At 41.0% G+C, this 1,116,156-nt stretch overlaps 4 protein-coding genes, 2 long non-coding RNA genes, 2 other non-coding genes and 2 pseudogenes across 17 annotated transcripts; 5 read left to right on the top strand and 5 right to left on the bottom strand.

Moving 5' to 3' along the window:
- Window positions 1–1,646: 1,646 nt before the first annotated feature.
- CACHD1 (cache domain containing 1) lies at window positions 1,647–224,694 on the bottom strand. 4 transcript variants are annotated; one of them, XM_031001956.3, is made up of 27 exons: window positions 223,858–224,694; window positions 144,059–144,121; window positions 112,365–112,513; window positions 91,737–91,843; window positions 65,194–65,320; window positions 61,939–62,083; window positions 60,417–60,633; window positions 52,672–52,821; window positions 46,616–46,849; window positions 42,344–42,493; window positions 40,785–40,908; window positions 39,862–39,979; window positions 35,784–35,952; window positions 30,825–30,967; window positions 29,982–30,163; window positions 28,475–28,585; window positions 22,936–23,058; window positions 21,365–21,464; window positions 21,158–21,274; window positions 19,061–19,221; window positions 18,639–18,725; window positions 17,638–17,754; window positions 16,348–16,499; window positions 14,907–15,068; window positions 13,325–13,402; window positions 12,555–12,656; window positions 1,647–3,379 (listed from the first exon to the last, which is right to left on the bottom strand). In XM_031001956.3, exons 1-27 carry the CDS (start codon window positions 224,053–224,055, stop codon window positions 3,141–3,143), a joined length of 3,825 nt encoding a protein of 1,274 aa, XP_030857816.2. In that variant the 5' UTR covers window positions 224,056–224,694; the 3' UTR covers window positions 1,647–3,140. The 4 variants fall into 4 exon arrangements, with proteins under 4 accessions (XP_030857816.2, XP_055205929.1, XP_063554110.1 ...); XM_055349954.2 differs by lacking the exon at window positions 223,858–224,694 and adding an exon at window positions 188,505–189,120; XM_063698040.1 differs by lacking the exons at window positions 46,616–46,849; window positions 223,858–224,694 and adding an exon at window positions 188,505–189,121.
- Window positions 224,695–307,013: 82,319 nt separating this feature from the next.
- Window positions 307,014–307,075, top strand: LOC115932271 (U7 small nuclear RNA). The gene has a single exon (XR_004068570.1). It is a non-coding gene; the product is annotated as a U7 small nuclear RNA (small nuclear RNA).
- Window positions 307,076–426,340: 119,265 nt separating this feature from the next.
- UBE2U (ubiquitin conjugating enzyme E2 U) lies at window positions 426,341–490,168 on the bottom strand. Of its 5 annotated transcripts, none has more exons than XM_055365187.2 (10): window positions 489,595–490,168; window positions 487,991–488,072; window positions 486,809–486,901; window positions 482,854–482,951; window positions 478,738–478,879; window positions 472,773–472,821; window positions 461,006–461,094; window positions 451,981–452,062; window positions 433,023–433,117; window positions 426,341–426,685 (listed from the first exon to the last, which is right to left on the bottom strand). In XM_055365187.2, exons 1-10 carry the CDS (start codon window positions 489,658–489,660, stop codon window positions 426,501–426,503), a joined length of 981 nt encoding a protein of 326 aa, XP_055221162.1. In that variant the 5' UTR covers window positions 489,661–490,168; the 3' UTR covers window positions 426,341–426,500. The 5 variants fall into 5 exon arrangements, with proteins under 5 accessions (XP_055221162.1, XP_018874810.1, XP_018874817.1 ...); XM_019019265.4 differs by having other exon boundaries at window positions 478,762–478,879; window positions 489,595–490,089; XM_031002558.3 differs by lacking the exons at window positions 426,341–426,685; window positions 433,023–433,117 and adding an exon at window positions 449,365–449,583 and having other exon boundaries at window positions 478,762–478,879; window positions 489,595–490,093.
- Window positions 490,169–499,800: 9,632 nt separating this feature from the next.
- On the top strand, window positions 499,801–518,270 carry LOC129527518 (uncharacterized). Its single transcript, XR_008672503.2, has 3 exons — window positions 499,801–500,024; window positions 516,983–517,055; window positions 518,257–518,270. It is a non-coding gene; the product is annotated as an uncharacterized lncRNA (long non-coding RNA).
- ROR1 (receptor tyrosine kinase like orphan receptor 1) lies at window positions 510,367–916,385 on the bottom strand. 3 transcript variants are annotated; one of them, XM_031002544.3, is made up of 9 exons: window positions 915,810–916,385; window positions 683,330–683,401; window positions 642,743–643,030; window positions 641,992–642,022; window positions 554,477–554,604; window positions 551,573–551,890; window positions 549,306–549,551; window positions 532,751–532,962; window positions 510,367–514,399 (listed from the first exon to the last, which is right to left on the bottom strand). In XM_031002544.3, the coding sequence occupies exons 1-9, from the start codon at window positions 915,898–915,900 to the stop codon at window positions 512,972–512,974; spliced, it is 2,814 nt and encodes a 937-aa protein (XP_030858404.1). In that variant the 5' UTR covers window positions 915,901–916,385; the 3' UTR covers window positions 510,367–512,971. The 3 variants fall into 3 exon arrangements, with proteins under 3 accessions (XP_030858404.1, XP_055220790.1, XP_063554125.1); XM_055364815.2 differs by lacking the exon at window positions 915,810–916,385 and adding an exon at window positions 835,744–840,070; XM_063698055.1 differs by lacking the exon at window positions 683,330–683,401 and having other exon boundaries at window positions 915,810–916,345.
- On the top strand, window positions 663,734–663,840 carry LOC115932176 (U6 spliceosomal RNA). The gene has a single exon (XR_004068497.1). It is a non-coding gene; the product is annotated as a U6 spliceosomal RNA (small nuclear RNA).
- Window positions 846,444–846,939, top strand: LOC101131154 (cofilin-1-like; annotated as a pseudogene).
- On the top strand, window positions 901,019–901,609 carry LOC101131513 (large ribosomal subunit protein eL19-like; annotated as a pseudogene).
- Window positions 916,386–1,030,480: 114,095 nt separating the features above from the next.
- On the bottom strand, window positions 1,030,481–1,097,943 carry PGM1 (phosphoglucomutase 1). The gene is made up of 11 exons (XM_004025907.5): window positions 1,097,184–1,097,943; window positions 1,061,417–1,061,579; window positions 1,060,916–1,061,062; window positions 1,059,200–1,059,325; window positions 1,055,996–1,056,186; window positions 1,054,312–1,054,466; window positions 1,051,896–1,052,011; window positions 1,042,065–1,042,200; window positions 1,038,865–1,039,048; window positions 1,036,248–1,036,382; window positions 1,030,481–1,031,140 (listed from the first exon to the last, which is right to left on the bottom strand). Exons 1-11 carry the CDS (start codon window positions 1,097,427–1,097,429, stop codon window positions 1,031,051–1,031,053), a joined length of 1,689 nt encoding a protein of 562 aa, XP_004025956.3. The 5' UTR covers window positions 1,097,430–1,097,943; the 3' UTR covers window positions 1,030,481–1,031,050.
- Window positions 1,086,069–1,097,177, bottom strand: LOC109024733 (uncharacterized). The gene is made up of 3 exons (XR_002004238.4): window positions 1,096,774–1,097,177; window positions 1,093,489–1,093,580; window positions 1,086,069–1,091,009 (listed from the first exon to the last, which is right to left on the bottom strand). It is a non-coding gene; the product is annotated as an uncharacterized lncRNA (long non-coding RNA).
- Window positions 1,097,944–1,116,156: the final 18,213 nt, after the last annotated feature.

Consider the following 1,116,156-nt stretch of genomic DNA (forward strand, 5'->3'; position numbering starts at 1 on the left):
TGATCAAGTGATCCACCCGCTTCAGCCTTCCAAAATGCTGGGATTACAGGTGTGAGACATGGCACCTGGATCCGGCTGGCATGTTTTAAGAATATAATTATTTTGCCAGATATAAATTTTTAAAAATGTGATCATTAGGATAGTCCATCGCCATGGGGAAATGAAATTGTGGTATTTCAGGACTTCTTTCCACATAACAGTCACTCTGATAGGCAAAACAAGTTCATATTGCCTAAGTTTTTCAAATATATTATCAATGAGGTTTAGTTGAGTATTCAATCAACTGGAGGAAAAAACATACCCTACAGTATAGTTTACAAAATTTCTAAAATAAACCTATCTGAAAAGTAGATGAACTGTATATACCATGAGGACTAGCATGAGCCTGAGCCCCGTTTTCCTTGGGCTACAATAGGACATTTTTTTCCTAGCTATATAAAGTGACCTGAAATTTCCTTAGCTTTGATACTTACCAACATTGATAAGCAATGTTGGTTACTGGCAGCAGGAGGCTTTGGTGAATGAAAAGATATTGGTAGGACCTCCTTCAGGATCTCAGGGAAGACTCATGTTTAACAAACACTGGTAACTGGCACCATGATAAAAAGTCTCTGAAAACATATTTTTCCTTTTAAACAATGACAACAAATGTTTAAATGACATTATATGTAACCCTTGGATTAGATAAAAGATAATTATAGAAGATCAAAACTTCAGCCTATATGTCATATTTCACAGGATCTTTAAAACTCAGCAATGTTTTGGTTTAGGTATAAACATTCAATTACTTTCCCCTCAAGTTTGGAATAGGAAAAACTCTTATCACAAAAGATACAAAATGGGCCGGGTGCGGTGGCTCACGCCTGTAATCTTAGCACTTTGGGATGCCAAGGCGGATGATCATTTGAGGTCAGGAGTTCGAGACCAGCATGGCCAACATGGTGAAACCCAGACTCTATTAAAAATACAAAAATTAGCTGAGCCTGGTGGCAAGTACCTATAATCGCAGCTACTCAGGAGGCTGAGGCAGGAGAATCACTTGAACCCGGGAGGCAGAGGTTGCAGTGAGCTGAGAGATCATGCCACTGCACTCCAGCCTGGGTGACACAGCAAGATTCCATCTCAAAAACGAAAACAAACAAAAAAACCCAAAAGATACAAAATGTATTTTGTTATTGTGTTTCTATAGGGGTACCTATTTCATTTTTAAGCTCTAAGTTTTGTGATTCTTTTCTTGAAAGCACCAAGTTTCCACTGCACTTCTCCCTCCTCAATCAATTTCCTAACACAGAGTTTCTCAACCTTAGGAAACAAACTAGTATCCCATGAAGAAGTTTAATTTTCTGGGAAGGCAGGAAACTCATTTAATCCTTCTAGCAGTTAGAGAAGAACCATTTATTATTAGTGACATGGATATAGATGCTCAGGAAGGGAGAGCTATGTTCTATACATTTTTATCCCATTATATTGTTAAGTTGTTTGCATATTTGATCTAGATGGTCAAGAAGCCCTAGAAGTTGACTGTAGCATTGAAAGGAGGTCTATTTTCAGTCTGGCAACTGACCTGCTAGGTTACAAAGTGAATGTAACTTGCCTTGAGGCACAAGGAGTGGTACATTAACAAATCACTGTAGCCACTAAAATGGTCCGTTGCATACAGTTTATTTCACTAGATTGCAATTGTATACACAGTATGAAGGGGTTTCCTGATAGCACATATATAGTTTACTTTCTGTACTGCTGAAGAACCAATTGTTTTTTACATTGTATCATAATACCCTATCATTAAAACATTATTCAGTGAATTTTTTCCAACTACATATAAACGGAGATTTACCACACACATTCTTTACCACGGTGCAAGAATGTCTTTATAACATATTTGAATCACAAAATGTGAGTCTAAAATACATCACTGTAATTAAAACACTACTTTAAAGTTACAATGCCCCATGTTATAGTAGCTAGATTTGATTAATCCCTGTATAAATCACAAAGCAATTTGGTGGATAATGTCTTGGCTAACCGGCAGCAGCTTTTAACCGTGATATTAAAAAAAAAAAATTCTTTAATTAAGAACCAGACTTTCGCAATTTAGAAAACTTCTTCCCTTATATGTCAATATTCTCAGTCAAAATGGGATATTTAAAAATTTGTAGTCTCTAAAACAAGGAAAATAAATCCAACCCTCCCTTAGCTGAAAGGACGCAGTTCTAACATTAGGTTTCGTAGAAACCTAAGAATAGCATTGTACGAGGAGTGGAAACAAGTCATAAGAAACGTAACATTTCTTTTAAAACCTCTTAAATTCCTCTGCCCCTCCCCATCTCTGTCAAACACAGAGAAAGAATACTGCATTACAAATAAAGATGTGTTTCCGTGAAATGATGTAAACAAGTCAGAGAGAAAGATTTCTTCATTTTCCTATTTTGTGGAGTGGGGCAGTGGGATATCAGTTAAATAAGAAATAGAGCTCCTTAATCAAAGAACCACTTCATTACACACAAAACAGCTCGGGGCAACTGCTAAAAACTTCTCCTGTGTTTCCTTTCCTTTTCCCCAAAGTTTGAGAATGTTTGAAAGTTCAATAAATAGTAGAAAAATAATCCTTTACTTAGAAATTTTGAGATGCATCGTTTAGAGCATAACATGAGTTCCATACAGCAACTGTGGTATCCAGGTACCGCTAAGAAACAAAGCGAAATCTTCAATGCACACATTTGTATCTGCATGTGCCACATTCCAGTCTCTGGGTGAGCAGATTTTTCTCTCTTCCAGTTAAGGAGAGCTGAATGCTTCTGGCTCTTCGGAACATTCCTCTGGCTCAGCTTCACTTGCAGGTTCCGTCTCTGTGTTTGGAGGTTCGCCTTCTGTTCCCTTCCATTAGTGTTATGGCAGGTTCGTTCATCAGGCTTATTTCCCCTCCATTTCAGAACCAGCCTCACGTCTTTACTAATGTGACTGTGTTGTTGTTTCTCTCGTTTTTAACCATGTCGACAGGCAGGAAATGACTCAAACAACTCTGCACAAAGCACAAACACAAGGGAGGTCTCTTGCTGTGGGTTTTAAGCTGGTTCTTTTTCTTTCCAGAACATTCTGTAGCTCCCAGATCTCGTCTTGGCGTGGAGGTGAGGAGACTGTTAGCATTCTGCATCGACAGTGTGTACCGTGACAGCCGCCTGTAAGTGGTGGCTATGATGAAGTGTAGGGTGGTGTGACCGGTAGTGGTGGAACTTGTGACTTAGTAGGGCAGCAGTCTGAGGGGGGGTATCCAGGTCTAAGTCCTCATCATGGTTTCCCACATCGACCCCGGCTGACAAGGGGTCATTGTTGCATGGAGGATTTTCACTGTCCTCCTGTGGGCTCATGGTGCTGTAACCTAGAAAAAGAACAAAACAAACACACAGCTGAGAGCTTCAAGACGCAGAGAGAAGATTTCACCTACAATTTCTAGGGCACTGGGAGGTACTCCTGTCTTTGCAATACATAGGTGCAAACACTGGCAGACTGTCAGCAGATGCTAAAGTAATTTATTTTTAAAGAGATTTAGTGATAACTCTTTTTTTCCCTTAAAAAACAATGACACAATAAATACATAACCACTTTAGACAGCTGAGAAAGTACAGAGGAGAAAAAAAAAAATAAACAAGAACCCTTATCCCAAATCCCCAAACCAGCAACACAAAAATGAAAATCACACTACATCCCATCATCCATGGCGAGCCACCACTGGGGACCTATCTTTCTACACTTCTACCTATGATAAAGATAATCTTTTTTACTAAAGAAATCCAAAAAATGGACAGCTTCAAGAAGAAGATCTGAACAGGACTCAGATCAACTGGGGCTGGTGCGGAAATCTGGGCTTCCACCTGAATGCCTGAATGTTGACGCCACAATAGAACAAAAAGAACCATCACCATCACCTGCGTGCTTGCTTGGTAGCAGGCACTTGTGTCAGGCAATTCTTGCACACCAATGGTGATATATTTTAATATACATTTTACAATTCAGGGAAATGATGATCAGAGAGGTTAAGGAATTTGCCCAAAGTTCTAGTGCCTAATGAAACACTAACTCCACATATACCCATGGCAACTAGCTGTGCAATCAACTATTCTCTGTGTTAGCTGCCCCCCACCCCATTTAAATTTAATTTCTTTTGGTATTCTAAGTAATACATGTTTCAAAGGCAAATGCCCTTGCTGATCAAAGGATTCCATTCTGAGATTCCTGGCATGTTTTTAAATATTGCAAAAATCTCCTTTAAACATTTGAAGAAGCAACAGCTCATTAATATTTCCACTGCACCTACAGTTAGCGTCAATCAGCACTTACCCGTGGGTAATGCTAGTCACATTCATGGCTGCAAAATTGATGTTCTTGCATGCAGCCAAGCAGGAGTCATTTGTGGTTGAAATTGTATGCTCTGTGCAAAAATTCTGTCCTCAATGAAACATTACTCAAATGATAGAATTATTTAGCTGTCAGTCCAACTTAACAAATATTTACTGTGTACCTATAATATACAAGTCACTGTGTTGGGCACTGGAAGACATATAAAGATGAAAGCCTGGTCCCTGCACAGGGAGCTCAAAAGCTAATGTTTGAAAAATGAAACAAATATAAGCATTGGTCATTCACTTATTCATTTATTGGAGACCATTATGGGGCTGGAGCGGGAGATGAGGAAACACGAATAAGAGACGTCACCTTTCCCTAATGACTTTACAGTTGAGTTTGAGACAGATGCTCACAAAACAAAGCCTCCTTTTACACAGATAATGGTAAGTGCTATAACTGAGGTATAATTAAAATCCAGAAGAGGGAATAGGTAATTCTGGCTGGGGGAATAAGGAATCTTCAGAGAATGTATATTTTAGTTGGGCTTCAGTGGATGAGTAGGAGTTTGATAAGTGGATATAAAGAAAGAAACAGGATGACCACAGCCATAGAGGTGGGATATAAAGGCCACCCCTGTTCCACGTGGCTTGGATGAGTGCTAGCAGGTAGCTGGAGAGTAGGGCAGGTGGGAGGCATGAAGTTAAGTCAAATCATAAAGCCCGTGCCAAAGAGTAGCAAATGGAGAGACCACACAAGATACTGAGCAGGCCAAAAAATGGCATGATCATTTGTGTTTAGAGGATGGTGGTTTGGCAGATGAAGGGAAAGGAAAGACAGAGAGCAGTTAGGAGGTTATTTCAACAGCCCATGTGAGGGATAGAGAATTAAAACTAGGGCAGTGGGATTGGACAGATTTAAAAGCTATCTCAGTGGTGGAGGCAAGAGAAATTGGTAAGTCATCAGACGTGGGGGACTGTGGGGGTGAGGAGTAGTGAAAGGTGACTACAACTTCAAGTTATAAGGATAAGAAAGGACAACTCACAGACTGAGTCTCAGGAAAGAAGACACATTTTGTTCATGCACAGCTTGATTTTGAGACTCTGTGGGCCACATATGTGGAGATGTCTAGCCAGAATCTCAGAAGTGTCATCTGCAAATTCAGGGCAGAAGAGGAAGTGTTCACTGACATATGTGTCCACCATAAGCAGGGTCGGGCCTGGTTAGTACTTGGATGGGAGACATGTGTGTCCACCATGACTGAGTGCCTTCTTGGTGCCAGGTGCCAGGCTAGAGGCTGGACAGGAAAGGGCTAAGGTGAGGCCCACCTTAGGGCAAGAAGGGGAAACACCCATGTGCTAAAACAGAGGCACACAAAAGGAATTCCAAAGCCAATGGACTTGGCTTAGATCCTTGAGGTGACAATTGGGTAGCCCTGATGGGAGAAAAGGGGCTCAGTAGGTAAAGACAGGGGTGTAAAGGTACCTCCAGCAGGGCCCAAGCACATGCAATGGTACAACAGCTGGAAGGGCTCTGGTGGCTTCTGGGAATGGTGAAAGCTTGGTGCTGGGGGTCGGGGCGGTGGGAGATGGCACTGGACAGATAGGCTAAGACCAGGTCAAGAAGGCTGGCTGAAGCTATGAGCTATGATCTAGTAGTGGACAGTGGGAGTGGTCAGGGGGCAATGGGGAGGCTGGACAGAAGGAAGGTGGGATCAGAGGCTCAGAGGACAGGGTGCTGGAGCATGGGCCTCGAGGAGATGGCAAGGACATGAAGTAGGGCAGTCGCAGTGTGTGGACTGTTCAAGTGCACAGTAGGCTGGATTTGGTGACCAAACGGACTTGCCTGGTGAAGACGCCAGGGAGCTGACATCCTTGGAAAAGGTCGAGGTTTCTAGGTTCAGATACTGAGCAAATAGTGATGCCTTTACCCAGGATTAAGAGACGAGGAGCCAGAATAGGTTTCTCAGCTTTAGCAGGGCTAAGTCTGGAGTGTTAGATTGGGTGCTAGGCTCCAAAACCTAAGTCACAAACTGCTGTGCATACTGAAACCACCTTATGCTATACATGTAAAGGATTAAAGTAGAAAACAGGATTTTAGCAAAATCCCAGTGATTATTCAAACACTTCCTGGATAGCTTCCCGTCTCTGCTCATTTACAAGCACCCACACACTAACTGATAATTCATCTTAGCATTCGAGGTGTTAGATTCATGGTGGCCCTTCTGCTTGGCTCACCCTCCCACCTTCCTCATCTTGCTATTGTGCCTCATGCTTCAGTTGGAAAGTCTTCTCTGGGAAGCTTTCCCAACCTATTTCCCCCACCCACCTCCAGTCCTGCCAGCCCACATGGGGGCTGGTGCCCCTTCTGTGATTTTACATGCATTCTGTGCACATCTCTTACATTTTGCCATATTATAATAAAAAATATAAGGTTATCTATTCATTAGCAAATTCTTTCTTAAATCGTAAGTTCCTGTTTATCTTTGTATCCCTAGTATTTAACACAGTGACTCACACAAAGCAGGAACTTAAAAACAACTGCTGCCCCACCCCTCACCAACGTACACTATACTCTCAAAGCAATGGCATCAATGAATTTTGTAGTTACCTGTGGCTTTGCCTGGTACGACATTCACTAGTCTCATCTAATAATGCAGACATTCTAGGATACACTGGACTCTGTCCATGGGTTATGACAGAATCCAGTGACACTCTGAACCTGGCTGGTCACAGGTCCTGGGTTCACATCCAGGACGGTAGTGATGGTGCAGCTGTCTCCAAGGCAACTCAGGAGGGCACCCATCTCTTCATCTCAGGATGGCACCCCCATCTCTTCTGCTACTGCTTTCTGATAGGAACCTCAACAGAGGTGCTTTCAGAGTAAAACTCTCATACTAAGGGCATTCCATTTAATTTCCTTACTATGATACCATTGCTCAACCCCTCTGTAACTTCCTCTTATTTCAATCATTAATGGAAATCTGAAGAGGTCAGGGGAGAAGGGAATAGCAAGTTGTGGAAAAGCAGGAGAAAGACAAACACATTTTCATATTCAACAAATTAATTGTTTACTCAGTGCCAGGCAATTCTGTTGAGCACTGGGAAGGGTGATGAATTAAGACAGACATAGTCCCTGACTCATGGAGGAAGAGGCACTATTTGAAACACAAAGGATATTTGCAAACACTTTCAAGGAAAAATTTATTTACTATCCAAAGGCTTATGTAGCAAAGTGTCTGCAAATACAATCTCAAGTCGGAAATGGGCTTTAGAAAGGAGGTCAGGCATCTATCAAAAAGAGCCGAGATTAGGTTTTTGTTCTTTGACAGTCTGCTTATATATTTATCTGATAGTCCTAAGAAACTTCGTTTGATTATAAGGGGTGTGACGTCCCTCTGGGGACTCACTCACCATCTCGTGGCCACAGAGAGTAACTGCGGGAGAATGTTTGTGCACCTCTAGAAAATGGTCTTATGTTCATCTACAAAGTTTTTTGACCAGGTTTTTAAGGTTCAGCATTTGCTTTTTAAGTATTTTGGAATTTGCCACGAACTAGGGAGAAATCTTCCTCTACAAAGAAAAAAATGTTGCCTAATATACACTTATATAAAGTTTCTGATGAGATAGTAACCAAAATATAAATTCACAAGGAACAAATAACATACAGGTGTTTTTTGACTTAAAAATAAGCCAATAGATGATTGGACAGAACATGATATTTTTAAGAGAAATGGGCAAAGCAGATAGATAGTTGAAAACACACACAGGTAGTAATTGTTTCTAACCTCCACTTGTGAGGGTAACACTGCTGAAAATCAATCATTCTAAGTGGTCTTAGACTATGGGCCAAAATGATCCTACTTTCAAAAAACATTCTCAATTGGAGTAGTTTTTCTTAAGATACAACAATTAAAATTAGATTCTTTTGAAAAACGAAATTCTGTTGGCCATATAAAATATTTCTAAATAAAAATACACCCTAAAGTTTCTAAGTTTAGTTTGGTAACATTCAATTTTCATTCAATTCTAGGATCACAACTCTGAACCATACCATGAGAGCCAAGGCCGTTGTGTAGTCATGTATTTATAGACTTAATTCTTTTGAGTTTCCTTTTGTGTAACACACTCAAGGATTCACATGGAAATACGCTTATCAGGGAGCAGAGAATCATGACGCCACAATCCTACCAGTTCAAGGGCCAGTCAATGCCACGTTCCTCCATGGGGTTTCCCATAATTTACTCGCAGATAAAAGTGAACTCTCACCCCTTTCCTTCTTTGTTCTACTCTTTTAAGGAAGTTGTCACATTCCACCTTTTATCAAGCATATGAATACATGCATTCATTTATAGCTTCCTCCTAGACTGTAAATTTCTTCAGGGCAGGGTGGGCACAGAGGTAGGGAGGTCAACCCTGAGCACCGTGCCTATCATATGCCATTTCATTTCATCCTCATTGCAACTCCACCCAGCATTTTTTTTTTCTTTTTTTTTTGAGACAGCCCTGTCTCAAAGAGCTCAAAGAGTTCTTGGCTAGAGTGCAGTGGTGCTAACATGGCTCACTGCAACCTTGACCTCCTGGGCTCAAGTGATCTTCCCACCTCAGTCTCCCGAGTAGCTGGGACTACAGGCACGTACCACCATGCCTGGCTAATTTTTTTATTTTGTAGAGACAGAGTCTCACCATATTGCCCAGACTGCAGTAAAAATTTTTAATCCTACCTTAAGTATTAGGAAACTCAGGTCTAAGGTAGCTCACTAAGGTCTCAACAGCTTGTGGAAAAAGAAGGGGGAGAAGTAGGCTTCAAAGTGAACTGGCTTTACCCTATCTCCTAAGCTCTTCCTCTACACCAAGCTGTCTTGAGGAAGTAACAACTCCCATCTGGAGCCCCCTCCACCTCCACAGTGTACTAGGGTACAGTCATGTCTTATGTAATGACAGAGATACATTCTGAGAAATGTGTCCTTAGGTAATTTCATCATTGCACAAATGTCACAGAGTGTACTTTCACAAACCTAGATGGTACAGCCTACTACACACCTCGGCTATATGGCATAGCCTATTCTTCTAGGCTACAAACCTGTGCCACATGTTACTGCACTGAATACTGTAGGCAACTGCAACACAATTGTACACAATACTGTGGGTAATACTATAGGTATTTATATATCTAAACATAGAAGAGGTACCAGAAAAATACCGTATAAAAGATTTTTTAAAATGGTACACCTGTGGCCGGGCGCAGTGGCTCACGCCTGTAATCTCAACACATTGGGAGGCTGGGGTGGGCGGATCACCTGAGGTTGGGAGTTCGAGACCAGCCTGACCAACATGGAAAAACCCAGTCTCTTCCAAAAATACAAAATTAGCCGGGCATGGTGGCATGTGCCTGTAATCCCAGTTACTTGGGAGGCTGAAGCAGGAGAATCGCTTGAACCCAGGAGGTGGAGGTTGTGGTGAGCCGACATCGCGCCATTGCACTCCAGCCTGGGCGACAAGAGCAAAACTCTGTCTCAAAACAAAAAACAAAAAACAAAAAAGGTACACCTATATAGAGCACTTACCGTAAATGGAGCTTGCAGGATTGGTAGTTGTTCTGTGTGAGCCAGTGAGTGAGTGGTGAGTGAATGTGAAGGCCTAGGACATCAGTGTACACTACTGTAGACTTTATAAACACTATATATTTAGGCTACTCTAAATTTATTAAACTTTTTTCTTTCTTCAATAATAAACCTTTGCTTACTGTAACTTTTTTGCTTTATAAACTTTTAAACTTTTAAAACTTTTTGACTATTTTGTAATAACAGGTTAAAATACAGACACATCGTACAGCTGTGCAAAAATATTTCCTTTCGTTATATCCTTATTCTATAAGCTTTTTTCTAGTTTAAAAATTTTTACATTTCACTTTTTAAACTCCTTCATTAAAAAACTAAGACACAGTGTCTCCAACAAAAAAAAAAGAAGAAGAAAAAAGAAAGAAAATCCATGAATATGACTAAATGGTGATAAAATACCAAAAAAAATTTTTACCACAAATGAGATCCTTGATATGTAAGGAATGATACAGTTTCGAAGTGCAGTGAGCTGAGATCGTGCCTTTGCACTCCAGCCTGGGTGACAAGAGCGAGACTCCGTCTCAAAAAATAAAGCACACACACACACAAAACTAAGACACACACACACACATTAGCCCAGGCCTACACAGGGTCAGGATCATCAAGATATCACTAGGCAATAGAAATTTTTCAGCTCCATTATAATCTTATGGGACCCCTGTAGTATATGCGAAGTGTTGTTACGCAGTGCATAACTGTGCATAGCAGATGCCAATACATCCACCAAATAGGAGAGCAGAGCATACACAGATGAGCAAGAAGTGTGCCAACAAAACAATTAGATTTCCTTGTTTAATGGGTGTATATAGCTTTGCCTCTAGGCATCACAGGGACATTAACTCAATGCCACCATTTTTAGTGACCCACGTACTGGTTCAAGGGATATGCCAACACGCATTTAAATTCTATTGATTTTATGATGCATTTGGAATATGGGGAGTGTCAATGCCTTCCCCTTCTTTTGGTGTTGCATTCTGTCTGCATGAGAAACTATTTTTCATTCCTTGGGGATAACATGAATCCAATTACGGTGAAAAATGAAAGGAGCCAAGCCCTTAGCTGGATGCCTTAGTGTTCAGGTACTGACACTGCACCCTTCCTTTTATCTAAGCTGTTGCTTCATATGCCATTTTACTGAGACAATGGGAGAGGCTAATGGAACGTCATAAACATCACTCAGAATCCTAATTTGGTATTGATGCAATTCCTATTGAGGAACAGAGAGAAAAAGGATTCAGTATTTCAGAGAGAGAAAAGGATTCAGTATTTCTGCTGAATAAGAAATTATTTCTGTTGAACTTTAGTAGCCTCAAACCTGTTTTATTATTCAAACGAGAAGGCACAGAACTGCCTGGCAGCAGGAATTTATGCAAGTTCAAAAGTTTGTAGAGAAAAAAGCAAAAAAGTCAAAGAAACTGAGAAATTTAAGTTCTGCTGTGGTTCTCCATAGAAACCTGAAGTTTCTATTTAGTTGGTGGGAATAATGTCATTCAAAGCCCAAATTAACAGTCTCCAATTTATAAAACAGAGCTTTAGCTGCTCTTATTTGCCAAAGGGAGTTTGAAGACCTGGCTGTAGTGTAAAAGGTGACGTTGGTTGCTCTGAGGAGTATCTATTTTTGCATTTTTTAGTGTAGACACAGGGAATACAAGGTTTGAGGACTTTTTTTTTCCAGGATAGGTGTGGAAAAAGCTAAGTCAAAAAGGCTTAAATACACTATTTATGTATTTAAAAAAGGACTTGATTCTAGGAGGAAAATACAGATTTCTGGAAAATTAAATAGCTATCTTAAAAAAAAAAGATTTTACAATGGCAGGAAAAACACTACCCACGCCTGTTATATTTTTGTGGAACCATGGCAGTGATGCTTATAGACTGGGATACATCTGCTGTTCTTTGCAACAATGAGCAATATGGACTCTGAGAAGGAGAGAAGCCATGTGAGATGGCCAAGTCTTTGGCAGAGTATGTGGATTTCGTAAGTTACCTAGCACTCGGCGCCTCTTCATGATTTGGCCTTGACCCTTCCTGAGCATCTTATAGGCACTTACACAACTCCATGACTTTGTACACACTGCTCCTTTGGCCTCTAATATTCTTTGCCCCTACCTTTTCTTTAATCACCCCTTCAAGGCTCAGTGCAAATGTTGCTTCTTGCTTCTTTGGTGAAGCCTTCTCTGAGCTCCCCAGACCATGCCAGAGGTCAGGGCAAGAGAATGCTGGAGGACAGCACAGATTCTTGTCATGCCCCAAGGGGACATGACTGAAAAAGCCCTTAAAGATCCTGCTGTTTGCCAGCCAACACTGGAGAGCGGGACCTAAGAGGATGCTGATTTTATGGAAAAGCAAGTGGGATGGCAAGCAGGCTCCATTTAGACAATATGAATCCTTCTGTATGGAGAAAAACTTGAAAGCAATCCGTGTGCCCAGAGGAGTGCTGAGACATAAGCAAAACTGTCCTCGGGGTCTTATAAACCAGTGGCATGCTGGGGTGTGTCTTTTTGGAAAACCATGTCAAAATAGGGTGTGAGCATCATCCCACAGGAGTACATGAGGTTCCTCGGGTCTTCAAATGCAGGAAGCTAGACCTTACCATGATCACTTTCTGTTCCTGATCGACCCCAGTAGCGGCGCCTTCTTTCTGGACTGTGTGCATGTCGTTCGATGACTGCAGCTATAAACCGAGTGTTGCTGACTGTAGGAAGCCAAGGACAGTTAATGTCACTCTTATGCCAGTATCTCCATTGTTTCAAACACATTTGCTCTGAGAGGGCTCATTTACATGCTGGGAGAATTCTCTTTGGAAAACCAGAATAAATCATTTTTTAAACAATTCTGGGGATTGGGGTGCTGATTTTAGAACCGGTGCAGTGAGAGGTATTTAATTATATATCTCCAACATGCATCAGGAAGCTATGGTCTAGTAGGTAAAGGCCAGGGTGTCTTAACACTAATGGAAATCTCTTTTGATAAAGAAAATGCTCTTTTTTCCTCCCTGAGTTGTACATACTAGTTAAGGGATTTTTAAAAAAATGCATACCTGAAACTTCCTTTTCTAAAATACTATGGTTGGAAAATAATGAGCAAGAGAAAGAAAGGAAAGGGTGAGCTGTTTTAGGCCAAGACACTTAATGCAAAAAAAAAAAAAAACCATAATAAAATCTTTTGAGATTCTCTAAAACAAAGCAAAGACCTACACGTACTCCTAACAAAAAAGGATGGAAAAAAAACAACTAAAAAAACCCAGCCACCGTGTCAAAGCTTCTTAAATTTTAATACAAGCCAAAAGGATATAAGAAAGAATATTTATTCCGGATTAGCCTCCTGCTGACACATTCTGCAGCAAGGTAGCTGAATACTCACTGATGCCTCTGTCTTCGTGGCTGTCGTCGTCCCTTTCATCTCTGTCATTCTCCAGGTTGGACATACGCACTGACATTTCTACCCATCATTAAAAAGAGAGAAACATGACTATTTAATCAAACAAAATCACCCGCTTTAATACCCTGCTGAGCGCTTGTTTGATGGCTGGGTGACAGCATTCCATCAAGAATGAATCCCATCTTAGAAGGGAATGAACTGATGCTCCATTTTTTTTTAAAGGAGGAGGGAGCAGGAATCCAAACAAGAAGAACAAGTAATCAAGAGACATCTGAAATTCATTTCTGAGAAAGGAGGAGAAAAGAAGTTGATTGAGCCCAACAAATCTTTAATCCTCTACTAAAGTACTGAAACAGAAGGAAAGGGATTGAAAAATGACTGACTGTGTTGGTGAAATGGTGCAACAACAGCCTCCAAAAGGCCAGGCATAAGCTAACACTGGATGACGGTCATCCTCAGTCTAGCTGAATCTCACCAAGGGAAGCACATGGTGATTATCCCTGTTACTAAATCAGGCAACATTACTCCATGATTCCCCTTCGGGCTTGTGGCCATAGTGAAATGCTTTAACATCAACCTGTCATTACAGCTGTTAGAGTGAGCTAAGTGGCCAGGAAGATGAGTTAACTTCATCTCCAAAAAGGTCAGGTCAACACATCCCTGGGGACTGGGGTTTTAGGAAGGATGGAGACGGCCATTAAACAGTTTTGTTCCCTGTAAACAGAGTACAGATATTGCACTTAAACAGAGTATAGATACTGCACGTGGTATTGAGGCCATGATTATAGGTGAATCATTTTGTACTTGGCTTCGATGGCTTTTTTTTTTTTTTCAGATGGAGTCTCACTCTTTCGCCCAGAATGGAATGCAATGGCGCGATCTTGGCTCACTGTAGCTTCCATCTCCTGGGTTCAAGCGATTCTCCCGCCTCAGCCTCCCAAGTAGCTCAGACTACGGGCATGTGCCACCGCACCTGGCTAGTTTTTGTATTTTTAGTAGAGGCGGGGTTTCACCATGTTGGCCAGGCTGGTCTTGAACTCCTGACCTCAAATGATCCACCCACCTCGGCCTCCCAAAGTGCTGGGGTTACAGGCATGAGCCACCGCGATTGGCCGACTTATCCTGTTTTAAGAGACGTGATTATTCAAATGTGTGTTTATTCACACTACATAATGGCAGCTGCAATCGAACAGATTATATTCTTGCCATTAGTGATCTGGGGTATCTTTGATTTGCCTGTCTTTTTGGAATTGCAAGGGCAGCACATCTAACAAACAAAATTTCCCACTCAGCATCCCAGCTCCCCTGACTGGCTTATTGCAGAGGCAGGCCACTGGGGGCCAATGCTGGTAAGGAGAGGATCCAAGGATTTTTCTGGGGATCAAAATAGAGTTTGTAGGGTTTAGGCACTGAAGAAGAAAGCAGGCTTTGGGAACTTCCAAAATGACTCCACAGAAGCTGAAAGTATAGCACTGTTCAGACAGTTCCTTAGAGGCTTACACAACCCGCCACTGTCCTTCTAGCCTGGCTGCTGCCTCCCCTGTGGGGTTCATTTTGAGCTCACCTTGGGCAGCAAGAGGAGACATATGCTGATGGCTCCGGCGATGAATCTGGTGGCGGTAGGCATACACCGCCAGGACCAAGACCATGATGCATCCCATGATCCCTCCAGCCACAGGACCCACAGGGGCGCTTTTAATCATGTTTAATGTGATCACCTCATCACCTTCAGTGAAAGAGCAAGAAGATGTTCCTTGTTAAGATTTCCCAAGTGGGGAAGAAAGTAAGGATGGTGAGATGGGAGGGAATACAGTGGGAAGGGGGTTGGCGGAAGATAAACAGATGCTTAGGCTTTGAGTTCCTCAAACATGATGCATGGGAATGTGGGAGCGGAGGCTTCATTTAATTCCTGGTTCTCCAGTGTTGGTTGCTAGGCAGAGCAGGAGCACAAATGGCAAGGACTGCTGGGAAGAGTGAGCAGACCAGAAGAATTGCTTACACAGGCAGCATCCAACACCAACAGAGTCCTAGCTCCCTGGGGTATGAGTTACTCTTGGAAGAGAGGAAAAGTCACCTAGTACAGAGTAACCACTGAAATAAAAGGCACCAGGTCCAATAAATATGCGCTAACCGGATCAAGTTTTGAAGCTTATGGGTTTCCTTTAAAAGGCCATTTGTGCTTTCCAGATAGGAAACTGCAGGTGAGCATAGAAAGTGATTTCTCAGAGCCAAGTCACTTTCACATATGTACCCTCACCTAGTTCAGTAGTAACATACAAGCTCAAAATCCTTCCTCACATATGAGCTTTTCTTCTAGACAGGCTGATGTAAGTGATGTTAAAAATCAAGGTATTAACTAAGGATTTAAATATTTGACTCTACTGCCATCTAAGAATTAGGACTTGGTGCTAATTCTGGAAAGACTGAAAAAAAAATCTCAGGTAAGCGATCTAATCTTGGCAGTATTTTTGAGGTCTTGGAGACTGATCCCAGGGGCTGTCCACCCTGTGGTGTCCCTGTGCTTCATCCTAAGCTGTCCCAGCTGCACTGGGTAGCTCTGGCTTCTGTTGACTCCAAGGCCCCAAATACTGATTTGTAGCTATAAGACTTCTACCTCGCAAAAGTTGTGAGTGAAGGTTTTAGCAGGCACTAGACATACAGTGGTCACTCCGTACACAGCCCTGTGCTTCTGACAGCTGGCGTGCATATCCAAACAGACTCCAGAGTTTGGCCATGCAGAAACCAGGCCTGATATTTATCAGAACAAGCTTTATGGGAATGAATTCCAGGCTTGTAAAATTTGGCAGGACAGATGGCCACTCACTCTCTCTGCATAGAATATTTAGCCAGTTCTGAAGGTAATTATCTGCCTTGGTTTTGTAACTAAAGACTACCAGCAAAGGAATCAGGGAAGTTGGGAAGAGGATTATTTTAAGATGTCCTAGTATATAGGCAGGAAATTGTATATTCAAGAATCAAATTGTTGGGGCATCTAACAAACATACCTATTGCTCCCATGTCATCAACGTAGGGACTTTTGGCTCCCACAATCCCCCCGAAGCATTCTTTCTGGGGGGCACAGTAGGGTTTGTCCAGGTGAGTCTTTCCATCACTGTCCACCATGCACCATTCACAATCCAGCACCCCAAAACAGTCCCTGCCAGAAAAACAATACTTAGTCTTCTATAAAGCAGTGTGGGGCAGGGGCCAGCACTTAAGTGTGGGCATCAGACAGTTCTCAGGATCTCCATTACTTACTAGTGCTGTGAATTTCTTAGTTTCCTTTCCTTATAAAATGAGAATAGCAATAGACTGCCAGGTAAATAACTGTTTTATGCCTCTTAACAACTTGGAAAGGAGAGAAATAAAACTGCTCTCTGTGAATTAAATAACAACATCCACACATCATGGGGCTATTCAAAATCATCTTACAAGACCAAACAGAAATGACCCCAATGTTTATTAGACTCTGGCTTAACATCCCCCAAGTATGGGTCATTTAAAAAAATTTAAAAAAAGTCCAATAATTTTGGAAATACTTGACCAGTTACCACAGGTTTCCTCACTGCCAATTTCTCTGAGCCTTTAGTGTATTACATGCATTGTGACTGTCTCAAGAGAATATATGCAGTGTCAGCATTTCCCAAACTTAATTGACTTGGGGCTACTGTATAACATCCCAAATTAATCAGTTTGACACCACAATTCCTTTGCTAAAATACACACACAAAGCAGAGTAAGCTATCCCTCTAAACACTGTTTAATAAAATGGCAAGCTACAGCTACAATAAGCTAAAAACCAACTCCCCTTTACTTAGTCTACCACAGCCACTATTTCCATAATGTCTAGTCCCAAACTCCTAATCCCACCTGAGGAGTGGGGAGAGAGCGGGGAACATGTAGTTTTTAGTTCTCAAAACTATCATGAAGCAGATGTGTTTCCTAAGAAAGGAAAATAAATGAGCTTCAAAATATCACACCTAGAGCCTTGACCACTGGGTTCTGCTTCTGGACCTCAGGGGTTCCTCCTCCCTTGCCCTGCTGCTTCATGCCATGGCCCCTCACACTTCTTTTATTTCAAGAAAAACTCCCATTCACAGATGAGGCTACTAACATATGGTACACACGCTAAATACGGGTAATAAGTGGGAACGAGACAACATTTAATCTGGTGGGTAAAGGCTTATGGAAATCAGTTTCAGATCTGAAAAACTGACATACCTTTTTAAAACATGAAGAGTAGGAATAATAAATATTAGCTGGAAAACCTCAATTCTTTACTAGATTCTGCTTACCCACTTTCTAGCCTCTGACTGCACCTGCTGTTGACACACTGGTGAAGAGCATCTTGCAGGCCAGGGTCAATAGCTGTGTATGTCACCGGCTCCTGGTGGACCTCGCAGCTTGGGTTTCTGTGCAGGAGGTAAGTCTGGAGGTTAAGACGACCACCGCCCACATTCCAAACTCTTGCTCCTGGTCCTTAACAGCAGTCAGACAGATTTGGGTTTGAATCCTGGCTTTGCCACTTAGTGTGTAACCTTGTATCAATTACTTAACAACTCTGAGCTTCAATTTATTTATCTTTATATACAGTAGAAGTAATACAAATAACCTAGGCAACATGATGAAACCTCATCTCTACGAAAAGTACTACTACGACAACACAATTTAGACAGGCTTGGGAATCACATGCCTGCAGTCCCAGCTACGAGGGGGGTAGAAAGGTGGGAGGATTGCTTGAGCTTTGGAGGTAGAGGTTGCAGCGGGCCATGATCACGCTACTGCACTCCATCCTGAGCAACAGAGTGAGACCATGTCTCAACAAACAATTATACACACACAATACAAACACACATGACACTCTTAATTTCTAGAGAAGGGGTTTATTCCAATTTATTTTCCTGGTGTTAAAATCTGTCACTGATATAAATAATGCTGTAGAACACATCATACGTGTGTGAAAAACACGTGCATATTTATCACAGAGTTAATTAAAATACTAAGTGACTTAATGTGCATAAAGTACTCAACACATGGTAGACACTTAGTAAATGCTTGAAACATTCTCACATTTTTTTGTATGTAGCACATACACTCTTAATACTTTTACAGCAGTTAAATTTAAACCTTGAAACAGGCATCATTTCATGGCACTACGGAGCTTGAATTCTGGCTCACTGAACAGTTAGTTCTATCATTAGAATGAATCCTCTTTATACGCCCTAACTCAAAACAAATCTATAAGAGACTCACAGTATTATATATGTATTATTATTATTATTATTAATTATTTTACCGGTTCTCTGCATTGGTGAGGTTGCCAGTGCACTCATTGACCTCTAGAGGGCACTCACAAGGACATTCACATTCATTTTGTTCCATTCTGAAAAGCAAAAAGAAAGTTACTATGCAGAAGGTCAATGGCAAACTGTAAGTTGTACATGTGCTGGGGAAGCAAAATAATGAAGCTCTGAGCTAGTTTAAAAGAATAGTAAAAAAGAAGTTACAGCCAAAGGTTAAATACATAAATGGCCTTAATCCATTGTTCTTTGGACAAGGATGCTGCAAACGGCACAGCTCTAAGTGCCTTTGTAACTGTGACTTTTCTTCAGGACACACACCAGCACTTTCTGTTTATTTTGCACTTCAAAATTCCTGACATCAGTTGAAATATTAAACAGTGTGGTGAACACAGAATATGACCCATTGCATTTTCACCGGTGACAGTTGAGACAGAGTCGGTCCACCATGCTGCAGGCACAGAAGGCAAGAGAGTCGCAGGTTTCGTTGACAATGCCAACAAACGCGTTGGTTCCTGGGATCCTTGCTAATCTGTATTTGGAACAGTGGCTGCCATGCACAAGGTTCGTCAAATCCCCCTACAGAACAATCAAGGTATCAGAAATGACAGACAGCAATGCAAAGACTCAGCCCTACCTTGGTGAAAACAACTCTTCAACTACCTATGAAAAATAGCTTAAAATAAAATGTTTCTGATTACAAAAGTCACTGTTAAAAAATATATAGTCACTGTTAAAAATTTAGAAAATAAAAATTATTCATAATCAGAGATAACTCCCATTGAACAGCTGTGTATATATTATGAATTCTTTTATCTGTGCTTATACAAATATAACTTTTATAGCTGTTATTAAAATCTGTTTTTTCTTAACACATAACAATATACCAGGAAAATGAATACTTTAAGAAGCAATACAAGACAATTTTCAGGGAAAGAATAGTTTAAAATTTATTCACATGCAAACCTAGTTAACCACAAATTGTGCATTTCCCTTTTTTTGGGTGATGAACCTTTTTCCTTTTATAATAATAAAATTATTTAAAAATCAAACCTAACAGGCAAATTTCTGCTTCTAGAATATTTAAATAATCCAACCAAAACAAGTATCCCTTTTCTTCATTCCATAACAAGAAAATGTGATGGCAAGTTTCTTGAATTGCCAATTTTGTTTACCATATTAGAAAATCAAAGATTCCAAAGTGGTATTGTAGAGTTGCATGTAATCATTTTTCTGCATGTGTGTCAGATACACTAGGCAAATTATTTCACCTCAAGCTTGTTTCATGCCATTCACCCTGTATATATGCTTGGTGAGGATTAGCTTAATTCTGAGAATCATAGCACTGAATGGGTTTTTAGAGGTCTACATGAATTTCTAACTGTCTGGAAGACACCCACCTCTAGAACATAAGCAGTAACATAGGCTTGGAGTCCTGACAGCCCCAATACCCAGGAATGCTCTAATTCCATTTGGGAATAACTTGGGCCAATAAATTATTCGAATTTGCCTTTTGAGAAGTATCTACCTGAGTATCCTGGCATTGTGTGCTGAAGACTTCAGAAATCATTGCATAAATAATAGAAGATACACACAATAAGTCAGTCTTTCCTATGACAACCTTACTTGGCAGTCTCATTTGTCAATGTCTCCTTTAAAAACAGTGCTTCTCAAAATGGTATGGGGTCTGAACAGGGTAATAATGACTTCCCTTGCTTTGAACACACCATTCTATTAACATATTCATGTTTTAAACTACTCTTTTCCACCAGATAATTGCTTTCTGCAATAGAGTTTTTGAGACTCAGTTTAGGATTTTTAATCTAACCCAGTACATTTTAAAAATTAATTACATACTTAATGACTGACATAAATGCCTATTCTAAATAAAAAACCTACTTCCTGTAAATAGCTTTTTGAATGTTCTTTCATTCCCCATTTTAGCTTTCTCCCAACTAGGATTATTTATAAGTTAATGAGAATGTCCTTAAGATCTTTAACCATAACCAGGTAAATTTGCAGCAACTCAAACTATACAGAGTACTCTAAGCTAAAAAAAGACATTATTTTCAGATGATTTACATGAGAGTTCCCATCTCATAGAGCAAATGATCAAGAACTGACCTAACTTGGCCTTGGGAATTTAAGGAGCCCGAGTGATCTCTAGAAGACAGGAAGAGAGGAACACATGGTGCCACATATATTTATACAAGACTGTGGGAACCAACTTCAGCAGATATTTCAAAGGACTTAGATTGGGTAAGTCTTTAAACAAACAAAACCAAAACAAAATACCAACTGAGAGACCTTAAAACATTTACTTTTCTACTCTGAGCTTTATATCTCCCAATTGTCAAACTGGGAACTGGAACTAAGGTCCTGTCTCCTCCTATCATTCTATAGTTCTAAGGCAATGAAACAGGTAGGAATAATATTCAGATACTAGCCATGATTCCAATCCATGTTCCATAATGGGATGGAAAAATGAGAGTGTTAAGGAATCAGATCAACTTACCGCAAGGCTGGTGTTGAATTTATAAAACCTCTGGACCGTTCTGTCACTGAAGCTGTTGCACAGGTTTTTCTTTACAAAGTTGGGGTGGTTAAGGATATCATTTGCTACCAGGGGCTCCTACCAAGGCCAAAGAGAACAGAAGACATATGCCATGTAGTGAGCTGCAGGCGGTTGGAGAACTGAGCAGCTCAGCTTTGTGACAAATACCTTGTGGGTGATGTGCTGCTGCTCCACAGGTGCATGTCCTTTGGGGTCGATGAGAGTCGGGTGCGCCACCAGATAACCCCTGTCCTCCATTATGAAGCACCTGTACCAAAACAAGTTATGCCCCTCATTCATATCAGCTGTTTTTTTTTTTTTCAAACGTATTCAGAGAGCATTTATCTTGCTAGCCCTGAAACAAACTGCATTTATCCCAGGTTCTCAATAAATACTCATTGGAAAAATGAAGGGAAGCTGGCAGGCAGGTAGACAGGTACATGATTTTTGAGGTTGCGGGTCACCTAGAGTAGAGGTTAAGGTGAGAGTTACACCTGACTCTGTGGTCACCTACATAGTGTATACAGAATGCGCCCACCCAGTCCAAGTAAGATGGACTCAGACCTTTTGCAAAGATGTATGAATGGGAAGTTTGTTCTTTTTTTCCAGGCAAGCAGATCCTAAAGGAAGTAGACTTGAGTACTTCTACTGACAGATTTGAAGTAAAGCATATAATTTCTTCTTTCAGTGATAAATATACACAAAATAACAACACGCAGGGGATGTATAAAAATATACATTAGTCCTTCTCCCTTATCTGTGGAAGATATGTTCCAAGACCCCCAATGGATGCCTGTAAGTGATGATAGTACTGAACCTTACATATACAGGTTTTTCCCTATATATATCTACCTGTGATAGTTTAATTTATAAATTAGGCCCAGTAAGAGATTAACAACATTAACTAATAATAAAATAGAACAATTATAACCGTAATAAAAGTTATGTGAATGTGGTCTTTCTGTCTCTATAAAAATATCTTATTGTATTATGCTATGGGTAACTGAACCCTCACAAAGCGAGACCAAAGATAAGAGGGGGACTACTATATTTGATCTATATTTGATAGAAACAATAAATGAAGCTAGAACTGCTTTAATCAAGAGTATATTTTGCTTTATTTTACTTTACATTAGTGATATCAGTTTGCCAGGAATTCTGCATTTCCCCATAAGGGCCAATGACACGAAGTGTGAACCATGAGATGGAACTAAGAAAGCTATTTTTAAAAGCAGCCTGCATTAAATCAAGGGTATGCCCTTGCTTTGATCAGACAAGTTCTTTTGAAATTCAGGAGGCAGAGACTTTTGGTTCCATGGTCTCTTTCTGGGGAAATGTAAAAGGAACAGTCTAAGCAGCTGAAAATGTCACAAAGACTTTGGTTTAGTGACAAAGTTAACATCAAAAGTCCTACCCAAGAGTCCTCTCTGGTCTTTCTAGTACCAGAGATATGGGAAGCCTCTAATTACTGACTTCCAGGGAAACAAGAGCTTTTGGTGCATTCCATGCTACAGTTATTTTTCTTGTTGTGTGCTGAGTCTGTCTAAATCACAAACAGTATGCATCTCAGAAAAACGAAAGAAGAGAAAAAGAACAAAAACCTTCTTAATAGGACACCCAGGCCATAAATTAGATTTCTATTCCTGACCATAACTATGCGGTTCCCATTCAACTAGAGATACCTGACATCTATTTTTAAACTGCAGCTAGAAAGGAAATAGCATCCCCAAAGCACTTACCTTATTTTGTTGCCACCATCTTGGTTACAGACAGGTAATAGGTCCATCAGAACTTTGTAGAAGTATCTGAGTGTGAAGTCAATGCCCATCACAGCCACGGTGTGCCCAGAAGACAGCTGTGTACTTTAAGTGAAAAAGATCAATGAGAACAATAGGCATGGCTTATTTAAAGATAAAAGCTATGTTCAGTCACAGGGACATTGTTTGGTATTAGAAATACCTTCCCACTGTTCCTCCCTACTTTTCCCACCTACAAAAATGATCAACTAAGTGACTGATTTAACACAACATGGAAATTTTATGAGAAAAAAATTTAAGACTTAATGTAGGACTGTGTAAATAAGAGTGGCCCAAAACCTGAGCAGCTGTGAAATATGACGTTCAGAGAGTGGCTCGACTGACAAAAATATGGGCACAGAGGCATCAGGTGGGAGGTTGGATGCATGACTACTACAGTTACTTCCAACAAACCTCTAGATAAAAAAAAAAAAAATCCCCCTTAGCAACACCCTTATTATTTACTTCATTTTTTAGATAAGAAAACTGAGATCTCACAAAGGTTAACTGAGTGGCTAAGGTCATACAAAACTTAGGAGGAACAATGTCTAGTCCAGTTTTTTTCCCCACAACATTAAGGTTGACTCTACTCAGAGCACAGCTCATATTCTAGAACAAGACTCTCCTGGTCTATAGGCCAGTGCTTTCTCCATTCCACCCTGCTACTCTCAACAGCCAAGGAAGAGAAAAAATTGGACAGTAGAACACGGTGCTAACTTGTTTGGCTCTGGAATCAGCAGATCTGAAGTCAAATCTTGGCCCTGTTGCTTTCTATATATGTGGCTTATGGAATGCTGTTTCACCTTTCTAAGTTTTAGTTTTCTCACCCGAAAATGGATTCAATAATAGTACCTACTTTATAAGGCTGTTATTGGGATTAAATGAGATGGTGTATTTACAGTGAACACCTAAAAAAATAGAAGTTAAGCTAAAGAAAACTAAACAGTGAAGTTGAGCCCTCAGGCATGAGTTGACAATAAACTTATTACTCTTTCAGAGAAAACGCACTTCAAGAAATTGCTAGGTGTGTCAGAAGTGTGGACTTCTCACTTGGAACCCTGGCTCTTTTTAATCTATGCTCATGGGTAACTGGGAGGGCATGTGCTACTTGACCAACGAACTCCCCATACTCTTGTGGCTGAGAATTTGCAGTTTACCCAACATAGGACTTTCTAAGAGCCTATTATTTAGCATCACCCACCTGCCTAATTTCTTTAATCACAAAAACCTTAATTATTTCTCATAGCAATCTTACAAGGCATTATAATTTCCAGAAAACTAAAGCTTGGGGAAATTAGTTATTTGGCCAAGGTCACATAGTGAATAACTAGTAGAAGCAGAAATGTATTTATCATTTTTGTAAGAGATGGGGTCTTGCTATGTTGCCCAGGCTAGATTCAAGCTCCTGGGGGCTCAAGTGATCCTCCTGCCCCAGTCTCAAGTAGCTGGGACTATAGACACACAACAATGGGCTGGTGGAACTTAGTGTCCACCTTAGTGTTTAAGGGCTTTAAACTTAGTGTCTTCAACTCCAAAGCATATACCATGAAGTTGTACTGCCTTCTTAGATCTGCAGAGCATTCAAGAGTTTCCAAGCAACTTTACACTATTTAACTATCTGTGAAAAAGCCATAAAGGAATCATAGTTCCCATTTTATAAATACAAGATTAGGCTGAGAAGGGCAAAAACACATAAGATAGATTAGACCAGTACCCACACCTGGCTCTTTCTACAACCCTACAGCTACCTCGGTGAAAAATAGCACTTAGGTGTTTTGGTATAAGGTAATTTTATTTCTAAACTTCTCTTGTATAACTGCCATCTGCTTCAAAATGATACATGCTAAAGCAACAGCATGTATATTGCCTACGTAAGTCTAGGATTCATATTTTCACCTGCATTTCAGATGGGTACACTGTTACCATAGCAACTCATAAAGAATGATACTGGAAAAAAAAAAATCACACCAAACCTATATTTCTAAGTACAACAGACCAGGCTGTTCGCAATACTTCCGTGAGATTTTCACAGCCAAAGACACATCTAACCAGTCCTTTACTCAATGATTGTACTTCATCTCTAGCAGCACCACCCTTCTCCAAAGAATGCAAACCCAGATTCTCAGGGCACTAAAAATGTGTATGAAAGAATCACAAGAAAGCTTACTATGAGTAACTGATAAGTGAGTGTTAAATTAGAAAATGCCTCTAATTCTCAGCCAAACCACTGAAAACCAGCCAAACCACTGAGTTCATGGGACTGCTTCATGACAAGCTGAATATTAGCTTAAGCTTTCTCTTCTGACCTGCTAAAATGTCAGAAGTTTAAAACAAAAATAGCATGATAAAAATAACTGCCATTTATTTGGGACTCGACCTTTTAAGTACAGTACTAAGCACTTGACATGCATGCATCATCTCTAATTCTCATCCTATCAGTTCAATGCAGGTATTACAGCCTCTGTTTTACATATGAAGTCAGCGAGGTCACAAAACATTATTATAAAAGTGCTTAACATTTATTGAGCCCTTACCAGATACCAGGCACTGTTCTAGGAGACTGACACATATTATTTAATTTAATCTTTAAAAATAATCATTTGAGATAGGCTCTGATATCTCACTTTCCTAAGTGGGGAAACAAAGGTGAAAAGGAGTTTGTTTATAGTCATGCAAACAGTAAATGGCAAATCTACTTTTTGGGAGTAGAACCATATGTTAGGAGGGATGAAGTTCTCAAGCTGGCACCCAAGGCCAAAATCGTCAGTAATCATTTGAAAAAAATACCTTTGCAAAGCCTATCTATCCGTGCATCCATCAGAGTCATAGTTACTCTGCTTGAGCACCATAAGAGGTAGTTGACTTGCATTTTAAACTCTGTTGATTGAAAAATACACAGCTCTAAATAGTAAAATCACACTCTGCTAAGCAAAATATTCAAACGACCAGGTGCGTGGGATTTCATATTGCACAGGGCAAGAGCACTTATTCTGGGGAATATACACTCATTGAGTGACTCAGGAGGCAGAACCCAGGACTTCAACTGCCATTTCTTGCTCTTATTATATTCTAGTTAAACTTGTGTAGGTTCAACCCATGATGTAAAAGTAACCAAATGAGGGATTTGAATCTGGAGTTTTCTCTTTTTTTTTTTTTTTGAGACAGTCTCACTCTGTTGCCCAGGCTGGAGTGCAGTGGCACATTCTTGGCTCACTGCAACCTCCGCCTCCCGGGTTCAAGTGAGTCTTGTGCCTCAGCCTCCAGAGTAGTTGGGATTATAGGCATGTGCCACTGCATTTGGCTGAACCTGGGTTTTTCTTTTTTTTTGAGATGGAGTCTTGCTCTGTCGCCCAAGCTGGAGTGCAGTGGTACGATCTCGGCTCACTGCAACCTTCGCCTCCCGGGTTCAAGTGATTCTCTTGCCTCAGCCTCCTGAGTAGCTGGGATTACAGGCATGTGCCTCCATGCCCAGCTAATTTTTGTATTTTTAGTACAGACGGGGTTTCACCATGTTGGTCAGTCTGGTCTTGAACTTCTGACCTCATGATCCGCCTGCCTTGGCCTCCCAATGTGCTGGGATTACAGGCATGAGCCACTGTGCCCGGCCTGAACCTGGGTTTTTCTAACTTGAAAGTCCATCATATTTCCAGTGTGATTCACTTGGACCAACACGATAAATATTTGTAAACAAACCAAATCAAAATTCTTCCACCCATTTGAATCCCAACAAAAACATGTAAACATACATACACAAGCATAAACATCTGCCCCTACCCTTGCCCTCTTGAACAAAAAGAATATGTCTAGACAGAAAAGCAAATGGCTCTTGATAATAAGCTGCCAGGTGAGGGGAGTCAGTTGGGTCACCTAATGACTAAGGCACACCTGGGTTTTGATTCCCTGCACTATAACAACATCTTTAACAGCCCAGTTCTGGCCCATTTCATTGTAATAAAAGACCAAGGTGACTGCTTCCCCTCAAAAGAAACAGTCTTTGTTTACTTTTTCTCAACCCATTAGAATATATGGGAGGCATGACAAGTCACTCTATTTAGACATCAGTAGGCGTGTGCTTCACACATGGTCTGTTAATGAGAACACTGAGGGATGTGTTCTAAGTAGGTGTTTACTTGTTTGCATATGAAATCTTATATGATGGGAGAAGCTGACAGAGTCAGACAGATACCATATCCTACAAAGGAGTCAACATTTGGCTGGCTGCAGGGCCCCGTTTTCCACAGAGACATAGGCCATGATATTGAAATTCCACACCTATGGCCTCCCAATTCTTGCTCCCAATGAACTTCCGTTAAGAGGAATTTTACTGAATGTCAATCATTTGACACATAATGAGCACCAGTGAAAAGCATAAACTTAAGCAAGAAAATCTGCCTCCTATAAATGTTAAGGCATCATTACAGGTACCAGTCAAAATATGATCTTTCTTGGTTGCTAGGAAAAAATAGCTATTTGTGTAATGAAGGGATTAAAACAATGTGTGTGACTTGCCTCCCCACCAAACATTTCCCTGATATCTGGAGCTTAAATACTGAAACCTTAAAAGCAGGAAGCATAAAGCACTCTAAATATATTTCCAGTGATATTGATACAGCATTCCCGGAAAATCAATTTTCAAAAAGCCTTTTAATTTTTCAAGAGATAGTTTCAAGGACAATTTTTTTTTTTAAAGAAGAAAACCAAACAAACAACTTATTTAATTCTAAAGAGACTCAAATACAAGAGGCAGTAAGTTTGATATTTTGGTACTTTTTCTTTCTCACTCTTTTTTTTTTTTTTTTTTGAGACAGGATCTCACGCTGTCACCCAGGCTAGAGTGCAGCCTCAAACTCCCGGGGTGCTAGCCTCCTGCCTCAGCCTCCTGAGTTACTAGGAATACAAGTGTGCCCCATCATGCCTGATTAATTATTTTATTTTTGTAGAGCCAGGGTCTCGCCATGTTGCTCAGGCTGGTCCGGAACTCCTGGTCTCAAGTGATCCGCCCACCTCAGCCTCTCAAGGTGCTGGGATTACAAGTGTGAGCCAATGAACCCAGCCTGTTTTTCTTCATTAACAATCCTCCTTCTCTTGGGAAACACTCTCTGGCAATCATAATTGTCAGGCTCCTATTGATATTTCTTTCATCAGTTTAAAGTGGATATTTCTTCAAACTGCTCTTTAGACTCCAACATCTTTTCTTCTTCATAAACATCATCATGGCTGCCAAGAACAGGGCTAATAGCCTTTCACTGACTCAGTTTACATGACAACCATGTGAGGTAGGTATCATTCCCATTTTATAGACGGCAGGAGAAAGCTATGGAATTGAAGGTGACAGAAAGAGAAGATGTTCAAATCCCAGCTGGCCTCACTTTAAAGGTCATGCTTCTGCCTCTAAGCCTTGGTGCATGTACTCTTCTATTCAGATTTCCAAAATATCCTTGATATATTTAAGAAACGACTACAAAGTTAGTTAAAATATTACCTGGATGAATGAATTGTGTGACTGATTGTCACAACATAACCAGCTCCTCCAACATCTAAGTAAGGACCAGTCAAAGAAATCAACCCTGGATTAGCTACTGCATGGAGATACCTAATGGAGACCAAAGAAAGTCACGTTATTTTATTTTTTATTTATTTTTTTTTTGAGATGGAGTCTTGCTTCGCCCAGGCTGGAGTGCAGTGGTGCAATCTCAGCTCACTGCAAGCTCCGCCTCCTGGGTTCACGCCATTCTCCTGCCTCAGCCTCTCCAAGTAGCTGGGACTACAGGCGCCCGCCACCATGCCTAGCTAATTTTTTGTATTTTTAGTAGAGACGGGGTTTCACCGTGGTCTCGATCTCCTGACCTCATGATCCGCCCACCTCAGCCTCCCAAAGTGCTGAGATTACAAGCATGAGTCACCGCACCCGGCCAAGTCATGTTATTTTAAATTATGCACCTCTACTCTGTAAATTTCAAAGAAAAGTGAGCTTATAAGTCTAAAAATATTTATGATGAATTTTGTTTGTGTTACACTGAAATGCAAAAGGATTCTCATCTTTTGTATCTGACTGTAGCATCAACACAAGTAGTAAAGAGAATCTGAAATTCCTTCTTACTTTAAAAAGAGACACTGAACTCAGTAGATATCTGGGCATTTACTAAGATATGTAGTATAGTTGTTTTTTTTGTTCGTTTGTTTGTTTTTTTTTGTTTTTTTTTTTTGACAGGGTCTCATTCTGTCGCCCAGGCTGGAGTGCAATGGTGTGATCTTGGCTCACTGAAGCCTCAAACTCCTAGGCGTAAGCAATTCTCCCACCTCAGCCTCCTGAGTAGCTGGGACTACAGGTGTGTACCACCACACCCAACTAATTTTTGTATTTTTTTTTTTTTTTCGTAGAGATGGGGTTTCACTATGTTACCCAGGCTGGTCTTGAACTCCTAGGCTCGAGCAGTCCACCTGCCTTGGCCTCCCAAAGTGCTAGGGTTACAGGTAGAGATGTTTTAGAGGCTAGGTAGATTTTCTGTTCTTATGTCCAGTTGACTCCCCCGCTATGCTATAGCACATTGTTAGCTCTTGCTTTTGAAAATTAAAGTAAAAAAAAAGCCTAGAAGTAAAAGAATGTTTTTGAATCTGTGTGTTCATTTTTCACAGGTCATACATAAGCTGTAACTTGATTCCATAATCATTTGTAGTAAAATGAAGTCTATCCAGTAGGGACACATTTTGCATAAGGTAGGAATCAAACAAACCACTAGGAATTAAAATGGCCAAGCATAAAGAATTTCAGGCTCAAAATTTCAATGAGATAAAAACATTTTAGATAGAAAAAACCCCACAAAGCTGTTGTTAATGCTGCACTGAAAAAACTATTCAGGAACATTTTTCACCACCACGAAAGTATCTTCTTTAGTTTAATGCCCTGAAGTTGCTTTATTGTATGTACTTACCATGTCTCTCCAGGATTTGGGGGAGAACCTTTGATAACGGAAGCCCCTAAAACTCACCATTGTCTCCTAGTGGGATCAAATGCTTTGTCCATGAGGGAACCAGGATAAATTCTGAGGACGCCATTGGGTGTTGCTATGTAACGGCGGACAATGTAAGTGTTCAGGCTACTCATTTCCATTTGTGTCATCCATTCATCTGTGACGTGGCTGGTAGCCATTACTTCATTTCTGACAGAGAACTGGGAAACAAAGGAAGACATAGCAGGGATCCTTTAAAACTCACATGAAAAGAGAGTGGGCTGCTGGCAGGGCTTCCCAAAGCTCTGTTGCAGAGAAGCCAAGCCGAATTACTTTTTAAAAATCTTTCCACAGCAGATGGATGCAACCAAACTTGGTGAAAATAAACGCTTGCAGAAATACAGTCAGCAGATGCGTGATCACTCAATTGTTCACCCTACCTAGGCTTTCTGAGTTTAAGAAGAAAAATCCTATAGCGATTCATTAATATACACATATATACACACTAACCCTAAAGCTTTGTTCCTTAAACTTTATACTTATATTTATCTCGAGAGACAGCAGGGGCACTTTACTTCTTCCTCTGGGTAAGACAGGGCTGGGAAAGTTTCACTAGTCTCTAAATCACATCCCTCTAACATCACTGGAAACCCCCAGTGCTTCTAAGGCCTGTAATAGATTCTCCATGTGGCCCACGGGGCTTCTTCATCCATCAGAAGAGTCACTGCTGACCAGCCTCCCCTGGGCCACACACTCTGCAGCTCTCCAGCTGAGAGGCACAGATGCAGAGCTGGGTTTCCTACTTCAAAGGTTCACTGCCAGCACCCCCTGCTGGGCCTGTGGAGGGGGACACCAGAAATGGAGCTCTGCGCCAGCGCTTACTTTGAGGCCCGGGTTAGCAATGAGGCGGGTGTTGTCGCTGAGATAGGCGGTGTAGTGCTCTACCATGCGCTTTGTCTCTGGCTGGCTGAGGTGCTCATAGGGGGAGGAAAAGCTGCCAGCAGATAGCATGATGGTGGGACTTTCTGAAAGAGAAGCAAACAAAGCAGGCCTGAGAATGCGGAGACTCTATCTCATCCCAAACAAAAGCATCACTCGGGCTCTGCCAATCTGTCAGCTATGGTGGCTTAATGTCTTTTTTTTTCCTTTTTTTCTTTTTTTCTTCAGATGGAGTCTCGCTCTGTGGCCCAGGCTGGAGTGAAGTGGCGCGGCCTCGGATCACTGCAAACTCCGCCTCCTGGGTTCCTGCCATTCTCCTGCCTCAGCCTCCCCAGTAGCTGGGACTACAGGCACCCGCCACCACGCCCGGCTTATTTTTGTATTTTTAGTAGAGAGAGGGTTTCACCGTGTTAGCCAGGATGGTCTTGATCTCCTGACCTCGTGATCCACCTGTCTCGTCCTCCCAAAGTGCTGGGATTACAGGCATGAGCCACTGCGCCCGGCGGCGGCTTAATATCTAAAGGGCCACATTCTCTCCCTTCAGGGAGCGTACAGTCCTAAGAATGAACCAGTAAAGACATGCACCAATAAACACAAGTGCTGGGAGTAGAAATTCTTCAAACTATCTGAGATCTACATATAATATCTTATGAGGAATGAGGGGACTGCTTATGACACACATGAAACCAGTCTGGATTAAAGCCATTTTCTGGCTGTGTGATGTTGGGCAGGTTATAATACATGTAGTGTTTCTCTCATTTGCACAGCAGCAATCTTACAGAAATACAGTGAGAATTCAATGAGTTAATATTTGTAAAGCAAATGAGTATTAACTATTATTCATATTAGTAGTACTATTTAAGAAAGAAAGATGGAACAGTGAAATCAATGCAAAAATCAAATAAAAATTATTCACTCAGATGGTGGCAGCAAAACTTGACACAAACAAAAGCTTCTAGAAATATAGTAGTTAATGTATACATGTTTCATTATTGGTCTGATCTAACAGGAAAATCCTAGTTCTCTATTTAAGATACAAATTCTCACAATGAATCACAGTGCAAAACAAAAACACTAAATCTTTATCTTTGAGATTTTCTACCATTCAACCTTATAGTATTTTTAAAAGCTTTAGAAAGCATGATCATGTGTCCTATCTCATTTAATCACATAGTGCATCTTCTACTCCTTTTGTTAGTTCTCACACGTCATGTCTTGTCTCCTGGTAGCCTGGTGATCTCTGATTGTGCTGGACATTGCACTTAAAAACTAATCTGTAGAAATAGCTTGAGGCCTAAGAAGATGGGGGATCCTTCTCCAGAGAGGATTGTTTCATCCTGTCCGGTGCCACACTGCAAGATGTAGCAGGTGGGGTGTTGGAAACAGTTCCCGATTAGGAGCCAGGATACTGACCTAAGCACTGCATGACTTCAACTAATCCTATTTCAAAGGCTAATGCTTGAAGTTCCCCAAACCATTCAGATGATAGGAACCCCAAGTCAAGTCCTGATTTAACTTCAGGCCTTCCCCTAAAGATGTAGTCTTTTAGAATCTCTGCTAAAAGCATGTATGTATGTGGGGCTGGGAGTAAAAAATTTATTAGAGTCTCCACCTTTTGTGGACCCTGGATTTGATTTTTGCTTCTCTTCCTTGCCTGAAGTAGCTACTTAAAGCACTGTTTAATTTCACAGCTGTTTCTTCTGGATTGGTAGACATGTGCATTGCAAAAGTGGCTTTGAGTGTTGGCTCTCTTCTCTGGGTTCTTATTTTCTCTGAGATTTTTGCCCAGTAATTCCTCTCTCTCATGTTAGCTCTGATGCTTTCCAAGATTTTAATCCAGGATTATGTTTCAATCCAGGAATTTTATTAAATAGTTGTCCTCAGTAGGTTGGGTTAGAATTACCTAGTCTGCCATTCCCGGAAAACATTAAATAATGTTATGTTTCATTTAATTCTGATGATATCTTCATTGGCTACCCTGGGAGATTATTATTATATTAATTAACCAAAGCAAAGACAACCAGAGGCTGGAAAAGGTTAGGGTGCCTAGCAGCATGCTGTGGATTCATGTATATATTCTTTTGCAGGCCCTCCATGCAAGGACGTGCCAAAAAGAGAGAGGGTAGTTCCTGAACTCAAAGAAGTTAGGATCTGATTGGAGTGACAAGGAATAAGGAAAATAGAGAAAAATAACAGTGTTAAGAATAACACAATAATATAAGAAGTGTCAAAGGCACCCACTTCAGAGACAGAAGAGTCACCACGGGGCTGGAGTAAAGAGAAGAAGAGGTGGCTTGGGGTCTCTTTTGTAGTGACAGAGACTGGCATTTTAGAAAAGGCTAGTGCAGTAAGATGGGGTGAGCACAAAGAGACAGAAAGAATCAAGATACAGGACCCAAAGCTTTGTGTCTAGGAGGTAGACAGGCTTATTTATACACACATATACATATTTAATTGCCTTAGATGATGCACTCTTAAAAAATTTTTCTTTGTCTCTTTGTGTACCAAGAAATATGATGTCCTTCTATCAGCTCACTTGAACACAGGTGACATATATTTAAGACCTGGCCTCTAAACCCCCACATCAATGAAATCAAATGGAAACCACTTCTTTGCCATTGCTTCCCATATTTCCTATTCCCTTTTTATTGTATTTTAATTACCTTGGTTCATTTTCATTGCCAACTGATCCTAACTAAGATGCCCTTGATTACCTCTCCACCTTGTCCTGGGGCCTTACCATCAAGGTGAGGAAGGGTGCCAAGACCTCCCAGTGAAAGTCAGACACTGGCCTATGGTCTGCTTGTTAATCATATATGAAATAATTAAGTTCATACATTATCTGAATAATCTCTATGAGGCAGTGCTTGCTGTCCAACTGAAATACAATGCGATCCACAGATGCAATTTAAAATTTTCCAGTAGCCACATTAAGAAAAGCAAAAAGTGGCTGGGCACAGTGGCGCCTGTAATCCCAGCACTTTGGGAGGCCAAGGCGGGAGGATCACCTGAGGTCAGGAGTCAAGACCAGCCTGGCCAACATGGTGAAACTCCATCTTTACTAAAAATACAAAAATTAGCCGGGCGTGGTGGTGCGCATCTGCAATCCCAGCTAATCAGGCAGCTGAGGCAGAAGAATCACCTGAACCCAGGAGACGGAGGTGGCAGTGAGCCAAGATCATGCCACTGTACTCCATCCTGGGTGACAAGAGCAAAACTCCCTGTCAAAGTAAAAATAAATTAAAAAAAAAAAAAGCAAAGCAAAAAGTAGTATTAAATTAATTTTTATAATATGCTTATGGAATCCAGTATATCCACAATAGCATTATAATTTTAACATGTTATCAATATAAAAATTAAGTATGAACTTCACACTTACCATACACCTCAATTTGGATGAGCCATATTTAAAGTGCCCAATAGCTACACATGGCTAGTGGCTGCCATATTGGAAACTGTAGCTATGGGAGATATGCAAAGGAAATAAAAAATCTAGGCTTGTGCTTCTTTTTCATCAAGAAAACTATTGTACTTTATTGTCTCAAATTTCAAAACAGTGACCTAATTTTCACCAGCAGTAGCTTGCTCACACAGAACTTAAAAGAGGCTTGTACACATCAGTGTTTCAGTAAAGCATTTCTTAAAAATATGAAATTTTTAAACATACTTTTTTGTATAAAAACAAACAAAACCCCAAAGACCAAATCAAAACAAAGAAATATAAAATCCTGCCTTCTTGGATCAACATCACTGGCTCTATCCAAATTGTCAACACTGCTGGGAGGTATCCCAGAAGAGACCACTTAGTCCAGCCTGCTCTTCTGATCTCATGTCCAGGCAGAACTCTCGAGGATGGAATTTAAGGGAGGAACACAAACACGAGTGCTATCATTTGGAATCTAGAGACTGCAGACTTCTAGCCTTGATTTTATTCCCATCTGTTCCCCTTCTTCTCAGTTGGCCAGTTGTGTGATGATTCTTCGTTATTAACTGCTTTGAACCCTAAGTCTTTTCAACAGTGAAAAAGAGAATACCTGTTTTACTGTACTGTCAGTATACTGTGGTTTGGTGACAACATAGACCATGAATGCCTAGTATGTGTCTGGCACATGGCAGAGCAGAGGTGCATGGGTCAAATCTCAGCTTTGCTATATTTTATGTTATCTGGGGGAAAATTATCTTTGGTAAACCCAAATCAATCACATGTCAACTCAGGTGAAAAATAAAAAACATCTGGTACATAATAAATGTAAATTCCTTTTTGCTTCCTTTGAATTATCTTCGAATTCCTAAGCCCTTTTGAAGATAGGAATCTGTGGTAGATTACTGCTGATATGCTACATAGATTCCTTTGGAGGCCTTTTACTGTGATTCTACCCCACCCCACCTCAATAACCCCATACTTACATGTTTACCTTTAATGGGCTGTATCTGTGCCTCTCTCTATGGACTTTGGGCTACTGAAAACTCTGTACCTAGCACTAGAAGAAAGTTGAAAGTGACTAAGAAATGTGAAAGTTGAGCTCTCTTTAGAGTCTGGGCAAACTCTATTGGTGTAATTTACACTCCAGAGACCCCCTAGAAGACCAGGCTGAAGTTAAAACTTCACTCAACATCAAACTTGTCTTTTTTGCCTTCCTTGTCCTGTTTTTCTCACTTCTTCACTGGTTTCTCAAAGCCCATCCTGTATAAATCGCGAGCACACAAAACCTTGTCTCAGAGTCTGCTAGACGATCTGATTTGAGGCCAGGCTTCAAATCGTTTTCACATTTGTATCCCCAAACCAGCTGACTCTGCAGGCATTCAGTATCTTTTTTGGAGGGGTGGGGTGGATGGTATTCAAAAGGATATTTACAGTGAGCTGCTAAGAGTAAGAATGTGAAGGAAGTGTAAGGGCTTTACCTAGGGTTGCCAGCTGTTTGAAGTGGAGGCAAGCACTGGGCTGGCCAAGGAGATCCAGCCGGTGGTACAGCAGCTTGCTGCTGGGAACAGTGTTGAGGTTCTTCAGTTGTTTCACAGGTATTTCTGGTTGTATCACCACAATACACAGAATAAAGGAAGTGTCTTGTACCTGTAAAAATCAATAAAGAATTTCTGACCTAGAAAATGAGGGTTCCATGGGGACAGGGACTTTGCATACATTATTTTCTACTGCCTCTATCTTCTATCTTCATATGGAAGGTATTCATTAAATATAGGATGAATGAATGAAGACATGAGGATAGGGTAATAGAAGATATCTAATTTTGTATTTTCTGTTTTCTTTTCTTGTTGAGGAGACTTGAAGTATGTAACAGAAAATCATGGGGCTAACGAAAGGATAAGAAAGGAGTCCCTTTGAAATTGTGACCCTAGTCTTTTTTTGCTAATGTGGGTTAATGAGCACAAGCTAGAACAGGACATAATATTATAACACTTATTTCTATTTGGATTTGAAATGCACTTAAAAATACATAATTGGTTTTGCAATAAGTGTTCTGAGAATTGACTATTTTTCAAGTCAGTAGTGAATTCTCACTTTAAAAGACAGGACTGAGGAGCAGCCAATACAGAATCCAGTTCATTCATTCTATTCCAACTAACGCTTTCTCTTGTCCTGGTTGCAAATGACCAACATCACTACTTAAACTCATGAAAAACACAAATCCTATGGCATCCCTGCAGAGTCAGCCTGATTTGTCATTGCAGACCATGGTAGGCAAGTATGCCATAGCTTAAGTCTAACTTATTAAGCTCATATGTAGAAACAGTAGTATTTTCAGATTCACTTTGTGCCTAGAAATGGATGCTTCAACAAAATTTAGTGGGGACAATGTCCACCACAGAATCAAAAGCCAATCTACCTAGTTCTAGCCACTTGAGAAAGACTTAAAAGTAAAAGAAATTTCTCGATTATTATCCTATTATATTAGAAGAAAGACTGAACCTATTTAAAGATGGTTTATAAATAAATGAAGAAGGTGATGACTAGTGAAATCAGAACTAAAGAACGGTGCCTTATAAAGCAGCTCATGTGACTTACTTATTGAAATAAAAGTAAAAGATGAAGGATAAAATTTTAACTAGGCAGGTTAGAGTTAAGTGAAACTTAGGATTTGTGAGGATGGTTGCAGACTCTTAAACACAGAAGCAATTTGCATCTTCCTGGAATTGCTTTCAAGTACTGCTGGCAAAGATATTCAATTAGATTAACAAATTTAATCCTTTTCCTCCATTCCCCAAATTATAAATTGACAAGGTGCTCTGAAGTGGCATTTACTATTTTCTCTCTTTTCAATCTCACCGTCATCTTTTAAGTTTGTTTTCCTATGTTGTGTGTTCCAAGGAACCAAAAGACAAAACCCTACCAGAATGACTAGAATATAATTTTATAATTGGGTCTATTCTGTAAGAGAAAAATAAAGTTACCGTAAGCTTCTAAAAGTAGCACTTTATAAACAGTTCTTAGGAAAGCAGATTTCAATATAGGTCTTTCTGTCATGTTCTTAGCTGAAAAAAATAGTCTCTACATTAAAAGGAACTCTATTTCTAGAAGGGCTCTCTATGGGTTGGGAGTGGGTTTTTTTCACTGATTATAACATGGGATCCATGTTTTGAAGTGAAGCAGGCCTGTGTAACATGGGAACATGTGAATACCTTCTAATAGTCAGTACTTCTATCAGAGCAAACAGCCTCCTAAAGTGCTAAAAAATGCACTTGGGTTACACAGTGATGGAGTAATCTCTTAATGCTGCTAACATAATCTCTCAAGTTATATTTACATTAATTCAGTGAAATAATCCCTCAATATCTGCTATATCTATGAGTGCTAAGCAGTTTAGGCAATTGTCCTTAGGATAAGCTAACTCTATTTGGATTATATTAGAAGAAACCATTTTATTTTTTAGGACAAGATGAGTATCTACCCTCCTCCCCAACAAAGTAACTAAAGAGATCTTAAAAATATTTGCCCTTGTTACTGGGTAACCAGCCTAGCCTTTTTTTTTTTAAGTCTCCAATCTCATTATTTATTATCTCCTAAAGTTTTCACTTATAGTGATCTGCTCAACAATTTTAGAACTCGGAGAAAGCTAACACTTCTACCTGAAGTGACTACATGATTACTACCTCGAATTTGCCTAAGAAGAATAACCAGAATTTACTAGCATCGTTGAAAAAAACCCCACTAACACTGAGGCTCTTTACTCACACAAATTATTGTGTCACACAAATGCCTACATTTCCTTCTTTCCCTTTTAATGCCAGCAACCATGCAGATATTTTCCAGGATGTAACTGAGTTGCTTTCAATCAGAATATGTTGGAGGTAAACAATCTCTAATTTCAAACACAAAAGTCTGTTTTCTAATTGAGAATTTTGGTGGCCGGCTCACCCTTTCTGATATGAAAATTAAATAATTTATCTTTAAAAATGATATAAATATAAGGGCAGATGGTGCTATCATTCTAAAGAAAAATCTGAAAATAAGTCAGCTAAGAGAATTTCAAAATAGGCTTTGACCTTCCTCAAATGTGTATTACCAAACAACAAACTACCAGTAGAATTAGGCTTGTAAACATAAGTTTCTCAAATAGTTTCATTTATTAATTTGTTTGCTTCATTTGCATTTTAGTAATTGCTATTGCCATAATGATACTTTAAGAACCAAACAAGAAGGTTGGAAGAGACTCCTGCCTAAAGGCATTCTGGCTACTCCCAATTCCTATCTTTCCTGATCCAACTGATACAGGCACAGACACTGTATCGAGTTGCTGTTTGTCTGCATCCACCACTAGGCTCGATGCTCTATGAAGGCAGAGAGAGTGTCAATCTTCTTTATCCTTCTTAGTACACAGAAAATGTTCAATAAGTAGTTTGTAAAGGGATGATTAAATGGATCTATTTGGAGTCAACAGGTTAAACATCAGATTTGTCCATCCAAGAAAAATCTCATGTATGACTGCATTTTATGTTCAGCGATTAAAATTTGATGATAAAAGTAAAACTCTACTCCCCTTTTGGTCAGTTATAGTATTTAGGGTCCTTCAACAGCACTGCTATGCTACATTGGGAAGGAAGAGGAGAGAAGAGAAACACAGGTAACATGAACAGTGTGTGTTAGATCCGCTTTCTCTATGATTCTTTGAAGCCTGGTGTCTGAAAGAATCTGGTAAGAGAAAGCAGAAATGGGTGCCACAAGTTATGGCCAAACTATCCATCTGCTTGTGTTGAACATGAATAATCCAATTTCTAATCTAAAATTTTCTTTTCCTTAGAGAATGTCGGAAGGTACTTATGCTTTCATGTCTCCGTTTAAACTCCCAACCTCCACAATCTGAGTTGAACTGAAAAAAACCAACTGGATGTAATCTAAATGTGCAATAATAGGGGACTGTTTAAAGAAATTTGGGTTGTCTACACAATGCAATCCTATATAGCCATTAAAGCCGTGGGTGAGCGTATACACACACACACAAATATATATACCTGCCTGTATATACACATTTTCTGGAAATTGATCTAAGTGGCTACTTATGGGGAATGAAAAGTCAAAGGAAGGAAGGAAGTAGATAGTTTTGGTGCTAGCATGGCTCACTGCAGCTTCGGCCTCTCAGGCTTAAGCAATCCTCCCACCTCAGCCTCCTGAGTAGCTGGGAATACAAGCATGTGTCACCACGTCTGGCTAATTTTTACATTTTTTTATAGAGATGGGATTTTGTTATGTTGTCCAGGCTGGGCATAGTTTACTTTCTACTTTACATCCTTTTATATGGTTTGATGAATTCATCATGAACAATTATCAGTTTTATAAACAAAAAAGGAAAAATAATTATACAACATCTGTGGAATGTCTTCTTTCCCAATCACTTTAAAAACTGATTAGTCACATTACGAGACAAATTATCAGACCCAAGTGCCACCCCTTGCCTGAGAATTCCAACATGAAGAAGAGCACTGTACCCTGTAGCTCTTCAAGCAAACACAACTTCCTCTCACTCACCATCTTCCAGGCATAGCTAACATTGTAGGCTTCCTTTCCAGTTTCTCTCAGCTTGTTTATGTGCCAAGACAGGGATGAGTTCACAGGGACTGCGATAATCTGGCTGCCCAGAGGGAGGCTGTGTTGGCAAACAGAATTAAATATTTCAGGCAAAAGATAAAATTAAGCACTTAATTAAAGGCAAGGAAGAAGCTGTTGAGTCAATGGCCACCTCCTGATTTTGAATACCAAAGAAGCTCATCAGTTTTGAAAGAGATAATGTGAGATTTTCAATTGCGTAAAAGCATTATGTCAGCTCTGCATTAAAAACATTCCTTACTCTCCATCCTTGCTCCCCAACTCTAATTCTTTCCAGAGACTAACTTGTCTCAGATCACTCAGTCATTAATTTTCAACCAATAAGCACAAAGACCCATTCCTCTACAGGTTACCATCTGCCAAAATAATGTATCACAGTTGGAAAAGATCCAATCTGTTTTTTATTTGAAGAAAAAACAATGTATAAGATTGTGCTGTCAACTTGGAATGGACGCTACTTTGCCAGGCTATTTTTTGGCAAATGCAACAAAGCTGGTCCTCAATTTAGCCTTTTATTTTGCCAACATTTTTCAATTTGGTATCATTAGAACTTTTTTTGAAAATGAGATGAAATATATCTGATTTTACAATGAAAGTCAATGTGAACATAAAATTTGATTTACAAGACATTATTGTCAAATAATAGTTCTAAGAGACCTTATCTGTGATACAAAGTAAGCAAAATCTTGGGTGCTATTCTTACAGAAACATTACTGAGAATACTTTTGATAACATTAAAATAATTTATACACTTGTTTTATACTCTGTAGTAAATACTCGTATGTGGCTTTGATGGGTCCCATTCTCAGAGAAAAACAATCCTATGACCCTCACCTTTTCCTTACCTTAGGATATTTTGCCGAACTAATTCAAATTTTGGAATATTTTCATAATGTATGATGTCAGTATGAAGTGGGGGCTCTGACAATAAATATGGCCTGGTAAGAGATGGGTGCATAAGTGTATATCCTGCAATAAGAAACAAAATGCATGTTAATAAGAAACATGTTGTAGGAAGTTCTGAATCACTGTTTTTAAATATGGGGTACTCTGGGCTGGCTGCCCGATACTCAACTTCTCATTCTGCAACTCACCAGTCCAATAAAAACTGAACCTGTTTTATATGTGCTTACATAAAACTCTTGAGGTGTGGAAAGATGTCTTAAATTATCAAACATCTGTCTCATCAAGAGTATTTTGGAGGTATTGGTTGTTTTGTTGTTTTATAAAACATTCTAATCTACCACATAAATCTTAATGCCAATAAATCTAAGATAACAATTTAATTAAAAAGATCCAAAGGATGACATTCTTCTTTTTTTTTTTTTAACTTCTTTTAACTTCAGGGGTACATGTGCAGGTTTATTATATAGGTAAGCTTGTGTCACGGGGGTTTGTTGTACAGATTATTTTGTGACCCAGGTACTAAGCATAGCACCCAATAGTTATTTTTTCTGCTCCCCTCCCTCGTCCCGCTTTCCACCCTTAGGTAGCCTCAGTGTCTGTTGTCCTCCTCTTTGTGTCCATGTGTTCTCATCATTTAGCTCCCACTTATAAGTGAGAACATGCAGTATCTGTTCCTGAGTTAGTTTGCTGAGGATAATGGCCTCCAGCTCCATCTGTGTTTCTGCAAAGGACATGATCTCATTCTTTATTTATGGCTGCATAGTATTCCATATGTACCACATTTTCTTTATCCAGTCTACCACTGAGGGGCATTTAGGGTGATTCCATGTCTTGGCTATTGTGAATAGCACTGCAATGAACATACAGGTGTCTTTATGACAGAACGACTGACATTCCTTTGGGTACATATATACACCCAGTAATGGGATTGCTGGGTCAAATGGTAGTTCTGTTTTCATCTCTTTGAGGAATCATCACACTGCTTTCCACAATGGCTGACCTAATTTACATTCCCACTAAGAGTATTCAAGTGTCCCCTTTTCTCTGCAACCTTGCCAGCATCTGCTATTTTTTGACTTTTTAATAATAGGCATTCTGACAGGTGTGGGATGGCATCTCATTGTGGTTTGGATTTGCATTTCTCTAATGATCAGGGATACTGCGATTGTTTTCATAGGCTTGTTGGCTGCATTATTTCTTCTTTAGAAAAGTTATCTGTTCATGTCAAAGGATGACATTCTATGTGTCATTCAATCCTCCAGTCTAATTTCCTGATGTTACAAATAACCGTTCCCTACCCCTCAAAGAACATAGAAACACATGTGTAATTTGGAGATCCACTCTGCCATCTTTACGGTGTTCTACTACAAATGAGCAATCTTAGTCACAATGCTCTTCTTTACACTATCATTTTCCTATTTTGTTTGTAGAATATCTATACCTTATTTTCTTTAGGTTTCTAAAAAAGTATTCTGAGGATGAACATTTAGCAGATTACCTTTGTCATCTATGAGAAAAGTATAGGAAGCCAAAGAGTCTTGGTAATACGTCACGTCTTCAAGAATGTAAGCCAGATTCACGTCCACACCTACAATTCCCAGAAGTAGGTTTCCAAAATAACAGGGTTTACTCACAGTCATTATCAAACCTATGGGTTAAAAACAAAATAAATCTAAAGACTAGCAGAGAAGGAATTGGACAAAGACTGGAACTGTGCTCCAGTGAATCATGAAGGCTTCTATCAGCTGTCTCAATTTTGTTTGGAAGAAAAGTTTCCCATGTGGTCCAGTCATCAAGCATTGCCTTTGCAGACAGCCTAATAAATGAGTTAGCGTGGGAGGGAAAGAGCGTCCTTTGGCAGCTCAGATAGTGCAGTTAATTTAAAAGGAGGCAATTTCTATGTTTTCCACTACTTTTTCACCTAAAAAGATAAGGCCTTCCAGATCAGTGCAAAACATCAGCAACACTAAATACATTTTTCTATTTTGTGAAGCAGTTAGATTCGGCTGAACTTGAAAGATCAATGGACAATGAATCTAAAAACTGTACTTAATAGTCCAGCTGTACCGCTTTTGTATTGTACAGGTGACAATGGATATAACTTCTCTGAGCCTTGGTTTACACATCTGTTTATTTTTTTAATTTTAATATTTCGAGATGAGGTCTCACTCTGTCACCCAGGTTGGAATGCAGTGGTGCGATCATAGCTCGTGGTGGCCTCAACTGCCTGGGCTCAAGTGATCCTCCCTCCTCAGTCTCTCAAGTAGCTGGGACTATGGGGATGAGTCCCTGGCTCACACATCTGTTTAAAGGACACAGCATTAACTGCTTTACTGATTTCTAGGAAATGTTAGATCAAAAGAGACTATGGATAAAGGAATGCTTAAAAGGTATTATTACTATACCCCATTAATGCATCCTTTAAAAAAAGGTGAAAACAAGGGGAAAAAATTTAGAAAGGTACAGTATCTGAACATACAGAACTTCAAGCAGCTGAAGGAGAAATTAAGTTTCCAAAGGAATGTATTTCCAGTCATTCGGGCCAGGAGTCCCTAAATTTTTATGTAAGGGGTCAGACAGGAAATATTTCAGGCTTTGTGGGCTACACAGTCTCTAGTGCATAATTTTTGTTGTTGTTTTTTTTTTTTAAATAACCTTTTCAAAATATAAAGACCGTATTTAGGTAACAGGCCATTAAAAACAACAACAACAATAGGATAATTAGGGAAAGGGCAAAGCACACAGGAGGAAAATGTAGAAAGAGAGGTGGGTCAATGCATGGCCCCGAGATCGAGACGCCTGGTTTCTCCTTCTGGCTTCCCTGCTGGGTTTGGTAAGTTGTGCCATGTCTTGTAATGAGACTCTCCATGCATCAGATGGCTGGGGTGGGGGGGCGGGGAGGTGAGATAAAATGATCTTTACGATCCCCAACAATTTCACAATCCTATGGCTCTAAAGAAAACTCTAAACAAAAAGATGGATTGTTTATCTTTATCTTGATTTTGTTTTTTCCTGCGCTTGATGTCTATCAGCCTATCAGAAAGCCATTCTTCTAGAAACACCCAGGAAAGGGATTTAAAACTCCTGAAGGCTTCTACAAAGAATGAGCTTCTACACAGAGAATTGCATATGATGTCCACTTGAGGTATTATCAAGTTGCTATGGTTGCATAGGCCAACTAAATGCATCACTTGATAGGAAGAAGTGGATACATCACTGAAAAAGCGTCTGAAAAGTCATGCAACGGGTCTCTATTTTGGTTTCAAAAGCATTTTTTAAGCAGTTCACATTTAGAATGCTATCTGTTTTAAAATGTTTAAAAATAACAGGTATTTAAGAAGGTTTTAGAAATGCATTTTGGAGAAGGTTTTTCCCAGGTCTCCCAGGATAAATAGGTTGTAAGCGGCAGGAGCAGGCTGTGAGGACCAGCATGGAGACAGAGGTCACAATCTGCCCACCACAGTCCCCTGAGCTTTAGTCTAGGATTAAAGCCATTTTCATAGATCAGTAAAGTACAACAGAAATACTCTGTGACTGAGATGCCTGCTCGCTTCAAATTTCTATTCTCCTCTGGACAGGTTGAGAACAAAGTCTTAAAAAAGAAACACAATCTTACTTTTCAATTATCAACTGGGACAGAAGACTCTTGATCCCATTATGGCAAATAAAGTATGCTAAGCTCCTGTTATACTGACAAAATCCTCAATCACTCTCTGTACTTTAACCTAAAGCACATAGATTTACTTTTTAAAAAGAAATATGTTCAGTAACTGATATTTTAATCTGTGTAGGTTTTGAATTAGAGCCACATAAACATGGGTTTCCCTAGAATCAAGCCTCATGTCATGGAGTCAGAGGATGTGTCACTCAATAATTCTAGGGACTGAAAACACAAAGATGAAAAGACAGACACACTCTAGCAGAGGAATTCAATAGATCTGCAAACCAATCACTGAAATCCACTGCACAGGATTCATAACACAGGCCCCAAGGAGCAAAATTTGGATGGTATCAGGCAACAGGTGGCCAAAGTTCTACATGTGATTTGGTTTAAAGCATTCAGGGTAGCTCTCTGGATTTAGGAGGGAGTTCCACTCTGCCTGATACCACTATCAGTAATAGAATTTGGCTATATAATCTGAGTTTGTGAAAAACTGGATCTCTACGTCATCCTTTGTCCCTTTCACACAGTATTAACGGGAATTACTGATTTGTCTTTCTCTTAACAGACTTACAAGCTTACTGAGGGTAGGAGGTGAGCCTCACTCATCACTGCCTGGCACAATGCTTGGCTGGCACTCAGTAATGTAAGCTACATGCATAAAAGGTAACTTGCATTCAGGACTTCATATTTTCACTAAAAAGGGAAATAACCTTATCTAAAAGTGGGAGTTTCCATTCTATATACATCTGTAGTCCCTGACAGTAATAGGAGTGATTAAAAAAAGCGAGGCTGGGGATGGTGGCCCACACCTGCACTTTAGGAGGCAAAGGTGGGAGGACTGCTTGAGGCCAGGAGGTCGAGGCTGCAGTGAACTATGATCACACCACTGTACTCCGGCCTGGGTGAGACAGGCCCTGTCTCTTTAAAAATAAAAATTGAGATATAATGGCAGTTGGCTTATTTCTTCCTTATAGAAAGAGAATGTCTACCTAGTTTCTAGAAAACACCTTCTCTATAGGCTTGTTACTTTTTACACGTGAGTTTTTAAAAAAATCCGTATTTGTAAGAGTTCCTAGCTAACAAAACACAAACATAATATCTCAAATGGCAATGGTGTCTGTCTGGCTAATAATTAGCTACTTCTTCAATTTTCTTCTGTCAAGGAAGGAGAAAGGGGAGGATATAGAGAAAAGGATAAGTAAGAACATGGAGGAGGAAAAGAAAAAGATTGTGCTTTTACTAAAAATATACTGTTAGTCAGGCATTGTTCTAGATGTTTTATTATTATTGCATTTAAACTTCACAACTGCCTCGAGGAAAATGTTTTATTTTCTGTTATATTTTCCAGATTCTATTTTATAGGTCAGGAAATTGAATCCTGTGAAGGTTCAGTACTTTACGCAACATCCTGTTATGGGTAACTTAGGCATCAGGATGATGGTGATGCTGATGTTAGTAATAATAACAATGATAACAACAAAGGTAAAATACATTTAATAAATGAAATAAAAACAGTAATTATAACTGAATGGTATGCCGGTCATGTGTTATCATATATTTTATAATATCTAGGTAATCCTACATTAACTAGATAATGACAGGTCATATATGTTATCTAGTTAATCCTAATAATCTGAAAGATTTACTATCCCATTTTACAGGTGACCAAATGGAGAATTAATACCATTAAATAACTTACCAAGGACAACATCTCAAGTGGAAGAATGGAATTTGAAAGCCCATCTGAGGCCAGGCCCATGTTTGTGCGACGATGCCACGTTGCCTTGTCTCTGAGGCTGAATCCTCAGCACTTCTGAGCTTCATTTCCCATGTGCCATGATACAAAGCTACCCTTTAGTTCTAATTCACAAACTTTTGGATATTCGAGAATTCTCACAAAGCCTCCCCAGAGGATACATCCATTATGTGTACTGTGGCCAGGGTAATAAGCAAGAACCTGGGCTGGGGATTTCTGCTGTACAATACAGAGATATAGGACAGGTGGCAGGGGTGCTAAGAAACCCTATGATCCTGAGAAAGAGGTGCCCATTTCTATCCGCCCAATTCTTTTCCCCTTCCTTTAACAGGACGTTTATCCAAACTCACCATCTCCCATCTCATCAGAGAAGGGCAGGCTGAAGACGGCTTCATCAATCATCCGGTTGGGAAGGTTTGTGTAGAACCTGCCCACTGTGGTCTCCAGGTTGCTCAACTGATTCAGCACCATCATGCTGCCCTTAATCACAGGCAAGGCCGTCCGGTCTGGTACACCGTACTTCCCTGAATTCTGTTCGGCTAGATCCCTCAGAAAAGCCAGCTCTTTCAAACCAGTCACCCCATCTAAAATGGAAAGCCGAGAGAAGACCACGGAAAGCAAAATGGTTTATATCCATTCAACCTCTTGCCATTTAGATCAAATACAGGCATGGATGAGGTCTTGTAATACCAAAGGGGTTTTTGCAGAGACCACATGGACTCTGGACACAAATACCAGTTCCTGCTGAGGAAACAAAGCCTGAGGCATAGTCTTTCCTGAAATAGTCAAGAGGGGAAAGGGACTCTTCACAGGGCAATAATGAAAAACAAATGAGCAAATAAAGGAGTCCCATTCAGTAAGAATGTGTTCTCCCCAAAAGTTAATTATAAAATGAAAATTCATTTTCTGCATTTAATATTTAAAAGCAAAAGTAATAATTAACACGTCTGCATTTAATTTAATGTAGTAGATGAAACTGTAAGAGTTTTAAAGAACAGAGGGTGATCCTTTCATTCCTTACTTCTTCACCTATAAAACCACTTGCCAAAGTCTAGCCACTATGCAACTAAATGAAAGAATTATGGATTGCATTTACTGATGCCTCCAAACCCTGTTTCTTTAAGCTCATTTTAATTATAAACATATTCATGCTTGATATTGTTAGGATAATACTGAATTTGATTTACTTAATACAAATTTTTTTACATTTAGAGGGTTTTGAAAACTTTGTACAAAATTTAGGCATACTGGGATGTATTATTCTACAACATCTGTAATTTATAGCACTAAAGTAAATTTAATACACTTTTTTTTTTTTTTTTAGTTTGCTATTGTTGGAACATAGTCAAAAGGATTAGAAACTGATTGCATATGGGGACTGTTGTAAACGAATTCAAAACGATTTCAGTCACTACTGAGATTCTACCACTGCCTTTTTAAAAGGTTTTGTCTCATGTTCTTGCAGATTTCAATACCAAACCATGAACTATTCAGTCATTAAAAAGAATCTGAAGTTTTCGTGGTTCATCTACCACATATGTCTTTAGCATTTCTACATAGAGAGTGTACACACTTCTAGCACTGGAAGTCCACTTCTAAAATCATGGCAGAATAAAATAAATATTAATTTCTTTCCCTCACCCCCCACCTTTTTTTGAGACAGTTTCCCTCTGTCACCCAGGCTGGAATGCAGTGGTGCAATCTTGGCTCACTGCAACCTCCACCTCCTGGGTTCAAGCGATTCTCATGCCTCAGTCTCCCGGGTAGCTGGGATTACAGGCATACACCACCATGCCTGGCTATTTTTTTTGTATTTTTGGTAAAGACGGGGTTTCACCATGTTGGCCAGGCTGGCCTCGAACTCCTGCCCTCAAGTGATCTGCCCACCTTGTCTCCCAAACTGCTGGGATTACAGGCATCAGCCACCATGCCTGGCAAATCATTTCTTTCTTAAAACACATTATATTTAAATAAACTTGACTTTTGCTCCACTCATGCAATGCTAAAGGAAAGGAAAAAATACCTGGGCCAAATTAAGTCAGAATCAGATTACTGTTCCCTTTGCACGGCACAGAGTTGAGATGGGGAGTGAGGGGTACACTCCAGAGTAAAAGTTAACACCAAAGACACGATTGGTACCTGACCTTATATCCTTGAGAAGCTCACAGAAGTAAAACAATAAAAGAAGAAAACTCGAGCAATAACTAAATTTCCCTTCTTTGTTATGTATTGCTTGAGTCTCTCAAAACATAAAAGAAAAGTGACAAACAACAATATCTACTAGGCAAAGAAGAGTAGCGTGGGATGGAAGGTTATGGAGGATTGAGTATGAGGTGTTACTCCATCATGAGATGTTATGTAGGGATGGCAGGAAGGTCAGTAGGGTGGCTGATTGGTAAGTACGCTGGGTTGCCTATTATCAACATGGTCATGCTAGAAACTACATTTCCCAGGATCCTCTTTTCTTGTATGCTACCAGGTTAAAGGTGCAAAAAGTGAGGGCTGTACTGCGAGATTTGGGGGACAGTAAGAAGTGGTGAGAGACAGACACTGAGGGGCCAGAATGCTCCAGTTTGTCCTACTCTTCTCTGTGTTCAGCTCCCTTTCCCAGCTGCTGACCTGCTCACTGATAGCAACCCCAGGCATGTTCCAGATGCTTCACTGAGCATGCACGGGGGCCGGCAGCCACAAAAAGCCAACAGCCTTCCATGGACTTCTACACCAGGTCTCCTAAGTGATCTTCCATGTTCTTAGCTTCTGGACTTCCCAGCAGGCCCCAACCTGGTTACTAAACTTTCTGAGATGTCAACTCCCCATCTTGGGTCTTTTATTTTTTTTCTCCCACAATTTCTCCCAGTTTCTCCCACAATTGTGTGCATTCTAATTCTGACAATAAACTCTTTTTTAAATTTAATTTTTATGGGTACATAGCAGGTGTATATATTTATGGTGTACACGCGATGTTTTGATACAGTTGTGTAATGTGTAATAATCACAGCAGAGTAATCGAGGTATGAATCACCCCAATCATTTATCATTTCTTTGTACTATTAGAAACATCAAACTTCCACCGTATTAGTTATTTTAAAATATATAATAAATTACTATTGACTATAGTCACCCTGTTATATTATCAAATACTAGATCTTATTCCTTCTATCTAACTATATTTTTGTTAGATAGAATGTAACCATTACCAATGATTACCCATTAACCATTCCCAATCCCCCCAACTTCTCTGGTACCCTTTTCAGTCTCTTATCTCCTGTAGTTCAAGTGTTTTATTTATTTTATTTTTTGAGACAGAGTATCACTCTATTGCCCAGGCTGGAGTGCAGTGGTGCCATCTTGGCTCACTGAAACCTCTGCCTCCCAGGTTCAAGCGATTCTTGTGCCTCAGCCTCCTGAATAGCTAGGAATACAGGCATGGGTCACCACACTTGGCTAATTTCTGTATTTTAGTAGAGATGGGGTTTCACCACGTTGGTCAGGCTGGTCTCGAACTCCTGACCTCAGGTGATCCACCTGCCTCGGCATCCCAAAGTGCTGGGATTACAGGCGTGAGCCACTGAGCCTGGTCCAAGTGTTTTAATTTTTAGCTGACAACAAATTCTTTATTCCAGTTCTCTTAGTCAATCTGTTTCCCTATTTGTAAGTAAGGTTAATTGTGTCTACTCTAGTGAATTACACTTAGAAATAGGGTTCTGAGAAAGAGAGAGAAAACTGGCAGTGAGGATGTGTGTCTGGTTAGATTAAAGGAAGAAAGAGAAAAGGATGCTGAGATGGAAGTAACTAGAGATTCTAAGGTACGGAATTACTGTAACAGAAAGTGTGTAAGAGACTCTGGTTGAAGAATTTAGGACCAGTGAAGGAATGGGTGACAGCAAGGAAGTAAGGAAGTATCTGCCCAGGCAGACCTTCAAATCTAATGGAAGAGAAGTGATCCCTTCCTTTTGGGCCTCATTACTCCTCTACTATTGAATTTCATTCATCTTCCATGTCTACCTATCTTCCTCACTGGGTCATAAGCATCTTGCAGACAGGAACTTTGTATAATACAGCTCTGAAACCTCAGTACCCTGTGTTGTACGTGGTAGGTGGTCAGTAAATTTTATTTTCCTCCCTTCCTCCTTTTCTCCCACCCTTCCTACCTCTCATGAATGAAAGAATCCAACACAAAGGAGAAAAGAGCAACAGGTGGTCAGAGATGACACTGACGGGCACGTGCCCATGCATCCTCACCCACTTCAGCTGCTTTCAGTCCTGTGCTAAGTGCTCAGAATGCAAAGAAAACTAAGGCATAGTTCATGCTTCAGAAGTTCACATTCTTGTGGAAAGTGGAGGGAGAAGAGAGAGAGGACAGTATGTGAGCACCTTACTATAGTATAATGGGAGACATGCTTGTCAGAATTAGGCAGAAAGTGCCAGGGGACAAAGAGGACTGGACAGAGATCTGGCCCTGGATGGCAGAGCTCCACCTCTGAGCTATGCTGTCTGAGACAGGAAACCATATAAGCTTTCATAAACTCCTTATGCTGGCTTTGAGGACCCATTCTTTTGGAGTCTTGCTCTGTCGCCCAGGCTGGAGTGCAGTGGTGCAATCTCGGCTCACTGCAAGCTCCGCCTCCCGGGTTCACGCCATTCTCCTGCCTCAGCTTCCAGAGTAGCTGGGACTACAGGCGCCCGCCACCATGCCTGGCTAATTTTTTTGTATTTTTAGCAGAGATGGGGTTTCACCGTGTTAGCCAGGATGGTCTTGATCTCCTGACCTCGTGATCCGCCCGCCTTGGCCTCCCAAAGTGCTGGGATTACAGGCATGAACTACCAAGCTCGGCCTTTGAGGACCCTTTCTTTACCAGGTACTACATTAAGAACTTTAAACACAATCATATATTGCTTATTTATTATTACAACAACCCTATGCAGTAGATTTTACTATTTTTCATTTCACAGCTAAAACTGCAGTCTAAAGAGATTAAGTAACTTGCCACAAGCCAAACGAGTAGCAAATGTGGACAGCAGCTAAGGACCACTAGACATCAGAGCCTGTGTTCTCTCAAGTGTGGTCTAGAAATCATTTGGAAGAGAATCACCCTGGCCAAAAAGTAGATTCCTGAACCCCTCCTAAGAGGATCTGAATAAGAATCTGAGAGCAATGCCTGGAAATCTGCATTTTAAAGCCATTCCCCAAGGAATCCTTAGCACATCAGAATATGAGGCCCACTGTCCCTAAACCACATGGTTCTGCATGGAAATTTCACAGTTGACAAGAGAAACAAAAGATAGTAGGTGGGAAAGACTGCTTGATCAAGACATGGCTTTTTTTTTTTTTTTTTTTTTGACAGAGTCTCGCTCTGTCACCAGGCTGGGGTGCAGTGCTGCAATCTCAGCTCACTGCAACCTCTGCCTCCTGGGTTCAAGCGATTCTCCTGCCTCAACCTCCCAAGTAGCTGGGACTACAGGCGCACACCACCACGCCCAGCTAATTTTTGTATTTTTAGTAGAGATGAGGTTTCACAATGTTGGCCAGGTCTTGATCTCTTGACCTCGTGATCAGCCCACCTAGACCTCACAAAGTGTTGGGATTACAGGCGTGAACCACCATGTCCAGCCAAGACATGGCCTCTTAAACATAAGAGAAGATGGCCACTTTGAATACTGAGGGCAATGGGCCTGAAGACGTCATGGGAGAAAAGCAATGTATTAACAGGCGGAGAGATACAATACAGCTAGAAAACTGTGCTGCACTCAGACTAGCGGACAGGTTGAATAGCAGAAGGGAAAAAATGTAGTGGTAGCTTGAATTTACCAATTTACTAAACCCTTTTACATTCTGTCATTCGACAGCAGCACAATCCATTTTAATAAGTTGTTTACTGTACATTAAGGCTAATCCTCACAACAACACTGCAAGGTAGATAATGCTTATCTCCATTTTACAGCTAAGGAAGCTGAGGTGGAGAAAGTGGCAGAAGAGGCTTCAGGTGGCGATTCTGCAGGAAAATGTGATATTCACAGATTGGGTTGCGCAGAAGAATCTAGGTCAGTGCTTTGGCTTCCTGCAGCTTAAACCAATGAGATAAGTTAAAACCTTAGATAATCCTAGAATATGAAGGAGAACTGAAAAAAATGGTGGGGCAGGGGGACACTGTATAAAATCCTCTGCAAGACCACGTAAGTGGAGAAGAGGTTTAGAAACAAGCAGTTCGCTGGAGAGACAGATGAAGAGAAAGGAACCTCCTTACACACCCTAAATACCAACATCAGGTAGAGAAAGAGCCGCCTGGTTGCCTTTTCCCATAGCCTTCATCCAAGCACACTGTTATGATTCTTTTTCTTCTTTTTAAAGCAGCATACACTTAGAGGGATCTTTGATCTGAAAGGAATATCTTGAAACTCTACCTACCGTTCATGAGGGCATAGGTGAGAATCATTACAGAGTTGTTTAGAAAGCTATTTTCTTCATTGATGACTCGGAGAGTCGCTTTTTTATCTTCTTCCGAAGAGTCCTTTGATGTAATGCCAGCTGACAGGTAAATGATGACCATGTCTGTATCTAAACAAAAACACATCAATTGAATGCTCTCTTTGGATTCCAGCTAAAGGCAGCAGTTCAGTTTCCTGTTCATGTCCTTGGACTTCCCCACCTCGAGGACTTGCCTAGCCCACGGTTCCTAGTCCCTCCTAATGGATGCTGTGGCTTTCATCCCCCTGCTTCTGCCTTTCTTCCATTCCACCCTTTCTGGACAATGAGGCCACATTTATGCAGCATCAGGTAAGGAGATGTTCCTAATATATTTATCAGATAAAAGGAGGCGATTTCCTTTAGGCACCAATGGTTATAGTAATTTAAGCCAATCCAAATGGAAATCTCTCCTGCCTTCTGAAACAGATGATGCAGAACGCGACTTATCCTTTCCTCTGTGATGCAGGAACATCACCATGAATGCTCGTTTCTTGAGGACCAGGCTTTAAAATGATGACTCTTTCGGGCTCTTCAGGCACATAATGTTATTTGCTCCTAGACTAAATATCTTTAGGTAATTTTCATTTAAAAAACTCATCAGTAGAGCAGTGAAACATGGACTTAGAAGCCAGGTACCTGTGTTCAAAGCCCAGCTCTGCTACTTACAAGCTGTGTCTGGGTAATTGAGGCAAATTTCTCAACCTCTCTACACCTAATTTTCTTTGTCTATAAAATGGGAGTAATGACAGGACTGACTCAGTAGTGTTGCTGTGAAGAATAATTGGTTATTTTACGTAAAGACTATCAGCAAAAAGGTGATAAAAAAAGAAGGTAAAAGAGAAAAAAAAGAAACTACAACACACACACAAAACGAAAACAAAAACCATGCCATTGGATTGAAGGAGCATCCCCTGAGTTAGAAGTGAAATTATTTTCCAAATAGGGCTGCGAGGTAGAATAACTGAGAGTTAATTTTGGTCCAGTAGAACTTCTGTCAAGTGGGTTGACTAAAAAAAACAAAGGTGATTAATTTCCTACAATTAGAGATAAATAAGCAGAGGCTAAATGACCACAATAAAAAGAGGGAAGTCAGAGAGCTGGACTTTTACATCTTCTTTCTAATCTGTAATTCTTTGATTTAACATATATATATATATATATAATGTTGAGAGAGAGAGTGTGTGTGTGTGTGTGTGTGTGTGTATATATATATATATATATATATATATATATATATATATATATATATATATATATATTTTAAGACTGAGTCTTGCTCTGTTACCCAGGCTGGAGTGCAGTAGTATGATCTCAGCTTACTGCAACCTCCTCCTCCAGGGTTCAAGCGATTCTCATGCCTCAGATTACTGTAGTGGGACTACAGGCACGTGCCATTATGCCTGGCTAATTTTTTGTATTTTTAGTAGAGATGGGGTTTCACCATGTTGGCCAGGCTGGTCTTGAACTCCTGACCTCAAATGATCTGCCCACCTTGGCCTCCCAAAATGCTGGGATTACAGGCGTAAGCCACCACGCCTGGCCTCAATATATATTTTTAGGACATCCTACATATTTATCTTTTTACTGAGAAATATTTATATAATATGTTATACACTTACTTCTTCAGGTTTCTGTTATTGTGTTTCAGTTGAGGTTGCTCTAAAGTGACTGCGGCAGGCAACCTCAAACTTGGGTCCCTTAGTGATTCCATGTCTTGACATTCATTCACCTCCTGGGGTAGTTGCCCCTTGAGTGTGGCTAGATTTAGTGAGTCACTTATAATGACTAGAATGCAGCAGAGGTGATGGGACATCAAGACCAAGACTAGGTTACAAAAAGACTGTGGCTTCTGCAAGGGGGGCTTTCTCACTCTGAAGAAAGCCAGCTGGCAGGCTGTAAGCAGTCCTATGGAGAGGCAAGGAACAGAGGCCCTTGGAACTGAAGATCCTGACAGCAAAAGTGTGAGTGAGCTTGGAAGCAGCTATTTCCCCAGTAGAACTTTGAGATGACAGCAGCTCTGCGCAATAGGCTGACTGCCGTCTCAAGAAACTTGTTGGGCCAGAGGCACCCAGCTATGCTGTGTCCAGATTCCTGAAGTACAGAAACTATGAGACAATAAAGATGTATTAAGCCACAGAGTGTTGGAATAATTTGTTACACAGCAACAGTTAATGAATATAGCTACCCTTTAAAAAATTATCCTAATGGTGAAGACACAAAGCTTGAATTTCCTTCAAATTATACATTTCCATTTTAGATTTAAGTATTCTTTATTATGCAGAATTTAACAGTTAACTTATAATATATGAATGTCATAGATAACTGAACTGAGTTTAACAAAATTTGACTCTAAGAAATAAATGCATTCAAAATTCCTCTTATTTACTCCTAATACTTAATACCAATTTTGATACCTGAACATTCTCTAGTGAACATTAACTGCACATTTAAATTTCACTATTTAGTTATCAGAGATTAGGAAGTGAATGCTGATGCAAAAAGAAAATCCACACTTTAGGAATATTCTTGTCTTAAATTAGATGTCAACAAACCAGATGTCAATATTTTTTCAGTTGTATATACAGTTCAGTAAATTATTTTATAAGGACCCTAAACAGTTCATTTAAACTTCAGACTGAAAAATACAAAAAACAAAAATTGCTTGAGTCCCTAGTTGGAGGGAACATATATATATAGATACAGCATGAGGAGGATCTATGGATGACACAAACCATCTCCTCATGGCAAAAGTATATGTGTGATAAATTCCTGGACACATCTAGGGTGGCCTAAAAGAGAACCCTAGTCTCTAAGTTGTCTCACTTAGCCTTATGATTCTGCATAAAATACACTGTCATTTGGAGCTGTTTCTAGGGCAAAGGTCCATGTCTGGAAGGCCAGAAAGCTAGCAGCCCTTGAGCTGCTTTGGTAGCCAAGCATATTTTCTTTCCATTCCAACAATAAGACATACACTCTGTAAGTATCCTTGCTGGCTCTGTCCAACCCCTGACTCCATTCCCACCTTATCCTCAAGAAAAATTGAGTTATTTTTCCACTCTTATCAGATCCGTCAAATTTGCTTTGATTTGTTTTTTTAATGCATTGGGATATTCCCTTTTTAGTCACCCACGTAGAGCAATTTTAGGGGCAAGCAATTACAGGGACTTGGGGTAGAGCAGAGATGCAGCATGTAACTGGAAGAAAATGTAATAGCTCTCCATTTGCTGAGTCTCTCTATAAGCCACCAGGCATGTCTTGGGGTCAACATCAAAAGGGGAAGAGCGACTCATATTTAGGCTTCGCCCATACCATTAGATCTCCACTCTTAACCATCTTTAATTGAGGTTCATTATGATCCTCAACTAATCAGCTCCAAAACAAATTCAGAAGAAACAACTCCAGGATGTTAATGCTGTCAGTTAAAGATCTACCATAAGACTGAAAAAAGGGTCAGAATTGGACAAAAGTTTTAGACCTTCTGGTTGATATAAGGCAAATTAGTGTCAACCAACAATGATTTATGACATGTAGCTTATTTTTATATGGCTACCAATGTGGGCATACACTTTACTTTCATGTACAGACTAACCCTTACAACAATCATCAAGAGTAGGTCTTACTATTTGAATAACCTCACATGTGGCACCTAGAACAGCACCAGATATACAGTAGACATTAAATAATTGTCTGTAGAGTGAAGAGAAATAGTGATGTATAGAGTTTACACTAGAATAAACTTCTAGGAAGTGTATACAGACCCCTTGCTACACTGTTGCCTAGGCCTTGGCCATCTTTGGGCCTGAGGTCAACTTAGGACATCTAAGGCATCTGATCTAGTTTAGCTGGAGCTAGAAGTCTTATAGGAAACTGAATATCATAATAATCACAAGAAATATGCATTGGATATTTATGATGGAATCCTGGATATTATCACCCCTCCATTTACAGGTGAGGAATCCAGGTCTGGAGAAAATAAAACAATATAGACAAATCCACAAGGTTAGAAAAATTTCACAGTAGAACACTGGTTGAAATCTATAACCTGCATAACTCCTGGGCAATATTGCCTGAGAGTACCCTGGGACTGCTCCTTAACAAACTGGACAACGCTCATTCCTGAAGTCTTTTCTTTACACAAACTAATCTAGGTTATTTTTTCTCTAAACTGTCAGTAAAAGCTATAAACTAGAGGCCAGTGAGCTAAGCCTTAGAAACATCTTACTTGGGCTAAAAAGGGCTCCTCTGAGTATTTAGAAAACTGTGCCTTCAAAATTTGTCCAAGTCTTTAACGGTCAATCTTCTCGCCATGTTTTTGTTTGCCAACATTAAGAAAAATAAACACAGAAAAATCCAGAGGAGAAATGCCTCTCATCAAACCAGCCTCCTGCTCATGTGCAGTGCAGGAATGTCTGTGAGAAGAGATTTAATGAGGTCTCTATTCACAGTTTTAAAGCTGGAACAAATGTCAACATTTGAAAATCAAGGGATTTCACATGAAAATCCAGATTTCTGGCATCTCTTGAAACAGAAGATCTGGCAGCACTGGGCAGACATTCCTGCTCAATGGACTGAACAGAGGAGCAGCTACCCTCTGGATGGTGCATGTGTCCGTGTGACCATGTTCTCCAACTCATCCTCATTACCTTCCCCCAGCTCACTTGACTCAAATGCGCTGCCTGGCCACTGTGGACATCTGAGTTTGCAACTGCTAGTCTTAACATTTCTCTCCATTATTTGAAAAGTATAATATAGTCAAAACTAGACTTTAAAGATGGTCTGATGACAGAAGAATTTGGTAGAAAGAACACTTCTAGTGAGGAATGCTGACAGGTGGGTGGCGCTGACAAACAGGCCAATCTGCCTTGAGTACCTGAGTTCAGCCTTGTTAACTGACCTTACTGAACCAAGGGCAACTTTACGCTCAGCCACCCCATAATATTGGCTTGTGGATAGCTGATGCTTGCCAAAGCTGGTAGGCCAAATTCTAAGATGATCTAAATGAGCAACATCCTGTATACTGCTGAATATACAGGATGTCCTGTATACAGGACATAACCTGTAACTTGCTTCTAAGAAGAAGAATATGGCAAGTAATGAGTCATTACTCCTGTGATGGTGCTTGCAAAGATGGATGGATGTTTGCCGAGGTCCCTGATAAACTTACACTGAGTTAATCACAAGCGAGAGTAATCTGATCAAATCAAAAGGGAAAGTGGGGCTGATCTAATCAGATGAGCTTGTTAAAAGAGGGCCCAAACCTTCTCTGAAGCCAGGGATTTGAAGAGATGCTCTTCTATTGGCCTTGAAGAAGTAAATGAAATGAGTTTTACAGTTGCAAGGAAATGAACTCTGCCAACAAACGTGTGAGCTCATGTTTGTTGAACCTTAGCATGAATGACCTTAGCATGAACAAACCTTAGCATGAACCTTAGGACTCTGAATGAACGGTAGTCCCACTGACACTCTGACGGTAGCCTTGTGAGACCCTAAACAGAGGACTCAGCTAAGCTGTACTTGGACTCCTGACCCACAAAAACTGTGAGATAACAAATGTATATTGTGCTAAACTGCTAAGTTTGTGGTAATTTGTTATGCTGAGACATAAAACGAACACACCATGTACCATCATTAGTTATAATTACAGTAGCTTCCTTCTTTTGAGGATCCATTATGTGCTAGGCACTATGCTTTGCATTAATCAGTGCTTAGTTTAAACACAGACACAATGAAGGGCTTGGAAATGTATTCTTTAAATTTATCTCAATAGGATACATTAATGTTTTCAAACAAAGAAAAAAAACTATAAACAAATTTTTTTTTTTTTTTTTTGAGACTGAGTCTCACTCCGTCACCAGGCTGGAGTACAGTGGCACAATCTCAGCTCACTGCAACCTCCGCTTCCCGGGTTCAAGCAATTCTCCTGCCTCAGCCTCCTGAGTAGCTGCGATTACAGGCGTGTGCCACCATGTCCAGCTATATTTTTGTGTTTTTAGTAGAGATAGGGTTTCACCATGTTGGTCAGGCTGGTCTTGATCTCATGACCTTGTGATCCGCCCACCTCAGCCTCCCAAAGTGCTGGGATTACAGGCATGAGCCACCGCGCCCGGCCTATAAACAGATTTTTGAAAATAAAAGGGAAAATGAAATAGATTCCTTCAAGTAGTTTCAAAGCATGAGCCTCATTTCAAATATCTTTTCCCTTACTTTAGGATGCATCCTAATTCCAGATTTTCTTTAATACATAAAAATTAAATTAGAGGCCAGGCGTGGTGGCTCACACCTCTAATTCCAGCACTTTGGGAGGCCGAGGTGGGGGGATTACAAGGTCAGGAGTTCAAGATCAGCCTGACCAACATGGTGAAACCCCATCTCTACTTAAAATACAAAAATTAGCCAGGCATGGTGGCACATGCCTGTAATCCCAGCTACTCAGGAGGCTGAGGCAGGAGAATCGCTTGAACCTGGGAGGTGGAGGTTGCAGTGAGCCGGGATTGCGCCATCACACTCCAGGCTGGGTGACAAAGTGAGACTCTGTCTCCAAAAAAAAAAAAAAAAAATTAAATTAGAGTGCCTTTGTACATCTGAAGGGCCATGCTCATCTAAATGACAGCTGGTTAGAAGAAGGAAGGATCAAGGCAAGAATTCCTGCTGCCCACTTCACGTCCACATGTGCACAAGCAGACATCCACTCCAAGTCAAAGAGGAAGCAAAGCTGACAATCAGCATTAGAAAGGATGTGGAGATTCCCTTGGGACATAAGTGTAGACATGATCTAAATAAAGGGGCAGGAAGGGGAGGCTATAAGGGGAGGCTCTAAGAGTCAAGAAATTGTACAGACTGACCATCTTTGATTGGAAAAGATGAGAAAAACCCAGTTAACACCCTAGAATTAGATGATGACGAAGACAACATATGACAATTTTATCCCAAATCTCTTTTTTTTTTTTTTTTTTTGAGACAGAGTCTTGCTCTGTCGCCCAGGCTGGAGTGCAGTGGCATGATCTCAGCTTACTGCAACCTCTGCCTCCTGGGTTCAAGTGATTCTCCTGCCTCAGCCTCCCGAGGAGCTGGGACTACAGGCAACCACCACCATGCCTGCCTAATTTTTTTTGTATTTTTAGTAGAGATGGGGTTTCACCATATTGGCCAGGCTGGTCTCGAACTCCTGACCTTGTGATCCGCCTGCCTTGACCTCCCAAAGTGCTGGGATTATAGGCGTGAGCCACCGCACCTCGCCCCCAATTTTTTTTTAATCCCTCTACGCTGGGCGCGGTGACTCATGCTTGTAATTCCAGTACTTCGGGAGGCAAAGGCAGGTGGATTGCTTGAGTTCAAGAGTTTGAGATCAGAGAGGTCTCAGCCAGTGAAACCCTTTCTTTACCAAAAATATAAAAATTAGCTGGGCGTGGTGGCATATGCCTGTGGTCCCAGCTACTTGGGAGGCTGAAGTAGAAAGATTGCTGGAGCCCAGGAAGTCAAGGCCGGAGTGAGCCATGATCACACCACTGCATTCCAGCTTGGACACAGCAAGACTCTGTCTCAAGGTAAATAAATAAATAAATAAATAAATACGTAAATACATAAATAAAATCTCTCTAAACATCATTGTGTGATCAATTTACAATATATTCCTATTGCCATCTTTATCTATTATGCTTCTAAGTCCTCTGAGAGAACGCACTCACTTGCTTGGAACTTTGTGTTATTGTTTGTACTTCGAATCAGCTGAAATGCCTTTTGGAATCCCACTGCGTGCTGGGTAGGACTGTCTGAAGACTTCACGCTGCTAACAAAGGTGGACATTTTCCTTTTTGTCTCACTGGTGGCTGGAGACAAGAAGGTCTTATAGCACTGGTCTAGTGAGCAAGTCCGGACGGTATCTGCCACAGTTAACACAGAAATCTGCAGGAAAGAAAAAAGAAAAAAAAACAAAACACCAAACTTGTTATCCTACCGTTTAAAGATTTATTTATTTATGTAACAGAAGAGCCCAAGGAGTAAGAAGGCCTACAGAACAGATTCTGAGAGTTTCAAAATAAATCCCTGGAGCCATCCATCTATCAAATTTGAAAAGGATCCATAAGGATTGGTAAAATGGGGAAACCCCTTGAGTTTGGTTTTTGTTCCAACATGAAGTGGTAGTATTGTGTTCATATATAACATTAAACACACACACAAACTATTTTATGCAGAGAAGAGTCATAGCAAGAATGAACTATCCTGTTTTTCAACCTGGAGGTGAGGGGTGAGGGTAAGAGAGTGAGGTGTGTGTGTTTTAAGCCACTAGGTTAGTGAGCAAAACCTCTGGAGTTGGCAAAGTCAAAATGATGAAGCAGAAAATGTCCACAGGCAATAGATTATCATTAGCTGTACCCACACCTCTCTCTGAGGTGTCCCAGAGATTAGTCAGCCACTAGCGGCTTTCCCTTCTCCCTGACTTCCCAACAATCTTGCAATAAAGTTCAGCCATCCATCAGCATCCAAATCCCCCACCCCTCTCTTCCTCAGCGTAACCTCCAGTGTGAAAGTCATGGCTAATTAGAAACCTTACCATGAGCCATAAAGAAGTATAAGACTAAGCTTGGTGGTAGTTACGAAAGAGATTTTTGGATTGGTGGCTGCTTCCTCAAATATTAGAATAATACTCTTTTCCCAAAGTCTTTTCTTTTCCCAAAGTCCTTTTAAAGATGGATTTAAAAAAATATACAGATGGTCCCTGACATACAATGGTTTGACTTTACGATGGTGAGAAAGCGACAGGCAGGCAGTGAAGCTGTACTTTCAATTTTGGATCTTTTCCCAGGCTCCTGATACTTTCTCATGGTGCTGGACAATGGCAGCGAGCCGCAGCTCCCAGTCAGCCATGCAATCACAAAGGAGAACCGCTGATATAGTATTCTGCAGTGTACTGTATTCAATAAATTATACGAGATAGCCAATACTTTATGTTATAAAATAGGCTTTGTGTTAGATGATTTTCCATAACTGAGGGCTAACCTAAGTGTTCTGACAATGTTTAAGGTAGGCTAGCCCAAGCTGTGATGTAGCTCAGGTGTATTAAATGCATTTTCAACTTATGATGGATTTATCAGGATGTAACCCCATTGTAAGTCAAGGAGGATCTGTATATCACAAAACAATAAAGTACTTTAAAAAAGGCATTCAAGGAGAACCTGATGCCATAGGGGTCACAAGGGTCACAGTCACCTTGTCATGTTCGTCGATGGCGCTGAGGATGACCTGAGCAGCGTCCTTGGCAATCTGAAGCTGAGTGTCTGTGACTGAAGCCCCGTGGTCCAGAATCACTACTATGTGCTTTGACTGCGGCCGGACTGTAGAGACGTAGATGGGTCTGGAGGGAGAAGAAGCTCTCTGGGGTCAGTCTTGGTTTAGGTAAAGGGCCTCAACTTAACACAGCTGTGAACACTACAGTGCATGGGCATGTTGGTCTCTGTGTTCTCCCAGGGATGGCACAAGGATGGAGAGATCCACATGGAAGGAGAAACCATATTAGTGCATTGAAAATAATACTTAAGACAACAAGGTGTGTCTGTAGAACAGGGATGGGTAATTTATGCCTTTAAAGATCAAAGCAGACATGAGAAGTTTTTCAGGAGCAAACCCTTTCAGAGGTTGGCTTTTTCAGCATAACTAACATCCTGCTTTTCTCTTTTTTTTTTTTCCAGAAAAAAGCAGGATGTTAGTGATCTTTAACCCAATGCTTTCTGCACAGCTTAAAACTTCTAGTAGTTAAAATCCTCATATAAAATATGCACAACCTCTGCTTGGTATTGCCCAGTGTACCTGTTTTGCTAAAGGATGTGGATGTAGTGGTCCCTTGGGCTGAGAGACCAGCCAAGGAGAAAAAGGTCCCATCACCAGGGTTGGATTCTCCTCTGCAGACTTGCAGAGTGGGGCTTGGCTAGAAGTGAGGCAGCCTATAACCCGTGAGCACGCTGAGCAGCTTTGAATGGCAGGTTTGGTTTCTCTCTTCTCATACAAAGGCTCCTGCTAAGAGGCCCCTTTCCTTTCTGGACTGAAACAATTCACATAGGTCAGCCACCAAAAGGCCCCTTATCTGAGCATTTAAAACTGTGCCATCAAAATTTGTCCAAGTCTGTGATAGCCACTCTTCTTGCCAGGTTTTTGTTTGCCAACATTGAAAAAAAGGGGGTTGGGGGCAGCCACAAAGGAGAAATGCCTCCCATCAAAGCAGCCTTTTGCTAATGTGCAGTGCAGGAAGGTTTGTGAGAAGAGGTTTAATGAGGTCTCTATTCACAGTTTTAAAGCTGGAACAAATTAGAAGGAGTTTAAGAAAGCAAATCAGCCTCAAGAGAATTCTCTCCTTTACTGACATCCCTAAAACACTAGATTTTCCTGTGAAATGTTAGATGCCAGCTGAATCACAAAAGCCTGGGCACAAATTAAGAAACGCATGCAAAGTACCAAAAAAACTCAAAATCTGGCCAAATTTACACTAGTTGTTCTCAAGCCCAAAGTCCTGCAGTAATTACTAAAGTACCACTATATTTTCATGAGTCGATACCATTGAGCCACTAGGGAAATGCAATAAAAAGAATCCAGGAGAGGTGGCTACAGAAATGAAACAGAGTACAGAAAAGAAGGAAAATTTGATCATCTCAACACTGACAAGTAGGTCAAATATTTAACTTTTTAGATTCTCCAAGCTAGGTGGGTGGATTTTCTTTAAAATGACACACTTCCTTTGTTAAAATTCAATTCACATAAATGAAACTTGGGATATGTGTTGGCATTGTCACATCAAGTTGTTAAACGCTGCTTTAGTGGGATATATAAATAGTGATGTTAAATGTACAAACTGGGGGGCAGTCCTCATAGAATGACTGGTATCTACCAGTTCCTTTCTTGTGTTGCTATGTCCTGAAATCCATTCCATACTTCCAAAGAATGTAGAGAACTTGGAAAGGCATCATAGGAAAGCAGTTAGGACAAGAGATGTGAATCGCAGTCTATCAGAGAGAAATGTGGATCATTTAGCCAAGGGAAAAGAGGTTCAAGGGCTAATTAGTGCAGATTTAGGGTGGAGATACATGAAAACTTTCCGAATTGCCTTGTGTAGGTGAATGCTGATTTTGACAAGGTTTCACTTTCCTTTTTAAACTTTTCTTCACAGGTGCTTCGTTAAAATTAGCATGCCATCTAGCCTATCTCTTCTTAGAAGCAAATGAGAATTAGATGGTTCATGGTGGCCTTTGTTCTCGTGAGAAGCCATGATCATGGCTTCTGGTCCAGTCTCCAAGACACCCAAGTCTTCACCAGAATGTGTGGGGAGGGAAAGGAAGAAACCACACACACAATAAAAATATCTTAGGATGACTGGGCACGGTGGCTCATGCCTGTAATCCCAGCACTTTGGGAGGCCTGAGGTCAGGAGTTCGAGACCAGCCTGGCCAACATGGCAAAACTTCGTCTCTACTAAAAATACAAAAATTAGCCAGGCATGGTGGTGGGTGCCTGTAATCCCAGCTACTCGGCAGGCTGAGGCAGGAGAATAGCTTGAACCCGGGAGGCAGAGGTTGCAGAGCTGAGATCGCGCCATTGCACTCCAGCCTGGGCAACAAGAGCAAAACTCCATCTCAGGAAAAAAAAAAAAGAAAAAATCTTAGGAAAAGCACAGATGAAGTATTTTCCTTGGGGAAAAATTCTAGATATAATTTAAAGTGAAGATGAAGGGAAGCTAAAGTAATTGTGTAGACTCCAGGAAATGGTGTGAAAAGTGGGCGCCCTGCACTAGAGCTCCAGATGTTCTGGCATCAAACATCTAACACTGCAAACAGGAAACTGTCAGGATTAAATAGGAAAGTATATTTGCTTCGGGGGGTTCTATAATTAATGAGTCTTGTCATACAAAGTATCTCACCATTATTGCCCTTCTGGCTACATGGTAGAATCTCAAGTCATGTCTGTGAGTGAGAAAAGCAGGATGTTAGTAATTTTTAATCCAATGCTTTCTGCTCACCTCAAAACTTCTAATAGTTAAAATCTGCATGTAAATTTCATGCAGTATGGCCAAGCATGTCATCATAGAAAGGGAAGTTGAGTATAACAAACTACTCTGAGATATGTTATAAAGTTATGTTCAAGGGCTGCACTATAGACAAGGTACCATCATTTACATTTCAACAAAGAATTCTGAAACTCAAAACACTCTAGGTGCTTCACACAATTTGACTTCACGAGTAAGTACCTTTTTATATTTGGCATATTAGATAGCTATAGAAAAGCTCTGGGTTTTGTAATTTGCCCTTGCCTGGAATTTCACATCCACATATACTAAATGGTGAATTCATTTCAGAACAAGTACAAATTTCTGAATCCACAGCTTAAAGGCATAGCCATGAGTAGAAATGAGAAGTTTTATATTTCATGTAGATCGCTCTTAAGCAATAATTAAAAACTTTAGCATGCAAGTCAACATACCTACTGCGGTGTTCGTAGCTGCCCTTACACCGGAACTTGTGTGCTGGGAAAACAGTGAAAATTCCTTCTTCTGAACTGAAATATTGCCACTTAATTCCAGGGTTGGATTTCAGGTTGTCTGCAAGAACTAGAGGGGTAAGGAAAATGAAATATAACCACCAAATCCACAGGTGCATGCAGGCACTGCTCCTCAGGCATCTGTTTTGCATAAACTGCTTGTAGTATGAAGAAATCCCACTAGATACAAGATTGTAAATTTTCTATGAAACATTTGCTTTCTGCCCCTTAAAAAATACCCCAAGAACAGAAAATACAATGTTTCAGCTAAGTGAAGTTATTACTCTTAATATTGTATCATGACATTATATGTCTTGGATTGTTTTTCCAGTACAAATGATTCATTTGCATTAATCTCTCCCTGCACTGAGCTGGTCCCTGTTGGGCTAGCACACACTAGTTGGCTTGGGGTACAGTCTGTAACTGTAGAAAACAGTGATGTTAATAGGCTGATGTTAATAGGCCTCATCACCAGAGGGACTAGACCTGTGACCTTAACCTTGCCTTTACTTCACAATGAAGGAAACAGCATACATGGTACTTAAAAAGACAGGCCATAATCATTCGGTAAAGCTGTTACTTATGGAATGATTCCTCTGTGCCAGTGCTGGAATATAGGCTTCCTTATGTTATCTCATGTCATCCATAAAGCAACCCCAAGATGTGGGTGGTATTGTTATCACTACTTTGGAGTCGAGAAAATATGCTTAAGTGATTTATCAAAGACCTCATCAGTAAATGGCCAAGCTGGGATTCAAACCTGGCTGTCCTGACTCCTGTGTTCCTTACATCATGCTATACTGCCTCCCTTCATCTACACAGCATCCCTACCACTGACCTGCGTCTGCCATTCCCTCAGCCCAAGTGCCAACCACCTTGTTGTGTGCAATCCTGTCCCACGACCTCCATGAAGTCTTTCTTACCCTCTCCCGCAATCAGAATTTCCTCTCTTTTCTGAGCTCTTAGGATCTTTTGTTCTGCTCCATTCTGACTCAGCTATCTATTACACACTTACTATGTGCTGGTCACTGCTTTACATTTGGCAAGATATACAAAGACGAGCACAAAACAAGCCCTATTGTAATAAATGATATACAAGCAGACTTATACAGATGGAAATGGAACAAAAAGAAATTCAGTGGAGGGAAGATTCCACGCAAAGGTAAAAAGGAAGGAATGCATGAGGTGTATTTGACCAGAAAATACATTAAGCTTTAAACACCCATGTGATCAAATAAGAATCTGTTTATATGACTATAAGGGCTGAGATATGACTCTAACAATGATGATGGATCTTCACCTCTATTCTAGACAAAGAGCTTTCACACAGGATATTTAAGTTGCACAAAATAATACATGATATGTGTTCTTATCTTCAGATTGCAATGAAGAAACTGAAGCTCAAAGAAATTAAATGGCCCTTTATAACACTGCCACATTTTATTTTCTTCATAGCATCTATCACCATCTGAAATATCATTTGTTTAATACCAGTTCATCCTTCTCTTCTCCCTCCCCATCCCCAGTTACATTTTAAGGTCCATGCAATGAAGAACTTGGCCTTGTTCCCCGTAGAGCCTAGAAAAATGCATGCACAGTGAGTGTAAATAGTTCCTACACAAATGAATATCCACAGCTAGTAGGTGGTAAGATCATGTCTTGAACATAGCTCTTCTGACTCTATGTTTCTCACTAAATCCCTCGGCCTCAAATAAAAGTGTGTGGACTAATTATGGTATTATGTTTTTATACCATATGTAGCATCAGGAATTACATTATGAAATGGGAGCTGCAAAGATTTGCAGGATATTGTGGGGGTGATGGTTCCCTGTGAACTCGGGTGCAACAGTCATGTGCCCGCCTCTTCTCCTCTAGAGCATCATGAACTCCAAGAAGGTAAGACGATGGTCTACTCTGTCTCCTTGGCACTCAGAACAGTGACTGTCCTGTTCTGAAGGTTTGTTATATTAGCAGGACTGAATTCCTATTCTATTTTTTTATTTAAAAATTTTTTTTGAGACAGGGTCTCACTCTGTCGCCCAGGTGGGAATGCAGTAGTGTAATCACAGCTCACTGCAGCCTTGATCTCCTGGGCTCAAGTGATCCTCCTGCCTCAGTCTCCTGTGTAGCTAAGACTATAGGTGGGGACCGCCACGCTCAGCTAATTTTTTTTATTTTTGTAGAGACAGGGTGTCGCTGTGTTGCCCAGGCTGGCCTCAAATTCGTGGCCTCAAGTGATCCTTCTGCCTTGGCCTCTCAAAGTACTAGGATTACAGGCATAAGCCACCATGCCCAGCCCTGAGATTTTATCTGAGACAGACAGGCCTTGCTTCCAGTCTCCGCTGTCTCTAGTTCACTGTATTTATATCCACTATTATTCTGATGTCTGCTTGGCTTTGATCAACTTTTCATGATTTGTTCTTGGCCTACCATGGGCAGGGAACGGCTTTTTGGAATGGAGGTAAGGAGAAAAAAAAACACTAGATCCTTACCTACAAGAGAAAGACTAATTGAGGGAGATTGGAAGTACACACTAAACTTTTAATTAATTATCACAGTATCTGATTAAGAGCTTGGGTGAGGTACAGAGCAGGGCTATGGAAATCCAAAGATAGCAAAGGTCTACCTGTTGTTATTGAGATGGTGTTGGGAACAAGTGCTGAGTGAATGCCTATGACCCTCTAGGCATTATGCTAGGCGTCTTCTACAAAGTATGGTGGACTTTTGCCATTTGGGTATGTACCTTGAAAACATACCCACCTCCCAAGATGACCAATGTGCAAGAGGAGGGGAGTGAGAGCTTTACAGCAGGGTAACTACAGAGAGTGCTCAATTAGCAAGACAGGAAGCCAGAGGCCAAGTTCCTCTCAATTACTTATTAAAGGACAGTGTACATAAGTGCATAGCATTTGCTGTTGCCATCTACATATGATGTAGAGTGCGGAGTGACAATATATTCAACTCCTTTCCCGTTTTCCATCCGAGTGAGGATCACCATTTTTAATGTTTTATTTACTTTGCAGAGGTCTTTCTGCCATTAGCAATATGTTATCTGAGGACTATCTTTTTGATCTATGGCAAATATTTTGATTGCTTTCCAAAAATTAACACATGTGACAGCCATTAAAATTTGTGGTTGGCGTTAAAATGCCAGTTTCGTCTTTATTTCTAGCATGTACATACTCAGGTATGACTTTAGTGCTGGCTCCGCCTATCACTGGAACAATTTCAAAGCATGAGGCAAAGATAAAGACATTGGTCAATAGACCTCATTTTAGGCTAATTGTTAACAATAATGTACATAGAAGAAAATGCTGGAACAACATGTGACTATTGCATAAAAGTGCCCCATGGTGATGCCTCTGTCAACCTGCCCACTCCCAGAAACATATGCCCAGAGCCAAACAGGGTTATGCCTATGTGGGGACTGATGAAACATAATGGAGACTCGACTCTAGCAAACATCTCGACTTAGCAAACATCTACCTGGCATCTGCATGTGACAGCTTTGTGCTAATGCTCCCACATATAGCATTTAATTCTCACCTCAACAAACCAGTCTTTTAACACGCACTAAGGTTTCAGGTGTTTAAATCAGAATACAGCAAAATCCATAGACATTTAGGAACACTTTAAAAATTTTTTGTTTATTTTTATAGATGTAGGGGGTACAAATGCAGTTTTGTTACGTGGATATATCGTGTAGTGATGAAGTCTGAGCTTTTAGGGTAATCATTACATGAATAGTGTACATTATACCCATTAGGTAATTTCTTTTTCTTTTTTTTTTTTTCTGAGACTGAGTCTCACTCTGTCACCCAGGCTGGAGTGCAGTGGTGCAATCTCAGCTCACTGCAACCTCTGCCTCCCGAGTTCAAGTGATTCTCCCGCCTCAGCCGCCCAGGTAGCTGGGATTACAGGCATCTGCCACCATGCCCAGCTAATTTTTGTATTTTTAGTAGAGACGAGGTTTCACCATGTTGGAGAAGCTGGTCTTGAACTCCCGACTTCAAGTGATCTGCCTGCCTTGGCCTCCCAAAGTGCTGGGATTACAGGTGTGAACCACCGCGCCCATCCCCACTAGGTAATTTCTCATCCCTCACTCCGCCTCCCACCCTCTCACCTTTCCAAGTCCCCAGTGTCTATCATTCCACTCTTTCTGTCCAAATGCACACATTATTTAGCTCCCACTTATAAATGACAACATTCAGTATTTGACTTTCTGCAGGAACACTTTAGAATTCCCACTCATCCTCTATCCCTCACTGCTTTAAATGACCAGATCTCTGTATACAAACTTTCCTTCAGTCTGGTACAGTGATCGACCAACTTCCGTAATGGGCCAGATAGTAAATATTTCTGGCTTTGCAGACCATAAGGTCTTTGTCATAACGACCCAAATCTGTCTTTGAGAGGGCAGACATAGACATTTGTAAATGAATGAATGGGCTGTGTGCCAATACAAGTTTATTTACAAAAATCACTGGCAAGCTAGATTTGGTCAGCGGTCCTCTAACAAAGATATGCAAAATATACTACACATAGGACTTAAAGCATTTCCAAAGCCTTAGACTTTTAGCTATTACACCCCTTGCCCTCCCCAGGTCCCTCATGCATACCAAGGGGCTGTAACACATTTTATCCTCACAAAAGTCCTAGGAATAAAAATTATTATCTCCAAGTGACAGCTGAGGAAACAGGCTCAGGGAGCTTGTTTTTGACATGCCTGAGGTTTCACAGTGGGCAAGAAGGGGCCATGAGAGTCAAGGCAGTCTGTGACCACAATGCCTGTCTTCTCGCCTCTCTGCCAGGAAACTTGCCCTTTGTGAGACATCTGGCTGACATGAGTGTGTGTAAACATGGAAGAGGCTTTTTCTCCACCTAGTCTCCTGGGGTCTGAAGCTTTAACCTTGATCTCACATTAGCACTGTTCTCCAGACAGCCCTGCCAACCCCTTAATAAAAAGGCAAACATTGCCTTTGGAAGTAAAGGAAAGCTCAATGACCTCATTTAAAAGTAACATCTGTAACAATAAACAGGCTACAGAAACTATTAAAAGGGGAGCCAATGGGAGCAAGAATGTTTTAAAAATAAATCAGAACTCATATAGTGCATGATACATTTAGTCTCACCACAAAAGATCATTCTGGTTCATTATAATCATTCCAACACTATAGCACAGTTTCAGGCAAGGTTTCTCCAATTCTCCTGCTGAGGACTCCTTTGGCATCTGATTAAATTACATCCATTATTTGGTACTAGCAGGAGATGATGGATATGATGGTAATGAGGCCCCCGGGGCCCAGAAGTAATCTATCAATGTGCTGTGCATCCCAGGTGGCCCCTCTCTGATCTAGATGTGGAGGTGAATGAGAGCCTTATTATCCACACAGGCAACCCAGAGGGGGCTTCCCCCATTCCTATGAGTCAGTTAGGTGTCTAGCCACTGGATAACTTGGGCTGGTGTCTAGCCACAGGGTCCTTCACACTCACTCTTTCCTCAGAAATGTTGGAAGTGGTCCAGGAAAAAAGCTGGGCAGACGCCCAACCCATTGAGCGGTGATGCACAGCATTAGGATTTAAGTGATTAATGGGCAGGGTCTGTATCTGTCTGAATTGCTCTACACACCTACACCTACCTCAGACAGACACATGTGCAGGAGGCAATAAATGGTTTTTTCCTCAGTGAAGTGCATCCCCAAGCTAGAAGTTACTGCACCCTCTTAAATCCTCCTCCGGCGTTTTACCTCTTCCTACCTTCCACTCCGCATTATCGGTGTTATAGGTACGTTCCAGCTCCTCCATCCCTAGATTCTAAGATCCTCAAGGGCAAGATCTATACCTGATTCATCTCTGTATCCTAAAGCAGAGATTCCTAGTTCTTTTCACATTGAGGCACACATTCTCTGAGAGCTGCAGGATTGGTATCTGTAGCACACAGGCTGGGATGATCAGTATGTTTGTGTGTTAAGTTCTAAAATCTTATTTTCTTCTGATGCCATTTTTTTTTTTTTTTGAGGCAGAGTCTCACTCTGTTGCTCAGGCTGGAGTGCAGTGGCATGATCTTGGCTCACTGCAACCTCTGCCTCCCAGGTTCAAGCGATTCTCCTACCTCAGCCTTCAGAGTAGCTGGGATTATAGGTACCCGTCACCACGCCCAGCTCATTTTTTTATTATTAGTAGAGACGGGGTTTCACCATGTTGGCCAGGCTGGTCTTGAACTCCTGACCTCAGGTGATCTGCCCACCTCGGCCTCCCAAAGTGTTGGGATTACAGGTGTGAGCCACCAAACCCAACCTACCACCAAATTTAATAAAAAAAAATTAAATATTGTGACTACATCAATATAGAAGCAATGATAATTTTAAATATGTCTTAAAACCTAGACACTCCCTTCTCCGAACACCACTCTCTTGATTAAGAAAGTTTGCCAATGCAACCAGCATAGAAATAGATAAATGGAGAGATAAAAAGTCTGCTTGTGTGATTTCATGGGTCTATACATGTCCAAATCTACTAACTGCACATGTTAAACATGTGAAGTTTAATGGATGTCAATTATACTTCAATAAAACTGTTTTAATAAAACAGTGAAAATGTATTGAGCATCATACAAAACAGTTTCACATATGGTGTACTACTTTTCACAATTACCTTATGGGTTTGTTATTTTATTCCTATTGTATAGATGCAGAACTAACATGCTCAAGATGGCAAGAGCACAGCATGATTTGATTGATTTAGGTGTGCTTGCCTTTAACACTACATATAGTACTTCCGTATTAAGAAATACATGCTAGATGAATTAGCAATCAACAGATAAAAAACTTACTGAGTATTCTTGAGAGGCAGAATAAATATATAAACATGCAGGGGTTTCTCAATCAAAATAACAGATTTATTAGTTTGTACATGCAATGTAAATAAGTACAATTAAGCAGAGGTGTAACAAAATGAAATGATTTCATAATTGGAATAAAACCTAAGGTGAAACTGACCATTTAATCTTATAAAGAAAAACAAACTGCTGAACGGCTAAAGCTGGCAAACATTAGCTGGGTAGTTCAGGCTGGTTTACCTGGAAAATCGCACAGACACAAGCTACTGCTTAACAGGCAGAGCTGATAGTGCATGTATGACTCTGAGAAACCTTAAACACTAAATAGCATATGTTAGATAAGAGATGGGGTTTTTATATAACTGAGAAATGGTATAGTTGTGATCTCCTAATTATTTTGAGTTGTTCAACAGGTTAGAGACATGAGCCTTAGGTGGCTTTTATTTTTCACTGTCAACCTGAGCAAGTATAAGGAAGCCACTTGGAAAAGGCCTGGTGCTATTTTGCATTTTCTATTTAATTCGGGTTGGTACTTATCAACTAGAAAAAAGACCGTGGTAAATCAGAATGGACTGGGAATGAAAAGCCACAGGTTCAAGTCCCATCTCTTAAGACTGGCAAGCTGTCTGACCTTAAATTTACTCTCTATATAGCATCCAAAGGCTTCTTTCTAAAATGTAAATCAAATCCCCTGTTGCTTTGCTTAAAACCTTTCAAAGGTTCCCTACTGTACTACACTTAGCATTAAATTCAAACTCTACAAGGCCCTGCATGACCTGGCTCCTTCCTATTCTCCAACCTCACCTCTTCCCCCTTCAACTCAGTACACTGTACATCAAGAGCCAATTCTTTCAGTTCCACAAATGTGCCCTTGGTACAAGGTGATCCTTAGGCCGGGGAAAATTCTTTCTTCACTTTTCATAAAGCTCTTTTTTAATCCTTCAGGTTTTGCCTGAAATTCCACCTTCTCAGAGATCCTCCCCTGACCACTCTCGATTCTTATCCTCTCTTATAGTACCTGGTATTTTCCTTCATAGCAAAAACTGGTAACGTCCTGTGTATTCTTTATGTAGCTATGTGTTTAGTATCTCTTACATAGGAAGCCTTAAGCTCCATGGGGAAGGAAGTATATAGATTTACAAATAGAGAGGAAGAACAAACTTCCAGCTGGCTTTGATCAAGTTTATACAAAAAAAGGGGAAGAGGGGAGCATCCTCACTCCTACTGACTTAGAAGATATAAGTCAGCACTATGAGACTACTATCAATGGCCCAAGACTATATATATGGAATGTCCCAGTGGTATCAGGGAAAGGTTATTTAGACGAACATATGGAAAAAATTTAATGTCGGTCTTTTAAAAACACAGAGCCATCACAGGTAGCTCACTGTGACCACTGATGAGAAAGGGCAAGAGGAAGTGTTTTCTCATTTCAAGTATTCTCATTACAAGCATTTCAAGTATTTACCATTTTAAGTATTAATTATCAGAGCAACCATAAAATCTTTTACTCTAAAGCCCTTACAAGCAGGAATGATACCTAATAATTTAAGATTATTTGGATAGAGCCCAGCAGACTATCAGTGTATCAGTGGGCCAGTGGAAGGTGAATTTGGTCCCACTAAAGACTGTGTAGCGGGAATCTTTTTAGTTGGCTGTAAGTTAGGGCCATTCCTCCTCCAACCAACTCTAAGGCACAAGATCTTAATAGTTTCTGTTCCATAAATGCATTGGTAGTCTGGAGAAGACAGAATCTTTGTAAAGCATACAAATAAAACATTTAAGATTACAAAAGAAACCTATTATAAAAAATAGTTTCCAAAATATTACAAATGTAAGTTTATGATGATATATGTGCTTCCTATTAATGCATTGAGAAAGATTAATGCATTAAGAAAGAAAGAGTATGGTAGGTCTCATACCTTCCATGATGTGGAAATCATGATGAGTATACACGATATTTCAAGACATTCAACAACTGTTATGTGAGATGAAAATTGCCATGATTTCTTTGATGGCAAAAATCGCTGGCATGAAAAGTACACTGTGGGTTGTTACATTAATTTATGATTGAATTAGAGACCAATTAAAATAAAGATCTAATTTATTTAACATCCAAATGGATGAATCTCTTAATTCTATCTGTGAACCCCTTAGGAGGGGATGAGGTCTGTCTCTACTTTAAGGGACAATGCACTCCTGTTGATATTAGTATTCATATGAATTAGAAATCTGCTTACAAAGGATGTTTCACTGTAAGGATAGTCTCTGTGGTGATCACTATTAAGTCACATTTCTAAACAGCTACATATAGGTAGGGAGGGAAGATATATAGATACTCACTGTTTCCAAAGTCAGTATGGTCTCTATTTTATATTAACAAAAGTTCACAGCAGCTCAGAAAAGTCCAAACTGCTTTAAAAAATTAAAACATTGAAGGCCTATGATGCCTGGATGAAAAAACTGATAAGATATGGTGCTGCCAGCCCACTTCTCCTTCTCTAAACGTTTACCAACGAAAAATTCCCAAGGTGCCAAGCAGATGATAATAAGTAAAGAGGGAGATGAGATTTAGATAAAAATAACAATAAGAGACCAGGTATCATTCTAGATATTTTGCTTATATATTTTTGAAATCTCTTAACAATTCATTTTATAAAGTCAATATAATTACTGTCATTTTACAAAACAGAAAACTGAAGCTGAGACAAGTGAAGCAACTTATCTATGTCCATACAGTTATTATAACTAGAGGAGGCAAATTCTGATCAATGGATCTAGTAAGTCATCTTGCTTTTTCCCCCTCCTTCTTGCCTTATCAAATATTTATTGAGTCCTGACTATGTGTAAGGCACAGTGCGGGGATCATGCCCTCTGCTTTTGGGTCTAGAACACTTTCTACTAAACCAAGGGAAGATTCTTGGCATGCAGCAGTGAGAATACAGATGAGGGTACCTGAGAGAGAGGTGCTCTTAGATCCTACCTCCAGTGCCTACCACCATTCCAAGACACTTTTGCCCAGAGCATCCCAATATGTAAGGCTCTGCAATACAGGTTCTATCTGATCTCCATACTATAAAATACTGACAAAGTAATATCATAAAATGGAAGGAAACAGTTCTTCTGACAAGCTCTATTTCCTCCATCACCCTCCGGGTAAGGACTTCAACAAACTGACTATTTCTTAGAGTTACTATGCTAATTCTAAGCAAAACCCCACAATTTTGTAATAACCATTGGCTTATTTTTCTTCAGCCACAGCACACAAACTGTTGTCAGATACGCAGCTGAAAAAATATGCCTTCTCCGTTTCAGGCATTCTCACTTCCCATTTGTTGAGTCTCAAGACCCTCCAGCATATAGTATACTAAACTCTCCATGAATAATTCTAACAGATGGGCCCCAGATTCTCTGACCCCCAGACGTTTTCCTTCCAATTTCACCATCTACATCTAACTGGTTCTTATGTCATCAGCCTCTGCAGTCAAAACAAAACCAACCATGTCCCCCAAACTCCTTGCCTGCCCTCTTTAATTCTTAAACCACCTCATCTATGGGAAAAAGATGGATTTTTGTTGGGTTGTGACTTCTGTTTTTCTCAACAATATTGTCCACCAGAGGTAGGGACACACAGAACATGTTTGTAATGGAAAGCTTATTACCTCCCACCTCAAGGAAATCTGGGCTTCCTGATGACCAGCCCAACACCACTCAGAAAAACACACCAAGCTGTCTACCTCCCGCGCTTGCCAAATAGAAAATACAAGAGCTATCCTAAATACACAGAGACACAGACAAACGAAAACACGCATACTTCCTCAACAGAACAAAACTGACTTAGCACCTCTCAGTAATGTTCTGTACAACAGCAAACATTTTGGAGGAGAAGAAAATAAATTAACATTCTGAGGATTCCAAACAAAATTTCTGGCATCATACTGTATCCCACCTTCCCAATTCCCACTTCTCACTTACATCTTGAGTATTGTTTTGCCATATACTATTCTGGAGGGGCCATATATTTCAGGGATCACTGGATACTCTTTATGCTGCTCCAGGGGTGGTAAGCATATTGAGCACCTGACCATGTACCAGGTAAGGCTTTTATCTACATTACGTCAGTTAATTACTACAACAACCCTATGAGAGATTTTAAGCAGGGGAGGCAAAAGAGCTTTATGGAAAATGGAAGGAAGTGTAGTTAGCCTGGAAGAAGGAGTACCTGGGACCACACTATTGTGGAAAGGGGCCATGGCATAAACAAAATGACTAGATGCAGGTTGAGTGGGATGGCAAGAAGTAGAGAATCGGTGTAGACCACTCTTCTTAGTTGTGTAGCTGAGACAAGGGGAAAGATTACTGATAACTTAGGATACAGGAATGTCTTTCATTGTTATTGCTATTTGTTTTGAGGTAAGTTTTATTATCCACTGTTATTGCTATTTTTTTTTAATCTATGAGGTAGGTTTTATTTATTATTCAGGAAACCAAGGCACAGACAGGTTACTTTTTTTTTTTTTTTTTTTTTTTGAGACGGAGTTTCACTCTTGTTGCCCAAGCTGGAGTGCAATGGCATGATCTTGACTCACTGCAACCTCTGCCTCCTGCATTCAAGTGATTCTCTTGCCTCAGCCTCCAGAGTAGCTGGGATTACAGGCACATGCCACCACACCCGGCTAATTTTTTGTATTTTTAGTAGAAATGGGGTTTCACCATGTTAGCCAGGCTGGTCTTGAACTTCTGATCTCAGGAGATCCACCCACCTTGGTCTCCCAAAGTATTGGGATTACAGGCATGAACCACTGCACCCAGCCATTATTACCATTTTCTAAGCTGAGGATATTCTGCTTCAGAAAGCAGGGAGTGACTTAAACCCTGTGACCTGAATGGGACATGGGCCATGTTGCTCAGTGATCTGCCACCACATTGATCATGCCAGTTAAGGCCCATTGCAAAAGTTAAACTAATGACAGTTGACCAAGCCTGTTCCTGGGGGCAATTCAATAATCCTTTCCTATCTCCTTGTTATTATTTTAGTCTAAGACTAAGGAGCAGGCATCCTCAAACCCCTGATTGTGTTCTGAGCTCATAGCTCTTTGTGTCCATTTTAGGTTGATTATATAATGCAAAAATAACCAGTCCATTCTGTCCTTGATTCACTTGAGACAGCCTGGTCATGGGTTCAGGGAATCTAGAATAAACTTCTGGGATAAACTTCTGGGCTCCACCACTCTCTCTTCTTCCTACCTAGTAGACCATTCCCAGAGGACCCAAAGGTCAAGGTGATCTTCAAGCATTTATAAAAGAAATAACAGAAAATTAACAAAAATTTAGTTCTCAAGCCTAGATAATCATCACAGTTTTTAGAACCCACAGATTACCAAGCCAACATTCTGATTCACTAGGTCTACATGGCGGCTGAACAATAGTTTTGTTAGTTTTTTTTTTGTTTTTTGTTTTTTGTTTTTTTTCACAAAGCATCCCAGGTGACTCTGATGTTCAGTCTGGTTTGGGGCAACTAACCTGAGACATTAATCTCCATTTTCCCATCCGTTTGCTTCACTTCTTTCTCTGTCTTTGGCATGTAAACATTTTTAAGTTTCTCTAACTTAAAAAAAAAAAAAGCAATAATGATGAAAAACATTCCTATATCCTAAGTTATCAGTAATCTTTCCCCTTGTCTCAGCTATGCAACTAAGAAGAGTGGTCTACACCGATTCTCTACTTCTTGCCATCCCACTCAACCTGCATCTAGCCATTTTGTTTATGCCATGGCCCCTTTCCACTGGCTTCCTTTCACTCTTAGATGACCTTAATGGTCTGGTCCCAGGTACTCCTTCTTCCAGGCTAACTACACTTCCTTCCATTTTCCATAAAGCTCTTTTGCCTCCCCTGCTTAAAATCTCTCAGTTGGTTGCCTTCAGGGTAAAAAACACATAAAACACAACCAGACAAACCCAAACAAAACACCTCAGACTGATATAAATGATCCATTAAAATCTGGCTTAGCATTACTCTTATTTTCTGATACTCAACTCCCTCTTAAACAATGATCCATTCTGCATGCATATTTTATAGATTCCAAAATGCATGCTTGCCACAAGCACATCACCTGGATAATTCTTACCATTTTTAAAAGACCCAGCTCAGAGCTCACAACCTGGGTCAAGTGCCCAGGGTTCACCTTTATCATCACAGCACTTAGCATGTTATCATAATTGAACTTGTCTGTTGATTTTTCTCCTCCTCTCCCCTCTCACCAATACACTTCATTATCTTGGTGTCTGGCACGGTAACCACCACATGCTTGTCACTTGAGAGAAGCTCTTTATGAGGGAGAGCCAGGAAGGAGTCAGAACTTATTCTGGGTCTCAAGATTAGGTAACTAGTAAAATGAAGCTGCTGTTAATTGACATACAGAACATGGGCCAAGGAGGAAGTTTGGGTGGGTAGAGAGACTATTTATAGGTATGGTTTTAGATTCAAAGAGTTTCAAGTGTCAGTAGGCAGAATACAGTGATGGAAATACATCTCTTCATCTTAAACAATCTATCTCAGGGAGGCCATTGACTAGGAGTCAGGACACATAATGTTAAGCCACGTCAATACCAACAATTGCTCATTGACTTTAGGTAGATCAGAACTTCTCATCTGTAAAATGAAGCTTATAACTGCCCTTGGTATCTATGGTAAGAATAAAATGAAAGTATAAAATGGTTTATGAGGTACTAAGAAGGAACGGACTGATTGTTTTGGATATATTGTGTGTCTGGGCTCATCATAGATGGTTTCATGTGACTCTAGAATACATTACTCATTTGTATAGTCTGTGTCGCTCCACATCATGGGACATTTATGTGTGCTGATTTGCTGCTTAGCTAAGGAAACCACTGCCAACTAACAGCAAATCACAATCACAATCCTTTTTTCACCGAAGTCCTTCAAAAGTCTTGGTTATTCCATTACACAGAAGAGGAAACAAAAGCACAACAAAAATCCTAGTGACTTTCATTCTATCTTTCAATAAGAATTTACTGTATACGTGCTGTGGGCAAGGCACTGGATTGGGCACTTGGCATACAATAAATAAATAAAAATAAGCACAAGGTCAAGTAGGCATCTAACTTAAAAAATCAAAAATCTGCAGTAAGAATGTGCCATACAGTAAAGTCATAAAGAGTCATAGCTGAGTCAACACAACCCTGGAAGGCCACCCCAGCTTCCAAGCAGTCCTGGGGTTGGCAGAGGCCTTTGCTGACACTGTGTAGAAGCCCTGCTCTCTCCCACTCTCAATTCTCCTTTCCTCCCTTTCTTCATAGGCTGCCAAGGTCCATCTCAGAGTCTGCTTACTCAGAAAGCCAACCTGTTACAACAAACAAGAAATTCTTATCTAGAAGGGTGAGGGAAGGTGACAAGGAAGTTGGAGCCTTAGGAATAAGCAATGTTTTACACGTCAGAGGCGGCTGGCAGCGTGCTGTAGGATGAAACACTAATGTGATCAAAAGTACAGAGCGGTGATGGAGGTGGGTGATTCTGAAGAAATGAAAGGGATTTCCTGAGGCTAGAGCCCGGAGGACTCAAGGAAAAGGAGCAGAAGATGGGGGTGCAGGGTCTCCAACGTGAGCTTAGATGTAAAGGGAGCCATCAGAGGCTTTTGAGAAATGCAGTTACAGAGGAGATTTTTTCAAAATACTCAGTGTGTGTTTAGGATGTGTGGAAAAAGAGGGAAGAGAAGCAGGGAAACCTTTTGGGGGGTCTCTACGTTAATTATTCTTCTGGAAGAGAAATGAGGATCTAAATTTACCACAGTAGCAGGGGAAAAAGAAAGGGGATTCAAGACTCATTTTTAGCTACAGAATCTGAGCCGAATTTCCTTTTCAATGAATAGAGGACAATGAGACCTATGTCACAAGTCAGTGTACCAATCAAGAGCCACTCATAGGCAGATGCCCAGCCGGTATCTAGACCAAACAAGAGCAACACACAGGCAGATGCACAGCCGGGTATCTAGGCCTAACAAGAAGAGCAATGCACAAGCAGGTACCCAGCGGGGTGTCTAGACCAAACAAGAGTAACCTATAGGCAAATGTCCAACAAGATGTCTAGACCAAAGAAGAACAACCCATAGACAGGTGTCCATCCAGGTGTCTAGACCACAAAAAGAAAAGCAACACACAGACAGGTGTCCAGCCAGGTGTTTAGACGAAATAAGAAGAACAATGCATAGGCAGATGCCCACTCAGCTGTCCAGACCAAATAAGAAGAGCAACACATAGGCAGATGTCCAGCCAGGTGTCTAGACCAAGCAAGAAAAGCAATCCATAGGCAGATGCCCAGCTGGTGTCTAGACTAAAGAAGAGCAATGCACAGGGAGATGCCCAGCCAGGGGTCTAGTACTTAGTGAATACTTGACAAATATTCACTTATTTATTCATGCCCTTACGTGGACAATGACTTGTGTTAGGTCAAAATGGATAAAACCTGGAGAAGTACTCAGCAGAAAATGGTGAGGAAAAATTCCCAGTGTAACCAGAATGAAGGTAATACTGAATATGACAGGGAACCCAGACTGGGGAGCAAATTCAAAGGAAAGTTTGTTTTGTGGTACCTACAGGAAAATCACAGTGAGATGTGTGTCCTGAAGGTGGTTATTCGATAAATAAACTCAGAAATAGACCAGGTCTGGAGCTAGAGATTGTGAATTCACCAGCATGTGGCAGGAGCTGGGAAGCTGACTAAACTTAGAACATTCAGGAAGATAACGATTAGTGAGGTGAGGAGGATGGTAAGAGAGGATATGTGGGGACATCTACTCTGAGCTACAGAATAAAGAAAAATGAGCCCCAGAGGAAAAATAAGGATTAAATAGAGACATAAGAGGATAAATAGCAGAAAGTAATTTTATAGAAACCAAACGATAAGAGAGTTTCAAAAAAGAGGTTTACATGTCAACTACTATAAAATAGTCAAGTAAAACTGTAGAGGAGTCACTTGAAACCCTTCCAGGGAGCAATGATAGCCTGACTTTTAAACACGTAGCCATACCTTGGAGATACTGCAGCTCAGTTCTCGACCCCTGGAATAAAGTGAGTAAGGCAATAAAGTGAGTCACACGAAGTTTTTGGTTTCCCAGTGCATATAAAAGTTATTTTTACACTACACTATAGTCTTTTTATATTTATATTTTTTTTATATTTTTATATTTTTACACTACACTACACTATAGCTGCTGTTTCATCAGCTAAATTCATGTAATATTCTAAGTCCTTTGTTGTTATTTCAACAATGTTCACAGCATCTTCACTAGGAGTACATTCCATCTCAAGAAACTATTTTCATTGCTCATTCATAACAAGCAACTCCTCATTTGTCTAAGTTTTATCATAAGATTATACCAATTGAGGCACATCTTCAGGCTCTACTTCTAATTCTAGTTTTCCTGGTATTTCTACCACATTTGCAGTGACTTCCTCCACTGAAATTTTGCCCCTCAAAGTCATCCATGAAGGTTAGAATCAACTTCTTCCAAACTCCTATTAATGTTGATATTTTGACCTCCTTCCATGAATCCCAAATGTTCTTAATGGCATCTAGAATGGTGAATCATTTCCAGAAGGTTTTAATTTACTTTGCCCTGATCCATCAGAGAAATCACTATCTATGAAAGCTACAGCTTTATGAAATGTATTTCTTAAATAATTAGGCTTGAAAGTAAAAATCACTCCTTGATCCATCGGCTGCAGAGTGGACACTGTACTAGCAGGCATGAAAACAACATTAATCTCCTGGCACATCTCCATCAGAGCTCTTGGGTGACCAGGTGCACTGTCAAATGGGTAGCAATATTTAGAAGGGAACCATTTTTTTTGAGGAGTGGGGCTCCAGAGTGGGCTTAAAATATTCAGTAAAACACGCTGTAAACAAATGCTTCCAGGTTTTTTGAAAAGAGGGAGATAATTAATTCTAAGCAGAGAGCCAAATGCATGTGACTCATTTTCCCTGAAAACATCTGAGTATTGTTCTATATACTACTACCTAGACTTATCCTTCAATGACCTAGGTATTTTCCTTACATACACATTATAAAATTTGGCAACAACGAGGATAAGTAACCACCAACATCAGTTCAATAAACATTATATAAGCACCTATACAGTGAAGACTGAACAAGATGGTTGCCCATGAGGATATAAAGATAGATAAATGCTTCTGTGATCTCACAGTATGATAGAAAAGGTAAATGCATAAAAAATGGTATTGATATATGGAATCCTATAAAAAAACTTCTATTAGAGATACTTTGTATTAAGATAATATAATAACTTTCATTTGAATTATGCTTTTATGGTTCATGATAGGTTTTGGCTCTGTGTCCCCACCCAAACCTCATCTTGAATTGTAATCCTCACATGTTAGGGAGAAACCTGGTATGAGGCAATTGGATCATGGGGGCAGTTTCCCCCATGCTATTCTCATGATAGTGAGTTCTCACTAAATCTGATGCATTAAGTGTTTGGCAGTTCCCCCACCCCAATCCGCTCCTGTTGCCATGTAAGACATGCCTTGCTTGCCCTTTGCCTTCCAACATGATTACAAGTTTCCCGAGGCCTCCATAGCCATGTGGAACTGTGAGTCAATTAAGCCTCTTTTCTTCACAAACTCCTCAGTCTCATGTAGTATCTGTATAGCAGTATGAGGATGGACTAATACAGAAAACTGGCAATGAGGTAGCGAGGCACTGCTATAAAGATACCTGAGAATGTGGAAGTGACTTTGGGACTGGGTAACCAGCAGAGGTTGGAGGGCTCTGAAGAAAACAGGAAGATGAGGGAAAGTCTGGAACTTCCTAGAGACTTGTTGAATGGCTTGGACCAAAATGCTGATAGTGATATGGACAATGAGGTCCAGGCTGAGGTGGTCTCACATGTGGATGAGGAACTTATTGGGAGCTGGAGCAAAGGCCACTCTTGCTATGCTTTAGCAAAGAGACTGGCAGCATTTTGCTTCTGCCCTGGCAATCTGTGAAACTTTCAACTTGAGAGAGATGATTTAGGGTATCTGGCAAGGAAGAAATTTCTAAGCAACAATGCATTCAAGAGTTGACCTTGCTGTTTCTAAAACTGTATGCATATATGCATGAACAAAGAGATTATCTAAAACTGGAATTTATATTTAAAAGGGAAGCAGAGCATAAATTTTGGAAAATGTGCAGCATGACCATGTGGTAGAAAAGAAAAACCCATTTCCTGGGGAGAAATTCAAGCCAGCTGCAGAAATTTGCCTAAGTAACAAGGAGCCAAATGTTAACAGCCAAGACAATGAGGAAAATGTCTCCAGGGCATGTCACAGACCTTCAGAGCAGTCCCTCCCATCACAGGCCCAGAGGCCTCAGAGGAATAAATGGTTTCTTGGGCCAGGCTCAGGGACCCACTAGTCTGTGCTGCCTCAGGATGTGGTGCCCTGTGTCCCAGCCACTCCAGCTCCAGCCATGGCTAAAAGGGGCCAAGGCACAGCTTGGGCCATGGCTTCAGAGGATGCAAGACCTAAGTCTTGGCAGGTTCCATGTGGTGTTGGGCCTGTGGGTGTGCAGGCGACAAGAGTTGAGGTTTGGGAGCCTCTGCCTAGATTTCAGAGGATGTATGGAAACACCTGGATGTCCAGGCAGAAGTTTGCTGTAGGGGCGGGGCACTCATGGAGAACCTCTGCTAGGGCAGTGTGGAAGGGAGATGTGGGGTTGGAGCCCCCACACAGAGTCCCCACTGGGGCACTGCCTAGCAAAGTTTTGAGAAGAGGACCACCATCCTCCAGACTCCAGAATGGTAGATTCACTGACAGCTTGCACTGTGCATCTGGGAAAGCTGCAAACACTCAAGGCTAGCCCGTGATAGGAGCCAGGAGGTGGGCTTACCCTGCAAAGCCACATGGGCAGAGCTGCCCCAGGCCGTGGGAGCTCATCTCTTGTATCAGCACACCCCTGGATGTGGGACATCTAGTCAAAGGAGATCATTTTGGAACTTTAAAGTTTAATGACTGCCCTGTTGGATTTTGGACTTGCATGGGGCCTGTAGCCCCTTTGTTTTGGCCAATTTCTTCCATTTGTAACAGGTCTATTTGTCCAATGCCTGTACCCCCATTGTATCTAGGAAGTAACTAACTTGCTTTTGATTTTACAGGCTCATAGATGGAAGGGACTTGCCTTGTCTCAGATGAGACTGTGGACTTGGACTTTTGAGTTAATCCTGGAATGAGTTAAGACTTTGGGAGACTCTTAGAAGGGCATGATTATGTTTTGAATTGTCAGGACATTAGGTTTGAGAGGGGCTGAGGCAGAATGATATGGTTTGGCTGTGTCCCCACCTAAATCTCATCTTGAACTGTAGTTTCCATAATCCCCATGTGTCATGGGAGGGACCCAGTGGGAGGTAACTGAATCATGGGGATGGTTACCTTCATGCTGTTCTTGTGAAAGTGAGTTCTCAGGAGATCTGATCATTTTATAAGGGGCTCTTCCTCCCTGCTTCACTCTTCACTTCTCCTTGCTGCTGCCATGTGAAGAAGGACATGTTTGCTTCCCCTTCAGTCATGATTGTAAGTTTCATGAGGCCTCCCCAGCCATGCTGAACTGTGAGTCAATTAAACCTCTTTCCTTTATAAATTACCTAGTCTCAGGTATGTCTTTATTATTAGCAGCAAGAGAGTGGACTAATACAATATGTCTAAATGTGGGAGCTTAAATAAACAAATTAAGATTTGTTTTATTGATTTTACTGCATAAAATCTTATTTTATGAAAATAAAAAAAAGTTCAGGATACATTTGCTAAGTTAAAAAAGGCTATATCCATTATGATACGTAGTATGAGTGTGAGTGTGTATATATATTTGTATTTATATACATATGTTGTGTATATATGCATATATGCCAGCATATGGCTAACAAAATCTTCTGAAGTCAGTGTAATAGGGTCGTTATGAGAAACTATAAGAAAGACCAAACTTTGATATAAGCTTGCAGTATAGGAATAGAGTTTGAAGGGGGAAGCAGGTAAAGAAAGGGACCTTGTTTGTTTAGTTCCTTAATTCTGTGTGTGCATATACATAAGTATACACACATACATACGAATATAAACTGAATATACAAGCTCAAGAATCTACATTTCTGAGTGACTAAACAGCTTTTAAATGTTATATAAATAATTACATATTTTATGACACTAATGCAATCATGAAGCTGAAGCAATTGGGCATAAAAAGGAATGAGAAATTTCTAGCTTGGTTGATTTTTCTTCTTTATTTCAGGTAGAACATGGCTTTTTCATTGAATTGTTACCAGGATAACTTTTCTAATGCATATTTAAAAGGTAATTTTCATGGTACTTTAAAGAGAAAAACCTATAGCACATAGTACATAGCTACTCATTATCATTCATAGAAGGAAATGATGAAGCCACAACAATCGACAGCCTCTAAGGCCCACCTGTACATCCTATCCTATAGCATTTACCTCTGTAACATGACTTATAAATGCCCCTTACACCCCGTGAATCCCGTTTCTCAATGAAGACTGCAATGTTACCAAGATCGAAGTTTGCGACTTCAAATGCTCTTTAAAATCAAACGCAATAAAGAAAGTCCAGACGCTTTTTCTTTCAGTGAGAAAGACTAACTCCTACTTCACTCTCACCTCAATTGCATAACTCAAGAGAGCAAGAGGCAACTTCTCTTGGACTCTTCAAATAAACTCTCTTTAGGGATCAGGCCACGCACAAGAAAATAGCTCAGCAGGAATTTAAAAGAAAAAAAAGAGAGAGAGTGAGAAAGTAGGGATAAAAGCAGGAAAGAACCTGAGCAAAACATTACCAGAACCATAATATAACACACGCACTGTCAAACTTTAGTTATTTGAATAGACTCAGGGACAAGGAGTCAATTTAGAAAGTAGGGATCTGGCTGGGGTGGTTTTAAGAAAAAGAATACACATGTGTGTTGGATGAATGGACACATGACCCAGTTTTGGACAAATGAAGCTAAGAATGGTTTATAATTTATGTGAGTCTGCTTCCAGCTAGTCTGAGAGGCAATCTGAAACTGTGTTATCAATTAGGGGCCCATTGATGAATTGTATACAGTATGAAAGAGCCTAAGGCTGGACATCTTGCAGATGTAAATATCAGACATGTGATAACCTACAAAGCACATTAATTCTGCTCTGAAAAGGGGCATGAGCTGTACAGGAGGAAAAGGGGGAACTCTGAGGTCACCTTTCACCATGTCCCACTCCTCTCATATTACAAATACCTGCTCAAGTATGTGGACTTTGGGATGTAGCCACTGCCTAGTAGAATGTTGCAAAACTTCAAATGCAAGCAAGTCAGTTCTTAAATACCTGAATATTGCCAAAATCTGCTTGTAAATCTAGCTGTGTCAACTGTGCTGAGAACAACTCTTGTTATGTAGTAGGTTATACTTGAGACATGCTCATAGAAATATAAAAATTCAAGATCTGGTCTTTATATTCTACTTACCTCTGCCCTCTCCACACTCTTCTTCCCCACCCTCTGAATTTTCAAACTATCTGAACTCTCTTCCTTAACAAATAAACACTGAAATACATCAACATTTTGTTGGGATTATTTGTGCACTGAGTTTCAGTCTAAACCTCAGTAACAGGAGGTAATCTTAGTACCACTAACAGGTCTTTAATGCTTATTCCCTGGTCCTCACTCTCAGCTGATGATCTTGCTTTCTAATTCTCTGAAAAAACAGAATCACTAAGAAGGGAGTGTCCCCACGTTCATACCCATCATCATATGAGCATCTCCATCCATGTACTCTTCCTTTCCTCTTCTTGCTATGAATGAACGCTCTGTGCTTCTAGGTCCTCTACTGGTGATGCAGTATCTCTTACCTAATCAGGGAAAAAGCTCTAGCAATCTTCTCCCCTTGCTCTTGTGTCAGTCTCTACTGGGTTATTCCCTTTGGCACATAAAGTGAGTATAATTTCTCTCAATTAAAAAATATCTTCTTGATCTCATCTGGCCTTCCAACTTTCCTTTGAGCAAATCTCAGGAGTTCAAGTCCTTATTTCCTCTGACTCCTCTCCTCCGTTCTCCAGAGCTTGAACCCTCTAGGATCAGCCTATGCTACTATTCTACCAAACAACCCTTGACAAGCTCACCCATAGCCTCTACATTGCTAAATCATATGGCCGGTTTTCTGGACCCTCAGCATACAGGGACTAGGTGACAAAGTTGATCTCTCCCTCTTTCTTGCAACACTTTCTTCACTTGGCTTCAGGGAGACAGTCCTCTTGGTCCTCTTTCTACCTGCCTGACTGCCCTTCTCATCTCCCTTTCCAGCTTCCTCTTCATCTCAGTGTCACCTCAGCAGTAAAGCACCCCAAGACTCAGTCCCTGGAGCCCTTCTCTTTTCTACCCACAGTCACTTGCTACGTGATCTAAATGAGCCTCATGATTTTAGTACTACCTATACACTATGAATCTCTAGCCTTGGCTATTACCTAGACTGCAGACTTGTATATCCAACTGCTTATGAGGCCCTTCTACTTAGATATCCAACGAGCATCTCAAACGTAGCTTTTAATAACCTGCCTCTCACACAAACCTGCTCTTCTCCCAGCATTCCCCATCACAATAAATGACAACCCTGTCCTTCTCCTTGTAAGGCCAAGGATCTTAGAAGTCTTTCTGGACTCCTCTCTTACTCTCACATACCTGGTCCCGTACCCTGCCCACCATCCAATGGACCAGCAGATCCTACTGATTCTACCTTCAAAACATATTCAGAATTCAACTGCTTCTCATCACCTCCACTGTCACTGCACTATTAATGCTATCATCATCTGCTGCCTGGATTTTGGAGTAACTTTCTAAGTTGTCTTCCCCTACTTCTACCTTTGCCTTGTCCAGTCTAGTCTTGGCTCAGTAAACCTTTTAACCGAAGTCAAATCATGTCACTTCTCTATGTAACTCCCCCACCACATGATGGCTTTCTATCTCATTCAGAGCAAAAGCTAAAGTCCTTATAATGGCCAGTAAAATAAGGCTCTTGGTGACCTGGTCCCCGACTGCCTCTCTGGCCTAATCTACTCCCAGCTCTTTCACACCACCACAGTTACAGTGGCCTTCTTGCAGTTTCCAAGCACACCAAACAGTCACTCAATTCAAGGTCTTTGCCCCAGATATGCTGCCCCCAGATAAACTCATAGTCTACAATCCCACTTACTCAGATCTCACCCACAAACCCTTAGATGAAATAGTAAGTCATCTGCTCCTCCCCCCGACAGCCAACCGTATTCCATATGTCTCATCTCTGCTTTACTTTTCCTTGATAGCATTCATCATCTTCTAACATATCACTTGTTTCTATGTCTCCTGGCCCCTGGCCTCCAGATTATAAGCTGTGTGTGTGTGTGTGTGTGTGTGTGTGTGTGTTTTTACAGCTCCTGACCTAGAACAAAAGAGTACTTACTATGCAGAAGGCATTTAACAAATATTTGTCAAATGACTTCTAGTTGTACTTATTCCTTCCACTTAACAGGTAGGAGACCATTCTTCCAGGTTATGGCCATATACTAGAGAGGCCATTCCCTAGATTCCCCTGTGTAAACTCTCCCAATGGCCTTCTAACTCATCCAGAGCAAAAGCTAAAGTCCATAACCTGGAAGAATGGCCTGAGTATTCACTAAGAAAAAGTAACACTACTTCTAACAATGAAGCCAGATCTCAACAATGTGCTCATTATCAGAAACAATACAATAAATAGACAAAAAATAAGGCAATGAGGATGAGGCCCTGGCTACCACAGCCTCCAGATCCTCCAAGATCTGACCCACTGATGTGGGTGGTCTTGGCAGGGGACCATCATTCTGGACCCCAAGTGAGCACACCCCCCACTCAGTCTGCCCAAGTCTGCCCTTTCCTACTGTCCCAGTCACACAGCCAGGAGGTTAATGGAGCTTCTAGAATCTCAACACCAGACTTAGGATCTATTATCAGAAATATGTTAAGGAAGGTACTGTCTACTAGAAAGGAGTGAAAATGCATTTGAAAGTAGTCCATAATTCCTTCTTTTTTATTTTTTCCCTGATTATAAAAACAGCAAATGCTTAATTTAAGATTAAGAAAATTAATAAGGAAGTAAAAATATCCCACTGTTTCATCATTAAAAAATAACTATTAACATTTATGTGTGATCCATCTAGATCTTATATAAATACACACTAATATTTAAAACTTAATTATTGTATAAATGCACACTAATTCTTAAATCTTGGTAGGCACGGTGGCTCATGCTTGTAATCCCAGAACTTTAGGAGGCCGAGGCAGGTGGACCACCTGAGTTTAGGAGTTCGAGACCAGCCTGGCCAACATGGTGAAACCCTATCTCTACTAAAAATACAAAAATTAGCCGGTTGGTGGTGGGTGCCTGTAATCCCAGCTACTTGGGAGACTGAGGCAGGAGAATCGCTTGAACCCAAAAGGCAGAGGTTGCAGTGAGCCAAGACTGCATCACTGCACTCCAGCCTGGGTGACAGAGCAAGACTCTGTCTTAAAAAAAAAAAAAAAACAAAGAAAAAAAAGAAAAAAGGCCTAGGCGAGGTGGCTCATGCCTGTAATCCCAGTACTTTGGAAGGCTGAGGCAGGTGGACCACAAGGTTAGGAGTTCGAGACCAGCCTGTCCAACATGGTGAAACCCCATCTCCACAAAAAATACAAAAATTAGCTGGGTGTGGTGGTGGGCACCTATAATCCCAGCTACTTGGGAGGCTGAGGCAGGAGAATTGCTTGAACCCGGGAGGCAGGGGTTGCAGTGAGCCGTGATCACGCCACTGCACTCCAGCCTGGGCGACATAGCACGACTCTATCTCAAAGAAAAAAAGAAACAACCCATGAGTTACCATGACTTGTAAAAAATTTAACTACATACAATGTTGGATTACAGTATGTATTTTTGGAACGCTTACATCTGATCCTATTCAGATTGCTATTTCAACCTCAAGTCTTCAGACCAAGTAACATCTCTCATGTACCTGGGAATGTTTTAGGGAAAAAACTGAATTTGGGAACCTGGAGACTCAATTTCCAGCTTTGCACTGTGAGCCAGTTGTGGAATCCTCCCCGTTAATTTACCTGCCCATTCCATGCCCTTGTCTACCCTCTTTTGTTATTTTTGTAATGAAAACCATTCTCATTTAGCTTCCTTTCTAGTAGTAAACCTCACTTGCTGCAGAGGGTTCCAGATGATCTGACCAATGAAAAACGATATGCCTAGCAGATTTGCAGATTTAGGTTGGATCATTTATCTAGCAGCTATAGTTTTATTATGCCTAAGAAACATGCAACTTACAGCTTATTCTTTTCAGACCTAGTAGATTACATGATTTGTGTACACAATTCCCAAAGATTACAATTTCTGCCCCAAACTGAGACCTACTGGGGCCCTAAAAGTAAATATTCTGGTCCTCTGCCTTTCTCTTCGGCTTTATGTGTCTACATGAGACCTGGAATTTGGGAAGTATGGTTCTTCATGTTTAAGGATGCTTTGTCTTTCCAGCAATAAGGAAAGTCTTGGGGGGGTTCCCATGCTTTAGACTTTTTTCTTGGTAAAATCTGAGGATTGGAGATGGTATTATTTCTTAAGTTCCTTCCAGCTTTTAAACGGTGAAGGCTCTAGGTTCTGAGATGTATCAATCAACAAGAGTACATAAGACAAAAAGAAAGAGAAATATGGAGTGGAACTCTAGGGCAAAAAAGTGGAGATATCAGGTCACTTTGGAGCTAACCAGTAGTTATATAAATATGAGTACCCAGTAGTTATTAACACCGCCTTCAGCTGAGTTCCAATGAGAACAGGAAGAAAGTTCAACCTTGGTATATGGTATTATGGCCCTAAGTTTATTAATAGAAAAGCTCTCACAGCGTTTTTCCAGAAAAATCCCAAAACAGATTAAAAATTGTAACTAGGGAATGCAAAGAAAATCCAATACCTCCTATTGCAAAGATAACTGGGTCTCTAAAATAACCTTTAAAATAACAGATGTAAAATTCATGATAAATGAGTTAATAGACTGAAGAGCACAGAAAGGTATTTGGCATGTACCATATATAGCTATCTAGTAGAAGCTTAAGATATTGGCCAGGTGTGGTGGCTCACGCCTGTAATCTCAGCACTTTGGGAGGCCGAGGCCGGCAGATCACGAGGTCAGGAGATTGAGACCATCCTGGCTAACACAGTGAAAACCCGTCTCTACTAAAAATACAAAAAATTAACCGGGTGTGGTGGTGGGCGCCTGTAGTCCCAGCTACTCGGGAGGCTGAGGCAGGAGAATGGTGTGAACCCGGGAGGCGGAGCTTGCAGTGAGCCGAGATCGCGGCACTGCACTCCAGCCTGGACGACAGAGTGAGACTGTTTCAAAAAAAAAAAAAAAAAAAAAAAAGATGTAAGCTTGATTTTTTTTTTCTTCCTCTCCCTCTCTTGAGGGTTAACTTTCCAGCAAGAAATATCCAATCTTAAGTATATAATACTTCTCTTCAAAAATTAAAAAAAAAAAAAATTGAAGCAATATGTTTATTCAACTTGAATGCGGTAGAATACAGTTCATCTTTATAAAGCCAATGGATTACTGACCTGAATTTAAGTCTCGTCCTGGATTGAAGGCCCGGCTATTAACAGTAGTAGAAAGTCGATCACAACTAATTGTTCTAGACACATTGGTATTAAAGTTCCCATCGAATCTGAAACAATAGGAGAGAATTAGCAACACTTATTCAGGCCAGAAAAACCAACCAACAAAAATAATGGTTTACACTGTGTACAAGATAGGTCAGCCCGTAAACAGTACAACTATGATTTAGATTTAAATATTCAAAAAAATAATTTCAGAACTCTGTGTGTGGTGGGGGGAACACCTGCCTCTAGAAGGTTTTAGAAATCAAATTCAATTCGAAGATAAAAACAACCATTCTTCAAATCGACTTTTCTCCAATGAACTTAAGTCAGTACTACTGATAAAATCATACAGAAAATAGATGACAAAATTCAAAATAGAGCTACAAAAAAAAAAAAATCAGATGGGAGCTCTGATGTTACATGTAAAACAGAATTCTTTAAATTATCCTATTTGAAAACCAATGACCAAGTACAAACATAGACAGTAGTGAAGGTTGAATGGGTGTGGAGTAGGAATGGTCTAGATGTGAAGCCCTGCTCTGTCACTATTAGAAAGATTATTCAATTTTTCTGGGTCTCAGTTTTCTTATCTGAAAAAGATAATAAAACTTATTTTCCAAAGCCATAAAAAAAATTAAAAATAATGTATGGAAGTTCCTCTCATAGTACATGACACATAGCTTGTACCTGCTAGGCTGTCATGCAAATAAGGCAAAAGTCTTTTGATTTCCAGTGGTAGTGTAATGCTAGTACTAGAGCTAGAACAATGCTATTATTCTAGCTAGTAGCTTATCAATAAATATTAGTGGAATCAATGATCCATTGCTATAGCAACCAACAATCTGAAAGAATATAATAGGAAAACATACCAGCTTATTTACATATAGTCATAAAGAGTATTTTTAAGTGAATTTCATCCAGGAGTAACAAAAGCGAAGGATCTTGAACTTGTAAGTAAACTATTTAGGATTTCAGACCCTGAGAGGACTCTCAAAGTTTCTAAGAGATCCTCACATAAATGCAACTTGAAATAAGGTTTTAAAAAAATTTGTGTTAAAATGTAAACTTCAGGAACCACTAATGCAACTCCATGAACCCAAATAGAGAAGCTATAAAGTTAGGAGAAATATTCCTAAAAAGCAATATCCATTTGACCACTGGCATGAACTTTAATTATCTGTTGATCACATCTCCTAACACATAAGAACACATAAGAACACATGGAACTGATTGTACAAGCAAGGGGACTAGGTTTTCACATGGTATGTTGGTTTCAACAGCAAAAGCTAAAAACAGTCTTGCTTTATTTCATATCATCTCAAAGAAGGAGATAGCTGGATTTTACTGTTAGTCCAGGCTCTAACCTAGTGCAGAGTTACACCGACAATGTCAACTGTGCCTCAAAGGACACAGTTGCTTCACCAACGTGGCTGCCCTTCCTTGGACCTGCTCCAGTTTGTCTAGACGAGAAGACTGCTGCCTCAGAAGGCACAGATGGAGGGAAAATAAGAGATTAATACAGCAGCTGCTGCTGTGTTCATGCTGGCAAGGCACTATCACTATAACCTCACTTCTCTCTATGCTATAGCTAGCCACACTAAGTCTATTCCCTCCCTGATGTTTTTATAAAAGGATAGATAATAGTTTAGGCTTTGTGGGCCATAAAGACTGTTGCAACTGCTCTGCCATTGTAGTGTGAAAGCAGCTACTGAAAATACATAAAAAATTGAGTATGGCTGTGTTCCAATAAAACTTAATTTTCAAAAACAGGTGGTATTCCAGACCTGTTTCACCACTGCTGGTCTAGACCAGGGCAATCCAAGAGAAGTCTCTGGGATGATGAAAATGTATTATATTTGCACTGTCCAACATGTTAGACACATGTGGCTACTGAGCATTTGAAATGTGGCTAGCATAACAGAGACACTACATTTTCTATTTTATTTCGTCTCAGTTTGTAAATAGTCACTGAAGAGTGGCTACCATATTGGAAATGGAAGGCTAGAAGGTTCTCCTGATTACTTGTCTAGTAATCCTTCAGGTCTCTCTTCACGTTTCCCTTCTTCAGAAAGGCCTATCCTGATTGTGATGACTTCCCAAGTCTATGTCAACTGCCTCCATATTCTGTCAAGGCATGTGCCATAATTTTAAAATTACTGTTCTATTCATGTTTGTTATAGATCAGATTCCATAAACAGACAAGAGTGCCATGAAGTGAAGCACCATGTCTTGTTGATTTTGTTCACCACTGCATACACTGCTTAGCATTGTTCTGGTCATAAGTAGGTGCTCATATTACCTGGTCTTTTATGACCATCCACACCATCCAGGGTACCTACTCCTGTTCTGGGCTCCCCTGAAGGCTCCAAGAAATCTTAGCAAGTGAGGACCATGACTCAGTCAAATGGTTCCAATACTAAAAGTATAGCTACTTCAGAACCATCTGGGATGTATGTTAGAATGCAGATTCCTGGGATCCACCGTTAAGAGAGTCTGATTTAGTGAGTCTGGGGTGAGGCCAAGGAATCTGATTTGCACAGGCTCTGGAGGAATGAGAAGTACCCTCCAATCCTGCTATGCAGATTCTTTTAGAAATAAAGCAAAGTAATGGCTTTCTGCATGAGCACAGGTACTTCCCTGTAGGTCTCAAAGAGACCAAAGACACAGGATCTTCTGACTGGATTTAGATCAAGCGAATAGGGTAGTTCTGAGGTACATCTGCAGCTGACATCTGGACTTTGCTTTCCAAGTTATGAACCCTTTCTCCTACCCATTTCACAGTTGAGAAAAATGACACCAAAGATCACATAGCAAGTCAGGGACCTAAGAGAGACTTGAACCCATCACTCAACTCCTTTCCAGAGACAAACCACATACGATTCTGCATAAGTGATATATAAAGAAGAACTTGCAACTCAAGAGGGTTACTGACAAATCTTCCCAGGAAATGTATAAACCTGGAGAGAGCCTTTGTCTATCTGGATGAAGACTCCACAGAGAGCACGTCGCTTTCAGCATCACCCCTTGAGAGAGCTGAAGTCCAATGCTGAGGATACATATATTTTTCTGGACCTTTGTGAAATGCAGGCTGGCTCATGGGACCAGGGACATCAGGGAACTATTATTATAGGTTGTTTTACTTCCTTTGCTGAAAAGATAATCTTTAACAGCATTAAAGAAAACATTTTTGTAACAATAAAAATGACAGTGACTCATTAACAAAAGTAGGTGCTTGATAAACATTTCTCCATCATAAAGTAGTTTCACAATGTGGTACTTGTCAACAATAATCTATCCGACCTTCTCTTTCCACCAACTCCTATCCTACACTTCTAACGAAACTGGCCCCTCCCTATGTGCTCTTCTGTTCGACCCCAATTGTGATGCTCTCCAGTGTCCACTCCACCCTTTCTTCAAAGCCCAGCTCAACTCTTCTTCCTCTTTCAAATTTCTCCCTAGTACTGGCCCATGATGAGTCCTTCCTCCTCCAAGCTGACTAATGCCATTCTGCTTCTTAACTATATGCCTATGTCTTCTTCCTATTTTTCTTATTTTGTAATCAAACAACATAATATCACAGTCCTATCTATTAGATATAGATTTTTTTTTAAGATTCTGCTTATACCAACAAAACACTAATCAATTGTCTTCGTCCATTTGGACTATAAACTAGGTGGTTCATGAACAACAGAAATTCATTTCTCACAAGTCTGGAGGCTGGGAAGTCCATGATTAAGGTACTGGCAGATTTAGTGTCTGGTGAGGGGCCACTTTCTGGTTCATAGATGTGGCCTTTTCACTGTGTCCTCAGTGACAGGGGTAAGGCAGCTCTCTGAGACCTCTTTTGTAAGGGCACTAATGCCATTCATGGGGGCTCTGCCTTCATGATCTAATCATTTCCCAAAGGCAATGATATTAATATATAATATTAATATTAATGATATTAATATATCTAATCATATTCCTCCTAATATGATCACATTGGTGATTAGTTTCCAACATATAAATTTGGGACAGAGAAAGCAAACATTCAGACCATTGCATCAATAAAATTTAAAAATAAGATTATAAATAATGAACAAATTATCTTATTCATTTTGCCTTCCCCCTATGCCAAATACATGTGTGTTACATGGGGGTGAAATTCCAAAAGATGATTATCATGGAACCCCTATTTGACTAAACCCTACCCATGTAGCTCTTGAATTCTCAATTCTCTCTAAAACCTTTTATGCACTTGAGAAATTTTAGCTTCCCCCAATGGGACTGTAGGTTACTGGAGGATTTATATTTCTCTCTCACGTCTAGCACAGTTGCTGGAAGGTGGGGCATTCCATAAATTCTTACTGGTTGACTGAGTAACGAGAAAGGGCAGAGAGTTAAGTCACCAGAAAGCTCTGGGCATTTTATTTCATAATATTCATTGAACATCTACTGTATTTCATAAGAGTCTCAACTGCCGTGAGTTCTCTCACATGTGCTGAATTTCAGCCGTGCAGCATTCACTTGCCAGTCAAGTTAGCATGAAAAGCCTAGAAATCAACCTCACTCTGCTGCTTTTCTCACTACCACTGATGTGCCGGTCAGATAAAGAAGGAGGTGTCAATAGGGGCTTAAGATACACAGGGCTGGTGGACCGGCTAGGCTAGCAGGAGTAACTACTGGAAGCAAAAGTGAAGAGTGCTTATCTTTCTACCCTTCACTAACACTCCAACGCCTGCCGCTTTTTCTGGACTCCGGACTCCACACGCAGGGATAAAACATGCTCAGCCATCCTTGTTACTTTAGCTACCTCTGGTCCCCAGAGGAAGAGTCACCTTGCCAAAGACAGGAATGCATTTTATGCCCATATGCCTTTGAGAAAAGTGACTTATAAAAAGAAACATGCTATTTGCCCTGATTTGGAAAATGTGAGAAATATAAAGCTCATACTTAGGACACTTTATAAAAACATGTCACTTATTCTTAGGGGTTACCTAAAAGATTTTTCATTAAGAAGTACATTAGCTGCCAGTCACATTTATATAATTCCGGGTTTATGGAAAGGCCAAGAAGTGGTAAAATCATAGATTTTCATACAAAATGAATGGGCAATTCAACTTAAGAGGTTTGGTTTGCTTCATTCCTCATGCCTGTGCTTTTAAAAAGTTAGTAATGACAATAGAAAACTCTGATCTAAATCTCCTTTAGACCCCGACTCTATAACTGCATTCTATGCTCATTTTCATAAGATAAAACCAGTGTCTGAAATTCAGTTTCAAGAGAAATAACTCCATCTCTCCAATCCCTGTAAGTTAAAAAAAAAAAAAAAAAAAAAAAAAAAAAAAAACTTCCTTCTGGATTTACTTTCATGAACAACTGATCGAAACTGCATCCCGAGGGAGAAAACAGAACTGTGACTCCCACTTTGATCTCTTCCCCATGGAGAAATTCACTCCCTGCCTGGCTTGCAAGATGTTCACTTGATTGACGTTTGCTCTGATGTGCAAACTGCTTTGAACTTCAGACATTTAATTCCCATCAGGCTGCAGTCATTTTTATTCTCCTTCAACAGGATTTACAAGCAGGAGATCAGCAAATGTAGAAGATAAAATAAATTTGCAGAAGCTTTGAATCTTACATCAAAACAGTGTTCAAGTGAGTTCCAATTGGATTTCATTCAGCCTCAATTCACAGTGTAAATCAACTTTTCAGTGAAGTCCCAGTTTAGAAAGAAAGAGATATAAAGACCCCGCCCCCCCCTCCAGCACCCCTCCACTCACACACCAGTTGGGGTTTACTTCCTTTCTTGGTCTTTGTTTAAATTTCCTAGGGAAGGTGACTTGCCAGGCAAATCACTCAGAAACCTGGGTTTTTCTCAATATTTCCAGAGAAGTCTGCCTCATTTATCACATAGCATACAAAAATCACACCCACAGTGTCAGTTCCAAGGGCAGTGATGAAATGTGGAATTGTTCATGGATGAGTTTTTAAGGTAATGATTAAAAAGCAAATCCCTGTGGAAACTGATCATCAAGTCCACACACAAAGTCAATGTAATGATAGCTAATAGGGTAGGGAATATTCTTTACTTGTTTGCTTGTTTTTAATCACTGCTAAAATGCTGAGATAAGTGCAAAAGGTTAAAAAAAATCATTTCTTCTGAAAGCAAAACTTGGTATCAGATCAGAAGTGGGTATGGAAGAAATGCTGAGAGGCTTCCGATGGGAGGTCACAACACAAGCAGGCCTTTGCTGCCAGTGCCACTGAATTACCAAGCTTTGTTTTTAGAACAGCACACATTTTTCTGGAAAACAAAGGCGGCAAAAACCCTTCACCAGTAGCTGCAGGAGCTGCTAAAGGAAGGTTCTGGACACTGAGAAACACTCAGGCCTACTAATCCCCTGGACCCTAGTAACAGCCTAACAGGGTCTGGTTTACTGTGATATGACACGGAGACATATCTCTTCACCTCTATTCAACCAGGTTCCCGCTCATTCTTTCTGGGAAGTATCTGCTCTCCAAATATTTGAGCAACACCAGTTGAAAAGAATTAAACAAGAACCTCCTTATCGTCCACTTAACCACCCATGAGAATAAAGTTAAACAAAGAAAGAGCTAAGATAAAAATCAAACATCTGCACTGGCAAATATTTAAACTCTGTTTGAATGGTAGAGGAAAGGGGCAAGAGCAGGATCACTTCAAAAAGGAACTATCACATTTATAAAGTAAATAATACTCAACCCCCCCCTCGACTGAGTTTACTTATTCAAACACCTAAATAGATGGGCCAACCAAAAAGCTGTCAAATAACATGTAATCACATTCCGAGAAATAGTTTTTCCTTCCATCTCTGCAGAGATTGGAGTGATAAGTCACATTCTTTCTTTCTTATCAGTAATAAGGATTAAACCTTCAGGGTTCAGCAACTCAGCCAGATTGGAAACAAGGGCTGGTTTCAAATGCCCTTGGAAGGTAAGGCTTTCAGAGCAATAAAGTGTCTCCCTCTCTATTAAGTCTAAGTATCACCCAGACCAACCATATTTCTTTTTCGCCATTTCCCTACCACAACAGATTATGGAGAGAAGGCCCTGCTGTGACCTTGTGTCCCACTTCTATATTCAAACAGATGGTATTATCATTCAATTCACTTTCTCATAAAAGCTTGGAAAATTGCACAGGTGATATCTAGGGTGAATTGGAAGTGGGTGCACAACCATATTAAATATTTATCCTTATCTTCCTCATCACCAGGTTGGACTAGGGGCACATGAAGAAAGACGGGTATCTGGAAAAATCAAAGAGAGAACAGGCTGGGGAGAGCAGCTTGGTGGGGTCTGCAGGCTGCCTCTGTGACGTTCCATAGCACCCCTGTCCATCCTGCCACTTGACCTCTAATAGGGACTTGACACACTTTACAGTTATTTATTTATATACCCTTCTCCCTTGCTTGGTAGACACAAAAGGAGAGGTCTTTTCTTATGTTTCTTTATACCCAGGGCCTAGCTCAGAGTCTCCTTGTGAAGAGCAAAAGTTTAGTCAATGTCTGCCAGATAAATACACACAGAAAGCCCAAGAGGTTGAGATTTCCCAGGACTAGAGACCGGAGACTGTAAATTGGGTGTGTTCTCTCCCCTCACACATACTGAGTATTTAGTACACAGCAGACGACTGTGAGTGGTATGACACAGACACAAAAGAGAGGCACTAACAACTAAGAGTTAGCAGATGACCTTGGAGATTAACTGGTTCCATCTACCAGCACACATGCACCGAGGAGGGAAGAGTCCTGTCCATACATCTCCCTGTTCTGTTAAAGAAACAGAAAAATATAAGATGCAGAATACTTATGGCTGATTCTACAAAAGGAATACTATCCCAATATTAACAAGTTAATAAAGCTAGAGTGTAAAGACAGATATCTACATCATCGTACCAGATAAGTCAAGTCCCCAGAAAGAGATTATAGATAGATTTTTAAATCTGGGCCTTCTTTGAAATTGCTTTGGTATTTTTCACAATAAAAATGCACAAAAAGGTTGCTTTTCAGCTAAGACAGGTTCTATTTCTTAAAGCTGGTATAGTCTGCTAGGCAGTTTTCTACAGAGATCAGATTTTAAAAAGAAAGAAAAATCACAAAACCATCTCTATTTAAAATCCATAAAAGGCAGCTGGTGAAATTCAATAGCGTAAGCAGTGAGGCAGGTTTCCCATTCTTCCTTCAATGAAGGTCACACGAAAAACGCAGGAAGCTAGATTCTCAGCAGATCCAAATGCAGGCGCTTTCCGCTATAAGGGTACTCATCAAGACTCCTAAAGATAAAGACATCTATCTAATGCACACACACAAGCACACACAGGGAAATGGCACAAATTGCTGCAGGTCAGCCAATTTAGCAACTTTGGAGGGTCATCTAGTTACCTCAAGTAGAATTCTAAGAAGGAACACATAGTTTAGCATTTCACTTGGCAGATGAGCCATTCTAATTTTACTACTGGTCAGAGTACCATTAAAAGAAAACAGCATTTGGAATCAGAAAACCTAAATTCCAAACCTGGCTCTCCAGTAAGTCCTGCCATAACCTTTCTTTCTTTCTTTCTTTTTTTTTTTTGACAAAGTTTTGCTCATGTTGCCCAGGCTGGAGTGCAATGGCACGATCTCAGCTCACTGCAACCTCCGCCTCCCAAGTTCAAGCGATTCTCTTACTTCAGCCTCCCAACTAGCTGGGATTACAGGCGCCCACCATCATGCGCAGCTAATTTTTGTATTTTTTGTAGAGATGGGGTTTCACCATGTTGGACAGGCTGGTCTCGAACTCCTAACCTCAGATGATCCCCACGCCTCGGCCTCCCAAAGTGCTGGGATTACCCTGCCATAAACTTTCTAAGCCTATTTCCTAATCTGTAAAAGTGGGGATGAGGGAGGTGGGCAGAGACAGTTTCTACCCCACCAGGTTGTTCAGAGAAACCATATGGAGAATGTAATGTAAGTAACATATTGTTTAAAGAGGAACAGGCCTAAAAAAGTATTTCACTGAAGTATAAACATATGTAACTAAGTTTTCATAAATACAAAGCTTTCTGTAATATCTTTGTTAAATTTGAGCTCAACTCCAGTCCTCTGGTACCAATACCCAGAAAGGCTATCTGTAACATTTAGTCGGCCTGCAGGTAATAATAATTTTTAAGGGCATTGGAAATGAAAGTGTGAGATAAGGCAGTGAAAATGACTTGAAAGACTAAGACTTGCCATACAACACTTCATTGGGCATAAACACAAAACATATCTTCATGGAGAAATAATATGACTTGCAAAAAATTTAAACTCAGTTGTTCAGGACCAAGCTTGTCACATTATTTGACCTTGTGACACAGAGATAACAAAGGAACAAAAGTTATAAGCACCTAAGTCACAATATTTTATTTCTCATAAAAACAGTAATAATAAGAAATAAGATGTATATAAGGTTAAACATTTTATATCATATTTTCCATGTGCACTACCTTAAAATTGGGTTAGAAAAAAATAGGAGTTGCCAACTTATGGGTCAGCTGTATGTCTTGAAACATCATTCTATACAAAACTGTACATTAATACAACATTAAAAGTAGACATCTCAAATTTCACTTTCACCTGAACTGCCATGCACATGACATACTTACAGGCGTAAAAATATTTGTGGGATGAAAATAAAGTTGTGGGATGATAATAAAATGGTGCTGCAGGTTAATCTCAGCTGCTTAGCAAACATCTCCCAAGAATGATCTACGTGCAACTCCAAATCAGCATGTTTATACTGGATCCATCATTTTCCTCCTAAAAGTTTCCTTTTGCTCCTCTTTTCACCCTTTAGTTAATAGATTCCCATCTCCTAAAATGCTCAATTTAAAATTTGGAGCTGTCATTTCTAATCTTCCTCCTTACCAAACTCTCCAAGAAAACCTAGTTGCCAGATTCCACATACCGTACATCCCTATTTTGACACTCTATATAATACACCAGCCCCTGGATGTCTTTGCTTTTGTACCTTTGTACCTTAAGGTGTCATTACTTTGTCTGTGATTATCTAACTGGCCCAACTTGACAAGCAACTTGCCTTTCTACCGTAATTTATTCTTCATTTGCCAACTAATTAATTTGCCCAAGACCTGACCACAGCCGTTCCTTGCTTTAAAACTACTGCTTACAGAGAGAAATTTGTGTAGCTGACCTAGTGTTTCAAGCCCACCATGGTGTTTCTCTTTTCCATTGTGCCAGCTGGGTCTTCCACCTCCCCATCCTCAATTGCTATATGGACACTTGCTGTTTTCTGGTCTGAAGCATTCTTCCCCTAGATCTATCTGTGGAAGTTCCACTCTTCAAGGCCTTGACTACCACTTTTTCACCAAGCTTGAGCATTAGGAGGCCTTTGTTCATAATCTCTTCCTCCTCTAAAAGTCTTTGGATTTCTTTTATGACATTTGCCACAGACTGCCTTAGCTTACTCTACGTGTGTCCTATGAGCTCTTGAAGGTACATACTGTGTTATTCATCTTTGTCCATCAGATAGTACCTAGTACAATGTCTTATACATTAACTGCCTTGAAGATGGTACAGACAAGTTGAATTGAAAATGATACACATGTATGTCAGCATTTGGGAATGTATATTTTTTAAATTCATCATGCATATAACAAAATTGTTAAGCATAACTGATAACTGAGATAACTAAATCAATATCAAACATGTTTCACATCATAGCTTGTAATAACACTGTTCAGATTAAAACAATGACTATCATGAATAGGCAAAAAAGTATTTAATAATATTGTTCAATTTCTGCCCAGAAGGTAAGCAGCTTGTTAATTCTGACAGCATCATAGTGACTGAGACTCAAACACTAAAAACAAAGTCAGTTTTGTTACCACAAACTAACTCCTTTGGCAAATATTTATGGAGGACCTATTTAAGCAAGGTATTGAATACAGTTGTATCTGACAGGGTCCCTGAACTAAAGTAACTAGGAAAGATGAGAGAGTACATAAAGAACAAATATGCCTTAGCACCTGGTACCATCACTCTCAGTTACCCAAAATCAACTTTGGCCACCTATGATTCCTCCCTCTTCCAAAACTCAAGAAGTAGGAGCCAACATCCAAGTCCAGGCCTCCTCTTGCTCTTTGCTTACATAAATGAAATCAGGTTCTAGTTACTTCTAGTTGTTACATGATTAAGAAGTGGAATTCCCTTAAAGTTCAGGTCTCATCATTTTACTCCCTTTCTCAAGAACTCGTAAATTAATTCCCTCATTCAAGCAACCAATATTTATTGAGTGTCTACTATGTATTAGACCATAGATACAGAAGCAAGAGAAAGATAGACATTGTTCTTCACTTCACTTATGGAGCCTAAACCCTACTGAACAAAGTTTAAATTCTCTAGTCTAGCATTTGAGGATCCTTATGATCTAATATTGATTCAACTTCTTAGCTGCCTCTTCCATCATTTGCTCCATATACAAGTCCCTCTTCAGTGCTCCTGGTCATTTCTACACATGGGGTTTCTTCATATTGAGCTTTCTCTCCTGGAAAGCTCTTCCTCCATATCTCCATATATTCAAATCCTCTTCCTGCTTAAATACCCAGCTGAAATGTTTCTTCCATAAACCATTCCACAAGCCTTTATTTTTTCAAATGAATGGATGAGTGAGGTGATTTAACCTCTGTAAGTCTTGCTGCATGTCATCGTTTATCCCCCTCATAAGGTCACTCACAAAAAGATAAAAACAAACTCTCTCATGGAACCCAGAATTTATTAATTTGAGCAGTAGGAAAAGTTGCCTATAATGGCAAATGGCTCCAGTTTAAAAACAAACAAACAAACAAACAAACAACCTTCTGAGGAGTTTGAGGAAAATTATATCAGTCTTCAAAGTTGGAAGAGTCTCTGAAATATAGTTCAAACTGCTCATTTTACAGTTGAGGAAACTGAGGACCAAAGATGTTAAGTGAACGTCCCAAGATTACATGGCAAAGTGGCAGAGTGGAGGCCCATCCACTCTTTGTACTACATGACTCAGGTATAATTTACATCACAACTGAACTTACTGCTTATGGTACTTCTTTTGCACCATAGTAGCTGCAAATAAAATAAAAAGACTTGCCTCTTCTTAGAAATGATAGAAGCTCATGCTTGAGTTCAGTTTAAAAACAAATAATTAAAAAACAAAACAAAACAAAACAAACCCTTGACTTGAAGCTAAGTCCCTTAAGAATGGAAATTGTATCTTTTAAATCTACTATAAATTCCTAAAGAGCTAAGTGCAGGAATCTGAACATTATGGGTCAGCATGTTAATCATCAAAATTAAAAACAACTCTCTGAGTAAGTTACCTCTGGCTCATATGATGTCAATAATACCTAAAGAACTTGAAATCCTATTATAGAAATGTATACAACATCTAAATCATGCCACAAAATACACAACCAATTTACAGGGAAAAAAGAATTACTCAAATGCTGAGATTCCTTTCCAGGCAGCTCAGTTACATGAGCATTAACTTTTTTTTTTTTTTTTTTTTGAGACAGAGTCTTGCTCTGTTGCCCAGGCTGGAGTGCCGTGGCGCCGATCTCCGCTCACTGCAAGCTCTGCCTCCCGGGTTCACGCCATTCTCCTGCCTCAGCCTCCCGAGTAGCTGGGACTACAGGTGCCTGCCACCACGCCCGGCTAATTTTTTGTTTGTTTGTTTTGTTTGTTTTTAGTAGAGACGGGTTTTTACCATGTTAGCCAGGATGATCTCGATCTCCCGACCTCGTGATCCGCCCGCCTCAGCCTCCCAAAGTGTTGGGATTACAGGCGTGAGCCACTGCGCCCAGCTGAGCATTAACTTTTTTAAGAGAAGCTGTGTAGGAGAATATGGTAGAAAGTTCTGTGAGAGTTTAGCCTTCTCCAGTCTAAATCCGAAGGTTAACAAAACCTTAATTTTAATGATAGGTTTAGCAGTACACTTTTCTATCCTTTCTAAAGATAAAAGGGGTAAAAGGGCAGGAGGGATAACTTTATATCAACTTGGCTGGGCTATGTTACCCAGATAGGTTTGGCCAAACACTATTTTAGATGTTTCCGTGAAGAAAATGTTTTAGATGAGATTAACATTTAAATAATGGGTGATGAGTAAAGTTGATTATTCTCCATAACATCAGTGGGCCTCATCAATTGAAGGACTTAGTAGAACAATGACAGACGTTCTGTAAGCAAGAAGAAATTTCCCTAGCAGACTGCCTTTGAACTCCAACTGCAACTCTCCTTTGAGTCTCCAGCTTGCCAGCCTACCATGTATTTTGGACTTGTACCTCCACAATCCTAATTCCTAACAATAAATATTCATCTCTCTGTATGTACATGTACACACACACACACACACACACACACACACACACACGCTATTGGTTCTACTTCTTTGGAGAACCCTATCTAACTCACGGTTACAACGGTGCTATTCATGAGAATTATTATAATCAGGAGCCTGTGTTCTTGTATCAAAACCTATGCTAGTTGCTTTGTCTGCAGCACAATACCCTCAAGAGGTTGAGTAAGATGGGATTCCTGAAATCATATAATTCAAGTGGGTGCCAGCTGGAAATGCACTAAATTCGTGTTCTTAAAAGATGAGATGAGTCCTATCTGCCTTCCACAGTGACTATATCAATCTCAGTGGATGCCCCAACTCAAAGAGCTCCCTGTAAAATAGCAGGAATCCAATTTGACAATGGTTCCAAGAGTTTCTTCATTTTTGGAATCAGTGAAGCTTTTTAAGTTTCCCCTGAGAGAGTATCTATTCAGCTGAAGTCTTCCAGCTCCAGGTGGCTGGCTTCAGAGAACTTTGGAAACAAGTTGCTTACTTACTCTAACTCCATCAGAGCATCAATTTGCTCATCAAGCCAGACAGATGCCTTAATGCCAGTTCTAACCATGATTAGCCAATTAACATGCATTAACTAAATGAGGATAACAGCACTGAACCCCACTTGGAGACACAAAAAAGAATAAAAATCTAAATTCATCTTTCCAGTATTTCCTCCCTAGCTTATGCTCCCCTTTGCCCCCTTCTTTTTAAATAAAGACACCAAAAATTAAAAAAGTAAGAATACCAACAGGTAGTAACGTCTACAGAAGAAATTGGGGAAAGAAATAGATAAATCAATTAAGTGATGTGGACAATAAAAGTATTGATCTGGGCCCAGCATGGTGGCTCATGCCTGTAATCCCAGCACTTTGGGAGGCTGAGGCGGGTGGATCACTTGAGTCCAGGAGTTCGAGACCAGCCTGGCCAACACAGTGAAACCTCATCTCTACAAAAATACAAAAATTAGCTGGGCGTGATGGCGCACCTGTAATCCCAGCTACTCAGCAGGCTGAGGCATGAGATCGTGCCACTGCACTCCAGCCTGGACAACAGAGTGAGACTCTGTCTTAAGAGAAAAAAAAAAAAGTATTGATTTGTTTATATAAAAGCCAAGGATCAGTAGGGCCTGCTGAATAAACAATAGCTTTAGAAGTACACATCAGAGCCTCATCTCTGTGGCAAGCTGGGTTCAGGGATAGCTGTTCTTAGTGTTATGCCTAAAGGAGTTATATTCTTTAAAACTTGAGAGAATGAGAATGGACATTTTTAAGTTGGCATAACAGGGAAGGCACATGGATAAGACATTTTTCTTAAGTCAATTCTATTAACATCGTATGGTCTTTTAAGGTCAGGAATTGCAAATTCACATGCTAAGGTGGGCCAAACAGGTGATATAAATCAGGAAAATAGGTTGGGTATAACACATCAGGTCAGGAACTCATCCCCTGTCTTGAAAGGGGAGCTGCTCTTCACGAAAGCAGACTGTTACCAGGTAGCAGTGTGGATCCAGTATTGCCAAATCTTCTGATTTTTCAAGAGCGGAGAGATATTTGGATTTCTAAATTGCTAATCTTTCAAAGTTTAAATGTTGGTAACAGATTTTAAAATTTACAAATTTAAAAACCTTTAAAACACTGAGGGCCGAAAAAAATATACCTGTAGATCAGATATAGTCCGTGGGTGTAATTATGCATTTGTTCACTCCTTGTGGGAGAGCCCAGGATCTCCTGTGTCCCTAGCACCTCACCTAAACACAAAGGGAGCTGCGAATTAAATTATATAAATAAATGAGCCCACTCTCAAAACTATGTTGTTTTAAGTGATACCGTTGAAAATGAGTTTGTTTTTGATTAAACAGCCTATTTTTTTCCATATTGAAGAATGCAAATTCTTTAGATCATTCCTTCAACAACAAACATTGACAGAGTACCTAATCACTAGGCAGCGCCTTGTGCAGAATAATTAACTTCTAAGGCTCCTGTGCAAGAATTTTAAGAGTTGACTGGTCTGAGAAGGAAAGTATAAAACCCGTCTGAAAAATTAATTTTCTGCCACTTTGCAGGTTCTCTCTGTTGTCATCATACTATAGCCTAATGCTCTGTAACAAAGCTCTTTAAAGCTCCTCTCTCTTCAGAACTAGGCATTTTATTTTTTAAAAATATGTACTATTAAGCACTACTGAAGAAAACCAAATATGGATTATAATAATCAAAAATGAAAAGTTAGGCCTGAGACAAAAGGTAAAAATTAGCCATTAGTTAAAATTACTTATAAAAACATTGTCTAGTTCTAACTAATCTTTAGTATATTTGGAGAAGAAGCAAGGTCAATAGGCCACAGGCACTTAAAATGTTAGTAACAAACAGCCATCATACCACTGGGTCAGTGCTGAGTTAAAAAAGAATGTTCATAAGGCCCAGATGACTTAAGAATGAAGAAGATTCAGAACTAAGACTGGAGGTCTCTTATCTGAGGTCCAACTGCTTATATTTATTATAAAGGCAGTATTAATACATATACATATGGCAAGATACAGTCCATAGGCATAAATGGTTTTAAAGCGTTTGCCTCATAGAACTACAATATCTTACAGTTTGGAAGGACTTTAGCAATAATCTTGAGCCCATTTTTCATGAACTTCAGTCACTACTACATGTCTATCACTTTCAAACATTTGGTCACATTCACTTAATGTTTTCATTTAAAATAATTCAATTTTATTTAGCTACATTTACATTAAAAAGAAACTTTGTTATTGCCAGTAGAGGAAAAAAAAAACTGTTGACATAGTAAATATTGAAGTAAATACTTAATCAAATTTAAGAAAAATATCTAAGTATAACCTAAAAACATCTCCTCTGTAACAACCATGTGAGGTGGGTACTCTCATTATCCTCATCTCACTGATGAGGAAACTGAGGCTCAGAATAAGTGACTTCCAAAGGTCCACATATGAGTTCATGAGATTCAAAACCAAATCTCCCTAGTATTAAAAAAAAAAGTTTTTAATCACATCCTTAAACTGCTTCAAAAGACTAGGAGATCTTCCTTTTCTCACCTAAATCCAACATGAAGTTGTTGAGATTCAAAATAGAGACATTTTTGGAAGGATTGGAATATAGGAAAGTGTCAGCTGGGTGCAGTCGCTCAAGCGTGGCTCAAGCCTGTAATTCCAGCACTTTGGGAGGCCAAGGTGGGTGGATCACCTGAGGTCAGAAGCTTGAGACCAGCCTGGCCAACATGGTGAAACCCCATCTCTACTAAAAATACAAAAATTAGCCGGGTGTGGTGGCACGCCCCTGTAGTCCCAGCTTCTTGGGAGACTGAGGCGTGAGAAGCGCTTGAGCCTGGGAGGTGGAGGCTGAAGTGAGCCGAGACGGTGCCATCACACTCCAGCCTGGGTGACAGAGTGAGACTCTATCTCCAAAAAAACAAAAGGAAGGCGTGAACTGAAAATGTGTTCAGCAGGCACCTCAGCTGTTAGAATATGCAGATAAAGCACTTTCTGAGGGGTTGGAACAAAGGTGGCTAGCTGATAATTTGTACCCTTGTTCACTGCAACAACATACTACTAACTCTTTCCATTTTTAAATCTTCATTAAAAAACTGAGGAGTTCCTGTAATTTTACAAAGTGCTTGTGTTCAGCCAAAGTCTAGAAAAGTATCAGCTCAGGGTTCACTCCTAAAATTCCTTCACACAATTCACTGGAAAGTGGGCTCCATTCAAAGCCAAGTAGACACAGTATAATTGAAGGGAGTCCTCACAGGCCACTTCCTGTTGCAAAAGATCTCTCTGTTGTCAGGTATCCTTAAAATTTGTTGAAGGAGGTTCATTGTATTGCTTATCTATACATTCTCTGATTGTTCAGCTTTACCTTCAGAACTGCTTTGGTTTTCCAATATCCACCCCAAGCAGTTCTTGGCTCTGTCAACTACTCCTGGTCAGGAGAGAATACTGCATCTTCAGCATTCAGTGCAGAGGTCCCACCTCTGAAGGAGGAACATTCTCTCCTACTAATCTGCTTACTTGGTGTGTATTTTTCTAGGAGTACAGTTAAGGTCTCATGGATGTTCAACTAAACTAAATGAGAAGTTCCTAAAGGACAGAAACTACATTTTATGCTTGATTGTATTAACAAAAAGGTTGACCACTGGGTTTTACCAAATTAGATGGCCTCTGTCCCAGACCTGAACCCTTATCTCAACATATTCAAAATGGAAATCACTGTCTTTACTCCCAAACTTAATGCACACATGTGTGTTCTTGGCTTTTTGGCTAATATCAAGTGTAATGTATGCATGTGTGTATGTATGTCTGACCATTCTCACAAGTCAGCTTCAACAGCATGGCTGCATCTTACCATCTCATATATATGGATGTGATACAATTTTCCTAACTAATCCTCTATTGCTAGAAATTTAGAGTATTTATAATTTTCTCTATTCTAAATGGTACTACGATATTTTTCTTTACATGTTTATATTATATATATTTTTGTGATGTTCCTCCTAATGGCCAAATCAAGTAAGAGGCATATTTCTGAAGTTCATAAAATCATTTCCAATACAACCTATCTGGTATAGTTCTCTGCTTTGAGGAACCACAATACCTCTCTGCTATGTCACATTTTGCCCTATTAATTATGCTCAATATTTGCCACTCCACACCCAGTAACTTATACATTTCTAGAGAGTAGACACCCTCTTACTCGTTCCTATATCAATTTAAATCAATTCAGATTCCAACAAATAGTATAAAAATTAAATACAATGGCCAGGTGCTAGGGGTAATAAAAGATGAGGTGTAATTCCTGCCCAGAACAGAAGGGGAGGCCAACTCACAACAAGGTCTGATACATTAAGTTCTACACTATATAGAGATGTATGGAAATTACTATGGGAATAAAGATGAGAGAGCAATAAATTCTTCCAGGGACAAAAGGGAATAAGGAGAGGAAAAAAGAGGTAATTGGAAGCTATGAAGAAACGGCAATTGTTGAGTTGCTCCTTGAAACATTCATAGAAATTCACCAGGTGGGCAAGTGACTGGGTAGATTCACCAGTAGCAGCCAGCCAATTCAAGTTTCAGGTTTTTTCCCCTCTAGAGCACTAGTTCTACTTAGGAATTTATGAAGATCCCCAATGTGCTAAGCCAGGGTTTTTCAACCTTGGCACTACTGTCATTTTGGGCAAGGTAATTCTTTGTCTTGGGGAGCTGTCCTGAATGTTATAGGATGTGTAGCAGTATCCCTGGACTCTACTCACGAGATGCCAGGAGCTTTCTTCCAGCCTTTTAAGTTGTGACAACTGAAAATGCGTCCAGACATTGCCACATGTCTTTCCCTAGGAGAAAAATGCATAAATCTAGCTCTAAGAACTTCTCCTTACCTTACTATCTGTTCTTCCTGCCCTGAAAATGGTTTCTTCTTTGGGCCTAAAACCCAACTGGACCCTCATTTTATTTTTAGATAGTGGTAAGATTGTCAAAACATTAAGTTACAGGTGCCCCAATATAAAAGATACTCTTTGATTATACCTAATATGGTTTGGCTGTGTTCCCACCTAAATCTCATCCTGAATTGTAGCTCCCATAATCCCCACATATCATGGGAAGGACCCAGTGGGAGATGATTGAATCGGGGGGTGGGTTTTCCTGTGCTGTTCTCGTGACAGTGAGTAAGTTTCACGAGATCTGACAGTTTTATAAAGGGCAGCTCCCCTGTACACACTCTTTCCTGCCACCAGATAAGACGTGTCTTTGCTCCTCCTTCACTTTCCGCCATGATTGTGAGGCCTCCCCAGCCATGTGGAACTGTAAGTCCACTAAACCTCTTTTCCTTTATAAATTACCCAGTCTCAAGTATGTCTTTATTAGTGGTGTGAGAAGGAACTAATACCTAACAAAAATTGAAATGTTCACTCTGATATGAAGGTATACAAATATGCAATATTACAGCTAATACTTGTTTAGAACATTACAGTTTACAAACTATTTTCACGTTTGATTTCACTGAAATGTTCACAACATCCTGGAGTATTAGTTATTGTTCTCATTCCAGAAATAAAGACAGGGTTGCTCAAAGACACCAAATATCCAAAGACCATGTGGGTACTGAGTGTTAGGGGTAGAATTCCTATCCAGACAGTCTCATTCCAAATTATATATGCTTTCCATTTAGTTTAGAGAACAACTAGTATGAGTTTCTTCAGGCCACAGACAGGGTAAGCCAGACAAAGGCACATCTTAACATCATATAAATGGAGAAATAAAATGACTTGAGGATGCCCTGCTACCTAAAAGCCCAGCAAGAAATCATAATAAGTAAAAACTTGCTTATGGAAACAAAGCATCATTTAACCACCAAAAAACATTATATCCATCCTTTGCCTAGCAAAGTGCCTAGACAAGAGCACTTGTCATGCAAAGAGAGGAATAATAAGTACTAATTTACATTTACACTCATATTTTTAAAACATATTAATGTCTTTTATTTATTCTAAGTAGCACTAGAAAATTGGTATAAGATTATTTTCCACATTGGTAGAAAACTGAGCATAAAAATAAACATTAAGTAACTTGATGAAGGACACACAGCCAAACTTAAAACTAAGTCAAGACCAAGTCAAACTTAAAACTAAGCTCTTTGCACCTCCAGAAAAGTGTTCTTTCCACTACAATTTCCAGCATCCCATAGCCCTATACCCCTCCAGATATAAGTATCACTAGGCCAATAAATAAAAATATCCTCAATCACGCAGATACAAACCTGTTTCAATATGATCTGAAACCACATTTCCCATAGGAGTTTTAAAGATGGTATCTACTAAAGTAAGGAATGGGAATTTTTGGTTACTCTTTTAAAGACAAAAGGCACTCCCTTAAATTAAGCAAGTGACATGGCTTAATAGTTGACTCATGACAAAGCATTTCCAATTTTCTAGATTTAGATTCTGTACTCAAATAAATAGTTGATACTCCTCAACTTGAATTTCATCAGGAGAAAAAGGTGAGTAGAGAGGGTCCAGGAATTTCCTGGCTATAGAACACTGAATCACATTTTCTTTAAAAATCACTTATCTAAAGATAAAGGGCTTATCTTAAATAGTGGGAAATAAGCTACACAATTTGCAATAAATAAACAGGTATTTTGAATATGAAATGAAACGTATAAGCAATTCAATGTCTGGTTTATACAACAACAAAAAGTTTTAAAGTCTTACTCCATCATGGAAGGTGGGATAGTACAGCAGTCTTGAATTGCAGTTAGGGGAGAGGTTAGGTGAGCCGTATAGGATGCTTCTACAACTTGCTTGTTCCGATTGACCACATCCAAGTAACGGTTGAACTTCTCTCGGATTTTTTTGGCTAGCTGTGGGATGACAGTGAGCAAAATAAATCCAAAGTCCAAGACAATAACTCATTGTATTTTTTTCTAATAAACTAGTAATTTGTGTCACAAGCTGCATATATTAAAATTCAAGTAAAACAAACAACACACACCCAAGTCATATTCCACTGTGTGGGTTGAGATAAAAATTGCACAATGCCCAGAAGTCATAGAAGGATACTCAGACAACAGTAAAATTATATCTTCTTGTAACAGATGATGGCACGTTAAATAGAACAATACCTATCCATAAAATACCTTGCTGGAAAAAGGAAAACAAAGACTGTTGACATTATTGTCAGCGTGACAGTGGTCATTGTGTGTTACAGAGCAACGACAATGACTGGGAGAATAAAGAGGAGAGACATTATCTGTTACTTGTGGTTCTGGGTTCACAGTTTTTCAAGGGGGATAATAACAGAAGGAAAGGAAACAACATTCAGTGTCTCCTGCTACACAGTCCCAGAGGACACCATTCTCAGTCTTCCATGTGAATGGCAATTCCTTGGAGTTGTACAATCCATATAAATGAAATGCACACTTAGAAATATACTTGTGTTTGGTCTGCTACACCTTTAAGATGAACAAATGTCTCTCTAAACTGCTGTGAACAGAACACTTCATCATGATTTACTTTCATGCAGGAATAATAAAAGCAAATTGGTGAGCATACTGCTTTTTCCTCCATTGTTCCCATCAAATACCACAGCTTCATCACAGATCTCCAAGGAAAACTGTGTTGTTTTTTCTTCCCCTTAAACAAAATGTTACCCAAACGAAATGACTGACAGAATTATAGCTAATTGGTTTTGTAGTGCTATTCATTATCATCACACTGGAGGAAAACTAATCATCTCCTTTGGGTCATGCGTCTCACACAATCCAATAGCTTCCAGGCTGAGAACATGGAGTCAAATCAAAATATCTTCATTTGTTATTTTCAAGCCAATTTTAAATCCTGATTTTGTTCCAGGGATATTCTATAGCTTTCAGGGTCTCAATTAAATAACTGAGGTTCTCAGCCTTGCTAGAAATTATATAAACAAGTTTAGAAAAACTTCCAGACATAACAAAGGGATATGAGTACAATGTTTAATTGGATAATGGGTTGTCCAAATTCATTTTATCATTTTCAAAGGAGGAGTTGTGGGTCTTGGAAATTTACAAAACGACTCACAATACTCCCTGACCTAGACTTCTTACTATTAAAATAAAGTAGGTTTTCCTCATTGAGGTCATTGAATTAAAACACATAAACCCAGTTTAATTTAGACAACTGTTGGTTTTGCCACCGTCAGGGGACATTTGGAGAAAATTTTGATCGTCACAACTTGGTGGAGAATGCTGCAAAGTAGATAGATAGAGGCCAGGGATTCTCCTAAACATCCTACAATGCACAGGACAGCACCCCAAAACCAAGAATTATCTGGTTCAAATGTCACTAATGGCCCAGATGAGAAACCTTGAAACCTCGATTGATTGCTTTTTTAACAGGTGTTGGAAAACCACTTTTTAAGCAAAAAATTCACATTTTATTAAGGATATTAATATAACCCTTTCAGGGGTCCTCTAAAAATCTTCAGCAGTATCCTCTGATTGCAGTCAAATAATTATTAACCAGACGTTTTATTTAAGGGCTATTCTTGGGTATGATTCTGACCAATTTATTTTTTCTTTTCCAACTTTTATTTTAGGTTCGGGGGTACATGAGCACATTTGTTACATGGATAAATTGCACGTTACTAGGGTTTGCTGTACAAATGATTTTGCCACCCAGAAAAACTTTGATTTAGAGAAAAATCAGTAAATTATCCCAATTTGTAATTCAGTCAATAGGTTCCAAACTGTTCTTCTATTTCAATTCTCCACCCATCCAAAATGATAACTTATCAGGGAAAAAAAATCCTGTACATTTCAACAACTGCAATTTTTTTCATTCTTTGTTTTTCCTTCCCCAAAGCAATATTAAACAGGCTATCACATGTGGCCTAGATATGGAGAGAGGACTATTCACTCATTATCAAACGTGTTAACATGGTTTTTAAACAGCAGCTTGCAACTAATCTAACAACCCTCTTTTCCTAGACTTTCATATTCAATGGGCAGTAGAGGGTGTCAGAGGAACAGGCCCAGCTTGAAAACCTTATATTCTCATAATGCCCTGCATAAGCCATCTCATAACACACATTAAATTTGATGCTGTTTTTTTTTTTTTTTTTTAACATCTGGCTATCTCATGAGACTACAAGCACTGTTAGGACATACAGTCTCGTGAGATAGCCAGATGTTAAAAGATAACATACGATATATGTTTTTGTTCACCACTGTATCTTCAGGCTCTAGCACACTGCCTGGCATTATAGACATAGAAAAAATATTTAATGAAGTGATAAAGATTTTTAAAATTCATTCCTGAGAGTCATCAACCTTATCTTCTGTTCTAATAGTCAACTCCTTTAAAACATACTTATTTTTAAAATATACAACAATATGTATTTCTGGAAGCTCCATCAAGAAGCAAGTTCTACCTTTTCTTTGCAGGTCCTGACTTCTGATAAAGTAAATATCATTAATTTCCCACATAGGAGTATTAAGAGTGTATAGTCCTTTATTGCCCTTGGGAATAAATGTTTTGTAACATAATGAACATAAGATGTAATTAAAAGAACTAAATTTTGAAATATCTTCACAAATTCACTTTAAAATAAAAACAAAATTTGTAGTCATATGTCCTTCTCTCTCTCACACACACTCTTAATTCCACTTGAGAAATACCCAAGGGTTTCTTCTACACATTTGGAGGATTCTAACTTTAAAGAGTCAGATCTAGCTAAACTCAAGATATTCCAATCTGGTCCACTGCCTGTTTCTACATAGGCCATGAGCTAAGAATGATTCTTACACTTTTAAATGTTTTTTAAAGGAGAATATTTTTAATATTTAGTAGTTACATGAAATTCTAATTTTACTGTTAATATTTATTGGAACATGATCATTTGTTTACATATTGTTTATGGCTGCTTTCATTTTACGATGGCAGATTAAGTAGCTGCAAGAGTCTGTATGGCCTGCTTTGCTATAGGTAGAATCCAGCAGCCCTAATTTATCCCCAGATGGAAACATAATCCCAGTGTGGTGCCATAATCCTAGTGTGGTGGTTTTATAGAAATTTCCTACAAATTCTTTAACAGGTCTACCCTTTGGCAGGTGGGGTCTACATGTCCCCCTGTCCCCACTGCTTATGATGGCTTATGATGGCTTCTACTAGTGGAGTACAGAGAAAGTGATACTACGTGACTCCTAAAGCTAGGTCATAAAAGGACATGCCTGTCTCTTGGAACGCTTACTCTTGGTAGCTGTCAGCTACACAGCTGTAAGAAGTCCAAGACACATGGAGAAGCCACAGTCAGTGCTTAGTTGGCAGCTCCCCAGCTTAGCATGTCTTCCAAGTCATCCCAGCCCAAGTTGTGGCATGAACCAAGAAATTTCCAGATAATTTCAGCCCCCAGAGTAGCCCCTTGATGAAGCCATGGACATCATGAAGCAGAGATAAGCCATCCTTACTGTGCCTAGTCAAAATCCTGACCCACAGAATTTGTAAGCATGTTCGTTTATGCCACTAAGTTTTGGGTGGTTTGTTATGCAACAACAGAAAACTGGAAAATGCAGGATCAGCTGAATTCCATCCTAGGATATACATATTGAAGCAGATGAAACAAAGCTCCTAAATGTAGGCACTGCATCTAAATCATCAAAATTATCAAGATTGTACCCTGTGAGTTGTAAATCTGTTGCAAAGAGATTTCAGGGTTCTTCAGAAAATTTTAATAGCTACCAGGACCTTACAGTGTGGGTATTCTCATTTTATATCAATGAGTTAAGTGATGAGCCCAAAGCCACAAAATAAGTGGAAGAGCCATTCACTTATACAAATTCAAAGTCTATGTGCTCACGCACTTGCTGTGGTGCCTCAGACAAACCAAACCTAAAAGAAGCTGCAATGGTGGCTTGAAATATTAAAATATGACAAATCACACAGGCTGAGAATTCCTGTTAAGATAATCAAACAAGGCAAAGAGCAGAATGTTAAAAGGTCCTCAACTCTGGGCTGGCTGTGGAACTGAATCTTCCTTGGGATTGCAGGGTGACTGGTTGATGGGAGAGCGGCCCTGGCAGAGGTGTGTTTTACTGGGGGATCGGGGTAGAATGTCTGCCTTTGCCTTCCTGGTTAGGGCGGGCCTTCAGCTGCATTCTTCATCAATAGAGACAGAAAGTACCAAGAATACAGAGTCCAAACACCTATGGCACTTCACAAAAGGTGTCAAATGCATGCTCTGTCTACTTGGATTCACAGCTGTCAGTCAGAAATTCCCCAGTCTTTCATGTAGCAACATTCTGTCTTGCCTTACTAAGAAAAATGCCAACATCTGCTGAGTGCTAACTATGTACAAGTCACAATTTTAGGCCTCTCACATGCATATACCAACTTAATCCTTTAAAGGACCCTATTAGGTGCACACTTCCATTTTCCAGAAGTAGACACTACGGGGTAATTTGCTCAAGGTTACAAAGCTAATAAGTGGTAGGGCTGGGATTCAAACCCATATTCTGAGTTCAGAGCCCAAACCTTCAACCTTTACTCAACATTGCTTCTCTTTGTAATATGGAGATCAACCCTCTCCCCACATTTCTTTTCAAATCAATTTTAACAAATGTTGTGAAATGCTTGGCAGGATACCATAAACTATGCACAGTCTCATTACTTTATAATAAGAATTAGATTTTTAAAAATTAATATGATTTCTAATAATATTCTTCAAAATTCCTATGAAAATCAAGTACTTTGAAGAAGTTTAGAATTACTAAATTTTACCACAAATATAAAAAAGGGGCCAGGAGCAGGGGCTCACACCTGTAATCCCAACACTTTGGGAGGCTGAGGCAGGTGGATCACTTGAGCCCAAGAGTTCGAGACCAGTCTGGGCAACATAGCGGGACACTGTCTCTTCCAAAAAATACAAAAAATTAGCCAAGAATATTGGTGTGCATCTGTAGTCCCAGCTACCCAGAGGGCTGAGGTGGGAGGATCACCTGAGCCCAGGATGTTGCGGCTGCAATGAGCCTTGATCGTGCCACTGCACTCCACCCTATGATACCCCATCCCCACCTCCCAAGAAAGAGGTGGGGATATGATCAAATTTGTTATAAAGAATTCTAAAAAAGAAAAAAAAAAAAACAAACCCACCAAAACCTAATATTACCTGAGTACCATGGAATAAATTACATTAAACTATTTTAAATTGTTCAAATTACTCAAGGGGTTTTTGTTGGTTTGCCACCTGGCAAGAGAACAGAGTGCTAGTATTGTTCCTTTTCTTCAGAATTCAGTATTTTCCTAAAGAATTTCACCTTGACTATGTACCATTATAGGATAGTAAGAGAACACTGTGATGCCCAGTTTACAAGTGAAGAAACTGAGGCATATGGAGCATACAAGTCTCTTGACTACTGGGGGTGCTCTTGCCTCCCTCCACCTCACTGCCTGAGAGGAGCTCCCTGTGTGCTTCTGACGAGGAATGTGATGGTGACACACTATGGAAACCTCATCTTGTGCTCCACTATCGCGTCTTCTTTTTTTTTTTTCCTCCCTCTAAAAGGAATCTCTTTTAGCACGCCAACCAAACCCAGGCTGCTCAGCAAGCATAACAGAACCTCAGAGTAAAGACAGCCCACAGAGAGGTTAATCCTGAATGTATCCAATAAACTGAAGAGGACCGAAGGGCCAATGTAGAACCTTCCAAAAGGCCAGACAGATTCTGGGTCTGTATCCTGCCATGATCCCTGCAGACAGAAGAAAACAAAGACATTCTCAACAGAAAGCTACAGGTGGACCCACAATCCTCCTCAGTGTAATTAAAAACATTTTTCTTTCCACAGCTCAGCTTTCATCTTTTATCCTTCTTTATCCTTTCCCCTTCATCCCCTAAGGGGTTCCTGAATACGGATGAGACAACAGGACTAAAACCATCTTGTCATCTTTTGGGTCAATTCTTAGGCTAGCCAACATCCAGCCATGGGTCAAATGATCAGTAGGTAGCGTGCGGTCCCCATGGGAACGGATTCTAATTTGTCATTATCTCCAGTGACAACGTTTCATCACAACATCAATGAATTTCTTTCTTGCTGAATTTCTTTTCCCTTAATTTTCCCATAGACATTTCTGTCATTTGCATACTTCCCCAGAGCCCTTTTTTTAAAAGCTCTTTTTACCTTAGCTTTATACTTCAGAAGATTGGGGGTGGGGTGGGCACATGGTTAGAAAAAGGTAAAAGAAAACAAAAATGCAAAGGCATAGTGGGTACTTTATTTATGTCTGCTTCCTAAAAGGAAGGGCCGGAAGGAGTTTTGAATGTTAGGGAAAGCTTTATTTAAAATACATAACAATGAAGCTGACAGGCACAGACAGGAAATATACTCTAGGGGACTGAAGATTCATAGCAAAATTCCTATTGAACCTAGAAAAGTTTAACATTTGACATTCAAAAACCTTTGTGCCATGGTAAGAATTTAATAGTTGATCCTTATTTCCTTCAACTCTAGCCTTAATACTAAAGAATAAACCTTGCATTTTGTTTTCTAGTAAGTTTCAGGGTTTAGTTATTTGAATGTATGTGACATAAAAATAACTTAAAGCACAAATATTTAACATCTCTGAACATCACACCATTGCATTCTGAAGTTCTTCATAGAAAATATTCTCATTGTTTCATGTTGCACATCATATACAGGATATAAGAAATGCTCTAACTCTCTGCTATTCTTTCTATTAGTAATGGTCATAATGGTTCAGACAGACATAGAGCTCTCTCACTTATTAGCTGGGAATTTGGGCAAATTCCTTGACTTCCTTTAGCATCAGTTCCTCATGAGTAAAACAGAAATAATATCCCTTAAAGGACTTATTGTGATGTTCAAATGAAACACAGTGAATATACAAAGGCTAGGACAAATACAAGGGATTATTCTTACTATCATAGTGGACAGTCTCTGGCCTAGAAATGTAGTAGTAACTGGGGAAATATTGTGGGGTCTAAATTTTCTAACAACAGAGCTAGAAGTAAAAGGATAAAGCTGTAAGTAATAAACTGAATGTTAACTAACCATTTTATTCATTTAACTCATCCACATGGTTAATTCTACATGGGAAATCTGGCACAAGGTCTTGTGGGGGAAAGCATTTTTTCTTAGATTAAAAGCAAAATGGCACAGAGGGCTGTAGTCGAAGAAGTTTCAGTTAAATTCAGCTGTCATTTACTAGCTGAAGGAGACGAGGCAAGTTATTTTTCTAAGCCTCAACTTAATTACCTCTAAATTGGATATAATAATAGCTGCTTTGTGATGTTGCTTGAGAACTAAGTGGGATAAAGTTTGTAAAGTACTTAGCAGAGTATCCAATGTATTATAAGTGCCAAATAAATGGTAGTGGCTGTTTACTATTACTATTATTGTAATGGTTATTATTGTTTGAGGAACTTAACAATGGCTAGGTACAAATGGAGAATCCAAAGAACATTCTCTGTACGTGGAGAAGGGTGAGTAGTCAACACAGTCAGGATAGATGTGTCAGCAGTAGGCCATGACCTTACTACAGCTGTCAGTGACTCTTCTAAAGCACTGTGTCATACAGGATAGGTAATTACAGTCTCGGGCAGCTCAGACTTTTTCTGGGATCCTCTTTTAAGACTCTAATAATGACCTTACTCTTGTGTTGTTGCATTTCACCATTTTCAAAGCATTTTTACCTGAAGTGTCTCATTTGTGCCTTATAACAACCCTGGGAGCTAGGCGGAGCAGATATTCTCTCTGTCCCAGTTTTACAATCAAGGAAATCAAGGCTCAGTGGTTTGCCCAAGCTCGTGCTGAGTAAAGGTAGAAAACAAAAAGACCATTTCTTCTAATCTCTAGCTCAATTCTCTTTCTGCTAACAAGCTCCCTCAAAGTGAAGAAAAATGTGAACTCTCCCAGATCAAATTATCTAAATTCTATTCATTCCTTCTGGTTCCAGCCCAATTTCAACCTCTTTGAAGCCTTCTCTGTCCTTTTCCAAAATTTCCTAGGACTCACCATTTGTTCCACTCACTTTCTGCTTCACACTGTTCTTGTTCTTTCCTCATTTGAAGACCCTGTTTATCCCAACAAACCAATAACACAACAATAATTAGAACTAATTGATTGCTGATTATGTTTAGGGCACTGTGTGACATGTGACTTTACCTGATGCCTTTTAATCTTCACAACAGGCCTTGGTAATCACCCTATGCTATTTTTACAGGTGATTCCAATGGACTGACTTGCCCAAGGTCACACAGCTAATAAACAGAATAATTAGATCACATTCATCCTCTTGAACCACTGCACTGTGCATTTTTATTTGTTGCCTGGCACACAGAAGAGACTTAAAGATGTTAATGTCACATGCTCCCACACAATATACCATTATTTGCCATATTGAAAAGATCTTCCTCTGAGTGTAGACAAAGGCAGATAACCTATGACCATTACTCATATCTGGTTCAAGCCAATCAGAAGCTTCAGGGCGTCTCCAGTTCCCTATCTTGATCTGCTTCCTACGTAATATCAGCTGCTCTAAAGCAAGACTTGCTGTCTTAGCTCCAACTATTCTACAAATACTACAGAGTGGCATAAACAACAAATATTTATTTCTCATAGTTCTGTAAAGTGGGAAGTCAAAGATCAAGACGACAGCAGATTCAGTGTGTGGTGAGGGCCCTCCTTCCCAGCTTGCAGATGGCAACCTTCTGGTATCCACACATGGCAGACAGAGTGTCTGTCTCTTCCTCGTCTTATATAGAGTACTCTAGTGTTTCTGTCTCTTCTTACAAAAGCTTAAATCCCATCATGGGGGCTCCACCCTCATGGCCTCATCTAACCCTAATTACCTCCCAAAGGCCCCACCTCCAAATACCATCACATTGGGGGTTAGGGCTTCAGCATATGAATTTGGGGAAGACACAAACATTCAGTCCATACTTGCCCCCAGAACAGCACCTGTTCAGAAAGGTATACTGATAGCAACTGGCTGCTGTCATGATATGGTGCTCATCACCACTAGTTTGGGCCTCATGAAATTACTCAGTAGGACAGAGCCTGGGAATGGCAGGCAACGATACAGGACAAGATAGATGAAGACCTGGAGATGCAGTAGGGCCAGTCTGAATTTCCATTGGCCTGTGGAGACTTCAGGGTAGTCTGACAGATGTGAGGGAATAGCCCATCCAACAGAGAAGCAGGGCAGCTGCTGACAGACGATCTGCAGGTGGACCAGAAAGATTTATATGCAAGGCTGTCTGGGCTCCAGGGTCACATACCCTGATCCTGCGAGAGGTGGGGCCCCTGTGCTGAGCTGGGAGGAGTACAATGGAAAAAACAGGAGGCAAGTGCTGACATGCCAGAGAACAGGGGGAGGCTGAGCCCTGGGAAACAGTTGAGACCAGCAGCTTAGCTTCTTTCTTCATGCAAAATGAACATTTGCTTTAAAGGTTATAATGGGGTTGGTTTGGATAACAGTTTGTGTTGGGTATTGCAGGAGAGTCACTGCAATACACACCCAAGCCTCCCAAAAGCCAAGGTTATCAACTCAAGGGCTCAATGGACTCTTGCCCTGTTTTTCACCCCACTCTACCCTTAACAACCAGATCATAACAAAAGAAACAAAGGGAAAGGCAGGCTTCAACCCACTTCTCCTCACTTCACTCTGTAACAGGAGCCCCTGACCCGAGATTCTTTTACATCTGAAATAAGCCCAGGCCTTGAAAGTATACCATCCATTCCTTCACAAGGAAAAAGAAGTTCCACCTATTCTTGACCTTAGAAAAAAAATCGAGAAGCTGAGAACTGGGAAGAGGAGAGAGCAGGAGCCACAGAATAATCTCCAACATTTTACGTCACAACTTTTTGTGTAGAATATTAATCACAAGGGAAAGGGGGAAAATACTATGGGTTCGTGAACTTGGGAATTCTCTGGTGGCCTGTGAAAGACCAGGCTTTCTACACTCAACTGTAGAAAAGAAAAGCAAACCCAGTCACTTCCTACATAAAACTCTTACTTGAAGAACAAATATCTGTGCATAGCTTATAAACACTAAGTGTAACATAGACGCATTTCAAATAAAAGGGAGGCCGCTAGACAATGGGGATGGATAGGTCAGAAAGGCTCTGGGAACCTGAAATTTCACAGAGCCCAGACTCTCTTCTCCAGACCCAATGCAAATAATATCTTGTCACAAACCAACCTTGTGACCTGGGCCAGAGCCTGGCACACGATGCAGAAACTCAGAAAAATGCTGCATAAATGAAGGACGAAACCTGACCTAGCCTCCCGTTAGAGGATAACTGACCACAGCATGTTAGGGTTCTTCAAGGGCTCCTTTGAGAGAATATCGATCAAACATTTGCCAGCAAGCGTCAATTAGCTCAGCAGTGGAGTGGAAAGATGACACTGGCAAGGAAACAAGTATCTGTTACCACTAAGCACTTCCTTACCCTCACACTGGCCAAGTACTTACTGAATCCAAGTCCCGGGATGACAATCTTGAGACACAATGACCTTCTCTAAAATTTTTAAAAATCTAGATGTTTCTATTTCCCTTTTTAAAATAATATTAACTTAGCATGCCTTTCGAATGAAATATAGCATTGTGCCATTTTAAGATTTCATTGATACTATGAGCTCAATTACAGCAATTCCAAGGTCTCTCCCTCCTAGTGCCTCATTTAAAAAGATGATTGCAAGACACAGCCTCATGTGCAGTGGAGTTCTATATTTAGAGTAACAAATTTGTACAAAGTAAATTCCTTTTAAAACTAAGGAAAGAAAAACAGTACAAAAGGAAGCATCTTATGAATGTTTGATTTCTTCAATTGTTAAAGACTGGCCTTGAGTATGCACATTACCGGAGTCTTGAGTATGACGTGGCATTAGGAGGCAGGAGCACTTTCTCTCCTGGTCCTACCTTTGCGTGGCATTAGGAGGCAGGAGCACTTTCTCTCCTGGTCCTACCTTTGAACAATGAAGCCAGTTGTAATGCACTAATATCACTCAATAGAGAAAAGGCCTCTCTAGGCTTCAGTTTCAAGATACTTTAGCAGTGGCAAAGCAACTCCTGAGATTTTGGGGTCTTTACAATGCAGGCATATAGCTGTAAGTGCTGATCCAGAGGTACAAGTTTTTTTTTAATATCATTGGGAAAAAAATTTTTTAAGCCAACAATAACAGCACCCTCACCCCCGCCCACCCCCCACAACTTAGATGAGTTGCAAATGTTGGGTGCTGCTGGAAAGTACATTGCCTGCTATTAAGACTTGCTAGAAACAACAACAAAAAGAAATGTTTCCCGTATGGGTTTCCAACCAGAGGAATGAGGATATTTGCCTGAACCGCAACAATTTTATTATATCCTTCTCTGAACTATTGTGTGTGTTCCCTTGCCAAGCTGCATCTAATATCACTCTCTAAGTCACAGTTGGATTTAGGAAGGTCTTCTCATCCCCTATCTGATGACAGGGCGAACTGCAAACAGAAGAACTGGGGCATGCCTGCTTTCTATTGGCTGTTTGGCTGCAGGATTCACCGCTAACACCTTCCTTTAGAGGCTGGTGCCATGGTAGGCCTGACATGCATGTCAGCAGATGTGACAGTGACACTTCCTGATGACTCTGCAGCATGTAAAAGGACTAAACTAATGGCTGTTTAAGTGACACCCAGTGTGAATGCCCATGAACAGCTATTTCAACACGATCCCTACCTCCCCAGAGTCTTTTAATATTAAAATAAAGCTATAGTTCTTGGCAGGTTTCCAGTTTTACCACACCACATGTTATTTCATGGGTCCAGATTTTCAAAGCATTTACTGAATTCAGGGGTTCCTGATATGAGCAGTAATTAATTCCTTCACATCATTACCAAAATATTTCCTATTGCACCATGGGATATGTTAGGGATGAGTGGTCCCTGTTCTTGAGTTGCTCGCCAGGTTTTATAATATGTTCTCAGATGAGTTTATGTTTACTCATTCTGCCAGTACAGATAATTTGAGGTTATTTTATTTTTCAGTGGGTGCGGCCGTTTTAGGTGGAGGATGGAGTCAGGTAGGGCTGGGGTAGGGAGAGGGCTGGAGAAGTCTTGGCTGTTCCCTTAGCAGCATTTCCAAATACGATTCAACCTGGAGATACTGGAAATGCATGTAAAATGGGCTTACTTGTTTCCATTTTTAGTGGAATGTTCATTTCTCATGATACAGGCTTGCTGGCCTTTAAAATGAGGACTTGGACTCAGTCTATTCCCTTCTAGTTAAATGAAGTTTGACTATTTGAGTAAAAAGCCCAGATCCATGTTTTTTTCAAGGATCTGCTTCACTGAAAGAAGACATCTGCACATACATAGATCGCAGAGCTATGTGAAAAGCTGACTTTTATAAAACTAAACTAATGGCTGCTTACGTAACACCCAGTGTATTACCTTCAGCTGGAACACAGAGAGAGGCACACCAGAGTGGGAGCTTACATGTCTCTTCCTGCCCTGCCGCAAGGCCCCCCCTGCTCCCCTCCAGCTGGGCCTGCCTGCAACACCCATTCCCCCTAAAGAAGCAGTATCAGCCTCTTCATTTGTTTCCTTAGAGTGGGAACACAAACTATGAGAATCAAGGGAATGAGGAAATGGACTAATCTGCGGTTTTGCTCAAACAACACTACCACTAAAAAAAACCTGTAACCAGAATTTCCAAGACTTAAATGTGTGTGGTGGTGGCAGTGATGGTGAGAGATTTAAATATTCTATTTTCTATAGATGGCATAGGTGTATATTTTTAAATTTGTATATTTGTGTGTTTTTATTTTTTTATTTGTATTTCTATTTTTACAAATATAAAAATACTGTGCATAAGGCTGGGCGTGGTGGCTCATGCCTGTAATCCCAGCACTTCTGGAGGCTGAGGCGGGTGGATCACCTGATGTCGGGAGTTCAAGACCAGCATGACCAACATGGAGAGACCCCATCTCTACTAAAAATAAAAAATTAGCCGGGTGTGGTGGCGCATGCCTGTAATCCCAGCTACTCGGGAGGCTGAGGCAGGAAAATCATTTGAATCCAGGAGGCAGAGGTTGTGGTGAGATGAGATCACGCCATTGCACTCCAGCTTGGGCAAGAAGAGTGAAACTCCATCTCAAAACAAACAAACAAACAAAAAAAAAAACAAAAAACTGTACATACAAAGAGTAAATATGTGCCTGGAGTACAATTAATAACTGTAAACAATAGATATATACTGCTTTTGTGTGTACATGGTTAATACAATACATAAAACATGAGCATACACAGGGTGTGTGCATGAGTGTATGTAAGCAGGATTATCTCAGCTTACCTCAACACCAGGCACATACATTGACTAATGTACTACACATACCCCTGAAGTCAATGGGTCTATACTTAGTACAGAAATTTAAGCTTTCATGCATGCATTCACATATATTTTAACTTGCAAATATATATATAAGAATACAGAACAGAGGTTACATGTACGTTTTCCTTAAAATAGAAACAAGATGGCTCCAAATCCCAAATGGGGGGGTGGGGAGATGGGGAGCTGTCAGGTGGCTTCCTCTCTCTGTGCCCATCTCGTTTTTTCCTAGCTGAACAGTACTCCAAGCATCCTGACTATTGTCCAGGCTTCATATGGGAAGAGAGATCTGGGAGTTCTGAGAGGTATCTAAGGGTTGCTATATCCTCCAGGGAAACCATACTAACAGAAGCTTACCAACCACAGTTCTACACTAAGAATGCCAAGTTGTTATCAGCTTCTCCCGTGTGACAGAAAGGAAGCTCACAATGTTACGCTTTCATCCCACAAACTGGTCCAACAGCTGCAGTTTTTCACTCACTCAATTAGCTAAAAGTTCTTATTTAGGAGGTACTTACTTTAAAACAAAACAAAACCCCAATAGCCCAACAGAAATTCCATGAGGATACAAATTATAACCAACTGTCTTAAGGTTATGTTAATAATGGAATAATGATGAATTGGGAAGAAAGACAAAAGAGTCATCAAGGACTTCACTTATTTTTATGTCTTGTTTATGTTCCTGCAGGATGATCCATTAGTAATATAATGCGCTTCCTCCTAAGGCTCCAGTTATATCCTTGTGATTTATGAGAGCTAAAAGCTCGTCGCTAACAGCACAGAAGGCACCCTCCACCATTGTTTTATCCCTGACAACCGAGCATTTAAACTCGCTTTTCCTCATTTAGCAGCTAAGTTTTCATCATAGTACTTACATTGTTTAGACATATTATTTATCTTATATCAGCTGATGTAAGACTCTCAAGAGAAAAAAAACCACCTCCATTTTAAAAATTGAAAACGTACAGATGAATTTGCAGCAGAAAAAGTATGAAAAACAACACAGCATATTTTTTAGAACATGGTTAAGAACATGGGTTTTAGAGTTAGACCACTTTGGCTAAAATCCCAATCCTATCACCTAATTCAACCATGATTCTAGGAAATTACTTAATGTCTCTGAGTCTCGATTTCCTCAAAATGAGGCGAAGAACTGTATTTGTATCAGAGGGTTGTGGCACAAATTTACTGGGATGACTTATGTGAAGCAGTGTTTGTTAAATGAATACAAACTATCATGTTGAATAAATAAAATCTTTTCCAAAATGCAACACGATTTATATGTGTACTAATGCTTGCAACCGTCTGGCATTTGTTAGGATTCTAGGGACACATACATAATTTGAACAGAAATGAAGGTAATGCCACACTAGATGAGATCCACAGTCCATCAGGGCATCACCCTCAAGAGATTAGCAAGAAATATCAAACGCATGAACAAATGCTCCTGCAATTTAACAACGTCCTTGGGATAAGCTCTTTGTTTCTCTTCCTGCAATGCCAAGTATAGAATAAGTACTCAACAAATGTGTGCTGAGTTCATCACCTGCCTACCACTTACTAGAGGTATGCTTAGAATCTCTCCCTCAAAGAGATCATAATCTAGTTTATCCACTCATTCCCTAATATCTACAGAGCACTACAGTGTGAACTATTCTGTCATGGTCCCTATGCTCAGGAGTTTAATTTCCACAAGAAACCTAATTTTGGCTTTTAGAGGAGGCAACACATACCATTTACTCTCTGCAATAAACATATACATACCCCTAATAATATTTAATTCTAAATATTATTAGAGCTAAAAGCTCTAATATATATGTGAATATATTATCTTTTAGCTCTAATAATATTTATTTTTTTCTTGCCTCTTCCAAACTTTAAAGAGCATCCCAATTACAATATTGTTGCATGTTTTAAAAAGAAATTCAAATTCAGCTTTGCATAATTATTGCTGTAGTATAATTGTTTGTAAATCTTCCCTTTAAAAAAAAAAAAGTGATAGACCATTTAAAAAAAAGCCTCATTCCAAACAAATAAGATGAATTGCTGGGGGAAAATGAAAGACCATTAAAAAAAAAGCCTCATACTAACCTTCAATATACCAAACAAATAAGAGGAATTGCTAGGGGAAGGAGTGAGGAGGACAGAGTCTAGCCCCTTCCATTCTGTGGTAAGACAGGCAGTACCTCCCCCATACCTTGGGGGGGAAAAATTGAAAACATATAGTGGAGCACTGAATCTAAATACACTTGAATTTCAAATCAGTTCTCTAACCCCCTACTTGGGTGACCCTGGAAAGGGAATTTCTTTGTGCATAATTTTTCTTGTCAGTAAATCTGGGAGAGTTGTTTTTGAGGATTATTAATTCATGCAGCAAATTTTTACTGAGCACCTGCCATATACTACATGGACAAAGTTTTAATAGTGCTGGGGGCACATCAAGAAATGAAACAGACAAAAATCCATGCCCTCATGGAGCTTCTATTCTATTAGGGAAAGATACACAATGAAAAACATAAATACATACCTATGTCCTACATGATAAACTGTAAGGAGATAAAATAGAGAAGGGGGTAAAAACTAAAGAGAGATGCAATTAATAAAATTTATAAATGAGTGGTCAAGGAAGCCCTCCCTGAGAGGTATCATTTCAGCCAAGACTAAAAGGATGTAAGGGAACGAGCAAGGGAACCAGCCAAGTTATGTGAGAAAAGATTTAATCATAGTGCTTAATTAATCATACGTTCAATAAGTAATGCTGATTATTATCACGGCCAGTACAATATAAATAAAGAAAACACTAAACTTGGATTAAACATCTGGTCACTGCCACATTCATTTCTGAGGTCTTGAACAATTTATACTTATTACCTCTCTGAAATAGTTTACTCCTATGGAAAATAGGATAATAATACCTGCTCTTCTTATGTCATTAAGAGGATAAAATGAGAAAATATGTGTAGAAGCACAAAGAAAACTGATAAAGAAACATAAATATTAGAACAATTATGTCTCCTCTCAGGCTCTCTTTCAGAAATGACAGACCACCAGCCTCTTTTATTCACAGGGAATACAATGATTTGATAAGAGGCTCAGGAAGAGGGTTTCTAAGATGATAAAAATTAGCTTCTTTTCTGTAGAGTCCGACCAACAACAGTAAGAGCTAAGACAGACAGTGATTGATTTCCAACCAAGGAAACATAAACACTAAACCAGGTAAACCTGCCAGGGCTCTGGCTGGACAGAACAGCCCCCTGTTTACTCTGGTCCTTGCTTGATTCATTGTAAATTCCCCATCTGGGTGGCATCCATACCTCTCAACCTTTCTTTTGCCTTCCTACAGATTTAGTGCCTTCCATTCATTCATTCAATAAACATTTAGCAAGCACAATCAACACAGAGCCAAGTGTGGATCTGGGTAAGAGGGTGAACTAAACCAGGACCCAACCTGAACAAATTCCCTGGGTACAGATGAGGGAAAAATTGGGGACAAAGAAAGAACGGAATTCATCCACCCCACCTTCCAGATTCCTGCAGCCTGGACAAGTCTGAGCCTTTAAAATACTTCAGTAGGTAAATTGTAAACAAAATGAGAGCCCTCAGGCTACCACCATACTAGATTACACTTGGCAAGGCAACCCGAACCAAATCCAGATCCTGGAAATATGAATATTGAGGTGCCAGAGTATCTCCAGTCATTATTCAACAAATATGTATTAAATACCTGCCTAGTGCTCCACTCTTCTGTACCCGCTCTTGTCTAACCGTTGTCCCTTTTCTTCCTGTGGCTCAGTACACAATTCAAGAACACACTCAAGCTTTCCTATAGTGGAAAGTGTTTGGGAGTAGAAATACAAAAGTAATACAAATGCAAAGCTAATATAATGTCCAGTCTCACACTTCTCAATTAGTTTTGCTTCTATTAAAAGCTTCTACTAGCTCCTTCCAGGGCCTTCTGTGAACATTTTCTCTTTAAAATTCCCCTTTTAAAGTTTACAGATTTACAGATTTTTCCTTCTGGGCCTTACCCAAGAGGATTAAATAACAAATTAAGAATAGCAATCTTCTCTGTAGCACACTGCAGGGGAGAGAAAATGGCATCCCACTACCCTTCCAGGTTCCTTGGCTGGGTTACAAATTAAACTGACATAAGACAGGAGAAAGACTTATGTAAATATTTAATTACATAAGTATGCACAGGAGTCTCACAAAATAGGAGCCTCAAAGAAGGGTCAGATGATTGATGCTGATACAGCATCCCAAGTTACAGAAAGGCATCAGGGCTTGGGGCTTCTGGGGAAGGGGGTGGTGACACAAGTTATGGGAGGGTGAGGGGAAGAAATGCACGGGGAATAAAGGTTGTCTTGTTATACAGATAAAAAGTCGGTAATAAAAGTTGTTTCTGAGCAGCCCTCAGAAGAGGTGATAGTCTGGGCATAGGGTCAACCTCTAGTCTCCCCTCCTGTGATCCAAGTTAATCTTCCCTGGTTGATAAAATTCCCAGGGAGGGGATTCATGACAATTGAGTTCCTTTTGGAGGATCTGTCTTTAGACAGATAAGAGGAACTCAGAGAAAAGGCTCTGCATGCAAGTGGTGCTCAGAGAAAGCCTCTACTTGCACCTGCTGTTCCCCAAGTACCCTCAGTTCAAAGTAATATTTTGGGGTGACATTTCATGAACTCTTTTGGTATCCTTATATTGACATTATATCACCCTTTTGTAATCTGGAAGCAGAACACAAAATACTGAATGCCTACTACAGAGTAGGCAACCACCTAATCTTTTAAACAACTTTTATCTACATTTTATAGATAAAATTGATGTAGACACTGAAAGGCTAAATACCTGTTAAAAATCAAACAGTAAATGACAGAGTCTTGCTTGGACCTTGAGTTTTCCATCTCAAAAGATGAGGCTCTTTGATTCTGTATCCCATACTACCCTTACTGAGGCTGTCCAAAAAAGACTAGAGAAAAGTTTCCTAACCCCTTTGGCCTTGTCTCCATGGTATCTGAGTATACCAGCTCTAAAATTCTAAAACATCACCTTAGTTAGGACTGATGATTCACATCGGGGCACATAAAGTGCTGTCTCTTTAAGGTTCACCCTCAATTCAAAATTTCTTTAAAGAAAGAGCTATTCTGTGTTTGTAGGCCACATGTAAGTTGTTCTGCTACCAGGCATCTGTATTCTCATACAAATAAAAGGATAGAATTTCGTGCAAGGTCTACATCTGGAAGTATATCTTGCTTTCAGGTGAATTCTAGTTCATTGCTTTGACCTTCTCCAAATTCTTCGTGTCTAGAGCCTTGAGTGTATACTTGAGTAAAATAATTATTTGGAGTATTAATACCTGCTAAGTATCATTTTCTTATAAAACCAAACTGCTTCTCCTTTACAATGTCCCAGCAGATATTTGGAGAAATAAAACATCAAATTTTAAACCTTTCCTGTAAAATTCTCATTATCAAATAACAACTCAGAAAAATACTCCAAAAAACTGTCTGTCAGAATATATTTTAAATACTAGAGTACTGGGTGGGGGCGGGGCAGAAAAATTCTTAAATCCCTGAACTGTATGTGTGCAGGGCAAACTCTATCTAAAGATAAACTGAGCTGAGTTTTGAACAGTTGTCTAAAAAATAGATTAGCAGTTTGATTCCAGTCAAGTTAATTGCCTGCTAAAACAAACAAACACTCCTCACAAGAATATAACAGAATCCAGATTTTTCCACAATACCAGGATACAACCAAAACTTTTTGATATATGAAGAAAAAAGCAGTGTGACCAATTCTCAAGAAAAAAGACAGTCAACAGAGATATACCTCAAACCATTTTTAGATGTTAAAACGAGCAGACAAAATGTTAAAGCAGCTATTATAACTATGCTCAAGAATGCAAAGATAATACGCTTGAATAAAATGAGAAATTTCAGTAGAGAAACAGAATTATTAAAAAGAAACAAATAGGACCAGGCACAGTGGCTCACTCCTGTAATCCCAGCACTTTGGGAGGCCAAGGCAGGCAGATCACAAGGTCAGGAGATCGACACCATCTTGGTCAACATGGTGAAACCCCACCTCTACTAAAATACAAAAAAAAAAAAAAAAAAAAAATTAGCCAGGCATGGTGGCACATGCCTGTAATCCCAGCTACTTGGGAGGCTGAGGCAGGGGAATTGCTTGAACCTGGGAGGTGGAGGTTGCAGTGAGCTGAGATCATGCCACTGTACTCCAGCCTGGTGACAGAGCAAGACTCTGTCTCAAAAAAAAAAAAAAAAAAGGAAATTCTGCAGCGTAAGAATAAACCATCTTTATCTTTATCCAAGAGAAAAATAATTTAAAAAGAGAAGAAAAAGGCACTGTCTCAGGGATTTGTAGTAAAATATCAAAAGATCTAGCATACCTGTAATCAGAGACCTACAAGGAGAGCAAATAATGAGACAGAAAATATATTTGAAAAAATCATGGTCCCAAAGTCCCCAAATATGATGAAAGACACAAATTTACAGATTCAAAAAGCTCAACAAACACCAAGCAGAATAAATATTTAAACCGTTATGTCTAGGGAGGCATAATCATAGTCAAATTGCTGAAAACGGAAGCAGAGAAAAATCTTGAGTGCAGCCAGAATAATTAAATGAATAAACAAAAAACACTGCATACAGGGTAACAAAAACTTTCACTGATTTATCATCAGAAACTACGGAGTCCAGCAGACAGTGGAACATTTTTAAAGTGTTCACAAAACAAACTGTCAATTCAGAATTCTATCTAAAGCAAAAATGTCTTTTAAGAAAAAAGGCAAAATAGAAACTTTTTTTTTTTTTTTTGGAGACAGTGTCTTGCTCTGTTCCCCAGACTGGAGTGCAGCGGCATCATCACAGTTCACTGTAGCCTCAACCTCCTTGGCTCAACCAATCCTCCCACCTCAGCCTCCTGAATAGCTGGGACTACAGGCATGTGCCACCACTCCTAGCTAATTAAAAAAAAAAAAAATTGTAGACAATGGGTGTCTCCCTATGTTGCCTGGGCTGGTCTTGAACTCCTGGGCTCAAGCGATCCTCCCACCTCAGCTTCTCAAAGTGCTGCGATTACGAGTGTAAGCTACTGCATGTAGCCAAGAAACATTTTCTGTATACAAGAAATAATAAAAAACTAAGAGGATTTGTCACTAGGGTATCTTCACTACAAGAAATATTAAAGGAACTTCAGATTCAATATCAGCTGTTATCTTTAGAAAGAAACAAAGAGCATAAGAAATATAGTAATTATGTGAGAATATACAATATTTTTTCTTTTAACTTCATTAAATATGGCAATTTAGAGCAAAAGCTATAACATTTTATTGTGCAGTTTGTAATATACGCAGATGTAATAGATATGATAACTAGCATAAAGGATAGTGTTAGAGAAATGAACATGTAAGTTGCGAGGGTTTTAGATTTTTTGTGAAGTTGATAGAATATTAATAGATAAAATTCAAAAGTGGGTTGGGAAGGAGGAGCTAATGAAAAGAAAAACAGAAAAAACCCCAAAATATTAATTTATTAAACATTTCCCCTAAATATTCCTAATAATAAAATCAGAAATTTTCAGAATAGATTTTAAAAAAAACAAGTCTCATCTATATGCTATCTATAATTGAAAGTAAATGCTTCTGAAAAGGCACACCATGTAAACAGTAAGTATATAAAGGATGGAGTTGCTATATCAATATTGAGTAAAATAGACTTTAAGGAGAGAATAATATTACCAGAGAATAACATTTCATAATGTTCTAATTCACAACTCATCAGGAAGACATAATCTTAAATGTGTATATAAAGACATATCAGGCAAAAATGAACAGAATTAAATGGAAACAATACTATTTCACCATTACAGTTGAAGATTTTAACATCCCTTTCAACAAATGATAGAAAATAAAAATTAAACAAAATAAAAATCAGCCCATACATAAATGATGTGAACAACATTATCAACCACCTTAACACATAAAGAACACCTAAAAACTGCAGAACACATGTTCTTTACAAGTTCACTTGGTATATCCACCAAGACTGATCATATGTAGAGCCATACAACCCAGGTCTCAATTAATTAAAAAGGATTGAAATCAAACAGTATGTTCTCTGACCATAATGGAATTAAATTAGAAATCAATAACAATAAGATATCTAAAGACCACAACGTTTTGAAAATTGAACAAAATACTTAAAAATCCATGGGTCAAAATTTAAAAATCACAAGAGAAATCAGAAAATATTTAAAACTGAATGATGATAGAAATACATCATGTCAAACTTTGAGGTATATAAAGTGTACTAAGAGAAACCTTTATAGCTTTAAATACATTCATTTGAAAAAAAGGTATAAAAATCAGTGATCTAATGTTCCAACCTAAAACACTAGAAAAAGAACAAAACCTAAAGTACAAGGAAGGAAATAATAAAGAACATAAATTTATGAAATAGAAAACAAGAGAAAATTAAGGAAGCCAAATTCATTTTTTGAAAAAATAAGTCATCACTAATATTTTACCATTCATTCTATCTCTGATTTTGTCTGTCTAGCTAGAAGTTGATCCATTTTATTGATCTTTTCAAAGAACTAGCCAGCATTTGGTTTTATTGACTTGGCTCTATTGCTCTTCTTCTTGCTGATAGATATTAAAAAGATACAGAATATTACAAACACCTTTATGCCAACAAATTTGACAGCTTAGATGAAAATAGCAAATTTCTTTTTTGAAATATCAACTTACCAAAATTGACACACTATGATACAGAAGATCTAAAAAACAAGGAAACAAAAACAAAAGGACAGCAGCAAAAACAAAATAAGAAACTCTATCTATTAAAGAAACTGGATGCTCAAAAACCTGCTCACAGAGAAAATATCAGGTCCGGATGGTGCTCTGTTGAATTCTATCAAACACTGCAGGAAGAAATAACACCTTTCCTTCAGAAAGTAAAGGAGGAAGGAATACTTCCAAACTTGTTTTTTTGGTTTGTTTATTTTGTTTTTTTAATTTTAGGTTTGGGTGTACATGTGAAGGTTTGTTCATAGAGAAACACGTCATGGGGGTTTGTTGTACATATTATTTTATCACCCAGGTATTAAGCTCAGTACCCAGTAGTCATCTTTTCTGCTCCTCTCCCTCCTCCTATCCTCCCCTGTCAAGTAAACCCCAGTGTCTGTTGTTTCCTTCTTTGTGTTCATGAGTTCTCATCATTTAGCTCCCACTTACGTATAAGTGAGAACATGCAGTATTTGGTTTGCTGTTTCTGCATTAGTTTGCTAAGGGTAATAGCCTTCAGCTCCATCCATGTTCCTGCAAAAGACATGATCTTGTTTTATGGTTGCATAATATTCCATAGTGTATATATATACCACAATTTCTTTATCCAGTTTGTCATTGATGGGCATTTAGGTTGATTCCAAGTCTTTGCTATCGTGAACAGTGTGGCAATGAACATTCGCACACATGTGTCTTTATAGTAGAATGCTTATATTCCTCTGGGTATATACCCAATAATGGGATTGCTGGATCAAATGACAGTTCCATTTTTAGCTCTTCAAGGAGTCGCCATACTGCTTTCCACAATGGTTGAACTAATTTACACTCCCACCAACAGTGTATTAGTGTTCCCTTTTCTCTGCAACCTCGCCAGCATCTGTTAATTTTTGGCTTTTTTGATGATAGACACTCTGACTGGTGTGAGATGGTATCTCATTGTGGTTTTGATTTGCATTTCCCTAATGATCAGTGATATTGAGCTTTTCTTCATATGCTTGTTGGGAAGATGTATGTCTTCTTTTGAGACGTGTCTGTTCACGTCCTTTGCCCACTTTTTAATGGGGTTGTTTTTCTCTTGTAAATTTGTTTAAGTTCCTTACAGATGCTAGATGTTACACCTTTGTCAGATGTATAGTTTGCAAAAATTTTCTCCCATTCTGTAGGTTGCCTGTTTACTCTGTTGATAGCTTCTTTTGCTGTGCAGAGGCTCTTACCTTCAATTAGATCCCGTTTGTCAATTTTTGCTTTTGTTGAAATTGCTCTTGGTGTCTTTGTCGTGAAATTTTTGCCTGTTCCAATGTCCAGGATGGTTATTGCCTAGCTTGTCTTCCAGAATTTTCATAGCCAAACTGGTTTTATCAAGTCAGTATCTAAATCCAAAAAGTGATAAGTGATAGGGGAAAAAAGGAAATATGGAACAAGGAAAAGGAAAATCAGGAGCATGGAAGCAGGGTGGGCTGCAGCTTTGAAAATGGTGCTCACCTCATTGAGAAGGTGACATGGGAGAACAGACTTGAAGGAGGTGAGGGCCCATGGGGATCTTTGTCTGAACAGCACCTTGTGCAAAGGAATGTGCCTGGAAAGGCAAGGAGGCAAGCGTGCTATTCCAAAGACCCAAGTTAGGAAGATTTATCAAGGAAGATGAAAAGGATCAACTGTTCAACACTAATGTTAGTTAAGTAAATGAGGAATTAGCAAAGTAGTGGTCCTTGGTGATCTTAAAGAGAGTAGATTTGTGGGATGGGTAGGACTGAAGTAGGCTTAAGAGAAAATGGCAGAGGGCCTGCTGTGGTGACTCATGCCTGTAATCCCAGCACTTTGGGAGGCCGAGGCGGGTGGATCACAAGGTCAGGAGTTCGAGAAAAGCCTGGCCAACACGGTGAAACCCTGTCTCTACTAAAAATACAAAAATTAGCTGGGCGTGGAGGCACATGCCTGTAATCCCAGGTACTCGAGAGGCTGAGGCAGGAGAACTGCTTGAACCCAGGAAGCGGAGGTTGCAGTTAGCCGAGATCGCTGCATTGCACTCCAGGCTGGGTGACTGGGAGAGACTCTGTTAAAATAAATAATAATAATAATAATAATAATAATAATAATAATAATAATAATTTTTTAAAAAGAGAAAAAGAAAAAGAAAATGGCAGAACTGGATCTAATGAGTGTGGACACCTCTTTTGATGGGTTGTGACTCAAAGGGAAGCAAAGAAATTAGCAGTTGGAGAGGAAAGTGGGGTCAAGAAAAGGGTCTTTTGTTTGTTTAATATAGGTGAAATGTGTTTACATGGTGATGGATATGATCCAAAACAGATCAAAAACCGCAGAAGAGCAGGGAGAGCTGCTAGAAGAATGCCCTTGACCAGATGTCAGGTACGTCTCCTGTATAAGGAGTTCTCTCAGTTCTCTCTGACCCGTTTCAAAGGAATTCTGAAATCCTCTAAAACCATCACTGCCATCAATTCAACAGTTTCTGAAACACTATGAAAATATGTTTGCAATTTCATTGAGTAAATTATTAATATAAATAATTACTACAGCATTTGAGAAAAAGTTAAGAGTGAACTCTTGAAACAAGTCCAAGGTGGCTCTGATCCATTTAATGATCCAATCAAGCCCCCCAAGAAGCTCCTTCTCCTTTTGTTTCTTCTTTGTGTTTTACAGACCATATTTTGCTACTTTCTGAGGCATTTGCTCAAAAATTTATTTTTCTTGATTCAAGTTCAACTTTATATAATACCCTTAAGCAAACACACAACTTAATTTCTTTTTTTTTTTTTTTTTTGAGATGGAGTCTTGCTCTGTTGCCCAGGCTGGAGTGCAGTGGCGTGATCTCAGCTCACTGCAAGCTCTGCCTCCCGGGCTCACGTGCCATTCTCCTGCCTCAGCCTCCCAAGTAGCTGGGACTACAGGCGCCCGCCACCACGCCCGGCTAATTTTTTGTATTTTTAGTAGAGACGGGGTTTCACCGTGTTAGCCAGGATGGTCTTGATCTCCTGACCTCATGATCCACCCGCCTCGCCAATTTCTTAAAGTATTAAAAAATGAAGTCTATGAGAGGTGTTCCACACAAGAATGTGTGCGTGGAATTTTAATTTTTCCAAGGCTGTTGCCATAGTTTCTTTGGCAGCAAAACTACATATAGTGAACTAATTAAGGATTGAAAACACATTGTTAGACAATTTAGACCCACACTCTCTGAAGGTTAGTTTAAAAGAAATAATGAGTAAAAGCAAGTAAAAGTGTATACCCAAGAGTAAAAAATCACAAAATGTTTTTTATTAGTGTTAATTCTTTTGCTCCCCTAACCAGAGGACATTCACAACATGTTAGATTTCCTGCCAAGTTAGATAGTATGCACAAGAAAGATCCAACTCTCAACAAGATTTGATTGGTAAAGAGGGAGGGCAAGAACCCATGGGCATCTAATTTTCATTAACCCAAAGGAGAAATAATGGATAGAAAATGCAAGCCAGAATTCTAGATAATACAAAATATACAAAACCAAGCATAAAGAAACAGTTCCCTTTCACCTAAAGGTTGTGAGCTAAAAGCACACAGGTCAATAATCTGCTTTGAATAACTAACCTATTTTTAGTTTATCAAACAAATCCTATAAGCGGTTACAATTGTTCTTATAACTATTAAGAAGTGGGGAAACTGGTGAATTGCTGTTAGGAAGACTGAGTCTTCAAACAAAGTGAAAGCAGGAAATCTAGGAGGTAAGCCCATGTCACACCCTGCTTTCTTCCTGAGAATGTGGGCATAATCTGGAGACCTTGACCTTTTACTTTAATGACAGCACAGAGCACCAGGGGTAGGAGATAAACCTCAGGGTTTGGCCAAGATGGGAAACCAAGGAATCTAAATGCAGGGAGTGGTATTACCCAACCAGATTTCAAAACTTGTTATAAAACTAGTCACTAAGATAATGTGGTACTGGCACAAGGATAGATAAATAGACTAATGGAACCAAATCAAATTCATACATACACAAAAACTCAACTAATGACAGAAAACACACTGAAAACAAATGAAGAAAGTACAGATTGTTTGACAGAGATAGAATATTTGAAAACACATATGGGGGAAGAAAAGGAAATTGGATATCTACTAAAGAAAAGGAAATTGGATACCTACTTCACATCCAACACCAAAATCAATTCCAGGTGGATAAAATACTTAAATGAGGCCAGGCGGGGTGGCTCATGCCTGTAATCCCAGGACTTTGGGAGACTGAGGCGGACAGATCACCTGAGGTCAGGAGTTCGAGATCAGACCGTTCAACATGGCGAAACCCCATCTCTACTAAAACTACAAAAATTACCCGGGCATGGTGGTGGACTCCTGTAGTCCCGGCTACTCGGGAGGCTAAGGGCAGAAGAATCCCTTGAACCCAGGAGGCGGAGGTTGCAGTGAGCTGAGATCGTGCCACTGCACTCCAACCTGGGTGACAGAGCAAGACTCCATCTCAAAAAAAAAAAAAAAAAAGTCTTAAGTGAGAGAGGCAGAAGTTTTAAAAGGCAGTATAGGAGAATATATTTATGTCTAAAGATCAATTTTTTAAAAAACTGAGTTAAAATTAAAACGTTAATTCTTTAAAAGATAAAATGAGGCCAGCTGCAGTGGCTCATGCCTGTAATCGCAGTACTTTGGGGGAGGCCAAGGATGGTGGATTGCTTGAGCTCAGGAGTTCAAGACCAGCCTGGGCAACGTGGAGAAATCCTGTCTCCACAAAAAATACAAAAATTAGCTGGGCATGGTGGTGCCTGCCTGTGGTCCCAGCTATTTGGGAGGCTGAAGCGGGAGGAATGCTTGAGCCCCAAAGGTGGAGGCTGTAGTGAGCCGTGATTGCACCAAACACTCAAACTGGAGTGACAGAGCAAAACCCTATCTCAAAACCAAATAAAACATAAAAACAATAAAATGAGATGAAAAGACAAGGAAGGCAAAAACTAAAAGGACTTATTTACAAATCATAAATCTGCACAGCAATCTCATATGGTAACTACCAGCCACATGTAGCTATTTTATTTAAAATTTAATTATCAGTAGCTCTAGACACATTTCAGTTACTCAGTAGTCATACATGGCTGGTAGCTACTCTACTTGCCCTAATATGGAACATCATCATCTCAGAAAGTTCTCTTTGGACAGCACTGATCTAGAACATACACAGCATTTTTAAACTTCTAAAATAAACAACTAAAAAACTGGACAAGGAGCATTCATAGATATTTGACAAAACAAAACCACAAAAATTTACTATAAGCATGCAAAAAGGTGTTTCAACTTCATTAGTAATCAGAGTGAGGCAAATGAAACTCACCTGATACCATTTCAGACACCCCACATTTGGCAAAGGATTAAAAATCAGATAATATCAGATATTAAAGGAGATGCAGATGAGCAAGTGACCCATGACAGCCACTGTGGAAGCAGTCTGGCACTATTCAGTCATGTTGAACACTGACACCCAGCACTTCTACTCTAGAGAAGTGATTCTCCACCTGAGCTGAATAGTGTCACCTGCCCCACTATTTAGGGCAGTGGTGTGTGGAGACACACATACAACACACAGTTCTACCATCATTAAGCTGGCAGGAGGCCAAGGATAATAAAATTCCTGCAATTAAAGGAATTATTCCTTCTGTACTATGTACGGAGGTATGAACAAAAATCAAAACATTAGAATAAAATTTTAAAAATTAGCCAGATTTAGTGGTGTACATGTAGTCCCAACTACTCGGGAGGCTGAGGCAGGAGGATTGCTTGAGCTCAGGAGTTTGAGGCTGCAATGGGCAATGATCGTGCCACTGCACTCCAGCCTGGGCAACAGAGCGAGAACCTGTCTCTTAAAAAACAAAACAACAACAAAATTAGAAACAGCCCAAACAATGTCAGCTATAAAACGGATACATAAATTGCATATAATGGAATACCACAGAAATGGAAATAAATGACCCTTAATTACAGATGTCAACATGGGTGCTTCTAATGAATATGAAGCTGAGTGAAACTAGCAAGATATGTGAATATAAACATATGCTTAAAATTTATATAAAGAACAAAAATAGCCAAACACAAAATTAATTTGGCGATAAGTACATATAAAACAAATCAAAACAAAAAAATGCAAGGGAATTGCTAACAAAAAATTAGGATAAGGCTACCTCTGAGAGGGAGGGAGGAAGATATTCTCTTTGGAAGGTCATACAAGGGCCTTCTAAGTTTGGTAATGCTTCATTTCTTTAGCTGGGTAGTAAGTTAAGATGTTCATTTTAATATATTTATTTATATGTATGTTTTACACGTCTCCATATATTTGATAAATTTCACAACTGTTTTAAAAGCCAGCTTAATTACCTACTAGCTGGGATCCGTGGCCTTTCTGAACATTGCTAATAATAATACTGCCACCTACCTCATGGAGTTGTTCTGAAGTTCAAAGGACATAGAAGTGTGAGTGATTGTGATGGCGAATATTTTACAGAATAGGAAACATACGAGGTAAACATGTCCCTAAAGATTTCATTCTGGGTACTGTCCAGGACCACAGAGTCTAGAATGTCTAAGTAGTTATTTAAGTCAAGAAGGTACTGAAGTGTCTGTGTTCCCATTGTAGAATGAGAAATCCCGTGTTCAATTCAACCCATGGGAGAACCATCATAATGAAGTGATAGCAAATTTTTCAATAAATGCGTAAATATGAGCTTTTATTGTTATGTTGTTGTAATAATGACCACAGTACTGAAAGGATCTGGAAATCATGTCACAGAAGAAGAAATTATTTAAGACATGTTTATACTAAAATTTAGGCTAAATGATAATAACAATGACACAACTGTCCTCATTTTTGGGATAAACAACAGACATAGATCTATTTGTTAAGTGTTCTTCCAGAGGATGGAGTGGAGAGACTGGAGGAATTTAAAAGTCAGTACCCTTCTGGTTCAATATAAAAAAGAACTTTTTGACAATCAGTAATAGGACACACAGAATAGACTGTATGATAATTCCCTTGCACTTGAATTATTCAGATAAAGACAGTTTAGCAGAGACTCCTGTATCTGATGAAAACATGTATTTTAAAAATAAACTATGTTAAATTAAAAATACTGATAATAGGCTGGGCACAGTGGCCCATGCCTGTAATCCCAGCACTTTGGAAGGCCATGGCAGGAGGATTGTTTGCACTGAGGAGTTTGAGACCAGCCTGGGCAACATGGCAAGACCTCATCTTTACTAAAAACAACAACAAAAAATCAGCCGGGCATGTGGGCATGTGCCTGTAGTCCAAGTTACTTGAGAGGCTGAGATGGGAGGATCACTTGATCAAGCCTGGAAGATAAAGGATGCAGTGAGCTATGATCACACCACTGCACTCCATCATGGGCGACAGAGCAAGATCCTGTCTCAAAAAAAAAAAAAAAAAAAAAAAAAACAAAATAAAAATACAAATAATAAAACTTTCTGTCATATTTATTTCAAAAGCTAGCTGTCCTGCTTGATATCCATCAACTACAAATAACTTATTTTACCTCTTGGAGCCCCAATTTCCTCATCTGTAATAAGATATCTTTCCTTCAAGGTTATTTGGTAAAAATCAATGTGATATACATGGAAGTTGCCTAGCCCTGATGTTCCATAAGTGCTCAGTCAGCAGGTATAATTTCTAAAATTATTATTAAAGGCTTCTAAACTTGTTCCTAGCTAGATAAATAAAAAATGACATCAGTGCAAAGGAGGTGGGGGGAAAAAACTTTCACATTTGACAACAGCCTAAGTAAGAACTTGTATCTGTTACTTGAAGGAAAGTGGCAAAACTGATATCCCTGGATCAGTTTCTTTAAAATGTTATCAAATGGCCTCTGGTCTCCCAGAAAGTTTCTTTGAACATGCTTCGTTCAGAAATCTTCGTCCACAAAAAATCTCTTAAATTTCACAACCATAAAGAACTTTCTAGTTTGCTTAAATAAAAATAAGACAGGAATTATGAAGATAAGACTTAGCACAGCAAACTACATCCTATTTACTACAATAAATAAATACTCAGGCCATCAGCTTTTAAAAATATCTAAAGCTAAGAAAAAGAACATACATATACATGACTATTTATATCCTCTATATTTAACCTGCAGAAACTCAATCTTTAAAAACTCAATGTCTATAAACAGGAAATGCTGCACTTCAAGATTAAACCACGGTAATTTATTATAAGTAAATAAGTATCCTACAAACAACTTTACTATAAGGACACTTGCAAACGTCAAGCTGTTCTCCATGAACATAATAATGGCGGAATCTCAGAGAGTTTAAAATCGTATGCAGTTTACTATAGTTATCTTTCTATTCTGTGGAAGCAGTCTGCTACACTTTGGTTTTTAGCTTGGTTCTGTTTTTTACTTGAGTTTCAAACCTAGCTTCAAATTACTAGTTGATGGTGTTGATGGTCACATACTGTAATGAAGTTGGTGGATTCGCTGAAATTAAAACCAACTCCTATTTACCACCCTTCTTTTCAAGCACAGATCAATTATTTACGACCAGGTTCATCAACACTATGTTTTAGGAGGCAGTCCATCTGAAGCCAGCTATAAATAAAGTAAATAGAATCTGACCTCAAAACTTCTTGACTCCACAGAGAACTGAAAGAAGATGGGAGGGGAGAAGCAAAGGAAAAAAAAAAAAGAGGAAAGAAAAAGAAAAGAACAAAAGAAGCCAACATCCAATGAGCTGCTTCTATGCCAGAATTACAATTTTATTTCATTCTTGGTCAATTTGTCATCATTTAATTCTCACAACCCCATAAGGCAGTATTATGTTCCTCTTATTTAAGATTGAGAAACTGCAGCTCAAAAAGGCTAAATTGCTTACTGGGGCTACAAAATAAGGAGGAAAACCAGAATTTGACGTGGGGTCTGTCTGATTCCAAAGCCTGGACACTTATTTTCTACATCAGATAAAATAATTTTCAGTGTTTTTAGGTGTGAGTCGTTTAGGAATTTTTAAAACAAAAAGGAATTAAATAGTTCCAAATTATAGCGTGGATAGCAGAAAACCATGCATATAAGTTTTTAACCGCCTCTAAGAATCTGAAGTGTAAGGTTGTCACCATTATGCATGAGATGCACGCGAAATTATACAGAGAGAAAGAACAGGAAACCTCAAGTGGAGATTGCTTGGAAAGAGTGACGAAGCCACATCTAAAAGCAAGACAAAGACAGGGAGTGTCAAGTACTCATAGCCTCTTACCTGCTGTACTTCACTTTCTCCATTTGAGATTTTCTCAGTGTAAACAAAGGAGTTGAATATCCGCTGCAATGAAAAGAAAATGGACATGAGATTTTCTAAATAAGTCATTTTCTACATGAGTGTGTATGTGAATAATTTGTTTACAACAAATAGAATCTAGTAGAAAAAAAATTTAATTAAAATGCAGTAATTTTACAGAGAGAAACCCAAGTATCAGCCAAAGTCAATCACACTTATGTAAGCAATACCCAGGCACCTCTGTAGTGAAATAAACCAGGTGTTACACTATTATTTTTCATTTTCAAAAATACATTTAATTATAGATTTCTGGAGTCCATGTCATTTTATCCGACTGGTATAATCTGACCAAGTTGTGTTTCTCATTTAAATCCTGCACTCCCTGAATGCTGTAATTGTTTACAGACACTAACATCTAATGCAATAAAGATCTTTAAAGGGATTCTTTCCATATTCTCTCATGTCCCTGTTCAGTCAGTACCTACCCAATATTATCTATCACCTTCGTTACTCAAGTACCCGTCAGGAGAGTAACATAATAGGGCTTGCCAAATATGTGTGGACTTAAGAGAAGATCCAGTTCTTACATGCCAGGAAATATGACAGCTGTGCCAAGACATTAGGCCAAACTACAGCACACAAGCACACACATTCTTCCACTGGTCCCTGCCTAGCTGGTACCTACTCCTCCATACATTGCCTCTATTTAAAATGTCTCTGCAGACTTATGACTTTACCAAACTGTACCGTTACTGAGTAATCACAAGAGATTAACATATAACAAACTAAAAAATGAGAATCTAAGTTATGTATCTGTTAGAGGAGCAAAAAAAAAAAAAAAAAAAAAAAAAAAGAGCAGCAGCCTTATCATTTATCTTCAAGCTTTAAAGATACCACTGAACTCTCCAGATGAGTAAGGAGTCAGACCTGGAGATGTCAGCCAAAATTTCCTTCTTCCTTTCCATCCTGCTGCCAAGGGTTTGTCAGCATCTGGGACAGCTTCCCAGACGGCCTAACACACCTGCATGGTTGTGGTACAGAAGATAAGTGAAGCCAAGTTCATCATGCAATGTACATCTAAACAGACCAAATGAAGGAGGATCAAGCTGCTGGGGCTTAGAGGGAGGTTTTGGTCGGGGGGTGGAGTGCAGGGTGGAGGGAAGCAAACAAACTTGAGAAGGACTAGGATGAAATTATAGTCTGGAAAATTATAATTACAAATCATGGTGCCTCCCATCATTCTCCAATGTGTCACTCATTCATTCAACAGATGTTTACTGTCATTTTCTCTTCTGAAAATGACTCTGCTGGTATGAAAGTTCATTACAGGTTTCTAGTAATGTTCATAATGATATTATCATTGGCTAATATCTGCTGAATACTTACCATGGAGTGGACACTATTCTAAGCACACTACATTTATTTCTTTAACTTTCATAAAACACCTTTGTGATAGGCACTATTATTATCTCTACATAGATGAGGAAACTGAAGCATATTTACCAAGTGCCTAGGGCAATCCAGATATTGTGCCTCATGTGTATATTTTATTTAATGTTCATTTCAAAATTACTGTAGCTTTAAAGATGAAAAACTAAGGGTCTGGGAGATTAAATAACATACCCCCAAATCGCTTGGCAAGGCTGGAATCTGAACCCAGGCAATGTGACTTCAGATCTGGTGCTCCTAACTCTATTGTCTTATAAGAATTTGCTACCTGATTGCTTCACATACATTAAAAGATGCTGCGGTCATGAGCTAACACCTGAACGTAATGCAGATCAACAATCCCTATGTGTAATTTCAAAATTCAAAAGGCTCTGAAAATCAAAAGTTTTACGTAACACATTTGTTAGCAAAATACGAAATAGCCTGAACTTATTTGGCAGTAAATCCTAACTTGAACTGATGTGTATGTATAGTCCTTGTTAAACCACTTAGTGTGCTATTTATACATTTTGATGCAGATCTCAACCAATGTATTTGATTATGGGGCTCTGCTCTAGATACCACTACCGGTGTTTTACATTCAGGGGGCATTAGGATTCTAAATCCTGAAATACTCATTTTGGAAGAAGGATTAAGAACCCACAGACCTCTCCCAGATCTTTGGGGGACATCTTAGTTCACTACATTATAATGCTCTTAGAGGCCTGGTCAATGTCATTACCACCCATGCCCCCCAGAATATATTCTCTATTCTCATACAATTTGATTTCCAAAAGCTGTTAAATAGTGCCAACAGTACATTTGTATTAAAAGTAACATAATTCATGTAGTGACTCCAGATCTTGATAAACATGGTCAATTTCTTATTTCCTTTCTGGCAGTGATATTCCAATTGATACAGTATCTGTTCTATCTTGGCAAATGCTTCCACCAGAGTTGACTGATGAAGGAGGCATGAACTACTCCAGATGCACCTTGCTCAAGCCAACACCCACAAAGGGCCAAATCAGATACTTCCTTCTCCTTTTTGTTAAAACAAAGGTGAATTCCTCAGTAGTAATAAAGAATATATGCCCGGAAGGGTTCAAGAGGCTGTGTTTTGGTCCCTATTTTACTCATTTATTAACAGGAGTGATTACTAATACTTTTATCTTAGTAGATCTTTTTATGACATAAGCATTTTTATATTCTTCATATCTAATAAATGTGGGTGGGCAAAAGAAAATTTTAAAAGCAAGAAAGATGTTTTAAATGTAAGCAGTAGTGGTTCTATAGACTACCTATTTTGTATAAACCCGTATTGATCCCAGAAGTGAAAGGGGATGTGTTAGGTCATAGTTCGGGGCTATCACCAAAGCAAAACATTTTTTTACCCCTTCTCCTTCCTCAAGTAGTTGGGGTGTGGGATGGAGAGGAGCTTTAAGAACTTTAGTGAGATGCCATGGGAAGCCAGTAGAACTTAGACAAGTAACTCATGACTTAACCAATTAGCCACATTTGGTGCAAGGTTAAAAGTTCAGGCTTAGGCTGGGTGCGGTGGCTCATGCCTGTAATCCCAGCACCTTGGGAGGCCTAGGTGGGCAGATCACCTGAGGTCAGGAGTTCAAGACAAGCCCGGCTAACATGGTGAAACCCCATTTCTATTAAAAATACAAAAAATTAGCCAGGCATGGTGGTGCACACCTGTAATCCCAGCTACTCGGGAGGCTGAGGGAGGAGAATTGCTTGAACCCAGGAGGCAGAGGTTGCAGTGAGTCAAGATTGCACCATCGCACTCCAGCTTGGGCAACAAGAGCGAAACTCTGTCTCAGAAAAAGAAACAAAACAACAACAAAAAAGTTCAGGCTTCTGTGTGTGCACAAGATCTCAAACTACAGGGTGAATTTTCACTATGCTCTAGGTCAATGGACAGTAATCGTCTTTCTTAAAATGCAGGGCCTGCTAAGCCTAGCTCTCAAAGGCTTAGTACTTTTATACTTTACAATTTCACATAAATTATTGCATTTGATCTTCATAACAACTGTATGTGGTAGGCAGGGCAGGGGTCTGAAACCACATTTTACAGACTAAAAAACTACACTTCCAAAGGTAGAAAATATATCCCAGGTAAAAAGTTAAAGTATTGAGGCCTAAATCAAGACCTTGAGTTAAAAACAGGCACTGTATTTAGCAAAGCTATTAAACAAATTCATTCATATCACCTTCTTCTTCTGTATAGCCTAGGAATCCTAATACTTGCATGTAGGGAAAAAATGAGCATTTGGGGGTTTTTTTCTATCCATTTTATTTTAAGCAAGATATATTGTCCAGGGTAATTAAAGAATCCCAGACAAAGGTTTTATATTTTTTATTACTTCTATTGCTATGTAAAATTATAAAAGAAATAGAGTACGGGGCTTTTGGGAGCTTTTGATTTTAATGCAAGAGCCAGGAATTCAAAATGATACACCTAGCCAACATTTTTGTGACTTCAGGGTAAAGATTTTCCTGGTTAATAGAGGACTTGGAAAATGGAAATGGAAAGGAAAATTTTTCCTAAAACATGAAAATGATCAGCCACTGGGAGTGGTGGCTCATGCTGTAATCCCAGAATTTTGGGGGGCTGAGGCAGGTGGATCACTTAAGCTTAGGAGTTCAAGACCAGCCTGGCCAACATGGCAAAACCTCGTCTATATGAAAAAATATAAATATTAGCCGGGTGTGACGGCACCCACAGGTAGTTCAGCTACTCAGGAGGCAGAGGTGGGAGGATCACTTGAGCCCAGGAGGCAGAGGCTGCAGTGAGCCAAGATTGTGCTACTGCACTCCAGCCTGGGTAACAGAATCAGACCATGTCTCAAAAAAAAAAAAAAAAAAAAAGTAAACGAAAAAGAGAAAAGAAAAGAAAATGAAGAGCCATCATGACAGGTCTGATCCTTCAGTCCTCTTGGATGATTTATTCACAGTAACAGGGTTAGGGTAGGCAGGGTGAGCATTCTGCTTTCTATTCCAAGTTGTCACTTTCCTTTATCCCAACTCCCGGGAGGGCTAAAGGAATCCCAGAAATCCGAACTCTTACTGTGAACACAACCCCAAGGGAGTCAGAAGTTAACTCTCCTCACTTTGCAAATCCCTGGAAATGAAGCCAAAGATACTGCCCAGCCCTGCCCATTACTCTTTCTTGTTTTTAAAATTCTTCATCAAATACTAAAACTAAAAATATGTTTTATTATATAGCGAACAGATTAAAATAGGTGAGGAGTTTTAAAATGTTATTTTAAATAGAAACATTTCACAGAATCTTCTGTTACATTTATTTCTGTAATTAAAAGAAAACAAGAACAAAATGTCTTATTCTTAAGTGCATGGTAACCGAGCACTCTGATTTAGAGACAAAACTGACCTTTCTCTCATTAATGCATGTACCTTGGAAAACTGGCGGTATCTTCTCAAGTTAATTATATGGATATTTATGACTCAGCAATTCCAATCCTTGGTATACACCTTGCAGACACATGGTTGTGTGTTCATCAAAAGACAAGTACAGTATACAACAATGTTCACACAGCAAAACTACTCGTAGTAGCACCTACCTAGAATACTCAAATGCCTATCAGCAATAGAAAATTAAACTGTGGTGAATTCGCATAACAGAATATTCAGTGATGAGAATGAAAAACGATTGCAACATGCATCAACATGATGAATCTCACAAACATGATACTGAGTGAAAGATGCCAGACACTAGCATACAAAGTGTATAATTCCATTTACATAAAGTTCAAAACCAGGCAAAACTAATCTAGCCTGTTAAAAGTCAGGATAGTGGTTATTCTTTGTGGGAGAATGAATAGAATAGGGCATAAAAGGAGCTTCCGGGATGCTGACATTTTCTGTTTCTTGATGTGGTTGCTGGTTACCGGATGTGTTCACTTTTGTGAGAATTCATCAAGATGTACACTTAAAAGACTGTGCATTCTTCTGTATGCTATGCTTCAATATATTTACTTTAAACATACATTCTAGGTAGTCTCTCTAAAATATACTCTACTCAAATGTTTTTGTAAATACACAAATGTTTTGTATATTTTTAAAACTATTGATGCATTCTTAAAAAGGAAGGGCAAGACTCTAGTAACTGGGCTATTATAAAAACTCAAAGAAAAATCTAAACCCCAATCCATAATCCAGATAAAACTGGGGCTATGCTAACTGAAGAGTCACCTAGCAATTCACAGATAAGGTCTCCTGAGCCTTCCCCGAGGCTACATCTTAATTGCTCCCTCACACTTTAAGTATATACAATATTGCTTAGTTCTCCAGCTTCCCATCTAACAGTACTGTACAAATCTGAATTTTCAGCAAGAAAAGGGGTATCTTTACTGAGTTTCATCCAACCTAGATGTTCTAAAGGTATGTTACATTATTAAATTAAATCTCTTTACATATTCCTTTCTTTTATTCCCTAAGCACTGCCTCCCCGCTCCCTCCCCAAAAGAGCAGGTTCAACACAAATGAAGTTAAAAATTAGAGTCACATAATAACAGTTGAATACAGTTCCCCCTACCTCTACTCCAAGGGGAAGAAAAAAAAAAAGACAAACATCTTGGTGTGTGTGTGTGTATGTGCGCACGTGTGCATGGGTAGCCTGCTTTCCCCACCTTGTACTGGCTGCACCTTAGTCCTTCCCTCTCTCCATCCACTGACCCACCCTCCCAAACCATCATCTCCTCCCTTACCAAATCTCCCAAATTAATTGAGCCTGCTTGACAGATAGCAAGAGAATTCCACTTTGCTGGAACAAGGACAATTACATGTGTGTTTAGTAAGACGGTCAGTCCAGACAGTTGGCCCAACCTTCACGCCACCAACAACTCTGCCAAATTTTAACTAGATATTGAAATGAATGCTACAGCAGAATACCACAGCAAAAAAATAAATACCTTTGCAAGCCTTATGAGATTCTGTGGGTCTCCCTCCCTGATATTTGCTAAGAAAATGTGGACTGAGTTTTTATTCAAAAGCTTATTCTCTTGCTATTTATGGGTCTCTGTGGCAAGCACATATGGCTGACAGTTCAGTAATGGCTTCATTCAGCTCTGGATCTGTTCCTATGATTCCAGGCATTGTGGTTAAAGGGGAGGAAAGTATAGATCACCACTGTTATCGCAAGAGGCTGACCAACACTAACCACTAAAAGACAAAATGCTGTCATTTAAACACATTTTTTTAAAAATCATGGGGCTGGGTGTGGTGACTCATGCCTGTAATCCTAGCACTTTGGGAGGCCGAGGCCGGTGGATCACATGGCTGACATGGTGAAGCCCTGTTTCTACCAAAAAAAAAAAAAAAAAAAAAAAAGCACTGAAAAGGTAATTAATGAAAACCTAATTTAAGTATTTTAAGAAATAAAATGTGTATGACTGTATTCTTCCCTAAGTATACCCCATGAATAATCTTTTACCAGGTTTGAAGGGAACCCTCCTGTCCAGATTAGACATCATCTGATTTTTACCAGACTATTTAACCTCATACTATTAAACAAATGGAAGGCCCAATAAAAATGGCATTCTCTGATGAGGCTAATTATTCTGCATTCTGAGGTCAAAAATCTGTTGCTATAGATCTTGGTCACTTTTAAAATTATTATTTTAGAGACAGTCTTACTGTGCTACCCAGGCTGGAGTGCAGTAGCATGATCCTAGCTCACTGCAGCTTTGAATTCCTGGGCTCAAGTGATCCTCTCGCCTCAGCCTCCCAAGTAGCTAGGACTTGTGCATCACCACTGCTGGCTAATTTAAATATATATATATATATATTTTTTTTTTTTTAGAGATAGGATCTCGCTATGTCACTGAGATTGGTCTCAAACTTCTTGCCTCAAGCAATCTTCCCACCTTGGCCTCCCAAAGTGCTGGGATAACAGACATGAGCCACCATGCCTGGCCTTTGGTCAATTTTTAATCTCAGAATTTGTTCATTTTGGATACACGTGGTTCAAGAAAATAGTTTGCCAAGAGTATGGAAAAGGTTACCACTAAAAAGAAAAATAGAAAGTAACCTAAGTATCCAACAATAGGAAACCAGTTAAAAGACTCTTCATCCAATCAAAAACATTGTGCAGCTATTAAAAGCATGTTTATATAAAAAATTTATTGTTAATATGTGTAAAGCAGCATTTAAATATATAAATATTATTCTAATTATGCGTGTGTGTGTGTGTTGATGTGTGTGTGGATGTCCTATGTATCATAATGTTGCCATGTATCCCAAGGGCCTGGAATGCACTCAGGTGCTTTGCAACACATTGTCTCATGTAATATTTACAATGACCTTTATAACTACGTCCTCATTTTACAGATGAGGGAACTGAGGTTCTGAGAGATTAATTTGATAAAGCTGAATATTAGTAAGTACATGGTCAAGTCTGAATACAAAGCCTGTCTTACTCCTAAATTTATGTGTAATCCCCTATGCAAAGATCATCTTTAATAGAGTTTAATAGAGAAAACTTACGTAACACCTAGAAGTTGATCAAAATAGTAACAGGGCTTGCCTGTAAATAATATATATCTAAAATATATATTTTTCCTTTCTTCCCCCACAAATCTTAAAATTGAATATATAACAGAGAAAGACAAACATTTTTCAGAGTTGTCAAACTCACAAAAGCACATACATCCAAAGTGACAACTAGACTCTACACCACCTCAAGAGCTTTCTGAGGAGAAAATAAATTCAGAGGCTTATGTTTGATGCTCACTATAAAAACTATGTCTTGAATGGCACAGTGACTTGCGAGAAACCAGGGCTATTCCAGTTTATATAACAAAGGGAAATGCTTAGTTACTGAAAACCATGGCAAAGGAAGAGGCTTACTTTGGGAATTAAAAAAAAAAATGCATCAGTGACACAATAGACGACCTTGTGCAAATCAAACTGTACGCCCAGGTACACATGACCCAGGTCAACAAACTTCCTTATTTTGTTTTAGTGTTGCTATAAATAATGATCATAGCTAATGCTTATATAGTGCTTACTATCTGTCAGGCACTAAGTGCTTTACATAACTCATTTATCTCATAAACGAGAAGATGAATTCATATAGAGTGCACTAAAAATATTATAAATGTACTTCACACACCATTATGATAGTTATCTACTATTATTCTATTTTACTATAGTTAATCCTTTAAGACTATAATAACATTCTATTAATGATAGTTGTTCTATGATAGTCTACTATTATTCTATTTTACTATAGTTAATCCTTTAAGACTATAATAACATTCTATTAATGATAGTTGTTCTATGATAGTTGGAGGTATGGGGGGAACAAAAATACCTGTTTAGATATTTACTGACTCAACTCCCACCTCATTCTGTTTTTGTTTTCTTATCACCCAGGTGGATGGAGTGCAGTGGCATGATCACGTCTCATTGCAGACTTGACCTCCCAGGCTCCAGTGATCCTCTCGCCTCAGCCTCCTGTGTAGCTGGAAATACAGGAGCGTACCAGCACACCTAGCTAATTTTTGTTTTTTTGTTGGTTTTGTTTTGTTTTGTTTGGTAGAGACAGGGTATCGCCATGTTGTCCAGGTTGGTCTCGAATTTCCGGGCTCAAGCAATCTGTCCACTTCAGCCTCCCAAAGTGCTGGGATTACAGGTGTGAACCACTGCTCCCAGCCCCATATCTCATTCTTAACAACCTCCTACCAATGGCAATTTCTCCATTTTCTAAAGTTCTATAGCAATGACTGTCTATGCTACAATCAAAGTAATATGTCCATTACAAAACATTTGAAAATATATAAAGAAGGGAAAAAATCTGTATCTGACTACTCCATAAAAACCAATATTGTTTACATTTTACTTTATTTCCTTCCAGTCTTTAGAATTTCTAGGTCCTAACCTTATTGTTAATTCCTTGACAACTGGCCCATGCCATGATTCCTTAACACAGTGGATTGTACACAAAAAGCATGAATAAGCATTGTGTATCCATCCACTAGCCTAAGCATTACATTATACAGATCATTATTTTATTTTGGTTGGGTACTCAACCAGCTAGCAAAAACAGGAAGATATCCTTTCTCCCTAGGCTAAAAAATGTTCCCCTTCTCTCAACAATTAACAAGTCTTTCCTTCCATTTTTCCTTCCCTCTCCTCTTTCAGCTTTAAGTATTTGTATGTGCGTGTGCATGTGCACGTGCGGGTGCGCGCACACACACACACACACACTCACAGCCACTTGGATACTTCAAGTTTGCCAAAGAACTCAAATTATGAATTCCTTAGTCCGGTGGCATTTAACTTTAACACCCTACAAACCAACATGAGCTCTGAATTTTAAGAAAGCGTGTGGGAGAGTCACAATTTGCTGACAAGTGTCACCTTTACAAAGGACTGCCTATTTTGGTTCACTCCATCCCTCAAAAGAAATTACAGGGAAAAAGGGACAGCCTGCACTCTGATTTAGCAGGGAAAATCTAAAGCAATCATCTCAGCGAGAAGAGTTTCTAGTCTTGATCACTTGATTTCCTGTTACAGCATTCAAAACCAGGAGAGCGGGTGAGTAAACATGAACCCAGAGAACAAAGGCAGGCAAACCAAGACGGAAACACTTCCCCAAATGCAATAAAGGTTCTGAAGGGTTATTGGGTTTTTGCTGTTGTTTTGGCTTTCAAAGTGGGTAAGAGGAAAAATGTCAAATAAATTAGTTCCACATGTTGGAAAGAGTCCGCTGTTAGCCAATATAACTTGACTAAAAGTAATATTCATGACAATGCACATGGCAACCTCTCAGAAATGGAAAGTCGAGTTGCCCAAACTCTTTGCAGATGGTGCCAAATTTCCACTCCCCTATTTTCACTCTCCCAACACCAAACGCCTCCACCCCTACCCCCTAGATCTCCATTAAGGCAATTTTTGTTTCACTTTTAAAGGAAAAAAAAAAAGAGACATTTAGCGGCCATACATGTATTCTTGGAGGGTGGTGCTTTATATAAGCCTTCAATATTCAGTGTTCTGTGTGTACACGAATCCACACAAATGCTTAGGTCTCTGGGAATCTATCCATTAAGGACAAAGGGAACTGGAAAACCTGAGATGCTTAATCTTCCAGACTTAAGTGACTGATGTTTAATTACTGTCTCAGGCAATCAATCAAGTCCTTTCTAAAGGAGTCAGAAGCTATATAAAATATGGTCCCATACCCTTAAGAAACTCACCCTGTAGTTGGAAAGAGAAATTAGGAATAAAAAAATAAAAAGCAACAGTGAACAATGCAATACAGACTCTGGTATGAACTCAGTATGCTTGGCACAGGCCCAAGGTGCTGTCAGAGTTCAGCAGGGGAGAAACTTGGACTTGCCTTTGAGGTAGGATTTAAATAGGAAAAGAGAAAAAAAGCTTGGGTGAGAGCATTTCAGAGCATTCACTAAGAGGGTCTGGCGCTTAGCATATATTCATAAAGAAAATATTTATTAAGCCCCATTTTGGGCCAAGTACTGTTTAGACCCTAGAGATACAAGAGAGGGTATAACAGGAAAATCCTTGCCCGTTTGGACCCTACATTCTAGCCCCATTGGCCTCAACTTACAAAGGACTCACTACACATTGGCCTGCATATTTGGAAATGGGGTGTTCAAAGATAAAGACACTGTTTCTTGCCTGAAAAAGTTCACATTCTAGGGAGGCCCTGAAGCCAATAATTATGATACAAAGTCACATGTGGTAACAGAAAGCCAAGCTTCCTAAGGGGCCCTTTTGGAAATAAAGCTGAACTAAATGGAATACATAGACTGTGCAGGGTTTTCAAGCCAGGGAGAGGAGCTGGCTTTTATGCGTGTGGTAGGCACTTAGTAAATATTTTTTTGAATGGGTAAATGAGTAAATGTATATTTGCCAAGAAATAAATAGCCGTTAAAAGGATTTTTAACTGGGGAGTGACATGATAAAATAGGTGCTTTAAGAATGTTTATATTCCACATGCTCAGGGCCAGGCACCCACTTTCCTAAACTGTTCCTAAGCCTTTTCGCAAAGAAAAAAATGCAGTCCATTTAGAAATCCATTAGCATCCCAAGGGTCTGTGACAACTCTAAGAACCAAATGAACAGCATCATCTTCTAGTATGATGCTTGAGAGGCTCTGACGTTGAGTTTCCAATGTGTCTTACCTCCCCCAAAAGATTATAAAGTCCTGTGAGGGGCAGTTTTATTCAGTCTTGCAATCCCTATAGCACTTGCATGAAGTAGTGTTGGAGAATGAGACTGAGAAATACTTGTTCAAAAAATAATTTTAAAATAACTTAATGGAAAACAACTGTTGGGGTTTAAAACACAGTTGCAATGTTGCATTCTGAGATGAAGATAAGTTTTCAACACTTCAAAATATGCTACTAACTGTGAGGCTGTTTTGGATGTTTTTCTGAAGAAGTGTTCATTTATATCACGTCCAAAGAGAGAATTTTCATAAATACGATTCTGGTATATTCCTTTATTCAAATAAATACTTTTTCAGTACAATCATCAAGTACAGAAAGTATAAATCAAAACATCACAAAACCTAAATAACTAATAATATCAAATTGCAGCTCTGTGCGAACTAGCTCTACAGTCTGGTGAAGTCATTTAGCCTCCTCCCTAGGCTTAGTTTCCCTCACATAAAAAACAGGAAACTGGGTTAGATTCTATAAAATACCGTGAACCTAAAATTTCTACTCTACCATTGTGCTAGAATTTTATTGACATGCCAATTGCTAGACTTTTGAAAAGCTACTAATGCTAAGAGTCTTTCTGTCATATGATGTCTCAAGAAAATTATACTTGCTGACTTAAATTGTTTAAAAATAATTATAAATATATCTCTGAAACTGCTGCAGGGGGGAGTACCCAAATACTGATGCGCTGAATTTTTTAAGATGAAAATTTAAATAGAATCAATCTTGAAAATGATGAGTTTAAATGTGGAAATTGAAGCCATGAGTCAAAGTAGTGAGCCTTTATGGAATAAATGTGATGCTAATATGATTACATAAATGACTCCCAGGTCCTCCTGACTATGTCGTTTTTCAGGCTGTCACAGCCAGGGTGCCTGTCACGCATATCGAATGCCATGGTAACAGCCCTTGCCTGTAAAGGCTGCAGCACCACATGCCATGACTCTCAACAATAATTATTAACTAACATCTTGACTGAATGATGGCTTTCTGGACTCAGATGCACAATATAATCTTAATAAATAAATGCTGGGTAGAAATTTTCTCAAGTTTTTGGGTTAAAAATAAAGGAAACATAAAACGGGGAGTTAAAAAAAAACTTTGCCACTTACCAGCAGGGTGGCCTTGGAGAGGTTGGATTTGCCTCCATTTGCTTATTCATAAAATGTAGGTGATAATAGCTACTTCACTGGTTTTTGTGAGGCTCAATGCAAGTATAGCACTTATTTCTTGCATATAGTAAGAGCTCAATAAATAGTAACTTTTTAAAAATCCTTCAAAAAGAACATGTATTCATAGAAATAATGTCATTTGGGACTACCTGGGTCCCATTCCTAATGATAGGAACTCCTCCAAATCAGCATTTCTGAAGCCTTCGGAAGTGACAAGACTTTTGCAAAGCTATACATTTTCAGGAAATGGCTGTGGTATTAAAGATCCAGCTGTGACACTGGTAGCTCCCGGTGCCTTTATAAGCTCCGCTCCCAGTCTCAACAAACTGGCCTCTTCAAGTTCAAGTTGGGTCCTTGAGAAAGTGATTTTTTCCCCCTTGTTTATAAGACCTGATGGGAACACCTGTCTGAGAACAAGCCAAATCTCCAGTTTACTTTAGCCCAAGGTTTTGGACGCACACGCCAAGGAGGCCAAAGGAGTAAACTGAAGTTAAGAAATATGTTGCAGAGGTGCTGGTCCCTCCCAAGCTAGCACCCCTCAACAAACAATTCGTTTTTTCTGGGCAGGGCAGCATAAGTACTGGGTGAGGGGAAAACGCAATCATTGGCTAACCTTTAAAGAGAATAGGAGGGCTGGTCTGAGACACCTTCTCAGACCTAAGCAAGCAGAGTCAAAAAAGATTAAAGCCCTTTTGGTGCTGTCACTCAATATTTACTTTCACATCATGCTGCAAATACAGTGACCCTCACAGAGGGCAACAGGACTCCTGCTCACCTAGAGAGGCAGTCTAGTGTGGGGACAAAGGTCTGGGCTTTGGATTTTCCAGACTTCAGGTATGTCAGATGTGTGTAACCCAGAACAAATTATCCAAACCGTCTGAGCCTGTTTCCTCACGGGAATTTCAGCAACATGCCTCCAACCCCACAGAGACAGAATAGATTTATCATAGCCACCTATTAGGTTTGCTCTTCGAATTAAATGGCATGACCAGCTAAGACAGCATCTGGTATACTGTTTTTGCCCAATTAAGTGTAGCTGGTATTAAAACTGTTGTGGTTTTCTCCGAACATCCAACATCCAGTGTTAATCACCCATACATGTTCGGTAAATGTTTAATGACTAAACAAAAGATTTGGTACAACTACTCATTTGACAGAAGAGGAAATCAAGCGTGCAGGAGGTACGTGATAAGTGACCAACCAGAGGCAGGACTGAATACTTCTCCTAACTCTCAGCCTCCCACTATTAAATTTTTTACCATGCTAATTCCTCATGTAATTTTCAAAATCTGGCTGTACTGCACACCGAACTAGAAACTAAACGATATTTATTTACCCCTCAATGCCAGTTGGAACGGAAAGGGAAAATTTATTATCCCAAACTACTGAACAAGGACAAAACCAGAACATCAAATTATTCTCCCCACCAAGTAAATATTTAATTTGGCTTGAGTTCCTGGATGGGAAGCATTGTGTAGTGGAAAGAGCATGGGTTCTGGAAGCAAGGAAGTTGGACTCTGGCTGCTGGCTCCACATTTACTCTAGAGTTGAAGGCATGTTGTTTAAATGCCCGGAGACTCCATTTTCCTATCTCCAAAAATGGGTATAATAAATCTATGTTTGGGGAGTGACTACTAAGGGAGGAATACAACATTTCTTTATGGAATGATGAAAAATGTTCTAAAATTAGATCATGTGATCATTGCATAACTAGAAACTTACTAAAAACCACTGAATTGTACACTTTATATAGGAGACTTTATGGAATGTAAACCATCTCAGTCATATCAACCTTATGGTCATAGCTTTGAGGACTTAATTAGTTATTACCTATGTGAGGAATATGATGGGGAGTACAACGTAGGGGTTCAATAACAGTTGCATAAATTGGATTTCTGACACAAAGGTGGTGGTTATCAAACTTAAGGGTACAAAACACATTTTGGATTGCTTGTTGTAAAAGGCAGATTCCTAGGCCCACCACCACCACAGATGAGTCCAGAGGCCCAGAGGAAGCTGGGGGAGGTCAGCATGTGTAAGACTCATGGAGGTGGCCCTGAGGGAGGTGGCCTACTAAACACTGCTTTAAAAGTCCTTTACTAGGGGACGTTTCAAATGGAGATATTTCTACTGTCAATTTCTTGAAATGTCAGTAATGGTCTCCCTATATTGAATTTCTGTACAAATCCAAATTCCCAGAGCTGGCCATGGTGGCTCACGCCTGTAATCCCAACACTTTGGGAGGCCGAGGTGGGTGGATCACCCGAGGTCAGGAGTACGAGACCACCCTGGCCAACATGGTGAAACTCTGCCTCTACTAAAAATACAAAATTAACCAGGTGTGGTGGCACATGCATGTAATCTCAGCTACTTGGGAAGCTGAGGCAGGAGAATCACTTGAACCCGGGAGGCAGAGGTTGCAGTGAGCCAAGATCATGCCATTGCACTCCAGCCCGGGCAACAAGAGCAAAACTCTATCTCAGAAAAAAAAAAAAAAAAAACCCTCCAAATTCCCATCAAGTATACTTAAAAGTAAGCTCTGGCTAAAAGAAATTTCTTAACAAAGAGGTGGAGAAAGACGGAGGGAGAGGGAAGAAAGAAAAGCAATATCTACTACTGCTAAACCACTTAGAGGGGGCAAAAGGGACATATTCCCAATCTTTAGGTATTAACCACTTTCTACTTGTGTCCACCAAGTTCAGAATTAGAGATGAAATAAGCTTTAGTGGGCTTCCTGAGAGGACAGGAGAAAGAGAAGAAGGAACGGGCACTTTGATTTGTAATGTCTCTGCCTTAACCAACCTGAAAAGTATCTACTGGTACCCCTGTTCTACAAATGAGGAAACTAAGGCTTGGCAGAATGCATGACAAAGCAACTTCCACCAAAGTCTCACATCCAATATGCAGCAGAGTGAAACTGCAATCCCACAACTCTAGGCTTCCCAAGGGCAAGGCCAGGGGGCTGGAATCTGGGATCTAGATCTCCTGGTCCTTCCAGGAGCTGAAGAAGGTGATCAGCTTCCATTGTCCTAGCTTCATCCTTCCTTAGGTGAATGTTCTAGAAATGCTCACTTGCCAGTCATGGCCCAACTCTGTTTCCTGTTACTGAGCACAGACTATGGGCCAGCCCCAAGCTAGGCTCTGGAAGATGCAGCACTAAGACAGTCCTGCCCTTGAATTGCTCAGAGTGCAAGGGAGAAGAGGCAAGTGCAAGCAGATACTGCAGGATACGTAGTGGCAAGTGTGAGGAAGGGACATTCCATCCAAATATTATGCAAAGTCATCAAGAGCCTCAGGCTCAGCATTCAACAGGGAATATTATTAAGGCCTGATGTGCAGAGTTGGAGATATAACAGGAAGGCTTTTTGTTTGTTTACCTGCCCTTCATATTTATCAAGAGCCCCAAATCTATACTTTTGATCTTCTCTCCTAATGAGATTTTACACACAGTCAGAGATAAAATAACACAATAGAAAGAAAAAGATGGCCGGGCGCGGTGGCTCACACCTGTAATCCCAGCACTTTGGGAGGCCAAGATGGGTGGATCACCTGAGGTCAGGAGTTCAAGACCAGCCTGGCCAACATGGTGAAACTCTGTTTCTACTAAAAGTACAAAAATTAGCTGGGCATGATGGTGCACACCTGTAATCCCAGCTACTCCAGAGGCTGAGGCAGAAGAATTTCTGCAACCCAGGAGGCAGGGGTTGCAGTGAGCCAAGAAGATGCCACTACACTCCAGCCTGGGTGACAGAGTGAGACTCTGTCTGAAAAAAAAAAAAAAAAAAAATGCTGGGCTCACGACTGTAATCTCAGCACTTTTGGAGGCCAAGGCAGGTGGATAACGAGGTCAGGAGATTGAGACCATCTAACACTGTGAAACCCCATCTCTACTAAAAATACAAAAAAATTAGCCGGACGTGGTGGCTGGTGCCTGTAGTCCCAGCTACTCAGGAGGCTGAGGCAGAAGAATGGTATGAACCCAGGAGGCGGAGCTTGCAGTGAGCCGAGATCATGCCACTGCACTCCAGCCTGGACAACAGAGCAAGATTCCGTCTTCAAAAAAAAAAAAAAAAAAAAAAGAGAGAGAGAGAGAGAAGAAAAAGATATCTATTATTCAATTTTGAGCTTGCATTCCACTAATAGAACACATCATGTATAGTATTCTCTGAATTAATGCTTTAAAAACAAATGCTGAAATTAGTTCATAAATGGCACAATTGTACTGCATGTTTACATTGAGTTAATTTGGTAAACAGATACGTTTAAAACATTAGTGTTGGTAACTCTGTTTGGCATTTCTTCACTTATTAATATACCAACAGGTTCAAAAACTAGAGGTGGGCTGGGCCACTCTCAGCCTCTGAAAAGTCCAGCTGCTATAAATACATATGGATGAATCCTAGTTACCCAAGTATTTGCAATATTCCCCATCTATAGCCACAACAGCTCGGTGTCTGAAGGGCCTCTCTCTCTTGTTTTTGAGACAGGGTCTCACTCTGTCACCCAGGCTGGAGTGTGATGGCACAATCTCGTCTCACTGCAAACTCTGCTGCCTGGGTTCAAGTGATTCTTGTATCTCAGCCTCCCATGTAGCTGGGGCTATAGGCCTGCACCACCACACCTGGCTAATTTTTGTATTTTTAGTAGAGACAGGGTTTCACCATGTTGACCAGGTTGGTCTCAAACCCTTGGCCTCAAGCAATTCACCCGCCTCGGACTCCCAAAATGCTGGGATTACAGGTATGAGCCACCATGCCTGGCCCTGCAAGGCCCCTCTTTGGGGCTCTGTTGGGAACTCCAGCCTCACATATTCAAGTAATTGTCCTAATCCTACAGAATTCACTCATTCATGTCCTGCCTCTCGTTATAAAAAATACCAATAAACAGTAACAAATCCTTCTGAGCTGTTACCTTCTACCACTACTGCTGCTGCTGCTACTACTACTAGTACCACTACTTTACTCCTCCTCTTCCTCATTACAAGCTTTCAAGTAAGAACAACAAGCCCTATTTTATAGATGATGAGCCAGACATAGACAGTAGATTTGAACTCAGATATGTCTGACTCCAAGACTAAGTCTCTTGCCACTTCCAGGCCCAAAACTCTCCAATGGCTTACCAATGAATTCAGAGTAAAACCCCAAGTCCTATCTTGGTTCCAAAGTCTTTACCTATCATGAGCACCCTTTGAGCTTCTCCCCAGTCCTTGGCCCTTCTTTTCTTTCCCCGCCCCTCAACATACCGGCCTCCAGTTTGCCACTCAAACTTGATGAGTGTTCTCCAGCTGCAGGGCCTTGGTACTCCCCATTCCTCTTTCTGAAACACATCTCCTTGGGATGGGCTTGCTCCCAGCCTACCTCCAGGCCTCTGCTCAAATGCCATTTTATGCAAAATAGCAACTCCAGTAGCTCATCACATCCAACACACCTGATGCTCTACTCTCGTCTGCAGTCTCCACAATACGTATGCTGCGTGAGCACGAGGGCTTTTTGTTGTTGTTGTTGTTCCCAGTGTCCTCAGTGCCTAGAACCAGCCTATAGTAGGCATTCAATTAATTAATTCACAAGAAGGGCCCAAGTTGTACATCTGCTATGAGTCAGCCATACCCCACTGGAAATTCAAAACACAGAGAACCACTCGAAGAGTCTCTCTCTGCTACTTAGAATGCAATTTGCCTCTAATTTCCCTGATAAGTTTTATCATTAAGACTCCCTTAATTTTCACCTCCTTGGAAAGTATTCTGATCTTTATGCACTGGGGGCCTCACGCTATTCTAACACTTTACAAAAGGCATTGCAATCATTTGTTTACATATCTAGTCCTCCCCACCCTTATCCCTATCCTGTGAGTTTCTAGAACACAGGGACTCATTCTTTCTCATCTTTCAATTCACAGTATATAGTGGTTTGCCATATTTTAATATATGCTGTAGTGATACCTTCTAATACATCCTACAGAAGCTTCCAGTATTCAGGTAACGGAATGAGTCTGGCATTAAACTGTAACATGGAAGATTTTCCCACCACAAAGAGCAGTATCACCAACCAAACCCGTCAGTGTATAAACACACACAGCCTGTGCTGGTATAGCAAACGCTTCTCCATGTTTGAGCAACAAAGAGACACCAGGGGGTAATGTGCAAGTTAATAAGCTGAGAATCACTCTAAACACATCTGTAGGTAGATATTGGTTCTTTCAGAGTTTATGGTCTTGTTGACCTTGTTTACTTTCCTAGAATAAGTTCTTCAAGACGGTCTTTTTTGTCATTGTTCTGGTTCTCCTTCTCCTCCCACCCCTACACAGACACACACACACACACACACACACACACACACACACACACACACACATACACACACACACACACAACCACATTCATTCTAAATCATTAACTAATGAAAAGCAAAGGTACAGAAGGCAGAGTTATTCATCCTCAGATTAAACTCTTGACTTAAATTAGACGTTTGCCGGGATTTCTCCCTTCTCAATCTCTTCAAGCCTAATTAATAATCAAGAAACCTGGAAGAATCCACAAACACTATGCAAATACAGGCAGGTGAAATCAGTTTGCTCATTGTCAGCACTGGAGAGGAGGACTGCATCCAAACACAATGAACTGGACTCCCTGAAACTGTCCGACTTACAGACTCTAGAGTGTTTCCTTTAAAGGGTTTTGGGCAGGCAGGAAATAAGAATGCTTTTCATTCTATCCACAATACATTAATTTCAAGTTTAAGGAATGAAGCCAGCAGAGAAGCATTCCATGTAATGAACAGACTTGTGCTGTATTATAGAACTGGCTGAATCTGATATACAGTTCATTGCCAATAAGGTTTTCCTTGGATTTTTAAAAACAAATTCCTAGAGAGATTGAGGCTTAGGAAATAAGTACTTGTGAGAATTCATTCTTCCTTCTAAAAAAAAAAAAAAAAAACGATGGAGTGTTGATACACATCTGAGCTCATTCTTTTTCTTTTTTTTTTTTTAGACAGAGTCTTGCTCTGTTGCCCAGGCTGGAGTGCAGTGGTGCCATCTCGGCTCACTGCAACCTCCACCTCCTGGGTTCAAGTGATTCTCCTGCCTCAGCCTCCCAAGTAGCTGGGATTACAGGTGTGCACCACCATGTCTGGCTAATTTTTGTATTTTTAGTAGAGACGGGGTTTCACCATGTTGGCCAGGCTGGTCTCGAACTCCTGACCTCAGGTGATCCGCCCACCTCGGCCTCCCAAAGTGCTGGGATTACAGGCGTGAGCCACCGCACCTGGCGCTCATTCCTTTTAAGTAACCATTCCAGGGAAGAGTCAGCTCGTTAATAATGGCCAAAAAACAAAAGAAAAAAAAACTCTTCACCATGACCAGGTAAATAAGGCTAAAGGTATGTTTCCCTTTATATCTTTACTGCTTTTGAACTTGACCCTCCAACTTTTTTTTCCAGATGTGTACACAAAGATTTCTAAGATCTTGTCAATGACCTTAGTTTCCATCTCAACTATTATTTTTTAAAGCTATGTTTTCACTGACTATTTAAGAAGTTGCTATTCTTAAGTCTCTAGGGAGAAGATGGGAGTAAGGCGATAGAACCAACCTCTACTGTTGAGGCTGGGATTTGCAAAAGTTAAATGGCCCCAGGTAATGCTAAACTGTTCAAGCATCAGGAATCAGCACTGAAGCAGGTGCCCAGTGTTCTTCCAATTAAACTATAGGGCAAAACGCTAAACATAATTTTCAGTTTCAAAGGAAGGGTTCTGTGTTATTAAATCCTGACCATGAAGGATGCCTTCCTCTTTTATTGCCAGGCACTGTGCTATTTCAGTAAACACTAAATGACCTTCACTATAGAATCATCAGTGTTAGCTATGAAGGCATCTTTTGTTTTGTTCTAGCCAGTAAATCTTTGCCAATCGTAAACAACTAGAAGGATGAAAAAGTAGATTTGGCCAAAATCATAGAAGACCTAGAGGCAAGACTTAAGATTTGGAAATTATAAAAACCCTCTAAAGTAACATTATAGAGCAGGGGAATGAATTGATCTGATCTGGGCCTGTAGAATAGTTCTTGGCAGCAAGACCTATTCAAAAATGAAAACATAACATAGGGTCGAATATGGATACAAGGACCAAAGGCAGTTGTGGATTCAAATCCCAGCTCTGCTGAATACTAGCTGAGTGGCCAAGGGCACATTACCTAAGCCCTAAGTTCCTTCCTTCCACTTCATAGGACTGTTGTGTTAATAAGATAATTCATTTATCACAGTAACACAGTAGCCAGCATATGGTAAGTGTTCAATAAGTAATAACTTTTATTGTTGCTAATGTAATAAACCAAAAAAGAGAACTGGAAGACTAGAAGAAGATGACGATTCTAGTAGCAAAAGAAGGAAAATGGATACAAGGGGCATTTTTGAGCTCTCCGTTGTAGATTGGTTGTGAAGTATTGAGAATAAATGGAGTATTGAGAATAAACATGCCAAAGAGGTTTGAAAGCTGGTTAATTACAGGACCAGCAATGATAGGTTCCATTTTGAGTGTGTTAGTTTTTACCTAGTCAAAATGAAAGAAGCAAGAAAGAGAAATAAGCAATATTTTTCTATGGTTACTGCAAAGGCAGAAAAAATTAAAAGCATAGTTACTGAAAGTTATCCCATCTTTTTTCAAACAGGGTACAGACATCAAGCCACTTCTCTTAGAAAAGGAGTTTCAAGAAAAACTCATGGAATTTAATTAAAAACATTTTTTGAAACACGTAATTTACACCCTTTCATAAAAACAAACACCAGACTATAGATTCATGAATTCAAATCCCATTTCTCCAAATTATAACAGATACTTAAAACAGTTTGCAACTAGAACAGAATATAACCCAATGAAAGGTAGGAAGTATAATAATATAGGCATAAATTTTTAAAATGTCAGATGTCAGCATTGTAAAACAAATTCAAGAGTCTTGCATTTAATTCCAATGCCATTAAATTGGGGGACTACCATCAGGTATTAGGGTATTTTTTAAATGGAAAAAAATGTGATTACAAATATCAACATCAACCAGGTTATTCTTAAATAATAATACACTAATGCTTCTTTTCAGAGATCCCACCAAAAAAAAAGTTTATAATACTCTAAATCTCATGAGTATATAAAAGTAACCCACTACTTTTAGCAAAGCAACAAACCTAGGAAAATTTCTTTCAAACAAAAGCACTTTATCTGGTCATTTGATTTTACTCTTAACATTAAATAAAAAATAAAGAGGGTAGAGTGATTAACCTCCAAAGACAAAACCAATAATTTATTCAAAGTAAATCTCTGCTATGATATTATTCAGAAGGATTTTATTTATATTAATTTTGTTATTTAGGATTGCCCCATGCTGATCAAATATATAATGTCGTCTTCATTAAAAATAATTAAGATTCCCTAGGCAGACACTCACACTTGAAATGGGGTTGTGGTGATCTCAATTTTTTATGCCACTGCAAGGTTTTCTAAAACTCATTCATATTTAATTTTTAAGGATGCTTTGCAGCACATTAAATATTTAACAGTCAGAGGGTTTTCAAACCAGAATGCTAAATGTCAACCTATTCCTCCAAAATACTTCTTATTTCATTTGCAGTAAATTAGCTGGACCTCCTTTCAGAAACAGTAAAGAAAAAGGTCTTCAAACTTAACTCATATGAGGATGTTGAGATAATAATATCCATCTCCATAATTAGACCATGCAAGAGATTTGATTCTAAATACCAGGCTTATTAAGAATGGTAAAATTCTCAAGTAGTGCTGTTCACATTATAAATGGAGATAATCTTTCAGAAACTCATCCCCCCCCTCCTTTCCAGAATTTATTCTGCATTGTGCAACATACATTAACATGAAGAATGGATGTGAGAAGTCAACATTAGCAGCAGCAGAAACAGTGAGATTCCACAAGCACTGGGCCAGTTAGCAATACAAAATGACAACTGAGAAACACACTCACTGTTGGACCCTAATTAAGAAGAGGCCTTAGAAAACACATTTTGATTTTTGTACAAAGCAAGTACTCTAAGATCACAGTACTGGCAATCAGATCAACATCAGTACTTGCTGACCCCTACTACAAAAAATAAAATATAATCTTTTTATAGATTTGTATATCGAGTGCAATATTATCCATGTTAGTAATATCTACTTTACTTTTAAACAGAGAGAAAGGAAATTGGTTTTAAACTATAATCGTTAGGAAAACAGATGAAGTTATAAACAAAAGGAAGAATACAAAATTTTCAAGAATTTGTGAGACACCAGCCTGCCTCAGGTCAAAATTCACTTCCTCCAGACCCTAAAAACGCAGCAAATGCCATCACACAAAATGATTTCACAACAGGACCGCGTGAGAGCGTGTCCACACTGTTACCGCACAAAATACATATCACAAGACTCCCCGAAGAAACGCCTACTGTCTCACCTAAGGTTGGGAGGATGAAATACAGATGTGCTGTGAGAGCTCACATCAAAGAGAATGTGGTGGCTTCACAATGTTTCAGGACTGAAATGTAAACAGCACTCTTTAGAAATGCCAGCAAGAAGTCACATGGGCCGCACTGAATGATCTGGGGTGTCCTTGATGGATCCCAGCTTCAAGGCAATCAGCACCCCATTTCTTGAAAGCAAGGGGATCTGCAACTGTCCCTGTGCCGCTCCATGGTCCTGCACTTGCACTCATCCATTTTACGCCATAGTAAGAATCAAGTTATTTTTCTGGCCAATTTTACCAGATGCCCTTAAAAAGCAATGTTGTCTTTAACTCCCTATATTCTTTCTCTCTACTCAAGAGAAGAAATCAGGTAGGATCTACTGACTCCGAACTGCTCGCTACAGATCAAACGTATACTAAGCGTCTGGAACCATTACACCAAGGAAATCTTTCATGACCCTCTGGCTAGATGGCTCACATGGTTTTCCTTTCCCTAGAGGAATAAATGGTTTTGCGAAAGAATCGCAGTAATAAATTGAGGCCTATACTCTACCACTCAGTGACAAAAACCAAACCAGAGGTGGGTGGAGAAGAGGAAAGAAGGAAGGGAAGATGGAAGAAATGACCCCAGCAAGAGCTGAGACTCTAATACGGCAGGGCGCCAGACGCCTAGAAGGAAAAGTACAGGTTTCTGACTTACAGGGGAAAAAATAAATAAATCTGCAGAGTTTTCTGCATTAGCAGGAATGGGAAATTGCTTCACTTCATCAATTTTGAAATTTTAACTTAATTGCTTCTTTCCCCGACATGCTCTCCTCACCCCCCTCCTCAAGTCTTTTTAAACCTGAGAGTCTAAAAGAAACCCTGTTACGGAGCAATCAGCCCTCTCAGGACTTTTCACAGATTCCAAAACAAGTCATAGCAGGCTGGAACCTTTTCTTCCGGGAATAATGTTGTTATTCTTATTACCCATTTTTGTTTGTCTCTTTCTCACATGGCTTTAAAAAAAGGCACTTGCAGTCCTAATGGCCCCACAGATTTGGGTAGACATGAATCATTTTTTAGACAGTTTTCACTATTAAAAGATGAACGAAAAAGAAAGGGCCACAGAGAAGAGAAACCATCCATAACTTAGAATCTTGCTTGCACCTTAACTGTGGCTCAGGAATCCATATCTCATAGAAAACCTTTAAAAAAGACAGTTTACACAGTCATATTTGATAGGTGGACACCATTGCAATTACACCTACTTTACCAACCAACACACGGGCTCTGAGGGGCTGTGGCTTGTCCAAAAGGGGTTGAGCTCAAACTCACCATCATCTGACCCTAAATCCCAGGAAGTTGACACAGTTCATAAATCAAATAAAGCAATGCTGGCATAGATTTTTATTTGGCCCTAATAGTAGCACTTAATATGGATTCAATTCTTTCCAGGTCCTGGATCATCTGTCCATTTAAAAGCAATAATAATTTTTAAAGTAAGCACACACCCAGAACAAAAACAGAAAAATTGTTGCTTACATTCCTAAGAATTTCATAACCACATGAAAATTGTGTAGGCAGTGTGTTCTTCCTCACCTACAGTTTTCTGGGAGAGCAATAAAGTTAGCAATCATCAGTGGTCTACCTAGAACGGTTCTCCTTCCTCCATTCTCCACTCTGCATAGAGAGGTTTCGCCACATAGCTTCACAGGCAGGCTGAAGAATGCAATGTTGCCATTACCTAAAGAAAATGTTGCCATTACCTAAAGTGTCCATAGAGAAATCTAACCAGTTAAGGCCATTGCACCTGTGGAATCAATTAGGTGGAGATGACCTTTATATTTACGAAAATACTGAAATGCCACCCAGTCCCCTTAATGTCTGACCTACATCTAAAACTGAACATGAGAAATAATTCTAAAGATGTAAGTACTGCAGGTTACTGTATTTGATCATCAGTAATACAGTGTGGTAGGAAAGAAGCCAGGATAAGAAGTGGGCTGCCTTGAGAACCAGCATGTCAAAACTGGATAAGATTTTTCAGAGCATCTAATATGAACTGCTCATCTTACCGGGGAGGAAAACAATGTCTGATAGGTTACTTTTCAAATCGGGTAAATATCAAGTTGACATTTTTTGACTATGTATTAATCATTGAGAAATTCTTTTGCAACTTCTGTCATTTTAAACCCTTGGAGGATCACATTTTTATTTCCTGTCTCTGATCTTGAGTACTAATTTCTCAATGTCATTCTTGGCAAGATACCTAATACCAAACTTTTCTTGTCCAGATTTCTAGGAGCTTCAGAAGAATTATAAAGCAGAATACAAACAATATTATAATATTTTAATATGCTAATAAATATTAGAAGCAAAGAGAAATGAGTGGGAAAATATTCACAGAGATGGTCCACTGGTGGTATTATGGAAGTACTGGATATGGAGGTACAAAGAAATAGTTAAGGCTCTTCAAACACACCAAGTTCAAAGCTCGGCTCTCTACTCACTAGCAATGCAACCTTGGGCTAGTGACTTGGCCACTCTTACTCAGTTTCCTCATCTGAAAATGGAAATGAGTCTCTCATACATGGGAGTGCTATATTAAAGGAGGAAAAAAAGCAATATTCGGAAAGCAGTAAGGAAAGGGCCAGAAATATAGTGAGCACAATAAAGCTATCATCATCTTCATCATCATCATCATGTGTCTTTGCTTCCAGAGTTATTTTTGTAACTTAAAAACATTTCAAGGATACATTTGCTTTTTCTAATTCTGCCACTCAATTATTCTTGCAATCAAAAAGTCATCTCTGGAACCATCCTTTTCTAGAACTTCTCTTTGGATTTTGGTAATGAAACACTTTTGTCATTACCCTCGCAAATTCAGTGAGGTAGATAGGCAAATATAGTGTACCTGAAAGTACTTTTTATACAGTTAAGTGCTCCATATTACATTATTCCTATATCCCTGGTTAGGAAAACTGAGGCACAGAACAGGCCACTAATGTGGGTAATGTCACACAGTCAAGAGTTAAAAACCCAGTAAGTGGTGCTATTTGATCCTGAACTGTGTTTCACAAAAGCAGACATGGAGCCAACACACTACAATGGGCTCACTTCTGGAAAAAGATGAAAAATTGTCCTATATACAAATTATTCACACAGTAATCAATATTCATTCACATACTTGCTTGTCATTATTTAAAATATTAAAATAATCCAGAGGTACTCAAAGCTGCTCCTCCTTTTATCTAAAGCAGCACAAATAGTTTCATTGAAAGCACATAAAAACAAAAACAAAAGAGTCAGCAAAACCTTTACAAGCCTTTTCAGAGCCTGGCACCATTTACATCACAAAGTTTAACCATTATGAGAAGTTGGAATGCTCACGTTTCATTACTAGTAGAACCAAGAATAAAGCATAGAATAATTTCCAGATGGTGTCTCTTTTTTTTTTTTGTACAGTTTTTTCAATTTAACATTGTTCTGAAAGCTTTAGTCATCTGAATACAGAGCTATAACAATTCTATGCAAGAATCTTGTTCTTGGATAAATAAAGACTCATCTACTCCATTTACTGAGGTCCATAGCCATTAGAAAAAGGAAGCAAGAAAGAATAAAGCATGTGAAAGTCTCTTCTACAAACAGCACAATCAATCATTGGAAAAGAATATCGTTCGACCCCAAGTGAGCAGATTCTCCACAGACTATTTCTGACTTTTCCTAGTTATCAACTTTATACATTTTATATGTCAACTTACATTTTAAAAAGTACAAAGATTTACAGAATCACAGGCTTAAAAAGCTTCAGAAAAAGACTCACATAACCCTGCAACCAAGGGCATGCCTGATTAACATCAATAACACATGAAGGAAAAACGGCACTGTGAGCCACAGGTTTATTCTGTTAGGGCTCTAGCAAGCCTCAGATGGATCCAGCCTCCTAAAAGTGTTTGTTCCAGGAACTGTTTGTTCACAGGTCTGTCAAAATGCTCCTCCAGACCTAGATAGCACAAGCATCCAAACTCAGAAAGACTCACTTTTATGTAAAGCAAAGCCAGCTCCAAATGGAAATGCCACTCAAATGCCTCAATGCTATATTAAAAACAACCCCCTAGAAAACTTATTTTTTAACTATGGAAAACCTATAAAAGAAGACAAAACAGTATAATAAACCCCCACATACCCATTACCTAGTTTCAGTAATTTCCAACTCATAGTCAATCTTGTTCATCTATATGCTCACTTTCCCCAACCTAGATTATTTCTGAATAAAATGAAAGATACCATATTGTGTCATCTACAATTAGTCTGCATAAAACTCTGAAAGATAAGGACTCTTTGTAAAATAAAAGTAACAATACCATTGTCACACTAATAGCAATTCCAGAATTTCATCAAATACCCAGTCAGGTTCAAATTCTGCTCTACTGGGGAAGATGGAGGCAGCAGTAAACAGAAGGGAAGGCCATCATGGCTACTTATGCTTTTGTTTTAAAACTGTGCCGGCACTTATGACACAGTATGGTCTACTTCCCTGGACTCAAATCATTCCAAACATTACTGAGGATCCTTTCTTTCTCTTGCAGCCAAGATGCAATGTTCTTTCACCTGGAAGGGATACCACACCAGAATAAAATACAGGAAGCCATTTTTCTCACTGGGATTTTCATCATTAGGATTTTCCTAAATTCATGATTAGGAGGAAACTATTAAATGAATCCAAATCTACTAAATTTTGCCTATGCCTCAAGGACTTTTTTTAAGTTTCTTTTGAAAAAATTTCGGACTTACAAGTTGCAAAAATAATAAAGTGAGTTTCCCTGTATCCTTCAACCACCTTCTCCCATTGATAACATCTTACATAACAGAACTTTAGGAACTTGCTCCGACCAGGGCTCATGCCTGTAATCCCAGCACTTTGGGAGGCTGAAGTGGGTGGGCGGATCACTTGAGGTCAGGAGTTGAAGCCTGGCTAACATGGTAAAATCCCATCTCTACTAAAAATACAAAATTTAGCCGGTCGTGGTTGCATGTGCCTGTAATCCCAGCTACTCAGGAGGCTGAGGCAGGAGAATTGCTTGAACCCAGAAGGCAGAGGTTGCAGTGAGCCGAGATCATGCCACTGCACTCTAGTCTGGGAGACACAACGAACTTCATCTCAAAAAACCAAAAAAAAAAAATGTGGGGGTTGAGAGAAGAAGAAAAGAACTTGTTTCAACCCATACATCTATGGCCATCTATGGTCTTGAAGGGTGCCAAAACCATTCAGTGGGGAAAGAAGAGTCTTTGCAAAAGATAGTGCTGGGACAATTGGATATCCACGTGTAAAAGAATAAAGTTGGACCCTTACAACATATGCAAAAATTAACTCAAAATGGATCAAATATCTCAATGTAAGAACTAAATCTATAAAAGTTTTAGAAGAAATCACAGGGACAATCTTCATGGCCTTGGATTTGGCCAATGATTCTTAAACATAGCACAAATAACATGAGAAACAAACGAAAAATAAACTTTGTCGAAATTAAAAACTTTTGTGCATCAAAGGATGCCATCAAGAAATTAAAAAGATGACCCATAGAATGGGAGAAAATATTTGCAAATCATATATCTGATGAGACTTGTATCTAGAATATATAAAGCATCTTTACAACTCAATAAAAAGATAATTTAAAAATAGGCAAAGAATCTGAATAGACATTTTTCCAGGGAAGATACACAAATGATTAAACAGTTACCATATGAACCAGCAATACCACTCCAAAACATATACCCAAGAGAAATGAAAATGTATATCTATATCAAAACTTCTACACAAACACTTACAGCAGCATTATTCATAATAGCCAAAAGGTGGAAACAATCCAATGTCCATTAGCTGAAGAATAAACAAAATACAGTATATCTATACAATAGAATAGTATTGTCATGAATAGGAATCAAGTAATGATATGTGTCACAGCCTGGAAAAAGCTTGAAGATATTAAACTAAGTGAAAGAAGTCAGTCACAAAAGACCACATATTATATATGTTACATGGCACAGCAACTTTCAGAAAGTTAATTCAGATAATTCAGAGATCATCCAATGGGCCTAAACTAATTACATGAACCTTTTAAAAGCAGAGTTTTCTTTGGCCAGGGCCAGAGGGGATCAAAGACATACTCTAGCTGGCCCACAAGCAAACACCACACATGTTGTGATCCGTCTATGGTAGCCACAGGGCAAGACATAAAATAGCCTCCATGAGCTTAGTGCAACCCCCAGATGACAGCTAGGAGGGAAACTGAGACCTCTGCCCTACGACAGCAAGGACATGAATCTTATCTACAACCAGTGAGCTTGGAAGAAGACTCCAAGCCCACAAGGGAACTGAAGTACCAGCTGCCATCTTGATTTCAGTCCAGTGAGACCCTGAGCAGAGAAGCTAGCCCAGAATTCTACCCTAAAGAAACTGGGATAGAATAAATTTGTGGTGTTTTAAGCCACTGAGTTTGTGGTAAGTTGTTATGCAGCAATAGGACTAACAGGAAAGCCTTACCTGCAGAGATAAACCTACCTGTAGAGATAAACCTACCTGTAGAGATAAACCTAGGTTTAGATAAAGATTCCCACTGCATGTCTCAGTTTTCTCATCTATGAAATGGAGCCAAGTCTCTATTTCACACAGTTGATTAGAGGGGGAGTAGAGACAATGTACAGAAAGGACTGCACACATGCTAAGTGCTCAGTAAATGGTAACTAATATGTTTTCCCACCCAGTGACAAGACATGGTTCTGAGTATGCGGAAGTTAATCAGTGCTTTTTAAGCAAAAGAATCCTTACAAATCATTTCAAAGTCTACTCCTGCAGCGTGACATTAGTAACAGTGGTTTCCACAGTGGGGTTCCAAAGGCAATGTTAGGATGCCTAATTAACTTAACAATAATTCAGTATAGGTAATGAGATATTGCATGTGAGTTAATTAGTTTAAACTACAACTCAAATGTGGTTGGCATTATATTCAGGAATGCACTCCAGGGGTAGGCAGTTCGTGTTCTAAGCATGAAGCCCATACTCCAGAAAGACACACTGCAAATATTTCCACTATCCATGTTCATTAACACCAGGCCCTTTGCCAATTAGCAAAGTGAATGTCAGAGGTGGATTTGTGTGGGTGTGTGAGATGGATGGCTTCTTTGCTAGCAATATAAATGTGAGAAATGGGCCATCCCTGGTAAACTTAAACACATATTCAAATTATGAGAATTGGCCAAAATATTCTAGAAATACCTCTACCCTTGTATGAATAAGAGTGTAGCCTTGATAGGCTTGTCCCCTAAGTGGACATGAGTCCGGCACAGTTGGAGGACTTCCAGTTGCTTGATGCTGACTATTAAAGATAACAGAACTCTCCTCTGGAATGTTGTAATGTCTACAAGTACAGCTTTCATGCAAAGTGGTGAGCAGAACAACTAAAAGAAGACAGCTGGGACTTTATCAAGTATAGAGAGTAATGTTACAGAAATATTTTGTGCCTACTGGCTGATATATGGCTGTTAATCAACGTCTGTATGTGCAGCAGAATGTCTCAGACTTGCATTAGCTATAACTAGGTGGCAAGGTTGTGGGATAGTAGAAAACCTCTCACCTCAAATAATTTGGCAGCTATTAAAATCCACCAGAAAAAAGCACCTAGGAGTTGTGTATAACCAAACTGGCTTAGATCAGCTTACAACAGGTGGTAATGACTGAGAGCTGTTTGCAATATTTTATTTTTTAAAAGAAAAAAACTCAAAATGTGCTCGTCATAAGACTAACTAAAACATCAACTTTTTTGGCTTGAGCCAGGAATTACACCAGCTTAGTAACTCTGGTTAACTCTGGTGAACTGGAACTGCTCAGAGGATCTGATTGATAGTTAATGGGCAGTCACTGGTAATGCTTTTCTTTTTATTTTTTTTTTGCTGGAAGGAAAAAAGTTAATTCAGACTTACCAGATAGTTTGGTAGGTATTTTTTACATTATTAGAATAAAATCAGTTCCCTATTACTAAGTCAGTCAATCTTTTCACTTTAGAGACAAGGAAACTGAGGCCTGGGACAGATCGATAATTTTTCTATGGTACTCCTTTCAGAAATCAGACCTCCTTATGGTATCTGTTGTGCCTCTCCCTTGCAGCAGTCCTGGGCTGTGCCTCAATCAAAAGGCTCCACTACCTCAACCTGCTGGGTCCAAGCCAGATCATTTAGCATCTGGAATTTTCCCACATTTCCATTGCTGGAGGCAAAAAGTTTATCAGTCAGGCCCAAGAAGCTATTACTGTCTCCCAGAGATTTTTGAGCAAATTCTTCCTTGAAGTCTTTGTTATCAAATGGGTAACAAGGGGTTAATGAGATTAAAAACAAAACCCAGGTCCTGCTAATGAGTAACTCCTCAATTGTAAAGCTTTCACTCAGTTAAGTGGTACCTATCTCTAAAATTACCTCAAATAATTAACATAATGAGGAAGGGAAATTCTAGGTATTGTGAGGGACACAAAGATATTGATAGAACCACTAAGGTTGGAAGGCACAAGCTAAGGAGTGAGTAAGCCCTTATCTATGGGGTTCTACAACACAATAGGTTGTAAATAGCCTGACAGAAAGACAAAGGCTCCAACTCCCAGGGAATAAGGCAGCAGGAAAATACCCACACTAGGCATGCTGATGTTATCCAGAAAAGGCTAAACAAGGACTGTCCCATCCTCTTTCCCTTCTCAAACAATAACTTCACCAGAAAAGTGATTCCCATCATTTGGAGTCACAAAACTAGCCATCTATATACCTTGCTTTGTTCCTATCCCATGAGGCACAAAGAAACTCCAGCTTAGACATGGCACAATCACACAACTACTTTGACAGAGCTGGGCATGGACCTTGATCCTCTGACTCCACCAATCCATGTGATTCTGTGTTAAATTTTGCATCTTAGACCTGCTTCCATTTTCTCTACCATTCCCTGATATTGCCATATTCCTGTACATGCACTAAAAAAACAGATTTCCAATTAACTTGATTGAGAATAATAGGACACAAATGAGATAATGGAAGACCATCTTGAATGTTGAAAGCCAGGGCTTAAAATCTGGATGATGGGTTGATAGGTGCAGCAAACCACCATGGCACATGTATACCTATGTAATGAACCTGTATATTCTGCACATGTATCCCGGAACTTAAAGTGAAAAAAAAAAAAAGTCATTGATTTTCATTGGAGAAGTAGCACAGAAATGTTTTCCATCCCCATGTGTGCTGAGAGTATGTCCGCTGCTATTATCTTAGAGGAAAGAAGTTAAGCACAGGTCATGAGCTGACAAATTACTACACTTAAGCTCTTCCCCCTGCTCCATAATGGATCCCTCTCACTGTAAGGAGATACAAACATTTAGAAAACACTAAACCAAACCAACACCTCCCAGGATCCTCTACAAAGGTTTCCTGGTTCAGTAAGGGAAGCCTGGAAGAGATCAAGTCATGTTCAAAGAGGATCACAAGCTGTGCTACCACAGGATTCTACTTTCTTTCCCTCTTAAGATCTAATCATTTCCTTTGTTTCCCAAGGAATACAACCATTACAGCCACAGGACCGCCAAGTTCAATCAATGACATAGAGTAGGCAGGGCAGCTACCCTGGGGTGGTGGAATATACTTTTCAAGTGTAAAAGGTTAAGCTAATAGGAGAAAGAAGAGTAATCGGGTAAAGGTGCTACACTGTCCAGGTCCCTCCTCTTGAGGAGAAGCTCATGGTGATAATGATCACAATTTTAATCTAAAGTCAATCATGTCATTCCTCAGCTCAAGATTCCCCACAGGTTCCCCTTACCCTTACAATGGCCTTTAAAGCCCTAGTGATGCTCTTACTGTCTTCCTGCCCCATCAGCCTCCTTGCTCTTCATCCCACCAGACCAAGCTCTGCCCAGAGAATCCACATGGCATACTCCTTTGTCTCCCCTTGAGTTCTTGCTCAATTATCATTTTCTCAATGAGGCCTCCAGTGACTACTTTATTTCATTGCAACCCCACAGCTCCCTGCCAACTCTCCCCTGTCCCACACTCACTTAATTCTCCTTTATTTCTTTTTTATTGAATAGTACTAGCCATTCTCCAACATATGATATCATTTATTTCCCAGTATTCATGATGTCTATTGTCTAGCTCTCCCCAATGGAATGCAATTGGAATGCAACCTCCATGCAGAAATGGATTTTTGTCTGTTTTGATGACTGATGAATTAGTAGAACTAAAAGCACATAGTATACACTGAAAAAATATTTGCAGATCACTTCTTGGACTTTTGGCCAGGATCAAATGTAATTAATAATATTTGTTGAATAAATGAGATGTCACTTATTCACTAACAATAACAGCAGCTAGCATTCAGTACCTACTATGTCTCACACATATAACAAGTGCTTTCCCTGCTTCATGTCATCACAAGCCCATGAAATAGGTACTAATAGCATCCCCAATTTACATGACAAAACTGAGGTTTAAATGACTTGCACAAGATCACATTGCTAGTAAGTGGAGAAGTCAGAATGAAAACCCAAGTCTGTCTGACTCCAGTTAATTGCAATGCTAAATTTCCCACTCCAGCTCTGCTAGACAAGTTTTGCAATTTTATTAACTAGGAGGAACAGTTTAAAATACAAGAAAGAATTGCTCCAGTAAATTCAGAAACAAGTCTCCAGAAAAAAATTTCCCTAGAAATGTTTCTATATTATAGAATATGCTTTATGGTATAGTAGAAAGAACAATAATAAGAAGATAAAAACCTGGGTTCAGATTCAGACTCTTCCCCCTAACCAGCTCTGAGGTCAATGTGTGAGTAATAAGCTAAACCAAGAGATAATGATGCCTATTGTGCAAGACTGTTTTAAGGATTAAATGAGATAATATTCATGAAAATGCATAATCGAGTCTGGCTCATCATTTGGTCATTCCTTTTTTCCAACGTGACAGCCTCACTGACAGAATCTCATAAATGAGTAAACATTTACTAAGTACCTAGCGTGTGCCAGGCACTATGCCGGGTGTTTTGTTTATGAACACCGTAAGCTGGTCTGTTAGGCAGTATGACAGGTTCCAAGTCTAGAGATGAGGCAGATCAGCAAAACAGCTGTTCTAGAACCACATGAGAAATGCTACTGCAAGTTATGTACTGAACATCATAGGATGCAATGCTAACATTAAATGCTGAAATTGCTTGCTTTGGCTAAAATGAGAATGGAGAGATAGCGATAATTGATTGCAGAATCACCAGGAAAAAAAAGAAAATGTTAGACAGGTATATTTAGAATTGGGACTGCATTGCTGAAGAAGAACCCATGTTACTTTGTCCTTAACTTAAAACTAATTTGAAAACGTTGCATGTTGGTCTAGTTTACGTGCTACTTATCAAGAAAAAGACTACTTGAATATACAAGTATTTTTTTCAGATATTTGCAACCTATATATGAAAATCCTATTAACAATCTCTTCTACCACTTCCTTTCCAAACTATGAAGCATGCCCTGAATTCCAAAAAATGAAAGTATCTGATAATCTCAGGTTTTATACATGCTTCAAGTTTAGGAAGTAGAGCTAGGCAAAAGAAGGAGTCAAGTCAATGCCCTTCCCAATTTTTAAAATTAATACCAAGAGTTGAAACCACGAATCCCAGCCACCTTTCTATAATCATAGAAAGATTAGCATCTTAGTTTAATTTCTGCACACCACTTCAGACCACCTGCATCCCCAAATAGTGTCAGATAACAGGCCTTTCTTCATACATTAATTTTACATTACCCTCTCTCCCAGGCAGCTAGGGAGCTAACAAGCAGTCCCTGTGGCTCAATCTGAACAGAATTGGCATGCATTCAGGCAGCACAACTACAGCTGTTGCATAATAGCATTTCTCATGTGAGGAAGCCATATCAACACAAATACTAATAGTCAAAATGATTTAAGAAGGGAAAAAATGCTTTGAGATATTTTGAATTTGCAAGGATAGGAATTCATTTTCATTATTAATTGCATATGCTTATATTCTAAAGAACCTGAACAAATGTCACACCAATCATATCGGAAACATCTGAGTTGAGGAGGCTCTTAGGGTAATTTAAATTCAGTCTCTTGCACAAAGTAGTAGGGTTTGTATTATTTCTTGTCTGTTTTTGTCACAACCTGAACATAACTTCCATAGCTCCCCAATTGTGTTTTCCAAAGGACACTCCAAAGCAATTATTTTTTCTAAGTATCTGGTTCAATTAAAATTAGTAGAAATTGTTAAATAGTTAGTATTAATGGGGATTCTGGATTTGCTGGAAGGAAAATCTAAGAATTAATACCATTTGGATTAATCTAGATCCAAAATGTTCACTTTTCTATGCCACAAGCATATACATTTATTTCTCTGTATTTTCCTCCTAAATAATCCAATACTGTATGTAATATGATCAAAATCACATGGATGGCAGCATACCAATGAAGAGATTTAGAGATTACACATAGTCAAGATGTCTCCATTATGACCAAGGAGGCAAATATGAGCTCCAGAACCTAGGAACCAGTCAACTTTGCTTCTTTCTCAGCATATTATAGAATGGGTTATTTAATTCTAATTACTAAGAACAAATTTGGATTCTGTAAGAACAAATCAGGCCAAATTATGCCACTTAATTTAATATACAGGTAGAAATTATATGAATTAATACATATCTTATTTTCACCAAGGCATTTGACAAAGTACTGCATGTTCCATTCTTGAGAACAAGAGGGCACACTGAGTTAGACTGTCAGACTTGGAACTTTGACACCATCATAAAAAGCTAAACTACTGCTGGAAACTAAAAAGAATATAAATAGGAGTTATCACATAGCTTTGCTGCTGTGGTAAATACCAATGATCCTATGGTCAACTATGCATCTAGCTCAGCTGCCTACAACTACATTCCTCCCCCACTGCCCAGTTCAGTTTTTCAAAACCTAGAAGTGAAACCTAGGAATTCCTTTGTTACAGTGTTAAAGCTAGAAGACTTTTATATCGAGCTACAAAAAAGAAAACTCACAGTCAAGCTGGCAAGAGTCCTTTTTAACTAGATAGCCATATGGACACCTCTTGAAAAAAGCCATATGGTTAGACTTGTTATTTTTGGCCTCTTTACCTTTAACTCCCTTCTTGTATATAGAGGCCTCCAGTTATTACCAACAAGTGATAAATCACTCTGAATTTCCAAGGCCACAAAAAGCATTCACTGGCAATCATTCCAGGTTTCACTTTTAGCTGAAGACCCTGGAGAATTCTTAACTGAGGGATGTTCATAGTTTCCAAAATGTTATTTTATTTAGAGCAACACTTCAGATCTAAACTTTATCTTGATAGCTAAGGTTCAAACAGAGAAAGTAAAACACGGATGGAAATGAATTGTATAAAGTATGAAGGAACATACCAATTTAACTTTTCCTCCAATTGTTTTTTAAGAGACAGGATGAGAGAAGTGTCCCTCCTAAAAAGATTATCTGGAACAGAAACTGCAAACTGGCAACCTAATTTAACCTGCATAGGTGTTTTGTTTGACTCACACATGTTGTTGTTTTAAATTGAGCTAATGTTTAAAATTCAGGAAATTTTACATCTTATAAAAATCTGGATTTCCAACATCTTTAGAAAAACTAGAAGATCTGGCATCCCCAGACTAACATTCCTGCTGCCAACAAGTGGCTTCCATTGAACAGCAACTGTTTCTTTTAGGTGGCTCCTACCAACTCCAGCTGTGTCACAGGCATTCAAGGCCTACTTCACTCATTTCCATTTTCTGACTGCCAGCCCATTAAAAAACTAGAAAGTAAGCACTCTTTCCTTTGAGTCCTTTTCATGGCTACCATTCCTGGCAAGATGCAACTCAAATGTCAAATGCCTTGTGTTTGAAATATCTCCTGAATCTTACAGATTTATCAAATTCTACCTGTATCACTTCCCCCCACCATAGCTGCTGGGAAGCAAGGATGCCCTTATACATGATTACTTCCTCCTCTTCTCCATGGCATTCGCACAGTGCTTTACATAAAGCAGATATTTAATAAAATATCTAGTGGTTATCTTACAGCTCTATGGCTTACAGCAGCCTTTCAACATAAAACAGTGTTTCACCTTAGAACAGTATTTCTCAATTGGGGAAGATTTAGCCCCCCAGGGGACACTTGACATTTTTGATTGTCACAGCTTGGAGGAAGTTACTGCTGGTGTCTAATGGGTAGAGGCCAGAGAGGTTGTTAAACATCCTAAAATGCACAGGACAGCCCCCCTCCCCTGCCATCGTCACATGTCATTTGTGTTAAGGTTGGGAAAACCTGACTTAGAATGATCCAGATGAACACAGAAATATTGCTGTAAATTTGCAGATGGATAATCTTGGGCTAGAAATTAATGTGGTTTACTCAAGGTAACCCAGCTTGCAACAGAATAAAGATTTGGACTCTGGTGGCAGGCTGTCAGAAAGTGACAATAGAAACGAAGAATGGAAAAACAGAACAAGAATGGAAATTTGTGCCTCTGTTTGGCATGAACTTGTGTGAAAATATCCAGAGGTCAGAGATTAACATCCACTAATATAAAGTATATCTTACCTGATCATGAAAGAGTCCAGAAGTCACTTAAATGGTGGCAGAAAAAACTTAACCACATATCAAACTTACATGTATATACTGAAAAACCAAGTTCTATCCCGCCAAAAGACTTTTTGTATCAGCTATTCAAAACAACTACATGAAGTTACAACTAATCCATGTGCTGATGAGCAGAGAATACAAATGACTGAAATAACAGTTTCAAATGAAAATTCCTCTTTAGGAGAAAGAAAAGAGGAAGGTACAGCAACTTGAAGAGTGGAAATGTTGAATTTAGCCCAAAATTGGCAGGGGTGTGTGTGTCTGTCCCTAGCCACACCTGCAGACTGTAATTTTGTCTTAGTTACTCCAGTTGGCCTGCAGTAGCCTCTCTCCATTCAAAGTAAAGGAGGAACAGCAGGAAGTGTTAAAAGAGGAAGAGCAGAAGTTGAATCATTTGCCCTTGAACTCCAGAGGGCTTCTGCTTTTTTTTTTTTTTTTTTTTTTTTGAGACAGAGTCTCACCGTGTCACCCAGGCTGGAGTGCAGTGGTGCGATCTCAGCTCATTGCAACCTCTGCCTCCTGGGTTCAAGCCATTCTTGTGACTCAGCCTCCCAAGTAGCTGGAATTACAGGTGTACACCACCATGACCAGCTAATTTTTCTATTTTTTGTAGAGACAGGATTTCACCATGTTGGCTAGGCTAGTATCAAACTCCTGACCTCAGGTGATCCACCCGCCTTGGCCTTCCAAAGTGCTGGGATTACGGGCTTGAGCCACCATGCCCAGCCCTGCTTGCTTTTTCTGTGACCATCAGGCAGGTGCCTCAGTTTCTAAGATCTAGAAAGTGTGAATAATAATTTCTACCTCATAGAGTTATGGAAAATAATAACAATCAGTAACTTTATATATAAAACCTTATTAAAAAGTCTTACTATACATGCCAGTGACTATGCCAAATGCTTTATCTCATCTGACTCTCAAATCAACACTGTGAGATGGCCACCGTGTTCAGATGAGAAAAGGACACAGCTGATAAGCTGAGAAAGCCCATTTCAAGTTCAAAGGAAGGCAATTGTAGTTCAAACGAAGGCAATTGTATTCTAGAGCTGGGGTTCATAACCACTTTGCTGCCTAGCTTTCCCAACTCAAAGTGCTAATTATTGCTTTGTAAACTTGGAGCCAAAGGAAATCCTGGGGTTCACAGGGAATAATTTCCTCCTGGCCAGAGCTAAACACAGATGGAACAGATTGTCTTCTGCAGTAAGACACTCCCCATCATTGTAGCGGGAAGCGGCTGGGTGACCACTTGGAGATGTTGGAGAGAGAGATGAGCTGGAGAGGGTGGTGAGCTCTACTTCTCTAAGGTCCATTCTAATCTTGCAATTTTATGATTCTTTGTCTGAACTCTAGATTTCTAATAACCTCTCTCTGGAACCTGATGGTTGTTTATTTTCCTAGGCAATTCCTACTCCTTTCTCTGGTCTTTCTTCCACTTCTTTATTTTCTCATGATCCTAGCATGCTATAATGGAAAGAACCAGGGATTTGAAATATAAAAGCCCTGGATGTGAATGTTCAATCGCCCTTATAACAGTTAATTGATACTTGACAAGGTACTAAGACTTCCTCTCGTGAGGATTTCCTCATCTATAAAATAAGAGGAAGTAACATCAAATGAGAAAAAAACAGATTAAAGTACAGTGCCTGCTCTACAGCAGAAGTACGATTAGTCTCCTTCATTTGCAAACCTACTACATACCGTACTCCATCTGCTTTAATGTCCTATACCTGTAGAGATCTTAGGTACACTAAAAATAAGCACAGTCCAAAATATCTATGATCTAAAAGGCGTTTTACCTGCCACATAGATATCAGCAAAAGGAAAATGGATTCCCCACTACAAGGACCAGAACCATTACCAAATCCAGTGGCCTTTGACACTCTAAATTCCAATGTACCCACAGCCATATTAATCCCATAGATATTCCCCTCATTACAACCTCCAGGAATAACAATTATACATGCATTGAACTTTCAAGGACCCACAGCACTCCAATATGCAACATCTTATTTAAATCATACCACAATCTTGCAAGAGATTTACAGGAGCACTTGGCATTGTCTGCATGTATCTGAATCTTTGTCCCAGTGACCCAATCTCTCTGGCAATTTCTGGTTTTGGCAATTTAAAAATTGTGCAAAACTGAATAATGACCACCAGAACAACAAAATAACAATACAGAAATGAACTTAATCAGAAAAAAGAAAGATTTATTAGAAAGACACTAGAAACACAACAACAGGCAGAAACTTAGTGGTTAGGTAGTTGAGAACATTGCCCAGGAGATTAAGCCACCTAAACAACCTTGCTGAAAGGCGACTGTGAATACCTGGCTGTTCCGTCGTCGCTGGACCCTCTTTTTTTCTCCATAACCTTAAAATTATTGACTGTCCCATTTCTATTGCTGCCTAATGCTCAAAGTCCCAGGTAACAGTCTTTAATGGCCTAGTGTATGTAACATACATACTGCCCCAGCTGCCACGGCAGGAGAGAGGATCACTTGCCTTCCCCTGTAGCTCCCATTGGCTCCTAGAGCCGAAGGGTGCAAAGATGCAAGTCAGCTGAAACAGCAATAAGTGTCCAAAACTTCACCGAATCTTCATCTTAATGCTGTTGGAGCAACTCTACTTTACCTCCGCATCCCTTTTTTGTGACAAGAGAAGATACTGATTTGCTCAGGTTCATGCAGCTGGTCACGTACCAGCACTGAGAATTCACCTGAGGCTCCTGGTTCTTGACTCGCATTAAAATTTTCCTTAAAAAGCAGTTTTAACTAGCACTCTAAGTCACCCTAAATGTAGGTTTTATATGAATGTTGTAATATCTCTTCACTATTCTATCATAAATGTGAAATGTATGTATGTGGGGCATGTTCTATCTGGGTTGCCAGTTTTTCAGCATTTAAAAAATATGTTTTTCTGAAAGGTATTATTTCTTCCAAATCCTAAACTGAAAAATCTTAACAGTAATCGTGCAAGACAAAATACATCTAGGAGTATTCGTTTGAGAATCATTGTCTCTGCTATGTCTTAAATAAATCTCTCCTATTGTTAATAAACTGAGAAGGGATGCAAATGTCACAATATTAAAATAGGTATCTAGATTAGGTTTTGAAAAAATATCATAAAATCTACCTCACAGTCTTAATTTTGCATTTATATATAATGTTGTAGTGTTTTCCTTCTATCCTTGGAGATTTAACAAAACTTCCCTACTTTAAAAAGCACCCTAGGGCTGATTTCATGGTCAAAGAAAAATAAAGACTTATAAAATTACTGAATAACTTGAGTGTTTTACCCTGAGATCCTTTTCCTTCCTACCATTTTCTTAAGCCAAGAAAGACAAATGAACTAAAGCTGTTCATCTTTAGTTGATTCAAATACACCTTTTTAATAACAAGTGGCTGAAGCCAAAGAAAGGATTAAAGATGGTGCTCTTTCATCAATTCCTTATTATGGCCTGGGATTTACTTTGCAATTAGTCCCTCCTGGGCAGAGCTGAGGCCCGGTGAACTTGTTATTTACCAAGTCTGGAGATCTCTAAAAAATGAAAACTCCACACTTGCTACACGGGGCGGGTAACACAGGCATGAAAGATGCCAAGGTAGAGGGAGTTATAGAGCCTTTTGCTAATGACAGTTCAAAGAGATGAGCAGCCCCAACCCTCATAAATAAAAGCAGAGAGCATTTTTCATCCATACTCATAGTTAGGAACAAGGTAACAGAGAAAAAAAGAGAGTATGAACTTCATTAAATTTTCAGTCCTGTGGCCCTATTGCTTTTTCTCTTATAATTAGCAATAAAAGCCTTAAAAGGAAAAAAAGACCTTTTTCCTTTGTGCTTGCCATCTGGGCAGCAAAGATGAGGGGAGTAGCAGCCAATCATAGAAAGAGAAGAACCCTGGGGGTGGGGAATGGCAGGAGACACAAAGAAAAGAAAATGCCTGGGAGCCCTGGGCCTTTTTCAAGGATAAAAAGATGAACCAGGGAGGCAACTTATCCAGACTGCAGAAGTTGTCTTGGGCTTAAGAGTAATAAACAGCCTGCGGCAGTAAGCCAGTGTCAGACCTGGTAGTGTCTTAACAGAAGACTGAGTATGGTTCTCTAAATGCAGTACGTCTCTGTCTTACTTAGCCCTCTCACTCTCAGGCTTAGTGAGAGAACAACTTAGGGACTTGGGAGCAATATAGCTAAGTAAGGGCAGCAGGTGTTTAATGTCAATCACTGAAACAAGTTTTCTAGGACAGACCCAACTCATATGTGCTTTGCCTGGCAGGTCCATTTCATTTAAGGTAGGCATGATTATCCCCATTTTACACATGAGGAAATTGAGGTTTAGACAGATAAATTTGCTAATCCAAGGTCACACACACAAAAAAGATCATATGCTCTCATAGCCCCTGCTAAATCCAGTGCTATTTCTTCCACCAGAAGCTCTCACCCACCTTCACACCAGCATTTGTGTAGTGCGTTATACTTAATACAAGAATACCTCTCCAGGCATTCTCATGTAATTCCTATAAAAACACATCAGGAAGGTGATATGGTTTGGATTTGTGTCCCTGCCCAAATCTCATGCAGAACTGTAAACCCCAATGTTGGAAGACAGAGCGGCCTGGTGGGAAGTGATTGGATCATGTGGGTGGATTTCCCCCTTGCTCTTCTCATGATAATGACTGAGTTCTCACAAAATCTGGTTGTTTTAAAGCGTGTAGCACCTCCCCCTTCTCTCTCTTGTCCTCCTGCTCTGGCCATGTGAAGATTTGCCTGCTTTGCCCCCTCACCTTCCACCATGGTTTTAAGTTTCCTGAGGCCTCCTCAGCCACGTTTTCTGTACAGCCTATGAAACCCTGAGCCAATTAAACCACTTTTCTTTATAAATTCCCCAGTCTCAGATATTTCTTTACAGCAGTGTGAGAATGGACTAATACAGAAGGAGATGAGATACATTCATTTTTCTACTTTAAGATTTAAAGATGAGGACATGGAGGCCCCAACTTTAAATGATTTGCCCAGGCAACATACTGGTGGTTTGAATTCAAGTCTTCTGACTCCTAAAGGTGTATTTTTTCCGCTAAATATAACATTTTTGACAAATCAAAAAGAAGCTATTTTCTGTCCGAGCTGAATTTCCATTCTCACTCTCAGCTCCTGAAAACTTATTCTTACTTCTTCCTGGCTTGTGTTCCTAATACAACCTGAGTTTCCACATTCTCTATCTCCTGGGCTGTCTGCGGATTCCTACTCCAATTCTCCCATTTTCCTGCCCCTGCTTCTTCCCTGGAGGCTTTAGAGCCCATGCTCCACCTCTACCTATGCAAGATGTTCTTTTTCCACCCCAGAAAGTAAAATAACAACAACATCAACGCAAGTAAAAAACATCACCTTTCATCTCAACATTAACCAGGCAGCCCACTAGTTCAACTCAACTGGCATATACTGTGGTCTCAACTGTGGCCTCCAACTCAAGGACAAAGCAAAGATGGGTAGGGCAGTCCCTGGCCCCAAGGAATGTATAACATAGTGGGGCAGGCAGAATTGGATACAACCAACTATAAGGCAAGACTCCAGTAAGGAGTACAACGGAGGCACGAAAGTAGGGTAAAAGGAACCCTTTCTAGCTGGGAGAAATGAGGAGAGGTTCCGGGGAGGTAGCTGTGATCCTAAAGTCAGTGTCCTGGTCCTATCCTAACACATCAAGAACAACCTTCAAAGCATGATGTGTGAAATACATACTAATTTACAAGTCATGAACTTCCAAGGCCTTTTTCCTTGGGACCTCAAAATATTCACATCTCACAAGAGATGGTAGAGTTTATCATTAATCTCGTTTTACAGATAACTTGAAATCCCTACCTAACAACAGTCACAAAAACAACTGAAAAGCAAATTCAGCTCCTATCTACCAAAGGTTTTCAATCACTTTACAACTATAGGTTCCTAACTGTTCCAAAAAACATGCTCTAATGGGGGAGCTACTTGAACGAAGAACAGGCAATTTGATGTATCACACAGAAAAACGCAAGTGAAAATACCGAACAGCTTTAACTGTATTTAAAACAATTTTCTAGGTACTCTTTGAACATCTTCTCTAAACACAGTAAGTAATGGGCAAGAACAAAACCGTGACACAAGATACACCAGATACTTAGCATAAGAATCACCTCCTCTGAATCTTTCTTGACACATCCACTTAATTCCAACTAGGAAAAAAAACACGTATTTTCTCTCAGTATACCCACTACAACCTGCCTGGTTTTGACTCCTGGCTCTGCTGTTATAAGCATGTGGCTCTGAGTCATTTAATCTCTGTCCCTCTATAATCCTCCTATGCATTAAAATAACAGTACTTACCTCATTGGTGGTTGGGAAGATCAAACAAAGTAATACACATAAACTGTTTGGAACACTGCCAGACACCTACAGAGCATTCAATAGGCCGTCGTTGAGTGTGGTTGTGAGGATTACACAAGATAACGCAGGTAAGAGTATTTAGCACTTACCAAGTGCTCAATAAATGATGGTTCTATCACCTGTCTGCATCCCTGAAGAACTTTGGCCTCTCTGAATTTTTTATTTCTGGAGCCCAGCAAAACGCCAAGCACAGCGGCAGTGCTTATTAAAAGTTCAATGAATGTGTGGCAGGTGGCTGTCCAGTCTGACACGTGAAGCCCATCGGCAGTTCCTGGTCGGCCTTGCTCCCACCTGGCACTTAAGAAGGCGTGCAGACTGCAATGACTGGGCAGTTCCTCCACACACCATCGGATTTTGCGTGGGGCTACCATTTCAACCTTGGTTGAAAATAAAATGCAGGCCAAGGCAGGCAGGTAGAAGTGGAAGGGATGTGGAGGTGGCGACCCGGGGTTTGCAGGGCAAGAGGAGCTGAAGGGGCAGGCGAGGTGTCCGCGTGGAAGACACAGGGCAGAACAGCGAGGGGAGAGACAAGTGGGCGGCCGGGGACGAAGGGGGGGACCCGGCGGGGCGGGGCGAGGCGGGGGAACAAAGAGCTGCCTCGCGGGCCGCGGGGTCCTGGCGGCCGGGAGGAGGGTCAGGGAGAAGGCAGACCGGGGAAGGAGGGCGCCCGGAAGGCGGGGCGGGGCGCAGCCAAGAGGGGGAGGGGCGGCGGGGTCCAGGGGCGTGGATGGGGTGCGCCCAGGGAGGGGGAAGAGGTGGAGGTGTTGGGGTTCGCCCAGGGAGGGGGAGGAACGGCGGCATAGGGTGCGCCCAGGGAGGGGGAGGGGCGGCGGGGCGGGGTGTGCCCCAGAGGAAGGGGCGGGGCGGGGCGGGGCGCGGCCCGGGGGCGGGGAGGTCCCGTCTGGCTACAGCGATTTTATGCACCTAATTAGGCTCCTGAGCTGAGGGCCTTCGCTGAGCCGCTCTCCGAGGCCCAGGAAAGCCCGCAGCCTCCAAGGGTGCAGCAGGAGGAATGTCCCCGCCCCTCCCCTCCAGACCTCGCAGCATAGTGACAGTTGCAAGACGAGCAATAAGGAGACAGCCACCCTGACAGTAATGCCTGTAGCTCCTGGGGCTGAGCAGGTACCAGTACAGGGGCTCCCCAGTGGCTCTTGACTGCCCTCCTGTATCTTGTTCCTTTCCATCTGCACTGGGGATGGTGGCCTTGGGAAAACAAAAGCAGTTCCTGCACGGTCATCCAGAGCTTAAAATTGGGTGGTGGTGTAATAAAAAGTTACCTCTATACCTCTAGTTTCACACCAAGTGAGATAAAGTTTAGAAGAAATCTGAACTACATCCAGAAAATAAATGTTCTTCTGGGTGAGGAAGAAAAAAATTCTTTCCAGAAAAAAGTTTGGAAGTCTTGGTCTCAAAGACTGCTGTTATCAATATCAAAATATCAATTCATGGAAATGAAAATATAAACAAAAACTATCACCATTTCTTGAATAGCCACTGTGTGCTCCTGGTGTACATCCTCGCACCCTGTCTTCACAATCCATTCAAACATCTGATCAGCGTCTCAATCAGATAGGCATAGATAGCACTACACTGCCGGCTTTGTAAAAGGGTTGGAGGGAGGTCCCAGGCCTCGTAGAACTTGCAGTCCACCTCAAAGTAGGTACAATTTGCAAAGGAGGGGATTTACAACAGGTACGTTGCCCATGAGTATGCCCAGGTCAGTATATCTTTCCATTATACCATAGTGGAAGATATATTTATTTATTCTTCCTAAATATAGTAGAATTTCAGTCTTAACATCTGTTTCTACTCCCTTGCTTAGGAAAGCAAAATGAAACCAAGCAGAGGTACCTATACACAAAATGAAAGAATTAAACCCAACAGGTAAATCCAACTAATGGAAAACTGACGAGATAATTCTGGTACACCCAAAAGACAAAGGTTGAGACTTGCTAGAAAATTCATTAAGTCAGAGACTGTGTTCCTCAAGAAATAGTTCTAATGTATACCATTAAGTTCCAGTGATTAAATGTTGTGTCACATTTAAGTAAAATAGGTGTCTTCTCCTTTTAAGACATTTTCAGCAGCTGGGTGCAGTGGCTCATGCCTGTAATCCCAGCACTTTGGGAAGACAAGGCAGGTGGGATGGTTTGAGCTTAGGAGTTTGAGATCATCTTGGGCAACATGGCAAAACCCCATGTCTGCAAAAAATACAAAAATTAGCCAGGCATGGTAGCACACGCCAGTAGTCCTAGCTACTTGGGAGCCTGAGGTGGGAGGATCGCTAGAGCCCAGGAGGTGGGGGTTACAGTGAGCCATAATTGCACCACTGCACTCCAGCCTTGGTGACAGAGTGAGACCCTGTCTCAAAAAAATAAAAATATTTTCACCTTCTCATGTGCATCTCCATTGTGTCCATCAGGGTTACCTTTATATTAGAAGAGGTCAGTGCTTGTCCTACATTTCCAAAGTAGGCAGAATGACAAGAGCTATTACATAAGGACTATCCCCAACCTCTTCATTTACAAAAGGAAGGGAAACAGCGTCACAGGTCACTATGCTGATGGCTAGCAAGGCCTAGAATTAGAGCCTAAAACAATGATCTCCCCATTAGTATACAGGAAGTTTTACCCATTAGTCTAACAAACCCCTGGCTTATTCACATTTAATTCTCTAAAGAAGCTCTACAAAATATAAACAATTGGAACCTACATTTATGTATGTATGGGGGGTTCATCAGTAAAAACACTTCTAACTGTATGCCTCAAATTGTTTAACATGAGTTAAACAAAACTTTTTCATCCTTCTAACAAAACTCTTCAGGTCTACCCACCATGCTACACAGCATTTGAAAATGTTGACCGAAAAAGTAATCTAGCAAGTACTCTCTTTATTCACATGTAAGAATTCATCTTAAAAATATGAAATCATACTTTGTATGAACAAAGATGATTCCTAAAAGGCATGACTTAGTATCTTGGCTCTGTAAATTTTTGGAGTTTTGTTTTGTTTTTTGGCTTTTCCATGTAAATATATTCTGTATTTTCTCTAAAGTAAACCAGTGCTTTGACAGATTTTAGATTTTTTCCCCTTAACTAAAGGCATTATTCAATTTCAATGTCCTTGGAGTGTTTTATCTGGGGATTAGACAACTGTACCAAAACACAGCTGTTCCAGTTTTTTCTCCTTTATTTTTCACATTAAAAAACTCCCACTATCAGCCAGTCCAATTAGTTACTCACTATCAAAAGCCGGCTTTGGTCTTTCATCTTCTGGAAAACTGGATCCAAGTGACAGGGTGTCATGGAAACTGTATCTTGGGTCATTTCCTGTTTCAATTGTTTAACCACAAAAAAAAGTTCGGCTCTATCAGATGGAAATTAATGAATACTTGCTGTTGCCTTTTGAAGAGCATGCAACTAAATAAAAAAAGTAATTATCCTTTTTGACCAAGTTTTTCCAGCAACCCCAGGGAATACAGGGAGATCAATGCACCCAAAATGGGAAAAGAAAAATACTTTGATGCAATGAAACAAAGCCTTTTTCCGTTCAGTTTCCATAATTCAGTGGTCAGTTTTAAGGCTGCCACTTGGGTTTGGGAAATGTAACTACAGGTTAAGTGGTTTTAATTGCAGTTAACTTTATTCATACTCTTCTACTTACCACAAATTTTCAACCTCTCCTCACCTACTTCACCTAAATTTTGACATTAATTAGACAGAGTTGGTATTTTCCTTTTTAACCTGAAATTCCCCCACCATAAGAGAATGTGCAATAGAAACAAAAATTATAATCTAAAAATATTTTATGCTGTACCTATTATCTGAAAACAACACACATGCACATGCACACACACACACATAGATGCATGCACATACACATACACACACAGAGAGAGGGAAAAGTAGAGCTTAAAGCCTACAAGCAATACCAACCAAGCAAGCACATGTGTTTTTTAGGAACGAAGTCGTGGCTGGAATTCAGTAATAATGAGCCCCTCAGTGATCTAATGTACACCAGTGTACATTATGGATGGAAACAGAGTGCCAGACAGGACAATGGGGAACTCAACCAGTGTTTAATATGTTTCAGCTCTGTCTAAATAACTGTTGGCAAAAAATGTGGAAGCAATACAACAAATCAATTTTAGGGCTCAGGAGGATTTGCTCAAATAAGACAGCTATGAAGTGTACATTACAGGATAAGTTCACAGCTCCATTGTGGGAAAGGCATATACTTGCAATGTTTTCTGTCCTGTTTAAGTTGTTATATGTCTTCTCTATTCAAAACAAGGAAAAATCTCTGTTGCTTCTTTTCCTTAGCCTTTAAAAACAACAACAACAACTGGGAAAACATCCAAAAACAATTAACCTTAAATATTATGTAAAGTAAAGCTAAGTCTTCTATCATATCCAACTTGCTGTTGGGGAATTTCTATGGAGAAGAAAGTAAAGGGGAAAAAGAGAACACTTTTCAGTAATGACACCTGAGTTCTAGACTTTTTACCTATCATTTAATTACTCTGTTTATTTAATAGGTGCCAGCAAAGAGGCATTTAGGCCAGGCTTAAATCTACACGTAAGCCCCTAAAAGATCAACTGTGTTTTATTCAAAGTGAGATGGAGCTGATGATTTTCAAGTGGAAGTCACTTCCATTTCTTTTTCATCAGCCTTGGAAGAAAGTGGAATAGCCATCCTTCTACACCTTGCAGAGAGAAAGGTACTGGTAGGTAGTATTTCAAGGTGTTTGTATTACACTTACTATGGTTTGGTGTTTTTGTGCACAAAAACAGAAGTAGAAGTAATTTCACCAGAAGCAGTTTTTGCCAGAAGAAGATGTAATTTCTAGAAACTGTTCAGATAGTATTTTCTTACAGAAAAAGTAGTTAAACTATGAAATTAACTGCTTAAGGCATCAACACAAAAAGGCATAAATCAGTTCAAAGAGGGGAACCTAGACTAAAATAAATCCAAGAATACAGCTGCCAATCTGACTGGAAGGCCTCTGGTCATGATGAGTGAAGTTGGTTTTATCCCAAGAGAAATGATACATAAAATAAAGATAGAGCTGGTAAAGGGAGAGGTTGTGAACTCCAAGAGAGGCAAGAAATACAGTCAGTGTATCAAAATCACTTTATTATTCTGGCTATAACTATTTTTCTTTTCACTTATTTCCTAGAAAATATAATGGTAGTGAGTTCATTGCACTTTCCTCTTAATTTCTTCTTTATTTATTAAAATGCAGGAGGAGGGAATAGAGAATCTTCACATTTGCAAGAACTAGCTTAATTATATAATAATTAAACTCTTACTATCTGCATAGCAATAGGTTAAAATAGGTTAATTTTCTCTCTGTCTCTCTTTTTTTTTTGTTTTTTTTTTTGAGACAGAATCTCACTCTGTCACCCAGCTGGAGTGCAATGGTGCAATCCCGGCTCACTGCGACCTCTGCCTCATGGATTCAAGCAATTCTCCTGCCTCAGCCTCCCAAGTACCTGGGATTATAGGCACTTGCCACCACGCCCAGCTAATTTTTTGTATTTTTAGTAGAGACGGGGTTTCACCATGTTGGCCAAGCAGGTCTCGAACTCCTGAGCTCAGGTGATCCACCTGCTTTGGCCTCTCAAAGTGCTGGGATTACAGGCATGAGCCACTGGGTCCGGCCTCTCTCTCTCTCTCTCTCTCTCTTTTTTTTTTTTTTTTAAGAGACAAGGTCTTGCTACGTTGCCCAAGCTGGTCTGGGTCTTGCTGTGTTGCTCAAACTGGTCTCAAACTCTTGGCTTTAAGGGGTCCTCCCGCCTCGACTTCTTCAAGTGCTGGGATTACAAACATGAGCCACTGAGCCCGGCCGCAGTAGGTTAATTCTTATAATTTGTGTATGAACTTAAATACTGGATTTTATGAAAGTTCTATTCTGGGTTTCATTTGTTTCGTTTGCATGCCCAATCAAGGATACTATTTAGAACATAGATATTTATTAGGCATGTGAGAAATGGGAAAGTTCTTCAAAGATAATAAAAAGGCATCCTTTTTTTGCAACACCAAAAACTTCATTCCCAACAGGCGCATATGTTGAAGACACAAGGCCAAACACTACTGGCAAATGAAAAACATTCCATTGTGAAACAGGTATGTGTATGCTTCCTACTGGAATTCTCAAGTGCTCTCCCATAGACTCCAGCTCCCTTGCAGGTAGGTGGAGTCATGTGACCAGTCATGGCCAATGGGCTGATCAGAAGTAACCTGTGTCATTACCCAGCCAAAGCCTACATGAATGAGGGTGAGCTCTCCATGCCTCTCTTGCCCTCTTGAGGCAAATCTCACGTCACAGTTTGAGACGGTAACATCTCAAGATAGAAGGCCACATCAATCCTTAGAAGACATATTAAACCAGAAAGATGTGTAGAATCACTGAAATAATAAGGATTCATTTGTTACCACAGCCTATCCTCAGCCAGGTGTTCTTAGCTTCTTCTGTGTCACACAGCTCAGGGACAGGGCAGTGAAGTATGAGAATCTCCTAGAATCATATGTTTAAATGCATAAAACACACAAGATTGTAAAGAACACACACTATAATTTTTTAAAGCTGTAACATAGTAATATGTGCTTCTTTATTATTAATCAACAACATCTCTAATGATGGGTCTAACAACTACTGTAATTTCAAAGTACTGAAGATTATGCCATTTCAAGTTATCTGTAGAAATCTACAATTATATGTGAAATATTTGTTTCTGTGATAAAGTTCTCCATGGGCTGCTAATACTGTTAGGCTCTGTTGTCTGCAATGTAATGGAAAGAAATGATAGATTTTAGTTAGAGGTTTGTGTTGTAATTTTTTTCCTCATCAAGTTCACGGACTCCTTGAATTCTGTGGAGCCCAGAATAAGAAGCTCTGAGTTTCACCATCTCCTAATACAATCATACTCTAACTTCTCAGGCAAAAGTTCTACTGAGCTCCCTAGGGTTGCATGTTTTGCAAAGTGTGTGGCAGACTCCTTTCTGGCCTGTCTTCTGCCATTGAGTTTCAGTCACTGATTTTGTGTACTGGCAAACAGTTTTGAACATGAATGCAGTGAACTAAGGAAGAGTATTGTTCCAGTTGCTAGAATCCAATTTTATGGAGGCTTAGGTGCCTTTAAGGCAATGGTGAAGAAAACTGATAAGAATCAGCCCATAAGGGGCTGGTCAAGTCCTCTAACATGATAAACATCATCCAGTCTGGGAAAAACAACCAACAGTTGTACAAAATGCTGCTGGTAAAACACCGTGTCCAGAGGCTTGTCATGACTTCAAGAAACATCAAGACACCTGGAGATTGCTGATACGAGATGCTGGAGCCGCTGTATCAGAATGCTATCCAGTTCGCAGCTGGTCAGCACTACTTCAAGAATGTATACTACCCCAAACTAACTGGGAAATCAGTTCTATTTAATAAATCTAGGAAGACTGGCTACAGCAAGGCTGAAATAATTAATACTGTTTTAGATGTTTCTCCATTCTGCAAGTTGCAAAGAGAGAAATGACCAATGTACTTTAAGCACACGATTATTGCACTTTCTTTCTGGTCATTTTCCCAGGGGAAACCACCAAGTCAGCCCAGCAAGGTAGTCAACACCTTACTCAAGAATAGGAGAAAGAGTAGACAACTGAGTTGTAGATGTCAGTCCTGATAGGGAGACAAGAGATCAGAATATCAAGAAGTATTTGAAATTAAGACTGCATGCAAGACTTGAAAACCAAGAAGCTGGGGCTTGAGACTCAATCTTTTTTCACATTTCAAATACTGAGAGATGCTGTAGCGTGGTAGAAGTGCCACTGGATCAAAAGTCATGAAACTGAGCTTTTCATCTAGGCCCCATCACGAGTTATTTCAGCAAACGTGGGCAAGAAGCCACATTGCGCTGAGCTTCAGATTCCTTCTCTAAGGAAGGCGCCTCCCTGCACAAAAGTAAAGATGCAGTAAACTTTAAAAATCTCAGAAATATGATGATACAAGGAATATAATCAAATACAGTTTTAAACTAAATGTTTTAGAAAACACAGTATTTCAGTTTTGAATAGTGAAAAAATAAAGAGAATAAGTAGTTCTAATGTGCTGGACCAGGCACTGTATTTGGTACTGTACATGAGTGATTTTGCAAGTTGCATGAGTTAGCATCTATATGCTGTTGTGAGTCCCCTATGCCTTCTCTCTGGTAGCTCTCTCCAAGCTTTGGTGAACCTCTTGTTTAATTGTCTGTTAGCTCCATGAGGATATGCCACACTGTTTTGTTTTGTTTTGTTTTAGGAACAGAGTCTTGCTCTGTCACCCAGACTGGAGTACAGTGGCACGATCTCAGCTCACTGCAACCTCCGCCTCCTGGGTTCAAGCAATTCTCCTGTCTCAACCTCCTGAGTAGCTGGGATTACAGGCACGCACCACCACGCCCAGCTAATTTTTGGTATTTTTAGTAGAGACAGGGTTTCACCATGTTGGCCAGGCTGGTTTGAACTCCTGACCTCAGGCGTTCTGCCCACCTTGGCCTCCCAAAGTGCTGGGATTACAGGCATGAGCCACCACACCCAGCCTGCCACAGTTTTGTTTAGGGGTATATTGCCCCACTGTTGGAAGACTCTGGAAAGGTTTTCTGGAGAAAGGAGGAATGCCCAAATGCCTGTCAAAGGGCTTGGGATCTAGTCTGTGCTCACTCTTGGCCCCTGATAAACTCCCTCTGCCCCTTTTTGATATGCTGATGTGTCCTGTTGTTATTTTGATTATATTCCCCCCAGAGGCTGACTCATTTACCAGGAGAACAAGCCAGGGTTTAATGCCTGCTGATTCCTGGCTCTCTCTGGGGTATTTTTTTTCCTGAACTATATGACTCCAAATAGCTGCAGTTCTCATAACCATCACATTAATTTCAACAGGCCTTGAAATCTCCTAATTCTTCCTGGTTAAGGGGCTCTTCCATCTTTCCCTACTTTCCTTGCCAACCATTGCTGGCTATAATTAATTGAAAGTGAAATTTCAAAACTAGGAAGGACTGTCTTGATTTCCCCCAGCCCACAAGCACAATAAGCAGATGCAGGGCCTGTGTCCTTTTCTTTATCTACCCTAAAGCCTCCCAAGGCACGATGGAAGCACAGAGTAGGGACTGAAAAAATGTTAGCCGAGTGAGTGGATAATCAAAGGATGACCACTGCAAATCAAAGCCCTGTAGCATCCTCGGCAGAAAGAAAAAAGCTCTGCCTTCATTTTAGTGTTGGAGGCACTATAAAATTACAGACTATGTCTCTTTCTCACTCTTTTTTTACTGCAAAGCTAATAATCAGTAGCCAATGGGCTAATTCCTCGGCATTTTTTTGAAGAAAAAGTAAACATAATTTTTTTTTTAAGGACCAAATTCCCACCCTGCTTTGAAACATAAATCTGAAGACCCCTCGGGTTAAAAATGACAGCTAGACTCCTTTAATCTTGAAAATGTTCTCTCCATGGAAACCTTAAGGACAGGAAACCACTTAGGCAAAGCTTTCTTTTTTCTTTTTCTTTCTTTCTTTTTTTTTTTTTTTGAGACAACTTCTAAGGAAAATCTAGGTTTTGAGGAAATTGGGCTTCCATGCACGAGTGTCCTGTAGGAAGGCAGTCCATGTCATGTGACTTCATTGACCCATAAATCGACCCATAAATAAAGCTTTCCGAGGTTGGCTCAGCTGGAAGAGACTTTGACTCACTTCACCTCTCTAACAGATTCTTATTCTCAATTCCCAGTGCACCGTCTCCACTATTAAGTTTCATGTTAGGTAGAACACACTCTAGTTTTACCCAGAGGCTGTGAAGTTTGTAAGCTATAAGTTTCAAGTAGGATAAGAACCTCAAGTGGGATGCCATTGGCTACAAGACTGGAAAAATTTGAGTCAGCAAATAATCCTAGAAAATTAGACTGGGAAGGTTGTTTACTAGGTTATAGGAGGAAACTAGCACAGAGAGGCTAAGTTATTAGCTCAAGCCTTCATCATATATGTGGCCAGATGTAGAATAATTTTTCCTACCTCAAAGATGACTAGATTTTTCTTGACACTCCAGCACAGCTCCTCTTAAATATTCTAGGTTGGCTGAACTTAAATACTACAACAACTACTACTACTAATAAGCTAAAAAGCAATCAAAATATTTTCCGTAAGACTGAGGTGGGGCAATTTTGCACAATTTGACATCCTTTATAGAACCTTGAGCCTACTACCAGAAGTGAAATACACCACAAATTTCAAAGGATAGGCCTGAATGTAGTTCAAACAAGCACTAAACATATATCAAGTCACTTTCACTACCACCCATGTTCTAGGATGCATTGTCTGGGACATGAGCCAGGTTGGCAAACAAATCATTATAAAATGCAAAGATATTAAGTGCCCTCTTGCCTTTGGCAGCACATTCAAAGCTAATCAAGTATATTATAATAAAACGAAAATATAGCTACCAAGGTCCCAGCCAACAAAGCAGAAAAGTCCATACATGTTCTTTTTTCTTTTAATGGATTAGATATTCCAACTTTTGTTGTATTTCTTTGTGAAAGACAAGCCTGGGAAGAAATGGGAAAAGCAGGAGACACAGCCATAACTTGAAGAAAAAGAAGAAAAAAAAGTAGGCTTAGATGAAGAAATTTGAGGACTTTGGTGCTAGGGCTCTTTGAAAACTCATTACAGCAACTCAGGTTCAAAAAGGGTAAAAAAAAAAAAGTAATTCTCTTAGCTCGGAGTCAAATAAAAAGCACTGTATTGCTCTCTTTCTGTCCATGTTTATCTATCATTTCATCTCTCTCCCTATCAAGAACTGAGGGCAAAGTCTATCTGCCAACTTCAATCCAGGCAGACAGACCAAGTACATTGGGGACATACCCTTTTGTGTGGTCATTTGCACTTGGAAGATAAGGGAGAACTTAGTTTTTCAAGTACATAAGAAGAGATGGTAGCCATTTATTTCAACAGAGAAGGTCAAAAAGAAATAAATTAAGATTATATAGGAGAGCTTTTCCTAACACATGAGAAAAGAATTCCAGAATATAGCATAGACACTGTGTACTGTAATAAACTTACCTAAGGCTGGAATTTAGCATTCTATCCTCAGGTTTTCTTTCCTTTTCTCTTTTTCTTCCTCTAATAATGATGACAATAATACTTTACATTTTCATTCATTTCCAGTTTTCAAATTACTTCTATATATATTCATACATTCCATTCTCCCTAAGCAGGGGAGGGGAGGTTGGTTTCCAATACATGCCTACTTGGAACAGAGGAATGATCTAAACAAATGTGTTTTCAACCACTGGATCTGTAAAGTATTTCCTATTGACCGAACTGTAACTAATACCAGTTCCTCTCATAACCCATGCCCATATTCTCCAGAGCCCCCCACACAAAGAGACCACTACACAAAGAAACAAGATTTATGCCAACAGCAAATATTATGGGGCTCACTAAATGCTGAATCAATTAATGTAATAATCCTAAGTGCTCAAGCAGAAGCTGACATGGGTTTGAACCCCACATCTACCACTTCGTGGCTTTCACATCTTAGATAAGTCATTTCTCTTTCTGAAACTAGTAGCTATGTGCATTAGAAATAGAACTCTAACCCTTAGCATAATGCCTGGCACATAAAAAACACTAAAAAAAGAGCACTATTTTAAGTTCTACTTACCAATAAAATGTGGTTCTTAGGAGATTTTCCCCCCTTTCCTAGCAATTTAAGCAACCATATCCTGTCAATTTAAGCAATAAAGAATTCCACTAGCCTTGTGGTTTCACTGGTAGGTAGCAGGTAGCAAATAAAAGCAGCTACTACATGGTTAAATTCTAGATTGGAGCTTCCAAATCAGACTAAAGAAAGAGAAATGTAAATTCTTTGTCGTTAGAACCATCCCAAAGCTTTGGGATGTTGTTGGGGAGCTCGAGAATTGCTATCCTATATAAATAAATCTCGTCCGTGACAACTGCTGGAGATATGTCACTAACACAGCTTGATTTGTCCACATTTACCAATGCAGAGATTTCTTTCAAATTAAGAGAAAACAGGGGAGGGAAGATAGTTAGAAAAGATGAGAAAATTTCACGTGTCTTACCAGGCAAGGGCAGAGCCACAGTCCCACTTTACAAGCCCCTACCTGGTCTAAAAGAAAAGTTATCTAAAGCATTAACTAAGAGGATAAGAAGCCACCATTGTTGTGGGCTTAAAGTGATCCACTTTCACTAGGGCTCAGAGAAGTGGGGCCCTCATTGCAAATGCAAAGTCCCCAGCTGGGGGTAAGAAGAGAAAATGTTAAGATGCTCAGCTCTGAAGTGCCAATACCCTGGTCTCCACATTCCAACGCTGGCCACCTCCTCCCTCCCTTGTCCCACCGCTCCCTCCCATTATTCTGGAGCAGGTCCTTCCCAGCTCTGCCATTCGGTGTCAGAGAGACTTGGGAAGCGCCCCAGGAACTGCTGAGATGGAGAAATACACAAAGGCTCCCTTCCACAAAGCATTCTTTCACAGAGGCAGCCGTGTCTATTAAATAGGTCCCCTTAATGTGCATACACTTCTATAAGGAGATTATGAGAACCACGAGCTCACTAAATCAGCCCCACAAAATGTGTGTAAATTCACTGCAGGGAGGAGAAAAGGTGTGTGTGGCAGGGAGGAGGGAGGATTTAAAATTAGTGGCAGGGGGCCTCCACTCTTCTTGGTAATTCCCTGGGGAAAAGAAGGTATAGACAAAACTGTCCAATGAGGCTGCCACAACCCCTGGGTTGAGCCGTTTGGTATCTGCACAATTCCTTTCCTCCACTTGCATTCTTATATTGTCCAGCTATGGGCCATAACTCTTGCAAAAATATTCCTTCCTCTAAGTTGTAAGAAGAGAGGCATAAGAGTTCCCTATGTGGTAATATGCACTTTCCACAGTCTCCCAAATCTTTAGAAATAGGAAGCACAAAATGTAACAAGTAATTTTCCAATAAAATGTGTGATGCATTTTCTCAAAATAGGTAAGTGAAGTGCTCAACTATATATTTATTAAGCCCCTCATGGGTCATCACACTGGCTTCATGAATGATTCAGCTTTTCACCTCATTATTTCTTCATGATCACCTCCTCCTGGAGAAGAATTAAAGTTACACAAAAAGCAAGTTTACCCATAGTAATAAGTGGAATGTCCTTTTATTTACCTAGCTATACATAAGATAAAAGAAAAAATCTTCCACTCAAAAAGTATTTCCAAACATTTATAAGATATGCAAATGATTTCCCAGTTCACAAAGGGATTTTAGAGACATTTCATTCGATGTGACAACAGCTCTGTGACACAGATATTAACAACTCCCGTGTTACAAGTCCAGAGAGATTAAGTGGAGCCCCAAGTCTTTCCTTCCAAATTCATTCATTCATTCCTTCAGCACTTACTGAGGGCCTAGTTTTGGCCTGGGCACTATTGAAGGTAGGGATTCAGGGAAGGCAGATGTAGTCTCTACTGCTAAGTATCTCACAAGGGCAACCCAAGCTTAGGTGTAAGAAAACAGGCGTCTTTCTAGAGAAGGCTATGTCAGAGCTGAATTTTCAAGGATAAATTTCCTGTTCTTTTCACATCAACATGTCCTCCATGACTCACCAGTATTAAACTAGGCTAAGAAAAAATGAACCTGATAATCACCTTTGTGCCAGAAGACAAAAATAACTGGACAGGAAGCCCAGGCAGTCCCAGTGGCGGTGCTGTCTTTTACACTGACGTTAACTCTAACGATAAGCGGAGTAACCGCACAGCGCTGCTGGGCACCTGGAGCTTATTGTTTCCGTGTGGCATATGATGAAGTATCAGAACGGGGAGGAGTATATCTCCAAGAAGGAATGTGATGAGCAGAAAAACTCATCCTGTGAGATTGGCCTAGAGAGATCTGAAGCCAGGAGCCATTTGGTCTTGTCCAATGGCATTAATGTACCCACAGACAAAGGCCAAAGGGGACATGGAGGCCAGAGCTGCTGGTCAACGGCTTGTTTTAAGAAAAACAATAGGGGGACCCAACTCCATGCTATCAGAATAAAGGCCATCCTTCCCCGTATTTTTCTCAAGTTATACAAGTGCTGTTATTCTTCAAGCAACAAAGAATTCCACTAGCCTTTTGCTAAGGATAAAACATTTCCAAAATATAAGTTGTTTAAACTGCAGGTATAGAATAATTTCTTCAACTGTCTTCTTTTTCCCAAATGAATAATGCTACCTAGATGAAAACAATTTTTTTCTTCACCTTTTATTCCAAATTTCTTTTTTTTTAAAAAAGCTTCCATCTTTTAAAATTCAAACAGAAATACTGAGGGAAGTTCCAGTTTCAAACCATCTTTTGTCAAGAAAAAAAACTAGTGAAAGGTACTTTCAGGAAATCAAGTACAGTATATGATTTCAACACAGCAAAGCTCGTGTCTCACTGTTAATTTTTATTAATCAAAAAAAAACCAAACAAACAAACAAACAAACAAAAAAATGCTGGGTGCAGTGGCTCACACTTGCAATCCCAGTACTTTGGGAGGCTGAGGTAGGAGGCCTGCTTGAGTCCAGGAGTCTGAGACTAGCCTGGGCAAGACAGTAAGACCCTGGCTCTTTAAAATACAAAATTTTTAATTAGCTGGACATGGTGGTACATGCCTGAAGTCCCAGCTACTCAGGAGGCTGAGGCAGGAGGATCACTTATGCATGAGAGGTCAAGGCTGCAGTGAGCCAAGCTGGGCAACAGAGAGTGATATGGTTTGAATCTGTGTCCCCACCCAAGTCTCACATCAAATTGTAATTCTCATGTGTCAGGGGAGGGTCCTGGAGGGAGGTGACTGAATCATGGGGGTGGATTTCCCCCCTGCTTTTCTTGTGATAGTGAGTTCTTGAGTTCTCATGAGATCTGATGGTATAAAAGTGTGGCACTTCCCCCCTTGCTGTTCTTTCTCTCTCCTGCCACCATGTAAGGCATGCCTTGCTTCCCCTTTGCCTTCCACCATGATTGTAAGTTTCCTGAGGCCTCCCCAGTCACGCAGAACTGTGAGTCAATTAAACTTGTTTTCTTTATAAATTATCCAGTCTCAGATAATTATTTATAGCAGTGTGAAAACAGAGTAAAACAGAGGGAGATAATTTCTTTAAAAAAAAAAAAAGAGAGAGAGAGAGAGGAAGCAGTCCTTGAAGAAAGGTACTGCTTTTCCCAGTGCTTTGGGTTAGTTACTATATATAGGGACCCTGGCATTCACGGACTGCATGTTTATAGTTTGGACCATTTGAGAGCAACCCCTGCCCAAATTTAAGCAGGGTAACAAATTCTAGACATTATTAATATTAGTCATATCATACTGGTCTCTCGATTTTAGACAGGTTCAATTATTTATTTACTTTTTCAAAATTATTTAAGCAAAGATTTTCTAGATTTTTATCTTTTAATTTTTACATGAGAACCCCACAGGATGGGGGGTTTTCTGAAAATTAAAGGGCAAGAGTTTTCAGTCCATGTTTGGAGAGAGAAAATGTTGCTCTGCATCTTTTTTTTTTTTTTTTTTTTTTTTTTGAGACGGAGTCTCGCTCTGTCGCCCAGGCTGGAGTGCAGTGGCGCGATCTCGGCTCACTGCAAGCTCCGCCTCCTGGGTTCACGCCATTCTCCTGCCTCAGCCTCCCGAGTAGCTGGGACTACAGGCGCCCGCCACCACGCCCGGCTAATTTTTAGTATTTTTAGTAGAGACGGGGTTTCACCGTGTTAGCCAGGATGGTCTCGATCTCCTGACCTCGTGATCCACCCGCCTCGGCCTCCCAAAGTGCTGGGATTACAGGCGTGAGCCACCGCGCCCGGCCAAGAAAATGTTGCTCTGCATCTATGTTCCCACCAGCATTTGCTGACTTCCCTGAGAATAAAAGGTTATAACTGAAAAAGCATGACACAAAGTACTTTTATATAAATTCTTGCTTTTGGTCTTCACTACAACCTTTGAGGTCGGGTAAAATCCCTATTTTACAGATCAAGAAATTGAGGCTTGCTGAAGCCAAGTCACTCTGCCTTTGCACGACTCCTTTGTAATTGTTCTTAAAAGGCAAGCTATTTTTGAAACTCACTGAAGGGAGAACATGACATTAGCAAAGCATTGCACCACCCACAAAGTACATTCTCTCCCCTCAGATGTCTGAAGGGTACACACATCTTCTGAGAAGACAGAAACTCATCAGCTTGAGGAGAAAATGCCAAGTTTAAAGTGAGGCTTGTTAGAGAAGAAGCTATCACAGTTTATTAAATTAGCTTTCTCTCCCACCAAGTGTTTGATGTAAATGGCAAGGGTTCGAAGGTCAAACAGGAAGAAGTATGTGCTTTAATTTCTCCCCCCTAGAGGTGCATGAATGTTTTCTATTAACGAAAACCCTGTAGCCAACAAATCCTGGGCTTGGATCAAACAGCCCTCCATCTTTTAAGTTACAACATCACAAGGAGACGTTTCAAGAGGAAACCATGCCCAGTCAGACCTGCAGTACCAGAGAGAGGGCTGCTTCTGCCCTTTGGGAATTTGAAAAATATCTTCCTTTTTGCTGAAAATGCTTAGTGACAGACAAAAATATCCCCAAATAGTTATTCCTGATTGGTGGACAGGGGCGACATTGAAAGTGGGCAGGGGCTGAGGTGGAGCTATTTGTACCTCTGGCCAAGGGAATTAGGTAACTTTGTACCACTCCCTTTGGCTAAGGCAATTAGGAATGGACATTCTGTCATCCAGCTTGGTCCACTGGGGTATGTATAAGTTAGGTAATAATAGCCAATACTTAACTTGTGCTTAGCATGGTATGCAGTGCATAGTAAATGCTCAATAAATAGGAACTAATAATATTATAACACTTCCCCTTTTCCTCATCCTTAATAACAGGAGATTCATCCTCCTCATCTATCATCCCCACACACCCAGGACTCTTCCTGGCTGCTCAAATCTAGAAGTGAGGAGTAGAGTATAAAATTCTGAAGACTTAGCATTATGTATCCTCACATGAAGAAAAAGCAAACACTTCCTGAGACCTCTGGCATCAGGCATTGTGCTAGATATTCTTACAAACCTCATCTCATTTAACTCTACAACGACGGTGGAAACAGCCCTGATTTTTACAGTAAGAAACCTGAGGTTCAGAAGGATAGCAAGAGAGCTTGGATTAAAATCCCATTTCTCCTAAACAGGCTTTTGTGAGTTGGCCTGAGAGCGGGGTCTGCTTTTATAACCCCTCTATGTGAATGTTGTTCCAGACAACAGACTCTGAAATGAGCTTTGAAAGCCAGACTCTTTGTAAACTGGGGATTGCTGGAACCATCCATATTTCTCGCCTCCTTTGGGGAAGGTCTCTGCACTACTTAAAAATGGCTTTTAGTTTGGAGGACTCACTCCTCCTTCCAAATCACATCCACAAAGCCCACAAAGGTAAGCATTCCTGGCAGGGCAGTCCTGGGAGATTGGAAAATGGAAAAAGTCTCAGGGCAACTGGCAGCTCAGTTATAAGAAGGAAATAAAAAACCAAGTTGAAGGTTTATAGAAAACACACAGAGGAAGAATGAAGCATAGTAATTGTTTACAGGCCACTCGTGGGCTGTCTAAAAATGCCATAAATAAGAAATACAGCTTGGGACAGACTAGCTTAAAAAGAGTTAATTCCTGAAACACAATCCTCCAGGGAACATGACCCATGGGCATCCATCAAGCAAAAATCTCCACCATTGCTTATGAACAATTTCCCATGATTTCCTGGAGCTGACCCTCATCCCCTGCTGTTCCCAGCTTGCTTACTAACTAATTCCCCAGTAGAATGTTCACTCCAGGAAAGCAGGGCTGTATTTGGTTGACTTTTCTATCCTAGGTATCTACCACAGTACCTGGCTAGTAACAGACTTTAAATGTATGTTAAATAATTATTTAGTTTCTTATTTATTTAATTTTCCTGGTTAAATTGTTTCAACATGAGAATCATTTCTAATGTTTTAAAGGTGTTCTACAGTGATGTGAATGCTTTGAGGAAAAAGACATTTATAGAATTCTAATGTGATGATAAAAGTAAGAATAGCTCAATGTTTATCTACACAATTTTGATCTCAGTCTTGTAACTAAGAGAACCAGTGTATAAAAGTCAAATTCTAACGAAATGGAAGACACCTGAATTCACTGGATAAGACACACAGCTTGGCAGGCTGTATGCACAATGTGTATTGAAAGAAAGAATAATGGAGGAACATACTGTTATGTTAGTAGTCCTCCCACCTCTTCATTCAATGTCAGACATTTTGGAAAATAGTACCACAATACTCTCACTTCAATAATTTATGAGCAAAAACACTAAATGAAAATTCAACAAGAAATTTACCAGGTTACATGCAAGTCCTATATAATCTTGATTTGCATCAAATAGAAGACAAATTTTTATGAGGAAGATAAACTCAAAAAGGATGTTTTTCATACTTCACCTCAATAATATTTTACTATGTCATAATGAGATTCTCTGTACAATGAATTCTCTATAACTGTCCCGAATAGATTTTAATTTTTTGGGAACTAGAAACCTCTCAAAAATCATTTATAAAAATCATGTATTTTAGTTTCACTAATTAGATGAAACGATTGCAGGCTGTTTAAAAACCACATCCAAAAATACCAATTCTCTTTGTAACTTTTCTCAGTATCATCATAGAACAGACACAGCCAACCAGAAATTAGAGATGGACAAACAGAGATTGGTCAAAGAATTGAAACTTACAAAACATAAATCATAAAAGCATCTACCACCAGCTACTTAAAAACCCAGTTCTATCTATAAAACATATTTTGAAGCTGTATCTGTAGTAATATGTTTTAAAATGTAAACCCCACCAGCATGGACAATTCCAAACCACAATCACATCACCTCACAAAAAGTTGAAATTATATTCAAATACATAAAGTATTAGAATTGCCTTCTAAACTAATTGATTTGAATTCTTCTACTAACCAAATGAATTAAGCAGTTCCTGGCACTATTGTTGACGTAACACCACCATGCATTTCCTTTGTTTCATGTCTGTCTTGAAATTAGGTATGGCAGGTGCTAAGTAGATAATCAGTTACATTTTTTTCTTAAAAAATGAGGTCCAGCATAACCAAGACACTAGCCAAAATGATCAAAATCATTCCCTGTAGTCTACTGCTAGTGGAATGGTAACAGTGATAATTGTAGTAAATATTGGTGTTACCTCTCTGCTATCCAAATCACTGGATTGTGTAGGTCATAAAATGTGAGTAGAATCAACCCAGCTCTAGGAGCTTTGGGCTCTAAGAGTAGGTCCTGATTGGCATAAACTAATGTAATCCCATTCTCTTGTATTCCACTAAGGTCCAATCAGAGTGAACCCAAGGCATCCTTCAAAGCCTGGGGGGAGAAAGGTGCCCTCTTCTACTGAATGCACTCATTTTACTACAGGCAAAACCAGCGTGAGGATAAACTGACAGCCAGGGGGTGACAGAGCCAAGAGAGTAAGAGAAAAAAATGGAACCAGCCAGAGGGATCCTTCTAAGCAAAAGCCAACTCCCTTGCTCTTGTGCCTAAAACCCTCCAGTGGCTTCCCATTTCAGCCAGAACAAAATCCAAACTTGTTCTCCACAGTGATCCTATCCTCGCTCATCTTCCTTTATTCCCACCTTTCTTCAGTGCCTTCTTTCAGCCCTTCACACACACTGATCTCCTTCCCTCCACAGGTCTCTGTATGCTTTATTCCTTACTCCAGGTCCTCCTAGGCTGCTACCAATCATCATTCATGCCTCCACTCAAATATCAGCACCCCTAAGAAGCCTTCTTTGAACTCCATGTTAACCTACTTTATGTCCTTCACAGAACTGGTCAGGGTCCAACATTACATGTACTTAGCATTTACATGTTTAAATATTTATCTCCCTCTTATAAGAATGTAAGCTCCTCAAAGGCAGGGACTCTGTTCTATCCATCAGTGTGCTCCAAGCTCCCAAAGCTGTGCTTGTGCATAACAGAAGTTCAATCTATAGTTTCCTGCAGATTGACTGACTAAGCCCAAGATTCTACACAGGCCACATTGACCCAAAAATCCTAAATAATGCTTTGTTTTTAGCTGAAAACAAGAACTGCAAAACCCACAGCTCTCTTGAAGATTTCTATACACCCTGGATTACACTTTATTATTTCTAATCCTGGATGTCATTATTATTTAAATAATAAAAGCAAATTTCCTTTGAGAACAATGTCACTCGAAAGAAAATCAATTTGTAGTAGCAGAACTTAGTCCACATCCAGAAGATAAAAAACACATCTGAATATGTGTGTGTGTATGTGTATGTGTGTATGTGTATGTGTGTGTGTGTGTGTGTGCACGCTCTCAAAACTTGACAATAAATGAATATGTGAAAACTTTTTTGGGTTATGGAAATGTTATAAAACCAGATAGTGGTGCTCATTGCATAATGCTACAAATTTAATAAAAATCATTAAATTATTTAAAAATCGATAATAAACAGCCCAATTTAAAATTAGCAAAGGTTTTGATATTTCACCAAAAAAGATATACTAATGGCAAATAGGCACATGAAAAAATGCTCAGCATCATTGTTCATTAGAGAAATATTCACTAAAACCACAAAGAGATACCACTTCACACATTTTACAATGACTAATATTAAAACGACAGATTCTACCAAATTGTGGTGAGGCTGTGAAGCAACCAGGACTTTCATACATTGCTGGTGGGAATACAAAGTAATACAGCCCCTTTGGAAAATAGACTGGCAGTTTCTTATAAAGTTTAACATACACTTAACATATGGCACAGTAATCCCACCCCTAGAAATATGAAAACTTACATTCAACCCAAAACTACTATTAAACCCTGAATGTTTAATAGTAGATTTGAAACATCAAAAAACTCCCAGCCTAGGCAACATGGTGAAACCCTATCTCTACAAAAAACACAAAAATTAGCCAGGCATGATGGTGCATGTCTGTGGTCACAGCCACTCAAGAGGCTGAGATGGGAGGATCACTTGAGCCCAGGAGGTGGAGGCTAGAGTGAGCTGTGATCATGCTACTGCACTCCAGCCTGGGTGACAGAGCAAGACCCTGTCTCAAAACAAAACAAAACAAAAAACTATAAAAACTCAAATGTTCTTTAATTGGTGAATGGATAAGCAAACTGTGGCATATCTGTACAATAGAATGGTACTCAGCAATAAAAAGGAATTAACTACTGATACATACAATATGGATGAATCTCAAATGCACTGTGTTAAATGAAAGATGCCAGACTCAAAATGCACACCATAATGTTTCCATTTATCCTCTTCTGGAAAAGGCAAAACTATAGATATGGAGAATATATCGATGGTTTCCAGGAGTTTCAGGTGGGGAAAGGACTGCCTATAAAGGAGCAGCATCAGATAATTTTGGGGGGTGATGATACTGTTGTATATCTTGACTGTGGTGTTGGTTACATGACTGCATTTTCAAAATTCATGAAACTTCAACAAAAAGTGTATATTTTCACTCCCATTAGGATAGCTACTGTAAAACAAATAAACCAAACAAACAAAAAACAAGTATTGGTAAGGAGAGGAAGAAATTAGAACCCTTGTGCATTGCTGGTGGGAAAGTAAAATGGTACACACACTATGGAAAACAGTACGGCAGTTTCTCAAACAAACAGAATTACCGTATGATCTAGCAATTTCATTTCTGGGCACGTGCTCAAAAGAACTGAAAGCAGACCCAAACAGATATTTGTACACTCATGTTTGTAGTAGCATTATTCACAGTAGCCAAAAGGTGGAAGCAAGCCAAGTGTCCATTGATGGATGAATGGATAAACAGAATGTGGCACATATACACAATGGAGTATTATTCAGCCTTAGAAAGAAAGGAAATTCTGACACATGCTACGCATGGATGAACCTTGAAGACATTATGCCAAGTGAAGTCAGTCACAGAAGGACAAATATTGTTTAATTCCACTTTTATGAGGTACCTAGAGTAGCCAAATTCAGAGAGATAGAAAGTAGAACAGTGATTGCCAGGAACTGGCGAGAGGGAGGAATGGGGCATTATTGTTCAATGGCACAGAGTTTGGGAAGATGAAAAAGTTCTAGAGATGGATGGTGATGATGGTTACACGACAATATGAAAGTATTTAATGCCACAGAACTGTACACTTTTGGCCACGCCTAAAAGAGCTACTGGGAAATATACCTGAATTGAAGAGGAATAAGAACCCAAATTCCTCCCTTCACATCACCCTTCTGCTTGTATGCTGTCAGCCGCCTGGCTTTCTTTCAGTTCTTAAACTACACCAAGGTCCTGTCTCTCAAGACCTCTACAAAGCCTCTTCCTTCTGTTGGAACGCTAGACCCCCTAAACCTCTCCCCTGGTTGGCTCCTCCTCCTTCCGCCAAGTCCCCTCCCAACCTCTCCGTTGATTGGTTCCTCCTTCTACTAGGCCCCCAGCCCCTCCCCTGATTGGCTCCTCCTTTCCATCACTGCTTCAGATTCCCTTTTAGAGTTGTCGCTCCCGCTCACCCTTGTCCAATAATGATTTATGGGGTACTTCTAAGTGCCAAGCACCATTCTACAGGATTATAGCATTGAACAATACAGTGCTTACCTGTCAGAGGTTAGGGGGCATGACGAACACTAAAAGAAACAGGGTAGGAAACAATGAGGAAGGGCAAGGGACGGTGCTGTTTCAAAGAGGGTTGGCAAGGATACTTCTTGCTGTTCCCAAGCAAGAGGAGCAGCAAGTTCAAAGGTTCTGGGTCAGGAATGTGCTTGGAGTGCTGAAAGAACAGAGTTATATGCAAGGGGGAGGGGAGGTAAAAGATAAGGTCACAAAGGTGGCAGGGGCCAGATCACATCCAGCTGTGAAGGCCACCAGTAATTCAGGATTTTACTGAGTCAGATGAGAACCTTTAGGGAGTTTTAAGCAGAGGTATGACATCTGACTTGCATTTCTAAAAGATCTCCTTGGCACTTTTTTTTTTTTTTTTTTGGTAGAGACAGGGTCTCACCATGTTGCCTATACTAGTCTTGAACTCCTGGCCTCAAGGGGTCCTGCCACCTCGGCCTCCCAAAGTGCTGGGCTTACCAAAGTGAGCCACCACACCCAGCCCAGCCTGCCCTTGGTACTCTTTCTAAAGGCCCCATGTTTCCTTCAAAACATTACTCAAAATTTACAATGTATATTTATAAGATTATTTGTTTAATGTCTATTTCCCCTAGCAGGCTGCATATTTCATAAGAGTAGGAACCAAGTCTCTCTCTTTGTGACAACATAAACTCAAATCCAAGCATAATACCTGGCACATAGTCTGTGTTCAATAAAGATTTGTGAAATGAATTAACTAATGAAGTCTAACCTCTAGGATAAAGCAGCTTCAAGTATATAGTTTGCAAGTACACAATCATTTTTGTATGTTTTACATTCCTAAATGTAGCCCAACTTTCTCTAGGTGAATATATTAAACATTAGAACCAACTAATACTTAGAGTCTACTTAGAGTCCTAATGTGCTTGATACTGTAGCAGATACTTCTACTCACCTGAAACATTCTTAATCTTTAGTAGCAGATAAAGACCCTAGACATTTCCTGGTAATTCTAAAGTAATGAAATGGACACATTAAACATAGTAGTAAAAGCTAAATTTGTAACAGTAACTACTAAAAAGTTACAAAGTCTACCATTTAAAGGCTGCTGGTCAATGTCTGTGGTCTAGACATTTTTTGAGTCCTCATGATGTGACACAGACAGGGGTAACCATACCAGGACTACACAGATGAGTAAGTCTGTGTTCTTTCCTGCAAGAGCTCATGCTCTAATAAGTAATCTCCAGGATGTTTTACTGCTTGTAACTCTTGCCTACATTTGTTATCTGAATATGTGCAAATAATGTATTTGCCTCTTTTATGGTCATCTGAAATTATACTATCTCAAGTTTAAAACACTCCTAACAAATGTGTTTGGTTCATAATTAGCACACAGGCTAACCCCCCTGAAGACTACAGAAGTGGCAAATTTCCCCTTTTCATAAATGGTTCAGTGAAGCCAATTCTGGATCAAATAGCCAAGACTGCAACAGAAAACAAACAAACAAACCCAATCTATGTTCTCCAGGTTTTCCCCCAAAACCACTCAGGGCAGCAACAACGGCAGCAACAACTCTGTGACTAACAGTCCCCTAGAAAGGGAGCAGAAAAAGCGGCAAAAAGCACTGGCTGTCTCCTGCAGTGGCCAAGGGCACCTCTTGTTCAGGCACCACCAAGCAAAGTTATGGAAACCAACCCATTTCAGCACATCCTGTCTTTGGGCTGTCATGAGAAATATAGGCTTTAGAGAGAGCCAATCAATTAAAGCGGATTGTGTTAGAATAAAGAAGGCCAGTATTCTGGCAGAGGCACACGGAGTAATCCAAGTGGGGAAAAAAAAAATCCCATGAAGTTTCATGTGAGTTAGCAAATGATAGAGGATGGACAAGAAACCCAACAGGTCTTTCTACACCTCTAGTCCCTTAGAAATGAATGCAATGATCACAGAAAAACTCTTAAAATATTTAAATACACAGACATATGCTACCAGTAATACAGACATGAAAATATCCTGAAACCGTTTATAAATATTATACATTTATATCAGAGATGATATACTTCCAGTTTTCTTCTTCAAATATCTTTTAATGGTAATACACAGCACAGTAATTGCCATGGGTTCACGGCTTCTCTGTAATATATTTTTTTCCTATATAGAATCCTTACCTTATTTTCAAGTGACATGGAAATAAAACTACTGTAAGCTGGTTAAATTTTTATATAGTCAAGCAGACTGATGAATCTATATTTCAGCGTATTTTTAGATCATTAATTTCCAGCAATTCGTTTTTTGAATTAAGATTTTTTTTAAAAGAAAGCAAGAAAAGTTGGCCACCATATACTAGACTCAGTTTGTGTTTTTCCTTAACATGAGCCTTATCAGCTCTGCCACAGCTGAAGTGATTCCAAATTGCTTTATGACACACTTGGATTTTCTCCTCCTAATAATTCCTCCTTCCTGTCCATGACTGGCAGGCTTCTTCCACACTGCAGTAATGTGGGACAGCTAATTATCTACCAATCCACCTTGCTATTCCATACTTGGCGACTTTTATCTGCACAGGACAGCTGCACTCTCTGCGTTTGAAGTAAAATGTCAGTCTCTGCTAATGCAACAAGACTTACATCACTAATGATGTGTCCACACTTTGAAGAAACAACTCAAAGCCTAATTAAAAATTCAGATTCATTTTCACTGGTTTGCCGATTTTCACTGTCCTTCCACCAGGGCCTTGAATATCTTTAAAAATACTCCATGCAAAAATAAAATAAAATGAAAATCCAAGGGGAAGCAAGAAAAAAATAGTGCTGCCGTCTTGGGCTTTGACTGCATCTTTATAATAACTGTTATGGTTGGAAGAGAACCAAGACATTATCATGTACAAGATAAGAATTTACTCCCCTGGCTTCCACTCTACAATTACAATAAAGCATACTATTTCCAGAGAAATATGGACCATAAGCTACTTTTTACATTCCCCACTCTGGTGTTTAGGTGTTGGAACTTTTCAAACTGTAATTAACTCAGAAATCATTTGACTGTGTAAATCTGAAGTAGAGAAAGCTACCTTTGAACTCAGAAAAAAAGAGGGCAAGGTAAAGAAACATTTAAATGACATTTAGTTTGTTCCATCATCAAATTAAATGAATGATTCCTCCAAAGTAGTAATCCTATTGCAATTTTCACCAAAAAAAAAAAAAAAATGGGAGAGAGAGAGAAAGAAACAACTTCATATCCCCTTAATGACTAGGGAGAGAGATGTAGGTCATAAAATCCAATTTCAAAATAGAACTTTACCTGAAAATTACAGGTGGAATTTTCTTCTGTGGCTTTTACATAAACAAACACAAAACAAAGTCATTCCTCCTCTAAAGTATTTTTAAATAACTTACCTTTTCAGTAAAAAAATAAATAAAAAAATAAAAATTGTTTGGATGGTAGTGGTTCACAATGATAGTTATTGACCACTTACCTTTGCACTTAAAAAAAAAAATCTAACAACATTCTAGTAAGTCTAAGAATTTTTTAACTTTCTTCACTGGCTCACTGACTTCTAGGTATTTAACAACTTAAAAATCTAGTCAGCTGTCAAATGAGACCATCAGCTTTAAGTTTACAGCCATTAAATCATTAAGCCAAACTTTCTTTTCAAAAGAGGAATGTATACTACTATGTCAAGTTTTCTTTTCCATTCTAAGAGAAAAATGCGGAAAAAAAGGGGCCCCCACAGTATAATATCACGAAAAGGGTCAAAAAACGAGAGTCTAAAACCAAAACATGAGTTCTAAATCTATCACTTACTACTGGTATGCTCTCCAGAGAGCCACTTCCTCGCTGGGCCTCAGTTTCTGTAAAACGAACATTTGTAAAACAAGCAGGGCAGATTTGACTGTCTCCCTGGTCCATCCCTGTTCTCATAGCAGCCAGTGATCTGTAGATCTGAGAGGTCAGGGAGAAATGGCAGGCCTGCTAAGCCTGGATTTGCACAACTCCACAGGAGGCACCACACTGGGCAGCCAGCTTGTCTTTGGAGCAGAAGCGGGGAGTCCACCTTGCAGGCTCCAGCTGGACTTGGGGAGGCAGAATCCAGAAATGTAGCAGGCCTTGGCAACTGGTGACTGCTGAAGTGTCTGAGTCTGAAGCCACTTTGGCTGAGTTTTCTAGGTTCTAAGCTTTCTCCAGATTTTTGTTTCTTCTCCTCAGAGCACACCACCTCCAAATACAAGGAACTTAGGCACAAGCAGCAGCTAGTTCCCAACTCAAACACTGATAAGCTACTGCCAGCCATATTGAAATAGAGGGGAGAACCTATTTTAGAAGTAGGCAAGCAAAGGGAGAAAAACAGCATACTGGACACATGCTTTGAGCCCTAATCCAGTCCTGCCCAAAGATCTACCCCAGACACTTCAACCGCATAGGGTGGTAGCTTCCTTTCTTGCCAGTGTGAGTTCAGTGTTCTGCTGCCCGCAGAACAAGTCTTTACTGACATGAAGGATCCAAGAAACAGCCCCCAGCTTGACCTCTGCCTATTTCTCCCACCTCTATTTATGCCCTTTCTTCCCACTAGTTCTCTAAACTCCAAAACCATAATGCCATCTTTCCACTCATCAAAGGTGCTATGCTTTTCCTCAAAAAGGAGCCTTCTGGGAAGTCCACTCTTTCACTCACCAACTCCTAATTCATTCCACTTTCTTAGGGAGGCCTGCCAGAATCCCTCTGTGCCCTTAAATAGGTTAACATCCCTGACACTTTCTCCAAGCATCCCGAACCTCCTCTCATAACATTCATTACATCAGAAATTAACTGATGGGTAGGTATCTCAAACCTACCATAGTGCCTGGCACCAAGTAAACATTCATCTGTGTTGAAGTCATTATGATGACAAGCTCATATCTCAAAGCAATCCATTCTAGAACTCTTCTATCAGAAAGTTCTCCTTTGTATCACAAAGAAATTGGCTTCCCCATAACCTGCACACAAGCACTGCATTTTCTTTCTGTAACCCACTGAATAATTCTAACCCAGACACTGCAAATTGGTGGCCTTTGGCCCTATCCAGCCTGCAGACATGTTTGGTTTGGCCCACATAGTGTGTTTTTCTTTCTTTCTTTTTTTTTTTAAACTGAATTAGTTGCCAAAAATTTAAAGATATTTTATGGAAAAAACAGACACCCAGCTTCTCATAAAAAACAAAGTCATGTGACAACATTGGACCCACATGGCTACTGGGCAACAGAGTAGCTGAGTGGTCCTGCCCCCCTTCACCCTTGGCACATGTCCTCCAGCTTGCAACATCCAACACCACTCCCTGCTTACCTACACCTGGTCCACTTCATTCATTGTGTCTAACTGACCTCTAGAAACATGAATTCGATATAGCAACCCTGGGTGTACTCTAGATCCCATATTTTAGCATTTATTTCTATATTGTCTTGAGCCATCCAAGTTGGTTTAGCCTCTCTGGATAGGACAGAGCTCTGGGGTCTTAGGGGGAGGCACTGGATGTCCTGTATTACTCTCAGCCTCCCTGCAATAAGGAATCCAGTGAATATTTGCTGACAGACTGATCAGAAGACATTATATATTAGTCCAGCTCTTCCTCTTCAATCTGCCTCTCTTCTCTCCCAGTTACAGCTATCTCACTTAGTCCTTTTCTGACTCTTGTCTCTTCTGGAAGGGGGAGAGAACAGGGACAAGCAGTAGATATGGTTCATATTGCAGTAGTCCAATGTGTGTGCCTAGGCTATATGCCAGCCTTTAAGAAAAACAAGGACCCTCCCAGTCTTATGGAGAAAGCCAGGCATGAAATTAAGGGCCAGACAGCACAATTAGGGACAGACCCAGAGAAGCTTCCCCAAAGAAGCTTGGCATTACATCTGGAAGGCTGGGGAATTTGCTGGGCAAAGGTATTAGCTAATTTGTAAAAATCTAGGAGAGTCACCAATGGTTTTATTCAGGCACATCATTGTTAAAAAATGTAGCCTAAACAACCTCCAAAATACTTATATTTATTTGTCAATTGTAAATTTTATATACTAGTGTACCAATATATTATACATATTATAAAACATTACAAATATAGAAATTAAATAAGGATACAATAAAAATGTCATAGATGAAATTATGTGATATTTGGAATTTGCTTCAAAATAATCTGGGGGGAAGAGCAAGTGGAGGCAGAGGTAGAGATGAAACCAGCCTGACCATCAATTAATAACTGTCTAAGCTGGGTGAGAGGTATGTGGATATTCATATGCTATTTTATTTACTTTTGTATATGTTTTTAAATCTTTGTAGTTTAAAACTGAAGAAATAACTATGACTAGCCAGGTCTAGCATTTTCTTCAGAAAGCCCCACGCATGGTTTTGCACCACATCCAAAGGTCCGTGAACCATATCTTAAAAACCTGGGGGCAGAGGATTGACCATATTGAAATCTGCAGGTCTACAAATTAGATTTCAGTTTCATTCAGGCTTAGGAGCTACATGTTTACTACCTTCCCGGTTCTGTGCCCTGGCACTAAATGAACTGCTCTCATATTTACATTTCTGTTTATTGACTGCTCCTACCTTAGGCCCTGAACTAGACACTTGGTTATCCTTTAAAATATATTTACTCCCATTAGCTACATGAAATACAAAGACACTAAAGTTCAGAGTGATTTAATAACATGACAGAAGTTACACAGTTAATAACTAACTGGCTGAGTCAAAATTCTTGTCCCTGTTGTCCCTTCATATTTTGACTTTCAATAAATTCTTACTCCAAGGTCCAAGCATATCTAAAATAAATCCCACTCCATCTAATACCAAAATTCCAGAGTTCTGCAAGATTCCTGCCTGCTCATCCACTTAAGCTCAAGGAAGGAACTCCTCAAGCAGCAACCAGAAATAGCAGCAACATGTTACTAAGTGTAAAACCATCTCCTCTCCCTCCCCCAAGCCCTTCCAGACTCAAGTACTACTGGCAGGAAAAACATAATAAGCACAAGGAATAAGGCCAGCTAAGATAGGCATTAGTGAGAAGGAAGTCCAGGAAGTGCTAAGCACAACAGAGACAGTTTATCAGAAGTCATTCAACATGCTTTTTCTTGGGCTCATTCCTGACAAGTTCAACTCAGAGTCATCCATCTGTCAATGGACAGTTTTCTTCTATTCTAAATATCCATTTTCAAAAGAAAGCAACACAGCAGTTTTTCCACTAAGGCTTATATGGTACACAAGGCATAAAATCAAATCACATTATTTGCATATACAGGTGATTTTTCCTTCGAAAATGTTCTATATTGCATAATTACACATTCAAATCATTCTAAACCAGCCCTGTCCTGTTATGATGCATGTGATTTAGAGGAAATTACACATCTTACCAAACATGACTGCAAATCAGCTTGCAGTTATAATAGAGCCAGCAAGATATTTATGTCCAATAACCGCAGAAGCTCTAGGATAATGGCCAAAGAAATGAGACATGGGAGCCATATGAAGGGGCACAGCAGTCAGAGTCCTGTTCAGGTGTTCAAGATACACCAGCTACCTTGTCCAGTGCCACCAAAGGAATCAGAAACATCTGATGAACTACTGATTTGGCTACCCTTCATGTGTGAAGCTGCTGCTGCTGCTGCTGCTGCTGCTTTCAGGACTGGCCTGTGTGTGTGGACATTTCACTGAAAAGGACAATGGAGAAGTAGCTAACTTCCTTGACTTCACCAGAGGGGCTTGGGCAAGGCTCCTCTATGCTCCCACAATATCCTGTTTCTCTCTCTACCACTGCACTAACCTACTGCAGTGTAACGCCTCTATGTCTCTCGCTAACCACCTGTATCATAATGCCTCTTTTTGTGTCTATTTCCATCATTAGTTGACAGATTAAGGGCATGGGCTAGGCTTTAGTCACCTGTGATTGCCAGTTTAATCTAACCCCACTTTGGGAGGCCGAGGCGGGTGGATCACGAGGTCAGGAAATCGAGACCATCCTGGCTAACATGGTGAAACTCCGTCTCTACTAAAAATACAAAAAAAAATTAGCCGGGCGTCGTGGCAGGCGTCTGTAGACCCAGCTACTCGGGAGGCTGAGGCAGGAGAATGGCGTGAACCCGGGAGGTGGAGGTTGCAGTGAGCCGAGATCACGCCACTGCACTCCAGCCTGGGTGACTGAGCAAGACTCCATCTCAAAATATAAAAAATAAATAAATAAAATCTAACCCAAGACCCTTCACAGAGCAGAAGCTCCCCAAAATTTTGTTGGATATATGCGAAAATGAATAATGCAGGACAGACACGGTAGCTCACACCTGTAATTCCAGAACTTTGGGAAGCCAAGGTGGGAGGATCACTTGAGGCCAGGAGTTCAAGACCAGCCTGGCCAACAGAGTGAGACTCCGTCCCTACAAAAAATTACAAAATTAGCAGGGTGTGATGGTATGCGTGTGTAGTCTCAGCTACTCAAGAGGACTGCTTGAGCCCAGGAGTTTGAGGTTACAGTGAACTATGATCACATCACTGCACTCCAGCCTGGGTGACAGAGCAAAGATCCTGTCTCTTAAGAAAAAAAAAAAAAAAAAAAAATGGAAGGAATTTAGTGCATTGCTGTTTTACTGCATACAAAGAAGGGTTGCTCTTTAATTCCAGCTCTTTAATTTAGTCAGTATTTACAACATTGCTTTATATCTTTGACACTTCTGCTCCAGCTGAGTCCTTCAGTTCCTGAACACGCCTCTGTTCTAGCTGCTGCTTTTTCTTCAATTGGAGTTGAAGCTCCAGTTCTTGCTTCTGGTATTTCTTCTGCCCTGACTGGAAGAAACCCTGCTCCTCCCTCCCTCCCAGGCCTCATCCAGCAGCTGTCTGACCAACCTGCTGGTCTGTCTGCCAAGTTCATAGTAAGTGTGCCCAGCCCAGCAGAGTTGGGCTAACTTTAAGGCAGGCACACTGGCCTTGTGCCAGGCCCTTGCTGTTAGGAAGCCTGTATTGTCCTATAATGTTAAATGGGCCTTATAAGTGCCTGGCGAAATGGCTCCCAGAGCCAGATATGCCTTCTAACAAGCAGGCATTGTTACTTAGCTGGTTTACCTGTGCAATCTTATCTCCTCCTCGAGAATGTAAACTCCTTAAGGAGTTGTGCTGGAATACGTCCTTGTAAAATCCCCTGAATACCCAGCATAGAGCTCCATGCTCAGTAAGCTTCCAATAATCATTTCTCCATTTGAGAACAACCACATCCATCAATATTTCTCAGTCCTGGCTTAACATTAACAGATGCCTTTACATGCACTATTTCCTTTAAGTCCACAGAGCAAATCTTGAGGCAGAATCACCATCCTCAATTTTACAGATAAAATCACCCAACTTGCAAATGGCAGAGCTGGAATCCAGGTCTCTACCTACCCAATGTGGGGCTCTTTCCACTCCACGATGCTGCTTGATAAAAACTTGTTGCATGAATAAATAGGCAAAAACCCGTCTCCCTGGACACAGCCACTTACTGCTCCCAGATCTCAATGCCACCATGGCTCCTCTGCCCCAGACCCATGAGGAGATGATGATTAGGTTTTTGACTTTTATCCATGATGTATGATGTCTGCTGTCAGGGGAACAGTATTCAGTGACAGCTTTCCCAGAGTACTGGCGAAATTGGTTGGCACAACTTATTTAAAGATTTTTTAAAATATATTTTGTCCATTATTAAAAAGGAACAACAAAAATCATGAGTAGGCAGCCCCCACTGGAGAATTTTCCAAGAAAATCTTCAAGGTAGACGCTTTTCAAACTGTCTTCTCTATCAGCAAGTGCGAAAACTACGTCATGGGAAACTATAGTGCTGAATGAAGCCTAAGTTTTTGTTTTTGTAAAATTACCCCCTTGCAACTCCTTATAAGCAGTAAGTGCTGCCACTCGAAATGCTGCAAAATAACAGGCCTGGTTTGAGGGCTACTTTATAATTTCTCAAACTTTAAAATCGTCTTTTGAGAATTTCAGCAGCAGAAGCAATATAAAAGTCTGAACATTGGGTTTTTACATATAAAGAGGCCTATAGAATGTTTCTCATAAAGTGAGATGCTGTCCTGAAAGGCCTGTACTATGCTCAAAATGCCAAGGTCAAATGAAAGGAGTCAATCCCTTAAGCAAGGGAAGACATTCTTTTCCAAAGAGACACAACTATCCCCCTCTCCACCCCCACCCTGACCATCTTCGTAGGAAGTCACACCTTAAAGCCTATGTGAGGCTTACCTCTGAAAAACAGATTAGCTCCACCTCTATAAAATCCATCATGCTGCAGGGGGGGCTATATAACCTACACTTTAGGTAACTAAACCCACATAATTTCAGACCCACTGAACAAATCCCAAAGGTTTACAGATGAGAATGTGGGGCTCAAAATCTTTGTTCTAAGGCCAAAAATCTAACCTGCATTCGACTTTTTTTTTCCGACCAGTCTAACTAAATTAAAAAGAGACACTTTCTGCAATTTTCCCAGATAGAAGCAAGTGGCAGATCAATGTACAGCTCAAGAAGCAGAATTTAAATACAGTATGTGTGTCTCCTTTCAAAAAAGGAGAGAAGCCACTTCACATTTTGCCAGACAAAACCCTGTCCACAGGAGGTCCGTTTCCACAATGAAGTTGCAAAGGTGTTAGAAAGAGGCCAGTTGGAAGGAGATAAAGGGCCATTTGGGCACAAACCCCCCACCGATCAGAGCTTTTTTTCGAAGTGTCTCTTCTTCAACAGGGCAGCCTTTTAAAACTACATTTGCTTAGGATCCCTACCTGAATGACAATGTGTTGGGATCCAATTTCACCTTTTGTCAAGAACTGGGTGAGAAACAGTAAAATGGCTGTCAGCATCTTAGAAAAAGCAAGTCCTTAGCTTACAAGGAAAAGGCGTGGGGGGGCGGGGTAGGGGGGAATCCTAAGATTTCTTGTCCAGCCCTAGGGATGGAGTGAAGGTGGCAAGTGCCTACAAATCCTACAAGCAGAGTCCACAACTCCAATATATTAAGTTTCCTTTATTAAAAGAGGTGCCTCAATGCAAAAATACAATTGTGCTCTGAATGGAAATATTCACCACTGTTTTTTTAATCCTAGTTTTCTATCTTTTCTAAAAGTCACTTCACTCCTAAGAACTCAGCAATAATCAGAAATCAGAAAATGCATATGGAAAAAATTGCAACTGAATCTGAACCTGAAAGATCGGCATAGTTGAATGATGCATCTTAAAAGCTTATCTATTATTATGCAAATCAAGAAAACCCAGCTCCATTGCACTTCAGGGCTGGGTGTCTGCAAATAAATGCAAAATTACCTTTCAAAATCCATCCACTCCTCAGTCCTCATGTCACCCTTTAAAAAATACTGTGGTCTTTCCCCACAGTAGAGAAGGTCTGTGGAACTTTCCTCAAGAAAATTGTAACCTCTTGGGAGGAGACTGGTGTGGGGAAGTGGAAAGACGAGGAAGGAAGAAGGAAAAAGAAAAGAAAGAGGAGGAGAAGAACGAGAAGGAGGAGGAGGAGGAAGAAGAAGGAAGAAAGAAGAGAAGGAGAAGACGAGGAGGACGACGACGACGAAGAAGAAAGAAGTAAGAAACCTAAATCCCAAAAGTGACTTAAACACCTCTCCCGGTGGGAAGTGGAAGGAGTGGTCACAGTAGGATGGAAATCAGAAACCTATTCCAAGAACGCATTCTTGGAAACTTCAATCTTTCGAAGACCACATTCATCCCCATGATTGTTAGAATGTGTAAGAGAATGGTGTTATTTTATCTAAGAATGTTATAGCAAAGGTTTCAAGCTGGGAATGTCATCTCAACCTCTCCTAATCTAGTGGGCCTTTATGGCCAAGTGGATTAAAATAACAGCGGGGCAGAATCTCCAGGTGGTTGGTGTTCAGCAATTTTTACTACTGTTGGTCGTGAGTAACATCATCAGGGATTCCTTACTAGCTGCGGGCAGTTTTTCTGTCAGCCCCCCTTCCTCTCCCGAGGAGGACGGACATGATAAACAATCTGGAGAAATGGGAACCTTATTCACTTTGCTCCCTTTTTCTTCGACCCAAAAAGGCACACACGAAACAAAAATCATACAGCAGACAGCACGCAAACCACAGCAGGATATGCGGAAAGCAACAAAAAGAGTCCCCCAGCAGGATTAGAGTCGGGAGTCTACCCGGAATCTACCAGGCCAGCCCCTCCCCCCATGCTCCCGGGAGGGGAAAGGAGCGCGGAGCCCACTTGGAGGGCCGCTCTCCGCCGGGACCTAGGTGTCCCCGGGGCAGCTGCGTACTCTGCGGCGCCTTCCCTCCCGGCGCCCATTGGTGCGCCTCGGTCGGGAGGACGCGAGGACGCGAGGACGCGGTCAAGGGGGTGGGGTAGGGACTTCGGAAAATCGTCCGAGCCAGACGGGGCTGGCTGCTCTTGGATGGGGACACAAAGGGGGGGGAGTTTGCAGGGGTGGCAGGGTGAAAACAAGCCTACATGGGAAATGTGTGCAAATTAGACAAGACGTGCGAGGAAACTGGAGAATCCTTGACGAGATGAAGGCGCTGGTACTCAGAAGAGGGGGGCTGTGCAGGGTCAAGTGGGTTCCGTGCAGAGGGCAGGGGATTCTCCAGAGAAGGGCAGGGGTAGACGAATGCATGGAAGAAGAGTTGGTGTATTGTCAGGGGGTCTGTGCAGAGGACAGAGGGGTCCGACGGGAAGCCGGGCTCTATGTAGGCAAGGAGCCGATGCACACAGTCCAGGGGACTTGTACCGGGAGTGGGATGGGACTTTGAGCAAAGGAGAAAGGCGGGATGTCTGGCCAGCTCGGGGGCCACTTACCTGCATGGTGACGACCCCCAGCTCCTCGGCCGCCAGCCTCCGCATCTGGCTCGCCAGCACTTGCGCCTCGTCCAGGATGGAGAAGTCGGCTTCGGCCCCGGCGCCCAGGAGCCAGCACGCGACCAGGCAGAGCAGCCAGAGGGGCGGCCGCCGCGCCCGGGCCACGGCCGTCTCCTCTTCCTCCGGCTGGCGGGCCATGCTGCCTCCCCCCACTCCCCGCCGACGGGCTCCGGGCGCGGGGAAGCGGGCCGAGGGAGGTGCGCCCAGGGCCCCGCTCGGCGCACCCCGCAAAAGTTTCTTCCTCTGCTGCAGGCTCTGCTCCGCGCCGCGGTGGCGAAGGCTCCCAAACTTAGGGGGCGCCCGGCTACAGCGCGGGAGCGCGGGCGGCCACCATCGCGGGGCTCCGCGGCGGTGTGGGTAGGAGGCGGCCGCCCAAGCGGTCCCCGGAGCCCGGCGCCCACACTGCCCCCGAGGCGCAGAGGGCGTCTCCGAGAGCAGGGGCGCCCGCAGGCCGGGGTACGCGGGCCCCGGGGCTGACAGTCGGAATCGGAGTCGGAGTCGGAGCCCGAGCCGAGCCGCGCGGCTCTCGCTTCCTGCGAGTCCCAGCGCAGCGAGCAGGCGGCGGCGAGGGCTGACGGCGGCCCCCGGGGAGGAGGAGCGGCGGCCGGGCTGCGAGACTGGGGCAGCCACCCGAGCGAGGAGGGAAAGGGGAGGCTTCACAAACCCACACAACTGAAAGAAAGAAAGCAAGCGGTGGGGAAAGGGAGGCGTCTGGTGCCACCACGCTGCGCTCCGGCTCTGTGCACTTCCCGGCTGGGCCGCCGCGGCGGCTGCGGTGATTTATGGAACCAGCAAGAGAGGCGGGGAAATTCCCCCGGTTGCCCCTCCTCTCTCTCCCTGGCTCCCGCCTCAGAACCTGCCCCCCGGGACGCCGGGGGCCGGGGGACCAGCCTCTCTCTCTGCTCGGGGACCGGCCCAGCCCGGGCAGGGGAGCCCACGGACCTTCCCGTGGCTGGAGACGGAGACCCCCGCCAGCGCTCCCTGCCTCCGTCCGCTCCAGGGAGCCCACCCGGCCCAGGTTCCAGCCATCGAAAAGTCCTTTAAGTTCTAGGACGCTGGCTGTCTGCCTGGCAGCGGTTGGGGAAGAAGGGGACTGCCATGTGTAGGTCCACTCCCTCTCCTTGATGTTATTCATCACAATGGCTAGCTAGCGTTCCACCCACAGATTTCTGTTGCAGCCAGCCACCGTGTGCCCGGCACTGGGCTCGGGGGTGTGCACATTATCCTTTAATCTCCGCGACATGCCATAGGAGGTACGTATCTTTATCCCAATTTTTTAGGTAACAAAGACTGAGGCTTAGAGAGGTGGAATAAATTGCCAAAGGTCACCCAGGGGATAAGAAACAAATCCAGAGTTTAAGCACAAGTCTTACTCCAAGGCTATCGCTCCTAAATACGATACAGTTCTCTCTGTCTCTCCTTGGAAATGAACCATCTGATCCCATCAAAAGCAAGAAAAAAGAAAAAGAACGACTGAACCGGAGTCCACCGCGCACACACCTGTTCTCCCAAGCATGGAGAGGCAAGGTTAACCTTCCTGTTTGTCCCTGACTACTACTGGCTCAGGCTCGCTGAGAAATCACCTGTTGGAAGGACCTGGAACAAGTCAACCTGCTGTGTGTGGAGAACAGCCACTCTCCCTTCCAAGCCCTGTGTGGCTGCTGCTTGCAGGTTCCTGGAGAACAGAGCCAACACTGGAAGGTTAAAGGACTAGTCCAGGGTTACCTAGCAGAGGTGGTAGCAGGATTAGAATCTGGATTTAGGGCTCTTTTCATTTTACAGCAAAACCTTCTGTTTTACATCTTTGACTATATTGTATTAAAAAGTCATCTTCTCTTGTAAGCTCTCCCTGGCCCATTTTTACCTCATTGAGATCACTTCTCTATTCTCAACTCCCCTGCTAATTTTTGTATTTTTAGTAGAGACAGGGTTTCGCCATGTTGGCCAGGCTGGTTTCGAACTCCTGACCTCAGGTGATCCACCTGCCTCGGCCTCCCAAAGTGCTGAGATTACAGGCATGAGCCACTGCGCCTAGCCTGTGATGTTTGTTTTACATACTAAGGCAAGCATGTTGAGTGTGGGGACCAATCCCTTCACCTCCACATCATCCACACAAGCACATAGTAGTACTGGAAAAATGATTCTTGAGTTAATAATGGGGTAAAAACCTACCTGTATGTCTTCTATTCCTGGAGTTGAGCTGACATTTGTTAGAAAGATGATCCTTTAACTTCCGTTTTTTAAATTGTTGTACCTTTGACATGACACTCAGCAAGAGAAAGCATATTAGTCCATGTGATTAGTGGAAGAGTAAAGAACAAAAATAATAATGACATATAGCATTATTTTTTGTATTCGATTCTTCAAGGTTACCATCACCAAGGTGTCACACATCTCTAAACTCCTTCTGAAATGCCTTCACAATAGGCATTTATTGTCCATCTTTTATATGTTGGTATTTCTTGAGGTCCTATTTCTTGGGATGCTAATCCAATGTCACCTTTTTTTCACTCTAAGGTTCTTCTTTTTGAGGACTCTCGACCACACCTATGCCTTCAATTATTACCAAATACGAGTTTATCATACTTCTAAATAAAGCTCAACCTGGATCTCCATTTTTTCTAGCAAGTTCCTGACTTCTCTAGTAGATATACCTGAATGAAAACTCATTACTGCTTTCCCCCATGTTCCACCTAAATCCATGTCTGGCTGCAAATCTAGGTGGATGTCACCCACGCCGCAAGCTAGGTACGCACTCTCCATCCACCCCAGCTCCCAACATATCCCCCGTGTCCATCCCCCGCTGTCCATCTGCATCCTATGGCCTGACTTCAGTTCCTCATTGCAGCTTGCCTGTATTATGACCAGTCTCCTCATGGGTCTCTGTGCAGTCTCTCTGTTCCCCCTCATTCTGTTCTTCACATGAAAGTCAAAATCAACTTTCTAAAAGTCAAATCTCAACTTGTCATTCACTAATCTAAACATTTCTGATGCCCCATCACAGATAAGTAAACTTAACAAACAAGGCCCTTTGTGCTCTGGCCCTGTTTGCTCTTCTGGCCTTTTTGTAGCCACTGTGCCCCTCAGTTGCCTCACCACTCCCAGAAAACACCTATATGGCAGCCTCAAAATTCTTCCCCTTCTCTCCACTTGCTAGGTCCCCTATTCAGCTGAGGTGTCATTTCTGTGACACCTACCCCCACAGAGTTTACGGCTCCTCTTTGGTGCTCCAAAGCTCTTGGTTCTTCTCTCAGCACTTAATGTCCCCTCAGCGCTTAACAAGCACCATTGTGATTTTCCACTTGAAAGCTTTGATTTCTCCACCTTGTTTCTCAAAGTGTGATCCATCAAACACACTAGCCTCAGGACACTTAATAAACTGCAAATCCTGTGCTCTATTCCAGGTCTACTAAAGCAGAATCTTTGGAGGTGGGGGGTGGGTCCTGGAATATGCATTTTATAGACCCCCCCCTTCCCCGCCCTGACATTAGTCTTATGAACTAATGCTAGACTGCAAGCAAGCTTGCCAGGATGGTAACTCATGCATCCTGGAGCTCTATTTAGCCCAGTGTCTATAGCTAGGAGGGTCTCAGTACCCGGAAAGGAACTTATGGCTATTCCTATGTTGCCAATAGAGAAAAGCCTCAAAGAAATAAAGTTATTTGCCCAAGGTAATACAACTTTTAGATGGTGGTGTCAGTATGCAAACCTGGGCCTTCAAACACCAAACCAAAAGCTCTGAGCTACTAGTCTGACGTCAGAGAGAACATTTACCCACATGTGTACTGGTACATGATAGACCAATAAAAGCTTATTGTGTGATATACTGCCAATCCTTAATGTTCCTCATCCATATAAGTGAAATTGTCCTACCCATCAATCTCTGCTCAGTACTAGTTGATTCATTCCCAGGGGGGGTCAACTGATGGGACCAGGATAGATATGTGACATCAAGGCAACCAATCTACAGCACCTAAGGCATGGCAGAAATATTAACTGGGACAAGTCTTTGTTCTGAAAAATTTTAGTTAGGAAATACTGAGGAAAAAGCAGTTAGAAGTAGTAGTTAAAACTATAAGGATATGAGAGGGGGCCATAGGAACCATGAATCTCATAATGTATACAGCAGGAAATATATAGGCATATATATATATACATATATACACACACACAAATATATACACAGATGTATATAAATGGCTATATATTCCCTGATATGCACACACATATATGTATGTATACACCTCTATATACATATATATGTACACAGACATAGATATAGAATAAATATAGCTATTAGATGGCTGTGTATAAATACATATACATATATATGTGTGTGTATATATACAAATACATATACATATATATGCATGTGTGTATGTATACGTGTATATATGTATATATACACATATGTGTATATATACATGTGTGTATATATGTGTATATATACATGTGTGTATATATGTGTATATATACATGTGTGTGTATATATATACACATATATACATATACATATATACACACATACACATACATAGTCATATAGCAAAGCTGAGAGTGTGAATCTTGGACAAAATCTGGGTTTGGATCCCAAGGACAATACTTCTTAGCTGTCATCTCTGTAAAACTTAACTTCTCTTAGCCTCAGTTGCTTCATCCGTACAATGTAAATAATGCTACCTCAAGTTTTTGTGAAAAGGCATATAAAACACTTTGCAAAGGACCTGGTACATAGACACACTCATTAAGTAGCAGTGTGACTCTGCAAGCTGAAGCTGTGAAGGAGCAGACCCCATGAATGAACTAAGAAAGCCAATCACAGACAGGGGAGAGTGGAGTACATAGAACCTATGGCCTGTAACAGAGACTGTCACCAAGAGCCAGAACTGACTTGATTTCAGAACTTTCTCATTCCAAATCCAGTCTATATGTTCTATTAATAATAGACCCTTTTCTTCTGTCTTTTGTCTTGATGTAACTCTATAGATAAGTTCAATCATCCATTCTATACAGAGAGGACACTATTGACTGTGCAGTTGTTTGAACTACAAAATAATGAAAAGACTGGTAAGTGGGTCACAACTGTCCCTAGAAGACCACAGATCACCATGAAACTTGTCTGATGATTTTATCTTCTCCACAGAGTAATCCTCTACCCCTTGCTTATGACTAAGTTGGACACTTGTTCATTATCTGCTTCCTTTCCAGAAGCTCCAGCAATTAATATTGCAATTGTCCATTTGCAAGTCTGTTTTCTCCATCTCAATGTTTCTCATGGTGTGTTCTATTAACCACCTACAGAAGAATGACCTATCAGGAACTATGTCTGTTTTATTCACTGCCACAGAGTCTAGCATAGTTCTAGACCCAGAGTAGAAACCCAAGAATTGTTGAACCAAATAATTGGGGGAAAAATTAGAAAAATCCATGAATCGATAACTCTCATGCAAGGAGCTACAATAACAATTTTGCTCCTTGACTGCTAAAGAATACCAAGAGTCCTCATCAAACTGGCTGCTCTTCCATATTTGGGGAATTATAAAGCTACTTCAGTGATAGACTGCCTCATGGTACCCATTGTCCAAGATCTTCATCACAGAAAAACTATATATGAAATTGTTTTGAGGAACTCTTGGCCAGATTTCCAGAAATGTGGTATGGAGTTCCCAAGCTACCGTGATTCCCTTTACATGCTCTGAGGTGGACATAAGACCCAAGTTAGCAACAAGTTCTCAGCCTAATGCTACAGGCAGGTCTCCCATTCAAAACAATAACTGGGCCGGGCACAGTAGTTTAAGTTTGTAATCCCAGCACTTTGGGAGGCTGAGGCAGGTGGATCACTTGAGGTCAGGAGTTCAAGACCAGCCTGGCCATCATGGTGAAACTCTGTCTCTACTAAAAGTACAAAAATTATCTGGGCGTGGTGGTGCACCTATAATCCCAGCTACTCAGGAGGCTGAGGCAGGAGAATCGCTTGAACCCGGGGGGTAGAGGTTGCCGTGAGCCAAGATCATGCCAGTGCACTCCAGCCTGGGTGACAGAGTGAGACTCCGTATCAAAAAAAATAAAAAATAAATAAACAAAACAATAACCAGCTGCAAACTATATCGAACCTGTGAACTCAGGGAGCTCAGGAGAATGGAACTGGTAATTCCAAGGGCAGAAATTAACACTCACTTGTTAATTTCTAGCAGACTACAAATCTCAGCCAGTGCAACTTACGATTTTTTTTTTTTTTAATTTTTAAGTTAAAAAAATCTTTTTTTGAGGCATGGTCTCCTTCTGTCACCCAGGCTGGAGTGCAGTGGCGCAATCCTGGCTCACTGCAGCCTCAAACTCCCTGGCTCAAATGATCCTCCCACCTCAGCTTCCCAAAATGCTGGGATCACAGGCATGAGCCGCCATGCCCAGCGACTTATTGTTAAATAAATGGAAATGGTTAATGGTCTAGACTGAATCTTAGAACACAGACTCTCTCTGTTTTTCACATTCTTCTGCTGATTTAAGAAATCATCAGGTTTCCCATTTCCTTTCAAACTGGGAGATAGTAAAGGTTGAATAACCATGAGAGGTACAAGTTACTAAGACCCTTCTATGGTTAGGTGCTGTATATGACACACAGCATATCATTTCTTTCTTTCTTTTTTTTTTTCTTCATTGAGATGGAGTCTCACTCACTCTGTGAGCCAGGCTGGAGTGCAATGGCAGGATCTTGGCTCACTGCAACCACTGCTTCCCAGGTTCAAGAGATTCTCCTGCCTCAGCCTCCCGAATAGCTGGGACTACAGGTGCCTGCCACCATGCCCATATAATATTTTTAGTAGAGACAGAGTTTCACCATGTTGGCCAGGCTGTTCTCGAACTCCTGACTTCAGGTGATCCACCTGCCTCGGCCTTCCAAAGTGTTGGGATTACAGGAGTGAGCCACCATGCCCGGACTCATTTCTTAATCTCTTAGTATGTTTCCTATATTCTATCATTTAAGCATCAAAATAGGGAAGACAAGATCATTGCAATACTATACACAGGGAAAAGGAGGCTCAGAAAGGTAAAGTAACTTGACCAAGGTTACAGGCTAATAACAGCAGAGGTGGGATGGAAACCCAGGTCTGTTTGACTCCCAGCTCAATTATTTTGCAACTCTATCATGTGCCTCTCTCTGAATGAGAAAAAAGAAAAGAAATTATATTATTTGGCACCCCATGAATCGCTGCCCAAGAAACATCCTTATTTCCAAAGCAGCAATTATTTTTTCCTGTTAATTTCAACAAACATTTATTGAGCATTTGCTATATGCCAATGATTTTGCTGGGTGCTAGGGATATAAAGATGAATATGATTGGCTGTCCTTAAGAACTTTGCAGGTATCAGAAAGGACAGAGAATCAAGACAGAGAATATTACGTCCAACAAGTGCCTTACGGCCTTTCCAGTTGCTGTTCCCTGTCTTGAACGCTCTTCCTTCAAATATCTGCTTTCACTCTTAGGAACTGTGAAAGGTTATGCCATTTGCAAGCCAACAAGTCAACCCACCACAGCCTCATGATGCTGGCAGAAGATATGAGACTCCTGAGTTAGAGACAAAGGGCTTTATTGCTCAGAACGATAGCAGTAGCCAGAGTGTCAGCGTTTGTGCCAGTCCTCCAAGACCCAGTTTCCACAGGGCAATATGAAGAAAGCCAGGTGACACCTGCATACAACAGGTAGTATTGAAAGAGAGAAACCCCAAGCTTAGATAGCCCAAATCTTTTATGATGAAATGCAAACAAAACTGCCCTTTGCCCCAGAAATAGATATGTTTAATATATTGAACAGAAAGCAAATTTTCCCTTTGCTCTAAAGAAAGACACTATCTCTACCTGCCCAGGCTGTTCAGTAAACAGAAGTCTTTGCAAATATAGTCCAGAACAAAAGAGTGGTTAACATCTTGCTCACAAGGCATGCAAAAATGCAAGAAACCCATAGAGAATTGTGGCACTCACTCACTGGCTAGGGAGGCAAGACTTAGAAATATACAAAGTGAATTAGCAATAAGAGATTTAAACCACCTATTGAGGCTGCAACACAACAGATGGAACAAAACAAATAAAGCAGGCAGGCCAGGTGTGGTGGCTCATGCTTGTAATCCCAGCACTTTGGAAGTCCGAGGCAGGAGGATCCCTGGAGCCCAGGAGTTCGAGACCAGCCTGGGCAACATAGTGAGACCTTATCTCTACAAAAAATAAGCAGAATTAGCCAGGTGTGGTAGTGCATGCCTGTAGTCCCAGTTATTCTGGAGGCTGGGGTGAGAGTATTGCTTGGGTCTAGGAGGTTGAGGCTACAGTGAGCTGAGATTGTACTACTACACTCCAGCTGAGTGACAGAGCAAGACACTGTCTCAAAAAACAAAACATAACACAGACAACAATGATTATATATGGAAATAATATTAATAATTATCTATTAATACTAGCTATTTATATTAATATTATAAGGAAGAGTTTCAAGACATAGGGAACAGCAAGTGGAAAGGCCATGAGGCACTTGTAGATAGATAGCTATTAATATTAATAGATAACTATTAATATTAGCTAACACTTTCTGAGTGCTTACTAGGTTCTAGGCATGATGCTGTATTTTGTGTGTGTGTGTGTGTGTATGCTGAAACATTTTTAATTATTTCATTACAGTAAATATTTAGAAAAGCATATTATGTATTTCTCTTTGAAAATGTCTAAAACAATACATAAGTTCAAGGAAATTAGAAATAGCTAATTACATGGTGAATATTTATTAGCTAATTATTTACACCCCACTTAATTTTGTTAAAAACTAATTTGAGGTGGCAAAACATTTTTTTAATTTATTTTTTTTTTTAATTTTATTATTATTATACTTTAAGTTTTAGGGTACATGTGCACAATGTGCAGGTTAGTTACATATGTATACATGTGCCATGCTGGTGCGCTGCACCCATTAACTCATCATTTAGCATTAGGTATATCTCCTAATGCTATCCCTCCCCCCTCCCCCAACCCCACAACAGTCCCCAGAGTGTGATGTTCCCCTTCCTGTGTCCATGTGTTCTCACTGTTCAATTCCCACCTATGAGTGAGAATATGTGGTGTTTGGTTTTTTGTTCTTGCGATAGTTTACTGAGAATGATGATTTCCAATTTCATCCATGTCCCTACAAAGGACATGAACTCATCATTTTTTATGGCTGCATAGTATTCCATGGTATATATATATGCCACATTTTCTTAATCCAATCTATCATTGTTGGACATTTGGGTTGGTTCCAAGTCTTTGCTATTGTGAATAGTGCCGCAATAAACATACGTGTGAATGTGTCTTTATAGCAGCATGATTTATAGTCCTTTGGGTGATGCTGTATGTTTTAAATGAAATGATCTCATTCAATCCTTAAAACTCTATGAGTCATAATAATAATAGTTAACATTTATTGTGCTTTCACTAGGTCCCAGGCACTAAACTAAGTGTTTTAAATGAATTATTTTATTTTATTCTTGCAGAGAACATATTAAGTAGATATAATCATCCCCACTTTATAGACCAGGAAACTGAGGTTTCACAAGATTGAGTTTTTTACCCAAGTTCAGAAGTAATATGTGTTAGTGTCATTATTTAAGTCCAGGCTATCATTCTTAATTAAGTGCTATCCCAACTCATAATAACAGCTTAGGTATTATGATCAAATCCATTTTGCAAAGGTGGAAACTATTGTTCAGAAAAATTGGGCTATCAAAACATTTCTGTATGAAAGCCAAAATAGAGGAACTTAACCACAAAATGTTCTGAAGGATCAGAAACACTAATGGTATAAATGCTATAGTTTATCAATGTCATCCAACTGACTTGACCTTGAATTAGTACATAAATATCTTAGCGGTTAATGGGGCAAACCAGATTCAGATTTTATTTTGAGATGGAATATTGCTCTGTCACCCAGGCTAGAGTGCAGTGGCGCAACCTCCGCCCCCAGATTCAAGCAATTCTCCTGGCTCAGCCTCCCAAGTAGCTGGGATTATAGGCACCCAGCACCATGCCTGGCTAATTTTTGTATTTTTAGTAGAGATGGGGTTTCACCATATTGGCCAGGCTGATCTTGAACTCCTGACCTCAGGTGATCCACCCGCCTCAGCCTCCCAAAGTGCTAGGATTACAGGTGTGAGCCATCTCACCTGGCCTCAGATTTTAAAATTGTTTATCATTCACTCACACCAGGAACTTGGCTACATACTAGAGAGCAGAGATGTGGCAGGCACATTCCCTTTCCTTCGGCACTTACAACTTGGTGGCAAGGACAGACACTGAACTGGTAATTGCAAGAACAAGTAACTACAAGTGAGGAATTTTATAAGAGGCAGACATTGTGCTGGGCATTTTCGGATCAGTGTTCCTATTGTACTGATGTCCCCACAACAGTGGAGAATTCCAGAATTCCTACGCAGTGGGTGTGCGTACTGAGCATTGCAACTTTACCCTACAGTCCCAGGGGTCAAGAACCCTTAAGTACCCAAGCAAGCCTTTGCTAGTGCGGTACTAAAAACATGCAGCGGAAACCTCCAAAACAAGTCCAGAAGACCTCTCATTCCACCTGCCATCTCTAGTTCTCCCTGGCCTATTTCAGTTCACTCTTGACCCCAGAGTCTCTCCTTCAGTACCCTTGGGTTTGATGATCCATGTTGGACCCACTACTTAAGTGTCATCTCTGACACATTTGGATTAGTCACTCTCAGGCATGAAGCTTTTTTTTTTAAATCTTGCTCTGTCGCCCAGGCTGGCGTGCAATGGCACGATCTCAGCTCACTGCAACATCCACCTCCCGGGTTCAAGTGATTCTCTTGCCTCAGCCTCCTGAGTAGTTTGGATTACAGGTGCGTGCCACCACACCCGGCTAATTTTTTGTATTTTTAATAGAGATGGGGTTTCACCATGTTAGCCAGGAAGGTGTCAATCTCCTGACCTCGTGATCTGCCTGTCTTGGCCTTCCAAAGTGCTGGGATTACAGGTGTGAGCCACCATGCCTGGTCAGCATCTTAACATTAGTATTCTTCCCCTCAGCTCATAGCACTGACTGGCAGACCTACTTCCTGCCTGACCACCCTCAGGGGTGGGGACACACAAGGGCAACTTGAGCGTGTCAAGGTTAAAATAAAGAAGTCATCCTTACAATAGACACTGAGGGCTACTCGAGGAGGTAGAAAAGGAGTGCTGTGAGCTGTAAAACTACCTACTGAGTACTATGCTCACTACCTGGGTAATGGGATCATCCATACCCCAAACCCCAGCATCACACAATATGCCCATCTAACAAACCTGCGAATGTACTCCCCTAAATCTAAAATAAAAGTTGAGATTATTTTTTAAGTCATCCATGAATGGTCTTTTTATTGAGCCTGATCAAGTCATTTCATTTCTCCTGTATTTATTTATCAATGATCCCACATAATCTTTAGGACGAAATGGAAATTCTTAAGCACACAAGGATTTGCATGGTCTGGACCTACAGGCATCTCTCTGTCCCCACCCCTCCCCCCACCCTCGTCCAGCATGCATTTGCATCCTGTGCACAGCCAAAATGAGCTACTAGAATCTCTGACTCCCTGGTGCTACACTTCCCTGCCTTCCTTACCTTGTCACCTAGCTAAGGCATTCTAAATTTTGAAGATTCAGTTGGAATCACCTCCCTCTAGGGGACCTTTCTTGACCACTCTGCCCTGTACTCCAGGTGGAGGTAGAAGCCACTTCCTGATGCTCCCATGATGCCCCCTGTGCCAGTCTTTGCCTTTATCCATCTGCACTGCAATTAGTAGCTCTTGACTGTCTTTCTCAGAGGGCAGACATTCCCTTTAGGGGAAAAGCAATTTGTTTTTAGTCTTTTAATATTTTACTTCTCAGTGGCATAGGGCACATAGTGGGGACTTTATAAACATTTACTGAATTGAGGAATACATGAATGAATAAAAATGAATACATGAATGGATGAATGAATGAGTGAATGAATACATTCTGGAGACTATTAAATGTTTGTAGAAATATCACCTTAAATACTGACTGGGACCAGGCAGGTAAAATAAATGCATTCACTGGCCATGTGGAACACGTGTCCTCCCTAAAGTAACCTCTGGTTTAGGCACATGATATTCCTTGGAGATGAAGAAGGAACCTAGACAAGCCATTTACTTTCTCTGATTGCCAGTAAGTGTGGCTTATCTTTTTCTCATATGTCCAAGTAAGGATGTTTCACAACTTTCCATGAAAACACTATGCCAATATGACTAATATTAAAATATCAAATTCACCTTCATCCTTCCTGTGGAGTTTTCTACCCAGTTTCTCTGCCCATCACCATGAGAGCACAAACATCATTATTCACATATTCTGTTTACCACTTAGCACATGGCGGGTGTTTAATTAGTGTTACAAGAGTAATCATAACATACAGAAGGTGGAAGAAAAAGTTATGTATTTTTAATAAGAGTGTGACAATAATTTTATTTTTGGAAACACACTCAACTTAAATGTGATTTCTCGTTTATATTACCTTTGTCTTTTCCATTTCACATCAGCAACAGGAAAAAAAGTAAGTTTGTGTCATAGTCAAAAGGTATTTTTTCACAATTCTACTTTGGTCATTCATTCAACAGCCAACAAATAATCTAGGGCCCACTCTATGCCAGGTACTGCGGTTATTATTACTCCAAACTTAGTTGAACCCTGAAAGATGCACTCATTGCCCCTCAACTTTCTTCCTCAAAAGTTGCAGAGTGTTCTGCTGTTGTCTACTGTTCCTCGTGGCTGGCTAGCATCTCATTCCTGAACCAGTTCTTGTGTGCCGCTATGGAGCAGAGGTGATTTGCCATATATTTAACAACTGCTTCAGCATCAGAATGGACATTGGCTGGACACAGCATGCCTTCCCCCTGCCACCCTCCCATACGCCCTGCCTCTGGGCTCCGGTGCTGACATCTACACCCAACACCACTAAGGGCTCACACAGGGACCACGTGTCTGCTCAACTCTCATCCCCATTTTGTCCTTCCAGAAACTTGGAAGACACAATTATTATCCCCATTTTAGAGATGAGAAAGCTAAAGGACAAAGTGGGATTCACACACAGACTGTGTGGATCCAGGCACCAAACTTGTCATCACTGTGTTAAACTGCCAAGAGTCACCCCCTGAGTGGGATGGCTTTCTGTCAATAATAACCATCAATAGTAACAATAACAACAGGTGGTGATAACAATGCCTGTGGATGTGGCTGAGACTCCTAGTTATCACTGAACATGGAAACTCTCTTTCTTTTATACTAATAAAGTCTTTAATTTTTGGTAGACAAATGGCTCCCTGTCATAAAGGGTACATTTCCCAGCTCTTCTTACAAGTCTGCATAGTCATGTGACTAAGTTCTGGCCAGTGGGATGAAACAGAAATGGAGTAGTTTCCAGGAACTTTTTGCCTAACAGTGGCCTTGAACTTTTTGGACAGCATTTCAACCATAAGAAATATGTATTATGACCAGGCATGGTGGCTCACGCCTGTAATCCCAGGACTTTGGGAGGCCAAGGCGGGCAGATCACGAGGTCAGGAGTTCAAGACCAGCCTGGCCAACATGGTGAAATCCTGTCTCTACAAAATATACAAAAATTAGCTGGGCGTGGTGGTGTGTGTCTGTAATCCCAGCTACTCGGGAGGCTGAGGCAGGAGAATCACTTGAACCCGGGAGGCAGAGTTTGCAGTGAGCCGAGATCACACCATTGCACTCCAGCCTGAGCAACAGAGCAAGACTCCATCTCAAAAGAAAGAAAGAAAGAAAGAAAGAAATATTACATTACATATTTATCACTTATACACTCATATATTTCTGAAACAAAAGTTTTATGTAGGAATATCTTTACTCGGTGGTACAGTCTGATATCTTCTATTCTATTCCATTTCAGTTATTAAAGTTACCCATCATATTGACTTGCCAACACACTGGTAAGTCATGACCCACAGTTTTAAAATCATGGCTTTACCAGACAATGTCTATGTGCTCTTCTCTCTCTTTTTTTCTTTGTCCATTTTACCATCTGCCTCCTGAAACACAGATGCCCCATTTGGGACCATGAGCTCAAGCCACACGTAAAGGAGTATAAAGATGGAAGATGCCTGTGGTTCTGTCAGGATAAAGTCCCATCACAGACCTAACTCACCTACCTGGGCTTTTACGGGACAGAAACATGAGCTTCTTCCTTATTTAAGCCACAGTTACTTGAATTTTCTGTCCCTCATGGACAAAACTAACTCTAACTGACTGTGTAAATGAATAATTGATTGTGTAAATGAATTGTGCATTTGTTTTGAGATTCATTTCTCTCTATTCTCCTGCTTTACCTTCCGTTGCAAAGTGGCTGAGTCCTGGGTTCAGATAGTGGCTTGTGGTGGTGGGAGACAAGAGGGCAGAGGGAAAAGAAACCCAGGTGTTTCGCCCTTTACTTTCTGCCTTAGGTGCAGGTGTCTTCCCAGCAATAGCCACGTCTCCTCCATGGTCCCAGTTCCCGCTGGACATGGTTTCACCTTTTCTTGGGTCACCTCAGCTCTTGGTCTCTGTAACACCATTCCCTCCCTTTATCTCTGCAGCTTAGGGACAGCAGTGGCTTCCTGCTGTGGCTGATCTTTGGATTTCCTCACTGTACCTCTTTGCTTTCAGTTCTCCCAGACCCCACTTAACAAATTCCCTGCATTAAATTTCCTCTGGTCTAAATACTTGGAAATAGTTGAAGTTTTCTTGACCAGGCCCTGAGTCTCAATAACATATTACACACAGCACGTTAGGTGAAATTTCTCATTTCTGCCTCACCTGGCAAGGTAGGCACTATTCTCCCTCCCCACTCCCTCATTAGAAGCTGAGTTCCAGAAAAGTGATATGGCCTGCTGAGGTCATGTGGTAAGTGGAGGAACATCCATCTCCAAAGCCACTGCCTGCATAGCCAACTTTCAAAGAGCTTGACCCTCTTTAGAATTTTTCTAGCTTTAGAAAAGTAATAATTATATCATGTTAGTTTGCAAAGGCCTAGACACAAAAGCTATTCATATGACATCACTCCATGTCACCCAAGTAGGTGGTCTCCATCCTCCAAATACCTTCCCCAAGCAGGCTGATGTCCTTTAACTTCTCTCTGCCTTAGAAAAAGTTTCCAGCCTTCCTCAAGGTCCCTCCCCAGTCTGGGTTAGGAGAGGGCTTTATGTTCCTTCACATCAAAGTCTTAATTATTATTCAAGGACTGCATTTACTCATTCATAAAATGTTTATTGAGTGCTTAGTATGTGCCTGAGGGTTAAGGTCTGAGGCAAAGCAAACATGAATGAGACCCAGTTCTTATACTCAAAGAGCTCATTGTCTAGGAGAGGAGACAGGAATATACAATAATGGAAGCATACATATAAGAATTTGGTGGTGGGGCATGGTGGCTCACGCCTGTAATCCCAGCACTTTGGGAGGCCGAGGCGGGCAGATCATGAGGTCAGGAGTTCAAGACCAGCCTGGCCAATATGGTGAAATCCTGTCTCTACTAAAAATACAAAAAATTAGTCAGGCATGGTGGCAAGTGCCTGTAATCCCAGCTACTCAGGAGGCTGAGGCAGGAGAATCACTTGAACCCAGGAGGCAGAGGTTGCAGTGAGCTGAGACCAAGCCACTGTACTGCAGCCTGGGCAACAGAGCAAGACTCCATCTCAAAAAATAAAAATAAAAAAAGAAAGAATTCGGTGAAATCTAGCACAATAACAGCATAATGGGGAAGTGGATCTTGAGCTGGTTCTTGAAGACTAAGGAGTTTGGGAGGTGAAGGGGATTCAAAGAACATTTCAGGCTGAAGGAAGCAACCTATGCAAAGGTGCAAAGACATGAAACATTTTATTTGTATCAAATGGGGATCTGTAGTTTATACCTCAATATGGACTTCAGTACTTTTATATTTACCCAAATGTGTGTATATATATATTTATGTATGTTTTTCTTCCATAGATTCACACATATTTAACTATATACATATACTTTGTGTCAATGTTATGTATGCTATATGTTTGCATGTAAATATACACAGACATTATACACACTATATGCATACTAGGTATGTAAATAGACACATATATCTTTTGTGTTTTTTCCCCCTTTTGCCATTGTATTAACCTAACTCACGGAATAAAAGAATAAAGACAAACAGAAGAATTAATGTACATCATCAAAGTAAGAAAATCTAATTGCATGGAATATATCTGTTACTGCATTTACCAGACTAAGGAATATCCAAGGAAGAATGATTGAAATATAAGCCATAGACACATAGCTTTGTAAAAGGACATTCCTTCACAGGGAAAAGCCTAAATTGACCTTGACGGTGCAAGTTCCTTTCTGGAATACTAGTGAAGAATGTGTCCCATACTTGTTAACATTTCAGCTGAAAGTAAGGTGTGAATAATAAGGGATATTTTCCATTAAGGCTAGAGTCAGTTCAAATCTATGAATTTGCAAAATGATAGTCTGTCCAAAATTCTTTTTGCTCAGAGTAGCACAACTCAGGCAGAAAAAAAGAATCAACCCAATATAATGCTGCCCAGAATTCTCTATGGAGGCCTTTTGCTAACTTACTCATTTCCACCCACCCCTCATGTTAGCCTAGCCTTCCATGCTGGTGCTAATTCAGGGAGGCTTCACTGCTGCCTTCTGTCTAGCTCAGCTCTCCAACCAGCTGAGCTGGCCTCTGGACAGATGATAGCATCTGCAACACGGCAGTAGCTTGTGCATTATCTATTTTTTACATATTGTCTTATCTTTCCAATTAGTTTGCAAGGTTTCGAAAGACAAGCAATCTCTCATATACTCAGTTCTTTTGAAACAATTATGGTGTTTTCTAAAAATACTTCCCAGTGGGTTCCCCTCCTTGGTTTTCTAGTTTTCTTTTCTTTTTTCTTTTTCTTTTCTTTTTAGAAGGAGTTTCACTCTTGTTGCCCAGGCTAGAGAGCAATGGCACTATCTTGGCTCACTGCAACATCTGCCTCCCCGGTTCAAGTGATCTCCTGCCTCGACCTCCTGAGTAGCTGGGATAACAGACACCCACCACCACGCCTGGCTAAAGTTTTGGATTTTTAGTAGAGATGGGGTTTTACTATATTGGCCAGGCTGGTCTCAAATTCCTGACCTCAAGTGATCTACCCGCCTCGGCCTCCCAAAGTACTGGGATTACAGGCATGAGCCAATGCGCCTGGCTAGTTTTCCAGTTGTAGGAGAAAGCCCTTTCAGACAGGAAGAGAAGAAAAAGATAGTTCTTTGACACCAAGAAGTAGGGCTTTGGAGGAGAGAAGGTAAGGAAAGGAAATGAGACATACGTGCCTGGCTGTCTTCTATTGGCCTAAAACCCCAGAGGGCGAGGGTGGAAAGTCACTGGAACATAAGCAGATAGGTTTGAGGAGACATAAAGCTGTGAGACTTGTCCTTGCTTCTCTGGGAAGTAGCTCTGTGTTGATGATAGCACCATCAAGCTGTAAGGCAGAGACGGCAGAGAGGCATAGCAAGGTGGAAGATGAGCGATCTCGCTTGCTTCATAAGAAGCCCTGATTGGCAAGGAGAGAATTCCTAGCCTTCCTGTGGACCCAGAAATGGCTGTGGAAGAGAGCAGGAAGGTGAGCCATGTCCACGATCTCCCCACAATCTTGTTGGATGGACCTGCACCAGGAATCAGAAGCTCCCTGGAGTTCCTAATGCCTAAAGGATGGGGAGGAAAGTCCCAAGAGGGCAGTTGAAAATGGGCCATCTGACAGAGCTGGCAGCAAGATGCCACCAGCATCAGAGACATGAACATATGAAGACACCCATAGCTAGAGCTATCACGGAATAGACCAGATGTTTCTTTAGCTGACAACTGTAGCAGTGGGTGCAGGCCAGATGCCAGGGATGATAGCAGAACAGTTGTACCATGTCAGAGGCTGTCAAAGACCCAGAGGACAGGATGGGGACCAAGTACCCCTCTATCACCAGGAGGATAGGTGAGTTATCCTTCAACCAGCTAACCCTGGAAGAAGAGGTAAAAAAGAATACCCCGAGTGGTGAATATTTACCTGAAAGAGAGCAAATTTAAACTAAAGAGACTAATTTAATGGAAAAATATACCATTCATGTATGCATTTAAGCAAATTTTTCCTTTTGCCTTGTGGGACCAAGGTTGCTGAAGAACTTTAAATTCATCAGAGATAATTTAAAAGTTACAAGTCTCTCATATACTCTGAGTTTTGTGTGACAAAATGATTACCTTGGCCAGGCACGGTGGCTCACGCCTGTAATCCCAGCACTTTGGGAGGCCGAGGCGGGCAGATCACCTGAGGTCAGGAGTTCAAGACCAGCCTGGTCAACATGGTGAAACCCCGTCTCTACTAAAAATGCAAAAATTAGTTGGGCATGGTGGTGGTGGGTGCCTGTAATCCCAGCTACTCAGGATGCTGAGGCAGGAGAATTGCTTGAACCCAGTAGACAGAGGTTGCAGTGAGCTGAGATTGCGTCACTGCACTCCAGCCTGGGCAACAGAGTGAGACGCTGTCAAAAAAAAAAAAAAAAAAGTTTTCCTTGGCTACATTTACTAGTAGGGCATGGCTCAGAAACCTTACATGTAGTAGGCATCCAATAATATTTCAGTAAATGATTTGGACAGATAGATAGGAATCCACAATTCACTTTTCCCTAGCAATTGCTAGCTGTATTATCAAATTTACTATCCACAGCAAATGGAAGTCTCCATGACTTTCTAATTAGCCAAATTGTAACGTCTGAAGATAACAAATTATTGCTTACATGTTTACTTGGACCTACAAATGTACAAATTTTACATTCAGTTATGCATGGATTCCATTTTGAAGATCTGCTTTTCTTCTGCTTACTGCATTTGTCAACGACTCCCAGCTATCTCCTAAACAGATTTGGAACAGAGGGAGAAAAGTTGTTTTTGCACCCTTAATGTGTTCTTAAGACATGACTCTGTCACCATCTGTCATCAGCTGACCATCTTTATCTACCAACCATTCACTTATCTACACCAACAAGTCTTAAGTACTAAGGTTAAGTAATTTTCACCATAATGATCAGTTGTGACAAAATTATCATTGTATGCATGGCATTTTACAGTTCACAGAACTCTTTTAACATTTTATCTCTTCTAATTTTAACAACTCCAGATCTCTTCTTAACCCACTCTTAACCAAGCCTTTGTAGTTACTATGCCACTGATAATGCTCTTGTCCAGGTAATTAGTGACCTCTATCTTGCAATATCCAGTGGTGAATTGAATGTTCAGCCCTTATCTTATGAACCTATTGATACCACTGAGAGCATTTTCTTCACTTTGTTTCAGATCATCTACTGCTTATATTTTCCTAATTTGGTGGCTTCTCCTCTTCTCTTCTTCAGTGTCCTCTACTTTTTCTTCTCTTCTTGACCTTGAAATGTTGAAGGGCCCCAGGTCTCAGTCCTTGGACTTCTCTACTTTCTAGGGTATCTTATTCCATATGATACCTTTACATATTATACCATAGGTCCTAACTTCACTTCTCTAGCTCCAGCCTCTTCAGTGCTGAATATCCAAGTCTACTTGGCATTTCTACTTGGATCTTCAATAGGCATCTCAAACCTCTTAGGTCCACCTTAGCCAGCCCTTCCAAATGTGTGTTTTCCTGACTGCCACCTGTCTTCCTAGGCTTTGGCCTAATGACTATCTTGACTCTGCTGCTTTGATATGCCCTGATGTGGGCTTAACTACTTGTTCTGACTGTAGCCTTAAACTGACCTTCACTTAGTGGTCTTATCCTTGCTTCACGCTGCTCTGGACCTGCAGTTTTGCTTTGCCTGTTGTTTTCCAGGTTCTGCTCCTTATAGGCTTCTTTTTCCTGGCAAGGCCTGCTTAGCTGCAGCTTTTCTAAACCACCCCAGCTCTTCGCCCTATATCCAAGGCTCTGGTTGCCAATGACCCTGGTGTTACTATCTACTTGGCTACTTAATTTTAATGAAAACCTGGTACCTTTCAACTTTGGTTCTTTATACTTTTCTCTTTAATGAAAATCATTAATCACATGATATGCAGAGTACACATTATAGGAGCATCATCAGAGAAGGTTTATCAAACGTTTAATCGCATATTGCCTATTCTTGCCTTTGCCTTTAGGTGATTATAATCCAGCATTGGCTAAAAGTTTCAGCTCTATTATCACCTCTGGTTGGTTGGTGTTAGCTGCCTGGAGTTCATTTGGGGAAGGCCTTTGACTCATTAAACTCCCGAGGAAAGAATGCTATGATCAGTTGGTAATGCTCATCACCTATGTTGCATGAGGAAATCTTGTTTTATGTATTTCTTATCCATGTATACTCTAAGGTATCATTCTTTTGCCCAAACTCTTTTTCTGTTCTTGTATCAATAGAAATGATTTAAGATAATAATTCATTAATAATTCTGAACAATATTAATGCTTCTACTAACTAATAATAGTTCATTGATAATTAATTAACTTAGGAGTAGCAACAGTATTTTAAAATAATTTTTCTTAGAAAGTAGAGATAGGATCTTATTATGTTGCCAAGGCTGGAGTGCAGTGGCTATTCACAGGCATGATCATAGCTCACTGCAATCTCAAACTTCTGGCTTCAGGAGAGCTTCCCACCTCAGAGTAGCAGGGGATACAGCATGTGCCACCATGCCAAGCTCTAATAATTGATACAATTTCTATAATACTTCACTGTTTGCCAAACAATATACCAAGAATTTTGCATATAACTCATTTAATCTTTACAGTTACCCCCGAGCATTACTATTATCTCCTTTTACATACAAGGAAACAGAGATAGAGATATGAAGCAATGGACACAAGTTCTTTTAGCTGGTATTTACCATTTGGTAGAATTTGAACCAATAATTATCTGGCTCCAGAGCCATGTTCTTAAAGACTCTGCTAAATTGTCAATGTGACTTTTGTTTTAAAAATTTTAAGAATTTGAAATGCCCAAATCTTAAGTATACAACACAATGATTTTTTTTTTAAGACATAGGACCTTGCTCTGTTGCTCAGGCCAGAGTGCAGTGGCACAATTATGGCTCACTGGAGCCTCGAACTCCTGGGCTCAAGCGATCCTCCCACCTCAGCATCCCAAGTAGCTGGGACTACAGGCATGTGTCACTATGCCTAGCTACTTTTTTTTTTTTTTTTTTTTTTTTTTTAGAGATGGGGTTTTGCTATATTGCTCAGGCTAGTCTTGAACTCCTGGTCTCAATTACAGGCATGAGCCACTGCACCCAGCCCCAGCTCAATGAATTTTTACAAACACCGACACTCATGCAGCTACCATTCATTTCAAAATCTAGAACATTTCCAACAACCCAGAAGGCTCCTTTATCCCTCTTCCCAGTTGCTATTCATCCTTAGTAATAGCAATTATGATTTTTATCACCATGAATTAATTCTACTTGCTTTTGAACTTTAAATAAATGGAATTGTACTGTCTGTAGCCTTTTGATTCTGATTTCAGTTGTTAATCCTTATGTCCATAAGGTTCATCTGACAGACCCTCTGGTAGCTATGATGCCCACCTAGACCCTGTGCCAAGGTGATTTCCAAGTGGCAGAGATTATTCTGGGCTGGCACCATCAGAGGAATGACACAGGAGCTCAGCCTTGAGTGCTGAGAAAGGTTTGGAGGAGCGAAGCAGGGCAGAACAGCTGATTTGGGCAGGGGAGCCCCACCGGCCAAAGCAGAATGTAGCTACAGTTATGATTGAAGGGTGAAGAGCAGCTGAGGAGTCTGGAGATGCATTCATTCACTTGGCCCAAGAGTCATGACTAATGATACACTGAAGGAGGCAGGTCTATTTAGTATTCCATAAAAAGCCCTTCTCCTCCAGCTATTTCAGTGATTCCAGTTTCTGGCTTTCAGAAACCAGCATTTTTTCATTACTTTTTATTTGCGGGATCGTAGGGTGCTTTTTCTTGGCCAACGTTTTAGTTGTATTTATCTTCTTCTTGTTCTTACACTCCAGAAGACAATGTTTTCTAAGAAACTGCCATTATTCTGGTATCCACTAAGAAAAATACTGGTCACATCCAGCTAAGAGTGAAGCAAATATCCTCACATGCATAATCTCTGCCTGTTTCATTTCCCTTGCACTCTTAGCCTCCTGCCTTCACAAATTTCCTCCCAGATTTATTTCTTTTTGATAGACATGCACAATTGTCAACAAATGTTCTATTAAAAATGGATTTTTGTATTTACCAGGAGTACCTTGGGACTGGGAGAAGCATCAAAGGTGTTTTCAACACAATCTGCACGGAGCTAACTATGATGCACACCAAGCTTGTTAGAAATCTGAAAACAAAACAAATCAGAACAAAGAAGCTTTCCAATAGTAAGACTGACTTATACTAACAAAAACACATATTTTGAAAAATATTACATTGAGGAATAAAATATCCGAGACACATTCTTGCATGCAGTAACAGTTTAATCAATTACAGTCTCATTTATCCTAGTCTTAATATTCACAGAATGCTTAAATCAGGTCAGAGAAAGAACTGGATGGAGGTGGCCAATTCTAAATTTCTGGAGAAGGAACATTTAAGAAAAATAATAAGACTAAGTTAGAAAGAATACAATTAACTTTTCTGGGCTTGGATATGATGTGCCAAACCAAGCTGTCAGCATTTTTGCAGAGGTTTTGGGCCCTGACCTTTCTTCCTTTTTATTTTTTCAAAGCTTAGGTAGAACTTAGCATTGGGGTCTGACCTTGTTCTCAGCAATTTTACAGAGGTTTGGGGCCCTGGCCTTGCTTTTTTTTCCTTTTTTTTCCAAAGCCTAGGTAGAATTTAGCCCTGGGGCCTGAGCTTCCTGTGGGCTGTGGATATCTGCTACCTCCCTTGTGTACGTTCACCTGAATGGTAGTATGAGGTACACATCAATGCCTCTTCATGCCTATCTCTCCTTCTTGTTCTCTTGCCCTACCCCCTTCATCCCACCTTCCCAGCCTCTGACAATAGGATCTTGGATCTTAAGCTCCTTCCCCTACAGTTTGCCTCACGCTGACTCTCTTTGCTAATCCCTCTTCCCTCCCCTGCTCTGCTCTGCCTTCACTTACCCTATGCCAGCCTCTTAGAATAAATGTGTGTGTCTGACGGCCTCAGTGTGCCTTACCAGTCCCTGCTTCAGGCCGGGACTTCTGTAGGTGAGGTACAAGTTTAAGAGCTGTGCAACATGTAGGGGGAGTCTACTTTTGTTCTTGAAATGTGGGCAGGCAGCTTGACTTCAAAACTCATTTCCATTAGACATGTTTGATAATTAATTTGAGAAAATAAAAAAAGAAAAATGGGCAGAAAAGAAACCTCGTATGACAGCCAGAGCAGGTGGGTGACTTTCATCTTGGGGTGCTATATCTCTAAGACAATTGTCAGCCATCCATTGTCTTGATGTCACCCCATTCCCAGCTTCCCAGCTACCCTAGGATTAGGATCCTGTGAGCAGACTCTCAGGCTCTTCGCCTTACTTTTTAGAATAGGATGAAAAAATAGTCCTTATTTTAGCAACTAGGCACCAGAATTTTTTTAAGAAGGGAAATGTTTTTACAGAAACTCTCTTGGCAAATCAGTCAGAGTATAGATTTCAACGACAATGATTTAAGGAAAGGAGTCTCTCAAGGCACAAAATAATAGTGGCCAACCTGTCCTGTATAAGATAAGATAAGATATTTGGGGCAGTATTGTGTGTGTTTTCCCGAAATAGAAGGAAGGAAAAGGTAAGGAGGTAGACAGAAGGGCCAGAAAGATGGAGAGAGGCTGGAAGTTGGTGAGGTGAAGAATCAGAGAAAATTCCTGACGGTTGGGTTCAAGAATAATTTTTTAAGTGGAGAGACTCATTTAAAAAAGTCATTAAACAGTGCTCTGTTTGAAGCCTGTCATAATGCTGCGATAAGACCCCCATTTTCCTGCAAATTACTATTAAAGTCTGCAATGTCCAAAGTTCTTGGTGTGATTGGGGTTTTGGTAGCCATCATGGAAGGAGCAGCATGTTAAGCCTGGGTTGCCATGTTGTGAGATAGATAAAATTGACTGGGAGAAGTAGGAATCTGTGGCCAAGAGTGTTCGAAAGAACATCAGCGGCCGGGCGTGGTGGCTCACGCCTGTAATCCCAGCATTTTGGGAGGCCGAGGCGGGTGGATCACGAGGTCAGGAGATCGAGACCATCCTGGCTAACACGGTGAAGCCCCGTCTCTACTAAAAAATAGAAAAAATTAGCCGGAGGTGGTGGCAGGCGCCTGTAGTCCCAGCTACTCGAGAGGCTGAGGCAGGAGAATGGCGTGAACCCGGGAGGCGGAGCTTGCAGTGAGCCGAGATCGCGCCACTGCACTCCATGGGCGACTCCGTCTCAAAAAAAAAAAAAAACCAAAAAAAAAAAAACAAGAACATCACCTCCCCTAGGAGTTCAAAGATGACCGGAAGAGGATTTTGGATTTCCTTGATCAGCAGAATGGGTTTGTGAATCATTCTTATCTTGATCTCGAGGGACCAGGAGCACTTAGCTGGCATCAAAGTTACATGTTTCTACCAAAATGATAGGAAATTACTGAAGTACTTTTGAGCCTTTCATTTCTCTTATTCCTGTATTTAATAAGTTTCTAGATCCTCGTCTCTTTATACTCAGTGCTCTCGTTACCTGTCTTTTTATCTGCATCTGTGCTTCCCTCACTAGGAATAAAATCTTTTATTTCTTTCTCCTCATTTGGAATATAGTTCCTTAGCTGACTTCTCTGAATCGGATCTCTCAGTCTCTTTCCCTTCTCCTTTCCAATCTGCACATGACAGCCAAGCAGTTTATTACTGTTTCCAAAGAGTCTGAGGTGATGTGTCTATAGAAAATGAAATCTGAAGTCTTCCAAGGTCTTTATTTAAAACCCTTGAATGTTAACTTTGAAACCCACAGCAGACTATATACCAGGAGTTCATTCTTAAATTTTTGTACAATAATTAAAATTTTGTACAATAATACTAATATCTAACATTTACTTAGGTTTATCTTGGGTTAGACACTGAAAGGATAACTTGTTTAATCCTCACAACTATCTTTTGGGAGGGGGCTGATGGAGGTGGGCAATGGCACTGAGCATCTATTTCTACTCCCTGGTAAGCCTTAACATTGTATTAGGTTGGCGCAAAAGTAATCGCAGTTTTTGCAATTACTTTTAATGGCAAAATAGCAATTACATTTGCACCAACCTAATAGAAAGACAAGAAGTCACCAAACTACATTTCCCAGGTTCTTTCCAGTTAGGGTTCTGATGAGAATTTAGTTTTTTCAATGAGATACACATGGGAGAGACCTGGAACGTAGAAGTGAGGTGGAGCATCTAATGCTGCTTTTGGCTCTTTTCTGCTGACCAGTGGGTTTGTAGAGACATGGGGTTTTCCAGGAGCAGAATTCCAGTGTCCAATTTTAAACTTTTGGTGCTGGAGGCAACAGCAATTTTGCTGATCTGTCTCACTAATTCCCTAGATTGTAGCATGGTGATGTATTTTTAATTCAATTGTTCTGGTAGTGGCCACTTGAGTCCCCACCTTTCTAACTATGACACATGGGTGGTGATGTTCAAAAGTTGCTTCTGGAGTCCAAGCCTGTAGCTTGTTCCTCCATTCCTTCCAACAATATTTATTAGCACCTAACTCCTTGCACTAAATTCCATTCTCCTTAAAATTCATCTAGTGGTTACGATTTCCTATGGGGGACCCTGAGTGATCTAGGAAGGCACAATCATTATAATTTTACAGATGAAATGGAGGCAGAGAGAGGTTAAATAACTTTCCCAAGGTCCCAGAGCAAATATAAATCATGGAGCTAAGTTTTAAATCTGGTTCTACAGCTTGTGATTATAATTTCTACCTTACACTTCCTCTTGATATATTTAAATAATATGTGCATAGACAAGGGGAGGGAATAGAGTGTAGTAATTAGGGGTGAAGACTTTGGACTTGAAGAGTACGTGGGTTCAAATTCCTAGGTGTCTAATATTTGGCCAATTAACCTCTCTGTGCCTCAGGACCTTCATCTATAAAATAAGGGTACTGATATTAACTGTAGATAGTAATTGTGATGATTAATTGAGAGAGTACATGTAGAGCACTTAGTATAGTACCTGTACTCAATACACAGCAGCCACATATCCAAAAAGAGAAGCCAAGAATACATTTTCTTTCCTTCTTTTCTTTTTTTTTCTTTTTTTTTTTTTTGAGATAGAGTCTCGCTGTGTCACCAAGGTTGGAGTGCAGTGGTGTGATCTCAGCTCACTGAAACCTCTGCCTCCTGGGTTCATGCCGTTCTCCTGCCTCAGTCTCCCAAGTAGCTGGGGCTACAGGTGTGTGTCACCACGCCTGGCTAATTTTTTGTATTTTTAGTAGAGACAGGGTTTCACCATGTTAGCCAGGATAGTCTCGATCTCCTGACTTTGTGATCCGCCCACCTCAGCCTTCCAAAGTGCTGGGATTACAGGCGTGAGCCACTGCACCTGGCCATTTTTTTTTTTTAATAGTTTTTGGAGGCAGCCAAGAAGGGGACCATTATGGTTGGAGCCGAGGACTGGTGAGCATGTCCAGGACTAAGGGAGTGTCTTAGGAGGCAGCTGGTAGGGTAGGGACTAGGGAGATGGCCAAGGAGACAGCTGGTGTTATAGAGAGATTGGTTCTGTACAGTGGGATTGAGCCAATAAGTATATTGAAGATAATGGAAGCCATGTGTCTCATTGTTGGTGAAGAGGGGAGACTATGAAGAGTGGGAAGGCTAGAATAATTCTTGTAGCAGTGGATTAGAATTGCAATGTTGGTAAGAACTCGTAAATGATAATGGGTATAGATAGATATTGTGTGTGTGTGTGGGGGGGTGGTATTCACATGTATATACAGTGGTCCTCCTCATCCAAGGTTTTGCTGTCTGTGATTTCAGCTACCCATAGTCAACAAAGGGTCACAATTTTTTTTTTCCATTTTTAAAATCTTTTAAATTTTTTGAAAGACGGTCTTGTTCTGTTACCGAAACTGGAGTGCAGTGGCGCAATCTGGGCTCACTGCAACCTCCACATCCCAGGCTCAAATGATCCTCCTGCCTCAGCCTCCCAAGTAGCTGGGACTACAGGCATGTGCCACCATGTGTGGCTAATTTTAGTACTTTTTGTAGAGACAAGTTTTCGCCATGTTGCCCAGGCTGGTTTCAACCTCCTGGACTCAAGCAATCCGCCTGCCTTGGCCTCCCAAAGTGCTGGAATTATAGACATGAGCCACCATGCCTGACACAGTGGCCAAAAATATTAAATGACACTGGACACAGTGGCTTGGGTCTGTAATCCCAGCACTTTGGGAAGCTGAGGTGGGAGGACTGTTTTTGTCCAGAGTTCGAGACCAGCCTGCACAACATAGTGAGACCCCATCTCTACAAAAAAAAAAAAAAAAAAAAAAAATTAGCCAAGTGTGGTGGCACACACTTGTAGTCCCAGCTACTTGGGAGGCTGAGGCAGGAGGATTGCTTGAGCATGGGAGGTTGACACTGCAGTGAGCTGTTATCACAGCACTGCACTGCAGCCTGGGCAACAAAGTAAGACCCTATATCAAAAAAAAAAAATTAAATGGAAAATTCTAGAAATAAACAATTCATACTTTTTTTTTTTTTTTGGAGACAGAGTCTTACTCTGTCTGTGGGTAGATGGAGGCAGATTGTTATGCCAATGTTCATTTTCTGATTTTGATGGCTGTGCTATGGTTGTGTAGGAACGTGTCCTTGTTTTTAGAAAATAGACAGTGAAGTATTTAGGGGTAAAGGGGATTCAGGTCTGCAAGTTACTCTCAAATAATTCAGAAAAGAGAACAAGAAAAATAAAGCAAATCTTGTAAAATGTTAACAATTGGAAAACCTTGGTAAAGGACACATGTAACATTTTTTGTAGTATTTTTGCATCTTACCTGTGAGCTAGAAAGTATTTCAAAATTAAAAGTTAAAAAAAAGGATGGAAGGATATACACCAAAGTTTTGATGTTAGTGATCTCTGAATCAGGAGCTTAGAGAGTTTTGATGTTAGTGATCTCTGAATCAGGAGCTTAGAGACACTTCTTAATTTCTGTTTTTGCTTATTTATATTTCCTATGCCTTTTATAATGCCCATGCTATTTTTATAAAAGCAAAAGAGACAATAATAACAATCTCTTAGTGACTCCTCATTGTCTATGGAACAAAAATCCAGTGTTCTTAACCTGCCAAGCAAGGCGCCACCTGATTTTCTAGCCTTACTCCTCTAGCCTTGCCATCAGTCCTCTGCTGCAGCCAGACGTTTGATTCTGTCTCCCGAATGGCCATGCATGCTCCAGCTCTGTGTTTTAACTCATATCTTCCTAGGATTCTCTCCTACTCTTCATCTTTCCAACTCCTTCTCTTTTTTACTTTTATTTTTTTAGAGACAGAGTCTCACCCTTGTCATCCAGGCTGGAGTGATGTGACATAATCAAAGCTCACTGTAGCCTCAAACTCCTAGGCTCAAGCAATCCTTCTACCTTGGCCTGTTGAGTAGCTAGGACTACAGGTGTGCACCACCATGCCCAGCCAATTAAAAAAACTTTTTTTGGCGGGGGGTGGTGGCTCATGCCTGTCATCCCAGCACTTTGGGAGGCTGAGGCGGGTGGATCATGAGGTCAGGAGATCGAGACCATCCTGGCTAACATGGTGAAACCCGTCTCTACTAAAAATACAACAAGAAATTAGCCAGGTGTGGTGGCGGGCGCCTGTAGTCCCAGCTACTTGGGAGGCTGAGGCAGGAAAATGGCGTGAACCCAGGAGGCGGAGCTTGCAGTGAACTGAGATCCCACCACTGCACTCCAGCCTGGGTGACAGAGCGAGACTCTGTCTTTAAAAAAAAATTTTTTTTTTTTTTTTTTTTTTTGTAGATACAGGGTCTTGCTATGTTGCTCAGGCTGATCTCGTACTCCTAGGCTTAAGTGATTGTTCTGCCTTAGCCTCTCAAAGCTCTGGGATTACAGGCAAGAGCCACTGCACAAGGCCTCCTTCCTATTTTTAAAAACCGAGTTGGAATCCAAGTTCTCTATAAATCCTACCCTGACCACCCAGTGAAAATGAGCTCTTCCTCCTCTAACATTGCTTGTATAATTTGGCAGTTAAAAAATTCCAATGCAATAAATATTTATTGAGTGTTTACCATGTGAAAATAACCATATAAGGTCCTATATGGAACTCCAAGATAAATAAAACACTTTTTCCCTAAGTAGAGTATAAAATAACTACTCAAAATTATAATCACATGCAGAACATGTTATGTACCATAAGGCAGGGTAGAGAGAGCTGGGGCATTGGGAGGAGCAAAGGGGAGAGGAAGAGCTGGCATTTGTTGAATCAATATTACACCTTCGACCAATAATGCATCATGCTATATATTGTCATTAAATCCTCACAACAACTCCTTTTAAAGGGGTGGAAGGTAGGGTTCAGGAAAGTAAAAAAAAAAAAAATTAACTAAGTTTGTATAGTTGATTAAATGATAATGAAAAGTCAGAATTCAGATCCAGTTCTGGCTTTAAAGAACTATCTCTTATCTAGTTAGTGATTTAAGAAAGGTTTTAAAAAGAAGCAGCCATTTGAGATGAGGCTTGAATTATGGGTAGGATTAGATAAATTCGAGGGAGAGAGGGAAGTGTATTCCCCCAGTTTTAAACTTCATACGCAAAGTGCAGAGGTAAGAAAGAACAGAATGAGTTCAGGTAGTAGTGAATAGCCAAGTTAGACAGGTTCATAGTGTGTGTGTAATGAGCTAATAATTTAGTAATAACTGTCTTTTATTGTGTCAGACCCCGTTTTACATACTTTTATGTATACTGTCTCATTTAATGCTCATGGCAATGCTGTGAGGTAATATATCAGTTAACTTTTATTGCATAAAACGCCACCTTAAAACATAGTGGCTTAAATTAGCTCACAATCTGTGGGCTTGGCTCAACTGAGAGGAGCTTTAGTTGGTCTGGCCTGGGCTCACTCCTGCAGCTGTAGTCAGCTTGGTTGACTGGAGAGAATGATCTAAGATGGACTCAGTTACATTTCTAGTGATGGGCAGCTGGAGGGCAAATATAGCTCCTCCACGTGGCTACTCCAGAGACTAGCTCGAGTTCATTCACAGGGTGGTCTCAGGTTTTCAAGTGTGTAAAAGAATTCCCTAGGCTTCTTGGAAGCCTAAGCTCATAAATTGCAGAACTTCACTTCCACATATTCTACTGACCAAATTGAGTCATGAACCCAGCCCAAATTCAAGGGGTGGGAAAACACAGTCCAACTTTGAGTAGGCAGAGGCTGTAAACGGGTTGTAGTTATCTGTAGTCTACCACAGATGGATATTATTATCACCCCCACTTTAACAAAATTTTTTAAAAAGAGGTTTGAAGAAATTAAGCAATTTTCCTAAGGTTGCATAATCAGGAAGTGGCAAAATCAGGATTTGAACCCTGGCCTTAGTGTGGAACCCACGCTGAAAAGGTATGTACCAGTTGTATGATGCAGAGCCTAGCATGACTGGCAAGGTGACAATTTGCCATGAAACTCTGAAAGATGACAAATTGGTGTTGATGGTTTTTTAATATAAAGGTGAAAAAAATATGCATGCTTTGGGAAGACTTCTCTGGAAAGGGATAGACTGGTGAAGGAAGGGCTAGAGGGAGTGATGCCAGCACAGGAGCTCATGTAATGGCCAAAGTAGAGAGAAAATGTGTGTCAGCAGTAGCGTGGCTACTATTCAAATGGTAAAGATGAGAATAAATGTGTCACCTCTTGGAAAAGAGGGAATTAATTGAAGAGCCATTGTGGAGGTAGAATTTATAGGACTTGGCAATTGATTGGGCATGATTGATGGAAGAAGAAGAATAGAGAGGAAAATGAACCTCCAAAGTTATAATCTTAAATGCCAGAGAAAAAGTGATGCTCTTAGAGTAAAAGAAGTCAGAAGAAAGAGCTGGGCTGGGGATTAAAGAAGAGTCCGTGGGTCTGGGACTTGTTCAGTTTAAAGTGTCAGCAGAATAACCCCATGGAAGTGCTTAACAGGCCACTGGTAAGAAGGATTATAGCTGGGGAGAAAGACTAGTTCTGCAGGGCAGGTTTAGAAGTCATCTGCAAAGAGGTGAGATTAGAAGCTGTAGGAAAGGCCGGACGTGGTGGCTCACAGCTATAATACCAGCACTTTGGGAGGCCGAGGTGATTAGATCACCTGAGGTCAGGAGTTTGAGACCAGTCTGACCAACATGGCAAAACCTCATCTCTACTAAAAATACAAAAATTAGCCAGGTGTGGTGGCACACGCCTGTAATCCCAGCTACTCGGGAGGCCGAGGCAGGAGAATCACTTGAACCCGACAGGCGGAGGTTGCAGTGGGCCAAGATTGCGCCATTGCACTCCAGCCTGCGCCACGGAGTGAGACCCCCCCCGCCCCGACCTCCAGGCTGGGTAAAAGGATTTGGTGTCATCCACTCTCAGAGACTATCCAGAGAAAGGAAAAGCAGATATATAGAGATAAAATGGTCAAAGAAGTACGGGGAGGACAAAGGTCAAGGAAAGAGAGAGTTTCAAAACATTAAGGAAAGAGAATTTCAAGATGGATGAGCTGATCTGTATTTAAAATGCTACAAAAATCTAATCGATTGTATTTCTGGGCAAATGGTTGATACGGTAATGATCAGAGTTGGAGGAGTGGTGGATTAGAAAAGTTATTGGTGATTTGGATCTAAGGCAGAAATTTGTAATATTTTGGGGGTTGGAGATCCCTCTGAAAATCTGATGACAGCTATGTACCTTTCCTCCAGGGAAATGCACATCCATGAAATACTTTTCATACAATTTAAGGAGATTTATAAAGTCAATGGGCTACAATGAGCAAGAAATAGACTTCAGATTTTGAGCACTTATCTTTTTTTTTTTTTTTTTTTTTTGAGGTGGAGTCTCGCTCTTTCGCCCAGGCCGGATTGCAGTGGCGCTATCTCGGCTCCCTGCCCAGGCCGGATTGCAGTGGCGCTATCTCGGCTCCCTGCAAGCTCCGCCTCCCGGGTTCATGCCATTCTCCTGCCTCAGCCTCCTGAGTAGCTGGGATTACAGGTGCCCGCCGCTGCGCCCGGCTAATTTTTTTTATTTTTAGTAGAGACGGGGTTTCACTGTGTTAGCCAAGATGGTCTCGATTTCCTGACCTCGTGATCCGCTCGCCTCGGCCTCCCAAAGTGCTGGGATTACAGGCGTGAGCCACCGCACCCGGCCCTTGAACACTGTATCTAAGGATGAACAGTCTTATTCACATCAGAGGGGGCAGAATACTAACTAATTTGTGGAAATACTGGAGCTAAACATAGTGCCTAACACCTCCTATGTGTATGAATTCCAACTCTGAACAGGGCACAAGTGAGGAGAGAGAAAGGGAGGGGAGGAAAGAGAAAGGGCCAGGTGCAGGGAGGAGATAAACACAGACACAGAGAAAGACAGAGAATGGCTTATCAAATTAAAATAAGAATAATAATTATAATAGTTACAATTTATTAAGGTGGTCTTGTGTATCAGGTATTTTATATATAATGTTTTGTTTAATACTCACAAAACCCTCTAAGATAGAAATTATTACTCCAGATGAGAAAACTGAGATTCAGAACAGTTCATGACAAATTCAACAGGGTCTATGGCTGAAATGGGATTCAGTGTGACTCCAAACCCATGTTTTTCCAAAGAGGCCGTACTACCTCCCATGAGCACAGGTCAGACAAACAAACAGAAATTCTCAGCTGAAATGTTAGCAACAGAAAATAATTTTATTTTAGGTATTATCTAAGATTAGAATACCAAAGGAAAACAGGAGCCAAAAAAAAAAAATATGATAAGAATTGTATAAGAACTTCAGTGGATGCTAAGAAGTCACCCAGTAAATTTTGCCCTTTACTGTTGATGAAAACTTTTTAAAAGTTTGGTTTGGAAAGTTTACTAGAGAGATTTTGCAATTGCTATGACAAACAACTCTCAAATGCTGGGGCTTAACAAATATTTATTTCTTGCTCACATCACATTTGGCATAGTATGTGTGTGGTATGGGGGGAAGGGGACTAGGCAGGGCCCTGCTCCACTTAGTCATTCAAGGGGCCACTTCCTTAGGGGCTTTGAGTCCTCTGCTGGATCCCATGTACCCAGCCAGCAGGCAAGTCAAGACAGAGAACACGGATTGTACTCACACTGTCAATGTTCCATTGACCGGGGTGGGTCACGTAGCTCCATCCAGATGCAAGGGGACTGGGAAAGGTAATTTAGTTGTGTATCAAGAAAGAGAACACTATTTGATGTGGAAAATCTCTGCCATTGACCTTCTTTTTATACCTTTTACATGGTAACATATTTAAAACGGAGGCCCACATTTATAGTTAATGAGGGCCTGACGGAGTTATTTCCTCAGGAATAAACATAAGAACAAATTCTGTTTCTAGGTGCTACGGTCTGAATGTTTGTGTACCCCCATGCCCCCCGCCTGCCCCCAGCAGATTCAGATGTTGAAACCTGATCACCAATTTGGTAGAGTTAGGAGGTAGGGTCTTTGGGAGGTGATTAGGCCATGAGGGTGGGGTCTTCATGAATGGGATTAGTGCCCTAGTAAAGGGATTGAGGGAGTCTGTTTGGCCCTTTTTTTTCTCCCTTCCATGTTGTGAGCATGCAGCATGAATATGCCATTTATGAGGAACAAGCCCTCACCAGACACCACATCTGCTGGCACCTGGATCTTGGACTTCCAGCCTCCAGAACTTTGAGAAATAAACTTCTGCTGTTTATAAGCCACCTTGTCTATGGTATTCTGTTACAGCAGTCTGAATGGACTGAGACACTAGTCCTGCTCAACATACTACCAGACACTGATAATAACTGTTTGAGAAGAAAAAGAAATTAAAATATAGAAAACAAGAAAACAAACATCCACAGATGACATAGTTTAAAATTCCTTAGAATTCCAACAAAATTATAGTAAAGTATAAATATTTCACCCATACCTCATCATACATGTAGGGGACAAACCACACACCTGTGTCAGATGCAGATCTTGTGCATCTTCTCAGATACCCTGACCTGCCTCCTTCTTTCTAATGATGCCATCTGCCTCCAAGCCTGTGCTAGCCTCACTGCCTTTGCTGAGCTCCCAAAGCTTGCTTGAGTCAAGCTGAAGCCCCTGACTTCATGGCCCACACATTCTCCATGAAGAATTACTTCCTTTAATCACCACTCCCAGGCTTGGATGTCACCACTCCCAGGCTTGGATGTCATGATACTCTGTCGTATGCATTTTAACTCCTGGCTTCTGCTGGAGGGCTGGATGACCTGACCTAGCAGTGCAGGAGAGTTACTATACTGTCGGGTGAACCTCAACCAATAGGAAATAGGAGGATCAAGAGAGCTGCACAAATAAATGTTCCCACCCCACCCCTATTCTTTTTCCTGTGGACTGTACTGAAGTGTGGTTCCTCCTTGCAGCCCTTCTGGAGAGATGCTGAGTACTGAACAACACACTTTGCAGCTCACTGGCCAAGTGGTTCATCGCATTACTTTGCCTATTTTCTTACTTCACTTCCCCTTTAATTTTTTATTTACCTCACCACTCTGAGCTTGCGGCTCCAAATAAAGTTTTGGCATTTTCTCCCTGCCTAAGGCTCTGGTTCCTAAAGGATCCAGTCAAAGCCAATATTCACTCACAAATAAATTACAGTGCTATATGCTAGTGACACACATCTATAAATTAAGATGAATAAAGTGAATGAATCAATTTCTTTCAGAATAATAATTAAATAATTAAATATTCATTTGGCTCAGGTAGATTTAATTAAAAGAAATTATGAAAGCACTCTGGAAGAAATAAAGGAAGAAATAATAGACAGATGCATTATGGCTCTTATTCGAGACCTTGGGAAAATGAAATATTGTTATGATAAAAATGCTGTTTAAGTTAATGTATATTTAATCTGACACCACTGTTTATGAGATACTTTATCTCACGAGACAAAGTGAGTATGAAAATCCCACTGGAAAACTAAAAAGTCATGAATACATATTTATTTAAATGATGAGAAACTCTGTGAGAGTAAAAACACCTTTCAGTATGATGATAGCATGATTTTTGGTGCTTTACAGTTTATAAAGTATTTTCACACATTTTCTCACTTATTTATCACAGTAACGCTATTAGATTGAACAGGAGAGGATTAGTGTTATCTGCACTTTAGAGATTATTTACTTTTTGGATTTAGTTACAGATGCCCTCTTTCCAAAAACAGCCTCAAGGTACATCACCTTACAGTTGAGAAGTTTGAAGAGTGGAGAGCTCCCATTTCCAGGGATAGAAAGGGGGTGTCAGGGCTTACATTCAAACTTTTTTTTTCCTCTTCAATTTTTATTTTAAGTTCTGGGGTACACCTTCAGGATGTGCAGGTTTGTTACATAGGTAAATGTGCGCCATGGTGGTTTGCTGCACCTATCAACCCATCACCTAGGTATTAAGCCTGACATCCACGAGTTATTCTTCCTGATGCTCTCCCTCTCCCACTGCCACAATACCAGGCCCCAGTGAGTGTTGTTTACCCCCAATGCATCCATGTGTTCTCGTTCACACCCATGCTTTCCCCCCATTATGCTTTATATTCTTCTGTTATGACATGACAATGAATTAAAGCACATGGCTTCAGTTTAAAAGCAGAATAAAAATCTTAATAGAATGAAATAGAATTTAGAAACAAATTTAAACTGCTAAAAGAATTTAGCATAGTTATTTTCATAGTCATATGTGCTCATGTCTTGTAAAATTATTTTCAAATTAATTTGGGGAGTGAGAAGGATATAAACATAGAATTTAAAAAAATGAATGAATGAATGAAGTAAATGAATTAATACATTCCATACTTGGAGCAGTGTAATAATTGGGACAGGATACTCTTAAGACATTTTGTTGGAATAATCAACTATAGTGTGGATTTGAGAAAGAACTCACAGTCACTCATATTTCACACTCAGTATTGCAAAAATTTTCAGATACTTCAAAGTGTTAGTTTGGTTCATAGTAGGCACTCAATAAATATTTATTGTTTGAATGAGCACTGCTTTCTTCATCTGTTTAATGTTGATATAAAGAAATACCTGAGGACTAGGTAATTTATTTTAAAAAAGGTTAATTTGAGTCATAATTCTGCAGACTATACGAGAAGTATGAAGACAGCATCTGCTTCTGGTGAAGACTTCAGGCTGCTTCCACTCATAGTGGAAGGCAAAGGGGAGCTGGTGTGTTCAGAGATCACGTAGCAAGAGATGAAGCAAGGGTGGAGGCAGGTGGTGTAGACAATTTTTAACAGTCAGCTTTCAAGAGAACTAATAGAGCAAGAACTCATTCATTACCATGAGAAAGGCAGAAAGCCATTCATTCATGATGGATCTGCCCCCATGACCCAAATACCTCCCATTTGGACCCAACTCCAACACTGGGAATCAAATTGCAACATGAGGTTTGTGGGGACAGACATCCAAACTATAGCAAGCACCTACAAAAATTGTTAGAAGGAAAGGAAGCTTCATATCAACCCCAGATGTGGAAGAAAAATTCACAGAGGTTACTAGAGACAAGATGCATTCTAACATGTACACATTTAAAACATTAGCACAGTGTCCTTGGCTTTCAGTTCATCTCCTCTCACTAAATCCTCTTCAGTGACTGAAGAATTGCTAATCTGATTGGTTAGATACCAGGACAGAGAGTGAGCTGTGTTTACCAGTGGGTGAGGTTTCCTCGTGTGCCTGCAGCCATACTTCCAGCACTTGCTTCCAGCCTTCTTTTCCTATTTTCTTTCCTATGTTGGTTGTGTAGTAGAACAGTATGCCTTTGCTGGACACACCAAGTACTTCTCCACCTTGCTGCATTCACACGGAAAGCTTTCACTCCCAGGCTGCTCCCTCATTTTCAGCACACTGTGGCACACCTTGGCCCTCAGTGGCAAACCCAGCCATTTCCTTTCTCCGTTTCCTGCTTCTAGGAGTGTATGAGGTTCATAGATGTTTTTGCCATTTTTTGAAGAGTCTTCGCTCCATCTGTTTTCCCTCCCTTCTCCAAGGTAGGCGCTGGTACTCTGCTCTGACTCAAGGTTATGCGATTGTGCAGATGCTTATCCACAAATGGGCAAATGAAGGGAGGAGTAAGATGGGCCCTCCTTATAGATGCAGCCTCAGCAGTCACATCTGTACCATCCATGCTCTCTGGTAACAGGTGTTTGCCACATGTGTACCATCCATGGTCTCTGGCAACAGGCGTTTCCTCTGGCCAAAGGAGTGGACACTGAATCATGCTTGAACAATTGTTGGGCATGGGCACTGTTCTATGTGCTGTACATAAATTAACTCATTTAATCTTCATAATAACCCTATGAGATAAGTATTCCTCCAAAGATGAGGGCACTTCAGCATAGAGAGGGTATCTTTCCCCATGTCACCACACTAGTAAGTGAGTAAATGTGCTGAGGCCCAAACCAGGCAGCTTGGTTCTCATCTCCTGCTGGCCTCGGTGATTCAAGCTGGACCATTCAGAGTCCTTTCTTGGGACTTTTCTAATTTGTGCCAGGCCAGGTAATACTGTCGGGTTCCCAAGATAAGAATGTGAATCTAGAGCCATCTGCAGCCATGTTCCCCCATGTGTCTGCCACAGGAGAGAATAAAGTTGACAATTAGAGAAAAGCAGAATTGCTTGACAGCTTCCTAGAAGCATTGAGACACGGCTTCCAGTCACCTTCAACCATTCTCAGGCTCAAGAGTACATGAAGTACAGCAATTCTGTTTTCTTGATTATGGGTTTTCAAATTGTGCTTCTGTCATTAGCAGTCAAAGGGTTCTGACTATTAGAAAAATTGAAGTCCAGATTGACCAGCTCATGTGGCAAAGTAAGCACAGTAATTAAAATAGGGAGTATGGTGAGCTCAGTAGTCCGTTTTAGATAAATTGCTGAAGGTAAGTTTAAGTAGTCATAGGGTCACAGAAATTAACAACAGGTTGCCCACTAAAATCTTGATCTGCATAACCCCAAACCCTCCAGGCCTGGTAAACAGAGGCTTCACATAAGTCATCGCACTATCAGGTGACAACCTCTCACCCATTTCCAGACCCGAGCGAGCTTCCAGCTCCAGAGCTCCTTAAAGGAAGAGGAGACAGAGTACCCCTACGTAAGAACCCTGCTGAGCCTACTGTGAGTCTCCCTTTTCCTTTTCCACAAAAGGACTTGTGGTCCATGTGACTATGCATTCAGGAAGGAGAAACACCTAAATTTAGGGAGAGGGCACTGTAGGACGCCACACTGGTTTGAATTCATCTCATAAAAGGTCTGATGGAACACTGAATCCATTTCTATAGTTATTTTTCTGGTCCTTGATCCCAAGCGAATATCCCAGGCAATTGAACTCCACATTGAATCCCTAATCTGTGAAATAATAGCAATCATGGGTCGAAGGGCCAAGTGGAAACAAGTGGAATTCCTCCTCTATAGCAAAGTTGCAACCCAAAGCAATATGCATCCCTTGAGGAGTACAAAGGACAAGGACACATGAAAATAAAAAATTAGCCCTTTTTCACTGGGCTGAAAGTTGATTACACATTCTTAGCTTATCTATAATCACTCACTCATTTTATTTTTCTACTTAGATTCTGGGTTTTGGAACCTCTTTAATTTCTCTTCACTAATTTTTATGTTGTTTTAGTGTGTTACCTATGTCTGGTATATTTGTTTATGAACAAATGGTTTTAAGATGTTTTCTTCTTTTAAACTATACTTAAAAAGCTAAACATACTTGTTAAAAATCTTCTTACTCCAACATATAAAGAGTGGCTAGACAGACAGAAAATGCCACCCTCCCTAAGGGAAAGTGGTTGTCCTGAGTGTTGACTACATGAGTCAAAAGGGACAAAGACAGCAGGCCCACGTGACTAAGGCACCACATGTTTCTTGTCCTCAGTTGGCGCAGTGAATCTCATTGTGCAAGCCATTTCCATCCTGCAGACTGTTTTAGAAGTGAAGTTTTGAAATAAGTGCTTAACAAAGAATGTAAAGAGAGAGGACAAATCTCAAATGTCTCAGGTATTAAAAAATTTCATTTATTACCTGACATTTCTCTCCTGAATGGAAAGACTGTGTTTTTAAAACCTTTAGATGTCATTTTTTTTTCCAAATGAAATTGTGAGTCTTATAAAATTGTAACCAAAATTTCAATTATACATTTTAAGAACGTAACAAAATAATTCGAGAATTTATCTGGAGAAAGGAAAGAATAAGAAAAACTAAGCAGTTATTGACATAGGTGACTATTAAGTGGGAAATTGCCTACTAATAGTTAAAGTGAAATAATTAAAGCAGTGTAGTATTGATTTAAGAATGACAGAAGGTTGGCTGGGCACAGTGGCTCACACCTGTAATCCCAGCACTTTGGGAGGCAGAGGCGGGCGGATCACTTGAGGTCAGGAGTTTGAGACCAGCCTGGCCAACATAGTGAAACCCTGTGTCTACTAAAAATATAAAAAATTAGCCGGGCATGATGGTGGGCACCTGTAATCCCAACTACTAGGGAGGCTAAGGCAGGAGAATCACTTGAACCCGGGAGGCAGAGATTGCAGTGAGCCAAGATCGTGCCATTGCACTCCAACCTGGGCGACAAGAGCAAGACTCCGTCTCAAAACAAACAAACAAACAAAAAACCCCACAAAAATTAGCTGGGCATGGTGACAGGTCCCTGTAATCCCAGCTACTTGGGAGGCTGAGGCAAGAGAATCACTTGAACCCAGGAGGCGGAGGTTGCAGTGAGCCGAGATCGTGCCATTGCACTCCAGCCTGGGTGACAAAGCCAGACTCTGTCTCAAAAAAAAAAAAAAAAAAAAAAGAGAGAGAGAGAAAGTCAACTAAATATGTAGTCCAGAACCTGACACTAGTATGCATAAAAACTTAATATAGAAATACAAGAAGAGTGAAGAATTTAGTAAAGGGTATTACAGAAATTAGCCACTCTGGGGCCTGGTGCTTTTTAGTTAGGAACTACATTTCCCAGCCACTCCTTTTTCCAGGTGAAGCCATATGACTGGTCCCTGTAAATGGAATGAGAGTGGGAAGTGATGTGCGTCCCTTTCAGAGCAAGGCTTTTCAGAGTCAGACTGGGTCTTTTTCACATTCTTTCTTCCTCTTCCACCTTCTGGATGCAGTTAACTATGATGTCCTAGGAAACATCTGTGACTTAGCTGCAATTAGCTGGCATTTTCAGCTCTTATACAATGAGGTGGTCTCTTTTTCTTTATCAAGATTCATAAAATAAGGAATTCTCCAAATAGATAAAGGTTCAGGAAATGGATATAAAACAAATAATGAGTGCTACTACAAGAGAATATTAAGACTACACTCAGAAAAGCAACGAAGAGGAAGGCATTGAATATTGGAAACTAAATACATATTAGTTAGGTTCAGGTTCGTTGCATGTAATAGATAGAAAAAGTAACAGTTATTTAGACAAGGTAGACATTTGTTGCTTTTCCACATAAAATAAATTCAGAGGCAGGCAGACTAGGATTGACATGATGTCTATACACTGTCATTTTGGACCTATGCACTTATATTTCTATTCTACCATCCTAACATTTTGCTCTCATACTCAGGGTCACATCATGATTCAAGATGGATAGTGGAATGCCAGCTGTCTCAGCTGTAGGCTTGAAAAAGGAGAAAATGCAGAGGTCAAATAGAGAAAGTTTTAGGAAATGGGTATACAACAAATAATTAATGCTACTACAAGAGAGTATTAAGACTATACTCAGGGAAGCAAGGAAGAAGAAGTCATGGGATATTGAAAACTGTGAATGTGATTAAAAGGACAGGACAACTTGAGAATCTGGTAAGTTATATATACATATGATACATGTAATACTTCCCACTCCCACTTCCCACTCACATTCCATCTACAGGGACCAGTCATGTGGCTTCACCTGGAATATAATATTTCATTCATATATATACATATATATGAATGAAAAAAAAGGATGGTGATTAGAAACTCAAGGAAAAACAGAAGTTGTACAATAAAATTATGTTGAAATATGAAACAAAATGAAATAATGGTGTAATAAAATAGAGTTCATTGAATACTTTTAGTAAAGCATATTTTCTTTCATGTGGCCAGAGGGTCAGATAGTGACCATGAAAAGAAAGAGACGTAATCTTAGCATATTTCTTGAACCAATGTGAAAAAAATATTTACATAGGTGTAAATATTAACAGTGCATATATTAGTTTTAACATTAAGAGTCAGCCTTCAGACAAGACATGGGTCAGTTGTAGCTGCAAAACAGAATAAATGTTAATATTATAATGTAAAGGTCTAACTGACAGAAGGCAGAAAGTGAAGTCAGGGAGGAACGTGAAGAAAAGGGTAGAATTCATTTCTCCTCTTACATAGAGTAGAGCCAGGATACTGATTGATGTTGATAGAGAAGTAGAATTTTAAATATTAAAAAAGTTATAATCAATAAAATAAACATAACATATTAAGAGGAGAAGGGATACAGAGTAAAATACCATGTGTTCCCGGAAACTGAGTGTTTAAAGGTAATGAACATAATGAGGTTTACATTTTCCCTAAGAACAATGTTTTAGTTGAAAATTAAGTATCACATAAGTTCCAGGAACAATATGTCAGGGAAGTAAAGAAAGAACTTTGGTAAAAGTATATATTGATTCAAAAGAATTTATTTTTATTACAAATGGATACATTTCATTAATGGTATTTATTTTTTAATGGTTTGAATGTAATTAGCATTACTACTACTTAAAGATTGGAGCTATATTTATGTGTATTTTAAAAGAAATATGAATCTGGACATGGTAGCACATGCCTGTAGTTACAGCTACTTGAGAGGTTCAGGCAGGCGGATCGTTTGAGCCCAGGAGCTGAAGGATATAGTGGTCTATGATCACTATGTTGCACAGGCACTCCAACATACTGAGTCCCTGTCTCAAAAACAAAACAAAACAAAAAACCCAAAGAGAAACATGATTTAGAATTTTTAGCTATTAGTTTGCTTGCTATCTTAGAATTTTGATGGTTCCATCCTCTCGGGAGCTGTTTCCAGAAAGATTAAAATAATGACTTTTTTCTATGTATATAAATTTGCCAAGAGCAAGACAGAATTTCAAAGTAATTTTGCCAACCTTAGAGCAACTCTCAAATCTGAGATGACTGTTTTCATCAAGAGGCTTTGCAGTGTAAATATTTGAAGATCCCAGTGTGGACTTTGTGGATTTCTGAGGTGTAGAATTCCCCTGAACCACCTTATCATTTACCTTCCCTTCATGTGTTTCTCCTTCGACCTCACCTTCACCAACATAAAAGGCAGACTTAGAGAGAAAAGCAAGTCATTAAAATATAGGATTGGTGAGGCTGGGTGTGGTGGCTCACGCCTATAATCCCAGCACTTTGGGAGACCAAGGCGGGTGGATCACCTGAGGTCAGAAGTTCAAGACAAGCCTGGCCAGTATGTTGAAGCCCCATCTCTACTAAAAATATAAAAAATTAGCCGGGCGTGGTGGCATGTGCCTGCTGTAATCCCAGCTACTCAGGAGGCTGAGACACGAGAATCGCTTGAACCCAGGAGGCGGAGGTTGCAGTGAGCTGAGATCGCACCATTTCACTCCAGCCTGGGCAACAAGAGTGAAACTCCATCTCAAAACAAACAAACAAACAAACAAACAAAAACAGATAGGATTGGTGGAGCTGGTAGAAAAGGTAAAGCATTGACTTTGATGGACAGAATTTCTTCCTTTTTGGAATACAAATTGGGGAGGGGGCGAGTGGTGGACGTTGAGTTACCCTCAGGCTGATGATAAGACTGTGGATACTTTATATATCCTCTGATGGAAAAATTCTTGTACTTTCCTGAAACGGTGCCAGCAGGGACTCTACTGAGAACCACTGAAAAATAGAAACAGTGGCATTGAGACGAATAGATAAAGTGTGGATAATCCTTGATTCACTAAAAACTATTGTTATGAAGATCCTATTAGTGTAATTTGAAAATGTTTAAGGTATCCATGTTATATTAAAACAAACCAGGGTACAAATTACATGAATAATAAATCTATATTCAGAAGAAAAGTCACTGAAAAGAATAGACCAATATGTAAATAATGTCTGTTTTCAAGATAATGCATATAAAAACACCATGGAATTGCCAAGTAGTAGGCGGTCAATCAATACTGCTTGAATTTCCATTTGTAATCTCACTTTTACTTTTTATTTTTTACTCACTTTATTATTTTACTCACTTTTACTCATTATTTACTGTAAGGAAATAATGTAAATGAGGGACAATTTGTATAAAAGTATATTCAACAGGCCCCTAAATAAATGAAAAATTGGAAATGAACAAAATGTTGAAAAATTGGAATGTGATAAGTAAACACATTTGGAAGCAATCTAGTTGGTGTTTGGTCTCTAGGCTGGTAACAGTGTAGCCTTTCACAGTTAATAAAAGATTTTCTACCTTCCAACAAAGTTTGGCAATAGACAGTCATTAAACATGATGACACATGGATATGCACATATAACTGGAAAGAAAAATATGTGCACAATGATTACAAATATGAATCGATGTGTGTATCTAGATTAAAGCTAATCAATAATTTACATGACATAGAGTTTAAATATTAAATGAATTCTTCCTGTCCCTTGCAATCTGTGAAAGCATCTACATGTATAAATTTAAAAATGTGCCATGAAAGCAACATTTACTGAAGCCATTCCAAATAAAGTTTACTGAAAAACTACTGAGTCAATTCTCCTTGTTGATCACTTTGTAACTATTAGCTAATTAAAGATATTTGAAAGAAAAGAAGTTTTCTTTTGCACTGCAGTCTTGGAGAGAACTTTAGACTCCCCAGAATTCCCTATCACATGGTTTAGATCTTCACAAAGTTCTGAAATAACCACTGAAATTTTCTAACTAGACTTCAGTATTTTTAAAAATTCCACTATACAGGGTTTTACTATATAAACCCTGGGCTATATAATTCTGGTCTATCATGGGGTTTCAGTAAATTGTATCTGGATATGGTGGTCTGTAGCAAAGATTTAGGTAATATTTTTCTCTTAAATTCATCACAGTTTAAATAAAGTTCATCCTGTAAATTCAGAAAATATGCTCTGTGTGATGGTTTCCATTTGAAAACAAACAATTAACATTTCCATGTCTCGAGAACAAAACTGAGTTAGCATTTTTTATTATGAGTCAAAGAAAAGTTGTAAATACATTTTTCTTAGCAACTGGTTATACAGATTATCTCAAGTTGCAAGTATTTTTTTTTTCTACAAATGTGTATACTAACTTTTCAGCAAAACAAAAAACCCACCATAAATATTTTAAAACTCAACCATTAGTATCTCTGTATTTTCTTCTAACCTCATAAAAAGGCTTTTATGTCTTTTATAACATTGTAATCAGTAAATGCATTTTATTTTGTGTCCTGGTTTTTCCACTTAATATTATTTCAAATATGTTTTCATATATCAAGATTTGCCATACTTGTTTTAAAACAACACTTTTTTTTTTATTTTTTATTTTTTTTTGAGATAATCGCCCAGGCTGGAGTGCAGTAGCATGATCATGGCTCACTGCAGCCTTGACCTCTCAAGCTCAGGCAATCCTCCAGCCTCAGATTCCTGAGTATCTGGGACTAACAGGCACATGCCACCATGTCCGGCTAATTAAAAAAAATTTTTTTTTGTAAAGATGGGATCCCTCTATTTTGGCCAGGCTGGTATTGAACTCCTGTGCTTAAGAGATCCTCCTGCCTTGGCCTCCCAAAGTGCTGGGATTACAGGCATGAGCCACTGCACCCAGCCAAAATCAACAAGAAAGCCCTCACCAGATGCAAGCCCCTTGACCTTGAACTTCCTAGCTTCTAGAAACGTAAGAAATAAATTTCTTTTTTTCATAAATTATCCAGTCTGTGGTATTGTGTTACAGCACTGAAAACACACTAAGACTAATAGATAAAATAGACTCTGTCAACAAATACCTGTTTGTTCTTCAATGTTTGTGTTTTATATGTAACAGGAAAGGACTCTAATACCTCCATTCTCATCCCTGCATGGAAGAAAATAAGTCTTTTGGAGAGGGACTCTAAAAATACATGCCTTAAAGTTACAAGAGGAGAAGCAATCAGCATTAGCAGAGAGTTTTCTTGTCTTGTAGATATTCTTACTGAACGGTGTGAAGATCTATCACCATCCTCCAAGACAGAGTCAAGAATATACGGTCATTGCCATGGCGACATGAGGAGGCAGCAAGCATAATGGCGCTTGGAATTGGAGGGGAGGATAGAAGGTTAGAAAAGGAAGAACAAGGGAAAGAGCTTCCCTCTTTCTTACCAAATGTATTCTAACTTTTTGACATGGCATAAAAGACTAACTTTCTTGTGATATCTCTCCAGTCTTCCAGGACTAATCATGAGTCCTGAAGTAATGTAGTATGGGCATTGGAGTTAGAAAGACCTGGATTTGCCAGCTGTATGACCATGGGCAAATCCCTTTAGTTCTCGGAGACTCAGTTTATTCATCTTAAAATAAAGGTAAAAATCACCACCAGTGAGGCTTATGGAAGGATCAAATGAAATAATACTTAGAGGCACAAACCTCAGTGCTTGACACACCAAAAGTTCAGTGAATAAATAAACATTCTCTAGTTTCTTCTCCTGGAACTCCTATTAGGCATATGTTGGATTTCCTCTTTCTGTCCTGCATGGATTTTACTATCTGTTTAGCTCTGTGTGCTGCATTATGGGAGATTTGCTCAGACCTCTCTTTCAATTTTCCCATTTTCTCTGCAACTGTGATTTTGTTGTTGTTAGCTCATTTTCAGCTCATCTTTTTTTTTTCTTATTGCGACTCCACTATTATTTACTTCTGTGTAGACTCTAGAAGTTTAAATAATCCTGGGCCAACTTTTATGTTAATCTCTCTATATTTCTATATAATTTCTTCCCTACACACAGAACTTGGAATTAGTTTCCTTGGAGATGATTTCTTAAAAGTGGAAGCATTTTTATGTATCCAAGGCTCTGGAATGACAACAAGTATTTTTGATACTTTCCCTAGGTCAGTGAGCAGAATTTTTTTTTTGTCCCCTTTTCAAAACAGGAAGCTCTTTGAGGCCCTACATTTTATTAGGGGGCTAACTTCAAATCTCCAGCTCAGAGCAGCATCTACTATCCTCATTTGTACATACATTTAAAAAGGAGAGCTTTATTTCTTATAAAGGGTTACAGCCTATAGGCTGGCCATCCTTCAGGCTGGGAAGCATAGTTTTCAGGCAGAAACCCAAAGCAGGCACTTCAAAGGAGGAAGGGTGAGAGAAATTTCTCCTGAATAGATTAAGTATACATATTCAACAGGTTATAGGAAGAGCAATGAATAGTCACAGAAAGGGGGCCATGCACACATATTAAGCAAACATGCATGTTACATACATCCCATGTTCCCTTTGTGGTGGAGAGACTTAACATGTAAATACTGCAAAATTAGATTATACGTGTCAAACGGAGGACACAGAGGCACTCTGTATGCAGTCTCCCTGGACTGGCCAGAACCATTCTGTCATTGGTGGTCTCTTATCAGGAAGGAATGCTGGTCAGTTGTGTTGAAACTGCAAAAAGGGAGGGGAGGCCAGACGCTGTGGCTCACTCCTATAATCCTAGCACCTTGGGAGGCCGAGGTGGGTGGATTGCTTTGAGCTCAGGAGTTCGAGACCAGTCTGGCAAACATGACAAAACCTTGTTTCTATAAAAAATGCAAAAAAATTAGCTGGGTGTGGTGGCACACACCTGTAATCCCAGCTACTTGGGAATCCCAGCTGCTGGAGAATCACTTGAGCTGAGAAGTGGAGGTTGCAGTGAGCCAAAATCATGCCACTCTACAACACGGTCTGGGCCACAGAGTAAGACTCTGTCTCAAAAAACAAAAACAAACAAACAAACAAAAACAAAAAAGGGAGGGGAAATGTGCAATAAAGCAAATCTTTAAAAGGACTGGCTTCTGTTTAACTCTTAGGAAAAAAGTCTTATAGTGGTCAGCAAGGGAGAGGGGTCCCCTTGGCTAAGAAGGGGTTGATTCAGTTGGGTGGGGGGCTTAGAGTTTTATTTTTGTTTCTCATATCTAAAACCAACTCTTTCTCTCACCCAATATGAAAGCTTTCTGAGTCACCTTGTGCTTACCTCCCTGGTTTAGATCTCTTTGTTTCCTTGGTGATTTCCCTTTTTTTTTGAGATTAGTTGTTGCTATGAACTGAATTGTGTCCCTCAAAATTCTCACATCGAAGCCCTAACCCTCAATTTGATGGTGTTTGGAGATGGGGCCTTTGAGAAGTAATTAAGTTTGTATGAGGTCATGATGGTCAAGCCTTCATGATGAGATCAGGGTTTTTATAAGAAGGGACAGCAGACAGCTTGCTTCTCTGTCTCTCTCTCCCCTCCCCCCACTTCCATACCTTCCATGTGAGAACATAGTGGGCAAGTGACAGTTTGCAAGCCAGGAAGTGAGGCCTCAACAGGGAACTGCATAGGCTAGTATCTTTATCTTGGACTTCTCAGACTCCAGAACTGTGAGAAATAAATTTCTGTCCTTTAAGCTATAGAGTCTATGGTATTTTGTTATGGCAGCCCAAGCAGAATAAGACAGATTTTGGTAGCAAGGAGTGCAGTGCTGCTACAATACATATCTAAAGATGTGGAAGTGGCTTTGAAACTGGGTAATAGGTAGAGGCTAGAAGAGTTTTGAGATGCATGCTAGAAATACGAACATTATGGGTGATTCTGGTGCAATCTCAGATGGAAGTGAGAAATATATTATTGCAAAATGGAGAAAAGGTGACCATTGGTATAAAGTGGCAAAGAACTTGTTTGTGAAAGGTAGAACTTATGAGAGATAAAATTGGATATTTAGTGGAGGAGATTTCTAAGCAAAATATTTAAGGAGTGGCTTGGTTCCTCCTGACTGCTTATAGTAAAATTTTAGAGGAAAGAAATAAATGGAAGAAGGACTTACTAAGCAAATAAGAACCAGAACTTAAAGATTTAAAAAATTCTCAGCCTATCCATTTTGCAAAAAAAGAAAAAGTTTTTTTTATGAAAAGAACACTAAGGATGTGGCTGAATAGCCATTTGATATGGAGATAAGTGTGGGTATGAACCCCAGACCCAGTCAGTTACCTCAGTAAAAACATTGCTAGTTTGAACTAAAGGGTAAAGAGATGACACAAAATGGAGTAAGACTGTGAGTATTCTTAGATCCTACAGGACCAGGACATAGAGCTATTTTGCTGCAAACATGAGCTGTTTGTCAAGACAAGGGAAGAATAATTTTGAAGGTGATCCAGAGATAATCAGGGCTGCCTCCTTGGTTTCAAAGGTGGGGGGCATCACCTCCATTTCAACAGGCCAGGCAGTGGCCATCCAGAATCTTGGGAGCAGGAGCACCATGTGGCAGAGCTGTGAGGGTGGAACCCCCACTAGAGCTATATGGGTATGATGCTGCCACCCCAATGGGTTCAGAAGGCAGAGCACTTAACCAAAGAGCATTATTCTCAAGCCTTAAGATCTGGTGAAATCCATATTACAAGGTTTTAAATTTGCTTAGGACCTCTCACATCTCTCCCTTTTGGAATGGGAATGTCTATCCTCTGCCTGTTCTACCATTGCAATTTGGAAGTACATAACTTTTCTGGTTTCACGGGGTCACAGCTCATGGGAAAATTTCCCTCAGAATGAGTCATATGTTGAGTCTAACCCATGTCTAATTTAGATGATGGTTAGATGAGACTTTGGACTTTAAACTTTAGAGTTGCTACTGGAATGAGTTCAGACTTTTGGGACTTTTTGGATGAAACAGATGTATTTTGGATGCAAGAAGGACATGAATTTGGGGGACGAATGGCAAAATGCTATGGACTAAGGTGTCTGACAGTTATTTTTTGACTATTATTTTGTTCTCTGATTATATTCTGTATGAATTTTAACAACAGGGAGACTCAACCGTGCCATCATATTTTTCCATGTTGTCTGGCATTGGTTAACATCCAACAAAAGTCATTATTATTATAATTGATAAAAACTATGGCTTTCATTTTATAATTTTAGGCCATATTTTTCAGCTTGAAATGCCCTTCTCTTGTAAATAGAGCACAATAAAATTTTATCAATAAATACTTTGGGAGATGCTGGCTATCATTTAAGGACCATTATAAATGTCAACTTGCAACTTAATGGAAAAAGATGATCCCTGGGCCAATTAGTCCTAAGGTTGGAACTTCTTTCATACTCTTACTAACTTGTGGCCTGGGAGAAGTTTCTTAATGTCTTTGAAATTCTTAGTTTCATCAGTAAATTAAAGATAACATCATTATCTTAAGGGTTGTTGTGAGGACTAAAACTTAGAATATATAAAACATGAAAACATTATCAACCACAGAGTAGTTGTTCAACACATGACTGTTTTTATTCTTCGTCTTATTATTATCATAATATTATCATTGGTGGGGCAGGGAGTTTATGAAACCTGGATTTCAGTTGCAGCTCTGAAATTGGGAGTCACTTTCGTTTCCTGGTTCTAAGTTTCTTTCACATGTAAAGAAAATGCAGGAAATTTTATGTTAAACATGGTGATTTAAAAACAAATGTTTATCTCCATTCTCTCCCAAAATCATAGTAATGTGAAATAAAGGAGTGCAAAAAGGCATAAACTTACAAGGAAAGAGAATGGGAGATGAGGAGACAGCATCTTTTTATTGACATAAAATTGGAAAACAGTTGGATGAGTAGTAACTGACTTAGATGGAGAAACTAAAACCTAAGCCTGTGAGGAGAAACCCATCAAGGAGCAATGGAGTCATCTGCAGAACCTCAACAAGTCTCACAAGTTATCTTTGAAGTTTTGGGTGCAGGATGAGACTGAAAAGAGTAGGGCTGAGTGAAAGGCTTTCTGAGTAGCAGTTAAACCATCACATCTCCCATTCCCCATTTTAACCAAGTGATGACCCCTCCTATATTCAGGAAGCAGAGAGAAGGCTCTGGATTTGAGTAGACCCAGTAGGTGGTATAAAGCCAGGGGTGAAGTGTCACAGTAAAAACTGGAGGATGGAATGAATGTATCATAATGTGGCCCAGAATATGCCACCCCAAAATTTGCCACTTTAGAGTGGCGATTATTTTGAGCTGAAGGCAATTCAAGTCAACAGATGCAGAAAGAGTTATCTGCCCACATCTTATCTACCTAAAAGCAGGGCATATATTTTCCTTTAATGTTGTCCCTTAAAGTCCAAAGACTATTTCTTTGTTAAAAGGGTATATAAGGCCCTGGAGTCAAACTGCTTCTTTGAGTTTCACTTCTTTTCTGTGAACTTCTGTGCATGTAAATATTAATAAAAATTGTATGCTTTTTCTCCTGTTAATCTGTCTTTTCTTAGTTTAACTTGCAGGTCCCCAGTTACTGGACCTAAAAGGATAGCAGAAAAGTTTTTCTTCCCTGACAATTGCAAATACCATTTGTAGCCACTCCTCCTTTCAGCTCCCAGATTGCTAGCTGCCAGACTTATACTCCCAAGTGATTATTAGAGAAGGCACCTCTAAGGGACCAGGCAGTCCAAGAGGAAAGTACCTATAGATATTGACATCTGGCAGAAATATCATCAAAGGAAGCACTAAAATAGTGCTGAGAGAGCCTCCAGTCTAGATAGGAATAGGAGGACATAGACCCATGAAGTATGCCTCGCTGTGAGAAAAATGACCTGAGAGGTTACCTGCTGTATTTGAAAAAATGACGAGAAGACTTGTTAGTTCTGTCAGAGAATTTGGGAATAATTAACAAAAAATTGGGTGTTTTTATTAGGAGAATCTTGGTGGCTTAGCTGAAAACAATATTTTATTGTCTAATAATGAAAACATTGAATAATGATTTAACCATAATTAATGATCTATTTTGAAATGAAAGGAAAAGGAAAGGTATCTTCTGTGGAGATTAGAGATCTGAGAGTCTTCCATCTGAGAGTTAAAAGGCAACATTAAAATGGAAAAGAAAATCAAGGAATAGCACTTAACATGCAATTTACAAATATGGTGGTAAATACTAGAAGTGGCTAAAAGAGTTGGAAATGATTGCTTCTGGAAAGGGAAAACTGGGAATTGAGTGTGCCAGAAGAGACAACTGTTGTTAAAATACTTATAGTATCATTAAAGGAAAAAGAGAGAGAGAATTGCAGTGCTCACCCATCCTCACAGATAATGCAGGGTTTATTTTTTATTTTTTATCAGCTTTGTTCATGGCCTCAGTGTGAGTGAAATGTTACATGTTCTTGAAAGATTAAAATTCAGGAAGAAGGCAGTAAGTTGTAGGGATAATTTAAGACAGTTCCCAGGAGCTAGAGAATGAAAGGTTTCATTTGATTTGATTATTAGAAGGCCAATCTGAGTTGGAGGGGGTGTGATTTAGATTATCACTCCTGTGAGAGGGTGTCTAAGCGACAGTAGCAGAATGATCCAGTTTAGAATGCTGAGGCTGCCGTCTTCTAATCCAGCTCTCACTGGGGCACCACTCTATCTTCTACATTTACAACCTTAGGGTGTTTGAGGACTTTCTAGTTTTTCCTTTTAGAATGCCAGCCCCTTTGCACTTAGGTACCAGCTTTTCCAGATATATGCATTCTGCTCAAGGGCTGACACAGTATTTGGTGCATAGATTGCAGTCAGAGGACATTCACAGAAAGTAATACTACATTAATTTCTTATAAAATTTTGTAATATTTGCTTACAAATTCCTTGCAAAATTTTTTGATCTATTTCCATAATATTAGCATTTTCATTAGAAAAACTTAGCATATTAATTATTTCATCTTTTTTTCTCATTAGTCATTAACACGTTGAGGTTTATATTTGTTCCTTACATATTTTTTGCTACAACAATTATTCACACTACTTTTTCATAGTCAATCTCTTTAAAAATTATTATTTTGCTTATTCCATAAATATCTGTTGAGGACCTACATTGTGACAGGCCCTATGCCAGAGGCTGATGGCAGTGAACAAAACAGATGAGTTATAGCTTTACCAGTTGGTGAAAAAGAGAGTTTTTAAATAAAAAGTTATACAACTAGATATAATTATAAATCATGTTTACAGAGTTATGTGTGAGAATTAAAAGGGAGATTCTCTTATAAGTTCCTAGGTTCAGAATTCTGGTTCCAATCTTTCTTGCTTAGAAAATTTAATTTAAAAAGGCAAGTATGCAGACCGGCATTCTTCAATAAAAACGTAATAGTGTACCAGGAGGTAACAGACGCCCATTATCCACATAGCTTTTTAATCTTTTCTATATTAATTCTTCTATTTATAGCTACTCAGTATGTAAAATGCAGCTGCCTGGGTATTCCTCCTGCTTGTAAACAACACAATAAAGTCTCAGTTTAATTAAAATTCCATAAATTGGGTGAAAAATCCCAGCTCCTTTCCCTTTTCTTCTCCTATCAATAGGATTAGAATATTTCTCCATCCAACTTTGCCTTCAGATGCTTATCACAGGCATTCTTAGAACCACTAGCTAATGAGAGGTATCAGCAAGTCAGGGGGAGGGAGAAAAAGGCTTATTTTCCAATTATGAATGTACCGATTCATTAACACTGACTCGGACATTCATTTTAGATTCAGGTTGTCATGGACTTGCATTTAAACAATAGTGGCATGTGGATCTTTGCCATCTTTCCTCAATCTTGCATGGAGATGCCACTTAAAAAACAGCAGAAAGGGGAACTGAAAAGGAAGGAAATATCCATGGCCTAAGTCAAAATTATGTAAGTTTGCTAAAGAACGCTAATTCTTTTCACCTACTATTGGCCAATATCAAACTACACTAAAATAATGGCTTATTCTACAAACTTTAAATCGGACACTAAGAAATTCAAAGTACAGAGGTACTTTTTGAATCAGAAATGCGAAGTATCTTATCCAAGGTTACAAGTTGCCTGAAGTCCTGGAAAAGTTAATGGCAGTATTAGTTAAAGCATCAAGTTACAATAGTTTAAATAATAACCTGTTATTCCCCAACTTTTATGAATATACTGAATCTTTTTATAAGATCACACCTCCTTAATAATGTACCACCAAAAACATAGTAAATTTTTAATGGAAAAAAATAAGATTAATTAATCATTTGTGTCATTGTTCAAGTGACTATCTCAAATGAACTTTTTCTTAACCTAAATTTGTTTTAGACTTAAGGGAATAATCCATACCCCTATTTTTCATGCACCAATGACATCACCCTCAGAAATTTTGTCTATTTCCCAGCATCAATTGTATGTCTATTTTCTTCATATTTTTGTTTTAAGTGAATCACTTTATTTCAACTTCAGTAATAATATGACTGAAATCAAGGGGTTGGTTTGATAGCTGTATTTTTTTCAAATAAACATAAGCTTAGAGTCTAGAATTTATCATTGTTGTCAGCTGAAGTGCTAGTTCAAGGCAAGCTGCAACTTCTGTTGCTTTTAAGCTACTGAGAAGTAAGATTTTCTGGTTGTTTATTACAAAAATAACTTAGCCTATACTGACTAATGATTTATTACTTTTTATATTAATAGGATAGTTACATACTGCATTCAAATCCTCTCAAAATCTTTGGAGATGCAAATGCACAGAGTGAGAAATCAAGAAGCTTAGCAGAAAGCAGCAGCTAGGAGGTAGAGGTTAGTATTAATAGCTGCATGGTGCTGGGGGGAAAGAATTGAAGTTTAAGTTCTGCCAAGTTAGAAAGTTCTGGTAAACATCTTAGACTTTCCACTAACACCTCAGAAAAGCCACACCTTACGACTAAGCCCAGGACTCTAAACTCCACTCTAGAATGTAAAGCAAGATGTAAATAAATCCACCATAACAAAACCTAAAACAAGCCTTCATTTGAGATTAATGTAATCCAGGCAGGCATGGTGGCGCATGACTGTAATCCCAGCACTTTGGGAGGCCAAGGCAGATGGATCACCTGAGGTCAGGAGTTTGAGACCAGCCTGACTGATATGGTGAAACCTCATCTCTACTAAAAATACAAAAATCAGCCTGGCATGGTGGCGGGTTCCTGTAATCCCAGCTACTCAGGAGGTTGAGACAGGAGAATTGCTTGCACCTGGGAGGCAGAGGTTACAGTGAGCCAAGATCGTGCCACCGCACTCTATCCTAGGCAACAGAGCGAGACTCTGTCTCAGGAAAAAAAAAAATAAATTAATGTAATCCATCAGTAACTTAACTGCTTGCCAGTACAAGCTCAACATTCTTTAGAGTAAGAATACAGAATCTCTATATGTTCATTCCCAAGTATCCAGGATAAAATAAAATATTACTAAACATTCGAATTAGCAGGAAAAAATAGGAAATATCAATTGAACACAAAACAACAGAAGATCCACAGATGACTCAGATGTTAAGACAAGGACAATGATTTTAAAACAGCTATTCTAAACATGCTAAAGGATTTCAAAGAAAAGATAGGCAGAATGGGTAAACAGAGAATCCCAGAAGAGAAATGGAAATCATAAGAGAAACAAATTGAAATTCTAGAACTGAAAATAGAATATCAGAAAAGAAAAAAAAATTACTCAATGGAAATTAGAGATGATCAGACACTTCGAAAGAAAGTATCAGTCTCACTCACACTGAAGAACAGAGAATAAAAGATAGAAAATATTAACCAAACTGCAGAGAACTGTGGGACAATAGCAAGCTGACTGAAATATGTGTGATTGAAATACCAGAAAGAAAAGAGAGAGAGAGAGAGCATGAAGTAGAATATTTTTAAAAGAAATAGGATTTTTAGGCCGGGCGCGGTGGCTCACGCCTATAATCCCAGCACTTTGGGAGGCCAAGGCGGGTGGATCACAAGGTCAGGAGATCGAGACCATCCTGGCTAACACGGTGAAAACTTGTCTCTACTAAAAATACAAAAAATTAGCCGGGTGTGGTGGCAGGCACCTGTAGTCCCAGCTACTCGGGAGGCTGAGGCAGGAGAATGGCATGAACCCGGGAGGCAGAGCTTGCAGTGAGCCGAGATTGCTGCACTGCACTCCAGCCTGGGCAACAGAGCGAGGACTGTGTCTCAAAAAAAAAAAAAAAAAAAAGAGGATTTTAAAATTCCCTAATATGGTGGAAATATACCAAGATCCAATAGCTCAGAGGTTCCTAGAAAGATAAATTAAAAGAACACCACATGTAGACAAGTCATAGTCCAACTGTGAAAACCTAAAGATAAAGGGAACAATTTTTAAAAGGCCAGATAAAAATACATATTATATAAAGGGTAATATATGATTTCTCATCAGAAAAATACAGTTAAAATACAATAGGATATCTTTAAAGTGTAAAGATTTTTTTTTCTTGAGAAAAAATAGTGCCGAGGTGATTAATTTTCTTCATTTATTTACTGAAAAACATGTTAAAGGAAGTTCTTGAGGTTAAAAGAAAATGATAACAAGTGGAAATTTGGATCTATATAAAGGACTAAAGAGCACCACAAGTGGTAAATATGTGGATACGTATAGATTACTTTTCTTTTTCTTCTTTTGAGACAGGATCTTGCTCTGTTACGCGGGCTGGAGTGCAGTGGCATGATCATGGCTCACTGCAGCCTCAACCTCCGGGGCTCAAGCCATCCTCCTATCTCAGTCTCCTGAGTAGCTGGGACCACAGGCACATGCCACCACACATAGCTAATTTTTTTTTTCTTTTGGTAGACATGGAGTCTTTAGATTTTGCCCAGACTGGTCTTGAGCTCTGAGCTCAAGTGATCCCTCTGCCTTGGCCTTCCAAAGTGTTGGGATTACAAGCATGAGCCACTGTGCCTGGCCCAGGTTACATTTTTTTTCTCTTAATTTCTTTAAAAATAATTAAATTTTAAAGCCAAAATAATACAATGTATTGTGAAATTTAATAATAGTAAAATATGTAACAATAATAGCACAAAGTGGAGAGGGAAGTTAATATGTTTATATGAATTTTTTCTGTTTTTTTGATACGGAGTCATTCTGTCACCCAGGCTGGGGCATGCAGGGACATGATCTTGGCTCACTGCAACCTTCACCTCCTGGGTTCAATCAATCCTCCCATCTCAGCCTCCAAAGTAGGTGGGATTATAGGCATGCACCACCACGCCCAGATAATTTCTTTTGTATTTTTAGTAGAGCCGGGGTTTAGCCAGGTGTGGTGGTGCATGCCTGTAATCCCAGCTATTCAGCAGGCTGAGGCAGGAGAATCGCTTGAACCTGGGAGGCAGAGGTTGCAGTAAGCCGAGATCGCACCACTGCACTCCAGCCTGGGTGACAGGGCGAGACTCCATCTCAAAAAACAAAAACAAAAAAAAAGAAGTTAAAACAAAGTACTAAAAGATACTCAATGAAGTAGAAGAATATAGAAAAGGAGGGACAAATAATAAAAACATATAGGATGAATGGGAAAAAAATAGCAAGATTTAAGCCCAAACATATCAACAATCTCATTAAATAAAAATGAACAAACATCCAATTATAAGACAGAGATTGTCAAGCTAGATACAAACAGAAAACCCAATTTAATGTTGTTTATAAGAGATGCATTTTAAATATAAAGATACTAATAATCTGAAAGTAAGAGAATGAAAAAATTATTCCATGAAAATGCTAAACCCAAGAAAGCTGGTGTGACTATGTTAATACAAGAAAAACTAGACTTCTAAATAAGGAATACTGCCAGAGGTAAAGAGGAATAATTTGTAATGATATATAGGTCAATTCAAGACATAACAATCCTGAATATGTATGCATCTTATAACAGAGCTTAAAACTATGTGAAGCAAAACATGCCAGAATATAAAGAAAAATAGACAAAATTACAATCATAGCTGGAGTTTTTAATACCCCCTTCTCAGTAATTGATAAAACAAGTAATAAAAAAAAATGGTAATACAACTGACATTACCTAACTGACATTTATAGGGCAATATATACAGCTTCAGTAGTATGTATATTCTTTTCAAGTGTACTTGAAACACTGACCAAGACAGATCATATTTTCTTCTGTAAAAAAAAAAATCAATAGATTTCAAATGTTAGATATTATACAGAGTACATTGTTTGACCACAATGAAATTAAATTTGAAATCAGTAACAAAAATATTTAGAGCATTCCTAAATATTTAGAAATAGGAAAACATCTCTAATTACATAACTAAAAGAAGTCACAAAGAAAATAGAAATTATCTAGAACTAAATGATAATAAGAACATAACATGACAAAATGTATAGGATACAGATAAAGCAGTGCTCAGAAAAACAATTTATAGCTTTAAATGCGTGTATTAGAAAAGGAGACAGGTTTAAAAGCAATGATCTAAGATTTTAATGGGAGATATCAAAAAAGAACCTCAAATTAAACACAAATTACATAGAAGAAAGAAATAGTATAAAGTAGAAATTAACAAAATAGAAAACAGACAAGCATGGGGAAAATTAACAAAGTCAATAGAATTTTGAAAGAATGAACAAAATAAGCCACATCAATTCTGCTGAAAAGAAAAAAAATGAAAATACAAATTACCCGAATGAGAAATGAAAGAAGAAACGCCACTTCAGATCCTATAGACATTAAAATAATACAATAAAAGAATACCATGAAGTGTTTTTATACCAATACATTTGACAAGTTTTAAAGAAATAAACAAATTTTTTGAAAGTCACCAATTACCAACATTTACACAAGAAGAAATAGAAAATCTGAAGGGTCCTGTATTTATTTATTGAATATGTCATTAAAAAGCCTTCCTGCAGAGAAAATTTTGGCCCAGATGGCTGTACTAATAAACTCAACCATATATTTAAGGAATAAATAATACCAATTTTACACAAGCTATTTCCAAAAATAGAGGTTGATGGAACTTTTTCCAGCTCATTTTATGGGGTCAGTAAATACTGATATCAAAACCTGACAAACACAATAGATGCAAAAATCCTTAGCAAAATATTAGGCAAGTTCAATCTTAACAATATATTATAGAAAAGGCAATACAACATTGTCAAGAGGGTTAATCCCAAAAATGTAAGATTGGTTTAACACTTAAAAACCAATCAATGTAATTCACCACATTACTTAAATAAAAGAGAAAAATGATATAATCATTTCAGTAGATGCAGAAAAGCATTAGAAAAAATTCACCACCTTTCTTTTGACAACAGAGTCTTAGCAAAGTAGGACTAGAAAGGAACTTCCTCATTCTAATAATGTGTACCTAAAAAACCTATGGCTAATATTATGCTTACTAAAATACTGAATCCTTTCCCTGTATGTCTGGGAAAGGCTGTATGTTCTCATTATTAAAATAGATTATATGGGTTAGGTGTGGCGGCTCTTGCCTATAATCCCAGTACTTTAGGAAGCCAAGATAGGAGGATACCTTGAGCCCAGGATTTGAAGGCTGTAGTGAGCTAATTGTATATGTTTGTGCCACTGCACTCTATCCTGGGTGACAGAATGAGACCCTGTCTCTAAGGATAAATAGATAAATAAATAAAATAGATTGTAGATTTAAATGTAAATGTTAAAATCATAAAGCTTGTAAAAGAAAATACGAAATATCTATATAAAATTTGAGTTGCCAAAATTTCTTAGACAAGGCATCAAGAAAATTTTAAAAAGTGAAAACATAAGTTATGCTTTGAGATAAAATATATACATTACCTGCAAATCACTACTGAAAAGACAAAAATATTAAATAGGGAAAAACCTGGACAGTCACTTCCTGAAAAAAGATATGTATAGATGGCCAATAGGTAAAGAAAAAGATGCTTCACATCATCAGTCATCAGGTAAATGCAAATAAAAACCACAATTAGAAACTACCTCACATCCACTAGACTGTAAATCTTAAGAGACTGATAGCAACAAGTGTTGGTGGGATGTTTTTATGGGTTGAATTGTGTCCCACCAAAAAAGACATGTTGAAGTCCTAACCCCCAGAACCTCAGAATGTGACCTTATTTGGAGATAAGGTCATTGCAGATGTAATTAGATGAAGTCATACTGGCATAGGGTGGGCCCCTAATCCAATAAGACTGGTGTCCTTATAAGAAGGTCGTTGGCCGGGCGCGGTGTTTCACGCCTGTAATCCCAGCACTTTGGGAGGCTGAGGCGGGCGGATCACTAGGTTAGGAGTTTGACACCAGCCTGGCCAACATGGAAAAACCTTATCTCTACTAAAAATACAAAAATTAGCTGGGCATGGTGGCAGGCACCTGTAATCCCAGCTACTCGGGAGGCTGAGGCAGAAGAATCGCTTGAACCTGGAAGGCAGAGGCTGTAGCGAGCAGAGATTGTGCCACTGTACTCCAGACTGGGTGACAAAGCAAGACTCTGTCTCAAAAAATAAAATAAAATAAAATAAAATAAAATAAAGAAAAAGAAAAAGAAAAAAGAAGGTGGTCATTGATGACAGAGACAAAAGGAGAAATTTCACATGAAGATGGAGGCAGAGATTGGAGTGATGCATCTACAGCATCTGAGGTTACCAGGAGCTGAATAGGCAAGGAAGAGTCCTCTCCTGGAGGCTTCAGAGGGAGCATGGCATTGCCGCCATCTTGATTTTGGACTTCTAACCTCAAAAAATGTGAAATAATAAAATTCTGCTATTATAAGCCAGTCTGTGGTATGTTGTTACAGTAGCCCTAGGAAACAAATACAGGTGTAAAATAACTGAAGCTCTCCTCTATTGCTAGTGATATTTTAAAATAAGCATTTCTTGTTAAGTTAAACATACACTCACTAGATGGTGCAGCAATTCTGCTTGGGTATTTACTCAAGGAGAATGAGAACACTTGTCCACCAGAAGACTTGTATAAGAATGTTCATGACAACTTCAGTAATAATAATAATAAACTGGAGATAAGCAAAATGTCTTACCAACAGGAGAATGACTAGAAAATAATACCGTATTCATAATATTGGATTCTACTCAGACATAAAAAGAATGAACTACTTGTAAATGCAACAATATATATGAATCTCAAAAACATTATGTTGAGTAAACAAAGCCAGACACAATAGTGAACATATTGTATAATTCTGTTTAGCTGACTATTAGGGCAAGCAAAACTATCCTATTATGACAGAAATCAGAATAGTGGTCTCCTCTGTAGGTTCCCTCTGCTTTACCTACAAAGGAGCTCGAGGAAACGTTTTGAGGTGATGAAAATATTCTTTATCATGATTGGGACATTGGTTGTGTGGATGTATACATTTGTCAAAACACTGGGCATCACTTTTCAGCATGACTCATTTTGAGAAGATTCCAGATCACCTTCATCTCATGGAATCCACATCTCCCATCTTCCCTTCTTATTTGTGGGACTTCAGCTTGCTCCCAATACATCCCTCTCTTCACTCTGCTGATGGCAAGGTGCTCACCTTTAAATAATCAGATGTGGTTAATACACAAGTTTCCCAGTTCCTCAAACTTCTGAGTGCCCTTAGAGCCTCCTCACGAGGCTTGAGGTGAAGGAAATCAACCTCTTTCCTTCCCCACACAGGATTTGCAAGAGGGAGATGCATGACACACCAACTATTCTCTCCAAAGAATCCTCCCTCACTAGCCTTTTCCATATCAACTCTTCCACGCTCTCAGGTTGAGTCCCTTAGCATGCCCTGTGTAAATGGGCTGGTGCCTTGCTCTGCGACAGTGGCGTCACCCTCAGGTACTTGGCATCTATCTGGTGGTTTTCAAAGTAAGACAGCAAAGTCCCATTTTAACATTCCCTTACATAACTAATCTCTTTCCTCTGCTCGTCTCTCTTAGCTTGTCCCTGTTGGCTTTTGTCACTTTCAACCTTGTGTTCCAGTTGTTGATGGACATATCTGTTTTCCCCCACTAGACTACTGGTTTCTGGAGAATAGGGTTCAAGTCTAATTTAACTTTGTATCTCTCACAGAACTGAATGGAGTTCTGGTACAGACTTGGGGCTTAATCCATATCAAGGGAATGGACAGATAAATAATTAATTAGAACTGCTTCTGCAGGATTGATGACTTTGGGCAGGGCTTAGCCTGACTTTTTGTTAAATACCGCAGGGTTTCCTGATTCCTTAGTCCATGTTGAAAACTCATTCATTCTTCTGTTATTCACTCAACAAATATTTTTTGAGAATTTATTTTATGACAAGTACTGGGTAAGTAACTGGAAATAAAACAGACATGGCCTCTACCCTTTGGAGTTTAGAATTGAAGCTTCATGGTGTGAATTTGACATTGAGAGATGAGTAAGCTTTGGCTAGGTGAGAAGGAAGAAGGCGAGTCAATCCATGAAGGGTAGTAGCTGGCAACTGCTCTTGACTCAGAGACAAGGGTCATGTGTGGATACACCCAGGGGAAGATAGAGACAGTATGTATAAATCAGCCAACCTGTAACAGGACAGTTTGGAAGAGCCTATGGTCCTGGCTTGAAGATGCATGTTCTTGTAGAGGATGGAGTGAGTCTAAGGAACAAACACAGGCTTGGGTGGACAAGAACAGCTGTCTCTGAGGGTGTTTCTGGAATTTGGTTCCCTTCAGCCTGGGGAATTCATATTCCTTAAAAATATGATCTACAACATACTCTAAGTCCTTTGTAGACACACTCATCCCGGTAGATGAAAATAAGCACTGAGATATCTTTCTGATGCCTGTGTGTGATAGTACCTGTCTCAATTGATAAATAACCTTGACAATTTTATAAGACATTTAGGTGTTCTTGTCTCATGATGTCACTAAATGAAGGTCTTATTATCTCCCTTCAACCCTCCCCACACACATACATGTGCTCACACACATAGACATGCACACGCTTACATACACACATACACATGCACACACATGCTCGCCCCAAGAAGCTGAAGTTACTTGGCTGGTCTGAAGTCAGGTATTTACTTACCTTTCATTAAATTGATTGACAAGGAATTTGAAAAGTGACCTTGGGGAAAGAATACGGGTTATCCCAACTGAACCTTCAACAAAACCATGCCAAATTTGCCTCAGGGAACAAAGGAGTTCTGCAAAATAGGCTAAGTCGGGCATATTTTCTCTACATCAGAATATCATGCACAATCATCTCAGCAGCAAAACTCAGAGTCACATGAAGAACCCAGTGTGTGTGGTCCAGAATATTAACAATACATTTTAATTTGAAGGCACTTCTGCCTGCAGGGCTCTGGGCACTTTAACAGAAAAATAACTAAAAACAAAAGAAGATCAAATAAAATGACAGACTGATCATAATCTCTGGTCTACAAGCAGAGAGCTGCCATGACTCTTAATTACACGTAAATAAGCAAGGTTTATGGAGTGTTGTGTAGCAGATAAAAATGTTAAAAATATAGGAAGAACAAGTTTTCACCAACTCTATTGTTTGTTGGTGAAAATGACTCCAGGAAACCCACTAACTAATGCAGTATAACCTGCAAACCATAGGGAACTCAAAAGAACCCAAACAATAACATTGAGGCTTAGCACTCATGGTGCACTCCTTCTGTGGCTGGGTTGACCTTTTATGTGGCAAGAGAAATCCTTCCAATATTTTGTGGTCCTGGCAACCTCCAGTAGTCAATGTTACAATATAGCTGTGGGCAAAGCCACAGGTGAAGGTCAAGGACAGGGCTAGGACAAGCATTTACAGAGAGGCTGGAAAGTATTCATGGGGAGAAGGAAGCAAGAGGGCAGATGAGGGTAGGTGGAGAGGAATGGGAGTGTAATGTTTGGAGCAGGAAGCAGAGTTCTTCCAAAACATGATGCAGGATTGAAGTCTTACAGCCAGAAAGAAAATAGTTTCTTGGAAATAATGGCATCCACCAAAAGGCCAAGGCAAAGAACCCAATGGAGATAATAAGTCATGAAGGTTGAAGCCAAGGGGGTGAGTGAAGCCATGAGGAGTAGATTCCAGGAACAGGGCTGGGTTGGAGCTGTCTTAGGAGACCCAGTGGAGGAACAGGCAGGGAGGTCTGTGCTTGCTCACAGTGGTCAGACAAAACACTTTGTGGCAAGGAACATCTCTTTCAGATGGGGACAGAGATATTTCAGCTGACAAATGAGAAATTAACACCAGATGGCTCCAAAAGACATGCTTCTCACATCTTGCTGATTTTTTCTACCTTAGGAGGAAGAAAGTTGAGCAATAAGGTAATGTCTACCCTCTAAACAAGGCTTCAAGTCTGTTTCATGAAGCACATCTTGTAATATGCTCAACAACAAGTATTCTGTGGTCAAATTCGTTTTAAAAATGCAACATACACAACTTTTTCTTTGTAATTTGCAATGCACATTAGTATATTAAAAGTTCTGAGAAGTCCTGCAGTAAAGAGACCTATTTAACTTGGTTAACCTTGTTTAATGCAGTGTTTCTCAAAATTGCTTGACCACAGAACATTCTTCTTCCATAACACCTGTTAATTTCCTGAGGGATCCTTGTTCTGAGCAGCACACTTTGAGAAATGTTTTTCTAGAACTTGTATTCTTTTTTTTTCTAGAACTTTTGGTCCTGTGGACTCAAGGCAAACCCTATCTTGATCCAACTCCAGGGAAATCACAGGAAACACTTGCTTTTGTTGTATAAATGAATTATCCTCAGGTGCTCACACAACACTTCCAGAGAAAGCCCTTGTTACTTATTTATTTAAAATAACCATTTACAAAAAAGGATTTGAAGTGGCATGTGTGTGTGGTGAGTTGTCATCTGAGTCTGGAGAGTGGTGGTCAGCACAGTCATTCAGTTTCATTGATTTATGTTTCAGAAGCAGTAATGACATGAGTGGTCATGATAAACCAGGCAGTGGGTGCCACATACTCGGAGGATGAGCTACATCATTCTCCAACTCTGGCCATTAATCACAGGGGAATGTGGCAATGTGGTGGTTGCTTATACAAAGTGAACAGAATTTCTGATTGCAAATTTGTCAAACTCAGCCTCTGAAAATGGTGATCAACTTTTTGGAGTCTGACCATCCCTGCATTGCAAATAACTGCCACACAGGTCTACAATTGCTGTGACTGTAGGGAACCAGCAGTTCCTAAAGCTTTTTGTGTGCTGGGAATCGGCCTCAACACACAATTTTTTAAGTAAAGAAAAGCAGTCAATATGGGATTTTGGGCAAGGCTTCAGGTCCCTTGGCATATGTGACACTATCCTGCAGACTTTTCAATAGCAGCATTCTGTGTTTGAAGCAGATTACTCAGGTTGCTGTTGAGGGCCACATGCCCCCTCCATCTTCTGCCTCCGCAGGGAGAAGCTCTACTTAGTGGACAAAGGGTATTTTACATGACCCACCTCTTGCTCAGAATGAGGGTGCCTTTGCGTGGGGGACTGAGGGACTGATGATGAGTGTGTCTTTTCCAGAGTGGGCCAGGGTGACCTGAGGGAGGCTCATGAGCTGGCTCAGGCATAAGCCTTGGCCCTATGACAGAACAATGCCTGGTTACTTGTAACTTCCTTTCTGGAGCCTTTACTTCCAATTATATTTAGATAGAAGTGGGTTTTTATTTTTATTTTTTTTGGTAATGCGACTGAAGGTTGTAAAGGGGACAGACAGTCTTTCAGCATAAAAACAAGGGTAGCTATGCTAGCAAGAGGTTAGCCTCAGGATAAGAGGCCTTTACAGATTTTTTGGAAAAGATATTTCAAATAAGACCAAGTCATTATGAGGAATATTTTCCTGCTATTTCTTCCAGATCTCCTCAGGTCCTCACCTTCATTTTTCTATATTAATCAGCAGCTCCTGAAAGAGGAGATGACTGAGAGGCCGAACACCAGAGGAGGCAGGATTTTGGTGGAAAGGGGCTGGAATTAAAAGGACTGAGAAACTACGGAAGGTCTAAAGTAGAGAGGCTGAAGGATAGGGTGGATGGAGAAGGCCCCATGCTGACTGAAGGTGCTGTGATCTAAGAACACAGATGTGATCAAGCAGCTCAAAGACATGGGGCAAAGAGGTTTCCTGCTGTTGAAACTGCTTGAGAAAGTGTTGAAAGGTAAATTGAGATCTATGGTAGTGAAACAGTCAGGGCAAGAAACCCTAACCACTGAGGAGAATCCAGTACTGAAGGGAGGTGGCATGGGGCAGGTGGGGTCCTCTCTTATGTTTCCAAGTGATACTTGGCTGTTGAGAGAGGGCCTGTGTGTACAACCCCACTCTAAGCACTAGATCCCCATCATCACTGCACATGGCCTCTGCTCTCCTGGGAAGATTCAAGTACATAAAAGGTGGAATGGAAGATGGTGAACAAAACGATGGTTATGGAAAGGGAGGTGGAAGTGGAAGAATTTGGGGAATTTGGGTCATTGGGATGGGCATGAACATCGACTATGGGTGGAGGGTGAAACTGACCATCTACAAGTTTGCAAAGCTGAACATTGGTATTAGCATCTCGATGGACATTTTGTTGTTATCTTGCAACAAGGTTGATGCTAAAGATTGGAAAGATGTTTAAACACACACACATGCACACACACACATACATATTCTATAAAGACACAGCTCTTTGGGGTTCATGGAACTTCTTGCTTCTGCAATAACAAAGCAGTGGACATTTTGTCATACTTTTTGGCCTTCCAGTGTCTGAACCTTCTTCCTGTGTTTGGGAGTTTCTCACATTATGAGGCATAGTCTGTAACGTGCTATAGAAATGAAAATAGACATTTTCTTTACCAGCCTCCATTGTAGCTAGGGAATGGGTTACATAGCCTAGGCTCTGGCAAGCAGATTTTAAATGGAAAGCTGCTGATGTGAAGAAGCAGGGTCTGCCCAGAATCCATGCAGGTGGCAGCAGGGGCAGTGGAGCAGTAGGGATAGAGGTAGTTGTGGGGCAGTGAGGACAGGATGCAGGGAAATTAGTGTGGGCAGTGGAGGCTCTGGGGGTGGTAGTGACGATAGTGGCTGCCTTGGTGCTGGAGGCAATTATGCAATAGGGGTTGCTTTCTAGAGGCAGCAGGGACAGTGGTTTTAGTGGCAGCCCTAGTGCCCGATGTCTAGTGATGCTGTCAGTGCCACCTGTGGCATTGGGTGCCCAAAGGTAGAAACAGTTTTGCCTTGTGATTTTGGGCATTGTACCTGGCTCTGTAGCCTTCAAACCTGGATCTCTCGTCTTCCTGAAGCTGTTGCAAGCTACTCAATATCCTTTTCTGCTTAAATTAGCACAAGTAAATGTTTGTTGCTTCCAACTAACAATCCTGACTGACAGATAGAGCAAGGTCTTTAAAAAATAGGTGTAACTCCACATATTATTCTTGTGTGTGGAGAATTGTTTGCGCACTAAGCCAACAATGTCTCAGAGTTAGTTTTCATTCATTCAGCATAACTTATCAGATATGGAATCCATAAAAATGTTGAATATACAGTAAGAGAGTAGAGTGGCAGTTTCCATGGGGTGGAGAAAAAGGGGAGATGTTAGTCAAAGGGTACAAACTTTCAGTTATAAGATCAATAAGTTCTGGAGACTAATGTACAGCATGGTGATTATAGTTAATAATAATGTATATTTGAAATTTGTTGAGAGTAGATCTCAATTGTTCTCACCACACATGAAAAAAGGTAACTGTGAGACGATGATATGTTAATTAACCTGATCGTGGTAATCATTTTGTGATGTAGATGTGTATCAAAACATCAATGTTCAAACCTTATATATTTAATCTTTATTTGTCAATTATGCCTTAATAAAGATGGAAAACAAAAACAACAACAACAAAAAACAAATACTTATCGTGCATCTACTTTGTGGCAGACACTGAACATAACATGACATTGCAACAGATACTGGATATAGCAGTGACCAATACAGACACTGTCCTTGCCACCACGGAGCTTACAGTTTAGCAGAAAACACAGATATTACATAAGTAGTGAAAAGTGTAATGACCGAGACCTATACAATGGTAAATAGTTATGTGCTATGGGAAGGTTAACAAATAGGGAAGCGTAACCTAGTTTTAGGTACCAGGAAAAGCTTAACCTGAGACACGAATGATTTATAGGAGTTAGCAAGGCAAAGGGAAGTAGAAAGAGGAAGAGCATTTAAGATGAAGGAACAACATCTTCGAAGGTCCAGAAATGAGAGACGCAGTGGGGATTTTGAGAATCTGAAGGACATCTTGTATGGAAGAGAGAAAGAGATATATAGGGAGAGCTGAGAGAAGAGGTTGGAGGAGTAAGTGAAGCCAGAGTGTGAAGGGTCTTGTAATCTATGAATATAGTGTAAATTGCTGAGACCCTCCCTCCACTGAGTCAGTCACCATAACCTGTATTCATTTGCCACAGGAAAAGAAGACACAAAAGAGCCCAAAGAACATTCATAAGTCAACCAAATATCTAAATAGATTATTTAATGTTATGGGCTGCATTGTAACACCCCAAATTCATATATTGAAGTTGTATTGCCCCAGTACCTCTGAATCCGACTGTATTTGGAGTTAGGACCTTTAAAGAGGTAATTAAGGTAAAATGAGGTCATTTGGGTGCATTCCTATCTAATATGACTGATTTCTTTGTAAGAAGAGATTTGGCATAGACAACACCCAGACTGAGGGGAGACCATGTGAGGACAGAGTGAGAAAGTGGCCATTTGCAAGCCAAAGAGTCAGGTCCCAGGAGTAACCAGCCCCATCAGTACCTTGATCTTGGACTTCTGGCTTTTAGAATTCTGAGAAAATAAATTTGTTGCTTAGGCCGCCTGATTTGTGGTATTTTGTTATGGAAGCCCTAGCAAACTAGTACATTTAAAATCTAAACAGAAAAAATAGTCTTAAAAATCAAAGAGCTTTTGATTTGTAAGACCTGGAATCCTTGAAAGAGAAAATATTTTCCACATGCTCAAACCTGGCTTTGAAAATCCAAAGACAAATGCTGTAAAAGTTAGGACATAAATTTAATATGGCAAATAAAGAAGTTGAAAAGAACCTATAATGATCTTTAAAGAAGGATAACAGTTGGCCGGGCACAGTGGCTCACGCCTGTGATCTCAGCACTTTGGGAGGCCAATGCTATCTTTAAGATAAAATAAATGTGCAGGGGGGGAATAGAGTGAAAGAGAGCTTCACCCAGCATGTGATTAGGAAGAATCAAGCCTTCGAGACAAACCTATATGAAGCATAGTGCTAGACCTTAGAGCAGGAAATGTCCAAGTGAAGCAACTCTCCAGATAGATCTGAGGACAGTTACGTTAACATCTTAAGCACACAATGAAGCAGGAAGACAGCCGTGTACTTATGAAAGGGGTGTGGCTCTGGCTTAGAGAGGTTTATAGACTCAAAGAAGCCTAATGATTAGGTAAGGAGGACTTGTCAGCTGGAGGCTGTGGTGGGACAAAGGTAACCTTAACAGAGGCTGGTGGACCTCTGTAGAGGCCAAAGACCAAAAAATGATGGGTAAGAGGTGCAGCTCATCAGATACCAGCAGGAGACAGAGGATGACTCTGGTCCAGATGCCTTACTATATCCAAACAATCAGAGAAATATAAGGCTTCCCCAACAGGTAGAAAGGGAATTTGACTGAGGAATCAGTAATTTAACTTACAATCACAAATTACATTTAGTTATGAAAAACAAAGGAGGTTTGTGGCCTGTGACGTTCATATTTAGCATTCCTGCAGATCAGCACAGCTCTAGTACCATAAAGAGAGGGGGCACTGATCATGAAAAATAGAAGTTTAAGTTTATTTTAGAATCAAGCGGACTCAAAAGACAACTATCACTTGACACTCTGAGAGTGACTTCATGGAGTGGCTCCAACTCCACACAGTTCTTCTTTCATAAAGCCAGTTAGTTATATGACTCAGCAATAGCTTATTTATTTATTTATTTATTTATTTATTTATTTATTTATTTATTTATTTATTTATTTATTTATTTTTGAGTCAGGGATCACCCAGGCTGGAGTGCAGTGGTGCAATCTTGGTTCACTGAAGCCTCTACCTTCCAGGCTCAAGCAATCCTCCCACCTCAGCCTCCCAAGTAGCTGGGACTACAGGCGTGCACCATCGTGCCTAATTTCTTTCTTTCTTCCTTTCTTTCCTTCTTTCCTTTCTTTCCTTCCTTCTCTTTCGTTCTTTTCTTTCTTTCTTTCTCTCTTTCTTTCTTTTTCTTCTTTCTTTCTTTCTTTCTTTCTTTCTTTCTTTCTTTCTTTCTTTCTTTCTTTCTTTTTCTTTCCTTTCTTTCTTTTTAAGGTAGAGATGGAATTTCTCCATGTCACCCAGGCTGGTCTCAAACTCCTGGACTCAAGCGATCCACCCACCTCGGCCTCCCAAAGTGCTGGGATTACAGACATGAGCCACCACACCTGGCCAGCAATAGATCTTTCTGATGAAACAAAAACACGGTGGATACTGAATAGTCCTAGAAAGATTTGAGAACTGATTTTGTTGGCTTAGACCATTACATACTGCAAATACCTTATGTTTGGTAGGACCAATACCAAGAACATTGATGCAACAGTATAGAAAGCTATTGGTATCCCTGAATTCACATTTCAAGTTTTTTCCACTTGGATATCTGATTGTAAAACACTCTAGGAATTTTTTCTATGAGTTTATCTTCGATTGATTCCTAGAATAGGATACCATAGAAAATAGAGTTACACCAGGGGGTCTAAGAAAAAAAAATCACTGCAAAGCACTGGAAAATTCCAGAGTAATACAAACTCTGAACTAAAGGGGGGTGGGTAATTTAGACACTGTGATGAGCTGTTAAGTTTGGAAGAGGACACATTTTGCAAAACAAGTTTAGTAAGTTGCTGATTTGCAACAAATACTAGAAATGAACTCCATATTAATAGCTTTCCAGTGATTTCTCAAAAGTCTCACGTTATTTTGGAGTCATAATTGGCATAATTTTGTTTTACTATGAATGTTTAAATTCTATTGTTTTCTTTAGTACCAAAGGTATGTTCAAACTTTCAAGTGAAATTTTGTGAAGTCCAGAAAAAGACACCTGTTTTTTGGATAGCCATAGCCTTGCATTAAAGTACAGGGCTCATATCTATGTACTGGGGTCTCTTATATGACCAACAACCTATAGAACTCTATATGGTGACTCTGTTTTGTGAATTTTATTGATATTTTTTGTAGTTTGGTGTACTAATGAAATGAAGACCCTAGACATTGATTCCTAATGGTGTGAATCACTTTCTTCCTGAGCGGCCCGTGACAGATAGTCCCTGGTGATCCCCAGTTCCTGATATTTATGCCCTTGTGCAGTCCCCTCTTGCACTGAATAGGTCTGACTTTGTAATCAACAGAATATTCCAGGAATAATGGATGTCTAAGGCTAGGCCATAAAAGATATTGCAGCTTCTTTCTTGGCCTCCTGGATCATTCACTCTGGGGGAAGCAAGTTGTTACATCATGAGGGCTTCTTAAGCAGCCCTAAGAAGAGCACCTACCAACAACCCTGTGAGTGAGCCATCTAGAGGCAGACTCTCCAGTCACAGCAAAGTCTCGCGATGTCTTAGTCCTGGCCAACATCTTGACTACAACCTTATGAGAGACCCAAGACAGAACCACTGATTTAAATTGCTCTCAAAGGCTTGACTCACATAAACTGCATGATATAACAAATATCTTTTTATTTATTCTACTTATTTATTTATTTTTTGAGAAAGAGTATCGCTCTCTTTGCCCAGGCTGGAGTGCAGTGGTGTAATCTCGGCTGACTACAACCTCTGCCTCCCAGGTTCAAGCCATTCTCCTGCATTAGCCTCCCAAGTAGCTGGGATTACAGGCATGCACCACCACGCCCAGCTAATTTTGTATTTTTAGTAGAGACGTGGTTTCTCCATGTTGGTCAGGCTGGTCTCGAACTTCCGACCTCAGGTGATCTGCCCGCCTCGGCCTCCCAAAGTGCTGGGATTCCAGGCATGAACCACTGTGCCCAGTTGATATCTTTAATTTTTTTAAGCTCCAAAGATTTGCAGTCATTTACTATACAGTAATAGATAAATAATTTAAAATCTTTGGGCTACCACCTCTTTTACCTTTAGTAAATATCTGAGATGTATACAATATATGCAAGCTTTGTGTTAGTGGTACTGTGAGGGAAACTGAGTTAGATCCAGTGTGGGGTGATGTGGGCTGGTGAGAGAGAATAATAAAGCCTGTAATAGAGAATGTCAGTAGTTAATAGTGGAAAAGAAGGCTGTGGCACATATTGACGGGGAAGTCATGAACCTCTTGAAAAAATACAGGCTGCAGAGAACTCCCCCTAATATATAGAAGGGAGACTTCAGCATCTTTTTTTTGAAACATTTTCTCCACTTTTATTTTATTTTATTCTTCTCAAGATTTACTAAACAGTCTGGTATACAGTTGATGTTCAATTGTTATTTTTTAATTTTTATTTTTATTTTAAAGGAATATAAATCATTCTATTACAAAGATACATGCATGCGTATGTTCATTGCAGCACAATAGCACAATAGCAAAGACATGGAATCAACCCAAATGCCCATCAATGATACAGTGGATAAAGAAAATGTGGCACATATACACCGTGGAATACTATGCAGACTTCAGCATTTTTTTAAAGATTTTTAAGAGTACTGAATTTATTCTTTTTTATAAAAGAGAGTATATTAGTTATCTATTGCTATGGAAGAAACAACTCCAAACTCAATAACTTAAAACAAAAATAATTTATTATGTCTCATAAGTCTGTGATTGACTAGAATATTCTACCGGTTCTGCTTTGGCTCACTCATGCAGATATAGACAACTAAGCAGGGGTGAGTTGGTCTCACTCAGATGTCCAGGGCCTCATCTAGGATGGGTGGAATGGCGGGGGTGGCTGGGACTATATCTTCATGTTGCCTTTCATATGGGACTTCTTCACAGCATGGTTTTTTCAGGGTTGCAAGAGGGTGAGCATGGAAGTCTTAATATGTTGCTTCTGTTGAGTTCTATTGGTTAGTATCAGGCCACAAGCCCAGCCAAGATATAAGAGGTGAGAGATAGACTCCACTTCTTGATGAGACGACGTGCAAAGAATTTCTGGCCAATTTTAGTCTAGTACAGTGATAATGATCACTTTTTAAAAATTCAAGCAATACAGAGGAGCAAAAGAGGAAAGCTATAAATCACCCCAAATTTCATCATCCAAAAATAAGTAATGTTAACATTTGATGAATGTCATTATTTAAGATCTATCTATATGCATATATGTAAGAAGATGGATGGATGGAATGACGGTTAGACAAGTGACTAGGTAGCCAGAAAGTAATAACCTTTAAGAGGGGAGAGTCATTTATTTTCTTACCTACATGTTACAGTTTTAGCCAAGATGGATTGGCTGCTTGCTAAGAAAGATGCGGAAATGAGCTCTCTTATAATTTTTCTTACCCTTCCTCCCCATCTGTAGATTTATTTTAACCTAGTCAGAGTTTGCAAATTTACTTTTTTGTTTTGTAGTCATAATCCTTCTGGTTGTTTAAACATTATTCTTTATTTAAATGATTACAATGATCATAGGTGCCTCTTTTACTGTGGCTCCTGCTTTTGGTGGATTTTCGAGTCATGTGCTGTATCCCTTAAGTACTTCTGAGCTTTAGAACATGGAAGTACTTCTATGTTGCCCTTATCCTTGAATCATCATTTGGCTGGGTATAATATTTTTTCTTTCCCACAGAACATTAGAGACATCATCCCATTGTCTTCTAGCATTCAGTGCTGCTAGCAATAAAGTAGGATGATGTGTTTTTTTTTTTTCCTCGTTTGTAGACCCTCCACACTGGGGCAGGGTGGAGACTGGGGGGATGTCCAAATTCACAGGGAATTCTAGAATTTTTATGATTTCACCTGGAATTGTTTTTATGTAACTTGGTCTATATCAGTTTTTTTAGGGATTCAATAGAATTAAATTTAATTTTTTCTTTATTTCAGGAAACATGTATTGCATTATATCCCTGACTATTGTTAATGTTTTATTTGACAGGTTCTATTATCATTATCTCAATTATTATCATGTCAGATCTTCATTATCTTTCATATCTATCATTTTCTTCTAGTTACCTTAATCTCTTTGCCTTGTTCTTCTACATTCATGTTGATGATTTAAAGTGTTTTAATATAACATTAATTTTCTTTTTACTTTTTCTCTCGTTGGGTTTCTAATGGTATGATGTGGTTTCTTAATCTGTCTACTTAGCTTTGCATTTTCTTCATTTTTTATTGTGTATCATATTGTCACTGAACTCTTCTTTTATTAAACTCATAGTCTTATCAAATCCTTTGCTGACGTAAAGCACTATGGCACGTTTATTCACATTGCTTGTGCTATATTTTCTCAAGAATGCTACATATGTTTTTCTCTTTTGCATGATATAGTCTTTCTTTCTTTTCTTTCTTTCCTTTCTTTCTTTTCTTTCTTTCTTTTCTTTTTCTTTCTTCTTTCTTTTTCTTTTTTTTGTGATGTCATATATTTACATACTTATCATGCTCTTTCTCTCTTTCTTTCCATTTGTACTTTGTCACTCTTCCCATCTTCTCTGATGCCAGTTTCTTTCATTTCTCTGAGCCATAGTATGAGGACTAGGTTTTGCATTCCATCCACTTTGCTGAGGCCTAAAGGCTCAGGAATCTGGGAGTACTAGATTTTCGTAGGGATTGATTATAGCCCTTCTGTGGGACCTAAGCTCTCTTTTTTTCTGGGATCCCATTAATTCTTCTATACCAGGGTCTCCTTCACCCTGTTAGAGATGTAACCCATTTCAGTGTCCTTTTGAACAATTCTGCAAAAACAGCACAATCTCTGACAAATAAAATCCTGGTGGCCTTGCCCAACCCATTAATGTCCTAAAGTCATGTCAAAATAGTGAAAATAGAATAATATAAACCCCACTTTGGGAAGGAAAATATGAAATTGGAAATAGAAGGTCTATCTTCAAGAGTGATAATAGCCTGATATTTTTTTCATACTTGTAGAATCAAGAATCTACAATGAAGAATTCTCTTTAAGAATCAAATCAGCTTTGAGAGAGAATTCTGTAGCAAATTACTTACATAAAATGTCTTTGCTTATAAAGGTACTGTGCTATAAATTGCCTTTTCTGTGCTGATAAGAAAGCTAAAGACTCTGGAATGTTTAATATCCAGGTTGCAAAACAAAATAACTCACATGGCGACTGGTCATGTTGAGGCAAAGCTCTACAGTAACATGAAAATTAACCGTGTATGTTTTTAAATCACAAATAACAAAGATTTCCCATTGATTTTCTTGATATTTAATGCATAACTATAAGGACTTTTTGTTGTCAAGTTATTTTTCTAGAGTTCTCATTACTCCTGTGATACATAATCCCTTAGCCTCAATGTTTGAATAGACTTCAAGATTTTGAGAAATCTTTTATATAATTACACAAAGTCATAAAGTATGGCTCGTGAAAAAGGTAACAATGGTTCACAAAATATACATATTATTAATTATTTCAGATGTAAATACATTTGCAATGAATTCATTATGCTTTGTTTACCTCTGTTTTGTCATAGCTTTCCAGGTCTTGTTTTCAAACACTAAAAATATCTCAGAATATTTTCTTGTGTTGAAACATTAATTTACTCAGCTGATTCTCTCGGAGTAGTGGTTTATAACAAGCTTGTTAAAAGTGTTTTTGACAGTTTCTAAACCTAACCCCAACATGAATCCAAGATGGATCAAAACAGACAGAATGTTTGAAGAGAGAAAAAATGTCACATCAAAGATAGCTTTGATTCTTCTATAATTAAATAGTGCTATGGATTGAATTAAACACACACTATCCTAGGCTGAAGTTGAGCTGATTTCTTGTGCTTCAAAATCAGCCAGAACCCACTATCTGAGAAAAATAAATGAATAAATGATGTTGGTAAAGAAATAGTTAATTCTTTGTCAGCAAATGGGCTTGCCTATGCTTGAGATAAATTGAGCCACATGAAGGTTGTACTTCTGTCATAAAATGTGTGTGTGTGTGTGTGTGTGTGTGTACTCTAGTAGAAGTGAATTTTTAATCAGATTAAACTGTCTGAATAGGTAGTCAGTGTGTGAATTCCCCACCCCCACCTTTTCTTATGCTAATGAAGATGTGGTGTCAGTCACTCTTGGCTTGTGTTCCTGCTAGGCAGTTATGAGTAGTGAGACCTTGGACAGGTTATTTAACCTCTTTTGAGCCTGGGTGTCCTCAACTGTAAATGTGTGGTAGTGAGAAATAAAGGAGTTAATATGTATAATAAAAATGCTAGGCATTTTGTAATATGTATGATTGCTATACTACTGCTGAGTTTCTAGCATATTTTGAAGACATAGGTAATGGCTAGAAGTTGGCAAGGCTCAGGGGTCTGCACATATAAATAAGACATGGACCCTGCCTCAATGAGCTTACCATCTGAAAGGTAAGAGAGCAATGGTGACTAGCAGCTAAGAGAACACATGACAGTCACCTGTAAAAATGGCAAACTTGTTTACCCAGGTCAATGGCTTCTACTCATGGCCAAAGGATCTTCTTGAAATAATAACTATTCTCTCTTCCATGAATAATTTACATAATGATAAAAGACTACTAGATGTGACAAAATGGTAAGAGAAGAAGGTGAACACAAAGAGCACATATTGAGGACATAGCAGAGTGGTGGTAAAAGCCATGATAATTGACATTAACTGGGTGAACATTGACTTCATTCTTTGCAGAGTATATTTGTGAGACTTTGGGCAAATGACATTCTCTTTGGACTTCAGCTTTCTAAAATAATGCTAATGGGGGTTGGAAGGGAGGTGGGATGGTTAATGGGTAGAAAAAATAGAAAGAAGAATAAGACTTAGTATTTGGTAGCACAACTGGGTGACTATATTCATAATAATTCAATGGTACATTTTAAAACAACTAAAATCATATAATTGGATTGTTTGTAACACAAAAGATAAATGCTTAAGGGGATGGATATCCCATTTTCCATGATGTGATTATTATGCATTGCATGCCTGTATCAAAATATCTCATGTGACCCACAAATATATACCCACAAAAGTTAAAAATTTAGAAAAATAATAAAAATTAAAAACTAAAGTAATGATAACAAAAAGCTTTTACTGAGTGCTTCCTGTGTGCCAAGGATCAGGAGAACCCTCAAGCTGCCTTATTAGATAGGTACTATTATTTTCCCTATTTTACATCTGAGAAAATGGAAGCTCAAGGAGGTTAAGTAACTTGCCTAAAATCACACAGCCAGCAAATATTTCTGCTGTTATTTTCACGGAGGCAGCATGACTCCCAAATCTGTGTTCCTAATCCAAAAAACATAAACTTGAAGATTTCTTTCCCTTTAAATTTCATGTTCTGAATGCAGTGAAAATGCAATTGGCTCAATGATTTTTAATAATGGGAATAGTTTTGGAAATTTTGTTGACCTAAACAAAAATGAGTCTAAACAGTGGAATGTTTAAACCAGAGTCTCTTCTCCTGGTTTCTGTCCCTTCTGAACTTGGAACCATACTGTTGTCAGGATGGGATCTCAGCATGGGTAACTTTGCCTTCAGGTACTTTAAACAATGATTTCTGCTAATTATGTTCATCTGGATTCTCCTAGGCACTAAATTCCTCCCATAGGAAAAATTTACTTTCTTCTTAAGGTTGTTGAATTACTCACTAGTTCCCTGGCACAAAAATTTACTGAATGATAACCGGATGACTTTCACAGTCATGTCTTGTTGTTATTTAGACCATCATTAATAGAATGTTTCTTCCTAGAGAGTATTTTAAACATATCCTTATAAAAGTCCCATTGAGTAGATATTATTAATATTGTCTCTATTTTCAACTGAGCCCCAGGGAGGCTGATTAACAAAGATGACTGAGGTCACAGCTGCTCCCTAAGGAAATTTACATTTCTGGAAAATAGTTAAGAGTTGCCGCTAGACTTTCAGTCATGCCAACTGCTTTATCTAACCTCCTTCTACTATGACCCCTCCCCACTGTTGTCTGTATTAAAGGACACAGGAAGAACAGGTATATCTGTGATGTCCTATTTGATAGCTTTTCCAGAAATGTGAAGAAAGTAGATAGGTGATGTAAACTCTCACATAGACCTGCATGCACAAACAAGAACAAACGGGCCATTAAGTGAGGGAGTGGGGAAATAGAGTTAAGAATTTAAGGCTGGGCACAGTGGCTCACGCCTGTAATCCCAGCACTTTGGGAGGCCGAGGTGGCGGATCACGAGGTCAGGAGATTGAGACCATCCTGGCTAACACGGTGAAACCCTGTCTCCACTAAAAATACAAAAAATTAGCCAGGCGTGGTGGTGGGTGCCTGTAGTCCCAGCTACTTGGGAGGCGGGGACAGGAGAATGGCGTGAACCCGGGAGGTGGAGCTTGCACTGAGCCAAGATCGGGCCACCGCACTCCAGCCTGGGCGACCGAGAGAGACTCTGTCTCAAAAAAAAAAAAAAAAAAGAGAGAGAATTTAATGAGAAGAAATACAGTTCAAACCATTTGACTCCTTATAGACTAAATAGGCAGTTGATTAAAATAATATTCATTTCAACCAATTGATCTGGACTTTTTGTAGACTGTTGAAGTCTCATGAAAACATAAAACGAGTTTGTTGCACTTTTAAAAGTCTCTATCAGACTTCCTTCAGGCTCTAGGCTCATGATAATGATTGGAATAAAACTGGTTTTGACCACAATGAGATATCATCTCACACCAGTTAGAATGGCAATCATTAAAAAGTCAGGAAACAACAGATGCTGGAGAGGATGTGGAGAAATAGGAAGGCTTTTACACTGTTGGTGGGACTGTAAACTAGTTCAACCATTGTGGAAGACAGTGTGGCAATTCCTCAGGGATCTAGAACTAGAAATACCATTTCACCCAGCCATCCCATTACTGGGTATATACCCAAAGGAATATAAATCATGCTGCTGTAAAGACACATGCACACGTATGTTTATTGCGGCACTACTCACAATAGCAAAGATTTGGAACCAACCCAAATGTCCAACAATGATAGACTGGATTAAGAAAATGTGGCACATATACACCATGGAATACTATGCAGCCATAAAAAATGATGAGCTTATGTCTTTTGTAGGGACATGGATGAAGCTGGAAACCATCATTCTCAGCAAACTATTGCAAGGACAAAAAACCAAACACCACATGTTCTCACTCATGGGTGGGAATTGAACAATGAGAACACTTGGACACAGGAAGGGGAACATCACACACCGGGGCCTGTTGTGGGGTGTGGGGAGCGGGGAGGGATAGCATTAGGAGATACACCTAACGTAAATGACAAGTTAACGGATGCAGCACACCAGCATGGCACATGTATACATATGTAACTAACCTGCACATTGTGCACATGTACCCTAGAACTTAAAGTATAATAAAAACAAACAAAAACAAACAAACAAACAAACAAACAAAACAAAAAAAACTGGTTTTGAATGGAGCTCCTGCTAAACAGATGAATGGTGGGAGCTGGAAAGTTACTGAAGGACAGCCAGCTTTTTCTGCAAAACCACACAGCAATACACAAAGCCATAATGGTAAAAAATTGCGTACATCTGAGAAGAAGGTATAAACTAACATGTTATGGGGAAATGAAGAGGGCTTGGGAGAGAGAGGAGGGTCGGAGATTAAAAGAACTCCAGGGATGGAGGCAGAACCCAAAAGAAACCAAAGAAAAAATAAAAGTAAATGCTAAACAGCTCCCCTTACAAATGACTTTCACATGCATGGTAAGAAGTGAACTAAAAGAAAACAAAACCAAGAGATATAATAGACACATTATGTAACAAGGATTACTAAGGAGGGGCTAAAACAAGAAACAGACTTGGAATAATTTGGATATGGAAAGTTTATGCAAGATATAGACACAACAGGCTAGGGGGAATTATGCCAACATGGGTCAAGGCGGATATTGTGTCTGAAGGGAGAAAGAATGTCACATAATAAATAAGTTGGCAGTGGGACAAAATATGTTTGGATGGAAATAAAAGATAAAAGGAAACTAAGACTAATAGGAAATTATTATAGACCATCTGGGTCAGATAAAAAGGCAGCTCAGAATGTTTATGCAGATAAGGATGCCCAAGAAAAATACAGTATGGTCTGGGATAGTAACATTAATATCATATTACAGCAAAGTGATATATTGGTTACATTTCTGGAGAAGACAATGGAATTGATTACAGTCTAGTTTTGCAAATCTTTTGGAGGTCAGAAACCTAGAAAATAGCTAACAGAGAAGGATCCAGAACAGTTCAGGGCAGGCTGTCACCAGACAGACATCCATCCCTAACATTCAGTGGTGTCAGAGAAGACTTGATTATCTCACTCTTCCTGTCACACCACCACCCTGGTGACCTGCTGCAACTTGATGGTCTCTATTGACCCTGCCCTCATCATCTCAAAGACTTCTTCCTGCTCCAGACCCTCTCACTCCTACTCCCTTCTTCAAGTCCAGCTTTTAAATTCATGCAGCACGGTGTCCTCATAAAAACATAACTGGCCTATCCCAGCAGCTTCTGGCCATTTGCCTGGTCACAGGGCTTTGGTCTGGAGGTTGTAGCCAGACAGCCTTGGAAAATGGGAACCAAAAAGAGACAATAGCTGAGATTTTGGCCCACTTACTCCTGGACCCTTGAACTGCAGTAGCAATGACAACAGCATCAAGCAAACTGTATTGTTTTTGTGTGCAGTGACAACCTTACTGACTGCCAGACAAGGTGGCCAGAATTTTGAAAACTTTAACAGCAGGGCTGTTACAGGGATACCTTGGAGATACTTCCAGTTCAGTTTCAGAACACTGCAGGAAAGTGAATATTGTAATAAAGTGAGTCACAAGAATTTTTGCTTTCCCAGTGCATATAAAAGTTATGTTTACATAATACTGTAGTATATTGTGAAATACCATTATGTCTAAAAAACAATATATATCCCTTAATTTTAAAATACTTTATTGCTAAAAAATGCTAATGACCATCTGAGCCTTCAGTGAGTTGCAATCTTTTTCTGGTGGAGGGTCTTGCCTTGATGTTGATGGCTGCTGAATGATCAGGGTGGTGGCGGCTGAAGGATGGGATAACTGTGACAATTTATTAAAATAATACAGCAATTCAGTTTGCCAGATCAAATGACTTTCCCTTTCGTGAAAGATTTCTCTGTAGCATGTGATGCTGTTTGATAGCATTTTACCCTCAGTGCAACTTCTTCCAAAATTGGAGTCAGTCCTCTTAAACCCTAATGCTGCTTTATCAACTAAGTTTATGTAATATTCTAAATCCCTTGTTGTCATTGCACTGTTTATAGCATCTTCACCAGGAGTAGATTCCATCTCAAGAAACCACTTGCTTTGCACATCCATAGGGAGCAACTCCTCATCTGTTCAAGCTTTTTTTTTCTTAGATGGAGTCTCACTCTGTCACCCAGGCTGGAGTGCAGTGGCACGATCTTGGCTCACTGTAACCTTGCCTCCCAGGTTCAAGCGATTCTCCTGCCTCAGCCTCCTGAGTAGCTGGGATTACAGGTATCTGCCACCATGCCTGGCTAATTTTTGTGTTTTTGTATTTTTAGTAGAGACGGGGTTTCACCATGTTGGCCAGGCTGGATCTCGCACTCCTGACCTCAGGTGATCCACCGGCCTCAGCCTCCCAAAGTGCTGGGATTACAGGTGTGAGCAAGTTTTATCGTGAGATTACAACAGTTTAGCCCCATCTTCAAGCTCCACATTTCTTTTGCTATGTTCACCACATCTACAATTACTTCCTCCACGGAAGTTTTGAGCCTCTCAAAGTCATCTGTGAGGGCTAGAATCAGCTTCTTTCAAACTCCTGTTAATGTTCACATTTTGACCTCCTCCCATGAATCCTAAATATTCTTAATGGCATCAAGAATGGTCAATCGCCATGAAATACTATGCAGCCATAAAAAGGAACAAGATCATGCTCTTCGCAGGGGCATGGATGGAGCTGGAGGTCATTATCCTTAGCAAACTAACATAGGAACAGAAAACCAAACACTGGGCCGGCTGCAGTGGCTCATGCCTGTAATCCCAGCACTTTGGGAGGTAGAGGTGGGCAGATCACGAGGTCAGGAGATCGAGACCATCCTGGCTAACACGGTGAAACCCTGTCTCTACTAAAAATACAAAAAATTAGCCGGGCATGGTGGCAGGCACCTGTAGTCCCAGCTACTCAGGAGGCTGAGGCAAGAGAATGGCATGAACATAGGAGGTGGAGCTTGCAGTGAGTCGAGATCGTGCCACTGCACTCCAGCCTGGGCAACAGAGTGAGACTCTGTCTCAAAAAAAAAAAAAAAAAAAAAAGAGAAAGAAAACCAAACACTGCATGTTCTCACTTATAAATGGGAGCTGAATGATGAGAACCCATGGGGGGTACAACACACACTGGGGCCCTTTGGGGGTGGGGAGGGAGAGCATCAGGAAGAATAGCTAGTGGATGCTGGGCTTAATACCTAGGTGATGGAATGATCTGTGCAGCAAACCACCGTGGCAAATGTTTACCTACGTAACAAATCTGCACATCCTGCTCATTACCCCGAACTTAAAATAAAAGCTGAAGATTAAAAAAAAAAAAGAAGTGAGTAAGGAGCCCCCATGGCTGGCTAGATCCGTTCCAAACCTGTCAGGGGTAGCTTCCCAGAGATGGGCACGCACATTAGAGAGAAAAAGTATTCTTAAAATGACCCCATATGGTAATTAGCTATTCAAGGGTCATGCATATGGACTACATATCATGCATGTACTTAAAATTACGGGATAGAGGCAATACATAAGTGCACAAGGGCCAAAGTAATGAAGCAACCCACCTATCAATCAAAAGACAGAACTGGCTATAGATTAGACAGCTAGGGAAGAGAAGAGAGAAAAAAACATATAAAAAGACCCAAGCTACACCAGACTGGGCTGATCTCATTTCGCAGAGGTGAGTTCACAGTTCACTCTCCCCTTTGAGGGTGTAATACTGTGTGTAATAAACTTTTGCTGCTTTGCTTTGGAAAAAAAAAAAAAAGGAATGGCGAATCCTTTGGTTTTAATTTACTTTGTCCATCAGCGGAATCACTATGACAGCTACAACCTTATGAAGTGAATTTCTTAAATAATAAGACTTGCAAGTAAAACGAACTTCTTGGTCTATAGGCTGCAGAATGGATGTTGTGTTAGTGGGCATAAAAACATTAGGTCAGGCATGGTGACTCACGCCTGTAATCCCAGCACTTTGGAAAGCTGAGGCAGGTGGATCACCTGATGTCAGGAGTTTGAGACTAGCCTGTCCAACATGGCGAAACCCTGTCTCTACTAAAAACACAAAAATTAGTCAGGTGTGGTAGCATGCACATGTAATTCCAGCTACTTGGGGGGCTGAGGCAAGAGGATTGCTTGAACCTGGGAGGTGGAGGTTGCAGTGAGCCGAGATTGTACCACTACACTCCTGCCTGGGCGACAGAGTGAGACTGTCTCCAAAAACACAAAAACAGCATTAATCTTCTTGCATATCTCCATCAGAACTCTTGGCTGACCAGGTGCATTGCCAATGGTCAGTAATATTTTGAAATAAATCTTTTTTCTTTTTAACTGTAGGTCTCAACAGTGGGCTTAAAATATTCATTAAACCATACCATAAACAGATGTGCTATCATCCAGGCTTTGCTGTTCCATTTCTAGAGCACAGGAAGAGTAGATTTAGCATAATTCTGAAGGGCTCTAGGATTTTCAGAATGGCAAATGAGCACTGATTTCAATTTAAAGTCACCAGCTGCATTAGCCTCTAACAAGAGAGTCAGCCTGTCCTTTGAAGCTGTGAAGCCAGGCATGGGCTTTTCCTCTTTAGCTATGAAAATCCTAGATGGCATCTTCTTTCAATAGAAGACTGCTTTGCCTACCCTGAAAATCTTTGTTAGTGTTATAGCTCTTTTAGAATTTGTCTAGCAGGTTTTCTGGTTTTCATCCAAAAACCCCCATGAAGGGGGGGAAAAAAGAGGAAAATCTGTTTAGCGTAGCCACCTTCATCAATGACCGTAGCTAGATCTTCAAGACAACTTGTTGCAGTTTTTACAACAGCACTTGCTACTTCACCTTTTCTGTCATGGAAATGGCTTCTTTCTTCTAACCTCATGAACCAACCTCTGCTAGCTTCAAGCTTCTTCTGCAGCTTCCTCACCTCTCTCAGCCTTCACAGAATTGAAGAGAGTTAGGCCCTTGCTCTAGATTAGGCTTTGGCTTAAGGGAATGTTGTGGCTGGTTTGATCTTCTACCCAGACCACTCAAACTTTCTCTATATCAGCAATTATGCTGTTTCTCTTTCTTATCATTCATGTGTTCACTGAAGTAGCACTTTTAATTTCATTCAAGATCTTTTTCTTTGCATTCACAAGTTGGCTGCTAGATGCAAGAGGCCTAGCTTTCAGCCTATCTCAGCTTTTCACACGCCTTTCTCACAAAGCTTAATCATTTTTAGTTTTTGATTTAAAATGAGAGATGAGGCCAGGCATGGTAGTTCATGCCTGTAATCCCAGCATTTTGAGAGGCTGAAGCAGGTGGATCACTTGAGGTTCGGAGTTTGAGATCAGCCTGGCCAATGTGGTGAAATCGTCTCTACTAAAAATACAAAAATTAGCCTGGCATGGTGGCGGGTGCCAGCTACTCAGAAGGCTGAGGCAGGAGAATCGCTTGAACTGGGGAAGTGGAGGTTGCAGTGAGCCAAGGTCGTGCCACTGCACTCCAGCTTGGGTGACAGAGCGAGACTCTTTGTCTCAAAAAATAAATAAATAAATAAATAAAATGAGGGATGTGTGGCTCTTTCACTTGAATGCTTAGAGGCCATTGTAGGTTATTAATTGGCCTAATTTCAATATTTTTGTGTCTTAGGTAATAGGGAGGCCTGAGGAAAGGAAGAAAGAGGGGGAAGTCGGTCGGTGGATCAGTCAGAACCCATCCAGCATTGATCAGTTAAGTTCACCATCTTATATGGGTGTGGTCTATGCTGCCCAAAACAATTACCACAGAAACATCAGAGATCGTTGAACACAGATCACTGTAACAGATATAATAATAATGAACAAGTTTGAAATATCGTGAGAATTGCCAAAATATGACAGAGACATGAATTGAGTATATGTTGTTGGAAAAATGGTGCCAATAGACCCGCTCAACGCAGCGTTGCCACAAACCTTTAATTTGTAAAGAAATGCAGTATCTGTGAATTGCAATATAATGAAGCGCAATAAAGCGGAGCACAATTAATATGGTGTGCCTGTGGGTCCTCACTTCATTTCACCTTCTCATCTGGGTTCAGAGCCCTCTTCTTTCACTGCACATATCATTGCTGTGTTATAGATGAAGAGGGCTGCATCCCACTCTGGATTTCAACTCCCCGAGGATCGAGATTGAGTTGCTTATGGCCCTCTTGCCAGAGATTAGCATCCTGTCTAGTAATTATGGATGTTCAGTTATGATACAGAGTGAATAGAATAATTAGGGAGTAACTGGAAGGCATCAAGTTTTAAATATAAGATTTCTGTTATAATGGCAATAGGGGAGATAATTTGCCAAAAAGGCTGGTGGAGTGGGAGTGGATGGGAAGGGATGGTACCTGTCTGGTATCCTTCAATTCAATCTGGAATTCCCTCCGCTGCTTACATGAAGACCAGTCCCAGGCATGCTGTTCTGATCCAAGAGTTAAAAGTACATCCTATGAAGATTTGAAAGATAAATGATTCCAGCATGGATGCCCCTTGTCTATTTTTCTTGTCACTTCTATGAAAATGTCAAGTTACCTGGGAATCAACTCCTCTGGGCCCCCTATAACACCTAATGATTTTGAATGGCATCTTGTAGAATATTTATGTCTTAAAAAAATAGAGTGAACCAGCCTAGGCAACATGGCAAAACCCTGTCTCTACAAAAAAAACAAAAATTAGCTGGGCATGGTGGTGCACACTTGTAGTCCTAGCCACTCAGGAGGCTGAGGTGAGAGGATCGCTTGAGTCCAGGAATTTGAGGTTGCAGTGAGCCATGATCACACCACTGCACTCCAGTCTGGACAACAGAGCCATATCCTTTCTCAATAATAATAATAATAATACATAAAATAGAATAAATGTATTGCAATGATCTCAGCCTCATTAATAACATGTTCTAACCTAGTAGTTCCCAAACAGCTATATTAGAATCATCTAGGGAGTTTAAAAAGGAAAAAAACCAAAACAGATTCCTGGTTCCAACCCTGGCTTTATGAAGTTAAACTTTCTATATGGTATCAAAGAATCTATGTTTTAAATCATTAGGTGTTTCCAAAGAATACTTTGATTTAGAAACTACTTCTTTGATCAAATTAATTTCTTAAACAAATAAAGGGCCACTTATTTGGTTTGTGAATGTCTCCAATGAACATCTGTACTATTTTTAGAGACAATAAAAGTCACGGATGACAGGTAGAGTTAGTAACTAATTAGTAACTACAGTTCTTTTAAATGATAATTTTTTCTCTTATGTGGACAATTACCAAATAAAATTCATTACTATTTAGCTATATCTCCATTTAGCCTGTATAATAATAATGATCTATTAGTTTGTCTTTCAATAGTGCTTATTAGTGGGTAGGATATATATAGGTCAGTGTGTCGAACAAATTACCCTCAGAAGCAATTATCAATTCTTTATGTTCTTGCTTAAGGAATTGTTGGATATGACTGGTGTGATTGAGGGATGTGAAATAGAGTTGATGAAGGAGCTTCTTCAAGATTCCAGGAAATTCAGAAAGGAAGAGAATACGGACTGTTTTGAAGTTGATTCTAACAAACCATTTGCCTGCAGTTGAAAGGTTTTGCTATATTTTTTCGAGTAAATAACTGTGATTTGGAAAGGGACACAGTAAAAAAGATTTTAAAATCTCCACCTTCAATGAGTTTTCTGTTTCTTCTGGGAGATAAGTTATGCAGCCATAATTTAAGGTAAAACACAATGTGCTATAGCAGAAGTAAAACCAAAAAGTGTTCTAAAAAGGTGAAATTAGCTTAGAACTTTGCTAAAAGGACTAATGACGTGCTATCAGAGAGTAAAACACATTATGAAATTATAGTAAATAAGTGTTTGTGGTATCTGTACAAAAATTAGACAGATAGGACAGGAAGAGTCCATAAAGACTGTATTCTATACACTCATTTAAGAATAAAAGAGAGAAATCAGTGGTGAAAGAACAGTTTATTCAACAAATAGTTATTAAAACATTGCAAAGCAGATTTAGATCAGAATGAATTAGATTTTTCTGTCGTATCATCACTAAGATCTAATTATTAAAAGTGATAATACTCAATATTAGCAAGATTATAGTGAGATAAATACTCTCTTATACAGCTACTGGGGATACAAATTAGACTAATCTCTCTGGAAAGCATTTTGTAATATGAATTAATATATTTTAAAATATTCACAATCTTTTAATAGTTCCACTTATATGCATACACATACACATATGTATGTATATCTATGTACATGTATGTATTCACAGATATACATATACACACACATATCCCTAAGATTGTGAAATTTCAGTTAAATTCATTTATAAAATGGTCACTATAGTGTTATTTATGATGGTAATAAAATTAGAAAATTCATGGTTGATTAGGACAATTATTAAGTAAATTGTATTACTTCAACACAGTGGAATAGGTCTGTTAAAATTTATCTGTTGGCAGTTTTTTATTGATATATTCGATAAAAAAGGTAGGATACTATCACCTCAGTATTCAAAACATAGAAAACCAACCAGCTGGAAATACATATTCCAAAATGTTCATGTTGTTTTGGAATTATGGGATTATGGGTGTGCCCCTCCTCTTTCCAAATTTTCTGCAATCTACATTTTAGAGTAGTTTCTTGACATTCACAGGTGATGTATCTGAAACAGTTGCTAATCCTCAAATGTGAATACTTTCACTTTCTCAGACTTTAGTTCTGTCTATTGCAGCACTGTCTCTTTATCATCAGCACTGTCAGTTGGATTTCTTCTCACACAGAATATTTTTGTTACATCCTTAAAGCTACTGTATACTTGGTAATGAGAAGAGAACAGAGCCACATTGAGCTCAGATTCTGGTCTTGCGGTCAGCTAGCAGTAATAGCAGTAGAGAGCAAATACTTCCCTTTCTAAATGTCCCCTTCCACGACATTCAATTAATAACAATAACAATAAAAAGAATTATTTGATATGGACAATTGACATTCTCTGATTCTAATATAAAGAATGAATACATGTATCTTAAGAAAATGTTGCTATTTTTCTTGATCAAAGTTAACGTAATGTTGGCCAAGCAAGCCCTAAAAGCCAGATTGTATCCTCTAAGTCCCTCCTATAGAGAAATGTAGGAGGCACCGCTCTGCCAGCCTCACTCATCAATAAGCCATTCTGGTTTCGCACCATCTGCAAAGAATTCATGATCAAATTCACATCAAAGCAAAATTACCAACTACCAGGTCATAGAACTTAGGTCTTTTTCTTGAGTAATTAAACTGAGGAACAGTAAGTTTATTATGCCAAAGTCTATGTTAAAATTCAAAGGTAAGGGAGAGCAATGGAAAGAGAAAAAAGAAATTAATTTGATGTGGGATGGTGCAAGTACGATTTTCATTAAGTATTCACAGGTGCAAATGTAATTTTATTTCTCTACGACTAAAAGTAACTATATCCTCAGTCTTCCCCAGCCCCAGCCCCACAAATTCTTAATCTGATAACAAAACTTTCAAAATTATTAACAGAAGGTGGATTGATAATACAAAGACTCTATCATGGCAATATTCTTTCTTCCTGTGGTAAATCTGAAAGGTTAGTTTTGTTTGATCCAAGTTGTTTCTGATTTTTTTTTTTAAAGTGGCATATGACTTAGGTGAAAGGGGAGCAAGTACAGTATGACTGGAGCATATAATATGTGGGTCAGTGTAAGAGGTAGTGTTTGATTTTAGTGGTAAGAAGGAGGTAAGACTAGAAAGGTAGGTTGGAGTTAATCAGGATCCAAGAAAAAAAAAACCGAAATATTTCTAGATATTTTAAACAAAAGGAATTTAATACAAGGAATTGGTTACATGGGTAAGGGAATGAGAGAGAGAGATTTAGAATAAAAAGGGGGTGGAGTGGTTAGTAAACAACAGTTTAGTAACTGCATGAAGCGACTACAGTTCTTAGGTCTGGGAGACGAAAGGATGAATCTGGTGTTACCGGAGTCCAAATGTGCAGAGAAAGGCTGTTTGGCTATGCCAGAACTCATGACTGTTGCCGCTACTATGGAGATAATGTGGGTTGCGGAAGGATACAGCCACTTGCGGAGGAGTTCTAGAAGCGGATAAGAAGAAGGAAGAATGGATTCTCCATCTTTTTATTTTCTACGTCCTGCCAGTGTCCTCTACTGGCAAAAAATAACAACAACAACAACAACAACAACAACAGCCAGTTGTCAAGGAATTCTGGGAAAAGTAGTATGTAGACCCTCAGGTTTAGAATTACAGAGCAGAATAAAGAAAAGTTGATATGGGCTAAAATACTATAGGTCTAAACTGAGAAATGTCAGTAAGGAATTTGGACTTTTAGAGAAGTTGTAAGGACTTGTAATAAGTTTAATTATATGAATAAAGTCTCAGGAAAGAAGTGGGCTAGATTTCTCAGTTTCACATCAAGGTACCCAATCCCATCCCACCCAGCCCACCAAGCTACTATGGGATTTCCTTTCTCTCTACGCATGTGTATTAGAGTACATGCTTTTTCCTATCCACTCCTTTAACTTCTCCCAGGGCCAGAGAAGAAATTTAAGGACTAGGAATAAGACATTTTATAATGGTACCATTCATTGTTAGTGAATGTGGAGAATGTTTGTAATGGAACCCAGAACAGGAAGAGAGGAAAATGCATCATTTTTAGCATAATAATGGCCAGAGTTAATATTTCATAAGAAATAAAATCATACAAAATCAACATACAAAAATCAGCATTTCTATATGCCAGCAGTGAACAATCTGAAAAAGAAATGAAAAAAGTAATCCCATTTACAATAGCCACAAAAAATTAAATACTTAGCAATCAACTTAACCAAATAAGTGAAAGATCTCTCTGTAATGAAAACTATAAAACACAAATGAAAGAAATTGAAGAGGACACCAAAAACTGGAAAGATATTCCATGTTCATGGACTGGAAAAGTCAATATTGCTAAAATGTCCATACTACCCAATCTACAGATTCAATGTAAACCAATGACATTCTTCACAGAAATAGAAAAAAAACCTATAATTTATATAAAACCACAAAAGACCTAGAATAACCAAAGCTATCCTAAGAACAAAGAACAAATCTGCAGTACCTAACTTCAAGTTTTACTACAGAGCTATAGGAAACAAAACAGCATGGTACTGGCATAAAAACAGACACATAGACCAATGGAAGAGAATAGAGAACCCAGAAACAAATCCACACACCTACAGTGAACTCATTTTCAACAAAGATGCCAAAAACATACACTGGGGAAAAGATAGTCTCTTCAATAAATGGTGCAGAGAAAACTGGATATTCATATGCAGAAGAATGAAACTAGATCCTTATCTTTTGACATATAGAAACGTCAAATTAAAATGGATTAAACACTTAAATCTAAGACCTGAAACTATGAAACTATGACAAGAAAACCTCAGGGAAAATGTCCAAGACATTGGGTCTGGGCAAAGATTTCTTGAGCAATACCCCACAACCACAGGCAACCAAAGCAAACATGGACAAATGAGATGACATCAAGTTAAAAAGCTTCTGCATGGCAAAGGAAACAATCAACAAAGTCAAGAGACAACCCACAAAATGGGAGAAAATATTTGCAAACCACCCATCTGACAAGGGATTAATAACCAGAATATATAAAGAGCTCAAAGAACTCTATAGGAAAAAAATCTAATTATCCAATTAAAAAATAGGCAAAATATTTGAATAGACATTTCTCAAAAGAAGACACATAAATGGCAAACAGGCATATGAAAAGGTGCTCACCATCACTGGTCATCAGAGAGATGCAAAACAAAACAACAATGAGGTATCTCACCCCAGTTTAAAAGGCTTACATACAAAAGACAGGCAATAACATGCTGGCGAGGAGTGGAGAAAAGGGAAGCTTTCCACCATTGGTGGAAATGTAAATTAATTCAACCACTATGGAGAACAGTTTGGAAGTTCTTTAAAAAAACGAAAAATAGAGCTACCACATGATCCAGCAATCTCACTGCTGAGTATATACCCAAAAGAAAGGAAATCGATATATGGAAGAGATATCTGTTTGCAGAGACACTCTTTGCAGCAGCACTGTTCACAATAGTCAATATTTGGAAGCAACCTAAGTGTCCATCAACAGATGAATGAATAAAGAAAATGTGATACATATATACAAGGGAGTACTGTTAATCTGTAAAAAAGAACGATATCCTGTCATCTGCAACAACATGGACCAAATTGGAGATCATTATGTTAAGTGAAATAAGCCAGGCACAGAAACACAAACATTGCATGTTCTCACTTCTTTGTGGGATCTAAAAATCAAAACAACTGAATTCATGGACATAGAGAGTAGAAGGATGATTACCAGAGGCTGGGAAGGGTAGTGAGGGGCTGGGGGTTGGGGGAAGTGGGGATGGTTAATGGTACAAAAAAATAGAATGAATAAGACCTACTATTTGACAGCACAACAGGGTGACTATAGTCAATAATAACTTAACCAGCACATTTTAAAATAACGAGAAAAGTATAATTCGGTGGTTTGTAAAAAGGATAAATGTTTGAGGGGATGGATACCCCATTCTCCATTATGCAATTATGACATATTGCATGCCTGTATCAAAACATCTCATATACCCCATAAATAAATACACCTACTATTTACCCACAAAAATTAAAAATTAAAAATAAGAAGTAGGTTTAACTCTTTTTTTTTTTTTTTGATACAGAGCCTCACTCTGTCACCCAGGCTGGAGTGCAGTGGTATGATTACAGCCTTTAAAACCTGGTTTCAAATGCTCCTCCAGCCCAGCCTACTGCGTAGCTGGAAGCACAGATGTGCACCACCTCACCTGGCTAAGTTAAATAATTTTTTTTTTTTTGTAAAGATGGGGTCTTGTTTTGTTGCCCAGGCTGGTTTCAAACTCCTGGCTTCAAGCAGTCCTCCCTCTTTGGCCTCCAAAAGTGCTGGGATTACAGGTGTGAGACACTGCACCTGCCCCAACATCCTTGATGTTAGTAATATGAATTTCTCATGTTGGTTAGATGGCATCATCTTCACAAAATAGAGGAATATTTGTAGTTGCACATTGTGTTGGTTTTAGCTATTTTGGGAGAAAAACAGTTCCAGCTTAGTGAAAGTCCCACCGTTTTGCCATTATTCCTATGGATCACACTTGGAACATACTTGTTAACTTTGCCTGGAATTTTGTTACCAAAGTTCTGGGATTAGTTGTATCTCTTTTCCTTTGTCCCTGAAAGAGCAGGAAGTTATTACAACACATAATCTTCTTGGCCCTTCTTCTGGTCTTCACCTATACTTTTACATGTTGGTTGTCATAGAAATGTGCTGTCTTCCACAAATTGGTTATCTTAGACTTATCTGGAAGGTCACAATTCTGTAACAGAACAAAGACTCTGGGCCTAAATATGAAAGTAGAAAGTAGACATAATCGTATCCTCTCTATCCTGGGTCTCATTACAAAATTTCTTCAAATCACTTTACTGTAAATAGCACTGGGTGCAAAATGCTTCTCTCTTAGCACCAGGTTCCTCTTCCCACCAAAGGAAGAGAGAGGGTTTCAAGTCATCTTACCACTTATTTTTGCTCTTGTTGCCCAGGCTGGAGTGCAATGGCCCGATCTTGACTCATTGCAACCTCTGCCTCCCGGGTTGAAGCAATTCTCCTACCTCAGCCTCCTGAGTAGCTGGGATTACAGGCATGCACCACCATACCCGGCTATTTTTTTGTATTTTTAGTAGAGATAGGGTTTCTCCTTGTTGGTAGGGCTGGTCTCGAACTCCCAACCTCAGGTGATCCACCCGCCTCAGCCTCCCAAAGTGGTGGGATTACAGGCATGAGCCACCATGCCCGGCCCATATATTTTTATATATTAGTATACAGGGAGGCAGGCAAGCAGGCAGCGTTTCATTCTCAAGAGACTGTTGATGTACATCTCCCCCTTTGCAACTGCACAAAGAAACAGCAAGGCTATTGGATATGAAGGTTTGGTCAGAGGTGGGGCAGTGGTGGGGATAAGTTAGCTTAGAATAAGGGGAACTCTCTTGCTCCCCTTAGAATATTAGCCTTGAGGGTTGAAATGATTCATTAAGCTGATGGATGAAGATAGTTATTCAAATGAAAAGATCAAGGTCTTCCCTGGGTCTCAAAGCAGCACCTTCTAAGCATAAGACCCCAAACTACAACACTCCTAGAAGAAAACATGGTGGAAAAATTTAATGACATTAAACTTGGCAATGAATTTCTTGGATATGACGCCAAAAGTACAGGCAACAAAATAATAAAAAAAAAAGACAAATGAAACTATAGCAAACTTAAGAACTTTTGTGCATCAAAGAACACAAGAGGGTGAAAATGCAATTTATAAGCCTGGTTATGTTGGCTTACACCTGTAATCTCAGCACTTTGGGGGGCCAAGGTAGGAAGATTACGTGAGGCCAGGGGTTTGAGACGAGCCTGGGTAACATAGTGAGATCCTGTTTCTACAAAAAAAAAATTTTTAATTAGCTAGTTTTGGTAGTGTGTGCCTGTGGTCCCAGCTACTTGGGAGGCCGAAACAAAAGGATTGCTTGAACCCAGGGGTTCAAGGCTGCCATGAGACATGTCATGCCACTGCACACCAGCCTGAGTGACAGAGAGAGACCCAAACTTGAAAAAAAAAAAGTTTACAGAATAAAAGGAAATATTTGTTAATCATAGATTTAATGAGGGTTAATATCCGGAATATGTAAAGAGCTCCTACAATTACAGAAACATCAAATAAGCTGATTTTAAAATGAGCAAAAGTCTGAATAGACATGTCTCCAAAGATGATACACAAATAGCCAATACACATATGAAAAGATGCTCATCATCACCAATCATCAGAGATCCATTCTGCTTTCAAGTTAAATTGAAAACTGGAGGGGCCAGCTATTTTCCACAAGCTCAAGGTGACCACTGCCATGTGGTTTCAAGTGGCTCTGTACTGGCAAAATAATTAGGAGAACCTTTCCCTGTAGGTAGTTTTTTGGGCCCAAACCAGTATGTCTAGAAAACATTCCTAAAATTTTAAATCCATTTTGCTGAGACTATTTTCCTTCTTCTTATTTTTATTCTTTTATTAATAATCTCAATTTTTCAAACCAGATGGGACCTTTGAGCTATACTAGTTCAGACATTTAAAATTTTTTATTTTATTTTATTTTATTTTATTATTATTATACTTTAAGTTTTAGGGTACATGTGCACAATGTGCAGGTTAGTTACATATGTATACATGTGCCATGCTGGTGTGCTGTACCCATTAACTCATAATTTAGCATTAGGTATATCTCCTAGTGCTATCCGTCCCTCCTCCCCCCACCCCACAACAGTCCCCAGAGTGTGATGTTCCCCTTCCTGTGTCCAAGTGTTCTCATTGTTCAATTCCCACCTATGAGTGAGAACATGCGGTGTTTGGTTTTTTGTCCTTGCGATAGCTTGCTGAGAATGATGATTTCCAATTTCATCCATGTCCCTACAAAGGACATGAACTCATCATTTTTTATGGCTGCATAGTATTCCATGGTGTATATGTGCCACATTTTCTTAATCCAGTCTATCATTGTTGGACATTTGGGTTGGTTCCAAGTCTTTGCTATTGTGAATAGTGCCGCAATAAACATACGTGTGCATGTGTATAGCAGCATGATTTATAGTTCTTTGGGTATATACTCAGTAATGGGATGGCTGGGTCAAATGGCATTTCTAGTTCTAGATCCCTGAGGAATCACCACACTGACTTCCACAATGGTTCAACTAGTTTACAGTCCCACCAACAGTGTAAAAGTGTTTCTATTTCTCCACATCCTCTCCAGCACCTGTTGTTTCCTGACTTTTTAATGATTGCCATTCTAACTGGTGTGAGATGGTATCTTATTGTGGTTTTGATTTGCATTTCTATGCATACCATCTCGGTTAGTTGTCAACACTGAATTAGTTAGCAATATTTAATTGCTTGCCTGTGCCTCCCACCTGAGTTAGTTGCCAGCATTAGGAAAGCACAGGATTTTTGCCACACACACAAATTTCAAAATCTGCATTTCTGGCTATTCTTGAAAAATTAGGCCTGTCAAGGCAAAAACTGATCAGAAGTTATTTGGTGACAAACTCGGACAACTCATGCACTCCACAGTTGGCAACGCTTCCTATCCTGATCATTCTGCTTTTTTTTTTTTTGAGACGGAGTCTCACTCTGTCACCAGGCTGGAGTGTAGTGACGCGATCTCAGCTCACTGCAACCTCTGCCTCCCAGGTTCAAGTGATTCTCTTGCCTCAGCCTCCCGAGTAGCTGGGACTATAGGTGCACACCACCACTCCCAGCTAATTTTTGTATTTTTAGTAGAGACAGAGTTTCACCATGTTGGCCAGGATGGTCTCCATCTCTTGACCTTGTGATCCGCCCGCCTCGGCCTCCCAAAGTGCTAGGATTACAGGCGTGAGCCACTGCACCTGGCCCATTTTGCTTATTTATGAGACCAGAAAAGCCTCTGGAAAGACAAGAGCACATTCCTGGGAGGCCATTTAGAGCATCACATTGTGGAGAGTCCTTAAATGGAAGCTTGCTTATAATTCCAGCCATGGTGGATTTAACACCAGAGTTGTGGGACAGATTATTTTTCTATGTCAGGTTTGAACTGACAAGCAATATACCACCAATTCAATGAGAATTAGACCATGAAGATCAAGACTAACTATAATTTTGGAACAAAAGAATTATATCAGTTGGTCTCAGATTTGTTATTAAAAAACAAATAAATGCATGAAACACACAGCCTGAAAAGTCAGCAGGGACAAAGAAATAGCTTCAGCAACCTCAAAGAAGGTTATTTTCTAGGTAAACAATAATACTCTACAACATTTATTATTTACGATGTGTTAGGCACTATTCTAAGCAATTTATGTGAATTTTCATATTATATATGTACATAGAACCTAATGAGGCACACACCATTATTGCCCTTGTTTTACAAATGAAGAAGCTCAGGCTCAGAGAGGTTAAGTAACTTGACCAAGGTCACATGGCTACTAGGTGGTGGAGTTACAAGTTTGAGTATAGATTAGTTGAACTGCAGAGGCCACTACCACCCTCTAAACCATTCCCTACAGACTCATAACTTATTTTGCAGCTCTACAGCCTTGAGTAGTTTCTGAAATTATTTGGTGCTCTTAAATTCCCCAATGCACGGCTGACATTAGCTCTGAGAATAAAAACAACTAGAACATGAATAATATGTGACTGATGTTCAGTTCAGTGCTCAGTGAATATTAACAATGTAGTGATCAGCACCAACCCCTGAGACAAAACACATTAGCATGGCAGCATTGTGGAGCGGAGAACTTGGGTATTGTAAGCAATCTCTGCTCTGCACTTCCTAGCTGCATGTCCTTAGGCAAGTCAGGCTCAGTTCCTACTTCTGCAAAACAGATAATGATATCTTACCTCCCAAAATCATTGTGAGGAATAACTGAGTGAACATCTACGTACGCCTGGTAGGCAATGGGCAGTCCAAAAATGCTAGTGGCAACCTCTTGCACTGCCCTCCAGCAGTTTAAAGTTGTAATTTTGTTACTAACAAAGATATTTGGTGGCACGGATATGGTTTTTGCTTGGATAACTGCCTGATGGTGCTCTGGAAGCAGTTATCACTAAGTCTCAACCTGTTTCACATGAGTGTTTAAAGATGTCTTCTTTGGCTCCTACCAGTTTCTTCAGGTGCATTTCCAGGGGTTGGTAAGTAATAATCCTTAATCCCTCTATTTGAGGGGCAACGCCTTGTCAAGGTGCATTGTACTTGACATGTGGGAACATGGAGAGAGATTAGAGTCACTGAATTTCTGTAAAACTATTATATCACTTCCTTCCCTGAAGAATAGGATCTTGTCTGATTTCGGGTTGAATTTTGTTTTGTTCATCTGCATTGGGAAAATTCACTGATGTACATCCCTCAGTCTACCTAGGCCCCAGGCTACCTAGAGATTAAACATGGAGTTTTTCCCAAGGATATTATTTTGCCTGTAATTGTTTTTTAATTTTCCTGAAGGCCCAGCTCTGCAATTTTCTGTGTTTTTTTTTTTTCCCCTCACAAGGAATGATCAAGCTTAAAGTGAACAGTAATAGAACTATTCATTTGTTCCAAATCTACTTTCCACTGAGACTCATAAAATTATACTTGTAGAGTTAGAGAGGACCTTGTTCAAACATCTTATTTTACTGAAGGAGACACAGAGATCCAGAGGTTGATTGATTCGTCTTCTATCACTCCGCTAAGCTGATAGAGTCCAGACTAGGACCTGGTCTCTTGGCCTCTGGTCTGGGGCTCTTTCCATGTCACCCCTTACAAACAAAAAATTTATTGATTAGGCTCTGCTAATGAAGAGGCTTCTAAACTAGCATTTTGCTTCTGAGAGTGAAAGTAAGTGGTTGACTTCTCATTACCTCCACCCATTACCACCTCCATCTCCCACCAAGCTGCCATCATCTTCTAACAGGCCTTCCTGCATTCAACCTTGCCTTTCTACCTAATCTCTTCTCCACACAGCAGCCAGAGGGCCACATTAAAATATCAGTTAGATCACAGCACTGCTCAGTTTAAAACCCTGCAATGACTCCCTATTTGATTAAGAGGAAAAGCAAAAATTCTTACAATGACTGATAGTACCCCACATGTTTTCCTCCTAACCCCCTAAATACATTTTGTCCCAAATATGATGATGTCCTTGCCACTCCTTGAACAATATGCTCCCAGTCTCACAGTCCATGCGCTAGCTGTTCCCTCTGAAACTCACATATTTATATTGGCTCACTCCTTCACCTCCTACATGCTTTGCTCAGATGTCACCTCTGTGGGGCCTACACTAACTACCCAATTTAAAGTTGCAAACCCTTCTCCAGTGCTACCTTGCTTTATTTTTCTCCATGATACTTATCACCACCTAAATTTACATGCTTAGGCTTCCATAACAAAATACCCCAGACCAGATGGCTGGAGTGCATTGGGGCAATCTCGGCTCACTGCAACCTCCGCCTCCCAGGTTCAAGCAATTCTCCTGCCTCAGCTTCCTGAGTAGCTGGGACTACAGGCACACACCACCATGCCTGGCTAATTTTTGTATTTTTAGTAGAGACAGAGTTTCACCATGTTGGTCAGGTTGGTCTCGAACTTTTGACCTCATGATCCGACTGCCTCGTCCTCCCAAAATGCTGGGATTACAGGTGTAAGCCACCATGCCCAGCCAAAAACAGACATTTATCTTGTCACAGTTCTGGAGGCTGGAAGTCCACGATCAGCATGCCAACAAATTCCGTTTCTGGTGAAGGCTCTCTTCCTGACTTGTAGATGACTGCCTTCTCACTGTGTCCTCATGTGAGGCCTTTCCCCATGAGATAAGAGAGAGTGAGCAAACTTCCTGGTGTCTCCTATAAGAACACTTATTCTATCAGATCACAGACCCACCATTATGACCTAATTTCATGTTAATGACCTCCTTAGCAGCCCCATCCAAAGATAGCCACACTGGGGATCAGGCTTCAACATATGAATTTTGAGTGGGCACATTTAGTTTGTAACACTAGCTGACATTTTGTATTAATTCCCTTTTCGTGTTTATCATCTGTCTTCTCTCACCAGAATGGGAACAAGAATTTTTCTTCTGTTCTATGTACTACCTACTGTAGTGCCTTGCATATAACAGGTGCTCAATAAATATTTGTGAAGGAATAAATGAAATACCTAGCCCTTACCTGGTAGGCAGTCTCTAAAATGGCTCCAAATGATTTCTGGCTTCTGGTATTCAGACCCTTGTATAATCTCCTCCCCCCAAGTATGGGTTAGACTTAGTGACTTACTCATGGTTCATACAAAGTGAAAAAAGCGATGAGATGTTACAAAGATTGGGTTTTTGCACAAGGACTCTGACTTCCATATTTTTGCCCTTTCTTGCTCTCTCACTTGCTCCCTCTGATGGGAGCCAGCTGCCGTGTTGTGAGCTGCCCCATGGAAAGACCCTCATGGCAAGGAACTGAGAGAAGCCTCTAAAGAACTTAATCTTGCCAACATCTGAGTCAGTTTGAAAGAGGCTCTCCCCTTGGTCAAACTTTCAGATGAGACCACAGCCCCAGTTGATGTAAACTGATTTCAGCTTTGTAAGAGTCTTTGAGGTGCAGGTACTCAGCTAAGCCAGGCCCAAATTCCTGACCCAGAGAAACTATGAGATAATAAGTATTTGCTATTTTATGCTACAACGTTCTGGGGTAAATATTTTACATAGTAGTGTATAACTAATACACCTAATAATATAGGAACAATATCATCAGGGGCAAAAATGTGAACACTTAATCTTAGATCATTTGAAATTGGGCTGTTCTTAAAATTGGGGGACATTCAATTGTTATAGGCCAATACTGTGGCAATTCAAGTAGTTTCTTTATCTAAGACTATATCTAAGAGTAGCAGTCAGCAAACTACAGCCCATGGGCCAGCTGTCTGTTTCTATAGCTATGGATTTATATTATAACACAGACACACCCATTCATTTGCATATTGTCTATGGCTGCTTTGCAGAATTGAGTATGGCTGCAGAGACTATCTGGCCAGCAAGCCTAAAGTTTTTACTATCTGTCCCTTTAAGAAAAAGTTTGCTGACCCCGGTTCTAGAGGCAAAAACTAATACCTCCACTCTTTGTGCTTTCTGAGGAGTCCACCCTTTGCTTTCTCTCCACAAGTCTTCCTTAAAAGCCCAGTAAGTGGGTCTGATAACTCACCTACCCATGCAAGCAAGATTGCCAAGTGGTTTAGGACAGTGGCCTTAAAATGTTTTGGACTATGATCCACAGTAAGAAAACAATGTTATCTCACTACTAAGAACACTATACATATATATGTAATGAAAACAAATGTATCACAAACCAGTACTTACTCTTTATGTAGGATGTCCTCTGTTGTTCCTTATTTTTTCCATGTTATTAAAGAAAGTTAGTATCTCACAGAAAATTGATATCTCAAATAGGACTGCTGAATGGTTATGCTGGTCAGGGCTGAGGTGTGGTATCAGACAGACCTGATTTCTAGTCTCAGCTCTGACTCTTGGAGCTGTGCAATCTTGGGCTGGGGCCCTAACCTCTCTGAGCCTCAGTGTTTGACTGGAAAATGGCAGTAATATCCATCTGCAGTAAGGATGTGATGTGAGGATGAACGTGAAAGTGCGCATGTAAACTGCTTATGTGCCCAGCACATGGTAATACTTCCATAAAAATAACAAATATAATAGGTGCTTTTGCCCCAAGTGCACAGTAAATTAATTTCTGGTCCTTTCAAGCTGGGCAAAAGAAAGAGACATCCCCCAAAGAACCACAGAGGACAAAGTCTACGGAATCATTGTTCCTTTTTTGAGATTCAGATATGAGTATGCTGGCAAACCAAAATCTTTGTATCAACTGGCATGGAATGTCTGCAGGCCTGTAAACAGCCACCCTGTGCCAAATAGGTTTAAGGAGGCTCCCTTCCTTTTATTCAATTCACAGCCATTACATTTGTCAATCTTTGAATTCCAAGGGAAGGTGAAAGTTTAATTCAAAAAAAGTTAACCATATTAGACTATCCCAGCTGGAAACAACATTTCTCCACACCCACAGTCTTTAGGGGAAGGAAAATTTGGTCTTTCACATGTTTCTCCACAGTTTCTCCTAATCCTCTCAGGGCCTCTGAGTGCTGCTCATGTTTGCACCCTAAAGCCTATTTCTGTTCAGTGGAGAGAGGTTTCATGGCACTTTATGGGGGCAGGTGAAACTGGATAAAAATGAACCATGCCAAAATCTGCCTTTGCCCCATTGCCTCCTTTCCCCAGTCCTTTAAAAGCACCCAAAGCCTAGGTTTCAAGCCCCTGAGGGCTCTCCAAGAGAGCTTTGCTGCTCATCAATCTTCACTCTTAATTACGGGGACCATAAACCACACCTAGAGTTCAAAGGGAAAGGCAGGAGAAAATCAGCTTTAGTGCCTTTGCTGCCAAACCCACTTCACACCCTCCTGTCATGACCAAACATCTTCTCTGGGGACTTTTGGAGCTGGTACAATAACAGCTGTGGGATCTCTGCTTCCTCAGAAATGACTTCACAACCAGCCAGACCCCTCATCATGGTGACTTCTTATCCCTGTGTCTGATCAAAGTCCCACCACAACCAGTCATTTCATTATCTTCAGCTCCAGTACAGAGAATGAACAGGTTTTTAGAAAGTCCATAGTTTCTGAAGAACTTCCAAACCTTGGTTGTGGGAACCTGAACAAGTAGCAAGGCAGTTGGGTGGCCCCTCTTGTGGACTGCTACTTGTATATAGGGACATCTTCCTTCGTTTCCCGATACCTGATGGGACAGCTTCAAAGACTCCACAATTGGCTGAGCCCAGTGGCTCATGCCTGTAATCTCAACATTTTGGGAGGTTGTGGTGTGGAGATTGCTTGAGCCCAGGAATTCAAGACTAATCTGGGCAACATAGGGAGACCTCATCTCTACAGAAAATAAAAAAATTAGCCAGGCATGGTGGCCTGTGCCTGTAGTCCCAGCTACTGGGGAGGCTGAGGTGAGGTGGGAGGATCACTTGAGCCCGAAAAGTCAAGGCTGCAGTGAGCCGTAATGTGCCACTGCACTCCAGCCAGGGTGACAGAGTGAGTCCCCGTCTCAAAAGCAAGCAAGCAAGCAAATAAAAACAAAAACAAAACCCTCCACAATTATGAGGCTGGTGGAGAGATCTCCATTTCCTTCTCTATCCCCTGCTTCTCCCTGGGAAAGGTGGAGGAACAGTAATGTTCTGCCATCTGTTCCTAGCTGTTCCTTTGAGTTTCTTGATGCCATGGACACTTGTCTGTCTTTCCAAGTTGAAATGATCCATCCTGTACAGATTCCTGTGTGCCCTTGCTGGATTCAGGGCCACTGTCAGTTGACACAAGGCTCATAAGAGAGAATGGATTTTTGCATTATACAGAATTAGGGTTCCTGTCCTAGCTCTGCATGTCTCTGAATGACCTTAGGCAAATCACTTTGCCTTTATGGGCCTCAATGTTCTCATAATGTAAAATGATTAGTTTAGGTAGGGCCTCACTGGCAACTCCAATTACATGGTATTATCTGCTGGGGGCATCGTGTAGAAAAGATCTATTGGGCCACATTTTGGCTCAATAATTGATTAGTGATCTGTGCCAAGGTAGGGGTGAGGCACTACATCACCCATCACATTTTTGCCATCCCTAAGTGAAATGCTCTATTAATTATTACTGAGTTTCTTTGATGCTATAGTGTTATATGACTGCTGCTAAGATCTCAACTTACTCTCACTTTTTAAAATATGTATTTGCCCTTGTGCCAATGGGAATGAAGAGAAGGAACAGAAGAAAGTGATCTTCCAAACTGGTACTGTGCTTTGGGTAATGAAGACCCAGAAATCTGGTCCACTGCTTCTCTATGAACCATAGCATTTTAATTTACTGCAGAAACTGGAGATAAATTCTTTTGTGAAGTAGAGCTCTTCCTTTTCTTGTCCGAAATGGAGAAAATAAATGCTTATCTCCTTTGTATCACACCTGTTTATAGGCCATTACAGACAAAATTCTGATTTAAAAAATGACTTTCGGTGGGAGGCAGTGGCTCACGCCTGTAATCCCAGCACTTTGGGAGGCCAAGGCGGGCGGATCACGAGGTCAGGAGATCAAGACCATCCTGGCTAACATGGTGAAAACCCGTCTCTACTAAAAATACAAAAAATTAGCCAGGCGTGGTGGTGGGCGCCTGTAGTCCCAGCTACTCAGGAGGCTGAGGCATGAACCCGGGAGGTGGAGCTTGCAGTGAGCCGAGATAGCGCCACTGCAGTCCGGCCTGGGCAAAAGAGCGAGACTCCATCTCAAAAAAAAAAAAAAAAAAAAAAAAAAAAAGACTTTCAAATATTATTTAATAAAAAATTTAATTAAAAAAACAATGTAAAGATTCTCATTCTGAAATTTAAGACCATGGGAAAACTAAAGTTAAGGAAACCAATAAAATATATTTATGTAACTTTTTGAAAGAATAAAAGTAATTCTAGGGATCTAATATGTTGCGTAGTGACTATAATATTATACAATCCTGTATAGTATAGTTGAAACTTGCTAAGAGAGTAAATCTTAAGTGTTCTTGACACACACACACATGTACATACACATGTTAATTAGGTGAGGTGATGGATGTATTAACTAGCTTGATTGTGGCAATCATTTCATTTCACAATGTATACATACATCAACACTTTCGATGCATACAATTTTTATTTGTCGATTATATCCCAATAATGCTGGAACAAAATAAGTATAAGAAGGACTGTGGAAACTTTTCCATTTCACGACATGTGTGTCTGAGAAGAGTGCCTGAGAGGACTGAACCTTTAAATACAAACACATGTTGGGCATCCATAATCTGAAAATCCAAAATCCAAAATGCTCCCACACCCAACACTTTTTGAATGCTGATATCACTCCACTTGTGAACAATTTCACACCTGAACTCACCATTTTCCCTCACTAAAAAATCACACCAAAAGGCATAATGTTCTCCAGGTTTATAAGATAGGCTCAGAGACTAGAGCAGGGTCAGCTTTATGGGCCTGGAAGACAGGCGCTTTCCCTGATGGAATCTGACCCTTCACACAATTCATTGGCTGTCTCTACTGACATCTTCAGCCTTGATCTCTCCCTCAGCTCTAGGACCTCATATCCAGTGCAGAATGACAGCATGGCTAACTCATGAAACTGGCACCTGCCAGAAATTAGGGGTGCCAAAATAAATAAGATAGGAACTATGATGGACTTATAATTAGACAAGGAAACTTGTTGGTATGAGAGAAATAAACACACAATGTAGTGGGGAGCACAGAGAGGCACCCCTTACAATTCAATAACTTTAAATATATCCCAACTTAAAGTAATTAACTCTGTCTTCACCAGAACCCATACTTCAAGAAACTAAAAGCAGTTGACATGTGAACTATGGGGACCTGACCTGACATGTGAACTATGGGTTGTTCAAGGCAACCCTCTGCTATAAAGTCCCTGCAGATCTCCTTGAAGGCCAGGTGAAAAAGCAAAGCCCTAGAATGAAATTCAGAAGAACTGTAACTTTAGTTCTGATTCTGCCTCTAACTGTATAGCCTTAGGCAAGTCACTTGGTTTCTTCATGCTTCTGTGAAACAAGTACTTAGAATGAAAAAAGGGAGAGGGGTTGGCACCCATGACAGAACAAAAGAGTCTCAGAGGCAGACATTGGCAGTACCCAAGCACTATTCAGACAGGGAACCTTTGCCAAAGGACATCTAGCAGGCAGTTCCTAGTCCTGGTCGTACACAAGCATATATTAGCCCAGTAGTTCAAAATTCAGATTTTTTATTAAAATCACCTGGGCAGATTTTGAAGCTAAACCTGTGACCAGGCTGAAACCTAGAATAATCAAATCAAACTCTTTGGGAGTTGAGAAACACTGCTTTAGCCTGCTGTCAATGGACATTGAATGCCTCACTTCTGATTTCATGCTCACCAAGCAATCTTCTCTGATTAACATTTGGCTTCCCACACAGATTCGTTTAACAGGGATAAAAATGTGTGGGTTAAAATGACTTTGAATATTCTTGGTCCCTGTGGTATTTCTAAATCACACTAAGTTCATGAATTGGCATTCTCTTTTCCATACCCCCATTCCATGAGCAGAGTTAATGTGAGTCAGGTCCTGAGAGCTGGACCATCTGTCAGTGTGGGGACACATCGGGTATGTAAGCTGGCAAGGCTTGGACCAGAATCTGGGCCTTGGAGAGCTCATCAAGCTAATGAATACCAAGCGGTTAGGCCTCTCAAGAGGTGGGCTGCTACTGTTCCCATGAGAAAAGCGTGTGTGCCCATTAATTGCTTTGTGCATGGGTAGAGCTAGTGAGTGTGACTTACCCTCCCACAACTTAAGGCAAGATTTCCATTTCTATTCCTCTTGTTCCTTATGTAAACAATCTTTTTTTTTTAAATGAAGGCTTGAACCACTTAATCTAAGTTGGTGTGAATGTAACTGTGGTTTTTGCCATAATATATATAATATATATTATATAATTATATAATTTTTATATTACATATTGCTTATATTATATATATATAAATAAAATATAAGGTTCTTCCCCTGCAGTTACCACCTACAATTGGTTTCAGTATTTCTAAAGAGGATTCTCATGCACTTCTGAAAGGAGTTTGATTCTCTTCAGAATTTTCCCAAGTCATTTCACAGTGTTCTCTAATAAACGCTGTCTTTTTAAAAAGAAAATAAGCATGCCATTTTGTCCTCAAACTGGCCACCCACTGTCCTACTGAGTCAAAATATATTCATGAAATACAGTTGTATTTTGCAGAGGTATAATTCACAGAATTCTCAAGGATAGATATATCTGGGGAAATTGTATCCCAAATAAAATTCAAATTTCTCACTCTTCTCAGAATTTATTATTGTTCAAGAGTGGCCGCAGGCTGAGCAGGTTTTTCCTGCCAGATAATATAGTTATCTTTTTTTAAGTTGTGGTAAAATGTACGTAAACATTGATTATACCACTGTAAACATTTTTAACTGTAGTGGTTAACAGAATTAAGTATATTCACAGTGTTGTGTAACCATCACACCATCTTTAGAACTTCATCTTCCCAGACAGAAGCTCTACACCCATTAAAAAACTTCTCATTCTCCTCTCTACTAAGCCCTTGGCAACCATCATTCTACTTTCTGTCTCTATGAATTTGACTACTCCAGGCACCACATTTAAGTGGAAACTTACAATATTTGTCCTTTAGTGACTGGCTTGTCTTTAAGATTCATCTATGTTATAGTATGTGTCAGAATTTCCCTTCCTTCCTTCCTTCCTTCCTTCCTTCCTTCCTTCCTTCCTTCCTTCCTTCCTTCCTCTCTTTCCTCTTTCTTTGTTCTCACCCCGTCACCCAGGCTGGAGTGAAGTGGCACGATCACGGCTCACTGCAGCCTCAACCTCCTGGGCTCAAGCAGTCCTTCCTCTTCAGCCTCCCAAGTAGCTAGGACTGCAGGCATAAGTTACCATGCCCAGCTAATTTTATTTTATTTTATTTTTTTAGAGACAGGGTCTCGCTATGTTGCCCAGGCTGGAAATTTTCTTCTTTATTTAAGGCTGAAGAATATTCTGTTGTATGTATATATCACATTTTGTTTATTAATTCATCTGTAGATTGACATTTGGACTTTTCTACCATTTGGCTATTGTGAATATTGCTGCTATGAACGTTGATATACAAAGGTTGAGTCTTGCCTTTAATTCTTTTGGTATATACCCAGAAGTGGAGTTGCTGGATTATATGGTAATTCCATGTTTAAATTTTTTAGGATCTGTCATACTGTTTTTCAGTGGCTTCACCATTTTACATTCCCACCAGCAACGCACAAGGGTTCCATTTTCTCCACATCCTTGCCAACACGTGTTATTTTCTGTTTTCTGACAATAATCATTCTAATGGGTGTGAAGTGGCATCTCGTGGCAGTTTTGATTTGCAGTTCCTTTATGATTAGAAATGTTGAGCATCTTTTCATGTGCTTATTTAGCCATTTGCATATCTTCTTTGGAGAAATGTCTATTCAAATATTTGCTCATTTTTGAACTGGGTTATTTGTGTATTTGTTGTTGAGTTGTAAAAGTTATTTAGATATCCTGGATATTAATCCCTTATCAGATATGTGATTTGCAAATATTTTCTCCCATTCTGGTGGGTTACCTTTTTACTTTGTTGATGGTATTCTTTGATGCACAGGAGTTTTTAATTTTGATAGTGTCCAATTTATCTATTTTTTTCTTTTGTTGCTTGTACTTTTGGTTTCATATCCAAGAAATCATTGCTAAATCCAATACAATGAAGGTTTTGCCCTATGTTTTCTTCTAATAATTTTATAGCTTTAGCTCTTATGTTTTGGTCATTTTTATATATGGCAGAAACTAAGGGTTCAACTTCATTCTTTTGCATGTGGATATACAAGTTTCCCAACACTATTTGTTGGAAAGACTGTCCTTTACCTATTGAATGGTCTTGGCCCCCTTGTTGAAAATCATTTGACCTTAAGTGGGAGGATTTATTTCTGGGCTTTCTATTCTATTTCATTGCTCTGTATGTCTGTCTTTATACCAGTGCTAGACTGTTTTGATTATTGTAGCACTGCAGAAAGTTTTGAAATCGGGAAATGTGAGACCAATGTTGTTTTTTTTCAATGTTGTTTTGGCTATATGGGGTCCCATGAGATGCCATATGAATTTTAGGACGGGTTTTTCTATTTCTGCAACAACATCATTGAAATTTTAATAGGGATTGCATTGGATCTGTATATCACTTTGTATAGTAGTAACATCTTAACACTAGTAAGTTTTCCAGTCTATGAATATGGGCTGTCTTTCCATTTATGGGTGTCTTCTTTCATTTCTTTTGGCAAAATTTTGTAGTTTTGAGTTTATAAGTCTTTCGCTTCCTTGATTGTTTGTTTCTAAGTATTTTATTCTTTTTGATGGTACTGTAAATAGAATTGTTTAATTTCCTTTTTTGGTTGTCTATTTTTGGTATATAGAAATGCAACAGATTTTTGTGCATTAATTTTTTATTCTGCAACTTTGCTGAGCTTATTTATTCTAACAGTTTATATTATGTGCAAACAATAACAGCAAACGTATGTCATTTTTGTTTTTTCTTTTTGGACACAGGGTCTTGTTATGTCACTCAGTTGGAGTGCAGTGGTGTCATCACAATTCACTGCAGCCTCAAATTCCTGGGCTCAAGTGATCCTCCTGCCTCAGCCTCCCATGTAATTGGGATTACAGGCACATACCACTATACCTGGCTAATTTTTTATATTTTGTAGAGATGGGGTCTCACTATGTTGCCCAGGCTAGTCTTGAACTTCTGGCCTCAGATGATCCTTCCTCTTTGACCTCCCAAGAGCTAGAATTACAGGCATGAGCCACCATGTATGGACATTGTTTTTCTTTTAACTGAGGACACAGCTATGAAACAGAAATAATTGATCCCTTTTCTTTTTTTTCTCTCTCTCTGTGTATATGTGTGTGTGTGTGTGTTTCAGATAGAGTTTTACTTTTGTTGCCCAGGCTGGAGTCCAATGGCATGATCTTGGCTCACTGCAACCTCAGCCTCCCGGGTTCAAGCGATTTTTCTGCCTCAGCCTCCCGAGTAGCTGGGATTACAGGCGCCTGCGACCACATCCGGCTAATTTTTGTATTTTTAGTAGAGATGGGGGTTTCACTATGTTGGCTAGGCTGGTCTGGAACTCCTGACCTCAGGTGATCCGCCACCTCAGCCTCCCAAAGGGGATTACAGGCATGAGCCACCACGCCTGGCCCTCTTTTTCTTTTTTATGAACAATTAGCTGTGAAAATGCTAACCTTTAATGAGTCCCTACCATGAGCCATATTTAAAGTTAAGAATTTTCACCATGACCCTGTGAGGAGGGTATTGTTATACTCACTTTATAAATGAGAAAACTAAAGACTCAGAGGTGAAACTGCTTCTTAAAGACTATTTAAAATACAGGTCATCTGTTTGGGTTAGGCCGAGGGAGCAGTCTCAAAGTTAAAACAAAAGAGGGCAGCTACCATGATGCAAGCCAGGGAAGCTGTGAGGAAAAATACTTTAAGCCAGTGAAGAGGTGAGAATTCTTGTACCAAATGTGAACTACTTGTTCCCAGAAAATTCACTGGCTTAAGACTAGAATGAGACCATTCTAGTCTTGATACAAAACATGAAAGCAGCTGTCAGGCAACAGTGTTAATATTTGGTGCCCTGATAATGAAGAATAAGATTATCACTGACCTTGGCCAGTTTTCTAGAAGGTTCTCTGATTGTAAGCTTTTATTTGAAATTGATTACAGACAGTTTCCCTGACTGTTAGCTGGGCCTATCCTGGAAGCTAGTCTTTAATCTTTCTAGAGAGGAGTGAGATGGCACAAGTTTTTCATGTCTGAATACCTCAGTGGCTTTTCCCCTCATGTTCTTTTGTTATTAAGATGCCAAACCCGTTGGAGATGCCTGATTAGTTTTGCAGAGGGAGGAATCCACTGTTATGACCTTTCATGCCTTATTTTTAACATGCCTTCTTGTAGCACAAGTTCTCCTGCCATGTATCACAGATCACAATGTGAGTTATGAGTCCCCGACTGAAAATCAGAGTATGTAACTGCTTCACGGTCCATTTCCAACCTGTAGGTCCAATCTCCAAGGAGGTAACTGAAAAACATCCCTTATGGATTTCAACATAATACCTTACTGATTTTCTTTCCTCTTAGGGCTAACAGCAACTAAAGATTACATCGACACCTCAAAGGAAGAGTGCAGTAAGAAACAGGCAGACAGTTCTCCCAGCAGGCTTCTGGCAGGACTTAGAACTTCTGATTTATTTTCATGATGATGGTGATGAAGTAGGAGGAGATGATGGACAAAAATCATTAAATACATATTCAAAAGAAATCTCGAGAATGATACTACACTTCGGTAACTTTAAACCTGACTTTTGTCTATCACTCCATTCCTAGGCGACATTGTTCCCTATATTATAAATAATACCAGTGAAATGTTAAGAAATCCTGGAATGCTGGCTCACCTGGCAAAAAGATGTCAGTTTAGTTTGGTTTCATCGCGTAATATTATAAAAACTGCAAAATGATCAACTCTCATGACACCTTTTCTGTCCCCGCTGATTAGAAATGGGTTTCTTAATGGCAGGCGCTGACTATATTTTAAGGAGTAAGTACTGATAGATGGACTGATTAGTTCTGAATTCCAGATTCTGTAACATAGCATCTACTGTACTAAAATGACAGCTACTCGTGTATGTGTTATGTGTCTTGCCTGGAAGTTTGCAAGTTTCCTGAGTTTTGTACTCTTTTTGCCCTCACTTTTAGATAGCAGGGTGTTGCATGTCATAGGCACTAAACAAACTCATTTATTCAACAGGCTTTTTTTCTGAGACCCACTAGTACACCAGATACTAGCACTGAGATGAAAAAGACAAACTTTTATCCTGGAGAAACTCTGAGTTGGTGGAGAGACAAGCATCTATTATAAATCAGTGAAGCCATAGTTTCAGTTATAAATGCTAAAATAGAGAGCTGGGGCTGAAGAATGCCAGTAGAATGCAAGACCAGTTTATAATTAATTATGTTTGGACGTAGGGGTGGCAAGTGAAGTTCAGCTTTGTGTTTTCCCACAGGCAAACCAAGTCAGAAACCTTACTGTGTCCTCACGTTCCCTGAAATATTTCCAGCAAGAAAGGCCAAAGGAACAGCATTACCCTCTACCAGCCCCTAACAGGCGGTGGGAAACACCCAGGGAATGCCTCTGCTGAGCTCCCAGATCTTCCCACACCTAGCTGGAGGGCTGTCAAGAGGCCCCTGACCCTGGGGGCGGCGGGGGTGGGGGTAGGGGTGGGAGGTGGGGTTGCTTTGAAAAGTTTTGCTCTCAGCACCTCTGCCAGCTTCCAGGGTAGAGACCTCTCCTGCTAAAAATAGCAGCAGGAGGAAGAGATTCAAAAGCAGGAAGCAGAAAGGGGCTGAAGGAGATGTGGCTCCCAATGGCCTGGAGGGAATAAAGGAAGAAGGGAAGGAAAAGAAGGAAAAGAAGGAAAAGAAGGAAAAGAAGGAAGAGAGGAAGGGAGGAAGGGAGGCAACGTCCTCTGCTGGGAATTTCCAGCTCTGTTACTTCAATGCCTCAACGACGCTGTGAGGTACCTACTATTATTGCCCACTTTTCAGAGCCAAACTAGTTAATTCATACAACTTTATGGAGTGTCTCCTCTGTGAGGCACTGTTGGACGCCCTAAGACACCGTTGAGGCCCTGGTGGGGAAACCGAAACTTGGGGAAGCAGCAGCAGCGTGGGATCCCATCCTCCTTGGGCTAGGCTAGGGGGGCTGCCAGGCATGGGGAAGGCCTCCTTCCCTGGCATCTCCAAGGCGGCTTGCAAGGGCTTGCAAGGGGCGGGGCAGGGGCCCGGGAGGGAAGAATTTCTCTCTTGCCTGTGAAATCGCTCCAATTGCAGCCCCCAAGCGGATTTACAACCTATTGAGGCTTGGCTCTTGAATATCCATGGAAAGGCATATGAAAAGGGACAGAAAGTTGAGCAGATTCGATGAGACTTTATGATTTCATTTTCATTTCAAAGCCTTGTTAGCAGTTGGGTGGGAACGGGGCACAGCAGTCCCCAGGAACGCTCCCTCTTCCTCCTCCAGGCAGGAGGATGTGTGAGCAATCTTGGGTCTGGGGAGGCGGCTGGACCTGGAGAGAGCTGGGAGAGGTTGCTTTAGGGCTTTCTTTTGGGAACTGAATTTTAAAGGATAAAACAAAAATATATTCAACAGATCTTTCCAGAACCAGGAGTGTATGGTATCCGGTACTGGGAATGACTAGGAATTAGGATAGAGAAGGTAGTTACAAAGGAATCTGTAAGAAATTAGAACTGTGGATGGAGATGCCAGTGGTTAAGCCTGGGCTCCAGTGGGAGACATCTGGCTGGGAGTCCCAGTTCTGACACTTACTAGAAAAGTCTGGGTGAATCATCTCACTTTTCTGAACCTGTTTCCCAGGAAAATGGGAATAATAATAACAGTCACAAGGAAATGTTGTATGTATTGATTGTAAATGCCTCATAAGTGGTCTCTCTTGCTCACCATTGTCTGAAACTTAAATTAGATCATCATACTCATGCTTAAAAACCCTAAACTTCCCCCATTATACTTGGAATAAACAAATATTCAAAAGTCTAACAAGCCCCGGGTACTTCCAGCTAATACAGACCAAACCCATCCTCAATACACTTCCCACCATGCCCTGCTCCTTTTCTTCATAGAATTCTGACTACTTGTCCTAATACGGGTCTTTGTTTTCTTCTTTACCGTTTGCCTCCCTTATAAAACAGCCATCTCTAGGAGAGAAGGGATGGCTTCTAACTTTGTTTAATCCACCGTATACTGACATAACACGTGGAACTTATATATATATATATATGGAATGAATTAGTGAATGAATGATAGAAGAGTGAAAAGTATCTGGTACATAGTAGACAGTTAATAAATGGAAGCTTTTTAAATTCCTATTATTTGTAGTAGGGAGAAGTTTTTGTAACTTTTGGAGGGACTCCCTATGCATGAAATAATTGGAGTGCTGAGCAGCTTTACGGTTTAAAAGGTGATTTTGCAAGTGGTATGTCACTGTCATACTCATGACAATCCTCATGACAATCTTAAGAAGTAGGTGTCAGGCCTCTGAGCCCAAGCCAAGCCATTGCATCCCCTGTGACTTGCACGTATACACCCAGATGGCCTGAAGTTACTGAAGAATCACAAAAGAAGTGAATATGCTCTGCCCCACCTTAACTGATGACATTCCACCACAAAAGAAGTGTAAATGGCCGGTCCTTGCCTTAAGTGATGACATTACTTTGTGAAAGTCCTTTTCCTGGCTCATCCTGGCTCAAAAAGCACCCCCACTGAGCACCTTGCGACCCCCACTCTTGCCCACCAGAGAACAAACCCCCTTTGACTGTAATTTTCCTTTACCTACCCAAATCCTATAAAACGGCCCCACCCTTATCTCCCTTCACTGACTCTCTTTTCGGACTCAGCCTGCCTGCACCCAGGTGAAATAAACAGCCATGTTGCTCACCCAAAGCCTGTTTGGTGGTCTCTTCGCACGGACGCGCATGAAATTTGGTGCCGTGACTCGGATTGGGGGACCTCTCTTGGGAGATCAATCCCCTGTCCTCCTGTTCTTTGCTCCATGAGAAAGATCCACCTACGACCTCAGGTCCTCAGACCGACCAGCCCAAGGAACATCTCACCAATTTTAAATCAGGTAAGCGGCCTCTTCTTACTCTCTTCTCCAACCTCTCTCACTGTCCCTCAACCACTTTCTCCTTTCCACTCTTCAATGTCTCCCTTCTCTTAATTTCAATTCCTTTCATTTTCTGGGAGAGACAAAGGAGACACGTTTTATCTGTGGACCCAAAACTCTGGCGCCGGTCATGGACTGGGAAGACAGCCTTTCCTTGGTGTTTAATCATTTCAGGGACGCCTCTCTGGTTATTCACCCACGTTTCAAAGTTGTCAGACCATGCAGGGACGCCTGCCTTAGTCCTTCACCCTTAGCGGCAAGTCCTGCTTTTCTGGGGAAGGGGCAAGTACCCCAACCCCTTCTCTTCTTGTCTCTACCCCTTCTCTGCTTTTCTGGGGGAGGGATAAGTACCCCTCAACCCCTTCTCCTTCACTTAGCGGCAAGTCCTGCTTTTCTAGAGTTGGGGCAAGTACCCCAACCTCGTATCTCTGTGCCCCAATCCCTTATTTCTGTGCCCCAACCTCTTATATCTCTGCACCCCATCCCTTATTTCCATGCCCTGACCTCTTATCTCTGTGCCCCAACCCCTTTTCCCACTTTTCTGGAAGGTAAGAACCCCCGAACCCCTTCCCTCCATTTCTCTACTCTCTCTTTTCTCTAGGCTTGCTTCCTTCACTGTGGGCAACCTTCCACCCTCCATTCCTCCTTCTACTCCCTTGGCCTGTGTTCTCAAAAACTTAAAACCTCTTCAACTCACAGCTGACCTAAAACCTAAATGCCTTATTTTCTTCTGCAATGCCGCTTGACCCCAATACAAACTCGACAGTAGTTGCAAATAGCCAGAAAATGGCACTTTGAATTTTTCCATCCTGCAAGATCTAAATAATTCTTGTCGTAAAATAAGCAAACGGTCTGAGGTGCCAGATGTCCAGGCATTCTTTTACACATCAGTCCCTTCCTAGTCTCTGTGCCCAATGCAACTCGTCCCAAATCTTCCTTCTTTCCCTCCCGCCTGTCCCCTCAGTACCAACCCCAAGCATCACTGAGTCTTTCTAATCTTCCTTTTCTACAGACCCATCTGACCTCTCCCTTCCTCCCCAGGCTCCTCGCCAGGCTCCTCGCCAGGCCGAGCTAGGTCCCAGTTCTTCCTCAGCCTCTGCTCCTCCACCCTATAATCTTTTTATCACCTCCCCTCCTCACACCTGGTCCGGCTTACAGTTTCATTCTGTGACTAGCCCTCCCGCACCTGCCCAGCAATTTACTCTTAAAAAGGTGGCTGGAGCTAAAGGCATAGTCAAGGTTAATGCTCCTTTTTCTTTATCCCAAATCAGAAAGCGTTTAGGCTCTTTTTCATCAAATATAAAAATCCAGCCCAGTTCATGACTTGTTTGGCAGCAACCCTGAGACACTTTACAGCCCTAGACTCTAAAAAGTCAAAAGGCCATCTTATTCTCAAAATACATTTTATTACCCAATCTGCTCCCGACATTAAATAAAACTCCAAAAATTAAATTCCAGCCCTCAAACCCCACAACAGGATTTAATTAACCTCGCCTTCAAGGTGTACAATAATAGAAAAAAGTTGCAATTCCTTGCCTCCACTGTGAGACAAACCCCAGCCACATCTCCAGCACACAAGAACTTCCAAACGCCTGAACCGCAGCGGCCAGGCTTTCCTCCAGAACCTCCTCCCACAGGAGCTTGCTACACGTGCCGGAAATCTGGCCACTGGGCCGAGGAATCCCCACAGCCCAGGATTCCTCCTAAGCCATGTCCCATCTCTGTGGGACCCCACTGAAAATCGGACTGTTCAACTCACCTGGCAGCCACTCCCAGAGCCCCTGGAACTCTGGCCCAAGGCTCTCTGACTGACTGCTTCCCAGATCTTCTCGGCTTAGCGGCTGAAGACTGACACTGCCCGATCGCCTCGGAAGCCCCCTAGACCATCACGGAGGCTGAGCTTCTGGTAACTCTCACAGTGGAAGGTAGGCCCGTCCCCTTCTTAATCAATACGGAGGCTACCCACTCCACATTACCTTCTTTTCAAGGGCCTGTTTCCCTTGCCTCCATAACTGTTGTGGGTATTGACGGCCAGGCTTCTAAACCTCTTAAAACTCCCCAACTCTGGTGCCAACTTAGACAATACTCTTTTAAGCACTCCTTTTTAGTTATCCCCACCTGCCCAGTTCCCTTATTAGGCTGAGACACTTTGACTAAATTATCTGCTTCCCTGACTATTCCTGGACTACAGCTATATCTGATTGCTGCCCTTCTTCCCAATCCAAAGCCTCCTTTGCGTCCTCCTCTTGTATCCCTCCACCTTAACCCACAAGTATAAGATACCTCTACTCCCTCCTTGGTGACCGATCATGCACCCCTTACCATCTCATTAAAACCTAATCACCCTTACCCCACTCAACACCAATATCCCATCCCACAGCACGCTTTAAAAAGATTAAAGCCTGTTATCACTCACCTGCTACAGCATGGCCTTTTAAAGCCTATAAAATCTCCTGACAATTCCCCCATTTTACCTGTCCTAAAACCAGACAAGCCTTACAAGTTAGTTCAGGATCTGCGCCTTATCAACCAAATTGTTTTGCCTATCCACCCCGTGGTGCCAAACCCATATACTCTCCTATCCTCAATACCTGCCTCTACAACCCATTATTCTGTTCTAGATCTCAAACATGCTTTCTTTACTATTCCTTTGCACCCTTCATCCCAGCCTCTCTTCGCTTTCACTTGGACTGACACTGACACCCATTGAGCTCAGCAAATTAACTAGGCTGTACTGCTGAGAAGCTTCACAGACAGCCCCCATTACTTCAATCAAGCCCAAATTTCTTCCTCATCTGTTACCTATCTCTGCATAATTCTCATAAAAACACATGTGCTCTCCCTGCTAATCGTGTCCGACTGATCTCTCAAACCCCAGCACCTTCTACAAAACAACAAGTCCTTTCCTTCCTAGGCATGGTTAGCGTGGTCAGAATTCTTACACAAGAGCCAGCACCACACCCTGTAGCCTTTCTGTCCAAACAACTTGACCTTACTGTTTTAGCCTAGCCCTCATGTCTGTGTGCAGCGGCTGCCACAGCATTAATACTTTTAGAGGCCCTCAAAATCACAAACTATGCTCAACTCACTCTCTACAGTTCCATAACTTCCAAAATCTATTTTCTTCCTCATACCTGACGCATATACTTTCTGCTTCCTGGCCCCTTCAGCTGTACTCACTCTTTCTTGAGTCTCCCACAATTACCGTTGTTCCTGGCCCAGGCTTCAATCCGGCCTCCCACATTATTCCTGATACCACACCTGACCCCCATGACTGTATCTCTCTGATCCACCTGACATTCACCCCATTTCCCCAAATTTCCTTCTTTCCTGTTCCTCACCCTGATCACACTTGATTTATTGATGGCAGTTCCACCAGGCCTAATCACCACACACCAGCAAAGGCAGGTTATGCTATAGTACAAGCCACTAGCCCGCCTCTTAGAACCTCTCATTTCCTTTCCATCATGGAAATCTAACCTCAAGGAAATAACTTCTCAGTGTTCCATCTGCTTTTCTACTACTCCTCAGGGATTATTCAGGCCCCCTCCCTTCCCTACACATCAAGCTCGAGGATTTGCCCCACCCAGGACTGGCAAATTAGCTTTACTCAACATGCCCTGAGTCAGATGACTAAAATACCTCTTAGTCTAGGTAGATACTTTCACTGGATAGGTAGAGGCATTTCCTACAGGGTCTGAGAAGGCCACTGCAGTCATTTATTCCCTTCTGTCAGACATAATTCCTCAGTTTAGCCTTCCCACCTCAATACAGTCTGATAACAGACGAGCCTTTATTAGTCAAATCAGCCAAGCAGTTTTTCAGGCTCTTAGTATTCAGTGAAACCTTTATATCCCTTATGGTCCTCTGTCTTAAAGAAAAGTAGAATGGACTAAAGGTCTTTTAAAAACACACCTCACCAAGCTCAGCCACCAACTTAAAAAGGACTGGACAATACTTTTACCACTTTCCCTTCTCAGAATTCAGGCCTGTCCTCGGAATGCTACAGGGTACAGCCCATTTAAGCTCCTGTATAGACGCTCCTTTTTATTAGGCCCCAGTCTCATTCCAGACACCAGACCAACTTAGACTGTGCCCCTCAAAAAACTTGTCATCCCTACTATCTTCTGTCTAGTCATACTCCTATTCACCGTTCTCAACTACTCATACATGCCCTGCTCTTGTTTACACTGCTGGTTTACACTGTTTCTCCAAGCCATCACAGCTGATATCTCCTGGTGCTATCCCCAAACTGCCACTCTAAACTCTTGAAGTAAATAAATAATCTTTGCTGGCAGGACTATGCTGAATCTCCTTAGGCACTCTCTAATCAGATATCCTGAGTCGTCCCAATTCTTAGACCTTTTATACCTGTTTTTCTCCTTCTGTTATTCCATTTAGTTTTTCAATTCATCCAAAACCGTATCCAGGCCATCACCAATCATTCTATATGACAAATGTTTCTTCTATCATCCCCACAATATCACCCCTTACCACAAGACCTCCCTTCAGCTTAATCTCTCCCACTCTAGGTTCCCACGCCGCCCCTAATCCCGCTTGAAGCAGCCCTGAGAAACCGCCCATTCTCTCTCCATACCACCCCCCAAAAATTTTCGCCACCCCAACACTTCAACACTATTTTGTTTTATTTTCCTTATTAATATAAGAAGGCAGGAATGTCAGGCCTCTGAGCCCAAGCCAAGCCATTGCATCCCCTGTGACTTGCACGTATATGCCCAGATGGCCTGAAGTAACTGAAGAATCACAAAAGAAGTGAATATGCCCTGCCGCACCTTAACTGATGACATTCCACCACAAAAGAAGTGTAAATGGCCGGTCCTTGCCTTAAGTGATGACATTACTTTGTGAAAGTCCTTTTCCTGGCTCATCCTGGCTCAAAAAGCACCCCCACTGAGCACCTTGTGACCCCCACTCCTGCCCGCCAGAGAACAAACCCCCTTTGACTGTAATTTTCCTTTACCTACCCAAATCCTATAAAACGGCCCCACCCTTATCTCCCTTCGTTGACTCTCTTTTTGGACTCAGCCCGCCTGTACCCAGGTGAAATAAACAGCCATGTTGCTCACACAAAGCCTGTTTGGTGGTCTCTTCACGTGGACGCGCATGAAAGTAGGCAGGCCAGGTATCATAACCCACATTTTACCAACAAGAAAAAGTGAACTCGAATGAAGAAAAATGCTCAGCTTCAAAGCCCCACAGCCAGCGAAGTCAAATCAAGGTGCAGATGTGCTGTGTTCCTGATTTGAAGATCAGGTCTGACACAAGGCGAATAGGAACTGTTTTTGTTACGTGCTAGGACACTGAGAGTGCCAGGCACCATCTCTGCCCCAGGGCGCACACACACACACAACACATACACCACACATATCACACCATGTACACACCACACACATAGCACACACACCACACGTACACACACACACCACACATACACACCACATACACCATACCACACACACCCCACATTGACTCTACACACACACCACACACGCACACTACACACACCACACACCACACACACACACCACATACACCACACCACAAACACCATACCACACACCACACATGCACACATACACACCACACATGCACACACCATACATACACACTACATACACTACCTCACACATATACCACACCACACACACCATACCACATCACATATCACATCATACATACACACACCACACATACACACCACATGCACCACACATACCACATCGCATACACCACCCACACACACATCACACACATACCACAAACACACACACATATACATACCACACACCACACCATATACATACACACCACAGATACAGCACACATACACACACCACACATACCATACACACACAAGACGCACTTATACACACACCACACATGCACACATACCACACACATATATACACCACCCACATACCACACACATACCCCCCAACACACACATCACACACACCACACATGCACACAGCACATATGTATGCATACACACATATACACACACACATACACACACACACACATACACACACACACACACACGACCAGCACGGCCAGTGGCATGTCCTATGTTTCCTACAGGCCCCCTCCCTGTAGGGAGTTTTCTACATCAGCAGCCCCAGACAAGAGCTTCTCTGGGAAAATAGGTCACCTGCTTCTCCCTGTGTGCAGGAAGGTGCGAGCTGCACTTGCCCATGGCCTGGGGGCTGCTGCAGAGCAGAGGGAGGCCTGGCCACCAACCATTTTCACTGCCTTTCATCTCGGAACCAAAAATGCTTTGCTTCAGAGCCAGGGACAGAAGCCTTCACATTTCATCTTTCTCTCCCTGTCGCTGTCACCCCACACCACCCCCTCTCCTTTTTTACTTATTAAAGGCTTTCCTGACAAGTAGATGGAGCACCACAGCCTTCAAAGTTCCTGTCCCATCTCCAGGGCCTCATTTTCTCCCTTCCTGATGAAATGACTGCATCTCATAGTAGTCACTGCTGCTTCGTGTGCAGAGATGAAGTGAAGAGGACCACTCCTGCACCCTCACCACCCTGCTGAACATGCTCATACCCACACCCATACACACACCCCCTACAAACCAGACATAGGCACACTCCATACACACTGGACTGTGGGGACTCCCAGGTCCAGAATTCAGTGGAACAAAATGCACTGGCTCTGGTAATGCCCCCCGGGGCTGCAGAGCAGCCCCCATTGCAGGTGTTTAGCCCAGGACCAGCTTCTCCTTGATGTACTGAACCCACCTTCCTGATTCTTCTGGCTTTGTATTTGGCCTTTGGGTAGTTGATTTGGGTTCTGCCTTGGCTTGTGTGTTAGTTTGAGTTTCATCAGAAGCAGCGCTTGAGCCAGTAGTTTAATTGGGAGGTGCAAGGGACCTTCTTGAGAGAATCTCCAAGGGAAGGCAGGGCAGGCAATACTGTGTGCCTGGTGAAGTCAGCTACCCCAGGGAACAACTAGAGTTCCACTCTATGGGGAAGCTCTGGGAAATGGAACAAACCACAGGCCTTGGAATTATTCTTTCCAAGGAGCCAAGGAGTTGGAGTATTTATACACCAATTCCAGATGGTCTTTGGTTGAGGGCCATTTCCAAGGGCTTAGCGTCCCCAGAGCAGCCTTTCATGGTTCTGAAAGTAAAGCCCTTGGAAACAGGGATGCAGATGCTAGCAAGCTGGAAGTGAATGGTTAGAAAGACCTGGGCCAGGCACTGACAGTGTCCACCACAGGTTGCCAAGCTTGGCTCCTTCCTCAGCCTTCCATGCCTGACTCATGGTGGGCCTATCACACGCCTGCCCTGGAATTTTGGAACTTGGGAATAAAGAGGTTGAACAAATGTCACTTCCCGACTTCTTCCCACTGTTTGAATAAGTCCAGACTAGTAGAGGAGGAAATGAAGCAGACACACCAAGGGAAATGGAGATGAGTGGAGGAAGTAATTCTATGGGGTTTTAGTCCATGGTTTCAGTTGCTTTGAGGGCCAGCTAAGCCGCTTCCTGAGCCTTTAACAAAGTCTCCTTTCCTCCTTAAGCTAGCTTGAGTTGGGTTCTGCTCACTTGAACCCAATGAGCTCTGACTAATGCCTGGATGTCTTGGGTTGCTTTGCCCCTGCCACTACCCATAAAGAATACTAATAAAAGTAATGATAATAATAATCTTTGCACTGCTGCTAGGTGCCTGTGTTTTCTAAATACTTTGCTATAAAGGGGAAGTGATTATTCTATGAAAAGAATCTGCCGATGATCCTAGATATTTCTTCTTTGTTTTCTAATGACCCTTATTTGGGCCTTAACTCTCTCCACTGGGCTTTGTATTTCATCTGCCCAGTTCCTACCCAGGCGCTGGGTCTTTCTCAGGGAATATCTCCTTAAGATAGGCCTCTTCTCTCAGGCAGTGTCAGATCACACGGCAGGCTACCCTCCCAGTATGTATCTGCATTTAAAAAATAACTTCCATGGCCAGGCTTGGTGGCTAACATCTGTAATCCCAGCGCTTTGGAAGGCTGAGGCAGGTGGATTGCTTGAGCTCAGGAGTTTGAGATCAGCCTGTGCAACATGGTGAAACCCTGTCTCTAACAAAAATACAAAAAGCTGGGTGTGGTGGTGCACACCTGTGGTCCTAGCTACTCAGGAGGCTGAGGTGGAAGGATCACTTAAGCTTGGGAAGTGGAGGTTGCAGTGAGCCAAGATTGCACCACCATACTCTAACCTGGGTGACAAAGTGAGACTCCGTCTCAAAAAAAAAAAAAAAAATTCCATAGTTTTCCTAAAATTAATTTTTTTTTTTTGGCAAAGAGAAAAAACCTCCATTCAAAAGTCAAATTTTTTCCATGCATGCAAATGGAAATCTATTGGCTCATGTAATGAAAATTTCAAGGTTAATAAGCTTCAGATGTAGTTGGATCTGGGAGTGCAAGCAATGCCATTGTAACTTAGTGTTGTTATGTGCCCCAGATCTTTTTTCCCTTAGTGCTGGCTTCATTCTCAAATGAGCTGTATCTACAGGGTCATCTCCTTCTTCCCTAGCAGTTTAGGATGACAGCCTGTCACAAAACTCCTAAGGCTGATGTTCATTAGCTTTCATTGGCCAGCATTGGTCTTGTGCCAACCTCTTGACTTTTCTCTGTGGCGGTAGGCATGTGGTACTCCTATACATCATGTCAGAGTAATATGCCTGCCTCTGAGTTCCAGGAGAACAGTTAAGTCTACCTGATTCATGTGGTCTGGGGTTGAAAAGGAGTGGGTCTCTAAAGGAAAATTGGAACCAGCCATGGTGGCTCACACCTGTAATCCCAGCACTTTGGGAGGCTAAGGCGGGAGGATCGCTTGAGCCCAGGAGTTTGAGACAAGCCTGGGCAACATGGCGAGACCCCATCTCAACAACAACAACAACAACAACAAATTTAAAAAGGAAAATAGGGATGCTGTTTCTGGAGAAGAGGAATTAGATGCAGGGCCCACAGAGACCTTAAGCCCCTGTTCCTGGGGCTCAGCTTCTGGTTGAGAGAACACGTTAGTGTGCTGGAGTGCCAGGCAAAGTGTCTTCAGCTAATTGATAATGTATGTCTAATGTTTTTCTGTTCTGGAAGAAAGGGATGTAGAGAGCAAGATGATAGAAGGGCTCTAAGATGTAGCCAGGGATTCTTGGGATCAGGGAAAAGGAGGGATAAAAAAGGAGGCCAAGGATGCTCAGGACATGCTTCGAGATGTGAACCATTCTGTCTAAGCTGGCTACGTTTTCCTTGAATGCACGGGGTGATATGAATGGTCTCAGCAGTGTCTTAGTCACAACTCCCAATGCTGTGATTCACTCAGCATGATTTTCTTAAGATAAGATGTGTGTGTGTGTGTGTGTGTGTGTGTGCAAATGCTGGCATTATGTAAAGGAGTTTTTCTCCTGGGGCTTTTTAATTGGGAGACTGCTCTGCAAACACATTTGGCAAAATCCCATGAGATGAACAAGCTACGTTTGCTCTGAGAGCTAAGGAGCGGTGGGGGTGGGAGTGGTTATTCTGGGAAGCACTACATTAACATGTTCTGGCTGCCAGGAGACTGGAAGACATTGGACAGCCCTCATCTTCATGCATTTCCCAGGGTTCAAAACTTTCACGTGGATTCTGCTTATTTGCCCCCAAAGTACTGATTCTATTGTGTTAACATTTTCTTTAATGATTCAATTTAATCAAAGTGTGGATTTTATGGGGAGGGGGACTAGCTGAGACCTTAAGCAAGTCACAATCCATTGATTCCTAGAGTAGGTCGCTATGCAGATGTTGAGAGGCACTGTCTGCCTGAGACCAGAAGATGAGGAGTCATTGTTCACAAAATAATGACTTTTTAAATCCTTGTGATAATTCTGCATGCTGGGGTTCCATTAGTATAACTATTTTACAAAAAAGGAAACTAAGGCACATATAAGTAACTTTCCTTGAGTTACACAGCTAGGAAAGTGGCAGAGCCAGGATTTGAAGCCAGCCTGGCTGCCTCCAAAGGCCACGTTCTCAATTGTTAATCTCTCCTCCAGAATCAACCTCAGCCGACTTTACCTTGCAAGGCATAAGAAGCATAGCTACTCCTACCTGTCACCAAAGTACAGAAATTTCTGATGTAGAAACTGTTATCCAGTCTTACTACTTGAATCCCTCCAGTGATGGAGGGCTCACTACCTCTCAAAGGAAACATTTAGACTGTTTGTGAATTGTAATGATTAAATAGCTTTTTATTATTTATTAATGAGTTCAAACCACCCTCCTGGTAGTTTCTAACCTTGATAATAGTGATAGTACCCCTGTACTGAGCTAGTAGTATGTGCCTGGCCTTGTGCAAAGCATTATCTTTTTTTTTTTTTTTTTTGAGACGGAGTCTGGCTCTGTTGCCCAGGCTGGAGTGCAGTGGCATGATCTCGGCTCACTGCAAGCTCTGCTTCCTGGGTTCACGCCATTCTCCTGCCTCAGCCTCCCCAGTAGCTGGGACTACAGGTGCCTGCCACCATGCCTGGAAAATTTTTTGTATTTTTAGTAGAGATGGGGTTTCACTGTGTTAGTCAGGATGGTCTTGATCTCCTGACCTCATGATCCGCCCACCTCGGCCTCCCAAAGTGCTGGGATTACAGGCGTGAGTCACTGCACCCAGCCTCGCTAAGCATTATCTTAGTACCTTGTTTAATCATCACAACAAATTTATCTTATCTACAAATATAGGGAAGAGACTCAGAGAGGTAAAGTAATTTGGCGACAAGGAGAAAATCAGGATTAGAATCCTAGTCTGTCTGAATCCAAAATCATCCCAATAAGCAACAGTGTGTTCCAGGGGCAGAACCTTTGCCTTTGGAATGATTCATTTCATTGCCTTTCATTTTTATTTACTGAGACTCTGCTGTGGGGGAAGCCTTGTGCCAGCTTTGCGGGCTCATGCAAAGATGTATACAAGGCAGTGTTTGCCAGGAGCTTCCCCTCTAAAAAGAAACATGGGTGAGTGTAGTGGCCCAGCTGGATCCAGCTTCACAGAGAGTGAGCCTTTGGCTGGAGGGCAGATGGAGTGGAGCATGAAGAGACAGGTCAGCTGACCACCTCCTTTATGGGTCTCGTGGACTGACCATAGACATAAGGTCATATTTCCTTTTGCTTCCTCCAAGGTGTTTTTGTTTTTTGTTTTTTTGTTTGTTTTATCAAAGTGCTACGTCTTTGGAAGGAACTCTCCACCTAGCACTGCTTCTGGCCTCAGTGTCGAACCTGAGAAAGGAATGAAGGCACAAGCTGAAGCAAGCACTGGGAGGGTGGTAACTGCCTGGGGCTCTGGGAAAAGCTGCCAGGAGCTTACAGTTGAAGATAGTTATCACTACTTCTCTATAATACAATACTGTGTTCTTCAAACATATTTCCTTTTGCTTCCTCCAAGGTGTTTTTGTTTTTTGTTTTTTTGTTTGTTTTATCAGAGTGCTATGTCTTTGGAAGAAGGAACTCTCCACCTAGCACTGCTTCTGGCCTCAGTGTCGAACCTGAGAAAGGAATGAAGGCACAAGCTGAAGCAAGCACTGGGAGGGTGGTAACTGCCTGGGGCTCTGGGAAAAGCTGCCAGGAGCTTACGGTTGAAGATAGTTATCACTACTTCTCTATAATACAATACTGTGTTCTTCAAACAGAAAGCCTATGAAACCTTTCCTGATGCCCTCAAGCAGGGTTAGTCACTTAGCATTCAGTACACACCCCTGCTGCCTGACTCACTTAAGCAGCATTGTATTATAATTGTGTTTACATACTCTTCTTCGCTAGAATGCCAGCTCTCAGGACTATGGTGTCTTACATTATAAATCTCTCCCACATCTGGAACGACATGTGGGAAATGGCTTACTAGAGCACTTATCACATGCTAATATATGTTATGCATTTTACTTATTTATTTTGTTTATTATCTGGCCCTAACTGTCTGTTTTATACACAAATGTATCCTCAGCACCTAGGACAGTAGTCAGCATAGCGTAGGTGCTCAGTAAATGTTTGTTAGATGAATGACCATTCCTGAGACTGGAGGAGGGGTGAGCAGAGAACCAAGCATCAGGAAGTGGGGTGGTTAACCCAGAGAGTGCACATTGCTGGCTAGGGAATAGCAAGCATTCTCTATAATGGTGGGTTAGTGTGTGAATTATCCTCATTCTCAATTTAATTTTGAAAGTAGCATCCATTTAACAGTGGTCCCACAGTTGAATCAGTTGAATGATAATCCACTATTTTGATGAGCCAATTATAAACTATGCCATAAAAGCAATATCAAAAAATTTCAAATACCACCTATTTTTAAAAAAACTTCATCGAATATGTTAATGGGATATCAAAAGAGACTTTTCCTGATTTGTTGGAATTTCATTAGAGGACTAAAGGCTAAGAACACTCTCACATCCTAGAGATGCTAGAACATCTGTGCCAGACTTGTGGAGAGGTTCTCCTGGCACCAGGTCATAACCCACCTCTAACCTTTAGAAGAGCAAGTTGAAGAGGTCATCTGGAAGGACTGTTTTGGAGACAGTTGTAGGTATGCTGATTTTTGCCTTTCCTACCTGTGGTACTTTACCCTTACATTGGACCATGTGAAAAGAGAGCCCAGAGGATCATTCAGACAACTTAATATGGGTTCCCTGGAATTTGCAGGACCCAGCAACTCACAAGGGAGAAATCTAAAGGCTGCTAGATGTGGCAGAATGAAATACAGAAAGACCTATACTGATATACTGATAGCTGCACTTCTAGCTATGGAAAGCCAAGGGGTGTAGTTCTTATGGACTAGATAAAGGTTTCATGAAAGGACTATCCTGGGATTATTTAAAAAGGGACCTGGCTGGGGGTGGTGGCTCAAGCCTGTAATCCCAGCACTTTGGGAGGCCGATGTGGGTGGATCACTTGAGGTCAGGAGTTTGAGACGAGCCTGGTCAACATGGCAAAACCGCGTCTCTACTAAAAATACAAAAAAATTAGCTGGGCATGGTGGCACACGCCTGTAGTCCCAGTCACTCAGGAGGCTGAAGCAAGAGAATCGCTTGAACCAGGGAGGCGGAGGTTGCAGTGAGCCAAGAGCACGCCATTGCACTCTAGCCTGAGTGACAGAGCAAGACTTCTTCCAAAAAAAAAAAAAAAAGGACCTATCCCAAAAGTACTTCCTGGAGTGATAATGGGACTCAACAGAGGGGTGGACCACCCAATGGCCAGCTGGAGAAGGCAATGCAATCTCAGGGAGGCAGTGCTTGTCTTTAGAAAGGATGCCTCCAGCAGGTAATCTCCAAGGGACCCACCAAACTGTCTTACAGAGGAAAGAGCCAGCAATGGTGCCTCTGCCACATTGGGAAAGCCCAAAGCCAGAGCACAACTATATGAGCCAAGTAAGACAGTTCTTAACCCTTACTTATTCTTCCTTCCTTCTTATGATACAGGCAGGGCCCAGAGCAGCAACCAACTAGAGGGGGAGGAAGTAGAGCAAGGAAAGAGGAAAGACACAGTCATGCACCCTTCTCTTGTCATCATAAAGGTCTAGGGCAGGGGAGAAGATTCGCAGTGGCTGAGTTTGAAGTTTGATTACATACTGGACTAGATTGGCCTGGACTTTGTGTCATCTCAGAAAGACTGAAAAAACGATGAAATATGATTTTGACTTCATCCATCTTCTTGAATTATGGTCCTACCAAACTGGGGGTTCTTCACAGGTGCCTGGAACACTCTGCCACCTTATCAGAATGACCGAGTTCTACTCATCCTTCAAGATGCAGCTCAAGGGACATTTCTTCTGCCACAACTTCCTTCGTTCCCTCACACTGAAGAAGACATCCTTCATGTGTTTCAATTGCATTCTCACTTATCTGGTAGAGAAGGCTAGTTGCCCACATCTCTTTTCTCCTTCTCTAACAATGGAGTGGAGCCTGGACCTGTAGTACCTGAGCTGCAGCTGGAAACTGTACTGCCCAGCCCACTTTGCAGTTAGGTGTGTTCACATCAATATCATGTCAATGATAGGCTTACTTCTATTTCTGGGCCTTAAAATGTTTTGCCCATGCTCCTTCATAACTGTCCCGCTTCCTGCAAGTGGGAGCACAGACGTGTTGCCACTCACCTTCAGTCATGCAAATGAGGACAATACCATGTGGGCTGGTAGAATAATAGAATGGAAGGAACCTGGGACCCTGAATGACAATGTGGGGCAGAAACTTCCCCACTGGGGATTTGTTACATAAGAGAGAAATACACTTCTTTGTTCCTAAGCCACTGTGTTATTGGTTCTCTTTGTTTGAGATGTTTAGACTTTCATCATAACCAATTCAACTTATGGTTCTAGACTGTCCTGTAACTGTCTGTTTACCTGTCTGTCTTCCCTGTTTACCTGTCTGTCTAAGTAGACTTAGACTTTCCTCAGGACTGGAACCTATTGAATTTTCTTCCCCAGAATCTAGCACAGTGTCTGTAAATAGAAGGTGTTCAACATGTGCATACAAAATAAAAGATGACAGGTGAAAATAAACACAGTGTCCTATGAAGCATCCAATGTGGCAAGCTCTCCATGTATGGCCTACCAGCAAATAGCCACCATATTTGACTGCCATGGCCTTGGGTGAGTAAAGGACTCCCTCATTTCCACTTTTCAAGTCTGACACAAATTCATTTCATTGCCAATGAGAAAGGGAGTTCCGTGATATGTAGTTCCTATTCTTAGACAGGCATGGCTTTACCAAGTTGATGACAGACAACCCATCTCAACAGGTGACAGGGAGAATGCTCTAGGTAAACAAAATAGCATAAGCAGAGAAAAAGAGGTAAGAGAGGGAGAACGCTGTAATTGAGGAAGTGAAGATAGCTAAGAAAGTCAAGGGATGCAGGAGGAGTTCAGGTTGTAGGGAGCCTTGAGAATGTTTTATGGATTCTAAAATGTTTTTGTTTTTTTTTTTTTTTTTGTTTGTTTGTTTGTTTTTTGAGATAAAGGCTTGCTGTGTTGCCCAGTCTGGAGTGCAGTGGTGTGATCTTGGCTCACTGCAACCTCCACCTCCCAGGTTCAAGTGATTCTCATGCATCTGCATCTTGACTAGGTAAGACTACAGGTGCGCACCACCACGCCCGATTAATTTTTTTTTTTTTGTATTTTTAGTAGAAATGGGGTTTCACCATGTTTGCCAAGTTTGTCTTGAACTTCTGACCTCAAGCCATCCGCCCACCTCGGCCTCCCAAAGGGCCAAACTGCTGGAATTACAGACGTGAGCCACTGCACTCGGACTCTGAAACGTTTTTCTGATAAATGGGAAATCATTAAAGGATTTCAAGTAGGAGAGGATCAGTTTCCATTTTGAAGAGGTCCCTCTGGCTGCACTATGGAGAGTGAATTGGAGGAGGACAGGAACAATGGTGGGGGCTGCTTAGGAGCTAATAGTAGCGCCTCCAGGGCAGAGATGGCATTGGTTTGGGCCAGGGCAAGGGTAACAGGGATGAAGAGAGGTGGAAGGATAGAAAAGATATTTTGTAGGTAAAGCAAAGACCCTTATACATAGTTATAAAAAGCAGCTGTAGCCAGGCACAGTGGCTCACACGTGTAATTCCAGCACTTTAGGAGATTGAGGCAGGAGGATCACTTGAGCTCAGGAGTTTAATACCAGCCTGGGCAACGTAGTGAGCCCTCATCTCTACTGAAAATAAAAACAGTTAGCTGGGCATGGTGGCACATACCCGTAGTCCCAGCTACTCAGGAGGCTGAGGCCAGAGGATTGCTTGAGCATGGGAGGTCAAGGCTGCAATGAGCTATGATCACACCACTGCACTCCAGTCTGGGTGACAGAGCCAGACCTTGTCTCAAAAGATTTAAAAAAAAAAAAAAAAAGCAGCAGCTGATTCTTGCTAATTGGTTGAACCATATGGAATTGCCATTTTGTGGGCCAAAAATGACCAAGTATCGGCAATTTCATATGATTCAAGTTAAGAACATCTCTAAAGCGCTGTGACAATTCTGTTGCTGCAAAGGAGGAACCATTAGGAGAGCAGCTGTGACTTTTAAATGGCCAGAACTAGGGGCCAGAAGGGGCTGCCCACCCACATAAATCCCTGTGAAGAAATACACAACTTAGCCTGGCTTCCTATGATTTTTCTCTTGAGACTAAGAGACTTAGGAGACTTTTAGGAGCAAGTAAAAGGACATCTAATTCAAACCAATGTAACATTAAGTGGTGTTTGTAGGCACAGTAAATCAAAAGTCCTGAAGTAGGAAAAACTTTAGGTATAGTTTGTCCAGGAATTCGGTTTTATTTCCCTGCCATTCTCTCCATACTGGCCTCCTCTGTGAGGCTGCCTCATCCTAACTGGCTTCCCTCAAGATATGAAGATGGCTGCCAGCGTCTCTTGGAGACTGGACGTTTCCCTGTCCAGTCAGGGGGAGAGAGATACTCTCACAAACATTCAGAGAAAAACCCCAAGCATCTCTCTGTTTGGGCCAAGTAAGGTTACATGTCCACTCCTGAACCACAGTGGCAAAGGGCAATGAGACGACCCTGAGGGCTTGGAGCCCTGGAGCCAATGGGGTCAAGTCAATCCAAACAGCATGACAGTAACACCACGGTATGTGTGTGGAATGGATACTGTGGAGACACCCACCTGTCTAGCGTAGTAGGGGACTGAATTAAACTGTTCTGCAAAGTGGGTCCCTTCTGATCTGGTGATATCGAGGAACGGCCTCTGGGGTCAAGTTTTGAAATCACCTGCCACACTGGAGGTGCCTGTTGAGAAAGAGCAAATGCATTTCCCTGTGGCATGCCTCTAAGGACACACAACTTGACAGCTTCATAAGAAAGACTCTTTCCTCTCAAACTGCACCAGAAGTAAGGCAGTTTTTCCCCCTGAAAACTTGCAGAGTGAAAAATGAAGGGCCTCGTTTGAAGTATAAAAGGATTTCTTATGGTCCTCACAGATGGCCAACTTTATCCTGGTGCTGTTGGCCAGGGCATGTGATCTTGGTCCTGGGGCTCTCTGTCATACAGCTGCCGAGGTGGCAGCAGGGAAGATTCCAGCTTGAACTCATTTCCTGACATTTTCTTTGGCACAGAATAAAGAAAAAGAGAGTCATCTTTTCAACTTGGGGTAAGAATCCATCTCATATAATTACATTAAGATGGGTCCTCAAATGCTGTCCTCCCAGCGTCGCTCTGAAATGCATTACAGATATGGGATTAGAGGAAAGCTGAGAGCTTTCTGCAAAGAGCTTGTAAAAAGTTTCCGTTGTTATAAATGCAGAAAGGAAATATGCTAGACGTTAGCTTTATGCTGAAGTCTAGCTCTTCTAAGAATGGCCTCCTTGTAAAGAACTCCCATTCATCATGGATCACAATTTTATACTTCTGGATCCTCTGGGAAGTTACTGCTGAACCCAATAATCATATCTTAGGTTGGTGACCCTCCCTGGAAAATGATACGCTCCAGGACCCATTACCAAATTGTCTATTTGGTAATTTGACATTACCAAAACGATCATATATCCAGGTTTCCCTAGGACACATTGTCCCTGTGTTCTAGTTTAGCCTTTTTCCCAGACAAAAGCATTCTGATTTAGATGATAAATTATATGGTCACCCCAGCTGTTACCCACTTGACTTCCGCTGCAAAGCATACTGGAAGGTGGAAACAGGTGGGGCCAACCTTAATGCGTCACTGCAATTTCTAATGGTTACAGTGCCAGGTCCTGCATTAAGAGTGCCCTGTGCTTTGTCTCATTTAATCCTCGCAACAATCCTTTGAGAGTAACACTACTACTATTATGTCTGTTTTACAAATGTGAAAACAAATTTGCCCAGGAAAATTTGCCCGCCTATGAAGTGGAAGAAGTGGAATTTAAATTTGGACTCCAGAGCTAGAGATTTTAATCATTATTCAAGTTGAGTATGTCTCATCCAAAATGCTTGAGAGCAGGAACGTTTTGGATTTTGGAATATTTGCATTATATGTATTCACTGATTGACCATCCCAAATCTAAAAATTTGAAATCCAGCATGCTCCAAAATCTGAAACTTTTTGAGTGCCAACATGACGCTCACAGGAAATGCTCCCTGGAGCATTTTGGGCTTCGGATTTTCAGATTTGGGATGCTTAATCTCTATCATACTGATGGTGAGGGCACCAACCGGAAAGCATAGCTGCTCTTCTGCTAGATGAGGTCCAGGGGCCAAATGACAATGCACAGCAACTCTGGTATCAGTGTTTGTATCATTGAAGATGCTTTTATCTCTGGGCAGCAGAAAATCCAACTAAAAATGGCTTAAGCAATATTAGCTCACCAGTGAGAAGCCCTGGGGCAGGAAAGTTTTAGGGTTGGATGATCAAGAGACTCAGTGACCTTAGCAAGGACCTAGGGCCCTTTTGTCTCTGTACTCTGAGGTCCACAGTGTTGGCTATATCCCAAGGCTGATCTCCTCCATCTTTGTAGGGCAGCTGTCATTAGCAATCAAGGGTACACACTTCCCCCTTCTCACCTAGTAGCAAAGAGAGAGCCTGGCTTCCTATGATTTTTCTCTTAAGACTAACAAAAAGTGTCTTTCCTAAGAACTCTCGGTAAATTTCTCCTTCTTAATCATTGGCACAAAATGGCCTGCCTGTCCCTGAACCCGTCATTGGCAAGGAGGATTACTCCTACACACTCGGGCTGGGGTAGAGTGGCCTTATAGGACTCAGATGCAGTGTCCACTCACACAACCAATGCAGAATTAGGAGCTCAGTCACAGGAGCTCCTGGGCAGCCTTAACATTTGGAGCCTTGGTTCTGGAGTTAGTGACCTGGGTTTAACGTTCCATTTTGTCACTTACTAGCAAGGGACTTTGGGCAAATTTCTTATCTTCTCTAAACCTTGAGTTTCTCCTCTGTAAAAAGGGAATTAATAGCTTTCAATTATATCTGTTTAAAGATTACTTTAAACGTTTAAAAATATACGAGAGCAGGCCAGACATAATGGCTCACTCTTGTAATCCCAGTGCTTTGGGAGGCTGAGGGAGGAGGATTGCTTGAGGCCAGGAGTTCAAGACCAACCTGGGCAATATAGTGAGACCCACTACAAAAAATTAAAATTATAAAAAATTTAGAAATTAGTCAGACCTGGTGGCACACACTTATTGCCCTAGCTACTTAGGAGGCTGAGGTGGGAGAACTGCTTGAACTTAGGAGTTCAAGGTTGCAGTGAGCTATGACTGCACCAACTTACCCCAGCTTGAGGGACAGAGCAAGGCCCTGTCTCTGTAAAAATAGAAAAACATTCATTGAATAAATGAATGCAAACAGTGAGAGAAAAAGAGAAATTTAGAAACACTAGTCCAGCTAGAACAATAGAATGAGTTTGAACTAGAAGGCAAGAAATACATGAGTTCATATCCTGGTTCTGCAGTCCACTTACTGTTTAACCACGGACTGTCACTGCACAGCCTGTCATTGCAGATCATATAGCTTGGTGGCACCACCCTAGGGCTCACCTTGTCTGTCCTAATGATTATGTTACAAGGAGAAAGGCCTGAGCTCGACTGTGAATTACACACAACAAAGTACAAAGTACCACCGTAGTGAGTCTGGGAACAAAAGATAGTCTAAAGTAACTCAATCTTAGAGTACTTGGTGAGATTTTTGCTAGATATGAGCTTAAGGAGATAGGCTTTGTTTATAGGCAATCGGAAGATGTGGCCAGCTTCTATTCAGAATGGAGGAAAACAGATCAGTGTTTTGTAATCACAGTCTGTGTGCAGACTGTGTTATCTATTGTAAGAAACCAGAGATTGAAGGCCAGATAGTGAATGTCTTCAATAGTCCAAACTGGAGAGATGATAGTGGTCTAGACTTGCAGAGCGGTGACAGACAGGAGAGGCTAGTTCACTATGAATAAGGAAGGCACAATCTGGTTGGGATAATTAATTGGCTGTGTGAGTAATGAATCTAGGATGGCCTTGGGATATGTAAGTTGGGTGACTGGTTGGAGAGTTGGGAAGACTCTGAGATAGGGAGGAGGTCTGGTTGATTAGGAGTGCATGTGGTTTGTTTAGGAAGCAGTTGGTTCTATGAGTCTAAAATTCAGACAAGGGGTCAGGGCTGAAGACACAGATCTGCCCACAGACCCTATGGAAAGAAGAGGTAAAGGAGAGAATAGTTTGAAATACAGTACTAATATTTAGGGAGTTGGTAGAGGAAATGGTGCCAGCGAAAGAGAAGGCAATGTTAAGAGAAGTAGCAAGAGAACTGAGAGAGTAAGGTTACTGAAGTTGAGGAGGTGGGGAGAGATTTTTTCTGCAGGGAGGAGGGTTACATTTCAGAGACATTAAGTAGGATAAGCACCAATGAGGTCACTTCATGAGCTTCATCAGAGCAGTCAGTAGAACATGCGGTGTAGAATCTAGATTGTCTGCAGATGGTCAGAGAGGGAATGGGAAGTGAGATTATAAAGCCAGTGAATAGGAGCTGTTGTTCCCAGAAGTCCTATTGTAAAGGAAAGAAGCCCATAAAGGCAGTGGGTTAAGCAGATGTACGGCAAAAGGAAAGATCTTTATTAGGATGAGGAAGACTTGAGAGTAAGATCGAGGAAAGGTATGAAAAAAGATCCCTGAAGAAATCATAGAAGGTGATGGGAGGTAATTAATAATAACAGTTAACAATTACTACATTCATGACACGTGCTAAGCACTCTCTGTAGTGAGTAATTTTCACTCACTAACTCATTTAATCCTTACTATCACCCTGGAGGCAGGGACTATTGCTATTGTCTTCATTTCACAGGGGAGGAAACCAAAGTACAGACAGGCTTGGAAGTTCAAACTCTGGCAGTCTAGTTTCAGAGAATATGCTCTTAACCATTAGGCTGTACTGACCAGCTCTCTAAAAACACATCTAAGAGCATAAGTTAAGGTGCATGCTTTGTCCAAGAAGTGGCTCATTGCTTCCTTGGAGAAAAGGCACAAGAAGATATGGATCAGTTTGGAGGTTGAGCATGTTCATACCTAATGGTCCCCGCATCTCCTTGTCTGGTAAAATAGAATATCTATTGAGAGAGGGAAATGAAGACATAGGGCAGCTTAGCAGCCAAGGTTTGGAAGAGCTGCTGAGATTCTACTAGAATTAAAAAGGTTTCTGAGTAAAGACCTTTGACCTTAAAAAAAAATGTATGATTCACTGAAGTGGATATGACAAGTGCCCAAACAACTGTAATCTGGGACAATATGTGTGAAGGGACATAATAGACATAGAAAGTTAGTGGTATGAGGGTTCACCAAGGGAGACACTGTGTCAGGTTATGGGGTAGAAGGATCAAAAAGTCAAGGCCTGGGCATGGTAGCTCAGGTCTATAATCCCAGGACTTTAGGAGGCCAGGGTGGGAAGATTGCCTGAGGCCAGAAATTTGAGATCAGACTGGGCAACATAGCAAAATCCCATCTCTTCAAAAATAAAAAAATTAGCCAGGTCTGTTAGTGCGTGCTTGTAGTCCTAGCCACTAGGGAGGCTGAGGTGGGAGGATTGCTTGAGCCCAGGAGTTTGAGGCTGCAATGAGCTATGATGGTGCCACTGTACTCTAGCCTGGATGATAGAGCAAGACCCTGTCTCTGGGAAAAACATTGACAGCAGATAATTCAGTGTCTGACTCATAGCAGGCTCCTAAGCAACATTAATTCCATTCTAGTGTGAAAGGACAATCTCAACCCCCTCCTTAGTCTAACCTCAATAACATGTATGTATAGTACAGCTTTTGTGTAATGCTGATATTTTTTGTATTGTTTTAAAGACACACCTTTTCTGTTGAAGACCTAGGACAAGATCATTCTCTGTGAGAGTATGGAGCCATGTCCTGTGTAATTTTTGGGTAAAGAGAGAGCATAAGTCAGGAAACCAGAATTTAGAAGGCACAGGTTTAGGCAGACAGGGACACAAGGAAGGGGATAGCTGTTTTCATTTGGTTCTTTCCCTCTGGGATCTGGATGTTAAATAACTTAGAAGTGGCGAGAGAGAGGTGGCTTCTGCTCCAGGGTGAGATCTGAGAACCAGGCAGAGGTGTACTATAGGGGCTCCTGACTGAGTAGACCATAACTTGTAAGCCAGATTCTATGGCTCTCTGCCGTTCTTTGGTTTGATTTTTCTTTTATTCTTATCAGTCTTAAAGAAAAGTGTGCTTGAATGTGCCATCTTTGCTAGCGAGACTTAGGGGACAACTTCTGCCTTGGCCCACTTTTGGGCTTCAGCATCAAAGAGCCAGCAACACCTCATGTGGTCAATGTGGTGGTACAGTGATATTAGTAGAACCTCAAAGGGAGGGAGATCAGCCACCAACAGTGGCCAGCATCCTCTCCCTCTGTGAAGAGTTTTCTTCCGTTACTTGTCTTGGATGGCCATTGTATTAAGGAATCAGAGGGGTCTCATAATTGGTGATTAGTAGTATCTTGGTTGGAACAGCCCATGGCCCATGGCTGGAGACTTCAATATCCAACAAGAGGTGGACAAGAGATCAGAGCTTTAGCAAATGGTTTAAGAGCCAGTACAGGACTTCCGTTCTAGGAGGCAGCCAGAATACAAACCATAAATTCCAGAGAAAAGGCATAGTTCGTTGGGAGTGGCAGGTAAGGGGAGGGCAAGTTTGCAACTCAACAGCTTTGTTCAGAACACTCTAGAAAATAATTTATCAATTCTAGACTTGATCTTCTACAGGGAACAAGTTCCCTCCATAGTCGGTGGAAACTGCATGAGTTTCCTCCTCCTGTCTCTTAGTGGTCTGAGAAGCTACCTTCCACAGGTGTCTTGGGAAAGTAGTTTCTAAACTGTGGGCCATGGAACCCCTGGAATTTGTGGGAAAAGCTCAGAGACCAATAGGTGAAAATGGGAAGAGAAATGGGCAGGCCTCAGGCATTCATCACCTTGACCCCAGGAAGTTCCACTTTCCTCTGTTCGACCAGTGCCTAGTAGAGAGTCTGGTACAAAACAGGCACTCAGTAAATGAATTAATGTTTTAGACATTTCAGTTCCTCGTAAGTTTTCATTTGATTAAAGGATTCCACCACTAAAAATGTATGAAAGCTACTGCATTAGAACATTTTTAGAAGACATCCATCCATACGAGAAGAACTAGAGCAAAGACTCATCTGAAGTCTCCTCACTTGGGTTCAAAAATCATCTTGGTCTCTTGATTAAGAAAAAGATCATCAGAGGAGTTTACACATTTTAATCCCCTCCCATGCCTGCACCAGACCTTGATGACAGAGAAGTGAATTTATCAGAGTGACATTCTTGAGGAATTTTTTTTTTCATTTTTGGAGAAACATATTCCTTTGATTCTTATATGGTAATATACTTTATTTCCATGAAGGACAAGAATAAAATAACAACATTCATGATACTGTGAGCCAGGTGTTTGCACACATTATGTCATATAATTTTTACTAGAATCTTCTCAGGTGGATATGATCCTCTTTTTTTTTTTTTTTTTTTTTTGAGACAGAGTCTCACTCTGTTGCCCAGGCTGGAGTGCAGTGGTGCCATCTCAGCTCACTACAACTTCTGCCTCCCAGGTTCAAGTGATCCTCCTGTCTCAGCCTTCCGAGCAGCTGGGATTACAGGCACCCACCACCATGCCCAGCTAATTTTTGTATTTTTAGTAGAGATGGGGATTTGCCATGTTGGCCAGGCTGGTCTTGAACTCCTGACCTCAAGTGATCTGCCCACCTCAGGCTCCCAAAGTGCTGGGATTACAGGTATGAGACACTGTGCCCAGGCCTTTTTTTTTTCTTTAAATGAGGCAGTCGAGGCACAGACACAGAAAGATAAAGTAACTTGCCCAGGATCACACAGAGAGGTAAACCCAGTATTTGCACTCACGTCTGCCTGACTCTAGCAGATATGCACTTTTCATCCTGGCTTTTATTGCAGCAGCAAGAGTGATTTTGGGTATTTATGAGAGTTAACTCATTTCTAAGGACTGCAGAGAACTGAGAACTATTACTAAAGCTGGATACATGATCCCTCGCTCTAATACTCTTTCATTAAATAGGCTGGATACTTACCTGCTTAAAGTGCTTAAAGGTGAAGCAGGCGGGGAGATGCAAGTACGGATTGCTCATTTTTGGCCACACCTATCCATTGGCAATTTTGTGGCAGTGCACCTGGATCGGCACCCTTGAGAAAAAAATCAGAGTTGGGAGGCAGGAAAACACATGGAACAGAAAGGTGAGAGCTTAGAGAAGCAGGGCACTCTCTTTGTCAGGCAGAACCAGGCAGCAGGGGGAAATGCTGGCCTTGAAGCAGGCAGGGAGAAGGTTGTTCCTCTCCCCTCAGAGACCCTTGGATTTTCCTGTTGGTTTAACGCCTGGGACAGGTCGGGTGGAGCAAATAAGGGCTTTGGAGCCAGCTGAATTCCGTTGAAATCCTGGCTCCACTTCAACCATGGATTGATTTTAGGCAAATTACTTAATCTGAGCAAACCTCAGTTTTATCTTTCATAGTATGAGGATAATAATGTTTCCTCTTATAGTTATTGTGAAGATTAATAACATAATAAATTAGCATGCATGGCATAAAATAGATATTCTGTAAATAGTTTCCTTACTCTTTCTTTTCATATTCTGTTCCCCCATCCCCACTTCAAATACTGACCACAGTGTCTGCTTCTAGCGCTGTAATTTCAGGGTTTGTTTCTAGAAAGCTGACTGAGAGGAACCTTTCTGGTTGCCCTCAGGAGTGTGTTCAATCTTAAAAATGAGAAGGAATATGATGGGCATTTGAATCAGCAAAAATCCAGCCAAGGCCGGGTGCGATGGCTCACGCCTATAATCCCAGCACTTTGGGAGGCCCAGGCAGGCGGATCACCTGAGGTCAGGAGTTCGAGACCAGCCTGACCAACATGGAGAAACCCCGTCTCTACTAAAAATACAAAATTAGCCAGGCGTGGTGGCGCATGCCTGTAATCCCAGCTACTCGGGAGAATGAGTCAGGAGAATCACTTGAACCTGGGAGGCAGAGGCTGCGGTGAGCCGAGATTGTGCCATTGCACTCCAGCCAGGATGGTCTCGATCTCCTGACCTCGTGATCCGCCCACCTCGGCCTCCCAAAGTGCTAGGATTACAGGCATGAGCCACTGCGCCCGGCCGACAGTCCCAAAAATCTTAACTTGTTCCAGCATCATCTTAGAAGTCCAAAGTCCAATGTCTCATTTGAGATTCAAGGAAAGTTCCTTCCAGCTATGAGCCTGTAAAATCAAAACCAAGTTATTTATTCTCAAGAAACAATGGTTGTGCAGGCATTGGGTAAACATTCTCATTCTAAAAGGGAGAAATCAGCCAAAAGAAAGGGGTAACAGACTCCATGCAAGGCTGAAATTCAGGAGGACAGACATTAAATCTTGACGCTCCAAAGTAATCTTATACTCCGTGTGCTGCTCCGTGGGCACACTGGGGTGGGAGTTGGGCTCCAAGGGCCTCAGGCAGCCCCAACCCTATGGCTTTGCTGAGTGCAGCCCATGTGGTTGCTCACAGGGATTGGAGTTCAGTGCCTGAAGCTTTCCAGGTGGGCTTTGCATCCTGCCAGTGACCCCATAGTTCTAGGATCCTGGTGGTGATCCTATTCCCATGGCTTCACTAGGCATTGTCCTAGTGGGGACTCTCTGCAGCAACTCTGAGCCTGCATTTCTGCTGGGCATTGTTCTAGTGGGGGCTCTTTATGGTGGCTCTGTCCCTGCAACAAGTCTCTGCCCAGGCCCCTTTTGAATCCTTTGGAATCTGGGTGGAGGCTGCCAAGCCTCCACAGCTCTCACTTTCTGCAAGCCTGTAGAATTAATACCATGTAGATGCTGCCAAGGTTTACAATTTATACTTCCTGGAGCTGCAGCACTAGCCACAAACCATAGCAAACTCCCTTCAGCCAAAAAAGTAATGGAGATGGGAGTGGGACTGGGGGAGGTCTAAATTACTGGTGGAAGAATTGAGCGCATGACGGTAAGAACACACATTCATCTGGCTCTCAACCACATGCTGTCAGGACTCTTGCTCTCCATAGTCTCCAGTTTTCTGCATATCGGGTTCATTAGCTTTTCCTACAGATTAGCTTTCTTTGCTTAGTGGAAATTCTGGCTACTAACAGTTTCCAAATTTCACACTTCTTTCTACCACAAGAAAAAGATTGAACCACCTCCTCTCACTGGTGTAAAAAAAAAATATTCCAAAGGACAGCCTTATAAACAAAAAAGAAAAAAAAATCAAGGGGCTCAGCTTGAGTAATATGCTTACCCATGGTGCACCTAGCTATGATCTGAAAGGGGGTCTGCAAGAATATGGTGACAGTCACTCAAAAGGGTAGATGGTGTTGGAGTAGGATTTCCTAGAATAAAAGGAATTCTGTTCCTAGAATAAAAGAAAAGGTACGAGGCAGATAATATAATAGAAGTCTCCTACAAAACATGTAAATCCTACAAATGTATGCTAGGTTGATCACACTCAAGCTAGAATTTCTCAAACCAGGAAATGACCACATTCTACAGGTGAGATGTCCTATTTAAATATTCTTGGGCTATTTTATAGATGTTCTAGTTGAATATTCTTGAGCCGTATTCTTGGGCTATTTAAATTCCTGGGGTGCAAGTTTCCAGGGATGCATGTTATTTCTGTGGGGAAGGTTATCTCATCTGAGTGATAAGTGAACTAGATAGTCCATGACAATATGCCTTGTGAGTCACACGGTCTTTCCTTACCATGACAATGGATTAGAGAGGCAAGCTGACCCAAGGCTGGGACACCACTGTCTGGTCAGTCACCTGTGATCAATCATTCTTCTATACATTGATTCAACAAATACATATTGAGTGACAGACACTATCCCAGGCACTAGCATATAGTGTTCCTGCCTTCATGAACCTTACATTCAAATGGGAAGACAGATAATAAATGTACACACGTTATGTGAAATACAGAATGTAAACCAGGGTGAGAGAATAGAGTGACTCATGTAGCCTGACCCTGAAAGATAAGATGGGTGATCAAATTTCTGAAAATGGGCTCTGGGAGGCTGAGTTGGTAATCTGTGAAACCTTAGGTAGCCTTAAGATATGAAGTCCTCAGATTGGGTCAAGTGTGGCATAAGGTAGCAGGAGAAATTTCTCCAGGGAAGGATGTAGAAATAAAGTAGAAACGAGAAGCACAAGCAGTTCCCAGAATTGGAAGGAGAAGCCTCAATTCAGCCTCAGCTGAAGCCCTGATTCTCTCATCACTCGGGTCCAAATCCCAGGAGGAGCAGTTTAGATGTTCACCAGAAGTAGTGACTGGCACAACTGTCACTGGCTCAAGAGCTGATTGTGAGCACCTCTTCTCAAGTCTGTGTTCAGGGACATGATGGAGGTAGCTTGAAATTGGCCATGGTGGGAGAATTTACACTATGGAAATTGGCAAACATGACAGCAGTGGCATTCATAGCTGCACTGCCACCCCCTAGTACAGAGTCCACCACACAGTTAGCTTGGCAAGTATTCATACACAGAATGTAGATGTTTAGTTACTGAATGATTGAATTGGTATCTATAGATTACCAATGGTTAACACCACAGGCTGTACGTTATGTACCAGGAATTGTGTTAAGTACTTTATGTACATTCTCTCATTTAATCCTACTACAACTCCTTGAGGTACAACTATCACCCTCATTTTATAGATAAGGAAACAGAGGCACATAGAGGTCAAATGAGTTCCCCAGAGCCACATAACTGGTAAGCAGCAGGTCGGGGATGAATGAGTGGAGTGAAGAGTAGCTTGTACGCAATCAAGTGGTGGTGACAAGGAAAGGTAACTGCTCCACTATGGGGCTTCCTTTTCCAGGAAGAAGGGAGATTATAGGGCTAGTGATGAGGGACAAGTCAACTGGCTGGATTCCACCCTGAGCCCAGGTGGTGAATGGTAAGGAAAGGGGCCACAGGGAAGCATGTGGCTGCAGTTCTGGGTGTGTGTATGATTCCAGCTGGATCCAAACTTCCCTAAATTGGCAGGCCCAGTGTGAGGCTTCTGGCATCCCTCACTAAGGAGCTGGACCTTGAGGTTGCTGGGTGTCTGCGGGGTCCAGAGCCCAGCCATGTGGATTGGGCTCTCACTGGTCATCAAGGAGTTGTTTTTATTTGAATGCAGCTCCAGCTGCTTGAATGTAGCCAGACTTGAAAGCTGAGCAAACCTCAAAACCTGTAGTTGGTAACCTTCTGGACTTGGCAGCTGCCAGGGTTCTGACAGCAAGAAGGCCATTTGGCTGGGTCTAGCATGGGGCTCTAGCCCAGCAGAAGTCAGGAATGGAAAGCACTCACCTCCATAATGTAGTTAGGAATGGAAAGCTCTTCTTCAGTAAGCTGGGGTGCCCCAGCCCTGACAGGTGACCACATACCTGTGTTGGCTTTTTGTTGTTGTTTGTTTGTTTGTTTTTAGCTCAATGAGAAGGCAGACTGAGCCTAACAAGACTAGCAGTGCCCCATGGGGTCAGGCTGCTGTGTGTAGACACCAGCCCATATGGGGCCGTGTGAGGGTGGGTAGACAAAATGGAGTTGTTCTGAGCCAGGGTACTGGGTTATGGCATCACGGAGACCCGAGTTCAAATCTTGCTGGCTGTGTGGTTACGGGGTCAGAATGTAACCCTTTAAGCCTCATACTTATCTCATAGAGTGATTGTGAGAATACATGTGATGTGATAGTCAATCATAACCACATCAATGTTATTGTCATGACAGATCAATTTCCGTCACAGGCTGAGGCATGGACACTGACTTAGGAGATTACTGACTCCTTTTTGTGCATGTGTACATAACTAGAAAGCTAGCATATGATAGTGTCTCAGAGATTACTAAGCCCAATTTTCTCATTTTACAGAGGAGGAAATTGAGGTCCAGAGAGACAATAAGGCTTATTAGGTCAGGGCTGGAACTGGAATCCAACGTCCCTAAGCTTTCTCTCTCACCCAGGCTGTCATTCTCAATCAGTAGTAAGGCTTTAGCTGGGACAGCATTTATAGGCTTTTGAAAGCATTCATAGGCTGGTTCTCTGGTGGGGGGGTCTGGTGACCAGGACATTCCCAGACATGGAGCTTCCAATTCCTCCACATTCCTGGTGTGGAGCAGCAGCCCGATAAATGTTCATTCAATTGATCGGTAACTCAGGATGCCAAGAAGATGTGAGGGTGTCAGCACTAGATACGGCAATGCCTTAAACCCAGCCTTCCCTCTTTCTTTTTCTTGGACATGCCCTTCTGAGGGAAGTCAACTGCTGGATATATGTGCAGGATGTAAAAGCATTTCAGCGTGGTGTGAGGAAAGCAGCTGTTTCAAGGGAAGGCAGCATAGAGAAGTAGAAATGGCCCTGGCCTGGGACCAGAGATCTAAGTCCAAATAGTGGTTCTGCTACAGCCTAGCTGGATATTAACTGTCATTCACTTTCTCTGAGCATCAGTTTTCTAATCTGCAAAGGGAGCAATAAGCTCTGGCTTTGCTTATTTTATGGGAAAGCTGTCAGGATTAAATGAGGTTCCCTTAGGCCAGTTGCGGAGGCTCACACCTGTCATCCCAGCACTTTGGGAGGCCGAGGCAGGTGGATCACTTGAACTCAGGAGTTTGAGACCAGACTGGGCAACATGGTGAAACCTCATTTCTATAAAAAATACAAAAATTAGCCAGGGGTGATGATGCGTGCCTGTAGTCCCAGCTACTTGGGAGGCTGAGGTGTGAGGATCGCTTGAGCCCAGCAGGCGGAGGTTGCAGTGAGCTGAGATGGTGTCACTGCACTCCAGCCTGGAAAGAGCCAGACCTTGTCTCAAAAAGAAGAATGAAAACCACAAATGAGATTCCCTCATTTTCTCCATCATAACCAGCATGACCGGCAGCGACTGTGTAGTGGAGACAAGCCCAGACTCTGGAGCCAGACTGCCTGGGTTCAAATTCAGATCTCAGGCTTACCTACTAGCTACATGACCTTGGGCAATTTACTTACTCTCTCTTACCTCACTTTGCTCATATGCAAGATGGAATAATATTATTTACCTCAAAAAGATATGTCCATCTGGAACCTGTGAATGTGACCTTATTTGGAAAAAGGACCTTTGCAGATGCAATTAATTTAAAGATCTTGAGATGAAATCATCATGAATTACCTGAGTAAGCCCTAAATCCAATGACAAGTGTCCTTATAAAAGACAGAAGACACAGACACACAGAAGAGGCCACATGAAGACAGAGGCAGAGATTGGAGTTAAGCTGTCGCAAGCCAAGAATCACTTGAAGCCACAAGAAGCTGGAAGAGGCGAGGAAGGAGTTCCCCTCTAGAGCCTCTGAAAAGATTAAAGCTCTGCCAACAATTTGATTTCGGACTTCTGGCCTCCAGAATGTGAGAGAATAATTTCTGTTGTTTTAAGACACTCAGTTTGTGTGATTTGTTAGAGAGGCCCTAGGAAGCTAATACCTGGTGTCCACCCACATTGAGAAGAGGCTGTCAGCTTTCTGTATCCTGTTGCACAGACATTTATTAAAAGTCTGTTCCCCACTTCCTGGTGCTGGACTAGAGATGCTGAAAAAGGATAAAGCATGCCTTGTTAATCACAAAATGTTCTACATAGAAATGTCTATTACTAGCTGTTATGATGACTGGTTTTATAGAATCTGACTCTTAAAGTTGGGCTGGAATTTTGAAAGTTGTCAGAGTTTAATCATGAATTTCCCAAATTCAGTTAGCAATAATATCAAGCTTTTAATTAAGGTCTTTGTGCCGCCGGGTGCAGTGGCTCACGCCTGTAATCCCAGCACTTTGGGAGGCTGAGGCGGGTGGATCACGAGGTCAGGAGATCGAGGCCATCCTGGCTAACATGGTGAAACGCCGTCTCTACTAAAAATAAAAAAAATCAGCTGGGTGTGGTGGCACGCGCCTGTAGTCCCAGCTACTTGGGAGGGCGAGACAGGAGAATTGCTTGAACCCCAAAGGCGGAGGTTGCAGTGAGCCAAGATCGCGCCACTGCACTCCAGCTTGGGCAACAGAGCAAGACTCGGTCAATAAAAAAGGTCTTTGTGCTAATCATCTGGTCTTTCTGCTTTACATGTGTTATTTCGTGTGACCTCATAACAACCAAGAGGCACATGCAACTAAGACCCTGAATTTTGAATGTAGAGAAGTCAGATAACTTAACCTAGATTCTACAGTGACTAAGTGCAGGAACCAGGCATCAAACCTGGGTGCCCTCACTAACCACTTGGTCATGTGACCACACTGCCTCGCCAGTCACTTAGCAAGTGCTGAGTTAGCTGCTGGTCCACAAGGATGAATACAACATAGACCCTGCCCACCGGACAGTGGGAGAGATAAAATATGCAAAAAATATATAATATGATTAACCAAATTCTACATGGATCGAAGCTTAGAAACAAGTCTAGATATTGGTTAGAGACTGATGTGTGCAGGCATTAATGCCAGATAAAGGAGGTTATTGTGCAGGCAGGGCAGGGCCACAGAAAGCTTATAGGCAGGACTCTGAAGAAAGGGCATCCTGGCGGCAGGGTGACTGATGGATGGGATTTCAAGGACAGCTGGGGGTAGGGAATGCAGACAGAATCTTCTTTGACTCCATCTGACTTGGTTTCTGAGGATGCTTAGGGGTTAACAGCTGGCTGGCTATTGCCTCCCTAGCCTGGTCCCCTCACACTTTCTTTCTTTTCTTTTCGAGACGGAGTCTCACTCTGTCACCCAAGCTGGAGTGCAGTGGCGTGATCTCGGCTCACTGCAACCTCTGCTTTCTAGGTTCAAGAGGTTCTCGTGCCATAGCTCCCTAAGTAGCCGGGATTACAGGCGCGTGCCACCATGCCCAGCTAATTTTTGTATTTTTAATAGAGACGGGGTTTTGCCATGTTGGTCAGGCTGGTCTCGAATTCCTGACCTCAGGTGATCCACCCACCTCAGCTTCCCAAACACTTTCTTCACTCTGACCATTGGGAACCCACTATCCTTTCTTTCTGGGCTCTCTCACTCTCTTGGCAAGTTCCTAATGAGTTAGCCTTTCCTTCAGCTGATCCCTGAATGCACTTCTTTCCTAACTGACCAGGTCTCTCAACTGGCATTCTCTTTCATAACTCCCTTTACAGTGTCTTCAACCTGGATCAAATTAGCATTCTTTCCAGGCCCCAATTTCCTGTTCTCTTCTTTGCTCTTCCTATTCCTGGTAACCCACTCTCAGCTGCAGTGCAGCTGCACTTAAGCAGTCATGAAACGATCTGTTGATCTTAATTGCCACCCCGATGTCCCTCCCAGACACCACAGAGGATGGGCAGATGTGTCTGTCTCCTGCACTTGACAAAGACCTTATCTTCTTTTTGTGTCAGCCCAGTGCCTAACTTTTAGAAGATGCTCTATACCTAACTTTTGGAAGATGCTCTATATTTGCTGAATGAATAAATGAATGAAGAAATAATTTCTGCCTTCAACAGGCTTACCATCTATTTGGGCAGATAGGTACAGCGTGTCTTTCTCATTGGACATCACTGGGGGATTAAAAAAATTCTAGACAAGTGAATTTCCCAGATAAATGAAATTCATTCCTTTAAATATCTAATTATATTTCTTAGACATTTTAGATGAGAAAATTTAACTTCTTTTTTTAATTTCTTCTTATATCAGTTAGGACTCTTTATGTTCCCAGTAGTAGAAAACTTAATTGAAACTGGCTTTAATAATAAGAGAATTTTCTTATCTGAAAGCATTGGGTTCACACTTAGAGGTGTGGATTGTTTCAGAGCCCAGACAATCTCATCAGGATGTAGTTGTTGTTTTTTTTTTCCCCTCTCCATCTCTGGTCTTTTCTTGCTAAATGTTTGCTTCATTCTCAGACAGGTTTCCCTTTGAAGTACAAAATGGTGCCAGCAGCTCCCAGGGCTACCCTCTGCCTTATTCATATTCAGTAGGAAGAGAAGAGGATCTCTGTTAGCTTTCATAAAAGGAAGAGGCTTGTCTTTACCTGCAGACTCAGGTAAACCAGTCCCTGACTGGTTTACATACCCATCTCTGAACCGATTGGTAGTAAGGAAATTGGAATACTGTGCTTTTTTTTTCCTTTCCTTTTTTTTTCTTTTTTGGAGATGGAGTCTTGCTCTGTTGCCCAGGCTGGAGTGCAATGGCGAGATCTCCACTTACTACAACCTCCACCTCTCGAGTTCAAGTGATTCTCCTGCCTCAGCCTCCCAAGTAGCTGGGACTACAGGCGCCTGCCACCATGCCTGGCTAATTCTCTGGACCAATCTAACCCACTCCTGGGGGTGGCATCAATCACACTCAATCAGCAGGGCTGACATGGGAAGGCTGGAGAGAGAAGGGGAAACGATGCTGGAGAGCAACCAACCAGTATCTACTACCTCCTTCTCTTCCTTTCTCTATTTCTTTATCATCTTCTCTACCTCTCCCTCTATGAAAAGTTCTGTGCTAGGAGTAGAGGCTATAAACATGAGAATATATTCCCTGCCCCTGAGGTCCTCCTGGGTCAGTCAACGGGTAACATGTAAGAATGTAATTACAGCAATGGTAAAATGCTAATAATTGAGAAATGGGAACACAGCAGAGAGGTGGACAGTATTATTGTCCTGGGGAGGTCAAAGAAGGCTTTCCAAAACTGTTAGAACTTGAGCTGATTTTGTAGATTGCCTAAGAGGTCACCAAATAGTCAAGAACAGACACAGCATTCCTTTCAGAGGGAACAGAAAATCCCAATGCAAGTAGATGTGAAAGATGGAGGTGAACTCCAAGTGGTTCTGTATGGCCGTAAGAGAGGTGATAGGGCCTGGCGAGACAGGAAGGAACTAAGACAGACTGTTTGTCAGACACGCTACTGGGCATGGTAAACGCACCACCCTGTTTAGTTCTTACAATGACCTGATGTGTTCTGTAATGGATAAGCCACTGTTAATTCCTACAATGACCTGATGTATTCTGTCATGGATAAACCACTTCACAGCTGCCACTCCTCCTTAGTCCACTTGGCGTCATTCTCCACTCTCTATCCCCTGCCCCACCCCCCCCCCCCCACCCCCCAACGTCTCTAAGTATAGAAAAGATGAAAGTGGCAGAAACAGATTTTTTTTAAGGGGAAAAGCAACAAAAACAGAAGAAATATAATCCCTGGACAGGCTGTTCTCTGTGAGAAGACGTGACTTCTCAGGCACTTGTCATGTGGGAGTCGCTGTGGCGAGGTTAAAGGGGATGCGAGTATAACCAGCTGGAACAGAGAAAGCTGGTGAGAAGGTTCTGTTAGGGCGGAAGGGTAAGAGGCTCCCAAGAATGGAGTGCTAGAGCAGAGGACAGGGCAAGTGATTTAATGCATTTCTGTGAACTGAATTTTTGGACCCTGTATTCATTATCTATATGCACCTAAGTATTGCAAAACTTGGCCTAAAATAATATAAATATTTATCTCACACAGTTTCAGTGGGTCAGGGGTTTGGTAGTAGCTTAGCTGGGAGGTTCTGGCTCAGAGTCCATCATGCAGTGAGGTATTGGCCAGGCTTGACTAGGCTGACAAGAGCCACTTTCATGATGACCTACCCACATGGCTGTGGGCAAGAGGCCTCAGTTCCGCACCACATGGATCTCTCCACGGAGCATCCTCATGGCATGGTAACTTGCATCCCCCCACCCCCCTATGCCCAGATTGAGTAATCCAGGAAATAGCAAGATGGATGTGGCAATGTCAGAAGTCACACACAGTCATTTTAGCAATATCCAACTAGTAACACAAGTCAGTCCTCTCTGGTGTTGGGGGAAGGGACCTATATAAGAGTATGAATACCAGGAAGTGAGAATCACTGGGGGCCTTGGAGGCCAGCCATCACAGAGATCCTTAAATGTTTGAGGAAGACCTGAAGAAAGAATTAAAACTTTTCATTATAGGCCACATTCATTAAATGCTTTGCTGCATGGAAACTGAACAATTTTGACTTCTGTCTTTATGTGCTCATTTTGGTGCCTTTAAAACCTATTTTACAGATGGAAAATATTAGTCTATGTCAATAACCATTAAGGAGTGGCTGACCTTGGTCCACCCAAATCCGAAACCCACATAGCTTCCACAGGGTGAGACTAAAGGTAGGAAAACATGTTAAGAGGCTCTGCAGTGACAGTCCGTAGTTAAACAGTAAGTGGATTGCAGAACCAGGATGTGATCCCAGTTATTTCTTGCCCTCTAGTCCAAACTCATTCTATTGTTCTGGACAAACAGAGTTTCTAAATTTCTCTTTCTCTCACTGTATTCATTTATTCAATGAATATTTTAGAAGCATAAAAACATTAACTTCTTCAAAGGAAAGGATTCTTTCTTATTAATGTTGCTATTCAAACATCAAAAACAATGTCTTGAACATAGTAGGTAATCAATATATCTTATTTTTTGATTGGTTTAATTTTATTATTAATGATTCATTACCTTGGGCAATGTATCAGTCATGGCTGTCAGGAAAATAGAAGTTATTGTAGGCATTTCAGGTTGGAAGCGAATTTAGTATGAGGAGATAGAGGCTTACACAATCCTTGGAAGGGCTGGGGAGCAATGATTGGGAAGACTGCTGCTCACTACCAAGGAATCTGTTTACCAGGAATCCTGGCAAAGCCGCTACCAGGATCTAGGCTACCCACAGCACCTAGTGATGATTCTCAGGATGGTACCTAGAAACCCCGCAGCTGCCTCCAGAAAACAATGTCTTCCCCTTATTCATCTTCCAAATATCATCTGAATATCTCTCATTGGCAGAGCCCCTGCTGGAAGGGACTCTGGGAAATCTAATTTCTAGGTTTTCAGTGTCTGTGGTACAAAAGACAGTGATGGGGAGCATACTGACTGTCAAAAGACATTATCTGGTGTAGGTGATTGACACTTTCAGATTCTTATGGCTAATCTTAAAGGGAACTTGCGTTTGCTTATTATGATACGATATTCTTTGGAGGGCTAACAATTCACGTGACAGATAGCTAAGATCTTCAAAAGAATTATTAGTCTTGTCTTTAATAACATTAACTATTAACAGTAATTATTATTCATAGTGACAACAACAGCATAAGTCAATCAGTATGATCATGAGTTTTAGAATTCTAGAAACCTAGGTGTGAATGTCTGATCTGTGACTTTGGGGAAGTTGTTTAGCCTCCTGACCAGGATAAAGATTTCTCATTGGGATGGAGATAATAGAATCTTCCTCGTAGGCTTGTGGTGAGGATTAAATTAAGTAAAACCTATAAAATACCCAGGAAATACTTAAGAAGTGGGGGCTCTTTTTATTCAATACCAATCACAAAATATTTCAACATACATGATGACATGTGACTAGCCCAATTGGGAGGGGAAACATGAGGAGGAAGAGAAGAGTAAGAGACATGAATTCAAGGAAGGGTCTAGAAGGTGAGAGAGAAAGGCCGAGATGCAGGACCCCGGGTGAAGGGCTACAGTGGGGGTGGCCTGGCAGGCCCCGGGAGAACACTAGGCTTGGAGTTGGCATAACAATCATCTTGTCAACAGCCTCCTTCCTGCTGTCTCTGTTTAAATTGGAGGACAGGAAATAAAAACAAGTGCTGAGTCTATAAAGGCTCTGAATGCTAACATCTGAATGATGACCAAAGATTTAGATACTTTTTTTTTGCCAAATATTAAAACAATAATGTAAACACTGAGGCTTTTCTTGGGCCCCAGCTCCAGCCCCAGAGGCTTCTGTGGCTCCATTTATAACTAACAGATGAAGAGCAGAGACTGTGGGCTTTGCTAGGCCCATTAACTTGGTCTAATTATTGGAAAATGTTTTTTTCCCAGTGATTAATCACAGATGAAATATTTCAACTCACTTCATGATTTTTTTCCCTTACTGTTTCCGGAGCAAACATACTCACACACTTCTCTGTTCCTGTCCTTTGCTTTGGGAACAGACACTCCATCACGCACATCTTGGGCAGTCTTGGAGAAGCACCGTGCTGCCCCCAAGGAGAGCAGGAATTCAGGGCCACACTTCTGAGAGGGCTACATCCTGGTCTTCAGCACCCCCAAAGCCACCCATTTGGATGTCCTTAGTTTTTGATATGGGAACTCGATGTTTTCTCAATCAAGTCAAAGCATTTGTAGAAATAAGTTTTGCAATTTGTATTAATTTTTAACACATTCTAACTTAAAGTAATGTGTTTGTTATACACATTTGGATTTAAGTCAATTTCCTTTGCAACTAGGCTGCAACCCCTGATCCTGAATAGAAATTGAGGAGCTGGTGCTTTTCATCACAGCTCTGCCTCTTGTTAACTGTGTAGTTATCTATGTCACTTCTGTAGGCTTCAGTTTCGTCTTCTGTGAACATGGAATAACCTCCCCTATTTCTCGGAGTTGTTATGGATATTAAATAGGTAACATATAAAGCATACAGCGTGGTATTTGACAAATAGAAAATGCTTAGTAAATAATTATTGTCATAGCTAACCAGCATTAGTCCCAACATCATACAATTAGTAAAAGGCAGAATCAAAATTTGATCATATACATCAACCTAAGACATTTCTGCACAGCAAAGGAAACAATCAACAAAACGAAAAGGCAAACCATGGAATGGGAGAAAATGTTTGCAAACCATAGATCGATTAGGGGTTAATGTCCAAAATATATTAGGTACTCATACAACTCAATAGTAAAAAAAAAAAAAAAAAGTTTTTTAATGGGAGAAGAACCTGAAAAGACATTTTTCAAAAAAAGATATACAAATGACCTACAGATTTATGAAAAAGCATTCGACATCATTAATCATCAGGGAAATGCAAATCAAGACCACAATGAGATACCACCTCACACCCGTTAGGATGACTGTTCTCAAAAGTCAAAGGGTAATAAGGGTTGACAAGGATGTAGAGAAAAAGGAAACATTTATACACTGGTTGATGAGAATGGTGATTCGTATAGCCATTATGGAAAACAGTAGAGAGGTTCCACAAAAAATGAAAAGTAGAATTACCACGAGATTGATCTGGCAATCTCATTCCTGTGTATATAACCAAAGAAAATAAGATCACTACCCCAAAGAGATATCTGCACTCCCATGTTTATTGCAGCATTATTCACAATAGCCAAGATATGAAGACAACCTATGTTTTCATTGGTGGATGATTAAAGAAAATGTGTATAGATCATGGAATATTTTTCAGTCTTAAAAATGTCGCCATTTGCGACAACATGGATAAAGCTGGAGAACATTATGCTAAGTGAAATAAGCCAGATGCAGAAAGACAAACACCTTATAATCTTGCAAATGTAGAATCTAAAAAAGTTGAACTCATAGAAGCAGAGAGTAGAAGGGTGGTTATTAGGAGTCAGGGGGTGGGGAAAATAGGGAGATGTTGGTCAAAGTGTAAAAACTTTCAGTCATAACTTGAATAAGTTCTGGAGACCTAATGTCCAGTATGATGACTATGGTTAATAATAACGTATTATATACTCAAAATTTGCTAAGGGAATAGATCTTAAGAATTCTCACCATGCACACACAGAAATGGTAACTCTGTAAAGTGATAGATATGTTAATTAGCCTGATTGTGGCAATGATTTTACAATGTATGCATGTATCAAAACATCACAATGTGTACCTTAAATATACACATTTTTTTTTTCTTTTTGAGACAGAGTCTTGCTCTGTTGCCCAGGCTGGAGTGCAGTGGCATGATCTTGGCTCACTGCAACCTCTGCCTCCTGGGTTCAAGTGATTTTCATACCTCAGCTTACCAAGTAGCTGGGATTACAGGCGTGAGCTACCACGCCCAGCCTACAATTTTTATCTGTCAATTATACCTCAATAAATCTGGAAAAACAAAACAAATGATATACACACATACATGCATAATATACAGCTGAGGAAATAGATCCATACAGGGAAGTAGATATCACTCTGTTAAAAATACTTATTGCTTGAAGGTGGGATAATAACAATTTTGTTTGATGGATTTTCAAATCTTCTATAATGTAAATAAAATAGTTATAAATAAGAAAGAAGCAAAAAAAGATTTGACCCCAGACAAGGCTAAGAAACCCTCTGCCCTTTCTACACAGAATTCTGCCTTCCAGCTGGGTGAAAGATTCAAGACTTGTTTCTTTGCTTTACATACTTGCCAGCCAGAAAAAGAACAAAGACTCGGTTATTTTCATCCAACAGGTGAGGTGGGGGGATAAACCAGACCCCAAAGAGCAATGAAAGGAAGCACGTGATAAGAGGCCAAATAAGAGGAAAAGGAAGTACCAGGGTAGCACAGAGATGAGGGGAGGCTTAAATTAGGTTTAACTTGAGATTTGATAAGCAGACAGGAGGGAGCAAGGGGCTTCTTGTTTGCACTTATTCCCTTAATTGACGGACATCCTGGAGCCAAATCTTTCTCTTGAACTATGGTTGCAGACTTAGGTTGAAGTCCTGGCTTTGCACTTACCAGGTATGTGAACTTGGGGCATCACTTCACCTCAATCTGGGTCTCGGTATCCAGTTTCATAAAAAGAGGGAGTTAGACTCCCCTCAACTTCAGCTTGTCCTGGGAGAATGTAGTGCTATTTTCATGGTCCCACGACATTTTGTAGGGTTGTCTTGTTTTACTTTGGGTCTATTGATTCTAAGTAAGAGAAACCCAATCAAAATCAGTTTAGAGGCCAGGTGCAGTGACTCATGCCTATAATCCCAGCACTTAGGACAGCCGAGGTGGGAGGATCACTTGAGCCCAGGAGTTTGAGACCAACCCTGGCACCGTAGCAAGTCCCTGTCTCTACAAAAAAAAAAAAAAATTAGCCAGGCAGGCATGGTGGCACATGCCTGTTGTCTCAGCTACTCTGGAGGCTGAGGTGGGAGAATCACTTGAGCCTAGGTGGTCGAGGGTACAGTGAGCAGTGATCATGTCACTGCATTCCAGTATGGGTGACAGAGCGAGACTGTCTAAAAAAAAATAAGTTTAGAGAGGTGAGGGGAAGTATATATTACATGACTCTAGGAATATATACCTCACTTTTACCCAAGAACAGAAAAACATTCTGGCTTCATAGCTGGAAAAGCCCAAGGAGAATTCTCTCTCTCTCTCCCTCTCTCTCTCTGTTTGGCTCTATAGTTGCTGTTTCTTGCTACATGTCTGCTTGCCTCTCATTTCTCTTTGCAAACAAGATCTCTCTGCTTGTTCTTTAATATACAAAGCCTCAAAACATGCAGCCCACCCACAAAAAAACAACCCTGTCTTGGTTCCCATACTTCACAGATGCATCTCCTACCACTCACTAACTCAATTTGTGCCCCAATTCCACAGTCTTGGGAGGGAAATATGATTGGCCCACCCATGGCCAGGGGAAGATGCTTGGTCTGACCATCTGTGAGTAATGATCCCACAGTGGAGGCCAGTCCCTGTCCTTTGGCAGAGTGCAGTAGGGGTAGGATGGGAAAACCATTCTGGTACTCATCCTTTCCTGGCGTTGGATCAACTTCAGTTCCATTGCTCCCACACCACACTGTGAGTTCCTCCTTCATCTTTGCATCTCCTGTGCCCAGCAGAGGGTCTCAGAAATCACAATACTTGTGGAACTGAAAGGATACAAAATAAAAACAAAGTTGAATGTCCACATAGCTCTTTACAGTTTACATTGCAGTCTTCATATGCATGATCTCATTGGACTCTCATAGAACTGCAAGAAGTAGGTATTATTATTACTCTCGGTTTACATCTGAGGAAAATAAAGCTAGCTCAAAGTCACATTACAATTAAGTGGTGGAATCAGGACTCAACTCTCAATATCATGGCTTGAAATCCCAGCATCCAACTAGATGGTACTAAGGATTCTCTGGTCCTAACATCAACCAATACCAGGACATTTATATCATTGTGTTTAAAAAACAAAAAACAAAAAACTCCACATTCCCATGTTTCTTGGTAATTATTTCCATCTCCCAATGTTAGCTTTGTTTCATTATATGGCCAATAAGATGTTGCACTTCTAAAAATCATACCGCATTGGATCTCCTTTTATTCTCGAAGATATATTTCACTTGAAAGTGGGGAGAATGGAGAGGAATTAAGACCCTCACAATAAAAAAGAGGAAGGCTCATGAAGAGTGGTCTGGCTAGTCTTTAATGAGAAGCATCAGACTCCACTATTGAGGCCATCTGGGGTGGGGGCTGGGAATCTGAGTGAGGTTTCCAGTGTAACTGTAATCACAGGCAGTCCCAGGCATCTGCATGAGTAGCTCTCTACTATTGAAATGTCAGGAATGCCTTTTATTTCATTGACTGGTATAGGCCATGTCTTTGGCTGACTTGGTAGTGTTTGAGTAAATCCTGACCAAGGCTTTCAGCTTTCATCCCTGGGGCACTGCTGCCTGGGGAATCGAATTCTTTCAGAGGTACTGCCTTTTTTTTTTTTTTTTTTTTTTTTTTTTTTTGAGATGGAGTCTCCCTCTTTCGCCCAGGCCGGACTGCAGTGGCGCTGTCTCAGCTCACTGCAAGCTCCGCCTCCCGGGTTCACACCATTCTCCTGCCTCAGCCTCCTGAGTAGCTGGGACTATAGGCGCCTGCCACCAGGCCCGGCTAATATTTTTTGTATTTTTAGTAGAGATGGGGTTTCACCGTGTTAGCCAATATGGTCTCGATCTCCTGACCTTGTGATCCGCCCGCCTCGGCCTCCCAAAGTGCTGGGATTACAGGCGTGAGCCACCATGCCCAGCCAGGTACTGCCTTTTAAGAGCAATAATACACATATTATTATTTATTGATTACCTTGCAATGTGTCAGGCAGGTAGTAAACAATTTATCTAATAATATTCATTTAATTTTCCTCACAACCCCATGAGATAGAGTAATATAGTCCCCATTTTATAGTCCCCATTCAGGGTCACTGAGATCTACAAAAATAGAGCAAGATCCCACAGCTAATAAATAGCAGAACTGTCATTTAATCAGTTAACCCAGATTTGGTTGGCCCCAAAGTGAATGCTCTTAACCATTGGGTTCAGGGTCTCCTAAGCCTGGAGTGGACATGTGGAGCAAAAGTTAGCTATGAACCCAATTTTACCTATTCCAAAACCTGTGCTTCAAAGAGAACACTCTGTTTTTATATGCTTTATAAATTTAGGTTCTACGTAACATTGTTTTTTTAAAGCTTCAAAGCAAAAACTGTAATAATTGTTGTATTAAGCTGCTCTCGCATTGCTGTAAAGAAGTACCCAAGGCTGGGTAATTTATAAGGAAAAGAGGTATAATTGGCTTGTGGCTCTCAGGCTGTACAGGATCTGCTTCTGGTGGGGCCCTCAGAAGCTTACAATCATGGCAGAAGGCAAAGCCAGTACAGACGTGTCACATGGAGAGAGTGGGAGTGAGAGAGAAGGGGAGGTGCCACACACTTTTAAACAATCAGAGCTCAGGTGAACCCAGAGTGAGAACTCATTCGTCACCCAGGGATGGCACAAAGTCATTCATGAGGAATCTGCCCCCATAATCTGAACACTTCCCACCAGACCCCACCTCCAACACTGGGGATTACAATTCAACATGAGATTTGGAGGGGACAAATATCCAAACCATATCGATTGTGATAATGACTTTGAAATGTACTCCACTCCATTGTCATTCAGAATTCCTCCCAGTTGTTTCTCACCACCACATCCACCTATTTCCCTTCTTCCCAGGCATCCGGCTAGACCACCTGTCCCCACCTTCCGTGTGCTTGAGTGGCCATGTGACTGAGTGCTGGCAGGTGGCCTCTCCGAATTGTTCTCTCTGAGGCAGAGAGAATGCTGTGTGCCACATCGGGCCCAGTGCTTCGCTTTCTCTCTTCCCTGTCTGCTGGCTGGATATCTGCCCCCAGGAGGACCTCGGAAGCCACATGTTGACAATGGCAGAGCCTCCATCAGTCTGGGTCCCTGAAAGATTCCGTGAGGCAGAACACCCATCGTCATGCCCTCTACCAATTCAACTTTGCTAGAGTCAATGAGATTTCCTAGTTAATCCACAGCGTACTCTCCCCCTCCTGCTGGAACTTGTTTATAAATAAAAGGCTCGTGTTTGAACCAGGCCTTGCTTCACAACGAGGCTCACACCATAATATTCTGAAACCTGGTCCAAGACCTCATTTACCTGTATGTAGTGATTAGGAACCTTTGGCTGCCACCATCCCAACTCTGTTATCACCCTAATTATTTGTTTTCTACTTATAGCCAAATTGATAACTGCGAAGCATTCTCTCCACTCTTGCTTAGAAGAGAGCTTAAATTGATTTAGCCATTTTCTTCCTGCCTTTTGGCCACATGGTTCTCCCTCTTTTGTTTTTGTCTGATTTTTCCATCCTCAGAGCTCTAGAGTAAGACTGTGCCAGAGAGGATCCCATTATTTTAAAGATTTCGCAGAGAACTTTAAGATTCAATAGTCCACGTCTCTCATTTTACTGATGACAAAAGAGAGGCCCAGGAAGATAGTCACTTGCTATGGACATACAATAGTTAGTGACAGAAGTGGTGCTAGAACCCAGGGCCAGAGCTAGGGTAGGGTGAGCAAGGCACCCAGGATGTACAGTTCAGGGAGGCACTCACTCTCAGCTGCTAACCCTGGGTTCATGACCGAGAGCCCTCTGTGACGTTCTTTTCTGTAAGGAATAGCCATGTCTACAGCTGAGTAGTGTCCCCAGACTGCTTCTCACTCCTAAACACTCAGGAGCAAAGAAACTTCTCTTTATTTTGAATTGTCACTGTCTGTTTTAGTTCATGCTAATGTAACTCCCTTGGAAACTTTGTACAAGAGTATAGCACCTTCCATTAGACAAAAACTACACTCAACATTCTTTGCAAGGCAGACCTTTCTTTCTTGGCTTACTCATAGATATTTTGAGATTAGGCTTCTGTGACACTGTATCCTGAATAGAACAAACCCTGGTGTGGCTGAATAAGAGACAACTTCTGCCTGTCTTTAAGGTGGAACATCCATCTTTTCCTGCCCTTGGAACTTATGCTACCAGGAACTTATGGAACTTATGCTACCAGCTCTCCTTGTTCTCAGGCCTTCAGATTTGGAGTGGAACTTACAACATTGGCTCTCTTGGTTCTCAGGTTTTGGGACTCAGATTGTAACCACACCATTAGCTCTCCTGGGTCTCCAGCTTGCCGACTGAAGCTCTTGGGACTTCTCAACCTCCATATTTATGTGAGCCAATTCCTTATAATAAAGTTCTTTCCATATATACATATGCATTTTCATGTTATATGTTTTATAGCATATAAAACATATGGACTTGGTTGGTGCATGCACATTTATACATGTTTGGCTGTGTGTATGCCTATTCCTATATATTCTTTTGGTTCTGTTCCCTGGAGAATACTGACTAATACTTCCAGTATTCCTGGAGCTGTGGGGTGGGTACAGGGAATCATCATAATGCTTAACATTGATCAAGTGATTACACCCCAGGCAATGTTCTAAGTGGCTTACTTCTATTAACTTATTTAATTACCATAACAATTCTACGATGTAGGCATTTTTATTGTAGCCAGTTAAAAAAGATGAATTGGAGATACAGAGTGGGTAAGTAACTTGCCCAAGGACACCCAGCCACCAATGAAAGGTCTGAGTTTGCACCCAGGTGATCTGACTGTAGAACTTGAGATGTAACCACTATGCTTTACTGACTTTCTAAAAAGGAAAGGAAGTGGTGGGGAAATGAGCAAGACAAGGAGGAGCTAACGGATGATACAAGAGAGGTCTTCAGCGCCCAGATCATAACGAATTTTGTGAGTGTCTGCAAAGTTCACATAACCCGTTTAAGTGCTTCTTTCAAACAGAGACTCTCGGGATCTATGTATGTGCACATTTTACCCCTCTCCCCTGGACCAGTTGGTTGAACTGGATCCAACTTGGGCCAATAGTAATCTTTTAGGAATTTGGAATTAGGACTGAGAAGTTCTGGATTGGTCTGGACAGGACTGTTAGAACTAAAGGGAGTATATTCAGGAATGGTGGGAGCCACATTCTGCCCACCTGTGGCCTTGAGACACCTGGCCTGGACAGGAAAAGAACTATAAGTGCAGGGGAGAGCAGGGAAGATTGACGATGAGTCTCCTTCTGTTCTAGGTCCCAGCAGATCCCTGCATTCCAGCCTTCAGGTCTGTGAGGGCCTCCCAATTCCCCCTTTTCCTTCTTATATTAGGGCGCATTGATACGTGGCACTTGCTCCAAACTCCTAGGGATTTTGTACACCCAGAGCATGAGCTTAAACTGTATTTGAAGGTGACAGGGGCCCTCAGAACGATTTAAAAACAGGTAAGAGAAAGAGGGGACAAAACTGTCTTGTCTGTACCAAAGGGTGGAGATTACAGGGAGGCCAATCTGGACTCATAAAAAAGAAGAACTCCCTAAATTAATGCTGTCCAAAAACAGAACAACTTGATTCCTGAATTGTAAGATTCCCTGGCACTTTCTTGGTGCAAGCCCAGAATAATCAACCATGTGACCGAGGAAATTCAAGCTTCAGGAGGAGCAGGAGTGACCAGGGATGACTTCTGGTGTGGCTTCCACACTGAGGTTTTGTGATCCTGTGACTCTGGACTGAGGCCTGGACAGTTTTCAGCCGGCTCTTTGTTTCTGGTGAGGAAGGCATGCCTGGTGTAGAACACACAGTTGTACCAGCTGCCTATGCATGAGAGGGGCTGTGAGAAGATGCTGGCTGCATGGGCCCTGCACTGTCAGTGTGGAGGCAGGGGCCAGGGCCTTTCTTGTTTCAATAAACAGTGTTTCTTCCTCCCACCTGCCATGATGAGCTGGCCAGTTCCGTGGGCATGTTAATGAGCTTCTCTCTGGTGACTGAGACACAGCATACGACACAGCTCCTCTGGCCCCTGAAGGGCAATTAAGTCCCAGTAGTGTCTCAGAGCCTGATGGCTGGCTTCTGGGACTCCACACACTCTTGCATACATATTCTCCTTCTCTCCATCCCCACAAATATTGTAGCTGTCTCAGGTTCTAAAAGCAATAATGATTTCTTAGTAAAGACATTCTGAAAAACCTAAAGAAAATAGAAATGATTCAAAATCCTACCGCTCAGAAATAGCTACTACTCACTTTTTTGGTGAACCCAAGGCCCCTCTCTCACACACATCTCTCATTTAATGATCTCATCCTTGGAGCTGTTGTGTAACCTGCTTTTTCACTTAATCACCTCTCCCAGACATGTTGTTATATGTCGATAAACACAGACAGCCCTGACGCTCCTCACTTCCCCCTCTTCTCGCTTCCTGATGGTTTTCCTGCTTCATGTGGATTGCCTGTCTAGCCCAGCCAGCCAAACGGGCTTCCTTCCCTGAGACATCAATAATTGAACAAAAGCCTCCACAGACTCGGGGCTGGGCACCAAGGCAGCCGCCCACTGCCCAGAGGCTGCTCAACCCTTCTCTGCCACAACCTTCCTGCTGAGGCTTTGCAGAGACCGGCTGCCAGAAAATCACAGTGAAAGAAAGTGACAACAGAAAATTCTTTTGGCTCCTTGGCTGCCTTGTCTTGCTCCTTCTTTATGGAATTCCTGGTTTGTCTCTAATTATCTAGCACCCAGAGCTTCAGAGCAAAGCCATGCTTCCAACCACTTGTCAAGGGAATGTAGACACTATAGAAAATGGATGAACGTGGCTTTGGACCCATAGATGCTTGGCAGATGAGAGCTGTGGCTCCTCAGCAGGAGGAAGGGTGCCTGATTCACAGGGGAGATGCCTGATGGGGGGGCTGCTGTTGGCATCCCCACTGGAACGTTTGTCCTAATGGGGGCCTGACTCCCTCATCAGTGGCTTGTCCCAAAACAACAACCAGTGTTTCCAAACCTATGCTTCCTCTTTGGATTTTTGTTTTTCCTCTAGTTGGAGGGAATAAAAATAGCCCATGATTTCTCAAGCTTGACGCTATTGACATTTGGACTGCATAATTCTTTGTTGTGAGGGGCTACTGTGTGCATTACATGACACTTAGAAGCATCCTGGTGTCTATCCACTAGATGCCAATAGTATGTCCCTCGGTGTGACAACCAAAAATATCTCCAGACATTTGCCAAATGTCCCTGGCAAGCAATGTCACCCCCGATTGAGAACCACTGGGGTAGAGGTTAACAGGGTGAGCATTGCAGCCAGACCAGTCTGAGTCCAGGTACTGGCACTGACCCTTGCTTAACTGTGTGACCTTAGCAAGGTTATGTGAACAGTTTTGGTCCTCAATTTCCTCATCTTTACAATGGGGGAAGCAACTATATCTACAACAAGGGGTTGATGAGAGGATTAAATATTATGAGGGAAGTTCATTGCTTAACAAGAGACTCAGGCCGGGTGCAGTGGCTCACGCCTGTAATCCCAGCACTTTGGGAGGCTGAGGTGGGTGGATTACGAAGTCAGGAGTTCAAGACCAGCCTGGCCAAGATGGTGAAACCCCGTCTGTACTGAAAATACAAAAAAATTATCTGGGCATGGTGGCAGGTGCCTGTAGTCCCAGCTACTCTGGAAGCTGAGGCAGAGAATGGCTTGAACCCAGGAGGCAGAGGTTGCCGTGAGCTGAGATCGCGCCACTGCACTCCAGCCTGGGCGACAGAGCGAGACTCTGTCTCAAACAACAACAACAACAACAACAACAAACAACAACAAGAGTCTTAAGGAATTATCCTATTTTGTTTTCATAGTAATAGTTTGAGGTGGTTAATAACAATATCCCCATTTTTCAGAAGAGAAAATTGAAACTTAGGGACATTGGATGACTTCCATAATTAGTAAGTGGCCTATGATGTTAATTCCTAGAGAAAAGGAACTTCCCGACTACGCCTGGAATAGGTTACTGATATGCTGAGATACCAATTTTCTAAACTTAGGGGTGGCTGGCAGAGGCTGGTGTGCCAGACCCATGAACTAGTTATCTCAGTTTACCCAGTGTACTTCATAGATGTCATCATTTTCTCTGTATGCCAGATTGTACATGAAAGCCTTTTGTACTCCAAGGCATTGTGCAAATGCAAGCTGTTATTATGGTACAGACCTGTCCCTCTGAGAATGTAAATACACCAGGACAGATGTCTTTACTCTGTAGAAATTGGACCTTATTGACCTTGAAAATCCTTTTTACTGCTTAGGATTTTATGGATCCAACATCTTACAAGTGAAGATGCTGAGAACCAGTGTTGATGATGGGGAAAAGGAAAGAAAGGCTGAGAGTAGCCAGAGCTGAAGAGTTGGGAAGGGGCTAAGACCCCAAGACAAACAACAGGACAGAGTGCTTCCACAGATGTTCTGATGGGAGGCTGCTTCCTTTCTGAAGATAGGTCTCTCTTCTGCTCCATCCCAAACTTCCAGAATCAAGACTCAATTTTGGCCAGGTGTGGTGGCTCATGCCTGTTATCTCAGCACTTTGGGAGGCTGAGGCGGGCGGATCACCCGAGTTCAGGAGTTCAAGACCAGCCTGACCAACATGGTGAAACCCCATCTCTACAAAAAAATACAAAAATTAGCTGGGTATGGTGGCACATACCTGTAGTCCCAGCTACTTGGGAGGCTGAGGCAGAAGAATTGCTAGAACCTAGGAGGTGGAGGTTCCAGTGAGTCGAGATCAGGCCACTGCACTCCAGCCTGGGTGACAGAACAGGGCTCCGTTTCAAAAACACAAAAAGGATTCAATTGTGGGTGAACAGAGAAATGAATAGATAAGTGGTAAACACAGCAAAATGTTAATAATAGCATCTAAGTGGTGGGTGTATGGGTGTTCATTGTAATGTTATTTCACTTTACTGTATGTTTGAATTTTTTATATTAATAATAAAAAGGATTTAATCTCTGGTAGAATCAAATATAAAGTAAACAAGAGAAAGTATCCAGAGGCCAGAGACCCTGTCTGAAGGTATGTACAGGCATCAAGACCTCCTCTTCTTACTCTGAACCAATGAACTCCTGGGCAAGTGCTGCTGGGCTGTGGCTGCCCCCACTTCATTGCCATGTCTGTGGTCATGGAGTATAGGGATGGAGTGGCAAGGGGCAGAGGAGAGGACAAAGCAAAAACTCATTGGGTCATGCTCCCAAATGCTACAATTTTTTATTTTTATTTTTTTGAGATGGAGTCTTGCTCTGTCATCCAGGCTGGAGTGCAGCGTCGTGATCTCGGCTCACTGCAACCTCCGCCTCCCGGGTTCAAGGAATTCTCCTGCCTCAGCCTCCCGAGTAGCTGGGATTAGGTGCCCACCACCATGTCCAGCTAATTTTATTTTTGTATTTTTAGTAGAGACGGGGTTTCACCGTGTTGGCCAGGCTGGTCTCCAACTCCTGACCTCAGGTGATTTGCCTGCTTTGGCCTCCCAAAGTGCTAGGATTACAGGCGTGAGCCACCGCACCCGGCCAACTATGATTCGATTACTGTGCTGTCTCATTTCTCCTTGCCCCTGTCTGCCTTCCCTCCCCCTGGAAGACACTTGCTCATTATGTGAGTGTGGAAAATCACAATCTCTCTGTGCCTCATTTTCCTTATCTATAAGGTGACAATTCCTGCTTAATGTTGTTTTGAAAATGAGAAAATAATGTAGCTCTTCATGATGTCTAGCACAAAGTACATTCTCAATTAATGGAAGCTATTAATATCATCATCACTATTATATTTCCCTATTATCCTTCAGCCCTTGTTTATAGACATCCAAATTTCCATATAATTGAAAGAATGGTTTACTTACATATAGAATTCTTTTTTTTTTTTTTTTTTTTTTATGCGGAGTCTCACTCTGTCACCCAGGCTGGAGTGCAGTGGCACGATCTTGGCTCACTGAAGCTTCCACCTCCCAGGCTCAAGCAATTCTCCTGCCTCAGCCTCCTGAGTAGCTGGAATTACAGGCGCGTACTACCACACTGGCTAATTTTTGTATTTTTAGTAGAGACGAGGTTTTGCCTTGTTGGCCAGGCTGGTCTCAAACTCCTGACCTCAAGTGATCCATCCACCTCAGCCTCCCAAAGTGCTGGGATTACAAGCACGAGCCACCGTGCCTGTCCCATGTAGAATTTTTGACACTGGGAGGCACTGGCTGGCTGGTTGCTAAGTGCTAGGGTAGCATTATCAGTCTCTCAGAAATTTATTTATATTAGTCAAGCTCATAGAAGGCTGAAATATAAACCCAAATGTCAATTTGTTGATTTACTGAGAGAAATATAGCTGTCTCCCTTGTACAATAAAAAGAGAGAGAGAAAGAAATATAGATCAAAGGGTCTAAGGTCTAAGGTCCCTTAGCCGTTTTCTAACTAAGAGAAGGGCTTTCCTGATTTATATAGTGATGAGTTGGTTTAACATAAGAATGGATGGTTGATTTGCAGTTTAAGAGAACAAATTTTTTTCCTACAACAGTCATGCTAGGAGATTAATGAACAATAAGATGCTTATCACTTTCCAGCTTTTGTGGTCATTCCATGTTTTATAGTTGGAGGTTACTTTCCTGTTACATTAAACAGGAAGTCTGAAATGAAGAGTCTTAGAAGAATTTTTTGAAATCGTGAATATCTTTAGAATCTTCTTTTTTTTTTTTTTTAAACATGGTCTCACCCTGTTGCCCAGGCTGGAGTGCAGTGGTGTGATCATGGCTCACTGCAGCCTCAACCTCCTGAGCTCAGGGGATCCTCTTGCCTCGGCCTCCAGAGTAGCAGGGCCACAGTTGTGTACTACCACACTCAGCTCATTTTTAAAATTTTTGTAGAGATTGGGTCTCTCCACGTTGCCTAGCCTGGTCTCCAACTACTGGGCTCAAGCACTCTTCCCACCTTGGCCTCCCAAAGTGCTTAGATTACAGGCATGAGCCACTGCAACCAGCCCTAGAAGCTTCTTAATACTTCTCGATAACATAATATTTTTAAAAGTCATATTTATTTAAATGTATCATTCTAAATCTATCATTTACTATGTGGGTAGTATAGGCACATGATTAAAAAATCGAAAGTATAAATGGCATAGCAATGATGGGTCTCCTTTCTACCTGTGTAGAAGTCACCCACTCTCCCTTCTTACAGGAAATCACTTCTGTTAGTTTTTTTTACCCATTCTTTCAGAGATATTTCATGCATACACAAGTAAACAGGCTATATTACAGTTAAATACATCCTCTTGCCCACCTGTCTAGACCCTGGGTCCTTGTGCTTCTGAGGACTCTGAAATGTAAATGTCTTCCAGCTGCCTTTCCTTATCTCACCGAGGAGGGAACTGACTAGCCCATTACTGTGAATGGTCATGGTACCTGTGTCAACAAGATGATTTCCTCTCAAGCCGTCCGATTAAATGCCATTGTGCCTTATGGCCTATATTTTCATTTAATTTTAGTGAAGGCTGAAAGAAAGATTTTAAGTTTATAATTTATGTTTCCACATACTGATATCAGACACAACAACATGCGACTTTGATTTTGAAGTGAGCAAAGAATCAGCTTTCATTTTATTGGTGCTAAGTCAAGTTCCTCACACAGAAGGTGTATTGATTAAAGTATGCCGATTTTGCCAGGCACGGTGGCTCACGCCTGTAACCCTAGCACTTTGGGAGGCTGAGGCGGGTAGATCACCTGAGGTCAGGAGTTCGAGACCAGCCTGGCCAACATGGTGAAACCCCAGTAAAAATACAAAAAAATTAGCCGGGTGTGGTGGTGGATGCCTGTAATCCCAGCCACTCGGGAGGCTGAGGCAGGACAATTGCTTGAACCCTGGGGGCAGAGGTTACAGTGAGCCAAGATTACACCACTGCACCCCAGCCTGGGTGACAGAGTGAGACTCTGTCTCAAAAAAAAAAAAAAAAAATTGCTGATTTTATAGTCTGTTTCTTAGACAAAAATCTGATCTACTTTTTTTAAGGGTACAACCTAGTTAATTCCAAGTACTTTTTACACTATTATTTTTTATTTTGAACATATTATGAATATTTGTTTAAATATATTTTTAATGATGCAATGTCATAAACTCTGGTCTATTGTAGGGGAGACCATCTGAGACAAGATAGAAGTGGTAGGCTGTATTTTCCACAGACGGTCAGCACAGTGTCTTCCATCCCACATGCTGCTTTACGACGTGACCTTGCTATGCCCCACATCAAGAGGTAGAGCCTCTCACTTAGAATCTGAGCTGGTCTATGAGTCAGTTACTAGTAACTAGTAGAATGCAGCAGAAGTGGTACTGTGTAATTTCCAAGGCTAAGTCAAAACACATCCTGTATCTTCCCCCTGGCTTTCTTAGGCTTCTCCTTGAGTAAGCCTTGACAAGAGCCTTGAGACCTCTGTGCTGGAGAGGCCACATGTAGACACTTCACCTGACAATCACAGATGTGTCTAGTCTTCTAGCCATCCCCACTATGGCACCAAGCATGTTAATGAAACAGTCTCACACTCTTCAGACTAGCCCATCTGCCAGCTGAGTACTGCAGCCAGGGAGCAGAGGAGTGACCCAGCCATGCCCCACTGAAATACTTTGCCCACAGAATCCATAAGATGTAATAAAGTGGATAATGTTTTAATCCTCTAAACTTTGAGTTTGTCCCACAGCACCAGTAACTGGAACGAGGAGCTTGGGGGACATTACAATTTTAAGAAACATTCAACTAATATAGTGTCATCTATATGTTGGGCACTATAAAAATTCTGGGGATTAGAGCAAACAGTCAGATGAGACCCCTATTTGCAAGGAGCTTCTAGATCACTTAATGGAAGTCAACTTGCAGATAAGATAAATACAACCAAATAATTTTATAGGTGCTGTGGTAGAAATATATATGAAACAATATTGGGGGGCATAAAGTAGGAATGGGAAACAAGTCACTCATTATTCTAGAAGTTTTGCTACCTTTTCTTTCTTCTTTCTTTCTTCTTTTTCTTTCTTTCTCTTTTTCTCTTTCTCTCTTTCTTTCTGTTTCTTTCTTTTCTTTCTTTCTTTCTTTTTCTTCCTTTCTTTCTTTTTTTCTTTCTTTCCCTGCCTCCCTCCCTTCTTCTCTTCTCTTCTCTTCTTTCTCTTTTTCTTTTTCCTTTTCTTGACAAAATCTCACTTTTCACTCAGGCCTGAGTTCAGTGGCACAATCTCAGCTCACTGCAACCTCCACCTCCCAGGTTCAAGTGAGTCTCCTGCCTCAGCCTCCCGAGTAGCTGGCATTACAGGTGCCCACCACCATGTCCAGCTAATTTTTGTATTTTTAGTAGAGATGGAGTTTCACCATGTTGGCCAGACTGATCTTGAACTCCTGACCTCAAGTGTGATCCACCCGCCTCGGCCTCCCAAGGTGCTGGGATTGCAGGCGTGAGCCACTGCACCTGGCTGCTACCTACTATTTCTTCTAGTCCTCAGCTTCTGACAAGAAAATGTTGACTAGAGGTAGGAATAGAAAACATCCTTGTCTCATTTCTAATCTCAGAGGAAAAGTTTTAAATACTGTAGAGGATGAGGTTTTTGTTTTCATTTTTGTTTTATGAATACCATATCAAACTAAGGAAATCCCCTCTATTTCTTAATATATTTAATCTTGAATGAGTATTGAATTTTGCCAAATGCTTTTTCTGTATTTATATGTATGATATGATTTTTTTCCTTTATTCTGTTAATGTAATGAATTACATTGATTTTCAATATTAAACCACCTTCACAATCCTGGAATAAATCTGATTTGATAATGACATACTTTTAATATGTTGCTGGATTTGACCCGCTAACATTTTAAGATTTTTTATATTTATGTTCAGGAGAGAGATTGGCCTGAATTTTCCTATCTTATAAGTAATGTTCTTGTAGTTTTTTATCTCAAGGCTATGTTGGCATCATAAGATGAGTTGGAAAGTATTCCCCTTTATTATCGTTATATAGGAAACTTGGTGCAAAATGATATAATTTCTTCCTTTAATAATTGAAGAATTTACCAGTGAAGCCAGCTGGGCCTGTATATTTAATTGTGAGAATGTTTCTAAGTGAAAAATTAATTTCTTTATTAGGAATAGAACTATTCAGATTTTTTATTTCCTCTTGTGCCAGTTTGCTAGGCTGTGTTTTTCAAAGATGTTGGCCATTTTATTTAAAATGTCTACTTTGTTGGCATCAAGTACTTATCATATTATCTTTTTAATGTCTACTGAATTTGTAATGATCCCCTTTTCATTTCAGATTTGGTAATTTGTCTTTTTCTTTTCTTGATCACATTGCTAAAGGTTTTCAAAGAATATTTGGTTTTCTTGATTTTCTCTATTTTGCATTTGTTTTCTATTTAATCCATTCTCTGATTATTATTATTGTCTTCTATTTTCTTTAGGTTTACTTTGTTGTGTTTTTATATTCTTTTTTATTATTATTATACTTTAAGTTCTAGTGTACATGTGCACAACATGCAGGTTTGTTACATAGGTATACATGTGCCATGTTGGTTTGCTGCACCCATCACCTCGTCATTTACATTAGGTATTTCTCCTAATGCTATCCCTCTCCCAGCCCCTTTATATTCTTAAAGTTAAAAATTAGATTATTGATTGTTTTCACCCTTTATTTCTAATATATGCATTTCAGGCTCTAATAATATCTCAGCAATAGCTGCAACCTGGGTACAGAAATTATCTCAACCTGGCTACAGAAATTAGCCAGGCATGGTGGCGCACTCCTGTAATCCCAGCTACTCAGGAGGCTGAGGTGGGAGGGTCGCTTGAGCCCAGGAGGCAGAGGTTGCAGTGAGCTAAGATTGCACCACTGCACCCCAGCGTGGGCAACAGAGTGAGACACTGTCTCAGAAAAAAATTTCAATTCAATTTCTTCCTGCTTCAATCTTGGGAGTTTGTGTGTTTCCAGAAACCTATCCATGTCCTAGTTTGTGCACATAGAGATGTCCATAGTAGTCTCTGAGGATCATTTGTATATCTGTAGTATCAGTTGTAATGTCACCTTTGTCATTTCTGATCGTGCTTATTTGGATCTTCCCTGTTTTTTTCTTGATTAATTTAGCTACCAGTCTTTCAATCTTGTTTGTGCTTTCAAATAACCGACTTTCTTTTTCAAAGATTCTATGGTTTTTTTTTGTTTTTATTTTTGTTTTTGTTTGTCTCAATTTCATTTCATATTGCTCTGGTCTTAGTTCTTTTCTTCTGCTAGGTTTGCATTTAGTTTGTTCTTGTTTTTCTAGTTCCTTTAGGTGCAACATTAGGTTGTTAATTTTTTCTTTCTTTTTTATGTAGGCATCTAGCATCATAAACTTTCCTTTTAACCCTGCTGTTGTTATATCCCAAAGGTTTTGGTATGTTGTGTCTCTATTGTCATTTGTTTCAAAGAATTGTTTGATTTCTGCCTTAATTTCATTGTTTCCCCCAAAATCATTCAAGAGCAAGTTGTTTAGTTTCCATGTATTTGTGTGGTTTTGAGAGTTCCTCTTGGCATTAATTTCTAATTTTATTTCACTGCAGTCGAGAGAAGATGTTTGAGATGATTTCAATCTTATTGAATTTATTGGGATTTGCTTTATGACCAAACATGGTCAATCTTAGAGAATGTTCTACGTGCAGATGAGAAGAATTTATCTTCTTTGATTATTGGGTGGATAATTCTATAGATGTCTACTTATTAGGTCTATTTGGTAAAGTGCTGAATTCAAGTCCAGAGTTTGTTAGTTTTCTGCCTTGATGATCTGTCTAATGGTGTTGGTGGAATGTTAAAGTCCTCCACTATTATATGGCTATCTCTTTTCTTAGGTCTAGTCTTATTTGTTTTATAAATCTTGGTGCTCTGATGTTGGGTGCACACATATTTAGAATAGTTAAATCTCCTTGGGCCAGGCACAGTGACTCACGTCTGTAATCCCAGCACTTTGGGGGGCTGATGCTGGAGGGTAGCTTAAGCCCAGGAGCTTGAGACCAGCCTAGAGAACATAGTGAGATCTCATCTCTACAAATAATTAAAAAAAATTTTCTGGGCATGCTGTCCTGTGCCTGTGGTCTCAGCTACTAGGAGGCTTAGGTTGGAAGATCACTTGAGCCTGGGTAGTTAAGGCTGCAGTGAACTGTGATTCTGCCACTGCACTCCAGCCTGGGCAACAGAGACTCCATTTCAAATAAAAAATCTTTTCGTTGCATTGAACTCTTTATTATTACATAATGCCCTTCTTTGTCTTTTTTTTTTTTTTAAACTATAGTTGGTTTACATCATTCTCAGCAAACTATCACAAGGACAAAAAACCAAACACCACATGTTCTCACTCATAGGTGGGAACTGAACAATGAGAACACTTGGACACAGGAAGGGGAACATCACACACCGGGGCCTGTTGTGGGGTCGGGGGAGGGGGGAGGGATGGCATTAGGAGATATACCTAATGCAAATGATGAGTTAATGGGTGCAGCACACCAACATGGCACATGTATAAATATGTAACAAACCTGCATGTTGTGCATATGTACCCTAGAACTTAAAGTATAATAAAAAATATATATGTAAATAAAATATTGTTTGTTTAAAATCTGTTTTATCTGACACAGGAATAGAAACCTTTGTTCTCTTTTGTTTTCTATTTGCATGATAAAACTTTCTCCATCTCTTTACTTTGAGCCTATGGATGTAATTACATGTGAGATGAGTCTCTTAAAGGCAGCAGAAGATTCCACCTTGTTTTTTTCTAATTGAGTTTGTCACTCTATGTCTTTTAAGTGGAGCATTTGGGCCATTTATGTTCTAGGTTAATATTGATATGTGAGGTTTTGTTCCTGTCATAGTGTTGATAGCTAGTTGCTTTGTAGTCTTAATTGTGTAATTGCTTTATAGGGTCTGTGGGCTTTGTACTTATGTGTGCTTTTATGGCAGCAAGTATTATTTATTTGTTTCCATGTTTAGAACTTCTTCGAGCATTTCATATAGGACTGGTCTGGTAGTGACAAATTTTCTTAGTGTTTGCTTGCCTGGAAAAGACTTTATTTCTTCTTCATTTATGAAGCTTAGTTTATGAAGCTTCATTTATGAAGCTTTGGGATATGAAATTCTTGCCTGGCATTTTTTTTTAAAGAAAGCTAAAAATATGCCCCCAATCTCCTCTGGCTTGTAAGGTTTCTGCTGAGAAGTCTGCTGTTAGTCTGATGGGATTTCCTTTTCATGTCATTTGGCCCTTTTCTCTAGCTGCCTTTAAGAGTTTTTCTTTTGCATTGACTTTGGATAGTCTGATGACTATATGTCTTGGGGATGGTCATCTTGAATAGTATCTCACAGAAGCTCTCTGAATTTCTCATATCCAGATGTTGATCTCTCTAGCAAGATTAGGGAAATTTTCCTGAATTATTCCCTCAAATATGTTCTCCAAGTTGCTTTTTCTTCTCTCTCAAGAATACCATTAAGTTATGGGTTCAGTCACTTTATATAATCCCATATTTCTCAAAGGCTTTGTCCTTTTAAAAATTATTTTTGTCTTACTGGGTTAATTGGAAAGACTGATCTTCAAGTTCTGAAATTCTTTCTTCTGCTTGGTCTAGTCTATTGCTCTAGCTTCAAACTGTACTTTGAAATTCCTATAGTAAGCTTTTCAATTACAGACATTTTATTTGTTTTTTCTTAATATAGCTATCTGGTCTTTCATAATCTGAATAATTTTTCTGATTCCTTTGTATTGGGTTTCAATTTTGTCTTGGATCTTGTTGACTTTCCTTGTAATCCATATTTTGAATTCTTTTTCTGTCATCTCAGACATTTCAGTCTGGTGAGGATTCATTGCTAGAGAGGTAATGTGATCCTTTGGAGGTATTGAATCACTCTGGCTTTTTATACAGTTTGAGTTCTTGCATAGATTCCTTTTCACCTGAGGAAGCTGCCACTTCTTATCTTTGAATTTGCTATCATTTGATTGGGCTTTTAACATTTTTAAATTATTTCTTCCCTTCAGGGTATGACTAAGGTGTATATTGTATATGGTGTATGTTGTATGGTGTGTGATTGTTTGGCTTTGCTTCTGGTTGTTTTCAGGGAGCCAAGGCTCTGTATGTGTTCCTTTCTCAGATGCTGCTTGTAGCAATGTATTTGATGTAAGGGCTGACACACTATCTCCTGCAGGGTTGAGGGTGTAAAGGTCTCAGGAGGCTTATCTCATGGATTAGCACAAAGCCCTTGTGATAGCAGGCTTTTTTGTTTGGTGGTGCAGTTCAGGCTGCAGTCCAGACACTTAACAGTAAGAGCTAGCATGAAGGCCAGTGCTGAGTGGAAGCACCTGTTCTGACTAGGGTGGTAGGAAGAGATGATGATGGGGTGCACTAAGGTCTCAGGGGAAGGATGAGGGATGCACCAGCTCTTTGTCCTGAGCTGGTAGGAACACGATCTGCTTTCCTATTATGACACTGTCACAGGGCTCATGACCTGTTTATAAAGGCTTTGTCTTTTGATTCCCAGCTGCAATATGGCCAGGGGCCATGGGTAAACGACTCTGAGGGCTACTACTAATATGGGGCTTGGGGCAGAGCCTCTTCCTCCAGGGCTCACAACTCTGCAGTCTGTCCTCTGTTGTTGGGGTACTGCTGCTTTATGTACGGAGGGGGAGTTGGGCTTCATTCTTCATGGAAGTCCAGGCAGACATTTCATCAGGGGTGGAGCCACGCAAAAAGTGTGGAAAGTGCTTTCTTTGAGTGCATGTTCACTGTCCCCAGCAGGAAGAACCACAGCTGCACCCACAATAGCGTATGGGGGTGGAGGCAGGAGATGACCCCGCCCTGCATCTGTTCCTGGACTTTGGTGTTGCCACCTTCAGTGGTTGGTGTTGCGTTCACATTTCCTTTGTTTCAAGGGGGCTTTGGTGAGCTGCACTCCTTCCTCCCTTAGGGACAGTGCACACCAAAGGTTAGATCTCCACGGGTCCCACAACTCCCCAGGGCCCTGCCATGCTTGCCAAAGTCAGAGCAGGTTGTGGGGTATGTTTGTGGGGAATCTGGTGGTGTGGTGGTTTAAGGGTTTAAAATCCCCAGGTGGGGCAGTGGCACCACCACTATAGCACCTACCATCTCAGTTTGGGTCTGAGGGGTGTGTGAACCCACCAGAGTGGGCTGGACACCTGGTTCTGCCCTTGGGAAATCCTCAAATTGCCACTGACAGTATTGCCCTGGGTCATGAGGGCACAGGGGCTCCCCAACAGTTTAGCAGTCAGCAGAATGTCAGAGGAGTGAGGGGAACAGAGAAGAGAAGCACTCCTATCTACCCTTTCCATGTGGCTTTGAGCTCCTCAGGTGTTAATTCCCGTAGACACGTGAACCCAACTTTTACTTCTTCAGTCTCATGACATTGTTGGAAGCTCTGTTGTATTCTCTTTCTATGATTAGCTGTCTTCCACCCATCTTCTTAGCCTCTCAACTCACTCTTTAATATTTAGCAAATAGGAAAAAGTCCTGACCCAATTGTCAGGTTCGAGTCAGTAATATTTCCTTCTTTCTAGGATCTTGATCCTTCATATCCTGGATGCCTCTTCAACTCTTATGGCTTCATGAATATTTTTTAATATAGCTTTTTTTTCCTTATCTTGATTGTGTTGCTGCAAGTTACTCCATTATAACCACAGTTAATTTAATTTTAATTGTAGAAAGATTCCACATACATGACTCATGTATTCCCTCATAAAGCCATCTATTAGTTCTGTCTTACAATAAAACCTCAAATATATATACAGAAATCTTAGATTCTCAGGTTACCAGAATGAACTTGGATATAACCAAAGAGGTTCAAATAACTAGACACTATAAATGTTACCTAAGATGGGAAGTCTTAATTATACAGTTCCAAAAATGGCTCTGATGGTTTTAGGGCAAATTCTTTAAAAAAATCCATAAGGGGTAAAATTTTACCCATGAAAATTAATCTCACTTTACAGAGCAGTAAGTGAAAGAAAGAGGATTAGCCCAGTGCCTGATGTATGTGTGCCTAAAAATGTTTACAAAATAAATAAAAGAAAATGGGTTGGAGCTGACAAGCTTGTAAAGGGGATTCTGATACTGAAAAACCACAACGCTTGAGTTCTGCCAAAATTAAAAAAGAAACTGATAAGGACTGTGAAGATGATGATTCCTTTGAGTGAAAGAACAAGCTACCTTGATCTTTCATTCAGTGAATAATTTTATGGAAGGATGGTCATATTACTCTACACAAAAGTCATGCAACTGAAATTTCTCTCTACTTTTATGAGGAAAAAAATGGCAAGATAGCAACCAGATGGTAAGAAAAACAGGTTTAACAAACCTCAGATTAGCACTTAAATAACTCAGAATATAGATTCAACTGCTTTGACAGACCTAAAATAACATGCTTTCAATTACATAGATCAGGAGTCAGCAAACCATGGTTTTGGGAACAAATCTGGCCCACCACCTGTTTTTGTAAATAAATTTTTATTGGAATATAGCCACACCCGTTCTTTTATGAATCGTCTGTAGCTGTTGTAGAGGTGGTAGCTGTGATAGAGATTGTGTGGGCTGCAAAGCCTAAAATATTTACCATCTGATCTTTTACAGAAAATAGTTGCCAACCCCTGGTATAGCCATTTCTCTTTTGTGTAAACCTATGAGCAGTTATAGGGGCTCTTCTTTGTGAAGTCCTCAGGGCCCCAGGATCTTTCTATCTCGTCACTTAACCTTCTGTAAGATGTTGCTTTTGTCTTCACAGTCCAGGCTCACCATGAGGTCTGCATGACGTTCCAGTCAATCTACATCTACAGTATAATAAGCAAAATGGTCTTCCAGTTAAAAAAAAAAGGTTAAACTAAGTTCAATATATCCTGTTTATTAAGGTAGAAAAACAACATATTTTAAAAATACTTCCATTTTTAATTCTCTGTGCCTAAAGGGGAAACTTGATCTTATATACCTCTCCCTCCAAGCATCATGGGTAAAGGATGTGTTGCAGTATAAAAGCTGGAGAAAGGATGTTCTTTGGAATCAGACAGAGATCAAGCTGAATTTCTCAACTTTGTCCCTAAGGAAGTCAATTTTTTTTTTTTTTTTTTTGAGACAGAGTTTCACTCTTGTTGCCCAGGCTGGAGTGCAATGGCGTGATCTCGGCTCACTGCAACCTCTGCCAAGTGATTCTCCTGCCTCAGCCTCCTGAGTAGCTTGGATTACAGGTGTGTGCTACCATGCCCAGCTAATTTTGTACTTTTAGTAGAGACGAGGTTTCTCCATGTTGGTCAGTCTGGTCTCGAACTCCTGACCTCAGGTGATCCACCCACCTCAGCCTCCCAAAGTGCTGGGATTACAGGCGTGAGCCACCGTGCCCGGCTGAAGGCCAATTTTTTAAGCCCTCTGTGCTTCAGTTTCTTTGTCTCTAAAAATAGGTTGCTGAGTGAGATAGTTTGGATATTTGCCCCACCTACATTTCATGTTGAAATTCAATCCACAGTGTTGGAGGTGGGGCCTGCTTGGAGGTGATTAGATAATGGAGGTAGACTTCTTATGAATGGTTTAGCACCACCCACTTGGTGCTGTGACTTCTCACAAGATCTGGCTGTTTGAAAGTGCAGCACCTTGCCTTCTCTTTCTCTTGTGCCTGCTTTCACCATGTGATGTGCCTGCTCCCCCTCTGCTTTCTGCCCCTGTCATGATTGTAAGTTTCCTGAGGCCTCCCCAGAAGCTGAGCAGATGCCAGCATCATGCTTCCGGTACAACCTGCAGAACCATGAGCCAATTAAACCTCTTTTCTTTATAGATTACCCGGTCTCAAGTATTTCTTTATAGCAATGCGAGAACAGACTAATACACTGAGTAAGTAGTTTTGAAGAGTAAATCAGATGTATATGCTGTGCTGGTGGGTTCTCTATAGCTGTTGGCTTCTTTTCTTTTCGCGAGTTTTTTACTTGTGCCAATACGAAGTTGATCCTTGGAAATGTTAAGCAGACTGAAACCTCATTGGTTCCCATCCATAGAAACATACCAGGCCCTGCACATATGCATATATTTATTATAACAACTTTGTGTAAATCTCATTTATGTATAAATAATTTGTGAAGAGCCTAACTGGGAAGTACATCTTTCTGCAGACACTAACACTCAGGAAGCCTATGACCATTCTTGGGTAGTGGGGCATTTGTATTGGAGATCATCATTGTATACTCTACTTGAAAAGCCTATAATTAATATCTTAAACTACAGTATATAATATAGTGTGACAGGCTGTTTTTGTGTTGACAAGAAGTTACTCAGTAATTCATTTCCTAGTCCTCTTACTGGAAATCATGATAAAATAATGTGGTTTTAATAAGGCTCTAATATGCTTTTCCAAGGGAATTCTGCAGTGCTTTAACAATTATCATACCATGACTTTAAGGCACTATTGCTTCAGGAATGAGTATAGCTTGTTACCAAAGGAGATGACATGTTCAGGGCCAGGAATGGGAAGTCTCAAACCTGTTTTACATAGTTGCCGTGGAATATAGAGATTTAATTGATGAATGCTTAGAACAAAGACAAATCTGAGATTCTAGCACGTGAGATGAAACAATGGTTCCCCCTCCCTGAAAACTGCTGTTCACTAAGGAAGAAATAAAACAAAGAAAAATATTAATGCTTTCAGCACTAATTGCTTTCAATGTAGTAACTAACCTATTTCAGGTGCTTAATAATATTCCTCTGCTCTTTGGGGTCCTTTGTTCATCTTAATGGGACTAATTTTGTTTTGATGTTAATTGTCCTTTAATATTTTGTTTAATTGTGCAATATGTCTCTAGATTTTTTGAAAAAGGGAGAGAATTAATTCTAAGCAGAAAGCCAAACAAACAAATGCATATGACTCATTTTCCCTGAAAACATCTGAGTATTGTTCTGTATATGACTAACTAGACTTATCCTTCAATGAGCCAAGTATTTTTCTTATACACACATTATAAAATTTAGCAACAAGGAGGATAAGTGACCACCAACATTGATTTAATTCGATAAACATTATTTAAGCACCTATTCAGTGAAGACAGAACAAGATGCAGCACATGAGGATACAAAGGTAGATAAATGGTTCTGCGATCTCATAGTATGATAGAGACAAATGCATACAAAAATGGTATTGATATATGGGCACCTACGAACATATAATAACTTTCATTTCAATTATGCTTTTATGGTTCATGATATGGTTTGGCTGTGTGTCCCTACCCAAATCTCATCTTGAATTGTAATCCTCATGTGTTAAGGAGAAACCTGGTGGGAAGTAATTAGATCATGTGGTGGCTTCCCCCATACTGTTGTTCTCATGAAATCTGATGCTTTAAAAGTGCTTGGCATTTCCCCTGCCCGCCCCCACCCCCTCCACCACCAACACACTGCCACCACGTAATATGTACCCTGCTTCCCCTTCGCCTTTTGCCATGATTGTAAGTTTCCTGAGGCCTCCATAGCCATGCAGAACTGTGAGTCAATTAAACCTCTTTTCTTCATAAATTCCCAAGTATCATGTAGTATCTTTACAGCAGTGTGAGAACGAACTAATACAGTTTACAAAGGAATTTTATGTTCCATTCTTATTCATTTAGATCCCACAAAAATCCATGAAGTATATGAAGATTGTTATCTCAGTTTTACAGAACATTGTGGTTCAGAGTTTTTGACTACCCTAAGATTATATAACAAATAAGAAGGAGAGTCAGGCTCCAAGTCTTTCACTCAATTCTTTGTATTATTCTGCTTTTTGTATATAACATGAAAGGACAGGGCATTAGTGAGTTCTCTTTAAGTAATGCTATGGACTGAATTTTTGTTTCTCCAAAATTCATGTGTTGAAGCCCTAATTTCCAATGTGATGGTATTTCGAAGTGGGACATTTGGGACCCACTGGGAAACTCTGGGAGATAATTAAGTTTGTCTCCATGAGGGTAAAGCCCCATGATAGGATTCATGCCCTTATAAAAGAAGAAGAGACCAGAGTCCTCTCTCTCCACCATGTGAGGATACAGCAAGAAGGTGGCCATCTATGAACTAGGAAGAGGGTCCTCAGCAGGTGCCTAATCTGTCAGCACTTTGATCTTGGATTTCCCAGCATCGAGGACTATGAGAATAAATGCCTGTTATTCAAGCCATACAGTCTATGGTATTTTGCTACAGCAGCCCAAACTCACTAAAGCAAATGTTAAGTCCAAGAACATATGCATTTGTCCTGTCAGGGAAGGCTGACCTGCTTATGTCACATCCAAATCATTTTACCGGCTTCTCAAGCCCTGGATGAAGTCCAAGTTCCTGGACCTAGTAGATGAGGTCTTCCATCTCTGGTGGTTTTTGCCAGAAACTTTGGCTTTATGTTTGCCATTCTCATCCTTGAGCTCCCACAGTACATTGGCACTTGCAGTTCCTCATGCACTTCACATAGTTTCTCACCTTTGCCTAAGTTGTCTTCTCTGCCTGAAATGTATTTTTGTCCCATTTAACCAGACAACCTCCTATCATCTTTAAGACTTGGCTATTCTACTTCCTATTGGAAGCTTTACAGACTCTACCAGAATCAATTAGGTTTTCCTCCTCTATGTTTCCATAATATGCTAATTGTATTTTCCTCATTTTAGTATACTCATGTTTATGAGCCTCTTTCCTTTCTTAAACTGTAAGTCAAATGAGGGCAGGAACTAGGTTTTATTTTTCTCTGGCACCTCTCACATAGAAAGTGCTGAGAGCTGTACAAATGACCAAGTTCATTAAAAACATAATCACCCCTGAAGTGAGGCTCAGGACAGTATATGACAGACCATTATAGGTCTTACATATTTTAAGGGTTGCAATTGGTAGATAAGAGAAGTTGCTCACTGGTTACATCAGTCCATCTGCCATCCCCCTTAGTCTGGACTGGAAGATGTAGTAAAGACAGAATACAGTAAAATCTTCCTAGTAAAGAAGAGGCAACTAAATAGAGATAGTCTGAAATGTTGAAATAAGCAAATTATACTTTTATTAAAAGAGAATAGTAATATTATAAAAAGTTTAAATCAAAGATGCTTTATTCCTAGAAGCAGATAATTAGAGGTAGATAAAACACAAACAATTGTCTAGGTCAGTCCTAAGGTGTAATTATTACACACACACACACACACACTCACACATGATACTGAATTTCACTACTAATGCAAACAATGCGAATAAGAGTAACATAGTAATCCTATTACTACATTTCTCTATTCCAGCAGTTACCCTTTCTTTCTCCTAGTTGGACAATTAGTACCTTTTCCTTTTATTTTTTCCTACTTCATTGAGAAAAGGGGTGTTGTACTAATAGTAGCACCTAGAACCCTGACTCCCCTGTTCAGGAATGGGGATCGATGGTGCCACTTGGGTCACCAGGCAACCCAAAGAGAAACTCTGAGGCCATCTGGCCCACCATATTTTTCATCTTCTCCCAAACTTACCATGACCCAAGCTAAACTTCATTTCTCCCCAATTTCCAACCTGTTCCTCCTGCAATCCCTATCTCAGTAAACAAAAATTCTATCTTTTTAGTTGTTCAGGTCAAAAACCTTGGGGTCATTCTTGACTTGCCTATTTTTCTCATATCCTATATCCAAACCATTAGAAATCTTGTAAATTCTGCATTCAAAATATCTGACCACTGTCCTCATCTTCACTGCTACTACCCTGGTTGAAGCCATTACCATCCTTCCCTTAGATTTTTACACTAGTCTCCTAACTCAACTCACAGCTTTGCCTCTGCAGCCTATTCACTACCCAGCAGCTGGAGGGATCCTTTAAACTATGTCAGATCATGTCCTACCTCAGCTCAAAACATTCCAAAGGTTTTCATTTCATTTGTTTAAAATTTTAAAATGTACAGGGTTTTTACATGACCTCCTGCCACTGACGTCACTGTGTTCATTCTGCCTCAGCCATGTGGGCCTTCTCCTTGTTCTATTATAAAACACATGAATAGACTCCTGCCCCATGGTTTTCTTTCCTGCTCTTCTCTAGGCCAGGAAGGCTCTTCCCATAGACATATGCTTGGACCATTCTTTTTCTTCAGGTTTCTGTTCAAGTGTCTAAGATGAGAGAGGCATCCGGTGCACAGTCTACTAAGTTCTAGCCCTCTTTCCCTGCATTTCCTATCACTCTATTTTGTATAGTTAAAATAAGGGATAATCAAAGTATGATTTCACAAATCACAAAGAGTATTGCCATACAAAGATATTTTGTTTCTTTTTGAATCACCTAAAGAAGGGAAGAATAATGAGAACAAATCTAGAGGGAATACACTTGATAGATGACACACATTAACCACAGAGTGAGTTCCAATTTTGTTAGAGTCCAGTTATTAGTCTAGTTGCTCAATTAGGATAGAAGCAGGGCCTCTGTGGAAAGCAAAGTCTAAGTGAAATTTGAGGCCTACTGTCAAAGGACAGGTTCTCAAGAGAGATGACTTGACCAACACAGGAGAGATCCATGAAGGCACCTAAGGTCTCGCGATGCTAGAGGGCAGTGCTAGTGTTAGCTGAGGAGGCTTTAAGCTCAAAGGCTAACTAAGCATGGCCTTGTTACAGCCTGAGCCAGCAATCTTGAAGAAGCGACTGATAGAGTGTATACTGCCACAGGCTGAGCATTCAATGTCTGCCAAGCTCTTGAGTTTATATGTATTTTGGAGTCAGTAATTCATGGATGAGTTAAGGTCAGTAACTAATGGATGAGGTCTGATAATGTGTGACATAACATTCTCAAGGGGAAGGAGATTACACTTCAAATTCTTATCATAGCAAAACTTGTCACTCATGTAGCAAACTATGTAAGTGTTTGGAACAATTTCAAAGGTTATCTAGTTGTATTTTTCTTTATAACTCTTATTACCACCTGATCTGTTATATACACAGTATATATTTGTTATTACATTTATTACCTCTTTTACCTCTAAAACAAAATTAATATCTGTGTGGAAAGAAACTTAGTATTTTACCGTGAAGTATCTGGAGGAACTAAAATGTACCTGGCACTTGGTAGGCACTCAGTACATATGTGTTGATTGAATAAATGAATGAATAAATGAACATATTACTTATCATACTGCAAAAATTGAAAAGATTAATAATACTTCATAATGGTGAGGATATGGAGAACTAGCATTATACTCCGTTGGAGGATGAATTATTTTAGATAGCTAATTGACACTTGGAAATATCCATCAAAATAAAACATAAATATTCCCTTTGCTCCAGCAACTGAATTTCTAGGAGTTTCCACCATAACAGTACTAGTTTACAAAGAAATATGGCCACACAACAGTTAGAGAAGTATTTTTTTCAAGAATAAAATAAATAAAAACAACCTTAATGCCCATCAATAGGGAATTAGTTAAATAGATTTCGTTGTATTGGAAAACGGTTTTGAAAGCAAACAAGGCAGATCTCTATGTTAATGCTGCCTGGGATCTGGTGTTGAGGAAAAAAATAGTAGGTTGTAGAAGTACATGAATAGAATGGTCCTTCTTATTTTTTTCAAAGAGAACGTTACATAGATTTACAGGTACACATGCTTACACACATTAGATGGTAGGATGTCATCAGCTTGGACTGGTGATTATCTCTGAGGGGCGTGGGAGGGTGATTTTGCTCTCTGATTTGAGCACTTCTCAGCTATTTGAATTTTTTCATCATTATTTTAAATGATGGAAATTAAACATTTTTACTTTATTTAAAAGTTATTTTTCAATGCCAAGTTTCTCAGAAAGCCTAAAAGAGCAATAAAGATCGATATGAGGACTTGGTTTGAATATTGGCTCTGTAACTTACTAGCTATGTGACCTTTAGCTATCAATTTAATCTCTCTAGAAATCACATCCATTACTTGACAAGGAGGCAGGCAGCATATGACTCCCACCTGGTTGTACAATGGGGAATCTTTCTGGACACTGAACCACACTAAGGAATAGTAGATAACTGAATAGATGAGCTTTTGGAGAGGAGGTTAGCATAATGCTGTTTCATGTCATTTGATATTGACATTAATAGGCTCCATAAAGCTTCTTCCCTTTTTATCCAGGATGTGAACCAGACATCTTTAAGATTGCAGCAGTTAATTTTATCCATTCAAGCTTCCCAATCAATGCTTTTACTTGGAAAATATTTATGCTTAGGATGCTGAAAAGCTTTCTCCGCAGTCAGGTCCCTAAGGCATTCTAATATCACTTTTTAGAGTTGAGTGCTGAGACCTTGGGCCCTTGATGTGAGAAACAATAAATAATAATGACTACAGCACTTGGCAAATATAAAGCTCTAGGCAAAGTTGTAGAAAGAATACTCAAGCATGCAGAATAAACAAGATAATATATATAATATAACTTTCTCAGTTTTTGATCCTAAAAATTAGAAGTAAAAACAGCAGCTGTAATTTTGAACGTTCAGCAATCACATTGCAAGCATTTTGTATATCAACTGTCATTGCTTATTAGTGCACGTTTCCTTTTCTTTTCAGTCTCTGTCTCTCTATTTCCATTTGCACTCACCAACCTCATCCTGTAAAGCCCTGTTTACCCTCAGAATCAACTGCTGAGCTCTCTCTCTCAAGGTCCTCGCTGGTATCAATTTTCCATGTATCCCCAGAAGATTCAACTTTCCACATCACTAATTTCAACATGTCTGTCTTCTGCTTAAGTGTTTCCTAAGAGATGCAGAATAAAGTTTAACTTTGTAAAATTGGTACTCAAGGCTTCTTCTGTAATCTGTTTCCCTCATTTTGTCATAAGAGAAAGTAGAGTACGTGGTGTTTAGAGACCTGGGTTCAAGCTTCAACTATGATTAGCTTGTTTGGATTTCTTGATCTCTTTTAGCTTCAATTGTCTCATCCCTTTGTAAAATGAGATTTATAATAATGCCTATCTCTCAACGTTATTGTGAGGACCAAATGAATCCATGCTTGTGAAAGCACTCTACACAGTAGGCACTGTAAAATAGTAATAGCATTTATTGAATACTTGTATGAATCCGAACCTCCCAGCAACCTAGAAGACTTATTACCATTTCCATTTTATAAACAAATGAGGTACACTTGGGTTAAATAAGGCATCCTGGTTACACAGTCAGGCAGTGGCGCAGCTAGAAGTCAAACCCAGGCGTGTGGCCCAGAGCCCATGCTCTCACCACTCTGTGGCACGGCCACTGGACATGATGACCCAGGTAGGGTGGCCCAGAGTCCATGCTCTCACCACTCTGTGGCACTGCCACTGGACGTGATGACTGCCCCTTCCTGACAAAGAGACATTCATTCAGGCTCCCATGCCAGTTAGTTCTCTGTTCTCAATCTTTTGGAGCATACACACTCATTAGATGGATCTATTAATAATTCCTCTGTTTTCCAGCGTTCAACAAGATAGATGGTGCTCAATGATCATTTCTTGAATAAGTGAGTATTATCTAATTCCGTATTCTTCAAACTTACCCATTTATAAGACTCATCCTGGGCACTTGTTAAAAATACACATTTCTTGCCCATTAAAACCACAATGAGGTATCACCCCTCTCACCTCTCAGAATGGCTACAATTAAGAAGACTGAAGATAACAAATGTTGACAAGGATGTGGAGAAAAGAAAATCCTTGTATACTGTTGGAGGGAATAGAAATTAGTACAGCAATTAGGGAAAACAGTATGGAGTTTCCTCAAAACACTAAAAATAGAACCACCATGTAATCCAGTAATTCCTGGGTATATATTTAAAGGATATGAAATCAGTTTGTTGAGGAGATCTGCACTCCGATGTTCATTACAGCACTAGTCACAATAGCCAAGATTTAAAATCAACCTAAGTGTTTATCAAGGGATGAATGAATGAAGAAAATGTGGGATACATACACAGTGGAATACCATTCAGCCTTAAAAAAGAAAGAAATCTTGTCATTTAAAACAACATAAACGAACATAAAGAACATAAGTGAAGGCTGGGCATGGTGGCTCAAGTCTGTACAGCACTTTGGCACGCCAAGGCGGGTGGATCACCAGATGTCAGGAGTTTGAGACCAGCCTGGCCAGCATGGTGAAACCCCATCTCTACTAAAAATACAAAGATTAGCCAGGGGTGGTGGCACATGCCTGTAATTCCAGATACTTGGGAGGCTGAGGCAGGAGAATCACTTGAACCTGGGAGGCAGAGGTTGCAGAGAGCAGAAATCGTGCCACTGCACTCCAGCCTGGGCAACGAGAGTGAAACTCTGTCTCAAAAAAAAAGAAAAGAAAAGAAAAGTGAAATAAGCCAGGCACAGAAAGTCAAATGCTGCATGATCTCATTTTCATGGGAATCTAAAAAAGCTGAACTCAGAAGCTGAGAGCGGAATGGCAGTCACCAGATGCTAGGGGTTGGGGGCACCTGAGTGGATGTGGATCAAAAGGTATGGAACTTCAGGTAGAGAGGGGGACTAAGTTCAAGAAATCTATCGTACATCATGGTGACTATAGTTACTGACATATTTTGTCTACTTGAAAATTGCCAAGTGATTAGATTTTAAGTGTTCTCACCACAAAAAAAATGATAAATATGTGAGGAAATGTATATGTTAATTAGCTTGATTTAGCCATTCCACAATGTATACATATACCAAAATGCCATTCCATATGCAATAAATATATATAATTTTGTCATTTTTAGAAAAATAAAAGTATGCATTTCTGCGCTCTATGTGAGACCAGCTGTGAATCGGTAACTCTGGAGGTGGGTGGAACTAGATAAATCTAGTGTTTTATAAGTTCCTCAGGTGATTCTTTTAATCAGGTAAGGCTGGCAAGTACCAGTCTAATTCAATACATCTGAATCTCCTGGGAAGCTTTTCAAACCAGGCAAACCCATTTTTATCTCCACCTGCCTTCAGAGATTCTGAGTAAGTCTAGAATATGTATTGAAAAAACTTCTTAGGTGATTCTTATGCTTCCCTTTCCCATCCCTTCCTCAGTTAAAAACCCATTTCTACTTGTTTCATGTATAATGTATACACTGTGGTCCACAACTTCACACTTCCACCCCAAAAGAGACTGAAATATGGATGCTTTGGGAGGCCAAGGCGGGCGGATCACGAGGTCAGGAGATCAAGACCATCCTGGCTAACACGGTGAAACCCTGTCTCTACTAAAAAATACAAAAAATTAGCCGGGCATGGTGGTGGACCCTGTAGTCCCAGCTACTCGGGAGGCTGAGGCAGGAGAACGGCGTGAACCCGGGAGGCAGAGCTTGCAGTGAGCCAAGATGGCGCCACTGCACTCCAGCCTGGGTGACAGAGCGAGACTCCGTCGCAAAAAAAAAAAAAAAAGAAAGAAAGAAAAAGAAAAAGAAAATGAAATAATGAAATATGGATGGTAAGCTCCGTGCCTTATAATTTTGAATCCAACACATGCCAAGGACATAATGGCATAATGGTTGTTCAGTTGAATTAAAATTTCTGTTTTATTCCCTTATCCATCCCTGGGTTCAAGTTTAAACTATGATTAGCTTGTTTGGATTTCTTATTTACTCATTTTATAACTTAGTTACTCATTTTCTGCCTAACTACCTGGCCATGTGTCCAATCTTTTGGTTTAATTCACTTGTGTCTTTTGCCACTTAGCTATCTCCCTACCCTGGAATCCATAGTCAGTGCCTTCAAAACCCACCCTCATTGGAATCCTACATTATTTCAATTTGCACACCCTAATAATTCAGGCCATTCATTGACCCTCAATGCCAATAAGCCTCTGCGCTTGTCCTTCTTTTTTAAAAATATAATTTATTTGTTTTAATAAAAGTAGAGATGGAGTCTTGCTATGTTGCCCAGGCTGGCCTTGAACTCCTGGGCATAAGTGATCTTCCTGCCTTGGCCTCCTAAAGTGCTGGGATTACAGGCATGAGCGACTGCACCTGGCCATTGCCCTTCTTAGTGATATATACCCAACAAGGTCTGTTCTGCTATAAATGAATCATGGATCACCCTATAATATGATCAAACACACGGAGTGCTCATGCAGAAAACATCTCCCCAACAGACCTGCCCAGGTGTCTAGAATTTCTAATACGATGCCTGTACATCTCTCCAGAACAATGCGAACATGACATGGGAGCATATTAACATCCTCATGAACACACTAGTTTATCCAGGCAGCTGAGAAGAAGGCCTAAGTGTAAAACATGGCTCTAGTCAGATGGCCTGTCTGGCACGTAGGCAGAGACTCTAATAGGCACTCTGAGATACAAGCATTCATGACCCAAGAAGAACATAGAAAAGGGCAGAGATATTTGGTCAAGTTGAAAAAGGAAGACCCAAAACTTAGCTTGCCATGTAACACTTTCTGAGAATTAGAAATCTAACACTTTCTAGTCATTTGATTTATATAATTTCTAACTCCACAAACTCTCTTAATGTGATGATTTTAAGATGCCCATTCTTATTGCTGCTCATTTAGTTTTTTTCATCCTCTCATTCACTGTCTCAGACCCACTCTTATTTCTTTTCCTTGTCTCTAAAATCTTTTAAACATGCTCTTTTCCCTCAGGATTTTCCTGATTTTTACTTCTCCAACTCTCCTTGAATGTGAGATGTTTTTGGTAAAGAAAAAAAAAAAAGACAGGGAAAAAAGATTTCAAGTTGGAATTCATTATTTGTCTGCTCTACTATTGTGTGTGTATGTGTGAGAAACTTTTAGACAGAGAGAAAAAGGAAACAGAGAGACAGAAAGGTTAATTGATTCTGTATTTTCCTTAAAGAGAATTAGGAGTTCACTGTGTTGTGTAATTATATAATATAATTGGATTTATTTTTTTCTTTCACTTTTTTCTTTTCTTTTTGTCCCTCCCTTTTCCTTAAGTTGCTTTGAATTGCAATAAAGGCTAAACAATCTGCCTTTGTATGCAATTTGTGCACAAGCTGCCAAGCTGGCTGCCAGGTTTAGTCCTGATGTGATCAAAAATGGTTGGGTTACAAAGCCACTGAAAAAACCGGTTTTCTACAGGAAATAGAAATTTATTAAAATCAGGCCTCCCCAAATGCCCTGGCTGTTAGGCTGGCAGCCTGCCAGGTCAGCAGGGCTGGAAGAGAAGGAGATGAGCAGATGTGATCGTGCAGCCCCTACTCAAGCCAGGCGGGAGGCGGGGAGCACTGCAAGGTCCTAGAGAAGCAACTGTCTTACAAACAAAAGAATCTCCATCAAGAACACCAGAATTGTGGTTTCCCAATCCCTGACATTTTTAGGTTTTCTGGGATGTGCCATTTGGATTCTGGCCATTCATGGGCTCCCAAACTATATTTCAAAATCTCTGATTTTTCCCAGCAGAATAAAATGTTAATACTCTTACAGGGTCTTGGGTTCTAACGTCAACAAAGATCGTTAACTTCTTTGAGCCTCAGTTACCTCATCTCTACATGGGGAATAATACCTACCCCATGAATTGTGAACTTAAATGAAATAACAACTGAGAACTGATAAGTATTGCCATTGTTATCTCCTTCCACCAGAGGATGGGCTATCCCAGGCAACTGGCTGCCTCTCATTAACCACGGGTTTGGACGCTGCTTTGGTTCAGGGCACAAGGCCTAAAGAGGCACTGGCCTGGCTCTCCTGGGTTTCTTCTGACACTGTGATAATAGCTGACACTTACTCAGGGCTTACTTGAATTTGGACCAGCAATTGTTCTAGGTGCTTTAGAACTATTAACTCATTTAATCCTCACATAAAACTTCTTAGTGGTTACTACTCTTATCAGATTAGGAACCAGGACACAGAGAGGTGTTGCTCATCCAACGGCCAATGTTTGGTGGTGTTCAGAGGGGAGTCCAGGCACTGTGGCTCCAGAGCTGTGCACTTGAATACAGTGCTGTAGAACCCAAACTCTTTCTTGTTGAAAGAAGGAAGTTTTTAATGTGTACTTTTCAGAGCATTACCATCTAATGCAGTGCTGGGGATTTGGGAAACAGATAAAAGACAGATACTGCAGGAGTAATAAGGGATTGGGGAGGAGACGCAGCTCAGATTGTTCCAGGGTGGGGAGCAAGCACATCTTGCGATCAGACTTTCACTGGGATGAAGTGCCTTGGCAAAAGTCTAGGGGTCAGAGCCCACTACATTTCCCCAGGCCTGGTCTCTTCCCCACTTCCCAAGCTTCCCACCTAGCTCCACTCCTAAGTTTTCTGAGCAGCCTTTGTGCCTAATTCTCTTGCCTCCTCTTTCCACCATCTTCAGACACAATAATTCTAGCTAACATTTATTGAACCTGATACTGTGTGAAGCACTTTATATGCATTTTATTATTTCACTCCAATAATGACGCTGTGAAATATTATTCTTTTCTCCATTTTACAATGAGGGAGGTAAGGCTCAGAAAGCCTCTGTAATTTGTCTAGGATCACATCACATAGCTTGGCGCACGGGTCTGAACTGAATCTGGCTGAATCCAGAACCCAGCTTTTTCCATTTGTGATCAGATTAAAATGGATATTAAGTTTGGCCCTGGCAGAAAAAAATAGTCAGTCAGCCTGTCTGTGGGGATCTCAACTTATTAGCAATATCTTTTCCCATTCAAAATGTCTTAATTCTTTATTTTAGTAAATGGGTCCATCATCCCTCATGTCAACCAGAATCCCTGACTCCTCTCTCCTGGAGTCCAATTCATCACCAAGTCTTCTATACAACCTGGAATCCATCCGCTTTTTGTCTTCTCTCTGCTCTGCCCTTGGCAGGTCTCCATCACTTCTCATGTGGTTCCTGTCCCAAGCATGGTCTGGCCCCTGCCTCTTTCTCTTACCTCATTTCTCTTACCTCTTGCCCATCAATTCTGCAATACAGTTATAGCCAACTATTTTCAGGTCTTCTCAGGTGTTGTGTCCCCTCACCTGTGTCTGGTAGGTTGCAAGGCAAGCTGTTCCCTTGGCCCAAACACTCTTCCCCAATTCCCTTTATTGCCCAGTTAACTCCATTTATTCTTCAGAACTCAGATTAAATGCTGCTTCATGCAGGGAGCTTTTCCTGAGCTCTTAAATCTGGATTAAGTGTCCTCCTGCCCCCATGACTCCCAACCCAGCTTGAACTTCACCCATCACACCACTTCACTTTATTCCAACTCAATAAATATTTGTTGAATATGTACATAAATGAGTGAATAAACAAAAGAATGAGCCGATGGTCCCTTGTCCCCTTCAAAGTCACTGCTATTGGTCAGGAGTGAGAAAGTAAAACCTAGACTTGAAGTTCCTGAAGAATAAAAATGGAGTATCCGCTCTTCTGCTTGTTCTCTGCTATGACTGCCATATTCTCCAATTTACAAACACATTGATTCAAACACCAAAAATGTATGAGGCCAATCCCTTATCCTACCTCAATTCCAGCCAACAATAGCTGGGAATGGTGATCACTGCATCAGATGAGCAATATTTACTCTGCTACACTTCCTCTTATTAAATCATAACACCAGAAAAAAAGATTAAGCAACAAAAAAGAACAAAGATACTTGTGTACACCAATGAGAACACATAGAATGATTCTGCCTCCACCACGAAAGCACTGTTGTCACTGCCTTCTCTTCTCTGCTGTCCATGTAGATGCATTACAAAGGGACTTTAAGGCCACATTTAAATAATTATTGAGTAGCTAGTACATGTCAGACACTGGTGAAGGTGCAAGGGCTACAGCACTGAGGAAAACAGAATTCCAGTCTGTATGGAACATAAATTCTACAGCCAGGAGAAATGAAGGCAGATCTCCAAATATGGTTATTATGATCAATTTTTAAAAATAAGATCTATACACATTAAAAATTAGAAGTGTCTTACTTTTTACCAAATAGACAAAGAACCTGTCTTGGCATAACATTTGGGGGCAAGTTGCTTCTAGTTATCTAGGACAGGCCTATCCTTTCACAATTCACATTGCATAGTAATGATCTATTATTATTATTATTTTTTTAAATTTATCAAAATGTTTATAAATGTTTAAATGTTCTTTTTTTCTTTTTTTTTTAATTATTATTATACTTTAAGTTTTAGGGTACATGTGCACAATGTGCAGGTTAGTTACATATGTATACATGTGCCATGCTGGTGTGCTGCACCCATTAACTCGTCATTTAGCATTAGGTATATCTCCTAATGCTATTCCTCCTCCTTCCCCCCACCCCACAACAGTCCCCAGAGTGTGATGTTCCCCTTCCTGTGTCCATGTGTTCTCATTGTTCAATTCCCATCTATGAGTGAGAACATGCGGTGTTTGGTTTTCTGTCCTTGCGATAGCTTATTGAGAATTATGATTTCCAATTTCATCCATGTCCCTACAAAGGACATGAACTCACCATTTTTTATGGCTGCATAGTATTCCATGGTGTATATGTGCCACATTTTCTTAATCCAGTCTATCATTGTTGGACATTTGGGTTGGTTCCAAGTCTTTGCTATTGTGAATAGTGCTGCAATAAACGTATGTGTGCATGTGTCTTTATAGCAGCATGATTTATAGTCCTTTGGGTATATACCCAGTAATGCGATGGCTGGGCCAAATGGTATTTCTAGTTCTAGATCCCTGAGGAATCACCACACTGACTTCCACAATGGTTGAACTAGTTTACAGTCCCACCAACAGTGTAAAAGTGTTCCTGTTTCTCCACATCCTCTCCAGCACCTGTTGTTTCCTGATTTTTTAATGATTGCCATTCTAACTGGTGTGAGATGGTATCTCATTGTGGTTTTGATTTGCATTTCTCTGATGGCCAGTGATGATGAGCATTTTTTCATGTGTCTTTTGGCTGCATAAATGTCTTCTTTTGAGAAGTGTCTGTTCATATCCTTCGCCCACTTTCTGATGGGGTTGTTTGTTTTTTTCTTGTAAATTTGTTTGAGTTCTTTGTAGATTCTGGATATTAGCCCTTTGTCAGATGAGTAGGTTGTGAAAATTTTCTCCCATTTTGTAGGTTGCCTGTTCACTCTGATGGTGGTTTCTTTTGCTGTGCAGAAGCTCTTTAGTTTAATTAGATCCCATTTGTCAATTTTGTCTTTTGTTGCCATTGCTTTTGGTGTTTTAGACATGAAGTCCTTGCCCATGCCTATGTCCTGAATGGTAATGCCTAGGTTTTCTTCTAGGGTTTTTATGGTTTTAGGTCTAATGTTTAAGTCTTTAATCCATCTTGAATTAATTTTTGTATAAGGTGTAAGGAAGGGATCCAGTTTCAGCTTTCTACATATGGCTAGCCAGTTTTCCCAGCACCATTTATTAAATAGGGAATCCTTTCCCCATTGCTTGTTTTTCTCAGGTTTGTCAAAGATCAGATAGTTGTAGATATGCAGCGTTATTTCTGAGGGCTCTGTTCTGTTCCATTCATCTATATCTCTGTTTTGGTACCAGTACCATGCTGTTTTGGTTACTGTAGCCTTGTAGTATAGTTTGAAGTCAGGTAGCAGGATGCCTCCAGCTTTGTTCTTTTGGCTTAGGATTGACTTGGCGATGTGGGCTCTTTTTTGATTCCATATGAACTTTAAAGTAGTTTTTTCCAATTCTGTGAAGAAAGTCATTGGTAGCTTGATGGGGATGGCATTGAATCTATAAATTACCTTGGGCAGTATGGCCATTTTCACAATATTGATTCTGCCTACCCATGAGCATGGAATGTTCTTCCATTTGTTTGTATCCTCTTTTATTTCATTGAGCAGTGGTTTGTAGTTCTCCTTGAAGAGGTCCTTCATGTCCCTTGTAAGTTGGATTCCTAAGTATTTTATTCTCTTTGAAGCAATTGTGAATGGGAGTTCACTCATGATTTGGCTCTCTGTTTGTCTGTTATTGGTGTATAAGAATGCTTGTGATTTTTGTACATTGATTTTGTATCCTGAGACTTTGCCGAAGTTGCTTATCAGCTTAAGGAGATTTTGGGCTGAGACAATGGGGTTTTCTAGATATACAATCATGTCGTCTGCAAACAGGGACAATTTGACTTCCTCTTTTCCTAATTGAATACCCCTTATTTCCTTCTTCTGCCTAATTGCCCTGGCCAGAACTTCCAACACTATGTTGAATAGGAGTGGTGAGAGAGGGCATCCCTGTCTTGTGCCAGTTTTCAAAGGGAATGCTTCCAGTTTTTGCCCGTTCAGTGTGATATTGGCTGTGGTTTTGTCATAGATAGCTCTTATTATTTTGAGATACATCCCATCAATACCTAATTTATTGAGAGTTTTTAGCATGAAGGGTTGTTGAATTTTGTCAAAGGCCTTTTCTGCATCTATTGAGATAATCATGTGGTTTTTGTCTTTGGTTCTGTTTATATGCTGGATTACATTTATTGATTTGCATATATTGAACCAGCCTTGCATCCCAGGGATGAAGCCCACTTGATCATGGTGGATAAGCTTTTTGATGTGCTGCTGGATTCGGTTTGCCAGTATTTTATTGAGGATTTTTGCATCAATGTTCATCAAGGATATTGGTCTAAAATTCTCTTTTTTGGTTGTGTCTCTGCCAGGCTTTGGTATCAGGATGATGCTGGCCTCATAAAATGAGTTAGGGAGGATTCCCTCTTTTTCTATTGATTGGAATAGTTTCAGAAGGAACGGTACCAGTTCCTCCTTGTACCTCTGGTAAAATTCGGCTGTGAATCCATCTGGTCCTGGAGTCTTTTTGGTTGGTAAGCTATTGATTATTGCCACAATTTCAGATCCTGTTATTGATTTATTCAGAGATTCAACTTCTTCCTGGTTTAGTCTTGGGAGAGTGTATGTGTCGAGGAATTTATCCATTTCTTCTAGATTTTCTAGTTTATTTGAGTAGAGGTGTTTGTAGTATTCTCTGATGGTAATTTGTATTTCTGTGGGATCGGTGGTGATATCCCCTTTATCATTTTTTATTGCATCTATTTGATTCTTCTCTCTTTTTTTCTTTATTAGTCTTGCTAGCGGTCTATCAATTTTGTTGATCCTTTCAAAAAACCAGCTCCTAGATTCATTAATTTTTTGAAGGGTTTTTTGTGTCTCTATTTCCTTCAGTTCTGCTCTGATTTTAGTTATTTCTTGCCTTCTGCTAGCTTTTGAATGTGTTTGCTCTTGCTTTTCTAGTTCTTTTAATTGTGATGTTAGGGTGTCAATTTTGGATCTTTCCTGCTTTCTCTTGTGGGCATTTAGTGCTATAAATTTCCCTCTACACACTGCTTTGAATGTGTCCCAGAGATTCTGGTATGTTGTGTCTTTGTTCTCGTTGGTTTCAAAGAACATCTTTATTTCTGCCTTCATTTCGTTATGTACCCAGTAGTCATTCAGGAGCAGGTTGTTCAGTTTCCATGTATTTGAGCGGTTTTGAGTGAGTTTCTTAATCCTGAGTTCTAGTTTGATTGCACCGTGGTCTGAGAGATAGTTTGTTATAATTTCTGTTCTTTTACATTTGCTGAGGAGAGCTTTACTTCCAAGTATGTGGTCAATTTTGGAATAGGTGTGGTGTGGTGCTGGAAAAAATGTATATTCTGTTGATTTGGGGTGGAGAGTTCTGTAGATGTCTATTAGGTCCACTTGGTGCAGAGCTGAGTTCAATTCCTGGGTATCCTTGTTAACTTTCTGTCTCATTGATCTGTCTAATGTTGACAGTGGGGTGTTAAAATCTCCCATTATTATTGTGTGGGAGTCTAAGTCTCTTTGTAGGTCACTCAGGACTTGCTTTATGAATCTGAGTGCTCCTGTATTTGGTGCATATATATTTAGGATAGTTAGCTCTTCTTGTTGAATTGATCCCTTTACCATTATGTAATGGCCTTCTTTGTCTCTTTTGATCTTTGTTGGTTTAAAGTCTGTCTTATCAGAGACTAGGATTGCAACCCCTGCCTTTTTTTGCTTTCCATTTGCTTGGTAGATCTTCCTCCATCCTTTTATTTTGAGCCTATGTGTGTCTCTGCACGTGAGATGGGTTTCCTGAATACAGCACACTGACGGGTCTTAACTCTTTATCCAATTTGCCAGTCTGTGTCTTTTAATTGGAGCATTTAGTTCATTTACATTTAAAGTTAATATTGCTATGTGTGAATTTGATCCTGTCATTATGATGTTAGCTGGTTATTTTGCTCATTAGTTGATGCAGTTTCTTCCTAGTCTCGATGGTCTTCACATTTTGGCATGATTTTGCAGCGGCTGGTACCGGTTGTGCCTTTCCATGTTTAGTGCTTCCTTCAGGAGCTCTTTTAGGGCAGGCCTGGTGGTGACAAAATCTCTCAGCATTTGCTTGTCTGTAAAGTATTTTATTTCTCCTTCACTTATGAAGCTTAGTTTGGCTGGATATGAAATTCTGGGTTGAAAATTCTTTTCTTTTTTTTTTTTTTTAATTGATCATTCTGGGGTGTTTCTCGCAGAGGGGGATTTGGCAGGGTCATAGGACAGTAGTGGAGGGAAGGTCAGCAGACAAACAAGTGAACAAAGGTCTCTGGTTTTCCTAGGCAGAGTGTTTGTGTCCCTGGGTACTTGAGATTAGGGAATGGTGATGACTCTTAACGAGCATGCTGCCTTCAAGCATCTGTTTAACAAAGCACATCTTGCACCGCCCTTAATCCATTTAACCCTGAGTGGACACAGCACATGTTTCAGAGAGCACAGGGTTGGGGGTAAGGTCATAGATCAACAGGATCCCAAGGCAGAAGAATTTTTCTTAGTACAGAACAAAATGAAAAGTCTCCCATGTCTACTTCTTTCTACACAGACACAGCAACCTTCCGATTTCTCAATCTTTTCCCCACCTTGCCCCCTTTTCTATTCCACAAAACCGCCATTGTCATCATGGCCCGTTCTCAATGAGCTGGGTACACCTCCCAGACGGGGTGGTGGCCGGGCAGAGGGGCTCCTCACTTCCCAGTGGGGGCAGCCGGGCAGAGGCGCCCCTCACCTCCCGGACGGGGCGGCTGGCCGGGCAGGGGGCTGACCCCCCCACCTCCCTCCCGGACGGGGCGGCTGGCCGGGCGGGGGGCTGACCCCCCCACCTCCCTCCCGGACGGGGCGGCTGGCCGGGCAGAGGGGCTCCTCACTTCCCAGTAGGGGCGGCTGGGCAGAGGCGCCCCTCACCTCCTGGACGGGGCGGCTGGCCGGGCGGGGGGCTGACCCCCCCACCTCCCTCCCCGACGGGGCGGCTGGCCGGGCAGAGGGGCTCCTCACTTCCCAGTAGGGGCGGCCGGGCAGAGGCGCCCCTCACCTCCCAGACAGGGCGGCTGGCCGGGTGGGGGGCTGACCCCCACCTCCCTCCCGGACGGGGCGGCTGGCCTGGCGGGGGCTGACCCCCACCTCCCTCCCAGACAGGGTGGCTGCTGGGCGGAGATGCTCCTCACTTCCCAGACGGGGTGGCAGCCGGGCGGAGGGGCTCCTCACTTCTCAGATGGGGCGGTTGCCAGGCGGAGGGTCTCCTCATTTCTCAGACGGGGCGGCTGGGCAGAGATGCTCCTCACCTCCCAGACGGGGTCGTGGCCGGGACGAGGCGCTCCTCACATCCCAGACGGGGCAGCGGGGCAGAGGCGCTCCCCACATCTCAGATGATGGGCGGCCGGGCAGAGACGCTCCTCACTTCCCAGGTGGGATGGCGGCCGGGCAGAGACGCTCCTCACTTTCCAGACTGGGCAGCCAGGCAGAGGGGCGCCTCACATCCCAGACGATGGGCGGCCAGGCAGAGACGCTCCTCACTTCCCAGACGGGGTGGCAGCCGGGCAGAGGCTGCAATCTCCGCACTTTGGGGGGCCAAGGCAGGTGGCTGGGAGGTGGAGGTTGTAGCGAGCCGAGATCACTCCACTGCACTCCAGCCTGGGCGCCATTGAGCACTGAGTTAACGAGACTCTGTCTGCAATCCCGGCACCTCGGGAGGCCAAGGCTGGCGGATCACTCGCAGTTAGGAGCTGGAGACCAGCCCGGCCAACACATCAAAACCCCGTCTCCACCAAAAAAATTCGAAAACCAGTCAGGCGTGGCGGCGCGCTCCTGCAATCACAGGCATTCGGCAGGCTGAGGCAGGAGAATCAGGCAGGGAGGTTTCAGTGAGCCGAGTTGGCAGCAGCACAGTCCAGCTTTGGCTCGGCATGAGAGGGAGACGGTGGAAAGAGGAGAGGGAGAGGGAGACCGTGGAAAGGGGAGAGGGAGAGGGAGACCGTGGAAAGGGGAGACGGAGAGGGAGAGGGAGAGGGAGAGGGAGCGAAAATTCTTTTCTTTAAGAATGTTGAATATTGGCCCCCACTCTCTTCTGGCTTGTAGAGTTTCTGCCGAGAGATCCGCTGTTAGTCTGACGGGCTTCCCTTTGTGGGTAACCCGACCTTTCTCTCTGGCTGCCCTTAACATTTTTTCCTTCATTTCAACTTTGGTGAATCTGACAATTATGTGTCTTGGAGTTGCTCTTCTTGAGGAGTATCTTTGTGGCGTTCTCTGTATTTCCTGAATCTGAATGTTGGCCTGCCTTGCTAGATTGGGGAAGTTCTCCTGGATAATATCCTGCAGAGTGTTTTCCAACTTGGTTCCATTCTCCCCGTCACTTTCAGGTACACCAATCAGACGCAGATTTGGTCTTTTCACATAGTCCCATATTTCTTGGAGGCTTTGTTCATTTCTTTTTATTCTTTTTTCTCTAAACTTCCCTTCTCGCTTCATTTCATTCATTTCATCTTCCATCACTGGTACCCTTTCTTCCAGTTGATCACATCGGCTCCTGAGGCTTCTGCATTCTTCACGTAGTTCTCGAGTCTTGGCTTTCAGTTCCATCAGCTCCTTTAAGCACTTCTCTGTATTGGTTATTCTAGTTATACATTCGTCTAAATTTTTTTCAAAGTTTTCAACTTCTTTGCCTTTGGTTTGAATTTCCTCCTGTAGCTCGGAGTAGTTTGATTGTCTGAAGCCTTCTTCTCTCAACTCATCAAAGTCATTCTCCATCCAGCTTTGTTCCGTTGCTGGTGAGGAACTGCGTTCCTTTGGAGGAGGAGAGGCGCTCTGCTTTTTAGAGTTTCCAGTTGTTCTGCTCTGTTTTTTCCCCATCTTTGTGGTTTTATCTACTTTTGGTCTTTGATGATGGTGGTGTACAGATGGGTTTTTGGTGTGGATGTCCTTTCTGTTTGTTAGTTTTCCTTCTAACAGACAGGACCCTCAGCTGCAGGTCTGTTGGAGTTTGCTAGAGGTCCACTCCAGACCCTGTTTGTCTGGGTATCAGCAGCAGTGTCTGCAGAACCATGGATTTTCAGGATCCGTGAATGCTGCTGCCTGATCGTTCCTCTGGAAGTTTTGTCTCAGAGGAGTACCTGGCCGTGTGAGGTGTCAGTCTGCCCCTACTGGGGGGTGCCTCCCAGTTAGGCTGCTTGGGGGTCAGGGGTCAGGGACCCACTTGAGGAGGCAGTCTGCCTGTTCTCAGATCTCCAGCTGCGTGCTGGGAGAACCACTGCTCTCTTCAAAGCTGTCAGACAGGGACATTTAAGTCTGCAGAGGTTACTGCTGTCTTTTTGTTTGTCTGTGCCCCGCCCCCAGAGGTGGAGCCTACAGAGGCAGGCAGGCCTCCTTGAGCTGTGGTAGTCTCCAGCCAGTTGGAGCTTCCGGGCTGCTTTGTTTACCTAAGCAAGCCTGGGCAATGGCGGGCGCCCCTCCCCCAGCCTCGCTGCCACCTTGCAGTTTGATCTCAGACTGCTGTGCTAGCAATCAGTGAGACTCTGTGGGCGTAGGACCTTCCGAGCCATGTGCAGGATATAATCTCCTGGTGCGCCATTTCCTAAGCCCATTGGAAAAGCACCATATTCGGGTGGGAGTGACCCGATTTTCCAGGTGCCGTCTGTCACCCCTTTCCTTGACCAGGAAAGGGAACTCCCTGATCCCTTGCGCTTCCTGAGTGAGGCAATGCCTCGCGCTGCTTCGGCTCACGCACGATGTGCGCACCCACTGACCTGCACCCACTGTCTGGCACTCCCTAGTGAGATGAACCTGGTACCTCAGATGGAAATGCAGAAATCACCTGTCTTCTGCCTTGCTCACGCTGGGAGCTATAGACCGGAGCTGTTCCTATTCAGCCATCTTGGCTCCTCCCCCCGTAATGATCTATTATTGAAGTATCTCCTGGACTATCCCTATTGCCTAGTACAAGGCCTGGCACATAAATGAACAACTGGAGACCTTTTTTCACCCTAGTAGTAGAGAGAGGTTTATATTGATTTATCTATGCTTTCTGTACTAGATTGCAAAAGTAACCAAAATTCTTAACTCCTCCTTGCATTTATGTCCTTGGTAATATGGCTTTGTGGTCCTTCCTTAAAGAGTTTTCCTATAAAGACTCGATTCGCCCTCCCCTCAAGTCTAGTCTGGACCTGTTTTGGCCAATAGTTTAGCAGAAGTAATGATGTGCCAGTTCTGAACCCAGGCCTCAAGAGACCTTGAACATTTCCTGTCTCCCTATGGATACCAGTCCAGTTGCCCCATGACCAAGCCTGTGCTAGTCTGTTGAAGGATGAAAGACCAAGACGAACAAAGACAAGCTGTCCCAGTTGAGTCCCCCTAGACCAGACAGACTTCAGCTAAGCTGGATGCTGACTGCAGATACATGGACGAGCCCCACTGCTACAATCTGAGAAGCTGACTCTGACCCAAATTGCTGATATGAAGGATTGTGAGTTAAATAAATGGCTGTTGTTCGAGCCACAAAGTTTGAGGGTGCTTTGTTACATAGCAAAAGTTAGCTTTTGTGATCAATAAATCCACTGCCATGCCCTTATAGATGTTAGGATGGATTAATGAGGATTTGTGTGTATCTAAAACCAGAGAACCCTTGTTCACAGAAAGATTGTACTTACGACTTAACTTTAGAACAAACTGAATGTGGGGAAAATTCAGATTTGGGGAAAATCGTGAGCTGGTTTTTTTGAAGCATAGAAATTAATGTTTTTCTTTAAATTCACATGATCTCTTTATAAACTGAAAGACAAATTGAGTTTGGAAGATTCCGTCTACTTGGATCTAAGTTTCCCAAGCTTTGTAATAAAATTCAGACTAAAAAAAAGTCCAAATCTTTCATTCATAATTAATTGTGTTTTTTTTTTTTTTTTTTTTTTGCCAGAAGGAGACAGGATATCATTTAGATGCTCAAACCAAACTCCTGGGGTGCTCCTGGGGTTCACATCCATTTAAGCTTTCTTGAGAGCCTAAGAACATTCTTTAGATTTCCTTGGCTCTCTTCTCACTTTTGGCCAAATTAATAAAATTAACATATTCAACCCCAAGTTAAAGATAAAAAAGAAGTATTGAACTTTTCTGATTCTTTCTTTGTGAAAATTAAATGTTTTACATGGGACAATGGCACAGGACTTAAAATTTTATCAATCAGGCTATCAACTGGGGGTCCCCAGGTCTAGAGGAACTGGATACTTAAGTCTCAGAATGTTCTTATTGACAGAGTGAAATCAGCTGTGCAACTCAGAGCTTTTCTAACATGGCAAAGTCTTGAATGTTGAATCTTATTCCCCACCAAACCCCCAGGTCCAGAACACTATAATTTACTGCCCCTAGATATTAACCAAATTGCTCTTGATCATAGAGCACCTGTTCTCCCAGGCCCTGTCTAGGTCTCTTGGATTCTAGACCTGCATCTTACATTGAAGGCTGACATTAGGCCATCTCTTTCTGGGGCCACCTGGACTGACCAGCCTGACTGCTGCTACCTGTGTTCCAATGCGTTATGACCTAAGAACATCCTAGTTTATGAGGTGTTAATGGACTGCTTACACCATTGAAGCCTACAAATTCTGAAGTGCAGCGTGGGCCTAATCATCCCACAGTTCATTTATTCTAATCTATTTTAAGACTGGGAAGAAAGTACTTAAAGGAAAACCCAGGATTAGGTCCCTTTTATGTTGATTAATTTCACAGAAAATCTTAGAAACCCCTGTCCTAGCCCACCCAGAATATTTGGTCACCTAACCAAGATGTACATGCCTAGAATTCTCTGTCTCCCATCCTCTTCAAAGTGAGTCAGACATTTCTGCAAGTGCAAAAATACAATAATGTAAAATATTTTTAAAAATATATAAAATTATCCTTTCTCTCACTTATCAATTATTAATGCATATTAAAATGTGGTAAAGGCTACTGTAAACTACCCATTGAATCATCAGTGAACGACAAAATGAGTATGGATAAACTATATTATTAACAGAACCGACTTTTTAAAATTTTGCTACCAGTTTGGTTTCTAGCACTGAGGACACTGAGTCACCCTTTGCTCTAGAACAGAAGTAGCAGCCAGCATCACTTCCCTTCCCTCTTCTTCCCTTCCTCCTATCTTGAACAAACAGACGAAGTCTGGAACTGTATCAGCCTTTTTTTTTTTTTTTTTTTTTTGTAACACAGTCTTACTCTGCTGCCCAGGCTAGAGTGCAGTGGTGTATGATCATAACTTACTGTAACCTAGAGCTCTTGGGCTCAAGCTATCCTCCTGCCTCACCTTCCTGAGGTGCAGGCCACCATGCCTGGCTAACTGTAAAAAAATTTTTTAGTAGAAACAGGATCTCACTATGTTGCCTAGGTTGGTCTCAAACTCCTGGGCTCAAGCAATCCTTCTGCCTCGGTCTTCCAAAGTGCTGGGATTACAGGTATGAGCCACTATGCCCAGCCTTCTAGCAGCCATCTTGTAATCAAGAAGCAAAAGGCATGGAGACAAAAGCCAACATCCTAAAAATGGTAGCGAGGAAAGAGAAAAAGCTTGGTCTTTGATGGCTTCATTGCCCAACTAGCTGAACCAATGCCAGCAACTGCCCACCTAAGGGCTCCTTATTTTGTGGAAAAAAAAAAAAAATGAGTCTCTACCTCTTTAATCCTCTAGTAGGTCTTTTGTTATTTGCCATGGAACGTAGGAAACAGTTGACTCATATGACACAATATGAGAACTCAGAGTTATTTAAACAATTTTGAACACTAAAGTAATATCATCTTATTAGTAGCCCTCACTGGTGACATTGAGGTTTATTTTAGACATATTCTAAGTTAATTATTGTACATACACTTACTTAATGAGAACAATATCTTAGTTATGAAGTTTTACTTAAAAATGGATGGCAACTTGCGAACACATCTAGTATATACAATTTTCTCCTCTATAGAAAACATTTTTTTTCTATCGGTGAAGCATTGTTAACATGAGCTAGTTATTGAGACATGCAAAAAGCCTCAGGAGATCAGGATGGATGTTGTAATTGTATTTGTTGAAACAGAATTCAACTTGTAAATATAATTACCCTTGGCTGTTCAAGTGATCACTTTTCATTTAGATTCCAGTCTGGTCCTTAGAACTTGAAAGTGAGATGAAGAGTCAGGGAGAGTGTTTGAACATTGAGAGGCCATAACAAAGAATGAAGAGGTGTGGGGTTGGTTAGTACAGATCGCAGAAGGGTATAGAACATTTAAAATTAGCCTTCAGAGTATTAAGGGATATTGCTCAGAAAATGAGAGCCAGCTGCACTCCATCTTTTATGATGAAAACCCCAAATCAAGTGGGCTTATACTTTTGCATCTAGGAATCAGATTAACCAAAAAGAACTCTCTCCTGGGAGGTGGTTAAATACTGGAGTTGAATATTTAGATAAGGTTTGAGATCTCACCCTCTGGAGAGAGTGGCTTAAATTTAACTCTGGGTCTCCGTATATTCTTAGTTAACTGCCAAATAACAGAGAGGCACTGGATCCCCCTTCATCTCCCAGCCAACACCATCGCTGCCATCTCCTCGTTAGGGGCATCCATGGCCTGTAAGGGAGCAGCAGGGAGGCAAAGGAGGTCTAGGTGGCAGGCAGGCCCCGGAGCCTTCTGTCAGCCCCTAGGGAAGTCCCTCCCTCCCTCAGGTAGGAGGGGCAGCAGTTCTCAGTGGATGCACTGATGTCTGGAAGTCATTAAACAAAACTCAGGCTCATTCTCATCTACAAGAGGCTCATTCTCATCTACCCTCTTGTAGATGAGAGGGTGGTTTCTGTGTGGTCCTGCCTGAAGCCAGTGGTGAGGACTGACTGATTTCTCCAGGTTGGCTCTATGATTTTATCAACGTGAGTAATTTGTAAGCTCTGGGCTATTTTTCTTTTAGTAAATCTTTCCTAGTACTGAGTAAACATCTTCCTTGGGAGGGAAAACAAAGTATTCCGCTCTTATAAAGTGGTCATGTGCCATACGAGCCTTTAAAAGCATAAGGAGGCTTGGTGCCTGGCTTCCAGTGAAGAGTGTCTCTTAAGACTGAAGTGCATGAAACAGCTAACTGGCGCCATCTGGAGGGGAAGTGGAGTCTAAACAACAACGCAAGTTTAAAAAACGTTGACAATGACGTAAATGCAAAATTTTATAATATTTATTTTATTTACTTTTATTTTTATTTTATACTTTTAAGACGGAGTCCTGCTCTGTCGCCCAGTTTGGAGTGCAGTGGCGCGGTCGCTGCCCACTGCAACCTCCGCCTCCCGGGTTCAAGCGAATCTCGTGCCCCAGGCCTCCCTAGCAGCTGGGACTACAAGAATGCGCCACCACTCCCGGCTAATTTAGAACATTTTTAAAAATGAAATTCCCTGCTTCTCTCTTCTCTTCTCTTTTCAGAATCCATCCAGACTGATCACAAGGGGGCTGGGGCCTCGCGTTCCTATAGAACCTTAACTTCAGATCTGACGTCATATCCAGTGGAGGGTACGCGTCAGTTGTGGAGTTTTACTACACATGACACATTCCGTTATCAAATGGCACGATTTGGCATGCCATGTTAATCATATTTGAAATTAATCTTAGAATTGCATTGTGTCTCAAAGTGTCATCCACTAATCATCTTCATCAGAATCAGCTGTTTTTTTGTTTTTTGTTTTTTGGTTTTTTGACGGAGTCTCCCTCTGTCGCCTAGGCTGGAGTGCAGTGGCGCGATCTCGGCTCACTGCAAGCTCCGTTTCCCGGGTTCACGCCATTCTCCTGCCTCAGCCTCCCAAGTAGCTGGGACTACAGGCACCCGCCACCACGCCTGGCTAATTTTTTGTATCTTTAGTAGAGACGGGGTTTCACCGTGTTAGCCAGGATGGTCTCGATCTCCTGACCTCATGATCCGCCCGCCTCGGCCTCCCAAAGTGCTGGGATTACAGGCGTGAGCCACCGCGCCCGGCCAGCTGGGGTAATTTTTAAAACTGCAGGTTTATAGACTTCAGTTCAGGCCCCCTGAATCTGAATTTCTTTCATAGTGCATGGGATCAATTAACTAAATAGAAGTAAATTTTGTTTTTTATTTGATCAAACACAAATATAGTGCTTACTATAGGCCAGGTGCTATTATTAGAACTTCATAAATATTAATGTATTGATGCATTTATTTGGTTTTTCTCAACAACCATAGAAACCTAGGTGTGTTTGTTCTGTTTTGTTTTGTTTTGTTTTTTTTGAGACAAGGTCTTGCTCTGTTGCCCAGAGTGGAGTGCAGTGACATGATCACAGATCACTGCAGCCTCGATCTCCCAGGCTCAAGCAATTCTCCCACCGCAGCCTCCTGAGTAGCTAGGACTATGGGCATGTGCCACCAGAAAGCTCTACTACACATATCTGGTCTCTTGACACTTTCCTGGCTAGCTAAATATTTAGCTAAATATTGAACCCGGAAGGCAGATCAATAAATCTGACTGAGAAAAATGAGTGAATACTGGTGAGGCAAGCAGAGTTGGGGGTCAAAGGCAGAGACATATTTTAGAATAGGAGAGACCCAAGCACATGTGTAGGTTGAGACAATAATGGCAAAAAGAGACAGAGAAAATAAAGTTATAAGAATACGAGGAGATAGAAGGTCAAGGTTTAAGAGAAAATGGCACGTACTCTGGGATAAAACAGAAGAGAAACATTAGTAAATAGCGACATCTCATTCCTTGAATATGGAGGAAAAAAGACAAGAAACTAGGCAGATGTAGGTCCATGTATAGATCCCGCTACTTGGGGTCATGTCCAGCCTCTGAAGCTCTTAATTGCTCCCCTCCTATCCCAACCTCTTTCTGACCCATTCTCTGCCTGCAAAAACTTTTGTGTCCAGTAGCCTAACAACTGTGGGAGTGTCACACCATTGACTGGCATATGGCAATGAACACCCCTAACTTTGGTAACTTCGTTCTAAAGGAGTAGCACTCAAAAAAGTCAAAGCAACATCTTTACTGATTTGTACTCATATTTCTAATTTGTACTTGCAGTGAGTGGGTGAGAACAACTTGAAAAAAATGAAATCCAAGTTCTGAGAGTCTTCCAAAATTGCTCCACAACGCTGGGCTATGGCGGAGGCTGTTTATTTTTTGAATCTGATAATGTTCTGCTTAATCTTCTAAAGTATTTGTATTGAGAGTATTGGTCCAGGAGATCAGATCTTCCACTTCCTCTTCCCTGGGCTCATCTGTGTCATTTTCATATAATGAAGTGTCACTCTTCCACCCCTCCTCTTCTGTTTCATAAATGTCTGTGATGCTATTTATTGCAGTTGGTGACTCAAGAAAAATTTCATCTGTGGTGGGAATTATAAAAAATAGAAATTTAATAGACATAATAAGAAAAACAATAAAAAGAGAAGTGTTCCCGCATTTGTAGGATAATGCCAAAGACCATCTGAATGAATGTGAGCAACCTTTTTTACACTTTCTAAACTTCATGTTTTATAAGTAACTTTATTTGTCAAAAATTATTCTTTCCATCTTGCTCAATCTTTTGATGCTTTGTTAGTTCATTCATTTAGCATATATATTTACTGGGTCTCTGCTAAGGGCCAGTTGATGTGCAAGGGAAAAGCTGCTTTGGGAGCACAGGGAGGGAATCACTGTGTCTAAGTGAAAACTGACTCGGACTTTGAAATCAGGAAGACCAGTTTGTTAGACAGAGAAGGGAGGTCAGAACATGTTGGATAGAAGAAACAGCACACATCATATAAGCACAAAGGTTTGAGAGGACTTGACAGGGTTAGGAGTGATCAGAATGGATTCTCCCGCGCTTCCACTGTGCCAGGTGCGGTGCTAAGCAGTCGACAGCTATAATATTATTTAACTCAGACACAGCCCTTGTGATGGGCAGGTATTATTATTCTTATTTTACAGATGAGGAAACTGAGGCTGAGCAACCTATAGTAACTTGATCAAAGATATCCAGCTAATAACAAGACTCGTCCCAGATCTGTCTATCCAAAAACACAATGTTATAGTATACAGAAAGTTTCGTGGAGCTGGAAGGGAGGCTGAAGCCAGATCAGGAAAGCCTCATATGTCATGCAAAGGACTTTCATCTTTATCTTATAGGCCTTATAAACAGGTAAATAAACTGATTATACTTTTCAAAAGGAGAATATAGATATAATGTCTGTATTTCTAGATCTATATTTCCACACAGCATGGGGACCTTGCTTTCTGGGGATGAACTCTAGCTGGTACTATTTATGTTTTGTTAACTCTAAAATCTCACTGCATTCTCTTCCCTTTTTCCTAGTTGTCACCGGATTCACTGCCGATTATGGGTTCCAGGACAAATTTTGTTTGCCTCATATGTTTATTTCCCTCACACATGAAATAAACCCTGTAATATTTGCTGTCTTCTAATGTTATAGACATGGGCTACAAGTGACTTGTTTTCCTTCTGTCTTTGGTTTATAGAAAGATACATAGACAGACCGGGCATGGTGGCTTACACCTGTAATCCCAGCAATTTGGGAAGCCAAGGCAGGTGGATCCCTTGAGGTCAGGGGTTCGAGACCAGCCTGCCCAACATGGTGAAACCCTGTCTCTACTAAAATACAAAAATTAGCCGGGTGTGGTGGCAGGAGCCTGTAATTTCAGCTGCTCTGGAGGCTGAGGCAGGAGACTCACTTGAACCCGGAAGGCAGAGGTTGCAGTGAGCTGAGATTGACCCACTGCACTCCAGCCTGGGTGACAGAGTGAGACTCCCTCTCAAAACAAAACAAAGAGAGAAAGATACACAGAGAGATGTGAGTTTACACAGTCACCATTATCCTATGGGTATCCTGAGGCCCACAGTGATTTTTAATTTTTTGTACTTTCGGTACTAATATTTAGTTGTAATTAATTTAAAACTAAATTCTGTCTGTGCCTTGAGAAAAGCATCTACTTTATTTTCCATGAACATATTATTGATGGACTAACTCCAGTTCTTTCTAACAATGTTTGGGCCTTTCTGACTCCACATGCTTTTGATTACAAGAAATATAAAGCCAAGTCAACCCAGTTTAAACAACAGGAGAGTGTTTTATCTCACATAAGAGAAAAGCCAGAGTGGAGAGCAAGACTGAATGTTGCAGTGACTCCACAATGTCACGAAGGACACAGCTCTTCTTACTGCTTGCTTTGCTAACTGAGGTGTTGTCTTCATCTTCAGGTGCATAGCAAGAGAGCTACGGCCATTCTAGTAACCACACCGGACACAGCAACATCCAGAGGAAAAAGCGATCTTCTCACCAAGATCTCATTTTTAAGAGTGGACGGCAAAACCATCCCCTGAAGCGCCCAGCATATTTCCCCTCAAGCAGGATGCTGTCACATGCCATTTCTTTTATTTTAATTTAATTTAATTTAATTTTTTTTTTTGAGGCAGGGTTTCACTCCCATTGTCCAGGCTGGAGTGCGGTGGCGTGCTTTCAGCTCACTGCAACCTCTGCCTCCTGGGATCAAGTGATTCTCTCACCTCAGCCCCCCAAGTAACTGGGACTACAGGCATTCACCACCATGCCCAGCTAATTTTTTTTTTAGTAGGGATGGGGTTTTACCATGTTGGCCAGGCTGGTCTCAAACTCCTGACCTCAGGTGATCCACCCACCTTGGCCTCCCAAAGTGTTGGGATTACAGGCGTGAGCCACTGCGCCCCGCCCCATTTCTAAACTAGTTACTGGGAAGGGAAATGGGATCACGATGATTGGCTGACGTGAGTTGCTGGCGTGGAATGAAAGTTGGGAATCAACCACCTTGACTATTTGGCTTCTTAGTTCCTGCCCTGTTAAAAACTCCCAGGAAGCATAAAAAGAAACCTGGCTAGATCAGCAGACTTTAATGCAAAATAAATATAGAAATGTGTCTTTAGAACATAAAAAACAATATTATTTTGAATTTCTCTCCTCCGGGAAATCTTAAGCATTATAAATCTCTCTGAGACACCTTGGATTTGGTGGTTGGAATCAGTAATAAAGGTGGGGATTTTGTTACTATGTTAACAAAATAAGTTATGGAAGCACAAATTCTAACTGCCTTATATTTTCCATGCCTTTCTTGGGTTGGATCATGGAAACTCTGTCTCTGATAATTTATTTTTAATCTGAAAATAGTTTAGCTAATAAAGATATTAAAATCTGTGCTGACTGATGGGCTTTGATGATTGCCAAATGGTTTATTTCTGTTCAGTCCTGTTTTCAGCCTGGGTTCAGTTAGGAAAACAGAGCCACTACAAGTAATACAAGAGTGAGAGTCTAACACAGGAATGTGGGATTATCCAGCTGTGGGAGGACCCAGGGGACTGAAGATCTGGAAGCTACAGCTGGAGAATTGAAAAAAGAGTCGTGACCCACTTTAGCCTGATGCACTGACACGAGTGGGAAACCAGGAGCTCATAGAGTACAAGAAGCTGCACACATTTAGCCACCCAAAGTGGGACAAAAACAATGAGTTCATGGGGATATTTGTGCAGCCACCATGTCTGTGAAGCGAGGCTGTGGAGAGATGTGTGAAAATGCCATATCTGAGGAACCCGCCATGCCTGATATGAACAACTTCCCAAGCATAATGTCCTCGACTTCCCTCCCACCTGCCAAATCTCTGGTGAGTTTCTCCCACTGGCAAACTATGACACGCCATCCTTCTCTGCAAAAGAGGGACACACAGTTCTTTCCTTTTCTGAGTCATACTTCCCTTTGATATCCTATATAAGTTCATTCTCGCTACATAATAACTCTCTTGCTACATAATAAACAACCACAAAATCTTAGTGACATACAGCAATAAGTATTTGTTTTGGTCACATGTCAGCAGGTCAATAGGTGGTTGGCTTCTTTGGCTGGGGAATGGTTGGGAAACGTGGGTGGGCAAGCTCAGATCTATGCCTTGAATCTTTCTCTGTGATCAGACGGCCAGTCCAGGCACGCTCTTGTGATGATGGCAGAAGAGAAAAAGAGCAAGCCAAATCATGCAAACCCTTTCCAAACCCTGGGGGCACACTGCACCCACTAATATTCCACTGATGAAAACAGGTCACAGGGAAAAGCTCAAAGTCAAGGCACAAGGAAATACATTTTGTTCATGTAGGTGGAGCAGGAATGAATATTTCTGAACAATAATCAAATTTACCACAACCTCTCAGGTATAGTTTCTTCCAGAGTAGACAGAAAGGAGTCTATTCCATGATTAAAGAGGACAAGGCTCAGCACTGGAGCACTAACCAGTTTCTGGACATTAAACTTAAAATGTTGTCTCTTCCAGCTTGCCTTTTTCCCACTTATCATGGGTTTTCACCTTTTTTTCCCCCAAATCACAAGGCAGATAAAAACATGACAATTTTACTTCATCCTACTATTTACTTACTCATTGATAGCTACTGTATGCCAACCACTGTGCTGCGGAAGACTGGGAGGTGAGCAGTCCCTTCCCTCAAGAATCTCACTCTTTTTCAAAGGAGCCAGGCAGTAAAGAGAGTAATAACACAGCATGTGTGCCGGACAGACTCCAAGATGGCCCCTAGAATCCCTGCATCCTGGTATTTACACCTCAGTGTAAACTCCTCCTTTCTGAGTGTGGATAGGACCCATGACTTCTAACCAATAAAATAGGATGCAAGTGATAAGGTCTCACTCACATGATTATGTTAACATCACATACGACTCCATCTTGCCATCAGACTTGCTCTAAAGACTCTTGCTGGATAAAGTAGGAGGCCAGGCTGGGAGAGCCCACATGACAAGGAACTGTGTGCAGCCCTCAGCAGCTGAGGGAGGCCTCCCAAATATACCCAGCCAGAAGCCAGGGCCCTCATTCCTAAAGACAGAAGAAAATGAATTCTGTCAACAACCTCACTGGGCTGGGAAGCAGATTCCTCCCCCATTCAAACCACTAGGATGAGAATGCAGCCCAGCCAAAGCCTTGATTGCAGCTTTCTGAGACCTTAAGCAGAGGATTCAGCTAAGCTGTGCCTGTACTCCAGGCCCACAGAAACAGTAAAATAATAAATGTGTGTTGTTTTAAACCATTCAATGTGTGCTAATTTGTGACACAGCAATAGAAAACAAATAGAGCATGATACGGCTATGGTAGAAGTGCTATGATAACCCACAAAGAAAGTTTCCTAAAAAAGGTAATACCCGAACTGAATCTCAAAGGATGCATAGGCATTAGAAAGTAAAGAAGGGGAGAGAAGAGCATTTAGAGTAGGGGTATGAGAAAACACAGTGTACTGCTCAAATTTTTTTATGAAATGAGGTAGGGAACAAACAATCATGACCCACTAGCTTAGTGTAGCATTTAGGTTGTGAAGGGGAGAGGGAGGGAATGTCACTGCAAAGACAGAGACAAGTATTAGAGCATTAAGGATTTTCTGTGTCAAAGAGTCTAAATTTTATCCTGAAGGAAAATGGGAAACAAAGTATTTTAGACCTGGTAAAAACATAAGCAGAGCTGAGCTATAGAGACAGAGCTTTGTCACCAGTCTGACAAAGCATAGACAGAAATTACTGTAATCACATCAACTTAACCAGCTGATCTCTTCCACTGGTGAAGATGGTGGGGATGTTGAAAGACAGAGATTGCAGAGAGGAGTAGGGAAATCATGGAGAAAGCAAAGAGCAAGGCTGGAGAAGGCAACATTTCCTACCTCACAGGTACCCTGAAATCTGGAAGAAGGCAGAGTTGAATGGAGAAGGCTGAGGCTGATAATACAGAGGAGGAAATCTGCGTGGCACACCAAACAATTAGGAGGGAGAGAGGTGGATACTGAGCAGGGAAAAGAAACTTGGAGATATGGGGGCAGGGCCCTTGGAGAATCACTGAATGAAGGTGATTGCCTGTGCCTGGCATTTATATGCTGTTATGTTTAGTGGCCAGGTGACAGGAAAAAACAGTAACTATTTTTTTTTGTACTTTTCAGTTCACAAAGAAATTGTCTATACATGGAGTCACTTAGTCATAAGAATCCTGTGAGTAAGGGCAGATTTTTAGCAACTAGGATTTGTTGAACATCTTCCACATACACAGTACTAGCTAACGATGAAAAAAACTAAGTTCAGAGGTTGAGTGACCTTTCCATAACAGCACAGAACTGGAATCTGAACCTAAGTTCTCTATCCCCAAATGTCATGCTTTCCCCTCTATACCAGCTGACTTCCCTGGTAAGTTACCAGCTCTCCCGGCTGAAGACTCACTCTCAACCTATCCCAACAAGTAAATGGTAATTTTTAAAAGAGCACGAAAAACAACTCAGCATTGTTTCTTTCTTTTCAGCCATATTGCATATATCTTTGAATATACAATGAGTTTTAGGGATCAGTTTATTAGTGCTCTGTGTGTTTTGGCTGCTTTTTCATATTTTGAAACTTAGCCTTAAAATTTCAAATTGTATATCAACCTATTAAAGGGTAGTAAGCTTGAAAATATAAGTAACTCAATTCTGTCAAAGTTCCAATTCCTATGTGACTAATTTACCGAATTAATTTGGAAAGTCAGAAAAAGTTAAAGCAACCTTAAAAGGAGAATACAAGGATTAGCCCTCATATATTCCAACTTACTTAGATGGAAAAAAGTTTAAAGTTATGCATATTATGCATAATATGTTAGTTATAAAAGCAAAACAAATAGAGTGAATCGATTTACTTAGAGTTGGGCAGAGCTTAATTTCTTCCATTGAGTGATTGACTTCATGAGGCATTCTATTTTTTCTAGCAAGCCAACACTTGATAACAGAATACCTAGAAAGAGACAAAGAAAAATTAACTAAATTCCCAAATGAATTTTGGTAAGGGTATATTTACTTCTGAGAAAAATAAGTGAAACAAATGAAATGAAACATAAAAGTAGAACAACAGGCTTTGAATATGGAACCATTCTGAGTCTTGACTAATTTAATGGTAAAGTAAAATTATTTCACTATGTGCTTTCCAACAGAATAGAAGTTGGAAAAGCAAATGAATATGACATAAGTTTACTATTGTAAAAGTAATAAAAACATCATGTGGTATAGCAAGGTATATTAGTTTCCTTGGGCCACCTTAACAAATGACCACAAACTTGTGACTTAAAATAACAGAAATGTATTCTCTCATAGTTCTGGAGGCTAGATGTTGGGGATCAAGGTGGCAGCAGGGCCTCCCTCCCTTGGAAAGCCCTAGGGAAGAATCTTCTATTGCCTCTTCCTAGCTTCTGCTGGCTGTCAGCAATCCTTTACGTTGTATGGCTTATAGCTGCAGCACTCCAGTCTCTGCTTCCAATGTCACATGACCTTTTCTGTGTAGGTCTATGTAGTTCTGCTCTCTTATAAGGACAACAGTCATTGGACTCAGGGTCCACCTAAATCTAGTATAGCCTCGTCTTAACTAATTACTATTTATATCTGCAAAGACCCTATTTTGAAATAAGGTCATATGCTGAGGTTCTGGGGGAACAGGTGTTTGTTTTGTGGGGACATGATTCAACCCACTGCACAAGGGAGAAATTCTATCAGAAAAATTAATGACTCATCCTGGATAAAACAACAGGCTTATGGGAGACATCAATGAGCCCAAGTCAAGCTATTAGAGCATTTCCTTGGAGAAAGAGTTTACATATGGAAATCAAAAATTTTACAAAATTTTTTTGGGGGACGACTACTTTTTGGGGTACATAATGAAAAGAAAACTTTTGGCAACAAAGTTTTCTTGAAGCAAAGTAGGTGGCATAGAAATGTTTTTGTCAAAAACAAGAAATGTGGAAAGGATTCCCTATTTAATAAATGGTGCTGGGAAAACTGGCTAGCCGTATGTAGAAAGCTGAAACTGGATCCCTTCCTTACATCTTATACAAAAATTAATTCAAGATGAATTAAAGACTTAAATGTTAGACCTAAAACCATAAAAACTCTAGAAGAAAATCTAGGCAATACCATTCAGGACATAGGCATGGGCAAGGACTTCACGACTAAAACACCAAAAGCAATGGCAACAAAAGCCAAAATTGACAAATGGGATCTAATTAAACTAAAAAGCTTCTGCACAGCAAAAGAAACTACCATCAGAGTGAACAGGCAACCTACAGAATGGGAGAAAATTTTTGCAACCTACCCATCTGACAAAGGGGTAATACCCAGACTCTACAAAGAACTTAAACAAATTTACAAGAAAAAAACAACCCCGTCAAAAAGTGGGCAAGGGATATGAACAGACACTTCTCAAAAGAAGACATTTATGCAGCCAACAGACACGTGAAAAAATGCTCATCATCACTGGCCATCAGAGAAATGCAAATCAAAACCACAATACCATCTCACACCAGTTAGAATGGCGATCATTAAAAAGTCAGGAAACAACAGATGTTGGAGAGGATGTGGGGAAATAGAAACGCTTTTACACTGTTGGTGGGAGTGTAAACTAGTTCAACCATTGTGGAAGACAGTGTGGCAATTCCTCAAGGATCTAGAACTAGAAATACCATTTGACCCAGCAATCCCATTACTGGGTATATACCCAAAGGATTGTAAATCATGCTACTATAAAGACACAGGCACACGTATGTTTATTGTGGCACTATTCACAATAGCAAAGACTTGGAGCCAACCCAAATGTCCATCTATGATAGACTGGATTAAGAAAATGTGGCACATATATACCATGGAATACTATGCAACCATAAAAAAGGATGAGTTCATGTCCTTTGCAGGGACATGGATGAAGCTGGAAACCATCATTCTGAGCAAACTATCACAAGGACAGAAAACCAAACACCGCATGTTCTCACTCATAGCTGGGAACTGAACAATGAGAACAACTGGACACAGGGCGGGGAACATCACACAAGGGGACCTGTCATGGGGTGGGGGAATGGGGGAGGGATAGCATTAAGAGAAATACCTAATGTAAATGACGAGTTAATGGGTGCAGCAAAACAACAGGGCACATGTATACCTATGTAACAAACCTGCACGTTGTGCACATGTACACTAGAACTTAAAGTATAAAAAAAAAAGAAAGGTTTTGGTCACACAAGTGTACCTCACTTATACAATACTACCAGAAAGTTCATTCATTTAATAAATATTCATTGAACACCAACCTTGTGCCAGACACTATTTTAGGAGCTAATAATATAGGAAGAACAAGACAGACAAGGTCTCTGACTTCATGGAAGAGACAAAAATGAACAAATATAAAAATCAAGATAAATCAGTAGTGATACATGCTATAGTGAAAATAAAGCCTCCAATAAGATGTTGTGTGAAAGTAGTGAGAACAGACATCCTTGCCTTGTTCCTGACATTCAGGGCAAACATTCAGTTTTTTTAGCATTATATATGATGTTGGCTATAGTTATGGAAATAAATATGCTTTATCAGGTTGAGGAAGTTCTTTCCTATTCTTAATTTACTGAGAGTTTTTTTTTTTCAATGTGTGAAAATCTCCTTGATCTATTATTTTAAAACTCTCTCCCATCTTTGAGAGATTTTAATTTTAATTTTATATGAAAAGTTTATTGGGGTGAAATTCACATAACATATAATTAGTCTTTTTTATCTTCAACTTTTATTTTAAGTTCAGGGGTACATGTACAAGATGTGCAGGTTTGTTACATAGGTAAACGTGTGCCATGGTGGATTACTGCACAGATCATCCCATCACCTATGTACTAAGCCCAGCATCCATTAGCTATTCTTCCTGATGCTCTCCATCCCCCAACACACCCCCCTCACCAACAGGCCTCAGTGTATGTTGTTCCTTGTCATGTGTCCATGAGCTCTCATCATTCAGCTCCCACTTCTAGGTGAGAACATATGGTGTTTGGTTTTCTGTTCCTGTGTTAGTTTGCTGAGGATAATGGCTTCCGACTCCATCCACGACCCTGCAAAGGACATGATCTCGTTCTTTTTTGTGGCTGCATAGTATTCCATGGTGTGTATGTACCACATTTTCTTTTTCCAGTCTATCATTGAAGGGCATTTGGGTTGATTCCATGTCTTTGCTTTTGTGAATAGTGCTGCAATGAACATAGGCATGCATGTGTCCTTATAACAGAATGATTTATATTCCTTTGGGTATATACCCAGGATTTGAACTGCTGAGTCAAATAGTATTTCTGCCTCTAGGTCTTTGAGGAATCACCACTCTGTCTTCCACAATGGTTGAACTAATTTACACACCCACCAACAGTGTAAAAGTGTTCCTTTTTTTCTGCAATCTTGCCAGCATCTGTTGTTTTTTGACTTTTTAATAATCACCATTCTGACTGGCATGAGCTGTGGTTTTGATTATCTCATTGTGGTTTTGATTATCTCATTGTGGTTTTGATTTACATTTCTCTAATGATCAGTCAAGTTGAGCTTTTTTTCATGTTTGTTGGCTGCATGTATATCTTCTTTTGAGAAGCTTCTGTTCATGTCCTTTGCCCATTTTTTAATGGTTTTTTTTTCCTGTAAATTTAAGTCCCTTGTAGATGCTGGATAGACATCAGATGGATAGATGGCAAAATTTTTCTCCCTTTCTTTAGGTTGTCTGTTCACTCTGATGATAGTTTCCTTTGCTGTGCAGAAGCTCTTTCATTAGATCCCATTTGTCAATTTTTGTTTTTGTTGCAATTGCTTTTGGCATTTTCATCATGAAATCTTTGCCCGTGCCTATGTCCTGAATGGTATTGCCTAGATTTTCATCTAGGGTTTTTATAGTTTTGAGTTTTACATTTAAGTCTCTAATCCATCTTGAGTTAATTTTTGTGGAAGGTGGAAGGAAGGGGTCCACTTTCAATTTTCTGTATATGGCTAGCTAGTTTTCCCAGCACCATTTATTAAATAGGGAATTCTTTCCCCATTGCTTGTTTTTGTCAGGTTTGTTGAAGATCAGACAGTTGTAGGTGTGTGGTCTTATTTCTGAGTTCTCTATTCTGTTCCATTGGTCTATGTCTCTGTTCTTGTACTAGTATCATGCTGTTTTGGTTACAGTAGCCTTGCAGTGTAGTTTGAAGTTGGGTAGCATGATGCCTCCAGCTTTGTTCTTTTTGCTTAGGATTGTCTTGGCTACTTGGGTTCTTTTTTGGTCCATACATATTTTAAAATAGTTTCTTCTAATTCTGTGAAGAATGTCAATGGTAGTTTAATGGGAATAGCATTGAATCTATAAATCACTTTGGGCAGTATGGCCGTTTTCACAATATTGATTCTGTCTATCCATGAGCATGGAATGTTTTTCCATTTGTTTGTGTCCTCTGATTTTTTTGAACAGTGGTTTGTGGTTCTCTGTGAAGAGGTCCTTCACTTCCCTTGTTAGCTGTATTCCTAGGTATTTTATTCTTTTTGTAGCAATTGTGAATGGGAGTTCATTCATGATTTGACTCTCTGCTTGCCTGTTGATTGGTGTATAGGAATAATAGCAATTTTTGCACATTGATTTTGTATCCTGAGACTTCGCTGAAGTTGCTTATCAGCTTAAGAAGCTTTTGGGCTGAGACCATGGGGTTTTCTAGACATAGGATCATGGTATCGGCAAACAAAGATAATTTGAAGATAACTCCCTCTCTTCCTATTTGAATACCCTTTATTTCTTTCTCTTGCCTAATTGCCCTGGCCAGAACTTCCAATACTATGTTGAATAGGAGCGGTGAGAGAGGGCTTCCTTGTCTTGTGATGGTTTTCAAGGGGAATGCTTCCAGCTTTTGCCTATTCAGTAGTTCTGTTTATGTGATGAATCACATTTATTGATTTGTGTATGTTGAGCCAACCTTGCACCCTAAGGATGAAGCCAACTTGATCGTGGTGGATAAGTTTTTTGATGTGCTGCTAGATTCAGTTGGCCAGTATTTTATTGAGGATTTTTGCGTCAGTGTTCATCAGGGACATTGGCCTTAAGTTTTCTTGTTTCTTGTTGTATCTCTGCCAGGTTTTGGTATCAGGATGATGCTGACTTCATAAAATGAGTTAAGGAGGAGTCTCTTGTTTTCCATTTTTTTTGGAATAGTTTCAGTAGAAATGGTACCAGCTCTTCTCTGTACCTCTGGTAGAATTCAGCTGTGAATCTGTCTGGTTCTGAGCTTTTTTTTTGGTTGGTAGGTCAATTCAGAACTCATTATTGGTCAATTCAGGGATTCGATTTCTTCCCGGTTCAGTCTTGGAAAGGTGTGTGTGTCCAGAAATTTATCCATTTCTTCTAGATTTTCCAGTTTATGTGCACAGGGGTGTTTATAGTATTCTCTGGTTGTTGTTTGTATTTCTGTGGGGTCAGTGGTGATATCTCCCTTATCATTTCTGACTGTGTTTATTTGATTCTACTCTCTTTTCTTCTTTATTAGTCTAGCTAGTGGTCTATTTTATTAATTTTTTTTTTTCAAAAACACAGCTCCTGAATTTGTTGATTTTTTAAGGGTTTTTTGTGTCTCTATCTCATTCAGTTCCACTCTGATCTTGGTTATTTCTTGTCTTCTATTAGCTTTGGGGTTTGTTTGCTCTTGGTTCTCTAGTTCTTTTAGTTGTGATGTTAGATTGTTAACTTGAGATCTTTCTAGCTTTTTGATGTGGGCATTTAGTGCTATAAATTTCCCTCTCAACACCACTTTAGCTGTATCCCAGAGACTCTGGTACATCATCTCTTGGTTCTTATTTCTTTCAAGTAACTTCTTGATTTCTCCCTTAATTTCATTATTTACCCAGGAGTCATTCAAGAGCACGTTGTTCAATTTCAGGAGCAGGTTGCTCAATTTCCATTTAGTTGTATAATTTTGAGTGAATTTCTTAATCTTGAGTTCTAATTTGATTGTGCTGTGGTCTGAAAATCTGTTATGACTTCAGTTCTTTTGCATTTGCTGAGTGTTTTACTTCTGATTATGCAATGAATTTTAAAGTAAGTGCAGTGTGGCAATGAGAACAATGTATATTTTGTTGTTTTTGGGTGGAGAGTTGTGTAGATATCTATTAGGTCCACCTGACCCAGAGCTGAATTCAGGTATTGAATATCTTTGTTATTTTTCTGTCTTGATGATATGTCTAATATTGCCAGTGGGGTGTTAAAGTCTCCCACTATTACTGTGTGGGAGTCTAAGTCTCTTTGTAGGCCTCTAAGAACTTGCTTTATGAATCTGGGTGCTCCTGTATTAGGTGGATATATATTTAGGATAGTTAGCTCTTGTTGTCAAATTGAACCCTTTACCACTGTGTAATGCCCTTGTTTGTCTTTTGATCTTTGTTGGTTTAAAGTCTGTTTTCAGAAACTAGGATTGCGACCGCTGCCTTTTTCTGTTTTCCATTTGCTTGGTAAATTTTCCTCGATCCCTTTATTTTGAGCCTATGTGTATCCGTGCATGTGAGATGGGTCTCTTGAAGAGAGCATACCAATGGGTCTTGGCTCTTTATTCAGCTTGCCACTCTATGTCTTCTATTTGGGGCGTTTAGCACATTTGCATTTAAGATTAGTATTGTTATGTGTGATTTTGATCCTGTCATCATGATGCTAGCTGGTTATTTTGCAGACTTGTTTATGTGGTTGCTTCATAGTGTCACTGGTCTGTGTACTTCAGTATGTTTTTGTAGTGGCTGGTAATGATTTTTCCTTTCCATATTTAGTGCTTTCTTCAGGAGTTCTTGCAAGGCAGGCCTGGTGGTGATGAATTCCCTCAGCATTTGCTTGTCTGAAAAGGATCTTGTTTCTCCTTCACTTATGAAGGTTAGTTTAGGCAGATATGAAATTCTGGGTTGGAAATTCTTTTCTTTAAAAATGTTGAATATTGGTCCCCAATCTCTTCCAGTTTGTAGGGTTTCTGCTGAGAGGTCCACTGTTAGTCTGATGGGCTTCCTTACAGGTGCCTTGGCCTTTCTCTCTGTCTTCCCTGAACATTTTTTCCTTCATTTCGACCTTGGAGAATCTGATGATTATGTGTCTTGGGGTTGATCTTCCTGTGGAGTATCTTACTGGGGTTCTCTGGATTTCCTGAATTTGAATATTTGCCTGTCTTGCCAGGTTGGGGAAGTTCTCCTGGATGATATCCTGAAGTATGTTTTCCAACTTGCTTCCATTCTCCCCGTCTCTTTCAGTTACCCCAATCAGTTGTAGGTTTGGTGTCCTTACATAATCCCATATATCTCGGAGGTTTTGTTCATTCCTTTTCATTATTTTTTCTCTATTCTTATCTGCCTATCTTATTTCAGAAAGATAGTCTTCAAGCTCTGAAATTCTACCCTCCACTTGATCTATTCTGCTATTGATATTTGTGATTGCATTGTGAAGTTCTAAAGTTGTGTTTTTCAGCTCCATCAGGTTGGTTATGTTCCTCTCTTAACTGGATATTCTGGTTATCATCTTCTGTATTGTTTTATCATGATTCTCAGTTTCTTTGCATTGGTTTACAACCTGTTCCTTTAGCTCAGTGAAGTTTGTTATAACCCACCTTCTGAAGCCTACTTCTGTCAATTCAACCATCTCAGCCTCAGCCCAGTTCTGTACCCTTGCTGGAAAGGTGTTGCAGTCATTTGGAGGAGAAGAGACATGCTGGCTTTTTGAGTTTTCAGCATTTTTGTATTGACTTTTTCTCATCTTTATGGGCTCATCTACCTTCAATCTTTGAGGTTGCTGACCTTTGAATGAGGTTTTTGTGGGGTCTTTGTTGTTGTTGTCATTTTCTGTTTGTTTGTTTTTCTTTTAACAGGTAGGCCACTGACTGTTAGCAAATGTAGGGCTGCTATGGTTTGCTGGGGGTCCACTCCAGAACCTAGTTGCCACTGCTTTTCCTGTACTTGGAAGTATCACCAGTGCCGGCTGCAAAACAGCAAAGATGACAGCCTGTTCCTTTCTCTGGAAGCTCCATCCTAGAGGGGTACTGACCTATTGCTGGCCCAAACACTCCTGTAGGAGGTGTCTGGAGACCCCTATTGGAAGGTCTCTCCCAGTCAGGAGGAACGGGATCAAGGACCCACTTATAGAAGCCATCTGGCTGCTTTTTAGTAGAGAAGATGTGCTGCATTGAGGGGGACCCTTCCTCGTCCAGACCACCTGGCCTCTCCAGAGCCAGCAGGCTGGAACAACTGAGTCAACTGAACCACAGAGATGGTGGCCACCCCTCCCCTCAGGAGATCCATCCCAGGGTGAGATCAGAGTTCTGTCCATATAAGCCTGGCTAGAGTGACTGAAGGCCCCCTACAGGAGGTAGTGAAAAGGAATGGACTGGGATCTCGCTTAAAGAAGCAGTCTGGGCACAGTCTGGCAAAGCAGGTGTGTTGTGTTGGTGGGGAGACCCCTCCTCATCTGGAATGCCTGGACTCTCCAGAGCTGGCAGGCTGGAATGCTGAGTCAACAGAACTGCAGAAATGGTGACCACATTTTCCCCCAGGAACTCCCTTCTGTCTTAAGCAGACTCAGCCTGTTGCTGCTGTTTGGCTGGAGCTCCAAGCTAGTGGGCCCCAACTTGTGAGGTGCTGTGAAAGTGGGACCCTCAGGATGGTGCTGCTTGGCTCTCTGGATTCAGCCCGCTTCCTAGGGGAATGGATGGATGGATCTGGTGCCTCACTGGAGGATTTTAGGACCAGATTATGTAAAACACCTGAGTCTCTGTGTGTGTGTGCGGCTGTTCTGCTAAGATTACACACAGCTCTGTATATTGGACCCAAGGCCCTGGTAGCAGGGGCTCATGAGGGGATCTCCTGATCCACGAGTTGCAAAGATCCGTGGGAGAAGCATGGTTTCCTGGGCAGGGTCACACACTCACTCACTGCCTCCCTTGTCTTGGGGTGGGGATTTTGTTGGCTTCATGCTGCTCCTGGGTGGGCTCTCACCTCAGCCTGCTTTTCTTTGCTCTCCATGGGTTGAACTGATTGCCTAGTCAGTCCCAATGTGAGAACGTGGATACTTCACTTGAACATGCCAAATTCACTCCCTGTTCTGAGTTTTTCTCTTTTTTAAATCAGAAATGGATACAGAATTTCTTTTCATCTATTGAGAGGATCATATGGTTCTTCTTTCTTATACTAATTTACATTATTCGAAATTTTCAAATGTTAAACCAATGTTACATTTCTAGTATAAACTCCATATAGTCATGATGAATTATCATAATTATTTACAATTATTTATCATAATTAATCCTGACCATGTATAGTTTATATCAGGAATGTAACCTTGATTTAACATTCAAAAAAATCTAACACATTTTAAAACTATATTATATATGTTATATATATATTTAGATTAAATATACTAAAATTTTTGCATCTATGTCTGTGAGGCATATTTATCTGTAGTTTTCTTTTTTTGGGGGGGCGGGGAAGGATTCCCTATTTATTTATTTATTTATTTATTTTTATTATACTTTAAGTTTTAGGGTACATGTGCACAACGTGCAGGTTGGTTACATATGTATACATGTGCCATGTTGGTGTGCTGCATCCATTAACTCGTCATTTAACATTAGGTATATCTCCTAATGCTATACCTCCCCCCTCCCCCCACCCCACAACAGGCCTTGGTGTGTGATGTTCCCCTTCCTGTGTCCATGTGCTCTCATTGTTCAATTCCCATCTATGAGCAAGAACATGCGGTGTTTGGATTTTTGTCCTTGCGATAGTTTGCTGAGAATGATGGCTTCCAGCTTCATCCATGTCCCTACAAAGGACATGAACTCATCCTTTTTTATGGCTGCATAGTATTCCATGGTGTATATGTGCCACATTTTCTTAATCCAGTCTATCATTGTTGGACATTTGGCTTGGTTCCAAGTCTTGGCTATTGTGAATAGTGCCACACTAAACATACGTGTGCATGTGTCTTTATAGCAGCATGATTTATAATCCTTTGGGTATATACCCAGTAATGGGATGGCTGGGTCAAATGGTATTTCCAGTTCTTGATTTGTAGTTTTCATATACTGTCTTTGGTTTTGTTATTGAGGTAATGCTGACCCTGTGACGTGCTGGGAAGTGTTTCCTTCGTTTTTCTGAGTTTGTGTATATTCATGTTTTCCTTAAATGTGTGGGAAAATTCTCCAGTGAAGCCATCTGGGTTTAAAGTTGTCTTTGTGTGAAGGCTTTTAACTATAAATTCCTTTATTAGATATAGGATTACTCAGGTTATTCATTTCTTTTTAAGTGAGCCTTGGTAGACGTTGCCTTTCAAGAAATTTGTTCATTTCAACTATGTGGTTGGATTTATTGGTCAAAAAACGTTTTTATTTTACCTTCATTTTAGAGAGAGCTTTTCACTGGTTATAAAATTCTATGTTTAATAATTTCTTTCAAGCACTTTGAAGTTGTCATTTATTATATTTTGATTTGCAAGGCTTCTGACATGAAGTTTTTGGCTATTCTTATCGTTGCTCCTTTATGTGTAACATGTGGGGTTTCTTTTTATCCTTTGCTACTTTTAAGATTTTTCTCTTCATTTCTGAGTTTCAACAATTTGATTATGATGTGCTTTGGTATGGCTTCTTTATATTTCTGTTTCTTGGGATTCATTGAACTTCTTGGTCTGTGAATTTGCAGACTTCATCAAATTGGGAAAATTTTCAGTCATAATTATTTCTTCAAATATTTTTTCTCTCCCCTCCTCTGGAACACCATTTATATGTATCTTCTATCACTTGATATTGTCCCACAGCTCACTGAGGCTCTTTCGTTTCTTTTCAGTCTTTTTTTCTATCTTTTTTTAAAGAGATTATATTGCTACACTTTCAAGTTCATGGGTCATTTCTTCTGCAGTGTCTAACTTGCTGTTCTTCCCATTAAGTATATATATTTTTAAATATTTATTTTTATCCCTAGATATACCACTGGTATATCTTCCATTTCTTTCATCATATTCATGTTTTTCTTTAGATAATTCAGTATATTTTATAAGATGTACAGTAGCTGCTTTAAAGTCTGTATCTGTTAATTCTATCCTCTGTATCACTTACGGATCTATTTGTATTGATCTAATTTCTTTTGGTTGTGGGTCATATTTTTCTGCTTATTTGTATGACTGGTGATTTTTTTTTTTTCTGAGACAGAGTCTCACTCTGTCACCCAGGCTGGAGTGCAATGGCATGATCTTGGCTCACTGCAACCTCCGCCTCCCAGGTTCAAGCGATTCTCCTGCTTCAGCCTCCTGAGTAGCTAGGATTACAGGTGCCCACCACTGCGCCTGGCTAATTTTTTGTATTTTTAATAGAGACAGGGTTTTGCCATGTTGGCCAGGCTGATTTCAAACTCCTGACCTCAGGTGATCTGTCCGCCTTGTCCTCCCAAAGTGCTGGGATAACTAACAGGCATGAGCCACTGCACCTGGCCGACTGGTGATTTTTCAGTGGGTTGCTGGACATTGTAAATTTTAGGTTATTAGGTGCTAAATTTTGTTATGTTTCTTTAAATCTGATTGTTCTTCATCCTGGCTCACAGTTCAGTTTTTTGTGAAAATCAGTTTGATACCTAATATGGCCCCACTATAAAGCACAGCTCTTCTACATTTTAGTCAGTGTCTGTTAAATTATAATGTCTCTCCACTCTAGCTGGCAGGATTTCCAGCTGTTTGTGAGGCTTGTGTAAGTTTAAAAAAACCGTTAGGATTTTATTTTCCTCAGGGCAAATATGACTTTAGAAAACAACATAACTTGATTTATACCTTTTCTTCCCTATTGACAAATCTTTGTCTTCAAAAAATTGTATAAGTGGTATTTCCTTCTTTATTCAACCATTTGCCTTTATATAATTAAAACCACAAACTATAAAAACAAAAATTTTTAATGTCACTAAAATATGCAAATCAAATGACTGTGAAGTAAAATGTCATAATATTAAGTAAAAAAAAAAAAACAAGTAAAATGAAAAACCCTAATGCTTGTTCATTTTTAAATTTCTCACATAGATTGGGGCACCACAAATTGTAACATGTTCTTGAAAGGGAGCTTTACATGTATAATAAGAAGAATAAAACTTACTGTATCCTTCCATTAGTAATTTGACTTTTGGTAACATTTTCTAAAGGAACTTTTTTGCTTCCTTCTCATTCCTGCCTTCTTCTGATAAAATGCAATCTCATACGACTCTGGGGAATATACCCCTTCCGGCCTCAACCCTGCTCAGACAGAGAACCTGAGCAGGACCTAAGCCAACCCATGTATCGTATTTCTCTGGTCACAGGGAGGGGGACTGAGGGGAGAGAAAGAGGGACAGGAGAGGGAGCAAGGCCATAGAGGGAGAGCGAACCCATTAAAATGTGGGAGCAGAACACCAAAGAAGGAGTTCTCCTAGGAAAAAAAATCATATGTATTTGTGACTCATATTAAAACTTAGTTCATTTAGTGTTGCTACAAATACCTGGGAGTGGGTAATTTATAAGGAAAACGGGTTTATTTAGCTCACAATTCTGCTGGCTGGAAGACTGGGCATCTGGTGAAAGCTGTTTCCACTCATGGCAGAGGTAAAGGGGAGCCGGTGTGTGCAGAGGTCACAGGCGAGAGAGGAGGCAAGAGAGGGAGGGGAAATGTCAAGCTCTTTTTTTTTTTTTTTTGTGAGACAGGTCTTGCTCTGTCACCCAGGCTGGAGTGCAGTGGCACAACCATGGCTCACTGCAGCCTCGACCTACTGGGCTCAAATGTTCCTCTCACCTCAGCATCCCACTTAGCTAGAACCACAGGCATGTGCCATTATGCCTGGCTAAGTTTTTAATTTTTTGTAGAGATGAGGTCTCACTATATTGCTCAGGCTGGCCTCAAATACTGGCTTCAAGCATTCTTCTTGCCTTGGCCTCCCAAAGTGCTGGGATTACAGGCTTGAGCCTCCATTCCCAGCTGCCAAGCTCTTTTTAATAACTAGCACTCCCGGGAACTAATGGAGAATTTACTTATCCGCCATACTCCTCCACCCTCCTTCCCTGCCCAAGGGAAGGCATTAGTCTCTTCATAAGGGATCTGCCCCCATGACCCAAACACCTCCTATTTTCCAACACTGGGATCAAATATCAACATAAGATTTGGGGAACATCTAAACTAGCACCATATATGTTTGTGACTCATATTAAAATTCCTCTTTTTCAGGAGAGAGGAAGGGAGAAGCCCTAAGCCATGGTGTTTATAGTAGGGGTGGTTCCACTGGATTTTGTGCTACAACCAGAAATCCATGGTAACTTTTTGAGGCTACATTGGAGAGAGAAATTGATGGAATGAATTATATCCATAAAAGGGAACCAATAAAGAATACTGAATTCATAAAAATCAGCTGAAAGAACGGAGTGTGTTTATTCTAAAAAAGAGATGTAAGAGGAGGTAGGAGAAAGACATGATAACTATCTTCTGAGACTTCAAGGGCAATTTCACAAAGCAGAAATGCCCTTATTTGTGTTGTTTCCAAGGACAAGTGGCAATAGTTTCTTTTCTGCCCTAATAGCCTCCTTTAAATCCTGCCTTCCACCAATCCCCAAGGCCATCCCCAGGTCCTCAGTGTCTGACATGGTGCCTGCTTGATCTAAGGAAAAAAGCGTGGCTTGTGGTATCTGGCAGGCCTGCATTTGAATTTCAGCTTTGTTACTAAGTATATAACCTTAGGGAATTTTCTTTAACCTTTTCTGCACATCTTCTTTATGAAATGGAGATAATTTCCCATTTCTGGAATGGTTGACTATCAAAAGGTGTTAGATACAAGCTAGAGCTGAAGAAGATTAGAGCTATTTAATGCTTCTTGAATTACCAAGCTTCCTATCTCTAAAAACATCCAAGCAGAGACTAAATAGTTGCTTGGCAAAAGTCATTTTTTCCTAAAGGATTTTCCTCCCTTTGTTTATAATTTTTCCCACGTCTGTATTTAAAAATACAGGCAGTGTCCATTCTAATGCTAATTCACTTGTTAACCACAAGATGGCAGTCAAGGTTTAATTTTGGGGAATAAAGCTAGCACTCCTTAAAAAATGCATTAAATATATAATTAAGTAAACTTATAAAAAAAGTTTAAATTCAATAACCCTGAAAGGACAGCACAAACATATATTAAAATAATCTACTCAGCATGAACGTTTTCCATATAAAGGGGATCAAACATAGGTATACCAAAAGAAAGATTACTTATCTTTTGTGAGTTAAAACATGCTCACAAAATCAGACACCAAAGAAATGTAGAAAAAATATATATTAGTCCCTTAGTTTAAAAGACAGGACAACTAAGTCCAGAGTGGGATTTACAAATATAAGAAAGTTTTTTATTGGTATTTGATATTGCACAGATGTTCTTTTTTTACATATAAGAAAAAAAAGAACTAACATTGTTTAATAATAGAATTTAATATTGAGAAAAAACACAACTTTTTCACAAAAGGTACACTTGATTGTGCTTGCGATTGGATAGGCAATATTTTTACACTTACCTGAACAATTTAAATTTTATTAAGTACATATTAGTAGGCAAGTAAGAAAGAGTTTAGTTTTAATTTGCAAATAAAATTTATGTTTATCAGTAACCTCAGGAAAACTCGCTAATCTCTGTGCCTCCATTTCTCTCACTGGTAAACTAGAGATAATATTCATCTCCACCTTTACGGAATGTCTGGGGCGTCAGGGGTTGGGGGATGGGTCTTAGGAGCAGTCATCCATTGAAAAGGAGGTTAGGAATCAGGTCTTGGGCTGTCAACAAGGCAAGCAAAGTGGTCTGACTTGGAGTACAGGTTGATTTGTTGTGGCTTTGAAGGAGGCTGATGGGTATTATTGTGGGTTACACTTACACGTGTGACTTGTCAACTCCACAGGATGGCCAACATGAATTAGGAAATGAAGGGAGAACGCCGGGCATACAGGAAGTACTCAGCCATGTTAGTTCCGGTTCCCTCTATACCTCCTCGGTATAAGCAAGAAGCAATATTCTTTTCTAAAGCGACACCGAATGTAAACCACCACCAGGACTGATAAGTTTTATTTAGACAACTTGCTAGCTGCCAAAGCTTAGAATACTGATAAAGATTTTTCTGTTATCACAGAAGCAATCATTAGCTAGAGTATGGCACAAACATAGTTTTATATGTGCATAACCAAGAACACTCGAAAGAACAGCTTTCATTGCTTTCTGATTTTATATCTTTTACTATTTCTCTGGAGAACTTAAATACAAACTACTGATTAGATTACAGATTCATATCCTTTAACGGAAAGAAAGCACTTTCATAAATACAAAAGACACTCAAGCCAATAGGAAAGAAAAAAGGCTTTAGAAAGGAACACCAAACCAAATAATTGATTAATGAATATTTATGAGCTGCTTATAATGACAATGTTTCTATTAATAGTAACAAAGACTTGCCAAATTAGAGATTTTGCATAAAATATTCATGACAGCCATTTACATTTCCAGTTTTCAATCACTGTTTCCAACTACACCTTAGAACTCCCAAAATAGAACCCTAAATCTTTACATTAGAATGAACCTTAAAAGTTTGCAACTAAATTTTATTTTTCTAAGATGAACTGCCTTCACATTTAATCCTAATACTAATTGAGAAAACAGGGTGAGGATGCGTTTTTCAACTAACATTAATTGAGTGCCTACTATTTGCCAGGCACCATGCTAGGTACAGAGAATGCAAACGGACACAAACATCCCTGCCCTGGTCCCTCTTCATGAACAGATGAATTTCCACATCACACATGCTGAAAGACATGGGAACAGAGAATATGGAGAGAGAGGATGGGGTAACTGTGAATGCCTGAGCTTGTCAGTGACTGTCTCCACAAAAAGACATTTGGGCCAGCTCTTCACACCATCTTTGTGAAGCACTTCACCAGGCAGAAGAAATGATGGAGGTGGAGTAGAGAAGGAAAAAGAACCAGAGGCATATAGGAACTACAATAAATGTAGTTATGATAGGTGTTGTTTTCTAACCTGAGAAAAGACAACTTTTACATGTTTCCAACAGATTGTTTTTATTCTCTGAAAAGTAGGGTGGCATGAACTTTCATCTCCTCCTCTCCCCAGGAACTAAAATTTATTGAATGCCTATGTGTGACGCTATATTAATTTTTATTTTATATATATAATAGATATATAATATACACATTTATATATAATTTTTATTTATATCTCTTGAATGAAATCATATATATAAAATAATAAGCGTCAAATGCAAAACAACTTTGCAAGATAGGTAAGGTTATCTCCATTTAACAGATAAAAAAACAAGTTCAGAGTGGTTAAGAATTTCTCCAACATCTGTTTGACTCTGAAGCTCATGCTCTTCCCCCATGCTGCTTCCAAGGAAAGATTTTTCATCTGCAAATTGAATGAGGGCCACAGTAAAGTTTTAAAAGCATGAATAATAGCGAACTTTATGAGTGCTTGCCATGCACCAGATACTGTTTGAAGCATTTTACATATATTAATTTATTTAATCCTCACACCTTCCCTGGGAGGTAGGTACACTTATTACTGCCACTTAACAGATAAATCTGAGGCACAAAAAAAATCAGTGACCTTGCTCAAGGTCACAGAGCTGGTAATTGGCAGAGCCAGAATTCAAATCCAGACAGTCTGGCTCCAGTGCCCCTGTGCTTAAGAGCTCCACATTCCACCTTTTAACTGACAAAATCCTAGCTCTAGACCAGCAGCAAAGACCTTGCTGATCCGAGGCAGAAGGTACAAAGTGGTAAGGAGGTCTTAGGTCCCCAAATAACAGTGAGAAAAAAGAATTCAGTGTGGCTTAAGAATAAGGTATTGATTGATGAGGGGAGGGAAGGAAGTAGCAGGAGAGACAGGTTTCTCTTTTTCTTCAATGCTATGCAAATAAAGGGTTCTCAATTTACATTTCCTGTTTTTTTGAAACAGGAAATTTCAGCGTAAGGAAAGCATTTTCGAATATTAAAAACTGAGAGATGCTTAATATGGCATGCACAATATAGACCAATTACTCATGTGCATAGATCCCCAAACATTTTCTACTTGATTCTCTATGAATTGTCCTCTTTATCATACCCCATTGTATTTTGATGAACACAAGACTTTTGATAATTATTTGAAGAGAAGTTGAATTTTGCCATTCTTCAGATTTTTTAGATTTTACTATACCTCTAACATTTGCATAGTCAATATTTATGCCACAATAAAATGCAGATAAATATAATATCTTTTTAAAACTGCATTTAAATAGTGGAGTTTTTGACTAATTAACACCAGCGTTTTGAAGCAGCAAATATCATTTGATCTAAATATATTCTCATCAACCACCAGATGGCATAAGGTGTGAGGGTTTTATTCTGACAGGGTCACTACGCACATGATAATTTGACCTGTAACTTTGAAATAATGTATTTGGAAAAATGTTCCAGCGCTCAAACAGCTCACAATTATTTTAGCCATATGTAGAAGTGGATGGATAAATTGAAAATGACACGGATCTACTTTTTCTAAATTTTTGGGTTCTGCGGGATGTTGGCATTACATAATGAATCGATGATCAAACAAATAAAACAGCTCTGTTAAAGGAAATAAAAAAGGAAGTCACGTCAAAGAAAAGTTAACCTTATATTCTAAGTAGGTTTCTTCAACTCTAAAAGAAACTTAAAACATGCCTTCAGGAAAAAAAACATGCTTATACTCCTTCAAGTTTTGCTGGATAAAAACTTTCTACTTCCTGTAATTTATCCTGAAAGCAGAAAAGTATATCATATGCAAAAGCTTTTCTCTACTTTAGCTTGAAAGAAAGTTGTTACAGAATCAACAGAAGAAAGAAAATCCAACTGAAAAACTCAGTCTGAACTATACGATGTTAAAGGATAGGGAATTACATTTTAATATACTCAATTTAAAAAAATATATTCAATTCCTCAGTTGCTTCACAAATTCAAAATACAGCACGTTATCTTTATTCATCGTGTATTTCCATCTAGAAAAGAGGGCACTTGGTTAACAGTAAATTGAAGAGCTAAAAATTGAGATAAATGAGATAAATGCAAAAAATAGGATCTTTAATTCCCCTACCTTTATGGTCGCACACTCACTGAGTACCTTGGAATGAGCACACCAGAAAAAATGACTAGCACAACACAGCCAATACCACAGAACTGAAATGGCATCTTTGCTGTAACATGATGAAGCAGAAAAACTGCCTTCAGGGGTCAAGAGACCAAAGATGAGATTAAGGTTCCTTCCTTAATGTGGTCTAAGAGTCAATGATTTCTAAAGATATAATAATTTATGTTTGTATTTTACTATATCCTTCTTCATTAGATTTAATATATTTGGTCTTGAATGAGAAATCTGTGGGAGAAGAAACAATGTTTGGGGCTACAAAAACGATGAAAAGCTAATTGATGATATATAGTTTTTTGCTTTTTTTTTTTTTAAAAAAAGCTGTTTCTAAGTCACATGTTGATAAGGATGATGGAAATGAGAGTAAGAGAAATAATGGGGAGGATATTATGAGATTTCTTCACTGCGGATCGTGTCCTATCTCCATCTTTGGCAGCAAATATGTAGCAAAGATATTTCCTACCTGGGTTCATATGAAAGCAAGAAATGATCGTTTCTTTTATTCTTGTTCTTATACTGAGAAAAGGGTATAAGTTGTTATTTCCAAGGGTTTCTTCTGTTATTTCCAAGTTGGATAGTAGAAAGTGGAATAATAGACAATTCAAGTTAATGTACACATTCAAGGCACTTCATATTTCTTACTTTAAATTCCATTCTTTATGACACTGTAGATCCATTTTCTTCCATTTGTAATACTGTCCAATGAAATTTGGATCTTTGAGCACTGAAATTAGAATATTAAAAAAAGAAGCGATACATACATTCTTTAATAATAGTTAATAGTTAAAAGTTAAAAATCATTCACTTCTCATTAAGTTGATATGTGGCAATAACATACACTATATAATTCAAGTCATATTACAATCCTTAGAAACTTTCCAAATTACTTGCTTTTATTGGAACATCATAATATTAGATATTGTTTGAAATAGATAGATTATGACTTGGAAGTTATTTTCATCATAATGAAAAACATTATATATCCTTTATCATGTTAAATAAAATTTATAGGAGACCATTGTTTTGGACTGAGCACCTACCTTAGGCATTAACAGACCAAACAAAATGGAGTTACTCATGCTAAGTGTCATGCAATAAAACTGAAACTTTAAGGAAGCAGGACAATCTTAAGCAGATCAGTTTTTTCAAAAGAAGAGATTCACAGCCACCAGTCAGAAGGGGCCCAGTCAACTTGAAGTGGCATGATAAGGAAGTCCCTGTGCTTTAACCCTTACAAGGAAAGTAACTGAAGTGCCTATGTTAACCAATCCACTTTTTGTATTATTCTGTTTTCTTATTCCTGCTCTAGTTACCTTATAAAAACTAACTGTTCTGCTATGCTCAGTAGACCACTTATCTGTTTTTAAGATGAGATGCTGCCTGATTCATGAATCACTAATGCAAGCCAATTAGATCTTTAAATTTATTGAAATATAGTCTGGCCAATGTGGTGAAACCCCATCTCCACTAAAAATACAAAAATTAGCCAGGCGTGGTGGCACACGCCTGTAATCCCAGCTACTCAGTAGTCAGAGGTTGCAGTGAGCTGAGATTGCGCCACTGCACTCCAGCCTGTGTGACAGAGTGAGACCCTGTCTCAAAAATAAATAAATAAAAATGTAAAAAGAGAAATTTTGTTTTGAGCAACAATAATGAAGAAAGTATTAAAATAACTCATATAAAACCAAGACATCATAGTTTAACAAAATTCTAATTCAGCACTTCAAGTAGAAAATTAGAATTTTGAAGTTGGAAATGACATTAAAGACCTTGCTTGATCCTTCGCAAAGCAAGAATCTCCAACAGATGATCATCCAGGTTCTGAATGAATTACCTGCGAACTACAGAAAACACACCACTTTGTAGTTGGGAGACTGCCCATTCCATTGGCAGATAAGGGTTACAATGTCCTTCCTTAATCTGACTGATGTGAGTTTCCACTGGTCTTAGTTCTAACCTCTGGAGCAATACTAAGTTCATCCCTCTCCCACAAGAGAGAGCCCTCTAATAGCTCACAGGGAAGCCTCAGTTCTTTTAATTTGTTCTTAGGGTAGGATTTTCTAGAAACTTAACCATCCTTAATGCCCTGGTGATAAACTCTTTTGATGTTCCTATTAAAGTTAGTGTCCAGAACTGGATCAGGACCTTGAATTGGTTTGAAGCAAAGATGCAAATGGGCTTACTACCTCCCTTGCTCTGTGCACTATCAATTCAGCTCAGACCTGCATTAGTATTTTCTGGAACTCATATTACATCATCACTGGCTCTTAAGTTTGTGGTTAATTACAAGCCTACACCTTCAATCAAATTCACATAAGATTTATTAAAAACCTACTATGATTAACAACAGGTGCTGGAGAGGATGTGAAGAAATAGGAACAGCTTTACACTGTTGGTGGGACTGTAAACTAGTTCAACCATTGTGGAAGACAGTGTGGTGATTCCTCAAGGGTCTAGAACTAGAAATACCATTTGACCCAGCCATCCCATTACTGGGTATATACCCCAAAGGATTATAAATCATGCTGCTATAAAGACACATGCACACGTATGTTTATTGTGGCACTATTCACAATAGCAAAGACTTGGAACCAACCAAAATGTCCATCAATGATAGACTGGATTAAGAAAATGTGACACATATACACCATGGAATACTATGCAGCCATAAAAAAGGATGAGTTCACGTCCTTTGTAGGGACATGGATGAAGCTGGAAACCATCATTCTCAGCAAACTATCACAAGGACAGAAAACCAAACACCGCATGTTCTCACTTATAGGTGGGAACTGAACAATGAGAACACTTGGACACAGGAAGGCGAACATCACACACCAGGGCCTGTTGTGGGGTGGGGGGAGGGGGGAGGGATAGCATTAGGAGATATACCTAATGTAAATGATGAGTTAATGGGTGCAGCACACCAGCAGGCAAATATATACATATGTAACAAACCTGCATGTTGTGCACATCTACCCTAGAACTTAAAGTATAATAATAATAATAATAAACCCTACTATGTTTAAGGCACTGGTAATTTTTACATGAAATATTATTAAGCCAGATCATATGCCCATATATACTTTATCTATTTTCCTATTTCTTATTATTCTTCTGAGCTTAGCTTACAGTCGAACTATTTAACCAGCTAGATGCTCTCCACCAGTCTTGTCCTTGTCTGGGGCTTTCTTTCTTCTTCTTCTTCTTCTTCTTCTTCTTCTTCTTCTTCTTCTTCTTCTTCTTCTTCTTCTTCTTCTTCTTCTTCTTCTTCTTCTTTCTTCTTCTTCTTTTTGAGATGAGGGTCTCACTTTGTCACCCAGGCTGGAGTGCAGTGGCATGATCATCACTCACTGCCACCTCCAGTTCCTGAGCTCAAGGGATCTTCCCACTCAAGCCTCCCAAGTAGCTGGGACTATAGGCACATGCCACCATGCCTGGCTAATTTTAAACTTTTTCGTAGAGATGGGGTCTCCCTATTTTGCCCAGGGTGATCTCAAATTCCTGGGCTCAAGAAATCCTCCTGCTTTGGCCTCCCAAAGTGTTGGGATTACAGATGTGAACCACTGTGCCCAGCCTGGCGCTTTCTTCTTAATAATGATGAATTTACCCCTTTTAGCTTGATGACATTTGCCATTGATAGAAAAAAAAAATTTTAACTGAATAGTTTCCTTTTTTACATGATTTTCACCGGTAATATTTTTGTCTGTTCCTTAATTTTCTTGCTTCAAACACATGTAAGCACACATACATACATATTCTTACAGACGTTATTAATATTTTTTATTGGTATTTGGATATATGCTCCTCCCTTCCATTAAAGAAGTAAATCTTAGCTCCCCAGAGTTCTTGTGAGGTCTCATTATTTCCTTTAGATGATTATAATAATTAACATTAGCAGATTTTTCTTTTTTTTTTTTTTTTTAAGATAGTCTCACTCTGTCACCCAGGCTGGAGTGCAGTGGTGCAATCTTGGCTCACTGCAACCTCCATCTTCCAGGTTCAAGCGATTCTCATGCCTCAGCCAGTGAGCAGCTGGAATTATAGGCATGCGCCACCATGCCGGGCTAATTTTTGTATTTTTAGTAGAGATGGGGTTTCGCCATGTTGGCCAGGCTGGTCTCGAACTCCAGGCCTCAACTGATCCACCTGCCTTGGCCTCCCAAAGTGCTGGGATTACAAGTGTGAGCCCGCTGTGTCCAGCCAGAATTTTTATTATATGCTGGGCACATGTAAAATAGATATGGTTACCGTTAGAATACCCACTGTACAGATGGTCAAACAGACAGAGAGAGGTTGAGTAATGTCTTCTCATTGGGACTCTTCATTACTCTTAGCCAAAATTTAAAATTTAATCTCTCATGAATGCTATTTCCTTTTGAGGTTTCTATTTAAGGATAATTCATATCTTTTCTTAAACTTTTTGAGATTGCCTTTCCTCATTTTATATTTGAATATGTATGGCTGTCTCTTCCTTATATATTATGAAACCCCAAATGACACGGTCATCTTTCCTGAATAGTCCCATTAGTTTTATATCATTGACTCATTTTCTTCATTGCTTTCTCCATCATCTGAGAGATGAAAATGCCACAGTACTTTGTACAAATTTTAACACTTCTCATATTTTATCCCCATGGTTTTTTTTTCACTCATCTGTCTCTTACCACTTGTCTGTAAACTCCTTGAAGAGCTTAGCACAATGTGTCTTCTTGTCTCCCACACACAGCCTGTCTAGATATAGAAGGTGCTCAACGAATGACACTGATTGGAGAGAAACAATGAAAGAATGAGGACAGGAGAGAGAGAGAAGAAAGGAACCATGTAATTTTAGCAGAAGTTTTGCACGTTGAAATTCCTTCATCACTATGATATCTTGCATTTGTGGCAGTTTTGTAATCTGTGGTAGGAAAGCATCCTCTATTGCATCCACAGTATAGTTCTTCTTGCTTTTCTGTTGTGCCTTCTGCAGATTCCAGGGCATTGCTTCTACTCTGCTTTTTTTTTTTTTTTTTTTCTATGATACATCTCTTGTCCAACATCTGTACGGGTTGCCCTGAATTTTTTTTTTCCACTGCTAGGATGGTCACATCCAAAAAAACCAATAGCACCAACTTGCCTCAGCATGTTCTATCTTCACACATGCTATCTCATGCTAACCACAGAGCAACATAAAGTAGGATAGAATATTTTTGTCAATCAATAGAAATGAAAACCAAAGTACAAACAGTTAAGTGACTACCTTAAATTCACTTACCTGCACATGGCAAAACTGATACGGGGCTAAGGAGTTTCTAACTTCTGACATCATGCTTTTCCCACTAGGACCTTCCCAGCCTTGGTTGCACATTGTAGTCACCTGGGGAGCTTTAAAAACTACTACTGCCTGGTCCTACTCCCAGAGATCCTGATGTAATTGGTCTTGGGTGTGCCGTCTATACTGAAATTTTTACAAGCTCCTCAGGTGGTTCTCATGAGCAGTCAAGACTGAGAACCACTGCATTAGAGTCAGATGATACTGCTTCTTGCATCTAAATGTGTTTTGGAGACACTTGCCCTTATTGCTGGCTTAACGACTCAAAGAATAAAAGTCTCCTAGGGTGAAGCAAACATCCCCATCATGCTTCAGGCTGTTTGGTCTGTCTTGATGACAGCAAACAAACATCAGGAAGCCTAGGCTCAGCACTACAGAGTACACTGGTCTGGAGGAATTCTTTTCCTCTAACATAAACATTTCCTTATGGGGATCATATTCTGTCATTAAGGCTCTGTTGCCCACAACCATATGTATTGGTTTGTTCTCTGCCAAACCTTTTACTTGCCATTCTATAGCAGTGGAGAGAGAACAGTGGATCCTTGGTACATTTTCCATACGATTGCCTATGCTTATGAACTAAAAATTATAATTATTTACAAATATGCTGCATGCACTTCTGAGTTTGAATTTAAATCTCATACATACAGAGATAACAATTTGATGTCATATTATGGAGGCAGTAGAGTATCAGAGAAAGAGCAACAAACGTGGAGTGAGAAGATGTGGTTCCAGTCTCTGGACCACGGCCTATCGAATTAATTGAGAACACACTTACTGAGAACTTATTGTTCACTTATTGAGAACTCACTATATGCGGGGCACAGTTTTAAGTGCTTCAACCCTATAAAGTATGTGCTGTGATTATTCTTATTTTATGGATGAGAAAACTGGGACACAGAGAGGTTAAGAAACTTAACCAAAGTCACACAGCCAGTAAATGGCAGGCCCAGGATGAAACTCTGGTAAATCTGACTCCAGGATGTACATTCTTTACCAACATATGATATTCTCCCTCACATGTGCAACCTTAGGTAAATTACTTAGCTTTTCTGTCTTAGTTTTCTCATCTTCAAACAAAGGAATAATAATAATAATAATGCCTGGCACGTGGGGTTGATATACCACCGTGCATGACATATATTGGTGCTTAATAATGTTGGTTGAATAATTGAATAAAAGAATGATAGATGGGATGGCTAAAAATATATAGGAGCATACTTCATAAACTGCATTATACAAGAATAAACTTACTATTATGGTGATGCCAACGACTACGTATAATTTGTGGCACAAGATAGGGAAAAGAGTTAATACCCCAAATCAAAATTTAACTATTTACCACTACTCATAAAAGATAAAGCTCTTAAAAATATGCACAAGACTTTAATAATCTTTCCAATGCTAAGAATGTAACTGTAGAAAATGAAGTTATTAGAAGTTTCTCTTTTATTTCTGAGTTGTTGAAGAAGCATTCTATAATCTAAAAGCTTCATCTTTATTATTGCCAGGAAATTAGGCCATTAAAAAAGATAGTGTTGGATCTCATCCAGCTGAACTATCAAAAGATAAAATGGCCAGCAGCACATGTAAAGTTTACATTTAATTTTTTTAAATTAAGTGCTGGTTATTATTCAAGGAAAGCTCTTGAAACATTCTTATAACAATTCCCTAGAGGAAGAAGAGGCAGGGTGATTGTGAAATCATGCACCAAGTGCTAGATTCAAAGTCTCAGAAATTCATTTGGGCTAGAGATAATGATGGCCAGTTATTACCTTTACAAACAGGGATGAATTACATACTAGGTTAGTGAAAGATGTAGAAACAATAAAATTAAACATTTTGGGGCCAAACCCTTTTTGAAGAAGAAACTGTGGTCAGTGGTGCCTTATTATTTCCTTCCATTTTTTAATTATTCTTTATTGCAAGACAATTATTCCCAAATCTCCTTAAGTTTTGGCACATGCTTCTATTTTTTTTTTTCCTCTAGCAGTTTGGAGTTTCCAAGTGGCCCTATATATTTACATGTTATTCTAGAAAGCACCCTCCTGTAACAATCTGTTTTTTGGTGGAAGGAGTTTGACTCTGAGTGGTTCCCTAGAGTGTGCCAATTAATGTCTCTCAACACAGTGTTTGTGTAATTAAGGGTTATTGCCCCTGCAGCCTATATGAGCTGCTCAGTGCCTCATACATAGTAGGTACACACAGCAGATGTGTTTGCTGAATTGATTAGGCAGCATTCAACAACAAATCTTTGACCTGAATTAACCATTCAAGTACTCTGGTATCAAAAATAATCAATATTTTATACTGAGAGAGCTGCTAAAGATTGTATATCTTGATGTACCTTAAATTGGTTTGACCTATGAGTGAGGATGGTAATATATAATCACAAAATAATTAATAGCCAACCTCCTGAAAGAACATGTGATTTCTTAAAAGTTATTGATCTAATTTACCTTTTAAGGATATTTATTAAGCTTAGTACTATTTTTTGCCCTCATTTGTACCTTAAAACTTGATACTATTTTTCACTATAGGAAACTATCATAATGATGAGATGAAATATAAAGAGACTTCAAATTAAGGCAATGGTCATGGGGGTGTAGTAGAGTGGAAGCATTCATAATGTTGCAGCAGATAAAATCAACAAGGCTTCATGAGAGAGATAAAGAGATGTAGGAAACATCTAAGATTCTGGCTTTGGTAAGAAAATGTAAAAACAGTGATCTACCACTAACCAAGAGAGGGAATAAAGGAAGAAAGATAGATTTGGGGGCAAGATGATGAATTCACTTTGAGATATCTTGAATATGAGATGCCTATAATACATATAGGTGGGATGTCCCCTGCACAGTTATAAATATGCATGGAAAATTCAGAAGAGGGGTCTGGCTAGAGATGCAGCTTTAGGAATCGCTGGACTGTAAGCAAATGAAAACCATGGTAGTGGAAGGGGTCTTTCAGAGAGAGTAAGTAGAGAGGACTGAATGAAGAAGATATTGCCAAGGGAAGAGGCAGCAGAGTGCTTAGGAAGGGAGATGAAAAGCCATGGATGTATGGTATCATGTAAATCAAGGAGAGCACAGCTAATGAGAGTGCAAGTAAGAAGAGGACTAAAACATAATCATTGCATCTGGGAATTCAGAAGTCTCTGCTACTGCAGAATGCACCATTTTAGAAGGATGGCTGAAGCAAAGTCGTATTTCAGTAAGTGTATGCAGACTGGACAACCTACTTTCATCCAGATAATGAAATAGTACTCTAAAGATCCAATTAAATGGAACCGGAAAGTTGTCCAGCTCTCTCAATCTGTCTTTTTAGCTCCTGATGTATGATGGTAACAGATGATTTTTCCTTTTAGATTGATATGCTTGAACAGCCCTATGTTCTTATGTTTTCTTGCTGAATTTCTACCTAATATTTCTTGTGGCGTAGAGGAGAAATAAAAAGGTTCTCTCTGGTGTGAAAGCTTTTCTCTGGGGTGAAGGAAGTAAAGTAAACCTCATAAGATTGGGAACTTTTCTGTTATTCCTCCAATTGACTATCTTTCTTTCTGGCTTTTAATCAGATTTCAGTCCAGGGCTCTATACAAAGAACTTTGTATTCTTCTTTGGGAGGCTGAGGCAGGAGGATTGCTTGAGGCCAGGAGTTCCAAACCAGCCTGGACAACATAGTGAGACCCCCTCTCTAAAAAGTAAAAATAAGGCCAGGTGTGGTGGCTCACGCCTGTAATCCCAGCACTTTGGGAGGCTGAGGCAGGCGGATCACGAGGTCAGGAGATCGAGACCATCCTGGCTAACACACTGAAACCCCGTCTCTATTAAAAATACAAAAAATTAGCCGGGCATGGTGGCAGGCACCTGTAGTCCCAGCTACTCGAGAGGCTGAGGCAGGAGAATGGCGTGAACCTGGGAGGCGGAGCTTGTAGTGAGCCGAGATTGCGTCACTGCACTCCAGCCTGGCCGACAGAGCCAGACTCCATCTCAAAAAAAAAAGTAAAAATAAAAAAATTAGCCATGCATGGTGGCTTTTGCCTATAATCCTAGCTACTCAGGAGGCTGAAGCAGGAAGATCGCTTGAGTTCAGGAGTTTGAGGCTGCAGTTAGCTATTATTGTGCCACTGCACTCCAGCCTGGATGACAGAGTTAGACTCTGTCTCCAAGACAAAAAGTTAAAATTAATTTTAAAAAAAGAACTAACGTAATAGTTGTTGAATGAATAGTATATAGAGCCTACAGAGAAGTTTATCACTCTTACATAGCAGATGTGTGTCAATTAGTCTTTGAAAGCAAGATAAATGTTAACAGATTAACATATACCAAAAGGACATAGGATAAGGATATTTCACCTTACATGGAGTTCTGTAGTATTCTGTGGCTTTTGATGTAGCTATTCTGGACCATGTCTGGTAGTAATCACTAAATGAGGTTGTTTTAATTGGTCTGAAAATATAAATAAAAATCAGACGATGGGCAGTTTGTAAATTTTCTTTTTAAAATTATTGTACTGCTATATGGACTGTTCACATAATATCTTGTCACAAGATATTAAACTGACTTGCAAATTGTAACATGTATTTTTAACAATTGTATCCAATATATTGATTCTACCAATAATGAAGACAAATAACGAAAAAGAAAATGTTCAAATCATTTTTCAATGATAAATGTAAATATGGACCCACGTGTATATTATAAAAAGAAAAATACAGATTTAAGACATCTGCCTTTCATGACTAACATTAAAAAAGAACTTTAAGCAAAGCGTTATACCTGTCAATTTCTCATTCTATAAGAAACAATAAACATTTTTCTTGAACTTCAATGCCAAATTGTAGTAAAAAACCCTTATTTCTTATAATGGGGACAGACTACAAGTATTAGAATTGAGATTAGTTTAGTTTTTACAGAGAATCTGGCTATTTTCAAAGAGGGGAAAACCAGCTCTTTTCTAATACTCCTGGCTGCTACTTTCCCCTCCCTGTGCTAATATTACTATGTCCTAATGGAGAGCAAAGATTGTTATAAGGTGTTAAATGAAAACTATAAAGCAGTCCCTTAAATAACTGCATTTCCAGGCATTTTTCCACAAACTTGCAGAGATTCTCAACACTCTATAAACAAAACATTACTTAAGCATATTTTTTCAGACATGTGAAATCACTAATTAACTGGCTTAAACAGATGCTTAGACATCCAGCGCAATATGCCTTATGCCTGTTTTCCAATTTAAGTTCTTAGCTCTTTAGAGGAAGAAGCAAGTTTTCAGTCAGAACAAGTATACTAGCATTAGTTTTTATAGGTAAATCATAGGTACCTTAAATTAAGTATTTGACTCAACTTTTAAATTAATGAGGCATTATCTAAATGTGTTAATTCATTCATTTATTTAAATAACAATTATGCACACCTAATTTTAAGACTAACATTTTTCGAATATGTTGTTACTTTTACAATCACACTTAAGTAGAAATTTGAAACTTGAGGAAGATAAATTAATCATTACTATTATTGCTTCCAGAGCTGCATGCTGTGCTGTAGATGACTAAATGATATACTAAACTAACATGAATTTGCCAATGAAATGTCTCAGCATTTGGCAACAGAGGTAACAAAATGAAAGGCTGCATTATATCTCCTGCATGAAAAAGCTTGTGATCAATTTGCTGTCACAGATCATTTAGCAGACAACAATGACTCAAGAGGAAGGAAACTGTCAACACACTGTCTCGTGAAAAAAAATACACCATCTTCAGGCACAATCGTCTCCATTGTTTTTTGTCTGTTTGACCACGACCCATGACCTTTTCCCTTCCCAGGGTGTCCTGTTCAATTTCAAACTGTTAGCCTTCAGGGGCTTTCTGTTTTTTCCTCCATAATAATTAAAAATATTACCCTAAAAGGTATAACTTTAGTGTGGTTTGAATATACAAAGCAAAATGTCTTAAACATTTGGGAGTATTTGAATTTTCAATTCTATAAAGGAAACAGCCCCTTAAAAAAAGAGAACAGTAACTATATTTTACTATTATTCAGATAAAGTAAGCTTACAGGGATATATGCAGCATAGAAATACATGTGTTTATAGTTTCAAGCAATGATGGGAATTTACTGAGTATTATCATTGACGTTATGAATACAAAAAAGTAGAAGACATAATTTTAAACTGAACATTAGAGTTTGTTATCCTGTTGGAAAAAATAAGATATATACCTGGACTAGTGAATTGAACAGCTTTATATATTAACGCGATAAAGTGTTATATGGTTTAACGGAGACATTTGGAGAATACAAGAACAGATACTTCTCTCCTCTGGCAGGGGCAATAAGCAAAGAAGTCGGAGGAGGGAGATGTAATTTTTTTTAAGTCGTCAGGGAAAGAGTCATTTGGGATACAGGTCTGGAAAAAAAATAAGGGGGCACTGTAGGCCAAGGGAAGAGTAATAGTAATTGTTCAGATGGGAGAGAGCATGGCGTGCACGTATGTACATACAGAGGATGTTGGGGGAAGAAATTATAGAATAATTGACTAGAATGGAGACTTCATATTCAGAGGAGTTGGAATTGATAAGTGAAACTGGGCAGTGCAGGGTCCTCAAATTTAGACAGAGAACGGTTTAGAGTTGATTCCGTAATCTTGATCTTGATTTGTTGGGTAATAGACAGCCATCAGTAGTTCTCGAATAAGGCAAGTAAATTATGAAATCCATGTTGGAGCAAGACTTTTCCTTGAAAGTAATAAGCAGGGTGGAGTATAGAAGGGAGATTAAATGCCAGGGAACCAGATAGGAAACAAACGCAGTAATTCAGGGATTAACTACTGAGAGCTAATAGCAGAGTGGCAGCAAACGTTATGAAAGGGAGGAGATGAGTTGAAGGCAATGCTAAAAAATTGACTGGACTGGTTGGTTGCCTGACAGGGTGTGAAAAGTGAAGGAATATTACAGTCAAATATTCTTCTAAAGCCCAGAAATCTGGTTAGTTTTGCTGTTAATGGAAAGCATCAAGAGAAACTGAAGTAAAATACGAGTTTAATTTTAGATATAGATTTCAGGTGCTGTTAGTACAGACAAGTCAAAATGATCTTCAGGAGTGTGATTAAGACACTGAGATTAGAAATAAGAGATTTGGGTCAAATCAACAAAATCATTGATAGAGGAAGCTACTAGAGAAAACCACCTCCAAAAAAGTTAGTAAGTATTTTGAAAAGAAAGAGCAGAAACCAACTTGTAATTAAGAGGAGCCAATGAAAGAAAGAGAAAGGTTCATTAGGGGAAGAAGAAAATCATGGCAGTGCTATTTCAAGGAAGCATCATCCCAGCCACAACCAAAGCCTAACAATTAAACCCCTAAATATCTCTGGTTGGAACCTTCGTGTCCATCATGACCTAGTTGTTTAGTATCATGGATACTAAGGGTCTGGAATCAGCTGGCCTGGGTTAAAACCCTCCGGCGCTTCTACTTGTTAAGTGTGTGGCTCTGGAGCAAGTTATCTAACCTCTCCAGGTCTGTTTCCCCATCTATAAAATCAGGAGATAAAACTTTCTCAAGTGGTTGTTTTGAGCACTCAGTGAAATCATGCATGAAAACAGCCAAGTTTAGCGCCTCTTCAGCACTTAGGTGTCAGCTGGTCTCCATTGCCTTGATAAGTACCTCATCATTTCTCTCGTATTAACTCTAAACAGTTTCCTTGTAGTTTTTCTACCCCTAACTCTCCCTATTCTAGGTTATCATACCTCTGCTTGAAAACCATATTTGGTACTGAGGCGAGAGGATCACCTGAGGTCAGGAGTTCGAGACCAGCCTGGCCAACATGGTGAAACCCCGTCTCTATTAAAAATACAAAAATTAGGCCAGGCGCAGTGGCTCACGCCTGCAATCTGAGCACTTTGGGAAGCGGAGGCGGGCAGATCAAGAGGTCAGGAGATCGCGACCATCCTGGCCAACATGGTGAAACCCTGTCTCTACTAAAAATACAAAAATAAGCTGAGCATGATGGCGTGTGCCTGTAATCCCAGCTACTCGGGAGGCTGAGACAGGAGAATTGCTTGAACCAGGGAGTCGGAGGTTGCAGTGAGCCGAGATCGCGCCACTACAATCCAGCCTGGAGACAGAGCGAGATTCCGTACTCAAAACAAAACAAAACAAAACAAAATTACCTGGGCAAGATGGCACGTGCCTGTAATCCCAGCCACTCAGGAGGCTGAGGCAGGAGAATCGCTTGAACCCAGAGGCAGAGGTTGCAGTGAGCTGAGATTACGCCACTGCACTCCAACCTGGGCGACAGAGCAAGACTCTGTCTTAAAAAAAAAAAAAGAGAGAGAGAGAGAGAAAGAAAAGAAAAAGAAAACCATATTTGGTTATGTAATTCTATATGAAAACATCTAAATACTTTCAGATAGAACTTGAAGCTCTTCATCATCTGGCCATTTCCATCCTTTTCTTCTGTTATCCATCCCCACATCCAGAGGCTCCATCACACAGAATTTCTTACTAATCCAAGCACACCATGGTATTACACTCCTCTTTCTGTGAAAGCTGTTCTAGAGACTCCTGTCTCCTCTGTGCCTGTCAAACTCTTACTCATCAAAGTTTGGGTCCAGTAAAAATATTTTGCATATGAAGGTTGTCACAGTGGACATTGTGGTTGCCTCCTCAACAGCTCTTGCATTCTTCCCCCGTTATGTAGATACCATACACTCTGATGGGACTGACCCCACCTCTGGCTCTAAATTAGAGCCTGATGGGTTCAGGGCTGTCTGACCATGGTGCCTAATTCAGGAACACGAATTTGACCTAAAAAGATCCAATTAGAGCAAAGTTATAGTCGTTTTCTAGCACATCTTAATATCTAGGGGTACCTATGCTGTAACTTTGTTCTTCAAAATTGCCTTCTCATTCTATGTCCTTTGTGCTTTTAGATATATATTTAGAGCTTGCTTACAAATTTCCAGAAAAAAAACAACTGCTGAGATTTTGATTGAGACTGAATTTAATCTACAGTTTAATTTGGGAAGAATTGACAATATAACAATATTGAGTTTTTCCCAAGCCACAAACATTGGATATTTCTACTTCTTTAAGTCTTTTAAATTTTCTCTCAGAAATATTTGTGGTTTTCAGTATAGATGTCTTGTACATGTTTCATTACATTTTGATGCTGGTGTAAATGGTATTTTATTATCTTTTTTTTTTTTTTTTTTTTTTTTTTGTGAGATGAAGTTTTGCTCTTGTTGCCCAGGCTGGAGTGCAATGGTGTGATCTTGGCTCACTGCAGCAACCTCTGCCTCCCAGGTTCAAGTGATTCTCCTGCCTCAGCCTCCCGAGTAGCTGGGACCACAGGCATGTGCCACCCACGCCCAGCTAATTTTGTATTTTTAGTAGAGACAGGGTTTCTGCATGCTGGTTAGGCTGGTCTCAAACTCCCGACCTCAGATGATCTGCCCACCTTGGCCTCCCAAAGTGGTGGGATTACAGGCATGAGCCATGGCGCCTGGCCGTAAGTGGTATTTTTAAAATTTCAATTTCTATCTGTTGATTATGAGTATATAGAAACATAGTTAATTTTTAATCTTTAATCTCATACCATGAGTCTTTGCTAAATTCACTAATTAATTTTCAAGTTTTTTTATATTCATTTGGATTTCACTATGCACATAATCATGTTATCTATGAATAAAGACAATTTGCTTCATCCTTTCCAAACTTTAAAATTTTTATTTATTTTCCTTGCCTCATTGCACTGGCTAGAACCTCCAGTACAATGTTGAATAGAAGTGGTGGTAGTAGACATACTTACCTTATTCCAAAACTCAGGAGAAAAGCATTAAACATTTCACATTTTAGTATGAGGTTGGCTGTTGGACTTTTGTAGATTCCTATTACTGAAATAAGGGAATTTCTATTTCAGTTTGCTAAGAATTTTTATCATGAATGGGTGTTAAATTTTAACAAATACTTTTGCTGGATTCACTGAGATAATTTTATGGCTTTTCCCTTTATTTGGCTAGTAAATGTGTTAAACAAATTGATTTTTGAATATTAAACCAACCTTGCTTTCTTATAATCGGACCCATTTGGTCATTGTTATCCCAGTGTGGATTCAATTCGGTAATATTTTGATTAGAGTTTATGCATCTATGCTAATAATAGGTATTGACCTACAATTTCCTTTCTTGCAGTAATCGCAGATTTTAGAATCTGAGTTTGGAGGTTTGGAAATGTAGTCATTTTCTCTACTCACTGAAAAGGTTTGAATAGCTTTTTTTTTTTCTTTAAAGTTTTATTTTGAAACAACTTTAGAAATACAAGAGAGTTGTAAAGATAATTGAATATCTTTCTCTTCTTTTAAGAGACGGGTCTCACTATATTGCCCAGGCTGGTCTTGAAATCCTGGGCTCAAGCAATCCTTCCACCTTGGCCAAATAGCTGGGATTACAGGCCCAAGCCATCTCACCTGGCTTGAATAGCTTTTTAAAATAAATTTTATTGCAGCATAATTTACACTCAATAAAATGCACACGTTTTAAGTGTACAGATTGATGAGTTTTGATACAAAAGTGTGCATCTGCATAACCATTACCTCATACAAGATGTAGATTTTCATTATTCCAGAAAGTTTCCTACTGCCCCTTCCCAGTCAATCTCCCTTGACATTCTGGGCAATCACCGATCTGATTAATCTGACAGATTAGTTTTGCCTGTCCTAGAAAGGGCTTCATATAAATTGAATCACATAGTATGTACTCTTTTGTTACTGTGTTTTTTTTCACTCAACATAATGCCTGCATACTTATTCCCTATTGTTGCATGTATCAATAATTAATTCATTTTTATTTGCTGATAGTATTCTATATATTAATGAAGCACAATTTATTTATGCATTCAACTGTTGATGGACATTTTGGTTGTTTCTAGTTTGCAATATTATAAATAAAGCTGCTATGAACATTTGTGTACAACTCTTCCTGTGAACATATATTTTTCATTTCATTTAGGTATATACTTAGGAGTAGAATTACTGGATTACAGGAAAGGTAATGTTTGACATTATAAGAAACTTAAACTGTGTTTCAAACTGGTTGTGGGCATGTAAAGTGATAAAACAAGATATGCGGCAATGTACGAAAGCTCCAATTACTCCATATCTTTACCAACAAATGGAATTATTCATCTTAATTTGAGTCAATGGTGTCTTCTTTCAATCTTCTCCATCTCAGTAAATGACAGCAGAACCCACCCAGTTCAACCCCAAATCTAGTAATTATCCTTGGTCCCACTTTTTCTCACACCCCACATCGAATCAGTAATTCTCCTTCGGCGCAAGCCTTGAATCCACTCATTTCTCCTCCTCCATACCTATGCCCAAACCCTTGACCGAACCACCATTGTCTTGCCCCTGATCAACCAAAATAACCTAATAACTCTTCTCTTTGCTTCCACCTTAGATCCTTCACAAACTATTGCCCTCATGGCAGTTAAAAGTACTTTTAAAAGTTAAATCTGATTCTGTCTCTCCTTTCCCTAAAAGCTGTTCAACAGTGTCCCAATTTCCTTACCTGCTATAATAAAATTAATCTAAATTCCTTACACGGTTTATAAAGTCCTAAGTGATTTGGCCCAGCCTACTTCTCTTACCTCCATCTACCTCTCTTCTCTTTTCCCCCTTGCTGTGTTCTAGCAACAGCAGCCTTCTTACTGATTCTCTCACAGCATACAAATACTCAATTTAGGGTCTTCACATTACTCTCCCAATTTTTTACTCCTTTTTCCTTTCAATTTCACAAATCTTGATTTTTCAAGATAATACCATTTACAAGTTTACTTCATAATGGTTCTTGAGTTATCTTTGACTAAAGTTATTATAATTACTTTCTATGTACTTAACTCATTTAATCTTCATAGCAATTCTATGAAATCAGTACCATTATTACTAGCATTTAATATATAAAGAAACTGAGACACAGAGAAATTAACTTTTCTTAGTCACATAGTAAATGGAAGAATTGGGATTGTCTCACTTGCTATTCTAGAAATGCCTTTCAGTTGTGTGTGTGTGTGTGTGTGTGTGTGTGTGTGTGTGTGATAATATCATATACAGTATTTTATAAGGCACTGTTTTCACTTATTTTTTATTGTGGCAAAAACACATAACTTTATCATCTTAACCATTTCTAAGTGTACAGTTCAGTAGTGTTAAGTGTAGTTACATTGTTGTGCAAGACATCTCTAGAACTTTTTCATCTTGCAACACTGAATTTCTGTGTCCAACTTTTCACTTAATTTTTTTTTTTTTTTTGACACAGAGTCTCGCTCTGTTGCCCAGGCTGGAGTGCAATGGCACAATCTCGGCTCACTGCAACCTCCACCTCCCGGGTTCAAGCGATTCTCCTGACTCAGCCTTCCGAGTAGCTGGGATTACAGGCACGCGCCACCATGCCCAACTGATTTTTGTATTTTTAGTAGAGACGGGGGTTTCATCATGTTGACCAGGCTGGTTTTAAACTGCTGACCTCAGGTGATCTGGCTGCCTCGGCCTCCCAAAGTGCTGGGATTACAGGCAAGAGCCACTGCACCCGGCCCGCTTACTTTTAATGTTAGCAACTATGTCTCCAGAATCATACCCAAAGGCTGCTTTTTGGACATTATTGCCTAAACCAATGTTTACTTAATCAGTTTTGTTGGACATTCTGTTTTCAATTTCTCATGATGTATAATTCTATGATGAACATTTTTGGAACCTCTATATATTTGTTTAAATATATCTTTAAAGATAAATTTCTAGACGTGGAAATGCTGTGTCGAAGGCATGCATTTGTCTTAGGATTTTTAATATGAAATGCAAAAGTTACACTCTTCTGTCTGTATCCCTCAAGTTTTGTCTCGTGCCTGCCCCTTTAAATGATTTAGCCACTCGCATACAGGTGTATATTTAGCATGTTCACCATCTATGTTTCATTTTCATCTCCTCTCATGATTACCGAGCAACCAATCCTCCCCTCCCTTTCCTCTTCTAGTTTTTATCTCAGCTCCTGATAATCTTATTTTGGTTGCCCCTAGCATTCATGATTCATTTTAACTTTTTATTTAGGTTGTCAAAATGCATTCCCCTGTGTCAGGCTGTTGGAAAGATGTCCTGCTGTAGCTCCATTCCTGTTGAATGTGCTGTTCCCTCTGCTAGGATCCCCTGGCCCCATAGTCTATCGGTGAATCCCCATTCTACCTCTAGAAGTCACTTTGGCATCACCTCCTATGAAAACTTGTCTTTAGATGTTCGTCTCCCAATCCCTGCCAAGCCTGAGTAAGATGTTTCTCCCTCCGTGCTCCCCCAGCATCTTGATCTTACCTCTGTCATAGCACTTACTATATTATATTTATGTACTACAACAATAAACAGTCACGGCCCAATAAAATGCTGATTGCATTTAAAAGAGACAGTTCCATTTAAAAGAGGCCCCAGAGATAGATGACTTAGTGAAAAACTGAAGGCCTCTGAAGGAAGCCTAGAAAAAATAAAAACCACAGGGGAAAGGTTTCTGCTAAATATGACTCATTTTAGATATGATTCAATCTGCCCTCAGCATTCTTCCCTTAGCCACGATCTTGATACCTTCCCTGTGGTCTTCCAACTACATTCTCTGGTGGCAAATACTGTCTACATTGACCTAATGGATCGACAGGCCTACTTCTTGCACTGTCTCCCTTTCAGAAGAGGAACAACTTCTGATATCGTGCAACAATTAATACAAAATAAAAAAAATAATTTGTATTTATGGAATGGGGAAAAAAGAAGAGGGCTTCCAATGCTAGAATATAAATCTCGTGAGGTTAGGGATGACATATTAATCAGGTGTGTATCCTCACACTGGGGCACAATGCCTGGTATACAACATATGCTCAGTGAATTCATTCTAAGTACATGGATGACTACAGTACATTCTAAGTACATTCTAAGTACTAGCTGTTCTCCCAAGGGCTGAAAACCTGTCTGTAAGTGGTATCCTATAGACCACTGCAAACATCCCAGATGACTAGCACAAGTTCAAGTCACCTTCAATTCCTGAACATCAACTAGATTCCCCCAACTATACTGTACCCAGTTGAATAGACCTTGCCTAAGTTTTGCTATGTCTTTTAGAAACCGGGGGTCCAACTGCCTGGATATATCTTTGGAATACATTTCTACAGCCAGGCCAGTTCTTCCAGCTCATGAAGTAATGCAAAGTTCTAAGCATATGGCACTAGACACACAATATTAACAGCAGCATCTTTCTTTGAATAATTTCTGCAAGATCTTATTGTGAATGCATTATTTAAAAACTAAGAACTAGACATAACTGAGCTCTGTTTCAGAGCAACCGTACCAGGGGCAAACATTAGAATTCACAGACACACAACAAAGTGCAGCCTGATACACAGCATGAGTCTAGAGTATCATTGAAATCTAGACTGCATTGCCTCAAATAAGTACTACCTAAAGGCTTCTCTAGGAAGTTCAGGCTGGCACAAGGTGAATACCACAAATCAGACCTGATTCTAGCACCATTTATCCTTGGTTTGGCTCAGAGGACCTGCTGAAGCTGAGACCACAGAAGGTCTTCTGCTCTGTTCTTACTGCCTTATTAGTAAACACGGGCACTGTATCTTTATGAACTGCAAATAACTATACCATAAAGAGTAATAACTTTTGATATCTAAGGACATTCACGTTTTAGGTGATAAAACCACCTTCCTGCATTGAATATTTATCATAGGCCTATTTTATGCCAGGATGGTCAACCACATTGACACATTTAAGGGGCGGCAATGCCCTCTATTGAATACCAACTTAGTGTACCATTAACTAGATTATGCTTACCTTTCTGCAATTTTTCAACATTTTTTCATGAAGATAAGCCACTTAAGTTTTTTTTTTTCTTTTTTTTCTTTTTGAGATGGAGTCTCGCTCTGTCACCCAGGCTGGAGTGCAGTGGCACCATCTTGGCTTGGCTCACTGCAAGCCCTGCCTCCTGGGTTCACACCATTCTCCTGCCTCAGCCTCCCGAGTAGCTGGGACTACAGGTGGCTGTCACCACGCTTGGCTAATTTTTTTGTATTTTTTAGTAGAGACAGGTTTCACCATGTTAGCCAGGATGGTCTCGATCTTCTGACCTCCTGATCCACCCGCCTCGGCCTCCCAAAGTGCTGGGATTACAGGCGTGAGCCACTGCTCTCGGCCATAAGTTATCTAATTTTACTCAACTTTTATACAGAGCTAGTCAAGGAAATTTGAGCTAAAGTAAACACTGTTACAACACTAGTTAATTGGCTGTTTTCTAAATCTGATTGACTATCAAGATAAAGCTTATGGAAATGCTCAAGAAATTAAATGCCGCTGAACCATATGTGTGTTTCTAGGCCTACACCTTGTTCAGGTGTTCAAGATGAACTGATGCCACATTTATAGACTGTCTCCCAAGAGGTACAGTGGCTTCAGCCCTAACTCTTACCATTTTTATCTAGACCTTATCTTCTCCTAAATTGCTTGAATTTTTGTGATCTATAATGATCTGTGCTGATTTTGTTGACAATACATTCTTCTCTTTTCAAAAATATAAAAAAGGCAAGATCGGCCGGGCACAGTGGCTCACGTCTGTAATCCCAGCACTTTGGGAGGCTGAGGCGGGTGGATCACCTGAGGTCAGGAGTTCAAGACTAGCCTGACCAACATGGTGAAACCCCATCTCTACTAAAAATACAAAAAATTAGCCAGGTGTAGTGGAAGGTGCCTATAATCCCAGCTACTTGGGAGGCTGAGGCAGGAGAATCGCATGAACCGTGGAGACTGAGGTTGTGGTGAGCTGAGATTGTGCCATTGCATTCCAGCCTGGTCGACAAGAGCAAAACTCCATCTCAAAAAAAAAAAAAAAAAGCGAGATTATGTAGTTACATTTAATTTTAATTCAACTAGAAAGAATTCAAAATTTTCCACGTTCTTTCTGAAAACAATATTTTAAAATGATATTATAAGATATTTCTAAGTAAAAAACAAAGATTTAATTATGATGAAAAACATAAAGAGTTAAAATAAATAGTCCTTTTGGTAAATAAATCAACATAAAATTGTATAAAGAAAAATTTACCTGATACATTTATGTGGGTCTTTAGGTAACTCCTGGCTGTCATCTTTCACTATAAAGAAAAAATATGAAAGGATTCTGGTTTACTTGGAGATTGAATATATGGCTTTATGTGCGCTATTTCCAAAGCCTCAATAAAATGGTAATAAAGGAATAAAAATAAGATATAAAATCTCAAGGAGAGCAAAAGAAAGATGACAAGAAAATTTTTCAAGATAGAAAGCAGATGTCAAGTGGTAACTGTCTTAGCAGGCCATAGAAATTTGAAAAAAAAAAACTGCATGATGAGAGGAGAACAACGAAAAGCAAATGGATTCGCACTTCAGAACCTGTGAAACAGTTCAGGAATTCAACGTGCCAGATACCTCTGGAAGGAGGGGTAAGAGGGAGAGCACAGACACCAAAGACTTATACCCTCATCTTGTGCAATCAGATGATGACCACTGCTCACGCAAGAAGGAAGATATTTAACCTCTGGAAAAACTGGGCCAGAGAGACTCAGGACTGGAGGACAGTAGAAACAAAACAGGACGGAGTAAGAAACTGAAAATGGAATAAATCATGTCGAACAGATAAGATTCCTGATTCTCTCCCCTCGTCCAGCTGTCAGAGTATTAGCAGTGCTCTCTCTCTCTCTTGCTTGCACTTGCTCTCTCTCTCTCTCTCTCTCTCTCTCTCTCTGTCTCTCCACAAGACTGGCAGATTCCTCTCAGGAGAAATAGTTAAGTCTAATGAAATGGCCAGGTTCTCACTGAATAATTCTACAATGAAATAAAACTGTCAAGAAGCCCAGCCTGTATTCAGAACTTCCAGTCTTTTTAATAGTCCATTCATCATATGTCCATCATAAGAATGGATAGTCAAAGATCACTAGACATTTGAGCAAGGTCAATACCATAAAAGAGAACAATCCTAACCACAAAAAAGAGGAAAATAGGAAACAGAAACATTTTTCTCAAAATCTTCCAGAATATACAACGAACAAAGAGATGGATAATAGGAGAAATTTGGTTTTAAAAAATTAGAGGATCGGCTGCCCGCAGTGGCTCACGCCTGTAATCCCAGCACTTTGGGAGGCCAAGGCGGGCAGATTATGAGGTCAGGAGATCGAGACCATCCTGGTTAACATGGTGAAACCCCATCTCTACTAAAAAAATACAAAAAAATTAGCCAGGCGTGGTGGCGGGCGCCTGTAGTCCCAGCTACTTGGGAGGCTGAGGCAGGAGAATGGCGTGAACCCAGGAGGCGGAGCTTGCGGTGAGCCCAGATTGCCACGCCACTACACTCCAGCCTGGCAGCCTGGGCGACAGAGCGAGACTCCGTCTAAAAAAAAAAAAAAATTAGAGGATCAGATCAATAGACCCAACATTCAAATCAGAGCAGATCTAGAAGAGTCAATAGGGAAAATGAAGAGAGAAGAAATTATAAATGAATCACATAAGAAAGTTTTCCAGAACTGAATGATTAGAGATTGAGATTTCAATAGCTTATCAAATGTCCTATGTAATGTGGAGGCAGGGAAGGGGAGGATACACAAAGAAATATTATCAAAAATTTCAAATCACTGGGAATAAAAAGAAGGTTTAAAAAGCTTCCAGAAAAAAAAAAGAATAAATCACATGTGAAAAATTGGACATCGGAATGAAATTAGACTTCTCAAGAGCAACACTAGAAACTAAAATGTAGTAAAGTATTTACAATTTGGAAAGAAAACTATTTCCAAACTAAAATTTAACCAAACTATGAGCATATGACAGTAACGTAATTACGTTTTTAGGCATGAGAAGTTATAAAAGGTTTAGCTCCCAGGTACTAGGAAGCTCCTAGAAGATGTGCTCCAACAAAACAAAGGAGCAAAACCAACCACAAGGAAAATGGGGATTGAGCAGCAAGCAGGAGCTCCAACCTAGCAGGCACCAAAAAGGCCATCCCAGCACACCTGCAAGAGAACTGCCAATTCAGAAATGGAGAGGAAGGATAGAGTGCCACAGGAAAGAGGGCTCCCAAAACAAAACAGACTCGATGCTGATTGAATACCTAGTAGCTGTTTTATAGCTTTGTCAGAAAGTTTAGAAGAAGAAAAGATAGTATACACATAAAAAACAAAGGAATGTAAAATCAGACCTTTTGTACAAGAAAAGAAAGAATCATTCATGGTTTATCTGTGGCAAGTATTTATAAAGTCATATTAATGTAACGAAATCATATTAGGAGGATGGGGGAGAGGAAATGTGGGTAGCAATAGTAGTATAAAAGCAAAATCTTTGTATTTTATAAGATGAAGTCTATAAATAATATCTAAAACCAAAAAGCCTAGAAATATTAGTATAGAATCAACTTAGTAATGTGGTGGTAAATGCCAGAGGAAACAGCTAAATGTGTTGAAAGCTATTGTTGCCTCTGGCAGGCAGCACTCAGGGATAGAGGACATATTTCATTAAAAACTGATTCCTATTATTTGTCCTCTAAAACTATAAACATATATTTCTTTGATAGAAAATAAATACTTAACATTTCTCGTTAAAACTAGCAACTTAGAAACTTTGCTGAAAAGTTACTGGACTATCTGGTATAATGAAATACAAACAGGAAAAAAGAGGTACGTAACTCGAGCAAATAGATCCACACTCTACCATGCTGTTAAACTCAGTTTTTTAGTATCTTATGACATTTGTAAGTAACAGAATATCTGTAACAAAACTGTAATCATCAACAACAAAACTGGTTCTGAATGATGGTGCTAAAAAGGCTCATGTTCTTGAACAAGTAAGCAATGCTACTGGACTAAATTTTGTGTTCCTCTGACACCCACAAAGTATATTTCTCAGGGGAAGGGGTATACTTACACCTAACCAAAGAAGTATACTCACTTTAAAAAGAAACGGCAACCTGGAATCCTATGAGACACCACCTGCTTCAATTGTAGAGACAATTTACTTTAAAATTGCTCTATTATTAAAAGGATTTTTTTAAACCCAGTGAACAAACTGGGAACTTGAATTGGAGAAGAATCAAATGTCTGTCACAACATTTTCTTAATCACAAGCAGAATATGATGTATTTGTAGAATTTTCAGGTTTTTAAAAAGTATATCACACAAATTAGTATTATAATCTCCCTAATATTTCTATATTCTCCTTTATTCTAGTATTATGACTCAATGTCAATTATAGCTTATTTAGATGAGCATCTGAAATGTATTAGATGATCATCCTTTTTTATCAAAAACTATAGGAATATACTTGGCTAAGAAAAAATAATTACCTCAGGCTTAGCTACCATCACTCAGCTTTACTCTTTTTATACTCTTGTATTTTTCTTCAACCAAAGCTTTTAAAAATGATACAAAACTTATATTTTAAAAAATCAAAGCAACTATGACAAACAGAAGATAAATATTACTTGATAATATAACTACATAGAAATCAAAATTCACAACGATGAACTGAAAAAAGGGGCAGATAATTGCTCATATGAAACCTATGAAAGCTCATAACAAATTAGAAAGTAAGTAGCAATACTCAGAATCTATGAGGCAAACAGTTGTTATACATTGTCTCCAGACCTTCCTCCTCTGAGTTTTCATAAACTAGTTGAACAATAGGTTGGAAGGTATTGAAAAGGCCCCCTTATCCAATTCTTGGCACCAGAGCTTTTTATCAAAGAAGCTCTTTGATAACATGTCTGAAAAATGGTCATTTAGCTCTATCAAATAAACACTAGAAACAAAGAATACCTTTAGTAATAGAGAGTTTACTAACTGCCAGCCTGGCCTTGTCCATTCTTTTAAGCAACTTGAATTATTTCAAACAATTCTTCCTCATGTTTGGCCAACTGGCACCTGGATGGACTTTACCATTAAGAATGGCACAACTATAGAGTCATTTGCTTTTAGGAAAGATCAGCTGGGCACCCAACTGGCTATATAACTGTTTGTTCAAACTGGTACATTGCAAGTGAAAGGAAGTACTGGAAATAATTATACCAGGACTTTCTCAGGCAGTCTGGGGCATGTGAGTCCTCTAAGAAAGGAAAAGGGGCCAGGCCACAAGGAAAGGAGGCTGTCAGGAAATGGGAAGGTAATTGGACCTCCACACTGGGTTTGAGCTTAGAGCTTGGTCTTCTTGTCAATACACTGAGGCAAAGACCTAGCTATTCAGGGTAGGCAAACATAACAAATGTTGGGAAAAGTTTGGGTAATGAGCGACATTTACATGTCCGCATATCACATACCAGGCTTAGACTTAGGACAATAAAATTAATTCCAGACAACTGATCATGGAGTAAAGTCCCTGATACATTTAAGGTATGTTCTGACACGAGGCAGGGCCAAGTCTGCATATGTGAACTTCAGTTCTGCTACAACCCAGCAGGCCCGGGAAAGTATGACTGATGTGTAACTTTAGTGTTTGTCCTATGTTAGTTTTCTGAAGCAACCCAGAAGAAATCTTTTTCCATAGGAAATCCCTTCGAATATTTGAAAACAGCTTTTACAACTGCCCTTTATCTTTTCTTCTGTTGGCTAAATATATACAGTTTCTTCAGCCTTTAGAAATGTGAGGTTCCAAGTGGAGCCTACTGGTATTCCAGATGAAAGCCCACCAAGCCAGAGAAGGGTAAAATGAGTATATAACACATACTTAGAAGAAGGGAATTTTCTATTACTGCTTCACCTTAAGCTTGTGATCAAATAGCTCCCCCAAGAACTTTGTCGTAGAATAAAGTTCTATGGTACTGGAGAAGATGCTTGATCAACACCATTCGATTCGTATCAGACCCAAAAACCCTGTGGAGGAGGAGCAATTGAACTTGGTCACGATTATACAGACCTAGCTAATGGACTGGGAGTCCCGGAAGGGAAACAGAAAAAGAAACAATGTAAATCTGAGAGAAAAAGTACTATAAGAAATCAAGGCCTGTTGATTGGGAAGGTAATGATACCAGCTACTATGCAAGGTTGCTGTGTGCTACCAGAAGAAGGTGGGGCAGGATATAAAGGAAATAACTATGTCAGTAGGAGCCCAGCTCTCAGCTGTGGGAAACCCTTCTGTGCACAAGAAGCCAGAAGCAGTGCTCTACTACCTGGAGAGAAAGAGAGAGAGAGAGCACACAGGGGCAATGGAGGCAATGGAGTTAGGAGTCATAACGAGGCTGCTGGCAGGATACCAAGGGTATCAGGAAAACACTGCTCAGTGGAGCAGAAAGACTGAAGAGCTTCAGGCTCTATTTCCACATGGACTCTTAGAAGGAATTCCTGGGGAGGGAACTCTCCGGGAAAAAAACATTGACATCTCGCTAATCAAGAAGAAAAGTGGTACAAATCAGTAAGATCTGGAGTACTGCAGGTGAAGTCTGGGAAATGCCCATTACAGATTGAAGAGTTAAAATTAGATGTCATATCTTTATGATGGGTGGACTAGTTTCACTTGGCACCATCCATGCATATGACCATAATATTTAAAGATACGGAGCTTGAGATCTTTGATGATCTTTAAAAAAGGATCACACTGATTGGTTTCACAAAGAGTTACAGTAGGAGAGATCTTAATACCATTCATTACTGAAAATGGATACAGAAAATATTTCAAATATTCCCTTATATAACAGTTATTTCCTAGATCACTATGCTATAAATGTTTAAAGTATAATTGATAATTGCCAAATAACAAAAAGTAGGTACTTCTTTTTTTTTGAGACGGAGTTTCACTCTTTGTTGCCCGGGCTAGAGTGCAATGGCATGATCTCGGCTCACCGCAACTTCTGCCTCCCAGGTTCAAGTGATTCTCCTGCCTCAGCCTCCCGAGTAGGTGGGATTACTGGCATGTGCCACTACGCCCCGCTAATTCTGTATTTTAGTAGAGACAGGGTTTCTCCATGTTGGTCAGGCTGGTCTCAAACTCCAGACCTCAGATGATCCACCCACCTCAGCCTCCCAAAGTGTTGGGATTACAGGCGTGAGCCACTGCACCTGACAAAAGTAGATACTTCTTACTTTGTAATGGCCTGTTGAAAAATCTTAGAATTGTTCTGTACAGAGATTCATCTTTAACCAGTATTCTGGCTGCTTCCAAATTCACTGGATTCTCTAGCACTGGATTAGAAAGCATAACCTATAGGAAAACACAGACAACATATAATTTCAGAAGTAAACTTTTTTTAGAGCAAAAAGACAAACCAATATATACAACTTTCAATAAGCATTTTCAAATGCTTACTATGTATGGATCTGGAAATAGATTAAAAAATAACATGAGACATAGTCTGTACTCTCAAGAAACCTAACCTTAGGCTCATGAATGTACGGTATAAAACCGTGATAGATCAAAAAGCAAGTTACAAGTTCCTTTCTGTAACTTGTTCCTTCCTAGCATATACATTTAAATTGAATTTAAATTAAGATTATAAAAATTTTAGTTGATGGTGGTTAGTGTATTTAAAATTCAAAATATTTTAACCAACATTTCAAGTACACTTCCCTTGAATAACAGTGTGATAATTGAAAATGTATCTCATTTGTTATTAAGAAAGAAGTAGTTAGTCATTATGGTCTCAACTTGTATTGCCCATCACTGTAGGCACAGTCACAGGTGGTTATTTACATTTAAAATAATTAAAATTAAATAAAATTAAAAATTCAGCTCCCTAGTCACAGTGGTAACATTTCAAGTGCTCAGTAGCCACATATGACTAGTAGGTACTGTATTGAACAGTGAGATATATTGGACATTTCCATCAATGCAGAAAGTGCTACTGCACAGCACTGACCTTCAAAGGAATATTGAATAGCTATTAAAATATTGATTATAACCATATGGAAGTTACTTGAGAGACAATGTTAAGTGAAAAAGAAACAGGCTATATTGTTTACATACTCATGTGCCACTTAACAATGTTTCACTCAACAACAGACGGCATATATCATGGTGGTCCCATAAGATAATAATGCCAAATTTTTACTGTACTTTTTCTATATTTAGATACACAAATATTTACCATTGTGTTACAATGGCCTATAGTGTTTAGTAAAGTAACATGTTGTATAGGTTTGTAGCCTAGGAGCAACAGGCTATAACATAGCCTACGTATGTATTAAGCTATACCATCTTGGTTTGTGTAAGTACACTCCATGATTTTCAAACAACGATGAAATGTTTAACAACTCATTTCTCAGAATGTATCCTTGTTGTTAAGCACATGGCAATATACATACCATAATTGCAATAATGTAAAAATTCAGGTTCATTCATTCATTCATTTTATTTAATATCTACCAAATGTCAGCATTGTCTTTGGTATGCTCCAGGAAATCAAGGATGAATTAGACCTGTTTCCTGATTTTGGGGAGCTTGCAGTCCAATAGGGGAAGACAGATAAGTAAGCAGTGTGTGCTTTATAGTATTAGTGTTCTAACAGAAATCTGCTCAGGGTACTGTTGGGTGTGTAGCAAAGGAAGCTCCCCCAAAACCAAAGCTATTAATTCTCCCTAGGAAAATAAATCAGAAAAGGTATCCTAGAGGAAGATTCATTTGTTCTAACTCTTACAACAACATGAACAGCTGCTTGCTGGACAGACTGAGGAAGAGAAGAGGAGAAAATGAGTTGCCAGGCAGAGGGGAACTGGAGACTGACCATTTCTAAGGTAACTTTAGAACTCTATGAATGTTTTTTTTTTTTATCTGAATTGACCCAAGCAATGTGAGTGCAGAAAAGCATGAAGATATAAGTATGAGCAGGATTGCCTGGTGTGTTAGGGAGAGTCTAGGTGTGAGGATTAGATATGCAACAGAACTAGAGCTTACACCTGTGGAGAAGGTGGGATCCACTGAAAGATTTTAAACGGAAAAACAGGAGAAAAGAGCAGAAAGCTCTTTCCTAGTAACAGTAAAGTTAAGGGTTTTCTTTATAATTGTCAGTGATTTTCTTTTCCTTCCCATTATCTTAAAAATCTTTTGTAATGTGGGCATATTTTTTTTATTAATGTTTTCGAAAAATAAAAAGACAAAATTATGTTATCTACTGGCTTTCCATGATATATTTGGCAACACTTTGGTGTCACTTTGCATTACTCTTTAATAGTAAGAACAATCATAATGTTAACTAACTAGAGGTTCAGCATCCTAAATCTGAAAATCTGAAATCCTAAATACCCCAAAATTCAAAACTTTCTGAGGACCGACATGATGTGCAAAGGAAATGCTCACTGGAGTATTTCAGATTTCAAATTTTCAAATTTGGGATGCTCAAATGGTAAGTATATGTAATGCAAATATTCAAAAATTGGAAAAATTTCCAATTCCTAAGCATTTCAGATAAGAAATACTCGACCTGTATTAACTATTGAGTTATTTTCTTGGACCAGGCACAGTTCCGAATTCTTTACACACATTAATTAATTTCCTCCTCACAGGTTACATGAGGTAACAACAGCCCCATTTTACTGATGAAGAAATTGAGACATTGAGAAGTGGAAAAATTTGTCCAATGATACAAAGGTATCAAGTGGCAGAACCAGGATGTGAAGCCAAGCAAGCTAACTCAGAGCCCCACATTTTCCTTTTATCAAATTATTCTGCAATTCAAAATTTTCACCAGTTCATTCTGGTTTGCCCTTACTCATTACATTTTGGGATCATTTTGCTATTCTTAGGGCAGACTCTAGTTTAGGTGGATGAGATCAGAATATGTCTCAGTTTAAAGGAATCCAAAGGATTAACCCCAGATTTCTGCATATCACACTCACTCACTCCCTTAAAATTTTTGCTCAAATGTCTCTTTCCTAGAACACAACCTCACACAAGTAGATCCTCAATACATATTTGTAGAATGAATGAATGAACTGAACATTGAATCTTTCCTAAAGATTATATTTTACTTAGTATGCTAAGATGACTAGCCAGGAAAGTATTATTTTATTTATTTTCAAATACAAGAAATAGAAGAAATGCAATTTATATTATAATTCTATATTTAAAAACTCAATTATGCCAGAGTATTTTATATTCCAAGTATTCTAGATAATCAAAATGTAATTATTTATCTTCAGATATTATTAGTGATAAGTAGGTCATGGATAGATTATTGCTAAGCTAGCTCTAAGAGGTCAAAGCAAGTTCACTGAAATAATTCATTTTAGCATTAGATGAGAAAGGAGGCATTTTTAAGGACCAGAAATAACACAACACTGGGTGGATGTGGTGGCTCTTGCCTGTAATTCCAGCATTTTGGGAGGCTGAGGTGGGAGGATCGCTTGAGCCCAGGAGTTTGAGGCCAACCTGAGCAACATAGTGAGACACCGTCTCTACAGAAAATTTAAAAAATTAGCCATCCATGGTAGGGCATGCCGGTGGTCCCAGCTACTTGAGAGGCTGAGGTGGGAGGATCACTTGAGCCCAGGAGGTTGAGGCTGCAGTGAGCCAGGATTGTGCCATTGCACTCTAGCCTGGGTTACAGAGCAAGATCCTGTCTCAAAAAGAAAAAAAGGAAAGAAAAGAAATAGCACAACACTGAGGTATGCTTCTAAGGACCATGGGTCCAGTGGGTAAAGGTGGCATTTGAGAAACAGGCATCTAAGGAGAGGAGAAAATCCTTGGTATAAATTGTTCACTGGATTTGATGTGAACACTATTGGGACAGAAAGTAGCTAACTAGCACTGTCAGAAACAAAAAACAAAAGTGAACATTTTAAGTTGTAGTCATTTGATCCACCTCTCTCAGGAAGGCAAGGTCCATAAATGAAGAAAGATCTAAAAGGCTTGCTCAACATCAGGAAGTGAAGTTAGGAACCAAAAGAAAACCTAAGGTTATATTTTCAGAATTGAAACCATCTAAATAATTATTTTATTCTTTTGTAAGATATGTATTCTTTGGTCTTGAGGGGCCTTAACTATCAATTTCACTTTAAAAAATAGTTTTTATAATTTAAGTAAGTTCCACTTTGTAGCCTTCATATAGAAGTGTGGATTTAAACAAACTTCTCAAATTCTTTAAATACTTAAATATGCACTGTATATTTTAATCCTTGTAGTTTGAATAATTAGGGTAATTAAAAGTATTAAAGAGAGGATTATATGAAATCCATTCTTACCTGTAGGGCAAGTAAGATGCTGCTCAATGTATAGTTTGTATTCCACTTCTCAGGGTTGTCCAAAAAGTCTATACAGGGCTGACCAGTGTGTGGGTCTACTGTATTAAAATAATACATTAATATTTGCATTTATAATAAATTATTATTTAAAACTTACAAACATCAAAATGATAAGCCAGAAAAATTATCTGCATTTACTCTTCCTTTTTCCTAGTTCTTCTCTCTGTACTGAGAAGCACTATACCCATCCCTGGTTCCCACCCATTACCATGTTGTTTTAGCTGAATACATAGGTGCCCCTACTGTTTTTCCTATCCTCTCCTTTAGCAAGATGTGGCCTTGTGACTAAGTTTTTGTTGTGGGACATAAGGATAAGTGTGCAATTTCTGAGTCATTTTTTAAAGGAAGCTGGCTTTCCTTCTTTTCTTCCCCCTTCCCGCAGACTGGAAATGGTGACAAACAGTAAATGCCTTAGTCCCAGAAATGGAATCTTCACATTGAGGATGGGCACAACTTCCCTCCAGCATTGGCCTGTTATATTAAGTTGGAAAGATGTACAGGAGCTTGGCATATGCCCTAACACAGTTAAGTAATTTAGTGTTTGAAAAAATAAAAGAATAGAGTTAAATAAGAAAAATAAAACTGTAGAATGACTAGAAGAAACTTAAAATGACTATTTGATTTTCTTTTGGGAAAGGATCATCTAAGATGAAAGACAACTGCGAAAACCTCAAGGACAAGATTAATAGATCTTAAATATAAATTTATTTTAAATCATAAAAATCTCTAATTCCCAGATGTGAAAAACAGCATAAACAAAGTTGAAAATTAATGACAAATTAGAGGAAATATTTGCAACATCTAGGACAATGTGACAGCATTGTCAATTGTATCATACGAGTCACAAAATAAGAATCAACAAATGTGGGAAATGTTTACTTCTCAAGTATTCAAAGAAATCCTTATTAAAATAATAGCAAAACTCTTACCAAATTGGCAAAAAAATTTTCTTCAAAGTTTCAATGGCCAGAATTGGAAGGTGCTAAAATAAGAACTTTATATGTACTTTTTGGTAGGAGTACAAATACCACCGAAAGGCAATTTGGCTTTTTATATAAAGACTTAAAACTGTACATAGCCATCTTTTGCAGGGTGGGCGGGGGTTGAAAGCTAGTAAATAACCCTTGTCTCCCCTCAAGTTCATATGTAATTATAAAATAGATCAAAGTATTGAAAGGTGGAAGTGAAAACATCGGCTTCATTGTACATAAGACTGAAATGGAGAACGCACTTGATGAATGGCTTTAATCGGGCTCCACAAAAGTCCCCCTGATTTGAACTTAACTCCCAAACCGAAGGCCTGCCAAGGTTTCCTGCCTGGAGCAGAAGAGACTATACCCAGTATGGTTAGAAGGAGAGAGTGTTGAGCAAGTTCTGGGCCACATATGCTCAATTCCTTCCTTCATCTCCCTAATCAGATAAGTGACTTCTAGGAGGAGTGACGGGGGAAAAAAAAGAGCAGTCACAAGTTTTCCTATACCTTCCCTCCTAGAGACTAAAGTTCCCTCTACTTTATGGAAGTGGGATGAGGACTAGGGGATAAGAATACCTCCCCCCATTGAATTTAATCCGATAATTCTAACTATTTTAAACAAATAAAGGCACATGTATGTAATTAATTTTGTGTTATAGATACCAAAAATAGGTTTTAATTACAATAAAATAATGTACTTGGGAAAAAAACATAAGAAATCTAATGTAAAATATGAACGTTCCCCTGCCTACTAATTCTACTATTCAAGACCAATATTACCAGTTGGTCTATACAAATATACACACAAACACATATATGTATACACACCCATATGTGTGTGTTTATTAAATGGGAATATATTTTACATTTTATTGTTCAATGTATTTTTTCACTTAACAATGTATTTTCAACATACTTCTGGACACAAATATTTATTCAAAAAATATCTGAATACCTACTATATGCCAGGCAGTGAAGATTCTAAGGATATAGTAACGATCTAGACCTAAAAGGTTCGTAGACCTTCCTCGTTCTGTTTAGAAGCAATACACGTAACTGTAGGATATTTCACTTAAAATTCCTATGTTAATGGAGATTGAAGTTATTTCCATTTTTCCTATTTCTAACATTGCTGTTGGGAATAAACATCTTTTTTTTTTTTTTTTTTTTTTTTTTTTTTTTTTTGAGACAGCGTCTTGTTCTGTTGCCCAGGCTGGAGTGCAATGGCACAATCATGGCTCACTGCAGCCTCGACCTCCTGGGCTCAAGCAATCCTCCCACCTCAGACCCAAAGTAGCCAGGACTACAGGCACATGCTACTGTGCCAAGCTAATTTTTTAATTTTCTGTAGAGACAGGTCTCACTATGTTGCCCAGGCTGGTGTCAAACTCCTGGACCCAAGCAATACTCCCCACCGGCCACCCAAAGTACTGGGATAACAGGCATAAGCCACTGAGCCTGGTGGGAATAAACATCTTTAAATATAACACACTCTTGCACACTTGTGCTAATATTTCTACAGAATAGTTTATAAACATGGTATTATGGGAATTTAGGGATATATGCATTTTATACCTGATTAGAAACAGTCACACTACTTCCTCAAAAGGTCATGATTATATCAGAGGAACAATGCCTACCCATGCCTACTAAATATGTATATTTTGACATTTTATGAATATGTGATAAATAACAATATTTTTGTTTTAATTTGCTTTTATTTTCTTAGTAGTGGGATTGATAATCTTTTTATGTTTTTGTTGTTTATTCTATCCAGTGTTTGTTTATAGCCTTTGTCCATTTTTTAATTGCTTTATGTTCTTTTTTTATTGATTGACAAGTGTTCTTCATATGATATACATATTCTGTTACATGCATTGCAAATATTTTCCCTCAGTTTGCAAAAGTCAGTGTCTTTGACCTCTGAGTATAATGTTCTGGGCTGTAGAGAAGTTTTAACAGGTTTTGCAGTTTAATGTGTCATATTTTCCAAACAGTTACTGGGTTTTATCATGCTGAGAAAGGTCTTCCTCACCAAGCCCATAAAAATTCTATTAGATTTCCTTCTTTTCCAGCATTTAAAATTTTTAGATTTTTGATCCTTCAGGAATTGGTTTTGTGTATAACTTTAAGTAGCAATCTAACTTACCTTTTTTTAAAAAAAGTTAATCTGTCCAGTGCATCATTTTTTTATAATAATGAAAAATTAGATCCAACTAAAATATTGAACAATACAGAAATGGTTAAGTGTATTGTTGAACCATTTAAGATGATCTTTTGAAGAATGTTTAATAATACAGAAAAAAGACATATAGTTTTCAAATTAAAAACCTAGGCCAGGTGCAGTGGTTCACAGCTGTAATCCCAGCATTTTGGGAGGCCAAAGTGGGCGGATGGTCAGGAGTTCAAGACCAGCTTGGCCAACATGGTGAAACCCCATCTCTACTAAAAATACAAAAACTAGCCAGGTGTGGTGGCACATGCCTGTAGTCCCAGCTACTGGGGAGGCTGAGGCAGGAGAATCGATTGAACCTGGGAGGTGAAGGTTGCAGTGAGCCGAGATCACACCACTACACTCCAGCATAGCCGACAGAGCGAGACTCTGTCTCAAAAAAAAAACCATAAAATAAATAAAATTAAAAACCTAGAGGCAAAACTTCATGCATAATACCTCAACTGTATAGAAAAAATTCATACTTAGAAAAAAGCAAAAATAAATTTGGCAAAATGTTGACAGTATTTTCTCTTTGCATTAGGATTTAAGGTGATTGTTAATTTTTTCCAGCCTTTTAATATTTTCCCCAATGAGAGTTCTTACTTTTAGAATCATAATAAAGTTCTTAAAAAGAAACATGATTATTAGAAGAAACAAGGATAATAGGGACAAAGCCTCTAATGATAAAAATGTCATTTAGTTCTTACCATTTGGATGAAACGGAATTGTTATAAATTTCACAACTGGAGGAGCATAGTTGTATTCTGATGTAAAATGTATTGTCAGTTGGAAGACTAAACCTATAATATAGAAATAAACATTTTTACTAAAGTGTCATGTTTATTGATTAACTGTAACCTGATTAACACTGGAGTTTCTCCCTATGGTTTAGTCTTTCCACAGTTTTATTTTTAAGTAAACTGATTCATAGGGTGCACAGACTCCTCTGGATAGTATAACAGACACTTCACAATCTATTATAATCATACGTTTTCAGTCTCTTTCCCACTAGTCCTTTCCATCTACTACCTTTGTCCCCCTAACATCCACCCTCTCTGTTGTATCTCGTATTGACTGAACTCACGTTCCCAGAATCTGCTACACCCTTTCTTGTCTACAAGTCTTTGCTGTGCTGTTTACTCTGCCTGAATTTCCTTACCCTTCTTCTGAACCTGGCAGATTCTTCAGGACTCAACTCAAATGTGATCTCCTTGGGAAGACATTCCTGACTCCCTCAGGCATAATTAACTAATCCTCTTCCTCTTTAGCATTCTGTTCAAAATCCATAATAACGTATACTTTATTGTAATTATCAGCTGATGTGTTTGTCTCCCCTACCTCACTCAAGGAATCTATCTTATTAATCCATAATTGAAAGAAAACATGATCATTAAATCATGTTTATAGTGGCTTAGTGTTCTTGAGATTTTTTGATTTATTTGTTTTTGATTTATAGTGTTCTTGAGATTTTTTTAATTTATGAAAATTTGGTGGAAAATCATAAAGGAAAAAATGAGAAGTAACTGTGGGGTTTTGAAGCCAATAGGAATTTTGATAGTTATTCCCTGATCTCATGGAAGACAGACGATATTCTCTCAATTGATATGCTCTATTGTGTCTGCTTCTTAAAAATGTAATAAAATTAAGATTTGGCATAAAGAAAAATACCCCAAATTTCCATCTATGTTGACACATGGCAAAAAAGTCATAAATAAAAAAAATGGGAATATTTTCAGAATTTTACACAACTGGTATAATGCAAACTTATGCATATGAAGAAGAATTTCAGGAAATTTATATAATGCGACCTTATCCTACATAAAAAGAGGATGGGCTAATAATGGTATAAAGACTTTTTTAAAAAATAGATTGGTTTTGAAAATACAAACCCTGCCAAACTGAATTCTGTAGACCTTCAATTTCAACTTCCCATTCCATCATATCTTCACTTACAGGCTTAGCAGTGATACCCTTGAAGTTAAAAACAAAATTAAATCAGAAAAAACTTATTAAGTATTTATTGAAGTTTTGAAAATCATATACCAGGTCACACTGAATTCTAAAAACTCTAAATGTTCTTTCCTTGATAAATTTATTTATTTGCTGCTCTGGGGAAGTGTTACATGTCTTATTTCACGGAAGTTAATATAGATCCCAGAAAACATATGCAATAGTAAATAAAAATAAATCATAAGTGTGGAAATCACAAGTGGGACTAGAAGGTCAAGATTAGGATGTGTGGCTTATATACTGTTTGTGTAAATCAATAACCAATTTAATATTCAAATTTTAAAAGAAAGAAATAGTTGGAAAGTGCATGTTTCTTCAAAACATTTTAGAGCTATATGAATGCTATAGGAAAGGCATGAAGTGGGAACATTTTCATTAAGAAAAAATCCAAAATTACACTTGTATACAAAAGCAAAGTTTTCCTATACTTGAGGAGTTGTTCCAATGGAGGGACAAGAATGTATTTCATAGAAAACCTTATGAATTACGTTAAGTAACACACTTACAAACACATAAAAACACTTCTGAGCACCCACATAGTTATTAAGTATGTTAGTGCTTGTCTGGGTGAGCCCTGTCTCTCTATTATCTATATTTACATATTCCTTCATTGGATTCTCTTTCAACAGAGAACTACAAAGCTCAGGATGAGCAGAAACAATATCAAATGTTAGGTCCATGCCCCAGGAATGTTTGCTGTTGGACTCCATAATTGTTCCTAACATCTCCAGTGAATGCAGTACTTTTATAGCAGAGGTAAAAAATGAACAATGCCACTGAACTACACCTGAAGCAACTGTGGGAAGCACTCTATATCTTTCATGGACAGCTTTCTTTCTATTCTTTCTCTTAAGCACTCCCTCTTCACCCCCTCTTCCATTTTTCATTTTCCGTAAATCAGCCTGTGGCACCCATGGACGTTGATAACCTCATTGGTGGCGTTTAAGGCCAAGGACATTGCTTCTTTTGTGTTAAAACTATAAAGGGAAGGCATTTATGTGTCATGCTGGTAAAAGTACACTAGACAGTAAGCAGTGGAACACAGGAAGTAAGAACTAGGGCTTTGAAGTCCGAAAACCCTGTAATGGAATCATGGGGCAAAATCTTTACAGAATATTTATGAGGCTTAGGTTTTTGGTAAGTAAAATGAAATACTACTTATTGTATAGTATTATAATTAATGAGCATAAGCCTGCACCTACTAGTCACTAACTACATGACAGACCCTGATATTCAGTGCCTAGATCCATATAAATTACTCTGCATAATATGTTCAATATTGTTAAGCATTATTATTTTGAAGTAATAATAATTGTTATTAATATGAAACACATTTCTTCAGTGAAATGGATTTATTAAATAACAATACTGTAGTGGCAAATCAGGTTTAACTAAATTACTACTTATAAAATAAAATGGATTAAACTGCCTCTTAAAAATTATTGCACAATGAAACACATCCCTCCACGTGCCCAGTACTTACCTTATAATTGTTCTCCTTGAGATCACAGAAGTCTCTGTGCAGCAAGAGGTAAGCTCTGCCGTGCATGATAGGCAGCGGAGGGTCTGACACTTGTCCCCAAATGCCTCAGGTTTACTCTGAGGCAGATGTTTGAAGTTATGGGTCACTTTCCCACACTTAGTAAACTGACATAAGTTACTTGCTTTCTAGAACCTCAGAACGGTACCAAGATAAGCGGCTTCTAAATTTGGGATATAACAATGACTTTTTCTCCTGACTCCTCTAAACGAGAACTTCCCGAAGGAAGACTTGGGCACTTCCTCATCTGCGGCGTTTCACTGCCCAGTTTCACTGCTCACAGCCCAGTCTCAAGACAAACTTGGATGAGCAACGGAGACAAGCCCATGTCGTCGGCGCGTGAGTGGGAGTGAGCGGTGTACGCCTATCAGGGTCCTAGCAGGTTGTCTCCGCTTCACAGGTGCAACCCCGCAGCCACGCACCGGAGGAAGCAAATCGGTTGCCAAGCAACAGGCCCCCGTGGGGCCGCCGAGAGACGGAGGCAGGGGGTTGGCCGCTCTCACCCAATCAGCGACAGGGGGCAGGCCTCTTGCTATCTCCACAGCCAATCCTACAACAGTTTCCCCTTTGAAAGGCCAATGAGATTAGTGGTCAAGGCAACACCACGCCTTCTCAGGCCACGAACATGGACTGTACAAAACTAGTGTAGAGGATGGGGTGAGGTGCCAGGACCCAGCGTGTAAGTCACAGAAGCCGTCCCACGAAGTCCCTCTTCGAAATTATCCTTCCTTTTTCTTTGACTATCAAAAGATATAGTAAGTGACTGGTAGGTACAGGTCTGCATAACAATATCTTAACTTACATGGCGAGTTACCATTCACAGTAGTGTGCATGCTATTATGTCATCAAATCCTACAATCACCCTGGGAAAGTGCTCCAGGAACAGGGAACTGCTTAAAATTTCTCTGATTCCCATCTCTTCCCGCACAGTTTCGCACCTGCTGTTCCTTCTACCTAGGCGTTTACCACATTCCTTCCACCCCGTCAGCCCTCATTTCCCCTTCACTCACTCATCCTTCAGATTTTAACGACTCTTTAAGGGATCCTTTCTTTTGTGATCCCACAGGACCTTCTATTTGCCTCCTAGTTAACATTTGCCACACGGCATCACGGTTGCCTATTGTCTTCACCAGAGTGGGAACTACTGAAAGACACGGTTCCATTGCCAGCGCCAACTACAGAGCCTGGCATCTTTGTTCAGAGTACTTTCTTTTTTTACTTTTTACTTACTAATTTTATGGAATCCGGATGTTCATTTAGTCCATTCATTTTACAAATATTTATTAAATACTTTTTTTTTACTTGAAAGATTCAAATGAAGTAAATGTCTTTATGGCTCCAACATACAATAAACAAGTATGCAAAACAAAAATCATGATTTCAGATGGTGATAAACGTTATGTGGACAATAATAAAACAGTACCATGATAGAGATTGGGGTAGGTCATTAAGGATTAGAAACGGTAGTCAGGAAATGCCTCTGTAAGGAATGGGGTTTTGAACTCATACATGAAAGATGAGAAGGAGACTGCTACATGAAATATTGAGGGCAGAGAGTTCTAGGAAGAGGAAAACAAGATATTTTTGAGTCAGGAAAGAGCTTGTCTTGAAAAGGGAACAAGGGAAGGTCAGGGAGGTTGTGGAGGAGCCTGGGAGGGGTGTGATAAAGATGGGGCACTATACAGTAGGAAGTTTGGGCTTTATTTGAATAGCTATGGGAATCCATTTAATGGGTTTAAACAGGAGAGTGTCATGCTCTGATTTATATTTACTTGATTACTCTGGCTGCTCTACGAAGAATGAATTGTGGGGGAGACCACTTGGAAGGATCCCACAGTAAATTTCACCTCCAGGTATGGTAGCTTAGAAATCACCAACAACATATTAACTGTACTAAAATGTCGACACAATAAAATGCTATTATTCTATGTTTCATAAAACTAAATAGAAAGGATTTTTTTCCTGTAAAAACGTCAACAGGATCTGGGATTGAATATTTTGGCCTTTCTTTCCAGCCCATCAGATTTCAACATGGGCTTGCGTAGGACTGGAAATATCAGGTGAAAGTGAGTAAAGGGCTACTTCAGTGAGAAGGGAATAGGCCCAATTTGGAGATCGTAACTAGGTTTATCCATATCACTGTGGTCCCACAATCCTTTCTCCCACCCTAATGGATTATTGTGATAATGAATTCAGAATCTTTTGTATTTAAAAAAAAATGTATTTATTTATCATGGAAAACATGATATTTTGAAATATGTATATGTTATGGAATGGCTAAATTGAGCTAATTAACATAAGCATTACCTCATATGCTGAGGAAACCTAAAATCTATTCTTATCTATTTTCAAGGATACAACATATTTTTATTAACTGTAGTCATCATGTCATACAATAAGAATCCTCCATCTTTTGTTTAGAATTTCATTCTAGGGAAAATTATGTTAAAGTAAAAGAAAGATAAAAGTAAGTAAAGTAAAAGAAAATTAAGGTAAAGAAAAACATTTTTTGTTGTGAATTTTTAGAAGATGGCATTTATATGATACTTTAGCACAATGAAAATCAAGTTGGAAGATATTCACATGACTCCCCCCACAACAAACCTATATTACTAGCTTTGACCTCTTCTTGGGACTTCCGACTAGTATACCTACTAATTTATATCCAAATGCCTGGTTGTCACCCAGCTGTCTTGTCCCAAACACATTTCAAACTCAAATGTCCAAAAATCAACTCATTACTGTTTCTCTCAACCAAGCTTCTGTCCCAGTTGGAAATTTGAAGTCATCTCTGACTCCTCCTCTTCCTCATGACTCCTCCTCTTCCTCGTGACTCACAAGACATGCTGTTGTCTTAGCTTCTTCTCAAGCCTTACCAATAATGCTCAATTTCATAACCTTGTCATCTCTTGCCTAGATACAGAACATCTTTGTATTGTACTCCCTGACTCCAGACTTGCTTGTCATGAAACTTGATAGTAATGTATTTAAACTAACATGTGATCATGAAATTCTCTACTTAAAATACTTTGAGGGATTCCCCTTCATCCCAACCTATCCCATCTTCAACATGTGGATTTACTTCCAGGGATGTAGGTGGGATGGCTGAAATCACAGGCAACTTTATATGTGTCTGTCTCTACATTTGTATGTGTATGCAAATAAACTTTTTTTTTTTTGCTTGGTAAACCACACACTACAGAATTAAATCTAAGTTTCTTAACATGGCAAAGCAGAGCATTCCATAATATTTTCCTATTTATTCCTACTTTTATTGACACTCACTCTGCTTCATACTTGAGGTACCCGCTCCATTAAACTGCATTATCTTTTTCCTGTATGTACCTATCTTGCCTAGGCTCATCATCTTTTCTCCCTGACCTTTCTTCCTCTTTTTAAACCTAATTAAAAACTGTTAACACATCCTGAATGACATAAATACCTCCTTGGAGCCATCCTGAACTGCCAGAATGGGTTGTGTTCTCATTTGACCTGGGTTCATCTTTGTATATTATCACCACATTATTTTGAAACTATTTGTTTATGGGGTTTTCTCACTCACTAGAATATAATTTCTTAAGGCCATGGAGACCTGTTTATTCATCACTGCATTCCCAGCACCAAGCACCTGGCTCAGAGGTGGTATCAGTATATTCTGATTGAATTGAACTTAGCAGAATAGAAAGTTTTGGGGCCAGGAGAGTGAGCTTCCATGAAAGAACTAGGCATAAGCAAAGGAAGAGGGTTGCAGAGATGTGAAAAGCTGGGTGATGTAGAGAAGCTCAGCCAGCTCCATGACACATAGGAGGCTAAAGTCTCAAGGACAGTGACAGAGTAGACAATGAATCAGAAGCACCCCTGAGAGCAAGAGCCACCAGAGCAGAAGGGGCTGCAGAGCTTCAGCCAAGGCACCTTTTATAAGCAAAATCCCCAGGACGCCAAAAAGGAAGGGAAAGACACTTACGAAGGTCCCACACCCGGAGGGGCTGAGGGGACAAACAGGTTAAGGTTTCCAGAAATATTTTGGGAATTAATTTTTTGAGAAATAAAAAGCTTCCTGCCAATGTGAGGGTTTGGCACTGTTGTGTTTGGAGATGCTAATTAAACAAGATCACAGATATACTCACTGGCTGGCCAGCATCTTGTATTTTTTCTATCTTTTTGTTTTTTAGAGAATTTTCCTCTGTTGCTTAGGCTGGAGTGCCTTGGCGCAGTCATAGCATATCTTATCCTGTGCATGCGTGTGTGCATGTGTGCGTGTGTGTGCATGTGTGTGCGTGTGTGTGTGTGTGTACCTAGCATCTAGCATCTGTGTAGCAACTGGCTAGGTTTGCCTCCTACAATTAATATTACAGCAGCAGGAGCTGAAAACTAATAGCATCAGCTGTTCAGCCATCTGAGTCACTCAAAATTGGAAATTTATAAGGAGAGGCCCATCTGAAAATATTTTCTCTGCATGGCATCACCTTCCATTTATTACAACAAATGTTAGTTTTAGTAAACTTTTCACATACATGATATTATTGATGTCATAATCTTCTTGTCACTTCTCACTCCTGAACCTTGTCTTTCTCTGCCTTGTTCATCACCATTGTTGTGTTTGGTTGTGGGTTAGACAAACCAACTCAATTGGGAAAATAAATCCCCATCTTCAGTCCTCCCACTGCGTTAATTTATTAGTAAGTCTGTTGATAAATAGAATGTGCCTTCAAGGCAGACCTGGGTTCTGTTCTGTGTCTTATTAACCTGTAAAGATAGTCTTGAAGAAGTTACTTAGCTTCCCTGTGCCTACAATGTTCTCATCTGTAATTTGCGGCCAATAGTAATACTTACTTTGCAGGATCATTATGAGGATTAAAAGATATAATCCCTGCCAATGACTCAGTCACACCTGGCATAGAGTAAGTAATAGCCAACACCTGCACTTTCCATGTGCTGAGCATGCTGTTCTAAGTGCTCTATGGGAATTAATTTCATCCTTACTAATAACTCTGTACAGTAGGTACTCTTAAGATTCTAATTTACAGATGAGGAAAACCAAGGCACAGAGACACTGGATGATTTGCCCAAGGTTGCACAGCTGGAATACAACAGAGCCAGGATGCAAACCTGAGTCCATACTTTTAGCCACTAAGCTACTCTGCCTCACAAGTATCTCATGTTCTACTAAGTGAGCTCTCCGGCCTTCAGTAAATTATTGCTACTCTCAATAGTTGTGAGAATATTTTTGTCCGGCTGTTATTTTTGTTTTTGTTAACTATTTGTGGCTGCATTTCTACCTGCCATTAAAATGTAAACCCAAGAAAGCCAGACCACTGCTGTATAAAATAGTGCCCATCCATGGCTGGCCTTCTCCCAGGCTGGCTGGACCCCAGGGCCTGGCCCTGCCTGAGCCTCCTGTGCCAATACTGTGACTTAGAAACAATGTTACTGCTGGGCAGCTCTATGTCCCTCCCCGTGCTGCCTGCGCCAGCCCCAGGCTGCTGGCAAGCAGAGGCCAGACCAGGGCCAGTCTGGGTACCCTGCCCCTCAGCTGGCCCTGCCCAGCCACCCAGCCACCCTGGACATGGCTCTGTCCCTCTGCCACACCCCAAGCCCTGTGAGGAGTCCCCAAGAGGAGCCCACTGTACCATGGGGTTAAAAACCTCTGCTGCCTGCCTGGGTATCTGGGCCTGGCCACCAGCCGTGTTCTTCATGTGTTGATTTTATTTGACCCCTGGAGTGGTGGGTCTCATCCTTCTAATCTTGGCAGAGAGCGGCAGAGGGCTGCCTCACTGCAAACCCTCCCTTCAGTGTCAGTGATGGTTGTCCTTGTCTCAGAATAACCAGGGGCCAGCCAGTGTCTGACCAAGGTCAAGGGGCAAGTGGAGGGGCGGCAGGGATGGCTCTGAAGCCAGAAATGCCTTAAACTGCAAAGCCCCATCCCTTCCCCAGCCCCAGCCCAGTCCTCTTAGGAGCAGGATCAGATAAAGCAGGCTGTGGGGAGGCTGGGCACCGCATTACTAACTCCAGTACATTTCCATGTTGATCCCTGTGAAATAAAGTCTGAAAACTTAAAAAAATTAAAACAGTGCCCAAATACATATCTGTTAACTAAATGTGCATCCTATCTTCTCTTTTAGATTGTAAATCCCTTGAGAACTGAGTTTGACCTCTGCAACTTATGAATACACTTATCATACTCTATATGTAGCTCAGAAAATACCAACTATTATTATTTATAAAAATAATTTTAAGATGTTAACTTTTAGTAAATTTAAGGGAAAGTAGATTTAATTAAGTCCTACTATATGCTTTCTTGGACTTTCTCTCCTAGTCCTTCCCCCTAAAAATAGAACCACAAGTTTGAAAAGAAAAATCTTGCATTGTATTTTTATGGTAGGCAGGATTCTAAGATGACCTCCAGGATCCCTACTTGCTGTACAATCCTCAGGACTGTGAAGATGATGGATTTTACTGCTGTGATTAAGTTATATGGCACATTCGACTTGAAGAAAGGGAGATTATTCTGGGTAAGCCTGACCTAATCAGGTGAGCCCTTAAATGGGACTAGGCCCTTCCTGAAGTCAGTGACTCAAAGCATGAGAGGGATTCTATGTAAGAGAGACTGTCTGTTGCTAGCTTGGAAATGGAAGGGGCCACATGGCAAGGAATGTCGGTAGCCTGCAAGCGCTGAGAGTGACCACTGGCTGACAGCCAGCAAGAGAATTGGGGCCTTAGTCCTAGAGTTCCAAGGAACTGAATTTTGCCACAACCACATGAGCTAGGAAAAGGACCTGAATTCCAGATCACAGCAGAACCCAGCCAATACCTTTTAAGACCCTGCACAGAGAATCTAGTCAAGCCATGCCCAGATCAGACTGACAGAGTGAGCCAGGCGAGTGAGCCAGGCAAGTGAGCAAGGCAAGTGAGCAAGGCAAGGCAACTGACAGTGTAACTATTTCCCTTTTGTAATGTTACTGAGGCTGACTCCAGCTTTAACAACCAGGCATCCTCTCCCCTCTGTGTAAAAATAATTCTTTCCCTCAGGACTCAAACAGATGTTTTCATTTTACTTAAACCGAAAGACTGTTTTCCTCCTCCACCAGGAATATGTAGCAGTACAAAGTGCTAACGTCGTGTGGATTTGAACCCCCATCCTCGAGAGCAAAAGAAGGCTGGGGATTGCCAAATGTCAACTCAGCTGTGAGAAGTGTTTTAAATCATATTTTGACGTAGGTTATGCTGTTAACTAGAAAATGAAGTGCAGCACACATGCTTCTAGTAACTCTAGTTTCAAATCCTATGATCTCTTCTTTGTCTTGAAGACCTTTTGATGTGAGTTCCCAATATTGAGTTTCTCTGCTTTTAATAATCTTATATTCCTTCCTCAATATAAATGTCATGAAAAATACTGAATGCTAATCTTCAAAGATCAAACAGGAAGAAAGAGGTGGGCAGCATAGTTCACTGACTTGAATTCCTGAAATTTCTCATTTAAACATTTTATTTTAGCTTATAAAAGCCTTGGCTCAAGAAATGCTTGGTTCCTCTTTTTAAAGTTGGAGTTGTACACTCCCCCACATTTTCAGAAGTGTGTTAATTACAAAATAATTAGGCCTCTCTCTGTAAGGCACCTGACATGCAGGGGCCACTTAATCATTATTTGTATCTGTATTTGTGTTTAAGGGGAGGAATTCAGAATCAATACTTACTGGTTTTTAGTTTGCTGTCTCTGCTTTAGCTAGGGTGACCAACAGTCTTGGTTTGCCTGAGACAAAGAACTTTTCAGTGCTAAAACTGGGACAGTCCCTGGCAAACCAGCAGGGACTAACTTGGGCATCAAGGACCTTTTTAGAGTGGGAATTGTGTAAACAACTCGGCAAGAGCTGTTTACTTGTTTTGGGAGCTTGGTATTTAAAGGCACTCAATTTGGTTTCCATGGCAGGCTGGTGCCCAAAGCCTGTGATCAATGTTACAAAAAATCTTGCTCAGAATTGTGTTAGGAGATGATTCTAGAGGTGTCTGTGATGAAGGAAAGCAGTGCCTGCTTGTGTGCTTTACATGCACTGAAGTGTTTTAGAAAAATCAGCTCTCCATTCATTTCCCCACATGAGAATTTCAATTGTTGAGCAATACTGCATTCAATAACATCTATTTGTGACTATTCAGTGTGTGTATACAGGTGTTTAAAAGATGTAATTATTCTAGGCTCCTTTCATATATATCAGTTTAATATACCTTTTTACAGTGCTCTCATTTGCCCCCAAGGGTAAATATGGAATTGGACGATGGAGAGACTTTGAGATGGCAATCATCTTGGAAGAGGGGGTTTAAGGGATGACATATGGTTTAGGGATGGCTTAGGGATGTGTCTTGAAGCTGTTTTACTTAGTTTATGTTTATTAGGGGTGGTCTGAAGGGAGATGATAGAACTGAATGAGGAGCTGGCTAACCCCACCCCCACCTCCTTAGCACCAGTCCTCCGGGTATTCTATGTGATGGCATATACATTAATAATTAAATAGAATATTTTGTTCTCTGTTTACCATACTAGAAAATATGTATCCCTTAGTAAAAGTTGTTTAAAACACATTGAATAATAACAATCTTACCACTCTTTGAGCACTTACTATGTGCCCAGATACCTCTCATATACTCACATGTATTCTCATTAAATGCTCATACAAATTCGGAGAGATAAATATTATAGAAAAAAATGATAAAATTAGACAGATTCTGTTTTTAGAGGACTTTATGTCAGGTGCTCTTCTATTCAGATTACATGAATTATCTTGTTTAAATCTCATAACAATTCTGTAAAACAGATACTTTTTCAGGTGAAGAAACAGCAGTTCAGTAACTTGTCTGAGTTCACATGGTTACCAAGGGGTGAAGGGGATATTTAAGCCAGACAATCTGACATCAGAACCCTTGGTGTTCAGAATAGTGTAAACGCTATAGTTACACCATTTGATGCATAAGAAAATAGAGATTGCCTTACTTGCTCAATCAGCTAGCTCATCTGCCAGTGCGGTTGAAAAATACATGCTGTATGCTTGCATTCTCTTTGTCCAAGTCCCAGGAAGGAGGAGGAACTAGAGATTACAGTGCTGTATGCTATGTGTCAGGGATTTATAGGAGATTTTCAAGGTAGCTTTTCTGGTACATTCTGGAATGGTCCTGAGAAGTTATAATTTTTAGGTTCTCCCCCAGACAATTGTGATGATAACCTGGTTTGACAACTATTGCCACAGCACAGGGATGGCTAACAAGTTTTATTTCTAGTGCCATTTCTGAGTGGTAGGTTGTTCAGGCAACTATGTTGAAAATTTTAAGGCTAAGTCTGAGTTCAGTTGGGAAGAGCACCAATTAGTGATGTCTGCCATGAATTTGAGGAAAGAGAAGGACATGGTTGCCCTGGTGTCAGGTTCTAACTGAGGTCTGAGGGGAGTCAGTGGGTGAGTGGTAGGTAGCTGGAAAAACACTCGAGGAATTGTAGACAGTTTTGACATGGCTTTACTCTCTCTCTGGGCACAAGCGAGCCATATATACAGCGTTAGCAGGGTAATTATATGTTTTACAGACAATAGTCCCTCCAAGCCAAGCACAAGCTCACATGGGTGATCACCTAATATGCCTCATGCGGTGTGGTTACATAATGTGCAGGGTTGTACACCTGCACTCCAAACCCGCTGAGTCATGCTGCACTAGAAGGCGGCCTTGGCCTACTTCTGAGTGAAGCACAGCCATTTCCCTTACACTCCACCAGCTAGGCTGAGGGCATCCTCTGGGCAGGGACACATGCCCATAGGGCGGAGCCCTGAATCCATAGCTCAAACAACAATACAGAGAGCAATAGCTCACTACTAGGATCCCAGTTATGCTACTTATGACAGTTAGGGCCCAGCATAGGCCAGAGCCTAGGAATCCCCACCATAACTTCAGTGGAGTGACATGTATTATGTTTACACAGGCCATGACAGGTTCCTATCCCGCAGTGGTGTTACCCCAGTGTTGCTCTATGCACCGCGGTGCCTAGGCTAGGGGTACTACATGTTCCCCCACTAGCCAGCCCCACCCATCATAAATGCTACAGGCCAGCCAGGGGTGTGTGTGCCATGGGTCTTGCAGTGTCTTTTGTCCAAAGCTTGCTGCATTGCGTTCCAGGTGTCAGCCATGGGACCCCAAGTCTCCAGCCATGTCCAGTTCTCTGCAGACACTGAATGCATGTGCCAAGGCAAGCTGTCCACAACTGCTGCTGGAAGAGTGGTGCAGAGCCAACAGTTGGAAATATTGGTCACCTCAGCCTACGTGTGGGCCCAGTTCATGATGCAGTTGGAGCATGTTAACTTGTGGTTGAAATGACAGAGCAGGCATAGGCACCAACAGAGGTAAATCACATCTCTCAAGCAAAATACAGGCTAACCTTTCATCCCTGGATAGCAATGCAGCCAACAAGGGATTTTGCCCTGGGTGATGGTACCACACCTTCTCAGCTCCCCATGGTTCTTTTGAGTCCTGTGTCTGTGCCAAAGTCACAGGGGAACTCATAATAGGTCACACAAGCAATACATATATTCCCTGGAGGAGGGTTCCTTCCCTGGCCATTCCCCTACAAACAGTCAACTGCAGGGGCCATGTATTGAATACCCAAGGAGTGACATGCAAGTCATAGTGTATGCCCTACCCCCAGGGAGCTACGATGGCCAACCACTGGCAGTGGGGGGCTTGGAGGGTCCATGGCCACAGCCAGGTTTTCTGTTCCCCTGCTTCAAGGGCATTGGGGCTGGTAACAACAGGTTACTGTTCATCCCCATACCTGGTTGGAGGAGGTCATCCTTGGTATGTATCGGCAACCGGATGGGGATGGTGGCCCAGTGTAACAAAGCCACCACCAGAGCTGGGCCAACTTTCTGTGGCTGTTAATTCAAGGATTGAAGTAGCAGGTCCAGCCTGGAACTCCAGCCCCACAAAGACAGGGGTGTGACATGCAAGCATAACCCATTCTTTAAGAGCCTCTTATACCACTCAATTATATGTGCAGCTTGCGGGTTATATAGTACATGGAATCCCCACTTTATGTCCACTTGTTATGCTGATTTTTGTGCCTGTTATCCAGTGATATGTGTTCTCTTATCACTCTCAACAGCCAGAGGGCAATCATACAGGGCATATAAGTGTTGCAGGACCTGGATGGTGTTCTGTTGGTTGGCCATTCTGCAAGCGTGGTGAATAACAGGCTCATGACTGTGTCCACAGCTGTTAACACATGCATATACCCTTGCAACTTCAGCAGCAGCCTAATGTAATCTGCTTGCCACTTGGTCAAGGGCACTCACCCTATTGTCGTTTGTTGTGTAACATTGGGCCCCTGCCTCCATTTAGGGTGTGCCTGAGCATATGCCAGGCATTTCTGACAAGCCTCTCAAATGTCTTGCTTGGGCAGGAATAGACCCCAATGCTTATTGACCCGTTGCATCAGTTCACCCCCCGGCATGTCCCAGTTTCCAGTGTAGCCACAAGGCCACATCTCATGTTGGTGCTGACTAACCATCGGATCTCAACCAAGGCATCTGCCTCATCATTGCCGGGGGTAGTGAAAGGCATATGGCCTGAGACATGATAAAGCGTTACCTCTTTCTGATGACCCATTTCCCAAAGGTCTTGCCACATGACTTGGCCCCAAATGGGTCAGTGGCTGACTAACCCCTTTTGTATTTTCCAGGTAGTTAACTATAAGGTTAAGCCTTGATAGACTGCCCAGCTACCGATACAGATAACTATAGGTGTCACCTCCTTGGTGATCACCATCCATACTACTCTAAGTTCAGCCCATTGGCTACTTTGTCCATACCTGGTTTCAAACCATACGGTGTCAGTACTAGGTTGGACTGCAACAGCAGTCCAGGCAGCAGTAGCACCTCGGCTAGACCCATCTGTGTACCATGACCCATCGGGAATAGGGGGACACCCTTAAACAGTGAAGGCTCAGGGTCTAGGGGCACCTCAGGCCCCATGGCCTTATCTTACATTAGGACTACAGGTTCAGGTTTTAAGACCTCTTGCAACTCTGCTGCTAAGGGACTTGTACTCAGCGTTCTCCACTGCTCCAAGTAGGCACCTCACTTTGGCAAAGTGGATGTCTGAGCCATCCCAGTCCAGGAGGTCATTACCCATGAATGTACCCATCCTATTCTGCTATTAGGTAAGTCATCTGCATGATGACTGCAGCCCATCCTGTCACACTCTCACAAGCCTGAAGGGCAGCATACACAGCTGCTAGCTGTTTCTTTATCAAGGAATACCAGAGCTCAACTCCCTTCCATAGTTGGGACTAAAAGCCTACTGGCGTTCTCAAGCACTCCACGTGCTGCCACAGGCCCCAGCTGAAGCCATCTGTGGTCACATGCATACCAACTCAAACAGGCACCCCTGGTCAACTACCCGTAGGGCTTGTGCCTGCTGAATAGCCCATTTGGCTGCCAGGAAGGTGGTCTCAGCTGCATCATCCCAATCCCAAGTAGGTCCCTTTTTTATTAACCATGCAACAGTTTTATCATCTAAGCTAAATGGGGCACAGATGTCCAACAATATCCCACAACAATGTCCCACAAAAGTTTACAGCTGCTTCACCGTGGTGGGCCAGGGATATGCCTGAATCTTATCAATAATAGCCTCTGGGATGGCCTTTGTCTTACCCAACCAGATAACTCCCAAGAATCTGGCAGATAATCCAGGCCCTTGGACCTTGGATTCATTGACAGCCCAACCGCATGCTGCCAAATGTTGCCGCAAAAGGGGCATCACCGCTTCTAAATCTGCAAGAGAATCAGAGGTTAACCTAATATCAGTAATATAATGCAATAGGCAGACCCCTTCTGACATTGTCAGGTGGCTAAATCCGTGGCAACTAGACCATGACATATGGTGAGGCTATGCACATAGCCCTGTGGCAACACTGTAAAAGTCCACCGTTGCCCTTTCCACGAGAAGGTGAACTGTTCTGGTTCTCTGGAGCAATTTCTATGGAGAAAAATGCATTGGCCAAGTCCACTACATAGTGGTACTGTCCCAGTTCCATCGTCAAATGGTCCATCAAATCCATGATTGATGGTACAGCTGCATGCAAAGGGAGTGTTAATTTATGCAGTTTCTGATAGTCCACCACCATCTGCCAAGTTCCATCAGGCTTTCTAACTGGCCACACTGGAGAATTGTAGGGGCTGTGGGTGCCATGCACTATCTGCACCTCCTCCCACATCTTAATTGTCTCAGTTATCTCTGTATGCCCACCCAGCAAATGGTATTGATGGGTGGAAGTAACCTATTGGGGTTGTGGTAGGACCTGAGGCTGGTGATGCGTATGTCCACGCAGCACTGGCTTCACCACATGCACTCACAGCCTGAATTCCGCGGCCATACTTTGTAACACCAGGCCATGGAAAATGTCCACCCCCAGAATGTATTCAGATGTGGGAGAGATACACACAGTATGTAAACGGAGAGCCAAACGGCCAATGCCAAGGTGCAGAGATACAGGTTTCACTTTCACTGACCAGCCTCCATAACCATCAATGTAAGCAGGTTTGCCCAGAGACTTATTTGGGTTCCTATAAACAAGGCTGCCATTGGCACCAGTATCCACTAGTGCTGGCACCCACTGTACATTGGATCGCTAATTCCACATGTGGCCTCTGGTTGTTTGGTGTCCCCCCAGGCTGGGCACCTTGGCCAGTTCCCTAATCGAAGAGAAAAGGCTCTACATTTCTGCCTGGTTGCAGCAAGTAGTCTTTAAGCTGAAGCGCCTGGACGGGACTGGGTCACACAGCAATGTCCTTCTCCCCCTTGGACATTTTCTGGAATTGCTGCTCCGGAGACAACTGTCTCCACAAAGTTAAGAGTCCTTCACTGGGCTGCTTATGGATTTTCCCTCAGTCAACCCTGGCCAAAATCAAATCTATCCACATCTGTGTGTGTCACTCATTGGGGCCCTTTTCTCCCATGGTGGGGCACCCTTCAGGTGGAGCATCTTCCCCTTCTTTATGGCACAGACCCCTCAGTCCTGTGGATGGTCTTCAGCTTGCCTGAGACCTGCCATAGCAGTGGTCACTTCATGTACGCTGCGCCCTATGTACCGAGTGAGGACAGCAGCTAGGAAGCCAAAGGCACTCAGTGGGGCAGAACTCAACAAGAGATCCCTCATGTGGGAGGTGAAACTTTCATCATCTGGCCCCTGGGTATTCAGGCCAAACATAGCCTGCTGCATACCCATCTCCCAGATGACTTGCACCAAATCGGTATACGACTGCCATTTACTCATGGTTTTGGGTATTTCACCGGCATCATTCCACACAGTCCATATGGCTGCCCTTAGCCACTCAGTCAGGGTGTGGTCACCTTGCCCTTGTGCCAACCGCCTACTTACTTGCAGCTGCTGACAGAGGGAGGGGTGAGTCATGATATAGACCAGCTTTTCCATCTCAGACATGGAATAGGAGATACTACCTGCTCCCTCATTCCACAAACAAAGCATCCATGCGGGCAGAGTTTGCCCTGGATGCTGTGGCACTGCTTGCCTAATTCCTGCAACTCAGTTGGGGTACAAGCAGTATATGAAGTATGTTGTGTTATGGTGGGGGGGTCCCTGAGCCTGCCCTTGGGGCCTCAATGGCTCTTCATGATCTACCTTCTGATGAACCACTGGGCAAGCCCACAACGGAGGTTCTTCCTCCTTGGTATCAGACTAAGTGGGGTGTCTCCAGCCGAGACAACAGACCCAGGCCTGGATTCACAGCAGCCTCGAATTACTTTTCCAAGCTCTGTAGCCAGCCTCCAAGTGCCCTGCCTGCACCTAGAAGTCCCCATTCACGGCAGCTTCTAACTCTTTTTCTGAGCTGTGTAGCCGGGTGCTAGGTGACCCGCCTGTGCCTGGAGTGCCCTGACCTGTGCTGCATCCCTCAGGGACTGGGTGTGTACTTCTTGTAGCACAGTCAAAAATGCCCATCCAACTCTGCGGGCAAAAGCCTGCTCCTTCTTGGTGTTCTGTGCTTCCACTGCTTCAGCACCTTCTCCATGCTCGTGGCAGACCCATCTACTGCCACCCAGGTTTCCTTCCACTGGAGCCTGTCTGAGCAGCACAGCTGCCACCGGGTACCACAACCCCTGTTGTGGCCACATGGCCGACCCAGAATCAGAGGGGACAAAAGGCTCACTCACCTCAGGATCCTGTTTGTGACGCCAATTATCAGGTTCTAATTGAAGTCCGAGGGGAGTTGGTGGGTGAGTGGCAGGTAGCTGGAAAAACACTCGAGGAATTTTAGAGTTTTGACATGGCTTTACTCTTTCTGGGCATGAGTGAGCTGTATGTACAGCGTTAGCAGTGTAGTTAAGAGATTTTACAGACAATAGCGGCTCTGAGCCAAGCACAAGCTCACATGGGTAATCACCTAATGCGCCTCATGTGGCATGGTTACATAACATGCGGGGGTGTGCACCTGTGCTCCAAACCCGCTGATTCATGCTGTACCAGAAGGCCGCCTCAACCTACCCCTGACTAAAGCACAGCCATTTTCCTTCCACCTGGGTTTGCTACACAGCCTCTATTCACTCAGGGATTCAGCTGCCTGGGGGATCATATTATTGTTCCCAACTATTCACTTCCTTCCCTGCAAGAAGATTCTATATTCCTGCTTATGACTATGCAACTGTCTGTACCTCTCTGCAGGTGGAGATATGTCCATGTTCTGCAGTCAGGTTTGGCCTCAGAATTTGTGTTGACCGAGAGGATGTGACATCTGACTTGTCTGCACAGAAGTTTTTGAGTGCTTGTGTTTCAGTTCTGCTCTTGCTGTTTTCCTCTGTCATGAGAACACTTTGTCCTTCAGAGACCTGGAGACAGGGCCACTGCAGCAGACCAACTCTGCTGATAGACATGAGTGAGAAATAATCATTTGCTCTTGAAAGGCAAGCCACTGAGATTTTGGAGTTATTACTGCAGCCAAGCTGACCAACACAATCAACATTGGCCAATTTGGAATTGATCTGTTTGAAATCGATCAGTTAAAGTCAATTCCAGTGAACTCTGGAATGAAAAATAAGTCCTAAACTGTCATTTTGTCTGAATATTAGTTTTAGTCTTATTAGACTGACTCTTGGTAAACTACCTAGGTTATGCCATTAGGGAGTTTCAGTCCCTTTTAAGTGATTTTAATGCGTGTAGACCCAAAAGAAGCCTTTCAGGGAATTGTGTTAAAATAGGCCCAAATGATAACTGGACTAATTTTTTTCTAATGCCCAAGGACTGCAGTAGGTAAGGAGCACCTGCCATAGGATGGGGTCTGTCCTGGACCTATTTCTGATGCAAGGTCCGTATGCCCGTATGGTTGGGCAGAGCTTAAGCATCCATCTATGGCTTTGTGTAGGTAGTTCTGTTGTTTTGTGTGTGTTTGGATTTACAATTGGGAGCACAAGTCCATGAAGATTGACATTTAAAACTGCTTTCCTTCAAATTGAATATTATCTGAATTATCTTTATTTCAGGATGTCAAGATACTGTCCTTTTTCAAAGTGTAAGTAACGTCCCATCTAATTTTAAAGAGGGGCCTTTCTCTTAAGCATTATTAGGTAAGAATTCAGTTCAGTAACACACAGCATAATGACATTCCAGTCAACAACAGGCCACATTTAAAACGGTAGTCCCAAAAGATACTAATGGAGCTGAAAAATTCCTATCACCTAGTGATGTCATAGCCATCGTAACATTGTGAGTGCAATGCATTACTCACATTTGTGGTGATGCTGGTATAAACAAACGTACTGTGCTGCCAGTTGCATAAAAGTATAGCACATACAATTATGTATAGTACACAATACTTGATAATAATAAACAACTATGTTAGTGGCTTATGTACTTGCTGTACTATACTTTTGATTGTTATTTTAGATTGTACTCCTTCTACTTATTAAAAACAAAAAGTTAACTGTAAACAGCTTCAGGCAGATCCCTCAGGAGGAATTCCGGAAGAAGGCACTGTTACAGGAGATGACAGCTCCATGTGTGCTATCGTCCTTGAAGATCTTCCAGTGGGACAAGATGTGGGGGTGGAAGACAGCGTTACTGATGATCCTAATCCTGTGTAGGCCTAGGCTAGTGTCTGTTTGTATCTCAGTATTTTTTTTTTTTTTTTTTTGAGACGGAGTCTCGCTCTTTCGCCCAGGCCAGAGTGCAGTGGCACTATCTCGGCTCACTGCAAGCTCTGCCTCCCGGGTTCATGCCATTCTCCTGCCTCAGCCTCCCGAGTAGCTGGGACTACAGGCGTCCGCCACCACACCAGGCTAATTTTTTTGTATTTTTAGTAGAGACGGGGTTTCACCGTGTTAGCCAGGATGGTCTCAATCTCCTGACCTCATGATCCACCGGCCTCGGCCTCCCAAAGTGCTGGGATTACAGGTGTGAGCCACTGCGCCCGGCCTTGTATCTCAGTTTTTAACAAAAAAGTTTAAAAAGTAAATTTAAAAAACCAAAAATAGAAAAAAGCTTATAAAGATATAAAAAATATTTTTGTGCAGCTATACGTGTTTGAAGCTAAGTGTTATTACAAGAGTCAAAAAGTTAAAATAAAAAGTTCATAAATCAAAAGGTTAATTTACAATTGAAGAATTTTAAAATAAATTTAGTGTAGTTTAAGTGTACAGTGTTTATAAAGTCTACAGTAGTGTACAATACCCACCACTTCACCCACCACTCACTCACTGACTCACCCAGAGCAACTTCCAGTTTTACAAGCTCCATTCATGATAAGTGCTTAGATTCACAAATACTTGCCATTGTATTACCGTTGCCTACAGTATTCAGTACTGTAACATGCTGTACAGGTTTGTAGCTTGGGAGCAGTAGGCCATACTCTATGTAGCCTAGGTTTGTAGTAGTCTGTACTATGTGTGTGTAATTGTACACCATAATGTTTGCACAGTGACGAAATCACCTAAGGACATTTCTCAGAATGTATCCCCTTCGTTAAGTAACGCATGACTGTATTTACTAACATAGTCATTTGGTAAGGTATCTTGCCAATCCCGGTCAGCAAATGTTATGGTACTCATTTGTGAGTAAGCAATTCATACGTGCTTAAGATTCAACTAGTCACAAATATGTCAGCAGACCTTCTCCCTCTATATGTCTATATTTTTAAGCCTTCCCAGCCTAATTTCCCAGAGGATTACATTGACCTTGAGTGCTTTGATGGTTTGTAAGACTCTCCTTTTCTTGAGCTAACAGTGTCCTGTTACCGTTGGCATTTATGGTAACAAACTTCAATGCAGTCATATTTTGGCTGCAAAAACCCTTTCTTGTGTGTGCTCCCTTGTTCTTTCTCCTCTAATCTGGCACTTCCTCTTTAGCATTAGAGCTATTGGCTGAAAAAAAATGCGTATAAATTAAGAAGAGTATGAACTGCACCCCAGAACCTCCCTTGGATCCCTCTTTCTGTCCTTCCTCAGAGCTTTCAGCCCTTTAAAGGCAGAGGAGAGCAAAGTCCGGGCAGAAGAGCACTCATGGCCGGCCAGGGACTGATGATGGATTCCAGCTGGCCAAGGAAAACAGCAGAACAAGCCACAGGTGTCTGCATCCAGCCAGCTGGGTCAGGGCATCACAGGAAGTGCAAGGGAGGGAGGGGAGCCCCTGCAGCAGCTTCCTGCTTGATGCTTACTAGGGCTGAGCCTATCCCTCCTCCCAAAGACCAGCCTATCCTTGACCTTAACTTTGTTAAGTTGCAACATAGAAGGGATTTTTGTTTTGTTTTGTTTTGTCAGTCATCAGTTCATGGGTCAAAAAAACGCGTACTAAGAGACCAACTTCTTTGAGTTTGTCCATATGAAGGAAAAAGCATTTGGCCACTATCCAAGAATTTAGGTCTCAGGTGAACTGGATGAGGAATATCTTCTTGACAAAGACTACATGTTGTCAGTTTTCTATCCGAGGGAACAACTTCAAAAAATATAGCTAATTGTCAAATGGCTAACACAAACAGCTTTTAGTGCTGAATTTTACAGTAAAACTTGATTTTCTTTAAAGGGGAATAAAGGGGCTAAAATGTTATTAAATGCTTACGTGCACATTACTAGGAATGTAATGATCGGCCTGGCACGGTGTCTCACGCCTGTAATCCCAGCACTTTGGGAGGCTGAGGCGGGCAGATCACAAGGTCAGGAGATCGAGACCATCATGGCTAACATGGTGAAACCCCGTCTCTACTAAAAATATAAAAAATTAGCCAGGCGCGGTGGCGAGTGCCTGTAGTCCCAGCTACTCGGGAGGCTGAGGCAGGAGAATGGCGTGAACCTGGTAGGCTGAGCTTGCAGTGAGCTGAGATGGCGCCAGTGGACTCCAGCCTGGGTGACAGAGTGAGACTCCATCTCAAACAAACAAACAAACAAACAAAAGAATGTAATGATCACCCACCCCTGTGCCTTTAAATTAAGTCAGTTCTTGATCTTTACAGTATATCAGAATCATGTGAGGCTTGCTAAAACACAAATTTCTGGGTCTCATCCCCAGAATTTCCTCTTTAGCATTTGAGCTATTAGCTGAAAAAAAGAAAAAGCTGTCTAAATTAAGAGGATGAACTTCACCCCTAGCATCTCCCGTGGATCCCTTGATTTAGTACTTCAAAGTAGGGCTTGATAATTAGCATTTCTAATCAGTTCCAGGGTGCCGCTGTTTCTTTGCTCTGGGAACCACACTTTGAGAAGTACTGGGATAGGTAATCATCTTAGAAGATGTGTGGATAAAAGAGCTCCTCTTTATTCAGTATTGTAGTAGGCATTATGGGAAGGTGATGCTAGGAGTTTGCAGATGTTGGTGATTAGGGAATTAAGGGAATCTCAGAGTTGAAGGGATTGGGGATGGCGGCAGGGTCAAGAGCTGGGAGATAAAAGAAGGAAATGGGGGTAAAAGGCAGGCTGAGGAATTCAAGTGAGAGGGAGAAACCCAGCCTGACACGGATCTCACTGCCATGTGAAGGGATTGCTTTATTGAGTTTGATTGTTGAGGTGGTGACAAGAGCTGTACCTGAAACAGATGGATAAGGCCCTAAAGGTTTTATTGTATTCCTTTCTGTGTTAAATAGCAGATATGGACAACTTCTTTGAACTTTCATTATGGTACTCATTTTCCTTGACTGTGTGTATTAATTGCCAGATGAGGAACTCTTTCTTTTGGGCAAATAAGGTCATAAAGATAAGTTGTGACAATTAAATGGCCCCATTTATTTTATCAATACGTTTGGAAGCTAAGTTGGGCATAAGATGTACACAGCCTCTTCTTCTTTAGAGTCCAAAGAGGTGACTTTTGATATCTAAGATTATATGGAAACATCAAGGCAGAAAATGATGCAACTATATTCTTAAAATCAAATATTTTTTATATTCCATTGGTTGCAACTATTCAATATATTATTTTGATTTTAAAAATTCAAAGCTTGCCATATATAGGTGGATAGTATTCAGTTATGAAATCATTAGGATTCCCCTCTCCACCTATGGTTGCTAGCAAAATAATGCCCAAGTCTGTTTTAAAAGCCTACTGAAAAAAAAAATTTTTAATGAAATAACAGCAAATAGGAATTGTGATTCCTCTTTCTATAAAATGTAAATATTAAAATCCTCAAATACCTCTATGACAGCAATATTCAGGAAATACTATTTTATAGTAAACATTTTTAATAAACAGCAGCATAAAATAATCAGTGTTTAATATCATCTCTGGTGTGTGAAATACAAATGCATATATCCTTAATATAAAATAGCCTTTTTGTCATTACAATTCAATGCTTGTCTATTTGAAATGCCCATAATAACAAACCAAACATTAAGTAATACAGTGATTAAATGCATGCAGTGAAAATAAGGAAAGATATGGTAAGGTGAGATATCTGAAAATTGCCATTATATATTTGAAGAAAATCTATATCAAGTTAAAAACAAAGGAAACAAGAAAAACAGACCAGATATAAAAATGCAAAGATATATTTTCACTTCTGTGACACAAACCATAAGTATAGTTTTGTGCAAAAAAGGAGAAAAAGATCTGAAAATAAAGTCATCTTACAAAACATTGTCAACAAAGGAAAAGATATTTTTCAGTTTGTGAAAAAAATACTATTTTAATACAAAAGAGACTGTGTTATATAGTATCACAGTGCGATTATAAAATACATTATTACAAGTGGTTTTGAAATTTCATTTGCTCACTTTAATGTTTTCAGTTATTATAAAATGTTTAAAATAAATGTTATAGTTCTTTATAAAAAACTAACTTGAATTTACTTTTTAACCATAATAATGTTTTACCAGAGTAGGTATTTTACTGGCTCATGGAATGCTAATTTCCCTTTAAGGGACTCCTAGAAAAACTCAGATTCACTGAAATTGTGTACTTAAAATAATAAATATTCTTGGAAAACAATTGATTGTCATATGATATACAAAATTGTGGTTTGAAGCTTCATCATTAAACAGTTGCATAGCAACAAAAGGATACAAATATTCTCCTCTACCTAAAGTTAAGAAATGTAACTTCTGAATCAGCTTATTTATGCCACAAAAATATGTTTTAATTTATCTCCCAGAAATCTGGATATAACCAATTCTTCGAGTTCACAGTACCTGTAAGTTCATGTTTGTTATTTGAAGACTCAGGTTTGGGAAAATTGCAATGCATTTTGGTAAACATATTTTCTTGATTTCTCATGCTAGTTGTATTTTTTAAAAATGAAAACATCAATGTGTTTTTCATTCTCTTACATTCTCCTCATCGAATATCATTTCCAGGAATTACTTTTATATCCTGTAAGTCTCTTTACAAGTCTCTTATACCTTTAAAGTAAAAATGAGACTTTGAGACATTGTTCTTAGAATAAAGGAGTTTTTTTTTTAACAAGAGAAAAATCAAAAGTAAAATTACTTTCTATATAGAACTTGAAACGCATAAGAATTCTAAACTTGGCCAAAGATGGTCGGCAGGTAAATGCCATGAGCTGCACATTTGAAACCTCCCACTAAGGCAAAAATGGTCATGTTACTTCGGTTTGCTAGTTTAAAGAATTCAGTTCTTGGTAACTTTTGAAATGAGAACTCAGTACTTGTTTTTTAGGAAGACCATCATATTTTGCAAAATAGAATTAATTGCCTTTGGATTCCAACTGACTGTATGAATACATTGTTGTAATTCTTGGGGCGGGAATCAAATCTGTGAACATTTCCAGCACAGAAAAAAAGGGAGAGAAACTTTAAAACTACTAGACATTTGTATCATGATGGAGTTTCCTACTTTCCTAGAGCCCATTGACCATAAGCACTCCAATGCCTCGGACAACTTGTAAACAGGGAGTTGCAAGGGGTAGGCGTGCTCATCTGTAGCCACACACTTATTTTTCAGTGTTACTGGTTCCAGAAAACTCCTATGGGGGCTGTCCCCATGGGAACGCTTTTTCCTTTCCCACAGATGCTGATCTAGGCTGTGGGGCCATTTTCCTGGCTGTGCTTCCTTTGGCGCCTCATTCCTAATCCAGCAAAGAGAACTATCAACCAACAATCAATTCTAGCATCCACATCTAGCCTTCTTATGGTCTGATGCGCTGTGTTATTCCAAGGGCAGTGTAAACACACTGTGAGAAACTGTGGGAAAGGCCCTCATGATCAGAGGAGGATTCACAAAAAGGCACACTCTACACCTTCCCAAAGAAGCACAACGACATAGAAGGCTTCAGGGCTTGTTATACTTCTCTTATGGCTCATTTCCCTCCAGGGTTTCAAATTTGGCCTGAAGTTTCTTCATGGATTCTGAACATCATTTCCATAAGAACATGCACAGAGTCTAAATTCAATCAATATAATTCCTGAACATCTGTCCTGAAGAAAAGACAGCAGGTAGACAAATGCTATGGTATATATACATCTGGGGTAGAGACCAGTCATGGTGACTGAAGGCTAAAACACAAAGCACCATTTGACTTTTGGTTTTATATTTAATCACAAGGTTCTTTTCCTCTTCACTGGTTTGCAGCTTTCAGTGCTCGAAACCACATGTTCCAATCCCAATGCCATGTCATGCACTCCAATGGAGTGCACATCCCACAATGTTTTTGTTTGCTTGTTTTTTTTTTTTTTTTCCTGGCTGAGTGTCTGTCCTGCTTGGTAAGACACAGTCAAACTTCACAGAAGGTACTTGTTGCGATGTCTGCTAAATGAGAACCTTACTTTAATAAAAACATTTGAATATAAATCTTTTCTACGGCCGTCTAGTTTGTCCTGTATACCACATTTACAAAAGTTGTGCATTTTACAGTTCTGCAGAAATCATAGATTCGGTGTGTCCATGAATATTGGTGTCTCCTAGTAAAGATGCTTGCTTTGAGTCAATTTTGTAGGGTTTTTGAGATTTGTTGCCAAAAACAGTGATACCCATTCCACCAGGATGATTTGGAATTGACATGTGTGGTAGTAAAGGAATATTTGCTTCCTGATTGGATCCTGATGAGGGCAAGCTAGTCACATGGCCAGTGCTAGTCGACCCACTGGCACTGCTTGGGGACCGACTTTTGGGAGGCGGGCAGTGCTGAATCACTCTGGGAGGACCTGTTGGCTGGTAGTGGGCAGCTGGAAACGCTGCATATCCAGGAGGTATTGGGTATCCATTGATGGGAATGAATCGCTGGTTCTGAGGTATTGGCGGGCCAATGAAACCAGCAATCTGGCCCTGTGGTGTAATACCCTGGCTCGGGAACATGTAATTAGGATATCTGGGGTTACTGAGATTACTCACTGGGCTGGCACTGAGGGAGGTTGTCTGTGTGGTGGCATTTCCCCCTGAAGGAGTAGTAGAGCTTGTGTGACTTGAGAGTCCCTCCCAGGACCGAAGCCGGACGTGAATATCTTTAAATCTTGGTCTCCTGGAAGGAATCTCATTCCAGCACTCTGTCATGAGGCTGTACATTCTGGGTGGGCAGTCTTCAGAGCATGGTAAGAGCTGCCGTTTTCTCACCATCTCAATCACTTCCTGGTTACTGAATCCATAATATGGCTGGAGTCCAAAACTGAAAATCTCCCACAAGACAACCCCAAAGGACCAGATATCTGATTCAGAAGAGAATTTGCCATACATGATGGCTTCAGGGGGCATCCAGCGAATGGGCAGCAAGGACTTACTCTGGACCCTGTAGTAATCAGCGGAGTAAATTTCTCTGGAAAGCCCCAAGTCTGAAATCTTTACATGAAGTTGCTCTCCGATTAAAATATTGCGAGCTGCAAGGTCCTTGTGGACAAAGAAGTGACTAGACAGGTATTCCATGCCAGCTGCAATCTGAATTGCAATGTGCAGAAAATCTCCGTGGTCCAGGCTGGATTTCACAGTCCCATCTTCATCACTGCTGCAGCCAACATCAGAGTGTGGGGATCGCATGATGAGGAACTCATGGAGATCCCCCTGATTAATATACTCAAAAAGCATGCACACAGGTTGTTCCTGAGTGACGGCACCCAGAAGGCAGACAATATTGGGGTGGTGCAGTTCTGCCATTAGGGAGGCTTCTTGTTGAAATTCTGTCCATTGCTGGGGGTTGTTATAGTCTTTCAAGGTCTTGATAGCAACCAGCTGAGCATGGTCCATGCCTGGGAGATAGAGATGGCCTTTATAGATTTTTCCAAAGGCACACTCACCCAATTCTTCCATAAAGCGTACAGCAGAAAGAGGCAGCTCTTTAGCCTTGCTCTGTATGAAAGAGAGGAAAAACGTGGTTTAAAACATATCTTCAGGCAAGACAGCTTTGCATTCGAAAGGGGGGATGGGGCATATAGAAAAAGGTTCTATAAACAAATTAAATAAAATATTGTAGGTCTATATATCTTTCAAATCGTTGGCTGCAACTCAGGGGAGGTGCCATAGACAACTTTCCATCACTACCCTATCCCTTTCCCTCAACCCAGCCACAAAATGGTTTTTTGCTGTTGTCTAGAGTCTTGGTACTCGAACTGTGGTCTGGGGACCAGCAACATCAGCATCACCCAAACTTACTGCAGATGCAGACTCTCGGGCCCACCTCAGACCTACTGAATCCGCATGTGCATTTAACAAGACCCCCGTGGTTTCTGTGAAGATTAGGGTGTCAGAAGCACTACCGCAGAGGCTACAGCCTGGTACTCAGAGCATTTGTAATCTGGTCCTAACTCACTTTCCTGACATGATCCCTTGCTACTTCTCTGTGTGATGGCATCACTTTAGTTAAATAGGTTTTCTCAATGTCCACTCCTGAAACCACTTACATTCTTGCCTAATACTTTTGTTCCTCCAATGTTCTGCCATTCTTAGAATATTTATTGTGCTAAAAGAGAAACCAAAACAAAAGACTGTCCTTCTGAAGTACTCACAATAGAGATGGGAAGGTCTGAAATGCGGTCTTCTCCATTGATTAAATCCTTTCTTTTCTAAAAAGCCTGTTTCAGGCCCCACTTCCCGCAAAACCTTCCCTGACCACTATGGTCATTTCTTTGCTAGACTCTTTTGCCTTTACTGTGAATGCCACCACATACACAAAGCAGTGTGGTGGCTGGTTACACACGTGGCCTCCATAGCCAGTCTGAGTTGGAATCCTGCCTTCTCCACTTACCAGCTGTGTGACCCCAGATACAACATTTAACTTTGTGCCTCAATTCCTTCATCTATAAAATAGGATGATGATAATTGTACTGACCATGTTATTGCAAACTTTTAATGAGTTAATGTTTGTAAAGCACTCAGACCTATGAGTTAATGTTTGTAAAGTACTCAGACCTATGTCTGGCCCATGGTAAGTACTATTTAACTTTTTGTTATTATTATCAACTTGATGTTTCTGTTCTTTTTATGCATGTATTTTGTCCTCACAACCAGATTTCAAGGGAAATCTTATTGGAAGCACTGCCCTTCATACCAACGTATATCCCTAGGTCTTCGCAAGTGGGTTGTTTATTAATTGACCTTAAAACAGACGGGTGAAGGCATTAGCTCACAATGAAAATAAGTATTGAATCATGACATGTGATCTTGGCAAGTAAATGTCTATAATGTTATATGTTTTCACTATTTTAAAATGTACCTCAAATTTAGTCTGATGTTTCATTTAATTTGTTAAAAAAGAAAGTATTAAAAACAATGCATTTGACATACAACTGATTTTTCAAATAATCGCCATCCTTCAAATCCTTATTTTTTAAAAAAGAATACTACCCTGAAAATTCTAACTGAAACTGACAATGTTGAAATACATATGAAATCCAGAGCTCTCTGTACAGAGTTTAAAACAACAGTTTAGATAATTTGGTAAAAAAGTTCTCTTATCCAAACTCTACTAATTTAGAATTCATGATGATTAGATTTGTTCTAGGCTGATATTTTCCAGGGCAAAATGCCCACTAACCTAATTGTAAGTGTAAATAAACTTGCAGCAAAATACTCACTTAAAAGGACAAATTGGGATTGGGGATTTTGGAACATTAATTATTCTACGCAAATAAACTGTCTCATTATAAATTGGTCTTATTTGTTCATCAAAGCAGATTTTGTGAGGTTTATATTTGGAAATGAGTTTTAGAAAGTTTACTTGTGCTGAAAGTAATGGTAATGTGTTGCTTTAAACTTTCAGTAAATTAAATCTTATTGATCTAGTTCTATTCAATATAGTATTGTTTGTAATAGCAAAATATTATAAATGACCTCCATGTCCCTACAGAGAATATATTAAATCAATTAAGGTGGAGCTAGTAAATAGAATATTCCACATTTGAAAAAAAAGAATGAGGACGTTTCGTATGTACTGGTATGGAAAGGTCTGCAAAATCCTTTGCTCAGCTAAAAATAAAAAGCAACAGAACAGTTAATGCTGGGTGCTGCTTTTGTGTAAGAGAGAAGGAGAAAAAGAACACATGAAACATATTTATTTGTATAAGCATAAAGAAACTATGAAAGGATACTTGGGAAATAGATAGCAGTGATTATTGGGGGTATGGAAGAAGAAACTATGAAAGGATACTTGGGATATAGATAGCAGTGATTATTGGGGGTATGGAAGTAGAAACTAGAAAAAGGGGGGCAGAGGTAAGAGATTTTTCACTTCATGCTTTTTTATGCTTTAAAATTTTTCAACCAGGTGAATATATTAAATTAAATAACTATTTAATTTATTAAATTACTATTTTTTTAAAATTAAATAACTATTTTTTTTTAAAAAAAACAACAGGCAAATCTTCCCATCTTACTGAACTAGGAAATATCTTTTGCAATTATAAGTCCATCCACCATTTTTCCTTTTGCTTTTAGGGTCTGTATTCTTGTGGGAGCTTGTAGAATTCCTTTGAGAGAGCAAGGTGTGGGTGATGAGAAAGGTATCCAGGTGAGCCAACCCTACTTTTTTGTCTTGTAGCACTCAGATGATTTTACTTTTGTTGGCAAGCGTAACTCAAGGTGAATTTTTCCTGCATGACATTAAGATTGGAGATTTCCACCAGAACTTTTCCTAATGATGTAAATAAATCCAGTTTAGGTGAAGGTTCCTTGAATGGCAAAGTAGACGTCACTTACTTTTTGACAAAAATAAGATCTCTACACTTTTGGAGATAGAGAAGTTTAAGGGACTGAATACTAAAACTTCTCTGTGGAAAATGGGAATTAGGAAGTAAACTCATGGAATATTAGGCTGGTATAATGAGGAGTTAGAAACCCAATACCCTCTCCTCCTTCACTGCTTGAAACGTATCCATAGGCAGTATGGCATAATTCAAACTAAGTGAGCTTTAGACTCCTATAAATCTGGGTTGCATTTTGAATCTGCTGCTTTCTATGAATAATAGTTAATACTTACATAGCACTTACTTTGTGCCAGATAATGTTCTAAGCACTTAGCAAATATTAACTTATTTAACACCATGATCCTGTGGCATAGGTCTTATAATATTAATCACCGACCTTGGGTGAATTTCTTAACTTTTCTGAACCTCTGTTTCCATATCTATGAACTAATGTACTATCTAGCTTGAGCTGTTGCAGTAGGAATTAAATACAACGATGTATGAACGTAATTCCCACCTAATAAGTGCTCTTTAAATCATTCTTATTATCCTTATTAGGAAAGTCATCCAGGAAGTAAAGTAATGCAAATGATTTAGATCCATTTAAGCCTTAAGTAGTTCCAGAGTGTTTAACTTTCTTCCTGTTAATCTTTCTCTGTTCTCCTGTAGTTGTTAGTTTAAAAAAAAATCCTTTAAAAATGACAGGGAATTTGTTTTGGAGCTTGAGGGTGGGTGAGAAGTTGAGTGGCCTGTAGCTGGCTCCTCTGAGATGTGAATGAAGGTGAAGGCAACAAGAACTCGTGTGGAAGAGCGGATGGTAGCAGATGGGTAAAGGAAGCAAGCCAGCCAAACTTCTGGAGGTGGGAAAAGAGGAAGAGGTGGACAGGACCTTGGCACCAGCCCTACACATGGCCTTGGGGCTTTGTGGCTAAGAAGGCCAGCTGCATTCCCCTCCACTGAGGTAAGCAAATTTGTTCTCATATATTTGCCTTTGGAAACAGAACGCTTAATTTTGCTATTTTACAGATGGAGAAAGGGGCTAAAGAAAGTATCAAGAATTTTCAGGAGAGCCGAAAGAGCCACACTTGCAACTCCAAGGCTCTCTGTTTTTCGGCCACAGCATTCTGTTTGAAACCAGAGAAGCCTGCTGGCCAGCGATCCCAGATTGAAGCCGAATGTCTCTGGAGGCTCAGCCTGAGAGGCCTGCCACCTCACAGAGCTAGGAGGTTAGCCTTCAGTATGTGGTCACTCTATGGAATTATAATTGTTCTTCCTCCCTGTTCAGACACGTGAAAGAAAGTAGATTTTACCCCAAAGTGTATCTTGTCCTATCTCACCAATATCCAGTGGGCCATATAGCATATAATCCCAAGTCTTCTCCAAGGAGTCATTTACTAGAGCTACTGAAAACTAAATTTGGGGGGTTTGCTTTGCAAAGAGGCATGGAAAGCATCTAAAATGGCAGAGTCCACAAAATCTTCCCTTCGAACACCTGTGCAGCTGCCAGCAAAGAAGTGCCCAGAAAAAAAATGCTCCTAGCTTGGTTTCAGGGGAACAATTTCCACAGTGATTTGCATTTTTAAGGTGCTCAAGTTACTTGGTACAAATGAATCCTAACTATAGACTCATTTTCAAATTTTACATAAATCCTGAACTAGTTAAAAAATCATAAAAACCCTTAAAGAAGCAGTCAGTAGACTGTACGGTGATGGCAGGAAATTAGCTGTATTGTTGAGGAACAGATGGTTTACATTATACAAACTCTTTAGGCTAAACTTGTTTAGGTCTGGCATATTGTAAATTATATTTTAGTAATGAAAGTGAAATGACCTCTGCTTGACCTCAAGTGGGGTTTGTCTGTTTGAACCAATGTGGTGGAAAACTATGAAAGAAAATGAAGTCATAAAGTTTTGGCAGTTCAATTTTGGCTCATTTCAAGTTAAGGGGTTATAAATCTGTTTAGTTTTTGTTTGACAAGTATTTGTCATACAGGGATGTACAAAATGTAAAGAAGTGTAAAATACACATGAGGCATGGTGCCAAAGTAAACCAAGTACAAAGGAAAACTGGAATGAATAGGGTCCCGGGCTCCTATCTCTTTATCACTCCCTCCATTAGTTGAAGGACAAGATGGCCTCGGTTTATTATATGCTGTAAGGCAATTAAGTACCTTAAAACTGAAACAGGCTTTCAGTTTCAATGTTAACATTTTTACTTCTCAAAGTAAACACAAATCTGCCTTTAAAAAATTATATAAAATTATTATATGAAATAAAAGTTGATGCAGAAGTTAATACATTGTTCCAAGATGCTTCTTTCTTTAGAAATTTTTGAAAAGCAACAGTATTAGAGTTTAAATGAACTCTTTACGGAAGGAAAATGAAGGAAAAACATTTTAGATGTGAGTCATTTAGATGTGAGTCAGATGGGAAAATTGTAGTACTTTCTAAACTGCTGATAGGAGAGACCAGGCTGATACTGGTGGCTTTTTTCACCTTAGTGATGACTGCTAAGTGGGGATGTGGGGGAACTTTTAGATCTCTTAACTTTAGATATGAAAGCAGTGAACTATGAGTAGCGTTTTTAAAAACTGTAATTACCTTGGTGGCTGTAGATGGATAAAGAGGGCAGACTCAGTGGCTTTATCTCTTTCCATCTTTGGGAAGTTATACCTTAGGTGACAATACATTTGAAATGACTCCCGGTGAAGCAGCCTACTACTAACCTATTTCCTGCTTACTTTAAGGAAGTGATTACCATAGGATATACGGTGAGGATTTTGCAATAGCCGCCAACATTTGTATGCAACATGAAGCCTGCTCTGTCACTTTTTGCCTTGAACATAATGTCATATAATTGCTCTACTTTTGAGTCTAACTTGAAGTAGGCACACAGATAAAAAACAGAGCTACATTAGGGTGCAGGGAATCGAGCCCAGGGTGGTTCTCTGGGACAGAAATGGGGCTTTAACAACAGTAGGTGCTGAAACAGGATCCATATTCATAAGTCAGCTCCAAACCTCCCCCTGTGGTCCCTTTCACTCAAGGCCAGTTAATTCCCCATGTTCTAATGTCCCAAGACTGACTGCTGCCCTTTTTCAAATCTATGCTATTCTTTTGAAGCTGATTCTAGCTGGACACAAGTGTCTACAGAAGAATAGCAGGTTTCACATGGCATTTGTGCTTGCCTCATGATATGGTTTGGCTGTGTCCCCACTCACATCTCATCTTGAATTCCCACATGTTGTGGGAGGGACCTGGTGGGAGGTAATTGAGTCAGGGGGCAGATCTTTCCCATGCTGTTCTTGTGATAGTGACTAAGTCTCATGAGATCTGATGGTTCTATAAGGGGGAGTTTCCCTGCACAAGCTCTCTCTGTGCCTGCTGCCATCCACGTAAGATGTGACTTGCTCCTCCTTGCCTTCTGTCATGATTGTGAGGCGCTCCCAGCCATGTGGAACTGTAAGTCCATTAAGCCTCTTTTTCTTCCCAGTCTCAGGTGTGTCTTTATCAGCAGTGTGAAAATGGACTAATATTGTATATTGGTATCAGTAGAGTGGGGTGCTGCTGAAAAGATACCCAAAAATGTGGAAGTGACTTTGGAACTGGGTAACAGGCAGAGGTTGGAACAGTTTGGAGGGCTTAGAAGAAGACAGGAAAATGTGGGAAAGTTTGGAACTCCCTCGAGACTTGTTGAATGGCTTTGATCAAAATGCTGATAATGATAAGGACAATGAAATCCAGACTTAGGTGGTCTCAGATGGAGATGAGGAACTTGTTGGGAACTGAAGCAGAGGTGACTCTTGTTATGTTTTAGCAAAGAGACTGGCGGCATTTTTCCCCTGCCCTAGAGATTTGTGGAACTTTGAACTTGAGAGAGATGATTTAGGGTATTTGGCAGAAGAAATTTCTAAGCAGCAAAGCATTCAAGAGGTGATTTGGGTGCTGTTAAAGGCATTCAGTTTTAAAAGGAAAACAGCACAAAAGCTTGGAATATTTGCAGCCTGACAATGCAATAGAAAATAAAATCCCATTTTTTGAGGAGAAATTCAAGCTGGCTGCAGAAATGTGCATAAGTAATGAGAAACCAAATGTTAATCACCAAGATAATGGGGAAAATGTCTCCAAGGCATGTCAGAGGTCTTCACGGCAGCCCCTCCCATCACCCAGAGGTTTAGGAGGAGAAAATGGTTTTGTGGGCTGGGCCCAGGGTCCCTCTGCTGTGTGCAGTCTAGGTACTTAGTGCCCTGTGTCCCAGCCACTCCAGCTATGACTAAAAGGGGTCAAGGTACAGCTCATGCTGTGGCTTCAGAGGTTGGAGGTCCCAAGGCTTGGCAGCTTCCATGTGGTGTTGAGCCTGCAGGTGCACAGAAGTCAAGAACTGAAGTTTGGGAATCTCCACCTAGATTTCAGAGGATGTATGGAAATGCCTGGATGCCCAGGCAGAAGTTTGCTGCAGGGGTGAGGCCCTCATGGAGAACCTCTGCTAGGGCAGTGTAGAAGGGAAATGTGGGGTTGGAGCCTCCATAACAAGTCCCTAATGGGGCACTGCCTAGTGGACCTGTGAGAAGAGAGCCACTGTCCTCCAGACCCCAGAATGGTAGATCCACCAACAGCTTGCACTGTGAGTCTGGAAAAGTCCCAGACACTCAATGCCAGCCCATGAAAGCAGCCAGGAGGGGTACTCTACCCTGCAAAGCCACAGGGGCAGAGGTGTCTGATGCACTGCTTGCAACAGAGTCATCTGGATGTGAGACATGGAGTCACAGGAGATCATTTTGGAGCTTTAAGATTTGACTGCCCTGCTGAATTTTGGACTTGCATGGGGCCTGTAGCCCCTTTGTTTTTTGGCCAATTTCTCCCATTTGGAATGGCTGTATTTACCCAATGCCTGTACCCCCACTGTATCTGGGAAGTAACTAACTTGCTTTTGATTTTACAGGCTCATAGGCAGAAGGGACTTGCCTTGTCTTGGATGAGACTTTGGACTGTGGACTTCTGAGTTAATGCTGAAATGAGTTGAGACTCTGGGGGACTTTTGGGAGGGGATGATTGGTTTTAAAATGTAAGGAAATGAGATTTGAAAGGGACCAGGGGTCGAATGATATGGTTTGGCAGTGTCCCCACCCAAATCTCATCTTGAATTCCCATATGGTGTGGGAGGGACCCAGTGTGAGGTTATTGAATCATGGGGGCAGGTCTTTCCCATGCTGTTCTCGTGATAGTGAATAAGTCTCATGAGAGCTGATGGTTCTATAAGGGGGAGTTTCCCCGCACAAGCTCTCTCTTTGCCTGCTGCCATCCACATAAGATGTGACTTGGTCCTCCTTGCCTTCTGCCATGATTGTGAGGCCTCCCCAGCCATGTGGAACTGTAAGTCCATTAAACCTCTTTTTCTTTCCATTCTCAGGCATGTATTTATCAGCAGTGTTCAAACAGACTAATACACCCCATCAGAGGAATGATGAGCAGACCCTGGCCCTACTAAAATTAGAGGAGTATTTTTGGTAATAGGAGGGCTATCCCAGGTCCTTTTTCTCTTTGGAAGCACAGTTTTCTCTGAGATTGGTATTCCCTATGGGCTGACTTGCTTCCTGAATCTCAAGTACTGACCAGTATAGTCTACATCAGAGCAGGCATCAGTGCCACTTGTTAAAGCACAGACTGCTGGGCTCCACCTCAAGAGTTCCTATGTGGGTCTGAGATTGTCCATTTCTGACAGTTCTCAGTTGAGGAGACTCCTGCTGGCCTAGAGGCCTCACTTTGAGAGCCCCTGGAATAAATGGATGTAGTTTTCTGGATCAGTCAATTCCTTAGTGATCTGGGTCCCTTCTCTCTGCATGATGAATGACCACAATGTGTCTGATGAACCTAGTTGGGCAATTTAAACTTATCCAACTGAGAGAAAACAATACTCTTGCTTGAAAAGATGCTTTGGAAATATCAGGTAGAGAAAAATATAAGAACCATTAACCAGCATTTATTAGGTTTATATACTACATGACTACTGTCTTAGTGAGACTTATATTTCAAAACCTTGAAATATAAGTCTCTCTATAGCTTGGGCCATATCACCAGTTTCCTTTAGTTTCAATTAGAGCCAATCATTTAGGATATATTTTAATAGCTAGTTGCATCAGTCAGTCAACTGATACTGTATATACAATATACTGAAGAATATACATACAGACTACTATATGAGGGGCCATGAAAGAACCATGAAGAGAGAAGACATGGCTCCTATCCTAGATATCTGTAATCTGAATTTAACAATACCTACCATTTATTAAATATCTGCCATGTGCCAGACACTGAGATCCTAATAATGGCTATGATTTTTTGAATGCTTATATGTTAGGCTGTAAGTACTTTACACATATTAGCTCCTTTCATCCTCACACTAACCCCATGAGATTGGTAACTATGACTCACACCTATTTTACAAATGGAAAAACCAAAGAACAGGTCAGTTAAGTGGTCTCACAGCTGGTAGGTGGTCAATTCAGACACCAGAGCCTGCCTTGCTAATGACCACACTACACTCCTTGTCTGCTCTCGGACATAAAGTGCTTAATGCATCAACCCATTTAATCCTTATCACAATCCTGTGAGATTCATATTACGACTGCCCCCATTTTATGGATAAGGACATAAGGCATTCAGTGGTTAAGCAGCTTGCCTAAAGAAGCACAACTATTAAGTGGTGATGCCAAGATTCAAATCCAAGTATGTCTGACACCAAAGTTGCAGAGCTTTCTGGGAAGAGGAGGCAGACTTTCCATCTGATCCTCAAAGGACTCTACATTTTAAAAGCATGAGGACCATTGATGCAAAAGTGAAATGCTCAAGGTATAAGAGCTCTCTGGTTTTTGAGTTAGACCTCACTCCGTTGATGCTCTGTTGTCTCTGCTAGTTGACTGGGATAGATGCACAAAACCTGTCCATGGCAACCTTCACCTGAATTGAGCATGAGAGCCCTGGAGAGTATATAGATGTAAGATTTCTTAGTATCTAGACTTGGCTGTTGACATGGATCTGCTTGACTCCAAAACCTATTTTCCTTTCTTGTGCATTTTACTGGTTCTTAGGTAAAGTGTTAGAATTATGAAACAATTGACTCTACTCATAAATGGAAATGATTACATTTTAAAAGCTTAGAGGCCACAGCCATTTTGTTTTGGGAGTTTACGGACATTTTCAAAGACTACAGCTGGATTAAGTGCCTTCTGGCTTATGCAATCAAGTTCTAGAGGGAGTTTCAACCAATATTTTGCCACATTTGCTTGGAGTTCAGCTGCATTTCTCTGGAAGTGATTTAACTTCAGAAGCATTTCTTTTCTCTATAACGTAACTTTCTGATAGTTAGCTTGAATGTTTGGTGGTGAGCAGGGTTGATTCTGTGGTTGAGTTACTTTATAATGCCAATGGGAGAGGTTCTATTCTGCCTGGAAGTAGACAGAACAGATGCCAGTAATTTTAATGTCAGTTTGAGCCATCACGTGCTCATAACTTGGGCTCATACATTTCAGTCAGCCTGAAAATAAAGGCAGTAGAGGCAAATAGAAAAGCACTGGGCTCTGCACCTGAGCAGACCTGGGTTCAAGTTTGGCTGTGTCACTTAATAATTTGTGACTTTGGGCCAACTCTGAATCTGAAGCCTCAGTTTTCTCATCCTAAAAATCAGACTTAAATTAGTACCTACTTCATAGAGTTATTACAAAGATTCTATTGAGATATTGAAGTACTTTAGTCCGTTTATGATGCCAATTTATAATATAGTCATTTATAGGACTTGTTTTTCCCAGAAGTAGAGTTTCTATAGACATTGGTTTAAGCTGAGGTTATGTACTGGGCAGCCTCCCAGCCCTCACTGTCAGACCTTCTGCACCCTGATGGATTTTATCCAGGATGTGAGCAGGGTGTGGGGCAGGAGAATGTATGCTAACAGGATGGACACAAGGAATACAAGAGCTGTCCAAAGAGCTACCTCTATAATCTTTGCTGGGATTCTCTTGCCTGTGTCCTCACCCCAGTTAATGCTGTGCATTGCTGGATCCTATAGCTTCCTCCCCAGCCAACAGTATCCTACGTTTGCACAGCATTTGCTTCATTAATCTATGTTTGCACAGCATTTGCTTCATTAAAAGATCTGTAGTCAAAACGCTGTTCAAAGAAATCAGAGATGACACAAACAAATGAAAAAACATTCCATGCTCATAGATTGGAAGAATCAATATCATTAAAATGGCCATACTGCCCAAAGCAATTTACAGATTAAATGCTATTCCTACTCAACTACCATTGATATTCTTCACAGAACTAGAGAAAACTATTTAAAAATTCATATGGAACTAAAAAAGAGCCCAAATAGCCAAGAAAAAAGAACAAAGCTGGAGGCATCATGCTAGCTGACTTCAAACTATACTACAGGGCTACAGTAACCAAAAGAGCATGGTACTGGTGCAGAAACAGACACACAGAACAATGGAACAGAATAGAGAACTCAGAAATTAGATTGCACACCTACAACTACCTGATCTTTAACAAGCCTGACAAAAGCAAGCAGTGGGGAAAGAATTCCCTAGTAAAATAAATGGTTCTGGGATAACTGGCTAGCTATATGCAGAAGATTGAAACTGGACCCTTTCCTTATACCATGTACAAAAATTAATTCAAGATGGATGAAAGACTTAAATGTAAAACCCTAGTGGCTCATGCCTGTAATACCAGCACTTTGGGAGGCCAAGGCAGGTGAATCACTTGAGGCCAGGAGTTTGAGACCAGCCTGGGAAATATGGCGAAACCTCGTCTCTATGAAGAAAGACAAAAATTAGCCACGTGTGGTGGTACATGCCTGTAGTCCCAGCTACTCAGGAGGCTGAGGCATGAGAATTACTTAAACCTAGGAGGTGGAGGTTGCAGTGAGCTGAGATCACACCACTGCACTTCAGCCTGGGTGACAAAGCGAGACTCCATCTCGAAAAAAAAAAAAAAAAAAAAAGTAAAACCCGAAATTATACAAATCCTGGAAGACAACATAGGCAATACCATTCAGGATATAGGCACAGGCAAAGATTTCATGACGAAGACACCAAAAGCAATCAAAACCAGAGCAAAAATTGACAAATGGGATCTAATTAAACTAAAGAGTTTCTGCACAGCAAAAGAAACTATCAACAGAGTAACAGAACCTACAGAATGGGAGAAAAATTTTGCAAACTATGCATCCAACGAAAGTCTTATATCCAGCATTTCTAAGGAATTTAAAGAAAAACAACCCCATAAAAAGGACTTGAACAGACACTTCTCAAAAGAAGACATACGTGTGGCCAACAAACGTATGAAAAAAACCTCAACATCACTGATTATTAGAGAAATGCAAATCAAAACCACAATGAGACACCATCTCACACCAGTCAGAATGGCCATTATTAAAAGGTCAAAAAACAACAGATTCTGGCGAGGTTGCAGAGAAAAAGGAATGCTTATACACTGTTGATGGGAGTGTAAATTAGTTCAGCCATTGTGGAAGACCTAAAAGACCTAAAGACAGAAATACCATTTGACCTAGCAATTTAAATCCTGGGTATATACCCAAAGGAATATAACTCATTTTATTATAAGGACACATGCACATATAAGTTCACTGCAGCACTATTCACAACAGCAAAGACATGGAATCAACCTAAAGGCCCATCAATGATAGACTGGATAAAGAAAATGTGGTACATACAATATACTCCATGGAATACTATGTGGACATAAAAAAGAATAAGATCACATCCTTTGCAGGGACATGGATGGAGCTGGAGACCATTATCCTTAGCAAAGTAACACAGGAACAGAAAACTAAGTACCGCGTGTTCTCACTTTTAAGTGAGAGCTAAATGTTGTTCTCATAGACACACAGAGGGGAACAACACACCCTGGGGCCTTTCAGAGGGTGGAGCTTGGGAGGAGGGAGAGGATCAGGAAAAATAACTAATGAGTACTGGGCTTAATGCCTGGGTGATGAAATAATCTGTACAACAAACCCCCATGACACAAGTTTACCTACATAACAAACCTGCCTTTGTACCCCTTAACTTAAAATAAAAGTTAAAAAAAAAGATCTGTACTCATCAGTTATAACAATAATAGTAATTTCTGGCTATTAAGTAACTGTGAGGTGCCAGACATGCTATCTCAAAGTGTAAAAAATATCCCTTTTAAGTACTATTCTTATCCTTGCCTTACGGATGAGAAAATAAAAGGTTCAGAGAAGTTAGTTATTTGCTTAAGATCTTGTGGCCAGTTGACAGCAGAGCCAAGATTTGTAATCATATCTCTTTGTCTCTACACTCTTGCTCTTTGAAGTGTATCAGACTACTTTCCAGAAATAAACTAAGAGAAAAGTGTGGCTGGAAAGGTAAGCTAGGCCCTGATAGTATGGACTTTTGGGTGGCAGGATTTTGGTGGCAAGAATTTTATAACTTAAAACTGGGCCTTCCAGGTTGGGAAATCATTACACTCAAGGGGGAGCTAGAGCAATGCCAGAGGATGAAATCAGCTCAAGAGAATGAGAGAGGAAAAGAATGTCAGAGGATGCTCCCATTAAGGGAATTAAAAGAACTAGTGAAGGAAGTGTGGGAAGCAGATAGGAGGAAAGTCAAGGGGAAAAAAATATATATTTCAGGATGGTGGTTAAGAATATCAAAGGCTCCAGAGAAATTAAAGGGGAGGAAGACTTGGCAAAGGTCACTGGATTAAATAACATCACTGGTGCTTCCCAAGAGGCCCATGTTAATAGAATGGTGACCTCAGAAGTGTTGGGAGACAATAGCTTTAAGGAGTGAGTGGAAAAATTATCGAGGATATTTTAGCATGAAGTGTGGTGACATTTGGTAAGAACAGCAAATTAAAAAGGGTAGCCAGACTCCAGCAGGGCTTTTAGATGGAAGCATGTTGCTGGCAAAAGGGACAGGGCCAGAGAATGTAATCAAATTTCAGTATATTCAGCAACTACTTTGGCTGGAAAGGAAAACGGAGAGATGAATTGTCTGGAAGTGAAAAAGCAGAGAAGCTGGCAAGAGATGAGGGTAAATTGAGAAGTAAAACACAGCCATCAGCTTTGGAAAGCTGGGCCAGTCTTGCTTTCTTTCCCCTGCGATGTTCCTTACATCAGCCAGGAGCTGCAGGAGTTTGACTCATGGGGGCTGTCCAGGCTTTGGCTGCATCTCACACCCCTGGCCTGCCTTGACTCTTCCTCGCCCCCATTCTCAGACTCCTCCATCTTTTTTTCTATTTTTGAGATGAGTCTCACTCTGTTGCCTAGGCTGGAGTGCAGTGGCATGATCTTAGCTCACTGCAGCCTCAAATTCCCAGGCTCAAGTAATCCTCCCACCTCAGCCTCCCGAGTAGCTCCGAGTACAGGGATGCACCACCATGCCTGGCGAATTTTGTGTGTGTGTGTGTGTGTGTGTGTGTGTGTGTGTGTGTGTGTGTGTGTGTGTGTTTGTAGAGATGGGGTTTCCCCATGTTGCCCAGGCTGGTCTTGAACTCCTGGGCTCAAGCGATCTGTCCACCTTGGTTTCCTCAAATGCTGAGATTACAGGTGTGAGCAACCATGCCCCTCAGACTCCTCCATCTTTTAACCTCTCTGTCTGCCTAACCTCCAGGCAGGTGAGGAGCCAGGAGGCCTGGGCTGAATGGGACCCATCCTGTTCTTGAAGGGGAGACTCTGCCCCCTCCCTGCTCCCACAGTAGCACATACCACAGCTTCTCTCCCTTACCCAAGCAAGCTTACAGAATGCTGTTTTCCAGAGTCATACCTGGCAGGGGATGTAGGGGCAAGGGAAGGAGAAGCAAAGGAAAAGAAACAGAGAAGGGAATTTAGAGTTTCCAGGCTCCTCTGAGCAGGTTCAATTTCTGCTGTACTAAAAGAAGAAAAAACAACCTCACTCAGATTGTAAAATTTGTAATGCAATATAGAAAATCCTGCTTAGTTTAGGCATCACTACAGTACTCGTCAGAGGATTGAATGGCTTCAAATCTTTGGCTAAACAAAATAACAGGAAAATAAACAGTCTTATACTTGAATGCAGTCTACTTCTTCCCCTGAACAACTGAGAAGATTGAACTGCAAAAAGCTAGATGGCTTCTCAGAGTCACAGAGCAGTTGGCATGGGAGCCAGGACATCTCCATCTTCCTGATTGTTCGGCGTTAAGGTGCCTCTCTGGTCCACTGGCTTCCTTTGCCCACAGATCAGAAGGAAACTCATGGCTCATCAAAAGCTTTTACTTCCAACTGCACTGTCCTACCTCTCTGGGGACCCAAGCCAGCCTCGTCAGCCAGTCTGTCGGCAGCTCCCTATTGTCCTCTCTCAAGGGTATCAGTTTCTAATCTCCCACAGGAGCCTCTTCTTCTCAATCCAAACACTCAGGAGAATTTTAGCGGCTCAGCAAGTGAAGAGAGATGGAAGCAGAGAGTTTAAACCCTGAAGGGCACGTTCATTTGGATAAATAAGAACCCTAGAGTCTCTGACTTTTGAATTGGCCAAGGGGAAAAAAGAATAAGGCTAGGGCAGACTGGCTTCTATCCTTCATTCCTTTTTCATCCTCGCCTCCAAATATTCTTTTGATTTTGCTCTGGTGGAGTGTTTGTTTTCAGGACTTTTCTTTCTTTCTTTCTTATGTGTGTCCTTTCCTTTTAGATTTTATAGGTACATGTAATATTTATGTGTCAGTGACCTTCCAAAGCAGTTTTAGAGATTTTCTGTTTACATTTAGGAATTTTCTTTAAGGTCTACAGAGTCCTTTGTGCTTTTTCCAGGAAAGGCACTCAGTAAGAACCAAAACAAACAATTGAATAACTCAAATTTGATCGGAGCCAAGTCCCTTAGAAGTGTAAGAAAAAAAAAAGTTAGCATTTGTTTTTGTTGTTTCTTTTCCCCTCCCCAACCCATTCAAATATTTAAGCCATTTCTACTTCTCTGGTTCAGGAGTTTAAGGCTAAGCTCTAAGCCTCATAGTGGACAAATCTTGACACTGGGAGATTTAGCAAGGCACACCTCAGAAATGATCCAGAAACTATGAAAACAATGTTTACTTCACCCAGTCTCTGAGAAAACTCATGCCAGTATATTTTACATTTGTCTCTTTGACCATGAAGGATGGGGAACTATTATTGCTCTAGCCAAATTGTACATGTCCCTGGCAGGGCTAGGGCTACATCATTCAGTGACTGCCATGCAGGCCCCTTAAATATTTGTCAGAAGCCAGGAGAATGCCTGTGGTTACTCTGCAGCACAAACTGACCAAATGGGATCACACTCAGTTGCTTGCCTAACCCTCCCTCCTCCTTCCCAACTTGATCTGTTCTGTGAAAAAGTTATCACGGATTCTGCAAGAGCAAGGGCTGGCTCTATTTAGAAAAGGTGAAAGATCCTGTATTCACATTTTATTGCTTCTAATAACTAGCTCTTGGACCTTGGGGAAGTTACTTAGTCTGTTTGTGTCTCAATTACCCTGGTTGTACAATAGTAATAATAATACCTGCCTTATATAATAGCTGTGAGGATTAAGTGTGATAATGGATGTAAAAGCTCCTGGTATTGTTCTTGACAGTTTGTATTCATCGATATACATATTAGCTTTTTTTCTATTTATGCCACAAAGCTCTCTGGAATTTCTGTTGGAGATCATGTGATATAAAACAAACCTCCACTAAAAATGGAATTAAATTGCAGATTAAGGCTAACCCACAAAATTGATAATTTCTAAAAATGGAAATGATTCTTCCATGGTTCCTGCCCTGGCAATGAGGAGTACATCTTTCCAGGATGGTGGCTACTGCACCGAACTGCCGTCTGCTGTAACCAAAATGATCTAGGTCTCTCCCCCGCCCAGAGTTCTGGTATTTCTAAGACTTCTCAACATTTACCAATAGAAATGAAAGGGAAAGAGTCTCATGGAACAATGACTCTTACACTAGAAGCTTGAAGTCATGAGCTAGGTAAAAGTATCTGCCAGGTCAACTAGGTGAATGTGTAGCAATATTAACCCCCATCCATTTGCTTTCACTACTTTTATAGTAGCACTAAGTAGTAAGGATTAAATGTGATATTATATAAAATGCTATAATATATGTAAATCAGCTCGCTAGAAGCTGGGATGTCAAAAGAGTTGAATCCCTACCCTGCCCATCCTCCAGGCTACTGTGTGAACTCTATGGTCTTCAGGATTTGTAGGGTTTTTTTTTGTTGTTTGCTTGTTTTAATGATAAAAATTCACACTCAGCAAGAGATCAGTGGTTTTGCTGAATACAGAATATATACACTGAATTTTTAGCATTTAAGGAATTCCAAATCCTATTAATAAATATGACTTTATAATAGCAAAAATCTTTTCAAGATTTTTTAGATAAAAAAAGTTTAAACAGTAAAGCAGAAAAAAAAATGAGGGCTCTGTGTCAGCCTAATTACGCTACTCCATTTATTAGATAAGAGGATTAGTTAATTTGAGTGTGAAGACTTTTTTTTCCTAAAATTTTATTAAAAGTGATGCTTCTCCTCTTTATGAGGGTCAAAAGAATAATACAGTTACTAGTCCACAGGGAAGATAAATATTTGTTGAATGAATGAATGTTCTTATGGAATTGGAATAATTAGAAAAAAAACAGGCTGTTAGATGCAAGAGTCTTAAATTATTTAAATGAAATCTTTTTGCTGAGAGGCCTGGGATTGTGGTGCTGGCTTTCCTGAAAGAAAGACTCTGTTGTATTTTAGTTCCAAGATGCAGTGCAGGGGCTCCATTTAAGGTAAGGGCCAGTGACCCTGGGTTCCTTGCCAGGACCTCGAGCAACTAAAACGTTGAAAGATGTGGATGAAAAGCAAAAGGGAAGGGGTTGATTTAGCTCAAAGTGGGGAAGGCTAAGGTTGGTTATCATAAAACAGCATTCAAAGACTATTGGAAGGACAACACTTCCTTAAAATACACTTAAGCCAAAGAAAAAGGGATATAAGTTAGGCATACAAAGGATTTTTTTAAAATCGTGGTAAAAAACACAACGAAATTTACTATCTTAATCATTTTTAAGTATATAGTACAGTGGTTTTAACTATTTGCACATTATGCAACGAAAAGGTTCTTGACAGTGAAGTTTGTGAACAATGATGGATCTTGTTCTCTCTTGCAATTTGGATGGAAAAGTATGAAATTTCCTCTTTGAAATTTTGAAAAATTGCTCACGTTCTGAGTCCTGACGGGCTGGCCAGGATGATTTCTTAGGGATCACTTCTAGCCAAACGACTCTATGGCAAGGCAGTGATATGGCTGGCTCAACACTGAAGTAGACATACTGATGAAAGTGTCTTGGTTTAGATAGAGGTAGGTAGTTCGTCTTTGCATTTGGTTAAAATGAACCTTAGCACTTATAAAACTCTGATTCCATATCATTCAATTTCCAAGCTTGGGAGGGTTATAACATGGTGCTTTAACTTGAAGCCCATGGAACAAATGTAGCTCTGTACTGCTAACATTACCTTGGGTTTATATGCATTCAGCATTGACATCTCTACATTTTGACCTCTGACGTGTTTTGGTTGCCTCTGGACTGGTGCTGACGATGACTTCTGGTTATTCCGACAGACGCAAATGAAGAAGAAGAGTAAAGCAATGGCCAGTGGAATGGCCACACTTGGCACTAGTATGTACAGGATTTCCATTTTATTCTTCTCCTTGGAATCCTTTGAATCTGGGTGCAGAAATGAAAAACAGCAAAAGTTATACTCTTTAAAGTAACATGTATAATATTACATTGCATAGTTTAAAATGAACCACCTCTTCTATTCTTTTATACACACAAATCCACTGTGAGAAAAAAGGAATCCATTGCTTATTACCATTTGTTTCCATCAAACCTTCAACATAATTTATTGAAGTTTAAAAGTTTAAAGTTCAAATGTTTAAAAACTGCAGAGGGACATTATGAAGACTTTGTATGTGTGTGGGTCCCCCTCTGATGTTGCCTCTCTTTAGTGGCAGACCCACATTTCTCTAACACCTTAAAAGTTAAACGCCATGTGAATGGACTGTATACATCCAAGAGCCTTAATGTGGACCACAGGGCTCTTCTTCCATTGGCTGCCAGCCCAGATCAGCCCCCACAAGATGGTGTTCTAGAAATCATGACCTTGTCTTGGCTGGTTTGGACTTATGGGGCCAAGCCTGCAACTTCCAGAATCAACATTACTAAGGAATCCTGGTCCCAGTGTCCAAAAAGCCACTGGCCTGAGAATATGGGGCCTGAAGTCAGGGTCAGTTTGATCTTTGATCAGCTGTGTGACCTTGAACAAATATTCACGTCTCTGGGCCTCATTTTTTACCTCTGCAAAAGTGAAGTGTCTGTTTTGGATGGTGTCTATAATTCCTTCCAGCATGGCAGCACTGTATAATCTGACACTTTATTGAAACCGCAGAATTCTTAAATGGTTTCATATGAGCCCAATAATTATGAGTGCTAACACTTTGAAGTATATTTTTGAAATCTTATATCCCATTGCTTGGAAAAGAATATAATATGTGTAGAACATGAGACATACTTGTCTTTTTATCAGTTTGAGCCTAACCATTGAAACCAAATACTTAGGCATATATTGTCATTAATGAATTATTTGACTGGTAAAACAAACACAGGATTATGGGATAGTAATTAGAGGGGTTACATAATGACATGCCCTGATAACGAAGATCAGCTATCTTTAAGAAAACTCAAAGTGTGAAAACTCAAATTGACACAAAATTCAGAGATGATTATTTACCTTACAGAAGAATTAACCATGCATTCATTCAATTACCCTTCCACTCATTCAGTAAGTCAATAAACAAAAGCTACTGCATGTCAGGCACTATTGTAGGTACTGGGAATACAAAATTAAGTATGACATGTCCTCTGCCCTTAAGGAGCTCATTGTCTGGTAAGGAAAATAGAAGAAAGATAATGACATGTCCTGTAAATGCTAAACTGGAAGTATGAAGACAGTGATGAAAAGACCCAAAAGGTCCTTTAAATGATGAGTTACCCTAGTACATGTAAATGAGAATAAACCATATGTAGTTTTTACTTGTACACACCTTGTTTGGGAACTGTTTGGCAGGTGAGATATGGCATATCAGTTATTCTAAAGGAATACCAAAACCTGGTTTTGGGACTGTGCCCTGTGAGTTAGCCCTCAGAAGAGTCTGGAGAGGGGTTAAATCTGGTTACAGAGTAGAACAAAAATAATAAGAATTTTAGGCTGGGTGCAGTGGGTCATGCCTGTAATCCCAGCACTTTGGGAGGCCGAGGCAGGCAGGTTGCTTGAGCCTAGGAATTTGAGACCAGCCTAGGCAACATGGCGAAACCCCATCTCTACAAAAAATTTAAAAAATTAGCCAGGCATGGTGGTGCATGTCTGTAGTACTGGCTACTTGAGAGGCTGAGGCGGAAGGATTACCTGAGCCCAGAAGGTTGAGGCTGCAGTGAGCTGTGATTGCGCCACTGCACTCCAGCCTGGGTGACAGAGTGAGACCTTGTCTCAAAAAAAAAAAAACAAAACCCAATTTTAATATTTATCAAATATTTTCTACTGGTGCAAAATCATGTTAGCTATTATTACTATGGACCAGGTGCTTTTCATAAACTCATTTTATGTCACAACCAACTCTATAAGGTAGATGACATCCTTATCCTAATTTTTATAGGTGAAGATGCTGGAAGACAGAGTGGTTAAGTAAGTTGCCCAAGGACATGCTGCTAGTAAGTCAAAAGCTGGGATTCCATCGTCGGTCTTGCTTTTTGCCCACCATTCTAGCTATTACACTTCACTGCCAATAATTGGAGAATTTTGCCCCTATTTTCTCATAGTAGGGTTCCTCTTGTTTCATGGAGGTAGGAAGGATGAGGGTGATCTGAAAGGAAGGGAATAACACTGAAGCTTTGCCAAATGTGATGCTTTTGAAATCCCTGCTTTTTTTTTTTTTTTTTTTTTTTTTTGAGACGGAGTCTCGCTCTGTCCCCAGGCTGGAGTGCAATGGTGCGATCTCGGCTCACTGCAACGTCTGCCTCCCGGGTTCAAGCGATTCACCTGCCTCAGCCCCCTGAGTAGCTGGGACTACAGGCACATGCCACCACGCCCAGCTAATTTTTGTATTTTTAGTAGAGACAGGGTTTCACCATGTTGGCCAGAATGGTCTCGATCTCTTGACCTCGTGATCCGCCTGCCTCGGCCTCCCAAAGTGCTGGGATTACAGAAAATCCCTGCTTTATACACTGTTACAGGTAAATATATAACCCAGGCATCACTGGAGGCCGTTGTAGTCAGTGCTGGGTGCACCAGTAATGATTGTGTCTACATGCCTATAGATAGACAGAAAGGAATCACCTGAGTAGAAGACGGTCTGCCACAGGGCACCAAGTCAGAAACCTCTGAATAATGCCTTTTTCATTATCTACGTGACCTTCAGTAGGCCCTTTGCCACTCCAAGCAAACTCATCTGTAAAATGGGAGTAATACCTACTTCACAGAATTGCTGTAAGCAACAAATCTATTCTAGTACCAGTTACCACTCAATGTTTACCCTTTACCCTTAGACTAGAGGGGGATTCACAGGTAAAAGTTTTGGGCTAGATAATCTTAAGCAAGAAACAACCTCTCTGATCTCCATTTCCTCATTTATTCAATGGAATAAATAAGATTGGTAGAGCAGGAATAATAGTCCCTGCTCTACCAATCTTATTTGGTTCACGTGAGAATCAAATGAGATAATGTTCATGAAAGAACCTTGGATAATTGAAAATTGCCATACAGTTGTTGGATGTTATGGTTATTATTAACATTATAAACCATTTTCAAATTTCTCAGTACCCTAGGGGGGTAAAGTCTCTGTTGTTATTCTTGGTTTTTCAGTGAAATCATTTTGAGGGTAATGATTACAAAAGCAATGAGGCTAATTTAGTACTAATGCAATGCTAGTCATTTTTCCAGGCCAGATTTTTAGCAACAAGAGAAAGTAGGGCCTCACCTGTCTGGCAAACAAAGGAGTCTATTCTGTATTCATGCCCTATCAGATTATTCATGGAAGGTCTTCTATTGTAAACGAGGGTCTGGGACAAATCCCCCTGTAGGTCTGCAGGAGAACAAACTTCAAGAAGCTGAATCCTTTAAACAGTCAAGCTTGGCTCCTTCTGATTACACTGAGGATATGCTAACAAGCACAAGGGGCCCAATGTCTTTTTGCCAAGTGAAATAATCAAGGAGAACAATACATGGTCATGTTGGAAGTGACAGAAACACACTCAGGCCCATTGTAAGTCTTCCATACAAAGTGCTTCCTTCCCTACACAGCTCTCTGCATTTGGCCAGAAGGGGATTCAGTCTCTGCTGGCTCTGAAAATCTTCTATAAAAATATTCCATAGAACAATGAGCCTTCCAAATGAAAAATTAGAAAACTAATATCTGCCTAGGTCCTTTTTGAAGTCCTAGCATTTGTATTCCTCATTTTAACCCGGAAGGCACATTGGTGTTATCTTGACTTTACATACAGAGAAATTAAGACCGAGAAAGGAAAAATAACTTGTCAAAGCTACAAAGTAGCAGAGTCTGGGTTGGAATGCAAGCCTGTCTACCTTCAGTGCTTCTAGTAAATTATATTACTAATCAAAATTACCCTAAAACATTATATATATAATTGTTTTTCATCATTCTCCTTAACAGTCCGAAGTTCTCTTTCAACGAAGACTAATATCTGGTGGGAATCATACTATTTTAAGAAAATCACTTTGGAACAATGGACATTATTCTTACTAGTCATTTTAAAGGGTAATGGACACCTCCAATGCATTACAGAGAAAATCGGCTGAAAATTAGAATGCTGAAGATTTTTAATACTTTGGAATAACTGTTTAAAAGTGAAATGCACATATTAGTTACATCAAGTTAAATACTTGAGATTTTTGAAACCAACCACTTAGTCCAGATCACATGATTAATTTCCTTTTAAAAATCAAACAATTTGGTATCACAGTTCACATCTGACATTCCTATTTTATTTTTACAATGATATTCAATACTTTGATTAGTAATTAAATATAATGGAGAAAATACTCCTTTCTTATCCTGAAGCTTAAAGCAAAGTAATCATGATTTCTTATTAAAGAGGTACTTTTAATAAAGTGAAACATCATCTGGGATATTACTTTGAGTTAAAACAAGAAAAGGCTCTGGTTTTAAATATGGCAAAGGTGGGAAGAAATCTTACAGAACCTTGAATTCAAGGGAAATTAAACAAGTTTAAATTATAACCTTGACTGAAAAAAATTTAAAAACCATAGAAAACAAACAGGAATCATTACCAATTTATTACTTGAAAACTATAAAATAAGCAGGTTGGTAGCACATAGGGGCCTGCACCAGTGATTTAGGCATATGCCTGGAAGGCGAGAGAGAGGTAATTAGGCCTTCAGTTGGCAGGCTGGGCCCAGGCATTCACTCTCTTGACTTGATGATGGAAATACTATGTAGATGATCTATTGCCTTATGTATTCTCAAATGAATTCTTTTAAAAAAATGCTGAATAGGCCATATACATTGATTAAAATTTTTCCCTGCAGAAAAGGTTTTAACTACAATAAGTTAGGGAGAGCAACTCATTTGTGAGCATTTGGGAAAAATCTTAGTAACTGGAATCCACACAAGTTCACTAAAAGTTTCTATAAACTCTCAGGGCCTCAGTTTCCTCCTCTATAAAAGAATTGGGCTAATCTTTTTTAATAATTAAAAAAATGTTTAATTGTAAAAAATACCGTAAAATTTACCATCTTAACCATTTTTAATTTTACATTTCAATAATGTTACATATATTTATTCTTGTTGTGCAACCAATCTCCAGAACTTTTTCATGCTGCAAAACTAAAACTCTATGCCCATTGAATAACTCCCCATTTCCCCCCTTCCCCCAGCCCTGACAACCACCATGGTACTTTCTGTTTCTGATTTTGACTATTTTAGGTACTGCATATAAGTGGATCATTCAGTATCTATCTTTCTGTGACTGGTGTATTTTACTTAGTCTAATGTCCTCTAGGTTCACGATGCTGTACCATGTGACAGGATTTCCTTCTTTTTATGACTGAATAATATTCCATTGTTTGCATATACCATGTTTTCTTTATCCATTCATCCACTGATGGACATTTGGGTTGCTTCTGCCTTAAATGGCTATCGTGAATAATGCTGCAGTGAACATGGGTGTACAAATATTTTGAGACCCCGACTTCCATTCTTTTGGATTAAATACTCAGAAATGGGATTTCTGCATCAGATGGTAATTCTATCTTTAATTTTTTTTAGGAACTTCCATTCTGTTTTCCATAGCAGCTGCACCATTTTACATTCCTATCAACAGATCACAATGGTTCCAATTTCTTCACACTTGCTATTTTTTTAACAGTGGCATTCTAATGGGTGTGAAATGGTATCTCACTGGGGTTTTGATTTGCATTTCTCTAATTATTAGTGATATTGAACATCTTCTCATATGCTTTTGGCCATTTGTATATCTTCTTTGGAGGAATGTCTGTTCAAGTCCTTTGCCCACTTTTTAATCGGGCCAATCTTTAACTGACAAAATTCTATAGGTTGTATAAAATTAAATCTCTTTCATTTTGATGAGATTATTAGTGATAGACTAAGCACATTTAAACTTTAGCAAAACATTTGATCAAATGACTCCAGTGACTTATGACATTCTTATGGACAAGATGAAAGGTTGAATAATAATATCATCAGATGTATTTGTAATTCATCATCTGCCTTTATTTAATAGTGTTAATCAGTCAATCAACATCAAATTGTACTGGGCTATGCTTGAGGAATCCTGCCTGCTCAACATTATCATTGATGATATGTTTATCAAACTTGAAATGGCCAGAATCTAGGAAAGATACCTGTTTAATTATGGAATAAAATTTTAGAGGATCATACTCAACAGGCTAATATAATGAATCCAAACCAGAAGCTGAAATTTTAAAAATAAATATTATAAGTTGCTTTAAGGTTAAAGACCTTGTTTATAAAATCCATGATTAGACAAATCTACTAAATAATTGTTGATGTAACCAAACCCCAAAAACAAACAAAAGATTACTAATAAGTTTTACTGAAGATTTAAAGGCTCAGATGAACCCAGCAACAGCATGATGCAATTGCTCAAAAAATTTTATATATGGCACTTATAGCAACATAATAGTATTCATTGGCAATACTGGGTAATGATCAAGAACATCATGGTCCTCTTCTACCTGCTCTGGTTAAAAAGCACTGAAAGGTGTCTTCTAAGAGCCACATTTTTAAGGAGGGCTCTAAAGGACTAGGAAACACCTAGAGGAGAAGAATGGGGAAGGAAATGTAGGAGGACCCATGTGATCTTTAGGCCAAAGAGAAAATCAAATGAAGGATGTGACATATGTCTTCAAATTTGTGTAAGAAAGTATCCAGAAGTTAAAATTTGGATCCAGTCCATAGACTTGTTCTTTATTAGGTTTTTAAAAAAATTGGAATCAGTGGCCAACATTTAAAAAAAAATCAGATTTTGCATATGAGTTTTGGTTTCTAGCTTACAAAGGCAGAACTTTTGAGTAGCTGGAATCATTCCATAATCATTTTGAAGTGGAAGGATTTCTCTGTCTCTGGAGATGTCTGGCAATGTTCAAGTAGAGGCTGGATGATTTCTATGGTTGCTCCCAAGGTTCTCTGATTTTATAAATTCAGTTGAAATAACTTATTTAGGCCCTTACTGAACTTTTTTTTTTTTTTTTTTTTTTGAGACGGAGTGTCGCTCTGTCACCGAGGCTGGAGTGCAGTGGTGCAATCTCAGCTCGCTGTAACCTCCCCTCTGGGGTTCAAGCAATTCTCTCCTGCCTCAGCCTCCTGAGTAGCTGGGATTACAGGCACCCCCCCACCACACCCAGCTAATTTTTTTTTGTTGTATTTTTAGTAGAGATGGGGTTTCACCATGTTGGCCAGGCTGGTTTTGAACTCCTGACCTTAAATGATCTGCCCGCTTCGGCCTCCCAAAGTGCTAGGATTACAGGCATAAGCCACCGAGCCCAGCCCGTTTCTTTCTTAAAACAATTTATTTAAAGCTGACTCTTATGAAGCGATTTAAAGTCAGTGATGACATTTCCCCTGAGTATCCTCAGCCCACCAGATCCAGTCTCGGTCCTTTCTGACCAGCTCCTTGCTGAGGCCAACCTCTACTGATAGTGTAAATGGATACCTTTGACCTGTGGCTTCCAGTTAGGTTGAACCTATGGGAGTCATTTGCCAGAGATGAAAGGCAGGAGAAGAGTATGGGTTGAAACCCTTGTTCCTCTGGCTTCCTCCTTGCTGGGTTGCTGAGGGTTGACTATATCCCTCTACCAAAGGCCACAGCGTGGGCTGGACAGCCCTCTCTTCAGTCTCAGCTATATTCTGCAAGGTAAGGTAACTGATCTAGGATGGTAATACCTCCCATTCATGTTAGCCCCAGGTCTCGCACCTTTCCTTGATGGTTTCTCCTAATTCTGCCAATGCCTCCCTAAATAATTACATTATAACATTTCCCTTAGTCTATCAGCTTGTGCCATGTGTTTCCTGACAGAAGCTTAACCAAAAAACAGTTTGTAACAAAGCCAGTGGCAACAATCATTGTGGTGTTATATCAGATTTCTGTCACCAAAGGTTAAGATACCAACAAGCATTTCTTACTGGCATGGTGGTGAGCCCAAAAAGTTCAAAGGTTTCAGAAGCTTATTACTAGAGCAGCTTACACACTGGGTAAATGACTCAATATATACTAGGAACAACAACAAAAAAACCTTTGAGAGAAATTATTTTATCGTTAAAAATGTTCATGGAACATGACTTAGCTATAAGTTTTGGGTCACTATTGTTCTTTACTTTGTTGTTGAAAATGTATAGAGACTGGAAATGAAAGCACATCTTGAAAATCTCTGTAGTATAAAAACAACTCTTCCAGAAAGCTTCAAACTATATAAAACAGTGCTATACTTCTTCCTCCTTTACCCCCTCCACCATCCAATTCACTGTAACGTTCAATTTTATTTTGAAGAAATGGCTGAAAGACAAATTGCCTTACAACAGGTCTTCTATGAAATATGGGAGAAGGCTGCTGACAGAGCAAGTTAAAAATGGCAGTGTTCACAATCTGGAAAATATCTGCCTTGCCCCAAACTGTAAACCACCACGTTGCAGAATATGGTTTGTGACAAACTGGAGCCCAGGGTGGGTGTTTGTAAGATTATGGGACAAGTCAAGGCTATTCAGGCACAAAACTGGGCAATGCGCCCTTTGGCAAATTGTTGCAAGCCAGTGACTTAAAAGGAAATACAAAAGCAATAGGCCAGGTATGAAAACTCCAAATGGAGCCAAATGGTTCACCACTTTTCTTATCATGGATACTCTTTGGTGAAGCTGGTTTAGGAGTAAAAACAATACTGCTGCTTGGAACTTTTATTTGGTAGAGGGAGAAACCCTTACTTAGAGGAGAAACAGACATGCTGGCATGGCTAGGGGAAGAAATGTGGCCTCAGGATTTGAGCAAGGGTAAAATAAAGGCCCATGGTTTAAATATAAAAATACCAATACGACTGGGATTCTGCCTTCCCATACAAATCAAGAAAGAAACAAATAGCGGATCTAAATGAGAGAGAGAGAGAAAGAGAGAGAGAGAGAACATAAGTCTTGTGGTATTAATAAAATACAACCAAAGTAAAATGGACAGATTGTTGCAAAAGGAGTTCTCAGAGGTATTGACAGTTTCCACAGCTACACCCCCAGAGCTGCATAGAAAAGCAATGATAAAGGGCTACAGTGAAATGGTGAACCTAGGCAGTGTGCCTAGATGCCAGTTAGAAAGAACTTAGGCAAAATGCTTCTTTCTCAATTTAGTTTACACCCAACCCAAGATATTTGACTTGGAAGGTGACCACAACAAAAGGTGAAAGCATAGTGAATGAAGCTTTGCAGGCAGAGAAGATGGCCAACTTTGAGGACTGGAGGAGACATGGGGCTTCCAGAAAGAGAGGAGATGGGACTTAATGGGAGAAGGGCACACCCTGTGAGATGTGGGTGGAGCTGCTGGGGAGCTAATCTATATCAGGGCTGCATCTAAGAGGAGCACAGTAGGGTCTCTCAGAGTAGATATCTTTGTGGCTGGGGGCTTCATTCCTATATCCCTGGAGCTGCAAGTAAGAATATCAATGGGCAGCATCCCAAAGACCCAGAGAGATCACAATGATCAAAGGGAAAGGGAAAATAATAAAGGAATGTGTGTTCCTCTGAAATAATCAGGACTCTATTGTTTAAGCAGTTATGGCATGGTAGATGGAGGAATGGATATGAAATTCTATGGAATTGGTTTGAATCTTGGCTTCAGTAAAAACAACAATGCCTGTTTTTCCTTTAGGAAAATGGAGATGACACCTTTATCTTGTGTTTACCGTGTGGATTAAACCAATTAATTCAACACATTTTATTAAGCACCAACTAAGTCCTAGGCTAGATGCTGGCACAGATATCTTAGCACAGTATTCAACAAGCAGTAGTCATCATTAAAATGCCATGCACATAAGAGCAGACATAAAACTGGGAACTATATGACAATACTTAATGTGATTCATATTTTTTTTCCATCTGATTCCTTCATTAGATTGTAGGCTACACAAGGGCATGGTCTGATTTAGCTTGTTCACAGGGTCTGAGACACAGTAGAAGCTCAACATATATTGGTTTCTGTGAGTGAATGAATAAATAATTAGTAATTCTAATTGTTAGATGCCTGTGACATGAAAGAAAAGACATGGAGGATGAGAAGCCAGGTCTTGCCCAAACCAACTTTTGTCTTTTTTTTTCACTTTCTCTAAGCACTGTCTGGGCATATGCATATAATCCTAGCCAAGCCAATTCCCAGAATTTACAACAGCCATATTTAGTTGTACTTAATTTTATATTCTGCTCTGGAGTGAAGGTTCACAGATGAAACAATCTGCAGCAGACTGTTCTCAAGCGCCTTTATTAGAGAAAGTACAACAAACGTTCACATTTTCTATTTAATTAGGCCTACGCTTCTTTTAGCTTTACTTAGTTGAAACTAAAACAAAAGTTATCAGTAGGAAAATGAGAAACCCCATGGAGATTCTGAAATCTCCTTAACTTTGAGTTAGCTAAAGAATGCAGGAATTTTCCTATGAGACTCTGTCTCATTCAGGATGGAGGAGAAAAAGGGCTCATTTCAAATCTGCCCCACTAGCTTACAACTCACTGTAAAATGAAGTTATTCTCAAGTTTTATCTGTTTACACACACAAAAACACATACACAACATACATGCATAAACCACAGTTTAAAAGGCTGAGTACAGATGTGAGTCCTGGGTCCACTTCTTATTAACCATGTGACCTCGGACACATGTTACTTAACCTCTCCAAGTCTCAGTTTTCTTTCTTGGGTATAATAAAACCTACTCCTAGGGGGATAGAACTATTTAAACATGAGATAATGCCTAAAAGTGTCAGCAGAGTTTTCAGCTCATTGTAAGCATACAATACATGATAATTACTATTGAATATTATTGTTATTCTATAGTTTACAATTGTACAGTGTAGAAAAGAGTTCCTCAACCCCAACATTCAACATTTTGGGCTAGCTGATTCATTGTGTGGGCTGTTCTGGGTACTGCAGGGTGTTTAGCAACATCCCTGACATCTACACAACAGTTGCCAGTAGCATCCCCCAACCCCACCCACTTGTGATAACCAAAATCTCTCCAGAAATTGCCAAATGTTCCCTGGAAGATGAAATTGCCCCTGGTTGAGAATCACTGGTGTAGAACAAAGAGCAGTGGTCCTAGAGATAGGAGACCTGGTTTCCATGAATTCATTTGTGATCTTAGGTAAGTCTTCTCACTTCTCTGGGCCCTGATTTTCTCATATGGTAAAACAGGGCTGGAAATTCCTACTTGATCTTTCATGGTTTTGTGACAATGAAATGAGAAAAAAAAATCAAATGCCCCAAAGGAGTTATAAAAATAGGATTCCATGATGATCAGTTTGTTAGAGGTGGGCTGAGGGCGACTGGGAGAAGACACGCATACCCCTGAGCACAGCTGATGCTGACCTGCTGTCTTCTCAGAAATCCCACCTGGGAGCTACTGGCCCTCCAGCAGCTTATTGATCATATGTCAAGGCTTCCCTGTTCCTTTAATGGATATATTCGTGGCTTGGCTTGAAGAATTCAAGAGGAACTGCTTTGTTTTAAAATAAAATGAAAATGTTCTTTAAAAAAAAATCTAAGTGGTGAAAACTGCCTTGTCATCTCTATATTTAACTTTCATCTAAATTCATCTCTCATGTGACTAGTATTAACCAGTCCTCAGGATTTTCACTGTGTCCTCTGCACATATATTCAGAAAAGAAATATTCCAAGGGTTTTCAACATCGCTATACTGATTAATACTAAGATAATAACACACTGAGTAATACTATGATAGAGTTCTTCATCAGCACGGGAAGATTTTGATGTCATATCATATAATGGAAATCGGCATGATGTAATCCAGAGGTGGAACCAATCATCATGCTTGTATTTATTTCAGAAAAATCTTCAAATGAGAGATAGCAGAGTGTCTGGTAAAAGAGCATGAGCTTTGAGTTTGGTCAGAGCTCTATGCAGACAGTGGTTGGCTGTGTGATTTAGACGACTCCTGTAGCCCCTTTGAACCTCAGTGAAGTATGTTAATCATACCTACCCCACAGCATGGTTGTGAGTTTTAAACGGAGATGAATATGTAAAGCACCAGGCACCATGCAGGCACATAGTAGGTATCCTGTAGATGTAAGTGATCTCCCTCTTTCTACTCAGTCTGAAAGACCTTTTGAAGGTTTCTTTCATCCCTCCTAGCATGGGTTTGATCTGGATGCTGCAGGAAGAGCATCGAAATGAAAACGAGTACTTTTTAGGTATAATTTGTAGTCTTTGCTTAAACTAATCGTAATAGAGCTTGAGTCCTTGAATCAGAGTATCAATATGTCTTCCAGCTTCTGGACAAATTACTTCCCTACTTCTGATAGGCATTGGTTGGAAATTAAGGGTCAGAAGTCACCCAAAGAACAATAGTGTTTACCTAGGGTGGAAAGAATAATGCTTTTCTTTTCTTTCTTTCTTTTTTCTTCTTGAGACTGAGTCTCGCTCTATCGCCCAGGCTGGAGTGCAGTGGTGCGATCTCGGCTCACTGCAACCTCCGCCTCCCAAGTTCAAGCGATTCTCATGCCTCAGCCTCCTAACTAGCGGGGATTACAGGTGCATGCCACCACACCTGGCTAATTTTTGTATTTTTGGTAGAGACGGGGTTTCACCATGTTGGCCAGCTGGTCTTGAACTCCTGACCTCAAGTGATCTGCCTGCCACGGCCTCCCAAAGTGCTGAGATTACAGGCGTGAGCCACCAAGCCCAGCCCATTTCTTTCTTAAAACAATTCATTTAAAGCTGGGCATGGTGGTGCATACCTGTAGTCCCAGGTACTCAGGAGGCCAAGGCAGAAAGATTTATTGGGCCCAGGAGTTAGAGACCAGCCTGGGCAACATAGCAAGATCCTGTCTCAAAAAACAAAGAAACAAAACAAACCAATTCATTTGGTTTCCTCTGTACATCAACCAATAACCCGAAGTAGCACAGAAGAGTAGCAAGAAGATGAGCTTGGAATCAGACAGACCTTCCATTTACTAGCTGGATGACCCTGGGGCTTTCTCAGCCTCAGTTTCTATATCAGCAAAAATAGGGTTAATAATACCTGTCAGAGTATGAGGATGAGGATAAAGAAAGCATGTGAAAACCCTAGCACTGTGCCTGGTGCATGGAAGGTGCTTAGTAAGTACTGCTTTTATCCTGGACTCTCTTGCAGACTCTCATACCTTACCTGGTTTAGGAGAAGGAATGGGGCAACTAAGTAAATCTATGTTTTGTTTTTATTCCTTTCTTATCACTGTTGAAAACATAACACGGAAAATGTCATAAATGAAGTGCAAACCATTACAAAATACAGAATAACTTTCCTTGAAATGATCAACAATGGCTCTGCAAGAGGTTACTTTGTAATACGTATGAAAGTATGTTAAAGCCCATATGAAGGTTATGAAATCCAGCAACACAAAGGGGGTGTGGTGATCTTTGTAAAATTTGTTGTGTTCAACTTTCCGTAAAACCATTTTGCAAGTAAAGTCACTATAATAACAAGTAACAGGTAGGAACAAAATTATAGAATAAGAGTTTCTCAAATTTTCATCATTAGGGTTCTTTTCAATATTTTTAATACTTTTTCTTATGGATTTCTTTAGTATTTTTTTAAGCCCTTCCTCTTCTTTGTTCCATAACATTTGTGCTAACTTCTATTGTATCATACATACTGCATTGTAACTGACATACCTCAAAAGCATGAATCATTTTATTCCTCTTATAACCTTCCTACTCCATGGTGGGCTCTCAAACAATATTTGCTGAGCTGAGAGCAAGCATTTATTTATATATGTTGACTATGTGATAATTCGAATCGATTTATCTTTATATATTGACTATATAATAATAGATAATATGTACTGAACATTTACTATGTTCGGACATCATAGGGTTTTCAGTTAACAACTAATTTATTCTCACAATAAATCCTAAGTGTGTATCATTATTTTCTCATTTTACTGATAAGAAAAATGAGATTAGAAGGGGCTAAGAGCACACAGCTATTTCATTGAAGACCTGGGATTCAAACCCAGGCACTTAAACATGAGAACCCATGTCCTTACCTATTACAATAAACTGCTTTTACTACAAACTATATATTTATTGTTTACCTGTTATTGTTGCCATTAAGCAGATTCATTTTGCTCTCTAGAGAGAGAGTATGCTTAGTGGAAAGAGCCAACAGGTTTGGGAATCAGGCTGACCTGAGTTAAAATCATGATTCAGTCACTGATAGCTGAGTGTCTTTGAGCAAACCTTTTAATTCTTACTGAGTGTCAGTTTTCTTATCCATAACATGAGGATGATAGAAGCTGGATATGAAGATTGAATGAGGTGACAGAGGTAAGGTGTCTCACATAGGATCTGGCACACGGTAGCCACTCAGTTAGATCATTATTACATTAGGAACTGAAGCTACTGCCCCTGACCCAGAGTCTAAAGCTAGCTTTCTTTGTCTTGCACTGACATTTCCTTCTCTTTTGTTAAGTAGATATGCTCCTCTTTCCTTCAGGTGTCATGGCCTTACATGCCATCTGTATGCCAACATTTCCTTCGTATCCATCTCATCCCAGACCCTAACTTGAACTTCAGTCTGTGATACAAAACTGCCTCCTCAGTATCTCTTTTTGGATTTCTAAAAGGCATCTCAAACTCAGCATGAACAAAAACTCTTGATTCCAGCTCCCACTAAATTTATTCCTCCTATAGTTTTCTCCGTCTCAGCAAAAGGCAATTCCATGGAGAAGCTCCAGAGTCACTCTTGATTCCTTCCATCATTTATATCCCACATCTGATCCATCAGTGACTCCTCTTGTCTCCAATTTCAACACATATCCAGAATCTGCCCACGTGTCCCTCCGTCTTCCACTCCTCCTCCTGTCAAGGCCACTTTATCTCTCCCCTGCATTCCTGCAGTAGCTTCCCAACTGATCTCCTTGCTTTTGCTCTTGCATCCTTCCCACAGGCAGTCTCAACCCAGCAGCCCAGGTGAGCCTTCAAACATATAAGTCAGGTCATGTCACCCTTCTGCTCAAAACCCTCTCATGCTTTCCCAACTCATTCAGGGTCAAAGCTTAACTCCTCCAATGGCCTACACAGCTTTACATGATTGGGTCCTGTTACTTTCCCGACCTAATCTTCTGCTACTCTCCCTTTTGCTTGTTTCGCCTCCATGACTCCTTGCTTCTTTGTGGATGTGCTATGCCTACTCCCTCCTTAGGGTCCCTGGCGTCTCCCCATGCTCGGATGAGTAAGTACTTGGCACTTAGTAGGTACTCAACAAATATTCTGAATGAATGGCTTGAATAATCATCTGGTTAAACACCGAGCTCACTTTGTATTGTGGGTCCCATGACTATTGCTCTTGTTTGCCCACCCTCCTACCCTGCAGCTTTGGCTTTTCCAGCAGTGACATCCTGACTCTCCCACTATGCCTGGGAAACTTGGCATTATCTATGATATCTATGATAACTAGGATCAGGAAGATGAATTAGTTCCAAAATAGTTCCTAACTCCAGGTTTCACCAACATTTTCTTTTTTTTTTTTTCTTTTTTTTTGGTAGAGATGGAGTCTCACTATGTTGCCTGGGCTGGTCTTGAACCCCTGAGCTCAAATGATCCTCCTGCCTCAGCCTTCCCAAAGTGTTGAGACTACAGGTATAAGCCACCATGCTTGGCCCATTTTCATTATTTTCTCCAAACATTTTCTAGAAAAAGGAACAGTTAACTGACTCAGGAATTCCATTTTCTTACTAGATACCTATATGCTTCTTCTGCAGTATTAACAGACATAACGAAGGACACAGTTTACCCACAGATTGCCCTGGATGACCGAGTAATGGTTGTAGATTCATCCTGCCTTGTGGTGTTCTTAAGGCATACAGAAAACAATTTCTTCCTGCTTCCAATATTCCTTTTTTTGCTAAAAAGGTCCACTTGGACACAGACCATTCTGGGTAACATCTTTTCCTATAAAAATCATTGTGATAAACTGTCTCAACTGTGCCTCTGGAGGGCTGGGTCCCTGTTACATCCACAAGTGCAATGGCTGCAGGTATAAAGGCAGTTGACTTCTTGAGAACGTGTTTTGGTACCTTACAAGGTGTTTTATGTACAAACGGCAAGGTTTACCCTAAAACCAGATTGAGATCAAGCAAATACTGTCCATTTTCTTTGCCCCCCTTATAGGATTCTCCTAAATGAAGAGGGGTAGGATAGGGATCTTTAAAGGTGATTGAATACATTAGGGGCAATGACTTCTATTTACCGCAAGCTGGGATGTCACACAGATCAGACTTAAAGTTTTCATCCAAGGTGAAGCACCAGGGAGCTTCCTTCTGATTCCCTGGGTTGCGGCAGTAGGAATGGCCTCCATTCAGCTCTGGGAACCGAAGGGCGGTGAAAGTGTGTGTGTGGGGATACTGGGAATTCCATGGCTGGCACTGGCGCCCTGATTTGGTCACACTGACGGTCCCCCGGTAGTCCACACCTGTGCTGTTATAACACTTGTGATCTGAAAAACACACAAAAACCCAAACAATTAGAAAGAAACACAGGAGATGCTGGAGCTCTCCTCTAGCCAGCAGTTTCTGGAGGGGAGGGCAGGTAATTAACCTCATGGCCACAGCTTCCCTGCTGGTCAGGGGCCATGCAGGGCAGTCTCCCTGCTTTGCTGGGCTTGGACCCAGGGCCTGCCTTGCAGTTACATTCCTGGGAGGATTTAAAGCTTTTGCTTCAGGAATAAAATCAGTCTTCCAAAAGTATTTTTAACATTGAACACAGAAGAAATCGGAACTGGGGTGGGACCTGGGGGCACAGAAGTAATTTCCTAGTGAACGGTTCAAGGAAGGTTCAAGCCAAACTTTTCCTTCCATTCTGATTGACAGCCTTAGACATGAAATCATGTAATAATGAATCTAGTTGGTATTGTAATTCACAGAACATGCTTATCAGAGACTGTGCATTCCGGGTTTCTAACAAAAGTGGGGGCTATCTCTGTGCTGATGGGGTCGGCACCCTTGAGAAGCAGATCCCACTAAGTAGACCTCGCAGGTGACCACAGGGGCTTAAAAGCACTGCAGAATCTATACAGTCGAACTGAATTGGAGTTTGGAGGAGTAATGACAATAATAATAATGTTGCTACTGAGCCCTTACCATGTGTTAAGCATTTTAGATGCATTCATTTACTTAACTCATAAAATAGTATTAATGATCAAAAGGAAACTAAAAAATTGCCGGTGAGATTAATTCTAGATGAAAGGGAAATGTACACTGAAATAGTCTTTTGCTTGGTGCTGTTGATGGGGTAGGGGATGGAGGCAAACCCATCTATATCTTTAAAATGGCGGTATGATATGGTTTGGGTCTGTGTCCCCACCAAATCTCATGTTGAATTGTAATCCCCAGGGTTGGAGGTGGGGCCTGGTGGGAGGTGACTGGATCATGGGAGCAGGTTTCTTGTGAATGGTTTAGCACCAACCCCCCGTGGTACTGTCCTTGGGATAGTAAGTTCTCATTCTCATGGTCATTTAAAAGCATGTGGCACCTCCCCACTCACTCTCTCTTGCTCCTGCTCCTGCCATGTAAGAAGCTTGCTCTCCCTTCACCTTCTGCCATGATTAGAAGCTTCCTGAGGACTCCTCAGAAGCAGAAGCTGCTATACTCCCTGTACAGTCTGCAGAACCACATGTGAGCCAATTGAACTTCCTTTCTTTATAAATTACCCTGTCTCAGGTATTTCTTTATAGCAATGTGAGAATGTACTGATACTTGCTATAATACACTTACCATTACATGTACCATTAGTGCATTTATTTAGTTCTTTCACAATATTGTACAACCTTCACCACTATAGGTTCTAGAACACTTATATTACCCTAAGAGGAAACCCCATATCTATTAAACAATCACTCTCCACTACCCCTAGCCTGGCCCCTGGTAACCACTAATCTGAATTCTGTCTATATGGATTTATCTATTCTGGAAATTTCATATAAATGGATCATACAATGGTGTCTGGCTTCTTTTACTTAGTATAATGTTTTCCAGGTTCATCCAGGTTTGTAGCATGTATCTGTATTTCATTCCTTTTTATGGATAAATAATGTTTCACTGTCTGGATATACCACAATTTGTTTAACCGCTCCTCTACTGATGGCATTTGGGTCATTTCCACCTTTTGGCTATTGTAAATAGTGTTGTTATAAATATTCTCATATGAGTTTTTGTTTGAACGTCTGTTTTCAGTTCTTTTGATTACACACTCAGGAGTAGAATTGCTAGGTCATATAGTAATTCTATGTTTAAGTTATTGAGAAACCATATCCCATATTTTAAAATTATTGTCTTCATGAAGCTTCTTGAAGATAACTATGTCTAATCCACCACTGAATGCTCAGGCACAGTACTCAGCCCATTGGAAAATAATTTGATTAACAGTATGAAAATCACTATGGGTCAAGGTCCAGTTTTCCCTGTGCCAACAGGTTGCTGACCCTTAGAAGAGCACAGAAGGTCAGGGGCTACCACTTACTTTTATTTATAGGATCTGCCATGGGAATTCCAATCCGGATACAGTTCGCAGCTTCTGGGCTCTCTGGCTGGGGAAGATCTTCACAGTTTGGCAGTTTCAGCCTCATCAGAATCATGGGATTTGATCTTGCAAAAATGTACTCTGTTTGACACAGGACATTCTCCAGGATTTCACATTCATCACGACACAAGTCACGGGGCTTTGGGACGGATGAAGTTTCATCGCAGTACGGGAAGGCATAGTGGCACAGGGAAGGAATGGCGAACTGAGAACACTTATCAGATAAGTGACTGGAAGTGCCAATCATAGTGAAGGCAGCTGGAAAACAAACACAATTATTAACTCCCAGAGGCCAGGGTTTATCTTCTTTGGTTATCTAGTCAACGGATATCAGATATAAACACACATTGCAAGGAATCCGCTGTGCTGAAACAGACAAGGCCCACAGAAGGAGATTCATTTCAGATGTCTAAGCAGCTTACTTTCACTGGCTTGAAAAAAACCACTTTGACTATAAAGTTAAAAAAACAGGATTAAATTACATATGTACCATTTCCTAATAAAAAAATTAATTCAGTTAAAGTACAATATATTTTTCATTTTTTACTACAAAGCAATCGAACTTTGTGTTTCATCTGGTGCTTTTTATTAGTTTTGTGAGGCTTCTAAAACATTTGACAGCTGTAGGGACAGACCTTGTTTCCGCAGTGGCTGAGCCTGAGCACAGGATCCAGTTCTGTGTCTTGCTGGATGACTTAGGGTAACTTGCTTAATTTCTTTGTGGCTGGAATACTTTCTACTCCATCTTCTGAAAATGAGGCAACTCACTTGGAAGTTCTCAAAGAGCACAGTACAATTGTTCCAATGTGTATCATCGAATGTTAGTGGTTCCTTAGCTTAATCTCTTACTAGTAGGGTAAGATGCACAAAAAGCGCACCAGCCTACCTTTGAATACCGCTATTGACAAGGAGCTTACACCTCACAAGGAAACCTATGAGGTTGCTGATACATTATTTCCCCAAGTATGTTGCTCAGAACATTAATCATGTGAAATAGAATAGTGCTTGAGAAACAAGCCAACAAGTTTGGGAAACGCTGGGATAAACAAAGGTAAATGAATTTTTAAAAAAACTTGCCACCAGGCTGATACCCATTAGAAATCTCCAAGAGAGGATTTTTATAAATAGGTTACCAATTATTTACATCAAAACTTCCACTTTTTTTTTTTTTTGAGACAGTCTCACTCTGTCGCCCAGGCTGGAGTGCAGGGTTACGCTCTCAGCTCAGTGCAACTTCTGCCTTCCAGTTTCAAGGGATTCTCATGCCTCAGCCTCCCACATAGCTGGGACTACAGGTACGTGCCACCACACCCAGCTGATATTTGTATTGTTTTTTAGTAGAGATGTGGTTTTGCTATGTAGGCCAGGCTGGTCTTGAACTCCTGGCCTCAAGTGATCTGCCCACCTCAGACTCCCAAAGTGCTGGGATTACAGGAGTGAGCCACTGTGCCTGGCCCAAAATGTCTACTTGTTTTTGTGGATATTCAGTTAAAAGTACATTAAGGCATTCTTACATTAGGTTGAAATGGGTGTTTAACAGCTCCTCCCTGTCAGTCTTACTGCTCTTTGAAATTTCAGAATTCTCTTCCTGTTGAAATGAGGGCTTCAGAAAATGGCAACTACCTATTCCTACAGTTGCTTCTTTTGGTTGGTTAAAAAGTCCTCCAGGAGGCTGATGCAGGAGAATGGCATGAACCTAGGAAGCAGAGCTTGCAGTGAGCTGAGATCGCGCCACTGCATTCCAGCCTGGGTGACAGAGCGAGACTCCATCTCAAAAAAAAAAAAAAAAAAAAAGTCCTCCTCCCTCTTCCCCCCAGCCTCCTCTCAGTTCCTTCACATTCCTCATAGCACATAGCTTCCACATAGCTTCTGGGCCTTTTGCTGTTCTATATTTCTGCCTTGGGTTTGTTCTTACCTCTCCTAGACCCTAGGGTTGCCAGATAAAGAAAAAGACAACGGTTACATTTTAATTTCAGATAAATATTTATGACATACTTATACTAAAAAATTATTCGTTGTTTATCTGAAATTCAAATGTTACTGGGTATCCTGAATTTTTATTTGCTAGATATGGCAACCTCATTAGAATGTCATGAAGACAATGTGAATGGATTGCAAAGGATACGTGACACAGAGGCATCATAACTACACTAATGGAAGGGGACAAAGCTGCTGTAACCACCAGAACGATGCGTGCAAAATCCTATGAGGCAGCCTATGCTACTTTAACTCATGTGTGCTAGTAAGTGCTTCGCTACTAGATTTCTATCAAAAGGATACTTTCAATTAAGAAAAATGAAGAGTGAAATATTGAAAGCTAGAGCAAGAAGAGACCAATGGTCATCTTGCTTCATCACTCATTTCACAGATGAAGAAGGGGACTTTTTGGGAAAGTAAGCGATTTCCCCAAAGTTCACTGTCATAATAGTTCTGGGATGAGTGTCCAGAATTCTAAACTCTAAATTCATCCCCTCTCAGTCAACATCACGTTGCTTCTAAACAGTAAGCTCTGTGAGGGCAGAGACGTACCTGGCTTATTTACACACCATCATCTCTCCCATCCAGGTTCAGTTCCTGGTACGGTGAAAGCACTTAATAATATTTATTGAGTGTTTGAATGAATGTGAGATTTCACAAAGCTTCCTTTTCCTCTAAGAGCAACCTTCAATAAATTACTTTAATGTAAATTCCAGAGCACAGAGATCATGTCTCATGCTTTTTTATGGTCCTGCTCCCAACCTCCATGCTGAGCTTAATCCTTTGTCAAGAGAGGAGCTCAATAAAACTTTTGGTGAGAAAAATAGTTATTCAAGGGACAAATATAATTTCATTGGTGCTACCTACCTGTGATCTGATTTTCTATTTCCCCTTGCATGTGCAAAGACTCCATATAGACGGTGCGGTTGCCAATAAATCTTGCACATGCAATCCCTCTGTATGGCTGACAGAATCCATCTTCTTCATACTCATCTCTGAAAGAAAGCATAGACAGACATTAGCTGATGCACCACATACATACAGGGCACAGCAAGCTCTGACTGCGCGATACCCTAAATAGTCACTAGGGGGCACAGTTGGGCACAATATACAAAAGACTGGGCTAAGGAATTGGGCTTTTGCTCAGTTCTTAAAACATCTGTTGGTCACATTGGTCAAGTTTCCTACACCCCCAGAAAGTCATCCTGAAGCACAAAATCATCCTTAAATATGGGAGAAAATGCTTTTATTTTCGCAGCTGGTGGTGGGCTGGAAGATGATGTAGTTATAGCAGTAAAGAGGAAATGAGTTGGAAATCTGGGCACATGTTCTACAGTTTTTTGTTTTTTAAGCACAGATTATTTCTGCTTCATTTGCTACAAAGGCGTGGGCGACCAGATCCACTCCAACTGACATGTCAATTAGGGGGATCCATGGGGTGAGAAGCCGGGTGCAGCTGGAAAGAAACCCGAGGGCAGCCCAGTTAGGTGACTCTTCACTGCTGAACCTCCATTATCTCTACCCTGCCCAAAGAGGACCAGGGCAAACCATAGTCTGGAGAGTTTGAATTGAGTCACTAAATCCAAGGAAATCTAGAGAAAATGTCCATGGAAAGTTTGCTTTCATGCTTCTCTACAATTTAAAAAAATAGTCTTATTAAAATTTTGCGGCCTCAAAATTATAAGACTTTTTTTATAAGGAGGGGTAATAGATTTCATCTTGAAGACAGAGGGATGCCAAAAATGACATGATTCATGTGCCAGGTAAAAGGACTGGAGATCTAAGGCTGGAGATGAAGACCCAAGATGGCAGGCTCAACCTGAAAGGGCAGAGGCTACCATCTCCCACGAGGGCCTACGATGAGCACAAGATCCCTCGAGTGCAGAACATCCAGCTGTTTCTCAAAGGCAGACCATAGCCAAACCAAAGTCTGCCTGCCACGGATATAAGTTGACTTCAACCCTGGATGCTCCTCCTCAATATATCATCTCAAAAAAAAAAAAAAAATACACCGTTTTTCCCCTTTGGTTTCTTCTAAGTAAAAATCCCTCAGAGCAAAGTCAGGAGAACAAAATTCTCTTCCTGAGTTTAACATTTGGGCATCCTTAGGCAAGCTGTCTGAGCCCTCTGAGCCACAATTTTCTCATCTACAAGTTGGACACAGTAACTGACTTCTCTGCCCTACATGGGAAAGTCATTACGATCCCATCAGATAATGTAAAAGCTTTTTTAAATTGTAGAGATAATATATGGCTATTCTTAAAGTATTTACAATGACCAAAGGGACATTTATTTAAAAGACAGTTATTTACTAAGCTCCCACATCGTAAGAGGCACTGCGGTTAGTGCTGTGGTGCTCACTTCCCAGCTTGAAGGTCTAGCGTAGGAGTCTAGAAAGTCAAAGCATAGCAGCAAACCAAGTGGAAAAATCACCTGATAGGACACTAATTTTCTGCTTCTCTCTACTCCCACTCATTAAAAGAATCATTTTAAAGGTGAAAGTGGGGGAAGTATCTTCAGTTTAGTCCTGAAAATAGTTTGTGTTGCAAAGCTCTTAAAAACTTAACCTTTAAATACACATACAAATGAATATATCATATACCTGACATAAAGACATTGAAATTTTACTGTTGCACAATCCTGCAAGCACTCCACATGTTTACTTTCATAAATCCTAGAGTAATGCTGAAGCCTTTTTGGCTTAAATTTTACTTGGGTTGTAAAATTAACCCAACTTTTATTGGGTAACTAATACCATAAACCTATGGGGAGGAAGAAGGTTCTTGATGACCTACACTTGGATCTTGGAAACCTAAGTACAGAGACCAGAATACACCCCCATGCCACCCCCCTGCTATGACAGATGATGCTTTTCTATCCCTAGATGCTTTTCTATCCCTAGGCATTAGCAGAGCCCTGGATTTTTAAGGTGTCATTATGAGAACACTTCTTTCTCCCCCACATTAAACTCTCAAGGCTTCAATTTATATCTCTTGGGAGGACAAAACCCTGGAATTACCCCCAGATATAAATCCCCAACCTACTGGGAGTTCCCATATTTTACGTGTGAGGCTTAGGCTAAACTTCTTACCACCTTTCCAGTTCAAGACTCTTAAAAAGACTCTTTGAATACTTTTTTTCAGAATAAAATGGAATGCAATTCCTTGGCTGCACATTTCTTATCAAAGGCTTAGAACTGCAGGTGTATTAAATTTTTGACTATTCCCAGAATTCCTACTATCCTGTTCAGTCTCCTGGGAGACAGATTTTTTAAAAAAGAACACAAAAAAGCCGCAAAACCAGTATGTACTGTTATCTGCTGGGGAGTGGTTCTGTCTTGGCTCCTTATGAGAATCGCCTTGGCAGCACATTGGGAGGCCGAGGCGGGTGGATCATCTGAGGTCAGGAGTTCAAGACCAGCCTAGTCAACATGGTGAAACCCCATGTCTACTAAAAATACAAAAATTAGTTGGGTGTGGTGGCAGGTGCCTGTAATCCCAGCTAGTCAGGGGGCTGAGGTAGGAGAATCACTTGAACCCAGGAGGTGGAGGTTGCAGTGAGCCAAGATCATGCCACTTCACTCCAGCCTGGGTGACAGAGTGAGACTCCATCTCAAAAAAAAAAAAAAAAAAAAAAAAGAATGAAAGAATCTCCTTGAGAAGCCTTAGGAAATACGAATGCCCAGGCCCCACCTTAGACCTATTAAATCATAGTCTCTGGGGATGAGGCTTAGGTATCTATGCTTAAAGAAACCTATCAGGTGATTTGAATGTGGTTGAGAACCACAACACTGAAAAAAACCAAACATGTATTAAGTGTCTGCTGCTCTGGGCTGGGTGCTGTGTTAGGTGCTTTCTTCAAAGCAGCCCCTGATGAGCTATTATCCTTATTTTACGAGACAGAAACTCAAATTCAGAGAAGTTAAGTAACTTGCTCAAATTCACAAAGTCAGTCTGTGGTGGAGCTAGGATTTAAACTGAAACTCAAGATGAGGCCACTATCCCATGTTGTTAGGTCTGTAACTATGTTCTGCGTTTCAATACTACTCTTAGTTAAATCAGCCTACTCGAGAAAGAGACCTTATCACGAGTCTTGATTCTGTATCAGATACTGCTAAGTTTTATATACTTACAAAACAGATACTAAGTCATTTAATCCCAACAACAATCTTATAAAAAAAGGTAAAGATGTAATTATTCCTGTTCTACAGATGAGAAAAGTGAGACTCAGAAAGCACAGAGAACTTATCCAAAGTTACGCAGCAAGTAGAAGAGCTAGATTTGCTCTAAATAGTGTTTCTAACCACACTCTATAACTTCTTTCCAAGTGGCTTGGCAATGGAGTTTTTGCACTGCTTACAGGGGCTTTCTGCTGTGGAGAAGCTTTGGTGCATGCTGGGTGGTAAAAGGTTTTCTTTTAAACATAAAGTCAAAAACACATTTCTTTCTTTTCCATTTTTCCCCACTGGCTTTGGCTGGAGGGGAACAAATGCTCCTCCAGCATTAATCAGCTTTATGCTTTTTTCCAGCTCACACTTCTTTCATCATTGATGTCTTCCTGCCTTACTCCATGCTCAGCAAATTAAAAACATGAAGCAAGTGGCAAGGTAGCAAAAGTGCAAGGGCACTTGCAATGAGCGTGCCCAAGGCTGCATTCAATGGAGAAGAAAAGTGCATTGTGAAAGGGCAAATGGAATTTGGCCATTCATCACAGTGGCTGGCACCAGCGTGCGCCGCTGCCTCACCATGATGTCAAGGTGCAGGGGTGCTTTGTGATGGGAACTCATGTTTCTCATAAAGATAATTGAGTTACCATGTTGCCAGCCTCTACAACCTGCCATATTCTCTGCCATGGGATTGGGAAACACAAATGTGGTCTGTAATCCACCTCCAGGGTCTCCTCCTTCTCCAGGGCAAGGAGCTTATGAAGGATATTTGAAGAGTGGTAAGAGGGATCGTGGAACAGTGCGGCAGCAAAAGGAGTGCCCATCTAGGAACCGCTGCAGAGCAAGGAAAGGAAATGCTGTTCTGCAGAGACTTCATAATCTAGTTCTTGCCAGTTTTTCCAGCTTCCTTCCCTGCCAGACAAGCCTACAAGCCTGATGGTATTAGTCATGTGGATGATCTTGCTAGTCTCAAACCACAGGATGCACTTCGATGCGGACATGGTTTGACCCATGCTCATCCTTAGGGCTGGCATGCCCTCCACCCCCTCGTTCTCCTTGTGAATGTTCTCATCTTTCAGACCCAAATGCCCCTACCTTCCCTGGAAAGTTAGTCACTCACTAACCCCACCCATTCCCAGTACTTTCATCAAACCATTCCACAGATTTCCAGTTTCATATACTATTTTATCTGTTTAGCGCCCACCTTACCACTGACAGGCCAATAGAACCAGAAGAGATGAGAAGACTGTCCCAGGGTAGCCCACCAACGTGGACCCTTCTCCATACTGGGAGTATCCTCTAATTGGAAGCGATTTTCTTCCTCATCAGAATATACAGGGCATGGGCAGACATAGCTGAACCGATGGGTACTGACAAATTTGGCCCTAAAATATTCTTTTTGGGGATAATTTCAGTTAAAATGCCTATCTCTCTTTTTTTTTTTTTGAGATGGAGTCTCGCTCCCATTGCGCAGGCTGGAGTGCAGTGGCGCGATCTCAGCTCACTGAAACCTCCACCTCCTGGGTTCAAGCGATTCTCCTTCCTCAGCCTCCTGAGTAGCTGGGATTAGAGGTGTGTGCCACCATGCCTGGCTAATTTTTGTATTTTTAGTAGAGACAGGGTTTCACCATGTTGGCCAGGCTGGTCTTGAACTCCTGACCTCAGATGATCCACCTGCCTTGGCTTCCCAAAGTGCTAGGATTACAGGTGTGAGCCACCACGCCGGGCCTCCTACCTCTTCTTAATGAGAAGAGAATGGATGCAGAGGGACTTTCCTGACTGTAAAATCTCACTTAAACCAAAGATTTGAAAACAGGTACTCAAACACACACTTGTACACAAATGTGCAGAGCAGCACTACTCACAATAGTCCAAAGGTGGGAACAACTCAGGTGTTCATCAACAGATGAATGGATAGACAAAACGTGGTAGATACATACAATAGACTATATTATTCAGCCACGAAAAATGAATGAGGTACTGAAACAGGTTACGATGTGAGAGAGCCTCAAAAACATGCTAAGTGAAATAAGCTGAACAAAAAGGGCACATATTGTATGATCCCATTTACATGAAATATTTAAAATAGGTAAGTCTTTAGAGAAAAGCAGATCGGTGGTTGCTAGGGGCTGGGGACAGGGAGGAATAAGAAGTAACTGCTTAGCGGGCAAGGAATTTTATTTTGGGATGATGAAAATGTTTTGGAAGTAGACAGATGTGGCGGTTATACAACATTATGAATATACTAACTACTATTGACTTATTCATTTTAATATGGTTAATTCTGGCTGGGTGCAGTGGCTCATGCCTATAATCCCCGCACTTTAGATCAAGGTGGGAGGATCGCTTGAGGCCTGGAGTTCAAGACCAGCCTGGACAACATAGTGAGACTCTGTGTCTACAAAAATAAAAATAAAAAAATTAGCAGGGCATGGTGGCACACACATGTAGTCCTATCTATTCAGGGAGCTGAGGCAGGAGGATTGCTTGAGTCCAGGAGTTTGAGGCTGTAGTTAGCCATGATCACATCACTGCACTCCAGCCTGGGTGACAGAGCAAGACCATCTCTCTAAAACATAACGACAACAAAATAAATAATAAAATAAAATGGTGAACTCTATGTTATGTGAATTCCACCTTAATTAAAAAAAAATATCATTTACACAAGCGCCAAGGTAGAGGGACCCTGGGAGAGGGCCAATGGTTGCAAATTCAGGCCTCAAGGTGGGGGAGGTCGTGGGGGTAGCTTTGTAAGTCACTTCCAAGCAGACTAATCTGATATAAGCATGAGCAGTTTACTCAGTATCAGCAGGTTCTTTTGTTCTGATTCTCATGGCTCTTCAAATGGAATGCCGGGGACAGTGACTTGGCAATCCCACAGCATGGCAGCCTCATAGGGACAGAGAGCAGTGAAATAAATAGCCCAACACCTCTGACCTCTGAATTTATCCCCCCAGCCCCTTTCATACACCCTGTTTTGAGCCATGGAGAGGAAATCACATCAAGATGGCTGCCCCTAAAACCCTTGAAGGAAAGTCATCACACAGCTCAAAGAGATGGAGGGTCCATAGGTTTGCTCAGTGAGCAGTTTATTAAAGTGGGAGTTATTTTCTGTCATGTGGATAGTAATTTCTCTTTACCCAAGCAAACACAACTTACTAATCCTTTCCCAAAAGACCATCACGGCCATGAATAAATGGAAAACATCCCTTTTTAAAACTTGTGAATCGGGCCACCTATTAGCAGATCTGGTTAAAAGCATGGCCACATAATGGCTCTAGTAACCTCGAGCTGAGTGTGAAGCTTCCCACTTCAGAGGCAGCGTTCTTCTCCCTTGGGAGGGGCAAACAGATCTCTCAAGGTAAAATTAGCCCTGGCTTTTAATAAAAATGGGGCTACATTATAAAATTAAGGATCCAAGTAAAAGATGCAGAATTATTCCAATGTAGACAGAAGATCAGAGACATAGAAACCTTAAGAACAGATTATAATTGGAGGTGGTCTGAAAAGTTACCTCCTATTCCAACCCACCTCCTTCCTCTTCCGGAGGAGACTTCAAGCCTGGAAGCAACCTTAGTTAACTGCTAACCAGGAGGAGGGGGCATCATTTAAATCTTATCAGCCCTAGCTGCACACACCTTGAAATGATGGCCCTGGGAGAGGGAGCATCTCTGGACAGGTATAGGCAGAGACAAGGAAAGGGATGGCTGGGGAGGGTGAGGATCCAGGAAGGGGAGCTGTCGGGAGCACCAAAAGGAGACTTCGCCTCAGGCTGGCTGTGGTCAAGAGATTACAGGTTAAATATGTGATCCTGAAGCTATCTCACAAACTCTGCTTTCTAAAGACCGGTCTGAAAGTGGGCATCAAAAAGTACGTGTTAACATACTTGACCTTTAAGGTCAGTTTTCAAACGGAGCCAATCAAGGCATGTCAACCCAGAGGGCCAACGACCCACAGAGAAGCCTTAAATCTATAGGGTTGAGAATTCAGCTAACCCTTACATCCCTTTTTCTTTTATTGGAATGCCTTTGTAAGCATAAGCAATTTTGAGGTGACTGTGTCGAATATCACATGCTGGTTCCCACATCTGGTCAGTGACAATTTGGTTAACATTTATTCACTTAGCTAAAGAGTCCCTCGACCTGTTTCATACCACCTTTTTTCTTTAAAAAATTAAATCAAAATTTTGAAGTTTTTTTCCCTTGGCTATTAAAACAAACAGATGAATAACGTTCTGTCATAGTTTCCAGAGCAGCACGTAAGAGTTACTTGTGTCCAACTCAGAAAAGGGAAGATATTGGCTTTGCCTCATAGTGATGTTTGGAAACACAAGGGTTTGCATTTCACTTGGAACAGGAGCAGAATTACCCAGGCTTGTATCTCACAAACGTAATTTGAGGGAAAATTATGTGTGTAATATATTTTATTCCTATTTAAACACACATTTGAAATGATAGGACTGCACTAGTACAGTATTTGCAAGAATACAGAAGATTGCTAATCAAAAGAATGAGTGATTTTTTACTGTCTTCAATTTACTGAGGTTTTCATGATAGGGCGGCCTTGCACCTTCTAAGAATGCTTTGGTTGTTTTTACTTTTCCTCTGTTAAGGGCCTGCTTTGCCCCCAAGGTTAGGCTGAAGCTGGAAATGCATAGGTGACACTTGGAGTCCCCGAGTTCAGCACCCCCAAGTTCTTATTAGAGACCCCTTGGATGTGCTTTGGCAGTTCTCCAAATATCAGGCATTCAAACCACCCCCTAAAATTGCCTATTAAGAATAATGGGACTTTAGAATAATATGAAATTCACACGTAACAATCTAGGCAGATTTTCTACCACAGGTGTTACTGGAATTGCTTTGATTTTTTTTTTCTTTCCTTTTATGCCTTTGGGCATGAATTGAAAAAGAGAAGGTTTGTGGAAAGAGTGGTAAATGGAATTCAGGGACATCTTAGAAGGGTTTTAATTTCATCTTACTACTCAGAAGTGGGGTGAAACCCAATCCCCAATTCTTGCTTTTCTGTATCATCTCAGTTTTGTTTCCCATTCCTTCTGCTGATGGTGGTTAAAATAAGACTACTGGCCTCCGTAAAAAGCAATGGTGAGTTTAATGCCTCTCTGTACCCTCAACTCCAGCACCCACCCAAAGGCAATACAGAGATGCCCATGTCACAGGTAGAATCTTACAAATTTTTATAATGGCAGAAGCAGCAATTCACATTAAAATAATGATTAATTTGTAATGCACAGATTTGTCCTGTTCCTCCTCTGTTTCAATCTTCCTAAAGGCTTCCCTTGTCATGCTAAGTAAAACTGGCATCTTTACAATATCCTTACATCATCTTCTCCTGCCTCACCTTGCCTCTCTGACCTCATGCCCTGCCACTTCCCCCCGACCCTTACTTGATTATTACCTCTTGTGTTAATATTTAGTCTCATCAGGCATACTCTGTATTGATATATTCAATTGTTTATTGTTTATAAACAAACTTCATGAGACTAGGAACTTTGTTTTGGTCACTACTATGTCCCTAATGGCCAGAATAGTGCCTATTAAGTGTCAAGTTGTTGATACTTAATAAATAAATGTTCAATAAGTGAATTAAATCTCTCCCACTTTTTATTTTAATTTCTGTGTGGTAGCAGCAAAGAGGGATCCTCTAGCAATCTGAAATGTGTAGTCAATCTCTCTACTTCCCCACCCCAGCCACCCAACCTCTCCATGCATTTTTCTTTATTTTTTGAGACAGGATCTTACTCTGTCACCTAGGCTGGAGTGCGGTGGTGAGATCACAGCTCACTGCAGCCTCAAACTTCCAGGCTTAAGTGATTCTCCTGCCTCAGCCTCCTGAGTAGCTGTAACTACAGGCTTGTGCCACCATGCTTGGCTAGTTTTTTTACTTTTTTTTTTTTGTAGAGACAGGGTCGTGCTATGTTGCCCAGGCTGGTCTTGAACTCCTGGACTCAAGCAATCCTCCCACCTTGATCTCCCTAAGTGCTGAGATTACAGGCATGAGCCACCATACCTGGCCTCCCCATGCATTTAGTTTTGCTAAATGGAAGAAATAATGAGAAGAGGAAGAGGGGCAGCTTCTAAGAGTAGCAACCTTGAAAACTAAATTTGCTTCCAAAGGAATTCTTGAATTTGACCACTTTCTTGCCTCATGGCTCAGGTCCCACCACCTCTCAGCTGCCCCTCACTGTGAGCCCTGCCTCCAACCTTCCACTCTTCCAATCCATCCTCCAAAGGCTGCAAAAGGCCATCTAAGGTGGAAATCTGTGTGATTGCTGAGGCTGATGTTCTTCACAAGCCATCTGGCCATTCTTGGGTCCACAGTAAGTGAATACTTGTTATTAGAATGCCTGTATGAGATTGGAAGCTCACGAGCATCTCAGCTAATTTGGTTTTCAAGTTAAGATGGTTTCTTCTTTTTCTCCTCTTCATTTCTTCTTCCTACCATTATGCCCTATTGAGATTTTATTCTATGCTCAACAGTATTCTAGGCCTCGAGGTAGACATCAAAAAAATTACCTTTGACTTTCAGCATGGATATAATTTGTGATCATACATGTTTATGAAAATACTACATTGCCCCAAACCAGAAGCAACCAAGAGAGAGGAGACAGAGAAAGAGACAGACACACACAGAGGAAAGAGAAAGAGGAGAGAGACAGAGAGAGACAGACAGAGAAAGAGAGAGAGAGATGAAAGCTTACTATACACCTACCTTGTACCAGGAACCCCTCAAGGTAGGTAGCATTATCTCCATTTTATAGTTGAAGAATTAGGTCCAGAGATTAAGTCTCTTTCCCAAAACCTTAGGTCTTGCTCCAAATTTCTTGCAGTGTCCATTATAAGAAATATATAATAAAGCCAAGAGCTTTGAAATGTGTACATATATGATTTAGTGAAAAAGAGACAACACAAAACAGTATTTGCACAAATAACACCGCCATGTAAAGTGTGGAAGGAGTTTAGATGGAAACAGTTCGATTTTATTGGATTATTCACCCTCAAAATTGCCCAAGTGCTTAACAATGATACAATAGTTAGATTAAAATATTGAGGAAACAAACTTGAAAAAAGGTGCTAGGTTTTGTTCTACACTGCCTAGACGCAGCAGAAGGGAGAGAATTTGTAAGCAATGGCTGAAGAAGGATTTTTAGAGGAGAAGAAGAGGGTGGAAGATGTGGGAGGTACCTAAAGCCAGAAAGATAATGAACAGAAAAAGATCCCTCCCAGGCAGCCTGGCTGGATTCAAGGTCCCTCCATCCAACAAGGACTGTTCTCACTTCCTAGATATGGCCAGGAAAAATGCCAGCCAAGTACATTTCAAGTTTCTCTAGGGCATTCCCTAACTGAAGCATGATGCTGGGACTGAACTTGGCATTGCGGAGTGGAAAAGTCACCGGACTGGAAATGAGAAGACCAGGGTCTTGGTCCCACTTTGGCTGCCAACAAGGTTATTTCCATACAACCTTGGATAGGTCACTTACCCTCTTTGTCCTCACTTACTCCATTTGTATAATATGGAAGTTGAACTGTATAATATGTTCTTTCCAATTCTAACCTTTTACGGTTACTCTAGTGTAAGCTCTCAAAATATCCCACCAAGATGGCTGCAGGAGTCTCCTAACTGGTCTCTCTACCTCCATTCTTGGCCTGTAAATTGATCTTTCCTGTTGCCATGGAATGAAGAGCTAATAGGTAGATTGCATTATCTCTTTCTTACAAATGTTCAGTGACTCTCTACTGTATAAAGTCCACTGGCAACAGTCCTAGCACATTAACAGCAATCACAAGGTCCCTATATAACTGCCCCGTGGACATCTTCAGCCCAGTCTCCTGCATTGCCCCTCTTGGTTCTCAGGTCCTGGTATTAAAGAACAGCTTATAGTTTCTGAACATATCACACTGGCACTGATGTTTGTGCCTTGGCTATTTCCCTTCCAGGAAATCCATTCTCATTTTTCTTCACCTGGCTCTCTGTCCCTCATCCTTCCAGTTTCGGTTCAGTCTTATCTCCTTTAAGATGCTTTCCTGAAACTTTCAGATTAGTTCATGAGAAAATATGTGCTCTCTAGCATCCTTCACTGTATAATTATTATTTGTTGAGAAGTCTGTTCCTCTACCAGGCAGAATGTTCCGGAAATACAGCAACTGTTCTTACTTTTCCATGTAGTAGTAATGCAACCCCAGTCTCACTCCCAGCAGAGTCTAGTACATATAACTTGGTTTGTAGAAGGCACCAAATAAATGTTTATAAAAGCGCACTCTATGTTTCTCTGCTATGGCTACACAGACCTCCTCCAGATTCCAACACCATCAGCCTTTAGCAAGCCCTCATTTGAATACAATCCCAAAGATGGAACAAGGCAAGTTCCATCCCTATTTCTTAAGTGCACTAGGCGAACTCCCCATAAGCCCTGCAACTTTAGTCTTTTAGTTTCGGAGCTGGCGGGTCCAAGGAAGGCTTATGGCTCCCCACCTCTCCCACTGATTAACCAGAAATGAAAAGGCTTCACAATCCCTGGGCCCAGGTTGCTGTTATGTGGGGCTCGTAGTACGGAATCGTATCTGACTCCATGAGAGTATTTGAAGCTTTACTAAACACCCCTAACCTATCAACTCCCAGCTTTGTAGTCATTTCCAGTTGGAATGTTTTTAGACTGAAAAAAGACAGGTTTGTGAAAAGACATAAACATCTTTGGTGAGAGGTGACATACGTTTTCTCCTAGTGAAAGCAAGACACTCCTGTAGATTCTGCAGTTTTTGGATACTGCACAAAATACATCTCTTAGGCAATTAATCTCCTGGCAGGCTTTGAGTGAAGCAATTACCCCATGTTTTTCTTTGTCATTGTTCAAAAGTTTAACAGTGCATCTATCTACTTTATTTGAGTCTGGAAAGCCAAAGCCCGCCTTGAAACCTCTACAGCAAACATATGTAAAAACGTTTAGTGTTCACACGTTTGATTTAAATATTGACAAATTTTTTCATTAGAACATTAAACCCTTCACTTTATTCATCTTAAATGCTTTCCAGGAGAGTGACTTCCCCCATTAGAATGACTCCTAGTAACTCAATACAAACTTTGCAAGCAAGAGACCATGGAACATGGTAGTCTATTGTGCTCACATTCTGTGGTGAGGCAGCTGTAACTGGTTATGAACCAGTGCTGGAAATAGTATTTGGAGCTTTCTTGGCAGATTTCTTACATCGTTATTCAATATGAACTGCAAATCATATGCTCATAGTTATGAAAATGTCAGAAACTCCTAGTGTTCATGCTTTGTTTGACAAAGCTATTTTCGAGTAGTGTTGGAAGGCAGAGGCATCCAGCACTTGGGATGCAGAAGGAAAGAACACCCTCCCACCCCTGGCAGTTTTTGAGAAGTTGGTAATTTGCTCCTATATGACAAGAGCTCAACTCTGAACTGATGGACGTACGTTTCACATAGTCTTGATTAGTCCAGGATGTGTGTCAGGGCTACTAGAGGTCTGGAAGGAAATGCAAGAAACTTGTGCACTTCTTGCTCAGTTTGGTCAAATGAGCTTCAGACCAGGGTCAGCAAACTATTTGACTCTGAATCCTAGGGGCAGCTGAGCAATGCTCCCCATGGAAGGAGCAGGAAAAAAAACAGGCCTAGAAGGAAAGGAGAGAATAGACAGTGAAGAAAAGAAAAAGGGGCAGATGGAGACAGAGAGGGAAGGAGAAAGGGAAGAAGGGAGAAAAAGAAAGGCAAAGCTTGAGATCAGTCTAATATCTAACAATAATACAATAAATGTGCATGATTTAATTTATAATTTAAATTTAGACTTTCATCACATTCTTATAAGATACCCCAGGGCATTCTCATTCCACCCTTTTAAAAATAATACTTGTTGTGGCAATTTTGAAGAATAGAAGCACAAAGAAGGGAATTAAAATCGTCTACATCCACAAACCACAGATAATTAAGGTTAATATGTAGCACATATTCTGTACGCATACATATAAACACACAAATTATTTTTGCAAATTGGAATTATACTAGACATAGTTTTTTCTTTTTAATGTAATATGTATTTTCCACATTATGAAGTATTCTTCTAAAATATTACTTTTAGTGACCACAATTACACAGTTACCATTATATTCAACTTATCATTATTTATAAAAATGTTGAGATAAACATCCTTGTAGATAGATCCTTATATACCGCTATGATTATTTTTCTAGGCTCAAAACAATAACTGGAATTATTTTGGGGTAAAAAGTATGCACATTTTCAGGGTTTTTACATGAATTTATAAATATCTTTTAAGAAAACTGTTATGACTTATATTTCTACCATCAATGGGGAAGAGTATCTATTTTTCTGCACTCAATGCCTACAAGTGCCTGTTAAAGTACCTGCTAGGTAAAATCACTTTTTAAGATCATACCTCGTTTTTTATCCTTAGTAAAGTTAAACATCTTTTTCATATGTTCACCTTTGTAAAACTTTTGTACTAGTTATTACATGAACTGTTTGTACATTTTAGCACTTTTTCTGTCCATTCTATGTTTATATTAGTATTCCTTATTAGATGAAAACACTGAGGTTTTATGAGATTAACCAACTTTCCCAAGATCACACAGCTAGTTAAGTGGCAAAAATGGGATTCAAATTTGGGTTTTCTAAGTTGGCTTCATGTCATGCCAGGCACAGTGTTCTTTTCTAAATTCCAAGAATAATGATGTCCTTAAATCCAACATGTCAAAGACAAATCCACTAAATGCCAAAATGAATAAAACCCAGGGAACTTACAATAGTATAACAAGACATAGTGTCCCTCCATGAGGATCAAACATTGTTTTGGTCTTTGATTATACTCACCAAACTATGCTTGGAATATTTGCAGAGACATAGAGGTAGCCTATTAACCAGTTCTATAACGTGTTTTATTTAAATGATCTCTAGTGTCCCTTCCAGAGTGGCAGGCTTAAAGCAAATCTGGATGGGAGACCATGTGAGGAGAGATACTGAGGAAGGAAGGGGAGGTTTGCTGTTGTTAATCAAGATGGTGCCTCAGTTGGTAGTGTATTCTACTGGATCAGTGAGGGAATGTAGCTATCAAAAACCTGAGTGACATTAGGGGCACTTGTGACTAGGATGTATTCTCTGAAATGAGGGAGGAGCCATTCTTTCTTCCCTCTTACTGGTCAAACTTCAACTTCACCCGGAGCATCAGGCACCACTGTGGACATCAGATGTCATCAGGGCTATACATCAGTGATCATTCATTAAAAGCAAAGAGACTAGGTTGGGGAAGAGAACTAAAATGATGTCGCAAGAGGAATCATTGAAGGAGCTAGAGATGTGAGCCTGGAGAGGAGAAGATTCCAGGGAAATGAGAACATCGTTCAAATGCTTGAAGGACAGCTCTGTGTCCTCTACCAGACAGATGTGCTCTTTAAGTGCCTTCTCCAGTTCCTCATCTCCAGTATCCTAGCATATGGGGGTTAGCCAGAACACAGATATTTATTGGTGGCCTACTGACAGCCCACTCCTCCCACTCTTGGGGCCACAGCAGTGGACAAGGCAGAACGCCCTGTCTTACAGAGCATGCATCCTAAGGGTTTCCAGTACATGACTGCTGAAGGATCGATGAATACATAAGTGGATGCCTCAAAGATTAAACATCAAAATGGGGAACCACAGAGGAACATTTGGATTGAGAGGGTAAACCAATGATACCCTCAGAAATGATGGAAGAACAGTGGAAATGCCAGTCCCCAGAAAGCTGAAGTCAAGAGGTCTGAAGAGAAAGGGCCAATTAGTTCCTTCTTCCCCATCCTCACATCACATAGTTACATTTTAATGAAAGTTCCACCTGGTTAAATTGCATTGATGACTCCTACTGTTTTTAGGATACAGTGTAAATTCCTTAACCTGACTCATAAGCTAGCTCACAAACTGGATCTTGACTGTATTTCCAGCCTCAACATCTCGGGTTCAGACAAAACAAAGAGAATCAGATAGAAAATTCCTGCTTGGAGTCAACTAAATGCAGGCTAAGCGAGGCTAAGGGGAGCAGCCTTCAGTGAATTTTACTGGTTCCTTCAACTAGCACTAATTGAGCACCTGGTTGGTGGCCAGGTTGTGGCAGCTGGTGCAGGTTCTGGTGCTCAAAGAGCTCACAGTTTAAAGAGGAATAAGTAGCTAACCATAATGAAATGCCATAAGGGCTACTACCTGGTGAGGGCTGCCTCTCCAAGGGTAGAAGTCAGGAAGAAATGGCAGGAAAAGAGGCAGAGGTAGATCTATCGGTTCATTCTGCAGATACTGAGTGCTTGCTATGAGTAGCCACTATTTTAGGTGCCAGGGCTCAGTGGTGTACCAAGGGCTGGGCAACAGAGCAGTCTGCTCTGGTGCAGCCAATATTGGATGCAGACTCTGTGGATAATATAAAAACAATAATGAGACCAATTATGTCAGTCCACTTTTATTACCGTTATGCACCGGCAATTCAAACAATGTTGTTTAAAATACTCTTCCCCACCAGGGTGGATATTCCCACTGCCCAGCCCTTGGTACACCACTGCTGGGTCTACTACATTGAACAAAACATCCCAAAATCCCTGCCCTCATGGCAGTTTACATTCCGGGGGAGGGACAGTGGTGGAGACTTCTAGTTGTCCATCAAGATCTGCTCTTCTCTCCCAGTTTTAATAGTAGAACTCCTTACATTAACTGACCACCAGCTGGAGACCACAGCTAGATATGGTCATGTGACTATGTTCTGATCAAGGAGGTGTTACCTTCTGATCAAGGTGTACCACCTCTGGGTCAGGTCCTTACCAAAATAAAGAAACAGGAGGATGGAAGGAAGGAAGGAAGGAAGGAAGGAAGGAAGGAAGGAGGAAAGGAGGGGAGGAGGAGGGAGGGAGGAAGGAAGAAAGGAAGGAAGGGAGGGACAGGGAAAGAAAGAGAGGAGACAGGAAGGAAGGGAAGGGAAAGAAGAAAAGAAAGAAGATAGGGCTGAGCAAAAAAAAAAAAAAAAGGGGGGTTATCTCCCTGACTGGAGTGTGGCCATGAAGAGCAATGCTGAAGAAGCCATCCAGAACAAGGTAAACACTACAGGTTGAGGCTGGCAGAGGGATAAGATAGACTGAGGCTGGATGTTAATGTGAACACTGGCAACAGAGATACCCTTCCAGCTATGGAGAGCCTCCTCTAGACTGGAGGGAAATCCATTTCTACCTTGATTAAGCCATTCTCCATCCATCCATCCACCCATCCATCCATTTATTACACCAACTTAGACTGAACCCTAAATAATACTGGGAGGTAGACAATAAACAAATAAATGAAATATATAGTCTGGCAGGTGTTAAGTGTATGCAGGAAAATGAAGTGGGGTGGAGGAGAGTGAGTGTTGCTGGGTCAAGGAGGCTGCAGTGCCGTTGTTACCATTAGACCTACATGGTCCAGTATGGTAGCAACTAGCCACACATGCCTGCTTTTGAGCATTTGAATGTGGTGGGCTCAAACTGAGATGTGTGGTAAGTGTAAAATACACTCTGGATTTCAAAGACTTAGTACCAAAGAAAAAAGAAAAGAATAAAATATCTCATTCATATTTTTATATTTATTACACATTAAAATGAAAATATTTTGGATCTTTGGGTTAAAAATAGATTATTAAAATTACTTTCATTCATTTTTACTTTTTAAAATGTAGCTCTTAAAAACTGAAGATGACGTGTGTGGTTCCACTGGACAATGCTGCTTTAGGCTCCCCGTAGCAATTCCTCACTGTGCCCCCGCACAGTGCTCTCCATGAACCTACTGCCTCCTTTGTATTGTTGACTCCCTAGGCCTCCCCCAACTCCAGGCTTTCCATGGTCCTGTTCATGGGAAAGAATCCTGCTCTCTGGATATTAGGCTTTACTAATAATAATCATCATCAGCCAGTAGGTTCCTTTAAAGACTCAGCAAAGGGAGTTCCCTACGTGGAGGCCCAGTGCACATTGCGTCTTTGGAGAACAGTCGAGAACCACCAAAAGGTTTTGCTTCTCAAAAATAACACACCATTTCCTGACTGGACTGCCACAATACACACATTTCCACCACTGAAAGTTTGCCTTTTCTTAAAAGTTTTTATTTCTAGAAGACCCCTTTTTAAGAAAGTGGCATTGGAAAAACTCTAAGTCACAGTATCCAAGAGCAAGGGCTTTGGAATCAAACAAACCAGAGTTCAAATCCTAGCTCTGCCCTTTCTTACCCATGTGGCCTTAAATAATTACTTAGCCATTTAAGCATCCATTTCTTCATTTCCAAAGTCAGGATATTATCACCTACACCTTACATGGCTGTCCTGACCTACTATGGTTCCACCTTTAACACATGTGCCATGGATATAGGTCAGTTCAGATTATAGACTATAGGCCCCCAGCCATCACTTTTTTTTTTTTTTTTGAGATGGAGCCTCGCTCTGTCACCCAGGCTGGAGTGCAATGGCGCAGTCTGGGCTCACTGCAACCTCCACCTCCTGGGTTCAAGCGATTCTCCTGCCTCAGCCTCCCAAGTAACTGGGATTACAGGCGCCTGCCACCACGCCTGGCTAATTTTCGTATTTTTAGTAGAGACGAGGTTTCACCATGTTGGCCAGGCTGGTCTGGAACTGCTGACCTCGTGATCTGTCTGCCTCAGCCTCCCAAAGTGCTGGGATTACAGGCGTGAGCCACTGTACCTGGCTGCCAGCCATCACTTTTAAAAAGCTGTTGAGAATTGTGAATAAGGATAAAAAAATACAACTATGGGGGTATATACTTTCCCTTCCACTGCCTCTCAGAAAAATTCAACTGGGGGGAGTGGGCTGAAAAAGGCAGTAAAAGGGGGACCACATTCCCCCAGAGGATAAACAATAAACGCCAAAATTCCCATTGTGCACGTATAGCATTCTACTGGGAGGCCAAGGGGTCAGGAATATGTGTGAAAAAAATTAATTGAAATGGCTCTTTAAGAACCAAGAAAAACAAGGCAACCCCATCATGTCCTCAGTGAAATGTCCTTTTCACATTGGCCCTCGGGTTACGCCAGCCAGAGATGACCTGTCAAGGTGAGGCTGGCTGACACACGATGAAGTGTTTCATTAATACCGTCAAACCATAACAACATTTACGGTCCACGTGCTGGACCTTCACGTGTCACCTAGACATGAAATCTTTTAAAATTTACATAGCCCAGAACAGTTGAAATATCAACAGCTTTTATCTATGAGTCACATAGAGGAGAAAGTGCTATATATGCATTATCTCATTTCACTCTCACTGCAACACTGGGCTTGTAAACTGGGTGTTGTTAACTCTGATTTACCAAGGCCTAAAAAGCCTCCTCATTTCCCCCTTGATCTGAGCATCAGAACGAGCATTAGGATCAGGTCCATCTAATTCTTTTTTTTTTTTTTTTTTTTTTTTTTGAGATGGAGTCTCGCTCTGTAGCTCAGGCTGGAGTGTAGTGGCGCAATCTTGGCTCACTGCTACCTCTGCCTCCCGAGTCCCGGTTCAAGCAATTCTCCTGACTCAGCCTCCGGAGTAGCTGGGATTACAGGCATGCACCACCATGCCCAGCTAATTTTTGTATTTTTAGTAGAGATGGGGTTTCACCGTGTTGGCCAGGCTGGTCTTGAACTCCTGACCTCATGATCTGCCTGCCTCGGCCTCCCAAAGTGCTGGGATTACAGGCGTGAACCACCGCACCCGGCCAGGTCCATCTAATTCTTAACGATTTTGCTATACTGCTAAATACAGAAAGGCCAGGCTTCCAATGTTTACGTTTATTATGAATTACTAATGACTTATAAACTGAATGGGATCTTGCTTGAATGTTTTAATTATTATTATTATTTTGAGACAGGGTCTCATGCTGTCACCCAGGCAGGAGTGCTGTGGCACAATCACAGCTCACTGCAACCTTGACCTACTGGGCTCGGGTGATCCTCCCACCTTAGCCTCCCGGGTAGCTGGGACCATAAGTGCCCACCACTAAACCCAGCAATTTTTGTGTGTTTTTTCTGTAGAGAAAAGGTTTCACCATGTTGCCCAGGCTGGTCTCAAATCCCTGGGCTCAAGTGATCTCCCCGCCTTGAACTCCCAAAGTGTTGGGATTACAGGCATGGGCCGAGGTACCCAGCCCCTGTTTTAATTATTTGTATGAAGACAAAATGCTAGTGAACTGATCTCCTTGACTAGGAAGTAGATGGTGATCATGTCTGTGACTGAGAATGTCTTGTGGGAGCTGCCTAATATTTGTACAGGAGAACCAGTGTGATGTTGTGGAAAGAGGACAAGGCTGGAGGAAGGCAGGCATTGTCAGCCTGATAGGGTGATGTTGGGGCATTTTTAAAGCCTCTGTGAGTCTCAGTTTGCTCATCAATGAAATGGGAATACTTACTTCCACAGTGCCTGTATCACAGGGTTTTTGTATGATAATGCATGTGAAAATGCTTTTGTGAGCTACAAAATCCTACATGAACACAACAGACAAATCAGGTGTGTGGCATGCAGCAGGTGATTTGAGAAAAAGGCAAATACTGGCAGATCGAACTTCTTACATAAGCTAGAGTAATTTCAGAAAATGTGATTTTTATCATTCTTCCCCCGCTCACTGGTTTGAGAGAAAAAAAAATACCTTTTTTCTTAACCCAAGCCAAATTGAAAATTGAAGCAATGAATAACACTACAAAGTGGGCTCCTGCATACAAAGAATTTTCCATATATTATCTCTATTTGATCCTCAAAATCATGCTAAGAGGCAGATATTTCAAAGATGAGAAAAATGAGGTTGAAGAGATCAAATAGGCTTTATTTGATAACTTGGTGATTAATTGGCCAGATGGGGACTCAATACCAGGTCTGTTATGTCTTTTCCTCTTTACTAAGTTTCCTCTGAGTTGAACTCCCATTCTCCCACACCCCTCTATCCCCTGCCCCAAAAATGTTTAGCAGAAGACAAAGTAACATCATTGACCAATCACTGGTTTTCTTAGTCAATCAGGACTTGGTTGAGGACATATTTATTTTATAGCACTACATAGAGGGTTCAAAAGGCAGGTTAGACTTGATTTCTTCCCTCAAGGAGCATGTAACGTTTCTGGAGAGACAAGATATAAAATGTTGAAATAACATTTCATATGTTATTTCATATGAGAGGCCATGTGTTAAATCATATACCATGGAATCTAAGTGTAACAGATTCAGTGCAGGAAAATCCACCGTAGGCTGGGGTGGTCAGGGATGACTTCCTGGACAAGGCGGAACTTGAGTTTCCTCTCAAAGTCATGGCAGAATGGAAGCCAGGGCCAGATCCCGAGTCCCAGCCAAGTGTTGTCTCACTACACGGATTGGTGCCAAAGGGAAGAGTAGATTATACATTTAAAATGCCCTTTTCCTTTCAATATACCCAGCTCTTCGAGCTGCTGGATGTAATTCCCAGCAAGCAGAGGCAATCTGTGAATGTTTGTTATCTAATAGGTTCCTTCTTATGTTAGTTGAAATAACCATCACAATATCAGTAAAATCATCAAGGACAAGGCTTCAGAACAACATATTCCTTTCGTAAAAGAGCTATACTTTTTGAGGTAATACTCATTTAAAAAGGGGTATTCTTTTATGTGGCTTTCCCAAGAATGCAGCCTGGCAATTTAAAAGTCCAAGTAGTAAAGCTTCCCCTTTGGAAACCTCCTTTATATCTACCATGTGCACATTCGCCAGGCATAATGTTAAAAATATTGTGACACAAAATCACTGCCCCATCCTTTCAAGTTTGATGCAGCCAGTTTAATGTTCAATATCGCTGTTCGCAGAAATGCTTTTTGATCTGAGGAGATATGAGACACAGCCATCCCACAGCTGGAATGTAAGGATTCTATAGAAGAGCATGGATTAACTTGAAAGTGCAGTGGAACAGGATGGTCTCATCTCATTAGTGACCAAGAGTTCACGAGAAACTTCCATTTGTTTCAACACATTGTAAATCTGCGTCCCCAGTGCCAAACTCTGTATCTGGCATAAAGCAAGTACTCAAGAGATAAATACTGCATCAATGAAGAGCTACGATCTTTCATGATCCGGCACTTTATAATGCTTTTAGAATCCTTATTCTAACCATAATCATGTTGACCATTTATTGGCAGGTGTGTATTAAGCACTTTATAAATATGATCTTATTTGTTCCATACAAGAATCATGTAGAGGCAGGTATTACTCCTCCCATTTAATAGATGAGGAAACTGAGGTTTAGAGAATGAAGCAATTTCCCCAAGTTCACATCCAGTTCCACACAATGCCTAAGCTCATGCTGCCACCCTCTGTTTACAATGCCGCTCAAACTTCAGGTGCATCAGGCAGGAATAGAGATAGAGCAAAAGCAGATGATAATAGCAGTATTAATAAAATAAATATATATTGAGTGCTTATTCTTTTTGAGTGATATATATATATATACACACACATATATATACTTTATCTTATTTATTTATTGTTACAACCATAAGAGGTAAGTTCTATTTACTCTCTTATACAGATGACTAACTGAGGCATATATAAGAATTTAAGAAATGCACTTTGGGAGGCTAGGGTGGGAGAATTGCTTAAAGCCAGCAGTTCAAGACCAGCCTGGGCAATAAGACAAGACCTGTCTCTACAAAAAAAAAAAAAAAAATTAAAAATTAAAAATTAGCCAGGCATGGTGGCATGTGCCTGTAGCCCCAGCTCTTCGGGAGGCTGAGGCAAGAGGATCCCTTGAGCTCAGGAGTTCAAGGCTGCAGTGAGCTATGATTGCACCACTGCACTCCATCCTGGGCAACAGAGCAAGTTATAAAAATAAAAATAAAGAAATGTGTCCAAGGTCACCTAGTTAGTAAATGGTGGAGCAAGGTACCAGATGTGAAACTGTACATATTACTTAAAATCACTTCAATGAAAAAATCCCAACCTAACTGGGCACGTGCCTGTAGTCCCAGCTACTCGGGAGGCTGAGGTAGGGGGATTGCTTGAGTCCAAGAGGTAGATGCTGCAGTGAGCCATGATCGCACCACGGCAATCCAGCCTGGTGACAGAGTGAGATCTTGTCTCAAAAACAAACAAACAAACAAACAAACAACAACAACAACAAAACAACCATCTTATTTTTACCTATTTTACCTCTACTTAACCAAAATTGGACTATAACAATATAAAAGGCAAACAAGTCTTGTTAACTGACTATTCCAGTTAATGGAGGATTTATCACATATCTGATGATGTCCTGAGCCTTGGCTTACCTCCCTGTGTAAAGAGGAGGTGGATCAAGATAAGGCTGATTCATGGTCCCTGCTAGGAATGCACTTGATGGCCCTATGATTCCCTCATCGTTCACCACTTCTCAGTGGTACTGAAAGGCAGTTGATATCCGTTTGAATTGTGTCAATCAGAAAAGGCAATGTGCCGGGTTTGTTAATGCCAACCTAAACAACTTCTCAGTTGCTCTGTCAGCACTGTCAATACCCTGGGCCCTGTTGTGGAGCAGAAAAAAAATGCTTAAGCATGTCTCCCCCACCCTTTCTTTAAAGGTGCTGCAGGGCTGTGGAGCTGGGGTTCTTTCAGTACTACCTGTATCAGGAAGCCAGCTTTGTTGTTCACACCTGCCCTGGGCACCTTTGCATAGCCAACTACTGAGTCTCTCTCCCATCAGTCACTCCTTTAGAAACTGCTCTCTCTCTCTTCTAAAATTAAGCCTTTGAGCCGTTGCTTCTCAACATTTCATGCTGATAGTATCAAAAGGGCATTAACTTTCTAAGAAGCGACATATTAAGCTGAAGAATTCCGATGGTGTGATTTCAATGACCTAACTGCATGTCAGTCATGTTGCACGTTGAGATGGCCTCAAGCGGCTCTAACAGGGCAGCAATTGTGCAAGAAGCTGACACTTCCAGCTTCAGTCATCAGCTTGGGCTTTCTACTCTCTACCCCTGGTAGGTGAGTCTCATCTTGGCCCCAAGTTCACCGGTCATGGTCCCACATATAGAAGGAGTTAAAGGCAGAGGCACAATTCAGGGGCAGAGGGAGAAAATGGACTGAGTTCCCATGCCAGGAGTCATGCCAAGCACTTTAAAATTTATCCTTTTAATCCACATATATCACCACGAGTAAGAGTGTTTTTATCTTCATTTTATAGATGGGGGCAGGGAGGCGACTGTTAAATGTTAAAGTTGGGCCTCCAACCCAGATATGTCAGATTCCAAAAGAAAAATCCTTGGATCTTTTTAAACTTTATGCTTTCTTTTTTCTTTCTTTCTTTTTTTTTTTTTTTTTTTTAGGACGAAACACTGGAACTCTCCAGAATAAATTGGTACCTGGGTCTCTTCTGAAGTGAGCTGTTCTTAGGAGCTTCAAATGAGGGTCTTTGAAGACACATGAAAACTGATGAGTGGTTGTAACATCCAAGCTACCAAATCAGACACACTTGTAATTGTTCCCAATGTGAGTTTTCACCCCAAAGTTCTCTTGTCTCTCTCCCTCATTTTTCCCAAGTACATGGGGGAGAAAGTCATGATGAGGGGATGATCTGCCTTCCAGTTTAAAATCATAAGAATGGCTTGGAAACTTAAGAGCAGTGAGATTCTGGACCATTAACAACCACACTAACTTGCAGCTTCCTCATCTGTACAATGTGGCTAATGACTCAACGGCTATCTCTTCGGCCTACTGCAGAATATAGGGATGGTACCTGTGAAGCCCTTTGTAAACTGCAGAGTGCTATGTCTACTTTCACTGATTCACTCTTTCCATAGATATGGTGTACCCCTTTGTGAAATGCACGGTGTTAGGCTATTTAGTGAAAACCAATGAAGAAAATACAATCTCTTCCCTTAATGTATGCACATTCTTGAATAGAAAAGACATTTACAGAAATAACTATAAAAGAGTGTAGAAGAGAAGAAAACAGGCACCAGAACAAAGAGAAACACAAGATGCAGGTTGAGGGGCACCTGAGAGCAGGGTTAAGTGAGGGGATTCAGAAAAACGGAAGAAAGTAGCTTAGGTAAGAGTAGTCTGGAAGATTAAATCTATGGAAGGTGGCAACTGTTTCATTAAATTATGCATTCTTTCATCTCTTACCAATTTATCACATGCTTATTATGTACTGGCTACTGTGCAAATTAGTGCGGCAATGTGGAGAGGTGAAATAGGGAATGCTGGCAGGCTGTCCATAGGGAAATGTCCAATGGGAGGCTGGAAATGCAGGTCTTGCGTTCAGGAAAAGAGTCAGGGTTGGCTGATAAATTTCAGTCATCCTTATAGAACTGCCAGTTGAACCTATAAGAATTGATGAGCACACTGGGTATGCAGATGAGATTAGATGGTGAGGGAAGGAGGAAGGGCAGGGACAGAAACTTGTGGGGGAATCCACAAATATGAGGTTGAAAGAGGAAGAGAAGTCAACAAAGCACACTAAAAAGAGTCTCAAAGAGGTGGAAAAAAGGGTGAAAGATGCTATGAAAGGGTAACCAGCTGCATCCTATTCTACAAAGTTCACTGCTGACTGAGAAGAAACCACTGGGCGTATCAATTAAGACACTGTTGGGGCTCTATGAGTCAGCATATAGCTCTCCCAAGTCCAGGACAAGTTACTATAATCATCTGATTCGTGGCCACTAGTAATCATGATAGAATGTCTGGGTTGGAATTCTAGGCCTGCCACTTACTAGCTATGTGACTTGGACAACTTAACTTTTTTTTTCTGTGCCCCAGTTGGAGATAATACCTTTACTGCTTCATGTGGTTATGATGAGGATCTGATAAACATCACAATAGCACTTACCCAATAGTACACACACAATAGCACATCACAATAGCACTCACCCACAATGGAACTTAGAACAATTACTGATATATGATCAGCACTCAGTATGTGTAAACTATGACATGCAGGCCAATCCACCTAGAAAGGCCTATTTTCAAAAGCTCATGTCCTCTGAATTGAGGAACCACAGATCAGATCAGCCTCTTCAACCCCCCCACGAGGCTCCCATTCATGTAAGACACCCATGGCTTTGTAATGGCACCCAACGCTCTGGGCTGGCGTGAAAATTGTGTGACTCACATCATGTGCCTCCCCAAGAAGGTGAGGCTGTTGCTGCAAAGCTGACTAGTTTGTGGAATGTAAAGACTTTTCATTGATTAGCTTTGGGGAAACCACTGTAAGCAAGTCTTAAACATCATCACATTTGATTGGTTTGTAAGTTGTGGCAAGTGAATCCAGGTCTAACACTTAGGAACAAGGGAGAAAAAAGGAAGATTTTGTTACTTGTAATCAGCTTTTTACTCCACAGATTTTCTGTGAGTTGGGTTCAAAACATTTAATTCCACTTTTTCCCTCTATGTGGCACCTCATTTGTTACCAGGATTTTACAGATGGAGATACAGAAATGTGAAATGAATAGCCCAAGGCTATCTTCTCCCACTACTCCCAGCCCTACCCTGCAGTGTGTAATTGTGGAGCCACGGACAATGTACCAAGGCAGCAAACATCACTGGCTTGAAGATGACTAGTAGCTGTGGTCAGCTTGCTGGGGACCCATGCTCCTGAGGGTTCTTAAGAAGTGTGGGAGGACTCCTAAAGCTGTTGTTGAAATCAGTTTAGATTATGGGACTAGCAACCCGAGGAAGCTAAATTTACTTTACAAGTCAACTGGATTAGCACTGAAGTAATTTTCCTTATGTAAACCCAATTTTAGGTAATGCATGAGCTAAACTTGGAGCAGGGGGCTGAGACACAGATTTCCTGTGCTGTCGAGCTATTGCAGATCTCAGCAGATAACAAAGCTATTATCCTGGCAGAAATGGAAGCATCCTCAAATCCTGTCAGATGGCAGCATGGACAAAAATTACAACCAAATGTATTTTTAAGCTGATGCACTTTCTTAAGTATGGCTCCTAAAAGCAAAACATGCTCTTCTAGGAGAAGTTTTAGTAAAAACATAAGAATGCTGCTGGTAAGGAAATCTCTAGGTGATGCCAGGGACTGACAACAGAGGATTTCTGATAGAAGAAAGAGACAAGGATTTGGACCAAGTTTCTGAATGGAATCATTGTCCTTTCTTTTTTTTTTTTTCTTCCTTCTCCCTCCCCGCTTCACCCCCCACCTCTAGAGTTTCTTAGCAGGCATTTTGGAGGAAAAGATTTGGATCAGAAATTACCTGGGCTCACAAAAATATGGTATGAAAGTATTTTTTAAATGGTTTCAAGTTAAAGGTCTTTACTCCACTGCTCCTAACAGAGTCCCTTAATTTCCTACCTACTCTCAGCCCCTCCAGCACCATCCTGCATTCTGCTTCCAAGATACATGAGCTTTCTGAAGAGCTGGTGAGAATGTTGAAACTTCCTGGCCTTGGTTTCCCATCTGGTAAAATGAGGAAGACCAAAGCTTAACTCTCACAAGGAATATGCAGGCAATGAACACTGTATGATTTAAGAGACCCTTGTGATATATTGAGTACTAACTTTGAAATTACAAACAGAAACAACCCTCCTTTGTTATCCTGTTTTTTAGGCAGGAAGCAAGCAGAAGAAAGATGAGGATGGGAATTAGATAGCTTGCGTTTTAATCTCAGCTGTGATACTTACCAGCTGCCTGTCTTCAGGGTTCAATGTTCAATTGACCTTAATGCAGAACCCAGCTCTATACCTGATAGGCTGTGTGACCTTAGAAAAGTTACTTGCTGCCTCTTACCTTCAGATTCCTCATCATCAAATGGAGAAGGAAGTACTTGCCTCTAGTGGTCTTCCTTCCCACTTTACAATACACTTATGCACATAAAATCTAGCTAAAACAGACAATATGAATAAAAGAATAATTTGATTTTAGAATAGGCATAGGAGAAAAGTGAGCTGCCTTCATTGCTTTGAATATTAGAAGGATTTATCCACTGATTCTAATTGCACTTGTTCATTAACTCCACAAGTATTTGATTAAGAGTTATGTTCCTATTGTACATATGGACAATACCTGGCCTCATGGAACAGATAGTGCTATGTGGTATGGACAAAGACAGGGAGACTGAGTGTGCAGAGGAGGTCATGTGACCTTTACTGGAGGGATATAGCAAAGGCTTCCTAGAGGAAGTGATGTCTAAATTGACAGGGTTAGCTCTGGTCTGAGTTGTATCTGTTGGTAGGGCTAATTAATAAGACATTTGGACATCAGAAGCCCCCAAAAGACAACAAATTCCTGCCCATCCCACCCTACCATATAATAAAAGGAAGGCAGGAGGGCCTGAATGAGGTAACTCACACCTATAATCCCAGCACTTTGGGAGGCAGAGGGGAGGATTGCTTGAGCCCACGAGTTTGAGACCAGCCTGGGCAACAAAGTGAGACCCTGTTCTCTACAAAAAAATACAAAAATTAGCTGGGCATGCTGGTGTGTGTCTGTAGTCCAAGCTACTTGGGAGGCTGATGCACGAGGATTGGTTGAACCTGGGAGGTTGAGGTCGCAGTGAGCCGAGACTGTGATTTTTCAGAAAGGATAAGTAACTTTGCCTACAGGGCTCTTCTATAGCACAAGGAAGATTCTATGTGTGAAAGTGCTATCTAGGCACTGTGCACCACATCATAAGTGCAGGAATGGAGCTCAGGGCTTGAGTCAAAAAGATGTGATTTGAGCCCAAACTCTGCCACCTGCTCAGAGTGCTCAGAAAATACCCTGGAGAAGTTACTTATCCTTTCTGAACCTCATTTTCTTCATTTATAATTCCAGCTACAGCAGCCTCATAAGACTGTGAAGATTAAAATTAATAGGAAATGTGTAATTTTTAAGTAAACTTTAATGTAAGCTGTTTTCATGCCAATCTTGTGCATTGGAGCTGATCTATAAGGTATAGAAGATTTGGCTACCTCTGCTCTGATAAAACTCAGAACAATAGTTGATGCCACATCTCTCAAACTGGGGTGTCTGTAAGACACACCTAGAGGATGGACTAAAGATGCAGATTGCCAGGAACCACCTCCAGAGATCTAAGCCAGGGGTTTGTATCAGAAGTACCTGTGGAGCTTCTTTTGCATTCCGATTCCTGGCCCAAGCTCTAGAGACTGTGATTCAGTAGCTCTGGGGTGGGTTCAAGATACCTGTGGCTCTTTAAATAAATCATTTTCCCTGGGTTTTCCGGAGATTTGGATTTAGTAGGACTAGGACAGGGTCCTAAACATTATTTTTAACAATCCCCCAAGGGATGCTTATGACCCTGTAAGGGTGACCCATATAACAGAAGCTTGTTGAAACTTGTTGCCAAATGACTTTCTTCTGTATCTCTCTACACATAATCTCCAGAATACAGAATGTCCCTTTGAGACTTCATCTCTCTGACTTTTCCATTTAAGACTGTCATTGCTGAACACTCTTTTGCTAACTTTTTGTTTTAGAATGTTGTATTGGTGTGTGTGTGTGTTATGTGATGGGTAGAGTGGAGGCTCACTCAACCTGACTTGCCTAGGCATTGGGAGCCCCATAGTGATTCCCACGGCCAGCTCCGCCCTTGTCACTTAACTCTTCATCCCAGAAGTGGAGTGTTGAACACACCCAGCGATTTGAATGTTCTGGTTAATTGAGATTTTTAAAGACCACAGTGACTTCACATTTTGTGTCCGAGCACTTAAAGCTAAACAGTGTTTTTTTTTTTTTTTTTTTTTTTAGATGGAGTCTCACTCTGTCGCCCATGCTGGAGTAAAGTGGTGTGATCTCGGCTCACTGCAACCTCTGCCTCCCAGGTTCAAGTGATTCTCCTGCCTTAGCCTCCCTAGTAGCTGGGATTACAGGCATGCACCACCATGCCTGGCTAATTTTTGTATTTTTAGTAGAGATGGGGTTTCACCATGTTGGCTAGGCTGGTCTTGAACTCCTGACCTCAGGCCATCCACCCACCTCGGTCTCCCAAAGTGCTGAGATTACAGGCATGAGCCACCATGCCCAGCCTAAACAGTGATTTAAACACACACACACACACACACACACACACACACACACACACACACACAAAACAAGAAAACAAAAAAATCCAGATGTTAAAAATATGCTGCCCAAATCAAGACCAAAATTTATACAACCATATAAAATAATTAAACATGTCATTTATTCGCCAGTAAAATGATTATGATTTAATGCAGAGCCAAACTCTGACCACCGATGCTGAATATTTATGGCTGGCTCCCTCAGAACACAGAGGTAGCTGCAGAAATATGCTCTTATTCTACCCTACCTTCACTTGATGAATGATTATTTTACTTAGAGTGAGTGAGACTGAATTTGAAAATACGTCAGAGGTGAGGCCTAGTAAGATTCTATTTATAAATAGGGGTTATTGTAATCAGCTCTAAGTGGGCTTAAAATAGAAATCTAAAAAGTGAATTGTTAAAAAAAAAACCAATACAATCTTTACTAATCAGAAAAGCACTCAATTTCTGGCACTTTAATGTGCATTCTGAAAATCTATTAACTAAGCTTGACTTAAAAAAAAGACCCCTAGTTCCCTTATTTAAACTTGTGAAAGGAAAGAAAAAAACACAAAGGTGAAACATAATAGGTACTGCATAATGATCACAAGGATGGAACAGCAAAGAAAATGAAAAAGGAATTTATGATGATTACCCTGTGAAAACTCTCTGAAGCACATAAAGCTTTTTAATCACCTAAACTAGCTATCATTGCTCATAATCATTCTCACATTTGTATAGCACTTGACAGAGAGCTTTGTGGTTAAGAGAGTCTGAGGCTTAAAGCCAGACATTCTAAGTTCAAATGCTGGCTCTGCTACTTACTGACCACCTGCACTCAAGTAAATTACACAACCTCTCAGTGCCTCACTTTTCTCGTCTGCAAAATGGGGGCAACAACTACTGAAAAGGTTATTCTAAAAATTAAATGAGATAATGCGTGTAGAGCACTTAATATAACGCCCAGTACATAACACACACAATAAATTGTACCTCTGACTATTATTATTACTCTATGATCATTTCGACAATCATGTGAGGAAAGTGTTATCATCCTTGTTTTACAGATGAGGAAACCGAAGCTCTTGGGGTAACACGACTTGTGAAACTGCATGCTACTCCTCAGTGGCAGGGTGGGGACTCTGGATGGAGGAACTGGCAAGGCCTTCTAGACCTTTGACGTGCATAAACTGGCATGTTTACAGAATAACGAGGAAAACAAAGTGAAACAAAAGACCGTACCAGTGTGCTAAGAATTTATTACCCGCACATCAAAAAACTTATCCACCACGATCAAGTTGGCTTCATCCCTGGGATGCAAAGCTGGCTCAGCATATGCAAATCAATAAACATAATCCGTCACATAAACAGAACCAAAGACAAAAACCACATGGTTATCTCAATAGATGCAGAAAAGGCCTTTGATAAAATTCAACATCCCTTCATGTTAAAAACTCAATAAACTAGATACTGATGGAACATATCTCAAAATAAAAGAGCTGTTTATGACAAACCCACAGCCAATATCATATTGAATGGGCAAAAGCTGGAAGCATTCCCTTTGAATACTAGTACAAGGTAAGGATGCCCTCTTCTCACCACTCTATTCAACATAGTATTGAAGTTTTGGCCAGGGCAATCGGGCAAGAGAAAGACAAAAAGCATATTCTAATAGGAAGAGAGAGAGTCAAATTGTCTCTATTTGCAGACAACATGATTGTATATTTAGAAAACCCCATCGTCTCACCCCAAAAACTCCTTAAGCTGGTGAGCAACTTCAGCAAAGTCTCAGGATACAAAATCAATGTGCTAAAATAACAAGCATTCCTTTACACCAACAATAGACAAGCAGGGAGCCAAATCATGAATGAACTCCCATTCACAATTGCCACAAAGAGAATAAAATACCTAGGAATACAGCTAACAAGGGATGTGAAGGACCTTTTCAAGGAGAACAACAAACTACTGCTCAAGGAAATAAGAGAGGACACAAACAAATGGAAAAACATTCCATCCTCATGGATAGGAAGAATCAATATCATGAAAATGGCCACACTGTCCAACGTAATTTATAGATTCAATGCTATCCTCATCAAGCTACCATTGACGTTCTTCACAGAATTAGAAAATAACTACTTTAAATTTCATATGGAATCAAAGAAGACCCTGTATAGCTAAGACAAGCCTAAGCAAAAAGAACAAAGCTGGAGGCATCAAGCTACCTGACTTCAAACTATACTACAGGCTACAGTAACCAAAACAGCATGGTACTGGTACCAAAACAAACATATAGACCAATGGAACAGAACAGAGACCTCAGAAATAACACCACACATCTAAAACCATCTGATCTTTGACAAACCTGACAAAAACAAGCGATCGGGAAATGATCTCCTATTCATTAAATGTTGCTGGGAAAACTGTCTAGCCACGTGCAGAAAACTGAAACTGGACCACCCTTCCTTATACCTTATACAAAAATTAACTTAGGATGGATTAAAGACTTAAATGTAAAACCCCAAACCATAAAAACCCTAGAAGAAAACCTAGGCAATACCATTCAGGACATAGGCATGGGCAAAGACTTCATAACGAAAATGCCAAAAGCAATTGCAGCAAAAGCCATAATTGACAAATGGGATGTAATTAAACTAAAGAGCTTCTGCACAGCAAAAGAAGCTATCATCAGAGTGAACAGGCAACCTACAGAATGGGAGAAAAATTTTGCAATCTATCCATCCAACAAAGGTCTAATATCCAGCATCTATAAGGAACTTAAACAAATTGACAAGAAAAAACTAACCCCATCAAAAAGTGGGTGAAAAATATGAATAGACACTTCTCAAAAGAAGACATTTACATGGCCAAGAAACATGAAAAAAAGCTCAATATCACTGATCATTAGAGAAATGCAAATCAAAATCACAATGAGATACCATCTCACACCAGTCAGAATGGCGATTATTAAAAAGTCAAGAAACAATAGATGCTAGTGAGGTTGTGGAGAAATACGAACACTTTTATACTGTTAATGGGAACGTAAATTAGTTCAACCATTGTGGAAGACAGTACAGCAATTCCTCAAGGACCTAGAACCAGAAGTAACATTTGACCCAGCAGCCCCATTACTGGGTATATGCCCAAAGGAATATAAAATATTCTACTACAAAGACACATGCACACATATGTTTATTGCAGCACTATTTACAATAGCAAAGACATGGAACCAACCCAAATGCCCATCAATGATAGACTGGATAAAGAAAATGTGGTACATATACACCATGGAATACTATGCAGCCATAAAAAGGAATGAGATCATGTCCTTTGCAGGGTCATGGATGAAGCTGGAAGCCGTCACCCTTAGCAAACTATCACAAGAACAGAAAACCAAACACCACATGTTCTCACTCAGAAGTGGCAGCTGAACAATGATAACACATGGACACAGGGAGGGGAACAGCACACACCAGGGCCTATTGAAGGGTGGGGGTGAGGGGAGGGAACTTAGAGGACGGGTCAATAGGTGCAGCAAACCACCATGGCACATGTATGCCTGTGTAACAAATCTGCGTGTTCTATACATGTATCCCGGAACTTAAAGTAAAATAAAAATAAAAAAAGAATTTATTACCCATGAGGGGACAGGATGTATATGACTTCATGCTATATTGATTAGTAGAGGACTGGGCACACTTGTGATTTTCCTTTGGACTCATCAGCATCCTCCTTGCAAAGTCCTGTCACACATAGCTTTAAGTAAAAATAATAATGATAATAAATAAAAAATCACCTACAAGAGGACAGCTGAGTGTGGTAGAGAGAGCTGCCCACAGCACCTAGGGTGTGGATAAGAACCCTGACTCTTCTATGTACTAGTTTTAGGATCTTGAACAAGTTGCTTCACCCCTCTAAGCCTGAGTTTCTTCATCTATAATCGGGGATAATAATAGTAAAGATGTTTTAAGAAATGTCCTAAGGGTAATATAAGATAACATAGATATATAGCCTAGTGCAGAGTTTCTCAATCTCAGCGCTATTGACGTTTGGGGCTGGAGAGTTGCTTGTTGGAGCGAGCTGGCCTGTGCACTGTACGATATTTAGCAGCATCTCTGGCCTTAACCTACTAGATGCTCATATAATACCTTTCCAGTTGTGATAACCAAAAATGTTTGTAGACATTGCAAAGTGTTCCCTGGAGGGCAAAATCCCCCTCACTAGAGAACTGCTGACCTTGCCCAAAGCCTGGCACAAATCAGTGGTCAATGAATGTTAATTCTTTCCCTCCTTTTAGATAGAAACCTTTTTTTTTTAAAGTGAAGTGAGACACAACTTGGAGTCATGTTAATTCAGATAATGGGAGAACTGAAATCTATATTTTCAGTAATACAAAAAAATTAACAGTGTCCACAGTTATTTAGAGAACACTGTGTATTCACTTATGAAAACATACTTATAAGGACTCATTTGAAAGTCATTTACATTCAGTTAATATACTAAGTTCTCAAAGCCTCAGAAAACACCTTTAAATCACCAACCATTTCAGGCAAATTTTAATTGATAATTGCAGTTAAATATATCGAAATGGCAATTATATATTTTTTAAGAAACAAAGCAACTATTTCTGACTTTGTCCTCTACTGCAGATTAACTTTCCCTTTAAATAAGCAGCTTAATGAAGTTTTGTTTCACTCACATATCTAGAGGATATTTTATAAATGTTGCATTGAGATTTTCTAGTTCCTTACTTTTTTTTTGCATTTGAACTGTTTTTTTAATTTTATTATTATTATACTTTAAGTTTTAGGGTACATGTGCACAATGTGGCATCCCCATCAAGCTACCAATGACTTTCTTCACAGAACTGGAAAATACTACTTTAAAGTTCATATGGAACCAAAAAAAGAGCCCACATCGCCAAGTCAATCCTTACTAACTTTTTAAGCAGGAAATTCTTTTCCATAGTGAACCTAACATCTTCCTGCTGCTTTTTTAGCCTGTTTCCTATTGTTCAAACTTCAGTGGAAAATGAGACCAGATGTTCATAAGAAGAGCCTCATTCTTGTGTACCTGGAGTTTGTAAGTAACACCAGGCCTGGCCTGGGACTTCCTCATCTGGACCAATGATTCTCAACAGGGGGGTGATTGTCATCCCAGAGGGCAGCTGGCACTGTCTGGAGACACTTTTGGTTGTCGAAATTGGGGAGAAAGGGGTTGCTGGCATCCAGTGTGTGGAGGCCAGGGATGCTGTTAAGCATCCTGTAATACACAGGGCAGCCCCTACAACAAAGAATTATTATCCAGGTTCAAGTGTCAAGGTTAAAAAAATCCTGCTCTAGACCATGGCTCGGAGATGAATTGAGCAGATGAACAATGAATGAACTGTTTAAAAAAAGCGAAGTCGATCAAACCCTACTTGCCTGGCTTTGAGATAGATACCTGTTGCATTCTTCAGGAAGCTTTTTCTAAGCCTACCTTTGTGCATATTCCCATCACAGCACTTGTATCACCAGCATAATGCTGGCATACAGTGGACATTTATAAAAGGCAGGTGAATAAAAGCACAGCTATGAGGCCCAACAATGAATCTCCAGGGTTCCTTAACCTCCCTCTCTGGACACATCAATGTAAGCTCTGAGGGACTGAGAGGGACTTCTCTTTGTGAGAAGAAAGGAAGTGGGTGTGAAGGAGCTGGGTTTGCTTGTCTCACCCTTCCACTGTCTACACCAGGAGTTGAAGTTTATTTTCCCTCTTTGCCTCACACTGACAGGGATAGAGGCAATAGATTTGGTTTCATTTACCATTTCACTTAATCGCCTGAAATGTAAAAACCGCACAAACAGATCTGATTCCATACTTTCCATGCTCCTTCTTGTGGTGCTGCTAAGCGGAGCTGTTAAAACAAACAAGAGAAATGTGGAGGTCAGGGTTCTGCTACCTACCTCTAGTCTACTTAGCTATTGGTGCCTCTGTCTCCCATTCTCTCCAGACCTCTCCCCAGCCCTATTTGCACCTCTTGAGAGCAGGACCTTCTTTTCCTCATCACCTGAATACAGGAAGTGTTACAGTTATCAATGGGGACCAGCTCTTAATGTTTGACCAATAACTATATAGCATACATCTAAAAGCAGGGGTCTGTAACAAGTTGAAAGGAGATGACAATTGATCTTAAAGCATTACCCAAGCAATTTCTAAGATGCCTTTTTATTCCTTGATTCTGCCAAACATGCTTCTGTCACAAAGCTTTTAGGTTAGCTGTCCCGTTTGCCTGGAATTATCTGCCTCTCTCTCAGATAAACGTATGGCTCACTCTCTCACTTCATTCAAGCCTTTGCCCAAATGTCACCTTATCGGAGAGGCCTCCTCTAATCAACCCATGTAAAGTAGCAACCTCTACCACATCACTCTCTTTCTTCTCATTGTGATTTCTGTCTCTTCTTAAGCATCCTTGGGTTCCCCCTCAAGAATGTAAGCTCCACAAGCAATAGAGCAGAATTTGTGCCTGTTCCACTGTCATATCCTTCGTTCTTAGAACAGGAGCTGGCTCACAGTAGGTGCTCAGTAAATATCTGTGGGCTGAAGGAAAATCTCAGGGCCCTTATTCGTCAGGAGCTTGTACCATTATGTCTCTACCTCCTCCCCAACCCACCACACATGATGGGTTATTTAGTGCATTAGTTAATCCCTCCTCTCTTAATCAATTCCACATGTCCATATCTGGTTATTAGTTAGTGTTTATCAAAACAGCTTAACTATGGGCTCCCAAAGACTCCTTAGGAATGAGACAGGACCATGGTGAACAGAGACTCCCCTGTTCCCTACCCCGTGGCACTATTAGCCTCTCCACGGCCTCAGGCATGGAGTCCCTTGATGTCTCGGTTTAAGGTTTTTACTCTACTGTGGGCATAAAACTCTTCCCTGTTTACTTTCTGCACAGAGCAGCTGAACGGCTTTTTTAGAACCATTGTAGAAGGTAAAAGTAAAAATTTCTACCCATAAAACCATGTAAAATACCCTCATGATTTCATCTGTGACCCTGAACCTTTCTTTTTCTCCAAATCTCTTATATTTTTGTAAAAGAATGCACTACGCGCCAGCATCTGGCTTGTAAAAATAAATACAGTGACTGGCTTTCCCAAGTAACTTGGCCTAATCATCCAGTGCTCCTGAAAAGACCCGTCTCCTGAGATGCAGCAATCTTACGAACGATCTATCCCATGGTCCAGGCACAGAGGGGGCACTTACGTGGGTTGAATTACACACCCCAGAGTATCTGCATTTAGAATGAGGACTAACTCTTGATTCTACAGAATTAGATGTTTTCCTGTGGTGGGTAGATTGCTAATGTTTGATATTCCCTTAAAACACATTTGTTACGACTCAGCTATGTGTAGGCTTGATCATTTGAGGGCAGGCACTAGTAGGGGTTTGATATATTCCCAGATGAGTTTTACATCTTTTACTTAAAAACAAAATGAAGGCTTGGAGTATTTATCAAAATTAAGTGATGCGGATATAAAGTAAATAGATATCACTATCTTTAAATCAAGGTATCAATTATTAACATTTGGGGATATTACTGATAGGCTTATTTTGTTTGCTTATTTCTTGAGACAAGGTCTTTCTCTGTCACCTAGGCTGGAGTGCAGTGGTGTGATCACAGCTCACTGCAGCCTCAACCTCCTGGGCTCAAGCGATCCTCCCACCTGTGCCTCCTGAGTAGCTGGGACTATATGAACACACTGCTATGCCTAGCTTATTTTTTATTTTTTATTTTTAGTAGAGATGAGGTCTTGCCATGTTGCCCAGGCTGGTCTCAAACTCCTGGTCTCAAGCTATCCTTCCAACTCAGCTGTCCAAAGTGCTGGGATTACAGACACGAGCCACCACACATGGTCAACATTTTTTAAAAAAAAATTACCAAATCAAAAAAGTCAACTGAATTGAATTTAACTCAACATCTATTGTGTATGATTTGTAATATTTTTAAATTTTTCCAAAATTTTAAAATAGCCAGTTAGCTGAAAAATAAACTCAACTTTTTGAGACGGAGTCTCACTCTGTTGCCCAGGCTGGACTGCAGTGGTGCGATCTTGGCTCACTGCAACCTCCACCTCCTGGGTTTAAGCAATTCTCCTGCCTCAGCCCCCTGAGTAGCTGGGACTACAGGCACGCGCCACCACGTCCAGCTAATTTTTGTATTTTTTAGTAGAGACGGGGTTTCACCATATTGGCCAGCTGGTCTTGGACTCTTGACCTTGTGATCCACCTGCCTCAGCCTCCTAAAGTGCTGGGATTACAGGCGTGAGCCACTGCACCCGGCCTATTTGATCTTTATTTTCAACAATAAACCCACAAACTTAGTTAAGCAAAATGAGCATGTGTTACTCGAAATTTTAATTATTTTACAAATAACTGTTAACTAAATTTACTGTCGGAAAAAGACATTACTCAATCTGCAAACTTTAAAGCATTAGGTCAGGCAACTAATTTATTTTTATCATTATTTCTTTATTTACAGCCAACTAGAAAATATAAACATTTTATTTTTGCTTTTATAGTTTCCAGTTGGAACGCAAATGCTCTGGAGCAGAATGTTCCTCTGGCAGCCTCTGATGAGTTCAGATGCCCCGATGACTTTTGTTATCCTTCTCACACCACCGTGACAAGTATAATAGCAGGTGGCACTGACTGAGCACTTAGCAGCTATTCATATTTACTGAGGGCTTCCTATGGACCAGGCACCGTGCTTTGCAACAAACCGGCATATTGGAAGGATCGCCAGAACTGAACACAGATTTAACATATCAATCTGTGGGGCTTTGGCAAGATTCTTCACCACTCTGAGGCTCAATTGCCTGATCCCTGTTGTGGAGGTAGTATTAGCAGTCTTGACTGCCTCGGGGAGTTGTTTGTGATGACATGCACTGTGAGCAGGATATGGCTCCATGGTGGGAGTATACGCTAATGTGTAAGATTACAGGTTCACTCCTCAGCAGCCTCACTTTATAATCCCAGAAGAAGGCCTGCGAGAACACAACCTCTGCTTCACTTCCTGGTGTATCTACAGCATTGGGGCCCGCCAGTAAACATTTCCTGATGACATGAATAACATGTGTGAAAGTGCTTTATGAACTGTAAAACAGGGCAAAATTCCATTATATTATTGATAACATTAAATTTCCTTCAGCAACTTATTTCACCCATAGCCCCGATATTTATTTTTCATCATTGTTGGGGCAACTATTTATTTAGTACTGAGAAAATTATTTCAGGCTGATGAAGTCCTGAAGTCTAAAAGGATCTATTTCAGCTCTTTATCAATATCACAAAGCTGATATTGATTCTGCCCCACAGTCAGCTGGGATGAAAGAAGAGGCCTGTAGTACCTTGGGGAACAGTGATCCCCTCTGGCTGGACTATGCAGGACTGATCCCGAAGAATCCCAAAGCCCTGGAACCACTATAAACAGGGAGGTGTGACTGACAACTGTGACAAAATGGGACAAATTACACAGACTCATACCAAAGCCAGGTCTGCACCTAGCAAAGTGCTTTAAGTTCTGGGCTGCACTGGAGCCCTAGTTTGTGCTTAAGCTTAGTTTGCGCTTAAGCTTAGTTTGCCTGAGAATTCTGGCATGTGGAGGGGCAGCAGAGGTGAGCCACTGCGAGTCTTAAGAGAGACCACGGAACCTCCAAGACCAGACCTCACACTAGGGGCCAAGTCAGAAACATGCTTTTCTATTTGCTGCAAGCACAAATGAAGACCTTGTGGTGCCTGAACTGCACAGTCCAGGCCCCTTCTTCCCCATTTCAGAGGGGGTTTGGGACTGAGTTGGCAGGGAGCCTACCTCTGGGTGGGGACTCAGTGCATCTAAAAGCACAAATACTTGTGATAAGGGTCTTTCACCCTCACTTCTCACTCACAGCACAAGCCTCCAGATCCAGTAAATCAGGGGCTTTCACTTTATTTCATCACTGCCCTGGAGTCTCCTCAAATTACCTGGAACAAATTTGAAAGGGCTGAAGTTCCTGTCGAGTGGGAGAAATATTGATTTGTGACAAGCACATGATCCAGGCTGAGGGTTAAATATAGGAGAGTGTGAGGCAGATGCTAAGTCTTACAGATGAGTAGCAATTGTGTGTAAATTGATGGAGAACGCAGCCTTTTGCATAAATTTGTCCATGGACTAGCACTTACTATTCAGCAACTGCCAATCCTTCATCTCTCAAATCCTTCAATCTCTGAAACAAAACCCACCTAAATTCTCAAATTGTCCACCACAGCTCACCCTCCAGAGGTTCTGGAGCTTGAGGAACATGACAGCTGGGTTTAGGAAAACCACTTTTCACTGAATGAGAACACTGGGTTTGGAAATCTGGCTTCCAGTCCTGGCTCTGCCATAACCAGCTCCAGAAATGTAGGCAATTTGCTTCACCTTATTCTTTTCTTTCCCTTGGTAAAATGGAAATAATTATACCTAGAACAAAATAACTTTGTTCTAGGTAAAGAAAGCATTGCCTCAAGGCCTTATATATATATATATATATATATATATATACACATACATATATGAAATACGTATATATGTATGTATTTCAAAAATGCATAAATACAATCTTATCTGTGATAAACAGAATAAAGGCCCCTAAAAATGTGAATGTCCTAATCCCCAGAGCATTTGAATATGTTACATGGCAAGTAGGAATTAAGGCTGCAGATGGCATTAAGATCAGTAATCAGCTGACCTCAAAATAAGGAGATTCTCCTGAATTTTTTGGGTGGGTCCAATGGAATATAAACATCCTTTAAATATGGAGGAAAGAGGCAGAAAGTCAGAATGTTACAATGATGCAGTGTTCAGAAGGATTCCACTGTCTGTTGCTGACTGAATTTGGAAGAGGGCCGCTAGCCAGGAAATGCAGGTCACCTCTAAAGCCTGGAAATGACAAAAAAAAAAAAAAATGGATTCTCCCCTTGGGCCTCCAGAAGGAGCCTTAATTTTAGGCCAGTGAGGCCCATTTTGGACTTCTGACTTTCAAAACTGTAAGACAGTCAACAAGTTTCTGCTACTTTTTTAGAGTAGCCATTAAAAAATTAATTTAGCAAATGAGGAAACTAACATACCACCCATAAGACTGTACCATTGTCATCATTGTTTACATTGTCAGAATCCTTGACATCATCATCATTATCATCATCAAGACTTTATTTCATGGCTATTATTAAAAAAAAAAAAACAGATGCTGGTGAGGTTGTGGAGAAAAAAGGAATGCGTATACACTGTTGGTGGGAGTGTAAATTAGTTCAACAACTGTGGAAGACAGTATGGTGATTCCTCAAAGACCTAAAGACAGAAATACCATTAGACTCAGCAATTCTATTACTAGGTATATACCCAAAGGAATATAAATCATTCTATTATAAAGACATGTGCATGAGTATGTTCATTGCAGCACTATTCACAATAGCAAAGACATGGAATCAACCCAAATACCCATCAATGATAGACTGGACAAAGAAAATGTGGCATGTATAATATACTCCATGGAATACAATGCAGCCATAAAAAAGAATGAGATCATGTTCTTTGCAGGGCCACGGACGGAGCTGGAGGCCATTATCCTTAGCAAACCAATGCAGGAACAGAAAAGCAGATACCACATGTTCTCACTTGTAAGTAGGAGCTAAATGATGAGAACACATGGACACATGGAGGGGAACAACACACAGTGGGGCCTATTGGAGGGTGGAGAGTGGGAGGAGGGAGAGGATCAGGAAAAATAACTAATGTGTACTAGGCTTAATATCTGGCTGATGAAATAATCTGTACAACAAACCCCATGACACACATTTACCTATGTAGAAACCCTGCACATCCTGCACAAGTACCCCTGAAATTTAAAGTAAAAAATTAAAAAAAAAAAGACTTTATTTCAAATACAGCCTGGGAATGAGATTTCAAGCAATGTATAATTTTGCCAAAATTTTCAGAAACCAAATCAGATGGTATCTCATGGAGTGAGTGACAAAGGGATTTTATCTTTAAGTATGATATCATATTGTTGCTATGCAAACACTGATGGTATTGTTCACATTATTTATTTATTTTACAAACCCTTTGTTCCTAGTACAAAAGTATACTTCAGAGCAAATTATTTTAGAATAGTATTAAGAGGTTTATTTAGAATATCTTTGTTAACATAGCTAAAAGATCTAAGGACTAATCTTGGCTCTACCAATTATAAACTTCATAATTTATAGCCTATCACTTTACTTCTTTGGCCATGGTCTCTCTTTCTGTAAAATATTTCATGTTTGAACTAGATACTCTTCCTTAGATCACTTCCAGTGTTAAGAATGTTGAGTTTAATTTCTTGTTTTATATAATGGGAGACCATGACCTAGAGGAAGTAAGTTTTATGTCTAATTTCTAATAATTCAGATATTTTTGGGGTAAGCTTTTACAATTGAAGTATAATATACATACATAATTCTGCACAAATGATAACTATAGAATTCAATTAATTTTTGCAGTGAACACAGCTCTGTAACTACCACCTAAATAAAGATATCAAATGTTATGGCACCCAGGAACCTCCCCTATGACTTTCCTGGTCATTCCCTTCAAGAGGTAACTATTATTTTGATTTCTATCACAAATGGGAATTAACATGGCATTCACCCATGTTGCTGCCTGTAACTATAATTCATTACTTTTTGTTGCTGTATATTATTTTGCTGTATGAATACATAGTACCATAATTATCTATCTTATTGCTAGTAGAAATTTGGGCTATTACCATTTGGAGACCATAATAACTTAGATTTCTCTTCTCAAGTTAATGTTTGTAAAATATAAAGCATTTTGTTCTATTTAATTGAACTTAGTATCCCTGGCTTATTTATTTTGAACGTTCCTATTTTACATTTTCTGTCCAGCAGAGAGAAGTCTAAGAGACAAAATCAATAAGGCTAGAGCAGATTGGCTTTCTCTGGATACTGTACCTTATCCGTGTGAACAGGAGATTTTATAGTGACTTCTTTCAGTATAAACAAAGAGGACTGGAATAACTGATTGCTGAGGACTCCAATCATGGCAGCACTGTATGATATGAATGTAAAATAAGCATGACTGACTGCAACAAGAAGGCAGCCTGAACCCACCTGAAGAATCCTCAGGCCATCCGATTTGATGATATAGTCAGTAGGATTGTTTGGTTTGCTAGTAACATAAATTCAAAGCTTCAGGAAGGAGACTGGGCACAGCGGCTCATGCCTGTAATCCCAGCACTTTGGGAGGCCAAGGCGAGTGGATCATTTGAGGCCAGCAGTTCTAGACCAGCCTGGCCAATATGGTGAAACGCCGTCTCTACTAAAAATACAAAAATCAGCTGGGCATGGTGGCACATGCTTATAATCCCATCTACTCAGGAGGCTGAGGCATAAGAATCGCTTGAACCCAAGAGGTGGAGGTTGCAGTGAGCCAAGATCGTGCCACTATACTCCAGCCTGAGTGACACAGCAAGACTCTGTCTCAAACAAAACAAAACAAAAACAACAAAACACACACACACAAACTCCAAAGCTTCAGGAAAAAAAAGGCAGACTAAATTATATGGTAAGTAGGCTGTTTCATTGAACTGAAACGCAAAAGTAAACCGGAGATGTAAGTTGTCACAAGATCTCTCTTCTTGGTTCTCTTTCCACTGCTCAAACCATACAGTGAGTAAAATTTTACGTCTTAACTCTCTCCTGCTCCTCATTCCTAGCTTGGCCCACTCAAGACCAGACTTGAATTAAACATCAAAATCATGGTTTCTAGAGCCCCAGTTTCTGGATGAGATAGGGTAGAGGAATGAAAGAGAATGATTCCCAGAGAAAGGGGTGTCGTTTGTTAAAGGCAAAACGTGCTTGCAATAGACATAGAAAACTTTGGAGAGGGACAGTCTATGGTAGTTATTTAAGAAGAGTTACTTAGTATTTCATGAATTATGAGTCAGACTTTTTGAGTCAAACTTATGTTAAGAGAGGGTTTCATTTATGACAAGCAATAGTTGGCATTGTTTAATCCTGTGGTATAGTAGAAAGAACAGCTTTGAAATTTGATAGGCCTAGCTTTCAATGTAAGTTCTGCCACTTCTGGCTGAGTTTCACTGGATAAGTGATTTAACCTTTCTGTAAAATGGGCATAATAATAATGCCCACCTTGTAAAGTTGCTTTGAGAATTAAAGACAGATGTACAAGAATTGAGCACACTGGTACATAATTTTTTCTTCCTGCTCTTTTCCAGGGTTCAAAGGTGAAGTGGCATAATAAATTAGAGAGGGGTGGAGAGGAAGATTAAACCAGATTTAGAAGTGTTGCAGTCTGGCACTGAGATCTCTAGCTGTGGAGTCTTAGGCAAGTTACTGTATCTCACTGTTTTTCAGTTTCCTGACAAACAAAAAAAAAGAGGTTCAGGACCGGGGGTTTCTATTGCTTTTGGGAGGCCAAGGGTTCCCTAGAAGTGCTTAGGTATTGCTGAGTGTGTGTGTGTGTGGTAGGACGCAGTATGGGGGGAGGATAAATAGCAAGGAAAGTACCATTTGGTAGAATTTCTCCTACCTCCCATCCCTCTTTTAAAAATCTGTTTTATAAATTGAGGTTTTGTGTCAGATTTGTATTGGGGAAAAAAAAAGTTTTGCTGTTTAAAAAATTAAAAAGCGTCTTGAAAAATACCAGATGAGATGCTCTCTCAAGTCTTTCTTGCTCTAAAACATGAGGCTCTGCTAAATGCCTTCCATTGTTAAGGCTGAGCTACCCCCAGAGCCAGAGGCAGCCTGGACATTTTCAGCAACCCATTAAGTCATCTATTCTGGGACAGCAGGAAAAATAAACCCTACAAAGGGCAGTGGCTAAAACAGAAAGAGAGAGAGACTCATCCAGCTTGTCCAGAAAACAAACCCAACACATCCTCTCAAGATGCATCCTTAATATAATATAGGAAATGTCATCAGGACCATAAAGTTGTCTCTTTCAAAGTGGATGAACAACCCGGCGTTGCTTAGATGACAGCTTAGGGTTTCCCGGCTTCAACAGAGGACAGCTCAAGAGCCCAAAGCTGTCCTAAGTGGTCACCCTTACTAAAACAGTTGGCCCTGTGTGGTAACTGTGAAAACATCTATGTCTGTCATAAGCCCCACCGATGATGGATGAGTCTAAACAGAAGATATTCACAGGGGAATAAGGGATCTAGCTTGGGCATTTTGTGCTCTGTTGAGCTAGGTAGGAAGCAGAATGAAAAGCAGATTATTCTCTTGATAAGAAATGCGTTCTTAGAGCAACAACCACACGAGGAAAAGAAAGGCTCCATTATTTCTGTAAAGGAAGATCACACACAGATAATTTATATATTGAAGTCAGGTATGCTGGAAGGCACCTTAAAGATAATCTAGTCTGGTAGTTTTCAAACTTTTTTGGAGTAGGTTTTCTAGCAGAAAGCTTAAAAGTGGGATACATTCAAAAAGTTTCACCAGAACACTAATTCAGGTTGAAGTAGGAATGAGGGACTCAGCCCTGCCTGATCTATGCAACCACCTCCTTCTCTACCATAACATCCCTTGTAGCACAGACTCTCAAGACACCTCCATGAATCTTTGAGGGCTCCCAGGAACAGTTTAAAAATCACTCATTAGTCCTACCTTCCCTATTTATGGATGACAAAACTAAGCACAGAGAGGCCAAGTGATCTGCCCAGAATTCCGGGCATACTGAAAAGGGAGACCAAAGCTAAAGCCAGGCCTCCTGATGTCGAGCTCAGTGTTCTCATTATTATATAACATGGGATCATTCCCAGAAGATTTTTGAAACCACCTGCGGTCACCTCTTAGGAGTCACATAGTCGGATATAAACTGCTTAAAGTCTCTGTGAAGTTTCTTTCTTTGCTTGTCTAAAGAATATCTGGAAGGAAGGGAGGAATGGAAGAAGGGAGGAAGGGAGGTAGGGAGGCATGCAGGGAGGAAGGGAGGGAGGGAGGGATGCAGGGAGAGAGGGAGGGAGGGAGGGAAGAATTACATCTCAGCTCCAAAAGCATGGGCAACTACCCCCACCCACCATAAAGCCACGCCCAAAATTGTAATAAGTAATTTGAAAAGGGAGAAGAGATGATATCAAAATGGCTATTTGTTCACTAAATAAAATGACTTCAACAAGTCTTGAAAGAAACACATGGTCAAAAGCCCCATCCATCCATTGATCCGTCCATCCAACCAGTAGACACTGCTCATACCCATCACTTCCTGCAGGGATATGGAGGTGAATGATCTTTGAGAAACTCAGTTTTGAGGAGAAAAGGCATGGCTTGATGCTAAATCTTATGTTGGGAACAGAGTAGGAGAAGAGAGACATGGAGAAGAAAGGAAGCAAGGGCAGGGAAGGGGAGAAGAGGGAAGAAGAGAATATAATGGTGGCTGTGGTTAGTTGGGGAGTGTGATATGGGGTTAGAAGGAAGAATACCAGGTGGGCATTATGCGTGAGAGGGTAGGACATGAGAAGAAGTATTTCCATGGCTCAGAATGGGACACATGCCCAGGAACACCAAAGACCAGACTGGCTACCAGCAGGCTAAGGATGATTTTCGGGATCCCAGGGTACAATGGGATCAAAGACTGTCATTTCTTTTTCCTCTACATCAGCAACCTCACTTATTACATGTGATTACAAATATACTGAATCTTTGATAAATTAAAAAGGGGTTCTTAGGCCCCTCATGGTATATAATCCTAGGATTACAGTATTTCATCAGCTGTTTAGATTCGTTAATGTGAAATGTGAAAGAAACATGTTTTTGTTTTAAGGCTGGGCACAATCTGTATTTCTACTCTAGTCAGACCTTTCCCACACTTATCCCATGATGCTAAACTGTGACTGGCCGGGGTATGGAGGAAACACCACCAGCTCATCCTTAATATTTTTTTTTAAAAAGCATTTGTGGGTTAGATGCACTTGCACATGTGAGAATGGACTACATGTTGCAGTGGGTTTGGGGATTAAGAGATAGGCTTCAGATCCAGACAGATGGGTATTTGAATCCTAGCTGCCTCTAACCATCTACAGGATCTTTAAAAAAGTATTTAACTTTTCTGATTCTCAAGAGAGGCCGATAACAATAAAGATACCAAACTATTAGGGCTGCTTTGAGGATTACTTGAATTATACATTAAAAAATGTCCATGATGACAACAGGCCCATGTGAGTGTGGGAAGTGGAGTGTTAGGGCCTCTAGACAGAACTGAGTTCTCTAAGCTCTGAAATCAGGAAAAGGAAATCCACCAGGGAAAAAAGGGCAACTTTAGTAATGCTGGTAGACTAAATAGCTTCCCTCCCCATCTCCCACCTCTCTCTAGGCCTGGGAATAAGACATCACATTGATTTTCACTGAGGAAAACCATCCCAGCCATTTGCTTATCACCAGGACAACTTATTTTTTGTTTCTTCCTCTGTGTAATCAAGAGCAAACAAAATCCAGATTCTAGTCTGTAACAATGGCCACATGGGGTAGGAACTAATTTCCTCTTGGAAACATTGAGCTTTTGGGTCATTTCCCTGTACTCTGATGACAGCATATCCCAATTTGTTTATTTGTTTATCTTTAATTGTTGCTCTATGTACACTTGACAGCAATTGAAGGTGCTTACATACTAAGCAGAGCATCAAAGAGTTTTTTTTTACAATTAAGGCAGCTTAGAATCCATGGGATATTTGACATAATCCATGTTTCAATGCATCAACTAATGTTCATCCAAATCTGACTTTTGAGATCCTCTGCTTTTCTTAATAATATTTAATGAGCACAATTATGTTTTTTCCCCAAGGCCTGTCACATGACTCACTGTCAGTGTTCCTTGAACACCCCAGACTTGGAATAAATGCAATTGGTCTGGACATTGAGAAGACAACAGGCTTTTTCTCTTCAATATGCAGAAGACTTCTGTATTAGTCTGTTCTCATGCTGCTAATAAAGACACACCCAAGACTGGGTAATTTATAAAGAAAAAGAGGTTTAATGGACTCACAGTTCCAGGTGGCTAGGGAGGTCTCATAATCATGGTGGAAGATGAAAGGCACATCTTACATGGAGGCAGGCAAGAGGGAATGAGAACCAAGTGTCTTACATGGTGGCAGGCAAAAGGGAATGAGAACCTCATAAAATCATCAGATTTCATGAGACTTATTCATTATGACGAGAACAGTATGGGGGAAACTGCCCCCACGATTCAATTATCTCCCACCAGGTCTCTGCCACAACACGTGAGAATTATGGGAGCTACAATTCAGGATGAGATTTGGGTAGGGAAACAGCCAAACCATATCATCTTCTTACATTTCCCCTGTTCCACTGTGAATAACAAACCTTTTCCTGCATTCAAAAACTTTAAGTTTTGGCCAAATTTTCACATATTCTTTCCTCACTTATGAAAAGTATAGATACAGACACAGACATGTATCTCAGTTATTATTAACATTTTCAGAGAAGATGAAAAATGAGTTCAATGTGTCCATTCCAGCCACTTTATTCCCCAGTTAATGTCCCTCAACAGAGCTTATTTACACCAACAGTTCTTAATGTACTGCTTTGAGGCCTGGCGTGGTGGCTCACCCTTATAAAGCCAGCAATTTGGGAGGCTGAGGTGGGTGTATCACTTGAGCCCAGGAGTTCAAGGCCAGCCTGGGCAACATGGCAAAACCCTGACTCTACCAAAAATACGAAAAATTAGCTGGGCATTGTGGCATGTGCCTGTAGTCCCAGCTACTGGGGAGGCTGAAGTGGGAGGATCATCTGAGCCTGGGAAGTTGAGGCTGCAGTGAGCCATGATTATGCCACTACACTCCAGCCTGAGACACAGAGTGAGACCATGTCTCAAAACAAAAAAAAAATACTGGTTTGATTATTTTACTATTATTGTCAAATCTTGCTAAAATAATAATCATTAGCTGAGAAAATAGAATAGCATTCTGAAGGTGAAACACATTACAATTTTGTATACAATAATTTCTCATCATCTATGGAGTAATGCTCCTAAAATACCAATAAAAGTATTATAATAATATTTAATAACAATGAAAATATATTTTTATTATTTAAAGTATAGTAAAAAAAATTCTAAAAAAAAATCACTGTGTCCAGAACAAACTAGATTTGTCATTTTAAAGCCCTGCTCTGGCAGGTAGGTGATACTTTCTCAGTTCTGCAGAAAACATTGTGGAGACTGATTCTCCCACAAGAATTATATTCTGCAGTCTGTATTGCTTTCCAAGGATTTCAAAACAACCCTTCATGTCTTGAGATATACTGTCTTTTGCATAAGAATTATTTTTATGTCATTTAATTTATGGTTTGTATGCTTCTCCTAATTGTCAGATACTAAGGGTCATATTTCTCTGGACCTGATTTAATTATTTATATCACTCAGGACACTTGGTTACAAATGGTGGGATCAGAACTGGAGCTAGTTTAAGCAATAAAAAGATATTTATTAGCTCGCTAGCTCCCCCCCCTAACCTGGCCCCATGCATGGGAAAAGTGGAGCTGGCTCAGGGAAGACTAGATCCAAAGAATCAGATAATGCTATCTTTCATTTCCAGATCTTTCATGGCCATGGGCATTTCCAGATTTATATTGCAATTGCACACCTAAAAAATGCAGGAGAGCAATTTTGGCAGCTCTATATTAGAAAACATTTGTGGAAGAATTAGAATTTGCCTGGCTTTGTCATCTGCCTATCCTTGGACCAGTCTCTGTGGCAAGAATGTGAAGCACTGTGGTTGGCACCTGGTAAGACTCTACTAGTTACTCCTCAAAAGTAAGAAGAGCTATTCTGGACATACATAGCAATAATATCCATGATCCCTTTATGAGAAGGTGTACGGTTACAGATCTTCCTTTTTGGATTATTCTATAGATTGTCTCATGCTCAATAGTACTGAAAAGCAATAATTGGTGTCAAATTCTTTTGAGCAAAGAGACTGAACTAAAATGTGCCCATAGGAAAAAGATCATGAATTTTAACTTTGGCATACAAATTTTAAGCCTTGTTATCTCAAAACCACAACTGGCAGAAATGTAGCTTGGTGTGTGTCACTCTTCCAGCAATCCCCAACGAAAGCAGGAGCCTTGCATCAAATAAACACAAGCATTCACAGGCCACCCAGTCTACTGGCCTTTCTCTGATGGTACTCACCAGTTGAGTCATTATCTACATAGAGAAACCCAGCAAAAGCCTAGTTATACATGTAACTCATTTGTTATCCAAATCTTCACATTCAGAAATTATCAGTTCCTTGTCGACAGACTGACTGATGAAAGTTCCAAAAGGATTAGGATTCATTTTCTTTAAAATTTTTTTGGTTTTCATTTTCAAAAACTCTTTTCATGCTGCAGGGCTCCCCTCCCTACATTTTTGTTTCTTTTTGCCCAGACCTTGGAAACTGTCTGCAGTTTCAGGGAGCACTGCTTTATATTAACACTACTGCTTATCACAAGACAATAATAAATACACTTCTGTGTAGATTGAAGAATGTAAATGAAGATTAAGCCCACATTACTTAAAGTGGAAACTATGCTATCAAAACAGAAATAAATGGTTCAGCTCCACCTAGTTACCAGGGTCCCTGGTGGCTCCAGTGTGGTTCTGATTTTCAGCAACTGGGCCATGCTCTGGCCTTGGTCTGCCATCTTTTCTCAGAATGAATGCCAACCGCATTGGCAGAACACAATCGCCATCCATTGTGTTCGTACTTATGTTTTGTATAAGCCAGTTATTACAAACAGGTGTGAACCTTCCACTACCCTCCTCATGCTAGTCAATCTCTGATTTGTCACCTTTCTAGGAACACAGGGATTCCTTTGACAATTATTCTATTGAAAAAAGATAGCATTTTAAGAAGACCACAAAATAGAGGGTGGGGCAGGAGCCAAGATGCGACATGAATTTTACTATGAAGGTCTGAGTGATTGGAGTGATTGGATGAATCAATGGCTGGTATTAAATTCACCTTATGTGTCATGTATATCATATCATAGGGTCTTTTGATATTCTCTATATGTTTCAAGTGGGCAAAGATTCCCTCACTGCTCAGGCTCAAGTACATGGTATACAGAAATTGGGCTTTTGAATTCAGCCACTGGCAGAATCCTAGCTTTTCTTCTTACTGACTCTAAGAACTTGGGCAAGTTTCTCAGCCCTCAGAAGCCACAATTTCCTCAACTGTAAAATGGGTCTTATAGTTGGGTGGTGTCAGCACTAATGAGACAATATAAACATAACATTTGACAAAGCTCAATAATAGAAGCTGCAATAGCTAAGCTCTAAATAAAACCCCAAATGATCTTAAGATCACAGTAATAAAGATGTTCTACAGGAGAAAAAAAGCACTTATTTAATGGGTTGTGCTAGGTAGACTGTGAAAAAGAGAAATATTAGACAACAGCCCTGCCTTCACCAGGCTCATCATCTAGCTGGGGGAGCCAAAGGTAACACACCATACTCAAAGGTAATGCGCAATACTCAACAGCAAAATAAAATATCAAATTACAGAAGTCAGGAAACAACAGGTGCTGGAGAGGATGTGGAGAAATAGGAACACTTTTACACTGTTGGTGGGACTGTAAACTAGTTCAACCATTGTGGAAGTCGGTGTGGCGATTCCTCAGGGATCTAGATCTAGAAATACCATTTGACCCAGCCATCCCATTACTGGGTATATACCCAAAGGACTATAAATCATGCTGCTATAAAGACACATGCACACGTATGTTTATTGCGGCATTATTCACAATAGCAAAGACTTGGAACCAACCCAAATGTCCAACAATGATAGACTGGATTAAGAAAATGTGGCACATATACACCATGGAATACTATGCAGCCATAAAAAATGATGAGTTCATGTCCTTTGTAGGGACATGGATGAAACTGGAAACCATCATTCTCAGTAAACTATCACAAGAACAAAAAACCAAACACCGCATATTCTCACTCATAGGTGGGAATTGAACAATGAGATCACATGGACACAGGAAGGGGAATATCACACTCTGGGGACTGTTGTGGGGTGGGGGGAGGGGGGAGGGATAGCATTGGGAGATATACCTAATGCTAGATGACGAGTTAGTGGGTGCAGCACACCAGAATGGCACATGTATACATATGTAACTAACCTGCACAATGTGCACATGTACCCTAAAACTTAAAGTATAATAAAAAAAAAAAATTAAAAAAAAAAAAAAAAAAAAAAAAAAAAAAAAAATATCAAATTACAGATGCTGACTGTGCATGTGAAAGTAGGTTAGAAGAGAGGATGGTTACTGGAAGCTAGACTAGTGCTTCCTAAACTATAGGCCTTGTGATGGCAGGAATATTGTCAGTTGTGTCCAGGGCTCTATCCTCAACAACTAGACCAGCACCTGGCTCTTAGTGCATGGCCAATAACTATCTATTGAGTAAATGGAAGAACAAATGAATTATTTGAATAACTAGTTGAAAAGACCTGGACTTGGAATATAAAGACGGGTTTGAACCTCTGCTTCATAGCTCTGTCGCCATAGATAACTTTCTTAACTTCTCTGAACCTCAGTTGCTTTGTCTGTAAAATGGTTGTATCATCCTTGCCCACTCCATTAGGTTGTCATACAAATAGACAACACATTTTGTGTGAAAGGAACCGATCCACAGCAGGCACTTGAAAAATGGCAGTAAAAATGCAGTTGTCAGGTGGAACTGGAAGCTTCAGAATGGGTAGAAATTTGGACAGGTGGAAAGGAGCAATTTTAAGACTGCATTTACCCATATGTCCCTTAACTTGGGTTCCAAGACTAATAACGGCATCCAGGGAATAAGGGACAGACGGCTGTTTTTCTTTCCCGCCATGATAACCAACGGCACATGCCCCGTTGCTGTTAACAAGATCAGTAAACTTGCCACATTCAGAAATCGACAATTAACCCCTTTTACAACACTTAAAGTCACAGGCCTTTCTGTTTTATATGGCCAAGCAGGCTGCTGAGCACATGGTTTTTATTATTGCCCTCCCCCAACTTAAAAAAAAAAACTAATAATAATTTAGCACCTTATAGAACCTGTCCCTTTCTTAATGATTTTGCAGGGAAGCTCTGTGCACTGCAGCTGTCTTTGCAAGGGCCACCTCCAGGTCTGCCCTCCATGCTGCTTGGGGAAACTATATTATCTTTAGTCCTGCTTACCTTTCTAAATGTTTTATGGTTTACAGCTGTGGTGAAAAGCATTTTGGGGTCGGCAGAGATTTATTCCCCTTTTTAATGTTTTTACTAGGCTGAATAAACACATTCTCAAAGAATGAAACCTCTGGCCATGTTGGGAATATGGAAAGCTGGGCAACACTCTGTAATGGCAGCTCTCTTGTGACTGATACTTGCTTATAACAGTGAATGCCATTGTTGGCTCTGCATGGGACTGTGGTCAGAAGCCCCTCAGTGGGTTCCATAGCACCCAACCCACGAGCCACTCTGTCACAATCCTACCTAAAACCACCTTCCTCTTTGCAGGATCCCATTAACACCTGTAGGAAAACGCTGCCTTTTAATGACTCTGGAAAGTCTGGAAGGTTGAGAATGCATAATTGATGCTATTGCTTTGGCACTTTTACATCCAGCATGTGCTCATTTAAATATTTTTGGCAAATGAGTTCAGATAAAGTGAGTCTTTCTCCCAAATTCAAACCAACCCTTAATTTTTATGAGGTTTGTAAAACTTCAGCAAAATGATTTCTTAAAAAGGAAAAAGAAAATTATTTCCTTAGGCATGCTCACTCCGTTGATTTTGGCCAAGACTGCTTGTAGAATTACTAGTATGCTATGAGAAAGATTATTCATAAAATGATTTGAAACTGGATGGAATCAGAAAGTATTATAAATCTCTTCTCATGACATTCCTGCAAAATCTGCCAGGGCTGGAATAAAACAGGCCTGGAAGCCAACAGCTAGCACACACCTGCACAGCCCACTGCACAGCAAAAGCTGGCCTGTTGGGTTGACCTTCTCAAGGCATCCCCAAATTATACTTCAAAGTCAGCAGAATAAAGAGCTCTGTTGAAGCAACAGAGCTTCAACAGCTCTGTTGAAGGAGTTTGGGGGGTAATTAACAGGCATAAGTCATACTTGTAGACATAGACATATCAACTGGCAGCTTTGAAGAAACTGATGTGGCTGGCTCATTCCTTTCCAGTTTCAGTGCATTTCTCTTCACAAGACCAGGATGAGTCCTCTCCATAAAGAGCCACGTCTGGCTAAGACTAATGAGAAATGCCATGGATTTTGTCATTCAGCTCCTTTCAGGCTACTGCCCTTTGATCTGCTCTAACTGTAGAGTTGCATACCCAAGATAGCACAAGGTTGAATATATTATATTAATGAAACAATAATTTCAATGGGAAAAATACTTAAGAGCTTACAGACTTGCAGTAAGAGTGATTTTTTCTGTAGAATATCAATAATAAAGTTTCCTTGATAGCTGTAAGTGTTGAGACCTGGACAGAGTTATAACGCCTAAAGACCACTGTACAAATCCAGTCTTTGAGTATCCAGAACGTTTGCTTCAGAGAGCATTTCTTCTCCAGTCAACCTAGTTCTGACATAGAGCATGGTGGTTCTTGAATATTTTTATCATCTTTATCACCCATTGTTATGATAAAGTACAGTGCCATTCAAACAAAGCAAATAAGTAGCTATATACTAGTTCCTTTTCTATGATTGTTGATAATTACAAAAGTGGACGCATAAAGCCAGTTTGTTTCCTGAACACTTGAGTTATAGTTGAACTAGGAAAATTCAAGATGTAAGAGAAATGCCAGGACCTTATTAGTTCTTTCTTACCAATTAGAGTCATAGTCCTTTGGACCAGTACTTGACAGAGATCCAACTTCATGCATTTAAGGCAAGATTTTCCTTTGCCCTATCACATTTCTTAAGGAATAACAGTATGCTCACCAGCCATTCCTGATCATCTCCACTCTCTTTACACATTTTCCCCATCTCATTCTCTTATTCTTAGAGGTTGGTCTTGTTACTTTTGTACCAGGAACACATTCTAAGCGTGAGGTTCTTCATTCTCACCCCTTATATCTCTGTCATTTCTGCCATCTTCTTGTTGCCACGTTCCAGAAAAGAGGTTTCTCTCTTCCATTTAAAATCTAACCCCTCTCTCTGGCCTCAGTAGCTTTTCTCTTCTCACTGCCTTCAGCATTTTAATTCTACAATGGTTGTTTTTTTTTTTTTTCTCTCTCTCTCTAGCACCTTTAAAGCCCTCTTCTGGAAATGGTTAGGTGTTCCTAAAGACACACACACACACACACACACACACACACACTCAATCTTGGAAATTATTACTCTAATTAGCTCAATTTCCCTCCTCCCATTCATGGACAAACATTTTCAATGTGAGGTCTACTGTCATTACCTCCAGCTATTTCCCACTACGTTTCTTCTTCATTCCTGTAAACTTGGCACCTATTCTCATTCTTTCCCTGAAATAATCACTTGATGGCCAGCCAGCCACACTGTCAGTCTCTAAATACAAGACCTCAGTCCCTACTCAGATTTTCTTTGATGACATCTGCACTGATTATCACCTGTTCCTAAAAAGCTCTCTCTCTATTTCATGTTCTATGATCCTACACTTCCCAGAGTTTCCTTCTACTCTTTCAATAACTTCCCCCCACCATCCTGAATTCTCTTCCCAATTACAAGACTAACTGTACTCTTTCCCAATTATGACTGTAACATAAGATTCAAACCTTGTCCTCCACTCCTCCCTCTAATTATGCTATTAGGGAGACTCTTGAGATTCAGTTATCCCTCAATCCTGATTGCTTTCAAGAACTGTAGTATTTTGCTTCCACAATAATTTCTTTTGGATATGTAACCATCACTTGTGTTGGTTCTGGTCCTCTGGAAAGCAGATACCAAGATGGAATTAAAAGTGCAAGAGATTTACTGGGGGCAGTGTTTGTGGAAGAGAAAGAGGGAGAGAGAGAAGAGCAGGCAGGGAGAGCATTCAGACCATGATACAGACTTGATATCTGAGAAAGAAGAGTGGGAAGAAGGGAGATTGAATGGGAAGAGCTTAAACCAAGGTCAGCCCTCAGAATCTGGGCCAGCCTAGTGGGGAGCCCACGTGCAAGGACTGCCTACTTACTAGAGGAGGCTCGCACGGGCAGAGAGGATCAGCTCTAATGCTGCTTCTAAGCTTAGTCATGGCTGAGAGCTGCCTGGGCAGAGGGTGACCTCAGCTTGCATGGTATGGCCGATCCCCAAGGGGCTGCAGCTGGGGACTTTCAGATAACTGCACTTCTTAGAGCAGTTATTTTCTTGAAGAGAGATCTCAAACCCAACTCATACAAGACTAAGCCTAACCTCTTCCCCACTCCTACCATATATGCATCTCTTTCAACAATCCCATTGCTTTCCTTGATATCAGCATTCTTCCATATTCCAAACTAGAGAGGTTTAAGTAATATTTGGCTTTTCCATTACCCTCATCTCGTACATGTAATTTACAACCCTTAATTTATTTTAAAATGCCTATCAGCTTTATCATTCGCTTGCATGTCCCAATGCCACCATGGTAATCCATATAGGTTATTATCTCATATGGATTACTGCCACGAGCTTATTCCCTTCTCTGGCTTGTCTTCCTCATCCATTCCCTAAATATCAGTATTTCCCAGGGTTCAAGCCTTGGCTCTCATCTCTTCTCACTCTACAGGCTCATCCTAGGTGATCTTATCCAGTAACCAATCTCTACTAAAACATCTATGACTCCAAAATTTTATCTCTGGCCCCAGTTCTGTCTACAGCTGTAAATCAGTGTTTCTCAATCTTGAGAGTTATATGCTCTGCTTTTAAAGGGAAAAGAATTATTGTATACCTCAGCTTTATTTTTATTAAAAATGTTATAAACGTACTAACATAAAACAAAGTATAAACTCTTGGTAATAGTTTGGTTTCCCTCCAGACTTTTTTCTATACATATTTTATAGAATTGAGATCATATTATAAGCATATAAATGTGTGTTTGTGTATGTGTGTGTGTGGCGTTATATTTTGCCGCTTTTTTTTTTTTTTGACAGTGTCTCACGCTGTCACCTAGGCTGGAGTGCAATGGTGCAATCATGGCTCACTGCAGCCTCGATCTCCCAGGCTCAAGCAATCCCCCCATCTCAACCTCCTGAGTAGCTGGCACCACAGGCATGGGCCACCAAACCTGGCTAATTTTTTTATTTTTTGTAGTCTCCCTATGTTGCTCAGGCTGGTCTTCAACTCCTGAGCCCAAGCAATCCTCCCACCTCAGCCTCCTAAAGTGCTGGGATTATAGGTGTGAGCCACCGAGCCCGGCCTGCTTCTTATTCTTGACATTAGAGCACAAGCATTTTTCACAGCCAATGAAACTCTTCATGTATATTATTTTTTCACGGGTACATAATGTTCCATTCTATAAATGCGTCATATTTAATCTATTTCACAATATGTCTAACATTAAATAATGAAGCAATAAGTAACTTTGTACATAAAATTATGTCCGCATTTGAGAGTACTTTTTCAATACAGGTTCCCAGAAATTGGAAGGTTGATGTCTTCATTTCAGAGATAAGAAAACCTAGGTTCTAAGAGTTTGAATGATTTCCCTATGACTGCTCAGCCTGAAAAACATAAGGGATGAGAAGGGAAATCTCAGCCTTGGGCTACTTCTGTTGGAGCAGGCTATCAATGCTGAGTCATGAAGTGCAGTAAGGGAGGCTTTCCTAGGATTCTTCAGGGGTAGGGGATCTTAGAGCTACAAAGGCCTAATTTATGATCTGGCTAACTGAAAACTTCAGCCTAATTTGGGACACAGAGGTGTAGGTACATGTTAGCATGTGCTGTGTGGGGATTCTCAGAGGGTCATAAGAGTAACCTAGTCAGGTACCATTTTCTCAGTCTGTATTTGTGCCAAAGTCACAGTTGCTTTCATACCACTGTCTTGGTCTTATCCTGGCTTGGAAAGGCTACAGGGGCCCTTCATGGCTGAGCTCTGCTGTCCAATCTTTTAAAGACAGTGTGAGCTCCTACTCAAAAGCAAACAAAGGGCACCACGTGGCTGTATCTGTAGCTTGTCCTCCATCCGTACTCTTGGCCCAGAGCTGCTGCCATTGGGAAATGTCTGATTTTGTTTCTCTGCAAGCTGTGGCATCTCTGCCTTTATCCAGGGAGGGATGTGTTTCTTGTTTGGACCCTAACCAAAAGTGACTTTTCTGGTCAAAGGGAGTTTAAAATGTCCTTCTTATTGCTACAGCATGAAGAACGGGATGGGTGGGGGTAGAGTTCACAGAGACAGAGTATTCAGCCACACGAACGGGATGGGTGGGGGTAGAGTTCACAGAGACAGAGTATTCAGCCACACAACAGTTCTTAAATTAGAAAATAAAAGTAGGCATCTAGGGTTTTACAGAGTGTATTGGTGGCAGCTGATTTAGAGGGAAGACTTAAAAACAGACCATGGTTTCTTAACCTCAGCACTATTGTCATTTTGGGCTGGGTGATTCTTTGTTGAGAGCAGCTGTCCTGTGCGCTGTAGGGCTTTGAGCAGCATCCCTGCCTTCTACCCACCAGATGCCAGCAGCATCCCTCTCCAGTCATGACAATCAAAAATATCTCTAGATATTGTCAAATGCCCTCTGAGGGTCAAAATCATCCTCAGTTGAGAACCACTGAAATAGTCTCATAGGTTCCAAAAAAGAAAGCAACCAATCCCAAATGTAGGGGGCAAATGAAAAGAAAGGTACAGGACATGAAAGATGCGCAAACATCTTTCATGATGAGAAGAGGACTCTAAATCAGGTAAGAACAGAGGCTCCTCCTTTAGTCATCCCAGCTAAGGGTCCTCTCCAGATCCACAATGAGAAGGGATGGGCATTCTGCCTTAATTATAGACAGAAGCCCTCTCCATAGTAAGTATTATATACACATCATGCCTGTTAACTCAATAATACCATGTGTATTTTTCTCAAACTAGAGCATGGCTTCTGCTAATCTTAACAAAAATCCTCCTGGAATTAAAAAAAAAAATCAAGATTGTTTCCACAGTTCTTAAACGGCATAAATCTTACTGAAAATTCCAATCAAGGCCAGATACGGTGGCTCATGCTTATAATCCCAGCACTTTGGGAGGCCGAGGAGGGCAGATCACTTGAGGTCAGGAGTTCAAGACCAGCCTGGCCAACATGGTGAAACCCCGTTTCTACTAAAAATACAAAAACTAGCTGGGCGTGGTTGCAGGTGCCTGTAATCCCAGCTAATCCCAGCTACTTGGAAGGCTGAGGTGGGAGAATTGCTTGAACCTGGGAGGTGGAGGTTGCAGTGAGCCGAGACTGTGCCACTGTACTCCAGCCTGGCAACAGAGCGAGACTCTGTCTCCAAAAAAAAAAAAAAAAATCCCAATCAAGATTCTCTTGCTCAGACAGTGGGACAACCTGCAAGAATGCCAAAATTGGCTTCTATCTATTTCAATGCTCCATATATTAAGTATCTATGATATATTAGTATTAAAAAAGATAGAAGAAGCCATCTAATTAAGCATACCAAATTTCCAGCACAACATCCTTGGCAGATGATTGAAATCCTTCAAGAGGCAGATTATTCCATTGCTGGATAGTGCTACTTACTTACACGTTTTAATGTTTTTAATGTACGCTTACTTACATGTTTTAATGTTTAATGTTTGGGGGTAGAGAATCTGTCTCCTAGGAATGACCACTTGTTGGACCTCGTTCTATCTCCTGAAGCTACATGGAATAAGTCCATGCCCTCATTCAGATGTCTGAACCTGAAATCACCTATTAAGTCTTCCCTTCATTACCTTTCGCTACTCTAATCAACGATTCTCAGCACACTCAACTGTTTTCACATGCCATCCATCACCTTTCTCTCTAGCAGTCATTTTCCTCCTCCTCCTTTGAACATTCCTTCCTCGAAATCAAGAGTTTGTGTCATCAGCACCTCATCATCGTACTCAACAATGACTCCAAACTTTTACTCCTTTCACCAAGGCCTCTATAATACTCTGTCACCTCTCACTCTCCTTGTTGGACTTGCCTTTAACCTCAGAGACATCAGGCGTCATGCAGGTACAACTCTTAAGATCGTATCTTTTCCTTCTGCCCCTCTTACCTGTGTTCTGCCTCCCAACACCTGTTCTTAGAATGTGTCTATGTCTTTGGTTCTCTTCTTATCTTTCTTCCAATCAGAGGAGGGTGAGGTCCTGTCTCCACTAGTCACTCTCTGTCCGGCATTTTTAGTTTCTCCCTCTCATTGTTCCCTTCTCATAGCCTACCCTATGAATAGGCTCTGCATCTCAAAAGTGAACCAACAAACGTGGCCATCCCTCCTTCTAACTGAAGCACTATCCTACCGAGTCTCCTTCCTCCACATCTTAGCTCTGCTTACAGTCTTCCACATTTGAAGCTTCATCCCACTTATTTCTCACTTCACTGCAATCACTATTCTCACACGAGGCCCTGCATATTCCCTTTGCTCCACACATACCAAAGATCTGCAGTTCTCCAAACAGATCATTTTTGTTTCCTGTGCCCGCAATGATCTCCCCTGCTTGTCTAGTTGGCAAACTCCTATTCTTTTTCCAAGACCCTCACATGCCATTTTCTTTGCATGGCCTTTCCCAGAGAGATAGGAAGAGAATCAAACTACTATTATAGCTGTGTTTTAATAATTAAATGAGATAATACACACTAAGTACTTAGCACAGTGAGTGGCACACAGCAAATGCTTGATCAACTGTAGCGATGGTTATTATTGGCCCCTTAGGTAGACTGTTTCTGCTTCTCCAGGTTTTTGTTATAGTGTCCAGATATTATGTTCTATTTGTCTTAGCAGGTGACGGTTTATTTGCCAGTACACCAGAGAGTTAAGGGCAGGGACATCATCTTTTCACCTCCATGTCCCTCACATTGAGCATCACATTGAGCACATAGTAGGAACTCAATTAATAGCTGATGAATGAGCAAATGACTGCATCAACACAAGGCAATGATTGTGTATTGTAATTAGCAAGGACATGCTGGTTCTACGCTGATGGCTCTGGCCTTTTCGGCAGTGATATCACATTTCAAACCTCTGACTTATCTTCATGAAATTAGAAACGGTTTAGAATGCCAAAGGCAGACAGAATGTTCCCTGAGGCTGCCTCCCCAGTGGGGAGAACCACCGTGCTGGATCTCGGGGTCTTGAGTGAACCCTTGGCTGGGCTTGGTGCTGTCTGTCCTTTGTGGGCTGGGGTTGCCCTGAGCAGCCAGCCTCTTTGGGTTCAGCTGTGGGCCAGACGCTGAAGGTGGAACAAAAGCGGCATTGATGCCCCACTCACAAAGCAGGCCCTTGGGCAAGGATCAGAGGACGTGCCTGCTTCTCTCTTCCCAGACACAGAGCTCAGCTCCACCTCTGCCTTCAGGGCCTGGGGTAAAGTCAGCCACTGAGGTTCAGGTGGAAAAGATACGTGAGGGTGTGAAAGCCCTCAAAAGAATGTTGCTTGGTAGTTAAGAAATGGAGATGAATCAGTGGACATTTCATTCTGATGACAGAGTTGATCATTGCTTTAAGTATCCAATGGAGTGATCAGAGCCAAAGAGCCACGCTCCAACCTTTTTATCAAAGAACCTTTAAAAACCTTACATCTCCCTGCCCTCAAGAACATATACTTGAAATGTTTTTTGTCTCATATATAAATTTGCAGGTTCTATGGGAAAATTATTTATCTATTGAACCATACTATGTGCCAGATACTTTGCCTCCGTACTATGTGCTTTGCATATTGTGTCTTTTTCCCCTATAACAGCCATATGAGGAGGGTACATTTTTTCTATATGAGGAAACTGAGGCTCAGGTAGTTTAATTACCTTATTTTAGACCAAACATCTTATAAATACCTGTATTAGTTAATCAGTTTTCCAAGGTCACACAGCTTTTAAAATAATCTCAATTAACTAATAGCTAAGTAAAAAAGTAACTGTTCCTCTTACCGTTATTAATATAAAAAATACTGCTGTAAGATATGTTAACCAAAATTTGTTAAAATTAGCATATAAATATATCAAAATATAATTGCCAAGGAAAGCTTCTAACTTGCATGATAATAAATTTTATTTTTACTTAATTGATGTAATTTGAGACAGAAACAAAGAAATGTGTTACTCTGGTTATCCTGTGCTGCTGTTTAAAAACAGTAAGACATTTGAAATATGGTAAATAGTTTGTGGACTTCCACTACACTACACTATGAGGTCTTACACTTCCAGAATTGTACCACTATCTGTAAACTGGTTTTTAATGCACTGCACAAATGGCTGCATGCCAGTTTTGTTCTTGGTGGCATTCTCTAAATTGAGGCAAGTTTCTTTCTATCGGGAAGGCATGCAGAGGTCTTTCCTTTGACCTGGATGCTTATCTGGAGAAAACACAATTTTAGGATTTCCTCAAGCTGTTTGTATAATCCCTGAAGGTGCAGATCATAAAGATTTCAAAGGCATTGTAGGACCTGAAGAAGAAATGAAAAGGTCACCTTTGCCCTTAGCTTTGTGTGTCCATCCACCAGGGAATCTATGGGCAAGGCTTACTGGTGACTCCAGGTGTGTACAGAAGGGTCCAATTTCAAAGTACTTGGGGAACTCTTGCTCTAAGACCCAAATAAGAGGTTGGGGCTTTGATTTGCAACAGAAAGACAGCCTCAAATTGTTTTGCAGATTCCTTGCTACTCCAAGAAATAAGATTCAGTGAGATCAGGAGAATAACTTCCAGCTAAAAGGTAGTGGGATTCTTCTCCCTCTGTCAGCAAGAAGGGTAGGAGAACTGAGCTGACAGGAAGACCCACAGTAACACCTCCTGATAGGTGAGGCACAGAATATCACACTGGAGGAAACCCACTGCTGGAAAAGTGACAATCATACTTTCCTGCGGTCACTTATCAAGCCAGTATAATCTGCAATTTGTCAAAGGCCTTTCCTGACTTGGGTGTCATTCATTCTCACCACATTCTGAAAAGGTGTGGGCAGAACCATAATTTGAACTCAGAGAGATAGTGCACTGAAACGTGAACTCTTAGAGTCATTAAGCGTAAAGGTGTGGAGTGCAGCATTACTTATACATGCTTTTAAAAGATGAAGCAAGGGCAAGTTGATACACTTAAAGTGATTTTAGGAGAACATATACATTAGGAATGAGGGACAGGGAGATCTTGTTACTTATAAAGATATCTGAGATACAGTGTTAAGTGAAAAAATAAGGATGCAACTGCATATACACGGTTATTGCAATCACAGGGAAAATGTATAGGACAGTGACTGGAGGCATTCATAGGAGCTAACATTGATGGTGTATTATGTGTCAGATGCTCCATACAGCATGAATTATCACTCTTAAACCTTGCCAAAAACAAAACAAAAAACCTCTATGAAGAAGCTTCTAGAAACATCGTATAAGGACAGATGAGGAAACTAAGGCTGAGAGAAGATAAAGTAACTTGCCCCAGATCACACTGTGGTGATCTGGTGGGCCTAAAAGCAGATAATCTTAACCCCCTCTATATGAGAAAAACATGGTTCTGTTGTGGTTCGTGAAGTTATATGTACATTTTTTTTACTCTATTCTCTAGATGTTCTGAAGTGTAATTTTATTAAATTTAAAACATTTTAGGGTGTGTATTAAGAAATTAGAACTTGAATATTCAGATTATGTATTCAGCTGTCATTGGACAGTGAATGTCTGATAAGCTTATTGTTTGATCAAGCACAGGAATGACAAGGTTACCCCAAATCAGATTCAACCAACATTTTTAAAGCACTGGCTATTGGGAGGATTAAATGAGATAAGGTATGTCAGGAGCTTAGCACAGTGCCTCGGGAACACTAATAAGCACTCAACAGATATTATCTACTATTATTATCATGTGCCAGGTACTATCCTAAGGGCTCCCACGTAGGTTATCTCATTTTATCCTCACAAACACTGAATGTCAGGTTATTATTTATCTTCATTTTTCAGATGGAAAAAAATTGAGATTTGGAGGTTAAGTAACTCCCCCATTGTTGCTCAGTTATTAAGTGGCAGAGCCAAGGTTAGTGCCCTGCCTGCACCTGTGCCAGTCTCTAACACAGGTAAGGCATAGAGTCATATACTTGCCCAAACTGGTAGCACAATCTGGTGTGGATTTTCCCCACCCATACATAAGTCCACACTGGGGAACTATCCAGGTAAGTTCAAACTTCTCATCCTGAGATTCCAAGTCCTCTGGCATTTTCCCTGCCTCTATTTGTCAAAACCCACTTTTCATTTCTTGTCCACAGATCTTCATTTTAACTGAGTTCTCCCTCCCTCTGTGCCTTGCACAGAGTTCTGCATTCTCTTGGTCTCACCTAATCCTCTCCATCCTTTAAGACCAGTTCAAGTTCAGCCTCTGCCAGGAAGCCCACCCACCCACATTAACCTCTCCCTCTCTTGACTTCCCACAGAGTTTAGTTTCTATCTAATTATACTTCATGCCATTTAATCCCTTAAATAGTTAATGTAGCTACTCCACCTTGCAGAAGCTGAAAAAGAAAAATGAGGGTTGAGGGGTAAAGGTGTTTATAGGCTTACGTAACTGAAAAGTCCAGTGACTTTGGGGCATGGTTGGATACCCAAATACACCAACTGGGCCGGCTTGGTCTTGTGGCCACCCTGATTTAGGTAAGGGTCAGCTCCACCTAGACAGAATGGGCATGAGGTGGTTTTCCGCAAAGGAAAAGCAAGCAGTTCTTGTAAAAAGAAGAATAAATGGACATTGGGCAAGCAAGCACAGCAGATGTCCCTGACCTTATTGAATTAAATTCCTCAGCGCTTTAATAATAACTGTCCTTCACTGGTCAGGCACCAGACTGTAACCCCGTTAAGAACTGCCAAGCAGCAACAGAGCTCTTATTAACCTCATCTCCACTGAAGTGAGCCAGGCCCCAGGGCAGAGCTACAAAGGGGAGCTTACAAATCTCTGACACAGCATTTTAATGCCACAGGGGATTTTTTTTTTCCTTTCCCACACATTGTGTTAACCCTTCGGGAACAGGGGGGAAACCCAGTGTAGAGCCCATTAGTGGCTTTCCTTCAGAGCTCTTCAAAGAGGCCCCATCATTTGCCAACATGATTTTTCTTAATATTGTGCAGATGGCAGGCTAATCCATCTTCAAATGATCTAATTGCATCTAACTTTCTCTGAAGAAACATTGCATGGAGTTGCGATGTCTTAATTGTGGGGTGTATGCAGAGTGTCTCCAAGATTACAGAGCCAAGCACTCAAACCAAAGCTGGGGAATTTCTAGTGGAAACTCTCAGGGGAAGAAAACAGAAGGTGAAGACTGGCCAACTGGTAAGCTTCATCATGTCCAGTTCTTAGGGCCCAGTCTTCATAACATTGAAGTCATGCTTTCACATACTGGCTGCAAATTTCCACTCAGGGCTTGTAGAGGCTCCCCTGTGCCTTTAAAGCCTTACACTTGCATTTACCATGGAGAAAAACAGGTAAAATAAAGGAGCACATGGAGCAGGAAGGGGCACACAGAGGAGTAGTTGGATCTTCTGACTGATTGGGCAAGAATAAGGACCCCCAAGTGGCTAGTATTTTCTCAGGGGTTCACTGACCTTCCACTCTCTTAGCCCAGATACCTTCACACACCTTACAAAAGGCCTAAATAAATAAAACAAATTTACATAGAGGAGGGAAGCTAAGCAAAGTAGGGGTTCAGGGTGGTGAGACTGGAAATGAAGCCTGGAATTTCAATGCTTCTGCATAGGTGAGAGAGGAGCACACAGAAGTGGGTGAGGCTACCATGAATACCAAAGGCTCTCTTGCAGTTAGCATTTCCTTTAAATCTTGTTTATTTTATTTATCTTGTTTTTTCATCACAACTACTCTAGTGGGGGTTGAATTCTTATCTGAATTTACATTTGGGAAAAACCAGGCTCCCAGCTAAGGTCTCTGCTACAAGCTGGTGTCTAGCAGAGGTGGTATCCAGACATTGGGATCTGTGTGTTTGGAACTCAGAGTAGGATACTATCCACGAAGTCCCTCCCTCGGACATGCCATGGAGCTAGTTGGAAGCTGGGTCAGGATCATATACCAGTTGCCAGCACCCCTGAGGTTCCTGGCATGTGTGGGTACAGATAACCCCGGCTCTCCCATTCCCTGGCAGACCTGTGGGAACTATTATTTTTACTAGGATGACGTCACGTATTAAACACTAGCGTGGTTTCTGTCAACAACAGGCTTTGAGGTCTTTGTTCTCCTCTCCCCACAAACATATTTATATTGGCCCCAGTAAACAATATCCTGCTTTTCATTTGCCTTCACAATCCCTTATGTCTCATCTGGTACACAATACATGGGAAATCAGGCTGTCAGGGAACTGGCAGTAAACCTAAGGCACTTTATTAATTCCACCGTCAAGCCCCTACTGAAGTGAGAACTGATAGAGCTTATTTGGGTCCCTGCACCAGAGTTCTCCTTTCCTCTTAATCCAGAGCCCTCAAAGAGGCTCTGAGGGCCATTTACACACAGCTACTCTTAAAGAAGCCATAGGAAGCAGGCCCCTAGTAATAGCAAACTTCTATCAAGGACTTGTCATATGCCAGGCATCATGCAAAGTGAATGACACAAATTATCTCTCATGATCCTTGCAATTCTTTGAATAGATGCTATTGTTATTCCTATCTTTATAAAAGAAAAAACTTCACAGGTTATTCTGCAACCTCAGAAGTTTCTCGGCTCTAAGACAAGAAGCACTGGTGTTTTCCGTTGCTCATTCAGTGTTTAGATATTAATCAAGGCCCTCTTTGTGCCAGGGGTAGTTTACAAAGATGAGTGGTCCTGTTTGGAGAACTAAACCATGGACCACAACATAGTGTAACATAGGGAAGCACCACGGTGGCGGGAGTGCAGAGAAAGGGAATCCCTTTCAGGCTGAGCTCTGGCAACTGAGAGAGAGGAGAGAACACCCTCCTTATTGGCTCTTCCCTCCTCTCCTAGAACATGGCTAATTGCTTCATCCCACAGAAGCCTGCTTCTCCATCATTGCTGAAGGCTATAGCTATTCTAAGAGACCAAGATTATAGAGGAATAGAAAATGGTAGACTTATTCTGTCTTCATGCTGTGAAAATCAGAGACATATCCACATCCCTCTCCCCGCAGTTGCCACTCATTCCTGATGATGGGAAAATCCAGATGAGGATGAAGGATGAAACCCATAAATACTTCTTCAAAAGCCACCAAGGTTTGTGTGTGTGTGTGTGTGTGTGTGTGTCTGTGTGTGTGTCTGTGTGGGTGGCGGGGCGGGGGGGAGTGGACCAGAATGGGACATGAGTTGATCACCACCTCTGTTCTAAGCAGTTAGGCATTTTGGATGCAGATTCCATTTATCCTGTTTATTTATTTAATTTAAACCTTCACACCTGCCTCCTCTTCAAGCCATCTCAAATCCTCTTACTTCTGTACAACTCACCTACCCCAACCTGGTCCAAGTCATCAAACCACCTATTTTCACATCTAGACCAGTGCAAAAACTTCCTTATTGCTCTTCCAGCTCCTACTCATACTCTCGTCTACCCTCCGCACAGATGCCAGAGTGCTCTTCCCATTGTAAATGAGGACACATCACCTCTTTAGCTGAAACCCTCCCATGGCTTCCATGGCTCTTGGAATGAAGCCCAAACACTGGCTTGCACAGCTCAGTAAGGCGTAGCTCCTGCTCGCCTTTCTAACCTGAAGTCATACTTCCCACCACTCGCTCATCCAATTTTGGCCACACTGGCCTTCTTTCTGTTCCATGATCATGACAAAACCATTTTCCATGTCATGGTCTTTGTTCTTGCTGTTATTTTGCCTAGAATAATCTTTCTTTCCCTTGCTCTCTGCAAGCCTGGCTCATTCTGTTCCTCAGAGGTCAGCTCAAATGTCAGCCCCTTGGCAGAAAACCTTTACTCACCAAGCTGTTAAAGTTGCCCATTTCCTACCCCCAGACATTACTCTCTGACACATTAGACTTTCTTCTTCCTATCTTATTTATTGGTCTCCATGTTTATTGTCCATTTCTCCTGATAGAACCAAGTTCTATGAGGACAAAGAGTTTGCCTGGTATTGTTCACCACTATATCCGTGAAGCCTTGCCTGGCACACAGTGGCTGCTCCATCACTATTTTTTGAATAAGCAAATGAACCCCCACAAGGATTCCTGAGATGAATATCATTTCCACTTTGCAGATGAAAAAACTGAAGCATAGGCCAGGTGTGGTGGCTCACACCTGTAATCTCAGCATTTTGGGAGGCTGAGGTGCGAGGATGGCTTGAGGCAAGGAATTCGAGACCAGCCTGGGCAATATAGTGGGATCCCATCTCTATAAAAAAAAAAAAAAATTAACTGGGTGTGGTGGTGCACGCCTGTAGACCTAGCTACTTGGGACAATTACTTGAGCCCAGGAGGGTCAGGCTGCAGTAAGCCAAGATTGCACCACTGCACTCCAGCCTAGGTGACAGAATGAGACCCTCTCTCAAAAAACAAAACAAAAAACTGAAGCTTAAAGGTGGGACAAGATTCAAATCCAGGTATGCATGGCTTCAATGCCAGGCCTCTCATTGCTATGCCAGGAAGTCTCTCAACGTCATTAAAACACAGGGAAGACACAGGTCACAACATGGATGAACCTTGAACACATTATGCTAAGTGAAAGAAGCCAAACACAAAAGGCCACATACTGTGTATGATTCCATTTATATGAATTGTCATTTGGATCCTGGACATAGGCAGGATCATTTGCCTATATGAAATGTCCAGAGTAGACAAAACCGTAGAGACAGAAAGTAGATTAGTGGTTGCTAGGTGCTGGGAGTGGGAAAAAATGGGGAGTGACCACTTAATGGGTACAGGAGTAATTTTTGGAGTAATCAAAATGTTCTACAACCAGACAGTGGTAAGGATCATACTACACTGTGAATGTACTAAGTGCCACTGAACTGTGCACTTTAAAATGGCTAAAATTGTATATTTTATGTCATGTATAGTTTACCACAATAATAATAATAAAAAGAAAGGGAGATTTCCCAGGAAAGCCAGGTACCCACTCCTACTTGGAGACTGGGCCAGGAGTTGTGGCCTCCCTGGCTCCTCTGCAGCGCTGGCTGCCTTCTCCCATTGTCATGAACTTCTGCAGGGATCTGCCTGCTAGAGTGGTGGGCTGTTTCAAAATTAACCCTAATCTGAAAGAATAACATTTTACTTTGCAACTTCGTGGTGTTTCTTTTTGCAATTTACCCTTTCTCTTTAATCACGATGATCACCCAAACAATCACACACATGAACACGTGTACACACACACACACACATTTAACCCAAGAGGAAATGTAGTCTGCTGAATGCTGCTTTGAAATCCTATCAGACTGCTGCTCCTGTTTTCTGAATTTCTATTTTTAGCCCTAAACAGAAAATTGATTCAAACATGTACTATTGTGGAGAAGTTACGAGTTCTGTAGTGTTTGAGGCAAGGAAAGTCTCTCTGAAACAAAAAAGTAATGGAAAAAAGAGACGGGAAGAAGATATGCCACAAATTTCATAATGGATCACAAAAAAGTTTGTTGTGCAAAAAGAATTTTAAAGATAATAAAGTGGACAATAATAAAGAGACCCTTTTCAGCAAATACACAGTGATTTTGATTTTTTTTAAAGATCCCCCCCACCAGTTAAAAAAATTGATGAAATTGGTCACCTGAAATTAGAATTAAATAAATGTCCTACAAAAAAAAGTCTACACAATTTTAACAGAATCTGTGCTTGCAACTTTGTACAGCTATAAAACCACTTTCAAATACAGAGATGGTAAAAGAAATAATTATTTTAGCTATTATTTAGCTTATAGAATATAAAAATAAAATCAATTGATTAAAATTTTGAAAAATTGCAGAAACTTTTCTTCAGTTTTTGATGAGGCACGAGATACAAGAGAAACTTGAAAATATATATTTTGGGTATGTTTACTTTAAAGGACTTCCAAATTCACAAAGAAATGTCAATTTGCAGCCTGTAAAATGGAACTTGTGGAGTACTTTATAATCTCTTACATCTGTCAAAGAATTTCAGTTAGGTATGAAAAAAAAATTTCTATCACAATGGATGGTACTCTAGCCATTAGGTCAAAAAACTAGACTTAGTGGAATTGTAAAACAATACTGATGGTTCCCTTATTGCTTTGTTGTACTTTGTGATACAAACTGAAAATATATGTGCTCAGTTTTCTGAGACAGACTTTATAAATTAAGGTATCATGGATACAGTCGTTAAAATCATTTCATATATTATGTGCAAATAGAATCATTGACAGTTTGCAGAGATGTTGAAAAAAATCAAAGGCAATGGATTTAATGATCTTATATTCTTTGCCAGTGCTTGCTGATTGACTGTAGAATAGTTTTACAAAGATTTACTGCACTGCTAACTCCACCTCAAGACTTTCTTGAAATGGAAGGATGGTTGCCAAATAATAATCAAAGTAAAAAAAAATGGCAATATGATTTACATTTTTGCACTGATACTATGTTGCATATGAACAAACTTAATATGCAGCTCCAGGAAAAGGAAAAGCTTATTGTAACCTAGCTAGACAGATATAAGAATGTATGTTGGAACTGAGGCTTTTCACAATACAAATAAACAATCATGATGTTTTTAGACATTTAACACGGATCAATATGCTGAAGATTTTAATTGTAATTGACAGCATTTTGTAAATTGCCTGCATAAACTGCAAGAAGAATTTAAATGTTTTGTTGACATTGATAAATTCAGTGTTGCTTTTCAATTTATGCAATATCCCTTTGAATTTGATATAAATAATACTGAGTTGATACAAGATATAGTGAATCACTTTGGGAGGCCAAGGTGGGCGAGTCACGAGGTCAGGAGATCGAGAACATCCTGGCTAACACAGTGAAACCCCGTCTCTACTAAAAATACAAAAAATTACCCGGGCACGGTGGCAGGCGCCTGTAGTCCCAGCTACTCAGGAGGCTGAGGCAGGAGAATGGTGTGAACCCGGGAGGCGGAGCTTGCAGTGAGCCGAGGTCACGCCACTGCACTCTAGCCTCGGTGACAGAGTGAGACTCCGTCTCAAAAAAAAAAAAAGAATTTATTTAACTTGGATAGAAATAGTTTGAAAAATGATACATTGTGGTTCAAAGTCAATTCAATTATTCTAAAAATGATGAACGAATTTTGTCAACGTGGATGCAAAAATGAAAGAAAAATAATGTTTTGGTATTTGATTCAGTTACTAGAAAATTGAGTATATTTGAAATAACTTGGGAATGTGAACCTATGTTTTTAATTATTCATTTTATAAAATATAAGTACAGATCAAGTATGGCTTTTTTTTTTTTTTTGAGACGGAGGCTCGCTCTGTCGCCCAGGCTGGAGTGCTGGGATTACAGGTGTGAGCCACCGCGACAAGCCTCCTTTTTATTTTATTTTATTTTTTTGTGAGACAGGGTCTCCCTCTGTTGCCCAGGCTGGAGTACAGTAGTGCAATTTTGACTCACTGGAACCTCTGCCTCCTGGGCTCATGATCCTCCCACGTCAGCCTCCCAAATAGCTGGGACTACAGGCATGTGCCACCATGCCAGGCTAATTTTTGTATTTTTATTAGAGACTAGGTTTCGCCACATTGCCCAGGCTGGTCTCCAACTCCTGGGCTCAAGTGATCCACCCACCTCAGTCTCCCAAAGTGCTGGGATAACAGGCGTGAGCCACTGCGCCTGGCCTCAAGTATTTCCAATGAAAATTTAGCATCTGAATTAAGATGTCCTGTAAATATAAACTACAGGTACACACTGGATTTTGAAGACTTAGAAAAAAAATATGAGATACTCCATTATAATAATTATTATACAATGTACATGTATATCAAAAGATTACATTGTATACCTGAATTATATATAATTGTTACTTGTCAATTATATCTGAATAAAGCTGGGTAATAATTTTATATTGATTTCACGTTGAAATAATATTTTGGATATGTTGGGTTAAATAAAATATATATTAAAATTAATTGTATGTTTCTTTTAACTTTTTAAAATGTATCTTAAGGCTAGTCCAAGTGCCATCGTGTTTACAACTGATTGATCACAAGCAATTGCAAATTTCTTTGTTCCTTCTCCACTCTCACTGCTTCATTTGACTAGCCTTAAAAAAATGTGGCTTAAAAGTGAGTTTAGGCTGGGCGTGGTGGCTCTCGCCTTTAATCCCAGCACTTTGGGAGGCCGAGGTAGGTGGATCACGAGGTCAGATCGAGACCATCCTGGCTAACACGGTGAAACCCCGTCTCTACTAAAAATACAAAAAATTAGTCAGGCATGGTGGTGGGCACCTGTAGTCCCAGCTACTTGGGAGGCTGAGGCAGGAGAATGGCGTGAACTTGGGAGGTGGAGCTTGCAGTGAGCCAAGATGGCGCCACTGCACTCCAGCCAGGGCGACAGAGGGAGACTCCGTCTCAAAAAAAAAAAGTGAGTTTAAAATTACATATGTGCCCTGTATTATGTTTCTAGTGGACACAGTAAGAGATAAGAGACACAGATAAGTATCACAGCACTCATCATGTTATATTTTAACGGCCTTGAGAGAAAGTTGGGGTTTCATGTAAGCACATAGGACAGCTACCCAGCAGTCTTAGAATAATGAGTAGAAGACAAGGACATCAGAAGCTGGCCACAAAAATACCAGGCCATCCACTGAAGTAATAGACATTTGTAATGACTGAACCATGATAACTTTTCTATTATCTATGGAACACGTCCCATCCCAGTGGCAAGTATTTATACCTGGATGACTTTACCATTGTTCAAGTTCTAGGAGTGGGTTCCTGACTTACATACTAAGCAAGGCTAAGAGGGTTGAAAAGCACAGGGTGATCCCAGCTGGCCTGAACTGACCCCAGACTAATCTTCAGAACCACTAACTATCAGCAATCACTATGAAATGTATTTACTAAAGATAAATGATGCTCTGAAACTATGAGTCTTCAAGTTGTTTGGGGTAGGATGTATCAGTCAGTTAGCATTATTTAGTAATAATAACTGGATGGTATGATTTGCACCTGGTTTCAGTGGAGTCTTGGGGCTTCAATCACTGAAGTGTATGTCACACAGCTGGAATGTGCCCATGTGATCAGCTCACTATAAGTGACCTCCACTACTGGACTTCTTGGAACTGAGGTTCTGCACATGTATGCCAGTAAACCTTCAAGACCTGGAGATAGAGTGCCCTGTGCAACCCAGTTTTAGGAGGATAAAGAAGCCTGTATCTGATATCTCTGGGACCCCTGCATTACCTATCTGTCTTCTGCTGTTGCTGTACTGTTTCCCTTGTCTGTAATAAAACTACCCCATGAGGATAAACCATTTGAGTGTTGTGAGTCCTTTCAGCAATCAAACACTTAAGGTGACTAAATTTGTAATTCAGGTAAGAGTTCATCAACTGATCATCTCCCCACAATAAGGAAAGCTGGTATAGCAGACTGGCCAAAGTCTGAGCTCTGGAGTCCACCTGCATGGGCTCAAATCAAAGCTTCATCCTTTGCTGAGTCTCCTTGAGTGAGTAAATGGGGAACTAATAGTCTATTAGTTTTTGTGCAAAGTTTTATAAAAAGGCCTGGCACAGAGTAGCACTTAGTAAGTGTTTGCCACGGTTAGCAAATTCTGTCTTTGGAGGCCCAAGAAGCAAATATCTAGAAGTTTACTGTCTCTGTTTTCAGCCTTCAAAAGTTCATAAATATTGAGGTCTAGATCAGAGCACCCCTCTACACAATTAAAAAGTACTTGTTATGATAAAGGGCAAGGGTATGATGATTTATCAATTTTTTATTTTGCTAGATAGAAAACAAAAATACCAGGGTATCTAGTCAAAGCTATTAGATGGCTGTAAGATCAAAGGAGAAAAGAAAAAATATTCTGAAAATTACAGACAGTACTATAAATATAAGAGGTCTGCTTATTCTTGTTCCTTTTTAGTTTCTCTCGGGGAGTTTTACTCCCTTCAAAGCTTTGTCCACCAACTTAGCCAAATGTACCACCATGTCTGACCCCTCAGCCTTGACCTTTGCTCCAGGCCTCAGTTCCACAATCCAAACTGTCCACTGAATGTTCTACCTGAAGGTTGGGCAGGAATTGCAGCTTTGAATGCTTTGTCTTCTCCCCCGCCTGTTTCTTCAAGGCTGTCTGCAGACTCGGCTTTCTAGTGGCATGGAAATCAATCTGGGTATGAGTGCTGTTGCTGCACCTATTTGTCTTCAGATCTGTTCCTTGCCCGTTTCCTGCTTGGGTCAGCATCTGCAAGGCAGATGACCTCTGCAGGCTGTGATTCTCAGGCTCCCTGTGTCATATAGTTTCTTGCAGCATTCCCCTAATGGGAGAAACTGGCTGGCATTTGAAAGTGTGAAGGAAGACAGCAGCCAAGTTGTTTCTCCCATTTCTTTTTGCTTTGGGTGATAACCCCAGCAGTGGAAGCATCTTCTCATGACTCCAGCGCCCACAGAACAGACATGCCACCATTCCAGCCTCCAAAGATGACCCCAAACCTAGGCTCTGGTAATATTACCCCTTCTATTTTTCCCTCCAACCTAAGTGTAGCTGGGGCTTCTGTCTGTTGCTGATGCTGCATCACAATTTCTTGTTTGTTTTTTTGGCAAACTTCATCACCTGTGTAACCAATTCCCTACGTTAAATTCTCTGTGTTAAATAGTCCAGAATTTGTTCCGCTTTCCTGATTGGATCCTGATGATGCTGTAGGCATGTTGCCATCCAGGCACAGTTTCTGCTGCTGCAACTCCTTTGGTGTCTACAATATGGTGCTGGGGCAGAGAGAGAGAGAGAGAGGTAGAGCTGGGCTAATGCAAGTTCCTTTCAGGTGAGAAGGGGGATGGGAGAGGGTCCTATCTGGTTGCATGGACATGACATCACTTGGGGTGATTTGATAAAATATCATGACTGGGTACCACTCTGAGAGATTCTGATTTAAGTTATCTAGGGTGTAGCCCAGGTACAGGTAATTTATAAAGCTCCCTGGGTGAGTCTAAGGTGGAGATGGAGTTGAGAAGCACTGCCCTAGATAATGAGACCCCAGCTGTTGTTGCTTCTGGAGCATGTGTGACTGTGTGAATGAGTGTGTTTGTGTGTGTATGGGAGAGAGAGAGACAGAGAAAGAGACAGAGAGAGGACAGCAGCAGATGATTTTTAATTTTTAAAAATAATTTTTTAAAAAAGGGGAGAGCAATTAGATAAAATTGTCAACACTGACACTGAAAAAAGCCAGAGGCTTAACAAAGAAGGAAGAAACCTGCACATTCCACTGAAGAAGCTGGAGGGGATTAGAATATGCCATCCCACATTATGATTCACTGGCATATTCACTATTTTGGGCTGAAGGCAACTGAGAAACAAAAGATTCAGGAAGGGCTATCTTCCCCCTTTCGATCAAAAGTCAGGGCATACATTTCCTGTGAGAAAGATCTCCTCCCTAAACCACGAAGAAGAAAACATTCATACCACAGAAGATAATGAGTTGACGATGAGAGGAATCTGTACAAACAAACCTTGCTAACATAACACTTTTTTTCCATTTGTTTCCTCCATGCATTTTCTAGTCACTTTCCCACAATTTACCACCCTATCCCAAACCTCTTTTTCCTTTGCCTTATCATGTCTCCACAATTTATCATTCTTGGTTACAATAGTATATGAGCCCCTGGGTCTAACCATATCTTTGGGGTTTCACTTCTTTCTAAGAAATCCCCTGTGTCATGTAAAAATATTAACATCAAATAAAATGTGTATGTTTTTTCTTTTGTTAATCTGTCTTTTCAAAGTTCATTTCATAGGCTCCAGCCACAGAACCTAAGAGGGTAGGGGAGTGTCTTTCCTACCCTACAAAGTCGAAGGCTAATTACATACAATATTTATGTGAAGAACTGATCATTATGCTTAGCCACCCTTTAACATCATCAAGATTATTCATAACATTTCATTAGCTATGTTTGTTGTGAGGTTCAGTTGTTTCCCTCAAAAAGCTCTATGAGTGTACAAGATGTGATGAATCAATAATGGACCTGCATTCACAAGTCACACATGCAAAGCCAGAAATCTTGTTTTCTTATCAGCCTTCTGGGCCTACCAGTCAGGCAAAAAGGTCAGTGCTTTACAAATACCCACATGGGCCGGGCACAGTGGCTCATGCCTGTAATCCCAGCACTTTGGGAGGTCGAGGTGGGCAGATTACGAGGTCAGGAGTTCGAGACCATCCTGGCTAACACGGTGAAACCCCATCTCTACTAAAATTACAAAAAATTAGCTGGGCATGGTGGCGGGCGCCTGTAGTCCCAGCTACTCGGGAGGCTGAGGCAGGAGAATGGCATGAACCCGGGAGGTGGAGCTTGCAGTGAGCCAAGATTGTGGCACTGCACTACAGCCTGGGCAACAGAGCAAGACTCCATCTAAAACAACAACAACAACAACAACAAAAACAACAAAAAACGCCCACATGAAGACATTAAGAGGCTGAATCCACCACTGCACTGCCTCCTGCTACAATCCTTTCATTCAATTTAAAACACAGGCAGTCACCCAACATAGCAGGAGCCTAGTGAAGAAATATGGCAAGAAAATTCTGTTCTATTTAACAGGAGGCGAGTAGAGTCTGCTACTGACCAGCAAAAGGAGCAGTAACTTCCTCTGCACCCAGGAGGGCACAATACCACAGCCACTTCAGAATTTGAGGGAGAGTTTCCAGGTGAGAGTTCCCTGTAAAAATCTTTCACACTGTTTGAAAGTAACTAGATAAGATCTTGTTTAGAATGCACAGGATAGAAGCGCCTGACAGATAAAAGAGGGTGATTAACACCTCAGGGTACAGAAAGAGAATCTAGGAGCAAGTTGCATGAAATTCACAGCAATGAAAAGATCTTACTATAACAGAGGAAATGTTGAGTTTCAGTTAGTCATCAAATGTAGATAGAAAAAAATCATAAAAGACATTAAGCCCAAGTGCTTCACTTTGCAAATAAAGAAACTTGGGACCGAGAGAAAGTAAGCAATTTGCTCAGGGTCACTGGCTAGTGAACTAGCGAATTACATAGAAAGAACTAGCATCTGGCCAGGCACCTCTTCTCTAAACCCCTGCTTCTCTAAGTGTGTGAACCAGCAGCACCAGCACCCCCTGGGAAAGTGTAAGAAATGCAGTCCCAGGCCCACTCCCAGACCTGCTCTTTTAGAATTTGCATTTTAACAACAACCCCAGGTGATCTATATGCACATTACAACTTGAGAAGCACTGCTTTAAACTACACTTTGATTTCTCTGGGGTTTTTGGTTCACCTACAGCTAGGGTTGGAATAGTCATTTTCTCCATTCCTTGAGCACCACTTGTTCTGGAACCTATTGTAGAAGCTGACATTAAAACTTATAAATATAGGAAGGGAAAGTGTAAATGATGTAGAATGAGGACTTTTGACTGGTTTTGTTCCCGACACCCATTTCTGTGACTTAAAAACAGCTAATCAAAAGACCTGGAACACAGAAAAAAACTTGGTAAAAATGTGTTGAACAAATAAAAAGCCTTGTAATATGTGAAGAAAAGCTTTCAGGACACAGACTTCCAACATTCAATTTAACACACATTTGTTAAGCATCTACTATGTGCTAGCTGCTGTGCTAAGTGGGAGATACATTCATTACTAACAGACTGAGAAACAGATAGACTGAGAAACTCACAGCCTGGTGAACAAGCTCTCAGAAAGTGTACTCCTAGAAGGCAAGGGTGTATCTTCGCCCTTCTCCCTTTAAATGTACCCTGCACACAAAGATACCCCTTGCCAATATTCACAAGCACTGTTTTAATTGGAAACTTTCCAGGCTTTATTCATACAGTGGGGATTGTTGAGTGATGGGGGTGGATTGGGACATAAGAGCTTGGCTTCTCAACCTTCTGTACATTTTACTCACTCCCCCACTAGATTAGAAATCCTTCTTATCTAATCTCTCCACACATTCCCTCCATCTGCTCCTTCTCTGCAGAGTGCTGAGTCTAGGATGGTTTGATGAAGAGATGGAGGTTAGCTGCTTTACTGGAGCAATGGCCCTCTGTGTGCTGGCCCAGCTGCCAAGTGACTTCCTGGTCTCCTCTCTACAAGATGCCTCACCCCTGAACTGCTTGAGTAGCCGTGTTGAAAGTTATCCTTGAGTTTATCTTGGGTTGGATATTACATTATCACTTCTTGAGTTGGGCTAGCACCCAGCTACACTTCTTCACTATGGCTAACACTTGGAAATGGATAAAAGAGGAAAATAGTTCATCAAAAGCTGGTCACTTTGTTCTCTGCAGAAAGGAGACTTCAGCCAAAGGCCAATGAGAGAAAAGGAAATAAAGGCTTCAAGGTCTCTGGCTGGGGTTCACAGCTGGAAATATTATCCAACAGAAGAACTCTGGCTGGAAAGAAGGAACAGCCTCTTTGCTCAGATAGCATTGATGATGATAATGTTAGTAATATTATCAAGCTCCTAATATGCATCAGGTACAGTGCTAGCTACTATATATGCATCATCTTATTATGTCATTTAATCTTCTCAACAACGCTATGAGATAGATTTTTTTTTTTTACCATGCCCTTTTTATAGACTGATTCTGCAGGAGACCACAGAAGATAAAAGAAAAGAAAGAAAGAAAGAAAACTTAAATTCATTCAATGCTAATTATACACCAAGTCCCATGTTAGGATTTCTCATATGTCATAAGATAGGTGAGGGAGTGGATATATAGGAAAAAAAACTAACGCTTGTTAAGAATGGAATTTTATGGCATTTTAATTTGCCCTGTTCTCATTTTCCTCTCTCAAGTTCTGTGGTAACCGTGAAAACTAGCACCCCAGCAGTCACTAGAGGAGGCAGGATGAATTTGGACCTCCTCAGTTAACCTAGTGATCAGTTAATGACTGGACAGAGGTTTCCTTAAACCTCTTGGCAAAGGGTAGGAGACTTACTGGTTTAAGGAAATTTCCATCCAATCATTAAGTAGTTACTAGGCTAACTGAGTAGAGACATCTCTTTTTTTTTTTTTTTTTAAGATGGAGTCTCGCTGTGTCACCCAGGCTGGAGTTCAGTGGCGTGATCTCAGTTCACTGCAACCTCCGGCTCCCAGGTTCAAGATATTCTCCTGCCTCAGCCTCCTGAGTAGCTGGGATTACAGGCCCATGCCACCATGCCTGGCTAATTTTTGTATTTTTAGTAGAGACAGGGTTTCACCATGTTGGTCAGGCTGGCCTCGAACTCCTGACCTCATGATCCACCTGCCCCAGCTTCCCAAAGTGCTGGGATTATAGCCATGAGCCACCGCACCTGGCTGAGACTTCTCTCTTTAAAGGGAGTACATGACAGAAAATACAGACTATACAGAATTAATTCAGGAAATTCACCAAACAAACGCCAAAAACAACACACAGCAACATCAGAGGAGAGGCAATCTGATTTCCACAGTTGTCACAATACTCTATTTCAATATCCAGTTTTCAACGAAAGTTAGTTCTTTGCCAACAAAGTTGGCAAATCTTTAGTTAGACTAGCTAATCTGACCAAGGGAAAAAAAAGAAGACACAAATTATTAAAATTAGGAATAAAAAAGGGACTATCATTACTGATGTTACAGAAATTAAAAGAATGATAAAGGAATAAAATAACTTAGATAATCTCAATGAAATGGAAAAATTTCTAGAAAGACATAAACTACCAAAACTGACTCAAGAAGAAACAGAAAATTTAAATAGACCTATAACAAGTAAGAAAGTTGAATTAGTAATTTTAAAACTTCCCATGATGAAAAATTCAGGCCCAGATTACTTTTCTGGTGATTATACCAAACATTTAAATAAAAATCCTTTACAAACTCTTCTTAAAAAATGGAAGAAAAAGGAATACTTTCCAATATATTCTGAGGCCAGTATTACCCTTATATCAGAACTAGACAAAGCTATCACAAGAAATGCAAAGCACAGACCAATATATTTTATAAACATGGACTCAAAATCCTCAACAAAATACCAGCAAGCTGAATCCAGCAAAAGATAAGAAGAAATTATATACCATGGCCAAGTAGGAATTATTCTAATACAAGCTTGGTTTAACATGCAAAAATCAGTTAATGTGATATATCACATTAATATAATATAGGACAAAAAAAAAACCCCACCACAATCATCTAAATGGACACACAAAGAGCATTTGAGAAAATCCAATAGCTTTTCATAGTAAAAAACACAGAAGAAAATAGGAATAATAGGGAATTTTCTCAATCTAATAAATGGCATCTATGGAAAAACGCAGCTAACATCATATTCAACGGTGAAAGACTGAAATCTTTTCACTTAAGATAAGGTAAAAAAAAAAGTGGATGTCCACTCTCACCACTTCTATTCAACATTGTACTGAGGGTTCTAGCCAGGGCAATAAAGCAAGAAAAATAAGTAAATGGCATCCAAATTGAAAAGAAAAAAGCAAAACAATCTCTTTTTGCAGATGACACAAGCTTGTAGATAGAAAATCCTAAAGAATTCACAAAAAAATTGCTAGAGCTAAGAAGCAAGTTAGCAAGGGTATAGGATATAAGATCAATATACAAAAATTAATTGAATCTCTATGTAGTAGCAATGAATAATCTGAGATGATATTAAGAAAAAAATTCCATTTCCAATAGCATGAAAGATAATTAAATACTTAAGAATAAATTTAAGAAAAGAGAACAAGACTTGCACACCAATATCTACAAAACATCATTTAGAGAAGTTAAATAAATGGAAAGACATCCCATGTTCATGGATTAGATGACTTAATACTGTTGAGACAGCAGTACTCCCCAAATTAATCTACAGATTTAATACCATCCTTATCAATATTCCAGCTGACTTTTTGGCATAAATTAATAAACTGACCCTAAAATTCATATGGAAATGCAAAGCACTCAGAATAACAACAACAACAAAAGTCTTGAAAAAGAACAATATAGAAAGAGGTGATGACTAGTTTTACATATCAACTGGCAAGGTACAGTCCCGAGTTATTCAAACACTAGTCTAGGTGTTGCTGTGAAAGTACTTTATAAATTTTATTAACATCTACAATCAACTGACTGGTTGTAGGAGGTCATCCTCAATAGTTTGGGTGGGCCTGATCCAATCAGATGAAAGGCCTTAAGAGGTATCTCTGAGGAAGAAGAAATTCTACCTGTGGACTATGGCATGAGCAACTGCCCAAAAGTTCCCAGCCTGTGCTTCCTGGCTCCCTGCCCTAAGGATTTTAGCAAATTCTTTGTAATATATCTCTTTATATATGTATACATACACAATTTTACTGGTTTTGTTTCTCCAGTGGAATACTAATACAGAGTACTCATATTTCCTGATTTCAAAACTTACTACAAACCTATAGTAATCAAGACTATGTAGAACTGAATAGGGATAGACACATAGACACATGATTAATTGGTTTTAACAGAGTGCCAAGACAATTCAATGGGTAAAGAATGGTCTTTTCATCAAATGATATTGGAACAACAGGATACCCACATGCAAAAGAATGAGCTTGGACTCCCACCTCACACACTGTATACAAAAATTAATTCAAGATGGACCAAAAACCTAAATGTAAGAGCTAAAACTGTAAATAAAAACTTTTAGGAAAAAAACAGAGGAGTAAATCTTTGTATGCTTGCATCAGGCGATGGTTTTCAAAATCACAACCAACCAAAGAATGGGTAATAAATTGGATGTCATCAAAATGAAAAACTTTTGTGTTTCAAAGAACACTATCAAGAAAATGAAAAGACAATCCATAGAATGAAAATATTTGCAAATCATATATCTAATAAGGGTATATACCCAAAATAAGTAACTCTTACACCTCAAGAATAAAAAGACAATTAATTCAATTTAAAAAATGGGTAAAAAGTTTGAACAAACATTTCCCCAAAGAAAACATAAATGGCCAATATGCACATGAAAAGATGCTCAATATCATGAGTCATTAGGAAAATGCAAATCAAAACCACAATGAGATACCATTTCACACTTACGAGGATGGCTATAATAATGGTTTTCTTTTTTTTTTTTGGAGATAGAGTCTTGCTCTGTTGGCCAGGCTGGACTGCAATGGCATGATCTCAGCTCATTGCAACCTCTGCCTCCTGGGTTCAAGTGATTCTCCTGCCTCAGCCTCTTGAGTAGCTGGGATTACAGATGCTCGCCACCACACCTGGCTAATTTTTTGTATTTTTAGTAGATATGGGGTTTCACCATGTTGGCCAGGCTGGTCTCAAACTCCAGATCTCAGGTGATCCACCCGCCTTGGCCTCCCAAAGTGCTGGAATTACAGGCATGAACCACTGCGCCCGGCTGGCTATAATAAATTTTAAATAAATAAATAAATAAATAATTTTTAAATAAGGAAAATAAGTGTTGGAGAGCATGTGGAGAAATTGGAACCCATATACTATCCTTCTGCAAATACAAAATGCTGCAGCCTCTTTGGAAAACAGTTTTGCAGTTCCTCAAAAAGTTAAACACAGAATTACCATATAACCCAGGAATTCTACTTCTAGGTATATACCCAAGAGAATTGAAAACACATACCCCACAATGCACATGAATGGTCATGGCAGCATTATTCAGAATAAGCAAAAAGTAGAAGCAACCCACATGTCCATCAACAGAAAAATGGATAAACAAAATGTGGTATAGCCATGCATGGACTGTTATTCAGCCATAAAAAGGATGAAGCACCGATGCATGCTATAATTTATATGAACCTCAACATCCTTATGCTAAGTGAAAGAAGGCAGACACAAAAGGACAAATATTGTCGGATTCTACTTATATGAAATGTCTAGAATAGGCAAATTCATAGGGATAGGAAGTAAATTAGAAGCTACTATAGCTGGGAGAAGTTTCTTTTTGAGATGATGAAAATGTTCTAAAATAAGATAGTAGTGAGAGTTGCAAAATTTTGTGAATATAGTAAAAAGACTGAGTTGCACACTTTAAAACAGTGAATTTTATGGTTAACTGTTATCTTAATAAAACTGTTATTAAAAAAAGAGAGAAAGGTCCTGGCCCTGGGCCTACATACAAAAAATACACAGGGAATATATGTAATGAGAGTAAAGAGTACACCTGGAACCCTTCGCCTCTTGGGATCTGGCAATGAGTGCTCGCACAATGTAGCCAAAACCTTAGACATCTATTGTTGTGACCAGCACTGTTCTGGCCCAGGGAACATTTCTCTACATGTCTTGCCCTCTGTCCTTGGAATAGAAGGTGACCACAACTGCATACTGTCAAAGTTTTGTGTATTGTGACACTGCCAATGGAGGAGATGGACTCTTCTTAGAGCCTAGGAGAAACTACAGTGGCAGAGCCACTTCAGCAGGAGAAAAGATAAATTAACCAACGTGTCAAATTCTTCTCTCAGTTTGAATGCAAAATATTCTTCCACAACAAACTATCATTCCCAATATTACCAAACATCTATTTTCATTATATTCCAACCAGCGCTTCTGAAAGCTCTCATACATTAGAATAATATTTGCAAGAGTTTTGCATGGCTGAGAAAAACTTTGCAATATCAAGTTTTATGGGTTGAACCATGTCCTCCCAAATATGTTATCTTGAAGTCCTAATTTCCAGGTACCTTGGAATGTAATCTTATTTGGAAATAGGTCTTTACAGAGGTAATCAAGTTAAAATGAGGTCATCACGGCGGATCCCAATACAGTATGACTGGTGTCCTTTTATAAAAAGGGGAAATTAAGGGCTACACATATAGGAAGACTATCATGAACACCAAGGCAGAGGTTGGGGAGATGCATCTATAAGCCAATGAATGCGGAAAAATTCTGACACACTTCTGGAAAGGAGAAATCTTTCCTCATAGCCATAAGAAAGAACCAACCCCATGAACACATTGATCTCATACTTCTCGCCTCCAGAACTATGAGATACTAAATTTCTATTGTTTTTGCCATGCAGTTTGTGATACTTTCCAGCAGCCCAAGAAAATTAACACATTAAACAAGTCATATTATTCTTAAATTTGTACAAACCTAGGATAATGTATGAAGTATGATACTGATTTATATGATTAAATTATAATATTTTGTAATATATTCTACAGTAATGATTATTTGTCATATATGATTCCATTTCTGTGTTTGAACATGGCATGTATAATTCTTAGTTCATTTCCAAATTTAAGTATCACTTTAGGAATTTTATTGATAACTATAGCTGCCACTGGCTCCAGGGAGTGAAGTTTCTCCAAATTAAAATTAGTTTTACAGTGTAAGAATTACAGCCAGGCATGTTGGCTGGCACCTGTAGTCCCAGCTACTCGGGAGGCTGAGGTGGGAGGATCGCTTGAATGCAGAGGTAGGGGTTGCAGTGAGCCAAGGTCATGCCACTGAACTCTAGCCTGGATGACAGAGCCAGACCCTGTCAAAAAAAAAAGCAAGAATGACAAGGACTTAAGAAATTTGTTCAGGCCAGGTGCAGTACTTCATGCCTGCAATCCCAGCACTTTGGGAGGCCAAGGTAGGTGGGTTGCTTGAGGTCAGGAGTTCGAGACCAGCCCGGCCAACATGGAGAAACCCCATCTCTGTAAAACATACAAAAATTTGCCAGGCACGGTAGTGCGTGCCTGTGGTCCCAGGTACTCAGAAGGCTGAGGTGAGAGGATGGCTTGAGCCCAGTAGGCAGAGGTTGCAGTGACCCAAGATCATACACACTGCACTCCAGCCTGGGTGATAGAGCCAGACCTTGTTTCAAAAAAAAAAAAAAAAGAAGAAAAAAGAAAAAGAAAAACAAATTTGTCTAATTTAGCGATGTTATCAATAGAATATACACTGTAAAAATCTTGCATAAAACAACTTAGGTAGTCATTTTCCCGAAAGGAAGGCAAACAAATTTTTATGGAACTAATATATAACAATCTACAAATTATATATAATATCTTTGGCCCATGAACAAAACATCCAGACATGCATAACAATGATTAAAATAGCCATTTTTCATAGTTCCTGGCTCTTAATCATTTAAAACACACCACAACTTTCTATGTATTTTAAATTTTTAACGTTAAAAAGGTATATTTGACACTGTGGGAGGATAGAACATATTTTATTCAACAATGTTGCTAGCTTGATTTATAACTTTTAAATATTTAGACATATGGTATGTGAACCTCCAGTTGTACTCATGCCCCAGGTCCTATAAGTGTTAGGGGTAGCCAGGACCCAGCAATGACAGAAGAAATGAAGCCTAAATATATGAACGGAAACCAAACGAAAATATCAAGCTTGTTCCTACTGTAAACTAAAATATCATTCTGAAAGCTTCATGTGGAAACCTGATGCAGTCCCTCAGAGGAAGTGACAAGTGCCTTTCTGGGCCATAGTCCCAAGGGTCCCTACAAGCCCTTCCCAGGCAGGAGTTGTGTAGCCCTGTTGCCTCAGTGGACCTCAGCTCTCACCAGGTTTCATATGCCTAATATATTTCACAGTCCTTATGTTCTGAATGTTAGAGTTGGGTCATAGATGCTCCTTTTATTTCTTTTGCAGTAACTCTGTGCCACTTTCAAATAAACAGAGCAATTTATAACTGTATTTCATTCCTCTTTTGGAAATAGTAGTGTACAATTTGACATACAACCTTTAGAGGGACCTCAATGTTGTGATATTCCCCATGGCTATCATTTTGTTATCTTCTGCCTGTCCCCTTGGAGAGAGGGTTGGCTGCCTATTGAGGGCTACTCCGAGGCTAGGCATGGGAACCAGCATTCTTTCTGAGAGTTAGTCTCAGGAAGTGAAGAACTCCTAGAGACAGGGGAAGTGGTGGCAATTAAGAGAAGAGATAAAGAGCAGGATGCATCACTGGGAAAGAAAAAAAAAAGGTACCAAAATGCCAACTAGGAATGCCAAAAACAGAATGGAGATGTAACTGCAAAAGGCCCCATGGGATTTCCAATTTGAATTGTATTTTATTGTAACTCCCTGCAAGCAAACATGGTAACTATACATTTCATGCTATTACCGACTAATGTAATAGATAATCTGACAGCTAATATAAAACACAGATGCGTGATATCAAAGGATACTTTTTAGCTGTGGTTGAGCATCTTTAAGGAACTTCAATACCCTCTCCATAGATATCGGTTCACAACAGGGGTATAAAATCTTTGTATAAAATTAAAAACCACGAGAGACCTAGACTGGGTTCATCAGAAAGACAGCAGTGAAGAATGAAAACTTCAAGAAGAACATAGAAGGATATAATCATAATTTTGATAATAAAAAGAACTCTAATGCAAATACAACAGGCTGAAAGTCAACAACACAGTACTTAATAGTAAAGGCAGATTAGTGAACCACATTAATCAGCCTGGGATATAGATTATCAGCCACATTTGAAACACAGATTAACAGGAACAAATAAGGTACCAGGGTGGGAGACATTTTTACAAGTAACAAAAGTTTTCATCTTTGTTTAACTAAGACTTCAAAAGGATTCCACATATAACCAATGGTGAGACCATTGAAAAAAAAAAAAGCAGATTAGCATCAAGAAATGCAAGGCAGAGTGACCAAATTTCTGACCTGTTTTAAGATCAATCAGCATTTTCTACCTGGGCAAGTAGAATGCAATTAGCACTTGAGTGATTTTAAAGACTCTTTTACAGTTGCCTTTAACTGGCTGATGAAATAGCAGAACTGTGTGGCTGAAGGCCAATGTTTATTTTTACCCATTACCTATTTCATTAATGGGATTGTGGGCCACTGGGCCTCCAGGCACACACAAATGTATTAAAATACCCCACACTGTAATTACACAGAGGGGATTGGAGCAAATTAAGGGGCTGTTATATTTGCCATAGGTGTAGTCTAGATCAGACATTTTGATGCTCTTGTGGCAGAGCCACAAAAATTTTATTTCAAAAGTCTACAGAGTATTGAGGATTTTTTTTGTAGAGTAAGAGTTCTAATAAGTGGGTCCTTCCCCCAAAATAAAAATATAGATAAAGAAAAATGCCCCAAGTAGATACTCTTAAAGTGAAAGATGAGAATCCTTTAGCCAGAACAAAGGGCAAACACATCAACAATAGCATCAGTGAAAGAAATTTGACCTTTAGACTCCATTAACGAGGGACTCAAAATGAATATCAAACTTCCATGCAACTCTCAGTCCAAGCTTGGGACTTTCTTTCCCAGTGTAAGTTAGAACTTCAGCTTTTTTATTTTATTTTATTTTATTTTATTTTTATTTTTATTTTTGAGACAGAGTCTCGCTCTGTCGCCCAGGCTGGAGTGCAGTGGCGCCATCTCAGCTCACTGCAAGCTCCGACTCCCGGGTTCACGCCATTCTCCTGCCTCAGCCTCCCGAGTAGCTGGGACTACAGGCGCCCGCCACCACGCACGGCTAATTTTTTGTATTTTTAGTAGAGACGGGTTTCACCGTGTTAGCCAGGATGGTCTCAATCTCCTGACCTCGTGATCCACCCACCTCGGCCTCCCAAAGTGCTGGGATTACAGGCATGAGCCACCACGCCCAGCCAAAATTTCTGCTTTTGAGTTCTTTAAAGGGAATAAAAAATAAAGTGATTACCTAATTGTTGCCCTGATCAATAATGAATTCATCAAAAAGGCTTGCAGAAACATAGACCCTGAGAGTAAAGGTTCCTATGCCAGCAGTATATCATTTTTTGTTTGATTTTACCAATTCAATCCATTGTTGCCACTAAATGTTAGATTCCTTCTAAAACAGTAAATGGAAGATTTTTGCTTTGATCATTCAGAATCAACATTACTACACTTGAGAATTCTGCCAATGGTGGTCTCCTGTGAATCTTTAGAGCACAGAACAAGCAAAATGGAATGAGGGCAGGGCAAAATGGAATGACATCTGGAAGCCAGTATTTTGGCTTAAGAAGAGGACAACATTGCCTTTGCCCTGGAAAACCACGGAGAAACACTTAGAAATGACAAGAAAGGAGATAAAAGTACTTACGAGTATCCTGGACTTGCAGTGGGAGGGGGGCCTGAAGAAATGAAAGAAAAACAAAAGAAACAGTTAGTCTAGGTTATTGGAGGGTGAGTATGGATACAGTCAAATCATTACAAATTAAAGTTCTCAACCACCCAGAGGTAGTATTTATTTTTCTGGAATTTATTGTTTTGCTCTATTCCCCCAACCATCTCTATGAAAAAAAAAAAAAAAAAAAAACAACATACCAGTGAGAACGTGTCTATGTCTCACAATTCAGGGCCTGAAAATGCTAAGACAAGTGCTAAAAAAAAGAGTTAATCGAGTAAGCATCCTCAAACTATGCAGGGAGTTTCCAATGGGCTGAGTGGTTGCATGAAGGTGTTGATTGCATCAGTGAGTGGGGCTTCCTTCTAGTCCTTGATGGCAGGAAAAGGGCTATGCACGCTGCGAACATTTCCAACTTCTTGGACAAGAAGCATCCTTGTTGAAAACAGCTCAACGGCACGATGGTTTCAATTAGGGGCTGTGAGGTCAGAAAGATCCGGACCTCATTCCTGCTCTGCTGTTTACTAGCTGGGTAACATGGTAACTAACTGCTGGGCCTTAGTTTACTTATTTGTAAAATGGGTACAACCATACCAGGTTTAGGGTTGTGGGCACAGAGTACATTCTCACTAAGTGTGCATTCCTTCCTTCCTGTCCCTGTGGACTCTAGCCATCCTACCACATTGGGCTGAGGGCCAAAGTCCATCCCCAGTAGGGGTCTGCTTACCAAACTTGACAAACAAGACTCCAGTGGAAGAAACCACCTCCTTGCCGTTTGTTGCCACGCACTGGAAGTAGCCTGTGTCTGTGGTGTCGAGGTTTCTAATACGCAGCCGAGAGCCATAGATGGTGGACCGAAAGGAGAGCCTCCGGGGCTCCTGGACCACAGGAGCATCATTTTTGAACCAGCGGATGGTGGGAGGTGGATTCCCAGAGACTTTGCAGTGCAGTTCTGCTGTCTGGCCCAGGGACGTGGTGATGTTATTCATTGGTTCATCAAGGGTCAGGTAAGAATCTGTGAGCACAGAGAGGAGGCAGGTGAGAGGGGCAGACAGCTTGAGAGGGCTTCCAAGCAGCCAAATCCCCTCCAGTGTACCCTTGGGATCACAGAGAGGCTGAGCAGGAGAGGCAGGTGAGACAGACAAGGAAAGAAACAATCACAATGATTAAGACCAGAGGACTGCTAAATAACCACCCATAGAGCCTGCTGCTTGGAAGAAAATTTGTCACTAATCAGAGTATAGAACCCAAAGTCTCCAAATGACTACATGGATAAGCTTTTGTGCTTCAGATCAAAAAATCATATACACTCCTTGTTCCAAATTCCAACATAGCAAAAGAGAGAAAATAAACTTCACCTCAAATCTCCCCACCCAAAAATAACACCATTTTTAACATCCTGGCAAACATCCTTCCAGTTTGCTCAATTTTGATAAGAAAGAAAGCATCAAAAATTGGAAAAGTAGGAGCAACACATTCATATCCACATGGCACAAGATCAGAAAGGATGCCTGAAACTTTCATGTTACTGACAATATAAGGTTATGAAGGCCCGGTCAGAGGCAGACAGAGTAATAAAACAATGGACATTTCCCTAATATTACTGATATCAACCATAACATGTTACAATATGTAATTATTTCGATCACATATATATAGGTTAATTCATATACAATACTGTGCAATATACAGATCTTAGTTATACAGTTCCATGAGTACAGGCAAATGCATATACTCATGTAACAAATGTCCCTATCTTGATAGAACATCAACACCCCAGAAAGTACCCCCACAATCTTTTGTAGTTGGTCCCTGCTCCCAACCACTCTCTCCCACCCCATCTTGAAGCAACTAAGGTTCTAATTTCTATTACCATAGGTTAATTTTCTGTGTTTCAGAACTTCATATAAATGGAATCATGCTGCATGTATATTTTGCTTTGGCTCCTCTTAAGATTTATTGCACTATGAATTTTAATAACAAAATAAGTTTTATTTAAGCTTATTCTTCAATCAAGTATTTAAACATCAATATTAATATTAGTTGTAGAATCCAATTGCAGATAAAATTATTTATTTATTTTTAATTAAGTTTGATTTCTTTTAAAAACGTGCTCTGTTATTCATGTGTAGGGAGCTTTCTTTGGTTTCATTTTTCCTAAGCACCCCTTCTTGGATAGATCCCCTGCCATACCTTCTCATTGTCCTATGTCCTTCCATAGGTCCAAGTCTGGGGTAACTTGTTCAGCAGAGCTATCAGCCCCATAAGGGCAGGGATGGGAATGTTCTGGTCATCACTGCATCCTCAGTGTATACTACTGTCTAGCAGTGTTATCCACCAGAACTTTCTGCAATGATGGAAATGTTCTATAATCTGCACTGTCTGATTGATAGCCACTAGTCACACAGGGCTTACTGAATGCATGAAACATGGCTGGACCAACTGAAAACTGAATTTTTAAATTTAAACAGCCACATGTGGCTAGTGGCTACTGTACTGGACAGCACAGGTAGAACGCAGCAAATTTGTTGAATTTAATGGAAGTTTATTGAAAAGTAACATTTTTCTGAGCTATTTAACCGGGTAATTTAATTGCCCAAATGTCTGTAAAATGAGTTCATAAATGCTAAAAATAATTGATTCATTATTTGCTTTAATTTCCGCCCCCCCAAATTCAGAAGGAACATTGTTAATGTCTGGGCAGCCTCACAGGAGTGTGTCTCACATATGAATGGCATTTATCACATGTGCAGTAGGAAACAGATTAAGCATGCCTACTGCATTACCATAATGACACTTTCCATCTCACTTAAGCCAATGAATAATTATCCTTCACAACAGATTCATGAGCCCATAAATGATCTTGCTAATGCTTTGCTTCCTAACATTTATATTTTGATCTCTATCTTTGGGCATGTTTCTCTAATCTATATACATCTATACTCAATCCACGAATGTGTTTGCTCATGGATATAAGCACATATGTTCCTAAGATGTTTGAGGTATGCCCAGAAAGGAGGGAGACTAATTAGCAGATGGCTCTATGGAGCCATTATCATGCTTTTATAGCCCCATATCATTCATTGAGAATAGATAACTATGTACCCTTTGTGGAGAGAAACTTAGAGATAGCAATCACGTAACAATGCCACTATAAGCATAGTGATTAATACTTCATTGGACAGGTTCTGGAATTTGATTGGCTGTGTTTGAATTCAGGTCAGCCCCTTGCCTATCTGTGTGACTTTGGGCAAGTTACTTAACCTCTTTGTACCTCAGTTTAACCAACAGAAAAACCGAAATAATAAACAGGGCTCCATCTGAGGGAACTGTTAGATGAGGATTAAAATGAAAGTGAGTGACATCTGGGAAGCACTTCAACCAGTGTTTGGCAAAAAGTAAGCACTCAAAAATGTTAATTAATGTTGTTACTATTGTTTTTATAACAATAACTTCTGTATACCACTTTTCACATGACAAAATGTTTTCACAGCCTCTGTCTCCTGTTATCCTCTAACAATCTAGAGAAGTAAGAAAGGCACATTAATTACTATGATTTTCAGTGCAGATGAGGAAGTCATGTCTCAGAGATTAGCAGACTTGCCCCATGGTTACACAGGAAACTGCCCAAAGCTTCCATCACTAATGGCCTTTAATCCTCAGGCTCAGCCAAGCACCTAAAGAAAGTCCATTTGAGGCAGCTGGCCAGTTCTGGACCAATAATGGACTATTTTGAAATCCTACTATATGCTAGGGCTTTACTTTAGTATTCACCTGTATGCTAACTTTGCAAGGGAGAAGTCATTATCACTGTTTTACAATGAGGAAACCTAGGATCAGAGTGGTTTAGTGACTTGCCGGAGGCCTTGTGGCAGAATTGAGGTCCGATTTACATCTCTCTGGCTGCCAAGCCCAACTCTTTTCACTCCACCAGACTGCTTTGGTACCATGAGACCCATTGAGGGCTGGGATTTGGTACCATGAAACCCATGGAGAGTTGGAATATCTCCCTAAACCAAGGTGCGCCGTGGACACACATATACCCACAGGGTTGTGCTCTTCCCCTAACTTCAGCCAAGACTGTCTGGTTAATGGGCCTAAGCTTTAGCCATGGGTGCTAGCTGATGTTCTTTCTGGTTTCCCTCCAGAGGCCAGGCACCTCACCTGATCTGCTCTATAAAATATCTATCTAAAAACAACATGAGGGTTGCAGGGCACCTTGAAATCAGTGTAGTAGATGACCCAAGCAGTGTGTTTCCAGAGAGAACAAAAGAAATGTAAATAGATCTTTGTGTTTACTGAACAAAGGAGTCTTGCCACAAACAGGGAATTTGGTTTTAACTTTTCACTGACGAAGAAGAAGGTTCAAATTTGTTGGCCATCTGTAGCTGCTTACTTAGTAAGCAGAACTAATAGACCTTCAGAGAACACCTGGGCATCCCAGCAAAGGTGTCCAGTCCAGAGGGAATTCACACTAGACTCAAGTAGCAGTTCTGCCACTCACTAGCGATGTGTGTCAGACCATCACTTCGCCTCTCTGGGCTTTGGATTCATAATCTGGGCCTTTGGGGTTGGGTCTGCTTCTTCTGAGACAGTTTGTGTTTCTATATGGGCAGCTGCAGAACAACTGGATGACAGGCAGCAGGTGTCCAGTGAGCTTGAATGCCAGACAAAGCAATCTGGCTTTTATGTGTAAACCTGGCTGTTTGTACCTTTTTCAGTGGTTTGATTCAGTAGCTCTGATGATATGTGCTTGAGCTATGGAAGATTTCTCATCTTTTTTCCCTTCTTCCCTAGACTGCAAATGTCAAGATGGCAGATGGTAAGTGGGAGGTAGTGTATAGTCTGGCTTAAGGGAAAAGTTCCAGTCCCACTGAATCCACCTCTAGCTCTGTGTCCCTGAACAAATGATGCCTTCCAGTGCTAATACTAGTAATAATGATGATGATGACACTAACAACAATAACGATTTCATAATGATGGTGGTAATACCTAACACCTAAATGGTATTTATCATCATGACAGTTATTGTTATGAACATTTTACACATGGAAAACAGAGAGGGTAAGGCACAAAGAGGGTAAGAAAGTTGTCCAAGATCACACAGACAGTAAGTAGAAGTGAGATTTAAAACAAATTATTTTGGCTCCACAGTCCATGCTGTAGGATAGAAGTTCTCAAATTTTTTGGTCTCAGGACTCCTAGATAATCCTTAAAATACTGATGCCACTGAGGGGAGAAAGTTTTAAAATATTTGTTTATTAACTTATTTAAAAATAAAAACAATCCCATTGCTTAACATAAATATTTTAATAAAATATTTAGTAAAAATAATATTTTCCACACGCATACACCAAAAATAGTGAGAAAAGTGGCATTTTTTTTTATTATTGAATATCTATTATTGTCTTAAAACCAGACAGCTGAAGCCTCCTGTTTCGGCATTCAATCTGTTGAGGTATGTTGTTTTAGTTGAAGAAAATCTGGCTTCGCACAGTTGGAAAAGGGAAGGGTTTTTAATAGTCTTTCAGATAATTTAGGATATTCTTCTTTGATACTACACCAAAATTCGATAGGTGGTAGTTTCTTAAACGTTGGTTGCAATGTGAAATCTGAAATCATATCAATAAACTTTTCATAATCTATTAAATTATAATGGATTGATTTATCTTGTACTTTGAATGGTTATTCTACCTACATACGATTTTGTAACATCCTGCATTGCCTGTTTAGAAAACACTGGTTTACTGAGTTATGTTCGTTTTCAAAATGTGGACACCCTTACTTATCTAATATAGGAAATTCAAATGCATTAATATTACCACCAGTGCCATCAGTTATGATTGGGAAGAAGTTGTCAAGCTCATGATGGTGGCTAAAAGTTTCGCAAAATTCTAACTTTTTCTGGAAAGTTCAAATTTTATTATTAGCAACTAATACTACTGTTTCCTTCAAGCGGCAGGTTCATTTTCCTCATTTTAAAGAATATTCGAGAATAACTAACCACAATTTTTCTGTCGGTCATTCTTTAAAGTAAAAGTGGCTAGTTCAGCTCAGAACTCAAATGCTTTTCTTTGACACAGTCATAGTATTTGGCAGGAGTACTTTACGTATACTGCCCATCTGCCATATGAAATATTAAAAATATATGTTTTCAAGAGTCAAGATTTAATACAATTAATAATTTTTACTGCTTCATGGAAGACATTCTTAAGTGCAATTGGCTTTTTTTTTCTTTTCAACTACAAGTATATGGCAGTGGAATGTACGGTGACCACTAGTTTGGTACAGTTGGTGCCATTGTCTGAATTTGTTTGAGCAGTTTCACCCACCGTTGCTTTTGCACAATTAGGATGGGTAAACCGCAGTTCAGAGGACTTAACAGCCTATCCCAGAGTTCACAGCTAATAAAAGGCAAAGTCAGGATTTGGACACCAAGCCCAGCGCTGTTTCCATCACACTCCATAGCTGCCCTTTCCCAGCCCTCGGGGTCCTAGACTGGTGTAAGGCTTTCAGAACAAAATGGGTTAGCTCAGGCCCTGAACAGTATGAGTCAGAGAGCAGAGTGGCTTGGATGGCATGTTTTCTATTTCCGAACAAGCAGTTTGGGGCTTTGGGGCAATCCCAAGCGATTGTGTCAGATCTGGGCAAAAGTTTAGGACTCTGAATTAAAAAGGATTTGTTATTTTTACAATGTAGGAAAATGAAATGCCAGTATCCTTTTAGTGCCACCATTTTCTGCCATTAACAATGGAAAGTGATGATCATAGCTAACATTTTTCTGAGCATTTACAAAATGCCAGGCACTATTCTGAGCATCTTACACACTTTAATTTAAACTTGACAACAATCCTATGAGGTAGACTCTAAAACTGACCTCATTTTAGAGATAAGGAAACTGAGACACAGAGAAGTTAAGAAATTTCCCAAAGTCACACAGCCAGAAAGTGGCAGAGCCAGGACCCAAACCCGCACCTTTGAACAGCAGAGACTGTATTATGATCTGATGCAATCAGATTCCCAATCAATCCAACCTGTAGTCTTTCATTGTCCTTTGCACCACTCATAACCTGGACTAAAAAATATTCTTGCCTTTTTATGAGTCCATCAAGCACGTGACAATACCCACTGGTACTGAAAACAACTAAATCACCACTAGTTGCTTATGACGTAACTGGAAGTCATCATTGAGAATGAGCTTTTTAAATACAGTGCAGGCATGGTCTGTACTGAGGCTTAATGAACCAGAAAAAGCAAACTGCAAGAAAAAAGTTAGTTTATGACCTCTCTGGGAATTGGGACTCTATTTCCTCCTTTTTACATTTTTTGTATTCCCCTCAGCACTTCATGTGTGATTGTGAACTTCGTAGGCATTTAATAAACGCTGGTTGATGAAGTAAATGGAAGGCTCAAGTGAATTTTAGGCAAATTAGCTTTGGAGACACCCCATTTATTATTTACCCACTTGACAAGATGTCACATCCACAAATCCACAAATCCTTCCCAACATTTATTACTTAATTTTCAAAGTGCCCCCATCTCTCCTCAGGGAGGAAGGTGGGGCCAAGTGTTATATTCCCATTTTGACAGGTGAGAGAAACTGAGATATAAAGAGTTGAGCAGTCCATTGCCATGGCAACCCAGCCAGTCAGCCAAGGAGCCAGTCACAATTAGGTTTAGGGCCTGGGTCTCGGTATCAAAAGAGGCACATGCCAAAATCCTAGCCTCCCACATGACTGATGCTTTTCAGAAGAGGGAGGAGGTTCCCAACATGAAATGAAATGCTTAGCTAAACATAAAGGAAGGCTGCCAAACACAGTTAGGTCATCGCATTTGACTTGGAGAGAACATTCTGTTCACGCTATCAACCTGCATTCACTTTCAGCACACTTCACCATAAATACTTCTGACTCACTATCTCGGGAAATATTTTTTATCTTAATAAACTCAATGCAAAGCATAATCTAAATCAGCTTGCACATTCTTGAGTCCAAGCCACAAGCTGAGTTTAATAAAATCAGCCGAAAATAGCAGGGGACTTCTGAATAACCACAGTTCGTTATCTGACACAGGGCTGCTGGGAAGTCCTGAACACACAGAGCTGAAGGTAAAAGCAGGAGGTGGGTAACCTGAAGGTATGAAGGGACCGAAACCATCGGATGACCCCACCTGCTGGATCTTAGTTCTCACCGGACATCTCACTGGAGGCGCTGCTTCTAATAATAGACTGCGTCACACCAACCAAGAGCATGGGCTCTGGAGCTAGACTGCTTGGCTTCATATCTGAGCACCACCTTTTACTTGCTGTGATTTAACCTCTCTAAGCCTCAGTTTCCTCAAATGTGAAATGGGCTAATAATGATACCTACCCATTAGGGATGTTGTGGGGGTTAAAGGATTTAATCCATCTCTGGAATATCAAAAGTATTCCAGAAAAAAGTACTGATACCTGGGTCCCACCCCTAGAGATTCTAATTTAATTGTTTGAGGATGGAATCCAGACATGAGCATTTTTAAAAGCCCTTCTCCAAATGATTCTCCTGTGCAGTGAATAAGAGAACACCTGGCTACAGTAACTATCACTACCATTTCCTGACCCCTGATTCTTGCCTGGCTTCCTGTTAAACCCTGTAATTAATTTATTCCTCAAAAATCCTCAGGAGTATTCTCCACTACAATCCCTTGTTTACAAGAAGAAACCAATGCTGAGACATTAAGTGTGTTGCCTAAGGTCACATAACTGATAAAGAGTGAAACCGCACCTCCAACCCAACCCTTCCTCTTGCACTCTCCAGTATCCAAACCTCTGCCCCAGGTTAAGTACCGAGGTGGCACAATGAAGATAAACATTTTCTGGGTGAATGAACCTGCTGGAAACCAGGGGATATGATGGTTAAAAGTGAAAAGAAAAGAAGTGCTGTGCTGGGCTGGGTGCCGGCCGAACACATTTTCTTGAAAACACAAGGACTAATGCATCAAGCTGAGCTTGGGCTATTGACTACAGAGTAGTAAGAGTGGGTTTAAAGAGTATCCACTGGACCAAAGACAACAAATGGCCAATAATGTGCCTCCTTTTTGGGGACAGAACACACATACATTAAGAATGGTTCTGCAAATATGCACTTAGAGCAAAACCCCCTATAAATCAGGGTTAATGGGGAAAGACAGCCACCTTTATAGTTCTTTCCTTAGGAAGCCCAGTTAGCATGTGGTGCCACTCAAAGGAGTTTAAGAAAACTTGGACTTTGCTACTTAGAGGCTTATTTTAATGAATAGGTCTTTTTTACAAATAGACAAATTGTATGTAAATGCACTCTTAAAAGCTCAGGGAAACTACTTTTTCCTTTTAAGAAAAGATCTCTACCAAATGAGAGTGGCTGGTCTCCAGCATTTAGATTGTTTTATGTCTCAGGTATAATTAATAAAGGTGGGAGAAGAAGGGAAAAACATATACTGGGCACTGATTCTATCAGGCATTTTACATGTATTATTGCATTTTGTCATCACCAGAACCCTGTATATATATATATATAGGATTTTCCAGCCCCATTTTAAGGAAGATACCAAGGTTTATAGAGGTCTTAGCATAGCTAGACTGCACACAGGGTGGACTGGAACTCAGTTCCATTGACACTCTTCTCCTGTCCCTACTGCCAATCTGCATTTTATAACATACTGTCATTAAGAACTTTTCCCACTATTAATTGACTTGAGACCATCCAGATAAAACCTCCTTCCCACACCAAAGGTGCTATGATTTTTACCAGTCTTTATTTTTACCCCAGGAGCAGGTTATTTAATGGGATCCTTAGTAACCACAAATTAGGTTACTCTAAGAGACCTTTTGCTGATTATAAGCTTTTGTGGATATATGGTCTGAATGTTTGTGGCCCCCTAAAATGTATATGTTGAATGCTCAGGGTGAAGAGGTGGGGCCTTGGGAAGTGATTAGGTCATGAGGATGGTACCTTCATGAATGGGATTAGTCCCCTTATAAAGCAGACCCCAGGGACATCCCCTGCCTCTCCTACCATGTGAGGACACAATGAGAAGACAGCTGTCTGTGAACCAGGAAATGAGCCCTCAACAGGGAGAACCTGACCATGCTGGTGTCCTGATCTTGAACTTCCAGCCTCCAGAACTGTAAGAAATAAGTTTCTGTTGTTTTATAAGCCACCCAGTCTATGGTAGTTTATTATAGCAGCTGAACAGACATAGAAAGTGTATTTTTGTATCTATTTTACCTCAAATTTTCAAGTATTTTTATTACAAGAAGGTATCATTTTGTTACTTTATATTTATCATATGTGCATTTTTCACTTAAATTTTTAAGTGGGAATACTTAGAATTTATGAGCAGAAACACACTTAACCATCAGGGAAATGACTTGATTTTTATTTAATATGACCAAAGTCTTTTAACTAGAATTTTGAATACAAAGTTTCTGGCTTGAGAATTAGTCCTTAAGTTTTGGTGAAATATTCGCAATCTTGTTTCTAACTTTCTCAGCCTCATCCATCCCAATTTTAAAATGGTAAATTTTTAAAAACTAAACCCCCATCTTTAGCTGAATGCTAGGATGATAAGTAAATCTATAGGCCTAACAACTCTTTAGGTTTAGGGTACATCTACATTCCAAGAAGTCACTTGCAGCTTTTCCCATCCCTGTAAAACCAAACCAAATAATAATAACAAAACCACCAGCTATTACTTTGCTTCACTATAACTTAGTAAGTGCCTAACTTAACAACAAAAAAGCAAAGTTTCTGACCCCGGGGCTTAAGCTTTATAAGTCACATTGCAGCCTAAAGACTGCATTCTCCTTTGTGGTTGAATTATAAACCTCTGAAAAATGCTGACAGACCTTAACTATAGCAGGGCAGGATGAGTGGGTCCACGTAATGAACTTTGAAATGACTGGAGATAGAATCTAGAAAGCCAAGCCTGAAATACATTTCTGGTTTGGGCTTTGGGCCAACACAAACAGAACACATCATAAGTCATCTCTGTGATTTCAGTACCATGCGCAGGAGATGCCTCAGCATCAACACGACACATGATCCTCACAGTGGAAGCTTTTGGCTGCTTCTATGTCATGCAAATGCAACAGTTGTGCTTTCAGCTCTGGTAGAGAGCCCTGTGCTAGGAAGAACTAGGCCACATTCAGGGCATTCAAAGACAAAGTCCGTGTGTATTTTCACTACCCTGGCCTGACTCTTAGGCAGTGGCTTGCCCAGTCATAATAAATTCTCAAGCATTTGATGGCTCTAAGTGGAGCCTAGGTGGCTTTCAAAATAAAAGTTTGTCATTCTGGCCCATGAATTTCTATTCCTCTGGGAATCCATAAAGTCACACAATCTCAGTGTTCTAAAGTCACATCTTGGTTAAACAGGACCAGAATCCCTTTGTGTGCCAGTCAGCATTCCAACTCAGTTCCACCAAGGCTGACACTCCAGTTTCATGTTTTCCCAGAATGTAAACTTCAAGGAGCACAAAAGGGCACACAAGCCATTCTTTCTCCCTTTCTCCATTCATTATGCAAGATCTGTATTTCAAAATTTAAAAGAATCTGCTGACTTGACCACAACTCAAGGTCTCCTGTTAGCAGGGCAGTGCAATGGTGAAGGCCCTGTCACTTGAATGTTCTCTCTCATGAATGGGGCGGTTTTGCCTTGAAATTTTGAACCAGATTCCTCAACAATTAGAAATTATCTGCTCTACTGCTTTTCAAGAAAACAGAAAAGCACTGAGAAATCTGGAGATGAAGACTGAAGGAGGTACTATTTTCTTTGTAGCAAGAGACAAAAATCAATTCAACACACAAGGCCGTGAACTTTGAGGACGGGACCATGCCTTTTTCATTTGCTGTGGCTCCTTAAACTGATCACAGGCTTGCTAAAGATAGACGTGTAAAATGCTAGATGGAGAGATGAACGGATCTATTTTTATTTTACTATCTATTATAAATAGATAAACAAATACCTAAGAGCCTGTACTCAAAGATCACTCATCCTGGCTACAGAGTCATGCAGGTAAAGAGATAATCATGATAAAGTGTGATCTGGGTATGTTCAGGGTGGTAAAGAACCCTAGAAAGGGGAAACTTAACCCATTTTCCAGGCCAGAGGTGTCAGAGAAGGGTTTCCAAAGGAGGTAACACCTTGCAATCGGTGGAATTTTTTAAAAAAGAGGTGATGCGGCCTCTGTCCTTCAGGAGCCCCTTAAGATCTGGAAGGAAAGCAGAGCTATTCTAGGGATCTAATTTGGAAGTACAAGTCAGAGTGAGAGCAAAAGCCAAGTGTGTGGTCAAGATGCTGAGTGTTGAAGGCGTTCACAAGATAGGGTGGAGAAAGGGAGGCTGAGATCAAAACAGGCTGGCCAAGGTTACTGAGGTAGTGGCAGAGAGGCCAGATGGTTCCCTGACTTTTATCAGGCAGAGTGGGCAAGACCCAGTGTGGAGTGGAGAGGCGGAGAAACCCCAGACTTCCTGTCCTCTTGCTGGAATGTGCAGGCATTTAGGGGAGGCGAGGAGTAGACAGGAGAGGGGAAACAGAAGATAAATAAGCAAATACTTATTAAACACTTGTGCGGACATGGAGGGGTGACCTGTCCCATCTCTCCTTGGCCTCGCAAAACAGTGATACAAAAGAAACATATGAAAATCATCAGAACAAGGAAAGAGGTAAGGAAAGGGCTGTTTTATGCTCAGGAGGGGGTGAACCTGTCCAGCTCTAGAAATCAGGGAAGGTGTGAGAGAGTAGGGGGTGCTTGTATTGGGCCTTGATGGAGAGCAAGGCTGCAGAGGGGAGAGGAAGGGCAGAAGCTGTGCAGTTGTTTTGGGGAGAGTGTGGCACACAAACCAGATGCCACCCTTGGTGACATGTACCATGCGTATCTGCTGAGGACTCCACAGTGCACTTCTCACAGCTTCCCCACTTAACTGTGTTTCTGATATTAGGTCAGAAATTATTAGCATTTTTGGTAGGAAAGTTCCTCCTCCAGCAGGATTGCTAGCACATGGTAGGGTGTTTAACATCCTAAATCCCTATTCAATAAATGTCAACTGCACACCCTCATCATGGTGACAACTAAAAACAGAACCACTCATATATGACTACATTGAGGAACCCCAAGGCATCTTTTCATCACGGTCTTATTAACCATAGAGCCTAGCCAGTTCCCAGTGCACAAGAATTGCATGATAAAACAAGGCCCTGATCCACCTTGCCTGCCCATGTTAACTCCTAGGCCACTAAAGTCCATAGTTAGCAAATTCTGTGAGTAACTGCAGCTAGGGCTAGCAAACTAGTTGCAATGGATGTAGCTGTCAGTGAAGCCAGAAACTATCAGTTGTCTGAAAATCATGGCTTCCAGCTGAAATGAAAGCTCCCTGAAAAGTGTTCATTTTTTCATATTTCTCATGCAGGAAGACATATAAAGCAGAGATGTAGAAACCTATCTGCAAATTGTTTGATGCTCCTTCTATGAGAAGGTGGAGTCTGTGTGCCCTTTCCTTGCACCTGGCAGGACCTCTGTGATCGTGTCTTTCTTGCATGTGGCAGGACCTCTGAGAACAGAATGTTGCAGAAGTGACACTGTGTGAGAGACTTCAGAGTCAGGTTTAAAAAAACTTGAGGCAATCCCTCTGGGAGCCTTCAGTCACCAGTTACCCTGAGGCCACCACATGGAGAGTGCTTGGAGAGAATAAAGAGATGCTCTTGGACATCTCTTGTGCAAACAACACTTGTGTGTGGAACAGCCCCAGCTGTTCCAGACTCCAGCTGTTTTTGTCCTCTCAGTCGAGACACCAGACATGTGAATGACAAAGTCTTTAAGATGACCCTAGACCCAGCCACCATCTGACTGCAACCACATGAGAGACTCTGCACAAGAATCATCTAGCTGATCCCAGTCAACTCTCAGAACCAGGAGAGAGAATAATAATACATGATTGTTGCTGGAAGCTACTATGTTTGTTGTGGTTTGTTACCTAGCAGGAGCTAACTGATACACAGCTCTTACTTGAGATTCTAAGGAGTGAAGTAAATTCTCTAGAAAAGCAGACATTTATTGGAGAAGTACCTTGTGACAGATTCTGTGCTAGGAAGTAAAAGCAATGACTTACACACAGTCCCTGGTTTCAAGGATCTCCCAGGGGAGATTCAATATGAACATGGATTATCACAAATATTAGGAAAGAATAGACCCAAGAGGCACAGAGAATACATGATGGGAGTATATTCTGGGAGATTCCTGGATGAACTCGCTGTGATCGTGGGCTAGCAAAGTTAGCAAAGTGCCCTCCAGATGGGAAACCCCAGGGAATGAAGTAAAAATAAACATAAAGAACTTTGGTCCTTCCACACTGTGAGTTTGTTGAGGACAAAAAACATGTACCCCAGTACCTGTCATGCAGCAGAATCTTGCTCAGTTTATATTTACTGGATGGATGGGTGGATAGATAGATGGATGGCACTAGGGAGCCAGCCTAGAAAGAACATTGGCTGGCCTGAGGACCAGAAGGCTAGGGATCGAGTCCTAGCTGTGTGACCCTGAGTAAATCACTTATTTTACTTGTCTATAGTCTTCAGTTTCCATATCTGTCTAATGTGAGGATAAGGCTAGGAGATCTCTGAGGTTTGTTCCCAACTCAAACCTTCTAGGGTACCAAAGGGCAAGTATGAACATCCATCTATGTGTTTACTTGGCCATCTCTATAATCAAATACACACCAGAGAGGTATCAATCTGTCTTTGTTAAGACTCTTTGATTACATGCAACAGGAACTAACTCAAGCCAGTGTAAGAGGGTGAGGAAAAGCAGACGAGGTGGATGGGGAATTTAACACAGGATGCAAGGGTTTCTGGTGAAACTCTGGCAAGATGTCTGGCCAGGTTTCGGGAGGAACGAGAACCAAGAACTGGAAAGCTGCCGGGAACCAGATCAGGAATCTTCCTCCACCCCCAGACTCTAATTCTCTTTATGAATCTGCTTAAATCTCTCTTGGAAAACCAGCTTTCTTGGCTTTTCTATGCACACAGTAGAAGATCAACACTCTATGGCCCCCAGATTGATCTCCTGGCACTAACAGCAACTGACAAACACTAACAGGCTACCTCTGAGTTCCAACTGCAAATTCCTGGGAAAGAGACTCTGGCGTAACCTGGGCCAGGTGTCCTCTCCCTGGTCCAATCAACTCTCACCAGAAGGACAGGGTTATAAATTCAAACATGGCTGCTGAAGACCCCTCATGATGGGTCAGGAAAGCAGCTATCAGACAACAGAGGGCTATTATGAGGTAGGCAGCCTCCCTGAAAGGTATCGCATATAAAGTCCAAGAAAATGAAATAAACAATTTTTGTATGGATTATTGATAAGGACAAACATTGTCTAACTTAAGCTTCCTCTTTGTGTGCACTGGAACCCTCTCCAAAGCCACTTTAGAAACTCTGACAAACTTGAGGAAAATCAGTTAATTTTCAAATTCATCTAGGTTGCACACAAGCATCACTATTTTCTAGCACCTTTAGGATGATCTCAAAAACATTATGATGATGGAGACTCATGGGGGGCCTTGTGCTCTGGACTGCTAGTGTGCGCCACAGCCTCCTTTCTCATCACTTTACCAAAAGATGTGATTTGAAAAACATATGCAAATATTGCCACTGAACTCCCACATCAATTCCTGAGAGCTACTGAGGATTTTGGTGTCACTTTAGAAGTCACTTTATTTGTGAATAGCCCAGCAAGAGAATCAGGTCAAGCTATTAGGGAGATTCTACGGAAGGGTAGGTATCTACCTCGAGATTAATGATACTGAATAAAGGAAAAGCAGTTATTTTTGACATTTTGACCATCACTTTAGGGTCTGGTTCTTATTAGTTCCATTTCTTCCTTTGAAAAGGCTTACTTATTTACATATTTTTAATGGAAAATGTCAGGAAATTTGGAACAGAAACTTACAATAAAACACGTCCCCTGACCCTCTGATCTATCAATCTTTCAAATAAACAAGAATACTTAGAGAAGCCTGGAAGAAGGCATTTCTTGGTAGTTACCTGATATTAGCCACCATAATGGTCATTATCTAGCAATTGTTTTTTGGGAAATGGAGTAGAATGGAGAGAATCGGAAGGAAAGATAATGCAGATGAGTGAGTGAGAGAGAGTATGAGAGAGAAAGAGGGGGGACTCAATAATTCATTTTTGCTATAAATGCTTAAAAATCTTACAGGTGCCAAACAAGACACCCTCGTTCATATTTTTTCTCCAATCATTCCATTTTGGAAGCTACATTATTCACAAATGAGACATTCAAGAAACAAAAATTCTGAAATAAAAATGGGCACACCACCAGTGGAAAAGCAAACAAAAGCAGCTAATGTACTGTGGCTAAAAAAATTTTCAAACAAAGTGGCAGTAATTTACTGCCCTTGCTCTTAGCTAGACCCCATGATTATAATCAGAACCCCCAGGACTGATGGGAAAGTGTGATTTACAGTAAGTCTCAGGATAATAAAAAAAAAATGAAAAAGCAAATTGTGCATGAACATGAAAGCTGTATTTCTTCCATTTTCAGCAATGGAATCAAATTTCCAGACAGAATTTCAGGGTAAAATTAGAAGTCTTCAAGAAGTAAACTATGAACCAACCAGCATCCCTACTTGGACACTGCTCCAGCTGCCTGAATGACGTAACTAACATTTAGAGATAACAGTGAATAGAAAGACACACACGACACCATCTGAATCACAGTAAAGAGATGGGTGGACCTGGGTTTGAGTCCTGGCTGTGTCACTTGTTCTCATGTATCCTTGAGCAAATTATTTCACATCTCCAAGCTCTAGTATTACCTATTGCTTCAGACTGTTACACGGATTAAATGAGATGAAGTGTATAAAGCACTTAGGAAAGTGTTTGGCACATGCAAGTCTCAATAAATTTCATTATACATTTTAAATACAAATAGTACATTTTGATAAATGAGTTAGTGTTCTTAAGGTACTTAGAACAGTACCTGGTGCACAGTGAAGTTCTATATAAGGGTTTGTCATTATTATTACTATATAGTAAAACCTCCGTTAATCAGGATGTCTAGACAATGAGGTAACTAAGTTAACTTATTTTCATGCTTAAAACCTCTAAACCACTTCAAGTTTTTGAAATCCTTTTAAAATGTATTAGTCTCTTTTCTAAGATTAGTAAGTAAAATATGTTAAGTATCAACTTAGAACTTTTACACAGGATCATGCATGGCTCCAGGAATACATGTCAGAAGTCCTGGGTTCTAGTACCACTCTGTTACTTGTCAGCAGTGTAACTCTGAGCCTCAGTTTACTCATCTGTGAAATAAAAGATCTGTTATGCTTTTCTCCCAGTTTTGGTGACTGTCAGATGCAACCATGTATATGCAATTATTTTGAAAACAACAAAATTAAGGTGAATTAAAAATAGCATAAATTTGTTATTATCATTCTTTAGAATACGATATCCTGTTTCTGGGGATGCATGTGCATAGGGGTATGGAGATTCCAGATTATACCAAGGATGTTGCACTTTCTGAAAACTGTGGTAAAATATATGTGACAAAATGTACAATTTTAATTATTTTTAAGTGTTTAGCTCAGTGGCATTAAGTCCAATCATATTGTTATGCAACCATCACCACCATCCATCCCAAAACTTTTTTCATCTTCTCAAACTGAAACCTCATGCCCACTAAAGACTAACTCCCCATTGTCCTTTCCTCCCAAGCCCTGGCAACCACCATCTTACTTTCTGTCTATCAATTTCACTACTCTAGGTACCTCATATAAGTGGTGTCATACAGAATATTGTTTTTTTAAAAAAGTCTCATTTATTTTCTCACCTTTTCCATCTTTAACTTTAAAAGTTGAGTACAAAAAGCAGTGGAAATTGAGAATTTCCTTTAGTGGGTCCTAAACCCTTGAGGCTTGCAATAGGACTGTGATTAAGAAGAAACAAACACACACTTCCCTGATAGCATCCTCCAAGCTCTGATGGGGCCGACTGCTTGGTCTGGTCTCCATTGCAATCTTAGGATACTTCTGAGAAGCTATGATGTTATAAGGCTGTGCAGTGAGGACCAGGGGATGGAGTCTGGTCCCACCTCTGCCACAAAGTACTCTTGATATTGTGTGAACCATTCTTTTCTTTGGGTCATATCTGTTAAGCTTCAGGCACAATGGGCTACATTATTCCAAAGTAGTGTCAACTTCATATTCAAGTGTTTTGATGGTATTTATTCCTTGCAAGGCACTGCAAAATATAATTCTCTTCCTCCCCCAATCTCCATCCAGGAACAACATATTTTGCTTTTTGCTTTTTTTTTTTTTTTTTTTTTTTTGAGACGGAGTCTCACTTTGCCAACTGGGCTGGACTGCAGTGGCACAATCTCGGCTCACTGCAAGCTCCTCCTCCCGGGTTCACACCATTCTCCTGCCTCAGCCTCCTGAGTAGCTGGGACTACAGGCACCCACCACCATGCCCGGCTAATTTTTTTATTTTTAGTAGAGACGGGGTTTCACTGTGGTAGCCAGGATGGTCTCGATCTCCTGACCTCATGATCCGCCCGCCTCAGCCTCCCAAAGTGCTAGGATTACAGGCATGAACCACCGCGCCCGGCCATATTTTGTATAATGAAAATGGAAGAGGAGGAAGATACCTGTGATATTTTTCCTAGGAAAAGAAACCAGGGGGTAATATTGAACTGGTTTTGGATGTTACTGGCAGTCGATTCAGTGTTGTCATCTTTCCTCTGACCAGAAAAAAAAAAAGAGTTTCATAGCACATGCCAAAATGTTATAGTGCATGCGCACGCACACACAAACACACACACACACACACAAGCAAAAGCTGTGTTCAAATTCAAGGCTATGCCTTCACAAGAAAAAAGAAATAATGAGTTAAACCATCTGAATTTAGAAGACAGAGACACGTGATCATTTTTAAGTTATCTCTGAAGTCACATATACACCAGCTCCAGGATTCTAAGATCCAATTCTGCTGAGTAGAAAAAGCAATATAGTCAAATATAAGATGCCACAGACAAAAAGGGTTATGTATTTGGAATGAGCAACCATCCTTAACATTCATAAACTTCCCAACTGGGATCCATTTGTATGAAGAGACTCTTCTGGTCTGATAAGAGCCTGGCTTTGGGAAAAAGAACAAGATGACCCAAATTCTTTTGGGGGAGACATTTTCACACATGAATCATCCAAGAAAAATGGCAGCTACATCAGAAGATTGGCTGCCTGCCCCAGAAGCTGACCCTGGGGGGCTCAGGCTGCGGGGACCCACCTTCAGCATGGAATGTACTCAGGATAGCAAGGCTAAGTACCTCATCCATCTGACTTCTACAGTCGTGGACAACTCATGCATATTACCATTTTCTTCCCCAGACAGTGTAGCCTTTGGTTGAAAAATATAGCCTCTACTGGTCAGAACCAAGTCAATTTTGTTAGTATGGATATTTCCAAGCTGTGTCCTCCAAACAGCTTCATAAATACTAACTGACAGAAGCTGGGCGTGGTGGCTCATGCCTATAATCCCAGCATTTTGGGAGGCAGAGGCGGGCGAGTTGCTCAAGTCCAAGAGTTCAGGACCAGCCTGGGAAACATGGCAAAACTCCGTCTCTACAAAAATTAGGCAGGCATGGTGGTGTGTGCCTGGAATCCCAGCTACTCAGGAGGCTGAAGTGGGAAGATCGATTGAGGCCAGGAAATTGAGGCTGCAGTGAGCTGTGATCATGTCACTGCACTCCAGCCTGGGCGAAGAGTGAGATCCTGTCTCAAAACACACAAACATACATACACACACATACATACACACACACACACCCCTAATTCACTGGACCAACATACATGAAACAATGTAAAGATAATTTGTAATAATCTTAATATAAGTTTTCTAATATATATTACCCACAAAGGGATGGGAGAAGTTAGGTTTTATAGGTCTATTTCCATTAAATCTATGTCAGGGATGGAGAATTCCTGAGTCAGAAGACTTTAGAGATGAAAGAAAACTAAAATATTAGTTATACCAACACCCCCAGAGCATTCTCGATATAGCATTCCTGAAAACTGGTCATGCAGATGGCTTCAATTCCTCTAGAGAAAGGGAGATTACTTCTCCATGAAGGAATGAGTGACAGAGGTAGGCTACATGATCTTATATCAGATCTTTACACTTTTGGAAATGTGGTTTTCTCATCTATAAAAGATGGGAACTATTTTATAAGACCATGTGGAAGTGGAAATTGTAAAGCAGCAGTTTAGCAACTGATTATCAATGAGTGTTAGTTTCCTTCACCTTTTTGTTATTTATTAAAAAGTTCTTCCATAAACTGGGCAGAAACGTGTTTCTTTGTAACTTTTACCTGGTGGTCTCAGTCTAAACCCCTCAAGCAACATTTTTTCTGTCTTCTGTAAGGCATCACTTCCAACACTTGGAGATGGGCACAAGCATTTCTCTTATCTAGCCTACACCCACCCAATTGCCTCCATCATTCTTTAGAGCTAATGAAAAACTCAAGTCATAAATGTTATGGAGTACCAATAAAATTGGGAGAAACTGGGAGCATATTAAGGCAGAGTCCCTAACTTCAAGGAGTTATATAATGTAGTTTCGGTAAAATAGGGGCTCAATCAAAATACAGTCAAAAAATCATTATTCAGTAGGTGAAAGGGCAACTAAATTTGACTGGAAAACCAGAAAAGGCTTCATGGGAAATGATATTTGAGTTGGGTAATGAATAATTGGAAAGATTTTAAAAGACAGAAAGCTTATGCTGGGAAAACAGCATAAGCAAAACCATGGAGAAATGAAAATATATGGGATGTTTTAAGAAAGGTACAATGGACTGAACTGTGTTCCTCCAAAATTTATATTGGAGTTAGGGTTGAAACCCTAACCCCGATGTGACTGTATTTGGAGACAGGGCTTTTAGGAGATGACGTTTAATGAGGTAATCAGGGTGGGGCCTTAATCTGATAAGATTGGTGGCCTCATAAAAATATAAGAGACCTCTCTCTCTGTCAGTCTGTCTCTGTCTGCCATGTAAGGGCAGAGCAAGAAGCCAGTGGCCATCTGTAAGGCAGAAAGAGAGCCCTTACCAGAAACTGATTCCTGCTGGACCTTGATCTTGGACTTTCCAGCCTCCAGAACTGTAATACAATACATTTCTGTTGTTTAAGTCACACAGCATGTGGTACTTTGTTATGGCAGCCCTAGCAGACTAATACGAAGGGCAATTACAGAGGAGAATCAATGGGTAAAGACCAAGGAAGAGAGTCAGAGGTATATTGACCAATGGGGTAGAATAAGAAAATGTAAATGGTCAGGCTTAGGAGACAGAGAAACCAATGTTCAAATCTGTTTTGCTGCTTGATTAGCTACATGACCTGAGGTTGCTCAACCTCTCTGAGCTCAGATTTCTTCTTTGTTAATGGTAGAAGGAGATAATATATGTAAGGTACCATTCACAGGTACGATTCACAGGTACTATTCACAGAAGGATGGTAGGTTAAGTACCTTCCACCCAGCATGTGGAAGGTACTCTATAAATGTTAACAAATATTATTTTTATTAATATAAATATATGATAATTAATGATCATAAAACTAGTACTGAAACAAGACATAAGACTGATATAGGATGTTCAATGATCTGAATACACCTTAAAAATTCCTCTAGGGCTTGTTTTGGCAGCACATATACTAAAATCAGAACAGTAAAGAGAAGATTAGCATGGCCCCTGGGCAAAGATGACAGGCGAATTCATGAAGTGTTCCGTATTTTTAAAACAATGAATAAGACTTAGTATTGATAGCACAACAGGGGTATTATAGTCAATAATAATTTAACTGTATGTTTTTAAATAACTAAAACAGTATAACTGGATTATTTGTAACACAAAGGATAAATGCTTAAGGGAATAGATAACCAATTTTCCATGATATGATTATTATGCATTGCACACCTGTACCAAAATATCTCAAAAACTCCATAAATATATACACCTACTATGTATCTAAAAAATTTTTTTAAGTCCTCTTAGAATGGTGCATATTTTTTCTTCTTAGCATTTCTGGATGGCAATTGCATCTTCTAGAATGCCAAGAACAAAAATCTCATTGTGAATGAGAAAACAGTGCTTTCAGAAAAACAGCAGCAACTGTGAGAGAAAATATGCATGCAATATTGGCATTCATTTGGGCTAAAGAGAGGAGATGTGGGTCATGGCCAGATGTGTCCTTGATCTGCTTCCTATTTAGCAAACGCCCATGCATCCTGTAATACCCAACTCAAATGTCACCTCCACAAAGTCTTACCCAAACTTCCCCAAACCTATTATGTGCCCAATTCATTTGATCTGTTTCTTCCACTAGACTGTGAGCATCTTGAGGACAGATGCATATTACTTATTTATGCACCTACCACAGTAACTGGCACATAGCTCATCAAATGCTTGTTGAGTGAATTAATGTGACAAAATGGGAATGCTGACTTTAAAGTTCAGAGAAACAGGAAGATGCTGAAATCAGTGAAAAGAATTTTTTTAAAAATCTAAACTATATGCATTTGTAAGAGAAGAGAGGCAGTTCTCCACACTGGCAACAAGACAAGGTATAATCATGATAGAGGCTCTGTCTACATCGTTTTCCTGCCAACAGCCATATCAACATCTTAGATAAGAACTAAATTAAGGCCAGGCGCAGTGGCTCACACCTGTAATCCCAGCATTTTGGGAGGCCGAGGCAGGAAGATCATGAGGTTAGGAGATCAAGACCATCCTGGCCAACATGGTGAAACCCCATCTCTACTAAAAATACAAAAATTAGCTGGATGTGGTGGCAGGTGCCTGTAATCCCAGATACTCAGGAGGCTGAGGCAGGAGAATCACTTGAACCTGGGAGGCAGAGATTGCAGTGAGCTGAGATCAAGCCACTGCACTCCAGCCTGGCAACAGAGTGAGACTCTTTCAAAAAAAAAAAAAAAGAAAAAGAATGAAATTAATATCATACACAAAGTTGGGATGTTATGAGCATGAAAAATGATAGCATCAAATAATATGACAAATCTAACATGTTGAAATATAATAGGAATAGCTTCTAGTGAGTGCTAGGACACAAAACACCGATTATACAATGAGAGATGAGAATTAAACAATGAGTATGAGAAAAGGGAGATGCAAGTGAATGGTAAAAACTGCAAGAAACTCACAGGAGATTTAGTTAATTGCCACGGATTAAAAGTCAACAATAAGTTAATAAGTTGATGTTACGGAGCAGCAGATAATTTAGGTTGAGAAATAAAAGCATAAAATGAATTAGCAGAAAAAAAATGCAAAATGAAGTGGCAGCACAAAGTATTCTGTGCTCACTCCAGGAGCCCACCTTTTATGAGGGATGGATCTGGAAAACGAGCTAGGAAGGGGATAATGAAATGAATGGAAACTTTAGTCAGAGAAAGAAGAGATTCTGTGGGCAATAACATCATAATGAAAATGCACTATCAGAGCTCTGCATGATCTCCTGTAATTCTCAAATCAACCTCATGAGGTTTAGGTGTCCACATACCAGGTCCTCTACCTAAAAACAGACAAGGTCTGAAAGGCTATTTGTCATTTTATCCAAAGTTCAAAGCAACACTGGAACTAATGAGGACACATCTATGTAACAATAAGTTTCATAACAGATTGTTGGTATTAATATATTATGACACTGATTTTGATCCTTCTTGCTTCTTTTCAAAGTATTTACAATTTTATCTAGAGATATTGATATGGTTGGGGTCCCCACCCAAATGTCATCTGGAATTGTAATTCCCATAATCCCCATGTGTTGAGGGAGGGACCCAGTGGCAGGTGATTGGATCATGGGAGAGGTTCCCCATGCTGTTCTTCTGATAATGAAGGAGTTCTCATGAGATCTGATGGTTTTATAAGTGTTTGACAGTTTCCCGTTCACACACTCTCTCTCACATGCCGCCATGTAAGACATGCCTGCTTCCCCTTCAGCCATGATTGTAAATTTTCTGAGGCCTCCGCAGCCATGTGGAACCGTGAGTCAATTAAACCTCCTTTCTTTATAAATTACCCAGCCCAGGGCAGTTCTTTATAGCAGCATGAAAATGGACTAGTACAGATATATTTTGGCTTTCTTTATTAAGCATAAATTATGCTACAAGATAGTGCTTTGAATACAGCATACACAGTTTAGAAGCATAGAACTAAAGGAAAACTTGAGTCATAATCAAGTCTAAAATGACCACACATAACTGCTAAATAAAATAGCATTGATGCCCACTTGCTCCAGCATTTAGCTTTGTCTGTCTCAAAGTTAGAATGTGTAATAATAGTAATTTTTGAACCCCCATTTTATAGATGATAAAACTATAGCTCAAAGTGATCAAGTAATTTACCCAAAGCCATACAGCTACTGAGTATAAGATTAGAAACTCAGGCCAATCCTACTGCAAAGTCCAGAGAATAGCCCCCAGCCACTTTCTGAGCAGAAGAGGGAATAAAACACAGAAGAGTGAGAATGAAGACAAGTTGGCTCAACATAAGAAAGGCCTACCTAATTTTAGAGTTTCTCAAAAAGAAGAATAGGTTATTCTTGTGTAATGTCACTTAAGAAAGTGTTGAGCTAGAAGGAAACGCCACTTAAAAAAATTATTTCCATACCTTTTGGGGGAACAGGTGGTATTTGGTTACATGAGTAAGTGCTTTAGTGGTGATTTGGGATATTTTGGTGCACCCATCACCTAAGCAGTAAACATTGAACCCAATTAGTAGTCTTTTATCCCTCACCCACCTCCCACCCTTTCCCCCAAGTCTCCAGAGTCCATTGTATCATTCTTATGCTTTTGCATCCTCATAGCTTAGCTCCCACTTATGAGTGAGAACATACAAGGTTTAGTTTTCCATTCCTGTGTTACTTCACTTTGAATAACAGTCCCCATTTCCATCCAGGTTGCTTCAAATGTGATTAATTCATTCCTTTTTATGGCTGAGAAGTATTCTATCATATATATATATGTGTACATGTGTGTGTATATATATATATGTACATATGTGTGTGTATATGTGTGTGTATATATACATATATATATCTCTCACAATTTCTTTATCCACTCATTGATTGATGGGCATTTGGACTGATACCACATTTTTTGCAATAGCAAATTGTGCTGCTATAAACATGTGTGTGTAAGTATCCTTTTTGTATAATGACTTCTTTTCCTCTGGGTAATGGTATTGCCGGATCAAATGGTAGTTCTATTTTTAGTTTTTTAAGGAATCTCCATGCTGTTTTTTCCATAGTGGTTGTACTAGTTTATACTCCCACCAGTAGTACAGAAGCGAGGAACCACCACTTATCAGGCTTCTGGAAGACAGGAATCACGTATCAGCCAGGAGCTCACATTATACGACTTCTAGAGGTCATTCAACTTGGAGATTCCCTGAGTCTAGGTTGTGGAGAAAAGTTGTCTCTGGCACCAGACTAATCTGCTGCCCTTCCTAGGGGTGGAAATATTGCTCAATTTGATTCAGAGTGAAAAGGAAGTGATTACTTATAACACCTTAAAGAAAATATAAGTGACTGTTTTGATCATCTTGGAGAATGGAAGGCTTTTCTAAGCATGACACCAAAGTCAAAGATTGATAGATTCAATTTCATAAAAATAAAATTTTTCCATGTTAAAATAAACATGCAAACAAAATTAAAAGTTAAACTAGAAAAAATGCAGATTTCAAACAAAAGATAAGTATCTTAATAGTAGAATGAGAAAAAGAAATTAATATGTTAGAGATAAACTGGCTACTAAACATAAAAAATTCAACCTTAGTTATCATAGAAATAGAATTTAAAATAACAATGACATACCATTTTTTTGCTTTTAAAATTGACAACAACCAAGAAAATGACAATACTTAGTTTGAGTGAAGGTAAGTAGTAGAATAGGACATTCTTCTGCACTGTTGCTAGGGATGTAAATATGCAGAGAGATTTAAGAGAACACTGTGTAGTAGGTACCTCCATGAGGCCAGGTACTGTCCTGGGCCCTTTAAGGCATTTTTCATCACCCTACTATTTATAACACAAAGCTAGAATAATTCTAACTTTTCAACAATAGGTGATAATAGGTTCAGTAAATTACTGAATACCTCTACAATGGAACACATTTGTTTCGGTTTTTTTTTGTTTTTTGTTTTTTTGGTTTTTTTCTTGAGATAGAGTCTCACTCTGTCTCCCAGGCTGGAGTGCAGTGGTGCAATCTCGGCTCACTGCAACCTCCGTCTCCCAGGTTCCAGTGATTCTCCTGCCTCAGCCTCCCAAGTAGCTGGGATTACAGGTGCACGCCACCATGCCCTACTAATTTTTGTATTTTTAGTACAGACAGGGTTTCACCATGTTGGCCAGGTTGGTCTTGAAATCCTGACCTTAGGTGATCCATTTGCCTCAGTCTCTCAAAGTGCTGGGATTACAGGCATGAGCCACTGCGCCCAGCCCCCATTTGTATTAGTCCATTTTCACACTGCTATAAAGAATTACCTGAGACTGGATAATTTATAAAGAAAAGAGATTTAATTGACTCACAGTTCCACATGGCCAGGGAAACCTCAGGAAACTTAGAATCATGGCAGAAGGTGAAGGAGAAGCAAGCACTTTCTTTACAAGGTGACAGGAGAGAAAGAGAGAGAGGAACTGCCACACACTTTTAAACCAACATATCTCATGAGAACTCACTCACTATCACAAGAACAGCATGGGGAAAACCGCGCCCATGATCCAATCACCTCTTACCATGTCCCTCCCTTGACACGTGGGGATTACAATTTGGATTACAATTCAAGATAAGATTTGGGTGGGGACACAGAGCCAAACCATATCAACATTTAATATGGCCAATAAAAATGATGTTAAAAATATTTAATGACACAGAAAGATGTTTGCGAATTTGTTTCTAAGGGACAAATGTTGTTTACAAAAGAGAATGGCTCAATATGATTCCATTTCAGTAAATATATCTGTAAAAACATATGCATTAAAAAGACTAAAAGAGTATCTGTTAGCAGTAACATAATTTTGGCTTCATTTTACTTTCCAGATTTTCTACAATAAATAAATATGTTTAGATATTGCAAGAGCTAGTTTTTTGTTTTGTTTTGTTTTGTTTTCAAGGGAAGAAAATGATTTAAGGATAAGGGCAATAAATTGTACAGGTGACGCATCAGGCCCACCTTACCTTAAAAGAGCTGAACAGCTGGGAGCCATCTCTCTTCCTGCTATTAGTCTCCTGCCTCAACTGACCCTGGGAAAGAGGACCCAAGCTGTTTAGCTGGATTCTGAGGTGGTCTTTCAAGGTTTCCCCAGGTCTCCAAATTCCTCTCTCAGCAGGATGAGGGCTGCTGAGAGCTAAGAAGGCACTGTCTAGCTACTCTGGGTGGACTGGAGGGATGGGCTACAGTGAGCTCCTCTGACTCGATGCAAGATGCTAGCATCCTTCTGTTACTCAGCACCATTGCAAGGGCAGTATCTCAAGTTCTACCCAGGGTTTACCTGCGATCCAGCACAAAAGTCTGATTCTACTATCTTTAGCAGTATTTGATTCCTATTGGGAATCCTTAGCAAAAAAATGTCTGTCACCAGTAGAAAGGCTTTCCCTGAGCTCGTGTCTTCAATAGATGATCGCATTGTTAGAGTTTTCCATTACCTCAACATTTCTCCTAGCCCCAGCCCAAACATTCCTTCTTACATAAATAAATGTTATTATAAAGTAAAAACAAAAACAAAACCCCCACAAACAAAAAACAGCAATGTCAACATCAGCAGAAAGCATGGCCTCTAAATAGACACTTTACCAAGATTTCACCCCTTATGCTCACAGTTCTTTTAATACAGATGCTTGGTAAGCAGAGATAATTTCAGATCACCTACTGTTTCTTGATGTAAAAATAAAGAAACATATATTCAAGTCAATTTACATTTTATGAAGCACAACATTATCATATTAGGATCTGGGAATGACTTCGTGTGGACATTTTTACCCTTGTGTGACAACTGAGGACACAGAAGTCCAGAGAGGTTTAGTGAATGGCCTGGGGTTACCTTATTAGCGGACATGCCAGGGCTCTTACGGGGAAATGGGGCTGTAGCACTAAGTAAAAACAGTTAGCGTCGCAATGTTAAATTCATTTTTGTAGCCCTCAGAGACCTGACAGTACAGAAGAATAGCAAGACCAAGGCTCTTCATTGTGACTGTTTTGTTTATTTAGAGTTTTCTTATTTTTGTTTTATTTTGGCAAAAGTCACTTAACATAAAATTAACTGTTTTAAAGTGAACAATTTAGTGGCATTTAGTATACTGACAATGTTATACAACCACCATTTCTATCTAATTGGAAAACAGATCTGGCAGCCCAAAAGGAAAGTGTGTACCTATAAAGCAATTGCTCCCTTTTCCCACTCTAGCCAGCCCCTGGCAACCAATTCAACTCCTGCCTCTATGCATTTACCTCTTCTGAATATTTCACATGAATGAAATCATACATGTGACCTTTTAGGTCTGGCTTCTTTCACTCAGCATAGTGTTTTTGAGATTTATCCATGTTATGGCATGTATCAGAACTTCATTCCTTTTTATGGCCAAATAATATTCCATTGTATGTCTGTACCACTCTTTGTTTACCAGTCATCCCACTGATGGACATTTAGGCTGCTTCCATCTTTTGGCTATTGTGAGTAATACAGCTATGAATATGTGCGTACCTGCATTTGTTTGAATACCTGTTTTCAATTCTCTGGGGGTATATATGAGTTTTACAATTTTTATGTCTTCTATTTATTTTTTATCTGACTATAAGAGTATAGGATATTTATTAAAGAAAATATGAAAATCAAAGAAAAAAGACAAATAAGAAAAACCACCTAAGGGTAATCAAGAATATCCCCTTCCAGAAAGGATATCCTACCAGCAAAAAGCCTTCTAAGCCTGTTCCTTCTTTCCTCCCTATACACACAGATTATTATTTTAGAAATAAATAGTCACTGAGAACATGGACTTGGTAGCCAGGAAAGCCTGGATTTGAATTCTGGCTCTGCCATTTACTAGCTGCGTCACTTTACCTTGAACTTGTTTTCCTGCCTGTGAAATGGACATAATAGTATCTACCTTGCAGAGTTTTTATGGCACATTAAATGGTGCTCAAGAAGTGTCAGGTATAATAGTACTTCCCACACAGGGATTTGCTAACTCCACCAGAAAGTGAGGTTCATGAAACAGGAATTTTGTATTTTCACCTCTGTATCAGCACAGTGCCTGCCACATGACTGGTACTCAATAAATACCTGTTGAATGTATAAGTGAATGTAACTATTGAGGACACTGGGGTTGAAATTAGAGTCCTAGGAAGGATCTTTGGGAAGAATTCAGGTCTCTGAGTTCAGAAGACAAGTAAAGACCATGGATAGAAAAATTTGTAGGTCAGTTTTAATTCTATACAACCATAGTCCAACGGCCAGAGTTTGTCTGGTCTGACTTTGGGCCCACAGATAATGAAATCATGAGTTATTTGCAGCAATTAGGGCAGAGGCTAGGAGGCCTCTGAGGTATGCGGGGATTTGAACTTCCTAAGCTGCTAGATCAGCTAAGGCTTGGGGCATTTTTTTTTTTTTTAAGCAAATAAGCATTTGACAGAATAAACCCAGACAAAGAGATACTTAAGCATGAAGCCTTGACAGAAACTTCCCTGAAGTAATATAGCTTGGAACTAAAGAGATGATTAGTGAGCTTCTCATGACCCTACAGGAAATCTTGCTTGGTACAGGAACACAACATTTTCGAAGTTTGTCTAAAAGAAGTTTTCACACACTCCACTGCCTCATAATAATGTCTGCAACAGGTTGCAGAGCTCGCTGTCTGCTGAATTCTTTACTGCCTTTCTTCTTTTGTGGGTCTTTATCCCCAAATAATCTGTTTGTGGACCAACTTCTGCAAGCTCAGGAGGGCTAAAGTGGAGCTGTAAGCCCTCAAACCCTCAGTAAACAGGCCAGAGGGAATGAAGAGCTGACCTCTACCTCAGCCATTAGCTGGGCCTACCTAGGATGGATCTGATCCTATATTCCAGGATAAGTCTTATTTTTTCATTCATCTCCTTTGCAGTACCTATCACTGCTGGAATGAAATGATTTTCAGTATTTCTGTGTATGTGAGAATACTTGTCTAAAGTTTTTCTCTTCCACTAAATTGTAGAGTATCCAAAGGGAAGAATGTTTCTGCCTTTTTCATTTTTGTATCTTCAGCCAGTACAGGCCTCGCCCATGGTAGGCACTGAATAAACATTTGTTGAATAAATGAACCTAAGACATTTTATTACAAAGTTCAATTCAGCTTAAAGGCAATATAATATATTGATTAAGAACATGGGTTTGAATTCTGGGTTCACTGCTTTGTGATGTAGGGCAAGTTGCTTAAATTTCTCTTAGTTTCCTGATGTTACTTTAAAAAATTATCACAAACTTAGTGGCTTAAAGCATTAGCAATTTATTCTTTCACATTTCTGGAGGCTAGAAGTACAAAATTCAGCAGAGCCACACTCTTTCTGGTGGCCCTGGAGTGGAATTCATTCCTTGTCTCTTAGTTTCTGAGGGCCCTGGCATTCTTGAGCTTGTGGCTGCATCATGTGATCTCTGCTTTCATTTTCACATTGTTTTCTCCTCTGTGGGTCCATCTAAAAACTGCCTCTGTCTCCGTCTTATAAGGACACTTGTAGGCATTTAGGCTTCTGGGGATAATGCCGGATAATCTCACCTCAAGATCCTTAATTTAATTACATGTGCAAAACCCCTTTCTCAAATAAAGAAAAATTCACAGGTTCCAGAGTTTAGGACATGGACACATCTTTTGCAGGCAGGATGTCACTATTCAAAATACGACTTTTCTCTAAGGCTCAGTTTTTCATCCGTAAATCTGTCACAGTATCTCAGAATTATTATGAGGATTAAATGTGACAATCCATGTAAATCACTTAACATGGTTCTTGGCATATCATAAACCCTCAATAGATGGTAGCTATTAATAATTGGTATTATTTCATGAGAAAGGGAGGTGTTACTCCCGATGTCCATAAGGAACAAGCGATGGAGTTACGCCAACACATTCAGATATTTTAAAAATATATCAATATCACTATCAATCTACCCTTCTCTGTATTTATTTTATGAGTTCTGGGGCTTGCGCTTAGCCGTCTCACATATGTCATTACATTCTGTACTTACAACAACACTTGAAGGCTGGTATTCTCCCCATTTTACAGATGGGGGAAAAAAATCCAGATCTTAATATTCAAAAATCTGGAGTTAGCCACAGAGCTTAAATATAAACCAAGGACTTCTCACTCCAAGCCCAGGTCTTGTCTACATTACCTCAGAAAATTGAGGACAGAAATTGACAAAGTGCCAAGCACCTATACTTGTATTAATCACTTGTTAGAATATCATGAAGAGTCAAACTACAGGGCAGGTTAGCCTAGAAGAACTCTAAAGCAGTGATTCTCAAACTTTGTTGCACACTAGAATCACCTGGAGACCTTTTAAACCTCTCAAATCACAGGCTATACACCAGACCAATAAAATAAGAATGAGGGGAGGAGGAGAACAGACCCAGGCATTAGTAATTTTTAAAATTCCCCAGGTGATACCAATTACAGCTGAGGTTAAGAATTACTGCTCTATCACTGGTCCTCAAACTTTAGTGGGCATCAGAGTCACCTGGAAGATGGTAAAAATGGAGGGGAATAGGGTCTAGCCTGATTCAACAAACCCGGGTCTCTCCAAGTGATTCTAACACCCACCAAAGCTTGAGGACAGCTACTCTAAAGTAACTTTCGGCTCCCGTATTCTGATTTTCACCACTCATTCATTTCTCTCTTTATTCAAACAACTGCACTAGATGTTGGAGAGATAAGGATGCATAAAGAAGACACGACTTCTGATCTCAAGAAGTTCACAGCTTGACACACTGTTCTTTTCTCTCTCAAAGCCCTCTCCATACTGCTTTTCGTGGTCAACCTCTGTTTGAATGGGAGACACATGAGGGCCTTGCTTGAAATGACGAAGATCTTCAATAAAATTTCTTGCACGAGGAAAGAAGAAGAATGGGGAGAAGAAGAGGAAGAACATACATGCAAACGAGCATCACCTGGCATGGGGAGGAACAAGGTGTGATCATCAGTGGGAGAAGGTGGAGTCAGGGAAGGCTTCTTGGAAGTAGTGAAGTGTGAGCTGGGTCTTTAACAATGACAAAAGGTTGGGGGAGGGTGTTCTCATCAGAGCAAATAGTAAGGTTTGCACAGATGCTTGAAATAGGATGTTGTGTTTTAGAGCACAACAAGCAAAGGTGGAGAAGGAGAAGCAGGAAACTGAGGGAGGAGCCCCATGGTAAAGCACTTTGTATAATCTCCATTTCCCCTCCCTTTAGCCAAGCAGACCTTTTAAGTCCGAAAGTCCCAGCAAGTCTTTAGATAAGGTTAACCAAAGCTGTGGGCCCAGGGCTAGGAAAGACTTCCATGATCCCTGTGAGCAGGACCCCAGTCCATAGGTTTCTGGAAGTACCTTGAGGCCAAACTCTAAAGCCATTTTTGAAGTGGGTGCAACATGAGGAGATAGGCTTAAATCCAAACTAAAAGACACACAGGCAAGGAAAAAACAGCCTGGGAAAAAGCCAGACACTCTTTCTCTGTGACTGCCTTATTATTTATGAGTCCAGAAATGTGCCTCGTCTTAGCCAGTAATTACTGAAAATAGTACCAAGGGAGTAAGGAATCTGAGACTCAAGATATAAGGTAGATAAGCTCTCTCCTCATTCTAAATGGTAAAAACAGGAGCACAAACACTTCCAAGCTTGCTCGGTTGCTCACCTGCCTGGGCTGGGGCAGCGGTTGCTGGGAGGATGGAGGTGGGGTTCTATGCTGCTCACACAGCCATCTGCAGAGCACCCACAGGGCCTCGTTCCTCTAGGCTGAATGCCCCCCTAACAGCACAGATGGGGAGATGAGGAATGATGGGAGGGCTTGGGTGCCAAGAGCTGGAATAACCGGCTGGAAAGACCCCTACATGGTGAGGAAGACCCTTTCTGCTCCATTGATGGCTGGATGGCAGGGGGGCTGATGGCAAATCTCTCCCCTTTGAGCAGGTTTTGAAGAATCAAGATGGACCATAAAGGGTCATTTTCCCTCTATTTCCAGATAGAATTCCATATCCCTCATCTTGCCAATGCCTTCCCCTAAAGTGAATAGACTTGTCAAAGAGGATTAATACCGGTCTTAGAGAGAGAGAGCTGCTTGGTTAAAGGGAACTGATTTTCATGTTGCATGCTTCTATGCTGGGTGTAAGCAAAGGGAATAAGAGCTGGTTGCCAGCAAAGGGATACAGGAGATATACAGCAGGCAAGAAGCTCCCCGCATATATCCAAATCCCTGCTCTCCTATCAGGAAGGTGTTCCTGGCTGAGTGTGGTGGCTCATGCTTGTAATCCCAGCACTTTGGGGGGCCGAGGGGGCAGATTGCTTGAGCCTAAAAGTTCAAGACAAGCCTGGGAAACATGGTGAGACCCCGTCTCTAAATACAAAAATTAGCTGGACATGGTGCACCTGTGGTCCCAGCGACTTGGGAGGCTGAAGTGGGAGGATCGCTTGAGACTGAGAGATGGAGGCTGCAATGAGCCATGATCACATCACTGGACTCCAGCCTGGGTGACAGAATAAGATCTTGTCTCAAAAGAAAAAAAAAATAATAATCCCTATGTGTTTTTCAGCTTTTAACCCACAATATTTTTCTCCACAGATGAGAAATTACTCCAGATATTGCTTGTCTCTAACCATATTAGTGGTCAATTTGTAATCTAGTTATAATAATGATCAGACTATAATCAGTAATGATAATCCCTTACACATAAAATCTTTATATATATATATTTTATTATATTTTTAGTTCTAGGGTACATAAAGCATTATATACACACACACAAACAAAATCAGTGTTTAGAAACATTTCTTTTTATAAAAAGTAGTTCCTAGAATTTTAAAGCTGGAATGGATATGAGAGCATTTCCTTTTGCTGCAAGGAGGAAACAGGTTACATTTACCTAAGGTTCCAGCAGTTGTTTCCTGAGAGCAGCACTATCTAATAGAAATAAACTGTGAACCACAAATGTAAGTGAAAAGTGTAATTTTAAACTGTCTGCTAGCCACATTAAAAGGGATCAGGTACTATAAATTAATTTTGATGTATTTTACTAATTCAATATATGAAAATATCATTTCAACATGTAATCAATGTAAAAATTATTAGTAAGATATTTTCTTTTCTATATTAAGGCCTTGAGATCCAGTGTATTTTACACTGATGCTACCCCTCACTTTGGACTGTCCACATTTCACATTCTCAATAGACGCAGGTGGGTAGTGGCTACTATACTGGTTCACGCAGCATTGGAGTCTCAAAATGGGTAATGCAGCCAGAACAAGGATTGATGCCTCCCTTTCAACAGGTGAAAACCCCGAGGCCCAGAGCTTAAATAGGTCATTGACCTCGTGATGGAGCTGAGCTGGAACTAGAACCTAGATTCCTTGTTAAAGTGCTGTTTCCTCAAATCATGCTGCCCTCCCCTTGGGAAACAGAAGGGAGTTGGTGGGGAGGGGGCGGTCAAGAGAACTACCAGTAGTGAGCACCTATATATGTTAGAGACTGTGATGAGATTTATATTTTATTTAATTCATACACCAGCCCTTTCAAGTACATATCACTCCTCTATTTTCCATATGAGGTTAGAGAGGCTCTAAGTGTTTTAGTAGTTGATAATGGCAAGGTGACAACCTTTAAAGAAAATGGTGCTATCAATATTAGAAAGATGTTGCTTACGACCCCAACCAGCTACCAGTTTTGAAGATGGAACACAAGGATGGATAAGCTCTCAGACACCCCAGTCCTAGGAAGACTGTTCATCAGCTTGCCACGTGCCAAGAGCCAAGGCAAGATCCAGTCTACCCTTACAATACCACCTTCAACCCATAGCTCCAAATCTATACAATTAAAGCACAAGAAAATGACTCAGTCACCCCATTCTGACTAGCTAAGCATCAAGCTCTAAGCTATAGGCCAGTCAATACCATTTAAATAGACCATGTGCCAAGGACAAATCAAGTAACAGAGTGGGGACAAGAGGGAGCAACCACTCCTGAGCTAGAGAACCTGGTCATAGGCCTTGATGGTGAAGCTTCGAGGGAAGAGGCAGGCCAGGGGGCTGAGTCTAAGATGTATCTGTCTGTTGTGACCGAGCAAGCAGCTATCCTATCACAACATGGGCATGAATCCCACAGACATGCTAGTTGGCTAGGAAAACCACCTTAGGTAATTGATATGGTTTGAGTGTCTTAACCCAAATCTCATCTTGAATTGTGTCTCCCACAATTCCTATGTGACGTGGGAGGAACCTGGTGGGAGCTGATCGAATTATGGGGGCAGGTCTTTCTTGTGTTGTTCTCGTGATAGTGAATGAGTTTCATGAGATCTGATGGTTTTAAAAACAGGAGTTTCTCTGCACAAGCTCTCTCTCTGCCTGCCGCCATCCATGTAGGACTTGACTTGTTCCTCCTTGCCTTCTCCTATGATTGTGAGGCCTCCTCAGCCATGTGGGAATGTAAGTCCATTAAACCTCTTTTTCTTCCCAGTCTCGGGTATGTCTTTATCTGTAGCATGAAAATGGATTAATACAGTAACAGATACATATATCTCCATCCACAGGTGAGCAAAAGGAAGCTCAGAGTCATAGTAACTTTAGAGCCCATGTTTATAAGACCCACACTGCACACTTCCCTGCTAAAGCTCCAACCTGGTAAAGAAAGCCATTTGAAAAGGCAAACCAGGACTATATATATATATAGTCTGTCAGCACAGAGAACTATTTGCAGTTGGAAACAGGCCTCAGTATTTTTTTTTTTAAGTAGTAGGTTCCCTCCCTTTCTGCTGCCTATGGGAGCAATTTCCAGCCCCTTCTCCAAAAGAAACATTTGGCTTTCTATAGAGAACCTCTGAAACCTCTTGTGACTGAGTATGGTAGAAGGGGAAATAGGCCCTTATCACACCCACCCCAACACTCCTATGGGGAAGCTGAGGTTGAGCCCCTGTAGATCCATTTATTTTAGGCAGTATTTTGTTCTGAAGCAGTTGTTTCAGAAATTACCCCCTTGACCCATCAACAGTAGCTTTCAGCGGCTCTTCCAGGGTGGCCTTGTCTCTTTTAAATTTCATTTCCTGTTGGAAACGATAGACAGGTAACTGGTTAATGCCAGTGACTGGACTCATTTAACAGAACACTGGGACCTGAGTGTGGCTGGGGAGCTGCAGTGGGACTGACAGGTGGAACAGAGTAGCTGGGTGAAGAGGAAGGCATTAAAGCCCACCAAGAGATGGATTGTATTTTTACTGCTTCTCCATGTGAGGGAACTTTCCCCACAAGAGGAGGGGATATGAATGCACTCAGTTGTCACAATGGACATGGTCCTTGGACCTGGCCTTGAGGCCTTGGTGGGAATCCTGGCACTTCCCCTCCATCAAATCCTTTAGCCCAAATGAGCCTCTGTTGCCTATCTGTTCTATTGCAAAGGGTGGTGTGAATTCAAATGATGCATGCAACCTGCTTAGCAGGTGCCTCACGCCTGGTAGGCATTTACACACCATAACTGGGATTTGAACCCAAATAATTTAATGCCATGTTTCCTACTACATGTTACCTACTGCATGGTGTTAGGCAATAGATAAGGCAAACCCTGACTTTAAAGAGGCAGGCACAAAATAGATAATTTCAATACACCGAGGTAAGGATTCTGATCAAGATAGACATAGGCTAATACGGTACCCCATAATCTGGAGCACTGTTGATGTCATGGTCAAAGGGGTTGATGGAAGGATTTGTTAATCATCTGTCTCTTCCTCCAGGAGGTTCCAACAAGGAAGGAATACTGCCTGTGTTATTCAGAAGTATGTCCATTAGGGGCACTGTGGGGAAATGGGGAGGGAGGGAATGTTCAAGGTGTGCTTAAGTAAAAGAGGAGTTAGCCAAGTGAAGAACAAACCCAGTCAGAGGAAGCTGCATGAACAAAGGTATAGAGGCTGGAAAGAGAATGGTATGTTTAGGGAATCAGAGGCAGGTTATTGAAATAAATTGAATATTGAGTATGGGGACTGGAGGTAAGATAAGAAGAGTCAGTAGGGGTAAGACCACGGAGAATCTTGTGTTGCCAAGCTAAGAAGTATGTCACCTGTATGAATGAACACTAAAGTGTGGAAGGCCAGAAGGGGATGATTTATCAGAATCTAAGATGTCTACCCCAACCCTAAAATATGCCTGCCTTCCCAGACTGTTGAAGTACCCATGATATTTTAATATCAAGCCCAAAGTAATACCCATATTAACCCAAAACAGCTATCACTTCTTACTCTCCAATGAGTTTATCAGATTTGCTGGCCAGGTGAATTTTCACAACAGCCCTATGCAGTAGGTGCTTTTCTTACCTCATCTTACAAATGAGAAGACCAAAGCAGATAGGTTGAGAGGCTTGCTAAAAGTCACACAGGAAACACGTAGTGGAGTCATTATTCAAACCTAGTCAGTTACCCTGGCTCAAGTCCATTTTCTAAACCACCATATTATCTCAAATCTATCTCCCAGATCACTACTATCCTTGACGTGAGTGTATCACTTTAAGACCATTTGATAAACTTCTAATTTCCATAGCTCTATTCTTCAATTATATAATTTTGATTTAGTTATTTTGAAATATGCCTTTTGTGTCATATTATCTTGCATTTGCCCCATGGTTTCTACTTTCTCACCATGAAACGTTTTAAACATATATACTCTCTCAAATTGGTCCACTGTGTTTAGTTTCTAAGGCATGAACTTTTCCATGTGTTTTGTCTGCTAACCCTTACTAATGGTGGCTTTCTTCCCCTCTCTTGTAGGCATTATAATTTTTTAAAGTAAGCTCAACATCAGCAGGAGTTTGCCATTGTTGTTTTGTGGTTTTCATTTTTAAAATTTTGTCTTTGGTGGAAAACCTTCATGCATGAGGATGTTGAGACATTTTTAAGAGCTGGTTTTAGGTTTGCTGCTGTCAGTGTCTCCTAGTTTAATCAATTCCAGGCCAAGTTTTTATGTTACCTTCTTGGTTTTTGGCTTGCGCAATACCTGAGAAAAACCCCAACCCCACTCCCACATGCAGTACAGGCTGAGGTTTTGATTTCTCCTGGGTGATCCCAATGGCCCAAGGTGCTTCATAGATTTCTGTATCACATCCTCAGCAGAATTTTCCTTATTTCATACTTAGGCCAGTCATTCTTCATTCATATCCTAATGCAGGGAGTTTGTTTCCTGTGGCTCCAACTCTTATCCCCATGGGATACTAAAACTCCAGGCCCTAGGGAGTACACATAGTTTTCAAATTATCATGGACTCTTTTGCTTAATTCCTCCTCAAAGATCATTGTTCTAGTATTGAACATGTTCTTCATTTCTGGAACCTAGGGATTTCACCTCTTCGTGTACCAGCTTGGCAATGGATTATTTTCTTCATTGTATATTTCACTAGTATCTCTCTGTGACTGGAAGAAGTGTCTCTTGAAAGCTCAATCTACCAAATTGACCAGAAGGCTTTGATTATGCATTTAGCTATCAGTCTTTCCAAATAGTCTCTGAGTTCATGGAGGACAGGGGCCTTTGCCTGGTTTATCTTTATATCCTAATTTTCATAGAGTTCCTAGACCAGAGTAGGAATCGATAAGGTTTTGATCAACAAATGATCTTCCTCTCTCATTCAAAATGGAAATTAAAGAATATACACTAATTACCTTCTAGAGAAAGATGATGCCAAGCATCCTCGTACCTCCAGAAAGCCATCCATACTCTCTGGAAGTCTGTGTTGAACAAATAAAGGAGTCTGGGGCCTGCCTTTATCCTTCCCTTCAGCCAGCAGCTTCATACTATTGACACCACTACTTTCTTAATGGGCAACTACTACTAATTACAGTGCTGGTCTGGTAGAAATTCCAAGTCTGGCAGGCTGGGTTCTAGACTGCTGGCTCTGCTGCCTTTCTTAGCACACATTGATGCTTTTCTATTGCCATAACTGGAATCTGATCAATAACATGCACTGTGCAATGATATAATTTTTCTGTTGGCACCATAAGGAACTTGCAGAATAAGTTCACATAAAAGCACCCAGCACAGTGCCTGGCACAGAGCGGGTACTAAGTTAATGTTCAGGGTCTTTTATTTCTTCTTTTCCATTAAACATATTCTATAAATATTTGTGGAAAATCTGCTTTCTAGGCATTGTGGTTGATGCTGGAGGTGGAGAGGAGTAACATGGAGTGCCTGATTTAATATTTAATAGAAAAATAATGTCAGGTCAAATTTGGCAATAGAAAAAATATTCTAAATGTCCTTTGATTTAAGGTGAAAAGACATCTCACTTCATTCCACCATCCTAAAGTGCCTAGTGAAGTATAACCAGCAAAATAACTTCACCCATTGCTGTTTTATAAAATAAACTTATCTCTTCTCAGAGAGGAAATACAACTTACAGTGAATGTATTAGTGGATGTATTAGTTTGTTCTCATGCTGCTATAAAGAACTGCCCAAGACTGGGTAATTTATAAAGGAAAGAGGTTTAATTGACTCACAGTTCCACATGGCTGGGGAGGTCTCAGGAAACTTACAATCATGGCAGAAGGCACCTCTTCACAGGGCGGCAGGGGAGAGAATGAGTGCCCAGCGAAGGAGGAAGCCCCTTATAAAACCATCAGATCTCATGAGAACTAACTCATTATTATGAGAACAGGATGGGGAAAACCACCCTCATGATTCAATTATCTCCACCTGGTCCCTTTCACAACACGTAGGGATTATGGGAACTACAATTCAAGATGAGATTTGGGTGGGGACACAATCAAACTATATCAGTAGACAATAGAGAGCTAATCATAAAAGACCATTTATGACAATGACTTTTGAGCTCCCTTTACCACTGTAATCTCAGAACCTTGAATCATGCCTGAACTAAAGTAGAAACTCAGTAAGTTTGCTGAATGTATTTGCACACAAATATGTATGGCTATGGCTTCTCACCAGGTAAGATGTGACTCATCATTCCACACACATTTATTGAGAATTTTCTACAAATAAGAGTTTGTGCTAGATTTTGTGATGGAGACCAAAAAAAAAAAAAAAAAAAAAGTAAGATAGAAACCCTCCTACAAGGAACTTCTAAGCTTAAGGGTGAGATAAGTATATAAATCACCATAATATCATATAGAAAATGTGAAGAGAAGAACAGAGAAGAGAGCTACGGGAGTTTCAAAGAGGGAAAGGCCACTTCCAGCTGGAGGGATTAGACAAGACTGGATAATGTAAATTTTATGCTTGGTCTTGAAGGAGAAGTAATTTGTTGCCTTGCAAAAGGGGGAGAATGAGTATTGGCAAAGAAGAGAAGGCAATCCAGGTGAAAAGATGAGAGCAGAGAGGCAGAAAAGCACAGGATGTATAAGAAGAAATCAAAATTTGGCTGGAAATGCATAAAGGGGAATAAAGATAACTAAGGCTAGAAAGGTAGATTGAGCCAGACTGCAGAGGTTTTGAATGTGTCCTGATGTACCACTCCAGGACACAGGGTCTTTATAAAATACCCAATGCTTAACATATGGCGGGGCTTAATTAATGCTAAACAACAATCTCCTAGCAGAAACCTGTTCCCCACGTGCACAAAGGAAGCTGCCATCCTTATGCACAGGCAATTACAAACATTCCAGATACTCGGTCCTGAACCCTGCAAGCACATCAAATGCTCATCGTGAAAGGTCACCGAGCAAACAGCTCTGATGAATCCTGGCTTGGGCTGAATCAAATCCCCTAAATAAGATCCACTAGATGTAGTGTCAGAAAGGTCAGAAATGACCCTATTTCACATCTTGAAGCATTTTTACCATGTGGAACATTTTAGAGGAAGAAGAAAAAGGAACGAGGGGGGGGAAAGAAACTCTCCAGAAATAATAGAATCCCAAGTAATTCAATGTTAAATGATCACAAAGTAAGCTGGGGATTTATTTTGGCCCCCACCTCCTTGCAGTGATCTGAAAAACAGTTGATTTCAAAGAAGGTCATGCCAGGATTAAAAACAGTTTCACGCCTCTTTCCTCGCCTCCCCTGTGTGCCCCCACTGTGTACCTTTGTTGAGTTCACTTGAGATGTTCCATGATGAGGTAGGCACTAATTCAGCACTGATTGACAGCTCTGTTTCTGAAAAGAAAAAGAAGGGAAGGGAGAAAGACAAGGGCAATATTAAATATAGTAACTTATAGGCTGTTAGAAGCATTAGAGGAGATTTCCAAAGGGCCTGCCTTTGGAGAGAGACCACGGCAATCCCATAGCTTATTAGACTGGAATGGTGGCTCTAGATGCCAGTAGAGGCGCCTGCATTTTAGATGCCATCCAAATGAACAATCTATTGGCCAGATTTGAAGATTTTTACTTCAAAACACTGGCTTGAAAATTAAAATGTAAAATATTACATTAACCCTCTCAACATCACTTACCACCAGAGAAATGCAAATCAAAACCACAATGAGATGCCATCTCATACCAGTCAGAATGGCTATCATTAAAAAGTCACGCTGGGCATGGTGGCTCACACCTGTAATCCCAGCACTTTGGGAGGCCGAGGCAGGTGGATCACAAGGTCAGGAGTTCGAGACCAGCCTGACCAACATGATGAAACCCCGTCTCTACTAAAAATACAAAAATTAGCCCTGCCTGGTGGCATGCACCTGTAATCCCAGCTACTCAGGAGGCTGAGGCAGGAGAATCGCTTGAACCCGGGAGGCGGAGGTTGCAGTGAGCTGAGATGGTGCCACTGAAATCCAGCCTGGCTGACATAGCGAGACTCCACCTCAAAAAAAACAAAAAAAGTCAAAAAATAACAGATGCTGGCAAGGATGCAGAGAAAACGGAATGCTAATACACTGTTGGGGGAATGTAAATTAGTTCCGCCACCGTGGAAAACAGTTTGGAGATTTCTCAAAGAGCTAAAAATAGACCTACCATTCAACCCAGCAATCACATTACAAGGTATATACCCCAAAGAAAATAAATTATTCTACCAAAAAGACACCTGCATCATATGTTCATCACAGCACTATTCATAATAGCGAAGACATGGAATCAACCTAGGTGCCCATCAACAGAGGACTGGATAAAGAGAATGTGGTACATATATACCATGGAATACTATGTAGCCATAAAAATAATGAAATCATGTCCTTTGTAGCAACATGGATGCAGATGGAGGCCATTAGCCTAAGTGAATTAACAGAGAAGCAGAAAACCAAATATCACGTGTTCTCACTTATAAGTGGGAGTAAAATCATAGGTACCATGGATAGGAGCAATAGACACTGGAATTACAAAAGGATAGAGGGAGTGGGGCAAGGGTTGAAAAACTACCTATTGGGTAGTATGTTCACTATCTGGGTGTTGGGATCAATGGAAGCCCAAACCTCAGGATCCTGCAATATACTCTCACAACAAACCTGTACATGTACCCTCTGAATCTAAAATAAAAATGGAAATTGCAAAAAAAAAAAAAAAAAAGAACAAGGGCAAAATACACCTCGCCCCTAAAATACTACATTAACAAGAAAACAAATCTGCAGAAATGACCACATATAATCAAACATAAACTCCTTTTCTTGTTGAAAGACCAGTCTTAGACTAATAAATTTAATAGCCTTCCTATGGAAGAACAACATTGCTCCTGTAACTAATTTCACTGGTCGTGTTTGGAATTGTTACCATTTCTGTGAATAGAGAAATTCGTTTCTCTACATTGGAATTTTAGGTCAAGACAAATGAAAGCTAAGTATTTGAATATAGAGAGTCATTTGTGGTAAATAACTTAAAAGATAATTTTCAAAGCCATCACGAATCAAAGCAAACACACGAATCAATAATCTAAAGGACATAATACACTATGAAGTACTTATGGACTGTTAGAAGTACTTACGGGCTGTTAAAACTCTTTAATAATAGACTGTAATATACAAATAATGTTTGTTGTTCATGTTTTTTGAAAATTTAAGCCACGCTACTAATATACTGTAATGGGGTCATACTAACCTCCCCTTAGGCTATGTCTACACACACACACACACACTCAGAACATTACTAGAGAATATTAGGGCTGGACAGGACCTTAGAGGACCCAGGGTCATTAGCTATAAGGCATACAAGTTGTCAATCCCTCCTACTTCAATCCAGTGTAGGCATCTTTAATCAATTATGGCTCTGTTTGCCTGTTAAGCCTGGGATCTGTCATAGAGTCCTTTAAGCACAGTGCTCTAGGTAGCCACTAAAAATTGATCTGAGATAGAATGCAGGATGAACTTTATTAAGTGGAAGAATTGCAATTCAAACCCAGGTCTCTTTATTAAGTGGAAGAATTGCAATTCAAACCCAGGTCTCTTTGACTCTAGCACTCCACACCTTCTGGCAGCCCATGCTGACCAGTACTCAAGCCTGTAAAACCTGGCTTTTTTTTTTTCACCTTACCTCTGGCCTCACCTTTTCACAGAGATAAGCACATTTTTTGTATTTCCATATTTACTGATGGTGACTGTCTGCCAAATGGCCACATGTCATCGTCACTGACTAAGCTTGAACAAGAACAGGATGTTGACTCACTGAGACCTTGCAAAGGTATACTTCTAGTTTATCTCCCTGCCACAGCAGAGACAAAAGGATTGTTTGGTTTGTGCAGACCTCCTTGGCTTACCTCTTTCCCAGTCCTAGAAGCAGGTGGGAAAGAAGTAGATGAACCACACATACCCTCCCCACCTACAGTGGCCCTGGTTTCCTCCAACGTCCTGTGCCAAAAATAGCATAGACTCTTTCAAGGGGACCAGATGTCAGATAGGCAGTATGGCAGGGATCTTAATTCCAAAATATGAAAACAAAAAGAAAATTTTACCCAAGTAGGAGAAATGCTTACTACAAAGCCACAGTGGAAAGCAGTGCTTCTGTTATCAACCCCTTGTTTGGGGAATGGGTATTTCGTGCAGGTGCTTTCCCCAGAAGAGCTAATTGTCTACATTTCAGGGCCTTCCACATATGACTCCAACCCCAACTCCAGTCTGAGCCCCATGCTGCTGCCACCCACTTTGGCTCTTTCAATAATGACAGCCCTTGTTTTCAGTAGTATGGACTGCTGCGGTTCACCTATGAAAAGGCTCATCAAACACTCCGACACCCAGACTTCAGGGAGCTTGGGAATAGAAGGTTGGCAGCCAAGGCGGCATTTCAGGGAAGGAAGCATAGGTTGGAAAGTGGTGGGATTAAGATGAACCTTGACAGCATTTACATGCAATATTTTCATAGCTTCATCTTACTGCTGCTCACAGCCAGAAATATAGTTTCATTTTACAGTGTTAATTTTATAGACAGTTAGCTATATGTCACTTGGTTTTTCCAAGCTGAGTTGAATTGCTGATTGAATATAATTTGGGAACAATGACAAATGAATAGATTCTTGGCACCGCTAACAGTGAAATTGTTCCCCACGTGTCCCTGGACACTAATTACCACTCAGTTCTTGGGCTGTAGCAAAGATAATTTCAATTCGCAAGCTCATTAAGTGATTGTGCTGATTCTGGGGAATTTTGTTCTCAGCCTCAAGATCCATTCCTTTAGATAACCACGTGTTCAGCTTCTCAGATAAAATGATAATAAAAACAGATAAAATATTTTAAAATATGAATAACTTCCCTGAAAAATAATATCTTCCAAGGCCATATTTTTTTAAAATAAAGGCTGATTATTTTATGTAGAAAGTTGAATATTAATAATCTCCCCTCACAAAGTGATGTTTAATAAGCTTTTTTTCTTCACTGAAAGGAAAACTGAAGTTTAAGTGAGAAAAATCAAGCACATCTCAGCTGAACTCCATCAATTCCATGGCCACCAGTGGCTTCAGAGAGAGACACGGCCACAAGTTTTGACCCTGTAGGATCTCCACTGATGGATTCCTATTCGCCTCACCATTGGCAAAAGCATGAGACATTTCCAGGTATATTTACCACAAGCCTGGCAGCCTCTCTTCACCAAAAGCATTATGGTAATAGCAAATGTGTATGTGCCATTTAGAAGACAGTAGAATATTTAATGGAAATACACACCAGATTTTAACACTACTGTCTGATACTTATTAATTTTGTGATCATGAGAAAGTTATTGAACATCATTTAACTTCTATTTTCTCATCCATAAAATGGGAGCAGCAAAGGACTGAGGTAATGATTAAATAATGGACCAAAAGGCTCCTGTACAGTGTCCAGCATAGAGACTCAAGGGCTTTCATACCTCTCCTTTGTCTAGTAAGGCAGACGGTGGCCATCCTCTGCATGGATGTACTTGGTTAGCTACTAAGTCACTGTCTGTATTTGAAATAACACATTTACCATGCTCTTAGAAAGACACTGCATTTCACATGCCTCACTAATCCAAGCCAGTCTTTTCATTTTGTGAGGTTTTCCTGAATTGGTCACCAGTTCTCTAAGAACATAAGTGTTTTTATATGGTTTTATCCAATTTGAGCAAACCAAGCATGTTTTAGAAAACTCCAACCCTTATCTTTCTCGACCTCTTTTAGGAGGGCAAACCTCAAAAGCTATTCTCCTCCCGATTTGATCAATAGGGGCTATTATCTTTGCAGTTTCTTGGAGGATTGACTTTTTGGCACTGATTCTGCAAACCATAAGGTTTTGGTATTTAAGCCTCAACAGTGGGAGTGTTATTTGGAAGGAAGGAAAAAGTAAGCCTTGAATCCTCCTCATTGATAAAAGCCTGTGCTCTCCGAAAGGATTACTGGTTCATCTCAGCAGTTGGCAAGTAGAGACCCGACATTCACAGGATGTGGAGGCCCTTCCAAGAAGCTCCCAGCCATGCCACATCCTGTATCCCCAATTCAGTGATGCGTGAGGTTACACAGGCATGCGCATACTCACAAGACCAGCGGCCAGCCCAGTAGCTGCAAAGGCTGAATGCAAGAGAAGCAAGTGGCTACCCCATTGCCTTTCTTGACTGCTCACTGAGTCCTAGAATGTTATAACTGGGTGGGCCCTCAAGGCCCAGGACATATTTATCAAATTATATTCTTTGGATCCATGGGATTTTTTGGAGCTATTTATAGAGGAACATAAGAGGATTTGGGGTTCCAGAGGACAAGAGTACAGGCTCTAGACCCTCCTTCCAAAGGAACAACTCTACTTTTATCTATTTTATATATTGTTGTGTTTACAGGTACTGTGGAAAATGCCCCAATGTTTTAAACAATTTTTTAAAACATTATGTCATACAATCTCCTCATTTTTCAGATGAAGCAAGTGAGGCCCCTGGTAGGGAAGTGGCTTTGCCAAAATCACAGAAGTTCTAAGATAGAGCCAGACTTTAGAGGTGGCTCAAAAGGAAATACATGCTGACTTCTCACTGAGCTGCATGTTCTGCTATGGTACGTATTCTCAGAGGCCGAGCTTTGAGAGACACTCAAGGAATTTCCAAGCAGCCAGGGTCAGTCACATAGAAGGGGCACACTTTCTTCCTATGGTAAAAGAAGGCCTCCACTTGTGATCATTTGGAGGGTGGCGGGAAAACAGTCAAAGATGCTGATGGCTTTGAGACTGTTGGTTTTCAGTGTTACTTTAGATGTTGTTTGGTGAAGGCTTTTAGCCCTGTTTCTTTCCTCTCCCTAGTGCCTCAATGGAGAAGCCCATAGCCAGGTAAATCACCTCAACCAAAGGCGCCTGTTTGGAAAAGTAAGAGTCTGCTGTAACTTAAAAGGACAGGCAGGCTACATTCCCCAGTAGTGCAAGGAGGTCAGTCAACCTGAGCCATGCTCTAGCCCTAGGCTCACAATTGCCCCACATCTGGGGTCCTGAAGGAGGGGGCCTCTCCACACTAGGGACTCAGCTGACTTACTGAGGAGAGAGAAAATTTGGAGTTTTCCTCATCCTATATGGGATAGTCAGGACTGGAAAGTACTATGCTCAATGTCTGCAAGGATCTTCTAGTCCTCAGTGACCTCAAATTTGGATTTCTGATGCAATCTCTAAATGAAGTTATCAATATAGTCACAAAGAAAGAAGATGGCGCAATCCTGCAACTTTAAACCCCTGCTCAATTACCCAGTCACACTGGGTATTTGCAGTACGAAATCACTTTTTAACCATGTAATTACATTGTAATCAGCATAATTCTTATATATGTGATGAATCCATTACTTTGTTGAAGAAAAATTCATAATATATCAAAATTTGTGCTATTATTTGTATTGTTATATGGTGAGATCTGCAGGAAAAAAAAGAAAAAGAAAAAAAAGGAAGGAAAAGGTGCCTAGGTTTTGTCAAAGTCCAAAAGACTCTGCTTGTGCTCAGAGATCTTCTCAACCGTCAACAGTCTATAAGGTAGGTACCTTTATTATCTTCATTTTATGATTGATGAACCTGAGGTAGAATGAAGGCAGCTGCCCAATCAGCTTGTCGGGGTAGGGAGGGGGATCATCATCAAATCCAGGAAGACTGAGGGCAAAGCCAGAGCATCTTCAACTGTGCCACATGGGGGATGGGGGAAGGAGCTGAAAGACATAACCACTTGCTCCCTGGCTTAAACCCCCTTCAGCCCCAGAGGTCCCCTGTGGAACTCTAAGCTCTGCAGTACATAGCTGGAGAACCAATACCAGAGGCCAAGCTCCTCAACGATCAATGTTTGTTTCACCAATTCTAAAATCCCCAAAGGATGGCACAGCACAAGGTGAGGAGAGGAAATATTTCTTGAATCACACTTAAATGCCTTTTTTTTTCCTCTTTGGAGATGCTGTTCCTTTTTTAAAATCTATTAAATTCAACCTATAGACCACATGCAGTTCTTGTATTTAAAGAAACTATGCTACAAAAAGCACCACAATGACACACATCTTTAAAGTGAATAAAAATAGACTGTATTCTTGAAAACTGTATTACTTTAAAACTATCATACTTGGGCTCTCTTCCACGGAACTATGGAGATTGACTTATTCATTCATTATATATGCATATGTATTAGCACTTTCTATGTGTAAGAACTCGGATGAAAAAGCTCGAACCAGGCCGGGCGCAATGGCTCACGCCTGTAATCCCAGCACTTTAGGAGGCTGGTATCACAAGGTCAGGAGATCGAGATCATCCTGGCCAACATGGTGAAACCCCGTCTCTACTAAAAATACAAAAATTAGCTGGGCGTGGTGGCACATGCCTGTAATCCCAGCTACTCGGGAGGCTGAGGCAGGAAAATCACTTGAAACAGGCAGTCAGAGGTTGCAGTGAGCCAAGACCGTGCCACTGCACTCCAGCCTGGTGACAGAGCGAGACTCCGTCTCAAAAAAAAAAAAAAAAAAAAAAGGTTGAACTGGTCCCTAACACCTTCTAAAACCTTACAGTCTGGTGGGAGAGGAGTACATGACCACAAACAGGCAATTAGAAACAGCGTGATGGGGTTAACAATAAGACCTGACAAAAACAGCCTCCCTGTCCCCTAGCCACCACCTCCACCACAACGAGACTAAAAACATGAAGAGTACTGAATAAAATGTCACAAGGAAATATATGATGCATAGCTGAGATGGAAAGAAAAGGAAATTCTTGGTGCCAAAAAGGATAACAGAAAGTGGAAGCCAATGCTGAAGGTGCCTATGAATACGGGCCCTGTGGACTGGGGCCTGCAGTTTTAATGTTCATTTAATAATCCAAGATGTAGCCCTAGGCCAGAGCGAAATCTGAGCTCCCTGCCTAAAGTCTTTACTAGAGCCTGGGAGAGCTGCCCTACCTGTGGGAAGGCGCTGGAAATACTTCTCCTAACAGTCCAGAGAAGCTGCTAGGACTCTTGAAAGTCCATTCAGGACTTGGGTGGGGTTGAGGGAAACGTCTCCATAAGACATCAAAAGGCTGTGTAAAGACCAGAGAGATTCTGCACCCTTCACCCAGTTTCTCCCAATAGTTAACAGCTCACAGAATTATGGTATAATGTCAAAGCCGGGAATTTGACATTGTTAAAATATGTATATATAGTTCTGCCGTTCCATTGCAAGTGTAGATTCGAGTAACCACTACCACAGTCAAGATAAAACAATTTTGTCACCACAAAGATTTCCTGTGTGCAACCCCTTTGCAGTCCTACCCATCTCCCTCCTCCCAACCATTCCTGACCACTGGCAACCACTAATCTGTTCTCCATTGCTATAATTTTGTTGTTTCAGGAATGTTGTATAAACAGACTCATTTAGTATGTGACCTTTTAAAAACTGGCTTCTTTTACTCAGCATAATGCCCTTGAGATTCATCTACTTTGTTGCATGTATCAATCGTTTGTTTGTTTTTATTGCTGTGTAGAGTATTCCATGGTATGGACATGCCACATTTTGTTTAACCATTCGCTGCAAACATTTGGTGGTTTCCATTTTCTGACTGTTACAAATAAAGCTGTCATGAACCCACGCATAGACTTCCGTGCTAAATTATTCATTCCTGTAAAAAGGAAACTGCATTTAGAAGGAAGAGTTGTATGTAAGAAGCAATAATAAGCAAATACATTGGGAAATGTGTTTAATATTTTAAAATAAGCCATGGCTCTAAAAGTAAATATGTGATAAGAGGTAGATATGTGATAAGAGGTACAACAGAGGTAGGCACAGGGTTCTAAGACATCACTGAGGAAGAATACATATTCCCGTTTGGGGAGGAGGAATCCCAAAGGGCAGGAAGGTGGTCCTTTGAAAGATTGTTCTGGGTTTAGAGCAGACCTATGTATTAGAAAGACCATGGCACATTGGAGGAAGTGCAAATAACTCAATAATGGTCTCACTCCACTACAGCCATAGCAATTTTTTCCAATCCAGGGCCTTCTAGTTCTTTTTGTCGTTATTTGTTTTGTTTGTTAAAGACAAGAAAGAAACATCCCAACTAGTTACTAAGGAGGCAGGATCTCCTTAGGGACAGTGGAAAGTCCTAAAATAAATTTCAAAATGGTTCATATCTTGCTTTTCCCCAAGGAGAAGTTCAAATGAGTGGACCCAAAGTTAACACTCCCTCATTCATCCATGGTGCCACTGGAGACTCAATGGATGCTTAATACAATAAAATAATTTGTTTATTTCTGGCCTCAGAAGAAGCTGGCAAAGAGAGTATAAAAGGGAGGAGGCATGCTGCAGAATGCTTCGCTCAGAAACTGGTCTCAGCTCCCTACAGAGGTTCTATTTCATTTCCTTTCAGTAGCTGTGGACATCTCAGGTTTCCAATGACATCAACAAACTTTACTCTTTTTTTCCTATTTCCACTTGACTGCCCTTCCTTACACATGCTTCCCCCGAAAAGTGCCTCCAGGCAATTTTTTCTTCTTACTCATCTTTCTGTGTCATCTGTCTTTGTCTTATGGAGTTTGCCATTTCATTTTCCCCTTTGTATGGCCCACGTACATTTTCATTTCATATTTTATAATCCATTTTATAATAAAAATCTATTACCTACTAATTGTCTCAGGCCAATTCAAAGTCACATGCCACTCAAAAGAAACGAGACACAAGGAAGATGCTTTCACAGCTGCAATTCCATGACAGACTGAGAGTTTGTTCTTGACTCTTTAAAAACAAGTGAAGTCTTGGTTAAGTCCTATACACAATGGGAATGAAGTTATACTGGGTGTTTCCTAAAGCCATAGTATATTAGCAGACAGTTTAGAAAACTATATGGCCACAAGGAGCTACACAACTCCTTATGTTCATTTGGAGTTTAATGATATTAAATTCAATTGTTTGTTCATTGATTTATCCATCCATCCATCCATCTAACAAATATTTATTGAGCACCTATTCTGTTCCAGACTAGATAAGTGCTAGCCAGGTGCTAGGATATAATGGTGAACAAAATTGAGACAGTTCTTTACTTCATGGAGCTCATTTTCTGGTAGGAACACAGAGAAGTAAACAAAAAATTAAAGTATAGTATGATAAATGCTGCGATAGGGGCCTGGGAAGGACAAAGGGCTTAGCACAGTTCTGGAGGATCTTGTCCTGACCAAAGATTTTGGTGATCAGGCTTATGTGGCTTATGGCAAACCAGATATTTAGATAGACATGGAATCCTGGATAATCTAATTTCTTCCTTTGAATAAAACAGAATTTTCCACCACAACTAAACAGTGAGCTGAGACCTGGTGAGGATAGCACCTCCCCAAGAAAGACTCCGATCTTCATAGAAAAGATGGTCTACAGTGGGTACATCTTCACCTGTCATAATCACGTATCTGTCTTTGCCTGCAAACCTGGATACTCAAAGGAGCCTTCTATTGGAAACAGAGAATGCCTCCCTCAGTTTTAGTGATTTGGCCTTGGCCATGTATACGTCTGTATTTCCGTATTAGTCTGTTTTCATGCTGCTGATAAAGACATACCCGAGACTGGGAAGAAAAACAGGTTTAATGGACTCACAATTCCATGTGGCTGGAGAGGCCTCACAATCATGGAGGAAGGCAAAAGGTACTTCTTACAGTATGGTGTTGGCAAGAGAGGATGAGAGAGAAGCAAAAGTGGAAATCCCTTATAAAACCATCAGCTCTCATGAGACTTAGTCACTACCACAAGAACAGTACAGGGGAAACCGTCCCCACGATTCAATTATCTCCCACTGGGTCCCTCAACACATGGAAATTATGAGAGTACAATTCAAGATGAGATTTGGGTGGGGACACAGAGCCAAACCATATCAATCTCCTAAACTGGTTCTTCAATCAGAACTGAGTCTTTCTGGCTTTTATTTCCCTAGCAACATAAATATCTGCTGGGAATGGAGGGTCAGCCTAATGTACTTGTCTAAGACATTCTAAACTTTCAGTTCCTTTTGTCTTTCTAGTTTATACTTAGCCCCTGAAAAAGATAAAATAATTGTCCATTCAACATGGTACTAGGTACAGGTTACATTATTTCTGCTCCAACCTGTGTGTTTAGAGACCAATGGCAAAATAGAATATGTAAAACAGAATATGTTGATGCACAAATTGCATCTCCTTGAAAGATTATAACACTGATATCAATAAAAATATTTTTCATGTTGGCACCTCAAACAGAAGGATGCTTCTGATTCACACTATGTTCAAATCACAGCAAAACAACCATGTAATTTAATAGGAAAGAAAATAAACCCCTTAATTCAATGATACTCAGTTTACTATTGAAAATACAGAAAAAAAAAAACCTTAAATTACCCTAATATTCTACTTTACAATTTTCCACTTAATTTTATGTTCCTTTGGCCACCAGTGAGTATGTGTTCTTCCTTTCATTCTTCTCAGACAGTAAACTTCTTGAGAGGGAGGGTCATGTCTCATGCTTTCTTTGTGTCCTGCCTGACTACTAAATGATCCTGGAATAGGTTAGATGGGAGGCAGTTCAGCACAAGGATGAAAGGTGTCAGCTTTGTGTTGTTCAAACACAAATCCCAGCTCTGTTACACACCAGCTTAAAATTACTTCATGCCTCTAAGACTCAGTTCCTCATTCATAAAATGGGCATAATAGTAATGACCTTGCAGGACTGTTATGAGGCTTAACTGGGATAATATTTGGAGATGACTTCAATGTCCAGCAGATGGTAAACTTTTAGCGAAGTAGCAGTTCTCACAATTGGGTAAAGACTTTGAAAAAAAAAAAACACTAATCATAGATACAGAAACTAACCATAGATACAGCCTGAAGGGTGTTTAATGTAATGGTTCCCAAACTCAGCTGGGGAGCATGTTAAAAAAAATACTGATTTTTCGACCCCTGTCTCTAAACTACTGAATCTCCCTAGGTGAGTCTTACATAACCTGCAGCCTAGCACCGATCCTCTACAAACCACTATGGTAAGGAAACCCAGATAATATGTCTGTAAAAATAACTGAAAAACACAAAAAGCTTTAAATGAACTAAGAACTTTAATGTAATTTAAGAGTCTAGGGGAAAGGGAGTTAGCCAACTAAAATGTTACTTTTGCTTTTGTCATAAAATTTCAGTGTGGGCAGCAACCTCAACATTGAGACAGCTCAATGAATATTAACCAACAACAAAACTGGTACCTCCTGAACGTCTTTCAAAGCCAAATATTTAGGTCTAACTTGAAGGTTCTCTTAATTGGTTGACCACTGAATTAGACAACTATACTTTTACATAGAAAATTATTTTCCTACAAAAAGCAGTGTAGTATTGTCTTAGCCTTTCTCTATTTTACATAGGATTTCAATGGCTGTGATGTCTGTGGAGCCCTCCATTATAAATGGGCAAATTGGGCAAGCCCTAAAAATGTGCAGCCATCCTACTCTGGGCATAGATGGGGAGAGAAACAAACCCCTTTTCAGCCTTGATTCTCAGCCACTTAAAGCATTTACAAAGAGAAGCCCACTTTGGCTGCAGTTGAGAAAGCTATTAAGATTCCAAGCACCTTACAGTAATACAAGTACCTTGTATTTAGGTAGCACTTTTCCTTTCAAGAAAGTCCGTACACAGAACAGACATTAGCTCATGACTCCACATGCAAAGGATCAAGGCCTGAGATAATCATACCCTGGTTGGACTTGAAGAAACCCAGACTCAGGCAGAGAACTTGCCTAAGGTCCCCTGACATGTCACCAACTGCCAGAACATAGCCATGATCTCTCCTCACCCAATCCTGGCTCCACTCAGGCTCTCTACTGCACTGCTGGTAAAGTCCCTTTCCCAGTTTTTGTTTTTGTCTAACACCCTCTAGCGCACTGTTAATTCAATTATTTCAAAGCTCCAAACTGTGAGGTGTGAAAGGGGGGAAAAAAGAACTATTTTCAGAAAAATATATTAAAAGTGTGATTTATACCTTCTGGCTGTCCCTGGAAATCAAGTGTTTAAATTCATGGGATTGAGGGACTCCTGGATTAGTGGAAATTATCTTAATCAGAGAGATAAATTTAGGAGGATTACTATCATCCTGCAAGACAGTAAGATGGTTTTGCTCCAGCCATATTAGCCTGGGCGTGTAGAATCTGGATGGCTGGCAATATTCAAATACTTAATTCACCTGAAATTGCACCAGTTTAAAATATTTCGCCTGTCTGGACAGGGTTTCCTGCACCATGTCATTACTGATAGCCTGGGGAGATCAATAATCAAAGTTAAATCGAGGAAAACATTAGCAGAGCATAAGTTGGGACCAGAATCTCTTCCCAGAGCCTTTTAGTTTAATTTCTCCCTCTTCTGAAACCCCACAGTATTTTTATCTGTTCCACTCTTAAGAGACTTTGCACTTTGCAAGGTGATCTACAGTTTCTTTGGGGGTACATCTTTTTAATAAAATTGTATGCTTCTTGAGGCTGGGGATGAGATTTTACTTTCTTCTACGTTACTCACAGTATCTCACAGTATCAATGTTGCACCAAACTCATAGTAGGTAGTCAATAGACGTTTTCTGAATGCATAGGTGGTATGATAGCTGCATGCTCCCTATATTATCACATTTATTCCTATAAGGTAGTGTAGTAGACTATAAAATGCCCACAATTTATTCCTCCCTGTATCCACATCTTTTTGTATCTCCTCCAATGAAGAGATGGAGTGTATTTCTGTACCATTGAATCTAGACTTGCTTTGGCTAATAGCATGTGCCGAGATCACCTTGACTCAGTCCAGATCAGAGAACCGCCTAACCAATCTTTTTTGATAATAGCTATAATAATAAATAATAGCTCATTTATTCTTCAGCTAAATAAATGCTCATTGTTTTAAGACACTACATTTTGGGGTAATTTGTTATATAGAATTATTTGTGGGTAATACATGTCCATTTACAGATGAGAATTCTAAGGCTCAATGAGGTTAAGAACTAATCTAAAGCCATAGATTGACAAAGCCAAGATTTGAAATCCAGTCTTTCTGATTGCAAAGCCCATAATCATTCCACTAAATAAGCTGACCAGATTTCAAAAATCCTTGTGCATTCAGAAATAAGTTCAAGAAACTGAAGGCAAAAGACAAATGGAGGGAGGAACTTACTTTCATTGCTGTGAAGCGCTACGGAGGACTGCCTATTAGAGTCATCTTAGTCTGACAGGGTCTTGTGTTGGCAGCTCATTTAATCAAATTTGAGAGAGGCAAAAGTACAGGAGGTCTCTTTCAAACAATGATCTGGGAAGAATGATATTCTCACATCCAAAAGTACAGAGTTCAGCTAATAACAACTGCTATTTAAGCTTGGTGAGTTTGTCATTCCCTAATCCGGTATGTATTTTTTCATTATCTTATTAGAAAAAAAATAATTTTCCATGTAATTAATTTTGCAACTCCTTTTCATTAGCCATCAACCTGCCAAGACTGTTTTGGCTTTTACATCTGATGGAAACAGTTTGACTTGGTTGCCGGCTGTCAATATCTACATCCAAAATGAAATGGCATTCCACCTGCAGCTTTTATAAACAACCTAGCTGTTTGTCGCTGCCTGCACAGGAACTTTCACAAAAATGCAAGACCATCTTTGGATTTGCCAAAGATCTGCCCATATGTGGAAAGGGAGGGCTCTCCCTCCTCCCACAGCTATCAGCATTTCAGGAGGCCTTTCCAGTCAACTGCAATGAACAGGAACGACCAAAGCTACTGTGCACTTGATGGATGAGGCAGCCTGTCTGCTCCTGTGTATCTCCTTCTGAGATGGGCAACTTGATCTCTGGCTGATAAGAGGATGCTCAGAGGTGGTGTATACTTTTCCCATATGGAATGTGGTCATCCATTTTCAGTCAGGGATGACGGAGGTATTTGGGGGAATTTGCTGTGGCTGGTGGAAGCACTTGGGAGAGAGAAGCAATGCAATGAGTTTCACTTTACTACCTCTCCCTTGAGTTCATGTCACCGTCCCACACTGTGATCTATTCCACTAGGAGGACCCTCTTCTTCAGGCCTTTCCCCACAAGCCTTCTCCATTGTCTGCATTTTTTCTGACCTGCGGCTTCAAGGTCCTTGTAGTGTGAAGACCTTTTCAAAGTTTGACACAAAAATCTAAAAGCCTTTAAAAAGGTAATAAATTTGACCGTATTAACCATTTATGCCTAGTGTTCCATTATTGGAAGGCTAAGCACGTGAGAGTTATTGATATCCTACTGCTCAAGGTCCCCGCCGAGGTCTGATTGCAAAAATTCAAAAAATTGCTACTTAGGCATAAATGGGTTATTAATATCAAAAGACATATGTCAAACTAGGGAGACAAAATTATTGCAGCTCAAAAGGCAAAGGGCTACAATATAGTAAGCAAAATTTCCTACCAATCAGAAAGAAAAAAAATCCAAGGAGGAAATAGATAAGTGGACAAAGGATATGAGTGCACAATTTACAGATAAGGAAATGTAAGTGGTCTTTAAACATATCAAACATGATAACCTGACTGATAATATAAAAAATGTTATATAAAACTTCAATGAGACGTTATTTCTCCCCAATCAGATTGGAAATATGAAGAGTTTGATAACTTACTATACTGAAAGGGATATGAACAATCAGGAACCCTTATATCAAAAGCAGCATAAATTGGTACAACTTGACAATACCTATGAAAGTTTAAAATGTTAATAACTGTGTGTACATCAATTCCACTTCTAGGAATTTAATCTGACAGATGCCCTCAAACATACATGAAATGATATTGGTACAACATTTTCATGGCAGTATTGTCTATAATATAAAATGATTGGAAACAACCGACTTGTCCAGCAATAGCAGACTACCTAAATAAATTATGGCTATCCAAAATTCACAATGAAATACAATGCAGCTGTTATAAAAAAAAACAAGGAAACTGTATGCACTGTATTTGGAACAATCACCAAAATAAATCATTAGGTTTAAAAATAAAAGCAAAGTACTCATAGTGTGTATACAACAATATAATTTATGCAAAAACAAAAATGTGCTTGTGTGTTCTTATACACAGATACATATGGAATGTATAATATGCATTATGTATGCATACTCTTACATGTATAAATATACATCTTTATAAAATATCTATAAAAGAGATGCCCCAAAATTGGGAACAGTGTCTACACCAGAGAAGGGGAACTGGTGGTTTCAAGTCAGGGGCAAGCAGGATGTTTTACTGTACATCATTTTGCACTCTTAAAATTCTATACCATGTGCAAAATGGGAGAATTTTTATTAAAAAGAGTTCAATTCTCAAAGGCTCCTCTTTCAAATGACAAGTGTTTCTTCTGAGGTATGCCCGGGGTTTTACGGGACTCCATAGAAAGAGCACCTCATAAGAGCGAGTAGGAGGGCAACAGAAATGAACATCTCAGGTTGCCAAGGGATACTGACTTTTGAGTTGAGTTTTAAGGATGAGTAGACATTAGCTATGTAGACAAAAGATTTTTCTGCCCCAGGGAGCCATATTAATTTGGGGAACTGTAAACAGTCCCTTAGATATCACTGCATGTCCATATTTGTATATTTTGAGTACTGATCTTTAAATCCTTCGTGTTGGACACTTATTAGGTATCTAGTATTTGCTGACTCTGACTGGCAGGCAGAAAAAGACATGGGTTAAGAGATGCAGAATCTACCCTAATGGCTCACAAATTCATAAGGGGTAGTTGTGACAGTAATGAGCAGGAAGAAGAGGAGGAGGAGAACTTCAGCAAAGTCTACACTCATTAGCAGAGCAATCATACTAATAACATGCTATCTATCCATGACAGTTTGCAAAGCACATTTATACATTTTCACAAACATTTGCTGATGTGTTATTATCTTCATTTTGGTGGTGACAAAACCAAGGATTAGAGGGTGATGTGCCAAATGTCACTGCTAAAAAGATGCCAAATTAAACTTGAACCAATAGTTCTTTCCCCTGTTCACCAGTGGCTTCTGTTTAAACTACCAGTAACTCAAGCCTTTTACTAGGATGTGTCTATACAGTCCATCTCTTTAAACACAAATACCCTGAGCAGAAGTCTGCATTAAATAATTAACCTGGCCTGACACGGTGGCTCACGCCTGTAATCCCAGCACTTTGAGAGGCCGAGGCGGGTAGATCACGAGGTCAGGAGTTCAAGACCATCCTGGCCAACATGGTGAAACCTCATCTCTACTAAAAATACAAAAATTAACTGGGCGTGGTGGTGTGTGCCTGTAATCCCAGCTACTCAGGAGGCTGAGGCGGGAGAATCGCTTGAACCGGGGAGTCGGAAGTTGCAGTGAGCCGAGATTGCACCACTGCACTCCACCAGCCTGGCGACAGAGCAAGACTCCATCTCAAAAAATAAATAAATAAATAAATATAATAATAATAATAATAATAATAATAATTAACCTATTCCACAGATATTTGTTCCATTCTCTGCTATTTAATGTATCACACAGTACTAACAGACTCTGACATATACAAGGGTTGTCGGGTTTTTTTAAGTTCATAAAATAAAAACATGTATCAAAAGAAATTCTTCCCAAAAGTTACAATGTTAAAATATAAGGTCAGGGATTTTGGTCACACTAGACAGACATTACTACAGGTGTTTATATTCTCCTTTCCTATTCGTCACATTATGTTCTCCACACTGAATCATGAAATGTGAGTGGTAGAGTTAGTCAAGCGAGACAGGTGACAGAAGAGAGAAGGGTCATTGCATTTCATGACAACCACATTAGTGATGTTATACTGGCTTCTACAACACCCTTAAAGGTTAATAGCTACCTTCTTTGTTGCAAAGACACCTCTAGGCCTTTCTTTCTTCTCCTTAAAGAAACACAACAGCATTAACTTCTGATGTTTTCCAACTTCCCCAGGTGGCAGATCACAAATAATTAATGTAAGAAAAGTGAAGTCTGCCACACAGATAAACCAAACATAGCCCAAATTAGACCTGGAAGACAACGGGCCCATATGGGTGAAGAAGACCTGCCTCTTTCTGTCTTTCCTTGGAAATTGGTTATTTTTCTATACCACCAAGTAATGCCTTTGTTGGGGCCTCACCAGGCAGTGTGGCATCATTCCAAATGCATATATGGCAAACAGGCAAACTAAGAAGGGACCACTTTGCCTTGACTTTGCAAAATAAGATCTGCATATCAGCAATCTGGCAACTGCAAATATCTGAAAAATGGCTGTGATCTATAATATTTTTACAGCTTGTCAGTGTTCTGAGTGGTTAATGTAGAAGTCACAAAACTCATGCCATAAAGCTCATGTATGTCCATCATAAGTAAATCTACCAGTCCTTTACTAAAGATAGGGCTTTTAGGCTGGGCACGGTGGCTCAGTCTATAATCCTAGCACTTTGGGAGGCCAAGTCAGGAGGATCTTTTGGGGCCAGGAGTTCAAGACCAGCTTAGATAGCATAGTGAGACCCCGACTCTACAAAAAAGCAAAAAAACCCAAACCAAACCAAAACAAAACAAAACAAAAAACAAACAAACAAAAAACCCTGGCATGGTGTCATGCACCTGTGGTCCAAGCTATTCAGGAGCCTGAGGCAGGAGGATCACTTGAACCCAGGAGTTCAAGGTTATAGTGAGCTGTTATTGCACCATTGCACTCCAGTCTAATAAATAAACAATTTCTAAAAGACAGAGTTTTTCATTTATACATAGTTTTAATATGCCTTTCAACTATAATAGTGCCTTATATTAGGAGGATTCTGGGTACTCTATTAAAATGCCAAGAAATGAGTTACTCCTCCCTCTCCTTCACTTTTTGTTTTGTTTTTGTTCTATTTTTAAAGAAAGGAAGAGAATCTGGCTTTTACCTTTTTTTAATGTAAACACATAACATGTGTTTGGGAGGATAATACATGAGGAACTAGGTTTTCAAACACAAAGTGGAGGAGCTGGGACAGAGCACCATTCAAATATTTTATCTTTGACAAAATTACAACTTCCCTTCTCAGGAATAGAGGTTTGGGATTTTTGTTTTTAAAGGTAAAAAGGTTCATAATAAAACTGAAAAGTCTTCTTGGATGTCAACGAGCTCATAAAGAAAAGACATTTAGATGAGTTAGGCATGTAAATCAGAAACATCCAGAATTCTTTCAACTGCTTGGGAACTTTCAGAAACAGCACTGGTATTTCTAAGGCACTCTATTCACCCTCCTAAGGGCAAATTTAGAAACTGATAATTTCGCTTGGCATTGAAGAGTCCAGGAATTACAGGACAGGGTGGGGTGGAGTGAAGCCCTCCCTACACTTTCATGTCTGAAGACCCACGTTCAAATTGCTCCTTGGAGTTCCAGCCAAAATACTCTCCCCCTCTAGCCTTCTCTTCCTGGGCAAGTCTTTAGGTATTCCCTTCAGCAACAGAAAAGGCTCAAACTCTAGCCAATGCCCTCTGTGGTTTTTGTGATTGTGTCAGAAGACACAGCTCCATGTCTCAGAGCGAAACTGAATTTTATTTCAAAAGTACAGCCTTCATGCCTGCTGGGTGCTAGTGGGACCATGAGGAAGGTACACGGGAACAGGCAGTCCTTGGTCTCTCTTAAGGAGCTGACAGGAGAGAAAAAACAAAATGGAGAAAATTTGAAATTATTATTGATCCTAAACTCAATGAAAGCAAGTGCTTTAGACATCAAGCACTCTGAGCAATGAGGAAGGGGAGAGGTTGAGTAAGAGATGGAAGCATGGCCAAGGGCTCAATGTGTTGAACTGATTGAGAGACGCATATCCATGCATCTGTTCTTTCATGTGGACATCACAGTTTGGCAGGAAAGCCAAAATAAGGGGAGAGATGGTGTGATTTCCAATTATCCTATTCTACTAGACTGCAGTCCAGAATTGACTGATATACATGATGAGAGATCTAGAAACCAAATCATTTAAGAAACAGTTGAAGGAAACCAGAGTGTTCGACCAAAGCAAGAGAAGACTAGTGAATACTTGATAGCTGCCTTCAAATATCAGACAGGTGACATGTGGGAGGGGGATATTATTTATCATGTGACATTGTAAAGAGCAGAGTCAGGAATGATGAATTAAAGGCAACTGTTACACAAGCTACAGGAGTTACACCAAAGTAGGTTTTAATTCAAAATGAAGAAGTCAGTCTAACATTAGAGTAGCCCTAAATTTAATGGACTAATCAATGACTACGAAAAAATCGAGAGCAAATATTCACTGATAGCCTCCTATTTTCAGACGGTGAACTAAGTATTTTTACATGAATTTTCTCATTTCATCCTCATAATTTTATAAAATTAATATTATCCATTACCCACATTTTCCAAAAAAACCCCTCAGGCTCAGAGAGAATAAATAATTTGTTCAAATTCCCACACCTAGTATGTGGCTGAGCCAGGTTTCAAAGCCAAAGTCCATGCCATTACAACTCTAAAGAGTTTTAAAAAAAACAAAACAAAACAGAAAATGACAAGTGTTGGCAAAAATGTGGAGAAACTGGAATGCTTATGCACTGCTCGTAGGAATGTAAAATGGTACAGCCACTGTGGAAAACAATATGGCAGTTCCACAAAAAATTAAAAATAAAATTTCCATGTAATCTAGGAATTCCACTTCTGGAATTGCTTTTGGGAATATATACACAAAAGAATTGAAAGTAGGGACTCAAATATGCACACCCATACTCATGGCAGCATTTATAACAACCAAAAGGTAGAAGCAACCCAAATGTATATTGACAGATGAATGGATAAACAAAATGTGCATGTGCATACAATGTAATATTATTCAGCCTTAAAAAGGAAGAAAATTCTAGCACATGCTCTAACATGGATGAATCTTGACAATTATGATAACTGAAATAGGCCAGTCACAAAGGACAAATACTATTTGATTCCACTTAAATGTGGCACATAGAGTAGTCAAAATCATAGGGACAGAAAGTAGAATGATGGTTGCCAGGGGGCAGAGGCAGGGTGGGGTGGAATCGAGAGTTAGTGTTTAATGGGTCAGAGTTCTAGTTGGAGATGAAAAATTTCTGGCATTGGATGGTGGTAATGATTACACAACAAAGTGAAATGTACTTAACGCAGCTGAACTGCACACCTAAAATGGTTAAAAAGTAATTTTATGTTACATATGTTTAACCACAATTTTTTCTGAAAAAGGAGTGAGTTGCCCATGGCTAAAAGTATTCTAGAAGACACTAGATGTCCATATGTCAGAGATACCAAGGAAGAAGTTATTTTCCAAGAAGGGGCTGGATTAAATGAATTCTGAGATCTCTTCCAACTTTAAAATTGTATGACAAGATAAGCACTTCATCAATTACAGAAGTAAAAAATTGTTTTATTTTTCCATAAAAATACAGACTACCTTTTATCCTGGAGCTTCCCAGCCTGGACCCTGAGACAGCTGGGTCCTGGAGTTGATTTACAATCAGATTCTCTCATTGTTTGTAAAGCACATTACCAGAAAACCATTTTCAGTTCCATTTTAATGAGGAACAATTTGTTATTTTTTTTGGAAACTCCTGACTTCCATTGTTATAGAAAAGATACAAGAAAAGAAAATCTAGGTCTTGCAGTTCAAGAATTAATGAAGGCCCTGAAACAATTATGCCTTAAATATACAGAGGTCTTCTTAATGTAAATAGACTGTATTTCACAGCAAATCTTCTTAGAACAAGGAATCCATTTCAGTGTGACAGAGTGGGCAATGCAGCAGGGCTACAGTCTGTACTCAATTTGCTATTTTTTTACTTCCATTGACGTTGACTAATGTACAAATAGCCTGGCTTAAAGGATCTGGGAAACACTAGGTCACAGTGTGAAATATATGCTAATATAGCACAATTTATATAAAAATAGAGGAATGTAAATAGCTAACTGAAGCCAGAGGTAGTTGCTCCAGCCAAGTGGCAACTGAGGAACATTGATAATGCAAAGAGAATGTTGTTCTCGTTAAAACTTCTGAGAACAATACCCTCAGGTTTTCTTGCAGTTCAATGCAATGATAAATTAAAACTGAATTTCTGCTGCTCTCTGAAAGCATGCGTGTGTCTCTGCATTATGATTAGAATGACATGTTTAAATAATCTAACTTAAAAGTCACTATGATACAAAGATTAACATCCCAGATCCCACAATTGAGGAGCTAACAGTACAGTGAAGATAAGCTGACAGCACACATACCTTGAAAAAAGACCAAGTGCGTTAAGTTAAGTTGGCAGGCAGTGTGACAGAGTGGAATAAGCATGGGTTAAAGACAATGCTGTTTATTTAGTGCTTATGGGTCAGGCATGAAGATTTCACATGCATTATCTCATTTAATCCTCATGATGTGGGTTAAGAACCAGTACAACATGGAATATAATTCAGGCATTAATAAATTCCACTAACATAATTCTGCAGCAAAACTATGGCTGAGTCATCTATTAGCCCATTCCTGGGGTCAGGCAGCCTCTACTTGTTTCTGTAGGCTCTAATTGCTTGGATCTGTGTGACAGCATTCAAGGGAAAAGAGCAGAGGCAGAAACAACAGAAAAGCTATTGATGGATTCTGGGTAATTGAGGCAAAAAACCCAAAATTTAAGACCTAAAGTTGAAGTCGAAAATTACATGTCATTTATTAGATGTCGTGGGTTTGGTTCTCTGCTGCTGCCCACCTTCCATGCCACAATTCCCCATCATATGGTCACACTTCTTTTCTTTCCTTTTTTCTTTTTTTTTTTTTTTTTTTTTGAGACAGGGTCTCACTCTGTTACCCAGGCTGGAGTGAGTCGAATATGGCTTGTTGCAGCCATGACCTCCTGGGCTCAAGTGATCCTCCTGCCTTAGCCTCCAGAGTAATTGGGACCACAGGTACACACCACCAAGTCTGGCTAATTAAAAAAAAAAATTTCTGTGTAGAGAGGGTCTCCACCATGTTGACTAGACTGATCTTGAACTCCTGGGCTCAAGGGATCCTCTCACCTCCACCTCCCAAAGTGTTGGGATTACAGGCGTGAGCCACCACGCCCAGCCTGGTGACACTTTTCTAAGAACTCCTGGGTTAGAACCTTCGCTGGGCATCTCCTGCACATATAATAAAGTTTGAAGTCCTCAGCAGAGCATGCTTTACAACCTCCTTTCCCATAATTCCAGCCATGCTAAATGACAGCTCACCATTCCAAACACACCTGCCCTTTCGATCCATGATTCTCTTTCTTGGGATGCCCATTTTCATTCCTCTTCCCTTTCTCTCTATTCATCCTTTATGTCAAAATGAGAACAGGAATTATATCTGCTTTATATGCTACTGCAATCTCAGTGAAAGGAATATAGTTTGTATTGAATAAGTGTTTATTGACTATAGGAACAAGAGAAATACAGAAAGACATAAATGAATTTTTAAAAGGGAGGTAGAGAGAGGGAAAATTATCTCCTCTTGCTTATGGTCTTTGATTCTTCTAAGCAGACATCATTCCCTTCTCTGTGCTATGCAGAACCTAGTCATGCACCCCTCTATACCGTTTTTCAAGTTTATCTGCATATTTCTAAGTTTTTTTCCACCTAGACTTTCAGTATCCCAAAAGCAAGGACTATGTCTATCTAGGGGGCCAATGCTTTGCTCAGTGCCTGGCAGTGAACAAGAAATGATTGAACAGACCTTTCTGAAGGCCTTGTAACATCCCACTTAAAGCCAGCACCTGGATAGTCCAGGTTGAGTATCCCTTATCCAAAAATCTTGCAATTAGAAGTGTTTTAGATTTTGGATTTTTTCAGATTTTAGAATATTTGCATACAAATAATGAGATATCTTAGGGATGGGACCTAAATCTAAACACAAAATTTATTTTTTATACACACATTATACACATAGTCTAAAGGTAATCTTACTTTATATATATATAAAATAATAATAATTATTATTTTTTAAAGAGACAGGGTCTTTCTGTGTTGCCCAGAGTGGTCTCAAACTCCTGGACTCAAGTGATTCTCCTGCCTCAGCCTCCCAAAGTGCTGGGATTACACACATGTGTGAACCACCATGCCTGGCCCCTATATTTTTAATAATCTGGTGTATGAAACAAAGTTTTGACTCCAACCCATCACATGAGGTCAGGTGTGGAATTTTCCACCTGTGGCATCATGTTGGTGCTCAAATGTTTTAGGTTTTGGAGCATTTAGAATTTTTTGATTAGGGATGGGCAATCTGTGGCGATTTGGAAATTCAAATTAACATTTGGATTAGGTTCCTGAAACTCAAATTTGGCAGGATAGGAAAACAAATATCTGACAAAATAATGTCTGAGGCAGAATGCTTTCTGTTGTGGAGAATCAGCCCAGTTTGTTGCACTGAAGCTCTTACTCCTTAGAAAAGCTCAAGAGGTTTTCACTCAGAAGCTGTTTATACGTACTTTTCACAAGCTTCGTTATCAGATTTCCTAGTCTGGAGTTGACTAGACACAACAAATTGAGATCAGGAAAGGAGATGGAGGCAGATAAACTGGGAACTACTCAGGAGAAAGTGCGGAGACCCAGGGACTCAAAAAATTTAACAGCTTAGGGCAATTAGTCCAGAGTTCAACACACCCCGGGTATGTAGTAATATATATGACAGCACCATCCAAAAACTCACAATGAAGTCCAAGCAGTATTGTGAAAAGACAGCCCTCCTTCGGAAGACAGAGGTGCGTGGGTAATCCATTAGGAAAGATTTCCATTAAACAACAAACTGTTTGGCATTTAATGAGAAATGCTTCGATTAGTTGGAAAATTCACTTGGGTGGAACAGTTAATGAGCTGACAATGCCAGATAAATAATGTGTTACTATGGAAACCAAAGAGACTTCATATTGTATATCTGTCCATGTTCAGCTATCCAACACATGGAATAGGACCAAAAGAAACACCAGAATGAAAATACATATTGAGTCAGGATCCTAAATGCAATTCCAGGAGACTGCATTCCCAGGCATCCCCAAATCAACTTCCAAAGGCTGCACGAGCCCTTAAATGGCACTCTGCAAAGAACTCTTTTGAGAGCTTGTGTTTGGTACAAAGAAAGTCAACATAAAGTTAATAGTAGCAGCTAGCTTGCACACCCTAATAACATTTACAGGACTAGTATCTAATGTGCAATTAGCCAGGGACATTTCCCTGCCTGAGCCACAAAGCCATCACTATGCACTTAATATAATCCTATTCCACGTGGCACCCTCCCAAGGATGGACAAACCACAAGCTTTAAATGTGAATGGCTGTGGTCTGGCTTGTGGGGTAGAGGAGACAAATATTTTATTGGGGGAGGGCAGTATACAGGCACCAGTGCTCTGTTTCTCCTTGACCAGACCCCTTCCACTGCACAGTTCCCCTTATAAGCTTTCTTAAATTCGAGTTTCCCAGAGAAGTCTGGGTACCCTTCAGGAGAAAATATTACCAACATTCCTAGCTCCTACCATTCAGCCACCTTCATTCATTCTTCCTTGTTTAGAGCCCATTTTGTCCCAGGCAATAAGCTAGGTAATTCCACATAGATTATCTCATTTCTGTGGCAAAACTAGGAAAGGCATGTTTCAACTTGGTCTTCATGAACTATTAGGCACATAGAAAAAAAGTACAGTATGTTAATAAATAGGTTGAGGTGTGTTTAGAAAGGGTTATGTGTGCCTTGCTAAGAGAAAGGAAGGGAAGTAAAGTTTAGTAAGTACTCACTGTGAGCCACACCGGGTGTGGGGTACTTTGCGTCCCTTTGCATCTTATTTGATCTGGCAAGGAAACATTATTTAGTAGATAAGGAAACCGTGGCTCTGAGAAATTTACCTTATCTCAAAATCATTCAGCTCATTGATGACAGAGCCAAGATTCAGATCTGTGCCTGTTAGGTTCTGAAGTCAAAACTTACTCCACTCAACCGCAATATTAAAGAATGAGGACATTGTCCTTTTGGACAATGAGGCGCTAAAGGCAGTTTTAATGCTGTGAACTGATGTGATGTCATCCTAAATCAACCCAGTTAGAAACCAGACCATTCCGGAGGGATTGCAGGGTACCAACCACACTCCTGCCTTACCGAATGTTTCTAAAACCTTAAAATCTGGTTCAAAACAGCCTCAAGAATAGCCCTAAGTGGGCTGAGTAACATTGACTCACTCCAGAACCCTGAAAAGGTGTGGAAAGTCCAGCCTGAAGTTTCCCAGCCATCACTTCTAGAGGGGTCCCGCTTCCCCTATTGCCCATCTCTCAGCAGCATAGGCACAGCTGGAACACTAGACAGTCCTCCCCATTCTCAAGACCAATCAGATCCGGGGCAGAGGACTTGCTACTAGCTGCCAGGCTTTGGCAACTTGGGAAAGTAGTAAAGAATAAAAAAGTCTTAAAGAGCAATTCAGATGATCACACTGAGTCTTCCGGACTTCCGTTTCCATATCTGTAAAATGGGGGAGGGGGAGAGTGAGAAAATCTCTCCCTGAGAGTTGTTATGATGATTAAAGAGATAATGTATATAAAGTATGGAGCATCATACCTGGCACATTGGAGGACCTTAGTTATTACAGCTGAAGTCAGTTTCTCTACCATTTTATTCTTATGTTGTTTGTGAATATTTTGTGTGCTTAAGAAAGCATAATAATAGCATGAGGTAACATTTACAGAGTACATACTATATATGGCAGGTGCAGTTCCAATTGCTCATTTAATCATCACAGCAGCCTTTACAAGGTCGGTGCTATTACTACTCCCACTTTACCAACAAGAAAACTAAAGCACAGACAGATTAAATTATTTTCCAGGTTATATATCTAGTAGACCAGGAGTCTGGTTGGATAGCCAGTGTTCTTCACACTACTCCACTGGTTAAAATTACTGCTATTATTTTCTGTTATTATTATTACCGCTCCCTTTAGTACCAAAGGGATTCCCATTCAACTCCTTGAAAGCTACTCTTAGGAATATTCTAATGTATTGAAAGCATATATCTTAAACTCCCAGAGTCTGTAAGGGCATTTAATTATTTGACACTTAATGCGGTCTCTTCAATTTAACTTGACTATTTAAAGACCACTTGAGCTTGCTCCAAGTTTGCTGAGCCTACCCAGAAAACAAAACCTTACTAATGGCTTTGGTTTTGTGGACTTGATAAACATTCCTGGAATGATGAAAGGATCACATATGGTGTTATCTTATTGAATAATGGTTTGGTGTGTCTTCTCTTAAATGAAATGTTTGAGCAGTGTTTTTGTAGGCCCGTGATACATTAGAATAATACCATATATTTACATAGCGCTTTGCAATTTTCAAAGTGCTTTCCCAATTACTGTCTTATTTGATCCTCACCGCAGGCTTGCAAAGCAAGCAGGGCAACTGTTATTACCATCCCCATTTTATAGGCAATGTGGTCAAGTAGAGAGTAAGCCAGGCTTTGAAGGAACACAGAATAGCATTCTGTTCTCTGCTCCTCAATGTTCTAGCTAGGAGACCTTGAACTCGTTTCTTAACCTTTCCAAGCTTCAGTTTCTTCATCTGCCAATTGGGGATAATAATTTATAAGGTTCTGCAGAGGATCAAATGAGATCATCTACATAAAGCAACTAGAATGGTGCTTGTTGCCAATTATTAGTAGTAGTATTTTATTATTTATTTTATTTTTATTTTTTATATTATTTGTTGCTAGGACAAAACAGCCTTAAAAAGAGAAAACAAAAAGGGAAGCAAGCGAGAGCAACAAGCATTAACAACAAATTGGGCTGAGTGGGCTTGATTCACTTTTGAGCACTGCTTGCAAAAAGAAGAAGGGAGTATGTGACTCCAGTTGGATGGACTTTGAAGAGTATCAGAGTAAGAGAAACTAATATGGACTCACTGTGACAGCCCAGGAATCCCCTTTTCTGTGCTGGGACTTCTGCTCTCTAGGAGCAAACTTAAACCGCTAGGCCAGGCCGTCCTTCTCCTGCCTTCCCAACACATCCTCCTACCCATGTGGACCAGCTGAACCTTCCAGCCCAGCCAAAGGATCCCAGGACACCAGCTCTCAAGACATCATGAAGCAGCCTTGACTCACTGCAGTCTGGCAGGATCCATGTCCTGATATATAATAGAATGCACTCCCTTCTTACCTGAGGGGATATTTCAGAAGATAACACAGGCTTTCTCTCCAGGCAAGAAGAGAGAACAACCTCAACAAGGAAACCCTGCCCTTAAAATGGGCACCAATCTGGGCCTTGGGGACATTCCACTTAGCCCCACCTGGGAAGCTTCAGCCTTCCTGGGCTTCCACCCCAGTGCCACCCTGTCTCAGGACAGACTTGGCTACTGCATTTGGGATGGAACCACTGTGAGGACAGGGCAGGAGCTGAGGAGGCTGTTGGACTGGGTCATTTTCTGGCTCTATTCTTGGCTAAGTTGCTTAACCTGTTTGACTTTGGTCTCTCTGCCAGCAAAATGCAAGGTTGTGTGAAAATGGAATGAGATCACGGATGCCAACCTTCAAGCACTGTACCTCCTACAGAGTAGGTAAACAAATGGTGGGGACAGATTTCATTATTACTATTACTACCGTTGTTGTTACGAACACCACCAAACTGATTCAGGTTTCTCCAATCTGGCAGCATGAGTGATTCAGACAAAGGTATATTTTTTCTTCCAGTAATTCCCAGAATCAAAAGTCTTATCTGTGCTCCTTGCACAAAGTGCTAAGAGGATCAGAACAGCTTTATGGAGCTTTTCCATCTGTGCTGTCTCCTGAAAACTTAGCCTGCAGAGCTATGTAATGGAGAGGATTAGGTTTGTGGCAAGTACAGCCCCAGAGACAAGTGCCCTTGGAGGGGCAAGTGCTCCTTGGCCCTTTTACACAGGCCCAGTGTGACTAGGGCTATCCCTACCTCCTTCCCTTCCACAGCCATGTGGCTAAGGCCATCTTCCATCCCCTCTGGCTAAACCCAAGCCCTATTTTCTAAGGTTAACATAAACCACTGAGATGCCTGTAGACAGATGGAAAAGAAGGAGACTGAAAGCAACCTTGCAGATAACAGAGGAGGTATATGTCTACCCAGGCCTGATCTGACAATTACCTTGCTCCCAAAATGATGCCATGTACAGAAGGTTTAGCTAATGATAGGTATAAGGCCAATGGTAGTACTTTTCTAAAGTAAGTCCTCAAACTCGGAAAGCAGGATGTTTGGAGAATTTCTTCCCTGGTCCCAGGCAGGAGCACAAAAATGAAGAGCAGTAATTTACATTCACACAGGCCTTAAATCACTGCATTGTGTGGATCAAATATCTCAATGAGGTGGGGTCATGACAATGTCACTGAAGAGAAGAATCTACATCAAGAATATCCATGGTGTCTCATTTCCTCAAGAGATCACCCACTACCTTCATAACCCTGGGCTAGTTCCTTGAACCCCTCAGGCCTCAAATTCCTCCAATCTGGCAGCATGAGTTAGATGGATAAGGTACCTCATCCATATAACAGAAAAATTAATACCAAATATATATATATATATGTTATATATTTTTTATAAATATATTTTTTTCTCATAAAGTTGGATCCTTAGTGCATGGAGTTGACTTAATCACTCTCCTCTGTTCATAGCACATTATCATCATTGGTCCATGAAAGACCTCTCTCTCCTTCTCATTTATTCCCTTTAATCCACATTACTTTCCTCTACCACATGCAGCTATTCCACAGTGTTTGATGTGTATGCTTTTGTTCCCAAATAGTCTGGCAGACGTGCATTGTTGTTTTGTGCATATGGGTTTTATTTTCATAACTAGAATTGTGTTTTAGATCTTTCTATTTGTTACCTTTTTCACCAAGCACTACGTTTTCATATTCATCCATGTGGTTTTGAGCATATCTACTCCATCATTTCTAACTGCTGTATACTATTTATGATGGCCTTTCATCATGTGCCCTTTCCAGGCCACTGAGTCATTCCCTGCCCAGCTCTGTGCCCCTAAGGCTGATCTCTACAGACACATCACCCAGAGCCCCATGCCCACTGGCTTCTGGTTGTGTTTGACCAATGAGGGACACCCAAAGAAGACTGAAGGCCAGAAGAAAGAGGTCGGGTTTACAGGCTACCATCCTGGCACCTCACCTATCCCTCCCTCTCTGCCTTATTGAGCATTTGACAGTAGGTCTATTCCTTTATGTCCACAGCTTCTGGCAGGATGGCCCTCTTCTATGGCTCCAGTCTCACTGGATTCCAGTTGCATCATTCTCTCCCCTTACCCTTCAGGCCTAGTTCCTAGTCCCTGGGTGCCTGTCTCTGCTGATTCCTTAACTTTGTTCACCATCGTAAGCAGCACCTTCATTAAATTCTTTTCAGTTGAACTCTTTTGAGCATACCATCTCTTTCTTCTTTGGAAGTTTATTTGATACAGTACCCCAGAGTCAGCAGCCATTAAATTTTACCTATATAATTTCACAGGGATGGTGCAATGGCTAGTTTTATGCATCAACTTGGCTGGGCCCAGATATGTGGTCAAACATTATTCTTGACATTTCTATGAGAGTGCTTTAGGATGAGATTAAAATGTAAATGGGTAGGTTCTGAATAAAGAAGATTGCCCTCCATAATGTGGGTGGTCCTCATCTAATCAGTTAAAGGCCTGAATAGAACAAAAGGCTGACCTCCCCAGCACAAGAGGGAATTACTCCAGCAGATGGCCTTCAGACTTGAACTACAACATTCACTCTTTCCCAGGTCTTCGGCCTGACAGCCTTTGGACTTGAAACTACAGCATCGGCCCTTCCCTGGTCTCCAACCTGCCAGCCCACCCCGCAGACTTCAGATTTTCCAGGCTCCATAAGTGCATGAGCCAATTCCTGGTAATAAATCTCTTTATATATATTGGTTCTGTTTCTCTGGAGAACCTTGACTAATACAGATGTGTGTTCAGATTGTCTCCAATTCCCAGCTATCGCCAACAATGCTGTGATGAACATGCTTATACATGTTCTCTTATAGAACCATATGAGGATTTCTTTGATTTATATAACCAGAAGTGAAATTTCTGGATCATAGAAGGATATACCTACTTTTAGTTTTACAAAGCATAACGCTATAACAAAACTACAACATGTTACAATTATTTACAAAGTGTTTACCATGTGCTGCCCACTATATTCAGGAATTGCAGACAGAATAATCTGCAAAATAAATGTGATCCCAGCCCATACTGAATTTTCAGCAGAAAAGACATAAATGATCTGTCACACAGGAAGTGTCCAATAAAAGTATAATTATTGTCAAAACCAAAATTATCCACACCACACAGCTTACTGAATACATTAATATGACTACCTTAATGACCATGACTTTACTCTTACAGAAAATTATTGTCTAGGAAGATAAAAGTTATAAACAATCTCCTGAAACAAATCATTTAATAAACATCAGACTGATAACTTTTCCATAGATAACATGAATTTCCCGTTTACTTTCCTCTTCTCCTTCCCGGATGCAGAAATAAAAGAGGTCATTTGAGATTAAATCAAAATTCCTGGGTTCTAATCTTAGTTGGGCTACTAACCAGATAACCTCTAGTGTGCACCCGCCATGGATGGATAAATAACCTCCAAGGCCTCAGTATTCTCATGGATGAAAGGAGAGGCCTGTTGTTGATGGTCCCTAAGGCACTCCCAACACTAAATAGTATGAAAATCTGTGCAGACTATCATGATCAACAAAATTGGCAGTTTCTTAGGAGGTTGAACTTAAGTGCTCTTATAAAGATCTAAGATATGGAATAGAAGATACAAATATTTTCCTTCTACAAAAAAGGTAAAAAATTTTGGTATAGATGTGCATGCCACAACTATTCAGCCCGAGGGGATGATGTGGATCATACTAAGTCAAACTGTGTCTCTCTGGTTCTATGCATTTCCCGAAGTAACATCAGAATTTTGATTCTTAAAGTTGGCCACTTTTCTCCCTCTGAAAAGTGAAACAGGGACAAGCAAGGCACAATCACATGGTGATGATGAGGCACCACAGAGGAAGATGCTTAAGTATGCCATAGCATTTGCCATGTGCCTGGCACTGTTCTAAGCTGCATGAACTTCTCTGATTTTTAGAATAATCCTACAAGGTCAGTCCTATAATCATTTCCATTTTACTGATGAGGAAATTCAGTGCAGACAGGTAATTTTCCAGAGCTGCTGAGTGACAGCCAACTCACTAAAGGTTGAGCATCCCTAACCCAAAAATCCAAAATCCACAATGCTCCAAAACCCAAAACTTTTGGAGCGCCAACATGAAACCACAGGTGAAAAACTCTACACCCAACTTCATGTGATAGGTCACAGTCAAAATGCAGTCAAAATTTTGTTTCAGGTACAAAATTACTAAAAAATATTGTATAAATATTCAAGCTATGTGTGTAAGGTGTTGATATGGTTTGCCTGTGTCCTCACCCAAATCTCATCTTGAACTGTAGTTCCCATAATTCCCCATGTGTCATGGGAGGGACCCAATGGGAGGTAAATGAATCATAGGGGGCAATTACCTCCATGCTGTTCTCGTGATAGTGAGTGAGTTCCCATGAGATCTGATGGTTTTATAAGGGGGCTTTCCCACCACTTCACTCTCATTCTTCTCCTTGCTGCCATTATGTGAAGAAGAACATGTTTGCTTTCCCTTCTGCCATGATTCTAAGTTTCCTGAGGCTTCCCCAGATACGTGGAACTGTGAGTCAATTAAATCTCTTTTCCTTATAAATTACCCAGTCTGGGGTATGTCTTTATTAGCAATGTGAGAATGGATTAATATAGGTGTATATGAAACATAATGAATTTTGTGTTTAGACCCATGTCCTGTGTCCTAGATATCTCACTATATATATGCAAATATTCCAAAATCCAAAAAATTCTGAACTCCAAAACACTTCTGGCCCAAGATTTTTGGATAAGGGATACTCAACCTGTAGTTTCATTTTCCTATATCCATTTGAAGGTGCTAATGAGCAATATGACCAAGTGACTGACAAAAGGAGGAAGAAAAAAGATGACACCGACCAACCAGGGATCTAGATTCTCCTTATGCTAGAAATTTCTCCAAAATGGTGGAAAGTTGGTTATGGTTTTATAGTACATAACAGTGTATATCTAGTTAATGAATGATGTTGACACTGGACTAGAAAGATGTGGACCATATTAAGTCAAATTATGTTTCTCTGGCATTACCTGGATTAATATTGGAATTTTGATCCCTAATGTTGGCCAATTTTCTCCCTCTGAGCATCAACAGTTTTCTGAAATCACCACTCTCATACTTAAACATATAGAGAGATGGCTGTGGGGTAGCAGAAAGCAGAGTGCAAAAAGCATTATGAGATTTGCATTCAAGCCTAAATGCAATCCTTTCCTGGCTGTGCTTCCTCAGGTCGGCCTTTCCTACTTCTCTGTGGTTAAGTTTCTTCATCGGGAATGTAAGAGAATTAGACAAGATCACCCAACCAGAACTCACACTCCATGACATCACCTTTTGTTAGCTTTACCACTAGTGTATCACAGGGGTATCTAGTTTTTGTGCGTGCTGTTAGTTAACTTACAAATGCATGTCTTGGCTCTCCAAAGGACTGTAAATTCCTTGAGGGCAAAAGCTCTACCATAGACTTTGTTTTTGAAACCATATAAAATACATTTTTCAAATTCCCCACAGCACTATTAGCCCAGTGAATGATCAAAAATACTTTCCAAATGAATGAATGTACCCATGAAAGTCGTGATTTACTCTTCAGCCAACAAATGCCGTCTGTTTTAGCAATCCCCAGCATGAATTTTGGAAAATGCAGGGTGCTGGATGTAGACTGAAATGATGGGAGCCTCTCTCCCCTCTCCCAGTCACAGGTCTCTAATATTGACAAGATGTCACCTGCCAAGGAAGTGCCTGAAAGAGCTCAGCTTTAGCAGATTGTATAGCATCAACCTCAGACAGGATCACAGGAGCTCAAAGCCACGGAGAAATTACATAATGCTCAGAAATTTGCTTTGGCACAGGGTGGGGACACTGTGGCACCACTTCGTGTGTGTTCAGCAATTTCAGCATCCCATGATTTTTCTGTTTTATACTTCTGGGCATGAAAAAGAAAGATTTCCGCATAACTGCTTAACTGGAAGACAGCTGACCCAAAGAAAAGTTGATTTCTGAGAGCTCATCCAGGCAGCTAATTATGCCATCTCAGTTATTAATTCAGTTTTTTTAAAGACTGAAGAGCTCCCACATAAAAAAAAAATCCAGATTTCATTGCTATTTCTAAGGCAGAAAGAAATAGACACAACTTAATCATGAATGTCTCCAGTCCAGTGCCAGCATGATTCTATTAACAAGATATATCATACCATTGAACTATAGTACTATAAAAACATAATCAACTTTTATTCATTTGGGAGATATTTTGAGTTTGAAGAGAATCCAGATTCCTTGCTCCAGTATCTTCTTTTTTCCTCTTCCTTCTGCCAGCCATTTGGTTTTACTGCTCGTTAGCACCTCCAAAGAACGTGAGAAGATGAAACCTGTAAGTTGGGCCACTGTAGAGCAGTTCTGGCCAATTGCCTACTGGGCAAAAGTGATATTTAATCTATGCTCTGACTGTTCTCAATTTATTACAGATAATTTAAAAAAAGCTCCAATACAAAGACGTTGGGAGAAAACCTGTAAGTCTTTGAGTGCAATCCCACTTTACAGATTATAAAACTGAGGCACAATGAGGCAAAATGTCTTATCAGAGATCACATCGATAGCTAAAGGCAGAGGTGGAACCCAAGTTCAGCACTGTCCCCCTCATACCTCAGTAAATGTAGTGAAAACATAACTCAGAGAAAGATATGAGAAATAAGAGTTGGTAGCCGGTGGTGATGGTGTGCACCTATATAGTTGTAGCTACTCAGGAGGCTGAGGCAGGAGGATTGCTTGAGCCCAGGAGTGTGCGGTTACAGTGGGCTACGATCATACCACTGCACTCCAGCCTGGGCAACAGTGCAAGATCCTATCTCTAAAAACAATAAAAAAGAAAAAAAAGGGTTTATATTTCTAACAAGTTTTAAAGGAGATTCAAGTAATGTCCACATTAAAAACTCATATTGGAGGCTGAGGCAGGAGAATTGCTTGAACCTGGGAAGCGGAAGTTGCATTGAGCTGAGATCGCGCCACTGCACTCCAGCCTGGGTGACAGGGAACTCTGTCTCAAAACAACAACAACAACAAAAAACACCTCATATTGAATTAATACTTCAGAAAGATTAGAGTAATATTTATATTCAATAATATTTCTTAACCACCTATTAAGTGTTCTTTTCTTTTTTTTCTCATATGCTTTTCACCACAGCCTAGCTGAATTTGTTTTAATATTTCCATTTTGCTAAGAATGAAGCTAAAACTCAGAGAGATAGCTCAAGGCCACACAGCTAGTAAGAATTTAATTCAAGATTTAAATCCAAATTCTTTGACTCAGTACAGAGCTTTTCCACTCATCTCAATGCTTTGCAAACTTGAATTTTCCCCATTCTACCCTCACAATGTTTGTTACCAGAATTAGTATTTATTTAATATTTCCCTTTAAATTGATTCACTATTTTTATTTAAATACATTTAGCCTTTACTTAAGCAATAATGTTGATGAACTTATGAGTTTAGTGGGTTTATTACACATATGAGTTTTATATGTAAGTTAGACACATAACTTTGAAATCTTTTTTAAAAAATGTCTCCGTGTGGCACCCAAAATAATTGCAAACAGTGATATCTACTCCACACTTAGAAAAACCAGTGTCTCATAGGCATGTTGTAAGAAATAAATACATAGCACTTAGAATACTTAGGGTTCTGTGTTCACTATTATCGTTAGTTACAGGTTTCTAATCTTCACAAATATCAGAATCTGCTGTGATCCTTGTTAAGATGCATATCCCCAGACCCCACCCCTAGATCTGGGATGAAGTTCAGGGATTGGGTTTTTTTAAACTAACATCCAGCAAGTCTGTTGCTGATGCCCCTAAAATTCTATTTTGAGCCACCCTGTGTCCCAATATTGGCGACTCTAAGACTAGTCCCTGAAGCAGGAGTCACTTAGCACAACTATCTCCAGTCATATTTTAAATGAGTGTTCTATTAATTTATAGTCACCAAATCACAAAGCTGAAGAGAAAATTCCAAACAGATTGTCACGGATTCTGCTTTCTGAGGTCTTCTTTACAAATCTCTATCTTCCCACTGGGACTGGGTAGAGGTATGGAGAGGGTAGATAAGTTCACTCTCTGCAGGCATCGCATTATCATGGGTGGAACTTCCCAAAGCAGCAGTCATAAATATGCTCTGGGCAGCCCAGGGGGAGCATTTGATCTTCTGCCCAGAGATCTCTGCTTGTCATCTGCTCAACCTCATTCATCGCAATAAAGACAAGGAGCTAAATTAGAGAGTGAGATCCAGTGTCGATGATCTCTGCGAAGGAGACAGGGCAGTCACCACCCCTGACAGCAGGGAAAGAACGGGAGACAAGCTAGGAGGGCAGGGGCAAAGAGGTGGAGTATTGCTGCAAAGCCAGGACAGGCCTGCAGGTGGGTGAGACCCACATGGGGGCTAACAAGGAGAAGGAGAGAAGAAGCAGCCTGCCCTTCCTCAGCACTGGCTCCCTGCCTCAGAAGGATGGGCACCACTGGCTGCATGGTTGGCTCAATCCTCAGCTTTCAAGGAGGTTAGTGGTAACCATGAGCCATGTATTGTTTAGCTGTTCAATTAAAAAACAAAAACAAATTAGTTGGCAACATTGACTATAAAGAAACTGTACAGTAAGTCTGGACTTCCAGCTTTTCTTGAAAAAATGGAAAATCTCAAAACACTAGGCCCATATTCCAACATGGCAATGATTAACTGGAATTAAGTTGTGGTCGCTTCCATTAGACAGTATTGCTGTCCAGTTAGAAAGAGTCCCCATTACTTTTCAATGGGTCATGCCCAACCTTCTTAACTCATTTTTACCTGCCCTGGTTGGGATTTGAGCTTATGAATCGTATGCCACCCACCTTACTAAGTAAAACAAAAATGTCCACATCCCTTCTTTCCTTCTTTTCTTCCACAAATATCTATGTTTGCTTAATGCTAGTACCCAAGACCTAACTAACACCTCATAGATACAATAAATGTAAGTTGAATAAATAAATAAAAAAAAACTTACTGAACCTAAAGCTGTGCTAGGCACTGCAGGGAGATACAAACTTGAGCAAGACATGACATATGACTTCAAGGAGGGAGCCTGGGGCAGAGAAAAAAATGCACCAAAGTTGGAGTCTGACTTAACTTTGCCTAAAACTTTGTGTTTTAGGCAAATCATGTAACCTCTCTGAGCCCTGGGTTCCTCATCGGAAAAGTGAGGATGAAAATGCTACATTCCTCATGGGGCTGTTTTAAGGTCTAAATAAAAGGATGGATGTGAAAACTTTAAATATTTGAGAGCCCAGGCTAGATGGCAAATTCCTATAAGCACAACAAATATAGAAAGGGAAAACAGGCATGAGACGTAGGCATAGTGCAAAGGAAAAGAACACAGCCAGTAGAGTGCTGAGAAAAAACTTCAGGAATGAAATGGCTTTTAATCTGGGCCTCTTTAGGATTAGGTCTTACTCAGATAGGGTGAGAAAATTCTAAGCAAAAGAAAGGGTAAGTGTGGAATGGTATACAGTGGAAAGGTGGGTTTGATCAAGGCTGGAGAATAGCCCATGAATGCCGGCCTAGGGTCCGAGAACCTGATAACACACAATATACTGCTCTCCAACTGCTGGCATGAGCAAGACCGAGGACAAGGGCTTTATCATCTGCTGACTTTCCTGGAGCCTGAGCCAACTCCTCCTACTCATACCCATCAGGTAGATAAAAGGCCGTGATTCCGGTGACCACACACACTGCCAGACAGACCATTCCAGATCCTCCCTTTATAAGCATCCCCATTAGATTGTAGACAATGAAGGGCTTTAAACCAATCTGGGCAGCAATCTTTAAACTTGGCCCAACTTTTACAAGATTTATGAAAATGTTTCAAGTGGGGTTTTGCAGATGATTTATTTTTATCTTTCTGAGTAATATATATATATTAAAGCCCATAATGAGATGAAAGAACTGGTAGGTATCTACCAGATATCTACAGCTCAATCAGTAGTTGAGCTAACCTGGTACTTAATCAAAGCAGTCTAACACCAGCTTGAGTAAATATTAACAAGATTATTTTAATTACAAAAATACTAATCAAAAAGTGGACTAAGCACACTTAGTGCTTATTGTGGGCCAAGCCTTGTTCTAAGTGTGTTACACATATATTAACTCCTTTAATCCTTATAATAGCTTATGGGTTAAGTAATATTATTAATATCCTCCTTGTATAAATGAGGAAAGTGAGGCCTAAGGGGTTTAAATAATTTGCCCAAGGTCATATACCTAATGAGTGAAAGGGTTGTGGTTTGCTCTCAGGTAGTCAGAATTCAGAGTCCACTTTTTAGCCACTGTGCTATACTGTCTCTCATGAACAGCATGAACATCTATCTAGGAAATAAGGATGTGATCACAGAGGGCTTAGAGGGGACTGACCCCCATCTGCACTGGCTGGGTCCTCCGGCAACCAGGGATAGTGTCTGAGTGAGAGGAAGCCCTGCAATTGCAAATGCCTTATTAGCCAGGCTCGCTTTTGCTTTTGACAACCAGAGAAACATAGAAGGTTAGAGCTAAAGATTTTTTAGAGTTCATAGAGGGAGGCAGCAAGGGTGGTGACCATGGAATCAGACTGCCTGCATTGGTTCCACCACTTCTGCTCTGTGCCCTGAAGCTGGTTGCTTAACTTCTCTGGATCTCAGCTTTCTCATCTGAACAATGGAAATAATTATACTTTGCTCATAGCGTTGTTGGGAGGATCAAAATAATTCATGTAAAGTAGTTAGAAGGTGCCTGGCAGAAGACGCTCTCAGTGAATGTTAACTATTATTCTTACTTAGGCATTTTTCTCCTTTCTAATCAGAATCTTAGACAGCAGCCCATGTATGATTCCTTTTATACCAATGTATTTTTTTAAGTGCGGCTGATCTTAGGGTTCAGTGGCGTGAACTACACAATGTGAGTTTGCCAGAGAGGTTGAAGAGCTTCCTAAAGGAAGCAAGAGTTATAACCAGAGTTTGGTCCAAGGAAGGACCAAGAGAACAAAACAATTAGTGTGTTATTATTATTACTGTGTAACCTTACTTTTATGTCCAGACTAATGTCATGCGGAGAAACAAAAATTTATCTTTTAATCAATATTTATTAAGTACCTACAATTACATATTACTGGACTAGATTCTAGAAACACAAAAAGTGGTGGCCTCTGCCCTCACCAAGCCCATGGTCTTCTGGTGATAGCAAGGAGACCAAGCAGTGTCTTAATGGTGATGATGGAGGAGGTACAGGGTCTATGGCAACAGGAAGTAGAGGTGTCCAACCTAGACTTGGGAATTCGATAAAGATTTCCTGGAGGAAGTAGTGTCTGATTCAATATCTAAAGAATGAAATGGGGTGGTTCAGATAAATGAGGGAAGGAGTGGGGGAGGAAGATGAAAGGGAGAGAACATTCTAAACAGAGGTAACAGCATGCATGAAGATATAAAGGTCATAAGGTAAAATGAATATGATATGGATAAAAGAAAGTAATGATTTATGACTAAAGTCTTAAGATTTGAGGAAAAAGAGGGCAGGTAATTAGACTGGAGAACTCAGGAGTGCCATATTAAAGAGAAAGGGCAGTGGGCAGCCAGGCAGGAGGCACTGTGCAGAGGAGTCATGTGATCAGAGTTACAAGGAGACAGATTCATCTGTCTGGAATGTGAAAGGGAGAAAGACAGGTGGCAGGGAAACCTCAAGAGAGGTAGTGGTTAGATTAAAAAGAAGGGGACTGAAATGAATGAGATCAACACAGGAGGGGGAATCCACAGAACTGGATGGTTCATCACCCATGGAGGGGTGGAAAACACATGGAAGAGCGGAGATTTCTGGCTCGGACACTGGATGGACAATGGGGCCATTCATGGGGACAGGAAACACAGGAGAAGCCAGTTTGCAGGGAAGAGAAGTGGAGATGACACCAAACTCAGTTTTGAACAAGCCAACTTATATACAGTTTAACTCCCAAGGGGAACTATCCAGCTGACTACCAGCGCTATGAGTCCATAGCTCAGGAGGGCACCCCAGCCTAGACTTATAGATGGTCAATCCTTCCTCAGTAAGCAGTATCTGCAAGGACAGGAGAGCCTGAAACTCTCAAGTGAGATTGCACAATGTGAGAGAAGGCCTGAGACCAAACCGGGAAGAACCAAAGAATTCAAGGAAAAGACAAAGAAAACAAGAGTTGCAACGAAGTGAAATATCTTGTCTGCATGTCCTTCCAACCGCAATGGGCATTAATCTTTATGACAGCAAGCCTTCCATCTTCTTCATTCTTTTATTCCCAGCACCTGACACAAAAAGCAGCAACTCAGTAAATACTTTGTGAGTGAATGAGTAAACTGTCCAAGGTCACACAATCAGAAACTGGCATAACTACAGTAGTCTGGATGATTTCAGATAGGATTTCTTCTCCCACACCCCCCTGCAGGCGTAGAGAATCCAGGATTTGGAGGAAAGTGATATTGAGGGTTTGCTGCATTAATAGCATCCCAAGGAAGCTCCTGTTTAATGCTCTCCATCACAAAACACTTAGTGGGAAATGAAATTCATTCATTTTATTATTTCCTGGGTCTGCACTCCCTTCTATAAACACTGAACTCTGTGTTGAACAAATTCCTGCACACTTAGACATATGCTGGCTGTGCTGCTGTGGTCATTGGCAGAAAAGTTTACAGGGTGACCTTCTCTTTCCGCCTTTAACCGCAGTGCCATGGACATGGAGCCCAGCCAGGCAGTCCAACAGATGCTATAGTTAGGACCTTTCAAAGAAGGTCCTGATGCCAAGCATGAAACTAGTGGGTGTATACAATAAACTCGGGGGCAGAATAGTTTGATCCATCTCACTGTTTTCTGTCAAGGTATTTCCCATGCAGTGAAGAAACCGGCATTGACATTTTTGGTGTTTATTACCAGGATTGCCTATATTTTAGATGAGGTTTGAACTTTTAAATATAATTTTTCTCATAAGAAAAATAATACTCATTGTAAAAAAAAACAGAGAAGTGTTAATAAGAGAATAAAAATATTTCATGATCCACTATCCAGTAATAACCATTATCATTTGGGGTTATGTCCTCTACTTTTTATATCTACTGTTCTAAATAGCTGAGGTGGAACAAAATATCTTTGTATATGGCTCTTTAGTATAAATATTCTTATCAAGTTTATATAATCATTCTCCTATTGCTGAGCATTTTATTTTGTATTCTGCTTGTCAGTACTGTAAATAAAATTGTTATAATCACTTTATCCATAAATCGTTATCTACATTCCAGGCTATTTTGCTAGAACATATTCCTAAAAGTGGATGACTAGCTTCGGATACAACTATTTAACATTCTTGGATCTGACAGAAAAAATTCTTACCATCTATCTGTAAATTATAAACAGATGCAGAAGTATGCACAGGCATATGAACACAGACAACCCCACCAGTTTCCATAGGCCTTAAAGGGAACAAAATGTAAGAAGGAATTTGTGTATCTATTGTAAGAAGAACTTCCCAAACTAATTTCACTTTCCAGGATAAAAAACGTGTGTAAAACTATACTTCATCTTCACATGAATGTTTATGCATAAAGTGTTCCAGCACACCACCAGTCAACAGAAACCCAAATGCCCCAAGGTGACATCAAGTTTCAGAGCCAGGAGGAACTCAGGAGATCCTAGAGTCCAAGCTCCCCCTCCAATTCTATGATTGAGGAAGCTGGGGCCCTGAGGGCAAACTCTGATTTTATCACTGACTTTAGTGATAAAGTCACACAAATAGTACATGGCAGAATTAGGACTGGGGCAGGTCACTTTAGAGCAGTTCAGTGCCAACTGAACATCTTCTAAATGCCAGGTACTGTATTTGATGCTGGAAATAGAGGTGAACCCAACAGAGTTGATGACGGTGGTAGGGATAGAGGAGGAGAACTCCTAAGATGAGTGGAGGCCAGGGGTGGTGGCATGCACCTGTAGTCCTAGCTACTCAGGAGACTGAGGCAGGAGGATCGATGGAGCCTAGGAGTTCAAAGGCCAGCCTGAGCATCATAGCGAGCATCCATTTCCAAATTTAAAAAAGTAAGAGGAGCCAGTAAAGGAAACCGTGTATTTTTTTTGTTATATGATAGTATCTTTAATATGTCACCCTTCACCTTGTATGCAGGAATGTTTTTTCTCAGTCTGGGTTCTCATGATGTCATTTCTCCAGAAGGAATGAAAAATTCTTATACTTATTCCCACAATTGGATACAGAATCTATCCAACAAGTTGCATAAAATGATGGAATAATAACAACCACCACCACAATTGCCAGCATTTATTGAGTGCTTATTATTGAGTGCTTATTATGTGCCAAGCACCATTCTAAATCTTTTACTTACAGTAATTCCTTTCATTTGAGTTTCTCCTAAATCATATCAAGTCCCCTTAAGAACTAATTTTAGAAAATCCCAAACTTGGTGGGGTCAAATAACTAAATTTGATTGAGTTTAAGAGTCCAGTCTGACGAGGCAGCACCTAACCAAAGTAGAATGCAAGCATATAAGCAGAGGAAATAAGGGTCATTGAAAAACAAGACGTGAAGGCCTCCTAGGCCTCCTAGTAAGGTGATATCATTTGGTACAGGAAATTGATCTGAAGTAAGAACTTTTCAAGCAATTGGTTCAATGCTTGGTCATTTTCCAGTAAAGAAGATGAGCCTCACCATATGCAATGCCAGTTCCCTCAGTTGAAAGGAAAGCTAAAACTTGACTGCCCTGAAACAGTATTTTCAGAGGCAGCCAAACAAACAGAAAAAGTAATTACAAAAAGATAAAACAAAGAAACAGGAAGCTCTAAGTTAAGACTGCTTAGTTGAGATGGGACAGAACTGTACTTAACAGTCTGAATGAGAGTTGAGGGTAAAACATTTGGGCATAATTCCATAATAGACCCATTCAGCCTTTCCTTAACTTCTGTTGTAAAAACTCACCTTAGACTAGGTAACACTTTGTAGTTTCCAGATAGATCATACTTCTAGTACCAGATTACCCAGCAGGAAATTATACAAACTTTGCCATCTGTTTATCTCTGTACAAAACTCAAAAGCGTCCGTCTACAATGAATGGTTCTCATTAAAAGCCATGGTGGTGACTATGTCGACATGCCGAGCTGGGGTGTGCCCTGCTATCTGTGAGGATCCACGCGGGAGACCCAGGAGGCACAGCCAACACTCCAGGAAGGGGATTCCGACTGTCACTTTGACAGCTCTGAGTAACTGAACCAAGAGAGCGGCATCTCCAATTGCTGAGCATATTATGCCTGTCTCCTTGTTTCACAACTTCCGAGGGAACTAACTGGTTTTAACCACACTGGCGAAATTACATGATAGAACATGAAGATAAGAATGATAACGAACCATGAGTGGCAGGTGTTCAGCATTTGCCCTGTGTCAGGCACTGCACCCAAGCTCTAACATCGGATTTAATCCTCATAACAATCCTACAAGGGGTTACTATCAGTAACAGTCCTATCCCCACTTTAAAGGGGAATAAACTGAGGCTTAGAGAGGTTTAGTGACTTGTATAAGATCACACAGTTAGTGAGTAGAGGAGCCAGGTTTACCTGACTCCACAGTCCTTGCGGTATTCATTGATAGCACCACTGCCTCCCATGATGTTTATTTAGTTCAAGATCACCCCAAGCTTGTTCGTTACTTTGTCAACTAATCTGAAACTAAATAGTCTCCGAAAAAGGGCTATCCTCTTTAAAGCAATAAATCTCATCAAAACTGAGTCCTTAGACCAGGAAATAAAACTGTAGAATTATACTGATTGAGGTGATAACAGCACAATAGAATAAAATAATGCTTTAAACACTTTCAATTCTCGGAGGCAACAACATGCAACTACGCAAGTCCCTGGTGGAAAGAGTTCTTCCACTGTCTTTATGGGCTTTTGGAAACTCAGGGTTTAATTTTTCTTCCTTAAAGAAAATATTACAAATTGTGGTCAGTTTGCTAAGACAGGTTTAACAAGTTGGTTTTTTTCCTAAGCAAATGTCATGTCTGGGGAGATGTTAAATGCAGAAACACTATTACTAAAGTTTCCAACGACAACACTCTTCATGGTAGTAACCAGTTAGTACTGGCAACTTTTGCCATGAGCAAGTGCCGAGAAGCAAGGTGGTCTCACTCTTCTGGTCCAGCCTCAGTGAGGATGGATTGTAAATACACACATCTAAAGTAACCAAAGAAGGCGGGCCAGTTTAGTGTGGAGCTCTGGAGTCATATAGAGCTGGATTTGAGCTCTGCCATTTACCAGCTGTGTTAACGCTGGGCAAATTTCTTAACTTCTCTGAATCTCAGTTTTTTCATCTGTAAAATACAGATGATGATACTTCATGGAGTTCTTAGAATGAAATAATTGATAGTATGTAAAGTGCATGCCATATTTAAAAGTGTTCAACAAACAATCATAATACTAGAACTTTCTTTTTATTTCCTTGTACCTGTTGAGAGATAAGGCCGTAAAGAAAGTTGAACACAGACTTCACACCTAAGCAAACTCTTAGCACACCCCTTGCCTAGGTTTTCAAATGCGAAGCGTCTTAAGGCCCAGCTTAGAAACTCATCCTCAGTTCTCAAAAAGTTGCTGAAGCTTCAGGTCATGCCTCTGGCCCACATAACCAGGTGCTCAGACACAGTAGGTGAAATGTGACAGCACACATTCAGAAACCAAGAATCACAACTTAAATCAGACCACCACGTGTTAATATCAGCACATGGTGTGCCATCAAAACTGCCCCACTGCTGAGGGTATGGGCTTTCTTTGAAAAGCCCAACTAATTTCATACAAACTGATAAAGTGGCATATTAATCTACTATCACCTCAGAATTAGGAAGGGAAATAAATTCGTCAAAACCCTCGAAGATCAACTGTAAGCTCCGAGCGGGGAAGGGAATGTGATTTATTTATTTTTGTTTATTTTTGTTTTCACTACTCCTGGCACAGCTCTAGACATACAATAAGATTTGTATAAATATTTGATGAAGAATTGGTAGAATGGATAAGTTGAATTCAGACTGCTATGTCAGTTTTTATATAAACACACACACATATATATATATATGTAGGTATATGTATGAAGAAAGAGGATAGAATTGATTTTATTTATCCCAGGGAAGCCAACAAGACACTGAACTCTTGCTATGAAACCCAACCCAAAGCAGGTGTAGAAACACAGTGCAGTTCGGGCGAATTCCATTTAATAAGCATTTGCTGTGTGCCTGCTAAGGGAAGTGGGATCTGGTAGCAAAGAGCTGTGAACTCTGTCAGAAGACTTAGGTGGCTATATGCCCCTAAAGAAATCACATAATACCTCTGAATCTCAGTTTCCTCACTTGTCAAATAAGGATGATCATATCTTACAGAGTAGCTGTTAAAGTCAAAAGAGATTACATACCTGAACACTTCCTAAGTGTCCCAGTTAGGACTAGGCTCAGCTACATATATCCAAAAAGTTAGAATTAAAGTAAGTAGTTTAAATGGAAGTGTGTCTTTTGCTCAAAAAAATATAAGACTGATACAGTAGCTTCATGGTCAGAAAAGGCCAGATTTCTTCTATCTTACTGCTCTGCCATCCTTAGAAAGACGGATGCTGGTACCCCAGGCAGTGCGTCTGCATTCTAGACAGCAGGAAGGATGGATGGAGAGGAGAGCAGCGGGGAGGAGCTGAAGGTTCTTCCTCTTCACCTTTTAGGAGTCTTTCTTGGGGTTCCAGAAAACACTTCTACTTGGATCTTCTTGGTGAGGACTTAGTCATATGACCACACCTATCTGTAAAGGAGCCGGGGAAATGTAGCTTTTCTTACACTGGAAAGCAAAGTACTCATCTACAAATCAGAATTGTTTTTTTTCTTTCTTTCTTTTTTTTTTTTTTTTTTTTTTTGGAGACAGAGTCTTGCTCTGTCACCCAGGCTGGAGTGCATTGGCAGGATATGGGCTCACTGCAACTTCCACCTCCCAGGTTCAAGCGATTCTCTTGCCTCAGCCTCCCAAGTAGCTGGGATTACAGGTATGCACCACCATGCCTGGCTAATTTTTGTATTTTTTAGTAGAGATGGGGTTTCACCATGTTGGTCAGGCTGGTATCAAACTCCCGACCCCAGGTGATCCACCCACCTCGGCCTCCTAAAGTGTTGGGATTAAAGGCATGAGCCACTGCGCCCATCCCAGAATTATTTTTCTAAAAGAGAAATAGATATTAGGAGAAAAAAATAGCACTCTTTGACACATATGGCACATTAAGTTACTATCATGAAATAATTTATTAATTAAAGCACTTGTTAAGAAAACAGTATTAAAGTTCAAACCTTACTAGGTGTCAGATACTGATATAGAGATTAAGGGTATAAAGATAACAGATGTCATCTATAACTGAGAAACTCACTGTCTAGTGTACACCAGGCACTATCGTCTATCTAGTCAACCAACCCGAGCAAGAAGGAAGTCCTAATACTTCTCATATCTGTCCCTTCTTCTCCAATCTCTACCCTATATGTCCAAGTTCCAGCCTTCACCTGGTCTTGAGAACCATCTTGCCTGGTCTACTGAACAGCTCCTGAATTTTCTCTTTCCCCACAGAGGTGCCCTTCACGCAGTAACCAGTCGGCCTCCTGCTTAAAATCCACGGGTGTATCCCATCACGTCCAGATGGAACCCACATTCCTTCACTTGCTGTACACTGTGTGGCCCCACTGCCCTCACCTAGCATCATCTCCCATCAGACCCACCTTTGACTTTCCCACAGGTAGCTCAGCCTCCATCGTGACGCTCTCCACTCCCGGCTCTGCTCACATTTGACCCTGCCTGAGGCACTCTCCCCGCTCCCTCATCTGATGGATGTCTGATCATTATTTGAGATGCAGTTAAATCATCACCAACTCCAGGGAGGCTTTTCTCAGTCCCCTACTCCTCCTTCTGCAGTTAGGGGCAGACACCTACCCTCTCCCACTCCCTTAGCAGTTCTGTACTTACATCTCCAGGTACTTAACATCTCCAGGTTGCAGTGAACCGTTTGTCATTTTTCTTTTCTAGCTTATGTCTTTCATCTCCATATTCTCAGTGCTTGGCACATTGTAATAACATTCATTTCTTCGTTCACTTATTCAAGAGGACCTCTGTTAACAAGTTAGATCCATCTCCTATTCTTGCAGACCTTATAATCTTTTTAAAAATAATTTTATTTCATTTATTTTTTGAGACAGTCTCACTCTGTCACCCAAGCTGGAGTCCAGTGGTGCAATCTCAGCTCACAGCAACCTCTGCCTCCTGGGCTCAAGCAATCCTTGAACCTCAGCCTCCCAAGTAGCTGGGACTATAGATGCACCCTAACATGCCCAGATAACTTTTGTATTTTTAGTAGACATGGGGTTTTGCCATGTTGCCCAGGCTGGTCTTGAACTCCTGGGCTCAAGGGATCCTCCTGCCTGGGCCTCCCAAAGTGCTAGGTAATTTTATTTTTTAAATTTTTAAATGACACATAATAATTGTACATATTTATGAGATAAATGTCCTATTTCAATATATGTACACAATGCGTAGTGATCAAATCAGGGTAGTTGGAATATCCATCATCTTAAACATTTGTCATTTATTTGGGTTTGGAACATTCAGTTTCTCTCTTCTAGTTATTTTGAAATGTACACTAAGCTGTTCTTAACTATGATCACCCTACTGTGCTGTCAAAAACTAGAACTTATTCCTCCTATCTAACCGTAATTTCATATCCATTAACTGTAATCTCATATCCCTCTCCACTCTCCCCTACCCTTCCCAGCCTCTGGTAACCACGATTCTACTCTCTGCTTCTAAGAGATCAACTATTTTTAGCTTCCACATATGAGTGAGAACATGCGGTATTTGTCTTTCTGTGCTTGGCATATTCTACTTAATATAATGTCCTCCAGGCTCACCCATGTTGCCACAAATGACAAGATTTGATTATATTTACGTCTGAGTAATATTCCATTGTGTATATGTACCACATTTTCATTATTCATTCATCCATTGATGGACACTTAGGTTGATGCCATATTATGACTACTGTGAATACTGCAGCAATAAACATAGGAGTGCAGACATCTCTTTAATGTACTGATTTTGTTTCCTTTGGATATGTACCCAGTAACAGGATTATTGGATCGTATGGAAGTTCTAGTTTCAGTTTTGTGAGGAATCTCCATACTGTTTTCCATAATGGCTGTACTAATTTATATCCCCACCAACAGTGTATGGGCTCCCCGTTTTCCACATCCTTGCCAGTATTTGTTATTTTTTTGTTCCAGGCCTTATAATATTAAAGGAGCTTAAGGGGAGTTTAAAAAAAAGAGGGAATGGCAAAAAGGAGGAAAGGATGAATGGAGGGAAGAAGGAAAGGGAAAAAGAGAAAGAAAAAAGAAAGGAAAGGTAAGAAAGAAAAGACAATGCTAGTTCAGCCCTCTGGTACATCAAATTGCTTATCCTCATGACAGTCCCTAAAACATTTGAAAGCTGCTGTCATAGTCATGTTAATTCTCCTGTTTCCTAATTTAAAAAATATTTTCAGACTCCCTCCTCAACACATTCTCTAAAACCACTTCTACACTTACTCTCTTCTTTCGAAATCACCTTACTTTCCAAGGTTGGTTCTCCTAATAATAAACATTTCTCCTGGAAAACCTAATCCTTTTTGTATTTTTTTAGAAAAATGAAACTTAAGCATATTAGTAATTGGCAATGAATGGAAAGGCTGAGAGTTCAAAGTTTTAAATCAGCCTTTTGAGGGGCTCTATAACACAGGACCCTTTTAAGGAGCCTTGACAGGAATGTTAATTACTTAAGCAAAGTCCGGCATGACACACACTTACACAAGTGTCTGGTCAAACTTGAGCAACAAATGTAACCTGAGGTCTCCGGCTCATCTTTCTGCTAAACAGAGCTCCAGGATTCAAACAGGATTAGTGCCAAGGACTGGTTCCTATTCAAAAATAAACCATTATAGAAAGCCCAGCATTTTATTCAAGTGGCTGATGATGTCTCATGAGTCCCTTCAGCTGCACAAACTAAGACCTTCTCCCTTGACGGTCTTGACCACAGAGCTGCTGTTGGGAACTTTAATATAACAGCAATTCCAAGCATGCTCGTGCTTCGACGAAGTAAGGAGATACCTTCATCACGACATGGCTGTGGGAAGGTCTCCCATTCCCAAAAGATCTCCCCACCAGAGGGAAAATTCTTTTATTCCCTCTGTAGATCTAAGTACTGAAAGTTGTCATTCATTCTCTTTCATTCAACAATGAGTAACAATGTTTCTTTTAGATGTAAGAGGTTGTGTGGTAAATTTACTGTCCTGCCCTGGAAAAGTGCAGGGTCTACCTGGGGGAAATGGGCTTGTGTGTTAACTCTGATGACCCAGTGTGATACATGCTGTCACAGCAGTGCATTTGGGGGACTCTGTGACATCAAAAGCGGATAGTGATGCTAAGGGATTAGAGAGGCCTTCTCGTGGGAGGTGATGCTCAAAGTGGGTCATTTAAAATGAGCAGAGAATGCTGGGAATGGGCTGCAGAAGAAGTGAAGGGATGAGGAGGACACTCCAGGTTGAAGGGGCTGCTGGTGCAAGTGTCTGGACTTATTGAAGGACATGAAGAATCCAAGGCAGGGGATTTGGCACAGCTGGAGGGTAAGGACTTGGAAGGGTAAGGAGGGCAATGGGAACTGGAGCTGGAATGGGAAGCCAGTGAATCCTAGCTCCTTAGCTCATGTTGATTCGGGTAGCAAGCCAGCTGCCTAACTGTGCCCAGCAAAGATGGTGCACACAACAGGTAAGTTTTGAAGAAGAGGTTGAGAAAAAGAAACTTTAAATATGTGATATGCTTCTACATTATGGCCAAATGCTACACTGGGGTTCCCTCATCATTCGGGAGGCAAGATCCTTAGAAGGAAGGAGGAAGAAACCCAGACGATGGGGGAGGGTGAGGAAATCAGCTGAAGCCATTGCACATCTCTGCTCTGAGTAGCAACAATTACCCATATGCCAGCACTTGGTGAAAGGAGAAATCCAAACCATGGATCAAATCACAAGAGACAGTTACTGCTAGCTGTCTACCCAGTATCATCTTGATATGGTTTGGCTGTGTCCCCACCCAAATCTTATCTTGTAGTTCCCCTAATCCCCACGTGTCATCGGAGGGACCTAGTGGGACGTAATTGAATCATGGGGGTGGTTACCCTCATGCTCTTCTCATGACAGTGAGTGAGTTCTCACAAGATCTGATGGTTTTATAAGGGGCTTTTCCCCCTTTTGTTTATTCTTCTTCTCCTTGCTGCTGCCATGTGAAGAAGGACATGTTTGCTTCCCCTTCAGTCATGATTGTAAGTTTCCTGAGGCCTCCTAAGCCATGCTGAACTGTGAGTCAATTAAATCTCTTTCCTTTATAAATTACCAAGTCTCGGGTATGTCTTTATTAGCAGTGTGAGAACAGACTAATACACAACTCTTCCCTTATTCTTTACTAACAGATCTCTAGTTTTATTCAGGATGGCACTGTGCCTAGGTACAGGTAGATGTGGGCATGTAACCAAGTTCTGTTCAGTGAGATGCAAAAAGAAGTGTTATGTGGGATGCTGTGAAAGCTCCTAAAAAGGCAGACAGATAGCTGACATATGCTTCATTTGTCCTTTACCCTTTTACTTTTCCCTGCCTGGAATGTTGATGTGATGGATGGAGTGCCAGCAGCTATTTTGTTGTCCTAAGGGTAAAAACTACATACTACGGACATAGGTGTAGCAGAAAGATATGATTTCATAGATCCACTATATGAGCATTGGACTGCCACCTACATCCAGACCTCTTTTATGTAAGAGGATAAAACTTTAAATTGTGGAAGCTACCATATTCAGGATTTATCCTAACTGATCAACCACATAATTTGACCCTCCTTCCCTTCCTCTTGGCAAAGAGAAATAATTTACAATTCTTTCTAAATATGTTCTCCTCTCACTTGGGACTCAGAGTATGCACTTACGGAAGACATATGCACCTGGGGAATTGAAAATTTAACTGCCATTATTGCTGCTTCTTCCCCCGAAACCATAATCCTATGTTCTTGTTGTCAAATTGTTAAGCAAAGGATTACAGGCATACAGGAGGCATGGAGAGTATCTGCGGGACTCACAAAAAAGAATAAGTTAACTGTCATACTATTGATTGTATACTAGGTGACAAGTAAGGAAATTTGCAAAGGAAGAGGAAAGAAAACATAGGCAGAGGGCATAAAGTATTTTTCAGACATACTTGCATAATAATAAATAATTCATGTCAGTAAGAAAATGAGTTAATAAAATTTGATATAGCTATATGACAAAATTCTATACACCCGTTAGAAAGAATGAGGAACTGTGGTAAGTGCTGCAATGGAAAGGTCATTAAGAGTTATTGAGGCAGGGTGCAGTGGCTCATGCCTGTAGTCCCAGCACTTTGAGAGGCCGAGGCAGGCAGATTATGAGATCAGAAGTTTGAGACCAGCCTGGCCAACATGGTGAAACCCCATCTCTACTAAAGATACAAAAAATTAGCTGGGTGTGGTGGCGTGAGCCTATAATCCCAGCTACTCGGGAGGCTGAGGCAGGAGAATCATTTGAACCCCGGAGGCGGAAGTTGCAGTGAGCTGAGATTGCACCATTGCACTCCAGCCTGGGCAACAGGGTGAGACTCTGTCTCAAAAAATAAAAAAACAACAACAAAAAAAAAAACAAAAAAAAAGGGTTATCAATTGGTTAAAGAGCAAGTTACAAAACACTATGTAGACAAACGTTAGATGAATGAATGGCCAGATCAACTGACAGACAGACTGACAGACTTCATGCAGTGGAGATCATGTTTTGAAGATATGCAACCCATGTGCTTTCCATTCCCTTCCCAGCAGCCACTCTCCCACTCCCTCAGGGAAGGTGGGCGAATGAGGGCAGGAGGAGAATAGGATGCAAGGGGGGTCCTCATCCTCTGTTGTTGGGGCAACAGGAGAAGGAAAAAGAAGAGGTTTGTTTGTTGGCATCATGGATTCGCATCTCCCACATGGGACTGAAATTCCAGAAAGATGAAGAGGGCCAGAGTTATGTTTGTTAAGAGAAAGCTGCTTGGAGCATGTACCCTACTTCCCACTAGGAATTCCTCGGGGACAGAGGGACCCCCATACCCAAAGATCCTGCAGTTGCATGAAATAACAACAACATAGTAACACTAGCAGTTGAGCACATTCAGGCTGCAGGAAGGTACCCCAAGGCTACCACTGTTCTCAGGAAAATGCAGAAGGAGCCGATGGTGATAGGAGATGTTTGCTACATTTGTCATTGCATATAATCTCTACCAGGAGAACTGCCTACAAGTTCACCAGCCATAGACTTCCTTAACAGACACCAGCCCAAGATGCCCAGCCAGACCTGAAGCAGAGGATGTCAAGTCCAGACGCCAGGGCTTAAATTCAACTCTATTACCCACTTCTATTGGCCCTCCCCAACTAGGAAGGAGGTAGCGCTCGGGGAAAAGTAGTTAATTAATAAAATAGATGCTACATTTTCTTAGCATATCTGCAAGGTAGTGTTTTCAACTCCATTACATTAAAGTTTCAGAAGGATATCCAAGTAACCATTTTGAAGTTTAAGAAATAGGACTGAGAGTTAGGGGAAAAGTGGGAGAAGACTTATTTCTTTATACTCTTCAGTCAGGTTCGAATTCTTTCACTACAGGCATCTATTGCTTTCAAAATATTTAAAAACTTAAGTTTAAAAAATGTCTTTCTCAACAGAGTTGGTTCCACAAGCATTTTCCACAAGGCATCACAATGTTTGTGAGTGATTCACAAAGTAAATCAATGCCAATATTAAGGACCCCTCAGACACACTGAATTAGTGGGAATTAAGGGAATTTGGGCCACCGCCTTGGGTACAGCTGATAATAAATAACAGCCAATGTTTCTTAAATGCTTACGATGTGCTATGTACTATGTCAAGCCCTTCACCTGCATTAACTCACTCACGTCTCAATGACCCTACAAGTTAGCTTCCAGGGCTTGGGTAAGAATCTGGGATTGTTGCTCTTGGGGCCACTGGTTGCATCCACTTTCCTCTTCAGCTTCCTGAGGGCTGAGCTCTGCTGATCAGTGACTCCCTGGCCTCTTTAGAAATGAGCTCTGCTGGGACTGATCAGCTGAGGAGGACCAGCCACCCAGCTAGAGTGATACAGAAGAAATGTATTCGGAGACAGGGACTCACCGTGGGACTCAGACTAGTTGCCCACTCAATGCCTGTGAAACATCCGTGACAGTTCCTTTTCCTAACATCCAGTGTGTGTGTAAGCTCAGAGGCCTCAAACCCATCTCATCTGATCTCCAGACTGCACATGCTCTAACGGGGCTGGGAGCACCAGAACTACCACCACCTACACGGGCCTCATCCCCATGGGCTGAGGCCAGCAGAGCGAGTCACCAGGTGCAGGGAGTGCTGCAGCTGCCCTTCTGCCTTCTTTTCCCAAATAAGTACTCAATGGACACATCTTTGCAGAGATAATTATGGGTCACGCACAAAGGCCTAGGACTCAGATGGCTTTCAAAACTAGGCTCAGAGGCCTTCTAGCCGAGAGAGCCCCTGAGTCACACTTGCTTAGCAATGTACTTGGGATAACAGTAAAAATGGAAACTGCTACGGTGGTGGGGGAAAGCTAGAGGGTGGAAGGAAGGATCCTGGAAGGCCATGCCATTCCCAGTTTCATTCCAGGTCTATTAAGGATGTGAGCTGTGCTAAGTTCTCTTCTGGTCCTGGGGGATAAATGAAACTTTGGCAATTTTAGTTTCCCTTCAAAAGAAGAAGAATAAGAAGAAAAGAAACACAAAAACAGGAAGCAGCTGGATTTATTTCTCCAACTTTAATTTACGCCCCCTTTCAGCTCACAATCATTATTTTTAAATTAATAATTTAACTGTCTCTCCTGAGAAAAAGGAGGGATAACTTATCTGTTCTTAAAAAGAAAATAAGTCCAAAGGGCAAAGAATCTGCCCCCTTTGAAATAATTCTCTCCAGAAAAGCTATAAATAAGATTTCTGATTCAAAATTGAGATAAGGTTATCTGAGGGAGATGGGGAAATAAACTGCCAAAGAAAAAATTTATGCTCATATTAGCAAACTCCCCAAAAGGATTAGGTCCTTGTAGTTAAGAGGATTTTTTTAAAGCTTCTTCCTAATTAGGAAAAAAAGTAAAATTAATATCTGTAAACCCCTTCAGACATTTGAACTTAATTTCAAGTAACCTGGCTGGCCCTTGGAGTTTCCAAGGTCCTTGTGTTAGCCAAACCTCTCTAGCCTAATCCATGTCCACTGCCTCTAATTGTCTATGCCTTAACCTCTGCAGTCCAGACTTTGCTTGTCACCACCCAATATGTTACTAATCACCAAATGGAATTCTCTTGCATTTTGCAGGATCAGACACAGCTAACCACTGCTCCATCCCACAACCCACACCATCCCATTTTGCCTACTTGTCTATCTTCCATGTTTTTCGTTAACTTCTTAGGTCTTTCTCCATTGCCATAATGGAATCCAACTAATTACAGTCGTCCCTTGGTATCTGTGGGGGATTGGTTCCAGGACCCCCAACAGATACCAAAATCCAAGGATGATCAAGTCCCTGACATAAAACGGCATACTATTTGGACATCACCTATGCACATGCTCCCGTATACTTTAAGTCATCTCCAGGTTACTTACAATACGTAATACAATGTTAATTTCATGTAAATAGCTGTTATACTGTATTGTTTAGGAAGTAATGACAAGAAAAAAATGCCTGTACAGACACAATGTTTTTCCAATAATTTTGATCCCAGGTTGGTTGAATCCATGGATGCAAAACCCATGGATACTGAGGGCAGACCATACTTCTGTCACTCTTTTTCTCCATGTTCTCATCCAACCTCAGGTCTTTATTTAACACTGCTTATGGCAGAGATTCCTAGCTGTCCTGAATATCTGTTCTTCCCTCTTCCAAAATAATAGAACTGTAGCTAAGAATCAGGCCTCTTGGAATAAAGTATACATTGTCCAGCCTCCCTTGCAGCTAGGTGTGACCATATGACCAAGTCTGGCCTGCGGAATGTGAGAAGTTGGGTTTGCAGTATCTAGGTTGTGCCCTCAAATGAGCTGGGTGTGCCCTCACTTTTTCCCAACTCCCCCTCCCTGGGAGTGGAATGTAGGCACACTGCCGTGCCACCTTGGCCCATTCAAATGAGGGCTACCAATTAGTAAAAGTGGAGCAAAAGGACAAGGATCCAAAGCCCTGCATGGATTACTCTGACATCTCTCTTACATATGTCACTGTTATCTGAGAGTCTTTGTTATAGCAACCAAGTTTGTATCCTGACTAGTATGCCATCACAGTGATATTAAAATCAATGTGTCTGCTTAGCCCAGGTCTCACTCCTGCAAACCACTTTATTCTCCAAATCTAGAGACTCTCTCCACTTGGCTGCTGCCCCAGATTCAACCTAAAGTGTGACTCCTTCCCCAGTCTACTTTCTTCCCAATTCTCCTTCTTGTTTGGGCATCTAGTTCCACATTTTCTGTGCTGAAGACCTTCATATTATCTTCACATTATCATCTTATCCTTCAGGACCCAAGTCCTATTCAAGATGTTCTTCCAAGCCTCTCAAAACTATCTCCTGCCCTACAAACCTCACCCTTGCCCTAATGAAGGCCCTCACTGTGGGAAATCTGTGCTGCCACAGTAACAACTTTCTGCCTACAGTACTCTCCATCTACTGCAACCCAGTAGGCGCCACCATTTATTGAGCACCTACTAGGTGCCAAGCACTGGGTTGGGCACTGTATGCACATTCTCTCTAATCACAAGCACCACTAGGGTAGGCATGTTACAACAGTCCCCCTTTATCTACAGTTTCACTTTCTACTGTTTCAGTTACATGTGGTACAGTATAACAATCTTTTGAGAGAGAGGGATCATGACTGTATTCACATGACTTTTATTACAGTATATTAATATAATTGTCCTATCTTACTAGTTATTATTGTTGTCATAGGTACACATGTGTAGGAAACATAGTAAATATGGGGCTCAGTGTTATCCATGGTTTTTGGCATCCACTGGGCATCTTGGAACATATCCCACACAGGTAAGAGGGGACTGCTGGTATTATTATTCTATAGACAAGGAAACTGAGGTTCTAAGAGATTAAATAAAAGCTGCCCAAGATGACACAAGTAGTAAGTGGTAGGAACAGAGTGTGAACACAGGAATACACAAGTTCCATTCTGCCACTTGGCACATTGGAGTATTCATAAACAATTGCTAAGTGGATGAATGGATGAATGAGTGAATGCCTCCCCACACTCGCTCTTGACCACCTTTCTAAATCACACCTTTCATTATGTAATTTTCATTCTCCCAGGACAGAGCCAAGGATTAATGCCCCGTAATTTTCATTGATCCCCGTCCCCTTAGTAACCCCAAATAGGATACCATCCAAGTAAAAACAGTGTGTTTGCTATGCAGTGTAGCTTTAGGGCAAGACCTCAAACCTTTACCACTGCCCCTTCCCAAAACCACCCTCAAGTAAATACACAACCTAGGTAAAATCTTTTGCTTGCTAGCTCTAAGATAAATCCTCTACCCCTTCCATCACCCCTACCCTCCACCTGAGAGCTATCCTCAAATTGCTCCTAGACAGAAATTTTGGAGTCCCCACTATTCTCAGGGCACTCAGGTATTCACATGAGTAAATATCAAATTCCCCTGGCCTGGCTTCAAGGCTCTCCATGCTTCAGGCAAAGGTACCTTTGCAACCTCATCCCCAGCACTCTCCCTCAGAGAACTCCAGCTCCAGGCAGCACTGGTCTGTCAAAGGCCCTCAGACAGGTCACCTTTCCTAGCTCCATGCTTGGGGCCCTGCAGTGGCTGCCACTGGCCTTCTTTCTATGCTGAACACTGCCCACTGGATACTTCCAGGCCCAACTTAAAGTCAGCTGTGAGGCCTCTGATGTCCCATGCTCTCTCCTTCCCTAGACTTCTAGAGCACTGGCTGTCCAAAGGCTGCCCACAGCTCATAGAATGAAAGCCAAATTCCTTACCTAGGTCCTCCATCACCTAGTTCTGCTTTTCTCAATTTCTAGGACCTTCCTCGAAAAGGCCCAGCATGTTCCTGTTTGGGGGCCTTTCTATTTGCTATTCCACCACCTGGAGTATTCTTCCCCCATATGGCCCACTCTCTCACCTCCTCCAGATCTCAGCTCAGACCAGAACTGTGAGAGCCCTTCCTTTCCCATCCCTTACAAAACAGCAACACTTTACCACCCCATCGTACCCTGACCCTATATCCCCCCTTGACCTATTTCATTTTTAACCATTGTCATCTGGGACATTATATAGGTATTTGTTTATTTTCTGTTTCTCTTTACTAGAATGGATGCTCCACTAGGACAGGGACCTTATTTTTTTCATAGTAGTGCCTGGCACTCAGTAAATTGATATTTAATAAATGAACCAATGAATGAATGAATCTACTATTAAACTCCATCTTAAGCACAGCTCGTCTACACCAATTTTCTTTTTTCTTAAGGCTCTTAGACTACACCAAGCTTGTTCCCTACTTCAGCGTATTTGTACTTCTGGTTCTCAGGGGCAGATCCAGGTTTTATGGGGTCTAAAGCTTCTATAACTAGGTGTGGGTAGGCAGAGTGGGCGGCAGGGGGGCTGGTGGTGAGAGGGGGGTGTCTTTAAGAGAAATTACAAATGCAAAACAGCTAAGGCCCCTCCTAGGCCCCTGGAGAGGCATAAAGGTTGGAGCCCAGAACGTCATCTTCATGGCTCCCTGGGAAATCCTCCCACACACATTCCTATTCTCTTTGCCTCTGTGTGAGAGACCATTCTCTCTCAGGTCTCCTGATGGCACCTGCTATGCCAGCCAGGCCTCCGTTCAAAGTTGTCCCTTCCTCAGAGACGAGTTCTCCCCAGCCCCCCTCTTTTACCCTATTTTCCTCATATCACTTTCATTGACTGACATGATCTGTATTAGTATTTCATTTAGTTGCTTATTATCTGTCTTTACCACAAGAATGTCAGCTCTTAAGGGACTTTGGTGCAACAGTGCAGGGTGCCTGGAACAATGCCTGCCTCATAGTCATGCTCTAAAAAGCTTTGTTGCAAAAGAAAACAAGCCCAACAGCCACCTCCCACATTCTCTGAAAACCCAAATGATAAATTAGATCCTGGTAAAGAAATTAACTGTCCTCTTTACCTCCCTTCTCTGTGACCTCTGAGGTGAGCCATGGTCATTCTTTTGCTAACGACCACAGACAAGGAACCACTTACTGGCTCTTGCAGAGCTCCTTCTACTTCAGCCAATCCCCAAAGAGAACTTCCTGTTCCTAAAGGATGAAAAGTTCAGGGCTTTATTTCACATGTTATTTTTGGATTTGCTAGGATTTTCTAGTAAATGTAGTAAAGAGTATTGTTCGATGAAGGTTTTTGGTTGTATTTTCATCATCCTTTCCCATGATGACTGGTAATCTCACCTGTGTAGGTGTATAGCTTTGATGAAATTTCAATGTCATTTTCTGCTCCCTTCACTGTGGTATCAAAATAATTTAACTCTTGCAGGGAATCTCTCATGTATTCCCCTTAAAAGTGTTTGATAGCTCACTGGCTCCCAAATCTGGCTGCCCTTGCATTCACCTGTGGTGCTTGCTAAAAACAAACATTTGGGGAACTTGCCCTAAGTCTGTCAGAGGCCTTGGAACCAGAGTGACTCCATCTTGAATAGGCATTGGGTAAAATGAGGCTGAAAGCTCCTGCCCTGTATTCCCAGGAGGTTAAGCATTCAGAGTCACAGGATGACATTGGAGGTTGGCACAAAATACAGGTCACAAAAACCCTGCTGCTAAAACAGGATGCAGTAAAGAAGGCAGCCAAAACCAAGATGGCGATGAAAGTGACCTCTGGTCGTCCTCACTGGTCATTATATGTGAATTATAATGCATTACCATACTTAAACTCCCACCAGCACCATAGCAGTTTACAAATGCCATGGCAACATCTGGAAGTTACCCTATATGGTCTGAAAGGAAGAATTCCCAGAAAACTCACGAATAATCCACCCCTAATATATCATATGATCAAGAAATAACCGTTAAAAACAGCCAAACAGCAGCCCTGGGGCTGCTCTGCCTATGGAGTGGTCATTCTTTTATTCCTTTAATTTCCTAATAAACTTGCTTTCACTTTACTCTGTGGACTTGCCTCGAATTCTGTCTTGCGCAAGATCCAAGAATCCTCTCATGGGGGCTGGATCGGGACTGTTTTCTGGTAACAGGTCCACTTAATCAGAATCTCCAGAGGCTATCAGGACATTCTCTGTGTTTAACAAGCACCTCAGGTGATTCTGATGTTTAGCCAACTTTGGAAACTGCGGTGATTCTAACAGATTTGGATGAGAAAGGAATCTTCAAGATACTTACAAAACGAAGGTCAAGACAACTGGACCAACCCAGAAAACACAAGTATGTTTACAAATGTCGTCTAATGAAAAATGAAAACATTCACCCCACCTCCACCCCACACAAACCATTTTCCTTGATTTGTACAAGTTAGGGCACTGGCTGGACAGGGGCATTCAAGAAGGAAAAACTACTGAAGTCTCAAGTTCCCGGGCTACCCCCTTTGAGAAACTTAAGCACGTCTGAAAATCGCATGAAACCTTTTCAATTTTGAGACAACCAAGCAGGAGACTGAAGGAGTAAATTACTAAGCCCTTTGCACCTGGAGGAATTATGGCACTTTCCAGACACATTCTGTGAATGTGGTCCAGCTCCTGGAAGAGTGAAGCAGAAAGAAAATAGCACCCGTAAACAGGAAACCCTCCAGGTAAGCTTGGGCAAGCTGCTGGAACAGGAAACCCTCCAGGTAAGCTTGGGCAAGCTGCTAGAACACTCTAAGCCTCTGTTTCTTAATTCACAAAATGGGCAGAAAACCAGGCTATCTCACAGAATGAAATAAGTTCAGGTTTCTACAGAAACATTATTCAAATGTGGCTGTTCTCCTGCCTATCCAAAGCCAGGCTCAAATCTTCCACCTTAATGGAAGCTTACCCCATTACCTCCACTCAGGCAAAAACCTTTCCTTCTCTGGGGGGTGGGGAATGGAGTGGGAAAAAAGAAAGTCATTGGTAAGAAGGTAAGGAGCAATAGGTAATCAGGAAAAATCACCTGATGAAATTGAATTCGGACCTGATATCGTCTATTTTAGCCTTTCCTGTTTTCTTTTCCATGTCCCCGACTTGCCCTAACCCCTTTCTGTGCAAGCGCTCACTCCTGCCTTCATTATATGGAATGGTTCAGATGCCTGAGCGGGGCTTGAGGAAAGTATACCTGGCTCACTGCAGTTCTGCACAGCACACTGGAGCACATGTAGGGTAGCTCATTAAGCATATTGTACAATGTCACAGAACATACCATGAGTTATAATGTCATAGCAATGAAAAATTTACTGTGTGTCTTAGTTCAGGCTGGCATAACAGAATATCATAGACCGTGTGGCTTATACACAACAGAAACTTAAATCTCACAGTTTTGGAGCCTGGGAAGTCTAAGATCAAGGCACCAGCAGAGGCAGATTCAAAGTCCAGTAAGGCCTCGCTTCCTGGTTCATACAGGGCTTTCTTTTTGCTGTAAATCTCATGGCAGAAAGAATAAGGGAGCTTTCGGGGCCTTCTTTTATAAGGACACTAATCCAATTCAGAAGGGCTTTGTCCTCATGACCTAATCACCTTCCAAAGGCCCCATCTCCTAATACCATCATATTGGGGGTTAGGGTTTCAATATAAGAATTCGTGGCAGCAGAGAGTGGACACAAACATTCAGTCAGCATTATGTATGTTCACTGGTTTCCAAACTTTATGGCCATCTTCTTTACTGAACATCTACTAGGCATTAGGGTTGGTACTGGGAATATGGTGGTGAGCAAATGAGACAAAAATATCTGGCTTATACCCTCTGGAAGTATCAGATTTCCCATAATATTATCAATATCAGTTATCAGGAAAAGAAACTCTCTTCTTTCCATTGAACTTTATAGTTAAGTATAGCAATCTCCAAATGTTTGTAAATCAGTAAAAAAAAAAAAAAAAAATTGGACCACAAACCTCTATTATATATGTATATTTATTTATTCAGAACTTACATACATGAAGTTCTGTACTATTATAGTATCTATTGTAAAACATCTACATAAAATAGAAATGTGTAGAGGATAAGATAATTTCTTTTCGTTGTTTGTTTGTTTTATTATCTCAGGGGATCAACTTGTACAGGTCTAGAACAGCGTGGACTGGCTAAATCAATTTTAAATTCCACGTCAGTAACTTACTACCTGTGTGACCTTGGCCAAGTGATCTAACGATTCTGTGCGGCAGTTTTCTCTGTAAAGTGGAGAAAACAGCAGTAGCCAATGCAGTGTTACTGACAGGGTAAAAATGAGATAATTTAGGTAAAGTATTTATTCCTGGCATATTATAAACACTCGTAATGACAGCAACTATTAGCAACATAATATTATTATTACTAAGTGGTATCTGTTCACCAGCATGATTTTAGAAGACAGATTGTGTGTCTCCTAATATGAAATCCTAAAGGGTGAAGGATAGGCTTCATTGGTATCGGGTATCAGGAGGGCCAAGGGTTCAAGACCCAACTGGGGATCATATTCTCCACTGTAACAGATGCAGGTAGGACATTATGGCATGTGGTATATGTTCCCATTATAAATCTTCTTGCTTTAGCCCCCAGGAAGGTCTTCTAGCTGACACCAGCTCACACAGGTCTCAGCTATCACCTCCCGCCGGCCACCCCACCTCCTTCACAATAAGCCCTCTTGGTTGATGGGGAGCCTGCAGTGGAGCTGGCTGGTACATACATTACAGGTTATTAAAGGGCATGGAAAAATGCTCAGGCTTCAATGCAGACCCAAGAGCAGTTTTCAAATTTCCCTGTTTGGATGGGAATGCTTTAACATTGAAGTATGTTTTCCTTGGCAGAGGTACCCTCCATTAGATGCAATTTCTTCCTGACATTTCAAGAATTGTTTTATGTCTGTGTTCTCTATAAGGAGTATCCATGGAGGTCAGAACGGAAATTATAGTTCTAAGAATGCCATATTAGCATAGACGGTAATGCATAAGCCCCAAGCTAAATATCCCCATTCTGGCTAGCCTGCCAGTGCGATGATTAACAAGTTGGGCTGCCGTACAGGGGACTGTACTGGGCGCGCTCCCGGACTGCTGCTCCTGGGCCAACATGGGCAACGTGTGTTTAGTCTATCAGAGTATTTACTCAGGACGCCTATCACCGTGGAACCGAGACAGCCGTCTGAGAGAGGACTCCCTGAATCCCCTGGAGAACACGGGTCAGGAGAAGTAGATCTATTTTTTCACAAGATTCCTTTCCCAGCCTAATGTAGCCTCCACTGGCAGGAAGGATTTGGTATGCTGGTGAATCATGGTAGCTTCAGGCAAACCTGACTGTGAAAGGTATGGCTTCAGAAGGGTCAGAGGTCTGGTGAAGCCTTACTCCCTCCGTTAGGAGCCAGGCATGTGGTGGTATCCACCACCTCAACCCTTGACAAGATCATGTCTGGCATTAGGATATCCTTCGTACCAGTTTTTCTGTCTTGGATCCAACATGCTTTGAGGAAGCAAGGATGACCTGTGCCTGTCACAGATATACAGAGCCTGGATGTAGAAGAAAGAGGCCATGATTTAGAATCTAAATACCTGAATTCAAATCCTACCTCTGACCCTTAATAGTCATATAAATCATCTCACCCCTCTGAGCCTCTGTTACTTCCTTTATATAGTGGAAATTATATCTTTCTTCAAAGATTGCCTTAAAAATTACAGGACAAAAACAAAAGTTGAGGTATATGCTCAATTAGTATATGTTGAAAATTGATTTAGCCATTCTACACTGTACCTATATATCAAAACATATGTTGTACACCACGAAAACATTTTTTTAACTTGAATACATTCGATTCTGTGCCACTGTCAAACAAAGTTAGAGGCAATATAGCATAAATTAAGCAGACACAAAACTGGTTAAACAGACATTGGGGAAAAACGCTGGGGGAAGTTTTCAGAGATAGTTATATCTGGAAGATGTTCTCTTCCTGCCCAAATTTATACCCAAACCTTCTAGTCCCCTTGGCAGTAAAGCAGAGAGGAGGAACCAATAGCTATTTGATTAGGTTGAATATTATAGTGTGTGTGTCCTGAGAGAGAACTATGAGCCTCAAGCACCTGCCCAGAGCCACACACCAGCCAACAGAAGCAGTACCAAGCCAGGGATAAAGAAATGTCACAGAGGATGTGTCTGGGCTATGACAGCCAAACTTTAATGAGTGCAGGAGAGAAGCTGAGAATTCTCTGTAGCTGAAACAAACTTACTTCTGATAGCACAATTGCCTAGGAGGACCAGGAAGCATGGAAGAAAAGATCTGGCAGAACAAGAGGGAGATGATTCCTCTATGATCTGGCCTGGGGGCTCCCCAGTTCTCCAAAGTGGAGGGACCAAAATTATCACTAGCACCATGTTGCAGCTAGAGCAACCTATGAACTGCAACTTCTTGTATTTTTGCTAAGAATCTATTTAGTAAACTATATGTAATTCAATTGACAATATGTCTTGAATTTGTTTCACAAATCTCATGTGAGGAATAAAGTATAATGTTTAAGACCTATCACTTCAGAGATTAGAATGCAGAAGAGAAGGCAAGGCTCTAAGTCACCCAATTAAGGGCCAAGTAAGTATAGAACCAGGACAACCCTGCTGGGTATGTTTGATGTAGCAAGTAAAGGTATAAAAGGGAGGGAGAGTGGGGAAGTCGATCCAGGCAACAGTAGACTGATTCTGGTACTAGAAGGAAACAACATTAAACAATGGGTGAGCATGCTCCCCAGAAATAGTCCATCTCTTCATCAGTGTTTTTCAAACTATAGGTCAGGGGACTGTACAACAAATCATTAAATCAATTCCATGGCTCTGCACCCACATAAAATGAAAGAAATGAAATGGACTAGTTTAAACTGCAATGAAATAGAAAATAAGAAAAAATACTAGAGTGAATCACACACAGAAAATATTGTTCCGTGAAAGCTGTATTTACATGGGACTGAGTATATTTACATGTTATTGCATGTGTATACTGAGATATGATCTTTTTTAGTTTAACAGTCAAAAAAGTTTGAAGTCCACTGCCTTATAGACCCTTAACAAGTCTCCAAGTGACACCATTTGAAAACTACAGAGGACCATACTAATGTGGGTCGTTTTAACCTTTTCCCATAATTTGCATTCTCAGGCCTTCCAATATATTATCGCCTGGATGTTCGATGATTTTCAACCCTTCTTCCACAATATAATCTCCTGGGATATAAAAAATTACCAAAGCCCAGGTCACCCTGGATTCTAACTGGTCTGGGTGGGGCCTGACAAAAGGTATTTTTTTTAACACTTCCCCAGGTAATTTTAATATGGAAGAGAGGTTGAGAGACACTGAATTAGGTCATTTTATCCTTATAACACCCCTGTGGGAAAAGCAGAGAAGAGATGATTATCCCAACTTTTCAGACAAGGAAATTAAGGCCCAAGGCAATTAGGAGATTTGGCCAAGGCTGTATCCATGATGTCAGTGTCAGAGCTGGGTGAGAAGCCAGGTCTCCTGACTCTGCATCCAGAGCACCCTCATCCCATGAACCACACTTACAATTTTATCCAACATCTTTCCATTTAAAACAAGGAGACCACTGAGAGGATAGAAGAAAAATGGTTAGAATTTCAGCATTTCTTTGCACAATCATTCTCAGAAATGCATCAACAAATACAAGTTCCTCCTTACTGGAATAACGAAATAGACCACTTAAGTAAATCAAACCATTTGACGTAGGCTAAGAGAGCTATTGATACTAGTTTGCCTGTCTCCAAGGAACAAAATACTGAAAGGCAAGGGCTTAAAATGAATGAAAATGTATCCAATGCACAATCAAATGAAAATGCTGTGGGCCCATGGCCAGGGATTATCTGCCAATTGGATCTCTTTCCACACCCTAAATTTAACCAGCTGGGATTCTTTTTTTTCTTCTTCCTTTTTTTTGTTAAGTATCATCTTTTTCAACCTTCTGAAAGGAAGAGATTTTCCTTTTAATGGGAAATCTGTATTTCATCATAAAGATGAACACAACGTGCTTGGTTTAGCCAATCTCCTGGGAAGTAGGTTCTTTGTGTATCAAATGCTTGGCATAAAAGACTCACATTCCAGCAAGTTTATTTCAGGCATGAGAGACTAGAAGCATATATCTGTGGAATTTAAGGTATAATCTCACCTCCATTCCCAACATGTTAATAATACTTTATATTCCTAGATCATTCAACTGCTTTCACAAATCAATATAATCTCTAAATTTCCAAGCAATGAATGAAGTCTCCAAAATGCAATGAGTAAATGAAGGTGATGCTATGTTGTGTATGTGTGTATATGTGTGTGTGCCTGTGTGCAGAAAAGACAGAGATGAAAGAATAAACTCTGGTATTTACAGTGACTATGTCTGAGCTGTATTATTGGTTTCTCTCTTTTCTTTTTGTTTGCATTATCATAACTTTTCTATAACAAATACTTAGTACTTTGCATCTTAGAAGAAAATTATTTTAATGGGAAAAGAACAATAATAAATCACAAGTGAAAAGTAGGAATGCCTCTACCTATAATCAAATGACAAAGTGAAGGTTCTCTCTGCAAATGTGACCAGCCAGCTTGGGGGCGGGGAGCAGTTAACCACATGGCTCCACCTCCAGCCTGCAGACACAGAGCTCTCACCCGGTATCTGCTCTGCTACTGCCAGCAGTTACCAGATGAGCTTTTTTCCCTTCCTGGGCCTGGGGAGAATGGCTCTCCAGGAAGGACTTGGAGACCACACTGGTTAGGGACCAGTGGAGCTGGGTTCCTCTATGGACTTCCTAAAGAGCAAGGCTGTGAAGCACAGAGGCTTGCCCTGAGCTGTATCCAAGCTGAGACCAATTGCTCTAACCTGGGAAGGGTAATTTGAGTTTGGGTGTCGGTGCCTGGGCTGAGGTTTAGCCTTCCCTTGGGCTTCACTCAAGGATTGCTACAGAGGAGCAACCATTCCCACAGTTCAACAAGCAGCCTTGGGATCATCTCTCAGGCTGAGTGACTTGTGGCACAATGGGAGTCTGAAGTCTGAAGTCTGAAAAGATAAAGGAATGCAGGAAGGAGGTGTCATCTGTGTACCTATTCATTCATTCAATATGTCCTGAGTAGCTCATAGGCGTGGCTGCTGCACTTAATCTTTTTTTTTTTTTTTTTAAAGACAGGGTTTTGCTCTGTTGCTCAGGCTGGAGTGCAGTGGTGGTGTAATCACAGCTTGCTGCAGTCTCTACCTCCTGGGCTCAAGTGATCCTCCCACTTCAGCCTCCTGAGTAGCTGGGACAATCGTCACGCTCCACCATGCCTGGCTAATTTTATTATTTTTTGTAGAGATAGAGTCTCACTGTATTGCCCAGGCTGCTCTCGAACTCCTGGGCTCATATGATCTTCTGGCCTCAGCTTCCCAATCTGCTGGAATTATAGGCATAAGCCAGCATGCCAAGCCCACTTTATCATTTATTTCGTAGATTACACAAAATGCCCAGCGGTTGGGAATAGTAGGAGGTAGAATATAGCTTCACTTGCCAAGCTGTCCTCCTAAAAGAGAAATGTAACCCTCCAAGGACAGGGTGTCTTTTCTTCACATACAGGTATCTGCTGACCAGCTCTCCTCCCTGCAAAGCTTTTTCTAAAAGGAACTGCCTTTTTCTAAATTTCACCAAAGTGAGAGACGGGCTAGCAATGGCCCTACTCCTAAGGCCATGCATCACACAGAGCAATAAGGACACAAAGATGAAAATGGCATGGCTCTTGCCCTCAAGAAAATCTAAGTGGAGGCACTTAAGTAAAATAAGTCATCACAAATATGAAAAAAAGGTACATAAAAATCATAATAGACACTAAAGAGGAGAAACACCTGGTTAAAAGTAGTATTAACATTATACACAAGGAAATGTTCAGAAGGAAAGATAAGAACAAAAAGACAAAGGAGAAGAAGAAGAATCATGACCATTTGTTAAATACCTCTTCTCTGCCAGGATTGTTTTTATCAAACATGGGAACCAAGGCTCAGAAAAGCTGAATGTAGAGACTGAAGAAAGAGTGAAGATTCTAGGTCAGGTCCTTTTAGTTGCAGAGCCCTTACACTTTCTAAACACTCTTTCCCACCATTCATTCTATAGGCATTTATCAGGTCTGCACCAGACCGTGCCAGGCAGGGTGCTGGGCACAGGAGAAAAAGGTTTCACTGGAGGGCTCTGGCTGAGAGCATAAACTGAGAGTAGAATGCCTGAATTTGAACCTTCACGCTGCCTCCTCTTCTTGCCACGGTTTCCTCCTCTGTAAAATGGAGATAATTTTGTAAGGGTTAAATGAGATAACGCATGTAAAGTACTTAGAACAGTGTCTGGCACCCGGAGGCTCATGAGTACTATTCAAGCTGGAGTACTATGTAAGTGTCAGATATGATTATTACTTTTTAAGGCTAGCCAAGATGTTATTATTAATGGTACTGGTAGTAGTAGTATCATCTCCTCATGGTTTATAAACACAAGTGTCTAATACATAGAAGGGAACAAAGCCTTATGATCAATACAAAGCCCTGGAGGTATGGAAGGGTTTAGATGAAAATGTCACAGCTATGTCTACACATCTTTGCAGTTAGAAAACCTGTCATGCACACAACCCTATAATGCAAAAAGAACTGATATTATGTTATCCCCACTTGAAAGGCAAGGAAACTGAGGATTAGAAAGGCTCAGTGACTTGTCCAAAGTAAGACAGCTAAGTGGTGGCAGACAGCTGGGCTCCACTTATTTACTGTACTCCAATACTTAAAAAACCTTTTACTTTGAAATTATTTCAAACTTAGAGAACAATCCAGACAACGCCAGAGTAATCCAGACAACTCCTATATATCCTTTATCTACCCAGACTTGTCAATTTCAACATTTCAGCACAGCTGTATCATTCTGTGTGTGTATTTATTTTTTCTGAACTACTGATGAATAAGTTGCATATACCACATCCCTTTGCTCCTTAATATTTCAGTATGTATTTTTAAATATATGTGTATAATATTTATATATATCTAATCCAGAGGCCATATCCCAGTTTTTTCAATTGTTTCAATAATGTACTTCAGAGCATTTGTTTTCTCTACCCTCAGCACAAAACCCAGTCCAGGGTTACCCATTGCATTTAGTGACCATGTCTCTTTAGTCTCCTTTAACTTGGAACAGTTCCTCAGCCTTTGCTTGTCATGACATTGGCCTATGACAAATACAAGACAGTTATTATGTGGAATGTCCTTCACTCAGTTTGCTTGATATTTCCTCCTGATTAAATTCGGGTTACGCAGTGTTGGTCAGAATACTACACAAATGATGCTGTGCCCTTCCCAGTGCATCACGTACCTGCATCTGGACACCTGGATGCCTTGTGATGTCCATCTGCTTCTCATTCATGATATTAACCTGATCATCTGGCTGAGATGTTGTCCATTTTTTCCACTGTATAGTTACCATTTGCCCAGTCTTAGCCAATAAGCAATATGTGGGGAGATACTTTAAACCCATACAAATATCCTGTTCCTTATCAACCCCTCTCTCTCTAGATTTAACATCCATTGATGATTTTTGCCCAACAATTCTAGGGTTGCAAAATGATGACTTTATAAATTCACTACTTCCTCCACATATATCACATGTCACATATGTCAGTTGGCATTACACTGTTAAGGAAGAGCCCTTTCCTTTCCTTCACATTATCTATCTATCTATCTATCTATCTATCTATCTATCTATCTATCTATCTACATACTTACCTACCTGTCACCGAATAGACTTGTGGCTTCATATTTTATTCAATGCCTTATAATCCATTGCTGTCCTTACCTATTCCATCACTCAAATTGTCCCAGATTTGGCCAGCAGAAGACCTTCAAGCTGGTTTCTCTCTGTCTTCTTGACATCACTGATCATGTTTGCATACTTTCTGGTACAACAAAGTGCTCCAGGCTTAATTTGTACCTTCCCTGCCCAAACCATGGAATTAGCCTTTTTACTTAAGGACCCCCGGTTCTTTAGAGTGGTCTGACACTCTAACACTTCTTGGTCTGGCATGTAGTTGTTGCTCAAATGACTGAATGAATAAAAACCTGCCTTCCCCGTGTGGCTCATGAGTCACTACAGAGCCAGAAAATCATCATCCAACTGTTCCTAAAAGATGGATGGATCACAACAGTGCACTTTCAGACACTCCTGTATGCAGGATACTCAGGTCCAACTCCTAACTTCCTCCCTTCCCACTCATGTTTCTTCCTTCACAAGAAAATGAGTGTAGAAACCCGCTGAATGAATCATCCTTGGTAACTGAGAAAGTACTTGGGGAAGTCAATCTCTCTAAACTTCAGGGATCCTTGTAGCAGGCTTGTCTGTGGTGACAGGTTTAGGAAAGAAAGCTGAATGCATTAACTCAAAACATGCAGGAAAGAGAAGGAGAAATGGAGCCAACATTAAGTACTAGATCCTCCAAGGACATTCTTTCTAATCTTTGTAACACCCCTCCATGGTAGGTGTTTTCATCCCTAATTTTGCATGTTTCAGAGAGGTATAATGTTCCCTATTCGAGGTAACACAGCTGGCGAACTGTAAAATCAGAATCCAAATCCAAAGCACATACTTTGAAATATACTGTAGAAGCCCATTTGTATTTCATTTAACTTACATTGTTTTTTGTGAATAACATTGTTTTTGATATGCCTGGAAATTTTTTCATTAAAATAGAATGTAGAATGTGTTCTCCAAAAGTATTTATTTAAGTTTTGTTTCTCTAGATTTCAGGAAAATAAGCAAAATTTTCACTTCTTAGGGGCTATATACCTGGCACACCACCCTCTCGAAAAAATAGTCCATACTCCTGTATTCTTTAACTTTGCTGCACATTAGGATCACCTAGGACCCTCAAAATATGCTCTCATCCCCAAATACCTGATTTCATTGGCTTAATGGGGATTTTTAAATTTTAATGGGCATGGGGATTTTTAAAAGATGCCTACACAATTCTAACGTGCAGCAAAGGTTGGAAACCACTGCCAGCCACAATGAAAAGAATCTGGGAAAGACAACTGCTTCTCAATTGGTTCAGAAACTTAAGGAGTGATTTGGGCATTCTGGAAATCAACCTGATCCTTCTTCCTTCAGACAATGACCCAGGGTATTATATGAAATGAATTTAAAGCAGAAATTTGCTCCTTAGTAAAATTCCAATTTTTATTTTTATTCATTTATTTATTGAGACAGGGTCTCCGTCAGTCACCCAAGCTGCAGTGGGGTGGCACAATCACTGCTCCCTTCAGCCTCCACCTCCTGGGCCCCAGCAATCCTCTCACCTCAGCCTCCCAAGTAGCTGGGACTACAGGCATGTGCCACCACACCTATTTGTTTTATTTTGTTTTGTTGTAGAGACAGGGTCTCCCTATGTTGTTCAGGGTGGTGTCGACCTCCCAGGCTGAAGTGATCCTTCTGCCTTGGCCTCCCAAAGTGCTAGGTTTATGGGCACAAGCCACTGCACCCAGGCTAAATTCCAAATTTTAAAAATTAAAACAAAAAAATTACAAGGACAAACAAAAATTTGAAACCTACCTTAGTGAAAGATGTGATTAATATCATGGGCTTCATGGAGATTTCACTGAACAGCAATCCAGTCAGTATTTATGAAGCAACTCCCCCTGCAAGGCACTGGGAATTCAGTGGGGAGCAAGTGGGCACACTCAGGCCTCAAGGAGCCTTGAGTAAAAAGGTAATGGCCATAAATGGTGCTCAGTGTGGGGAAAGTCACTAAGGGGAGGTGCAGGGGGCTCTGGAGCACCAAGCCAGATACAGTCATCCTTCAGTATCATGGGAGATTAGTTCCAGGATCCCCTCAGATACCAAAATCTATGGATGCTCAAGACCGTGATATAAAATGGCTTAGTATTTGCATATAACCTATGCATATCCTCCTGTATACTTTAAATCATCTCCAGATTACTTATAATACCTAATAAAATGTAAGTGCTGTGTAAATAGATTCTATATTGTCTAGGGAATAATGAGAAGAAAAAATTCTGCTCATACAAAGCACAGACACATTTTTTTTCTGATATTTTCCATTTGACTTTGGTTGAATCCATGGATCCAGAACCCACAGATATGGGAGGCCAACTCTGTATTCTCTGGGGGATATCAAGGAAGGCTTCCCTGAGGATGTAAAATCTCAGCTGAGACTGGAAACAGAAGAGGGAGCCAGGATTTGGAAGGAGGGCTAGGGAGAATCTGGTGGTGTTTAGGCAGAAAAGCACTGTAGTAGACCAACTGTGAACCTTCTGAATGTGTGATCAAGTCTAAATGCCTGTCTACACGGGCTCTACAGCAACAGGAACTATATAAACACTGGAACAAGTAACTAATCAACATCTACAGACTCAGTAGTTTCCTCCTTTGCAATCCATGTCACACGAACACTAAACACACACTAATGAAATATTAACTTCCTCCTATGACATATTTCTTCTTGCCTCTAGGTTCAGAAAACTCTCATTTCCCAAAACCACCTGCACCTTCAGGCTCTGATTTACAACTGTACTGCCAATGTGGCTCCTTCCTTTCTCTATTCAACGTTAGGACCACTCACTTCTCTGAGCCAGCCATGCCCAAGATGGCTATCCAGAGCAGCTTGCACTAGAAGATGAGATGTGGTCACCACACATGTATAAATGATTCAGCCATATAATTAAAAAAAAAAACTTCAATGACATCTGCAGAAGTTAGAAGGATGTCTGCGCTCTAAAGTGGGCAATAGAGATTATGCAATGAACTCACTGCAGAATGTAGAAGGGTCCATCTTGCAGTGTTGGTACCTGATAGGGCATTCCTAGAGTGGAAGAAGAGCAAGTCCACAAACCTGCTGAAGTTCAGATCTCAATTCAGAACAGGGAGTGGCAATGGATCTGGGATGGCAGTAAAAGGATGGCCCAGGGCCACTGAACATTCCACCCAGAAGCACTGCCGGCTCACTGAGAAGTGCAAAGCATTGTGCTAAACCTCAGTCACTAAGAGATAGAAAGATGAATGAGACATGACCCCTGGCCTGGAGGAGCATGTAGTCAAGTGAAGAAAGCAGAAAATTAATAACATCTTGGCCCATTTCCTTGGCCAATTATCAGACATCTCCCAAGTGAGAAACCATATCATTGGCTTCTAGCTCTAAAAACTATCAAAGCTCCAGACAGGAAACACACTGGACACATAATAAAAACTGGGCTATTGATGAGATAAAGTTGTCTACTGGCTGATTGCCTCATTGAGTCAACAAATGGCCCTGTGTTTGGTAATGGCAATATGAAGAGGCCTAAATCAGAGATGGCCCCTGCCCTCAGGGAATTTATATTCACCACTGTACATTTGCTCAGTACTTTGCAAATGTTCAGAGGACTCTTATACATAGAACTTCATTTGTTCCTGATAGCAACTTTACAAGGAGCTAAGGAAAGTGCTCAGAAGGGTAACATCACCTGCCCCAGATCTCTAGCTAAAAATGGCATCGGCAGGATGTGTTATTCCAAGGCCAGTTCCCAGATCACTACATTGTGTGGTGTGTGACTTGAATGTAGACAAGGAAGGAAAGAAGGAAGAAGAAATCTAATGGTGTCAAGTTAAATTTCTTTCTCTCCAATTAACTTCAACTTTCCCATAACATGCGTTAAAAAATAATTCTTAACTTAGTCATATATTCCTTAAATGCTGGAAGGTTAGCATTCCAGCAAAACCTTCAAGCATTTAAGGTAAGGGTGTTTTAGAAAACAGTCATTATTCCCCCTAAAGCATGCATTTTTTATTAAATACCACAATGACTGTTCTGTGGGAGAAGAGGAGAGACTTCAGAAAGCAGCTGAATCTAAGGTCTCTACCTTTTCACTTTAGAGCACCCCTTGCTTAGCTTTGATAAACCAAGGCAGAAAACGAATAGATTGCAAGTGCTCCATGATAATGTGTTTGGAACCAATAGATCTTCTTCACTTATTTCTGGACAATAAGAGGTCAGCTGGAAAGCACCAATAGTAGAGTTCTTCATAGCAACTCATGACATAAAAGACAACTAATGGGAAGGCTGAAGGCATTAATCCTTTCTCCATAATGGTCTTTCAATCACGAGGTAATGCCACTGGGATGCCAGTGTGTACTTAAATGGACTTTCCCCTTTTATTCCTGGCTAATCTCCCTTTCACCCTCTCAGAAATGCCAGCAACATCCAACTTGGGATTGTTACCAAAGCTTTCATAATTTACAGGACTTTTTTTTCTCCTTTACATTTGAAACCACAGCTACCTCATAAATAACTCCTTTTATCACAAGTGTGGATGTTCCTGTAATGCTACCTGCAATATGTCAAACGTTTCAAAAGTTATCTAATGTGCTAGACAGAAACTGCTTTTGACCTCTGGGTTAACCAAAGTTAACCAACAAATGTGACTGCTTTAAAGGCTCCTTCCTGCTCCAGCTGCTGTTTCAAGCTATAAATTACTGCCACTCAGGGCAGTGACAAGACAGGGTAGCAGGACTTTTTCTGACACTGTACAGTTTGTGATTAAATATAGTCTTGGTTTCCTTTCTCAGTAATCAAGTATGCGGACATTATATATAATCCTAAGAGGCCTTCTTGGTAAACTACCCACAGAATTTTAAAACCATGTGGTAAATGATTAGAGGGAGGTTGTGTTTTAACAACTTTTTGGGGTTTCCATTAGAGAAATTTGATTTTACTTAGTTCAGCACACCTAGGCCTGATCTGTGCCACCCTCTACAATTAACCTGACCATTTCACTCTGTCTCTGACTTCCCATTAGCTGTACCTTGGCACAGGCTGTGCCCTCTGCTGGTAAACAGGACCTGGTCCTCAGCAGTTGCAGAACTGCATCTTAGCTCATCTGATGCTCACCAATGATCTCCTGGGCTTGCAGAACTAAGCTATAAGCATAAAGTTCATACAGCTCCCTCCATTCTGTTTTCCTAACCAAAGGCTGAAAATTAACTCTTGCTGTCCAGGAGCAGGGACATTAGTTTTTGTTTCTTTGGTGGTGGTGTTGGCAGGGGAGGGAGGTTGGGCAATGAATTACTGAACCATATTTTACACTGCAACAAAAAACCAACAGGCTACTTTTCAACATTTGGTTTACAATCATTCTCCCCTCTACCCAAAAAAAAAAAAAAAAAAAAAAATTCTCCCAAATCAAACAGAGCTGGAGATGGATGGCAGATTGCTAAATTCTTGCAGAGTCGAAATGTAAAAGAAGCATGATAAATTGTTTCTTGGCTCCCTCATCCTTCCTTTGAAAAAATAATTTACAATGTGGGATGGGTTAACTCCCCTTCACATCATCTAAATCCTCAGAAAATCTATGGCAGGCTCAGTCTGAAAGGCCAATTTGACCCCATAGACCTGTCTCTTACAGGATCTTCTCAGGCCCAGACATTAGACGTAAGCTGTCTGTCCCTCAAGACCCTGATATCTCAAAAGCCAAAATTGTAAAATATACTTTTTTTTAAAAAAGGAAACCCTGACAAAGCCAACCCAAATGTTTTCTTTCTGTTAAATTTAAATAAGTGTTAAATTAGATTCCGCCTTGCAGTCCTTGCAAGTCCAAGTCACGGGGTAAGAATTTGGTAAACAGTTTTATCCGTCAAAACCATCCCACAGGATCCATTTAGGAAATAAATGAAGTTGAGGGTAAAATGTGGCCTTTTTGTCAATGATAGCACCTAATATTTGTTATATGCTTACTACAGGAGCCAGGTACTATGCTGAAGATTGTATGGGTCTGATACCATTTTGATCCACACAGCAAGCCCATGAGGTTGGTGTCACCAGCATCATGCCCATCTAACAGATGAGCAAACCGAGCCTTAATGAGTGTAAGTCTCTTGTCCAAAGTCACACAGAGGGTGACTCGTATGGCTCGGTTCAAACCAGGGGGGTCTAGCTCAGAGCCAGGCCCTTACTGGGAAGCTCAAGGCCTCTTGCTCCATACCGGCCACCCAGGTCCATACCTACCAGTGGAGTTCACCTACAGGATCTTGACCTCGTTCTTATCATCAAATCCCTTATGTTCACCATAGGGGATTTACCATGAGGGATGTTTATCACTGCTTTATTGCTCTCCCTGACATACCTCCTCACCACCACCAACAACCCAAACTGAATCCTCCACCTGCAAAGCAGCAGCTAGCTGGAGGCCAAATCTGAGACACAGCCCAGCTCCCAAGCCTTGGTGCTCCCATCAGCCCTCACCCTGCTTCTCTGTACTTCCTCATTCACTGTGGCTCATTGTGCAGAAGCTGTGCTGACCCCACATCCAGACACGAAGGTGCGGAACTTGCTCTGGGTCTTGTATGTTCAGTCCAGGCAGAGGGCATGTCTCACCTGGGATGTGTATGTTCAACACTGCAGGGCATTTGCTGGAGGGAACACAGGCTTTATAGTCACAGCTCTGCCTACAGATCCCAACTTCACCAATTAGCTGGGTGACCTTGGTTTTCTCATTGAACCTCTCAAGACCCTAATTTCTGCATTTAAATTACAGGCATAGTAAAGATTTTCAGAATTGTTGCAATTAGATAAAATGTATAAAGCAGTTGGTGTTCAATAAATGTTAGTATCTCTGCCCAAGAAATGGCAAGATCTTAATGGTCTCTTAACCCTTCTGCGATGGAGTTAGAAAACTTACGAAAGAGAGCAAAGCAACCATGCTTATTCATTCAGCAAATACTTATTGAGCACCTATTATATGCCAGACATTTGATTGAGGGTTTGATTGAGGGCTTAAGCCCACTTCTGGGGATGTAAAGGGACATTGATTAAGCTCCTGCCTAGTACCACGCAAGTAACATGGAGAATCTCAATGACTGTCACAACCATCTGAGGCCAGAATTATTAACCCTGTTTTACATATAAGGAAATGAAACACACTGTGAAAGGTCCAGAAGCTTGGCCAAGGTCCCACAGCTATAAGATGCAGCAGGCACCACTACTATGCTGCCCTGCCTCTCAAGTTCCATCAGATGCCAGATGGATAATCCTTTATCAGGACTCTTGGTCATTTTCCATTTGATCCCACCACAGTGTTTAATTTAGGGAAAATTAAAAAGAGGGTCAGTTCTTATAATTTTCAACACAAGTCAATTAAGGCTGGCAAGATCCCTGGGCTCAATCTCAGGCCTTGCAACTGGGAAGGGAAGAGGCATCTTTCAGGACTCTTGGCAATTATTACATAGATAAAGGGCTGTCAGACAGGTGGGCAAAGAAGGCTCAGAACTGTCACCACCCACTCTAACAGCTCTGGCCCTACACCTGCCATTCCACCACCCAGTTCCAGTCTTCAAGCTCCAGGTAAAAATCAGTGGAATGAATACCAAGCAAGCTGGGAGAATACCCATACACTGCCTCTCCTCTACAGCAAGAGCAACAGGATCAGCTGGATGCAGGTTCAAATCCTGCCTCTGTCACTTACTTGCTAAAGGAGTCACCTACCTCCTCTGGGACTGTTTTCCCTTCTATAAAGCAGGGAAAATAATGATAGATCATGATAACATCACTTGAGGACATCTGAGAATTAGATAAGGTAATGTGTGTAAACTGCAGTTCCTTCTAAATGGGAAGAACCATCAGGGGCATCATTCTTCCTTGGCTTTGGGGGCAGTAGAAATGCTACCAACCAAGCCAGGATGGTAGAGAATTTACATGATGATGATTCTCACTGGTAGGCCTCACTTCTCATACAGCACCCAACAGCCTTTTTCCAGTTCAGAAGATGGGCTGAAGGAAGGGAGGCCGGGCTATTCTTGCCGAGACCTGAGTGCTGCCTTTTTTCCTCATTTTCCACCCAAGCAGAGGTCCCCTCTTTCTGCACACAATGGGACTCCATCAACCCACTTCCTCTCCATTCCCACTCAGCTGGGGCCCCCATAGGCCAGCCAAGAATCCTATCTATCACCCCTGCACCTTTTCCACCTCTTCCTCCCATGCCAGGCAACCTCCCCTTCACTCATTCTCCTCAGGTCTATTGAGCATCTTGCTACAGGCCAGTAACTGAGGTTAATAATACTGGCTTTATGTATTCGATGGCTCAGTGCCAGCCCCTGAGCTAGGTGCTTTATAAATATTATCTAATTTAATCCTCACTGCAAGCATGTAAGGTAGGCATTATTATGAGTACATAATATGAGTATAGCAGTTTCCCCTCATCCAAAGGGGGTACGTTCCTAGACCCCAGTGGATGCCTGAAATCGTGTATAGTACAGAACCCTATATATACAATTTTTCCCTATACACACATACCTGTGATAAAGTATCATTTATAAATTAGGAACAGTAAGAGATTAACAATAATAACTAATAATAAAACAGAACATAGTAATATGCCAGCATCACTACTCTTGCACTTTGAGGCCATTATTAAATAAAACAAGAGTTACTCAAACACAAGCACTGTGATACCAAGATGAGTATACACTCTGAGGATCTATCTGATAACCCAGACGGCTATGAAGTGACTAATAGGCTCTAGAAATTGTAGACAGCTTAGATACGCAGGACAAAGGGAGGATGCAGGTCCCAGGCAGAACTAAGCAGGAAGGCGTGAGATTTCACCGTACTACTTGGGACAGCATGTAATTTTAAACCTAGAAGTTGTTTATTTCTGGAATCTTCCATTTAATATTTTTGGACCATGGTTAACTGAGGGTAACTGAAACCCTGGAAAGCAAAACCTTGGATAAAGGAAGACTACTGTACTCAAGGTTCTGAGATGTGGTCACTGGCCCACTGCCACAAAGAAGCTGGGATTCGAACCCATTCTGTCTGACCACAGAGCTACGTACACCTCTTTCCACTGTTCTACACAACCTCTGAGCACTTCTGTTATATTGTCTGTGATTTACTTTATTTTACTTTATGTTTTGAGACAGAGTCTCACTCTGTCACCCAGGTTGGAGTGTAGTAGCGCCATCTCGGCTCACTGCAACCTCCGCCTCCCAGGTTCAAGTGATTCTCGTACCTCAGCCTCCAGAGTAGCTGGGATTACAGGCACCCGCCACCATGCCCAGCTAATTTTTGTCTTTTTAGTGGAGATGGGGTTTTGCTATGCTGACCAGACTGGTCTCAAACTCCTGACCTCAACTGATCTGCCTTTCTTGGCCTCCCCAGGTGTTGGGATCACAGGCGTAAGCTGAGCCACTACATCCGGCCTTCTGTGATTTACTTTAAAGCTCTTGAGTACTGATATTGAGATGAACATGTGTGTTCCTAAGTTAAATTTAATCTAACTCTGAGGATGGATAGTTAACATTTGTGTAGCCTAAATAGGGACCTACATCCCTGCCATAGTTATTAACATTTCAAGTACACTAATTAGGAATTCACACATGTGAACAGAAGTTGGTAAGAATATAAAGGAGGAAACTGTAACCACTTCACATATTGCTATCTAAATCTGCATTTGAGGAGTCATTAATGAGTATCAATTAATATGGGGCATTAGAAATAATTTTTCATTCATAAAATGAGCGATGGTCAGGAAATATGATTGGCTTACAACATCATATGGGCATCTCCACTCTAGCATGAACAAGAGGAGTCGTACCTAGGTCCAAACTTCTGTAAGGTCTTGTGTGTCCCACCCAGTAAGTCTATCACCTGATGCAGCTGGAAGACTGGCCAACCCTGATATCAGAATATTATGCTTGTCTTATCCTGAATTTTTTATGCAAGGATGGTTCATGGGGCTCAAGGACAGAAAGAAGGAATTACTTGGAGCCTAAAGAAAAGAGATTTACGATGATTTTTATGCTTGCTGGCTAATAAATGCTTGTATTTGTGAATAATTTAGCCTATGACTTGCTTTCATTGTAACTTGGGTTGTTGGGGAGGAAATGTGGTTCCCAAACCCACCAGAAAGAACCTGACCACTGTTGAACAGATAATGACTTTGGTCAGTTCACAGCAGAGTCCAATAAGCCGGAATCCCTGCCTTTAAAGTAAGAGAGAGGAGAACCCATTAAACAATGAGAACACATGGACACAGGGAAGGGAACATCACACACCAGGGCCTGTCAGCGGGTGGGGGGCTAGAGGAGGGATAGCATTAGGAGAAATATCTAATGTAGATGACAGGTTCATGGGTGCAGCAAACAACCATGGCATGTGTATACTTATGTAACAAACCTGCACGTTCTGCACATGTATCCCAGAACTTACATAATAATAATAATAAAAAAAAGTCCTAACACTCTGTCTACAGACTCACAGTGAGAGGCAGATTAATCTAGTTGTTAAGAGACCAGGTTCTGGGCCAGATTGCTGGATCTGAATTCTAGCATGAGTTACCCAAAACTTCCTTGTGCCTCTAGTCTCTTCATTTATAATCTGTTAATTATACTTCCTCCTAAGGCAGGATGATCACATGAGCTACTGAAGGAAAAAGCATACTGAACAAAAGAAAGCCTTTAGTAAATGTTAGTTACCATTACAGCAGAGAAGGAATAAGAACTGCTTTTCAAGAGGTACTCAGTGTTAGCTATTATTTTATTATTTACCATTTACATTTATTTACCATTTTGACCAATAAGCATACACTGCATCCCCAAGTACTAGAAGCTATGGAGATAAATAAGAACTATATAACATCCCCCTAGGCTGCTTTTCCATGGTCTCTGCCCTCAAGGGGCTCCTAATCTAATATGTGAGTCAGAGAAGCAGACAATCACATCTCCAATAAGGTAAAAGGCAAAGTTTTATGAAAGCAACCGAGAGAGAGAGAGAACTGAAACTCTGCTAGGAGAACTCTGGGAAAGCTTCCTAGGGGAGGTGATATTTGAGATGGGATTTAAAGAATAAATGGGATTTGGCCAGGGTAAACATGCTCACACATAAGTGTATATTTCCCAGCTTGCTTGTAACATTGCAAAATTCCCCAAGGTCAGGAATCATGACTTATCACACCAGCAATCCCAGTCCTCTACAGGATAGATGTCCAATATTCAGTGCTTACTGATGGGCAAAGGAAGCAAACATTATATTAAACAAGAAAAGAGAAGAAAGAGAAAACACACAGCAAAGCGGATTGTGGAGTCTGGAAAGGGTGGAAGCCCCATATCCCTGAGGCAGGAAGTGTCAATCTGCCTATTTGTGTGTTTGCTAGTGTAAACTGTAACGGCTCTTTAAATACTAATCCTTTTCATCTGGGATGCCCCAGCTGGGTTAAATTTCCAAACCTCTCCCTCTGACTTTTATGAGCTTCGGCCTGTAACAGGGCCTGACAGAGGGCACACTGTGTCCTTTCATTGTTAGGATAAGGTAAAGAGCAGTCAGCAGCACAGCCCAGATCTTGGCCTCTCTAGAGGGTTATCCCAAGGACTCACTGAGCACTAAGTGCCAGGCACTGTTCTAAGAGCTTTATTTGTATTAACCCATTTATTCCTTGAAACAATCTAGTAGGTAGATGCCATTAACATCCTTATTTTACAGATGAGAACAGGGAAGTTAGTCTTGTGATGACAAAGTCCCACAGCTAGTAATGGCAGAATTAGGATTCAAACACCACAGCCATGACCTAGGAGAGACTGAGAGCAGGTTTTTCAGGACACAAGCCTATAAGCTAAGTCTTATCACCACATTAGTGAAAGGTGTGCTATGTTTATAATTTGAGACTTTTGTGGGATACCGGGCATATCTGCTCCTCTTACCCTAATAACCATATTAGCGTCTTGCGTCTGCATAGGGGGCACTTCTGCCACGCCTGCTGTAAAATGACTAAGTTGCTAATAAAAGTAATGCTTCTCACTGTGACTGGTGCCAACCCCAGTCTCTGAGTGCCAATGGCCTCTTGGCTTTTCCCACCAACTTTTCTGGATGGCTATAAGCAGACAAACCACCCAGACTGCTGCAAATGTTACTTGGAGAAGAGCACATGCCAGGAGCAACAAGAAAAGGGCCCACCCTCATTGCAGTTGGAGCTTTCCTAAGTAAATCCGTCCTCCAAAATAAGTTAATTACTCCTACCCAGGATTCTTACGGAGCTTGCGATTGCCAAGTGCTTCAAGATCAATTTCATGAGCATTTCCCCAACTCCCTGTATAAGATGGAATTGGCCATTTGACAAATGGTTTTGGTGACTTCCATGAGGACAAGGATGCAGGTACTCAGAGCAGCCTCACGGTTCAAAACCACACAGTTGCCAGCATGCCAAATCATTAGGCTGGCTGGCAAAAAAAAAAAAAAAAAGGGGAACCCCTTACATTTTGGTTTCTCACTTGTCAGTGGATCGCAAAGGACTATGGATAGTGAGACATTTTGTTAGGATTGAAAAGAGCATCAGCCAAATTTTAACTCCTAAAAATCCAGAACAGGCCTAGTCGTTGAGGAAACAAAAGAAGCAAGATGGAATGTCCTGAAACTTAAATTCCTCATGATTGCAATGGAGTGGGTACACCTCTAGTTGTCTGAAAAGGGATGGGGCTTTGAGTCATGGAGACATGGGCCTAACCCACCACTTACTAGTGGTGTGAATATGAACAATTCACCTTATTTCCATGAGCCACAGCTTCCTCGTCTACAATGAGGATATCAACATCCCCCCAGGACTGCTGCTAGTCCAGATAGGCTACTCTATTTTTTTTTTTTTTTTTTTTTTTTTTTTTTTTTTTTTAAGAAAAAGGTGTCATCTGGGTGGAGGAAGTTTTTCTAAAAAAAAAAAAAAAAAAAAAAAAGCATCCCCTTTGCTGGTCCAATCCAGAAAACCTTCCACCCTTCTCAAGGGCTGATGAGAAAATGCGGACAGGGTCAGGCATTCTCCAGATTTAGATTAGATGTCACTCCTTTAGAGATGCCTCCCTGATCCTCCAGAAGAGGGCCTCCTACGAAATGCTCCCAGGCCCTCTTGTGCTGCTCTCTTGTTAAATACTTGTTTCAACGGAAAATTCTTGCACTCAGTGCCAGTCTTCACTGTCAAACTATAAGCTCGGTAAAGGCAGAGCCAGGTCTTTCATGGTTAGTTGCTATGAGCCCAGAGTTCAGCACATAGAGCAGCACACAGTGAGCTCTTTTCAAATAACTGAACGAGTGAATGAAAGTATCGGGAGGCAGTAGGCTGTATGAGATGGTCTCTCACCATACCGCAATGCTCTGAAGACGAGTGATTCTTCCACCCACCCCTTCCCATCAGGCCTGTCCATGGCCACTGGATCCCAAACCTCGGCTTGAACATAGACATTGAAAGACTTCCCTCTTATTTTTAAAAATTCATTTCTACTTATTTTAAATATATAATAAAAAATGTATTCATTCAATCAATCAATATTTGCTGAGTGCCTCTTATACAGCAGACACTGGTTAGAACTAGTGCTGTAACCCTGGCCAGAGTTACCTTCTAGTGGGTGGAGATAAACTGTCAACAAATACATGAGAAAACTTCAAGTAGTGCTGAGTACATGAAGAAAATTAAAACACTGTAATGTGTTAGAAAGTCACTGGGGGAGAGAATGTGGTGAGTTTCTATGGACAGGTCAGGTGGTTCTCTAAATGAAAACCTAAACCCATGCTATCTACATCTGGAATAACCTGCACAAAGTGAACTGTTAACCAGATACCAGAGGTTGCTAACTTTATAGTCTTATGAAATGGAAGAACCCCGTGCTTACAGCTACAAAATTTCCAGCTATGCAAAGATCTTGGAGAATAGCATTCCAGGCAAAGGGGACAAACAGCACATGCAAAGGTCCTCAGGCCCCCTGGTTTTGGTGCATCCAAGGAAGAAAAAGAAGGTCGTCATGACTGAGGCACAGTGAGCTGGGTATCGAGGGGCATCCAGTGGAGGTGGGGAAGTGGGCAGGGACCACAGCAGGTGGCAGTTTGCAGGGTAAGGGGTACAGATTGATTCAAAGTGCAATTGGAAACCGCTGAAGAGTTTTACAAAAGTGAATGAATGATCTGGTTTATATTTTAATAAAATCACTCTAGATGCTCTGTCAAGCGGGAGTACAAGCAGAAGACCAGGTAAGAAGCTAGTATAGTAATCTAGGCTAGAGGTGAAGCTGATTTAGACTAAGGTGGTAGCTAGACACAATATAGATAGGTTTAAGGCATAATTTAGAAGTGTCAGAATTTGTGATGACTTCTTAGAGGAGAGGGAAAGAGAAAAATTAAGGATGATGTAATCCAGAAGAAAGTAAGCTACAACAATCCTCTTTGCCTGGGTACCTACTGTGATCTGGCACCACTGGCTCAATTAACCTTCACAACTCAGAGAACGGAGTACTATCCTTATTCCCACTTACAGGTGAAAAACTGAGACTCAAAGACATTGAGTAACCAGCCCAAACCAATAGGACCTTGCGTCTCCAGTGTCATTCACCTTTTCATCCACATGGCCTGGGATCCTGTTCCAGAGTTACAATGTCTGCAGAAAGTTTTGGGGGGGAACCCAGCACTCTGTGGGTATATTAAATGCTTTCTGAGCCAAGAGGGGCTGAAGTGCCACGCTGGGAAGCCCAAGGGCAGGTGTCACATGCAATCTGTTTTACATCAGTCGCCCAGGGTTATTTCGGCCCCGTGATCTCACATGCCCCGTGACATGATGGGATGTGACAGGGCCAACCCAGGAGGCCCTACCAACAGCACAGGAAGCTGGCAGTTGTTTTCATTATTATTATCATTAGAATCAAGTAGCTCTTTTCCACTGAGAGCCACTGCTAATTTCTTAGCCGGATGGTCACTAGCACTGGTTAATCCATGTAATACAGGGGAATATGGAAACAACCCTCAGAGTTGGAGCTGGAAAAACCAGGACTAAAGTCCACTTAGTCCTAAACACTTGGAATAGTTAGGCTGTGTATAAGTCTCTTAACCCTCTAAGTCTCCAGTTTCCTTTTCTCTAAAATATGGGTAACAAAACCATCAACATCACAGCACTACATGAGGATTACCTGGATAAGCTGTGTTAAAGCTCATCATCATCATCATCATCATCAATACTAAAAAGAAAAAGCCTGCTGTCTTCAGTTGCCGCTCTCCTCTATTCCTAGGAAAAGTGAGCTGTAGAACTCTTTATGAAATTCTGCAAATTAAGAATTCAAAGAATTCTGGAACAATTCTCCAATTCTGTTGCAAAGAGATGGATGTTTGGCACAAAATTCTGGGCTTCGACATAAACTCATGCTATCTACCTCTGGAATAACCTGCACAAAGTGAACTGTTAACCAGATATCAGAGGTTGCTAACTTTATAGTCTTATGAAAAGGAGAGAATCACGTGTTTTGACCTACTAAATTGAAAAGACTTACCTTTTACAAAGAGAAACAAAACCAAACCCCAGGCAAGTGAGCCTGTCTGAGCTTTAGGTGCCTCATCTATGAAATTGGAATAATTTCATAATTCAAACTACCTTCCTCCTAGGAGTGTTGTGAAGATTAAGTAAAATAACTCACACAAAATACTCAGTAAATGTTATGTCCCTCCCTTCCACTCCCCAGCCCAGAGACTTCCTTTATTCTTAATGGGTTCAGTGCAAGAAGGACAAGCTGTGATAGTCTAGGGGTTTCTATTGGTGAAGAAGAGGCTGAAGTGGGCTGCTCTGAAATAGCATGAAGCCAGAAGCTCTATGCATCTCCTGAATACAGAATAGGCTGAGAAGCATAACAAGCCCTCAGAGAGACATAAACCAAAGTGGGAGCTCCTGAGATACCCTCTCTTTCCTGCCTACTGGTGAAGACAGACTCTTTATTTTTTAATTATAAAAATGCACATTTGCAGTGTTTCTTTGGTTTTCCCAAGAGCTTTTGTGCATCCTGTCTCACTTCTGCAGTCCTGGGTGGGCAGAGCAGATGTTTACCAGTCTGCTTTGTAGATGAGGATATCGGGACACTGAAAGGCTCAGTGATTAAACTAGGTCACACAGCAAGTCTGTAAATGAGCCCTGATGAGAACACAGGTTTCCTGACTTCTAGCCTCCCACCCCACCCGCCCCACCCCACTCTCTCTGCTGCACCTTATCAGTCATGTTCCTAGGATAGTGTACATTCTTCCTTTAACTTTAAGGTGTGTTAGCATTGTAAACCATGCCATTGGGCCTTAAGGTTCCAAGCTCTTAGATTCCTTTGGTGCACATGGTAGCGACAACAACCATAATGATCATGTTAAACTGGGGCCTGGGGCCAAATCCAGGCCTACTGCCTCTTCTGGTGTGAAAGTGACAATCTGTTCCTGTCTTATCCTGCTTGTATTTCCTCTGCCATTTACTTGGTTCTCTAAGATCTTGCTACTTCAAGAGGTCACCTGGATGTGCAGCGTCGCCACCCCCATGAGCTTGTTAGAAATGCAAACTCACAGGCTCCACCACAGCACTTTCAAATCGGAATCTGCATTTTAACATGATTCCCAGGCGATCCAAACGCATGCTGAATTTAATAAGCACTGCCCTGAAGAACTCAAAATGTGTTCAATAAACCGTCAACACAGAACATGGAAGGTGATAAAACACCCATACTGGCAGTTCAGAGGTGATTACTGAGTTACTTCGATTGTCCTTTAATCATGGTGTCTGGCACACAGTAAGCACTACATAAACATTTTTAGAACTAATTGCTGATTCATTATTTAATAATTTAGTCCATTTGTAGGGTCTGTTCATCACCCGTCTCTCCTACTGCTCCCTCTTCTGGAGAGTTAAATGAATTTGGACATGTAAAGCACTGAGAACAGTGTCTCCCACAGAGTAAATGCCCAACAAGTGTCCAACATTCTTACTAACAGGCCATGAAGGTAGCTGCCTTCCTAACTGACCACTTTGGCTGTGAGAAGGAATGTGTAACACGGGCCACCTTGGGGCTTTGTGGGAATGCCACTTGGTTAAAGGAATGCAAACTTATCTTAAGAAATAGACACTCTGAAGCATACTTTGTAATGCATAAAAAAATTATTCCAGTGGATTCCAGGGAAATGATTAAGTGTCCAGGAGAGGTGGGCTGACAGATTATCAGTGTTGGTATGTAAACTATGTTTGGCAGAGTAGCGAAAAGCAAAGCACTTCCTTATATCTGTATCTGCCTCTCGTCTTGCTTTTGATTTGAAGATAAGAGACTCTGGAGTAATGAATCATGGTGGTGGAGAATGGCGTGATGGACAGGCCTCCTGAATCCGGTCAGACAGACACTTCTGGTTCAAAGGTAGCCTTAAGCATTAATGAGCCTTCACTTGCTAACCATTCCACCCTCTTGCCTTGTTCTTTGCCACTACACCGACTTTGCTCTTACCATTAAACCATACCTATGAGACGCTTTCCTGCTATTCTTTCCTTACCCATCCTTTGAAAAACCAGCTCAAATAAATCCCTCCTCCCATCACCAGTGCTTCAGCCTGAGGTCTTTCCTTCTTCACTTATTTGGCAGCTAGGTGCTGTTTTGTTGTTTAATTTTTTTCCATTTAATTTTCCAAGTTACATCAAATATTCCACCAAAGCAGGGATTGCATCTGATATTTCTTTGAACTTTCCCATCCTGCCCAACAATGTTTCTCACACTGAACAGGGTCTTGGCATTTATGGGTTTACTGAGCTATTTTTACAAACAGATAAAAGAAAGACAGGAGATTACAGATGGATTTCCCATCACTTTTAATAAAAATAACTGCATTTCTATAACATGAGAAACAAAAGCAGCTTTCAGCATTTTCAGCTGCATTTAAGCTACATTTATTTTGCCTCTGCTAAGCGGATATTTGGTAGTTTTCCCGGATAGTTGAACCACCTTATTTTCTGCTGATTCCTATTACTATCAGATCATAAGAAGGCATATTCTGAGACGAAGCTTTAAGTTATAGATCACTGTGCATCGCTAATAATTAGTCAATACTCAATAAGTGCTGACAGCTGTGCTAAATGCTTTAGGTGCATTAATCATGACAGCATGATGACGGCAGCACTATTATGATCCCCAATTGAACAAAGAAACAGGCTCTGGAAGAGTAATTTACTCAAGGTCAGAAAGATAGGAAGTAGCAAGGCCAATGGAAACCAATATCTCATCTTCCAAAAGAACCCAGATGCTTACCCATTATGCTCTGCTGTCTCTGTGTAAGTTTTCTCTATCTTGCTGAAACAATAAAAAGATTATCTAATAAATTAATATACTTATCTAGTGCAAAAAAAAAAAAAAAAGCCAATTCAATGAACACTGCTCATAGGAAAACTCTACCTTTAGGGGAATTCAGCCCAGGCTATAAAACACATTCTCTGGGCTGATTTTTGGCATAAAATGTCAAGGACAAAATAAATTTTTTGCTGATTAAAAGAAAAACCTCTCGGTGGCGGCCATTAAATTTTACAGCTGAAGAAAGAGGGCATTCATCGGCATTGGCTCTTTTTGGTCCTTAATCATAATGCCTAAGCTCCTATTAGTTTTAGAAAAACAAAAAGGAATTTTTTTTCTCAATGTGTCAATATAATGCACTCCTTCCCAAAACAATGTTAAATAAAAATGAGGCATTTTTTTAAAATGCTTGAAGAGAACCAGTCCTACCCTTTGACCCTGTGCATTGAACCATCATTTCAAAGATGTTTCAAAGCATTTTGGTCCTGTTATTTACCCTCTGGATATTCCTGTCTTTTGGAAGATTTGTCAGTTTTTTAAAAAATCATCAAGATATGCATTAACATTCATTAATACTGAACTTTCAAGGCTAACTGGTTTTATTTGCTTAGCAAACTTATCTTTTTAAAAAGATGAATGGTTAAAGGTATTTCCTCATGCTGGTCATTGTCTCGCGGAGACAGCACTGCCCACCGATTTTGGGACCCAGATGAGGTCTCAGGACACTCTTCAGAGCCTAGGGCTAGCTATGGAACTGTTCCACACACTCAGCCTCATGCCTCACTACTTGTGTGGGCAGCATTTGGCCCTCTCTCTATTTACACAAACTCCCTAACGGTCTCTGGCACCACTGACGTCTCAGAGGGAGGCACAGTACATAGAGTGTTTCACAAGAAAATTTTTAAACAAAAGGAATTAAAGAAAAGCCCTGTTTAATAGTAAGTTTTTACCAAGCTCCTAAATTCTCGAGAGCATGTGAAATATTAACTTTCCCCAAATGGGAGCACAGAGCTTGCCTTGTTTCAATTCATAGTGTTGGGTCACAAACGCTCTAGAGAGTATCACGCCCCATTCTTAAGAACCTACTGAGATTCTTCATAAAGAGTGGTTTAAAAAGCAAAGGGTCTGGGATTAGACAGATCTGCGTTCAAATTCTGGTTTTGACACTTTCCAAGTCTCAGGTACTTCATCTATAAGGTGGATATCATAGTGGTAACTACTTCATTGCTTTGTTGTGAGATTCCTGTCGTATGATGTGCTGCTCATACCAAGCATTCAGTGTGTCGTGCTGGGTGGAATATAGTCAGCCTTCCACTACTCTGACTCAGGGAGGGATGCTTTGGCAGAAAGTACAACATGGTGAATCTCTAACATAAATTCCTAAAACTTCTCCTGTTCCAGGCACCCAAATGCAATCTGGGTCTAGCTTGGTTTACGGCAGGTGCCAGGGCACCCGAGTCAGGGCTAACAACAAGCATGGCTTCAAGGGGGCACTAGACAAGAGTCTGCGAGATGGCAGGTAGTGGTGACTCCTCACTTTGGAACAACAGTTGTCTCCCCAGAGCTGGCTTTCTCATCCTCTCTGCCCATCACTAGGATGGGAGAGCAGCATTAAGAAATTAGCCACCACCCTACTGCCTTCAGAAGCTCCTAGATAATCCCAAGGCAGCCATTTTGCTCACCCACATCACTGAGCCTGCAGAGGCCCTGTCGTTATGCCATGTGCTTTCCACAAAACAACATCTGCCTCCACCAGGGGCAGGTGGCAACTCCTTAACTGCCCCATACTTTCCCCTCTACCAACCACAGTCATTTCCTGTGGCCAGGGCTCTCCCCACGTGGTCTGCAGCTCCATCTGCCACATCTCCATTTTCCTGAACAGTCACTCTTGATTTCTCATCATATACTCCTTCTGGATAAAGTAAAATGCTGATTGAGAAGCAAAAATGATTTAATTTTTTATAATTTTGCATCAGTTTCCATGAAATAATAGATCATACAAATCTGATTTGAGTCTAGCAATAGGGGATTGGTTGAATAAAATGATGGCAAATTAAATTTAGTGGATGCTTAATCCTGTTTACCATACTATTAAGGGAAAATCATATTATTTTATAGAATAGAAAAAAAAATTTTAAAGTATATGCCAAAAAATGGAAAGTGGCTTTTCTTTGGTTGTAGAACTGTGATTGCTTTTTTTCTTCCTGTTTGTTTATTTGCATCTTCTGATGTATCTGTGATACATTTAATAATTAATTTCTTAAACAAATACCCTTTCAGTACCTGCCAGGTGTCGGGCTTAGACTGAGTGCCAGAATTACCCTCATGGAACTCACAGTCCAGTGGAAGAGGAGACATTCATCAGGTAATCACACAAATGTATAATTATAAACTGGGACAGGAGCCACAGGGAAAGTATGGTGCCCAGTGACCAATGTAAGAGGTCACCTGATGTCTTCTGCTGTGAGGTTGGGTTCAGGGAAAGTGTCTGTAAAGAAATAATATGTAATGTTGACTTAAGGAAAGAAGAATTGAAAGCTGAAGGGGAAGGGAGCAGAAGGGCTCACACGCAGAGGACAGCAAAGGCCCTGAGGCTGGACCCTGCACAGTGACAGTCTAGGAACTGAAAGTAGGCCTGAGCAACTGCAGAGAGAATGGTGAGACTTGAGCAAAAGGTAGGCCAGGGCTTTATAGGAGAAATTGAGGGTTTTGCTCTTTACCCTTAATGCAGTGAGTAACTTCAGTGCAGGAGAGTAAAATGATCCACTTTAGCCATGAGATCACTGGCACCCTGGGCCACTGTCTCCCTTCCCCCTACTCTGTCAATAGCCAAGGAGTCTCAGATGCAGGCCAGGTGGAAGCAGAGGTCTCACATCAGGAGGTGAGACCTTTGAGCTGATCAGAGCACTATTTTGTCTCTAAGGACTGTTCAGGAATAAAGTGTACAGTCTATGCCTGGGCAAAGGCAAATCACACTGGCACAATGTTCAAAACTCTATTTTATCTCAAAACCTGTAACCAGTGCTTCAGAGAACAAATGGCAGGTGTATTTACATTAAACATGAAACTCATTCAATCTTGTGTTTGTGAAGCATGGGGCTCTTTTATTCCTGGTTTCACAGGGGTTTTGTAGTCTGTTATCTCCTATTACCATGTTATTAGGCTTTTCCTCAATCCCTACCACTCCCTTAACCCCTACTCCTTTCAAACTTTCTCCACAAGTATGTGCCACTTGGTTTTCCACCTTGATGAGCCCTTCTTGAGAAGGCGCCTGGCCCGATGAATGCTCTTTTTATCCTCTTGCCTTCAACAACAGTAGCCAGATCAGATGGATCGTTTTGCAGTTATTGTTCATGCGAAGAGGAAACTTACAAAAATCTGCAAGGGCTGCCTATTCCTTAAATGACCTGAGAGCCAGAGGATATTTCAAGGGAAGAAAAATAGGGTAGAAATGTTTGTTTTCAGCTATAAGCTTTGGGAGTAGCATAAATAGCGTGTTCTGGAGGTCAAGTATGTATAGGGATAAAACAACTGAACCATTCTAGAGTGTCTAGAGAGGTGCCAGGAACACATTCATGTTTCCCAGAGGGACACTGCAGTGGCCCAGGGGAAAGTTTACATGTATACTTGTAGATGGGGGATCCCACACAGGAGATACTGGGTCTCCGGAGTGGGAGAATTATTCCCTGGGCAGGACTGATGCATCCATTACAAGATATTTAGTATATTTGGTTCAGGGAGCGCCAAGTGCCAATTGTAGCACACCACCCTGGCTTCACATGCATCCACCCCACCCCACCCCCTGCCAATCTTTCTGGCAAAATCAAAAATGCTTCCAAACCCAGGGAAGCAGTACTACTCTGTGTGAGAACTTCTGTATAAGCATAGCTATCCCTAAATGTAGGCTAGCAACCATCTCCCATCATAAAAGACCAAGGATAGGGGGCAGAGGGTGGGAGATGTTGTGGGCTCTAAGTCCTTGGTAATAGTCATATGATTAAGATAGCCTTAGTCTCACACACTTCTCTCCATTGCACTCTTCCTATACTCCATTATGCATTTATTCATGTAGTTTCTGCCATTCCCTATTCTCTAAGTCTGCTATAAAAACCCTGCCCACTCCTCAAGGTGCAGGGAAGGGAAAGCTCTCTCCACAAAGCCTCTTTATTGCTCTCCAAACACTTTTTATGTGCACCCTTCTTAGAGCCTGTATCCCACCTTAGACTATACACCAGGGGGCAGTGACTGCCTTATCTCCATCCCAGATTAGAAGCTTTAACAGCAAAGACCAGGTCTCCCTCACGTCTGCATTGCCCACAGGCCCAGAAAAATGGTGACATGGGTTGAGATGGTGGAGTCAGAACTGGGTTTAATGTAACTTTGCCACTTACTATTTAATGTGACCATGGGCAGCCCATTTCTTAACCTCTTAGAGACTCAGTTTTTGTATGTTTAAAAGAAAGATGACTATAATACCTACCTTCAAATGGTTGTTGTGAGGATTTGATCAGAAAATACTAAGCACGATGTATTCAATAAAGGGTAGCTATGAACACAGTGGTACAGTGCTTTGCAATTAACCACTGACTTTCACACATATTGTCTTGTATGATCCTGTGCCAGTGAACTCAGGAGGCTCTCCCAGACCCCATCTGCTCTCCCAAGCTGCGAGCGTCAATTCTAACAGTGTCCATCAGCCAAGGTGCATGGAAGCAACAGAGAAGAGAGACTGATTCTGCCTTGGGGAGAGATGAAGCAGAAATAGGGGTGGAGGGGTACAGATTTAAACCAATTTTTTTAAATGGCTGATTACACTGATCACTTCTGAACTGGTTCTTGAAGGAGGGTTTAGAGTTTGCCAAGCAGAGAAGAGGGTTCCAAGGGTCATGTGTATACAAAAGACTTGGTGTTTGGCCAGGTTAATAGAACAATCTGGAAAGATAAATTGGGATCAGACTTTAGACAGCCCAAGAGTCATCCGAAGGGATTTGAACTGTCTTCTTCCTACCTCGACTTACAGGTTCTCAGCTTTGCATAACAGCTCCCGACTCTTCCTCCTGGAGGCCTGCTGATTGCCAGCATGAGCTGAAATACTGGGGACAGCCACAGCCTGAACTCAGCAGAATCCTGCAGCATGCTACTTTCTCTCTCCTCCTGCCTTCCTCTCCCTAGGAAGTGAAACCACACAATAAACCAGGCACGCAGGGTTCCTGTCCCTCCACTTTCCTAGACTGGGCCACACTTGATCATTCTTGAAGTCATCACAACCCTGCGGGTCTGTACTTGAAATTTCACATATAATTTGTCACAGCTAGAAAGCCTGTTTCTAATAAAACATTTTCCTCTTTGCTTCACCTTCCTGAATACTCAAGTTCAGCTCAGGTTCTGGTTATTCAGCCGGTGCTGAAAAGGAGAAAGCAAGAGCTAGTGAAGTCTAACAATTTATTTTTTTTAATCTTAAAACTTTAAAAACAAAAACAAAAACACTAATGCAGCTTCCCAAACTTAGCCATCTCTTTTATACACCTAACCTAGAGCTCCTGACACAGGCATAGGAACTTCTGATATTTGTTCACAGAAGAAACAACCAGAACCTTCCATGAATTTGAGGCTGCACTGCTAGGGAAGGCTCCCCGGGAGAGGCTGGCATTCACAGAGCCACTGTGTGAGGACAGCGTTTTAAACTGCAGACAATAAAGTGCTCATCATGTGTAAAAAGCCATTAAAAACCTCCAGTGCGAATCACCTTGGTCATGCCATCCTCCTGAGTTTATTATTGTCTTTCCCCTGCTCTTATCCAAACAGCCTGGACAGCTTGTTTATGGAGGGCTCTAGAGCAGCCTCGTAGCAAGGGAGGTGATGACAGAATCACGGGGTGTTGTGGCCACACTGAGCGCAGCTAAGAAAATCTCAGGGGGAGGCCGTGGGACAGGCAAGGGAATGCCTTTCAGTCCAAAATAAGCCTGTCCAGAAAGGTACAGCTGGTTGATGAATAGTTGCTCAATGAATACATGTAGAATGAATAATGAAAGAACCACCTGAATCTTACGGCAACTAGTGAAAGGTATCAGCAAGAAAGAAGCCAAATTATTTCCAAAATACACAGCATACCCCCAATTTTATCCCTCCTCCTCCCAAAAATCTGTTTTTGTTTCCAAGGTTGAGTACAGAGATCACACTCACTGAGAACTTTTGTTTAAAATATTTAAGATTTATTTTTCTCCCAGAAAAAATATAGAAATATATTTATAGAAATATAGAAGAAAATATAGAAATATAGAAAAAAACCTTGCAACCCAAAGGGCAATGTATATTACACATGTCTATTCTACATTAATATATCCATATTTTGTGTTTCTTTCATAAAATTTGAGATCCGGTTAGAGATAGTTTTGTTTCCTACATTTACACACTATACCCTTTATCAAGCATAGAAAAATCCAGAAGCTAAATTTTCTTCACCTACCAGAAGTAAAACCACACTGCATTCCTGAAGGTGGAGCCTTTTTTTTTTTTTCCTAGAGATACAACAGCTTTTAAAGAGAGGGGGAAAATAAAAATAAATGGTCCCCAAGTAAAGACAGGGAAGATGTGGTGTCACTATCAGCAACCCCCGCCAAGTTTGCCCATTTCTTATCTGAAGCGCTTCTCCTCACACCCAAAGTTAATTTGTTTTGTTAATCCCAACTAAGATAAAGGATATCTGTGTCTCCCCATGACTGCTGGAAGATTTCTCCTCCTCTGCCCTTCCGTGGCCACAGTCCAACTCAAAAGAACAGGGAGAAGAGAAGCACAAGTATCAGATGAGAACAGCCCATATCATTCCCTCCCTTTAAAAGGTCCACAGCCTTCCTCAAACTAAAACAAGGCAACCCAGCCTCTTAGCCCAACAGTGTCAAGGATACAACTCCGGCTGAATGTTCTGCTTAACTGTCTCTCCCCAGCCCTATAACGTAAGATGCCAGTCACAGCCAACATCATACCATTGTATTTTTGCATTGCTTTGCCTTTGTACATGTTATCTATCCTTCCTACCCCTCCTGAAGAACTCCTAACTCATCCAAGATCTGACCTAAATGGCAATAGCTCTGCCTTTCTCCACTTCCCTCAGACAGACCCCTATGCTCTCATAGCATTTTGTAAATGCTGCATTTAGAGTGGTTTCTCCTTGCATTATAATAAACCTTATCTTCCCTCAATAGAGTATGAAACCCTGAGAGTAGAGATCAGGACCATGTCTTCTGTTTTTTTTGTTTTGTTTTGTTTTGTTTTTTTGAGATAGGGTCTCACTCTGTTGAACAGGCTGGAGTACAATGGTACCATCATGGCTTGCTGCAGCCTTGAATTTCTGGCTTCAGGTGATCTTCCCACCTCAGCCTCCAGAGTTGCTGGAACTATAGACACATGCCACCATGCTCAGCTAGCTAGTATTTTTTTTTTTTTTTTTTTGTAAAGATGGGGATCTCACTCTGTTTCTCAGGTTGGTCTCAAACTTCTGGGCTCAAGTGAGCCTTCCACCTTGGTCTTCCAAAGTGCTGGGATTACAGGTGGCAGCCACTGTCCCTGACCCAGGACCATGTCTTAATTCGCCTTTGTATACCCACACAGCACCTCCACACACACGTGGCAGGTGATGGGGTTTCCAGAAATGTTTGCTGAATGAGTAGAAAATCCAGTGTCATTTTCACGGCCAAAGCCTGACACCTACAGCTTGAGAAGGAAGGAATTCCTTCCCCATGCCCCTCAGCATATCTCTTGTACAGGTCCAAGTGTTCCTATTAATGCTTTGTGGCTTAAACTTTTTATTCCTTCAGTTTTTTGTCTCTTCTCTTCCCTGGAACAAGAGTCTTAGTGATTTCACTAGTACAAACAACGTAATGACACAATACTACAACCAACAGTATCTACTATCTACAGCGGTCCTTAACCTTTTTGGCACCGAGGACCAGTTTCATGAAAGACAGTTTTTCTATGGACCAGGGTTGGGGGTGGGGGGGATGGTTTCGGGATCTATTCCATCTCAGATCATCAGGCATTAGTTCGATTCTCATAAGGATCACACAACCTAGGTCCCTGGCATGCACAGTTCACAATAGGGTTTGCACTTCTATGAGAATCTAATGCTGATCTGACAGGAGGCAGGGCTCAGGTAGTAATGCTCGCTCACCTGCCACTCACCTTCTGCTGTGAGGCTTGGTTCCTAACTAGCCCTGGACAGATGTTGGGGTTGGGGACCCCTGTACTAACAGATAAAGTATCATTCTAATGTCCAGAACAACAACTGTAAGAGGTGGTCATTGTTATGCCCATTTTACAGATGAGAACATTGAGGCATAAGGAGATTAGGCCACACCACAGAAATGAGTAATAGTCCAGGTTCAAACCCAGGCATGTTTAACTCCAGAGGTTATGCTACAAGGCTCCTCAGTTAAAGAATTGAGGCCACAAGTTTTTTGTCCAAGCATCATGGCAAAGGAGAGGTTCAAAGTGTCTATCATTTGATTCCTGTTCCATCAGACACCTGAAGGCCAGGCAATGAGCAAATAATCCTCCTGCAGTTCTCAAGCTGGAGAGAGACAGAGTCAATAACAATGACCTACACAAAAGTCATCTCTTTTTCTCTGATGTAAAAAACCAAAACTGTTAAATAGAATGCAGCCCAGGGCTGGTGAGAAGGGATGTGGCCACATCTTTTTCAGGGCGTCACTCTTCAACCCACTGCACTACAAAGGCTGGATGCACGTCCTTGTTGTTCTGAACCTTTGGGTTGGAACGTCTACTTCGACAGGCATTTGTGCAGTGGCCTGAGTGCAAGGCAGTCTGGGAGTCACATGGATGAACCAGAAAAAGCGCAGCCCTCACAGACATGACTTAGTATCTAGAGGACGGTATCAGGAAGAACACAAATGGCCATCCAGGAGCACACCAGGATAAAGGTCCCAAAACAGGGCTATGGGGTCATAGGAGGTTAGTTAACTGGTTCAGGGATCAGGAAAAGCTTCCTGGAGGGGACAGGCCTCAAAAGTGACACTAAATTTCAAGAGGCAAAGACTGGAACTCAGAATTCACAGTCCATAGGTCCACTGTCTCATCCCCTTTCATCCCTATAAGGCCCTGGACACAGCCTTCCTTCACCAGTCCTGCCTTCATTGACCCCTCTCTTCTTGGTTTCTGTTTAAACCAGCCAATGAGCCCTTTCTGTGAATACAACCCATGAGCTCTGCCTGAACAATGCCCATTGTACAAACAAGGACATTGTCTTGGTCAGTAATTTGTCCACATATAAATCATTTTTCTAGCATTTATTCTTTGTAACATGGGCATCTTGTGCAACTCACCATAATTGACTTAGCTAGCTGAAAAGTTCACCAACCACCTCATCATTCAAAGAGTGCAGCTAGTACCTGTTAAATGTAGCACTGTTGGAGAGTGCAAAGATGTACAAGACAGCATCCCTGGCCTTGAGAAACAAAATAAAGCCCCGTGAATACTGCTTCATAGATTAAGTGCACTGAATTATATAATAGACTAAGTGCCTTGTTAAGAGAATGTTAATCAGCACAAGAGGTCCCGTCCCTTGAGACTAGTTTCTCCCTGTTTTCCTCACTCTCCCACACACTTCCAGGCCAGGAAGCACAGTGTAAAATTCTTTCATATTAGAGAACAGACCATATTTTTTGCAGCACGCCAAACAACTCAAAGATTGTTCAAACCTTTTGAATGCTATAAAATAAGCCAGGAAGTGAGACTGAGGCGAATAAACAACTGCAGATCACTTTCTAGCATTTCCAACATATTTATTTCATTTTCTCCGTGGTCTCATGTAGCAGTTACTCACACTGATTGACTTTATATATTTAAAAAAAAAAGAAAACTGGAATAAAGCTGACCCAGATGTGTACAGTGCCTCACCCTGAGAAAATGTGCACAGACTTCAAAACTTCACGCACTTGAAAGGCAGCTGGAGGAAGAGACTGGATGGACTGAGGTTTCTGTCTGAGAGTCTTTAACTACAGCACGAAGGTCAAGTTGAGGGTAAAATAGCTATGATGACCTGTATCTCACCTAAACAACCCAACTGTGGCTTCTTCTTGAGGACACGCAGGTAGAGAGAGGCACAGAGTGGCTTCAAGGAATCCTTTAATTCACCTATCACCAAATGGCATCTGAAGGTAACATCAATATACTACTTTTCTTCAAGTGCATACAGATGCTATTGTAATTAATAAAATCCACATTCACTAAAAGCAATTGAATTTTTGTTTTTAAGTACTTACTGAACAGAGATACTATAAATGTAATGACCATCAGCTCAGTTTCCTAAGTTAAAAAAGGGAAAAAAAGGAGCTGAGGAAAAGTATTTGTGCTCAGGCTTTATCGGGGCAGGGGTGGGGTTCCCAGGGTGGAAAGCAGGTGGGCAGGGGGCAGGGGGAGGTGAGGTAGGCATCAAGATAGAGCACATATAGAGTGGTGCATTAGTTACTAAGCTGTCACAACTTCACAAAAAAGTGCCTGTTTGCTAGGTCGCCAAGACAAAGGCTATATGGAAACCACATATGGGTCAGAACAGTCTCCTGCGCTTCCATCTCCCCTTGGCCAAGGTTCACCTGTGGGCCTTAACTCCCTGCACTTCTGCATTGTATCAGTAGCTATGGAGGCCACTGGAGACACCACTTCCCACTCCCTGGCACATTCTTCATCTGAGTCCTGGCATGGTGGGAGAAGTCAGGGCTTTCATGGTAGGGGCTGGATCAGGCCTGGCTGCTGGCACTGCTGGGTTCTGCTGCACCAGGAGCTATGCAGACTGAGCTGCAGTTTTCCCCTGGGGAGTGAGGTAGTACAAGGTGGTAGTAACAACTTTCTAGCAAAATTCAGCAAGAGGCAGGCAGGATAAGCCTATCAGGGGAGATGCAAAATCTAGGTCCCATACAACTATCTGGGGGCAATCCATCATGTTTTGTTAGTAAAGATGGGTTCTCAACAGTATGTGCAAATTAAGAACATTCTGGTGAATACACATCCATATACATATAAATACATAAATAGGGGAGCGAAGAGGTTAAGACACCAAAATGTTAACACTAATAATCACCAGAGTATTAACATATTTCTCTTTTGCACATCTGTATTTTGCCTGTGTAATAAAATAATAAACTTCTGTTTACCAAAGAAAAATAGGCCCTCATATAAAAAGATGTTGGGAATCACAGATCTGAGCCTGTGGGTCATGAAGGAACCAGCATTTCCATATCCTATTTCCAATTGTGACCTCATTTTTTGCTTTGTCACTCCTCATTCATAAACAAAATACTCTGGCACTTTAGAGGGAGCTTGCTTCAGGGGGAGAAATGTGTGTTTTGCAGTGAAAGACATGAGTATGTAACCCATATCCGACAACTCTTGGCTATATGATCTCAGCAAATCCAGCCTTCAGTTTCCTTATCTGTGAATTGGGGGTGATAACAGACCTGCCACATGGAATTGTTCTGAGGAGCAAGTGAGTGTAATTATATAAATCAAAGTACTCTGGAAGCAACCATGCATTATCTATGCATTAGATAATATTATTGTAAAGGAGTGAAGAAGATCAGAAAAGTTTCAGATGCAGAATAATATAGATTTTGGATATGAAAGGATTTTTTGATTCATAAATAAGACTTAGGAGCCATAAAGCAGATTTATTTCTCTAGCTTTGGTATCAGGACAAAAAGAACTGCCCGAGACCTAAGACTTGCTAGTAACTCACCTGGGCACTGGGATAAGTCACTGCCCAGGACTGGAACACATGTTTTCACCTTTCAAAGATTAATTACATTGAAATCCATGCACAAGAAGTGTTTCAAGTTCTAGTAACCTCCTGGTAAGAATTTAATCTGAACTTTGGCAACCTTGCACACTGCTAGGCACAGAAACTATTCTTCCAGTGAACTAATGCTTAAGAGGGGATTCAAAGGCTCAGTGAACTTTAGAAGTAGAAGGGACTATAGCTCTAAATTTCACATTTTATATGAGAAAACCAAAGCCCAGCCACCTACATGGCCTGACTTACTCAATGTCACATATCTGGTTTGTGGCAAAGCTATCTTTTTAAATAATAAAATAACAGCTACCACTTAAGTGTAATGTGCCTGGCAAGCACTGAACACTTAGCATAGCTGGTTTCATTTCATCTTTAAAATAACCCCAGGAGGTGGGAATCAATGGCCCCTTTACAGAGAAGGAAACTGAGGCTCAGAAAGCTTAAGTAATTTGCCTGGCTTAAGCAATCACCAGCCGGCTGCCCAAGTCCCATGCTTATTATTTGCCAACATCGCCAAGTCCCTGTCCAACGTGCTGCTCCCACACCATACTCCCGGGCAAAATATTATAGCAACCACTCTCAGCCTAGAATGTCCTAGCCTCTGAGATACGACAGATATTCTAGCATCATGAGACCCAAAGTATCTGGGGGCGAAAGCTATGGAGAGAGCTGTCCATAATCTAAGCAGTTTAATATTTTGCCCTTTAAACCATTTTACCTTCTCTTCTCCCAAATCCAACCAACAAACAACAGTTAAATATTCATTTCTGGGACGATCATTTTGTTTTCCTCCTGGTCTTTCCTGAATTGATTTTCACAACTTTTCTCTCCTGCCTGTGGCTCTGGATAAAGTAACATTGAAGCATTCACTTTGCTTTGGATTTGGGAAACTTAGGACTTTTCTTTTGACAAAAAAATAAGAATAAAGTTTCACGTGTAACAAAAGAGGGTCTTCGGATTTGTACATATGCCTCAGTGGTGAGCAAAATGGAGAATGGTATTTCAGAAACTTAAAATAAAACTAAAGCACATATGTTCTGTAAAAAGCATTGTTTGACAAGATCAAATTACCCCAAGAGAGGGAACTGATTTCACTAACTGCCTCTCTTGCACATCTGAATCTCCCCCATGAATCTGGCAGACAGGGTGGGGGTGAAAGGGGTTAAACCCCACCCAGATGCACCTGGGTAATTACCCTCTGGACACTTACTAAAGAGCAGACTGCAGCGCTTAACCTTGAGCAGGCACAGGAGGGGTTACAGGAACTGACACAGCTGGATTTGCATTGAAGAAAAATCCATGGAACAGGCCTGAATAGCCACAAGCTGTGCAAGATTCTTGGAAAGGTCATTCGCAGGCATACATAAAATGTCTTTTACAAACACACACATACACACACACAAATCTTGATAGCACGTGCGCTTCTGAGGTGAAACCAGATGTTTACAAAATGATCCTTGCTTTCTACAAAAGAGGACACAGGAGGAGAGATCACTCCTGTAATCAATACCAAAGCATAGGACTTCAGGTTATCAGGACCCATATCTATGAGGCTGAGGGTGTGTAAGAACAGGCAGTTGACTCTGAAACGCTCACAGAGGTGGATGATTTTTCATCTAGTTTGTTTTGGTTAGTGCCCTAGAACAAGGCCTCAAAACAATCCCATTTGCCAAGATCTGTTCTTCCCCATATTATAAGCATGTTGTATTCCACCTTTGCTTATAAAATGTCTATAGGAAATAACAAGAATCCAGATTACCTAAAAACATTCTAAATGGAACCGTTTGATTACATTTAGCTAATTATCAGTAATAATTATGCTATTCCCTGATCTATGAAGTCCCAATAACCTCAAGTACATTATTTTATGTTAATTATTATTGAGTTAAGTAACTAAAAATTCCTGTTACTTGAGGAATTGAGCTATAAATTACAGCAAAATTTTCTCATTTTTCTTATGAGACTATTTGGTTGTTTATACTTTTTGAATTTAGTTCCTTTTTTCTAATTTTAAGTTAGACTCTTATCTGCACCTTCTTCTTCCTAAGGTCAAGCTAGAACGTCAATAGGATGAGCTTTTCCATGACGGTGCATGTCTATTACCATGTATGCTTTGCCATGACCCAAACAACAGATTATAGATATCTTGTGACAGCTTTTTCCATCCTCAACTTAACTAGTGTTTTCACATTTTATTATCTTAAAAACTACATCCGTTTCTGCATGCTATATGTCAATTAATATAAACTTGTATACCCTTTGTTTCATTACCATCTGCATTAGAAAGTTGATTAGTTTTCTTCACATAAAGAGGAACTTAAAGCATAAGGAAGAAAATTAAAACTCATAATCCCATCACCTGATTTTTAAAACTTGTTAATATCCTGGGTATATTAAGGTCTGTAGTGAGGCAAAACATTTGAGAATATTAAAAAAGCTAAAAAGCATAATTTTAAAAAATACCTTTAGATCCCTGAGTATGCACTTAAAATCAACAAATAGTCTGTGTCCACATTGCTTATAGAATTGAGGAGATGGAAATGGCTTCAGAGATTCCTAGTTCAACTGCACTATTGAATCCAGAAGGTTAGGCAATTTATTTTCTTGGCCAGTGAGTGGCTCCATCAGACTCCCAATCTGCCCTCCATGTTCTCTGCACTAAGACAAACTCCCCTCCACTACTCTCTTGCCTCTGAAGCAGTGTGGCTGAGTAGGTGACATAAGATAGGGCCCAGGGAAGGCTCTTAACAACAGGAAGGATGAGGAGCTGTAACAAGCAGGAGCTAAGACACCAGCCTGGGTGTGCGATCGCACGAGGAGCCAGTTAAAATGTAGGTTAAGGCATGGGCTGATATGCTAGGGCTGCTATAACCAAGTGCCACAGAATCATACAACAGGAATTTGTCTCACAATTCTGGAAAATAGGAGTCTGAGATCAAGACATCAGCAGGTTGGCTTCCTCTGAAGCTTCCCTCCTTGGCTTACAGATGGCTGTCTTCTGTCTTCTCCTTGCATCTTCACTGGTCTTTCTTCTGTGGGGATAAGTTTCCTAATCTCCTCGTCTTACAAGGACAACAGTCAAATAGGATTAGGGCTCACCTTAATGACTTCATTTTAACTTAATCTGTTTAACAGCCCCATCTCCAAATATAGTCTCTTCCTAAGGAGTTAGGCTTAGGCCTTCAATATACGAATTTAAAGAGAAGGAGGAAGGGACACACCTCAATTCATAACAGGCTGGTTTAAAGTTGCTGTTAGTCTGGTTGGATTTGGAGACTTGGGACTAAATGAATTGAGAAGTCCAGACACAAGCTGGCAAAGGAAAAACTGCCAGGTCTATGAAGTACAGGGGCCACCTTACATCCTGGGGAAATCCTGAGGAAAAGAGCATGGGACTGTGAGTCAAGGGCATGGCTCTTCCAACTCTGCCAACATCTGGCTATGAGACCTTGAGCAAGATCCTTGTTTATCTGGGCCTCAGTTTCCTCCTCTATAACATGGGCACACAATGTCAGTTTAAAATGAATCACTAGATGATGTCTAAATTCTCTAGAAACCCGTAATCCACAAAAAGCACACAACACTCAGATTTCACTTCCTGTATCATCGCAATCTTGTCACACTCTTCCCTAGAGACTTGCGTTCTTCAGCTCCACCATGGGGCTCCCCTGAACTGATGCCCCTGACCTGGCCCTGCTTCCCTACCATTCCCTGACTGTTCTTCTCTTCTATCAATGTCTAGAAAAATCCTTCCCTTTCCTGCCATATCCCCCATTCCCAAGACTCTGCTCAAATGCAGCCTCCTTCATAAAACCTTTCCTAAGCAGAGGTCTCTCCCTTGTATTGTTTGGTTTTACCTCTTTTACTGGACACCTGTCATTCTCCCTGGTCTCATGATTATTTCGTTTCTTATAACTATCTACACAGACTCTTGAGTAAAGAGTATCTAAAGTATGCTACCTGCTGTGTAAGAAAAAAAGAGAATGAGAAAATATATCTATATATAAAAATATATCTATATGTCATACAACTATATAGATATATATAGTTATGTTTATATATGCTTATATAGCTATATAGTTATATAATCTGTGCACATTTTGCAAAAGCAAATACAGTAAAGTTAAACCAGAAACAAATGAGACTGAGCACCTATGGACATGGGGTGAGCAAGAATGAGGTGGAAATGATGGGAGGGTGGAAAGGAGCAGAAGGAAGATGAGAGGGACATGTCTTTGAGTATTTCTTTTTGTATCATTCTGACTTCCAAAACATATGAATGTTTCACACATAAACAGACAAACACATAAATAAAATCAGTGAAGTGGGTAAAAAAAAAAAAAAAAAAGAAACCTAAAATGGAAGACAAACTAAATAAATGAACCCAACTATATTTCAAATGAATGACATCATCAAGTGGGAGTGGAAGGGAGAAATATCCCTGGCACTCCAACCCGAAATTCAACTAAAGAAAATATACTTTAATCTGAACCTGGGTCTGTGAAGATTTAATGAAGAAAAGGCAGGGAGGGTGCATTCAAAAAAGTTAGTTAACTGCCGATTAAGTTTATTTCCCAGCTGACAGGGCAGAGATTAGTAGACTCCTACCTGATATCCAGCCCCCCCTTTTCCCTTATCTTAACAGAACCCTGATTTTATTGGGGGCAACAATGTGCTCAGCTAAAAAACTTTTTCCAGCCTCCCTGGCAGCTGAGGGTGGTCATGTGACATGGTTTTGGCACATGAGATGGACTGGGAAGTGACTAGGTAGGGTTTCTGAGCAAGCTTTTGAAAGAGGGCTGATTCAGCTTGTGCCTACACTTTGCCCATCTCATTCTTCTAACAAGAACATGGACGTGAGGCAGAAGGAGGATCAGCAACCTTATGACTACAGATGAGAAGCACACACTAAGGATGATTGGGGGAAACAGAAAAGGTGTCTGGGTCCCAGAAGACATTATGGGATGGAAATGTCAGTTTCCATGGAAATGTCTACTGCCTATCTCCTGTTTTCATTACATGAGAAAATTAAAACATGAGTTTTAGGAACTCTCCATAACTTATTAAGCCAATACTTTTCAGGTGTCTGAACTCACAGCACAGCTGAATGCAGATTGTAATACAGCTGTGGCTAGTGATGGAGCTAGATTTACAATCCACATCTTTTGGCTGGGCAACGGTGGCTCATGCCTGTAATCTCAGCACTTTCGGGGGCTGAGGCAGGAGGACTGCTGGAGCCAGGAGTTCGAGACCAGCCTGGGAATCCTCGTGGGTCCTTGTCTCTACAATAAGTAAATTAAAAAAAAAAATAGCTGGGCACGGTGGCATGTGCCTGTGGTCCCAACTATTCAGGAGGCTGAGGTGAGAGGATCACTGAAGCTTGGGAGGTCGAGGCTGCAGTATCTCATGATTAAGCCACTGCCCTCCTGCCTGGGCAACAGAGCAAGACTCTTAAAAAAAAAAAAAAAAGGTCTGTTATTGTCTACTAGGGTCTGATCACACTAAGGTTCGGAAGTTTCCCTGGTTACTGTTAATTCCACTAATTCACATGAAACTATGAATTACATTTAAAATGTTGCATATGACAATTCTTCCTTCTTTTCCATTTAAATAGCTATGAACAAAGAATTTTTTAAAGCTAAGGATAAGCTCTTTTCCTATTATCTGCAGACTTAAACTGAATATATTCAAAAAAGCCTTGAAGTCCAACCATCGAAAATATAACTTAAATATATCATGGTTTGGATGTTTCAATAACATCACCATAAAAAAAGATATTTCCTTATTCCCAAGTTCATACTCAACCTTTCTCCACTATGCTGTATTGCAGTATTTAGAGTCGTGTATCCTTTGTTTACTCTTTATCCATATGTCTTAGGATAAATAAAGAAACAGAACAGAGTATCTGTGTTTATTTATCTTTCTCACTAGCTTGCTAGCTTCTTGAGGTCAGGGCCTATCTAGTTTGTACACTAGCTAGCACAATCTCTATCTAAACGGAGTTGTATTCATTAATATATGATAGAAGGAAGTATGTATAACCCATACAGAATAGGTTATGCTGGACCCCAGAAAAGCAAAAGATATAATTAAAAGGGCTAATGTATCCTTTAAGAAAAAAAAATTAATAAAGAGAGGTTTTACTCTACAAGGAGGAAAGTATGTATCTGGGTGGTTTTTTTTTTTTTCCAAATTAAATTCCCTCAGAATCAAATTCTGTTCACTGATTTAGGACAAAATCTCTAAAGATATCATTAGAATCTGAAAAGCGAGATGAACTTATACTGAGTTCATTTGGCTAGAAATCCCAAAACACATCAAGGAACACTCCAGGCCCTTGAGCACAGTGCTATTACACTGCTATTACAGCTACAGACACGGAATCTTGACTTAGTGAAAGTGTGTAAACTGGGGATAATGGGGAACCAGACAACAACTCCCAAAGCCAAGTGTAAAACTGCTGTGTCATAACCTCTGCACACCTGTAGGTGATGGGTGGTTCAGAAACATTGTCAGGATAGAGCTCTGCTGGCCGTAGAACCTTCAGGAAATAAACACATGCCAAGTGTGAATCAGCACCATTCCCCAAACCAGGAAGACCCTGTTCTCATGCACCATGTCAGTCTTTTAAACACCAGTATTCATTCAGCACACACGTTTGCTAGCTTACAGCGGGCCAGGCCAGGTCCCGGGAGACAGAAAAGTCATACAGAATGGGTGACCATTCTGGCCCTGCCACTTCCTAACTGCATGACCCTGCAGGTTATGTAACCCCTCTGGGCCTCAGCATCCTCACCTGTAACATGAGGGTAATAACGCTACCACCTCAGAAGCTCATTATGAGGATATGTGAGTTACTGTTTGTAACGTGCATAGGAGAATGCCCGGCCCACAGAGCCATGTTAAGTGTTAGTGATTATCATTTGTTGAATAAATGAAGAATGCAACCGTAACATGAGGCATGTTCATGATATATTTAGATTTTTTAAAAATTACATTTCAAAACAGATACATACAGTAAGATGTTAAATTAATATATAATGCATACGAATAGAAAATAGATGAGTGGTAAATAAAAATATTAATAGGGGCTTCCTTTAGACATAGAATTGCAGATCACCTGTGTCTTTTTCTCCATGGTTTTTAATATATTTTAATGTAAGAAAAATGGTAATAATTATTCATATTAATTACACAGACCTCAGTTTCCTAATCCATGGGATGGGGGCAGCATTCCATGATCTCTAAGGCACCTCACAGGCTTCACCTTCTGATACATGGTTACCAGATGCCCAGCTAAAGAAAATTAAATCATTAACTTTTGCTTTTTTTTTTTTTTTTTTTTTTGAGATGGAGTCTCACTCTGTTGTCCAGGCTGGAGTGCAACACCACCACCTTGGCTCACTGCAACTTCCACCTCCCAGGCTCAAGCGATTATCCTGCCTCAGCCTCCCAAGTAGCTGGGACTACAGGCGCCCGCCACCATACCCAACTAATTTTTGTATTTTTAGTAGAGACAAGGTTTCACTATGTTGGCCAGGGTGGTCTCGAACTCCTGACCTCAGGTGATCTGCCCGCCTTGGCCTCCCAAGGTGCTAGGATTACAAGCATGAGTCACCGCGCCCGGCCAACTTTTCCTTTCTATAATGTTAAGAACAGATTCTTAGAAATAGCTTTCTTCAAACTAATCAGAGTCAGTGGTAAGCATGAAAATTAGTATAAAAAGTAAACAGACTTGTCTTACAAAGCTAATTCAGCAACACTAGTCTCACTAAATCCTAAATCCCTCCATAGTAACTGGAATCTAGAGGGAGAAATAACACACTGTTTTTAGAGGAGGAAAGGGGAGTAAAAAGCCTCCCATATGGTGTCTGTTCGGATATTTAAGTCATTTTTCCCTTCTGTAACATTAAGTTCCTCCCTCCCTTTTACCTGGTTTGATATTTAAAACCAAGAGTAACAGTTATGGTTTTAGCAACTTTACCAAAACTGCATTGTCCAATCGCACATAAAAATTAGAAGAACTTTGTAAAACCCAAGCAAGCAGAAGAGGAATCTATACAGAGAGCAAAGAACATTTCCTTTTCTCCTTTGGTGTTGAATTCACTTAGAATTTGGTCATGGAAATACTGCTTAGGTTTCCTGGTGCCAATGTAACCTATATGCCTGAGTGCTGTTTTGAATTCACAAGTACATCTTTGACAGGGCTGCAGCACTCTTGAAAAGAGGCTTGGGCTTAAGGCTCGGAGCAATTCAGACTGATGCCAGGCAGCATAAACAAGACACTGAAACCTTCTGAGCCTCAGATCCCTCATCTATAAAATGGGCATATTAATATCGTTTTGAAGAATTGCTACAAAGTATGCAAATTTAGGAGATACAAAGGGGAAAATGTTAAAGGCACAAAAGGAAAGAAAAGGCAAAAGATTCCACTGTGTATATGGCAAGGATGCAACTATCAACGTGCTGGGTTTGTGGTCGGGAGACTCTGGCAGGCATCTGGGCACAGTATACTCATGGCTGCGTATGCGGCTACAGTCAGTCAAATTACTGAAAATCTTCTGAATGTGGATTTTGTGGAGAAACTCAGTGAGTTAGGAATGAAAGAGACTGATGAGGACGGCAAAGTAAACAGTATTCTTAGGGCCTCTGGCACCACCTGGTCCACACCCCAGATCTGAACAACTGTGTCTGGGCTGCACAGAACCTGGCCTGAGAAACCGTAGGCTTGAAGAAGCAGGTCCTGTGTGATGGAGAGCTTTGCCCGTCCCGGTGCTTCTTGGTGGGTGGCAGGAGTACTTTATGTACTGTTTCCATGGAGAAGCACAAACTTTCCAGGAGATTTATTAACTTCATTTCCCCATCAGACAACAGGGAGATATTTTTGTCCTCTATTGGGGTGGGCAGATCATAAAGTTGCAGAAATTAGGCCAGAAGGACCAAGAAAAGCAGAAGCCAAAGAGCAAGGTCTCTCTGGGAAGCCTTCCCTGACCTCCTAGGCAGGGGGAAAAACTCCCTCTGCAGTGAGTACAGCGCCACACAACTTACCTCTCAGGAACCTCCTGTGTTCTCATTCTCTCTCTCTTCCCTCCTTTCTCTCCCTCTCTCACTTCATTCCCTGTTCTTCCTCTTGTTCAACTTCTCTTTCACCCCCTTCTTTCCTCTGTCTCCTTTCCACTTTCCCTCTCTTCTTTCCTTTTTATTTTTTCTCTCTCTCTTTCCTTCCTTCCTTCTTTCTTTCCCTCCTCCTTTGTCCTTTCATTCTCTTTCTCTTCTTTTTCTTTCCCTTTTTTCAATATGTGTTTCTTGAACACCTACCATCCTGGAACCCGGTACCATGCTTTGCAGATCTTTATTACAGCAAATGGTTTCTTCTTCTTTCATTCTTTCCTTTTCAAAAAAAAAAAAAACTCCTTTATCAAAAAAAAAAAAAATGTAAGCATCTATTATGGTGCCCGACATCCAACAGAAAAACGATTTTTTTACTTTCAATTCAGAAAACATCTATTTACCTGCTGTACTATACTGGGAACTAGGGATAACAGAATTGAATAATATATAGCCTTTGCCCCCAAGGAGCTCACAGGTCATGAAAGACCCACATGTGAACAGAAAACAAATGGCATTTTGTCCATAAGGCAGAGATGGCCAGCTGTTCAAAGATTTGTGCACTCCTTTCAATATGCAAAATTATTGCTGGGATGAGACCAGCAAGGATCTACATTTCTTGCCCCAACCCCTCCAGTTGTCTAAATGTAGCAGACAACAGAATGAGCTCCGGCCAAAAAGGCCCTTTTGGAACCCTCCACGCCTTCCCTCTCCTCTGTCTCCTGGCTGGAGATTGGCAGTAAGTTAACTAAAGAAGACACAGGTTGAAGATGGCAGAACCTCTGTCAGGCTGGGTCCCTGAATGACTGTATGGAGCAGGGTCATTCAGTCTACTTCAAGTTGGGCTTTACATGAGCAAGAAATGTACTTTTATTTTATTAAGGTGAGTTTGAGTTACCAAGGATTATCAGTTATGACAGCTAGTATTATCTTAACTAATAAAATGTGACAGTTCATTTGATAAATATTTATTAAGCACTTCTATGTAGCAGATATTGTCTGGGAATATATCAATGAACAAAAGAGACAAATATCTCTGCCCTTCTGCTGCTGATGTCCTGTTGGGTACCTAGCTCCACAGTAGGTGTTCAAAAAATATTTATGGAAGACATAGCTTAAAGACTCATTGAGCTTACATTTTAGGAAAAAGAAAGAAGGAACCGAGAAACAAGGAAACTTTATGTGGAAAACAGTAAACATTTTCAGAATATAGCCTCGATTTCACTAAGTGGAAAAGCCTCTCTTCCCTTTTTCCTGTTTATTGAATATGAACACTGCCATCTGTGCCCACTCTCAGATAGGGAGATGTCTCATGGCAAGGGCTGTCTTATTTGTCTGGGTATCCCCAGGACCTGGTACAATGTCAAGCATTTCACAGGTGCTCAATAAATGTTGACTAAAAGTCTTATGCTTTAAAATTTATGTATGTTATGCATATCCTTTTATTTTGTCGAAGGTTACATTTTAAAAAATAGTACAAAATTAAAAATATGAAAGCCATAAACTTGCTAGAGAGAAAATTTCTATCCAGGGGAAGGGCTGACCAGCATCACAGATGAATACGTGAAAGGGCCAAAGGGCAGTACCAATAGTGAATAAGAGAAATGCAAAATCCTGAGAGCTGGAATAGCCAGGAAAATTTTACAGAAAATACTGTTAATAACAACAGCTTGACTTTTTATGACCTTGTAGAGTTTACAAAGCATTCCCATACCTATTACTTCATTTGACACATTTAATAGCTCTCTGGGGTAGTTATTATTAACCTCAAAGAGATTAAGGGATTTACCCAAGCTCAACAGCTAATAATTAATAGAGAGTCAGAACTCGAACTCTGGTCTTTTTATTCTGCATCTGAAATAAGGCTCCAAGGTGAGATGTGGGTGTGCAAGGCATACATAAGGGGCTTTCCAGAAAGCAGCCCCCCAATGCCCCCCAAATCAAGGGTTAAATGTGTTCACACATGAGTCTACATTTTCAGTGACCTGCTCCCCTCTGCTTATAAGCAATTTCAGGCTGTCTTCTAAGGAAACTGTAGACTAGTCAGTTTTTCCCCAGTGTCCTGCCAGTCATTTCCAGTGCTTCGCCAATATCACCATCTTACCGTGATTACATTATTGGGAAACAGAATCCAGCTCCTTGATTAGATGAGAAAGGAACTGTTAAGTCCAACAAGTCAGTTTATAATGAAGGAGAAGGTGGAGGAAGCATTCTTTAGTGTCTACCAAGTGTTATGGAAATCTTTCAGAGTAAAGGAGGGACCCAGCACATTCTTTGGAGAAGGCTTCAGATGGCATGGAGTTCAAGTTACTGAACACAGATTCTAGAACACTGGAGGGGTCATTAGTCACATTTTCAGGAATGCCACCAGAATCCAAGCAAAGTCCTGACAATCCAGGCACCAAAGACATTGTTTAAAAATTCCACCTGCTATCAAAGGAGCTATCAAAACAACTTCAGAAAGAGTACATTTATATTATTTTTTAACAAAATATCCTTATTTTTTAACAATCTGATAGAAGTCATTGAATAAATATGGTATGATATGAAATCTAATATGTAATAATGGGAGTGGCTGTTTTGGTTAAGGAGGAAGCACATTGTGAATGAAAGACTCAAGCAGGGGTTAGCCACTCATCTAGGGCACTGTAGGTGGAAGCGTTCATCTTAGAGGAGGCTGGATATCAGGACCTCCAAGTCCATCTAGCGACCTGTGAGCCCTTTTACTGAACAGAGGGTATCCAGAACTTAGAGGGGTCATAGTTCTAATCTCACAGATGCCAACTCCAAGACACCACTGGTTATTATTTTCTGAGCACAAAACTCTCAGTATCAAATCAAATAAAAATGGCAAGACGAAATAGAAAGAAAATCATAGGGCACCTAGAATCAAGACGAAAAGAAAAAATTGTAAAATTTTTCAACAATTATCAAAGAACATATCTATTTAACAGCTGGTAAATGTTCACGGTTAATGATCTCAACTCTGAGACTTGGTTCCTTCATGGGAAAATGACAGGGAGAAGAGATTGGCAGAGCACCTCAAAATTCACTATCAGCCCAGTCTGTGAATCAATGACTTCAAGAAAGGCTAATGATATGCCAGGTACCTAATCGAGATGTGTGAATATCAATTCTTGGCCTTCATCTTTTCTGTCTGGGAGACTAAACATGCCAAAACCTCACCCTGACTTCACACTACCTCCACTTCAAATTCCACCTTGGTCAACAGAGATCATCCTCTTTCTCAGGTCGAACCATCTTCTTCATGAAACCAAGATACATGGTTTATTTTCTTAAGTGAGTGTTAGCCTTTACCCACAGTTTCAAGCCCAGCAATGTAGCCAAACCAAAGACAATACTATATCCCACTGTCTAACAGAGACAATGAAGAAAAATGCAGATAACTAGTATTTCTAAATCTGAGTAATAGTCCTGTGTTCAAAGAAGAACAAGAATATATTACAAGAATGCAACATTCTGTTAAATTGTCTAGTGACCTTTATTGACCAACTATCATGCCATTAAATGCCATCTCTACCTTGAGAGATTACAAAATTATATCTAAAAAGCTTGATAAACTTTTCTAAGCCCTGATCAAATCACATACTTACATAAAACACAAGCATGCCATAACTTTGTCCATGTCATGTGTCATCCAAATATGTTTTATAAAGAGCATTCTAAGATCTAAAAGCTCCTGTAATCCACGTCCAGGAGTTTTTCTAGACTGAGAGAAAACATGTGCTGTAGGATTTCCCACTCCTCTGTCAAAGATTTGAAGGTCTTTAGTCTACTTGGCAAAATAAAGTACACTTAAGATGCATCACTCTTGCCAAAGAAAGGGTTTTGACCTTTTGGCCAAGCAGATTCCAACCTAATGGCCAACTCAAATGAAAACCAGTGCTTATTCTAACAATTTGTAGAATATTTGTAACTACCAGTTTCGTCTTTCTCACTTTGCCAACTCACTACCCAGTGCCCAGAAGGAGGGATTATACATAGGGCAGTGGTTTTGGTGTATAAACAATAAAGAATCAAGTCCTTTTTGCTCTTCCTTCCTTATATTTCTCTTACCCACCTATCCGAAAAACCTCCCCTGTGCTACAGGAGCCCCATCCTGAACATGATCAGTATAAACATCAGCTTCACAAAAATCAAGTGCACAAATGTAAGGTGTCTGTGGTGTGTGAAGATGATGGGAGGCTATATGTCTATGTATGTAGGAATGCATTAATGAATGGGAAGGGTTTTTGCAGAGATCAATGCAATGGCATTTGATATCGCCATCAAATTGCTTTCTCTTATAAACTTTTAGAATATAGTAGTCTCCCCCCATATCTGTAGTTTTGGTTTCCATGGTTTTAGTTACCCAAGGTACCATGGTCTGAAAATATGGAATGGAAAATTGCAGAAATAATTCGTAAGTTTTAAACTATACACCATTCTCAGTAGCATAATGAAATCTTGGGCCATCCTGCTCCATCCTGCCCAGAATGTGAGTCACCCCTTTGTCCAGCATATTCCCACTTTCTATGCTACCTGCCCATGAGTCACTTAGTAGCTGTCTTGGTGATCAGATCGACTGCCACAATATCATGTACTTATGTTCAAGTAACCTTAATTTTACTTACTAAGAGTCCAAAAGCACAAGAGTAGTGATGCTGGCATTTGGATTTGCCAATAAACTATAAAGTGATAAGGTAAAAGATTGAAGTGAAAAGGTGAAAAAGATCTTGACTTAATGAGGAAAGAAAAAAATCATATGCTGAGGTCACTAAGATCTACGGTAAAAATGAATCTTCTATGCATGAAATTGTAAAAAAGGAAAAAGAAATTCATGTTTAGTATATATAGAATTTGGTACTATCTGCAGTTTAGGCATCTACCAAGAATCCTGGAACATATTCCCAGGACACAGATAAGGGGGGACCACTGTACATCTCTTGACCCACTTTGTATAGCACCATCCAGAGATTACTGATACTTTTGATACCATTAATTGATGAAAAGACGGCTGCTTCGTTTCTTAGAAACACGGAAGCCTGTAAATGTAGCAAAGGCAACCAGAAAAAAAATAAGAGTCCATATGTCCATGCCCAGTCAGTAAACAACAAAATTAAGAAACCCACAAAAACCTTTTAACCTGGACATCATGAAGGATACTCTTGAAATGGTATCATCAAAAATCAGCCTCTTTTCTATTCATATGGCATATTAGCAAGCACAGCAAACAAGTAAATAACCATCTTCAAGGCCAAATTTAATGAATTCTTTTTTTACCCCCCTCCTTTATCGTAGTCTCTATCTCTGCACTTCCAGGAGCTAGGTTTTCTCATGGCTGCTGCTCCTCTCCCACACGATGTAAGCAGAGAGCTGGAGAAACAGGGTCCTAAGCTGGGGACTGTGAGCAGCAAGCCTCTGACATCACTGGGTAGCAGGAAGTACCACAGGAGTCTGAGGTTTCACGCCTCACTGCCCTCTCAATACAAAAATCCTCCCAGTGACACTGTGCCCAGAAGATGTTTACTGCCTAAGCGCACAGTCAATCTCCCCTCGAAGAAACATGCTTCCCACTGTAGACTGTGTCCACCACTCTAGAGACAGGGAAACCGCACCCTCTGCGGCTGACACCATAGAAATGAACTCATCTTTAAATCTGCCGTGCTGCTTTTTACTTTCTTCTGCCAGCTGGTCCTTGGCAAAGCTACTTGATAAATCCAAACACATCAGTTTCACTGGCCGCTGAAGGGCCTGTGCTTTCGGGAAACAGGCTTGCCATAAAGCTAGTCTTTGTGACGGCAGCTTCTGGTCTCTCCTGTCACCCCTATTGCCCTTCCCTGTTCTGTCTCTAGAAATCACAGACTGCATAGCTAGAAGGGCCTCAAGTCCTACTCTCTCCACTCTGCAGATGAGAAAGCCTAAGTTTAGAGAAGGTTGGCAACTTGTCCGAGTTTACAGGGCTCATTAGTGGTGGCAGAGCTTAGCCAAACCCAAGACTGCTGTCCAGTATGGACTTCCATAAGCATGGGTTTTACTGTAAGAAAAAAAATACTGGGTTTCAGTCCTGAGTGGCTAATCACTGGTTGGTGACCTAGGGCAAGTAACATTTATCTATCTGCCTTCTCAGGCTTTCACATCTGTAAAATAGACAATAAATATACAATAAACATAGTTACAGCTCACTACGTGGATGTGAAACTGTGATACTTTCAAGTGTTTACAGGAATATGATTTGTGCTTTTTGTACAGATTCTTAACTCATCTTTTCAGATCCAATTTGTTATCATCTCCTTCAGAGCCTCCCCTGCCCTCCCAGATGCAGCGAGGTGCCCAGCTCCCCCGTACACATCTATCTTTGCACCATAGTATAACCGTTCCTTGTACCTTTTCCCCTATTCAATTGTGAGATTCAAGGAAATGAACTGTGTCTTAATCATAGTCCATTAATCTTTGCATTTCCAGCACCTAGCACTATTCATGGTCCATTAGAAGTGAATTAATGAATGCTTATTGAATTAAAGTAGAAGTGAATAAAATCACTAAGTAATAGGGACAAACTAAAGGTGAATATACTTTCCTCCTTTGACTTGCTGAATTAGAGTTCTCCAGTGAACCAGAACCAAGAAGATATATATATGTAGAAATTCATTATGGGGGTTGGGTCATACAATCATGGAGGCTGAGCAATCCGACAATATGCCATCTCTAAAAGCCAAGTGAGAGAACCAGAAAGTCAGTGGTATAAAGCAGTCTGAGTCCAAAGGTCTGAGAACCAGGATTAGGGGAGCACAGGTGTAAGTCCCAGCGTCCAAAGTCCCAAGAACTAGGATCTTTGATGTCCACGGACAGAAGAAGATAAGTGTCCTAGCTCAAGGTAACATCAAATTCACCCATCTTCCGTCTTTCTGTTCTACCGGGCCCTCTGCAGATTGGATGATGCATACCCGAGGCATGAATATCTGAGGGCAGATATTCTGTACTCAGTCTACTGATTCATATGCTAATTTCTTCTGGAAATCTTCACAGGCATACCCAGAAATAATGCTTTACCAGTTACCTGGACCTCCCTTAGCCTAGTCAAGTTGACACCTAAAATTAACATCACACTTACCAATCCTGAAATGACATTCCTAGGCAACCACTCACACCTGCAAGTCTTCCCATGAGGTGCATTTCCAGGCAACACACCTTCATCAGCTCTAAATGCCTCAGACGAAGGAGTCCTCACCACCACCCTGTAGTCAGGAGGCATGAAATAATATTTCTGAAATATTTTCACATCCCTCTTTGACAGTCTCTAGGGTATTTCCAATTTACCACAACAAAAAGAGAAATACTTTTATTTTGCTGTTTCTTGTAACAACAGGGCCCTAATGATGCAAAGAGATGGAAACAATAATATAACCAATCAGGCATAGGAGAATTTCTTAGCAAACTGGAACTTTTGACTGCTGCAAATCTCAAGAACAGTGAGGGAATCAGCATTTTGTGTATTTGATTAGCAAAAGTAGTTTGACATGCGACGTTCCCATACCTGACTCATGGTGAGCCCATGTGACATGTCCCAGATATGTCCCCAAGGGTCATGATGAACACCAGGCAGAAAAATATAGTTTTAAAACACTATTAGTCATGGCAATGAGAATAAGTTTTGAGTTCCTCGTCATACACTATATTTTGGGGGATAAATGATACAACATTTGGATGAGATCGGGCGTGTTCAGGGTGGTATGGCCGTAGACAACATTTGGATTTGGAACAGTCCTAGAAAAACATTCTAGTTTCTGAGACTCTGGAAGGTAGAAAAACAAACATCAATTATGGCCCAATTTCTTGTTCCAAAATGGACCAGGCTGTCTCTCACTTTTATGCCTTTGTGAATGACTTCTTCTACCTGAAACTCCTCCACCACCACCCCGAACTTTCATTTCCCTTCCTTGCTTCTTCTTTTAGCAAACTCCCCCTCATCCTTCTAGATCCATCATCACCCAAGATAAATCTTTCAGTACTCCCTAACCAGAGTAAATTACTCTTTCCTGCACGACTCCTGACAAATCAAAGATTACCTTGAGTTGTAACCTTCTTTCTCTTTGTTGAATCTCCCATTGGACTATGAGCTCCCTGAGGGCAGGAAATTAGTCTTTTTCATCTTTTCCCCCCTCATATCTAGTATGGAATTTTATACCTATTACATCTAGCACAGGACAGGTATGAAATAAGTGTTAAACGAGTAAATGAGTAGAATGAATAACAAATTCCCTTAACCTAGGCAGGACAGATTAGCAAATTAATAAGAAAAAGGAGTTGGTAAACAGGACTAGAAAGGTGACATTTTCCTGTTTCTATAAAATAGTCCGAGATCTCCAAAGAAAAGGAGCTTCAGAAGTATGTGTAACTTTGATTATTTGCTTGGTATGGACATTAAAAAGCAGATAGATGTTTACATTTTTAATAGGCCAGCTACAGACCATATAATCTTCCTGAATTCTTTCCCTAAAATGAAATTCCCTTAAGTAGGTCATGACAGGAAGACGTATCTCAGTGGTCAGGTCCTCTTGCAGTGGAGGCAACTATAAAAATGCCCTTTTCTGGATGTGGTAAGCCAGGATGGCTTGGGATGGTCTGGGAAAACACCATCTATACACCAACCACCTAGAATCTTAAACATAACTAGACTTTCACATGGTTTATTAGTATCCTTCTTGCATCTCAAAATATTTTTAAATAAGATTGAATTCCACATTTACTCTAGAAGAGAAAAACAAAATCTTCCCTTCAGGGTAGTTTCATTCACCCACAATTGCAATACTACTGGTATACTCCACTACCTGAATGCTTATTTAAAAGCCAATGATAAATTACCAAGTGATACAGGAAGATATAAGCAGAAGTCCCTTAAATATTGAACTTCCATCATGCATCTGAAATGAATTGAATTTGCAAATCTTTGATTTATGCCCTGCTCTTCAGGGACATACTAACTATATAAAGATAGATATCTGTGAGCAAACAGCCATCCGGGGGCACCCTCAGAAACATGCTAGAATACCCAAAGCCAGGGCTGCATGCACTTCGTTCTTCCAGGACTCTCTGCATTGGGTATTCATTCTGGAAAGCATACAGGCAGTACAGTTCACCAGATCAGTGTTCAAATCCCAGCCTGCTCACTTCCTGGGTAGATGACTTCGGGAACTTATGGAACCTCTCTAAGCATGCATTTCTCAGCAGTAAAATGGGGCTAATAATGCCTATGGTAACCAGCCTTCAAGATAGCCCTAGTGTTTCCACCTCCTGGCTTTCACATCCTTGTGTAGTCCCTCCTATATTTACCACAGTCAAACTCTATGACTAATAGTATATGGTAGAAGTGATGGCATGTCACTTCTGTAAATTAGGTTATAAAAGACTGTGACTTCCATCTTGGGCTCTCTCTCTCCTCCTCTGTCATATGACTCACTGGGAATGCCATGTCTTAAGCAGACTCATGGATTCCTTGCTCATATGTCAAGGAATTTTCCTACCAAAAGTCACTGAGTGAGCCTGGAAGCAGAACTTCCAACCCTGGTCAGGCCTTCAGAGACTGCAGATGCAGCTGACAGCATGATGGCAATCTCATGAACCACTCAGCCAAGTTGCATGTGGATTCTTGACCCTTAGAAACTATATGAGATAATGAATTTTTATTGGTTTAACCTGCTAAATTTTGGGGTTATTGGTTATACAGCAATAGATAACTAACACAATGTCTCTTATGCATTATATGTTGAAATAATATATGTCAAATGCTGAGCATATGCTTGGCACATATTAGGAACTCAAATGATAGCTATAAAAATTTAAATTATATCACTGATAATTATATCAATATTTCATTTTATTGTTATTTATATTTATAAATAATATTTATAGATCCATCGCAATGCTTTTCTGTGGGAAAGAAACAAGTAGAAGGAGCATCAGTCTTTTTTTGTTTTTTGGAGACACGGTCTTGCCCTGTCACCCACACTGGAGTGCAGTGGTACAATTATAGCGCACTGCAGTCTTGATCTCCTGAGCTCAACTGATCCTCCTGTCTCAGCCTCCCAAGTAGCTGGGACCACAGGCACATGCACCATGCCCAGCTAATTTTTAAAGTTTTTTTTGTAAAGATGGGATTTCCCTATCTGGAGTTTGCCCAGGCTGGTCTCAAACTCCTGGGCTCAAGCAATCCTCCCACCTCATCTTCCCAAAGTGCTAGGATTACAGGTATGAACCACCGTGCCCAGCTGGGCATCAGTCTTAACGACAGACTTTTTTTCATGTTTCCTGTTGGTAGCACAAGGCTTAAACTTAGTACCCACAGTTCTAATTTGCAGATACCCACTGATGTCAAGCATTCTGAAAACTAGATTCTTTTCTATGTAAATATTTAAAAGGTAATAAAATAGAAAAAAAGGAAGACTGTCCTCTCTGACCAATAGATACTGCTTTTAAAATAATAATGACCTCTGCTTAGCTGCTACTTCAGTTCACAAGAGTCCGTCTCTCATAGGCCTGCTCTAGGTTAAAGCCCTGGACACAAAGGCTCCTGATTTGAATTATGACTGACTGCTCTGTGGCCCTAAGCAAGTTACTTCCCCTCTGAAAGCTTTGGTTTCGCCATGTGTTAAAATAGGAAAAATGGTACACATCTCAAGGTGTCATTTTGAAGATTAAATAAGATAATGAAGTAAAATGTTCAGAAGAGTGAAGTGGTCAATAACGGTATGCAGCTATTATTATCATTTTCTGCTATGTGGTAGGAATTATTATTATAATTGTTTTAGAGATCAGGTCACCTAGGCCCATCATTGTCAAAGATTTGCTCAAGGTATGGGAGAAAGCTGCTTCTAGCTCCAGCCTTCTGATTTTTTTAAAAACAGTCCCCAAAGAACTGTAACCCTTTTTGGATTTACACAGGTTGCAGTGAATACACGCTTTTTAAAATTACCCTGTGTATAAAGTATGGTGATAGAAGCCAGAAAGTGATAGCCTCTGGGTAGAGGTGTGGGAGTAGGGATGGGAGGCAGGGGAGTACAATTGACTAGAAAGGAGCACAAGGGAACTTTCTGAAATGACGCAAATGTTCTATAGCTTGCTTTAGGTAGTTTCATGAGTGGACATGACTATTAAGACTGATGGAACCAAACACATAATTCATCTATATTAATTATACCTCAACAACAAGAATAAAGTAAACAAAAACCCAAAAAATTACCTCATGTATTCAAAATAAGCATTAGCCGCATCACAATTTCAAGCCCACCCTCCTCTTCTTTCTTCAGACATTGTTATGGGAAGAAAGGACAGCAACTCAGGGTGAACAAGCATGGCCTACACATCCCCAAACCACCCCCCCATCCTAAAACGCAAAACAAAACAGGAAATAGTAGGGCAAAGGAAGGTGAGCTCCTAAAGGGGCCCTCAGACAACTGCCCCTCTGTCCCTCGAAGGTGGTCTGTGCCCACTTTCCACAGACATGCTGCAAGCCACCCACATAGGCCATGGTCTGACCTGCCCAGGTGGAGACACAAGGTCTCCTGGGCTGTCAATCCTGCACCTTGAACAAATAGGAAATTCTTTTGGGAGGAGGACAGAGTGTGGAAGAGTGAGGATCCTTCCAGCCCACTTTATACACAGCAGAAAAACATCATATATCCAGGTAACTGCAATAATTCAAAAGTTGCTCAAACTTCAACTCCCATTCCTATCCCACCTTCCTGGAAGAAAAGTCCACAGCCCGGCTCAGGGTGAGCTGACGGTTCTGATTTAGGCTGGATTTGTGCCAGTGTGGAGGTGGGTGGTCGAGTATGGAGGGTTTTCTCTCCTAATAGTTTAAATAAAAGCCGCTATGGAAGAAGAGAGAAATATGAGCTCTAGTAGAAAAACTTTTCTTCTCTAAATCTAAGGGAAAATGATGTAGCAGCCAACCTTCAACATTCTGAAGGAGAAGATGCAGAGACCATTGCAACCTCAGTTAGTAAGTGCCAGGAACTGAGTGTGGAGATTGGGTGATCAGCTAGGTTGACTCACCAGCCATGTGACTCCTTCTGGCCAAATCCTTGCCTCAGCAGAATTATAAATTACCGGGTGCCACAGGCCTTCCCGGATCCCTAGCAAGTAGCAAAAACCATGTGTGTAAAATCCATAATACCAGGGCCCAAGAACAAGAATGTTTGTGCTAAGAAGGGACCTTAAGAACCATGCATTGCAACCACCTCATTTTCCAAAAAAGAATGCAGCCCATATGAAATGGTCTAACACAGGGGTCCCCAACTTCCAGGGCCACGACTAGTACTAGTCCATGGCCTGTTAGGAACAGGGTTGCACAGCAGGAGGTGAGCGGTGGGAGAGTGACCAAAGCTTCATCCGTATTTATAGCCACTCCTCATCGCTCACATCACCACCTGAGCTCCACTTCCTGTCAGATCAGCCAGCGATGGCATTAGATTCTCACAGGAGCGTGAACTCTACTGTGAACTGCGCATGTGAGGGATCTAGGTTGCATGCTCCTTATGAGAATCTAATGTCTGATGATCTGACACTGTCTCCCATCACCCCAGATGGGATCATCTAGTTGTGGGAAAACAAGCTCAGGGCTCCCACTGATTCTACATTATGGTGAGTTGTATAATTATTTCATTATTTACTACAATGTAATAATAATAGAGAGTGCAAAATAAATGTAATGTGCTTGGATCATTCCAAAAGCATCCCCCCACCACTGTCTGTGGAAGAACTGCCTTTCATGAAACTAGTCCCTGGTGCCAAAAAGGTTGGGGACCACTGATCTAACACATATGAGGGTTCACGTTTGGAGGAATCAATCTGCTCGGTTGCATTGATCCTATACCCAAGGGCATCTCTGGGCACCTACTCTTGGGAGAAAAATGCTTTCAGGAAGCAAACAATTAGGTAAGAGATGCTAAAGAGGTGAGGAGAGAAAATTGGAACCAGATGACAACATCTTAAGATACTGGTCTCTCTCCTCTTTCCCAAAAGAGAAACCTCGTTGTTGCACCTCTTCAGGGCACAGGCATCTGTGGGCACACGTCCCCACTTCTGGAAGGAATCTCCTTCAGAACGAAAGCCATACCCAGAAACCATCACTGGTCCCCCAAAGCCCCAGACACTGCCATATCCCCCTGTTTGTTCAATAGAACAATATTCACCCCTCTGTGGCCCCAACTTAGATAAAACCATGAAGGAAAAAAGAAATACTAGCCTTCTGGCTTTCTTCTTCCCCAAATCCTTTCTCATCCACTGCTTCCAGACTGTACCCGTCCATTCCCACCTATGTGCCTGGTTTCCCTAGGAGCCCCAAGCAAAACCAGCATCTTTCAATGGCAACTATGCTAACATTTCTAAATCTTTGGTCACCATTGAAACATAGGGATCTGTCTCATTACTCAGCATACTATTCAAATACAGCTCTTGAAATAATAATATTGATAGCTATTATGTTTTTTTCTATATGCCAATACACTTTTAAAGTGTTTTCCATGTATTAACCCACTGAACTCCTACAATAAATCTAGGAGATAAGTATTATCAATTTTCTCACATTTTTAGAGTGGAAATCAGAGACACAAAAAGCAACTTGCCCAGAGTTACTCAGCAGGTGAGCAGCAGCGCTTGGATTCACATGAAGGCAGTCTGGTTCCAGAGCCCATTTCCTGGGTCACTATGCTATTTTATGTCTCCAGGTTACCTTGGTGCCTTTTCTGACTCTCCTCAAAAAAAAAAAAAACACACCATAACCAAAACACAAGTCAGGCACTTTCCCCGGAGAAGGGAAAGAATAGCCTTCTATTCTTACGTCCATTTACCAGCACTTTCCACATTGAGTTAATTTGTATAATCCCCTGTCTCCTCCCCAGGTCTATGAGTTGTTTGTGGAGACAGACTTTATTCATCTCTGTCACAGCTCAATAAATATTTGCTGAATTTCTGAATAAATAAATATATTCATTTAAAAAAGGGCAATGCTTTAACCTAGGAGAGAAAAAGGATCCCTGGCTTATGAATCAAAAGGCTGAGGCTGCAGTCCCTGTCACCAACTAGCTGTGTGACCTTGAGCAATTTCCTTCACCTCTTTAGTCCTTTGTTTCCTCATTGCCAAAATGAAAGGGGTCAGGCTTGATGACCTCTGAGTTCCCTTTCAGCTGTGGTAGCCTAAGATCATGGCACCGGGGCAGGCCAGTGAGAGAAGAGACTACAGCAAACTGGTCTCCATGTGTCCCTCACATCACACCCACAGGTGCAGGCACCAACAGTCTGGCTTTACCAAGAGTCACCAGGAACAGCAGGCAGGAACGCTAACTGGGAAGGTGGGGTGGCAGACTGCAACCAAGCCCAGTGGCACCACCCTCCACGTGGGAACCACCCAAGAGGGGACATCAAAGGGGTACAAAGAGTCCAACTGCTTTCTGGGGGCTGCTGGCCATTGGTATGAAAAGAATGAGACCAGCCACTCTGTCTGCACCAAAGCCACCGAAATGCCTGTAAATCAGGAAGGGATTACTCCACTTGAGTAAAACCTGTGATGTTCCTTTCACTGCTTTTCCCCCTACTATCATTACCCAGTCAAGCATGCTTGGCAATGTAAACAGGTGATTAACAGGCAGGTTTTGGAAGAAACCAGGAGTAGGAGCTGGATCTCTGCTCAGCACATGCACTGTGTTCTTCCTCACCTCCTCGCCTCTGAGCAGGAACCCATTTAGCCACATGGCTGCCCATCCCTCTGGAGGAAGATTTCTCCTAGGGGCGGGGGAAGGAGTATCGTGATGGTGGGAAACTCCTTTATTCAGCAACACCAAGATGAAGCTGGCATGAGAAATCAGACTCAGAACTCAAGCTGGCAAAACATCTGATGGGGTGCTGGCGGCCAGAGACAACAACATGGGTTATGGAGAGTCACCAATGGCAGAGGATGCCAATCAGCCAAAGGATTCCCTGTGTTTTCTGGCCTGTTCTCTGAGGCCAGCTCATTTCACCCAGTCATAACACAGGTTTTAACAAAAGCTCAGAGCTGGGAAATAAGGCTATTGTGTCTTGTCCTCCAGGTTATAGGTATTTTTATTGGAAGGTGCCTTCTTTCCTGGGCAAATATTTTATGGGGTGTCTTTGAGTGAGTGGCCCAGAAAACAGAGGAAGGAGATGTTAAAAAAATAAAAAGAGAGAGAGAGGACTTTTAAGATTACAACAAGTAAAGTCCAGATGAGGGACAGAAAGGCTCCACTGTCATCACAGCAAGTCAAGAAACCTGCCCCAACAAGAGACACAACTTAAAGGTTGGGCTCAAATTTATAGATGTTCTTTTTCTGGCTTCAAAGACAGTACAGTGTAGGGATATTTTTTTTCCTCTAGAATGAAAAAAATCTCAGAGTTGGAAGGACCTTTGAGCCCAAACAATATCTAATACATAAATCCCTTCTACAATCTTTCCAACAAGTGTTAACCCATTCTCTGCATCCTCACTTCTGGGACAGGAAACTTATTATTTGCCCTTTCCACTTCAAAGAAGCTCCCATCATTGGAGGCTTCATTGAGAACCTGAGCTGAAATTTGCTTTCCAGAAATGTCTACCCATTTTTCATCACTCCATACAACATAAGCGTAAGTGCTAGGCTACTGATTATCTTCAAAATATTTGAAGACAGTCCTTAATTTTCTCTTTCTGGGTTTAGTAACCCTAAAATCATCAACCAAAATATCTCCTCAGCCTAGATGTTTTCCTCTGGACTCATGCCAGCTAATTTTTATCTTAACATCTTTACCAAAATGAACACTCCTTTTGTAGTAGGCCCATGACAGAATGGGACAGGATGATTAGAACTCTTTTAGAACTCTTCATGCCCATCATTACTATTTTCTCAGTGTGGACATGTCACATTGTGGACTGGTGACATTTGTAACCAAAATCTGACTCTTGTCACACATATTATTGCCAGGCTAAATATTCCTCCATCCTGCTCTTGTACAATTGGTTGTTTCAGCCAGAGTACAGAATTTATATTTTCCCTAGCAAATATCCTCTGGTTTGGAATCGTTCAAGCTGTTTGAGACATCTGGTTTCAGATTAAGTCATCCACAGGCTCACAAAACTTCCAAACATTGTGTCTTCTATTAATCTGATCAACATGCATGTCATCTTTGTCTAACCAAGCCATCAGTATAGAGGTTGAACAGAACAGACCAGAGGCCAGAGCTCTAAAGGGTGCCTGCCATCAGTGCCTTCTTTTCAGATTAATATTTTTCAAGGATCGGTATTTTTTTAGTGTTGTCTCACAGTCCTCCAAGGCTCCTGGGCCTAACATCCAAATCCTTCAGTGAGATCTGGTCTTGGCAAAGTTTCCCAGTACAAAGAACAATTTGCCTTTCCCAACACATCCTACCATTGCTTGCTTCCAGGTCCAACTTTGCTTCTTTGCCTAAAATGCACTTCTCTTGTTTATTCACCGGCGGGGATCTCCTACTAATTTTCAGGTCTCAGTTCAAAGTTTCAACCGCCTGTGATGCTATTTTCTGCTCCATGTGCAGAATTAGGTGTTCCCAGAGTATCCTATATGATCCCCTCCTATAGTACCTAACATATGGAGCTGCAACTGCCTGCCAGTCTCTCAGAAGACTAGGTACAGAAAATGGGTGGTACATCTACCATTATCCCCTTTCTATCCTCAAGGAAGATTGTTCTAATCAATCACTGTGTCCAGACAAAGCCTCAGAATTCTCCCCAACACAATCCTCCAGGCAGCCACTACCAATTAATAGATTGGATCTGACACTTAAGTTGAAACTCTGTACTATTTTATATTTCCTTAGGGGCAATGCTATGCCTCATTCACCTTGTATCACTAGGCCTAGCAAAGTGTCTGGCATAAAATTAACTCAATAAACATCTGGTGAGTGAATGACTTTGTTTACCAGAGAGCTAGCATTTAAAAAATAAATTTTCCCATGCTCATATAAGACCTCTATATACAAAATAATTCTGGTAGTGGCAAGAGGTAGTCTTTTGCACTAATTGTGATTAATATTCAAGAATAATAATTGACTACTGCTTAAGAATGTTCTCCACCTGATTCTGAGCAGAGCTTCCTGAAAAGCCTGGCCTGATTGGTCTTGGTGTCCATAGCCCTCATGTGATACTCATGCATTCAGGGTCTTAGTGGCCAGGAACCAATTTGACTGCCTTCCCAGCTTTCTATATCCTAAATCTCTATTAGCTGATAGCAATTTTAGGAGGTCTGAATGCCAGGGTTGAAAATGGATCTGCCAAAGTTTTATCTATTAAAAAAATGTATATCATGAGGATTGTTTTCCCATGGAACACTCTTCAGAGACAGTGCCTGAACAAAAAGAAAAATTCCTAGAGAAACTCATTTATTATCACACTCTAGTGTTGATAAAGATAGCCCCTGGGATGAGCCCAGAGGCAGCTGTGCTTATGTAAAGGTCAAATAAGGGCCAGCAGCATCACCAGCTATTATTAATTATTTAGTAATTAGCCATTCTTTACCTATCTCTGCCTATGGACAGGGTATTTTAGGTCTTACATTTAATCTAGTCTCCAACACTACTCTTACAGAGTCACAGTGTACACAGAACAGAACCTGTAAATTAGGAGGATAAGAAAATAAGACAGAACAGTCTCTTTCATTTTCATAAGTAACTTTTGGAGGCCTAAAGAATTCCTAGTATATTTAAACCACATTTGGGGGCTTTATGAGGATGCTTCATAAATTGGAAGTGGTTAGTAGTACTTGACTGATAAATATTTACTGCGTGGATGGATGGATGGATGGAAGGATAGATGGATAGATGGATGGATATGCAACTTCATGTATGAAGCAACTAGAAAACCAGACATTCTATCACTTGATTCAACTGCTTAGAAACCGAAAAGAACCTGGCATAATCAACAAACAGAGCCAACACCTCAAACAGAGCTCAAATTAAATCACGAGTAAGTTTACTAGATTCAGATTCTTTTACAGGCAGAGTCTTTTAAAGAAATTATATAAAAGATTATAAAGAAAGACTTTGGGTTCAGCCATCGGGGCTACTTATGATTATTGATTTGGACGTACTTGCATACAGCATGACTTCCACAGCAGTACTGCAGGAACACACATTGTGGTTCTCTCTCCTTGTATGAAGCCTCAGGTTTTTCTCCAGCTGGGAAACTATTACCCCATCAGCTTCTAAACATATTATCATTTGCCTCAAGCTGGAAAAGGCCCCATGAGAAGAATATTTTGGCTATTAGACATTTCTAGATTTTGCTCTGAGTAAAGGGCTCCAATCTTTCCATGCTTATTAATTCCTTGGCATTCTTTAATCAGCAATACTAATAGCGAACATTTATTAAGCTCTTACTTTGAACCAGGCACTGTTCTCAGCATTATACATGCATCATCACATTTAATTCTTAGAAGAGCTCTTGTAGTCATTACTATTATTACCCACATTTCACAGGTGAGGAAGGAGGCACTGTGATGGTAGGCAATTTCTTATGTCATCCAGCTAAAACATGGTAGACCCTGAACTCACACCCAGTAGCCTGTCCTCCTAACCACCAAAACCCTCCATTAAATGACACTGGTCCATACCATTTTCATAAAGGAAAGATCCTCACTCCCTTAATCCTTACTTTTTGGGGACCCCTACTCCAACCATTACTATAATAAAACACACAAAAAAAATCTATTTCAGCTTAGATCATTCTATTTCTATTTCAAAGTAGAAATGTTTCTACAAAGATAATTGAGTTTCTCTACCTTGATCTCATGCTGGTACTTCTTGTTCTCTCCAACTCCTAAATTAGCATTACTCAGGTCTGTTTTGAGGGAAGTTCTATGATTATGTTTTCTGAGGTCAAATAAGCTTGAAAAATGGTGGATTAAACAGCTAAACATCTCTTCACTATAAGACTCTCACTTCTCAGGGTCTTTATTTATTGGTATGCATTATACAACTTCAAGGGTGGGCCAGGATATAATATGCAGTTTTGCAAACCTATCTGACTAGAGAACCCTTTTGTCACAGAATACCTTGAAGGCCCCCCAGAATACACACAGGAAAATGCTGCCAGAAAGGAAAGGGGTCCCCAAGTCTGTGGCATCGGCCCTCATCTCAGACCACAGGCTATCTTTCTAGTTTGCCCCAAGTTCTCTCTAAATTATATACAGGCTTTCATCTCCACCTCATCTCAACTCACTCCCTCTCACAAACTCTGTCCCTTCGGCAAACTACAATAGAAGACATCATCCATAATGGGAGCAGGAGGGTATTTGTTATTCTGTATGGATTCATTTTATAATTTTCAGGTCAAATTTAGTGCCAGGAAAAAGTCATCACTCCAGATGAGCTTCCTCTCAGCAGATAATAGGAACCAAGTCATCTGCTTGGGTTTCCTTTTTCTGCCTTCCTTATGAGACTGCTATTTAAATAAATAAAGCTTTCCTCAAAGCTTGCGTTCCTGCTCAGCTGTAAGATCTGACTCATTCCAAGTTTCTGGGGCTTCTATCTCTCCCTCCTCTAACAGTTTATTTTCCTTTAAATTGTCCTTTCAACATAAGCCTTAATAGTTGGGGTTTCAAACCCTTTAGAGGAAATTAATTAATTGGTTAATTAATTAATGAAACTATTCAACAAATGGAGGCTCAGGACCTGTAATGCAACAGGCTTCATATACCATGAGGACTGAACAGGCTGCGGTCTGCACTCTCGTGAAGTTTGCAGCCTTGTGAGGGAGACTGGCAAGAAATAAGTACATAACTATGCAGTAGTAACAAATTGTGAAAAGGCCTCACAGTACTTATAAAAAGAGAATGAATGCCCTGGATGAGAGTAACCAGGGCAGCAGATGGAGTAGACAGGGCTCCACCTTTAGGTTTTCTGGAAAGAGGGAAGGATGAAAGATGAATAGGTTGGTGCTGAGGAGCAAAGTCAGCAGAGGCTAGACCCACAGAGTCCTGTAAGCCAAGCCACGGCAAGGATTTCAGCCCTAAGCCTGTAAGCAAATGGCAGCCGTGAAGGAGTTTTAAACCAAGAAGGCTCCTGATCAGATTTCTGTTTAAAAAAAAAAAATCACTCCAGCTACAATGTGGTGAATAGATTAGAAGGGGACAGAGAAAATGTACAGAGACCGTCAGGAGACTGCTGCAAGTTGCAGGTCTTGAAACTGTTAAGCAAGTAACAATTAGGTTTATTTCTGATCAGTTCCTCATCGTCAAGGAATGGTAATGGTGTTGTCAAAGCAAAATGGAAGTAAAGGTATATAAAAACGCTTGCAAATACTCAGGGATATTTGGAAATAATGCATCCACAAGCATTCCACATGAGTCCTGTAAGGCCCTTCACCTCCCTGGTTCTCCACGGGCAGACCCTGCTATACACTCCATGCTACTGAAGGACACCAAGGCCCTTCTGGAGTCCCCAAGGCCACACCATCTGCCCACACTTAGCTGGGTGCCAAAGTGGGGCAAGGAAGCAGATGTAAAGGAGAAAAAGATGGCATGTGATTGAGCCAGATGCCGGAGAGGTCCTTGAAGGAAAGCACTCTAGAAGCACTACTCACTCAGGAGGAATGTTTCTATGGTCAGAATCCAGGCTTGAGGTTAAGAAAACTTTTACCCTCACCCACAAGCAGCCTGCAAAGCCTCACCTGCGCACATTAACAATGAGCCTCTTTGTCTTGTTTGATAACGTTCTTACTAATTCATCAGATAGTTAATAAACTTTGACAGCATACATCAAATGGGACCAGTCTCATTCATTCACTGTTTTCCCCCCAAAATGTCTAATAAATATATAGGAGCTAATAAATTTTCCTCTTTAAAATTAAAATATAAATCTTCCCTTTAAAAATCAATATCCCTTAAATTTTATCTAATAAAGAAAAATATAGAGATCTCCTCTGGCCTGCTGTAAGAAGCAATGCTATTTACTTACTGAGTCTTCAGCCATCCTATACATTTCTATTGTCCTCCCTGTAACCTTGTGCTACCTTCCTGAAAATGCCACCTCACCCTACTCCCTCCAGGGCCAATCCCTTTACCACAATTTTACAAATGAAGAGTAAAAAGTATAGGCTAAAATGCATTTTACTCTTGCCAAGTGCCAGATCTTACACGAGTGCCTTATACACATTGTCAGGCAATTATTACAACATCAGGTGATGTGCGTTATGATCCCCATCAGACAGATGAGGAAACTTGAGACTTGGGTTCAGCAATTTGCCCTCATCACACATTGAGCAGCAGAGGCACATCTGATTCTATGTTGATCTGGCTCCGAAGCCTAAGTTTTTAACCACTATGGCTTTCCACACGCAGAGGAATTTAACTCTGTACCCAGAGGAATTTTTCTTTCAACTCTGGGCAAAGTTATTAACTGATTGGGTCTTGGTAGCTGAATATGAACAAAACTGAAAGCCAGTCCCTTTCCATTAAACCAAGCATGTAAGGGGAAATAACTCTGCCTCACTAGAAAATCTTAAGTTGGACACGTGAAAGAGAATGTTAGCACTAATCATTGTGTGCCCCCTCGTTTTCTAAGAAAGTTTTTCCTTTCCAAGAAAGGAAAAACAATGCACATGGCATACCAGGTAGAGCTGTTTAATGTTATTTCATTGCAGAAAAGTTATTGCTTTCTAAGACAAAGCTATTTATTTTTTTCTGGCAACTCAATGGCAAGTAAGAATATAATACATGAGATTCTCACTGGATGAGCTAAGCAGTCTTCTACTTGCTGTATCTTGGCTTTAGGGGATGAGGCTGTGCAGTGCAATCTCATTGCTGTATAGCCAACCTAAAACATAGCCTTGAAACGACAAAAAGAAGAGGAAGAAAGAGAACGAATGAAAGAACTAACCTAAACACATGTTCACACACACACACACACACACCCCTTTCGTGGAAACACATGCATACATACTCTTTCATGGAAACAGCTTCCAATTTGTTTCATAATTGCATTGAGTCATCTGGGCTAACATTCAGACCATTTCTCAAATTCACCATACCCCTTATAGACATAAAAATTAGGCATTTAAGGAAATTTCCCTCCTCTCCATCTAATATCTTTCACTGTAGGTAGTTGGATGGAGGTGGTTGGGGGAAGAGGGGGCAGAAGTTTTGGAAATCAGAGTTGATGAATTGCAAACGTGTGCAAGTGATGCACAGGGTGGGAGGAAGTAAAAAATGAAATTCTTCTGTGAAAATAATGCACATGTCCCAGGAAAATCAGTCACACATTTTTTATGAATCAATAGACCAGTGCTTTCTTTATATGTGTGCCAAGCAGCATTCCTGGATAACTGTTCCATGTCTCATGAGGTGTAAGCCACTTCACTCCATCTTATTAGAAACATTCAAAACAAGGCAAAGATTTTGAAACCCATAAAATTTATGAAATCCTAAGCATACCAAAGACAGAATGAACGAGGGACTCCTCTATTTAACTGGCTTTAACTTATATTCACTTTAGCAGTTTAACCCACCTTTAAAATCCCACCAAGATTTGAAAACATTAATAACTATAAACCATTTTAAAATGTAGTCTCCCACTTTCTCAACAACCTCAAAACTCACTTGCTTAAAACTTCAAGGACACAAAAATAAATCCCAGAGTGCCAGGAAAATTGACTATAACCTTTGTCACTCACCTGATTGCTTACCCACCTCACAGGCCATTTGCAAGATTAGTAGGCAATGTAGCTACCAGACTTTGTATTCCCTCTAAATTCCAGACAGTAGTTAATGAGGAGAGAAGTGATCAAGGAAGCCTATTTATTCTGAAGCCCAGTTCATGGTGGCAAGCAGAATACATTCTTCAGAACAACCAATCAATACACCACCATAAACTTGTGAGTGTGCAGTTTTAAGTAACATAGAAGTATTTAATTTTTCTACTACAAGGTAGACTGAAGGGAAAACTCAGTTTAAATATTTACTGTTTTAATTTAGCAGTGATTATAAACATGGCATACCAGGTAAAGTTAAGAAAGAAGAAAAAAAGCAAGTGTAAACCATGGCTCTGCCCTCAAGGATCTTAATTAGGGCTCAGAAATTCAACTGATTTTATTCTTTAATGCCCTTTTCACAGACGAGGAAACAGAAACTTAGAAAGGCAAAGTAATTTCCCCCAAAACACACAGCAGAGCTAAGATTTAAACATAGCCCTGTCTAATTCTAAAGCCTTGCTGAAAAAACTAACTGCACTTCAGATAGTAAGACCTGGATGTTTTTCATCGTAAATTCAATAAAAGCTAACACAGAGTGCTTATTTCACTCCAGGCATTGTTGTAGGCACTCAGCACAAACTAATTTATTTACTCCTTATAATAACTGTATAAATAAGTACTATGATTACCCCCGACTTTACAAATGAGGACAAGTTTACAGAGAGGTTAAACAACTTGCCTAGGGTCAAACATTTCATAAATGGTAAGTCTGAATTCAAACCAAGACAGCCAGCTTCAGGCTGTTCTCTATGCCCTTCCATTATCTACCTGTCTAAGGCATGGTGGCCCCAAAAGGTCCAGCAAATGCTGGTTCTATTAGTAGGATAATAACAATACCCAGAACCTTAAAAGAAATGCTCCACCATACTCTATGCTTATCAGATTATACCTGGTCTACTTCATTCAGATATCTTTACAGTATTTTACAAAAAAAAATTGACGAAATGAAACTTGCCCTGTGGAGAGCAAGAAGGAGAGAAAATGTGGAAGCAATGTCCAAAGATCATGGAGAAATTGGGGCTGTTTGGCCTGGACAAGGAAACTTCAAGGGCACACATTTATCATCCTCCAAAAATGTCAAGAGGGCCTTAACCACTCTAAGAAGAAGTAGGAAGCAGCCCAGGGACCTTACTCATTCACCATTCGTTTGCTTTTTTACTGAGTGGCCTGTAGGTGTCAAATGGAGAAAATGCTCCCTAGCTTAATAACTTTTGTACTTCAGAAGTGGAAGTACAGCTCACTCATCAATGAAATTCTTTTCCCAGAATGTATCCAGCAGAAGTGGGAAGAACAGATAATAGAGACCAACCATCTCAGCACCCGGTGGAAAGTTGGACAAGTGATCTATGAGACCTTGCTAATAAGCAGATGCTATGATTCATGTATCCTGTCCTGCACTACCACTGCCAAAAAATGCCATCAAAATCCTCACAAATTACAGCTCTTAATTATCTTTAAGAGGCCAAAAGAAGCAACCTTCAAAAAAGAAGGAAAAAAAAGTCTTAAATGGCTTTTACATTGAGAATTTGACAAGTTTAAACAAAAGTGAAACATACCACACTTTGAAAATATGCCAAAGGACTACTTGTGTTCTAAAACAAGAGAGTAATTATGCAGGAAAAATGCAATTTCTCTCCTCCATTTCCTTTATCTCAAGTTCCTCTCTCATTAATTTATTCATGAACATATCTCAATAATAACTATCTTGTACTTAGAGAGTATCTTGCCCATTTTTAAATGTTTTTACATAAACAAGAAACTGGCATCAGCATCATGGTTCTCTCTGAGCGACAAGACCAGCTCTTAACAGGTTAGCCCTGAGCAACATACAGCAGTAGCGGTCTCTCACCACTGGCTACTCTAGCAAAACATTTTACAATTTCTGAGTCAGGAGAAGTATCTAAGGTCAAGATCTATAAACACATTCCAGAATATGAGCACTTCCAAGTAAAAAAACCAATCAAACCCACTGCAATGGTTTTAAATTCAAGGCAGACGATCCTTCCCATGGACTACTGCAATCTTTGTTAAAATTAAGATTCATGCTTATTTTAGTTTTGCTATTAGTGTGGCTTTTTAAAATTTCTTTTTTCTTGAACCATGTATTACTTGGAAAAAAAACATAATAAAAATATTCTGCTATTTCAAGACATCCTTCTAGATAGGATAATGAATTTTCCATAGATAAAGAATATTCTACCTGCACCAATCCTGTGAGTTTTTAGTGATACTTTTTCTTTTGACTTGATCAACGGACTGAGAGATTGCGTGAATCAGTCAAAACAATTTAAATGAATCTACGAAGAGACAGTAACAGGATTCTACCATGTCAGGATAAGACTCCAGCCTAGGCCTGCTCACTCCTTCTGGGTGTTGCTTCAATGCAAGTTTTTGTTTGTTAGTTTTGTTTTGTTTTTTAAAGAACAGGTTGGAGGAGTGGGGTGGGAGATAATACACTAAGAAGAAAAACAAACTCTCCCAACAACAACAACAAAATTCTTACTCTATAGTTTACAATACTATTGGAAACAGAAATACCATTTAGCTGTAGCCAGAATCACTCAAACAGGCACTCAGCCCTGAATCAAGGAGCAAACATATCAGTGGAAGGTACGTGTCTCCATGTAGCCTTGATGACTCCAGAACTAAGAACAAAGAGAAATCATAGCAGGATCTGGTGACAGCAGTTCACAGTAGGTCTCTCACATCACTTACAACCTGATTTGGGGGGAGGAGAGAGAAGAGAAAAAAGAAAAGAGAAGACAGAATACCTCTCTATTGGAACACTGTCTCCAAAAAAATAAAATCATAAATATATCTGAAAATCCTGGGAATGTAAATACCCTCTCAAATCATCTCCCACCCTCTCACTGTCCTTCTTTGGGTTTGGGGAACCAAAAGAGATTATAAAAACCACAACATATTCTTGCTATTGTGGGATTTGAAGAAGCCAAGAGATTGTGACTAACAAAGTCTATGAAGATAATTGTGTTTCCATTAGCACCACTAATGAAGAGAAGTGAGAGATAAATAATGGACAATCCAAAAACCATTTGTATTTGATCCTACAGTAAGATAGATGAGTTCTCTTGCATTAGGCTAGGCTTCCTAAATATTTCCCCACTTTTTAAGCCAAGGATAAAATCAGACTGCCTTCAAGAACACACACTAACCAATGATGGGAGAAAAGGCCAAGAAAGGCTGGGTGGCCTTGGACAAATCTGAGAGGAATTCAACTTGGTGGTGTGCATATCTTTCAATCTATCCTTTAGGGAACACCAACTATATGTCAGGAGCTACGTTCACTACTTACATTATCACCTCTACTAAGTGTTTGGATAGCACTGCCTTATAAGTACTACCAACCCCATGTTGCAGGGAGAAAAAAAAATAAGCAAAAGGAGGTTAAAGAACTTACCTGGCCACCAACTGGGAGCTGGGTTCAGGCCTAAATATATGTGTCACCAGTGCCTATATTCTTTCTACTATGCCTTGCTGCTTCCCATTTTTAAGAGACAATTCTCACAGTGGAGAATTCCCAGGCAGATCATCAAAAGAGGATGTGTACAGCATTTCACAACAGACACAAAAGTATTCAGATTTACCAGGGAAGGGTGATATTTAACCATTTACTAATGGGACCTACTGTAGACCACCCTGGCATAAAATATGAATTTCTTCAGAGATGTGTATGTTAACAGTTTCTGCTGAATGCATGCAGTTTGTTTGTTGCTACTTCTCCACCAAGTTTATTTAATAGAATATTTTGCAAAGCTACATTTCAGGTTAGCTCTTACACTTTGACAAATGCAGTATAAGATTGGCGTTAAATCTCAACAGCATCTCATTAGTGTAAATTAGTGACTCAATATTTATAACTAGAAAACAAGTGGTTAAGAGACCCCAGCTAAGACAAGTTTCATTAAAACAATAATGACTTAATACACATTATGCCCAGTTTCAGAGAGCTTCAAGCTCCCTAATCGTTTTCTGGATGGTTTCCATTCCAACCAGCTTCCATGCTGGTGTAAACCCATCAATCTCCAGTAGGGATAAGCATGGGAAAATGAACATAGTGTTAAGTCTACAGAGACCTTGTTGCAATGTCAAAATCAAGTTTTGTCAGTTTAAATTACAGCTTTACAAAATAGGCACTGTCAAGGCAAATGTCTCCTGGAGCCTGTCTGGTTGCCTGGAGCAAATGTTCTACCAAGTTGGGTAGAGAAACCGGTTTCCATTTGTCTGGCAGTTTTCTCACTGCTTCCAAGGTGCTTGGCAGTGATAACACACTCTACAACCTGGTAAACATGACAGAGTAACTGGGGTCTCCAGAGTGCATCAACTTCTGATGCTCCACAGGGGAACGATCTCTCATAGCAACCAATCAAGTTCTTTGCTCATAACATCCCTCTATTTACTCCCATTATAACTGGAAACCCACAAGCTTTCACTGAAGCACTTGCTAACTTCCTCAGCTCGAGGCCTCAACTTTTCAACACAAAGGACCCCTTCTGGATTCTTCCCCTGAGGGTACCATGTTTCAAAGACTCCATCTGTCATGTAGTTATTATGGTGACCAGAACTGTCTCCTTTTCATAGATTTTGAAATACTGAAAATAGCTCACAGACTCCACTACTACCTAAGGTCGGAGACATCAGTCTGGAAAGCAATAAAATTATAATGTGAAGCAGGAAATAACAACAATGACATTTCACATTTATTGAGTGCTTATTATTTATGCCAGGCATTGTGCTAAGTGCATTATTTGCATTATCCAGTTTAATACCAACCACAACCAAGTGAGGTGGGCAATGTAATTATCTTCCTCATGGAAAGATTCAGAAACATTAAGTAATTTGCCCAAGGCCACCAAGCTAGTGCCAGAGCAAAGTTTTGAATTCTTGCTCTGTGACTTCAAGCCACTACTATCCTCTACTCCACTGGTTCCCCTGCCTCTCGCTCCCAGTGGCACTTCCAGATCCCTCTTCTCCTTTTGGAGAATTTCATATGCATTGTACACACTTTGGGGACTCTTGGAAAGCTTTGAGTTATCATTTTACACCCCTCAACATTTCCATCCTCAGTCTGGGAAGGGATACTACTTACCCTCACAGGAGAATGACAGGCAGATGACAGACAGAGACAGCAAGAACACCTAGAGCATCAGACACATTCAGCCCAAGTCAAGAGCATTCCAGAATACACCAAATTGCTAGGTGTTTAGTTACTATTAATATATACCCACACCTAACTTGGTCTACTAAGAGTAATAATGTTGGAACCTTTCTCCTGGGCATCTTAGAGTCTTTCAAATATTTCCTTCTAAATTCTCTTCTTTTAACGAGAAAGGCAAACAGGCTTTAATAGGCGATGCCTCAAGATTTATGATGAAAATACTAACATAGCCTTGGACAATGAAGTCTGGGAACTCTTGCTACCTAATTCCTATTCTCACCACAAGGGGAAAAGAAAGTACCTAAGTGGGCTGGGGGCAGCAGCTTCCTCTAGATGCTCAGAGTTCAAATTATGGGCTCTCTAAGGATAGCTAAATGTCTGCATGCAGACATGATTAAACTTTAGAGCATACATGAATAATATTATGGTGTATGGGGAGAGGAGAATGGGGAGAACAGAACACCCAATGGTATCTTCAGTATGATTTCCACTGTGTGCAAAAGTTACGAATTCATGGATAAGGACTATGAGTGAACACATAAATATATTAAAAGTTTTACTCATACAAATGGTGAGCCCACACACATTTTTCCTTGTGTTTTGAGTTCAGTTTCTGTTGTAATATTTGTGCAATAAATAATAATTTCAAAAGCATATTATGTACAGAGTGTATAATTATGTGGCACAACTATAAACAAATTAGCTTTATACATGCCAGTCAAGCATTAACATTTGGAAAATAAGAGTTAGGATACTTATGTGAGGTTACTTACTTACCTTTGTCTCTGTCTAAAGAAACTATGTCCAGTTGCAAGATTCCTTTTGATCATTCTCTGTGCCATCAGGCACAAATCTGCTGGACAGCACTCTGCCTCTACTAGGAGCTCAACAAGTGCTCTAGAATAACTGAATGAGGCCTTCCATGAGTGTTGTTTTGCAACTCAGACAAAGACCAGCAAGATTACAACTACAGTGGATACAAGTTGGGTTCCTTAATAACCCAGCACCACAAAGCTAAGTTCTGTACTGGGGAAAAAATGTGTATGGAGGAGAGGATGATTCTTCAGTGCAAAGTGCAAAGAGGAGAGAGTACTGTGAATCAGGTTTGTGGTGAGGGCTTCCTATTGGTCCTTGATCTGTAGGACACAAGCCCCCTTCTTAGCAGGCCTGACAAAAAATAGTAAGGTGCACAGCATCTCAAGGACTTGGCAGGTTGGCATAGAAGCCAGGCACAAAGGCCAAAGTTGGCCCAGTCACAATGAGCTGCAGGCCAGCGTGGAAGGACACTGGGCTGATACCAGTATATTCAGACTCCCTGAGGAGCAGCGTGCCTTTGACCAATTTAAATTCTGGATTATTAGAAGTTACAAATAATCAGTAATAGTAACAACTGCCATAATCATTGTCGAGAGCTTGCCATGTATATTAGGGACATCCTGCCATAACATCTCTAGGCTTTCATGGTTCCAAAAAACAACAGAGAACTTGGGAACCAGATACCTTCTCTAAAATACATTTGATCCTAACAAGGAATTGGAAGGGTGTCCCCACTAATGCAGAGATTCCAATACAACCAAGTCATGAGACTCTGCAATCACTTAATAGATGCTGTTCAGAGAAGGTTGTGGGGGACAACAAAAGAAAGCAGAAGAAAGAAATACACAACTGTTGGCACTGGGATTCATGCTAAGGCTTAAGTAATCTCATAATTTGATTCGCAAACTGCAAATAAAAATGATGCAAAATAAGTGCCTATTTGCTAAAAACAAAACAAAATATGTAAAAACCTATGTCTTGAATAAAGTTTCTTCTCTATTCTCCTTCACGACATTCCCAGATCCTACTCATTCTCCCAAGCTCAGTGCAGATGCATGTGCCCCATGAAACTCCTGATCCCCTTGCTGATCCTCTCACTTCTGTCCAGGGGGTGGAGACTGCCTCCCCTGAACTCACATGGTTATCAGCACCTCGCCAGAGATAATAAAATAATAAGAGCAGCCATTTGTCAAGTGCTAACTCTAGACCAGGCCCTTTTCACAGCTTATTTCAAATCCTAAAACAACCCATCCAGGACGCTGTGTATTATGCACAATTCAAAGATTTAGAAACTGAAGTTCAAGATTAAGTAAATTGCCCAAAGCCAAATGTGCTCATAAGTGGTAGAGCCTGAATTTGATCCCAGGTCTATCAGACTCTGGAGCTCTTTGCTCTGCATCCTGCCATATCCTATGGCCCAGCCTCCCTCTGCCTCATATTTCTCTGTCTCTTACTAGGTGACAAGATCCTTGAGGACCCGACTCATTCCTGAGTCATCGCACACTCATTGATGCTTTAAGTAATCCCTGAAGTATGCTCAACAGCACACAGGTAAGCAGCACACAGAAAGTAGAGATTTAATAAACACTTGTTTAATGAGTGATAAAACGACAGAAAACCCATGGGAACAGGTAGAAAGAGCAATTGTCATAGCGTTGGCAAAAACAAAAAAACAAAACAACAACAACAACAACAAAAACCGCGCTAGTATTTCTCTGAATCTTTAATTATAGAATGTCCTCCTTTTTGCTTGATTCGTCTTGACCTGCCATGGCTGCTTTTTCATTAGCAGCTTCACTCCAGCCACGCCTGGGATCTCTTCAGTGTGGTGCCAAGGCGTGTGGCCCTCCAGGCAGGGAGAGCAACAGCTTGTTTCCAAAGAGAACTAACGACATGACCATGCTCGGCAGTAACCCTCATGCCACAAGCTTCAGCATCCCCTAGACAGCCGGAATCGGGAAAAGAGAAGCAGACCAAGGAAGGTGGGATATTTGGCCCCTGCCCATCATTTCCATGGTCCAACAGTAACCTATGGATCTTATCCTAGATTTATTTTTTCTTTTAAAGGATAAAGGACAAGTGGTCAGGGGCAGGCCCATAAATTTGCTCTGACTTTTATTAGATGGGGAATATTTTCGTCGGCGAGGTCAGCATAACTTGGAAGAAAAGACAGAAAACTCTCCACAAGTGAACCACCTCGTTACCCCTGACATAACACAGGCCTGCTGCCTACTGACAAGGGAGTCGCCTGCTATCATGCACAGTTAGAACTCCTTAAAAGTCATCAAAATAGGTTAATTTTTCCCATTCAACATTATCTTTTCATGGATTTCACATCTCATACACAGATTCTAGGGGGAAAGGAACATGACTGGGACTATTAAGTAATGGAGCTGAATGAATCCTTTCAAGATGAAAGAAAACTGGACTCGCCATCTCCACCATCTCGTAGACAGGAAACACAGCATAGACACAAGCTAAGGAAAAGGTCAAAGACATAGGAGGAAGGCCAATAAACCTCCGTGAGCGCTTTGTTTTGTGAAACCACCTGGTCTAACACTCAAGTTTTGTACAAATGTCTTATTCATTTGTTCATTTTTTAAAAGTATTAATTATGTGTCTATTATAGTGGAATGCACTAGGAATACTCTAATGAACAAGGCTTTGTCCCTGTTCTCCAGGAGTTTACAGTCCAGCAGGAGTGAGACTGTCTAAGAAAGAGGTCCCCATACAGTATAAGTACAGGAGCCAAACAGTGTAGCAGCTACTACATGGCAGCCTTCAGCTGCATAGCTGGCTGTACAAACACTGTAGCTAGATTAATTAAAATAATGGATTTCACTATGCCTACCCAGTGATTTCATCTATGTTATCTGATTTCATCCTCAATTAATCTATCACAAGAACATATTCTTCTTAGGGAAAAAAAAACCTGGACTATCAAATCTATTCCTTTCAAGTCTATGTAAAAGAACACCTGGAATTTCACAGAAAATAACTTTCTGTACAGAAAGGAAACAATTTATGACAAACTCAGATATTTCATGAGATAAACCAAAGCTTCTCTATAAAGCCTTCTTAATAAAATCGTTTCCAGCCACTGAGCAGGCCTAGTCTAAAACAATAGATCCACAACTACATCTAATGAAAGATACTTTTTTTATTTCAGAAGGAAATGTATAAGGAAAGGAGAATGAAACAAAATAAAACAAAACCAAAAAAAAAGTCTAGGTCCCTAGAACTTCAAGGGAAGGAGGAAAGCTTTCTTCTCCTAAATTTGACTGACAAGAGGAAATTCAGCCAATTCTCATCTATACTTGGTGTAGGAAAAGTAGAGCTCTTGTTTTCAAAAGAAACCACTTATTCAAGATGATCAAGTGGAAGTAACATTCCAAGTCATTTGGGGAGATGTCGTAGACACCTTGGTGGGTTTTGCAATGAGCAGCCACATTTGCCTTGCCCATATTTCTTAATGTTTGATACTTGGATTACCCCAGCAGGAAACGAGCAGTCTTTGAATGGAGGGTTTTGTTCAGAATTCTAATAGCTTCCAGCATTTGCCCCAGACCACAAGAAGTACACCAAATTTACTTAGACATCCAGGCCAGACGTGAAGAATTTCTCTGTCAGATCTAGTAAGCTCCACCAATTTAACATTTTGGCTTCTCTAGGGCAAAGAGAAGACTGCCAAACAGCACTGGTGCTGGGGGGGCACCACTGGTGACATGTGGCAGTTCTTGAAAGAAAATTAATGAACATGACCAGCAACCTCTCTGCCCCTCTCTACTCCTTATTCAAGGAAGAGAAGGAAAATTTCAGCAATTGGGGTGACTAGGCAACTGCTACTCTTTAAAACAGCTTCAAGATTGTTGGGTTTTTTTCTCCACCAGACTTGCCACATTTCATCATTTGCATTCAAGACCACTTCACTATGAAATTCATTGACTTAAAGGTAGAGCCATCAGTTGTTCTGTTCAACAATTTCCTCCTTGTTAATCTACTGAGCAAAAAGTTACCCCTGGCAACCTCTGATTCAGTCACAAGCGCTATGTACAATCAAATCCAATAAAATATTTGTTTAGTGCCCGCTATGTGCCAAGCACTGTACCTAGCCTATTACACATATTAATGATGATGATGAGAATCAATAACACAAGCATCATTTATCAAGAGCTTATTCTGCAAAACGCCAGAGTGAAACATATAAACATGCCTGACCTCACTCCTCATAACCCTTTGAGCAACATGTAATTATTGTTTTCCCCTTGTATGGAAAAAAAAAGGACTCCACAAAATTAAATAAACTTGCTCAAAGTCATATGGTTTGTAAGTAACAGAGCTGAGACTTGAACTTAAGCCTGTGTCGAGGACAATGCCTGAACTGCAATTGAAATAATATCAGAAGTTTGTTGCAGTATATAAGGATGAGATAGATGGTAAAAGTTTTCCAGAGTACAGCAAAAATGACACTGGACATGCTAGTTGTATTACTCATTTAGACCAAAAGCATGACAAAACTACTTTGTAATAGAATTTTATCATCTCTCTAACACTGGGACCACTATGATATGTGTGACCTATTTTCAGTCCTAAAAAGACCTACCTAGAGTAATCAACTATAAAGACTAGGACCAAACAGGTAATACAAATAACAAAACTACCAATAACATTTTTAAAAAAATTCCTTTGCAGATGCACTCAATTTCTATGAAGCTAAATTGCCTAGGGAAAAATGTATATGTATGATTGTGTTTCCAGCTGGATTTTCTAGTTTTAACACTTCGTTTTTATGTTTGTATATAGTGAAACATTCTTTACAGGGGTTTGAAAGGACCCATCTTAACAAAGAAAACATTCATGAAAGTTAAATGGGAAACTGAGCTCACAGATTGGATGAGTAATAAAAAGCTTATTGATACCTGATTTCTGAACAAAGCCAGAAAGGAGAAGGTAAAACAAAAGGAAAATAAATAAATAAATAAATAAATAAACAAACCATGAAATTTTGAGGTTCCAAAATTTGGAGGCAAAAAACAAAAGATTGAAAAATTTGGAAAGCTTCAAAGAGAGAAAAGGACATTGTACAACTGCTCCACAGCAGCAGAGTTCCAAGGGGTGGGAGGACATTTGGAAAGCCTGGTTCTTCCAAGTTCCTATAGCCACTCACTTGCTCAATGGGGAGCTATATCCTAACTCCCAGCCCAGAATCTTGATTTAGATTTGGGCTGACAAACGCCTGCACAGCTAGGATCCTGCCAGTGACAGAGTAGAGGCTCTGCTGATACTGTGCAGAAAACCACCAAACCACCTACCCCCCGTCATACCAACACAACACACATGGACACATAAATGCATTTGGCACACAATTTCCAAGGGTTCATGAGTCACCTGAGACATGAATCCAGACTGAGAACACCTGTGCATAGTAAGAATCCTTAGACTTGAGGATCTGGCCAAGTTTAGAGCCACAAGTAAGCTGATACAACTGCTTTCTTAGCCTGTGGCCTCATAACAAGGCCAGTTTCTCCAGGTTCTCAATAGGCTGAGAGTGAGCAGCTTTCATTTAGGCAATGGTCCAGCCATGAAACATGAGGCTGCCTGAGGCTGACCGCCTGAGTTTGAATCCTGCCTCCATCTCTTAATAGCTGTGTAATCTTGAATAAGTTTTACTTAATTTCTTGTACCTTGGTTGTCTTATCTCTAAAATAGGGATGATAATAATGCCTACTTCAAAATGTTGTAAAGATTACATGAATTTTTATATGGGAAGCACTTAAAACAACACTTACCTATCACACAGGAAAACACCAAATAAATGCTAGCTGCTATTATTCTATGGTCCTTTTTAGGAAAAAAAGAAGGTGGTTTAATATAAAGGTTCCTATCAGAAAAACACTGCAGAAAGGCCGAGAATAGTAGTTAATGCTAGCATTGATTTTTGTGTCCTGTATTAAATCATCATGAGATGTCCACTTCTGCTATTTTTGCAAAGTTGACCATTTGGTTAACTGAACAAGTATCGCCATCTATGTTCCAATATAATACAATACAATACAATACAATACAATACAATACAATACAATACAATACAATACAATACAATACAATACAATACAATTGCAGTGTTGAATGCTGGAAAATGTAGTCTGTGAAACTTATCACAAATAAAGAAAAATACCCCATCAGATTAATAGTTTTCCTTCATTTCAGTTTGTGAAATGAATTAATCGCTTTCCTTCATTTCAGTTTCAGCTGGCAAGCACACAGCTTTGCATTATCACAGACCCATAGATGGTGACAAATTAGAAGGAACCTCAGTGATCATGATCATTCTGTACATCTAGTCCAGGACCTCAATGTGCAGCTGGGAAACCTGAGCCCAAAGACAGGCATGACTTGCCCAGATAGACCCTGTGTGTAAGGACCAGCACCAGAAACTCAGGCTCCGAAGTGTCTATCTGTTTACTCATTTACCTCCTTTCACTAGACTTGACAGCCCCTTAGAGGCCAGAATCTATCATACTTGTCACCTTCATGCCAGCTCAGCATGCCTAGACACAGAAGGCAACAGCAAATGAAAGCTGAAAAGAACTAAAGTGATAGTGTTCTTTGCTTCTACTAAGGTATTATTTTAACTCAAGAAAGAAGAGATAGTTACCTCCTTCACTGAAAGATGACACAAGTGGTAAAGCAAGGCAGAAATCACAACTAAGCATCCTGCTGGTGTGGGAGTCAGGAGATCAGGGCTTTTGCCCTACCTCTACCCTAACTTGCTTTGTGACATTGGACAAGCATCTAACTTTTCTAAAACAAAAAGTGATTAGGCAAGATGCTGTCCTTGATACAGCTGAAAGGAATCAAATTTTATGAGGTCACAAAGTGAAATTCAATTTATTATTGATTATAATTCATTGTATGTCACTATGCTTATACTATACTCCAATATTAATTTTTAAAAGTCTTCTTTGTACATTATCACTTAATCCTCACGGTAACCTTAAGTAGGTCAGAAAATACCTTATAACCCCATTTTACAGACAATGACACTGAGGCGCAGTGTTCCCATGTTTATGTCAGAGTTAAATTAACAAATACCACCTATACTGAGAGGCAGAATTCACACCAAGAAAGAAAAAGATATGCTCAGCAGTAGATCAAGGGCCCAAGAAGAGGCAGTATGTGGCTTGAAGGTGAAATTAACACGGAGCCATGGAACCTGGTCATCTCTCCCTAACTCTCAGGTTTCTTTACTCAAAATTCTGCTTTCAAAGATATACTTCTTTCACAGCTACATGAAGATCAGATGGGTTATGGGAAATACAAAGCCAAGATATTTGGCGGAGATCAGACAGAGAAGGTGAAGTAAGCCTCTTGAAATGTATCCTGCCTGCAATAAAACAAAATGTATTTCTTTTTTTTTTTTTTTGAGACAGTCTCACTCTGTCTCCCAGGGTGGAATACAGTGGTATGATCTTGGCTCACTGCAACCTCTGCCTCCTGGGTTCAAGCGATTCTCCTGCCTCAGCCTCCCAAGTGGCTGGGATTACAAGCATGTGCCACCATACCTGGCTAATTTTGTGTATTTTTAGTAGAGACAGGGTTTCACCATGTTGGCTAGGCTGGTCTCGAACTCCTGAGCTCAAGTGATCCACCCTCCTTGGTCTCCCAAAGTGCTGGGATTACAGGCATGAGCCACTGCACCTGGCCAGGAAAATGTAGTTCTAAGCATTTTATTGAAACTTCACAGTAAGACAGACCCTGAAATAAGGTAAAGAATAATAAATAAAAATTATGTGATAACCATTATTTATTGCTTAAGCTTAATTAAAATACCATTAATATTATTTTTCCTTATAGAATATGCCATTTTTTATTTTAATAAATCTTAGCAAATACATAAAATCAACCCTAGACTTGTCAGGAAAGGCGTCTCCACTCTAAAGTCCTATATTATCACAGAAACCCTAAGACAACTGACCTACTGGCTCAATTGGAATGGGCATTTATCTTTCAAGACTTCCTAAAACCTTCTGAACCCCTTCTTAATATCCTGATATTGTAGTTTCCCACTGCATTGACGAGTACCATTATTTCAAAGTAGAATCCCCAAAAACCATATTTCCTATGTTTCCAACAGCAAGGCAATCATATGCCCCTCTGCAAATCACAGATGCAGAAAGACACACCTTCCAGTAAGCCTACTGGTGAAGTATTCCTGAGCACAGTCAGTTCAACGTGCTCCGCTGCAGTGGCAGTGGTATTTCCTACAGACCTGTCTTGTGGCAAAACCAAGCACTGCTACACAATGTTCTTGGCTATGTAACATCCAAACCTGGTGTTCTGGCCTTCCTAGAGACACAACACTCAAGCAGGCTATGACAGAGCAATGCCTAAAACGAGAAAGAAATAAATAAAATCCAAGGGAAAGCCAAAGGAATGACTATTGGCAAAATGGAAAATGTTACTCCCAATTTTTACATTTGCAACATTTAATTATTTCTCCCCAAACTCAAGAGAACCATAAAAATAAAAGTTCTGGCAGCCACGTCTCAGCGTGCAGCTTTGTTTCATCACAGACTTTAATAACATTCTTTTTCTGCTGGTGAAACACTGGGGAAAGGGTGGAGAAGGATCGAAGTTTCTGGACTCAACAGTCCCGGATTCCTCCTGTACAGCTGTGTTCTTCCCTGGAGTAAAGCCCCTTTCCAAAGAGAGAAAACCTTTTTATTTTCTGGCCCAGCTATTTTCAAGACAACCTAATTTAATTCACTCAAAACTCCATCAGGCAAAACAGAATCTTGGCCATTACCAACCGTGTGTCAAGAGAAGGGAAGGATGTCAGAAGGACAAATTCGTTTCTAAACTTTAAAGATTGCACACCCTCCTATCTGTTCATCGTTATAAGGGATGGCCACATAACTGATTTGTCATGTCTATTTCTTTTACTCAAAAACACTATTTGCTAGACAGAATATTTTCAAATGGTGTCTACCACCAGATTGTACCCTTCCATTCTTCTTCTTTTTTTTTTTTTTTTTTTTTTTTTCCCGAGACAGACTCTTGCTCTGTTGCCCAGGCTGGAGTGCAGTGGTGCGATCTCTGCTCACTGCAACCTCCACCTCCCAGGTCCAAGTGATTCTCCTACCTCACCCTCTTGAGTAGCTGGAATTACAGGCTCATGCCACCACACCTGGCTATTGTGTGTGTGTGTGTGTGTGTGTGTGTGTGTGTGTGTGTGTGTGTGTGTGTGTGTGTGTTTGTATTTTTAGTAGAGATGGGGTTTTACCATGTTGCCCAGGCTGGTCTCGAACTCTTGACCTCGTGATCTGCCGACCTTGGCCTCCCAAAGTGCTGGGATTACAGGTGTGAGCCACTGCGCCCAGCCTCCATTCTTCTTACTGAAAACTTCTTTCCAGCTTTCTAATACAGAATCTCACAAACTGGTTTGTCTCTCTGATTGTTATTTTATATTTTCATAACTTCCCCCATTTTAAGATATTCTATTGAGCATTTCTCCTTACAGATAGGAAAGTTAACCACCTTCCCACACATAAAATTCATAACCAATTAAATCCAATAAAGTTTTATTGAACAGCTACAATATATATTACTCAGTGTCAGTGTGGTGAAGAAAGGCCTGAATTTTAGAACAATAATAGTAATAAGAATAATAGCTACTATTTGCTCTGATCCTGTGTGCCAGGAATCGTAACATGTCTGGACAGATAACATAGCATGACACTGCATAACAGTGAAGAATGTGGCCTCTGCTCTCTAATAGGCCTGGGTTCAGTGAAAAGGTCTACCACTTAGGCCAGTTTCTTCACCCTTCTGTGCCTCAGGCTCCTCATCTATAAAATACAGATATTAACAAGACACACCTCACAGGGCTACTTGAGGATTTCATAAAATCACAAGAGTAAAGAACTTAGCCCAGGGCCTAGTTAACAATGACACTTTGCAACTACCCTATTATTCCCATTTTAAGAGGAAGAGACTGAAGCTCAGAGCTAGTCCACAACACAGCTGGGATTCAAATCCACACTCATCCAACACTGAAGCCTTTGCACTTTCTAGTGCCATGCATTGACCAGCTGTACAGTGAGGGAGGGCACATTAGAAGCCTAGAGTCTGACAACTGGGAGGGCCTTACAGTCAGTCCACCCTCCAAGCATGGCATCTCTCCAGTGAACTGGCAGGCGATTGACCCAGCTACTTATACACAAGCTCCAAGCTTTACCCATGTCTGTATCCCAGATCTGGAGAACAGCCTACAGGGGGTACATTTGCTTATTGCATGAATGATTAAGGCAATTTAAATAAACTAATAATTATAGCTAAGTATTGAGCAGAAACTATGTGCTGGGCACTAGAATCAACATGTACTAACATATTTACTATTAAATTTTAAAAACTCAAGCTTTGCAGAATGTGGTGAGGGAGGTACATATTTTCATTAAATCAGACTCTGGAGAGACAGATAAAAGCATCACAAAAGTGTCCCCAAAATAGAATAGGGGATCTTCATCTTCACAGGGCCTGCACTTCAAGAAAACATTGAGTAGGATAAGGTGACTGTCTTCCTTAAAAGCGCTCAACACCAAAACCCCCAGCCGGCCAGAAAATGAAAGTCAGAGGGTCTTCATACAACTGTGTTGGTTGTACCCTGCAGAGGGGCGCCCAACCCAGGGAGCAAGTGAGGACAGAAACACACCAGGACTCCTCCAGTCATGCTGAGCATCATGACATGGGTCAGCACACACACAACAGAAGGGGCAGTTTGTACAAAGGTACCATAAAAACTTTGACTACCTTAACACACACAGCTAATTTCTTATTCAATTATCCCATCTCACATCCCAAGACAGAACACATTTAAATGAGTAACTATATAAATATATTGATTTATTCACATTTATTCAAACGTGTGAGTATACATTCACATACTCACACATTTCTTTATGTGCAGAGTAGTACACTTAGTATAGTGGGAGATAACAGAGATTACCATCTAATAGACATAATTACAAGTATCATAAACAATAGGGCCAAAGAGAATAAATATCTTAATTAGCATTCTGGACAGCATCAAAAAACTTGCTGCCTAGGTCACTGAGGCACTAGGGGTCAGGGAAGTGAAGAAAATACCCTCATCTAAACAAAACAAAAGGAAAAACAACACTATCATCAGATTTAAATACAAAGTACACTTGAAAGTTAAATTCAACTAGTAGTTTTAGAAGCAACACAGTTTACGCTTTAAGCAAAAAGTCAGATTTTTTAAAGTGGTAGGGTCTAATCTTGGTTTAGCCACAGAATCACTGTGTCATTCTAGGAAAATATGCAAAATACACCCAGTCTTAATTTGTGCATCAGGGAAAGGTTTCATCAATAGCTGAGAGGTAGAATGAGAAATTCCACTCCACTTAACTAATGCAAAGTGCTGTTGTTAGTTAAAGCCACCCCCAGTCTGGGCCATAGATTTGAAAGGGAAAGGATAGGGAAGGATGGAGATGTCTTTAAACAACAGGATCACCAGGCAAGAGCAGTGAAAAAAGAATAAAAAAGCAAAGATTGTACTTTAAGTCAAGAAGACACCATTTCAGGAAAATAAACATGGGGCCTAAAAGCAAAGGAACACACATTAAACCTTCAAGGAAAAGCTGATAAGTGAAAGATACAGATACAATAACTCCATATGTCTTTAATGTTAGTAACCACTCAGCACAATTCAACTTCAGAGGCTGATGGCTATCTTTTCAATTAAGTTTGGGGGAATGGGGAGAGGGTTCCCATGTGCCTGAAACTGTGATAGGCAACTAGCATTTATTACTTCATTTATTCCTCATAGCAACCTGACAAATTACATCTTATCCTACTTATATCCTACTGCACAGATGAAAACACTGAATCTGAAAGAACAAGAACCTCAAGCCATTTCCATCATGCCAACTGTGCAGGATGGGGACTTGGAGGTGGGGCTCCAGAGTCACCTTTGGTAACCAAGAGCTGCTGAGGAAATGGAGCAAGACAGTCTTCAGAGGCTTACCAAATATGGTTCATTCTACCGACTCTTAAAGATCCAAATATAGTATGAACTTGCACTTGACCATAACTCTAGTGGCACATATCCACTGTCAATTGTCTCCAGTTGATAAGAATGCACCGACTCACAGCTATTTATTCTCCATGACAGAGAAAACACTCTTTTATGTGCTCTCCACATGCCTGGGGAACCATGAGGTTTTCCAATGCCAAATCCATAGAGCTGTTTGCAGACCATCTGAGTCTACCTGGATAAAAGGCATCTAAGTACATCCAACATGGAAAAGGCACTTCAGATAAGAACAACCTCCTGGCAGACTTGGGATATACCACACCTGAGGGTCCATCATAAAACAGATACCTAAAAGTTAGTCTTCATTTTGTTTGTTTATAGAATATGGCTATTCTATTCTTGGTCCCTTTACCTCTACGTGTTGTTTCAAGCATCAACTAGGTGGCTTTTATTAACACCTTCTAAGGAGAGGCTACAAAAAATAAATAGGTAAAAACCATGTCCAAGCCATCAACAACAACTGATTATCTAGAAATTTAAGAGAGATTTCAATTGCATATATGAAGATGCATATCTAATCTCATTTCTGTAAAAAAAAAAAAACTTCTGAAAGTTGTTCAACAACAGATACTTTGAAAATTGAATCCTATTTATTTATTCATTCATTCATTCAACAAGTACTTATTGAGCAACTGTTACACACCTGAGTCTATGTTAGGTGTTAGAAATCCCGAGATTAAAGACATTCCCTGTCCTCAAGGAAACAAAATCTAACTAGAAAAGAGAGGGTAAAAAAAAATGCAAGAACAACGCAGGGAGAGGAGTGCTGCACTAAATTATTGTAAGCACAGGTATGATGGCAGACCAGAGAAAGGGCTCCTAACACAGTCACATGGAGTCAAGGATGGCAGTTTTTAAACATTGGGGATGGAGGATTATTTCAGACAGAAAGAATAAAATGTATCACTTCCATTTCTGGCCAAGTTGGAGTAACAGGATAATTGTCAAGACTGGTATAACAGTCAGTAAAGGGCAGTGATCCCTGGAAGAAGGAAGGCAAATGAAACGAGTCTTCCAGCTTACTGCCTGAGAGAATTTCCAGCTCAAGGTGTCTGGAGGAAAAGGGAGAACTCAGGCAGAGCTCAGTGAACTGCCTGAGTTGAGTGAATTGAGCTAACAGTCCAGGGAGATCAAGGCAACTAGAGTTTGCAAGGCCAAGTATCAGAGAAAAGAGAGCTGCAGAAAGAGCCACAGAGAATCCCCCTCAAGTATTCAGCAGAGTGCTGATCAGTGCATACATGTGTGGCAACTACCCAGCACTGGGGAAAGAAATATCCAAAAAGATATTTCCAGATTGGAAAACCTCATGATTCCCCAGGCCACGAGGAGAGCACATAGAAGAGTGTTTTCACTGTCATGGAGAATAATTAGTTGTAGACTAAGTACAACTATTTCAGTCTTCCAAATCTTCAAAGCAAGACTTTCCAAAAGGATCAAACTGCTTCTAAACAACTTAAACACATTCCAGAACAAAGTTCAAAAATATCTGTAGGAATACAAAAGTAGCCAGTAGCCAACAAGGAAAATTCACAATGCCTGGCATCTAATCAAAAATTACCAGGCATTCATAAAGCAGGGAAATATAACCCCTGATGAGGAGGAAAAAAAAATCAATCAAAACTGACACAGATGTTAGAATTAGCAGACAGAACATTAAAATGGTTATTATAACTATATTCCCTAAGTTCAAAAAGTAAGTGGAGACACTGAAGATATGAAAAAGAGCTACATCAGCAGGGCGTGGTAGCTCACACCTGTAATCCCAGCACTTTGGGAGGCCGAGGTGGGCGGGTCACGAGGTCAAGAGATCAAGACCATCCTGGCCAACATGGTGAAACCCCATCTCTACTAAAAATACAAAAAAAAAAAAAAAAAAATTAGTGGGGCGTGGTCGCATGCACCTATAGTCCCAGCTACTTGGGAGGCTGAGGCAGGAGAATCACTTGAACCAGGGAGGCGGAGGTTGCAGTGAGCCGAGATCATACCACTGCACTCCAGCCTGACAACAGAGCAAGACTACGTCTCAAAAAAAAAAAAGAGCTACATCAAACTTCTAGAGGTGAAATCTACAATGTATGCGATGAAAAATACTCTGGATGGGATTAACATCAGATTAGACATTGCGGAGGATAAATATTAGCAAACTCGAAAACACAAAAATCAAAACTATCCAAAATAAGATACAGAGGGAAAAAGGGAGTTAAAAAAATAAACAGAATCAGTGAGTTGAGGAACAACTTCAACTGGCCTAATATACATGTAACTGGAGCCCCCAAAGGAGAGGAGCGAATTAAGTATCAAATATAGTATTTAATAATTGCCCTTGCCTCCAAGAATTTACAATCTTGATGGGAAAACAAATTGTAATAAAAAACAAAGTCATAAGGTATTTGAAAATCAAAAAGTATTATAAGAACAGAAACAAATGTCATGAGTCAGTACATAATTAATTACCAAACACATAGTACACATAACTGTTTAGAGGAGAGGAACAGATTACTTCAAGTTGGCAGGTCAGGTTAAGAACAGTCAAAGAGGAAACATTTGAATTGTCCATTTCATAAATGGGTATTTTCATATAATCCAAAGTAGTGTTCATTAGTATATATAGTCAGCCCTCCATATCCCCAGGTTCCACACCCATGGATTCAATCAACCACAGATCAAAAATATTTGGAAAAATAAGTAAATAAATAATAATAAAAAATAATACAAATTTAAAAATACAGTGTAACAACTATTTACATAGCATTTATATTATATTAGGTATTATAAGTAACCTAGAGATAATTTAAAGTATACAGGAGAATGTATGTAGGTTAGATGCAAACACTATGCCATTTTATATCAGAGACTTGAGCATCCAAGGATTTTGGCATCCATCAGGGTCCTGGAACGAATGTGCCACAGATACCAAGAGACGACTGTAGTTTTTCTTCTTTCATCACTTTTTCTTCTTTATTCATTCATTCACCATTAACTGAGCAATCTGTATGTGCCAGATACTATCTAAGCACAGACATGTTCTATCTCTACCTATGATGGGTTTAGAATCCAGAAGAGGTAAAAGAGAGAAATGGCTATTGCTCACACTGCTAGATACTCTGTGATGGAAGTACGTTCAGATTGCTGTAGGAAGGAGGCAGTTAACTCCACTAGGGAAAGGAAATAGAAGAAATTCATGAGACAAACAACTGTCACCTATTTGTAAAACCTCCATCCTGCCCTGTTTCCAGACTTGGCTGTCAAAAAGAACTGCTGGAAAATATGTAGAAAAGTCTACCTACCATGGAAGGAAGCAGAAAGCCAAGCAGTTTTTCCCTTGATTTCAATTCACTAATACACAGGAGGAAGAAAATGCAGGAACCTCCTCCTGCCAAGCAATCAGCCACACATAAGTGGTGCTAAGATTTAGATAAGCCCTGACAAGTCTATTGAGGAATGCCTTAAATAGATGGGCAGCAGAGCAGTAATACGTCACATATTTTTATATGACAGAAAACCTCAGTGAATAAAAAAAAATTCATTGGAATCAGGTTGGTGATCTGATATTTCCACTGAAAACGTTTTATTTTTCCTGAAGCTAGCAGTCATGCACTATGCAATATACAAAGCTAGAAGGAACATTCATTATCACAGAGGCCAATGCTCACATTCTACAGATGGGCCCACTGAGATCCAGAAAGAGTAAGAGGCTAGGCCACAGTCACAGCAGCATTAGTTAAAATTCCCTTCATCCTAGTTCTGGGAAGCTGGTGATCTTTACATGAAACCGTATGGTTTTTATCCATCTCTTAGAGTGAATGAACTTCAGCTGCGATTTTAGTAGAGAATTATGCTAATACAGGAGAGGTATATTTGGATGTGGAATGATCCTTTATCATAAGCCTTGGTTTAATAGTTTTTCCTAAAAATAGTGTTTCACTAAGGAAACCTCATATTTGGAAACTTTCATTCATGCTCCATTGGTAATGAAAGATTCCTTACTGTGTCCCCAGTGCACTGTTTAATGTTCAATTTACAGACTATTTTGCTGAAGAAAGAAACAAGATATAAGAGCAAAGCATAAGCTAGACTCTCACTCTACTATATACAAGATACAGGTTGAGTATCCCTTACCCAAAATGCTTGAGATCAAAATGTTTCAGATGTCTTCAAGATTCTGGAATATATGTGTTCATATCAGCTGAGCATTCCTAATCCAAAAATCCAAAATCTGAATGCTCCAAGCAGCACCTTTGAGCATCATGTTGGCATGCAAAACGTTTCAGATTTTGGTGCATTTTGGGTTTTGGATTCTCAGATTAGGGATACCCAACCTATATATGATCTTGGGCAGAATACTTAACCTCTCAGTTTTTTCATCTATAAAACGAGGCTAACAATAGTACTTACTATGGTATATGTAGTGTGTTCTCAAGTTTTGAGAATGAGCTAGCTGATATAAAGTACATCACCAGGCATACCACAGGAGTTCAAAAAACATTAGCAGCAGCTGTTGCCACAGTTGGTGACTATGATGCTGGGAGCAGGGGATAGGTGTAATCATTGTTAGTGTCTTGAGATTAAATCATATTAGACATCTTTTCCCTTATGATTCTCAAAGAGAACTCAGATACATATATTTATGCCAGGTACTGATAATGATACAACACCTCAGTCTTAGAACTCTCCTTAAAGAGTATGTACCTGTCCCTAAGTTTAAATCTTACTTATAATAATAACAGTTACTCTTCCAAATCTGAGGGGAGCTAAATTATTTGCCACCTTATGCTGTAAACCCTGGGCCACAGAACTTGGTAATAAAATGTAAGAGTATCATACTTTCTCCATCTGTATAAAGTCCTTACAGAAAAGCAGGACTCTATTACAAATGTCACCCTAGGTTTCCCATGGTTAATACATGTGGTAAGACTGAACTGTCATGCTACAGATTTGTCCTAAAAGTAGAATGTGAATTCAACAACTACACTCTCCCAGTGAAAATGATCTGTTTCATTTTTTAGTGTTTTTCCTTCCATCAATACTCAAAGGAACTGGTTTGCATTAGTGAGTGTCTACAAAGGTTTATTCCTCTTCTGGACAATTAATTTGTATCATATAAGACAAATATTGGCACATCTGGACAAACTCAGCATGAGTCTAAAAACCATGAAATTTCTCAAGGCATCTGTGAATAAAAACACCTCTCTGAGCTTTTTCAAGATGACAGACCGAAGAGGGGAGAAGTGGAGAAATTGATACGATAGCCTTCTTTGAAGATCGGAAGGGCTGTTGTGTGAAAGAGGGAGCAGACTTCTAAGGCTGGGTGCTCAGGAGGGCAGGATGAGAATAAATACATAGGAAAGTTGCAGGGGGCTGCCTTCAGCTCTACAAAAGGAAGAGTTTGCCAGGGCAAGGGTACACATACATGTATGCCCCAGCAGAGTGAAACAGATGGTGGCTGAGTCCAGGCAGCACCACTGATGAGCTGTGCATATGGGGCAAGTTTCTTAAACTATCTGATCTCTCCCCTGTCAGTCAGTACAGTTATTCCCACATTCACAGCTATTCCAGAATTGAAAAATATATGTATATTTAATGCTTAATATATGGTAGGCATTATGATTACTTCAACTCTGAAGGATTTGTCATATGCCTTTGGAATAGGAATATCTACGTGACCTAATGAATAAAATCTCTTTAGTTCTGCCTTTTCTTTTGGTCTTAAAATCCAATGAGCGAAGCTCAAATTGTTCTACCATCTGCTGTGCCACTGCTTTTAGGTAAGATGCCAGTGTACTTGTCTTCCATCTTCCCTGGATCTGTCCAGCAGCAAAACCTAAAGAAAAACACTTATCATCCACCAACCCTTAACCCAAGGAAGGATTATAGGATTATTTACAAAATCATTACAAATCATTTTTCATATACAGGTGTTCTCCCCTTTGCCCAGCACATGTTTTGTGTAAATCACATTCTTATTTTCCTACCAAATGAGCTTATAATTGTTTGCATATGCTTATTATTTTATTCCAAGAATATTACTCCATGACCATTAAAAAAGATTTGGAAAACAGAAAAATAGGGCAATGAGGGGAATAATCACCCACAGTCTATTCATTGTAATTTTTCCCTGTCATCTTTATACATGAGTGATGGTGGTCTTTCTTTACATAATTTTAATTAGATTAGAATTTTGAAGGTGACTTCTTAGCATTTTTTAACTGCTCTTCACTTAGTGGTGGCTCCTGCATTAAGTTCCTCTGTTCTCAATACCAATTAAGTATTAGCGATTTTTAAGACATTTTAAAGCCCCAAGGGTCAATGCCACTTAGAAGCATGGAATTTTGAAAGCAGAAAAGAAAATCTGCACTTGAAGAAGGAATGACTAATGCAATCTCTCATTTTATGGACATTAAAACCCAAAAAGCGGCCGGGCGCGGTGGCTCACGCCTGTAATCCCAGTAATTTAGGAGGCCGAGGCTAGCGGATCACCAGCTCAAGAAATTGAGACCATCCTGGCCAACATGGTGAAACCCCATCTCTACTAAACATACAAAAATTAGCTGGGCGTGGTGGCGCACGCCTATAGTCCCAGCTACTCAGGAGGCTGAGGCAGGACAATTGATTGAACTCGGGAGATGGAGGTTGCAGTGAGCCTAGATCGTGCCACTGCACTCCAGCTTGCAGACAGAGCAAGATTCTGTCTCAAACAAACAAACAAACAAAAAGCAAACAAAACAAAAAACCAAAAAACCACACAGGCAGCAATCTCTGCTGATATAGAGAGCAAGGTCCCTGAATTCACTGGCCAGTGCAATGAACCTACTGTAAATTGGGCCCCAGTATCTCCTGCTATGCACCCCCAACATAGGTTCTCTAAGTTTGGACCTTGTCTCTTCAATTCCTTAGAAATGTACATAATGTGTTCTGTGTACAATGGATGTATAGCAAACTAATTAGGGCCAAAGTAGGCTTTGATGAGGATAATTCTACCCAAGCAGAAACTCAAATCTGCCCTATAATATAGCTAGAACAATACAGCTAGAACAGGAGGAGAACGAAAAAAAAAATCTCCAGTCTTTGCTCTAACATCTTTACTCAACTTGACATATCTTTATACATCCAAACTGTGATAGTTTATCTCATACCTGTTGAATAAGCAAAATCTAAAAATACTTCCAATACCAAGAGTTAGAAAGGGTAAAGAGCAACGGGAACTTATATCCTGTAGGAACGAGCTCGCACTGGCATGAGGCCGTTGGAGAGCAATTCCACAGCACCTAGGGAAGCCGAAGACATGCATACTCTATTCTGTTCCTAGGTATTTGGCCTAGAAAAACTTCACACATTTTTACAGAAAGACAAGTCAAAGTTTTCATGGCAAAATTGTTTATAATACACAAAAAATGAAGACAGGAGAATGGGTACATTAATTGTGAAATGGTCACACAATAGCATACCTACTGCACAGCAACTAAAATAACTTCTTAGATCAACATGCAATTCCTAAATTAACAAGGTTAATACCAAAAACACAACATTGAGCAAAAATAGCAAGATGTATGACAGGTACAGTAAGTTCCCATTTATACACAATTTTAAAATAGGCAAAGCACTATTTTTAGTAGCACTCAGTGCATTTATGCACAGAGAGCAAAAATATAAAAACATGCATGGGAATGAAAAGACATCACATTTAAAGGACAGATTATCTCTGGAGAAGAAAAGAGACAGGATTTAGGAGGGGTACACTGGGAGCTTTTGTTGTATCTATAATGTTTTATTTCTTTTAAAAATCTGAAACAAATAAAAAATATTTGTATCTGAAATGGGTTTTGTCACTTTTGTTTGCTTTTCTGTACACTTAAAATATTTCAAAGTTTAAAAAAGAAAACAAAGCACGATGGCTTAGCAATGGATTGGTCTAGATATCCAGGAATCTGAGATGGTAGGAAAAACAAAAATCCATCCACTGTTGCGGAGCACTTTAGTTATTTTTATTTATTTTTTTGAGACAGGGTCTCACTCTGTCCCTCAGGCTGTAGTGTGGGGTACCATCACTGCTCACTGCAGCCTTGACGTCCTGGGCTCAAGTGATCTTCCCAACTCAGTCTCTGGAGTAGCTGGGACCACAGGTGCACACCACCACACCCCGCCAACTTTTTTTATTTTTTGTAGAGATGAGGTGTCACTATGTTGCCAAGGCTGGTCTCAAACTCCTGAGCTCAAGTGATCCTTCAGCCTCGGCCTCCAAAAATGCTGGGATTACAGGTGTTAGCCACTGCTCCTGACCCTATTTTAGGCATTTTAAATAAGACTGGTGGCCATCACAAACTCCTCTGCATCCCTGTGCTTGGCATGGTACCAAGCCAAAAGTAAATACAAGCTAAATATTGAAGAATTAATGAACAAATCAATAAACAAATGAACTGAATGGGTTGTTATACATGTCTTTGGTTAATGAAAACAGAAAACAACAATTACCATTAATAATTTGAAATTCAAAACACTTCTAAACGTGGGCCCATGGACAGCTCTGAAAGGCATCATTAATTAAAAAACATTGAAAACTAGTGGGCAAAGAAACCCGTAAAGACTTTAAGATCCTTAACATTCCATGTTTTTTCTTTATCTCAGAGCCAGGCATAGCACACTCATCCCATTCTTGTCACCTAAGGACCAGGAATTCATTGCCATAACAGACCCCAGGATGCCGCCCACAGCCTGACGTATCAATAAGTCTTTGGTATCTAAGTGAATTAAAGAGCTCTTCTGAGCCTATGTGAAGAATTCCCAGCATTTTTCTGCTCTGTTCACTCAGTTTACTGAGTACATTAAGATTCTAAATCATTCTGTCTTCACAAATGTAGGTTTGTCCCTTTGGGGACAAAAAATTTCCAGGATGATAACCACGATTTCAAACTCCTTACCATTATAGGGGAATATACAGGCTTGATGAAATCAAGCAGAAATCCACTACCAGACGTTTTTGCCATTATTGATTTTTTTTAATTCCAAGTGAATTTAAAAAGAACCAAAATAAGATGCATGGCACATTCATCTAAGCCTAGTAATTAAATCCAAAAAAGCAGTTTATAATAGTTTAAGCAAAAAGAATAATTTTAGAAAGTACCACAGGCCTCCACTATCTGAAATAAATTAGGTGTTTTTTAGTTTCCTTATGTTATTAAAATATTAATTTACTTTAAAATATAATCCTGAAGCTTCCTTCAAAATACCTTCTTCAAGGAAAGGGGCATATATTTATAGTGTTCTTTTAAAGTTTAACAAAAGAAGGATTCAAACTGAGTTACCTCCACTCTGCAAAAGTCTTTTTTTCAAATGTGTAACAGGATCTTATTGCAGTCACTTGGTCTGCTCTCCACACAAAGAAAGACTGGAAAGCATTTGTGTTATGCTTCTGGAGTTAAAAATGAAGACGCCTTTTTGTTTCCATCAGTTCTTTTTTATTAATAAGGTGGCCACACCAAGTCAGAAATTATAACCATCTGCTTTAGCCATTAAATACAGATTCAAAGGCCTAATGATAAAGTGACCTCTTTATTAATAACAGAGAGCGACAAGTGGCCATTTTCCCAGAGTGTTCACAGAAATAAATCAATCCGTAAGTCCAGGTATCAGCTATATCGGCTCTTAAGTTTTCTCTTTGATTTGGCCTTTATTGTTTTAAATCACTTAGGAAACAAAAAGGGAGCTCAGGAAGTACCTTTTCCATGAGTTTTGTTTTTATCTCTGCTCTTGATGAGATGTCACTTAGCCACCTCACATAACTTGAAGACACGATCTTTGATTCTCCACATCACAGAAGAATCATCCCCATGCACCATCTAACCAATGAGTAGACACATGGGACTTATCAGCCGCAGGGAGTATATCTGAATCAAAGCCTCAAACAAAGGTGTGTAGGAAAACCACAGCTCTGTCAAAGGAAACAATAGTGGAATCACTGCAGCTGTATTTTAATATGGCAGGAACAGCCCCTTGTTTTCTTTAATTCACATATTAGAATTTTAATTATCAAGTGGCTAAAGTGTGGTGGCTTTCAATTGAAGTGGGTTTTACCGACCCAGCCTTGCAGGGCAGACAGAAGTCCTTTGTTGCGCTGCCAGATGCACAGAGACGCCAGCATGGCACCATCCACCTCCTCTGCCTCAGATCCTTCTGGCAGGAAGCCTCTACCACCACCTAGAGCACAGGAGTCTCTGGGAGATGAATCTCCCTGGCCCTTGTCCAGGGGGCTTTATTACTGGAAGGACCAGAAAGATCTCTTTACAAACCTGATCTTTCTCCTTACCCAATCCATAGGCTGGTACCAGAAGAAACAGCAGAAGACTGAACTGCTACGATAGAAGTAGACCGTGAAGGATGAGTAGTTCTTGCGGGGAATACTTTGTGAAGGCTGTGGAGAAAACTCCTGTCCCACCACAGGGAGAATTCCCCCAAGTCCTGTCTTAACTACAAAGTTAAAACCCTCTAGAAACCCACAACACCAAGGCACGGAGCCAGCACATACAGCCCCAACACCTCTTGCTCCTCTCCCTGGCTTCCTGTTTCCTGATTTCCCCTCACTGTTTCCCTCACTCCTACAACTGTGGAGAAGGCAGTCACCATCTGTCAGGTGGAAGAAGACCTCCGCAGGGCTGTGGGGACAGAGGCAAGAACACTGGACTGATAGTTCAACAGAGGCCCATGGAAGCCAGCCTGGAGGAGATAGCGGGTGAGCTCTTGTAACCAGCCAAATCCTACAGATCCCCCTTAGTGACTTCACCTCCAAGGCCGCTGTCCTGGGCCTGTGGTCAGTAGAGTCCTTGCTCTGCAGTAACATGCTATGCCACATTAGGAGTGTTAGTGAGCTTCTAGAGGCCTTACTATTCTTCTCCCAAAACATAAGAGCGCAGAGTTAGGTCATGTCAAAAGTCCCTTGAAGGTCTGGCACTCTATAACTTCACATCACTTCCTTTATCTATTGCCTCAGTTCCCTCAAGTATCAAGCCGCGCAGTTGCAGATGATTTTAAGGCCCTTTCCAACACAGAGGCTCTATGATTCCGTCGATGAAGCCAGATCACAAGCAAGGATCATGCTTTTAATCTCAGTGGCTCTTTCTTTGCCAAATAATGATAGGAATGTACTTCAGCTGAATGCCCCCATCTCAGCTACCAGTACATCTGGTTGGGAAACCTACATCTATCTGCCCACTTGCCAACACGGAAATCTTCAAACAAAGACAAGATGATTCATGGCATCTTTAATAGGGCCCCCACCTTGACATTAAGTCTTGGGCTAAGGTTATCGAAAACAGCAAGTATACAAAGAACTTACTCACAGCCTGAGAGCAAGCCAGAGACCGTGCAGGTGGCTGGAGGGAAAATTGACAAGAATTACAAAGAAAAGGTGCATTGAGTTAATAGAAAATAACTCTGGTATTGAGGAACAGGGGCTGAAAACAGATGTGAGGGTTACGCCACCTCCTCACCATGAGGAGTGAAAGCAAGAACCACAGCTGATTTCTCAAACACACACACACACACACACACACACACACACACACACACACATTCTCTCTCTCTCTGTCAAATAAAAAATATAAAATTCACTATGCTGGCCCAAGGTTGTGGGTTGCGGTGCCCTTCAAGGAATATTGTAGAGCTGAAAGCTGATTAGACACAGCACCCAAAAATCAGTATTCCAGAAGGAGTTTGAAGCTAAAGATGACAGTTTCACATACTAGAGGGGGTGCTGAGTATAAAAACATAAGTTCAGGCTCCATCTAAGCTTCATGATCTTTTATAAATTACTAAATCTCTACACCAGATAAATTCCTCATCTGTGACATGGAGACTACATGTCTATCCGAAAAGAGATTTTTAAAGCAGGTAAAACACATACAAGTATCTGGGGCACAGCAGACACTCCCAAAAGTTGGAAGTTACTATGAAGATGCATGCAGGTATCAGAGATCAGAACACAATAATGGGTCAACCCAGAGAGACAAACAGAAATCAAGAAAAGGCAGGCTGTGGCAAACAAGGCAAAACAGTGGGTCAAGGGTTGAAACAGGAACATAAAAGAAATACTCCAGCATCATCACTTTTAATAAATGTCTATTGATGTTAAGGAGAAGAAAGCAGATTGCCAGATGAGTGATAAAAGACGACCTCATTCATTGAAAGAGAAAGAGAAGCAAAAACACAAAACCAAGGAAGACAGACTACAGAGATATACTCCAAATACTATTGTATAGTAGTTATCACTACTACTAGTAGGGTTAGTTCAGGTTTTTTTTGTTTGTTCGTTTATCAGTATTTTCCAAATATTTCAGTTTTTATTTCAAAGTTAAAAAATGGTACCTTAAACATTTAATAATAGGCCCTGAGTAGCTGTTCTTTCAGGGAAGCTGAAGCCCTGGAGAAGATCACTGGCATTCTGAAATTGAGGCTGTGCTCTAATTATCTGAAAGTTCTTAACACATACATGGAGAAACTCAGCCAGTCTATAAATATATGTAGAAGCCCTTCTTAATTCAAAAGCATGACATTAAACATTTCAGGGAAAAAAACATAAACTCCCAAAGAGTCTCCATCTCATTAGAGAATTAGATACGCTCACATTAAATTATAACTCACAATGCAGGGTGCACTAGTGTAACAATGAATTCAAGGAGAGTGATTTGAGCCAGGCTGAGGACAACTGGAAGACTTCAAACGGCAGGATAAAGTCACTTTCTGCTGCAGAGACAATTTAATTAAAAAGAAGCTCCTTTCTACCCCCTCCTCCAGGTAATAGAGAATTCATTGTATTCTGAGAAATTGAAGATCTTACAAGAAGGCAGATTGCATGACCTTCCACTTGCAATATATTCTTTCAGGAAAGGGAGTAATTAGGATTGCCTAGAAGGGGCTGCTTTATTTCATTGAGGAGATAACTTTAAACAGGCTTCCTCACCACATGCACCACACTCAACAAGCAAACTCCCTACACTGGACTCCTATAGGGCCTAATTCTCACCTCAGCCCCAGCTTTACCCAGATTCTCTCACCTGTTATTATTAAGCTACTTAGCTGCCTTCCACCCTTCATCCCTAGACCCCAAACACCCTAGTAGACTGTGAATTCCTTTTATTCTTTCATGTATTCATTCACCATTTTTTTCAACACACGCTATGTGCTAGCAACACAAAGATAAATAAAACACCCCCCATCCCCATAAAGTTGATAGTCTAGCAGCAGTAACTGACTTATTAGTAGATATTTATAGCTCAATGGCCGACACATGCATGGAGCATCCAAGAGAAGGAAGAGGATGTGCCTAACCAGCGTGAAGCCAGGCAACAGGGTTTGGAGGACATTGCAAGAAGAGTGGGTGGCAGGAATAAAGGCACTAACCATGGTGAAAAGGGACACAGAGTCAGCAGAAAACCATGTAGCCAGATCTTAAAGTGCGAGGCAGAGAGTGGAAAGACACAACCATAACAGCCAATGTTTACTGAGGGCTAACCATGTGTGAGCTGATTAATTCCTCACCAACCCATGAGGTAGGTTTTATCATCCTAATGTTAGCAATGAGGAAACAGGCTACAAAGGTTAAGTCACTGGGAGAGTAAGGGAGATAATCACTTTGATATGCTGCCCCCCTAAGGCTAGAGGGATTAGCAAGGGCTGGTCTGAAAATCCCTTTGGTGTCATGAAGGAGCTTGGGCCTTTCCTATAGATAATGGGCAGGCAGTAAATGGCTTTAAGCAGGGAAGAGTCAGATTTGTGTCTCAGGAGGCTACTTCAGCAAGGTGTGGAGGACTAATATGAAGAGGGACCCACCCAGAGTTAGGGAAATCACCTAAAAAGTTGTTGCAATCTTCCTATGAGCAATGTGCAGCCTGATCTAATGGTGCAAAGAAGGAACAGAGGGCAGTCGGGTCCCGGCAGCGGCTGCAGTGCTCTTGTCTTCTGAGGCTCTCCATGCCCTCTCCTTTTCACTTCTGGAAACATGGCCTCCGGTGTGGCTGTCTGATGGTGTCATGAACATGTTCAACGACATGAAGGTGCATAAGTCTTCAATGCCAGAGGAGATGAAGAAGCGCAAGAAGGCAGTGCTCTTCTGCCTTAGTGAGGACAAGAAGAACATCATCCTGGAGGAGACCAAGAAGATCCTGGTGGGCGATGTGAGCCAGACCATCGATGACCCCTACACCACCTTTGTCAGGATGCTGCCAGATAAGGACTGCCGCTACACCCTCTGTGACACAACCTACGAGACCAAGGAGAGCAAGGAGGAGGACCTGGTGTTTATCTTCTGGGTCCCTGAGTCTGCTCCCCTTAAAAGCAAAATGATCTATGCCAGCTCCAAGGACGCCGTCAAGAAGCTGACAGGGATCAAGCATGAATTACACACAAACTGCTACAAGGAGGTCAAGGACCACTGCACCCTGGCAGAGAGGCTGGGGGGCAGTGCGATCATCACCCTAGAGGACAAGCCTTTGTGAGCCCGTTCTGGCCACCTGCCTGGAGCACCTGGCAGCCCCACATCTGCCCTCGGGGGTTGCAGGCTGTCCCCTTCCTCCCAGACCAGAGGGGCTGGGGGGATCCCAAAATGGGGAGGGCAATCCCTTCACTCCAGTTGCCAAACAGACCCCCCCACTCCCTGGATTTTCCTCCTCCCTCCATCCCTGACGGTTCTGGTCTTGCCAAACTGCTTTTGATCTTCTTATTCCTCTTGGGTTGAAGCAAACCAAATTCCCCTCAGGCACCCCAGTTGTGGAGAGGGGCCTATATTTTTTTTAACAACACCCCCACATCCAACCTGTTCCTCCCCCTTCCCATGCTGCCAGCTTCTAACCGCAATAGTGACTCTATGCTTGCTGTTCAGTTCTGTGTATAAATGGAATGTTGTGGAGATGACCCCTCCCTGTGCTGGCTGGTTCCTCTCCCTTTTCCCCTGGTCACTGCTACTCATGGAAGCAGGACCAGTAAGGGACTTTCGATTTAAAAAAAAAAAAAAAAAAAAAAAAGAAGGAGCAAAGGGAACAGATGCAAGATATATTTGTTGGGAGACATTCTCCATGAGTCCCTTCCGTTTCTGCACATCTTGTGAGCAAAGCACTGGCTGCCCTTGGTTCCAGACTAACTTTTCAAAGATGTTTATATGGAGAGCAGCCTTGGAAGAAATGATCTCCCTCTGGAGCAAAGGTGAAGCATCTTTGTTGCCCAATATAAAAGATTTGGGTTCCCTAAGTTCAGAGTTTCTCTCCTGTAACACAATGCACTTCATGTATGGATGTCACCTGGCCCTCTTCATGACATCCTATGGGAGTTGGGTCTTGGAGAAACAGTGAATAAATATGTTGATACTCTGGCTATTGCTATTGCTATGACTAATAAATTTCTTTGTCTCTAACCCACGAATCCTTCTGCCAGCATCTATGGAACTGTGGCAGGCAAGTTCATTTGCAAGTAAGATAAAGTCTCAAATCCTTCACAGTTCTTGATGATATTTAGGGGAAAAAAATCAGCAGGATTGGTGAATGGCCAAATGTAGAATGTTAGGGAGAAAAAAGGAATCAAAGATTACTTCTGGCTTTTTTGTTTGTTTGTTTGTTTGAAGGTTGAAGTTTGGACAGTGGTTTGAATGGTTACTTTAGACAGTGGTGTCACCAACAGAGGTGAAATATATAACAGGTACAAGAATGTAATATATAATGAGGCATAGTGGGTGCTGGGGATGAGATAATAAATTCAGTTTGGAGGCCTATGAGACATCCATGTGGAAGTATCCAACACAGAGCTGAATAATGAAGACAAAAGGGGAAGAGTTGGATTAAAGATATATAGGGGTCATTAGCATCAGGGCATAGGTAAACCCATGATATTGGACAAAATCCTCTTTCATATAGAAACCATCATATTCATCCTTAAACCCTTAGTCCCCTGCAGAGGGATTTGCAAAATGTATATGCTCAATAAATGTCTGTTAAATAAATGGCTAAAAACAGATCCAGAATTAGTTGTATCCTTTATTTAAATTAAAATTGCTTCAATGGTTACTGGTGTAATGCTAATCCAGGTTTTCTCAAATCAGAGTCTCAAATACAGGGTATGTACTTTTGTTTCACATGAAATACAACCAGTTTCATACACAAATAATTACAAACTCTTACATGTAACATGGAAGCAGAACAGAATTCTAAGACTCATAATATCATGTCATTAAAAAGCAATATTGTTGGCTTTCTTACTGGAGAAAAAAGTTCTATTATCCACAGGATCACTCCTACCTTCATTCATTCAACATAACAAAAAACTTACTGAGGACCTACTATGTTTAAGGAACAGTGCTGAAATCTGTAAGGGATCTAAAAAGCATAAAAGTCCCTTCCTTAAAGGAATTTACAAAAGCAGGGTGGTGGCACATATACCAGACCGGAATTTAGTTCCAAGTTCCACATTTAGCAATTTTATGACCTTGAGCAAGTTACTTAACCTCTACAACCTTTAGTTACTAAACTTGTAAAAAGAAAACAGTGAAAATGCATACCTCATAAATGGCAATGAGACGTACATTTTGTAATACATGTAGAGTATGTATTATAATACTCCATCAAAAATGGTGGCCAGTATGATAACCATCATGATAAACTAGTTGGGGAAGAAATACTCATAGAAATACTCATAGAAAAACCACTCAGTTAGAGATAATGCGGAACATTATAAATGCCATTGAAGTGCTAAAGCGCTAGAAACACAGACCCTTAGGAACCTGTTGAAAACAGTAGTAGTTAACACTGTGTTTTAACTTATTTAAACCAGCCCAACAAACCTATGAATGAATAGTATTATTCCCATTTTCTAGATGAGAAAACTGACACCTAGACAAGTCAAGTAACTTACTCCGGTTCACCCAGCAGAAAGTGGTGGGGCAGGAAATAAACCCAGGCTGTCTGGCTCCAGAGTCTGATGCCAAGCTGGCTCCTCAGGGAGAATCATGCGTTTTTATGACTTATATTTTGAAGACAAAAGAACTGAACTCTTTGAAACTATTTGCCTTCAACTCACAACTATTATACAAATACTATTTACTCCGAATTGGAAGATTATTTTAAAATATCTAAACAAGGCCAGGTGCAGTGGCTCACACCTGTAATCCCAGCACTTTGGGATGCCAAGGCGGGCAGATCACCTGAGCTCAAGAGTTCGAGACCAGCCTGGCCAACATGGTGAAACCCTGTCTCTACTAAAAATACAAAAAAATTAGCTAGGCGTGGTGGTGTGTACCTGTAGTCCCAGCTACTCAGGAGGCTGAGGCAGGAGACTCACTCGAACCCCGGAGGCAGAGGTTGCAGTGAGCCGAGATCGCACCATTGCACCCCAGCCTGGGCAACAAGAGTGAAACTCCGTCTCAAAAAAAAAAAAAAATCTAAACGACAAGCGGAGAGACTTTTCTAGGTTAGCTCAGGTCCTATTTCACAGATTCTGAAAACTGTAAAGGAAGGAAGATTTAATGCTTCATACCAAACACGGTGTAAGACAAAATCACAGTGCATCATGGACGGATGCACAAAATCCAAAGTGACTCAAAGTGTAGGGCTTTGGGCTTAAAGCTCTGAGGCACCTTTATGAAATAAAATGACTCCATTTACCAACTCTCATTGCCTACTGTTCATAAGCACTTCCTTAAGCTTAATATATACTCCTCTCAGATGCAGAGTTTTGGGGGTTGTTTTTCCATTTCCATGAGAATAATGTAACAGACTGATGAGATATATTCAGCCACTGTGTTGGGCCACCTTGGACTTTCATCAAATTTTGTTTTATTTAATTTTCAAAGAAAATAAAGATGAAATACCCTAAATATCCAATCACTGAGTGATGGCTAAATAAAAGAAATAAAAGAAAAGAAAAACAATATCTATAAAGACTTGGAAAAAATAGTATTATGTATTAAGTGAAAAAAAAAGCTTGCTACAAAATAACATAGACAAGATGATTACATTTATGGATAAAAATGTATGCATAGGGCAAAAAAGCCTGCAAGGAAATGTACCCAAAATATTAAAAGTGATTTTTTGTGTGTTTATAATATGAGCCCTAGTCTTTCACTTTCTCAGTGTTTCTTTATTTTCTGAATTTTCTTTGGTACATATATTATTTGCACCTTTTTTAATTGCAGTAAACCAATATGAAAACAAAAAAAAAGTTCAATGTGCTACCCATTGCACTACAGAGCCTTCTTATACTTTTTAAATGTTTGGAATATTTGTATTACAGACAGATTAATGGATAAATAGATGCCAAATTAGATAGATAGATAGATAGATAGATAGATAGATAGATAGATAGATAGATAGATAGATGGATAGATGGATGGATGGATGGATGGATAGATAGATAGACAGACAGGCAGACAGACAGACAGACAGATAGATAGATGATATGGAGACAGACATTCTTTTACCAAAACATTACAGAACAGCTCCTCTTAGAAATATGGTCAAAATCTGGCTTCCCCGTCCAATTCAGCTGTCTCTTTCTTTAAACCAATCAACCATCTATTTCTTTAAGGTAAATGTTACTTAAAAGCATCTTAGATGGACAGATCTGACTTTTGAAGCCCTAAATAGAGGGTACAAGTAACCAATTAATGCATGAATTACAGCCATGCGTCACTTAACAACAGATATGTTCTGAGAAAAGCATTCTTAGTTGATATGCTTGTTGTCATGTGAACATCATAGAGCGTACTTACACAAACTCAGATGGTATAGCCTACTACACACCTAGGCTTTATGATATGGCCTATTGCTCCTAGGCTACAAACTTGTACGGCATGTTACCATACTGAATACTGTAGGTGACTGTCACACAATGGTATCTGTATAGCTAAACATACCTAAACATATAAAAGATGCAGTAAAAATACAGTATAAAAGATTAAAAATGTTACACCCGTAGAGAGCACTTATCATGAATGGAGCTTGCAGGAATTAGAAGTTGTTCTGGGTGAATCAGTGTGAGTGAAAGTGAAAGCCTAGGACATTACTATACACTACTGTAGGCTTTATAAACACTGTACCCCTAGGCTACACTAAATTTATAAAGTATTTTCTTTCTTCAATAGAAATTAGACAGCTTACTGTAACTTTTTTATTTTATAAACTTTTTATTTTTTAACTCTGGACTCTTTTGTAATAATGCTTAGCTTAAAACATAAACACATTGTATAGCTGTACAAAAATATTTTCTTTATATCCTTATTCCATAAGCTTTTTTCTATTTAAACATTTTTAAGTTAAAAATTAAGACACAAACACACACATTAGCCTAGGCCTACACAGGGTCAGGATCATCAATATCACTGTCTTCCACCTCCACATCTTGTCCCCTGGAAGCTCGTCAAGGGGCAATAACAGGCATGGAGCTATCATCTGCTATGATAACAATGCCTTCTTCTGAAATACCTCCTGAAGGACCTGCCTTCAGGTCCTTCAGGAGGCTGTTTTACAGGTAATGTTTTATTTTAGAAGCAAAAGCAGTACACTCTAAAATAATAATAATAAAAAGTATAGTAAATACGTAAACCACTAACATAGTTGTTTATTACTATTATCAAGTATACTTACTATTATCACAAACATACATACTATTATCATTATACAATTAGGTATACTGCATATAACTGGAGGTGCTATAGTTTTACAGGACTGGCAGGGCAGGTTTGTTTACACCAGCATCACCACAAACACATGAGTAATACACTGTGCTACAACATTACAACAACTACAGCCTCTCTAGGAGTTTTTCAGCTCCATTATAACCCTATTGGACCACCATTTATATGCAGTTCTAACGCTGACTGAAAGATGATTATGCAGTGCCTGACTGTAGCTACCATACAAATGTGACAGGAAGAGTAACTTAGCTCATACACAATTACATACATACTTATTTTTTAAGAGACAGAATCTCGTTTCTATCACCCAGGCTAAAGTGCAGTGGCACAATCACGGTTCACTGCAGCCTCAACCTCCTGGGCTCAATTGATCCTCCTACTCCAGCCTCCCAAGGAGCTGGGACTACAGGAACACGCCACCGTGTCCAGCTAATTGTTGTATTTTTTGTAGAAACAACGTCTCACTATGTTGGCCAGGCTGGTCTGGAACTCCTGGCCTCAAGCAAAGATACACACTTTCTTTTGGCAGCCACAAACAATTAATTATCAATATAAATGTCAATATGACACACTGAAATTGCTTTTCAGAAAAGGTTATCCAAATTTAATTTTGTCAAAGAAAAAAACCTACTCTACTGGCCAGAAAGTACTGAGTTCAGTCTAATGAAATGAGTAGAATAGGTACACAAACTACATAGTGAACTTTGAGGGCTGTTTCCATCTGGAAATGTGCATCATGTACACATTACTCCACATGCAACCAGTCATCCTTTAACCACTTTCAAAACACCAGCCATAACACAATCCGAAAAAGAATAATAGTACGCATATTTTTAAAAGAATACAATTATTGGAAGAGCTTTGGGAAATGAACGCAGCCCTACTGTGGAGGTCAAATTCATACGTAGTATAAAATGAAAACAAATCTGACATACTGGACACTTGTCATGTGGCTCTCACTGAAAGGGTAAGCAGAATTTTCAAAGCAGGATAGAAACTGGAGTTCAGTGGAAAGTACAGACGCTTGACTACCTTTCTTTATGGGGAACAGAAACATTCTATTAGCCCCCTGCTGCTTTGGCCAAGTTAAGCTCAGCCTCCCCTGCCATTCGTCCAAGACAGGGAACCGATGTCTTGATGCTGGTTAACAGATAATTCAAACACGCACACACACTTCATCGCTGTAAGAGGTACCTCTATGTGGTTGTCAGCCTTTAGCAATATCAACTCAACAGGCCCACAAGCTTTTTACAAAATAAACATAAATTAATTGGGAGACAAAGATGGAGGGATAGGAGGGGGCATTCTTAAAAAGATGGAAAGTCAATTGCATTAGTGGTCACAAAAGAACCAGGGGTGTTTTTGTTTGACAGTGGAGCAGCTACATGCAGAATGTTAACCTCTTTAAATAAGGCATTGGTGATTTTAAGAAATTAATTTTAGGTCTGATTAGTGCCAAGTGCAGAATTTCTGCAAGAAGAAGTCATGGAGTAGAGAAAAATCTACAGTGTCTGTTCCTCTTTCTGTTTATAACCTCTGGACTTTAGTATCGTCTCTTGGGCTACCTGCAGAGGCCTTTTTATACTCATCAACTCAGAATTCCCCCTGCTAATTATGAAATCTTAAGAAACTGGGTATAAGAAAACACAACTTTTGGTCATAACTTTTTGTTCCTATTTATTAATATATCCTAACTCACTTGGCATTCCACATCTATAGACGCTATTTATGGTTCGTAAATTTAGTTTTTCCACTGGTTCAGATACACAGGTCCTAAAAATGATTTAAGATGTGCTTTTTCTACAAAGTCTCAAAAGCCATCAGACACTACAATAAGTGTGAATCATGGATGGACTATGGTGTTGAGGCTTAGGGCTTGGACTCTGGAATCAGGCAAACCTGGATTCAAATCCTGACTTTGTATGTCAAGTTGTGTAACTTTGAGCAAGTTCTTTAAGTTCAAAATGGTCCTGACCCCAGTGGGGCTATTGGGAGGAAGGAATGCAATAGTTTACAAAAAGCAAGCAGCAAATCTGAAATTCTACCTCTTGGGGCTACCTAACGAACAATGTTTTCAAATTATAAAATCTCTGCTGGGAGACAATAGAATCAAGAAGAAAGAGAGTGTTTTCACTTTAGTCACTACACAAATTAAAGTTTCTGTGGGGCTAGTGTCAGCTTTACTTTAACCTAAATGTGTGACGTATTAACCACTCCCAAGCTCCATTTCCTCTTAAAGGAGATGGTTGTCTCAGTGAAGCTCTATCAAGATCTGAATACTTGCAAAAATGAAATCCACATTACTGTGTGCACCCTATATTGTCCAACAACACAAGTGCCTTTTAACAATGAGATCATATTCTCTTTCCATCTACTTCTCCCATACTTTAGTATATTTTACTGCACTATGAGCTTCTCAAAAGGAAGGACAATGTCTTGCCTGTTGTTTCTACCCATAGTGCTTCTAACAATATCTGGCACACGACTGATGACCGATGAATAAATGAGTGACTGAATCATCTCAGTATCCTCCCCAAAGGCACATAAATTTTGCACACAGTAGGTATCAAAATACGTTTGTTGGAAAAATGGATTTGAGCAAAACTGGGAGTGCCTTTATAGGTAGGGACTTCCTCTTACTCATCTCTGTAGCCCCTGGGCCTGGGCAGAACCTGGCACAAAAAGAAAGGAGGATCATCTAATCTTTTTGCTCTGGAGACATGCTGGCAATTGACCTACTCAAAAAGTAATTGGTAAGGTGTGTGTGGATTCCAGTTCCAGAAGGCCTTCTCTGTGTCTGGCACTGTACAAGATGGTTTGCATGATGTTTTCTTAACAGCTCTGAAAGGGATGAGTGACATCGTTTTAAAATGAGTGAGCAAGGGCTCAGAGAGATTAAGTCACTTGCCCAAAATCACAAAGCTGATAAATAACAGAGCTGAGATTTAAAACCAGGCTTCTGGAACCTGTGCTTTTTCCATTATGGGAGGTTAAGAAAGAAGGGAAAGCACCAAAATAGATGGGACCACCTTATTTGAAGCTGTGTGACTTTAGGGGAGGATGGAGGAGGCAGCAACAGGTAGACAGAGCTCAAGGAGTGAGGCTGACCAGTGGGGCCAACCGCCCCAGCCAATTATTGATCCATGAGCCTGCCACCTGCAGCCATGAACAGCAGGTCTAGAAGAATGTTGATTAGAGCCATTTCCCAAGCAGAATTGACCAGGTAGTGGCTGGCGGTAATGGCAGTGCAGACCAATTCCTTCTGGTCATTATATACAAGTTCAGGCGAGCCCATCGACATGCCTTGGGCCCAGATCTTGGAAAAGTAGTCCACTTGCCATCTTGGAACCAATGCACAAAGCACAAGAGCTCCCACATAGAAAGACTAACCACATTTTCCAGACTGAGTGCTAGAAGAGGAGGAGGCCTGAATACTTTGTCTCAGAGGAAGAAATGTAATGACTCTTGGTTTTGGAAAAATCCATTTTAAGAGTAAGCCTAAGTCCCATGTGCTCATCATAGAAACAAAAAGAGATAACATTCATTGTCAAAGCATCAGAACAGAAGAGCTGCCATTTTTTTAAAATGCTATTTTATAGTTTTGTTAAGATTCAGCATGTAAACAGCAGTACCCCTCCTATGACTACAGGGAAAACATTTAATAAAATCAACTATGTTTGAAACATCTTCTGTTTTTAACAGTAACATCAACTAGAAACCTGGAATCTTATACATCCGTATACAGGCAAGATAAAACACTCAGTATAATTACTTTTTAATTCATCTAGGGGTACAAAAGTAATTCTTCTAGAGACACCACACTAGACTCTCTAGTTTGCAGGCTCAGAGTAACCCACTTTAAATATCTGAAGCAGATCCTGCCATCCCTCAGCTCAAATGCCCCATGCTTCCGGAGGCTTCTCCATCTCAGCTCCACCGAGAGGGTCTAAGCCCAGGGTAACATCTTTCTTACTACAAGAGCTTAGCAGCCTGCTTAGATGGAGAGGACAAAAGCTACACAGGATGTTAGAGAGAAAGCAATGCCAGGTCAGTAACTAACTGAGCTTTTTCCCTGAGTTGGAAACAAACAAAAAAAAAAAAAAAAAAAGAAGAAGAAAAGTCCAAAAAAAGCCCTCGAGACGGAAAGCACTGATGTAATTTCACTATTCCTAAGCATGCCAGAAGCCATAAATATTTGTAAAGCATAGTCTTTATATTTGCAACATTCAAGGGCATAACTAGAAAAAAAAAAAACCAGTGCGTAAATATGCACATGTGCTAACTATTCTCTTAGATCACCCAAAAGAAAAAAAAACGCAAGCAGGCAAGCAGAAGTCCAAATATTGCTGGAAAAGTTTGGGTTGTTTCTGTCTGAAATTTACTCTGATCAGCAGAATCTGTCTTTGCACACTACCTTGAAGGAAAAAAAAAAAAAATGAAAAGGAACTTTATAGGTAGAACCTCCAAACCCATGCTTGACTCTTCTCTGTCCTCTCCCCTCCCAGAGCAGCCAGTCAGAGCTTGGAGAACACATCACCCCCAGGGACTATTCTGAGGCTCGTCCCTGAGCTAGCCAGAACCCCGGGCCCTGGGAGCTTCCCCTTGTCACCCTGAAGCCCCACAAAACAAAGCAATCCTTCTTCCAAGATGGCCCTCTAACTATTTAAAGATCATTCTCATGTCTTCTCCTTTTCTGGCTTGCTCTTTTCTGGACATACCTGGTTTGTCACTGTTAATACCCCAAGGGTGGTCTGACCAGCACACACTTAGAAAAGATAAAAGCACCAAAACCCTTCCACTCAGGCAGTCCATTTCACTTAACACTACTAATCAAAGCAGCTAAACATTGTAACTAGTGATCCCTGCCCCAACCCCAAATTGTACTTAAGTGGATTAATATTAATAATAAAACAGCTACCTGTTACTGAGTGTCTGCTGTCTGCCAGGAATTGTGTTAGACAGAGTCAGTTCTGCTATAACACAACATATGAGTTCTGAGAAATCACCATACTATGCAAAATTGTGCAGTAAAAACAGCAGAGTTTATGGGAAAACAAGATTGGAACACACTACTACTTTCTTGTGGAAATGGGCATTGTAAGGGTTACAGCTTATGGGTTATTGTGAAGTGGTGGGTGGGGGGCTGGTTATCAGAAAATGGACAGAAAGTTGTAATGGCAGATGTGGATGAGTGTAACTCGAGTGTAACTCAACACACCTGGTGAACTGAGGGAGCTGGTAGATGTTTCAGGTGTGTGTGTTTGTATATTGCCATGCATCTCACTTTAGCTGAATGCTGTCTTCTGAGTCCACCTAGTACTTTTCATGGATAAAACTGACTATGTAAGTAAACATAAAATTTGCATTATTCTCAAATTTTTCTGAATACATCAATCAGCTTTGAAAAAATGTGCGTGTTTTCAAAACAACTGTTATAGCAGCACTGACTGTGCTTTATCTCATTGAATCCTAGCAACACTGAAAAATCAGTAGTACTAATTCCATGTTCCAGAAAAGGAAACAGAGGCTTAGGGAAGTTAAGTGAGTCCCAAAGCCACATCACTGGTTGATATATTTTGGCTCTGTGTCCCCACCCAAATCTCATCTCGAATTGTAATCCCCACACGTCAAGGGAGGAGACTACTTCTCCTTCACTTCCACCATAATTGTAAGTTTCCTGAGGCCTCCCCACCCATGCAGAACTGTGAGTCAATTAAACCTCTTTTGCTTATACATTACCCAGTCTCAGGCAGTTCTTTATAACAGTGTGAAAACAGACTAACACAGAAAATTGGTCCTGAGAGAAGTAGGGCATTGCTATACAGATACCTGAAAATGTGGAAGTGATTTAGGAACTGGGTAACGGGCAGAGAATAAAAAAGTTTGAAGGGCTCAGAAGAAGACAGGAAGATGTGGGAAAGTTTGGAACTTCCTAGAGACTTGTTGAATGATTTTTACCAAAATGCTCATTGTGATATGGACAATGAAGTCCAGTCTGAGGTGGTCTCAGATGGAAATGAGGAACTTATTGTGAACTGGAGCAAAGGTCACTCTTCATATGCTTTAGCAAAGAGACTGGTGGCATTTTGCCCCTGCTCTAGAGATCTGTGTAACCTTAAACTTGAGAGAGATGGTTTGGATATCTGGCAGAAGAAATTTCCAAGCAGCAAAGCATTCAAGATGTGACCTGGCTTTTTCTGAAAGCATACAGTCATAGACATTCACAGAGAGATGGTCTGAAATTGGGATTTATGTTTAAAAGGGAAGCAGAGTATAAAAGTTTAGAACACCTGTAGCCTGACCATGTTGTAGAAAAGAAAAATCTATTTTCTGGGGAGAAATTCAAGCTACCAGCTGCAGAAATTTGCATAAATAAAGAGAAGGTGAATGTTGATAGCCAAGACAATGGGGAAAATGTCTCCAGGGCAATTCAGAGATCTTCATCGCAGTCCCTCCCATCACAGGCCCAGAGGCCTAGAAGGGAAAACTGGTTTTGTGGGCCAGGGGTCCCTCCTGCACTCCCTGTTCTGTGCAGCCTCAGGACATGGCACCTTGAGTCTCAGCCACTCCAGTTCCAGCCATGGCTAAAAGGGGCCAAAGTACAGCTCAGGCATTGCTTCAGAGGGTGGGAGCCCCAAGCCTTGGCAGCTTCCACCTGGTGTTGGGCCTGTGAGTGCACATAAGACAAAAGTTGAGCTTCAGAAGCCTTTGCCTAGATTTCAGAGGATCTATGGAAATGTCTGGATGTCCAGGAAGATGTCTGCTGCAGGAGTGGAGTCCTCATGGAGATCCTCTACTAGGGCAGGCAGAGGGGGAAAATGGAGTTGGAGCCCCCACACAGAGTCCCCACTGGGGAACTGCCTAGTAGAGCTGTGAGAAGAGGGCCACCAGCCTCTAGATCCCAGAATGGTAGATCCACTGGCAGCTTGCACTGTGCACCTGGAAAAGGTGCAGGCACTCAATGCCAGCCCATGAAAGCAGCTGTGTGTCAGGGGGGCTGTATCCTGCAGAGCCATAGGGGCAGAGCTTCCCAAGGCCTTGGGAGCCCACCTCTTGCATCAGCATGCCCTGGATGTGAGACATAGAGTCAAAGGAGATTATTTTGGAGCTTTAAGATTTAATGGCTGCCCTGCTGTGTTTTGGACTTGGCGCAGGGCCTGCAGCCCCTTTGTTTTGACCAATTTCTCCTATTCTGAATGGGAACATTTACCAAATTCTTGTATCCCCATTGTATCTTGGAAGTAATTAACTTGCTTGTGATTTTACAGGCTCATAGGTGGAAAGAACTTGCCTTGTCTCAGATGAGACTTTGGACTTGGACTTTTGGGTTAATGCTGGAATGAGTTAAGACTTTGGGGGACTGTTGGGAAGGCATGATTAGCTTTTAAATGTGAAAAAGACATGAGCTTTGAAAGGGGCCAGGAGTAAAACGATATGGTTTGGTTCTGTGTCCCCACCCAAATCTCATCCCAAATTGTAATCCCCACATGTCAAGGGAGGGACCTGGTGGGAGGTGATTGGATCATGGGGGTGCTTTCCCCCATGCTGTTCTCACGATAGTGGTTGTTTTAAACCAACAAGATCTGATGGTTTAAAAGTGGCACTTCTCTCTTAGCACTCTCTCTCTCCTCCTCTGCCATGTAAGACATGCCTCGCTTCCCCTTCACCTTCTGCCATGATTTTAAGTTTCCTGAGACCCCCCAGCCACGCAGAAGTCTGAGTCAATTAAACTTCTTTTGTGTTTATAAATTACCCAGTCTCGGGTAGTTCTTTATAGCAGTGTAAGGTGCAAAGCAAGAATACGGCCAAGGTCTACCCAGCCTCTTCTCCACCAACTTATGCCCTATTGTTACCATTTTCTTTTACTTTGGCAACCAGTGCTGGGTAGGAGGTACTGTGACACTTTCTGGGACTTAAAAGCAGATTCAAAACTGCTCTGACTCCTCCACTCCTGCTTTAATTGTCTGCCCCACAGTGGCGTAAAAGTTAATGCAAACATATATGTCTGTAGCGTTACCCATGTCCCTTCCCTCAAGTATGAGCTACAGCCTCAAAGATACTTAAGTTTTTATGAAGGTTTTTTTTTTTGGCCTCACTGCTATGATATTCACCAGTCAGATTCAAACAGAATTTAAGCTAATTTCATGGAGCTTAAGGATTTACTTTCTGGAAGGCCCTTTCACTGTTTTCACAACCTCCCTTCCTGGGAGCTTGTGTTCAAGTTCCTTGGCGAGGAAATAAGCTGTCTTACTCCATAAAATGACTGTTGAAAATGAAAGTCAGACCAAGTCACTCCTTTCTTGGAAGACTTCCATGGCTCCACACTGTCCTTAGGATCAAGTCCAAGCTCCCCAGCATGGCCTGCAAATCGCTCCTTGATCTGTCCCCAGACTATATCACGAGCCACATCCCTATCCACTTATCTGTCCCCACACTGGATATTCCAGAAAGATTGAATTACTTTCAGTTCCACCAGTACTCTATGGTTCTGCACTTCCAGACTCTGTACATTATTCCTCCTACCTGCAATACTCTGCATGCCATCAATTACATCACACTCCCTTCACCTGTTGAATGCCCATTCCATCCCCAGATCTCAGCTTCTATGTTCCTTCCTCCTGGAAGCCTTCCAGGGTCCTGTCCCCACATCTGAATTAGGAATCCCTTGTGAGGGTGTTCCCATAGCACGCTGCACATTCCCTATCACACTATCCCTATCACCCGCATTCCCACTTTGGTGAAATTACTTATTTGTCCAATTATTAAGCTCTGTGAAGGCAGGAACTGCATCTGGTTGATTAAATGAATAAATGAATGAATACATTTGCATAACACATAGCATAAAAGAGCTTTCATGTGCAACATCTCATCTGACCCACATATGCCATATGAAACAAATGGGGAATCAAACAAAGTATCCAAGGGAGCAAATGCATTAGCTATTACCACACAGCCAGTACGTGGCAGAACATCCAAGTAAATTATAGCAACTATGTTCTAGGCACTAGGTATACAGCAATAACCAAATCAGACAGAAACACTTGTCCTGGTGGAGCTCACATTCCCAAATAAATAAGTCAATATATCAGTACATCAATATATCAGTTTATCAGATGGCGATGATATGATGGAAAAATAAAGAAAGAAAGGAAGGAGATAGTTAGGGCCTCACTGAGATGGTATAATCTGAACAAAGACCCAGAAGAGGAGATGGAGTGATCCCTGCTGGTCTGTGGTCTCCAAAGTGCTGAAGCAGGAGTAGCCTGGTAAGTTCAAGGAGGAGCAGCAAGGACAGGACAGCTGGAGAGGAATAGCTGCATCTTGGAGAGGAGAATAGTAGCTAATATTTCCTGAACACCTACTATGTGCCAGGGGAATACAGTAAAAAACCAGAAAGACAAATTCTGTTTTTACAGACCTTACAATCTAGTTGCTTAGGTTTAAATATGCTGGAATCAAATCACATGCTCTGAAATAAACCATGCATGTAAAGGTCAGTTCACTCCTTAGCCTATCAGGAGGATGTTGATCAACTGAAAACTGCTTTGCAAACCTTCTACTAAATGAAAAAACAGGTAGTGAAAGTTGCCCCCATCAGTAATTTTTGTGTTGGCCTCCCAGGGATGAACAAGAAGTCATCTTCTATATATAAACAGTGCCAGCTGCCACATCACAGGGGTTTATGAACTGTGGCTTTCTGATCAAATGTATGAAATTAACAGAAAAATGTTTTAAAACATATTATTGCTAGGGAAATTACATAATAAAGACAAAAGCCCTATTACTTAAAGTAATGAAAACACAAATAAGGATTTATAAGCTTCCCAGCTCTGACCTAAATTTGCTGTGCATTATTTTTCTACATCTCTTTCTACTTTAGAAAAACCGCTACTAATTGCATTCACATTACACAGTATCAACCAAACCTGGATTTGGGTTTCCTCCAAGAGCACCAACAGGCTCAAGTTACTGCAAGTTTATTAAGTGGAATTTTTTTTCTCTTTTGTACAAAAACTAGAATGCTGTTACCTTTTGGGGTGGCTTAGCAGATAAATACTTGATGTGCAACATTTTAAGAAAATCCTGAACATATAAATAAGGGGAATATGCACATTCTCTTAACTTGCAAAATAATACAGGATTTTTTAAAGCCTACAGTTTATTGGTGGCTGGAAGCCTGAAGCTAATGAAAAAAACTTTTACAAGTTTGGTTTCCACAATTTTATTCTGTGTTCTCTAGGTGCAGATGCTCCTGGCTATACTCTAGGAAAACCTGGAACTTGGCTGGAAATGGAGAACACAAGCAATTGGAAACCAGTTCAGTTTCACCCAGTTTAAATTTCCCTGCAGTGAGTAGGGCACCAGCTCCCCCCTTGGAAGCCAAACGTGAAAACTTACTATTTTCATTGCAATATCCAGCCTCGGTCTTCCTTTAATAGGCTCTCCTCTCATACTTCAGAACAAGAAACCTAGATAGTTTCCTGGTGATTAAATCATCCAAATTGTGTGTCATCAACGCCTTGGCAAGTGTTGAGGCCAAGCAGAATGCTTCCAGTTTACAGAACAAATTCCATCCAACCCCTTGTCAGCATTGCCATCTCCCCTGAGTCCCCTCCAATTTCTTACCTTCTTCTTTGTATTGATTACCTCAGAACCCCACCCACAGTTCTTACTGACTTCCCACCAGCAAAAGAAAGGGAGTGGGGTGAGGTTGGGACAGGGGTGTAAATAAACAGCACGTGTAGGCAAAGGTTTCATGACAAAGGCACCAAAAGCAATTGCAACAAAGCAAAAATTGACAAATGGGGTCTAATTAAACTAAAGAGCTTCTCTGCAGCAAAAGAAACTACGACAGAGTAAACAGACTACCTATAGAATGGGAGAAAATTTTCACAAACTATGCACCCAGCAAAGGTCTAATATCCAGCATCTATAAGAAACTTAAATTTACAAGAAAAAAACAACAACCCCATTAAAAAGTGGACAAAGGCCATGAACAGACACTTCTCAAAAGACATACATGCAGCCAGCAACCATATGAAAAAAAGGATAACGGCTTCCAGCACCATCCATGTCCCTGCAAAGGACATGATCTCATTCCTTGTTATGGCTGCACAGTGTTCCATGGTGTATACGTACCAAATTTTTTTTATCCAGTCTATCATGTGGCCAATAAATGTGTGAAAAAAAGTTCAACATCACTGATCATTAGAAAAATGCAAGTCAAAACCACAGTGAGATACCATCTCACACCAGTCAGAATGGCTATTACTAAAAAGTCCAAAAATAACTGATGCTGGTGAGGTTGTGGAGAAAAAGGAATGCTTTTTCTCCACAATGTACCATTGTGAGGTTGTGGAGAAAGCATTCCTTTTTCTCCACAATGTACCATTGGTGGGAGTGTAAATTAGTTCAACCATTGTGAATCACAGTGTGGTGACTCCTCAAAGACCTAAAAATGGAAATACCATTCAGTCCAGCAATCCCATTACTGGGTATGTACCCAAAGGAATAGAAATCATTCTATTATAAAGACACAGGCATGCATATATTCATTGCAACACTATTCACAATAGCAAAGACATGGAATCAACCCAAATACCCATCAATGACAGACTAGATAAAGAAAATGTGGTATGTATACACCATGGAATACTATGCAGCCCTAAAAAAGAATGAGATCATGTCCTTTGCAAGTACATGGATGGAGCTGGAGGCCATTATCCTTAGCCAACTAACTCAGGAATAGAAAACCAAATATAACATGTCCTCACTTGTAAGTGGGAGCTAAATGATGCGAACACATAAACACATAGAGGGGAACAACACACTGGGGCATATAGGAAGGTGGAGGGTGGGAGGAAGGAGAGCATCAGGAAAAATAACTAATGAGTACTGGGCTTAATACCCAGGTGATGAAATAATCTGTACAACAAACCCCCATGACACAAGTTTACCTAGGTAACAAACCTGTGCATGTACCCCTGAACTTAAAAGCTAAAAAATAAAAATAAAAATAATCAGTGCCTGGCCTCCTACTTTTAGGGAAATCAGTCTTATTCATTACTGCCACTACTATGTTTTCTATTTCTAATCCTCTATGCCCTGGAACCCAGTATTTCCTTGTAATTATTTCTGTCCTAGATCTTATAGATGAGGGAACTGAGGTCCACCCAGCTGGAGGCAGGATTGAGACCACGCTAGGTTTCTTGACAACTGGATTGGGATTCATTCATCTGAATCATTCTTGTTTAAGTCCAATGGCTCAAATTTAACCTACTGAATATGGATTTTGGCATAAAAGGAAATAAACACTGAATATTTCTCCCAAGTCATCCAGGATAAAGAAATAAAACATTCACATGATGGAATAATATGACACTATTAAAAATTCAGCTTTCAAATAATATTTTTACCAGTTATATTTAGGTATAATTCACATAACATTCACCCATTTAGTGTACAGTTTAATAATTTTAGTAAATATATACAGTCGTGCAATCACCACATTCGACTTTTAAAACATTTCCATCATCCCCAAAAGTTCTGCTGCTCCTAGAAGTGACGCTAACCATTCCCACCTTGCCTGAGGCAAACACTGATCTGCTTTCTGTCTCTAGTTTTTTGTCTTTTCTAGAAATGTAATGTACATGCAATCACACAATATGTGGTCTTTTGTGCTTAACTTCTTTCACTTAGCATAATGTTTTTGAGGTTTATCCATGTTGTAGCCTCTCTTTATTTTGCTCCTTTTAATTACTAAATAGTATTCGATTGTATAGATATACCATATTTTGTTTATCCATTCACCAGTTGATGAACATTTAGGTTGTTTCTAATTTTTGGCTATTATAAATAATGCTGCTTTGAATATCTGCATACCTATCATTGTGTGGGCATGTGTTTTCATTTCTTTTGGATAAATACCTAGGACTGGAGCTCCTGGGTCATATGCTAAGTTTAATTTTTAAAGAAACTGCCAAATTGTTGTCCAAAGTGGCTGCACCATTTTAGATTCCTACCAGAAATGGATGAGGATTTCAGTTTCTCTACATCCTTACCAATGCTTGGTATTGTTAGTTGTTTTTTTAATCATAGCCATTCTGCGGGTATGTAGTGGTATTTTATTGTGGTTTCAGTTTATATTTGAATATTCAACAACACTGACAAATATTTACCATATATTATTAAGAGAAATAAAGCAGGATTCAACAGTGTTTGTAAAGAAAGACATTATACATACGTAAGCCCTATACATATATGAAGACTGAAAAAAGACACATCAAAATATTGACAAAGGATAGGAAAGCATTTTTTCTTTGCTCATAACTGTAAAATTTTTATGAGTAAATATATAATAAAAGTATTTTTAGAAGCTTAAAATATTGCTAACACACTAAGAATTATGTATTGCCAGTCATTAACAGGTAGGATACATATCCAAGCCTCAGCTAAACTCAATTCTATTATTCATTTATGAATCATCCATTGTGGGGTTGTTTGTAGCAAATTTGCAAAACCAGATTAGCTCCTCAAAGCCTCAAAGCATGCTTCTGAGACCCTACCCCAGGGATCAGCAAACTGCAAACCCCAGGCCAAATCCAGCTCACTGTCTATTTTTGTATGGCCTACAAACTTAGGAATGGTTTTTAAATTTTTAAGTGACTGGGGGGAAAAAAAAAGACAAATAATATTTTGTGACAAATGAAAGCTGTATGAAATTTAAATTTTATTTCTATATATAAATTTTCATTGGAACAAAGCCATGCTCATTTGTTTACAAATTATCTATGGCTGCTTTCCTGCTTTTAGAGCAGAGTGGAATAGTTGCAACAGAGTCTATATGGCCTGCAAAGCCTGAAATCTTTACTATCCAGACTTTTACAGAAAACATTTGTTGATTTCTGTCTACCCAACCCTGCTGGGTGCACAGAAAAGACAAGATCAGTTCCATTACCCAAAGGAAAACTCATTAGGAGAAAAAAAAACTTTTTGGATTAGTTGCTCATTGTATTAATTCATATTAATATGTCTTTTCTTAAAAGGTAAGATTTGGGGCTGGGCACGGTAGCTCACGCCTGTAATTCCAATACTTTGGGAGGCCGAGGTGGGTGGATCACCTGAGGTCAGGAGTTCAAGACCAGCCTGGCCAACATGGTGAAACCCCATCTCTACTAAAAATGCAAAAATGAACCAGGAGTGGTGGCTCATGCCTGTAATCTCAGCTACTAGAGAGGCTGAGACAGGAGAATGGCTTGAACCCGGGAGGCAGAGGTTGCAGTAAGCCGGGATTGCACCCTGGGCGACAGATCGAGACTTCGTCTCAAAAAAAAAAAAAAAAAAGTGTAAGATTTGGACTGGGTGTGGGGGCTCATGCCTGTAATTCCAACACTTTGGGAGGCTGAGGTGAGAGAATTCCTTGAAGCCAGGAGTTCAGGACCAGCCTGTGCAACATAGCAAGACCCCCTTATCTCCACAAAAAAATAAAACAATTAGCTGGGTGTGGTGGCACGCACTCCTAGTCCCAGATACTCAGGAAGCTGAGGCAGGAAGATCACTTGGGCCCAGAAGTCTGAGGTTACAACGAGCTATGATAGCACCACTGCAATCCAGCCTGGATGGCAGAGTGAGACCCTATCTCCAAAAAAAAAAAAAAAAAGTAATATTTGTAGTTAGCAGCAATATCAAAAAAACTTTCAAAGCGCTATCTTAAATTATAAACCTTGTATCTATTAGGTCCTCCATACTCATTGAATGAATCAACATATAAATCGATGGATGGATGGGTGAGTGGGTAGATGAATGGGTGGGTGGATGGGAGGATTCAACATCTACTGGGGCGAACTGTGGACAAATTCCATAGCAAGTCCCATCACGGATTGGGAGGGACCAAGGAAAGAAGATCTGTCCTCGAGTCTCTGAGTAAGAAAATGGATATAAACCAGTAACTTGCAAAAGAAGAAATATAAATGACAAAAAATATTTTAAAAGATTTTTAACATCACCAGTAATCAAAAGTATATTAACTTAAATAACAATAATATTCCCTTTTTTAACCCAGAAAGTTGTTTTTTTTTAAATGACAATACATGGCATCAGTTATGTGTAAAGAAAAAAACCACTTTATTTCCACAGAACACAGAGAGGGGAATACATTTCTGTAACCTTTATGGTAGCCACAATGATTGTGTAGATCAAAAGACTTTTACCTTTGACTCAGTAATTCCACTTCAAAGGGTTATTGCCAAGAAAATAATCATGGATATGCACAAAAATTAACAGATAATCACAGCATTGTTTATACTAACGAAACAGAGAGAGGAGTAATGCCCAACAATTCAACAATAGGGATTAAGAAAACTATGATGCAATCACACACAATGCTAAATTGTGTGATTAAAAATTGATGATTTGAGAACAGTGTATTTTGATATGGAAAGCTGTTCACAATAACACTGATAAGTGGGAGGAAAGCAAGTTATAAAATCAACTTGCAAGAGAATTAAACTCATTTTTTAAAATCAGGTATTTACATGGAAAAAGTTTCTAATGATATAAGCTTAAACTAAAATAATTATTGTCTCAATTATTTTTCTTTTTACATCTTTGCTCTTTTCTCATTTTCTACAACAAACACATCACATGTTTACCTTTTTAAATAATACAAAGAATTAAAGATATCCTAATAAAATTGAGGACTTCTGGATGCCCATACAAGTAGAATAAAGGAATAAAATCATTCATTAATTAATAATTAGTTGATTAATTAATGCAAGCAAACTAGGTTGTAAGCTGTTATGGGCAGAGACATACTTACTTGTTCAACAAATATCTATTTCGCATCCACTATGTGCCAGACACTGTTACATATACCACAGTTTCATCAAAAAACAAAATAGGCAAATAGCTGCCTTCATGGAGATTCCATTCTAGTGTTTCACATGTCTCATAATCTCTGAACCCCCACATCAGCAAGCACAGTGCTGGGCACATGGGACAGTCCTACATTCAAAATTAATGTTGGTTAATTTCTTAACAAAAGGATTCATCACGGCAAGCTTCCCAGTACATTTACTAAATGCTTTTATCATCACAAGAAAATGTCTGCACCAAATATGGCTTTTCATGAAGCTGTCCAGTGTGCAAAGTAGAGTAAACCTGGAATACCAAAATCCCACATGAGAACACAGGTTTCTGGGGCAATTGTGACTCACTCCCCAGCCACTTGAGGAGAAGGGGGAGCTGTCAGATAATATTTCACGAATAGCTGGGCTTAAGTTACTTGAACCAGCTGGGACTTTTCTTAAGCTACATTTTCCTCCGGCCAAAATATCCTCACGGCTGAAGCTGCCTGTTCAGTATCATGCCACACAGAAATGGGTCTTTCTGTTTTCCTCATAACTGCAAATGCTGCTTCTTTTTCAGGTTAGGGAAACCCACGGACCTGGTATTCAGCTTATGTAATAACTGGCTCCCTGCTGAGGTAAGCCACTAAGAGACCTGCACTCAATTTCAGAAGACAGATTTTTCTCCTTTTGGGCCAAAGTTGTTCATAAAGTATTGACTCCAAATAAGTACACACGGGTGCTCTCAGTTTCCCAGAAGTCCTGAATCACTAACACATCAACTCACTATGATTTTCTTCCAAATGCAGCAGTGAAAAGTGTTGGCAGCTTCCAATGGATACCAAATGCTATCAACCATCAACAATTGTAAGGGTCTTTGAAATTAAAACCACAAATGCCATCACAGGACTGTCAGGGAGAAGTCATTGAAAACCGAAGAGGAAGGCAAGGTGGTGGACTCATTCTGTGTTCAAATTTCACCATCAGAACTTCCTCTGTGGGTGAACCTGGGGTCAAGGAACTTGACTTTCTGAAGCTCATCAATGAAATAAGGATAAGGACAGCATGGTTAAATGTGAGAATTATGCAGAGCACCTTGCTTTAATCTAGGTACAATGTGAACACTTAATTCACGGTAGTTCTAGTGCTTCCTCCCCCCAGCATAATCTTGAGAATAAAAAGGGCTGTGTGGATGCAAAGTGAACACAAAAAATATTTCCCTTTTCCTTGCTCCCAGAGGCTCCTTATAGAGCACTAACAAGCACAGCTTGTTACAAGAGAAGCCTGTAACAGAGATAGCATATTCCACCACAATTGCTGGAAGGGCTTACATGTCAGAGATTTGAATTCAAATCCCATCTCTGCCACTTCCTAGCTGTACCACCTCACACAGGTTATTGAACTTCTCCATTCCTCATCTGTTTCTCCATCTGCACAATAGCAATAAAAACAATACTTATCTCTAAGGCTTGTTATAAGGATGATGTGAGAAAAAGACTTATAAAGTCCTAACACTATCACTACACAACCACTCCAGGCAGAGGATGCATACAGAACCTTACCTGACCTTTGAATTTTACTGTCAACCCTTGGTATGTTCATTCTTCTATCCACTTCTTCCCCAAGGCCATGAAAGAACTAATTCCAGCTAAACTCAAAATTCACATCAAACCTGAATCTGCATGTAGCAGAAATGACTGCAAGGTAGCAGAGAAAAAAAAGAAGGCAAAATTCACTCTTTTCAGGTGCTAGACTAGGATTTCAGTTCTACTGGGGCATTTTCCTTCTCCTAATCTCCCAACAGTCCTCCATAAACTAAAAGCAAAACAAAACAAACAATGAAAGCCTTCTACAGTGCAATCACAACTTCAGTTTCCAAAATCCACCTTACTGAACACTGTTCTTTGTGGCCTGCAGCAGTACAGGGGGGTAGATTTCATGAAACAACCAAACAAGTGTGTAGAAAATGCAGCCAGATTGCAGGGGTTGCAGGGGGACAGGGAGAGCCACCAATGACGTGCCCTGTGGAGATCACTAAAACATTACAATGGCTTCAAATGTGTCACCCAGCTTAGCAATTCTACCCTTGGTTCTTGCCAACTTGAGCTTCAACCAAAATGATATCTGATATTTTGATATCTTATCAATGACATTTTACTGAACAATTTGGAACTTTTGGCTCAACAAGTTAACCACCTTTGCCTTATTAAAAGAAAGAAGAGTTTTGGGTTTCAACCATGCTTCTTGATGCCTGCATAGTGTTCCATGGTGATATTTGTAAAATACTTTCAGAACTGGACCATTTTATGCGTCCAAATCCTACTCAGGTTTCAAGGTGTACCTCAGTTTCCCCATTTCCTACTTCTAAGAGATATCTTTTATCGCCAAGTACTATGAACTACTGTTAGGAGATTTACATACATTATGTAAACTTTATCCTTACAATAAGACTATGATGTAGGTATTAATAATCCCACTTTATGATGAAACTTAATGACCAAAGAGGCTAATTTATACAGCTACTGATTGACAGTGCTGGTATTCAAAGGAAACTTTAAGTTCCAGGCAATTTTTATTCCTCCAATCAACTATTTCAACCAACAGGTATTTTTTTTCTCTCTACTGCCTTTCTCTAGCAATTCCTATCTATGCCATGTCCTCAGTTTTCAGCAGCATCCTCTTCATGGGCTCCTGAGGAATATTACATTTTCTAATGGAAAGAACTCTATCCATACCTTTTTCCCATCTCCCTCACAATAATAACTGCTGCAGGGATGCCAAGAGTTTAAGAAGCTTATGTGACTTGCTCAAGATCACACTCAACAAGGAAGCAGGTTCAAGCATAAACACATCAAAAAGCACCCATTCTTTTTCAAGTTTCATCCCTTACAAAAGGTATGTACCTGCCCTCATAAGTCAGTGCCTGCAGAAACCATCTTCTTCCCCAGGAAGAAAAGATGTCACTTGTATAGGTCTAAGGAGGCCATAGATGATCCTACCATGAAAAGAAAACAACATTAACCAACTGATAAACCAAAGGTAAGTGTTTGGATTTTCTTCTAAGCTGGAGAAGAAGATGTGAATCAGTCATGAGAAATTCCAAAAGCCACAGAAACTTTCTATGACACTCTGGGGAGAGCAGAACATCTCCCCATCCTCTGGAGACTGTCTGACAAGGATCCTCAGAGGAATGAGGTCTAGTCCCAGAGAATCTTTACAAGGTTCTGGTAGCCTTCAATTTCCGGGGCTTTAGCAATTTTTCCTTATTAGTAGTAACCTTCTAGGGCCTCCCACTGAGACCCTGGAACAGAAATATAGGGAAGCATAATTTGAAATGCAGAGAAATCACACCATAGTCTCTACACACCAGTCTCAAATCCCAGCTCAGAAATCAACCTCTCTAGGCTGTTTGCTCATCTGTAAATTAGGAATGTTGAAATGATCAATGAGATAAGGTTACTAAGCAGTCAGCATCATACCTGGTGCATAGAAGACAGTAATAATAGGTTATACCTTATGTATTCACCATCAGCCTCATCATAATTATTTCTGTCAGATCCTTTAAACAACAGACCTAGGGGAGGGGAAAAATGCCCATTTTGGGCTCTACCTAAACATAAGAACAATTTTCTCTTTTTCCTAAAAAAAAGATTGTTCTAAGCACTGTACTTTCCCTCTGGTTTTGTGAATTACTTCCCACCAGGCCATTGCCATCAATCAAAGGAACAGAAGGGCAGAGAGAAAAGATGTTCTAACAAATATAAATAGATCTTGGAGGTTAGATGGAGAAACAAGTGATAAAGTAAATAGAATAAAACAGCAATAGTAGAATGTAGGTGGTGTTCAACTTTTCAATCTGTCTGACATTTTTCATGATACAATATTTGTAGGAAAAAAATACATTTCTATACTCATTCTACCAAAGAGCCAACACTGAAGGGCCTCTGCTAAAGAAAAACAGAGTCAATCTGGTAAGAAGCCCCTAGAAATAATTTCCCAAGATTCATGTTAGGCAAATTTTCAAGCTTTTTTGAAAACTCAGATCCTTTCCTTCCCCAGGCCCTTATTAGGGTATATGAGAAGAGTAAGAATCTTTCCAAGGAAAAGAACTGGGTTCTAACCCCAGCTCAGATACTCACTGGCTACAGATACTTTAATCTTTTTGCATCTCAGTAATCTCATCCTCAAAACAGCAATAATAATACATATCTCACAGGGGTACTGTAAAGGCTGAACATGCATATGTAAAGTGCCTCACTGATAACAGAGCCTCTGTAAATGCCCACCATTATAACATTTCAGTTACTACAGTGGGCTCCGTAGAGACACTCTGCATTTCTCTATGGGCTTCAGAGGTGGGCTTCTCCCATGAGCCATACTGCCAAGAGGGAGGAAGGCAGAAGCAGCACGAGGCTTAAACCAGGGTATCCCACAAACCAGCCAGCCCTGGCCTCCAAAACTCTCCCAGAGTCTAGAGCAAAATAACCCAAACAAATGAAATTGAGACAAGAAATCGGAATTCTGCCCTCCCTTTAACCCTTCTTGAGTGAGTCCCAGTAACTGCACTTTGATTTTGATTAGAAAGCTCGTTGTGCTTCCCTGCACCCTTGCAGCCCCCAAAGCCCCATCCTAAACAGGGATGGCCTCTTATGAAAGACAATCGTGCTTTAATCTATGTACCAGAGCATGCTAATGATACTGTACTGAGTTTTGGTCTTCTGCCAAAGAGCAAACAGTGCCAACATTTTGTAGACTTCCAACAGGAAATTAAATAACTGCCCTGCTGGAAATATGAACCAATTTATGGTGGTCAAACTTGAATCTTCCAAAACACTGGCGTGGTTTATGCATATCAAGCACAAACGTTTGAGGAAGGAGATGAGGAAAATTTTAAGTTAAAGCTCAACAAAGTCTTCAAGAGAGGCTTTGAAAACAGTCCTTTCTCTCCCTCTGCCCTGGCTATACCCTTCTTGTAGATAAGAGACCACGGGGCGTTGACATCACGCTGCCCTGGGAAATATTAACTGCTGAAACCTCAGGCAGGGCAGCATTACAGCCACAAATTCAAAAGCACAAGCAGGCAGGAAATGCAAAACTCCACTTCCCTCCCAGAAGACACATTCCACATTCTACCCACTGTGTTATAAAATACATATTTAGAAGGCATCCTATAACATTAAAGCTTTCTTCTTAAATATACAGAGAAGGGTAATGCTTTGAAAACTTTCTCTTAGAGCTTTCTCTTTGTTAAGCTCAGTGAGGTCAGGAACGATGCCTATCTTTCCCCTCTGTTGTAGTCCAGTGCCCAGCACAGTGCCTGGCACACAGTAAGCACTCAATAAAGAGAGCTCCTTCTATTGTCATTATCACCACCATTTGCTATGCAATTACCAGGGGTGCAGGGCATTAGGCAGAACATTCCAGGATGACAACTGAAAAAACACACCCCTGCCATCCACACAGACCTATGATACAAAGTAGCAAGGAAAACACCTACCATGGATTGAGCATCTGCAAGGTACTATGCAGGGTGCAAGGGGTTTTTCTTACATGAGCACACACAATCCTTACAAAAAGCCCATAAAACAAGTGCTCCTATTCTCATCTTACAAATGAAGACATGGCTGCTCAAGGAGGTTTCACAAGGTTGGTAAGACAAAGGCAGCACTTGAGCCCGTCTCTTCTCCCGCAACAACCTCAAGGTGTGTACCATTAGCCCATATACTGCAGACAAAGAAACCGAGGCTAAAGAAACCCATGTTGGTGAAACTCATTAAATCACTCTATTAGTCCATTTTCATGTTGCTGATAAAGACACACCCGAGACTGGGAAGAAAAAGAGGTTTAATGGACTTACAGTTCCAAATGGCTGGGGAGGCCTCACAATTATGGCAGAAGGCAAAGAGGAGCAAGTCACATCTTACATGGATGGCAGCAGGCAAAGAGAGAGAGAGCTCGTGCAGGGAAACTCCCATTTTTAAAACCACCACGTCTCATGAGACTTACTCACTGTCATGAGAACAGCATGGGAAAGACCCACTCCTATGATTCAATTATCTCCCACTGGGTCTCTCTCACAACACGTGGGAGTTATGGGAGCTACTAGATGAGATTTGGGTGGGGACACAGAGCCAAACCATACCAATCACTCTCCTCAGACCACAACTCCTGAATCCAGTTGAAGGCCCACTCTCCTTCAAGGGGCTAGTAACACATTTCTCTAGTGATGGAACTGGTTTAAATGACTACATGAGCTAAAGGGTGGGAAGACTGTCTAGCAGCCACCAGTGGGCACACAGCAAATGTTTGGTTGCTGTTAAAATAATGAATAAAGTGCAGCCTGTGGCCAGCTTCCAAAAGGGCCTGTCACTGTGTGTTCTGCATGATTCCAAGATGGGTCATCATCACTCTCTTTGGGTTCTGGTCACAGATGTGGCAGCCCCCACTACCCCAGGCAGGTGACTGCAATGCATTTCCCCAATCCCCAGAGGGTCCAGCTGAGGAAGTCCCAGGAAGTTTTCCAAGTGGGCAGGTCCCCCACCCCAGGACTGTGTCAGTAGGTCTTGGGCAGGACCTGGGTATGTGTAATTCACGGTGGTTCCCCACATGATTCCATACTCACCCCTGAACAAGAACCACTGGGATGGGGTCTCTCAAATTCACCCACACAATTAGAAAAGCTCCCACAGATCCATCATCACCACAGGAGATAGCCCTGAAATCACCTTGCCAACTGATAGAGTAAGTTCATAAAAGGAGTTGTTTTGAAAGGTTAAAGCATTTCACCACTGAAGGGTGGTATTAATGTTATTATTGGTTTTATCTTCATACACAAGCAAGTATATTATTAGACCCAAACATTCTTATGGTTTCCTTTCATGAGGACTCAAAAAAAAAAAAAAAAGAAAAGAAAAAGAAAAAAAAAATCCAGTCCTGGATATATAAGGGCAGGCATTCTTTCCTTAATACAAAATTATAGTCCACCACCAAGAAACAAAACTTCAAAAACAACAGAATTGCTTATCCAAAAATGTATATTTGAAGACTTAATGCTCTCAGATTAGCATAATTACTGGTATCCCTCTGGTTCTGCTTCTCTCCATATCCAAAAAGTCTTCATTGCTCGGAGACTCTCACCAACATTAATTAAAGAAATGGGCAAAACTATAGAATGACCTGGGGTAACTAGGGCTGTTGAGGGAGGGTCAGGTAGCCTCAGGCTAGCCAAAAGACCAACCACAAATCATAGTGCATTCGCAAAAACAAACAGAGGCAGTAATAATACCCCAGTGCCCTTTTTTCCAAAGAGATCAAAGCTATAGGCAAAAAGTGAAGGCAATTCAGTGAAAGGAAAAAGGCTGGCAGGACAGAACTGGGCAAAGCAGATTCAAACTCCTAGGGGAATAGGAGGGAATTGAGGGGAATAGAGACACTCCACCAGAAGTACTAAGAGGCTATGAAAAGCACTGGCCACTGTCCTGGTCCCTTAGGCCAGGGTCTCCTACTGGTCCATGGCCTGTTAGGAACCTGGCTGCACAGCAGGAGGTGAGCTGTGGGCAAGTGAGCGAAGCTTCATCTGTATTTACAGCTGCTCCCCCTCACTTGCATTACCGCCTGAGCTCCACCTCCTGTCAGATCAGTGGTGGCATTAGATTCTCATAGGAGCGGACCCTGTTGTGAACTGCATATGCGAGGTATCTAAGTTGTGTGCTCCTTATGACAGTCTAATGCCTGATGATCTGGCACTGTCTCCCATCACCCCCAGATGGGACCATCTAGTTGCAGGAAAACAAGCTCAGGGCTCCCACTGATTCTACATTATTGTGAGTTATATAATTATTTCATTATATATTACAATATAATAATAACAGAAATAAAGTGCACAATAAATGTAATGTGCTTGAATCATCTCCAAACCACCACCCCCACCCCATCGGTGGAAGAACTATCTTCCACAAAACTGGTCCCTGGTGCTAAAAAGGTTGGGGACCACTGCCTTAGGCAGCCTGAATAGCTGCATTAAAAGAGGTGCCTGAAATGATATGCAACAAATCAAGAAAGGAGTATGTGTAAGAACTGTGGAAGCTGTTTTAAGGAGTTGCTCCAGTCTGAGATTTTGATGAATGACCTTGCTTTTCTGGTTGCCAGAGGGTGCAGAAGGTGCCCAGAGAGAGTTCCAGGCCAACTTCTTCCATGGAAACGAAAGCAGAAGGGCATTTCTGACCCTGACCTGACTCAAACAGGCCCCAGAGCAGCTGCCTGACTCCCAAAAGCTAAAATGTACACAGAAACTATTTGGATGTTGCTACCTCAGTAATCCAAAACAGCATGCAAAATAATAGGTCAGACGTAAAACACAAAGGAGATAAACAATGAATTGGCAACAGAAGAAGCAGATAGGGGAAAAAATTCTGAGTCAGAGCCACATGGACTGTGAAAGTTTCACTGAAAAGCTAAGCATGTGAGCTTACACCAACCCACAGACTGGCAACTAAGTAGGATGAAAAAATAGCTCATGACCTTATGTGACTATATCTTCCAGAGTGAAAGAAACAAATATGACTTCTATCTAAAGCGACAAATATGTTTTTCTTTATCTTTGTTGGACATTTCCACCCTCAATATAAATGTGGGTCTCAATCAATGCCCTTAGACAGACAGAAGTCCATCTGATCATCATGCTAGTTTTCAATGGGCCATTCACTCAGCCGCAAAGTTTTAGGGGCCATAAAATAATTTGGGGGCCACAGCATAATTCCACAAATGTTCATTGAGCATCTACTCAGTTCCAGCCCTGTGCTAGGTAGGCACCATAAGGGGTACAAAGAAGTGGGCAGGGTACCAGTGCTCTTCTAGTGCTTATGCTATAATAGGTAAGGGCACACATTCACATAAAACCAAGTATACTGGAAGGCAATATGTGTGAAATGCTAGAAGGTACTCATTCATTCATTCAATCAATATTTATTGAATGTCTGCTATGTGCTAGGTACCCAGTTCCAAGTGATGTGTGGAATTGGCAGAAGGTTTCTGGGAGAAGGCAGCATTTGAATGTGTATTACCACTACATACACCATTGCTAAACAAATGAAAATTCTACAAATCCCTAAAACTTACCTATTTTGTTTTTCCCAAAGAAAACATACTCCCCCATTTAGTTTTTTCCATGAAGCACACTGAGCTGAACCTTAAGGAAGAGAATTTTTTAAAGTGCACTTCTAATGATGAGTAACTTCACAGTTTTCTAAATCACATAAATGGTTTAAAAGGTTTGATAACCAACTTTTTTTTTTTTTTGCCATTTGTTTCTATCTTGAGGACCCCTCTCCAAAACTGATATCTGTCTCTTTTATTTAAAAAAGTGGTGGGAAGCACCTAACAGCACTCAGACGCAATGGGGCATGATGGGAAGCCTTTAGAACCAGACACCCTGGAGTTGGACCCTGTGCTCAATGCCTTACCAGCTCTGTGACCTCAGCAAGTAACTCAGCCTCTCTGGGCTCAGCTCTGTCATCTATAAACTAGGATCAATAATTCCTCCCTCACAGTGGGTGGCTGTGAGGACTAAAAGAGGTAATAAAAATAAAGCTCTCCATAAAGTGCTCAACACATATAAAGCTTCATAGATGGTAGTTATATTTTTAATAGCATTTTAAACACCCAAAGTTATATTATGGGAAATAATCCTCCTAAGTACTGCCTGTTTCATAGGTAGCACTGTTCTTATTTTATTTAAAGGGAAAATGGAACCTGAAGTGTGTCATAAAAAGTCTGCTGTCAAATTACATATTCAACAAATTCCAATTTCCTGACCATTCATTCATTCATCCATTCATTCATTCATTCATTCATTCAGTCAAAACTTACTGAATACCTTCAATGTCCCCAGCCCTCCTGGAGTTTATGATCTAGGACGGGTTAGTTAGCAAAATCCTTCTGTAAAGGGCTAGCTAGTAAATATTTTCACCTTTGCAGGCCACATGGTCTCTGTTACAACCACTCAACTCTGACATGGTAGCATGGAAGCAGTCACAGATGATATGTAAATGCATGTGGGTGAATGTGTTCCAACAAAACTTTATTTATAAAAACAGGCCTCAGGCCAAATTTGGCCTGCAGGCCTTGGTTAGCGAACTCCAGCACTTTGGGAAGCTGAGGCGGACAGATCACGAGGTCAGGAGTTCGAGACCAGCCTGGCCAACGTGGTGAAATCCTGTCTCTACTAAAGATACAAAAAATTAGCCAGGCATGGCGGCACACACCTATAATCCCAGCTACTGGAGAGGCTGAGGCAGGAGAATTGCTTGAACCCGGGAGGTGGCGGTTGCAGTGAGCTGAGATCACACCATTGCACTGCAGCCTGGGAGACAGGGCGAGACTCTGTCTCAAAAAAAAAAAAAAAACACCTCTGGTTTTATTTCCCGAAAGCCTTCTTTAGCTTATTGGACTTGATCCCAACCTGGACCTAAGGACATAGAGCCCAAAGTGAGGCAGCTCTTCTCACACCCACTGCCTGAGCCACCCAGACCTTTCTAAATCATATGCACTCACTGAGTATACAGGGAAAACTCAAAACAGGCCAGAAAGGGGAGTGGAACCTTAGCTTATCAATGTCATAAGAAACACTGAGTCTCTGAATGTTTTTACCTCACAGATGAGGAGACAGAAAGAAGTACCATTCTATGTTCACCAGGAAACTAGCAGAACCTTCCTTACTTCCAGCTAACCACACCTCCAGTCCCAAAGGCCAGGGTCCTTCCTGCTACATCTCAGTGTAGGAAGGAGGGGAAAAAAAAGATGGAGTGAGGGGTTTCCCTATAAGGTCTACTAAAATCAGCTGCCCACAGAAGCTTGCAACATTTTGGCACAAGGGCAAGCTAGTAGTCTCTTCTTGGCCACATGGGGTTTGTGACAACTCACTCCCCTGACAAAACACAAAATTTTGATCTCAAAAGTAACCTAAACAGCTGGACCAATTTCTCATAATCAGCTGCCTATGTGACAATTTTAGGGGCACTGATCATTAACTCCTCTCCAATCAGGGGCTGTCCAGCACAGGCAGCTCAGCTCCTGGACGCTCCGAGTCTGAGCTTTTCAGGCACTGGTCCAAACTGTGTGAAAAATGTTTCTTTCTCTGTGTGTGCAGCCCACTTTAAAGGAAAGGGTGCTCAGAGCACACAATTATAAACAGATGAGTATGAACTTAACATTTTGCCACTCTCCTTATTCCACATTCACCCAAGTTAAAGCAAATTATATATTAACCTCAATCCCACAGTTTTCTACAGTCGGTTGGGTCTATATCCTCTCACTACTTCCTGTCTCTCTTAGGGTCAGTTTCTAGGCAAAATTCAGGTCTTTGATGTCCTTGCAGAACCTGGGGGGAGACCAGATAGTACATGTGAGTTCCTGGGGTCCACATTCAGGAGTTCTGGCCTTTTTGACAAGCATGTCTTTCTTTACCGTTTGTAGTTACTTTCCTACAGAGAAGTTATTTACTTCCTAAAAGATTAAGCTTAGATTTGTAGACTAGCAAGCATATCAGGCCATTTGCGATCCAGTATTATTTCCCAAAATAGCCTCCATGGGCCTCCCAAAACCCGTGTTCCAGCTAAATGAGACATCCCCTAGAGGCATCATGTTTCACACCTCCATGCCTTTGCATACGTGGATACCTCCACCTGGTCTGCCCTTTCCTCCCTTCTTCCTGGCAATCACCTTCAAGATCCTTCAGTATCCAGCTCAAATATAATATTTTCGGTGAAGGCTTCTCTAATGTCCTCAGGACAGTTCATCTGTTCCTCTTCTCCAAAACCACAAGCCTTTACACCACTTATGGCATTACATTACATTATTTAGATTACATGTGTGTTTCCCCCTCCTGCCTAGCAGTTCATTAAAGGCTGAAGTGTGTCTGTTCATCTCCAGAACTCAACACTGGTTCTGGACACATAGTTAAGTAAAGAAATGATGCGTGCCTTCTACCGCTATGTAATTCCCCAATGCACATAAGAGATTCAGGGTTAGACAACTTGGAAGCCATCAACAAAAAAGAGGAAAGAGAACGCCTTAGAATGTTCCCAAAAATATCTTTTGCCTCCTCTGGCTGTTTCCCAAGAAGCAACATTCCTCCCCCAAATCAACCCAAAGGCTTTGTGACCAAATCCATTCATTTGCCGATAATTTCCCAACACACCTGTAAAATGAACATATGCACTAAATTCTCAAAATGGGTTTCTCGTTTCTTATTTGAATACATTTTTCCTGAGCAGGACAATGTTTTTCCTTCCCCTACACAAACACCTGGCCTTTAAACTCCATTGAACCTGGGCAAGCTGCCTGCATCCATCCTGCTTGTTGCATTGGAATCCAAGGGTTGGCAACTTAAACCACTGATAAGTTTACTTTGTTTTATGAAATTTCTCTGGTAAAATGAGTTCCACAGAATTGAATTTCATGCTTCTTCTTTGCCAACATGTCAATGCACCTTCTTTGATCTTCTTGTGTGCCTTGCTTTAAGAAAATCCAAAACCTAAAATGTTAAATGTCCAATGTATTCTTGACTTTGGAAAGGTGTGGAAGAGGATTTTTGTTTGCAAAGATTTTCTGACACAGATATTTTCAGGATCCCATGCCCACTGCCTGAAGTGACATATATTCATGAGCAACTTTCTTTCTTTAATCGAAAGGAGAAACACTCAATTCTTAAAACTTGGCCTTTCCATGGTCTCTCTGCTTAGATGCCACATTGGAAGTACACTCACGTTTGCTTAAGCGTCTTCCCTAGACAGAGAAAAGGACAATGCTTCAACTCTAGACTTCTTTGAAACTCTCCATTCCCCAGAGTAACAAGTACAATGTATATATGATACACAAGATGCTAATTTAAACCCAATTTGGAAGCAGACTATATATTTCAGACCCACTGTTTTAGAATCTCTTTAGAAATTAAATATAGAGGCTCCGGGTACCTCCTATTGCTCTTCCAGGGAAACTTTCTGTCTTGTTCTCCCGCTTTGTTCCCAATACTCTTCACAGACATTCTATATGGCATTCATTACCCTGTGGGGGACTCATCAGTTTATCTCTTCATCTCACTCTTGATGGCAGAGAGATCATTTATGGGATTCCCTGGTAGCCAGCATTGCTGGTGCACAGAAGTACTTAAGTATTTGCTGAGGGTTTCTGACTGCCCTGACACTACCTTTTCCATATCACCTACAAACTATGGGATTGCCATGCCTTGCCTGGAATTGGCTGTGGCCCCAAAGAAAGCATTTAAGACACTGAAGCACCAGGTGGCCTCAGCATCAACATCCATCCCATTGTAGACAGTTCCAAATGGCCATGAATCAAGTTGTGTGACAAGATGACTACATCTAGCCCCAAGGTCCACGCTGATAATTATCTACTCTTTTGAAAACATCTTGTCTTCCAAAAATCTGGTTCAACTAGGATAAGAAGTACGTCTCTTCTTGGCAATACTCAAATTAGGTGGTTTATATTCTTTAAAAAAAAAACATAAATGAAAACTAATTTTCTTATATTTGACTGCTGACAGGTACTATAGATTGGTTCACTCATTCCTCCTTTTTCCTATCCCTTTTCTGCCTTCTTCATCTACAGTGATTGGAAAATAAAACTCACATCCACAGCCTCCTTGCAGCCAGAGAGACCCACATGACACATTTCTGGTCAATGAAATACGATGAAAGTCACTTGGGAAACCTCCTTTCTCAATTTAAATGTATGCGCTGACCACTATTAAAGCTGCTCAATAATAAGGGAAGGCAGAAATTCATTCATCCATTTAACAGACATTTATCAATACCTCCTGAATTGATCAGAATACAGACTAGGCAGCTATAATAAGTGTCTTTTGTACCCAAAGGTAGAAAAGTTTAAACAAGATAGAAGTATATTTGTCTCTCATGTAAATGTTACTTCACAAATAAAAACAGTTCAGTTATTCAGTCTAGGGTCATGGCAACAGCTCAGCAAGGATGAGGACCCAGGCTCCTTCCACTTTGTTGCTCTGCCATCCCAAAAGTGTGACCTTTATTCATATGGTCAAAGACAGAGCTGTGCTCCAGCCCAACAGAAGGAGAAAAAGGAGATGGCCCACTGCTTTCCTTTTAAAGCACAAGTTGGAAGTTACAATTATCACCTCTGTTTATGTCTCTTTCACTAGAACCTCACATGACCATATTCAGCTGCAAGGAAGGCTGGCAAACGTGCCCAGGTAAAGTTCCTATTACTATTGGAGGAGGAGGAAGAAGAGGAAGAAAGAGAAGAAGAGTAGGAGTTGGAGGAAGAGGAAGAAAGAGAGAAGGAGAGGGAAAACTACTATTAATACTATTACTACAACTACCACTAATAATAATAATATTGGGAAGAACAAGTAGCAGCCTCTGCCACACTTCAATATGCCAGGTACAGTGCTGGAGAGACATGAATAAATTTCAGTCCCTCCCCTCAAGAAACTCAGTTATTACTATGAACTGAAAAGTGTCCACGCATCTTTGTATCTCCAGACACCAGCACAGATCCCTCCACTCTATTTACCAAATACTGATGCCAACCAGCAGCAACAATAAATATCCCCACCCGAGGACCAATATGCACCTGGTACTGAACTGTAACTTGAGAAACAACCATGCGTAGGGCATCATCCCTGCCTTCAGGAGTGCCCAGTCTACACAAGGAGACAAGATGGGGCTTACACATGGAAAGATGATATAACAAAATATTGCAAAGACCTGTGCCAAGTGAGGGAAATCGCTCTAAAGCCTGCGACAGCCAGAAATGGCTCTGGATGAGGAAGAATGACATTACTTGGCTCATGTCAGCAGGACACATCTTACATGAGATGCTGGGGTATGTGAAGGCAGGGCAATGAAAAGACTGATGCTAGCACAAACTCAGCACATGTGAGAGTCCTGCTTCATCCACCTGAGTGGAGGAAGGCATTGTCCCCTTCTCTCATCAGACAGAAACTGTCCTAGGTAATCCTGGCTCACAGCAGCTGCTTCCCCCAGAGAGACAGGCACCGAACCTTAATTTCCCAAACACAAACCAGCCACCCCCACCTTGCCCATCATTAGTGATTTCATGCTCCCAGTTAAAACAGCATTTCCGTAAAGCAATTTTCCCAGAAGTGGCAGAAGGGCAGAGATTAGCTGCAGGTTGCCATGGAGAGTCTCAGAAGACCATCTGTCCTGGCTGGTTTAGACTTTCATCTCCCTGGAGGTTATTTCTTAGGGTCAGATGCTCTCAAAAGTCCCTCCCAGTTGTAAGACTCTGAGAAACTAAATTAGAACCGTGAGATCTAAAACCTCCTAGGACAAAACTGAGGAACACCTTGATCACATTAAGGAAGAAATCATTTATGCAAAGAACCCAGTACCATGCCTGAAAAATGACAGGCCCTCAAAAAAGAGTTGTTATTGAAATTTTATTAGTTTGTTTTTGTTTCTTAATTATATTCATAGCGCATCTCAATCCAGGCAGATTCTGAAATGGCTTATGATACAACAAGCAATATAGTAACAAGAATTTTTAAGTCAGGGCCTGTGAATCTGTCAAGACAAGGAAAGAAAACTTGAAAAACAGTACAAAGATACAAAGGTCACAGTATTCTAAAATGGAAACTAACCATGAGGTACAAATTTTCCTTGAGTTTCCTTGAGGCCAAAACAAAAACAAAAACAAAACATTAAATTATTTACAAAAATTAAATAGTCTGGGCCAGGCGCGGTGGCTCACGCCTGTAATCCCAGCACTTTGGGAGGCCGGGGTGGGCGGATCACAAGGTCAGGAGATCGAGACCATCCTGGCTAACGCAGTGAAACTCCGTCTCTACTAAAAATACAAACAATTAGCAGGGCGTGGTGGCGGGCACCTGTAGTCCCAGCTACTCAGGAGGCTGTGGCAGGAGAGTGGCGTGAACCTGGGAGGTGGAGCTTGCAGTGAGCTGGGATTGTGCCACTGCACTCCAGCCTGGGCGACAGAGCGAGACTCCATCTCAAAAAAAAAAAAAAATAGTCTTGACAGTCACAAGCAAGCTAACAACAAAACCCCAGGAACTCAGTTCAGAATTCTGCAGAGCAGTACCCTTGTTCCAGGGCACTTGACCAGGCTATGTAACAAGTTAGGAGGAAGTCACAGGGCACAGGAGAGGGGTCCATGGATAATAAACTAAGGAGTTACTGAACTAAACTAAGTAAAACGGATTTCTTTGTTGCAGGATTTTTCCAAAACTTTAATGTGGTCATTATAAATCTCCAAAAGGGCAATAAAATATGTCTTATACAGCCAAGGAGCATTTTTATTTGTTTTTTGAGACAGGGTCTTGCTTTGTTGCCCAGGCTTGAGTGCAGTCATGCAATCATAGTGCGCTGCAGCCTTGAACTCCTGGGCTCAAGCAGTCTTCCCACCTCAGCCTTCCTAGTAGCTGGGACTACAGGTGCATTCCACTGCACCAGGCTAATTTTTTAAATATATTTTATAGAGACAGGATCTTGCTATGTTGCCCAGGCTGGTCATGAACTCCTGTCCTTAAAAGATCCTCCTGCTTCCACCTTCCAAAGTGGCTGGGATTACAGGCATGAGCCACTGTACCCGGCCTGTAATGAAGCATCTTATACTTTGGAATGCTCGGATCCCAAGTGGATAAATGGACAGTCACCACAGTAATTCTATTCTTATCATGACAAAACATGTCAAACTTCTACTCTTTACCAAGACATCACCTTTTTGTGTTTTTTAAAAAAGATACAAGAACAGAGTTCTGCATCTTCCCCTCTTTCCTCTCTTACACTCTGGCTAGTTTCACTCCAGTTGATACATTAGGAGCAACCATTTATAAACTGCATTATACTTTTTTATAGTGCATTTTATACTTTCATAGATTTGCCCCCATCTTCTTTCTGCTGTCTACATGTTTCTGGAGGTAGGAAGGATCTATATTACCATCTCCATTTTAAAAGGATGAGAAAGCAAATCCCACAGAGGCTGAGCTCCAAGGTCACATTGAGCCAGTGGCTGACCTGATCCTGGGCCACGGGCTTCCCGACTCCGGGCTACACCCATGGCCAAGCCTGTCCCTCTCCCTCCTGGTTCCTTCCCCTCCCTGATCAGGTGCTGCTTTTATCTTATTGTGTGTCTGCAGGTGGGTGGCAATGCTGCTGACTCTTTTTTGGCTCCATTTGGGCCCTTTTCTTTCATCCACTAATTAAATCATGCACTTTTCTTACAGGGGAGCAGAATCTTCAAAAGAGGAAAAGGAACCCTCCCTTTCAGCGCATTCAGGGATTAAAGTTCATCTGGCTATGAAATACTCACCAGGGACTAAATGCATTACTGAGAGGCAACTGCTGAAAGCCAGTGACACATTAATATGAAAATGTGAAGAGCAAGTGACAAGATCTCAGGCTCTAGCATTCCCAAGGTGGGGTCAAACAGCCCAATGGCACCTCAGGGGACATTCTGATTCAGGAGCCTAGAGATGGCATCCTCTGCTGCAGTGACCTTAACAAGAAACTGGAACAAGAATGGGGTCCCTTCTTATTTAGGGGAGAGATTGCAGCTAGGCCACAACCATTCCCCTCTGCACTGAGATAAGCCCAGCCCCAAGCTTGTAGAAAAAGCAGCCCTGCACATGTATACCTATGTAACAAACCTACACGTTCTGCACATGTATCCCAGAACTTAAAGTATAATTAAAAATAAATAAAGAACGGTAAAAAAAAAAAAAAATTAAAAGGGTCCCTGAACAGATGTCCACGCTCATCCTCATTCATACATCTTCACTGGGGTTCTTCACTGTAGAGTTCTAGGAAGGAGGCTTTACAAATAATAGAACATCTATTCAAGCACCAGGCTTTTGTTTAATTTGAAATAAGTATAGATTGAGAGGAAGTTACAAAAATAGCACAGAGAGGTCTCACATACCCGTCATCCAGTTTTGCCCTCTGGTAACATCTTCTATAACACTAATACAATAGAAAAATCAGGAAATCAGCATTGGTACATCCATAGGCCTTACTCAGATTGGACCAGTTTGACATGCACTCATGTGTGTTTGTGTGTGAGTGTGTGCGTTCTGTGCAATTTTATCACACATAGGTTCATGTAACCACCATTACAATTACAATACAGGACTGTTCCACCACCACAGAGTTGCCTCATGATCCTCCTTCACAGCCACAGCCATCCCCCTCCCAGGACGCCCCCCTCCTGAGTCCCTAACCCTGGCAACCATTAATCTCTTCTCTATTTCTTCAATTTTGTTATTTTGGGAATGTTCTATAAATATAACCTTTAGAGATTACTCAGCATAATCTCAAAAGGGTACTTTTTTTAATGTCTCATAATTTTTTACCCAGTAAAACATTATTTTCACTGAGTTTTGCTGAGTCTTTGTTCACTCAGCACAATTCCCTTTGGACCCATCCAAGTTGTTGAGTGCATCGATAGTTCATTTCTTTTTATTGTGAAGTAGTATTCCATGGTATGGATGTAGCACAGTTTGTTTAACCATTCACCCACTGAAGGGCATTTGGTTTGTTTCTAGATTTTGGCTATTACAAGCAAGGCTGCCATGAACAATCCTGTAAAGGCTTTTATGTGGACATAAGTTTTCATTTCTCTGGGACAAATGTCCAGGAGTACAATGGCTGGGTTATATGTCAAACCTTTTTTAAAAATATTTTTGGGCCGGGCGCGGTGGCTCACGCCTGTAATCCCCACATTTTGGGAGGCCAAGGCGGGTAGATCACGAGGTCAGGAGTTTAAGACCAGCCTCGCCAGCATGGTGAAACCCCATCTCTACTAAAAATATTAAAAATTAGGCGGGCATGGTGGCACACACCTTGTAGTCCCAGCTACTCAGGAGACTGAGGCAGGAGAATTGCTTGAACCCAGCAGGCAGAGGTTGCAGTGAGCCGATATTGCGCCACTGCACTCCAGCGTGGGCGACAGAGCGAGACTCCATCTCAAAAAAAAAAAAAATTTGATGGAGAGTTTTCTAAATACATATTTCATACCATACTTGGCCCTCTTAAATACAATGTAGATAATTTAATCTTATTTTTAATGATTTGGAGTCATTATTAGGAGCCACCAAAATCTGTAAAACTATTTGTCTCGAAATTAAATGGCCCCAAAGTATTAGAGGCTTGTATCTCCAAGTGTTCACATGCCTGCATTTGTTACAATATTCTTCTTAAAGTTCAGGTGTGTTGTTCAACATATGTGGTGAGTGAGCACCTGAAATATGGCTAGTCTGAGATAAGCTGTGCTGTAAAGCAATTTACACACCTGATTTTAAAGACTTAGTACAAAAAGAAGAGTGCAAAATATCACAAGAAGAATTTTTATAAAGATTGCATGTTGAAATGATGATATTTTGGACTTACTGGGCTAAAGAAAATATATAATTAATTTTATTTGTTTCTTTTTTGTTTTGTAATGTGCCTAAAGGAAAATTTCAAATTACATATGTGGCTCAAATTATAATTTTATTGGACAGTGCTGGTCCAGAGGAGTTTTGTCTCTTTACTTGCTTGTAGGTTGCTAGAGGTGATTAAATGTCTAACATTGACATATGTAGTATGTTACTATTACTGATATGCCCTACGATAGTAACATAATGCTATAAGAAAATTATAAATATCTAAATAAAATCAAAGTCTCATCACTGCTTTCAAAACAGCAAGAAAAGAGGCAATCGAGAAGAGAGGGTAGAGATCTGGCTTAAGACTGAAAAATCTGAACTCTGCTTCCAAAGCACCTTCAAGGAAATTACTTATTCATAGTCACACAATTCAACTTCTATGAACCTCCATTTTCCCACCTCTAAATTCTTGCCTTGCTTATTTCATGAGCATTGTAAAAATTAAATGAGAAAATCAATTTGAAAGTACTTCAAGAACTGTAAAGTAGCATGCAAATAAACAAATATAGAAGTTTTTTTAACCAACCTCCACATAACTAACTCACTAGATCGGGCAGGGCTCTCCATTCCCTCTACAGAGCACCCACCTAGTGTCCAGGGATGCTCCGTGGATGCTCCTGGACAAGCCATGCACTATTCCCACCTCTTGAGTTCTATTCTGACAAGATTCAGTAGGGTTTGATCCCAAAGCTTGTTATACAGTTTCAGCTATATAATTTTTTGGAAATTGTGTACTTTACAGAATTTAAATTAATAAAACAAGAGTATAAGAAGAGTTGTTGCTTCTGTGAAAATTAAGCCCAATTCTTTGGAAAGTGAAATAAAAATAACCTCCTCCCCTCCCCCCACCAAATAATTACCACTGTGTTAACTCTAAGACAAGGATAAACACATGGGGGGGCATTATATGTATCTAAAAGAATTCCCCATTTACAGTGCTTTACTTGTGTCTTTCAGCTTCTATCCACTTTAGAGAAAACAAAGCTGGATACCACAGAAAATGTATTACAGGTTAGGTGTGGTTGTGAAAGAAGACAGCACCCTCCAAACATCAGACCCAGCTCAAAGGAAAAGCTACATGATTAAATGAATGTACAGCTAGGCAGTTAAAGTGAGATAAAACAGTTAATTTCATTTCTTCACTATTTCCTCACTCCCTATTTTAACTAACCTTTTTCATTAAGTGTCTAATGAGTGCTGGATAAGAAGGCTACTTAATCATTATTATCAGAATAAATGGGAGGAAGAAATCTCCAAAATGAAATATAAGTGATTCAGTAGTGTTTAAAAAATACATGATACCCGGCCAGGCACAGTGGCTCACATCTGTAATCCCAACACTTTGGGAGGCTGAGGTGGGCGGATCACTTGGGGTCAGGAGTTCAAGACCAGCCTGGCCAACATGGTGAAACCCCGTCTTTACTAAAAATACAAAAATTATCCAGGTGTGGTGGTGGGTGCCTGTAATCCAAGCTACTCGGGAGGCTGAGGCAGGAGAATTGTTTAAACCCAGGAGGCAGAAGTTGCAGTGAGCCGAGATCACGCCACTGCTCTCCAGCCTGGGTGACAGAGCGAGACTCTGTCTCAAAAAAAAGACCAAAAACATGATACTCATAAATACAGCCACATAATACGTCCATGTTATGAGTAGAAGATTCAAAAACAGGTTAAAACAAGAGTTCAAAAGCATGCAAATGCTTTTTAATTCTTTAAGAATACTCATTAAATCATATAAATGACATAAAACTAATGCAAAATTACAACATTGTAATCATAATAATACAGCAATTTTCTCCTATCATAATAAATAATTAAACCATCTACACCAGGGCTCAGATAAAATAACAAAATCAGCAATAAGTAATATTTATTAAGTTCCTACTATATGCCAAGAGCATTATATTATTTCATTTAATCCTCACCAAAAAAAAAACCTAGCAAAATACCCAACATATACTTTTTATAGATGAAAAACATCTGAGATTAAAAAGGTTAATTAATATCCCCACAGTGGCAGCTCTGGGATTCAAGGTCAGTCAAACTTCACCATGCTACATCCTAGAATTACGAAAATCCAGACTATCGAGCCTCAAGGTTGAGGAAGTTCCCAGATTTTTCTCATCAGAGCAGCACATCTCAGATGTTAATGTGCAGATGAATTACCTGAGGATCTTGATGAACTGCAGTGTCTGATTCAGTAAGTCTGGAGCGCATCTGAGATTCTGCATTTCCAGCAAGCTCCCAGGTAATGTGGATGCTGCCGGTACTCAGACCTCCTGTCCTGCAGCACATCCAATCATTGTCTGTCTCAGAGGGCCTGATTTCCTTCCAGTGGCAGAAACCATTCAGAACATCATTGCGTTTTCTGCCTCCCCAGCTCCTAGTCCTCAGCAGTTTCCTACACCCAGGAAAGGGCCAACTCTGCTGATGCCAAGTGGATAAGAACTCCAGGTATCACATCTTTTAAGGGCCTGCTCTGTGTCAGGCACAGGAGCACCAAGAAGAATGAGAAAAAGACCCACACTTCTTAGGGCTTTTAATCTCAAATTAAAAGTACAAAACATACTCCTGAAAATATGCCATTATAATCAATTCACAAACAAGTGATAATTTTATAGGTAACAGCAAAATCACCTTAAAGGGGTTGACATTGTCATCAGAATATCTTAAGGAATTAACACTCTTCATTCACATTTTCAACATCCATGTGGAGAAACATTAAAGCAAAAATGGACCCAGGGTAACCCTGGGACTCAGTCCTCCTAAGTCAAACCTTCTCATCTGTCTATGAAGCATCCCCATCTTTGAGCCTGGCTGCCTGCCCAACTCCTGAGCTAAGGAAAGGAAAATATTCACAAGCCTGCCTTCGTTACTAGGGGAAATGTTAGCTCCTGCTTTTAATTAAGCATTTTATACTGATTTTCTTCTTTGACCATAAAAGATAACCAACTGCATATTTTCTAAATGATCCATACAGATCTAATAAACAATGTTTTCCCAATAAAAAGGCAGCTCCCACTGTCTCCCTCGTCTGCCATAAAAACTTGAGCTTTCCAATATTCATCAGTTTGACAAATATTTAATGAGTGTCTCTTTGATTTGTGCCAGGCTCAATGTGCTGAACACTGAAGATATACATGAGAATTAAACACCATTCCTCCTCACCCAGACCTCACAGTCCAGAGACAGAGACAAACATATAAACAAATAATCCCAAAAGAGTGACACTAGCTGTTTAAAAACAACAACAAAAAAAAAAACAGGAGAGGAAAAATGGGTGTTTTTTTTCCTCTTCCTGAGTCAAATGCAAAACCATAATCCATTTCCAATTTGAAGGAACTAAGAGCTATAAACAAATGGGAAAAAAGCAGAATTGCACAATATTCCTGAAATACACTGTGATTAGCAAACAGCCATACAGACACTATGACAGGCACGCTCCTAGGCACTCAAGTGATAACATGGAATTCTGTCGCCAAGGAGGTTCCAGTGGCCTGGGGAACAAGACACAGCTAGCATTGGAGAAGTTTTTAAACACTGGTGAGAGAAGTCAGACAATGTAGGCTATGGCTAGATCATGATGAGCTTTGATCCACCATGGCCATGGCAATGGGGAGCCACTGAAGATATTTTTGAGGAAGGGAAATGACACAATGAAAGCTGTTTGTATGTCAACTTTATAATAAGAAAAGTGACTTGAACACCTACTATGTGCCAGTCACTATTATTCCAGGGGCTTTACATGTATTATCTCTAGTTTTCCTAACAGCCTTTTAAGGTAGACATGATCATCCCTTCTTTACAGATGAGGCAAATGAGACTCAGAAACATTAAGCAAAAGTATCTAAGATTACGTGGCTAATAAATGATGATGCTGGGGAAGTTAATCCAGCTGTTGAATCAATAAAAGAAAGAGGTTACTAGCAGGGAAATTGACGTTAAGCCCCCGAATAGCCAAGATATAAAGTATGGTGCTGACACCAAAAATAGGAAAGTTTATAATGCATCTCACACAACACTTCATCTATTTCTTCAAAGTAGTCCAGAGATGAACCAGAGATACTTTTGCTTAACGTTTCTGAGTCTCAGTTGCCTCATCTGTAAAGAAGGAACGATCATGTCTACCTTGAAAGGCTGTCAGAAAAACTAGAGATAATACATGTAAAGCCCCTGGAATAACGGTTCATCTCTGGACTACTTTAGAGCAGCAATAAAGTAAATAGCCACAATGTGTTAAGTGATTACTATGTGCTGGGTACTACGTGTGATCAGGGCTGGGGATACAAAGGAGACATGCAGAGCAGTTAGTGACTTGTCTATACTTACAAGGCAAAGTGATGGGTGGGCAAGACAACAAACCACCCTGCTTACCTCCTCTCTATGGCAGCGGACTGCATGCTGCCTGGCTCAAGCCCATGTATAATACTAGGACCCATCACAAGGGGTCAGGTCTGTGGCCTCCTCCTCCTCCCCCAAAAACTGCAACCCCCACTGACTTGTTCCTCACAGGCTCTTGGTCCTGTTCTAGGTTATTCTAACCAAGAGTACCTACTTAAGTTGACGGGCCCAGTGCAAAATAAAAAAGTGGGGCCTCTTACTGAAAATAATATTAAGAATTCCAATTTCCCTGCAGAGCGTCAAATCAACCAGGGGGCTCCAATGTGGATGGTCTGCGCAGTTGCACAGGTTGCATACCTATGAAGCTGGCTCTGATTCTAAACCAGTTCCTACTTCTCTAGATTGGTAACAATTGTATGCAGAGTGGAAAAATGCCTGACTGAGTCTCAGAAAATGTCTGTTCCATTCAAATCTTCATGATCAGGAGACCTACTGCCAAAAAGATAGCTTCTCAGCTCAGTGAGAGCTGGCTGGCATGGCATGGGCTCATAAGATGAAGAACGCAACCTCTCAAAAGGGCAACTTTCTCCCTTCCCAGTATATGGCTTCCAATGATTATGTGGTGCAGTATTTAGTGAAAAGAAATTTGGTCGTCTGTCCTCTCAAAGGTTATCCTGAAGATAGAGAACATGGAAAAAAAAAAAAAGACAAGACTACAATCAGTCCTGCTTTAAAACAACAACAACAACAAAGGTGTCCCTAAATTTAATATGTGAAGCTTAGTAAAAATAATAACAATAACAAACATTATTTGAGTGTTTATCAACTACCAGTGGCTATGCTGAATCCTTTTTAAAGATATATATAGCCCTCACAGCAACCTGAGATACAATATTCAAAACCGTGTTCATTTGCTTTCACAGAAGGGCTTGTTTCACTTGTTCAAATAGAGCTGAATTTCAGGTAGAGGGAGACCAGAACAAATAAACCCTACTAATTGTTTGACCTTGGGCAAGTTCCCTTCCCTTGCTGGGCTGGATGTGTTCACCTGTAAATGGAGTTTGTGGCCTGCATGCTTTTGAAAGTCCTCTGGACTCTGATAGTCTGTGATTCCCAGAGGAGGAACTCGTGAAAATTCATGACTCTCCGTTCAGCCTTCCCACACATGCTACTCCAGAGCACCAGCGAGACAAACCACAAAATCGGGCACAGCAGAAAAAAAGCTGGCCCCACAGCCAGGACACTGGGTTTCTAGCCTGGATCCACCAATTACTCATAGGATGACTGGGAGCAAGTCACTTCACCGCTCTGAGCCTTGGTTTCCTTATCCATAAATTAATTAACAGATGCCCAAAGTCCTTTTTTGCAAGGCACAGTGCCTGGCACCTAGAAAGTTCTCGGTATGTGTTAGTTATTGTCATCATTATTAATTATTACGCCCTCTTCCAATAGTTCCCACCAGCTTCAAGTAAGAAAGACCCCTTTTAATGCAAAAATGAACTAGAGTCCTCTTCCCATCTAATAGGTTTAACACTTAGAATCAATTAATTAGAAAAAATATAGAACATCAAAAAATCACTATGAATTGTTATTCAATTCATCAAAGCACTTTCACATATGCTTGAAAAATGTGAAACATTTTTCTCATCACCGATGATGTTGGATTCTCAAAACCCTTGCAATGATACTGAGGAGCTGGGCTGGGGCCCGCTGCTCTCTGGACCACCTGCCAGCTCAGGGCTCGGTGCATTGCCATTTCCACCTTCAGTCACCTCGACTCTGCAACTCCTCCTCTCCTCTCTCCACCGCTGCCCTTACCACACTGTCAAGGCCCAAAACACAAATGAGGCAAAAGGAAGAAATATGTATATCTAGCACTGGAACTGAATGTACGACTGCTTGTGCCTGTTTCTGCCTTTAAACCTCTTTTCTCACAAAGTACAAACTTTTAAAGGGTAAGAGATGATACACCCATTTTATGTAGAATGTTTGATGCAGTCTTGGATAAATTCTTCATAACTATATTTTAATATGCATTTGGAAAAAAACAGAAAATAATACATTACTAGAGCAGGAATGGTTCTTTAAAGCCATGGTTCTTTAATTTGCATATAAATCACCTGGGATCATGTTAAAATGCAGCTTCTGATCCAGTAGTTCTGGAGAGGAGCCTGAGACTCTGCATTTCTAACAAGCTCCCAGGTGATGTTGACACTGCCACTACACAGGGCTTGGTCCAACCTTATTGCTTTGCAGATGAGAACCTGAGGATCAGAGAAGGCAAGTGTTTTGTCTGGGGCCACACAGCTAGTTAGAGGTAGGGCTAGGAGATAAACTCAAGTTTATTGACTTTCAGTCCAGAGCTCTTTCTGCTATGCCCTGATGTCATCCTTTGTAGAAGGGAAAAATGTTTCTGAAAAAAAAAATCCCATCGTCCTTTCCCATATAAGACAATACTACACACATATAAATATGCACATACATAGAGGACAAGAGCTAAACTCTCTCTCTCCCAGTTTCCAGCACAGAATGTTGCCAACAAAAGATACTCAAAATACTATGTGTCGACGGATCAATCTGATGAGGGTTTTAATGAAATGTTCTGATTAGAGTAATGCTTTTACCTTTGTCATCTCTAAAGACTCCCTTCTGAGCAGCCACCCCCATCTCCAAAACCTTCTGTACTTACATACTAAGATTCCCCTAATGGCATTTTCTAAATTAAAATTTAATTTATGGGGAGAAAGTTCAAAACAAGCTATTGTTCTAAATCAATATTGAGGCAGAAGATAAGGCTATTCCAGTAGCGGCAGGATATTTTATGTTCCTGCATATCCTTTGCACTAGACCATCTAAGGCACGTGAAGTGTTTGAAGAGTCGCACTTAGCAGTCTAAGTGTTCAAACAGCATTCAAAGCCTCTCTGCCCTCCCACCATTCAGAATCACTCCAAAGGGCTTCTGTGGCTTGGAACTGTATTTTCACGGTCTTAAGAGTTCAAGAGAGCTTACTCCATGAGCTTGCTCAGCTCAGGCCCAAGCACACGGCAGGTCCACAATATGTCCCTGACCCAGTGTCAGATCCAGCACCTAGAGTCACAAGTTTTCAAGGTTTCAACAGGATTTTCCTTAAAAGGTCAGAAAACATACCCTCCAAGGGAAGAAAAAATGGCTGTTTAGACTTCTTATTCTATTCTACTACTGGTTGAAATTAACAAATTCAATGCAAATACTTTGGATTTGAATCTTGCCACACTAGGAAACCAAGAGGACAGGAGGATAACACTTAAAGGCACAGCCAATTTTTCCCCTTGCAAGAGGGAACCTCCGGCATAGCTCCAAAGCCACAAGAGCCCTCTCAGCGGGGCTTCTGATGATTTCTAACTCGAAGAATGTAATCCATCAGCCCCCTGGAGCACCAGCCTGGCTGCCAACCCTCCCACCAGAACCTTCCTGAACCTGCCCTCCCAACCACAAAGTCCGCTTCCCTGGATGCAGGGTTCCAACCTCCCTTCACTGCATGGCATTCGAGGCTCTGCACACACAGGCAGCCTTGTCTGGGGTCCACAAGTCACTGTGCAGATCTCTCTTAAGGCATGTACCAAAACAAATTCTAATTCCTCCGGTTATTATGTCTCTCCACCCACCCCAAACGACTGCACCCCACCACTACCACCAGTTTCATGAGTGCGTGAGCCCCTAGAAAATGGATAATGTTCTGGACCCTGTGTATCCCAGCACAGTCCCGGGCATACAGTCAGGACTTGCAAAATGGGAGCTATTATTCTTACATCATATTGATATGTTCCCTCCGCTGCTCCCTTCTTGCTCGCTGCTTCCTCCAGTGGGCTTCCTAAAACAAATTTAGGGCTGGAAGGGGCAGTCAAGCCACTGCATTTTACAGATGAGGAAATTGAAGAAGACCTTCAGGTGATTCCATCACTGCGGTCCTGCTAGCAGTCTAGCTGGAGAGCCGCCCTCTGGCCTCTGATAACTGGTCCTGAGCTCCTCCTCATTCTGTCTCTCTGGACCCAGCCAGCAGGGCACAGCAGGCCACCACCAGTGAGAGAAAGAAGCTGGTTCCTTCGTGGCCTAGTGCTGGAGGCCGGGGAAGCCAGTTTCGACGTCAGACTCAGGCACTGAGGAATTCAGGGTGGTTATTTCTGATCAAGGCCAGGGTGGGCCTCAGGTTCCTCGCCTGGAACATGGTCATCTGAGCTCTTGTTGATGGACGACTCACCATGCACACTCAGGACATGCCAGTGTCCGTCAGCATTGTCTGATTTTGCCCTCACCAAAAGGTAATGAGGTAGATATGATTAGTACCCCAATTTTTACAGATGGGGAAACCGAAGCTTTGAGGTTTGCCTAAGATCACAGTTAGTTGAATGGGTTTGGCTGACTCTCGGAGCCCATATTTTGACTTTGGTCACATTAGCTTTGTCAGAGGCCCCTTTGGCCCTAGGAAGCGGTGACAGTGAGGATGTCCTTCACTGAGAGCAGATGGGAAGCTCACCCTGTGCTTCCTGGTTCCCCAGCAACGAGGGCCCTTGCCTTTACCTAACTGCATTAGCGGCAATTCTACCTAATCCTAGGTGCACACAACGGAGACAGGAGTCTTTCCCTGGGGGCTCTGCTTCTCCTGAGATTAGCCACAGTCCCCAGGAGGCTGTTATCCCAACCCCAGCGGGGAGGGCAGCACAACCAAGATGGAGCTTACTGCAGGAAACCACTGCTGCACTGGGAAAAACAAAGCTCAGACTGGATGGCTCGGCTCTGATCACAGGCACCAGATGTGCCAGCTACACAGGTATATACCTGCCAGTCATCACCAAGTGACCGCTGAAGCAACCACCACTTCTTTCTGGAGGTCCTGGGAGGGGAATCAGCAAGCATTCCAAATAAAAAAACATACCCTGAGCTTCTCCTAAGGGCATTCCCTAGAGCAAGCACCCAGGTCCCTGTCTCATTCACCCCTGTATTGCCAGCACCCAGCACTGTGCCTGGCACATAGTAGGTGTTCATCAATCATTTGGTTAACTTTTTTTATTGACACATAATAGATGTACATATTTTCAGAGCACATGTGATATTTTGGTACATTCATAGAATGCGTAAAGATCAAATCAGGGTAACTGGGATAGCCATAATGTTATGCTAGGAACATTCTAATTATTCTCTTCTAGCTATTTTGAAATATATAATAGATTATTATTAACTATCATCACCCTACTGCCAATCGATCATTTGATTGACAAATGAGCTTACCATCGCCATCGTGGTAGAAGCCAACGATGCCTCACCAGATTTGAGAATGAGTATCCAGGCTCACCATCAATTATGAAGTTTGGGATAACTTCCTTCACCTGAGTTTTTCCATTCTGTAGCCCCAAATAATAATACCCATCTCGCCTAATCCAGTAGGATTTAGCCATTCATCCCACAAGACTCTGGGACAAATGCATAGAATAATTTTAAAGGGCAGCACTATTTGAGGCCACTTACTTTTTTGGGTAGATAATCTACACAATGTGAAATCAGAGAAAGCTGTCATAAGATTCTGGGTCTGAGGATTACAGGTTGTCTGGTATTGTGGAAGAGTGGACTGGGAGTCCTAGCACCTCAAGTGATTCCTTTAGAAATGTGAGAATCCTCGGCACCAACTTTATCTCACAGTCCCTTCATCTTTCAGCAAAATACTTAATTCAACTGGATACTCTAGTTAATTCACTCCCACAGACATTAGTAGAAAATAAGTTTTCAGGGAAAGAACCAAGGAAGTTAAGTAAGTTGCAAGTTTCCATTTTTCTCTCATTCTCTCTCTTTGCAAGAGGCAAGGAATGAGAATTGGTGTAATAATAAGAAGAATAAAGTGATATTCTCATGGTGCCCTGCAGTTTGAAACATTCTTTCACTTGGATCTCTCACTTAATATACATAATAATACTCTGAGATTTTTATTAGCCCATTTTATAAATCAGGAAGCAGAAGCCCAGAGAGGTGAAACATTTTGCCCTAGCAGCAGATGAGTAGCAGGCCAGGCCCAAACTGAGATTTTTTTTCTTTCCAAACCATACACTGTTCCCTCTGTGCAGGGCTGTGACTTATACACTCCCCATGTAAATGAGAACTGCTCCCTCTTCGTATTATCTGGATGCTTGGTTTGTTCTAAGAATGCCTCATCTGTGACATGGGGGAAGGATAAAAATAGGACCTACCGAATAGGGTTGTCGCAGCACCTGAATACTGCCTGGCACACAGTATAGACTCTATAAATATTACCAGTGGTAGTAGAAGCAATTGCTGGTTGTACTGTAAACTGATAACACTCCCATTTCAAGGCATTTGCTTTGAATGCCTCTGCACTCACTGCTCCTCCCTCAGACAGTCTCAGGGGTCACCCTTTCCCTTCACACAGGTCTCTCTGCTCAAATCCCTTAAACCTAGAGGCCTCCCAGACTGCCCCATGCGACAGCACCCACCCCACCTCCTTTACAAGCTCTTTACCCTGCTCATTCTTCTTGGCCCTTCCTGTTACCTGCTGTCATGTATATTTCTGTATTTCCTGACTCCTCCATGACCAGGGTCTTTGTTTTGTTCACAGCTTTACCCTCAGTATCAAGAATGATGCCTGCCACGTAAATATCTGTTGAGTGAATAAAGGAGGCCTCACGGATCCATTCATCAAGAAATGAAGACAAAATGGTACTTGCCATCTAAATCCTCGATCTCAGATAGGACTTTAGGTTTACAAGGTGACTTTATAGCCTTTACCTCCTATAATCTTCCATAATCTTCAGGGAATGGATTATAATTCCCATTATAGAGATAAAGAAACTAAGACCTCTTATCCCCAGAAAGGGCAGAGCAACATTCTGGGAAGACAGATGCTAGGTAAGGTCCTGAACCCCACCCTCATGCCCATCCGCCATGCCCATCGATTAGCAATGAGGCATGGGGGTCTCAGCCTCCTTCTGAGTTGCTTTGACTCTGGTGGAGCAGCTGAGGTTCAAGGGGATGGTGGGAACTGGCTTACAGAAAGGGGCCTGGGAAGTGAGTTTTATCCCTCAGTCAAGAATCAACATTACAGGCAGCACAATTTTGTGAACTCATTTGTCCAAATAAACCCCTACATTATTACTAATATCATTTTAAAACACATAATGGGCTCTTGTTTTAGTGCCTCCCAGACACATTTTTTTCCAGTGAAAAAAAGGTGACTCCCCTGAGTCACCTTTCCTGATTTCTGCCTCCAGCACTCTAACAGGAGCCTGCATTGGCTGCTCCCTCTCCACACCTTCCAGGACCTGTGCCCAGACTCTCACTGTGTCACCATCATTGTTTTCACGCTGCCCACAAGGCCAGACTTTGAGGTCCTAGCAGATAATCCTGTAGCCCCAACACCTGCCCAATGCCTGGCACCCAGCAGGCCTCCATGTGCCTGCTGACCAAGGACCACTCCTGACTCACAGCAGGTGCAAGAAATAAAACAGCCCAGGCTTCTCTCCTCCTCAACACTGCCTCAGGCCCCAAGAAACCCCAGCAAAATTTTATTAAGCTCCCCTTTCTCCTGCATGAAGGAAAGATGTCCCAGCCTGAAGCAGATGGCACTGGGAGGCTAAGGCAGAGTTGCTGTAGGAAATCCAGAGACAAGGGGGCATTTCTGGCCATCTTTGCATCCAGATGGCTTGCAGGTTCAAAACTGAGAACACTTTCCCCTCTACTCATTGAGAGAAAGAAGAGAGAGGAAGAGCTCCCCAGGGGATATTTCCCTAGTAATGAGACCTCTTTCAAAATTCCTGAGAAAAGACAGGGAAGGGCAGAGCAACAGGGAGGGAGAAAAAGGTGCTGAGGGCCGGCAGCCAGCACTCACCACCTCTATTCCCAGCCTGCAGGTGAACCGTCCCTGTAGCACAGTGCCAGGATTTTCCACACCTCCTCTCAAACACAGTCCACACGAAAAAGGAGAAAGAGGAGGACTGTAAGGCAGAATCTGAATTGGTTGCCAATTAAGAGCAGGGTGACCCTAATTTATAGCAGCAAAACCCAGTTATCACAGACTCCATGTTGGGAAAACAGCCCAGCTCTGGAGCTGCCCACTGCTCTCCTGCAAACAGAACTCACAGCAGGTGTCATTTAGCCTGATTGACTTTTTACAGGGCTGGATTCCTCAACTGTTGGAAGAGATAGCCTGGAGATTTTCAGTTGTTCGAAGACGCATTTTTAAATTCCTAGATAGTCACACCAAGGTAAGCTGGAGTTATCTCGGCCTCTAGGAAGGAAGAACAATGCTTAGCAAAAGTAAAAGTAGAATCCATTCAACTGGCCAGGCTCAGGAGATCCAGAACCAGACCCTACTGTAAGGAGCATCCAACCCGGTGATAGAGAAGATCCCAAAAAATAGTCATTACACAAATAAATATTCAATGACAAATTATAATGAAGGTTATTTAAGAACACAAAGTGCTAAGAGAGCATGTGAGTGGAAATCCAATCTCACCTGTTGAGTCAGGGATGTGACATCTGAGCCAAGACAGAAGGACTGTAGCTGATGGGTGGGGGAAAGGTGCTTCTGTGGGAGGGAACAGCCCATGAAAAGCCAACATGTGCATAGGTGCCCTATGAGACCACAGAGGGGGTTGTAGACAGCCTGGGAGGGCCTGCCTGAAAGTCATGTCAGTGGATCCTTGCTTTGAAAAATATTTAATGAGTGTCTCTTTGATTTGTGCCAGGCTTAATGTGCTGAACACTGAAGATATGCATGAAAATTAAACACCATTCCTCCTCACCCAGATCTCACAGTGCAGAGGGAGAGACAAACATATAAATAAGTAATCCCAAAAGAGAGTGACAGTGCCTGTTTAAAGACAAAAAAAAAAAAAAAAAAAAAAAAGGAGAGGAAGGATGGGTGTTTTTTTCCTCCTCCTGATTCAAATGCAAAACCACAATCCACTGTTGTGCCCCCACCCTCCTTCTCCTCCACTCTATTTCTTTAGGTCTTAATTTCCTGGCACCCTGTTACCTGCCAACTTCCTTCTAGATACCATATGTCTCTTCCTCTGTCCCTCTTTGCCATGTTCACATTGACTTATTTTCACTTCAGAAAAGCTCAAAAGTAATCATTGTCTTAGGCAGTGCCCAGTCCCGACAGCAGGCAGTGCTCAGGTGTCCCCATTCACTGGCTTTGCCTACTCAGAGGCCACTTAATGGGAGGAATCAAGTCAATATTAGATCACTCACCTTTCACTGCTATGGTCGCAGCCATGAGTATGCTCAGGCTTCAGAAGAGGCTTGCCTCTAGGGTCCTCCCCTGTGGCAAGAAGAAGGTCTGGTTGGACCCCAATGAAACCAATGAAATCTCCAATGCCAACCCCCGTCAGCAGATCTGGAAGCTGATCAAAGATGGGCTGATGATCCGCAAGCCAATGACTGTCCATTCCCAGGCTTGATGCCAGGAAAACACCTTGGCCTACCGGAAGGGCAGACACATGGGCATAGGTAAGCGAAAGGGCACAACCAATGCCCGGATGCCAGAGAAGGTCACGTGGATGAGGAGAATGAGGATTCTGTGCTGGCTGCTCAGAAGATACCGCATATCTAAGAAGATTGATCACCTCATGTATCACAGCCTGCACCTGAAGGTTAAGAGGAATGTGTTCAAAAACAAGCGATTCTCATGGAACACATCCACAAGCTGAAGGCAGATAAGGCTCGCAAGAAGCTCCTGGCTAACCAGGTTGAGGCCCAAAGGTCTAAGACCAAGGAAGCATGCAAGCACCATAAAGAGTGCCTCCAGGTCAAGAAGGAGGAAATCATCAAGACCTTGTCCAAGGAGGAAGAGACAAGGAAATAAAAATTCCCACTTTGTGTGTACATACTGGCTTCTGTGATTATATAGATCAGCCATTAAAATAAAACAAGCCTTAAAATATACATATATATAACATATAATATACATATTAGATTACTCTGTCAAGCCCCTCCTCCTTCAGAAAACCCTCCCAGTAATTCCAATCAATGCCGGCCTCTTTCCTTCTTGATCCACAAAACCTACTGCCTGTAACTCCCTGTGGCACTTAATTACATTGAATTTAACAGACAGTCAACACGTTTTAGTGATTTGCACTGGTTTTGACCCTAGAGGAGTTACTTAACATCTCTGAGCCTCAGTTTTCTTTTGGGAATAAAAGCATAACCTCCTTTTATAAATCCACGTGTATAAACACAATCAGAAGTTATCTCTGAATGGTAGGATAATGGGTGAAATTTGTTTTCATTATACATTTCTGAATTTGCTTTTAATGGATATAAATGTTCTCATCAGAAAAAGCAATAAAACTGCTTCCTCTTAGCTTTAAAAAAAAGATAACACCCACTTCATTTTGTTATGAGGATTAGTGAGGTGAGGCTGTGTGCATTGTAGGAACACAATAACCTCATGAAAGCAGCGTCTACTGGCTCAGATAAGGAAACCCCAGGGAGGTGGAAAAGAGATTGGCAGGCTGTCAGACCTCTTCTGCCTCTCAGCAATGCCTGCTCTGGATATGAAGTCATTCTCTCCTACACACCAGCTTCTTTCCTGGGCTCAGACATGACCAAGGGCATCTCTCAGCTTCCCCATCCCAGAAGGGCTGCCCCTAAATCCCAAGGAAAGACTATGATTAGTGTGGGCCAGAGCAGTTCCTTTTGGAACCAATGAAGGGGCATTTCCCAGAATGAGGGAGTGACAGATGAGGGATTGAAATCAGGGCAATAGGCCGGGTGCAGTGGCTCATGCCTGTAATCCCAACACTTTAGGAGGCCAAGGTGGGTGGATCACTTGAGGCCAGGATTTTGAGACCAGCCTGGCCAACATGGCAAAACCCGTCTCTACTAAATATACAAAAATTAGGCAAGCGTGGTGGCAGGTGCCTGTAATTCCAGCTACTCGGGAGGCTGAGGCTGGAGAATTGCTTGAACCCGGGAGGCGGAGGTTGTTGTAGTGAGCTGAGATCGCACCATTGCACTCCAGCTTGGGCAACAAGAGCGAAACTCCATCAAAAAAGAAAAAAAAAAAAAAAGAAGAAGAAGAGAAGGAAGGAAAGAAAGGAAGGCAGGAAGGCAGGAAGACAGGAAGGCAGGAAGGCAGGAAGGAAGGAAGGAAGGAAGGAAGGAAGGAAGGAAGGAAGGAAGGAAGGAAGGAAGGAAAGAAAGGCAATAGTTCTACAGGGAGAAAATAATATGATTCCACTACAAAATACAAAATGCCTTGCCAGGTCCACAGTCAATGCTTAATACTTGACAGTGACAATTATTGCAAAGGTGTTGGGCTAAATCAGAATAAGCAGGTGTGATTTAGACGGCCTATGTGAGAATACTGGTGGAAGGTGAGACCACAGAAGAAGGACTGACAGAGGCTGAAACAGGCCAGGGTGCCTTCCTGGATGTGGATGCAATACAGGCTGAAGAACAAGAATTCAGCAAGAAGAAATGAAAAGAGGAAAGAGTCTGAGCTGGATATGCCAGGGAGGTAGGCCGGTGTGAGGGTAGAAATTCCTGGAGGCTTCAAGATAGGCAAAGGGCCCTAAACCAAGGGCAGGCCACTGACATTTGGATCAATTCATTATTCCCATACCGTTTGGGGTGTATCAGTCTTGCCTCCCTAACAAAAACAGTAAACTTCTTACTGGAGAGGATATTGCCATATTTCTCCTGCATCCCTTTCAGTTGCTAAATCAGTATTTAACCAAACCGAAGCACCAGTGACTTCTTGTTACACAGGACGTCTCCCTCGGGCAGGTGGAGCTGCGCCTCTTGGGCCCCTCCTTTCCTTCCCTCCCATCCACCAGCACTCAGATCAATTGCTCTGTGTATTTGATGAGTCTGGGGGAAGCCACTTTCACCCACATCCTGGGATGGCTAAGAAACTTTCTAAACCTAAGCCCTCAGGCAAAGATGTGGGAGGATTATTTCTAAAAGGTTTTGACCACCTTATCTACATAGTTTTAACCCCAACACAACCCTCGAAGCTGACAACTGCTCCTTAAAAAAAAAAAAAAAAAAAAAGGCCAGGCGCGGTGGCTCACGCCTGTAATCCCAGCACTTTGGGAGGCCGAGGCGGGCGGATCACGAAGTCAGGAGATCGAGACCATCCTGGCTAACACGGTGAAACCCCGTCTCTATTAAAAATACAAAAAATTAGCTGGCCGTGGTGGCGGGTGCCTGTAGTCCCAGCTACTGAGGAGGCTGAGGCAGGAGAATGGCGTGAACCCGGGAGGCGGAGCTTGCAGTGAGCACAGATTGTGCCACTGCACTCCAGCCTGGGCGACAGAGCGAGACTCCGTCTCAAAACAAACAAACAAACAAACAAAAAAATCAAGTTGTAGCCAGCATAAGGGGGAAAATGCTTTATTCCCTGTACCAGGTGCTTTCTTTCTGGGGAGGGAGACTAATCAGTGTTAAGTCCTGGACTTTCTCTGCACCTTTACTAACTCCTCTTTGCAGAGACCCGGAGCACAGTCCTAGGCAGCAACTTATGGATGAGCTGGGTAGCACAGACTGGACATGCTCAGTTCAGCTCCCCCCTGCCTCAGTGGGGAAAAAGGACATTAGTTATCACGTGTCCCCTGGGAGGCCCTGACAGCAGACTCTAACCCACTGAAGACTACCTGGTCACAGGCAAAGTTTTCAATGCTTTGACTTAGGGACACCAGATGTGAGTGGGCAAAGCGCTATGAACCGCGCAGAGAAAAAGAGGTTTAAATCACTGGTAGATTAAGAACATCGTCGAAAATTGTTGCTGCTTAGGCCGGGCGCGGTGGCTTACGCCTGTAATCCCAGCACTTTGGGGAGCCGAGCGGGGCAGATCACTTGAGGTCAGGAGTTCAAGACCAGCCTGGCCAACATGGTGAAACCCTGTCTCTACTACAAATACAAAAATTAGCCGGGCATAGTGGCAGGCGCCTGTAATCCAAGCTGCTCGGGAGGCTGAGCCAGCAGAATCACTTAAAAAACCCAGGAGGCAGAAGTTGCAGTGAGCTGAGATCGCGCCACTGCACTCCAGCTTGGGCCACAGAGTGAGGCTCCGTCTCAAAAAAAAAAAAAAATATATATATATATATATATATATATATGTAGTTGCTGCTTGTTTTCAGTGGTCTACACACCACTGGTCTCCAACAGGCAATATCTTGGGACTGAAAATCCCCATACAACACACAACAGTTCTCTGAAGGGAGGAGATAAAACAGTCATGACTGGGTTAAGCATTACCTCTTTAAGGTAGGCAAATGAAAGGCTAATACAGTCCATCACCACAATGGAAGTTCAGGCAGAAAAAAGAAAAACAGCCAATACTCTCCAGGGGGTGTGAAAATTATGTAAAAACTTTGAAACACCCCAGTTGGAGTGAAATCCTAGAAGCAAGGCTATAATCTCTCTTATGGAGAAAAAGTAGAATAAGTTGCTTTCATGTACATTGTCTAAACCCATCCGGAAATGGTGTCAATTTCCCATGAAGAACAGATAAGAGCCTTTCAAGGATATCTAGGATTTCAGGCAGCATGTTCTATTTTTACCTTATGATGTTTAACCTTCACAGAGCATAAGAAAGTCCCTGCCCTTGAGAAACATTAATATAATTATAACCTAAGATTTCCAGGTGCTAAGAAAGTCCGTGTCAGAGATAACTGTATTATAAAATCATGCCTAACAAGGCGCTGAGAACTAGCAATTTTGCCCCATCCCATCCTGTGAAAAATCTTAAAGGAAGAATTGCCGCTCTCCATTCAATTCAGAGGTGTAGCTTCGATCAGACACCAACAACCACCTATGGCCCAGGCACTGTGCCAAACACTACCCATGGTCCTTCCCCCTCTGTCATGGTAGGCGCCATTATGGCTCCCATTTTACACGTGAGGAAAGCCAGTCTCAGAGGTTACGTAGTTTGCTGACCTGGCAGAGCAGTAGTGACCTAGTCCATCTGATGCCAAAGTCCTTCTCTTCCTGGCTCCTCTCCCTGCCACAATCACCAACCACTTAGGAAAATCCTGTTTTTAAGTAACTTCTCTGTCTTTTTGCAAGTAAATTTTCCTAGGTTACAGAAATCCCAGAGCCAGGTCCCATCTACAAATGCCTTTCAACTGTTTCTAAAGACAACAGCTATTTGAAGATTTTGTGGATGAAACAAGTGAAAATCAGGCAAATTCACCTTTTGGTGAAACAGTAGTGAAAATAGTCATATATCAGTATATTAGAGGCACAAATTCCAAACAAAAGTAGTCTTTAGAGCAGAAAGTTCAATGGGCCCTAAGTCAAAGGGGCTGGGTTTTAGACAGGCCCTGACAGCTACAGAGTGACCTTGTGTGAGCTGCCAAACTCACCCGCCTAATTTTAAAAGGAAGAGAGAAATAAATCCTATTTAACTGTATTTTTTGGAAAATTAAAGGTAATACTGTACATAAAATGATTTTGTAAGCTGCAAAGCCCTATACAAATGGAGGATTTAATTATAATTATTTTGACTCAGCTATTTGGCTGGGATCTTACAGAGAATTTTAATCATCAGACAGAGTTAAAAAAAAAACTGCAATGCAGTTTGGCATAATAATGATTAGGAACAAAACTCAGGCCTTAGGATATGCAGGTTCAAATCCTAGTTTTCCCATTTAACTCTCTGTGTGGTCTTGGGCAGGTTACTTATTTCTGTGTGCCTCAGTTTCCTTATCTGGAAAATGGGGATATCGTGGAACACACTGAGCACCCTGCCACATGCATTGTGAGTGTTCAAGGAGTGTTCAGCAGCCGGTGAAAGACCTGGTCAGGATTAATCTGCTTCTAAAGCCCATATACTCTTGCTCTGCTGTGCACCTTTTCAACAGACATGTGGTCGTTGGAAGAGTAAGTAGTTGTGTAGTTACCAAATAGAAGGGAAGACACCAAGACAGTTGCTCTTGTATTTTCTCCCACCTGCCCTTACCCTGGCTTTTAGCCTGGATTCTGCTTTGGGCATGGTAGAGGATTCACACAGGTGTGGAGCTGGAGAGAATCAAGATGCCTAATAGTGAACGATAATGCTCCTAGAACTCTGGCTTACCTCATAGGGTCGTCCTGAAGACTATGCAAGTTAAAACGCTTAAAGAACTTAGAATAGTACTTGGCCCACAGTATGCTCAGTGTGTTAATTATTAGTATACTATTATTATTTTCATCAAGCAGACAAGAGGGGGGAATAGGATTAAGTAGCCTGCACTATAAGAGAAAACGGCTGCATTAGAGACAATAAGACACAATCATATACCTTTGACAAGCAGCCCTGAAATGCACATTTTTAACTCCCTGGGACACCCTTTGGGAAGAAAGACAAGTCTTCAGGCTCCCAGTGAAACTGCTTCCTTCTCTCTTCTCCTCCACCCTTCATATGCTAAAAACACAGCAGGCTTCATTCAACGCTGTCTTTCTTTTCTTCACTCTCCCATCCCCTGGAGATCAGCTTCATTCCATAGTGAAGGCCTGGTTTAAGAACTCAGGATAGTCTCAGCAAGTCCATGGAGACCCCCAGAGCAGCTGCAGGCTGCTGTGGAACTCCAGCCCTTTTCCAGCAGTGGAATGTCCAACTCCTCTTCCCATCTCCCATCCTTCAATCCTGCACCCTCTCAATCCTTCCTTCAAGGCTCACATCATATCACACTTCCTCCCGAAAGACCCACCCTTCTAGGGATTCTGCATATATAATTGCCAACTCTGTACTCACTGGCTGTATAAAGTGCCTATTTTACTGCCCCTAAGAGGTAAACTCCCCAAGGATAAAGGCCACCCTTAGTTCTTCTAGATTCTCTACAGTGCTAGAGGCACCCTATGTGTGCCATAGATTATTTGGGAAGGGGTTTAATTTACTGGATGGAGCCCCAGGTCTTCATGAAGTGGTCAGACACAAACCAGGTTTCCTATTTTATTCTATCTAAAAATGCTGGTCCTAACCCACTAAATTGATCTCACCACACACTGATTTACAACCTCATGTTAGTTAAGGTAACATTAGCAGCTGTAACAAAAAAAAAAAAAAAAACTCAAAATCTCAGCCTTAACAATGGACACTTGTTTTTGGTTCACATAAAACCTAAACAAGTGTGGCTTCCACCACACAGTGATTAAGGGAGAGTCTCAGGTTCTTTCCACGTTGTGACACTTTCAACACATGACTTCTAAGGTCGTCAAGCCACTGAAGAAGGATCATACCGATTCTGCCTGGGGAGTTTTTTATGGGTCAAGCCTACAAGCGACAAAAATTACCTCCAATTTCATTTAATTGGCTAGTATTTAGCCACATGGCTTCACTTAACTGTGAGAAAGCTGAGAAATGTTGTCTAGTCATATGACCGGAAGAGATGGAAACATATTTGGTGATCAGCTAGCAATCTCTGCCATAAATCTGCCATTTGAAAAACCCTCCAAGGCAATGATCTAACCTTATTCATCTTTACATCTCCAGTGAGACTATCAGAATATTTGGTTCACTGTAAGTGCATAGAAAATGTATGATCAATGAATGAATGAGGGCGGGTGGTAAATTCTGGCCAGAGTTCTAGGAGCGCTATAGTTCATGATGAGACATCTTGATTCTTTCCAACCCCACACCTATCCAAATCCCCTCCCATACCCAAAGCAGTCCAGTCCTAAAAGCCAGGATTAGGGCAGGTGGTGAATATACCAGAGCAACTGTATTGGTGTCTTCCCTTTCATTTGGTGACTGCACAGTTACTTACTCTTCCAACAATCACATGTCTATTTAAAAAGTGCATAGGGGAGCAAGAGTACATGGGTTTTAGAGGCAGATAAATCCTGATCAGGCCTCTCACTGGCTACATAACTATAGCAGAACACTCACTGAGCACTCACTATGCACAGTCTGAGTGTGTTCCATGAATTATTTCATTGACTCTTCACAATAAGCCTATGAAGGAGGCACTCATGTTCTTCCTCTGACCCTCTAATCCCCTGAGAATTAATGTATTCTTCCCCATGTTCCCACAGCATTTTTTCCAAAACTCTTTCCTGTAATTCACTTGTGGGAGAGATAGTTGCGTGTGGTACCACATCTGCTCATTGGTGTCTCCCCAATCACACTTTAAGGATAACAAAAAGAGCATACACCTGAGAGTCAAAATACCTAGATTCAAATCCCAAATCCCAACTTAATAATTGTACGAATTTGGCTGAGATACTTACCTTCCTGAGCCTCGATTTTCTTATCTGTAAAATAGGATCAGAAGTCCAAACTCCAAGGAGTGCTGAGAAGCATAAATTTAATAGCTTTAAAAAAATGATACCTGGCATATAGTAGGTGCTCAAAAAAGTGAGAATTTTTCTCCTTCTCTCTCCTTGAGGGCAAAGATAATACTTTATTCCTGGACACGAATACTGTATCTTTCATGTGACAAATATATAATAAATGTTAGTTGAAATACACTGAATGACAAGCTTCACTGTTGAAAAATAAAATATCAAACCCAACCTCTGCTTTGTCTTTGGAAGTCCTCTTTATCACCCCTCCCGCTTCCCACACACTTCATTACTCTTCTCTCTTTGGGTAACATGAACTTTTTTTCTTCTACTCAGAAAATTTAAATGGCAAACAGAGCACCTCAGGATCCTTTCCTCCGGCCATTATCCTTCTCTTTCAAGTTGTGCTCAGCAAGATTATTTGGATATTGGAGCTAAAAACGGTCAGATTACAAGTGGAGGTCCCTGAAATGTAACATTCCCCATTGTAGGATTCTGGAATTACACTAAGCACCTGGGAGGGGTTGCTCTTCCCCAAAGAGCTTGCTGTTCTGAAAAAAAGCCTTTGTTTTAAGGCATTGCAAAACTGCACTGTGGAATCCCTTCCATCCAGGTCCCCAGCACTGGCCGGGGTACTGCTCAGATCTAGAGCGTCTGCATGCTCCCTATAAAACAAAACACTCTGGAGTCCTAAAACCTTGTAAAACTTGCTGTTCTCTGAGCCTTGGTTGCTACCTTGCAGCAGGACCATCGTTTTGAAGCCAAATTTTCAAATGTCTTCAGTAAGCCCTTGATAATGATGGTGGCTAACATACTTCACGTTCACTAAGTCCATGGTGCTATGTTAGGTGCTATAAGTTCATAACATCCTTTTATTCTCGCAAAACCCCCCAGTAAGCCACATATTATTGTTATTCCCATTTTACAGATAAGAAAACAGAGGCTCGAAAGGTTAGGTAACTTTGCCCAAGAAGGCAACAAAGCCCCAATTCAAACCCCCATTCCCTATCAGGCTCAAATCCCATTCTATTTCCATTACTCCACGCCACCTCTTTAAACAGCTATCAAAGGAAGTCCATCCTGTATAGAAATACTTGAAAAATATAAAGTTTGGACTGTTGATCTTTTTTTTAGTCCCCCTCTCTCTCTTAAAAAAAAAAAAACAAAAACTATGGTTCTATGGAGAGAAGCAGGAAAAGGAAATGTAAGGAGGCCAAACATTATGAGGCTTGGCTTATCAGTATTTCATAACAGCTTTTGGATCAAGACTCTACAAAACCTTATTTATGGACAGACAGTTACTGTTAAGCAGAGCCTTTTTATACAACCTTTTCATCTGAGGATGTTGTAGCCTTCTGCTGCCTTTCTATTAGTGAGAGATGAGGTGTGAAATTTGCTGGCCCTGCCAAGATTATCCCATTAAATTATCTGCCCTCTTCCAATGTAACTCACTCGGGGGCAACTGTTTGAGACTCAGGTCCTAAGGATGTCCATGCCTGGGTGTTCTGCGGGGTGTGGCTGGGGGCGGGGGATGAAGGAAAAAGTTCAGATGGTGGTAGCATCCCAATCACATAACATTAATCCACGTTTCACTGCCTTACCAAAATAAAGTGGATGCCACAATTATCCCATTCCTAAACAAACTGAAAACCCCAACCGAGCTTACTGCAACAAAGAGAGAGCCTTTTTACTGCTGTTTATTTTTATTTTGTATTCGTTAGCTTTTTAGATATTCCTGGCATGCAAGTCAGTCTCCGTGTAACAAGCAGCTGCATTTAGTTAAGGATTTTCGAAGAGTTGCCCCCATCCCCTCCCCCTTCAACTCCAGAGAACTTTCTCAGACTCTCCTTTCTCTTCGAGTGTCTACCGAACAGTCTCTCCCGTCACACCACAGGGAATGGGTGAAGCCAGGCTAAGGCCCTTCTGTTTGAGAAAGAGGCCTTGAAGACTTGAGTGTTTCTCAGCTGGAGCTGGATTTGCCAGGGTCTGGTCCTCACTGGGACCTTGAGCTGGCAAGCCAGCTGTCCCACTAGACAGCACTCTAATAAATCCCCGCCTTCTCAGCCTACAACCACAGTTGTCTATCAAGATGCAAATACAAAGTCACTTCATCAAAATATAGCTTATTGATAGTTGGAAAAAACTGGCGAGCACACTTCTCAAACCACATCAAAGTTGAAGCTCATTACAAAAATGTAATTCTTCCAGAACCAGAGATCCAGGCCATCCAACAAGGTGCTTCCAGTCTATCTCTGAGTTTCAGCAAGACCGTCTTAGGGAACTCCAGCACTGGAAGGAAAATTGAAATTGGCTGTCTCCAATAATTTCTTATACTAAGTAGGCTTCCCTTTGCTGCTGTTGGAAAACCTTGGGAAATACCACCTTTGTTCCATACATTAAAAGAATATAAATTGTAAGAATTAAACAAGGAAAGAATGTCTAGGACACCCATTAAGGTAAGAGCATGAACTGTTAGGGCTTGTAAGCCCAGTAATGCCACTTTTTAGCAGTGTAACCTAAAGAAAGTAACTTAACCTCTCTGTGCCTAAGTTTACCCATCAGTAAAATGAGCTAATTATGCTATCTCCCTTATAGGGTTGTTGTGAGGATTCAGTGAGTTAATACTTGCAAAAGGCTTAGAAGAGTGATTGGCCCATTGTAAGGATTAGATAAGTGTTTGTTAAATAAACTGTACAAATTGCATCTCAGAATGCTTGGATTCAGAGACATATTTTCTTACTTGAGGTCACAAGGACTTGGCACCATTCTTCAGCTTCTCTCAGGCCCAATTAACAGCCTGCCTGGTGGAAGGGAAACTGGGAGGTGAGAAGTGGGGCCTCCATGGAGTGTGTTAACCTGGGATAAGGCCTAGAACTGGCCACCAACACTCAACTCCTTTCAGCCTCCCCAGGAAGACAACCCATTGCCTCAGGCATCAAACACTCCAAGTCAGCAGTTCCTATCGTTCAGAGGTTGACACTTTTCTTGGAAAATAAGATTATAGCTATAGCTATAAATACAGAACTGTAAAAATGCATATAAAATTGTGTATATTATTTCTGGAAGTTCACATATCCTTAATTTCATGTACCCCAAATTAATTTCACACACTCACCTCTAGGCTGGGTGCTGTTCTCCAGTACTTTACATGCATGACCTCACTTCAATCTCATAACACTCTTGAAAGGCTCAGGAAAACTGACACACCCACTATACAACAGAGAAAAGATTCAAATCCAGGTCTGTTAAATGCCAAAGCCTGTGCTTGTAACCATTTAGCTTTACTGTCAAGTTCTGCTACACTACACTTCTTTCATACTAGAAGATGGGACAAGAAAAGGAAAAATCCTTGAAAATATGCCATGTTGCATTTTTACTAAGCAAAGCATATATCAGAATTTTGCATACAACCGAAAAAGTTATTCTCCATTCATTCAACAAATATCTATGAACCACTTACTATATATGTGTGTATATACATATGCTATCTGTACATATACATTTACATCAAAGTACATATAGCTTACAAAGTGTTCCATTCTCCATAGGATGCTCTGTAAAATTTTCAGAAATATTTGAAATGGGGTAGATGTTTACCATCAAACCACCAGCCAAACCTGATACTAATTTCAGAGCAAGTGACACTTTCAGAAACTTTCCAAAAGTCTAACTGGGGGCCTATGCTCACGATACAGAAGAGAAAGGGTGCTATAGGGCAAAGCTGACCCCTCACTAAATATCAGGCAGATTATCCCAGGCATCAGAGAAGCGAAACAGCCTACCATGTGTGCTGAATCTATATTGGAAATTAAATATTTCCAAAACTGAAGGAGACAATTTGACCACACCCTTTGCCCATCCCACCTTGGTTCGGCTCCCCCTAGCCAGCCAGGGAGGATTTTCAGGCATCTCTAATAAAGTTGGGACTAGTGGACTTGGGCTCTCAGTGTTTTCACCAGAAAAGCTCACAGTCTTATTGCCTTCAAGACACTTCTATTCTAAAAGTACAGACAAATACCTATTTAAATGGCAACGGAAGGTTTACAAAATGATAGCAAACACAGTAGCAAGCCACCTCCCTCTGGCTCCCAGCAGCCAAACCACAGAATCTATAAGATTTTGAGAAAGGCCAGGTAGGTTCCTAAAGCCCTGGGCTTGGGTGCAGTTATAAGGTAAGCTTCAGGTTCCTAAAGAAGTTGAGCTTTGCATAGGGAGGGGGTAGATGAGAAATCAACAATGGACAGACCAGAAAAAATAAATTTAAAGGTTTTCTTCTCCTGGCTAACAAAATAGAAAAATGATGGGAGAAATGTTTTGTATCTTTTTAAATAAATACATGAAACATATCTCCGCTTAAGCTGATTTCCTGAGCCACTGGCTGGGCTACCTTAGGAATCTTGAGTCCAAGAGGAGAAAGTAAACGTGAGTTCTACCAGAAGTCTTGACCCCAGAGAAAAGATCAAACATTCACAAAATGGAAAGGGATTTATAAAACAACAAATAAGACAATAATAACAGATTTGAGCTCATTACTAAAGAGTATGGTGAGAGAAGAGAGACAGACCCTCTCGTATTGTTTTATATTGTTTTATACTCAGAAAAGGAAAGAGAAGCGAAACTAAAGGCAGGTAGCCCGGCACCTAGGAACCAGACCTGAAACCAAGGAACCAGACCCGAAACCAGGCCTGGGCCTGCCTGACCTAAGCCTGGTAGTTAAAGATCGACCCCTGACATAACTGGTTATGTTATCTATAGATTCCAGACATTGTATGGAAAGACAGTGGAAAAATCCCTATCCTGTTCTGTTTCGTTCTGATTACCAGTGCATGCAGCCGCCAGTCATGTACCCATCACGACCCTCTCACGCGGACCCCCTTAGAGTTGTGAGCCCTTAAAAGGGACAGGAATTGCTCACTGGGTGTCTGAGGAGTTTTGTCTGCGGCTCGTCCTGCTACAATGGAATAGGCAATACCTTTTTTAAACAACTCTAAAAGGCTGTAAACAGTTAAAGGAGACAGAATTGGGGTGGCTGCTGATAAGAAGGGTGTTTACAGTGAGCAAAATCAATGCAGGGACATGTATTTAAAGGCAAGTGACCCCCACCCCCACAAGGGGCTATGATCTAAAAGCAACCATTGTTGAAAGGTGAAGTACAAAGTAAAGGACTCCAGAGAGGAAATAACTGAATTAACCAAAGCCCCAAGCCAGGAGTCCCACCTTAGTTAAAATCACCCTGCTTATCTCCACCTCAATTTGCTGGGCAACCCAACTTGAGAAGGATGTTTACATTACGTAGGCAGCATGGCCCATTTTTACTTTTCACCCAGGTGTTGTGGCGCAAGGCCAGATGTTTGACATCACCAAGCAAAACATCTATGTGACCAAGCTGTTTACATTTCATTAGGATTTTTCATCAGGAAGGTGCACTCCCTGCTGATGTACATCTTAATTACAATTAGGAGCTCTATTTACCCCCAGGAGCTTCCAGATTAGCACGACCACATTATAGGATCCTTTTCAGAAATCATCCTCAGAAAATGCTACTCTAGCTTCCAAAAACCATCTCTAAGAAATCAAAATTTCACACAACTTCCTTCCAGAGTGTGTTTTCTACCAAGAAAGTCAGCTAACTTTTAGTAAAAGCTAATTCTGCATTCGTAGTCTATGTAGTGAATACATCTTTTTCCTCTCAACTGCTAAGTAGCGCAGAGCTTTTTCTTTTCCTAAACACAGTGCTAACTTAAAAATGAAAGATGCATGATAAAAGAGCAGAGATCTATTTATCCGCTCAGGTTTAGGGCTGGGAGTGGGGGAGGGCAGAATCCAAAGGCTCCTCACCCCCTCAAGGGATGCATGTTAAAAGTGAGGCCCGAGACCCCGGAGACTTTAATCAACTTTCCCCCTCCAACCTCCAAAGAATGAATCGGTTGTCTCCACAGGCTCAGCCGGGCTCTTCCCTCTCATTGTGTACCGGCTCAGACGCAGCAAGGACCCCAGCTTCCCGCAGCGAACTAAGGCGCTCCGGCTTGCGGTGAAGTCTTTCTCTAACTGTTGCGATTGTCTTTGGAGATTACCAAAATCAAATATGCATTAGATGGCTTTTCCCCCTCTTGTTTGTAACACGCACACACGCGCGCGCGCACACCCAAAGCACTTTGGAGCCGCAGGCCGCCTCTGACAGCACATTTTGCACAAAGTGGCAGCGGCTGCAGCGGCGCACAAGTTTTGGCCTCTATGGTGACTCTCGGGAGGGCCGGGGCGGTGGCGATGCGAGGCCGCCGGAGCCCCAGGAGGACAGGGCTTTTGTTTGCGTCGATCCGCGAGCCGCCTGGGCTCTGGCGAGCACCACTGAAAATCCAAACGCCCTCCTGGACCGCGCCTTCCGGGCCGGCTCGCAACTTGGGGGCAGGATAGACTTGCCTGAACACCGGCTGGGGCGCGCTAGAGGTCCAGGGAGACAAGGGGGGACGCCCTGCACAGAAGTGCCCCGATCACCCCCAGGACCCTCAAACCCCTCCACGCTTCCTGTCAGCGCTGACAATCGCTGCTGCGCACCGAGGAACGAGTCCCTGGGCGCGCCCCGGCCCGCCGCGGGGCTCCGGGGCAAACCCTGGCCTGGCGGGGCTCCGGGGCAAACCCTGGCCTGGCGGCGCCGGCGAGCCCCGTGGCGGGTGGCCGGACGCGCCCCGGAGCCAGCGCGGCGCTTCCTGCGTGTCCCGCGCCCGGCTGGACGACGGAAGGGTGGCCACGGGTCAGGGGGTCTGGGCGGGCGGGGGCCGGCGGGCGCCTCTTACCTTGGGCAGCAGCCCCGCGTGCGGCCAGCAGCAGCGCGGCCAGCAGCGCCAGGAGCGGCGGGCGCGTCCCGCGGCGGCGCGGCCGGTGCATTCCTCCTCTCGCTGCGGCGGCGGCGGCGGCGGCTCCCAGGCCGCGCGCAGAACATCCACGGGCTCTTCCCGGGCTCCCGGCCGCCTCGTCCCGGCCGCTGGCGCTCGCAGGACGCCGGGGACGTCTGCAAAGCTCTTTGTCCCTCTAACCTGCTCCCTCGCCTCCGCCTGGCCGCCTCTGGATGCCGCGAGCGCGATCCCTTCCCAGCCCTCTGGCTGCAGCCTCGCCTGGGCCGGCGGGTCAGTCCCAGGCTGTCCGGGTCGCACCAGTGGGCGTGAGTCGCCCTGGGTCGGACTCCGAGAACAGCGCACCCTGCGCCCAGGGGCTGCCGTCCCGGGGCTCCCTCGGCGGCGGCGGTGGCGGCTGCTCCAGCTCTCCACGCTCCCTCTCTCGCTCAACTTGTCACTTTCCACCAACTCTCCAGCCCAGCGCCCCAGCCCCGACCAATGGGAGACGCGGCCCAGGCTGGCGACCCAGCGCCCTCTGCTGCCGCCTCTCAACGCCCGCACCCTCCCCGACTTCGCAGAAAGCGGTCGCGGCTCCCGCGTCTCGGGCACGCTCCCTCCCCTCCCCTCCCCCACACTCCTCAAACTCGCCACCGAACCGAGCCCCGGGGACCTTCGAGGCTACTTGACAGAAGGGGAAACCGAGGCTCAGAGAGACTTATCCGGGATCTCAAGCCAGTTCGTGGCTGGACGACAGTAGACCCAGGTTCTAGCAGCCTCAGCTGTGTCACTGTTAGCTGTGTGACTCTGGGTAATGGCACATTTATTGCTATCATACAATTTCCCCTTTGCTTTCTTCTTGGACCCAAGAGTTGAGAGAGTTCTTACACAAGTAATTTATACTTCGCCTTTTTGTCTTTAATTTGTAGTTTCACTGAATTCAATGTCATCTGTACTGCCTCCTGGCAAGATTTATTGAGGATTATCTGTGGTTATTTTTGTCAATGTCCCATGGTTTTTTGAAAGGTGTTTCTGTCTTCCGAATGTGAAGATAGAATACTGTATCGATTTATCTTCTTTGTATTCATTATTTTTTCAGGCCTTCTGAATCTTTGCATGTTTGTTTGTTTGTTTGTTTGTTTTTTGTCTAGCTGCTCTGCCATGAGCCAAGGGATTATTAAAGACCTCTACAATGAGTGTGTTTTTGTCCATTTCTCCTGGTTTAACTTTATGGATTTTGTAATTCATAAATACCCATAATGATTTGACTTTCCCTGTAGAGACTGCCTTTGATCATAAAAAGTGGTGAGCGCCTGCTGTTTTCAGGGCTGTGCTCTAGGCTCTGAAGATGCAAGGGTAATAGGACACCTGTCAGTCTTGCTCTGGAGGAACAGGAAAAAGCCCATAGTCTCTCAATAATCACTTGGCCACTTACTAAATACCTCCTGTTTGCCTTGTGTTTTATATGCATTTGCTCACAAATCCTCCATTGACACTAAAAAGAGTCATTAAAAGTATATACTTCTTAGCTGTTTTACATATATTATCCCCATATTACAGTTTTAGAAATTGAAACTCAAAGGGAAAGTAAATGACTTGCCCACAGTCACACAGACATGGGGCAGCCAAGCCAGCACTCAGGCTATTTCCACTGAGAGAGTTAAAGCCTGTAACCAGAGCCTGGCACATGATAAGCACTCACTCGGGAGTTGTTGCTGTTGCAGTAGCCTGTAAGAACCCAGCTTTAGGGTTTTAAAATGAACAGTCACTTCACGGAGGGCGAGGACTCTGTCTCAATCATCTAGGTATCTTGCTGGCCTCTAACAGTACCTGGAATGCAATAGGAGCTCAATTAATGAACAAAGGTTAGGTCACCATTTGGAAAATATTAATTTCTCATCATATTTGTTTTACAGGGGTGCATGGAGGAGGGACAAAATTTCATCCATACTCCTTGGCACCAGGAAAAGCAGATCCCTGAGAGCTGAGACATTAGAAGGGGGAAAAAATGCAGCCCAAAGTATGTCCCAGCAGGTCATGGACTCCAGACTCCCAGCCCTTTGCCTTCAGGCAGGTGAATGACTAACCCATGCGGGACAAACAGTCACTTATTCTTCTCCAGGACTTCATGGCAGGAGCTGTGTTGGTAGTTTTCCCCCTTTCTATTGCTCTGACCTGAGGTCAAAAAATGATAGACAGAGAGGCCTTGGGTCAACCAGTTCATTACCTACATTGATCTGTCCCCAAGTTTCTCTGCCTGAGATCTATTCAATCCTGTCCCAATTATCTCGCTTCTTGCCTGAGGAACTTACTGCACAAGGTTCTCTTGTTGGGAAACAGTCTTTGATGGTCAGTCTTAGCATATCACAGCCCAGAAATCAGAGGATACTCAGTTACACTGCACAGTGCTGGGCAGTCCTCTGTTGTCTACAGTCAATACACACAGTTGTCAGACAAGGAGCCTTTCTCATCCACCCACCCTGCCCCCAGCCCCCACCCTATAACTCCTAGGCCCAGGTATCTTAGGTAACAGACAGCTGCTAGTGCTGAGTATACAGAACTTAATGGCACTTTTATCAGTACTTAACCTTCCAGGAACTTAATCACAGAATCATAGACATAAGGAATGTGAGACCTGGAAAGGGCTTTGGAAATTAACTAGTACACCCCCCTCAACATTTTATACAGGAGACATGTGGGACTTAGGAGGGTGAAACCGCCTTGCCCAAAGCTGGCCAGAGCCAAAACTAGGACCTAGACCTACCAGTCCAGACCTGGGTAAGGACCATCATCAAATCATCCCAGATTCCTTCAGTTTAGCTATAGCACACAAGTTTCCAAAGAAAAGGTTAGAAATGGCCTGGCACGGTTGCTCATGCCTGTAATCCCAACACTTTGGGAGGCCAAGGTGGGTGAATTGCTTGAGATCAGGAGTTCAAGACTGTCCTGGCCAACATGGTGAAACTCCATCTCTACAGAAAAATACAAAATATTAGCCAGGCGTGGTGACCCACCTGTAATCCCTGCTACTCAGGAGGCTGAGGCATGAGAATTACTTGAGCCTGAGAGGCAGAGGTTGCAATGAGTGGATATAGCGTCACTGCACTCTAGCCTGGGCAACAGAGCAAGACTCCATCTCAAAAAAAAAAAAAAATGCTGGGGTGGGGGGTGTTAGAAAAAGCTTTTCCTGTTTAAAAAAGTAAAAGAGGTAAAATATATATAATATGCAAAATATATATTGTGTATATGTATATTTATTTATTTATGCAAGTTCAGTAAATGCCAATGTTTAAGAGCACAGGCTGGGGAGCTGGGCTGCTTGGTCTCAAGCTTCAGCTTCTCTGGTTTCTGCTGAGTGACTATAGACAAATATCTTAGTTGCCTGTACTTTTGTTTCTCACCTGTAAAATGATGATGATAATAATAGCACCTATTTCATGCTGTGGTTAGTGTTAATTGAGTTAACTCTTAGAAAGTGCTTTTATGAGTATCTGGCACAGAGAGACACCTAATAAATGGCAGATATTATCGTTATTATTATTTACTGCATGAACCTACTTATATCATCAAAATAAGGTTGGTCTTAGCCCATTTTTAACAAATGGGCTAAGTGAATTGAGTTTTTAAAACTTGCCCAGAGTCAAAAAATTAAAGCAAAAAGGCAGGACTCCATCCCAAGTCAAATATCTCTCTACACTATACACCACTGTCTCAAACCCCTGGTGGGCTATGATAAAAGCTCCAAGCAATCTAAATGTTCCTCTCACAAGCCTCTTTTGGCCATGCCCTCTCTTTTAGGAAGCCAGAAGTTGACACAAATGGATAAGAGAACCCAGGTGAAGCTACTCACTTCCCAGGGGCCTGGCTCAACCTGAGGTACTGGCTGAGGCTCCTGCTACTTACAGAGGCACTCATCTCCCCTGGCCTCTTGCACTGGCACACACGGTTCTGTTTATTATCACTGTAAGGCATAGTGGGAAAATGGAACAGGAGCAGGGCAATAGTAAATCATTGGGGTCAGGTGCCAAGGGGAGCATTAAATAGAAAACTATCTTTCATTTCAAAAACTTGCTGGTGGGAGAGACTCATTTGGACCATCCGCTTGATTTACCCAACAAATACAACCATTAATTATTCTTGGAGAAACGGTGTAGTGTGATGCTTACCAGGAAGAGTTCAGGAGCCAGACTGCATGGATTCAAATCCTGCTCTGCTCGTAATAGTTGTGAGAACTGGGTCCCTGTATTTTAGTTTCTTCATCTGTAAAGAGGCATAATAATAATACCTACCTGTAGCTTTGTTCTGAAGATTAAATTAGTTAATACCTGTAAAGAATTTAACATAGTACCAGTTACACAGTAAGCAGCCAATATTTATTAGCTACTATTGTTAGTGATTAAGAGAATGGACTCGGGCCAGGCGTGGTGGCTCACGCCTGTAATCCCAGCACTTTGGGAGGCCGAAGCAGGCGGATCATGAGGTCAGGAGTTCGAGACCTGCCTGACCAACATAGTGAAACCCTATCTCTACTAAAAACAAAAAAAATAGAAAAATTAGCCAGGCATGGTGGTGTGTGCCTGTAATCCCAGCTACTCAGGAGGCTGAGGCAGGAGAATGGTGTAAACCCAGGAGGCAGAGCTTGCAGTAGGCCGAGATTGCACCACTGCACTCCAGCCTGGGCGACAGAGCGAGACTCCGTCTCAAAAAAAAAAGAGAGAGAGAATGGACTCTAACATCAAACGGAGCTGGCTAGATGACCTGAGCAAGTTGTTTAATTTCTTTATGATACAACATTCTCACCTGCTAAAAGGAGAGAGAGACAGATAATAGAACCAATCATATAAAGTCATTTTTAGTATAAAATAATGTACTTTATACTTTGAATACAAAAGTCACAAAACAGTGTTTGGGGAGCTGGGCATGGTGACTTGTGCCTATAATCCCAGCTACTAGGGAGACTAAGGTGAGAGGATCTCTTGAGCCTAGGAGTTTGAGACCAGCCTGGGCAATATAGCAAGACCCTCATCTCTGTAGAAATATATATATATTTTTAAAAAGTGTTTAGCATGTTACTTACTCAAAAAATTGTTATTATTATTGTTTTTTCTCTAAACTACATTATGAGATAGGAGAGAAGCATAAATTTGGTGATCATACAACCTGAATTTCTAGCACAATCTTGATTTCATATATTTTGTTCCATTAGCCTCTTAGGTCTATTTGTACATGAGTAGAAAAGAAGATTAAAAATAATATGTGTAGTGTCATCAGAAATTCATAAGTAAGAAACTTAAGAATAAGGGATTGTTAGTGAAGCTATTACAAGACATTATAGACTATAGTACTTCAGAAAGCATTGGAGAAAATCTTAGAAAATCTTGGATTTGGAAAAGATTTTTTGACATCACAAAAACCATGAAGTATAAAAGAAAAATTTGATAAGGCCAGGCACAGTGGCTCATGCCTATAATCCCAGCACTTTGGGAGGCCGAGGTGGGCAGATTGCTTGAGCTCAAGAGTTTGAGACCAGCCTGGGCAACATGCCGAAACCCTATCTCTACAAAAACACACAAAAATTAGCTGGGTGTGGTGGTGGGCACCTGTAGTTCCAGCTACTCAGAAGGCTGAGGTGGGAGAATCACTTGAGCCCAGGAGGTAGAGGTTGCAGTGAGCCAAGATGGTGTCAGACAGAGTGAGACAAAGAAGGAGGGAAGAAAGGAAGGAGGGAAGGAAGGAAGACTTGATCAATTGGACTTATTCAAAATTAAAATCTTTTGCTTTTCAAAAGACATTGTTTGAGAACACATGGATACGGGGAGGGGAACATCATATACCGGGGCCCATTGGAGGTTGGGGGAAAGGGGAGGGAGAGCATTAGGACAAATACCTAATGCATGCAGGGCTTAAAACCTAGATGGCAGGTTGATAGGTGCCGCAAGACACCATGGCACATGTATACCTATGTAACAACCCTGCACGTCCAGCACATGTATCCCAGAACTTAAAGTAAAATTAAAAAAAAAAAACATGAAATTGCTATAAAAATAAAAAGGTAAGCCACAGACTAGGGGAAAATATTTTAAAGACTTATATCTGACTAAGAACTTACATCTGCAACATACAAAGAACTCTTAACCACTCAATGATAGGAAGACTAAAAACCTGACTTTTAAAAATGGGCAATATAATTGAAGTGACACCACCAATGAAGATATATGGATAGCAAAAAATATACATTAAAAGATGCTCAACAACATTAATGATCAGGGAAATGCAAATTAAAACCATAATCAGAAACTACTATATACCTAATACAGTGACTAAAATTGAAGAGATAACTCATATCAAGTTTTGGCCAGGATGTGGAGCAACTGGATCTTTCATATATTGCTAATGAGGATATAAAATGGTATAGACACTTTGGGAAACAGTTTTGCAGTTAAAAGCTAAATCTATATCTACTATATAATCCAGCCATTCCACTCCTAGGTATTAACCCAAGGGAAATGAAAGCATATGTCCACACAAAGACTTACACATGAAAATACACAGTAGTTACATGTGTAATGGCCCAAAAATTGGAAACAACCCAAATGTTCATCAACAAGTGAGTGGAAAAACTCTGGTATAGACATATAATAAAACTCAGCAAACACAATAAATAAATTATAATGTATGTAATAGTGTAGTTGAATAACAAAATAATTATGCTGAGTGAAAGAAGTTAGAGTTTTAAAAGAATATATACTGCATGATTTCATTTATATAAAATTCTAGAAAATGCAAACTAATCTACTGTGACCAAAAAATAGATCATTGTTTACCTGGGGTCAAAGAAATGGAAGGATGAATGACAGATGGGCATAGAGACATTCATTTATGGGGGTGATGGATTTGTTCATTATCTTGATTTTGATGATGTTTCACAGGTATATACCTGTGTCAAAATTTACTGTAGTAATCTGGGTCCAATCAGGAGATAGAAACCACACAGTAGATAAAGCAGAAGTTTAACAGAAAGAAAGAAATATTAACTATGATATAAGGAATAATCATACAATATAAAGCAACTATCTATGGTACCCTAAGGGAGATTCCCTAAAGCATTACACACTTGGAAAGGGTTCAGACCTCACTGGAGAAGGCATGGTCAACCACTGAACAGTAAGGGAGTTTGCCTATATCGCCAGAGTAAGGCAAATGATAGGTCGCCCTCAGGAGAAATGTAAGGGGAATTTCCTAAATTTCTAGCTGGGGAGCAGCAACTAATGGCATGGGCATGCAGTGAAAGTCTGGTGTGGGCAGGAGGCCTTCAAAACATGTGGGCAATGTGGAGCTTGCAAAGAAGCAGCAGCTTCTGTGTGTACTCTTCCCACCCTGTGGCTGCAGGTGGGCTCTAGGGACTTACAGAAGAAGCAGCTTCTCAGTGTGTGACCCCCTCAACCACTGATGACTGCATGCAATCCACACTCAGGCTCTGGTTTTCTTTCTTTTTATTTTTTTCTGTGAGACAGAGTCTCTCTTTGTTGCCCAGGCTGGAGTGCGATGGCGCAATATAGGCTTACTGCAACCTCTGCATCCTGGGTTCAAGTGATTCTCTTGCCTCAGCCTCCCAAGTAGCTGGATTACAGGTGCACAATTAGCCACCACACCTGGCTAATTTTTTGTATTTTTAGTAGAGATGAGGTTTCGCCATGTTGGCCAGGCTGGTCTCCAGCTCCTGACCTCAGGTGATCTGCCCGCCTGGGCCTCCCAAAGTGCTGGGATCGCAGGCGTGAGCCACTGTGCCTGGCAAGGCTCTGGTTTTCATGTCAAGAAGGCTGTGAGAAATATTATCACCAGGCCAAGGCTAGAAGATTGCAGAGAAAGTGGGTTCTGGGCCTGAGGCTGAGGCAGCCTCCATCAAATGTTTTCACACCCACACCACTTGGCCCATGCTGGAAACTGCAAGAAGGCTTTTCCTCTTGCAATATCCCTCCAGAGCCCTCTATTTTAAAAGCTCACTTTAAAGGAGAAATGCTTAAAGAAATTCCATTGTTTATCATAAAGCATATATTGAAGGGTGAACTTGGAGCTGAGAATAATATCTATCTTCAAAACGAGCAGTGTAGCATCTTCAACTCTCTCTGCTTCCATCTTCACAATGCCTTCACTCTTACAAGGACTCTTCAAATTACATAGGACCCACTTGGATAATCCAGGATAATATCACCATCACAAGATTTTTACCTTAATCACATCTGCAAAGTCTCTTTTGCTGTATAAGATAACATACTAACAAGTTTCAAGGATTCAGATATGGAGATCTCAGCCTACCATACACCCTTTCTAAAGACACTAACAGAGGATAAACTAGCTACTCAAGAAAGCAACACTTTCCCCCACCAAAAAAAAAAAAAAAAAAAAAAACATGAAATCTAGGAGAAAGGTAAGTGAAGGAAATTCCCAAAGTGATGAGAAGGAAGGGAGGTTCCAGGAGGAAACCAAAATAACTAACTAGAGAAAATTAGCCAAGATTGGAACAGGTCTAAGGCTCTGGGAGAGAAGTCAACATCGAATAGACTACTAGATGGATTTAGGCCTGAAAGAGACTTTCACTTTTGAGGAAGAGTTTTGGAATGAAGTAGTAATGAGCATATAGAAATCACTAAACAAACACAAATATAAGACAATTATTAGTTCCATGGAATACGAGAAGTTATACAAAAAAGACAAATGTAAACATAGTATATTACATGGCTTAGCTGTTGATAGAGATTGCATAGACATACTATTATAAACACTGAATCTAACCAAAATTATGATCTAATTATGATGGGAGCACAGAAGGATGGGAAGTGTATGGTGGTGGTGGTGGTGGTTGTAAAAGAGAAGTCATATTTTATAGTGGAAAGTCAATAGGTAATACCTGCCACTGAAATATTAAGATGTAGCTATATGTTATTTAAGGTCATGAAGCTAAATATTGAAAGCATTGAAATCACGAAATAGATGTGGAAAAGCGGACTGGATTATGGGAGGACACTGGCATCACTGAGAAGCTCAGTAGTGGCTCTCCTCTGTAGGCCAGGCCAGAGCTTAAGGTAGGAAATGCTGTTATGAAACTGGGATTGTTAATAGTAATAAGGATGATAATATCCCAAAATAAAGGCCAGGTGAAAGCAGCATGGACACAATCAATGTGATGAGCAGTGAGACTGGAGAGGCCACCAGGGTAGCCTGGAGATATTAATAGAACACAGCATTCCTAGGGGCAAGATATATGGATGTGTAGGCAGCCAACAAGGGCATTGTTCAAACCATTTGGCTAAAAGAAATCAAGGAGGTGGAAGACAGCTTCTCTAGTAAAATATCATGGTAGTTTATCGGTTCTAGGCCAGGACCAGTTTTCTGACCCAGAATACACTGAGTAAATGAAAGGTCAGACGCTCAGAAGAAGTTCCCTATGACACAGTGAGTGCATTAAAGAAAAAGCTCTTCCGCAGAACCAAGCCATGGTATGAGTTGTTGTCCAACTTGTTGCTGCTTTGGCCCATTTAAGCCAGGAGCCCCTTTGTTATTGGAGGGTGTCTGCAGTGGGGAAAGATGTTATATGAAATTAATGGAAACCATCAATCAGAGAATCACAGGATAGATCTCTAAAGGTTCTGTGTGGCCATGCCATGTGTAGCAAAGAATTACTGTCCAAAAAACAGCATCCCCTTGCTGATGATCGGGGTAATTACTCTTGCCAGGATGGTAATTCCTTTATTCAGTGATGGGTCTCTTGGCATGAGGAATCTAAGTAACTGGATGGACTGCAGGTATAGCTTTCAAATTTGATGGGGTCTTGTTGTGAGCTTCGTGGAAGGGTTCTTTCAATGGGAGCAGAGTCCAAGGTTATTGGGAGGGGAAGTACAGGTTCTATGTGCAGCATTCAAGAGATCATACAGATGAAATATAAAGACATAGGCTGAAAGCAAAAGCATAAAAAAAGATGTACCATACAAACAGTAATCATTTAAAAAACTATCGTAGCTCTAATATCATCAGAGAGAACAGTACATTACATGTATCACATCATCACTATGTACTCCATAAATTGTACAACTATTATGTGTCAACTTAGAATTTTTAAAATAAAATTAAAAAGAGACACTGTTAAAACACAAAAAGAAAGAAGACAAAGAGTTAAAAATCAATTCATTAAGATCACATAAAAATCCTAAATTTTCGTGTGTTTATATGTATGTTCCTAAAAATAGAGCTTAAAAAGCAAAAATTGACAAAAGTAAAGGGAGAATAGAAAATGAACAATCACAGTTGGAGACTTGAGTACTTCTCTCTCAGTAAATGATAGAGCAAGAATATAGAAAATCAGTAAGTATGTAAGTGATGGGAACACTATCAATTAACTTGATTTAGTAGATGTTTATGAAATGCTACATCCAACAACTAAAGAACACACATTCTTTTCAAGCACTTACATAACATTCATCAAGATAGACCATCTGCTAAGCCATAAAATGTCTCAGTAAATTTCAAAAGATTGAAATCATAGACTATATTCTCTGGCCACAAGTCAAGTAAATTAGAAATCAATAGCAAAAAGATATGTAGAAAATCCATTTACATTTAAAAATTAATCGACATTTTTAATAACTCTGGAACCAGAGAATAATTCACAAGAAAAATTAGAAAATATGTAAACTAAATGATAAGGAAATCATAGCCTATTGAAATTTGAGAGATGCAGCTAAAGTGGTATGAAGGGGAAAATTCATGATTTTAAATATTTATATTAGAAAACAAGAAAGAGCTAAAATCATGATTTAAGTATCCATATTAGCAAGTTTAAAAAGGAAGGGCAAAGCAAATCCAAAATGAGCAGAAGAAAGTAATGAGGATAAGAAGAAAATTTAATGAAATAGAAAACAAGTAAATAATAAAAATCAACAAAGATGAAAGTTTGTTCTTTGAAAATATTAATACAATCGGGAAACTCCTAGCGATTTCAAAGAAAATAAGAGGAGAAAAAAACCCACAAATTACCAACACAGGGCATGAGAGAGAGAGACTATAACCACAGGTTCTACAGACAATAGAGGACAACAAGGGACTGTTATGAATAACTTTATGCCAACACATAAAGTTGTAGATGAAATGGACAAATTCCTTGAAAAACACAACTCACCACAATGGATAGATAGAAGAATAAATAAAAGACATAAATAGCTATGTACCTATAAAAGACAATTGAAATCTTAATTTAAAACATTTTCACAAAGAAAATCCCTAGCCCAGATGACTTTACAGGTGAATTCTACCAAGTATTTTAGGAAGAAATAATTCCAATATTGGGCAAACTCTTTCACAAAAGGAGAGAACAATTCCTAATTCATTGTATAAGCTTCTACGTCCCAAACACCAAAACATTATGATAAAAGACGTTTCAAGAAAAGAAAATCACCCAATGATGACTGCAAAATAGCACTTGAAAAAGAATCCAGCACCCATTTATATATTTTAAAATAGTTCCCATAAAACTAGAAATACAAGAGAACCTCTGAAAAATCTGATAAAAGGGGTCAAGCACAGTGGCTCATGCCTGTAATCCCAGGACTTTGGGAGGCTGAGGCAGGCAGATCACTTCAGGCCAGGAGTTTGAGACCAGCCTGGTCAACATGGTGAAACCCTGTCTCTACTAAAAATACAAAAATTAGCCGGGCCTGGTGGTGCACACCTGTAATCCCAACTACTTGGGAGGCTGAGGCACAAGAATTGCTTGAACCCAGGAGGTGGAGATCGCAGTGAGCCGAGATCACACACTGCCCTCCAGCCTGGGTGACAGAGAGAGGCTGCCTTAAAAAAAAAAAATGGCTTCTAAGGAAAACCTAGAGTTAACATCATAATTGATGGTGAAATATTAAAAATGGTCCACATAATGTAAGGGACAAGGCAAAGGATGTAAACTTTCACCATTTATATTTAATATCACACTGGAGGTATTCACCATGTCATGCATGTCTTGCATAAGGCAAGAAAGAGAAATAAAAGGCAAAAATATTGAGAAAGTAGTAAAATTCTATTTTTTTTTGTAGGTAATGATAGTGGACGCAGAAAATTCAAAAGAATCAACACAACAACATTTTGGGGTTTTGGTGTTGTGTATGTGTGTGTGTGTGTGTGTTCTTTTTGAGACAGGGTTTCGCTGTGTCACACAGGGTGGAGTACAGTGGTGTGACCATAGCTCACTGCAGCTCAAACTCCTGGGCTCAAGGGATTCTCCCACCTCAGCCTCCCAAGTAGCTGAGACTCCAGGCACGGGCCACACTGCACCTGGCTAATTTTTTTTAATTTTTAATAGAGAAGGGGTATTGCTTTGCTGCCCAAGCTGGTCTTGAACTCTTGGCAACAAGTGATCCTCCTGCCTTGGCCTCCCAACCTGCCTTGGCCTCCCAAAATGCCAGAATTAGGTGTGACCCACCTCACATGGCCTAACACAACAACATTTTTAAAACCCTACTACTAAATTGATAAGTGAATTTAGCAGGGCCTCAGGATACATGTTCAACATACAAAAATCCATCATATGTCTATATATTAGCAATAAACAATTGGAAATAAAAATTTAAAATAAATTTTATTTACAATAGCACCAAAAACCATAAAGAACCTAAAAATAAAGTTTATGAAAGAATTAAAAAGACCCCTACACTGAAAATCTACAAAATATTATTGACAAACATGAAAGAAGACCTAAATAAGGGGAGAGCTATATACACCTTAAAAGATTCAATACTATAAATATGCCATAAAGGCAGAAAAGTGTATCCATAGAACAGAATACAGAGTACAGAAATAGGATCACACATATATAGACAATGATTTTTCTGCAAAGGCACCAATATAATTCAATGAAAAAATAAAAGTCTAACAAATTATGCTGAACCAACTGGGAAAAAAATGAACCTTAATCTGTACTCCATAGCATAAAGAAAAATTAACTTGAGATAAATTAAAGCATAAATGTAAAAGCTAAAACTATGAAACTCAAGGAATAATTAAAAAACAAACAACACAATAAAAATAAGCAAAACACTCAGATACATCTCCAAAGAAGATATACAGATGGCAAATAAACACATGAAGAGATGCTCAACATCATTAATTATTAAGGAACTTCAAATTAAAATTATAATAAGGTACACTGCTTACATATTAGAATGGAAAAAAAGACTGCATCCAAGTGTTGACAAGAGTGGGGAGAAACTGGAACTCTTCTTACACTGCTGGTGGGAAACTAAGATGGTAGAACTTTGAAAAATATTTTGGCAGTTTCTTTTTTTTTTTTTTTTTTTTTTTGAGACGGAGTCTTGCTTTGTCGCCCAGGCTGGAGTGCAGTGGCGCGATCTCTGCTCACTGCAAGTTCCACCTCCCGGGTTCACGCCATTCTCCTGCCTCAGCCTCCCGAGTAGCTGGGACTACAGGCGCCCACTACCACGCCCGGCTAATTTTTTTTTTTTTTTGTATTTTTAGTAGAGACGGGGTTTCACCGTGTTAGCCAGGATGGTCTCGATCTCCTGACCTCGTGATCCGCCCGCCTCGGCCTCCCAAAGTGCTGGGATTACAGGCGTGAGCCACCGCGCCCGGCCGGCAGTTTCTTACAAGGTTAAATACACACCTACAATAGGACCCAGCCAAATCACTCCTAGGCTTTTTCTCCAGAGTAATGAAAGGATATGTTCATACAAAGACATATACACAAATGGTCATAGCAGCTATATTTTTAATAGCCCCAACCTGGTACAACCCAAATGTTCATCAACAAGTGAGTGAATAACAAACTATGGTACATTCATATAGTGGAATACTACTCAGCAATCAAAAGAAATGAACCAATAATGATATACACCATAGCATGGATAGCAAAATATTTAAGCTTATTGAAAGAAGCCAGACGTAAAGAAAAGTACATTCTATATGATCCCATTTGTATAAAACAAATAAATGTATAGCGAAAGAAAACAGATCCATGGTGACCTGGGGACAAGGTGTGGAGAGACACAGATGGATCACAGAAGGTCATAAGGAAGCTTTTGGGGGTGATAGATACGTTCATTATCCTGATTGTGGCGATGGTTTTATGGGTGTGTTCATGTGATGAAATTTATCAAAGTGTACACTTAAAATATGTTGCTTTATATTATGTCAGCTATATATAAATAACCTGCTTTTAAAAAAAATGCATGGCCAGGCATGGTGGCTCATGCCTGTAATCCCAACACTTTGGGAGGCCGAGGCGGGCAGATCACGAGGTCAGGAGATGGAGACTATCCTGGCTAACACGATGAAACCCCGTCTCTACTAAAAATACAAAAAATTAGCAGGGCTTGGTGGTGGACGCCTGTAGTCCCAGCTACTTGGGAGGCTGAGGCAGGAGAATGGCGTGAACCTGGGAGGCAAAGCTTGCAGTGAGCCGAGATCGCGCCACTGCACTCCAGCCTGGGCGATACACTGAGACTCTGTCTCACAAAAAAAAAAAAAAAAAAAAAAAAAAAAAATGCGTTTAGGCCCAACCAAACACTACTAAGCTAAATACAGCCCTCAAAATGCAAATTTGCCTCTGCTCAAGTTTTGCTCCTGCCATTTAAGAGTTAAGAACATTGAGACCTATAGAGATACAGTAATTTGACCTGGTCAGGTTCTGTTTATAAAGTCAGTATTTAGAGGCTGGATAAGAAAAGGGCAAAATAATGTTGCTGTTGTTGTTGTTGATGATGATGATGACGATGATTTAAATGGATTTTAGCTTTTTATCTATTTTAAGAATTGCTTTTGCAATGGAAAGCAGAACTAAAAATCAGAAGGTCTGGTCTGAATTTCCACTCCATCACCAATTAGCTCTATGACCTTGAGCAATTTCCTTAGTTTGCAGAATCTGTTTCTTTATCTCTACACATATGTTAGAAATATCTACCTCATAAAGACTTCTTGAGGGTTAAATAAAATAGGATATGCTCAAGTACATTTTCAATAAATATCAGTTGGGTGAATTTAATCTGTGAGATAGTAGTGAAATATATATTATGAATTGATAGATTTATAAAGCCAAGGATGTAAGAAATTAAGGGCTTGCCCTGGGTCATGAAGTTAGGAAATGGAGAGTTGGCATATCCAGCCTCCCAACTCCTAGTCCAGTGTTCTGTTATAAAAAAAAACACCCACTGAGGTTTCTGGGGGAAAAAAAAAAGCTAAAAAGCCTGTAAGTGGGAAGTCAGGAGGTTCTTTTCTTCTCAAAGAATCGCCTAATTCAGGGGTCTCAAAATGGCAGCCAGTGGCCATATATGGCCTTCTGAAGTCTTTAGACTCTGCGTGCATTGTGTTTTAAGAAATTCAAGCCAACATTTAGAGTTTGAGAGATTTCAAATAAAAGTCTGAATTTCCTGCTTGTTTTGCAGAAAATTAACAGATCAGGCAACACGGAGCCCTCATGGAGGAAGGGCAAGGGAGAGCCAGAGCTGAGGAGCAGGTGCCCCTTCAGATGAGGCAGGTCCCCTCAGATCCTCACAGTCCCCATCATTTCCTCACGCCTTGACACCAGGCCCACCTCACTCATTATCACAGGAACCTAGCCTCTGCAGGCATTGATTTTTGCAACCCACGTTTTACACCATTCTGCCCCATGCAGTTAACCTTCATTTCTAGGGACCAACCGTGTTTATGATTTGTTATCTAGAAATGACAATTAGCTGTGTTGACATTCAGCCAACCACTCAACAGAAATCACTCCCTTTAGGCTGCATATGTAAGCAGTTTAAACACACACCAATTGAAGTGGAGATCTGGCAACTTTCCGGCATGTTACAGCAATGTAGATATGCAGTCAGGATTTTTTTTTTTTTTTTAACACCAAAGTGGATATATTTTGGAGGTCCTGACTCTCAAATAATCCAACGTGACATTCTAACTTAACCAAATTTACCTGGCAACTGCCCTGCTTCCACGGACCTGTGCTTCAACAGTGGAATTTAAGAGCCACATTAAATTTCCTAAGGAAACTTAAGGGTGTAAAAACCAGTGCAGCCTAGGACTTGAGATAGCTCCACATTCAACCTTAAATGAGCCCATGAAGTAAACACAAAACACAGGAAGAGAGAGGGGAAACCCAACAGCAGTAACACATCAAACATTATTTTTATATGCAAAACCTACCAAACCACCTACAATTAGTGAATACAGATCACTTTTCGGCTCTGAGATAGTCCATCACAGCATACAAATGTAAGTTAAAACGTGTGCTTTAGACCTTGGAGTACATCTGCTCTTGATTCTCTGTCAGTACAAAATATTTTTCCTCTTTCAATGTAAACATTGAATCAGGAAGCCTGCAATGAAACTATATAGTACTATCCAATCTAAAAACATGTTTGGAAACCAAATTCTGGAAACAGATACATATTCCCATTTGTCTGTCCTCATAACTACAAAACACAAAGAATAACCTAAAGTTTTAAGTATTCTGATTATACTGGATTTTGCCACTATTAAACAGGTTACTATGAGAATAATTGCCCTAGACAGTTATATACAACTACGGAAGAGCCACCCATGGGAGGAGAATCAGCTGATTCTTTGTGTGTCTACAATTTTTGTTTTGTTAAATAGTGAAATGTTTGTGGTCGATATTTTTCTGGATTTCATTCCCCCAGAGAAAATGTACTATATACAAAACCCATTTTCTATTATTACTTTTTAGTAATAGAGTTAAAGATCTATTGTCTGGTGTGATTTGTAAACACTATCAAGCCGGGAAGGGAGCTCCTCAAAATCCAATGATCATTTTAAGGATACCTGTTATAAATTTTAAATAATAAACACAAGTGCCACCAGACCCAAGGTAGAAGTTGGTATCGGGGTACAGAAATGTTTCTATTTTCCTTTTCTTGTCATACTCAGAGTCCACTATTTACTCCAGACTTCCCTATCTCTCTAATAAGTGCCAGATTTTTATTGACACATTTCTTCTGCTTTCTGCCACAGACACCAAAAACTCTGGAATGTGGGGATATCTTTTCCAGCTACCATCATCTCCACACATTTTCAGAGAGATCACTATTATCATTCTCCAGGGCTCTTGACTTTGTTTTTAAAACATAGTCCCATTACACACACAGTACATCTGTTTTCCTCTCAGAAGAGAAGCATTCTTGATTACTCTGCCTTTTCCCCTCAGAGAAATGTACTACACAGAAATGACAGAAATCTTTTGATCAACAAGCTTCCAAAGAGATACAGATTTGTTCTCCACAATGAGTAAGGAAGCTGTATTCATTTTTTTTTCTTTATTACAAAAAAAAGGAGAGATGTGTGTAGGGAATCTAAAAAAAAAAAAAAAAAAAAAAAAAAAAAACCACACTGAGAGGACTGCCTTTAAAGAAAAGAGGAGAAAAACATTTACAAGATCACCCTAGGAACTTGCACAGAAATTGATTCCCCACATTTATGCACAAGCCACCACAGTTTGAGCAGAGAGAACATCGGGCTTTTCCTCTTGGATGCTGTATCTTTTTTTTTTTTTTAATTTTAATTTCATGGAACTCTGAGCTATAGATTCACAGCAACACTAGGCATGCATTGTCACTACAGGGTTTTTCATCTCTCTGTAACTTTACAGACCAGCTCAAAGAATCCCTGGGCTAGAGGGAATTATTTGGATTCCTGTTTACAGCTGAAGAAACTGAAGAAGAGAAGCAGAGAGTTTCCCACTGAGATACAGAGAGAGTCTGTTTGAGGGACTCAGTCTTCAGGGTTTCAGAGTTCAAACACCCCCTCAGAGCACTACAACAGGGGAACAGGCAGCTTCTAAATCTAGCATGAAATGCCAGATTTTGTTATTCTCTCTATATAACGCCATAGAGCATATTTGCATGGGCAGGAGCAGCAACAACAGAAAAACATGGTCAGAGGGTAGCTAGATCCAAAATAGACTTTATTATACATAACTGAATATAATATAAGAAATACAGTCATTCCCTCCTGCCATAAACATCAGTTAAACCCTTGGTGCCAGAATCATCTAAATCCTTCCATTTTATAGTGTACTTGATAGCAGCTTGTTCTCACCATCTAAAAAAGAAATCATTTGGGTATAGCTCAGCTATAGACTAAATTCCTCTTGGAAGGTGAGGTTTTTAGTATGGACAGCAAAAACTTTTCGTTCACTACACTTTTTTTGGGGGGGGCATATAAGTTTACAAAAATTTCCAATTATAATATGACATCTTTATTTCATGTACAGAAAATTCCCATAATGATGATTTATTAATCCTACCAGAGACCACTAAGGGTAATAGAGAGTTAGTTGGATGGCTAGGATAACCTGCTTCTAGTCCTGGTAAGTAATAATAATAGTCATGGTATCTATAATCTAGTGAGCACTTTATATGCATTTTCTGAATTAATCCATACAACATTTCTTTGAGTTCAGTATTATTCTCTGTATTTTACAGATGAGAAAATTTAAGATTGGAGGGGCAAAGTAACTAACTCGTGATTACATTTAGTGCCAGTGTGGTTAACAAGTAGTATTCTGGAATCAGGGAGACTTGGGAATCTGAAAACATTTACCTACCCATTGTGAGTGACCAATCATCCCGACTTGCTCAGGACTCAGGAATTTCCTGGGAGGGGAGAATTTCAGTGCAAATTAGGATGGGTAGTCACTCTAGGAGTAATGCAACCTCAGAAAAGTACCTCCACTGTCTGGACCAAGAGGAATTTGGACCAGAATGACGGCTAAGATTCTGTGGAGAGCGCTGAAGTCTGGTTTTGCTCTATAGAAAATGACACAGGGTCATCTAATAATAACTTAAGGACTCTGTAGTATCATTTTTGCTCTTCCCTTTTTTTTTTTTTTTTAAGACAGAGTTTTGCTCTGTCACCCAGGCTGGAGTGCAATGGCGTGGTCTCGGCTCACTGCAACCTCCGCCTCCAGGGTTCAAGCGATTCTCCTGCTTCAGCCTCCTGAGTAGCTGGGATTACAGGCGCCTGCCACCATGCCCGGCTAATTTTTGTATTTTTAGTAGAGACGGGGTTTCACCATTTTGGCCAGGCTGGTCTCGAACTCCTGACCTCAGGTGATCTACCTGCCTTGGCCTGCCAAAGTGCTGAGATTACAGGCTACAGGCATGAGCCACTGCACTCAGCCTGCTCTTCCTTTTTTATGACAGCACAGTTGTAACAGAGTGAGCCTGTTTATTCTGGCAAGTACCTCTGACTGAATCTACACAGAATCAGAACTCGTACAGCACAGCTGTCTAGGAAACAGGCCTGAGCGTGACAACCCCCATGTCCATCTGCTTCAACATGCTAATGGGCGCTTCACACCGATCACATGCACTCAGTCCCCCTCGGCCTGTTCCCCCATCAAAATGGGGATAACAAATAACAGCACCCCCCAAGTTCATGGGACTCAAGTGAGACCAAAGATATGAAAGTGCTTCTGTAAACTGCAGAGAAATATTTTTTTTAAGTTTTTTTCTTATGATTATATTTTGGCTTCAAAACAACACTGGGACGCAAGCAGAGCCTGCATTTCTAGGCCCATTTTCTAGATGAGGAGGTGAAGGTTTAGGGAGCTGAAGAGATGGGCTGGAAGTCACACAGCTATTAAAGAAAAGTCCATTTGTCCTTTTATGTACTCATTTACTCCTTCATTCATTCAACATATAGGTTTTGAGCATGTACCATGTATCAAACACTTGTGCCAACTACTGGGGATGCAATGGGTGAGCAAAAACGCAGTCCTTGCTTTGAGAAACTAGCAGTCTGAAGGTCAGAATGGGACCAGATGTGACAGAGATGGCTGGGTGCCCCCCAAAATCTGCTCTTTCTTTCTTCCATCCATGGTAACAGTTTCTGACTGGAATGTGGCTGCCGAGACCTCTTTGCGTCTAGTGTGGCCTTGTGACCACGTTCTGTCCAAGTGAGGTTGGCCTCTTCCACTGCCTTCTAAAACCCCCCACTTCCTGGTAGCTGTCATAGCATGACCAGGGCCGCCTGCTAAATGCAATTAGCAGTCTTGGAAGTCACTCATTGAAGTGGCCAAGCTACCATTAGCCTAGTTCTCTGAATAACTATGGAGTGGAACCACTTGCTGGCCTCAAACACTCACTGCAGAGTGTTACATGAGAAACGGCATCAATATTCTTTAAGTCATTCTTTATTGCAGTCTCTTTGCAAAAGCAGCTACTGTTAACTCAACTAACACAAATTATACTGTTGTGGAGACAGAACATTACTCATGCAACCAACCAAAAGTTAGTTAGAAAAACCTTTGCTGCTCAATGTGAAGAATGAAGATACCATCTACACTGCCTGGATTAGTTTCCTATTGCTGCTGTAACAAATTTGGTGGCTTACAACAGCACCAATCTATTATTTTACAGTTCTGGAGGTCCAAAGTCTAAAATGGGTCATCAGAGCTGTGTTCCTTCTGGAGGAGCTGTCTCTTACTCTGATCTCTGCTTTCATTGTCACATCCTCTTCTCTGACTCTGACACTCCTGCCTCCCTCTTATAAAGATTCTTGTGATGACATTAGGGTCACCTACTGGATAATCTCCCCATCCCAACATCCTTAATTTAATCACATCTGCAAAGTCCCTTTTGCCACATAAAGTAGCATATGTATAGATTTCAGGGATAAGAATGTAGACATCCTTGGGGGGTCATTATTATAACTACCTGATATGGTTTGGCTGTGTCCTCATCCAAATCTCATCTTGAATTGTAGTCCCCATAATTCCCATGTATTGTGTGAGGGACCTGGTGGGAGGTAATTGAATCATGGGGGCAGTTACCCTCATGCTGTTCTCATGATAGCAAATGAGTTCTCACGAGATCTGATGTTTTTATAAGGGATCTTTCCCCCTTTGCTTGGCACTTCTCTCTCCTGCTGCCCTGTGAAGAATGATGTGTTTACTTCCAGTTCCACTATGATTGTACGTTTCCTGAGGCCTTCCCAGCCATGCAGAACTGTGAGTCAATTAAACGTCTTTCCTTTATAAATTACCCAGTCTCGGGCAGTTCTTTATAGCAGTGTGACAATGGACTAATACACTACCAGAGTGCCCATGAACCCCATGGTACTGACTTTCTTCAGTGCTTCTGGCCTGTACTAGTTACACACTTCATTTTTCATGGATCTAGAGAAATAGTGTGGGGACCAACAAAGTTCCAGTGGACAGACAGTATGATGCACTAATAATAACCATCTCTAAATGCTGAGTAATTAATCAGCAGCTGAGTCTTTCTTTCTTTAATAAAATAATAATTTTTTAAAACTTCTGTCATGTAGAGTGTATGTGACAGCATTTTGCTTTGTTCTTTATATACATTATTTCATTTCATTCTTACCAACATCTTATGACTCCCTTTTTGCAAATGAGACAACAGAGGATACATAATCCTAATATTGCACAGCAGGGAAAGAATTTGGCACCAGGCTGCTTTACCCCAAAGCTTGTGCTCCTAAAATCCATATTCTACTGAATTCTGGACCCATTCTTCCTTTTCTATTTTCACTTCCACTCCCTAATTCAGACACCCTCACATTCCTGCCAGAATTACTGTAATCTCCTCCTCACGATTTTGTTTCTCTCTCCCTTCCTCTGTCCATACTCTGCACTGACACCTGACTACACTTCCTCCCTAGCCGTGACCACGACTCTCGCAATCAGAACCCTCAGCAGTTCACCACTGCATCCTGAACTCCTCCTGGCCTCAAAGGCCTCCCCCAACCTGGCTCCACCCCGCCCCATGTTAACATAGTGCATCAGTCGCACAAGGCCTTTGGCCACCCTCTGGTACATACTTAGAGTATTTTTGTCTCTGCTTATGTGCCCATGCCATATCCTCCACCTGGGATGCCCTCTCTGACAACAGAAATACTAACAGTCATTCAAGGCCCACCTCAAATTCCATCCATCCCCTCTGGAAAGTTGCCCTGACTACTCTAGTAGTAATACAGTATCTTCCCAGAACTCCCAGGGTGCTATTATTCATCTATGCAGGCATATATTAACACTTAAGAAATATTTACTTAATACCTACTATATCCAAGGTACAGTTTTAGAAACTGATGATACAGAGATCAAACACATTTACACTCACACACAGTCCATCTCTCAGAGAGCCCAAACTTTGTTTATGCCATTTCTGAAACGTGTCCTGTGCTGCCTCTTCTCAAAGTGCACATACACAGTTCCCCAGCCCACCAGCACCGAGCCCGGGGACTATGTCTCCCTCCACATGCTTGTCTTACACAGCACTTAACCTAGTATAGACTGTTGAAGGTAGAATTTTATATTCAAGGTTGTGAATCTCTTCTTATTTTGGCCACAATTCCAGATGTTTCCTAGCCATCAGGAAACAGGAAACTTGCTCTATGCATCAAAGTTGGAGATGGAAATTTAGAAGAATAAGGCATGAGAATCACTCAGACTGGTGGATAATATGAGCAAATTAGTTAAAATATTTAGATGAGAAAAAAGGACACTAATCCCTTATGGTGTTCAATTATCTAATCTTCTAGATAGGCAAAGTTGTTCATACCTTCTGTAATTCATAGAGGTATTTTGAAGATCAAATGAAACATGGATGGGAAGGGCCTTGATGAGAAGGGCCTTTCAAAAGCAGACAAAGGAGCTGGGTATGGTGGCTCATGTTTGTGATGCCAGTTCTTTGGGAGGCTGAGGCACGAAGATCCCTAGAGATCAGGAGTTCAAGACCAGCCTGGGCAACATAGTGAGACCCCCCAATCCCCACACCAAAAATTTAAGAATTGGCTGGGCGTAGTGGCACACACCTGTAATCCCAGCTACTCAGGAGGCTGAGGTGGGGGAATCACTTGAGCCTGGGAGATCAAGACTGAAGAGAGCTGTGATTGTGCCACTACATTCCAGCCCAGGCAACAGAGTGAGACTGTGTCTCAAAATAAATAAATAAAAACAAAAGCAGCCAAAGGACTCTACAAATTGAAGTGCTAGGTGTACTCATGATCATGAATATAAATGACACAAATATATTTCATCTAGTCCAAATGGGAAAATGAGGAGCCAAACAGAGTTAGTAACTTGCCCAAAAGCACATGGTCAGGAAGCAAAATGAAAACTTAAATCCCTTGACATTCAGTCCAGTGCTCATGAATCATAGGGATTGCCTTACTTTGGGGTTCCACAGAAGTGGACTCCAAGGCAAAGATTCAAATGCAAGTGGCTTATTTGAGAAGTTATTCCACGGAACACTGGTTGAGCAGCGGAAGTGAGACAGGCAAGAGAAGAACATAATGAAACAAGTTTCCACCAACTGGAGCTTCATCCTGCTGAGAACTCTGAGAAACAGCATAGAGCATGCACCCCAGAGTTATCCCACAAGGGGCAAGAGGGCCAGGGCATTTATCCCATCAGGCATTCCATGTCAGTTGCCGGGGGAAGTGATTATTCCCTGGTCACTTCCAGTATGCAAGTAGGTGGGCTCCAATGACCAGAGAATCCCGTAGGCAAAGATTCACAGGATTTGGCAATTGAGGCTGGTTCAGCACGCCCAGCAGAGGTGCAAGTAGGGGGACACTGCCGGATACTGACAGCATCTCCTCTGCCAAAGGATGCTCAGGATGAGTTAAGGAAGCTGGGTCCTTGGTTGAATCGCCTCTAACAGAAAGCTCTTCCCGACACCAACTTCCTGTTTTCCTACCATGGATCAAGTTTCTCTGGGATCAAAAGCGAATAAATCTATTTTCCTGGACCTAACAGTCCTTCATATATTTTTTTGGATAGCTATTGTTATTCTTGGTTTCCACAGCTGCCCTCTCATGACATGGTTTTTAGATGTTTTTCTATCCTAGTAGTGGGAAGGACATGCATTTAGGAGTCAGCCCTTTCACTTTCAGTGGGAGCGATCTTAGGCAAGTTTCTTCCAAAAAAACAAAAAAAGAAAGAAAAAACTCTTTTTTTTTAGAATAATAAAAAACATTTCAGCATTGCTGTGAAGATTAACCGAGACCATATAGGTAAAACCCTAGCTCGGTGTCTAGTACATGATGGAAAGTCTCACAAAGGTGAATTCTTTCCAGTGCTGAGTCCGAGGCCTCTGGTTATGCTCCAGCTTGTCCATACAATGTGAAAATAAGACGTTCAGAAAGAAGCCTTTCTATGCATCTGTCTTAAGTACAGAATACAGAGTGACTATACCATTTCTTATTTTGAGGGCTTTAAAACACTTGCTTGAGTTCCTCAGCCAGTTTGTGAAAGGGTCAGGACTAGAAAGTAATGCTTTATTTATTTATTTATTTATTTATTTATTTATTTATTTATTGAGACAGTCTTGCTCTGTCGCCCAGGCTGGAATGCAGTAGCACGATCTCGGCTCACTGCAACCTCCATCTCCCAGGTTCAAGCGATTCTCCAGCCTCAGCCTCCCAAGTAGCTGGTCTGTTGGTCAGGGGTTTCACCATGTTGGTCAAGCCGGTGTTGAAATCCTGACCTCAGGTCATCTGCCTGCCTTGGCCTCCCACAGTGCTGGGATTACAGGTGTAGCCACCACACCTGGCTGGGACTAAAAAGTAAGTCTTAACTCACTCTGTATTTGTCAGAGTTTTCCAAGGAAACAGAACCAATAGGATATATATAGATATATAAGAGAGGATTATGGGAATTGGCTCACACAATTATGGAAGCCAAGAAATATCATCATATGCTGTCTGCAAGTTGGAGAAGCAGGAAAGCCAGTGGTATAATTCAGTCTAAGTCCAAAGGCATGGGAACCTGGAAGGAGAGGTGCCACTGGTATAAGTCACAGAGTTTGAAGACCCACAACCAGGATTTCTGATGTTCAAGGGCAGGGGAAGATGGCTGTCCCAGCTCAAGAAGAGAGAGAGTGAATTCATCCTTCCTCCACCTTTCTGTTCTATTTGGGCCTTCAATGGATTGGATGATGCCAACTCATATTGGTAAGGTGGATCGTCTGTGCGCAGACTACAGATTCAAAGACTAATCTCTTCTGGAAACACCCTCACAGACACACCCAGAAATCATGTTTTGCAAACTATCTGGGCATTCCTAGTCCAGTCAAGTTGACACAAAATATTAGCCACCACACATTTTCAGAATGCAATTGGTTTTTAGACAAATCCATAGCACTATTATTTCTTATTGAGCTTATACAACTAAAACCTCAAGGTCATTTTTGTGTGAACGATTCTACTTACCCTGCACTGGGTACAGTTGATGTTTTGAACCTAACTGTGGGACTTTCCATTGATCTTTATTGATTTCTTCCTTAGTAATTCCCTCTCCCCACAACACCACACCTGCCACTAGACCAGACAAGACCACCTGGGAGAGCTCTATGGTGCCTTCCTTGTTTTTCTGCTCACATCACCATTTGGTGGCAGATCCTTTAAAGATGAACAGGAGACAGGGAGATGGAGAGCTGTCTACCAATTTTATGACTTTTTAGCTGCTCTTTTCTGCAAATGGAAACCAGGAATCCACTAGATAGTTGTGGAGAGTGTGCATTCACCTTATCTAAACTCTTTTTGACCCTTAATTCCACAGATACAAGAGAAGCAGCAGTTTAATAAATGGAACCAAGCAATGAGAGGATAATCCTAAAACACAAACTCTAAGGAATATCAGAAAATCAGCCCAGTAAAGTAGCTAACGTGCTGGACTGCAAGGCTGAGGAATTGATTTTAAGTCCTGGCTGTCATGAACTAGCTGTGGGACTCGAGAAAGTTTTTTTAACCTCTCTAGGATTCTGTTTTCTCATCTAAAAAAAATGAAAGGAGTTGGTCTAAAAAGAGAACTATTTCCATATGTTAAATAATAATGGCACCACATATGTCCTATCATTCATTTCCCACAGACAGGCGTTCTCGTTTGCTCCATTTTACAAATGAGGAAACTGGGAAGCCAAGCGACAGAGATGGGACTTGCACCTAGATCTTCTGACTGCAAGCTCAGGGTTCTTTGCGTTTCACCATACTGCCTACCGCCCAGATCTCAAATCCTATAAGCATTTTCTTGGAAATAAGTATGCACTTATTTAGTGTCCAGAATACATGGGACACTCTCTAAAGAAAAAAAAGAAAAAAAAAACAACCTCTTATTTATTTTGAGCTAGTCACAGTTTATGCAGTTTATATAGAAGGCAGCAAAATAGAATGATTAAGAGTATCGGCTTTAGGGTCATTTACTAGGTATATAACTCCTGGCAAGTTAACATCTCTGAGCCTCAGTTTCCTCATTTGAAGCTGGAAGTAATTTAGAAAATGGAAGTGATGATAGTACTTCCTTTCCAGGAATCTTGTCAGAACTGTGAGAGAGAGGGCGTGTCAAGCATTCAGCACATGGCTTGGCATAAAATAGGGCTAAAGAAAGTTCATTTACTATTACTTGTGAGTGCATTGGGCAGGCAGTGAGAAGCAGTATAGCATGGTAGTTACAAGTATGGAGGCCCTGGGTTCAAATCCCAGCTCTGCCACGTATTAGCTGTTTACCTTAGACAAGTTACTTACAGTCTCTGTGATTTCATGTTCTTATCTGTGTAAACGGGACAGGTCACACTAGTACTTACCTTGTAAGACTGTTGTGAGGTGTAAATAAACAAATGCACTTAAGATGCTAAGGCCAGTGTCTGGCACACATAAGAAACCATTGTACATGTTAGCTGTTGAGATTGTCCTCTTGGATGACTCTCTTTCTTTCCTTCAGCAAATCCCAAGTCTGTAGTTGCAAACAATTGCAAGACCACTTTGGAATATATTCCCACTGACTTCAAACCCATGTCAAAGGAGACGGCCCTCATGATTGTCACCTCACTCACCTTTGACTTGAGATTTTGATCCCATCTGTTCTGATAAGTGTGCTATAATTGTCTCAACTAACTTTGCAGATTGGTGGTGCCAGGATTCCTCTCTGAAGCAAAACCCCACTAGCAAGTGCTGAGCCAGCTCTGGGATGGACAGCAGGAGTTGGCAAGGCTAGCCAGAGTCAGCTGAGGCTTGCACCGCAGGGCCCTGTGGAGTCCAAGTTACAATTTAAAGATCTTGGACCTCCTGAAAGGCACAGAGAGGAGAATGCTCCCTGGCTGACAGTGGGACTCCTCCCCAAGACTCTTCCAAGAGAGAGCTGCCTGGAGGGTGACGTTAGGTATGGCATAGAGTTACAACAATTCCGAGCCCCTAAATCTTGTGTTCCGACCCCTCTGCTGAGCTCCACACACAGCTGGTCTTCTGGCTGTGCCTGCTTCCATCACTGATTCCTGCTTAAAGCACGTGTTTTCTGCTCTGCAAGTGCACTCAGTGCATCTGGGAATGCACGAAAGCTCCTGCCTCCAGCCTCTCAAGATACTAAACACACCTTACAAACATGTGTCTTTCCATTGTCAAAGAATGCAGCATGGAATGTTTGGGACATATGGTTTAAAAGAAGCCCCGGTCAACAATACCAACTAAAAAACCACCTTACTGAGGTGGGGGCTCAATAAAGCATTTCTCCAGACAGTCGCATGTAGGCCACACACTCATCTTCCACACTGGTTGAAAGCATCTAGAACCTGGTGCCACGGGCTCCTGAAGTCACCCAAGGCTAAGCAAAGCCATCTTCCTGAAACATTTATTTTATCTAAGGGAAGCAAAAATAAAAAGCTTCACCTTTACCTTAAGAATATAAAATATATTTAATATAAATGTGGCAATTAATATAACAAACTTCATAGTTCAAATGAAATTTTTAGATAAGATGCAAGATTTGGTAGTAAGTTTGCATCGGAGGTAGTAAGTTTGCTGCCATAAGGGGTGTTTCTACAGGAAAGCTTTAAACATGTTGGGCCTCACTCATGGTCTGAAGTACAAGAGAGAAGGCGGCACCGCAGAGGCCGGAGTGCTGGGTGTGGGGTCCAGAGGCCTGCAGGTGGGCCTAGTCTCTGCCACCTCCTTACTGTGTGACCTCAGCACTCCTCTGGAAGGTCTAGCGGGAATGTTGGTCTTACAGAGATGTTAATCCTGGTCCCCTGTGCCTCCCAGGGCTGCTGTGAGAGTCAAATGAAACAATGCGTGTGAAAAGAGCCTTAGAAACGGCAGAGTGTTCCATAAATGTAAGTTCTTATGATTCAGCCTTGTTGTTTTTGGAAAGCCTCTTTCATTTTATAGATCGCATGTATTCTCCCCGCCTCCCATAGTCAGATCAAAAGTGTTTGCCTTTCCCTTCAGAGCGAGGAACCTCTGATCTGACACGAAGCAATGAAGTCACCAAGCTTCCTCTCACTCAGCTTTATGCCCCAGCCTTGGGAGAAGCATGCTCCCTGCCAGCCCACGCCACCTCGTTCTGAGGGGAAGTTAGTCACCACTGTCTGAATTTCATTATGCAGGTCTCCAGACAAGCAGAGGGGGAAAGTGCAAAGGAGCAGGTCAGCGTCTGAAATGTGAGAGGGTAGCAGTCTCTGAAGTGTATGGGAATGGGAGGAAACCTAATACTGCTCCCAAGGGGAGGGGGAGCATTGCATCATGTGGAAATAATTGCAGGCGGTCAGCAGAGCTTGGGGTTTGGGGAGGCAGGATAGCCCGCTGACCCACTTGCAAAAGGGCTTTGACACTTTTCTGTTGTAAAGAGTACTTGCATGGGGACACTAATACATCAGCCTCGGTGCCTGCAGGGACTAGAGATTAGAGCAGGTCTTAAGAGACTAGATTCTATGGGATTCTGCTAGCAGGTGGTTTGAACCCAAACTAGAATTCTGAAAGGAGCCCCAGAGTTGAGAACTGGAGAGGATGGGGCCCACCAATTAGTCAAAACTACCATTTATTGATGTATTATTTAATACATCCTAAGTACATACTTCAGTTGATCCTCACAATAACTCTGTAGGTAGGAATTATCATCCCCATTTTATGTACAAAGAAACAGACTCAATGAGTTGAGCGATTTTTCTGAGAGCACACAGCTAGTAGCAGGCTGAGCCAGAGTGTGAATCCAAACCTGTGCAACTGCAGATTTCTTGATTGGAAACCCTTTGATACACCCGTCTTTAAGTAGAAAGAGGAGCCATGGTGGGAATTGGGTGGAAAGTGGACCAAAGTGCAAACACAAAAGGAACAAAGGAGGAAGGTCTGGATTTCTGACATGTTGCTGACTTGCTCTGGGCTGGAGAAAACATGAGTATGGTTTCTTCTGTGTGTTTGTAATGTAAGCGTTGGCCACCTTTCCCCAGTAGATAACCAGTGGCCTTACTGCAGAGTTTCTGTGGGGCTGGGTGAGAGTGGGGCAGCCACTATTAGAAGGAAATGCAAAAGCCACAAGCATAGGAAAGAGGGCACGATAGAGGGGAGCAGACTTCCTGTCACTGATGAGATTTTCCTCTGGTGCTTTTGTCAGCTCTCTATTGCCACAATAATGCTGCATAACAAACCATCCCAATGTCTGGTGTCTTTAAACCACAGCCATTTACTATTTCTCATGCATCTAGGAGCTGGCTGAGCAACCATGCTGATCCAGGATGGGCTCAAAGTATGCAGCTGAGCTTGTTATGTGACTGCCCATAGCTGGAAGGTCTGCCGGAGTTGGCTGATCTAGGATGGCCTCAGCTGGGAATATGCATCTCTGCTTCATGTCATGTCTCATCTTCCAGCAGGCTAGTTCAGGATTGTTCTCCTGATAAAGGCAGAGGGGCAAAAGAGAGTGGAAATGTTCAAGAACTCTTGATCTTTGAATTGACCAAGATGGCCGGGTGTGCTGACTCACGCCTGTAATCCCAGCACTTTGGGAGGCTGAGGCGGGTGGATCACGAGGCCAGCAGTTCAAGACCAGCCTGGCCAAGATGGTGAAGCCCTGTCTCTACTAAAAGTACAAAAATTAGCTGGGCGCGGTGGCAGGCTATAATCTCAGCTACTTGGGAGGCTGAGGCAGGAGAATCACTTGAACCTGGGGGATGGAGATTGCAGTGAGCCGAGATCACGCCATTGCACTCCAGCCTGGGCAACAGAGTGAGACTATAACTCAAAAAAACGAACTGACCAAGAGGTCTTGGTTTAAGACCTTAGGCTTGGAACTGATATACCATTACCTCTGCCGCATTCTACTGGCTAAAAGTAAGTCATAAGACAGCCCAGATTCAAGGGGTAGGAAATAGAATTTCTTAATGGAGTTGCTGGCAAAGTCACAGTGCAAAGTGCTTGAAGAATTGCAGCCATTTTTTGCAATCAATCTGACATGGAAACCTGTCCCAGTCCCAAAAACAGATGAAAGGCAGTGGCATTTCCCAATATTCTGGACTATGCCCACTTCCCTACCAAAAACCCTTTGCCCACTAACTGCCATTTCCCTGTCCAGTCTGTCTGTCTTATTAACACTAGACTGGGGAGGGAGAGATATAATGACTCTAGAATTGGGCAGATAAAACAATGTGTCTGACTTCTTTTTTAAAGGTACTAAAATTCAGACTCTTTACCCACTGACTTCATCGCTGTAGTTTTTATAACTATGAAAGTTTCATTAGAAACTATACTTAAACTTTCTCAGTGAGCCATCCCAGCCTGGCCATACTTGTATGAGAATGCTGTCAAATTCCAGGAAACAGATGTTCATTTAATAAGATGAATTTTTACTAATACTTCCACCCCACTGTTAATACTGTGTTTGTGATTTGAATTTAAGACACTAAACTTCTGCAATTTATTTCCTACAACGTGGCTGAGATCATAGGCTTCCCAGAGGTACACCTTTGAAATCCCCTACATATGAAACTATTGGCATGATATATGACATTTTTATGCCAAGAAGTGACTGTTACAATGTATTGGAAAGAGCAATGGGCTTGGAATCAGAAGACTTGGCTGGTGCTGAAGTCAATGGAGCATAGTGGTCAGGCATACTCTCTGATGTCCCATTGCCTGGATTTGAATTCTGGCTCTGTCATATGCATTATATAGCCTTGGGCAGGTTACTTAGCCCCTCTGTGTCTCAATTCCCCCATCTATTAAATGGGGATAATAAAACTACCAACCTCACAGGGATAACATAATTCAAATTAAATGCCGAGAACAATGTACGCAGGAGTACATACCACCAGAGCATTGTCTATAGTTACTGGCTTAACTCTTGCTGCCTGGATATCATCTGTAAAGTGGGAGCAATATTCCCTGTCAAACCTACAGCACTAACTTTACTGGATCCTTCAACTTCAGACCTCAGATGGGCTTTCCTGTCCCTGAAACCATCTTGGAAACAAACCTTGGTTCAGGCTGACCCATAAGGATAGGGCATTTGGAAGGAGAGAGTGGGATCCGGTCATTCCTCTGCTAGTTTTCTTCTATTTCTTTGTCTGTGTCATTAATTCCATGCTAGCATACTCTTCTGTGATCCTGCTGGGTGCTATGCTCAGCTAGCCTCCAGTGCTCTCAGGAAGCCAGTAGAAATACATGAAGGGATTCCTTCTCACTTCCTGCCCCTCTCTGTTTCATCAGCCATCATCTGGAAAGGCAGGACACCTACTCTAAATGACCTGTGGCCACTCTATCCCTGAACATACAAGAAGAAGTCAGCTTGTTGTGTGTGGTTTCCCTGCCCTTGGAGTCACTCCCTTCCAAGTCTCCATCTTTGTTTAACCCTGAGCTTAGGGAGACTGAAGAGTGCACAACCTCCCCAAGAGCTGAGAAATAATTTCTGTGCTATCTGAAAGGCAAGACATGGAGGAGCAAATGAGCCTTCAAAACACAGCAATGTGTACTTTCATCTGGGGACTGCTTCTTAGGTACTTTTACCAAGTCCTGGCAACCCTCATTAATTGATATTTCCTCAAAGTGCATGTTCTTCTCCATTTCTACTACTCATAGCTTAGTTCTGGTCTCACCCTTAGGTTTGATTCACTTGGAACATGGCAACTGTTTCCTCCCTGCTTCATCTTCTCCTTTGATGTCAGAGAAAATGTGCTAATTAGCCATTTTTCAGTAGTTGTCCAGCACCTACAAGATAGTCAAAACCTTGCACGTGTGACCTCTTACAGGTCACCTGTGGTTTTCCTCCATCCCCATGATATGCCACTTCCTCTTAAACAAGTCTCACTGCAACCAAATTGAACCCCTCCCCATGCCCTTAACCCAAAATGCCCTTTCCCATGAAATGTCTCTTCTTTACTTCTATTCTCTCAAGCTTATGTCCTTTTTGCTTAGGATTACTTTGGCTATTCAGCTGTTTTTTGGTTCTATATGAATTTTAGGATTGCTTTTTCTAATTCTGTGAAAAATAACATTGATATTTTGATAGGAATTGCATTAAATCTGTGGATTCCTTTAGGTAGTAGGGTCATTTTTAACAACATTGATTCTTCTGATCAATGAGCATGGGATATTTTTTCATTTGTTTGTGTCATCTGCAATTTTTTTCATCAGTGTTTTGTAGTTTCCATTGTAGAGATCTTTCACCTCCTTGGTTAGACATATTCCTAGGAATAAAATATCTTTTAGTCTCCTCTTCATCAGGGAAATTTTAGTGCCATTTAGTCCTTCATAATCCCCAACTGTACACCAGGTTACTCGTGCCTTTCTTCCCACCTGTCTCTACTCTACTCTTTTTCTCTTCCCTTCCCTCCCTCTCTCCCTCCTCCCCCTCCCCTGTCCCCTTCCTCCTCTTTCTTTTCTTCTTCTCCTTCTTCTTCTTTTCTTTCTCCTCTTCTTCCTGTTCCTTCTCCTCTTCTTTCCTCTTCCTCTTCTTCCTAAAACCTCATAAACCAATTTCTGCTAGCTTCTGCAGCTTCCTCACTTTTTTCACTGTTCATAGAATGACAGACAGTTAGGACTTTGCTCTGGATTGGGCTTTGGCTTAATGGATGGTTGTGTCTGGTTCTTCTATCCAGACCACTCAAACTTTCTCCATATCAGTAACAAGGCTGTTTTGCTTTCTTATTATTTGTGTGTTCCTTGAAGTCGAACTTTTAATTTTCTTCAAGAACTTTTTCTTTGCATCCACAATGTCTCTATTGAGCACAAGAGGCCTAGCTTTTGGCCTATCTCAGCTTTCAACATGCCTTCCTCATTAAACTTAATTATTTATAGTTTTTTAAAGTGAGAGACTTGTGATTCTTCCTATCACTTGAACTCTTGGAGACCATTGTAGGACTATTAACTGACCTAATTTTAATATTGCTGTTTCTCAGAGAATAGGGAGGCCCAAGGAGAGGGAGCGATATGGGAGAATGGTGGGTCTTTAGAGCAGTCAGAATACACACATTTGGCCAGGCACAGTGGCTCACGCCCATAATCCCACTCTTCCATCAATCATCCTCCCCACAGGAACACCAAATTTAATATCTACACAAAAAAAGCACCTTCAGAAGAACTGAAAATCAAGTGAGCAATCACAGTACCTAATTTTACCTATAGATTCCAGAAAAAGATAATGAAGAGGGCAGGAAAGACAGTCTTGAATTGCCAACATCACCGCTCCTCATTCGTCCAGCAGTAGCTGCAGGGCATGGAGAGAGAATCTGTGCACTTGAGGGAGGGAGAGCACAGTGATTGTGGAACTTTGCATTGGAACTCAGTGCTGCCAACACTGGGCAGAACAACATCCATGGAGGGAGCGTTTAGACAAGTTCTAGCCAGAGGGAAGTCATCCATTCCAGCAGTTGGAACTTGAGTTTCAGCATGCCTCACCACCACAGGCTAAAATGCTCTGGGGTTCTAAATAAATTTGAAAAGCAGTCTAGGCCACAAGGAATGCAACTCCTGGGCAAGTCCTAATGCTGTGCTGGGGTCAGAGCCAGTGGAGTTGGGGTATGCAACCTAATGAGACACAAGCCAAAGCAGCTAAGAGAGTGCTTGCACCACCCCTCCCCAACCCCAGGCAGCATAGCTTGTAGCTCTGAAAAAGATCCCTCCTTCCACTTGAGGAGAGGAGAAGGAAGATTAAAGAGGACTTTGTCTTGCAATTTGGATACCAGCTTGGCAACAGTAAGACAGGGCAGCAGGCAGAGTCCTGAGACTCCCATTCCAAAATCTATCTCCTGGGCAACCTAGATACACCCTGGACCAGAAGGGAACCCAGTGCCTTGAAGGGAAGGACTCAGTCCTGGCAGGATTCATCACCTGCTGACTAAAGAGCCCTAAGCCCTTAAACCCTTAATAAACAGCAGTGATACCAAGGTAGTGCAACACGGGCATTGGGTGAGACTGAGACATGGCTTCAGGTGTGACCCAGTACATTCACAGCTGTGGTGACTATGAGGAGGGACTCCTTCTGCTTGAGAAAAGCAGGCAGAAGAGTAAAGGGGACTTTTTCTTACAGCTTAGGCACCAGCTCAGCCATAGTGGAATAGAGCACTAAGCAGGCTCTTGGGGTCTCCAGCTCTGGGCCTTGGCTTTGGATGGCATTTCTGGACCTGCCCTTGGCAGAGGGGAGCCCACTTCTCTGAAGGGTGAGTCTCAGGCCTGGCAGCATTCACCACAAACTGACTGGAGAGACCTAGGGCCTTAAGTGAACATTGGCAGTAACCTGATAGTACTTCCCACTACCCTGTGATGATGATGGACAGAGGGAAAGATTCTTCTGCCTGGGAAAAGGGAAAGGAAGAGTGGAAGGACTTTGTCTTGTGGCTTGGGTGCCAGCTCAATAGAGTAAAGTTAGTTTCTAGGGTTTTCAACTCCATGCTTTGGCTCCTGGATGGCATCTCTGGACCCACCTGGGGCCTAGGGGAATGAACTTGTTGCCCTGAAGGGAAGGACACAAGCCTGACTCACTTTGCCACCTGCTAATTGTAGAGCCCTAGGTCCTTGAGAGAACATAGGCGGTAGCCAGGTAGTTTTACAGTGGGCCTTCAGTGAGACACAGTGCCATGCTAGCTTCAGGCCTGACCCAGTGCAGTCCCAGTGGTAGGGGCCACAGAGGTGCTTGTGTCATCCCTTCCCCAGCTCCAGAGAGTTAGCACAGACAGAGAGACTTCATCTGTTTGACAGAAAGTAAGGGAAGAGAACAAGAGTCTCTGCCTGGTAATCCAGAGATTTCTTTCAGACCTTATTCAAGACCTCCAAGGTGGTACCTCTACAAGTCTTCAAGAAACACAGTGTTACTGGGCTTGGGGTGCCCCCTAATGCAGGTAAAGCTGCAGTGGCCAAAAACTCAAATCACAACACCCAAGTGCCCTTGTGTACCTGGAAAGCCTTCCCAAAAGGACAGGTATAAACAAGCCCAGACTGTGAAGACTACCATAAATACTTAACTCTTCCATGCTCAGACACTGATGAACATCCACAAGTCTCAAGGCCATCCAGGAAAACATGACCTCAACAAACGAACAAATAAGGCACCAGGGGCCAATTCCAGAGAGAGAGAGAGAATTCACTGTTTTGAGGAAACTCAAAGAAATCCAAGATAACACAGAGAAGGAATTCAGATTCCTATCAGATACATTTAACAAAGAAATTAAAATAATTAAAAAGAATCAAACAAATTCTGGAGTTAAAAAAATGCAGTCAACATACTGAAGAATGCATCAGGGTCTCTTAATAGCAGAATTAATCAAGCAGACAAAAGAATTAGTGATCTTGACGACAGGCCATTTGAAAATACACAGTCAACTAATCAGCTACCAGTCTGGCTAGAATAAAGCAGGCAGAAGAAAGTGGAAGGGACTGACTTGCTGAGTCTTCTGGCCTTCACCTTTCTCCCATGCTGGATGCTTCCTGCCCTCGAACATCAGACTCCAGGTTCTTTGGCTTTTGTACTCTTGGACTTACACTAGTATTTTTGATAGAGAGAGGGTTTTGGCATGTTGCCCAAACTGGTCTCAAACTCCTGAGCTCAAGCAATCCTCCTGCCTTAGCTTCCCAAAATGCTGGGATTATAGGCATGAGCCACCATGCCTGGCCTCTAGTTTTTTTATGCAGACTTTTTTGGCTGTAAACCTCCCTCTTCATACTGAGAACTGATAAGAACTCTGTCTCCCCTGTTATAAAACTTTTTGCTGTTCCTGTTTATGTCTTATTGTATTTTTTATGTCTTGAAAAGTTGTTGTAGATATTATTTTTGATAGGTTCATCTTTTTGACTTTCTACTTGTGACGATTAATATTGAGTGTCAACTTGATTGGACTGAAGGATACAAAGTATTGGTCCTGGGTGTGTCTGTGAGGGTGTTGCCAAAGGAGATTAACATTTGAGTCAGTGGACTGGGAGAGGCAGACCTACCCTCAGTCTGGGTGGGCAACATGTCAAAACCCTGTCTCTACCAAAAATACAAAAAAGAAAAAATTAATTGGGCATGGTGGCACGCATCTGTAGTCCCAACTCATCAGGAGGCTGAGGTGGGAGGATAGTTTGAGCCCGAGAGGTTGAGGCTGCAGTGAACCAAGATCAAGCCACTGCATTCCAGCCTGGGCGACAGACTGAGACTGCGGAAAAAAAAAAAGAAAAAAAGAAAGAAAGAAAGAAAGAAAGAAAGAAAGAAAGAAAGAAAGAAAGAAAGAAAGAAAGAAAGAAAGAAAGAAGGAAGGAAGGAAGGAAGGAAGGAAGGAAGGAAGGAAGGAAGGAAGGAAGGAAAGAAAGAAGGAAGGAAGGAAAGAAGGAAGGAAGGAAAGAAAGAAAGAAAGAAAGAAAGAAAGAAAGAAAGAAAGAAAGAAAGAAAGAAAGAAAGACAGACTTCAAATAAGCAATCTAATGATGCATCTTAAAGAAGTAGAAAAACAAGAACAAACCAAACCTGACGTTTGTAGAAGAAAAGAAATAATAAAAATCAAAGCAGGGCCGGGCACGGCGGCTCATGCCTGTAATCCCAGCACTTTGGGAGGCCAAGGCAGGTGGATCACAAGGTCAATAGATCGAGACCATCCTGGCCAACGTGATGAAACCCCATCTCTACTAAAAATACAAAAATTAGCTGGGCATGGTGGTGCACGCCTGTAGTCCCAGCTACTCAGGAGGCTGAGGCAGGAGAATCACTTGAACCTGGCAGGCAGAGGTTGCAGTGAGCTGAGATCACGCCACTACACTCCAGCCTGGTGACAGAGAGAGACTCCATCTCAAAAAAAAAAAAAAAAAAAATCAAAGCAAAAATAAAATAAATAAAACTGAAATGAAGAAAACAATACAAAAATCAACAAAACAAAAAGTTGTGTTTTAAAAAAGATAAACGGAGTTGATAAACCTTTAGCCAGACTAAGAAAAAAAAGACAGAAGACCCAAATAAATAAAATCAGAGATGAAAATGGAGATATTACAACTGATACTATAGAATTTCAAAGGATCTTTAGAGGTCACTATGAGCGACTATATGGCAATAAATGGGAAAACCTAAAATAAATGGATAAATCTCTAGACACATACAACCTACTAAGACTGAATCATGAAGAAATCCAAAACCTGAACAGACTACTAACAAGTAACAAGATCGAAGCCCTAATAAAAAGTCTCCCAGCAAAGAAAAGCCTGGGACCTGATGGCTTCACTGCTCAATTCTACCAAATATTTAAAGAAGAACTAATACCAATTCTACTCAAACTATTCTGAAAAACAGAGGAGGAGGGAATGCTTCCAAACACATTCTACAAGGTCTTCATATCAAAACCAGAAAAGACAAATTTAAAAAGAAAACTACAAACCAATATCCTGTAGTTTTGATGAGCATTGACACAAAAATCCTCAACAAAGCACTAGCAAACTGAATTCAACAGGACATTAAAAAGATCATTCATAATGACCACATGGGATTTATTCCAGGGATGCAAGGATGGTTCAACATAGGCAAATCAATCAAAGTGACACATCATATCAACAGAATAAGGGACAAAAACTATATGATCATTTCAATTGATACTGAAAAAAACATTTGATAAAACTGAACATCCCTTCACAATAAAAATCTTCAAAAAACTGAATATAAAACCTCAACATAATAAAAGCCATATACAACAGACCCATAGCTAGTATCATACTGAATAGGAGAAAACTGAAAGCCTTTCCTCTAAAATCTGGAACATGACAAGGATGCTCACTTTCATCATTTTTATTCAGCATAGTCCTGGAATTCCTAGCCAGAGCAATCAGTCAAGATAAATAAATAAAGGGCATCCAAACTGGAAAGGAAGAAGTCAAATTATCCTTGTTTGTAGATGATATGATCTTATATTTGGAAAAACCTAATGACTCCAAAAGAAACTATTAGAACTGATCAACAAATTCAATAAAGTTGCAGTATACAAAATCGACATGCAAAAATCAGTAGCATTCCTATATATCAACAGTGAACAATCTGAAAAGAAATTAAGAAAGTAATTTCATTTGCAATAGCTACAAATAAAACTAAATACCTAGGAATTAACTTAAAGAAGTGAAAGATCTCTACAATGAAATCTATAAAACATTGATGAAAGAAATTGAAGAGCAAACAAAAAATGGAAAAATATTCCATGTTTATGGATTGGAAGAATTGATATTGTTCAAATGTCCATACTACTCAAATCAATGCAACCCCTGTCAAAATACCAATAAAATTCTTCACAGAAATAAGAAAAGTCCTTTAATTTATATGGAACCACGAAAGACCCAGAATAGCCAAAGCTATCATGAGCAAAAAGAACAAAACTGGAGGAATTACATTACCTGACTTCAAATTATACTACAGAGCTATAGTAACCAAAACTGCATGACACTGACATAAAAACAAAAACATAGACCAATGGAACTGAATAGAGAACCCAGAAACAAATCCATACATCTACAGTGAACTGATTTTCTACAAAGATTCCAAGAACATACACTGGGGGAAAGGACAGTCTCTTTAATGAATGGTGTTGGGGCCAGGTGCAGTGGCTCATGCCTGTAATCCTAGCACTTTGGGAGGCTGAGGCAGGTGGATTGTCTGAGCTCAGGAGTTCAAGACCAGCCTGGGCAACACGGTGAAACCCCATCTCTACTAAGAATACAAAAAAATTAGCCGAGCGTGGTGGCTTGCACCTGTAGTCACAGTTACTTGGGAGGCTGAGGCAGGAGAATTGCTTGAACCCGGGAGGCGGAGGTTGCAGTGAGCCGAGATCGTGCCACTGCACTCCAGCCTGGGTGACAGAGTGAGACTCTGTCTCCAAAAAATAAATAAATAAATAGTGTTGGGGAAATTGGATATCCATATGCAGAAGAAAAAAACTAGACCCTTATTTCTTGCCATATACAAAAATCAAATCTAAATGGATTAAAGACTTAAATCTAAGACCTCAAATTATCAAACTATCAAACTACTACAAGAAAACACTGGGGAGACTGTCCAAGACATTGACCTGGGCAAAGATTTTTTGAGTAATACTCCGCAAGCACAGGCAACCAAAGCAAAAATGGACAAATGGGATCACATCAAGTTAAAAAGCTTCTGTGTGCCAAAGAAAACAATCAACAAAATAAAGAGACAACCCACAGAATAGGGGAAAATATTTGCAACTATTCATCTGACAAGGGATTAATAACCAGAACATATAAGGAGTTCAAACAACTCTGTAGGAAAATATCTAATAATCTGATTTACAAAAGGGCAAAAGAGGCCAGGGGCAGTGGCTCACTCCTATAAACCCAACACTTTGGGAGGATGAGGCAGGTGGACAGCCTAGCCCAGGAGTTCGAGACCAGCCTGAGCAACACGATGAAACCCTGTCTCCACAAAAAAAATACAAAATGTAGTAGGGCATGGTGGTGCGTGCCTGTAGACCCAGCTAATCAGGAGGCTAAGGTGGAAGGATAGTTTGAACCTGGGAGGTTGGGGCTGCAGTGAGCCGTGATTGCACCACTGTACTCCAGCCTGGGTGACAGAGTAAGAACCTGTCTCCAAAAGAAAAAAAAAAAGGCAAAAGATCTGAATAGACGTTTCTCAAATGAAGACATATAAATGGCAAACAGCTATATGAAAAGGGTCTCAAAATCATTGATCATCAGAGAAATGCAAATCAAAACTACAATGAGATCATCTCACTCCAGTTAAAATGGCTTTTATTTAAAAGACAGGCAATAACAAGTGCTGTCAAGGATGTGGAGAAAAGGGGACCCTTGTATCCAGTTTTGGGAATGTAACAACTACCATGGAGAACAGTTTGGAGGTTCCTCAAAAAAATTAAAAATAGAGCTACCAAATGACCCAGCAATCCTATTGCTAGGTGTATACCCCCAAAGAAAGAAAATCAGTATATCGAAGTGATATCTGCAGCCTCGTGTTTAATGCAGCATTATTCACAATAGCTAAGATTTGTAAACAACCTAAGTGTCCACTGACAGGAGAATGTGTAAAGAAAATGTGATACGTCTACACAATGGAGTGCTATTCAGCCATAAAAAAGAATGAGATCTCGTCATTTGCAACAACATTGCTGAGCTGGAGATCATTATTTTAAGTGAAATAAGCCAGGCACAGAAAGACAAACTTTGCATGTTCTCACTTATTTGTAGGAGCTAAAAATTAAAACATTGAAATCATGAAGATAGAGAGTAGAATGATAGGCTGGGAGGGGTAGTGAGGGTGGCAGAGGGTAGGGGGAGAATGGGGATTAATGGGTACAAAAATATAGAATGAATAATATCTGGTATTTGATAGCACAACAGGATGACTATAGTCAAAAATAATTTAATTGTACATTTTGAGATAATGAAAAGAGTTTAACTGGATTGTTGTAACACAAAGGATAAATGCTTGAGGTAATGGATACCCAATTTACCCGGATGTGATAATTACACATTGTATCCCTGTATCGAAACATTTCACGTAACTCATAAGTATATACACCTACGGTGTACCCATAAAAAATGTTTAAAATAAAATAAAAATAAAGTGAAGCTTAATAAAATGAGGTGTGCCTATACCCATCCCCTGGAATTGCTGTAGGGATTATTTGAAATCAAGCATGTAGTGTACTAAGGACAGCATCTAGCATATTTCCAATTGAGTATTAGTGAGTGTTTTAACTCCATAAAAATAGCCATTGTTATAATTTCAAGCGATCATTGCTCAGAAGAATCATCAAGTTTAATAGAAACTACTTGAAAATTAATGTTCAGAGATATAATAATTCAAAGAGACCTCTAATAATTTTCAGCTCAGTAAATAAAAAAAAAGTGTCTGTGTACGCACTTTAGTTGTTGGGATACGTATAAACACATCTTCACGTCTCACCCTGAAGAGTCCATGGAGTTGCCATGTGAGAAACAGCTTCATTGTTATATTGTGGAGTATCTGCCAGGAGGAATTTGGGGTTAAGCCTCATATTTGAAACCACTGTTGGTTTTGTATGTCCCTGACAGCTTAATCCAATGAGCTGTATCTCCCAGTTGGCATCATAAGGGCCTCTCTTTGTGCCTAAGTTTCATTGCTGTGGAGGATGAACACCCATCGACTTGGGTGTTTCAAAATGCCCGAGTCAGACATCTTCCCCAGGTGCCTTGGAAAAGTGTGTCTCTCTTGGTGAACTGCCCTAAGAAATCTCATTGCATGTCTCTTCTTTGGGCCTCAAACATCTTTCCCATTCTGACTAACATTTTAGACTCTTTAAAAAAGTTTTCTTCTGAAAAAATCCTTCCCGACATTGAATTAATGTCTTTAAAGGGGTTCCAGTAAGGTATAATTTCTTATGTGCACCCATTGGGGGAAAATGATGATTTCTGGAAATATAATGAACCCAGAAGGTTCCCCATCCATAAAATTAGAGCAAACCTTAAATAAGGTAAATGTCCGAACTCAGGGAAATCTTCAGAATGAAGTGTCACAGTCCCCCCTCTGGGTGGAAATAAAAAACCAAGGCTCCCCTCCCCCCTGAGCTTCCCATGGTGAAATTGTTGCCATATAGCCCATATTTGAAGTGAAACCACCTTCAAATACCCTTCAAACCGGATGAAATTCATCCAGCTGTTTTCACATGTTGTGGTGCCAAGGAAACAGAGGGAAACTGAATCATGGTTATGTAGCTGCTGCTGCTGGTGGATAATGAGCCAGTGGACATGTGAGACTGTCAGCCTGGCTTAAAGGCCCTGAGCAGTGGTAGACAGTACCTGCACCCAGCGAGCCTTCAGCAAATGCTGCTGTTATGTGAAAGACCCAGAGTGCAAATGCACATACACCCCATCATTATCTCCATCAAAAACAAGTGAGGAGACACAGGTAAAGTAAAAAGACTGCTGGAAAATACACCCAGTGTCAGTCACAGTTGCAGTTGGGCACAGGGATTCTTTCCCTTTCTGCTTTTCAATATTTTCTCATTTTTCTTGAATAAACAAGTATTACATTTATCATGAAAACAGCACAGGGTGTTATTCAATTTTGAAAGATATTTTTAAAAAGCTCTACTTGGTCTACTCTCAGTCTTTACAAAGCAAATATTTTCCAGACCTCTGAAATGTTCTGTGGGAAGGGACATGAGGAAGATTTTTGAAAACTGACAGGGAACGATCCTCTGGCAAAAAGGCTAACTCTCTTTCTTTCCTTCTTTTTCTTTTTTCTCTGTCTTTCTCCCTCTCCCTCTTTTCTTTCTTTCTTCTTTCTTTTTTTGGGGGGTAAGGGGTGGGGCAAATGGGACTAAATCAATGATTTACAGCTGTGAGAGTTGCCACATTTATTTCTTTAATTACTTTTTCTACCAACATTTTCTATTGCCAAAGCTTCCTGTGCAAAACGAAAACATATAAACATTCAGAAGTTGTTATTATTTTTGTAAGCAAAACAAAAATTAATTTATCCTAAAGGCAACCAGACCGTGTGGGTCAGTTTTTTTAAGTTCCTCTTTGACACTAGGATATTTCGTAGCAAAAACTGCTAGAATTCTCTTTATAGAATCCAAGCAATGTTAAAGGCATTGACCTCCGTTAAACTCCTGACCAGCCCAACTAGTGAATAAAGTAAACAAAAATCCCACAACTAAAGCTTGATTTTATGCTCCAGCTGTGGGACAGGATGTGGATGTTTTAAAACAAACAAGCCAACAACAAAATGCAACCACCGCCACCAATTCCCAAGCACCAGGGTGTGGTCCCAGTTCCTCAGAGCAGCACACGTCCTTCTCTCCCAAAGTACTCCTGCAATAAATCCTTGATGAAACATGACTCAGAACTCCTTGACTGGGGGAGCTGAGCTGGAATTCCCCTGGCATTAACGAAAAGCTCTGACTCAGGTGGTATGCGTGAACAGACTTAGCACAAGTTGGTACAGCGGTTGACAATCTGCACTGAGGAGAATATTACTGTTCTCCCATGATAGGCACAGTCCTGACATTTTGTAGAGAAAGGAGGGAAGGGAGTCTTCTCACATATTTCATCTCATTTCATCTGCACAACAACCCTATGAGGTGAGGATTATTGTTCCCATTTTACAGATGAGGAAACTGAGGCCTCAAGACGCAAAGTGACTTGAATGAGAGTTACCCAAAAAGTTAGTGACAGAGCCAGAAATAAATCCAGATCCCCATAACAATTGCCCAATAAGAAAGGAACGGAAATTCCCTGGTGTGAAGGATGCATTCCAGGAATCTCTATTAGGAATTCAGGATGCATTCCAGAAATTCTCAGACATGTTATTTTTCTTTTCTTTTCCCTTCTTTTTCTTCCTCCTCCTCCTCCTCTTCTTCTTCTTCTTTCTCTTCTTCCTCTTCTTCTTCTTCTTTTTCTTCTTTTTTCTTTTTTTTTTTTTTTTTACAGGATCTGGCTCTGTCACCCAGGCTGGAATGCAGTGGCGCCATCATGGCTCACTGCAGCCTCAACCTCCCAGGTTTAAGCAATCCTCCCCACTCAGCCTCCTGAGTAGCTGGGACTACAGGCATACACCATCACACCTGGCTAATTTGTTTTTGTATTTTTTGTAGAGACTGGGTCTCGCCATGTTGCCTAGGCTGGTCTCGAACTCTTGGAGTCAAACGATCCACCCACCTCAGCCTCCCAAAGCGCTAGGATTACAGAAATGAGCCACCGCACCCAGCCTCGTTCTTTACCCAAAAGTTCAAGCATCTTAACCTGACCCTGTGTCAAAGAGGGTTTCTAAATAGTTTAAGGAAAGGTGGAGGGCCGGGTGCAGTGGCTTACGCCTATAATCCCAGCATTTAGGGAGGCTGAGGTAGGAGAATCCCTTGAGACCAGGCGTTCGAGACCAGACTGGGCAGCATAATGAGGCTCCATCTCTACAAAAAAAAATAAAAATAAATTAGCTGGGCATGGTAGTGCATGCCTGTAGTCCCAGCTACTTGGGAGGCTGAGTGAGGAGAAACGCTTGAGCCCAGGAGGTAAAGCCTGCAGTGAGCTGTGATGGTGCCACTGTACTCCAGCCTGGGTGGGAGAGCTAGATCCTGTCTCAAAACAAAAAGGAAAGAAAAGGAGAAAGAAAAGGTGGAGTTATTTTTAAATGGCACTTCTGCTGAGTGTGCCTTATGTAGCCTGTCACCATAGCAACTGTAACTTTCCGGTGGAGTTGGCAACTAGGTCTCAGGAGATGAGGAAGGTGCTTCTATCTTGTCTCTGAATCTTGTCACCCGATAGCACAGGAGCCAGCTCTTCTGGCCTAATCCCCAAACAGCCACAGCTCCCTTAGCAGGCTTCATTTTAGCCTGGGGGGTTATGGGGTTGGAAGATAATGGGTAAATATTTTAGGACCAATTCCTCATAAAAGAACAGGGAGGCCTGGGAGTAGGTTTCCCCCAATCTAATCTGTTCTTGGTTAGACAACAATCTTTAGGACTGTGCTAGTTCACAGTAAAGGGACCAACTGCTTACTGCCGACTTTATCTAGGTTGCAATGCAGTGTTAAAATCAGGAGAAAAAGCTTTTTTAAAAATATATATATATCATGAAGAAATTTTTTTCAGAATTAACAGTACATTATAAGGAACCCAGATGATGTGTCTATCCTAAAGCCCCTTAACTACTATAAAACCTTGCCTCTCTAGAATCTCAGCAGGATTTTAGACGAGGCACTAATTAGCTCAGGGAGGAAGAAGGTCAGCATGTGTTCACTTGGAGTAGAGATAGATTTCCTTCTTTTTGAAGAGGAAGAGCAGAGGTGGAAATAGATGACCTAAAATAGATGTAAAAATTTGTCCCCTCAACAGGCCTTGGTTCCCACAGCTGAACTGCTGATGCTGCAAGCAGGGGTGTGCTTCATATGAAAATGACCACTTAATTTTGTCTCTAATTTTCTTTTGGTCATAATTACCTGTTATTATAATAACCTTATTACCACAATACAAAACTCCAGAGGCTAGAGAAAATATAAAAAATCACCACTAATGCTACCACCAACCTATAACAACGTTTTAGAGGGACTTTTTTCCTTCAAGTCTTTTTCCCTGTATGAGCTTCATTCAGCCATTCAATAAATATTTATTGAGCAACAACTACAAGTCAGACACCGTGCTCTTTCCCACTGTGGTAGTCATTGTGGTCGACATAATCTTTTCCCTCATTTTTACCAAATAGTATGAACAGATTATATTTCCAGCATTAGAAAAGATAAAGACAACGGAAAAACACTCAAAATTCAGCTCCGTTATTGAGGCCAGAGGTGATGCCCCAGGAGCCTCTTGGGATATCCTGGAGACAGGAGGTAGTGCAGGGTCTGATGTCTGGCTGTTTCGTGTTCATTTCTGCTGGGGAGAGCAGGCTGCTTTAACTGCTTGAAGAGCGGTGCTGGTCACTCATCTCTGGGCAGGTCCATGGCCCCAGTTACACACAAGCCCTCTCGACAGGAGAAGCATCCTCATCTGATAGGAGCAGGCCTTTCCACACCGCACACCCCACACCCTCTCTTACCTTTGCTGACCTGAGGCTTGGGCAGCCTGGAGGCCTTAGACACTTTGTCACAAGAAAGAGCACAAAACCTCTGGATAGTCCATGGTGCCCTTGAGCCCTTGGAAAAACCAGCTACCAGCCCCCTCTTGCCAGTGTTGCACCTGTGACAGTCAGCCTGAGGCTTCAACTGCCTGAGTCCCTGGCCCCCTGGCCACCTGCCCACACAGGGTTGTAAATACAAAACCACCACATCTTGGGAATCTGACACCCAGCCTGGGGTTCCCAGTGTCTCCACCTCACCTCCTAGGAACGCCAGCACTCTCCTCTCCTGCTTGCCTTCACGCCTCACTCTCTGCCCTCCCCTACCGCAGGCCGTAAGCTGCTCTCCTCACAAGTTCACCAGTGCCCCCTATCCAAGCCACTCAAGGGAGCTTGAGCTGATAGAAGATGGAGAAATGGGTCCAGCAGACCCTTGGAGGCCTTCTCATCATGCTAGGGAGCTTGCTGAAGAGGAGGCCCCAAGGAAATGTGGGGTGTTCACTTCTGTGTTCGTCCATTTTGCATTGCTATGAAGTAATTCCTGAGACTGGGTAACATAAAGACAAGAGATTTATTTGGCTCACAGTTCCGCAGGCTGTACAAGCATGGCACTAGCATCTGCTCAGCTTCTGGTGAGGCCTCAGGAAGCTTTTACTCATGGCAGAAAGCAAGGAGGGAGCAGGCATGGCACATGGCAGGAGAGGAAGCAAGAGAGAGAGTGGGGAGGCCCCAGACTCTTTACTTTTTATACATTTATTTTTTGAGACAAGGTCTTGTTCTGTCACCCAGGCTGGAGTGCAGTAGTACAACCATGGCTCACCACAGCTTCAACCTCCTGGTCTCAAGTGAGCCTCCTACCTCGGCCTCTCAAGTAGCTGGGACTGCGGGCACACACATCATGCCTGGCAAATTTTTTTTATTCTTTGTAGAGATAGGGTTTCAACATGTTGCCCAGACTGGTCTCAAATTCCTGGGCTCAAGCAATCCTCTATACTTGGCCTCTCAAAGTGCTGGGATTATAGGTGTGAGCCACTGCACCTGGTCATAGACTCTTTTTAATAATTAGATCTCACAGTAACTAACAGAGTAAGAACTCACTCCTTACCCAAGGACCTCACCAAGATGTTCATGAGGGACCTGCCCCATGACCCAAACACCTCCAATCAGGCCCCACCTCCAACACTGGGGATCACACTTCAACATGAGATTTACAGGGGACACACATCCAAACCATATCCACCTCCCTCCCCATTCACTACTCACAACTCCTGCCACCATCCTTGTTCGTGGAGTGAGCAGCACAGGTGGAGACTGAAAAAAAAATCATATTAATAACAATAATAGTCAAAATTTCCTGATGACAACAATGAACCAGGAACAGTACTAGGTTCTTTATGCATATCAGCTCATTCATTTAATCCTTGGAATACATTGGTTATCATCCCCATTTTATATGTGAGAAAAGTTAGGCTTAGAGGGGTTATGTCACTTTCCCAAGGTCACACAGCTACTAAGTGGAAGAAGTGATTTGTACTTAGGAAGTCTCACTCCAGAGCGGGGTTCCCAATCGCCATCCTATACCACCTCCTGTTCCATTTACTCAGTACCAACTATGTGTCAGGCCTTATGCTAGGTCCTTTATATGGGTGTATTAGTCCATTCTCATGCTGCTATAAGGACATATCCAAGACTGGGTAATTGATAAAGGAAAGAGGTTTGATGGACTCACAGTTCCACATGGCTGGGGAGGCCTCACAATCATGGCAGAAGGTGAAGGAGGAGAAAAGGCACATCTTACATGGCATCAGGCAAGAGAGCATGTGTAGGGGACCAGCCCTTCATAAAACTATCAGATCTCATGGAATTATTCACTATCATGAGAAGAGCATGAGAAAGCCTGCCCCTATGATTTAATTACCTCCCACTGGGTTCCTCCCATGACACATGGGGATTATGGGAGCTATAATTCAAGATGAGATTTCTGTGGGGACACAGCCAAACCATATCAATGGGTTTCCCTAATCTCAAAACAATCCTGCAAAGAAGCAGTATCTCATAGTAGTAAGCAACCTTCAGGATTCAAATGGACTTTACCTAAAATCTTTTAAATTCAATTAAAGCAATCACCTCTAGTTTTGTGCCCTCCCTGAAACTCGTGACTAACATCAATTTTAGAGTGGGAGAGACCCATGTTAAAATCCCAGCCCTAGTTGGCATGGTCATGCAGGCCTGTGGTCCCAGCTACTTGGGAGGCTGAGACAGGAAGATTGTTTCAACCCAGGAGTTCGAGGCTGCAGTGACCTATGATTATGCCACTACACTCCAGCCTGGATGAAAAAATGACACCATGTCTCTAAAAAGAAAATAAGAAAAAAAAAAATCCCAGCTTTTACACATAGCAGCTTTGTGATCTTAAGCCTCCATTTCTTCATATATAAAATGGAGGTAATAACATCTCCCTAACAGAATTGCTGGGGGGTGGGATGAGTTAAGTAAGATAATGCAAGGAAAACACAAAATGCTGGTATCAGTGCCCAAAATAATAGCAATAGTATTAGTAATAAACAATAAGTATGAGAACCATGACACATACACTCAGGGTTTCTTAGCTCCAAATTCCAGAATCTTTTCCACTTTGCCAAGAAGATTGCAATTCTGGTCTGTGACAAATGTCCCAGTGATATAATCAAGGTTCTTACTTGAGTGACAGAAAATCCCATTTTTTTTGAAACACTTGTTTGCTTTTATAGGGCAGGCCTGTAGTGCTGAGAAATATGACCTTTACTAACTTTTTTAAAGGATACACTTCTCTGCAGTCCCCTCATCACAACTTTGCTGCAAAAGTTCAGTAAGTTGGGCTCATGGGATGTTAGAAACAAATTTAGCAATATTTAATCCAATACCCTTCATTCTACAAGGGAAACAACATGATATGATTTTGCCCTTCGACAACTTGTTTTGAGCACTTTGAATCATATTGCCTAATCAAAAGGTGAGGATAATATGCCTACTCAACTTACCCGAATGATATACTTCCTATGCTAAAGAAAAAGTATTCAATAATACTTGCTAAAGCACAGTAAGGAAGACTTTATTCATGATCATTGCAATAGGTATAGGGAGCACTGCAATGGGATTTTGCAGAGTGAGAGAGAGATTGGGTTTAACCCTGAATATAACATGGGTAAGTAGGAATTTATAGCCAAGGAGCATGGTGGGAGTGGGTGGATGGAAAATTACTAAGAAATTAGTAAGGAGAATTCTGGCTAAACTGACTGTTGTGGTTTAGATCTATGTCCCCACTAAATCTCATGTCGAATTGTAATCCCCAGTATTGGAGGTGGGGCCTGGGGGGAGATGATTGGCTCATGGGGTGGTCCTTCATGAATAGTTTAGCATCATCCTGTTGGTGCTGTTCTTGGGATAGTGAGTGAGTGATCGCAAGACCCAGTTGTTTAAAAATGTGTGGCACCTCTTCCCCTCGCTCCCTTTCCTTCTGCTCTAGCCATGTGATATGCTGGCTTCCTCTTTACCTTCTGCCATGATTGTAAGTTTCCTGAGGCCTTCTCAGAAACCAAGCAGATGCCAGTATCATGCTCCCTGTGCAGCCTGCGGAACTGTGAGCCAATTAAACCTCTTTTCTTTATAAATACCCCCGTCTCGGGTACTTCTGTATAGCAGTGCAAGAACTGACTAATACACAGACCTAACAGGATTCTTGCTGAAGGAAGGCCAGGGTGGTCTGAAGTCACCTGGGGGATGGTGGAGGATGAGAAACCTGATCATATACAGAGGGTGGGGCATTCTTGCTAAAATGACTTAGCAGGGTTCTTGTTAAAACTGGATTTTTTAAGGAAGTGTACAGATGGGCCTAGGAGAAGGTTCAGGAGCATGATTAAAGTCTCATTAAGCAAATAATTTTTGTCACCTAACACTTCTCCTTTCTCTCTTCCTCAATTTCCCATAAAACAAAAAAGGCCATTTTTTTTTTTGAGACAGAGTCTCACTCTGCTACCCAGGCTGGAGTGCAGTGGTGCAATCTTGGCTCATTGCAACCTCTGCCTTCCTGGGTCCAAGTGATTCTTCTGCCTCAGCTTCCTGAGTAGCTGGGATTACAGGTGCACACCCCCACACCCAGCTAATTAATAAAAAAGGCCATTTCTGCTGTGGTGGTACCTCAGGAGGAAAGCAAACTGGTTGACTCTGCACACAAATCCCAGGGATATTTGCATTGAAAAGGAAGTGTAAAATTTTCAAAAGTTTCAGCATGCTGGGAGCATTTTGAATCATGGGCAGTGGCAATGGCAAGAATAACTCTTCGCATTGCATCTGACTCTACTTATGAATAAGGTTCTCCTGGCAAGGTCCTAATTGTAGTACAAAAAGTACACAGCCTTGACTCATCAAATCCACCTGAAAGTTAACCTTGTCAACCACTATCTCGTTGACTCTGGAGTTGACTGATTCCTCTGAGCCTTAGTTTTCCTATCTGTAAAACAGGGGAAAATAATACCCAACTGTTAGTGCTGTTGTGAGGACCAAAGTAAACAACAGACATGAAAGCATTTTGAAAACCCTGGATAGCTACAGAGATGCAAGATGTTGTAGTGGGTAGTAATAATTAAAATCTAAATTGTCATTGTTAACCATAAGACTAACAGCAACCTCACTTCACATTTAATTCTTGGTAAAAAGCGTTTTCCAGAATGGCATCCAGCTTTGGTCTGTGGTCGTATGGTTTACTGGTAAATACTTGGGTACGGGTGGCAAGCGAAGTTCCCAGATGTGTCTAAGCCAACAGTCACACTAGAGACACATCATTTCAGGGTATGATTCCTTCTCTCTCAAAAACAGGAGAAAGGGTTTTAGGAAATGGCACACACTTGGCATGTTGAAGGGCAGCAAGGAAGCCAGTATGGTGAGCTGAGTGAGCGAGGGAAAAGGTGGTAGGAAATGAGATGAGAGATGCAGGAAGAGCCAAGCGCCTGTCAGGTCATCGAGAGGAATTTGGATTTTCCTCCAAGAGGGAAGAAACTGACTGGCTTTGAGCAGAGAATGAGATAATCTAACTCGAGTTTTTACCAGATCATTTTGGGGCAAGAGTAGAACCAAGGGGCCAGGGAGAAGACTGTTGCCATAATGCTGACAAGAGGCATGGTGGCTTGCACCAGGGTGTTAGCAGTGTAGACAATGAGATGTGACTAAGCTCTGAATATGTGCAAGGGTGTGTAGGAGAGAACGGTGTCAAAGGTCATCTAGGAACTGTGGCTTGAGCAACTGGAGAGAAAATAGTGGAGCAGGGCTTAGGGAGACCAGGAGTTCTGCTTGCAGTTTTGTTTTGCTTTTAAAATATCTGAAAGAATTATACTTTTGAGTTTCATTAATACATTTTTCTATATGTGATTTTTTTAAAAGGCACACCTAAAGCACATTATACTTTTCAAAGCAGTTTCTCATCCATTATCTCATTTGATCCTTCAAGTAACCTTGTGAGGTTGCTGCTACTAGCCCCACTGTATCTGTTAGAGTTTGAGCAGAGACGTAGATTCACTAAGACTGACATAGAATAAGGAATGTATTCTAGAAATTAGACCTTACACAATTGCATTGGCTGCTGAAGTGTCTGTGTTGTGTGTTGTGCCTAAAGTTCATACAGGTCAGCCAGGCTGGAGGTCAGGAAGGACAGCTGGACATGAAGTGATGGAGACCAAGAATGAAGTGGAACTTAGTGGAAAATGAGGAACCCATGAAGGTAAACTGGAAGCTGCATCTGTCTACCATGTCCTCCACCCTCAGTGTTGTGTAGGACCTGCAGAAGAAGCTGTGCTCTTTGCACGTGTGATGGTTAATACTGAGTGTCAACTTGATTGGACTGAAGGATGCAAAGTATTGATCCTTGGTGTGTCTGTGAGGGTGTTGCCAAAGGAGATTAACATTGGAGTCAGTGGGCTAGGAAAGGCAGACCCACCGTTAATCTGGATGGGAACCATCTAATCGACTGCCAGCATGGCTAGAATATAAGGCAGGCGGAAAAATGTGAAGATGAGACTGGCCTAGCCTCCCAGCCTACATCTTTCTCCCATGCTGGATGCTTCCTGCCCTCGAACATCAGACTCCAGGTTCTTCAGTTTTAGGACTCAGACTGGCTCTCCTTGCTCCTCAGATTGCAGACGGCCTATTGTGCGACCTTACGATCATGTGAATTAACACTTAGTAAACTCCTATATATACATATATATCCCCTTAGTTCTGTCCCTCTAGAGAACCCTGACTAATGCAGCATGCAACTGCACACAGCCTGGCATGGGACTTGAAAAAGCTAAAGGATCTTGCAGGAGCTGAAGGAGCTGTAGGACCTGGGCAGCCACACATCAAGCTGAGCAAGCAGATTAGCAACAGTGTGTATGCTGCCACAGCATAAAAATGGCTACTGCTTCACTTCCATCTTCCAGATCTAGCATGGATTTGTGTTGTGGCCAACTCTAAAATCAGATCTGCACAGGAAAAGGAATTCTGGGAAACATGATTCCAGCTTAGCTAAACTGACATGGTATAAAGATGAAGACAATGAAGACCCAGAGATGTTAAGTGACTTGCCCAGTGCTTTGCAGAATGTTTGTAGCTGATTTATTAGGACCCGGTTTCGCTGACTCGTGGCCTACTGGCTTTAGTTGAACACTTGCTACGTGCCAGCTACTGAATCATCTGATCCACAACACCACTATGGAGTAGGTATTATTATGCCCAGTTTCTGGATTAAGAAATTGAGGCTCAGAAGGGTGAAGTCAATGAGCCAACATAACTCAACTACGGAAAGGTGAAACAGATTCAAATGCAGATTTGTCAGATCCCAAGCCCCACCCTCTTAACCTCCAGGTGGGTGGTCTTTCCCTCCACTAACCCCATGTCCCACAGTTTCCCAGAGTAGGGTATCAGAAGATGGTTCACACTAAAAGAGACCCTGGCATCGCAGTTTCCCCTCTGTAGTCTGTGGTGCTGGCCTGGGGCCAATTCCCTCTCACTCCAGGGATAGTACGAACATGCAGATATGCTTCAGTGAGTGCGATTAGGAGTTGCACTGAAGGGAACATGTATTCTAAGCACTGTAGGGTAGAATACACCAGAGCACAGGCCCAGACGTGGAAGAAGCCCACCAGCTCTCAGCCACAGCAAAGAGAAGCATAAAAGTCAAGCAAGTGCCCCCATTGGTGCTGAGAAATTTCCCACAATTGTAAAGAGACCAGAAAACAGGGCTGCAGCAGCAGCATGACTCAGTGGGGATCAGCGAAGGCCTATTGCTTTAGTAATAAAATCTAAGGGTTGTGACTTCAGAGTTATCAAACAATGCTACATTCATTGAATTCTCCTAATAGTAATCATAGTTCTAATAAGAGCAATTAAGAGACATCTGCACCCCCATGTTTATTGCAGTACTATTCACAATAGCCAAGATAGGGAATCAACCTAGATGCCCAATAAGAGAAGAATGAATAAAGAAAATGTGGTACATATACACAATGGAATACCATTCAGCCATAAAAAAGAATGAAATCCTGCGTTCCAGGCAACATGGATGAAACTAGAGGACATTATGTTATGTGAAATAAGCCAGGAGAAAACACCACATGTCCTTATTCATATGCGGAAACTAAAAAAAAAAAGTTGAACGCATAGAAGTAAAAAGTTGAACAGAAGATACTAAGGCTGAGAAGGGTAGAGGAGAGGGAGGGAGGGGATTTATTTTTATTTTTGCTTTTGTTTAGAGACAGGGTCTCGCTCTGTCTTCCAGGCTGGAGTGCAGTGGCGCAGTCATGGCTCACTGCAGCCTTGACCTTGCAGGCTCCAGCAGTCCTCCCACCTCAGCTTCCCAAGTAGCTGGGACTACAGGCATGTGCTACCACACTCCACTAATTTTAAAAAATTTATTTGCAGATACAGGATCTTCTTATGTTGTCCAGGCTGGTCTTGAATTTCTGGGTTCAAGTAATCCTCCCACTCCGGCCTCCCAACATGCTGGGACTACATGTATTCACTAATTTAAAAAAATTTATTTGTAGATACAGGATCTTCTTATGTTGTCCAGGTTGGTCTTGAACTTCTGGGCTCAAGCGATCCTCCCACTTCGGCCTCCCAAAGTGCTGGGATTACAGGCATGAGCCACCACACCCAGCCAAGATTTGTTAAAGGATACAAAATTATAGCTAGATAGGAGGAATAAATTCTAGTGTTCTACAGCACTGTAGGAAGACTATAGGTAACAAAAATATATTTAGTTTCAAATAGCTAGAAGGAGGATATCGAATATTTGAAACATTGAGATGATAAATGTTTGAGATGATGTCTATGCTAATTACTCCGATCTAATCACAACACATCATATGTATCAAAATATCACTCTGTACCCCATGAATATGTACAATAATTACTTGTCAATTAAAAAATAAAATAAAATTTAAAAATAATAGTAGCTATTAATTACTTATTATAGTTGATTGTTTATTATTGATTGCCAGGCACTACTCTAGGCATTTCACATAAATTAACTCACAAGCATATAGAGTAGGAAGTATTAATGTCCCATTTTACATACAGGGATATTGAGGCAAAGAAAGGTTAGGTAACTTGCCACAATCACATTAACCAGGAGTCTGCCTCCAGAGCCTAACCTCTCCACCTTAATATGCATCTGCTTCTCAGCAACCCTGTACGAGAAGGAGAAAGGAAAAGAGGGTGGCAGGATGGTGGTGCTCATTTTGCAGATGAAGAAACTGAGTCTTGGGATGGCTGAAGAAGTTGCCTAAAGCCTCCCTGCCAAGCCTAGAGTTGAAGCCAGCGCTGTGGAACTGCAAAACCCCCGGTCTTTTCACTTGACCACTCAGCCCTGTTAAGTTAGTGGCCCATTCAGGACTTGAGTTTGAATATCAAACTCAAGCCTAACTGCAGTTGCCTATGGTTTGCTAGAAGGACTTATTGCTTTGACTACCCAAGTGGGCAATTTGACTACTGAGGTCAGTTCAGAGGCCAGAAGCCATCTGCCTGGTGAACAGAAGGGTCCTCTCACATTTTCAGTCAGGAAAGGACCAGGACTGACCTTCCCACCTTGGAAACATTGCCTTTCATCCTGGAACCAGAAGAACAAACATAGTCTGATTCTTGGAGATGAGGCAGCTCCAGCTCTAGGGTACAGCCATAACTGTGGTTGCCTCAGTATTCAGCCCCTTGGAGGCAATGGTGTAAACGCTCATCCATGATTCAACAAAATGCATTCACCAGTTTACTAGGCATCCGCTCCGTGTGCCTGAAGGGGGACCTATAAAAGGGAGCTCACACATAGTTCCTGCCTTAGTGACTTTATTGAGTAGCTGAGAAAACTCCAGTTCCCCTCCCATCACCTCCCCATGCCCCCATATACCTAAATAATGCCAATACACACAGCCACAGGGACCAGTAGAAGGTGGTAGGAAAGTGACTGATAAGAGTTTCTTTCATCATTCAATTCATAACTAAATATATGCTGAGTTTCTCTTATTTGTCAGGCACTATACTATGTACTTTGGATGTGAATCATATTTAGTCTTCCTAACACCCCTGTATAGTAGCTATTAATACCTTTATTTTGCAGATAAGGAAACAGACACATGAGGGAAAATGACTTGCTCAAGATCATCCTGTGAGGAAGTGTGAATAATTCCAGAACCCGGGTCTTCTGATTCTAGCTCAGTGTTCTTTTAATCACATTATACTAGAAAGAGAATTAGAAGATCCTTGAGTAAGATACATGACCAGAGATACAAAAAGGAGGCAGACAAGCAAATCAGTGGGGAAGTAATCAAAGTTTTTTACCTACCAATGGGGGGCAGATGTGATCAAGACAGATAGCTGTCCAACAGAGGTTCATGTTCCCCTTTCATAGTGGAGAGATGTCACCAGAAAGGGACTGCCAGGCCAGGGTCTCTCTTTCCCCTTGCATCTTGGTGTGCCCATGTAACTTGTTCTCACCAGTGGAAGGTGAGCAGAAGTGATAGCTGTTGCTTCTGGGCTGGAGTGTTTCAGAAGTGAGGCACCTTCTTTAACCACTCTCCCCAGCAACTGGGAAAAACAAGGGCTCCTTCAGTCGCTGGGTCCCTGCATCTCTGCTTGGAGAAGAGCAGCTTGGCAATTGGAAACATGCATTTGGGCTTAATGTAAGCAAGAAATAAACCTCTACTCTGTTGATTCATTCTACATTTAGGGGGTATATTGCAACATCTAGCATTATCTTAACTAAATATGGCAGATGAGGCCAAAGTGCCAAAGTTCTAGGTTGTTGTGGAATAATTCATTCCACCTCAAAGATGGTCAGTTAAACCAATAAGGTACACTACACATAGGCTACCCACCCTTTCTGAGAACAGGCCGTTGGTCAGATTGTGAACACCCCAGGGCTGAGCCTGTCTCATGGCTTTCTGCACCCCACTGTCTAGCACAGTGCCTGGCTTGCATTAGACTCTCAGCACCTGCTTCAATGCGATAATCCCCCAGCTCCTCTCTGCCACCAGAACACATGAGCAGCTGCAAGACTGAAACTTAGTGGCAAATACCCTGAAAGCAGAAATACAGGGAGCATTTCTAGAATGTTTAGGAGGGAATCTGAACTAAGCCTTGAGCCTTGCCCAGATAGGAATCAGACAAACACTGTAGCACATGGCAATAGAGAAATATTTTGGAGTTAAGAGACATTACATTGATAATAAAACAAAAGAAGGAATCTCTCCATAAAATATCCTTGTGACGGCCCCCCCAGAGAAGGTTTGGTATGTGATGAATTGAAGTGTTTTGATCCCTCTCCTAATCCATGACCATCTCTTGTATTCCAAAGGGGTTTTTCTGGTTAGGAAGTTTTATTGGGAGGTCCTTGAAATATTCTGAGGGAGAGTTTATGGTAAATGTTTTAACAGGGTACAGTAGCCAAAATATGATACTTGATGTAGAAAGAAACCAAGATGGTGGCTGAGATGTCAGGAAATGTGATTTTCTATTTTATCTAGGGAAAAGCTTTTCCCTGAATTCCAGAACCTACAGTGACCTGGCCTCACAGATAGTCTGATTTGAAGTCTCTACACAAAAGCATCTTCCTCTGCTTGTTAGGGAGAGGATCTGGACCACTACTTCTGGGACCATTTGGCAACTGGATTAGCTCCCTCTAAGTTGCAGCCGAATTCAAATGCTTTAGCTAAGGAAGAAAGTCATTCATCTGAAGGCCTGCGGGCTGATAAGCACTAATAAAATGATGAGAGATGGTACCAGACGACAAGAGCTCTGCAAATACTATTCCTTTATCACTAGTACCTTGAAGACGCTTATCTTCACAACAACTCTGAAAAGTAGGTATCATTATCTACTTTGTAAAGTGATGACTTTACAGACTTGCTAACTAAGGCATGCCTGCTATCCAGCTGGGAAATGGCAGAGTCTGGCTTCAAGTCCAGGTCTAGATGACACCGAAACCCACTATGCACTACAGTTGCTGTTTAGGTAATCCCACTCCTGAGTCCAAATCCAGCGTACTTCCCACCACATCACCCCCGGCTGGGGGAAAGGGAAAGACATTTTGCCTTAAATCACACACAGTCCCTCTACATGAGGATTTTGCTTTGCTGAAGAGGTAGGGCTAAAATAATCTATAATTTTAAGGATCAGGAGATGCCATATGTCCAATCTCTCGGAAGATGCCTTGTCCGTTGCTTTGGAGCTTAGTTAATTCAGCTGCCAGCACCACCAAAAGCAATAACATAGATTTCTTCTATGTTACCTCTGTCCTTACAGGTGCAGCCTAACTTCTGTAACCTTCTTTTATGATGAGGTACCTGAAATACAACACTCTCAGCAGTTTAGAGCACAAAACTGATTTTAACACATTATGACACATCTGGGGATTCCAACCCCTTGGAAACAGGTCAAATGCAGGCACTGAACCTTGCTGTAGAATTCAGCTAGCACAGCTGGACACATAAAGCTGCCATTACATTCCAACCTGTTATATTGCTAAGCCCAACTAGACTAGTTACCCAAACCTCAGAGCTTGGGAGTGCCAAGCTCATTCTGGCTGGAAACCAGGTACAGTTTCCCGTTCAGACCAAAGTTTTTCACTCCAGAACCCCTTGACAAGCCTGTGTCACCTGCTCCCCTTCCTGGGTCCCTCCAAATTCCCTTCTCTCTGGGCCAGCCATGCTTGTTTCACTCAATCCCCTTGTTGAGAGCTTTTTTCTCTTTTTTCCCTCTTTGCCCTATAATATAATGTTTTTAATGTTTACATCCCCTGGGCATCTAAAACTGCCTACTTATTACAAAAATATGACAAAAAGCATGACTCACAATCTTATTGCTTGTCCCCATCCTTCTTCATTTGCAGACCCAAGAGCTATAGTCAGTATACTCACACCAGAGATACAATTTTGGCGGTTTCTAAATTCCTTTCTGGTTGGGATGGCAAATGAGTTTCATCTCTTGCCCCAACTCTGGCCAATCTACCTGAGGTACTGACTTGAGAAAGAGCCTAGGCTCAGCAGGTAAGTGTGCTGAAATCAATTAGTGATTTCTGCACAGGCACATATGGTGGGGAGAAGGTGGCATGGAAGCATACAGACACACCTGCTTTACTGTACTGTTAATGTTCAGGGCATTAATAGATCATCTGAAAACATGGCCTCCAAAAATTCCTCCCAGCCAGGACAGGCTTGCAGGTTCAGTCTGTTTCCCCTCCTCTTGAATCTCACTGCAACCTCAAACTCCTGGGCTCAAGGGATCCTCCTGCCTCAGCCTCCCAAGTAGCTAGGACTACAGATGCACACCACTATGCTCAGTTTTTGTGTTTTGTTTTGTTTTGTTTTGTTTTTTGTAGAGACAGGGTCTTGTCAGCTTGCCCAGGCTGGTCTCAGATTCCTGGGCTCAAGCAATCCTCCCACCTCAGCCTCCCAAAGTGCTAGGATTACAGGCATGAGCCACTGCTGCCAGCCTTGGGCTGCCTTTTTGATTAGCTTTGACCAATCAAATGCAGTGGAAATAATCCTGTGACTTCCAGTTCTTTTTTTTTTTTTTTTTTTAATGGAGTTTCACTCTTGTTGCCCAGGCTGGAGTGCAATGGCGCGATCTCAGTTCACCACAACCTCCGCCTCCAGGTTCAAGCGATTCTCCTGTCTCATCCTCCTGAGTAGCTGGGATTACACGTATGTGCCACCATGCCCGGCTAATTTTGTATTTTTAGTAGAGATGGGGTTTCTCCATGTTGGTCAGGCTGGCCTTGAACTCCCGACCTCAGGTGATCCATCCGCCTCAGTCTCCCTAAGTGCTGGGATTACAGGCGTGAGCCACCACGCCTGGCCAACTTCCAGTTCTTAAGAGACCTTGCAGCCTTTGTTCATTCTCTTGGGATTCATCTACCATGTAAAGAAGTTCAAGTTAGACTAGAGAAGAGACCTCACATAGGGAGAGAGAGAGGCCTAGTCATCCCCAGATGTTCCAGCCACCCCCAGTGAGGCACCAGACATGGGAATAAAGCCATCTTGGATATTCAGCCCTTCCAGATTCCTAGCTGAATGTATTCACACAAGTGACCTGGTTAATACCAGATGTGCCAGGAGAATGGTCTTGCAGAGCCCAGCCAATCCGCAGAATCATAAGAAATAAAAAAATATGGTTTAAGCCACAGTTTGGTGGTATTGTGTTATAAAGAAATAGATAATGCATACAACATTTCTATCTTAATCGCTGACTTTCTTAATTTCTACTTTAGACTATTAAGTCACCTCTTGTATAACATCTTCATTGACCCTCTCCAACCAAATGGAAACTTCACTCTTTCTTTTGTGTCCTGTCTGACTCCTTACTTCTTAGTATATATATTTGCTTGCACATTTATGTCCCCTACTGAACTGCGGACTTCTGGAGGCTGCCATCTGGGTTTTATTCACATTTATATCACCAACTTAATTAGAGAATGTCTGTCACAGTGGTAAGAGCTCAATAAATGTTTGATGAATTAATGAACTAAATGGTTGAACTAATCATTGCACTGAGTCTTCCCTTTGACTGTAACAATGTCTCCTCTCCTCCACCTCATGTACTGGCATGTCATCTCTTACTTCATCAAGTCTCTTATCAGAAAGGACTTCCTCTACTACCGCATCCAAAATAGTAACTTCCTCTCTCCTTTTCTATCCTTTTACCCTATTTTATTATTTTCCTTCATAGCACATATAACCATCTGAGAGTTTATATACCTATTTATTGTTTGTCACTCCCCAACAGAATATAAGCTCATGATGTCAGGGACCTTTTTTATTCACCACTATGCCCCAGTACTTAGAGCAATGCTTGGTACCTTATAGGTTTTCAACAAATATTCATTGGATAAATAAGTAAATGTATGCTTCATAAAAGGAACAGCAAATGTGGGTGATTTTTCCACTTTTGCTTTGGGTTGTTTTGCATTTTAGCTTGAGCCCTTACACTGGGCATGATTAGGACACCTTAGGATCCAGCTCAGCTCTCCATCCTGGGCACACTGAAAACTACTCTTCCCAGCTATCTTGCAGTTAGATGTGGCCACGTGACTACGTCTGGCCAAGGGGCTCTGCAGGGAAGTGACAGGTAGCACTTCTGGGCTGAAGCACAGCCTGGAGGGTGCAGCTCTCCAGGGGCTCTTGCTTTGCCTTGTGCTGAGATGATGGAGCCACCGGATCAAAGGCGCCTGGGGTTTCTGAGCCACTGTATGGAGAACAGCTGTCCTGGAGAGTCGCCCATAACCACAGGGGACTTTGCATGAGTCAGAAATAAACTTTTGTTAAGTTAAGCCACTGAGATTTCAGAGTGGGCTGTTACTGAAACACAGCCTAGCCCAATCTGATCACAAAAAGCCTATTTGGTTTAAATTTCTTTATATTTAAGAAACAAAAGAGGCAAATGCAGAGGAAAGAGAGAAAGAATGAGGTGTTTTCATCATCCAAATACTAATTTACAATTTCAAAGTACAAAAACATCCACTCTGAGCCTGACATGGTGCCAGGTACCAGCCACACCCTGAGGACACAGAGATGAATCTTAGTCTCTCCTCACAGTTTACACACCGGTGAGAAAGACCGCATGCCATTAAAATATGGTGGGATAGTGCATGGTTGTAGTTATACTATCTATGTGTTCAGGGCACATGGAGGGTGGGACCCTTCATTCTTACCAGATGCTATTTCCATATTAAGGTCACTCTGGGCACTAATAGCCAGGTATGTTGGACACATTTTCTCTAATATTTATAACAACTCTGCATCATGGGAAGGATTAGCCCATTCTACAGATAAGGAACCTCAAGGTCAGAGAGGTTAAGCACCTGGCTCAAAGTCACAGTGCAAGTAAGCACTGTATTTGCTGGTAGCTCCTAGAGGTCTGTACAGCACAAGCTCCCTCTTCTAATTCCTGCCCAGTGACCCAGTTCTGACTTTAATATCTTGAATTATTCTGCCCGCTCCTCACCCCTGGGGTTATTGTTTCCTTTCTGTGTATTTGCAATGGCGAAGTAAAAATCCCAACTATCTGCCATAAAATATGAAGAAAAGTATTACTTTTAACTAGAAGGCTGTGGTCATGGCAGCCGGAACCTAGCAGGGCGGGTGGGTCAGCTGACGGCAAGGGTCTTACAAACCCATGCCGCTTGTCTCTCCCCACCAACCTCATCTTGCCACTTCTGCAAAGTCATTGAGGGAACAACTGCTGACTCTGAAGAACAGCCAAGAAGCACAACTCTGAAGCTGATGCACTCATGCCAAGCTGTCCTCTGGGCCTACTGCCTTCGAGCCTGGAGTCCTCCCATTGCTGTGTCTGGGTTGGTTTTATAGTTTCTTTAAGACTAAAAATACCTTGAAGTGGCCCCTTGCCCTTTATTCATTGGTCAGTCCAAACCTGTGGTCCAATTGCTTCTCTAATGAGAGGTAATGAAGGAGGAAGTGGGGAAGTCAGCCATCTGGACTGCAGGCAGGTGCAGGTGGCCCTAGGAGAAGCCAGAAGGGCTCCTGCCATTGCAACTTTGCTTGGTGAATGTACTAGGGAAGGACAAGGAACAGAAACGCAGCCATCAGCTAAAGAACAGAAGATCTTTAGAAACAAAGTATTTCCAATCCTTATCTTTCGTTGAGACATCATTAGCCCAAGAACCAGGACATTTTGTCAGTGGCAAAATTCAACGATATCAAGGTAAAGGGCAAGGTAGACATGTTGTTCTAACAGTTTCTAAGGGCAAATGCCAGGGGTGTGTGGGTGTGTTTAAAATAGATCTTGGCCAGACGCGGTGGCTCACGCCTGTAATCCCAACACTTTGGGAGACTGAGGCGGGTGGATCAACTGAGGTCATGAGTTCGAGACCAGCCTGACCAACATGGAGAAACCCCATCTTTACTAAAAATACAAAATTAGCCAGGCGTGGTGGTGCATGCCTGTAATCCCAGTTACTGGGGAGGCTGAGGCAGGAGAATCACTTGAACCCAGGAGGCAGAGGTTGTGGTGAGCCAAGACCGTGCCATTGTACTTCAGCCTAGACAACAAGAGTGAAACTCCATCTCTAAATAAATAAATAAATAAACAAATAAATAAAAATTTTAAAAAATAAAATAAAATAGATCTTACCCACAATTACAATTGGGCCAAGACTTGAACCTAAATCACTCTTACTCCAAAATTCACACAAAACCCAAGCATCTTCCATTTTACCCAGTGTGCCTATATCAAGTCATATGTTGAAAATTGGAAAACATTCATTCTTCTCATTTGTGTCACAAGCTCCTGGGTTTTCACAGGGACCTTTTGAGGACAATATTTTAACCAGTGATTTTCAATCTTTCTTTCTGGCTCCAAACAAACCAAAAATAAATATCCATATTTCTACCACAAGCAGTAGCTCACTGTGTCACAGACATAAAGTTTCAATGCAGAGCAGGGGTTCAGGGAAGAAACCATGTGTGCACTGAACAAGCCCCTCAGGGTATTTGGGTATATAATGGAGACAGATAGGTAATGTGGGTGTCTACATGGCACAGACCCTTGGATCGAGCTATGGTCGGGCCTGGTCTTCATGAGACAGATCTGTTTCATTCCTCTTTTTAAAAAAAATTTAAACATTTAGCATTATTAAGACAATTAAAAATAAACTCTAGTCAGGGTAAAGTGGTTCACACCTGTAATCCCAGCACTTTGGGAGGCCAAGGTGGGCAGATCACGAGGTCAAGAGCTCGAGACCATCCTGGCCAACATGGTGAAACCCCATCTCTACTAAAAATACAAAAATTAGCTGGGCATGGTGGCGGCTGCCTGTAGTCCCAGCTACTCAGGAGGCTGAGGCAGGAGAATCTCTTGAACTCGGGAGGCGGAGGTTGCAGTGAGCCAAGATCGCGCCATTGCACTCCAGCCTGGCGACAGAGCAAGACTCCGTCTCAAAAAAAATCAAAAAACAGAACTCTAATCTGCTTGGATCACTCTCTGTTCCCTTTCTGTTTTGCTGGAAAATTAGACACAGCTGGGAGCTACATGTATAGGAGGACATGGACGTTGGCATCAGAGAGATCCAGTCTTGAATTCCAATTTCTCTCCAGGCAGGGCAATAAACGCCTCGAGCCTCAGTTTCATCATCCTTAGAACCAGGTTTGGAGTGTCTTACAAGCAATAGACAATAAATGGTGAGTTTTCGGGTACACTGCTCTCTCAGAATGTAACTTCACAAGTACACTTCCAAGAATTGGCCTAGTGCATATAACTGCCCTTTGTAATAGCTATAGTGTATTCCATTGTGATACTGTGTCACAATCTGCCTGCCATTTTCCCAATACTGGGAATTTGGATTGTTTCCAGTTTTCCTTTCTTATGAATTGATCTGCTGTGAACATCTTTAGACAGATGGATTTTTTCCCCCTTAAGTTATTTCCTTAGAGAAAATTCCCAGAAGTGGAATTACTGGGTCAAAGAGTAGGAACAGCTCTGTAGCCCTTGTTATTTATTGCCAGATGAATTCTCATTTTCTAAGAAGGCTGTCAGCTGGGAGAGCGCTGCATATGAGGTAGTTTCCATATACCACTGCTGTCTCTGCCATGAGCTCTACTGGAAGAACCATCCCCAGCCTCTGTCATTCTGTGGTTGGCACTAAGTGGTAGGAGGTAGGGACTAGAGAAGAAAGATAAAGACCTGGAATGTGTAGGGATGCAGGGCTGGGAGAAGGAAAATGGATAAAGCTCTCTGCATTTAGGGATTAGGGTCTGATATGACTAAGCACTTTGATCTAGAAGTAAATGATGCTGGGAGAAAAATCATTCAAATAAGTTAATATTTATTGCTTTTGTTCTACATACATTTATGAGCACTTACCTAACATGTGCCAAGCACTAACATTTATATGATGTCTGAACCTGTCCCCCAACTCCTTTTGTAATATGAGGAAGACAAGGGGGTTAAAGTCTAGCCCTGCTTAGGCTTCTCTTTGGCTAAGATACTGGAAGAGAGAAATCTTGCTTAAGAAACTATGAAGGCAAAATTGAGAATATGAGTAAAGCCGCAAACCAGAGGCAGATAATAAAACTGGTGGCGCAGACACAAATCAAGGACTACCCTGAGATGCGTGAATGAAAAAGTCAGGACAAGAGCGATGGGAATGTTTATGAGGTGAAGTGGAGACCTGGGGGAGATGATAAACCAAAGCAGTGTCCTGAAAGCTTTTACATGATGCTGTTCAAATCTCAAATATCCTTGCCAACATCGTTTTCTACTTGATCTAGCAATAACCAAGAAAGCTGTATTAAAGTAGTGAAGGATTTGTTAATGCCTCTTCATAGATCAAACCGTTTTTGTTTCTATATTTTGAAGGTGTATTATTAGGTAAATATAAGTTTTCAACTGTTATGTTCCTAACAAATCGAAACTCTTACCATTATGTAGTGATTTTATCTTTTTAAATGCTTTTTTCCTCAAAGTCTGTTTTGTTTTGTAGGCCTGCTTTCTTTTGGTTAATATTTTCCTGACATATTTTTTCTAGGCTTTGACATTCAAACTTTTTTGTCCTTGTATTTTATTTAGTTAGTCTCTTGTAGAAAGGACATAGCTGGAGTTTGTTTCTATGCGGTATGAGGGTCTTTGTGCTTTAACAAGACAGCTTAATCCATTTTCCTTCTGTTTCTTTCTTGCTTGCTTTCTTTTCTTTCTTTCTTATCTCTTTACCTTTTTTTTTTTTTTTTTTTGAGACAGAGTCTCACTCTGTCCCCAGGCTGGAGTACAGTGGTGCAATCTTGGCTCACTGCAACCTCCACCTCCCGGGTTCAAGCAATCCTCCTGCCTCAGCTTCCCGAGTAGCTGGGACTACAGGCACGCGCGGCCATACCCAGCTTATTATTATTATTATTATTATTATTATTATTATTATTATTATTGTATTTTCAGTAGAAACGGGGTTTCACCATGTTGGGCAGGATGGTCTCAATCTCTGGACCTCGTGATCCGCCCGCCTCAGTCTTCAAAGTGCTAGGATTACAGGCGTGAGCCACCACGTTCCTTTCTTATTTCCTTTCTTTCTTTTTCTTCTTTCCTTCCTTCCTTCCTTCCTTCCTTCTTTCTTTCTTTCTTTCTTTCTTCTCTCTCTCCCTCCCCTCTTTCTTTCTTTCTTCTCTCTCTCTCCCCTCCCTCCCCTCTTTCTTTCTTCCTTTCTTCTCCTTCCTTCCTTCTTTCCTCCCTCCCTTCCTTCCTTCCTTCTTGCTTTCTTTTTCTTTCAAGATGGGGTCTTGCTATATTGGCCAGGCTGATCTCGAATTCCTGAGCTATGGCAATTCTCCCACGTCAGCCTCCCAAGTAGTCAGAATTACAAGGGTGCACCACTATGCCCAGAATTTTTTCCCCTTATTTTGATTACTGACTTATTTGGATTTATGTCTACTCTCTTATTTCTATTTATCCTTCTATTCATTCTGCCTTTCCTGTTTTACACCCACCCTTCCTACCTCCTTTGGATTGACTGCATTTTTTCTCTTCCCCATCCTAGTTCTTCCCCTACAAGTTTGGAATTAATTAATTAAAGTGCTATGTCATTCTTTTGAACAAAGTTTAAATAGTATTTTTTTCTCCAAACATACTATGACTTCAGGGTGCCTTAAATCTGATCTCCCACTCCTCTAAATTCACATGCTACTTTTGTCTATTCTAGGCTCTTTGCCCCCAACAGACACTAGACATTATTATTATTTCATAAATTAAACGTTTTCTTAAGTTTTATCTGTAAATTTGCCAAAATACACATTCACCATCTGTCCTTGCACACTCCATCTATTCTGTCTGAGATATATTCCTTAACAAACATTTATTCAGTGTCTGCTGTTTGTAAACTTACTGCATTTTTGTTTTTTTCTGAAACGTTCGTATTTTGCCCTTATTTTTGACTGGTTATTTTCCTGGGTATGAGATTCTAGGTTATATTATGTGACTGCACTGACCATTTCATTTCACCCTTTTCTGGCTTCAATATTTTCTCTAGAGAAGTCAGCCCTCAGAAAAATTGCTGCTCTTTTGAGAAAAGTTCTGCTTTTCTGACATTATCTTTTCCTTCTTCCCATCTCTAAATATCTTTTTTGATTTTCTGAAGTTTTGCCATGATTTGCCTATACATATATCTCCACATATATATTAATATATACACATATATACATATTTTTTGATTATCCAGCTTGGAATTTATTGTTGTTTGGGACTGCGGGTTGCTTTGTATTGCCTCCCTGTTCTCCAGAACACAGACTCTGAGTACAAGATTAGCATGCTGAAAACCCACTTGGGAGGGCTCTCAGAACTGGGATCTGCGGAAGAAGCAAAGGAATAGGACTGGGCACAGAGTGAAGTTGGGCGGTGATGCAGTCACAAAAAAGCCCTCATCCCATTCCATAGAGAGCTCTGGTGTTTGAAGAGCCCTGAAGCATTGTTCCTAATTGGGGCAATGGGGCTGAGCTTTACATGACCACGCAGCAATGACCCATTATGCTCAGGGCTGCCCTTAAGGAAGGTGTGCGGCATTGAGCAAGGCAACTCTCTTCAGCTGAGGGCAGCCTCTGGGACTGGACTCAGGCATATGCTGTCAATTGTCAACACTCTTAGTAGCTGGGGTAATGAGTGCTTTGATCCTGGGGGTGGGGAGACAGAATTTGGCTGGGGCACCACAACATCCATGCCAGTCCATGCCTCATGTTGCTCAGATCCACTCCTTTGGTGTGTGTCCTGAAAGCAGATCTTTTAGGATTCTAGTGGACCTCTTTTTCTAGAGAAACTTAAAAGAGGAAGGTTAATGCTGTAAACTAATGTGTTGCCTGCTGCACCTGATCCCAAGGATGAAACAGATACTCAGCATCTTCTTCGTCTCCTATCACTCCCCTCAGTCTCAGCTACTGCCTCCGCAGGTTTAGATAGCTTACCTGGTGAGGGTGCCCAGACCTTCATATCCGAGGGATTTGAACTCTTGTTCCTCTGCCCTTCTCAGGCAATGACTCCTACACTTACCTATTTATCATCAAAACTGGGAAAAAAGTATCAAGAAACACTCAAATGGATCACCTGGGTGCCAAACATATTCTTCCCTGCCCCCATTGTGTAACACCAGTGCTACCTCTTCCTGATGGCCAGGATCAATTACTCCTGCCAGGATCCTGAAGGGACTAGAGAGAAAGATGTGGCTTAACATTTAATGGGATTCTTGCTGTGTCCCTTGGTGGAAGCATTTTCCCCTCTGTGAGCCAACACTGCTAAGCCTCTAGAAACCAGGGCTGTGAAAATGAAGCACAAATTCCCCAAGTGAATAACTGAAAGGGATGATAAGGGGGCTATTCCTACACAAACCCCTTGGTTCCTAGACCTGCGTATTTGACCTACTGGGGACATTACACCATCTCCACAGCAGATTGGGCTTTTCTATCTTGCCACTTACTATAATTGTGCCAACCTTGCTTTTCACAGTTAAATCCTGAAACCTGGCCTCTATTTTTGAGATTTTTATCATCCCTATTGTTATTGAGATCTTATCATTCCTATTGTTACTATGATAATTGCACCTCCCTTGCTTCTCATAGTTAAATGCTGAAACCTGGCCTCTATTTTTGATATCTAATCATCCCTACTGTTATTAGGAGCCCAAATCTCCCAGTATTAACTCTAGTCTATAGAGAGTGGCCATCACTGAGCTTCTCCGTGATGATGGTCTTTTTGTCAGTGTGTTGCTTATTGCATTGGCAAACGAAGTGTTTCCGGAGCCCACCTGCATAACAGAGTTTTCTGGTGGATTTACCAGCCTTACATACTTTATTCATTCTGGTATGCACAGTTCTCTGAGCCATTCAATCTCTCCTTTCAATGTCTTCCATAGTGACTCTGGTATTTCCACTTCACTTTTGTGGGTTATAGCCGTCTCCAACCTTCTAAGAGTCACCGGGAGGTGGGCTAACACTGCCTCCCAGGGTCCTAGGCAGGGAGATTGCTGCCATACCTATAAACTCCCCCTCATCCACTTGTATGGTTGGTCTCCCCTTGATCCAGCACTCTCAGAGTCCAAGCCCACACATACTTTCCCAGCTTCTGTACTTGTGGGTTAGGTCCTACAGCTTCTCTGAAATCTAGTTTCTTTCTTCCCTGAATAGGCTCAGTACTTTCCTGGCAAGGATGTGTTTTGATTTAATTCTATCTTTTTTTGTCTGGTGGCCAAAAGGTGAGTAAAGAGGGAGGTCATGTGTTCACTTGAAGGGTGATGGTCTCTACATTGTCTACAAGCACAGGGGAAGCACTGGCCTCTAAGAGGGAGTGGGGGGCTACTTCTGCCAGCCCAAAGAATTCAGGGGAATCTGGACACTCAAGATTTTGAAGTGCATCAACTCAGATGTCCTCCTGCCATAACACAGGGTTCCATTTCTTCCCGGTTGGGACTCAACCTTGGTGGAATAGCCCCACCAGGGTCTAGAAGCTCTACTTCTAATTAAATCCTGGGCCTGATCCTCAGCTCTTTCTATTCCAGATCTCAGGAGATGAGAATTTCTTTCTATGCTGCTAAATATATACTCTCAGCCTTTCATTATCTTTCTCAAAAGCATCAATAACTCTCAGATACACCCATCCAACTTCATTCTCTTTACGACTCCATATTACCCAAACACCTGACCAACCACAATATTCCTTGCATGTATATACCTTTCCAGTTCACCATGATGGCAATTTTCACAACTGTACTGCTTTGTACCAGGAGCCATCTCTATTCCATCTACCACCAATGATGGCATTCTTATTGCCAGCTCAAAATGCAGCTTAAAATTTTCCCATTAATATTTACATTCTTGGCTACTCCAAGAACCAACTGCTGCAGGTCGGGTCTCCTGGGAAGCAGACTTGGAGATGGACATCAGCATATAGGAACTGGGGAGCATTCTTGGAATAAATACCTTGACAGACGTGAAGGAACAGAATTGGCTAGAGGAAGCTGGCGTGTTGAAGCAAAGGTCTCAGCTAATCCCAGGTGGAGCTTTGGAGCTTGGATGGACCTGCAGAGTAATCCTGACTTGGGGCAAAGAGGCTGGCTTGACTCCTCTGCATTCACTACTCATTGGAGGCAGACTGCCCTTGGGAAGGCATTGTGACTTTGGATGTGCTCAACTCCTCAAGAAAGTTTGAAGTCAAAGAGCAGAAGTAAAAGGGAGCCACAGGCTGAGGAAGCAGTATGAACAAGGAAATATTTCTTTAAATGAAAGAGACTTTAGTACTTTTTAGGCAAAAGGGAAGGGAGTTTTTCAGGCACTGGGAGGTCTATGGCCTGGCTATGCGTGGAGGCAGAGAAGGTGATAAAGAAGAGAAACATACACACTCGTGGCTTTGCTGAGAACTGGTGACACCGTGAGAGAAGCAGCCCTGCAAACGACGGGCTGCTCAGGACAAGAGTTCCGTGTACGAGTACAGATGTGTGTGTTTAAAAGTTACTCATTAAACAACTGTGAGAAAGGAGAAGTATGCCTCCAACTCATACAGATGGGGAGATCTTGAAGGGAACCAGACCTGGAGAAGGATCTATGCTTTGAGAACAACTGCAATTAAAAAAACCTGTTGATTTTATTTAATCAGTATTCCCCAAACTTCTATGACCAAGAAAATTTTAATTTTAGGGGAATGCCTATTGACATATCTCAGAACATTCCTCAAAACACAGTTTAGAAAATGATAAGCCCAGTAATAACCTCAAGACCTTAATCAATCTCTTAATGGCCAATTTATAATCAGGACCAAAATGGAATGAAATAGAATGATTAAAAAAAAAAAACAACCTTTCTTATTCAATGATGCTTCCATCTGGAGGACATTTACGAAGTATCTACTATGTACTAAACCCTCTTCTGGGTCCTAAGGACACAGGGTTGACAAAGTCAAATGCCCTGTCCTCAAGGAGCTGGCCACCTGCAAGGGGACCCAGATGATCTGCAAGTAAATAGTCTTATACCGAGCAGTAGGTTTCTTGGCAGGGAGGAAGTTGCCCGGTGACTAAGCCAGAGCCTATGTTTGTCCAGACATGGTCTGGACACCTGAAGAAGGAGGAAGGCAGGAACCAGGCATGGAGAGACGTAAGATTGTAAGGGGAGGCCAGGATTTGGGGTGAGGATTTACCTGGACTGACTCTGCCATTCCCGGTCATTCCATCTTGGCCCAGGCCAGTCTTTTCATCTCTCTGAGCTTCTGTCTCATTTGCAGAATGAGGATAGTAATCATTCACACCTCACAGGGTCTCCCTTAGGATTACACAGGAGAAAGCGATGTAAAAAAATTACACCAACAGTAAAGCACTCCACCAAGAGAGATCTCATGACTGACATTTCTTCACAAAGTATATTTCAAAGAAAGCTAAACAAACTCCCCCAAACTTTCCACTCTCAGGGCTATTTTTATTTTGTGATTTTCCAAGCCTCAAAATGAAATTGAAATGTAAAAAAACCATCAGCGGCTGATTTTTATATGGTAGTTTATAAGAGTCAGGATGAAATAGAAATCATGATAGCACAAGGCCCCTAGTTTACATTCTCAGAGGGAGGCTGAGAGCTGGGAGCGCTGATGACTCTGGGGAGGGCAGCTGAAATCACTAACGCCAGCCTGGCTCTAACCAGCCTGTGTAGTTTTAAGTGGTCTAATCAGCCCTGCTTTTCACAAACACAAATAAATAAAAATTGACATTACATCGGGCAACAATATGGCATGCCCTGTGCAATTAGAACCAGCTGAGTTTATGCACCCCACGGTTTACAGAGAAGGCAGCCATGCACTGCACTCTGGGGACAGATGTCTATGTGGCTTCTTAACACACGTGTTCCAGCGCAACGGTTCCCAACCCCTTGGGGGTGGGGGGTGCAGAGTTCTTTCAGATGGCTCCACGGATGCATACGTTACAACAGCCATGTCAACAGACTGGTTAAATCCTGGCTCCCATATAGACGTGGGCGTAATTCTCAAGTGTGCCTCCATCTCCTGGAGGCTTTGTTCCTTAGTTATTTTCTCAATTAACAGATACTAAAAGCACCAGAACTGTGACGTGGGGGTGAAGTCTTTTACGTTAAGAAACAGTTCTCATGCTCAAAGAGGTTGTATCCCATTGTTCTAATGTGACAAAACCCCAGAATGTATTAAAATCAAGTTTGAGAATGCTGTGGCCACATGGAGAAAAGGAACCACGGGGGTCTGAGAAAGAACAGCAGACAAAACCTGCTCTGGAAGCTCCACAGCTGGTCCTGCTCTTGGAATCAAAAGATTCCTCTGCTCTATGATTTCTCTCACCTGGTCACCCATTCCCTGGTTTTCCAGCCTTGCCTCCCTCCAGAGAGGGGCTGTACACTCTGCAGAGGTGGGGAGTGACCTTGCTAAAGTACAAATCTGAATGTGACATTCCCAAGCTCCAGGAACTGCCCACTGCCCTGGGCACAAAGCCCAAACTCTTTTTTTTTTTTTTTGAGACGGAGTCTGGCTCTGTAGCCCAGGCTGGAGTGCAATGGCACAGTCTCGGTTCACTGCAACCTCTGCCTCCCAGGTCCAAACGATTCTCTTGCCTCAGCCTCCCGAGTAGCTGGGACTACAGGCACGTGTCACCACACCCAGCTTATTTTTGTTTTTTTTTTTGTTTTTTGTTTTTTTAGTAGAGACGGGGTTTAACCACGTAGGCCAGGCTGGTCTCGAACTCCTGACCTCAGGTGATCCACCTGTCTCAGCCTCCCAAAGTGCTGGGATTACAGGCATGAGCCATCGTGCCCGGACAGCCCAAACTCTTTCAAGTGCTCACAAGGCTCTAGTCAAGACCCAGCCCACCCTCTCTCCTCTCTAATTTCATCTCCTGCCTCCCTCTCCCACTCCAGCCGCCCTGCTCTCTTCCTTCTTTGAATCCATCCATGCCCAGCCTGGCCTCTGCATTTACACACACATATACCTTCACCCCAGAACACTTTCTCCCTACTCACCTTTGCCTGAATAACTTCAGCTCTCCGAAGTTATTATCTGAAATTATCTGAATAATTTCAGATCTTGTTTTAGAGGCCACATATTATATCTTGGAAAGGTTTGCCAGAGTTTTCGCCAAGACTGAGATTGGAAGGAGCTGCCCCTCCTGTGGCTACAGCTTCCTGTAGTAGTTTCACGGGAGCATGAACTAGGGCTGATTCCCTAACCGTTTCTCCATCGCCAGACCTTAAGCTTCACGAGGGCCAGGCTGAGCTCTGTTGGCTGACATATCCCTCTGGAAGGAGCTCAATATGCAGCTGCTGAGTGAATGTGTTCAGTGAGCATCTTTCCCACTGTGTGATCTGATGAGTGATGTTTTAGACAGAGGAACCTCTAGGCACTGCCCACCGCATCACCCCACATAGCCAAACACTTATCCTGCGAGCACAGATTGTTTTCGGCACAGGTACTAGTTGTTGTTGAAGAACACAGAAAAGGCCCTCAGGAAGTTCTGGCATTGGTTACAAGTGCTTAGAGAAAGACATGCTTGAATTGAGAGTAAAAACAAGAGAGAAAAGAGTTAACTCAATGGAAAAGATAGAAGAAGAAAGAGACAGGAAAGCACTCACAACTTCTTCCCCGCCCCCTCACGTCTGAACCATTTCCTGACCAGAAAACTATTTCTTAATTTTTACTTTTAATTATTTTATTATTTCTTATTTTTGTGGGTACATAGTAGGTGCATATATTTATGAGGTACATGAGATACTTCAATACAGGCATGTAATGTTTAATAATCACGTCATGGAAAAGGGGGTATCCATCCCCCCAAGTATTTATGTCTTGTGTTAAGATGCCTGGGTTCTGGTTATGACCTCCTCTCTAACTAGCTGGGGACCCTGGGCAAGTCACTTAACCTCTCTGAACTTCAGTTTCCTCATCTGTGTACTCTTTTTGTTATTTCTTTTTGTTATTTCTAAATGTTCTCTTTTTTGTTATTTATACTCTTTTTGTTATTTCTAAATGTTCAATGAAATTATTATTGACTACAGTCACCCTGTCGTACTATCAAATACTAGGTCTTATTCTTTCTAACTATTTTTATTTTGATACAAGTCTTTCAGGTCTGTCTTAAAGTCATAGGATGCTAAGGGCTAAAAAGGCCCAGAGAGAGCAGTAAGTTGCCCAAATTTGCCCAACTAGGGAGGGGCAGAATTCAAATGAGAACCTGGGTTTCTGAGGCCAAGCTGCCTCCTCTCTGCAGAACGCCGTGGTGCTTAGGCCCGCGTGCACACTTCTCTGGAGAGATTGCGCCAAGCCCCAGAAGTAGCATGTGTGCCCTTCAGCCTGAGACTGCCTTGGTAAATACATATTGCTTCCTGGCTTGCAAAGCAAATATTTACTCAAAACCCACATAGCACGGTGCATAAGCTCCTGACAGCCCCAGGCAGTTTCTAACTCACTTATCATTTATTTTAAATTTGTTTTTTAGTGCATGTATTTTCTGCATTAGACTTGGAATAAACAGAGTTCAGAGTAGACGCTGGACAAACTGAAAAGTGGTTTGTACTAAAAAGCACTAGTCTCTGCCTATCACCTCTAAATTCCAATTTCTGAGAAGTCTGTGAGCAGAATCAATCAAGCTTAAATGGAGTCAGTGCTCCATTTAAAGGCGGTCTTTAAGGCAACACAACATGATGTCCTTTGGGAAATGGGCTGAAGAATTAAGGAGTCACAAATGGCTCACTTCATTTGCATAATATTGAGATTCAGGATATCTGGGTTCTGGTTATGACCTTCTCTCCAACTAGTTAGTGACCCTGGGCAAGTCACTTAACCTCTCTGAATTTCAGTTTCCTCATCTGTGTAAAGTGATTAATGATAGCTTTCTACCTAATTCACTATATATGGACAACAGGCCAAATTGAAGGTCAAGTCCCACATCTATTGACCAAGTATTAAAGGCCTACTAGGGGCCTGGCTGTTTTATGAACTGAGCAGACGGCAGTGAAAAAAATGAAAATGAAAACCTGTCTTCATGGAGCTTGATTTTGTAGGAGACAGACAGACAGTAAACAAAAAATAAGTAGTAATAGGTCTGAAGCTAAGTTATAAGAAGAAAAATCACCATGATAAGGGAATAGTAGTTTGTGGGGGGTGCCGTTTTATAAAGGATGGCCAGTGAGATGCTCTCTGATGAGTCCTGAAGGAGATGGGGGAAGAAACAGTTCCCAGGCAAGAGGAGGAGTGGAAACAAAGGCTCCAGGGGTAATGCTTAGAGTGTTCAAGTTGGGAAGACCATGGTGGCTGGTGCAGAGTGAGTGGAGAAGGATGGCGATGGAGTCAAGAAGGATGGATGGGCTGGGAGTGGTGGCTCACGCCTGTAATCCCAACATTTGGGAGGCCGAAGCAGGCAGATCATTTGAGGTCAGGAGTTCAAGAGCAGCCTGGCCAACATGGTGGAACCCCATCTCTACTAAAACTACAAAAATCAGCCAGGTGTGCCAGCACGTGCCTATAATCCCTGCTACTCGGGAGATTAAGGCAGGAGAATCGCTTGAGCTCAGGAGGTGGAGGATGCAGTGAGCCGAGATCATACCACTGTACTCCAGCCTGGGCAACAGAGTGAGACTCTGTCTCAAAAAACAAAAACAAAAAAGAAGGAAGGATAGAGTTCCTAAAATGTAGTGTGCACATGTGCACAAGCATCCCTGGATGTCCTGGGAAAGGTGATCTAGAGATCCCCCATTGTCATAAACACTGGCCTGGAGTCTTGCCTGTCCAAAGAGTTCCCTAGACCACAATAAACACCACTCCAACTTGACTGGAGAATGTGGAAGGCTCCCTGGTTGACCACGAACATATTCCCATCCACATCAGCTCAGCACATATAAATTACATGGTAGAAGTTTTGTCAGACTTTTAGTCCTTCTTTAGTTCAAACTACTATGCTTTAGAATATTTCCTCTGCAGAGCTGGAGAACATTAATTTGGACATTGTTAGAAAGAGACATGAAGGAGAGGGCAGGCCAGCCACAACTGCCTTCATTCATGAGCAGGCTTTAGTTCTTTATGTGAAGTCTGACAGAGGTTCCCAGCCTTGATCCATACCTGCCAGTACCTTGCCTGCCTGCACTGTGCTATTTCCAAGAATAAGTATGCTGGGCATGAGTCTTGATCATAACCTGAGAATGAAGCCTTACCCCCTGTGTGTCTACAAGCCTGAATGATCTCAGAATGATCATAGCCTGAGAACTCCTGCCAGGCAGGTTGGAGCCATCAGCAGGCCCACATGGGCCAGGGAAGCAAGGCAGGATCCCACGTCTGGTGGGCAGGCAGTTAAGGTGGGCACTGTAGAAGTGATGGCACGTGCCTATCCAAGGCTCCACTGTGACAAGGGGAGGCCTAAGCCTGGTCCAGAGAGCGCTAAGCCAGGCTTGAGGGGAAGGGAATCAAACTTGTATATTATGTACCTACTGCTTTCTGGGCATTTGGTTAGGCTTTTTTCATGCACAATCTCATTAAATAAATCTTCACTAACCTGCAAAATAGTATCACTGTTCTATAGAAGAGGATACTGAAGCCCAGAGAGGTTGAATGAATTGCCCATGGCCACATAGCTACTAGGTGGTAACTGGGGACTTAGAACCTACTGATTCCAAAGCCTGGACTTTAAATTGCTTTGAAATGAGTTGCCTTATCATGAGATGGGACACAGTCCTGCCTGGAGTTGGGTAGTTGAGGAAATTCATCCTTCTTGTCATATCAGGAGGCTGGAGAGATGGCCAGATTTTCCAGATGACTTGGGGTTTAGGCGGGGGGGTCCATGTTCCTTGAGGGCTCCATGGATCTGCCCTTTGAATGGGATGCCTGTCTGCTTTACCATCAGAACTCTTATCCTTAAGGGCCCAGCTGCCTTCTGCAGTCTGGGCAGGACTCCTGGCACTAGGAGACCCTACTCGCTTCCCATCTACCCAAAGCCTTGCTATCCAGCACTGCCTCTACTGCCCCACACCAGGCTGAGTGAGTCAGAGATGTCGGCCTCAGCCCCTGTGTCTCCACGGGCCTGAAACACTGACTTGTGTTAGAACTGCCTGCTTCTGCTTCCTTCCCCTTCTTCAGCTTGTTGGCACTCACTCTCATTCACAGGCACCCTGGCTCATGAAATATCATCTACAAATATGGGAATCTCTGCACCAGCCACACATTGTTGATGGCTCTGGAGTTGTTTATAAAAGTATCCTTGGCATTCCCTGCCCGACACAGTTTCGCGTCATGCTGCGATTGCAGGCGAGCTTCGCCAGCCTGATAAAAAGCCCTTTATTTGACCTTTAGGAAAGTTATGACTCACATCACCAGCTTTCCTTCCCCTTCTAGAGTGTATGTTATCCATAAAAAGGGTCATTATAAAGGTGTTGGAGAAGATTAACCCTAGTCCTGGGTTTTAAACTTTATCTGTAGGACACAGTTGAATCAGTGGTACCTTGTGACCCTAGGAACTAGTTAGCTTAAATGGGGACTTGTTAGCTCAGTCAGTAACATGTCCATTCATCTTCAGACTTGCTAGTTTAGCAAGGGGCTGGATGGTTCAGGGAGGATCTGGTTAGCCAAATCATGGGCTGGTTATCTCATATTTGGATTGGAAATTGTAGTTGGTTAATGTACTTGTAGAATCATTAACTCAACTTGTTATAGTGCTGGGCTTTGAAAGAAAAACTCTGATATTTCTTTCCCTGAGAGGAAGGCAGTATAATTCTGCCAGATGCACTAACTACAGACTTCAGGACTAACCCCAGCTAGCAAACATATCAGTGCAAAGAGTATGAATGGATCACTGCAGTATATCAGCATCATAGGAAGACCAGCTGTAAGCATAAGCCCAACCTTTAGCTCATATCTAGGACATTAGGTCTATGTTGTCTTTGAACCTCAAGCAGGGTACCAGTAGAGAGAATAGTGAGGACCAAATGAGATCATGTTCACCTACGTACTTATTCAGTGATGTTTCTGAGTATCCGCTATTGCCCAGACGTTGTGCAAGGCACTGGGCACTGAGGACACAGACAAGATGGAATTGTGCACACTGTTTGAGGATGCCTCCTAGCCTCCCTTGCAGTTAAGATTCGTCATGTGACTGAAGTTTGGCCAATAAAACATAAGCAAAAGTGATGTGCAACACCTCCAGGAGTGGCCTATAAAATCTCCTACACAATCCTCCACGTTTTCTTTCTTCCTGCTTTTGCCAACAGATGAAGAAGGTTCAGAAAAGGACTTTGAGGCCCCACAAAATGAGGGAGCCATAAAATGGATGGATCCTGGATCCTTATCACTGCATGGAGCAGAGGCTCCTGCCAACCCTACGTTGTCTGGACTTGATATGAAAAGAAATAAATTTTCATTATAGTAAGCCACTAAAACTTAGGGATTTTTTGTTGCAGCATTTAACCTGTCCTGACCAATGCACAGCCCTTCACCTTTTGGTCCCTGCACTCTCTGCAGACCTTACCTTTTTCTTTTCCAAGAAAGACCATCAGAGAGTCCTTCATCTTCCTTCTGCTGCATCCTTGACTTGTCTATTTGTCTTCTCCCTTGCATTCTCCATCCCCACCATCCACCAGGATGAATCCATCCACCTGGGTCCTTGACCTCATCCTTCTATCGCTTTGTATTCTGTTGACAGTACTCTGCCTAAAAAAAATACATTCAACTTTCTTCTCTCCTTAAATACAAGACAGTCCCATTCAGTGTTTGAGTAGCTGAGATAAATCATCCTCCTTATCATCCCAGGAGTCTGGAGAGATGGAGAGATACCCAGATTCCACAGATAGATATGGGGTTCAGGCAGGGGTCCGTGTCTCCCTAGAGCTCCCTTGATCTGGCCCTTTGAAGGGGATACCTATTACCTAAAATAAAGCATGTGGATAAAATTTTAAAAAAAGAAATAAAGTATGTGGAAGGTGTTTATCAATTTGAATCCTCCTAAAGCAACTGACCTATTTGCCTCTGACCCTTCGTGTCTTAGTCTGGTTGGGCTTCTATAAAAAATATCATAACCGACTAGCTTATAAACAACAAGAATTTATTTCTTACAGTTCTGGAGGCTGAAAAAGTCCAAGATCAAGGCAGATTCAGTGTCTGGTGGGGGCCCAATTTTCGGCTCATAGACAGCACCTTCCACATGGCAGAAGGGGCAAGAGGTCTGTCTCAGGCTTCTTTTTTTTTGTTTTTTTAAGATGGAGTTTTTCTCTTTCACCCATGCTGGAGTGAAGGGGTGCTATCTCGGCTCACTGCAACCTCTGCTCCCCCGGGTTCAAGTGATTCTCCTGCCTCAGCCTCCCGAGTAGCTGGGATTACAGGCATAAGCTACTACGCCCGGCCTCAGGCTTCTTTTATAAGGGCACTAATTTCATCCATGAGGGTTCCAACCTCATGACCCAATCACCTCCCAAACGCCCCACCTCCTAATACCATCACCTTAGAGTTGGGGATGTCAACATATGAATTTGGGGGCACAGAAACAAGCACTTCACAAGTTAATTTCTGATGAATAGGTCAGAGTTACTCTTTCTGCCTTACCACTCATTGACACCTTAGCCCACATCAATCTGGCTTCGTCTCCCACTGCTGTCATGATACTTCTCATTCAAAGATCATTAGTGATCTCTAACTGTCAACTCCAAGGGAGTGTTCGCAGGCTTTTTCCAGCTTAATCTTTCAGAAGTTCCTGACACCTGACCAGCCTCTCCTCTAACTCACCCTTGCACAACGTTTTCAGCCCTTCTCTCTCCTGGTTCTTTCTGCTGCCTCTAAATGGAGGAGTGCCCCCATATTCTGCTCTCAGCCAACTCTTTTCTCTCTAAATTTGCTTATTTGGCAAATAGGGCTATTATTGCTACAGATAATAAAAACTAGCATCTATGGAATATGTATCTGAGACAAGTGCCAAGTATACCACATGCCTTATCCTGCCTAACCCTAACAAAAACTCTGTGAGGTTAGTGGTGTCATAATCTCATTATAAAGATGAGAAAGGCTAGGCAAAAAGCAAGGTTAATGCCACATGGCTGGCATGGGTTGGAGCTAGACAAGGCCAGTGCCTGCCCATAGCATGCCCTTTTTCAAATATGAAATCACCATTCTCATCCACTTCCAAAAAGGGCACCCTATGGGCAGGCACCGGCTTTCCTCTGGGCAGGTGCAGCCCCATTTCAGAGTACTTGGTTTGGTAAGCACAGGGAGCATTTAGCCCCACTCATCTCCTTAACCAAGCTCCCTACTGCAAGGCACAAAGTACAAGAGTGTACAAGGCACTCATGGAGCCAGAATTCAAACCCTGGCCTCTCTAACTCCAGAGACACCGTGTCTCACCAATCCCCTATGCCCCTACCTCACAGCATGTTGTGAGGATTAAAACTAAACAGATCATGAATGTAGAGTACTTGGCTCAGAATTTGATGTGTAAGAAGTACGTGATATAAAATAGTCACTATTATTGTCATATTATTCATATCACCATTCCCATCCACTTCTAAAGCTTCAACAAACTCATTCATCAAATGTTTAATTATTGCTTATGTGCCAAGCAGTACGCCAGGTGCTGAGGTTTCAAAGATGAATAAAACACTGTTACTGCCTCATTGTATTGAAAATCTAGCAGGAAACAAAGCCACACAAACAATGAACTGAAAAAGTGCCAAGCACAGTAACCAGAGGTGATACAAAGTGCTGTGTGAGCACAGAGAAAGCATTACACCAGTCTGGGTTAGAGACAAGGACCAAGCAGATTTCGTGACGGCTTCAGAAGGGAAGGAAAATTTTAAAGGAGTCTGGATCGTTAGATGCTGGCTAGTCTAGATGACTTGGAGGGACAATCTAGAGAGAGGAAACTGCAGGAACGAAAGCAAGGCATGGCAATAGGGAAGGACATGGTTATGTGGCCTGGAGTTTGCACTTGTCAACCAGAAGTCATTGAAAGTATCTAAGCAGGGCTGGGATGCAGTCAGATCTTGGTTTTAGAAAGCCCTGGCATCTGTAACAGTGTTTTGCACATAGTAGGAGCTTAGTAAATGTTTAGAAAAATGGATGAATGAATGAATGGCTTGAAGGAAACCTAGCCTCCATGGTATAAGCACTGAAGACATTCACACATCAATTTTAAAGTCCTCTGGGGTTGCATAAACATGTGTGCTCACACTGCACTGTGGGAACAAACTTGTATTTACAGGATGTTAGCACTGAAAGTGTCCCTGATGAGGAACCACTCCTGTCTAACTCTACCAACCCAGAAGCTGAGGCCCAGAGAGGGAAGTGGCTTGTTGAAGTGATTCATGTCATGACCCAGTCTCAATTTTGGCTGCTGCAAGTGTGACCATCCATAAGTCTAATGGCCTTTCTAAGTTTCTGATTTGATGAGGTGCTTCCTTTAGGGATTCTGTTTTTTCTCGAACACACATCTTTCATATTTCTATCTCCATAACTTGCTTGTATGCCTGGGCCCCTGCTAGAATGCCTGCATCTGTATTCTTTCCAAAGATGATTCATCCTTCAAGCCTCTTTTCCTCCAAGAAGCCTCCCCTGACTACCCTGGCATAAGCGGTCTTTACTTTCACTAGCAGCAGTTCTTGAATACTTATTGTATGCTAAGAACTGTGCTTGGCAATTTACATTCATGCATTATTTATATGTAATAAATGTAAAATATGTTTACATTTATTACTTAATCTTTACAAGAGGCCTATTAAATGTGGGCTATTGTTATCTCCAGTTTACAGAAAAGGGAATGAAATCCCCATCAATATAAGAGCTAGTCGTGTACTACACAGTGGGTTAAATTCTTTCCATGGATTATCTAGATTATCCTCACAACAACCCCATTAAGTTGGTACTGTTACTATCATTTTCACTGAACTGACAAGAAACCCGAGGCTCAGAACGGTGAACTTATTCAGATTCTCACAGAGATCAGGTCATGCATCCAGGATCAAACCCAGCCCCACTGGCTTCCCAGTGAGGATGATGACTTGCCCAGGGTCATCCCCAAGCACAGGTGGTACCCCCTGATCTGAAAGCCCATGCTTCACCCCCTGCTCTAGACAGCCTTCCATCACCCAACTGTCCATCCAAACCACCACTCACGTGGTTCTTTTTCTTGGTTGTTTTTTGTTTTTTGTTTTTGAGGCAGAGTCTCGCTGTGTCGCTCAGGCTGGAGTGCAGTAGCACGATCTCTGCTCACTGCAACCTCTGCCTCCCAGGTTCAAGCAATTCTCCTGCCTCAGCCTCCCGAGTAGCTGGGATTGACAGGAACCCACCACCATGCCTGACTAATTTTTGTATTTTTAGTAGAGATGGGGCTTTGCCATGTTGGCGAGGCTGGTCTTGAACTTCAGACCTCAAGCGATCCACCTGCCTCAGCCTCCCAAAGTGCTGGGACTACAGGTGTAAGTCACCATGCTTGGCCCTCATATTATTTCATTAATGAATTATTCTTTACCCTTTGGATGGTATTTATTCATTTGTGTGTTGATTCATTGACTCTGTAAATATGGTTAGAACTTATGCTAAATGCCAGCTCTTTGAAAAGGTGTTTGATGAACAAGTCAAAATGGTCTCTGGTCTCACAGAGTTTGCAATATGTTGGAGTGACTTTTAAGTGGCAATCCTCATATTATTTATCTCTTTTTTTTTTTTTTTTTTTTTTTGAGTCAGTCTCAGTCCAACACCATATTGGCCAGGCTGGTCTTGAACTCCTGACCTCAAGTGATCCACCAACCTTGGCTTCCCAAAGTGCTGGGATTACAGGTGTGAGCCACCGCGCCAGGCCCTTTACTTGTTATTAAATAGCATGTTTGTTCCTATGTTTTTCTTCTCTAGCTGGATCACAATTTCCTTCTGAACAGAAAATGTGCCTTTGAAACCTCAGTATCCCAACACATGAGTGCTTATGCAGTATTGATTAATTGGTTGATTAATAAGATGACTCAACTACAGAATTAATTTTGCATTTTTTTTTAGTATGGAGGTGTTTGTATAAACCAGCAGCCCAAAGGTACATTGCAGAAATGGTGATTGCAAATCCCATTTACTTTTCATACCTTATAAAGTACAGCCCAAAATAAAAATGTCATGTGCTTAAAAGAAAAAAAAAACTTGAAATTCATATTTCTCTTGAAGGGTTACCTTTTTTAAACACCCCTGAGTCCCTAGAATGCCACCAAGTAGTTGCTCTATAAATACTGTTAATCAATTGGTGCATAGAGACACATTATATCTTAACAGTGAGGAATATTTTTGTTAGGTTTTTGGTCCCCTAGACTTTTATTGTAGCTTAAGTCCCATTGATTTTACACTGGACCTGATTTCTTTATGTGAATTTCCTTCCTCAATAACATAAGGGCCTACTCCCTGAGAACAGATGGTAAAGTTTTGAAATAGCTTTGTACAAGGAAAAAAAAAAAAACCAAGAAAGAAAGAAAGAAAAGATTTTACTGCCAGACTATTTTTCCAGCTCTTACATCAGAAGTCAGATGTTGCCTGTTGGTTTCCTTCGCTAAGGACCAGCTTTAATCCATCGTGTTGTCGCCTTCTACTGGTGACAAATGGAAGGTGACTTGTTCTATAAGGCTAGGGCGTGGAAGCTTTTTGCCTTTAAAATATTCAGTTGCTTTTGTAGCTAAGAACATTTTGTTTTCAACAGTAAATCTACCAGCCGGTGGCAGGCTCGATTTACTCACCTAAATAAAAATCTTTCCCCAATTCTCAGGGCCCTCCAGGACTAATTTTACAGCAACTCTTACTTTCATTGTATCATATTCATATCCTACAATTTCACTCCATCAGAGCTTCTCCTAAGGAACTCTATTTTTCATCATTGTTTCCTCTGCACCTAGCACAGGTCTGGAGACAGAGTAGTTACACAATAAATGTTCATTGAATACATGTATGTGGAAATTAATTAAAGCATGAAAGGAAGGGAGCTCCAGAGGGAGATTTTCTTTTAATTTTTTTTTTTGTCTGAGACGAGGTCTCACTATGTTGCCCAAGCTGGTCTCAAACTCCTGAGCTCAAGCAATCCATCCGCCTTGGCCTCCCAAACAAACTGCTAGGATTACAGGCATGAACCACCGCGCCTGGCTAAGAGAGGGAGATTTTCTATATGTCTCTCAGCTCGTGGCAAGCTGCGGAAAGCCACATTTGGTTTCGTCATCAAGAAGTGCTTCAAAATTTTCATCAGCAGACTCTAAAATCAGGGTAAAAAAACTATTTTTTCCCTTTTCCTCTTTTTCCTGTAGCTGAGCAGAATTAAATGCCTGACATTGTTTAAATCAAGGTCATTAGGCTCTCAGACTCTCAGGCTGTGCTTTTCACTTTTTTCTTTGAGGTTCTTGGTAATTGCAGGGCAGCTGAGTTTTTTTTTTTTTTCTAGAAGGCAGAATCAAAGAAACTAGTCATGCATAGCTGTGATGGACATTTGCAGGTTGTACTGTCTAGCATCAATCTTCCTTTCCATTAGGGGAACACCTGTTGTGGGTAGCTTGAAGGGACAGTGCCCTGCCTCCTTCTCCTGGTCTCCTGGCAGCCACGAACCTGGCATGTAAGCCAACATCAGCCAGTTGAATACTCTTTGACTCATGAGGGGATGGTGAAACTTGAAAGATCATTACAGTTATTTTATAGTAGCAGTTTTGGGGGTGAAGGGCACAGACCTGGGGATAAGCTTGGCTGGAGAGTCCACGCTTCCATCAGGAGGCCATGCCCCAGACATAGCACCTTCCAGGCAGTGAAAGTTGGGGCTCCAGCATCTCCAAGCGTCTTGGCCCTCTGGAGTTGTCTCGTGTAATGGTTAATATTGTAATATTGTAATGGTTAATATTGAGTGTCAACTTGATTGGATTGAAGGATGCAAAGTATTGTTCCTGGGTGTGTCTGTGACGGTGTTGCCAAAGGAGATTAACATTTGAGTCAGTGGACTGGGAAGGTCAGACCCACCTTAATCTGGGTGGCAAAATCTAATCAGCTGCCAGCGCAGCCAGAATAAAAGCAGGCAAAAGAACATGGAAAGAGTAGACTGGTTTAGTCTTCTGGCCTACATCCTTCTCCTGCACTGAATGCTTCCTGCCCTCAAACATTGGACTCCAAGTTCTTCACCTTTGGGACTTGGACTGGTGTCCTTGCTCCTCTGCCTGCAGATGGTCTATTGTGAGACCTCACCTTGTGATTGTGTGAGTCAATACTCCTTAATAAACTCTCCTTTATATATACATCTATCCTATTAGTTCTGTCCCTCTACAGAACCCTGACTAATACACCTTGGCTCTAGCCTCTGTTCCACACATGGTCTTCCAGAATTTCTGGAAATTTTGTGAGCCCACATTGGAAGACTTTCCAATTAATTACCCTTTTGACTCAACTAAACCAAAATCAGTTTCTGCTACTTGCATTACTTGCATCTGAAAAAAATTTAATGAATTTATAATGAGCAAAGGAAAAGAGAAGTCAAAAAAAAAGAGAAAGAGAAAAAGAATGAAAAAAGGAAGGAAGAAAGGAAGGAAGGGAGGGAGGGAGATGAAAGAGAAAGATCCTGGAGTCTTCTGGTTGGCAAATGTGTGTCTATCATATGCTCAATGTATAGTAGGCACTAAAGTTGGATCAAAGAAAAGTTCCTTTATGAAAAATATTAACATATTACAGGATGCTTGTTTGGTAGTCTCCTTACCTGATCCCCATCTCAGCTCTACAGTTGAGTCAGATAAACTCAAATCACCTACTCAAAGCATGTGGTCCATCCAGCAGGAACCACCTGTGAACTTGGAGAAATGCTGAATCTCAAATGGTCCCCAGATTTACTGAATCAGAATCTGCACTTACACAAGGTCCCCAGTGCACATTACAGTTTGAGAAACACCGTCTGTGAGACCATAATTACGTTGCTTACTTTCTCATGTCTCAGAGTTTTCATGCGTACAATGTAAAAAATAATAAGACCTAATTCATGTATACGGTAGAAGCATATGAAATTGTAAGTATTAAACCAGTTTGACCTATTCTAACCTACTACTTGTTTTTAGGATTCAATCAAACTTTCCATAGAAAGTGCTTATCACAGTGCCTGGCACAAAGGTAAAATCGGAAAGCCTGGGATGTGGAGAAATGCCTGCACATGGGTGCCCTGCTATTGTGTGTTGGGTTACCTCTCCAGCCTTCACTGTGGCCATTCTAAAATGGGTGCTGTTGTGGATTCATTCATTTAGTGGAAAAATACAGGCTGCCTGTTGTGGCCAGGCACTGTGCTAGGGGCTGGTGATACCGCAGGGTGGCAGAGCTGCTATGCCCCCTCAGGTCTTCTCATTTTGCGGTGAACTGGCCCAACAGACTCTCAGCATCCATATGTCTTTGCTTTAAGTCCTTTCTTTTTTTAAATGGAGGAAACCTGCCATACCCATGTACAAGACAGAATAGACAAGTCTTAGAATTAACACCCCCAGGGCAGCTCTAGCTCCCCCACTCCTCAGGCAGGTAAACTCTAAGGCAGGTATTTGACATTAGCTCCCAGTGTGTCCCCAGTGGGGTTAAGCTCCAGCTTCCCAGATGGTAAGGTGATTTAAAAAATTCATTCTTCACTGGTCTCCTTCCCTACCCTGCCTCGCCTCCCTACTCCCCTACAAGAGTTGCCTGAGACCACTTCCTAAATAAACCATTTGCACTAGAATCTTAGTCTTGGAGCCTGTCTGTGAGGAAGCCCCCCTCAAGTTGAGCTACATCCCTGCCCTCAGAGGCACACCCTGGCTCCAAACATTTGCTGTGCTATCAGATATTATTTTTGAATCATTTACTTAACAGCTATTAAGTGGGGCTGGGGATTTCCTATGAACAAATGTCATAAGTAAATGCTGATTTCCTATGAATAAATACTATTTACAGAAATGACCCAATTACTACTTCTTGTTTACTGGCCAAAGCAGAATCTATGTTCAGGAAAATTTGACAATATTTCCACCCTTTCTAGAGTTCTGGTTCCCTCTTGGGTTTTCCTTGCTGACTTCCTAAAGTGGACTTCTTAAAAAGGCACTTTAAAAAGTTTTGAAAATTAGAAAGTTCCCGGCAAATAGCACGAACTATGCATTCATCCTGTGGTTTTTAGAACTTCAGCAGATTATGCATGAGTCCCACACATACATAATTTTTGAGTTTCACAAAAACTCAGCAGAGATTAGCCTGGGCCAGCAAGTGTGTGCTTCATTCCATTCCCACTGACGGTTGCCATCTCCGTCGGTGGGAGCAGAACCAGTTTACATCTTGCCAATTTAATCCCATGATGTCTCGGTCCCCTGTGTAACTCAGCATCCTGGCTGGCCGCTGCCTGGCTGTCCCTGTATTCACCTTCACCTGCCCTCTTGGTGCTGTCTGGGCTGCCTTCCCTTCAGCATTAAGAGACCCTGATAGACAAGAGCTTTGGGGCTCCACAGCCAGATGCCAAGCTGAGCCTTGCACATGACTCAGACTTAGGACATGACTTCTGCAACCGCCTGCGTCTCCACCTGACCCTCAACCCTTCCCCAGACCCTGGGTGGGAGAATAAGAGTCTTGATAGAGAAACCCCCAAGACATGAGCAGCCTTGCTGGGGACTAGGAGCAAGCAGGCATGCGGGACCCCTGGACGGTTCGGGGCCTCCAGAACTTCCTGCAGAGCTTCCTCACTCCTTTTTCTCATGGCAACTGAAGGAAGTGAGTGAAACGCTGAATCCAATTTGAACTGACAACTACTTAGAGGGCATCTCCTATATCCCTAGCGCCATATGGATCCCCATGCAGGGAGAAAGATGTTTCAGATTCATAAGATGTAGTCTACGCATTTGAGGAATTCATAGGCTTCTTATTAGAGGAATGATTTAAACACATTAAATGATTAATTAACAACCTGAATCTGAGTCAGTTGCAGTACAGACCACTGGGTCAGTTTTTTGGAGATGGAAGGAGCAACACGGAGACAGAAAAAATAACTTTTATTAAACATCTACTTCCTGCCATGTATTTCACGTTCAACTGCTCATTGAATCTTCCAATCACCTTTAAGACAGATATTATCATAATTACTATTCTAATTATTATTATTATTTCCATTTAACAAATGAGGAAACTAGAGACAGAATAAAACAATTTGGTTACACAGCCATTGAAGGGGCAGAGCTGGGATTTTAAGCCAAATCTGTCAAATTCTAATTCTTGTGGATTTTTTTTTTTCTCACTGCAGCCTTGACCTCCTGGGCTCAAGCGATCCTCCCACCTTAGCCTCCCCAGTAGCTAGGACCACAGGCACATGCCACCACACCCAGCTGATTTTTTTTTTTTTTTTTTTTTTTTTTTTTTTTTTGTAAAGACAGGGTCTCACTATATTGCTCAGGTGAGTCTCAAATTCCTGGGCTCAAGGATTCCTCCCTCCCACCTCAGCCTCCCAAAGTGCCTCACACAGATGTGAGCCACCACACCCAGCCTTGTGGTCCTAATATTACATCAAATTCATATTTGGACTGAAATTATTTGATTTAATGTAGGGAGAGAAAATTTCAGTGCAGATGAGGAATCTGAATGGCATGTGAGAGCTGGTAATATTTGGATGGACAGAGGAGGAGGGATGCTGTTCTGAGTGTGAGAAATAATATGAAAGGCAGTGTGTCATGGAAATGGATGTGTGATGTCTGGCACCTAGAATAGGACCCGGTGCAGGGAAGATTGTAGGATGGATGGATGGACGGATGGGTGGATGGGTGGATAGATGGATGAAGAAGTGGATGGAAGGATGGATGGATGGGTGGATAGATGGATGAAGAAGTGGATGGAAGGATGGATGGATGGGTGGATAGATGGATGAAGAAGTGGATGGAAGGATGGATGGATGGATGGATGGAATGATGGATGGTGAATGGATGAATGGATGGGGGATGGATGGAGGGTGGTGGGTGGGTGAGCGGATAGATAGATGTGTGTATAATATGATGAGTGGACCAATGCATGGGTGAGTGGGTGGATGGTTGGATGGATGGATGGTTGGATGGACAGATGGACAAATAGATAGATGAATGCATGGATGGATGGATGGATGAAGTAGGTGAATGGATGGAGGGATGGATGTATAAATGAAGGAATGAATGATGCATATATATGGCATAATGGTCACTTATAAGACATAAGTACAAAAATAGTAGTGAATTTTGGCTGGGCACGGTGGCTCACACCTGTATTCCCAGCACTTTGGGAGGCCGAGGTGGGTGGATCACCTGAGGTCAGGAGTTCAAGACCAGCCTGGCCAACACGGCGAAACCCCATCTCTACTAAAAATACAAAATTAACTGGGTGTGGTGGCATGCACCTGCAGTCCCAGCTACTCGAGAGGCTGAGACAGGAGAATTGCTTGAACCCAGGAGGCAGAGGTTTCAGTGAGCCGAGATCATGCCATTGCACTCCAGTCTGGGTGACAGAGCAAGACTCTGTCTCAAAAAATAAAAAAAGAAAGAAAGAAAGAAAAATAGTGATTTTTAAAAAGTATATCAAAATCTTAACTTGAAAACCAATGTTGTCCCTCAAATGTGTCATCTCCAAGAGTCTATGGATATTTTGCCAGGAGGATTTTGAAACTTTGTTTTAAATTTGTACTTTGGGCCAGGCTGAGGCAGGAGAATCACTTGAACCTGAGAGGCAGAGGTTGCAGTGAGCCGAGATCGCACCACTGCACTCCAGTTGGGGCGACAAAGCGAGATCTGCCTAAAATTAAAAAAAAAAAAAAATTTTTTTTACTTTCCCATTTTGGAGCTGTGAGATTTTGGGGAATTTTCTTAACCTCTCTGGGCCTAGGTTTCTTCATCGGTATATTGGGGATAATGCTTTACAACATTCTTCGGAGGAGAACCAATGCTTGTAAAGCTCTTAACACAGTGCCTAACACTCAATAATGACAGGTAAACTTTACATATAAATAAATACTGTGGAGCAGATTAATTCAAGGCCTTTTTGTGGCCAAGAGCCTACCTAACAAGCATGACCTATCATTTGTTAAAACCATTTTCAGGGAGACAGAAGTAGTCTAAAGTGTGCTAATTAAGACTCGGAACCACCCCGATTCTAAAATCCAAAAGATAGTTCAGCAGTGCAAGGACTTCAATTCAGGGACTTTGAAGATAGAGTCACGTTGAAATCTAAATGCACCCATTGTTTACTTACACAGCAAATAAGAGTGGATTGCATCTCTCCATGTGGACCCCTCAGGCTGCAGTCATTGCAGCTAGACTGTGGCCACAGCAAGAAGTCATGACAGACTTTAACCAGGGCACAGGAAGAGGCCATAGGGCAGATCCAGGCTTGCAGAGCTTATAAGAGATGGGAGATCTGGCCGGGCGCGGTGGCTGACACCTGTAATCCCAGCACTTTGGGAGGCTGAGGTGGGTGGATCACAAAGTCAGGAGTTCGAGACCAGCCTGGCCAATATGGTGAAACCCTGTCTCTACTAAAAATACAAAAATTAGCCAGGCATGGTGGCAGGCGTCTGTAGTCCCAGCTACTTGGGAGGCTGAGGCAGGAGAATTGCTTGAACCTGAGAGGCAGAAGTTGCAGTGAGCCGAGATCACGCCACTGCACTCCAGCCTGGGCAACAGAGCAAGAGTCTGTCTCAAAAAAAAAAAAAAGAAAGAAAAGAAAGAAAGAAGTGGGAGACCTGGCTGGGCACAGTGGCTCACACCTGTAATCCCAACACTTTGGGAGGCCAAGGCGGGCAGATCACCTGAGGTCGGGAGTTCAAGACCACCCTGACCAACATGGAGAAATCCTGTCTCTACTAAAAATACAAAAATTAGCCAGGCGTGGTGGCGCATGCCTGTTATCCCAGCTACTTGGGAGACTGAGGCAGGAGAATCGCTTGAACCTGGGAGGCGGAGGTTGCAGTGAGCTGAGATTGCGCCACTGCACTCCAGCCTGGGCAACAAGAGCAAATCTCCATTTCCAAAAATAAAAAAGGGAGACCTTCATTGAGAAAAACAGGAAACAATATTATGATTGCACATTTTACCAAAGCATATAACCACATGAGCACATTGCTAGGGTGCTTCCCAGTGGGGCCTTGCATGGGGTCAGAGCAAGGGCAGGATCCTGAAGCTTAGGCTTCACTAGCCTCATGATACATCCACCTCTGGTCATAAGAAGCAGCCCCTGCCTTGAAATAGGACTGTTTTGCCTTCAATAAACACAATCTGGTCTTGCATATAGACCTACGGAACCTCAGCACCTAAATATACTGCAGAAAGTATCTATCTAGCTCACTCATTTTATATGCAGGGAGAATGAGAAGTGAAGTGTTTCGGTCAAGGTCATACAGACTGGAATAATTAGAGCCTAACAGGCAAATGAATTCCATGGGAAAGAAGGTACCTTGGAAACTTTAAGCATGTAAACCTAAATTATCCTTTTGTAAATCGATATTATCCATACAAATAAAAATCTATTTTAAAAAAGGAACAGCATAACAGAAACATATTAATCTATAGGCTATACAAGCAGTTGAGAATAGCTTTTAATAATATTTTCCAAGTATATGGCAAAGAACACTTCTTAAATTGCTTTGAAACTGTCTACCACAATTGAATCATTCACGCATCCAAAAACTATTAAGCATTATCTTATCCCCTGTAAGCAGAGCCCAGGACAAAGATTTGGATGCAGGTAGTTTACTTGGGAGGTGAGCCAGAGAACAGAAAGAAGGGGGCAGGGAAAGGAAGACAGAGAAGGAGGAACAGCCAACAGGAGAGTATGAACTAGTTACTACTATGGGCAACTACGGTTCACTTCTGCGGGAGCCCCCATGAGAAATTGTGTAGCATACACCTTGGGTAGTTCCTCTGTAAGACTGGAGGCTTTTTATCCATAAACTCCCACCTCTCATTTGTTGAAGATTATCCTAGGGGCACGAACTGTCCAGCTCTTCTGGACTGTGCCTTTTTCTTTTTGCTTTTCCTTGCCTTGCCTCTTCAAAATCCCCAAGAAAGGTTTAGAAGCCAGGCGTGGTGGCTCACACCTGTAATTCCAACACTTTGGGAGGCCAAGGCAGGAGGATCACTTGAGGTCAGGAGTTCGAGACCAGCTTGGCCATGGCGAAACCCTATCTCTACTAAAATTATAAAAATTAGCCAGGTGTGGTGGCATGCACCTGTAATCCCAGCTACTTGGGAGGCTGAGGCAGGAGAATCGCTTGAACCCAGGAGAAGGAGGTTGCAGTGAGCCGAGATCACACCACTGCACTCCAGCCTGGGCAACAGAGTGAGACTGCGGAGTGAGACTCTGTCAAGAAAAGAAAGAAAAAGAAAAAAAAAAAACAGCTTAGGGAGCAGGAAGCATAGAACCGCCTACCACAGCTGTAGCTGAAATCAGAGGTGGGCTTCGGGGCTGTGGCATGGGCCCTCAGGAATGCTTGCTGCAAATATCAACCATGTACCAGGAGTCAATGTCTGTCTAATCCTCTATTTTTAAACCAGGCTGATCCACCTGCATAGTCCAAAGAGCCATGAATATACATCTCAAAGCCACACGGCAGTCATTCAACAAATGCCTGTCAGGCACTTACCATGCCTCCGGTATTGTTTTAGAAACTGAATAGAGAATGGCGAACAAGGCAGAGCTTATATCTCTCTTGAACTGTATACTCTTGTGAGGGGGAGAAAATAAATAAAGAAATGAACACACAAAAACACAGACAACTTGTTTGCTACTAGTAGATACCACTCATGCTGACAATTGCACTGTGGGCATGTAACTGAGGAAGCAGCTGCTTCAGGATGGCTGATCAGGGAAGACTTCTTTGAGGAGGTGGCATTTGCAGAGATCTGAAGGACATGGGGTCATCATGAGAATATTGACAGGGGGCAGGGGACGAACAGGATTCTGCAAAAAGGAAGCAGCTAGTGCAGAGTCTGTCAAAAAGCAGCTTGAGGTGGGAGTGGCGGCTCATGCCTATAATCCCAGCACTTTGAGAGGCCAATGTGAGCAGATCACTTGAGCTCAGGAGTTCAAGACCAGCCTGGGCAACACGGTGAAACCCCGTCTCTACTGAAAATACAACATTAGCTGGATGTAGTGGCACACGCCTGTAATTCCAGCTACTCAGGAGGCTGAGGCATGAGAATCATTTGAACCGGGGAGGCGGAGGTTGAAGTGAGCCGAGATGGTGCCACTGCACTCCATCCTGGGTGACAGAGTGAGACCTTGTCTCAATAAAAAGAAGCTCAAAGTGTGTGAGGAACCCATGACAGGCCAGGGTAGCCAGGGCACCAGGCGAGGAGGTTGAAAAGGTCATCAGGGTGAGATCCTGCAATGTTTATGAGCTGGGGCTAGATGTTTGGTTTTTATTCTAAGTGTGTTGTGAAGTCATTAGAAGGTTTTAAAAGGAGAGTGGCATGCTGTGGTTTTGTTTGTAAGCGTTCATTTTGGCTGCTGTGTGGAGAATGGGGGTGAGGCAGGAGTGGAAGCTGTAGATTACCCATTGCTGTAATCTGGGTGCCTTGAATTGTGTGGCACCAGCAGAGAAAAGTGGAGAGTTTCAGAGCATATTTCTGAGGTCAAGTTGATGGCACTCTCAGGCACACTGAACTGAAAGAACTGAAGGATAGCTCCTAGATTTTTGGCCTGAGCATCTGGATGCCTGGGGATTATTTGGTGAGATAGGAAAAACTACATATATTGGTCTGGGTTCTCCAGAGAAACAGAACACATACACACATACACACACACACACACACACACACCAGAGAGAGAGAGAGAGTAAGGAATTGGCTCATGTGATTATGAAGGCTGAGAAGTCTGAGATCTGCAGGTGGCAACTAGAGACTAAGGCGAGCTGATGGTAGAGCTCCAGTCCAAGTCTGAAGGCCTGAGAACCAGAAGAGCCCATGGGGTAAGATCCAGTCCAAGTCTGAAGGTAAGAGAGGATTGATGTTGCAGCTCAAAGACAGTCAGATATATAGAGAGAATTATTTCTACTCAGCCTCTTTTTCTATTCAGGCCTCGACTGAATAAAGTCCATTCACCTTAGGGAAGACAATCAACTTTCCTCAATCCACAAACACAAATGTTCATCTCACCCAGAAACACCCTCCCAGACACACCCAGAGATAATGCTTCACCAAATATTGGGGCACCTTCTGGACCAGCCAAGTTGACACATAAAATTAACCATCACACCAGGGAAAGAATAAGATGACTATGATCATGCAGGGGATCAAGATTTCTGTTTGAGCCCCATGAATTTGAGGTGCCTAAAAGACATCCAAAAAAGTGACAAATGGACAGTGGGATATAGAAGCTTCAAGTTCTGGGATGAGCCCATGGCTGGAGATCTAAATTAGGAATTTACTGATTTAGAGATGGCTTTGAAGCCACGGAACTGGATGATGCCACCTAGTTAGAGGACAGCAAGTGTCCATGGCAGAATCCTGGCACACTCCAAGATACTCCATGTGTATTCATTTGCTAGGGCTGCCATAACAAAGCATGAAAAACTGGATGGCTTAGGACAACAGAAGCTTATTGTCCCACAGTTCTGGAGGCCAGAAGTATGAGATTAAGGTGTCAGCAGGGTTGGTTCCTTCCGAGGCTGTGAGGGAGAATCTGTTGCATGCCCCTCTCCTAGCTCCTGGGGGTTGGCTGGCAACCTTCGGTATTCCTTGAATTATAGATGCAGCACCTCAATCTCCACTTTCATGTCCATGTATTGTTCTTGTGTGTATGTCTGTCCCTTGTGTCCAAATCTCCCCTTTTTAGAAGGACACCAGTCATATTGGATTGGGACCACTCTGATGACCTCATTTTAACTCTACTTCTCTGAAGATTCCATTTCCAAATTAGGTCACATTCTGAGGTACTGGAGGTTAGCACTTCAAAATCTTCTTTGTGGAGGATATAATTCATCCCACAATGCCATGCTAATTCTGCTGCCTCTTCTCTCTGCTCTGGACTTACAACCATTTCATTCCATTTCTGTCCAGATCCTGACCCCACATGCTCCTGTTCAGGGTGCCCGTAGAGATATTAGGTTGGTGCAAAAGTAATTGCAGCCTTTGCAATTACTTTTAATTGCAAAAACCACAATTAATTATGAAAAATGCAATTACTTTTGCACCAATATAATAGTTCTGCAGTTTGATCTTTGGATAATTCCAAGAACTCTGGCTCAGCCCTTGTTCTAGTGGTTTGTACTCCTGGTCATTGTGGTAAGAGTTCTGTGCCCAACTCTGACTTCTGGGACCCAAAACTTAACATCAACTCACCTGGGCTTCACAAGTTCCCATGAGAAGGGCATGACACCCAAGCACCAAACATACTTAATTTGTCAGAGAGTTAGCAACCTACTCAAGGTGAGAAAACAGAATCATCCATAATGAATAAGACAAAGTTTGAGTGGATGGTTTAATTGTCTCCTGAGATAATGAAGAAATAAGAAACATTTAGACAAAATTGGTAAAGCTGTTGTCTTATTCTATTTGTGTTGCTATAAAGGTATATCTGAGACTGGGTAATTTATTTTTTTTAAAGAGGTATATTTGGCTCTCAGTTCTGCAGGCTGTACAGGAAGCATGGTGTCAGCATTTGCTTCTGGTGAGGGCTTCAGGCTGCTTCCACTCATGGTGGAAGATCAAGGATAGCCAGTGTGTGCAGAGATCACATGGTGAGAGGAGAAGCAAAAAGAGAAGGGAGGTGGCAGCCTCTTTTTTAGCAACCAGATTTCTCAGGAACTCACAGACTGAGAACTCACTCATCACCGTGAGAACAGCATCAGCCTGTCATGAGGGATCTGCCCCCATGACCCAAATACCTTCCATTAGGTCCCACTTCCAACACGGGACCGAATTTCATTGTGAGGCTTGGAGGGGTCATAGCAGCAAGACTTTAGGAAGAGTGCTGAGGGGTACAGAAGAAGGAAACCTGGATGGCGTCACAGATGTGAGTTCTCATGCTTGCTCTGCCACTAACCTTGATCATATCAAGGGTGCCCTTGGTACAACCCACTTTCTCTTTTTGATCCACTCTTGCCTCATCTTTGAAATGCAAATGCCCTTCCAGTTCTAGCCATCTATGATGATAAGGTGGCCCTGGAAGCTTCAGCCTTATGTGACAGGAATGGATGCTGGTAGAGAGGTTGAAAGCAGAGAATCTGCTGGGAGATCTGAAATGGGATGGGCCTGAAGGCGGGCAAGGGCAGTGGAAGTTGGAAGGACTCCCTATGCCCACAGGTGTCCATGTAGATGCTATAGGAAGGCACAGACAAAAAAGCAAGATTTGAGCTCTGTTCTTGAGGGGCTATCAGATCCCTTTGTTCTAGGCTGGGAAATAGGAGCATCTCTTCCTGGACACTGAACATCTTGTGGTTTCCCTGACTCACTGTCTTCTTAATTCCCAGTATTTAATAAGCTCCTCCCTCTGCCTGGAACTCTTTTTCCACTTCTCTTAACAGTTCTGGCGGTGCCAGGTAAAATCCAGGACACCCAGTTAAATTTAAATAATGGAATTATTTTTAGCATTATTTGGGACTTCCTTATGTTAAAAAAATTATTTGTTGTTTATCTGAAATTCAAGTATAACTGGGCATTCTGTATCTTTATTTGAAAAATTTGGCAACCCTATTTTATTTTATTTTATTTACTTTTAAATTTTATTTATTTATTTAATTTGAGACAGAGACTCACTTGCTCTGTTGCCCAGGGTGGAGTGCTGTGGTGCAATCTCGGTTCACTGCAACCTCCCTCTCCCGAGTTCAAGCCATTCTGCCTCAGCCTCCCGAGTAGCAGGGATTACAGGCGTGCACCACCATGCCTGGCTAATTTTTGTATTTTTAGTAGTGATGGGTTTTCGCCATGTTGGCCAGGCTGGTCTTGAACTCCTGGCCTCAAGCGACCCGTCCACCTCTTGCCTCCCAAAGTGCTGGGCTTACAGGAGCGAGCCACTGTGCCTGGCCTGCAACTTTATTTTAAACTTGTCAACTCCTGCTTTTACCCTAGACCCTGCCAGGTATCACTGCCTCCATACCTTCCCTGACAGCCCTATTTCCCCTTCCGCAAGGCTGGATTAGATGCCCCTTTTCTGTGCTTCCACAGCCATCTGTATGCACCTCTTTCATTTAACTATAATTGTATTTTCTTTCCCTCACCAGACTGAGGCTCCTTAAGGGCAGAGACTATGTCCTGTTCACCACTGCATTCCCCAGCTGGTATATAAATATTTGATGAAGGGAGGAGGGAAGAAAGGCAGGCAGGCAGGCAGGCAGGCAGTTAATTTCTTTGAGAAAGGATTACCTAGAAAAAAGGGTAATCTTTGTCCAGTGAAAAAAGGGTAATCCACTGGCACCCTTGTCCAGTGAAAAAAGGGTAATCCACTGGCACCCTTGTCCAGTGACCAGCATGCCCTCCACATGATCCCAAATACAGCAATGAGCATACAGTAGCCATTCAAGAATTGCTTGTTACTTTATCCTGCCAGTTAAGATAATTACAATGCCTAGGTCTCCATGTGAGACCATGAGTTAAAATTCTTTGCAACCAGGTCCAGGAGCAGGCCAGGTTTTGCTCTGGGGGCAAAACCAAAGAGAAGTGTCCTAAATCTCCTTAACAAGAGAGGCCTGAAGTGGTGTGTCAGCAGAGGGGGCCTCTGGAACTAAGAGAGTCAGAAAGCCAGGAAGAGAACAATGGAGGTGGGCTGCATATGAGTGCAGGGGAGCTGATCTGAATGGATACTGGAGACTACTCGCAATGGGGCATACAGGAGTTACTGGCGCTACAAGAGCCAGATGAGTTGGAAGCATTAAAGGTACTACTTTATGACCAGAGTCAAGCCTTGCTCCAAGCAACACTGAAGCACCACGACACAGGGAAGGTCCATTCTTCACCTATGGTTTCTCTCTACTCCATTAGTGTTCTTGTCCTCCTCCTACTGGATCCCCTTTGTTCCCTGCTACAGCCCTGTTGTCAAGGAAGGAAACTGTCTGCTGCCCTCCTTCACATAAAGGGTAGGGCCTCGTGCAATCATTTGCCTGCTAGCTCTTAGATCCACTCGCCACCCTTCTCCTGCCCTATGCTGAGTCTCATGGGCTGTCTGGGCAAACACTTCTCAGGCTCCTTATCCACAGGATGCTGGCTGAGTTCAGCTAATCAGAGACACTGGAGGGACATGGAGAGCAAGAGCTGGGAAGGCTGGGTGTGGTGGCTCACACCTGTAATCTCATCACTTTGGGAGGCCAAGGCAGGTGGATCACTTGAGGTCAGGAGTTCGAGACCAGCCTGGCCAACATGGTGAAACCCAGTCTCTACTAAAAAACACAAAAATTAGCTGGGCGTGGTGGCACACGCCTGCAGTCCCAGCCACCTGGGAGGCTGAGGCAGGAGAATCATTTGAACTGGGGAGGCGGAGTTTGCAGTGAGCTGAGATTGTGCTGGGGAGAAGGGGTAGTAGGTGTGGCAGATGGTGGGGGTACTGGATCTGACCCAGAATGATAAGATAACCAGAAAGATAAGAACTCAGTTCTGAGGCAGCAGGTATAAAATAAAGGTGAAAACAACAGTTTACAGAGCTAACTCTTCTTAGTGAGGAATTACCAAAAACCTAGAAGTGGGCCAGTGCCCTAGTAAAATATGGCATTCTATTCTTTATGCCATGTTTTGGTTAGTTGTGATTCTGGGGCTGTTTGGGCAAAAGAGAAACTGGTCCTTCCTTTCTAATTTAGTTTTCCAAATGTACAGCACTTGTGTTGATGTCACTCAAAAATTGGGCGGCTTAATGATGCTTGTCTCCTGAGTGAGATAACCAGTCTACTGAGCTTAGTTTGGTTATACTCTAGTCTAGAGCCCAGTGTCTCTGACATTCAAATCACCTGGGAATGTAATGGGTCTGGGGTGCGACCTGAGATTCTGTATTCCTAGCGAGCTCCCAGGTGATGCTGCCGTGCTGATCTGAGCACAGTACTTGAAGTAGCAAGGCTATAGTGCAAGGCTATATGGGGCTTTCTAGGTGTGCCTTGAAAATATAAGTGGGCCAAATAATATGGGGAAACAGTGGATAGGACTAAGTTCGTTGGGCGTCTTTACTTTGAGGACCTCTTAAGACTTGTTGCCTGCTCACATGTCTTGTGACTCCAGGAGGAACAATTACATGTAGTGGTTCCCAAATTTATTTAACCCCAGGATCTTTGTTCCCATGTATCTGTATCTCAAAGACTAGGATTTTTTAAAAGTAACCTCCGGAAATGTTTTTCTGAGAACCCAACCCTTATCCCTTGCTCTCACCCCAAGACTGCAGGGAAAATGTTTAACAATGGGAAAAAGCAGGATACTGTGTTCTTGGCTTCAGAGCTGGACTCTTCCTCCAGGCGAAGACTTAAGTTAGAGAGATTAACAGCTCCGAAAACTACAGGGTGTGTATACCACAGTGGTTGGAGTAACACAAACCTAGGTTTGAATCCTCGCTTCACAACTTACTATGTGACCTTGAATCAATCATCTTCTCTGAACATTGATTTCCTAATCCATAAAACGGGGATACTAGTATATATCTTGTAGAATTATGGTGAGAAATAAATAAGCTGAATGCATGTAGAGGACTCAGTGTGTTGCCTAATACATAGGAAATGCCCAGTGGAGGCTCTAATTATTACGATGATGCAAAAATGTCACAACATCTCATATGCACCCCATTTTTTACTCCAGTTTTGTATTTCAGGAGAGAGGGAGAAGGAGATGGGGAAAGAAAGAGAGAAAGTGCATTCTGGCTTGGAAAGGAACTTATGCTTTGAAGCTGACAAGTATAATTTGTCTTGAGACTGCCATGCTCTTGGGTTGAGCCTTCATATTGGAAAAAAGAGACAGGCGAGATTAATCTGGGGCCTTCATTACTTACTCCATCTGGCCTGGCTTGGCACAGCCCCTTCCCTCTACAAACTGATTACTCCTTCAAAAGCCTCAGCAGAGTGGTCCCTAATGGGTTCCGACGTGGCAGGAATGGGGCTCACACAGCACAGAGATAAGGGCCCAGCAGCAGGGCCAAAACGCTTCCAGTGCTACAGCCCAGATGCTCCACCACAAAAGAAAGCAACGAACTGAAAGGGAGCCAAGGCCCCTGGGCCAGGGTGAACCTCAGGATTCCCAGGAGCACCTGGCTCCCCACAGTGGGGAGCAGCGGGAGCCGGGCTGACATGGACCGGACTGGTAATGTGGATTATTTGACTGGGGCGAGTTCCAATGACCATGGGCGCTTTTTAATCTGGCTTTACAGTCACACTGGGGATAGGAAGGTGCTCCAGGGAAGAGAAGAAGGTTGTTGTTTTTAGACATTTGCTAGTGAAATCCTGCTGCGGAGGCTTTCTCACATTCCCTCCCCCAGCTCCTTCAGCAGCGCAGTGTGGGAGGGGGAGAGGGAAGGGAACCGATGTTTACTAAGCACCCACTATGCTCCAGGCACAGTGCCAGGTGCACGATGCCAGGCACTGTTTGATTAATCATTCAGCACAAGCCTGAGAAATAGGTATTACTATTCTTTTTATTGAGAAAAGGTAAGGGCTTTGTCCTAAGTCACACGGTAAGTGACACAGCCAGGATCTGAACAGGATGGTCTACCTGTGGGTCCGTGTTGGTGGTTGTGCTAGTCTGCACTCACAGCAAGTAGCAGCTGTGGGATTTGAGAGAAAGTACGAATAGGGAGAATCTTCCAAAGCACCAGGAGGTAGCAACTCTGTGGCCTGGGTCTTCTCTCCTAAGAGACTGTAAAATTTAAAAGCTGCAAAGGAGCCTTTGAGCCACTCTTGGAAAGAGAGTTCTTGAACAGAACACCAAACCAGATCCATCATTCGAGTTGGGGAGGAGGGTTGTTTATCTTGGATTGGGGGACTGCCAGTCTCTGGAACAAAGGCTCTGCTTCTCAGCTGCTTTGAACACACAGCTCCTTTAAAAAGCTGGCCCTGGGACTTGGCGTCCACGGCTTGAGAGGTCAAGGTCCAGCTCGATAGCTTCCAGGGTCTCAGGGAAGTCAGTGTGGGAGCCTTGACGAGTCAGAGACTGCACAACACTGCCATCTCCTGGGAGCAAGGTCCACTCTGGCCTGGTCAGACAGAATCCCAGCTCAAAATACCTGACTAAATCATGCATGAGGCTCTCTACCACCCCAGGGAACCTTCTGTGGTCACGTTATGAATCAGGATTGCCTGTGTTTGTGTATTAGATTACAAAGCCTGTGGAGATCGAAGGCATGGGTTTCCAAGTCAAACATTCAATCGTTCATTTTTTTTTCATTTGACAGATGTTTACTGAGCACCTATTTTGTGCCAAGCACTGTGCTAGGCACTGAGTACACAAGGATGATCAACATAAATGGTCGTGGCCAGGCGTGGTCTCTCATGCTGCTAATCCCAGCACTTTGGGAGACTTAGGCAGGAGGATCACTTGAGCCCAGGAGTTCAAGACCAGCCTGAGAAACATAGTGAGACCCTATCTCTACAAAAAATAAAACTAGCCAGATGTGGTAGTGCATACCTGCAGTCCCAGCTACTCAGGAGGCTGAGGCAGGAGGATTGCTTGAGCCCAGGAGGTGGAGGTTGCAGTGAGTCATGATTGTACCACTGAACTCCAGCCTGAACAACAGAATGAGACTGTCTCAAAAGAAATAAAAATTTTAAAAAGACAAATGGTCCTTAACTTCATGAAGCTTATAGTCCAGTGGTGAAGATGGACTGTAAATAAGGAATTATCTCGTGAACAAAGAATGTATTCGTTACTACTGCAATGAGTGCTGAGAAGGAAAAGCATTGGTGCTGCAGGAGTTTATATTGGAGAGGAGGATTGTAGGGGGACCCTGGCCTAGTCAGGCAGTCAGGGAAGCCTTTTCTAAAGACATGACCTACATGCAGACAGCTGAAGGATGTATAGGAATTAGCTAAGAACAACATGTGAGGAGGCCATGAGATAAGAAGGAGCCTGGCCTGCTTGAAGAACTAAAAGAACGCCGGGCACGGTGGCTCACGCCTGTAATCCCAGCACTTTGGGAGGCCGAGGCGGGTGGATCACGAGGTCAGAAGTTCAAGACCAGCCTGGCCAAGATGGTGAAACCCTGTCTCTACTAAAAATACAAAAATTATCTGGGCGTGGTGGCGGGCACCTGTAATCCCAGCTACTTGGGAGGCTGAGGCAAAGAATTGCTTGAACCCTGGAGGCAGAGGTTGCAGTGAGCTGAGATCACGCCACTGCACTCCAGCCTGGGTGACAGAGTGAGACTCCATCTAAAAAAAAAAAAAAAAAAAAAAAAACTAAACTAAAAAAAGTTCTCCATTGATGGATCCCTGGGAGGAGGAAAACAGTAGTGTGAGGTGAGGAGATCACACAGGGCCTTGACTTCGAGCGTCAAGTGAAGGATGTGGCTCTACACTGGTCAAGTCTCTTTTTGTTACATGGAACTCATTTAAGTAAAAAGGCAATGTGCTGGTTCATGTAGTTGAAGTTCCAGATATGGCTGAATCCAAGAGCCCAGGGTTTTCGTGGCGGGGCACAGTGGCTCACACCTGTAATCCCAGTGATATAGGAGTTAAGAAGAAATTATTTAGGCAGATAGTGAGGGTAAGGAAGTTCTCAGCAAGGTTTTCCTTTTAACGAAAAGCAGCCCCCAAATCATTTTCTTTTCTAACAAAGAGCAGCTTGTAAAATTCAGCTGCAGACATAGATAAGCAAGGTGGAAGACTGCAAGGGTGAATACCGGCAGTTGTGCCAATAGGAAAAGGCTACCTGGGACTAGGTATGTTCAAAATGTAGCCTTCATGTTCCCTTTTTGCCAGCCATGTTTACAGTAAGAAGCAGACAACATGGCGCCAGCCAAGTGGAAAGGCCATTTGCATAATAAGATGAGAATGGGGTGGCCAGCCTTCCCCCTCGCTATGTAAACGTCACGCCTGGACCAACTAATCTGTGAGCCCTACATAAATCAGATACCACCTCCTCAAGCCGGTCTATAAAATCTGGTGCACTCTGCCACAGGCCGGAATTCCCATTTGGGCCCCATCTCTCTCACAAGCCAGAGAGCTGTTCTCCTTTCTCTTGCCTATTAAACCTCCACTCCTAAACTCACTCCTTGCGTGTGTCCGTGTCCTTAATTGTCTTGGCACGAGACAATGAACCTCAGCTGTTTACCCCAGACAACAACGATGGTTCACCAGCACTTTGGGGAGCCAAGGCGGGCAGATCACCTGAGGTCAGGAGTTCAAGACCAGCCTGGCAAACAAGGTGAACTCTCGTCTCTGCTAAAAAAAAAAAAAAAAAAAAAAAAAATACAAAATTAGCTGGGTGTGGTGGCACACGCCTATAATCCTAGCTACTATGGAGGCTGAGGCAGGAGAATCGCTTGAACCCGGGAGGCGGAGATTGCAGTAAGCCAAGATCACACCATTGCACTCCAGCCTGGGCGACAAAAGCGAAATTCTGTCTCAAAAAAAAAAAGATTTTATTTTCCAGCCAGATGTGGTGGCATGCACCTGTGGTCCCAAGTACTCAGGAGTCTGAGGCAGGAAGATCACTTGAGCCCAGGAGTTTGAGGCTGCAGTGGGCTATGATGGTGCCTGGGTGACAAAGTGAGACCCCATCTTCTAAAAAAATGAAAAAGTTTAAAAAGACTTTCTTTTCCACTAATTTATTATCTCTGCTTGTTTCTGAATGTATTAGTTTACCTCATTCTCTCCTGCACTGACAGGATCTGTCAATCTGGTAGGAAAAAAGAGTCACTGATACTCATCAGGCCTATATCCTTGTAACCTATGATTCAAAAAGAAGGTTATCCCTTTACCTTCTATTTGGAAAAAACATAATGGAAAGGCTCTGATTGGTCCATCTTGGTTCACATGCCTACTCACTGGCCCAATCACTATGTCCACAGGGATGTGGTCCAATGATTAGTCTACTCTGGGCCAAGTTCCTGCCCCTGTAGCAGGAATGGGGGTGGAAGGGAAAGGAAGGAAGGCACTGTGACTGACAGCCCTGGGGCCACATGGAATCTGAGAGGAGTTTCGCCCCAGGAACAGAGTGCTGATTATAGAAGAGAAATGAGGAAGATTGTGGGATATCCAAAAACACTGACAAAGCAATATTATAATGAACAAAAAGCTATAAGAAACTATTGAAAAGTTGCAAGTGAAAAACGAGAAAAAAATTTTTTTTATTGTTTTTTAAGATGACACTGGCTATTGTAAGGGTGGAATGGAGGGGCATGAGTGGAAGCAAAAGGACTTCAGATTCTGGGCACACTGAAATACCTCCCAGCTATCTATGAGTTACCCGGAAATACTCCATACACCACAGCAAAGGCCCTTGTAAATGCACAATAAAATTTGCAAGAAAGTATGAGAAATCCTCATGTGCCAAAGATAAGGTGGAAACAGGAAAACAAGGTTGAGTGAGAAGCTAAAGCTGTAGCTCCCTTAGAAAGTTCTTAGGTAAGTAGGGTGCGGTGGCTCACACCTGTAATCCCAGCACTTTGGGAAGCCGAGGTGGCCGGATCACCTGAGGTCAGGAGTTCAAGACCAGCCTGACCAACTTGGAGAAACCCCTGTCTCTACTACAAATATGAAAATTAGCCAGGCGTGGTGGTGCATGCCCATAATCCCAGGTACTCGGGAGGCTGAGGCAAGAGAATCACTTGAACCTGGGAGGCAGAGGCTGCAGTGAGCCAAGATCACGCCATTGCACTCCAGCCTGGGCAACAAGAGTGAAACTCGATCTCAAAAAAAAAAGAAAAGAAAAGAAAAGAAAGTTCTTAGGTAACCAAGAGATTTGGATTTTAAGTCACATGGGGAAACAAGACAAGGTCTTGGGCCTAAATGAGATGGGTATTAGATCTGACATCCTTTCTCTCCACTACCCAAACCCCACCTAGAGCTGAGCACCTCAGCAAATGATGAAATGATGGACCAGGGGGGAAAATGTACCCATCACCATGGAGAGATCATTTGTGTCTTGGCCTGGGCTCTGGGTAGAACAAAGCCATCTCTTTTGGGACTTTCTAAACATGCATATGTTCATGGGTTTGGGGTTAAACTTCATTCCACTTGCATGGTCCTATAATCCCTAAGCTGATAAATTAGCTTTAAAAAGGGTTCCAGGCTAGCTATACCCTTGAGGCATCTGTGAGAAACACACAACTTCTCCGGAGAAAGACCCTCCGCCTAGGATGCACAAGCACCCACAGAAAATGCTCTCTGAGCGCATGCCCACAATTCCAAGCTGGTGTCTTTAGCCAGCCCTTCACTTTTAGCTGGCCGCCAGCCATCTGGGCATTCCTGGCCCCCTCCCAACCTGTTTCTGACACTCCTAGTTTCTGTCCTCATCATTCCTCTTCCTGCCTGTGGCCTGAATTGAGCCAGCCAGAGACCTCATATTTGTCTCACTGTCTGGCTCAGACCTCCTGCCTCCCTCTTAACCTAGTTTGGGGTCCCCTTTGGTTATGAGGCTTTGGCTGCCCCCACTAACAATATTTCTCCACCACTTAGGCCCAGCCTGGCCTTGGGATTCTACATCCTGGTATAACCCCACATCCAGGAATGACCTCACATCCAGGCATGACCCCACATGGATGATGGTCCTCTCTGTTTGCCATGGCTCGGCTTACTAGACCCAGAGGGAACAGACAAATTAGAAGCATGTTCTGGGTTGGTCTTCATTACAGTCTGTGGCGACTTACAGAGGTGACGCGGCCGAGCACAGCCTGAGCTTCTCCCGACACCAGAACCCCTTCAAGTCAGGCAAGTGTTAGGCCGCTGGTGTGGGAAGCCACTCCTGACCTCCACCCACCTGAATCAAGGAGTGCATTCTCTGACCATGTTCCAGGAACCCGAATTCCTTCTCGCACCATGGCCGGTGGCGGTGAGCCTGGCAACACTGAATGCTGGCACTGAGTTCTGAGGTGGAAATCAAATAACTATCTGACTTAGAAAAACAGATCCAACACAGCAGTCTTTGTAAGAAAAGAAAGGCCCTGAGTGGGCCAGAAACACTGGGCTGGCAGCTCCGCCCTGCCCTGCAGTCAGGAGGAAGCAGCTGCTTGCCTACCTGAGAGATTAAGGCAGAGCCTTGACAGCCACTGCCAGGGCAGGATTCTCTGCCTGGACCCTGACAGGCCAGGTGAAGCCAGGCACCTTTCCCAGGCAGGCCCTGGGGGCATTGAAGGAGGGTGGCAACGAACCCTAAGAGTTCACATTGGGGGGTGTGCTTTGCTAATGGCAGAGATAGAAAGGTTGGCTTGGGCCCTGGGCTGCGTGCCCTGAACAGATGCCTTCACCCCTCTATTCCCACAGCTCTCAATGCACAGAGACCTCTATCCCAAGGCCTGAGGCAGGGAATTCCCATTAGTGGTTTAATTACCTTTCTTCTTGCCTAATCTGTGGCTCTGATGTAGCAGTGTCTGGCACATTGTAGGGGCTCAATAAATAGCTATGAATGCATCATAGACTTCCATTTTCTTACTGTAGATAGAGGAGATGAAACCCTGTCTCTAAAAGACATTCATTTGCATACAGTTTAGCAGTGCCAGGGACAAGGGTTCAAAATCTGGCTCCGCCACTCACTACCTGGGACTTGCAGCAAGGTATTGAACCTTTCTGTGTTTCCCATCTGTAAAATGGGGATATTACAGTCCTCATCTCATAAAGGTATAGTGAGGTCACCTTTGCAAAGCACTTAGTTTAGGGGCATTTGCCTTGTGTTAAAATAAGAGCTCCACAGACACAAAAGGCCATGTATCACACAGTTCCAATGAGACGAAATGCTTAGAATAGGAAAATCCTGTTGGGACACTGTATTTTCCAAAAGTGGCTACACTAGCCCCCATCTCACGTACTGTTCTGCAATATGACCTTGCCACACTTCCAACAAGTGGTAGAGGGTAATTCCCCTCCCCTTGAATCTGGGCTGGGCTGAGTGAGTTGATGGTAATCAATTGGATATGGCTGAAGTGATGCTGCATGACTTCCAAAGGAAAGAAAGGAAAATACAGCAGCCACTGGACCCTCTTGGCGTACTTGCTCTCGGGATACTCTCTTGGAAGCCAGCACCAAGCTGTGAGAAACCCAAACAACAAGGAGAGGTCATGTGCAGGTGTGAGATTTGACAATCCCAGCTGACTCAAGACATTGAGTCATACCAGACACGAGTGAAGAAGCCTCCAGATGACTCTAGTACTAGCTATTTGAATCATTCCCAGCTGTTTCAGTGTTTACAGGTGCTATGGTCTGAATGTGTGTCCCCCTGAATTTCATATGTTGAAATCCTGGCCTGGCGTGGTGGTTCATGCCTATAGTCCCAGCACTTTGGGAGGCCAAGGCAGGCGGATCACCTGAGGTCAGGAGTTCGAGACCAGCCTGGCCAACATGGTGAAACCCCATCTCTACTAAAAATACAAAAATTAGCCAGGTGTGATGGCACACGCCTGTAATCCCAGCTACTCGGGAGGCTGAGGCAGGAGAACTGCTTGAACTTGGAAGGCAGAGGTTGCAGTGAGCCAAGATTGTGCCACTGCACTCCAACCTGGGTAACAAGAGCAAAACTCTATCTCAAAAAAAACAAAAGAAAAAAGAAATCCTAAGCCCCAAGGTGGTGGTATTAGGACCTGCAGCCTATTGGGAGGTGATAAGGTTATGAAGGCAGAGCCTTCATGAATGGGACAAGTGCTCTTATAAAAGAGGCCCAAGAAAGACCCCTCACACCTTCCACCATGTGAGGACACAGCAAGACAGCACTACCAAAGCCAGAGAATGGGTCCTCACAAGACCAAATCTGCCTTGATCTCACATTTCCCAGTTCCGTAACTGTGAGAAATAAATTTCTGTTGTGCCAGTTACCTAGTTTATGATGTTTTGTTATAGCAGACAGGCAGACTAAGACAAGAAATTGGTACTGAGAAGTGGGGGTGCTACTGTAACAATTACCTGAGATATGGCAGTGGCTTTGGAACTGGGTAATCAACAGAAACTGAAAGAATTCTGAGTTGCATGCTAGAAAATACTTACATTGCCATGTATTAACTACAAAAGGCAATTCTGGTAAGGGCTTAGAAAAAGAGGAGAGCTGGGCCAGGACAGTGGCTCATGCCTATAATCCCAGCACTTTGGGAGGCCGAGGCAGGTGGATCACCTGAGGTTGGGAGTTCGAGACCAGCCTGACCAACGTGGAGAAATCCTGTCTCTACTAAAAATACAAAATTAACTGGGTGTGGTGGAACATGCCTATAATCCCAGCTACTCAGAAGGCTGAGGCAGAAGAATCGCTTGAACCTGGGAGGCAGAGGTTGTAGTGAGCCAAGATCGCGTCATTGCACTCCAGCCTGGGCAACAAGAGCAAAACTCCTCTCTCTCTCTCTTAAAAAAAAAAAAAAAAAAAAAAAGAGTAGAGCTGTAGAGAGAGCTTCAGTCTTCTTAAGGAATAGCTATATGGATGTGAGCAGAACATTGGTAGAAATGAAACTGCCTCCACAAAATTATAACTGAGACAGTGAAAGAGATCTAACCTAACCAACTCTTATCTTGCTTCTAACCTTTAAGCTGTCCTTGTTCCTTCCTGGGCATAGGCTGAACTAACTTTGGGAGGAACTTAGTTTATAGTTACAATTTTAAACAAAGATGACAACAGCCCTTTCCCAAAACAAACCTCCTTGCCTGGGGACTAGACTGCCTTTGTAGGACTAACAAATTAGCCACAAGATTAGAAATCATGTTAAGGAGTCATGCAGTTGGAGGATACAAGATTCTGACCTTCCCTAAACTGCTCCTAAGATCAGTGCTTGAGATATTTTGCAGACCCTCCACTTGATGGATCAGCTGGCACCACCCAGATCGATAAACCAGAAGCTCACTGGCTTCTCCCACTCACCAAGTTGTCCTTAAAAATTCTGATCCCCAAATGCTTGGGGAGACTGATTTGAGTAATAATAAAACTCTGATCTCCCACACAGACAGCTCTGTAAGAATTACTCTTTCTCTATTGCAATTCCTCTGTCTTGAGAAATTGGCTCTGTCTAGGCAGTGGCAAACTGAACCCATTGGGCAGTTACAGAAACATGGACAGTGAAGACCATTCTAATAAGATCTCAGACAGAAATGAAGAACATGTTATGGGACAGTGGAGGAAAGGCCATGCTTCTTATAAAGTGGCAAGGAAGTTGGCTGAATTATGTTCATATTCTAGTGTTTTGTAGAAGGTCGTGCTTGTGAGCAATGAAATTGGATATCTGACTGAAGAAATTCCAAGCAATGTATAAAATGTGCTGTTTGGCTTCTCGAGTGCTTATAGTGAAATGTGCGAAGACAGAAATGATTTACAGTTAATGAAACTGTTAACCAAAAGGGAAGCAGAACCTAAAAATTTTGAAAATTCTCAGCCTATCCATATTAGAAAAAATCAGAAAGCTTGTTTGAGAGAGAACATGAAGGGTGTGGCCAAGTTTGATAAGGAAGTTAGTTCAGAGGGGCCATCTCAATCAAAGCTAGAAGCTATTCATCCAGACAATGGGGAGATTAGACTCCCATCTAAACAGAAGCCAGGACCTATTGTGCAAGACAATGGAATAACCCCGAAGGCATTTTGGAGATCATCAAGGCTGCCCCCTCACTTCACAGGTCCAGACTGCAAGGGACTGGGGGAACAGAACAATTTCAAGGCTCTGCTCTTTGCCAAGCTCTTTGGCTGCCCCAAGTTCAGCTCTAGTGAATTCAAGTGCATAGTGGTACTCTGTAGCTGCTCCTCCTCCAGAGGGCACAGAGAGTAAACTTTGGGAGTGTCCACAAGATGCCACCTTCACCAGCACACAGAATATACAAGCCAAGGAGGCATTATTCCCTCCATCAAGATTTCAAAGGATGGAACTACCCAGAGCCTCAGGTGTGTGACCCAGGCAGAGGGCTGCCAAGAGGGCTGGGCCACCGCAGAGTCCCTACTAGGTCAATGTCTAGTAGAGCTGCTGTCAGACCAGTAGAACCGCCTATATGTGATTCCAGCCTGGGAGAACTGTAGGCACTTGACTAAAACCCATGAGAGCTGTAGCATGGGCTGTACCGAGCAAAGCCACGGAAGTAGGGCCATCTGGAGCCTGAGGTCCCAATCCCTGCCCCAGTGTGTCCAGTAGGTTGGATGGCAAACCAAAGAAGATTATTCTCAGTCTTAAGATTTAACATTGTTGGCCAGGTTAGGTTTCAGACCTGGGTCCTGAGACCTGTTACCCCTCTTCTTTCCTGTATCTCCCTTTTATAACGGGAATGTCTATACTATGCCTATCCTGCCACTGTATTTTGAAAACACATAACATGTTTGATTTCATAGGTTTACAGCTGGAGAGTAAATTTGCCCCAGGATGAGTTGCACCTTAAGCCTCACCCATATCTGATTTAGCTGATATTTAGAAAAGACTCTGGACTTCAGACTTTTCAGTTGATGACAGAATAAATTAAGACTTTTGAGGCAATTGGGTATATTATGCATGTAAGAAGAACATGAAATTTGGGGACCCAGGACCAAAGCCTATGGTCTGAATGTTTGTGTCCTCCCAAAATTCATGTTGAAATCTTAATCCCCAAGGTGATGGCAGTGGGTGATGGGCCTCTGGAAGGTGATTAGGTCATGAGGGTGGAGCCCTCATGAAGGAGATTAGTGTCTTTATAAAAGAGGCCTGAGAGAGACCTGTTGCCCTGTCCACCATGGTAGGACACAGCAAGAAGGCACCATGTATGAGCTAGAAAGTGGGCCCCTACCAGACACTGAATCTGCTGGTGCCTTGATCTTGGACTTCCCAGCCTTCAGCACTGTAAGAAATTTCTATTGTTTACAAAACAACCAGCTTATAGTATTTTGTTATAGCAGCCCAAACAGACAAAGATACCAGATAAGGCCTCAGACATTGTGGAGCAGAGACAAGCTTGTATCTCCACTGTGCCCTGACTGGCTTCTTGACCCGCAGAGTCTGTGAGCATCATAAAATCATGCAAAAGTTTAATCCATTAGATTTTGGGGTACTTTGTTATACAGCAAAGGTTGAACAGAAAAAAAAAAAAATCCAAACATCCAAGGGTGATTGGAGGTGGCTGGTCTGCTTTCTCCTTCATCATTAGTGGGACTGCACAAATCACATAAACTCTCAAAACTTCCATTTCTTTATCTGGGATAATAGCCCTCCTACCATCATGTAAAAATGAAGTCAGAAACCAATGAAGATGAAGCTTTTATGAAATGACACCGTCATGAGAAGCAAAGAGATTGCTACTCGTAACTAGCCTTTCTGTTAATTGGAGAGCTGCACTCAGTGAATCACATAAGACATGCTTTCTGGAAAATAGTTATTAACCCCCACCCACAATGACAACTTACTGGATGGAGGTGGAGCTTTCATATTTGGTGAAAACCAAACCAAAGCCCTCCACGGTTTCCATAGGACGATCAGACAGACATGAGACATGCTCCCGCCAGTGACCTCACTTGTTTTGGATAATGACACACTGACTTGTGGGAATGCTTCTTTTTCTGATAATGGGAACTGAGAAGAGCCTCTCAGACTTCCAGAAATAGATGCTCAGAGGAGGATCCCCATGCCAGCATGACGCCCAGTGCCAGGGTACCCACTTTACCCATCATGGGTTCCTTTCCGTGAATCTGCTCAGAGGGGGGCTTTGGGGATTGAGGCTGGTTTTGCTGATTCTGTTCCTTAAAGCACTCATTTCTGTATTCAGTAGAACTCTTCCCCAACTATACCCCCCAATTAATTTTGTAGCAGTGGGAGATAAAATGTGTTTTAACATTTAAATTAAACATTTTCTTCAAAGTGACCATGACACATAACTCCCATTATTGCCAGTACCCTCCTGCCCACCTCTCCTGGGTGCTTTCTCACTTGCAGCCTCTACCAGTTTTTGAAAGAGTTCTTGGTTAACCAGTGACTAGCTATGGAAGTTGCTCAAATCACTTGTCACCTGTAAAATTAAGACAATCCTGCCTCATAGGTCAGGGAGATTCCAGCATAATGAAACACTCTGCCGTGCAACTAGTAGATTTCATTCACTCATTCTGAAAATATTTAATGAGGCTTTTGCTGTGTGCCAGACACAGGCCCAGATCCTGGGTAAACACTGGTGAAAAAGGCAGTCTCTGCCATGTAGGAGTTCCCAGGGCAGTAGAAGAAATGGAAAGTAAACAGGTTATGAACATAGAGTGGGATAAGCGCCTTGAAGGGGGAAATAGAGGTGACAGGAACACCAGAAAAAGCTCCCAAACCAGACACTGGAGGCTCAGAAAGCGCTTCTTGGAGGAAACGATGTTTAAATTGAGACCTGAGGAACAAGTAGGAGTTGGGAGAATATGGCAGATGTGGAATGGAGGGGAAAGATGGAGAATGTAGTGGAGGGTGGGATGGAGGGGAAAGGTGATTCAGGTGTAAATAAGAGCAGCCTTCCAAGGCCTGGGGGCAGGAGGGAGGTGCCATGGTTCCCCATGACTGAAGCTTGGAATGTAAGGCTGTGAGTAGGGGGAGAGGAGCAGGAAGTGACAGGCAGGTGAGTCACACGGACCAGGAGGCTACACAAAGCCCTCTGCACTTCAACATTTGAAAGAGTACTTAGCTGGTGGTGTGAAGAATGGATCAGAAGGGGCAAGTGGGAAGGCCAGAAGGCCATGGGGTGCCCCCGCCAAAGCCCACGGGCCATGCAGTGAGTCCTGCATGAAGGCTGTTATACTCATATCCAACCCCCTCTGCTGGGGGGGTTCAGAACGCAGAAACACAAGGGGGGCACCTCTTACTCATGGTAATATGTTTTCTGGAGAATTCTTATAAGCAAGGCCAGCTTCTAATGAGTCAACAAGAAACATTGAAGAAAGCAGCATGGCAGAGGAGGCAGAGGGACCCTGTCCTCAAGCCTGGCCTTGAAGGGCCAAGGAGATGACACTCCCCAGAACCACAGTGAGCTTGGCCTCTGCTTTCACTCCCTATGAGGCAGAGCCCAGCCACTGGAAGCCTGGCCACTGTGTAGGCCTGGGGCACATCGCTGAACAGGAAACTGCTTCTCTGAGAGAATAGCTGAATGTCAAGAGGGAGAGGAAAAGTGAAATTTCAGAATTGGGCCCCAAACAGTTCCAACCCAATTCTCTCACTGTAATTCTCACCACACCCCAAAGAAAACAAGCCTGACTCACAGACCACATCAACGCTGGAAGGTGGGGAAGCCTGGCTGGGCGCTGCTGCCCGCCTCTCAGGACTCCTCTCCCACACTCCCTGGGGCACACACACTGCGGCATCTCTTTGGAAGCCCTGGAGAGAGACAGTGATCCTTACTACCCACACCCACCTCCACTGTCCCATGGCTCCAGCCACCTCCTTCTTCCTCCCCTGAGCTTTTAACTTCCAAGCTGTTGCCAAGTGGAGGCAGGAAAAGCAGTTGAAATATGATCAGGGAGGAGGAAATTTTTGAAGCCATTCCAGGGGCCACAGAACTGGGAGTATCCACAGCTGATTCAAGAGATGAGGAGGCAGAAAAGGGTCAGGAAACATGAACGATACTTAGGGTCAGAATTCCAGTTCCACCACATGGTAGCTGAGAACCTGGGGCAAATTAATGAGCTTCTGTTGAGCTTCAGTTGCCTCAACTGGAAAGCGAGAAGAATGATGTCTCGCTTCGAGGGTTACTGGAAAGCATCTAGCCCAACATCTGAGATAGAATAGGTGCTTGGAGAATATGTAGGTTTTGCCTACACAACTCATAACATTTATCCCATACAGTTTCTACTTGTGCTAGACTCGATTCCCCCGGCAAGTCTTACAGGCAGCTTGATGGCATGGGCTCTGTGTTATACAGCTCTTCCTCCCAAGCACCTCACACTTAATGTGGGTCAATACATATTTCCGGGCTGACTGATACATCCAGATATCCAGATCTCTGCAGGAGCTAATATAATGCCAAAATAACAGAGTCTTTGGCATCCAGAGCACACAGTATCCCCCTTTAATGCGTAAAGCACAGGGGCATTTGCACACCTTTCTTCCACGTTAGGTGTAGCCTAGAAGTAGCCAGTCCGTAGAAGAAATCTGAAGTGGTTTGAACCCTGTAGGGCTGGAGCTGCACTGTCTGGGAGCATCTACCACTCCCCAGCAGTGTGATCTTGGTTGAGTAACTGAACCTCATCTGTAAAATGGGAATATTCAGAGTACCTACCTCAGAGTTGTCAGGAAGATTTAAAGAATATATGGAAAGCACTCAGAAAGAATATATGGAAAGTGCCTGGCAAGGGGTTAACGTTCCAGACAAACTCATCACCACCACCACCATCATTGTCATCATTGTCAAAGCATAGTTTTGTTTGCTGAGCTGGCAACAATGGAAATCTTACCCCAGATAAAGATCCTGCCACCTGTATCAGGGAGTCCATACTGAGTAGGGGAGGGGTACAGAGCTGGGCTGACTTTTTAGAATAGCCCATATGGCAAGGTGACTTTGTGGAAGTACCTTGGAAATGTAAAATGTGTTACAAATATTAGTGTTACAGTTTTTGTTTTTCCTGTATATACAGTACTTTAAAATCTAAAAATGGTATCATAAACATAATTCTAGTTTTCACTTATTTAACAATGTACCATGCACTAGATACTGTGCTCACTGCTTTACACAAATGTACTCACTTAAGGTACTCAACAATTCATAAAGGTAGAACTACTTTCATCCCCACTTTAAGGATAGGGTAATGATATTCAAAAGTCACTCAGGGTCTCAAGTGGGATTCAAACTTGGGTCTGTTGGCTCTCAAGTCTATGCTTATTTAACTATAATATACTCACGGATGGAATATAAGTGTTCTCAGCTGAATAAGATGCCAGTGGGCTCAGATTTTTGGCCAAATGTCAGTAACCCTGCTCTCAGATTCTGAGGGTTCTGCCTCCATCCCTTCAATAAGTGTCAAGGCATCTCCGCACTGCAGAGCACGTACCAGTGCTTTGCTATATAAGCACTAGGAAGAGGAAAATCACTCTTCCTTTCCCTTGTTCCAAGTTAACCATGTCAAGCTTGATTTGTCTACCTTGGAAGAATCCAGAGCTCAGTTGACCCTGCTAAGATTTTAAATTACAATTCTCTTAAAATTTATGTTACTTTTTAGAATATTCAGGACAATAAAAAAAATTACAGTTCTTGAGTCTAAGGATTTGCAACCTAGCCTAGAGACCATTTCATTTTCTGACTAGGACATGAAAACAAAATACAATACTCCCCTCCTTCTAAAAAAAAAAATTGTTTTTCTTTCTAAAATCAAAAAAGTACTTTGCAGTTAAGAAAAAAAGACGACAAGCAATTGTAGCTTATTTTCCTTTATTATCCCAAAATATCTGTGTGAATGGGACAATGTTGCAAAACAAGGCAGAAATCTGTAGCCAAGTACGTCTCACTCAGAGGAAAGAACTGATTGGACAGAAGGCACCAGAAATTGCATTTTGTCGGGTTACATGTAAACAGGAAATGGGGGGAAAGATTCACAAAAGAGAAAGGAACTTGCACCGTCATTTCATTGCCACATCCTAAGGATGAAGAATGGCCTCACTCACTGCTGATGCTCCACCTGTAGCTTACATTGTAGTGTAAACTGTACCTAATGGCTAAGGAGACAAATACCCACACAGCAGCAATGCAGGAGGGCATGAAAAGGAATTGAGATTGATCTAAGCCTGCAGGTCCTCTTTCCCTCACAGCTCCCAAGGGCATCTTGTTTGGCAGTGCCTTGTAAATGCACTGCTCGTCAACTGGTTAGTGAAAAAGTCAAATCCTAAAAAGCTTGGTGAATACATTTTGTTTCTGTCATGCTCTTCAATCAGATGACTTGGATGGGTCCGGGGGTGGAGGGACGTACCACATCAGGCCTGTCTTCTTAGGTGATGACAGTGGGTGTAGTGCGTCCCGTCCTCTCCTGCAGTTGGGACACTTTCAGAGCAATGGAAATAAGGGGGGCCAACATGACCTGAGGAAGACATAGAGAGAAGCTTTTCCATCACTTCCTCTAAACACAGATGCTTAGCTCCAAACCCATATGTCTGACTGCCTACTTCCAGGTCTCCAAGGCTCCTCAAACTCCACAAATCCAAAAACAAACACATATTATTTCCCCCAGTACCTAGTTCCAGCAGTTTCTATTTCAGTGGATCAACACTACAGTCTTTCATGTAAAGTGAACAACTAGGAGTTGCTCCTGACATCTTCCTCTGCATTTTCCCCATGCCCAGTCCATAAGCAGGCCTAAATGACTTTTCCCCGCTAAATCTCTCTCCACGGCCCCCTTTTCTCTCCACTCTCCTGCTGTTAAGTCTTGCTAAGTCAATGTCCTGTCTCTTACCTGGAGCAGTGAGTGCCTCCACATCCACTTGTGCATCTTCCAATTTCTTTCCCACACTGTACCCAATGGGACTGATGTGGTTTGGCTGTGTCCCCACTCAAATCTCATCTTGTAGCTCCCATAATTCCCAAGTGTTGTGGGAGGGACCCGGTGGGAGATGATTGAATCATGGGGGTGGGTCATTTCTGTGTTGTTCTCATGGCAGTGAATGGGTCTCATGAGATCTAATGGTTTTAAAAACAGGAGTTTCCCTCCACAATTTCTCTCTTTTGCCTGCTGCCATTCATGTAAGACATGACTTGCTCTTTCTTGCCTTCCACCATGATTGTAAGGCTTCCCCAGACATGTGAAGTGTAAGTCCAATTAAACCTCTTTCTTTTGTAAATTGCCCAGCCTCAGGTATGTCTTTATCAGCAGTGTGAAAACAGACTAATACAGGAATCTTTTTTTTTTTTTTTTTTTGAGATGGAGTTTCACTCTTGTTGCCCAGGCTGGAGTGCAATGCTGCGATCTTGGCTCACCGCAATCTCTGGCTCCCAGGTTCAAGCAATTCTCCTGCCTCAGCCTCTCTAGTGACTGGGATTACAGGCATGCGCCACCACGCCCGGCTAATTTTGTATTTTTAGTAGAGATGGGGTTTCTCCATGTTGGTCAGGCTGGTCTTGAACTCCTGACCTCAGGTGATCTGCCTGCCTTGGCCTCCCAAAGTGTTGGGATTACAGGTGTGAGCCACTGCGCCCGGCCTAATACAGGAATCTTTAAAAATGCAACAACCCCTCCCCACATCTACTTCTCGCTTAAAGAAAAAAAAAAAAGAGAGAATTCTGTTGCTTAATAAATGCTTTCAATATTAAAAAAAAAAAAAAACTACTAATCTGGTTGAACTGCCCATTTTACAGATGAGAAAATTGATGCCCAAAGAGATGAAGTGATTTGACTAAATGACTCAATAGCAGAGCCAGGAGTAGTACATTTTCTACTGCTGACTGCTACTTTTTCTTATCTAAATCTCCACCGATCCATTATACCTGGATAAGGAGAATCAACTCCATCTGCTGAAACTACCACATTTCCCCTTAGGGCTTGGGCAGTCCCCACAAAGTGCTGATGGCCTAGCAGCTGCAGAATAAGGAAGGCAGCTCCCAGGCTAGATGGTGATACACCTGGGCATTGCGGGAACCTCACACCATCCACTGCCATTCCACCTGCTGAGGACTATGGTTCAGAGGAAACAAATTTCATTCACTCTTTGAATCTACCATGTGCGAGGCATTTATCTTGATGATCAAAAGACACACAATTTCCTTCTTCCTTTTCTCTTGTGCTATTAAGTGTCTATAATGCAGACCCCATTGCCTTTGGTTGAAGTTTTAGGGATGCCTACAACACAACAAGGTACTGGTGATGACTGAAACCGGGGCCTGGCCACTGGAAAAAATGTAAAAGTGAAGCATTCTCTCATCTCCCACTTTCTGTAATAAAAGCAACTATACTACTCATGTGAGGTACCTACAATGGTCAAATTCACAGACACAGGAAGGAGAAAGGTGGTACCAGGGATTGTGAAAAGGGAGAAGTGGGGAGGTGCTGTTCAATGGGTATAGAGTTTTAGTTTTGGGGAAAAAAGTTCTAGAGATATGTTGGACAACAATATGAATATGTACAACATTACTAAACTATATATTTAAAAATAGTTATAATAGCAAATTTTATGTTACGCTTAAAATTAGACTAAAAAAACTAAGAGAGCTGCTTATTCTGAAAAGTTAATCCTATATGCCAGCCACAGTGTTTAAACATTTTACATTTATTATCTCCTTAAACCCCGGTAACAACTAGATGAAGTAGGTATTACTCTGCCATTTGACAGACAAGGAAACCAAGATTCATAAAATTGTAACAACTTACCCAGGGACACACAGTTATTAAGTGGCAGGAATAGAATTTAAAACAAGATCTCTTTAACTTTGCTCAAAACCACTATGCCAGGGGTTTCCAAATGAGTTTCACAGGATTTTAATTAGGTGTTAAAAGAAAAAAGCCTTTGTGGAAAAATAAGCATGGCAAATGCTACTTATTTTATTTTACTTTCAATTTTTTAATAAAAATTGTTTATGTTTAAGGTATATAATATGATGTCTTGATATACAAATACATAGTCAACTGATTACTAGAGTCAAGCCAACTAACATTATCAATCTTGTCACCTACTTGCCTTTTTTGTTGTGGTGGTGATAGTGAGAACAATTAAGATCTATTCTCCTAGTATATTTCAAGTGTTATTCATTATAGCCATCATGTTGTACATTCCATCTCTAGAACTGCTACATCCTACATAACTGAAATTTTGTACCCTTTGGACCAATATCTCTCCATTTTCCCCATTCACTACCCCCTAGTAAGCCCCTTTCTGCTCTGTTTCTATGAGTTTCACTTTTTTTAGATCCCACATACAAGTGAAATCATGCAGTATTTGCCTTTCTGTGTCTGGCTTATTTCACTTAGCATAATGTCCTCCAGGTTCATCCATGTTATTGCAAATGGCAAGATTGGCAAGATTTTGGTTTTTGTTGTTTTAAGGCAGAATAATTTTCCATTGTGGTATACACACACACACACACACACACACACACACACACACACCACAATGTCTTCATTCATTTGTAGATGGGCACTTAGGCTGGTTCCATATCTTGACTATTGTGAATAATATTGAATGAACAAGAGAGAACAGATATCTCTTCGACATATTTATTTCAGTTCCTCTGAATATATACCCAGAAGAGGGATTACTGGATCGTATATTAGTACTAAAAAATTTTTAACTTTTTGAGGAACCTCCATACTTTTGGTTATTCCAAAACAGCTACACCAATTTATATTCCCACCAATAGTGTCTGATGGTGGTTCCCTTTTCTCCACATCCTTCCCAACACTTGTTATCTTTTGTCTTTTTGAGAACAGCCATCCTAACAGGTGTGAGGTGACAGCTCATTGTGGTTTTGATTTTCATTTCCCTGATGATTAGTGATGTGGACCACCTTTTCATACACCTGTTGGCCATTTGTATGTTTTCTTTGGAGAAATGTCCTTCAGCAAATGCTATGCAAACAGGCACCTTTACTGCAAGTCTTCTCAGCACTCTCTTTTTTTCTTTCCTTTTCTTTTTTTAGAGATGGGGTCTTGCTATGTCACCAGGCTGAAGTGCAGTGGGTATTCACAGGTGCGATCCCACTACTCATCGGCATGGGAGTTTTGACCTGCTCTGTTTCCAACTTGGGCCGGTTCACCCCTCCTTATGCAACCTGGTGGTTCCCTTCTCTCGGGAGGTACCATATTGATGCCAAACTTAGTGCAGACACCCGACAGGCATAGCACACTATAGCCCAGAACTCCTACGCTCAAGTGATCTTCCTGCCTCAGCTTCCTGAGTAGCTGGGACCACAGGTGTAGGCCACCATGTCCAAATTCTTGGAGCCTTTATGGTGCATTGTATGCTGTGAATCACCAAGAAGGGACTAATATACCACAACACTTCCCCAACTTTTTTTAAGCTATGGAGCTCTGGTTGAGATGAGGATTGTGAAAAACGCTTAAAGAAACTGTCCTGTCCTTCACTGCTTCCCCTTGGCTCCTCCATTTTTGGGGGTTGCCCTTCAAGTTCACTGTCCCACCCTTTGCTCCCAGAGTCCCTCCTTACTCTGATATACTTCTGAAGACTTTTGGGGGAATGGCTGAGGAACCCAGCTCACCAGGCTGCAGGTCTGCAGACTGTTCTGTGAAGACACATGAAACTGCCTCTCCCTGCCCCCACCAAATCTAAGACCCAGTGTGTGTTCTGCCCAAGCAGGTGATCAGACCAAACACAGCAACAAAAGGCTGGGGACAGAGCAGAACACCAGAAGAGGGGCTGATGTAAAGATCAATTATCCTGGGTTGGGTGCAGTGGCTCACACATATAATCCCAGCACTTTGGGAGGCTGAGGTAGGAGGATTACTTGAGGCTAGGAATTCAAGATCAGCCTAGGCAATGTACTAAGACCTCCTCCCTACAAAAAGAAAAAAAAAAAAAGAAATGAGCAGAGCATGGTGGCACATGCCTGTAATCCGAGCTACTCAGGTAGCTGAGGTAGGATTGCTTGAGCCCAGAAGGTGGATGTTGCAGTGAGCTGAGATTGTGCCATTGCACTCCAGCCTGGGCAACAGAGTGAGACCCTGTCTCAAAAAAAAAAAAAAAAGAGAGATTCATTATCCTTACTAGGCATGTAAACCTATTAACTGTTGCTTAACTTTTCTGTGCCTCAGTTTCCTTATCTGTAGCAGGGAGAATAATAGTCTAAGTTATTTGAGAATTAAATGAGTATATTTTCATAATGGGCTTACAACAGAGCCTGGCAAACCATAAATGCTCAGAAAATTTTTTATTTTTAATTAATTAATTAATTTTTGATATAAGGTCTCACTCTTGCTCAGGCTGGAGTGCAGTGGTGTGATCTTGGCTCACTGCAGGCTTGACCTCCTGGGCTCAGGTGATCCTCCCACCTCAGCCTCCCTATTTTTATTATTATAATTATTATCTATAATGTTGACATGGAGAAGGAAACATGGAAGAAAGTAAGCACAGCTGGTACCTTGTTGAGTCATTTGAGAAATGGGCATTGAAACACAGGCTCAATGGGAAACTATCATTCCCTTGAACAGAATGAACTAACCAGGGCACGGGGCTGGGCGTTACCTGGGGGTCCTGGTTAATCTTGGCAACGTCCTTCTCATAGCTATCGATGTACAGCCGAATGGTGGCCCCGGCACTCCCAGTGCCGCTCAGTCGGAAGATGATTCGAGAACCATCTGTGAAAATGAGCCGCAAGCCCTGGAAAAGATAAGCAGAGATTTTTTTCCCCATATGCCGGGAGATTGAAGGCTGGCAAATTATGAGGGGTCTATTTGGGGATGTAATTTCATCCATACTTGATCATTGGAGGGTTAAATCCTTGATAAATGGCAGCAGCTGCACCTTGTGAGCCTGCCTTCCGTCACCCTCTCTGCATCCAGCTGATGGGGGCTTAGCTACGGTGGGAGATGCATTTCCAGGGTCAGGGGAGACCTGACCTCAGTGATGCTGGGTGATGTGAGGGCTTCCCTCCTCTCCCCACTTCCCTGTGATTTATGGACTAACCATTCCAGTTTGAAGCTTAATAATGAAGCACATAAAGCTGCTAGATGCAAAAATTCAGCCCCCAGATCAAGAGGGAAACATGGACCAAAGGGGCTGAAACCAGAGCAGAAGAGGTTTCAGGCAGATGAGGGGAAGGACTCTTACAAACCACTAGCAAAGGTCCTCAAAAGAGAACAGGAAGTCAGAGGTCCCAAATGGCAGAGACTGGCTATTCCCAACCTAACAAGCAGGAGCCAGTGGCCAATCTCCTGCCAATCCCTGATGGACCCAAAGCGAGGTCCGTGTGAAGTGCCAAGCCCATCCTTCTCTCTGCTGCCCTCTTTTTTTCCTCCCCAGCGGTATCTCTGGACATCAATTATCTTCTCACTTGGGGAAAAATGTGTGGGAACTCTGGGGTAGATATTTCCCAACCTGAGGGAAGAAGGCTGGGACAGAAGTTGCCTGAGGACTCTTCAGTCTTTATGAGTCTATCCATCCTCTGTAAAAAGGAGAACCTTGCATAACACCAAAGACTGACCAAAAAGATGCTGCTCCTCACCTGCCGTTCGTCACCAATCCCCATCTGGTGTTTAATGGTGCCATTCATTAGCACTGATTAGTGAAGACAGTAGATGAAATACACAGAGGATATGCCACAGTTAGTCACTACGGGAAGGATACAGTCCATTTTCACTGACCATTTCTTGCTTTCTAGAAACACACCAGGGTTGGTCTCCTTTCCTCACAGCTTCAACTTGAAGCCTCTAAAATTCTTTTCACTAGATTGCAGATGTTCTATCTACATATGTTGGATCATATTTTTCCCTCCTATCTGGTCTCACATCAAAATGCTTGGATTTTCTGATTACAGAAAGTGGGGCAGCTGCTTTCTTTACAGCACAGAGGGCAGCTCTCGAGCTTAGGCCACTGTCTCCTATACACACCTTTACACCTCTCCTCCCTCCTGGCAGATGCCAGAGGCACTGCAGAGCTGGGATTTACTTTTCCTGGACTTCCCTTCTGTCTCTGAAGGCTTAATGACACAGACTTCTGTCCCACTCTGCCATCCCTCAGCTCCACTCCTTTTCTACACCCCTTTCTTCCTCAACCACAGGTCTCTCTTCTAATTATCTCAGGCATAATTTACAATCATCCAAACTGGACCCAAAGTTCTCACAAATGGCAAACAGGCACAAGGATGAGAAACCACTTGTGCTAGAAGTTGAGGAGGGGAGACTCCAGGCACTGAGGGTTGCTGTGGCCCATCCATCCATTCACTGTCTGCTCCCCAGAGGGAAGCTTCCAGTAAATCCCACAGCCCGGCCCTTCCAAACCCTATGAGATGCCTTGAGAAGGACCAGGCCAAAACTCTGGGTCAACTGGAAAAAAGTAAACTGGGAGGTTGTAACAGAATCTTCATCCTGCTCTTTATTCTATTATGAATTGTGAGAGATGAGTTTACTCTGTGACAACAACAGGCAACAGAAGCAGAGGTGAGAGAACCCTGGGGCGTAAGTGTTCATGACAAGCCGGGAGAAAGCCTGACCCAGCCTGCAGCCTAGGGTACCCGGCACACAGTGAGGGAAGCACTAACAATTCTGTCCACATCTGGAGATGCTCCAGGTCCTAAACTGTGGCGTCTTGCCAGGTACTGCTGTGTTAGGTGGGGTGCCACTCATGTGCTGCGAATGACGATGGTCAGCGTTTCTAAGTCTGGGAATGCCTCATCTATTTTTCTCTCCTTTAGAAATTAGAACATACGAGAGAAACGTATAAGGATAATGCCACTTACATGCTGTCACTATGCTATAATCTGCTGACAGAAAAGAGAGGAGTTGACATCTAAGTTCCCACAGTTCTCCCTCTTTCTTAGATTCTGGGGCTCCTTTCTGCATGTACAATGGACACATCATCTTGCATATAATTCCAGAGAGTGCAAAAATCCCTCTGGAGTCCAGGTTAAGAATCCCAGAATGAGGGTACTGGACAGTGCATAGAACCAGGGCATAAACCACTGTCCCAACGAGTGCATGTGAGAGTCACGTGGGACAGCAGAAAACCAGGTAAGAACAGCTACCCTAGAAAAACACAGCAGCAAAAGAAAAATGGCCAACAGGAACTTTTTCATTTTTCCCTTGAGATGTCAGAGATGAAGCTCTGAGGTCTCTCTCTCACTTACACACAGGTCTGTTTCTACCTGATTTCTTGAAATGCTTCCATCCACTGGGTCGCTGTATTCAAAGTTATCAGCCTTCTCCACAGTGTAAACTTTGTCATTTGCTGAGAACTGCTTCCCCACAAAGGAGCGATCAAACATCAGGGCCTCCAAGTCCTTCATCATTTTGTTTGCGCCCTCAGCTTCCACCTCCTCGTAATCATACCTGGAAGAAGTCACGAAGTTGAGGCCCACGGGCTGACTGCAGATCACACCAAGGCCTATCAGTCAGCACTTTCTTCATCATTTGTTTGGCCCTCCCACAAAACTATCTAACTTCAGAAGAAGCTGGCAAAAAAAATACAGGCCTGTCAGTCACTGGGGATGGAACAGGCCAGGGATGAAAGGAAGGGTTTGGAGGATTTCAGGGAAGGGTTATGAGCTTCTGAATAAGCAGAAAACACCCATCTTGGCATTTCTACAGAATAAAGCTCTAAGATGTTTCAAAGGCTTTTGAAAGATGCTATCTAACATTTAGTCACCACATCCTGAGGAGGTAAAATGAAAAGCAATGTTATCTCTGGAGAACTCTCTTGAAAGGAGCACGTAACTCAGGCACTTCTCCTCCAAGCTCCCTGGGCTTCTCTGGGGTGAATGCTGGGCCTGCTCCCAGCCTGAGACCTGCCTGAGGCTGCTGAGATTTTGACTAAGCAGAATTCCAGCTCCACAGGAGCTTCCTAAAGCAGGGCCAAGTTTTCACCGACCAGATGAAGACGCCAAACACTGACTCTTTACATCTAAAATGCCTTTTTTTTCATTAATTTTAGTAAGTTTCAAGATACATGTGCAGAACGTGCAGGTTTGTTATGTAGGTAAATGTGTGCCGTGGTGATTTGCTGCACCTATCAACCCATCACGTAGGAATTAAGCCCCAAATGCATTAGCTGTTTATCCTGATGCTCTCCCAATTTTTTCTTTTTTAATTTTGTTTTATTTTAAGTTCTGCCTCCCTCCTTTCAGTGGCAGTGGATTTTGGTCCAAGGTCCTTTGGGTTCACCCTGACAGAGGAAGCCCAGTGCAGATGAAAAAGGGCCAAGGAAAAAAGTGCATCACAAATGAAATTCTATAAAGATGAGTTTTGCTTCAAGAATTCTTTTTGACTTCTTTCTTATGATGTTAAAGACTTGTACAGGTGGCTTTTCTTGACCTATTGGCATACACCCTCTTGAGAGAGTTATTTTTTAGAAGCTCAAGATAGCAGAGTCTATATTTATTTGTAATCGTGAAATAGATACCATATATATGCAAGATGACACCTCTGAGACATGAGAAATGCTGAGGAATTAAGGCCAGCCTATTCTGGCTCCAGGATTCTATGAATCAAGGGCCAAACAGTCCCCTTAATCTTAAAGTCAGCTCTTTCCCCTAGTTAACATGATAAACAACAAGAAATTACAACCAGGTGTTTGTGCTTTACATTTTTGACCTCTGGGTATTCCAGAGAAATGTTTTCTAAACCCTAGGCACAGAGGGGTGGAATAGAAGAGTCTGGGTTTTGCAATCAGACAGATGAGCTATGAATCCAGCCTCTATTGGCTATTAATTGTGTGACTACAGGGCCAGTTGCCCTATCTCTCAGAATCTCAGCTACCTTATCAATAACTGTTTTGAGGCTAAAGTGAGACAATGCATGCAAAAGTGCCTAGCGCTTTTGTTCAGTAAGTGGAAGGTATAATGGAGTTTTAACTAATCATAAATGCAGGTACTAAGGATTTGATTTGTAATACTTGGTTAGCAATTATATTTGATAATTAATAAAATCATGTTAAAATAGTTTTTATATGGAGGATTGTGACTAATTCAAGGGTGTGACCCTTTCTCTGAACAACCCCTCCTAACCTTATTCTACTCTGGCTATTGTTCACCTGTTAACTCATTCATTTAACTGTTCAAAACGTATTTATGCAGTCTCTACCATGAGTTGGGTGCTTGGGCACAAAAACAGACATGGCCCTGTTTTTATGATACTCTACGTTCTAGAGAGTTCATGACTGCTGTTCTGAATGACCAGGTTTTTCTGTCTGTTATAAAGTAGGGATTTTTTTGCCTTGGTTCCCAGGGCTACTGTGTGGTGTCAGGTAGTTATTACTTATTCCTTCCACAAAACAGTAACGTGAGAGAGAAAGAGATCAATGAATCCGTCCAAAGTTAATAAAATAATTCTGATTAAGGAGCTTAATTTACTTAGTTGAATTCTTTCTTGACTATCCAGAGATCACGGACTATAAAATCTGGGATATATTTTTTAAATTCTCTAGTCTAACTCACCCATTTTATAGAACAGGCAACTGAGGTCCAGAGAAATTACACCTATTCATTTCTTATACATAAACAATTCATCTAATATCCTTTTTACATATTTTCTCTCTATAATTGGAATACTGAGGTCCAGAAAAATTCTTGTTAGATTTTTACACTAACTGGGGGAAAGGCAAATTGGAATTAGTGAAAAGTACTACTGTCAAAATTTTTTTAATGCTTTTTAAAAATAGAAGTATGCATGATAAAGAATAATTACTAAGTATTCTAAGTATTTTGTTCACTGCTGAATTCCAAGTACCCGATGGAAATCGGGTATACAGTAAATATCTGTTGAATAAATTTAAAAAATTATTGACAAGTATATAGCCCTTGGGGACCTATTTCACAAGGCAGAAAAGTTGATGTGGACTAAGCATAACTGTTTCTATAATTTATGAAAAAAAGTTTCTAGGCTTTCAGTGCCCCAGAGTTAACAAAACATTTTCAGACTCATTAGTCATTTAATCCTCTCAGCAGCTGGATTGCTATTCCCATTTCTACAGATGACAAAACTGAGTACAGAGAAAAGCTAAATGGCTCCCCAGTCTAGTAAGGGGAAGAAATAAAATTCTAATCCATTTCTCTGAATCCAAATCCAATGTTATGATCATGTCCACCCAATGGGCACATTTAAAATGCTTATAAAGCATTTATTCTTTTGATTATGTTAGCTAAATTTTTAAAGCCTCACTCTTTATGGCTGACATAAAAATTGACTTCATTTCATCCCTGACCAGATTATTTTTAAAGTCTCCAATTGAGAGAGGCTGGATGAACTAGGGTTTTATTAGCACTTAAGACAGGAGAGGCTGTGGATGCGCAAGAATTCTCTCTGCCCACTTCCCCACCTTACCTTGTACCCCAACTGGGCTGTGGCTCACCTGGTGAAGAAATTCCGGCCATACTTTTGCCAATGATCTTTGAGAATGTCCTCCACACTCTGCTTGCGGGTGGCTAGGATGGAGAGCCAGGCAAGGACAGCCCACAGTCCATCTTTCTCACGGATGTGGTCAGAACCTGGAGGGGGGACAGCAAGCTGCTGTAAGAAACGTGCTTTCTCCCAGTACCTGAGAAGGTACTTGATATGGTTTGGCTCTGCATCCCCACCCAAATCTCATGCTGAGGGAGGGACCTGATGGGAAGTGATTGGATCATGGGGGACAAAGTTCCCCCTTGCTGTTCTGGTGATAGTAAGTGAGTTCTCATGAGATCTGGTTGTTTAAAAGTATATAGCACTTCCCCCTTCACTCTCTCTCCTGCAGCCATGTGAAGAAGGTGCCAGCTGCCTCTTCATTGTTCTGCCATGATTGTACGTTTCCTGAGGCCTTCCAGCCGTGGTTCCTGTACAGCCTGCAGAACTGTGAGTCAATTAAATCTCTTTTCTTCATAAATTACCCAGTCTCAGGTAGTTCTTTATAGCAGTGTGAGAACAGACTAATACAGTACTCAACAGTAGGTGTGCAGACCCAAATAAAGGAGTCACACTGCCTGACTGAGGACTTGGGTACACAGGAGGAATCACATATTAAGTAGGCAACATGATACTGAAAAGAAATTGATGCTTCCCAAAGTGATTTAGAAATGTAAGGCATAAGTCAATAAAAATGTCAGTGAGATAATTAGGTGGAATTTGATATATCAGTTATAAAGTATTAATGTGAAGAAAAAACACAATAGATCTTAAATGAACAAACAGCAGAAGAACATGACCATTACAAAATTTCAATAATTCAAATAGTCTGGTAGCTTAATAGAACAACAGAGTGCATCTGGAAAGAGATCCAAGCACACATGAGGCTTGAGTGTATGACAAAGGTCTCACTGCGAGGCTGTGGGAAAAGAGTAGATTACTTTTTAAATGGCGTTTGGATAACTGGATAAATGCTTTAAAAAATTGTTTTCTTCCCTATAAAACACCATAACAAAAATAATTCTAGTTGAACTAAAAATTCGAATGTAAAACCTGAAAGCTTTTAAATACTAGTATATATTATATTAATATACATGTCTTTTTATATATTTATATATAAATCATAGGGGTGATAAATAATGTAAATTCAGTATTCATAAAAGAAAACATTGATGTATTTATCTACTTAAAAATCAGCATTTCTATGCTGTAAAACTACTATGGACAAAATTAAAAGCCCATTGACAAACTTTAAAAAATTAGAGAGATCCGGTTGTTTAAAAGTGGATAGCACTTAAGGTAGATGCTTAATACTATATATATATATATATATATAATTTTATTTTTTGAGACGGAGTTTCACTCTTTCACCCAGGCTGGAGTAAAGTGGCATGATCTTGGCTCACTGCAACCTCTGCCCCCAGGCTCAAGCGATTCTCCTGTCTCAGCCTTCCGAGTAGCTGGGATTATAGGTGCCCGCCACCATGCTCAGCTAATTTTTGTATTTTTAGTAGAGACAGTGTTTCGCCATGTTGGCCAGGCTGGTCTCGAACTCCTGACCTCAGGTGATCCATCCACCTCGGCCTCCCAAAGTGCTAGGATTACAGGCGTGAGCCACCATGCCCGGCCACATTTGATATATTTTAAGGCAGATGTTTAATACATTCAATATAGAAAAAATTCTTACGTATGAATAAGAAAAAAGAATGTCAATAGAAAAACAGGCCAAGGATATCAATAGGTGATTTGCCAAACAATACACATAGACACATACACCCAACCAATTAGTATAATAAAAAGCTGGTGTTATTTTTAAGAAGAAAAATTAGAGTTAAAACCACAATGAGAAACTGCTACTTGCTTGACAAAAGGTGTAAAAATCCACAAGTGTAAAAATCCGAACAGCCAGTGCCAGGAGAATAAAAGGGAAACGGGATTCCACCAAAGAGCTGGTGGGAGTGGATGCTGGCACAATCCTTCTGGACATCGATTTGGCAAAAAAGGATCAAAGCCTTCAAATTGGACCTACTCATGGATCCAGCAACCCCAAGACACTGTTCTTTAACCATTAAGGTTTGGTTAAACAAACCTTAATGATGTCTCTTAAAGGAGACATCTGTCTCCTGCTAAGGTCCTTGCTAAAATCTTTAACAAAATTTTAAAATGGGCTTCTCGGGAGGATGTGTTTATATGCATGGACATCCTTTTCCAAGAGCCTGATATGGAACACAACTCTCATTTTTTTGCCTTTAAACTCCTTCTTCTGAAAGAAAGCAGTCTACATGGAGCCTTATTTCCTGATTTCTGAATAGAACTGTATAAAATTGTTCTATAATCATGCTCTCACATTATCCTATGTTGAATTCTTTATGTGCCTGCCCTACTGCACTTCCCGCTGGGTCTTATTCTTCTTGGAATTGTTAGAGTATCTAGCACCATGCTGGGTATGCAGGAGGCACGTGGTGTTTTTCCTTCCTCTCTTCATCTTTTCAGACCCAGCTCAAATGTTCTCTCTTTTTTAAGACTAGCTCCCAGCTTCGCTAGGCAGTCATGAACTCCCTTCTCTTTCTTCTCCTGTAGCAACCTGCACAAAACATCTGGGGTGGCATCAGCCTCCTGGAGTCTCAACCATCTGTTTGTGAGCCTTTCTCCCCACTAACTGTGTGCTTCTTACGGGCATCTCTTATTTATCCTTGTAATTAAGTCTGGTGACTAGCATAGCACAAGGAATATGGTAAATAACTAATTATGAAAGACTGTGTGAATGAATCAACCAATCAATTTACTCCAACACTTTCTCTTTCTATTTTTGGTTCTTAAAAAAACATGACTTTTTCTTTCAAAAGACTTTTCTCTTCAATAGGATACTACTTTTAGAAGTTAACAGTCCTCAAAACCCGGATGCCGGCAAAACTAGAGAGTAGGCAATATTTTTAGTGCTTTATATAACATATTTTAAAAATGTTTACCTAATTTTACTATCTTTAGACTTTTATTTGCCCTTACTGCTATTTTAAGAAGCAAAAAGCTCTCTGGCTCTTACGGCTTTTGCAAATGATATGTTTTGGTAACAGTTCATCCTGAGAAGCAAGATTCTGGCAGCTTCCCTAATATATTGGGAATTCATGACAGCAGTATACAGCTTGGAATTATTTGTCTGTACTCCACTGGGTTTTTTTTCTTCCTTCTTTTTTTCCTTAATTTTTTTTTCTTTTTTCTCTTTTGGCTAGACTGAAAGCATAGAAGGCAGTGTTCCTTTGTGGCTTTTCCTGCCCTAAGCAAGGAATTTGATTTTTTCTTTTATGTGGAAATGAAAATAAAATCTAAAAATCTTACCCAACTCTGGCCAAGTTACTTGGAGATAACTAAATCATACACCTAATACTATAAACAAAATACCTGCCTTGGGTAACATAAACAAATATCCGATTCCAATGCATAATCCTCAGCCTCTTTGGATATTCTGGTTCATCACTAATCACCTTGGATGTATCAAAAATTCCAGGTAATTCAATTAATACTCAGGAAGTTGGAGCAAATTTCATTTTCTTCAGGGTTCTGATGAATGATGCCAAGTTTCCAGTGGAAAATACCAATGGTGCAGGTACGTGTTTCTAAAGCTATTCTTTTTGCAGTTGTGGCTCAGTAGATAAAGCTTGATACTTAAGAATCAGATAAACCTGAATTTGAGGCTCTGTTACTTGTAAACTACTTGAATTCGGACAAATCACATTTTCTGTGGCTCAGCAGATAAAGCTTGATACTTAAGAATCAGATAAACCTGAATTTGAGGCTCTGTTACTTGTAAACTACTTGAATTTGGACAAATCACATTTTCTGAGCCTCAGTTTCTTCAACTGCAAAACAGAAATAATGCTAACTTCTCTCTCATAACTGTGAGAAATTACTACGAAAAAGCAAGTAGAAATATTTTATACATTGTGAGGTGTAATGTAACTACTAGATACTGTTTTGAATAAAGGGAAAAATAAAAGGCTTTTATGGAAAATTATTACATTTTCCACTGACTTTATTATGCTTTTAAAAATAATGCTCCTTGATTGTACATATTGGAGAAGAAAATGGAAGAATATAACCTAATATGCTCTTTCCTCTGGGCACTGGGATTAGTGTTTTTTTCCTCCTTCCTTATTTTCTCATAACGAACATAAATTACTTGTTTCATTATGTTTTAATTTTAGAAAGAGAATGAAGCCAAGCTCATTTAACTGTGAGAAAGGTAAAACACTCTGGGCAAGGACTTCTAGTCCCAGCTGGCACAAAAGACAGTGGTGGGTTTTGCACTGGGTCTCTTCACCCTTGCTCCGCTCAGGGACAGGAATTCTACCCTTTCAGCATCTTCAAACACCTGTCATTTTACTTCGGCCTAATCAGCACCTTGTGATAAGCACATACTCGGCTCAGCCAGGGCACATCCTGGGTCTCAGCCAAGAAAAATGTCAACCATTCCTGAGGAAGCCAAGAGCTAACAGTTTAGGGATTGGGTTACATTTACCAGTATGGGCATCTCAGGAGCTGTCCTGGCTTCTGCCCCTGCCAGGTGACAGGCCTGAGGATGGGGGCATGACAGCTGAAAAACAGCTGCATGGAGTTCCCTGAAAGTACCAGTGTCTGTCTGTCTCTTTCTTTTTCTGTCAATTTCTCTCTCTCCTCCAGCCCCCTGAACATATAGTTCTCACTGCCTGGAAAGCCCATTCCACATACACCTACTAGCCTGGCTAACATGTCCTGCAATTACTTTCAACTTCAGTCTTATCCAGGATGCCCTCCCCATGCCCTCTGTGCTTCTACCACTCCCTGTGATCACGCCGTACCCTAGACTATGAGTTGTACTCCCCAAACAGGGGTTGGCCCAAAGTCAGTTGTTAAGACAGTCTGCCCAAAGAATGGCCAGGCCCCAGTTGACTGGCTGGGAGGCTCAGCTGACCTGCTGTGTCTGCAGTCCTGTCCTCTTGGCCTTCCACTGCACAAACAACTTCACTTGGAAAGGAAGGTGAGCTCCTCAGAAAGCCTTTTCCAGACCACTCCAGCCCCCAGGAGGCTGGCCCCAGGAACTGTCAGGGCTTCCACTTAGCAATGAGGCCTGACCTGCCTCATTACTGCCCCTGGAACTTGGTTTCCTTTCCATAAGGTGCCTTTGGAAGAAGGTAGTTTAAGTGCCTGATAAGCATGAACTGTGTCCTAACACAAACTTCACTTTACACTCAACAAATGTGAATCAGTGCCAGCATGTACCAAGCACATAAGAAGATACCAAGATGCACAAGGCGTGTCCCCTGCCCTCACAGATGAGCACAGACATACAGGTGAGGGAGACAGACAGGCAGGTAACAGTTTAACTGAGTGAGTTATAATTAGGGTATAAGCCTAGTTCTACTGGGGTATTCTGTCTAGGCTATCCCCAGACATGGGGTGCTACAATCTTCCCCTGTGGGCTTTGCCTACAGGGAAATGTACTCAGTAGCTATGCAAGTTAGAATGGGCAGAAAGCCAGAAAGAAAATCTGATCTCCTACACCACAGAACCAAGTTAGGCACCCTGAGAATAAAGCTCCCGAAGTACCCCTGCACTTCACCTTCTATTGCTTTGCACACCTGTAATTCATGGAGCCCTCTATGAGAAGGCCTTGTTCACCATGTGTCCCAGAGTCTAACTCAGTATCCAGGATAAAATCAAAGTTCAATAAATATTTGAGGAATGAATCAATGCAAAATGTACAAACATGAAGGACTTTTCATAAGAAACTAAAATTAAAAGAAATTTGCAAAGTGTTAATGCTGTATTTCTTTAAGTTAGCACTCCTGTATGATGCATTAGCACTAGAACCTTTAAAGATAGGACAGGGAAAAAATATTGCTAGCCTCTAGACCTGACCAGATCATAACTTACATATCTCTAAGTGATACCAAGTTCATCATCAACCTGGTTTCCCATCGCTCTTTACCAAGCCCCCTATTTTCCTGAGGAAGGGTTCAAATGCATGGTATTGTATACTATTCAGTGACTTCACTTTCAAAGTCCCAACAATTCTAAGGTGGGATGGAACTGACAGTCTGCCCTCTACCATTGTGTATAAACATGTACATAATCATCCACGGTTAGGAAGAAAAAACAGCTTTGTACCATGAGATCAACAAACAACAACAGGCTTATCCTGTCCAGTTCTGGTCCCCATTTATTCCTGGTGTTTGTAATGCTGACCTCTGAAGAAGTAAGTGACCTCGCTTCTGTGGTTACCATATCCAGGTGAGAAAGCTGCTGCTCCTCCAGCACAAACAGACTAATGTATAATGTATACAAACAGACTAATATATAATGTTAGTAATATTCCAAGATTGTTCTGCAGATGCTAGTGGTTTGTTTTACTCGGTGGACCAGTCCTGAAGTTAGACTCCTTTGCACCTCTTTGCAGGCAAACTTCTTTTCTTTTGTAAAAGTGCATTTCTTCCCGCAAAGACCTTGGGGTTCCCAACCCTGGACTGTGGAGTGGAAGTGGTGTTGAGTCATTACAAGGGTCCCAGACTACGGCAAGAGGTGAGGTGTGGATTCTCCATTGAGGTGGGTGGTTAAGCCAGAAAGCAGTGACCAGTCACTATGGTTCCAGCATCACACAGGAATTTACATCAGATACCTTTTAAAGTTCATTCTTTTCCAATAGCAGGAATCTGTCTAAATGGAAGGTACCAAGTGAATAGTGTTCATGAACTCATTCAACAAGCGTTTACTGAGCACCTGTTCTATGCTGGGCTCTACGGGAGGCTAGAGGGACACAATGCAGGATAAGACACATAAGATCTCTGTCCTCATGGCATATACAGTCTAGTGGAGCCAACAGACATTAATCAAATAACCATAAGTAATTATAAAATCACAGCTGCAACAAGTACAACAAAGAAGAGGTACATGGTGCCACAAGAGCCAATAATCAGGGGATTTGGCCCACTCTGAAAGGTCAAGGAAACGTTTTTGAGAAATTGTCTCTCCTATCGCCTGGAAAAATACAGAAATAAAGCACTCTGTGCTCAATTAAGCTATAGAATTCAAATGTTTCAAAGTTCATAGAGTCACTAATGTCTACCCTGAGAAACTCTATGAAAGAACTGTTGGAAACATTCACTAGCAAGGGGCGTGGTTGCTAAAAATTAACTCCTCTATAAATAAGAAGATCAGGAGTTCAGTTAAATAAGCCCAGCTGCACTCGTTCACAACAGCGATCTATGGCTATGCAACCTGGCTGTTTAAATGTTTATCTCAGAAATATTACACAAAAATTTTCTTTTTTTGAAGAGAGAGAGAGAGAGAAAGAGCTTGTGATTATCCTCATGATAATGAAGAGCATTCTCTCTTTGGATATGAAATATACCAAGGAGAAGCTAAAACCATGATTGGTACTAGGTATTTGTTGAATGTGTTAATAAACGAGAACAAACTTTAACAATAGTCTAAAGTCTAATACTTTGGTTCAAAGAAATCAATTCCACAAACAACATGAGAGACTTCCCTTGGCAAATAGTTCTAGGTAAAAACTTTAAGGGTTTAATTACCCACAACCTTATGTGGGCTAAACAGTATTATGCAACTTCCCAAAAACTAACATAAAGGAAAGTTATGTCAAGAAAAATACAGTGTCCTAATCACTAGAAATAATCATCCCACCCCACTCTTCACTTGCCAGGCCAACCCTGGAAGATTTGGGCTCAGTTCCGGGCATCACCTTCTAAGAGTGGCATTGGCAAACTCAGAAGCACCTAGAGGCTGGCACTGAGTCTATAAACAATGTGAAATGAGGAATGACTGGAGGAAACAAAGATGGACGGCCTGAAGAAGGAAGGACCTGAGAGCTGCTTCTTGTATTTGAAGGCCTGTTGTGTAAGAGGGGCGGCTTGTGCTATCCTGTCTTCAGGCCTGTTCCCTGTGGGTCAGCACCAGGGATTCCTACTTGGCTCTGGGGCTCTGATCCCTCTTGCCCAAGGCTTCCCACATGGGTCTGTGGAAAAAGAAGTTACTGTACATACTACGAAATGATAATAATAATCATCATTATTGTGGTGATGATATTGTATCATATCATCATAATTATTATATATAGTGGTAAACTATATTTAGGCAAAACTGTACTAACAGGATTCTTTATGGCAGAATGTTCTGGAATCTTCAAATGCTAATATCATTGTGAATATCCAAAACAGAGAAGTGTGGTCCAATTTTTCCAATTTTTCTTGACCCCTAGAACCCTCTCATGGAACTAGTATTCTTCCACATACCCACATGCTCTGGGAAACCTGACTCTAGACTTTTATCTTTTCACTAGGCTCAACACTGATACTGGTACAGGGGAACAGGAAAACAAAGGTTTTGACACAGTTGCTGCCTTCAAAGACATCTTCATTCATAAAGAATGACTGATGCCAAGCCTGAACTAGATGACCCTGTGGGGAGTTTCATGGGAGAAGACCACCTCATAGGCTCATTGGGCATTCATGTAGTATCCCTCAGAATAGCATGGCACCATGCCCATTATATGAAGTAGAAAAGGACTAAGCAGTGGCCTTGTAATCTCTGATTTAAACACCCACAACTTTGGGAAACTGTCTAGCCTTTGTTGTGGAAGTTGTTCAACCCCAAGACTCATCCAGCCTTCTTCATACCTTCCAATTCTATCAAGGCAGTTCATTGCCAAGGAATATTACCACTCTTGAAAATATCAAGTTGCTTAGAACTCTGTAAATATGTGCCTCCAATTTAGCAGCTCATTCTACCTGCTCTACCTCCAGACTTATAGGAAAGGAAATGAAGTCAGTATTCTGTTCTGTTTAACCTGGCATGAATTGCAACTCAATTGCAAAGCTGAGAGAATGCTCGATTTTGATCTTCTTTTCTTCACTAAAGGGTGACAGTAGAGAACTATAGGACCAAGATCAGCACATTTACTTAAAAATATTGGGTAGAGGGAATAAAAGGAGAAGAGATGCAGTCACTTAACTACCTTATAACCTGGCTGGAGACTGATACATGGGACAGGGCCACACACATGAACAGACTTTTAGGAAAGAGACACTGATACAGGCAGCATGAGGTAGCAGAGAAGGTCGTGAAGGAGGTGGGAATTCGGGTCAATATTTGGACAAGCAGAGAGGAGGAAGGAGAGCGCAGACAGTGAGGTCTATAGGTCTGGGGTCATCCCCTGAGAATACTATGTACCCTTCTTTCACTCTAATATTAATACAATTACACATACATCCTCAGGCACAACGATGTATTTTTAATTTCTTGATCACCTAGCAACTTAGTTCCACCCTCATGGTCTTCCTTCATTTAGCCTTGATTACTCTGCTATAGAAAACTTGGGCCTACAAAAGAGAAAGATTTAATGCTGTGCTGAAACCTCTTCTTACACAAAAACAAAAAACCGACTTGCTCCACCGTATTTCTTCTCAGAAATGAAAACATTTATAAAGGTTTCTTTGACCACCGAAGGAAGAAAAATCTGTTTATCACTCTGTTTAATCCCTGCAGACTCAATGACCACGCTGCCGAGGAGGCCCCCCAACTTCCTGTCTGAGTCGATATGATCCTCTGAAAGTAAAATTAGCCTTTCTGGCTGAATGTGCTCACCCCTTTTCAAATGTGCACATTTCATCAGGGTTGTTATAAATAATTTGTGCCTCGATTTAGGACACATCGGCTACCGTTGGTATTTCAGTGCTACGTTAGCAGTCTAAGCTTTTACTGGAAATAGTGGTTACAGGGAGGAAAATGCTAGCACAGGAGTGTGACTTACCGGTCCCGAAGCTCTCCTCCCCACAAAGGGACAGTTTGCTCGCGTCCATCAAATTCCCAAAAAACTTCCAGCCAGTTGGGGTCTCATACAAAGCAATCTTTGTAGCATTAGCCACCCTTCAAAGGCATGAAATCAAAGTTACATCACAGCAGGACTGTTAGCGTAGCCATGTGAGGGACGGAAAAGGGCAATCGTTATTGTAATCAAGGGTCCCATTTAGCATTGCTCAGAGTCATACATAATTCTAAGATTGGTGGAAAATCATAAGAGAAACCTTGTGCACAATGGGCTATTATATGTGGATTCAGAAAAGGCGGAAGAAAGAATTAATTCAGATCATGGAGTTTAATATTTTGGAAGACGCATCCGTAGTAAAATGTTCAGGGCTGCTGTTTAAGCTATTTAAACCCACATTTTGGACACAGACTGCATCTATAATCAATCTATAAAGAAGAGAAGAATGATGTTTTGATGCACCTGTAATCACAGAATCATGACATACTGGGTCTGGGCAGTTAGCATTTTACAGAGAAGGAAACAGGGCCCAGAATGTTATGTGATCAGACCAAGGTCACAAAGCCAGGATGACCGACCGCCCAGTATTCAGCTCTCTGGTCAGTGCTGCTTTTGTCTCATCAGAAGTCTCCCCAGGGGAAACGCCCAGTGGGGTCTCCCCTAAGTACCGGCTTCACCCACACTGATTAGTGGTTCCCCTTCCCTTCTAACACGTATTTTATTTCTCTCTAGGTATCTTTAGACTATTTAAAACCTCTGAGTGACTTAAAAAAGAAGTTCCTTTCCCTTTGAACATGAAAAGTTACCTGATAAGTTCCATTCACTGTTTGAGCGAGATTTGCTTCCCAGAATGTTTGCCTTATTTCCAGGAAAGCAATGTCAGCTTTGCATTCTGATATTTGAGGAAAAATCAAATCTATGATTTTGAAAACTATGAACGTACAATAAACTTTTATCTGGGTAATGAGGTACTTCAATTGTGATTCTATATGTGGATTATCAGTTTTTCCAAAAATTGGAATTACACTGTTCTTGGATGACATAGAAGGTATTCCAGGACCTGACAGGCCTATCGTATGATAGTGTGACCTCAAACCAGCTCATAATTTCAAATGCAGGACCTGATGGTAGACGTGCTGGGCTCAAATGCTAGCTCTAATTTGGTGGTGAGATCTTGGACAAGACTGTGAACTTCCCTGACTTTCCATTTCCTCTTCCTTAAAATGAGGTCTGCTGTGAGGATCGAGATGGTAAATGTAAAAAAACACTATACAAACTACAAACCACTATATGGATATTAGTGGCTATTTTCTTGTTAGCTGAAGCAAAGTCAGCACCAATTCTATAACCATCTCCCCTCTATAGAAAACAACTGCATGGCCCAATGAGTGGGAGCAAAGGCTCTGGGTTCAAATCCTGAGTCAGCCATTTACCAGCTGGGTGACCTCAGGTAAGTTACTTCTTCGTCCTTTGGTTTTCCCACCAGAAAAATGGTGTTAAATACAGCATTTACCTCATGGGGTTCATCTGAGAAGTAAATGAATTAAAACATGCAAAATACTTAGTGTCTACAACAAAGTAATGTTCAGTAAATATCAGCTATTATTATAAGAGCCTAGAGATATATTACAGCCTACTTTCCTCCCTGGCCTTGACCTTTTATTCATTCATTCATTCTTTACCTTTTATTCATCAAACATTTCCTGCACACCTGACATATTCTAACTAATGTTTTCCCTGGTCCTCATCTATTATGACTTTCATTTGTCAACTTCTTAAGTGTGATCTAACAAGCCACCTCAAAGCCTTTGTACAATGAAGTGATATATAAACATTCACTGTGTTTGTGTGGGCAAGAGCGATCCAGTCGTTGAAACTCTAAAATTACTTCAAACTGCTCTTTCACCCACACTCTGTGCACACTGCAAAAGGAAAGTGATCCTCCAGAATGATGTCTTGAGTACTTCCATTGTTATTCATTAACACTCAACTATTAACTTTAAAAAATTATACGTGTATGTGTGTGTGTGTGTTTGTCCTACTATGTGCCAGGCACACTATGGTCAGGCAGAGTCCAGGATGGTGAACAAAACAGTCCTTTCTCTGCAGAAGTATACAGTCTAGCAGGGCAGCCCATCAAGAAAACAGCTACTAGAACACAGTATGGTAAGTATGGTAAGTATGGGCCAAGAGGAGCAGGCCCAGGGTGCCAAGGGAGTGCGGAGAGGGGCATTGAATCCAGAAAAAGCCACCCATCCCCTCACACAAGAATCGCTCAGCACACTCTATGCATCAGATGCCCATGCTGAAAGGGAAGGACACGTGTTCCAGGCACAGTGAAGGGTACGGTGAAGACTGGGACGACCTGAGACATGAAGGCCAAGGGAATGGAGACACCTACCGGTCCAGAGCACCACTCGTGGGCATGCTCCGTGCAAAGCCGCGGACCCCAGTCTGCTGGAAATATGGAATGCTGAAGATGTTGGCAGCAATGACAGCCACAGAGTCTGAAGGGTTCACAAAGAACCCATGCTTGCCCAGAATCATGTTTCGATCCTTGGGGAGAAGAGAGGATCAAAGAAAGACCTTTTAATCAAACTATAAGAAATCAAACTATCTTTCATGAGGGTTTTATAAAATGTAAAACTATAAAATTTGAAATTGATCTCTTTTCCATACTGCATTTTTAACACTGGGTTTTATTTTCAATGGGTTTATACAGTACCATTGGGCCAAAGGCACCTCCATGCCAAAGAGTTAAAACTGTTTTCAATTAAAGTCCAAGCACAACCTCCTTTTGAGCTGAGTCCTCTGTTCTCCCTCCAGAGGCCAGCTAACTTTAACCTCCTAGACTTTTTTCAGACTCTGGAACCAATCATCTTTTTCCCAGGGGAGGGGAAAATGCAATGAGAGAAGAAATATTGGCTGTTTACATAGTTTGGTAGGTCTACTGGGTAAACTGTGTACCACAGTCTGTGTACCACAGTAACTGGGAGGGTGGCCAAAAAACACTCCCAGCATGCACTCATCACAAAGATGTACTACAGAATAATGTCTGCTGGAACCCCTTTAATTTCCCAACATTTTGATAAGGGAAAATCATTTTTCAGGAAACAGTGGATTCTAGCTAATGGTAACACCAGCAACAACAAAAATATATTTTCAACTAAGTAAATGTATACAGTGCCTACCATCAGTGAGATACCCGGGATATAAACCTAAGACACATCTCTTCCTTGTCTGGTACATAGTCACCCTTGTAAATAAAACAGCTTATTTCTAAACATTTTAATTGTAGAGAATGATTAAAATGTTAATTCTCTCAATATCATCTTCATATAGGCAATGAAATTACAGCTTCAATATTCAGCTCATGTGAATGAATGAATGGGTGTATTATAAGACCAAAATCTTGTCCAGAGATTAAATAAGTAGCCAGCTGCTGGTTGAGAGCAGAAACCTACCTTAAGACAGGCATCTAGAACTCACCCAGCTCAGGAAATACCAGTCGTTCTATCATAATCAGAACCTAATCATCGTGCCATTGTTAGCAAGTATGGATGTCTGAAATTAAACGTGTGGGTTTCATTTCAATGACTCCTATTCCTGTTCAAGAGGGGCTTCTAATAATTTAGTTCTGACCTCGGGTCAGAATGAGGGATCCTTGGCCGGGCGCGGTGGCTCACGCTTGTAATCCCAGCACTTTGGGAGGCCGAGGGGGGCGGATCATGAGGTCAGGAGATCGAGACCATCCTGGCTAACACGGTGAAACCCCGTCTCTACTAAAAATACAAAAAAATTAGCTGTGCGTGGTGGCGGGCGCCTGTAGTCCCAGCTACTCGGGAGGCTGAGGCAGGAGAATGGCGTGAACCTGGGAGGCGGAGCTTGCAGTGAGCCGAGATTGCGCCACTGCACTCCCGCCTGGGCCACAGAGCGAGACTTCGCCTCAAAAAAAAAAAAAAAAAAAGAATGAGGGATCCTTAACAGTTACTCCCTGGGTCTGGCAGAAGCAGCCCACTTTTTTCCCCATCTGCAGGATCAGGCCTGGCCTGCACCAGAGTTCACTTAAATGCACTTATACCCACCCCATCTCCATCAAAGGCAGCCCCAAAATCATGCTCTCCTGACTTCATGGTCTCCACCAGGTCAGCTGCATAGGTGAGGTTGGGGTCAGGGTGGTGGCCTCCAAAGTCCTCCAGAGGAACGCAGTTAACTGCCGAGTTCGCAGGGGCACCGAGTTCTTCACAGAGGATCTTCTTCACGTACGGTCCCACAACTATATACAGCATGGAATAAAAGTATGCAGAATCAGAAAATAAAACTCCTTAAAGTATGTGAGGATTCAGGGGTGAGGTGGATGCATTCTGGGGAGAAGAATGGCATGAGAAACAACGGGAATGTGTGAAATGTGTTCAGGGACTAGTGGAGAGATACGCCTGACTGGAGAAGAATGTTCTCGAAAAAGGAACAATGAGAGATTATGTTGGAAAAGGTGGGGCCAGTTCATGAAGGGCAGAGTGGGGAAAGGAAAGGAAACCAACCATTACAAAGGCCCTGCGGTATACCTGTGCTTCCCCATTCAGTCCTTCAGAAAAGCTCAGAAGGTTGTACAGCTTAGAGCTTAAGAGCCTGGACTCTGGGATCAGAGTGTCTGGGTTCAAATCCCAGCTTTGCCAATCATTGGCTGTATAATAATTTTGGGAAAGTTATTTAAACTCTCTGTGCCTCAGTCTCTTCCATCTGCAAAATGAGGGTAGTAATGCTAACTACTTAACAGGATTGATGTAAGGATTAAATGAGTTAATAGCTATGAAGTACTGAGAATAGTCCCTGGCAGATATGTTATAAATGTTTATATTATGATTATCACCTGCAGTTTACAGATACATTGGAATGTTGGTGTTCTGAGGTAAAGACATTTGCCCAAACTTACATGGCTAGGAAAAGTGGGAATTGGGATTCAGAGCTGTTATCTTTATACTATGACAAGCTAGCTGACAAACTGATTAAAAAAACAAACAAACAGGCCAGGTCTGGTGGCTCACACCTGTAATTTCAGTACTTTGGGAGGCTGAGGCAGACAGATCACATGAGGTCATGAGTTTGAGACCAGCCCAGCCAACATGGTGAGACCCTGTCTCTACTAAAAAAAAAAAAATATATATATATATATATATATATATATATATGTATACACACACACACACAGACACAGACACACACATGCATACACAAAGATTTGCCAGGCCTGGTGGCGGGCGCCTGTAATCCCAGCTACTCAGGAGGCTGAGGCAGGAGAATCGCTTGAACTTCGGAGGCGGAGGTTACAGTGAGCTGAGATTGCACCACTGCACTCCAGCCTGGGCAACAGGGCAAGACTCCGTCTCAAAAAAAAAAAGAAAACAAAAAACCCACCACCAACAACAAACAACAGGAGAAGCCAGTTACATGTGTTTACAGTGACATTTTATATAACTACCAAGAACACACATCTCTGAAATGCTGAGAGAGTATTTTCATCAAGGATGGTAATAATCCCAATACAGTACATGCCCCAGAGGTCATAACACTGTAGAATAAATGTGTCCTATGAGGCATCACCTGTTAAGCAGGTTACTGACACACCACAGAATGAGGTCAAAGCAGCCAGGGCTGTGAGGGATATAGAAACGAAAGCATTAGAGGAGCAGCCAAAAGACCTGGAGAAAAGTAGTCTACTTCCTGAGAAGCTCCTCTTACCCAATGCCCTCCTCACATGCCCCATTAACCAGCCAGCCCAGGCCTCTCGTTTCCCTAATGTGACATCCATTTTTAAGCCTTCATGCCTTTGCCACAGCCACCGACTCCATGAGAATGACCATTGCTTGATTTTTCATCACTCTAGATATTTCTTTCATAAGAACTGAGTTGGATGCCACTTCTTCCAGGAAACCTTTCTTTATACCTAGTCAAATTATGCCTTCTTCCAACCCCAAAGAGAATACTTGAAATTCCAACTCTCATTTTGTTGGCCTGGCAGGAGTTAGTTTTTTAGGGATTTTTTGTTTTTTTGAGACGGAGTCTCGCTCTGTCGCCCAGGCTGGGGGACAGTGGCGTGATCTCCGCTCACTACAACTTCCGCCTTCCAGATTCAAGCTAGTCTCTTGCCTCAGCATCCTGAGTAGCTGCGATTACAGGCATGTGCCACCACACCCGACTAATTTTTTGTATTTCTATAGAGACTTTTATAGAGATGGGGTTTCACCATGTTGGTCAGGCTGGTCTTGAACTCCCAACCCCATGATCCACCTGCCTTGGCCTCTCAAAATGTTGGGATTACAGGTGTGAGCCACCGCGCCCGACCCTGGGGTTAGTTTTTTACCCACTTCGTCTCCCCAAACATTGCACATTCTTTGAAGAAAGTAATCCGCCCAGTTCCTGCCTATTCCCCAGGCATGCATTTTGCAGGTATGAAATACACATCTGTTGAATGGTTTAAAATGACAGAATCGCTTTTGTCTGAGTAAGGAAGTAGATCCATTCTATGGGAGTCCAGAGGCCAGCTAGGACCCAAGGGGAGAAGTTTCAAGGATGGAAGGTTTTAGTTCACCAGGAGAAGACTTTCTGTGGTTTGCAGTGTCACAGGAATCCCCGAATTGCATCACTAAAAGGGTTCAGTCGCAGGCAGAAAGGCTTCTCCAACCAGGCAGATGTATGTGTATAGGTTTCAGGGATTCTCATATACCTACATGTCTGAGAAAACCTCGTGGTTCTGGTTCACAGCGATGGCTGCCCTCTCTGCGGACCTGACCACACAACCCACGGAGGAAGAAGAGAGGGCTATACACACCTGTTGTTCCTGAATTTAATCCTCAGCTTGCTCTTGCCCTCTTCTAAGAAAAGGAGCATGTGGGGGCAGGTGAGTGGAGGTGTGGGGCTCAGGAGTATGTTTATCACATCTCCCAAATGACCGTCCTCTCAGAAATACATGGGGGCGTGCAGCAAGAATGTAAGGTGTCTTCTGACGGGGAGGGAGAGTCCACAACAGCAGCTGCATGTTACTCAGAACCTGATGCTTAATGTGGAAACACTGACCTTCACACGAGCTTACCACGAGGAGTGTCTCTACTATTTTTGCTACATACAATTAGATTTTTATCTGTGTGAATATTGCTCTGGTTGCAAAATAACTCTATTTAAAAACCATCAGAGAGACTTGAGAAAAGGCTTGTTGAAGCATCATGATACACACAGAAGAGGGCAACTTCCTATCCTCAAGAGATGGGAATTGAAAAGAAATGATTGTATACCTCCATGCATAGCATCAATACGGATCTTCAGTCGGTTTGGCCCAGAAAGTAGTTCTTTCAGTGCACTGAAATCAAAGATGCTTCTCAGCATTGTAGCATAAGCTTCTACCGAATCCACAATTTCCACTGTGAGAACAAGAACATTAAAAGATGGAAGGATTAAACACATTTAGAAATATTATATTCTGATGTGACTATATTGCTGTAAACCTGCTATTGCTATTTTAAAAGGACAATTATTGAACAGCTCCAATAATACAGCTGTTAAGTGATATCCAATACTATCTAATACTACCAATCCTTATCCAATACTAACAATTTTCCTGAGAGGTAAATGTTATTAGTCCTATTTGATAGATGAGGAAACTCAATGTGTGAAGGGTTAAGAAACTTGCCCACACAGCTTGGATGAGGCACACAGGGGATTTTCAACAGAGGTTGTATAAATTCTGCTATGCCACCACAGTGCTCCCCCATTCGTCATCTTGAGAGGTGTGTTTTGGTGTTATAGAGAGAAGAAAATGTAATTCCCCACTTTTCTTTCCTTTTCTTTTTCCAAGTCCATTGTCATCAAGACTTAATGGTACTAAGTGGAAAATGAAATTTTTTAATGAATCACTTTTCACAGGTGCTGCTTAAGGAATAAAACAAAAATAAAACTTATATAAATATAAGAACTTAGTATTGTTGTTCTTGTTGGATATTCAGGGCTTCTGAACATTTTCAAAACTGCTGGATATTCAGGGGTTCTGAACATTTTCAAAATATGAAGAATTTAAGAAACTCTCTACTGGTATCTTCTGAACCTCAAGAATGTCTTCGAGATGATCAAAGTGTCACTTTATCTTTGTTAGGATGCAATTGTCAGCTCTCCCTGAGTAGGTTCAAACAAAAAAATGCAATCCATCCTTTAGCCAGGAACTAAATGACTAATAAAATGCATTCCATAAAGTTGCAATCCAGAAGAAAGAAAACATGTTAGGGCAAAGTCAAAATGCAAGTTCATTGCCAATCACCTCATCCTCATTTTATTAATCTGAATACTTTTATAAATATTTATTCTGTCAATTATTACAATAATTCAACAACAACATGTTAGCCACAGCTGCCTATGTAGGGAGTTGCAATTTGGTCCCCCCAAAATAGTCTGATTGATTTTACTGAACGAGGAAAACTAAAATGGAAAGTGTAGTCTTGCAAATCATTCAAACCTGAGTTGAAATCCTGGTTTTGCGATTCACTGACTGTGACCTTGAGCCTGTTACTTAATCTCTCTCAGCCTTTGTTTCCTCATCTGTAATAGTGAATGCTGACAGTGCTGCCCTGACAGATCTACTGTGAGAATAAAATGGATTAACGTGTGTAAAGACCTTGGCATGTAGCAAGAGGTCAATAAAAGTTAACTAGGTCAATAAAAGTTAACTATGAATGTAATCCTGCAGGTCTTCTAGTCAAGGCATGAAAACTGAGGCCTAGAGTGCTGGAAATGACTTACCCGATGTCACGCAGCTGATCCCTGGCAGGGCCCAGGGAGCCCAGGTCTCTTCTGGACTCCCAAACCTAATTCCAGACTTGTTAATTAACTAACACTTGCAAAGCTTACAGAGCACTCACGGAAATCTTTCCAAAGCTGAAGACCCTCTACTAAAACGTTGAAAGGAAAATCGCTCAACTTGGAAATAGGAGTGGGCAGAAAGAGGAGGAAAGTAAACATGCCTGTGAAGGGTTTGAACTTATTTTCCAAGTCAAACTGCTGCTTTCCCAGAACACCAAGGTCTACTTTCAGGTCAGGGCAAACTGCATATTCTTCAATTGTCTTGCTGATTTGGAAAATTTTATCAGTTATTGCTTCTGGAGCAGGACCTGGAAACCAAACAGCAAACAGTGGGTCACTTCGTGCAGCTCACATGGAAATACAAAGAATCCAAAGCTCATCAGTTCCTCTTCACTAGCACATCTACCATTTCATCATTCAGTCAGCAAAGTAGCAGAATTTTTCTAAAAGAAAATATCATGTTAAGGAAGATTTGCGCATGGCTCTTCATATTCAGGTATAGTCAAATGAGAAGCATTTCACTGTCACTGAAATGAAGCAAAGAGCACCTCCCTACCCCCTGCAAAGGATCAGAACCAAAACCCTGGTCTCCCAAGGCTCCAGGTATTGGTTTGTCCTACTGAATGTAAACTTACCTGTCCTCAAAATGACAGCAAACTCACCTCCATTAGAAATATTGAATTTGATTCCAAAATCTCCATTGGGGCCCCCTGGGTTGTGACTGGCTGTCAGAATGATCCCACCAATGGCTTTGATTTTTCTAATGATGCAGGATACAGCAGGGGTGGAGAGGATTCCATTCTGTCCAATAACCAAGCGACCGATCTAGGAGAAGAAATCCAGAACACACTCTTTAACATCAATACATCCAGAGTCACAGCTCAGAAACAACACCAAGACAACAGGCAGATGGACAAAAAAATAATAGTAATAATCTGTTGGACAAGAAAAGATTTTATTTAATAAAAATCTACAGCTTGGATGTCTCCACCATATTACTGAAGTAGAATCAGCAATGTTGAACAAATTCCTTCAGATGGTTTTCGGGACTTTGTAGTTTTAGAAGTGTGTGGTCTGTGTGCGCTGTAAGGCTCCAGCATGAAAACACAGCATATTAAAAAGAGCCTTTCCAGATTGGGGTCACAATTTGGATGCATTGAAAGAATATGAGAAAACCCACATTTTTATCCAATTCAATCATACTTTCAATCCACAACGGGAGAAAACAAAAGGTTTAGCTAATTAAAGGGATTCTACCCAAAGAGAAGGCTTTTTTAAAGTAAAAAGGGCAAATTTTATATCACGATTATTGAAAAATGACTCATCAATTTATCTTTCCAGTCAAGTTTGGCTTTTTCATATAGTGGGTTTCCTCAAAGCAAGACACACCTACTTCTGTTACAGTGTACCTGGGTTACCTCCTGGGCCTAAGACAAGAATGCTGGAGTTATTCCTGAGTAAACCAGTCAGAACGACCTACATGAAAGGGCGACAGATGGGACTTCTGTTGCATTCTTAACTTACCTTCCCATATCTCTTACAGATGGTATCAGTACTGCTCCTAAATCTTTTCTGCTAAAATGACAGTAATTTATATCTGTTTCAACATGACTCAAGTTGGAAAAGAAGGTTGAGGTGCTGTCAGTTCCTCTTAAAAAAACAGGGATTTTTTTACATTTTCCATTTGTTATTTCTTTTTGCTTCACCCAAGATAAATATGATTGAAGAAACAACTTGATGGTGGAAGATGTGTTTCTAATGTTGAAAATGTCCATGAGATACCTGGATTCCCTGGGGAGAGTTTCTCTGGGACTGTTGGCTCTGCCACCCTTCCATAGCCCATTGAAAACCGTCAACCACTCCACTACCAACCACCTCCCAGGGAGCAGCTGGTTCCCTTCAGTTACCTCTTGGCTCTCATATGTCAATCGCCGAACAATTTTTGTTGTAGCTCCCCTAATATATTGGTTATATCCTGCCTTCCCCAGGAAATGGTAACCACCAGGGTGGATGCTGTCAGTAGGCTGCTTTTTAGACTACAGGAACCTGCAGATAGTGTGGAATCAATACCGATGATTGTTACTGAGCTACAGAGTGTTTTCAACATCCCATGGTACTTTTGATCCATTCCCACATTTGCTCCTCCCAAGTACCACTGCAAACATGAAGAAGCTGAGGTCCAGAGTTATCATGATCCTGCCCATTCATTCATTCTTGCCTCCATCCAGCAGCAATAATAACAAGCATTAATGGAAAGGTACTATGGCAGACACTGGCGTAGATGACATGACAAGGCCACACAGCACATTAGCGGCCATGGTGGGGGAAAGTATTGAAACGTCCTGACTCAACACAGTGACATTTCACCTTCCAGCAGTTTCCAGGTGTGGTTGTGATGAGAATAAAAGCCTATGTTCAGGCAGTTCCAGAATGTCCATAGGAGGGGTTTAGGGGTGGCTTGTCGAGTTGTATTTACACACCAAGCATACCAATTTTTATATAGATTGTATTTGGTATGGAAGGAGAGGCTGGTGATATCAAGCTACACCACCCATGTCACCCCTTAATTCTACCATTCCTTATGGTGAGATTTGCAATGGTTCCAGGCTGAAGGGATTATGCCAGGGGTAAGAGTAAGAAGGAAAGTTGAGAGATAGAAGCAAGGTAGCTTCTCTCTTGAGCCCAAGAAGAGGTACATCTGGTGGAAGAACTCCCCTTCCAGATCAGGCTCTTTCTTGGGAATCACCCTCAGGAATATTGCTCTTGATCTGATACAGGAGAGACACTGCTCTATTACCCTCCTTCCCTTAAAGATGCCTGGACCACTGCAACAGCTCCTAATTCAATCTCCCCTGCCTCTGTCCCACATGAATCTCTCTTACTCGACCCTGGCTGGATCCATCTGACCTATTCAAACCCATCTAGTTCATCTTTCTAAATCATAATTCTGTGTCCCTTTTCTGACTCCAAAACCCTCCCAGAAATTCCACTTCTAGGTATATACCTGAAGAATTGAAAGCAGGACGCAGACAGACACTTAAACACCAAATTTCACAGCAGTATTACTCACAAAGTCAAAGGGTGGAAAGAACGCTAACGTCTATCATCAAGTGAATGGATAAACAAAATATTGTGTATACATACAGTGGAATATTATTCAGCCTTAGAAGTGTGTGTGTGGGGGTCCTGCCATATGCCACAAGATGGATGAAGCTTGAGGACATTATGCTAAGTGAAATTTGTCATACAGCATTTGTCACGAAAGACAAATGCTGTATGATTCCACTTACATGAGGTATTTAAAGAAGTCAACACCATAGAAACACAAAGTACAATGGTGGTTGCCAGGGGCTCAGAAGACGGAAAGATGGGGAGTTGTTCAATGGACATAGACTTTCAGTTTGGCAAGACGAAAAATTTCTAGAGATATGTTGCACAACAATGTTTTGTTACCATCACTGAACCATACACCTAAATGGTTAAGGCGGTAAATTTTATTACATGTTTTTACCACAACTAAAACTTTTTAAAGAATTTGTCACTGTACTCAAAGATGACATTGCAATCTATAGATATGGATGTGATTGGAAGGACATATATAGGATAATTTTTTTTCTTTTTTTTTTCTCATGTGACTGCCAGGTCATAAGGATAAATATTTTTTAACTTAAAAAAAGGGAATAAAATTCTGACACATTCTACAGCCCGGATAAGGCTGGAAAACATCATGCTAAGTGAAATAAGCCAGATGCAAAAGGACAAGGATTGTCTGATTCTGCTTCTATGAGGTAACTAGAATAGGCAAATTCATCAAGACAGAAAGTAGTACAGAGGTTACCAGAGGCTGGTGGGAGTGGAAATGGGGAATGATTGTGTAACGGGTACAGAGTTTCTGTATGGGATGATTTTTAAAAAAGGCTCTGGAGATGGATAGTGGTGATGGTTGTACAACATTGTGAGTGTAATTAATGCCAGGGAACCATACACTGAAAATGGTTAGAATGGTAAATCTGATATTATGTACATTTTACCTTTCCTGGCTCCCAAGTTAGAGATAACCCCCTCAGCCAGGCACTAAGAGTCCATCCTCAAATGGCCTCCCCTGCCTGCCTTCCTTTCCCACGACTTCCTTCCTTAAAACTCATGCCTCCCCACCAATATGGGTACCTCATTGTTCTCCAAACATCTAATAGTCAAACATGGCAGGGAGTAAACTTTAAATATTCCTTTTAATTGAAAACAGGGCTTGGTATTTTCTTAGGTTATTTAAAAAACAAGTTCCATTTTCTTTGTCCTGTAATCATGCACATGGGTCCTGCTCCTACTTCTCAACTTACCTCTCAGTTTAGAGCTCTGGGGACTGAATGAGATATCAATATTCTAAAAGGGGCCCGTCAATATCTTATTTTGTGCAATAAAACGTCCTTTAAAAGCAGAGAGCTCTATGTAAATAAAAAATGAAGAGAAACTTATAACCCATAAATGCACCAGATAAAGTATGGTAAAGGGAAAAAAAATAAAATGATCTCCATTTAGCTCAGTGGGCTGAAAAGCCCTCCAAGAATCAGCTTATGGGCACAGTGGGTATTAAAGAAAATGAGAAAGGAGCACTGACTTTTGTCAAAATCTGTGGCAATAATTATCCTTCCTTTAGATTTCCTCCCTGCAGTCCCACCCACAATCAAAGGCATGTTAAAACAGTCAGAATGTAGGATATGTTAGAAAGAGAAGAAATCAAACCCTTTAGAATTTCACAGGTTTAAAGTGCATCCGATTGAAGTGCTTTATCCAGTCCACTAATGTTTTAAGCAATTCAGTTGGTTAGCATGACTGTTTTAAATGCAGTGCTATTTTTAATAAGGTGGCTCTCACCTCTAAGCTTACCTTGAAAAGACTTGAAAATATTGCTTGGGCTGCCAACAGCTCTAACAAATAGGCAGCTACCATATTTAGTCAATTATTATCATTTAAATGTATTATTTAGCAAACCTTCAGAGGGCAAATCTGAGAAAGTCTGTAGGGTGTGCCTGAATTACACATTCCTACCACTTCTTCCACATTCTTCAGCTCCACACAAAAATGAAATGGAGCCAAATATATCACAGCAAAGGGGACAGTGTACCAGATCCACTCAACAGTCTAGATATATGTGGAGAAATAATGTTCCATTCGTTCCCTCTCAAAAGATTAAAAGCATCTTAATACTGTTCCCTTTGCAGCTCTCCTCAAAGAAAAAATTTATGGCATGTCACATTTTATCTTAAAAATGTGTATGCTTCATAATAATTTCATATTTGAGTGCTTTATCAGCAACTTTTACATGAGAGGCATTCAGATTCTGAAACTGAGTATCAGGAAAACTCTAATTATAAACAACAGGATCTACAAACACTTTAAAATTTAGTGTGGTGGTACATTTTATTTTGTTTTGCTTTGTTTTAATTTTGCTTCTGCAAACATACCTGCTCAGCGTATTTTGAAAATACACTGAAAATGAATGTCTAACACATTTAGTTGCGATACTACATTTTATCTTGCAAGAATCAGAATCTCTTCCAGAAAAGAAATACAACAGATTTTAAAATTTGCGGGAACTGAAGGACTATGTGCTCCAACTAATTGCTAATCATTATCTAAAACACTAAAAATGTATTTTTGGTCCCACTGAGGAATTTGCAGAGCAAAAACATCAATGTCCTGATGCCCACCTTCCTGGAAACCAGTGGGCTGCACGAATTGTTAGATTGTCAAGATCAATGCTTTCTGGTACAATATTCCTTCTCATTTGCTTAATCCAGCCAACACGGTTTTTCACGATGCAGAGGTTTAGCAGAGCCTCCTCATACTATAGTCTTACAGGAGTTATTATCTCTACCCTGCTGCACAAATTCACCATGCACACGGCTTCTTTGTGTCCAAGGTCATTATAAGCAGGTGCCCCTGTAACAGGTCCTCTCAAAAGGCTCACACCTAACATTTTCCAACCTCCTCCTAGCATTTCTGTGTGACTACCAGATCCATAAACAACAGCATGCCCTGGCTTTTGTTTTCCTGTTTGACAAGTGACTGAACTTCAACAAGAAAGCCATTGAAAGAAAACAAAATCCTCTTCTCTCCACCATTCAGTAGAGCCCTCTTACATAGGACAGGGTGCCCCTTGAAGCTAGTTAGAATGTAGATAAAACAGCTTAAGACCGGGAGTGTGCTTTAAATGTCTAAAAAGCAACAGGTACTTTGTCAAGCAACAGAACACAGCATAATACCTAAGAAGCTGAACTTAACATTCCTGTATCCCAGTGTGGCTAATGTAATTTCTGAAGTATTTTCACAATATACAATCACTGAAGTTACAATGAAACTTAACTGGATGTTAGTAGAATTGAAGTGTATACCACATATAAATCCTTGTACGTTTGTATACTTCTGTAAAATTAAGGTTATTTGGAGAGCCAGAAACATAACAATACTTATCATATACCCACCCCATTGGCAGCTGCCATCTGCACTATTGTTTCTATTGCTGATTTATTAAAGTACCGCCCATCTCCACCAACCACCAGTGATGATCCCTGGCGATCTTTTAGGTCTATGGAAAAGAATATACTCTGGATGAAATTCTCCAGATAGCATGGCTTTTCCTCAAAATAATAGGTTTTCTTCCGTAATCCACTTGTTCCTGGTTTCTGATCGTGGTAGGGAGCTGTAGCAAAAGTCAACAGAGGGAGAGGACCTTCTTCCGTTTTTCTATATGTCTCAGAAATCCATTCTTCAAAATCACTCATGCTTCACTTCCACCGACTGGCTCAGTGAGGGTGTCCAGAAAGCAGTCAAGGGACTCCAAAATAGCTCTGTCCAACCTGAAGCTGCAACAGCGTCGTATGAGTAACTAAAATAGAGGGTTTGCCTGGACGATCACTCTCAATGAGAAAGCTTGGTTAATTCCTTGTTGTTGTTGTCCCTTGTGAACAAGTTAAGGGCCACACACCCACTCACACCCACACACAAAGCAGGTCTTCAAAGTTGTTTTGATGAGGACACTTCTGCCCACTTAACCAAGCCAAATACCCTTCAATTATTTTTGTCTCATTTCCCCGTTAGGGTAGAGATAGCTCCAAGGAGTGCTGCATGGAGCCAACTTCAGCTGTAAACACCAGGTGGCTGACAGGCTCCACTCTCAGAGCCCAGGCAAAGAGGGCAAATGCAGTCCCACGAAGCAGATTTGTGAACAAGACACCCTGGTGTGGCTCTCACTGCTCCTGCCACCCCTTAAACCAGAGCCTCTCTGGGCATTCATCTCTGAGAAGGCCATCTGCAGCTAAAGTTGCCCCATGCCACCTAGCAAGTTAAAGGTCAATCTTAAAATGGAAGTGAGGGAGCTTAAGTTACCCCTGGTTTTCTTACATCACTGTCATTTTGAAACCTAAGAAATTATTTTTACTTCACACATGCAATCTATCAGGAAAAAAATTATCTAACAGATTTATTCATTGGCCACCAAAGATTTAAGAAAACAGTGTTCAGTTCTAGAAGAACAGATACCTCCAAAGTTGCCCTGAATAACCAACAGCTTGATCATTCCTTTGAATACACAAAAAAACGGGCATGAGGATACACCAAGTTCTTAAAAATGTAAGCAAAACACGGAAAAAAATATACATATGTTTTTCTGAGTACACAGGGTTGGATCGAGTTTTTATTTAGAAAAATAATATGAACATGAGATTCGTTTTTAACATTTTCTCAGTTTTAAGCATACTTGACTTTTAATAAAATGTTTTTAGGGAAGCAGTTTAAGTCCTTCGTATTTGAAGAAACTAGGATGTTTAAAAACATTTTACCTAAATAAATTTCATATCCAATTCCCTTTGATCCCTGAGATTTTATTAATGATCTATTTAAATACATACATGTGTGTTCTCGGCCAGGCATGGTGGCTCACACCTGTAATCCCAGCACTTTGGGAGGCCAAAGTGGGCAGATCACCTGAGGTCAGGAGTTCGAGACCAGTCTGTTCAACATGGTGAAACCCTGTCTCTACTAAAAATACAAAAATTAGCCAGGCGTGGTGGCATGCACCCATAGTCACAGCTACTTGGGAGGCTGAGGCAGAAGAATTGCTTGAACCTGGGAGGCTGAGGTTGCAGTGAGCTAAGATCGTGCCATTGTATTCCAGCCTGGACAACAGACCAAGCATGCACTGAGGAATTAAGGTTTTCAAGGGAAAAGTGAATCATCCCTTGAGCAACAAAATCTGAGTCTTTTTATACTAACTTGTCAAGTAGCATCCGAAAGTAGACAGGCACTGGTAGCTGCCAACTGCCCTCTGTCAAGAATGCCGCTGTGTTCCGGGGCTGCTCTGCACAAGACCAGCAGGAATAACAGGCTCATGAGCAGAAAGTAGGCCACTGGCAAGGGAGCCCCTTCAAATGACAAATGGGCCTGGCCCATGTGCAGGAAATACCTCGAGACATAACATTAACACAATTCACAAAACACATCTATTACGTTGAAAACCAGTCAGCCAAAAGATGACTACTTTTTATAGCTTATTTTGGGCTCTTAATTTGTTTTTAAAAGTCAAATTCTTTAGAAATTAATTGAAAAAGCAAGCATGCTTTATTAACAGTTTACATAACCACTGTTTTTCAACGTACTATAAATGATTTTTTAAATTCCTATTTTGTAAGTTCTGTGCCAAGTTTTCCCTGGTTTTATATGGGCTTGTGAATTAGGCTGGCATGTGTGTCTTGACATATCCGATAATAGATCCAGATTTATAAAATATCATTCCAATAATCTTTTCATTGGAATAACAGAGCAGCCAACCACGTAATTGGTAGTTTTCTTAACGAGATCTTGAAATCCCAGGGTAAATTTGGGGGTACTTGGGCACAAGGATATTCCCACATCCCATACCAAAGCCTCTCTGCCCACATAATACACCACACTCCAGCATAGTCTCTGCTGGCAGCCTCCCAGTCTCTCGGTGAAGTTCTTTCTGAGGGCAGAACTATGAGAGCAACATTTTAAGCAACGACACATGCCAGGCATGGTGTTTGTCAATATGCAAAACTATACCAAAAGAACATAATCCTTGCCCTAGAAAAGCTTTCATTCTAAAAATGGGCCTGATCATAATTTTATGAACACTATAGAACTCAACCCCATATAAAAATATTACCAGAAGCAGCAATGTTAGATGGACTGTTAAGTATAGTAAAAAAGAAGAGACATTAAAAACATTAAGCTTCCTAAGACACTCAGACTAAGTGGGGCAGCTATTAAGAAACTCATTTGTTTTAGCTCTCCAGCAAAGGTTGAACTTCATCTTCAGAAACGTTACTGTCGAGCATAGCGAACCCAATTTGGCCTAATGAATTCGCCTGCATTGCCAGTACTCCTTCACAATGACACAAATTACATTTAAACCATATGGGGGATTTAAGGATTACTCCCTTCAGACAAGGAACTTTCATACTGGTCTTGGGTCCAATCAATTTCACAATGGCAGAGTTATGAACCCCTTCGCTCCCAGCCTTGCAAAGACTCCAGCTCCCATTCGCATCAGCAGTGATACCTTCCCAGTAGAGCACAGCAGAAACCGTAGACTTACCAATCCTTTATTCACTCTTTCTTTTCTATGTTTCTTTAAAAAATATTTAATGGACAGTTAATAATGGTGTCCCAGGCCCCATATGAGGGCTGGCCTGAATGGGTTCACCTCTTCACACCAAGAATTCTTTCTTAGTAAATGTCCCAGGAGTGGGCATAAGGGATGAGCCTGATAACCCTATTTCCAGGCATAAGCACTAGAAAGAAAGGCAGAAATTTGGCTTAAAGCAGCAGGGTTAATCAGACACTCCAGCCCAAGGCCCTATGCTTGTGATGGCTGCAGGTGCCTGTTCCAGAGGGCTTGAAGTGTTTGTCCCCAAGAGTGGAAAACGGTTATTCATTTCTCTAGCCACCAGTAACTAAGGAGGTAGTAAATGCTCAGCCCCAGGCAAGGCACTACATTCTAACGGAAAGGGCACAGGTTCAGCAGCCAGATACAACTAGGGCTGAAATCTTTCACTGTAAAATGTATGAGAGGTACAATCTAGAGCAAGTTACTTAACTCATCTGAGCCTATAAAATGGGGATAGCTCTGAAGTTTGTTCAGAAAACTGAAAACAGGTCACATGTGAAAACACCCAGTACTGTGCCTGGTATAAGGTAGATTATCAGTCATTGTCAGCCCCCTTGTCCTTCTGAGCCTCAATTTCTTCATGAAATAATACCTCTCTCCCAAGGTTTTTGCGAAGATTGCCTCAGTGAATGTCTAGGAAAGCCTTTATGAACTGGAAAATGATGTAAAGATACAATTTTTTTCCTCACATTCTGAGTGGGGTTGGAGATAGAAACAAAGGTGGATGGGCCTCTGTTCTCAAAAAAGTTCACATCAGAAAGGAGCCATCATAGCGGGATGGCCTTGGTGCTATCCTGAAGGTGTGTTTACAGAGCTGTGGCTCTGAAGAGGTTGCAGTCACAGGGATGAGACTGGAGAAATAGTTGGGGCAAGTCTATGGAGCCTTGTGAACTGTGCTAAACTTTATTTTGAAAGTGCTGGGGAACTATGGAAATTTGTAAGCAAAAAGAATATAAACCAATATGTTTTTGGAAAGTTGACTGGCTGGCAGCGATACCTTGAATGGCTTGGAGAAATAAGACTGGAAAAAGATTAACCAAGGCTTGCAAAAAGGGTTCCATCCTTAGCTGGGGTGGCTTTGAGGGTCCCAGTCAATGTGATCTTGTCCAGCACTGTTCCTCTGCCAGCTTTCTACACACAACTTCAACTCTGAGTTCTTGGCCCAGTTTGAGCACTGCTTTTGTTTTTTTTGTTTTTTTTTTCCTCTCCTACTGTGAAGATATTCCTTGAACAACCTCTTTCCTCTGACCTCTTTTCCCTACTGTGCTTTCTACTCATCTCCTCTCTTCTCTGAGAACTGTCCCCCAACTATTCCATGAGAGTGAAGGCCTGAGGCCAGGTCTCTACTCCAGGACCCTGACTCCAGGCCATGAGCAAAAGGGGTAGACCCCTGACTAAAGCTTGACCACTCATGTTTTCTCTCCTTGGAATCTAGAATTGGGACTCAAAAGTGTACTAGTCAGATTAGGTTAGCCCTTGAACCAGAAAGACAGGTAAACTTATGAGCTGTGGGGCAAGAACAATTGAGGCATGAGAATATCCACAGAACTGCTGCTGACAGCCTGACAATATGTGAGAGTCCGTGACAGCTATGCAGGATCCAACTCAGGATATTCATACATCTCTAAGAGTTGTGGATCTGATGTACGGGAAGAATCAGAAAAGAATTCGAAATAGTATCAAGCAGAAAATAGGTTAGATGAATCTTCTCATGTAGGTAGGGCTTGCAGATTCATCAGACCTGAGAATCGGGAACAGGGGCCGGGAACACAAGCCACTGGAGAATCCCTTTTGGCGCTGGTATTCTGGACTCGGTGCCTCCACATCCAGACCCTTGGGCGAGCCACACCTCACCCAGCTGGTGTCACCCCAATTCAACTGGAAAGGTAACCCCTCATTACTTGAGGTGAGAGAATGGTTTTTTAAGTAGGCATTTTAAAACATGCTCTCTTAAAATTAAGTGTACAGATGATGAAATATATCACATAGGATACAAATAATAAAATGAACATAGTATTAATATTTTTGGAGTAAGGGGGGGAAAACTAGGTATATTTGGCATTTGAAATACATTTAAGAAATGTGGGATATTAGTTTATCTAAAGATTAGCCTTGTGGTTTCAGTTTATAATTAAGTGCAGGTTGTGTTACTTATTTAGACAGGATTTTAAGTTTAAGGAGGTATGAGAAGAATTTTATGAGAGGAATTTTATCAAAATTATAAACATTAGTGGAACATTCCAGAAAACTTGGACTGTATTATATTTATAAGTTTAAGTCATCACATGCAGACAGTATACTATAGTACTTGAGGGAATGGCCTCTAAGGCCAAAGTGACAGGGTCTGAACCCTTATTCCACCAGTTACTAGTAATATGATCTTGGACAAGTTACTTAACCTCTTTGTGCTTCCATTTCCTCATCTGTCAAGATGGAGATAATGATAGCAGCTCTACTTTACTTGTTGTAGTCAAGTTTGAATGAAGCAATTTACAGATAGTTCTGAAACCAGGGTGGCTATAGTATGCCCTGTACAAAGATCTGCTGTTATTATTTGATTATATGAGAACAACTTGAATACTTAAAAAGTTTTCCTTATTAGACAAGGAATTTTAAAAGAAAACAAATATTTGACTTAAAAATTTGAAATATTCATAGGTGCTTGATTAAATGAGTTTGTAGAAAAAAAAAACACACACTGAGAAACCTAACTTCCATTGACAAATGGGTCAGCAGAGAGAGAGGAAAATGAAACAGATGTGCTGAGACAACCAGGAGATGCTTCCTGGGTTCCTCTTGTTTCAGGGCCTTTTTTTATTCTTTTTTGTGGGGAGGCAGAGTCACTCTGTCTCCCAGGCTGGAGTGCAGTTGTGCAATCTCTGCAACCTCTGCCTGCCAGGTTCAAGCAATTCTCGTGCCTCAGCCTCCTGAGTAGCTGGGATTACAGGTATGTCCCACCATGCCCTGCTAATTTTGGTATTTTTAATAGAGACAGGGTTTGACTGTGTTGGACAGGCTGGTCTCGAACTCCTCACCTCAAGTGATCTGCCCGCCTGGCCTCCCAAAATGTGTCTCAGGGTCTTGAAGTCCATCTGCCCCACCACTGCCTGTGGCTGCAGGAGATGCCCCTCTCTCTGTGTGCAGTCCTTGTGTGTCAGGCCTCATAGGGGCTCACTGAACCCTAATTGGGCTTCTGCTACTTATAGCCGCTTACATCTCCTTACAGGGCTGACCAGGGCTCCGTAGTACCTGGGTCCTGTTTGCCAGCTGTGAGCCAGGCCTCACCTGCTGTCCAGTACAGGCAAGAAAAGGAAGAGAGAACACTTCCTCCCCTTCTCCTTTGAGCTCCCTCAGTCCACAGCAAGGAGACAGGCCGAGTACCATTTTCTGACTAGGGGACCGTGGGCAAGGGATGTAGGCTCTTTGTGCCTCTATTTTCTCATCTTTGAAACAGGGATTGAAAGTAGTAGCTACTGCATAGATTTGTTGTATTAAGAGACAGGAGTTTACAAATGTAAAGAGCTTAGCACCAGCTGGTTCTAGTGCTTTTCAAGCCCTGCCTAAGTATTAGCCTTTAGCACTGCTCTGAATCTGAAAACAAGCAGGCGTGTTTCATACCCAACAATTGGGACGGGCCATCGGCTATGTGCATTTTAGTAGAGTTAGGAAATGTTCTCTAAAGAAAAGGAGAAATTACATTAAAATTGGAAGAAGGTACAAAGTCAGAAGAATTACAAGGGCCAGATGGCTTAGAGCTCTACAGAATCCCATGTTCACAAAGACTCCTGAAGTAGATTTTGAAAATAAAAACAAACATAACAGCTGCCTCAGAGAGTGTACAACCTTTAGCACGCGTCAGTTGGCTGTCCATCTGTTCACCCATCCATCTACCCAATATGTCCTATATAGACCGATGTGTTGTATTCATTTCACCAGGCACTGTACACCTCAGGAAGACTCAAGTTGCCAAGAAACTTTTGGTGCAGAAGGAGAGACAGATAAGCCAACAAATCATTTTAAAATGGAGTAAAAACTACTCATCTGGGAGCCTACAAGAGAGCTATGAGCACTCACAGGGCAGACAAGAAGCCATGGAAGGCATTCCCCATCTGCACAACTGCCATTCTGAACCCATGTGGTTACGTCTGAAAACAATCTCCTCAATTTGAAGATGTGCAAGGCTTAGGAACCCCTTTTCATAAGTAAGGCACATGTGAAGAAGTCTCCTGTTTTATCAGAAATGACCCATATTCAAACATTTTGACCTATAAAAACAGCCATTTATGTGGTTCATATAACATTTTTCTATGTCTTTTATTTCCTTTTTGGAGAATTCTCAAGACAATTTGAATTTCAATCCCTTAAGAATATTCACTTGGCGCTAACAGAAGAACTTTCCCCATTCTAGCTTACCAGGAGCACAATTATTAAAATTCTTTGGTAAAAAGAGAACCAGTTAAGGAATCGCTTTATTTTCAAATCATTCATGGTCATATGTTGCCCTCTTGTGGTGGAAAATCGAAAAACAAGCAAGATTGCCAGCGGCCTCATAAGGGGCAGTGCTTCACTCACCTCTGCCCAGAGCAGCCTTGCACAACTCTATGGGCTCCCTTCACCAAGATCACAAGGGAAATTGTGCCCCTTTAAGTTTTGTGGCAGGCAGTGGTTGGCCCTCCATCAAATAATTAAAATATGGTGGGACTCTGGGGCTTTTAAGAAGAGGAGAGAACTCCTGACCTCAAGTGATCCGCCTGGCCAACATGGCAAAACCCCATCTCTACTAAAAATACAAAATTAGCCAGGCGTGGTGGCAGGGCCTGTAATCCCAGCTACTCAGGAGGCTGAGGCAGGAGAATCGCTGGAACCCGGGAGGCGAAGATTGCAGTGAGTCGAGATCGCGCCATTGCACTCCAGCCTGGGCAACAGAGTAAGGCTCTGTCTCAAAAAAAAAAAAAAGAAGAAGAAGAAGAAGAAGAGGAGAGAAATGGTGAGGTTATTTTCTATCTGTCTCATTATTAAGATCATTTTCAATTGTATGGTCTGGCCATAATAGGATGTCCGGCTGTAAAGGACATGAAAGAAGGTGGCCACAAAGAGGGAACATCCTTTTCTATGGGGTCCTTGTAAGCCAGAGTTTCCATAAAATGGAGAGAGTGAAGCCTCCTTTAAAAGGTTCTGAAAGTAAATGAGGAAAGGTATGTGTGAAATGCTTATCACAATGCCTGGCCATATAGTAGTCACTCAATAAATGTTATCCAAACTACTAAAAACAGAAAGGGTATTGATAAGGACTGATCACATCCTTCTAACACATCCCCTGATCTCGAAAGCAGGTAAGCCTAGGTAGGAGGGCATAGATGCAATGGGTTTATCTGTGGATAAAGACTGATTAAACATCTCCAATGGTCCAGGCACTGGAGGAATGGGACAGGTAGCAGAAGGAGGATTTAAAGAATCAAGTACAGTCCCTGCTGTAACCACTGGGCTCTGGAGTCAAACAGGCCTGAGTCTGAATCCTTGCTTTGCTCGAACCTTCTAGTGGTATATGGCCTTTCTGGCCTTAGTTTCTTTATTTGTAAAATAGTAAGGACAATGATGCCTGCTCAAAGGTAGTAGAAGATAAATTCAGTAGGCCACAATGTGCTGGGTCATGTTTCAAATGCATTACAAGCATTAACTTATTTAATCTTCACAACAACTGTATAGGGGCTTATTATTCTCAGCCCTTATCCTAGGGATAAGGAAAATGGGGGATACAGAGATTATGTCATCTGTCCGAGGTTAGGTAGATTGTGGAGATGGGCTTTGATTTAGTGAACTGTCTGTATATCATTCATTTTACATATAGATTTGATTCAGCCAACCCAAGTTAGAAGGCTTGCTCTAAGAAGACACCAGGTCATACGCAGTCTGTCTCCAGAGCCCAGACACGTAACTATCATGCTACCTTGCCTTGTAATGTAATATGCAGCCAGGTGAACAGCAAATACTCAATAAACAAAAGCTTTTAAAGCATGTGGGTAAATGTGGGCATCTGTGGGAATTCCTGAGATGGGCAGTGGCTCGTGGGGGCAGCAGCAAGGCATTCTCTCTTGGCCTCAATCAAGGCTTCAGTGAGAGCAAGGCTTTAGGGATATAAAAAGTTGGACTTTCACTTAAAAAGTTTAGGAACCCCTAGACTGTAGCGCTACATAACTATTAAAAAGGGTCTTGAGGAATAGAGCACAGTGGAAATCCAGGTTCAAATTCCAACTCTTGATACTTTTTAGTATCTTGGAGATCTTGGGCGAATCACTTAGCTTCTATTTCTGCATCTGTAAAACAGAAGTCTAAATACCAATCAATTAAGAGTTGTTGAAAAGACTATATGAGATCATGTAAAGTGCTCAGCACAGTGAATATCATTACATGTAGGTTTTCATGCAGGCTTAATAACAACTCAGTGGTGTAGGTATTCTCACTATTCCCATTTTACCGATAAGGAAACTGAGGATTAAAGAAGTTACATGAGTTGCTCAAGGACTCACAATAAATTGGAAAGGCAGGCTTCAACACCAGTTTTAAAGCCAAAGCTCATGTTTCTCATCATTGGGCTACGTATGGCTCCTTTGGATGATCAAATTTGTTTAAACTTGAAGAAAATTAAGAGGAAATAGATCCCAAGTGACTCCCAAAGGGCTACTGCCCAAGTGTAAAGTATATGTGCTTTGGTGTCTGTACAAAACCCACCTGCATTTGGTGGACAGAGTATAGATGTCATGGTTGAATGGTGCACTACTCCCGCCCCCTCCAAAAAAAAAAAAAAAAAAAGATACATTGAAGTCTTAACCCAGGTACCTGGGGATGTGACCTTATTTGGAAATAGGGTCTTTGCAGATGTAATCAAGTTACAATGAGAGCATACTGGATTAGGGTGGCCCTAAATTCAATGACAGGATTTAGGAGAGGGAAATTTGGAGACAGAGACAGAAGAGATACATAGGGAAGAATGCCATGTGAAGACAGAGGTAGAGATTGAAGTTACACTGCACCAAGGATTGCTAGCCACCACCAGAAGCTAGGAAGAGGCAAGGAAAGATTCTCCCCTAGAGCCTTCAGAGGGAGCATGGTCCTGCTGTCACCTTGATTTCAGACTTCTAAGCTGCCAGAAGTGCAAGAGAATAAATATCCATTGTTTTAAGCCACACAGTTTGTTACAGCAAATAGCAGCCCTAGGAAACTGCTAAGTGCTTAAAAAAAAAAAAAAAAAGATAAGCCAACTCCTTTTGCAGCAGAGTGGCTGGTCTGAGTGACAGGTACTCTGAGTAGACTATTCCCCTACCCTGCCCCCCAACCCCCTACACCTTTTCTTTGCTTCAGAGTGTTTGGTTTCTAGCATTAAGTAACCCTGCATGGGCCATGGCTCCATATATACAAACAAGCTTCCTCCTTTGCTCAGTGGTATGGAGAGACTGCCTCTCACTCATTTTTAACCTCAGTACCTGGAATGGGGTTGGGCACATACAGATAGTCAATAAATGTGTGAGTGACTAAAATATTTAAGTGAGAGCATCAAACGACCCCTGTAATTAGTGTTTCTGAGCAAGGAGGTGAGTTTTCAGGCAGGAGTCAGGAGTGGTTTCCCTTCCTGAGACCAACCTCAAATAGAAAATTACTCCCCTAATCACAGACAACTTCCCAAAGCACAAGGTGTCTACAACAGAGGGCACTCTGCCTGGAACTGGCATTCCAAGTAGTTGCAATAGTGTGCAACGATTACGAACAGAACTAGAAACTGCAACAGTGAAGGAAGTAGAGCCGGTTAGTCTGCATGGTTGAGGCTGAAAGCTTATAATTGCTTCCCAGGATAACTGCAGGCAGAGTGATGAAGGAGGGGTCTTCGTGGCGCTACTCAACATGAGGTAGAAAAGTGGTGAGTAAGAGTGAAAAAGAGATGAATGCAAGTGAGAAAAAGTGGGTCCCAGCTGACCTAGCATCCCAGCCCCTTTCCTAATATTAGAGCAGTAGGATACAACACAACCACACTGTATGTCAAAATTTTTTTTGCGTCTATAAATGTATAATTTAACTTAGTGAACTATATATCAATCATTCTACGTATGGGTTCAGGCCAGTTGACCCAAGTTAGAGGGCCTGCCCCAGTGAAGACAGTAGGTCACATGCAGATGGTGTCACATGTCACGTAACCTGCTGGTTAAAGAAAGAGAGTCAGAGCAAACTGATAGAGCCTTTTTTTTTTTTTTTTTTTTTTGAGACAGAGTTTCGCTCTTGTTCCCCAGGCTGGAGTGCGATGGTGTGATCTCGGCTCACTGCAACCTCTGCCTCCCAGGTTCAAACGATTCTCCTGCCTCAGCCTCCCAAGTAGCTGGGATTACAGGCACGCGCCACCATGCCCGGCTAATTTTTGTATTTTTAGTAGAGATGGGGCTTCACCATGTTGGCCAGGCTGGTCTCGAACTTCTGACCTAAAGTGATCCACCCACCTTGGCTTCCCAAAGTGCTAGGATTACAGGCCAGGCGTGAGCCACCACGTCCAGCTCCTGATAGCCTTAATACGTTACTGGGCAAATACTTCAACCCAATCCTCCTTACAAATAGCATTTTCTGAGAAGGAGTCTTGCTCTGTTGCCAGGCTGGAGTGCAGTGGTGCAATCTCGGCTCACTGCAACCTCCACCTCCCCTGGTTCAAGTGATTCTCCTGCCTCAGCCTCCCGAATAGCTGGGACTACAGGCATGTGCCACCACACCCAGCTAATTTTTGTATTTTTAGTAAAGACAGGGTTTCACCATGTTGCCCAGGATGGTCTTGATCTCTTGACCTTGTGATCTGCCTGCCTTGGCCTCCCAAAGTGCTGGGATTACAGGTGAGAGCCACTGCGCCCGGCCTACAGATAGCTTTTTAGGTTTTTGATCCTGTCTCCAAAATCCTCCCTTCCCTCAGGGCCATAAGAGAATTCCCAGGCTGGGCCTTAGGATAATTCCCAGACTGGGTCTTATGTTGGCCTGTGTATAAAAGAAAGCCTCAGGGGTTAAGGACCTGTGTGACCTCAGGGGTTAAGGCAGCTGAGTCACCAGAGGCCTCCCTCTTCCCTTCCTGCAATGCTGGAGTTAGGATGAGTCCTACTTTACAGTCTAAGGCTGTGGTTTTACTTTCTACAAGGATCTCCTTGTTTTGCAAGGGCTGCTCCCACTACACAGAATGTCTTCTTCATACCCCCTTGTCTACACTTTTTCCTGGCTTCCTCTTCATCATCCTTCAGGACCTGGCTTAAACACATCTCCCCTGGGAAGCTTCCTCTGACCACCCCTGCGTGTTCCCCTCCCTAGGGCCCCCAATACACCCTAACGAGGCACTTCTCACACTATATTGCAATGCCCGCTTGCAGAGACTGTTTTATGCACAACTGCATGCCCCAAATACACAGCACTGTATTAAGCAATAAGAAAACATTCAGTAAATGTTTCAGGGATGGAAAGCACCCCATCAAATCTTATTCATGGAGGTTTCTGGAGCAAGTGGACCTAATCAACTATTTACCAGAACCGCTATCCTAAAACCGTAAGGGGTAGACCTGGCATACAAACACCAAACACCGTAACCAGTACTTAAGCTACTCAGGATCAATTTTGCTTACTTTGGGGCTGGCTGCTGTGTTCTTTTGAGAAAACTAAGTATCAGGCTGATGACATATTACTGAAAACCTAAAGTTATACAGAACAGTTCTCCCTCCCCCCAGGCTCTGTGCATGAAACACTCTCTGTAAGAAAGACATTTCTGTTCTGAAATTTATAAGCTAATAGGTGTAGAGCATCTTGACAGGTCACTGGCAAATCTGGGAAGAAGAGAAGTTAAAATGAGGGAGTAATGGCCGGGAAACCTTTTGCAAGAAGTTTAAAGTGTCTGTATTTCCCATCAAAACCCCCAACATATTAATTTCACAAATGAGTAAAGAAGCAGCTCAAGCAATTTCCCCAAGATTAAACAGCTAATAACTAGCATGTCCAGGAATCAAACTCAGATCTCACACCAAAGATTATATATACTTTTAACATAAATTTTAACATAACAGATGTAATTTTGATATTCCACTAAGATTCTCAAAATGGCAAAATGCCTGTAACTTTTTTTTAATTATTCTTTAGCACATCTGAATTTTGGACTTTGAGAGAACTAGACGAAACTGTGTGTAGAGATTTGTTTTTGGCAAGAGGCTTACATTAGTCCAGTGGAGTGACTTTCCTGAAGCAATAGTACAGTTTCAAAAACAACCAAATAATTCATATTTGAGTTGCACCTTAGAATTCACAAAACCTTTGTATGTATATTATTTCATTCCATCCTCATAAAATTCTCTGATATAGCATATATTGGAATTAATCCCACTTTACTGGTGAGAAAACAGTTTTAGATAAGTTAAGCAGAATACATGATATTGTACAATTATGAAACTGAAATTTGAAGCAAAGTCTCAAAGTCTTCACTTCCAACCCACTACTATGAACTGAGGTTATGTGGTAAAATTAGGTAGCCACCAAGTGGCCTGACTTCCATTTGGAACCCATTGTAAGTTGAAAATATCATCAGTCAAAAATGCATCTGATCCACCTAACCTACCAAACATCATGGCCCGGCCTAGCCTACCTTAAATGTGCCCACAACACTTACCTTAGCCTATAGCTAGGGAAAATCATTGAACACAAAGCCTAATTTATAATAAAATGTTGGAAGATCTCGTGTAATTTATTAAATACAGTACCCTGTATTGTACATTATTGGTCGTTTACCCTCGGGACCGCGTGGTGGACTGGGAGGTGTGGCTCACTCCTAGAGTATCATCCTGCATTTTGCTAGCCTGAGAAAAGATCAAAATCCAAAATCCAAAGTATGGTTTCTACTGAATGTGTATCACTTTTACACCACTGTAAAGTTGAACAACTGTAATTCATCATTCCATGGTAAGTCAAGGACTGACTGTAATAGAATTCGCACCCTGTTGTTGTAACTACCCATGGAGTGCCTGTCTCCTCCACCAGCATGAGCACCCTAAGCACAAGGACTTTGTCTTACTCATCCTGTACCCCCAACCACTGTGCACAGTGCCTGGCATACAAAAGTGTTCCACAATGCTTGTCAAATGAACACATTCACATGTCCCAGAAGGTTTCCAGAAATGCCAGCATACATTTCTTGCAGCTTCCCATCTGCAGCAAGACATTGGCCTGGGCCCAGTAACCATTCCACAGATCCATCCTGAAATATCCATCCTTAGCTAGCCACTGCTAGCTGGTGACTCAAAACAGGTGAAGATCTCAGATTGATGGGCCTGTGGCTGAGATTTAGAGCAACTGTGAACCTCTGCCTGACAGATAAAGTCCAAGGGATAATGTGTGGACAGAGGCAGGATAGGACAGCCAAAAAGTGAGGGTGGTAGGAGGCACAAAGACCCTCCCTAGGCCCATCTTCTTGTCCCCTCCCTCTGCCTTCCAATGGCCTCAGTATTTGGAATAATCATAATAATCATAGAATCATCAGAATCTTCTCTTTACTAACCAGTTACAATGTCAGGCCCTACAACAAGTGCTTCACAAATTTTATTTCATCCTCACAAGAATCTTTCAAGGCAGATATTACAATTACTCTTTTGAATACCACTTCTACATATGGAGGAGCTGTCTATGGCAAACTGTGGGGTAAGTGATTTTCTCATGGATTTGACCACAAAGCGGTTAGAGTGAACTGTGTGGCCCAGCCCAGAGAGGAAGCTGGGCTTTCATGACAGGTGCCAGTCTTATCCCTGATTCCATCTGAGTTTTCTACACTGATTTCCCTTTTGCTTCATTTTAAAATCTTCCTTTAAAAAGCACTTCATCTTGTTCCACAGAATGCATTTTTCAAAGTCCCCATGGAGGTGGTGTAACCTAATAGTTTTATTGCTAAATCAAAAGGCCTTTCCCTGTCCCCACCCAGTTATACCATCCCAGATCCATTTTCTGGCCTCTGAAGTCAGGGGACAATTTCACACAGTCGAGGTGGGCACTGGCTTAGCATTTGGGTTTCAAGTTCTATGGTTTAGAGCTGACAGGACTCTCTGCCTCAGTCAGGGCCGGGTATTTGGCCATTTTGTCGGTTTATATTTTAACAAACCTTCCCATTTTGTACAGCTCCTAAATGCCTCACCAAAGCAGGTTTAAACGTTTACCAGAATGGAAGAGAACTGTATCCCCAGGCCACTGCGGTAGGCTGCAGAAAGCAGAATGCCGGACTCTGCCTCAGCAAGAACTGTCTCTTAAGCTCCTCTCTACAGGTCAATGTGCTTGAACAGTATAAAATACAGTAACTCCCTTTAAACAGTTATGCCAGAGTACATTCATCTCAATTAGCATTATCTCTTTCAAAACAATCACCTTGGGAAACAACATATTTATTCAAACAATGCTGACACCTCTCTAACTCTTTCAGTGGGTAACTGTTTTTACTGTCTGCGGCACTTTCTTTGAAAGTCCTCAGTCATGACAAATCTCATCCTTTGAGAATAGATTTGAACTTTGGAAAAAGACAAAAATTGGCTGGAGCCATGTCTAATGAATAAAGTGGGTGATCAAATCTTGTTACGTCGCTTTAGGTGAAAAATGAGGCATGACTATAAAATAATGTGACTGGTTTTCCTAGGTGACCCATAAACTGACTGGCTGAAAGATAATTCCCATAGAGGAGTTTCAAATGCTTCGAGCACTAGACGCATCACTGGAGTGCGCGCACGGTTCCCAGAGTGGCGATTTGGCAGGGTACGATACTAATTTGGATATATAAGTTCAAATATGTTTATAAAAAAAGAAATCTGATTGCTTACCCTCATGAAAATGAAGAAGCTATTCTGGAGAAATGTCGCCTCCTTTTTTTGACAGCCTGGTCTGCTGTGGACAGAGAGTCTGCCAAGAAAGACACACTTATCTTCTGCAGAACGCCTTCGCCGGGCACACCACCCATCCCAGGCACACTCGCCTATCCCAGGCTGGCCCTGAGCTCCCACGGCCATCTCTTTTTCCTTTTGTGTTAGCTTTTATAACACCTAATGGTTACTGTCTGGTTTTGCATGTGTCAATCTTCCCCATTCAACTGGCAGCTCCTTGCGAATGAGGACATCTTTAACCCTCCCATGCTCAGGACAAGGCACACAGAAGCATGGGATACTGATTCCACTGCTCCTGACACAGCCCTTACTTTGCTTCTCATGATCCTGTGGTTTCACTTGGTAAATGTAACTTCCCCTGCCTGGCAACCAAAACTGGACATTTGGTCCATGTAAAGTCTATCCACACAAACGTAGAGACTGAAAGTAGACTAACGGCTGCTTAAGGCTGAAGGGGTAGGGAAGCAAGGGAGATTGGCTGCTAATGTAAGGGGTTTCTTTTAGGATCATGGAAATATTCTAAAGTTAGATTGTGGTGATGGTCATACAGTTCTGTGAATAGACTAAAAAATATTGAATGATTCACTTTAAGTGGGTAAATTATATAGTATGTGAATCATACCTCAATAAAGTAGTTTAAGACTCTCGTACAATGGCAATGTTTGTGCCTTGGTTCCTTTCTAAAGTGGGGCTGGAATAATTGACGGCCAAGGTCTCTTCCAAAAATCTAGCTGCCCATATAAAATTAAGTTCTGTCTTCTCTCTGTAACACTACCACTTGAAAATGACAGTGATTTTCACCAAATTTGGAAGGAATGCTTAGGACAGTATAAACTATTGGTTGTTTCCCAACATCAATTCTCTGTTTCATTTAGTTTGTCAAATCCCCAATGTTTAGCTTGACAGATGACACCCAGAATAAGACTGATATTTCACAGCCCTCCTTGCTGCTAGAGGTGGGACATGAGTGCAACAGATATGTTCAATCTCCGAGAAAGGTGTGCCTTCCTCCATCTTTCTCCCCTGTTGGCATGTTAGCTGGCATGAAGGTAAGGTGGTGGGCAGCCATCCCGGACCTAGATAAGAGCAACACTCCAGGGAAGGCTGCACAACAGAAGAAAAGGGGCATGGGTCCCTGTGTACAATGGAGCTACACATCAGCCCTGGACTGCCCACACCCAGGATATGAAAGGAAGGGTTCCATTACCATCAACTTTTAAGTACTTTATTTGGAAACTCTGCTAACAGCAGCCAAACCTACATTTTAACAAAAAAGTTGGTATTCTGTACCAAAACAGAATCTAAAACATGTGGCATCAGCATGCTTTTTATGGCATGGAAAAAATTGTTGCCTCTGATAGCATGGAAGGCAGACCACTGGCCAACCAAATTTGTAGCTTGAGACAAATAGTTGGCAGAATTCAGAACATGAGTGCTTGTTGACTACCTCTTGCTACAATAAAGACGGGAGCTCAGGCAAGGGCTGGCCATTCTGCAGACAGAAATAAAGGCAGGTTGGGCTCTACTAATGGAAGTTTTGTTTTTTGTTTTTTGTTTTTACTGTGGCCTGCAAACGATACCGTCCAAGTCCAGGAATTTGTGCCATTGCAGAGTTGAGATGACAACTATTTGTGCAACCAAGTTAAATCAGCTATATAGTAAGCAGCAGGCTTAGCAGAGAAGGCTGTGTCTAAAATCTTTCCCAGGGCTAGGTGCGGTGGCTCACACCTGTAACCCTGGCACTTGGAGAGGCCGAGGTGGGTGGATTGCTTGAGCTCAGAAGCTGGAGACCAGCTTGGGCAACATGGCAAAACCTCATCTTTACAAAAATACAAAAAATTAGCCAGGTGTAATGGTGCATGCCTGTAGTCCCAGGCTGAGGCTCAGGTGGGAGGATCACTTGAGCCTGAGAATTCGAGGCTCCAGTGAGCCATGATCACACCACTGCACTCAGCCTGGATGGCAGAGTGAGACCCTGTCTCAAAAAAATAAAAATAATAAATAATAATAAATAAAATATTCCCCAGGATTCTCTGTCAGACAATGGGAACTAGCCCACCAGCAAAATCAGATTAAGGATACTGCCTTCGTACTAGCCTATCTTTTCCACCTGTCTCAAGGTAGCCATCAGTAATAGAGAAATCAAGGGAGGGACAAAGCATCCAATAAATACAAGTCAAAGTTTTTAGGTTTCAAAACTATCCAGGTGAGAACTTTCACTGTGATTACCAGCACATGGAACTGATCAGGATAGGCCAGAAGACTACTAAATTTGTGAAGGTACTGTACAGTGAAAGAGCCATGAGCCTGGCCTGCAAAAGTCACCCCTGCCTCTTTTCCTCCAACTTTCATCAGCAGGAAGCAGGTTACATAAGCTGTACAGCCCCAAAAGGACTTTTAGGGCCTTCTCCAACGTACACTCTTACTCAATAAATATATTTACATGAGCAGGTGGATACAGTTCCTCCCTGAGGGTGGAACCAGGGTTCCCTGTGGACCTACTCCACTGCCAGGACAGGAGTGTGCATTCCCAGCCAGGACAATGCGACAATGTGAACACTCCTATGGCTAGTGACTGGTCTACATATGTAAATATACAGCTATATCCCCTCTCTTTATACACTCTCACACACACACACACACACACACACACACACACACACACACAGAGTTACGTAACTCCCTATATATATAGTTATACATAGTTATGTAGTGGGGACAGGGGGCCTGATAATTTGTCTTTAACTTTACACAAGTAGCCACACATGGGCTTGATGGAGAGAACTATGAACACTGAGTACTGACTGGTAACTGGAAGGAATCTGGGGTGCCTCCACTGGAAAGGAGTGCTGTGTTTCAATGGGCAGGAAGAACAATGGGCATGGCTGTCTTCATGGCCAAAGAGGTGGACCATGGCACATATTTCTAGTGTTCCTTCTCTTCTTTAAGGTAACAGAACCACTCATTTTCAGGGGGCTATATGCCTCTCAACATAGAGTCTACATTTTCAGCCCTTCTTGCAAGTAAATGTGGCCTGCATGTTAGATCTCCCCAGTGGATTGTGAGCAATAGTCAGGTATGCAATTTCCTGATTTTGAAGGGGGAAGACACTCTGCCCCATCTCTCCCCTGTGCCCACTAGCTGAAACATGGATGTGGTAGTAGAAGCCATCTGCAACCAGATGGGCAAGGGCAACACCTTCAAGATGGCAGAGCAACAGGATTAAAGAGGCTGGGTCCCAACATCATGGATCCATCATGCTAGTCTTGGCCTGCTGACCCAGAATATTCCACAAGACAGAAAAACATCTTGTTTAATCCACTGTTGTTTTGAGTGTCTGTTACAACAGCTGACTGAACCTATAAAATCGTAAAAATTCCTTATAGGCTACATGGTGTACATCAAATTCACTTTGGAAGGCACCTCAAAGTATACTCTTTCAGAGTGGTCCAAACAGATCTGCAGCGGTAAGACCAAGCCTTGACAGGGAAATCTGAGATTTCAAATATAAGCCCGGTAGAAAGGCACAGGGCATAAGTGCTCCAAGTTGCAGGTGATGAATCATGATTGAGATGATTCTCATATGTGCACTCTGAGTAGCATCAAGAATGTGCAGTGTAGTCACATCATACAAGCATTTATCTTGCACAAATGTAACTGTTGTATATAGAACTTCCAGGGAGACAAAGAAGACAAGAGTGAAATTTAAACAGCATGGGCAATTCTGCCACCATTTCACCCAGTGACCACAGGCCCTTGCTAAGTCTTAGTCCCCACGTGCTTCTCAAAGTATGGGTATCTTGAGTGCACTTCTGCTATTTAAAGACATACCTGTTGTGTTACATGTTGTTCTCCAATGTGGTACTTTCCTATGGGACTTTAAAGATGATTTTGACTGAAGTTTCATCTTCCACTCGAACTCTAGAACCCATCCCACTGTAAAATGCAATTTCCTCTATTAACTAGATGATAGTTAATGGCTTGCCCCCATTGATCCTGGGAAGCCATCTGGTCTTACGATTCTGTTCTACTGACTCAGTTTTCATTTTTTATGTGGAACATTTAAGGAATAAAAACCAATGTGCCTCAAGGTGGATTTTGCCTCTTGTTTTACACTGTGATTCCAGAAACTGGTTTTAATTCAACCCAGTAGTGAGAAAAGTAGCTCTGACTTACATAGCAAGATCTCCGCACTTCCCTACTCCACATACTCATTTCCTGCTTAAAACTTTGCCCAGATTAGCATTATCCTCAGCCACTCTCAGTGGGAACCTGGTATTTGGAACATGGCCCAACACCCCTTACATTCTAGGAAGAGTGGGGGCAGTTCCCAGGCTCTTTTCCTGACTTTGTGACCTGGGACACCTGAAAGGTTTGTTGTAGACAGGAAATAAGGCCATGCATGTGGCAGTAACTTGTAAAATAGAAAACATGAGGTACATTTTTAGTGCAGTTGCTCCTTGTAGAGTATGAAACAAAAATACGGAGGTGGGGGGCAGTGAGGGGAGCTTTCTCTTCAACATGCCAAATTCTCTCACCTATGGTTCTGCCTGGAACATTCCTCTCTGCTCTTCACCTTCAGGTCTGGTTTTAGTTGTCACTTCCCTACTCCCTCTGCTGGAACCAGGCGCGCCTCCTTTATGCTTTCCTAGCCTCCTTTGCTCACCTCCATCCCAGTGCTGACAGCACCTTGTGGCAGTTCTCTGCTTGTCCGTAACCCACCTAGCCTCCAACACAAACCTTCACCTTAAGTCCCAAGCATGTGAGGACTGGGCCTGTATTGTTCTCTGCTGCATCCTAGGAGATCACCATGAAGTTTCACCAATCAGCTCATTTTGAGCTCCCTGCCAGTTTACAATCCTCACACTTGTCGGTTTAGCCCCCAAATGGCTATGACACCATGCAGATTAAGCCCTCTGGACTCACACAACGTAGCAGCCATTTCAATCCACTCTTGAGCAACAGAGATGCCTGCGAGCACATTGGAGTACAACATACAGGACTAATATTTGGTCAGAAGGACTTTTGTCACTTACCTCATAACTCTACATGTGGTGACCTGCTTAGAAAATACTTATTGGGCTGAATCAATCACACTCAAAGCAGCCAAGAACAAATTCATATATTAGTTGCCAAAATAAGCCATATGGTATACATGGATATTAAAACAAAATTTCACCTTCCCCGCATGCCCTTAATGGCAGTTTAAAAAGAAGAAACTTAAATCTGTGAAGATTCTTGTATAATATAGATGGTCCTATCAACCCAGCATGGTATAGATTGGTATTTCCCAAAATTCTTCTGTTTGGGGTCCTTTTACAAACTCTCAGGACTCATATATTAAAAGCTCTGAAACTCCTACTTAACATTGCCCAAGCCAGTTTCTCCATGCTATTAACCAGGATATTATAACAATCCCCAGAACTACTTGCTCTGGGATATATTTATTTATGGAAAAGACCAACCAGATGAAATATCAGAAGACTGGAGTCCCCGTTCCAACATCATTAGCATACTGGACAAGTCAACCAAATATTTCTGTCCTACCACCTATCGCATTTCATCCTTCAAAAACACTTTGGGGTACTCATAGAGAAAAAAAGAACATCTTTCCAATATGAAAACATAATTTTCCAAGTGTTTCTGATTCACGATTAAATCTTTATTGGCATGACTTAATTAGCATTCCCCACTGTGTTAATTCAGGGCTGTCTTTATGCCTTGGGGAATCAGCTCAGTGGTGATTTGGAGAAGCTATGGGAAGGAGGACTTCCAACAGCTGAAGTTTAAAAAACTAAACAAAACAAAACCCAGCTTACATCCATCCACATATCCCAACACTAAGCACAGCCTTCTCACCCTTTCCAAACAACTCCCTATGCTGCCCCCTTGTGATTTCTTTCCCCTTTGAGGACCCCAGGGGAGAAAAGTCTTCTCCACAGTCCTCCCAACTGAAGCCCTCGGCTAGCCATTACTTACTTAACACACTCAGGAGCCATTTTTCAAAGGTGGATCCCAACTGTGAGCACAGCTTCAAAGTCAGCAGAATAACTGGCTATGTCTGTGTGGGCCTCAAGGGAACTTGGAGGAGAATAAAGGGATCAGTTCAAACTTTCCTGCTTCACTTTCTTAGAAGTGTAGCTCACTCAAATCAATCTGCTGAAAGCTCTTCTAAAGTCTAAAGGGGTCCAGACTATACCACTGTGACATAAAAATTATTTTGAGCCACAGTCATTTAAAAATAGGCTTTTTACTAAACTCCTTCATCTGTCTTAAAAGCAGCGTGCCCCAAAGGAACTCTGGAGTTTCACAATCAGGGAAGATCGACTCATTATCATAACTAAATAGACACTGGCATAAAACTACCACATCTCCTATCTATTCTCTTAAGGGCTGATTTATCTCTCCTAAAGTCGTGGTTTCCAGCAAATGCTCTTCTCCTCTTCCGCCTTCCCCTACTGAGATGATGTATAGGCCCCCAAGTCTAACTGCCTCCTGTCACATTTTTCTGTAAACTCCCACAAATGTCTTTTTGTTGCTCATTTGTCTTTTACATTTAATTTGCAAGCCCCCAGTATATAACCTAGGAGGGTAGATGAAAAGTTTTCCCTATCCTAGAGTCCAAGAGAGAAAAAAATTATTGTTAAATATTTGATCAATGTTGATTACACATCTTATTATCCCAAGATAAATTTATAATAGAATAATACTTATAATCTATATGCAAAATGTCACAGTATATTGGGACCCTTTGTACAATAAAATGTATGCTACATTTATTTACCTGAGGCATAATTTTATAACATTAAATGATTATATGTGTTTATCCTTTCCATCTAACTCTTCCTCTGTTTGGAAGTCTTTTCACGGATATCTGCATGGCTCACTCCTTCACTTCATTCAGGTCTCTGCTCTCATGAGGTTTATCAGACATCCCAATTGCTGCACTAAAAAGAGCAGCCCATCCTCTAATGCTGTCCCCTTTACTGGGTTTTATTTTTCTTCAGAGAACTTATCTTCATTTGACAGGTTTATCATCTGTCAGGCTCAACGAGAACCCCACAGCTCTGTAGAGCAGAAACTTTGTTCAATTCACTGTTGTATCCGTAGTACCAAGAACCTAATAGGGGCTCAATAAATATTTATTGAATGAGTCACTCTTTCCAAAACAGCAGAGCACTCTTCCCTATGTTATCTTGTTTACAAAAACAAAACAAACCCTCTATCTCAAAAAGGGAGAATTTTTTTTATTCTACAAAATTTCATGAGCATTAGATTTGATTAAAAAAGAAAGAAAAAGGAAAAAGATGTTTCACCAAGAGCATTAGTGAAGCCAAGAAAGAAAAACTCCCAAGCAAGCGGATTTAAGTATTTTATGTAACAAAGATTGTTTAGTGACTAAGTGTCCGGCTCTAAAAAAGAGTCCTGCCTATTCCCTCTTTCTCACTTCTCTCGGCAGGTCCCCTTCCTGAAGAGCAGCCCCATCTTCTATCGCACACTATCCGCTCATCAAGACATAATTGGTTTTAGGTGCAGGCACCTCTTCTTTCCCAATCCAAAATGTTCTCTCTCTCGCTGAGCTCAGCATGTTTTCTAATTCTGTTCTTCGTATGTCTATGCGTTTCTTCTGTCTTATCTGCCCCAAAAGATTGTATGCTCCTGGATGGAAAGGACAATAGGTTATCCAACCTGGCATTCAGTGCTGATTCAAAATCAGAAAGTGTAAACAAGGGGAGAACAATTGTTCAAAGCCCACCATAATTCATTTTATATTTATTTATTTATTTATTTTTGAGACAGGGTCTTGCCATCGCCAAGGCTGGAGTGCAGTGGTGCAATCACAGCTCACTGAAGCCTTGACCTCACAGGATGAATGTGATCCTCCTACCTCAGTGTCTCAAGTAGCCGGGACCACAGGCGCCCGCAACCACACCAGATTAAGTTTTTTTATTTTTTGTAGACAAGGGGTTTCACCATGTTGTCCAAGCTGGTTTGGAACTCCTGGGCTCAAGTGACCCACTCAAGTGCGGTAAGCCACCATGCCCGGCCCCACCATAATTAAAAAGTGGTTTTCTTTTTTTAAAGTGGGGGTTACAGCATATTAAAAAGTGACTTGGGCCGGGTGTGATGGCTCACGCCTGTAATCCCAGCACTTTGTGAGGCCGAGGCGGGCGGATGACGAGGTCAAGAGATCCAGACCATCCTGGCCAACATGGTGAAACCCCGTTTCTACTAAAAATACAAAAATTAGCTGGGTATGGTGGCGCACGCCTGTAGTCCCAGCTACTCAGGAGGCTGAGGCAGAAGAATCACTTGAACCCGGGAGGCGGAGGTTACAGTGAGCCAAGATCCTGCAACTGCACTCCAGCCTAGGGCAACAGAGCAAGACAGTCTCAAAAAAAAAAAGTGACTTGAAGGTGTTTCTCTGCCAAGTCATCCCTGCCCCAGGGATATAAGGTTTAAAGTTAAGGTAGCAAGGTGCCTCCACCTAACTCCAACTACCCAAGAGTCTCAAAACCTTCCCCTTCCTGCTCAGTGTTCTTTTATTTCCTTTTCAAGAAATGTGAACTGCTATAGCCAGAAACATGTTCCTTCAGCAGTGTTTGCAGATGGATCTCATGAAAGTTCAGAAAAGGGTGGTTCACTTCAAGCGGGAGACAGTGGAGGAACTCCACTATAAGGCGAAGTTTGCAAAGTCCCACTAGTTTGCTCTGAGAACATGAGACCCTTAACCTCTGGGTCATGTGTTTGAGGTCCATTTTGGTGCAGGCATCACCTGACGCTAAAAAAGGATCATTGTTTAGTGTGGGGTTCTTAACTTGGGATGCTTACATCCCCTTCCCCTACCTCAAGAGGTCCTTGGGTAGAATTCAATGGGATCCATGAATATGAATGACAAAAGAAACAAAACAATCTTTATTTTCACTAACATCTAACTGAAATTTAGCACCTCCTTTTATTATAAATGTAGGAAGCAAACCACAGTATTATTACTACTACTGCTACTATTACTACTACTACCTAGGAATTTATCATCAATAAAAATATTTTCATATCCTATTATAGTTATCTCAAAATACTGAGATTGCAGACATCTCAAAACATCATTTATACTCACCACTACTTTGAAGTAAGGCAGTATTAAATCCTCCACAAATCTTCCTATCTAATGTCAGTAAAGAAGCATGTATCTTGATATATCACAAATCTGGTTTTTTAATATTTTGATTATACTTCAATATAATTTTGCTTCCTTTGTAATGTTTTGTATTTTGTTTTATTCACTTAAAAATAAAAATACTCTGCCCGGCACGATGGCTCACACTTGTAATCCCAGCACTTTGGGAGGCAAGGCCGAGGCAGGCAGATCGCTTGAGCCCATGAGTTCGAGATCAGCCTGGGCAACTTGGTGAAACCCCATCTCTACAAAAAATATAAAACAATTAGCCAGGCATGGTGGCATGCACCTGTAGACCCCAGCTACTTAGGAGGCTGAGGTGGGAGAATCAACTGAACCTGGGGAGACTGAGGCTGCAGTAAGCCACGATCGCGCTACTGTGCTGCAGTCTGGGCAACAGAGTAAGACCATGTCTCAAATTTTTAAAAATATATATTCTGAGAAGGGGCTCCATAGTTTGCACAAATGAGTAGCAAAGGAGCTGTGACAAAAGAATCCCTGTAACTTGACGACAACAACAACAACAACAAATACCCTCCTTGCTCATAAGTTCCCACAAAGGCATTTATTTTATTTTGCTTAGGGTGGTGATAAATCATCCTTCAAAACATGCACACATTCATTTGTGAGCTTAAACTCTCCTCAATTTCTGATGCTGGTCATTTGCAGATCATTAGACCCAGAAGTGATTTTTAGAGACCAGGAATAGTTTCAATTAAATAATTCGTTGGGATTCTCTTGGACTTTTCAGTAACACGGGCCAATAAATTCCTTTCTCACTTGGAGTAATCCAAGTAAGGTTTTTGTCATTTGTACCCAATTGGGTTCTGACTAACACGGAACCCCTCTATATTGGTTGAGGCTGTTGAGGATTAGAGGAAGGTGGGAGACCATCTGGGTGGCTCATATCTGCATCAGGTTGGATTGTGTCCTAATACCAACAAAACATTGATAACACACCTATCATTCGAAGTTTCCAAGTGAGGTATTTGTAAATATGTTGTTTCATCTAATCCTCACAACAGGCTCTCCGGGTATGTATTATTCCCAACCTTTGTGGATGAAACAAAAAAAGGATTAGAACTTTGTATTTGTATCTAATCTAAACTCCCTCAATTTGTATTCATTCTGCTGAGAATTCCTCCTACCAGACAAACCCACTCTGGGAACTCCAAGTCATTCTTTAAGACTCAATTCGGCTACCACCCCTCTATGGAGCCTCCCTCCCTTCATCTTCCCCTCCCAAGTACAGCCCCTCAGGTTAAAGACACCTGCACATCCCTCCATCACAACACCTGACACATTGTGCTGTCTGCTTACTCCTGTATACCACCCCTCCCAGACTATGTCTTTCCCAAGGGCAAAAATATTTTGTATCTCAAGTACAATATCTGAGGCAAAGCAAGCACATAATAAATGTTTGATGTGAATAAATTTATTGGTCACCAACTATATGCTGGCTTTAAATCAAGTGCTAGAATACAAAAGTGACTCACAGTTCAGAGCAAATAAACAAGAATTCATTGAATGCTACATAGTCCTAGGCATTGCAGATACAGGTAAAACACAGGTCTGACTTAAAGAAGCTTACTCTCTAGTTGGAGGCCGTGACATGTAAACGGAAAATTTCACTAGAATTTAATATATATATTCTAGAATTATCTATGGGAAAGGAGCACTTAATAGGTGGAGAAGAGTGGTAGGGATGGGGTGTCAAGAAAGGTTTCTGAAGATGCCATCTGGACTGAATCATATCACAAGAGAAAGAGTAGCATATTTAAATCCTGAGTGAGTAGAGAGAGTGAACAAAATCAGAGAACAACCTCAGCGTAGAAACCTAGGGAATAGGCCAGGCGCAGTGGCTCACGCCTGTAATCCCAGCACCTTGGGAGGCCAAGGAGGGTGGATCACCTGAGATCAGAAGTTCGAGACCAGCCTGGCCAAGATGGTGAAACCTCATCTCTACTAAAAATATAAAAATTAGCCAGGTGTGGTGGTGCATGCCTGTCATCCCAGCTACTCAGGAGGCTAAGGCAGGAGAATTGCTTGAACCTGGGAGGCAGAGGTTGCAGTGAGCTGATTGCGCCACTGCACTCCAGCCTAGGCGACAGAGTAAGACTCCGTCTCAAAAAAAAAAAAAAAAAAAAGAAGAAAAAAGAAAGAAAGAAGAAAGAAACCTAGGGAATAGTCAATGTGCAGCCCATGAAGGAACTTCCAAAAAGTGTGAGTAGAATCAGGAGAGTTAGCAAGGCCAAGGGAGGAAGAACTTTACAAGAGTACAAAATCAGCAGTGCCAAATGCAGCAGAAAGGCCAAACAAGATTAGACCTAGAGTGTATTCCATGAATTTAGCAACTGGCAAGTCCCTAGTAACTTTGGCAAGAGCAATTCTACTGGAGTAGTGGAGGGGGCAGAAGCCAGATTGCAGTGAAATGGCGAGTAAACTGGAGGTGAGAATGAGAAATAGTGAATGCAGAAAGCTTTTACAAAGGTTGGCTGAGAGAAGAGCAATAGGGCAATGGCTAAAGGGTGATGAAGTTTTAAGAACTTTTTTTTTTAGTCTTAACTAATTCTTTCCTTCCCACCCCACACTACTCCCAAATGGACAAATTTCCATCTGGGCACCTAAAATTCCCACTCTGCTGCAAGCTCCTTAAGGACAAGTCTTGGGTCTGCATCATCCTTTTAGTCCACACATTTCTCTGAACATGGTATTCAACAGGATCTGTTGAATGACTGACTGAATAAATGAATGAATGAATGAAATGCAAATTCAGCACAGGTGGTAACAGGGAAATGAAGGGATCTACTGGGATACAGCTATTGTCTGTTCTTCTTTCATGGGAATTTGTGCTTGTCTGAAAATTCAGGACCACAAAGTAAACAAATCCAAGCAATCTTCTCTCACTGATGCTTATAAATGTTTGGCCCAGGAAGGCAGATGTAGATAGAGCCCAGCTTAGATTTTGGAGCCTGGAAAACAGATCTTCGAGATCAAGGGTCCCTTCATTCTCAGGAGCTGTTCAAGTTCTTGGGATTGGCAGATCTATATTGGACTCTTAGTGCTGCCATTACAGTTTCTGTAAATTATTTAACCTACCTAAGCTTCAGCGTCCTCGTTGGCAACTTGAAGATACCCATAATAGCATCTACCTTACAGGGCTTCAGGAGGATAAATGAGACCCAGAAATGAAGCGCTTACCATGGTGCTTGGCAAATAGTACTCAATGTCAACAAAATAAGATAAATAAAGTACTATTAAAATGAATAAAAATATCCATTTCAGGTGATGCGTTCCAGAAGAATTGGGCCTAAGTCAAATCTCACTTAAAATATAGAAAGAAAACTTGGTCCTTAGAACTCCTTAGAAATGTTTTACAAAAGTAAGTGAATAATTAGCCCCAACTTATCAATCCACATTTTTTTTCATTTTTTTTTTTTTTTGAGACGGAGTCTGGCTCTGTCGCCGAGGCTAGAGTGCAGTGGCGGGATCTCAGCTCACTGCAAGCTCCGCCTCCCGGGTTCACGCCATTCTCCTGCCTCAGCCTCCCGAGTAGCTGGGACTACAGGCGCCCGCCACCACGCCTAATTTTTTTTTTTTTTTGTATTTTTTAGTAGAGACGGGGTTTCACCGTGTTAGCCAGAATGGTCTCGATCTCCTGACCTCAGGTGATCCACCACCCTCAGCCTCCCAAAGTGCTGGGATTACAGGCGTGAGCCACCATGCCCCGCCCCACATTTCCATATATCAGATTTACTGAAAAACTTTTTTTTTTAATTTCCCCTATCCGAGTGGACCCGCCCAATCAAGTCAGTTAACTTTCCTTGGCCGGGGGCGGAACCAAGGTGTTGCGGTAATTTCCTGGCCTGCCACAACTGCTTGCTTGCGTAAGGGCGCCTTTGGGTATGTTGCCATTCTAATGAAAATTCAGCTCCAGCCCCGTCGGTGGAACAGATCCCGGGCACCACTGGGAGAGACTAGATGTTTCAAAAGCCTGCCACCCAGCAAGCAGGCCGCGCAAAGGGCAGGAGTTCGGAACCAAGGCAAACTAGGGGGCGGGGAGAAGAGATTGGCACCCGCCTGCTGAGATCTGCCAGCCTGACGCCCCAGGGGGATGGGTGCTCTCGCCACCCTTGCCCCACAGTGTCGGGCTCCGAGCCAGCGGGAAGCGCCAGTCCTAGCCGAGAATAGCAGAGGAGCGGGCGGGATGCGAGGGGGCTCTGGGCGAGGCGGCCGCAGTCTAACCTTTCCTGCTTAAGGCGACAGCACTCTGCGCCGTAACCGTATCTTCCAAGGCTGCAAGGTTAAGGCAAATGTCAGACGCCTCGGGAGGGGCGGGGGACGGGGAGAGGGAAGGCAGCGGCTAGAGACGGAGAGTCGGGCGTGACCTTGGGAGGCTCCGCGCCCGCACCTCCCCGCGCCCCGGGAGTCAGGCGAGCAGGTCTGCCGGGACCCGTGGCCACTTTCCCCAGCCCGGCGACCTCCGTCGGGCCTCCAGGCCAGAAGAGCGAGCGCGAAGGAGAGGGAGGAGCGGGAGGTGGAGACCGGGGCGGCAGCGCGCGGAAGCGGCCGGCCCCGAGCGAGGGAGGGCGCCGCGGCCCGCACGTCGCACACGCGCCAGGGTGCACAGCGGCGCGGGGCCGCGCATCTCTTACCCCGTTGGCGGCAGCGATGCGAGCGATGAGCTGGATGGCTTCCTTCATGTAGAACCGGCCGTCCCCGCCCACCACCAGCGTGGCCTCCTGCCGCTGCGCCGGCTCCACGGTGGAGATGATACTCTGGATGAAGTTCTCCGCGTAGTTGGCGCTGCTCTGGAACACCTTCACCCGCTTCCGCAGCCCGCTCGTGCCCGGCTTCTGGTCCGGGTACGCCTGGGTCTTAACTGTCACGATCTTCACCATGGTGGCGACTTGCTGCCGGGGGTCAGAGCGGCGGACTTGGCTGGCGGAGGGGCGGCCGGCTGAGGCTGCAGCTGCTCTGGGGTGAGGGCACGGCGGATGGGGGCTACGCCGCACTCTAGGCCGGCGTTTGGCCCTCCTCCTTAAAGGGACAGGGGACAGGGCCCTCCCTCTGCGCCAGCCCACCTCCTGGCAGGTCCGGCGGGAGGGGAAAGGGGAGCGCCGGTCTCTAGGCCTCCTGTGAAATGGGTGGAGCCTTACTGATTTACTCTCCCCTTCGGAATCCTATCCACTGTAAAAAGAGGCCCGCAACTCCTCCCCTAAGTGTTGGGGCAGAGGTTGGGGTAGGAACCCGGTCACAGGGCAAGGACGTGAGGCAGGGTGGAAAAAAGTACAGGGTAGAATGATTTCCAGTGGTTTGGCGAATGCATCGTGTGTAAATAGCTTTCTGGAAACCTGCTGGGAGGGTCAGAAGTGCCAGCCCCAGCTCGATTTCATGAGTCGTAATTCTTTCTATTTCTCCCTAAATGTGAGGGCATTTGAGTTCCGTAAAGGAGTCGACTCCAAATGTTTCCTGCTGCACCACACACTTGACTACCATTGGTGACGGTGACTTAGCTATGACTTGCTGAGTGTAGTGTTTCTAAACCTTACTAAACTATGGGTTTTATTTTTCCCCTTTTTATGCTTACAAAACTGAAATTCAAAGAATAAAATGCCTTGTCTCATTGCCACACAGCTAAGTCCATGCGGGAGGCCAATTCAGGTGGTCTGGCTCCAAAACCAGGGCTCTTCCCATGATTTGCCCGCTGTGACACCAGGTTGGCAATTAGGAAATGTACAAGCAGGACTTGACAAATGTAGGAGCAAATATATGGTAAGGATAAGTATGAACACCATCAAAATTAGCCAGTTACTCATGTAATAGAAATAAAGTGAGGAGATCAACAAACAAGGACTGACATGGCTGGAAAAGTTTCACGGGGGATAGCAAGGTCAACCAAGGGGATTTGATTATTAAGTAGGAATCTTCAGTCTTTCTTGCTTTTCGGTTTAGTATCTCCCTTAATTTGATGAGAGTGATTGTCTCCTCTGTTCAAGAAACCTGTCATTTTGGTAAAGTGGCAAAAAACTTGGCTTTACAAGATGTGTGCTCTTGGGAAAGTTAGTTAATGTCCGTGGGCATCAATTTCCTTACTGTAAAATAAACATATCACCTATTTTGGAATATTTTTGCAAGATTTAATGGGGTTTTGTATGTCAGAAATTCTCAATCATGGATACACAGTAGAATCCTACTGTGACCCATGCTCACAGTAGAATTACTTGAGGTGGTTTCTAAATGACCCAGTCCAAACAAATTCAATCATAAGCAGCTGTTAGAAGTAAATCATCTAGCCTGGTGCCTGAAACATAGAGGCCTTCAAAAATATTAGCTCCCCTTCCCCAATTCCAAAACCAGAGCTTATCATTCACCTGTGAATTATATTCTTTTGGTAGTTAATTGGTATGTCTTGATCAAGCAGGGAGGCGAACAGACCCATGAGTGCAGACTCTCACAAACCAAGTGTTGATATACATGCTCATATAGTACATGTTATGTAGATACAGTGTGTTGATGTCACTATAGATGAGTTTCGGTGGCAAATATTATGTGAAAACGGAACCCTGGACTGCTAGTAATGAGTTCTAATATTTGCACAGGAGTTTACAGAGCAGTGTAATCTTGTGAATTAAATAGTATAATCAAGCCCATTTTATAGAAGAGAGAATTGAGGATTGAATGGTGAATGTAATCAAGGTTATCTAACTCCACAAAATGAAAATATAGCATAGATTCACTGAGCCTTCAAAATACCTACCTTAGAGTTGTATGGTTTAGATAGTGAATATACAGCTCCTACCACAGTGCTAATAAGTAAGTCATCAATAAATGATAACTTGCAAAGTCACGGGCCCAAATTCAGATCTCATGCCCTTTCTATATTCTTCAGTATCTTTGGAAATATGGGGCTTTTCATTTAAGAGGAATTGATCTATACTTCTCTCACCCCAGAAGTTGTAACAATTAGCTTTAACTGCATAACACACCAGTCTAAATCTGAGTGGCTTAAGACAACCCCCATTCATGATTATAGTTCATGATTCTATGAGTTAACTGGCAGTTCTGCTGTTCTGGACAGGGTTACTGTGGCCCCTTATACAGACCTAACATGATCCCCATGTTCCTTGCCTCCTGATAATCATGCCTTTATGCAATCCCCTTGTATTACAGATTGAGTATCCCTTATCCGAAATGTTTGGTACGAGAAATGTTTCAGATTTTAGATTGTTCTGGATTTTGGAATGTTTGCATTACAATGGTTGTGCATCCCAAATCCAAAAATCCCAAATTCAGAATGTTCCAATGAGCACTTCCTTTGAGTGTCATGTTGGCACTCAAAAAGTTTTGGATTTTGGAGCATTTTGGGTTTGGGATTTTTGGATTTGGGATACTCAACCCGTACTTTTCTACTGCTGTATGACAAATTACCACAAACTCAACAGCTGAAAACAACACCCATTTATGATGTCACAATTCTATAGATAAGAAGTCCCAATTCTATAGATCAAAAGGTTTGGCCAGGTTCAATCCTGGTAATCACGGATATATAACAGCTTATAAACATCAAGGAGAAAGTATTTTGACCTTCATTACATTCTTTTTAAGGCAAGCACACCTGTTTAAACTGATTTGTCTATAGCCAGTTGGTTTAATTTCATTGAATTCTTCCCAGAGCCTCAAGATAAGAACCCACCCAAGCTTGGTGCGTTCTTATCTGGAGCCTCTGGGAAGAACACCTTGATTTGAAGTCAAGAGCCAAGCTGGCTTCTTATCTGGAGGCTCTGGGAAGAATTTCTTTCAAGTGTTAAAGATAAATAAAAATAGAGGCCCCAGTTTAGATATTTTAAGTCCAACCACCCATAGCCAGGTAGCCAAAACTTAAGTCCTCCTTATTTCCCTGAAACACTTGCTCTAGACATAAACAAAACACAAAATGTCCTTGACAGTGTGATTCAATGAAATTAAACCAATCAGCTATAGACAAATCAGCTTAACAGCTCTACTTGCCTTAAAAAGAATGTAACGAAGGTCAAAATACTTCCTCCTCAGTGTTTATAAGCTGTACTGTAACTGCTGTGAGCTGGGTTTCTTGCCACTTTTGGTTAGATGTCTTCCAGTTTGTAAACTGTTCTTTGTATGCACGCTAAACTTTTAAAAATTTTTAAAGTTTGATCTGATTTTAACACAGCACATTCAGATTGCTGGCAGGATCTATTTCCTTGCAGTTGTAGGATTGAGGTCCCCATTTCTTAGATTAGACCTACCTGGATAATCTCCCTTTGTAACCTGTTCATAGGAGTAATGTATCATCGTATTCACAGGTTCTACTCACGTTCAAAAATTGACTTGCAGAGATTTCCAAGTTGTAGTATTTATGAAAAGCAACAGAAGGAGTCTTATTCCCCTGTGGGTAGCACTGAAATCGGGAAAGAAGCCATTGGACCTGATGAGCCCATACAGACAGAAATGAGAGAATTACTGGCATTGTGGACCAATGACCAAGAATAAAACAGGATGATTGTATGCCTGCATAGACATTTGATATCAAAGGCTAGATGTTTTTCCCAAATGCTTTGGCACTCTATAAGCTAAGTGTACTTAATCATGGCCCCAGATGGGCTATCTCAGTGAAATGAAATAGAAATAAAGATGAATTCTGAAAAAAAAAATTATTTCCTAATCACCTAACTCTGTCAACCGAGATTTATATCTGCTCACAGAAATCTGAGTCTCTGCCACCTGAACAGAATGAAGTTTTGAAAACATTAAGTTGTTAAAGAAAAAGTAAGTTGTCGTTCTGGTATCATTAGATTATGGTGAGGTATTTATTCCTTTTATCTGTTTTCTAATTCATATTTTTTCATGTTCATATAGTATAACTACTTTTATTAATTCTAGTAAAAATCCAAGATGTGGGTCAAAGATTTATCAAAAGATATTCTAAATCAGAATTACTTATAATATGGGAATAGTAAATGGTACAACATAAACAGAAGAAACAAAATTGTATACATATTATCCCACTTGAGTGTTTTTTCAAGAAATACACACAGACATACACACACATACAAACACATAAAGGACTGGAAGGAAATATACCAAGATATGCAACAATGATTACCACTGAGTTGTAAGATAGGGCAATGTTTATTTTCTTTATATTTTATCTGGATTTTCCAGGTTTTCTATAGGGAATTTGTATTATTTTTAAAATGATAAGTAAATATTATGTCTTTTCCTTTTCTTTGAAATACCTTTTAAGTGGTAATCCATACTTTTTTTTTTTTTTTTTTGGAGACAGTCTCACTCCATCACCCAGGCTGGAGTGCAGTGGCACAATCTTGGCTCACTTCCACCTCCACCTCTGGGATTCAAGCAATGCTCGTGTCTCAGCCTCCCAAGTAGTTGGAATTATAGGCACATGCCACCATGCCCAGCTAATTTTTGTATTTTTAGTAGAGATGGCGTTTCGCCATGTTGGCCATGCTGGTCTGGAACTCCTGACGTCAAGTGATCTGCCTTCCTCAGCCTCCCAAAGTGCTGCAATTACAGACATGAGCCACCACACCCGGCCCTCATTATTTCATTAATGAATTATTCTTTATCATTTAGATATATTCATTTGTGTATTGATTCATTAACTCTATAAATATGTTTTGAACTTGTACTAAATGACAGCTCTTTGAAAGGTGTTTGATGAATAAGACAAAATAGTCTTGGCCGGGCGCAGTGGCTCACGCCTATAATCCTAGCACTTTGGGAGGCCAAGGTGGGCAGATCATGAGGTCAGGAGATCGAGATCATCCTGGCTAACAGGGTGAAAACCCATCTCTACTAAAAATACAAAAAATTATCCAGGTGTCGTGGCGGGTGCCTGTAGTCCCAGCTACTCAGGAGGCTGAGGCAGGAGGATGGCATGAACCCGGGAGGTGGAGCTTGCAGTGAGCCAGGATCGCACCACTGCACTCCAGCCTGGGCAACAGAGCGAGACTCCGTCTCAAAAAAAAAAAAAGCAAAATAGTCTCTGGTCTCACAGATCTTGCAATATGTTGCAGGAGACAGATACTGAATAATAAATCATAATTGTGATAAGTGCAACAAAGAAGTATAGGTGCTGCTAGATTGTAAATAGAAGGATCTATCATTGGAGAGAGTCACGGACAATATCCTGGAGGAAGTGCTATATAAGCTGAGGGATAAAACAATGAGTAATAGTACCTGGCCAGGTGAAAAGAGAGGAGGAGCATTTCATTCCAGAAAGAACGTTAAGGGAAGTTTAAAGTAAGAAGGAATCTAGTGTCATCAATAACTTGAAAAAAGACAGTGTAACTGGAGTATAAAAACCTCGGGGTGGAATGGTAGGTCTGATCATATTGGGCCTTGTAGGGGATGTCAGGTGTTGAGATCTTTATCATAACAGCAGTGAACAAACAAAAGCATTTTGTTTTCATTGTGGCAAAACATAGTAACAAAATTTACCATTTTACTGATTTTTAAGTGTACATTCAGTGGCACTAAGTACATTCACATTGTTGTGCAACCATTGTACCATCCATCTCCAGAACATTTTCATCTTAGCAAACTGAAACTCTGTACCCATGAAACAGTAACTCCCCATTCCCTCCTCCCTCCTACCCCTGAAAACCACTATTCTTTCTGTCTCTATGAATTTTACTATTCTCAAGTACAATCATATTTATCCTTCATTTGCATTCCAATTGCAATGATTTAAAGAAATGTATTTACTATAGGATAGCAATCTTTGATGACTGCAACAAATAATCAGTGGTATGTATGTGAAATTTATAATAAAAAAGATGTATGGAGTTTATAATGAAAATACTGGATGGTGAAGTGGGTGATATAGTGGCATTAACATTTAACAGTTATTAGTTACATGGCTTATGTAGAAACCAATTATCAAAGTAAGAAATATTGAAAAGTAATTCATTAACAACATGTAGACAAAGCCTTAGCAGGCACCTATTTGGCATACAATAAAAGCATGTATCAGGTTATTGTTAAAAACAAAACAGCTCTGTATCTATGTATCCTCATCTTCCTGTCTGGTGGTGTCAAGTAATGGTGGAATAATCTATATTGAGGAATATTGAGGATGTCTCCAGTTTAGGACTAGAATGTCCTAAACTAGTCTCTAACTAGAGACCAGTCTCTCAGTTAACAGAGCTCTAATAGAGTAAGTCAGTTGTAAATAATCTTCTATAAGAATGTACAGTTATTTGTAACTGGAAAATAATTGACAATTCCATATCAACCCAAATTAATGCTGAACAATATTGCAAATGTCATTTTAGTTCATTTATGCAGTCTAAATCATAGGTTCTTCTTGACTGCAGATTTAGTTTATTAAATCCTGATCTATTTGTAATTTGCTGAAATGACTAGTTCCTACATATGGAAGCAATATGAAACCGATGTCCATTTGTATCCATAAGTTATTCAGGTGTTTAAAACTTTTACTTGAATAAAAGTTAATAGATATCTGCATGCTGTGATTCTGAAATTAAGTTTGTTCCTGTGCCAAAATAATAATAGTTTCTGAATTCATGTTTCAGTGTCAAGTGGTTATCCATGAGGCTATGTGTGAAAAGGATTGATATATGTGATAAATTGGACTTTTTCCTTAGAATTCATTTTTGGAATCTTCTATAAAGGATATCAGTCTGAATTAATTCATATGAATATTTGATATGCAAATATTAATATTTCAAATGGCAAAAGATAAGATTTTTAAAAATACAGATTGTGAAGGACATTTTTCAAGAGATAATGAATGTCTTCATTTTTCCATTTCATCAGTATTCTTGATTCCTTGTTAGATGCTGTGGTAGGTTAAATAATGGCTCCTAAAAGTTATACATTTCCTAATCCCCAGAATCTGTGAGTGTTACCTTATATGGCATAAATGAGTTTGCAGATATAATTAAGAATCTTGAGATGGAAAGATTATCCTGGATTATCCAAGAGGGCTCTAAATGCAATTACAAGTGTCCTTAGAAGACAGAGAAAGGGGGACATTTGACTGCAAAAGAGGAGAAGGCCAAGGAGGCAGATTGGAGTGATGTAGTCACGAGCCAAGGAATGCTGGCAGACACCAAAAGCTGGATGAGACAAGAATTCAGTCTCCTTTAAAACTTTCCAAGGAAGCACCACCCTGTCGTCACCTTGATTTTGGCCCAGTTATACTGATTTTGAACTTCTGGCCTCCAGAACTGTGAGAAAATAAATTTCTGTTGTTTTAAGCTACCAAGTTTGTGGTAATTTGTTACAGCACTTATAGAAAACTAATACAGATTGATATCGTTTGGCTGTGTCCCCACCCTAATCTCATCTTGTAGTTCCCATAATCCCCACATGTCATGGGAGGGACCTGGTGGGAGGTAATTGAATCATAGGGGCAGTTAACCCCATGCTGCTGTTCTTGTGATAGTGAGTGAGTTCTCACAAGACCTGATGGTTTTATAAGGGGCTTCCCCCTTCGCTGGGCACTCATTCTCTCTCTTGCCGCCCTGTGAAAAGGTGCCTTCTGCCATGATTGTAAGTTTCCTGAGGCCTCCCCAGCCATGCAGAACTGTGAGTCAATTAAACCTATTTTCTTTATGAATTACCCAGTTTCAGGTATTTCTTCATAGCAGCATGAGAACAGACTAATACACAGATGCTTTAATTTTATGGAGGGCTATGAGCCACAAAACTTACGGCTTGATCCTCTGGAGGCCTAAAGCATGATTTCAGGTGACAGCAAGAGACAGAATAAGGAAAAAAAAAAAAAGGCTATCCTAAGGCTCTACAATCAATAAACACCAGAGAAATATATGTCATGTGTAGCACAAGTGAAGGAAGGAATCAAGAAAATCACGGAGGTAAATATCTCCAAATTATTATCTTGCTTAAATTATCTGAAAAACTAAGGTCAAAAATGTTTTTCTCCTTGAATTGTCTAGGAAACATAGTTCTTTGTTTATTCACTATGTAGAATTGCTGCAGTGTACTGGGAGTGTTCTGTATGCCACCTTGAGATTCTGAATGCAGTCTATCAGAACTAGTTTAGAATTGGCTGGTATTAGCAATTTTTCCTCATGACAGAACTGTTTTTCTTTTTTCCCTTGATATCACTTCCCTGGATATGATTCTTAGGTTCTGTTATTTTTCTTAATTTTGAAACCTTCTTTGAAATACTTTTATTCATACCTTCACTTACTCTCCCTTTCACCCATCTGTTCGTTTTCAAACCACCTATCAAATTTTTACTAAGCACATAGTACAGGATAGTCAGTTAGGTCCCAGATTAGCCAACCAAAATAAGATCCCTGCACTCCAGAACATTAAAATAGGGAAATCTAGACATGTACACAAATTAATAAAATATACAAAGTATAAGCTACAAAAAGGTACTGATTTTTAAAGCTAATATTAAAAAGCAAGATCTTAATAATCTAAGCTTCTACCTTAAGAAACTAGGAAAAGAACAAGTAATCCCAGGGTAAGCAGAAAGAAGGAATGAATAAAGGTAAGAGCAGAAATCAACAAAATTAAAAACAAAAAAAGAGAAAATCAATAAAACTAAATAAAATCAATAAAACTTTTCTTTGAAAAGATCAATAAAAATGACAAACCTCCAGCAAGACCAACAGAGAAGACACATTTTATTAATATCAGAAATGAAAAAGGGTATCACTACAGACTGCATTGACAATTTTAAAAAATTCTATGCACATAAATTTGACAACTTAGATAAAATGGACCAAATGCTCAAAAGCTACAAACTACCAAAACTCAACCAAGAATAGGTAAACTGAATATCCTGTAGCTGTTAAAGAAATTGAATTTGTATTAAAAAAAAACTCTTCCAAAGTAAATCTTCATGCCTAGATGTTTCTAATGAGAAATTCAAGTGAACATTTAAAGAAATAACACCAATTTTACAGTCTTTTCCAGAAAATGAGAAAGCATTCCCAACTCATCTTATGAGGCCAGAATTACTCTGATACCCAAACAAGACAAAGACATTTCCAATTAAGAAAACTACAGACCAACATCCATTTTATGCAGTCACAAAAATGCTCAACAATGTACAGTTGACCCTGAAATAATATGGGGGTTATGAATGCCAACCACCCCCACAAGTGGAAAATCTATCCATAACTTTTGACTCCCCCCAAACTTAACTACTAATAGCCTATGTTGACCAGAAGCCTTATGGAACATAAACAATAAAGTTAGCTAGAGAAAGGAAAATGTTATTTGTTACCATAAGAGAACATATATTTACTGTTCATTAAGTGAAAGTGGATCATCATAAATCTTCATCCTCATTATCTCCATGTTGAATAGGAGGTGGAAGAAGAGAAGTTGGTCTTGCTGTCTCAAGAGTAGCAGAAGCAGAAGAGGCAGGCACACTTGGTGTAACTTGGAAATACACTGTAATTTTTTTCTTTTTTCAAGACAAGATCTTGCTCCATTGCCCAGGCTGGATTGCGGTGGTGCAATCATAGCTCACTGCAGCCTCGAACTCCTGGGCTCAAGTGATCCTCTGGCCTCAGCCTCATGAGTAGCCGGGACTATAGGCGTGGGCCACCATGCCCAGCTAATTTTATTTTTTGTAGAGACAATGTCTTACCATGTTGCCCAGGCTGATCTCGAACTCCTGTCCTCAAGCAATCCTTCCACCTCAGCCTCCCAAAGTGCTGAGATATAGGCATGAGCCACCACACCCGGCTACACTGTAATTTTTGTCTGACTTTTTTGCTTTCTCATTTCTCTAAAAATGTTTCCATACAGTACAATCCATCTTCCACTGTTTGCTTTAGTTTCCATGTTGCAAAAGAAGTCAAAAGTGATCTTGAATAATCAGAACCCTTATGCCAGACTGTCTCATGTCATTTTGTTTCCTGGCACTGCTTCTTCTATGTCTTCTTCCACATCATTTGGCACTGGTTCAGAATCACTCAACTCTCTCCTGTTGTCTTAACTCCTCTGGTGCGGTGTCTTCAATTTCTCCAAGATCCATATCTTAAAACCTTTCACCTCCCACTTTTTTTTTTTTGCCATATCCACGTCTTTCATTTCTTTGATTAGGTCTGTCATAAATTCTGTGAAATGATGCACAACATCTGGACACAGTTTTCTCCATCAGGAATTTATTGTTTCAGGTTTGATGACTTTCATGGCTTTTTCTGTAGCATAATCAATGGTATTATCTTTATAGACTTTTATGATGTCCTTTTGTTATTGTTGTTTTAATCTTTCAGTCTTTTATTTTTATACAGTTTTCTTTTCTAAAAGGCCATCTCGGCTTCATATCATGGTTTCTCTCTATTGGGGGTTCTCATCCATAGCGTTGACATTCCTTTCCACAGAGTACCTCCCATGTGAAATGAGCCTTAAAGGCCCTCATGACCTCCAATCTATAGGTTGAATTAGGAACCTTGTTTTGGGGAGCAAGTAGACCTCATTGACACCTTCAGTGTTGAATCATGGGGTTCCGTGTGGCCAGGGACATTGTGCCAGATCAAAAAAACTGTAAAAGGTGGTCGCTTACTGGCAAAGTACTTCCTGACTTCAGCAACAAAGCATTGATGGAACCAATCTAGAAAAAGGGTTCTCATTGTCCAGACCTTCTTGTTGTACAACCAAAAGACTGGCAGCTGGTGTTTATCTTTTCCCTTCAAGGCTGCGGAGGATAGGGCGTTGAAGGGGGAGAGTTTAGCAGCTTTATAGATAAGGGCAATCTTGATAATAAATGTGACTGCATTCATAAAATGGTAGAGTTTGTTATCCCTTCCTGCCTTAAATCCTGGTGCTTGCTTCCCTTACTTACTAATAAATGTCTTCTGTGGCATGTTTTTCCAGAATAGGGCACATTAGTCTGCATTAAAAACCTGTTCAGGCAGATATCATTCCTCCTCAATGATTTTCTTAATAGTATCTGAGAACTCATCTGATCCTTCTTTGCTGGCAGAAGCTGCTTCTCCTGTTATCTTGACACTTTTTAAGTCAAACCTCTTTCAAAAATTATCAAACCATCCTTTGCTGGCACTAAATTTTTGAGCTTTATATCCTTAAACTTCCTTTTGCATGGCTGGGTGCGGTGGCTCACGCCTGTAATCCCAGCACTTTGGGAGGCCGAGGTGGGTGGATTACCTGAGGTCAGAAGTTCGAGACCAGCCTGGCCAACATGATGAAACCCCATCTTTACCAAGAATACAAAAATTAGCTGGGCATGGTGGCATACACCTGTAGTCCCAGCTACTCGGGAGGCTGAGGCAGGAGAATTGCTTAAACCCAGAAGGCAGAGGTTGCAGTGAGCTGAGATGGCACCACTGCACTCCAGCCTGGGAGGCAGAGCGAGACTGCATCTCAAAAAAACCCAAAAAACTTCCTTTTGCTTTGTCATATAATGACTTCACTTTTTTTAAAATCCTGTTAATTTACAGGTATGACTTCCTTATAGCAATCCTGTATCCACATAAAAGCTGCATTTCCAATATGAGATGAAAAGGTATTTTGCAAAAAGGGCAAGGTTTTCATGCCTGCTGGCATAGCTGCAGCAACGGTGTCATGAATTTCCTTTTCTGTTTTTACAATGGTCCTTATGTTTTCTTAATTTATCTTGAAATGGCAGGCAACCACATCTGCAAACCTCAATCCACAATGCATATCAAGCAATTCAACTTTTTCTTGTAATGTCATGACTTTGCTATGCTTCTTAGGAGCACTTCCGGCATCACTAATGTCACTAGTAGCATTTTGAATGGGTCCCATAGTGTTAGACAAGGTTTACAATATTCCATTAAATACAATGAAAAATACATAAGAACTATGAGATCATTTCTTTACTTTGATATGCAATTTACTGGAGAGACAAGCTGCTCTCACAGTTTAGCATCACAGCATGCAGTGTTTTCAGTGGATACTCACAACACTTGAGTTTACTGCAATAGCAGCAGGAGGTAGCTATGAAATTATTACAATACTGCAATATGTACTACAGTTAATTTTATACAGTTATGATTTAATACTGCATCTTTACGTTTGTTTACGTTTGTCTCGACTATGAATGGCACCATGTGTAGTCTGTGTTTATATGCCTAAATTTTGATAAATTTTAACTTTTTATAATAGATTTTATGTATGCATAGATTTTATGTAGTAAATGGTAAAACAGGCCACTATCTACATATATTTTATGCATTCATGACATACCTAACTTTTTCTTGCTTTTTTGGTTATTTCTAGGCTATGCAGTGAGTTTTTTCAAAATGTCACAAATCTCCAAAAAATTTTCCAATTTATTTATTGAAAAAATCCACATATAAGTGGACCCATGAAGTTCAAACCCAATGTTGTTCAAGGGTCAACTGTATTAGCAAACTGACATCCAAAATATATAAAAAGAATAACATATCACAATTAAGTGGAATTTATCCTGGAAATGAAAGGCTGGTTCAAATTTGAAAATCAGTCAGTGTAAGGTACCATATTAACAGTCTAAAGAAGAAAAACCAACCATACAACCACATCAATTGAAGTAGAAAAAAATATTTGACAACATTGAGCATCCACCCTTTTTTTTTTTTTTTTTTTTAAGAGACAGGATTCTTGAATGCTCAGGCTCAAGTGATCCTCCTGCATGAGCCTCTTGAGTAGCTAGGACTACAGCCAGAAGCCACTGCTCCTGGCTCATCATCCATTCTTAATAAAAACTCTCAGCAAACTAAAGAGAAGTAACTTCTAAAACCTAATTAAGGGCATCTACAAAAACATCCACAGCTAATATAAAATAGTGGTAAAAGACTGAATGCTTTCCCCACTAAGATTGTGAGCAAGGAAAGGATATCCACTGTCATTGTTCTTATTTGATATCTTAATGGGAAGTCTTAGCCAATGCAATAAGGCAAGAAAAAAGACATAAAAGGCATATGGATAGGAAAGAAAGAAATGAAACTGTCCCCATTTGCAGATTACATGCTTTTCTAAGTAGAAAATCCCAAGGGATATATAAAACACAATAAAAAAAAACCTTCCTAGGACAAATAAATGAGTTTAACAAGGGTCTCAGGATATAAAGCCAACATATAAAAATCAATCATATTGTTACATATTAGCAATGCACAGCTGAAAACAAATAAAAATACAAACAGCTCATAAAAATAAAATATTTAGGTATAAATCTAATAAAGGATATATAGGATCTGTATGCTGAAAACTACAAAATGCTGATCAAAGAAATAAAACCTACATAAGTGGAGAGCAATACTATGTTCATGAATTGGAAGAGTCAACATAATAAACATGCCAGTTCCCCCCAAATGATCAATACAGTTAACACAATACCAGTTAAAATCCCAGCAGGATTTATTTTTTGTAGATATAAACAAGCCAGTTCTAAAATTTATATGAAAAGGGAAAGAAACTAAAATAGCTAAGATGATTCTGGAAAAGAACAATACCATTGGGGAAATCATGTTACCTGAATATAAGACTTACAATGAAGCTACTGTAATCAGGACAATGTAGTATTAGTGAAGGGAAAGACACATCGATCAATGGAACAGAATAGAGTTCAGAAATAGACTCATGCAAAGATATGGTTCTATATGACCAGTGAATTTTTCAAAAAAGGTACAAGAGCAATTTAATGGAGAAAGGATAATCTTTTCAACCGATGATATTGGAATAACTGACATCCATATGAAAAAAAATGGACCTCAACCTAAACCTCAGAACTCATACAAAAATTAACTCAAAATGCATCATACATATAAATGTATGAAGTAAAACTATACAACTTTTAGAAGAAAGCAGAAGAAAAATCTTTGTGACCTGGGGTTAGACAACGACTTCTAACTTGACACCAAATGCATAATCCATTAAATGAAAAACTGATTAATTGGACTTCATCAAAATGTAAAACTTTCACTCTCCATACGATCCAGTTAAGAGAACAAAAAGACTATCTACAGAAGAGAAGAAAATACTTTCAAATAACATATCCAATAAAAGACATATCCAGAATTTATAAAGAATCAAATGGTAAGAAAATGAAACTCAAAACTCAACCGTAAGAAAACAAATAACCTAATTTCAAATGGGCAAAAGCCTTGAAGAAGCACACCATCAAAAAGTATACTATGTATGCAGATGACAAAGAAGCCTATGAAAAGTTGTTCAACATCATTAGCCATTAGGGAAATACAAACTAAAATCACAATGAGATACCACTGCACATCTATTATAATGGCTAAAATAAAAAATGCAGACAATACCGAGTACTGATAAGGTTGCAGAATAACTGGAATTCTCCTACATTGCTGCTGGAAGTGCAAAATGGTACAGCCAATCTGGAAAACACTTTAGCGGTTTCTTAAAAAGTCAAACATATATTTACCATATGATCCAGCAGTACTACCTGTGGGTATCTACTATAGAGGAATAAAAACTTATGTTCATGTAAAAATCTGTAGATGAACTTTATAGCAGTTCTATTAATAGTTACCAAAAACTGGAAACCACCCAGCAGATGAACGCATAAACTGTAATACAATCATATAATAAAATACTACTCAGCAATAAAGGGAACTATTGATACATACAATTTGGATGATTGTCAAAGGCATTATGCTGAATAAAAGGATTCAGTCTCAAAAGGTTACATACTGCATGATTCCACTTATACAACATTCTCAAAAACAAAACTATAGTGATGAGAATAGAATAGTGGTTTCCAGGGGATACGAGTATGCACAGGGGTAAGATCATGGGGATGTGACTATAAGAAATAATGTGAGGGAGTTTTTTAGTGATGGGACTGCTCTGTATCCTGATTGTGGTGGTGGTTATATGAATCTATACATGTGTTACATTAATAGAACTGTGAAAGCTTCCCCCCAACCCACCAAAAAAGGGTCAAATTTACTGTATGATATTTTTTTTTATCTGAAATAAAAACCCCACAGGAAAAAAGTATTCATTTTAAAATAGAAGTTCAAGAAGTAGAACAGTTTCTTCTGGGCTGAGAAAAAAATTAAAGGTTTCATGAAGGATGAGGTATTTAAAAAATGTATGTTACAGGTACAGACTGTAATACTTGTTCACAATCTATCTTCTCTGATAGACTATGTATAATGAGGGCAGGAGCAGAGTCTGGCTTGTTCACCTCTATATAAGCAATAATTAAAGCAGTACTTTGCACACATTAGGGACTCAATTTATATATGATTGATCTATTGCTTGTGAGGCCGGGCACAGTGGCTCACGCCTGTAATCCCAGCATTTTGGGAGGCCGAGGCGGGCAGATCACGAGGTCAGGAAATCGAGACCGTCCTGGCTAACATGGTAAAACCCCATCTCTACTAAAAATACAAAAAATTAGCCGGGCCTGGTGGTGGGCGCCTGTAGTCCCAGCTACTCGGGAGGCTGAGGCAGGAGAACAGTGTTAACCCGGGAGGCGGAGCTTGCAGTGAGCTGAGATTGCGCCACTGCACTCCAGCCTGGATGACAGAGCGAGACTCTGTCTCCAAAAAAAAAAAAAAAAATGTATGTTAGAGGTACAGCCTGTAATACTTGTTCACAATCTATCTTCTCTGACAGACTATGTATAATGAGGGCAGGAGCAATGTCTGGCTTGTTCACCTCTATATAAGCAATAATTAAAGCAGTACTTTGCACACATTAGGGACTCAATTTATATATGATTGGTCTATTGCTTATGATATTAATAGGCAAAGATACAATAACATTCTAGGAAAAGTGAAAAACATTAGAAAATACCTTAAATTTCCATTTCCTCTCCTCTTTCTAAATCCCTCCTATCTCTTCAAGGTCACTTAAAGTTCAGTTACAGAATCAGGTTCCCCTGATTCTTCCAGCCCACATTCATTTTTCCAACTTGTCCAAACTTGCTCTAACACTGTCAAACTTAATCTAACATTTTAGTGTAGTACTACTTAGTATTTTAAAGACTATGCCTCATTTCCTTTAATAGTTATTAAAATGTGTCCTCTTTTTATATTATTTAAATTTTAAAATACATTATATTACATGAGTAAAAACAAATCAAAGCACTACTTAGCTTCAAACTAAACTTCATTCCTTCAGTCCTCCAACAGATTTTCATCTACTTTCATCTACATCCCCTAAATTGGTCAAGCCTTCCCCTCCTCTTCTGTTTCCATATTCACATCATTAGTTTAATGCTTAATGACTGGCATTTATTAAGATTTAATATTATTCCCTAATAGGTTAACATGTAACTCATTTCCTTAGCTTTCCTGTCCTGAGGACAGAGATGACACCTACTACTTATTTATTTTAACTAATTAATATGTAATAGATACATGCTAATTGGATGTCCCTGTGTACTATTCCCTAGCCTAGTCTACTCCTATTTTTACTTCTCTACTAAGAAAAAACTTTTTTTTCAAAAGCCAATTCTGGACACTTTTGTAATGGATATTTAAAAAGGCAGAGAGAAATTTACTTTTTAGTAATTCTGCATACTATATCAGAAATTGCCAGAAAGCTTACAATACTGGCATTCTGGAACCATTTCATTTTCATAACATGCTGACATTAGCCTGAATCAGATAACTGAACTTAAGCTGGCCTTGAATTTAACTTGCTTACTCTTGTATTCAATTGGAAAGGTAAGAATACAATTAAGAATATGTATTAAATGTTGAATATTTATCAACTGTGTCTAAAAGAAGTTGAAAAATATTTAATTTTTGAGAAATGGAACCATACTCCAACTCCTTTATCATATGTAAGTCTTTTTTGTTAAATATTCATATATATTTTTAGAAATGTATTGGGTGAAAAAAAAAAGGTACTCTTTTTTTTTTTTGAGTCTCACTCTGTCACCCAGGCTGGAGTCAGTGGCAGATCTCAGCTCACTGCAACCTCAGCCTCCTGGGTTCAAACGATTCTCCTGCGTTAGCCTCCCAAGTAGCTGGAACTACAGATGCACACCACCACACCTGGCTGATTTTTGTATTTTTAGTACAGATGGGGTTTCACCATATTGGCCAGGCTGGTTCGAACTCCTGATTTTGTGATCCGCCTGCCTCGGCCTCTCAAAATGCTGGGATTACAGGCATGAGCCACAGCACCCGGCCAAGAGCACTTATTATTATTTATTTATTTATTTGAGACAGAGTCTCTGTCACCCAGGCTGGAGTGCAGTGGGGTGATCTCAGCTCACTGCAAACTCTGCCTCCCGGGTTCAAGTGATTCTCCTGCCTCAGCCTCCCGAGTAGCTGGGATTATTACAGATGCCTGCCACCACGCCCAGCTAATTTTTTTTTTTAATTTTATTTTTAGTAGAGACGGGTTTTCACCAGGTTGGCCAGGCTGGTCTTGAACTCCTGACCTCAGGTGATCCACCCACCTCAGTCAGCCTCCCAAAGTGCTGGGATTACAGGTGTGAGCCACTGCACCCGGCCAAGAGTACTTATTATTAAAGAACAAACTGACTTTGGTCAAATATCACAAATATAGACAGCTTGTGAATTACTCATAAGAATTGAGGGTATCTTAGTCTCCATTTCTTTACACAGTGCTAGCCATGGGTAACAAGTAGAGACACTTCAAAGCAACCAAAATTATTTTCCCCCCTCAAACTTTGTTATTTTTTGTTTTGTTGTTGTTTTTGAGACAGAGTCTCACTCATGTCGCCCGGGCTGGAATGCAATGATGCGATCTCAGCTCACTGAAACCTCTGCCTCCAGGGTTCAAGCGATTCTCCTGCCTCAGTCTCCCAAGTAGCTGGGATTACAGGTGTCCGCCAGCACACCTAGCTAATTTTTATATTTTTAGTAGAGACAGAGTTTCACCATGTTGGCCAGGCTGGTCTCGAACTCCTGACCTCAGGTGATCTGCCAGCCTCAGCCTCCCAAGTGCTGAGATGACAGGCGTGAGCCACCGTGTCAGGCCTACCCCTCACACTTTCAATAATGATTCCTAGAGTTCCTGGCTCACACATTACCTCACCACATGAATCTCATCTATATCCTCTAAATCAGGTCCACTATTTGCTTTATTTTTCCTCAAATCATTACAGTTCTTTTTTCCCCCAGAAATTAAGCTAAGCTGAGCATCAAAGATAGGCTTTATAAGACTACGTAAACATAGCAGGGCTAACTTTGAATGCTCTTAAACTTGCAAACTCATGAAGACTCATTAGGAGAAGAAGACTTAGTATCCCCATTATAAATTAGAATATGTTCTCTAATAAGAATGGGTGTTGGCTGGGGGCAGTGTCTCATGCCTGTAATCTCAGCACTTTGAGAGGCCAAGGCACCCAATCGCTTGACCCCAGGAGTTTTAGAGCAGCCTGGGCAACATGGCAAAACCCCACCTCTACAAAAAAAAAAATATGAAAACAAGCTGGGTGTGGTAGCGTATGACTGTAGTACCAGCTACTCGGAAGGCTGAGATGGAAGAATCACCTGAGCCCAGAAAAACAAGCCTGCAGTGAGCTGAGAGCACCACTGCAGTCCAGCCTGAGTGACAGAGCAAGACTCTGTCTCAAAAAAAATGGGTGTTATATGCCTGAATATGCATATAGCCATAGTGTCCAATACAGTTTGCCAAAAGCAGTCT

The sequence above is a fragment of the Gorilla gorilla genome, chromosome 1 (genome assembly GCF_029281585.2).
Source record: "Gorilla gorilla gorilla isolate KB3781 chromosome 1, NHGRI_mGorGor1-v2.1_pri, whole genome shotgun sequence".
Lineage (NCBI taxonomy): Eukaryota > Metazoa > Chordata > Mammalia > Primates > Hominidae > Gorilla > Gorilla gorilla.

Coding starts and splice junctions, on each gene's coding strand:
- CACHD1 (XM_055349954.2), bottom strand. CDS start 188,786: ATGGTAGCCCCACGCAAAATCCGATGGTGTGTGGAGGAACTGCCCAGT. Junction 42,494..46,615: donor CTCTGATGAGATGGGAGATG/GTGAGTTTGGAT, acceptor TTTAACCCATAG/GTTTGATAATGACTGTGAGT. Junction 28,586..29,981: donor GATCCCACTAGGAGACAATG/GTGAGTTTTAGG, acceptor GGTCTCCATTAG/GTATCTCCATGCAGTAGCTA.
- UBE2U (XM_055365187.2), bottom strand. CDS start 489,660: ATGCACGGCAGAGCTTACCTCTTGCTGCACAGAGACTTCTGTGATCTC. Junction 482,952..486,808: donor AATTCCGTTTCATCCAAATG/GTAAGAACTAAA, acceptor ATTTTAATACAG/TAGACCCACACACTGGTCAG. Junction 426,686..433,022: donor TAAGCTCTGCCCAACTCTAA/GTAAATCGATTC, acceptor TTCCCACCACAG/ATGAAATTTTTCTTGAGTCA.
- ROR1 (XM_031002544.3), bottom strand. CDS start 915,900: ATGCACCGGCCGCGCCGCCGCGGGACGCGCCCGCCGCTCCTGGCGCTG. Junction 643,031..683,329: donor CTCAAGTGAACTCAACAAAG/GTACACAGTGGG, acceptor CTGTGCTCACAG/ATTCTTACCTGACCCTTGAT. Junction 549,552..551,572: donor GGCAGATCCTATAAATAAAA/GTAAGTGGTAGC, acceptor TGTGTTTTTCAG/ATCACAAGTGTTATAACAGC.
- PGM1 (XM_004025907.5), bottom strand. CDS start 1,097,429: ATGGTGAAGATCGTGACAGTTAAGACCCAGGCGTACCCGGACCAGAAG. Junction 1,061,063..1,061,416: donor ATTCAATATTTCTAATGGAG/GTGAGTTTGCTG, acceptor TTTGGTTTCCAG/GTCCTGCTCCAGAAGCAATA. Junction 1,059,326..1,060,915: donor TAAGTTCAAACCCTTCACAG/GCATGTTTACTT, acceptor TTGTTCTCACAG/TGGAAATTGTGGATTCGGTA.